General features: G+C 46.8%; 1 protein-coding gene and 1 long non-coding RNA gene across 6 annotated transcripts; one reads left to right on the plus strand and one right to left on the minus strand.

The window, feature by feature from the left end:
* The first annotated feature begins 23299 nt into the window (after positions 1-23299).
* Positions 23300-729052, plus strand: CLIP2 (CAP-Gly domain containing linker protein 2). Of its 4 annotated transcripts, XM_069614741.1 has the most exons (17): positions 23300-23940; positions 141620-141840; positions 281147-281685; positions 398103-398227; positions 482279-482492; positions 525372-525569; positions 536917-537020; positions 561949-562009; positions 604974-605078; positions 607604-608548; positions 674424-674481; positions 692962-693045; positions 710872-711028; positions 712725-712884; positions 715633-715818; positions 717273-717335; positions 727999-729052. In XM_069614741.1, the coding sequence occupies exons 2-17, from the start codon at positions 141732-141734 to the stop codon at positions 728008-728010; spliced, it is 3120 nt and encodes a 1039-aa protein (XP_069470842.1). In that variant the 5' UTR covers positions 23300-23940; positions 141620-141731; the 3' UTR covers positions 728011-729052. The 4 variants fall into 4 exon arrangements, with proteins under 4 accessions (XP_069470842.1, XP_069470844.1, XP_069470841.1 ...); XM_069614743.1 differs by lacking the exon at positions 604974-605078; XM_069614740.1 differs by lacking the exons at positions 23300-23940; positions 141620-141840 and adding an exon at positions 280612-280859.
* On the minus strand, positions 667591-748453 carry LOC138488027 (uncharacterized). 2 transcript variants are annotated; one of them, XR_011274578.1, is made up of 7 exons: positions 748389-748453; positions 719174-719263; positions 717674-717754; positions 668313-668399; positions 668118-668217; positions 667956-668033; positions 667591-667863 (listed from the first exon to the last, which is right to left on the minus strand). It is a non-coding gene; the product is annotated as an uncharacterized lncRNA (long non-coding RNA). The 2 variants fall into 2 exon arrangements; XR_011274577.1 differs by lacking the exon at positions 717674-717754.
* Positions 748454-1053477: the final 305024 nt, after the last annotated feature.

Genomic DNA, 1053477 nt, shown 5'->3' on the forward strand with positions numbered 1-1053477 from the left:
CAATAGAGCCACATACCACGACCATCCTCCCCTCATTGTCTAATTTGGAGCTAGTAAGCTTAAAGGAGACCGAAGGGGCTATCCATATTAAGACCCCTTTGGCATAGGAGGAGTGAGCGGAGCCTATCAGGGTGCCTCGCCAGGACCTGGACAGGGCTTCGAGCTTCTTAGCTGTCAAGTGGGTCTCCTGTAGTAGGGCGATTCCGACCTTGCATCTCTTGAGGTAGGATTGAACACGTCTTTGTTTAACAAAACTATTCAGGCCTCTAACATTCCAAGTGACAATCTTGACTGTGTCATCCATTGGTGCTGTGTGGGCAGACGGTTGAGGCGATCCGAACTTGAGGTCCGGCTGTTCCAGCATTGCGTATAAAGAGTTCCCGTCGTCTTGGTAATTTTAGTTTGTGGTACCCAACTATAACAGTAAATCCCTGTGTCCCTTCCCCCCTCCATGACACCAACATCCCGTTTCCCACCCCCCAGTAACTGTAAACTCCCCAAACTTTGAACAGGTCCAGCGGGGTTTCTCCCGTTATGACAGTCCCGTTTCCGCTCCGTTGGACCATTCATTGGTCTTCGGGTGCCCTACGGGCAGGTAGAACTACCCAGAATAAAGAAAAAAGAGAAACTTCAGGGGTGAGAAGAGTGAACGAACTATCCTCGGTGTAGCTCGCTTAAAGAATCAATCTTGCTGCATTCAGAGTTTAGCCGCGTTGTTCCCATGTGTGTGTGGAGCATGACTCCATCCGTGGTCAGTTTGGTGTGGCCTGGCGCGGTCTGCGTCCTTTTACTTCGATGTCTGGAAGCTGTATCCCGTCCATCCATTCGCGGGCCTCCTCGGGGTTGTCAAAAAGGAGCGTTTTGTTGTTGTGAATCACTTTTAATTTTGCCGGGTACAAGAGCATGTAGCGTAATCCAGCATTTTTGAGTCTGGCTTTGGAGTAGATAAATTGTGCTCTTTTCATTTGGACCTGAAAGGTGTAGTCAGGGTAAATGGCTATTTTTGCAGAACCCCTTTGAATTTGGCCACCGGATCTGGAAAAAGCTAGGATGGTCTCCCTGTCCTTGTAGTTGAGCACTTTGGCAAATAGTGGCTGGGGTGGAGCACCAGGGGGGGCGCCTTGCAAGGGATCGGTGGGCTCTCTCGATTGTGAAGCCTTGTGTGAGTTTTCCGGCCCCTATTTCCTGTAGAAGGAGATTCTCTACATAGTCTGTCGGGTCCGATCCCTCGGTGCCCTCCGGCAGGCCTAAAAGTCTAATATTGTATCGGCAAGCCCGCCCTTCTGCCTCCTCGGCTCTGTCTTTGAGGTTCTTCATCCTTTGCTGCAGTTCATCAACGTCCTTAAGGAGCTGTGTTTTGGCAGCCGTGTTTTCCCGGACCTGTGTTTCAAGTGCGTCAGTCCTGCCTGCAATGGTCCTTACATCCTGACGCATTAGGCCCAGATCGATGGCCACAGCGTCTATTTTATTTTCTATTGTTGTCTGTAATGCCTTGATGGCTTCGAGGAGTTGGGAATAACTTTACCCAAACCTGTTGCTCTGAAGGCTCATTTCTGTGCAGGGCAAATGGCCTAGCCAGTGCGTGACTGGTATGTGGGAGGAGCTACAATCAAGGGAAGCTGAACTCTGAAAAAAATACAAGAAAATAGAAGGTTAGCAGATCAAAATCGTGGTCAACTTCAGATAACAGGACAGGATGCAAGATGTCAGCAGGGCCTTGTGACATTATCTGCAGTGGGAGATCTCTGTGTAGCCAATACCTTCCATGTATTTACGACCTGCAGCCTACCAACTTCAAACAACAGAGGGGCAAATGGCCAGAGTAAAGGAGAGAAGGTTTGCATAACATGAATATTTCCCATTAGTTTAAAAGGGTTATCATAATGTATGCATATTTCTCAGCAACCACAGGTCATACTGCATTCATGTATGTTCATTTTTAAGATACATTCCAGGTGATTTTGTTGAAATAAAATTAATCCACCTGCGACTTAGGGAATTGTAATGGCAAGCAAAATGTGTTCCTGGCTGCTGTGGACATGATCCAAATTTAAGATTTGGCAAACTGGTGGAGGGTACAATTTGGTATTTGGCGAGTAAATTGCATGTTATGCTTTTTCTGTAAAGGGCGGAAAATCTCCATACACCCGTGCAAGATTGTGCGGACCAGGCTGTCGATTTATTGAGTTCCTCATGATTAGCTGAAGCGGAATATATATATTATGGCAGTTTATAGTAAATTACCACGTTTTACCACATAAATATTTTTTGCCGAAAATGTTGCATGAAAAAAGGGGATTTCAAATGGGAGATGCCATATTTCTGTTCTAGACTCCTAAACCAATCATTAGAGAGAGGCTGGACTTGGGGGGAGAGAGAAGGGTAACTGTCCGATCCTGCTTGCGAGAATTCTTGCAGGGCACTGTCCAATATTGAAATCTTGATGGTGTCATCACTGGTAATAAAGTGGATGCACTATGAGACAGTGGAAGAGCTGCTAGAAATTACCAACTGACAGCTGCAAGGAAACACCAAAGGAGACTTGCTGAAATTGCATCTGGGTGGAGCTGTCTATTGCTGGGGAGGCCTTAAAGCTCACAGTGCCCTATGGTGAAGAGCTGGGGACCATCCTTGAAAGTGGTGTGACCAGACACTGCCCTGTCCTCAAAGAGGGTCTTGAAATGCAGCCAGCATTCCTGAACTTTAAACAGAGGTGTTCAATGAAAGTAGAATTGAGCCATTTGAAACCAAAAGGTGGGGGAATCTACTTGCTTTAAATCCTTTCCCTTTATAGTGGGTGAAGGGGCAAAACTGTGTAGGTCCTTAGTCTATTTGACTAATATTAATTTAATGAATTCCCCTTTAGCAAACAGCAAGAGGTAATTTTTGTTAACATTCAAAAATTAACAAAGCTCATTCCCAGTGTACGCTTAAAACTATAGCCTGTAACATAATTGGGTAATCCTATTATTCCTATTAACCCTACTTCTTTTAGGAAGAGGAGTGTCCTTGACCCTAAACTAAAATCCCTAAACTTTCAACTTACCCCTAACATTGGCCTTTAAATGAAGGGGGTCTGAAATCAAACATTTCTAAACATCCCAATTTGCCTGCCCAGCTTACCAAACACAGGCCTTTAAGTGGAGGGTGTCTGAACTCCGAAATTCCTAAATCTTTCAAATGTTTCTGTCCGACTTCCCCAACACAGACCAAAGTAAAGGGGGGGGGGCTGAAAACAACATGCTAAATCACCTTGTGTTAATTTTAAAGCAAAAGTGTGGGTGAAATAATAATTGCCATATGCATTTGTACAAATCTGTAAACCAAACTGCTGGCCTTTTAAGCGTGCAGTAAAATCGAAATTGCCCAGCACTATATATGTAAATTGATTTTGTTACCCATGTTGATTATTTCTTGAATTGAAATCGGTATAGAGTATTGTGATTTGTGTTTGTCCAAACCAACTTGTGTGATTTATTTATGTAAAAAGAAGTTAAATTGTTTGCTACAAAGAAAGTGGGGTGTGTAGTTTAGTGAGATCTCTATTACCTACAATTCAAATAAATACAAATATATTTCCTGTACACCAGCCTGGTTCTTGGCTCATTGGTGGCACAGGGGGTGTGCGGTCAATACGTGTAGATATTAGTAAATCAGACATCCCAAGGAACCAAGGGGCATGAGATGAATCTGAAATAGGGCTGAACAACAAATTTACATTAAACAGTTTGTTGTGTGACACCTTGATTGGCGGGGGAAGGAACCTGTGTTGAGGGTGGCCTCTCAATAAACCGTTACAGGTCTTCCTCTTGCAGGATTGCTAGAGTAAGTTTGTACCTATTAATAACCTACTATGAGTCACCTTTCGTTGCCTTTCAAATCTTCTATAACTGTTCATTTGTATGCAACTTGTTTGAGGAGAAAATGTTAGGACTGTTCTATGTCAAAATGCTAGCTTGGTCTTTTTGAAGAATGGCAGGAAAGGAAACTTTCAGTTTTTTGACACATTTTCTTTTTTAAATATTGCTCTAAAATGGGCGAAATTCCCTAAACCCACCACTCTTCCCCTCTGCTCACCCTCACTTTTCCTATTTCTATGAAGCTTCTCTGCACATTCCCTCCTTTTTCAAAACATTCAACCCTTGTTTTACTGACCTTTCCTAAACCCTCCTTGTTCATGTTAATCACACAAATTTGTCAAAAAAGAGTAGTCAAGAAAGGGTGGTCATTTTTCCTTCAGTGTGACTGATTGAAGACTAATATGACTAAGCACCTGCAATTCTAAATTCATACCTTTTCACAACGCAGAGTACTAACCACTATACGATCACGGCCAAAATTCATGAAATTCACAACTTTTGTCCACTATTGTTTCTTGACAGATTAGATCAGGTCTTGCCGACACTGCCATGTAATGACAAATTAACCACCTCTCCTCCCATGCGGCCAATGTAAGGGTGACCATAGACCTCCATATTTCTCAGAGCCGTATAAGAATGATATGGCCTTCTTACGATCCAACACTCTTCGGTTTATTAGACATAAAGTAAATCATCTTGGATGCCATTTTCAATGACACATGGAGGATCTGCCTCTGCACTAAAGGATCATTTATGCCCACACAAAACTATTATTCCATTGATCCTTTCACAGTAAATTGCAGAACACACCCATTGTAGGTGTGTTAAAAAAAACTTTTTTTTTGGGCTAGGTCTATTTGGGTCTGGTAGAAGAAAGCTTTACATTTTCCCCAGACCATTGGAGATGTACCATAGACGTACCCTTGTATCAATTGACTGCTGCTGATGAATAAACAACATCCCATTGGCCCATCACATCTTTCATTCAGATTCCGACTTTGCCATCCTCCACCAAAAAAGACAAAAATGGCCACAGCATTGTGTGAGCCTGGCCTCCACAGCTGCATCATAATTATTATTTAAACACCGTAATTAAGATGTTTATGAATTTGCTCATACCCCTAAAAATAGAACATCTTTTTTTCTATGGGCTCATGCACATTTTTTATGAACACTTTTAAACTAACATTTAGGATCCTGTATGGGATGGAAGCACCCACAGGATTGTGAACATTGCCCATTTTTTAACGACGCACTCCATCTCGGTTAGAATGAGAAAGAAAAAGGCTATTCTAAGGAGAACCAGGTGGATTGTTAAAAAAAGACAAAAATGGAGACGACATATGGGAGCCTGCACTCTGCTCCAGGATTCTAAACAATACTTAAAAAGTTCAAACCAAGCCAGACATATTGGCTTTGCCAATGCTTGTATATGCATGTTATCGCAGAAGAAATAGAGAGCTTTCTGTACATTAGTGGGATTTTTAAAGTGCACCTATGCCATTTACTTGGCACTGTAGTGCTGAGGAGGGTCCCAAGTGAGTTCTCACAAACTAGACTGTAGTGGGGATGTTATGGTATGGCTCTAAGGGATTGGTGAATTGACAGCAGAGGACCATAGATCGTTTTGCCCCCACCGTCATACTGGAACCTTGGATCTACTGACCTTTTGACTTATCTGTAATGCTATGTTCGTTGTTTGTTGTCAACGCTCTGAGGCGTGCGGGCGAGTTAGCTCTTTACAAGAGTCAAATAGAATAGAATAGAAGACCTGGCAGTGTGGTCAGGTTGCAATGTAGACCTTCTCCGAGGTTTCTGATTTTCCTTATTTGGGCTGTCTGGATCGATTGCTGGGGCGCAGGGCTGTGGAAGTTCGATATAGCCTAGGTTTGTGCTGAAGTGGGAGAATGGAAGAACAGGCTCCCGTCCTTCACCTCTCGCGCTTGGCCTAGAGGGTCACGGCCCAGACACCCGCCGCGAGAAGAGTTTGTCCATTTACCAGACGACCAGGTACCCTGGTACAGGAACATACGGATGTGTCCACCTGCCTGCCCAACAGCCCGCACTGGCCATGCCGACACCTGCGGCTCGGATCAGCTAGACTAAAAACCACACGTCGTTAGAGATGCCATGACGACCTAGACAACGGGAAGCACATCTGTACAAGTATACACACTTAACATTTCCACACCAATCTACACGAAGAACATACTCAGTGCTCTGACGTAGGCGACAGGCATATTCACGGACGTGCATCTTTATTATTTTTACATAGGCTTTCAGAATGCAGAAACGCAAGATGCATCATGAACTCATCTATAACGCTTGCCCACGCTTCCCTTGAAACCCGTTACCACCATGAGAGGTATAATGGAAACACGATACTGGTCATGGAAATGTATGCTACTATAATCTAAAGCACCTATGCACCAAACAGACTACTTAAGCACCAGGCCCGAGTAGGCCTCAAACAAGAGCTCCCGTGGACATTAACAAAGCAAGAGTCAGGTTGCTGATCCTGCAGAAAGAACCCGATGGAGCAACCAGCCAAGGTCGCAATGTTGCAAGCCCACATCCAAGAACAAATCATCAAAGGCACGATGTTGCAATCTCGCACTCCGCGTACCAACGTTAAAGTCATATCTACAAATTAAACCAGACACACAGTGGAAAAGCAATATTAATTGTGCAGAATTCTGCCTCAAACACGGTCCCGCCTCACGTGACCAAGCCGAATCTGACGAGATGCCAAAACCCAGGAGAGAAAAGGCGTCTGGGTCCCTCACTACGAGACACAGGCCGAGACACTTGAAAGGCTCAATGGACACCTGCTACAGTGGGAGCGGTCAGCCTTCCACCTATGAATAAATCCTCACATTGTCTGCACGTACCCATATTGAAACATTGTTGCAAACACAGGTACACCGAGAGCTGGGAACAACGGTGGTCCCAGGCTGGGGAGCTCACGGATGCACCAATCAGAACATGGGGCTCTTATCTCAGACGTCAGTAACATTAGCCAATCCTCAGGAGCCTTCATGTAACAATTCTTATGTATCCAATTATAGGGACAACCCAGATATACCACCTGACTACACCTTGTCCACTAATATCATTCTCTATATGTGTACTATACTAACCCTACCACTCGAGCAACCAATTAAGAGTGGCGATAGGTTTTTTGTTAACTTTCTGAAGTGACGCAAGTAGCGCGTCATAATGCAGTAAAAAGGGCCTGCGAGCCCCACGATTATGTGTGTGTCAGGACGGACGCGTACGCTCCTTGACCCATCCCTGCCGTTTTGTATAAATAAACAGCAGAGTCGCCTTGCTCCTTGTGTGTGTCTCATACTCTATCTCATCTGGGATATACGGGAGGAGTTGGGGCCTCCCTGCCCGGAGGTCTGCGGACGGCCCGGCCGACCCCGGCAGAATTTCCCCCCGACAAGTTGGAGGCACTGCTGAGATCTGTTCAAGATCAACTTTTATTTTTAGTTTTTCCAGGCACTCCCGTTGCGAGGAGGCCCGGCGGCGCGGCCCCCTCTGCCGTTGCCCCCTTCTGAGGACTACAGGACCATCGCGGAGCCGTGAGAAGACCGGACAGCGCAATCCGGATATTGGCCCTCGGGAGCCGGTTGAGAAGTATCCCGCCCGCGGTCGACGAGTGTCCAGACGTGGTCCAGACGAGGGGAGGTGGCGAGCCGCTTGGAGGGGGCACGCAGTCGAGCGGCCCTGCATCGAGAGAACTTGGTGAGCATGACACGCACAACAAGCAATGCGAAATTGTGAGGGAGGGGGAGGAAGTAAATAAGGGAGGGGGGAGGTATTGTAGAGATGTGCGGCGAAGGTTTAACTGAGTGTTGCTAATGGAATGAATGGTAGCAAAACGAGTGCGAGAACAGTCGGCTAACGTTACGCGAAAGAGGGGGGCGGGGAACGAAAACATCACGTGCAGCTGCTCGTTACAGTCAGCTAACGTTACGCGAAAGAGGGGGGCGGGGCACGAAAACATCACGTGCAGCCGCTCGTAAGACACTGATGGTTTAAATTGCGACTAAGTGTGAGGGTGGGTGTGTGTGGTTTCCTACGACTTGACATTTATTGATCAATGAGTAGATGAGGTTCCCTATTGTTCGAGCAAGAAACTCGATAGGTAGATGACGTTTCCCTGTGGGCGGTAGCTAGTTACATAGTTGCCCAAAACGGAAGATAATTGGCTGGTTAAGCCCTCCTGTTAAGGGGCGTATCACACGCGAGGCGATGCAGCGTGCGCAGTCCGGTTATATTATTGATGAGATTACCTTGTTCCAGGAGAGACAGGAAGACAGCTGTAGGGTTAGCGGGGTAGATTGCAAGTGTATTTTGAACTTAAAAAACATAACAAGAATATACCAGTAGCTCGAAGAAATCGGTGACGTCACCAGTAGGGATTTAATAGGATATCGCGAGCACAAGGAATTTTGGGTTTGAGAGTGGTGGGGAAGAGAAGCATGATAAAGGAGCTGGTACGGAGATAAACTATAAACCAGTGGATCGAAAAAAGGGGAAAGGGGCGTGGCTGCGCACGGAGAACGCCGGCCACGGCAAGTGTAAACGGGGGAGGAGAACGGAGAAACAGGACGACTGTATAAGATCATCGTAAGGGGTACGCAGCCGCAGGGGGCTGCGTGCGCTTCGGCCGCAGGGGGCCGTAGGGGAAGGAATATAATATAACATCATATTTATTATCATTGCATAATTTGTCAAAAGGATTGTCGAAAGTCCCCACACTTGCGGGGCGAGGTAAGCAATACAAGGTTGTATATCGTAAACTGCTAGTAAGGGGAAGGGTAACAAGGGGAGTGAATTTATGTCATACGGGAGAGGGTCGGGAGGGTGGGGGAACACCCTCACTACCCCACTACAGCACATATGCACCACACTGCCACCACATAGGGAGAAGTTAATTAAGTACAGCATAGAGTGGACCCAGGGGACAGATAACAAAATGTTAACACCATGGCCGCCTAATGGTAGTTTCTATCCATATGCCCAACATTCACTACTGAACCATCTGCACAATACATACAAGGGGAAGAAGTTGGCAAACCATGTGGAGGTGTTTAACTTATGGAGGATGTTCCAGGGGTCTCGACCAGGACCAAATGGAATGTTCACTATGGGGGAAACACCGGAAGAAAAGGAGATTAAGAAAGAAGGAACGGGTGGGGAAAAGGAGTGCGAAAGCACAAAGAATACGGGGAACGAAAGACAGGGAGGAGAAAAGATTGATAAATCAGACGACATAAAAAAGGAACCGAGCAATGGGATACCCATAACACCGGGAGTGAAAACAGAGGGAGGAGGGTTGTACCCTTTAAGAGAATTAGGAGAAATAGCAGGACAGTTAAGGGCGGCTGAAGGATACTCAAACCCGGCATACAGCCCTCCACCATATGTGGCTCATGGGAAGATACCAATGGGGGACAGGAGGATTAGAGAAGAGCAGACTGTAGAGATAGGAATCGATGAGTGGATAGCTGCACAGATATTGTTGAAATTACGAGGCTCACTAACTGGAGAAGAAAGGGAGGCGGTAAGGAGAACAAACGAGGATAGTGCCAGAGAGAGTGAAATGAGGGGAGAGGAGCTACTACGGCAGAAGGAAGAGATTTTGGAGGAAAGATTAGCAGAACTAAGGGATGAGCAGAATGAACTGATCAAACAACTTGAGCGGGAGGAAAGAGAGAGAGTGAGGAAAAGGAAAGAAGGTAAGGACGAATTGGAAAAATTAAGGGAACGAAGTGAGGAACAAAAGAGAGAAGCTGAAAGGGTAAAAGGAGCAGCAGATAGGGTATCAAGAGTAGTGCTGAGAGAGAAGAAGAAGGAAGAAGAAGAAAAGGAAAAAGAAATGGAAATATGGAGGAGGAGGATAATATCAGAGGCAACTAAGAAATATGAAGAGGGGAAGGTAATAGAGAGTATAGTAGAAAGAGAAAGGGTGAAATGGGAAAGGAAGAAAGAGGATGAAAGGATATTGGAACAGATGAGCAACGAAGTAATGGAGGAGTTGAAAAGGAAAAGGGAGGAAAATAGTAGGGAAATGGAGGAGAGGAGTGAAGGAGGAAGAGAAGAGAGGGGTTGGGAGAGTGAAAGATGGGGAGATGTATATAAAAGTAGAGAGGTAGCAACAACATCAGCACAAAGGGGGACAGTTGGTAACAACGGAAAGGGAGAAAGAGACCTAATAGACTTAAAAACAGTAACAATAAAAGGAAAAAAGGCAGAGTGGGGGGTGCCATTTATGAATGATTTTTGCAGTGAGGAGGAAGGAGGAGTGGAGAAGGATGGAAGGAAGAGTGAAAGGGAAAGCTTAGATAAACTATACCTTACTAGAACAAACATAGATTCGCCCTGGATGAGTAGAAGATGGGAGGAGCTGGAGAGAAGTAAGGAGGAAGTGAAAAGAATAGGGGAAACACAAACCAATGAAACCACGCCACCCACATCACCATCGCACCCTCCCACGTCACGCCCTACATGTTCAACTACCGCGCGCTCTCTGCACAGAATAAAGCTCGCGCCCTTCATGAATGAACTTACACCTTATGCATGTCGGCTTAGGGACCTCCCTAGTCGCAGGCAAGACAGACAAATAAACATACCCATATTGAACACAGGAAATGATGAAAAAAGGGGAAAGGAAGAAGAGGGAGGTAGGAGCAGAGGTAGTAAGGAAGAATTTGAAGTAGTAAAAGAAATGGGGGAAGAGGAGGGGTGTGAAGACTCAACATTATGGAGCGTAAAGGGTGACACAAGACAGAATTTAATGCCACTGCTGGAGAGAGGAGGGGTTAGACCACAGTATGTACCTTGGAAACATACGGATAAGGAAAATATAAAATGTAGGCTCCCATCACTAAGTGGAGGTGCAGGTAAGTGGATATATGAAATGGAAAAACACACCGCAGGACAGAAACTAGCAGTAGGAGATGTGAAGGGCCTGTTAATATCAATATTAGGGGATAGAGCGGATGACATTTGGAAAAGAGCGGGATTCCATGGGGTAACAATAACGAACACATCGCATGATGGGGCACCATTTGCAAACTGCAGACATGCGCTATGGCAGGCACTGAGAGTGCAGTACCCAGACACATCAGACATAGGAGCCATTACTTCCCGTAAGATGGGTGAAAATGAGGATCCTGTTGATTATATCCAGGATGTTCAAGAGAAGTGGCGCATGGAAACTAGAGAACAATGGGACAAAACACCAGCCATATTTTATCATATACTAGTACAAGGGCTCCCAGAAGGAGTTCAAAAACAACTAAAGAAAGTAGTGGGGATGGAAGCAAAACCATGGCCAGAAATACAACTGACTATAGTACATCACTGCAGAACATGGCAAGGAAAAATGAAACAAAAGGAAGAGGATAGGAAAACAGAAGAGGCCAAATTAGTACAGAAAAAACTTACTAAATACACAATGGAAGGGGCACTAATAACTACGCCCACACCAATGGCCCAAAGCCCAACGCAAGTAGTGGCTGCACAAGATCCCGCACAAATAACGCCTCCACAAGGTGTAATACAGCAAGTGCCGCCTCTGCAATTACACGCACCAAACATGGGAGGAGGGTACCCAATGCAAGGAACTGGGTATTATAGTTATAACAGAGGGAGAGGAGGGTTTATGAGGGGGAGAGGATATGGATATAATACCCAACAACAGGCTGGGGGACTAAGAAATAACTACCCCACAGGGCAACCCGTATACCAGGACAACACAGGGAGCTTCCCATGGCAAAACAGGGAACCACCCGTGTGTTGGAGCTGCGGACTATTGGGACACATGTCACGTACATGTAGGGTCAGGCCAGGAACACCAGCATGGAATGAACAAGCACAACCCAGGACATTACAAGAACAGCAGGGCATACAACAACAGCAGACGTCACAAAAGGGGAGCGACCCACAACAACAAACAACACAACAGCCACAAACCTATTCACTGCCACAACAACAAATAACACAGTACCTGCCACCGCCACAACAACAAGTAGCGTTAATACAACCACCACCCCAAAATGAACGAACACAATTGGGTGGGGTGACGGTGTTGGGACACAACCCTTACACAGGGAATGGCCAATCATTGTACCCCCAATAGGCCAGCCCACAGACGGCCTTGGTGTGTCCCATCCTGTCAGTAACACCTAATAGTGCGGAGGAACCACGCATAGAGGTAACGATAGGTGACAAAAAATTATCATTTCTTGTTGACACCGGGGAAACCCGGTCTTGCATAAGGGAAGGTAAATTTAAGATGTCAGGCGAAGCCATGAACACCCAAGGATTTTCTGGGGCTAAAGGGTTGGTTCCATTTACTGATAATGTTCCCTTATCTATTGGAGATTATGATCTGTCAGTTCCACTCTTGTATTATAGTGCCTCACCAGTAAATATACTGGGGAGGGACATAATGAACAGGTTGAACATGACGATCTCCTTTACAGAGGATGGCATAATTTGCTCTACTCCAGGGATTAACATGCTCGCAGCACGACAGATTTTGCAAGCACACTGTGGACAGACAGCGATTAGGGCGGAGCCAGTAGATGGCGAGATATTCCAATATGGCACTGACATGGCATTTGCATGGATGCCAGGGATAGAAGGGAAAATATGGAGGAGACCAGCAGCCTATCTATTCCGACCAGAAACACCAGTTAATGAACTAGAAGGGAAGGTGTTTGTAGTGGACATTGAGAGCATTATTGCAACAGCTGATTATGTTGCTGTGCACGCCCAAGATAAAGAAGGGAGAGCATGGAGGGCGGTGATAGCACTAGCAGAAGGATGTAGGCTGACCCAGGTGTCAGATGAAGAGCTGTTCTCAGAAGAAAAAGAAGAAAATGAAATGGTGTTCATGATGAGTGTAGAAATATGGCTAAGAGTGGCTCACAAACAAGTAGCACAGAAAATTGCAATGGCACTTGAGGCACCCGCAGGCACCCCAGTCCCATTTTTTAAGGAGGATATGTCAAAGGTGCCCAAATCATTATGGACTATTAGCCCTTATGACGTGGGATGCATAAAAAGCATAGGGGGTGTAAGGATAAAATTGAAAAAAGGTGCCATACTACCAAGAGTTAAACAGTACCCATTGTCAAAAGAGGCAGATGAGGGCATATATGAAACCATAACGGCCCTTATAAACAATGGCATATTGGTCCCCTCAGAATCACCATGTAACACAGCTGTGTACCCGGTGCGCAAGGCTAAAGGGGGGTCTTGGCGCTTCATACAGGACCTCAGACCCTTGAACAACATAGTAGAAGCAGAGTATCCAGTAACAGCAAACCCGGCCACAATATTGTGTGGCATTCCAGCAGAAGCATCACGATTTACAGTGATTGACCTTAAAAATGCTTTTTTCTCAATACCATTACACCCAGACTCACAAGATTTGACAAGCTTCACTTACCGAAATACAAAGTGGAAACATACCAGATTACCACAGGGGTATTGTGAATCACCCTCAATTTTCAATAGAGTAATACAGATGGATTTGGGTAACGTTGAGGTGGAAAGCACAGTGTTACAGTATGTGGATGACATAATAATTTGCAGTACAAACGAAAGTAAATGTAGAGAGGACTCTTTAAAAATGTTGACGATACTGGCAGAAAAGGGGTACAAGGTAGACATGGAAAAGATACAATACTGTCAGGAACAGGTACTTTACATTGGTCAACTGATATCCCAACATGGAAGAAGGATTGCACCACAAAGAGCACAGGCCATCTCAAGCACTCCCGTGCCACAGACTGTGAGAGAACTGCAGCAATTTCTGGGGCTGTGCAACTACTGTAGAGCATGGGTATTTGATTACAGCTCATACATAGGACCCCTGCTTGAGGGTTTGAAGGAAGCAAATAAAGGGGAGAAAAAGTTGGGATGGACTATGGAAATGAGGGAGGCATTTGACGAATTAAAAAACGCGATATCAACTGCTCCAGTACTTGCATCCCCAGACTATGAGCGGCGCTTCTTTATATTTTCACATTGCGACTCAGCAGTGATGAAAGCAGTATTGGCCCAAAAAACTAGCATGGGCTATAAACCAGTAGCATTTTACAGCGGTCACTTAGACCCTATAATGTTAGGCCACTTCTCTTGTGAACAAGGTCTTGCTGCAGCTGCTTTTGCAGTAGAAAAAGCATCAGCAATAACTATGGGGTGTCCAACTACACTATTTGTGGAACATGCACTATTTGCGATATTGAATAAACCTAAGTCCACGTTAACGACACAGAGGGCATCAGGTTATGAGATTATTTTGTCTAAAGCTGAACTGGCAATTGTTAGATGTAGCACGGTTAACCCTGCAAGGTTCCTAGCAGAAGTAATTGAAGAGGGAGATTACGCCCACGACTGCACCCAAGTAACTGAAATATACTCATGTACTAGGAAAGTTGAAGAAAACGCACTAGAGGGAGGTGAGCTTTTGTTTATTGATGGGTCATCAACTATTGATCAAGGAGATGGGATACGAAGGACTGGGGCAGCAGTAGTAAAAATGATGGAGGCGCCGGTGTGCGTGGCTATGAAGTGTGTACAATTACCACAGCACTACTCTGCTCAAGCGGCGGAACTCGTTGCACTAATATTGGCATTAAAGGAAAGTTTTAATAAAAGAGTAACTATATATTCCGACAGTGCATATGTTACATCCACTGTCCACTCAGGGCTATCAAAATGGAGAAGGAGAGGGTTCAGGAGAGCTGATGGCACTCCAGTACAACATGCCCTCTTGTTGGCTGAACTAATTGAAGTAATAAACGACCCCCAAGAACTAGCCCTAGTAAAATGCACCGCACACACCAATGGAGAAGACTACGTTTCAAAAGGAAATGCAGCAGCAGACGCACATGCGAAATATGCTGCATATTTTGGTGAGATATGGAACCCCACAGACTCACAGAGAGGGAGAGGGAGGGGAATAGCGAGGGAGATGTTAATAAGAGAAGGGTACACCCATCTCCCAGCCACACAGATTATGGAGCTACAAGCGGCTGCACCAATGGCCGAAAAAGAAGTATGGGTGAAAAGAGGATGCACAATGTCACCAACCGACGCACTATGGCGCCAGGGTGGCACTGGGAAAGTTGTAATACCGTTGGCACTGTTAAATACCGCCTTGAGCCAATTACATCACCCTGCCCATACAGGCAAGGAAATAATTGCAGCACGAATTAGAGAAGATTGGTTTTGTCCCGAGTTAACCTCCCATGTGTCAAATTTTATCAGCAATTGCCTCACATGTCAACAGTTTACGGCCGGTCATACTCTAAAAGTGATAAGAGGTACAATACCCCGGCCAGAAGGACCTTTTCGGCACCTTCACATTGACTATGTTGATATGATCAACATCTGTCAAGGCAATAGGTATATGATTGTAGTAGTATGTCCATTTTCTAGGTGGATTGAAGCAGGGCCCTGTTCACACCCTGATGCGTTTAGAGCAGCCAAATTCATAGTAAGGGAGGTCTTCCCCAGGTGGGGAGTGTGCGAGGTGTTAAGATCAGACAACGGCCCCCATTTCGCAAATGAAATGTTCCAGCATATTACATCCCTGCTGAACATTAAACACAAATTTGCATGTGCATACCACCCACAGGCTAATGGTGTATGTGAACGCCTGAATGGCCTATTGAAGGAGGCAATTGCTAAAATACAACAAACAACAAAGAAAAGTTGGTTGTATTGCCTTCCGTTAGCATTGTTTGAATTTAGAAACAGGCCAGGGTCCGACCACCACCTCACCCCTCACGAAGTGGTTACTGGACGTCAAATGCGCCTTCCCCTAACACCAACGTCAAGGGCATTCACCGATAACGAAAGTTCAGCGAATGTGTTAGGAGATGAAATGTATCAATATGTGTCTTCTTTGATTACTAGTGTCGTGTTTGTGTCTCAACAGCTCGAGCGCACACGGGGCGGGTCTACCAGCAATCAAGAAAAAGACGAAAGTACGGAATTGGGAAAGGAGAACTCGTGCAAACTTGCCAAAGGTGACCACGTACTACTTCGCAATTTCAATAGAAGGTGGCACGAGAAGAGGTTCACTGGCCCCCATCTGGTAGAGGACGTATCAACAAGAGCAGTAAAACTAAAGGATAAGCGTGCCTGGAACCACCTACATGATGTAAAGATCTACAAACTGCAGACCCGCCCCAGCGCCAACGACAGGTCCATTGGAAGAACAGCAACAACATCGCCGACAGCGGAAGAAAGTTCCACCACAGACAACGACCCAATTGTTCCCTCGGAGACAATAACTGACGAAGAAGGGGGTGACCCCCATACTGCCCACCCCATGATCACTCGCTCAAAGAGTAAAAATACTTCCGCCATCTGAGCGCAAACCCCCCCCATTGACTGCTAAGTACAGTTGTAACTAAAATTGAAGGACATTGCTTGCACCAATACACATGTAAATACGTGAATGTTCTCTTTTTCTCTCGCACATACAGGAACTGCGTAATATTGTATTGTTAAGAAAAGCTAATTAACAAGTTCAGTGTGCAGGTGTAGATGGTGCTGCCAGACGATAACTACCCAGAAGAATTGTCACACCAATTTGTATACGAAATAAAGAGGCCAACATACTTAAAAAGGAGAAGGGTATGTGTATACTACACAGCCTTCCTCCTGGCCATAGAATATTACATGCCCCACCTCCGCCCATACTTGCCGGTCCTAAGAGACCCATCACTTAGAGTAGCGTGGGAGCAGCTCTTCGCCTGGGCACTGAATGACTACTTGATAGGGAGAGCTTAAAGGAAACAAAACTAACATTTAATAACGAGCACTTTTGAGAATTTTTAGGCGGGCAACTGTAACGTCGCAAGAATAAGCTGCCAGGACCGCAGCAAGGTAAGAGCAAAATGCCGGTGAAATTAGCATATGTAATAAAAATAATAGGGATTTTTATGATCACCGGGTTCTTGGCTGCCTCTGTCTGGCAGTACAGCTATGCTATTGATTTTATTGCTGCACCCAAACTTAATATACCCCCGTCCCCTGCTGCAACAGGTGTTACGTCAGGTGGTAATCGTAATTTTGCACCCAAGCAAAATAGAGTTAAACGCAGCACGTACTCAGACAATAAAGGTATTGATAATTATGTACAAGATTCAGCACACGTCACAAACAACATATGGTACCAACACATGACCCGCATTGGTAAGCAGACAACTGAGGATAGCTGTTACGTTTGCTCATTAATACCATACGCCATGAGCGCTTCACGAACATTTGTTGCCACAGAAATAGATGAAAAAACAGCACAGTGCATAATATATTTGGCCCTGTTCCAAACGAAAGGAAGATTTCAAGGAACAGTAGTGCACATGACATGGAAAACACGAGACTCATACCCATATGAAAACAACTTCCTCAAGACCTATCTGAGTTATCACAAGACCAGTTTACATGCTGAAGCATTCAGGTACATAACAAGTGGCCCTGCAAAAGGAGAAACAAAGAAGGTAACACTGCAGTATCTACCATGTGATTGGTACGCAACTGAAGTTCCGGGTAAACAAGGATGCTGGGAGAGGCCGCTACTGACGATAACAGGAAAGGTGTTCCTGGGCAACAGCTGGGAGATAGGAGTGATTGGCAGCAACATGGTAACAAAAGAAACTATCTCAACTATCGAGACACACAATCATCGATGTTGGACGACGTGGATCAAGTATGTACCAATGCTCACGTGGGTAGAAGAAGATGAAGACCCGATAACTATACTACCATTGACTGCGCCTAAAGTATGCTACCAGCATAAAGGAGAGGTGGACGTAGGATATAACACCAATTGTGCAAGCGTGATGGAGTTGCCTGAGGGGGGAGCGGGAACAGCAGTAATAATGGACCATTATTGGGCCTGTGGGGAAAAGGCATATCATACACTGCCTCCCCTGTGGAATGGTGTGTGCACAATGGTACACGTCAATGTACCATCACTAGTGGTACCTAAGAAGCATGTCGATGTGGCGAAATTTCCTAAAATGGATGAAGGGGATAAGAGAAGAAAGAGATCTGCACCACTTCAGAAGGAGCAAGGAAACAGGACCAACAGCAATGATACTGTCCTAAACAGGAGAAAAAGACAAGGAGAGCCATTGACAGGAAATTACCTGTGGGGAAGGTCGGAAACGGAACTAACATCAATACCGCCAGAACACAGACTATTCAGCAGAGCAGCAATGTTCTTCTCCTCAATAATACATCCGGGACTGCAGGCATACGCAAACGCAAAATGGCTCCAAATAACAAGGTGGGAACTAATGATGACCATCAATTCAACAGTAAATGGGTTCAACGCAATTAAAGAGGAGCTGCGAGCTGTAAGGATGGTAGCACTCCAGAACAGATATGTATTGGACCTTCTCACAGCAATGGAAGGAGGAGTTTGTGCAAAAATAGGACAATCTTGCTGCACGTTCATACCTGCCAACGATGCTGACAATGGTACACTGACAGAAGCAGTTTCACAATTGGCCCAGATGCACTCCAAAATGATGGACGAAAGTAACGGTGTAAACAAGGATAAGAGCTGGTTTTCACTATTATGGTCATGGATGCCATCTTGGCTGTCAGATGGACTGAAAATAATAGTGGGATGTGCTATTTTGGCTGGAGCTACCCTGATCATAATTAGATTTTGGAAGGCCCGGAAAGCACGCACGACTGACGAGTTGCTGGAAATGGTGGGAATGCACCCCTTAATGCCAGCAGATGACGGCCAGCATACAGGTGTGATAATACAAGAAAGGGAGAAGTTGCGCACCCAAATCATCACCAATCATCTAGACCCACCATCAGTGAAGATTGAGAACCCAAGGAACCCCAGGAGCTACATAGGAAGATGGGTATACTGTACTCCTGGAGGAACATGTGAATACATGTATTGGTCATTTGAAGATCATGTAAACCATTATGGACATCTCGGAGGGATAACTAAGATATGGAGGGTAAGAGGAGATAACGAGAAGGATATGTTTGTGGTCGACAGGTCGACCAGAGGGGGGACTGAAGTGGGAGAATGGAAGAACAGGCTCCCGTCCTTCACCTCTCGCGCTTGGCCTAGAGGGTCACGGCCCAGACACCCGCCGCGAGAAGAGTTTGTCCATTTACCAGACGACCAGGTACCCTGGTACAGGAACATACGGATGTGTCCACCTGCCTGCCCAACAGCCCGCACTGGCCATGCCGACACCTGCGGCTCGGATCAGCTAGACTAAAAACCACACGTCGTTAGAGATGCCATGACGACCTAGACAACGGGAAGCACATCTGTACAAGTATACACACTTAACATTTCCACACCAATCTACACGAAGAACATACTCAGTGCTCTGACGTAGGCGACAGGCATATTCACGGACGTGCATCTTTATTATTTTTACATAGGCTTTCAGAATGCAGAAACGCAAGATGCATCATGAACTCATCTATAACGCTTGCCCACGCTTCCCTTGAAACCCGTTACCACCATGAGAGGTATAATGGAAACACGATACTGGTCATGGAAATGTATGCTACTATAATCTAAAGCACCTATGCACCAAACAGACTACTTAAGCACCAGGCCCGAGTAGGCCTCAAACAAGAGCTCCCGTGGACATTAACAAAGCAAGAGTCAGGTTGCTGATCCTGCAGAAAGAACCCGATGGAGCAACCAGCCAAGGTCGCAATGTTGCAAGCCCACATCCAAGAACAAATCATCAAAGGCACGATGTTGCAATCTCGCACTCCGCGTACCAACGTTAAAGTCATATCTACAAATTAAACCAGACACACAGTGGAAAAGCAATATTAATTGTGCAGAATTCTGCCTCAAACACGGTCCCGCCTCACGTGACCAAGCCGAATCGGACGAGATGCCAAAACCCAGGAGAGAAAAGGCGTCTGGGTCCCTCACTACGAGACACAGGCCGAGACACTTGAAAGGCTCAATGGACACCTGCTACAGTGGGAGCGGTCAGCCTTCCACCTATGAATAAATCCTCACATTGTCTGCACGTACCCATATTGAAACATTGTTGCAAACACAGGTACACCGAGAGCTGGGAACAACGGTGGTCCCAAGCTGGGGAGCTCACGGATGCACCAATCAGAACATGGGGCTCTTATCTCAGACGTCAGTAACATTAGCCAATCCTCAGGAGCCTTCATGTAACAATTCTTATGTATCCAATTATAGGGACAACCCAGATATACCACCTGACTACACCTTGTCCACTAATATCATTCTCTATATGTGTACTATACTAACCCTACCACTCGAGCAACCAATTAAGAGTGGCGATAGGTTTTTTGTTAACTTTCTGAAGTGACGCAAGTAGCGCGTCATAATGCAGTAAAAAGGGCCTGCGAGCCCCACGATTATGTGTGTGTCAGGACGGACGCGTACGCTCCTTGACCCATCCCTGCCGTTTTGTCTAAATAAACAGCAGAGTCGCCTTGCTCCTTGTGTGTGTCTCATACTCTATCTCATCTGGGATATACGGGAGGAGTTGGGGCCTCCCTGCCCGGAGGTCTGTGGACGGCCCGGCCGACCCCGGCAGAATTTCCCCCCGACAGTGCGCTAGGTGATCTGAGCTGTCATGGCAAGGGAGGAGCCTGTTGCTTAGGTGTGAAATGTGCTAGAATAGAAACATCTCTGGAGGTCGTCTTTCCCCATTCATACTTTCCATGGCTCCCCTGTCTTTGTGACGCACCATTGGTCTTTCCCTGCTCTCTCCATTCACAATGCAAACTCAATGGATCCGCCGGCCAGACTCCACCCTCCTTTTCTGGTTCTCACCATGCCTACACCTCTGGCTGCCCACCTCTTCCAAGCAGTAGGCCCCCTTGTAGGACAAAACCACTTTCCCTGTAATGCAGGGGAGGAAGGATATCTCGGGGACAAGTGTTTGTATTGGAAACAAGACAACGCAGCAGAATAAGTTTGAATCCCGATCCCGCGCTTAGATACCACTCGCTGGTATTAAGCGTGTTATAAATTAACAATACAATAGAAATTGGGGCGGGGGTCCGCTTTCTCGTCAGTTTATACTGACTCCTGCTCTGTCCTCTCACACGGGGCGCCCCCATGAACCCTGCCTCTTTCCTTTGAGTTTACCCATTTGATACACCCCCGTGGCCCCATCTCTATTTTCCATGTTCCCTCATCCCCCACCTGCAGGCACAAGTCCCACTACGCTCCCGCCCAACATCAAACTCGTTCTGCCTCGGATAAATGCGCATGTGTGGAAAGATCGCCCACTCCCAATCTCTAACTGGGCCGTACCAAGTCGCGGTATAACCATAGCGGTATCCATAGCACACCAAACAACATTTTAGCGCATTTTAAAGTTCCCTGCCTCTTTGCTTTCGCTCATCCCCAACACCTCACATCTCTCACTTCCCATTCCTGCCTCGCTTTCCCTCTGTCCTCATCAGACAGCTCCCATATGATCCCTCTCTCTCTCTCTCGCTCGCTCTCTCCCTCTCTCTCTCTCTCTCTCACTTCCTCTCTCTCTCTCTCTCTCTCTCTCTCTCTCTCACTCTCTCTCACCCCCCCTCTCTCTCTCTCTTTCCCTCTCTCTCTCTCTCTCTCTCTCTCTCACTCCCTCTCTCTCTCTTTCTCTCTCTCTCTCTCTCTCTCACTTCCTCTCTCTCTCTCTCACTTCCTCTCTCTCTCTCTTAACCTCCCTCTCTCTCTTTCCCTCTCCCTCTCTCTCTCTCCCTCCCTCCCCCTCCCTCTCTCTCCCCCTCTCTCTCTCCTCTGCCTTCCCTGAAGTCAGCCTAATCGATACATTGTGCAGCAAACGTCAGGAAATGCCAGGCAAGGAGAGGGCAGCCTTTGTGCATCATTTTTTGTGAGTGGCTGTTAAATTATATAAGAATGCATGCTTAAGGTGGGCCTGCCTTTAGAGCGGAGGATGTCTGGTGAAAGCATAGCACTCACCTGCCGTCCATTACCGGGAACCTGCCTCCCCCGATCACATTTGTATTTAGAAAGCTGACACTTACTATGAACTTAGTTTTCTGCACCCGTAACAACTCACATTTGTATCGGTTGAAAGATGACCATGAGCATTACGAAAATTACGAGGCTGGTAGTCGGATTCTAAAAGTTTGAATCTCCCTTCATTAAAATTCAACCTTTTTATAAAAGCAATGAATGGGTGGGTTGTCTGTACCGTGCCGTTTGCTGCCAGGGCAGACTGTGATGCAGCATACTTGCCACTTCATAAGACTCGAAGCATAGATGTGGACAAAATATAAGGTACCTTCGTCTCATTCACTGGGTGGGATTTTCAGGCCTTGGAGCAGGGATGGCATCACAGCCTTTAAACATTTCCGGTTGCTAGGGACCTCGAGCCCCAGCAAATGTCCCGATATTCCCAGTAAGCAGTCTAATAATGCTGCAATTTATTCCTCTAGACATTAATGACGTTTGGGGGCTTACAGCGAGCGCTTTGCAGCGCTGACCTTTCAAGCTGAGTTTGCGGAAGCCCTCCAACCGTCACTTCCGTTTGGGAAAACAGAAGGGTTATCACCTCGTTGCCTTTCAACACTGAGTCCTCCACGTCAGCCGTTTGCTCACAAAGCCAAAGGATTCATAGCTATTCTGCAGGCATTCAATGTTTCAGTTCCCTGCTGGCTCGCGTCTAGTGATAATTAGCAGCTATTGTGCTCATCTTTCTCTCCATTATAATGTATTCTCTCCACCCGTGCCTCAGACTCCTTTCAGCTCTAAGGAAGTGGGGGCATTTATTTTGAAATGGGCCCCCATACATCCTCAGTCGGGCCTTCCTGGGAGTATAGTCTCGACTTAGGGAAGGCTGGGCTCAGTGGACTCATGAAGTCTTAAGCCTGCTGACCATCATATTAATTCTGTAAGGGTATCTGTTATATACATTAATCATTGGCTTTTAGTCCCAAATCCTTAACTCTAAAGCCTGGGGTGGTCTGCTTGCTCGCATCCCAGTGGGGTGCAATTAGTATCGTCTATGCATTGTATTGCCCTGGTATCGTTTTCACTTATGAACATGTTTCTGATTGAAACACATGTATCCTCACAAATTCATAAATACAAATTAGAGAAATTGCATGTTATCTATTAGGACGCCCACGAGGAGAAAACTATAATGCGTTTAAAGAAGATTTGCTAAAAATTCACACGGATTCCAGAAAAGATAAGACGAGGTGAAAATGTTGTCTTTCCAGTTGCACGGCTGTACCATTGCAATCAGACAATTTACCAGTCACTTGTCCTTATCTGCCCTCCCTCTTGCGTTTCTTGGGCGGGCAGGGAGGAGAACCAGAAGAACGATTACCCGCGACTGTAAAACAGCTGGAAAATGCTCCTCCTTCTCCTGCCTTCCCCAAGCTTCCTCTTTTGTCTCATCACTCAGAGGCGGCAGCGCAGGGACCAGCGGGGAGAGCCAGAGCCTAGACTGTCCCAGGCGGAGCCGGGGAGATAGGCGGAGCCCGGCACCACACACACTGCCAGGGAGAGGCAGCAGAGCCCAGCCCCGGGCACCGACTGCAGGGCTGCATCAACTGCAGGCAGAGGCCACGGCAGCATCACAAGGGGGACACAGCAGGGCTGCATCCATCCCCTGGCACTGGAAACCGCGTCTGCATCCGCCGGCCGCAGAACTGGCTTCATCTGCAAGGGCTGGAAAACAACTTGGCATCACCCATGCGACATCATCGTGGCTGGTGAAAGGGCGTTTGGCATCGCCTGGAGCTGAACATCCGTGGGGCATCAGCGTAGTGAAAGGGCGTCCGGCACCACCCGGGCTTGCACCTCGGAGCCGCATCTTTGTACGCGTTGCATCTCTGGGACCGGGCGGCCAAGATACTGCTTTAGGGCGTGGAGGCCGGTTCTGCACCAGCGGGAAGAGGGGCGCAGCAGGCTGCCTCCTAGGGGGGGGTGTCCGATCTGCCTCGAGAGGAGGGTGTGGCTCTGCCTCCGGTAGCCAAGCCACCCACCGAAGCCATCTGGATGCCGAGCGGTGGAAAGCAGGTGAGAAAGCACAGGGGTCGGGCAGTGCTCCAAGAGCAAGGGGAGGGCGGGGAGGGCTCCAGGTGCATGTCATCACCGGGGGCGCGGATGAAGCAATGAACAAAGAAGGGGGATAGTGGGGGCGGGGGGGGGGGGCTAGGGAAGAGGAATGGATGCAGGGAAGGAGAATGACTCGCTAGAAGGATGGAAAGCCCTGCAGCATGTGGCCAATGGGTGGAGGATAGTGTCTGGAGAACAAGGATGAGGGACCTGCGAGCTTGGATGGAGGGTCCAAGGATGCCCTGAAGGATGCATGAATGACCGGCTGGGGAGTGCCAGGGCTGGAGGAAAGCAGGACCGGCCAATGGACTAATGGTGGATAATCCAAGGGGAGGGAGAGGAGGATGTGGAAGGGAGGATGCTGAGACCATTAGCGCGAGGATGGATGGAGAGGCGGGGCGCAGTGACCAAGCGGAGAGTGTGCAGGGACCAATAGTTGATTGGCGGAGAGATCAATAAAAGATCTCTATTTGGTAGAGAGACCAATGGAGAGATGATCTAGAAACCTATCCAGGATTATCAAGGGTTACGTTGATGCCACTAAACTAGGGAATAGCAACACCTGCCCCTGCAGCACCCGGAAGCAGGAGGAATCCACCAAGAAGCCCTATATAAGAAGACATGCTATCATAACTATTATTATTATGGCAAGACAAAGGGGTTAGGTTGCGGGGCCTATAGATGGAGGATGGGGAGACAAAGGAAAAGGGAGTGGAGCAATCATGAGAAAGAAGACACAGAAAGATGAACCATTGAATGAATGGTGAAGGGATTAAGGGAAGTTGGATGCGCGACAAACAATAATATCATGGAGTACCTGCGAAGAGGACGGGTAGGGGCGTGAAGGATGAATGGAGCATAAGGCCAGCGAGAGAGGATGGAGCGATCCAGGAAGTAGGGAAGCTGGATGGAGGAAGTGGGTTGTGGTTGGATGGAGAATCCAGAGGAAGGAGGATGGAGAAACAAAGCGAAGGAGGGTGAAAACACTAGGCGAGGAAATCTGGATCTAGCGATGGTGAGGGTGTAGGGCACATGGCTGGTGGATGAACTGATTACAGTAACATGCATCGGGCCAAGAAGGGTAGGGAGCCATATGTGGAAGGATAGAGGAATTCCTGCGGAAGCGTTCATGGGCGGGGAATATGAAGGGACCAGAGCACAGGATGGATGGAGATTCACATACCTTCCATGAGTAAGTGGCCATCAGTTGTCATGAAGGGTCCAAGTGACAGGAGAAAGAAGGACCATGCAATGGGCCGAATAATTAAATAATAAACGGGAGGAGGATTAACACATGAATAGAGGCGCCAATGCATGCTCTTCGTAGTCTTTCACAAAGCTCCACCATAGGAGGCTCATCAGGCTGCGCTTGACATTGGAGAAGTGACAGTGTACGTGTAATGCATACACCTTCTCCAATGAAAGCCCATGTCCTCCAAGTTCCTGCGACATACAGTCATGATGGTTGGAAAGCTTTAGTAATTGCACTAGGCAGCTCTTCATTCCTTAGCTTTTTAGCTGGCTTTGCCATGCAGTAGGGAAAACCATATGCAAATCAGTCCAGCCCTTTAAATCACATCGCTTCATACAAATCCCAGATGTTTCCACCGAACTGGGCACCACAAGAAAGGTGCAACTTGGCATTCTACCACTGCAAGAGACCCACATCTGGGCATTCCCATGAAACTTAGAGCGGCGTTGTAGCACTAAAAAGAGAGGGATGGGGCGACTTTTCTCAGCCCGCTGTGCCATTTCAAAAGGGAAAAATCAAATGCAAATCAGTGTTGGTCACACCACAAAAGAAGCAGTGGAGGCCCAGCTGTTAGGTTATATCCCTTCTTCACCGGGGATGTGACGATATCCTTCAGGATGGATTGCTCACATTGTTGGCCTGCAGAAGACTTCTAGCATAGGTTGAGCCCACTTCTGTAATAGTGCAGACGGACCAAACAATGATGGAAATGAAGCTGCCAAGAGCAATTGCCAGTGGTTATGATTCATTGAAAGCTTACATCTATCACCTTTTAATGTTCTTATTAGTGAAAGGATATTGTATTATGGTGCAAAGCAGAGGTACCAGACTGACAATAAGAGCATGGAGTGACCAAGCAAAGCTAATGGAATGAACATCGCAGAGAGAATGGAGGGACCTGAACAGGGAGGCCAGCATGGAGTAGGATGACTACAGCACGGGGAAGCGGCAACTGCATGCTTCTGAATGGAGAAAGCAATGGCGGCAGGGTGGACCAATGGATGGAGGATAGACTGAAGGAAGGAGAATAGAGGGGACAAGGGAATTACCATGAGGGATCCTGGGAAGGAAAGTGGATCAACCGTAGCAGAAAGGAGAGGCAATGAATTGACAAACATTGCAAAGTGTCTTGGGAATGAGCAGTGTGCAACCATAAGAGGAAGTAGGGACCAAAGGAATGGGAATGAGCATTCCAGAAGGTTGGATGGAAGAACCAAGGGATGGAAGACATAGAGTGCATTGGATAGATACTATGTGAGAGAGACAGCAGAGTTACAAGGCAAGAATGAAGGACCTAAATATGAGTGGATGGATTGACCACAGAATAATAGGGGGCACAAGCAGTGGCAACTGGATCAGCCATAGTATGGTGTAGGGCAGGGGTTGCAGACCACTGCCCTACATCATACTGAGGTCTGCAACCTTTGGCTCCCCAGATATTCTGGAATGCAGGAGCCATGATCCCCCACCATTGACACCGCTGCCTAAGTCTGATGGGAGTGGTAGTCTACAACACCTTGCAAGCCAAAGGTTGCAGACTCCTGATGTAGGGACTTCCGGATGGAGAATGAGCTGACCAAAGGCTGGGTTATGGATTGGCTATGGAAAAGAGGATGACATTGACATGAGAGGGGGCATGGGCAGGCCGTGGGTGAGAGAATGGGCTACAGCATGTTGGATGGTGGTTCAAAGGCATAGACGCGAAAGGGACAATGGGATAGAGAGTATGTTACGGTGGGTAGAGGAACTAAGGGAGAGCTATTGAAGGGACTATGAGTGCAAGGACGAAGGAGCCATGTATGGGATTATGAACAGCCCATATGTGGATGAGTTATCACGGGAAAGGGGATAGACAGCCATAGCAGAATGATGGAACCATATTTGGAATGTGATGATGAGTGAAGTGAGCAAGGGAATTAAGATATAGCAAGCAGTCATGGTGGGAGAATACAAGTGTGAAGGGGAGGAATGAAGAACTCAAGGCGGGGTTGGGCTGCCCATATGGAGCTGTCGAGAGCATGTCAGAGGGAATACACTGGCCATACATGGGTAGACGGTACCAAGGCACAGGAGCTAGATAGACTACGCCAAAAGGTTGGGACCAAAGGGTGGTGAATGCAGAAATAATGGGTGTGAGAGTAGCAGGCCAAAGAGAGTGAGAATACAAAGACTGAAGGGAAATGAAGGATGGATATTCATGGGAAGGGGATAAAGTGAGAGTGGAAGCTACAAGGGAGGGATCACAGCAGGGTGGATACAAAAGAGAGGATGAACCAATCAAAGGAGGTGGGGCTGACCATGGGAGAGAGGACGCATGGAGAATAAAACCCCCAACCTATTGTCAATATCAATAACTTCCTTGGCCTTTGTGTCAACAGCAGGCATGAACCGTAGATCGTTGCATGATCCCATCTTATAAGCCTCAGCCAAGAGCCCAATTGGAGGACTTAAACCCCCCACCCCCCCCCCCCAAGACGAAACCCCCTGTGATTGAAATCACCCACAACTTGCTGAATGCACTGTACTAGTATATCGTATCCAGGTAAGATAGTATGTGTTGTTAAGTCAGGCATCCTCTGCCGGGCGGGGGCATGGGGGCATATTTCCAGTTTTCCACTTGCGCCCCCTTACCCATTGTATTAAGAATGCTTGTTCAGTAGCCCTTGGACATGGCATCTTTTAACAAATGTTAAAATATGCCAGTGCAAACTCGGGCGACCCACACCCTGTACAGCGCTCTGCTGCTCTTGAGCTAGGTCAGTGCTTTAAAGAATAAAAGAAACAATATGATGGCACACTGTTCCAATTTTTGCGACCAGACTGCAAATATGCAGTGGCACAGGACTGCACACATTGTGTCAGTAACGTGATTTAAAATAATCAGTCAGAGTTGCACGGAGACAAGCTCCTTCATTGTTGGTTCCAGCTCTACATCTTGAGAGTGCTCGCAGGGCGCCGCTGCTCTGTGCATCAATCCTCCAAAATTGTCATTGGTGTGCAAACGTGCGCCAGACGCGTGGAATGTGTGCAAACATGCGCCAGACGCGTGGAATGTGTGCAAACGTGCGCCAGTCGCGTGTAATGTGTGCAAACGTGCGCGAGGCACCTGGAATGTGTGCAATTTTTCAATGTCGATACTTTTGCTCAACGCCGGAAAGAAATTGTATTGGGCATTAGACAGTGTCAAATATCAAATTTGTTGTTGCGGCGCAAAAATCGACGCACTCTTTAGCGTTCTCTTTGTTCCTTGCACACATTCCTGTTCACAATGGAGGCCTAGCGATAAAAAAAAAATCATACTATCTATTCTTTTGAATGGCTCTATTTTCTTGTTCCGCCTATTTTTTTCTATTCATAACGTAGATAGCAATTTACATGACGAGTAATTGTATTTGATATACACAAGGTTATTGGCTTTGGTTTCAGGGCTGCATTGTGTTTCACTTTCATTGTGTTTACATGTAGAGATCTTGATTGAAATATTGTGCAGGTTGTCTGCTCCGCTTTGACACTAAATATGGGCCAAATCGATGGCCCCTTGGAATGGATCTCCAAGTCCTCCAACCATAGTCTCATGGTTGGCCATTGGTTCTGGATCTCGGTGTTCCCTGCTTCCCTCTGGCTGCCTTGTAGACCCAGCCATGGCCTGCCATCTCCCAGCATGTCAGTTTCATCTACACCAATTAGTTTAGTGCTTAGCAACTGACTATATCAATCTGGAGGGCTGTACTAAAGATGTGATTGATGGTGCTTCCTCGATAAACCGCTGAGAGTTCTGATTAAGTGCCTCAGTGCTCCATCATTAAATGGTAGTTCATGGTTCATGAGCAGTGCTGAGCTGGAGCATGTTTCATTACACCCAGATAGTTAGAAAAAAATCCATTCCAGCAGTTCATAAACATGTGCTTGCAGCCCAGGAAGCATGTCCTAGCGGGCTACGCCTAGCCGGAGAAAGGCATGCCACCTATTGAAATTCAGAGGGAAAGGCCTTTCCTCAGAATACTGAGGGCCTCATTACACGGATGGCGGTAAGGGTTTACCGGTACCAGTATTTTACTGGTACCGATAAATCCTTACCGCCTTACTACGAGGTCCCTTTTCGGGTTGGGGAATTTAACGCCTGCTTTTTGCAGGCATTAAAAACCAACCCGCAAAGGGACCCAGGGAGCTAATTACGGTACCGCAATTTGCGGCACCGTAATTAGCGTCTTCCCCATTCCCATATAGCCCTATGGGGCAAAAATGGGAAAGCGCAATGGTGGAAGGGGGAATTACCGCCCCGCCAACCTTGGAATGGGGCGGTAATTCCCCTTTCCGCCAAGGCGGTGCCAGTATTTTACCGGCATGAACCATGGCGCTAATAGCGCCATGGTTCTCCGCCATCCGTGTAATGAGGCCCTGAGTATCGGGAATGCGGGTCATTTTTCTTCACCAGTTCTTTAGAAATAGTCTTCCCCACCCATGCTTTTCAAAGTGGACTATTCCATGCAGTCATTCTGAGCCATAGCATTTTCTTTTATTTCATTTTTCTTTGCTTCTCTTCTTAATTTGTATTGCTCTCTATTTTACTGTCTTGCCTTTTTTTCTATTTTTGGATTATTTTTCATTTTTTGTAATCTATTATTTGTTATGCATTTCATTGCTCTATATTTTTTGGGCCTGTTTCATGGAAGTGTTTTATAATGGTGCAATCCCATAGGAAAACGTCCCATCAATCAGGCCCAATGTATGAGCTGTGTGTGCTCCTGTTCTTTCACCTCCTTTTCTTCTCTATTGATTTCTATTTTTATTACTTTTGCCATTGCTTTCACTTTTACAATTGTATCCTTCTTCGATTTTCATTTGGCTTCTTTCTTTTGTGTCCCTTATATTGTTTTCATGCGATCCTCTTCCATTATCTTTTCCTGTCTTGTACATTACCATTGCCTTTTGTTGTCTCTCCAGTTTTATTTTACTATGCACTTTTCTTGGCATATTTCTTAATTATGCTTGTTTTTTTTCTTGTGTTCTACCTTTGCTTCCAGTTTTCATGTGTCTCATTCCATTTTATTTTCCTTCCTGTGTACTTTTTCTCCTTCTATGACTTACATTCTCATTCTCAATCAATGAACAATGGGGTCTTTATTAGAATATATTCATCTGAAACATCCAGGATTGTGCTGTAAGCAAGGGATTTCTCAACAGAAAAGGCCCCCCGGGGGTGCTTTTACAGAATGACATACAACCTTTAAATTTTTTTCCTCTGACGTTCACAGGCCAATCCAACAAGTTGCCCCCAGCCAAACATCTGTGTGTATGCTGCTGCGTTCTAAGACTATCTGAAATGACTCCAAAGCAAAATGCAATAATGTTTCATTTTTATAAGGCAGATTTGTGCGTAGCGATTTAAGTTCTTGCTCCTGAATAAAACTGCATTGTGAATGACACTTAGGAGTGTTTTATTTTTACTACCGGAAGTATATAAAAATGTATAATGAAAATGTTTACATTGCAGTGGTCTCACTTGTGTCAGGAGAGCTTTTCAATGGCATACGTTTGATTAGATTGAATTGTCTCAAAATCATTGCTCCCTGTGGCCACGCATTACAAGCAAGCTTGTTGTTTTGTAGGCATGTCCGTGACCTACCGGGAACCTGTTATCCTGTAGACCCAGGTTTTTTTTCCCCTTTGGCACATGGTAGTCACACGTGTCCTTCACGCCAGAAGTGAGGTCCCCAGTTCTACCTGTGGACCTGTTCCCCTGATATTTGGACCGGGCGGCCCAACCCAGGAGACCATTGTCCATAGCTGGATCAAACTGCACTTTGCATTGTGGGATATATACTTATAACAGGCAAAGCAAAACGAAATGTCCCAGAATGCAAAGTAATGCAGGCTAAAAAAACAGGACTGGTGCAATTCGGATCTACATGTTGAAAGCATGCAATTAATTCCATTGGCAGTCAAAGTGCGCACCTGCTGTTACAAAGACATCACACATATCACTGTTACAAAGGAATCACACATTTCATTGGATGGTGAGGGATAAGGATTTAGTGGAAGGTATTATTAATATAATTGTTAAAGGGGACTGACTGCTGCAGCTTCAGTTTAGCTTTCCAGATGGGTTTCGGGAGGAGCCTTACCTCTGCAGTTAGGAGTAGGGATATCCTAGACTCGCTACAGTGGATGCTCCTAAGTAGCCAGTAACAGCGCCTAATACTTTAATACTTTATTGAACAGACTTGCCTCTGGTTTCTGCATGCTGATAGTTTTTCAGAGTCTGAGGTAGAGCAACGCTTGGAAGTCTTCTAGGCATTGAGAACTTACCATTACAGAGAGTACTAAATAGTGCCTAAATCAGATGCGATTTCTCCAGCTTTTCTTAAGCTTAAAAGAATGTCTATTATTGATACTGTGAATTTCCAGGGGTGGGACCTATATGATCGTTGGAAAGCTTAGCACCTACATCCTAGTTCCGGATAGTTCATTCAGCAGTTTTATTTGTAGTGCATTGCTGTCTCCTAGTCAAAAGGTGCTTTTTAGATTTCACCCTGGCAGACAGGCCTCGAGGAAGTATCAATGTACACACTGTTCTGGTTCATCATTTATAACATTATTTTGGATAGAAAAATGTGGCTCCCTGGTAACTGTGCTGTCTGAAATCCTGGTGCACAATTGTAACCATGTCAATCTTAATAATAGTGATTGCAAAATCCATGCTTCATTGATATGCTTTAATAAGTAATGGGTATGAAAACATTGACAGGAATTATGGATTTCACCAGATGGGAAGCCTAAACATTAACCTGAACAATTAGATAAATTGGGCAAGTTGTATAAGAAAGTAGAGCAAATGAAACTAGTACAGAAAATGCACTCGTTTCACTTGCATTGCTTTTAGTAATGCAAAGGCCACCATATTCTCAGATGTGGCCTGCGTGGGGGCTATGCAGCAGAACTGAAGATGGGATGGCAAGTGCCCTTGCGTGCTCCCAGCACTAATGTATTGTGGGGTTTAATGTCAGCCCCAAGATCAAATGAACTGTAATGCCATGTTAGGCCCAAAATGTACAGAATTACCTTCTTGGCATTGGAAGGCACACTGGCAGACTGAAAAACCAGCATAAAAAATGGATGACAATGAGCACAGTGAATTCACATGTATGTACTTCTGCAGTTGAAGCAAGGAACATGGGCAAAATGAAACCAGGCCGCAGAGGGATTTGGAAAGGCACATTGTGAGCTGACAGACAAAAAGGCAGCAATTCATTTTCAACTGCCATATACAAAATTATGTTTTCAAAGAAAGAGAAATACACTTGTTACGTGTGCCTTGCATGCGGAAATCAAAGCCATGGAAGAACCTTTCATTACACATGACTGAGGCCTACCTTCCAGTAAAAATGACTGATGCCTAATGTGTCACTTTAAAAAAGCAGAAATTGTTATCATGGAAGTGACTGCATTTTGCAGTCTAAAATAATGAGACATGTAGTAAGAATTCCCAATGCCAGGGTAATGTGAATACAAATCATGATGGAAAAGTAAACATTGATGGCAAGATGTATTTATATTAAAAAGTAACAGAATGCCTCATTTATAATTTAATGGTAACATTCGAACATCAGTTCTGTGCATGGAGAAAGGCTGGGTTCACCCATAAGACATTTTCCCCTTCTCCCATCAGCAGCTAAAAGCTCTGCTCAGCTCTTTATCTGTAAGTCAAATCTCCTTGAAGTTTTTGCAGAGAAAACCTGTGATGCCCTAAGGTTTTATGATGTTAGCAGATGACCGTAAAGATAAAAAAAAGAAGACCCAACAATGGAAGTAAAACCTTAAAAAAAATATATGTATTTAAATTCGTATCATGGTGAGGCCTAGACTTGAATGACGCATTACATGTTGCAGAGCCTGCCCCATGATGTTGAGAGGGCAGAGGTTACATCATCTGGCCAGGAAGATAAGTGCAGACCCCTGACTTCGCAAGAGTGATTAATGGTTTTACACCTGGCCAGAGTCAACAATGGAAGCAGATGCCCAGAGTTAATGTTCAGTGGAGAAATTAAACCTAAGGTACTTGAAGTAAAATTTGAGTTTATGCAGAATCATACTTTATTGATTTTCTTAGGAACGTGATACTTACATAAATGGTGCAGGTATTGTGGTAAAGCTTAGCAGAAGGCCTTTCTGTTGCCACAACTCTCATCAAAATCCAATTTTTGTAAACCAAGTTACAACCTAAAATGTGTTACTGCCACCCCCCAGAAAATTTTATGAATCAGTAAATTGGGGAGGCAGTAGTTTGGGGAATCATGAAACTGCATATAAAATTTGGTGACATTGACTTTTATCATTTTTAAGTAAATAGCAAAAACCCTCACAAGAACCCACAGCATTGTCGAGACATGGGACATAGTTCAATAAGTGTGGCATGATGAGAAGAACCCAAATATATATCTATTATTATGATTAGCTATATATTACAAAGTTTCACCATGTAGTGACTTTGTAAGTGCAACAATTAAAAGGTGGAGAAAAAGTAATTTTAAGTGGGAGGTCCTGCCCTTTCCAATTTGGCCTTGGGAAACTAAAGGTACCAATCAGACAAGGGTGATGGCCCTTGAATAAGGGGATGGAAAATAGTTGACCAATGGAAATGAATAACCAATAAGCTGGCATATGATCATATAGACATTCTTTTGGGTGTGGTGGAAGATTCATACGGACACACACAATTGAACTCAGGGAGAGCTGCCTGGGAAATGAATGAGGAAAGTTGCCTGATATCATCTGGGTGGAACTGCTAACCATTAGATGGGACCATCTTTGACTAGAGGAGGCAGAATAGAAGGGAGAATGCTGGTGGCTATCCATGGCTGAGGTTGGAAACCTGACCAGACACCTGTGTTTCCCTTGAATATCCAGAAGTATTGATGCCTTTCCTATGCGCCAACCCAGAGATGATTATGTAAGTTATCTTGTCCAACCAATCTGTCCAACTAAACCTAGTCTTGTGGGGATCTGCTTGAGCTCATACCTTTCCCTTATTTAGTCGGTGGGCAGTAGACCCTTAGAAAATGTATTACATAATAATTTTATTAATTCCCATATAGCAAAATTACATGGGGTGATTTTGTTAATATTCTAAATGAACAGCATTGCTTCCTTTGTGGATAGAAACTATAGCCTATAAAGTAATTGGGTATTCCTATTCTTTTGCCAACCCCAAAACACCCTAAAAGAAGAGGTGCATAAAAAGGTAATTTCTTGCTGCGTCATAATCCCCATGAACACTGCATTAAGGCAAAAAGGGTCCAAAATGATTAACTGAATAACTGGGTTTGTGTGCTGGGACAGAATAAGTGTCTTCCCAAAGTTAAACAGAACAAAGTCTGTGATTTGAAAAGCACACCTTCTACAGAAAGTGGGAGAGTGTTTCCTGAGGGAAGGGAGATTTGGCAGAGTAGTGATGAAAAGGGTTTCCAAATTAAAGGAAAGGTGTGTGTCTGTTCTGAAAAGTTTTTTGTGCAATAAGACTGTAAGCTTTGCTAAGGGTGCAGCGCCAATCAAAATTTGGTTTACATGTGATGCAGTTAAACCATAAAGTAATGTCTTGCTAATCGTGCATGGAGCTAACCATATAAATCATTGCATGTGTGAAACTGTTTTTGCAAATTAAAGGGTTGCAATTTATTTAAATAAAATGTCATATAAAGAGAAGCATTAGTGCCAAGCTCATGATTCCGTCAGGTTTCAAGCTGCTGAATGTGATTAAAACTGAACCTCATGCAAACGTTTATGGTGTAGTTAAATTATCTTGTTATGTTTTAAGGTGCTGCATCATTTTGGCATTCTGGGTTTTGTAGGTGATAAAAGTATTGGAATGTTAATTGGACCTGTATTCTATATACTGGAGACTTAAAAGCAAAAACGCACATGTGGTGTAATCTCAGATCTTTTGTTACTGTTTATCCCCAAAAGGTTAATTCTGTGTATTGAATCTTTGTTTTGGTGGCACAGAGAATGTTGTGTGTCATGTGAAGTAGCTTAAATATTACATTTTCCATAATAATGAATACAAATATATTCTTTCTATACACCGGCCTGGTTCTTGGCTTAACATTGCGAAAGGGTGAGGGATTCACTAGTTATAGATGAGTCACAGATAGGGCTAGATGGAATATCAAGGTCTATTTGGGTGGCGCTGTGGATTGGAGGGGAACACACTCCCCATATTACCAGGGATCACATAAATATATCTCACAGTATGACTGCCTGCTATCATCCACATGGATGTTGAGGGCATATTTCAAATCACAACAAAAAAATTTGCATTTCCATCCCTGTTTGGGGGTGGCGATACAAGTGTGTCAGCCGCAGGGTCAGAAATTACCCTGTTTTGATTTACGCACCCCCCTGCGCCTGTTCCCAAAAGGCACAGGGGAATGTGCCTCATTTATGCGCATTTCAAAGCACCCCCTGTTTGTGAAATGGGAATGTGCTTTGATATGTACTGAAACACCCCCTAATTTGAGAATGGGATAGGAAAGGGCATCTGGATAAGTACATCTGTTTTGCATTATTCTAAGTGATTATCATGATCGGAGAACAATGGACCAGATTTTCCAACTTTGTTTTGTCACTAGTGATGAGCCCATCTCTTTTTTGGCGCAAGTGATGATTGCAACAAAAAGAAGTTTGAAAAATCTGGTCCATTATTCTCCAATCATGATAATCACTTTGAATAATGCAATCCGTTGTCCATAGAAGAAACAGTCTGCTGCTGTGCCTTTGTTCATTGTATATTGCAAGGAGCGGCTAAGAACCAGTCCCAGGAATACTTTGTTTTTAAGGTGCAGCCTACCTTCCCCTGAAATGTAAACGATGCCATAACTATAAACATTGATGTATAGCATTGTTATATATACTCTGCCAAAGCAGCTGTGAAAACCCCCTACTCCTGCAGATGACAATTATTTTAGAATCCCTCCAATGTCACAATGAAAAATGTCTTTGCATAAAACCCACATTCTGGCTTTCACAAATGCAGTATATTTTCCATGCTATTTACCACACACTGCCAAACTGAATAAAAAAATATTCAGCTCTGCTTTCAGTAAGAATATTTCTGTTTAAAAAATATATTTTTTATGCCACACTAAACTGGACCAAACCATGCATGCGCTGGCATACATTTTCATGCCGGCGCAAATGCTGGCGATCCCTATAATATAAACGCAGCCCGCCATGCGTACATCGCAGGTAGCTTTTACTCTATTTGCACATTAGAGTGCAAAGGGGGATGTCCAAAGGTGGCATACACAGCTGTACACCACCTTCAGCCCTCCTTGTTTGCACACCTCCATGCATATGAGGAACATTTTGTGGCAGGGACCTGACTACACCTGAGTGCAAACGTATCATGTCCCTGCGGTCAAATTGCGTAGACCATCAAAATGAGTTCCTCTTCGTCTTGTACAAAAGGAATTAGGGAAACGGCCAGAGGATGCGGTGTTGCAGGGGTGTCCCCTGCAGAACACAGGGTGGGATGTTGGGGGGAGAGAAAGTGGGTTGTGTGGGTGTCGGAGAAGGAGTACAGAGAAATGATGTCCCCCTGCACTTACAAGAGGAGGGGGAACGCACAGCAGGGATCTGCACTCTGCATTGTTCCCCATCTTCCCCTTGTGAGCACTTGAAATTGGGGAAGAGTGTGCAATAAATGGCTAAAACATTATGCTTTGCTTTTACGCCTTCATGCCCAGAACAACTCCTTTTAAAATGACCATCTTGCTCGAAAATGTAAATGTCAAAATTATAAGTTACAAGCTAATATACTCATATTAAATATTTTGAGATCACTTTTTTGTAGGATCATTGATGTTTCCCTGCATGCTGTTTCCCCTGAAGCACGAGTGCCGAGACCCGTTTCAGCTTTGCGGGGCGACATAGGGCCTCATCACGAGTTGGGCGGTATCCCAAGTGGGATACCGCCCAACTGTATTTGCGTTACCGCCCACCCATCCAGCAGTATTACCGCTGGATCATGAGTTGGGCGGTAAATGTAATTCCCCCAATGGGGAACTTTCTGCGCAGTTACTGCCAACAGTATTACCCTGCAGTAATTGCAGCAAAAATCAGCATTTTCTGGCGCATTTACCCCCAGCAACACCCTATCTCCTTGCCATTTCCTTTCCCTGCCAGCCCCCCTCCAACATCCCACAACCCACACAAGCACCTCACCCAGGACCCCTCTTTACCTCAAAGAACTCCAGCTGCCACTGCCTGGTCAACCTTCTCCCGTATTAGTGGTAAGCGCTTGCGCTGCTTCCTGACAGGTCACTGTTTAGCGAAGGTGGCCTGTTGTGGAAATATATTTGTCTAAAAGCGGTGCAAGGCTAATCTTCACAATTCTATCTAAAAGTGGTGCAAGGCTAATCTTCACAATTCTATCTAAAAGTGACTAAGGCTAATCTTCACAATTCTATCTAAAAGTGGTGCAAGGCTAATCTTCAAAATTCTATCTAAAAGCGGTGCAAGGCTAATCTTCACAATTCTATCTAAAAGTGGTGCAAGGCTAATCTTCACAATTCTATCTAAAAGTGACTAAGGCTAATCTTCACAATTCTATCTAAAAGTGGTGCAAGGCTAATCTTCAAAATTTTATCTAAAAGCGGTGCAAGGCTAATCTTCACAATTCTATCTAAAAGTGGTGCAAGGCTAATCTTCACAATTCTATCTAAAAGTGACTAAGGCTAATCTTCACAATTCTATCTAAAAGTGGTGCAAGGCTAATCTTCAAAATTCTATCTAAAAGTGACACAAGGCTAATCTTCACAATTCTATCTAAAAGTGACACAAGGCTAATCTTCACAATTCTATCTAAAACAGTAATGTGCAGCCTAGTTTAATGAGGTAATTGCAAAAGGATCTGGTGATTATTAGAAACAAACCACTTGGCCTTCGCCGTCTTGGTTTGTTATTATGTTATTGGAAATTCTAAATAACATCACAAGAACAAAAACAAACCTACTTACACGTTATGTTAGGCATCATGTCTAACCGCAATGTTTTTGGTGTCGACAACAGTGCGAGCGGGCTAGATAATGAACTGCCCACAGAGGATTTTCCTTAGGGTCCAGATTATTTTTTTATTTATATTTTTAAAGCGCTCACACAGCCCGTCGGCATCGAGGCGCTGTTACAGATTTTTTGTTGTTGTCTTAGTTGCATATTTATAATGTGCTTAAATACCCAGAGGTTTCTAAACACGGACCCAGGGATTGAACCTTGTTGCTTCCTTTCGTCTTGCTTCCAAGGCAAGCACGTTGCCGCTGAGCTATCCTCCTAGGACTATTCTAAGGGTTTGCATACTTGCTGCTTTCCCAACACTAGTGTGGTTAGCGAAAGAGTCATATCATCTCAGGGCCGTCATGCTTTGCAGCCTTTAGTGACAACGGTGTGTGAGTGTTAGTGTGCGTTTTTTTGCTTAGGGGGTAGGGTTTCACAGCCTTCCACAACAGAGAGTGATATCTTTATGGGAAAAGGCAAAGGGGGGATGTGTCTCCGCAGGGGTGTGGCGAGGGTGTTCTCCCAGAGTGATTATGCTTTTTGACCTTCCACAAGAACCTAATGTGAACATTAGAGTGAGTGTGTTCCCTCCGAAACCGGAGTGTGATGTTGTGTTTGTTGTGGTTCCTCCTCGTGGTTGGGTTTGGCACCTTTCTCAACACTAGAATCTATTTGTTGGACTTGGAGAACTTCTCAGAATTGTTGGATTTTGCACTCCTGGGGGGCGATGGGGTCAGTGGACGGGGCGGGGGGGGTCGGTCATACAGACCTTCTGAGGCAGCTTAGTGCATGTGTGTCTGTTTACTCAAGGTGGTCGAGTTCTGCAACCCTTCCAAAAACTCTGTGTAGATAAATGTGTGCATTTCCACATGTTCGGTTGTGCACATTCCAAGATGCATATCTATGATGGTGTATGTCTGTTTCCTCAGGTTGCTCTGGTTTGCGCTTTCCACATTACCAGAGCGTGAGTGAACAGTGTGTCAGAAGGCTCATGTTTGCTTTCCATCCTCAGTGTGGTCTGGAGCGTCTGGTTGCATCTTCCACGCTACAAGATTTGTGTATGCCCTAGAACCTCAGGGCAGTCTAGCTAAGCTCCTTCCAGCAACACCTGCCAGTGCCTAATGGACGCATGTCTGGTCATATTTGTAACCTTTGGTGACACCATAGTGTGATTGGCAGCACGTGTGGTGGGTGTGGGGCGTGAAGAGGGTTTGTGGTATATGAAGTTGGCAGAGGTTTAAGATGAGTAGGCACATGCTTTGGTTGGGGTAAGTATGCACCTATGATGAAGAATGTGCCAGGGCATGGGTCTGCAACCAATGGATCTCAATAGGTTTTGGACTACAAGTCCCATCAGTCCCCAGCACAGTCAATGGGGAAGGATCATGGTAGTCATAGTCCAGAACATCTCAAGAGCCACAGGTTGCAGACCACTGGGTTGCGGGATAAACATGGACAACAATTTATCAGGCATCAGCTGCTGTGAAAAGGGATTTTTGAACCATAGAATGTTTTCCTATGTTTTGCCTTTTGTTGCCATGTCCTCTGTACTTCCAAGTTTTTATCATCTTGGTGATGTCTCACCTTGTCTGGACTGATCGTACTAACCTGGGCGGGTCTCCCACGATGTCCAATAGAACACTAGCAATGTGTTCACCCGAACTCTGCTCCATTTTTCCTGCTGTGCCCGTATTACACTTGCCCTGTATTCTCTACACTGGCTTGTAGTCAGCGGCGGCAGCGCCCTGGGCAGTGAAAGAAAAATGTGGCACCCACTCCTCTCTCCCCTCCACACGCCCTTGGTTAATGCCGATTGGTGGGGAGGGCAGGCTTGGGCTATTGTTAATAAATGTGCCCCACTCCCAAGCTGGAAAGCCCGGTGCCAGCACAAGATCGGGGCATATTTAATTTCAATAGGGTACCTGCTGCGCCTTCTCCCACCAAGCCAGCTCGGGAGAGCCCTTGAAAGACTTCCCCCAACTGGCATGGCGGGGGGCTTATGGTGTCTCGGGTGGTCGCCTGGCGGCCCTGACCTTAGGACGGCCCAGCTTGCAGTCCGCGGCGGGCAAGGCATGGGCTCTTTGAAGCCACTGTTGCCTTCCCAGCACTTGCTATCAGGGCCTCGCAAATGCCTTAAAACGTCTCTGAGTACCGGGAGGATAGCTCAGGGGCAACGTGCTCATCTTGGAAGCAAGACGACATGGAGCAACACAGGTTCGATCGCCGGGTCCGCGCTTATAAACCTCTGGGGATTTAGCGCGTTGTAAATAACCTATCAGATCATATCATATCATTTGAAAAGGTAGCCTTTTCACAGTGATAAATGGCAGCTAGTTTCCCTAATTTCATGTTAATGTTTGGGCAAAAAAACCGAACAGAGGCCTTTGCGTCTGAACGACCCCACACAGCTCACATTGGCTATTAAAATCTGTCCCTTCTCTCGAAACAATGAACCTCTTAAATGCCAAAGAATTGCATTTTCATCCTGAATTACTTAGAAAATCCTTGTAAGCCCAGTCCCAAAATAACTAATGGCCCACACATTTTACAACTTTTGACAACTGTTGACAACTGTTTTATTTCCTTGATGTTTCGTTGGCATGTGAAAAAAGGTTTCTTTTGTTAGGAACTTTACATTGTCTTACATTGTGATGAATTATACATTCTAGGTCTGAATTACGCAATGGCTACAAGCAGGTGACCTTGACACAAATTTCTTTTCATGTGTGTCTAAGTCTTTAAAGTAAAGTTGCAAAACCCAGAAGAGAAAGTTTAGGCTTAGAGTACTTAGCATTCTGCTACTTCAATCCAGAAGCAGAAATATCAGCTACAAGCATGTTCTTTCTGTATTGCTGTATTTCTATAAGGATTTATAAATGTCTGGTGGGGCGTCGGCTCTGAATAAAAGTAAGCGAAAAGCATGAACAAAGAATAGCTGTTGGTCAGATATCTAGGATTCCACAGCAAGAAGCAATTTCAGAGTACAAAGGGAGTCAACAAGGATAAGCAATGTACTGTGAGAAACCTGAAGGTGTCTCACCTGCTAGTTCCCGGGGATTTGTCATCCAGGTGGCCAGGACATGGCCATCACTTTTGAATCCAGTTCCTGGTGATCGATCAGTGTGGGAGGATCACCTGGATAAGGGGTCTTTGGGGAGTGGAAGTGGTACACCGGTGGGCTAGACACAGTGTCCCCTTGCCTATAACACCTTTGCCCCATCCTACCAGGTAGGATACGTCGGGACTCAACACCCGCCCCCTTTTCCAACACAAGCACTTTTTGACAGACAACTCCCTATGAAGGAAAACAGAAGAGGGCCCACATCCAGGCCCGTGTCTCTGGAGCATCCAACAACACGGTGGAACCCTTTAAAATCTGCAAGGAACTAGCCAATCCTTCTGCAGTCTCCATCTTTCCTCTTCCCTCTCAGGCCCTTTGCACTGCACTGGCCACGCACTTCACTGCAAAAACCCAGGACATCCCGAGCCCTCTTTCTCGTCCCCTCCCCCCTTCCTCCCATCCCCCTGCAACCTCTGGCCGCCCAACCTCCCTCAAGCTTTGTCTCCTCCTTCTCGCCTATCGCATCGGATGGACAAGGTCACTAGGGTTGCCTGTTCTATGAAGGTCTCCTCCAAACAGTTCTCCCCCTGTTCTTCCAGAACTATTAAGGACATCATCTCCCTTGCCCCTGCACTTGCTGATTTCAGCAATCACTTTCTAGCACTATCTTCTACACCCCAGTACACTGAGCTCGTTGGTTGCCTAGACGACCATCAATCTGGATTCTGAGCATCCAGAGGTATGGAAATTGCTCTTCTGAACACCTGTGAAGAACAGCACTCATCTCCTGATACTAATTCTCCACTGTCCACATTCTAATTGATCTTTCTTCTGCATTTGATACGGTCAGCCATTCCATCCTCATAAAAGGGCTCCATGATACCCTTGGTACTGGACTGGCTGACCTCCTTCCTCACTGAGCATTCCTTCCAGGTCATCCTGGGCTCTTTCTCTTCTCCTACCTCTATCGCCACCTGTGGCATTCTCCAGGGCCTCTCACCTTGGCTCTTCAACGTCTATCTCGCACCGCTTGCTCACCTTATCTCCACATCTTCCCCATACTTCCAGTGTTATTCAGATGACAACTCTTTTTCAAACTTCCCTACGATGCTCCCCCTACTTCCTCTACCATTCCTGACTGCTTATCTGCTATCCAGTCCTGGTCTGCCTCCAATGATCTGTGCCTCAATGCCAGCAAGACTGAGATCATTCCTATTGGGATTCCCACTCCCTCCTTCCTCCCTTCACTCTGGCCATCCTCTATAGGCTCTCCCCCTTCTCCTCTATCTAAAGCCAGAAACCTTGGAGTCATCTTCGACTCCTCTCTCTCTTTGCTCCCTCACATCTTGGACCTTGCTCTCTGGTACTCTCTAAGCTTCATTATTGCAACAGCCTCTTCCTTAAACTACCCTCTTTCTCTCTCTGCCCCTTCTAGCTTGTCCAGAATAGGGCTGCAAGATGTATCCTTGGCTTCAAGCCCAGGGACCATATCTTTCCTGCACTAAAATCCCTTCATTGGCTCCAGGTTGCTGCAAGGATCAAATTCAAATTCCTCTGCATCAGCCATAAGGTTGTCTCGGGCCCAGGACCAACCTATCTACAACTTGCTCTCACCAAATACTTTCCTTCCAGATCCTTACGCTCCTCCGGCTCCAACTCTCTGTGTGTCAAGCGCTTTTCTAAGTAGTGAGCTGGTGGCTGTTCTCTCTCCTCGGCTGGCTCCCTCCTCTGGAAAAGCCTCCCCCCTCCTCTCTGTCTGGAAGCTCCTCTAAACGTTCCTTTTCACCTCTTTCTTCCACCCTCACTCCCGTACTAACAACCCACAGTCACTGAGATTGGTGGCATGGGACCTTATGTGTCCTTCTCGATCCCGGCCTTCCTTCCAATTGCCTACAGCCTACCATCCCATCCCATCCCAGCACTTGCCTCAGTCACCCACTGACTTTTGTTCTCACAGGCCTGCACTTATTAATGACAGGTGATCACTCTGTACCAAGTGATCTCTGCCAGGCACTTAATGTTGCACACAACTGAATCCTTAGCACTTGCCTCTGTGGAACTCCTAGCACTTACCCCTTCCCTCTGTCCCTCTGTCTCTCCCTGCACTTGCATGTTCTGAATGCTCACAAGGCCTAGTAGGACCGCCCCTTTCCTGTACATCTGTCTTTATACTTTTTGCCTTTTGTTCGCATGTTCCCTCCCCTTTGTCCTGTGTCACTTTGAAACACAATTTTATGTATAAGCGCCTTACAAATGCACAATAAATAAATAAATAAATACACACTTATAGAAACTATAAGTAGATATATTCCCCTAACCAATCCCTCTGTCTGAGAGGTTTTATTATTTGCCATGTAGGATGATGTCATAGCTGACGTACATTGAGGTATAACCCCTTTTGTGGAACTAAAATGTATTGGGAGTGAGTGAGCTACAATTTGTTGTTCATTAGATTTCCATACTTTATTGAGCTGATAATAAGGTAGTATTTTGCCATATTCTTTGAGTCTGTCCGGTTATTTGGGTCTGAGATAATTTATTATGGTAATCCCATTCTGCGCATAAGAACGCCCAAAATTGCTAGTGCACACCTTTGCGACGAATCCATGGATCTCATCCCCTTTTTACTGGGCGGAGCACTTTTGCATGAGAACTCAGTCTCTTTTAAAAGTACTGGCACAAGGAAGAATAGGAGTAACCTAAGTGAAGACCCCTTTACCAGTACTGTGACGAGGAAGAATCCCAATGACTCACAAAGGAGTCCTAAGATCTGTAATGTGATGAGGGAGAAGTGTGGAGGCGAGGATTACCTATAGGAACCATGTTGAGTGGTCAATTGTCTTCCCAAGTGTTATTGGCCAGAGCCAGTATAAAAGGTAAGACAGACTTAGGAAGTATGAGACTAACCCTCCCCAAAGGAGCAAGAAGCAGGGAAGTTTTGCTGCAGAAGAAGATGATGTTGTGGGCCAGAGGCTCTGTCCGAAGGAGGGGAAACCTTTGCACGCTGGTGAAGTGCTGAGGATGGGAAGGAACCCTGGAGAATCCATTTCCAAAGGACCTGACAGAGATCCTACCCCAGACAAAAAAGCTCCTGTGGGAGACATGTATAATTAATGTGACTTATCCTCAATCGTACTCAATACACCAGCCTTTCAAAACATATACCTCCTCCAAGAACATACCCAAGATCTTATAACCAACACAATATATCTGTATTCTAAATTTCAATGTACAAAAATAAATATTTTATTATATAAAGGAGATAAAAATACAAATAAACTAATAACAGTTTTGTGTCCACTGAAGGTGGACTAATCTTCACAAGCAATTTGTGATGGGATTAGTAGAAGTGACTCAATATACTGGAAAAAGGAGTGTTGTGAACAAAGCGGACACAAAATTCACTTCTCTCTTCCACAGACGTGAGTCTGGACTTAGAGCCTAAATTCCTTTCATCTGGCCATATGCAATATTCATAGTCATCTTAGATATTTCCCTTTGATCAAATGACACCGGCAAACACATGCAATATATACAGCTGGTAAGGTATAGTGTGCTCCATATCAGATCCGCATTAGTAAACTTGGTGTGCTGTGGAAAACAAAACAATGTTGACAAACGTGTGTTTTTCGGCCTTGGTAGTGGGTAGGTTTCGGCTTGACCAACACTAAGTTTATCTTGGCCTTCATCAGGACAAACAAAACGCTAAAGTCCCCTTGGTGAAACTGTGATGTCGTGCATAGGTCTGTCTATCTATCTATCTATCTATCTATCTATCTATCTATCTATCTATCTATCTATCTATCTATCTATCTATCTATCTATCTATTTAATTTTTATATTGCCCCTCTCGCTCAAAGACCTTAGGATGCTCACAAGAAAGACAAAACAAGAAACAAAGAGAGTCAGCCAGAACAGTGGTGCAGAAGAGAAAACCAACGTGAGATTTAACCTATATTTCTGTCGAACAAGAAAGTCTTGAGATGCATCTGAAATTGAGCAGTTGATGAGCAATCTCTGAGATCTGGGGGAAGAGCATTCCACAAAGCCAGTGCCCATGCATTAAAGCTTGCATCCACAATTGTTTTAAGGAGGGCTCTCGGTCGGAGAAGTCTGATATTGTTATTAGAACGTAAGGTTCATCTAAACAGAGTCTTATTGACTCTGGAGGTGAGCTAGGTGGGGGCTTCTCCAGAAAGACACTTAAAGACCATGACTAGACCCTTGAACTGAATTCTTTAGTCTACCGGGAGCCAGTGTAGTTTCCTCTGAGCCTCAGATACCTGGGATTGACACTTCAAACCACAGTCGACCCCTAATGCTCCGTTTTGTGTAAACTGCAATTTATTTATAGTAGTTTGGGTAGTGCCTACTAACAAGCTATTGCAGTAATCTAATTTCCTATTAACAATGGCAGCAGCCATCAGGGCTATATTTACTTCAGAAATGTAATGGCGAATCTGCCACAGTAGGTGAATATAATAGGAGCAGGAAGATTGAAGATAAGACACATGTTTTTTTAAAAGATAAATGAGAGTCAAAAATAACTCCCAAAGTTTTAACAGAATCAGGGACTTCAATTTCATTACCAGCAATTATGAAACTTTTGTATTGGGGGTCGAGTTTTTTCAGCTTTTGTTGTGTGCCAAGAATAAGCAACTCTATTTTGGAATTGTTTAATGCCAGCGAGTTCACAGCCATCCAGGACTGTATGGCCAGAAAAACTGAATTGACTCTTTCTGAGTCAATGGTGTAAGAGCCTAACAGTTCAATCACAATATGGGTATCGTCTGCATAATTTGCTAACTGTACCCCCAGAGAAGCAAGGGGATCACAACACGATCTCTGTGGAACCCCACAGGAGAGAGACGTTCTTCGCAATTGGGCATTCCCTTTAACCAAATTCACAGTTCTCGGTTCAAGAAATTATTTATACTAAGAAGCCGCTGACAGGGCACATTTACCCACTTTGATTAATCTGTGCATCAGAAGAGCGTGTTGGACTAAATCGAAAGCGGCAGAAAGATCTAATAGTAGGAGTAGTTCCATAGTGCCTTTCTCAACTATACCTGCGATGTTGGATTTTAGATCCAAAGGTGTGGTCTCCATACAATGGTTAGTATGACACCCAGACTGTTCTGATGCAAGAATAGCTTGTTGCTCAACAAAGGTTTGATTTTGACTTTTTGCCATGTTAGCAAGTATTTTTAACACAAACGGAGCATTTGTGATTGGCCTATAGTTTCCTGCTTCAATTGGATCGAGATTCTCCTTTTTTAACAAAGGAGTGATGCAAGCCTCTTTGATGCTATCTGGGACAAGGGCTTCCTGAAAGGAGTGGTGAATAAATCTGGTGACCCATGGTATGAGGGTCGTAGAGAAATCCTTGAACAGAGTAGCGGAAAAGTTGGCCCCTTTACATGATGTAGGTTTCATCTTCTGTACAACATCCATAACCTCTTTTTCAGATACTTCTTTAAACATAAATGTAGAGGACACCGGAGTGCTCCTATTACTAGAAGAAGACATCACATCATTAATGAGCTGGCCCATTTTTACTTGGGATGCAATGCGTTGTTGGTGTCGTAATGTTTTCTGGGTAAAGCCATCGTGAATGCACTGGCACCAGCCATCATCTCTAGCAATTGAGGATTCAACCTTAGTCCCCTTTAATTCCTGTAGGACTGAAAATAGTTATTTAGGTATATATTTTGGCATTTTCTACGCTGGCATTAAGGCTTGTTTCTTTGGCTTTAAGGACTATGGACTTAAAAAGGGTAGCTGTGTGTTTATACGCTGCGAGGTGAACATTAGAGGGGTGTTTCCACCAGATGCGTTCTGCTTTAAGTTTAACTGTTCTGGTGCTTAAAACATCTGCTGTATAGCATTGATTACATTTGGCAGATTTTGCACTTCTCAATGGGGCTAGAAGGTCAAAAGCTTGGTTTGTTGCTGTTCTAAAGGGATGAATAAACTCCTCAAGGAGAATATTGTCTTCCAAAGAGGGTAAAAGTGGCTGACTATGGTATTAAGTGGACTTTACTTCTTGAGCTGTCACTCTCGGGACTCTTGATAGATGCCCCTCTCACATGCAACAGATGCTGTTCTGGATATGCTACTTATAATCTAATTTAGATTATCAGTGCTGAATTCCTACTCGCACTGGGTCTTTTAAAGACGAAAATGTCTCTGCGAGTTCTAATAAGGGAACTGGATAAACTCTGCCATTGGCTTGTGCATGCTGCGTCTCGCCATTAGCATTAAATGAGCTCCTTCCTTTAGCGAAAGAAATGCATCTGTCAATTGTCTGTCTGGCATCAGAAACGTTAAAGCTCAGACGCTGGCGTTTCGTGTCGGCACATCTTGCCTTGACATTGTTCGCTTTGACATTTAGAATACAGGCATTCTGCGTTGGTTATAAGACCTTGGGTATGTCCCTGCAGGAGGAATATGTTTTAAAAGGTTGGTGTATTAAGTACGATTGAGGATGAGAGTTGAATGGTGAGAGTTCCTGAGGGATCTATGTGATCACTGAGACCACACATAATTGCGACAGCTGAAAATGCCGACTTTTTTTTTAAATTAAAGCCTCTTTGCACCACATAGATATGCAGGGGAGATCCCCCGCAGGCCCCCATACTACTATAATATCCCATACCCCCCACATATATATGTGGTGTAACGGGGGTTTAAATGTTTTTTTTGAAAGTTTGCATTTTCGGCCGTCGCAATTCTCAGGTCGACATTTTTGTACGATTCCTCCCTGAGGTTAGACATGTCTCCCACAGGAGCTTTTTTGTCTACGATTTCTATCCCAGTTGAGGGAGGCATTAGTCCAGACCCCACCTTTATCAGAGAGATCCTTCCCCTCCCTGTGGGAACCAGGAGAATCATATGCTGCAGAGCTGCCGCAGCACACTGAAGAATGGGGAAGACTGCAGAAGCCCAAAACAGAAGCAGAGAGACCCCAAGACCAAACAAGGACTACCGGTAGAGACCCTAAAGGTACAAGGGTGACCTGACTTTTTAGTAGGGACAGAAGCGAACTCTGGGATACCCAGACCCAGATATACATGGGAAGAAAGGAATCTCGGGGAAGTAAAGTAACCTTCCTGAGCCTCCAAGAAAGAAACAAAGAGACAGGTATGGGACCCGCAGCCAATGAAGATTACCATCATCAGTCATCTTCATGGCTGCAGTACTTGACAGGCCGGATCTGCCGCACTATCTCGACAGAACCTTGCAGGTATGGGGCCCATACCCCAGAGACTTGAATGCAAGGTCAAACAAGGCAAGAGAAGAAGTGAACAAAAAGAGGTGTCCTCCCTGGTTTTGTGTAGAAGAGGCAGGAGAAGGGAAGCATCCTCCCCAGTGTTGTGTAGAAGAGGCAGGGGCAGGGAGGCACCCTCCCTGTTGTTGTGAGCACTGCATGAGAGTAGTCAAGAGAAGGAAGGCACTCTCTTGACATTGGAAAGAGCTTAAAGAACGCCAGGAGAAGGGAGACATTTGCCCTGGTGTGTGTAACCGCAGTGAGAAGTCTGAGTGAGACCAAGATAAGGGAAGCATTCTCTTGGCCTCAACATTTTGGAGTTGGAATTTCACTTTCCTTTTGAGCCGGAGAACTTTGCTACTGTGAAACTTTATTGTGTTGCACTGTTTGGAACTTTGTTTTTCGATACATGTTGGAACTTTTTCCCCCAAATTGGAACCCTGATTGGAACTCTAATTCATTCTTCTGGAGCAAGAAGACCCACATCCTTTCTAGTTTGGTTGTTAAAGTAAGGGACAGAAATAGGTTTTATACACAGGACGGACGACTATATTCTTTTTACAGACATCCTGGCAGAGTCCTTAGTATTTGGTTTGAGGCAGGGAAACCCCTCTTAGGAAGTAGGGTTTTCCCTTATTTTGTTATCAATACAGGTTCCTGCCAATAAACTTGACACTCCTCTGTCTGTCTCCTACCTCCACACCCTCACACCTGTTATGCCCCCCGCTACAGCACCGGTTTCCATGTTTTGTCTACCATTGTAATAGAGGGTGGGGAGGCTCCCTAGCCCAGCACTTCGCTGCCTGTGTTTTTTGTTTTTCTCCTGCAACGCCTTTACAATTTCTGACATTTTTATTCTCAACTTTCTGCTGTACTTTTGAAATGTTTATTGTGCATATTTACTTGTCCAAGCTTTTGTTTCCCCACTTTATTTTTTCATCTTTCGATCATTTTCCATTGAGGTCTTGATCAGCTGGGTGGTACATGGGTTGGAGGCACAGGGGGTTGGTTGTATTTAAAAATGTGACCAGTGTTCTGGATTGGTCTGTGGAGTATGACGAAGTAGTGGCAGGGATCCTGGACAGTCTTTGGTGACAAGTTGGTGAATTCGGGTTTGCTCCAGCTTCTTTTTGGTTAAGCATTGATCATCCTGGTGAGAAAAAAGAAGACTCCTTGTTGCACTTCTTTTCTGAAACAGGAGTTGAATTTTTGTGCTGGGGTGTTTGGGAAATCATGGATGACGGTCATGAGGTGGTCAATGGGGTGGAAGGTTTGTGTATGACCAAACAAAACAGATTTTGCTGTGACCAACAAATGCTTGTACTTCTGGGCAGAGGCATTGCTGGGGGGCTGAGATGGCTATAGCTTCGGGTCTTTTGGCTGTATCCCCGAACAGAAGCTCAGGAGCTACAACCAAAAGACTAGCTAGCCCTGAGTCTCGATAGTCCTGACATTAGTGTAGCCCCAGATCTTTTCCAGACCTAGCAACACCCCTGCTTCTGGGGATCAGCTCTACGTGGTAGGGCCGGATAATGGCTTCAGGTTCTTTGCTCTTTGTATAAAGTTTGTTTGAAGTTCTTCAGGCTGGAGGGGTACCCGAGGTACCAATCCCTTGGACACACCTGTCTTTCCTCCAGAAGTGTAAGCCATGTTTATAGTATTCATTTGGGAGTCTGTGGCACCGAGGAGTCATCTTAGGGTAGATGGGTTTGATTCCACTTTTGAGTATGGCATTTGTGTTGATGATGGCATTGAAGTGTGTGGCGCAGGAACGATGGTATCAGAGGTCAGAAGGCGACCAGGAGATGTTCAGACCAATTAAGGTCTCGAAGGAGGGTTTTGTTGGTTTGGGCCATTGTGGGTAAGGATTCAGCCGATAGTGTGGTGTGGAATGGATGAGAGGGAAGTTGGGGTGTTCTAGAGGCCTAGAAGGGAGAGGCAAGTGGCAAGCTTGGTAGCTTTGGCATTGCAGGAGAAAAATGGGAATAATGCGTACAAGGATATAAGTCATGAGTAAAGCAGGTCACACATATCAAAATCAAACAACTTGCTAAAAGAGAATATGAAAAATAGTTTTAACAAGAGGTCAGAATTATACTTCAGGCGCCAGTGACTCACATTATGGTTAACGTCGCTCCCACCTTGTCAAACTCTTAAAAAAGCCACAGAAGTCCTCCAGTTTAGTTTGTACCCTGTGCAGCAGTAGCCAACCCGTGGCTCTCCAGGTGTTATGGCCTACATCTCCAATCAGCCCCAACCAGCATAGTCAATGTAGAGGGACCAAAACATCTGGAGAGCTGCAGTTTGCCTACCCCTGACCTACTGCGTTAATCGCAACAAGAATCTGGCGGTGATCCAAAGATATAAACAATCTGACATCTAGACTGCACGCAAAGTGCAGCGAGTGCCAATAGTGGCACCTCCGACAGTTCATCCTACCTTGACCTTACAAACATGGATGTCGCAGCAAAGACTTCCTCTTGAAGGAGCATATTGGGTAGTCTGTCTACTGCAGCGGCAGGCGTTCAGGTGACAGAGATTAAACACCTCCCCTTCCAGCCATATTAGATGGCAACATGTTCTTTACAATGTTCATTGTCCTCACTGTAATTGCTGGTGCACCAAATGTATAGGCATATATAGGGTAATGAATATCCTTGGTTCTGTGTGTAATTCTCTATATTTACAAGGAGCCAGGAAAGCTGCTATTGTACTATGAATTAGTGTCGCAGAGAAAATGTTAGCAGCGAACCCCTTTGATGAGATGAGCCGGAGCGTCGGCTGCTCCACAGCATGTTTGTCAGATCGGCACTGGGGACTTTGCGGTGCTGTGTAATTAAAAAACCAAACACCTTTGTTGTGGAGCCGCTCATCTCTCATGCTCCTTTAAAGAATCTAATTAAGGAAAGCGGACTGTTCCACAATCCACAAGTATGAACCAGCACGCACAACAATCAAAGACGGCAAGGTACACAACTGCAGAAGAACGATGGGATAATGAGCACCCAGCAGCAGAAAGTGTCTGTCTTAGGAAAAAAAAGAACTCTGGGGGCAACAAATCATTTCAATATCTTTCTATCACATCACAGAATAACCTGGCATGTCTGTAATCAGGCAGGGACTTTAGAATCAGGTGCCTTGAACTAAAGTGTGTATCCGGCTCACCAGCGAAGATTGCTGACACTCAACCGGAACGTGTTGTGGCGAAAATGTCAAGGAAATTGCTTAGAGCTGTGGGATTTCATAGGGTTTGGAGCAATGCTTTGAATATCTGACTAGGCATGTGTATGCGTTACTATGATAAATATCCAGGGGCTGCCCTACGCCAACGTGAGCTGAGAAAATGGCGCTACTGGTAGATGTTCAGATTGCAAAGCAAACCATGACGCACTGGCTGGCCAATGCTGAAAGAGAACAGCGCGCACATAGACAAAGCCGCTCAGGCCCACACGCTGCATTACTCTCTGTAAAACATACCACACGCCTGCGTGTATAGAGTTACACCACAAAGGCATATACATACAGACACGCTCTCCATGCATACTAAACAGGCTCACAGGTGTACAGACGTACACTTGCTATACAAAGCGAGAAATTGCACACAGTGACAGACACACATACAGAAAAAGATACATGCAATGCACATCACATCACTTGAATGCATGTCTGCCCATGCACTCGCATCACACCACACGTCCCATCACCACACACAGTTAAATTGAGATAAGCACCACACACCGTGCATACGACACAGACATATACCCACACATAGATTTCGTTGCATGCAACACAACACGCATGCACCATACAAGCCTTGGAAGGCTTAAGACTGTACACACCAATCAAAGGTAACGCGTGTAGGGTTACTAAAGTACTGAACAGCATCCTTGAAATGTCTCAGACAGCAATACACAGGCTTTACAATCTGGGGATCACATCGACAGGCCTTATTTTTGAGTGGCTCTTTACTTTTGGCCATTAGGTGTCGCTTGCCTAAACCATAACATTCGAGTATTGATTCAAGTACAGATAGGGAGGAATGACATATGACGAGGAACACAGAGGAATGACATTTGAGGAGGGACACACAGTGTTGTTTGGTTATGAGCCCACCCATTGCCTGCCCATAGCCATGCTGATCCCTATGGCCATTTCCACCCATTCCTGCCTGTCCCCGCCCCAAACTCCTCCTCATGGGAGCTCTTTGGGCTTGTGAGCTCGCTTTAATGAAGGCTTTTGCTGCGTGGTGAGATAAGATGTAGGCTCTCTGTTTTTTTGTGTTTGGTTGGGGTGAAGGTAGGGTGACCAGGCTTCCTGGTTTTCCCAGGACATTGTCTGGGGAAATCACCTTGGGAGTTTTTTCATTTTAGAAACCCTGTCTGGGGTTTGCATGGTTGGGTGACTAGGGTAATTAAAATCGTAATTATTTTTCACAACGCTTACAGAACCTCCAACCTTGTAGGTACAAGCCACAACACTTACTGACTGTGCCACAGAGACTGACATGGCAATAAGTGTACAGCAAGCCATGTAATATCAATCAGAGCTAACGCTTGTTTTGAATTAACATGCCAAGATTCACAGACAAAACTACACAAATGAGATCATATACAGTTTATAGAAAGGAGAAGTGCTGGAAATATGGTTGGGTGGTGGTTGTGGGGGCGTGTTTGGGGTGAGGGGCGGTAATTGGTGGGCTGCCATGGGGTAGTCCCTCTTTTATGTTGTTGGTCGTCCCGGTTTTTTGTTTTGGAAATCTGGTCACCCTAGGTGAGGGAGGCGGGTCTAACGGAAGAGTGCGATTGTAGCATTGCGTTGCTTGATCAGCGCGAGTTAAAGTTTCAGAGATTTTGAGTGCTTATGTTAATTTTTTTTCTTGGATGACGAGCAAAAAGAATCACACGTGGGGAAACAGCTGTAAAAATGAAGTGACTTTTGAAGATACTGCCTCGGGCGAGGTTGATTTCTTCAATTTGTTCCCGTACTAGATAATCTTAATGTATTCAAATGGCACAGGATCCTCGTGTCGTCAAAATAGTTGCAATCCCTTGAAAACATTCTCCTCTGCTGCTATCAGGAAGAGTATATTCAACATATGTTGTCCAAAAACCTGATGGAAACACACAGAAATGCTTTTTTTCAGTCTCCTTCGATTTATAAGCACTCTGTGTGACCTTCACTGAAGTCCTGTTAAAAACAAGCAATGGCAAAACCAACAGTTTATGCTTGTGTACAAGTACTAGCCATTTGCCAGGCAGTGCTATTAGATGCCCAGGTATTGCACCATTTTGTCCCGGGAGGATAGCTCAGCAGCAACGTGCTCGCCTTGGAAACAAGACGACACAAAGCAACACAGGTTCGATCCCCGGGTCCGCGTTTAGAACCCTGTGGGTATTAAGCGTGTTATAAATATGCAATCAAAACATATTCCTTTAACAGAAATACGCAACTAAGACATATTGCTGTAACAGCGCCTCAATGCCCCCGGGCTGTGTGAGCGCCTTAAAAATGCAAATAAATACATAAATAAATGTTGCACCTGCTACCATCAATGGCCAGTTAATACCACTATGGCAGTGCCTGGCAAGTGCCTTTGCCATGCATACACAAAAGCCAAAACTGTTGGCATTGCCAATGCGTGTTCTTGTTTGTATGAACAGAAACAGTGCTCAGGTGCCTGTAGCGAGGCCCCAGGTAGAGCTCGAGCATGGGTTGAAGGGCTGTCAGCACCCATGGGACTTACACTTGCTGCTGTGCCCTTCCTGCCACAAGCAAAGCTTCCTCCACCGATGGCCACTCCACTACAGGGCCTGCCATTGCTGGAGAGGATCCTGAGTGAGTCTTCTCACCCTTGGGGAGCGGGATTTGCAGTGGGTGGTTTGTACTGTGGTGAATTTCTCTGGCTGAGCCAGATTTTCTGCCTTTGCTGCTTAGTTGGGTTTTGTGGTGTGCACGTGTGTGCCGGTGCCTGGTGCACGCTTTTGATTCTAGGCGGATCCAGTGGGATACTTAAAATGCGGGTGTGATTTGGTGAGAGTTTTTTTGACTAGTCTGTCTGCTGCTTCAAGGGCATCTCACCGTTTGTTCGTGAGAGGCGGTCGAACGACATTGAGGTTGATTTTGTAGACCATTGACTCAACTGGTAGTAAGTGGTTCATGCATGGTCCGGTCCTATTTAACATGGCTCAATGGATGTTTGTGCACGGAGATTTGATGCCACTGTGCGGAGTTACAGCCTAATTCTCAGGTTCTGCTAGCTAGGGACACTTCAGAAGGACTTGCCGTGATAATTATTTCATTCATGTGTCTGTGTGCTTATGTCAGAAACCTGCTTCTCACCAAATCTCTGCCTACAACTCCATCAGCCTAGCTAGTGTAGTTGATGGGGAGGGGTCATCGGAGTCGTAGGTCAAAACATCCGGAGAGCTGCAGGTTGCCTACTTTGACCTCTGGCATGTTCTTTGTTCGATTTTAGGTCATATGGTCATTTTTGAAGGGTTGTCGAAGGGGCAGTGCCATTAAGTACATTTTTAAGATGTGTGTCTTGCCAGGGGTGATTTTACAGTATTTTGTACCCATCCAGTTTTACATTGTACAAAGTACACAAGTGTTCAAAAACCGACATAATTGCAGGAGGGACTCTAATGTTCCATAATGACTGCTAGAACATTCTGTGCATGGTTTGCAACGTATCTCTCTTGCACCAAGCAAGCAAACTCATATGTATTAGGTCGAGGTTTTGCAGTATTTTCTTGCAGTATTTTCTATGCATGGAAGTATAAAACAGTAGGCGGAATACCGTGTTAGCCAGAAGAACAGCCCCGCTTGGTGTTCAAAGAAAGCAGAAGCAACACAGCACTCTGCAGGGATTTCTTCATTAGGCCAACTCGTTTCTTTGTTTGCTTTTAAGACAACGGGATTTCTTCCTCAGGCAGTAATAGTGCAGCTGAAACTGAACCGTTGTTTATGGGAGTGAACAGCTTGATTACATATCAAGCACTGTTAATATAGTTCAGTGGCAACGCGCTCGTGAGCAACATGGGTTCGAATCCCGAGTCTGTGCTTAGAAGCCTCTTCCGTATTAAGCGCGTTATAAATAAACAACTATACAATTATAGCAGTGTGTTAGGTGATCACCGTCAAGGTTGCATTGTATGGGATGGAAAAGGGAAATGCGAGCTGGGTAAAAACAGGAAAGCCTTTCGCTATTTGCTTGATTTATTTTTGGCCCATTCATTTTAAAAGCATTTCACAGCCTTTGGGAGGAAGCTGTGGATTTGGTACAGACAGGAGAGTTCCACAGAGCTTCCAATCAGAGAATATACCCACACCAGAGTGCTAGTGGTGTGCACATTGCCTTATTGTTAAGCCCATTCCATGTACAGTCTGAGAGGATAAGCCATGTGTTGAGTATCTGTCTCTTACATGGGGCAAATTCTCACAGCGCATTTTCGAATTCTGGCAGGGCTGACTCAGCCCTTCATCCTTCCGAGTTTGATAAATAGCCTACCATTAAATTGGCTAATAATAAAAGCTATTATCACCGTGAGTAGAAGTAGGAGGAATCTATCATGAAGTGCTTGATGTAAAAACCGGATTGGAAACGGCATGATTTTTTGCATAAAAATTAAAAGAAAGGCTGTGATCAGCTGGGAAAGCAAATTAAGTAATTAACTTGGATCATATACTAACTTGGAATATGACTGCACATCTAGTTTAAAGCCTGTTTCCAGTTTGGAAATATATTTCTCTTGTGCAGTGTGAAAGACTCCTTTTGTCTACTGGCCCATAAATGTGATGTTCAAAAAGTGAAATACTTGTTCAGAGTGGGCTTCTAAGCGCTGCTATCTTTCATAAAGTGTCTGAGAGGCAGTGAAATTCTGCAGAAAGTGACTTAACATAGGGGCACACGAGTGGATTCCCTCCCATTAGAACGGGATCTCTTTGGTTCTGTGGGACCGGGGTTCCAAGTTAATGGTAGAACTCTCGATCATAGTGCTTAAAATCAGACCAGCACTGCCACAAAAGAAGAATAGTGAGTAACAGGTATTTACTCCAAAGCGCTATACATATAAAAAATAATACAGCACAATAAAATGAGGATTGATTCAGTTACAAACCATTTTCAAAGAAGCTTTAGGATTGAAGAAGATAGTTCCTTAGGGAAGTACGGAAAGAAGGATAGGAAGTACTAGAGCGGCGAGAGAAAATTAACAGAATCGGGATTGTGCAGAAGGACGAGGGACCGAGAGTCGAAACTGGGATTGCGAATGAAGGGACCAAGTGGGGATGTAGAAGGAGACCAAGGATGACAAATAATTGGGAGCAAGACCATTGAGGGACTTAAACAAAATAGAAAGAAAATTAAATTTGGGACAGCCAGACTAGCGAAGATAGAGATTGCAAGATGGAATAACGAGGACATAACTGTGAAAGAAGGTGAATAGAAGCATTAAAAATGGGCTTAAGGGGGGCCCAGGCGAGAAAGAGGATGACCAAAGAGAATAGTAGAACAGTAAAAAAGGCGAGAGAAAATAAGCAATGAAATCAGGAGTTTGGTAGCACCAAAATTTAGGAAAACGCAAGCTTTACGGATATTAAAGAGATGGAAGCGACAAGACTGGGAAATCGTAGAAATGTGAAGGGAAAAGTCATTATCCAGGTAAAGCCTGAGATTGTAAGCAGAGCTGGAAAGAGGTAGAGAGGATGGAGCTAAGGAGACAAAAGGAGGGAGGGAAGGAGGGGTGGTGGTGCCCGGGAAGTTTTCAAACAAATTTAGAACAAGAAAGGGATCTGACATCCAAGATTTTACAGTAAGTAAGCAGGCAGATATATTATCGTGAATAGCTGGAGTAAATGACGAGAAAGAGAGAAAGAGTTGCGTGTCATCAGTATAAAAGTGGTGGAAAATCCCAAAGGAGGAGATAATTGCGGCCTGAGGAGCAGTATAAAAGGAGAAGAGAAAAGGGCCAAGAGCAGAGCCTTGGGGGACACCATGAAGAAGGGGAAGGGTTTGAGAAGAGGAACCAGCCCAGGATACTGAATATGTGCGGTTAGAGAGATAAGAGGGAAACCAAGCAACAATAAAATCAGCAAACCCGAAAGAAGCCAAAGAGGCCAAAGATAGAGTGTGATCAACCACGTCGAAAACAGCGGACAGATCTAAAAGTATGGGAAGAGAGGAGTGCTCGTTGTAGCGAGCAGAAAGCAAAGAGTCACAGACAGAGAGAAGAGCAGTCTCGGTTGAGCGACAGGGAGGGAAGCCAAACTGGGGATAGGGAAGAATAGAGTTATTGTTAATGAAGGTAGAAACCTGAGTATAGGCTAGCCTCTCAAGTAATTTAGAGAAATAGAGAAGAAGAGAAATTAGACGGAAATTAAAAGGAAGAGAGGGGCCAAGAGATGGCTTCTTAAAAATACGAAGAATGGAAGCATGCTTAAAGCAGGAAGGAAATATGGATGTGTGAGGAGAGGTGTTGAGAAGAGTGGTGAGATAGGAGACAAGTGAAGCATAGACTTTAGTAATTAGAGTGGATGGAATGGGATCAGAAGGTGAACCAGTGGGATGGGAGCAAGTGATAGGAGAAGAGGTCTCTAGATTAGTAATGGGGGAAAAGAAAGAGATTAGGGAGATGTGAGAGGAAGGAGCAGGAGAAGAGGTATAGGGAACACAGTGATGCGACTTTAGTAGAAAAATACAGTACAAAGTCAGAAGCGGTGAGTAGAGTGGAGGGATTGATCAGGGGTAGGCAGTGTTAGAAGACGAGAGAGAGATTGAAACAAACTCCGGGGAGAGTGGATTGGGCATGCAGAAGGTCAGAGTAATAATTACGCTGGGCTGCAAGAAGAGCCTCGTCATAGAGAGAGTGATATGATGAAAAGGAGAGAGAGTCAGACCCAGAAAAGGACTTGCACCAGTGACGCTCGAGACGATGAAAAATTCGCCGCATTGAGCAGAGGTGGGCAGAGAGCCAGGGTTGAGGGGGTTTAGGAGAGGGAGAATAGGAAGAAGCAGGATAGAGGGTATCAAGAGAGGAGGAAAGAGAAGAGGAAAGAGAGGTAGCAGCATCATCTGCAGAGAGGGCAGAGAATGTGGGATGAGGCGGAAGAGGAGAAATGCAGGATGAAATAAAAAGAGGGGGATTAAAGGCACAAAGAGCACAACAGAGATAGGTGGTAGCCTCAATACTGGCTAAAGCAGGTAAGAGAGTTGGAGGAACAATAGAGAACGAGAGAAGAACATTATCAGAATAATAGATGGGCAGAGCAGAGATGGGTGAGCACAGTAATGAGGAAACAAATATGATGTCCAAACTGGAGCCAGAGACATGGGAAGAGGGTGTGGGAAGAGCAGAGAGGCAGCAAGAAGCAAGGATAGAAATAATTGGAAATGAGGAATGGATGGACGGAAGATGCGGATTGAAATCGCCCAAGAGTTTGAGCAGAGTAGAAGAAGGTAGAACAACTGAGAGTAAGGCGTCAATATCCTCACAAAAAGCAGCAATCGAACCTGCAGTGTGATACACCAGTAAGAAAGTGAGAGGATATGGTTTTATAAAAGTAGTTAGTGAATATTCAAAAGACGGAAAGGAGGGAAGAGAAGGAGAGGGAGAGACAACAAAGGATGAGGAGTAGAGAATGCCTGTACCACCTCCACGTGCCGCAGGATGAGGAGTGTGCAAGAACGCAGTAGCAGGCGTAGAGAGCGAAGGAGGAATTGAGGTGTTGCAGGATGAGAGCCAAGTTTCAGTGATACACATGAAATGAAGATTAAGACAGAGAAAAATGTCAAGAACAGAATGGGATTCATTACATATAAAATGATCATTGCAAAGGGTGAGATTAATATAGGTAGAATAAGGGAAACAGGGAAGATAGGTAAGATTATTTATACTATGGGTAGAAGAACAAGGAGCAGAGGGATGAAATGTGCAGCGAGTAGGAATGGGGAAAGCAGCATCAAACATGATATAGGAAGAAGGAAAAGCAGATTGCAGGAGTAACCAGTGCTAAGATGGAACAAGTTCTGAAACCAGCCACTGAATGGGCTGGGCGCGCTGCGATTGGGGAAGCCAGGAAGTCAGACTGCCCCCACAGATGAAAAGGATTTGTCTGCCCCATTCAGTCAAAGCCAGTTTACGCCACAGGGATTACCCGGGCGTGATGTTGAGCAGGCAGGGCTGATATGAAGGCCGAAGGGGAAACTAAAGTAGGTGTTATAGCAAATGTAGTAACAGGTGGTCGTGGCAGCTTACAACCCAGAGGGCAGGTGATCAGCCCTCACACCGAGGAGCAAAGTACTGTAGAGCGCAGAGTCAGTTGAATAGAACACGTCGCATATGTCCAACCAAAGGGGCATGGATGTTAAAGAAATCATATGCCAGCACCACCGCAGATCCAGCACACCCCCTATCTCAGTAGTCACAGTAGCGTGAGGACTGCCCTGGCGTGGTGTTGAGAAGGCAGGGCCTGGTGAAGCGGTAAAGTGAGGGGGGCGTGGGCAGGGCGGGTGGTGGCTGGTAGATGGTGACCGGTAAATGAAGCCAAATTCCAAGGAGCAGATGATCAGCCCCCACATCGGGCCCAGCAGATGTTGCAGGCCAGCTGAGCAGCACACACCTGTGGGGCAGAGACGTAGTGAGCCCAAACACCAATGAGGCACAGGCCCAGCGGGTGGCCAGTTTCAGTTGGAGGCAGTGGTGAAGCGACTTGCGCTGGATTCGCCGTAGGCTGAGCCCATGCGTGATGTTTAGGATGGTAGGGGGTGGGTCAGGCAGAGCAAAGGGTGTTATGAGGGCAGGGGCTGGGCTGTGGAGGGCTAGAAGACAGCTCTCACAGTCGGCAGTGGGGACTATTGCGGAGTGCAAAGCCAGTGGGTCATGGTTGCACACATGCAGCACACAAACATGGTATAACTAGAGGCAGAGATAATGGCAGCAATAGTTCCAGAGTCACCCTCTACACCCACGGTGCTTGCAGCACACCGCAACCTCAGCCCCAGCTCAGCCTTGACAGCATATGGCAAACAACTCAACTCACCTCACCAAGTGCCTCAGGAAGCAGTGATCAAAAAAGTCATAAGGGAGTTTGGAGCCGAAAGCAGAGTATTGCTGCATGTGTTGAAACCTTTATGCCACCTGCACTGCTCAGGTCATGTGTTCAGACCAGTGGCATGCGTAACACAGACAAGGATGTCTAGCGTGTCTCCTCAAACACTCTAAACCTTCAAAACAAGCTCTCACTCTATGAACATCAATCACAAGGTCCTCCCTCACCCAAAAAGTCTATGGGTGTTCCATCTTACAAAATAAAATCTCATATAAATTTCGTACCGCCTACCTGCAGTTAAAAATGGCCACTGTTGGTTGTCCTTAATCTATGCATGTCCACTTATGCATTGTCACTGGTGACTGTTGCATTTACCGCCCTCCACAACCTGGTCAGAATGTCCCTCAAACTCACCTCATTGTAAGAAGCTCACTGCTTCCTGTCAAATCTGATTTCTTATCTATTGTATGTTCTTTTGTGATCAAAAAAGCATTGTTCCTGCTGTAAATAAATAAATAAATACATCTTCTTCAACCATCAAATCAAAATACTACTTATGATCCATCTTCTATACTTTGAGGCATGCACGCCTGCCGGGTTGCAGAGCCCCCTCTCCTGCACGGTAATGGAGCAGATCGCAAACTCTCTATTCAAGGATCAAGCATTCAAGGTGACCAAGACCCAGGAAGCGGCCAAAACCTTAGCCCACCTGCTCTTCCCATCCCTTTCTTCTCTCAACTAACTCCTCACTATTAACCTGATCATCAACCTGATGCCTCACTCACTCCCCTTCAGATGACCGTCTTGGTCTTGAATACCAGAAATACCACTACCCAATTCATCTTCTATCAACAACCCGTGCAAATGGGGCTCAGAACAAAGGGGCCGTCCTTAAGGCTAACCTGACCCAGTGTATACCCCCCCTGAAACACAGTTACCACATTGGCACACAGGTAACCGGTACTTCTGACCTGCACTCATCAACACCACAGGTGTTGCACAATTGTCTTCCCTGTGCTCCACTAACACCCCTCCCCGTTTCTCTTAAAGAGCCAAGTGCAGCAAGCACAACATTATTGGCAGAAGGATGCTATATAAGACCACTTACCTTTACCTTTCATAAAGAGGACCTCACGATAGACCTGCATGATATGAAGACCGACTATATGGTAAAAATGCATATTTTCAGTTACGGAAAGTGCAGCTACAAAGAAAGTTTGGATTACAAGAAAAATGGCAATTTATAAATGAAAATATAAGTTAACCTGTCTGAAAATGCACCATTCGGGAATGATAAATCCCAAAAATCATTCTACTCCCAACTTTAAAAAATCGGGAAAAATACATGCCTGCATAACATTTCTATCAGGATCCCTCTGCGGGACCACTCTCAAGGCACGCATGCACTATACTTTATGCTGTGCGATCATGCAGATTGCCTTCGAGCGAGTTGTATGTTACAGATGAAAGGTGGGGCAGCCACTGTTGCTGCTTGTGTGGCATTAGTGACATGCATTTTTTTCTAAACTTTGCACCATCACATGAATTAAAAATCCAGATTATTTTTTCAAACCTTAGCTTAATTACCAGGTTCCTATGTGTGTCTTGAGGTTGGATCTCTATGATAACATGACAAACTAATATGCACAATGCAAGCGAATAATCCTTTATAGTGCTCAGGACAGAAAACGTCAAAACGTAAATGGTGCCTTTTGCATCTGTGGCGAATCTAGTGGTACTACCACTGACTCTGTAGAGGGAAGCTTCTCCTACATGGCCAGGGAAAGGCAGAAGCTACCTGACTCTGACACCGCGGGTGGCTATCTGTGGGAGGACCACATGGGGGAAGACCAACTTCAGGGAGGTATGGGATTGTTAAAACAGAGTGACCCCTCACAACATGCCTGCATGGCTTACTGTGACGTAGATGAAGAATTCCCAAGTCTGCATAATGAACCTCCCGGTTTGCCTCCTCCTCCTCTTTGTAGAAGTGGGACGAGGAAGAGGAATAGGGCAATGATGATCACTAGAGGCGGGAAGCAAACCTGTGGTCTAGCCTTTGGAAAGTAATCATGAGGACCGGGAAGTTTAAAACAAACACAGCTGACCCAGTGTTGGAAGAACGCTATTTTTTGTAGGAGAAGAAAAGAGATTGAAGATTGGAAAAGTCCTGGCAGACTAGTGAACCAGGCAAATAGTGAGTCTGGGACTGTCACGAGGGACAAGAGGGACAAGAGTGAAACTTCCTGGCAGTAGAGTAAACAAGGAGTACAGAAAGAAAGTGAAACTGTATGTGTAAATCAAGAGTGAACCATCCTGCAGGTGAGTAAACCACGAGTAAAGAATGAAAGTGAAACTCTTGAAACTGGAGTTGTAAACCAAGAGTTAAGCATCCTGGCAGGAGAATAAATCAGGAGAAAATAGGGAAAGCAAAACTATATTTGGGAAACAAGAGTGTGCCATCCTGGTAGAAGTGCAAACCAGGAAGAAGAATAACAATGTTGTGAAAACTGTGCTAAGTAATTGGAAACAGGAAGAACCATACCCTGTTTGGAAATTGGTGAGAAAGTGACAAGCACCCTGGCAGGAGAGTACACCAGGGTAAAAGGGAAATGCTGTTAAAATAGAGGGGAAGAGTAATTCCCCTTTTTAAGTTTGATGAATATACAAAGTGAAATAGGACAAAGACACTGAAAAAGCTGTATATACGAATGAGACTCAAGGGAAGAGTGCTCCTGCTTGAACTGTGATAAAGCAAAATTTAACACACCTAAGAAATCTAGGGCAAGGGAAGATCCCTTTACCAAGTGGAACTTCATTTCTTCTGTTTTGGACACTTTAGAACTTTTTTCTTTGAAACATTGAGAGAAAGCTATATCCATATAGCTTGCAAATACCCCTTCTGCACACTATTCTGAGTTTGGCGCGTAAGGGACCGTTTAGGGTTTGGACACAGGACAGAGGGCGCTCTTTGCTTTAACATCCTGACACGACGTTCCTTAGTTTTGTTGAGGCAGGGAAAGCCCTTTTAGGATCAGGGATAGATAGGGCTTTCCACCCTTATTATTTGTGCTTAATAAAATTCTATAGCCCATACTAAACATGCCACGGTGTCCGAGTCTTACTCTTAATCCCTTGCACACCCCTCTGCAAACTAGTGTGAGTGTTGGGGCTGAACCAAAGTCTTTTTTCATGTAAGCGTGTATCCTTTTCACTTGTGTGAAGAAAAGATGCATCCTATTCACAAAGGACTGCAGAATATGTGCATTATAGAGGCCCACTTTCAGATGGACTTTTTTCCACCATTACCAAATCCGTGCAAATCAGGGAGCTGGTGGTTGCATTTCCACACATATTAAAAGCGTGTTGAAATGCTTAAAAGTTCAAAGTGTCTCCCTTTGCCTGTTTGGAATGGGCATCAGGGAATGTGCAATGAATTTAGTGGTTATTTTGGACCCTTCTGTGCATTTATTTTTAAATCCAGAACAGTATCTGTCCCGCATGCATTTCTGCCCCTCGTCTAGCTTATATTATCGTAAGCCAACAAAATGACCAGACCAGCGTTCGCATCATGTATGTGGAAAAAATATCAACTATACCTTCGTAATGAAGTCGTTGCGTAGCTTGCTGATAAAAAATATCTACCCCACAATAGAACTTCATGCCTGGTAAAGGCTACCTCTCTAAGAGTTATCCCTTAGTGCCAACTAGTCAGGTGCCTAAATCACAGAATGTCATTCTGGGGTCATGTAAACAACCGATTTAGGTGTGGGGATGGCAGCCCCTGAAAAGAATATAGAAGATGAGGAAGGATATACATATTTAATGGGTTAATCCAATCAAACCAATCCTGATATGTAAGTCTTCAGCGTGCCTGACTCAGAAACCGACACAAGAACATCCTCCGTGAACTTGGTGAGACTATACCAGCTTTCACCACATGAAAGCTCCTTCATGTGTGCACTAGCTCTGATCTCACACTGGTGGGTTCCCCTCTCTAGTTCAGAATTTGAGAAAAGCATGCGGTCCACTCTGATCCGCGTGCTCGGTAGTGCGTTATTAGCCATTACCAAATTGATGAAGCCTACCCCATACACATAACCACCAATATCTGTCTGAGAAAGCCTCGGTCCACTCCATCAAATGCTTTTTTCTGTTTTGAGAGAGAGTACGTGAGAGGCCGCTCCCCCACTTGAGAAGCACTTGATTTTGTCGTAAAGGTGCTTTACGGATATTATGTAAGCTTTGACAACCAGAGATATACCCTGCTTGATCTGGATGGATTAGTTGTGGCCTAGGGTTTTCTAACGAATCACAAGAATCTTTAGTGATGAGTTTACCATGAACGTTTAATAGGGCTACTGGTCTGTAAAACACACACTTCTCCTGGTCTTTCCAAGGTTTTGCTGTAAAGCTTAGGGAGCGCTCTCCTATGGTCTGTAATACCCCCCAAGACTCCCGGAATGCATTAAATAAATCTGTGAGTGAGGCCAGTAGGTCCTTGGTTTCATTTTAAAATAAAAGTGTAGGAAGAAGTTGAAACTTGAACCTTTAGTGCACTGTACTGAATGCTCCCTTAAAAAGCAGACACAGGTGTTTGGGGGTTTGTGTTGTCCGTGGGAGAGGGCGTGGCCATGGGGTTTGTGGGGAGTGGGAGCAAAGCAGTATGGAACATGGTTCCACTAACTCTTTTCCTACACTTCGGCCACTGGGATCCTGCTGCTTCTGATCTACCTTGATGAGTTTTTCTTTTACAGTGTAGGAGTGGAGCTCTGTTACAATGTCCTAGGTCTGTCTTTGTCCTTCTCGCGCAGGGCCTTCATTCTGGCTCTAATTATCTCCAGATTCGCAACCAATGTATCCAGTTAGAGAATTGATCTTTCAGAAGGGTGTCCATGACCGCTCCCTGGCTCCTCTCCTATAAGTATTTTTGGACCTGCTCTCTTGGTCTTCATATTTGCTATCAAGAGGGTTGTGTGGTTTTTGACAGCTTCTCCAAGATCTGTACGGTAGAGTTTCCTCAGTAACTTAACATTTAACTTGAGCTCTCCTAGTCACTGGACCAACTCCTCTTTGAATATTCTAATTCCTTGATGCAAAGAATCCTTCAAATCTTCTCTGGTGAAGGAACCAGCAGTCCCCTTGTGATCACCGGGACTACGAACAGTATCCATTTCAACTTTATTTTCATGGCCTTCGGTGGCATTGGCTGTGGCACGGCACTTTAGAGTGCTTCTCTGTTCTTTAGGGTGGACAGACAGACTGATCCATACTGCCTCAAGTAATGTTTGTGGAGATTTCTGTCATGTATAACCGGCCCACACCACCTGTTGAAGGGGGCCAGGGCAAAGCAAGTGACATCATTTGAACCGTAAGTGGTTTAGGAGAGGCCACTGATTAGATTGGTCACGGGCTCTGGCCACCTGGTTCCTTCTAACGCTCTCAGACTCCAACTAATGCTGACAATGTTCTTTACATTAGGTGATCTGACACGTGCACTTCTGCTTTGGAGGTGGCCCCCCACCGGAACGAGGAGCCCAGAAACCCTGCCACAGTGTAGAAGCCCTCCCATAACACCTATCTCCAAGCTCACAACCCCGAGCCCCTGCAGTTTCGAACAGGGGACCAACCGCTCCTTCCCACATCGTGTTTGCCAGACCAATGAAATGGGGCTTCCTCCATCGGAGCTTTGCCACCGCTCTGCTCCCTCAAGCCACCACCGCCTGAGTGATTGACTGACGCCTGCATCACTGCAGGCAACAATTGTGGTTCTCTTGTCAACCCCTCCAGCAAAGAGTCAGGCTCCGGCTGTGCACGGGATTAAGCAGTGTTATTCGGAAGCCGCTACGGGGACTCTGTACAGTCCTGAAAAGCACTTTAGGAAATCAGGTTGGGAAAAACAGTTCGGGGAGCCCGGGCTCGAGTGCAAATTTTGCAGACAGCCAGGACTGAGCCCTGGCCCACCTGAAGCCCTTGGTGGCTGCTTCTGCCTGACTAACTGTAAAACATTGCTGGCGGCAGTGAAATGGAATCACTTGGTTTACCGCTGGCACTTAAGCATCATTTTTCACTACACATCACATTCGTGCATCAATGTGAAGTGTTCATCGATTCTGCCCAAATATTTAATCAATCCATTTACTTTCAGTCAGCAAAGCCATGAAGAGATTTGTGGGCTGAAAACTATTCAAAGCGTGCTGACAGAGATTTCTTTGCAGGTTTCACAACTTCAAGAAAACCAGGCTGCCCAGAGCAGAAGAGACATACACTATATTGGTACCTCTGGACCTATCTGCTGCTTCTGACCCTGTGAATCACACTGTGTTGCTTCCTGCACTCTCTGCACCTGGGCTTCTGATACAGGGCTAGAAAGCTTTTGCTCTGCCTTACCACCTTGTGTTCTCACTGTATCCCAGAAGGAGAATGTTCCCTATTTCAGCATCCATGCCTTGCATTGTTCCTCAAGGTTCTGTTCTTGGCATTCATCTCTTTTCTCTAAAAGGTATTTTGGTTTTCAGACACATTTTTAGGTGGATGATTGTGAGGAAATTACTAATGCTGTGCAGGAGTACAGGGATGGGTAGTGTTTACTAAGAACAACGCTAATACGAAAGCATCACTGATCCCAATCATAAAAACAGGAATAGCACCAAAAGTGTGCCTCCTTTGCTGTTGGGGTATTACCGGCTGAAGGCAAGCTATCCTCCTCAGAAAGGGTGTGAGCTGGCACAGAAGCAATCCAAACAGCAATACTATGGTGATACCAAAATAAAAGAATGCCCAACCAAGGTTCTATAAAAATAGGATATTTAATTAAAGTAACATAAAATGTACACTACGGGCCCACCCCTTTGAGGCAAAACACAGAGAAATTAGATATCAGAATAAGGGGGTACTCTGGTTTTATAGGCAGTGGTGCTCAGGTATAAATATTTCAGAAGCACGATGTCAAAGTTTATGAATATGGCACTCAAAAGGCAGACAATAGGGTCTTAAAGGTTACTGGGATCCTAAAAGGCAGACCACGAGACAGGGCATCTTCAAATACCTCACGTCTTTGTGTTTGGGGCTCAACAGTGTTGAGCCACGATTGTTGGCATCAAATCGGGATTCTGGGTCTTTCAGCGCTTTGGTGAGTTGGGATGGAGTCAGGGAGCGCCAGTGATGGGTTCCAATGATGCAGTGCGGTTTGGCAGCAGCGATAGCTTGCAGGTCAGAGACACTGGGGAAAGTAGGTAATGTTGGGTTGACACTGCTGAAAGACTCAGAAACCTTCAGGGTAAAGAAGAAGGGACTTGTCTTTGGCAGTGAGCAGGCTCGGCTGACTCACCACAGCATTGGGGCACTGCAGCGTTGTCAGTTTGGAGGTCGAAGAAGTTGGTGACCAAGTGGCGATACCAGGTTGGGGATGCCAAAAGTCTCCATGGGTCTCAAATGTGCAGACAGTGGAGCCTCATCGTTGAGGGAACTCGGAGATGCAGAGGTGGCTGAGTGTTGAGGATGAGTCCGGCAGTTCTCTTGCAGCAGCTTGGAAGGCATCAAAGGTGCCTAAACTGTCATCAATGGTGTTGGGAGATGCAGAGGGAGCCAGGGGTTACTTCCTCGGTTCTGTAATATATGGGAGTCCCAGGCCAGGGTCTCACGGGCAAGGTGAGTCATTTCTTCTACCCTTCCCAACCAGTAGAGTGCAATTGCTGTGGTTCTGACACCTCCAGTGGTAGAGTCCTGGTTGCCAGAGCCTCATTTGTAGTAGTCCAGGGGAATGTCTCCCTTCCCCTGGCCTTTCTTGGACTTGATTTTACAGTTCACAACACCAGGAGGAATGTCTCCCTTCCCCAGGCCTTCTGTAGGCTTAGTTTTGAAGTTCACAACACCAGGGGGAATGTTTCTCTTCCCTTGTCCTTTCTCAGGCTTTGTTCTACAGTTCACAACACAAGGGGGAATGTCTCCCTTTCCCTGGCCTTTCACAGACGTGGTTTCACAGTTCACAACACCAGGGGGAATGTCTCCCTTCCCCTGGCCTTCCGTAGGCTTAGTTTTACAGTTCACAACACCAGGGGGAATGTCTCTCTTCCCCTGTCCTTTCACAGACTTGGTTTCACAGTTCACAACACCAGGTGGAATGTCTCCCTTCCCCTGGCCTTCCGTAGGCTTAGTTTTACAGTTCACAACACCAGGGGGAATGTTTCTCTTCCCTTGTCCTTTCTCAGGCTTTGTTCTACCGTTCACAACACAAGGGGGAATTTCTCCCTTCCCCTGGCCTTCCGTAGGCTTTGTTTTACAGTTCACAACACCAGGGGGAATGTCTCTATTCCCCTGTCCTTTCAGAGACTTGGTTTCATAGTTCAGAACACCAGGTGGAATGTCTTCCTTCCCCTGGCCTTTCACATACTTGCTTTCACAGTTCACAACACCAGGGGGAATGTCTCTCTTCCCCTGTCCTTTCTCAGGTGTTGTTTTACAGTTCACAACACCAGGGGGAATGTCTCCCTGGCCTTTCTCAAACTTGGTTTCACAGTTCACAACACCTGGTGGAATGATTCATTTCCCTTGGTTTTTCTCAGGCTTTAGTTTTACAGTTCAAAACACTGGGTTTGGAGATGTGGGGGCAAATGTCTCGCTTGCCCTGGCCTTTTTCAGACTTGGTTTCACAGTTCACTAAACTAGGGGGAATGACTCCCTGGCCTTTCTCATTCTTGGGTTCACAATTCACAACCAGGGGGAATGTCCCCCTTCCCCTGGCCTTACTTGGGTTTAGTTTTGGCAGACCTAGTTCACTCTCCTGCCAGGTACTGCCAGGAAAAAGATGACTTTGGATGAGTCTTCTTTCATGATTTAGGGTCCCTGACCCTATTATCTCTATATTGTATATCTGGCATACCTGGTTAACTCTCCTTCCAGGTACTGCCATGAAGATTACTTGTTGAGATATTCTTCTGTGCACTGCAATCCCAAACCAGTGGTTCTTCTGTTCTTGCACTCTCTCCGTAGCCCCTAACAGCCGTCCCGACCAGCCATGTATCTCTCTGGTCTCTGCCGCTGTCGTTCGGTGTTTTGTGGGGTCTTCCGACCTCTACTTTGGGTTTTTCGTCACTTTTCTGGTTCCTGCATCTGCTGTGGCAACTTCGTGGCAGTTGCTTCCTCACGGGTTGCCTGCCATTTCCTGCCAGCATGATCCAGGCGCTCTGCTTGCCTTAACTCCTGTGGTTCCAGCTTTCCAGCCTATCCACCCACGTTGGGCTGGATAGAGACGCCTGAGCCTCCTTGCTCGCATCCCGGCCAGCGGTGTTCTCTCCTTTCCACGCCGGACGATCCTCTCGCTCGCGGGGCCTCATGGGAGGGTCTGACAAAAAGGCAAGTCTTTCCTCTCTCTTTATGTTGAATAAGCGATGCCAGCTAGAATGCTCATTCAAGTTCTATGGAGAACTCTTCATTGTTCCGTACCTCCTTCTCGTCACAGTACCTGTCAAGGGGATCTTCATTAAGTCAACCCTACTATTCCTCGTGTCAGTATCTGTCAAGGAGATCTTCATTAAGTCATCCCTACTCTTCCTCATCTCAGCAACTATAGGGTATTCAGTCTCATATATATATACATGGAAGTATTTGGTATGGTAGCGAGGGACAAAAAGGTGAGTCTCATAGACTGAAGAGATGTTTAAGAAGTGGGTGGAGGTGAGGGGTGTTGTACCTTGTTCTCCCTAGATGGTTCCACTTGTCCCTAGAGGAGGTGTCTCACCCCATGTGATCCTCCTGCTGAATGCCAGCCCCAGGGGATTATCGGGTAGCGGCCTCACCTCCCTGGCCTCATGGGAAGGGGCTCCCCCTCTGGGATAAGTGACAACATCTATGGATTTGTCACACAACATATATCTCTTCTGTGCCTTGTTCATGCAAAATAGATGTTCATTTCAACATTTCTCTTTTATTTCAGGAATAAATCTACCCAATTAGACATGTATGCCATGGCCAAACATACACTATTATATATATATGATACAGCTCACATTTTCACTCTTTACTCATCATTTGCTGTGTTAAACGTTTGAAGCTGATAAATGCCAAAAACCAGAAAGACATTAAGGTAACATGCAGTACTAGTGTGTGGTGGTTGTCTCTGCTCCACCCCCTTTCGTAGACTTACGAATAATGGTGAAAGAAGCAGACTTGTGTTGCTTCAGGGCACTTTTTACATGCCGGTGAAGGCTAAATGTTACCCAATAGTAGGACGTGGACAGTGTTTTGGCACATGTTATGGATAGGGTCAATGTCTTCAGAACATGCATAGTTTTCGCTTCTTCTCTTTCTGACCTAAAATACATATTGGAAAACTGTGTCATTGCTGTGCACTTAGAAAACAAAATGAGCTGGCTAAGACATGGCACATATTTTTAGGCGCATTTAAGACATTAATAATGTATGATTGGCCAAGATCGCTCAGCAGTTGGCATGCACTTATGTGGTGAGCAGTGAGTATTTTGAGAACAAAAAAAGTGAGTTATTCAGGCAACCTTCCCTTGTGTTGGGGGGAATAAGTGTCTCTCTCTACTAGACACCATGGCTTATTAAATTTCCCAAGATCACACACGGCATGCAGTGGCAAGAAAGAGGACATGAGAGCCTGGGCTGACTGAACAAGGTGATAAAGATACCTGTTATTTGAAATATTTCCATTTCATTGGGAAGAATGTATGCATGAAAGATTTCCATGCAATTTTGTGTTTCGTTTGCAGATGGTGGCAAGTGACTTGAGAGCCTGGCTAGTAGCATCGCATTTGAATTATCGCAGTCTGCATATAACGAACCACAAACCCTTGAGGCAACATACCAGATCGTGTATATACAGCTTGTCCACTGCCCCTAATTGGGCTTTTTTCTGGACCTGTACTATATGAAGCCTGACCAACTGACCAGCCATCGAACCACCCTGCTCCCTGTCTGTAGTATCCTGCGCTCTAAAGCCGCCGAACAGTGACATGTTCAGTGTATATCAAAAACCTTAATGAGCACAAGCATTATTCACTTTTTTCATCACTTAAGTTGCTTTTGCAATTTTGGAGCCTGTCGTTGGATAAAAGAACTACAAAAAGCATAACATCATTCTAATAAATTAAGTTAAAGAGCCCAACTGTGTGATTCGATGTGAATTCCAGCATCGCGCTGTTAAGTACCGGTGCTCGGGAGGCCCCGCACGTGGGGCTGGCACCGGTCCAGGAGGCCGCGTGGCCTGGGGCGCGGCATCGGCAGCAGCGCGGACAAAAGGAGACACCCACACGCTGTGCTGGGTTCGCCCGGAACTGCCTCCCACTGTCGGGGGCGGGGCTTTTATTAAGAGGCCCTACGTCACCGCGCTGCGGGACGTAGGGCGGATATAACATTCCTCCTTTATTTCAAATAAACTTAACAATAACACAATCAACATACTCAACTTCAGACGCCTGACACAGTTCTCTTTTCACACTGTGCCAGCTCCCCCTTGTGTGGGATGCTTGGCGACGGTGTCTGCTCAGCATACATAGTCATTCAGCCTCGCGGGCGGCCTCGTGTTGGCTCTCAGACTATACCGCTTCACCTGGGGGCTATCCCCGCTCGGCTCGTGAATCTGCTCACCTTCACTGCAGGCGTCCCCACTGCCGGCCAGGCTCTCTGGTTGCCAGCTGCGGTCCCATGCGGCTTCTTCCTCTGGGTCTTGCGCCAGCTCTTCGCTGTCTTGTTGTAAGTTGTCGTCGTCTTGAGGGCCCTCGCAGTCCGTCCAGAGAGTGCAGGGCACGGGCTTGAACCAGGAGGCATTCCTTGTCACTTTCCGACGCCCCCGGGTCACTGTTATCATGGTTCCGCGCCGGTTACTGACAGTCCATGGCAGTTCCTCGTACCTGGTGTCTAGCTTGGACTTCGTGGGGTTTCGTAACATGATGACTTGGTCACCCACCCGATGGTCGGACGGCCTTGCTCTTCGTTTGGCACTCATGTGAGCATTGGCACGTGTTCTCCTCATCTCCATGCGGGCATTGTCGACGTCATCGGGGGTCCTGCTTGGGTGATGGGGAATCGACGATTTGATGATGGTTCCAAACATGAGGTCAGCAGGTGGTATGCCCGTGGTGCTGTGTGGGGTGACCCGATAATTCCGCAGGAAGCGGTATAGGTCGACCTTCCACGGACTGGCGTTTGCCCTTGACACTCGGAGCACCTTATTGATGGTCCTCATAAACCGCTCGACGTCCCCATTGGCTTGTGGCCACCTCGGCATGATGTGGTGGTATTTGATGCCCAATTCCTGTAAGTATTGCTTGAACTCTTCCCCTGTGAACGGGGGTCCATTGTCACTCTTAATGGTTGTGGGCAGACCATGAGTGGCAAACATCTTTTCTATCGCCGGGATGACTACTTCTGCGGCGGTGGACTCCAGTATCTCGACCTCTGGGTAGCGTGAGTGATCGTCGATTGCCACCAGTAGATGTAGACCCTCTCTGATTTTGCAAAAGTCAATACTGATCGCTTCCCATCGTGCCCGGCCGCGCTCGGCCGACAGGATCGGTTCTGGATCTGGGGGCCCACCCGTTATTTGGCAGGGTAAACAGGTGTTCACTAAGCCTTCGACCCAATCATCGATGTGCGGGAACCACACCCTGTGTCTGACCCGGGCCTTTGTTCTTGCGAGACCCTGGTGTCCCTCATGCGCTAGGGCTACTATCCTGTCTTGCAAATTTGGGGGTATGATGATACGATCTCCCCTCAGCAGGAGCCCTCCTTCGGTGATTGAGAGGTCTTGTCGAACCGTGAACATGCCGGCCAGGAACTCCATAGCCCCCCGGTTCTGTTGCGGGTGTGCGTCATGAATTCCTTCCAGTTGCCTGACATGATGGCATCTTTTACCAGGTCGCAACAGGGGTCATTTAGGGTTTCAGTTGCAATGTCCTCAATGTTTACCGCTTTGGGCCTCATGGTGCGAACCACTTGACAAATGTGTTCCTCCGTTTCTTCGGCGATCAGAACTTCCTGCTGAGTGGCTGGACGTGGGTGTCTCGAAAGGAAGTCCGCCGGGTTGCTACTGCCCGGTTGATAGACGAGTTCGAAATCATATTGCTGGAGGTGTAGCAGCCACTTGGTGATTCTGGCTGGTGGGTGCGCCGATGACCCGGTGAAAATTGGTAGTAGTGGCTTGTGGTCAGTGACTGCTGTGAACTTGCGCCCATACAGGTACATGTGGAAGTGTCGACACCCCCATAGTACGGCAATGGCCTCCTTCTCTATGTGGGAGTACCTTTGTTCCGTAGCTGTGAGTGCCCTGGATGCATATGCGATCGGTCTTTTTTCGCGCTCTTTCGTGACTTGCATCAGGATTGCTCCAAGTCCTACTGGGCTGGCATCCACAAATAGTTCTGTCAGTAGGTCCGTGTCGTAGTAGGCCATCTTGGTATCAGTCGACAGGGAGTCTTTAATGCTCTCGAAAGCTTCCTGGCATTCCTGCCCCCAGACCCACTTGGTGCTGACCTTTGTAAGTTCCCGTAGCGGTTCAGATAGGGTCGCTAGGTTTCGAATGAATCTGCCACAGTAGGTGGCCATTCCCAGAAAACTGCGTACTTCGGTGGGGGTCGCTGGGGGACTAGCAGCCTGGATGTCCGCCACTTTTTGGGGATCAGGTGAGATGCCAGTGCGGTCAAACTTGTACCCGAAAAAGGTTATTTCTGATTTGGGGAACTCGCACTTCTCTCGATGGATTGTGAGTCCGGCTTCTTCCAACCTGCCCAGGAGTGTCTTCAGTCTCGTGATGTGTTCCTTGGTGTCAGGTGCATGTATTAGGATATCATCGCTCACGTTCAATACCCCTGGTATGCCTCTGATGACCTCCTGGATGGTCTGTTGAAAGACTTCCGCGGCCGAGGAGATGCCGAAACTCGGGCGCTTGTACCTCCTCAGACCCAGGTGGGTTGAGAACGTGGTAATGTAGCGCGACTCTCTGTGGAGCTTAAGTTGGTGGTACCCCGCTTTTAAGTCTACCTTCGAGAACACACATGACCCAGTGAGGTCTGTGATGATTTCATCGATTGTTGGTGTTATGTGTCGTTCCCTTTTTATGGCCGCATTGGGCAAACGCATGTCAATACAGATCCGGACTTTTCCGGGCTGTTTGGGCTTCCTGGTGACCACCATCGGGGAGACCCACGGTGTTGGTCCTGTGACTTCTTCAATGATTCCGGCAGCTTCCAGTGACTTTAACTCTTTCTCTACCTGTTCCCTCATGTGGAACGGTGTCCTCCGGTGTCTCACCGCACGTGGTTGTACTGATTGATCAATGTGTAGTTTGATAGTCTTTCCCTTGAGACAGCCTATCCCCTTCTGTAGCTTGGGGTGTTGCCTGAGAATGTTCTCGACTTCGGCTGCGTAGTCAATGTGGCAGATGAATTTGACCACGCCCAAATCTTCAGCCGCATCTCCGCTCAGTAGGCTTTCGATCCCCGCCTTCACGACATATATCTTTGACCACACCTTCTGTTCGCCATGTTCAAGCATGGTGCGGAACCTCCCGATGACTGGCAGGGGTCTCCGGCTGCCATAGGCAAATAGACGAGTGTCTGTAGATTTGAGCTCAGGTGGTGGTGTAAGAGTTTGGAAGACACTGGTTGGCATGACATTTACCGAGGCTCCCGTATCAATGGTCATCTGTACGTACTGGCCTTGGATGGAGACCGTGCATTTTCGTCGCCTGGCGGTTCTTTTCGGCGGTACTGGCCCCTGGTTCAGTGCGGATACCAGGTATACCTTTCGGCCCTTTCCTTCGCTCTCCATGCCTGCCGTTTGCCGTAGGGCTGAGAGATCATCGCCTTCCTCTTCCGTCGAGGAGTTGACTACCGCGACCCTCCTTGCACTGGCTTGCTTCTTTTTTTTCTGGGACCCCTTATCCTGAGCGCCTTGTGGGGGCTGCAGTGGCGTGTTCGCTGATCTGCACACTTTCGCGTAGTGATCCTTCCTGCCGCACGCTCCGCACGTGGTGCCTTGCGCCGGGCAGTTTCGCCTTCCGTGTCTTTGACCACCACACCACCTACATTCCGTGGGTCCTGGTACTCGAGGTTGCCACCTGTTCTGGGTGTGGTTGCCGCCGCTTTCACCTCTCGTAAATGGTCTGTCGGAGATCTGGGCGACCATCGCTGTTGAGAGTGGCGGCTGCAGTTTCTGTAGTGTCGCTTCCATGTTGGCGGCCCTGGAGTGGGCAAGCTCCCTCTGTCGACCCAGTTCCAGAATGAGTTGTAGAGGGATGCCTTTCTCACTGAGTACGAGACGCCTCAGCTTCTCCGAATGTATGCCATTTATGATTTGTCGTCTGATCTCCCTCTCAGTGTTCGTGAACTCACACGACATGGCCAGTTTCCTCAGCCTCGTGTGGTAGGCGTCTAGAGTCTCATCAGTGGCCTGGATAGTCGTGCAAAAAATGAAAGTCTCATAGTCTGGATTTAGTTGCGGGAGGAAATGTGCCGTTAAGGCGTCCTTCGCACTCAAGTACGCGTCTTGGCCATCCTCAACATTCAGGGAGTTGAAGATGCGTAGCACCTCGTCGCCCACACTGAGGAGCAGATGAGCTTTCATCTTTCTGGATGACGTGATGTCCTTGCATTCCATGGCCATCTCGAACTTTTGTAGCCATAACTGCCATCTGGGTCCACTGGACGACGGGTCAGTGAATGGGTCGAACGGTTGAACCAACGTTGACGAACTGCCCAGCGAGCGGGGTGGTGGCGACGCCATCGACAGGTTTGCCGCAATCCTGGACGGCGTGGAAGGTCCAGGAGTTGATGACCCAGCCGCCATGGTGTCACGTACCCTCGGTCTGTTGATTATGCTGTCGTGCTGGCCTGATGTCGTCCTGCCTCATCAGTTCGTCCGCACGTTGCATTGAGGAGTGTTCTTTCGCGGTGAATGTGCCCCCTGGCACTTGTGCGCCGACCGATGGGCGCCTTGTAGCATGTGCGCCATGCAGGAGGAAAAGCACACGAAGAGAGAAAAAAATTCTCGGCCCCTTTTGGATAGGGAATGAACGAGAGATTTTTTCTTTTTTTTTTTTTTTTTTGGGGTGGGGGTCACGTGGTCTCGGTGGCCGCCCACCGGGTGTCCAAAAATTTGTGCGGGACGTCTGTGTGGCGTCCGCGTGTGAGGTGATGCAGAGCGCGTGGTTGCTCGCTCACTTCCTCGTCGCCATTGTTAAGTACCGGTGCTCGGGAGGCCCCGCACGTGGGGCTGGCACCGGTCCAGGAGGCCGCGTGGCCTGGGGCGTGGCATCGGCAGCAGCGCGGACAAAAGGAGACACCCACACGCTGTGCTGGGTTCGCCCGGAACTGCCTCCCACTGTCGGGGGCGGGGCTTTTATTAAGAGGCCCAACGTCACCGCGCTGCGGGACGTAGGGCGGATATAACACGCGCCCTGATCAAACTCTGCAGTCTCAGTATTCTGCCACTGCTACTGCTGCCTCCGCTCCGCTATCCATGCTGACCGCCATGGAAATGGAAGAGGGACTCTGTATGGAGCCCAGACTTCCAGATCCATGGCGGCCATCTTCAGTGATCATGTTGTTTAAATCGCGGCGTCCCGTTCATTCAAACGAAATACTTTGCTCTTAGCACCCCGGGTTACCGGATTGGAAACCCGGGCTGCTAAAAGCAATAGTCATCCGTTCCACGTGCTGGAACGTGAGGTAACGGTCCAGGGCCCAAATGAAAGGCTCGAGCGAATGAAGGAGGACAGGGAAACAAGGTTAGAGCTGGGTAAAATGACAATTTATATGCCTGATTTTTTCATATAGCGCTCCATGCCAGGTTCCACACGCTGTTTTAATTTCTGCCATGCTTATCCAATATAACAATACTCAGTGTATCGACCTTGGAAGGATGAAGGGAGGAGCCGGCCCTGCTGGGATTCAAATCTGTGACTGTGGGCCACTTGCAGATATCCGAGGCAAGCGCTTATCTCCCTGCCTTTCACATGCATGAACAATTCCTGATTGGGGCTTGATCAGCGCTCAAGTAGTGAGCTTTGAGAGTTTCGTGAGTGAAAGTTAATATTTTAACATAAAATGATGGTTAGCAGGTGTAAGACTCCATTCAAATCAGTTCGACCTTTGAAGCTGACCAATAGTGAGATGACGCTCCACAGTGTAAGTCTCACAGCTAGTGGGCTCATTTGTGCATCTCATTAGTATCTGTGCTGTGGGGCAGCTTTGAATTTATAGTCTACAATTGTCAGCTGTCGAATCAAGACCCCTGGGTTCTAATTCTTGTTTCCCAAATAGACCCAATTATGTCTTCCTTGCCTAATGACTTTATCTGCCTTTCTCCTTGCTCACTTTTATTGCACCTGTGAGCAAATTGATTTATTCTGTCATAGGTCAATTACAGTCGTAAATGGCCCAATAAGTACAAAGGAGTGTTCCTATCCTGTATCATATTTTATTTAAAAAGGGAAGTAATCAGAGATGGCACCTTGAAGACACCATGTAAATACAAAAATTCAACCTAAAAAAATGTGCCCTAATATGTACTGTTGTGGGGGGGCCATTTTAGAATGATTTGTTGCCAATCTACATCAATGTTTGCAAAGCAGCAAAATATACTGATGTCTGGAAAGCTAACATGGTAGCTGATGCAGCATCCAGTTTGAAAGTAAACACAAGGCTACATTGTATCACTGCACTACACAGTAAACAAATTGAAATTGACATTTCTATCTAGGTTTATGTGTCACACACTTAGAGAGAGTGAGAAAGAGAGAGAGAGCGAGAGAGAGAGAGAGAAAGAGAGACAGAAGACCTAGATAGAAATGTCAGTTTCTGTTGCATTGTTAGTGTGTACTGCTTTGATACAGTATGGCTCTGTATTTAGCTGCAACCACAAAGTAGCCTTAGCAGGACAATAGGTCTCATTACAAGTTTGCCGGTATCCCACCGGTAGTTCCAGCGGGATACCAGCAAACTACCCCTACCGTTTCTTCTGCCTGATATATACTCCAGGTGGCAGAAACGCTGGTCAATCCCCATTCCATGGAGCCATGGAGAGAATTGCGGCAATTACCAGTGCCGGTAATTGTGGCATATATTTGCTGGTGGGGGCCTGATTTACCCCCTGATTTAGGATAGTGTGAGCCATCGCGCAGAACAGGGTCGAGGCAACATGGCCGCCCTGACACTGTACGCCCAGAGGGTCAGGGAGATGACAAAAGGTGTCTCCACACTGGCAGAGGCCATCCGGCAGAGCACAGAGGTCCAATGTCAACAGAACCTCGGGGCAGGCTCCATCCCTTCCACCACACTCACAGAGAGGTCACAGCAGGGCACGCCAAGGTATCAGTCACAGCGCCTTCTGTGCCCAAAATCATCGGGGGCTGGCAGGGGGGAGAGGCCACAGTTGTAAAGGACTCTGAGACACTGATTGCCATGAGTGGCCATGCTGGGGATTTGGTGGTGTTAGGGTGGAGGAGGGATAGTGTGATGGGGATTCGGTGGTGTTAGGGTGGAGGAGGGATAGTGTGATGGGGAGTTGGTGGTGGGAGGGGGCAGGGGGACAGTATGATGGGGAGTTGGTGGTGAGAGAGGGAGGGGGTATAGTGTGATGAGGAGTTAGTGGGGGGAGTTTGGAGGGGGGAAGTTGAGGCACTTCATTACATACAAACCATTGAACTTCATAAATGTAAGGACATTCCTGATTGTGTCATGATTGATTGAGGGTGTGTCACATAGTCGTGTGTGGCTTGTGCCATGTGAAAGTGTCAAAAGAAATTGTCTATCAGTCCCTGGTGTGCTAATCTCCCATCCCGCACATCATCTCTGGCAATGCATGCATGTGCCACAGCCACAGGCACTGCTTCCTCATCCTCTAGGGGTGGCATGCCCACGTCAGGGGGTAGTGGAACATTTCTCCTCAGGTAGATATTGTGCAGCATGGCACACACAAGCACAATTGTACCCACTTTCTCTGAAGCGTACATCAGGGCTACACTGGTACGGTCGAGGCAGCGGAAACGTGCCACCAGGAGGTCAAAGGAATGCTCGATGCACACACGGGTCCTGCTGTGAGCGTGGTTGTAGGCAATATCTTGCAGTGTTTGTGGATCACGCACAGGGGCCATAAGCCATGGCAGCTGTGGGTATCCAGAGTCCCATGAATGGGGGAGGCACGGGCATTAGACACAGTGTAAGGTGTGGGGGTGAACTTACACAATATCAGGTCAAGGGACTACTTGTGCATGCACATGGACCTTCATTTCATGGCATGTGACTATTCTATGTATGTGCATGCAGTGTCACTTGTGTCATGCATTGTTGGTGCTCACATGCACCCTGTTCCCTTGCAGCATATGTTGCGTAAGGTGTCTGTTGGTGACATGTGGAGTGGACATGGTGGCTGAAATTTGGCAGGGTATTTCCACTGTGTGTTTGGCATGCTGCGTTCCCCATGGGCAGAGGCGTAGCCAGGATTGTCTAGAAAATGGGGCCTGATGCTAATGTAGTTGGGCCCACTGCACTGACACAAATATCTGTAAATGCCCACACAGCGCTGCTGAGTGGGCATTTACAGATTTTGCGTGGGCCTTGCCCCTCAGGCCCTACCCTGCCTACGCCTCTGCCCATTGGCACTCCCTGGGCATCTGGAGCCAACAGGTGAGCGTCATGTGCTGGCTGCACATGGTTGCATGGCTGTGGTACTGGCAGAATTGTTGTGTGAGGCAATGTGGCCATTTGTCAACATTGATTTGGTAAGTTCATGTTGTATTGTGGTACCTGTAGTCATGTTGGTGTAAATGATTGCCACGGTATGTGTACTACTGCTTCTCCATGCAGGTAAGTCTGACATGTGCACACTCCTTGGCCTGTACTGTGCCGATGGTGTGGGAGGATGTGAAGTACAGATTTCGTTTTCATTTGTCATTCCATCCTTTGTGTAGTCATTCGCTCTCCCCCCCGCCCCCACCTCATTTGGGCATGTGCTTCGCAGCGCATATGTGCTGACTTTTCTACTCACACACTATCCAGGTCCATTGTCCTCTGTGCCTCTTTATGTATCCTGGCAGTGCGCTGTTCCGTAGGACCATGGCATCATGGGTGGAACCAGGGTAGTGGGCACAGCAGTGGGTAATGTACAGGTTGGGGTTGCAGGTCACCTGCACATTTAGGGAGTGGTAGTGCTTCCTGTTTTTCGGTACACTGCTTCATGGACCTGCGGGGCCACCAGCGCAATATGGGTACAGTCCAGGGCAATGGCATAGAACTGTGTCTTCATGGCATTGACCTGGGCTGGGGTGGTAGGCAGTGAGATTTGGCGTTGCACTTGCCGCAGGTGGGCTTCAAGCACCTGGTCCAACCCTGTGCAGAATGTGGGCTATGCCATGCCGTGCTGGAAGGTGCCAGTTCAGAGAAATTGTAGGACAGATACTAGCTTCCGCAGTGGGGGCTCAGCTGTCAGGATGTTGATCCTGCTCCCCATGTCGTCCTGTATTGTGGTGAGCAGCTCAGTTATGGTCTCCCCGTTGAGGCTGTACAGGGTGACCAACTGGCTGTCGGTGAGGGTCCAGGGTGAGTGCCTAACCCTGGGGATTGGTGCAGACCTTGCTTGGTCTCCCCCCCCCCCCCCCGTCCCCAGCCCTGGCCTGGTTGTCCTGCCTCTCTGCTTCCAGGCACAACATGAGCAGCTGCCTGTCCCAGCTCACAGTGGCTAGTGGCATCATGGTGTTGGGAAAAGTGTTTGGGGAAGGGGTGTGCCTTATGTAGCCTTCTGAGGTGGATTGGGATCACCTGTGGTTTCATTTCAGGCAGCTGTGCTGGAGGTAACTGCGCTGTGTTTTCGGCTCATGATCCGGCGGAGCGGTATTGGTGGTGCTAATTCTATTACCGCCCCTTTTATGAGTTACCGCCGGACTTATGATGAGGCCCTACATCTAAAGAGCTGCAATAAAGGTTTAAGCATGGCAAGTGACAACAATCAATAATGAACTTAAACAAAGTAGGAGTACATGTCAAAAGAAAAAAGGAGAGCAAAATAAATACTGTTCTGTGAATCTCTCAAGACTCAGACATCTGGGACGCTTCCCATAAAATTGACTGCAGAGGCTACCATTGCGCACACCTCATTACCCGGTAGGCGGTGAGCCATGGCGCTATTAGAGCCATGGCTCATGCCGGTAAAATACCGGCACCGCCTTGGCGGAAAGGGGATTTACCGCCCCATTCCAAGGTTGAAGGGGCGGTAAATCCCCTTTCCGCCATTGCCCTTCCCCATTCCCATTTCTGCCCCATTGGGCTCTATGGGAATGGGGAAGGCGCTAATTACGGCACCGCAATTTCACGGTGCCGTAATTAGCTCCGAGGTCCCTTAGCGGGTTGGATTTTAATGCCTGCAAAAAGCAGGCGTTAAATCCCCCAACCCGCAAAGGGACCTCGTAGTAAGGCGGTAGGGATTTACCGGTACCGGTATTTTACCGGTACCGGTAAATCCCTACCGCCATCCGTGTAATGAGGCCCAGAATGTTCACCTTTCAGCAAATTACAATGCCAGAAACACACACAGGGTGTGAAAACTGACACATTACTAAGGCGGATGCATAGTGATAAACATGTGCCTGCCATCTAGCACTATCCACACCAGTAGGTTCTGATCTACTAGGTGTGCTTAAACCCAGTGCTGGTCATTGGGCCGGCTCTCGGCGGATCTGAGATCCGGCACCAGATGCGTAGCCGGATCTCGGGTTCCGGCCAGAGTCAGCCGCCCAAGCCTATTAACCGCACTGGAAAACATTTGGTGTGTAATTAATGCACAATGCTCGCTACATGTACAACTGATTCCTTTCACTTGTACATGTAGCGAGCATTACACACCAGTGCCAAAGCCGGCGGTAAAAGGCGATGCTGCCGTCGGGAGGGGGCTTTTTTTTAATGTTTAAGTATTCCAGCATTGCTGGATGTCCACTACGAGCCCCGCCTCCTCCAGACCACGCCCCCTCGCACTCCTCCCCCACCCCGGCCCTTGTGTTGTGGGATCCCCAACCACATTTTTTCCATTTCCACCACTGCTTAAACCTAAGAATGACTTTTTACCTTTGATGCTGGCAAGATCTAGTCGGGTGGCAAGATGTTTGCAGTTGACAGTGGCCCTCATTAGGACCTTGGCGGAGGACCATGGCGATATTAGCTCCATGGTCCATGGCGCTAAGCTGCCAACTCCGCCATGGGGGTTGGCGGACTTACCGCCCCATTCCGAGGTTGGCAGGGCGGTAAGTCCCCAATCCCCATTTACCCTTCCCCATTCCCATTTCTGGCCCCATAGGGCATAATGGGAGTGGGGAAGGCGTTAATTACGCCACCGTAAATTACGGTGGCGTAATTAACAACAAGGTCCCTTAGCGCCATGGATTTTAACGCCTGCTAAAAGCAGGCGTTAAAATCACCATGGCGCTAAGGGAACTCGTACTCAGGCGGTAAGGGGCGCCATGGTTTACGCCAGCGTAAACCCCTTACCGCCTGGGTCCTAATGAGGCCCAGTGAGAAAGGATGTTGCATCCTCCTGCTTTGTTGTTTTTAGTTCTCTTGACGGCCCCTCAATCTAAACGGCTTCCCCTGCAAACAAACAACGAAAGGAAGCATTAAGCAGTGGGGCGCCCAGGGCTGCATTGTCAGAATTCTATCATTACCGTCGGCCTTGATTTTTGCAGCCAAGGATGGAAGGCCCCTTTTTTGGGGGACACATTTAGAGCGCTTTTTCTTTGCATGTGTGTTGAGGCCGAAAGTTCCTGGCAAGCAACTGCCTCCTATTTGGGGACTGTCGTGTGCAGCTACTGTACTAGGGTGGCCATTAGCAGAGGAGCCATTGTGCCTCGCGCTGATTGCGCTCCCAGAGTGAATCCCGAAGAGGCCTGCTGCGGCACCGGGCCTCGCGTAGACTCGGCCGCCCGTGAGACGGAGGAGAGCCCTTGCCCCCTTCCCCTGCACACGCCAGAGGGTGCCGCGCCATCTGTCAGTGCATATCGCTTTCTCGTCGACACCGCGCTGAAAGCGAAGCCTCGAGAGACTTGTCATAACACTTAGATGGGAAGAAAGGCCCCAGAATCTGTGATCCTGGCTAATTAGACCCCTTTGCAACCATAACAGGCTATGCGCCCTGCTGCAACACATGTGCAGCTCAGCTCGGGGGTCGCAGTACTATGCAAAATATTTGGGGTTTGAACGAGGCCTTGATATAGGGTGACCAGAGGTTTTGGGGGGACTGTCCCATTATTTGGTGCTCTGCCCCCCTTTCTCAAAATCATGTTCCCATTGGAAACCGCAGTGGTCCCGGTTTTTTGTAGTACGTCTTCATAGCTGGCAGGCAGGAATGCACAATCTCACACACAAGCAATGCTGCATTTTCCAGTTTAAGATAGTGTTAGTTTATGATCAATTAATTATAATATGTGCTTGTTTGAACAGTAACACTTAAACCCCCTTTTCCTACAAATGCTACTGAAGTGTAGTCCCTTGACAGCCACTTTCAAGAGCTAGTCCTTCTTTTGTGTTAGTTGCCCTGTCCCGGTTTTTTACTTTTTAAAACTGGTCACCATACCTTGCTAAGACATATCAATTTACATCAGACAACTTGCACATCCAAACTTTCTATTAGCACTTGAGCGCTAGCCTCAACCAATCAGAGGGCTCCGAAGCCAAGCATTACCCACTGGTCAGGTTGGAGCAACTCTGTGTGACACTTGGCTCCATGTCTCACTCTCTCTTGCCCACGGTGGACCTTTGTCAGCCCCACTCCCTGCATCTCCGCCCCCGCATTCCCCCAAGCTGTACTTACCTCTCCAGCCACCACACCCATCTCCCTCAAAGGGCTCATTACTGAGGTAGGCCTTTTCTGTTTGCTGTCCTCCATAATATCTCTGTTTATTTGCAATGGGTGTCTGCAGAGCTTGGATATAGGTGAGTGGCTGGACTGTGGAGATGGGCGGAGCCTGTACGTTGGCCCCCAGAGACCTTTATCCAGATAAAGTACCAATTCTGCCCTAGATCTTTGTATGTATGCATGAGTTTGCCATTGCACAACTGTTTTTATTATATTTAATGCTGATATATATGTTTGTATCCATATTGTTAATGGCAGGACGGTGTGATATGACATCTTTGTTCATAACATACCTGTTGAACAGATTTAGTTGAGATCTATATTTAAATTCCTGATTTTAGAGCATTTCTGGCTAGGAATATCTGGATCAAACGGTCATAGTAGAGGGCCTGATTCTTGAATTTTTTTTGCACGGTTCAAAGTGACTTTACACTGCTGAAAAGTGACTTTGCCCTGCCGGCACAAACCCTGATTCATGGAACTGTGCAAAGTGCATTTTTGCCGTGCAAAGCCAGTGCCAAGTCATTTTTGCAGTACAAAATGACTTTGCACGGCAAAAATACACTTTGCACAGTCCCATGAATCAGGGTTCGGGTCGGCAGTGCAAAGTCACTTTTCAGCAGTGCAAATTCACTTTGAACCGTGCAAAAAATTCCAGGAATTGGGCCCAGAGTCTTTTGCATCACTACTTTCTGGGAAACAGGCCCTTGCAAGATTGTGAGTTCCCAACTATGTGAAGGAAGACTTCAGGCTCCAAGTTTGGCACCTTTTACAAGCACGTGTTCCACACCCGAAAAAGACACTCAACCTCCAAGAGGCAAAGCAGTTCCCGATGGGTGCGAGGCATGAAATGCCACTCTCTCACCCCTCAATGGGTAACCCGTTCTTGCTATGTATTGGTCTACGTGCACCTAGCGCGCACAGAGCAAATTGTAACTCTAATTCTTAGAGAAGGGAAGGATTGGTGGACGGCGCCAGGGATCAGTCTTGCAAGTGCTTATGCAGATACTTAGAATGCTACCTGGAACTCTAGAACGGGTGCGGGGTGAGACAACCTGTCCTCTGAGCTGATGGCGCCTCGCACAGTCCTTCGGTTGATATGCTAGTGATGTCTCCCTGCAAATCCCAACAATCCCCTCAATCAGGGGTGTCACAAATGACTTCACCAAATGCATCAAATACCTAGTCATTGTATCAGCATGAAACATGATTTACTCGGAACTCTCGTTTGATTTCAATAGTTTTTTCAACCAATTACAATAATCTGCTTATGCACAGGGATGCCATTTCACCAAAATGCCAGGGGTGGCAGAAGTGACATCACACAACCCTTGACCTCTGATGACATAACAGGACGTTACGTGATTTGACCCTGCCCCCAGGTGACATCACAGGAAGTGATGGCGCACAACCTTTCACCCCTTGCCAAAACAGGCAGTGGTGTTACATAGCATTGTTCCTATGTACTAAATATGGTTTCGATATCACTGTAATTTGATATATATATTTCATCATCATGTGTAGCATTAATATCAGTGTGTACAGGCCCATATTATCAAGATCTTTTAGTTGTGTGACCACAAATGGGATGGTACTATGTTTCCCTACCCATTGGACCTTGACTAATATCCACTGGCTACTGGTTGCAGCCAGAAGATTTTTTTTTGGATCTGGGGTAGATAAAGGAGACAGCAGCGGTTGCAACTGTGACCACTAGTGACCCCCAAATGATGTGCCTTCTTATGCATTTATAAAATGCTTTTCGGTATATCATGTTTGGAGTATATATTAGCTCTACAGCTGGTGTTTTATGCAGCTCCGCTGCATCAATCTTACCCTCAGAAGTCTCTGTGACATACAGGATATTTGTAGAATACCCTATAGGATGCACAGCCTTATGGGAAGAAGATTAATAAGCTGGGATGGCAATAAACACCAGAGGAAGAGCTAGTGAGTCGAAACATTGTGTTACGAGCTTGCTGTATAAATAGAGACATATTTTTTAAATGACAAAAAAACAAAACGATTGTAAAGAATTTAATAAGGACAAATCATTTCAAATCAATTGATGGTATGGAGTAAATCCTATTGCAAAATGGCTAAAAGACTCGTTTGATTGAGCAATGGGACTTGGGCAACTGACCGTGGAGCACGAACTGGAAGTGAATATTTTCCCCAAAGTATGCTCTGAGGTGAATTTCGTATGACCAGTGGGATGTACTGTTTGTAAAGACACAGTGTACATAAGCAGAGAAGCTCTACTGTGTGCCTATAATGTCCTCGTTCCTCCTCCCCGAGCCAAGGCTCTTCTCTTCCTCCTCACCTGTGTCACTGGAGTTTGGGCTGTCTGGGGTTAGTCGACGCCTGGAACTGTAGTCTTTTTCTTTTTTTAGAAGAGGGGTCCTACTGCGAGAGGAAGCCAGAGAGAGCAAGGTATGGAAGGAACCGTACGAGACATGAACCAAGAAAAGAAACAGAGACAGGGAGAGAGAGAGACGGGACGACGAAAGCAGCAAAAGAGAGGAGAGATAGAGTTCTGTGATGGGGAACAAGAAAGGAAAACTAGCGTATGGCCGCACAGAAGCAAAAGATGCAAGCGTTGCAACGCGCTGACCGCTGGGAGTGAAACAACTAAGAACCTCTCGGTGGCGGCCATATTCGGAAAGACTAGACCGACACAATGGGAGAAGAAACGTGAAGGCACAGTCTAATGGCGACCCAGCTCCCACCTATGCCAAAGACACCAGGCGCCTGGGCGCATGTCAGTGCCTGCGATCCTTTCATCTGCCACTCCCAACGGATCTACAAGTGGATCGTGCTGCACTAGAGTAGTAGAATCAGACATTATGAGGTACCTTAAAGAAGACCTTTTCTCTTCCTAAAGTCTACTACTTTGGGGCAGAGTCGTTCGCTTGGCAGTCCATATCCGTTAGCACTTCTTGCGATTGCTCTGCAGGACAGTCCACTAAAACCATGGAACTCAGAAGATAACGTCATAGGCCCAGCAAACCTCCTGTGACGTTGATGGGTGCAAGGAAACATTAACAATTCAGAGTTGTTTGTGTCTCATGTAGGTCAGGTATATCTACCGGGCTGATATAGACCAGGCTGGGAGTGCACAGGTTCACCCCAGAGCAGTCTCTTGCTCCTCAAAACTGATGACCAATGCTTGTTGTTAGCTGCTTCAATGGTACTCATGTTATCATCCTAGGGAAGGAATGGCCCCACAAGAATTCAAGCCTGTGACCATGAGCTTAAATGCGAATCCTTGTTGTGCATATGTTAGTGCACTGATGAACAGACCTGGCTTAAACATGTGCCTGGCATGTGACCAATCATCAATCGGAACAAGCGAGCAAGCACCTAGGCAGCTTCCATTTCCATTCAAGTTGTGCGGCAGTGCGCAGACAGCATACATCTCAACCCACCAGCATTTGGCGGGTGTCAACTGCCCTGGACTCATTTCACACTTACATCAAGCCACGCACCACTTCATAGAATTCATTGGGCTCTCACCTGCCAAAAACAAGAACATCAGAATTCCCCTGCCATGGAGTCTCAACAGATAGAAAGCTATGTAGGTAGCAAAGCACAGTGTTTTCTGGGACTTGTCGTTTGTTGAAGAAGGTTGATTGCTGCTGTCACAGATGCAAGTCCCAGAGTAGATCCAAACGTTTTACATCAGGACAAGAGGTATTTTTTAAGTCCATAAACATCACCATGCCTGAATGCCAAGGATGACCGGCATCCAACCAACCTCTCCTGGTGTTGGAGCCCAGCATGACAACAGGGACTCCTCAAAGATGAGTTTCACCACTGAGACTTACGCCGGAAATGATTCTCAGGCCGTGCGCAAGAAATGTGTCTTCAGAACATCATGCAATACAAGGCGGCTCCCTTCCGGTCTCAGGTGGAGGTGGCTGGAATTCCATAGGAATGAGGCTTCCACTTTTGGAGATGTGCCTTAAGTCTCTTCAAATTGTTCTGATGGATGATGAGTAAATTGAGTAAACATAATCTGAGAGATCAGGTGGTATAAGGCTTGTAGTTTCTCTTGAGGTCGTGTGGGTTGCGGCCCTTCATGGCCCCCACAGATCCTGAACTATGATCTTTCTGTGGTCGGAAACGAGTGTGGTGTTTTGACCGTAGAAGCGATACTGCTATATCGTTGCAGGCTTAATAGGAGTCGGGCTGCGTTGTTCTCAAGCATGGATAGTGTCTGAGTTAGCAGCCCTGTTGAATAGTCCAGATGTCACAGCGGCACCACGAGGGTCAGGGTGGTTTTGTAGGGTAATTAAGTAAGAGTGGAACCACTCTTAAAAGGTGAATATGGTGGAATCTGTTTATCGATTGCATTTACATGACAGGAAGCTGAGAGGTCTTTGTCGCAAAGTCCAATAGATTATGAATCTTCTATATACATACATTCTGTATATACTTTCTATATACAGTAAACGGAAGATAGCACAGGGGCAACGTGCTGATCTTGGAAGCAAGACAATGCAGAGCAACAGGGGTTCAAATCCCTGATCCTTGCTTAGAAACCAAACTCAGGTACCGTATTCGGCGTGTTACAAAAAAACTATTAAATAGAAATAAATAAATATAGGTGTGAGGCATGCACCACCTGTCTCCGGCCAGTCAAGAAGGATGCTCCTTGGGTGAACTGTCCCCAAAAGCAGGATCTCTGTCTTCTTTCCAATGAGGGATATCCAGTTTTGGTACATCGAATAAAGGATATGAATCTGGGAAGCCACCACTTGGTATCGTACCCCCACAATATTCCTAAATTCTATTGTATTTGCATATGATTTACCACCTGGATTCCTCTAGATCAGGAGTCAGCAACCTGTGGCCCTCCAGATGTTTTGGACTACGGCTCCTATGATCCAACAGCACTGACTGTATTGGATGAGGCTGATGGAAATTACAGCTCATGGGGAGTAAACTATGATTTTCAGACAAATAAATGAAAACTTGAAGATCTCAAATGTAAACTGCAGTTTATCTCACGCTTACTCCTTTTGGTATAAGATGGCAATTAAAATATTTCTTACCGAAATCAAGTGAAGGGATTTCGAAGCCTTAATGTCAATTGATAAGATAAACCATAGTTCAGACTGTGATGCCGGAAAACGTAATTGTCAAATAAGCCCTGGCCTCTCAATCATGCATCAAAATATCTTCTTATGATTGTGGACACCTGCGATAAACAACATAAATGTGATCATCTGAGAGACAACCTGCCCCCGTGACTTCCCGTGATCCTATCCACCCCACCTGCATTTAATGGGCGAGCAAGGCTATCTCTCTCCGCTCTGAGAGCTTGAGGAGTTCAGGATCAAGCGGCACAGTTTTAAGCGTTTCCTGATCTATATCTGGGATACCGTGGAACCAAGCGATCTAGGCTGGCTTAATTTCCGCTTCATTGTACTGTGTTCATGCACGAGACAGAGCCTTCGCTGCCGGCCCTTTAACGCTGGGGGATTTCAGCAGGGTCGGTGAAAGGACCAGAGGCATCGCTAGGAGGAGGAGGGTAGGGGGGGCTATGCACCGGATAGAAGCTCAGGGGTCGACAACCGAAATGCGAGCTAGCCCTGTGTCCCGACAGTCCGGACATTAGCAGGGCCCCGGATCTTTTACAAACCTAGCAACACCCCTGGACCAATAGGTCAGCACACAGACAATTTTACTCGCCTGAGCCATGATGGCAGTGAACTAACCTGGAAGCTATCTGATTGAGTCTTTGTGCCTCCTGGTACCTCCCTAATCAGGAAGTAACGGCCAAACAAATGCAACGACATCTCCCACACCTTCAAGAGAACTTCCTCCTCACGTGCCACTTTGTTTCGTTTTAAAGGGCTGTCATTTGACATTGCACCAACTATGAAATCACTTGCACGTATAACTCCTCATTCTCTCGCGCAATACCCTTTGTAGGAAGGTGCCCGCTTAAACCCTGGGCAGGGTAGCTGCACAAGTACTAAGCCTTGGGAACTGTCATGAAATATTGTATTTTTAACCATTGAAGGAATTATCTGTGGAAACTTTGGAGACCACTAACAGACTAACTGGCCCCTGCCATTGGCCCATGGGGGCTGCCCTCGTTTCCATTTGTTTGCATAGAGAACATTTCTCTCATTATTATTCTTGCCATGTCTAGTGGGCCCTTCCCCTCCTCTTCACACTATAAACAAACTCTGGTATTCACAGTTCTCTTAGCAATGTTCTTGTGCAGCTGGTGTGAGGTGGGGAGACCCCCTCCTGTGTCTCAAGTCCGAAGTGAAGACTGTTGCCTGGCTCTGTAGTCAATGACACATTGGAGCTGGCCTTATAGCAATGCCTGTTGACTTAGGAAGACAAGAGGCCACGCTAGAGTACTCGCAGGGCTTGTGCGGGGTCTTCTCGATGCCTCCCCCCTTCAGGGTCCTCAATCTACAGCTACACAAACGAATCTCTCTCTCCTCAACTTTCCCTGAACTCGTCCATAGGGGACACTCCTTAACCTCTCCTTTTCTTCCTCCTCCATATCCTCATCCTTCACTTGCACCTCTTTACCACTTCAACATGTCATTGCAACCCCCACTGTCCTTGGCTGCCCCTTTGTAGAGTTAGAATTCTTGTATCTCCAAACACAATTTTTACTCTTTCAGGGCCTAACATATTCCACTCTGTCCATCTTTTTTCAACCTCCCCCTCTCAGTGTCCTCCTTTCTCCACCTAGTTGTATTTCTCCTCTCCACCTCCCCTTTCCTCAACCCCTCTTTAAATTCATGTTCACTGTTCAGCACTGTTTCCTGGCGTAGCCTCTTCTTATTTAGATCCTCCTCTTCAGGCCCCCATGCCTTAGGTGTTGGCTTCTTCAACACATCCTTCTTGTCTCCTCTCAACAGCTCCACCTTAGCTCCTCTCGCCACCTCCTTCATAGGTACCTCTGCATCCAGTTCCATCTACACAATCTCCTCCATCCCTGCCAAGCCTCGTGAATCCCTCCTCTGACCTCTTAGGTCCTTTTCTCCCCAGCCTCCCGAGTCCCTCTGCCCATTCTCTTGGGTCGTTCTCTCCTCAATCTCGTACCCCATCCCACCCCAATCTCCCAATTTAGTCTCGGGAGGATAGCTCAGGGGCAACGTGCTCGCCTTGGAAGCAAGACGACACGAAGCAACATAGGTTTGATCCCCGGTTGCACGCTTAGAAACCTATGGGTATTAAGCGTGTTATAAATAACCCTTCATAACCCTTGGGTTCCTTCTCTTCCCAGCTTCCTAGGTCTGTGCCATTGGCTCATGCCTTCTACTCGAGCTTCTCCAGCTCTCCTTTCCAGCCATCTTTCCATAAACGTGTTCTCCAAACCTACGCAGTCACCTGCCAAATCTCTTTCCTTTTATAGGGTCCTGATTCTGCCTTTCAGGTTTGTATTTCTATGCAACTGGTATAGTGATTGGTTGACTATGTCACCTTCTTGTGGCTCATTGGGCCTTGCCACTGGGGATGCCTTACACTTTTCATGAGGGACATGGGGTTAGTTTATCCTGTCCCATCTACAGCCCTCTCTCTCCTTGCCACACCCTGGCCTTGTCCGCAAAGAAGTCTCTCAGCCGACGAGACCTTAGGTGTGTTGTCCGCAGGCCGTGTAGGGCCATTGGCAACTACTCATGCCTTCTGTTTCAGTTTGGTCCTGTCCCTTCGTCCGGTAGTTCTTCAGTGAGAGGTGATAAAAGCTCATACTGCCATTTTGTTTTTGATTCTCGCTCCCACATCAGGAAAAACAATCGCACAGGATCTCCTGGGATCTCTGGGACTGCTCTCTTTCTTCTTAGCATGCGCACAAGCCGATATCCACGGCTTTCTCCAACGCTGTCCAGCACTTATCCTAAAGGATCTTCCCTGGTACGTATCTGCCATCATGCCGGCAATTTCAAGCTGACTTGCGCAAGATTGTGTTCCCGATGGACAATAACACTAAACTGAGATTCCTTCAGAACCGGGTCCCTTATAGGGACAGTGGCCCTCGGCACTTCCATCTGATGTGTCCCTGGCTCCCCGTTCGAGGCATGGTGGTCGAGGTAGTCAGGGGATACTTCACATGGCTTGTGGCAGCTCCTAGCTCCAATGGAGACCCAACCATCAACCAGGTATGCCAGGCAGGGGGCTTTGCCACAGGTGATACTATGATGACTAATGTTATCAGATACCTCTGGGTCAGGCGCGCTATATAAATAAAATAAACAAACAAACAAACCAGACTGCTTAATGACCAGGATGTGTGGCTTGGTGCTCAGGTGCTCATCTTGGGCATACCAAACCATACCGTACGTATCAAACGCTTTCATCAACGACGTTTGGTATGGGTCTCTCTATTTGTGCAAAGTACACTTGTGTGTTTCCTGACTCCGATAGAGGGACCGTGGATTTGTTCTATTTCTGGGCAGATGTACATTGCCCGAGACATCGGCGAGACCTACATGCAGCCTTCAGATAGTTGGGAGGAGTGTTGGGAGTTACTGATAGAGTACAAGGGGGATCGCTAGCACTAAATTAGGGAGGAGGAGAAGAAGCAGGAGGGACTACAACAGATCAAGCATTAACTGTCCTCAAAGCCTAATAAATATATCTAAATATTAGTGTGATACAAAGAAAGACACAATGGTCCCAAACCCTGTTAGTGTACTAAAGTAAATACAAAAAGTGGGCCTTTTCATCATTGTTAATGGCAAATGTGAAAATAAATGTTATATCGACTTCCATCCTGGAGGGGCTGTAGATTCTTCTCTGAATTCATCTTTCTTGTGATGTGTGAGAAAACATCTTTTCCCAGCGCGGCCACACTTTTACTTGGGTTATAATAATGGATGTAGGGGGAGGCGCATAAGGAGAATGTGATGTGACATCCTTGCCGGCAATGGACAAAGAACAGCATTGGGTTTGTATTTGGGGTGCGCAAGAACTTGGCTCCACAGATGTGGAAGCACAAGTCTCGTGTTGAAGACGGATCAGGTTTCTTGGCCACTGCTCAACTCCACAAGCAGCGTTGCTTCGAATAAGGGATTGTTCCGCTTCGGCCGCCATGCCGTCGATGCAGCTTCCTCGCCACGGCGCACCTGGAGCCGGGGTAGATGATCACCGAGCGTGGAAGGAGCGCGGGGAGTAGGCGAAGACCACGCAGAGGGGCTACCTTCTCGGTTCCTGTTTAGCTGTGGTGCACCATGTAGGGGAAGGGGAGTCAAGGCCTGCAGTAGCTACAGTACAGTGCAGGAACAAATGACTACTTTCTCACTTCCTGTTGGCGGCGGGTTTATTGCACCTGAGGATACTTACTGAGGCGCAGAATCTGGAAGACTCCAAAACCCTTGCAACGTATCGCTCTTATAATCAGTGTGACATTATGGGGTTTGTTTCCTCCTTAAAAGCAGCCAGCTGATTCCACAGTAAACGTGTGGGTGCTTGGTGGGGCATGGGCTCATTAAACCCATCAGAGGTTGATAAACTGCCTAACGAAGATGCGTTGGCCTTCCAGCAAATCGCTGAATGACACTGGTGAGCCTGGTCCTGGTTGATAGATACGACCCGCAGCCCGAGTTGCAGGTGGGACACAATTAAAACGTACAGGTATTAGCGCAAAAGGGAATTGTAGACTTCAGTGTGAGAAGCAAACCTTCAGGTAACCTTCTGCCACAAGGCTCCTCTGGTTTGGAAAGGCCGTCCCTTCTGCAAGTGTGCACGGTCATTGGCAGCACCCGGCTCCTGGGTGTTTTAGGTGCTACGGAAACATAGTCGATACGGGTTGAGGGAGACAGTCCTAGATACAGTACAGGCTGAAAAGGAAGGGGGCGGGGGGTAACGAGGCGCAGGTTGGTGGAAGCAATCCCAGTGGCCCATTTTGTAGATCCATGATTCTTGGGGGCGGAGGGTGTGAGGGGGCTGGTTTCAATACTTTATGAGATACGTTTTATGGCACGTTTAGGTTTGCCAGTAGGCCTAAAATGGATGAAGGCCGGCGTTGCCGCGCTTTGCATTGACGCTGCAAGTCCATTCCGCGCCGTCGCCCCGACGATGGCTGGTCTAGTGCTGAACGCAGCAAGTGTGCGAATGAACGGCCAACTGAACGCATCCCTCCTGCTCTCGCCCATGACTTGTAACACACGATGGGGGGAGAGGGAGTGATTAGCATGCTGCTAATGGTTCCACTTAAAATGGAAGCCACGTCTGAGGAGTTGCGCGTGCGTGTCACATACGTGGCCGCAGGCCAAGCTATCGGCTGGCAGATGTGGGATTTATTTTGACGGGTCTGAACATGCAATTAGCTGCTGATGCTAATGTCTGTGTATGTGCTCCTGACTCGAAATTAGCCCATTGGGTTGCATCATGTGCAAGAAAATACCCAAAGAAAGGCGCACAGTGGACTTCGTCTGTGACTCTGGAGGAGGGAAGTGCTAGGGTGTACGTTGCAAGCTGTAAGTGACTGGCGGAGATCATATGGTGTGTGGTCGACTGCCAATAAAGAAGTGCAGGCCTGCAATAGCACAGGCCAGTGGGCACCTGAGGCAAGTGCTGGGAGTGGGCAGAGGCCGAAGGCGATTGGGGGGAAGGCCGTGACCCAGGTAGACACATAAGGGCCCTGACCACCACTCTCAGTTACTGTGGGGTTTTAGAAAAAGAGGGAGGGTGGGTTGGAAGGAGGAGGTGAAAAGGAAAGTCTTGAGGAGCTTCTGTAATTTGAGGAGGTCCGGCTCAAGACGAAGCCGAAGAGGAAGGGGGAGGCTGTTGCATAGGAGGGAGCCAGCTGAAGAAAGAGATTGTCCACCATTTCGCTGTTTAGCGAATTGCTTGACATGCATAGAGTTGTTGCCGGAGGAACATAAAGATATGGAGGGAGAGTATTTGGTGGGAGCAAGTTGTAGATAGCGTGGTCCCCGGCCCCAGACCGCCTTATGGATGATGCAGAGGGATTTGAATTTGAACCTTGCAGCCACTGTGAGCCAGTGGAAAGTTTTTAGGGCTGTAGGGATGCAGTCCCTGGGCTTGAGGTCATGGATACGTCTCGCGATTTCTATTAACACAAATAGTGATATTTATTTATACACATATGTTGTCACATAAATGAAAGATCCTTGAGGGTAGGATCCACTCCTTGCAGAGGAAGCCGGCGGGGAACCCTAGCTGTTGCACGGCCTATTGGGAAGGGGTAAGAATCATGCAATGGAGGTCATTACAACCTTGGTGCTAAGTGCACCAACCTTACCACCATGGTGTAAACTATGTTTACACCATGTTTACACCATGGTGGATGGCGGATTTACCGCCCCATTCCAAGGTGAGTGGAGCGGTAAATCCCCATTTCCCATTTTCCCTTCCCCATTCCCATTTTTGCCCCATAGGGCATAATGGGAGTGGGGAAGGCGCTAATTACGCCGCCGTAAATTACGGCGGCGTAATTAGCACCATGGCGGGTTAGCGCCTTGGACTTTAACGCCTGCCAAAAGCAGGCGTTTAAGTGGGAATCCGGCGTTAAGGGTTAACGCCGGGGTTGTAATGACCTCCAATGTCTTCAGATGGGGTCCAAGGGTGAGAGGCAGCCATGGCTCCTGGAGGACTATTCCCGTCGCTGCAGAAAATCAAGCCTGAATCCAAAAAATCATGTTTGGCGGATGCTTGAATAATTGCAGATGTAGGCTCCTCTAATCAGCAATTTAATCTGGTAATTCACGGCCTCATTTCTCATTGAGAAACCTGTACCTGGCAGTGTAGGTATCTTAAGACGGCTTTGAATTATTTTGGTTGGTCAGTGTTGCGATAGTAACTAATAGCGAGAGCTTTATTGTTGCCCTACTAAAGTCCATATTTATCTTGTATTTTTAAAATGTGGCTGAAGTCCGTTATGGGTGAGAGCCACAGCAACCTTTATTGTGTATTGTGTATTGTGTTGGTAGGGCGACATGTGTTTTGACATCCTACTTTTTAATCTCTATCCAATTGACTCAAATTGACTTGTCTGCTGGCAGGCATGAATAGCCCGCAAGTAGAAGGAACATCTATGTCAGGTCTACTCTCTGTGGACAATGTGGTCCTTCTGATGCCATGCTCTGAGCAGTCTAAAGACATGGTTTGGGACAGCCTGCACTTGTCTGTGATGAGAAATTGGACGTTTTGGGGGTAGGTTGGTTATCCCGGTGTGAGATTTACTTGGGTTGCAAATTTCATCGGTTCTAGGTGATTTACTCGCAGGGATTTCACCTTTTTTATCGCATTTTACCACAAACAATGCAAGAAGAGAACCCTGCACCCTTCCGCCGCCCCCACACACACCCACCTTTCTAAATAAGTAACCCCAACAGCAGGGTCGCACTGGGGCATGAAATGGTCTCGGGCACCAATGAAAAAGTGGCTCACAGTTGCAAATGGCAATTCATTCCTTTTGTAACAGACTGTTCGAATAATACCCAAGGGGGAGTTTTTTTTAATAAAATGTGAATCAAAATGTGCAATTTAAAGAATTTATATTCCACAACCACTGGTCACAACTACTAGCCGCATAGTGGAGTAACTCATCCAACTGGCCCATGTTGGCCAAAAAAGTGGCCCTCTTTGACCCAAAAAACTGGCACACGCTATCATTTTGCACTTTTGGTTCGGGCATTGCCCTGTAGACCAGCCCGAGCCTGCCCAACGCTCTATCTACTTTTTTTTGCAGTAAAATATGGTACAAAACCTTCTGTGAAACGTGATTCAGTGAAACTGACTTGCGAGCAACGTGGGCATTTCAAAATCACCTGCACAAGTGGGGATTGTAGTCAACTCAATCAACTAGAGGTGTTGTCTTTTCATGGTAAACATGCAAGACCGAAAGGGACAGCACCTATTCAGGGGTTGAGAGCAAAGGCCTTTCGCGACACTGACTGCTGGGGGCTATAGCAGTGTTCATTGTGTAATGGAAAGTTTCTTGCACTGAGAAGCCCTGGGTGTTCCCATCAAGAGTAGAGTTCATTGGCTTCAAGTGTGTTCCTTCCCAGTCTAATCTCAGTTTAGATAATTCAATGGTAATCTTATGGAAGCAGATCAAATATTGCAATCTCACTGGATTAGGTAGGTTAGAGGTGCATTTACGAGGTTAGGAGATGTCTGCAAAGGATGGCAGCTCTTTCCTTCTCCACCATATCCTCCTCCCCTCATCCCTGTCACCTGAAATGCTTATCGTAATGTAAACGTGAACCTCCATACTTGCCATTGTGAACCTTTTCTCCCATCGTCACCACTCCCCCTCCTGAACAGTTTTCATGGGTTGGATTGTGATGTGCTTTGACCCAGAACTGCAAAAGGCTGAGCTGTGATCCTGTTTTAATCTGTCCTGTCGCTTTTCAAAGAGAACGGTTTTTATTTTTAATCATATCAGAGAGGGTTTGGATATATAGCTTTCTCACATAAGTGAGGAGGTGGTAATGCAGCTTTCTCACAGAAGTGAGGGGCTAGTAATGCAGCTTTCTCACAGAAGTGAGGGGGTGGTGATGCAGCTTTCTCACAGAAGTGAGGGGCTGGTAATGCAGCTTTCTCACAGAAGTGAGGGGGTGGTGATGCAGCTTTCTCACAGAAGTGAGAGGGTGATAATGCAGCTTTCGCCAGAGGGGAGGGGGTGCTAACATAGCTGTCTCTCAGACGTGAGGGGGTTGGTAATGTAGCTTTCACACAGAAGTGAGGAGGTGGTAATGCAGCTTTCTCATAGAAGTGAGGGGGTGGTGATGCAGCTTTCGCCAGAGGGGAGGGGGTGCTAACATAGCTGTCTCTCAGACGTGAGGGGGTTGGTAATGTAGCTTTCTCCCAGAAGTGAGGGGGGTGGTAATGTAGCTTTCTCCCAGAAGTGACGGTGGTGGTCATGTAGCTTTCACACAGAAGTGAGGGGGTGGTAATGCAGCTTTCTCACAAAAAATGAGGGGATGGTAATGTAGCTTTCTCCCAGAAGTGAGGGAGTGATAATGTAGATGTCTCCCAGAAGTGAGGTGGGTGGTAATTTAGCATTCTCTCAGGGGGTGGTAATGTAGCTTTCTCCCAGAAGTGAGGAGTGTGGTAATGCAGCTTTCTCTTAGATGTCAGGGGGTGGTAATGTAGCTTTCTCCCAGAAGTGAGGGGTGGTAAGGTAGCTTTCACACAGAAGTGAGGAGGTGGTAATGCAGCTTTCACACAGAAGTGAGGAGGTGGTAATGCAGCTTTCTCATAGAAGTGAGGGGGTGGTGATGCAGCTTTCGCCAGAGGGGAGGGGGTGCTAACATAGCTGTCTCTCAGACGTGAGGGGGTTGGTAATGTAGCTTTCTCCCAGAAGTGAGGGGGGTGGTAATGTAGCTTTCTCCCAGAAGTGACGGTGGTGGTCATGTAGCTTTCACACAGAAGTGAGGGGGTGGTAATGCAGCTTTCTCACAAAAAATGAGGGGATGGTAATGTAGGTTTCTCCCAGAAGTGAGGGAGTGATAATGTAGATGTCTCCCAGAAGTGAGGTGGGTGGTAATTTAGCATTCTCTCAGGGGGTGGTAATGTAGCTTTCTCCCAGAAGTGAGGAGTGTGGTAATGCAGCTTTCTCTTAGATGTCAGGGGGTGGTAATGTAGCTTTCTCCCAGAAATGAGGGGTTGTAATGTAGCTTTCTCCCAGAAGTGAGGGGGTGATAATGTGGATTTCTCCCAGTCGGGAGGTAGGTGGGTGGTAATGTTGCTTTCTCTCAGAAGTGAGGGTGTTGTTAATGTAGGTTTCTCCCAGAAGTGAGGGGGTGGTAATGCAGCTTTCTCACAAAAATGAGGGGGTGGTAATGTAGGTTTCTCCCAGAAGTGAGAGAGTGATAATGTAGATGTCTCCCAGAAGTGAGGTGGGTGGTAATGTAGCTTTCTCTCAGAAGTCAGGGGTTGGTAATGTAGCTTTCTCCCAGAAGTGAGAGGGGTGGTAATGTAGATTTTTCCCAGAAGTGAGGGGTGGTAATGTAGCTTTCTCCAAGAAGTGAGGAGGTAGTAAGGTAGCTTTCTCTCAGAAGTGAGGGTGTTGGTAATGTAGGTTTCTCCCAGAAGTGAGGGGGTGATAATGTAGATTTCTCCCAGAAGTGAGGGGGTGATAATGCAGCTTTCTCACAGAAGTGAGGGGGTGGTAATGCAGCTTTCTCCCAGAAGTGAGGGGGTGGTAATGCAGCTTTCGCCAGAGGGGAGGGGGTGCTAACATAGCTGTCTCTCAGACATGAGGGGGTTGGTAATGTAGCTTTCTCGCAGAAGTGAGGGGGGTTGTAATGTAGCTTTCTCACAGAAATGAGGGGGTGGTAATGTAGCTTTCTCCCAGAAGTGAGGGAGTGATAATGTAGATGTCTCCCAGAAGTGAGGTGGGTGGTAATTTAGCATTCTCTCAGGGGGTGGTAATGTAGGTTTCTCCCAGAAGTGAGGAGTGTGGTAATGCAGCTTTCTCTCAGAAGTCAGGGGGTGTAATGTAGCTTTCTTCCAGAAGTGAGGGGTGATAATGTAGCTTTCTCCCAGAAGCGAGGGGGGTGATAATGTGGATTTCTCCCAGTGGGGAGGTAGGTGGGTGGTAATGTTGCTTTCTCTCAGAAGTGAGGGTGTTGGTAATGTAGGTTTCTCCCAGAAGTGAGGGGGTGGTAATGCAGCTTTCTCATAAAAATGAGGGGGTGGTAATGTAGGTTTCTCCCAGAAGTGAGAGAGTGATAATGTAGATGTCTCCCAGAAGTGAGGTGGGTGGTAATGTAGCTTTCTCTCAGAAGTCAGGGGTTGGTAATGTAACTTTCTCCCAGAAGTGAGAGGGGTGGTGATGTAGATTTTTCCCAGAAGTGAGGGGTGGTATGTAGCTTTCTCCAAGAAGTGAGGGGGTGATAATGTAGATTTATCCCAGTAGGGAGGTAGGTGGGTGGTAATGTTGCTTTCTCTCAGAAGTCAGGGGGTGGTAAGGTAGCTTTCTCTCAGAAGTGAGGGTGTTGGTAATGTAGGTTTCTCCCAGAAGTGAGGGGTGGTAATGTAGCTTTCTCCCAGAAGTGAGGGGGTGATAATGTAGATTTCTCCCAGAAGTGAGGGGTGGTAATATAGCTTTCTCCCAGAAGTGAGGGGGTGATAATGTAGATTTATCCCAGTAGGGAGGTAGGTGGGTGGTAATGTTGCTTTCTCTCAGAAGTCAGGGGGTGGTAATGTAGCTTTCTCTCAGAAGTGAGGGTGTTGCTAATGTAGGTTTTTCCCAGAAGTGAGGGGTGGTAATGTAGCTTTCTCCCAGAAGTGAGGGGGTGATAATGTAGCTTTCTCCCAGAAGTGAGGGGTGGTAATGTAGCTTTCTCCCAGAATAGAGGGGGTGATAATGTAGATTTCTCCTAGAAGTGAGGGGTGATAATGTAGCTTTCTCTCAGAAGTGAGGGGTGGTAATGTAGCTTTCTCCCAGATGTGAGGGGTGGTAATGTAGCTTTCTCCCAGAATAGAGGGGGTGATAATGTAGATTTGTCCCAGAAGTGAGGGGTGATAATGTAGCTTTCTCTCAGAAGTGAGGGGTGGTAATGTAGTTTTCTCGCAGAAGTCGGTCCCGCCTCAAAACTAAGATTGCAGAAAGTTAAAATCAATTGTTCAGCCTTGTGCTTTGACATTGCCTTGTTGCTCGAATGCGATATTCAGCGATCTCGGAAATCTCCTATTAGGGCTAGAGAGGTGAGGGTGAGCGCTGACACCCCCCCGCATGTGGAGATTGCGGGACACTCATCTGTTGTCTAAATGAAACGCATTAACCTTGAAATATAATTCCCGTCGGGAATACACAAATGGACAGCCCTCTAAGAAAGGTTACATCACCGACTGCTTTTTGTCAAAAGGATAGTACAGAGAGGAGATTGTGACAACCATCTTTTTTTGGAGGAAAATGTGTGCCCAAGTGGATAGGTTGCATTAAAACATCCTTAATCCCAGAGCCGGCCTTAGGGGAAGGCGGGCCGAGCGACCATCCGGGGCGCCACACACCCCAGGACACCATTAGCACCCCCCATGCTAGCTTGGGGTAGTCTTTCAAGGGCTCCCCCGAGCTGGCATAGTGGGAGAAGGAGCGGCGGGCAGGATTTTGCTATTAAATGCGCCTGCGGTGGTGGGCGCATTTAATAACAATAGGGTGCTGATGTCAGCACACTATTGTTATTAAATGTGCCCCTCCGCTGCTGGCGCTTTTAATAACAAAAGAGCGCCATTAGCCCCCCACCACGCCAGCTTGGGGGAGTCTTTCAAAAGCTCCCCCTAGCTGTCGTAGTGGCAGAAGGCGTGGCAGGCACACCATTGTTCTTAAATGCGCCCGCGGCGGCGGAGCGCATTTAATAACAATGGGGTGCTGATGCACCCTATTCATATCATTACCTCATCGCTGGAGCAAGGAGGTTAAAAGAAAAAAAAATGGCACATGCTGGGGGAGGCGCCAATTCGCCCAGGGTGCTGCTGCCCCTAAAGCCGGCCCTGCTTTAATCCATATATATTTTAGGATGCGAGATACGATGTGGCTCTGCTCGTTTGAAGTCGCCCTCTAGTTCATATACAACCAGAAAGATTGATGTTTATATATTTTTTCAATCTAACGGAGTATATGTTTCTGATTTTTCTTTATATGTATAGAACATAGTCCCTGTATGTTGCGAGACTATGAAATGGATATTGACTGAAACCTGGATTTGGATGGAGCTGTATTTAATGGGAGTGGAACATCGCCTGAGCATGCTGTATGCATAGGCCCAAGACTTCCTTCATTCTAAGTTATAGTACCCCAGGAATAACAATCCAGAGTGAAAATGAAGCATTTAAGTGCGAAGGAGTAAACATCCCTATTATACAGTGCAAGAAATCTAAGCAGTAAAAACAAAGACATTTTAAATGAAGAACATGTAAATAAATTCATCTCATTATTAGAAATGCTTTTTTTTCCTGCGGAAAAAGGATATTCTATCCTTTGTCTAGTCTGTTTTTGGCTTCTTACTTATTTTGTAGCGGGTGGGGAAACGCACCGTTCCCATGTCTCGCGCAGTTCAACGCAGCACCCCTTCTTTGGCACCATAATTGAGGGGATACTTTCAGAACAGGGGAATCCCCCCGTCCCCTTATATCCAAAAGTGCATTTCCAGCCCTTCTCCTCCCTCCCACGTGCTCTATACAATACAGCTCCAGGCATAAGTATTTTTATTTGCATTTATTTTATGTTTTAATTAATGATTTCCTCTGTTATTTTTGTTTTCTTTATTTTTAGCTCAGTTATTTTCAGTTAAAGTTATTTTGAACTTTTGTTCATTTTCAGTGTTCTCACTTTTGGTTGTGTACCATTTCACCGTGTGCATTAAAACTGTGTCAACTAAAAGAGGGCCCGGCCCGGCTGTACAACAACTGGGAAACCGAATAGGATTAGGATGAGTCCATTGCAGATGCGAGTGGTTGGACTCGTCCATCCCTGCTATTTCGGGGGTGTGGGAATCTTGAGTTACACAGTAATCGGAAGCCCTTTCATTCTTCCCGCAGCATGAGACTGTAGATGGGCTCTCCCTCTCTCTGCGAGAGGAGCGATCTGCCAGCTTGCCTCTCCCCGACGCTTGCCATTGTGTGCCACTTTGGCATGCATACAATCACCGCCTTGTTCACCCCTCCCCCCCTCGCACTCGGAAACCTCCTCAATGACTGGGCTCGTAAGATCCAGGTTTTGTATAAATGAGGGCAGTTACGGGTTCGCATGTTGCTATAGTGTGTGTTCACACATACATGGATCATCTACTACAAATATACAAACATGTACAACTGCTCCACGGTGGTGCATGGACTCATTAACATACCAATTGAATGTGGCGTAACCAGGAATTAGCATATCAAGATGCCCATTGAAAAGGTGGTGGGACTCTGAAAAAAGTGGGGGGGCTCCATCCACCCGCGTGTACCCTCGACTCGAGCCCTTGGATAGGGCAGGAGGTCGGATATTGAGATAGGCCGTGTGGTAATGTGCAGCTCACTTTAAGAATTATGCTTCTAGGGACCTTCCCAAGATGGAGGGCCCAGTGATTGCGCCGAAGCAGAATTTGGCACGGGGAACAATTCAGAGTAAATAGTAACGATGAGAACGATTCCCTCCACCACCTGCGGAGAGGACATTGCGTCACTCGCTGCTGCCTTCGTCACCCCACCCTCCTTGCACCCCTTGCTTTGTCGTATCTGTTCAGGCACATCCTTGTGCTAGGTCAGCAAACATGTGCTGTTAAGGGTGGTGGCTGTTTCTGTCCAGTTACTAAGCTGGCTTTGACACATTATGAATGAGCTGATTGACAGAAAGAGATTTCTTGATTTAGGGCAAGTGTTGGCCTAATTTACCGCAATTAATTACCTAGTGTAAGCCAAAGAATGAAGAGGTTTGAAGCAATGATCACGCTAACATATAGGACATGCATGCACCGATATGGGTGGGCTTTTTGTGCTGATATGGTAAAGTGGGGCTAATAAAATGATGATGATGTGGGGCTATTGGCGTTGACATTTGTTAAAATCTCTTTTCAACGTGTTTGTCTGTGAACTCAGCATCTCATCATTTTTAATTGTGGCTCCTGAGTAGCACTGTAGTACTACAAAATGGAGCTAAGGATTCTGGTATTGATATATGCGATCTAACATGTAACAGATGCCGTGAATGTTGCTATTTATGTTTATATCCCCTGGATGTCAAATGACATGTGCAGAATGCATTATTCCCCTATTAGTGTCACAAAGTTACATAGGCAGCTGAAGACACAAAAGCCTACAACATTGGGTGTCAGGGAGTCCACACACACATACCCCATACCTGCCTAGCCTATCACCCCATCCCGCTGGCAGATCAGAAGAAAAAGGTAGGTCAGGGAGGCAGCTTGGATGAAGTGTGCATGTGAGTGTGTTTTTTGTGTGTGTTTTCTTGACGGGGGAGGAGATGCATTGGCAGCATGCCATCAAGGGCAATGTCTGGAATATTTTGCGCTTATCAACCAGTCAATCCATTATGACAGGAATTACTGGCATAAATGTAGTCAAAGGCCCATGGAAACGGTTTTTATGGGACCATGATCGAATTTGGTGTGGGCACCATTGTGAATTGCTTTTTCTGGACAAATACTGGCATATATTTGTGCACAATAGAATGAAAATGGATTTTCAGGTCTACACTGGCAAACATTGTGAACACAAGCGATGATGAACGTGGGCTTTAAAGTGGCTGTGCTTTCATATATTGTGGGCACCATAATAATGAAAGTGATTTATCATGCTAATGCTGGCAGATATTGTGTACATGACATCATGAAAGTGTTATACACCATGTAAGAGTTTCACAGTGGGACTGCTGGCATATACTGTGTGTACAGAGTCATAAACACATTTTACAGTGTTAACACTGGTTTATATTGTTGGGCACAGGAATCACAAAGATTTGGCAAATGCTCCTGTGTACTGTTGGTGACCTACCATCTATTGGCATCTGTCTGCCATATCCTATGTGTGCCATCCATCATAAAGGTATTTTGAGTGGTGATTCTGGCATATATTTGGCAACAGGTAGCATGAAAAATGTTTTTGCTGGGCCAGGCTGGCATAACATTTGTGTTTTATAGACCCATACTGGCATTTATTATGGGCACAAGTCATCATGAACATGTGCTTACATTCTTCATGGCCGCCTGTATTGTGGGCACCATCATGAAAGTGTTTACAGTGGAAATGCTGGCAGGTATTGTGGGTGTGACATCATGAAAACATTTTAAAGTAGCAACGTTGACATATATTGTTGTGCATAGGCATGATGGAACAGTTGAAAAATGGTCTTATGTTCTGTTGGTGACATAGCATGTATTGGCATTTGTATGCCATATGTTGTTTATCAACCATCATAAAAGTATTTCTAGTGGTGATAGTTGCATATATCTACGGGCAGGCAGCATTAAAATGATTTTACACAGCCCGAAAGCTATATACTGTGGAACTGGTACAGGGAACTTTTTGGTAAACTCACTCTTGACCTCCGCGACTGAAAATCCATAAGCCAAACTTGGCAGTGTCGCAATGGTGCGTGCAGGGAAACGGAGACGCTGAGTACCCCCACTCCGTTAGTAAAAAGTGAGAAAAGAACTGCACACACCCATGTTACTGTGCAGTTCTTTTCTCACTATATACTGTGGACACAAGCCATCATGAACATGTGCTTTACAGTGGCTGTGCTCATATTTCTTGTCAGCACGGTCACGAAAGCGTTTTGCAGTGGGAATAATGGCATATATTGTAAATGCATACAGAAGGATAGACATCTGGCCCTTTTCTCCCTATCTACCCCTCTTTGGTTGCACATACACCTCTGCCTCTCACATTGCCAAATGAACACATCCTGCATAGGGAGGCCAGGCTGTATTTTCTCACTATAGATGTCTGCACATACTTTGATAGCCTACTTCCAAGTGAGCCACCACCCTGTCTCACTGTGAACTAAAGTGAAGACATGTGGCACGTGCCCCTCCACCCCACACACACCAAATTTGTGTAGCTTGTCCCCTTGCCTCCCACCACACCATAATAGTTTGTCTTGCCCCATCCCCACACACCAGCTCTGTGGCTTGTCCTAGGCCCACACCACAAACCCCAACCCCTGTGAAGTATAACCAGCCCCCCCAGAAAAGCCTGATGGCATTGTCATGTGCAGCACAATACGCCCACACTCCTACCCAATCACTTCAATTTTTTTATTTTATATGTATATTTCTTTTTTATTTTAAGCAATTTAGTGGTTGATCAGACATTACAAGCAGAAGCACTAGAAGCCCAAACCCATACATTACATGATAATGTTATACATCAGTGGTAAAAACATAGGGCCTGATTCACAGACGTGTTTTATAATGGTGCAATCCCATAGGAAACCACTCTGTGAATCAGGCCCATAACCATTGCTAATCTCCATCAGATTTAGCACTTAGATCTTGTTCTTTATCTGCATGTTTCTGTACATAGTGTACAAGAGCATCCCACATATCCTTAGGGCGGCATCTCGTCGGGAGGAGAGTAGCGTACGGCTCGTCCATGTCATTGGACCACATGTTGGTCGTGGGAGGTGTGCTGTTCTTCCACTTCATCACTATACATCGCTTTGCTAGTAAGAGGCCTAGATTCTTTCATTTATGACAGACATTTTGCCCGTGACCCCGTGTTGGCATGTGCGAGAGAGTGCCCCCGCCCCGAAGCCTGTGATGTCTGATAGGGTCTTACACTCCTCGGACTGAAAGGACGCCAGTCTGGGCAGGTCCATAGCATAGGTAACACATCTGCACTTTCATTCTAACATTGTCATCCAGCATCCATTTAAACAATCATCCTTATCAATCCATACACCCATCCCCCATTCACACAATCAAACATATTCATCCAACCCCCTACCATGAACGAACACCTGTAAACCAGCCAGACCTATTGGCTTTGCCCAGGCTTGTTTTCAACATGTTCTTGCCTTTACTTATCAGACTTTTTTCAAAGTGTAATTTTCGATTTTAACACCAGATATGGTGTGCCCACTTACCTCCCTGCACTTCCTTTCTTCTCCACAGCCTGTTGAAACAAGTTCATTTTCCCACCATTCCACCTTTCCTTTCATGTCACATTTTTCTCCCTCCAATTTACCATTACGCTCTACGTCTTTTTAAATCGTTGTCTCTCTGCTTGCCTATTTTGTTGTACCCCTCCTGTGACAATGTTTTCTCTTAATGGGTTTTTCTTTGCTTACATTTTTAAATGGAACCATGCAGTGAAAGAGACCAACTATTGATCTATTGCACTTTGTTACAGACATTTTGTTGCCAACGTTTTGTTAAATTTACCAAAGCCATTTTGGAGGATGGCCTAGGACGGCAACAACTCTCTCTCCACCCAATGCCTCATAAGATAGTAGCATGCACTTATTTTTGCCTTCTTGTACCTTGCAAAGCCTCTTGAATCTTTGCAAACCATTGCTGCTTTGTAGTCTGGAAAACTGTGCCTATGTTATCACGATTTCAGCATGGCCATTGTCAGCAAATCCTGGCTACAGAAAGTGCGTGGTGTCTCCGACAGCAACCACTCTGTGGCGTTTGTTGACTTTAGTGCCTCCTTCGGCACCGTACTGCCTCCTTCGACACCGTCAATCAGCCACTCTCTGTAGGAAACTAGAAGCATGGTCTGTAAACTCTATGCAGGCACCTCGGTACGAGTAAGGCTGACCATGAAGGGAGTGACTTGACAGGGCACATCGGAACAACTTCAGGGCTGAAACAGGGGTGAGTATTGGCTCCTCTCCTGTTCAACCTATATTTGGCAGACTTATTCAACTATCTAATTGGGGTACAACCATTGCCGCCAAAAATAGGAGCCATTAGTTTCACCTGGCTTGGGTACGCAGATGATCTGCTGCTTATGAACTATACCCACAAGGGACTTCAAGTCCTAATAACTTAGCTGTCTGACTTTGCCAAACATGCATGACCTGAAAAGGACCATCGCTAAAACTAAAATAATGGATATGAACCTTAGTTAGAACAAACGCATGGATACTTATAGGTGGTCCTTGCGGGGAAGCCCTATTGAACAGGTTCCAATGCTATAATTACCTGGGGGTAATGATTGACAGTCAACTCAACTGGGGACCACGCATGGAAAAGTTGAAGCTTGAAGTCATCCAACAACTGGGTGCAATGAAAAGGTTTGCAACAAGTCGTGCAGGCTTTGCCTTCGCTTCCATAGCCAAGGCATATGAAATGAACATCATCTCCAAAGTTACAAATGGGGGCCTGGTGTGGGGGAAGAACCGGGAAAAAGCCCTTAAACGTTTGGAGAGTTGCTGCATTAAATCCCTCCTAAATTTCCCTCCTAGCCGATATTGTGTGAGCTAGATATTGGCATGATTAAGTTAGCTCTAGCGGTGCGGTCTGCCATGTACTATTGGAGTCTAGTTAATTCTAGTGATATATTATGGCAGGTTGAGCTAAAAAATGGATCGCATACGGAAAGCATGTGACCTGTACAGAGATATGGGAAAAAGAAAAAGCCTGGGAACAAGATATAGGTCTTAACATTTCTTCCTCTTCCAGTGCGAAATACAAATACATGATCAAGGGGCACCTAAAACAACTTGAAAAAGCTCAAGTCTTGCTTGATCTTTCCTCTAAAACCAACGGTGGAGAGACTACATTATAGGTCGGCTCAGGCCGGCTCAACCGGGCCAATATATTGCCACCTTTCACAACTCGTTTCTTCGGATGGAATACATATGATTTAAATTCAACCTAGTTGGCACCTTGGAGATTCTGGGACCCAGATTGAATTTAGATTCATCGCTTTGTATTTGTAGGTTGTGTGGCCCCCATATTATGGAGTCAGCAAAACACCTCTTGTGTTCTTGTGCAGCATTGAATATAGATTGACTTCGAGCTTTACGAGCTGCGGGAACGGGCCGGGACATTGACTCGGACCCCACTAAATTGAGGAGCACGCTGCTAGACGGGAATAACATTGCCCTTATTTACCAATTGACCACATTCTGGGAGAAAATGAAATGCCGTCTTGAGGAGTCTTAAGGATTGCCTGGGGAAGTTGGGGAATTCTGGAGGGAAGGATGTTCAATCGACAACCTGAGAATGACTTATGAAGGTTTTAAAAATAATAGGAGGGGTATGACCCCTTGGTATGTATGTAATGTAGCCGACATTATGTTTTTAGTATTGTATAGCTGTTATAAAAAGCCTATTGGCAGAATTATAATATTTTTAAAAGTGGGCTATTAGCACACCTGGGGCTAGATCCCAGAAACATTGACATTTGACAGGGAGGATAGCTCAGGGGCAACTTGCTCGCCTTGGAAGCAAAACGACATGAAGCACCACAGGTTCGATCCCTGGGTCCTGCTTAGAAACCTCTGGGTATTAAGCACATTATAAATAACCTAAAATATCATATAATTGCACCTGTGCAAGTAAAAAGTTGCACGGTATTAGCACTAGGGCAATGTTTGCCCTATTTCTAAAATCACTGGGACATATAAGATAAATGTTCAGTCTATTCTTGCACAAGGGCACAGTTTGCCCTACTGGTAACACAAAATGGTATTATGGCATAGTATGGGGTCCATCGGCTTTATGTGCCAGCAAAAAGCAGGCAGACCTCATAGGTATCCATTGTAAATGCTGCCTGCCATGGGTACATGGCAGGTAGCGTTTACTTTATTTGCTCGTCGGGATGCAAAAGTGCAGGGCAAAAGGTGCCGTACATGCTTGTACGCCGCCTTTTGCCCTGCACTTATGCACTCTGCCATGTGAGTGACCGGCCTAGGTGTATGTCTGCACGTAACTGTTCCCCATCAGCAAATTATGCAGTTAAATAAAATGAGCCCTTAAGTGTTTAACAGTCAATAACATAACCGTTCAATTTGGTTTCACCATTCAGTATTTCGTATGTATTTTACTTATACTGTAACTGATATCAGCACCGCGATGCCCAAATGCTGTATGAGCGCTATACAAATGTAAAAATAAATAAAATAAATAAATATCAATTCTAGCATTTAAGATTTGATTAATGAAATATTTACACATTCTATTATTTTACACTCCAGGTTTTCACATAGAACGAATGTACGCCAGTATACACAGTATAAAGTAATATGAAATGTAATTGCAGAGCTTTATATTGTGCTTCTCTGCTAATTTGCACGTCCTCTAGGCGCTCTGCCGAGTATGAAAGAGAGAGGCTGTGGATAAGGGTAGCTGGGAGTGAAGGAAAATGCGTGTGAATGTGGGCTGTTCAGAAGCACATGGATACTGTGTGTGGCTCACATTCTAGGTGGTCTGTGTCAAGGGCATAGAGGCATTTGTGTCCAGGTGGCAGCTTAATGTGCCAATGGGGCTAGGGTAAATTAGCTGGGAAATGTATTTTTATTTTTTTACAACGCGCCTTATACCGTACCGGAGTTTGGTTTCTAAGCACGAATCTGGGATTAGAACCTCCAGGATTAGAACCTCTGTTACTCTATGTGGTCTTGTTTCCAAGAACAGCCGTTGCCCCTGTGCTATCCTCCGTTCCTCCTTTACGAACGGGAGTCTAGCACCAGCCAGCCTGAAATCACGCAGCGCTACATCTCCAAGTCATTCCACCGGCAGGGGCCTGACAGTGCCTGATATATGTGGAAGATGACACTCTGCCCAAGTTCGCCTCAGTAATGCTTTATCCATAAAGCATTCTTTAGCTCAATGATTACGTGAAATGGCAGTGTTAGTTTGCCTGCGCTTCATTTTTTTTAGGTGTTCCTATTGAGCGCTTCAGCTCTCTGACAGGAAATACCGTCTCACATACCGTCTCACAGTTCAGAAAGAGGACTGTGACATTTTGAACATTTATTTTACAGTTTTTTAACACTTATTGTACTGTATTGACTCTGAATCACCCAAATTGACCGAAAATAAATCACTGAATGCGTGATTTGGCCAAATTTCGGCCGTTCGAAAATACTGAACGGCCGAAAAGTTCGACCAGATCACGCATTCGGTGCTGGGGTAAGCGGGGGTGGCCCCCGCACCCTGCTCATTATATTGTGAACAGGGGTTGCAGGGGTGTCCCCGCAGCCATCCCAAAAAGAAGGGCTTGGGGGTGTCTCCCCCCCCCCCACCCCTGCTCACTATATTGTGAGCTGGGGTTGCTGGGGTGTCCCCCGCAGCTGTCCCGGAAAAAAAAAGAAAAAAGGAAAGGACACTGCGGCGCCGGTTCCCGATCATGGAAGTGAAAGGGAACAGGCGTTGCAGGGACACGGCGAGTCGGAAGCAAGGTAAGTAGGGGGTTAGGGTGTGGGTGGGTTGGGAGTATGGGTAGGGTTGTGTTGGAGGTGTGGGTAGGGGTGTGTTGGGGGTGTGGGTGTCGGTGTGGGCCAAGTCAGAAATGTTCAGGGGAGAAAAGACCAAAGGTTATTTCGAAACAATTATCTTCAGTCTTTTCTCCCTCAAACATTTCTAACTCGGTCTTTCAACCACGATCCTATTGACTCATCCACTGGAAGGAGCCTACACTTGGGTTGAAAATGCTGAATCAAATCAAATCCAGTGTGCCGGCGTCAGCTTCCTGTGTCTGCCCTTGTAATGTAATGAGTGCCTTCGCCAGAAAAGCATCGGTTAGCATTCAGGCTGCAATTAGGAGGTAATGCACTGAAAGAGTGCAGACAGCAGCATGATGTGAAACTGCACAAATATAAAAGTGAAGACAGCAATACTATGTGCTCATATTTTTATAGCATTTAAGCCATTTACTAAGAGCACATTTTCTAGAAACTTATAATAAATCAGTTTCATTTATTGTGATACAAAGATATATATATATATATATATATATATATATATATATATATATATAGGTAGAGCCGAGTGGGATATATATATATGGACCTTACATGGTGTTAAGCACCACCATATGCTTCCAGTGTGCTGCCAAATCCTAGAAATGACTCTGCTTGTTCTCCAGCTCTGTCTTAGCTCCCATTCTTGGGAGGATAGCTCAGGGGCAACGTGCTCGCCTTGGACGCAAGATGACAGGGAACAACACAGGTTCGATCCCCGGGTCTGCACCTATGGGTATTAAGCACATTTTAAATAACCTATCATATCAGATCACGCTATGAATGCTGTGATTATCTTAGGTTGTGCGATGTCTGATGACACAGCTGTCATCCGGCATATATTCCTTCTGTGTTTTGGACAGCCTAGGTTGCAGAAAATGATATCATTATCATAATCTATCCAACCCTTTAAACTTCCAGCGGGTGAAATAGATTAGTAAACTGCGGATTAACCATAGATGTACATCTGATGGTGTGGTCTCGGGTTCAAATCCTGGCAGGGCCAAGTTAGCCACACAACCTTTTTTTCGAAAATGATGAATTGAATACAATGTATGGGGTAACAATCATGCCAGCTGTTATTAAAGGGGCTAGAAGTGGAAGGAGTCTGGCATGAGTTTCTAAATAAAAACGTGCTATTATTAACTTATATGGTATGCAGTGATAAAATTGCGGCAAAAATGTCACCTGTACAAAAAATCGCGGCAAAAATGCTGTGGTTTGACCCGTTAAAGATGTACCCCATTACACCATTTAAGGGGAGCCGGGGTGTCTCCCACTCCCCTTAAATGGTATAATGGGTCCGGGGGTTGCGGGGGTGTCCCCTGCATCCTTTACATGGATTGCGGCGGCAAACCCACAGCCTTTTTGCCACGATATTTTGTGTCCACAGCCATTTTTGACGCAACTTTAACACATGGAACCACTTATAAAACAGGGGTTTTGGTTTGTGAATGTTTGTTTGTTTGTTTGTTTGTTTGTTTATTTGATAATGCGCTCAAAACCAACAGGGGTTTTGGTTTGTGAATGTTTGTTTGTTTGTTTGTTTGTTTGTTTATTTGATAATGCGCTCAAAACCCATGGGTAGCCGGGCGCAACCGTTTACATGATAACTTAAGCTTGTTACAGTATTTGGCAAGAGTATATACAAAACAATGACAAGAAGAGCACAAGTATGTGCGACTATATGCAAGAATATGTCTATAAAACACAAATGGCAAAGAGCAAATATATACAAGAATATATACAAACATATGCCCAGGAACAGGGCATGTCTTGGGGGGTCCCGGCAAGGGTAGGTCGTGGCTATGGTAGGATTAAACTAGATGTAAGTCAGGTTTATTTATTTATTTATTTTTTTTTTTTTTTTATTTGTTACACGCCCAAACCCTCAGGTGTCACGGCGTGGTTAAAAGACAGCTTAGCAATTAGTAAAATTCAAAACATTACATTCGTTCCATTACATGATATAAATTACAGAATATTCACAACATTATACAATAGCCTAAGTATTCACAGCAGTATAAGATGGACGGGGTCCTATCTTTGGGTGCTAATATTGGTTGAATAACCAGGTTTTTAACTGTTTCTTAAAGATCGTGAAGGAAGATGCTTTTTTAATGTGGATGGGTAGGGTGTTCCAGTGTTTAGGGGCTAAAGTGGTAAAGCTGCTGCCCCCTGCTCTTGTGTTTTTGAATCGGGGGGGTCCAGGAGGAGTTTGTCATTGGATCTAAGTAGTCTCATGTCGGATTTGGGATGCAGAGTGTTGTTGAGGTAGATAGGTCCTTTTTTGGTAAGGCATTTGTGGGTGATGCATAATGTTTTGAAGATAATTCGGGCTTTGATGGGGAGCCAGTGGGCATTTTTCCTAATCTTGGATATGTGGTCTGATTTTTTTATGCCTAGAGCGGCCCTCAGGACTTTATTTTGCAAAAGTTGCATTTTGGCTAGGTTGGTGTTAGATGTGCCCAGTAGTAATACATTACAGTAATCCAATTTCGATAGGACCAGTGCTCTGGCTAGGGTGAGGCAATTTGCTGGGGTCAGAAATGTGTCATTGGTGCGCAGCCAGTTGATTATCTTGTGCCTGAATTTCTGGTACGGTAACGGGTGTTACCAGTGGGTGAAGCTTCACTATCCAGACTAGGGTAGCACTAGGCTGGACACGACCCCCTTGGGAAGAGAGTTGTGTATTTGCTCCAGCAGAAGCTACAAGGATGAAGATCTCATGCTCGCGGCTGGGGCTGCGGGGCACTTGTCAAGAGTATTGTTGGTGGAAACAAATGCATTAAAGGAAAGAGACACACATGTTGCTTGTGTTGGGATGGAAATGCCGAACGAGGCAGGGAATGTCTAGAGTTTGTGGTGGGAAGCCCTGCAGCCACAGATGGGTATCATGTTGAGGGGTGTAAGGAGGCAACACAGTTGCCAACATGACCCGTTGCATTGTGTAGCTTCTTATACAGTCCTGTTTTTTTGTTTGCATTCAGGCACATGCAGTTCCACTTTCCCATTATGAAACTTGGACTAAAAGTCCTAGAATGCAAAGAAAATACCAGGATTGGATAAGCACCCACAGATTGGAATGGACCGTGTTCGCAAGATGCTGGGTGTGGGTCTTGTGTTGTGGGGAGAGGAGGCAAACCATCAGGTATGACTTTTGTTTTGTGGGTGATGGAGACGCACAGAGCCACAAATGAGTCTTGTGTTGTAGGGGATGTGGAGAGGCAGGAGGCCAGGTATGGGATTTGTGTTTTTAGGGTGAAGAGGAAGGATGATAGGTGTGCGTCATGTGTTGTGGGGGTTGGGGAGGAAGCTTCCCATGTATGGCTCTTTTGCCAGCTTGGCTTGTGTTTGGCGCTTGAATTCAAGCCTGATCCCTGGCTCAGCTCCCACTCGGCTCTACCTATTAATTTTCTGGCTACCCCGTCAGTAGTTTTGGTGGTGAGACATGGGAGTATTCCTGAAATGTTACGGTATGTCCTATGCCTCAAGGGCCACACAGAGGGGTTTCTGGAGGCAGTGCCAGCCACAGAGGATGCCAGTGGTCATGGGGCTTGGAGTGGTCAAAAGAGATATCTATGTGGGCCAGGGCCTTTTTTAACATGTGTACTCTGCAGATATTTTGGACTGCAACTCCCACCAGCCGTAGGCTGCAAAGACAATGATGGGAGTCGAAGTCCAAAATGTCTGGAGAGCCACAGGGCACAGACCCCCATGTATGATATCATATGATTGGTTATTTATAACATGCTTAATACCCAGAGGTTTCTAAGCGCTGACCTGGGGATCGAACCCCTGTGGCTCTGTGTGCTTCCAAGGCTAGCACATTGCCCCCGAGCTATCCTCCGGATAAAGTATTATTTGCAATCTGCAACATTGACCATTTCCAGGGCTTCTTGGCGCTGCGCCGTTGATGCTGCACCCCGTCTATGAAATGCTTTTCTATACTATAACCACTTGTTGATGCTTTGTGACTAACCTGCCACCCCAACCCCTTATGCCCCCCTATACATGAGACTTTAAGAGCCTGTATTTTTCTAAGGTTAGGCTGCTCTTGCAATCTTCTCTTAATGGTTCTGATGTCGGATTCCTTCATCGATTGCCCACATGCTGTATTGGTCGCAGCCCAACGTGAGTGCAGCTTTTTGCATTCCTACTAGGGCCCATGTTGAGGGTGATCCTTACTTTTTTTTTTAAAAAGTGTCTGATGCAGGCATTGCTGTCCTGAACATAAGGAATGCTTTACCAGCGGTGTAAATGTCACACGAACACATAACAAACCCTTAAGCCCAAGGGAAACAGGTAATATATTATCTACTGAGAAAGGAAAAACCATCTTCTTGTTATATTCTCAGGTATAATGATGATATTAATACTAATATGAACAGTAATGGCCATTTAGACAGCACATATTGCAATCTGATTAATTCTTGGTTATTAATTGGGTCAAAATCTCAAAAAACCTTTTGGCACAAGTAAAAGTAGCAGCCCAATTCTAAAGGGCACCTGAATGAGTGCATCTTACATGCAATGAGTGCGTCTTAGATACACTCATTCAGATGTCCTTTGTTGCCCTTTTGCACATTTTCGAAAATAAAGGGGCATTTAAAGCGTAGCCCGAATTCACAAATGGAATGGGCTTTAAAATTCCCAGAAACAAGAGTCACCCCCCTGTGCCTTTTGAAATAGGCGATGGGAGAGGCGCAAATCATGCCCGGGTCCTTTCTGACCCAGTCCTGTTGTTGTAGTGAGGCAGCCGCAGATTAAACCGGGGGTTGGAAATGCGTTCTTGTTTGGGTCATTTCAGCACGACGGGGCCTTTAACAGCCCGTCTCTGTGAAATGCACTCCCAGCAAACACGTGGTTGCTGGGAGCCCGTCATACATTCGTTTCTGCAGTGCGCTGCGCTCCCGACACTACTGCATGCAAGGGGTCTGGACGGTGCTTCTTTGTGCCATAGCCTCATCCCTCTATAAATGTTCTTATCACCTTTGTGAATAAGGAGACCTGAGCATTTCTGAAAGCAGCGCAAATGAGACAAGCACATTGTCTGCACTCTTTTCATTTGAGCTGCGTTTTGAGCATCTGGTCTAAAGTGTTTAGTAGGCGCTTATTTTATAACTCAGAAGGACGATCAAGCTCCGGTTTTGCCAACCCGCAACATTTAAAGGTTAACCTAGGTTGCTTGGAGAGATCTCTGGAGCAGATGCATTCTCCCACTGAAATACCACATTGGGTTTCGCTGCATGTAGCGGAGTGGCGCATCACTCCACGTAGCAGCACTGTGGCGCGGCACATGGCATGTAGCGGAGTGGCGCATCACTCCACGTAGCAGCACTGTGGCGCGGCACATGGCATGTAGCGGAGTGGCGCATCACTCCGCGTAGCAGCACTGTGGCGCGGCACATGGCATGTAGCGGAGTGGCGCATCACTCCGCGTAGCAGCACTGTGGCGCGGCACATGGCATGTAGCGGAGTGGCGCATCACTCCGCGTAGCAGCACTGTGGCGCAGCACATGGCATGTAGCGGAGTGGCGCATCACTCCACGTAGCAGCACTGTGGCGCAGCACATGGCATGTAGCGGAGTGGCGCATCACTCCACGTAGCAGCACTGTGGCGCAGCACATGGCATGTAGCGGAGTGGCACATCACACCACGTAGCAGCACTGTGGCGCAGCACATGGCATGTAGCGGAGTGGCACATTATTCCACGTAGCAGCACTGTGGCGCAGCACATGGCATGTAGTGGAGTGGCGCGCCACTGCACGTAGCAGCACTGTGGCGCAGCACATGGCATTTAGCGGAGTGGCGCATCACTGCACGTAGCAGGTCCGGACCGGCCTACGGGGAACGCTGGAGATTTCACGGTGGCCCTCTGCATCATTGGCTTCTTTTATGTGGTCACTTATTTCATCATCATCAAATGCCCTTATTCGACTTTTAGTCATTTCAGCGCAAATACAAATAGAACAATAATAACATTTGTAAAAGACAAATAGCTAAAAACCACAGGTAAGGAACATTTCCCCTTAAGTAGAACAAAGGCCAAAAATGTTACAAAATTCCTGTGAACAGCATATCAACAATAATAACTTCTAAAATAAGGTGCGAGGTACACATTAAAGTTTCGATTCATGTAAGGATCTTAACCAAAACACCAGAATAGTGAGCTCTATACGTGTATTGCCCTGGCTCTGAAGCGCCAGGCCCGATAAACATGTTTGCGACAAAATACTCAAATCTGCTGTTTCTGTAATGAGCAGCATTGCCTGGTTGCTGCTGCAGATTTTGCTTCATTGCATTGTGGCGTCAGGCTTTTTATGCTTAGAGCCTTGTAGCCGGTACAGAATAACATAACATTCATTTCCAAATGTTCTTATGGGGGAAGGGTTGGGCGTCCTCAATATGGAGCCACTTTCAGCATTATTTCCAGGGCCTCCTTTGCTCCCCAGTCCACCCCTGGCACAAAGGCGCATGTCCTAATGCAATGGGTTTAGCTGCAGCGTCTGGATCCTCTCAGCCAGACAGGAACAGAATTAGGTGGCAATGATGTGACGCGTGGCATTTCTGCTTAAAATAGCCCGTCTGTGATTGGACTCGAGCGGAAGCAGGGATTCTGCTGTACTCGATGTGCAGCAGAGTCGACCCCCCGCCTTCTGTTCAGACCTCTTTATACTCTTTAGTTTCAACGGGATCTCTTCTGCTCCGGATGCTTATGACCCGCTCTGGGGGGCGGGTGCTCTACTCTGGGGCGGTTGTTCCCCTCTAAACGCAGGTGCTCCGGCCTGGGTGCAGGCTTTGCTCTCTGCTGCCAGGTGATCTACTCTGGGTGGGAGTGTTCCACTGGCGCCCCTCGCTCTATTATGGGGGCAGGTGCTCTCGTCTGGATGCATGGCTTTTCTTCTAAATGCAAGTCACCTGCACTGAGTGCAGGTTTTAATCTCTGGACCATGTGCTCTGCTCTATGAGAAGGTGCTGTACTCTGGGTGCAGGTGCTATGACCCGAGTGCAGGATGTCCACTATGGAGGAATTTGCAATCCTCTGTGGGCCATGTGCTGTGGTCTATGTAAAGATGCTCTGCTCTCTGTAGTGCTGTTCCGACAATTAGCAGGTGCTGTGCTCTGGGTGCAGGTGCGCTGGCTCGAGTGCAGGATTTCCCCTAGGGAGTAATATGCAATTCACTGAGTGCAGGGTTTCCTCTCTGGACCATGTGATCTGCTCTATAGGTAGGTGTTCTGTTCTCTGTAGTGCTGTTCCTCCATTAGCAGGTGCTGTACTCTGGGTGCAGGTGCTCTGGCCCTAGTGCAGGATTTCCACTATGCAGGAATATGCAATGCACTCAGTGCAGGTTTTCCTCTCTGGGCCATGTGATGTGCTCTATGGTCAGGGGCGTTGCTAGGGGGGGGGGGGCTAAGGGGGCTATAGCCCCTGATCTTTTGGTTGTAGCCCCGGATAGAATCTCAGGAGCTACAGCCAAAAGACTAGCTAGCCCCCAGTCCCAACAGTACCACCATCAGCTTAGCCCCAGGTCTTTTCCAGACCTAGCAACTCCCCTGTCTATGGTCTTCTCTCTGTAGTGCTGTTTCTCCATTAGCAGGTGCTGTACTCTGGGTGCAGGTGTTCTGGCCCTAGTGCAGGATTTCCACTATGCAGGAATATGCAATGCACTGAGTGCAGGTTTTCCCCTCTGGGCCATGTGTTGTGCTCTATGGTCTTCTCTCTGTAGTGCTGTTTCTCCATTAGCAGGTGCTGTACTCTGGGTGTAGGCGCTATGACCTGAGTGCAGGATTTCCACTATGCAGGAATATGCAATGCACTGATTGTGGGTTTTCCTCTCTGGACCATGTGCTCTGCTAAATGGGTAGATGCTATACTCTGTGTAGTGCTGTTCCTCCATTCTGAGGGCCTGTTTTGGATGCATGTGTTCCCATCCTGGATGCATATGTACCTCCTTGAGTGCAGCTGGTGCTCTCTTGGTACAGATGTTCTGATCCTTGTGAAGATGTTCCCTGTTGCTTGCAGATGTTCAGTTCTTGGTTCATGTTCCCTCCGGCATGAATTTGTTCCAGACTAGGCACAGATGCTCTGCAATAGGTGCAGGTGCTCTGGATGCAGGTGTCACTCTCGGATTTCATTTTGTTACACTCTGGGTGAAGGTGTTCGGTGCCAAAGGCCCATGTTCTACTCTGCATGTAAGAGTTGTTGCCTGGATTCAACTTGCTGTTCTGGGATTATGCGTTCCGCTGTAGGTGCTCTTCTCAGGGTGCTGGTGTTCCACATGAAGAGTTGCTATTCCCCTTTTATGTGTTGTTTGCAGACTTGGTGAATCTATTCTGCTACTTATTTATTTATTGGACTTTTGTATGGCGCCTACACACAAGTGTTTCTAGGTGCCACAAGACAAGTTGGGGTTGGTGGGGAGGGAGCATAGGAAGAAAGTAGAACAACAAAAACGGTTATATTGGCCTTGTGACAATCCTACCGTGCAAGTGCGCGATGAGGTGGTAAAAGCAGGGGGCGGAGTAGATGGAGAAGAGCAGGAGTGGGATGCCCAATGGGAGGGGCTGGGCAAGTGCTGGGGGGCCAAGATGGCAAGTGCCAGGGGAAAGAGAGGGAGAAGGGAGGATGAGTGCGGTGGACAGGGTGGACCAGGTTAGGGCTAGTCCGGGAAAGGGAGCCTGAGGACAAGTGCTGGCAAGGGATGCTGAGGGGACTGGTGTGGGGGTGGTCTGGCCCCTATATGACTCTGAAGGGACCAGGCTCCAGTTGATGCGGTAGAGTAAGAATTAGCAAGGGAGGGGGAGAGGGATGGAAGGGGAGAAGAGGAATGTCTTGATAAGTTTCCAGAACTTAAGAAGATCTGGCTCAAGTCTGAGGGGGACAGGGAGGCTGTTCCAGAGGTAGAAACCAGCCGAGGAAAGGTATCTAACTCCCACTCTCTGCTTGGAGAAACGTTTGACCTGCAAAGAATTGGAGCCAGAGGACCGAAGGGCTCTGGCAGGGAGGTATTTAGGGAGGGAAAGCTGGACGCAGAGAGGTTGCAGGCCCCAGACAGCCTTGTGGATGATGCAAAGGGTCTTGAATTGATCCTTGCGGTCAACAGGAGCCAGTGTCGAGATTTATGGGCTGGAGAGATGTGGTCCCTGGGATTGAGGCCAAGGATAAATCTTGCAGGCCTGTCCTGGATTAGTTGAAGGGGGCAAAAGAAGGAAAGAGGCAAATTGAGGAAGGGGCTATTGCAGTTGTCAAGCCCAGAGAGAACCAGGGCCCTGGAGATGTTGAGTTTCTGGGGAAAGGTGAGAAAAGGTAGAATGCTGCTGAGGAGGTGAAGCTGAAAGGTGGACTTATTTGCAAGGTGTGTGATGTGTGCAGAGAAAGCGAGAGAGGAGTCAAAGATGATCTCAAGATTTTTTGCCTCACAAGTAGTGGGTGAGGGGACCCAAGGAGGCTAGTCAGAGAGTAGGGGGAAACACAAAGCATGCATCCCAATGACAAGGTTCTCCATTTTACTGGCATTAAGGCAGAGATCATTGGCAGAGCACCAGCCTGAATAGCAGTCAGGCAGTCTGGTATGAGAGAGGAGAGGGAGGATGTAGAGGATAGCAGCTTGAAGGAGAGCTGTGTGTCATCTGCATAACACTGGAAATTAGGGGAGAAGGTGGAGATCAAGTAGGCCAAAGGGGTAAGGTAGATGTTGAAGAGCCATGGCAATAGGATAGAGCCCTGAGGGATGCCACAGGTTGAGAGTAAGTTGGAGGAGAGAAAAGGACCAATTTGCACTTGGAAGGGTCTGTTTGAAAGGAAGGAGGAAGCCAACCACGCCAGTGCCCAGTCTGTGATGCCTAGGGTATCATGGAGACGGTTTATGAGGATGGAGTGGTTGACTGTGTCAAAGGCAGAAGAAAAGTCTAGGAGGATCTGAGCAGAGGGAGTGTTTGAGTCCAGGAGGCTAGAGAGCAGGTCTTCACAGGTGTTCAGGAGAGCAGTTTCAGTGCCTCTGGATGTCCTGAAATTGGACCGATGATCATGGAGGCAGCCATCCATTTCAGTGTGGATTGTCAGTTGGGGGAAGACTAGCTTCTCCATCAGTTTGCCCAAAAACGGGGTGATAGAGATAGGGCGATATTTAGCCGGGCAAGAAGGGTCAGCAGATGGCTGGGGTGAGAGAGGCAATGTTGTCCTTGATGGTTCTGGCGGAGCAGGGGAGCACCTGTTTAGAGGATACTTTCATAGAGCAGGCAACTCTAGAGATCTCGTCTGGTGCAATGGGAGAGAAGGGGGAGAGTATGGAGGGTAAGTGGGGCTAAGGTAGGCAAGAGTAAGGGGTGGGGGTAGCAGGTGACAGAGAGGACAGGATGACCAGACATTTGGAGAAGTGGGCAGCCAGTGCGGTGTAGAGGGTCTGGAGGGGAGGAGACTGCAGTAGGATTGGCAAGTTCCTAGCAGATTTTAAAACGTTCAGATGTGTTATTGGTGGCTCCATAGATGCAGACTTGGACATGAGCCCTCTTCTTGGAGCAGATGGCTAGACGATATTGCCTTTGGGGTAGGCGGCAGGCCAGTTTGTCAGAGGATGATCTAGATGCCTGCCACTTCCTTTCTGCAGCTTTGCACTTGCGTTTAAAAGCTGCCAGGTCAGAGTCATACCAATAGTTGCATTTGGAGGCAGCCTTCATGTGGATCCTCCTAACGGGGGCAAGGATGTCCAGGGTGTTAGAGATAGAGAGATGGAGGTTAGCTAGAACAGAGTCAGAAGAAGAGTTAAGTGAAAGAGGCAGAGGAAGAATGAAGGAAGAGGCAAATGCAGTGACTGACACACAAGTCATTGGTCGAATGACAGAGAAGGAGACTGGCAGTGCGGGCAGAGGCATCATCAGGGGACAGGGGAGTGCGAGAAACCTGAGGGTATTCTCCCACGTAGACCTCGAGAATCCCTTATTCAGGTGCCAGGGAAGGGCTGGCAACCCAGATCCCAACCCTGGGTGTGGACGAGCGGTGGAGGACACCTGGGTAGGGGAGCCCGGTGTTATGCTTGGAGGAATCCCTCAGTGAGGCGCAGTATTATCCCGGGGAAGAAGGTGGGAGGACGAACTCCATGAAGCTTTTGTATGCTGTTCCAAATCCAACAACCCCTCTGCATCTGGTAAACCATTTAGGAACCCAAACCCTGTAAACTACATCTTCCAGAATCCCTCTCTTCCTGTTGCCTACTCGATTACTCCTAGTCATTCTTCTCCACGCCCCTCTGATTATTGTTTCCCGAATTTACCGTCTACTTTGACAAAACACGACCGTTCCCACAATCCCCCTATTCATTTCACAAACAAATCTCACCTTTCTGAATTCACCAACCCCCCAGGATGAAGAATATAATTCCTGATGACACCTTTTCCCCACTCTACCCCACAGGATACTTAGAAACTCTACCCTCCCCCTTTCCGACATGAACACTTTCTCACCCCGTGACAGACAATGAACTAACACCAGAGCCGTTTACCTGACATGTCCCAACAAAAGATCAGGCAGAGTCAGGCAATTGCTGATAACTATACACCCCTGACTCCCCTTTACCTTCCCCACAGTGATTAAAGACGAAGTACGCAAGCACACTTGGAGCAAGGCCAAATGTACAAGGAAGCAGCTATTCCAGGATGGCAGTTCAAATGGAGGAGAAAGGCAGTGAGACCTGAAAGGATGACAAGAAGGGAATTGCCATTGCCCTTTTCAACCCAGAACTGCAAAGCCTCTATTAAAGGAATCATAAGAACGGGAACTACAGCTGGCGTGTGGTGTGACAGATGTCAACGGTGCATGGGGCCTTCCCGCACTGATAACCAAAGCGGAGAGAAGCGCTTGCTGCTGCGGTACTGTTCTTGACTCCAGATGCAAGAAACGCCAGCGAGTTCCGCACAGCCGGTGAGTCGGAGAGAGCTGATAGTAATCCGGGATGTGTTGAGCCCAAAGTTGCAAATGTCAACAGTATATGAGCAAAGAACTTATGTGTCATTGAACTCCTAAGAAAACCCAGTGAAGGTCCAGCTACAGTGTGGTCTGGCACCATGTCGGCCCTCATTCGAAGGGCTCTGGCTGGTCCCCTTTGTTGAAACTACAAAGACCGAGAGGACCTAGGAGAGGCTGGCATGATGTGCCAAAGTGGTCATACGAGGGTCAAGCAAAACCCCTTTTACAACCAAACGTCTTTGACAGGCTGAGGAAACAAGGTGAATGTTGGTTACTGGGGGCAAATGTGCACCCGACTGAGGGATGCCTATGAATTAGGGTGACCATTAACAACCCCAAGAACATTATATGAATAGAAGTATGTGAAACCTGACTGCTGGCCGAGTCCAGGACTTAGGTAAGAAAAGAACCTAAGGGGTCTAGCTAACTGTGGCAAGTGTGAACGCAACAGAGGGATGCCAAGAGAAAGCTAGGGGAAGGGAACTCTGCTTTCTGATGAACTGTGAAATTGCGAGCTAAGGCAAGTGTGAACCCGACAGAGGGATGCCGAAAGAAAGCTAGGGGAAGGGAACCCCACTTTTCTGATGAGATGATAGTATTGTCAACTGTGTTAGAATGGCTATGTGAACCCGATGGAGGGATGCCAAGAGTAAAGTTAAGGGAAGTGAATCCTGTATTGTGATAAAGCAAAGTCAACGGTATATTAGGCCGTAGTGAACCCGACTGAGGGAGGCCCACTTTGCAAGAAGGATCGGAGCCCGGTTGAGGGATCCAAGGGTGAGGAGAAATCACCCAACGTGAATATTACTGAAAGGAACATTTGTTTTTGTTGTTTATGGCACATCAGGTCCTCTGAGGTAAAATACTTCGTGTGAAAGAGACTTGGCCATAGAAGGCCCTGATATTTTGGAAACAAACTGTAAACTCGTGCTGTAGAAGCCAGGAGTGTTCTGTGCTTAAATCCCGCCTTGTCCTGTGATAGAAAACATGGGGACGAGAGACCCCGGCTATAACATTCTGACTTATCATTTTGAGAACACTCCTTTCTTTTCTTGGGAACATTATCCCACACTATTTTGTTGCATAGCAGTAAGGATTGGCAATAGGTTTTTTAGTATTGGCCCTTTTTCATTTGACTAAGACACTACTAGGACTGTATTATTATTATTTGATGGTTGTATCTTGATGCCATCTTATATTTAGGTTTAGATTAGGCATTTACCTCACCCATTATACAATTTAATAAACACCCTTGAACTGTGATCACTTGTGACTGTCATTACTGTTGCCACCATGAGTTCCTTACAGGAGGTCAAGGTGGGAAGAGAGGAGAGAGTGGTCAGACCAGGAGAGAGGGGTAGTAAGAGGGTTAGAGAGTGGGATGTCGGCTGAGATGAGAGCATCCAAGGTGTTTCTGGCAGAGTGTGTTGGGCCAGACTGAAGGATAGTGAAGGAAAGAGAGGCGCAGAGGTACAGTAGCCACATCAGGAGAGTCAAGATGGATGTTAAAGTCCCCAAGGAAGATAGGTTTGGGGGAGGAGGCAAGAAGAGAGGAGGTCAGGTCTGCCCATACTGAGAGGAGGAGGGAGGTCAGTCCAGGTCAACTGTAGATGGTAGAGAGAGTAAGAGAGAGGTAGGCGAGCCAAATAGCCTACAGACTAGGCTAAAAGAATGAGTAGGTTTGAGTGGGGATGATGGAGCCAGGAGCCCACTCTGGGAAGATCCGAGCAACTCTGCCGCCAGGCCGGGAGGGCCTGGGTTTGGACAGGATCTTGTAGCCCTCAGGGAGAAGAGTGTCAAAAGCAGTGACAGAGCTGGCCTTGAACCACGTCTCAGTGAGAGCAAGGACGTCAAGTTCAAAGTCTTCAAGGAGGCGACAGATGTCAGAGGAGTGTTTGACAACCGAACGTGAATGGAGGGTAGCTAAGTGAAGCTGGTTGACACCTTTAAACGATTTGCAGGATGGGGCACAGGGTGGGGTGCCACCACTAGGGTGTGGGGGGGAAGAGGGATGAGGGTTAGGGGGTAGGTGGGTTAGGGGAAGTTAAAGAGAGATGGAAGACGCCTGTCAAGAAGGAGGAGGTTAGGCTGAGAGCTCTGGGCCATGATATTGCCATTGTGATAGACATTAAAGATACACTTGGAAGATGCAAAGTGAACAAAGAGTACTTCCCATCTGGTGCCACCATTAATGGGTGAGGAATAAAAAGGAAAGGGCCGAGGACAGAAACCATGTGGGGAGTCCATAAATCAGAAGAAGGAACAGCAAAGAGAATGCCAGTGATAGTCTGTCTGGAGGAAGCATTGATGTAGGTCTCTAAGCAAACCGGGGTTGGATCACAGGAATGTCTTTTTGAATTTCTTCCTTTCAGACTACGTGAGGGAAGAAGGATAGGTGATGGAGAAACAATTAGGATAAATAGGGGAGATGGAGAGCACCATGGGGGCAGAGTCAAAAATGGGGGGAATCAGACAGGGAAAGCAGGGGGAGGGTTAGAAGGACTATGCAACAGTAGAATTTCACCAGGTGGCCAAGCAGACAACATCAGTGAAGCACACTAGAAATGCCCAGATTCAAGGATCCTTAACAAATTAGGAAGTACACCTAAATTCGAATTTGCCAGAGAGCACTTAAAAGCAGTACAAAATAGAGAATGCACAGTTGGAAGCACTCCTAAATTCGAATTAGCTAGAGAGCAAATGTGTGGAGGCAAATAAAATGAGATGCAGGTGAAGATAAAAGGGTATATGTCAGTGAGATCGTGTGGCCCAGGAGGTCGCTCAAATTGGCAGAGAGAAGGAAGCCAGTCTGGCCCAGGGTGCATGCCACGTGGTGTAGTACTGCAAAAGGCGCACATTTCGGAGGAGAAGCAATACGCAAATAGAAGCTGGAGACTGGGCATGGAGCGTCAGGACGGGTCTGTGAGGTGTCGTTGAAGGTGGGTGGCTAGAGCAACTGTGGCTGGATGCAGGGGTAAAGCGTTTACCCTTGGATGTAGTCGTTGATGTATGGCAGTGCTGGTCGCAGGATGCTCACACTGGCCCTCCAGGGCATGGACAGGGGCCAGACAGGGCGAGAAGTCACCCTTAGGTGTTGGCCCTTCGGTGGGGGCCGGCGATCGCCTGCGGCTCCCAGCCCAATAGGGCTATTCACTGCACAGGCAGCCAATCAGGTAGTGCAACAGAGGCTGGTTCACCGCCTCAGCTGCACAGTGAAGCCCCAGCGGCCATGATGGGAGGCCCGGGTCAGTGAAGGAAAGAATGGACGCTGCAACGGCGGCGGTCCTCCCACGAGGCACTGTCCTCAAGTCTGGAGGAGGGAATGCTGAAGTCTGGAGGAGGGAATTGGTGCAGATGTTCTGCTGTAGATGCACGTGTTCTGCTCTGAGTGCAGGTGTTCTGTTTTGCTCCAAGCGCACACGTTCTACTCTGAATGAAATTAGTCTGATCTGTGTTCATGTTTCTGCTCTGGGTGAAGACTATCCGTTTTGGGTGCTTGTGTTGGACGCAGGGAGGTGCTCTACTCTGGTTGAAGAAGTTCACCTTTTGGAGTTCTCTTCTGGATGCAAGTGTGCCTTTGTGCGCCTGTCTCATCCCCAGTGGGTACCCGTTTTCTATCCTGGGTACACGTTTTTCTTGGTTGCACCTGTTCCATTCTGAGGGCAGGTGCTGTGCCATGGGTACATCTATCTATTTCAGGCTGGTACAGATCATCTGTTCTTTGCTGAGGCCAATCACACTGAGGGCAGGCGTTTCACACTGGAGCAGGTGTTGGGCCCTGTGTGTAGGTCGTTAGCGCCACAGGGCCGTGCTCTGTGTACAGGTGTTTCAAGCTGAGTGCAGGTGTTCACCAGTTAGTGCAAGGGTTGCACTGTGCGCAGGTATTTCAGGCGCTGAACTCTATGGGCATTGTTTTTTCTTTCTGTGCAGCGGTCGCTCTGATTGCAGGCCCTGCACTTTGTAAGTCACTGTTTCGCTTTAGGTGAGTGATGCGCGTGCCTGTTTCATGCCTGTGGGCACATGTGTTATGCTCTGTGTGCCGATGTTTCAAACTGGGAGCAGGACAGGCTTTGTATTAATCGTGTGCAGTTATTTCACTTTGTGTGCAGGTTGCACGATCGACAGGTGTTTGGCCTTGGGTGCCGTTGTTTCACTGTGGGATTAGGTTTATGCCATATTTGCAGGTTTATTTTTAGTTCGTTTGAAGGCATGCTATGGGCAGGGCATTTTTACAAGCAAGCAAGCTCTGTGTGTTGTTTCGCATTGGGAGAAGGCGCTGCCCTCTGTGTGCAGGAGTTTCACACTGCGTGTAGTGCAGTGCTGGAAATGGACATTATTAACTGTGGGTTCCCACCAGCCACAGGCAGCAGTGGGGCGAGGTGGCACGGGGCAGTTAGGAGCACGCGAGGGGGTTATAAGTTAAGGTGAGGGGGAATTCATGAGACCTTTCTGAGCACCACCCCACCCCCATAATTAAACATTTGCATTTCAGGAGATTAATAAATTATTAACGAAATGAGGAGTTTCCTGTAATTTTCCAAGCAAATTAGAAAAGGTGCACATCTTTACAAAGCTGTCTCTGAATATTTTCTGCAGAGTCCAATCCTGACAGGAATATTGACAAGGGTTCTGTCCAGCAGTTGCTCTAGTGCAGTGGGTAAATCACTCGACTTTGGGCCTGGTTATTCGAGTTCGACTCCTGGTTTTGGGAGCAAAAGCAACTCGGTTACCTTAATGAGCACAAGTCATTTTCTGAGAGTCAGGGAGACATTTTCTCTCGGATCCTAGCAATAAGTAGAAGGTCGAAATTGACACATTTGTGGTGGTCTCACATGTGATTCGGAAGTCAAAAACAGCTATTCATTAAGCTCCAGACAAAGATAATGTTGTGCCTACACTCCCTTAAAAGTCCCAGAATAGAGAACAGGGTGCAAGGTAAACTACAAAGGAGAAGCCTTGGCTTAATGCCGGACCGATGAGAGATGAAGGACTTAATTGGGAAAGTGGGGAGTAGTCTGACGTTACTCTCGGCACCTGGGCATTATTTTGCTTACGTTCTCTTAACAAGCCGAATATCCAAAGTTAGGAAAGCATGCCAACCAATCAGAGGGTCCATGTAGCAACATGCTATACAATGTTGCAAAGACCAATCTGCTGCCATTATTCTGCTATAATCAGTATAATACGTATTTAGAGGTGGCTCAAGGCGAGCCCACCAGATAAGGGGCATCCAGTAGTATTGTTAATACTTACATGATATATAGGTATATACGTTCCCTTAACCCAGGCTTGTCCAACCTTTTTGAATGTGGGGCCGAAGCATTCACTTTTTGTCACCCGGAGGGCCGGCGAGCCAAAAGTGAACACCCTCACCCAAAGTAGTATATTCAAAAGCGATGGTGTGTGACCTTTCACACAATAGCATCAAAGGCATAGCCATGCAGTCCCAAAGATAGCTTTTGGTGTCGGGGGCAGTGATGAAAGGTTAGTTTCTTGTGATTTCTTCCAGTGTGTATGTGTTGATATTTCTCGGAAATAGCGGGGGCGACCGAGCGTAGCGAGGGAGCTATAACAATATTGGGAGGGTTTGGGGGGGGTCTCCCCCCCAAGATTTTTTTTCCAAATATGGGGCTGAAATTGTGCATTTTACAGCAGGAAAAGTGACCAAAAAGCCATACGTTTACAATCAGTTCTAAAGGGGAACATGTACATTCCATGTCACTAACAGCAGACAAGAACATTGTAGAACATAACACATTTTAATGATCAATGTGTCCACAGTGTAAGACAGCACTGTCACTGATGTAACACATTGGCATGCTGGTTGTGCCCAAAATATGCCTCTGTAGCAACATGTCTGTGCTGGCTGTTACCAATTTAGGCCAGCATTGTCCTCTACAAGGCATGATTGATGCTGCCTGAGCATGTGCAGTGTGCCCAATACATATGCCAGCTTATCTCTGTAATACACATTCATTACTTCTGTGGTAATGAAAGAAGCATAATCCAATTCCAGGGGGCACGTGAGGCAGTAAAAGTCCTCCGCCACGGCCCGGTTTATTGGTCGGACCCAACATTGCAGAAATCAATTAATTAATCGTGTCCACGGGCCCGACAAACATTGAATAAATAAATCGGGCAGGGGAGCCGACTTATGAATTTCCCGGGTGGTGTCCAAATATAGGAAGTGACATAACCAGCACTTATATGACCGCATTTGCACGTAGTCGCCAACTTGGTGCTAGGGGGGCAGGGAGGTGCAGAACAGTGGAAACATTGGCTAGCATGTATTGCATGTACTAAAGGCAAGTAAGAAGGAGGTTTAAGCCTTCCAGTTGCATCCCAGTAGGCCAATACTGCCCCTACTCCACTCCTCTATAATCATCCAGGTTGTAGTAGCCCTCAAAAGGCAGAGCAACACAACTAGGATAGGAGAACGAAATGCCATCCCATCCTGTGAGTGTGTCAAACCTCAGAGCAAAGACTGTGCGTGTGCCTTGGAGCACAATCTCACTAATTTGGTGCAATTCGCGCAAGTGGGTGCATGGGAATGCCATGCGTGTGTGTGGGCTGCATACCCCGGATCACTTGCTCACTTCTTCACTTTGAAACTCTGTCCAAGGCAGTACTGTCCCAATGGTGAGAAGTGTCATATTTTCACATTAACTATGCTTAAGCACTTTGGGTTATTGAATAGTGCTGCTACATTCGGAGTAATTCCATCCCTTTAAATATATTAGCTCTTGTATAACCACAACAGTGTTGATTTATTCTGATGATGGTGAAGATGATGTTAGACTTGCTCAATAGTTCTGGTTCTGTATCATTAAATGTACTTCAGATCTTCGGAGTCTCGGGAGGATAGCTCAGGAGCAACACAGGTTCGATCCCGCTGGGTACATTATACCTCTACATCTGTGCACCCATCTTACCAAGAGGGGTGCACAGAGGGGTGCACAGATGTACAAATACACCCAACCCAAAACGATTTTTTAGAAATTGGGGGACAGACTTGCTTTGCATCTGTGCCTCCATTTCTAAAAATCGTTTTGGGTTGGGTGTACTTCTACATCTGTGCACCCCTCTTGCCAAGCGGGGTGCACAGATGTACAAATACACCCAACCCAAAACCATGTTTTAGAAATTGGGGGACAGACTTGCTTTGCATCTGTGCCTCCATTTCTAAAAATCGTTTTGGGTTGGGTTACTTCTACATCTGTGCACCCCTCTTGCCAATCGGGGTGCACAGATGTACAAATACATCCAACCCAAAACGATTTTTAGAAATTTAGGGACAGACTTTCTTTGCATCTGTGCCTCCATTTCTAAAAATCGTTTTGGGTTGGGTGTACCTCTACATCCGTGCACCCCTCTTGCCAAGAGCGGTGCACAGATGTACAAATACACCCAACCCAAAATGATTTTTTAGAAATTGGGGGACAGACTTGCTTTGCATCTGTGCCTCCATTTCTAAAAATCGTTTTGGGTTGGGTGTACTTCTACATCTGTGCACCCCTCTTGCCAAGCGCGGTGCACAGATGTACAAATACATCCAACCCAAAACGATTTTTAGAAATTGAGGGACAGACTTGCTTTGCATCTGTGACTCCATTTCTAAAAATCGTTTTGGGTTGGGTGTACTTCTACATCTGTGCACCCCTCTTGCCAAGCGGGGTGCACAGATGTACAAATACACCCAACCCAAAACCATGTTTTAGAAATTGGGGGACAGACTTGCTTTGCATCTGTGCCTCCATTTCTAAAAATCGTTTTGGGTTGGGTTACTTCTACATCTGTGCACCCCTCTTGCCAATCGGGGTGCACAGATGTACAAATACATCCAACCCAAAACGATTTTTAGAAATTGAGGGACAGACTTTCTTTGCATCTGTGCCTCCATTTCTAAAAATCGTTTTGGGTTGGGTGTACCTCTACATCCGTGCACCCCTCTTGCCAAGAGCGGTGCACAGATGTACAAATACACCCAACCCAAAATGATTTTTTAGAAATTGGGGGACAGACTTGCTTTGCATCTGTGCCTCCATTTCTAAAAAATCGTTTTGGGTTGGGTGTACTTCTACATCTGTGCACCCCTCTTGCCAAGCGGGGTGCACAGATGTACAAATACATCCAACCCAAAACGATTTTTAGAAATTGAGGGACAGACTTGCTTTGCATCTGTGACTCCATTTCTAAAAATCGTTTTGGGTTGGGTGTACTTCTACATCCGTGCACACAACTGTAGAAGTATACCCGAACCAAAACGATTTTTAGAAATTGAGGGACAGATGCAAAACAAGAGCATCTTGCTTTGCATCCGTCCCACCATTTTTAAACATTGTTTTTTACCTGGCTTTTACCCGGCCGCCAGAGAGAGACACAGTATGGATGGAACAAAGGACCATCCATACTGCGTCTCTTCTCTCCGGCTTGGGGGGCCGGAGCACCCGCATACTCTGCGCCCCTGAAACTGGGCCGTGGCCTGTAACTGCCTCTGGTGCTGGGGGCACCAGAGGCAGTTACAGACCACGGGCCGGTTTATTTATTTATTTGTTCAATGTTTGTCGGGTCCGTGGACCCGATTAATTTATTTATGCAGAAATAAATAAATTAATCGGGTCCACGGACCCAACAAACATTGAACAAATAAATAAATAAGCCGGGCCGTGGCAGAGGCAGTAACAGTCCTCCGCCACGGCCTGGTTTATTTATTTATTTGTTCAATGTTTGCCGGGTCCGTGGACCCGATTCATTAATTTATTTCTGCATTGCAGAAATAAATAAATTAATCGGGTCCACGGACCCGACAAACATTGAACAAATAAATAAATAAACCGGGCCGTGGCAGAGGCAGTAACAGTCCTCCGCCACGGCCGGGTTTATTTATTTATTTGTTCAATGTTTGCCGGGTCCGAGGACCCGATTAATTTATTTATTTCTGCAATGTTGGGTCCGCCCAACATTGCAGAAATAAATAAATTAATCGGGTCCACGGACCTGACAAACATTGAACAAATAAATAAATAAACCGGCCGTGGCCTGTTACTGCCTCTGATGCCCCCCCTACCCCTTTTAGGGGGCACCAGAGGCAGTAACAGTCCTCCACCACGGCCCAGTGTATTTCTTTATTTGTTCAATGTTGTCTGTACAGCCTCGCGGGCCACATGAAATGGCTTGGAGGGCCGCATTGTGGCCCGCGGGCCGTATGTTGGACAACCTTGCCTTAACCAATCCCTCCCTTTAGTAGGTTTACCACGTAGGATGATGTCATAAATGACGCATATCGAGGTATAACACCTTTGTGTAATCATATTTGGGGTGAGTGTGTGGACAACAGCTTGCTGTTCGCCAGATTGCCCTACTTTATTTTATTCTGATAATAAAGTAGTACTTTGCCATATTCTTTGAGTCTTTCTGGTTATTTGGGTCTGAGATTGTCATTGGTAATTCCATCTAGCACATGAGATGCTTCAAGGTGCTAGATCATACTTTATTGGGCGTGCTGTCAGATTCCAAGTCAATACATGTTTTACATCACGGCTTCACCAGGACTAATTTTCTCGATTATGGTACGTCAAGTTACGTTTTACGTGAATAATTCCTTGGTGAGGAATGTTCTTCAACATCGTATGTCAATTTACAATTCAGCTAAATCATTTACTTGGTGTGGATCGTACAAGGTACCTGGTCTGTTCTGTTGTAGCAAGTGCAGTCCATCCTTTTCATCAAAGATATTCAGGATGTGCCAGGGGTGTTACGTCCAAACAACACAGACACCGCCTGAATAACCTATTACTTCCTGTGGAAGAGCACCCATTTAATTGAGAAAATGTTATGTTCCTCCCTCTTCCAATGAAAAATGGTTCCCAACAGTCCACCTATTGGAATTAGTCCATGTGCTTGCTTGTAGCGCATGACTACAGATTTCCAGGGGGTGCATCGTTCTGGCAAAGTAAGGAGTGAGCGGGAGTCAGGTGATGGTTTGGGGGTGGGTGAAAGGTTTGCAGGGAATGCTGCTAGTGGATTGGGGGTAGGAAGAGGACTGGGGGTAGATGGCTTAATAGCAGAATGTTTAGGACTGGGGTTTGTGTGGTTGTCCCCTGCACAGGGGTAGCGTGATGGGTGGGAAGAAGGGGAGAGGGGCCTATGTAGGTTGGAGGTGTTCCCTGCTCAAGATGAGATTTGGGGGAGGAGGCCATCACCATGATAGATGGTCACAGTGGGACAAGGACCCATGGGAAAGGTGGATTAGGCAAAACCGGCCTGCAATCTTTTGTCATGTATCCAAACTTTTAGACCAAACACTAATTACAGATTTATAGTTGTGGAATCAGATTGGTGAAATGGCAGCAGCACCTATGGAATGATACCTAGTCCATTGATCCAACACCAAAGGGGGGTCAGCACAGCAGGCCAGACATAATTCACACATATTTTGATTTGAAGCATCTCTTTCCTGGTTTATTGATATTGCAGGCTAGCTATCCTGAATCAATAGAACCTGGCAGGTAGACCTAATTTTGAAGTGTGCAGAACAAAGCTACCTTCCACAACGCTAATTAACTTTGCCTGTTTTATAGCATTGGCTTCAACCAGCAAAAGGGATGGAACTTCTATCTCTTCCACGTGTTTCATCCACACTGCATCTGTGCGTGCATAGCCTGGCCAAAGGGTAACTCGGAGGATTGCCCGATTCCCTGTAGGGTGGCTGTCCCATTCAATCACAATGTGCCTTCTCTACTTGAGGTACATGGAATCCACTTGGTCTAGGCTGGTACACACATTTGGACCGCCCACGGCTACCAAGTCTATACACTACATTGCTTTTTCTTCGTCTCAGCCCATTGACCAGGAGGCGATGAGGAGACCTGACATAAGAAGCCTGGACTGGACAGAGGTTCTGCTTCTGGCTGGTCTCTAAAACAAGGCCTTCATGGAGAAAAGTGAGACTGGGCAGCACGCATGGAAGTATGTGAGATGATGTCCTTACTCTCACGCTCAGAACCAGTCATACACAATCTTTCATGGAGGCCAATGGGTGGGAAGAGGCTATCAGCCAGAAACAACTCAAAGCAGCAGACCTGCCAACATCCGAAATGTGTTCCAAAAGGAGACGGAACGGCATTGATCAATATCCCAAGAAAACTCATTGGGAAGACAAAGAAACGTTTGAAGGGAACTGATAATCAATGTGTCCCCGACTATTGTCAAATTATGGTAAGCCTGGAAAATTCGCCCCTCTGAAAATTGGATTAGGTTTCCAAGAGACCCATCGACGGAGTCTCGGTTTCTTTGTCTCATTTGCTTTTGGTGAATATTACACTCTGTGCGATTAATCATGCTATGAAATCGATTTGGACGCTCTGTAATGGACTATGTGACACTTGTGTACAGGCGCGTTATAAATGCCATATCATATCACATTATTTCCACGCCATGCACAGCTGGAGCATTTCTATAGTTGCAAATTGCCCAACTGTTGGATACGCTTGTGCTACAATAGACGAAGCTCAGTTCTCACCAGTGGAAAAGGTGTGTAGATAAATGAGACTATATTGTATGTTAAACACAACATCCTATATTTGCATTAGTTTGTTGGCAGTGATACCTTTAGGCAAGCCCACAGTAATGCCATAGTTCAGTTTCAAAGACCATCCTCATTCTTTCTTTCAAAGTAAAGGTTTAGCTTGGAAGAAAAGGCTGGCGTGTCTTTTGAGGCTAAGGGTCATATTTGCAATCTGATGTTAAAAATCCGGGGCATAGTTCATAGTGGGAAGAAGGCCTTTAGCTAGGGCCAACATTGGATCAACAATGGATTACTGTTGTAGCCTTTTAGTTGGCATCGCACAAGTAGACCTTAACCACCTCCAGGTCATTCAGAATGGTGCAGTGAGGGTGGTGAAGGGTCTGAGACGGAAGGACCACGTGTCTGGGGCAAGACAACGCCTACATTGGCTTCTTGTCGAAGCCAGAGTACATTTCAGGATGTTAATCATCACTCATAAATGTCTCATGGGCCGCATGCCAGACTATTTATCAGAAGCTATTGTGAAAAAGTAGAGCCCCAGATCCCTAAGATCCAATAATTGCAATCTTTTAGAAACAGTACGCTGTAAAACAAACAAAGCCCAGAAGGGAGCTTTTATCATAGCCGCTCCACTAGCCTGGAATGATCTGCCCCCTGACCTCGGGCATACTGAGTCCACAGACATGTTTAAAAGGAAATTGAAAACATGCTTATTCTATTAGTCTGATGGAACTTCCGACCGGCCCTGCCCTTGAGTATGAATCCTACCCACTAATTGGCACACGTTTCGTATTGTCTGTCTTTGCGTTTTATGTTGGCGGCCTTAAGCTTTCGGGTACCTGGAGCGCGGTAGAAATGTAAAGTAAATTAGAGCCCTTCGCCTATTAATTACTTTCAGGCCATTCTAATCACATTTCTTGGACAGAGCTGGGGCAAAAGATCTGCTCCACCTTTTAGCCCATCCACCACCACCAGGGACTTCACCTGCATCTGGGATTCGCTCTGGACAGAGCGTTTTGAATCCCTATGGACTCGCCTGTTTTTTACACTTCGAAAACCAAAAGGTCTCCATAGTGATTAATTGTAATGGCGCCCACTATGCACGTACAAGATATCTGGTGTTTCCATCGAATTACTATCCATTGAATGTTTATCCATCGAAATGTATTCATTGAATTGCTTTTCCATCGAAAAGCATATTCATTGAATGAATTTCGATGGATAATTTCGATGGATAATTAGGGTTAGGGTTAGATTTAGGATTAGGGTTAGGGCTAGGGTTAGATTTAGGGTTAGGGCTAGGGTTAGATTTAGGGTTAGATTTAGGGTTAAAGTTAGGGTTAGATTAAGGGTTGGTTTAGGGTTAGGGTTAGTGCTGGGGGTGGGGTAGGAGTTAGGGTTAAGGTTAGAGTTAGGGGTGTGGTAAGGGTTAGGGTTAGAGTTAGGGTTAGGGTAGGGTTAGAGTTAGGTTTAGGGGAGTGTCCTTGGGTGTTTGCGGGTGATGGGATGCACCACCCAATAAACAATAACCACTGAAACGTTACATGAAGCTGGCCAGTGCCGAAATACTTTAAAGATTTGAGGAATGGACAGCTCCATGTAACGTTAGAACGTGAAAGATAAATGCATCTAAATGCTTTCTTTTACATTTAAAAGTACATATTCGTTGAAACTTGTCCATGCCTATATTCAATGGACAAGTTTCGATGGATATGCACTTTAATTCAAAAGATAGCATTTCAATGAATTTATTTTCGATGGATTTATTTCGATGGATTTTAATTTCGATGCATCATTTTCGATGCAAAGCCCATAAACCCACGTACAAGGCAGTGCAGTAGTAATGCATGATTCCTTTTGCGGGTGTAAAACGTTACAGGAATAGGGAAATGGCTGGATTCTCATGCCTTCTGTACACCCTCAACAACAGACTATCAAAATTCCACAGAGACCGACGGCAGACATGTTAGTGGTAGCGGCCGCTTCCCTCTCCATGGAATTAGCATTCAAATTAAAATTAGCACATAAAATTCTTATCTTGTTAGTCCATTAATAGGTGTCACTACTTACCAATTACAGAGAACTTTTTTGGATGGAAACAGCAACAAATACTTTTGAAACTATATTAACATTCGTATTAGTGTACATTACATTTGATTTGCACTTAATATTTGATTTTCAAAGAGCTGAAACACAGTATGGAGGCCTCCCTTTATTGTTGTATATGGTACTTCTGCATTTCTGTAGGAGGCAGAATATAAAACCAAAGACTGCCTAGCCTTGCTGTGACATCTGTGACGAATCCTCGGATGTCGTCCCTTCTCCCCTAGGAGGAAGCCCTTCCCATGAGACCAGGGAGGTGAGCTTGCTACCCGATAGTCCCCCTCGGGTGGTACTCAGAGGGAGGATCTCATGGGGAGGGATCCCCCCTATGGGACTAGGGACGACTTCTCAGAGAGAACGCAGTATGTTCATAATACATCCCAACTTCCCTCACCCTCATTCCCTGGACAAAATTCACTTGTCCCCCACACTTCCATATACTTGTGTCAAGAACCCTTGTGAGAACCACTGAGGCGAGGAAGAGTAGGGACTACTTGCCTGAAGTAAGCTCGAAAACTGGGATGAGGAGGAGTCCAGTAAAGCCAGTAGAGAGTGATCATAATCACACTGGGACGAAGAAGATGTACAGAGTTATGAAGAGCACTCGTGCCCCGGAGAGTCAAAGTGAGCATCCCAGTCCATATGAAAATTCTAAGAGTATAAAAACTAATGACGGACAACAAAAAAGGGGAGAGACAAGAACTAGCGGCCAATCAGTATGAGATTCAGAGAAACCCAGAAAGTGCAAAGGAGAAGCTGGCGAGGCAGAGGGATAGCTGAGATCAGTAGACTCCTGGTATTGCAGGAATAACAGGACTCCTTTACACAAAGACACTGCCAAAGACTGGCAGAGAAATGAAAGTTGCAGGATTTCAGTGTGGCGAGCAAGAGTAACGCTAACACTATCCAGAATGAAACACAGAGTCTGAGAACCGGCAAGGACAGGTAATGGGAGAGACGCTGCATGATGAAGGAAGAGCAATAGAGAACCCTGGTAAACAACCGGCCGAGCACCCGACATACACTCAAGATAACGGGCGATGCTCAGGGACCAGTAGGGGTAAGCTAACATGGGAGGCAATGACGTAGTACAGGTATAATGAGTTGAAATATCCACTCCTTGGTCACAGTAATTGGCAAAAGAATATCTCAAGTCCACTGAGAAGAGAAACCCGGGTCAGAAATAGTACAGATCAAGAAGCTAAACACAGTACTTGGCAGGAGAGTAAACCAAGTCTGTACATAAGAGAAACCACGGTCTGGGACCTGAGTGAAAATCAAGAAGCTGCTGAGAGGATCTGGGACCCAAAGAGAAGAAAGAGGAAGAAGTGGGAAAAAGCCTATACCTGGCAAGATAGTGAACCAGGTATAGGGGAAGTCCAGAAATGGGAAAGGGACTTCCTCCAGGGTGCATCTTCCATGGGGCAGTACCTGGCCGGATGTATACCAGGTCTGCCCAACACAGGTCTGTGGGTCAGGCTTGACACACAAATAAAGCTTGAGAAAGGCCAGGGGAAGGGAGTCATACCCCCTGGTCTTTGATGAACACTGGGACAGACGCCAAGAGAAGGAAGTCATTCTCTTGGCATTATGAATAGCCCCCAAAGGCCAGGAGAAGGGACCCATACCTCCCAGTGTTTGATGAACATTGTGAAAGTAGCCACGAGAAGGGAGTCATTTCCATGGCATTTTGAGAAGCCCAAAGAAGACCAGGAGATGGGAGTAATTTCCCCTCGCATCGTGAATTGCACAGTAAAGACAAGGAATAGGAAGTCATCCATCCTAGCCTTGTGAAAAGTATTGAGAAACCTGAGGAACGTTAAGGGGAGAGGGAGTTATCTCCCGCTAACACTGTGAAGATAAACAACATTCTTTTCTGCCTGTGCATTGGTGGAGTGCCAAGTCAAGAAAGCCTTTGAGACTTTTGCTTTTGACCTTTATGAAGAATTTTTCCTTTTTCATTACCCGAAAGTGAACTTTGGTTTATTATCCAGAAGAAGGGAGACATTCTTCTGGACCAAGAAGATCACCCCTTTACCCAGTTTGATTTAGAATGTGGTTTAGAATGTGAGGGAAGGAAATAGGTTTTAGACACATCCTGACATCCTGACATAGCCCTTAGTATTTGGTTGAGGCTGGGAAACCCCTCTTTGTGATAGGGCTAGACAGGCTTTGCGCTTTAATTTTACATGATAAAAGTCTACAGCGAAAAAGATCCCACCTGTATGTCAGTCGCCTATGTCTATAACCTTATACATCACAGCACTGCACATGTAGTTGAATTATTATGACTTTCACACCCCTGCTGTGGGGGTGAAAACCATTCGCACCGCATGGTTCATCTGGGTGCAAATGTTTTTTTTCCACCCTTGGGAGATTCGTTGCTTGCACAGGCAATCTCCAGATGGAAGAAAGAAAAAATGAAAGAAGATGGCCGCTGCCATATGTAAGAGGGATTAAGTCCCTTTTCCATTTGTATGGCGGCTGCGATCAGAGACCAGAGCTCAAAGCTCTGGCCCTGCAGGTTAGTTGGGAGTGGGGTGGGGAAGGGGGTTTGTTGGTTTTGAGGGGTGGGGGAGCTGAGGAGGCAACAGGGAGAGGCTCCCTGCTACCTCCTCATATATTTTTTTTCAAAAAATGGTACCACCTGGGGAAGGGCATCGGGTGGCTGGAAAAGCGTGCAGAGAATGCATATTCCCGCCCATTGATGCAGCCATCTGATTGGCCAATGGCCCTTCCTAGCTGCGAATACAGGTGATTTCACAGCAATGCCGCTTCTAAGCACACAGCCACAGATTGCAGTTTTTACCTTGTCTCATTATTTTCTTTCGTATAAAAAAAATGTAAAGACCAGTAGTAACATGTTAATGAAATAATATGGAGTAGTTGCAAGATATTTAATGAAGCCTCCAGATCCGCAGCATTGTGTCAACGTTATGCACTTTAGATTCAATTTATGGCATACTAAGGAAATTGTAGGAAGTTATCAATGCAAACGAATCTACTGTGTAAGTTTGTGAAACGTTAAAGCATCTAATGGTAGAGTGCACTGAATTAATAACAGTGCGAATTTTCTTTTTTAAACATTGCTTTAATGCACATAAAAATCTGAATCCGCAATCCGTGTGGGAAGCTCTTTTTGCATGCCGAGTCTAAAGCAATTAGGTATGCAATTGTACATTTCCTACAAGCACTGAATTTGGATCAGCATAGCGTAACAAAATAAAAACATATGCAACAACCTTCTGCACTGATGCGGTAAACACAACTTTTACAATGCTTGAGTAATGAAATTAGTGCATGAAGATATGAGCCTTTTAATCATGTTGGAATTTTTATCAAATATTGTTTTTTTTATTTTAATTGTTTATTCTGAAATGAATTCTGTATTTTGTTTTAAACATGAATGATCCTAAGCATGTAATTGGATGGATTTATGTTGAAAGGTTGAGACTGTGACTCAGCTAAATCAATAAAAAATAAAATAAAAAACAGTACATTTTTATGAGATATTTGTACAGAATTGCCACATATAAAAGTAGTAATGTTAAGAATATCTGAATGGGGGAACATGTCTGTCCGTAGAAAAGCCAACATTGTTGACTTTGCCCATGCATGTTAAACATAGTGCCCCACCACACTCAGGACTGCAGGACCTGTAGATGAACAACTAGTACTTTCATGCAATCTTGATTCATAGCCTTCCCTATCCTCATCCTTTATGAGAGAGTAGTGGCACTCATTCCTCTCAACCCCTCAATCCTCCGCACCCCTTGCATGATCTCTCCAAGAGTTGTTAGAAAGAGAGGGAGACCGGGGAAGGGCAGGTGGCACACATTAGGTGGGGAAGGACAGGTGGCACACATTAGGTGGGGAAGGACAGGTGGCACACATTAGGTGTAGAAGGACAGGTGGCACACATTATGTGGTTCAAGCAGACTGGGCCACTGCTAGTGCAGTGGCTGATCCCATGTCTCTTACAAAGAAAAAGAGATGCACCTTGCTCAGTAGATATGTGGGAGAGGGGCCTGAGGCAAGAGGTGGAGGAGAGGTAGGAGGTCAGGGTTCCTGGTGTTGGGGGAGAAGGCTGCGCAGCAGGATGGATGTTGCAGAAGATACCTAGTATTTTCTGTACATTGGGGTATTGGGTAGGTATCAAAGACTATGGGGGTAGCAGATGATCAGTCCTTTTTCTATTGAGGGGGCATGTCTTAGGGGCAATGAGAAGATGCAGTGGGCGAAAGTGATACTACCTATACTCTGATTCTGGGGAGGAAGGGATGAATGTAGGAGTTTGGGGTTGATAGTAGGGAGCACAAGGTATATTATATTGAGAGTCGTGGGGGTTGACCGATAAAAGCCCTAAATTCAGTATGTGTTTTATAGATATCTGCATCCCCCATGGCTATCCTGATGCTCCTTTGGATGGCCAACTCGCTCAGACAGTTTAGAGGAAAACTTGGATACAGTGTGAACGGGGGTCGTCACCAAAAGCAGCATCTAATGATCCAATCAAATTCATTGATAGACAACCTCCCTGTTGTGAGTGGAAAACACCTGTCTTCTGTACTGATCAGCTGATGACACTCATCTCCATCCTTCTGACTGTTCTTCCATTTTATGTTTCCGCAGGGCGGCCATCATGAAAGAATGCATGCCGCGTACAGAGTTCTGATGCGTGACACTTTCACGGACTCTGCAGGAGAGGTTCACCTGCACCTTTGAGTAGCACAGAGGCCTAAATATGCTGAAGCCAAGTGGACTTAAAATCCCTGGAAGGGGGAGTGCCAAACACTCGAGTCCCGTGGGGAGGTCGTCTGCTGCCACTGCGGCCAGCTCTGGCGCCAAGGAAGGTGAGTGATGGATAGCCATGAAAATCACACCACATTCTCCAGTGCTTCAAATTGTTGATCTAGCCAAATATGCCCGACAAGTCTGCAGCCGTGTTGATAAATATGGACCGGGTCATAGCGGAGGTCACATTGCTAAGCAGGATACTAATATCATTCAAGATCGCATGCTGCAGGTTAGAAAGTATAGCTGTACATACGGGATTATCAAAAGCAGAGTGGTAGTCAGTGGGGTGGTCATCAGTTGTAGAGCCAATGAGTGACTTGCTTGGCGGTCTGTCTCCGGCATGTGTTGAAATATGCATGTGCAATCACCATAGATTGTTGAGTGCGTCTGCCTGGGGCGCACCGATTGGCTAGGTAAATCCTCAGTAAGGGCCACTTGCTGGATTTGTCTGGATATCTGTAAGGGAGCATTGTAAGGTGTTGCTCCACAAACTATTGGGAGCCTCCTGCCAGTAGCACCACCGCCCCCCAATGCACATGGTGCCCACTGGCTCTTGGTTTAATTGCAGCTTCCCTTTACTCCTATGGTCTTCAAGCATGTGGATATGGACTGGATTCTCGACTCTTGTCTGCCAGTCTCTTTGGTCATACATAACATTTGATTTTTGTTTGTTTTGTCCCTGGTGTATGTCCTAATTCTAAAACTGGCTGCCTCCTTGTTCTCATCTTTAAGCTGTTGTACAGGCGCCCTTCATGGGAATGTTTTCACTATCCATAAATCTGGTATTGTAAGTCATTTATGTTCGAAATTGATATCAAATACATATACTAGGGTCTGGGTTGGCTCTAGAATTGGAACCTGCCTATGCTGAGCTCCACTTTTGTGAGGTTTAGAAGGATGTTCCGGTTTCGCAAGATCACAGGAGTGGGTTGGCGTTTAGCCTGGACCCCAATTTGGTAAGTAGGTAGAGTGGGTTTACTCCTGGTTATCTTGCTTGAAATTTCTGAAATGAATCTTTCTAACACGGTAGTTGATGCGATAGAGGTTCGCTTTTATTGGTGGTATTCTGTATTCTAGGCTTGTAAATGTTACACTGATCGGAAGTGGACGCGGCTCAATGTTTATATATGACAGACGTTATGCCTTCCAAAGTTTTACCTGTCAAAGCCAAGGTACCCCAGCATATCCTGGACAAAAAGGAGTCATCTGAGATCATGAGGCCTACTAATAGGAGGCATATGAATATTGCGGTCCAGGTCTCCAGAGGTATCTGCGATGCACAGATGTCGTTTGGGGGTTGCAAAGGGTTGCAGCTGCTGCCCCTGCGGTCTCCCTTGCGACCCCTGTATTAAAAAAAAAAACTTTTTTTATTTTTCATTATTTTAAACAGAAGCGCCTGTTAGCTATAGGTAAATCTGTAGGTTGTGCTGCATGGCGGTGCCACTGAAAGGCCTTTATGGTTGACGCTAAGTGTGTTGCACATCAGGAACGCTAGAGATGGTAAACCGGCATGTTAAAAGGGCCATAATGAGAATATGAGGGCTGAAATCATCCAGAGAAATGCACACCTCACCCACTTTCCCCCTGCTGTGAGTGCACAGCAACCAAAAGAGATTCCTTAGGCCACACAAATGCCAAGATCATCAGCTGAAAATAATGACATCTCATGCTGTCCTTTGCTCTCCCCCTACCTGATACAACATCTTTGGAGGACATGTTGTAATAATAATGTTGCCGTTTGTGTAGAGCACACCACTCAGACAATCATTTCTTGGTGCTTTATACTCAACCCAAAGTTATTAATTTCAAAAACTTCTGATAATAAAAGCTTCTGTCAACTACTGGGATTTGAAGCATGTAACCAGTGGATAACACAAAGAAATATGAGCTAGTTAAGCATTCTAACGTTCAGATATATCCGAGCGGCAGATTGCATACAGAGTGTGCAGCAGTGGTTTAACTCAATGAGCTACCATACGATGGACAAACTCAGCTTTATCCTCAGCGAATGCAAAGAGCTGCAGCAATGTATGCACTTGGATAGCTATGTCCCAAGGAAGAGAGTGCTAGCAGCAAGGGTAAGAGCTGGCTGGAAGAAGCAGTGCTTTGCGTAATTACGTATTTAGTCCAGAAAACGTTTGAAAAAATCCAGAAAATGGGAGTCGGGAAGTCAAAGACGTCTGTAGTTTGCACAATCTTTCAAACAAACATTCTAGCTGTGGTGCCTCAGAGGTATACCTCCTGCTGATAATATTACTGTTCTCACTGAAGGCATCCCCGATCCCATCTTGTAATGTCCTGTCGTCACATTGGGACTTTTCCAAATCTAACTGCTACTTTTCCTCAATGTTTTCCCCAGTCTTGAAAATAAAGGCAGAGCATTCTCGCTGTATCTTCTACTTAAAAATGGGAGTCACTTTATTGGTCATAGACGTTGTTTACTCTCAAACTTTTAAGCAGGGGAGTATTTTGACTTCCATAAACAAAGAGTAACTTCCACGTTTTAGTTTTGGATCTTATTTTCTTTTCTTCCACTGAAAGTGAACTGACTCATTGGGAATAAGCACATCACTTGGTGAGACCTTAAACATCAGAGCTACAGCATAGGCAACATATCTGTAGCCAGAGATGTGGCTATAATGCCCACACCCTTCTTCATTTAAACAGCTCCACATAAAAGGAGGGACATAGGAACGCACATAAAATCACGTCACTTTCAGCCTCAACAGTCAAAATCATGTTTTTGAAGCTTGATTTCATTTGAAGCAGCACATGGGAAAATGAAATCGGAATGGCACAGGACATGTGATGCAGTCTGTTGCAATACTGCAGACCCCCTCATTTAAGATGGGGGGCAGGGCTGGAGTGTTTTGCAGCAATACCTTCTAGCATTTAGGTAGGTTTGCCACCTTGTGTACCAGAAATCATGTCACGTTTGTATTCCTGTTTTGTCGTGTGAACATAAAATAGGGTGCTATTGTGGCGCTAACACAAAATTAATGATCTATTGCATGTGTGAAGGCATCATGAATGCGGCACAGAGAACAGATTAAAGTTTGTACCACTAATTTTTATTAACTATAAGCTAGGGTGGAATAAGGCCTAACGTGCCCTATGCTAAGGTGGGATTTCCCTAACTAAAGAAAACTAAGGATAGTCCTTCTCAGGAAGTCCAAAGCAAATGTCTGTCTGTGTCCTTTCCAAAACCTATACTTGTCCTCACATCTAAAAGTATACAATGTGTAGGGATGTCAACATCAAAATAAATAGTGTTCCAAATAAGAATTGAGAGCTTCTTCCAGTTCCTGGCTTGTAACCCGCGTTCCCTTGCCCAAGTTCAAGATAGTTCACAAAACACAGGGCTTCCCTTCCCCAAGAGTTCACGTCTTTCAGTTTTCCAAAAGACCACCATTCCTAGGGACACTTTCCAGTTCTTCTGATATGGTTACCTTTCACCAATTCACATATGCAGTTCAATTCCTTGACATCAAATCACATAAAGGTTCCCTTGCAATTCAAACACAAGCTTCTTTTGTGGGTGTTTTCAGTGACGTTTCCAGATAGGGGTGCACTCAGTCTAGGCACAGTTGTGGGATCACACGGTCCACCCATTACAGGTCACGCAACCGACACACCTTACCTGCTTCTTTTCCATCGACATGTGGCCAATGCTTCAGCTTGACAGTAGTGCTTGATTCATTCACATATATTACCTCCTCTTGGCATTGTATAGTGGCTTGAGTTGCCACCTTGCTTGTTTTCACATATTGTACAGTTCCTTTAATTCTCTTGTCTCTTGCCAATATGTGTTCACCAATATTTCTTGTGGCTCTGGCCATCACCTGTTTTTTCATATCATACAATTCCTTGTTTAGGAAGTTTCACAAACGTTCTTTCATCCAGCTCCGTATTCAAATGTACTTAAATTTGCTTTCACTCAAATCAATGTTCATTTCATCCAGTTTGGTATTCAAAAGTACTTAAACTTGCTTTCACTGAATGTTCATTGCTCGCTTTGTGTGTTCGCCTGCCAGCCCGGTGTCCCCTCTGCTTGTTAGACTCACCGGTCATAGCTTCCAGCTTGCCCGCGAGGTCTCTCTTTCCCGTGCAGCACCTTGCGTAGTCTCACACCGGCTCTCTGTGGCTTCTTTCACCCAGTGGTGCTTCTCCTGCAGCTCGGCATTCCCACTACCACTTTGCTGGGTCACGCTGGTTCCCTTCTTGCAGCCTGCTACCGGCCTCCAGCATCCGTCAGCTTTGCTTCCAGCTGCACATGCTCTGCATCTTCCAAAGGGTCTCAAGCACTCCGCTTGCCACAACGCTTCTCCTGAGAAGTTTGCTTTCGCCCAGAAGTCCATACTGCTTTCACAACTGATTTTATGTCCACAATACTTCTGGCTTTTAAAGTTCCTGCCACCATGATTGGTCCAAAAAGGACTAGACTGCTCACTGTTGAAACGGTAGTCCTGCATTATTCTTGCTGGCCTCCTCCTCATCCCAGTACACAACTGATGTCTGTATGTGGGTGTGTTAGTAAAGTGAGGATGTGTTTCTCTAGTTGGTCTCTTCCTTGTCCAGTACCATACTGGTGTTTCTTGGGGAAGGTGTTAAGGGAAAAACAGGGAAAGGACTGACAATAACCTATAAAGGCTTGAGGGACAGAGGATTCATTATGAAAGGGAAATGGAGGAGGCCATGTCTCACCTAAGGACGTCTCCTCCCCACTCCCTGAGTCTCCTCCACCCCGGAGATCCTACCTCGCATCTCCAACCCCAGGGTCAGGATCCAAGAGCGATGGCCTTTCCCTGGCCACAGAGAGCAGGATACATGGAGAAAAGAAGTGAGGACGCCCTCTTGTTCTTAACACATGCTACCCACTTATTCCATTGCAAAAGGACACGTTCAAAAGCAGCACATGTTTTGAAACAGGCACTGCTTCACTGAGCAAGCTAAACAATTTCCCAAGTTCACCCTTTCACTGGGTTTAGCCGTCTGAGCAAAGGACCCCAGAATGAAGCACAGTATAGCCCTCAGGATAAGTCTTGGGTAAGTCACCTTATCTCTCTGTGACTTTATTTACTTATCTCCACGAATCAGAAGTGGTTGTCCTAAGTCCTTCATAAGAATTGGGCAGTTACATTTTGAAATATAGTGAAAATCTTTCTCTGGAAACAGGAAAACACATTTACAACAGAGAAAGGACAGACTGAGAGCAGGGGCATGCAGACTCCATTGGCCTGATATACAAAAGCGTAACACCCGGACACAATCATAAATCAGGCCCTTAGAGTGAGTTAGAATGCCATTAATATTTGCATATATCGCACTCAGTGGCATTGAATGAACAAGGATTGAGATGGTCACAGAGTTGAGCAGTGCTTAGTGCAAGGCACTTCTTCTTTTCTGATGCCCACAACCCACACAGAATTTCTCTGGGGCTGCCATGATGGTAGCCTATGGGGAGTAAAGCAATCAAGCTCTCTGAAGTGTAGGGATCACTGGCTTAGCAGGGGCCCCTGCAGCCCCGGCGGTGCGGGCCCCCCACCAGACCAGGTCCGGGGGGGTCCGGCCCCGTCCTCACACATCAGGGTGAAGGCTGGGCTGGGGCTTGCAGCGTGAGAAGGAAGCGCTCAGTAGGGGTTGGAGCTGGCTGCCCATGTGGCATGTCTCACATGGCACGTTCAGCTCCAAACCCTTCTCCTCCGTCTTCCTCACGGCTCATATAGAGGAACCAGGAAGCTCTCCCAGCTTCCTGGTTGCTGTTTGTGAGCAGCATGGAGAAGTCGAGGGTGGCTTGGAATGCCGGGCCAAAGTTGGAAAAACAGGTAAGAAGGCATTTATTTTATGTGATGTGTTTTGTGCACCTGTGAAGTGCATGTCAGATGTATGTATGTACTATGGGTCAGTGAGTGGTGGGGGAATGAGAGGAAATGTGATAGTGTGTGTTTGAATGTTCTGGGTGTGTTCCTGTGCAGATAATGCAGTGAGAGTGGATGTAAGAGAAGGTGCATGAGTGAGTGACTGGTGGGTGAATGAGTAGTAATGCGATAGTGTGCGTTTGTTCTGGGTAGGTGGGTGCTTTACTATGTGGATGTAAGACAAGGTTTATATGTGAATGGATGGTGGGTGAATGAGAAGAAATGTGATAGGGTGTGTTTGAATTTTCCGGGTGTGTGGGTGCGTACCTCTGTGGAGGATGCAGTGTGAGTGGAAGTGAGAGAAGGTGTATGCATTTGACTGGAAATACGGGTGTAAGACGCATCTGAAGGTCATGTTTCATCACTTCGTGTGATATCACTTGGGGGTGGGGTCAAATGACATCACTTCCTGTGATGTCATCATGGGGTCAAGGGTGAGATGTCACTTCTGATACCCCTGGCATTCTGGTGATGACATCCCTGCTGGGATGGGCTCAGAATCCTTCACAGCGCATTGTTATTACTAGGGTGCGTTTTAATTGTATTCACCTGAGTGCAGTGGTATCTTTTGTGATGTGCCTAAAGAAGACTTGGCACACTTTTTATTGTTTTGTCCAGCGTTTTCGCCCATTAGAGAGCGCACGTTGGCACCAGTCTTGCTGGGCCACGGGTTCCGTCATTATGAGCCTGCTCTGTGTTACCTGCTCAGTTTGCGCGGGCTGGGCTCTATTGTCATTTTTTAAATATGCATTATCTCTGAGAAAATGTGAACTGAAATCTGCTTGAAATGTTTGTTTGTATTTTTGTAATATTTGTATTGTTTTGATGTTGGAAACTTTTTCATATGTGCTGATTTCTAATTGTGCTTTCTATTGCTGCTGCTTTTAAGGGTATATTTTGTACTTTCTTACTAATACTACTGCAATGTAAGAAGGCCTTTTGGCAATATATTAGGTGGGCCTGGCCATAGGGCTATTTCTTAAAAATCAGGAGGCCATTATATTTATATGTTCTATTGGATCTTTTTAACATATTTTAAAGTGTCTGTAAGTGCAGTTCACAAGGGCCTATGGGGACATGGTGACTAAGGCTAAAAAAAAAGCTCTGCCAGAGCAGGCTGGGTAAACGGGTTCCATGCTCAAACATCATGCCTGGCTGCTCTATTTCACGGGTCTTGCCGCGGCTGTTTCCAGGGTAATTATCCAAAGGACATCTCCTTGTCCTCAGCACCTCCACTGCTGCAGCCCCTGCTAAGGCCCAAGTGCTCGTTTTTTTTTATCCATCCAGTTTGTGATTGTCGGGTGGTGCCCAGTTACATGATAAAGAAAGAGCTCAACTGGTTTTCGTCCAGTTATATCTACAATTATAGCTGGAGTTTATTTATTTTAAGCGTCCCCCTCCCTTGGAATTCGGTAGCTTTTGGAAGACTCGAGGGTGATAAGGCAGAAAAAACAACTTTGGAACTTTGACCTTCTCGCTTTCAAGTAACTGTACAGCGTTTCTAAACCCAGGGCCTGGGAATGTAATGATCAGATGTCAACTCTGTGTGGTTTGCCTGGCCTTGGGGATGCTCTGCCAATCCCCGCTTCAGATCAGCAAAGGCCTCCTAGAATGAGGCCCATCGCAGTTCCCCGCTTCAGATCAGCAAAGGCCTCCTAGAATGAGACCCAGCACAGTTCCCCGCTTCAGATCAGCAAAGGCCTCCTCGAATGAGACCCATCGCAGTTCCCCGCTTCAGATCAGCAAAGGCCTCCCAGAATGAGGCCCATCGCAGTTCCCCGCTTCAGATCAGCAAAGGCCTCCTCGAATGAGACCCATTGCAGTTCCCCGCTTCAGATCAGCAAAGGCCTCCTAGAATGAGACCCATCGCAGTTCCCCGCTTCAGATCAGCAAAGGCCTCCTAGAATGAGACCCAGCGCAGTTCCCCGCTTCAGATCAGCAAAGGCCTCCTCGAATGAGACCCATCGCAGTTCCCCGCTTCAGATCAGCAAAGGCCTCCTAGAATGAGGCCCATCGCAGTTCCCCGCTTCAGATCAGCAAAGGCCTCCTAGAACGAGGCCCATCGCAGTTCCCCGCTTCAGATCAGCAAAGGCCTCCTAGAATGAGACCCATCGCAGTTCCCCGCTTCAGATCAGCAAAGGCCTCCTAGAATGAGACCCAGCACAGTTCCCCGCTTCAGATCAGCAAAGACCTCCTAGAATGAGGCCCATCGCAGTTTATGAATGAAAGGCAGTGTGCTTCCTTGTGACTCAAACACGCATCCAAGGAGAATCTAGTGTGGCTCGAAGTGGGAGTGAACGGAGATTAATGGTGGGCGGAACCGGTGGATTGCATTTATCTGAATGCAGTACAGTATTGCCAGCTAATGCTGTACATAATTAGCGCAAGGAGCAGAAGAGTATGTTTCTCGTCAAACACCGTTTTTGAGCTGAATCCCTTTTAGGCACTGTGAGGGTGGCTCAGGAGTGTGCGCTTCCCTCTGACATGGGAATAACCTGCACCTCGCACGTTTGAAACCCTAAAGAGATGTCTGACTGAGCCGTCCATCCTTCTTAGATAGAGCATGGTTAAATTGGGTAATAATTACAGCTATTATTACAGCGCTTAGACAAGGACGTCATTTGGGGGTCGCCAAGGGTCGCAGCCGCGACCCCTGCATTCTCTCATGCTTACAATCTCCCTTGCTAAACCTGTAAAAAAAGTGTTTTTTAAAAGTTTTTTTAACTGAAGCTCTTGGAGTAGCTGGGGGCGCTACCACACAAGGTCTGGGGGGCTGGGGGTGCCAGTGCAGTTTTCACGCATCTGGATGAAACGCTTGGCCGGGGCTTACAGTGCGAGAAGGAAGTGCTCAGTAGGGGTTGGAGCTCACCATCACATGTGGCACATGGAACATGCCATGTTCAGCTCAACCCCTTCTCCTCTGGCTTCCTTGCGGCTCATATACAGGAAGCAGGAAGCTCTCCCAACTTCCTTGTTCCTGTTTGTGAGCAGCACAGAGGAGTTGAGGGTGGCCTGGAGTTTTGGGCCAAAGTTGGAAGAACAGGTAAGAAGGCTTTTAAAAAATGTGATGTGTTGCACGTGTAAAGTGCGTGTCAGATGTATGTATGTGCTTTGGGTCAGTGACTGGTGGGTGGCGTGAATGTGTGCTTGAATGTTCTCGGTGGGTGGGTGTGTGCCTGTGTAGAGAATGCAGTGTGAGTGGACACGAGAGAAGGTGTATGGGTCAGTGAGTGGTGGGTGAATGAGCAGGAATGCGATAGGGTGTGTTTGAATGTTCTGGGTGGGTGCCAATGTAAGTGTATGTGAGGGAAGGTGTATGGGTGAGTGACTGGTGGGCGAATGGGTATTAATGTGATTGTGTGTGTTAATGTTCATGTTCTCATTGGGTGTGTGCATGCCTGTGTGGTGAATGCATGGTGAATGAATGTGAGAGGCGATGTGTGGGTGAGTGAAAGGGGATGTCTGTGTGTAAGGCCCTAGGAGACTGGGGCTCATTGGAGCATTTTTGACACATCCTTTATTGACTTTGCATGTTTTACTGGTATTTTCAGGCAAAGCCAAGTTCATGTGTGTCATTATCTGGCTAGACTGGCATATTGGTACAGCCAGTCTAGCCATTGCTTACTGTGGCATGCCATTTATTATTCAGCATCTTTGATAAAGCTAGCATGATAAGTAGTATTAGCTCGCTAGACTGGCGTTTTGGTGTAGCGGCCTGTATATTGGTTACTGTAGCATGTTTTTTTATTAACTGACCATCTATGATGAAGTAAGGATAAGTGTTTTTATGGGTCTAGACTGGCTTACACTGGAACCAGTTTGGAAATGTTTTCTTATTGTGACATGTCCCTTTTAATGGCCAAACCAACTGTAGAATTTTCTGACATAGGAGTACTGGCAGCCAGCATGGAAATGTATGGGCACAGCCAGCATGAAAACGTTTTTTATGCTGGCATATATTGAAGGGACGAGCATGACAATGCATTGGGAAATGCGCTTGTGCACTTTTGGTGACTTGCATCTATTGTACTTTTTTCCCATGAGTTACGCTACACCCCACAAAACCGATTGCAAACTGTCTGACCTTCTACACACATTTTCACAGAAAGTGTGCTGTCTAATGCACCATTTTAACCCCTTATTCAAAACATTTTCTCCTGATCCCCCCCAAACCACTTTTTTGGTTAGCTCAGGCCCCCTCGCTATGCTCAGTCGCAATCCCACATTTGTGGTAAATATTTACACCCTCCAATAAAACAACTCACCAGCCACCAGTGGTGGCTGGTAAATTGTAGGACCAGGCACCGCTCTCTTCTTTCAACGATAGGTGAAACATTTAAGCGTTGATTAAAAACATTTACTTCTTTCACTTGGAGTATTGCCTGCCCCTGCAGCAGCATAATCATCATGGGGTGCTGGTAGCACTGACCTGAACATATCCGCGGGGCTGTGTGGAAGGCAGGCTCCTATGACTCCGATGTTTTCTATTTTTTGTTCGAAGTATTTTTGCTCCCTGTTGTCCCTGTCTTATACAGCACTGCCTACACACACACCCTTGCCATTCCTCCTAGAGAACCACGTTGCCTTTGAGCCTGAAGGCAAACGGCCAAGCAGCCATTCAGGGAGAGTGATGGAATGGCACCTCAGGAAGGGGGACATTGAAGCAGCCTTGCTCCTGGTCTCAGCAGAGGCCATCAGAACAGAGAAGACGCGTCATCCCCTTTTAACAGCTCTGAGTCATTCCCGACTGCTGCCCGGTAGAAAGCTGCACAGCTGCTGTACGTCCTTCCTTGTCAGTTGCAGCTGAGGCTGTCTGGGGCAATGCACATGAAATCCATTTGCAAAAGAAAAGTGGGCGTGCCTCTGTGAAATAGAAATGTGTCCCTGGATCAAATGTTTCCTGTTTACATTCCTTTGAGTAAAGGCCGTGGGAAAAAGCGGCAAGCGCCTGCAGGACTGGTCCTGGGAAGTGTTATGCTGCTAGAGCTTTTTCTTAAGGCAGGGTCTGCAACTTGCGTCTCCTTGGATGTTTTGGACTACAGCTTCCAGGATCGCTCACCAGTGACCAGAGGCAGATGGGAGTTGTGGTGCAAAAGAGCTGGAGAGTCAAAGGTTACAGGTCCCTGTCTTAGAGACTGGTGAACATGCTCATTGCTTAAGTAAAAGGAGAGCGATAATGATGTCCCTGTATCATGTCATAACTGGCCCCAAGGGCCTGGTTCAGGGAGTGAAAGAACGAGCCAGTGGGCCTTGCCCTGATGACCCAATGGCAGCACAACTGTGCTCTGGTGCACAAGGGAAGTGAGCAAATGAGCCAAGGCACTTACAAGTATCTTGACTCACTGTGTCGCTCACTTTTACTCACTCCCTTTCTGCTATCAAATAAACTATAAAAGTGAGCGCTGCAGTCACTCCTGTCTGAGGGACCTAAGACGTCTGCCAAGGCCATTGTTACAGACGCCATGTATGGGTGTACTGCAACGCTGCTTAACAGAAGGGATGCAGTATTGCGTTCCAGTTCTTAGTTCCTAATTGGGTGTTTAAAATAAGCGATGCAGTATTGTGTTCCAGGTCCTAACTCCTGATTGGGTGCTTAACAAAAGTCATGCAGTATTGCGTTCCAGGTCCTAACTCCTGATTGGGTGCTTAACGTAAGTCATGCGGTATTGCGTTCCAGGTCCTAACTCTTGATTGGGTGCTTAACATAAGTCATGCAGTATTGCGTTCCAGATTCTAGCTCCTGATTGGGTGCTTAACATAAGTCATGCAGTATTGCGTTCCAGATCCTAGCTCCTGATTGGGTGCTTAACGTAAGTCATGCAGTATTGCGTTCCAGGTCCTAACTCCTGATTGGGTGATTAACATAAGTCATGCAGTATTGCATTCCAGGTCCTAGCTTTTGTTTGGGTGCTTAATATGGGTCATGCAGTAATGTATTTCAGGTCCTAGCTCCTAAATGGGTGTTTAACATAAGTCATGCAGTATTACGTTCCAGGTCCTAGCTCCTGATTGGGTGCTTAGCATAAGCCATGCAGTATTGCGTTTCAGGTCCTCGTTCCTGATTGGGTGCTTAGCATAAGTCATGCAGTATTGTGTTTCCTAGCTCCTGATTGGGTGCTTAACAAAGGTCATGCAGTAGTGCGTACCAGTTCCTAGCTCCTGATTGTGTGTTTAATATAAGTCATGCAATATTGCATTACAGGTCCTAGCTCCTCATTGGATGATTAAGATAAGTCATGCAGTATTTAGATCAGTCCCCAGCTCCTGATTGGGTTCTTAACAAAGGTCATGCATTATTGCATACCATTTCGTCGCTCCTGTTTGGCTGCTTAACATAAGTACTGCAGTATTGCATTCAAGGTCAAAGCTCCTCATTGGATAATTAACATAATTCATCCAGTATTGAGATTGGTCCCCAGCTCCTGACTGGGTGCTTAACATAAGTCATGCAGTGTCGCTTTTAAGCTCGTAGTTCCCGTGACCGCGTAGCCTGTACTCTGTGCCTCCCTTTGTGGAAATCTCCAGTCTTTGTAACTCCACCAACATGGCTGTCTATGACCTTAGTTTGCTGCACTAGCTTCATGGCCTTGTGTTGACCATTAAGAAGCAGAGGGCAACAGAGTGCAGACATTCATAGACGAGACGGGTCAATACTTATTGCATGTGCGCTCTAACCAGCAGTAAGCCAGAGGATTGCATTTCTGCAGTGAATTGATCCCCCTCCTCTTAAACTCATGATTGTGCTAACGAGGCAGTTCAACGTTTTCTGGAGTTGGTCAAACAGGTGTCTGGAAGATCCTGTCCAAGGTGCTGCAGGCACCCAGCTGTAAATGTATTTCCGCTCCCAGAGTATGTGCTCTAACTGATTAACAGGGTAGAGGGGGGGGAGGGGGCTGCCTAATCTTAGAGATCTGAAAGAAGACCTCTGAGTTCACTGTCCAGTTTTATGGTCATGGACATCTGCCAGGCACACATAACAGGATGCAAAGTTGCCCCGGACAGACAGAAGTGTGAGAGAGATCTTTGAATATTTGTATGCCTGTCCTGCCAAATCCCTTGATCTTCTTGTTAAGGGGTTTGGCTGAAGCCCGCTGTAGGACGTCCACGTCTGAGTTGCAGCAAGAGCTAGCTGCAAAGGATCTCATGTGGATCTAGTGTGGAACACGCAGATAAAGCGATCTTCTGCGTACCAATGTCCAATGAACAACACATTTTTAAACTGGGAAGATGAGTGCTATATTTGGTATATGAAATATTACCCAGGATTTTGGATATCCTTGAGGAAGACTACAGGACAGTGTCATCTGATTGGTCAACAAATGGCCAAGCATGATGATTTACTTCGGTTCATCAAAAAGGATTTGAACCATTATAAAGCCCTGGGCGCAACTCTTACAGTGGAGGCCAGCCTATCCAGTAGACCCCCAGTTTTGCAGTATCAACAACTGTAGATCAGTGCTGTACCCTTCTGGTCTCTGCTCCTATGTCACATAATTACACATACAGCACAAACCCGGGCAGCACCCCCTTTGCCACGGCCATCATTTTCTCTCCTCCGTGCTCCACAATGTTGTATATGGTGTTGCCTCTTTTATCTTTAAAGCTTGGCAGATTAGGGAGAAGCGCTAAAATAATACTACTGACAAATTATATCTTTTCTTCTATGGAATGTATATAATTAAGATGTTAAATTTATGAATTTTTGACAGTTCATGTTCTAATTATTTAAACTATTTTTAGATTTTTATGACAATTCAATCTGCAATTTGACTGTCTTGTGTTTTGTGCTCTAATGATTATTCTTCAAATAAAGCTTTGTTTGTGGTTGTAATGACCACCCCCCAAGTCCTTTTGGCTTTGTGTGTCCAGGCTGGAAATTGAGATTTTGGAGCAAGACCTTACTTTTTTACCAAATTGTTCAAGAGTGGTTTTCAGAAGATTGATCTTCTCGCCCTAAGTATTTTCATACAGTCTATATCTGAAGATTACTAAAAAATTAAGGCATTTCTCTGCCCTTCATCAAGACTATTCCTCCAGCGTACTGGTAAACAAGGCAAAAACGTTATTTCTAAGATTTTCCTATGGTCCTCATTTGGAGGGTTACCCTACGTTAACAATGACAAGTTTTCTTCTGTAATACGCTCGATCATGCATGTTCTAATTTGAATTGCTTGTAGGTTGCTTTCCCATATTACACAGCTGCTTGTGAGCGACCCACTTATCCCTGCATTTTTCTAATGCGGCCTAGGATTGATAGGACAGACACCTTATTTTCTGGAGCAGAGCCTGTTTAGGCTGATTCTGGCATTTTGGGTAACATATGTAATGCCACGTCTATAGAAGAGCTTGAAGCGGGATTAGTTTAGGACTTGTTCCTTGTGCAAATAAGCACGAGCATCTGGACGACATTTTGGATAAACGTCCCAGGGTTGCGATGAATTCAGTCCTTTCCACCTCTTTCTGGGACTCCAGTTTTCAGGTTGCCCATGGCCACTGCGCCTCTTTGCAAGTCCCATCATTGTGCAATGTGTTCAGGTTGTAGCTCCCGAAACGCGTCAAGCGCGATTGGAATGATTTGGCCTCGACGTGAGGCATCTACTTGAAGTTTTTTGTTTCTTACAACCTATTTAAATCATTGGGTCAGCTACATTTTGCGCACTTGAATATTTTTGATCAGTCTGTATTGAATTTTTAGCTGAAGTTTTAAGCAATAAAGTGTGCGGGAAATTGGACTCCTTTTCTTCACTTTCTACAGGGCAACCAAAAACACAAAATGCTGGTGTGGGCCAGTTTTTAGAAGGGCTACGAGTGGCCTTCTAAATCGAAGTGCAGCTGATAGTAGTGGGTCCAGGGCATCAAACACCCCCAACTTCACAAAAATCCTACTAGCGCGGCAGAGGGTGGGGTGGTGGACCGAGGTCCAGCTTGCCTGGAAGTCTGGGGGTGGTGAAATCTCCCCACCCCCAAATATGAATGTAGCATTTGTCAATTTTGGAGGGCCGCCCAAAGTCGGCCAAAATAAATCTTTTTGGTTTGTGTGTCACAGGTTTCCCCCCTTCTCACCTGTCTATGTTGCTTAATGTCCTCTTTAGGTGGAGTCTTCTTTCGTATGGTTCGGGATTTAAATAAGCCTGCTCAGCCGTCCTCGGCTTCCAGATTACGTTCAGCTTCGGTGTCCAGGATCACGGGAAACTCTGGGAATATTCAAGAAGGAGTAGGGGGGCAAGCGGAATCGAAACACAGGGATTCCGGGAAGTTAGGAAAGAGGGAAGAAGTCGGGAGAAGGGAATCCAGGGGCCAGGGGATAGCAAGTAGCAGTAGAGAAGGTTCGGAGCACACGTCCGATCACAGCTAGTAGCAGCGTTGAGACGCGCAGGGCCCCGGGGGTGATGCTTCTTTATTGAGGACACTGCGTAGAAGGTGAAGACTGGCGAGCAGCGTTCTGATCTTGCCGCCATGTTGGCAGTATTATGGAGTGTAAGGCCCGACGTGTCAAGGACCAGGAGTCCCAGAAGGGGCGAATTCGATGGTTCATGACAGCATGCCTCCTCCGGAAACTCGTTCCACTGGGTTTGCCCGGGTGTATGAGATGGAACCTTCTGAGTAACCTGGTGGTATTTAGATTTGAGATAGGTTCCCAAGAGCGTTCACTGGGGGGATATCCTTTCCATTCCACCAGGTACTGGAGTTTGCCACGTCTATATCTAGAATCGCAAATCCTGGAGACCTCATACTCCAGTTGGCCATTGATGAGTACTGGTTTGGGCCGAAGGTTAGTTCGAGAAGTCTGAACATATGGCTTCATTAAGGACGTGTGAAAGACTGGGTGGATTTTCTTCCAGGAGTCTGGAAGCTTGAGTGGGCAGGCCACTGGGTTGATGATTTCCTTTATAAGGAATGGCCCATAATATAGAGGAGCCAATTTATTTGGTCGTAAATGCCGTGGTAGCAGTTTCGAGGACAGCCAAACCTTATTCCCTATTGTGTAGGAGGGGCTTGGTCTTCGTTTGGAGTCCGCATACAGTTTGGTCTGGGTCCTGGCCTTTTCTAATTGTTCTTTGGCTTCTCTTTGAACATTAATGAGCATTTCAATCCAGGAATCGACTGTTGGAACTGGTGTAGGATGAGGAAGGATAGAAGGTAGAACCGAAGGGTGGAATCCTTGGCTACAGAAAAAAGGACTGGCCTTAATAGCAGAGTGGTCCGAATTATTATAGGCAAATTCAGCCACTGGTATTAAAAGGGACCAATCGTCCCGGACCTTGGTAGCGAAGCATCGGAGGTATTGTTCCAAGGTTTGGTTTACGGGCTCTGTGGCTCCGTCGGTTTGAGGATGATATCCTGAGGAAAGAGCGCGTTGGATTCCTAGTATTTGGCAAAGATGTTTCCAGAACTGAGAAATGTATTGGGGCCCTCTGTCTGATATGATCTTGGAAGGAAGTCCATGCAGTCGGAATATATGTTCCAGGAAAATTCCAGCAAGTTCTGACGAGGATGGCAGTTTAAAAAGAGGTGTAAAATGGGCCGCATGGGTGAACAAATCAATGGTGACCATGATGGTTGTGTATCCCCTGGAAGGTGGTAATTCCACAATGAAGTCTGTTGCTATGAATTCCCAAGGCCTTGTTGGAAGTGGAGGTTGCTGCAATAGACCCGCTGGTCTCTTGTTGTCATGTTTGTTTGGATTACAGACAGAGCATGCCTGGATATACCTTTGTACATCAGCTTTCACTCCAGGCCACCAAAATTGCCTTTGTATTAATCGGAGGGTATTGGTAATACCACGATGCCCGGAGTAAAGAGTATCGTGACAGAGATTTATTATCCTTTGCTGTGGTTTTTGTGTTGGGATGACCAAGGCATTGTCTTTGAACAAGTATCCATTTTTGGTTTTTAGTTTCCACTGGTTCTTGTCCGAGATATCTTTCCAGAGTTCCGAGGATTGAGTCTGAATGCGGACTTCATCAAGGAGGCTGGTCGCCTGGGCTACAATTATTGTGTGGGGAAACATCTTGGGAAATTTACGGTCATCAGGAGGGTTCATAGTCAGGGCGCCGAGACAAGGCATCAGCAATTACGTTTTGTGTTCCCGGAACATGGTGAATCTGGAACTGGTATTGGGCAAAGAAGAATGCCCAATGGGCCTGACGGCTGTTCCTGCATTCGAGGGCCTGTAACACTTGGAGATTTCGATGGTCTGTCCGGACCTGGACAGGATGTTTAGCTCCTAGAAGTAAATGACGCCACTCAGTGAAGGCTTGACGGATGGCTAGAAGTTCCTTTTCTAAGACTGAGTAAAGAGGTCAATGTCCATGAAAGATAGGCAATAGGATGTTCTAGCCCGTCATCGAGTTCCTGTTTCAGAACTGCTCCGATGGCATAGTTAGGGGCATCTGTTTCCACCAGGAGTGGTCGATTTACATCAGGTTGAACCAGGATGGGGGCTTGTGTAAATTTCTGTTTTCAGGCGTTGGAAGGCCTTCTCCTGGGCTGGGGTCCAATGATAGGGAGTATCTTTCTTCAACAAGGAGATGATCGGTTGAACAATCTCGGAGAAGGATGGTATAAACTTCCGATAGAAATTGGCCAAGGCCAGGAAAGATTGGATCTGTTTTACGGAGGTCGGAGTTGGCCAGGATAGTATGGCCTTAACCTTGGATTGATCCATGCCTATGCCATCTGGGCTAAGGACAAATCCTAGATAGTGAACAGTGGAAAAATGAAAAAGGCATTTCTCGGGTTTTGCTAGAAGCTTGTGTTCACGTAGTCGTTGTAACACTGATTTAACATGTTCTTCATGCTTGAGAGGATCCTTAGAGAATATCAAAATATCGTCCAAGTAGACGATGACGAAAAGAAACAGCATATCTGAAAACACTCGGTCCATAAAGCGTTGGAAGATTGCCGGAGCATTAGAGAGTCCAAAGGGCATGACCAAGTATTCGTAATGACCAAAGGGTGTTCTGAAGGCTGTATTCCATTCGTCACCTTCTCTAATACGAATCAAGTGATAAGCACCCCTGAGATCCAATTTGGTGAATATTACGGCTCCTCTTACGGCTTCCAGGATATCTGAAATCAAGGGTAATGGATAACGATCCTTAAGGGTGCACTGATTAAGACCTCGATAATCAAGACAAGGTCTTAGTTCCTTGGTGTCTTTTTTAGGAACAAAAAATAATGAGGCTCCAACCAGAGACTTGGATAGGTGTATGGTGCTGTTTTTTAGGTTAGTATCTAGATATTCACTAAGGGCCTTTTTCTCTGATTCAGACAGGATAAACATCCTTCTAAAGGGAATCACGGCTGAAGGTTCGGTTTCAATAGCACAGTCCTCAGGTCTATGGGGTGGTAGGGCTTGGACAATAGCAGAAGAGAACACATCAGCATATTCCTGGTAGGTTTTAGGAACCTGGATGATGTTGGAGACCATAAGAGGATCTTGCTGAGTTGTTGAACGTTCTTCAGATGTTGTCGGTGAAGGATCCTGGAGCAGACAATGGGACATGCAAAATTCGGAACCTAGGAACAGGGAACCAGCTGTCTAATTGATGTATGGGTTGTGTTTTTGTAGACAGGGCATTCCCAATACCATTGGGTAATAGGCAGAATTTATGATGTCAAACTTTATCCTTTCTCGGTGATGGTTTATAGCAAGCTCAATTTCCTTAGTCTAAAGGGATATGGGTCCAGAAGAAAGAGGTCTTCCATTAATTGCTTCTACAGGTTGCAGGACGTACCGGGATTCGTAAGGAATATGATGTTTAAGGACCCATTCCTGATCTATGAATATTCCCATGGCCCCACAGTCCACTAGTGCCAGAATGGGGTAGGATTCCTTCTTGGATGACGATAGAAAAGCCTGTAAGACTACCAGGGAGTTTTGTACAGGAGAGTTCAAGGATGGTATAGATCTGGAGCCTGCCTCTCTCTCCCGAAACTGAGCTCCATCTAGGATCTGGAGCTGGCGTTTCCCGAACGCCGTGGAGGGGCTAAGGGACATCCTCTGACTAAATGCTTGTCCGAGGCACAGTACATGCATAGGCCAGTATGGATCCTTCTCAGCCTTTCTTGGGGGGATATGGGTCCACGGAAGGCCCCTAGCTGCATGGGTTCAGGATCATTTGTAGGAACAGGAGAATCTTCGGATTTTGAAGGGCCCACAAGAGGATTCTTTTGGATGGTTGACTTGGTCTTCCTTTTCTCTGCCTTTCTTTCCTGGATGCGGAAGTCAATCTGTAGAGCAAGATCCATAAGTGCCTGGTAAGAACTAGGACGTGCTACTCTCGCTAATTCATCCTTAACATTTTCATTTAGCCCTCTTCGAAAGAGGGTGAAGCAAGTTTCAGAAGGCCAACCCGCTTCTTTAGCCAATTGCTTGAATCGAGTTACATAGATGAGCATGTCCTGAGAGCCTTGCTGGAAATCGAGTAAACGCTCTTGAGCACTAAAGACCTGTTCTGGGCGGTCAAACATAGTCTTTAGTGCTTGAATGAATCCATCATAATCATCCAAAAGGGAATCACCTGTGTTAACTAATGGTGACCCAGGCTAAGGCATTCCCGGAGAGATGAGAAATAATAAAGCCCACTTTAGCCTTCGGGGTGGAAAAATAATAAGGTTTAAAGGTAAAGTGGACCAAACAAGAATCCAGGAATCCTCGGAGGGTTTTTGCACAGCCGTCATATTTGTCAACAATGCCGCCCAATAGCACGCTGTCCTTTGAGGCAGAGTCACGTGAAAGTACCAATTGTTTCAGCGCGGCGTTCTCCACTTTCAAGTTCTGTACTTCGGTCGATAGTTCTTGCATGCCACGCATAAGATCCTGGATGGCCGCCTCCATGTCTGTATCGACTTTGGTCAGGTGGCGTCTTAATCTGTCACAGGTTTCCCCCTTCTCATCTGTCTATGTTGCCTGATGTCCTCTTTAGGTGGAGTCTTCATTCGTATGGTTTGGGACTTAAATAAGCCCGCTCGGCCGTCCTCGGCTTCCAGATTACGTTCAGCTTCGGTGTCCAGGATCACGGGAAACTCCGGGAATATTCAAGAAGGAGTAGGGGGGCAAGCGGAAGCGACGCAGGGATTCCGGGAAGTTAGGAAAGAGGGAAGAAGTCGGGAGAAAGGAATCCAGGGGCCAGAGGATAGCAAGTAACACTAGAGAAGGTTCGGAGCACATGTCTGATCACAGCTAGTAGCAGCGTTGAGACGCACAGGGCCGCGGGGTGTGGCTTCTTTATAGAGGATGCTGCGTAGAACGTGAAGACTGGCAAGCAGCGTTCTGATCTTGCCGCCATGTTGGTAGTATTATGGAGTGTAAGGCCCGACGTGTCAGGGACCAGGAGGCCCAGAAGGGGCGAGTTCGATGGTTCATCACAATGTGACCTTCAAAAAGCAAAAATGGACTGGCTGCCAGGGGGCGCACAGATGTGGATCCTCTCCGTGTGAGCTCTGATCCATGGACCTCAAAAGTGCCCTGAGCCCCCACTTTTGACCCCCCCACCCGTGCAACAACGACGGCCTGACCTGTGCGAACCTGGCCCCCACCTATCGGGTGAAAACCCGGCGAAGATCGGACCAGTCTACCCCCAGAAAAGTATCCCGACCCGTGCCTCCCCCCCAGGCCCTCAGAACAGTACCTCGACCGAGGCCGCGGCCGGCAGAACTCTGTAACTGCTGGGCCCGCCTAGTATCCCCCCGGGGAGCCATTATACGGCGCTGCGGTTCCCCCTGCTGACAGCTGCCCCCCCTGTATCCCGTGGCCCCCGCAGATCAAGAGGACCCAGAGCGCGAGGCGGGGTCTGCTCTCACCGTGCCGGGACATACGCGGCGGCAACCCCATACGCAGCGAAGAGCGGAAAACACCAACTAAGCGGGTGAGTGCCCTCTTCCCTCCCATAACACACAGGGCTCTCCTGCATACCCTGTGCTCTGTGGTTTGGAGGCGCTCCCGACCCTGAATTCGGCCTGAGCAGCACTAATCCGCCCGCGAAGGTAGGACTCTCTTCCCCTGCCCTCCCCTGCTCTAGCTGGTAGACGACGCGGATTGCGTGGGCCTGGCGCCCAGCGGCCTGCCGCGCACCCCCATGCTGCCTGGCCCTTGCCTTCCTCCTCCATGAAGAGGCCCCCGTGGACCCCTGCTGCCATAGCCCTGCGGTCCACAAGGCGGGCACAGCATCAAACGGCCGCATACATGGATCTCCACTGCACATGTACATTGCGGCACTCCAGGCCCACCCCCTTGGCACTTGGCACCTCCGCGCCTGAAGACTCTCATGCTCCCATTAATTCCTGGCCTCCGGCAGCCCACCTTGAGCAACACCACCCATCCGCCCACGGGGGGTGACCCCACAAACTCCCGAGGAGGATCCGCTGACCCATCCCCCCAGGTACTACACTGTCTCATAAGGCCCTGCTGCATCTGATAAGTACGGTACGTACTTCACCCCCTGACTAAGTGCATCATATCTGGCACCCCTGGGCACATCATCCGCACTGGCGGCACCACATATATCACCCTGGTCGAACCCTCTAGCAACCGAGGCAGAAAACTCACTCCCACATCGGAACCAGCACAGAGGGTTGGGCCCCCACTGATGGGGCATGTGCCCTCCTCTGTAGGCTCTGCCAGGACCCAAACCCTTCACCCCTGAGCCTGCTCTCACACACCTCTATCAAGGTCTACACATCAACCTGCAATAGCATTGGCACACCCCGGACACCGCAGCAGAACCAAGGACTGAAGTCGACGCAAATAGAGGGTGCCGTAAATGGAGGATAGGGCCCCTGATCCCAGGGCATGTGCCTCCTCCTAACATAACGTCCCTGATCCTCAGGGCACTGTGCACACTGCTCCTCAACCCACTTCGAGACTAGTTTCAAGCACCGGTACAGAGGGTAGTGCCCCCATTCCAGGGGCGTGTGCCTCCTCGCACCCACGCAACGCATGCGCACTCGAAGCAAGCTTGCTAAATACGCCTACACCCCACTGCATTACGATCCAGTCATTAAGTCCAAAATGTCGATGGAGTCCTCGGAGACGGGAGCGGCAGCCACCAAGGGAGACATAGCCACCCTCCTGAGTGAAATCAGGCATATGGGGTCTAATTTAGGTGGCAAAATGGACAAAATGACCCAGAGGGTGGATAATATCGAGGAGAGATTAGAGGGCATCGAGAATAATCAAGCCTCGATAGACACACTAGAAGCCCAACTGGACTTTGATTGATTGATGATTTAGAAAACAGAGAAAGGCGTAACAACCTGCGATTTTTCGGAATCCCAGAACGAGAGGGCGAAACTGAAGAGAGCCTCAAGCAAACTATATATGACATCATCAGGATCCTAGTCGCAGATGAAAACATTGATGAACCCACAATAGAAAGGATACACAGAGCTGGGGGTCCGCCAGGAGGTCCGAGATCGGTCCTGGCCAGATTTCACCGATACCAAGATAGAGCAAGGGTTCTTGCGAAGGCCAGGTCAGCTGACACCCTCACTCTTGGGGGAGCCCAAATAACCATCTTCCAGGACTTATCCTCACTCACCCTGGCCCTGTGACGTCTCTGCAGCCCCCTAACAAAATGGCTCAAATGGCTCAAAGATCAAGGCACAAGATACAGATGGGGATACCCCTTCTCCCTCACGTTTGAGCACGGACGCACGAAGATAATTCTCCGCTCTGAAGACGAAATACGAGATTGTATTGTGGATCTCCTCGGCACTGCCCCAGGAGAAGGATCACAAAGTGAACCAACACAGGACAGAGCAAGATGGGGACCCTAGGGCCCGAAAAGGAAAAAAGTCAGAGGAGCCAGGAAATACAGATGACCCAATGATACCCTGGACAGTAATAAATGAGGTGGTGCACACAGATTCACCATGCTGGAGATCTCCACCCAGGATTTACGGTGTCGAGACTCCGTAGTTAGCGGGAGTACAGCACTACACATCCACCAGGCCTGGCCCACGACGAGCTGACCACAGAGGAATAACACATGGCCGGCAGGCGAACAGTGAAGCTGGAAACCGCATGTATCGTTACAATTTCCATTTCATAAAAACAGTTGTTGTTGCTTGTTGAGTTGTAATTTAAGTTGCTTCTGAAGAATTGAGGGGGAGGGGGCGCAAAATGTTAACTTGATGATACATGTGAATGGGGTCGCGTGGCTACGACCCTCACGGGCGATCCGACTGTAGACCAGCAGCGCGCACCTGGTCCAACTCGGACGCCATCAAACCAAGACTCAGTTCCTCATGAGGAAAATGGTGGGCAAAAACCCAGAACTGAGAACAATCGGTATTCTTACTACCCAAAAAGGGGGGGAGGGAAATGGGATATACAAAATCCTGAGGCCTTGCATGCCTCGAAACACTCATTTGAATCCTTCCATGGCGGTGACTCTCGACGAAAGACGATGTGACATGTTCAGCGAATCCCCAGAACTTACTTCTGATCAACGGTCATGGCAAACCAGGTGACAGGCATGGCACTCTTCAAATTGGCACCCTCAACGTCAAGGGGCTCAATTCCCCCAACAAAAGGTCGCTAGTATCCCGAGAATTTAAGAGAGCGAATCTGGATGTACTCTTCTTACAAGAAACTCGATACAGCAAAGGCGAGGAACGGAAGGTGCTGTACGCCAGACTCGGCACGCAATACTGGGGCTCTGGCCCCCTAAAGAAAGCTGGAGTTGGCATTCTGGTCAACAAATCAATCCAATTTGAGCTCCTGAGGTCCTGGTCAGACGTGAGCGGCAGGGCACTTGTATTGATTGGCAAGATACAGGACACCATCATTACACTTGCATCCGTTTATGCACCCAACACCGGACAGTCCCGGTTTGTCCAGCAAACAATCCCCAAGGTAATGAATGAGGCGGAAGGGGAAGTGATCCTAGGAGGAGATCTCAATACATGGATGGACCCAGACGTAGACAGGCAAGCAGGCAACCCGTCCACGCCCCTCCCATCGGGCGCTGGACAGGCACGGATTGCAGACATGATGGACACCTACAATCTTACGGACGCATGGAGACACATAAATCCGAACCGAACAGGCTTGACCTTCTACTCTACTCCACATGCCACATATTCCAGAATTGACTATGTATACTTAACCCCGGCACTCACAGCGGCAACAACAGAATCTAGCATATCACCTGTTATGTGGTCGGATCATGATGGTCAAGGTCACCCTCGACCAGATGGCTCTACCCCGTAAGAGCTCCAAATGGCGATGCAATGGACGCTCTTCAAGGATCTAATCTTCCGGGAACAATTAGAACAAGACATCACCCACTATTTTGAGCAAAACTACACCGGTGACGTCTCTACGAACATTGTATGGGAAGCAGGCAAGGCCACTTGGAGGGGGGTTCTCATCAGGGAGGGAGCGGCGAAGAAAGAAGAGCGTCAACTCATAGAAAGTAGACTTCGAAATGAAATCACCCAACTTGACCTCATGGCCCAAACTCCGGGTCCCGACAGATTACACAGGATCAAACAAGCCAACGTCAAAAGGGAAGAATTACGGCAACTTGAAACAGGGGACATTGTGCACAAACTCTGATACTTGAAACAAAAACACTATGAACATGGGAACAAGGCCGGGGCCTTACTTGCTGCGAGACTCCGCGGCCAACGACGTGAGCGATGGGTGGCTACAGTCCACGATGTAGAAACGCCCCTTGATCATAGCCCCCCCAATATCCCCAAAGCCTTTGCCAACTTTTACGAGAAATTGTACACCACGCAGGCCGCACTGCACGCAAAGGTGATTACAAACTATTTGTCTAAAGTATCCATGCCAACCCTCCTGTTGGAAGTTGCACAAGCCATGGACGCCCCCATCACAGCAGAGGAAATCGAAGATGCTATCAAAAGACTTCCAGCTGGGAAGGCTCCCGGGAACAACAGATACAGGGCAAGCTTCTACAAGACCTTCCAGAACGCCCTACTCCCTTTCATGGTTGACCTCTTCAACAACATCCTCCAATCTGGGGTGGCACCCGAATCCTTCTCAGAGGCGCTAATAACAGTCATCCCCAAAGAGGGAAAGGACCCTCAGCAGTGTGCCTCCTACTGCCAAATATCCCTCCTGAACATTGACGCCAAAATTTACAGAAGAGTTCTCACTGCACGCCTAGAGTCACACATGCCTGCAATAATCCATAACGACCAAGTAGTCTTCATCCTAGGCAGGCAGGGCGCAGACTCCACTCGCAAGACCCTCCACCTAATACATGAGTCTAGAATATCACCAAGCATGCCAGCACTGTTTTCGATTGATGCCGAGAAGGCGTTTGATAGAGTCGAATGGCGCTTCCTGGAGGCTACATTGAAGCAAATAGGCCTGGGTCCTACTCTTGAACGAGCAATCAAAGCTATTTATACGACCCCAAAAGCCTCTGTAATGGTGAACTCGCAGTTCTCACGCTGGTTCCTGCTCAGTAGAGGAACAAGACAAGGCTGCCCCCTTTCGGCAATACTCTTTGCACTGTCCCTAGAACCACTCGCCCGAGCCCTCCGAGCAGACAGCGCCATAGAAGGAATGCGAGTAAATGATAGAGAATATAAACTGGCCCTGTATGCAGAGGACATCCTGCTCCATGTATTGAACCCACTGTCATTAATCCCACGGGCGATACACCTCATAGAGGAATACGGGACACTGTCTGGTTTCAAAATCAACAAGACCAAATCTATCCTCTTCCCACTCCACGAACCTTCCCCAGAATAGCAGGCAGAGCTTGAGCGCCTTGGCCTCACTATTGGGGGCCCCACATTGAGATACCTAGGAATCAACATAACAAGAGACCTAACACAGCTCTAGAAGGCAAATTTCCCACAACTCCTATACGCCCTCAAAGCTGATCTTTCAAAATGGAAATCTCTCACAATCTCCTGGATGGGGCGCCTAAACGCGATGAAGATGGTGAGCCTTCCACGCTTCCTATATCCCTTCCAAGTCTTGCCTATAACAATCCCGGAACAATTTTTTAAACAGGTCAAGAAGGTCATGTTGGAATTCCTATGGGAGGGAAAGAAACCCCGAATACCGTATGATACCCTGATACTCCCGAAAGAACTGGGAGGAGTAGGCCTCCCAGACATAAAACAATATTACCAGGCAACCCAACTGAGAATCCTGATCCCACACCTGCGCGATAGAAAAGACCTTCAATGGGTGCAGCTAGATAACGATAATTTGCTCCACGTAACCCTCGCAGGGTGTCTATGGGTCCCCAGATCGAAGCTTACGAGACGCTTACGCGACCACCCAATACTGGGTACCATGTGGATTATCTGGAGGAAAGGGAAAGAGATGACTGGAGTCACGACGTGGCCCTCCCCCCTAAGCCATCTCTGGGCCCCCGGGATTCGAGAAGAAATCCCCGAACACGTCAGATATCAAACCTGGTTCGATGCTGGACTGGAGAGAGTTGGCCAACTGTGGAGGAAAGGGAAATTCATCTCAATATCGGAACTAGAAGAATCCCTCCAAATTCACCCGATTCCGATCTTCCTGTACCTACGATTGAAGGGGGTGCTATCGAGAGGAGAATGGAAGGCCACCACACGCAGAGAGCTTACACCCTTCGAGACAATTTTGGACACAACCAACACGACCAAAGGCCTAATAAACCGCATGTACAAGGCCTTAATCACTAAAGACCAAACTCCAAGCCTTCGCCTCAAAGGAAAATGGGAAAGAGACTTTAACAGAGACTTTGATCAAAAAGCCTGGGACAAGATCTGCGAAACGCCAGCCAAAATATCAATCGCCACCCAGTACAAATTGCATGCTGTGAAATTACTCCATCGTTGGCAGTACGATCCCCACAGGTTGTCTAGGATGTTCCAAACCTCTAACCCGAGATGCTGGCGGCAACGTGGTATGGTTGACGATTATTGCCACATGTGGTGGAAGTACCCTAAAGTGCGCATTTACTGGCAAGAGGTCCTGGGATGGAGTAAGCAAATAGACGGCATAGAAAGAGAGCCATCCCCTCTTTTGATGCTATTTGGCCTTGAAGAAATGGACGACGAATTGGTGCGTGTGAAAGGGCTGGTGTCCCCCCTGCTACTGGCAGCAAGAGCAGGCTTAGTTATCAAATGGAAATCCCCAAAACTACCCGACGAAAAGGACTGGCTGAAAATTGCCATGAACATATACACAATGGAGAAAATAACTGCAGCCCTCCATGACAAAGCCGCACAACACGAAGAAGCCTGGAGCGACTTTGCGGGCCATTACATCACAGGTCCGGTCGCAAACAACTCGCCACGACACTGAAAGTGCCAACCACCCTGCCCAATCAGGAATTCAATACTGAACATCAGACTGCCAATTAACCATGCCTGTCACAAACTACGTCTGTAACTCAAGGCACCAACAATGATCATCGAGCTACGTCACACCGTCCACTTTAGTTTGCTATAACGAACGCCACAACCTGGAAGTTATACGAGCAAGGACAAGAGGGGGGAGGGGGGAAAAGGGAATTATACTGTTCGTCCATCAGAAAGTGACGTGTATTTTATTGTTAAAATGTTGTCAAGGTGAGATGCAGGGGTCCTGAGTAGTAACCATGTATGATTGATTATGAACCCACCCAGCTGTTCACTTCTGATGTTAAAAATTAATAAAATTGAATTTGAAAGAAAAAAAGAGCAAAAATATCACATAGAACCAATTTAACGGGCTGACCCGCAGTCTCATACCTAACTGTCTGGTAATGGGCGAACTACAGGCTACAGCCTCCAAGGAAAGCTGGTAATATTTTCTGTTTGGCACCAGGGTACCCTGGGCACCAAACTATTAGGAAGTTATCGGTTTAAAAACTCACGTTTACAGAGATTTTCATAAAAGACATTGCAACGGCCTTACGGGGCCTCGCAAATTCCCCTCTGCCAAACACCTAGCACACATTTGGGATATAGGTAGCAATGCTGCTCGCCTCAACTCTTCCCTGCAGGCCTTTACAGGCCCCTGCAGATACAGAGTCGTGGCAGGCCAAACCATTGTAGAAAGGTCGTTGGGCTAAACTGTAGCAGGAGAGCCCTGGGCTAAACTGAGTGCTGCCGCAGTACAGCACCCAGCAAACCTCTAGGCCTGGCTCCGCACTAGTTCCACCGGCAATAGGCCAGCTCTGTCGCCAACACCAGCAATCCCGCTTTCTCACCTCGCAACCAGGGGTGTTTCAAGGTCTGGAAAAGATCCGGGGCTATGCTAATTTTGGGACTGTCGGCACTGGGGGCTAGGTAGCCTTTTTGGTTGTTACCTCTTAGCTTCTATCCAGGGCTACAACCAAAAGACCCGGGGCTATAGCCCCCTCGGCACCCCCCCAGCAACGCCTTTGCTCACGACCCTCCCACATGACAGCAAGCCGCACAATGAAGGCGCACGCATGCGAGGTGCAGCATGCATGGCTCCTTCCGCTGTCAGCCTTAAAACAATTTTAATTGAGCACGTTAAGTGCAACTTTCTAGCACTTGGGTGTGTGCTCTACACTCTGCAAAACAGGGACTTGCAGGGATTTCTGCTTAAAGAGGTGCACTCTGAGAACCATGCTGTTATAGCGGAGGAGCACATATTGTAGCTTTTTGGGCCCCCAAGGAGGGCTGTTGTGGGCATTATGGACCAGAAGACGGAGTCAAAGTCTTGAGTCCCGCTATTGGAGGGGTTGAAATAGATGAGCATGAGGTTCCGAGGAAAACAAATGTTGAGTCTTAACGGAAAAGTCATTTTGCATCATTCTGATGAGCTACAGGAAATCTAATGAGCAACTCCTCAGTACATGGTCCGAATCACGTGGCACAGAAATGGCTGTGGGGATATGGGGGCACCTCTGTAGGGATGTGGATTTGACATCTCTAAATCTTGGGGAGGGAGTGTATCCGATAAAAAGACTCAACAACGTTTACTGGACCCAGACTTAAATGTGTGCAAGAGGTTTGAGTGGCTCGGTTGCCTGCTGGGGTTCTGATCACGGAGTGGGTTCCTTTGGACACATGATATGGGTCTCAGTGCCAAAAAGTGACGCCATTCTGGCTAGGAGTCACTGAAACCAGCAACAAAGTTTTACTATCTGACCTGGATTTTGATTTTCAGACCATTGTTTTGGGGGAGGACGATCTTTTCGAAAATCTGACAAATCCACGTAAGTGCTGTTTTTTCAGAGCAGTCCTCTCTGGTAAGAAAATCATACCGAGGGATTGGAAGAGTGTTATTTTCCCTTCATGGTGAGTTTGGGTTGAGGACCTACGCAAGATGTCAATACTTGAAAGAGTCATATTATGTAAGCAGAAACAATTGAATCTGTATGAAGGAATCTGGGGGAGGTTTCTAGAACAAACATGAACTACTTGATCTGTGCTCTGTTCACCTGGCCCGTTTGTCTTCTTTTATTGTAAATACTTTAATAAAAATGTGAATACAAAATAAAAGGCCTGAGTCCAACAAGGGCGTCTAACAAGGCGATAGGTGCCACAAAAACCTGGGACAGCCCTTCCTTCAGTCTATAAAGCTATTAGATGCCATGGGTCAGGCTGCGGAGGTGCTCATCATGGGCTGGAAAGAGGGTGCTGACAGGAGGAGAGGTAGTACTCTCTACATTGTTTCTCTTGCGTGATGCGGGGAGCCATCGATGTCAGTGGGAGGTGGTGCGGGCAAGACCGAAGCGGCAATGATGTGAGGGAAACCGGCAAAGGAGGATCTCTGGGGGCCGAGCGGGCCCAGAAAAAGACCCACATTGCCAAAATAAAAGGGACAGCAGGCAGAGCGGCACAGCGCAGAGTTGGAAATGACGTCAGGAAATTAATGTAGCTAGCTGGAGTGACGATGACGCAGAGAGCCATCTGCAGACTCTCCCAGCCTGTATGTCCTGCAGAATAGCTAATGGGGGCTCAAAGTGTCAGACAAGAGGCTACTAATTATTTTGTTCTTAAAAACCTTGCCAGAACCTTGATGGCCAAAACAAATAGAATATTTCCTGGACCTCCGTGTCCTTTTTGCTATTAATGTTTGCCCCCTTTAGATTTTTGCTGGCTCCAGAGTGGCCACATTTATCATTCACGTACTCAACTACTCCGTTGGCACCGAGCGGTTATCAGCATCGGCTCCGATAGCACCTTCCAGATTTGGTACAGGGCAAGAGGGGCACATCTGGCAAAATGATTGAGGCACACTAAAAGGTCTGGACTTTTCCTCCGCCCTTAGAATGTAGTGTTTCTGGAACATATAGATGGCACAGTACCATTAGTTTTCTTTGCACTTGACTTATTACAAATTGAAAGAGTGCAGAGCAGTTGCAGGACATATCAAACATATCAGAGTTGACATCAAAGCCAATTCGAAATGGAGGCCTGATCACACTTTTAGTTGGATTTGCAGCAGGAAATCCTCCTCATCTGTTTTTGATGTAAGGTACAAAACGAAGACCAGTCCCGTGTAACCCTCTTCATCTACCCACCCAGCCCACTTGGCCATTTACCCACCCTACCATAATCTATTTCCCCCACACTACCCCACTGAGGTCACAGTTCCACTACTTGTTATGATAATAATGTGTTATTCATATAGCGCTTTCGACAAAATGCTTTACAAAGAACATATTTGCATACAATATTACTTCACCGAAATTGGTACTCATTTATCAACTTCGGAATTATGAAAGGCTGAGTTGGAATTGCCAGGATTAGAAACTGTGACCTACAGATTACACACAGATCGCAGAAGTGAACACTCAACCCGTGGAGCTATTTTACCGGCGATACACTTCCATATCTGGCCTTGACTAATGTCGGACTTTTCAATGTAAAATGTTGCACCCTTAGACTTCGTTATAAGTAAAGTTAACATTAATTAGAAACTCATTGGGGCTCATTATGAGTCCGGCGGCAGCCATGCCGGTAAAACCAGCACACTGCCGCCGGACCTGTAGTGAATTAACGGCACCGGACTTGCCGGAATTACCGGGGCATTACAGTCCTGGCGGTCCGGTAAATCCAGCGCCGGCAATTCTGTAAATCCCCATTCCTGTGGCGTCCCATAGGACTCCATGGGAATGGGGACCCACAGAAACACTGGCACCATGTCATAATGGTGCCAGTGTTTCCGTGCATCTCTGTGGGCGGGTCCGCAGAACTCGTAGTTTGCCGGTTTGGAAAATGGTGCTGGTACGGTTCTACCAGCACCGTTAATTCCAGACCGGCAAACTTGTAATGAGGACCATTGTGTGTGTAGAGACCCCATGGTTTCTTAGGCACAGGTGCACCCCGCCATGTACAGTTTTGTCAGGGAGGTAGCAGAATTCCGTAGTATGTCGCTGCGGGAGAAATGCTAAATGCGAGCATTATCCCGTCATGAACGGTCAATTCTTCAAACGTTCTGCTCAGATGGCGATGAAAGACGGCAGCCATTTGCTAAAGAGCGTTTCACTGAGCCAGCATGATGTGCAGCCATCCATCTGCTGCTGCAAATTGATTAGCTGATTCCGGCGCATTACAGTCTGGGATAATGGTAAACGGATCTGCACTTTTCCTTGCATCCGGAAAATCTGCAAGGAAGAAGAATAAGGGGTACTTCTTCTTAACCTTACAGTTCTCTACTGCCTTTTGTTTAGAAGTATCACTACACAAGATTACTCTGATATATATATATATATATATATATATATATATATATATATACACACACACACAACATAGTAAAAATGATTTTTGACTTTTAACCCACTGCTTTGAGGTAGATGGTAAAGATATTCACACTTTCCAGAGAAAGGAAATCAGTCATGGCACTCCACTGATTAAAAATAGAGGGATTTTAATGGATTCAAGATGAAAGAATCACAAAGCCTTGGTACATGAGAAGACTCTCATTGAGCACAAAGCTCCCACGCGTCTTACCCCCCCCAACCAGGCTTCATCAGGCTGATCCAATAGTAGTCATTCGCAAGTGTTCCATATAAAACATTGTGTCCACACGTGTATGTTAACAGCAACTCTCGACATAAATGAAGGACTAATACATTGCATTGGTTCTATCTCAAAACATGGGGGCCATTTTGACCCAGTGTTATCCATGTATATTTTATCACCTTATAGCGTACATCAGTTCCATATTGCCATGCTGTACATTGTCCACTTGTTGCACTGTGTTCCACTTCTTATTACAAATATTATTACGCTTTAATGTTCAATTCTTTGCAAACACATTTTAAAATTAGGACTCCCTCTCATACAATATGAGACGAGCCCATGAGTACTTAAAACGTGAAAATAGACTCATGGTGGCAGCACCGTTTTAGTGTCACCATTCAAATTGATTAATATTTGTCATTCATGTGTTATTGCGATTCCGTCTTGTTTTCTGGACATCTCATGTTTCACAAGGTTCAATAAAGTGCTAGGACATCAGATCAACATTGTAAATACGTTAAAAACCCTGCAATAGTCAATAATGCTTTGAGAATTTTCTCCCGATAAGGTGCTAGTGCAGCATTCCGGTTAAACAAGTTGTTTTGTAACAGGTCACAATCCTCAAATTGCACAAATCGCACGGTAATGAACCGTGCCGGTGCTACAGGCATCCCCATTCCCATTGAACCCTGTGGGGCTCAAATGGGAATGGGGAACACCCGATTCCGGCACCCGCGAACGGGCAATTAACGGGTCCGGCGGGGCAGGAATACCCTGGTAATTGCCCATTTACGGGTGCCGGACTTTCTTGCAAGTTTGGAGGTAGCCTTGCCATTTTTACCGGCAAGGCTACCACAAACCATGTAATGAAGCCCAATGAAAGGACAGTTCTATATTTGTAAATCATTACCGCCTTGTATGCAGATGACTTTCCATATTGCAATAACTCGGTCTCTATAAGGTTCAAGTACATTCAAATCGCGATTCAAAAGATTAAAAAGACAATATATATATATATTATTATTATTTTTTTCTTTTCTTCATAAAACTCCCAAAAAGTTATGATGGGTTTAAAAAGAATTGGAAAAAACCCTTTCATCTGAAATGTGAAAGTAGGAAAGTCCATTTGAGCCATGTCACACATTCGACAGAGCCACCTGGTAGCCATCGCTAGAAGTTCACCTCCAATATTTAGCCAAATCAGCAAGGCATTGTGGCTATGCAAGTTAGCCCAAACGCAAGCCTTGCTTACCCACAATGCAAGCCTACGCACAATGAACTGGGGTGAACTTCTAGTGATGGCTACTAGGTGGCGCTGTGGAATGTGGGACTTGGCCCAAATGGACTATCCTACTTGCACATTATATGTATATACACTCACACACACATTTTAATTGGTGAGTTCTTAACCCGTCTGGAGAAAGGGATGATAGGAAATTGAGTACAGGAAAGAGACAGACATTTCTGATCTTTCACTGGGATTGCTAAATTTTGTACATACAATTTCCCATTTGTTTCCAAAAGGTGTTTTATAGCTTCCTCCATCTCTCAGAGTGCTTTCTACAACGATTCTCTGTTGCCTTCTTAGAGAGGCAAAAGCTATCAAATAGGGGATCTTGCCTAAATGGGGGTGTCCTGCCATTTGTGTGGGAAAGTGAGATGCTGTGTCAGATGCAATGATCTCAGAGCTCTTTACATTGTGAGCAGGGGTATTACACTGGCATTTGCTACCAAACCAGTTCGTTTGTATTTGTTTTAAGGTAAATGTGTGCAGAAAAACTAAGAATGACTGCTTTCAGTAGACCATCTTGCTCCCGAAGGGTCCCTTATGATTAGGTAATCCAAAGTGAAAAACGTAATATAAGGGCAGATTTAAGGAATATGGTTAAACAATCTAAGGATCGGGGTGATTCAACTGTTAACATGATGGTCGCGATCGAGATTAAAAATAGGAAGAGTGAGCTCCGTACCTGCCTGGTCAAGTACTAGAAAAAGAAGGAAATAGATACACGGCTGGCATTAGCCAGACATACCCAAAGAAAACTAATCTGATTATTCTGGTATATTGTGAAACCAGTAGAGGTGGGACTTTTGTCATTTCTGGTGTATCGAGGGCTGTCTGGGAGGAATACATTACTAATACTGTAGGGAGTTGTCAGAATGTCATCATGCCTACTGGTATCCTGGATGAAAAATGAGAATATATTACTTCTATTATAGAATTAGAGATCATTGTGAGGATATTAAATGCTTCACGTGCTGTAGGGCCGGATGGCACATGTAATGCCTTGTTGAAAATGAATCCTTCACTCTGGACAGCTGCTCTCCATGATTTATTCCTGTGTATTAGCATTATAAATCAAATTCTGTCATCTTGGAGGGACAGCAATATTATACCAGTACATAAAAAAAGGTTGCAAAGGTGTTCCCTGCAATTACAACTTGCCCACCTACCTATGCAGCTCTAATGTCTCGTGTTACGTGTTTTATTGTCTTACTTTTTGTCTTTGTGTTCTTGTCTCTGCGCCCCGAAGCTCGAGAGCTACCGGCACAATTCAAATAAATAAATAAATAAATGATCAACTCTTGGCTATGCTGGGCATTCCGGCGAAGATATTTGCTACGGTTTTGCTTCTTGAACTCACCGCTTGGAGTGACGCAGAAGGAATGATCCCTCAAAATCAAACGGGCTTCAGGAAAGGCTTCATACATTTACAACTTATTTTTTAAAACTTTTTTTTTGTTGGCAGGGGCATATAGCCTACACATAAATCAGAGCAACCAGTGAGTTCAATGCATGCATAAATGAATACAGTGGTAGTAAAAGACAATGATATAACAGCAGGTGGGGGGTAAGGCATCATGGTTGGTCATAATGCATCAGCACATTAATGAGAGGTCTGAGAGGAACCATCCACGGAGGAAGACTCGTCCAGGCTATGCAGGTAACTGTTGAAAGCAGTCCAAATGTTTTTAGGGCGGGAGCGAGGTGGGATCATACTAAGGAACTCCTCTTCACAATTTCGGGACCATGTGAGTAGGTTTAACTACTTCTGGAATGAAGGGGGAGAAGAGCTCTTCCAGTTCTGCAAAACACACTTCTTGGCCACTATGCAGCTCACATTCAGTAATTTGGCCATACATTTAGCTCCCTCAGCCTGCAACACCCCGAACAAGACTCTCATCGGGTCTGGGTCAATAACAGTGTCACTGATTTCAGATAGTGTCTCCAGGACCTTGCCCCAGAAATCTGCCAACCTCGGGCATTCCCAGAACATGTGTAAATGATCAGCACCCTCTGTACCACAGGGAGGGCAGGATTGTAGGGTGGTTCGAGCAAACCCTGAAATCCTGTGCGGGGTATAATACAGCCTGTTTAACTGTTTGTATTGTATGGTACGGTAGCGAAAGTTGAGGGAGACTCTGTTAGTGTGTGAGCACATTTTCCCCCATAGGTGGTCAGTGAGCTCCAAATCTAGTTTGGTCGCCCAGTCATCCCGGGCCTTGGAGGGTTGGGACGGGGCACCCATCAGCAAAAGCTTGTACAGTGAAGAGACCGCCCCACGGGCGCCACCCGAATTTGCAATGTAGGCAATCCCTGGGGAGTCCGGAGGTTCATTAGGAAAATCAGGCCAAGAGGTTCGGAAGGCGGTGCAGAGTCTGTAGAATTGCAGAGGTTCCAATGCTGAACCTGAATGGCCTGGCTTCCATGTCTGTGGAGTTATAAACTGCCCATCCGGGTAGAAGTCAGTCAGAGCGAGGTACCCCAGGACCTCCCAATGTCGCGCCAGGGCTGTGTCATGTGTGGGTTCCAGCCCGGGAAATCTCCAGGCGGGGAGCCACTTGTAGTAAGGCTGCTGTTCGGCACAAGCCTTGAATATTCGACCCCAAGCATGCACAGTGGTTTGGACCGGGTCAATGGCCGGTACATACTGCTGGTGTAGTTTTAGTGACATTACGTTAGTGCTAGCTGCTGCCAGAATTTCCAGCTTGACATGGGGGTGAGGAGGGGGCCCAGGATACCGATAATAAGCGAATTGCACTTGTGCAGCGAGCCAGTACCGCAGCAGGTCTGGGGCGGTGAACCCCCCCCCTCTGTCGTAGGGGAGTGCCATGTCAGACCATTTCTTGCGCACAGCACCAGAGTGCCATAAGAACTGCGCGCACAATTTTTGCAGGCTTGTAAAGTATTTCTTCCCTGGCCAGACGGGGACATTGTTGAATATGTACAATAGCTTGGGGAGCAGTACCATCTTAATGAGTGAGAGTATCCCGGCAAGTGACAGTGGAAGGGAGCACCATCGTGCCATTTTGGCTTCAGCCTGCTGTGCCGCGGCCAGGTAGTTGTCTGCTAGCAATGTGTCCTTGGTCAGGGACACTTGGACCCCCAGGTACTTAATCCCATCGGGTGACAGCGGAGTAGATACTCAATGGCAGGTTGTTGGGTGGAAATGGTGAGAGGAAAGATCTCAGATTTGGTGTAATTTATTGTAAATCCAGAGTGTGTACCTATGCTGGTGATATTGCATAAAATTGGATTGCGGTGAATAGCGGGGTCTCTGATGAACAACATGTCATCTGCATAGATCAAAATTATTTCAGGAGTGTCTTTCCGCTGTATCCCCCTGCGTGAGTGGCGTGCCCTGATGTGGTCCGCCATTGGCTCTATCGCCAGGTCAAAAAGGATCAGGGGGAACGGGCAGCCCTGTCGGGTGCCTCTGAAGAGTGGGATCAGGCCCGACATTCAGGGATTTGACGCGAAGTCTGGCCACTGGAGAAGTATATAATAACTTAATATATCCGATCATGTTGGGCCTGATGCCCATAGTTTCCAGTACTGGCCACATGTACTTCCAGGACACCATATCGAATGTTTTCTGGGCATCAAGTGTGACCGCAACTTCATTCGCGCCCTGATCAATCCGTGCCATGACAATGTGCAGCCTTCTGATGTTATGGGATGTGGATCTCCCGGGTACGAAGCCTGATTGGTCGTCATGAACCATGTATGACATGACTGGAAGAAAGCAGTTAGCTATTACTTTGGTGAAGATTTTAGTGTCCAGATTCATTAGCGAGAGGGGCCTGTAGGATCCACACACATCACTGGGTTTACCGTGTTTGAGTAACACCGTTATGACGTCCTTGCGTAGTGTTGGGGCAAGGGTCATTAGCCGGAGCGACTCATCCCATACTTCAAGTAGTTTAGGGGTCAGTATGGCTACATGTTCCTGGTAAAATTCCGCCGTAAACCCGTCGGGGCCCGGGGCCTTACCCTTAGGGAGACCGGATATGGCCTCGACTATTTCATCTAGTAGGATTGGCGAATCTAGTTGGTCTCTGGTTGCGGGGGAAATACAAGTCATGGGTATCTGCTCGAGGAGGTCTCTCATATGGTGTTCACTATGTTCGGGGGGTTGGGAGTATAGTTCCGTTTAGAAGTCCGTAAAGACTTCTAAGATCTGCTGGTCGGACCATTGTACTGCGCCCAGCAGTCCTTGACACAAGTGATCTGAGTTTGGCCCCACTCTCACCTTATCAGAGCAGCCAGTGTTTTGCCGGGTCTATCACCCTCTCCATACTTCCTCGCAGCTTGTGGACGGCTAAAGTATTGGACTTCCCTAGTGGCATGTTCATTGAATGATTGGAGTTCTTCGCTGATTTGGGAGAGGGTGGCAGGGTCAACTGATGTCGGGTGTGCCCGCTCTAGTTCTTGTAGTCTGGCTTCGGAGCGGCAGAGGGCTTCTCTTATAGTTTTGAGGACACCCGCCTCCTTAGATATGGACATTCCCCTGATTAAGGCTTTGAATGCATCCCATCGGACTCCCATGGTAGTGGCTTGGGGTGTATTATGCTCAAAATAGGATTGGATGTCAGCAAGGATGTCTGCCTTAAACACAATATCCTGTAGGGCAGCAGACTTGAATCGCCATGTGTTAATGGTAGGGGCAGGTACTCCAAGTTCCAAGGATAGAATGATTGGGGCATGGTCCGATAGAGTGCGAGCAAGTATTTATGTTTCCACCAACCTACCCAGCATTCCGCTTGACAGCAGCAACATGTCAATTCTAGAGGAGCTATCGTGCACTGAGGAGTAGTGGGTGTATTCCCGTGTTTGCGGATGTAATGTCTCCCATACATCTTGGATATCAAGTGTTGCGCTGTGTGCTAGCAGTCTACGTGCTGCACCAGACAGTAGTCTGGGAGCTGTCCCTGTCTGTACAACGCAGTCTCCAATATGAAATTCATATCCCCTCCCCAAATAATCTGCACCCCCACATAACCCAGCAATATAGATGCCACCAGGTCTACAAAATCGGGGGAGTCTACATTAGGACCGTAAGTGTTCACCAAGAGATATTCTCTATTAGTAGTTGCGCAGCGTAATATAATATATCTACCCTCCGGGTCAACGTAGTTCTTGTGGAGTACAAATTTGAGTGATTTGTGAATCATTGTCAACACCCCTCTGGCCCAGGTGGAGTATGAGGTAGAATACCTGTTGGGTCCCCAAGATGGCGCCATAGAGTGTGTTTCCTGCAAGAGTAATATTTTGCATCAATATCTATTAGCGTAGGCTGTGATTTTACAGGCCTTAGTATAATTACTAAAGCCCTGAATGTTCCAGGACATCACCTTAGTAGGCATTCTAGGTGTCTAGGGTACATCCCACCACTGTTGTCGTAGAATATGTTTACCGTGTGGACCGCCGCTCTGCGTGCACCCCGATGATATGCGATCTGCCAGTCTGCCCCTACCTTTTCCAATAATGTTTCTCAACCCAATCCTGCCCCCCTCCCAAACCCTCCCTTCCTGGTAGGTAGTGTACCTAGCCTCCCCTCTCCCTACAGAACCAAAACTCCCCACAAACCAGGGGTCAGCGGGCGAGCCCCAACATGGGTCCGACTCGCTAATGGCCCAACCGCTAATACCCAACATCAATCTAACAAGAGTGAACATTGCAATCGCAGTGGGGTGCGCTGTTGCCGTGTGGTGGACCCCTAAACAAATGCAAATTACATGAAGTATCAAGCGGTACATTAGGCAATGGACGCGTAGTAATCACATTTTTCCCACACCACCAGGGGAATGGTAAGAGAGGCTTGATCAGGAGCAGGACGCCCCAATCATGAGTGGGCAGTACCCAGTGACTTGGGAGCAGTTGGGTAAGCCTCAAGAGCAAGTATGAGCAAGTGTCAACAGGTAGACAGGACTTGGTGAGGAACAGTTAATGGCCTCTGGTGGGGCGCTTGCCAGGTGTGATTGTCTCAAGTGACAAATGTGTATGCGTAGTTGAACCAGTAAGGTGTTGTTACCATCAGCACATTGGAGAACAGGCAATAATGACCAGATTACATAAATTCTAGGTAACAGAGGCTCAATCATCGACCATGGGGTCTCCGTTTGGATTGTGAAGTGACATCTGGGACTCTATAAACTTCACTGCTTCCTCCGGGACAGAGAAAAAATACAGTTTTTCCTTGAAGGTAATCTTGAGCTGGGCCGGAAAAAGAATTGCGTAAGGGATGTTGCGCTCTCGTAACAGTTTCTTGACTTCTAGGAATTGGCGCCTCTCCTGTTGTACCCCAACGGAGAAGTCGGAGAATATATGAATGGTATGTGAGTCAAGGCGCAGATCACCTTTCTCGTGCGACAGGCGAAGGATAAGGTCTCTGTAGTTGAGAATCCTGGCAAAGATGGGCCTGGGGAAGTCTCCTGGTTCGGGGCATGTTGATAGGGCCCGGTGAGCTTGTTCGTCCGTGAAGTATGGGGACGGGGCGGGATCACCCAATAGATCTTTAAGTAGGTTCTCGACTGCCATTTCCATGCACCCCTTAAGGGCATTTTCAGGGATCCCCAACAATGCGAAGGTTGTTCCTACGTGAGCGGGACTCAAGGTCATCACACTTCGCCTTCACAATTTTCATATCTCAGGTCAGAGTGGCCACCGTGTCTTGCAGAGTGTGCAGCCCATCCTCATTTGCCCCAATTCGGTTCTCCGCCTCGGTGATCCTTGTCCCCGCCTGATCAACCCGTGATTTGAGGGATGCAACATTGGCGTTGATATTGTCCAGTTTCTCATGGAAAGAAGCAAATTCTTGGCCATTGATTCCATAATGGCAGTGAGGTCGGGGGTCAGTGCACTGGAGGAAGGCTCATGTTCAAGGTCCTCCTGGGCGGATGGGTAGCTTTTGCAAATGTGTCCATTGCGCCGACCTTACTGGCCCCTCTGGATCTGTTAGACATTACAAGTGTGGTAGGGTGGATGCCCAGGTGGACCAAGCCCAGCACCGCATACAAAGCAGGGGTTTAGCACCAAGTTTTAGTGCCCAGTGGCTGCGGGACTCTGTAGTGGAGAAGACGTAGGGGTAGCCAGTGGCACAGCGATTGTATTCGGGATTTAGGTGATGGTGAGGCTGCAATATGGACACAATGGGGTCAGTAGTTCGTGCAGCCCTCCAGCGTTAGAGATGTCAAGGCAATGAAAAGATGCGTTATTGCGCTGCCAGGGCCATGTTTAAGCGTAATGGGAGAAATGTGGTGCCTGTCGGATCAGCAACACAGTGTTCAAGAGGCGATGTCATTGTAGGCACCTTAGCTGACACCTGGAAACATAGATGGGGTCCACAGCCCCGCAGCCGCCATCAGGTTTTGGTTGTCACTGGACCCTAGGGCCGGATATAGCAGGGCCGATGGCAGGGGGAGCGGTGTGGTGCCCACCAGGCAGATGCGTAGTAGCCAAGATCATGAGTGGCTGCAGGCAGTCCTGGAGAAGAGTGGGTGAACCAGGCGGGGCCGGGGCCCTGTAGGCACAATCAGGCCAGGTTATTGTTGGGGCCCAGGGTCAGGCGTGCCAGGACCCGAAGCCCAGTCCAGACAGTGAGGAGGCCGCAGCGCCCCTGCCACGCCAGGAAGGCACCCTCACGTAAGCAGCAGCGTGTGAATGTAAAATGTAGGAGAGACCAATGGAGGTCAGCCACCCCGCCCCCAGCTCCTCACCTTGCCCCGCGAGTACGGACCTCAGCCCGCGGGGTATGCTGCCGGATCTCGTGGCCGTAGGCATCCAATGTGTGGGGGCTCAGAGCGTGTCTGGGCCGCTAGGCGCGGCGGTTGCAGAGGCGGTCCTCTGCCAGTAATCACTTGCCGTCACTCGGGCGGCAGGGCCGGGCCACAGCGACGTAGAGCAGAGAAGAGGGCAGGTCACGGGCACCAGAGCAGGCGCAGCCTCAGCCCCCCGGCGCAGCGCGCCAGTTGTCAGGGACGCCGCGGCTCTCGGGGGGGACACGATTACAGCTGCTCATGGGGATCAATCGGCAGGGGCAGGCAGACAACTCCAAGCACGCCACAGATGAACGGCGCAGCCTCCCAAGGAGGCGGTCCCCAGCCAGGTCTCTGGCAGCGCTGGGGCCCGCCCTCACGACCTAGCCTCAAACTTCAGCGGGTCCCCCAGTGCTCGATATTAGCTGAAATCAGATCAGGGCAGGCAGCATGATGTCAGCAGTAATCTGAATTAATTTAGGGTGATGGGAACAGTGCAGTCCGCTGATGTGGCCGGATTTGAGTCCACTCTCCACAGAGCTCCACAGCTAGGTAGCCATTTTCGGGCTGCTCAACAGCGCCCCCATACATTTACAACTTTGATTGAATACTCCTGGAAGGTGAGAGATCTGCCAGTTTATGCTGCTTATATTGATTATAGTGCAGCCTTTGACACCATTCTCCATTATCGGTTATGGGAGAAACTGGTTGCTTGGGCCATTCCACGAGGACTTCAGTCAATGATGATTAGGTTGTACTCCAATACTCGAGTCGGAATCAAGCTTGATACTGCTGGTAGCTCAACTAATTGCATAACCACAAGTGGGGGTGTAAAACAGGGCTGCATCCTTGCATCTATGTTGTTAAATCTTTATGTAGCTGACCTGAAAGATGCTCTAGCAGTACCTACCACTGATTCCATAAAATTTTGTAGAATTGCAGTATCCTGGCTCGGATACGCAGACGACCTGATGATCTTGGACTACAACCGAAAGGAATTTCAACTCAAACTTGAAGTGCTGGGGGTGTACTCTGAAATAAATGGTCTAACAATAAATGTTGAAAAATCGAAGATCATGGTTTTTAGACCTAGGAAAGTTGTAATGAAGAGATACTATTGGAAGAGTGACAATAATAAGATTGAGCAGGTTACCAAATATAAATACCAGGGAGTCGTTTGTGATGAAAGACTGAAATGGTATGACCACTGGGAATATGTGAGTAATAAGCTTATAGAGCATATTGGGGCTTTAAAAACATTTTCTGGAAAAACCACTGGTCATTCACTTCAGAGTTTACAATCTAAGGTTACGTCTCTGATGCTGTATGGTGTGGAAATGTGGGTATGCGACATAGAAGTATGTTAAAAGGTATTTGAAGGTAAATGCCTGGAAAAAGTACTCATGCTCCCTATCACTCTCCAAATAGAATATATATATTTGCAGTTTAATATGATCAGTGTAGAAACTGTACAGGATAAAAGAATATTATTTGGCCGCCATCTATTTTTGGAAGGTGACAGAACAATGCATCGTAGGATAGCTCTTGAATATTCTTCTCTATCCTTGTGCATTAGGGGTTGTTGTACAGAAGATATACAATCAGTCATGACTAGCTGGGCCCCTGTGGTGGGTCTACATTCCTTTAACCTTCCTTTCATATTCTATAAGGGGCTGGTGAAAAGAATATTGAATAATTATGATATTGAGCAGATCACTGCCTGCTTATCTACTAAGGTTAATAGTGGGATATTCTTAGATCATTATATTGGAAGACAAAGCCGTCCGAAATATATTGAGCCTTAGCCTCATGTTATATTTTTGGACGCTATATCTGCATGAAATTTAATCTAGTGGATATGCCTGAAATCATAGGTGTACAAAGGGGTCTCAGTAGATCTTGCAGAGGTTGCAGATTAGGTGGTGATTGTGAGAATGAGACTATTAAGCATTTGCTGATGTATTGTAATAGCTTGGAAGCTATACGCCACAAATTCATGAAGAAATATTCCTCGGCATGGGGGATACAAGATTTGATGACCTGTTGGCTTCATGTCTGGGAGCTACTGGAATTTAATATTCTGTATGGTTAGGTTTTATGACTTTGTAATAGGTTATAAAAAATTGCATTGTTTTTATTGTTTTGTACTTTCTTATATCCTGTGATTTTAAGATTGGTTTATATCTGGCATATCATGATGATGTTGTGTGATTGATATGGCTATATGTATGCATTAAATAAAAAATAAAAACATAAACAATATTTAATTTAACCAAGTTAGCAAAAAAATTAAAACAATTTAATAACAACAAAAGATATTCCCATTGTGAGCATGTTTTGGCACTAAATATAAGAACAGAACAGTAAAGTCACTATACCATTTGTACCATGAATCAAATTTTACAGGATAACTGCTATTTTTCCCCTATTCACTCTGCCCATAAAGGAGCTCATCTTCCTCCAATGCGTAATTTCCAAACAGGTCCCCTCTGGGCAATTTTGGTCATTTGAACTGCAAAGTACAAAATGGAGTTGTAAAGTACTGGTGAAAAGGCCTGTATGCCTCCGTTTCGCACTGCATTTTGCAAATTGAGTAATCCACGTATGCCATTAATGCAGCGCTTCCATGGATTCCACCTGGTTTTTGCTGATGTAAAAAGCAGGTGGATTCCATAGGAATCGATTGGTTTTACACCAGCATGAAAATGTTGTGTTGGCATAAAACCCAAATATTTTTGGGAGGTGAAGAAGAAATGGAAGGCGGAAATGTAACTCCCATTCTGTTCCCTCACTCCCCTTTCAGAAAACACATAAATGCCTTACAGAATATGTAAAGGTGCTAAGGCAGGCTTAACATGTTAATGTCTGTCTTTAGAAGTTTTATTTCCGCTCCTTGGACTTGGAAAATGAGCTCCCAAGTGAGGTGGTGTGAGGTTGGCATCATGGAAGGAGACACAGGTTACACATTCAATGTAACGAAGGTACTTGTATTAACTAAAATGTCAGGATGGTATAAGCTCTAACTTGCCCTATGCTAAACTGGCATTTCCCTACCTAACGAAAATAAGGATAGTCGGTGTCAGTAAGTTCAACTTAAAAGTCTGTCTGTGTCCAAAAACTATGCTTGACCTCAAAACTAAAATCAAAACAATGTCAGCCATAAATTAAACAGTGTTACAAAAGTAAAGTTCTGAGCTATTTCTAGGTCCAGCCTAACCTTCAGCTTCTTCACCTTAAATATCAAAACATTCACCACATTGTTCAATTCACCTTCTCTTGGTTTTAAGGTTATATAGTTCCACATCTTTTTGAATGTCAGGATACCCTTCCCCAAGTTCAGTACAGTTTCTTGGCAGTAGGTCTCAGGATTCCCTTCCCCAAGTGCAATGTCAAAAGATGTCACAAAAATAAGTATTATGTAGCTTATGTAGCTTTCTAACAATTCTTCATGGCTCCCTTCCCCAAGCCTTGTATGTATCAATAGTAGTCTTCCTCTTGACACAATAGCAGGTTTCCTTATTATTATATAGGATTTCTCTGGTCTTGGCGCAGTTCTCGGACCACACAAACATGATCATTACAAGTCACATAAACAGGAATCATAAATTCCCTCTGAGCAATCCAAATATGCAATAAACTAGTGGTTTCTCAAAGGCATCTTCAAAGACAAACGGTTTCTCAGATTTGATTTCAAGTCTGCAGTTAGAGTTCTTCATTAAATTTTAGTTTCTTATTTCCTTTCAGTACATGATTAAACATCAGCTTAATATTAGCAGTTTGTGCTTTTCATTCAATTCAGTATTCAATATTAGCTGTGTTGCTGTTTTCATTCAATTCGGTATTCAATATTAGCAGTTTGTACCTTTCATTCAAGTCGATATTCAATATTAGCAGTTTGTGCTATTTAGCGACAGCGGTCTTTCGCTCCTTGATTTAACTTCACTGTTCCACTTATAATGCCTGTATTTATTCCCTCGGCACTGTTTGCAACCTGTGTAGCCTGCCCGGTGTGCCCCAGTTTCTGGGTAGCGTTCCCAACCCAGTGATAAGTGTCTTTCCCGACGGTTCTCTCTGGCTACTGCTTCAGCTTCTGCAAGCCCCGCTCGCATAGGAACAGGAGTTTGGCGGGTGTTGGCGAGCTCAATGCCTCTGCGAGGCTGGGTGCAGCGTTCTTGGCATTTGTGCCTTGCTGCATCTCTTTTTGCTCCAACTTCAGTTTGGAGGCTTCCTTCTTGACAAGGGAGGCTCCCCTTAGTTCAGGGATATCTTCCAGCGTCTCATCTTGGATTCCACCATGGCTGCCTCCGGATTCCCTGGGTTTCAAAATAGTCTCAATCCAAGTTCCACAGGCCTCTCTCTCTTACTCCTGCATGTCTTGTCCTTTGATATACCTGTGGTCCTTCAATGGGCTGCAGGTGTATTCCATCAGTCACTCTTGCCTGACTCTGATTTAGAGGCCATGCATGACCTTCATACCTTCCATGCATCTTCTTCGTCCCAGTTCCTAAGTGGTGAAAGTGAATGCTGTTCATTACTCTTAGTTGCTTCCTCATCTCAGTACCAGAGTGTGTCCCAAGAGAGGAAAGAAGAGGAGTTGACCTATAATAAACCATAAAAGTTGGGGGAGGGCTAGATCAGTTGACGTTAGGATAAGGGGGATACTATGTCTCACCTAAAGGCATCCCACTCTCAATCCCCATGGACCTTCCACCCAAGTGATCCTTCCTAGCTTGTCCACCCCCAGGGACTGGGTCCAAAAGCGATGGCCTTTCCCTGGACACCCGCGTAGAGGTTCCCAGGGAGTAGGAATGAGAATATGCTCAGGTTTCTCACAGAGGTCGCCTATTCTTATTTAGATGTGGATGCAGGCACCTTAGAATTAAGGCTTCCGCTTTATAAGCCTTTGAAATGCAAATGGCGCTTACACTGAGATAGCTAGATAGATAGATAGATAGATAGATAGATAGATAGATAGATAGATAGATAGATAGATAGATAGATAGATAGATAGATAGATAATTTAGGGCAACTCTTAAGTAGTGTCACTGCTTGATTGCATATGACATTTTGTTTTTATAATATTGACGTTTAAGACGTCATTTGTTTTTAGTGAGACTAAGCTAGGTTATGACTGCTGGGAGCGCCAATATTCCGATGTTGTGCAATGGCACTCATAAGCCACTAGGGGGCATAGTGTATCCCCGTAGATGCGGAGGGTATCTTGAACCTCCTTCAACTTCATGTGAATGACTTATTTATTAGATCTGGGGCCCAGAATTCTCAATGTTGAAATCTGCTATGACTGGCCCATTAACTCAGTTTCACACACAAAATGTGAACCTGTACAGTATGAGATTATATTTGTATGTATGTTATTTTGTTTATTGGCTATTTGTAAGGCGCAAGGGAGAAAGGTAACAATAACAGTCCTACTAGGCCCTGTGATGTTTTTATCGTGCAAGTGTAGTAACAAGAAGTGCAAGGGAGAGGGGGGCAGAAGTACCGGTCTATGCCAAATGTGCAAAGTGCTAGGGTGGGAAGGGAAGTGCAGGGTAAAGAGGAGCGAATGCAAGTGAAAAGGTGGGGTGTAGGAGGGGGGTGCAAAAAGGACCACAGGGGCTTGGTGAGTGCTAAGGGGAGGACAAGAGGGCAAGTGCAGGGATTGCATGGGGTGAGGGTCCACATGCTAAGAGCGAGGAGAGGGTGTGGACTGGGTAGGGGGGGCCTGTTGCCCAGTAGAACTCAGAGGGAACCACACACCCAGTCACTGCAGCAGGCACAAATGTTAGCAGGGGAGGGGGGTGGGTATAAGGAAGCAAGAAGAGAAAAGGCGGGTCTTGAGGAGCTTCCGGAGCTTAGGGAGATCCGGCTCAAGTCTGAGAGGGGCAGGGAGACCATTCAGGAGGGAGGCTCCTGTGGAGGAGAAAGATTTACCCCCCCACTCTCTGCTTAGCAATGGGTCTGATCTGCAGAGAGTTGGAGCTAGAAGACCAATGAGTTCTAGCAGGGAGGTATTTAGGGAGGAGAACTGGATGCAGCGTGGTCCCAGGCCCCATAAAAGCCTTGTAGATGATGCAGAGGGGCTGGAACTTGATCCTAGCAGCAACTGTGAGCCATTAAAAAGATTTTAGGGCTGGAGAGATGTGGTCCCTGGGCTTGAGGCATATGCATCTGTTAGCATATCCTCTTAATGTTATGTTTCACATTCTTTTTAAATGTAATTATTTATATACAGGGAGGAACCATGCTCTTTTGATCACAAAAGAGCGTACAATAGACAAGAAATCAGATTTGACAGAAGCAGTGAGTGTCTTACAATGGGGCATCATTCTGACCAGATTGTGAAGGGGAGTAAACGGAACAGTCACTGGGGACAATACATAAGTGGATATACATAGATAAAGGTAACCAACATTGGACATTTTTAAGTGCAAATAGGCGGTACAGCCAGCTGTACTCAGGATGTGGCCATGATGGGTGAAGTGCTAGAGTGGATGCAGAGAAAGTAAGGGACAAAGGCAGTTTAGAGGCCAGGGAATAATGTTAGCTCGAAAGCAGATGAGAGGTAAGTTAAGAGGGTAACTCAGAGGCAATGAGGTAGGCTTTTAGTTCGGTTTTGAACAAATCCGTGTGGACTGTTTCTCAGATGTCCAGGGGAAGAGAATTCCATGCAAGTGGAGCAAGGAGAGAGAAGGAGCGGAAGCGAGAGGAAGCACAGGAAGGGTCAAGGAGCAACAAGGGTAGTCGAAGAGGCAGAGCAGAGAGATGCACAACTGTTTTCATTGAAAAATTGTCACTTCAATTTCAAGAGCAACTGTCGGTGAACATTAGCTGAGCGTCCCTGTGTTCAGAAGGGACAGGAAAAAACCGAGCTCCTCATTGCATGAATCAGTTAAAATGAGGTGGACCTGCAGCAACTCACCCGGCCATTCCCCCATATTATTTTCACAGCAATTTTGCTTTATTTTTCCACAGCATTATTATGGGGGTGTTGGGTTACATGATTTTAAAAATAATATTTAAGGGTAGTTGGGGCCCGGAGAAGGGGTCAGGTGGGTCTGAGGGGTGTAGAAGAGAGGTTTGGGAGGCTTGGGCCCCAAGAAAATGCGAGGAAACAGCTCGGCGAGTTGGCTGACTACGAGCTATACCCAATCCCTCTCCCTCGTCACTTGCTCCCAGGGAGTAGAAGCAACATCCGCCACAAGAAAGGGACTTCCGGTCTCCAGCCACTAATTTGATTTAAGTTCTGTGATATATCTATCAATTGGAGGAATCTGAAAATTCACATGATGCTGTCTGTTTCAGACCAATATTCGAATGTTAAAGTGAATTACGGCTTGGGTCTTCAATCTCCGTTCCACAACCATGATGTCCTTTTGCTAATGGCAGGCCACTGATTAGATGACCTAAACCCGTTCATATAGTAATATTACGTGTGTGTGTATAGCATTTCATGGAGGCTTTCACCCACTTCTAAGCACTATAATAATAACTTCGGAAGGGTGAAGGGCTTAGTTTAACCTGGGTTCTGTGAGTTGTGCAAAGACGCATAAGGCGAGTACTTAACTTCCTAAACTATCTTTCCAGCATAGTTTGCAGTAAAGAGCATGTTGGCCCTGTACTCTCGTTTCCATTAACCACAGTTGACAGAAATTGCAGCTGTGGAAAATACAGCAGATCTGAAGTCAGCTTATTCCACATAATGACAGGCTGACTCAATAAGGGAGTGTCTTCAACATGCCTAAATGTTTTCAGTCTGGACTGGATGGATTTCTGTAGATGCCGCAGGCAGCCAATCCAAAGGGCGAGGTTAATGGTAAAAAAGGGTCTTGAATCCCACCAACATCACTGCCCGTCTAAGCTCGGAAAAGCGGAGGGCCACAACACGCAAGACATGCAAAGAAACAGCTAAATCTGTACCCTGCCCATAGAAAAGGGCCGTAATGGCAGTGAGTGGACCTGCAATTTGAGAGTATAATAATGGTAAATAATATATAAATGACAATTACAACAAGAATCCAAAGGTTGACTCAACCGTGCTTCCTTCCTCCAGCAGTTTAGCAATGGATACAGCAAGTTGCACATATACTGCAGGGTTGTCCAACTCCAGGCCTCGAGGGCCATAAACCTGCCAGGTCTTCAGGATATCCCTCATTCATATTCATGAGAAAAAATGTGCATACCTTTAGAATCATTCTATGCAAATGTATCTCATGAATATTAATGAGGGTTATCCTGAAACTCTGACATGTTTCTGGCCCTAGAACCGTGGAATTGGACAACCATGGAAGGCTTCCCTAATGCTACCTGTGTCTTCCTCTCATCAGCCTCACAAACAACTCAACCCTACACCTTTTTGTGTAAAGACTAGGGCTCCCAACAACTCTCCCTTGGGGTATATTCAGGGTTCACAGTGTCGCTACCTCTCAGGCAGTGCAAGGCGGTCACTGTGGCACAGAGCTAGAGCTTGGAAATGTGTGCAAGATCCCCAGAAGAGCCTAGCAGCGACAGGGTAAGGGTAGCGGTAAAACGAAGCCATAAGGATCAGTCTTGGTGAATTAAACTTAAAGGCCAAGTCGCTTAAATGTGCATTTGCTGGACAAAGACAGCCCTCCCCAAAAGATTTTCAATTATCATGGACAAAGACAGCCCTCTCCAAAAGATGCTCAATTATCACAGACATGTTTTACCCCTCTTTCGGCTCTTTTGTGGGGGCAGTGACTATGCATGGAGATTAATGAAGTTCACTGGTACCCAAGTGAAGTAGATCAACGGCTGAAGAAACGCGCAGCGTGGCTTCACGCCCTCAGCACTGTTGCACAAGATTCCTCCCAGGCCACCTGCTGGCCAATAGCAGACTGTCTTGTGTTCACAGGGGCGTGCCAGGGTCACGTTAGCAGCAACAGGAGCACCCCATTCAAGATTGTAGTGGTGTACACTTGCGCGTTCCACAGACAAATCTCTGCAGCTCTACATAGTAAGTGTTTATTTCTGCTATTTTGCCTTTGATCCTCCCCAGCCCTTATTTGCGTCCTTCTTCCTTACATGACTTTCCCCTCACTATCTTTTTCTTCCTCTTTCTTTTTTTCCATATTTCTTTTGTTCCGTTTCTTCTGCTTTTTTAAAAATCTTTTCTACTTTTCTTACCCGTCTGACTTCTGTTCCCAGGCTTTCTTTGGTCTTCCCCTCTGTTCCTGTACATTTTAAATGTAAAAATGTAATGAATTTGAGGACTGTAGGTATTATTATTATTAATATTATTATTATTATTATTATTATTATTATTATTATTATTATATGCTTTCAAAGTGAAAGTTCGACGTGGGGAGCAATGACGTGCTTTGTGGGTCATAGAGCAAAACATTGGTAGCGAGAAACGGTATTAATAATTATTTATTTATTTGGTTTTGTACAGCGCCGAGCGGCCCTAGGGCATCGTAGCGCTTGTTACAGAATGCTTGTAGATTACAGAGATTAGTTACATACAGGATATGCAGTGTGCTTGGTCAGCTTACATAGTGGTGCAGACGTGAAAGGCATGTTACAGGTTAATTACAAAGGTTGCAGTTGATCATGGTCTGAGTTCAGCTTAAGTACAGATGCAAATGCCGTGTAGTTAGTCAAACAGTTTTGTTTTGAGCATTTTTCTGAACACAGTATAAGATTTTTCATTTCTTAACGCTGTGGGGAGTGCGTTCCAATTTTTTGGGGCTAGATATTGGAAACTGGCGCCACCCGCTTTGGATCTTTTGAATGATGTGACGAGGATCTGGTTGAAGAGGTGAGATCTGATAGGTCTAGAAGATGTGCAGAGGGTGATGCATTCGGATAGGTGGGGGGAGCGTTAAGTGAGAGCCATTTATGTGTTATCACAATACAATATATGTAGGGGGGTATACAGGATTTAGTTACACCAAAGTGTTATTGGAAAAGCCAGGTGCCAGTTCTTCCCTAATCTGAAGGAGACTTGGATTAGTCCAGATTGCCACCAGGATGGCGTTCCAGAGGACCAAAGCATAGCATGAGAAGGACTGTTTCCTAGGTTCCTCCTTGTGAGGCAGTCTAGTTGCCAGTCCGCCCTTGGTCTTACTGAAGATGACAGTGTGCCACCTGATGTTTTTAGTTTGGATGTCAGGTAGACTGCTTTACTATCGGTGGTTGCCTATTAGCGGGGGCATGCGGTTCTGAACCAGATCCTAACCGGGGTGGGGGCAGTGTAATTCACTCAAGGGGCAGGTGATGTGTTCACATGTCATGAGGCTTGTGATGAGGCAAGCCGCTGCGTGGTGGGCTTCTTTGATGGACGCCAGGTGAGCAGCAGGGAAGCCTGCAGGGAGGGCCTTACCTGCATCATTATGAGAGATTATTAGGGCCTTCACCCCTGTTCGGAAGTCCTGGGGTGTGAGGAAGGGCTTGATCTTGAGGAGTAGAGATACTTTGAACCATTTTTGCAATGTGTTCTTAGAAGGAGCCATTGCTATCCACAATGAAGCCTAGGCATTTTGTGAAGCGAGTGAGGTGAGGGTTGAACCCGTCCAAGCGCATTTCTTCCAGCCACCTTCGAGTGGGTTCCTGCTTGGCTAGTTTAGCAGTACGATTTTGCTCTCGATCGGGTTAAGCTTTAGGTAGGTGCTTGTCATCCATGTTTTAATGGTTGCAAGGCATGAGCAAAGGCAAGAAATACCTTTGGGCCCTAAACCGTCGGAATCATATCGTCTAGTAGTGATCCCAGTGGTTCCATATAAAGGGGAAAGACGACTGAGGAGGGAATGTATCCCTGAGGGATTCTACAGGTGACTGGGTGGCGTTTGGACCTGAGGTGCCCATCTGCAAGATTTGCTGGATGTGAACCATTTCAGGACAGTCCCAGAGAAGCAAAGTCTCTGGGCAAGGGGGGAGAGAAGCATGTGAAGGCGATTGGATCGAACGATGCCGAGAGGTCCAGGAGGACTTGCAGACACAAGTCCCCTTTATAACCTGAGAGGCATCATTCATCAGCTTCATGGTGGTGGTTTCGCTGCTGTATTTTGGGCAGAATTGGAATTGGGTATCTTGTAGTCGAGGGGGGAAAGAAGTAGGCCCAGGGTATTGGTACACAGAATTCATTCAACATTTCACAGCGGACTTTAGTGAACATGTAATGCGTGTTTTTTGTGTAACTGTTCATATAAGCATAGGTTTTATGTATTATTTGATATATAAATATGAGCATTGCTATTACAGACACTTAAAGAATAATCGCTATGGCTGTCCTCTTGCCGCTTCGTGCACTCAGAGCTGTGCTGCAAGCACAAACAAAGGCAGTGTTCAGAAAACCAAGTGAGAATGCGTGCACCTAAGAGTCTGGCCTGGGGCAGTTAGCACCCGCTATGGACATGGCAGGGTGACCCCATAGACACTGTAAGGCAAGAACGAGTGTCAGCTTAACAGCGCTGCTTGCATTTAGCTGATGTTGGGAGATATTCACTAGGAGCCCACTTGCTCATTTTAGACTCTAATTAACGTCGTAATGTCACATCCAATCTAATCATATCAGGCTCTGTGTAGCGCGTCAGGCTAGCTTCCACCCACTTCTAAGCACTGTAATAATAGGTGTTACTATTGCCCAATTTAATGTATCAACCTCAGAAGAATGAAAGTCTGGCTCGGTCCTTCCGGGATGTGAACTGGCAGTCTGGCTCCATATCTAAAGCTTAACTCTCTGATCTATCCTCCCAGCTAATCAAGCAGTAGATTAGCGTTTGACAAGCCTGGCCAAGTGGCCAAATCTTGCCATAAAACCAGCAAGTGCTGCATCAGAGGGACACAAAAGTGACTGAACCTCTTGGCCACAGAGACTCCCCAGGTGCTCTTAGACCTCATGATGGCATAAGAACGTACAACGGAAGATGTATTTGTCTACATATTTGTTGTTTCATGGCATTGCCAGGCACTTTTTATAGTCACAGCCTCCCCATTTAAGTTGTAAGAAACTCTGAAACATTTCCCACTGACTGCCTTCTATCAGGGACGTAATTTCACCAAAATGCCAGGGATAGCGAAAGTGACATCGCACGACCTTTGACCTCCAATAACATCACAGGAAGTGATGTCATTTGACCACCACCCCGAAGTGACATCACGGGAAGCGATGGAACACAACCTTTCACCCCTTGACAAAACAAGAAGTAGCATCACGTAACATTGTTCCTAAGTACACTATGAAAAATATGGTTACAATATCACTATAAAGTGATATAAATTTCATACAAGAATGGATCACCATATGTATAATTAATATCAGCGCATATAGGCCCATATTACCAAATTACTGTCAATGCAAGCAGACGTCCATGACCAAATGATAATGGTGTGTTATTATATAGCACTTACGCTTAAGCACTAGAAAAAATATACACCCAATTTCAACCTGTGTTGGTACTCATTTATCGACCTCAGCAGGATGAAAGGATGAGTTGAGGTGTTTAAGAACAGACTAAATCAGTGACTCACCCCCTGTAGATTGCCTGAAATAAACCTTTAAAGAGTCCAGCAATTATTGTATAGAATTTCAGAAAGACAAATAATTTGTTATTCCTATTTTTTCTTATTTAGGATCACTGCTCAAAGTGTTACATTTGTGGAACCCCCTGTTTTTTGTAAGAGGCCCGAACAAGAAAGCCAACCACTCCAAGAATTAAGAGCAACGGGGCGCTTGCCACAGCCCAGGAGCTTACATTTAAAATAAAAAAACTTTTAGCAAGGCAGACCTCAGGTGTAGCAAGGGAGACCTCATGGGTCGCAACTGCGACCCCTGGTGACCCCGAAATGACATCCCTGTCTTCTATCTAGGCACTGGTATCTAGTTTTCTTTTTGGAAGAAGCCCTTTCAGTCTCACAGGTCTCCAAACGGCTGATCCCGGCCTGCAGCAGACCAAGCACTGCAGTGAAAGAGGAGCCTGTTTGCCAGAACAGTGTTAACAATCCAGAGACGAGCATACAATGTGGCCTACAATGGAAGCCAGCCAGCTCTGCACATTCCAGGCACGAACGCAGCACCACTGCCTGCAGAACAAGAGATCGTTTCAGGCAATGTGTTTGCTTTGCTAAAAATGTGGCAGGGCCAAGAGCAGCAAGCCGCTGGGGCGGGGCGCATTGTTGACAAGGTTATGTCATAGTAAGAGAATTCAGATATTGCGTTTTCATAGTAGAGCGCACAGAAGGCATTTGACACTGGCAATTCGATTTTGCGATGAGCCACCCGCTTCCTCAGGCCGAGGAAGATACTCTTGGCAGTATGTTTTCTATGTCAGAAATCATGTGGCCATCACGTGACTCTACATCCACCTGAAAAGCCCCACCTGAAGTAAGTGGCCAGGCATGGCCGGCTTTAATGCAGGGCCGACTGGGTGACCGCCCGGGGTGACATTAGCTGCCTGCCACACCAGCTTGCGGGAGTCTTTCAAGGACTCCCCTGTGCTGGCGTGGTGGGAGAAGGCTCGGAAGGCGCCCTTTTCAAATGAAATGCACACCGCTCTCGGAAGCAGGGCGCATTTAACAACAATAGGGCGCTGATGCTTTTGCATCGGTCCCTATTCAAAAATGTGGCGCTCCCCCACTTCCCCCCGCATTATCAGGGGCGTGCGTGGGGAGGGAGGGATGCCACATTTTTGTTTTGCGGCTTGGGGAGGGGCTGCTGCCACTAGGGCCGGCACTGTGGTGAGGTTGTTGTTACCCTGCGGGAGAGTGTGTTGCGTTGGAGATCCGCCATGAGGAGTGCTGGTGAAAAAAGGGGAGACATCGGATGCAGCTGTCCTCCTTCCTAGATAGCATGGGCAAACCAAGGGGGGCGGGCCAGGGTGGCAACCAAACTCAATGTCTGATACTGACCTAGCAAAGATAAAAGAAGATCAGAAAGTAGCCCCAGCCTAGGATAAAACGCTGGCAAAAATGTTGAATGAACCGTCAATGGGGACAGCGTCCAGGCCTTGCAACTTTTTCAGCTGAAATGGGCCCTTAGCACTCCCCCCACACCCCACACCCCCGAACTCCCGAACTGCTGCTCCCATGTTGGCAGTCTCAGGACACAGCAGCGTCTTTCTTTAATTCATGACGTTAAATGTGCACTTTGCCGCACCCACGTTAGAAGCTGCCTTTGCTGGCTCCCTGAGGCTGTCTTCTTAATTCAAGACTTTAATTAGCAATTACAAGCTTTTCAGTGGACATTTAGTGTTTCAGCTCCTCGCTGGCTGCCTGCCATGTGAACATTTGCAGCGATTAACGTACTAGCTGGATTGCTTTGTGTCCACTGTTTTCTGAACTATAGGCAAGGGGGCCCCAAACATCATATTGAAATGGGAAGCCCCCCCCCCAATCCCCCAAGCCCTGATAAATCTTCTGCTAGCTCTGAGTGGCAAGTAGCGATGGGAATCACTGACACCAGAAATAGCATTTACTAGCTATGTGCTCTAACTGGTATGTAGCGGGCCCTAATCCATGGAAGCAAGACCATAGTCCCAAATCGGCCAGGAGAGAGGCAGACTCATCCAAGAACTTAAGAGAAGGGCCCTAAGCACTTCATCTAAGTTCCCAGAGTGAATTTGAGGAAACGGATGAAAAAAACTACGGCCCACCGTGACACTGAGTATTGACCCACAAAATGGACCTAAGGCAGCATATGATTACAAATGGCTGCATATTGGGGCAGTAGGACAATGTTAGCACTAAGGCTTAGCTCCCAGGGCGAACTGAAAGAAGCAGATAGTGAGAAACTGCTGTGTGCCGGGGCACTGAGCCCAAGTAGCCAAACCAAACCGAAGAAGGTACACACTGTGACACTGCTGTGTGCCGGAACACTGATTCCAAGTACCCAAACCAAACCAAAGAAGGTAAACACTGTGACACTGCTACATGCCGGGACACTAAGTCTAAGCTCCCAGGGCGGACTGAAAGAAGCAGATAGTGAGAAACTGCTGTGTGCCGGGACACTGAGCCCAAGTAGCCAAACCAAACCGAAGAAGGTGTGACACTGCTGTGTGCCGGAACACTGATTCCAAGTACCCAAACCAAACCAAAGAAGGTAAACACTGTGACACTGCTACATGTCGGGACACTAAGTCTAAGCTCCCAGGGCGAACTGAAAGAAGCAGATAGTGAGAAACTGCTGTGTGCCGGGACACTGAGCCCAAGTAGCCAAACCAAACCAAAGAAGGTACACACTGTGACACTGCTGTGTGCCGGAACACTGATTCCAAGTACCCAAACCAAACCAAAGAAGGTACACACTGTGACACTGCTACATGCCGGGACACTAAGTCTAAGCTCCCATGGCGAACTGAAAGAAGCAGATAGTGAGAAACTGCTGTGTGCCGGGACACTGAGCCCAAGTAGCCAAACCAAACCGAAGAAGGTACACACTGTGACACTGCCGTGTGCCGGAACACTGATTCCAAGTACCCAAACCAAACCAAAGAAGGTACACACTGTGACACTGCTACATGCCGGGACACTAAGTCTAAGCTCCCATGGCGAACTGAAAGAAGCAGATAGTGAGAAACTGATGTGTGCCGGGACACTGAGCCCAAGTAGCCAAACCAAACCGAAGAAGGTACACACTGTGACACTGCTGCGTGCCGGAACACTGATTCCAAGTACCCAAACCAAACCAAAGAAGGTAAACACTGTGACACTGCTACATGCCGGGACGCTAAATTCTAAGCTCCCAGGGCGAACTGAAAGAAGCAGATAGTGAGAAACTGCTGTGTGCCGGGACACTGAGCCCAAGTAGCCAAACCAAACCGAAGAAGGTACACACTGTGACACTGCTGCATGCCGGGACACTAAGTCTAAGTTCCCAGGGCGAACTGAAAGAAGCAGATAGTGAGAAACTGCTGTGTGCCGGGACACTGAGCCCAAGTAGCCAAGCCAAACCGAAGAAGGTACACACTGTGACACTGCTGTGTGCCGGAACACTGATTCCAAGTACCCAAACCAAACCAAAGAAGGTACACACTGTGACACTGCTACATGCCGGGACACTAAGTCTAAGCTCCCATGGCGAACTGAAAGAAGCAGATAGTGAGAAACTGATGTGTGCCGGGACACTGAGCCCAAGTAGCCAAACCAAACCGAAGAAGGTACACACTGTGACACTGCTGCGTGCCGGAACACTGATTCCAAGTACCCAAACCAAACCAAAGAAGGTAAACACTGTGACACTGCTACATGCCGGGACGCTAAATTCTAAGCTCCCAGGGCGAACTGAAAGAAGCAGATAGTGAGAAACTGCTGTGTGCCGGGACACTGAGCCCAAGTAGCCAAACCAAACCGAAGAAGGTACACACTGTGACACTGCTGCATGCCGGGACACTAAGTCTAAGTTCCCAGGGCGAACTGAAAGAAGCAGATAGTGAGAAACTGCTGTGTGCCGGGACACTGAGCCCAAGTAGCCAAGCCAAACCGAAGAAGGTACACACTGTGACACTGCTGTGTGCCGGAACACTGATTCCAAGTACCCAAACCAAACCAAAGAAGGTACACACTGTGACACTGCTACATGCCAGGACACTAAGTCTAAGCTCCCAGGGCGAACTGAAAGAAGCAGATAGTGAGAAACTGCTGTGTGCCGGGACACTGAGCCCAAGTAACCAAACCAAACCAAAGAAGGTACACTCTGTGACACTGCGGCATGCCAGGACACTAAGTCTAAGCTCCCAGGGCGAACTGAAAGAAGCAGATAGTGAGAAACTGCTGTGTGCCAGGACACTGAGCCCAAGTAGCCAAACCAAACCAAAGAAGGTACACACTGTGACACTGCTACATGCCGGGACACTAAGTCTAAGCTCCCAGGGCGAACTGAAAGAAGCAGATAGTGAGAAACTGCTGTGTGCCGGGGCACTGAGCCCAAGTAGCCAAACCAAACCGAAGAAGGTACACACTGTGACACTGCTTTGTGCCGGAACACTGATTCCAAGTACCCAAACCAAACCAAAGAAGGTACACACTGTGACACTGCTACATGCCGGGACACTAAGTCTAAGCTCCCATGGCGAACTGAAAGAAGCAGATAGTGAGAAACTGCTGTGTGCCGGGACACTGAGCCTAAGTAGCCAAACCAAACCGAAGAAACGTACACACTGTGACACTGCTGTGTGCCGGAACACTGATTCCAAGTACCCAAACCAAACCAAAGAAGGTACACACTGTGACACTGCTATGCCGGGAAACTAAGTCTAAGCTCCCAGGGCGAACTGAAAGAAGCAGATAGTGAGAAACTGCTGTGTGCCGGGGCACTGAGCCCAAGTAGCCAAACCAAACCGAAGAAGGTACACACTGTGACACTGCTTTGTGCCGGAACACTGATTCCAAGTACCCAAACCAAACCAAAGAAGGTACACACTGTGACACTGCTACATGCCGGGACACTAAGTCTAAGCTCCCATGGCGAACTGAAAGAAGCAGATAGTGAGAAACTGCTGTGTGCCGGGACACTGAGCCCAAGTAGCCAAACCAAACCGAAGAAGGTACACACTGTGACACTGCTGTGTGCCGGAACACTGATTCCAAGTACCCAAACCAAACCAAAGAAGGTACACACTGTGACACTGCTATGCCGGGACACTAAGTCTAAGCTCCAAGGGCGAACTGAAAGAAGCAGATAGTGAGAAACTGCTGTGTGCCGGGACACTGAGCCCAAGTAGCCAAACCAAACCGAAGAAGGTACACACTGTGACACTGCTTTGTGCCGGAACACTGATTCCAAGTACCCAAACCAAACCAAAGAAGGTACACACTGTGACACCGCTACATGCCGGGACACTAAGTCTAAGCTCCCAGGGCGAACTGAAAGAAGCAGATAGTGAGAAACTGCTGTGTGCCGGGACACTGAGCCCAAGTAGCCAAACCAAACCGAAGAAGGTACACACTGTGACACTGCTGTGTGCCGGAACACTGATTCCAAGTACCCAAACCAAACCAAAGAAGGTACACACTGTGACACTGCTACATGCCGGGACACTAATTCTAAGCTCCCAGGGCAAACTGAAAGAAGCAGATAGTGAGAAACTGCTGTGTGCCGGGACACTGAGCCCACGTAGCCAAACCAAACCGAAGAAGGTACACACTGTGACACTGCTGTGTGCCGGAACACTGATTCCAAGTACCCAAACCAAACCAAACCAAACCAAAGAAGGTACACACTGTGACACTGCTACATGCCGGGACACTAAGTCTAAGCTCCCAGGGCGAACTGAAAGAAGCAGATAGTGAGAAACTGCTGTGTGCCGGGACACTGAGCCCAAGTAACCAAACCAAACCAAAGAAGGTACACTCTGTGACACTGCGGCATGCCAGGACACTAAGTCTAAGCTCCCAGGGCGAACTAAAAGAAGCAGATAGTGAGAAACTGCTGTGTGCCAGGACACTGAGCCCAAGTAGCCAAACCAAACCAAAGAAGGTACACACTGTGACACTGCTACATGCCGGGACACTAAGTCTAAGCTCCCAGGGCGAACTGAAAGAAGCAGATAGTGAGAAACTGCTGTGTGCCGGGGCACTGAGCCCAAGTAGCCAAACCAAACCGAAGAAGGTACACACTGTGACACTGCTTTGTGCCGGAACACTGATTCCAAGTACCCAAACCAAACCAAAGAAGGTACACACTGTGACACTGCTACATGCCGGGACACTAAGTCTAAGCTCCCATGGCGAACTGAAAGAAGCAGATAGTGAGAAACTGCTGTGTGCCGGGACACTGAGCCTAAGTAGCCAAACCAAACCGAAGAAACGTACACACTGTGACACTGCTGTGTGCCGGAACACTGATTCCAAGTACCCAAACCAAACCAAAGAAGGTACACACTGTGACACTGCTATGCCGGGAAACTAAGTCTAAGCTCCCAGGGCGAACTGAAAGAAGCAGATAGTGAGAAACTGCTGTGTGCCGGGGCACTGAGCCCAAGTAGCCAAACCAAACCGAAGAAGGTACACACTGTGACACTGCTTTGTGCCGGAACACTGATTCCAAGTACCCAAACCAAACCAAAGAAGGTACACACTGTGACACTGCTACATGCCGGGACACTAAGTCTAAGCTCCCATGGCGAACTGAAAGAAGCAGATAGTGAGAAACTGCTGTGTGCCGGGACACTGAGCCCAAGTAGCCAAACCAAACCGAAGAAGGTACACACTGTGACACTGCTGTGTGCCGGAACACTGATTCCAAGTACCCAAACCAAACCAAAGAAGGTACACACTGTGACACTGCTATGCCGGGACACTAAGTCTAAGCTCCAAGGGCGAACTGAAAGAAGCAGATAGTGAGAAACTGCTGTGTGCCGGGACACTGAGCCCAAGTAGCCAAACCAAACCGAAGAAGGTACACACTGTGACACTGCTTTGTGCCGGAACACTGATTCCAAGTACCCAAACCAAACCAAAGAAGGTACACACTGTGACACCGCTACATGCCGGGACACTAAGTCTAAGCTCCCAGGGCGAACTGAAAGAAGCAGATAGTGAGAAACTGCTGTGTGCCGGGACACTGAGCCCAAGTAGCCAAACCAAACCGAAGAAGGTACACACTGTGACACTGCTGTGTGCCGGAACACTGATTCCAAGTACCCAAACCAAACCAAAGAAGGTACACACTGTGACACTGCTACATGCCGGGACACTAATTCTAAGCTCCCAGGGCAAACTGAAAGAAGCAGATAGTGAGAAACTGCTGTGTGCCGGGACACTGAGCCCACGTAGCCAAACCAAACCGAAGAAGGTACACACTGTGACACTGCTGTGTGCCGGAACACTGATTCCAAGTACCCAAACCAAACCAAACCAAAGAAGGTACACACTGTGACACTGCTACATGCCGGGACACTTAGTCTAAGCTCCCAGGGCGAACTGAAAGAAGCAGATAGTGAGAAACTGCTGTGTGCCAGGACACTGAGCCCAAGTAGCCAAACCAAACCAAAGAAGGTACACACTGTGACACTGCTGTGAGCCGGAACACTGATTCCAAGTACCCAAACGAAACCAAAGAAGGTACACACTGTGACACTGCTACATGCCGGGACACTAAGTCTAAGCTCCCATGGCGAACTGAAAGAAGCAGATAGTGAGAAACTGCTGTGTGCCGGGACACTGAGCCCAAGTAGCCAAACCAAACCGAAGAAGGTACACACTGTGACACTGCTGTGTGCCAGAACACTGATTCCAAGTACCCAAACCAAACCAAAGAAGGTACACACTGTGACACTGCTACATGCCGGGACACTTAGTCTAAGCTCCCAGGGCGAACTGAAAGAAGCAGATAGTGAGAAACTGCTGTGTGCCAGGACACTGAGCCCAAGTAGCCAAACCAAACCAAAGAAGGTACACACTGTGACACTGCTGTGTGCCGGAACACTGATTCCAAGTACCCAAACGAAACCAAAGAAGGTACACACTGTGACACTGCTACATTCCGGGACACTAAGTCTAAGCTCCCATGGCGAACTGAAAGAAGCAGATAGTGAGAAACTGCTGTGTGCCGGGACACTGAGCCCAAGTAGCCAAACCAAACCGAAGAAGGTACACACTGTGACACTGCTGTGTGCCGGAACACTGATTCCAAGTACCCAAACCAAACCAAAGAAGGTACACACTGTGACACTGCTACATGCCGGGACACTAAGTCTAAGCTCCCAGGGTGAACTGAAAGAAGCAGATAGTGAGAAACTGCTGTGTGCCGGGACACTGAGCCCAAGTAGCCAAACCAAACCGAAGAAGGTACACACTGTGACACTGCTGTGTGCCGGAACACTGATTCCAAGTACCCAAACCAAACCAAAGAAGGTACACACTGTGACACTGCTGTGTGCCGGAACACTGATTCCACGTACCCAAACCAAACCAAAGAAGGTACACACTGTGACACTGCGACATGCCGGGACACTAAGTCTAAGCTCCCAGGGCGAACTGAAAGAAGCAGATAGTGAGAAACTGCTGTGTGCCGGAACACTGAGCCCAAGTAGCCAAACCAAACCGAAGAAGGTACACACTATGACACTGCTGTGTGCCGGAACACTGATTCCAAGTACTCAAATCAAACCAAAGAAGGTACACACTGTGACACTGCTACATGCCGGGACACTAAGTCTAAGCTCCCAGGGTGAACTGAAAGAAGCAGATAGTGATAAACTGCTGTGTGCCGGGACACTGAGCTCAAGTAGCCAAACCAAACCGAAGAAGGTACACACTGTGACACTGCTGTGTGCCGGAACACTGATTCCAAGTACCCAAACCAAACTGAAGAAGGTACACACTGTGACACTGCTGTGTGCCGGAACACGGATTCCAAGTACCCAAACCAAACCAAAGAAGGTACACACTGTAACACTGCTACATGCCGGGACACTAAGTCTAAGCTCCCAGGGCAAACTGAAAGAAACAGATAGTGAGAAACTGATGTGTGCCGGGACACTGAGCCCAAGTAGCCAAACCAAACCGAAGAAGGTACACACTGTGACACTGCTGTGTGCCGGAACACTGATTCCAAGTACCCAAACCAAACCAAAGAAGGTACACACTGTGACACTGCTACATGCGGGACACTAAGTCTAAGCTCCCAGGGTGAACTGAAAGAAGAGGATAGTGAGAAACTGCTGTGTGCTGGGACACTGAGCCCAAGTAGCCAAACCAAACCGAAGAAGGTACACACTGTGACACTGCTGCATGCCAGGACACTAAGTCTAAGCTCCCAAGGCGAACTGAAAGAAACAGATAGTGAGAAACTGCTGTGTGCCGGGACACTGAGCCCAAGTAGCCAAACCAAACCGAAGAAGGTACACACTGTGACACTGCTGTGTGCCGGAACACTGATTCCAAGTACCCAAACCAAACCAAAGAAGGTGCACACTGTGACACTGCTACATGCCGGGACACTAAGTCTAAGCTCGCATGGCAAACTGAAAGAAGCAGATAGTGAGAAACTGCTGTGTGCCGGGACACTGAGCCCAAGTAGCTAAACAAAACCAAAGAAGGTACACACTGTGAAACTGCTGCGTGCCGGAACACTGATTCCAAGTACCCAAACCAAACCAAAGAAGGTACACACTGCAACACTGCTGCATGCCGGGACACTGAGCCCAAGTAGCCAAAGCAAACCAAAGAAGGTACACACTGTGACACTGCTGCATGCCGGGACACTGATTCCAAGTAACCAAACCAAAACAAAGTAGGCACACACTGCACTCTTGCATGCCAGGACACTGATTCCAAGTACCCAAACCAAACCAAAGAAGGTGCACACTGTGACACTGCTGCATGCCGGGACACTGATTCCAAGTACCGAAACCAAAACAAAGTAGGCACACACTGCACTGCTGGATGCCAGGACACTGATTCCAAGTACCCAAACCAAACCAAACCAAAGAAGGTACACACTGTGACACTGCGGCATGCCAGGACACTAAATCTAAGCTCCCAGGGCAAACTGAAAGAAGCAGATAGTGAGAAACTGCTGTGTGCTGGGACACTGAGCCCAAGTAGCCAAACCAAACCGAAGAAAGTACACACTGTAACACTGCTGTGTGCCGGGACACTGAGCCCAAGTAGCCAAATCAAACCAAAGAAGGTACACACTGCGACATTGATGCATGCCGGGACACTGATTCCAAGTACCCAAATCAAACCAAAGAAGGTACACACTGCGACACTGCTGCATGATGGGCCACTGATTCCAAGTACCCAAACCAAACCAAAGAAGGTACACACTGCGACACTGCTGCATGATGGGCCACTGAGACAATGTTATTACACTGAGGGTGGTAGTGACTCAGAAACTGGTGCCTGCTGAGACACCGAGCCCAAGTAGCCAAACCATGAAGGTACACACTGCGACACTGCTGAGTGCCGGAACACTGATTCCAAGTACCCAAACCAAACCAAAGAAGGTACACATTGCGACACTGCTGCATGCCGGGACACTGAGCCCAAGGAGCCAAACCAAACCAAGAAGGTACACACTGCGACACTGCTGCGTGCTGGAACACTAATTCCAAGTACCCAAACCAAACCAAAGAAGGTACACATTGCGACACTGCTGCATGCCGGGACACTGAGCCCAAGGAGCCAAACCAAACCAAGAAGGTACACACTGCGACACTGCTGCATGCCGGAACACTGATTCCAAGTACCCAAAGCAAACCAAAGAAGGTACACACTGTGACACTGCTGAATGCGGGAACATTGAAGCTAAGCTTACAGAGTGAACTGAAGGGAAGCACATGATGAAAAACCTATTGAATGCTGGGACACTTGCTCCATGTCTCCAAAGCTAACTGAAGGAAGTAATACATGAGAAACTACTGCATGCTGGGAAACTGAGTCTAAGTTCCCAAAGTGAATGGAAGGCAGTGCACATCGAGACAATGGTACGACGTTTAATCATCCGCCTTTATTTTTCCGCTGAGATTTTTGCCGAAACATTTTGGCAGAAAAAAACTCATTGACAAATATGGGAGGGTTTGTAAGGGCATATAAAGGATAGGCGGGAGTGGGCGGATAGGGAATAAAGAAAAGGGGAGGGAGTTTAGGGGGACCTCCCCAAATAAATACATCAAAATGTGATGAGTTTTTCGGCCAAAAGATTTTGGCAAGAAACGACACGAAAATAAAAAATGGGGATGAATGAACATGGAACCGAGACAATACTGCCTGCTGGGACACAGAAGCTTAATTCCCAGAATGACTTCTAGAAAGCCTACGCTGGGCCACGGCCTCATACTTGGACTTTCTCATAGTGATCTGTGCATGCCGGGAAGGCAAGCCAGACAGAGCCTGCGTTGCCAGGACCAAAAGAAAGAAGCGCTTGTATGGAATGCCGGGCAGTCGTCGTTACAGGGTCTAAATGGCCAGAAGGGAAGCATTAAGGGCTGAGAATACACCGCCGCCTGGGCTACCAAGCCTTACTCCCCAGTGTGCATTGCACGACTCATCAGGGGAGAAACCACTGCAGGCTGAGATAGTCAAGGCAAACGCGTTCTCTCTTCCCTGCCTCTGTTGCCTTTTATTTCTTTTCCTGCCATTTCTTTCCGTCTGCCCACGTTCTCTCTTTTGTACTGTTGTTCCATCTTTCCATTTTTCTTTCTCTCTGTCTTTCCTTCATTCCATTTTTCTGTTTGTTTTTCTGCATCCCTTCATCTCTCAAACTCAAAGAGCTGGAATGGGCCAATATAGGTGACAAAGCACAAAAGCTGATTGGTGGAGATAATAATAACAAGAATGCTTGCTCTCATATAACGCCTCATTTCAGATTCCTCCCACTTCTAAGTGCTGTAATAACACGTGTTATTAGAAATCGATTTGATGGTACTCTATGTATCGACCTTAGAAGGGTGAAAGGCTACGCTGACCCTGCTGCAGGATTTAAACTTGGGAAGTGCATGCGGGCCTCATGGCAGGGACTAGAGATTCACTTCAGAGCTATCCATTTGCAACTGCAAGCCTAAGAGATTTGGAAAAGACCACAACTTAAAGTCTGTAGAGTGGGTGATTTTGCTTCTGTTGACGTCCAGCTCCGACCCAAAAGAGGGACGATGTAACAGAGTAAAAAAACTATAGAACATGCCCCAAAGGGAATCAGAAATCACATACATAGAAACTAGACAAAAGAATAAATGATTACCCAATCGAGAATGCCCATACAGAAATCCCCAAACAGGAGAGCCAGGCGAACGCCAGTGAAGGAAACACAAAAGATCCCAAGAAGCAGCCTTAACCTAGGGGAGATGTGAGAAAGAAGAATGCATGTGTGTAATTAAAGAGATGGAAGCAGGGAACGGAAAAGTTATATGTTGCATTTCCAAAAACCCCTAGGCCCTACCAGGCCTGATCCACTGAGGCCAAGCTCAATCCACTGAGCCCCAGCTCCATCCACTGAGGCCAAGCTCAATCCACTGAGCCCAAGCTCCATCCACTGAGGCCAAGCTCCACCCACTGAGGCCAAGCTCCATCCACTGAGGCCAAGCTCCATCCACTGAGGCCAAGCTCCATCCACTGAGGCCAAGCTCCATCCACTGAGGCCAAGCTCAATCCACTGAGCCCAAGCTCCATCCACTGAGGCCAAGCTCCATCCACTGAGGCCAAGCTCAATCCACTGAGCCCAAGCTCCATCCACTGAGGCCAAGCTCCACCCACTGAGGCCAAGCTCCATCCACTGAGGCCAAGCTCCATCCAGCCACCCACTGAGGCCAAGCTCCATCCACTGAGGCCAAGCTCCATTCACTGAGGCCAAGCTCGATCCACTGATGCCAAGTTCCATCCACTGAGCCCAAGCTCCATCCACTGAGGCCAAGCTCAATCCACTGAGCCCAAGCTCCATCCACTGAGGCCAAGCTCAACCAACTGAGGCCAAGCTCAATCCACTGAGGCCAAGCTCCATCCACTGAGGCCAAGCTCCATCCACTGAGCCCAAGCTCCATCCACTGAGGCCAAGCTCAAATCACTGAGCCCAAGCTCGATCCACTGAGGCCAAGCTCGATCCACTCAGGCCAAGCTCGATCCACTGAGGCCAAGCTCGATCCACTGAGACCAAGCTCGATCCACTGAGGCCAAGCCTGATCCACTGAGGCCAAGCTCCATCCACTGAGGCCAAGCTCAATCCACTGAGATCAAGCTCGATCCACTGAGGTCAAGCTCGATCCCCTGAGGCCGAGCTCAATGGGAGCAAGACGTGACCATCATCACATCAGTGGCACGGCCAAAGGACGTCCTGCTAAACACAACGTTCTTGACACAGCAAAGGCCCAAAGAATGCCTCACAAACAAGAAAGAGAACACAGAGAAAGTGTCAGCCACACAGATGGTCCAATGGAGAAGCAGCCAAAGCAACCAAAAGGAGACTCACATTCATTCACAAAATCGTGGGCAGTCTGGTTATCCCTCACTTGCTGGTCATGCACACCTCACCATAGGTGCATAGACAAGGTTCTGTTCCATGGCAGGGAATGTTAGTTTAGTGTAGGTTGCCTACAGAGCATTCCCACTGCCAACAGCCCACTTTAAAGCGCTGAGAAGACCGAAAGCTTAGAGCTGCAGGCTGAAAGAACACAAAGGCAGTGGAACGGGTGGGTCTTTAACCCTTGCATGAACTAGAGGATATCTGGATCCTGGCCGAGGTGACGAAGAAGATGAAGGTGAGTGCAGTATGCTGCACTGTCCACTATTGCAAACCATGCCGCACGGGCCACTCGAATGTAAAAGTGGCACAATGTATTCTGCCTTGCAGCAGTGCTCCGCGTCATGCTGGGCTGCAGTTAAGGATTGTGGATATAAAGCGAGCACTGTACATGCTGTGGTCTATCATTACTAGTTAAGTAGCCACTACTTAGCCTACATTAAAGCGTGCGTGATGCAATCCCCTGAACAGAGGCAACATTGGTGCAGAGTTTCTGATCCAGCACAACACCATTCAGTCTTGAATACCTCTTCTAGCCCATGCAGTCCATTTGCAATGTCTTGTTTTAGTTCTTAAGCAAGCTCCTGTATCTCTAGTGCCTGTTCTCCAGTGCCTGTATCCCCAGTGCCTGTATCCCCAGTGCCTGTATCCCCAGTGCCTGTATCTCCAGTGCCTGCATCCCCAGTGCCTCCATCTCCAGTGCCTGTATCCCCAGTGCCTGTATCCCCAGTGCCTGGATCCCCAGTGCCTGTATCTCCAGTGCCTGTATCCCCAGTGCCTGCATCTCCAGTGCCTGCATCTCCAGTGCCTGTATCCCCAGTGCCTGTATCTCCAGTGCCTTTATCTCCAGTGCCTGCATCCCCAGTGCCTGCATCCCCAGTGTCTGCATCTCCAGTGCCTGTATCTCCAGTGCCTGTATCCCCAGTGCCTGCATCTCCAGTGCCCGTATCTCCAGTGCCTGTATCTCCAGTGCTTGTCGGTTGATAGCCCGGGGGCTCTTTCTCGTTGCTGGTGATATGTGACGGCTCAGTGATGCACATAGCTGAATGTTGCACCTGCAGGGCTTTGCATAGCAGCGCTGTCTAGACTTGCACAGAGGCACATTGGCCGTGCAGCGTGCTGTGTATGCAGGAAAAGTCACTTAGCCTTGACGTATCCAATGCAGTAGTGATACGATGAGCCATGTTCTTCAGTGGAAGCTTCAAAGGAGGAGGATGTGAACGGAGAGCTTCTGGGTGCAAAACATGATGGTGACATCTGCAAGTGAGTTCCACGTAATTGCACACAGTTTAATACGGTGTCAGTCTTTCGGCCTGTAGGATCGCTCAAGGGCAATGCATACCCATAGCAGCAGAGGTTCGAGTCCCGGTCTCGCTTAGAATACTGTTACCAGCGTTATAAAAGAACGATTATAATTATATTTCTAATTGTGTGCTCCATACCTTTAGGTTATATAAGGCGCATTAACAAAACTCTGCCTATTTCTTCAATAATTATATGCAACAGGTTTAGCTGGGGCTGAGTGGGCCTGTCACTATCCAAAATTTGAAAGACTGCAACTCACAACAAGATATTCAAGAAATCAATCTATTCGCTGATAACAACAGGGGCTCCCGGGTTCTGTAAGATGGCCTCAAGCAACTGCATGATGGAACAGGAGTGCGGACGGTGAATCATGCAATGAAGGAGAGTTACGGCCTAGAGAGACGGAATGATGGAATGAAGGTGATGAGGACCTGGAAAGACGGAATGATGGAATGAAGGCGAGAAGGACCTGGAGAGACGGAATGATGGAATTAAGGCGAGGAGGGCCAAGAGAGACGGAATGATGGAATGTCGGTGATGAGGCCCTGGAGAGACGGAATGATGGAATGTAGGTGATGAGGACCTGGAGAGACGGAATGATAGAATGTAGGGGACGATAGCCTGTAGAGATGGAATAATGGAATGAAGATGACGAGGACCTTGAGACATGGAAAGCTGGAATGAAGATGAGACGGACCGAGAGAGATGGAAAGAAGGGGACGATGACTTGGAGAGAGGGAATGATGCAATGAAGGTGATGAGGACTTGGAGAGACGGAATGATGAAAGAAGGTGAGGAGGACCTGGAGAGATAGAATGATGGAATGAAGGTGACGATAGCCTGGAGAGACGGAATAATGGAATGAAGGTGACGAGGACCTATAGAGACGGAATGGTGGAATGAAGGTGACGATATCCTGTAGAGACAGAATGGTGGAATGAAGGTGAAGAGGACCTGTAGAGACGGAATGGTGGAATGAAGGTGACGATATCCTGTAGAGACAGAATGGTGGAATGAAGGTGAAGGGGACCTGTAGAGACGGAATGGTGGAATGAAGGTGAGGAGGACCTGGAGAGACGGAATGGTGGAATGAAGGTGAGGAGGACCTGGAGAGACGGAATGATGGAATGAATGTGACGATAGCCTGGAGAGACAGAATGGTGGAATGAAGGCGAGGAGGGCCTGGAGATACCGAATGAGAATGAGAAGGGCCTAGAGAGACGAAATGAAGGGGATGATGACCTGGAGAGACGGAATGGTGGAATGAAAGTGAGGAGTACCTGGAGAGATGGAATGATCGAATGAAGGTGAGGAGGACCTGAAGAGACAGAATGATGGAATTAAGGTGACAATAGCCTGGAGGGACAGAATGACGGAATGAAGGTGACAAGGAATGATGGAATGAAGGTGACAATGGCTTGGAGTGATGGAATGATGAAATGAAGGTGTGGATAGCCAAGAGCAAAGGGATTGTGCAACGAGTGTGGGCATGGCCTGGAGAGACAAAATGTTGCAGAATGACTGAGGATGGCCTGCTCTGAAGATTGATGGAAGGTGCAGCCTGAAAAGGGCGATGCTTGATATAGCCATGAGTTGACGGGACATAGTTAGGCTTTTATTTTATGTTGGAAGGATCTGACTTTGTATTGCACATTATGAGAAGCATTTATCATCCCGGGAATTTAATGATTGGACCCGAACACTGGAGGTCTGTAATTCTCCAGGACGCCAATTTACCAGCCCCAGGGTTTACCACATATTATTCTTACCATGTGCTTATCTCCAGTTTGTTCAGTTGGAGCTAACCAAGACTACAACTCCCAGAATGTGTTTGTTAAATCTAAACCTAAGACTGCAACCATGGGGGGGCGTGGCTTGATGGCTACGTGAGAGGACGTTCCTTGGAGGAGCTCCCGTTGATCCGATCTTGATCCTGGGAAGAAGTGATGGTTTTCGGCGGACTTTCGAGCCCACAGTGCATAAAAGGGTTTATGAAAGTGGGGGGCACATGGTGAGTGCCCTCCCCACCAGCGAGACTGCATATCCACAGAACTAGACTTCAAAGAAGGTGGCGGTCGCGCAGTGGAAGGGCAGCACCCAAGATGGCCGCCTGTGGACAAAGGGCCATAAATGGTCCGTGGAGCTGAGGAAGACAAAGTTGGCTGGGGCGTGGGCGAGCCCAACCAGATAGACGCGTCGCATGCGCCTCTGGCTGGAGGCAAGAACATAAGTGCGAGCCCCCACTGAGGAGGTCCTGGATCGTGGCGGGCCAGCAGAGTGAACCTGAGTTCAGCGGAACCTTGCTGTGAAGAGGCCGGCGAGCGAACCCCGCAAGGCGCTCCACAGCGCCGAAGATACAGCTGGGCGCGTGGGCCCAACCGACGCAGCAGGATGTCCTCCAAGGTGGTGCGACCCCCGGATCAAACAGCCCACGATGGAGGCCTACGCTAGGTCGCCCTCGGGCGCGGAAGGGGGCAAGAGCAAAGAAGCCCCCGAGGCGGCGACGGACCCACCGGGTACTATCCAGGAGGTGCTGGCAGCAATTGCCGACTTGAAGGTGGCTTGGGAGACGAAGTTGGGCCTGGCCATGAAAGAGCTGCAGGAGGGCCTAGACCTTAAGCTCGGAGAGGTCCGAGAAGAGGTGAACCTGTTGCGCCAGGACGTGCGAACGATCGCGGAGCGCACTGGGGAACTGGAGAAGGAGTTGGCCCTGACCACGAAGGCGTGCAATGCACACGCTAAGGAGCTTCATGCCCTCATGCAACGAGTGGGCAATTTGGAGGACAGAGCAGAGCAGGCAGAGGGGAGCGCCAGGCGCAACAACATTCGCATAGTGGGTGTTCCAGAGGGAATGGAAGGATCGAACCCCACGGATTACGTTGAAACCATGCTCTTGCAGGAGATTACAGGCGGGGAGCTGACCCAGGGGTTCGCGGTCGAAAGGGCACATAGGGCCCTGACCAGGAGACCGGCCCCAGGAGCCCCCCCGCGGCCGTTGATCGCGAAGATCTTGAACTATCGTGACCGCAAAAAGATTCTTGAATTTTTCCGGAAAGGACGTACGATAGAAAGGGGGCCAGCGAAAATAACGGCGTATCCGGATTATATACTGCTCGTACAGCGGAGTCGAATGAACTTCGGAAAGGTAAAAAGGAGGCTTAGAGAAGCAGGCCACCGCTACATGTTGCTCTACCCCACCAGGTTAAAGGTGTTTTATAAGAACAGATCCCTCTTCTTTGAGACGCCGACCGAAGTGATGGAGTGGTTGGATATGCAAGGTCGACCTCAGGAATCGGATGCTCAGACAGAAGCGGCTGGAGATAAGTAGCACGTTGCAGAGGCACCCGTGAGGCCATAGTTATGACATTGGGACTGGAATATAGTACGATATTGTGCTTGTCGGGAGAAAGTCATGGTATCTGCCGGCGTTTCCCGTTGAATGCACTTCTCCTAAATAGACAACTGGGAGCTCCTGGGGAGCACCCTCTGCACCCAATAGTAGTACACTTAGTTAGGTCACTGTTAGATTGGTGACACCCCGTGGGGTCCTCGTCCTCGGACACGAGACGGGTCCAGACGTGGGTAGGCCTGAGATCCAGGGATGGAGCTGGGCTATTGTTGGGGGTTGGCGGGGAGGGGGGGGGGTTGTGTGCAGTGGTGTGAAGTTGGGGAAGGGGGGAGGGGGTATTGTTTGTGAATAGAAGGGAGAGAGCCAGGGAACAACCCAACATGGGGAGCATTATGGGAAGGGATGGGATGGAGATAGTCCAACTGGATGGCATCGGGTAATCTCAGAATTGTGACCTGGAATGTACGGGGCCTTAACAGCTACCTGAAACGTAACAAAGTGATGTTGTACTTAAAGAGGATGCAAGTAGACATAGCCCTGCTGCAAGAGACCCACCTCACTAGGGAAAGGCTGGAGGTGGTCAGGAGGAAATGGAAGGGCAATGTTGTGGGAGCGGCGTACTCGGCGTATGCTAGAGGGGTCATTACTTGGGTGGCGCCTCATGTGCCGTTTCGGATGCTTGATTCTACGGTGGACCCGGAGGGTAGAATGGTGGTGGTAACGGGTCTCCTGGAAAACAGAGAAGTGCACATCATAAATTTGTACGCCCCCAATAGCGACACAGCGGCTTACTTTAGGACCCTCTACGGTAAACTTGGCCCCCTGGCAGGGGGTTCGGTAGTGTGGGAGGGGACTTTAACTGTACCGTGGATCCCAGAATGGACAGGTCCAAGGACAGGGCAGGGAAAACGGCACCGGCGGCTAAAGCGCTGGGTACCTTACTGAAAGACCTAGGCCTAGAGGATGCGTGGAGAAGGCTGCATCCCACGGATAGGCAGTATTCACACTACGCAGAGCCACATGATTTGCACACAAGGTTAGATTACATGTTTGTAACAGCCGAGATAGTGAGAGACATAGAAGGAGCGGAATACAAGGCCCGAGTACTATCTGACCACTCGCCCTTGGTGGTAGACTGGAGACACCATCCCCCAAGACCGCGGATCCCTACATGGAGACTCAGGACCGAGGCTCTGCAGGACGAGGGGTTTCGTGAGGGCCTGAGGGATGCCATCGAAGAATACTTTGATACAAATACGGGAAGCGTAAGCTCTGTGGGCACACTGTGGGAAGCGTTTAAGGTGGTGGTGCGCGGGGTAGCCATTTCCCAAGCTAAGGGGCTACTGGGGGGTGTCGAAAGGGAACTCCAGAAGGTGAAAAGGGAGCTAGAGGATCTCACGCGTTGCGAGAGCACCGCTCATGATAACAGAACCAAAGTAAAGGAGCTACAGCGCACTCTGGGATAGACTATGCAGACTCAATTACAGGAAATATACGGAGAGGATACACGCAGGGGGCGACAAGCCGGGCAGACTGCTGGCCTGGCTGTATAAGGGTGAGACCCGCCGCTCGGTGATTAGTGAGATTAAGGATGAGAGAGGTTGCATATGCAACACCCAGAAAGAGGTAAATGAGGAATTTCCTAAGTTTTACAGACACTTGTATGAGGACACGGGGGAGGATATGTGTCAAGACATACTGGACACATTGGAGGACATAGAGCTGCCCACCTTGGATGATCTAGAACGCACCGAGTTAGACGCACCCGTCACCTCGGATGAGCTGGAGGTAGTGATTCTGAACTTGCCCACTTGCAAGGCGCCTGGTTCGGATGGGCTGTCCAGCGAGTTCTACAAAACATACAAGCAAGAGTTGCTTCAGGCACTGCTTGCCACTTTCAACGAGGCCTATGAGCAGGGGGAACTCCCATTGTCCCTCCGCGAGGCTGTAATCATCCCACTCTTGAAACCAGGCAAGCCGGCCGTGGAGTGCGGGTCTTACAGACCGTTGTCCATGCTTAACCAGGACAGCAAAATACTCACGGCGGTGCTGGCTAATAGACTGAAGAAGGTGATTAAGAAACTGATACACCCAGATCAGAAGGGATATGTTCCAGGCAGGAACATCACCGATAACCAGAGGAGGCTACACCATGTCATAGACCAAACTGAGGAAGACACGGGCGAGTTGGCTAAAGTGTCGTTAGACGCGGTCAAGGGGGAGGTGGGCATAAGCACTGTCAGTGGAGAGCATCTGATATCATTATATGCGGATGACATGCTCCTTTATTTGCGTTATCCAGAAGAAAACCTGCAGTACGTGCTAGAGGTAATAGAACGGTACGCCATCCTCTCGGGCAGATCGGTGAACCCTGGAAAGTCTAGTCTGTTCCCTTTGGGCAGATATAGGAATGTCCCGGTACAGAGGCTGCCTGTCCTGCCAATACCATGGCAGCCCGTGACATTTAGGTATTTGGGAATAAATATTTACCACAAGATCGAGGCTGAACACAAGCATAACACGGAAAAGGCGATAGAGGGGATGAAGAACAGCATGGTATTCTGGTCTAGATTGCCCCTGACCATGATGGGGAGGGCGGCCTTGCTCAAGATGGTGGTCCTGCCTAGACTCTTGCACTTTTTTGTAAATGTCCCGTTTTTGATACCTAGGAGCCTATTCGCGAAACTTCATAGCGTGTGTAGGGGTTTCGTGTGGGGCAGCTCTAGGAATAGGGTTGCTCTGTGGAAGCTCCAAAACCCATGTGACAGGGGGGGATAGGCCTGCCTAATTTTGAACTCTATTACCTGGCGGGGCAGCTGCAGTACGTGGCCAGGTGGCTTTCAGCTGAAGACTCGGCGGAAGCTAGGCTTCTGCGTGGAGATACAGCCCCATACTTTCTGATGGAAGTGGTGTGGTTGCTTCAGAGACAAACTGGTGAGCAAGGGGCGGCTACTGAGGCCGGGCTGGGAGATCTGGCACAGGACATGGAAGATTGGGGGGGACTCGGAGCCGTACTCTCAGCAGGCCCCGTTTGCGGCGCTGTGCAGGAGCGACTCTCAACTACTTGAATCGGTCCGTAGATACTGGGAACAGGTAGGCCTGGCCACCCTCGGGGACATATGGCAGGAAGGGAAGGCAGTGGACTTTCAGAGGTTGCAGGAAGAGACGGGGGTACATGGTGGCCAATATATAACCTACACTAGGCTTGTGAAAAAGACTAGAGAAAGATGACCTGAGACAGTGCTAGCGGAAGACCCTGACGCCTCCCTGGAAACCATGTATGATGGGGCGGGCACGAAATATCGAGGATATACGAGCTCCTGCGAGTAAGGGCAGGGAAGGAGTTGCTTCAATTGAGACAAGATTGGGAGGAGGAGGTGGGAGGACCCATGATGGACGGGCAATGGGAACGGGCCCAGAGGTACCACAAAAAGGTAAAAAACACGAGATTCCAACAGCTTCAATTGTACGTTACCCCCAGGGCTTATTTAACCCCCGGGAAGATTGTAAAGTTTGGGGGACCAGCTACGCAGCAATGCCCCAGGTGTGGGGAGGTGAATGCGGGACTGCTACACATGTTTTGGGCTTGCCCGGAGGCGCACAGATTTTGGGACGAGGTCAAGACGTAACTGGCTGGTGGGGGGTGGTGCTGGATGTGGAATCGGCCTGGTCATGCATGCTTGGGCTTTTCCCTAGACCCCGGCATTCAAAACACATAAGCAAGATGAAGGACCTGGCTTATGTTTTGGCCAAACGTAGGATTGCCATGGGCTGGAAGGGTGCCCAGAGACCTAGGGTGGAGCTTTGGTGGACAGACCTCTTGAGGTGGGCGGAAGCTGAATCTGTAGTCTGGTTTGAAGCGGTCACCAGGGGGGGCGAGAAGGAAGTAGGGCCCTTGCTGGCCTGGCGGAAATTGGTGGCCTCTATGGCAAACTCTCACCAGGGTAACAACGGAACAGAGGACCCAGATGATGACTGCCTAAGTACTGTGCTACCCAATGATGCTCCCGTAAATGTCATGTGAGAACCGGCTCTAGTTTAAGGGATGAGGGGAGTTGGGGAGTTCTAATGAAAATGTGCTGGACTATGATGCTTTATATGTTTTGAAACAGTTGTAGTGTGTTTGTTTGATTTCAAAATAAAATAAAAATATTCAACAAAAAAAAAAGACTGCAACCATGTGTCATGCCTGCGCCATGGGCGCATACATTGGCGATCAATATGGACAAATTGTTATTCATTTATCTACAGAAAACTCTTGGATCAACCGCTATTCACTATTTGGACTTTATTTCCCATTTGCAAGACTTTGGTGCTTTTTTATTTTTTCCAGAAAACTACACTTACCATAATGCACTTGGTTATAACCATCTATTCCTGGCTATTCCTATTTTTCTTCATCAGAACTACAATCCCCAGAAGCCCTAGGGATTTGCTCTGCTTCCACCAGCTCAGGAACAGCGAGGGAGGTGGCCGATTGTCTGCAGGTGTGCTGAGCCAGATGCAACCAATTAGCCTGCCTCTGTGCTGGGCTGGGCAGTATAAAGGCTGCTGCCTGCGAGAGCTCAGTCTCTTGCATTGAGAGTCCTTCCGGCACCTTTTTGCTTCGAGCTACAAACTTTGTATGCTGTTTCCTGCTTTCACCTGCTTTTTGTTCCAGTGCCCTGGTGGGTTCCTGCCTTGCAGTCTGCTACACCCTGCTGCCTACAGCCCTAGCCTTTTGGGCTCCCTGCCTCAGCCCTGCTCCTCTGTGCGTCCTACCTTGCAGTCTGCTACACCCTGATTCCTACAGCCCTAGCCTTTTGGGTTCCCTTCCTCAGCCCTGCTCTTCCAGGCTCCTGCCTTGCAGCTGATCACGCTCTGCTGCCTTCCAGCCTCCGCCCTTGCCCTGCCGGGCTCTCCACATTGCAGCCGATCACGCTCTGCTGCCTTCCAGCCTCCGCCCTGGCCCTGCCGGGCTCCCTACATTGCAGCCGATCACGCTCTGCTGCCTTCCAGCCTCCGCCCTTGCCCTGCCGGGCTCTCTACATTGCAGCTGATCACGCTCTGCTGCTTTCCAGCCTCAGCCCTTGTCCTCTGGGCTCCCTGCTCTGCAGCCTGCCTCACTCCGGCTGCCTACAGCCCTCGTCCTCTGGGCTCCCTGCTCTGCAGCCTGCCTCACTCCGGCTGCCTACAGCCCTTGTCCTCTGGGCTTCCTACTTTGCAGCTTATCACGCTCCGCTGCCTACTGCCTACCTTTTTCCGCTGGGTTCTCGGCCTAGCAGCCCTCTACAGTCCTCTGCAACCTTCTACGGTCAGCGGCCCTGCCACTCAGGGCTCACTCCTTGCTGCCCGGCCCTTCTGGGTTCCTTGCCGTGCAGCTTGCTTTACTCTGCTGCCCTAAACCCTTTCCCTCTGGGCTCTCTACCTTACAGCCCTGCTCCTGTGGGCTTGCTCATTGCTTTCCTGCTCCTCTGAGCTCTCAACCTTGTTCCTTACTGTCCTCTGCTATCCAATCCTGTTACACGACTTTCCCTTCATTTCCTTCTGCTAGTTTGCTATCAACCTCCTTTTCCTGGATTTGTCTGTAAGTATCTTCTCTTGTACTGTTTGTAGACCCTTTTGTACAGAGCTTGTCTGTTGGTTCCCATCAGTCAACCTCTGCCCTTTCCCTTGTCTCGTTTCTACATTACAGACACCCATAGCTGCTGTTCCAAGCCATGAGCAAACAGTGTGGGCCTCTGTTACAGCAAACTGTGCAGAAGGCTAGAGTATTTCCTAAGGTTTGTGGAATACTCTTTTCCTATATCTGCATACACCCCAAGAGGGAATTCATTCTATACCTTTTTCCTTGCTACTCTTGCCTACTCTTCGTTCTCTTTCCTTTCTGCTGTGTGTGTACTTATCTGTCCACTTTATTTTGGCACAACCACCCAAACCCTTTCTGGGTGTCCTGTGCCACTCTTAATAGAGTGCCATCCTTGACACCATGGTACTGCAGTGACATGGACACATGTGGTCACTCTATGATCTCAAAGTTCTGGCGTCTGGTACTCTGCTCGATTGGAGGCAGGAAGCATAAGAGTGCCATTTACTGAATGGAGAGTTACACCCCAGACTTAATAGACAGTTGGAAGGGGATGCCTTCTATTTTGGGAAAGGGTGCAATGGGGTGATAGTAAGTTCATTGTGCCCACTGTGGGTATAAATGTCACTTTAATGTGTCTCTGCATGTGTGCAAGATCATGTGGGGAATATACACAGTTAATGAATACATGTGGTTGGAACTTCTGTACTTGACGTACTTCCATCTATTGAGTATTTCTTTCTGCATTAGTATTTCATTGTCTGTCGCCCCTAACTACTAACCCTGCTTTCAACTCACAACTCTCAATCTCTCTTTGCTTCATATTTTACCCACAAAATCAATAGACTGCACTCCTCCTTTTCTCCCCATCTCTTTGTCCCTCTTTCACCTGTACTGGTCCATCTCTCTTTTGTACTTTACCCCTCTTGCCGAATGTTTCTTCTATCCTCTTATAGAGCCACCAAACCTCCTGCTGCCACCCATTGCACCCCTTTTTATCTTTGCTTATGAGGTGCCAGATTATTAAAGCTTTGCACGTGTGCAACAAAAGCGGAGCAAACTTATTTAGCACCCATTTTGCTGTTTAGATAATATGGAATGGAGCAAACAGGGTTACTACAATCGGTATTATCCAAAAACGTTTTCACCAGGGCAAAATTGAAGTAGGTTCTTTTATTAACTACGTTTGCTGCATAATGAAATGAAAAGATATGCAGTAAACACCTTTTCTTTTCTATTATGCAACACACATAGTCCAAAAAACTGTCTGATTCATTGTTGGCCTCATGCAAACCTTTTTGTAGATAATGCGGATGGTTAATGTTAATGTTAAAGGACATTTGTACCGCGCACTATCACCACCAAAGTGGTCCCCTGGCGCTTTGGCGGCTCTGAAAAAGGGGAGGAGAGGGGGTGGGCTAGTGGGAATAAGCTGGAAAAGTGCAAGAGAGCAGTGATGTGCTGTTGGCAGCCTCAGCCCGGTGGGTCCGTTGGTTGGGCTTGAGGTGTTTTACGGTCGATAGTCATCGTGTGCTGTTGTGCGAGTCTATGTGTGGCTTGTTTTGTTGTTGCATTGTTGTGAAGTTTTGCGGATCGCTGCTTTTAAGGCTTGTGGTTGTGTTTGGTTAGAGTTTGAGAGGTGTATGCAGAGGGATGGAATTGTTAGTTGGTTGGTTAGTTGGCATTGCTGTCCTTGTAATTATGGGATTCCATCTAGGTGCGGTACATGCTCAAATTCACATTACTATCTAGATGCGACGCAAGCTAGGGTTCAGAATTCCATACGAGTTTGGCACATGCTAACGATCACATTTCTATCTAGATGCGACGCAAGTTAGGGTTAGAATTCCATGTTAGTGTGGCACATGCTAACAATCACATTTCTATCTAGATGCGGCGAAAGCTAAAGTTAAGAGTCCTGAGTGTGGCACATGCTAACAGTCACATTTCTATCTAGATGCGACGCAAGCTAGGGTTCAGAATACTAAGTGTGGTGCATGTTAAGAATAACATTTCTATGTAGATGCAACGCAGGCTAGAGTTAAGAATCCTGGGTGAGGCACATGCTAACTATCACATTTCTATCTAGATGCGGAGCGGGCTAAAGTTAAGAATCCTGAGTGAGGCACATGCTAACAATCACATTTCTATCTAGATGCGTAGCGAGCTAAAGTTAAGAATCCTGAGTGTGGCACATGCTAACAATCACATTTCTATCTAGATGCGACGCAAGCTAAAGTTAAGAAACCTGAATGAGGCACATGCTAACAATCACATTTCTATCTAGATGCGGAGCAGGGAGCTGCCCTGGGAGGGTCAGTCAAAAGGGGCCAGCCAGCCAATCAGACCACGGGGGACGGCTGGGAGGAGGGAGGAGAGGGGAAGCAGGGACACGGGGTGGACAACGCTGCGGGCAGGGCCCGGGGGGCTCAAACACCAAAAACAAAGCCCAGATCACAAGGCCCAGGAGGGTCGGGCTCTCACCCACGCTCACCTGACCACGCCGGGATGGAAAGGCGGTCGGGAGCTGGGACGGCGACTAGGTTCGCCAGCTGCATTAGAGCAGCCAATCACACCACGGGGGACGGCTGGGAGGGTAGAATGGTGGTGGTAACGGGTCTCCTGGAAAACAGAGAAGTCCACATCATAAATTTGTACGCCCCCAATAGCGACACAGCGGCTTACTTTAGGACCCTCTACAGTAAACCTGGCCCCCTGGCAGGGGGTACGGTAGTGTGGGGGGGTGGACTGTAACTGTACCGTGGATCCCAGAATGGACAGGTCCAAGGACAGGGCAGGGAAAACGGCACCGGCGGCTAAAGCGCTGGGTACCTTACTGAAAGACCTAGGCCTAGAGGATGCGTGGAGAAGGCTGCATCCCACAGATAGACAGTATTCACACTACGCAGAGCCACATGATTTGCACACAAGGTTAGATTACATGTTTGTCACAGCCGAGATAGTGCGAGACATAGAAGGAGCGGAATACAAGGCCCGAGTACTATCTGACCACTCGCCCTTGGTGGTAGACTGGAGACACCAGCCCCCAAATCCGCGGATCCCTACATGGAGACTCAGGACCGAGGCTCTGCAGGATGAGGGGTTTCGGGAGGGCCTGAGGGATGCTATCGAAGAATACTTTGATATAAATACGGGAAGCGCGGGGTAGCCATTTCCCAAGCTAAGGGGCTACTGGGGGGTGTCTAAAGGGAACTCCAGAAGGTGGAAAGGGAGCTAGAGGATCTCACGCGTTGCGAGAGCACCGCTCATGATAACAGAACCAAAGTAAAGGAGCTACAGTTGTCCTGCAGCGCACTCTGGGATAGACTATGCAGACTCAATTACAGGAAATATACGGAGAGGATACACTCAGGGGGCGACAAGCCGGGCAGACTGCTGGCCTGGCTGTATAAGGGTGAGACCCCCCGCTCGGTGATTAGTGAGATTAAGGATGAGAGAGGTTGCATATGCAACACCCAGAAAGAGGTAAATGAGGAATTTCTTAAGTTTTACAGACACTTGTATGAGGACACGGGGGAGGATATGTGTCAAGACATACTGGACACATTGGAGGACATAGAGCTGCCCACCTTGGATGATCTAGAACGCACCGAGTTAGACGCACCCGTCACCTCGGATGAGCTGGAGGTAGTGATTCAGAACTTGCCCACTTGCAAGGCGCCTGGTTCGGATGGGGTGCCCAGCGAGTTCTACAAAACATACAAGCAAGAGTTGCTTCAGCCACTGCTTGCCACTTTCAACGAGGCCTATGAGCAGGGGGAACTCCCATTGTCCCTCCACGAGGCTGTAATCATCCCACTCTTGAAACCAGGCAAGCCGGCCGTGGAGTGCGGGTCTTACAGACCGTAGTCCATGCTTAACCAGGACAGCAAAATACTCACGGCGGTGCTGGCTAATAGACTGAAGAAGGTGATTAAGAAACTGATACACCCAGATCAGATGGGATAAGTTCCAGGCAGGAACATCACCGATAACCACAGGAGGCTACACCATGTCATAGACCAAACTGAGGAAGACACGGGCGAGTTGGCTAAAGTGTCGTTAGACGCGGTCAAGGCCTTCGACTCGGTACGATGGCCCTGGCTGACAGCGGTCCTGAAGGGGTACGGAATGGGACCTGGATAACTCAGATGGGTCCAGTTTTATAGCACCCCGATGGCGAGAGTCAAAACAGGGTCCACAGTATCAGATTCTTGGCAGCTTTGCAGGGGGACCAGACAGGGATGCCCCTGGTCACCCATGCTATATATACTGGCATTAGAGCCGCTGGCAATATGCCTGTGACAACAATATGGGGAGGTGGGCATAAGCACTGTCAGTGGAGAGCATCTGATATCATTACATGCGGATGACATGCTCCTTTATTTGCGTTATCCAGAAGAAAACCTGCAGTACGTGCTAGAGGTAATAGAACGGTACGCCATCCTCTCGGGCAGATCGGTGAACCCTGGGAAGACTAGTCTGTTCCCTTTGGGCAGATATAGGAATGTCCCGGTACAAAGGCTGCCTGTCCTGCCAATACCATTGCAGCCCGTGACATTTAGGTATTTGGGAATAAATATTTACCACAAGATCGAGGCCGAACACAAGCATAACACGGAAAAGGCGATAGAGGGGATGAAGAACAGCATGGTATTCTGGTCTAGATTGCCCCTGACCATGATGGGGAGGGCGGCCTTGCTCAAGATGGTGGTCCTGCCTAGACTCTTGCACTTTTTTGTAAATGTCCCGTTTTTGATACCTAGGAGCCTATTCGCGAAACTTCATAGCGTGTGTAGGGGTTTCGTGTGGGGCAGCTCTAGGAATAGGGTTGCTCTGTGGAAGCTCCAGAACCCATGTGACAGGGGGGGATAGGCCTGCATAATTTTGAACTCTATTACCTGGCGGGGCAGCTGCAGTACGTGGCCAGGTGGCTTTCAGCTGAAGACTCGGTGGAAGCTAGGCTTCTGCGTGGAGATACAGCCCCATACTTTCTGATGGAAGTGGTGTGGTTGCTTCAGAGACAAACTGGTGAGCAAGGGGCGGCTACTGAGGCCGGGCTGGGAGATCTGGCACAGGACATGGAAGATTGGGGGGGACTCGGAGCCGTACTCTCAGCAGGCCCCGTTTGCGGCGCTGTGCAGGAGCGACTCTCAACTACTTGAATCGGTCCGTAGATACTGGGAACAGGTAGGCCTGGCCACCCTCGGGGACATATGGCAGGAAGGGAAGGCAGTGGACTTTCAGAGGTTGCAGGAAGAGACGGGGGTACATGGTGGCCAATATATAACCTACACTAGGCTTGTGAAAAAGACTAGAGAAAGATGACCTGAGACAGTGCTAGCGGAAGACCCTGACGCCTCCCTGGAAACCATGTATGATATATCGGAGGGCGGGCACGAAATATCGAGGATATACGAGCTCCTGCGAGTAAGGGCAGGGAAGGAGTTGCTTCAATTGAGACAAGATTGGGAGGAGGAGGTGGGAGGACCCATGACGGACGGGCAAAGGGAACGGGCCCAGAGGTACCACAAAAAGGTGTCCCGAAACGCGAGATTCCAACAGCTTCAATTGTACGTTACCCACAGGGCTTATTTAACCCCCGGGAAGATTGCAAAGTTTGGGGGACCAGCTACGCAGCAATGCCCCAGGTGTGGGGAGGTGAATGCGGGACTGCTACACATGTTTTGGGCTTGCCCGGAGGCGCACAGATTTTGGGACGAGGTCAAGACGAAACTGGCTGGTGGGGGGGTGGTGCTGGATGTGGAATCAGCCTGGTCATGCATGCTTGGGCTTTTCCCTAGACCCCGGCATTCAAAACACATAAGCAAGATGAAGGACCTGGCTTATGTTTTGGCCAAATGTAGGATTGGCATGGGCTGGAAGGCGGCCCACAGACCTAGGGTGGAGCTATGGTGGACGGACCTCTTGAGGTGGGCGGAAGCTGAATCTGTAGTCTGGTTTGAAGCGGTCACCAGAGGGGGCGAGGAGGAAGTAGGGCCATTGCTGGCCTGGCGGCAATTGGTGGCCTCTATGGCAAACCCTCACCAGGGTAACAACGGAACAGAGGACCCAGATGATGACTGCCTAAGTACTGTGCTACCCAATGATGCTCCCGTAAATGACATGTGAGAACCGGCTTTAGTTTAAGGGGTGGGGTGAGTTGGGGAGTTCTAATGAAAATGTGCTGGACTATGATGCTTTCTATGTTTTGAAACAGTTGTAGTGTGTTTGTTTGATTTCAAAATAAAATAAAAATATTCAACAAAAAAAAAAAGACTGCAACCATGGTACTGCAGTGACATGGACACATGTGGTCACTCTATGATCTCGAAGTTCTGGCGTCTGTTACTCTGCTCGATTGGAGGCAGGAAGCAGGAGAGTGCCATTTACTGATGGAGAGTTACACCCCAGACTTAATAGACAGCTGGAAGGGGATGCCTTCTATTTTGGGAAAGGGTGCAATGGGGTGATAGTAAGTTCATTGTGCCCACTGTGGGTATAAATGTCACTTTAATGTGTCTCTGCATGTGTGCAAGATCATGTGGGGAATATACACAGTTAATGAATACATGTGGTTGGAACTTCTGTACTTGACGTACTTCCATCTATTGAGTATTTCTTTCTGCATCAGTATTTCATTGTCTGTCGCCCCTAACTACTAACCCTGCTCTCAACTCACAACTCTCAATCTCTAACTTTGCTTCATATTTTACCCACAAAATCAATAGACTGCACGCCTCCTTTCCTCCCCATCTCTTTGTCCCTCTTTCACCTGTACTGGTCCACCTCTCTTTTGTACTTTACCCCTCTTGCCGAATGTTTCTTCTATCCTCTTATACAGCCACTAAACCTCGTGCTGCCACCCATTGCACCCTTTTTTATCTTCGCTTATGAGGTGCCAGATTATTAAAGCTTTGCACGTGTGCAACAAAAGCGGAGCAAACTTATTTAGCACCCATTTTGCTGTTTAGATAATATGGAATGGAGCAAACAGGGTTACTACAATCGGTATTATCCAAAAACGTTTTCACCAGGGCAAAATTGAAGTAGGTTCTTTTATTAACTACGTTTGCTGCATAATGAAATGAAAAGATATGCAGTAAACACCTTTTCATTTCTGTTGTGCAACACACCTAGTACAAAAAACTGTCTGATTTATTGTTGGCCTCATGCAAACCTTTTTGTAGATAATGTGGATGGTTAATGTTAAAGGACATTTGTACCGCGCACTATCACCACCAAAGTGGTCCCCTGGCGCTTTGGCAGCTCTGAAAAAGGGGAGGAGAGGGGGTAGGCTAGTGGGAATAAGCTGGAAAAGTGCAAGAGAGCAGTGATGTGCTGTTGGCAGCCTCAGCCAGGTGGGACCGTCGGTTGGGCTTGGGGTGTTTTACGGTCGATAGTCGTCGTGTGCTGTTGTGCGAGTCTATGTGTGGCTTGTTTTGTTGTTGCATTGTTGTGAAGTTTTGCGGATCGCTGCGTTTAAGGCTTGTGGTTGTGTTTGATTAGAGTTTGAGAGGTGTATGCAGAGGGATGGAATTGTTAGTTGGTTGGTTAGTTGGCATTGCTGTCCTTACAATTATGGGATTCCATCTAGGTGCGGTACATGCTGAAATTCACATTACTATCTAGATGCGACGCAAGCTAGGGTTCAGAATTCATACGAGTGTGGCACATGCTAACGATCACATTTCTATCTAGATGCGATGCAAGTTAGGGTTAGAATTCCATGTGAGTGTGGCACATGCTAACAATCACATTTCTATCTAGATGCGGCGAAAGCTAGAGTTCAGAATTCTAAGTGTGGTGCATGTTAAGAATAACATTTCTATGAAGATGCGACGCAGGCTAGAGTTAAGAATCCTGGGTGAGGCACATGCTAACTATCACATTTCTATCTAGATGCGGAGCGAGCTAAAGTTAAGAATCCTGAGTGAGGCACATGCTAACAATCACATTTCTATCTAGATGCGTAGCAAGCTAAAGTTAAGAATCCTGAGTGTGGCACATGCTAACAATCACATTTCTATCTAGATGCGACGCAAGCTAAAGTTAAGAATCCTGAATGAGGCACATGCTAACAATCACATTTCTATCTAGATGCGGAGCGAGCTAAAGTTAAGAATCCTGAGTGTGGCACATGCTATCAATCACATTTCTATCTAGATGCGACGCAAGCTAATGTTCAGTTCCCTCCATGTGTGGCACTGGCTAAATTGGCAGGTAAGTTCATGTGCATAGTAAGGCAACATTTACAGTCCATTTGCAGTGGTCACAAGTCTTCCTAAGTATGTCTTGTTTTAAGTCTATGGCAGTCTATGCTATGGAAGGTAAGGTAGAGTGACAGGGGCTTTCTGGAGTAGAGTGATTGCTCTACACCCCACCCATGCCACACTCACAGTTTTGTTGGTGTCTGGCTTCCTTTGCTTCCCCTGTGGACACCTGCAGAAACGTCCTGGAGCTGCCAATGTCGGAGCCGCCCTTTGCCCCGCAAGGGCTGCCGAGCAGGGAGCTGCCCTGGGAGGGTCAGTCAAAAGGGGCCAGCCAGCCAATCAGACCACGGGGGACAGCTGGGAGGCGGGAGGAGGGAGGAGAGGGGAAGCAGGGACACGGGGTGGACAACGCTGCGGGCAGGGCCCGGGGGGTTCAAACACCAAAAACAAAGCCCAGATCACAAGGCCCAGGAGGGTCGGACTCTCACCCACGCTCACCTGACCACGCCGGGATGGAAAGGCGGTCGGGAGCTGGGACGGCGACTAGGTTCGCCAGCTGCATTAGAGCAGCCAATCACACCACGGGGGACGGCTGGGAGGCGGGAGGAGGGAGGAGAGGGGAAGCAGAGACACGGGGCGGACAACGCTGCAGGCAGGGCCTGGGGGGCTCAAACACCAAAAACAAAGCCCAGATCACAAGGCCCAGGAGGGTCGGGCTCTCACCCACGCTCACCTGACCACGTCGGGATGGAAAGGCGGTCGGCAGCTGGGATGGCGACTAGGTTCGCCAGCTGCATTAGAGCAGCCAATCACACCACGGGGGACGACTGGGAGGCGGGAGGAGGGAGGAGAGGGGAAGCAAGGACACAGGGCCGACAACGCTGCTGACAGGGCCCAGAGGGCTCAAACACCAAAAACAAAGCCCAGATCACAAGGCCCAGGAGGGTCGGGCTCTCACCCACGCTCACCTGACCATGCCGGGATGGTGACAAAACTGGGTTGCTCCATTTTGTATTGACAAAGAATTTGCTAATTTCTTTGCACTGCTGAAAATTTAAGGTAATCTGGCCCCCTCACCCCTGGCTGGTACTTTCTTGCCCCTATCTCTCCTGCCTCATCTCTCTTTAATTCCTCTTTCTATAGTTCTATTTTTTTCCGTACCCCATTAAGCATGATTATGTTCTTCCTGTCATAAAAAATCTTCCTCAATCGAATTATTTATTTATACAGCGTTTATATAGCATCTTTATCCAAAGTACTGTGCAAGTATTCAACAATACAAAAAGTCAGTGAAGTGACTTTGCTGGTGGTTGTTCAGAATAAGTTAAAGTTTGTGGTGTTTTTTCTTTCGGGTCTTCTAAATCTGACCATGTTACCCCTCTCTCTGTGTTTGAATCTATTGAAAAACCAAATGCGCCTTCTCTTCGTGCTTTCTCATTCTCCTCCCTTTCTTCATCTGACATCATTATACACCAACGGTATTCCTATTATCCATTTCCTCATCATCAAGATCTAGTCTACTTAGGGACAGCGTTCTATGCTCGTCCATCAACATGTTATCTGCTCTATCTCCTATTTGCTTCGGTGGAGATCCTGAGTTGCTCCCCATAGCCTCATAACCACCCTTCTCTCTCATTTGTCTATATAGATCCCCAATCTTTTTCCCTATGCCTTCTGCCTCATTCTCATCGGCCCATGTCTGTATTCTCGGTATCTCTTGCAGCTCTCTGCGGGGCTGTTGTGATCCTCTTTCTTCTTCTTCCCATCGCTCTCGTGCTTCAATGCGTATCATACTTCTATTAACAATAAGATCTAATTCATTGTCTTTGTGTCCCCTACTTCTTCTCATCTCTTCTTCCCTTCATATCATCTCTCTTTTCTCTTTTTCCTCTTTCCTTCTTTGCAACCTACGTGCTTTCAATCGTTGGGCTTCTATTTCTTCGTGTTTCTTCTCTTCTATTCTCTCTTTCTCTTTTTCCTGTTCTTCATACCTTCTCTGTTCCTTTCACTTCCTATCTCTTTCTTTCTCTTCCTTATATACACTTTCTCGTTCCTTTTCCTTCTTTTCTCTTTCTTCTCACTCTTTAGCATCGTCATTGCCTTTCTGTCTAATTTAAGTAGTATCCAATGTTCCTGAATCTCTTGAATAAAAGCAACAGGATCTTCGTCCTCTCCCATTTTCCTTGTCATAATCGCACCCATGTTCTGATGTGTTCGGATACTATACTCTAGTCACCCTCCATTTTTCTGTCCTGCAATTATTAAATGGTGCTCCATCACGTGTCGTGTTCTGTGCTGTTACACTCGTATATCCAGCTCGTTTCCAAATGTCATCAGCTGTCTCTCCTAGAATAGCTGCCAGTAGGCCTTTAACATCATCCACTGCTAGTGTAATTCCTGCTGTCATTCTTTCTAACTCATAAATCCATTTTCCTGCACCCGCAGTCAAACAAGGTAATTTACATTTCAAATTCACTTTGTCCATTTGTTGCCACAGAATATATTGTGGTCTTCCTCCCCCTTTCTCTAATAATGGGAATTATGTAAATCCTGGTCCAAAATCGTATCCCCCTACACTTTGTGTCTTCCACGTGGGGCTAGTTTCACCTGTTCATCTATTTCCTGGCAGTGACCTTAACCTGCTTGCATAAGGCAGGGACATAACCCCTGCACTATGTGACTGTGCTGGTGGTTGTTCAGAATAAATTATAGCTTCTGGTGTTTTCTTCTTTTGGGTCTTCTAAATCTGACCATGTTACCCCTCTCTCTGTGTTTGAATCTATTGAAAAACTAAATGCGCTTTCTCTTCGCACTTTCTCATTCTCCTCCCTTTCTTCATCTAACATCATTATACCCCAACTGTATTCCTATTATCCATTTCCTCATCATCAAGATCTAGTCTACTTAGGGACAGCGTTCTATGCTCGTCCATCAACATGTTATCCACTCTATCTCCTATTTGCTTCGGCAGAGATCCTCAGATGCTCCCCATAGCCTCATAACCACCCTTCTCTCTCATTTGTCTATATAGATCCTCAATCTTTTTCCCTATGCCTTCTGCCTCATGTTCATCGGCCCATGTCTGTATTCTCAGTATTTCTTGCTGCTCACTGCGGGGCTGTTGTGATCCTCTTTCTTCTTCTTCCCATCGCTCTCGTGCTTCAAGGGGTATCATACTTCTATTAACAATATGATCTATTTCATCGTCTTTGTGTCCCCTACTTCTTCTCATCTCTTCTTCCCTTCATCTCATCTCTCTTTTCTCTTTTTCCTCTCACCTTCTTTGCAACCTACGTGCTTTCAATCTTTGGGCTTCTATTTCTTCATGTTTCTTCTCTTCTATTCTCTTTCTCTTTTTCATGTTCTTCATACCTTCTCCATTCCTTTCGCTTCCTCTTTCTTTCTCTTCCTTGTATACACTTTCTCATTCCTTTTTCTTCTTTTCTCTTTCTTCTCACTCTTTAACATCGTCATTGCCTTTCTGTCTAATTTAGGTAGTATCTGTCCTCCCATCCACTTATTGTGTACTATTATCATTCCACTTACTTTGTCTTTCTTTCTTGTCTCCTGACTTCCTCTTCTATTTCTGTCTGCTTGTCCCTTCTCTCATCACGCTCTTTATGTTCCTCGCAGTGGACATATATTTACGTTCTTTATTCTTACTTTCTTCCATGCTGTCTTCACTATTATTAGCAGGAGGTGCATAGGTTGGATTAACATACCCCACTGCTGCTTTTAATCCCCTTACACAGCGAGAAGAGCGATCGCTTTTATATCTGTGCCGAGCCTGCTGATGCAGATTCGAATCCCGACAGGGCCAAACTCACCATTTCATGCTTCCGAACTCGATAAATGAGTACCAAATGCTGTGGGTAATAAATAATAAGCAGCGCTCGGATGCCTGATGGTTCGTGGCACTATATAAATGCTAAATTATGATTTATTTATTAATTTAGAGGATAGATTCCCTATTTGTCTTCCATTGTGCTATAATGTTTAGGAGGAGAATAGGAGCTGAGGGCTTTCATCCTCCTCTTTATGCTGATTGAGCATCCACTCCTGCTCAGACGGGTCTTCTCTCTCACTCTGATAAATCTTCCATAGTTCTAAAACAGCTAACCTTTTTTGTAGCTTCTTTCTTGTATATGTAGCATGCAAGTATGATGTCATGTGTCGCAGTACTTTATTTTTGATGAGCTTTCTTGAGGCCATGGCATGAGTGTTTTATTAGTCGTGCCTTTTACCCAATAAACCTGATACTTTCTAATCTTAGGTGTGTATCTTGCCAATGTCCTGCATAAATGTAAAAAGAGAGTGTCCCCCATAATGACAAGCCGTTTTCAACTGTCAATACCTACCAGGTTTTTTAGTTTATTATTTATTTAATCACACTTCAATACTCACTTTAGGCCTGCACCATCAATCACCGCCCATTTCCCAAAAACAATTTCTCCAAACAATTTCCAAGCTTATACGACAAAATCCATTTTATCTCTTCCTTTATAATTAGTATCAATTTGTACAATCCTGTTATTATTTTTAATAATTAAAAAATCTTATTTTATTCTATTTTTCCTCAAATACTACTCTCCTAGGTTTGATTGGCACCAATTGCTTGCTTTTCTAGGATCTAATAACTTTGTCAAATTTTATTGATATCGTTTTCATAATTTTTGAGCTTTCAATCTATTTTATTACCACTAACAAAAAACATGTCAATATATGTTTTACACTGATATATATTTTTCAAACCCCCAAATACGTGTGTACCCTTTTTCTATGATCGTCTTGTCTTATTCTCCAGATAGACGTACCTCATCTTATTTTACTCCATTTTGGAGTGTGTCGCGCACCCTTCTTTGGCTGTAGCCACAGGAATACCTTAAATAATACTCTGTTCTGGAGTTTGGTGCGGTTCCTTCTCCCTCCTTGAGGACAGGTATCGAGGTATTCTTCTTTTCCCTAATAAATCCTGTTGCGTTCCCCCTCTATGCAATACGACCCATCCCCTTTTATTTGCCACATTTCAATGCGTCTGCTTACATTTGTTATTCAGTTCAAGCTTTTCGGTATCGACTCTTCCCCAATCGACCACTTTTGTCTTCAGTCCACGGGCACCTGCAGGGCCTGGACAGGAATTTCTTCAAAGGGGCACCTGCCAACCGTCTCAGGTCATACGTGTTGTACTACCGCTCTCCAAAAGAAACTCTGCAATCTTCTATCTAATGGTGAACATCAAGCATTCGAGGGTCTGTATCTGAACTATCCTCTGCTACCAAAATGTGCAGTAGCACCTTTGAGCGTTCTTACGCCCAGAATGGATACCATAATAAATGATCTCGGACCCAACTAACCGGACAGACTGAAAGAATATGGCAAAATAATACTTTATTATCAGTTCAATAAAGAAGGGAAACCTGGTGAACAACAAATCGTAGTCCACACATTCTCAATCATATTTCAGTTACACAAAGGGCCTCATCACGACCCAGGCGGTAAGTTACCGCCTGGGCTGTGACTTTACCACCATGGCGTAAACTACGTTTACGCCATGGTGGTTGGCGGACTTACCGCCCCATTCCGACCTTGGCGGGGCGGTAAGTCCCCAATCCCCATTTACCCTTCCCCATTCCCATTTTTGCCCCATAGGGCATAATGGGAGTGGGGAAGGCGTTAATTACGCCAACGTAAATTACGGTGGCGTAATTAACTCCATGGTCCCTTAGCGCCATGGATTTTAACACCTGCTAAAAGCAGGTGTTAAATCCGCCATGGCGCTAAGGGACCTCGTACTCAGGCGGTAAGGGTCGGCGCTGTTTACGGCGCCGTAAACCCCTTACCGCCTGAGTTGTAATGAGGCCCATAGGCTTTATACCTTGTTGTGCATCAGCTATGATGTCATCCTATGTGGCAAATAATAAAACGGGGGGCGGGATTGGTTAAGGGAACATATATACCTATATATTGTTTAGGTGTTAGTAACATAATTGGCTGCCCCTTATCTGGCAGGCCTACCTTGACCTTCCCTCTATATACGTATAATACAGATTATAGCACCATAACAACAACGAATTGGCCCCTGCAACAAAGTATGCTCACCATTGCATAGGCCTTCTGATTGGTTGGCATTCTTTCCCAACCTTGGACACTCGGCTCGTTAGCAGCATGTAAGCAAAATGAAACCCAGGTGCAGGGAACAATGACGACTACTGCCCACTTGTCCAATTAGTATACCATTGCTCATTAGCCAAGCCTTCAACCAAGGCCTCTTCTTTGTACATGACCTTAATGAATGTTCTCTTCCCTGGAAATTTAAGGGGAGTTAAGGTACATCGTTATCTTCATCTGAGGCCTTGTTTTCTGGTTTTGCACAATATGTGAAGACACCATGATTTTGTTCATCTTGCCTTTCCATTTGGTGCTATTTGATTCAATTATCCTGGGTGTCATGACTCTCTTCGGCCTCTGGAGACTTGGTTGCTCCGTCTCACATATGCTTTCTGGATCTTTAATTGTTCAATACTTGGCATTCGCAAATGTTCACTCATTTACTTAAAGGGCTGGTCTAGTAAAAAATTGTATTTAAAAAATAGATAGGCAACATAAAAAAAAAATACTAGCATTCTCCGTTTTAAAACTTCCTATGTAAAATTTTGAGCTATTCAAGCTCAAAATTCGCAAAAGCAAGCACATGGGCGCATCCATTTTGTGAAATGGAGGCCCTCCTGTGCTGGCTTTTGCTTTTGCGGCACTAATGAAGGAAAAGCCAGCCAGCTGTAGTAAACAAAGGCTACCGCTGGGTGGCTTTCCCTTCATTAGTGCTGTAGGCGGAGGACGGGGACCGGAGACCAGAGCAGGAAAGCTGCAGCTGAATCTCGGTAAGTGCTATTTATTTTTTTTAAAAAAATAAGCACTAGCTGCGTTTTTTTTTCAAAATTTTCCGGGCTGGAGGAGCTCGGAAAACTTAGAAATAAAACTGCAGCTTTAAAAAGGCTGTATTTATGTTTGCGGTTGCTTTTGAAGCGACCGCAAACATAAATACAACGTTATTGTGTTGGAAAACGCTGCAGTTTTTTTTCCAGGTTTCTCAGGCTCCTCCGGCTCGGAGGAGCCTGAGAAACTCGGAAAGAAAAACCGCAGCGTTTTCCAACACAACCGCGTTGTTTCTGCCTGAATCTGCTTTCCCATTTGGGGCTCTCGGGCTCCCCAGCCCGAGACCCCCAAATGGCAAAGCTGATTCACGCAGAAACAACGCGGCATTGCGGAAAACAACCGCGTTGTTTCTGCCTGAATCTGCTTTCCCATTTGGGGCTCTCGGGCTCCCGGGGAGCCCGAGAGCCCCAAATGGGAAAGCAGATTTAGGCAGACAACGCAGCATTTAGCATTTCCCATTTGGGTCTCTCGGGCTCCCCATGGGGAGCCCGAGAGCCCCAAATGGGAAATCAGCTGTAGGTAGAAACACTACGCGGCATGTAAACATAACCGCGCGTGTTTCTGCCTGCTGTGGCTTTCACTTTGGGTCTCCGGTGCTCCCCTGGGAGCACCGGAGACCCAAAGTGATAGCCACAGCAGGCAGAAACACACGCGGTTGTGTTGGAAAACGCTGCGGTTTTTCTTTCCAAGTTTCTCAGGCTCCTCCGAGCCGGAGGAGCCTGAGAAACTTGGAAAGAAAAACCGCAGCGTTTTCCAACACAATAACGTTGTATTTATGTTTGCGGTCGCTTCAAAAGCGACCGCAAACATAAATACGTTTTTAAAGCTGCGGTTTTATTTCTAAGTTTTCCGGGCTCCTCCAGCCCGGAAAACTTAGAAAAAAAAACGCAGCTAGTGCTTATTTTAAAAAAAAAAAAAATAGCACTTACCGAGATTCAGCGGCAGCTTTCCTGCTCTGGTCTCCGGTCCCCGTCCTCCGCCTACAGCACTAATGAAGGGAAAGCCACCCAGCGGTAGCCTTTGTTTACTACAGCTGGATGGCTTTTCCTTCATTAGTGCCGCAAAAGCAAACGCCAGCACAGGAGGGCCTCCATTTCACAAAATGGATGCGCCCATGTGCTTGCTTTTGCGAATTTTGAGCTTGAATAGCTCAAAATTTTACATAGGAAGTTTTAAAACGGAGAATGCTAGTATTTTTTTTTTTATGTTGCCTATCTATTTTTTAAATAAAATGTTTTACTAGACCATCCCTTTAATCTAAGATAAATATCTCCTGTGTATATTGTTTGTTGGAGTATACTTGATAACAGGTTGTCAATTGCATAACCAAATATCAAATAAATAAATAAATTTTAAAAAAATATTGTTTATGCTATTTGACTCCCTTTGTACTCTGAAATTGCTTCGTGCTGTGGCATCCTTGATCTTTGGCCAACAGCTATTCTTTGTTCATGAACAAATTCACTTCCAGCGACTGTCAATTCTGCAGCCCTGGTCTCTCTTCGAGCTTTTCGATGTCCATCTTTTCAACATGGACGCTTTAACCGTGGTATATTTTCTACTCCAGCAAGCTTCTATGTAACTCATCTAGCTTGCATTTCTGTGTATATACATTTACTACACAGCTGGTTCAAGTATTATTCTTATTTTTTTTATTTTTATATGGTTAAATGCATTCAACCTTTACACAAATACATCTCTCACTACAATTCTATATAATACAATCAAAACTTCAAATGAATATATTTATAGAGGAAAAAGAAAAAAGAAAAAGAAATAAAACAAGATAAAATATAACTCAATTTCGAGTTTTAGGCGATTATCTAGGTTACTGTTACTTTCAACTTTATCAACACATTGTTGAAACAAGGGGCTGTTGGTTGGTTTGAGTAGTCCAGCGCATTTGATGTACGGGCGTCAACTGGGGACCCCTTAACTCTTGAGGGAATATAGCATCCAGGTATGCTGTCAAGGCTATTATTGTCTTGACATTTCGTCCTTGGTATATATATTCCCACCATTCATCCATACTGCGCGTGCTAGAAGTCGATATTAGATCTCCTAGATGATTCGTCAAGTATTCTTATATTGTTTCAGTGCATCGTCGTGTCTTCCCTTATAACATCACTTTGCACCTGTTAGATTTCCTTTACAGCTCTTCAATGTTTAGTGGTGTCTGCAAATCTCCTGCTACCCCTTCAGTTTGAGGGTACACTTGGGTACGGTTGTCTGAGTGCATAACGTCTCTCATACACCCGATGCAGTATTGGAATGATACCTGGTGTCATGCACAGTGTCTTCTTGTCCTTCATCCAATATGTTGGAGTGTGGGGGCGGGTTCTATCATTGATGTACACGTCTGCTCCTCTACACTGTTCCCCCATTTTTTTGCTGGCTTCTACCAACTCTCTCTTGATCTTGACTTTAACTCGTTCCTACCTCCATTTCATTCTAGTTTCCGCACTGCCCAATCCATCACATTTTTATTTTATGTCACTAAATTCCTCACTTCCATTTAAGCAACTCTCCCTTCATTTTCTTATGGATTTATCTGTGGCTTTTGCCATGATTTACCATCCTACCTTTACCCATGTTTCTATCCAATGGTTTGAGCTACCACTTTAATGCTGATTTTTCTCATACTGACCTCTCTTTTCCCACTTTTAATGACCCCTTTCATGCTTCAAACTCTATCTGCCTGATATCAATCTCTGGGTCCTCGCTAGCGATTTACATCTTAGCTCATTAAAACAGAAGCCATCTTTTTTTTCAGGCCCTTTGCCTTGTAATTGCACTCTCTCACCCAACGTCCTAACCCCATCTCCTTCCTGAAATATGGGTGTTATCCTTGACCCCCTTCTTTAGTTCTATTTTCACGTTTCTATTCTTCCCCATAGCAGCTTTCTTTTCTCATTTTTCATACTATCAAGACTCTTATTTTCACACGTCTCCGGTGGATAGCTCAGGGACAACGTGCTCGCCTTGGAAGCAAGACGACACGGAGCAACACAGGTTCGATCCCCGGGTCTGTGCTTACAAAACTCTGGGTAGTAAGCGTTTTACAAATAACTTTTCATATCATATTGTCTCACGTCTTCCTTGCTGCTCCATCCTGTGGTAGGTCTTCCTGCTTCTGGTCTTCAGAATGGTTTAGGTTTCCATAATTCTGTATTCCAGCATGCAGCTGCCTGGACAAATATCAGTTCCAAATGATGTTTCTTTTGGAATTCTCCTAGCATGCAACATTTACACAAAAGGCAGTTCAGTGTTTGATACTTTACATGACTTAGAGTTTTGTAGGGCAGCTTTCTGCAATAAGAGCTTGCTAATGTTAACAGCCCTGTAAGTTCAGAATGCTTCGGATTCCCCAGTCCAGGAGATCTGCTTTACTTCTTTGACAGCCAAGAGAGTTTGGTCTTTTTCTCTCTCGCTCTCTATTGTTTTTTCCCCAATTTATTTTGAAAACTCACTTTATTAACATATAATCTGCTGGTATTACTGCCCAATGATTAATGAAAAGTGCCATAATCACACTCAGTTTCCTGATAGTGCATTCCATGGACTTGCGCCAGTGATTTAGCTGCCACTGCATCAACCGACATAGGTCGCCCCAAACTGCCTTTATTTTCACTGTAACTTAAGAAGCTATTGTATCACACAATATGGATATTCCCAAGCCACCTCAGTGTCGATTGGCATGCACCCTGGAGTTCAGACCAGAAGCTGCAGCCTGTACTACCGATGACACTGTCAGCAGCTGACTTATCCCACCACAAGGACCTCCTCAAGCCACTTTGGTATCCATCATCATGCTGCCACACGATTCATCATCCTAGCCTGAACCGAGACTCCAAACCCGCACATATGAGGACAAGATCAGTAGGTATTCTCTCGCACCACAAGGACCTCCTCAAGCCACTTTGGTATCCATCATCATGCTGCCACACGATTCATCATCCTAGCCTAAACCGAGACTCCCAACCCGCACATATGAGGACAAGATCAGTAGGTATTCTCTCGCACCACAAGGACCTCCTCAAGCCACTTTGGTATCCATCATCATGCTGCCACACGATTCATAATCCTAGCCTGAACCGAGACTCCCAACCCGCACATATGAGGACAAGATCAGTAGGTATTTTCTCGCACCACAAGGACCTCCTCAAGCCACTTTGGTATCCATCATCATGCTGCCAGACGATTCATCATCCTAGCCTGAACCGAGACTCCCAACCCGCACATATGAGGACAAGATCAGTAGGTATTCTCTCGCACCACAAGGACCTCCTCAAGCCACTTTGGTATCCATCATCATGCTGCCACACGATTCATCGTCCTAGCCTGAACCGAGCCTCCCAACCCACAGATATGAGGACATCATCAGCAGGTACTCTCTCGCATCGCATAGACCTCACCACGCCACCTTGTATCCATCATCAGAACCTCCCCAGTTAGAAATCGGAGTCAAGGGAGGGACGCCTAGCCTGCACTGAAGAGGACATTGTCATCATTTATCCAATGACACCACGTGGACCTCCTAAAGTCACCCTGGTATCGTTATCATGCCGTCCTGTAGTTCAACATCTGAATCCAGATTGGAACTCCCAACTTGATGACAGTTTGAGAAGCTGTCGTATCACACAAAATTGACATCCCCAAGCCCCCAGGGTATTCATTGCCATGCCCTTAGGGTTGAGCATCCAAGCAGAGACCAGGATAACCGGTCTGCACGATCGATGTCATTGTCAGCAGCTATCCCATCACTGCACATGGACATCCAGAAGGCACCTTGGTAACCATCATAAATCTGTCGCGGTTCATCGTCCAAGCCAGATAGTCTCCCAACCCGAATTGCATCACATCCATGTAAAAACTTCTAAAAAAACAAAACGCACAAAGCAACAAATTAAGAATGTTACTAAAGCCTGTCTTGCCCCCAAAAAACGAACAGAACGAATTTTTAAGGCCGAACTTTTTGCACGAATTTTGCACCTTTAAAAAAAATAGATGTGGGGGTCGGGTAAGGGTATACAAAAATGTGGGGGAGGTCTCCGCCGCATTTAAAAAAAGAAAAAAACAGAAAAAAATACATTCCGAAAATCGACCCAAAAAAGTCATCGTTTTCGGCCTCAGTGTTTTATTTTCGCTATTTTAACGTATAACCAATACTATTTATAAGCCCCACCCCTCCACTCACGCACAATCGGGTCCCTGGGCAATTGAATGTTATGGCCATGTCTCCCCCTTAGTCCAGCTCTGGCAGACAGTTGACTGCCAAGTGCAACGTCCCTTCAGTGCTGCACCTACGGGATTATTAAAGGTATTGATTAACGGTCCCGGTGTTCTAGGAAAAGGCGGCGCGTGGCAGCTTTGCAGAACAACAGCCTCAACCAAATGACACGGGGTGTTGCTTCTTTCAGCTGGAAAACAAAAGAACCTTCGTGATTTCAACATGAAAATAGCTGCCTTGGTAAATCCGAAACGCAGGTGGCGTGTGTTTATGTGAAGGACACTGCTTGAAAGCCTGATTAAGAAATAGCTCCCCTTTTGTTTCCATGGTTACGCAGAGCCCCTGAAAGTGTCTTTTTTTGGCAACTCCCCACCTCTGCCAAGACCCCTTAGGAGGCAAGAGGAACCGTGGGATGCAATTCTGTAAAGCGTGGGAGGAAACGGAGGCCTGTGGTTTGCTTCTTTCTATTTTTGTGGAAAGTTCTGACTGGAGGGGCACATGTTGCTCCACTGCAGAACCAGCGAGTTGAGCAGTAGAGCGCCCCGAAACTTGCGCAGCCTTTCTATGTATGAAGTGAGGACAATGACGTTTCAAGTGCACAGTGCTTGTCTCCACCAGTCTGGCGCCCTGAAAACACACACTATATATGCCTCTATCACCATGCAGGCGTCGCACATAAAGCACAGCCACACAGGTTTCAGATCTGGCTTTTGTTGCTGTTTATTATTCAACGCCCCTCCCTCACCCTTGATGGTCACATGACCAGGATGGTTCCCTGTGCCCTCTCACCAGGTGTCCACATGCCAATCCCTGACACAACGTCACATCTCCCCCCAAAATAGCAATGTCCTACCACATTTCCTCGATCCATCATTGGGGTCTTTTTATGGTCCAGCAGGGCCGCCCCTCTGCCTCTGGGCATTCTTTGCTGTGCTCGACGCCTCCTACTGTTGCCGACTCTTCTTCATCTCCAGTGTGCCCAGATTCCTCTTTCTCTTCACTCTTGTCGTCACTCCTCTCCTCCAGCTCTTCACAAGGGTCCTCCTTCACCCTCTGGAAGAAAGAGGCATTCTGTGTTATTCGTTTGTCGGCGCGTGCTGCAGTGATCATGGATCAGTTTGTGTCTGTTATCACCAGTGTTCGTGGGTCAAACTGTGACATGTCCTTGTGCATAACTGTTTGTTTTATAATGACACTCTCTCCCAGTTGAAAGTCAGGCATAGGCCCTGCCGCGGAGGTCAGCGTACTCTATAATTTTTGACTTTGCCGCTTCATCTGATTTCTTGGTCGTGTGCACTCATGGCCTGATGGCCTGTACTATGGGAAAGCCTTCTGCGGACTGAGCAGCCGAACATTCGTTCGGCGGGCCACGCTCCTGTGGAGCGTTGAGGCGTGTTGCGATAGTCCCTCAAGAACTGGTAGAGTGTTAGTTCCAGTGGTTTGTGTGATGTTGGACACCCTGACCACCCTCTTGACATTGGCCATGAAATGTTCGACTCTGCAATTTGCCTGCGGCCAAAATGCGGTGATCTTCCTGTGGTGCAAACCCATGTACTGGGCAAAGTCTTTGAAGTGGCCGCTAGTGAAAGAGGTAGTTCTGTCAGAGAGATTGTTCATGGTATTGCGTGGTGTACTACATAATTTATGTACCCATCCACCCGATCAATGGTCAGTCGGGTGCATGCTAGAGAATGCTGGGACAGAAACTACTGAGTTAGCTTCTTGGCTTGGTTTTGGATGATATTGTATTGGTACTCTTGTAAGCGAAGGCCCATCAGGCGATGTGGGGTGACATTTGAGCAGTAGACTTGCTGTATATGGTAACAAGGGCCTGGTGATCTGTGACAATGGTGAAAGGTTTGCCATACAGGAATACGTGGAAGTGCTTGCATGCTCACACAACAGTGAGGCTCTCTGTCTCTGCTTGTGAATATCTTTGTTCCATTTCTGTCAGGCTCTTGCTGGCATATGACACGATTTTCCTTGGGGCATGGTCACTGCCTGAGTGTTGAGCCAAGATGGTGCCGAAGACGACCAGGCGTGCGTCCACCGTTGCCTCTGTGAGCAGGTTGGGGTCAAAGTATGACATGCACACTGATGCCGCTATGTCCTTCCTGATGATGCCAAAGGCTTCTTGATGGGTGTGTCCATATGAAATTGTGGTCTTTCTTTGTTAGGGCTCGTAGGGAGGCGCTGGTGGATGCAAAGTCCGGGAGGTAGCGTGTGCAATAGCTTGCCAGTCCTAGGAATAAGCAACCATGGGCCATGTTCCACTGGTGTGGGGCTTCGGTCAAGGCCTTGATTTTGTCTGGGTCTGGCTCTATGCCCTTGTCCAAAAGGATGTGTCCGAAGAATTTGAGAGTTGGTTTATTGAATGCACATTTCTCTTTGTTGAGGGTGAAGTTTGCCTTGTTGAGCACCTTGCAGACTTTTAGTAGGGTGGTGTCATGGGATTCCTTTGACCGTCCAAATATGAGAATGTCATCACTGTAGTTGATGCAGTGTGGTATGTGACATATGACCCTTTGAATCTCCTCCTGGAAGATTTTGGCTGCTGACGATATGCCAAAGTTTAATCTTTTGTAACGAAATAACCAGAGGTGGGTAGTGAATGTAGTGATGTATCAAGATTCCTCACTTAACTCCACCTGGTGGTAACCTTTGTTAAGGTTGAGTCTGGAGAAGAATCTGGCACCATTAAGTAGGTGCATCATGTCTGTGATGGGTGGGGTCAGGTGGCGTTCCCTCCGTATTGCCTGGTTGGGGACACTCATGTCAACGCAGAGCTGTATCTGTCCCTCTGAGCCTTTTTTTGGAACGGGCGCAACCGGCGAAACCCATGAGGTAGGGCCAATGGCTGGTTCAATGAAATCTCCGTTAAGGAGTGACTGTAGTTCCCTTTCTACTTGGTGTTGGATGTTAAAGGGTATGCCTTGGTATTGCGGCGCTGTCGACGTCACAGATGTATCAATGTGAAGCCCTATGTTTTGCCCCTTCAGTTTCCCAAATCCTTTAAACAAAGCTGGGAATGCTGCTTTGACTTTGGCTGCTGGCGAGATGCATTTGCTGGCAATTAAGTTGTAGACACTGTGATTGAGCCCCATTAGAATTGCTGACCAGAAGCTGAGGATGCAGTCGCAGGCTGCTTCGGCATCGATAACGTGGGGAGGATGGGGGGAAGCCTGAAATGCTGGCTTATGTTAAGAAAATGCTCTTTGAACTAAATGCAGACGAATTCTGGGCAGATCCACAGTCTATTTCTCTGTCAGACCTCAGTGCCTTAAAATCACTATTAAGGTCATGGACATCGGAACGGCTTCTGTTAGATGTCTTCAGGTTAAAGCTGAGTTCTGAGTATTTCAATTACAAGCCAAGGGTGGGGTTTAAAATATATTTAGATACAACTTCCACTGCCGTTGAAGCTGTCACATCCTCATGGAAGGGATACGATTCTGAGCTGTGTCCATTGTGTGGTTTTGTGAAAGAAACAGTCTCTCATTTTTGTTAATTTGCCCTTCGACTATTCGGCTAAGGCGTATCTATCTGATGCCATATTACTGGCGTTGGCATATTAAAATCTTCTATGTACTTTATGAGACAGCCTTCATATCTATCGGTAGTTTTTGGCACAGCCCAATACATTCATAGAGCCTGGCTACCGGGGATAAGAGCATTGAAATAATTATATATGTTCATGTATAATTGCTTTCAGACAATGGGCCTCATTACACGTTGTGCACTAAAAACCGCAAATTAGCGGCATGGCGCTATTAACGTGTCCGCCCTCGCAAGAGGGCGCTAATGGCGTACCATTACGAGTACGCGGACACGAGCATAGCGCCATGCTGTTAATGACCCTACCGCCATGCCGCTAAAGTCCCCAAAAAGTCATTTACCGCCTTCCGCGAAAGTGCAGATAGCACCTCCGCCCTCGCGCCATTAGCGGTCACCGCTATTAGCGGTGACTGTTAAATTGCAGAACCGGAAATAGCGTCATCGCACAGGAACGGGAAAGAGCACGGCGGCCATCTTTAAAAACACAATCCATTGCCATCCTCTGCACCCTGGACCTGTTTTGAGTTGGGAGCTGTGCAAATTCATCTGGGACACCTGCATCATGCCCAAGGCTTTGAAGAAAACCAGTGACAGGCAGCGCAAGGAAAAATATACCAATGAGGAATTGGTCATGTTAACACAGACACTTGCAGAGCATGCGGAGGTAGTCTTTGCAAATGACATGCGCCGGCCAACCTTGCTGAAGAAAAAAGCCATCTGGGAGGAGGTAGCTCTCAAAGTCAGTGCTGTGGGCACCAGCACGCGCACTGTGCGCGAATGCAAGAAGAGGTGGGATGACCTCAGGCTGCGGGTGAGGGGCATCCTGGCTGAGAACCACCGCATTGCCAGTGCCGGTGGAGATGGCTCACCAATCCGGATGAAGGAATGGGAGGAGACATGCGCAAACATGATTGCCGTTGAATCCATTGAGGGAGTGGGCAGCATGGAGATCGGCGTGGGTACCACTTCAGATGGAGGTGAGTGTACACATGACAGGATGCAGTGTGAATGTACTGTTACCCCCATATGTGAGCACAGACTCCTCTCATGCATGGACACACATCCACACATGCATCCATCCCTCACCATGTCAGTGTCAGACCCAAACACACACACATGCACACATCACCAGAGACAAGTACCAAACACAACCATGCATGGATGAGGCACTGAACTGGCACATCATCTGCATCCACAACCACTGAGTCCCAATGGCCACAACTGCATCATTCATGTTATCTTCATTAAGTAAATTGAATCGCAACCAATGACATCCCCCTTCTCGTCCCTGACAGGCTCACATACAGATGGGGAGGATGCCGCTGATGCATCAAAGGCACCAGCTACATGCAAGAGGCCAAAGGCACAGGAGCCGGAGGATACCCCAACAACATCCAGGGGCAAGGGGGGAAGGGCACACCTGACGAGTAGGAAACATCGTCATAGTGCCACTGCCAGGGCAGTAGTAGCTGCACCACCAACTGCGGCCCCACCACCGGAGGTGAACCCACTGGCACCAATGCCAGCCACCGAGGGCCCACCATCGGCTGCGGCTAGCTCCGCTGGTGAGGCAGCCGCCACTGCCCCCCTATCTGATCCGGAAGACACCCTAGGCCAGCACATGGAGATGCACACCCCAAGCCCCCCTGGGACGCCAACGCCTGTGCCATTCCAGACCCCTGGGTCTGAAGGGACTGTTGAGGACACCAACTCTGCAATCATGTCCCCCATGTTACCATCACCTGCTGCAGTGGATGCATCGGAGGGCACAGCATCCAGTGCACGGTCACCCAGCACTGCCCCCCAACTCACCACCATCCTGCAGCGTCAAAACGTGCTGACTGTGCTGGTCGGCCAGCATGTTGAGGAGGCTGCCAATCTCAGAGAGAACATTGTCGAGACGGCGAGGCACTGCACTGAGCGGATGGACGCCAACACCAACAGGCTATGCAATGAGATAGCGAGGCTCAGAGAGGTCCTTGTCCGCATGGCTGACACTATGGACCGCCACTTTTCCCAATAAGGCCAGTCTGCCCCGCCCTCATCTTCCGGGTCGAGACAAACAAGCCCCCTCAGCGCTCATCGCGCACCACCAGGCGCACGTCTGGCAACCCTCAAGATCCTTTCAAGGACAATGGAAAATAGGGGGTTGATGGAGATTCCTCTGTATGCATTGTCCAGGGAAAACATGGCAGACACATGAGGGACTGTTGTGGGGGGTGGTGGGAAGGGTGTAATGGGTCTGTTGTGGGGGGGGGGTGGGAAGGGTGTTATGGGTCTGTTGTGGGGGGTGGTGGGAAGGGTGTTATGGGTCTGTTGTGGGGTGGTGGGAAGGGTGGTGGGATGTTTTGGGGCTTGCACTTCTACACCTTTATGTCACTCAATACACTGGTTTCTGATCAAAACACAGGCTTGGACATCTTCATTGTGTGTGTGTACTTTATTGGCGACAGGGTCCATTGTGTGCTTCAAAACATACACCAGTGCATTATCCCCCATATCCATGTGACAGTACGAAAACATGTTCCTCAGAATATTTGGTTTATCAGATGCTGTCTCACAGCACATCCCTCCTGGCCATCCCCTCTTGCAACACCTGCATCCCCTTCACCTCCGTCCTCATCACCATCATCATCCTCATCAGGTGCTTCTATTTCAACGTCAGGGGGCAGTGGCACATTCCGTCTGATACACATATTGTGCAGCATGGCACATGCCATGGTGATCTTGCCCATCTTCTCATGTCCATACAGGAGAGCACCACCAGACCTGCTAATGCACCTAAAACGTGATTTCAAAAGTCCAAAAGTCTGCTCGATCACGATGCGGGTACGGGTATGTGCACGATTGTATTCCTCCTCGTGCCTGTTCTGTGGGTTCCGTACAGGTGTGAGGAGCCAGGTCTTCAGGGGATAGCCCGCATCACCTGTATGGGGGAATGAACGGGGTCCTGTTACTGTTCACCTCAAGATCGGCCTGCTCACATCACACAAATTGACATTGCATTGTGATTCAAGTACTAAATTGACAGCATACATGCAGATGGTCTGTGTGACAGCAACGTGCAAGGGGGAGGACGACCCTGCAAGTAGAAATGCCACATTAATGCCTCCAACAGTAATTGACATGTCCTGGGTGTGGCCAGGTCTTTGGTGTCCCTGGCCCAGCCAAATTTGGTACCACACTGCAAGTGTACTGACATCCTGACACCAATGTTGCCATGCTGTGAAGCATCACTTCAGTGGTGCCATAGGTGTGTGGTTCAGTGCTATGTCTAGGGGTGATCCCTTTGCATACATTCAAGGGCGCATTGCTGGATTGATGTTGTGCTGCACTGATTCTGTATTACTGTCTTGACGCCATGTTGCTGATTTGTGTAATATGTGGCGTGGCATGATGTGCAATGTGGATGGATGTGTAATATTTTGCAACCTGCATTGTTCTCAATGTTGTGCACCTTCGAATTGCATGTGGGTTCTTCTCAAGTACATCGTGGCCTTCCCTGAAGGACATTGGCGTACATCTGTATGTCCATTTTCTCTACGGACGCCAGTCAACACCCAGTTGGAGTATGTATCTCTCCCCCCCCCATTCACACCCAGTTGGAGTATGTATCTCCCCCCCCCCCATTCACACCCAGTTGGAGTATGTATCTCTCCCCCCCCCATTCACACCCAGTTGGAGTATGTATCTCTCCCCCCCCCATTCACACTCAGTTGGAGTATGTATCTCTCCCCCCCCAAATCACGTTGCCATGTGCTTGCCCTGCTACTCACCAAGTAGCCACAAACGTTGTCCGGTGTGTCGCTCCATGTAGCGTGGGATAGTTGAGTTCCACAGAACCATGGAATCATGTGTTGATCCTGGAAATCTGGCACAGCAATGTGTGATTATCTTGTTGGCGTCACATACCATTTGGACATTGATAGAGTGGAATTGCTTCCTGTTTCGGTACACTACTTCATTGTGATGTGGGACCACCAATTCCACATGGGTACAGTCGATGGCCCCGATGCAACTTGGAATGCCTGCCAGTGAATAGAAGCCAACTTTTGTGTTTGCAATCTCCTGGGCAGTCTGTGGCATGGATATGTGTTCAGGTGCATGCTTCAGGAGTGCATCGAGTACCTGGTTCAGCGTGCGTGAGAATACTGGTTGTGAGATGCCATGCATCTGTCCCACTGTATGCTGATAGGTGCCTGTGGCCAGGAAGTGGAGCACACTCACCACCTTCAGTAGCGGGGGGATGGCAGTTCTGATGTCTATGAGGCTCACAATGTCGTCGTGGATCATGTCCACGATGCTGGTGATGGTAACCCTGTCCAGACGGTACAGGGTGTGTATCTGCTCAGGGATCAGGTTGAATGGACTGGCTCTGATCCTGGGTATTGGTGGGTGCCTCTGTGGTATGATTAGGTGCCGTTGCGGTGCTTGCTGTGCCTGTCTTGCCCTCCTCCTCCTCCTGCGTCTCCTTTGTGCTGCCTGTTGTTGTAGCAGCTGCGCTGCAATGAGGTCCTCCAGGCCATGTAATGCTGCCAGTATTGGAACCATCTTGGTGTGGGAAGGGGTGTGGGAAGGGGTGTGGTGTGCTCCTTTTGAGCTGCCACAGTCTCCATTGCCTCCACCTGTGCTGATTTGGTCCACCTGTGGCAGGTGGGAACACTGCTCATTTCCCTTAACGGGTAGTCCGCGATGCCGGTATTAGCACCATGGCGGTAAGGGGTTTGGGGGGATTTACCATGCCGCTATTAGCATGTGCACTGGCCTTGTGATGCTGTGCTAATAGCGGCATAGCGTAATTAACGGGATGGAGGGTCGCGCGCACGTGGCCTGCCCGCTATTAGTGGCACCATAATTAGCGGTGCCGCTAATAGCAGTGTGCCGGGTCGTGATCTACATGGGGATTTAACGTTACCGGTAATACATTACCGGTAACGTTAAATCCCTACCGCCATCCGTGTAATGAGGCCCAATGTATTGGAAGTTTTATGAATGTTGGGGGTATGGACGCCGCTGAGTTTTTATTACCGTTTAATGACATTTTTAACACCTTTTAGAATTTTTTACATCTTATTCTGAATGCACATCTTTTTATGATTGTTCTTATCTTTGTTATGTACCTGAAGACATAGGGCCTCATTCCGAGTTTGGTGGCAGCCATGGTGCTATTAGCACCATGGCTACCCCCTTACCGCATACCGGGTTCCCAGAATGGGGACTTACCGGGTCATTCCAACCTTGGAGGACCCGGTATTTCCCCATTCAGGGAAGCCATCCCCATTCCCATTCAAGCCCCCATAGGGCTCAATGGGAATGGGGAGGGAGCTAATAACGGGCCTGTTAATAACAGGCCCGTTATTAGTTCCCTGGTCTTTTAGCGGCTCCCGCTAAAGGACCTCAGAATGCGGCAGTAAGGGGTTAACGGCACCGGCATCCTTACCGGTGCCGTTAACCCCTTACCGCCGCACTCGGAATGAGGCCCATAATGTTTAATAAAGGAACTATGACTGATAACGTGGATGGTAATGTGGCCCTTTTTCCCTTTATGTATGCAGGTTGCCGTGAATGCTCCTATGCAGTGCAGCAGCTGTGTGGCTCAATAGGTGTAGATGTCGACTTGTGCGTTCTTGAGATGGGGGGCTGTGCTAGCCGTCAAAATTCTTCTTCCGGCATCACATTGATGGTTGCGCCCTAGTATATGAGGAAGCCGAATACCTTTCCTCGTACTGTGAGAGGCAGTGTTGGGCTGTGTTCTGCCGCATTGGGTTTACCTAGGGCATAGAAGTACCCCCTCCATCTCCGTTCTGAGCTCAATGTCAATTCCGATTCGGTTGTGCAGGGGGAGGAGGTGCCCAGGTGGTGTATGTGCCTTCTCCCTTTTTGAAGCGCCTCAGGTGGCGGTGAGCGCTGTGATCTGGTGCTGCGTTTTTCTCTGGTATGGTATTTTCTGTCAGTTTGCTTGTGACTGTCATCCCTGGCTAGAAGGGGTTTGTGGGGCTTGCATCTGGGTGTCCTGTGTTCTATGTGTCCTGATCGGGGTGTCCTTGGTGTGCAACACATGGGCCTGAAGTGATATTCTCCTCTGTACGCGGAGCATTCCAGCCCTATGTCCAGGCACGTGCCCTCATGAGGGAACGCCTATCCACACTGGAAGCAGTGGCGTCTGTCGTCTTTTGTCATGACTGGCTGGGTTGCTACCTTGTGTAGGGCTTCCCCCTTGATAGCGACCAGCGGCCCAATGTGTAGGTTAGTCATGGTCGATGCTTGGAGCTCTAGGGCTGCGGTCGTCCTAGCCAGGAATAGAATTTCAGCCAGGGTGTGTGGTATTTGCAGAAACTTCTTGAAGGTTACGGATTTGCATCCTGCGATGGCCTGCGACTTAATGGCTTCCTCGTTGAAGTACAAATGAAATTTGCAGTGTTTGACTTTTGCTCTCAGCCGTGTTACAAATGTGTCTATGGTCACGCCTGGGAGCTGCCTGGTGGTGTGTAACAAGTGACTCTCAGAATCAATGCTTTTGTGAATGGAAAAATGTTCGTTCAGGGTGCGTTTCAGGTCCAAATAGGTGTATTAGACATCTTCCAGTAATTTGAATATGATATCTCTGACTTCAGGGCCCGCCATCAGGGTAAGGAATCCTGTGATGCATATGTATTCCTAGGGGCCAAGGGCGGCTGGCTACACGGCAAACTCCATGATCCATCTGGAGCACCTGGGGCTGAGGTTCGTGGTGTCCATTGTGTCGAACAGGAAGAGTGTGGGTACCGGGAAGGAGTCCCTCACATGCTGTGCCAATGCTACAGGAGCTGGAGCCGGATCCTGATTCCCCCTTCTTATTGGCTCACTTCCTTGATACTGGGCTGGTCAAATGTGTAGCTGTGGGCCTGGCTGTGAGCATTACTCCTCTTATTGGTCCTTCCGGGGTAGAGTGTGGTGGGTCTCTGCGCCCCTTCTGTGTCCCCTTATGTGGTAGCAGCGAAGCCTCAGAGAAAGGTTCCCAACTAGGAAACCTGTGTCCCCTGCACACTGCCAATGGCCTAAGCCGTCTGATGTTTAAAGCCAATGCTCAGTCTTCTTGAATCAAGAAAGACAGAAATGGCCGGTATCTAAAAGTAGTGTATAGTTGACTTTTATGTTGTTTAACAAGACATGCAATTCATATATCCACAAAAAATGTTCAAAATATACAGGAAGGGGGAAAATGTAACAATGATTTATTCGACAAGTAGCCCAACGCGTTTCGAGTTAATGCCACTCTTCATCAGGGCCACAATACAGCTTTCAATAATTTCTACAAGATAAGAAAAACGTTAAAGAGGTGTTTTTAGTTAGTGCATCAAGTGGTGTGTATAATTCATATGTCATTTTAGACCATAGGCATCAATTCAGACATTAAGTGAGTCCTCGTTCGGTCATTTCACAATATGTACCTTAGCATAAAGGCTAAACAACTTCAGAGCAACAAAAGATCAACAGAAGTATAGATATCAACCGGGATCTTTAGTCGAGTTCTTACAGTAGTTGTGGCTTTAGAGGCCAACTCCATGCCGTGTATCACAACAAGTGTTTTAAATGAGTCATACATAATTACTGCAACTCATTTGGAGGAGAACAGAATGCATCAAGTTTGTACAACACTGTCACTAACTAATTAGTCATATACTTAATCTTTTTAGGTCAACTGTAACAACACTTGATTGTGTTCATATTGTGTGGATATCAAAGCAGTGGCTGCAGAAACTAAAAAAACTAACTAACTTACTGTTCCATCCGGGAACTGTTAAGGGAGCACGGGATCTCTTGTTCTGGCTTACAGGTCCTGCCAGTGCAATAGTGTAGTTCAAAAGTTCAATAGAATAATGGTTCCTATCTTGCCTAGTAAACACCAGGAGCTGTCTTTACAGAACTAGAACTAGTTGAGTCTCCTACGGTGCGAGCCTTCATTCCAATCTCTCACGTAGCTCTTGAGACTTAATAGTCAATTTTCACCAACTGACTCGCAAGACTGACATATGGCCTCACTAACCCCCCTCTTTTACATCAGAGTGGCTAATGCCTTGATGGCACATTTTACTGGCTACCTAAGCTGCATCATCAACGGCAGCTATATTCAAATTGCCTACAGCGGGGGCTATGCACAGGACTCCATGTCCCCCGTGGGCTCCTATCCTTAATCTAAAAGATGTCATATGCTTGTCCGTATTTCGGTTGTATTTACATTATGTATGTCTAGGAAGAATGCTCACCTACCTTGCAGAGCCCCTTAGAGTTTTGGCTACTTCCACTCTCAAGAAGCTTTTGGCAATCACTAGCACCGCCACAGTTATGCGCTGGGCGGCATACGTCACTCTTTTTTTATTTTCAATTTTTTAGAATATGCCTAACATCTCCCGCACAGGACATTAAATGTCCTAGGCTTGCTTAGAAGATTGGGACCAAGACATACTACGCGTATAGAGAATCGAGTCCATCCATGTAAATAATGACGTCACTCGCGCATGTGCATAGTGACGTCACACACTCCCGACAGTATATAAACTAACTTGCTCCACTAAATGGCAGCCGCAGCATCTTCGTGACTACGACCTACCGGAGCTCCATTGATGACAGAACTACGGTTTAACTTCGAGTTCAAACAAGTAAGTTTTCCTGTTACCATAGTGTTCCCCAATAGTACCGGACCACACAGTATTGCTCATCATAGATTATACCCTATCCCTTTCCTTCCAGATCGTTCTGCAATCTGGGAGGCCATGCTTTCCCGACCCCTCACTGGGACCCACTCCGGAGGACGATACCATCCCCAGCTGAAGCCACTGCCCGATGCCCTCTATCGAGCACACATTTTCAACTGCTAGCATTGGCAACACCGATCCTAGTGAGATCCCCTGTCCTTCACTCTACGTGCCCACTATTAGGGTCTACCACATAAAAACGCAATATCTCACTCAACCGTTTCTTGCAGGGAAACTGGCCAAACTTCGATGCTGATGAGATTCACACATTCCATATTAACCACATCCAGCGGCAAACGTAACCCCATGCCATGGGTACAACTTTTATCTATGGACAGTTCTTTCTCAATAATATTGGACACGCAGCAACACATTCCCTACCCTGATACATAGTCTTGTCCACTCTTGTTTAAATAACTGATCCTGAATACAGACGCCTAACTGTATGGCAGTATTGACCCACTAGATCGGAATGAAGGTTCGCACCGTAGGAGACTCAACTTGTTCTAGTTCTGTAAACACAGCTCCTGGTGTTTACTAGGTAAGATAGGAACCATTATTCTATTGAACTTCTGAACTACTCTATTGCACTGGTAGGACCTGTAAGCCAGAACAAGAGATCCCATGCTCCCTTAACAGTTGCCGGACGGAACAGTGAGTTAGTTAGTTTTTTTAGTTTCTGCAGCCACTGCTTTGATATCCACACAATATGAACACAATCAAGTGTTGTTACAGTTGGCCTAAAAAGATGAAGTATATGACTAATTAGTTAGTGACAGTGCTGTACAAACTTGATGCATTCTGTTCTCCTCCAAATGAGTTGCAGTAATTATGTATGACTCATTTAAAACACTTGTTGTGATACACGGCATGGAGTTGGCCTCTAAAGCCACAACTACTGTAAGAACTCGACTAAATATCCTGGTTGATATTTATACTTCTGTTGATCTTTTGTTGCTCTGAAGTTGTTTAGTCTTTATGCTAAGGTACATATTGTGAAATGACCGAACGAGGACCAATTTAATGTCTAAATTGATGCCTATGGTCTAAAATGACATATGAATTATACACACCACTTGAATCACTAACTAGAAACACCTCTTTAATGTTTTTCTTATCTTGTAGAAATTATTGAAAGCTGTATTTTGCCTCCGATGAAGAGTGGAATTAACTCGAAACGCGTTGGGCTACTTGTCGAATAAATCATTGTTACATTTTACCCCTTCCTGTCTATTTTGATTTTTTATTGTGGATATATGAATTGCATGTCTTGTTAAACAACATAAAAGTCAACTTATACACTACTTTTAGATACCGGCCATTTCTGTCTTTTTTGATTCAAGAAGACTGAGCATTGGCTTTAAACATCAGAAGGCTTAGGCCATTGACAGTGTGCAGGGAACGTGGGTTTCCTAATTGGGAACCTTTCTCTTAGTTGTTCATTCCAGCCTAGATGCCAAGGCTGAGACTTTCTCCCCTGCACCTTGAATTCTTTACATGACTATATCCTAATTGCTCCTTACTACCAATATGGAATTATTTTTAAAAAACGTATTCGGAATTGGGTGTGCTAAAGTGTCTCGCTTTCCCTTTTCTAGCAGCGTAGCCTCAGCCGCTTTCAGCACTGTGGTGCAACCGTTGGTAAAGTCAAACCTAAATGTAGCTGCCACCAAACTACAAAACATAACAATTTCAGGGTGACAGAAGAACCCTCGGACAGAAATGGGTGACTGAAAAGCACCCCCGCCCCAATAACCATATAAGCTACTAGGGCAGCACACCAGATAAAAGGATGTAGGGACAGGGGAACTTCAATAAAAGTCCCTCTCTACACAATAAAGTCAAGGGGACAGGGAAGCCAGCAAAAAGAAATCAAAATGTTGAGAGCACCCAAAAAGTGGGCCAGGCAATCTCAATAGATTCCCCTAACAGCCAGTATTAGTCTTTCTACTGTGACAACAGTGGCATACATTAGCAGAGTCCACATGAGAAAGTCTTCTTACAGTGCCAATACTGGTATAACATGGTACAGCCAATATGATTGTGTTCTTACAGTGACAATACTGGAATATATGGGCACAGTCAACATTACAATGTCTTCTTACAGTGGTAATACTAGCAGTATTAGGCATAGCAAAAATGAGAATGTTCTTACTATGGAAATACTGACATTATTGGCTACAGCTAACATGAGTGTGTTCTTACAGGGGCAACATTATTTACAAGAGTCCACATGAGTGTGTTCTTGCAGCGGCAATACTTGCCTACATTATACAAAATTAGGAGGGCAACCCTAACAACAAATCACCAAAAAGTCTGGTGAGTCAAATTACATAACCAATCAAGAAAATGGACCTCAAAACAGCTCCTTATACTAGTAAAAAACATAATGAATAATATGGCATCCAAGAATGAAGTGTATATATATATTATTTATTTAGCATAGAAAAGTAAAACACAGAAACTTAGAAAGTTAGAAGATCAAAACTCCCTCTCCACCTCGTCCCCTTCTACTCCCCCTCTTCAAGTAGCAGTGGCTGGCACAATTTGGACTTTGCTTTTCTTTTCTTTTCTTATTTTGCAAGGACTAAAAGACTAACACTTAGGAGCAATCTTGTAAAAATTGTTTCTTTTTTAAACATTTAAATCAAGTAAAAAAATAAATAAAAACAAAATAAATAAAACACATTTCTAAAATCTAAACAATAATGAAAATCGCCTTTCCATAAATTAATAAAACCTCAATACAGATCTCACATGCGTTCACTACACAGCTTGTGTGAACCCATCACCAATTGAATGTATTAATAACGCAACAACAGAGTTTTAAAAGAAAAAAACCTTGAGAAAATCAGGATTTGCATATCCTAAACAAAATCCACTTTTTTAAAAGAACAAATACTCTCATTTATGTGTTATTAAGTGTTGCTCCAGTTTCAACATCTTTTTATTTTTCATTTATGGCACTGTAAGTACAAACAACAAAAACAATAAGAACAGAGAGAGCTAGTACATGGCAGAATATGGCATGGTTCAGTTGCAACAGTAAATAAAGGGTGGGTGGGAACACCTGGGTATTTTGATCATGGGTCAGTCCTCTGGTGGCCTCGCTGCCCCTCTCCCTCCTGCCTGCCAGTTAAGTCAGTGTTTCGAGCACCATTTGAGGGCTGGCGGTTTACGTACTGTCCCCGGGAACTGTTCTGCGTAGGCGAAAAAGGGGGACCAGCCGTAATGAATAGTCTGCTATTGTTTTGAAAAAGAACAGCCATAGATATATACAGTTGTCATTTGTTTCTTGCCAACTTAAGTTCTGGCCATTTCATGTTATCACACTTGCATGTGTAGTCACAAACAACATGACAGAAGGGGTCATTACGAGGTTGGAGGTAAGGGGTTAATGGCGCCGGTAATGGTGCCGGTGCCGTTAACCCTCACCTCCGCATTACGAGGTCCTTTAGCGGGTCTCGCTAAGGGCGGCTGGTTTTACCAGGCGCCCTTAGTGGGAGCCGCTAAAGGACCAGCATGCTATCCCATTGAGTGGAAATGGGGAAGTTCCGGGTCCGGGTTCCTTGAATGAGGAATTACCGGGTCCTCCCAGGTTGGAATGGCCCGGTAATTCCTCATTCGAGGAACCCGGACCCGGTATGCGGTAAGGGGGTAGCCATGGTGCTGTTAGCACCATGGCTACCTCCAATCTCGGAATGAGGCCCAATGTAATCGTATAGTCATAATACTGGCGTTAGTGGCTCAACGTGTTCTTAAAGTGTCAATATAGCCATGTAGTGACATTGCAAGCAGGACAATGTTTGTACTATGCAAATAATGGCATTATTGGTCACAACCAATATTAATGTGTTCTTACAGTGACACATGTGGACTATATTGCTCCAGCCAGCATTAAATGGTCTCTGTATTTGACAGAATCCTTACCTATATCGTGGGTACAAGCATGTGTTTTTTTTTCCCCAGTGACAGTGCAAGCAGGCATGAATTGTGGGTAAATGGGCCTCATTACGACACTGGCGGTAGCCGTGCAGGTAAAAATGAATCCCCATTAGTCCCATAGGATTCAATGGGAATGGGGAAGACGGTAGCACCGTTCTACCATCAATGTGTGCGAGCGGGTGCCTTTCAAGCCGCGAGGTCAGACCTGGCGGACGGAAAGGCACCCGCACGCAGAACTTGGAGTATGCTGGTCCGGTAACAACGGTGCCGGTAGCTTACCGGCAGTTGTTACCGGACCGGCATACTTGTAATGAGCCCCATGTATTGTGAAAAGCTGTTGAAAAGGACTTCTGGTTACCGTTGAAGGCCTGTCATCTATGGGATTCTTTCTCATGTGCTAACCTACAGAACAATCTCTAAACTGTATGGCTTTTTTCTCATTCTTTGCAGAAATGTGCTGTAAAATGCACCATTTTAACTAATTATTTGGAAACGTATATCAGGGGAGAAACCTCCCAGCGCCCCTGAATTTCCATATGTTGGTCGGTGTTCCTTTGCTAGGTTTGATTGCTCACCCTCATGACTGTAACATATTTACAACCCTCAGTGAAAAATATCCCCAGCCTCCACGGTGGACTCTATAAGATGAAGCTGCTTGGCAACTGAATACTGTGAGGGTGCAAAACGTGGTTCTCCTGTTCATTTGGGCACAAATTCACTCAACACTTCAGATGGAAAATGATTGGGTGTTTTCAAGAACATATTTATGCTCTGCCCTACAGCTCTCATACCAGACAATTATGGTTCACCATTGTCCGGTTACTGCATTCATTGTTAATCAAATAGTGAATGCATTTATTTTTTTGAAAAAATTTAGTGACCCTGGACCATGTCTGGATGTTTTCATAGCAGTCAACAACAAAATGTAAGACCAATCACATCCAGCTACAGGAAGCACAAAGTGTCGAAAAGCCGGAAACCCATAATACAGTCAGTGCAGCAAAGGGTTGGAATGTGTGTAGCATCCATATTACATACCCCTTGACCGCATGACTGCTTCCAACCTAGGGCTTCAGCAAGTGGCAGTCTATGAGAAGGCCAGGTGTTAATCTGATATCCCATTGCAAGGCAGCCATCTTAGACATTTCATGAAAATATCTGGAAAGACATTTAAGGTGTCCCGAGCCTGGATATGTTCAGCTTGGGGGGTGGGCGGTCTCTTCTTGTTTTAACTGATCCTCTAGATCTTGCTTAAAAGTGGAGCTTTGCCTGCTTGTTGTATATGTTTAATATGCCGTTGACATGCAGACTGCAGGGTGGATTGAGAAGTACGGCCACAGTTAATATTGCAGGTTTCGGTGCACAACATGCTATGTGTTGAGACAGCGAGCGCTAGGACCATGAGAAGAACCGAAATACCCAAACGACTCTGAATGTCCTGTTCCAAAGGAAATACATTGGGTTGTCCTGAGGACACGCTCAACTGGGGGTGGGCTTGTGCCAAGGAAGAGTATGCTCTTCATTTTTGCATAGACTTGCATAATAGCCTGCCACTTAAGGGATTCATTTGTACATTCTCACCAGAGTTCTCTGTCCTGTGTCCGCTGTCTTGGCCGTCTCCTTTAATCCGAGCAGTTTCCTTTTGGGTTTCCACTTGTGTTCTGAACACAGGGCCCTTCTTTAGGCAGTGCTAGACTCTATTGGGACTCGCCGCCCCACTCTATACTCCCTCTCTGTGGCCATGTGAAAAGGTGGAAGCAGGGAGAACTCTGAATATGTACCGAAGGAACTAAATAAGAATAGCTGTGGCCCCTACATTTAAAAAAAAGAATTATATGTAGTTATTTATTTATAGAAATCACAGGAAAGCAATGCATTTTTGGCACGAAAATGCAGACAAAATCTAACATTAGTAACAGAGCGGAGGACATGGGTCCTTGACAATGGGGTGAGAGAATGTGACTTAAAGACCAGATGTTGCAGGGGAAGGTGGAGACATAAACCAGGGACGAGAATGACATTGGAACGGGTGGATGGAGGAAGTGCTAAATTAAGGATGGAGGATCTCGGAATGAGGCCCAATGTAATCGTATAGTCATAATACTGGCGTTAGTGGCTCAACGTGTTCTTAAAGTGTCAATATAGCCATGTAGTGACATTGCAAGCAGGACAATGTTTGTACTATGCAAATAATGGCATTATTGGTCACAACCAATATTAATGTGTTCTTACAGTGACACATGTGGACTATATTGCTCCAGCCAGCATTAAATGGTCTCTGTAGAGGAGAGTGTGGGCTGGGATCCAAGGAGAATCATAATAAAAGTGCTGAATGAACTTACTTTTAAGTTAATAAAATAATTTGCAGACAGCTGTTCAGGCACGGGGTATTGCTGACAACAGACATATACCATAGGTAGAATCAAACATTGAAGACCTGAAGAAGCAAGTCTCTAAATGCGAAACACATGTTGATTTTGATAATAGGGGTCTGAAAAGAAGATAATGTCATGTTATGTGGTCTTGTGGTGTGACTGCTGCCACTTGTGAGGTCTCTTGGCGCTCTGGCTGATCCGCAATGGAAGGAGGGTTGCAGGGGTTTGTTAGTGGGAATGAGCGGGAGAAAAGCAAGAGAGCTTTGATGTGCTGTTCGCAGCTTCAGTTTGGAAAAGCCGGTCACTGAGCGTTGGTGCCTTATTGTTTGGAGACCGCCATGTAAAATGCGCATTCACCATGGTTTTTGGTGTTTGTTATAAATATGTACATTGTGATCAAATAAATGGTTAAAGGGATTTCAAACTCTCTTGGAGAGAGGAATGTCCGTCTGTTGTTGCTATCCTTTTAAAACACCTCTATTGTATTGACCGGATGTACATATAAAATGCCTCTTGGTGTACTGAGTAGTTTTCAGTGTATGGTGATCTTTACAATAATGGGCACTAAATTAGGCAAGTCTGGTTGTTTGAATGTGCTCTCTGTGATGTACAACTGCTGTCCAAATGTTAGAAACCTGAAGTTGTCTCCCTGACTAGTCCACGGGGATCTGTCATCCAGGTGGCCAGGACACGGCCATCGCTATTGGATCCTGTTTCTGGGGGTCGACCAGTGAGGGAGGATCACCTGGATGAGGGGTCCTCAGGGAGTGGAAGTGGAACACTGATAGGCGAGATGCGGCATCCCCCTTCTTATAACTTTTTTTCCCCATCCTACCCCGTAGGAGATTCAGAACTCTATCCCCCCCCTTTTCGACACAAACACTTTTGCACACCACGAAAGAAGATGGACAAACACCAGAGCCATTTACCTGACATGTCCCACCACAAGGGTCAGGCAAAGTCGGACAATTGAACTGTATCACACACACCTAACTGCACTTTCCCTTCCCCACAGGGATAAAAGGTGGAGCACGAGAGCACAATATGAGCAAGGTAGACCACACGTTGAGAGAGCTAACTCAGCGCAGCAGTTCAAGAGGAGGAGAAAGACAGTGCAAACCGAGAGGGTGACAAGGAGAGAAACAACCTTGCCCTTTCCGGCCAAGTCCTGTGAAACCTCCGCGGAAGGAATCGTAAGACCACAAACAATAGACAGCGTGTGTTGCAGCAGATGTCAACGTTACCCTGGACCCTCCTCTGCTGATAACCAATCCAGGGAATGCTTGTCTCCGTGGTACCAATCTTGACACCAAAGAAAATAAAAGCCATGCTGTCCATCACAGCCGGTGAGTCGAAGGGAGAGTCGATAAGAAACCGAACTGTGTCGAACGAAAAGTAGTAAACGTCTAATTGAACTGTGAAAGCATAAAGAACTATTGAAATTAAAAGGGGGAAAACCAGCAACAGAGGAGTCCGGTACCACGTGGCTGCTCACTCTGGAAACTCTGGGTGATTACCTGATTGTTGAAACTACCATTACCAGAAGACGTTGGGAAAAGACACGAGAGAGAGTCGAAGTGGTCATATAGGGGTCTAGTAAAATCCTCTGTACAGTCGAAAGCCTTTCACCGACAGATGATTCTGAAGCTGAGGGGAAAGAATCGTGCATCGTAAGAACTGTTCAAATCATTGTGTGATTGATAAAGGTTGGCAAGAGTGAACCTGACCGAGGGATGCCAATAAAGAAGGGGCGAAGCAAAAGTCCCAATTAACAGTGTGTTGACAAGAGTGAACCCGCCAGAGGGATGTCCACAGTGAACTGTTTAAAAAGACTTTAAGAGTCGTAGATTTTGAAGATGAGATTGAATTGGAAACTGTAGTAAACCCGATGGAGGAAAGCTAATCTTCGGGAAGGATCTGACCCCGGAAGATGGGGATCCAGGGGTGAAAAGGCATCACCCACCGGGCATACGGAAAGGAACTTCTTTTGTTTATTGTTTCGAATACATCAGGTCCTCGGAGGTAAGAGACTTTTTGTGGAAAAGAGACTTAACCACCGAAGGCCCTGATTACTGAAAGCGGAACTCGTGCTGGAAAAGCGCAAACGTGTGCTGTGCTCCGGACTCCTGCGTGGTCTCATGCTCAAAATGTGGGGAAGGGAGAGCCCGATTACCACATCCTGACTTATTATTTATGAACACTTCTTTCTTTCTTATTAACCTCATCCCACACTCTTTTGTTTGTAGTTAGCGTAAGGATTGGCAATAGGTTTTTCTTAATATAGCCCCTTTTATTCTGACAAGACGCCACTAGAACTGCCTTATTATTATTTGATGGTCGTGGCTTGCTCCCATCTTAGACATAGGTTTAGATTAAGCGTTTTTCCAACCCGCATATACAGTTTAATAAACACCCTTGAACTGTGATCACTTGTGTCTGTCTTTACTGTTGCCACCATTTATTTTATTTTATTTGGATTTGTAAAGCGCACTGCAGCCCACAGGCATCGAGGCGCTAAAATGAGCTTAAGGAGGCTTGATTCTGGGTTACATGAATGCCGCCCATGGAGGATTCTTATACATGGTAAAGGTTTCTACAAACATAAGAGAGACTGCATGGTTACAAGGCTGCATGGTTACAGACGCAGCAGTAGACGAAGCAAGTTAGCGAAACATATTCAAACAAAGAGCATAGTTTTGATCGCCTTACGGAAGGCTGCATGAGAGTCAGTGCTCCTGATGTGTGGCGGTAATGCGTTCCAATTGTGCACAGCCCGGGTGGGGAAGCTACTTCCACCGGCACGCGTTTTGTGAGTTTTGGGGACTGTGATCAGGTTTGTGTAGGGTGTTCTAGCTGGCCTGGAGGAGAGGGGTTTGGTGATCCTCTGGGCCAAGTATGGGGGGGGAAAGATGATGGAGGCACTTATGGGTAAGGGCTAAGGTCTTGAACATGATTCTCTGCTTAATTGGAAGCCAATAGACCTGCCTCCAGGGTCGGATTGGCCCCTCGGCCTTTCGGCCCGTGGCCTTGCTGAAATCGTCCTTGGGGTGTGGTTTCTGGCCGTGCCTGGGCTGGTTTGGAAGAAAAAAAAAAAGAAAAAATATATATATTTTTTCAATATTTTTTTTTCAAAAAAGCCTTTCATCCTTCTTAGGTCAATAAATGAGTACCAACACAGGTTGGGTGATATTGTATGCATATTTGTTCTATAAAAAAGAGCTTAAGCTTAAGTGCTATACAATAACATTTATCATTTGGCCTTGGACTTCTGCTTGGATTCACAGTAATTTAGTGTACTTAGGAACAATGCTATTTGATGCCACTTGCTGTTTTGTCAAGGGGTGAAAGGTTGTGTTTCATCGCTTCCGGGGATGTCACTTTGGGGTGGGGTCAAACGACATCACTTCCGGTGATGTCATCAGAGCTCAAGGGTCGTGAGGCGAGTGGTGGGCCTCTTTTTTGAGGCGAGGGGTGGGCCACTTTTTTTTGGGTGACCGGGCCTATTTTTTGTCCCAGTCCGACCCTGCCTGCCTCCTGAGTCCTGAGATGTGGTCTCTGCGTGAGAGACCGGTAGCAGCCCTAATGGCATTATTTTGAGCAATCTGTAGTTTAGCTATGTTTTTTCCAGATGTTCCCACAAGAAGGGCATTGCAATAGTCCTGTCTTGAACCAATTATTGCCCTGGCAATGGTGAGACGGTTTTGCTGTGATAGGTAAGGTCTGACTGAGTTGATGAGTTTGGAATGGTAGGCCGAGGAGGATGCAATGGCGTTAACCTGCCTATCCATAGTTAGGTTTGGTTCAAGGTAGACACCCAGGGTCTTAATCACCTGCGACACATTGATGGGAATATTGTCGACAGAGAAGCAGTTGCACTGCTTGTCCAGCTTGCCCAAGGTGGATGGGGATCCAATGAGCAGACGTTCTGTTTTCTCAGTATTGAGGCATAACCAGTTATCTGCCATCCAGGATTGGATTGTCGAATAGATTGAATTGAGGGTGCTTGAGTCTGACGCGTAGTCTCCCGATAGGGGGATGAGTACCTGTGTGTCATCAGCATAGTTCGTATATAAGATGCCCAGGGCCAGTTCATTACACAAGCAACTTAGTAGTAATATGCTGCCTCCTCAGCGAGGTAATCTGTGGGTGACCTGTGTACACAGGTTGACAGCGCAAAAGGGATGACCTAGCCCTTCATCCTTCTGAGCAAGGAAAACTGAGTGCCATTAAATAATAATAGCACCTGTTATTACAGTGCTTAGAAGCCTATGAAGTATGTTATGAATTCTGTATAAAAATGATATTATTATTGTCACTCCTATTGTCACTCCCTCCTTCCACCTAATACACTCCCCTCTCTAATACGCCACCGGAAGCACTTTATGATGCCTGAGATAGCAAAACTATAGTATAAATATAGTTTAGCACTAGACACAACCATCTTATGATACATATAAAGATGATATTGAGAAAAGCCTGTTTCTAAAAGTAATCAATTTTGATTTATAATGTACAGTAGAGAGAGGAGTGATTTTCCCGGGATCACACAATTTGAGGGAGCTAAGATTGGAACTGCAATTGACAATGGGCCTCATTACGAGTTTGGAGGTAGCCATGTCGCTTTTAGCAGCATGGCTACCCCCAAACCGGGTACTGGGTACCGGGTCCGGGTTCCAGGAATAGGGAATTACCGGGCCATTCTGACCTTGGAGGGCCCAGTAATTCCCTTTCCCGGGACCTGGTACATCCCCATTCCCATTTGAGCCCCCATAGGGCTCGATGGGAATGGGGAGGATGCTAAAAATGGGCCCGTTAATGACGGGCCCGTTGTTAGCATCCTGGTCTGCTAGCAGGACCCGTTAAGGACCCCGGTCTGACCAGATGTCATCTGCAGGACCCGCTGCAGACCTAGTAATGAGCCGGCCCGGAATGAACGGTGCCAGTCCCTTACCGGCACCGTTCATTCCGTGGCAGCCTTCCGCGTAATGAGCCCCAATGTATATATTAAACCTTTTGTACTCACTTAAGGCTTAGAAAGGCAGAAAGAGTGATACAATTTGGAGTACACAATTCATTTGAACAGGCTTGTTGCATTTACCTGAGAGGGTGGTAAGATTGTAGCCCGGGTGATGAAAAGAAATATGCAGAAGGTCGAAGTGTAAAGAAAGTAGTGGAAATATGTGACCACTGCCTCCACCCACTTCTTCACACCCAAACCTCCTTACTCCCCACAGACCCCATACTCGCCCTCACCCCTACTAATTTGGGCTAGGAAGATAGCTCAGGGGCAACGTGTTTGTCTTGGAAACAAAACAACACAGGGCAACACAGATTTGAATTCCAGTCCCGCGCTTAGAGACTGCTCTCTGGTATTAAGCATGTTATAAAAGATTCATACGTTTTTAATCCAAACCCCATACCTGGGTCCTGCCTTTCTTCCACTCCATCCCACAACCCTGTATTTTACGGCAGTACTATCAAGACTAAAGAAAACACTGTGAAAGAAAAATCATTTAAAAGACCACCTTTAATGTCAGTCATTGTCCCCTACAGTTTGCAGCTTTATACACTCTCCACTTTCAATCACCATCATTCACCCCTCTTAAGGGACATGCCCAGGATTTTTGCTACTCCACCCCGACTCTCATGTCCTGTACAGACAGCTGTGCCTGCAGCAATGCATGCTTAATTGCACAAGACAAACGCAGATCACTGCTGAGTAGGGCTTTGTTGCAGCTAGGGAACTGGCGTTTTGTCCCAAGCAGTCTATTCAAATAAACAAAAGCAGTCCAGTACGCAAGATAGCTCAGTAAGATGTGACGCTGGCATGCTGCCAGCAGGGCCCACGTTTGAATCCCAGTAAGGGAAAAGTTAAAACAAAAAATAACAAGGGCCCCCTTCCCTGCTGTCCTGGAACGGTGCTCCAGGGTGACATAAAAAAGTAAGGGAACTATGGTGGATTTCCCCAAAAAGTGCCATTTAGTTCCCACCCACTTCGACCTCTTGAAATATGACATAATGTGCAAGGTTAATGTGAAAAAAATTACCATTTACAGGCCAGTGTTTCCTGCACTGTTCGGAGGCCCCTCTCCAGTGGAAATTAACGTACACAAATGCAGAACCTGATGAGAAATAACTATGCTTGAGAAAAGATTTCATTAGTCTAGTTTGCAACGATGAGAAAGAGAACGTTCGGGAACAAAAAAATTAGCTCCCCAGAGAAAGCTTTGGCAGGGTTTCTATGCGGCCAGTGACAACGTTTAGCTATTTTAGGCTTGGAGAATATTTCTAGGGCATCGTGGTGACCTCTGATGGCCTTGCCTAGTCCGACATTTCTCTGTCAAGGGCAGTGCCAATATGCAGCAAGAAGGGCGACTGCCAAACATATCCAGTGCCATTTTATTGCATCTCGCGAGTTTTAAAAGGGTTAAAGGGCACAGTATCATTCCTCGTGATCCGTACCCACAAAGGTGCCTGCCAACGTCCTCTGCTTGACCTACTAGTTGTGGAATGGACACCTGTGTCCCAGCGACACCCGCTTTTAACTAAGGCAAAGTGGCTAAAAGGAAAGTCTTACCAAACAGACATTTCTCCCTCCAACATGGCTTGACATCATTGTAATCATCACTTTTAAAATGATATTCCCTTTTATAACAAACACAGAACATTATTGCAAACGTTCATTATGTTGTTTCTGGTACCAAATGTAAAAACGAGCAGGCGTTTCGTGCTTAAAGGTGGGCTTCTTCAGGGATTTAAATATTGGACTCTGTCTGTTCATTCACAGCATTTGTGCCTGTGCTTCAGCAGACATGAATTTAAAAGAATAGTGTTACATTAGAGACAGACCAGGCCAAAAGCCAACAAGACGTCACACAGTCTGCACAAATTAACCTTAGAGGGAAATTCAAGTACTTTAAATGGTGTACTCTATACAAAATATAACACTGCATACCACGGAATGTAAAGTAATGCCCACCTGGCCATTCTCCTCTGCTTTACACCACATTACCTTTCATCAAAAAGACACTTAATAAAAGAAACAGTGTGATATGGTCATCCGTGTATAGCAATTGTTTGTCACAAACTGCCAGCTTGTTGTTATGCATGATGTTAAGAACATTTCATGTACCCAATCCGACTGTTTAATTAAAACAAATCATCGCGAAGGCCCGCGGTGGGTGTTGACGCGATTTTTATTTTTATTTTTTTTTTAATTTATGATCGGGGAAGAACAATGCTCTTTTGATCGCAAAAGAACGTACAGTAGATGTCAGATCTGATGGGAAGCCGCGAGCTGCTTACAAAGGAGGGTTTGCGTGACATTTTGACCAGGTTGTGTTGGGGAGTAAGTGGAACAATCACCAGGGACAATACATGGGTGGACTTACATAGATTAAGGACAATCGACATTAGACATTTTCAGTGCAGGTAGGTGGTACGGCCGTGTGTGTTAGGGATGCGACCATGATGGATGACATGTTAGAGTGCACGCAGAGAAAGTGGGGGACATAGAGGTGAAGGAAACATGTTTGAAGGCAGATGACATGTAAGTTAAGAGGATAGCTCAGAGGCTAAGAGGTGAATATAGACATAAAAGCACATCCTTTTTTACATGTTCAACTAGTAGAAATTCTAAGGATAAACTAAGCTGTAAAAGGAAGCTATATTTTGTGAGTCACTTTAATAGTCTTGGAACCAGGTACATATTTCATAGGTAACTGGAGCTATGTGTGGGCTTTCATTTGTAAATGTCTCATCCCTCTTCTAGCTGTCTAAAAATTCCCAAAAATTTGAAACTGATACCAGAGAGATTTGTTAAAAAAAATGCCCAGGCCCTTGTTTAGTTGTTGGCCGCACCGTGGTGTCCACTGTTTATTATCTGCATCCTGTCTCCTATCAACAAAACTCTGTAGGCGAGCAAGTGGCGTGGGCCAAAGTCCAAGAGTGTATCGCGCATGAGCAGAATGAACTCTAGTGAACGCGCAACAATAAAGGGGGCAAACTGATGTTCCTGCCCCTGTGGCTCAAGAACAATGGCGGGGGCAGTTGCCCCCTTTCTTCCATGTACCCCGCGCCATAAACATGAGAACGGTCTTCCCCACAGAAAGGGAAGGACATGTGTGGGACTGCTTTCCTGAAGGGATGGTGGGGTGTCGCTGATACATTTGATGAATCCCAGTGTACAACCAAAGACAGATCTGGAGACTAAAGGGGTTCCAGCAAGCACTGGACTGAACAGACTAAATGGGCCCTCAGGTTCTGGTCTGCCATCAGAATCTGTACACCATGATTAAACCAGTGCAGTTGTATCTGGGAGCTGGACTTGAGATCTCATTTTGCAATAGGAACTCTTACATTTAAATCCCTAAAGTGTTGGAAATCAAATTACTTCCATTCTACATATTTTCAGTGTAAATGGCTTCTATGACAAGGCAATATGTAAGTAAAGGGTTGGGTGAGAAGACAAGTAGAATTGTTCGGAATTCTGTTTTCCAAGGTCTGACAACAAAATGGAAGACAGAGCAGCAAATGGAGCTGTAAACGCCTGACCTCAGGAAGTGGAGCGAGGGACCGCTAGAGACATTCGGGGAACATAAAACTACCACCATCATTTTTTAGAATACTTCTGAGATTTTACAACTATAGGTTGTATTCTGAACACAGTGCAATCTATGGACGGATTTGTCTTACGGGCACTTGTTTTTTTTGTACGTTTTTGGCATTTATGGGCTTAAAAACAACCGATTTAGGGCTCATCTCAAGCACTGTGTGGAGGAAAGACAATATTGTGAGTGCAGTAGAAACAAGTAAATTGAGACACTATTTTTGTATAGCGCACACTGCAAACATATCCAACACTGGAGAGTGTGTTCATTGTGTGGACCTTGAGAACCAGTACAGGATTGAGAGGATCTGACCTAATTGAATTGTGTGCAGAGTTTGCCAGTGCACCACAATGCAAACATATCCAACACCCGAAAGTGTGTTAATTGTGTGGATCTTGAGAACCAGTACAGGATTGAGAGGATCTGACTTAATTGAATTCTGTGCAGTTTGCCAGTGCACATAGCAGTGAAGAACAGGGAATGGGACCCCACATCCATCAATGATTATAATTTCCCCACTGAAAAGAAATAGCAGCTGCCAGAATCATCATAAGGCATGACTCCAAGCATCCAACATCCCAAAGATGTGTCAGTTTGGCACCTGTCTTTGAAAAGACTGACAGAAAGGGTGACCTGCTTTCTAACATTGATACCTGCAGAATAACATCACACCTGTGTACCACCTGCCTGGACTGCGAGGGAGGATGCTTCACAAGAGGGGGTACTGCAGAGTTCAATGGCTGTCTAAAAAGGGAGGACCCATTGCTAGGTGACTGAGGAGTGACAACAGATAGGCCCATTGGCGGGCTGGAAGTAGTCAGTGGTGGGAGGAGTTGACTGGCGAGTGCAAGAGAAGGGTGGTTTCAGGCAAGAGAATATTTAAAATATGATCAAAGACTAGGGCTCCTTCCATAATAGAACACTCTGGCCTCTCTCTGTTAGGTTTGGAGAGGGATGCTCAGTGCACCATAACATACTAAGTACATACTGCGCTCAAGCGGGAGACACTGCTTATCGCAGGCCAAGGTAGAACCCCCTGCAGGTCCTTGTACCAGAGAGCTATCAGATTTTAACTGACCGACTGTTGTTTGACAGAGTGAGAAAAGTATGTATTGACCAAAGAGGACGAGGCTTCATAGGTCCACTGTGCCCCCAATCTAAGGAAATCACACACAAGAGGGTGCGATTCCTAACCCCAAAGCTAAAACCAAAAAAGTGATGGGTGGAAGGTTTCAAATTAATCTAAACCACTGGCATTTCTCTAGGCAACCTTCCACGCCACTTTTTTAGCCCGTCTGCGCCATTGCAAAATGGGTCCAGCCACATGCAAATCAGTCAGGTACTGCCACAAATGGGAGCAGCCCTGCCCGAACTACTAGGCCACGTCCCCTCTGCACGGAAACACAAGCAACCCCAGACATGTTTCGGCCTTGTTGGGCCTCCTCAATGAGGTGCAGCTTGGTTGCCAATACGGCAGCGAGCAAAGGGCCCACGTCTGGGCATACCCTCTCTCACAAAGGGAGACAAACTACCCCACATAACACCTGCAATATTTATAAAGTTCTGAGGCCTATCTTGTTTCTATAGCACCGCGTTTGTTGAGGAGCAGTCAAAGCCTCTCGAAATGAGCTATAGGAAATGAAAGTGTTAAGAAAAGAGACATTTGCCCAGGACCCCTGGAGATTTTTATTTTCATCCATGTATTTCACCATGTCCAGTCAAAGTTTCGAGATATTAGTTTCGAATGTCAAAAGTTCAGACACAAAAGTGTCGAAAAAAGTTTCACATTTATTTATTTAACATTAAAGGGTTTATTTTAATTTACTATAGGTAAATAAGTATTTAAAAAAGAAAAAAACGGGGGTTTGGTGGGGGGACCCCGCAAAAAAACAAAACCAAAAAAAAACAAATTTGAAACTTTTTTTTCGACACTTTTGTGTCGGAACTTTTGGCATTCGAAACTTTGACTGTCGAAACAGTCACTAGGAACCCATTTCACAACCCTTTTGCTGGGTTCGGCAATACTACAGCATCAATGATTGCCCAACAGAATTTCACAGATAAGTAACACAGAAGATTATAAGGGGCCCCACAGATGCCTCGCATGAGAGTAGCACAGGCTTCTTAGCTATCCCTTGTGAGCGTTGTCACAGTGCTTAGAAGCCTGATACATGAGTGGGTAGGGGGTTCCCTTAAGGATTTGAGTTTATTTCTAAAATGGACCCACCCATGTCACGTGGCCGCCCAACATGTGCTAAAGACTTTCGTGACCTCAAATGCATTCATAGGGCCACATTGATTTTGGACACAAAGTACATAGTTTAAGGTATGAATATAATGCATACATCCTGCCTAATAAATGTTCATTTGTGACTTGCAGAAAGGAGAGTGTGTTGTTGGTCGGAGTGCTTGTTCATTGCTGATGCTTATATAAATGTCACTATAAGAGCTGTGAGGTGAGTGAGTGGCCTTGTGAGGCACTATGTTGAGGGTTCCTACCTAGCTTGCCCTCTGGGTAGGTGGAGACACTTTTATGATCTGTCAGGCACGTCGGTGCTGTGGTGAGTCATTATAAACATTAGGATGCTGAAATCTTGCCCTTTTCCTGTTTATCACAGATATCGAAGAGCATAACAGTATTTAATATGTCAAAAAGGGTTTACAGGTGTCCTGCAGAGGGCCAGGGGTTTCTGATAGTACTTGCACCATCTCCAATACCTCGTAGAAGGCTGTTTTCTGTCATTCCTGCCACTGACCGCTCCATTCGAATCCAAAAGGTGTTCAATGTTTTCAGGGACTTGGAGGAGTCTGGTTGTAGGTGAGTGAAATGGGGAAGGGTACAAATAGAAATCGAAGGTAAATCGACACATTAACATATGAAGGGTTGCTGCATAGAATACTGGATAATGAGACCGGGTTTTCAAGGCACGTATTTAAAGCTGGAAAAAGAAAGGGAACGTTGGGGCTGGTTTTAGTTACCAGTGCTTGGGGGACTTTAGATCTAAATACAGCTAAGAATTAAGATTTCAATAAATCTGGATTTTATGTTACATGTTAAAGGTATTTGTACCGCACACCGTCACCAACGGAGTTGGTCCCCAGGCGCTCTGGCGGATCTGTAAACGATAAGGCAGGATGGGTTAGTAAGGTGACGAGGGAGTGGGATAGTGAGAGGAGTGTTGTTCTGTTGGCAGCTGCAGCTCGGTATACACCGGGTGCTGAGCTTTGGTGCGAGCATTGGTTCGATGTCAGTCCTCGTGTGCTGTTGGTGCGACTTATGTGTTGTTGCGGTGTGGTGAAGTGCATGCGGTTTGCGGTGCGTCAGGTGGTTGCGTGAGTTCTTGAGTGAGTTAAGTATGCAGAAAGATTTTTGGTTAGTGGGCGAGTTAAGCTAGGAGGCATGGAGAAGTCAGAGATAAATGGACAGGTTGGCGGTTGAAGGTTTGCCTCCGCAAGTCTGGAGATGGGGACCCTATGCCTAAGCTCCTCTCTAAGGTTTCATGACACATGGAGAAGAAAGGGAATAGGATAGAGGTGGCGCTTGTAGTTAGCAGGACTTACAGACCCTTCTATCTATATTCGAATCGAGGTCTACACATTGGGGATCATTACGACCCAGGCGGTAAGTACACCGACTTTACCACCATGGTGTAAACTACGTTTACACCATGGTGGATGGCGGATTTACCGCCCCATTCCAAGGTGAGTGGGGCGGTAAATCCCCATTTCCCCTTCCCCATTCCCATTTTTGCCCCATAGGGCATAATGGGAGTGGGGAAGGCGCTAATTACGGCACCGTAAATTACGGTGCCGTAATTAGCACCAAGGCGGTTTACCGCCATGGATTTTAACGGCTGCTAAAAGCAGCCGTTCAAATTGGAATCAGGCGTTAAGGGTTAACGACGGCGTTAACCCTTAACGACTGGGTTGTAATGAGGCCCATTGTAGCTCTCTGCACGCGTTACACTGCTCATATGCTTATCTCAGTCATGGAGGGTTCCAGTCACTCAAGGAGCCAACAGGTCCAGGGCCTTACACCTTGCTTATAGCTGATTGTTACGAAGACTTGTTGTTGGAGTGAGAAACTTCACAATGGTAGCTGGAGTGTGACCAAACTCTCTGTGTTGTCAACTACCTATTGCTCCTTTAAACTGCTTCACATAGACAATCTGTGTGATGCCAAACATGTTTAGAACATGCCTTGCCTTCTGCAATTCCAGTCTGTGAGCTACCCTAATGGGTCCACATGCACCCAAGCTACACAAAACATGAGTTTTCCCTTTCCATTTCTCCCAACCCCTACGGCTGTGGCCTTTCACCCGCTCTCCTGCCCTCTTATATTTCCCATAACCCTTTTCTTCTGCAGAATATGGTTTGGCTTCTCCAGGCGGAGGCACAATCTGACAACCTCCAAACAAGCCAGACTCTCTCAGATCTGGCACAGTATAAACGCATTATCTTGGGAGGATAGCTCATCGCCAACGCGCTCGCCTTGGAAGCAAGATGACGCGGACAATGTGGGCCAGTTTGATAAGCAAATGCACTGTGAAGCTGGTAATTTTGCACAATGTTATTGACCCAGTGTGCCTTAAAATTCTCTATTTGACACACATTCTACCAGAAAATGCCCCAAGGCACTACTCAGTTTCAGCATAATGGATGAAATGTCCTTTGTGATTGTGGAAAGACTTGGCTAATGGGAGAACATATGAATGATGACAATATCTGGACTGTAATCCCAGATTGCATTTATAGTGCAGCCACTTCCACTGTATAGGAGCACCCACAAGTTAGGCGGTATCGGTTAGCGCCCATGCTAACAGCGTTTCAGCCAACCGGTCCAACATAATTAGCGCCAGATCAAGGGTTGGACGGTAACCGTAATTCCCCATTCCCCATTAGATCCATTGGACCCAATGGTGAATTTTCGGTGCAATTAGCATGCGCTAATAGCGCGGCACTAATTGCGCCCATAAATGGCAATTTTTGCAGTGCGTTTTCCCCCAGCTCTGAGCTCGGGGTAAATATATCAGTCCTATGTTTGGGCAGATTCTTGAATGCGGCGGTAATAGCGTTACCACCGCATTTAAGGGCTAACGCCCAACTCGTGATGAGGCCCTCTGTCTGCCCACACACTGTCCTCCCGCATCATCTGTAAAGAGCTCTGTCATCCAATCTTAAATGAAACCGTAAACGAGGGAAGAAGGTGACATATGTGATGCCGAAATATGCCATATTCAACAGTCAGGAGAGTGGCAAGAGGGTGGCATGTTAGCAACTTGCAAGAGATGTTCCCCTCCAGCAGATAACATACTTATTTCCCCTCTTAGGACCCCTACAAAATGTTAAATGAACATTGTCAGGGCATCATGGAAAGGGACAGCTATTTTCCATGTGTATTCCCTTCTAGAAAAGTTTCAACTTCTTTATTCCGATAGGCTTGATGGTTTGAATCTCTTGAGAGTCCAGATCTCAAACATTTTAGAGCAGTGCAAAAAGTTGGGTTGGCAATAATTTGCCCCATACAGCTATGTTTGACCACTCCGGTTATGCCCAAGCCCCGTTTTGCGCATGCACCATTTGTGTGACCATTTGATTTGGAAAAGGAAGCCACGGGTCAGGATCCGATTTCACAATACAATTTCACTACCAGATCTCAAATACAGTACTGTCAGAGGGCCTGCCCGCTACTTCAAAGGGGCCGCCGTCCGATTTACTTCAATCGCACCCGGCGCCTATAATAAGTCAGAGACGGAGCAATGTCTCACACGTCTTTATCCATCCACCGTTTCACACTAACTCTTCCCTCCCACGTCACTTCCCACCCGCTCCCGTGCCCTTTCCCTGGAACTGTATCTGTCAACATGACATCCCCCCAAATGAAAGAGTTACATGAGTCTTATACAATGCTCTCACCCTGTTTCTTCGATGAGTCGTCGTGGTTTATTTCTGGCCCTCTGCGGCCGTTCTCTTGCCCTTTCTTCCAGCTCCGGTTGTTCAGTATTCATCAGATATCACCTGCTTCAGCCACGTCAGACTCTTCTCCATCCCCTTGATAGGACTCATCCGAGGAGTAGTAGTCTTCATGCTCGCAACTAGGATGTGACCAGGGTTGTTCGTTCGGGGATAGTCTTTTGTCATGTGACGAGTTTCATGTTGTGTGTCGATTTTCCCCTTCTTCGTTGATCATCTACCCATTTCAGGCTATTATGATGAGCAGGTCTTCACAGAAGGCAGCCATGTGTTTTCTGGTCTGGGGCTGATTGACTACCACCACTTCTCCCACCACCAGTGACGATTCCTTGGCTCTTCTCCTTGCGTCCACGTAGTCCTTCATCCTCTGTTTTGCACGCATGTCATTACTTCTTATTTCTTCATCCCCAGGGTGTCCCTGGTTTAAGGGCTCATGTTGTGGCAGCCTCATGCGGACGTTCTTTCTGAACATTACTTCTGCAGGGCATTTCGTTGTGGGGCTATGCTGGATACTCCTATAGTCTCGCAGCAGCTGATGGAGCACTTGCTTGTAAGGTTGTCCGGTGAGATGCGCTACCAGAAGCGCTCGTTTTAGGTTGGTCATGAAACAAACGTTTGATCATCCCATTGGCCTGAGGCCAGAGGGGAGTTATCTTCCGATGTTGGAATCCCATGTATTCACTGAACATCCTGAAGTCTTGACCCGTGAATGGTGGTCCGTTGTCTGTCTTCACTTGTCTTGGTATTCCGTACACCGTGAATATGCATCCAACACCGGGTTGACGTGGTGGGCAGCCGTGGAGGACACCATTTGTGCCTCGGGAAGCGCGAGTATTCATCCATAATTGCAAGCATGTAGAACTCAATGGTTCCGAAGAAATTTTCCGCCACTACTTCCCAGACTCCTCCCAGCAGTTCTGACAAGTTGAGTAGTTCGGGTTGTCTATTGGGTGTGATGTGGCAACACGTGGGACATTCCCGTAACATTTCTTCTACTAGTGAGACCAACTTCGGGAACCAAACCTTTTGCCTCAACATCCGTTTGGTGGAGACAATACCCGTATGTCCTTCATGTGCTATCTCCACACAACCTTCCTGTACAATGTGGTCGGTATCACAAACTTTTGTCACTTAAGTAGTAAATATTCCTCTGGGAGGGCCAGTTGTTCTTTTACCTGTAGTAGTCTTTTAACCTCCTTTCTGACATCCTCACTTTCCACTCTGCTCCTTTCTTTCACTCTACGCCACTGTCCTGTTTGTAGCCCTTTACCGATAATTTGGCAGGCAACGCCATTCTCGACCTCCTGTGTCAACTTGGTAGGGTCTATTCCTCGGGGAATGGCCTGCTGGACTAGATATCTAATGTATCGGTCCGCCACCGATGGCTTGGGCGAGTTCTCTGTTCTCGGGTGTCTGGACAGAAAGTCTGCTGGATTTTCTTCTTTCCCTGGTCTGTGAATGATGTTGAATGCATAGTCTTGCAATCTGAGTCCCCACTGGACAATGCGGGTGGCATTTTGGCCTGGGGATTGCCATATAGGAAAAGTAGGACCTGGTGATTGGTGATTATTTTGAAAGGTTTACCATATAGAAACAGGTGGAAATGTTTGCAAGCCCATACAACCGCTAGGCTCTCCTTTTCAGCCTGCAAGTAGACCTGCTCCGTTGTCGACAGGCTCCTGTTTGCATATGCCACGATGTGCCTTAGAAACAGCTGCAGCAGCTGCTGAAATAGTTTTAGGCTGAACATTGTGCAGTGGCAACCAATGTGCAGGTCGGTTGTCCTCGCCTATGGCGATTAACTTGCATGGAGACACTGGGTTGAGTGCAGAGAGTAAATTGCCTGGCCACAGACGGCCGTTTTAGCTCTCTGTTTGGCCTGGAGTTTCACTGTTACACAGACATAGTGAATTTGTAGCAACTGATGAGCAAGCCATGGAGAATCAGGATGGCACAAACTGGAGTGGTGTTATGCCTCCCGTTACCATAGTGGCAGCAATTGCTTGATTCCATGGATGCACCATGTGAGAAACCCAAAGGTGTCTCACTTGCTAGTCCCCTGCGATATATCCTCCTGGTGGTAAGGATACGGCCATCGCTATTGGATCCAGTTCCTGGGGGTGGACAAGTGTGGGAGGATCACCTGGATGGGGGCGTCCTCAGGGAGTGGAAGTGGTACACTGATGGGTGAGAAGCGGTATCCCCCTTCTTACAAAACCTTTTCCCCATCCTACTATGTAGGATGCACAAACACTCTGTCCCCCCCACCCCCTCTTCTGATACGAACACTTTAAAACACCAAGAAAGATGACGGACAAACACCAAAGCCGTTTACCTGACATGTTTCAACACAAGGGTCAGGCAGAGTCAGGCAATTGACCAGGATCATGCGCACCTGACAGCCCTTTCCCTTCCCCACAGGGATAAAATCTGGAGCAAGAGAGCACAATACGAGCAAGGCAGACCGCACAACGAGAGAGCTACCCAAGCACAGCAGTTCAAGGGGAGGAGAAAAACGTCGAGAACAGAAAGGGTGATAAGGAGAGAAGCGACCTTGCCCTTTCTGACCAAGACCTGTGAAACCTCTGCAGAAGGAAACATAAGACTGCAAACAATAGCCAGCGTGTGTTGCAACAGGTTTCAACGGTACACAGGCCCTCCTCCAATGATAACCAAGCCAGGGAGAAACGCCTGCTCTGGTGGTACGGTCCTTGACTCAAGAGACAAGAAAAGCCAAGCGGTTCATCACCGCCAGAGAGTCGAGGGGAGAGTCGATAAGAAACCAAACTGTGTTGAATGAAAGTAGCAAACGGCTAATTGAAGAAAATACAATAAACAGTTAATACGAGAAGGGTCCGACACAACATGAGTGCTCACTCGAGAATCGCTGGGGGAATTCCCTATTGTTGAAACTACTGTTACCAGAAGGCCTTGGGAAAGAAGCGAGACAGGGGTCAAAGTGGTCATACGGGGGTCTATTAAAATCCTCCAAACAGTTGAAAGTCTTTGACGAATGTAAAGCTAAGGGAAGTGAATCCTGCATTGTATGATTTGCAAAAGTTGGCAAGAGTGAACCCGATGGAGTGATGCCGATGGAAAGGGGCAAAGCCTAAAGTCCCAATGAACAGTGTGTTGACAAAGGTGAACCCGACAGAGGGATGTCCACAGTGAACTGTTTAACAAGACATTAAGATTTGCGAATGCCATAAGTAAATGGTGAATTGACAAAGGCCGTAGTGAACCCGATGCCGGGAGGCAAACCTTTCAGAAGGATCTGAGCCCCGGAAGAGGGGAATCCAGGGATGAAAAGCCATCACCCCACGAATATCTGAATGCGACAGAGAAATCTTTTGAATGCATGCCAAACCGAACCCGAAGGATGGAGGCTGATATTCGAGGTGGGTCTGAACCCGGAAGAGGGGAACCCAAGGTTGAAGAATCAACACCCAAGTGCAATCAGAAAATAACTTTTGTTTATGATTTGTAGAAAGGAACTGCTAGTGGATCTGAGCCCGGAAGAGGGGGATCCAGGGGTGACAAGGCATCACCCAACGTACAATTGGAACAGAACTTTAGTTTATTATTTTGACATACATCAGGTCCTCGGAGGCAAGAGACTTTTTGTAGAAAAGAGATTTAACCACCGAAAGTCCCAATAGCTAAAAAGCCAAACTGTTATCTCGCGCTGGGGAAGCTCGAGCGTCTGCTGTGCTCAGGTGTCCCGTGCTCAAAACATGAGGAAGGGAGAACACTGGCTACCACATCCTGACTTATCATTTGAGAACACATTTCTTTCTTGTGAACATTATCCCACACTCTTTTGTATTTAGTGGTAAGGATTGGCGATATTTGTTTTTAGTATATGCCCTTTTTAATTGACAAGATGCCACTAGGACTACCTTATTATTATTTGATGGTTGGGGCTTGCTCCCATTTTAGATTTAGGTTTAGATTAGGTGTATTTCCAACCTACATATACAGTTTAATAAACACACTTGAACTGAGATCACTTGTTTCTGTGTGTACTGTTGCCACCATGAGTTCCTTACACCCCACAGATAATTAATAAAATTATAAAAAATTGAAAAATCTTTGGGGAGATAAAATCCCAAATTGCGTTTCCTGGCAAGGACCGCTAGCAACAGATATCAGAGACCAGCCATATTGAGTTTCCTTAATTGGTAGGATACCCAGATGTGGATGACTTTCTGTGCCGTAAGAATCAGGATGTATTTTCAAAAGGGTAGCAGGTGCCCCTCTCCAGAAAGAACATGGCATAATAACCTGTTCTGTGTTTTTTTCCCACTTTGAGAGTTTGCGGCCATCGCTTTTTGCTCACTGTACCTTTCACAGATGGGAAATAACCATTTGTATATCAGTTTTTGTCCTGCCCACGTGGGCAGTCCAGCACAGAAATGCTATGGCAATTCCCTTCTGAACAAGAGTACCAACAGCAACCCCATACACATGTTTCAGCCTTGTTAGGCCTCTTCAGTGAGGTGGAGCTGTGCCTCTCTGAGCACAGTGAGCAGGGAGTCCACGCCTGGTTTCCCCCAGGTAACTCAGGGTGACCAACCCCAAGCTCCTTGCAAAACATTTTCAAAAGGGTAGCAGGTGCCCCTGTCCACAAGGAACATGGCATGATAACCTGTTCTGGGTTTTTTCCCACTTTGAGAGTTCGCAGCCATCGCTTTTTGCTCACTGTACCTTTCACAGATGGGAAATATCCATTTGCATATCAGTCTTTGTCCCGCCCACATGGGCAGTTCAGCACCGAAATGCTATGGCAATTCCCTTCTGAACAAGAGTACCAACAGCAACCCCATACACATGTTTCAGCATTGATGGGCCTCATCGGTGAACTGGAGCTGTGCCTCTCTGAGCAGAGTGAGCAGGGAGTACACATCTGGGTTCCCACAGGTAACTCAGGATGACCAAACCCAGATTCGTTGCAAAACATTTTCAAACGGGTAGCAGGTGCCCCTCTCCAGAAAGAACATGGCATGATAACCTGCTCTGTGGTTTTTTTCCCACTTTGAGAGTTCGCAGCCATCACTTTTTGCTCACTGTACCTTTCACAGATGGGAAATATTCATTTGCATATCAGTCTTTGTCCCGCCCGCATGGGCAGTCTAGCACTGAATGCTATGGCAATTCCCTTCTGAACAAGAGTACCAACAGCAATCAAGATGTACCTCACTGAAAAGGCTGAAACATGTCTTCGTGTTTTTGTTTTCCTGTGTGGGGGCATGGTGGAGTGTAGAGGGGCGTGGCTGAGCATTTCCATTTGCCGATTGCGTCAAGGCTGGTTTGCGTCCAGTTGGCTCTATTCTGTAACGGCGCAGATGATCTGACAGTTGCTGGGGTGGGAGGCTGCTGAGAGGAATTCTCAGTGGTTAAGAGGCATTGTTTTCAGCATTCCCATCCATTGCTTTTTCATGTTCCTACCAATTCATTATTAGCCCTGTCTTATATTTTTGTGACTTGATGTGGTCTTTTTTGATCTGAGCTTTGCACATAAATCAGTACAGTTTTCTTCTCATTTGTTTTCCTGATTAACAGCTACTGTGTGGATGGGCCACATTCTGGAGCTTTGCAGTTTTTTCAGGATCCTAACATTTCTTCTCATTTTCATCGTGCCCAGGAAGTGTACATACCTGTTTGGTTGAATATGAGCCAATGGATACAATTACATATGTTTTAACTGAATGGTAATGATAATGTTAATGTTAAAGGATATCTATACCATGCACTAGCACCACCGTAGTGGTCCCCTGGCGCTCTGGCGGATCTGAAAGAAAGGGGTGGGGGGTGGTTAGGGTATTTTAGTAGGGCAAAGATTGGATAAAGAGCAAGGGAGCTGGGATGTGCTGTTGACAGCTCAGTTCAGTTACCACCTTTCGCTGAGCTTTTTGGTGTGGTGTCCGGTCGGTGTCCGTCGTGTGCTGTTGTGCAAGGCTCTGTGTGGTGTGTTTGTTGTTGAGGTGACCTCTGTGTCATTATACAATTTGCCTTCTCCTAACAGGGGGTTTGGTTTGGGACTTAGCAGCCTGAAATACTGAATGTTGTGTTATGTTTGCGGTATATTTTTGGGCCATATATCGTATGATTCCTGCTGTTTGCAAGTCCTCCTGCTGCTAATGGACCTGCAAGAGATGCCTTGGGTCTGGGGTGGGAAGTTAGCAGTAGTGATTGGAGAGCAAGACAGCTGTGGTTGCAGTGTTGATTAGATGGGGTTTGGAAGGACCCTGCCTCTGTGTACAGGAAAGCTTCATCAGTGTTTGGAGGGGCAGCGTCCATTGGCCACCTTCGGATACCCTGGAGTGTGCATGGTTGGTATTAGGCGGGAGTTTGCGTGGTTACCTAGTTAGGTTCAAGCTTGCATATCACATGCTTTGAGGCTGTGGTTTGACGTGCAGTGTGTCAGTGTTATTGTTTTGTCGAGGGATGAGGTGGTGGTTATGAAGGGAGGATTAAAGTTTAATTGGTAGTTAGTTTCGGTTATGGCCGAGGCAATGATATGGGGGTGCTACCAACGGGTGCCTTCCATCTCTCGCGTGCACACATTTAGACAGCTGCATAATGGTAGGCGTGGTATCTTTAATACTTTGCAGATGGGCATTGTCTGCGTGTAATGTCTTGTGTTCTTGCAGTTTTCCCTTGATGCAGCTACATGATGCAAGGCCTGTGGCTATAACACTGATGAGGAGCACAGGATAAGACAACGCAATGATTGAATAATTAACAGGTGACACAGCTTCATCCAGGATCTGGGTGCCTCTGTCCTGCTAGTGTGACACACCAGCAGGACTGAGGCACTGGCTTTCTTTGCCCAGTAAGAGACCTCCAATGTATTCAAATTCTGAGCTCCTGTCTTCCTCAAAATGTTCTCGGGAGGATAGCTCAAGGGCAACATGCTCGCCTTGGAAGCCGACACAGAGCACCACAGCATGGGCATCATTTTAGGGGGGCACAGGGGTGTTTGACCCCCCCAACTTTCATGGCACACCATTTTGTCCCCATTCATTTGGCTGCTGCACCTTTTCCTCAGATATCATGTCCCCCCCCAACTTTTTCAGCAAAGTTTCTCCACTGCACCCCAGGTTCGATCCCCGGGTCCACGTTTAGAAACCTCTGGGTATTAAGCACGTTATAAATAACCTATCTAAGAAACGCTTTGGTGGTTGGAGATTTACAGCTTTGCACCCCACCCTCTGGAAATTCTTGCCCATACATCTGCGACAGAAATAGCACTGTAATGCATGTTTCCACAGTGCTCCCAAGAGACACCTTCTTACACCTTACCTTCACCCCCAAACACTTCCTCGTGTGTATCCACCCACCTCGCCATCCTATCACCAAATTTGGGCTCACCCTTCCGTAACTTGAGTCAACCTTTTTTTTTTTGTTGTTGCTTGCATGGCAGCGCTACAAGCATTACAGAAATTCAGAATGCATGTGTGAGAATTTAATAGCTGCTATACCTTGAGGCTGACTTGAGCTACCTTGGGCCCTTGGGCCTTGTTTTTTCGCATTGCTCGCCAGGACACGCAGTTTCGTGTTTCCCATTTTAAGTATGCAGCGTCAAGTCCCAGCATGCAAAGTTGAAAGCTAGGGCTGGCTGAAGGTGTCCCACGTGACATGGCGCCACTTGGCCTCTATGCATTTTATGAGTGTGGCAGTTATTTTCACTGGATCCTAGGCTTCCGCTCGACCCCGTGTGTGATAAGCCGCACAGGAATTTTTCAACACTTGAGTCCTCTTTGCACTGTCAGGGAAAGAGGTGCTGGACGTGTTATGTGGAACGCGCCTTCGCATAGCCAGAAGTGCCCGTTGAACCCCAGACCCCTTTCCTGAAATGTTCCTTGACTGGAAACGACATTAGGTAACCTGCCTTCCCCGTGCAGTGAAAGGCCCAGTGTCTGCACCAGACGTGGGGAAGGCAAGGTCGGCAATAAAAGCATCTCACCGCCCTCTTGAAATGCAGCCGTTTGTCACAGTGATCCGGTGGCCTGGCTCCCCGGCGAGAGCAGCAATTTTAAGTGGCCTGCTAGTGTTTATCTGGACTCCGAGCACGTCAGACGCTAATCGACGTGGGAGCTTTGCACAGATGTGCAGCACACATGCTTACAGCCTTGCCAGTTTACAGCAGCGGTTGCTGTTACTATGGAGACGACAGAGTACTAGGAAAGGGGAAGTGAGGGGGCACAGGGCGGGGGGAGGATCATAAGAAGTTAATTTAGAGTAGCCTGCGCCGCCGTGAGTGATGTGGCAGTGGCTGAGCAAACGGCACCTCCTTTCATCCGGGACGTGAACCCCAGGGCGCAGCCGGGCCCACGTTGCTCCAGGATGTCCTCGAGTCGGTATTATGCTTTCTGGTTCTACCGTCCCGGGCTCCCCTTTAGACGCTGAATCTTTTAGCCCCAGAGGCAATGAAAACACAATGCAAAACCTCTCGAAATTACTCAGCGTTGCTAAAACCAGGAGCGCCGTTGGTAGGTGTTTGGGATATGGAAATGCTGTTTTTGGCGATGTGTGTTTTGTGTCTTTGAAAATGTACCACCAGAATTGACGTTATGCCAGTATCACATTTCCCCAAATGTTATTGACCTGACTTTCATTAGCATTGGTTTGTGTTAAACATTATTTGTGGTCTTGTTTGGAATCAGGGATCTCCGCTTTTAATTTAAGCAAATGACGTAGTTACCCTGCAGCTTCTGTTTTTGTTCTCAGAGACCACTTCCTCTTCTCACTCTAACTTCTTTCCTCTCTCCCACGGCAGGATCACCTTTGCACAAGCAGAGTTCAACCACCGCCCTCAACACCGAGAAATCAAGCTCCAAATACACCGAAGTCGGCGACGAGTTCCTGGGGGACTTCCTGGTGGGCGAGCGTGTCTGGGTGAATGGGGCCAAGCCGGGCGTGATCCACTACTTAGGAGAGACTCAGTTTGCCCCTGGACAGTGGGCGGGCGTTGTCCTAGATGATCTGGTGGGCAAGAACGATGGATCCGTGGGCGGCGTGCGCTACTTCGAGTGCCAGCCTATGCAGGGAATTTTCACCCGACCATCCAAGCTGACCCGGCAGCTCACTACCGAAGGTTCTGGGAGTGATGCCCTGTCCGTTGAGTCCCTTACCACCCAGAACTTATCACTGCATTCTGGGACGGCTACACCTCCACTGACCACCCGGATTGTTCCGCTGAGGGATTGTGTACTGAACAGTTCCATGAAGACTGGAAACGAATCTGGGTCAAACCTTTCCGACAGCGGGTCTGTGAAGAAAGGGGATAAAGACTTGCGCATGGGTGATCGCGTCTTGGTGAGTTGCTTATTTCCATTACCCTAAAACTACGGGAATGTGTTCGCCTATTTCTACACACTTGCAATGTTAAGCAGGGCAGGTCTAAATATGTCACCGTTTCATTTGAAGCGTTATTTTGGAATTTATTTATTTATTTATTTATTCACATTTGTTTAGCGTACAGGCAGCCCGAAGGGCATCGTGGCGCTTGTTACAGAGGTTGAAAATGACTTATTAGACATACAGTGAAGTCATTACTTAGTTACAAGAGGCGAACTGCAGTTGCAGGAGAGGAGGAGGAAAAAGAGCAAACAACGAGAGGGAAGAAAGTGTTAGTTAAACAATGTGGTTTTTAGTTTTTTGCAGAAGGCAGAGAGAGAGGTTTCTGCTCTGAGTGTGCTGGGTAGTGCATTCCATAGCTTAGGGGCAATGTAGGGGAAACTTATTCCACCTGCTCTAGCTCGTTTGATGCGCGGGACCCTAAGTTGGTTGGTGTGACATTGTCTAGTAGGTCTGGTAGAGTGTGATCTGGCTATTGTATCAGACAAGTAGGAGGGGGCTGACAGATTGATACATTTTCGTGTGGTGGTAAAAATTTTGAAGGTAGTACGCTCTTTGACAGGTAACCAATGTGCTGCCTTTCTAGCTTGCGAGATGTGGTCCCGTTTTGGTATATTTAGAGCTGCTCTGAGTGCATTGTTCTGTGTCGTTTGGAGTTTATTAAGATTAGAATTGGAGGTGCCGGCCAGCAGTGCATTACAATAATCTCATTTGGCTCCAATGGTGGCTCTGGCAATAGAAAGGCAGTTATCTTTGGTTAGGAAAGGTTTGATGGAATTAATACGCTTGGTGCTCAGGGGGGAGGCAGAAACAATGGAATTGACTTGCTTGTCCATGGAGAGTGAAGCGTCAATGTGGACTCATAGAGTTTTGACAGAAGTTAGAACTGGGATGACACAATTGTCTATGCAGAAATTGGACTAGAGTGAGTCGAGGTTGGTGAGAGTGGATTTCTGACCAAGGATGAGAATTTCGGTCTTGTCTCCGTTAAGACATAGACCGTTCGTGGCCATCCATGCTTGGATGGTGGCGTATATATTCTGAGAGTGACAGCGTCCTGATGGTAGAGTCCAGTAAGCGGGAGGAGCACTTGGGTATCATCAGCGTAGTTGGTGTAGGTGATCCCAAGTGCGTCCAGCTTATCAAAGAGAGGTTTGGTAAAAAGATTATAGAGGGTAGGAGCCGTATATGAGCCCTGAGGGACCCCATACCTGATGGTGTAGGCTCTGCGTTTGCTATATTGGGAAACACTTTCATCACTCTTCCTTCGAGGAAGGAGGTGATCCAGTTTGTGGCCTGTTTGGAGAAGTGTGCAGCCTGTGTGAGATGGTTTGTGAGGATGGCATGATCGACCAAGTCAAATGCTGCAGAGAGGTCTAGTAGGAGCAGTAGGGCCGGCTTGCCTTTATCTAGGATTTGGGTGATTTGGTTCTTCAAATCTAGTAATGCGGTTTCAGTACCGTGATCTTTGCGGAATCCAGACTGCCTTTTACCTAGGACAGAGTTGTTCTCCAAGTAAGACTGTGGGCCTCATTACACAGATGGCGGTAGGGATTTACCGGTACCGGTAAATCCCTACCGCTTTACTACGAGGTCCCTTTGCGGGTTGGGGGATTTAACGCCTGCTTTTTTCAGGTGTTAAAATCCAACCCGCTAAGGGACCTCGGAGCTAATTACGGCACCGCAAAATTGCGGTGCCGTAATTAGCGCCTTCCCCATTCCCATAGAGCCCTATGGGGCAGAAATGGGAATGGGGAAGGGCAATGGCGGAAAGGGGATTTACCGCCCCTCCAACCTTGGAATGGGGCGGTAAATCCCCTTTCCGCCAAGGCGGTGCCGGTATTTTACCGGCATGAGCCATAGCGCTAATAGCGCCATGGCTCACCGCCTACCGGGTAATGAGGCCCTGTATCTGCATGTGTGCAGCATTATCTAAGATTTTAAGGAGAAATGGAAAAGTTGTAATGGGACGGTAGTTGTTAGGTTGGGCAGAGTCCAGAGTGGGTTTCTTTAAGAGCAGGCACACCCACGCCTCTTTAAGGCTGTCTGGGACTTTGCCCATCTTGAAGGAAGCGTTAATGAATGCTGTGATGATTGGCGTAAGAGGTACAACACACTCCTTAATCATGTTGGGGGGCATATATCGCCTTTGCATTGAGAGGGTTTGAGCTGTTTGAGGATGTGAAGAACGTCCGATTCGGTTATTTGAATGAAATTACATTTTGGGGAGTGCTTGTCTTTAGGGGTATTGAAGGAATGGGTCTGCTGGGGGTGAAGAGCCTTGAAGTGTTCTGCTATTTTATTTTGAAGAAGGTCTATTTTTTTTAGCATAGCTATTTGGATGCTATTGCACCAGGCTTCATCCTTAACAATCTCATCTGTGCAGATTGGAGGAACTGTGAGCTCTTTAAAGATGGTGAATAGCTCTTTTGAGTGGGAGTTGGCTTCTGTGATACACTTATTGTAGGTTTCTGATTTGGCCTTAAATATGGCATTTTTGTATTTTTTTGTAATGCTAACAAAGTTTACTTTGGTGACGTCACAAGGATTGGCCTGCCATGTTTTGAGAGCTTGGTGCTTGCATTGGCGTAGATTTAATAGGTCCTCCGAGAACCATGAGTTGGAGTGATACGATTTTTTTTCTTTTTTGTTTTCAAGGGGAGCTGCAGCGTTGATGGCGTGGGTGAGGGTGTCTTTGAAGATCTCTGCTAGAATGTTGGGGTCAGATGAGAAAGGAGGTGCTAGGGAAGGATTGTTAAGAAAGGGACGTACATTGTCTGCTGTGAGTTTTTTGGCACTTCTGACTTGCTTGGCCGGTGCAGATATTGGCGGTTTGGTATATGTGGAAATGGGAATGCAGAATTGAAGGCAGTTATGATCAGTCCATCGGAGTGCTGTGTTAGAGTTGAAGGTGGAGCCACAGTTGTGATCTGCCACCCAATCTAGGAAATGGCCTTTATCATGGGTTGGAGCTGTTACTTTCTGTGTGAATCCTAAGTCTGTAAGGTCTCTGGCGAGAATGGTTGCTGCTTTGTCTAGTTTGTCATTGTATCCAAGGTTTAGGTCTCCTAGAACCAGTGTTTTGGAAGTTTTTTAAATATTGTTTCCAAAGAGGTGGTTGATTATGCCTGAGAAGTTACTACCGGAGCCTGGAGGTCTGTATATGACATGAATGTTTACTGTATCTTTAGTGGAGAGGGCTAGTTTGGCTGAAAGGATGTCAATCATGTCTTCCCTGGTGGTGGGAGTCTGTCTGATGGCGAGGGTGTCTTTAAAAATTAGTGCGACCCCAGCTCCCGTTTTAGCTAGTCTGTCCTGTCTCAAGAACGAGTATCCTGACGGTATGGCTAGGTTGATGGTAGGGCCAGAGGCTATATGCAGCCATGTTTCTGTTATGGCTAATATATCTAAGTCTTGACTGGTAATAAGATCATTGACTTCTATAGCGCTAGCGAACATTTAGTAGAGCACATTTAAGATGTTGAACCTTCTTAGATTGAGGTGGCCTGAGGTTGGTAGTGGGAGCATGCTTTTTAGTAATGTGATGTCTGAGGGGAGAGAGAGTCTTAACCATATTTAGGCGTTTGGGTGCACTTGCGTGGGGAAAGTGGCAGGTCTTGGCGTGAGTGCGTGATCCTAGATGTGAGTTCCTATGTGTTATCTGCATGGGTGTGGAGATGATGGCTAAGGGGTGTGTGCGTGTTCTGAGTTTTTGCTGCCTAAGTTGGTTCTCGGGCATTGTGGGTGGAGTGGCGTGTGTGATGGTGTGCCCTAATTCCATAATGTGGCTTTGGGCAAGAGGTATGCAATAATACTAGCGGGTATGATGTAGGCTACTAGGCCTATGAAGATGCGCTGTGTGTGGGAGAAGTACATATTGAGATAAGAGTGCGGGTACGAGGCTACTCAATGGATTGAGAGAGGCAGATGCCTGGCAGTGCAGCTTGCAGTGTAGTCTGCTACGAGTGGAGCTTAAGTAGTGTGGGTGGCTATCTTGGAGTCAGTTAGCGTCAGTTAGAGGGCAAGGATCTCACAAAAAATGGCTAGGTAGCCTTAGGACAGTTTTAGCCTTGGTGAGGAGTCCAAGATATCGACATTGGTACAGAATATTTTCACAGAGATATATATTTTCATCTGGTAGCGCCAGATGTATGCTATGTTAACTGTATTTGCGTTACTGCCCAACCCTACGGCGGTATTACCACCGGATCACGGGTTGGGCGGTAACTGTCATTCCCCATTGGGTCCGTGCGGTAATTGCACTGACAATCAGCATTTAAGAGCTACCACCCAACTCGTGATGAGGTCCAAATATAGCTCAACTTCTGACATTTACATAGCCTCTTGGCACCTAGGGACTAGCAAGAGATAGGTTGGATGGGGAATAAAGATAGCAGGAGTAGAGCGAGGAGAGAAAGTCAGCTGTTGCTGTAGCATGGATGTATGCAGATGGAAGGTACCGCAACCCTGTATGCGGGTAAGCCTCTAGGTGTTGGAGTCACGACATCCATTGTGACACAGCCTGTGCATTCTATGGAGTGGGTATGTTCGGTATCAACTGCGAGTTTGTGTGGCCCATACATGCACTTTTAGGTCGTATAAAAGCTGTTTGCCATGCAGTGTTGAAGTGTTCTGAGTTTGTGGAGGGATGTGCTTCCAGTTGTCGGCTGTAGGATAAAAGGTTAGTTCACGGTTGTCCAACTACAGGTCTCGAGGGCCGGATCCATGCCAGGTTTTTAGGATACCCCGCACTAATATTCAGGAGATACATTTTTCAAACAATGATTCTAAATGCATGCACATTTTGCCTCATTAATATCAATGTGGGATATCCTGGAAACCCATCCAGATTTGGGCCCTCGAGGCCTGCGGTTGGACAACCCTGGGTTAGTTGGTAGGTTGTATTGGGAGTGGGCAAGGTGATGGAACAGGGCACTTCCAATGGGAGCCTTCAAACTATCTGGTCCACCAGCGCCCAATTTTAAATGGCATATTGTAAGACAATTGGTTAACGCTGAGTGTTCGCCCAGTTTATACTTTGCCAATGGGCATGAACACACATTGAATGCAGAATAGCGTATAAAAACCAGAATATTATAGTAGAATTTCCACTTAGCGGAACCAGTCAGCAGGGTATTGTTGCACTTGTGATTCTCATGTCATTTGCTACATGTTTGGCCGCATTGTATCATCACCTTATGTTCGGAGCAATGCTGCGATTGGAGTATCAGGCAGGTTTTAGAATTGAAGAGAGGCCCTGGGAAAAGACTACCAATTGCCAACCCACTGACATATCGTAGCTTAACATTGCATAATATAGCCTAGCAGGAATAACACCTGCTCATCCAAGAGTGTCTCCTTCTGATCCTCTTCCCTCTTATCTCATTCCACATGTCTATCCCCATCGTCTTCCTTATCTTACTTCACTCATTAATTCTTCTCTTTCTAACTCAGTTTTCCCTGCTAGCGTTAAGCATGCTCTTATTCTCCCGATTCTAAAAAAAAAGACTCTTGACCCTTCCACGCCTGCTAATTTTCACCCAATTTCACTTCCTCCTTTTCTCTCTAAATTTCTTGAGCGGGCTGCATATGCCCAGGTTGCCAGTTTCCTAAATCTTAGTTCTCTTCTACCACCTCTCATATCTGGATTCAGTCCTTCTCATTCTGCTGAGACAGCTCCTTTGCATGTCTCTAACTCTCTTCCCTATGCTCGTCATTCTAAGCTCTCCTCTATACGTATTCTTCTCGATCTATCTGTGGTATTCGATACTGTTAATCACACTCTTCTTATTTCCTACCTTTCTTCTTTGGGTATTACTGGGTTTGTCCTTCAATGGCTCTGCCCCTATCTTTCTCAGCGGTCCTATTCTGTAACTTGGGCTGGACACACCTCTTCCTCACTTCCTCTTCTCTAGAGTGCCCCTCATGGTTCTGTACTTGGTCCTCTCCTTTTGTCTCTCTTCACTGCCCCTCTCTCTGCTCTTATTTCTTCATTTAATCTTTCCTTTCATCTGTATGCAGATGATACACACATCTTTCTCTCTTTTTCTTTCTTTGACTCTATTCTACACTCCACTGTATCAACTTGCCTTTCTGCTGTCCAAAACTGGATGTCTTCTCCTTTTCCACACCTCAATCCTTCTAAGACTGAGGTTCTGTTTTTTCCGGCTTCAACTATTCCGTCTACTCTTCCTCCCTTGTCTCTCTTTTCTACTCCTTCCTCTCGGCCCTTTTCCTCTTCTGCACACAATTTGGGGGTTGTCTTTGATCCCTCTCTTTCCTTTAAACTGCATTTCTCTTCTATTGCTCGGCCCTGTCGCTATGCCCATTTTAAAATCTGTCGTGATCGCCCCTATCTCCCATTTCATGCTGCTAAACTTCTGTTGTGCCTGGTCTTTTCTCGTATCGACTACTGCTCTTCTCTTCTTCTTAGCCTTGCTGTCTCGCATCTTCTTCCCAGCCAATCTGTTTATAATTCTTCGGGTCGTCTTCTCTTCACTTTTCCTTTTCATTCCTCTATCACATCTTCTTTATTGTCTATTCCACTGCTTCTCTTTGAATCACGTCTACTCTGCCATTTTCTTTCTATTGTTTTAAATGCCGTCACGGTTTGGCTCCTCCTTATCTCACCTGGAGCACATTTACAGCAGCATTTAAGCAATGAACTATCAGCAGACTGCTTAGAAATAACACTGGCAGTCAAAGTTTAATGTTACTGCTTGATAGAGCTAGCTGAAAAGGATCCCAGGAGGATGTTTTGGGGGTAGGAAGAGACAGGCAGTGGTTGAGAATACCTATTTGGTTTAGCATTGCTGTGGGCAGTCAGTGGGTGTGTAAATAACCAAAAAACACACACAAACTGTGTGTTTCTCCTCCCATGGCATCTCCCTCCTATCTGTACTCCAATGTAATAGTTTTGGCTTATAAGTAGCGCTTCAGCAGTTATAGCTAAAACCAAAAAATAGTCCAATGTCCAGATGTAACAAAATTGGAAATTACTGATGTGACACAGGTACTACGAGGGCTTGAAGAGTAAACACGGGTTATGAGTGAAGGACAAAGGGACTCCAGTAACATCAGGTTGGTAGGGACTTGGACGATGCGTAGAAGATGGTGTTGTGCACGGGGTGAAGATGATTGGCAGTCAGGAGTTGTCAGCGAGGAAGCAGCCAGAGAAAAGGGTTGGGCGAACGAGGAAAAGAAGACACAGAGCTAAGAAGCATCAGAAGGACATGAAAAGCAGGAGGAGGAAATTAGAGCTGAAAGGACTGAAGTATTGATGTGGAGGAATGGAGTATCCGGCATAGATCTCTGAGCGACACCGCACAAACGTGAAAAGGAAGCAGGGACATCTCCAGCCCAGGAGACTGAATAAGCACGATTAGAGAAGAAAGCCAAGAAAGAACTGCCCCAGAGAGCCCACAAGTGTGTCCAGCAAGAAAGGGTGATCCGCGTAAGAAGTGGTGAGAGCTTAGAGCGCTCAGTTACAGGCAAGCGAGCAGTCAGTTGAGGGGGGAAGGAATTACATGTGTGGAAATAAATACCCATCAACTCATTCGGCGACAAAAAAAGGGGCCAGAGAAAGAAATGTGGAGCTGCTGCTCTTTGCCTCCCTCACCACCAAGGCCCAGATGCCTTGCATAGTGTGTGTACTTACCTTACCGAAGGCACAGCTAGGATAGAACCACCTTCAGGGGCCTCTGCAGAGTCTGGGGTTGGGCTGCAGGTATGGCAAGTGCAGGAAAGGCTAGGTTGTGGCTTGATCAGGGGCAGTGCCTGCATGTGTACAGGCTGCTCATTGTATGCCAGGGCCCATTTTAAGCTGTGGTAATGCTAGGCCGCTGCTTAAGGCATAACCAGCAGGTAGCAATATATTTTGTCAGTTTCCAGTGCTAGGAAGGGGTCAGCAAAGTGTTACTTCACTTAGGTTGTTCCCAACCACTGCATGCCCTTGATACTGAGAGCTTTAAGTGGGATACTAAATCGAGTGGGAGGGGTCTCTGAAAGGGGGTGTGTGTTAGGACACCTACCTGTGCTGGGCGGCGGGGCCCTGGGGGGCGTACTGGTTCCTGGCGTTTGTACCCACGTCTTAGATTGTGGGGAAGACGCGTCGCTCCGGGCACAGTTTCCCGGCGGATTTGCTCTGTCCTGGCCCGTGTGGGGCACGGTTGTCGTTCGCGCATCGGTTCGAACGGGTTTGCGTTCCAAACCTCGTTCGCGCGGCGACGCCTACTCGCGCATGCGCATTGCCGCGCGATTCAAGCCTCGTTCTCACACAGGACCGCTATTTAAGCAATCCGAATTGGTATTCCCATCGCGTCTCAACGCGGTTGGTTCCCTTCCGCCACGCTCCCTGGTTCCGTGATCCGTTGGTCCTGATCCAGTGCCTGGGCCTTGTCCTTTCTTGCCCCAACTCCCCTCTCTGGCCTTTCCTTCCCCTTCCTGTCCTCTTGTGTACTCCTGTCTCCTTCCTGGGGGTCCTCCCTGCTTCCATCCTTGCCTGTATTGCCCGCCTCCTGCTGAGTCTCCTGTGGCCCTGGACTGCCTCTCCAGCTCCCCGTCTTGTTACCTTGGACCCCGGCTTACCTGCACCTGTATCTTAGACTCTTTGCTTACCGGCATTGATTCCTTGGACTCTCAGCTTGCCGGTATAAGCTACCTTATACCATCCTGGATAACTGCTTGGGATACTTTGCCGATACCTGCCAACAACATCTACGACCTTCCCAGTCAGTGCTTGCACTGTTCTGACGCCACGTTAATCTTGGGAAGCGTCATCCGTGGCGTCAGGAGCGGGCCCCAGTTCAATCCTGTATTACAGGACGGATCCGGGGTTGGTTCTTTACGTTACTACTCTTCAGTTGCGAAGACTTCATCAGCTACGAGTCTACCTCTACCACGACCTGGCTACCTCAGCACGCAAGACTTCTGGTGATACAGGTACGCCCCGTCCTCGGGATACGCAACTTAACAGATTGAGACGCCTTATCCCCAGTTCTGTGACGGAGATGGAGGAATCCCAGGTGATCCATGACGAAGTTAGAGCTTTAAGGGCAGAAATGGCGGTATTACGTCAGGAGAATCTCAATCTCCGCCAGATGGTTATGCAAGGAAACCCTGTGGAGACACCCATGGCTACCACCGCATCCATGAAGTTTGATGGTGATCCTAGGCGTGTGGCGGAATTCTGCAACCATTGCAGGATACATTTTCTGTTCCGGGCATCACATTTCACACAAGAAAAGGCTAAGATTGGCTACATATTGGGAAACCTAACTGGAAGTGCCTTGGCTTGGGCTTCTCCCTTGGTATCAGCTAACAGCCCCATTCTCAACGATTTCGTGGCATTTGAGAAAGCATTTTTGGAGGTATTCCAATCTCCCAATTTGGCAGTTACGGCACAGAATCAGTTGATGGATTTAAAACAAGGATCCAGTGATATCATCACATATATAAGTCGGTTTCGTCAATTGGCTACGGACTCTCAATGGCCCGAAGTAACGCAGAAGACCCTGTTCAGACGTGGCCTAAGAGAAGAATACAAAGACGAGTTACTTCACATACCCGAACCTGAGACTCTGCCGTTGCTCCAGGAACAGGTCCTGCGTATTGATCATCGCCTGGCCGAACGAAGAGGCGAAAGACGTCGGTTAGAGAGGTTCCTTCCCCGACCTCTTCCTCAGGCTGGAAGTGCACCCGTCAGTTCAGAGATGGGTCTAGAACCCATGCAGCTAGGAGCACTCAGAGGACCATTATCGGAGGCTGAGAAAAGACGTAGGAGAAGTCTCCGTCTTTGTTTGTATTGTGGTACAGCTGGACATTTTCTCAGCGCTTGTCCGTTGCGACCAAACAAGAAGGTGGGAAACTAGGAGGCCTGTCGCGACAGAGGAAGGCAGTGACAGGCCCTTCGATCTCTTCAGTCCTTCCCATTCCTGTGACGACCCATCCACCCATGACTCCGGTGGCTCTTATGGCTCTTCAGATCCGGGTTACCTGGCAGAGTAAATCAGTGATCGTAATGGGTCTTCTGGATTGTGGAGCCTCAGGTAATTATGTGGACTTTGAATTTTCCAAGAAGAACGGGATACCGCTGCTTGACAAGGATTGTGTTACCTTGGTGGAGGTAATTGATGGAACCCCGTTGGCCTCCGGTCCAGTTCGTCAACATACCGGAATTCTACAACTCCAGATAGCCGAACACCACGAACTGATTTCTCTTGACGTGATTAAATCACCCTCATACCCGATAATACTGGGGTTACCGTGGCTATTACATCATAATCCCATTATTGATTGGGTTTCCCGTACCCTGACCTTTGCTTCCAATCGATGTAGTCGGGAGTGTAACACCTTCGGACCTAGCACCGGATCTTCCACGATTGCTACTCAGACAGAAGGATCAGGACCACTTCAAGTATGTACCTTGTCTTCGGTACCTTCCGACTACAACGATTACCATGAGGTATTTTCTGAACCTGGTACCATACCTCTGCCACCACACAGAGACTTTGATTGTGCCATAGATCTACTACCCGATGCAGTAATTCCTCATGGCAAATTGTATTCTCTATCACCCCACGAGAGGGAGGTCCTGCAGGAATACTTGGATGACTGTCTTCGGAAAGGTTATATAACACCTTCTAAGTCACCTGCGGGATTCCCTTTGTTCTTTGTGAAAAAGAAGGAGGGCACTTTACGGCCTTGTGTGGACTATAGGCAATTAAATGACATCACACGAAAGGATCGATATCCATTGCCCCTGATACGCAACATTATGGAGTCTTTACGGGATGCCCGTATATTTTCTAAATTGGATCTCCGAGGGGCATACCATCTAGTACGTATCAAGCCGGGCGATGAGTGGAAAACGGCTTTCAAGACCACAGCAGGGCATTTCGAGTATCGTGTAATGCCGTTTGGTCTGTGCAACGCTCCAGCCGTTTTTCAACGGCTGATGGATGACATTTTCTCGGATTTGATTGGTGTGTCCGTATGGGTCTATCTCGATGATATCTTGATATTCTCCAAAGAGAAAGAGGAACATCTACGTCATGTGAAGGAGGTCCTTGGTCGGTTACATCACAATCATTTATACGCCAAAGCGGAGAAATGTCTCTTTCATCAGAGGACTATCGAATTTCTTGGATATGTTATTAGTGAATCCGGAATACACATGGATCCTGCCAAGGTAAGGGCGATTCAGGAATGGAGACAACCTTACGATCTGAAATCTCTTCAGCGTTTCTTAGGATTCGCCAATTTTTACCGGCGTTTCATACCTGCCTATTCGGAAGTAGCCGCGCCTTTGTCTGATTTGACCAGCAACAAGACTCCGTTCAGATGGACTACAGCAGCAACCAATGCTTTCAAGAGACTGAAGGAGGCATACAGTTCTTCCCCAATTTTACATCATCCGGATGAGAACAGGCCATTCATCGTGGAGGCGGATGCTTCCGATTTTGCGGTTGGGGCTGTTCTTCTTCAAGACGATCCTCAGATAGGATTGGAGGTTCCTGTTGCCTATTATTCCCGGAAGCTAACATCCAGCGAACGGAATTATGCAATCATTGAAAAGGAGTTATTGGCCATAAAGATTGCATTCGAGGAATGGCGTCACCATCTTCTGGGAGGAAGATTCTCTGTGGAAGTACGTACTGATCACCGGAACCTACAGTATCTACGTTCCTTACAGTGTCGTACTTCTCGTTTGGCTCGTTGGGCCTTGTTCTTCTCCCAGTTTGATTTCACGATTTCCTACATCCCTCAGTCACGTAATTTGAAGGCTGACGCTCTCTCCCGCTCCTTGGAAAACAACGTTGAGCCAGATCATCGAACTCAACAATTACTTCCTTCCAAACACTTTTTGTTGGTCATAACTCAATGCTTGGATACCATTCTACGGGACACTCAAAAGGACCCCAAGTATTCCTTATTTCTTCAACACCCTTCTATTAGGGAGAACGGTGGTCTACTTTTCTTTCACACTCGGTTATACCTCCCCACTGAAGTACTTCGGACCGCCGTCCTGCAAGCATTACACGACTCTAAGATCGGGGGACATCGCGGCATTCGATCCACTCAGGAACTGGTTTCTCGTCAATTTTGGTGGCCAGGATGGGCCAGGCAGACAAGAGAATATGTGGAATGTTGCCCAGTGTGTGCCCAGGTCAAGATTCCACGAAAGAAACCCATAGGACTTCTCCAACCCACCGAGAGAGCACCTTATCCTTGGCATACTATTGCCACCGATTTCATCGTGGACCTCCCTCCCTCGGAAGAAAATACATGCATCATGGTAGTCATCGATAGTTTTTCTAAACTAGCCCATTTCATTCCATTCCGGAAGGTACCTTCAGCCGGTAGTATGGCTCAGGCCTTTTTACATTCTGTTTATCGCTTACATGGACTTCCTGAGAAGATTATTTCAGACCGTGGATCACAGTTCATTTCTGCCTTTTGGAAACAACTCTGCCGTCACTTGGGTGTCCAGCGTGCTCTCAGTTCCGGCTATCATCCACAAACCAATGGCCTGACCGAGCGGACAAATCAGACTTTGGAGCAATACTTACGCTGTTTTTCCAATGCTTCTCAATCCAACTGGGCAAAACATCTGGATCTAGCTGAGGTGGCTTATAACAATTCCAAACACTCGGCCACTGGAATGAGTCCTTTCTATTGTTCCTCAGGTCTACATCCCAAATTGATTCCGTTTCATCCTGTTCCTTCCAGTACGGTTCCCTCCGCTGATCAAATGGTTGCTGTCATCCAGAAGAATCAGACACAGGCCACAGGAGCTCTCGCCAAGGCGTGTGCGAGTATGAAGGCACAGGCTGATAGAGGTAGGAGTAGTGAACCAGCTTTTCTGGTTGGGGACATGGTATGGCTCTCTTCTAGAAACTTACCAGTACGCAATCTCCCAACTAAATTAGCACCCCGTTTTCTGGGACCTTTTCGGGTAGTTAGACGGATCTCTTCTGTAGCTTTCAAATTGGATTTGCCGCAGTCTTGGCGGATTCACCCCGTCTTCCATGTGTCTCTCCTCAAGCCGTTTCGGTCTGATCCGTACGGTCGTTCACATTCTCGGCCTGCGGCCATTGATGTGGGGGGCACTCCGGAATTCGAGGTACAAGAGATTTGTGACTCCCGTTTCTTCCGGGGTAGGCTTCAGTTCTTGGTGGACTGGAAGGGTTACCCTGCTTGTGATCGGACTTGGGAACCCTGTGTGAACATTCATGCCCCCCGTCTACTACGGGAATTTTTTCGTAGGAATCCTTGGAAGCCGGGTGCTCCGGGTCTTTCTGGTGGGGAGCATAGTGTTAGGACACCTACCTGTGCTGGGCGGCGGGGCCCTGGGGGGCGTACTGGTTCCTGGCGTTTGTACCCACGTCTTAGATTGTGGGGAAGACGCGTCGCTCCGGGCACAGTTTCCCGGCGGATTTGCTCTGTCCTGGCCCGTGTGGGGCACGGTTGTCGTTCGCGCATCGGTTCGAACGGGTTTGCGTTCCAAACCTCGTTCGCGCGGCGACGCCTACTCGCGCATGCGCATTGCCGCGCGATTCAAGCCTCGTTCTCACACAGGACCGCTATTTAAGCAATCCGAATTGGTATTCCCATCGCGTCTCAACGCGGTTGGTTCCCTTCCGCCACGCTCCCTGGTTCCGTGATCCGTTGGTCCTGATCCAGTGCCTGGGCCTTGTCCTTTCTTGCCCCAACTCCCCTCTCTGGCCTTTCCTTCCCCTTCCTGTCCTCTTGTGTACTCCTGTCTCCTTCCTGGGGGTCCTCCCTGCTTCCATCCTTGCCTGTATTGCCCGCCTCCTGCTGAGTCTCCTGTGGCCCTGGACTGCCTCTCCAGCTCCCCGTCTTGTTACCTTGGACCCCGGCTTACCTGCACCTGTATCTTAGACTCTTTGCTTACCGGCATTGATTCCTTGGACTCTCAGCTTGCCGGTATAAGCTACCTTATACCATCCTGGATAACTGCTTGGGATACTTTGCCGATACCTGCCAACAACATCTACGACCTTCCCAGTCAGTGCTTGCACTGTTCTGACGCCACGTTAATCTTGGGAAGCGTCATCCGTGGCGTCAGGAGCGGGCCCCAGTTCAATCCTGTATTACAGGACGGATCCGGGGTTGGTTCTTTACGTTACTACTCTTCAGTTGCGAAGACTTCATCAGCTACGAGTCTACCTCTACCACGACCTGGCTACCTCAGCACGCAAGACTTCTGGTGATACAGGTACGCCCCGTCCTCGGGATACGCAACTTAACAGTGTGGACAAATAGGACTGGCCATGGACTAAAAGGAGAACCAGGTGGCTTTGGCAAAGACCACCTGCCCCAAACAAGCAGTACATCACATCATGAGGCCCAGGCTTGTACTTTGGAACACTCAGCATTGCCATAGGTGGTCCTGTCTGAATTCTGCAAATAAAGCTCCCTTTCTTTCAGTTTCTTTATCAAAAATCTGTTTCTCCGTGGAGATATCGGCAATATATCAGTGACTAAACCACCTTCATTTATTTATTTATTGGTTCTTGTTTGTGTAGTGCACCACATGCCCACAGGTCATAGAGCCAGGGGGGAGTCAGCTGGAGTAGCAACACAGACTAATCCGAGGATTGATTAAAAAACATGGTTTTTAATCCCTTTTTGAAATCCAAGGTAGAAGCAATAGACCGAAGGGTCAACGGGAGGGAATTCCAAGCAATCGGACCATGCACATCAAAGCTCAGTCCACCCGCCGTAACCAATCTAAACCTTGACTGAACAAGCATGAGCTGATTCTCCGATCTGAGAGAGCGGGTAGGGAGATACCGCTTGAGATGGGCTGAAAGATATTTGGGTGCAGTATCTGACGGACACTTATGAGTCAATGTAAGGATCTTACGAGTCACTCAGTGTTTTACTGGCAGCCAGTGCAGTTTTCACCTTGCTTGTGTGATATGTGCGCGTTTAGCCAGACGTGTAATGGCGCGCACAGCACCATTCTGGGTAACGTGAAGATAAGACTGGGCAGACTGAATACAGCCACTCAGCAGGCTATTACAGTAATCAAGTCTTGAATTTATGGGGACCGTGGCCAGAATGGCTACATTTTCTGTTGACGCATACGGTCGGATGTTACTGAACAACTTATTGACGAGGCCACAGGAACTACATATCTGATTCACATGATTCCTCATGGCTAGTTCAGAATCAAATGTGATGCCCAGAGTTTTCACTTTCTTAGACACCGGAATAACGGCATTCAAAATGGTGAAGCTAAGATACTATAAGGGGAGAATTTTAAGTTTGGGAGAAGATGCCACAATAAGCAGCTCCGTTTTAGTGGCATTAAGGGCCAACAAGTTAACAGCCATCCACTTGTGGAGGGCAGCCTCAATCTGATTCAATCTGGTGGAATCAGTGACATAGTGTCCTGAAAATTTAATGACAACCTGAGTGTTATCTGCATAATTTGCGTAGTGGACACCCAGGTTGTCCAACAGTACCAAAAAAGGAAGAATGGAGACATTAAAAAGAGATGGGGAGATACAAGAGCCCTGAGGCACCCATAAGTGATGAAAGAGGGCCTGGAGTGGGGATCCCTGCTGACCACTCTGGCCTGTCGTGGTCTCAGAAAAGAGGAGATCCATGAAGGTGCAAAGCTGGAACAGCCAACCACTGATTGGAGCCGTTCCACTAGAAGGGAATAGTCCACAAGATCGAAAGCTGACGAAAAATCGAGAAGCATCAGCATGGCAGAGTGACCTTGATCCACTATATTCAGGAGATTAGCTTTAAGATTGAGAAGGGCAGTCTCTGTCCCCTGGCGGGATCTAAAACCGGACTGATGAGTGCCCAGGATATTATTCTGCTCGAGAAAGTCCTGGAATTGTATATATGCCGCTTTGTCCAATATCTTTAGGATAAACGGGACGTTGGTGATAGGGAAATAACTCTGTTGCAAAGGTGTCTAAATTCTCCTTTTTAAGAACAGGGGAGATCCATGCATCCTTGAGAAGACCAGGAGCAGAATCTTCTAAAAAAAAGACAGATTGACACGTTTTGTGACCCAGGGGCATAATAGGTTGAAGCATTTGATAAAGAGGCTGGATGGACAGACAGCCCCATAACGCGAGGTTGGTTTCATTTGCGAGACCAACTGAGCAATAAAAAGTTCAGTACAGGGGGAGAATGAAAAGATGTGGTGTGTAGCCGTGGACGAGAGGGGCGATTCACCAGAACCTTAGAATGCATTGCTGGAGTTAAGAGAATTCCTTAGCACAAGGGTGGCATTTTGATGCACAGCAACTTTCTTAATAAAGGCGCTGTGAATCGATTGACACCAGTCGTTGTTTTTGACAGGGCCAGGCACCTGACAAGGATTTGTTTTAAATTCGTTATGTATCTCAAAGAGCTCCTTTGAGCTGGACTTGGATTTACTAATCCTGTCATTATAGGTTGCAAATTTGACCTTTATAATAGCTGTCTTGTATTGAAGAATAAGGCTTTTGTAGCTGGCCAAGGTAGTGGGGGAGGGTTTAGAGCACCAGAGTCGTTCAGCTGACTGTTTTTCCCATCGGAGTAGAAGGATGCTATCATTAAACCAGTTTTTCTTGCCAGTTTCACTTTTAAATAAGCAGGATCTAATAGGTGCAAGAGTCTTCAAGCATGGAAAGGAGATGGCAAGCCAGGTCGTCTGCGTTCTCAAAAATGATCCAGTGATCCCAAGCGTGCAGTAAGAAGAGAGGATCGTTTTTTAGGGGATACATTCTTCCAGTTCCTAGGCTGGATAGTTAGTCTAGGCTTAGTGTCAAGCCTAGCAGGTGATTTGGGCATGTTCACGTTAAAAGAAATAAGGTGATGATCTGACCAAAAGCACATGGATATTGTCAAATCAACAACGGTCAAGGCGTGAGATAAAACCCAGTCAAGAGTATAGCCAGCGGAATGTGTGGGGCCAGAAGAATGCTGAGTGTAACCAATATCTGCAAGGGCTCCCAGTAGTGAGGCAGCAGAAGAGTCCGTCGGAATGTCGGCCCAATAATTGAAGTCACCTAGAACCTACACTGGGGTGTTGCTCCTGGTCACCCCAGGGCCAGTATGCTTAATACCCTTTGAAAGTGCTAATTTAGTGTTTCAGGTCTTCATCTGGCTGCCTGACCCATAAAATCTGCACTGCTTAACCCCCTTTCTCAATGCCACTGTAGGAAGCCACAGCTGAGCTATTACCTACAGAAACCACACTGCACCCACTCGCACCCTCTGCAATCCTGTGGGGACTCCATCCAATGGTGTGAAGTGGAGGAGCTACTGCCCCACAAATAGCATTCGTCAAGCCAACATGACCTCAACTGTAGAACACTGTGCCTTGGTCATTAAAGAATGATCGCCTGTTTAATCACTTTTGACTGCCATAGCATATGTTCTCTCCCCTGCATAGCAGAAATGCCCAGGCGCCAACCCTGTTGCACCCCCACCCCCCCTCCCCACGCCTTCAAATGGAGCCAACCTCTGCTGTTTCCCATACTGGTGGGACATCATGGAGCCCCTGAAGAGCCCCAGCTGGATACCACTTTTTGGAAATTGATGGGACTCTGGCATGGCTAGCCCTGGCCCACTTAAAGCACTGGTGCTGCTACATGGGAGAATTAAACCATAGAACGCTCTCCTCTTTTTCTTTGCTTAATCCGGTCAACTCAAGGTCTCATGTGGTGTCAGCAGGAGGAAATGTATACGTTCTCCATTTAACTGATTTACTTGAATTAATGTTTAAAGCAGGTGGGTCAAAAATGCAAACCAAATTGCAGAGAGATAGTTGGGGAGTATTGTTTTAGGCAATGTGATTCAATCTTATCTTTCACTGCTGTGGTGCAAATAGAAGAGCGGCTCCATGTGACATGTGTCAGACATTGCCAAGCAGGGCTGCTCGTCATTGGCGTTTTATTGTAACATGCACAGTAACTTTATGATCAGAGCTCCCAATCCGATTGTTTTCCTTCTGTGGCAATCATAAGCATACCGTGCCAAGAAAACTTTTTTCGGATAATGAGCACTATACTGAGTTTAAGTTAAAAAAAAAAAAAAAGCTTATTCGGAATTTGCCCATTAACAAAAACTACTGACAGCGCATAAAATAAAACAAAGCTAGCATTCATACAATTCATACTTAAATAAATCTTCCAAATGCTGCCTTTACATAATACGACCTAAAGTGTGAACAAATTCACCCGTACATGTGATCAGTCACCAATTTCAATAATTAAAACCAAATTTGTTATCAGCTGGTATCAGAAATACACATATCCCGAATATAAACATAACATGACAGTCAGTACAATAACACAACCACTCATCTTGCGAGACCTAAAATACTAATATGTACAGCATAGTAAAAATACCCTTTATAAGTGTAGTGAGTGACAGTGTGAAAAAATACACTATACTTGTCTACACATTAGTGTTTGCAGCTCGAAGGTGAACTTTCTCTTGTTTCAGTTTGCATTCTAATCCTCGCCTCCAAGCTTTCTTCAGGGCACACAGCCCAACGCGATGTAACACACTCTTGATCTCCATTAATGGAGAGAGCTTAAGAACAAACACTACACAAAAGGGAGAATTGTGTAAGACGTACAATTGATATATAAAAAAGTAAAAAACGGATCAAACAGGGTACCATTCCAGGTACGCCCTGTGTGTTGTAGCTGACCCACCCACCTTGGATTTCTTCTTTTGGTCTTGGGCCACTTATTATCGCGCACCCATTATTCAGTGCGTGCTTTACTTATTCCCTTGTTGAAACTACACAGAGAAAGGAAAGACAGATCACAATCCCTGTTATTTCCCCGAAAAACCTTCTTCGCTCCCTTATTACTTAAGAGCCATCTGCCCGGGCAAAGTACCTGTTTGTGATGCTTCACTAATTCGTCACTAGTGAATGAGCCAGCCTGTTCCTGTGCTGGAGATACTCCTGCATTTGAGATCGTTAGGTCACTTCAAAGTGCCAAAAGTATTTCCATGATTCATCTGAAAAAGGTGGGGCGTGGGGGGAAGTATCCCTTTAATGAAAACCACTAATGTGCTTTTTTTTTTTACAAACACGCTGACAAAACAGCATGTAATCCAAACAATTTCCCAAGGTACTACGAGCGGTATAGCCATGAGAATAAAACATTCCCAATTTTAAGTCTGGGGTTTACATGCCTCGCTACAAATTGCTGGCACCTTGCCCTATTTATCAAAATACACGTTCAATTATCTCTCGGAGCGTAGCCCAATTTGCTGCTCCGTGAATCGGCACGATGACACTGCCGCTAACCGCGGTCCTGGACCGAAAACAAGGGTGTCTTCAGCTCCAAGTTGAGTTGACAACTTCCTAATCGCTCTCTTCTAGATTGTGAACTACCGTAAGAATGTGCGCACGTGTAATGATCGTTTAAGATCCTGCGCCTCCCCATCTTGGAATTGGCATATTGACGTGGATATTGATGGCAATACAAAACTTTATTGACAATCGACATGTCCAGTCACAGTCGCGACGCACAGATCATTATATTGATCCACGACATGCCATATTGGCTATAATGTCAGGAAATAAGGTTTCTACTCATCTATTTTTTGACTTTACATAATACAAAACATCATACAAACAATCTCTATCATTACAAGTCATAAATACAGACATGGCATTCGTGCATGTCCTTATGTTATTTTTGAATAAAATGCAACCTAAGCCATTTTTTCTTAAAGATCAGTAAACAAACTTCAAATTGTTAAAAACTGTATTAAATCTTCATTTTCACCCAAACCACACGCACATATCCTATGTGGGCTATCTATACAGATGTAGTCAATCAATACATTAACACCCACACCCCAAATCCCAAGAGCCTCTTCCGATACTTGACGGCCTTGCCCCAGTGGACTAAGATGCCGAAAGTTATAGATGTATGAAGCACTGTACAGGAAAAGCAAATCCTCCCTGATCCAGGAACGCAAGCAGATCATATTGGAGAACGCCAAAGTCTTTCTTAGCTATAAGCTGGCATTGGTCCCCGACTCATTAGCTGCTAACATTGTGTTATGTTCCCAAGATGATGTCATTTTGACCACAGCAAATGTCTCTATGACTTCTAACGAAAGAAAACGTCATTTGCCACATCTGAGTTCATGTTCATGATGGTTACTTGCCACAGTAGACAACAGTCTTGGGTACTACTCAACAGGGGATGCCATCACACCATGCAGAATTTGTTTCTAGCAAGCTGCCCTTGAGGGAGCAGCGTGCATGGTGAGGGGTAGGTCGGCAACATGTTTGTTTAGTCTAGGACAGAACAAATCTTCGTTTATTTATTTATTTACTGTATTTATATAGGGCTTTTATCCAAAGTGCTGCAAAAGTCAGCAAAACGGTACAACAAAATGGAGGCAATCACAAAAATGAATCACCGGGAGAGATCAAACATTATTCAGGGAAAAAAAGATAAAGATGAATTTGTAGACATTTCTTAAACTGTAAAAGATTGGAGCAAGAACGGATGTCCAAAGGTAAAGAATTCCACAGTTTGGGAGCAAGTAATTGGAAAGAACGAAAATGAGAGGCAGCACAAGGTGTAGGGGGAACAGAAAGAAGGAACAGAGAAGCAGAACAGAGATTATGTGATGGGTGATAAATTGAGACCAAAACACAGAATAAGGAGAATGCAGCACATGAACAGATTTAAAAACTAAACAAATAAACTGAAATACACAGCACTGCTGGACTGGTAACCACTCTAGACGAGCCAGAAATGGGGAAATATGAGAGTATGAAGGAAAAGAATCCGAACTGTGGAATGAAGAAGCAAGCGTAACACATGAAGAAGACATTTAGGGAGACCAACAGAAAGTGAGCAACATAATATAAACGAGATGGAAGCAAAGTTTGAAGCAACGTTTTTGTGGAAGCAGAAGTAAGCAAGGAGCACATTTTCTTAATATTAAATTAATGAAAATGACAAGAACAGACAACCGGGGAAATCTGAATCTGAAAATGGAAAGCCCGAATGGATCTAGGTAGGGTTTCTTCACCCAGGAAATATCGCGGGCGGATTTGAATTCTTATGAATATATTGCCGAGTTCAGAGACTCATTTATTCATTGTTTTCAAGTAAGCAAGATGACCAATGGCGTCCTTGAACGCCCACGTGCGGATGTGACATGCATTCCTCCGCTGCTCCGTGTGGCCCCTGACCCTATATGCGGTTCAACCAGGGTCGCTGCAGGGGTTTGGCGAATCAAGACGCAGTTCCTATGCCAGCTGCAGGCTTTTACCAGCAGTGTGGGAAGTTGCCAATCTTCTGAAACCCGTGTTTGTCTGCGTGCGAGTGTGTGTGCGCGGGCACGCGCACGCGCGTGTGCTTGCTGGTACGATTCATTTTCACTCGTGGAATGAAAGTAATAGGGTTATGGGCTTCTAAAAGAGAAGTCCTTATTTCATAATCTCTTCCTGGACTAGCATGTGTGTCTCTGCCAAGGATTGTCGCAGTGAGATTCATTAGGGGTAATTTGTCACCTCGGGTTCCCGAATGCTTGCATCAGTACCTAATCTACATCGCATTTAATCTACAAAATGAGCTCTTTGCATCTAATTAACAGCACAGCAGTCTGCAACCAGCTCCCAGAGCACTCGTGTCTGCATAGTGTGGCAAACTCAAAAAACTAAATCCCTTAAATCCAGCTAGCTGAAGGAATAACAGTATCACATTGATCTATGCCATTAAACAAAAAGTCTCAAATCAAGAGTTAAGGTGAATCTCACAAAAATGTAATGTCTACAAAGAGTGGGAACAACATAGTTAAGGTACAGACACTAACTGTATATTTATGTAAACATGGCCCAATGTTCCAACCACAAAGCTTTTGGGACTATATGCACTAGTGAGGCATAATAAGGGTCAAACCAGGCATGTTGTCCTGACAGCCTTACAAAATGTCTGCCTTGGTCTGATTAAGATGGGTATAAAGTAGCTCTGCCCTCTAAGACAAAGACAATTTCCTGCAGAAAAGGTTTTCATTTGAGCTAATTTGCATACCCACAATGCTTTGCTAATGTGGCTCGGAACTGGAGGTGAACTTCCCGCGATGGCGACTAGATGTCGTTGTGTAATGTGTGACTTGGCTCAAATAAACTATTCTATTATATATATATATATATATATATAAAATATTCAGGCACTCTGCCCACCAGATAATCTGTTGACCTCTGGCCAAATGTGATACTGTAAACTAACTTTGGGTCAGGCAATGAAGAAGAAAAAAGGGATTTTACGGAGTTTGCCACAAACTTGGATAGAGCACAGGCGGTGATCAGCAGGGTGAATGAGATCCAGCCTTATCTGGAGTTCCAAAAGGGGAGATCATTGGCTGATCAGGCGTGCCAGATTTGACTGCCTACAGCTGAGGAGAAGAACAGCAAAATGGTTTGGGTACCCCGACACACCAGGAGGCCCGGCGTGCGGGGTAGACAGAGAGAACCTGAACCACCTCTTACTGTTTTGTCCAGCATACAACATTGTTAGATGGTCTACACTATTGCCGGTCCTTAGGTCACATAATATTCGTTCGCTTCCAAAAGCAGGCAGTGTTTTTTCCCTTGGCTGCAGACAATGGGCCTCATTACACGTTAGGCGGTAGGGGATTACCGGCACCGGTAAGGGCACCGCTAATCCCCTACTGCCCTACGAGGTCCCTCAGCGGGTCCCGTCCTTAACATGTGGTCTGCCCAGGCGTTATGGACGGTTACCGCTGAGGGACCTCAGAGCTAATAACGGTACCGCAAATTGCGCTACGGTTATTGGCTGCTTCCCCATTCCCATTGAGCCCTATGGGGGCTCAAATGGGAATGGGGAATGGTTCCCGGAATGGGGACTTACCGGTCCCGCAAAGGTCGGAATAGACCGGTAAGTCCCTATTCCGGGAACCCGGACTCCGACGGCAGTAGGGGTTAGCCATGGCGCTAATAGCGCCATGGCTACCGCCTACCGTGTAATGAGGACCAATGTGTTTAAAGCTTGGGCACTATTATCCTTCCTGAAAAGAGCCATCTACCAAAGAAAGGGGATTTTGGCCCAATTGAATTAAATGTTAATGTTAATGTTAAAGGACATTTGTACCGCGCACTATCACCACCGGAGTGGTCCCCTGGCGGCTCTGAAAGAGGAGGGGAGGTTGAGTTAGTGGTTAGAGGAAGCAGGAAAAGTGCAAGAGAGCAGTGATGTGCTGTTGGCGGCCTCAGCCCGGTGGGTCCGTTGGCTGGGCCTGGGGTGTTTGCGGCCGGTAGTCGTTGTGTACTGTTGTGTAAGACTATGGGCCTCATTAATAATCGCCCCGGTATGGAAAAAAAGGTGGTGGTAAACCGGCCGCCACCGTTGCAACCATGACGGGTGATCACAACTCCTGCAGGAGGAGGCGTCAAACCCGCCAGGTCTGACCTGGCGGTTTTAACACCGCCCGCCTGCAGGCGAACGTGGAAACACCAGCACCATCACGAGATGGTGCCTGTGTTTCCATGATCCCCGTTCCCATTGAGTCCTCTGGGACTCAATGGGGATTAACACCATTCCGCCTCCGGAATTCCCGGGACACCAGGGTTGTAATGCCCTGGTATTTCCGGGAGTCACGGAGGCAGAATGGTAATACGAGTCCGGCGGTAACCAGGTGGTTTTACCGCCTCGGTTACCGCCAGACTCGTAATGAGGCCCTATGTGTGCTTTTGTTTTGTTGTTGCAATGTAGTGAAGTTTGTGCAGTTTGTTGTGCTGTAAGTTTTAGTTGTGTTTGGTTTGGAGTTTGAGAGGTGTATGCAGAAAAGGAAATTGTTAGTAGGGTTGGTTAGTTTGCGTCTCTATCCTGAATCGAGGCGCTCGGCTTGCGTAGTCTCCCCTGATGCGGCTCTGTCCTGATCTGGGTCAGACTGGCATACAAGGTTCCTTACTCCTCTGGCCCTCACCTCTGATTAAACTGAATCTTATACTCCATGGAATATGCACTGGACACTCTAAATTGGCCATTTTATGTTTTTCCGGGTGTTGTAGTGTGTTTTAAAATTGTTTTTAGATTTTAAGGAATCCGGTGAGGATTCAGAACATGGACACTGCATTATATAAGTGAGATGAAATGTCCAACTTTTTATGTGTATTGCATTTGTATGTATTTTCTGTGTTAGATGGATAAATTTACCCGAATAATATGTTGACTGACTGACTTATATATATAAATATTCACTGAAAAAACTTTGTTAAAGGGACGTTTTGCTTAAGTTGCACTAATAAAAACCTATGAACATCATTGAAAAAAGCATTGTTAAAGGGACCTTATTTGTGATGTCATTGTTGATGTGCTGGGTGTTAGTCTAAGCACTGCATGCCGGTGGCGCAAGTTATGGTTGCATAGCTTACCATAACCAGCACATTTCTTTAGTTTTTCAATTTTACCATGTAACCATAGTGTCCCTTTAACACTGTTTTTTTCCAATGAATTTCATAGGTTTTTATTAGTGCAACTTAACCATAACGTCCTTTTCACTAAATTTCAATGGTTTTTAAAAGTGGAAATGTTTCATGATGTTAAAGCCCTGTATATAAGTTATTAATAATCATTCTTTCAGCATACATGAAAGAATTTTAAACCTCCTTTAACAAACATTTTTGCAGCTCATACTGATGTGTGCCATGTTCAGCAGCACATGCCAGAGATGCAAGTCATGGTTGAATTGCCTAGGATCAACCATGATCCCAGCCCCACCATTTTATATAAAACAATAAAAATACGAATACAAATACAAACCACCTCTGTTATCCACTGCAACTAGCCTGCATCCTGGTCCAGTTTCCACTATACCCCCATTATGTGACAAATGGCCAGTGCTCATGGCTCGCAGCCATGGCCAGTCTCCACAATCCATGGGGCATGGCTTCTGCCATGCCGGATGCCCCATTAAGAAAATCAGAGTAGGCATTTGGTCATGCAGAGGGCCAAGCCCACTGGCCAGGCACCAAAGTTATATCTCTATTTTTTTACATACATTTTGACAATTTAGGAAAAAGAGTTTTGCAAAAGCATGCTTTAGGTCCTTGCTGATGCTTCTCCGTAGGTTTGCTGCATATCCATCCATCACTTCGGGTTGTAGCTGCAAGCAGAATTATTTTTCCCATTCAAGCCTATCCTGATTTAGAAACTGTTACCACAAAGCCGGTCCCTGGTGGCCATTGCTGGTCCTTGCTGGGTATGGCCAGTGGCCAGATTGTCACGGGCGTGTCGCCAGAGGCTATGCCTAAGCCGCCAAACATATCACTATTTTTTGTACCTACATTATGACACTTTTCAAAAAATAAAACACAGACACATTTGCAGAAGTGTGCTTTAGGTTCTTGCCAATGCTCCTACCACAAGTCTGCTGCAAATACATCCGTGTTTTATTTTTTGAAAAGTGTCAAAAAGTAGGTTCACATTAGGTACAAAAAATTGTGATATAAGTATTAAAATTTTGAACAAACATTCAAATTGGGTCTATAATGTTTTTGCAAACGGGTATGCAGATTCGTCAAACGGCACCAAATGTATAAACCGTACAACCATTTTGGGACCCCCTCCAATTTTGCCCCCTCTTAGCAAAACGGCCAACTTTGCAAAAGCATTCATTGTTGGGTCTACAATTATATTGGAAATGTCCTGCTGTTTCTTGAATGGCACCCAAAGTTATAAACCATAAAAAAACTGCTCTTCACGACCCTGTAATGCAGAAATATGCATGGATGTCCTTGAACATTTGTCAAGTTCACGAACATCACAGCAAAGTCCCCAAACATTTGAGATGTTTGCTGGACATCGGAGAAGAAAAAACACCAGATTTCTGGCTTTATCTGGACATATCCCATCCCATCCTCATCACTCCTCACCTGAGATTGTTTCATTTGTTTGACAAGTGTAATGTTGTGTTTTTGAGTATGTGTTTACCGCGTTGTCTGCGGACAACGGGCGCAGTTTGCAAATCCAACATGGTGTCCGTTTCAACAGATGCACCTCACGTTTTTAATTCACCAATCAGCGGGAGCATATGGTGTCTGTGAATGTTAGGCGGCTCCCTGATTAGCTCAGAGGCGTCCGTGGACACCGAACCAGGAAGTAAGTCAGCGGACTGGACAGAGACATAAAAAAAAATGTAACCTACATTTTGGGGATTTTTTTCAAATATAATGGGCGGATTAACACCAAATATGCAAAAACACACATTCAGGACCAGGCTGCTGCTACTACTGCATGTTTGGTGCAAATCCATCCAGCAGTTTGGGCTGTAGCCATGAGCAAAAAACATTCGATTCATATCTATCTGGATTTCAAATGTTTTGGGACCTCCCTGTAATCCCCCCTTAACAAAATTGCCTGAAATTTTGCAAAATAATTCAGAGGTGGATTTATACGTTTTTTGCAAATTTTTGTGACGATTTGTTGAATGACACCAAAGAAATAAGCTCCCCAAAAACTGCTCTTCCTATGGGTTGAGCAACTTAACCATAACACTAGGGTCGCTTCTGCAGATCCTGTAATATATATATATATATGTCAAGTGCAGATACCTTCTGAGAATGGATGTTCTCAGAAATGGTTGCATATATAATATATGTTCTCCTTTTTCCGGAATCTGCCTGTTTGTCTCACCCCCTTTAAACCTCCAGCCTGTGAATGATAGTCCTGTATTTGCTCACTAATTGCCTGTTTTTAGGATTTAGGAACTATTATCAAGGATTGCACAATGTAAACTTTCTTTGCTGGAACCTGTAGAATTGCATTTTGCTTTGTGTCTTTAGATTGGGTCTGCCAATGAGTTTTCTATCTTTGCTCATTTTCTGTTGGAAACAGTTGTAGGTAGTGTGTACATGTGTTCTTTGTCTAGGGAGTGTGGATCTTATCCTGAGATATGTCATGTAATGTTTAAGACTTTTTCCTACCGGACCAGCCATCACCTCAGTGTCCTAACATTGCAATGTGACCCCACAGGAGGTATCCAGCCCTTGGTCTGCGAGAGAATATCCAGGGGCAGCAGAGGTGGGAGAAGGGTAAAGGGGATAAAGGGCTGTTGCATGTGCAAGGTTTGCACAGGCAAGAAATGCTATGTGGGTTGAATGGAGTTTATGATAAGTTTATGATAGTTTTCATGACTCGAGATTGAATGTAGATGCCTCGAGATTCAATGTACAACAGCATAGCCTGATCAGAAAAGGGCAAATGCTTAATGCTCCTATGTAAGAGCTAATACCTTTGTGGACAGTTTCTGGCACTATATAGGAAAGTACCGAAATTAGCGTGTATATGGTTACATGATGGGGTTCAGATGTGCTGAACGAACCCTTGAAGCATGGAGCATTGTTTGTCTGTTAGATGTTTCTGTGACCTGACTCTAGAGTGGCATATCTAGAATTGGCCAACTGACTGTCACAAGTGACAGAGCGCAGAGTGCACTGTGTGCAAGGTGAATGGGGTGGTCACACCGGGGAAGAGAAGTCAGGTGTGTGGGTCATCCCTCAGAGTGCAATACTTCATGGCCATGTACTAAGGGACGGGTGCCGTAGAAGGGAATATTGGAATATATTGTCTGCAAGCACAGACACTGCCTAGCTCAGGGTGCCTTTACATGTGGCTGCACGTGTCACATGACTGTCACCAGATATGGCTGCGCCATGCATGTTGCTTATCCTAACAGATAGAACAGAAACCGTCTGGATCAAACCTTTCAAATCCACCCCATGGGAATCCACCTGTGGAGTACCAGAAGGAACCTCCCTATGTCTGCTGCTCTTCAACATATACCTAACCCCGCTCATTAAAAGATATGGCCTCACATGCTACAACTACGCTGAAGACACACAGATCATCTACAAAGTGCAAAACACAAAAGGAGAAAACACAAACCTGGAAGAATGCCCACAAGAACTCTACACAAACAACCTCAAACGCAACCCTGGCAAAACAGAAATAATGGTTGTATCCAAAATGGGGAGAACAGCCACCTCATCCCATGGCCGACAGAACTAGGAGATCGACCAGCATCATCGACGACAGTAACAAACCTTGGAGTCCTGATGGACAACGAACGAACACTTGAGCCACAACTAAATGCTATAATAAAAAATGCTTCTTCCTCCTACACACAGTAAAAAGCATCCTAGCATTCTTCGCTGTCACCCACAAAACACTCAACGTCATTGCAGTTATGTCCAGAGGAGACTATGCCAACAGCTTATACCTAGAAATACCAGAACACCTATTAAAGAAACTTCAGCGTATGCAAAACTCAGCGGCCAGACTAGAGCTCCAACTTCCACGAAGAGAACACACTAGCACAGCACTCAAAATACTACACTGGCTACCGATAAAACAACGCATGAGGTTCAAAACAATTTGCATAATGCACATCAGCAATCCACGGCTGAGGAGCGGAGTTCCTTAAAAAGAAAATAACCATCTACTATCCAGCAAGACCGCTCAGATCAAGGTTCGACATTCGCCTAGAACCAAAACCATACAATAAAAGAGAATTTGGAGGGTTATCTTTCTCACACATGGCACCAAAAACACGGAATGGGCTACCAAAAAGCATATGCAATACAAGGGATCATCTGGAATTCAGAAAATGACGAAAAACGTGGCTCTTCACCCCAGAATCAGATGGGAACGAGTAGGAATCATACATTCTGGTAGAAACAGGAAGCCCAGGAGGGACCCACAATCCATTGCTCAATCATCTCCAACTGGCGGACGGATGGAGGGCACACCAACCTCTCATGTACACACACCACAAAGCTCACAGAGGAATGTCGCAGTAGGAAGGGACACTCCCAAATAGAAGTCCAGGGAGGGACCCATAACCTTCCTAACCTAATCATCTCTAACCGTGGGGCTGGTGGAGGGGACACACCACCACCACCACCACCCATGTTCACATACCGCTAGAATTCTACAGAGGAAAATCACCACACCGTAACGTGCCTGCCGACTAGGATGCCAAACAATATCAAAGCCCACAGGATGGTCATAGATGTAGACCACGGAAACTGAAGCAAAGAGGTAAGAAAAAAAAACCTGCTTACCTAATACTAAAACCTCAATTTTCTACAAACGCTTCACTTACAGAAACTCAGATGATGACATCTCTACACAGCAGTCCGCATGTACTTCATCAGACTGCAACAACATATAACCCTGCACAACAGCACTTGGGAATCACTCAGACACGAAAATTGCTGCTAAGATCAACAAACAGTACAAACCGAACTGAAGCTGCCAACAGAACATCATATCTCACTTTCCTATTCCCACTGCACCCTACTAACCACTCCCCCACCCTCCCTGTACTCCAATGTTGATAGACCACAGTACAAATAACCTTTCACATTCTACAGTGCTTTATGCTGTAGTAGGGCTGCCTCCAAACACTGAAAGGCAGAGACAGAACCTTTCAGGCTGCAGACCAACAATGGTGTTGGTCTGCACCAGTACAGGAAATGGGCTGGAACAAGAAAGACTAGTACTCTTGCCAATAATGTCTTGCAGAGCCCCACTGCATCAACTCTCACAGATCCTGTGCCTCATCAAGCAGACCACTTTCAGGTCACTTGGCATTCAGTCTGTTCTTTCTTCATAACCCATTCTCCAAAGAGCATTCACAGCATAGCCTGCCTACAGGAACTGCTAAAACACAATTCTGCTGTTCTTCTTCTTCTTAATTATCGGATGCATGGGCGGACCCACGCAGGCCCTTCCCCATCCTAAAGGATGATGTGCACCAGACCCACCAATCCATACTTAGCTTACATAAACTCACAACTCCTCCCACCGCCCCGTTTGCCTCACAAAATCCAACATCACACTATTCCTCCTCCTGCCTCTCTCCCCGTCACCTCCCAGCAAAATCTTCCCACTCAGCTCAGCCACACCCAGCGCAGACAATCGAACCCTCATCCATTCTCTCTCCTCAACATGTCTCTCACACCTAAGCAGAAAATGTCCCACAGTCTCGGGCACATCACACACGGCACAATCCCTCGACTCACGTTTCCCCACTTGAAACAGACAATCATTCAGTCCCACATGCCCTATCCTCAACCGATTCAGCATCACCTCCCCCCCTCCTCCATTCCAGACTCCCCGAATCCACCTTCACCGACACTTTCCCACGAACACTAAACATCCACCTGCCCTTCATCCCACTCACCCACCTCTCCTGCCACTCATCCATGACCCGTCTCACCACCACCGCCTTCACCTCATCCACACTCAAAGGTAATCTCACATCAACCGCTCCCCTTTTCATACCCTCACCCGCCACCAGATCCACTAACTCATTACCCAAAATGCCACTGTGACTGGGGACCCACGCCAACTCCAAATCCATTCCCCCGTGCACGCACCGATCAATCTTCCTCCTGATGTCCATAATCACGTCCTTCCTATCACCATCCCCCGCCGCAACCGTCTGCAAACCACTCAATGAATCTGAAAATATCACCACCATCTCTAACCCCAACTCGCACACCCTATCAATCGCCAATGCAATCGCCACCAACTCAGCCGTACAAATTGACACATCATTCGTCAATCATCCCACTTTATACTCTACAGTGCTTTCCAGATAATACGCCATACCCACTCTCGCAGACACAGGATCCTTCGAACCATCCGTAAACACCTTGCATCCTTCCATTCCTGCCACATACACCTGACCCAAAGCTTTGATCTCGCCCCGCAATCCTCTCTTCTTCGACACCACATTCGCTAACTCCAAACACACCTTTGGAGACCCCATCATCCACCTCGGCCATCTCTTCAAATCTGTATCCGTCACAGTCATCAAATCGCCCACACCCCACTGCGCTCCCTTTTCCCACATGTGAAACCCAAAAGTGCCCCCCTTCCTCCTCCACCGATCCCTATAATAATCAAACCTCCAATTATACTTCAAACATTCACGCACCGGATGAGCCACACTCTTCGCACTGCACTTCACCCACCATCTCATATTCAATGCATCCCTCCTCAACCCCAACGGCATCTCCCCACAAGCACCTGAACCGCATTCGCTGGAGAGGACCTCATCACACCCGAACACACCCTCAATGCCCTTGCCTGAACCCAGTCCAACCGCAACTTCTGACTCGCCGTGAAACCCACTGACACCTGACATCCAAAATCCATCACACTCAAAATCAACCCCTTATACAACATTCGTAGACACTTCTGCTGAGCATCCCACTCTTTCCCAGTCACCTCCCGCAACAAATTCAACCTTTGTTTGCTCTTATCCACCATTCCATTTACCTGCAAATTCCAGTTTAACTTCCTATCCAAAATCACCCCCAAGTACTGAAACTCTTCCACGCTTTTCACCCTCTCACCTTTCAAAACAAAGTCCAACCCTTGCTGCACTCTTCTCCTTGAGAAAACCATACTCACGCTTTCATCCACAGACATTGAAAAGCCCCATTTCCCACACCACTCCTCCATACGCACTATCGCAGCTTGCAACCGATTCTGCAGCAACAAAAAACTCCTCCCTCTTACCCATACCACACCATCATCTGCAAAGAAATCCACCTGACACCCGAAACCCTCCAAGGCTCGAATCAACCCGTCCACCATCACATTAAACAGCATTGCACTAATCACACTCCCCTGCGGTGTCCCATTCTCCATCTTCCAAACCTCAGACAACACCCCCCTCACTCTCACCTGAAAGGTCCTGTCAGCCAAAAACGCCTTAATCCACCGAAACATCCTCCCCTTCACACCCATCTCCAACAGTCTCACCAGCAACCCATTCTTCCACACCATATCATACGCCTTCTCCAAATCCAAAAAGAACGCCCCCACCATCTCCCCATTACACAACGCCTCCTCCACTCCAGTCACCAACCTCACTAACGGATCTGCCACTGACCGATTCTTCCTGAACCCACTCTGAAAATCGCTCAGACACCCATTCGACTCCAAATAGAACCCCAAGCGCTCAACTACCATCCGTTCCATAACCTTACACAACACGACAGTCAGCGCAATCGGCCTATATGACTTACACTCCGTCGGGACCTTGCCACTCTTCAAAATTGCTACCACAATCGCTCTCTTCCACAACCTGGGTAAAACTCCACTCTTCCAGATCTCATTGAACAATGCTAACACCTCCAACTTACATTCCACCGACAACTTCTCCAAAAATACATACATGACCCCATCCACCCCCTGACTTGACCACTTCCCCTTCCGAATCGCCCCATCCAACTCTGCCATAGAAAACAGAGCCTCATACTGCTCTTCCCAAGGCCCAACATTCGCCAGCAACTCCCGCATCTCCTCCTCAACCACTCCCATACGTAGTCTCACTGCCTCCGGGAAGTTCTCTGAACTGTGCACTCCCGCAAAATGCTCCCCCAGCAAATTCGCCTTCTCCCCATCTTCACTGACCACCTCCACCCCTTTCACCAACACAGACATGCCACCCTGCGGCTTCATCAACCCTGACCTCCGCTTGAATTGCTTCCAAACCTCACCCACGTCAGAATTACTCCCCAGAGACCCATAATAGCCCCTCCAATATCTGCGCTTTCTTTCCCTAATCACCCTCTGCACCACCGCCTTCGCCTTCTTATATGCCAACAAATCCTCCAACATTCCCGTTCTCACCGCCCTGGCCCTTGCCTTCTTACGCGCTGCCACAGTCCGTGAACATTCCACCGACCACCAAGGAACCTCAACCTTCCCCGCTTTCCCCTTCTCTACCTCCAGAACTGCCGCTACCGACGCCGCTCTCATTCCCTGCACCAAATGCTCATTCCATTCATCCACCCCCCATCCCTATCCCGAGAAACAATCAATTCCTGACACAATCTTTTATAGAACTCCCAATCAGCCTTCCTAAAATTAAACTGACTCCCAAGCATCCGGGATCTGACCCCTACCTCACCTCTCGCAGTCACTAAAATGCCAGAGTGATCACTCCCCATATCCCCATCCTCACGCACCATCCAGTCACATTCACCCGCAATCGCAGCAGACACCCAGGTCAGATCCAAACACGACAACTTCCCAGTCCTCACATCCAATCGTGTGCACGAACCGTCATTCAGCAAAAACAGACTGAATTCATCCGCCATACCCCCCAACAGTTCCCCATTTGCATCCGTCCGATCACTGCCCCACAACGTATTGACACTGTTGAAATCACCACATAAAACACAAGATCCCACATGTCCCCTTATCACTTCAGACAGCACATCCACCTCCACCACCTCACACGGATTATAATAATTCAACACTAAGACTTCTGATCCCCCTACCCGAATCCCCGCCCGATAACCTCCACTGCTCCATCTACCACAATCTCCCTTGCAACCAACCCCTTCCAAACTGCCAGAGCTACACCCCCCTCTCCTCCGTCCTATCCTTACAAAACAACTCAAAACCCGGAATCACAAACCTCAGATCACCCTTTAACCACATTTCCTGAATACAAACCACATCAACATTCAATTCTCCACACAACACTGCTTTCAACTCCTGCCCATCCCTCAACAAGCTCCTCGCATTCCACTGCAAAATTCTCAGGCCGAAACCCCACTCTGTTTTCGCACTTTAGTAACCTTCTCGAACACATCTTCTTCCAACACATCTACAACATTCAAAAACCTCCTTCCTGCTTCCACCACTCCTTTCGTAAGATTCGACACACTGACTGACAAATTCCCCTGAACCAGCTCCAGCACATTTATTATAAAACACATAAACTCAGTTTTCGGGACAACCACCATTTCTACGCCTTTCACCTCTCTCACCACTCCCTTCCTTCCCGCAGCCTCATCCACCACCGGCTCCCTCCTACATATCTCACTCACTACTCAAACCGGACTGCTCTACCTCACAGGCAGGCGTGTGATATATATGTCCTGCATTTTACAGTCATCTCTTTATTAGGGTGAATATTTTGACCAATCAAAACAGAAATTCCATTATTTGCTCCTTAAAAGGTTTCTTAAGGAATCACTATCAGACATGTAAAACATTTAAAATTGTGGACATTATGTTGTTCCCATAATGCTCTTTGCTTTTATGCAAATTGCCAGGTTTGAGTTCTATATAGAGAAACTGTTGCACAACCTGGCCGGGGTCTACGCCACTTGGACTCGCCCCCCCCTCCTAAAGCCCTGCTCCCCCTAAGAAGGTACGGTTCCCCCAATAAATGTTTTCCAATTCCAGCACTGTGGGCACCTCAGCCCCAAATGGCCATAAGGAGTCATTTTCTGGTGGTATCCAGAAACATTTTGTTTCATTCTGTTGTGTTTCTAGGGAATTATGATTTTCTTTGTGCAGAAATGAACCATCTAGACCAAACTGATCGGACATGCACCCTCTGCATGATATCACAAGATACACACATATATGCTGGCCTTATTAGCCTAATTGGTGAGGCACAGTTGGAGTTCCTTACCCCACCTGCCCTTGACCCACATTTTGTTATTCCTGACCCGCTTAGGGTGGCTCGCCAGGAAAAGTAAGGTGTTGTGACTGCTTCTGCAAACACTTTTACGCACTGGGAGTTCCTGTGAGTAGCATTTAAGTCTGTCTTTTTAAAATTTGCGTGTGCCATTACCACAGTGGCCCAACCGTAGGCAAATCCATCTTGGCCCTGCACTCAAAGGGAGACTGTGCTGCATGGCTGGGGCGCATTTGCATGTTTCGGCTTGTGTTCCCTTGCAGAGAGGACGTAGCTTTGGCAAATAGGCTGGACTGCTTCCTTTGGGGCATGTGCAGAGCCTTGGTCCCCTCATCTAATGGCGCAGAAGAATTGCAGTGTGTGGAATGCCACCCAGAACCACTCCAAGTGCTTTATAGGAATTGCCTCAAACATTTCCATACTTCCTCTTTCAGCTTTGCCAGCTAGATGAGCTATAGCAGTGGTCTGCAACCTGTGGCTTTCCAGATGTTTTGGACCATGACTCCCCTGATCCCTCACTGTTTGCAGTGCTGGCTAGGGCCGAGTGGAGGTGTAGTCCAAACCATCTGGTGATCCGAAGGTTGCAGATCCCTGAGCTAAAGGGAAAGAGCAGAATAATAATTCTAGGTAGCTCAATACCAAATTATCCATATAGCCTCTGTCATCAGGGCCGGCGCTAGTCGTGTGCAGCATGTTCGGCTGCACTTGGCCCGCGCCTGCTAGGGCCCCGCGCTGAGGGTGCCGTTGGCTCCCTCTTGCAGGCTGCAGCATGGGCCGTGTGCTCAGAGTAGCTAAGCTTGCTGCAGTGCGCTCGGGGCGCACGGGCGGCACACGCTGCGGCCTGCATGATGGCGGGGAAGCTTAAAGCGGCTGTTCTCCCTCGAGGTTTGGCTCTCTTTTGTTTGACTGGTGTCAACCTCCTGCTGCGACGCTGGAGAGACAAACGCCCCCCCCCCACCCACAGCCCCTCCCAGCGGCCCAATAGGTGCTGCAGGCCTCATAAGTACTGCTGATCACTGTTTCCTAAAGCAGAACGTTTAAAGTGGGTGCAATTAACTATTGATGGCCTATTTAAGAGACCATTTTTGTGTTAAGAACTGCAAAGGGTCATTTTTATTTTGAAAGCACATGCAAAGCAGCAGTTAGCTGCCTAAAATCTGAGCCTTCCTCCAGCACAATTAGGCATATAACACAAAACTATTTGAGCTATTTGTCTTATTTTCACATGGTTATATTTACCAAGCCAGAAAGTGTTTCACTTTCCTCAAATTATAAATGAAGCATGCAAGTGAGCCATGAATATTTACCAAGGATGTGAGAAGAGAGGTTGTCATCTTGGAGAATGGAGGGGATATTTTCTCTGGTTCTGGCCCTGTACTGATTTTCAGGGCATAAGTCGTTACATGTGAGTGGTGCTTGCTCACGTGTTCAGCTATTATGATTTCACACCAGGTTGTCATGTTTACAATGCAGACTCTTACCCACAAGAACACATAAAAGTGCCAATAAAGCGCACGTCTCATGTTTGGATTTCGTTTTCTCTGGAATAGTTCATTATAAATTGTTGGGTTTAAAAGGTGGGCACCTTTTATACTTTGCTAGAGTAGTTATTGGAAATTCCCCTCTCAGATAATTTATGTATATATTTATTGTTTTACCATGTTTTCTCTGCTGCCTGCATACTCAGTGGTCATTATCTTGTGATGTCACTTCCTGTGATGTCATCTCCCGTGATGTTATCAAATGCAAATTAAGGGGCCCTCACTTAATTTGCCGCACTTAGCCCTGCAAATCCTAGGGCCGGCCCGGTCTAATTTTTCAGCTAGAACAAGTCAGTAGGCCTCAGAGACTGCAACACTGAAATCTCCTTTTCACAGACAGACTTCGTCACCTAATTAAAGTAGTTGTTAGGCACCAGATATACAGAAAATGAGAACGAGGCGGCTCTGTAGACATTGTCGCGGTCTCTTGAATAGGCGGAGCGCAGTGAACCGAAGCAGACAGAATGGTAGCTCTGTATTATCCACTGTGTTTGACAGGAGGCAGCCCCTCTGCTGTGAAATACCGATTGCTTTACAGAGGAGCCATTCACTCTATGAATGCCCTATAGAGGGGTGAAGGGTTGCACTGCCAGGGCCAAGAGGAATGTCCCTCATTATTCTCCCTGGCACTGCTGAATGGTGATATGGTGAACAGTACTGCTGCGTGAAATCAGTTTCAGAGTAAATCAGTCAGAACGAATGGAAAGCCTGCCGGATATACTGACAGACTAATAGTAGATTTGAAAAGTCATTCAAATTCATGTTTTTTAGTTGCTGCAGGCTCGCTATCATTGAACTCCAAAACTTAGTTTTATTGCTGTCGCCAGGTTCAGGCATTTATTTTTCTTCTTCATTCTCACAGTGAGTGAACCAAACTCAAAAGCGCAACAGAGATACACAAAACAAGTAAAAAAAATACAATATACTAGGAATAAAAAGAGCAAAGTAAATCAAAAACGAGATCAAAACAGGAGAATGATGTTTCAACGAAAATGCGCCTAAGAAAAAGAGCAAAACTCCCTTCCTTGAAAAATGGATTAGGACATCCAGTTTCAAAAGTGCCACAAATAAATACATGGGGAATAGGGGAATACATTTTTTAATTTTTTTTTTATTTGACTTTATAAAGCGCACAGTGGCACTGAGGCATCGTGCCGCTGTTACAGAAGATTCAAGCAGGATTCACTTAAGTACATACAAAGATCACATTGTGGTACAGAGTAAAGACAGGGCTGAGACATAGTACAGACAATTTAACAAGATAGGGAATGGCGTGTTCCAGAGGTTACATTGGAACTGCCTGAAGGAGGTGCCTAGTTGAACAGCTTGGTTTTCAGTGCCTTGCAGAAGGAAGTGGGGGAGGTTTCCTCACATCACCCCCCCCCCTAACCCCCCTTACATCTGTAGCTTTTCAGCAAAGATGCACCAGCTGGCTCTGATGTGCAGTCTTGTAAATCAGGCAAACACGTTTCAACTTGAGGGACTACTCAAGGGAACGCCAGTGTTTTACCAAAAAAGTCGGTGGTAGAAGTGTACCAACGAAAGTAGAGTGACTGTGAGACCGGGTAGCCGGGCGAATAGTGCAACAGGTGACAAAGTGTTGTGGGAAGAACTGCCAACATAAGGCAGTGTCAGTGTATTGTGGGATCATTTGTTTATTGCCTAGACTTGCTGATTGTACCTCCACTAGAATTCGTACCTAACATCTACCTGAACAGACGCCGTTTCCACAGGGCCCTGGAACTCGGACAAGCTTGCATGTTCACTAGCAGAATCGAGTAATTCACTCCGAATTCTGGGTCCCAAGAATGAAAGTCTTATGGCCTCTGGCTTTACAGAGAGTTATACGTATTAATAATCTGGGATCCTCCACAGACCAAAGGTTCCACCCTGGCATGGACCATGTGATGCTATCCTGAAGGTTGGCTGGAGCAGCCTCATGGATACATTGTAAAAGGAGGCAAAGGTTTTTAAGCTGACTTCTCTACTGGAACCCACACCGGTTTCTGTGAACAGCTTGGACATGATTACTTTACCTACGTCCAGAAACCAATCAGTTTTGAGCCATTTGGAGACTGCAGAAAAAGTTTAATTCAAGGCCCCCACCCCGAGGGGTGCACTGCAATAGTCCAAGCGACTGGTCACTTACGCCCCCCTACATCTTTACACTTGCCCAGGGGCATCAATTTGACCGATCCTCACAGCCACCTGTTATTAAAAAAGCACCCCTTGTAAATGGCATGGACCTATATTGTCTTAGCATTTCACCTGTGATAACAACTTGACACGTCTTCCAAAAATCGGGGGGCAGGGGGGTATGGAGTGTGTGGAGAGATTCTTTCTTGGTGTTTGCAGGACCTCTTATCTTCCCTTGGCTACGATGAAGCCAGCTAGAATCCAACCAGGTAAAGTCATTTAGGGTTCATAAATGCACAGTCAGATTTCAACTTAGGGTGAAGTGAAGAGGTATGCTTTCACTCCAAAAAGTACAGTCCCGGAATGCGGAATATGGTTGTAAAAAGTAGTGGAACTGTTAACAATAAAAAATAAATGTAGTGGAACACTTCTCCCGACCGGTCCCGCTTATTACGATCTCTGAAAAAAGGGAGGGTTGTCCCAGTGGACTATTTATCTATTTCATTATAGACAACTTATAATTCCTCTTAGACACAATACATGTCCGTTAATGATCACAATCAAAGTGAAAAGTAAACTGACTGACTGGTAAAATGAAAGATCAATCAGAAGATTCAGGACTGAAAATGGTAATCAAAGTAAATCACAAGACTCAATTAGATCGCCATAATAAAACAAAACATCAACATTCAGTATCCATATGTGATTTAAAGTACAGATACAAAAGAGATGAGATGTATGTAGTGTAGGAATACAACAAGTAGTTGTGTACATGCGTACATTGACTTCGATTGAAAACAGCAACAATGAATCAAACTATAAGGAACACATTAGTCCTTTTGAGACATATCTTCAAATGAATGTCTCCAGGCCAAGTTTCAGCATTGAACAATTGAACTGGCCTTCCTCAGGAATCAAACGTTTTCGAAATGTGGTCGATGACTCGGTGTACAATAGCCTGGGTTTCTATCTTGAATTAATCATATGACGTTGGACGTTCCTCATGAAATGTGAGAGGTTGTTAACCAATCTTCTCTATGCCAACAAGCTATTCAGAGCTAGTGCAATTCACCACCGTTTCAGCGATTGTGGTGCTGTCATGTGTCCCTTACTCGATAGATGCCATGCCATATCAGTATAGCTGGTATGGTATACAAGATTGCATGTGATATGCATTATTCAAAGTGGAGCCGTTGCCATTTTCAGTCCTGAATATTCCGATTTTTCCATTAAAATACAACATAATAGGTCACTTTTAGCAATCAGTTTACTTTTTTGCTTTGATTGCCATCATTAATGGACATTTATTTTCACGTATTTATGTATGTAACATTTATAGAGCGTGCCAAACCCGTGGGTATCTGGACGCTGGAAAACAGATAATGCGGTCAACAATAGAAAACATAAGTTTGTCATATATTATATTGAACATATTTACAGACATAGTATAATTTTTTTTTAAATATTTTATTTTATTGTTGTAGCTGAAAAATATCAACTTTACAATATAAAACATCAAACATTTTCAAAATTAAGAACATTTAAACAATAAAAAAACACAATCCCAAAAGATGCCAAGACAATCTTGAAAATCTCTAAATTCCTCAAAATCTCAAGAGTCTCAAAAATCTCAAAAGTCACAAAAGAGAAGAATACAACGACAGGTTGCACATCTAATACATATGTAGAAAACACAAGACACACTATCTTACAGCCAGTTTTAAGGTCCAGCACCTACAGCTCCAGTGTTTTCTTGCAGTTTGAGTTTGTGCAGGAATGCTATGGCACAAATTCTCACTTTAACAGAATAGCCACTCTAAATCATGTGGCGCAGCATAGTCGAAGCTTTAACTTCGTATAGGTCAACAATTGTTTTAAAGTATTGCTGACGCTTCAGTAAGAGTGCTTTGCACTCAGTCATTAGGTGCTGTAGATCTTCCCTTTTGGAGATGTCTTGACAAAAGCGACAAAAGTTCATAGTTTCATTAATAGCTTTTCTGCGCATTAAGATTTGTCTAGTCGGCCATAGATTTAATCTTTTTTTTTTGTTTTTTTTTGTTTTATTTAAATATTTACAAATTTATACAGCAATGCACAACGTATCAAACATACAATAATTCCTTCAATGGAAAGTCAACAACAACAAAGCATTTGTGGAAAAAAAAAACAAAAAAAAAACAAAAAAAAACAGTATTCAGAAAAGGTCATTGAACCTACCCCAAATTCGTTCATAGAGAGACAATTTCTGTTTCATTTTGAAGATCAGTTTCTCAACTCTCGAGAGTTTATGCATTTCATTCATCCAGTTCTCCAACAATGGAGAAACCCTGCTCTTCCAACCCCTCAGAACCAGACGTTTCGCAACAATCGCACCTCTAAAAATACATTTTTTATGGGGTGAACAAAGATCATCAAGTGAGGAGTCATCCCCCAATATCATAGTTCTAAAATCCAAGCTTGGATCCCCACCAGAAACTTGAATACAGGCAGTACATACCTCAGACCAGAAGCCTGCAACTCTTACACATTCCCACATCATGTGTTCCATGGATCCAATTGCGTTCATACATCCCCAACACTCATTACTGTCAATCATCCCCCTCCGTCGCAGCCTTTCCGGGGTCCAGTAAACACGGTTCACAATTTTAAGCTGCCTCGCCCGTTCACCCAGGTTCAAAGAACATAATGAGACATTCCGACAGATCGTACGCCAACAATCCAATGAGATATCCGAGCCAATCCTTTCGCTCCAGGTATTCCGCAGCGTTTCATTCCCTTGATAACTGGACACAATCAACTTGTAAACCCTACTCGCCAGACCACCATAATTGTTCATAATTGCAGCCAGAAGACTATTCAAACCGCCAACATCCACCCAATCAATGGACCCCACACACCTTCTCAAACGCCTATACGCCGAGTACGTGAAATTCCAAAAATTCGACCTCCTCCTCAATTCATTTGCAGACATCCAGTGGCCACTCTGCAATAAATCACCCAATTCATTAATACCAACAAGAAACCAGTCCGGCCAGAAAATTGTTTTCGTATTATCCCTAATCTTAGGATTCAACCAGATCGACGACTTCGAGCATCTGAAAGCATCCACACCCACAAGAGACAGCAAATCCCTCCAAGCAGTGCGTAGAGATGTCGTAACCAGCGAGCTGCAACCACGATCTTTGGTATTAGTAGACAATAAAGCCTCCCGACCCAGAGGACCGAAAGCATTAGATTCCGCCAGCGCCCATTGATCAGGTTCAGAACATAAAAAGGGGACGAAAGCATGAGCAAAAAAGGACAAGTGATATGCCCTGAAGTTTGGAATTCCCAATCCACCTTCACAAACCGGTAGTTGCAGTTTCCAGATGGCAAGCCGGGGGCTTTTGTTATCCCATAAAAAAATCTGAACAAGGCGGTCCAGCTCCCTCCAGTATCCATTATTTAGCTTCAACGGAAGCATACTCGTCACAAAATGTATCTTAGGTGACAAGTTCATCTTAAGGGCATTAACTTTACCCCACAAAGAAAGGTGGAGAAGCGACCACCTATCAAGGCTCATCCTACAATCCTGAGTGATCGCACGCATATTCACATCAACTATATCCACAATTGAGGGGGTTAACCAGACACCTAGATACCGCAATCGCTCATCACACCACTTGAAACCCAAACCAGTCACAATAGTTTTATCACAACGAAACGTTAAAGGCATAGATTTAATCTTAAACATAAGAAATCTTGTCTATGGACAGAGGACAGCGATTGCACCAGATATGCTTCTGGTGTGCTATGTTTTTTGTACTGATAGGCATCTGGATCACAATCACGATATCTTGAGCAAGTCTCACAATTAGTGGCCCAGGCCATTGCCTATAATCTGGTCTTAACTTGCATGGGACTTTGGAGAAGAGTGGTAAAACATACATCTATATCAGCCATGATCTGAATCACATAGGATCTCCATTTACATATAAACGAATCAGATGTTGTAAACACATACTCGGATAAAACCCCCAGTACTGAGTTAGTCTCAATGGCCATGATGCACTTCCGAAACAATGCAATCACATGCCAAGTGTATCTGCCAAACAAAAAGATTAGGCCCAACGTGCATAGGAGTCTTTAGGGGAAGAAGAGTGGAGGAAGGCAAACCAGTCAAGACAGCATTACATGCGTCTGTGTGTGTGATCACAAGGCATTTCGTCGTTAATGACTAAAACATTTATTTTGTTTATTATATGTGAATTTTGGTAAAATGTCTGCTTTTCAGAAAGAAGAATTGTGTCTTTTACGGGATTCCCCAAATCTTGATTGTGTCATGTAAACCTTCCTCGGAGGCTTTCACCTACCTCTTGGTTTTATCGGAACACTGGCTCTTGATCTTTCTTAGAAGCCTCCACCAGCCTCTTGGCTTTATTGAGTAAGTGTTCTTGAGAGATTTTCACTAGCCTCTTGGCTTAATCTACCATACAATATTCACATACCTTCGCTAATCTAGTGGCTTTTTTCAGGCAAGTGCCCTGCAGAAACCTTCACCAGCCTCCTGCTTCTTAACTTTGTCAGGTAAGCCTTCTTCTATTTATTTATTTATTTATTTATTTGTGTGCTTGTAGCGCGCCGGCAGCCCGCAGGCATCATGGCGCATGAAACATGAGACAGACGTACAGGAAAATGATATCTTCAGAGACGTAGACAAGCCTCTTGGCTTTGTGAGGGATGTGTTCTTCAGATACTTTCATCACCCTCGTGGCTTTGTGAGGCATGCGTCCTGAACAGTCTTTCATCATCCTCTTGACTTAGTCATGCAAGCCTTTTTCAGAGACGTTCACAAGCCTCTTCTTTTTTCAGAAATGTGTTCTTCAGAGACTTCCACCAGCCTATTGGCGTTTTCAGGCAAGTACCCTTAAGAGACTTTCACCAGCCTCGTCTCTTGACTTTGTCAGGCAACCCTTGCTCAAATACTTTCACCAGCCTCCTGAAAATGTCGGGGACAGGGATGTGTTCTTCAAAGACGTTCACCAGCCTATTGGCTTTAGCAGGCAAGCACGCCAAGCGACATTATTAAAGCCACTTGGCTTTGTTAGGTAAACCTTCTTCAGAGACGTTCACCAGCTTATTGGGCTTGTCAAGAAAGTCTAGCCCCTTGGTATTTTTCAGGCAAGCCATAACCTATTTGTAACACGTCACTTAATTTAGCATATGGATAGCTGTGGGCTGGGCGACAATGTGTTAGATATTCTAACTTCCTGGACCACAGGTCAACATCCCCGGGGGTTTCATTGGACATCCTATCAGTACTGCAATGGCAGAGCCCTCACATTACGAGGCAGGGCTGTGGCTAGGGATTACACAACAGGGGAAGAACCATTGCTACGAGGCAATGAATGACAGGGGAATGGACCAATGAGGGTGACACGTGATGACGGGATTGCTCACTTGGGTCTGACTTAGAGATTCCAGGGGAGAGAAAATGAATTGATTATATCCCAAGAATAGTAGCTTATACTTTGTCGAAGCTGCTGCCCCCCCCCTCAAGTGTGAAGGAAGCTGAACATAAAATACAGACTATGTACTGGATTGTCTGGCTTCCAACCCCCGAAGAGAGAGAGAGAGTGCTTTGGAATTAGCAGCAATGGAGCCCCTGGTGAGGGAGCACTGGACAGACTGACTGGAAAAGCATTACACAGCAGGAATGGATTAGGATCTATCAGTGGGTAAGGGTTCATAAGCCCTGCTGTGCCCAGGAGTAGTGCATGGTACATTATTTGCACTCACAGAAGGTGAGGGTTCCAAAGACCATTTATGTTCACCTGGTGTGAAGGTCTACAAGTACCCAAGCATGCCTTAATTTGTCTGTTATTCCGGGGGAAGGTTGGGGGAGATTTTCCATCCCCACAAACCCATGGACTTGCTCAAATATTTGCAACTTGAGCATTTATGATTACACCTGATTCACAAAGGCTAAAGATGAAGCAAATCTGGAGATGCCTGGAGCACCTGAAAAGGGAAAACAAACTGAATTGATATGCTGCTGACTTCCATGACGCGTCAAAACAAACAGAATATCTTAACATCGCATCCCTGCCTTTATAGTCACCCGGAAACAGGTACTGAATAGCCCGATAACCTCGGACAAGCTTCTAGCAGACATAACAGCTTTTAATCCCCACACAAGTCCAGCCAGACCCAGTAATTGCCCTTTTGCGGGTGCCGGGCCCGGTACATCCCCATTCCCATTTGAGCCCCATAGGGCTCAATGGGAATGGGGAGGGTGGTAGCACCGGTACTGTTAATAACGTTACCAGTGCTACCATCATGTTCCGCCAGCAGGTGCCAATACGGCCACCAGGTCAGCCCTGGTGACTGCAAGGTCACCCGCGAGCAGAACTCCTAGTATGGCGGTACGGTAGCAACGGTGCCAGTAGCGATACCGGCGCCATTGTTGCCTTACCGCCATACTTGTAATGAGGCTCATTGTCTTCTACACTAGTTCCCCACCTGACTTATGTTTTTTAAATCGCGAGGCTGGATATACATCGAATTCCAATGCGTAATAACATATTGCACTGATTCCTTAACTGATCAAATGTCAAGCTCATTGTGCCTTGAATAGGCATATATTGTGTATTAATGTACAAGACATTTTTTACAGGGGTCCCAGCTGATAGAATTGGCAAATACTTACCTAGCTTGGTTAACCCTGAGCAATCTGAGTTTATCCCTCGTAGAAGTGTGTTGGATAACATACTCCACACTATACATAATTCACATAGAACAAAGATCGATGCTACATTCTTGGCCATGGATGAGGAGAAGGCCATTGATCGGGCTGATTGGAACTTTATCGAAAATACATTGATACAATGTGCATGGGCCAAAAAGTATGTACCATGATAATGTTTAATTAGCCTAATATGGAAGCCAACATCTGTATCAATGGAGCATAAACACATCTTTTTTTAAACGTTTTATTTAAATAGGGGCACAAAACAGGGAGGCCTGCTTTTGCCCTTATTTCTTGCTGTAAATACGGAACCCTTTGCAGAGCACATCAGACAACAGGATTCATTGTGGGGACTAAGAGGGCAAATGATCAGTTTCAGGTAATATTATCCCCACAAATAATATCGCCATATATATAGTCGTGAGGTAAGGCCATAGGCAATATTATTAGTGGGGGTTATAGGTCTGGGGGATGCAGGGGTGGACCCCCGCAGGTTCCATGGCTTAATATCGCCGCAAAGAAATTGCGATATTTTTGTATGCCGATATTTTTGCGGGGATATTAACACATGGAACCAAATGATCAACATAAAATCAGAATCTTTGCTGTTGATGCAATGCTAATGGACAGTCACCCTGAAAAATAGCTCCCAGATATGCTAGCCGCAATTTCATCTTTCTCAGGGGTGTCGGGTAGCAAGGTAAATACCATGGAAGTTGAATTGCTTACAAGAAATATGCCTAAACAGAAAATGTACTTATCATTCTTTTTCTGATTAATTTATATCCTTTTTACTTTGTTTCGTTTCGTTTTTTTATCCTTTATTTTCTTTTTATTTCTTTTTCTCTTTCTTGCCATCTTGTGCTACTTATTCTAAATTTATTTCAAATATGTACCATATGTATATAGCTAAAAAGTCTCAATTGAGACTAAAAGTTAATTTAAAACAATGTATTCATTAAAGGAATCCTACCCATTTGCATGGGTGTACCTCCTCCTTGGATAGCTGTGTATTCAGTTTGCAAGCAAATGGGAAGATATGGATATAGCCAAATTACCCGAATGAATGTGAACTAAACAGGACCTGGGGAGTTGGAACAGATTAGCAGCATCATACAGGGGCAGCGGTGACCATATTAAAGAAGAATATTCTGCCTCGACTTATATACAGGACCCCACCCGTTGACCCGAGACAAGGGCGTGGAAACACTACAGCCCACTCTGTGATTGCCATAACTTGCTGTAGGCCAATGGCCTGCACGCGTATTGTCTTGTTCCGTTCAGGGATCAGCGAACCACTCGGATCAGTGGGAAGGTGCGTATACACAGAGTTTTTAACATTGAGAAGAGCCTACTACTGAGGGGATGTGGTGTTTGATGGGGGAGGGGCTCCGCATGCGTTTTTTCAACAAAGCAAATAATAGGGAGCACTGGCGTTGTCATGTACCCTCAAAGCAATCCATCCACTCGGCTTCGGAGTCAGTGAGCAATTGGCCGTGCCTTGGCATTGAGCCAGTGCTAAGTTTTTCCCTTTTGGGGGTCACCCTGTGCAGCTAGGTGTCTACCACGTGCGTTCCCTACTGCTTGGGTTCATGGTCCCCCCCTACTGGTATTAAAGAGGTGGGCAACTGGAATAGGTCGAGTTTAATGGCTTTACAGGCATAGTGGCCTGGGTGACACGATGTTGTACGGCCTCCCTAGCAAAGGCGTCTGTGAACTCCATTTTGGCTTCCAGATGGAGAACCAATATCAATGAGGTAGCCATCTTGGAAAGAGTATGCATTTGCTGGGATCTACGGATGCTGTTTTACGAGGTCATAGTCTAGCAAAGCCTCAACATTGCCAAGAAACCAGGAACAATGGGGCTCACTTTCTCGGTCAGCATCAGCGCCAATGAGGCTTGTTGCTTCGACACAGCCATAAACAACTTAGTATGGCGGCGATACCTGTGTTGCGATTTCTTTTGTGCAGAAATTCAGGCCAGGATCCTCTGTTTGTGTAGCGTCTGATTGTATGGCCCTGAATTTATAATAACGCTTCAAGGCATGTAAAATGGGGAGAACATTAGTGAAGAGCATTATATATCAGTGTAGCTTTTGGTGGATCATTTGGAATAACAGTGCCTTGAAGATACATAGTAGAGATCTTGTAGTTCCATAAATGACCTCTAGAGGTTGGTTAATAAGATTAACTATGGTGCACACCACACTAAAGCAAGGCACAGATGCTCTAATTCAGAAATTGACAGGAAATTTCTGGATGTCAAATTATAAAGCGAAAAAAACATGCAGAATTTCAAATTGCGTACAGTGTTTTCTTAATGATATTGATGATGCATCTGCACGACAAACTCACACTGCGAAGGATGATAGTAATATGGAAACAAATCACAGGGGTTCCAGTGGTACACAGCTGCTGCCAAGGTTGGCCTCATGCAGCAGCCACGTCCTGGGGTGCCCCAATAAACTATGGAGGTTGTAGGGGATCCCCACATGCAAGTAGACTGGTTGGAGTGCATAGAATGGCTGGAGTGCATAGAATGGTTGGAGCGCACAGAATGGCTGGAAGACTTAAATTGACTGGAGTGCATAGAATGGCTGCAATACTTAAACTGACTGCAGTGCATAAAACTGAGTGAATGGAACAGTTTGGAGTGAATGGGACGGTTTAGAGTGCATGAAACGGTCAGAGTGCATGGAAAGGTTGAATGAACTCGATCTCAGGCACCTAAGGTAAACCACCATATCATATCTCCACGCTAACTCTATTCTTTACACCACCACTCATCTAGAACATAGCGATACTATGACACCATCCGGTATAGCTGTTCTCACACCATCACTTGCCTCATACTACCCATCATCGTAACTAAACACAGCTGGTTACGCACCCTCCAGCCTAGGCGTTCCCCTCAGGCCTAACGCAGCCGGAATCGGTCTGGATAACAACCTGCCAGAACAAACACATACTCCTGATCTCCCAACCACCACACCTACCGCTAAGAAGCAGCTATCACGCAAATATCACACCTGCTGCACACATACCCGGTGCGCACACGCACCTTTTGACTCTCCCGCTCTCTCTCTACTGACCTGAACTTCGGTTCCTGAGGGCGTTCAACCTACGAGCACCTTGAGATCATACCAATGGTACATAAGGCGCTATATAAATGCAAAATAACAATAATAACAATAACTAGGCTGTTTATGGGGGTGCCTTGATGTGCTAGGGAGTTCGCAGGAGTATCCTCAAGCTCTAGTGATGCTTATGCTCATGCACAGGGGGTCTATAACCTTTGGCTCTCCAGATGTTTTGGACTACAACTCCCATTGGACCTCACCATCACAGTCGATAGTGGAGGAACATGGGAGCTGAAGTGCAAAACATATGGGTAGTTGGAGTTTATCTAGTTATCCTTAAAAGACTAAAGTAGAGTCCCTGAGGTCTATGAAGATGAAGCCCTTTATTCCTTCACCGGATTTGAATACCTTTCTTCACGGCCTGTCAACCTCATCCTTGGTTTCTTTAAGATCTGTGCTGCACTCAGCTGCACACCTGATAACTGGCTCACGGAAATTAGATCATATTACTCATATCTTTCTCTGCTTCCATTGGCTCCCTTTGCACTTTGTGGCACTTTGCAAACTCTCCTGCAACTTTTGCAAGGCCTTGGTCTAAGTCTAGCTGTCTACTTGGCTGCCAAGATCTCAGACTCTGCAGGTTCCAAGACTACCCACAGCACAGCTGTGGTCAGGCGGAACATTTGCTGCCTAAGGCACGCGCAGTGTTCAGACCGGGGATTGTCACCCTCTGCCCCACGTGCATGGAATGGCCTCCCTAGCTTTTACAAGGCCCTTAGTGTAAGTCTAGCTGCCTACTTGGCTGCCAAGCACTCCGTCTCTGCAGGATCCAGGTCTACCCACAGCGCAGCTGTGGTCAGACGGAACACTTGATGCATGACACACGTGCAATGTTCTGACCAGGCATTGTCACCTGCTGCCCCACGTGCATGGAATGGCCTCCCTTGATCATACCTTTCTTGCTATCTTTTAGAAGGGTCTTACTATAAGTCTAGCTGCCTTCTTGGCTGCCAAGCACTCCGTCTCTGCAGGGTCCAGGTCTACCCACAGCACAGCTGTGGTCAGGCGTAACATTTGCTGCCTAAGGCAAGCGCAGTTTTCAGACCGGGGATTGTCACCCTCTGCCCCACGTGCATGGAATGGCCTCCCTAGCTTTTACAAGGCCCTTAGTGTAAGTCTAGCTGTTTACTTGACTGCCAAGCACTCCGTCTCTGCAGGGTCCAGGTCTACCCACAGCACAGCTGTGGTCAGGCGGAACACTTGCTGCCTGAGGCACGTGCAGTGTTATGACCGGGGATTGCCACCCACTGCCCCACGTGCATGGAATGGCCTCCCTTGATCTAACCTTTCTTGCTAGCTTTTAGAAGGGTCTTAGTGTAAGTCTAGCTGCCTTCTTGGCTGCCAAGAACTCCGTCTCTGCAGGGTCCAAGTCTACCCACAGCGCAGCTGCAGTCAAGCGGAGCACTTGCTGCCTGAGGCACGCACAGTGTTCTGACCGGAGATTGTGACCTGCTGCCCCACGTGCATGGAATGGCCTCTCATCTGACCTTTCTTGCTAGCTTTTAGAAGGGCCTTAGTATAAGTCCAGCTGTCTACTTGGCTGCCAAGCACTCCGTCTCTGCAGGGTCCAGGTCTACCCACAGCACAGCTCCACAGCGCAGCTGTGGTCAGGCAGAACACTTGCTGCCTGAGGCTCGCGCAATGTTCTGACCGGGGATTGCCACCCGCTGCCCCAAGTGCATGGAATGGTCTCCCTTCATCTAACCTTTCTTGCTAGCTTTTAGAAGGGCCTTAGTGTAAGTCTAGCTGCCTACTTGGCTGCCAAGAACTCCGTCTCTGCAGGGTCCAAGTCTACCCACAGTGCAACTGTGGTCAGGCGAAACACTTGCTGCCTGAGGCACGCGCAGTGTTCTGATCGGGGATTGTCACCCGCTGCCCCACGTGCATGGAATGGCCTCCCTTGATCTAACCTTTCTTGCCAGCTTTTAGAAGGGCCTTGAACACACATCTATGCCTACCTTTGCAATGCCTCGTTATTTGTTTTGGTTGTTACTTTGGTTTTAAAATATGTTTTGGTGGCTCTATGGTTTGGTTTAATTTTGTTGTTTAGTTCTTAGAATGTTCTGTGTTTAAAAGTTTTTATTGTTCAGTGCGTTGAAAATAAAATAAAATAAACGTAAGGGCCGTTTAGGATCTGGGAGGCTGAGGTGAAGCCCTATGTGTTCAGTAGACCACACTGACGCATGGCACCGGGACACATTCAGGTGGTCGACACCTCTGCTGTGAGACGAAAACTCCCTACTTCAGTGGGGCCGATACCCACCCACCAAAACTAGAAGTATAGCGCCGAGATACAGCAAAAGAGGGCGGAGGGGCAACGTGCAGATAGCATACTTGCCATGTTGCCCCCCATGTCCTGGGTGGCACCTTCAGGGAGTTACTTCTTATATTTTAGCCACAAGCACTTTCCATGATGGATGAAGGGCAGTTTTTTACTTACTTATTTATTTATTTATTTATTTCATTTGTTTGCTGCGCCCTGACCTGTAGGTATCACGGCTAGTGCAGGGTAGGTAACAACACCTCCAGTTTGTAGTAAGAAAAGTGAAACTGCAAATCTCAAAATGAAAAATGTGGTTGGACATAAAGCGAGGGCTCGATGAAGACGTCACACACGGGCGGGCGGCCTGGAGCCACTAACAGCATCGACACGTGATATAGGGCCTACAAAGTTTTTATTTTTCAGATGATCTGTTTAATAATTGTGAATGAAGGCTCTTGATGCACAAGCGTTAAAGGAAACGAGGGGGTGATATCCAGTGCAAACACAGACAGCAGGTCCATGGCTCACTTCAGATAGTTACCACATGGCCTGGGACTTTAAAAAAATAAAACTACATTTGTTTGCAACTGCTTTCAGCCAGTGAGGTCTTGAGTACACACGAAAAGGCGGCACGGGTAAGGTTTAACTTTGCTGAGCGATTGAGGTTTTATGCGTGGTTTTGCCACCCATTCCTGTTGGCAAAATGCGGTTATTTGGATGTGCCCACTCAGGACATAATATCACATTTTAAGGACGAGGCATGGAACGGCGGGCAAAATAATGTATTTGGAGTTTTAAACTATGACCTGGCAAAACTTAAAAGGCATCGCAAGATGAAGGCGGAGAAATGTACAGTACATCTGTGCATCAACGAATGTGAAGCGTCAGGGAGAATTAGGCATTTCATACGAAGTAGCATTTGGTGTAGGGTTGCCAGGATGTGTTTAAAGCAAACATCGGACTTGACACTCCGCCCACCTTGTGGAAGCCCCGCCCGTTGACACACCCCTTTTACAGATTTCCGAACGGTGGTACAATAGCAAGAGAAGAGAAAAAACATCATGCTTGCAGCAGTTTTGTTGTATGTACCTATACTCGTTTTTTGTGTAAACGCTATGCATTATTCAAATAAATAATTATGTAAGGCGAAATTGACATTTCACTAAATTATATACCATAGATGTTCTGACCTAGAAAAGATGAAAAGCTGTGCTGGTTCGTACAACATTGGATCCAGTGACTGGCAAGCTGTTAAGATTTTAACAAGCTGTGCATTAACCCACTTATCCATTTTTCCAGATCATTTAATTTGTGAAAATGTTATTAGATTTAAAAGCAAAAACATTCTTATAAGAATTGTTTCAAGCTTTAAAAGTCAGTGTAGCCTTGGAATAGCTCAGTGGGTTAAGAACGTGCTACAGAGCTCTAACTGTAAGTTTCACACACATCACTGCAGCAAGCCAACAGTCCTCAAGAATCTACGGTGGAGGAGAGTGCTTTAACCATTTTATAAAGTGCCCACCAATTACAGAATGGTATGTTGCAATTTTTAAGAAACTTTGCCTTTATAACCCAAACAAATAAATGTTATACAAGCACGAAAGTTCAAAATCTAGTTACGGTTCATCCAACATTAGGATGGTTCTTCCCAATCACTACCAACCGTTTGGAGGCAGAGGTCAGTCACAAAATCCAGCCAGAAAATATTTTCCAACAGGATCGCACTCGCTTTGTCAGATAAGAGGCTGAGCCGGCTTTGCTAACTTCCCTCCTTTCCTCCTAGCCTTTCACAGATACTGGCCTGTTATTAAATCTTCCCATTGAATCGTTGTTGGTGCACTTGTTAAGCACACCATACAACAATATTATAGATATCTTGCTCCCTTACACCATAATCAGACCCCCCACCTTTTAGCGATGTTGCAATCATTTAAGATAACGCAAAATCAGCCGTTTTGCTAAAACACCCGCAAAGTCAGACTTAAAAAAACAACACATGAACACAACAGTTTTCGTAAAAATGGCAATTTCTAACACAAAGAACTAATCTGCATTTTTTTAAATATAAAAAACTAGTCACCATATGATGGGATCAGTGGGCCAGGTGGGGAGCAGTGAGCCAGAGGGGGAGCTGTGAGCCAGAAAGCACAGAGAGAGTGGTGGCCAGAGAGGGAACGGTGGACGAGAGAGAGGGGGGGGGGGTTATGGTCCGTAAGGGGAGGGAATGGTGGGCCGGAGGAAGGGAGCAAGCGTAGATTGGAGAAGAGCATGATGGACTGGGAGAACATTTGCAGGATTATGTAGACTGCTGGAGGAACTGGCGTGCATAAGGTGTGAGTTGAGATCACGTTTGAGAGTGCAGCATGGACTAGGGAGTGTGATTTGTGGCTTGGCATTGTGACAGTGCAAGTAAGTATGTACATGATTGGCAGAGTAAGTGGTTTGGGAGTGTAAATTATGATGGAGAATTGGAGAGTACAAAGAGTGTTGGTGAGTGGGGAGGTCGTGTTCATGCTTGGGGGACTGGAGAACATAGAAGCAAACTATTTGCGGCATTACAAATGATACCGTCAGTAAAGTTATTAATATAAAATAGGCTTGGTCAACAAACCAGAGAAATACAGCAAAACATACACTTTTCAGTCAAGCTGGGGACATCTGGAACTCTATGAGCCGGGAGGATAGCTCAGCGACAACGTGCTCGCCTTGGAAACAAGACGGCACGAAGAAACACAGGTTCGATCCCCTGGTCTGCGCTTAGAAACCTATGGGTATTAAGCGCATTATAAATACGCAAAGACATATTCCTGTAACTAAGACATATTCATGTAACAGCGCCTCGATGCCCACGGCTGTGTGAGTGCTTTAAAAATGCAAATAAATAAAATAAATATGAACTTGATAGCAGAGCTACATGCAAAAGGTGCAAATATTAAGAATCTGGATCTTTTGGAGCCTCACACACACTACCTCTTTTCAATCGAATTCTCTAGCACCCTTGCATCAATACAAAATGTGAAGCAAAAAAACTGCAACAAAGACACATTTTATGTCGTAAAATGTTCAATTTCATGCTGAAAAATCCTAGTAGGAAAAATGAAGTTTAGTTTTTCCCACTGAAAATGCAGATCTACAAATAGCGGGCTTAATAATTCATGAGGGTCTAGCTAGATAGAGCTAAAAGTGGGGCCTCCATTCCAAAAAAGCTTTTAAGAATAGAGAAGTGGACCCATACCATGTCTGATACTTGCCACCCAGCCCTGTCTGTTCATTGAGTTTTCATTGTGGGACTCGTAGTTCAGCTTTTCCCAAATGCGTGTGACGCAAAGCAAATGCAGATTGGCATAGGCTAAACAGCAAAGACGGGCCACTAGTCAGTTTCTTTCACACCACTCCCTCCTTCCTCTGTGCTGGCTGAGAAGGCGAGATGTATAATCCCTGTGCCCGTGTTCCTCAGGTATGAGTGGTTTATCATGTGCTAAGCATTTCTCTGCATTCTCCCATTGATGGTCTTGCTTTTCATTCCCCATTGCAGAGCTGGAAGTGACGGAATGCAAAAAAAGAAGCAGGCCTCAATGCCCTGTTTACACAGGACACTGCAGCAATGTAATGTGTCTGAAGTCTGCTGTGGGTTGATTGCATTATTAATAAACATTGCTTGCATTTGCATTTTTTATTGTTGAAAACAGGCATCTACCATATTGTTGTGCACAGGTGTACATAAAATGTGTAGTCTTGCAAAAAAGAAAGTACTTGGCCGGTGCGTAGGGGGATTGTGCAACAAAGTGATTTTAATATGTCCTTGTTTTACAGCCCCCCCATATGCCAAACACAAACACATAGACACACATTCACACAGCAAGCACTCTATGATTTACACGAGCACCTATCAGCATACTCACTCATAACACAAGCATACATCGAGACGCAAATTTAAATAAAAAATAAATAAACATAAACGTACCTTCTGGCCCAGTGCTGAAGTTTCCTCCCCAGCACTCCAGCTCCTGCATAATAAACAGGAATCCAGAAGCAAGAGTTTCCTGCACATGCGTGCAGGGGCCTGCACGCGGGTGCTGAAAGGCAGTGCTCCAGCCTGCTCTGTCTGTATGTCCGAGGTGGCGCAAGAGCTCCCCCTCGCACATACAGACATGCAGTTCCACAGCCAACATTTTCAATGAGTTATGCAAGGCTGGAGAAGCAAAACACCCCCAGCTTTGCATGGCTCATTGGGCATGTGCAACTGGGGAACTGAACTGTCAAAGGGAAATCGTGTTTCCCATTGAGAGTTCAGCCAGCCCAGGAGTGCTCCCTCATCTGGAAAAAGCTTGGCTCCTTCATAATGGGAGGCGGTCCGCTGGGTCGACACCTCTCGATCCCCTGCTCCAAGATCAACCCCAGCACTCCCCCACCCACTCCAAAAACAAACCATAAGACCCCTCCACTCTTTCCACAAACAACCCCAGGGTCCCCCCATCCGCTCCAAAAACAACCCCAGGGCCCCTCTCTTTACCTCATATAATCCCGGTCCCGTTTTGTTCCTGCGACTGGATTCAAACCCTGGAAGCGCTCTCTCGAATGGGATACAGAGCGCGCTTCTAGGGTGTCTATTTCCTGGGTCAGCCACTCCCACTGACCCTAAGCCTAGCCCGTCACACTGAGCATGTGCGGCGGGGGCCATGGTAGGATGGGATATGCACAAACGTGCATGTCCCATCCAAGCTTTTTCTTTCCTCCCTTTTTTGGAAGGTCATTTCAGGCTGGGGTACCACCCCCTCCAACCCTCCCAGAACCAGGCAGCACCCCCTCCTCCACCCGGGGTCGCGCCTCACAGTTTTAAGACCACTACCCTATAGGAAATGCTGTTTATCACAATTCCAGTCACTCTTCGCATTGCCTCCCCAACTTGCTGTACTAACCCTCTCACTGAGGCCTTTATCCATTGGGATGACATTTGTTTGGAAAGTGATGCAACCATCCTTAGTTTTGAGGTTGTCTGCTATTGTCATTGCTCTGGATAATGTTATGTGTGAGTCACAGCAGAAAACGATTACATCCATCTTTCATTCCCTAACTTTAGAAGCGCTAATAATAAATAGAGTAAATGTTTTTCTTTCATTACTTTATTTGTACTTATAGTTTGGAATGCTTGACACTCGTTCAAAATTATTTTAAAAATATGCCTGGGCAAGCTGGTTAGAAAGCATGTCTGTACATGTAGCTCTTTCCATAGTTCTTGTATTTTATATATATTACCATGAAACATTTCCACACACCAGGGCATCCACACCACTATTTAAGATAAGGCTGCTGCTTGTTTCCCATCATCACGGCTCCAATCTTGGCATGTTCTTTTGGGGGAATCGGGGCGGGCAGAGACGCTATGACCCGCCACGACAAGTCTACTTCCCTATTCTTCTTGATTCCCAGTCCCCCAGCTTCTAAGACAATGCTCTGTGACTTGAGTTATGCTAGCAAGGGCTGATGGCATTTGTAGTCCAAAACATCTAGAGAGCAAAAGGTTGCAGATCCTGCCTTAAACTGTCCTACAGATCTTCATAAGTACAAGATGTATACACCCCCAGAAGAACCTTTGTGATAAACCCATTTGCCTGTAGTCATCATTTGACAAAGGTATGCATCCTGTACACAGCCTTTGCACATCAAACAAGCATCTGTAACATTTCAGGAGAGCTGTGATATTTGAGAGGAAAGAGCTACCACTGTGTTGTTTTGCATGTCTGCTGCCAGGGGCACGACTATACCAACTGGCACTCAGAAGGGAGGTCCTGGGAACGGAATGGAAACTGTGGGCCTTGAATTTGTGCCATGGTATAGTGTCACCTATGTAGCATTACATAGCCTAGAATCATACAATATGGCAAAATAAAGCATACAAACGTACGAAAGAATGTTTTGCAAGGCTATAAACAAAAAGAAATGGGACACACTGTGATGTTTCCAAAGTGAAAAAGGTTGACCCAGAAATAGGGTGGTTTGTTAATAACCACCGGAAATTCAATCTTCCTCCCACCCAAACAGATAGCACATCTCAGCACATCTCCAGTATCAAAATAGCACAGATTGCACAATGGCATGTACGCCACCCGAAGACACGCGTCTACACTAAATTCCCCTATACACCACACTAACTCACCACAGATATAAACATGCATCTCTCCAAACTCCCTCAACACCACTCTGAGAGACACCACAGATAACCACAGCAACAAGTTACATTAACAACCTGGAGCGTACATTAACAACTGCCCCAATCAGCTCACAAAATAGTTGAAACATACCGTTTTGGCTTTTAAGGGCTAATAGTGTCTCGTAGTGATTCACATAAAACACTTCCTGATTGGAAACTACAAGTCCCAGAATACAACATAATGCAATTTAAAACATTTCCTGTTTCACAGCACTGTAATGTTAGTACTTTAAAGCACACACTCAAGTAATGTTTGTAGTAAGGTCACCTGGGTATAGAGACTGTCACACACTTCCAGCTCGCTGTTACATGATGTTAAGAATATTTGACTAGCCACATAAAATCAACACATTTTAACATGTTAAGGGATTAGACATAATGGATAAAAATGAACCTTTAACGGGAGCTTTATTGTGTTACTCATTTGAATTGGATATGTAGCAGACAGATTTGATAGGTCACTGAAAGGTGTGTGGGGAACCTTTACTTGGGAATTCCCATCAATGTGCCAGTTGACTTAAAGCCTAAGACGCACTGCTAAGAAAATAAATGCTTTACAGCAGTAATTGCGATGCCATTGTTAAGATGCCTTTTCCCACCTGCGTTTTGTCCTGCTGGCAGCTGTGAAGGTGACCCCCTTCCCTTCAACAGTTGCCTAATGCAGAGGGGTTGTCTGCAGCCATTTATCTGCCGCCCAGTAGCAGGGAATTAGTTGAAACAAAGACAAGTGTGAAAAGGCCGCCCAGGAGTGGGGAGACATTTTTTCACAGCCACAGGGCCCTCCAGACAGCCAGCAGTTGGGGAAAATGTCCAGATCCGCTCAGAAATGTCCCTGTTTTCAGCACTGGGAACCCTGTTGGGGGAAACTGTCCCTTCTGCCCCCCACAGTCAGTACTCTACTGCTTAGGCTCTTAATGTCAGAATGTGTGTGTTTTGCCCTTTTGTCTCTGGTTCCCATTTTGTTTTTACTTCTTCATCACCTGGGATACCTTATCAAGTCTGGCAATTATTTTTTTTTGCAAAGGCGCTCTGTCATTGCGCCTTCTGTAAGTGAGTTCTGTCCGTAATGACACCGCTGTTCTTCATTAAATAAAAAAATACTTCCTAATGGGGACTGTGAAAAGGAGCTGGCAAGCTAGCCCCTCTACTAGCTATTGTCTGGAGGAAACACCCTCCTCGTCCCCACTTGTGTTACACAGAGGCACACATTCATTCTGCTAATGTTAGTTCCTCGATGGGGAAAACTACAAGAATCTGTAACATTTTGACCCAAGGTTGTGCTGGAATATCAAGCATTCCTAATCTACACCCAAATTCCAAAATGGCGTTCCAAAATAATTTTGCACGTGCACAAAGTTTCCCTTCTATTGGACCTGACACGTCCTTCTTTTAAACAGTGACATTCCGCAGAGCCACATCTGTTTATTTTCCTTTCTTACACGTTTCCAATGTTAAGGACACCCCCATCGATTAAGGGATAGCCGAACAAACAAATGCTAAAGCCAGAGGTTATTTCATCATCAGAAGAAAAGAAAGTGAAATAAAAGAAAAATGCAGCTTTTGGGCCCGATTCATGGAAAACTGCGCATTCATCCTGCAAAGGGCGGCTGCCGAGAATGACAATGTGCGAGCCTGCACGCAGAATTTATTCTGCGCGCTCCGCGTATTCATGGAATTGTCTGCATAGTAACCGTGTACGCAACTCAATGCCGGAATGCCCCCAACATGCCCCCATGCAAAGCAAAAACAGCTAGAATAGCTACCTTTGTGTGCTCCCCCAGGCGCGAATACACGCACCCTTCTAACAGTGCATTGGGTCCCCCGCAAGTAGGCCTGCATCTCTGGGACCCTGCACAGGGTAGACCCTGTAACTGTTACCAGCACCACTACAACATGCGTATGATTAATTGGAACTCGGATAAAACTAGGAAAATCTGCGTGTAAACCATTCCTGCACCCAGCTACACTGCGTACACGCACCCCTAAGTCAGATCGGAACCACGGCTGTGTACACGCACCCATAAATCTGACATTTCAAAAAAGGTAGCAGGCGCTCCTCCCCAGAGAGAACATGGCATGATAACTGACACCCGATCTTACCTCTGCGTTGTGAATCCTATGCGCAAGTGTATGTACTCTTGCCTTCGGGTGGCAGATAGTATGAGGGCTTTGCGTGGCCATTTCCTCGCTGAGAGGTTGCATGCTCAGATTCATGAATACGTATCGTTCCCCGCAATACTGGGCATGCGATGGACTACTTGCGGGCCGTCGCTGGTAATGCCAACCTTTTGCCTTGTTCTTCCTCATTTTCTGTGTTCTACCCCCTTCCCTGCCCTTTGCACAAGCCACGCCCACGCTCTGCAAGGTGTTTCGTAGGGCGATTGTCTGCACGCAGAGACATGCTGAGCCTGGGCGAAGTCCCCGCAAAATACAAAACAGTCCCACACAATTGATTCCATGAATCGACAAACAGGATTTTGCATGCAGTTTGGCACGCAAAGTCCCGATTTTCTGCGCAGTTAATTCCATGAATCTGGCTCTTTGTCTTTTCAGATTTCCCTCTGAAGCAAACAAGGGAGGTGCCAGTTTCATCATAGCAACGAGTTTGGCTTGTTTACAGGCTTTAGCCAGGCTGTCACCATGTCATGGATTTTAGCATTGTAGGTATGTGTGTCCACACTATTGTCCAGCTGTTGTGAATCTGGGATGGAAAGTGAACAAAGTGTCTTCACACTGGCAGTACAGCTCCACGCTCTATGCCAGGGTAAGTCATGCTGTCACCCTCCAGATGTTTTGGCCTACAACTCCCATGAGCCTTCACTAGTGGTTCACCTGACCGGGGCTGATGGTAGTTGTACGAGTAAACATCCGAAGGATGTTAAGTTGGCTACCCCTGCGCTATGCTATATGGGCACACCCTGTTCTCCCCCTCCTGCACTATGGAGTAATTACGCCAGAACGGTCTGTGGTGTGTGTATCATTTTGGTTAGTTCTTATTTTAATATGTACAGTAAACCTCAGCACCTCTAACCCATTCATGCAACATACCTTACCTGCATATGTCCTGGGGACTGGTGTCCAGCACCACAGATAGTACCCATATATTTCCTTTCAGAGATATTAATGAGTTTCTTTTTTAAATGTATTTATTTGTTTTAGTTCATAAATGAACTTTTACAAGTACATAATACAAATGCGAATACATTAACGATTATACGATTATACACAATCATACAACAGTAATAATAATAGTCACTTATAGGCACTCAACCTTAATTCCATTTTTGGTTTAAACTCAGTTCTAAAAATCAGTCTAAAATGAATAGATCAGGAGTTAAGATACGTTACACATACGTGCATAATACATTTCACCTTTAACTATGCCACAACAATAATACAGTACGATAAGATACAGTGTCTCGTAACACGCACGCAGAGACTTGGGAGGATAGCTCAGGGGCAATGACGACACAGAGCAAGGCAGGTTCGATCCCCGGGTCTGCGCTTAGAAACCTCTGGGTATTAAGCGCCTTATAAATAACCTATCATATCATAATAGTTCACATTGCCAAAGCGTGTGATCCACTATAGGCTACAATTAGTCAATAATGAAGGGTTTAATCTGTGTCCATAGACTAAACAGTGCTATATGAACTGTATCAGAGTCCGTATTGAGGCAATCATGCCAAAAAGAGTCAGACTTGATGGAATCGCACTGGTTTACGAAATGACCCAAAGTACACATGTATTTAGAGCCCAATTTCGCACACTGCGTGAGGACGTGAAAGGAGCTTTCCAAATGATCAGGCTCTTTGCAAATGCGACAAATTCCCAACTCCCTAGGGATTTTTGTGTGGGCACCCCGCGTCACAAGCAGGGGACGTAGATGTATTCTCAGGCGCAGTATAAAACTGCGCACCAGCGGGTTTGGGCACTTAATGAGGTAACGCTGGGTTTGCAGATATGTATGGGAAACTCCCAACACGCATGTATGATTATGAAGGGTTTCCAGGTGGGTATAGTTCTTAAGCCAATCTCGTTGAACCATCTTCCTTTTATCTATGCTTTTTAGCTTGGATAAACTGCAACCGTGCTCAAAGTCAGGCATCCACTCGATTGAGAGGAAGCACTCATCATTAAGGTACTGATAGTCCTGATAGTCATGAGTTCTTGTTTTAGCCGGGGGCTTCCCCTCACAGCTATGTATGCCCCAGTATACCCAATAGGGGACATTTGGGATTGCTACCTTTTTTGAAATATTTGCAAGGAACTTGGGGTTGGTCACCCTAAGTTACCTGGGGGCAAGCAGACATGGACTCCCTGCTCATTGTGCTCAGAGAGGCACAGCTTCACCTCACTGATGAGGCCCAACAAGGCTGAAACACGTGTATGGGGTTGCTGTTGGTACTCTTGTTCAGAGAGGAATTGCCATAGCATTTCGGTGCTGGACTGCCCATGTAGGCGGGACAAAGACTGATATGCAAATAGATATTTCCCATCTGTGTACGGTACAGTGAGCAAAAAGCGTGTGCTGCAAACTCTCATCTCAGAGCAGGTTATCATGCCATGTTCTTTCTGGAGAGGAGGGCCTGCTACATTTTTTGAGACATTTGGGATTGGATTTAGACTTTATATACAGTAGACCACGACAGGTCATTGATTGTGCCCTCAGCGTTGTCAGCCCCAGCTCGAGCCTCAAGTAAGCCATGGCGGTGGCCGGTGGCAAAGCTAGTATTTTCCTCCAGAAGATCCCTTCGAGGACATCCAGCCATGAAAGGTCCCCCATGGTCAGGGCCTCGAGGTCGTATAGTATCGCCGGGGCACAACTCTGCATATAGAGTTTAAGGATGCCTTCCATTGAGTACCCTGCAGTATGTTTGGAGAATTGGCTTATAACATAGGTCAGCTGACGAACCTTATTCTTTTTAGATTCAATGATGTTAGGATAATTGCCCCCAGCTGACAGCTCCACATCCAGGTAAACATAGCTCCCGTCATAGTCGATGGGCCCTAGGTAGGATTCCAGTCTCTCTGGTGCATCATCATGTGGGTCTTCTTCATATTGATGGCAAGATTGTTTTTCCGAACGTAGTTAATCAGGGCTTAATGAGGCTCTACCATATAAATGCATTGCTCGAGTCCTAAAAAAAAAAGTGGGCGGACTGTGACGTATGCAGTGGAAAGTGATGTCACAGGCAGTGAACATAAATTGATAGAAATGTGCATATTTACATTTTGGATGTTTTTCCCAATTCCATAAAGTGCACAGGACAAATAACCATTTGACAAGCAAACCGATTTTCTCATAACATTGCATGCTAGCAAGTCAAGTTCTCGAGAGCTGGAATCCTGATGGGTTTTCAGGATACCCCTCATTAATATTCATGAGAATAAATTTGCATACATTTAGAACCACTGTACTTAAATTTATCTCATGGATATTAATGAGGTATTCTGAAAATCCGACATGTTTTCGGGTCTCGAGCTTGGAGTTGGACAACCCTTAGAATGTTCGAGGAAATGTGCTGTACAGCAGAAAGTCAATATCTGTGCTTTTACACTAACTTGCGGGCTTGTGGCTAAAGTTCTTGACTCCCAACCACGTGACCCGTGTTATTATTCGGTCCCCAGGGAGATTCTTATGGGAGCAGAACATTGTCTTCTTATTTTTTTTAATTTCTTGAAAGCGCTCTGGGAGGACTGTGTCCGCCTACTGAAAAAAGTGGGCGGATGCCATCCGCCTGCGTGTCCCCTTGACTTGAGCCTTGCATAAATATAAAATACAAACTCCAATCGCATGCCGCCTTAATCTATCTCAAAAGTCCTTCAATCACCACTTTCTCAAGTGAGAGGCAAGAACTACCTCTGAAACTACTGCTAAAACAACACGCATTGGAAAAGCTAACAGTTTTGGCTTTTGTGTAGGCACTGGTTCAGCATTGTCTAGGCACTGGTATAATGGCACTACCAGTCCATAAAATTGCAACAGCTGCAAAATGGTGTTAATATCTGGGCATATTATAGGTGTGTCTGGCAAGCGTCTATTTTATGCCTATACAATAGCCCAAACTGTTGACTTTGCCAGTGCTTGTTTTCAACAGAACTGCAAGAAACCGATGAAAGGAACACATACTGCTGGTAAATTCTGGGCATGAAGGCACCCTTGGTTAAGACATTTTTATTACACCAGAAGCTAATGTATAGCTGCAATAACTTTATTGCATGTCAGAAGGCTGCCCAGACAGAGCTCGGCCAAAGAGATCTGCGGGAGGGGGGAGGCGGGGCATGTGTTTGGGCAGGGAGCAGGTAGTCGGTGGGAATAGCCAATGGGAGTGGATAACAAGCCGAACAGCGCCCACAGACTGTGTAGCTCTCCTCCCATGTCATCTATTTCCTATCTTCACTTTCCATGACAATAGTTTTGGCTTAATGGCAGCGCTTACGGTGCCACGGCAAAATCAAAACTAAAAATCTCATAAAGGCTATTAAAAGGCTTTTTGTCATCTTTGATGAAGAGATAGTTCAACATATTCAGTTCTCTCCCCTCGCTCCACCTCTTCTGGTGGTGTTCTCTGCAGCCTTCTAGAATGTTCTTGCTTTGCCATAGAACCGGCCCAAAATCACATAACCCAATATAAACATTTTAAAAAACAAAACGTTATAGAAACATATTATGCAAAATGGGAACGATTCTAGCTTCATTGTCTCCATCATCAAGGAAAGCATATAAATACCAGCATACTAATAGTGTGATCTTAAAAGATTTCAGATAGGTTTCTCTTTTGTATTTTAAAGCCTTAAATACACCCCAAACACAGGTTTGGGCAATGGTATTTAAAAACGTGCAGAAATACCTTTGAATTGTACAAAAAAGCAAACCGTTTTGTTGTGACATAAGCAGACCTAAAAATAGGCTTGTAAGAAGCCTGCAATATCTGCTCTGCTCTCTACTGTCTAGAACCCCTTCCACTCAAATGGCCTAAATGATGGGAAGGATCAGGTAAATGGCCAAACAATACCACCAGTATGTGAGAAAAAAACCTTTTCATAGAAGGCAGTACAGCTCTGTCAGTGATATGAGATTTTTCCAGGATCACTTTATCATCTGCTGGCAAAGCCAGGATGCAAGCACGAACGCTTTGGTTCGACCGTCTGAAATTTGGATACATAAACTCCTCTAACACTTTATTGTCATCATTGGGGGTTTCTGCCTAGGTTTTACTACTCCCCATCTAAATAAACCAATTTCTAGACTTTCAGCATACTGACGCTGTGCTAGTTTCTATAGCAACCACAATCTGGTGCAGGTACATTAGTGATGATAACACCTCGCGTGCCATAAAACAAAGTACATATACATGCAGGCTTAACAACTTCATACATTCAAAACGCTGAGTCGGCCTTGCTGGAATTTGGTATTGTAATCTTGCATATGAATGCATATCTCTGCAATGAGTGCTTAACACACTGAGCTATCCTGTAAACCATCAGGGCACTCAAATGTATCAATATGTATTACAACTATGGCTATTGCACATGATCAATGTAACCCCCACAGAAAGGTGAGAATGCAACAGGTGTTGTGCCATGCAAACTATGTATACCACATTGAACATAGCATTACAGGATGAAAAAATCAGAATAAAATGCACTTGTCAACAACAGACAGAAAATAGGTTTATCCTTAGCAGCACACCAAAGAAAATCCTGATGTGTGATACTTCATTTTGTTGACTTAGGGAAATTGACTTTTTTTTTGTATAAGGCTCCTTCTTGGGGCCCCCTCCAGGGTGGGGGCCCGGGCAAGTGCCCCTTCTGCCCTCCCATAAAGACATCTTTGTATATTAGCACGTGCGTTATCTCTATTGTGGGCATTGCGAAAGAATTCCAGCTGGTGGGTGTATGTGTTTGTGTCTTTGGACATCCATTACCTGTATCCGAACGTATGTTTGAAGACATCTGTTGCCTGGTTATACAAGTGTGCGCATTTGAGAGTATTTGTGTGCTTTTCCAGCAGATACAGGCCCATGGTCTTGGGTCCTGCTCTCTCTCCATGCTCGATGCACTGATACGGCGTGAGTAGCTCATCCACCCACCAACCACCATTTATTTATTTATTTGTCCTCCTTCCCCGCTTTCCTCATTCCCCATGCCTCTTCCCCGCTCAATTCCTCCCCCTGCCCTCTTCCGGCCCCAGTCCCACCCAACCAGCCTGTGATTGGTTGCTTTCTTGAGGAAGCAGAACATACTCGATCATTGCGCTTAGAAGAAATTATGAGGGTAGCATTATGAGGGTAGCCAATGTATTGCACTTAGAAGAATTTATTAGAATAGCCAATGTCCGCAATAATAATAATTCCGAGGGTAGCCAATGTGTTTCACTTAAAAGAATTTATGAGAATAGCCATTGTTCACAAAAATAATAATTCTGAGGGTAGCCAATGTGTTTCACTTAAAATAATTTATGAGAATAGCCAATGTTCACAAAAATAATAATTCTGAGGGTAGCCAATGTGTTGCACTTAAAATAATTTTGAGAGTAGCTAATGTATAATATAAGATGAATGAATATATTAGGTTAGACAATGCATTGCACTTAGATGAATTGTGAAGACAGCCAATGTGTTGCAATTAGAAGAACATTGAGCTGGCAGAGAACAGGTTAAACTAAGTGGAATATTGTAGTTTGCTGCCATCTCCCTTTCAGGGTAACTGGTATAAAACTGCGCATGCGTTTAGCACCAGTTGCACAGATAAATGCAACCAGCAGGTCACAGAACTAGATTTGCCATTAAAAGCAGTTAGCCGTGTGATCATGTACATTTTCAAAAGTGTTCACTCATCAATGTGATGCATCTTCCCCAACAAACCTAAATTTTACTGTAAACCACAGGGACAATGCAGTGTTTTACAGAAGCAATACTGTAGTTCTGCATTATGCAAAAACGTAAATAGTCAGGAATGGAATTGCATGACTGTTTTAAAACAGTTCCACATATTGGTCTTTGGCAAAGAGAATATATATTTGCCAAAGATGATATAGTTAGCTTAATAAAAGTATCATCCAGATTACTTTTGGTTTTCAATTGTTTGAAAAAGAAAGAAAATCTTGCCTAGCACTCCCACACAGGTGTTTGGCACTTAAGGGTGAAGGAGATGATTACTATTGCGCTCTCTCTTCATTAGCCCCTTTCAACTTCCACTGAACAGAAAAAGAGGGTGGCGAGAACCTTGAGAGCCAGAGAGGAATTCAGGGTGAGTGGCGCTTTTATTGAACATGGTAACTTAAATAGCTAACCTTGCGACACAAGTATCAATTTAATTACCAAACATATGGGATTGCATAGCAAATTGCTATGCAACACTGCTTATTTTACACCTTGACCAAGTACCACTCGTGCCCTATGGTCCATCCAAACTACACACGAAAACGCCCAAACACACATCTAACATAACAAACATCTGCATACAACCAACAATCCCAGACACTGGGCCTTACCCCTCGGGATACCAGCCATTGCACACAATCAAAACCCACTTAGAAAGCTGACACGCACAGATACCAGTTTCGTCTGGTTCTGCATCAACAGAAGAGCACAACCTCTATTGTATCCCTCTTCCTGCCCTAAGCCACTCTGCCCTCTTTCTTACAGAGCCATGTGAGTGCCTAGAGACCATGCTAATGGTAACTGTGCATGGTGTGTAAGTCAACTTAATATAACATAACATTTGCACATGTGTCATCTACATCCGTTGGTATGTCTGATTAAATGTAGTTCCTGGTGGTTCACGAGCTTGTATTTGTGCATGCATTATTCATATATTAAAAAAGTGAATGTTTAGAGTTTGTGTGATTTGAATTTTTCTTTTTATTTGACATGCACCAATTTCACTTAAAAATGTTTATGCAAACAATCCCAAACATTTAAAAAAAAAAAAAAGAAATCTGAGCTAGCGAAAGGTTGTTCTTTTATGTCTATGGAAATCCCAATGCAAATAACACCCTTCTAAAGACCATTTTTTTTCAGCGTGAAAACGGACAGTTTTGGAATGTGTGTTCAGATGTGACCAACTTTTTATTTGCTCAATGTCGTAAACCTTTATGGACAGGGCTAAAAAGCTAAAGAGGAAAACGTTATCACATCATGCCACATTATTATGTCACAATACAGAGGTCACAGTAAGGTTACTTGGAAAATCTGACCACATATTCCCCTGTAAACTATTTAGCGGCCTTAACGCTGGACTCTCGAGTGTGACAAATAAACATAAACTCCACAAACCTTGGGTGTGCCAACGTTAAGGTTACTACAAATGCTCATCGAACATGACGTATATTCTCAATGTAAGCTAAGTCCATCACACCACAACTGAAACCTTGCGTCACACTTCATAACTACTTCACCAGGGTTACTTTACCCGTAGAAGTGATGTTAGATCCCCAACATATAAGGGGTGTTGAGAATAAGTAGTGTTGTTTGAATAAAGGTTTGATTTATAGTGTGAGGGACTTAGTTTGCACTGCGAAAAATGTCATGCAGACTCAGAGTTTGTAGTAACTTTAATGTTTGTCGTTACCATTTCATAGGTAATTACTTTAACACCTTTCCATTTTTTTGTTCTTTCATCACCTTATTGCCTCTTTTTCTTTTTTAAAGTTTACATGTTACACATCTGCTGTGTGTGTACGGTCTATACATTTACATGTGTGTCTCCACATATGTTTAGCTTCACACTGAAAATCCTCCCTCAGAACCTGCACCCGCCATTCTGACTCCCTCCCCCTTCTGTGTGCTGTGTATTTCCGTGTGCATGCGAATCCATTATTCCTCTGAAGGAGAAGTATGTGTATTGTTTGCATGTATTTCTGATTTCACTCCTTCCATTTGATCTGCTCTGCTAACAGGGGGTTGAGGTTGTATTATCCAGTTTTAGCTTTCCTTTGTATCCTCAAATATATTTGTTTTTTATTCATGAATGACTGTGCCAATCAGATATCTAAGTACATTTGTAAAAATGTATAAATACCTGAATTTTGACTGGTTTGCTTTTTTAAATGATTTCTAGATGTAGCTATTTCTGACTTGTGGTGTGCAAAAATCTCAAAATGCGAAGTGGTCAGTTCTTTATATGCGTCCCCAAAGAGTGTTCTTATTTAGGTCTGTGAAAATCCAAACTATAAAAAGACTTTTTTCACGTTATTTTTGTCATGTCATTTTCTAAAATCCTCTTCTCAATTCTCATACCTCAGACCTCCGTCCTCCAAAGGGGAGTTCACCTACAGTGCTTTGAGGCCATACACACAGCAATAGGCACTATACAAATTCCATATAACATAACATGGCAACATCTATGCAAGTTCACCAAATTTGGTATGTGTGCTTGGAAGTGGCCAAAGTCGGTAAACTTGAGGTCAAACGTTTAAACAGAAAATGTTTTCTTATGTATTCGGTCAAATAACGTTAACAGTATTTTGGCTACTTCAACGCTACGCAAGAAAGAGACCGAGAGATAGAGAGAGAGAGAGAGAGAGAGAGAAAGAATGAAAAAGAAAGAGAGGCATACACGCATATAAGGTACCTATCGCAATGTACTGATTAGCAATGCCTCTCCAGCAAAGTGCTTTAAGTCTGCTGAGTACAAAGAGTGAATTGTATCCACTCATGTGATCAGTCTGTCAGGAAGGAGATGAGGAACGCTTCAAAACCATGGAATGTATGGAACTAGCCAAGGCGGCGGTCGATGCCAATCTCAAAAGTCCTCCGATAGTGGGAATATCATTCGGTCCAATCATAATATTGATACTGTCAGTTGTTCCCCGTAGTGGACAGCTTTGTTTCTTGCTTTTTTCAACAGCCACAGAACAGCTTGCACTGTTTCCAGCTCCAGTTGGAGGTATGTGTTCCCTTTTCTGGAGCGCGTCATTGTGCTGTCTGAATGGCTTATATGCTTGTATTTTTAAGTCTAGCATTTCCTCCCTGATGGTCTGTAAAACCTTCTTTGCTGTTGCTTGTCCAGCAATGTATACAACAACTTTTTTTAATGCAGTTGATCTCAATGGTTTTGCCTTCGCATTGGGTTCCCCGTTGATTTGTTACTTCACCCTGGGATGTGCATCGGTTCCCCTTGTAGAAAAAACACGTTATTCATGTCTGCTGATTGTCCCTCATCTTCAGCATTCTAGATGCTTACATGATATGTATTTGTTACATGGCTCCACTGAACTCTATTGCTGCAGCCAGTCTCGTTATGTTTTCTGTCTCTGGTATGGCACTTTATAAATCAGAGGCACACTGTGCTGGTAAGGGGTCTCTGATCTGAGTCATCCCCATCCCCAAATCAAGGTCCCGCTAATCAGGACAGTGAGTGGGCCTTCGATTTGGATCAGCATGATTGTTAAAGCACACATGATAAAAGTTGTTAAATTGGCTAGACTATCCTACATTGCTTTTGCAGGTTTGGTAAAGTTTTCTGGATTTTGCATGGCATTTTCTTTGGGCATCAAATTTAAAGAAAACAATGTTTGCTTATCATGTTTGCTTTAACCTTGATACCCAGTTAAAAATTACATGCCAGTTAGAAAACACAACCAAACTGGCTGAGGCAATATTAGCCCATCTAGCCATATAATAACAATTATCATGTTTGCTTTAACCATGATGCCCAGTAAAAAGAAATGCCATCGCAGACTCAGAGAACGTAACCAGACTGGGTGCAGCAATGCAGTCCACTCTAGGCATGTAACAACCTTATTATACATGACAAGCATTATTACGTGGCTAACTGGCATTTCGGTGTAGCCAGTCTTGCCATTTCTTAGTCTGGCATGATATTTCTTACTTACCATCTATGATAAAACATTCATGATAAATGTTAATACATGGCTAGACTGGAATTTTGGTACAGCCATTTCTTACTGTGGAATGACATTTTTTACTGCCCATTTTTGAAAAGCAAGCATGTTAAGTGCTTTTATGTAGCTACACTGGCATTTTGGTTCAGCCACTGTAGCCATTTCCTACTGTGGCATGACATTTCGTACAGGGCATCTTTGAAAAAGCTAGCATGACAAGTATTATTATGTGATTAGACTGGCATTTTGGAGCAGCCAGTCTAGCCGTTTCGTACTGTGGCATGACATTTTTCTACGAGGCATTTAGGATAAAGAAAGCATAATAAATGTTACTACGTGGCTAGACTGGCATTTTGGTGCCACCAGTCCAGTCTTTTCATACTGTGGCATGACATCTATGATAAAGCAAACATGATACGTGTCATTACGTGTTGGACAGGTTTTCTTATTGTAGCATAGCATTATTAATGGCAAAGCCAAATTAGTATGTTCTTATGTGCAGGCTTAGACATGTTTTCGCATAGGTTCATTGCTGGCATTATGCACAAAGCAAACATGAGTATGTTCTTATATGGGAATACTGACATGTATAGGTGCAGCAAGGATGGAAAGATATGGGCACAGCCAGCGTGAACATTGTAGGGAAAGGCATCATGAGAATGTGAGCTCATGACTTGCATCCATTGGATTTGTTCATGTGTTACCCTACAAAACCGATTTCAAACACATTTTTTAACCAATTTTTTCACAGAAAGTGTGCTGTATAATGTATCATTTTAACCCATTATTCAAAATATTTTCTAGTGGGTGAACCACCCAGAACTTCCCTTTGTTGGTTTGTGGCAAATATTTAGGCCCCTCCAATAAAATAATTCACCAGTTGCCACTCATAGCAAAACCAGACTCTTGAAATTCAGTGACAAAAACTTGAGTTAAGAGAGCGTTAAATTGAAACACTTCAATGTGAGAAAGCACCCCAAATTCGGCAAGTGTGTAAAGCAACGCCGCAGGAGCTTTGAGTCGTCCCATTGCACAGCCCATAAGGGCACCAATGACATCACTAATGCCATCACAGATGACATTATGTATGACATCAATGGGGGAACTCAGAGTTACAGTGGCTATGTATGACATCAATGGGGGAACTCAGAGTTACAGTGGCGTTGTTTCCAAAACGTGCTACATTTCATGAGTTTTGTTGCATTAACTCTCTTCAATAAAGTTTTTTCACTGACTGAAGAATATGTCATTTCAGCTAAGCCGCACAGGCCACAGCACCACCCTTTAGCTATCTCTGGAAGTTCACCTTCAGCTCAAAGCCACTGAGCAGTGCTTTGTGGGTATGCAAATTAGCCCAAATGCATGAGGCCAATACCACCCTTGCTTTGCATAATACATTTTCCTTTGTATCGTTTCTGTTGTGTCCTCATTTGATTGGCCCTCCTTATATCATGTATGCGTGCATCATGCAGGGGTGTTGCTAGGTCTGGAAAAGATCTGGGGCTAAGCTCGTGTCGGCACTGTCGGGATTCGGGCTAGCTAGCCTTTTTGTTGTAACCCCAGAGCTTCTATTAGGGGCTACAACCAAAAGAGCCGGGGCTATAGCCTCCTCAGCCCCCCTAGCAACGCCTCTCCGTGCATGCATCAAATGTTGCTTTCTTCGGTTTATTGTGCGGCATAAATCAGGAGGCACACATGAAGAAGCTGCCATTAGGTGGCAGAACTGATGAATAAAACATTCAGTACACAATATGGGACCGTGCATTTCCCTCCTCCCTACCACATGTGGCAGTGCGGCATAACTCACACTTGCACTCATCCGGATCTAAAAGCAACCTAATGGGTCTCAAAGGGCAGTGCTCTGCAGGAAAGCTTGGCACGTTTAACCGCTGCCACACACCCCACACCGCATTAAACCGAAAGCATACATCTCTAGGTGGTAACCAGGGGCCCAGGGCCAGTACTGGAAGGGAATGGTCCGAAGTGGCAGAGTTGGCATAAAATGGAAAACAGTGAAAGCCATGATGAGCCTCATTTATAACTCCACCAATCCCCAGGGGCTCGCACTGGCCACGCCTACAGGTCTCCAGTTTCTTCAAGTCACTGAAGTATGGGTGCCCAAGTCACGCTGCTAGTTTACTGAAGAACTCCCCATTTCAGGGGGCCAGCACAGCATCCAAAGCCTGGATATTGCCAGTCTGGAAAACAAGAAGTGCAAGGAACTACAACACAAGAACAAGCCTTCTCATGCTACTTCCCCTCCCCCTTACACTTCAGAGTGAAATAAGGGCGCTAAACTTCAGAGAACATCTTGCCGGTCACTGACCACTAGAACGCAGAACTCTCCAAACACAACCCCACCCTCAACAACTTATAAGCGCTTTCCCCCGCCGATTGTACAGCACACCATTGCTTTCCAGACAGGTCAAGGATATAGAAAACTCCATAGAAACATGCAATTGCCAGTGAATATAGAAACGTAGAAAGTATATTGATAATTTATATAGCGCACAATAAACAAGGAATTGTCCCTTAGAACATCCATAATAGGCAAATTCAATAGTGTTTATATTGATCCTAGAAGGCTGAAACATTCAGTCATCCCTGGCTGGATTTGGAGCTGTAATTTGGACAGGTCTAGCAGATTACTGCAGCAGGCACCAAGATCAATCACCCATCTTGCTAAGAGTGCTCTCTTAGTCCAACGCGGTTAACCTCTGCCCAAGGGAAAGGTAATAGCTGTAAATTACCAATGTAAGAATCGCAAACTGGAATCTGTTCAGTGAAACCCCTATATATGAAACCGGATTTCTAATAGTTAGTTGCATTTAGCCCATGGTTAATACGTTAGCTGCACACTCCTGCTGTGAAGGCATCATCAAGCAAGACACAGACAACAGATTTCAGATTCAAACAAAAACGATTTATTTACTAGGATAGTGGAAGGCCTAACTTGCCCTACACTAAGGTGGGATTTCCCTACCTAAATAAACTTAGGATAGCCTTAGTCAGAAAGTTCAACTGAAAAGTCTGTCTGTGTCCATAACCTGCACTTGCTCTCACAACTAACGCTCAACAATGTGCAGCGATGTCAATCATGAAAGAAATGGTGTTCAAAACAATGTGCTGAGCGCCTTCCAGCTCCTGGCTTAATCTTCAGCTCCCCTTCCCTAAGTTCAAGAAAGTTCTATCAAAGTCTCGGGATTTCAAACAGTTCCACAAAAAACCTTGGGGTTTCCTTCCCCAAGTTCTAACAGGCACCTTGTACTTGTTCTTAATCCCTCAAAGTTCAAGATTAGTTCCAGATCAACTTTATACTGCTTTGGTTTTCTTACCAATAGATTGATTGATTAATTGATTACATGCTTGTAAATCGCAGAAAGCCCGCAAGCATCGGGGGTAATAACATAAAACACGCAACAAACAGATCGTACAAAGTGAAATTTACTCTGGCCTACACTAATTAGCAGGACATTAATCTGAAGATTTGAAGAGTCTGAAGTTCAACAGGTTGCTTTTTGTTGGTTTGCTTCAGCAACCTGCTTGGCTTTTCACAGTTGGGGCTCCCTGGTCTAGGCACAGTTGTCGGACCGCACGGGCCACCCACTACATGTCATACAAGCAGGAGCCCTAGGATCTCTTGCCCACACAGGTTCTTCTGTGTTTGTATCTGTATCAGGATTCACACTTAACCTTCTTATCTTCTCACAGTTGAGATTCCCTGGTCTATGCGCTGTTGTCAGATTGCACAGTCCACCCGCTACAGGTCACACAACCTGGAGCCCAAGGTTCTCCTTGGTAGCCTCTTGGTTTTGCCACAATGTGTCACAACTCCTTTGCCAGTCTTTGGCCTTGCCACGCTGTATTCCTATGTATATTTCACTTTATGGCGATTTTGTTTCTTCACCACTTTGCTCTTGGGCTCACTTTCAGTTTCCCATTTCTGCTTTCTTTCATGTTCATACAGTTTTATATTTGGCTTTCAAATGGGCAGTATCTGTAGTTTATTGACATTTGTCGTAGGCTCATAGCTTTGCCCAAAAACGTTTAATTTAGTTTGGTATTCAATCTGCAGAATCTTTCACCCCGCCGCTCGCAGGTTAAATGACTTTTAATATGTTCTCCAGTTCGGTTTCTCATGTGCATGCATTTCGTTCATTCAGCTTCCATTTCGGATTTCCCTTGCAGCCCCAGGAGTGCCCCGGCTCAAGTGGCTTTCCTCTGCACTTACCGGTTCTCAGCGATTCCAGCGGGCAGCTGTGCACTTTGCTTCCACATGCATGTCTTGTTTCATTCGCAAGCACTGCTCGCACTTCAGTTTCACTCTGCACACAACTAGAATCTCTGCTTCGCTCCTGTGGATGCTGTCGGTCTCTTCCTTCATTTGCGAGCCCCAGTCGCATTTTGGATTTGCTCTACACACAGCCGGAAGCGCTGCTTCCCTTCTGCGGATGCTGTTGGTTGCTCGCCCTCCTTTCACTATGCTCACCACTATGGCGGCGACCCCTGACCATTGACGCCTCGCCAATTGTGGTACTCTCGCAGCCCGTCCATTGGGGGTCTCCTTCTGCCAGTGTCCTGTCTCTCCTGCAGGCAGTGGTGCCCCCAGACATCTTTCATAGGGATGGCCTTATGAGGTCACTGCGGTGGCACAACAAAACAAACACATAACCAGCAGGCGGGCCGGTGGGGGGGCAAGCATTTTTATAAGGGTGGCCGTGGCCCCTTTTGGCCACCCCTTGGTGGCACTTCTGCCTGCAGGTTCCATCTAAGTGGCCTCCTAGCAAACAGGTTTCCCTGCTGGTTCAGTCTCTCATACTTCTGGTCTCCTCCCTTCTTATACACCTGCAACCACTTGACAGGTTGCAGGTGTACATTCCAAATTGTAATTGCTTGGTTGCAATTAGAAGAGATCTTGCGACATGCCTGACCCTTAGAACACTCTACAGGCTTCTTCCTCATTTCAGTACTGTGTTACTAGTGTTCACTACTCCTAGTCGCCTCTTCCTCGTCCCAGTACTAGAGTGGTTTGAATGAGGGGAAATGTGGGGAGATGTGTCACACTTGCCCATAAAGGCCGGTGAAGGGTTAGATTGATCTTCATAAGGAAAAGGGGTACCCTTCCCCCAATCCCCAATGAACCTCCAACCAGGTGATCCTCCCTTGCTACTCTGCCCCCGAGATCCGGATCCAAAAGCAGTGGACTTTCCCTGGCCACCTGAGAAGAGGATTCCTGGGGAGTAGGTGTGAGGATACCTGAGGTTTCTTACACTGCTTAGAGAGGACTATTATCAGCTTAGGACCTACCCTTAGGTCTGACATTTCTGGACGGCAAGTGTTCTCTGGGAACCCAGTGGGCAACGCCAATGAAGTCACCGCTTTTCCCCTTTGAGGATGAGACCAGGATAATGATATCTGCACACCACCCTTATACCGTCCCCCAGGGCAGAGACAGTGTAACAATTAAGCTCTGGTGAGGGACTTGATAACCGACTGAGAGCTTCAAGGGGTGAGAGAAGGACGTGTTGTGATTATAGGGTTCAGTATATTAAGGTAGATGTTTCCCTAACCCCAAGTAAGTACCTTTTTTTATAGAGTCCTCACATGAACCATCAAATCCCTCAGGGACCAGCACAACGATGTCCTTGACATGAAATCAGAACATGAACATGAAAAGCGTGAGCAGCGCTCCGCAATTACGCACATCTAAATACCTAGTTAGGAAGTCTGCAGGTATCAGCAGATGTTGAAGTTTGCAGGAAACTGATCCGACTTCTTGGGTATTTTATACTGGTTTTTGCCGGGAAAAGGTCTGGCGGCCATTTTGGTTGAGGATCAATTTCCTGACGTGGTGGCCATTTTGGAAGGTCCTGATAGTTTTCTCATGAAGCTGCAGTGCTGCGGACCACCTTCATGTCACTTGGACTGTGGAAGACTAGTGGATCCCCAGCAGAATACCTGACCTGAACCATCGCTGCCATGTATCGGCGGACCTATCGTGGTTGCCAGAGGCCCCCTGGGAGGAGCGGCGCCCCAGCTGAGTGAATCCTAACAACTATGACTCTATAAATGTGTCGAAAGCCAGAGGATGATGAGGGTCTTGAGGGTTTGGCAAGAGATAGATATTGTAAAACTAACTATGGAACACTCACACAGGCAGAGGTTAGCCGTGCCCAAATGACAGGAGCAGAAATGGGTAGATTATTTAGAATAGCTGGCCTTAGATGCTTTGTAAGAACCCAAGCTGGTTCTCCAATGTCTTAATAGGGTCTGGAAAGACAGTTTAGAAACTCAGTTTCATGTGTTCAAGACTTTTCCCCATATCAACTTTCTCTTGAAGTGGCAGCATCAACAGATTAGTTGAGAAGAACAAGCCCAGCAAATGTTCTTGAATTTGCTCCTTTATGTTCTTAATGGAGAAGTTGGGGCCAAGGGAGCCAAAGAGAAGAGCAATTTCCAAATACGTGATGTGCCCATCTGTTATCGGATCCTAGCATGATCACACCAGTTTGCAAGTCTTTCATGTAATTTTAGAGGGGAGAGATAAGTGATTTTGAAGACTGAGTAGAGTAATGACTGTCACGATTAGTCAATATTTGTGGACCTGAATCTTCAGGCATTAATCCACCCTTCTCCTCTGTCGCTCTTGGCAAGGAAGCAATAATAGTCCTTTGCTTTAACCATGTGGTGGGAAAGGCGAAAGGCATATGTCACAGATGGCTTTAGAATAATCCCATGCGATGAGATGGTTCAAGGGTTTGTATGAAATTCTTGAAGGAGTCTGTGGCCCTCATTACAACCTTGGCAGAGGACCATGGTGCTATTAGCACCATGGTCCATGCCGCTAAGGTTACGGTTCCGCCATGGTGGATGGCGGAATTACCGCCCCATTACAAGGTGAGTGGGGCGGTAATTCCCCATTCACCAATGGCCCCTTCCCCATTCCCATTTTTGCCCCATAGGGCATAATGGGAATGGGGAAGGCGATAATTACGGCACCGTAAATTACGGTTGCCGTAATTATCGCCAAGGTCCCTTAGCAGGTTGGTTTTTAACACCTGCAAAAAGCAGGCGTGAAAGTCACCATCCCACTAAGGGACCTTGTAATTAGGCGGTAAGTGTTTAACGGCGCCAACGCTCTTTACGGCGCCGTTAAACACTTACCGCCTGGCATGTAATGAGGGCCAGTATATATATATATATATATATATATATATATATATATATCTCTCTCTCTCTCTCTCTCTCTCTCTCTCATCATGGAGACCTAAAGACTGTTTGCATTCTCTAGACAAAGTCTCTCAGGTAGTTTCTAACTCTACCTACACTACCCAAGTGTTAGTCTTCTAAAGGGCTACTGGGATGTGCCATACATATGCTGTACCCAATTCAGTCTTGTTCCTTGCAAGCCCCCCTTGTCCGATCCCCTTTAGTTCCTGCTGGTCCTTCCTCACTGCTCTCGTCCTCCCAACTCCAAACACCTTACTGCACCTACTTCCTCTTTCGTCCTCATTTGTCCCTCCAGTAACTCTCACTCCTTGTAAGTTTCGCCTCACCCTTTGATGTTACTATGCCCTCCTCCACACTACTACTGCCTCTTCCTCACTAGTACGCCCTCCTCCACACAACCACTCCACCACAACTTCTGTTCACATCCTCAAACACACTTCACAATCGCCCTCTGCAGTTCATCACCTGCCCTATTTGTATTTATTGTTTTTATATAGCGCTTTGCATTAAAGCACTATGTAAAAACAATAAATACAAATACAAATAAACACTCGTTACTCTATCACATTAACTCACACGTCATTACCACTTGCACTCACTAATCAGTACCTCACCAGACTAATACATCGCCTCACCTGTCCTCTCCACCATCCTTCCTCCTGATGGTCTCTTGGTCTAACCTCACGGGAACAACCCACAACTTCTTTCTTCCTGTTACCCTTTTTATACTCCTCTTCCTGTTCCCATTCAGTGTCTGGCCCTATGCAGTCTAGTCCTGCTTTCCACTCCCGAGTGGTGTTACACAGAGAAACATTGATAAATAGCGGGGTAAGCCCTGCCCCATTGTTCTGCATGGGTCTGCCGTGACTTGGCGATTGTGCCAAGTCTAAGTTTATGTTAGCGGTTCTCTAGCAGGTGTTGCCCCTGTTGGTAAATCTGTTTGTGGTTTCTGACCCTTTTCCCAATCCCTGGTTTTGGTTCTCTGTGACGGCGGTGCTTTGGGAAGACGGCTGCTTTCTTCCCGGTCGTGTGAGCACTGTTTCCCCAGCACAGCTCTCTCTCTTGCTGGGTGCTACTCTGGAGGGGAAGCTCCGCTCATGTGTGGCGCTGGAGGCCAGTTGCCACTTCTCGGGTATTAATTGGTTCTCCGGTCTTTCATGATTTCTCTTTTGAAGGAATCAAGCAAACTCTGGTGAGCATCTTGCTTATGAGGTATTGGGTGAGACAAAAGTGTACTGCACAGAAATGTACTGGCACAAGGAGGGCCAGGAACTGGGACCCTCTCAACTGCCACCGTCCCACTCAGGGGTAGGATGGACTCTGGATTTCTCCCTGGAAGGCCTCTGACCCCTGGCTGTGAGAGCGTACGTTCCCTCTTGACAAGGCCAGAGTACTGACTTTGTTACAGACACTGGAAAGCCAAGGCCCTGTTTCTTGCTGGAACACATGCAAGACACAATACCTACAATTTCTACCAGAATTAATCTGACCTTTAAGTATACCAAGTTTGAAGTTAGAGCTGGTTTCTCTCCAGCCGGTCCCGCAATACCTCCGATCCCAGTGAATATCTGCAAGGAAAGCTGAAGAAACCCTTCAGTCACAGGGGAAAGAGACGAACACCCTTTCTAGCCAGGAGAATGGTTGAGGAGATAGCTACATGGGGCATACGAGAGAAGGACCCTCGCCGAGATCCCTGAGAAAGGGCCACTACTGTACTGCCCTAATAAACCCTAGAGGGACAGGGGTCTGGCAAGGCTGCACAATGGGGAATCAACACTGATAGATGTGAGAAGCTGAGAGAGTTGCTCTTGCTGCAGGAGGCAAATGAACACCCAGTGTGTACACAGGGATGTCATTTGGTGGTTGCCAGGGGTAGCAAGGATGTCATTTGGGGGCATCCAGGGGTATCAGCCGTTAACCCTGGCTCTGCCTCTGCTACCCCTAGGCCTGTCCTTGCTACCCCACGGCCACTGGACAAAGAGGCAGTGCCAAGAGCAGTTATCTGTGTTGCACCCTAAAAAGGTTGTTGTAAATGCAGCTTAATGTGTTCAGCTTTTTTCACCTGGAATCTAGATCTCGTTAGCTGGAAAAATAACAGGGATGCAGGAAAAACCATGGAGCCGCCATCACTAACAGGTTGGCAGTCCATTAGTGAGGAATGCCTGAATGGTTGGGTTCAGAGGCGGGGCTATCTGGGCAGTTTATACCTAGTACTGTAGCAACAGTAAGGGCGTGGGGGCTAGGTCTAGCTAACTGGGAATGGGTAAGAACCGCCTGCATTACTCAGTGACAGCACAGCATGAACGCAAATCTCATCAGTGTTTTTTTCGTTGTCTGCTTTGTACATGCAGTGAGCCACTGGGCCTGTGAAGCGAGGGGTGTGCCCCAGTGTCTTCTGCCACCAATCCTGCCTGGGCACTGTGTGACCTGACCCAGATCTGCATCACAGGCAGACTGTAGATAAACACAAGGTGAGATCATTAATTTACATGAAGTTGCCCTTTGCCTTTGAAGTAAACCATCTGTTGCTTCCTCAAGCAAAAAATATATATATATGGAAGGATAGTTCAGGGTCAATGCACCTGCTTTGTGAACCAGCGGATGCATTGCAACATGTGTTCAGTTCCTGATCCAGTGCATAGAAGCTGGAGGAGGCTGGTATTAAGCAACATATTAAGAACCAAAGAAAATAATGAAATTGGCCTTTTCTAGGGGTGATGCTGCTGTTCACATTTAAAAATGTTTTTAAAAAACTGCAATTACTGCACTGCATCCTTCCCCTCTATCTCTCATCTAACAAAAAAAAACGATGGGTTACTTACCAAATAAGCAAAACAGAAAGTTGATGGCTGGAAGGTTTCAAATAATTCATAATCACTGGCACATCACTGGGTTTGAGGTGTGTGCTTGAGGCTCAATGTTATGGAGGCTTATACCTGAGACTTAAGATGTTGTAGTAGTGACTTACAGATGTTGGGAGAGAGTGTTTGAGACGTAATGTGATGTAAGAGAGTTGAAATGCATTGAATGCAGATGTAAGATGTTTGAGAAGGGCAATTGAGACTCGCACTGTTGGGGTGTTGAAGGAGGGCACTGGAGACTTAGGTTGCTAGTTTGCTAGAGGTTGGTGGTGTTGGAGAATGCTGGAGACTTAAGTTGCTGAAGGATGGCACTGTGTAAACATGAAGGTGTTGGAGCAAGGCATTGGGTGTGTAAGGTGCTGGAGGGCGGGAGTGGGTTGTAGACATTTAAAGCTGTTGATGGAGGGCCCTTAGCGACTCGCAGTGAATGGTGGGGTGCCTGTGGTGAAAATGGTTGGGGATATTCAGGCTCTGGGTGACTGGTGGGAGTGGGTTACTGGGCAATGGTTCAAAGTGCACTATTGATAAGAAAATCCCTGCGTGTATTGTCCAAATGTAAAATCATGAAGTGGTACAGCCTCTGATTGTCGTCTGGTTGGCTTGTGTTGGTCAGTTGCTGTTTCCAGTCTGTGGCCAGACACTTGGCAGGCCCTGAATGTCTGTGCTTTGGGGTTTAGGCCTCTTTGAGATGCTCTGTCTGTTTACAGTTTAGCCCGAGAGGTTGTTGTGTTGGACGTCTGCTTACAATCACAGTAATTTGGTAATATGGGCCTATACACACTATATACGCTACATATGGTGTTCCATTCTTATATGAAATATATATCATATTGCAGTAATATCATAACCATATTTTTCTTAGTGTACTGGGGAACAATGCTATGTGATTACACTTCCTGTTTTGTCAAGGGGCGAAAGGTTGTGTGCATCACTTGGGGGTGTGGGGTCAAATGGCATCACTTCATGTGATGTCATCAGAGGTTAAGGGTCGTGGGATGTCACTTGTGCTACCCTTGGCATTTTGGTGAAATGGCATCACGGTGTGTACCTGCGGCAAGGTCAGGGCAAAGCCCGGCACTGATGGGGAAGGCAAAACAGGACTTGGAGGAGAAGGGGGAGGAGCAGGAGAATGGACAGAAAAGCAAGGAAGAGGAGAGCTAATCACAAAGTGTCGGAGGCATGGAGATACTACAGAAGTGAGGAAGTCACAGTGAGGCTCAGACAGGATTCCGAGCACAATCCAGAGTATGAGCGACGCTGGCAAGCAAACCCTCACATATTGACTAGTCTTAAATATCCAACATGGCCACTTAACCCAAAAGTACTATAAAAGTGTTTCCTTCTGAAAAAAAACACCTTGGAAGGGTAAACTAGCCTAGTCTACTGCTTGTGTTCCTTATGTGGCGATTCCTTATAATTAATAGATTTTCCAGCCCTTCTCTCCATATCTAGTACTCAAGAATCCTTGTCTCTTGTTCATGACCCTACCAAAGATGTGTAAAATGTGCCTTACAGGTGTCAGGGAATGGTTTCTCAGTATGGTCATAAATACCTATTTTGTTCTGGAAAATTCTGTATAAAACTCAAATTACTGCCATCTGAGCTGTTTGCTTTCATGGGGATAAACCCTGTGTGAGCTTTTTGAAAAAGGGAAATCGAAAACCAGAAAAACAGTAAGTGTGAAATAGTGAGAGGAGACTATTCAGAACACGCATTGACAAAGACAAACGTTTTGGCAGTTGAATAGTGGAAACAGTTATGTCATGCCCTCAAAATATAGCAGCATTCCCACTGAAAATCACTTACATGAGGAAGCACCCACAATACATGTTATTCCCCACTTTTGCCAAATATTCATCAAATTAATTTGCACCAATTTTGTTCCACTTTTTTTACCACAAATGTGCAGATGGTAAGTTTGGGTAAGGTATATAGTATGGACGGGGTGAGGTGCGGGGGAATAGGGGTGCAGGGGGTCTCCCGCTGTTTGTGGTAAAAAACTGAAATTCAGCTAAAGCTAATTAGATGAAAATGCCCTTCGGCCAAAAAAAGGCAAATGTTCATAGAACACAATATATGTCAGCATTCGCACTGAAAATCACTTTCATGATGCTACCCCCACAATACAAATAGGCTGTGGCATTGAAGATCACTTCCATGATGTTTCACAAGCAATTATCTCACTCACATGCACGTAGACAATCTCACCCACACACTCAAAAACACAGTGCATACTATTCAACACTTGCATGCATGTAGGCCTTGACCAACCTTTACATTTGCCATCCCTCCGGTCCCATGGGCATCAGGATATCAGGATCTAGCACCGTGGTGGTGCAGGGGGCAGTGCAGCAACAGGAAAGACAGGAGGAAGACATATCACACATGTCGGCGGGGACCTGACGGGGAAGCAAGAGCCGCCCACCAATGCAACTGACTGGCTGCAGCAACTGGCACCGATAGGCTACAGTGCCACTCAGCAGCCATCCCTACCAGCTGCACAAACACAGGAGAAACAACAGAGAAGGGAGGGGTAGTTGTCACCCAGCTGAGGGCACTTTTTCTAGGTAGTGATAGATTTGAATTAAAGAAGCATTCTTCCACACAGGGTGCTCCTGACATTGTTTCATAAGGGTCAGGGAGAAACCTGATTGAAAGAAACAGCCAACCGAACTACTGGATATCCTTACACTATCAGAAAAGCACTTATACACAGCAATACCATGTCTGGACGGCTTTATCAAATTGTATCAGACAAACCCATAAAAAGAAAGTTAGAGTTTTGTATCAGACAAAATTGATTAGAAGAGAGGTAGAGGCACTGGCAGTAATGGCCCTGGGCACACAAGATGGAAGTGTCTGAAGCCGGCAGCAGAAAACAGAGGGCCTGACCTGGGGCCGTGTGTAAGCAAATGAGGGCAGGGCCGAGAGGGAGAAAACAGAGCGGGGAGCGGGGAGGGAGTGCTGCTCAGCGAGGAACACAAAGTAAGTAGTAAGTATTGGGGACACACAGAAAAGTGCGGACATGGTGGAGAAGGGCAGTGGAGTAACTTTGTTGAAAATGTTAGGGGGGGGACATGACATCTGAAGAAAAGGTACCCCGGCCAAATGAATGGGGACACAATGGTGTGCCATGAAAGTTGGGGGGGGACAAACATCCCTGTCACCCCCTAAAATTACGCCCATGGAGAAGGGGGAGGCAGTGAAGAGGAATACAAGGGAAAGAGGGGCTCCCACTGGATACGTTTATGTCACACACTTGAGGAACAGGAGTACACACAACACGCATCCACCGCAATGGAGGATGACAGCCCATTTTCACAGTAGGTTATTCACCAACGTGTTTCGGGGATGAACAGATGATGAAAGGAGCGCATGGGGCCCTGGGAAGCTGTGCTTCAAACCACAACTTCATGTCTGTCCTGCTCCTTTATCCTTCCATTCATCCATGAAGACCTGTTACAATAGGTCTATTGATTTACTAGGAGGACAGCAAAGAGTTCATTTCTGTGGTGGGATAAAAGGTTTCCAAGCTCTCAAAGGCTGAGCAGCATTTTACCAGCTCACCCTATACCTTTAACCCCTGGCGATGCAATGAGGAAGTCACGTTCATGCAAATGATGTTCTTGCTCCTCCCCCATTTCCCGCTCTGCTGGCTTCTGGTCGGATCCACCCAATCCATTGTGCCACAACTCGTTATCTAAAGATGTACAGGTTTCATGCTACTCCTGGAAATGAAACATTCTCCCATGCATGCATCGCATCGCCTCAGGCTGTGGTTGCACCTGAGCATCGGTGTGTTTTTACAATGTGCCGCGTCCCTTTCCAGGGGCGTGGTTGTGCTGCAGCGTGTGTTCTTTCCTTAGGTAAGTGTTGGTGCTTCCACTTGTATTAGCACATACCAAGGAGAGACCCGTTGCGTTAGCAACTAAATTTAGATCCGAGGGACTGTGTGTACTAGCTCTCTAGTTACTGCTGGCAACTTAGTATCTCAAATTGATTGCATCGAGTGAGGGACTGACTGAAGTCGTGCAGACATGTATTTGAAATGATATTACCTGCTTGGCCTTGAGGACGACCCTGTAGGTCGAAACACGTGTCGGCTGTCCAATGAATAAACTCAAGTTTCTCAAGAAAATACATGCTTCTGTGGAAATGTGCAATTTTTAGACAATTTGAAACATTAACTCATGTTAACATGAGCGCGTAGTCCCTATCCACCTTCTGTAATTCTGCTAGCTTTCTAGTTACCCTCCAGAAAGGTTCTATATTACAGAGGAGAACAAATTCCCCAGGTGGCGGTGATGGGCCGCTTATCTATAAAGGCATGAAAACTAGAAGCCGCTATAACGCAATATCCCTCTGCAGACTACAGACTCACAACTTAAGTTAAATATAAATATGTATTGCGGTGTGATTAATCTACACTGTGGTCTAATACCGGCCACATATAAGGTCTGAATGACTTCAGCACAACAGAAATAATCTGGTAGAACCCACAGTACCACCAGGGTAAAGAACTGCTAAAAAGGTAGTAGTAATGAGGGAACTCAACTTTTTACACACTCCCCCTATTTTTTATAATTTTAAAGTTTATTCATGTGTCTGTCGGAACCAGGGACGTCATTTGGGGGTTGCCAGGGTCTCAGCTGCGACCCCTGCTGTCTCCCTTGCTACCCCTGCCACCCATTGTTTAAGAAAACTGGCTCCGGGCAGCCCTGGGGCCCTTAAGCCCTTTTATCCACCCCTCGCTCCTTATGCACCCTCTGCAAAGCACTTTTCTTGGGCCGGGAAAAGCAGGCAGCTACCCAAAGCGGATTTGCCTTGGGGGCGCAATTGCCCTGGGAGGTGAAAATTCCCTTGGGGGTGTGATTGCCCTGGGGGGTGGAGGGGTCAATGATTGCCTTGGGGCGAGTAGCGGCACCAGGTGCTGCCTCTGCCTCTTCTGACCAGTGTAGTTACCTGGTGCTACGTAACATTACGTGAGTCAGAGAGGCTCTCTGAGCCTGGGCCACCATTTTTTGAAGTTTTGCACTGAACTGTTGATGACGTGGGGTTGACACTGTCGTGGAGTCCGAATTTACCTACGGAAACTCAATCTTTCCTCTTCCGAGACCAGAGCACAAACCCAGCTGCGTGCTATTGAGCAGATCCAGGACCCAGTGTCCTTCTGTAGCCTGCCCCTCACCCAACTGGACTCCTTTATCAGGCAAGTTCCGTGTGTGCCCTATATGGCGAGGCTTAGGCCAGGATTGCACAGTGTACCCACAGTGGCCTTGTTCCTTCTCCTGCATGGCCCTTCACGCTCAGCCCCCTTCTTTCTTCCTTCCTTGCACCTTCAGTGCATGTCATGATCAGGAGGCAGAAATATTATAAAAACGCCCATCTAGTGGACCTTACCATGGGCACAGTACATGTAGAGCACCACATACACTACAAATGGACAGATGTACCCTCTCTGTAAGACAGGCATACTATATGCAGTGATGTTTGCAGACAAAAGACCCATTGTATGCAACAAACCATATTTATTGCTGCGCTATAGTATAGGTGAGTCGGACTCCCATAGGAACCCCTTAAAATGATATTGTTAACTTTTGATTCGAGTAATGGATTTGACAGAAATTCCGAAAGTGATTAAGCCCCCTCCCCGCCTCCCAGACCTCCCCCACTGCCCCCACTCCCACACTGCAACGTTTTGTAAAGATACATTAAAAAATAAGAAAGTTATTAAACATTTTTTCCCCAAAGTTGTAGCCTACTTTCCATTCATTTTCCCATAGAAAAAGAAGGTACATTTTTTGCCAAAGCACACAGCCCAAACCGGTGGATGGATTTGGACCAGGTCCGAAACAACTTGGGCATGAAGCGTTAACTCGCGATCCATGCTTGGTTTGGGGTTATTCCGTGCAGTAGTTATTTAAATATTTGACGGAGAAGGGGGTACTATATCTTGCGGATTTACCCAAAACTGGGTGTTTTTAGAAATGAAACAGCTGCCATCTTGTTTTTCTCTCAATGTGAGGGATATTCAGGGTTATAGCCGAGGATATGGGAACATGAAACACAGGAAAAAAGCCATTTCAGGGAAAAAAACATGCAAATGCCATTAGGCTAGAGGTGGGGGAGGGTTGGGTGGCTGGTGGGTGCACGTGAAATTTGGGAGTTGGAGGGGGTTTAGGGTTTGAGTTTGCAACACAAAGCTTTCTGGAGCCTCGGCTATAGCCGACATCTCAAAGCAAACTGTGTCACAGAAACAGTATGTGTTGTGGGGGGGGGGAAAGGGAGCAGGCAGGAGAGTTTAGGAGGCCATCTGTGGAGTGTCGGGAGTTGGCACAGATGACGGGGCACTTGGTGAGGGCCTGGGGGGGCAGGAAAGCATGTTTGTTTTTTCCAATAGTCGCGGCTATATTCGAGGCTATAAAAGACTATGGATAGCTAAGGGTATGTGTAGTTCAGTACCTGCGGTTACAGATGTTTAGAGAAACATGGCCTAAGGGGGCTGGATCCTTCCTTGCTTTGAAGCTAAGCAGGGTCAGTCCCGGTTACTGCATGGATGGGAGACAGTCCACCGTTCCGAATGCTGTGTATTTTCTTAGTTTGAAATATCTCATAACACACGGCATCCACATTATTTTTTTAAACCATGCTACTGTCAGTCCTTGAAAGGTTTGCACTCAGAGACCATTTGTTTGCCTTTTTCGGAATTGCATTCTGGTATTTGTAGTTTCCCAGTCATGATGGGGGGAATAATGCCACAATTGTATGCTCTTTGTCTAACCTAGTTCTATTAGGATTCATATATTTGAGTGACACTATGGTATGTGTAATTTTCAAGTTATCTTTAGAAAGCACAGTATTGTTGAAAGCCAGACATGGGAGTTAGTAGGGGAAATGATGAGACTACGATAGTTTGCAATCCTGGACACTGATGCAGTTACGTTGCCCTAATTGCAGCTGCTTTTCAGGGCACAGGTAAAGGACACATGTGGGTGGAGAGCATAACTTTTATTCAGAGGGCAGACGCAAAACATGTTTTTTTTAGGTTGGCAAGCTTGCTCAAGTATTTGGCTACCAAGATTTTACTCAGATTGTCATGTTACTCACAGAACCACAAGCACTTGTTTCGTATTGGGATTTTGTTTACTAGGGAATATTTCACAACAGATTGCTGGGTTTACAAGGTGAGCATCTTTTATACTTTGCCAGCATATTCATTGGAACATTTCCTCTCTCAAGTTATTTTTCTGGGGTTCATTACTTTTTTTAAAAGTCCAATGCTATTTTGGCTTGCACACTTTTTTCGGAGGGGAAGGTCAAATGAACTACATTTGTATATTTCACTTTAGGATATATGTTTACTTACAGTGGGTATATTCATGGGTGCAAGCTTTTGATTTTTGCTATGGGGGCAAAAGTGCCTGGGCATATGTTATTCTTGCAGCTGATCATTTTTTACCCTTTTCCGGGCTGCTTAAATGCAGTTAGTTGGAGTTGTGCGATGTATCACAACAGTCACTGAGAGACCGACCATAAAACAAGGGGTCTGGAGCACGCTGCTTAACCAAAGTGTGTGGTCCAAGGCTAATAGTTTAATCTCACCGGGCAATCTTTTATACATAACAATACCAATGTCAAAACAGGACAAAATCAGTTTGTGATTGATGAATATCTTTGAGCAATGAGTTGCAAGTGTTTTAAAAAATAGAGTGGCTGTGCCCACCGGCCATGGCCAAAGGCCATGGCTAGTGGTTTGGTAGTGCTCGGACGTGTCCGCTAGTGGTCTGGTAGCGTTCATGGCCAAACACGATGCTAATGGTCTGGAAGCATTCTAAAAATCTATGGAATAACAAAACCCTTGAAATTCAAGGAAAGAACTTTAGTTGCAGGGACGTTAAGGTGTGAACTTAACACGATGAAACCCCTGAAATTCCGCTAAAGCCACCTTAGCTTTGCGCCCCCTGTTGCGCAGCCTATAACCACAATGATGACATCACAGATCACATCACTGATGACATCACGAATTACATTATAACAGTAACTGACATTAAGCATGGCCTTCAGCCATAGTCAGTGTGCATGGATAAATATATGTAAACACATGAATGGGTACTAGTCATGGCCTTCAGTTATAGTAGTCACAGCCTTCATCCATGTGCACTGAATCTTTTAAAAAAATAACAGGCTACCAACCATAGATTTTGGGCTTTACCAGCGGATAAAGCTTTCAACCGTGTCCACTGTATATTATATACACTGGTCAGGCACTAGCCATGGACTTTTATGCATGGGGGCAAAGTGTGGGCCCAGCACACTGAGCTCTATGCTAGGTACTAGAACCAATGAGTTCTATTTCTGGCGTTCCGGGCATGTTAACAGCAATGCTCAATATTTCGGTACCTAGATGGCATTGCATGCACCCTCACGTTGTATTGTAAGTGTATACTCAGCAGCAATCCCTACACAAGACTTGCAGAGCTACTGCTTAGCACTGGGATCCTAATTCACATAAGTCTAGCTTAGTGGCCCTCGTAACAGCCAGGTCAGTGTGTGTGTGCACAACAAGCACAGTGATTTGTATTCCGGGAAGGCCAATTGTGTGCCCCAAAAATGCGACCAGCGCTGTGATTCCTGAGGCAAGCTGGTACAGGAGCTGTGCAATTCTGGGACTCCAAATGCAGGTGGGCACAGGCTGGGCAGCACTGTGGGTCTTACACTCAAGAAAAAAATCTCCAGTAGGACACTCGGATCCAATAATCAGTTTTTGTTGGAAATCCCGCTTTACAAATGTAACAAAGCAGGAGGTAGCAGCTTCAGAGTCCTTGCCCCTACTCACTGGAATGCCCTACCACTCAGCATCAAAAACGAGGAAACTACTTTAGGGTTCAAAAAAGCATTGAAAACTTGGCTGTTCAACCAACCTTGACCCTGCAAGCTACTCTACTGGGCTCTAACTGTGATACTAGGGTGCCCTTGACCTGTCACCTGTAACAATGATTGTTCCATTTGTCTTTCGTTATATATGCTGAAATGAAGATTCGCTATGAGCACCACCAGGTTTTCTTCCGTTTGCATGTAACTCTGTACAACAAACATTATAAACTGTCTGTAACCTCGCAGTGATACCTATGGGTCTGGGCATGCCACAAATGTAATAAATAAATAAATAAAATAAATAAATGGTTTCTTTAAGTGCCCAGCACGGTGATTCCCAGACCAGGGCAATACCGTAGATTGCTAGTGCACCCCCTTCTTTGGGGCTGGGGAGCCACAGTGTTTGGGCACCATCAGGAGTCCTCTGCTAGGATGCGCCCGTTCGCAACTTCTCTTATGGGCAGACTTAGTGATGCCCACTTAATGTGCTAGTTAATGAATTGAGCTCCAGCTTACCCCTTCCGAGAGCAGAGCACAAACCCAGCTGCGTGCTATCGGGTGGATCCAGCACCCAGCGTCCTTCTGTAGCCTGCGCCGTCCCAACACTGGGGTACAGCATAATCAGGACTGGTGAGAATTTCCCGAGTGCCTTCTTCTTTTGGCATGCAGAGGCTTTGCGTGGTAAGGCTTAGCGTGCTCTGTCTCTGTTTCTTCCCTGTAAAATAGTGGAATACAACCGAATAGCATCTGGCCTTCAAAGGGGAGGTGAAGGTCAAAGTTTTTCTGGGAGTGAAGATGGTGCAGAGGGAGTTGCCGCTATGTCCCGCAGATGTCATGGACTCCAGTGCCGCTTCTGAAATCAGCTGTAACTATTGTTCCAGATGAAACAGAATGTGCACGCAGTCATCGGTCTCTCCCATGATGGCATACAGGTTTTGGAATTCCTTTAACATGGACTCGACCAGCTAAACTAAGTGTATTACTGAGCTCAGGCGCACTTCAGCTCCTCAGAACTCCCATTTTCCACGGATGAATCTTCTCTTCTGTCATTCAAGTCTTTCGATGCCATGCATTCAGCGACCCTTGAAGGATTCCCCACTGGACTAGGCATTAGGGAATCGACGACAAGGAGTGTTTCTTGAAGGCGTGTCTGTGCCCCCTGTACTGGGATTTTCATCATACCTTTAGGAAGGGACACTTTTTATGGGTCCATGTTCTGTCTGGTGCCTTGGAGATTGCTTTCAAGGCTGGATATTTTCTGCTTCAGGGGTGTCATACCTATTTAGGCAGTCCTGGGCCTCATCTTCAGATACACCTGGGAATTATAGCTTCTCCCAACCATGCTTCAGTATTTCCGGGCGCCTTTCCCTTGTGACATACTGCCCCATGGAGGGATCCTCCTCTTCGCCCTCTTCCCACTCAGCACGCCATGTGGCTTTCCTGTCCTCAGTGAGTACTTGTGAGGTGGCAGCCTGCATCAAGTCATCCAGGTCCTTGCTGCATTTAGGCAAGCAGGGTGATACCAGCATGTCCCTTCTCCTAGTAGAGAACCACTGGTTGCTATGACCTTTAGATGAGGGTGAGGAACTGAGGGACTATGTCCGGTCCCTCCCCATTCTGCCACTGTCCGTGTTGTGTGTGTCTTAGCATAGAATAAAAATGGACACAAAGCATTAAATACCAAGGCCCTCATTACGACCCTGGCGGAGGACCATGGTGCAATTTGCACCATGGTCCATGGCGCAGAGCTGCCAACTCCGCCATGGGGGTTGGCGGACTCACCGCCCCATTCCGACCTTGGCGGGGCGGTTAGTCCCCAATCCCCATTTACCCTTCCCCATTTTTGCCCCATAGGGTATAATGGGAGTGGGGAAGGCGTTAATTACGCCACCGTAGATTACGGTGGCGTAATTAACAAGAGGTCCCGTAGCGCCATGGATTTTTCCGCCCGGAAAATCCGGGCGTAAAAATCACCATGGCGCTACGGAAAGTCGTAATCTGGCGGAGAGGTACGCCATGCATTACGCTGGCGTAAACCCCTCTCCGCCAGGGTCGTAATGAGGGCCCAAGACTATTATTTACTGTTTGTGTACTCGGCTTTGTGTGAGGAATTACTGCAAAAATATTGAATCACAATATAATAAAAGCTGTTTCATTTGTGTAGCAGTGATATATTGACTTTTGGTAGAGTTACTTAGCCGTGGAGTGCAGTTTGGGAGTAGCATGCATGCCGAGCGTGGACGTGGGTGGGGGGGCGCATTTCAGTGTTTCACCCTGGGCACCAAATGGACTAGAAACTGCCCTGTATGGCATAATGGCAGCATTTGGTGTGCAGTGTTAGGTCAGGTGCTGTGCTGCCGGCCTGGCCGCCTGGGTGCTGAAAATCACCCTAACACTCGTGCCAATGCCTGTAGTTTGGATTTATTTCCCTGGGGCCGGGCCTGCCCAGACTTTCTGGAGCCATAGCCAACATGGGCACACTCAGCAGGCAGGAGCAGGGCACATTTTCTATAATGTAGCAATTTAGCCGCACAGCCCGTCTCACAGCCCAGAAGATAAAAGTGCAGCCTGCCTGGGAGGGACCACCATAGTTCCATTTCTTCTTGTCCAGAGTACCTGAGTGGCAATCTGACTCCTACAGTCAGACCTCCTCACCTACCAACCTGCCTGCTGCCCCCTGCCCTTATTGTGTGGGTGTAGCGTGTCACGGCGCCCTGGCCTGGCTGGCTCGCCGGCCCCAAGAAGTTAACTTGTGAGAATGGCACAGCCAGAGAGAGCAGGTGAGGAAGTGGTGGGTAATGGTGGTGAGCCTGCGTGAGACGAGGGAGGCTAGTGTGCATGTGTGGTGAGTTGAGTCAGACTGAGTGACTTCACTGTGTGGCCGTCACAGTCCGTGAGGTGACTCACTGAGCGTGACTGAGTAGAGTAGTAGTGCACTGCATTCACTGGTTATGGTAGTAGGAAGGTAGGTAGGCACATACCCCAGTACCCACCACACACAGTAGACCCAGAGGAAATTCTGCAGACCCTACTGAGGAAACATGAAGGACTGCTATGGTGAGCCACGTGTATAGTCATGCATGGCGCAGGGCACTGCCGCAGTGCCACTACTTGATTGACTATACTGTTGGCGCTAAACAGCCCAAGTGAGTGCAGATACAATATCATCCTCCTAAGAGAAAAGGCATAGTTTCATGTTTTGCTGAGCTAGACGCAGAGCATTGTGACTTAGTTCTGCCAGGGAACAAGAGTGGGGAGATGGCCGATATCAGTCAACCGCAATCCCGAGACAAGATGACCTAGAAAAAATTAAGTGCCAACATTCGCATTTTGCAACTTCCCACATGCCAAGTACACTTGTAAGGGTGCCCCGAAAAATCTAATCCAGAGGCTACACTCCAGATGCTTTAGAACAAAATTGCCAAGATTGTTACCAATGCACTTTACAGGACCCATTCTACCCAAATCTTGTACCACATTCACTGGCTCCCACTACCAGCTAGAATTAGATTTAAGACTGCCACCATTGTCTTCAAATGTGTACTAGGTATCACTCCACCCCATCCCCCACAATTGCCTGGCCTGCATAATGCAGCATACACCACCTACATACTACATCTGTGTCTGTCAATGATGATGCTTACTATTTAATCTGCAGTCAGCACAGTGATGCCAAGGTCAAGAAATGATATTGCTGGATCATTGCTGATCTCTTTGAGAGTCCACAAGTGGAGTGGGACACACTGATGAGCCAATGCCAGAAGTGCAGGCCGGGATCCAGCGGAGAAAGTACCCCTGAGAGTACACACACCACACAGATATGCTACCCACAAACACACTTAAAGACAGCTCATGCTGCCAGAATGACGGACGGCCCAGCTGCCATGATGAATCTTGATCCCAAGAGAGCAGAACGATTATGTGAGCCCTCAAGCAGCAGGGGCTGTGGTCAAATTAGACTATTGGAGAAACAACATCACATAAGTACTACTGGGACTCAGGGACATACACAAGGGGATGAGGGGGAAGCCTATTAGGCTCAACCAATGAGAAGACCCCTGGCTCAGGGTGAATCCACCCACCAATCCCAATGCTAATTGGAACAATTAGTGCCCAAGCCAAAGCATACAACCATGTTAGGGTGACGGTCCAGAGAGTTGGTGAAATAGCATTAATGTGAGTAGCAGGAGAGCCAGAGTGGTAGAACTAGGGGTTGCCAAGCCAAGGCCATGTTATAGGAGAGGTGAAGAAGAGGAGGTGGCTAAGCCAAATCAGCAACACTGTAACAGGATTATGACCAGTAGTAGAGGCAAGAGCAAGAGGTCAGCTCAGGGCCGAAAATGCCAACGGTGCCAGATCCTGAGAAGACGGACCAAGAGAATACCCTGCTTGGGATCTAGCCCAGTGTAATGTTTTGACACTAACCTGTCTCGTGCAGCAATTTACGAGGCAATTAGGGAGTCCCCTAAGAACCCTAACACCTCCCTCCTCCCTAAAAGGGAAACGAAGGGGTGTGCAAGGGATCCCAGGGAAACCCTCCTGGGGGAAAAAACCCTGCTGGAACGGATGAGAAGCTGGATCGGTCGCGTCTCCGCTGGCTGCAGCTCCTCAAGATTTACGGGATTAACTGGATCTGGTCACTGTACCTCGGTGAAGTCCTGATTAAAAATATGTAAACGAAAGATGAGAGAAGGAACTAGGTACGAGAGGAATCAATATCTTGATTGGGTAAGTACCTAATTTGTCTGGAAGAGGGGACTATCTGTGGACTGTGGAACGGGAAGGCTAGGCAGGATGGTAAGGCTGTAGGAAAGAGTAGAAAAGAAAGGTAAGCATAGGTATGAGGTATAGAATAGTAAACCCCCTAGTTGCGAACTCACGTAGCGTCTGTCGAGAGTAGCGACGCTCTGGGCTTCGGCTCTGCTGGACCGTATCCGGAATCCATGAGAGAACGAGATGACGTCAGAGGACATCTGACTTGTGAACGTGAAAACACTGCACCGTAACCCAGAGGATGAGAGGCCATCTTGGAAGAGGGGAAAACGGCGAGTGCACGCAATCTCCAGCGTTGCCACAGGGAACGCCGGTGCCAGCTAGTCGTGACAGTATGCCTGCTTCCGAGGGTAACACCTCCTGGTTTGCCCGGATGACACCTGTGAAAACGGCGAACCAGTAAGGGGGCGTGAACTGCTGAAGCCAGTTCCCACGTACGGTCGGCCACCGAGTAACCCTTTCAGTGGATCAAATACGGCAGTCGACCGCGATGATAACGGGAATCACAAATTCCCGAGACTTCGAACTCCGGACTTTCCGTAGTAGCTACTGGAGGCGGGTAGGCCCTTATAGATCGACCAAAACGATCCGATCTGTGAAGTTTGAGTTGCGAAACATGAAAAACTGGGTAAATCCTGGACCAAGAAGGTGGGAGCTGTAACTCAAAAGCCAAAGGACCTTTTGCTCTTAATACTGTAAAAGGTCCAAAATATTTCGGAGACAATTTAGAGGGAACCAGATGTCTGGGCAGAAACTTTGCTGAGAGCCAGACCAAATCCCCCGGGACAATCACTGGAGCCGATGAACGATGCAAGTCAGCATAACATTTAGAATGCTCTTGAGCTTCCAGTAATGCGGTTCCGGCCAAAAGATGTCCCTGTTGAATGTCGCCCATTAGGGCGTCCACATCTGGAAAGGCCGAAGCTCTGAGAAGAGACGATGAATAGCAGGAAGGATGGTACCCATAGGTACAATGAAAGGGACTGGTTTTGATAGACGCATGAGGAGCATTATTGTAGGCAAACTCTGCCAAGGGTAACAAATCCTTCCAATTGTCCTGTGCCGCTGATACAAAACAGCGCAGATACGTCTCCAGAGTCTGATTTAAACGTTCAGTCTGCCCATTAGTTTGAGGATGGTATCCCGAACTCAAGGCTCTCTTTATGCCTAAAGCAGAGCAGACTTGTTGCCAATATCGAGAAATATATTGGGAACCTCAATCTGACACTATGCTGTCAGGAAGACCATGCCGGGAAAAGATGGAGTCTATGAACTGTCTTGCCATCTGTGGAGCTGTCGGTACTGAGGGTAGAGCTTGGAAATGAGCCAATTTGGTGAAATAATCCACTGTTACCATAATGGTTGTATGATCTTTAGACACAGGTAAGTCAACGATAAAATCTGTGGAAATCAATTGCCAAGGACGAGTAGGTATTTGGACTAGAGCCAGCTTTCCCAATGGTTTACTGCGAGGAACCTTGACTTGCAAACAGACTACACAGGAAGAGACGTAATCAGTCACGTCCCTTCTTAAGGTTTCCCACCAAAAATGTCTCAGTATGAGTTCTTGGGTACTGGCTATTCCACGATGTCCAGCAACCATAGAATCGTGGCACATGTGCATGACTTCCGTTCGGAGCTGGAGTGAGGGAATGTACACCTGATGACCCCGGTAGAAACATCCGTCTTCGAGACTTAGTCCCCATTTGTCTGCCTGACCTCTAATGGAGTCCATTAAGACTAGAGTTTGGGCTGCTACAGAGTGGAGAAAGTCCTGAACCATAGATATGAACGTAGCATGAGGAAACAATCTCTCGGTCTGTAAACCAGATTTGCAATCAGGATCTCTACGAGATAGAGCGTCAGCTTGAAGATTGATTTTACCTGGAATGATAGTGAAAGTGATATTGTAGGGAGAGAAAAAGTGGGCCCATCTTGCTTGCCGGCTGTTACGAGTCTCCGCGTACTGTAAACTCTTGAGATTCTGATGGTTGGTGCGGACCTCAATGGGATGTTGGGAACCCAACAGGAGATGTCTCCATTCCTGAAAGGCCCGTTTTATAGCCAGCAACTCTTTCTCTAAGACCGTGTAATTGATCTCAGAGGGAGAAAAAGTCTTGGACAGAAAAGCCACAGGGTGTTCTGGTCCTTGAGTAAAAGCTTGTTTAGCACCGCACCCAACGCAAAATGGGAGGCATCAGTTTCTACTATAAACGGTAAGTTTTGATCTGGGATTCGTAAGAGAGGAGCAGAAGTAAAGAGAGTCTTTAAAGTATCAAAGGCTGACTGGGCGTCTTCTGTCCAATAAAAAGGCTTTCCCTTCTTGAGTAGTCTTGTAAGGGGCAGAACGATTGATGAGAATCCAGCTATAAATTTCCTATAGAAATTCGAAAAACCCCAGAAATCTCTGTAGTTCCTTGACAGAACTAGGAGAGGACCATTCCAGAATAGCGGTCACCTTACGAGGATCCATGGATATTCCAGTAGGGGATAAAACGAACCCCAGGTAAGTGACTGTAGTCTGATGGAATATACACTTTTCAGGCTTGCAATAGAGGTGGTTACTTCGTAATCGGTGTAATACCTGACATACGTGTCGGTGATGTTCTTTAGGATTCCTGGAAAATACCAATATGTCGTCAAGATACACCACTACCGTATGAAGAAGGAGGTCTGAGAATATATGATCAATGAACCTTTGAAAAACTGCCGGGGCATTCGCGAGTCCGAAGGGCATTACTCGGTATTCGAAATGTCCAAAAGGGGTACGAAACGCGGTCTTCCACTCATCCCCTTCCTTGATTCTAATGAGGTGATATGCCCCTCTGAGGTCCAACTTTGTGTAAATAGTTGCCCCTTTTACTGCTTCTAGGATGTCCGGTATTAAGGGCATTGGGTATCGATCGGGAATCGTGATCTTATTAAGTCCCCTATAATCAATGCAGGGACGTAATTCTTCCGTGTCTGATGCGCCTGCAGGGGAAGTCGATTCCGTAATCAAACCGTTTCTGAGGTGGTTATCCAAATACTGCCGTAGGACTAATTTTTCCTTCTCGGAAAGGATGTACATCTTTCCAAAGGTGAGTGGTTGAGAGGAGTCTAACCGGATGCCACAATCATCTCTCCGATGAGGCGGAAGTTCAGAAAATCGGGAAGAGGAGAAAATGTCCTGAAACTCTTCGCACTCAGGAGGAACAAGAGTAATCAAGTCTACTATCCTTTGAGAGGCCACAGGGTTCGATGAAGGAGCACAAAATCCCACTGACCCTTCAGTAAAACAGTGTTGGGTACAATATTCTGATCCCAAAAAAATGGAACCGGCTGCCCAATTTATGTATGGGTTATGTAGTTTTAACCAGGGCAAGCCCAGAATGACAGGGTAGTGAGCTGCTTTTATTATATCAAATACGGCTTCCTCCCTATGTGAACCAATGAGCATCGTCAAAGTGTGAGTCTGTTCTCGGATAGGTCCCGATATCAGTGGGGTTCCGTCTACGCCCTCAACTGGTATCACGATAGCTTTGGGAGATAGGGGAATATTCAGTTTTCTCGCCCAAAAATCGTCCATGAACAAACCAGCTGCTCCACAGTCGACCAAGGCTGGGACAGAAACAATGTTTTCATCTGGCAAAGAAAAAGTGACGCGCAAGACTACCATGTCCAGCGAAGGAGACAACCTTGTAGGAGATTGGGAACCTGTATCAGTTACCCCGACCGTAGGTCCCCTTACGGCTGAGGTCTGGCGTTTCCCGAACTAAATGGTTTTCTGAGAGGAGTGACCGGGCACTCGTGCACAGTATGATCAGAAGAACCACAATACATGCATAGTCCCCGGGATCTTCTACGGGCGCGTTCCTCTTGAGTCAGAGGACCCCGTGTAGTGCCTAACTGCATAGGTTCGTCTGCAGTAGCTGTTTTGGAGAAGGATACTAATTCTGGCGCAGAGCGATGACTTCTCCCTTTCCTCTTCTCTGCTTGCCTTTCTTGCAGTCGATAGTCCAGCTGCATGGTTAATGAGATAAGTTCAGCTAAGGAGTTTGGTCTCGGAACTCGAGCCAATTCATCCTTCAACTCCTCATTAACCCCTCTCCTAAACAACGTAATAAGTGCGTCATCGGCCCAGGATGTGCCTAAGGCCATTTGTTTAAAGCGGGTAACAAATTCTAAGACTCCTAAAGAACCTTGCTTGAAATCTAGGAGTTTCTCTTGAGAGGAGACATTGTATTCTCTCCGTGAAAACATAGCTTTTAGACTTGCCGTAAAAGCAGACACAGAATCCAATATGGCATTATTGGAAGTGACAATAGGCGTGGCCCAGGTTAGCGCGGGGCCCGTGAGATGAGTAATCATATATCCCACTCTATCTCTGTCTGAGGGAAAGAATGATGTCTTAAAAGCAAATTGCACCATACAAGCATCCAAAAATTCCCTTAAAGAATGCGGGTTTCCGTCATATTTCCCGCCTGGCAGAGGGCCAGGAGGAATTTCTGAACTAGTGGGGGCCTTATTTAACATTTGCTGTTTAAGGATTGCATTTTCATGCTTTAAGGCTTGTACCTCGTGGGACAATCCTTGTACTGCGGTCGTCAACTGCTGCACTTGATCCAAGGCTGCCTGCAAAGTAGTCATAATGTGCATCTAAGTCTCCCTCCTCTATATTTTCTTTTAGGCGTCGCTAGCTGTAATGTTTTGACACTAACCTGTCTCGTGCAGCAATTTACGAGGCAATTGGGGAGTCCCCTAAAGACGCTAACACCTCCCTCCTCCCTAAAAGGGAAACAAAGGGGTGTGCAAGGGATCCCAGGGAAATCCTCCTGGGGGAAAAAACCCTGCTGGAACGGATGAGAAGCTGGATCGGTCGCGTCTCCGCTGGCTGCAGCTCCTCAAGATTTACGGGATTAACTGGATCTGGTCACTGTACCTCGGTGAAGTCCTGATTAAAAATAAGTAAACGAAAGATGAGAGAAGGAACTAGGTACGAGAGGAATCAATATCTTGATTGGGTAAGTACCTAATTTGTCTGGAAGAGGGGACTATCTGTGGACTGTGGAACGGGAAGGCTAGGCAGGATGGTAAGGCTGTAGGAAAGAGTAGAAAAGAAAGGTAAGCATAGGTATGAGGTATAGAATAGTAAACCCCCTAGTTGCGAACTCACGTAGCGTCTGTAGAGAGTAGCGACGCTCTGGGCTTCGGCTCTGCTGGACCATATCCGGAATCCATGAGAGAACGAGATGACGTCAGAGGACATCTGACTTGTGAACGTGAAAACACTGCACCGTAACCCAGAGGATGAGAGGCCATCTTGGAAGAGTGGAAAACGGCGAGTGCACGCAATCTCCAGCGTTGCCACAGGGAACGCCGGTGCCAGCTAGTCGTGACACCCAGATACTGGTGGTAGCGGCAAAGCCACCAAAACCAACTGAACAGGTTTGAGAATGTGTGCTAAGCCTGTGGTGGGCTCACACCCAATAGCACGCTCCATTGCTGGCAAATATCATTGAAGCACCATCACAAATATGAGGTAGAGGCAAAGAAATCCATACCCTGGAGACTCCTAGGGCAAGAGGAGGACATTGCAAGGTCTTACCCCAATAACGGCATGAACACAGGCCTGGGGGTAAGGGGAAAGCAGGAAAGGTCTTGCCTGGGTATGAAGACCAGAAGATCCCTAGGGCAAGAAGGGGCGTTAAGGAGTCTTGCCCTGGCAGGATTACAGCACAGTGACATCATGCTAATGGACTGCTAAACGCTGGCAGCACCTGCTAAGTAAGACAAAGTAAAGAAGTGTGCCTGGGCACTGACAATCCCAGAGACTATGAGTGACACTTTCCTTGGTGCAGACTCCCTGAACTGTGAGGATTAAAATAGGGACTGGACATTAGACCCATGGCATTAGGCCCTCTTAGAATAATCCCTGTTCACCTTTTTGTTCATACAGCCGTCCTAGCACTGTTGTCTTATGATCCACTCTCTTAAATTGGTCCCCATCCAATAGGCATTCCTCCAACCCCTCCCTGTTCAGAACAAATAAAAGGTGTTGTGCATCCTGTTGCATCGACCCTGTGATAGCTATTAAAACTTCACAGAGAAATATAGAGGATTGGTCACAAAGCCCTGAAGCAGTCGTGACTTCTGTATAGGATGCCTGGCATAGCAGCTGACACGCTGGCATTGTTGCCAGCTTGTCAGCTGACAACAAGATGCCTCTTTGGGTCAGATGTTCAAGAAATAATATTTACAATACGTGCTCTGCATGGAGGGATGATGACTAATTGAACTTATCCAAGAAATCAGTATTGACTTGTGTGTTTCAAGTGTATACAATGAACCTACCATTTAAAACCTTTTAGCTGAATTCGGACACTTGAAATGACATTGCAATGTCATTGTGCTGGTAATTCAACCTTTGTACTAGTCTGAGTAGATTTTGTTAGAAACATGTAGTTATGTGCACTTTGCTCTGAGTCTTGATCATGGTTACTCATTATATGGCAAACCGGATGTGTTGGCCTTCAACTCTTGTGATCTCTAGCCGTTTTTGTCAGTGGTGAAGGGCCATGGGAGTTGTATTCTAAAACATCCAGAGGGACACATAAGGGGACCACGGTCTAAAAGAATACTTAGTTACTCAAAGTCATATGTGTACATGATGGTCCTACATCCAATTGTGTTACTTTTCCCGCTGGTCTATATAGGCCTGACCGGTTGCTCCTTAGGTCACATCCACTGATGGTATGGATAGCCCACTTTGGCAGTGAGAGGCATGACTCTGAGAAACATTCGCCCTCAGCAGAGCCCAGGGGGCTATGCTTTGCAACATACAGCATGCCTCTGCACCAAAACATGGTTCCCTCGCTCGGTGAGAGTTGTGGGGCTTCCAGACATGTGTGCAACATGGTCATGGAGCCTGCCCACCTATCAGCAAGCATGAGACACAAGTGCCATTGCTTGTGACTACACAACTGGACTACGTTTTACTCTTTAGTGGGCCAGCAAGCCTAGCCCTACTATCCACCACAGTAAGTTGAGGAGGCGGTACTGTGTGTTATAGCTCCAGAGCGGATCCGAAATTGAATCTCTCTTCCCAGGCTGCTAACTCTATGTTGTTCAAGTGTTGTGCTTCCGATACTGGGGGAACATGAGACGTTTATGTTTATTAGTCCCTCTTTTCCCTGCTCTCATTTTGTGAACATGCTTAAATCTCCCGTTTCGTCGGAACCAACTTGTTGCTTAAAATAGTCGAAATACATCATGGACACCAGTGCATACTATTCAGAAAGTGTGCATGAAGTGTTTATTCTTCAACAATCCACTGTTGCTACTACTAACAGGCATTTAACGTACCTGTAAAGGTTAGAACCCCGGAGGTAATTCCAGCCATTCTCTTACTAACTTTGCCCCCTTGCTCCCAGGACAGGCCCCACATCCAATCATATTGCTTGGAGCACAGGTTTTATCTACCAGTATACAAAAAAGTGCCCATCTGTGGTCTTACACCTGGACAATCAGGCTATGGGCCTCATTACACGGACGGTGGTAACCATGGCGCTATTAGCGCCATGGTTGCCACCGGTATTTTACCGAGTCCGCCATGGCGAATGGCGGAATTACCGCCCTCTTCCAAGGTGTGTGGGGGCGGTAATTCCCCATTCACCATGGCACTTCTCCATTCCCATTTTTGCCCCAATAGGGCTCAATGGGAATGGGGAAGGCGGTAATTACGGTACCGCAAATTGTGGTACCGTAATTACCTCCAAGGTCCCTTTGCGGGTCCCGTCCTTAACGGCTGGTAAAACTAGCCGTTAAGGTAGGGTCCCACAAAGGGACCTCGTAGTAAGGTGGTAAGGGTTTACCGGCACTGGTACCCTTACCGGCACCGGTAAACCCTTACCGCCATCCATGTAATGAGGCCCTATGTCTATTAGCAAATGCCTGTGTCCATGAGTGTGCACAGTGATTTGAAGTGGCGTTGTCCTGGATACGTGTAGGCTGACCGATGGCAAGCATTCACGCAACAACCATCTAGACATGCATGCAGCTTGTATTAGAAGTAAGATATTATTTAATTTGACAATAATTAGTAGTGTCCGTGCTGTTCTTAGTACTTGAGTCAGGGTGCGTGTGGGAGCATGCGATTTGCGCCATTATTGCCGCGCCATTAATCCTTTGAGCCACTCTGCGATCCAGAGTGTGGAGTAGAGGAGCTAGATCACTGGGATCCTTTTTTTGTCCCTGATGCCTGCAATGGGCCGACGGAGCAAGCTGTGGCAGCCAGGCTGCTGCCGCGCTGAGATCCAGGCAGTGAGTGGCGAGGAGAGTGGGCAGGACCAGAGAGGCCTCAGGAGACGGGCCGCAACCTGCAGCTCACATTGGGCTGGGAGTGCTGTGGCCCTGCTCCCCTGCTGGCTTGAGATTTGTGGCAGCGGCTTGGATCCCGCAGTCTTATAGGAGGGTTGGCCTTTCTTCCCTCTGCCGGAGGCAGCATCGCTCACCCTCATCAACGCTCTAGGCTCAACAGCTGCATGAGCGTGCAGAGGGCAGTGGGAGTGTACCGAGGACGCGGCTGGGTAAAACATCACAAGCCTGGCTGCAGCTGTGACTTTCTTCTCTTTATTTCTTCCCGCAGTGTGCTCGCAAACGAGGTGGGTGCTGGCCCGGACCTCGTGTGGGGCACTCTTGGACCTGGATATATGAACTGCGCAGTAACTATAACGGAGGAGTGCAGAGGGGAGACCAGCAGCAGCGACCTATTCAGTATTATTGTGTACTGCTAGAACACCCAGGACATGCCAGGGGGTGCATTTGGGTCACCATATTCTAAGGGACCCAGTGCTTGGACAAGGAGTGGTGCAACCATTGTGCTTTTTTACCATTAGGGTCCTGCAACACCATTTTTGGTCTGAGGCGGACATCTGCAGGGACAATGACCACTCCGTTGACGGCCTGATCACGCCACTCTGGTGCTGGAAGCATCATTAATTATACGGCTGCCATTTCCTATATTGAGGGGTACTGTTCAGATTGAAGGCCTGGCTGGAGCGCAGCTTTCTATGATTCATCCCATACTCAAAGTGGGAAGGTGCTGGGCATGGCGAAAGGCACTGGAAGTAAGAAAGGTGGCAGCATGGACTGCTTTGCAAAGGCTGCCCCGAGGGCTGCAGAGGTGGCAGCCCCTGCTGCAGGTACGTTGTTGAGTCCCACTCCCCCGGTAGTGACTGAGCCGCTGAGTATGCTGCAAATCTTGGACACCATGCAAAAAGGTTTCAGCTCTGTCAACGATAAACTAGATGATATTACGGTTAATGTTACGTCCATACGCGCCCAGCTGGAGAAGGAGGAGCAGAATCACTGAAGCTGAAAGCAGGATAAGTACGGCAGAAGATGACACCATGTCTTTGCAGGCGACTGTGATGTCCTTGACAAAGGGCATGACAATGGTGAAAGCTAAATTTGATGACCTAGAGTCGAGATCTCACAGGAACAAGTTGTGCATTATAAGAATTCCAGAGGACACACTTCGAGGCAGTATGGAAGTAGTGGTGAAGGATTTGCTTAAGAGGCTCCTGGGAGATGTAGAGAAGCAGATCTACATGTCACTCATGGAGCCCACCTCCTCACCTCCATCATATTTGAAGAACAGCAAGAAAGCACTGTGCATGACGGTTTATAGTGACTATTTCGAATTTAATTTTATTGAATGGCATTTTCTCGAATCAATTTTGCCGAAATGTTTTTATTCAAATGTTTTTTTAATTTTATGTTTAAAATGGGGGGGTTCCCCCCAAACTCCTGTTTTCTTTTAAACACTTTTTTTCCTTACGAAACCCCCAAAAAATATAAAACTAAAAATAATACATTAAAAAAAACAAATTTCAACGAAATGTATTTGAGAACATTGCATTTAGAAAAAATGCATTTGAAAATATGACCGGATACCATGCATGACATCTGGTATCATGTCAAGATCACCTTCTACCTCCTGTTCTTCACTCAATTCGGACAAGTCCCCCTCCTCCTCCTCACCTGATACTTCTGAGGTGGAAGGGATGGTCTTGACCTTCTTTTTCTGGATAGTCTGCTTTTTTTTTTAAAGAGATACGGCCTTCCTCGAGAAGATGCCACTATGTCGCCTGAGTAAAGAGGCCGGCAAGGGACCTCCTTCCCAAGATGCCAAGAAGAGGAAAAAGCCAGCGGCAGAAAAAACCTCTTTGTGTGGACTCAGATCTTGAGTGAAGGCTCTATGTGGTGGCAATCCTGGTGCTCGGAGTAAAGGACGGAATCTCTTGGTAAACACGAGAAGGGTGGCGAGCAGGAGTAATACTGTCCTTGATGAGGAAGCCATCAGTGAAGGGGCCAGAAAGTGAACAGGTAAGGACAATGGCAGTCTTGCGGTCTGGAATAGGGAGGAGGCATTAGAACAAGGATAGTGCCGGTGGGAGCAGCCAGAGGCGATCCTGCTACCCGGAACAAGTAAGTAAGGAGGGAATGAAGAGCTCCAAAGAGGGAAGAGGAGAGCAACTGCGGAAGGGGAGACGGGGAACACCAAAGAGAGAGAGGAAGCAGAAAGGAGGGAAAAAGACAGGACAGGAGCTAGTAAGAAATAAGAATCAGTACCGAAAGCATCGAGCGAGGCACAGACCTCAGAGGCAGGACAGAGCAGAATGCTGCCAAGCAGGGAAAAACGCCGGCCTGGATGAGCTGGACGAGACCCAAAGGGGAAAAGGCGAGGCCAGAGAACAGGACAGAGAGGAACAGACAAAGGTAAGCACAGGGGAAGAAAGAGACGAGCAGGTTGTGGAACAAACAACCGAGAGGAAAACTTCTGAGCGTCGGAACCCGAAAGCAGAAAAGTAACAAGGGTTGCAACGCACAGAGAAACCAAAGGGGAGGGGTTAAGAAAGGAGAGAGGCGGACCGACCGCAAAAGACTAGAACATCACAAGCAGCAACGTGGATGGCGTGACGTGCTCTCCTAATGGTGATAAAAATTTCCAGGCATGCCATACGCTCCAGGAGGGCATGCGCGTGACATATCATCCCAATACTGCATTGAAGATATGAAAGATGTTATGCGCTTAGACAACCGTACCGAATGTACCCTCGAATGGATGTGGTAGAAGGAAGTCTGCAGACACCAATGGACATAGAAGAACTATAAGTAAAGTCTGACAAGTGCAAAGTGACTTCATGAGGAGAAGAGACGAGAATGCACTGAAACGATGTACAAATACTTAAAGAATGAAAATGTAACTGAAGTAACAAAGTAAACAAACATGTGGATAAGAAGAAATCCTTTCTACTGAGAAGATAAGTGAGAAGAAATGCAATAGATGTATATACGCAGAAACACAAGGTAGATGAGAAATATAGAAGCTTGCTGCAGTAGAAAATATAACACAGGTAAAGCAGCCATGTTGAGAAGATGGACGTTGGTTTCGTATAATAGTAGGCTAAAAGCCAGAAGGAAACCAAGGCTGCAGAGCTGACAGGCACTGAAATACAAATTTGTGCAGGAACAAAGAATGTTTGTTTGGCTCAGGATCAAAAATGCTGCAGCAAGCAACAACTACAAGGCACGAAAAGAGTCGAAGAGGATAAGCCATGTACGTAGGACATATTTCTCTTAGATTAAGCAAAGGAGTAAACATTTGCGAGTGCCAAGTTTTGGACAGCCAAAAGATGCAGAAAGCACATGCAAGACGGAGCAACCAAGTCTCCAGAGGCGAAGGAGTGTAATAGCATCCAGTATGATTGAATCAAATAGCACTAAATAGGAGGATAAAATGGACATGATCATGGTCTCCTCACACGTGGTGCAAGACCAGAAACAATGCCTGTTTATAATGCTCCAGACGAAGATATCAATGTACCTTCACTCCCTTATAAAGTCCTGAGGAAGAGAACAGTCAGCAAGGTCAACTACAAAGCAGAAGCCTTGGCATAGGGCCTAACTGATGAGAGATGGTAGGCTTATTGGCCAAGTGGGCAGTTGTCTGACGTCGTTCCCAACATCTGGGTTTCATTTTGCTTACGTGATGCTAACAAGCCGAATGTCCATGGTTGAAAGAGGGTGCCAACCAATCAGGATGGCATATGTGATAATGGACTATACATTGTTGCAGAAGCCAATCCGTTGCTGTTATTCTACTATTATCTGTATTATACGTAGTTAAAGGTTGTTCCAGGCGTGCCTACTTGAGAAGGAGCAGCCAATGATGTTACTAACTCCTAAATGAGCTATAGGTATATATGTTCCCTTAACCTATACATCCACCAGGTAGGTTTTTACTATTTGCCACGTAGGATGAAGTCATAGCTGATTATAATTAGGTATAAAGCCTTTGTGTAACTGAAATGTATTGGAGAGTGTGTGAACTGCGATTTGTTATACTTGTCAGATTTACCTACTTTATTGAATTGATATTTAAGTAGTATTTTGCCATAGTCTCTGAGTCTGTCCAGTTATTTGGGTCTGAAATCAGTTATAGTGGCAATCCCGTCCAGGACTTGGTACGCTCTAGGTGCTACTGCACAGAGACGTGGGGTTTTTGCCATACTTTACGGTGGAATGCGCACATCGAGCACTCACACCTAAACCTAAGCCCTGTGATTACCCGCGGCCCATTATTGCAGGCATCATGAACTACAGAGACAGAGACCGGATATTGCAGCGGGCCAGGGAACTGAAAGAACTTAACTTTGAGTCACACAATATTCATATTTTTCACAGTATATGTTTCTTATATCCTTTATCTACTGCCTAAATACTCTTCAAATGTGCAACATTGTATTTGAAATGTTGGGTCTTGCTCACTCTGTATTTTGCCATCAACATACATTAGCTAATCTGCCTGTAACTGTACAGTATGCAGTTGAATGCAATCGCAGAGGAGTTCTGTGATGACCTAGGATGAAGACCGTGGCTGTCCTGAGATGACCCAGAAGTAGGCAGTTTAATACAGCTGGATACTGTCCGAGGCAGTTTTGTACACTATGCATATGCAACTCTAGTTGTCCGTGTTAGATTGTTTGTTAAATGCAACTTCCCCCCTGGTTAATAGAAGTGCTTTGTTGCAGAAGAAATTAATTTTCTTTAAAAAACAAGGTGTTTGAGCTCATCTCTACCCACTGGACAATACTATTTGTGGCATGGTAGAGTACATTTCCAATGGATCGTGTCCTCATGGTCTTCGATGAATCCGATAAGCCTGCTTGCAGCTTTGGAAACCTTTTGACAGCATAGGACGCTGTGCTTTGTTGACTCCAGGTCCCTCAGTGGCTTCCACCCCACACTTTGCTGTGATGTTGACATTGGAAGAAATAGCGTGCACTGTGCCTCGGTTTTTTTTTGTTTTGTTTTTGTGAATAACCAAAAGGAGTGTGCAGGAGTTCTTTGCATTTTTAGTTTGGATTATTAGGTACAGCTAGAGAGATATGGTTTATGAGGAGGGACAGAAAGCCTGTAGGTGTGGTTAGTTATCTCCCCCACCCCCAATTAGCCACAGCCATGCTAATCTGCATGACCATGACTGAGATTCTACTCATCAGCACACCCGCTCCCTCCTTCCCTGCAGCTCTCTGGCCGGCCTCTCTTGGCCCTCTTCCTGCTCCCGCCTGCAAGGCTAAAAACCTCGATGTCATCTTCGACTCCACACTCTCCTTCTCTCCTCACATCTCTCATGTCTCTAAGAAGTCACACTACCAGCTGCACCTCCTCAGAGGTATTCTTCCTTTCCTCTCCCTCCCACAGAAGCTCACTGTCTCCAGAGCCCTGGTTCTCTCTAGGCTGGACTATGGTAACAGCCTCTTTCTAAATCTGCCTACCTCTACTCTCCGCCCTCTGCAACTTATCGAGAACAGGACTGCGAGACTTGTCCTTGGCCTCAAGCCCAGGGATTGTATCTCTCCAGGACTGAAATCACTGCACTGGCTCCCAGTAGCTGGGAGGATTAAGTTCAAACCCCTCTGCATTGTCTACAAGGCCTTCTGGGGCCTGGGGCCGCATTACCTTCAACTCTCTCTTCCTAAATATCTTCCTTCTCGAGCTCTTCGCTCATCCGCCTCCAACTCCCTCAGGGTCAGTCGCTTCTCCAAGCAACAAGTTGGTGGTAGATCTCTCTCTTCGGCAGGGGCCTCCCTCTGGAACAGCCTTCCTGCCTCCCTGAAACTTGAGGAGAACCATCTCCGGTTTCGGAAGCACCTCAAAACCTTCCTCTTTGCTTCTGCTTTCTTTCCCCCTCTCCCCTGCTGGATTCCTGGCTGAAACTGCACCGGTTACCTGGCCACCCTTTCTGATCTTGGGCCCAGGCCTCGCCAGTTGTACACCTGCACTGCCTCCTTGGATACCCCATCACCTGGGGACTGTTTTCTGTATCCCTACAGTCCCCCTACCAGCACCTATGTCTGCACTTAACTTGCACTTTACACCAGCTGGCCACTTTTATTTATCTTATTTATTATCCTATGTACTGCACTTCCCCTCTCCCTTCCCCCACGCACTTTTCCCTTTCCCCCTTCCCATGCACTTGCGCGATCTGAATGACACCTGGCCTAGTAAGATCGTTGTCCGCCTTCACTTTGTACCCCCTCCCTTGCCTCGTCGCGCCTTGAAACACTTGTGTATAGGCGCATTATAAATGCCATATCATATCATACCATAACAGGAATGGCGTACATCTACTGGTGTCAAGAAGCTGCTAAGAAAAATAAATATTTCCGACGCTATGCTGTTCCCGTATCTTTTAGAGAGGTGCATATTCCATTGTGCGCGCCTCGTCCGGAGGGCTCTGCCTCCACTTGATGTCTGACCCAATTTTATGTTCCACTGCGGTTAAGTATTCTGTGTCCATTGCAACATCCTTATAGATTGGCCAGGTTTTCACACTGTAATTTGACATATAATGTAAGTGAGTCGCCTGCCCCGTGCGGGAACAGGTGTCCCCCTTGTGATGGCAAATGTTCTGTTTTGGGTTGGTATTGGGTGGGGCCGGGGTAGGCACTGCCACAGTTTGGGGAGCAGTGGGGGTGGGTGGGTGTTGGTGGGATGTTGTTACATTGGGTCATTTAAAACTACACTTGGTGGAACGCACAGCAGAACATGGTTCATACGTGCACCTCGGCGCACTATGGGATGTTATGCTTGTGCACTTATGGTTTAGGGCAGTGGAATGACACAGGAGGTCACGTTCCCTTGCTCGAACGTTAGGGGGCTCGGCAATCCGATTAAGGCTCAGAAGATTGTAGCAAATGCTAATAGGAAACGTGCCCATATTTTGTTCATACAGGAAACACATGTGCTGGGTCGGCAGGTGATTGGTTTAGCACTGATCTGGGGACCGCACAGATACTACACATCATACTCCACGAATGCCAGAGTCGAGCTGATTTTCATACCCCGCTCGCTGCGATTCATGCATCTAGACACTAGGATGGATGTGGAGGGCAGGTACGTGTTGGTACACAGGATCCTACACAAGAAAAGCATTCTCCTGCTTAATGTCTATGACCCCCAATGTAGATGACCCAGGCTTCTATGGTAGGGTGTTTGCAATGTGTGCTTCTTACCCCCAGGTGGTGATTGTGTACAGTGTTGATTTCAACAGTCTTGGATGCAGCACTAGATTGCACTGGCACCTCGACCCGATCTCTGACTAAGCAGCACAGGAAATACTGGACAATATGCAGTCGCTGAAGCTTGCTAGTGTCTGCTTCGCAGTTTAATACGGTGACAGAATGCTCAATACTGCCCTGCACCCTGTCCGACCACTCCCCGGTGCTGTTGACAATGCGTTTTCCGTTCCGCCAGCCCTGTCGGTTTAAACGGCCGCTCTCTTAGATGCAGCATTCCCCCTCAATTTGCTCAATCGGGTAGCCTTCTTTTTTATGATAATGGGAGGTCTGTTGCTTTGGTGGCAACTCTCTGCCAAGCATTTACAATGTATATTAGAGGGGTGGCCATGTCAGTGGAATTTGGGGTCCTTAAGTGCCTGAGGAGGGATTTGGCCAGGAGGGAAGCTGAGTTGAAGGCCTCGCAACAACGGTTGTGAACAGGGTCCATCTCCGGGCTTACACCTGGAAATTAAGTCCACTTTGGATACTTTTAGAGACTTGGCACAGAGGGAGCTGAAGTTCCTGGACAGCCCGGTGCTAGCCAGGAGGTATGGAGAGGCTGACAGGCCTGGTCGAACGTTGGCTCGCCTGATTAAATCAGTGTCTGAGAATAGGCATATAACTTTTATCAGGAGAGCGGATGGCTCGAAGGTACCCACTGATGTTGACATTAATAAGGTGTTTTATTACTTTTATCAGGCGTTATACCATCCCAAGGGGTGTGCTCCTCTGAGCAAGACTGTACAGTACTTAGTCAGGATACCGACCACCCTGCTTTCTGGGGAGGCGCAGGATGCATTGGAGGCCCCTATAACGGGGAAGGAGATTCGTGCAGCTATAGTTGACTTAACCAGTAGGAAGGCCCCGGGCTCAGATGTGTTGGGCAGAGTTTTATAAAGAATATTTAAATGTACTGGCCCCGCATTTGTTACACCTATGGGAGGAGGTCCTCGTGAAAGGGATGTTATCTGAGACCTTGCTTGAGGCGATAAAGCTTTTGCTCAAACCAAATAAGGATGCAGAGAACTGTGGCTCCTACAGGCTGCTGTCTCTCATAAACACAGATGCGAAAATCTTTGCCAATGTCTTGGTGATGAGACTACCCCATTTAAAAAAGGAGGGAAGAGGGGCACAACCCGTATTAAATGAAGTTTCACTCGGGTACAAGAACAGACCCTTTCTCAGTGAATATCCCTATGTTTGAGAAATTATATTTAAAAAAGTGCAATAGGGGGCAGCCTCTAGACCACTAGAGACCATAGAACTATCAAGAAAATAAACAAACAAAGCCTGTTGTTGCCAACTGGGACCCATATTTGCACTCTTGTAGGACCAAAGTCCTGGGAATTTATAGATGTAGTAAAATGCTACACCTTGAAAATAATTAAATAAAGAATAACAAATTTGTAGAAATTGTAAAAGTAGACATTCGAGACAATAAAGTGTAATATTATTGGGCTAGATAATGCACCCTCAATTCACATAAAGTTTAGGAGCAAATGGTCAAACAATTGCAAAAGAACAGTATTAAAGGCAAACAAATAATTTATACAAATCAAACGGTGACGTATAACAATTTGACACACTTAGGCATCCCAGTTAGAGTCACTGAGAAGATGTCTTTCAATCACCATTAACCAGAAAATCTATTCTGTTACTGCATGTAAATTAAACATCTAATAGAAATTAGATAAAGTTTACAATGTCCAAAAAGCTCAAGATATTTGTATTTTGTATTTGTATTTTGTTTATTTGTATTGCGCGCCTGGCCTTGGGCAAGATGTTGTGGATGCTACAACTATAGCCAACGTGTTTCGGATTAAGTATCCATCTTCAGGGCATACAAGGCTTAATGTTCCACATGTTTCAAATTACAACTTACACCTGTGAATACAACAGGTGAATATGCTTAGACAAATGTATTATTTTACTAACAGACTCTGTCATCTAGTAAAACCTGTGTGATTTTCCTCTATGATTCTGAGGTGTATAAACCCTGCCATTAGAAGGGATTGAATGAAGTAAAAGTATGAAGGATATCTCATTATCAGAATTCAAGTGAAACCCAATCAGTGAAGTGAAACTGATTGTAATTACAGTATACTCCCAAGTGCTACTCACCCGCCGCGTGGAGTCAACCGGCAGGCCGGGGGTGTCGCTGGATGGCTAGCAGGGGCTTCTTCAGGGTTATCTCATCTGTCCACTGTAAGATAATAATACTGGGTCACATGCTGATGTGCACCATGGCAACATAGGCATCGATCTATATGTAGTACTTGTGTCCTAAAACAGGCATTCTTGAGGCTCATAGGCATTGATGCGTTTATTGTTACTATGAAGACTGAGTTATCGTCATCAAGCGTGTGCGCTCCCCAACCGTTACATGAAAGAGGCCCCAACACTGCATTCTAGGGATTGTGCCAAGTCGGTCTTTATTCAGAGTGAGTAATAGAAAGCCAAAAATGCTGCCTGGGTGATCTAACGGTGTACTCTTTAGCTGCATGGCGGGCGAGTGTGACATCTCACCGCATCCCGCAGCGTCAATCGTACATGGAAAGCTAAAACTACTTGTATAAGGTACCAATGGGGCGCAGTGAACGTGTTTACTACGCCCCATTTCTACCTTATACAAGTAGGACCGATCTTACAGCAACCGTAGCTCTAGCAGAATTTGCCTTCATGTCGAACTCTGGCACCGGGTGGCTGTGGAATGTCATAGCTGCGGGCAGCGCAGTGCCCCTTAGGCTTGGTGTCAGGAAGTTGGGGCGTCCTGGTGTGAGCACCGCCCCATGTCCATCTGCACCCCTGCCGCCAAACATGGAGCCCTGTATCATAACAGGCCCCTGCTGATCTTACTACTGTGCAGGCGGGCTCCTACAGGAGCCCTCATAACCTCTGCTGCACGAGCACCCTCGTGTGGGCCGCAGCAGAAAGGTCACTGTGTGTGGGTGCTGCCCCACACCGATGGACAATGGTACTGGGCGTCCTTTGATGGTACTGGGCCCCTCTCACCTTGCTGGCGAAGGCTGGATGGCTGGTGGGGACTGGTGTTGGGCCCCTTTGATGGTGTTGGGCCCCTCATTCCTTGCTGCAGATGGCTGGATAGCTGGTGGGCACTGGTGTGCCGTAATGTCACTGTAGTCAAGACTTAAGGTCACTGAAATGCAGGCTTTAGGCCCAAAGCACGCCCGGTACACCCCTGATCTGTAGTGGTCCTGTGTTTGGCCTACCCAATGGCAGTGCTGGCAGCTAGTCTTCTCCTCTTGCTGCCTGGGTCTGCTGTAGGCTTTCTGGTCCTTTCCCCTGGCTGCCCCTTGCATCTTTCCTCCCCCACTGCATGAGCACTCTCGAAACCAGAGCCACAGTGGGGTTGGGGGCTGCAGCAGGACCACCCGGCAGTCTGCTTCACCTTGGCCTGGTCCCGGAGGATTCACTTTTTAATTACTGAGGCTTCGTTTTTCTCCTCGCCCTATGCTCCACCACCGAGATGTTTTCAGAGGACTGTTCTCCAGATTCACTGGCCAACCGCCGCCGTCCCTCCGTCACTGCTCGCGCCGCGCACCATCACCGAGGGGTCCTCCAGGAGGGAGCGTGGGCAGGCAAGAAACGTGCTGCAGACGTCGTTCGGCCAGATAGGCGCCTCCTCCTCACACAACAGGCTTTGTCTTTTTTTGTTTTCAACACGGATAGGCGCTGGACGCGTCTGTCCCGGGCCCATGCTGGAAACCGACTAGCGTGTACGCGCCGGTATGAGATGCTAACACGGTCCCAAGGGGCACCTCCTCCAGAAGACACCACATCACAGAGTACACCTGCGCTGGGAGCTCCACACCATGGGAGCCAGGCAGAGTGTGCGTCGGGGAGGCTGCCAAACACGTGGGATCTTCAAGACCCTCGTCGCCAGTTGTTAAGGGCTCCGGGGAGGCCAGCACTGCTTCTGAAACTCTCACAATTAGACACAGGAGCCAGTTTAAGAGTGGCAGCAACTGGCGAGCAAGAGACTGCATGCCTCTTTTATTGACATATAACACGTGATCACAGCCGTCCTTTCTAGTGACGTGCTGTGATCACTTGTACACCAACACGTGACAGCACAAACCTTGCCTTAGTCACAACACCCCTCTCCAGTGTGCTAATAAGATGCTGTACAGTAATGTATAGCCAGAAAAGTTACATTTTGATGTTTATGGTGGAGACCATGTTCATTAATGGGCGTTATTGAAGATATTTTAGTCTACTTTCTAAATATTAAAAATCCCTGCTGATTCTTTTTGCTAACTAATAATTTATAGAAAAACACTTGAAAAGTCATAGGGTATAGGGGGTTTGGTAAATATGTTGATCTCTGATGTGAAACTTAATGCAATTTTAACAAAGAGAAAATCTGAAAGTAAGTGTATGTGTAAACTTTAAGGCACTGGAGAAACCACAGAGGCCCTATGGCTTTCCTACGGTTAAGAGAAGTGACTGAGCTACAACCATATCCACTGATTTCACACTAAGGTTATAATAGCACTACAATGTAGTAATGACCTCCCAATCGTGACTGCGTGATGTTTCCATCACTTCTCATGGTAGAGAGTATCCATATCTTTTGTGAGGTTCAACAGCACGAAAGTAGAACCCCATGCTCATCTACCCCATTCAAATTAATGAATCTGGATAACCCCAACTTTCTTAGTAACTCTGCCCATAACCTTAGGCTTGTGAAGAGAAGAACCTTTAGACAATGAGAGTAGTTTTAAGCACTTTTGGAGGGATCTGTGCACATGTTGTCTTTGACTACGTCCACGATCCTGGGTGTTGATTTTAGTTTTTAGTTAGAAGGGTTATTTGAGTATACATGTAAGGATCCATAACTCCAGAAAGACATTTACAATATCTGACAGAATTTCAAAAAAAATATTGAAGATTACCAAAAGACATGGAGTGTCCTGATACCAAGTTGGATTTCTACTATTAGCAGTAATTGAGTTTGCACTTTTAAAAAGGCAATGAATACTCTGGATGGGAGCAGCAACCAATCAGGTTGGTCAAAGCACGGACAGATCTCATGATCCAAGCCTGCGATGGGAACAAGCTCTGCGTTGCAGCTGCTTGCACCGGACAAACAGCCTTCTCTTGCTCCCTACTGTGAGAAACCTGAAGGTGTCTCACTGGCTAAACCCTGGGGATCTGTCATCCAGGTGACCAGGACTCAGCCATCGCTATTGGATCCAGTTCCTGGAGGTGGACTAGTGAGGGAGGATCACCTGGATGGGGGGTCCTCGGGGAGTGGGAGTGGGACACCGACAGGTGAGACGCGGTATACCCCTTCCTTCAACACCTTTTCCCCATCCTCTTCTGTAGGACATTCAAAAACACTGCCCCCCTTTTCCGACACAAACACTTTCAGAACAACATGAGAGATTGTTTACCTGACATGTCCCGACACAAGAGTCAGGCAATTAACCAGAATCATACACACCTGATGGAGCTTTCCTTTCCCAACAGATATAAAACGTGGAGCAAGAGAGCACAGTACGAGCAAGGCAGACCTTACGACGAGACAACTATCCAGGCCCGGCAGTTCAAGAGGAGGAGAAAGGCGAAAAATATCGAGAGGCTGACAAGGAGAGACACGACTTTGCCCTTTTCAACGCAGACCTGCGAAACCTCTGCAGAAGGAATAGTAAGACTGAGGACAACAGCCTAAATGTGATGCAACAGATGTCAACGGTACACATAGCGTGTCGACGCTGATAAGCGGAAGCAAGGGAAAATCCTGCTACCGTGGTACCGACCTTGACTGCAGTTACGAAGAAAGACAAGCAGTTCATCACAGCCGGTGAGTCGAGGGTAGAGCCGATAAGAGCCGGGCTGCAGTGAATGAAAGTCGCAAGTTGAAGCAAGTTCAAAGAACTGTAAAAGTTTTAAGTTGAGACCAGCTGCAGAGGGAACTGGCACCACGTGGGTGCTAACTTGAGAGACTCTGGTCGATCCCCGTCTGAGTGAAACTACAGATACCAGAAGGCCGTAGGAGAGCTGCCAAGTTAGGTCAAAGTAGTCATACAGGCGTTCAAGCGAAATTCCCTTACAGTCGAAAGCCGTTGACCTAAGAACTATAGAGAAAGTAAGCGGAGGGAATCCCGACTCGTGAGAAAGCAAGGGAAGGGAATCCTGCAATCATTGAAAGCGGAGTGAATGGGAAGTTGGCAAGCGTGAACCCGGAAGAGGGATGCTGACGGAGAGGGGCCAAAGTCTAAAGTCCCAAGAAACAGTGTGTTGACAAAGGTGAACCCGGTAGAGGGATGTCCTCTGAAACTGTTTGAAAAGACATTGAGAAACAAAGGGGAGTGAATCCTGTGAAAGTGAAAGGAAAGCCCTAGTGAACCCGGCGGAGGGAGGCTGAGATTCGAGAAAGGTTTGCTCCTGGAAGAGGGGATCCCAAAGGTGAAGAACAATCACCTCAAGAGCAATCCAAAGGGGATTTTCATATCAGGCCCGGAACTCGGAGAAGCAACCCCTGAAGGCCTTTATATTGATAAGAACTGTTTTATGGGTCAGCACCCAGAAGAGGGGGACCCATAGGAAGAACCACCATTACCCAAATCGAGAGCCATAGTTAACCCGGAGGAGGGAGGCTGAAATCAGAGAAGGGTCTGCGGCCAGAAGACAGGGACCCAGAGGTGACACCATCACCCAAACAAACTTTAATTTGCTGAAGGAACTTTTGTTTTGTTATTTGAATATGCCAGTCCCTCCAAGGCAAGAGACTTTCAAGAGAAACGAGACTTGGCCATCGAAGGCCATGATAGCTGCAGGTGAAACTGTCATCTCGTGCTGGGGAAGCTCAAGAGTTTACTGTGCTTCAAGATCCCATCTTACCTCGTGCTGGAAAACGTGAGGAAGTAAGACCCAGGCTAACATATCCTGACATATTATTTGTGAACACTTCTTTCTTTCCTTCAAAGCTATCCCACACCCTTTTTGTATTAGTTGTAAGGTTTGGCAATAGGTTTCTTAGTACAGGCCCTTTTTATTTGACACAACGCCACTAGGACTGTCTTATTTTCATTTGATGGTCGACGCTTGATCTCATATTAGATTTAGGTTTAGATTAGGCGTTTTTCCAACCTGCATACAGTTTAATAAACACCCTTGAACTGTGATCACTTGTGTCTGTCTTTACTGTTGTCACCATGAGTTCCTTACACTACCTTCTGTCCTGAGCTGCCCTTGCACCACAGCTCCTCCAGCACAGCCATTCCTCTGTCCCCCTAAAACTCCCAATATCACTTACCGCCCCACCTGGACACATCCTCGCCTCTTCTGCTGCATCATGCTCCTTCATGCCGAGGAATGCTGTGAATGTGGAAGAGGGAGCCTATCATCTATTTCCCTAGCGGTTAAACACTGGAGTCATGATAAAAGAAAATGCTTTTAATCTCTCTATACACTACATTGTAGCTGGAATTTTATTTTGTGGACTTCACGTCCTGTTTTGTGTTCTCTAGCTAACAAGCAAGGGAATAGCAAATCTGTCCTGGATCCTTCACACAAGAAGTTATCTTAAAATGCACCCAAGTCTAATACTGGTCAGATTTCAGACCAATACAATGCATTTGAAGATGTCCTGCTTCCTCTCCTAACCTGTAATGTTTCACCCACAGGTGGGCGGAACGAAGACAGGAGTGGTACGTTATGTTGGGGAGACGGATTTCGCAAAGGGGGAATGGTGTGGAGTGGAGCTTGATGAACCCCTTGGGAAGAATGATGGAGCCGTGGCTGGAACAAGGTACTAGTACTCCATTTTGAATCACAGCGAAAGATGTTGCCCTACTGGCCCGATTCATATGTGGTTTACCTACACTGAGCTCTACTGTTTCCGGTCTTACATTTTTGCATTTTGCATGTTTAAAAAAAAAAGTGCAATGTGATTTAAACAGTCTCATGTTTGGGTTCACCCAGTGGTCTATTTGGATTCCCTCTTGCTGTAGTTCTCAAAGCTGCTGTTGTTGCTCTTTGGAATACTGCCATTATATATTAAGGGTATTGAGTGGTTTAAGTATTTTCTTTAAAATGTTTACACTCAGAAAAGAATCTTCTTGATTTTGGGTAGTTGTCATTTGGTTGATACATTACCTGCTACATGGAAGTAGTTATTTCTGATACCCAGTTGCACACCTGGTTCATTGCTTCCTATTTGGCTGTGTCTCTTTCTTGCACCCTACAGTGCATAGTATGCCTTTAAACCTTGGTGTTATTAAGTTGGTTTATATTCTCCTTTCTCTTCTTTCTTTTATAAGGTCTCCTCTTTTCCTTTTTTCTGTGTCTCAGTACATATGCATTATCTCACTTCTGTTGTACCAATGAGTTATGAAGTATGCCATTATAGAGCTAACCCCCACAAAATCCGAGGTTATTGTTATTAGCACCCTGTAGCTCCATCTGAAGTGTTAATCACAGTTTAGTTTTTTTTTAAAGAGAAATGGGGGCTCGACATATATTGCATGTGCGCAATTTCCCTTGAAAAGAACTACCAACAAAGATGGCTGTCATGGAAAATGGTAAACAGACCAAGTCTCTTTTCCATTTCTATGACAGACATCAGGAAAGAGGTAGGCTAGACCAGCGAGAGCAGTTATTAGGGGGATTGCAGGGGGGGTGAAGGTGTGCAGCAGGATTCCATAGAGAACTGGGGCAGAGGCAGATGGGGGTAAAGGGCAAGGGGCCTTGGGTGCCGGGGCTGAAATAAAAATGGCAGACCCCTGGGGGAAACGTGCATGTGGGCGAGAGAATGCAGGCATTACTGATCAATTTCGCCAATGTTCCCATCCTGTTGGTCAGACGATCTCTCCCCCAAGTGGTAATATATTTTTTCACCTTTTTGCATTAAAAAGGTTAAAAAAAAAGGAAAAATGTTGTTCTACTAAAATACTGAAAGTTAGATATATTCTTGACACAAGGCAATATGGAACTGAACATTACCTAATTTGTTCTTGTATCTGAAATAGTCACTTAAGTTTGTAGATACACTTTATTGGTTAATATATCTTAGACGGAGTGGCCCCTACCTTATAGTCCGTGAAAAGAAAACATACAAAATGTAGATACAAAGGGCCTGGTTTACAAAAATCAGCAGGGGTAAAGGGCCTGAGTGTTTGTGATCCCATAGGTGATTTGGAGCTGGGAAAAGAGGACAGAGCTGGCGCTCGCTCTAGCCACGCCCCCATCAACTCGCTGCACATAAAACTTGCTAGACTCCCGCAGCCGTGAAGCCCGCACGGGTCAATGGCACGGGGTATTTGTCCGCCCGTAGGATGTTCTGGAGCCCGCAGACGATCCCTCCACCCAAGCCCCAACCATTTGTGGCAGCACCTTTGGGGAAAGTCCATGCACCTGTAGCAGTGGACACTGCATCCAAGAGGTCTCCAGGGCACGAGAGGGACATTGGCCCAAGTAAGTGAAGTAGTTCAAGACTCGTGGATTGGTCGATTTTGGACCGCTTCTGTTGTCTTCTTACACCATGGGAGCTTCTTGGGGGCAGAGACTCGAGTCCCGGAGACCATTTTGGTTGGTTTTTGAGTCTGTTACTGAGCCTGTTGGACTGGTGGAGATGGGGTTGGGGTTTTCCCCCCTCTCGCCCTGTTTTGTTGGAGGACGGGAGCTGAGGCTATTTTATGGTCCAGTGGTGCTGGTTCCATTGGTGGCTGGCCCTGGGGGTAGGCGGCGGGGGCGATACAGGCTGATTTTTTACAACGCGGATTGCTGCAGGCTGCTCCGAGGAGCGGGGGGGGGAGCAGACTTTGGCAGCCCATCAAACAGGTTGTGTGTGCCTTGCTCCCGCAGCCTATTTGCCCAGTTGTTAATACATCAAGATTAACTCATGTTTTTTTTGGGACTATATATTTGTATTGACTTTGATCCCTAAGTCTGGGTGTTGTGCCCTAGATACAGTTTGCTGTTATATACTGTTGCACGTAGCCGATGTTTGTTTGGATTACCTATTGTTTTGCATATTTGCTGATAACCTGTTATATGTTTGTGTGTGGGATGGTAGGGATGGAGGAGGTTGGTTGCCACAATTTTGGGCAAAAGGTGAATAGTGGTTAAACAAAGGTGTACCCCTCCCATATTGTCTACATATTGTCTATTATGTTGAAGAGGGCAGACAATGGCCCTTTCTCTCCTAAAGAAAGGCGTAAGAAAATATACAAAATGTTTCAACCCATTTGAGAGGTTAATGTGTCAATTTCAGAAATCCAGGACTGGTTGGAGGACATAGAAGCCTGGGAGTGGCCGCTCAGTCTGGTACCAATGTAATAGAGGGTGCCTGTTCCAATTGCATGGCTAAGTGTGGGACCATGGAGCCAACTGATAATTTTACAACCTACACCCGCTACGCATTATAACAAAACTGCCACCATTCCGCACACTTGTAGAAGCAAGGGTCCCATAAGGACCCCTTGGGGGTCTTTGAGGTAGAGAAAAGACGGGTCAAGCAAGTGGAAGAAACTTTACCTTCTCAGCCAATATGGCTGGTACAGAGGTTCCTATAATGGGTAACATTATAGAATTGTACCCCACATGTGGGAATGAGAATCCCCCTAAAGACTTGCAACACCCAGGCATCCCTACATAAGACTATAGAGAGTACATGTGTTTCTGGTGCAGGGATGGGAACAGTAACCCAGGAGGAATTGATTATATTTAGTCCTACAATCCCCCTGTCTAATACATTCTCCCCCCTTGTTAATGCTGCTGATATGCAAGTAGTAAAAGCCAAGGAAAGGGTGGGGCTCACCCAAGTAAAACAATTAAGAGGGGGAAGCGCATACCGCATACAGCCTACACCCAGACCTACATCCCAGTCAGTACCCGGGGAAGAGGGTAAGGCAGTCTCCAATTCACCTCAACTGTGTTCCTGCCAGATAGCTAACGATTTTCAAGACCTACAGGGTGGGGAAAAGAAGGCACTCAAAGATACTATTTTAATGTTGGCGGACAAGATAGACAAGCTAGGAGAGAGAAGACTTCCCTCTATTGCCAAGAACCCATATCCCATAGATGGGGCTAGGGACAATCCCTGCGTTGGGCGCCCAAACATTGGAAGTGATATAGCAAGCACAGACTTAGCAGGCGCAATTGGATCAGGCCGGGCCTAAATCCACTTCTGTATATGAATGTCCTAAGAGCAAGATGTTTCCCTTCTGCCTTTCGTCACTCCGATAATCGCAATTATAAATCGTCATGCAACCAACTACCCTCGATATGTCTTGCTCCCCAACTGCCAAATATGGGATGAAGAATACTCCCAATCATACTAGGACATGCCACATGAGAGGGGCATCAGTAATCATGTACAATCTATCTGGACTATTGCCAGGTGCCTTTGAAAACCATAAGTCCCTGGTTAACAAATGTACTCATTGGATATCATCTGTTAAAGGTTGTACCTTAATCAACTGGGAAGATATTGCTAGGTGTACAAGAAGGGAAATGCCCAACAGGAAGGATGAATGTATCCAAATCGAATTTTGGTCTAGAAGCATAGTTGAGGGATTGCTGGCCATTGATTATCAGACCTATCCTCCCAATCACTCGTATTACCTTGAGATCCACATCCCTTAAGCCGATCCCTAAAGGCCACCATCATGGCCAAAAACAAGTTGAGAAAAGAGTGGCACGACCAAACTACATGTCCTCTCTGGGTAACCCAGCTCATGCGGATAGTCCCAAAGAACAACGAGCCCTAGTTGTAGAAGATAGATTAGATGGGGTTGATTGACTACCTCTGAAAGATAGTGAGGTACTGCCAAGCTACTGTTGTAAGTTAGTTTCTTGGAACATTGCTGGCCTCGCCAAACACATGGATTATCCCAGTTAGTGTGAATCCTTGTAAGGCTTTGAATTAATTATATTCCAGAAAACCTGGGCCACGGACCAGATTGTCCTACAGGGCTACCAGACCTATTCCTCTCCTGCTAAAAAAGGCCCTTTGGGTAGGCCCAGGGGAGGTTTGTCGATCTGGGTGGGCATAGCCCTGAACTAGCACATCAGAGTGCCTGACTGGCCTAGCTGATCTCCAACACATAATAGCACTAGCAGATCCGTTTGGAACAGGATCAGTCTGAGGCCTCAGTTTGCCTCCACGATTGCCTAAAGGCAGTCGGGATCTGGATGGATCAGAACTGGCTAAAGTTAAATGGTGATAAGACGGAGGTACTGTTGGTAGGTTGCCCCCTTAACCCCTTCTTGTGGACCTCTGCTTTTTGGCCCTCTGCCCTTGGCCCGTTACCTAATCCAGTTAGTAAAGTAAAGAATTTAGGAGTTATCCTTTCCGCTTCTTTGTCTATGACTAACCAGGTCACGGCCGTGTGCCAGTCCACCCACCACCAGATCCGAATCCTCAAGGGGGTCATGCCCATGATCCCGGAAGCCCTCTGCCCCCCTGTGGTGGCCGCGCTAGTCCTTACACGACTGGACTATTGCAACTCACTCTATCTGTCTCAACCCATCGGCCTTATACACCGCTTTCAGCGTATGCAGAACCTTGCTGCTAGGCTGGCCACTGGCTCCCCTTATGGTGCCCACATCACGCCAGTGCTTCGCCAACTGCATTGGCTCCCGGTGAATCAGCAAATTCATTTTAAATCACTATGCATTGTTCATCGGGCAATCCATGGTCAGGGAGCCGAATTTTTGCAGTTTAAATTCACCCGCTACCTTCCGGACTGGGACCTCTGTTCTGCCACCTCTAACCTTCTTACTGTCCCTAGGTTTAACCGGGAAAGGCTCGGAGGTAGAGCCTTCTCTGTTGCCGCGGCCAAACTTTGGAACAGCCTCCCTTCATCTCTTAGGGCCACTGTTAACCATCTTGGATTTAGAAGAGCGTTGAAAACTAATCTGTTTTAAGTCTGGCCTTTCCATTGGTCTTCTTCGATTGGGTAGTCTCCTTTCCAGCGCCATGATTCCTTTGGGTGAACGTGCGCTTTACTAGTGTTAATAACATAACATAACTAGCAAATGATGATCATTACTACCGCCTATTCAATGTTTATAATACACCAAACTCTGTGACACCCCTAAACATCTTTAACAAAATCAGAGAGCTAATTGACTCATGTGAGAAGTCAGTCCGTGAGAAAATCTATATAATAATCACTGGGGATTTCAACCTCCAGTTTGAGCCCTTAAAGGAACTGGAAGGCTTATGGGAAGATCAGGATTGGGGTTGGGAAATATCACAACTTGTATCTGATTATCCTAAAAGGACCCACAGTCAGGCCATCGACACAGCACATATCATTTATGATATTGAGTTAAGAGCCTGTAATAGTCATGTTAACGAGCAACCAGACAAGGACACCTTCTTTGGCAAATCCATCTCCTTGCATATATATTATATCTTAATCCTAGCTATAGACTGGGATTTGTTAGCCAATTTTGAAGCATTAGATAAAAAACTAGTGTGATCACAAACCCCTGGTTGCGATGTTTGAGTTTTCTCGAATATCGACCAGGGACAAAACAACAGCTAAAGAAGTTTAGGGTATTTCAGTATCAGGTCATGCCCGTAAAACAGTTAGAGGGGCCAAAATAATGGAATGTAACATCAAACTGGAAATCTACAGTGCCTCTCTGGACCAAATTGGCAACATCTGTAGTGAAGGAAACACAGACCTGGAGGTTATAAATGACTATGGGGTCCTAGTTGAACGTATTCTGCCATACGTTAAATATCCCAAAACAGTGGTTAAAAAACATGCGCTAGCCTGGGATGGCTGGTCCGACGACGAATGTAGGGCAGCTAAGCAAGCGATTTTGATCAGTTTAGCTGAAGAACCCCTAGCAGACAAGCCCCAACTATGGATTTGTAGAGCTACCTACAAAAAAATCATCAAAGAGAAAAAGGATAAATATTTAAAAGCCAAATGGGCCAAGTTTTTGGAAGCAATTGAGAGGGGAGATAGCCCCACATTTTGTAGTTTTATCTCTGAAAAAGAGGCTAACTGGGATATTCATCTGAAATGTTGCATTGAAGCTGATGGCTGGTCTAACCATTTAGCGAAATTGTACGTAATTGGCCCACACGATTGTACCGGTAGAGAGTATAAGGGGGTCCCTACACAACTCGAGTGGCCCTCTAGTGGCGCCACCCTGCGGCCTGTGTTACAAGAGGTATATGACGTGAAGGGGCTCCAAAAAAGCAGGTACGCACCAGACCCTGACAAAGCTCCAGTTAATCTTTATAAAGACGAACCAACGGTATGGGCTCCTGTACTTTGACTTCTCTTCACTGCTGTGTTAAACTGTGGGGTAGTTCCAGCATCATGGCGCAAAGCAGCCATCATCCCAATTTACAAAAAGGGAGGGAGGTACCAACCATCCAACTATCGAACTATTTCGCTGCTAGAATACGGGAACACATCTTTGCCAAACTAAATTGCAACACCTACACGACTGTGTGGATGATCATGAGATAATCAATAACTTGCAAGCCAGTTTTAAGTCTGAGAGCACCATAAATCAAGGCTTTTGCTTGTCTCTGCTAACCCAAAAGTACACCATTTTGAAGAAAGCAAAACTATATGCAGTTTTTGTAGATCTCCAAACAGCCTTTGACAGAGTACCTTGCGACCAATTGTGGCGGTTACTTCATAAAAGACAAATCTGATTGTGGTAATCCAGACACTTTGGTGGTTGTCCGGTATGGGCTGGCAGGCAAGGTCACTAGACCATTTAAGGTATCCAAAGGTGTGAGGCAGGGTGGTGTCCTTGCCCTGATACTCTTTTGTATATGCATTGATGAAGATATCCTGGAACGGTTGGACAACTGCTTAAACCCACTCAAAATAGGTAAAGAAAGCCTCCCGGCTCTGTTTTTTGCAGACAGTGCCGTTTTCTTATCTACCTCTCCAATGGGCTTGAAACATACCATGTCAATGTTTATGTGCAAATGTGAGCAACATGGACTTAATTTAAACATTGGAAAAACAAAGATGATTGTCTTTAGGCCCAGGTTTTCAAAAAGGGTGGACCTAGACATCAGGGTTGCTGAGCACTAGCTTGAGTGAGTTAGAATTTGTGACTATCTGGGAATCAGATTTCATGAGAAATTCTACTGGACGGCCCATGTGAACAAAGCTGGCATTAACCTCGAAAAATACAGCAGTGGGGCGAGAGGATTCCACCACTGACATGGAGACACTAAAGCTGCATAAAAAGCAGGCAATTTCTTCAGCTCTATGTGGTGCAGATCTTTGGTGCCATGTCAAGGTGTTAAACCTGATATTGGTAGAAAACAAATGTCTTTAAACGTTATTGCTACTCCCCCCAGAGCTCCCCGAATGTTATTCTACACTTGGAAACTGATACGTGTCCCATCAGGGATCTGGTTTCCTATAGACTGGTTTATTACTGGATCAGGCTTTGGTCTACTCCTAGCCTTGACGGGTAACGTGATGCTCTATATCACATAATGGAATTGGAAGGAGGGAAGAAATTACCCTGGGTAATACATGTGAAGAGAACCCCCCTTGAACTTGATATGTCTATTGTGTGGACTAGCCCAACCATGGAAGATAAAACAACATTAACTAGATTTAAGCAGGCAATGCTCGTGCACAAAAGGAGGAAAATGAAGAATGACTGTAACAACCCGGGCATTGACCCTAGCTACCTCACGAGTAAACAGGACTTTGGATACGAATAGTATTTTAACGTTATTAGTCCCCCCTACGCACACGTGCTTTACAGAGAATTCAGCATGGGGACACCTAGGATAGCCAGGTTCACAAGAACATGGGGGGGGCTCCAAGCACAGGTTTGTGACTCGTGTGTGGGCCAGGAAATGAAAGAGTTGCACACTTTGTTACTTTGCCCTGAATTGAAAATCCTAAAGTCCCATTATTTAAGAACTTTACTTAGGGCGTCAGGTATTAGATCCTTTTTGGACACCTTAAATCTTTGTAAAGAGTCATCTGACCATTCTGTAGTGTATCTTGTATCCAAATATATACATCAGGCCTGGCTAAGGAGGATTACTATAGCAGACAGACTAATTTCAACTGCTCTGGACACCAATTCTATCTGACCCTTTGACTTTATCCTACTAAGCGTTTTGATAATGTATTTTAAATTCTTTTAACACTTATAGTTATTTTACTGTGTTTATGTTGGAAAGACCCAAATAGATTGAATAAAAATGCTGTTATGGAGCATTTGACCGAATTCGGCCACAATTAATCCAAAGCCCTAAATTCAGAGCATGAGGAGTGGGGATTGCGGCAGTGTCCCCCGGTCCCCATGTTCAGTATTATGGTTTTGTGGGTTGTGGAGGTGTCCTTCACTTAATTGACATTGGAAGGGGGGATCCCAAAAAAAAAGAGGAAAAAAGAGAAAGGGACCTTGCAGCGTCAGATCCGACCCCCGTTAGAGGGATGGAACTGATGCCGCAGGGTATAGGAGAAGCGGTGGTGGGGGCGGCAAGCAAAAAGGTAAGTAGTGAGGGGTTTGGGGGTTGAATTTGAGTTGTGAATCTTTTTTGAGTTGTTTTAACAAAGTCGAATTGCAGCGAAATCGACTATGGTACATTCCGCTGCCATTCTTTCGACTTAGGTAAAACAAAACAAATCATTTTCTTTAGATCCCAGACCTGATTACAACAGGATATTTGTTCTTTTTTTAATCATACCATCAGAAAGCTTATGTGTTTTATCGTTGCGTTGTTAAGTCTGAACACAGTGAATCCATGAAAGGTTTGCTATTATGCACTTTATTGGAGAAGATCTAAAATCCTAGACGGAATGTGGGTACATAAAGTCTGCATATGTAATGGCCCTTGGTGGGTGTTCTAGTTTCCTTGCATCTTAAAATATCGTTTTTAACAAGTTGTTATGAAGTGACCAATTGTGTATTATATCAATTGATTGTTTGAAGGATTGATTAATTGCTGCATTAACAAACTCCAGGTAATCCAGAACAAAGCACTAAACATCCCATCGAGGGAGCATATTTCAGCCACAAGAAGGAAAAGCTCATTGGCTAGCGATTCATGAGCGCATTGTCTTTAAAACGCTGGCAATCAGTCATAAATGCCTTGCGAACACCGCCCCCAAATACCTCTCTCAAAAATTCACCAAATCGCAGTACTCCAGACTGACCCACTCCTCCAATACTCACCAACTGATCACCCCGAGATTCAGACTAAAAAGAGCAGTGGGGGTGAGCTTCTCGGTCATCACCTTCAAAAATTGGAACTCTCTACCCATGACCCTAAGATCAGAGCAATCGTATGGGCCTTCTAGAAGCACCTCAAGACTTTTCTATTCTCCTAATGCTGGCCTCCTTCTGACCTACTTGGTCAGCACTGATTGTGTACCTAAATGCAATATGTCTCAATAGTTGTGTAACCATGTAACCAGCGCCTTGATGTCTCCAGGTTTAGAGTACTTTACAAATGCTAAAATAGAATTATCTGTATATGTACTTATTTATTTTTAATGTGTACGTGTTTTTATGACTTGATGCCAAAAGGAAAACAAACATACGAAAAATGTTTTCAATGGGACTTTCCCATGTTAAAACATTTTTGTAAATCAGGCCCAATATGTTTTCCTAAGGGTAATAAATATCATCAAACCAACTGAGCATCAGTTTCGGCCTGATGCCATGTTGGCATCGCAATTGGCAGTCATCTAGATATTCAACAAAAGAACACAAGGGGAGTTGTCCTGACTTGAACAGTCAAAGCTAATTGCAATTTATTGGGATGCAAATAAAATTTGATATGTATCTGATCCCCTGTTATATCTCTTATTTGAACATATCCAGGGGCAAGATGGGAGAGCACCAAGGAGAAAGAGTATACCACAAGTACTTAGTTAATATAAAACTAGGAGTATTTTTTTATTTTCTTTCCTCAGTCAAATGTTCACTTTTAAACAAACAGAAATTGCATAGACCCATAAGTAGTACTAGATATTCAACAGCATCACATTTCGTGCAGGGATATTCATTTTGACTACCAATTGTTTCTCTATTTTTAGAGTTGTTCTGAGAGCAGTTATCCATTTTGCTAGTTCTTTGCATCAGAAACCGGTTTGCCACTACAACGTTATAGTGGGACCGCAGCGACTCACTATGAGAGAGGAGACAAGAAAATAGTTTCCATTAGAAGAAGCAAATGGATAGGCAAAAACTCGGAAGTAAATTCAGCATTTATTTAACTGACCAGAGATGGCAATGGAAGTTCAAACAAGTAGATGGCTTCGCCCAACTAGTGATAGCATCAATGATGTATCCGTGGCGCTTAGTTGATTGAGTTCCCGTTAGAATGAAGCTCTAGAGGTTACTTGAGAAGTAGTGTCCCCTGAAAATGTTGACAAGCTGTGGCTCATGGGGAAGTCGTCACCCCTGCATTCTCTCTTGTCCTGAAACAATTCTTGAAATGGCTGCTCTTCGAATAGCCGTAGACTTAGAGCAAGCAGTGAACGTCTGAATCAATATCCCTCTACTGAATGATTTCTTGCTAGCTATTGGGCCAATAATTCAGGTAGGGGAATGATGGTGTTGTAGTATATGTTTCCTATCCCAGTGTCTGACCTCATCCCTGATGGAATGTTAGGATGCCTAGGAGAGCGTGAGCGTTCCATGGTGTCAGTTGGGAGTGAGCTTGGCCTGTGGTGGTCGTAGCTGTGTCCCCTCCCCAGCGCTGTCTCCTATAACATATAACTAGAGTAACTGGAGTGACTGTATATACTTATAAATAATGTACAATAAAGCCTACCCTGGAACAGCCTGAGACACCATAGGTGCACTGCGTAAGAGTCACTTTACTGGGGTTGCCACTACGACAGTTGGCTCACTCTTTAGCATTGCAATTAATGCTAATCGACTTAAGGCGGGAGGGTAGCTGAGCTGCCCCTGCCCTTACCAGAGCAGTGGCAAGCCAGTTCAGACCTAACGTTACTATGAAATTCGCTCAGTAGTCAGGGCCCGCTGTGCTTTTTTAAAGTTATTTTTCGCAGTGGGCTGATGGCTTGCTTTACAATGTGGAGAGAGAGACGTTTCCGGTATGTGTGAGAAGTGGAGAGGAAGTACAAAGTCTTAGGTTGATGACGTTTACCTTTCAAAGATTCGTGGCAGGAGTGAGTAAATTTGGTCTTTACATGGCAGGGTTTGATTTGAAGCAAGCAAGTTGCTTTCTAGTCAGGTCCCCAAGTACTTCGAGTTCCTGATCTATTTAATGAGCGAAATTCCTCAGGTTTAGAAATGTGTCCGCTTTTCAGATACTCTTTCGATGGCTGGGGTGTGATGGGGTCCTATTGCATCCCATTACGGCCCCTGTTGCTGTATCAGCAGCCTGACCTTTGTGACGTCATGTACACGTGTCAGAGGAGCCCCTGGCACTGCAGCAGCATGCAGAGGTAAACAGCTGTGGGAGCGCACGAGGAGCCCATGCACGGGGCGTAGGAGCCACGTCCTTGTGAGGCCATGGTACTGGGAGAACTCTCGGGAGAGCTGGCCCGCAAGAGATGCATTCTGGAGATTAGAAGCGAGTGAGCAGCGACACTTCCAGAGGGCCTGCCTGGCCATTCAGGAGACCACGCCTGCCAAGGAAGCCACTGCACAGCCAAGGCTCTGAAATCCAGGAGGAGGAACTGGAAGACCCACACAACCCTAAGGGCTGTGTCGAGAATAAGGTAGAAGGGACCACTGCGCAGAATATCCTACAAACTATGGTAGAGCTCACAAGGCCTTTATATAAGTTAGAGACCCTGACGGTCTATCAGCCACCTGCCAGCCTATCATAAACTGTATACACCATTTCTCGGGCACCGCTCTTATCTCTGAGACCCTTCAGTGCTGGTCGATTTTTAGCGGCAGACATCACTATGAGCCAGACCCTTCAGTGCTGGTCGATTGCTAGTGGCAGACATCACAATGAGCCGGGGGTACCGGGATAGGGCTCCATGCCTCTGAGACCCTTCACTGCTGGTCGATTGCTAGCAGCAGACATCACTATGAGCCGGGGGTACCGAGATAGGGCTCCATGCCTCTGAGACCCTTCACTGCTGGTCGATTGCTAGCGGCAGACATAATAAGCCAGGGTTCTGGGATAGGGCACTGTGCCTCTGAGACCCTTCAGTGCTGGTCGATTGCTAGTTGCAGACATCACAATGAGCTGGGGGTACCGGGATAGGGCTCCATGCCTCTGAGACCCTTCACTGCTGTTCGATTGCTAGCAGCAGACATCACTATGAGCCGGGGGTACCAGGATAGTGCTCCATGCCTCTGAGACCCTTCACTGCTGGTCGATTGCTTGCGGAAGACATCACTATGAGCCGGGGTACCGGGATAGGGCTCCATGCCTCTGAGACCCTTCAGTGATAGTCGATTGCTAGCGGCAGACATCACAATGAGCCGGGGGTACCGGGATAGGGCTCCATGCCTCTGAGACCCTTCAGTGCTGGTTGATTGCTAGTGGCAGACATCTCGAATGATAGCAGCAGACATCACAATGAGCCGGGGGTACCGGGATAGGGCTCCATGCCTCTGAGACCCTCCAGTGCTGGTTGATTGCTAGGTGCAGACATCACTATGAGCCGGGGGTACCGGGATAGGGCTCCATGCCTCTGAGACCCTTCAGTGATGGTCGATTGCTAGTGGCAGACATCACAATGAGCCGGGGGTACCGGGATAGGGCTCCATGCCTCTGAGACACTTCCGTGCTGGTCGATTCCTAGCGGCAGACATCACTATGAGCCGGGGGTATCGGGATAGGGCTCCATGCCTCTGAGACCCTTCAGTGCTGGTTGATTGCTAGTGGCAGACATCACTATGAGCCGGGGGTACTGGGATAGGGCTCCATGCCTCTGAGACCCTCCAGTGCTGGTCGATTGCTAGGTGCAGACATCACAATGAGCCGGGGGTACCGGGATAGGGCTCCATGCCTCTGAGACACTTCTGTGCTGGTCGATTGCTAGCGGCAGACATCACTATGAGGCGGGGGTACCGTGACAGGGCTCCATGCCTCTGAGACCCTTCAGTGATGGTCGATTGCTAGTGGCAGACATCACAATGAGCCGGGGTACCGGGATAGGGCTCCATGCCTCTGAGACCCTTCAGTGCTGGTTGATTGCTAGCGGCAGACATCACTATGAGCCGGGGGTACCGGGATAGGGCTCCATGCCTCTGAGACCCTTCAGTGCTGGTTGATTGCTAGCGGCAGACATCACAATGAGCCGGGGGTACCGGGATAGGGCTCCATGCCTCTGAGACACTTCCGTGCTGGTCGATTGCTAGCGGCAGACATCACTATGAGCCGGGGGTACCGGGACAGGGCTCCATGCCTCTGAGACCCTTCAGTGATGGTCGATTGCTAGTGGCAGACATCACTATGAGCCGGGGGTACCGGGATAGGGCTCCATGCCTCTGAGACCCTTCAGTGATAGTCGATTGCTAGCGGCAGACATCACAATGAGCCGGGGGTACCGGGATAGGGCTCCATGCCTCTGAGACCCTTCAGTGCTGGTTGATTGCTAGTGGCAGACATCACTATGAGCCGGGGGTAGCGGGATAGGGCTCCATGCCTCTGAGACCCTCCAGTGCTGGTCGATTGCTAGGTGCAGACATCACAATGAGCCAGGGGTACCGGGATAGGGCTCCATGCCTCTGAGACACTTCTGTGCTGGTCGATTGCTAGCGGCAGACATCACTATGAGGCGGGGGTACCGTGACAGGGCTCCATGCCTCTGAGACCCTTCAGTGCTGGTTGATTGCTAGGTGCTGACATCACAATGAGCCGGGGGTACCGGGATAGGGCTCCATGCCTCTGAGACACTTCCGTGCTGGTCAATTGCTAGCGGCAGACATCACTATGAGGCGGGGTACCGTGACAGGGCTCCATGCCTCTGAGACCCTTCAGTGATGGTCGATTGCTAGTGGCAGACATCACAATGAGCCGGGGTACCGGGATAGGGCTCCATGCCTCTGAGACACTTCCGTGCTGGTCGATTCCTAGCGGCAGACATCACTATAAGCCGGGGGTACCGGGATAGGGCTCCATGCCTCTGAGACCCTTCAGTGCTGGTTGATTGCTAGCGGCAGACATCACTATGAGCCGGGGTACCGGGATAGGGCTCCATGCCTCTGAGACCCTTCAGTGCTGGTTGATTGCTAGCGGCAGACATCACAATGAGCCGGGGGTACCGGGATAGGGCTCCATGCCTCTGAGACACTTCCGTGCTGGTCGATTGCTAGCGGCAGACATCACTATGAGCCGGGGGTACCGGGACAGGGCTCCATGCCTCTGAGACCCTTCACTGCTGGTCGATTGCTAGCCAAAGACATCACTATGAGCCGGGGGTACCGGGATAGGGCTCCATGCCTCTGAGACCCTTCAGTGATAGTCGATTGCTAGCGGCAGACATCACAATGAGCCGGGGGTACCGGGATAGGGCTCCATGCCTCTGAGACCCTTCAGTGCTGGTTGATTGCTAGTGGCAGACATCTCGATTGATAGCAGCAGACATCACAATGAGCTGGGGTACCGGGATAGGGCTCCATGCCTCTGAGACACTTCCGTGCTGGTCGATTGCTAGCGGCAGACATCACTATGAGCCGGGGGTACCGGGACAGGGCTCCATGCCTCTGAGACTCTTCAGTGCTGCCGATTGCTGTCGATTGCCAGCGACAGACATCACAATGAGCCAGGGGTACTGGGATAGGGCTCCATGCCTCTGAGACTCTTCAGTGCTGTCGATTGCTGTCGATTGCCAGCGACAGACATCACAATGAGCCGGGGGTACTGGGATAGGGCTCCATGCCTCTGAGAGCCTTCAGTGCTGGTCGATTGCTAGCGGCAGACATCACAATGAGCCGGGGGTGCCGGGATTGGGCTCTATGCCTCTGAGACCCTTCAGTGCTGGTCGATTGCTAGCGGCAGACATCACTTTGAGCCGGGGGTACCGGGATAGGGCTCCATGCCTCTGAGACTCTTCAGTGCTGTCGATTGCTGTCGATTGCCAGCGACAGACGTCACAATGAGCCAGGGGTACTGGGATAGGGCTCCATGCCTCTGAGACTCTTCAGTGCTGTCGATTGCTGTCGATTGCCAGCGACAGACATCACAATGAGCCGGGGGTACCGGGATAGGGCTCCATGCCTCTGAGACCCTTCAGTGCTGGTCGATTGCTAGCGGCAGACATCACTATGAGCCGGGGGTACCGGGATAGGGCTCCATGCCTCGGAGACTCTTCAGTGCTGTCGATTGCTGTTGATTGCCAGCGACAGACATTACAATGAGCCAGGGGTACCGGGATAGGGCTACATGCCTCTGAGACCCTTCAGTGCTGGTCGATTGCTAGCGGCAGACATCACTATGAGCCGGGGGTACCGGGATAGGGCTCCATGCCTCTGAGACTCTTCAGTGCTGTCGATTGCCAGCAACAGACATCACAATGAGCCGGGGGTACCCGGATAGGGCTCCATGCCTCTGAGACTCTTCAGTGCTGTCGATTGCTGTTGATTGCCAGCGACAGACATCACAATGAGCCGGGGGTACTGGGATAGGGCTCCATGCCTCTGAGACTCTTCAGTGCTGTCGATTGCTGTCGATTGCCAGCAACAGACATCACAATGAGCCAGGGGTACCGGGATAGGGTTCCATGCCTCTGAGACTCTTCAGTGCTGTTGATTGCTGTCAATTGCCAGCGACAGACATCATAATGAGCCGGGGGTCCCGGGATAGGGCTCCATGCCTCTGAGACTCTTCAGTGCTGTCGATTGCTGTCGATTGCCAGCGACAGACATCACAATGAGCCGGGGGTCCCGGGATAGGGCTCCATGCCTCTGAGACTCTTCAGTGCTGTCGATTGCTGTCGATTGCCAGCAACAGACATCACAATGAGCCGGGGGTACCGGGATAGGGTTCCATGCCTCTGAGACTCTTTAGTGCTGTTGATTGCTGTCGATTGCCAGCGACAGACATCACAATGAGCCGGGGGTCCCGGGATAGGGCTCCATGCCTCTGAGACCCTTCAGTGCTGGTCGATTGCCAGTGACAGACATCACAATGAGCCGGGGGTACCGGGATAGGGCTCCATGCCTCTGAGACTCTTCAGTGCTGTCGATTGCCAGCGACAGACATCACAATGAGCCGGGGGTCCCGGGATAGGGCTCCATGCCTCTGAGACCCTTAAGTGCTGGTCGATTGCCAGCGACAGACATCACAATGAGCCGGGGGTACCGGGATAGGGCTCCATGCCTCTGAGACCCTTCAGTGCTGGTCGATTGCTAGCGGCAGACATCACAATGAGCTGGGGGTACCGGGATAGGGCTCCATGCCTCTGAGACTCTTCAGTGCTGGTCAATTGCTGTCGATTGCCAGCGACAGACATCACAATGAGCCGGGGGTACCGGGATAGGGCTCCATGCCTCAGACTCTTCAGTGCTGTCGATTGCTGACGATTGCCAGCGACAGACATCACAATGAGCCGGGGGTACCGGGATAGGGCTCCATGCTCTTGCTCCCTAGAAGAACCAGATGGTGTGGAGCCTTTGACCACCAAAGTGGAAGTGGGGGTGGGAAACAACCATAGAACCCAGAGAGTTCATAAACTGGCTTTCCTGGACTTCTTTGAGATGGTATCCAGCACAGAATAAAGGAGTTGAAACGCCTTCTTCCCGACCCACGTTGCTGACGCTTCTCTTTTTCACCAAAATTCCCCTTCAGCGATAAAGAAACACGGAAGATGGGGCCCAGTAATAAGTATGATTCCAAAGAACTGCTTCATTCATTCAGCGAATGGCGGATCGGATAACACACGCTCCCAATTGTCACAGACACAGAGCTCTCACGTTTCTCGCAGCCATGCACGAGAAGGCCTTCTAGTCCTGTTTGTTCCCCCCTTAGGATTCTGGGTCTTTTTCTAAAAGAGACAAGATGTATGTTTTTTGCACGTTTTTTGCATTGATTTTGCTACGCTTTTCTTGCCGTGGAAAAGCTTTGGCGTTTGCTTGCATGCCTTTAACATGTACATCGCTCAATGTGTACTCTGCTGCGGCATCGTGCCAGTGTGTAGGTTGCCTAGCAACATGTGCACTGTTATTGATTCAGGCTGTTTGGCCTCCTTAATATAAATATTATGCATGAGGCATATAGTAAATCTGACAATTAGTAAATATGTGAAGTTTGAAAGTGTACGCTTTTTAGCTCATGGGTTAAGTGCTCTTCTCTGAGTTGGGGCCAGTGCTTTAAGTGGGGTAAGCAATTGAGGGGGGGTCCACATTTGGGGGCGTGGCTTGCTGGATGGGCGTGGCCTATAACTTGAAGACGTGGCCTAAAGAAGAGCATGCAAAATGAACAGAGGTGGTCTCGTCTACATAACTAAGGGCATACTGCAACACTGCTGGTGCAACCAAAACGTGTGGTCCTGGGCACATCATTTAATTGCTCTGTTGAGGGTGAGGCTTTTTAAAAAGAGAAAGTTGACTGCTTTTAATATAACATACAAGCAGTCCTTGCATTTGGAGAGGGGGCCTACCAACAACGTTTTTACTCAGTGGGCTAAGTTTGTATACCCCTGCCCTTGCCCACTGCGGCCAGGGCATGGTTGCAGAGCCCAGCGCCTGCACGTAGGTGTGCTGCCGACAGGATAAGGTGACAGGTGGAAGATGCTGGCTACGAAAGTGCACTGCCGGGGGGCGCTCATATCCCCCCACCCCAACAAGCAAACAGAAAAGTTTACAAATGGTTCTGTTTTTAAATGCAGCCACATGTGCAACTACACCCAGGTTTTCCTCTCTTTGTCCTTTTTTTCCTCCTGCCATCTTGTTGCATCGCTCGCCCCATTCACACCGTCACTTGTCGCTTTGCAGTCCTATGCTCTGATGGCTTTTGGACTCATTTTGGGCTAGCTCTTTAATGACTTACACCTATCACTCACCATTGCTACCCAGCCACCCAACACCGCCTTCCATCTGCATCTTGCGCCACTCTACTGTGGTGCATTTATGTGCTCAAATAGACGCCCCCGTGCCAACAGCTGCTGCTAACGCCCTTCTCAGAGCGCTGGCGAGTCCTGGACTGTAATCGCTTAGCACCCCTTGGCTATACCTTTTCTTGGCTTGAACCATAACTTGCTGTTACTAGGGGTTGCAGTCATAAGAGAAACACATTACCACCACCTTTTGAGTCCCGTCATGTGGTTAATGGGTCAAACATGAACACCCTTTTGTCTCCACTCTTGTTGTGCCTGTTACTCTAAGCCCTATGCTGTAAAAGCCAGAACAGGGACTGGAGACAAAAGGGCGTTAATGGTGGGGACGCTGTGCGTTTCCTGAACTGTCACTGACAGAAGTGCGCAGCTTCGCGCAAACTAGTTTGAGTGAAGCTGTGACTGTCCTGCACTTCTGTCAGTCACAGCTGCCTGACTTCATGACGGCGGCTCATCTCCCATCACGGCTGCGGCCGTGGCGGGACCATGACCCCCGGTCAAGTGGTGGGACCAGAGGGCCCCAGCAGGGCCCCGGCTCAGCCTCACTTTTTGCAGACTGCTGGGGCAGGCCCCGGCCCACTTAAAGCACTGTTTGGGGCTATTATAATTGTTCTTTTATAACGTGCTTAATACCGGAGACCAGTTTCTATCTTGAGAAGGGTGTGTGTGTAATATGTTGAATGATAGAATGTTATATTGTTTGAGTAAACCCTGTTTATTTTGCCAAAATTTATTGCGTATTTTGCACATGCACTATGACACTTTGGGCCTCATTACAACTCAGGCGTTAAGGGTTAACGCCGTCGTTAACCCTTAACGACTGATTCCGATTTTAACGGCTGCTTTTAGCAGCCGTTAAAATCCATGGCGCTAAACCGCCTTGGTGCTAATTACACCACCGTAATTTACTGTGCCGTAATTAGAGCCTTCCCCACTCCCATTATGCCCTATGGGGCAAAAATGGGAATGGGGAAGGGTAAAATGGGAAATGGGATTTACCGCCCCACTCACCTTGGAATGGGGCGGTAAATCCGCCATCCACCATGGTGTAAACATAGTTTACACCATGGTGGTAAAGTTGGCGTACTTACCGCCTGGGTCGTAATGACCCCCTTTGAGTACAAAATACCTCAAACTTTGGAGGACAGTTACCTTGCTCTGCCACCCACACCCTAGACTAACTGTTTGTCGTTTTTTCTATGTTGTTGCACTGATGGTCTTTTTCTAATTTTATCATTGTTGATTGTCTTTGCATATATTTTTATGATTGACTTCTCTCTTATCAATAAAAAATTGTTTATTTTTTCTAGAAACTGCCTGATAATTTAATGAAATAGGGTAGTTTTGTCTACAATCACGTTGTTGATCCAATGGTCACCTTTGTGGAATACAAACAAGATGCCTGTTTGACCCCATTGTAAAGTACTAAAGGTTGTTGACCTTCCTCAGAGTGGTCGATTATGGGTTTTCTTTCCCTTCTACCACCTTTTGTGTTTTTGGTCCACTCCTATTGTGCCTGTTACTCTCAGCCCTATGCTGTAAAAGCCACAACAGGGAGTGGAGACAAAAGGGTGTTAATGGTGGGGACGCTGTGCGTTTCCTGAACTGTCACTGAGAGAAGTGCAGGGCAGCCGCAGCTTCGCGCAAACTAGTTTGAGTGAAGCTGTGTCTGTCCTGCACTTCTGTCAGTCACAGCTGCCTGACTTGATGACGGCGGCTCATCTACAATCACGGGCCGTGGCGGGACCATGACCCGCCGTCAAGTGGTGGGACCAGAGGGCCCCAGCAGGGCCCCCGGCTCAGCCTCACTTTTTGGAGACTGCTGGGGCAGGCCTCGGCCCACTTAAAGCTCTGTTTGGGGCTATTATAATTGTTCTTTTATAACACGCTTAATACCGGAGACCAGTTTCTAAGCGCGAGACTGACGCTGACGACGAAAGACCCAAATCCAAAATGGAGGAGGCAGCCTGGTAACCGCTGCGGGGTCATGAAGCCTACAACAACCTGGGACCCTCCCCCTGGTGAAAGGGAGGGCAGGGGGCGGAACGGCGCCAGGGCGCCAAAACAGTCCAAAAAGCCCGCGAAGGGCTAACAAAAGAAGTAGGCGGGGCGAGCGCCTTATAAGCAGCAGGGCCAGTCTGCAGAGACATCTCGCTCTTGCAGTGGGACCCCGCCGCCGACTCGCCGTCACAGAAGGATTTCGTTTTGGATCCAGCTTTTCGTTGCCGTGCAGTTCCTGATCCAGAGGAAGGAAGTTTCCAGTTTGGGCTGATCAAGATGCCATGCAGAGTTCCCGACCCAGAGGAAGAGGGTTCCGGTGATGGTGTGCCTTGCAGCAATGAGGAACTTTGCGGCGGCCAGGATTGGGCGGCGGGTAAGGAGCAGGGTTAGGCGAGGGAGGTTTGCGGGGCTCGGTGCTGGGGGCCGGACGCAAGGTATTTCAATGGGACAAGCGCTAGGAAAGGTTACGCTTTCGCCTGCTGTTAAAGTTGAGGGCGTTTTGCGGCGGTCGCAGTTTTTTGCTAGGGCCGCAGGTTTTCGGTATTAGTATAACCGGGCGGAGTAGAGGTAACCCAGGGGACTGGTTGACGGCAGCAGGGTATAGCCATTTCGGGCATACAGGGATAGCGGAAGGGGATCAAAGCGAAGGGGGCCCAGCAGTGGCCTCAGGCTGTCCATTAGTAGCGAGCCGTGCATCAGCAAAGTTGGGGAGGTAAACGAAGGGGGCGGGTGGCGGCAGCCTGGTGCTGCCGTTTTCGCTTCCCGCATTAGTTGCTGACCGACTTTCAACCTTGCATACAGTCCTGCTGCCATACGTTCCTATTAACAGTACTGGCTGCGCAGGGAGCATTCCAAAATGACAAGGGGTACACCCCCTAGTGGGCATGGTTTTCAATGGCGTACGCAGGATTTCAGTAAATACGGCCCCGGGTTGGTACGAGATGAAGGGAACCGGAGTTGGGCTTGGTCGCAGCTTGGCGAGGTGCGTGATGGAAACAAGGGAATGTTCACTACTGTTGGGGATCAAGGAGGCCTTTCGAGCAGAATACGATTGTTGATAAACGCGGTTATATAGTAATAGTGATAACTCGGATGTAAGGAGCACTGTGACAATTTCTAGATTTAAGGAAGGGGTAAGTTACCGTGAGCGTTGGTATTAAAACCTGTAGGCGGCGGCACCGCACCATGTTTTCTGGGGGCCATTTTAGGTAACGCACGGGTTACGGGGCTATTTTGCATTCCGGACACGGCCATTACAAGGGTTTGCAATCAAGCACATTGGACAGAGCAGTAGCTCAATGGAAGGGCTTCGGACCACAAGGCTTGTGCTGTCTATAAGCTGGCGAGATAGCTCAGTGGGTTGAGCGTCTGCGGAGGCGTCTTGTATGTGATCTGCAGGTCGCGGGTCTGAATCCCGGCAAATCCAATGCCGCCTTTCATACTCCCGAGGTTGAGGAATAAGTACCAACTTCGGTTGGGGGATGTGTTATTGTTGGGAGTTCCGGGGAGCGCCATGACATTGGTTGTCGCACCTGGTGGGGGTGCATTTACTTAAATGGCAGCAAGGGGTTGGGAGCTATGTTAAAAGCACAGCAGTTGGTTTTTTCGCTGCAATTGGTTGAAGGGGCAGCCATTGGTGTAACCTGCTAAAATGTTGGGGGGGGGACAGGATATCTGAAGAAAAGGTGCCCCGGCCAAAGGAATAGGGACAAAACGGTTTGCTATGAAAGTGGGGGGGAGGGCAACACCCCTGTCACCCCCTAAAAGTACACCGACGGGGGCAGCAATTTCCTGGGGGATCAAATGTAGACGTAAATGCCGGATGGGGGTACAAAACCTTTTCGTTCGATTTGGTTATGGTCGTAATTTAATACTGGTGGGACCAAAGGCAAAGGTGGAGTGGGGTACAGAACCCTGTTGTTTTGAGGTGGATATGGTCGTATTTTTTAATGCTGGGGGAACAGCGGAATGCGAGCACAAGGTGTAGTGGGCCACGGCGGCCGCATCACGACCGGGCCTTGTATAGCTAAGGGGATGGTCTAGCAGGCATCGGATACGGCCGTTGCCGGCCCTATTATCACACATGCCTCAAGTCGCGCCGTTGGAAGGGCGCGGAAGGCCGGGGTGAATCGGTCAAGTATGCACGTGTGGCCCATAAGGGGACATAAGGCACAGAGTAAATTGCGTGACTTGAACCCGGTGCAAGTTGCAAAATGTCTAGAATAGTGAGGGTGGCACGAAGGGCAGAAAGCTTGGCACGTCTCAGGCAATAGGTCTATACGGCAAGGCGGATGCCTACAAAAAATATGTCAAACGAGTGCAACAGTAGAAGGGAAGGGTGCGCTCGCGCCACCCTTCTTAAGCCAGAGGTACGGAAATCGGGGACAACGCGGCTAGCGTAAAAAGGGGGTAACAAAAGAACTTTACCTTACCTTTCTGGGGAATGAGGATCTTGGAAACTGCAAGGTCATTGGGTGAAGCATGGTGAATTGACTCTTTCCTTGGAGGGGTGGGGGGTGCGCAATATGGCACGGCCTGGTACAGTCGCTTTGGGGGAGCGCCACGTGGCAGGTATTTCAAAATGGCGCTAGGAGCATTAGTGCATGCCTCTTTTTCATTATGGGCGCGCCACGAGGTGGGCAGGGAAAACTGGCGCTAGGAGCTTTATTGCAGGACTCGGCGACAAGGGTGGTGAAGCGTCACGAAGCAATGTTTATATGGGCGCTATAAGCAGTACTGGATTACTCGTTTCATGGGAGGTGGAGTATGACGGAATGGGCTATGAGCAGCATTGCATTAATCTACCATGGCAGGTGGGGGCACCACAGGGATGGTATTGCAAGCGGCATTATGGCATGACTCTTTACAGTGGGTTTGAGAGTGCTACGAGGGAATTATTACAGAAGGGCGCTATGGGTAACAACGCAGGACCCTTTCCATTATATGTGGGAATGCCATGAGGCCAGTAATACAAAGTGCGCGATAAGCGGTGTTGCAAGCCTCTTTACACGGTGGGAGGGGTATAGATGAATGGCGCTAGAAGCATGGCATCACGTTACCATGATAAGGGGGAGGGTATGACAGAGTGGCACTATGAGCATGTGGCCTGACTCTTTACAGTACCCAGGGGTACAGCACTCTCTGTGCCGCCGTACGCGGAGCCATGTTTGAAGTGGGCAGCGCCGGACCAAGGGGGATGCTCAACGGGGCAGCTGTCACAGGGCCAACGGGGTAGGATTGGAGTACATATGCAGGGGTATCGAAGTTTGCAGGGTTCATTCCAGGGGACAGTTACGAACCGGAAGGAGATAAGGGGTCAATAAGGGAAGGGGCAAAAGCAGACGATTTTCAGGCAGCATGCCCAGGCTAGTCTGCCCCCCCCCTCATTCAGTGGTATTGAGTAGGCGCCTGATACTCAGAGGCGTCTAGGAGAAGACGCGGTGCTCGCGCCCGAGTTGCCTGACCATTCCCCGTACATGCCACTAGAAACCGGCCCGTCTACGGGTCAGGGACACAGGAAACCAGTCCACTCCCCTTAGTCAGCATAACTATAGTATGCTTATAACTAGGGCAGGCCCAAGGTAGAGTGCTGGGCCAAGCGAGCAGGACCCGCCCTCCTCCTCCGTTGTCTCTGCTCGCAAAATGGGTAAAGGAATACCTTTGGGGGAAGGTGAGGTGGACGGTCGAGGTGCACAATTCTGGGGTGAACCAGCACCATTGGAGTAAGGTAAAGGGGAGTGGAATGTTGCGGGTCAGAGCGGGGCACACAACGGTTCAATTTGTTGCCGGGGTCAAGTCTCAATAGTTGGAGTGGGGAGACTCATCAACAAATACAATGGGATGGGACAGCGCCAGACATCAGCATCTCCAGGTCTGATAGGTTTGGAATCATTAAAAAGGGCATTTTTTTTAACCCCAAGAACCAAGACAAACGTTTTCCCCGAAACACACAGGATCGCGAAGGTGGGACGAGTTGCATACGGCTAGGAATTTTGCCAAGGGGGCTGAATGTTCAGGCATGGAAATGCAGAGGGGCACAGGACACGGTGGTGGTACCATGCCATGGCAGGTCGGATGGTTGAGTGTCTGGAGTCAGATCTGGGGGACGTATGACAGGCGCTCACAAGCTATGAGTGATGTAAGCAGGTTTCATTTAGAAAGTAAGGGTCAGGGGAACTGGGCCCACATGACAAGGAGCTTGTAAAGGGGGAGCCTTCCTTTAAAGGAAAGAAAGGCACAGGAGTGAGACAAGGAGCAATGATGGCAAAGTTGGGGTTTGGTAAATCTAGCAAATCGAATGATGCTCAACCTCACCCGGCAGGACCGGCGCACTCCCAGCTTTGTAACTCCTGCAAGGGCAGGCAGAGCAAAGATAAGTAGGTTGGGGAGCGGTTGCCTAATAAAAGTGGGGTGGAACCTTTGGTGGGTGCGGTATGAGGGACAAGTTGGAAACGGTGGCAGGAGCAGAAGTTTCCCGGATCAGGCACGCCCTGGTTAAGGTGGAACAAGATGGTAAGGTGGCAGGGGCAGAAGTGTCCCAGAGCAGGCACACCCGGGTTACGGTGGAACACGAGAAAAGGGTGGCTAGGGCGGAAGGGGCCCGGAGCCACTATGGTTGAGGCGGAGCACGATGGAAAGGTGGCTAAGGCAGAAGTGTCCCCGAGCAGGCCCACGTTGGTTCAGGTCCGCCCTGGTTAAGGCGGAACAGGATGAAAAGGGGACAGATGAGAAAGTGTCCCAGAGCAAGCATGCCCTGCTAAAGAGGAGCAAGAGGGAAAGGTAGCAGGGGCCTTAGCATCTTAAAATCCTCTGAATACTCGCTAAAAAGATGATGTTCAGCTGTTGGCAAGGGGGCACGCGTTCATCTCAAGGGCCGAGGCGAGCTGGCTCACCAGCAGGAGGCATTGACAGCTGGCGAGTTCAGGATTGAGTGGCACGGGGTGCCAGGGATGAAACGGGCTCAGCTGAGGGGGCAATTACGGAAGTTGCTGAGTAGGCAGCTGAAGCCAGAGGTGGTGGTGGTACACTTGGGAGGGAACGACCTGACCAACCTGGGGAGGGGTGTCCTGTCAAAGGGCATTACAAACTCATTGCAAGAAATCTCGGCTCAGTTGGGCGAGACGGAAATTATTTGGTCGGAAGTTATTCCCCGGGCACAGTGGAGAGGGGCAGAGAGCCATTCGGCAGGGGAAAAATCAATGAGGACGCTGAATGGGGCCAGTGCAAAATTCTGCAGGGGCAGAGGTTTCCATCAAGTCAGGCATAGCTTGATGGACGGGAAGATGCCCGAGTACCTCCTAAAAAATGGGGTACACCTGTCAGCGAAGGGAATGGAGCTCTTTTCTGGAACATTTGTACCAAATTACTGGAGCTATGAGAAGGAGGCAGGAAGGAGGGAGCCACAGTGGGCGAGAACCCACTTAGTGGCGTGGCGGTGTTTGGGCAACCAAGCACAAATGATAGACTCCGGACGAGCCAGAAGGAAACGGAATGGGTCTTCGCTCTTCCGGACCAGCGCCTCTTGGGGGCCTAAACGGCGGGGGCGTCTGGTGGTAACGAATAAGGCTCAGCTTCCCCCAAAACAAACGGCGCTCTCCCCACCCACGGACACCTGCACGGGCAGGATAGGCTCAGGTACAATGGGTTGGGGGAGTTGGGGGCCTACTATAGGGGGAAGCAAGGGAAATCCGGCAAGCAAGCGCCACACTTGCAGACTGAAGTTCACAAATGTGTACAAATAATTCTGTTGTCATGGAAATAAAAAACTGCGGCCAAGTTTGCCATTTGAAATACTGTGTCATGCCAATTGATTGTGTGGAAAGGAGCAAGCGCAGCGGGGTGCATGCGCAAAGGAATAATTGGCAGAAAAGGCAAATGGACAAATGCAGTGGTTATGACGCTGACGACGAAAGACCCAAATCCAAAATGGAGGAGGCAGCCTGGTAACCGCTGCGGGGTCATGAAGCCTACAACAACCTGGGACCCTCCCCCTGGTGAAAGGGAGGGCAGGGGGCGGAACGGCGCCAGGGCGCCAAAACAGTCCAAAAAGCCCGCGAAGGGCTAACAAAAGAAGTAGGCGGGGCGAGCGCCTTATAAGCAGCAGGGCCAGTCTGCAGAGACATCTCGCTCTTGCAGTGGGACCCCGCCGCCGACTCGCCGTCACAGAAGGATTTCGTTTTCCACCCACCCACCCACGAAAAGGCAGGGAAGGAGGGTGACCCCTGGACGTCGCTGTCGCAGGACGGTCAGGACTGTATGGGACAGTGTTGGCGGTGTTTGGGCAACCAAGCACAAATGATAGACTCCGGACGAGCCAGAAGGAAACGGAATGGGTCTTCGCTCTTCCGGACCAGCGCCTCTTGGGGGCCTAAACGGCGGGGGCGTCTGGTGGTAACGAATAAGGCTCAGCTTCCCCCAAAACAAACGGCGCTCTCCCCACCCACGGACACCTGCACGGGCACGATAGGCTCAGGTACAATGGGTTGGGGGAGTTGGGGGCCTACTGTAGGGGGAAGCAAGGGAAATCCGGCAAGCAAGCGCCACACTTGCAGACTGAAGTTCACAAATGTGTACAAATAATTCTGTTGTCATGGAAATAAAAAACTGCGGCCAAGTTTGCCATTTGAAATACTGTGTCATGCCAATTGATTGTGTGGAAAGGAGCAAGCGCAGCGGGGTGCATGCGCAAAGGAATAATTGGCAGAAAAGGCAAATGGACAAATGCAGTGGTTATGGGATTCGAACCTGTGTTGTTATGCGTTGTCTTGCTTCCTGTTATTTTTATGGCTACTGCTGAATTTCTTTTATGAGTTAACTGGCGCAATGCGGTGTGCCTCAAAGCATAGGTTACATTCCTGCAAACTCTCCAAATCTTCAGAGAGATGCCAGCACAAATGCTTCAGTTTCCCATGATCCAGCGCCGATAGCGAGCCGCTTAAAGGCAACATTACCTTTCCAAAAGAACTATTTTTCAACAGATGTGCCTTAAAAATGAATCATTCCCTCCCATGGAATGTGTAACATGCTGTTCCCGTGGCCTCACACGCAGTACACACACCACTCCGATATATTATTTCTGTTCTCATTTAATCGGCGGCAGCCAACGACTACAAAACTAGAACGTATTCAGAACATCTGTTCACAGCTGCACGCGCGCCAGACTCTCTGTTACAGACATATGCGGATATTATCGCGCTGTTTCGCTGAGTGCAAGCCTGGGATGAACAGCCTGTAAATGCTGTGGCGATTTTACAGTTCAGATCCCGCTTTATTTAAGTGGCGGGAAGGGTCCATACACTAGCATCGTGGTACTTTCCAGAAGGCTCTGGGTTGTCTCTGCTCCTTCCGGCCCCCACCTCCGATGGCCTGGATTGTGCTAATCCCCGGGATTTCGGAATGTGATTTCGCAGCCATTTCTCGCTGCCAGCCCAGTGTTGTTGCCAGCTGGTGCACTCCAAAATGGCTGGTCTGAATAACAGACGCTACAGTTATGCTATTTGGTTCCAGATCATGCTCAAGTATGATTTCTGGAAGACTGGAAGCACAGAATGGCTGATACATTTGTGAATGCAGGCATTTTACTATTTCTTAGCAGTAGGCTTTTTCTCCAAAATGATTTCCTTAACCTATAAACTCACATATGCTAAAGGCTACTCTTCAGCATGTTCTGTGATTAGGCCTGGAGAAGTTCAGTTGCCCAAACCCTGATTCACTGAATCCTTGGAGTATTCGAAGTTCGACGAAATTGTCAAACCTTTGAAAAGTTTGGGTGTTAGATACATATTAAGTTAATGTCAGTTTCAGGGTGATTAAAGTTTATGCACAGTGCAAAAATGTTAAATGAGCGTTCACCAAGCAAGTTGTATACCACCATTAGTCCCATTGAAATTGTCAAACAAGTTGAGTGCTCAGAGGTGAGCGCTTCCACTAAACCAATGCTCCTCAATTTGTTAAATTGAGTACTTGTTTCAGTGCAGTTGAGCTTTGAGTGAGCACGTAGAAAGATTGCATGGAATTGAGGAAACTAATTTGCATGCGAAAATCCCAACAAGTGTTCAATTTCACTTCAGCAGTTGAGCAATAGTTGAAAGCTCCTGGTTGTGCGCTATATTGATTTTTTGGTGGGGGTAAAAGGTCAGACACTTTCCAGCTTGCGTGCATTCAAAAGACCCAAATTGCATATTTGCAAGTCTAATTGTTTACAGGTCGCAGATCGAGTCAAATAGATAGCAAAATTCAAACTGTGCTTTAAAAATCCTTAAAAAAACAACCTTATGCAATGAATGAATAACATTGAATTACTCCCCATCTACTAAGCAAAGTGAGAGCATGGCTCAAACATGCATGCTTGGGATGTGATTGTGTCTGTCCCAGCCCATCTGGACTTTTGTGAGGCTATCTGCCAACCAGGAACTATCTTTATTGTAAAAGTTCCAACCTCTGTGGTACTTGTGGAGGTATTACCCAAATTGTTTGTTTACAATTGTTGGAATGAACAATTGACCGATTTTAAAGGGTCACAATTGACCTTTTCACAATTGACCGAATATATATATATATGGTTTTGGGGGGGGTGCGGGGTGTTTCCCCCCACATAAATTTTGCAATTGACCTTCACAATTCGGTCAATTGTGAAAAGATCAATTGTAATTCGAGCAATTGTAACTCAAACAATTTGTATACAACCCTCGTGGAAGCAGCCTCAGAAGGATAAAAAGGCTGATCACTTGACATGTGACTGCCTGCCCCAATCCTATGGGCAGGCAGTCACATGACCAGAGAGGTAGATGTTGGCCATGCACCACTGGTATTATAATGTTATATAGCCTGAATATAGCTCATTTTTATCAAAGTCCAGAGGTTGGAAAGCAGACAGAGGAATGTCTGACATGTGACTAATTCTAAATTCCTTATATGGACCCTCGTAATTAGCCACTTCTGCTGTCGATACTTTTTCCACTTCTGATGGATCCCCATCAATGCAAAACTGTGAAGTGCCTGGATATTGTGAAATCCCAACGGCAAAGGTGGCTACAGCTGGTGGTGGTATTTCACAAACAAATCCACCCAATTCATAATGCCCCCTTAGTTTTCACCCTTTTCCCAGAGTTATTGGTTTCTACACCGCAGACCTTAACTTTCTCTGGAGTGATTGCCAAGCCCACAGTCTACAAAAGGCTCTGATGAGCTCTCATTTGTCCCAAATAAAACATCTACCAAATCTCAGTCATTTTTCTGGTTATGCATTCTCTCGGTTTTCTATTGTCTTATTCCTTTATCCAGAGTTGTCAACACAGGGGTTCCTGTTTTCCCTTCTTACACTTTCTGAAAATGTTATTCTTCACAGACTTTGGAATCTGTACGTCACACTACTCACTTGGTCTATTCTTTCAGGATCTCATCTCCTTTCCAGAACAAATATACATATATATACATATACAAAACATGTGCAAAAGTTTGGTATTGCAAACATTCATATACATTAGGCAACTTAGTACAGCATATTAATATGTTGAGATATCTATTTTTGTAAGGACCTTGGGGTTGGTCACCCTAAGTTACCTGGGGGAACCCAGACGTGGACCCTTTCTTTTGCTCAATGTGCTCAGAGAGGCACAGCTCCATCTCACTGATGAGGCCCAACAAGGCTGAAACACGTGTCTGGGGTTGCTGTTGGTACTCTTGTTCAAAGGAGGTTTGCCTGGCATTTCGGTGCTGCACTGCCCTTGTGGGCAGGACAAAGACTGATATGCAAATGGTTATTCCTCCTTTGTGAAAAGTACAGTGAGCTAAAAGCGATGGCTGTGGACTCTCAAAGTGGGAACAAATCACAGAACAGGTTATCATGCCATGTTCTTTCTAGAGAGGGGCACCTGCTACCTTTTTTGTATTTTTGTAAGGAACTTGGGGTTGGTCACCCTAAGTCACCTGGGGGAACCCAGATGTGGACCCTGTGCTCACTGTGCTCAGAAAGGCGCAGCTCCACCTCACTAATGAGGCCCAAGAAGGCTGAAACACATGTATGGGGTTGCTGTTGGTACTCTTGTTCAAAGGAGGTTGGCCTGGCATTTCAGTGTTGGACTGCCCTTGTGGGCGGGTCAAAGACTGATATGCAAATGGTTATTCCTCCTTTGGGAAAAGGACAGTGAGCAAAAAGCGATGGCTGTGGACTCTCAAAGTGAGAAGAAACCACAGAAAAGGTTATCATGCCATGTTCAGCACCCCCAGCTTATCCCATGTTAGGCCCCACTCAAAGCTCTAACAATACACATCAAACATGACCTGCATCAGCCCCTGCTATTCCAGTGTCAGCAACAACACACATCTCTTAAAGTGCAATTAAATCCTGACCTGCTGCATTCCCTGCTATTTCAGTACCAGAATCCACACGCAGCTTGGGCAGTGCTATTCTATACTGACCCCTATCACTATTCCATGGGGAACAGTGAGAAACTGGGCCAATGCACCTTTAACCAAGCCTGCAGCACCAAGTTCACCTTCCCACTGCACCTCAGAACTGACTTGCATCTCCCTTTGAATGGTGTTTACACAGAGAGTACAAACACAAAATGGGCCCTGCAATTGAAAGACATAGCCCCAAAACCAGAGGCATACCTTTCACTACATTATCAAAAAATGAAAGGCACTTTTCACAAAAAGAAAGCTGCCATGAAAATAAAATAGAAATGGACACATTCTGCAACCTGGAAGGAAAGGAGCACATGGGAAATTAAACTCAAGTTGTCTCAGGTTCCCAACGCTGTCTTCCTGCAGGAGCAGATGCTAAGTCCTCCAGACCCCCAAGCTGGTTTCCTCAGCAGTTTGTCCTTTACTACAACTACTGAACTGACCAGGCCGGGGGTAAAGGGGAAGTGGATAAAACAACAAACTGTCAGGTCTCCTTCAACAGCATTCAACACCTGGTCCTCTCTGTCTCTCAGTTGAATAACCTGCATATTAAACATCCAGGTTAAACATCTATATACTTCTAAACTCTTTCCTTAATAGTTAACTCTTAGTTACCAACCTTACCTTACTACCTCTGCCCCAGGCTTGGAGGCATTCTTAGGTTATGAATTGACTGCACTTCTGCTCTCTCTCTGCTGATGTAAGAATTTCAAAAGTTCTCTTACTTGTTCACTCTTCTCACTGTTGACTGGCAGATCAATTCTTAGTAGTCCTTTGCTTACTGGATATTCACTTTCTAATCAAGAGTCTTTTATTGTTCTGTTGCTTCAAGGCTTCTTTCTCTTCCTTTTCTTGTCTTTTTCTTATTTTTAAATTATTTTAAACTACACTCATTCTAACATGAAAGTACTGAAGAACTGGGATCCACAGCGTACTATATCTGACAGAATCTCCTTTCTGTCTAGGCTTCAAGACAATGTGATTTTCCCTCACATGGAGATATTGACAAGATTCTATTTAGTGAAATAACTTCCAAATGTTGCACCGCGCTTTCACTCGCAGCTGTGGCGCGCCATGAAATTGACTGAAAATGTATTCAGTACTCTGAAGAAAATCTGCGCTAAATCAGCCGCATGTCACTGAAGAGACCGGGGCTCGCACACAATAGGAAATTAGTCTCTATGGACTCACAACGTTGGGTGCTTTAACACGAGTGAAGCTTAGATTATGCACGCAAGAAAATACCTTTTTACTTGACGGTCTTTCGTATGAAAGAAACAACTAAACTATATACACACAGAAGCATGCGTGCTAGGCCTCTGTCAGCAGCTCAGAACACGCGCTACATGGCTTGCAAATTCTCTGCAAGCTTTCTTTATCTCAAACTCAGTCACTGTACTGACTTTGCCTCGTGTTCCTTAAACACTGACCGTAAAACAGAAATCCACATAACTTGAGTTTAGTTTTCTTGCGCTGAACTCCTCTTATCAGAAAATATCACATTAGTACTGTTGCAAATATATATATATTTCTTTTTTCTGGCACTTATCTTTAAAATTACTTTTCCTCAGACTTCCACTCTTGAATTACTGGATGGCTGTAGATTTCATGAATACTTCGGTTCTTGGCAGATTCCTATAGTTGATTCATCTCTGGTGTCTGGCTTGAATGAAAGGCAGTTGAGAACCCTTTCCAATTCCAAACGACCTCACCAGGCTCTCAGCCAATCACTGATGTCCAGATGCCTCACCATCTTGGATAGGGAGAGAATCAGATGTCTGCTACTATTGGTAAGGTAACATTCCATTAAGCAGTCTAAACACCCTATACATCTAGAACACTGCCCCCACCTAGAACCATGTCCCCTGTGCCAATCCTCTAGTCTCCTGGAAACTAAAGGTTGTAAGGGGAACCTCACAGGTTGCCAAATGTACATTTAAAGACACAGATTAAGGAAACGAGTGGCTTGTCAAAGCTGTTTTAAATAGAAACTGTGAGATTGAAGATGGAAAAAGATATATTTTGTATTTCAAGACATTAGTGCAAGTCCCATGTAGAAAAGCCATAATGTAAAGTCATCATTTATTTGCTGTTCATAGGAACTGAACAAAGAGCTGTGTTGAGCTCAGTGATTTTTCCACAGCAAGCCACAAAGGTCAAGCACTGCCTTATCCCTTTATCTGAAAATCTCTTTGAAGCTCACAGAGACAAGAAAGGGGTGGTGCTTGTGCCGGACTAAGAATTTATTAGGGTAAAACAGATGAACACTGTGCAAACAAAGACCTGGCTAATAGTTGTGAACTTTGAATAATCCTCAAGAATTAAATTCAATTTGTTGTCCCTCTGGGATCTGACTGACAATTGACATGTACCAGAGAATGACCTATAATAGAGGGTGGAATTGTCTTCCTCTGTTTAGATAAGATAAACAGATCCATGGCCCAGCTATTAACCTTAAAAGGAACCAATGACTTAATAGGAAGCAGTATCAACAAAGGAGCAGATGGCCTAAACTGCATGTTAAGTTTCTTGAGGAGAAGAAATGTAAAGATCATTAAAGTTAAAATCATGCATGTTATTAGGGATGGCCATAGGTTTATAGAGGTTCATATTTTGTTGATTATCTTGGGAATCATAATGCACACAAAAATGACTGAACTATGCTCAAAAAGCATACTAGAAGACCTATCTGATGAGATCACTTTGATAATAATTTGACCTTGAGAACTAACGTTTTAAGCTGAAATGTGATGATAGCTTCCCATAAAATGTCACAAAGCAGAGATTTGGGGAGATGATAGTTTGTTGAATCAGATATCTGTATAGAAAATCTTGTGTAGATAGCTGTTATATTGTCTGAATAAATTACACAAATCTGCCACAAACCTGCAATATCGTGCCAACACCAGACAAAGTCTGGCATGGTTAGATCAATTCAGATATCTATATTTTATGATGCTTATTTGTAAATTGGAAATGAAATGCTATGTTGTAGATGTTAGCTACAATTTAGAAATTGTCCAGAAAGATAATTCAATGGGGGGGGGAATCATAAACTCCCAAGAATGGAGACTAGTAACTAAAAGGGACCAATCAGAGAAAGGGGGGGGGGCAGTAGAGGTCCAATCCAAATCAAGAGCCAATAAACTGACACCTGATAATTTAGATATGTTGTGGGTGTGGTTTCGATTGTATAAGGGGATACACAATGGGAAAAGGAGAGATATGTCTGAAATCCTCTGAGTGTAAAATCTGGAGGGAACCTGGAGAAGCAAATAAAGGGATGGATTCTGGAGGTCTCCATGACTGAACCTGGAGAGGCCATCTAATCAGGTCCCTATGTTTCCTCTGAGTTGCCATAATCCTTGATGACTTTTCCTGAGCACAAAACCGAAAGCTGTTCAATGTAAGTAAACTTGTCCAACAGAACCAAGTCTAGTGGGGATCTGTTTGATTTAATACCTTCCCCTTATTGATTGGGCAAACCAAGTAGATCCTTACCATTTTTACTAAATAATCATTTAATTAACTCCCATATAGTCAAAAGAACACAGGGTGAGCTTGGGGGAGTTTGAAACCTCTGATCTCTCACCTAGCGCTGATTAATGGTATAGTCATTTAAAATAAGTAGGTATCTATTACGTTATAGTGGGCAACTCCCGAATTCCCTAATGTGGAGGGGTGTATAAAAAAAAAAAGAAATGTCCTACTGCTCCCAATTCCCCAGACCATGTCTTATTCAATAGTAAACTGAGTATCTGGGTTTGTGCTGGGGCCGAAAAGTGTCTTGCCAAATTAAATAGAGTGAAGTCCCCAATTTTAAAGCATACCCTCTACAGAGAGTGGGAAAGTGACTCCTGGTAGAAGAGAGATTTTTCATTGCATAGCGGTGAAGGAAAAGGGTTGCATCTATATAAAATGTGTTTGGTTCTTAAAAGTTTGTTGGGGTCCAACACTGGTAGCATTGCCAAGTACGCAGAGAGATCAAAATAAAGAGCTGCATGTGTGAAATTTCTTTTGCCAATAGAAAAGTGTGCATGTTATTTAAATCAAACCTCAAGTAAAGTATTGCCAAGCATATGATTGTGTCGTGTTTCAAGGTGCTGCTTAATTTTACATTAAGTGTATTGCGAGTGACCCCATCATTTGAAATGCTTATCCGACCTGCATGCTTTTTTTGCATCAGAGCAGGATTGAAAATACACATGTGGAGTCTTGAATAATGGTGAATTCTATTATCAAAAAGTGAATAGTGCTCTACTTATTTGTATTGAAGCTTTGTTTTGTGCCACGGAGTAAGGTGGGGGTGTTGTGTGAATATTAATTTTCCTATTTCTCAATAATAAATATATATTTTTGCTACACACCGGCCTGATTCTTGTCTTATCTATTGCTAAAGGGTGAGGGACAGAAGTGATGTTATATCGTTCACAGACAGGCTAGATTTAATTATATCCACAGGTATATGGGTGTGGTGCTTTGATTGGGAACAACTGCTCTCCTTGTCTGTTCTCTCATTGGAGGTCCAGGGGTAGCAGATGTAGGGTGGACTTCAGATGAAAATTATGACAGCTAGGCCTCGCGGGTCAGCAGTTCCAATCTCTGTCAGTGACCTAATGAAAGGGATCACCACCATACCAGACAGGGCTGCAGTTAAAGGAAGACTCAAGTAACAACGACTTGGAGATACCCAGGACACCTCTGGCACAACCAGCAGTTCAAATGACACCCCACAAGGTTGGCAGGCAAAATTACAAAGGACCAGAGGATTTGCAACTATGTAAGTGGTTCTCATCGAGACACATGAACTCCAATAAATACAAACATAAAATTAAAATTCTCTCTAAACACACACACAACACCACATGCTGATCGAATGCCGTGACCTCCATATTCTTCCAGTGAACCTCAGTGCTAACCTGCAGTACTTCGTTTTGTAGTACGGGATGCACAGACAGATCAGCAGATGCACAACAACCCTGGCATGCAGCACCTTCTCCTTTTCCAGTACAATATCCCCCAAATCATCTCTGTTAATGCATCTCAGTTTTGCACTGCAAAGCGGAAGCCCTGCTATTCAAGCGCTGAGATCCTCATATAACCCTGCCAATGCACCCCGATCTTGATCTGCGGTGCTTCTCATCCAACTAGGACTGAAAGAAAGCTGTGTCTTAGAACCTCAATATTTTGAACCGCTTACCATTCCAAAAGAGCCTGCACAAATCTCTGCAAATTCAACTCCATCTTGACTTGCAGCAAGTCCTGCTGTTCCACTGTTTGGGCCAAAATTCAGCTGCACTTTGGCACTTAATTCCTAACCAGCAATAACCCTGCTATTATAGTACTGTGACCCACATCCAGTTCAGCAGATTTACATCATTGCTGATCTTCAGTACAGTCCAATACCGCAAAGTACAAGGAACTTGCCAGAGCAGCCATGTTCAGAAGTCGTGTTACTTTAGTAGTTTTGATGCTGTGTTATTTTAAAAGCCCATTCACATCTATTCCTTTTAAAAGACCTTGCTGTGACGCCCTTTTCTCTTAAAATCACTTTGCAGACTTTTTATGAAATGCTGCTACTGTCATATTGAATGCCTTTGCAGCTGATTTCAGAAGTGCAGTTCATGTCGCTTTAAAAGTCACAGTGACCCTGACCGTAAAGCAACTCGGCCAATGCAGCTGAATCCTGAGGTGCAGGGAAGCTGGCTTTGCAGTACTTTACAGGGACCCGCCTGCACCTTTGGCCTCAGGCCCAAAATCAAGTGACTCCAAGGCGTGTCGATTAAGAAAAACCTGATGGTTGCAGCATTGAGGGATGTAGAGGACAGAGGAGGAGATGGACGAAGGCCAGGGAATGTCAGATACAAGCCGTCCCACTGTCCCTTGGTGCCAAATTGCCTACCCTTCCCCTACCCGTTGTTAGATCCTCCGCTCCCTTGTTTCTCTGCGTCCTTCCCACTATGATTTGTAAAGCACTCCTTTGCTTCCCGAAGCCAGGTCCACGCTCAATAAATACCATAGTAACAATAATATCAATATTTATAGTAATAATAATGGTCATAAAATACGTGGTGCTTCTTCACATGAAGAAATGGGTGACCATTCCCTGATGTCACTGCTCCACTTCTGTGATTAGTGTGCCCCAGGAGAAAAGAGCTACAGGTGCAACCTCCCCCTCCTCCCTGCAGCCCCTCCAGCTTGTAATCCGCACACAGGATGAGACTTCTGTGACCAAAAAGGGTGGGGCCAAGCAACAAGGATACCAGGAGCAGCAATGGAAGGGAGGAGCAAGTGAGAGGATCAGCAGAGGTGCAATGCATTTACCTCGTGCATTTGACAGGACGAGAGCATGCCATGGCCATACTAGCTTGGGAACTGTCAGCCTGGCCTTATACAGGAAGAAAAAGTCAGACATCTTGGAACAGACAAACGTAAATAGTACTGGACCACTGATACATGCGCAGCTGCAGATATGGAAGCTATCAACCGTGAACATAGGCTCACCGTACAGCGCCACTAAACTGGACTTGAAGACCCATTCATTCTGATGCGCTAGGCCTGTGGGTGTTGCTAGGTCAGGAATAGGTGAGACTGTCGGGACTTGGGGCTAGCTTTACTTTACTTGAATACATTTGTATTGTGCAGCAATGAACAAATAGGAGTCAACAACTCAAATTAACTTCAGTCAAAAAGCCATGTTTTAAGCTTTCTTTTAAAGGCCTCGAGGGCCGTTTCCACCCTCAGGTCCAGAGGTAGGCAATTCCAGGCAGTCGGGCTGATAGCAAAGGCTCCTTTTTCCGCTTTCCTGGACTTGCTTTTCGGGATTATAAGCATTTTTGTCTCCAGTGACCTGAGGACCCGTAAGGAACTCTTGGTCAGAATCAATTCATTAAGGTAACGGGGCAGGGTGCCCAGGAGGCTCTTAAAAGTGATAACAATGAGGCGATACTGAATTCTGACCTCTACATGTAGCCCATGTAGGGCTCTTCTAGTTAGTGTGACATGGTCCCGTCTGGAGAGACCCGTGGCCACCCTCACTGCACCGTTATGAATGACTTGCAGTCTGCTGATTTCCTTTTTGCTGATACCGGTCAGGAGACTACAGCAGTAATCCATTTTGGCGCCTACTATGGCTCTCGCCAAGGTTTCTGCATTAGCCTAGGAAATCATGGGTCTAAGGTGTGTAAAAAGTTGAAAGTAATAAGCCGCACCAGATGCTACACTTCCCACATGTGCATTCATGGAGAGGTGTTGATTGAGAATCACCCCTAGCGACTTGACTTTCTTGAGTGTGTCTGTTTTAACTTCACCAAGCTGGATTTTGCTATACCTGGGGTCAAGCTTGGAGATCTGATTGGGGGATCCCACAATAATGGGCTCCGTTTTTGCTCTATTTAGGGCTAGATCGTTTTGCACCATCCAGTTCTCAATAGAGGTGTAAGATGCTCTTCGTCTCGGGTATTATCTCCCGTCAGAGCGATGATACATTGTGTATCATCTGCAAAATTGGTGAACCAGATGTTTTCGTGCACCAACATAGAGAAGAAGGGGACAGTGAAGATGTTGTAAAAACAGGGCAAGAGGCTTGGTTTCTGGTGGTTTCTTGGTGGTTTCTCCCTTATCTATGTTAGAAAGGAGCCTAGATTTTAATTCCAGAAGTGCAGTCTCTGTGCTATGCCCTGCTCTGAAGCCTGATTGCCGGCAGTTTAGAATAGGGTGGCTTTCTATGTGTTTGGCTATTTGTTTATAGGCAACTCGGTCCAAGATCTTCATCAGAAAAGCCGAGTTTGTGATAGGCCTATAATTCAAGGGATCCTCTTTAGAGAGGCCCGTTTTTTTAAATAAGGGTGTAACCCAAAGCGTTTGAGTCCATCTGGTAAAACGCTCTCTTTGAGAGAGGCATTTACAAATTGAAGAAAGGCCTCTAAAAGTAAAGGGGGGGGGCATGTTTTAATTATAATAGCAGAGAATGGATTGCCCCTACAGCTGGTTGTTTTCAGATGTTTAACCACCTCTGTCAGTTCCTCCAGCGTAATTGCAGAAAATGAGAATTCCTGGAATTGTGGGGCATCTGGTGTGCTCCTGGCAATCGGGAATATTACCTTCACCGAGAGCACTAGCCTTTTTTAGACTAATATTGGCTTTAATTCCCTGTAATTTGGCGGCCATAGCATCTTGGATAGCCTGGTACCTTTTTTTGTCTTTTACGGAGGATTTTGAACAGTTTGATGGCCTCCGAGCTTGCTTCAATGATCCTATCGTTCTTGGCCTCTAAGATAGCAGCTTTATACAGTCTGGCTGCCTCTTTGTAGTCAGGGAGCAGATCAGCTGAATAGTTGCCTTTTGGTTGTAGCTCCTGGGCTTCTATCCGGGCTACAACCAAAAAACCCGGGGCTATAGCCCCATAAGCCCCCACACCCCCGCAGCATTGCCTCTGCAGTGTTTATTGTGTCCAAAATTCTGCCAGACTGCCAGTGACACCTGAGGGCTGCCATTATTATCGTGATGCGTAACAGAGAAGGAGATAAGGGAGCGAGACTTGACATCAAGACTAGCTGCACATGAAGAAAGAATGCTTGCACTTTCTAACAGAGCAGAATGATACACTTCAAACTATCACAGTACTTTTAAGAAATCCAGTTTATGTTCTGTGGAATGCATTACGTACTGCCACTGCTACAACGTGATTCCCCCACCTGATTGGAGCATATGCGCCATTGCTGCCCTGACTAAAGAATTACAGATACAATGTTCTCTATTACATTTCTGGTAGTGAGGATTCAATCTGAACCCAGTGTTTCTCACCCTAACATCTGCCATTGTGAGATGGGTAGGCTGGCTTGAGGCTTGCATTCTGGGGTTGCTCTTTAGCCTGACTTTCCGGTTGCAGTTGATGATGTCAGGAAGTTCCCCTTGATCTTGCTGGCCATGCCACAGCTAAGGGGTCTTAACAGATTTGTATTTCCCGTTACAGTTCTCTTTGGTGGATTGATTTGATGTCCTGCTCTAGGAGCCGGATGTGCAAAAACAGGGGTTGTCCGATGTTGTTCAATCTTCTGCTTTTGTCCAAGTGTGCTCACGCCCAGGGATTCCGATATCGTGATGCTCGGTTGGCACTGTGTGCTTCTTCTGTCTAATGCGCATCGCATAAGCCTATGAATGTCTCAGTAAGTCAGGCCTAGGGATTCCAGTATCGTGATGCTCGGATGGCACTGTGTGCTTTTTCTGTCTAATGCGGATCCCATAAGACTAGGAATTTATCTGGAAGTCAGGCCTAGCGATTCCGGTATTGTAATGCTCGGATGGCACTGTGTGCTTCTTCTGTCTAATGCGCATCCCATAAGCCTAGGAATGTCTCAATAAGTCAGTACTGGACTAGGAGGAGAAACGTGGGGTAGTACCTTGAATACCCTGTGCAATCTCTATTAGCTGTAGTCGTACTCCTCTTCCTCGTTGCAGTCCCGACAGACAGCTTCCGAATGGCCGGACGATGGGAGCTAGTTTTGATCAACAGGAGACATGCTGGGAGTAAGGCTCCTTTATCCAATAAGGAAGGGGGAGAGTGTAGCCAGCTGCCTGCAGATAGGCGTGAGAGGTCGTTTTTCTTTTAAGAAATGCCAAAAGAATCCTGCCGGGCAAGGTTGTATTGACCTCAATAATTAAGGATTGGGCAAAGAGGAGTGGCACTGGGGGTAATGGAGACTACCTGAGTTATATCAGCATTCTCGTTCCTACTTCAGGTTCCAAAATGGCGTGCCGCTTTAGATTCCTCCTGGTACACATGCCTGTTCATTCTGCCCCACATGTTCCTGAAAAACGATCTTTTCCTCTTTTTCCTCTAAGCTTCGACGGAAATGAGACAGGGCCTGGTAATTAACATCCAAAAGATGACATTCAGAAGCCCAGCTGTGGAACTCTACCGTGACATCAGAAATTAAAATTCAGGCCAGGAAATTTCTTAGCCCAGTTTTGACAAAAGCGTTTGATTTGGTTTCTTTTTATTTGGTAGTTTATTTCTTATTTTGTGTAATTTTTCACTCTGCCGTCAGAAAGCATAAAAATCAGAAAGCCTGCTTGAATCTACCCTAGAATCAATGTAGCCAATAGTCATTATAGTCAATATAGCCACTTAAAACACAAGATAGGAAGATACAAAGGATTCAACACTGCACTGACGTGTTTAGAGGAACCGTGCCAGAAAACCTGTGTTCAATATAACCCTATTGGGCCCACTTGAACACCTCGCACGTTCATAACGCAACCACACACCAGCTACACCTCAGACCCACCACTGTCAGGTCTAGATATTGCCAGCTCAGTAAAGCCCTTAAGGACATTTCCTCTCATGCCGACTGATAACTAATGACATTTAAAAACACGCATCTGCTTCCCCTTGCCCGCACTCCAAGTGCTTTTCCCATACCTAATCGTCACATCCATTCTCTGTGCTGCTCTGCTGTTCCGTTCACCACCTCTAACACCGCAGCCCTCTTGTTTCCTATCCACAGACCAATGTCTGGCATAGTCACAATAGGTCACCTCTTGGACAACATGCCCTTAGCTACACCTGTGCTTTCTGTTTCATTGTATAAAGATGCTCGTGTACATATCCTGTAAACACTCTGCCTGCATCTTTACTTGCACAAACCTGGTGCTTGGTGATTGGCCCTGCCTATCACCGCTGCTATGACTGTAAATTATGCTGTATTTTTTTCCTTACTGTATATTACCCTGTATATTATGCTTTGTCAATAAAGATTACCCCTGCTAACTGCGCAGGGAGTATTAATTCTATTAAAGACTAGGAGGCGAGCATTATGCTTCAACTTCTTTATTTACTACTTCTTTATTTACTACCCTTCAGCAGTTTCAACAAAACTATTTCAATTAATATCAAGAATGTTCATATAACTATATAACTTCTACATTCCCAAAACTACAAATCCCAAAGTCTCTGTAGTCCATCTCCTTCCAGCTCAGCTATGACCACATCCTGTCCCTGAGCTCCTCCTCTCTTTTACGTGCTCTGAATGTCCTGGAACCAAACTTTCTCGTCCCGCCAACCGGGCAAGGACTTCTTGAACTCCAACAACTAGCATCACAACGGCTGAACACACGCCTTTCTTTCTAGATCACCCTTCAATTGTTCTTCTGCTCTTCCCCTAGAGAAAACATAAACATAACATCAGGGTGGAGTCTAGTTTGTCATCATATCCACAAATCATTACAATACAATATGATTATCAAACAACTACGGGTGGGAACTAATGCTCGCCTCCTAGTCTTTAATAGAATTAATACTCCCTGCGCAGTTAGCAGGGGTAATCTTTATTCTATGACAAGACTGGAGGCGAGCATTATGCTTGTTCAAAGCTGTCCCAATACTGTACTCACTAAACTCTCAGGTGGTTTGAAATAAAATTCCCTGAAAGTCCGATCATTTGCCCAGTCAGCGGCTGCCATAATATCCTGCAATGGAACTCCTGTCCTGTATGCTTTAGACGCCATGGCCCCTCTCACTGAATGCGCCCCATACTGCCGCAAATCAATACCTGCTGCTAACATCACCTCTTTAACCCATCTCGCTATGGTAGCGGTCTTCACCGCCTGAAAGGGCTTCCTGCGCGCTATTAGTAGCTGATTCGTACTCGTCGCCCTCACTTCTGCCGTCCTGGCTTCGTATTCTTTTATGCAACTAGCTACACACCATTTGTCATTATTTGGAAAATAGGGATAGTGCACTGCGGCTGTGCTGGACTTAGTTCTTTGTACTACTACAAAGGTCACCCCTTCTGGTCCAAATGTTCTTCTATTGACCTCTAACGCCTTAACATCCGATACTCTCTTACAGGATATGAGACATAACAGCATCGCTAGTTTGCCTGATAACTGCTTGAGAGACAAATATCTATCCCTCGGCCAGCTCTCCAATAGCTTCAATACACTCGCCACGTCCCATAAGACTGTATATTTGGGAGCCGGTGGCGCTATAAACTTAGCCCCTCTAATAAGCCTGCATATCGCTGGGTGTTCGCCTGCTGGCACTCCTTCAATCGGACTGTGACCTGCGGAGATCGCTGATCTGTACACTCCAATAGTGCGAAAAGCTTTTCCATCCTGCAACAGGTGTGCTAGGAAATTTAGAATGACTACTACAGGTGCAGAAATGGGATGAAAATCTCTCCTTCTACACCAATCCGTCCACCTGGCCCAAGCCGCGTCGTAGCTCCTCCTAGTCGATGGAGCTCAGGATTCGGCAATAAGTTCTGCCGCCTGCATCGAAATACCCGGCAGTTCCCATCGTCTCCGGATATCCTGCACGCGATGAGCGGGAGTGTCCCTCTGACTCTCAGAGGATGACACTGCCCAGCTGGGTCCGTGAGCAAGCGCTCTCCCTCCGGGAGGACCCTCGGCACATCTATCAGGAGTTCTATCAGCGTCGGGAACCATACCTGCGCTTTCCACAACAGTACTACTAGTACTAGCTCCGCTCTCTCCCTCCGACACTTCGCTAGCACTGTGCTCAGCATCATAAACGGAGGGAATGCATGATGCGTGCCGCCTGCCCATTCTTGTAGGAACGCGTCCGTACCTTTTGCGTCTGGATCTAATCTCCAGCTGAAATAATTGGGTATCTGGGCGTTGAGGCGCGACGCAAACAGATCTGTGTGCAAAGGGCCCCATCTCTGATCCAGCTTCTGAAACACTGCTGGATCCAGCCTCCAATCGCTGGAGTCCGTGAGATATCGCGAGTTCCAATCTGCTACTACATTCAGCTCTCCGGGCAGATATTCCGCTGTCACTGATGTCCCTGTCCTTAGGCAGTAATGCCAGAAGTCCTTCGCTAACTCTGCTAGCATCCTGGACTTTGTCCCTCCTAAGTGGTTTATGTAGCGAACTGCTGAAATGTTGTCCATCTTCAGCAGGATGCAAGACTTCACTCTGTCTCTTGTGAACGTCTTTATCGCGAAAGAGCCCGCTAGGAGCTCTAGACAGTTTATGTGCAGGCTGAGCTCCTCAGCACTCCACTTGCCTCCGGTCTGCAATTCTCCGCACCGGGCACCCCATCCTAGACGACTGGCGTCCGATTCTATCACGAGACCCGGCCGGTCTCCGAATATGGCACGCCCATTCCAGGCGTCCATATTCTGCAACCACCATTCCAGCTCCGTTATAGATTCTTGATCTAGCGGAATCGATTGATGATACCTCAACCCTTGTTGTAGATGTCTTATCTTCAACCTCTGTAATGCTCTGTAGTGTAAGGGACCCGGAAAAATGGCCTGGATGGAGGCTGCTAGGAGGCCCACTACTCTCGCCAGGACTCTTAGGGAGATCACCTTCTTCGCTAGACATGTTCTGATCTCTCTCTTGATGTCTCGTATCTTCCTCGCCGGCAGTTCCAGGGTGGCTTTCCTCGAATCCAGAATGAAGCCGAGGAAATCCAACCTCTGCGCCGGCTTTGTATCTGACTTTTCCGTGTTCACTATGAACCCCAGAGATTGCAACAGGTCTAGCACCCACTTTGTCTGATACACCAGCACTTGACGATCTTCTGCGAGCAGCAACAGGTCGTCCAAGTATATGATCAGCCGAATACCTTTCTCTCGTATGGCTGCGGCTACTGGTTTCATCAGCTTCGTGAAAGCCCACGGTGCCGACGCCAGCCCGAATGGCATTGTCCTGAATTGCCAGAACTGTTCCTTCCAGCGGAAAGCCAGGAAACCTCTGAACTGTTCCTGCACTGGAATCGTAAGGTAGGCGTCCTTCAGGTCTAACCTGGTCAGCCAGTCCCCCTCCCTCATTGAGTCTCTCAGCTGATGGATCCCTTCCATCTTGAAATGGTGGTAGACTATCCATCCATTCAATTCCTTCAAATTGATCACTGGACGTACTTTCTCTTTCCTGTGAACGAGAAACATATTGCTGATAAAGCTCGGGGTCTCAGGGCACCTTTCTATGGCCCTTTTCTTCTCTAACTGCTCTAGTTCGGTATTGAGAGCTTCTTGCTCCACATTCGCTAAGCGCGGGCGCTGGGGTATAGTGGTCTGTACTGGCTCTTGAATAAACTCTAGCTGCAGACCTCTGACGGTTTGCAAAATCCAGGCATCGCTGGAAAGCGCGCGCCTATTTCCCCAGAACATACACGTCCTCCCTCCCACCGGAGGATAGGCTCTCGCTCTCACCTGGTGTAAACCCTTGGCCTCGTCCGACACCTCTTCCACGTCGCCCTCTGGAGTTGCGACCTCTCGTTGGGAAGAACGTGTCCTGCTGCCTGTTCTCCCAGTACTGGGCTCTGTGATTTGCGGGTCTTCTACCTCCTTGTTGACGACCGGTTGAGCGACCCCTGTGGCGACCGGTCCCGGCAAAAACTCTCTGAGGGAAGATCTTACGTATGGATGCTTGCGCTTTCTCCAGTGATGCGTAAGTGCCCACGAAACGGCCCATTTCCTTTCCGAATGTTTCCCCAAACAGGAAACCTTGGGCAGCCTCTCCGGCCTCGTAGAATGCTAGATCACTAAGCTTTGAGTCTATCTTTAGAAGCAGTCCTCTTCTTCTCTCGGAGGCTATGGTGCAGTTCGCGTTACCTAGGAGGCAAACCGCTCTTTGCGCCCAACCTGCTAGGACCTCCGGGTCCACCTCTTCGCCCGTGTCCCTCGCTCTCTCTGCTAGGTCCATGATCTTGGCGAGGGGACCGGCTAAGTCCAGAACTTTCTCCTGGCAGCTCTTCCAGGATCTGTCTATCCCCTTACGGGGGTCCTTATTGGTCTTTGAGACGAAGGTGAGCATCTTGGGATCTAATTCGGGGGCTTCCGCCACTTTCCCCGGCAAATCAGGTCGAGGGCATTCTGCTCGTAAGCGCTGTCTCACTTCCTTATCTAAGGCCTTTCTCAGCCTCGCTGTCATATACTGAGCCACTCTCGGAGAAGGCTGCCAGTCGGAAGATTTCGGATTTCTAATGGCATCCAGGTCGAACATATCGTCTTGCTCCTCCTCGAGGTGCTTCTCTTTGCGGGTCCTTTTCCCCCCGCTGGGCTTAGCCCAATCTTCCTCGACTGGGTCCTCCGGCTCTTGAGGGGTCAGGTCTCCCTCCTCTGGCTCTTCTTCCGAGCCCAGGTCATCATCTCCTTCATTTTCTTCCCCGGGAGAGGGGGTCATGAGGTCCCGCACGGCCTGACGCTGCAAATATGCTCTCTTAAGCTTCGCGAAGGCGTCGGCGACCTCCGGGGCCTTATCATCCACCCCATCCTTAGGGCCCTGGGGGTCTGCAGAGGCTTTTCTCTTGCGGGCCTGAATACTCCCCGTAGACCCTGCTCCTGAGGGTTCAGTGGGCAAGCTGCGAGTCCTCATGGTGCTTTCCTTAGGCTGATGAAGCATTGCTTCCAATGTCTCTAGCCTCTCTTGTAGGGGCCTAACCCCTTGTGCCACTGCATCTACTAGGGAATTCCCTAGCACCTCCTTGAAGCTGGCAGCCAAGTCTAGAGACTGCTCCTCCTCACTCCATTCGAATTCCGACATGACAAGGGGTGCTCTGTGCCTTAATACCTGTGAGAAGGTGTTCTCGCTGCCCACTTCCTAGTAGATGCTTATCAGAGCTCACACTCACTCTCTTACTGAGTATGTCTTTTTTTTTTTTTTTTTTTTTGTGGCTGCACCGGACTACTAGGATATTACTTAAGCCTGAGGTGGCTCCGGATCAGTGCCTGTCTTCCCTGAGGCTTCTATCTTGCGATTAAGCGTTTGTATTTCGCACACTAACACGGGAGCTCTGCTGCTCGCTTTCTGCTTCCGCTCTCTCCTGGAGCTGCTTATCAACTGCCGTCAACGCTTCGGCGCGCGGCTTAATACTAGCTTTCCCCGCCGTACCGAAGCGCAATTACACACTGGAGACGGTGTCTCGGTCCGCGTCGCATGATAAATGCGACGCGGCCCGGCACTCGGCAGGCTCCGCCTTCACGAAGGTGGGGGGAAGCTCTCCATAACAGCCTTATGAGGCTACTTGCGCTCGGCGCCTGGCACCGCCTCTGCGAGGGAGGGGGCCAACGCCCGAGCGAAATTGCGCTACTTCCCTGCGAAGTCTAGCGCGGGATCAGGGAGCTCCGCGGCCCGCCGGCGCACCCCTGAGGCCCAACTACGCTACCGGAACTGTACGCCGTCTCTCGATGAGACTCGAGCCGCCGCACTCGTCTGCTGACGTGCCATACATTACTCGCAAAAAGAGTCTACGTGCGCGTTCCTAAACACACTGACACTATGTCAAACCCAGTTCTCATGCTATATAAAGTCAAACCTAATCTCGTCATATGACACTGCAACCCTTATACACATTAACTGCGAGGTAAAGATAATCCAACCCAATCTAGGCCTCTGATTCTGCAATGCATATACACATTAACTGAGAGGTAAAGAGAATGTGACTTATCTGCATGAAGAGCAGTAAAAGAAGAGGAGGAGCTCAGGGACAGGATGTGGTCATAGCTGAGCTGGAAGGAGATGGACTACAGAGACTTTGGGATTTGTAGTTTTGGGAATGTGGAAGTTATATAGTTATATGAACATTCTTGATATTGATTGAAATAGTTTTGTTGAAACTGCTGAAGGGTAGTAAATAAAGAAGTAGTAAATAAAGAAGTTGAAGCATACTGCTCGCCTCCAGTCTTGTCATAGAATCTGCCATTTAACCTGTATATTATGTCTATGTCAAGCTGCCATGTCACCAAAGTAATGCGCCCGGATGCCCTTGGGCCTGGTGCGCTATATAAATAAATAAAATACAAAATACAAGGTCAGGCGCTGGAAGACTACTACGGTGGTGATGGGCGCAGCATAAATGCTGTATAACAAAACATGGAGTAAGCAAACCTTGAAACCATGGCGATACAGAAGCGGGGACCCTTTGACATGTACTAGCTCTCCCGTGGAGTGGGTGCGATTCCCAAGGATGTGAAACGAAAAACCACTATCCAGCCTTTTGTGCTTTCCAGGCACCCGGGTGCCATGGCAACGCAAATCCCGGACAGGCGAACCTCTGAATGGCAAATGCCTTTTATTCCTCAATCGCGCTGCTCTGTTTTGATGGGCCGACTTTAATGCAATCGGGCATCCAAGTTTGGAATTAAAGGGAATGACAAAATGTATATATCATAGGGCCGCAATATTATAATAAGCGGGGCATAGGGGTGTGCGATTGCGTGCATCTGAAGCAAATGTGAGCTTTCTAATGATTTCGTGTTCACGTGTTCCTCAGTCATTAGTGTGTTTTCTTGATCTCTCAGCCACCACACCTATCTCTAAGAAGCAGCTATTACACGAATGCCACACCAGCTGCACACATATCCGGTGCTCTCACGCACCTTTGACTCTCTCTATTCTCTCTACTGACTTGAACTTTGGTTCCCGAGGGCGTTCAACCTACCAGCACTTTGAGACCATACCAATGGGACATAAGGCGCTATATAAATGCAAATTAACATAACATAACAAATACAAAGAGGCACAAAGAGTGGCAGGAAAGGAGCCTTGCTGCTGGCCTTAATAGCCTCCTGAGTCGTATCTGGACCAGAATAATGGCTTTACGTGGACTTTGTTAATCTGCCACCTGCAATTACTGGTGAAAGGTTAGTTTTCATTTGTTACACAGTGATCATGTCAGTTATTCACATTTTAAGCATGAGTTATGAAGTGTTTTTATTTTTCACTAAGGGTGTTGGCGGGTCCGGTAACAACTGCCAAGACAGTGTGAGGTGTGCAGTATGCAAACACATTGATTTGGCCTGCCTCCTGTTCGAATCTTTGTGATTATTGCGACCCTCACAATTGCGACCGCACAAAATGCTGACCTTTTTTTTCTTTTTTTAAAGCCCTTTACACCCCCCGCAGCTCCCCATATTAATATTATAGTCTATAACCCCCCACATATATATGTGGTGTAAGGGGGTCTAAAAAAAAAAGAAGTCTGCATTTTGGTACGATTCCTCCTGTTCTACTCATGTACAGGATCAGGCACTAGGAACCAGTGTAGATGGAATCCGACTGCTTGCCGCCGAGACACGTCAACAAAACCCAGAGCGGGTCTCCTCAATTGAGGGAGACCTTTCTCCCTAGAGACCGGACTACACGTAGAATAAATGTGCAGTTCAGTTGCTAGAATGAAAGAGCAAGTACAACCGCACACACCACACTATGGAAAAAGAAAACGGAGCGTTAGATCAAGGAAACGAAAGGCGAGTGAAATGTATGCACAGTGATGTCACTAACTTGTATAAATGCAAGTGGATCTTGGGTGTGTGACTTTCCTATCAGGATTCCTGGGCTGAATATTGGACCGTAACTGGACAGGACTGGTAGGTTAGTATGTTAAAAGAGGCTAACCCGAAGGAACAAGAACATACTAAATAGTTCATCCAAGGTTAAATCAGCATAGCGTTCAAACAAGGTGTCTCTTATAATCCAATCATTAGCATGGAATCATTATGATAGGGAAAAACGTTGCACTGTTTTGGTGGTGAAAAATAAGTATGAAGAGGATTCAGGATAGAAGTAAAAGGAAAAGAGGAGCAAGGCACAGTGGAATGGTACCTATGCGCTGCAGAGGTAATGTGGATGTCAGACAGGGATTGAGCGTAGAATATCCAGGGACATTCTGTGTTCAGATACCAATCAGCAGCGTCAGAGCAGACAAGGAGAAGGCAATCAGAAAACCAGGGACGTACCATGGTCGTGTAGATAGCGATGTCCACAGCAAGACGTAAAACAGGAGCACAGGAATTCCGGGATGTTCGAAGGACATAAGGAAATAGCAGGTAACCAAGCCGTAACACAACTTCAATCAGAAGCGTCGGAACAATGTTCTGAGCTGTGGATATAGATCAAGAAGTGGTCAGGCGACCGCGTAGCCCACGTCGTATCCTAGGCGATGTGCTCCTCTGGCAAAATACATGCATGTGCAGCTGTCCCGAAATCAAATTTGTTGCCTGAACAATGAACGTGAAGCGTTCTATGCTGGTGCGCACAAAACTGTGACAGACGGCATGGTAGTTGCCATTAATGCGTCCGTGGATAACGATTCCTGTGGAATCCGCGTTGTGATGAGCACAGCCCCAGGCCAACCATGACACCTCCACTGAACACACGCTTCTCCCCAACAACATAGCACATTGGGGAAGACACACCCTTCCTTTTAGTTACCCCGAACCCCACTACAGGTGCATCAGCCTTAGCAGCCCCTGACTTCACTTTGGTTTGTTAAGTTAAACTTCTGGGGTACCTAATACCTGGTATCAATGTGAGGAATTCAACCATCCGCATGGTGGGTGTGCGCTCGCCTGGACTTTTTTTTAAATGGTTAATTAAATGGTATGATTGGAGACCAACCTCACGAAAATGTGTGGGGCTAATCCACACACGTGTCCCAATGCTCATACCATGACAAATGCATAGAGCCGTATAGAGACAGCCTACAGGTACAGTCCGCCCTGTCATATTTAGTTGGGCTATGACAGCCAGGAGTACACTATGTCATCTCAAGAAAGGAGGAGGACCAAACCTTCCCCCTGCTAAGGCCAGCCTGATTAACCAGCAAAGGCTCCACAGATCCACCCTGCCCTTTTGTTGGGCCCTGCAGCTGGTGGCAGCTAAAAAAAGATTAAACATACCACATACACTTCACAAACTAATATCCCTCAGACTATTTTACCCAAACCAGCACAACGTTTCAAATGTAATAAAGTCTCTATTCTGGAGGTTGAAAAATAATACTCTCTCTTAAACCGTCCAATTGCAGAGGAGATAAATGCCCAGCCCAACTCATAAAAGACACGGCAAGGGACTTGTCCTCATTCATTTCAAAGCTTATTAACACGTCATTCACCTCAGGCACTATCCCTAGTAACCTCAAGGAATCATGAGCCCTCCCACTTCTCAAGAAACAAACACTAGACCGTACCATACCGATGAACTATAGACCGATCACAACAGTGCCATTCCTCCTAAAGATAGTGGACAGGGTGGCTTACCTACAGAATCAGCAATTCTTGGAACAGAACCTACTCCTTGGCACCTGGCAATCAGGCTTCAGACCACAACATGGGACTGAAACAGCACTCATTGACCTTAAGACCCAGGTTGACGAGCTGAGAGGCCAAGGAAGATGTACCTTATTACTTCTCCTTGATCTATCAGCAGCGTTTGACTTGGTGGACCACAAGGTACTCTGCAACCACCTAGAGTGAGCAGCCCACTTTTCACAACAAGCCATAGCGTGGATTGAATCCCTTTTAAGTGAAAGAACCATGAGAGTTTTTTCTACTTCAGCAGCAGCTGATCCCATTCCCATACCTGTGGTGTTCCCCAAGGGTCCTACGTCCCCCCCACCATGTATAATATATTCACCAAGCCCCTCTTTGATGATCTAGATTGTCTCAGTGTAACCTACATTAACTATGCGGATGACACCCAGATTCTCATCCCACTTATGGGAGATTACAATCAGGATTTGGGCTTGGTAAATACAATATACCTCATCATCCAGGCATGGATGGCACTCCACGGTTTATGCCTGAATGATGACACAACGGAACTCATTCTAGGCACCCCATCTAACATTAACACACTTGGCCCTAACTACACCTCCTTCGATATTGTTGGGAACATGATTAAGGTGGCCAAAGTGGTAAAAACCCTAGGTTTTTATCTCGACTCTAACCTCACTTTGGTAAAACAGGTGAATAGTATGGCATCATCTACAGCCTACACATGTAAGCTTATCAGATCAGCTGAAGCCTTCCTCTCAACTAGCAGTTGCATCACACTGGCAAGAGCACTTGTGCTCTCCAAACTGGATTACTGCATCGCCTTATACCTGGGGTCCAACAAATATATCACCAAGAAAATTCAATTAATCCAAAATAACTGTCAAGAACCGAGGCTTCCTCCCCCAACTCCTCACCTGATTCTTCTGGGAAGGATTCTTTAGGGTTGGCCTCTGGCTTCTTCTGATCCCTTCTCCTTGAGGGAGTCTTGTCCTTTGGAGTTCGGACCTTCTTATCGTGTAGGTAGGGTCTGGCCCCTCCGGAGGCCACCTTGGCAGAGATGTAACTCTAACCTCGGGGATCCCCAGAGGGCCAGTCCTAATTTCCAGGGAAAAAGCACGAATGCAGAAAAAACCCTGTTTCCGGATGGGCTCAAATGGGGGACAGTCGGTTCCTCTCAATCGACAAGGAAGGCGTTGTTTGCTCCACACCAAAAAGGAATGCTGGTTGAATAGATGTCTGATTCCACAATTGTCCAGACTGTAGGGAGTATAAATGGAATAGAACACCAGAAGTTCTCCAAATTGAATGCTGATAAGAGTAAAGGGATATAAGGTGAAAAGGCAACACCACGTGATAAGAGACCGAAGATGGATATAAATAGGATAAGGACAAAAATAATATCCTGAACTGGTTATGAAAGGCTGACCGAAAGGAAATAGAAATGTATACGGATCTAGTCTAAATAAGCAAGAGCAAAAGGTTCCCAGGGTGTAGTCAGAGCAACAGGGACCCAACAAGTGAAAGGCAATGCAGCGCCGATAGAAGTAAGAAATACCGGCGCCAACAATTCAAAATAAAATAATAAAGGAGAGGCTGAGTAGCGAAAGGAACAGGAGCAAAGAAGGACAAACTAAAGGCAAAGGCACAGAACAGGCGGCGCCGAGACACCGGGAGTAGAGAGATGAAGAAGATAAGGCGGGAAGCAAAACAGAGCAAACAAACAAAAGAGGCACGGGCAGGAAGGAGGAGGGTGACTAGAGCAGGATTCAAGGCGGTAAGTAAGTTCGCTGTAGCACGGAAGGATCCACAGAAGAAACTCCAACACACGGACCGAGCATTGACAAACAGATACAACGCACCAGCTTGTGGGAGGAGCCAGCCTCTTAAAGGTACGGCGGCCATCTTGGGTGAGGACTGGAGCGTGCGCTGATCATAGCCTCCAGCGCTTCCACAATCTCCAGTTCCTGACAATAACGTCTTGAGAGCAGCGTTAGGAATGACTAAAAGTGAACATATCTCAACAGCAAGGAGACAGGCGAACTGGCTCACCACTACAGATAAAATTAAACTAAAGACAGTCTCACTAACTTACACATGTCTGAACAATGCAGCACTCAATACCTGACAGAGAGGTTTAAATGAAGACTCACGCTCCGACCTACCAGAGCAGCCTACACTAACTGTCTGACAGTCCCATCGTTCAAACGAATGACAATTGGTGGTAATAGCTTCCCTGTTAAAGTTGCCCAACTTTGGAATACCCTCAGACCTACACTCAGGGCGGAGCAAACTTATCATCAATTTAAACTAAACATCATCAACTGGCTCAAAGGCAATGATCCTTAAACTTAGTCTTGACTCTTACCCATCTTTTTCTCTTCTGAAACCAACTAATTCTAAAGAACAGTCTCATACTCTTCCTAAACATCTTGCCTCTTACCTGCATTAGATATATCTAATTCTGACTCACCTCTATGAAAACCCTTGTAACCTACACTATTCCATGTATTGTATATGATTTGTAGTATATGTAACTCATATGATTTACGCTCAGCTTCTGTACCTAATTTAAATCCATGCATACTGTGTACCTTACCTTTAACTCTCTCAGACTCCTCTTTATCTCATCTGAGCTATACCTTCACATATACTGCACTTATCTGTAACCATGTAAACTGAAAATGTCCTTGTACTGGCGCCCTAATATCTTTCTGGTCTGGTTCGCGTTACAAATAAAAAACAAACAAACAAACATAAGGTACGATAATGTGGTTTGCAGGAGCCAGGGAGTATGGTCTCACTGCGGCTTCAAGGGGGACCTGGTGCTTTAATTGAGAACCACAGTGAGTTTGATTAACCAGAGAGAGTCTTTGATACACAAAAGACAGGAGGATGGGTGGGACTTAGTGTCACAAGTTTTCACCCCTTTACCCTTCCTGTTGCAAAGCACTATGGTTATGACCTCACGCATACAGGATATTGTTGATAGCGACCCCAGCATTGATTCATTAAGGTAGGCTTAGCTTACACCAATCACTGTGGCTCACTTGGCTTTAAAAGAGGGCCATGCCCCTCTTTTGGCAGATCATCTGAAGACTTTGCAAGGGGTAGCAAGAAGAAGGTAATGGGCCAACATTTCGCCCTCATAATTTCGACAGCCGAAATGTCTGACTTTAAAAAAATGTTTTGCACCCCCTTTACACCACATATATATGTGGGGGTATGGTATATTATAGTAATATGGGGGGCTGCAGGGTCTCCCCCGCAAATCTATGTGGTGTAAAGGGGGTTTAATAATAAAAAATAATAATAGTCTGCATTTTTTCAGCCGTCAGAATTATGGGGAGTCGCAGTGATCACATAGATCCCAAGAAGAACTCATCATTGGACGTAAGCTGAATGTACATTCTGCATTACATCTTCCGCCAGAGAAGGAGGGCCAAGACTTTCAAAGAGGGAAGCACAATCCCTCCCCTAAACATCTCCCAGGGAACAGAGGGAGATACTGAATCCAGAGGAACCTCTAGCCGCTCCAGAACTGGTACCCAGCCAGCACACACACCGTACCCTGCTAGGCTCTGCGGCAAACTTCCTACGTAGGAAGTCCCAGAAGGTCTCTGAACCCGAAATCAAGGACAAGGCAGCAGCTTGCAACACACTCCTCAGCTTTGGGCCATCTGTCTCAAACGACGACACAAGCCCATTGAAGAAGCTGGGAGAAGTGTCTCGACGAGCATCTTCCAACATCCACCTTAAAGGATATTTTCAAGCTAGTCGAGTTCCTCAATATGCAACCAACGGCAACGCTGACCGTTGTCAAGCCGATGTCACTTAAAGACATCCGAGACGTCTTCACCAGTACTTCAAAACCACCAATCAGCACTGAGACAACGATTCCTGACCCGAGCCGCTGTGTAGGCCAGCCTACAGCCGTTTGTCAAGCTTCGCTCACCGAATCGTCTTGTCATCTGATACCCGCAGCTGACTCCGGTCTTGATCTCTGTCACAGACACTGCAAAGCGCCCTGGAGCCGACTCGACCCTACAGCACAAGGTACATTGTGGTTCGGTCCCTCTGTCCTTCCCAGAAGGCCCCTAGAGACATTGCAAGACCAATTGCTCCCTTTGTGCTAAAGCCAAGAAACATTAAACTGTTGTGGTTATTAACCAAACCGACTGCCATCCTGTCACTATCCCGATTGCATCCCTTTTCCTTCTCAGAAACTGTCTGTTCTCGGCATTCCTTTACAGGGTGGAATGTATTTCGTAGTGTTACTAGAACTGTCTGTTATGATATAAATAAAGTAGATATTTCTGATACAACCTTGACGGGACAGTCCCTTTTATCTTTGGGTAATAATTGTATTTTCGATGTGTTGCAACTAACCAATGATCCACAACCTTTCGGAGATAAGCCTGCCGTTCCGTCCATGTTACCAAAATTTGACAAGGAGGTTTATAATTTGCTTGTGTTTCCAATCTGTTCGGGGTCCCTTCTGATTTGCTAGAGGTGTGGGGCTGATTGATGGTTTAGAAACTGATATTCACTGCTGGACCGCGGGTGCCCCGGAAGTTGATTTGTCACAATCACCTTCCTGACCGGGGAGAAAATGCTCAATTAGTCTGCTTGGTAACATGTTTCAAAACAAAGGATAATGCTAGTGAGTTAGTAAATCAATATATACATTATTCCAGAACAGTCTTTATCTACTCCTCTGAATCGTGTCAAACACGGTGGAGTGAAATGCAGTGCAAATTCAGAGATGTCCACACAAATGTGTTTTGGCCTCCTGGAGCTTGCAGCTTTCCGGATTCCATTTACATGCAGGCGTTAGTTCCTTGTGTTCCTGCAATTGATAGTCCCTTTCCTGCTCTTCGTGTCTACTTAATGCCTTTCAGCAAGCCTCCATTTTTTTTAGATGTTATATGATTGCTATGGAGTCTCACTGTCACAAACAAAGTGGTGTTCTGGTGTGGAAAAAACTTCAGGGGGGAATCAAATGAATCAAGGTCACTTTGAGCTGCTGGCCCAACGTGGCATTAAGTATTGGAAAATATGTGCTTTTAGAAGCCTTCTGATCTTTTCCATAGTCTGGAACCATTCTGGGAGTAAACAGTTAATTCCAGATCCTCTGCACCGGAACTGAAAAGGCACAGCCTTCTGTTCTACGCTTTCTAGTTTTGGGGATATTGGGATGTTGGGTCCTACAGATAGAAGGTTACAGCTTGGAGTGTAGTAACAGAACTTGTCCTTAAGGTACTGATGTCCTTGGACGTATAATGCCTGGTAAACCATGCAGAGGCACATCGCACCTGAACTCAATGCAAACACTTCCGGAGATCTAGTTGGGAGAGCCTAAAGCATTGAAGATTTGGTTACCTATTCTCACGTAGAGCAGAGAGTGAACTGTGTAGCAGACCCATCTGATATTTTGATAGGCACTGGAAGATGCTATTTGCAGTCCATGTGTCAACTAGTGAAATCACCCCCTGGACTCTGTTGAGAAAGGATAGATATGGATTATTCGTTTTTATAATTTTTAAGTTAAGCCCCTTCTTTACCACTGCTGTGACGGGTAGAGGCTTGGTGAGGTCAGTGTTCATTAGAATGTTTGGGGCTCTTTATCACTGCTGGGGGTTGAGGAGATGTCGACAGTTGAGACGGCCAAAGCTCCTTAGGCGATCCTACCACTTGGATCTCTGTCTTTGTGAGCATGATTTTGTAACAGTTCTTATTCATCACTCATTTCACTCGAGGTTTGACAAAAGTCCTTTGAGCCTGACATCAGGTTAACCAATATTGGGGTGTCATCAGCGTAGTTGTACTCTGTGGTACGACACGACCGTATGTCTCTGATGGGCAGTAATGGGTGTATTGAATAAGAGCGGTGGAACGGTTTGTGATGGGTACGGGGTAGGTAGAGTCAGTGCACTTGTGTGTCGCTTTGGTTCAAGTGAGTGCTTCAGGTTTGTCACTTTTTGTGATTACAGATATGTTGATTACTTGTGTAAACTGGGGATTACAATGGGTATTTATTCCTTTGAATTCAAGGAGCATCTACATCATGGGAATCATATTAAGGACCTAGGATATTATTTGTAATCCAGCGGTTTTCCGGCAGTTACGTTTGTGGTGGCAGTGTTCATAACTTTTATATTACCTAAATGTGTTTTCTTGTTTTCTTGTTGATGTAAGATGCATCTACGTCCACAGAATATGAATTCAAAACGAGGAAAAGTATTTATTTCTTCCTTTGAAAATTTAGAAATGTTTGAGTTTAAGTTATCAGCTATCACCAGAAACAGATGCTAAACCAAGGGAGAATACCAAATTTCCTGGGAAACATTGCATTGCAAGATCTTTGCAGAACAGCCACTTGGAGTTTTATACAATTCATATATATTTGAACCTTGGAAATCCCATACATACATACTGTGAACAACCATAGGGTGCTTCACGGCCTATTCCCTGGGGATCCTGTACGCAGGTGACCAGGGAAAGGCCATTGCTTTTGGATCCCGACCCTGGGGTTGGACAAAAGAGGGAGGATCACCTGGGTAGGGGGGTCCTCGGGAGGTGGGGGTGAAGCACCTGATGGTGAGACATGGTATCCCCTTTTTCCCTAACCCATCTAATCCCTATCCCTGCTTATTTTGTGGGAAACTACAACTCCCATAATTCCTCCCCACTTCACATTGACAACACTACTGAGCCATGGAAGATGAGGAGGGAGGCCAGGAGGATTACCTCTACTGACTTGCAATGGCTCTGTCCCTCTAATGGGATCAGGCAGAGTCAGGCACGTAATACAAATTATATACACCTGCCACTTGTTAACACTCCCTGTCTGGATAAAAGGTGGCACGCACAGGCACACACTGAGCGAGGATGGGTACGAGAAGGAACAGCTCTTTCAGGTCTGATGCGAACCAGGCTATAGAAGTTGCAAGGCCAAAGGGCTGATCAGCTGCTGCAGAGAATGAGAAAGAGCCAGGCGAGAATTCCATCCTTTTGGGAAGCCGTAAGCATTCTACCACCGACAACAAGTGAGCGGAAAAGAGAAACCTTCAAAGTGCTTCCAGCCAGCCTCTACCCTCCTGGGTGAACGATGGAGTTGGGGGCGAGCAGAGGAGGAGGCATTGGCAAAATGCTTGACTGCTACGAGAAAAGCATTGAAGAAAGAAGCCCCATTAACATGACCGGTGAGTTATCGAAGGCAAATAAAAGCCTGGTTTGTGTTAGGAGCAAAAGAGAAAGATGTAACAAGAGTTGAAGGTTGCGCGTGTGCCGATAAAACATGTAATGAAGAGAACAATGATTGAATGCTGAGAAAAGTATACAAAGTAACAAAGTGGTCCTGTGAAGTGAAATCGCACATTCAAAAGTCTCTGTGAAATGTTCTGAGTAATGGAAAGCTGGAAATGAAGGCGAGAAAGTAACCGCAATCCCGAACGAGAGTTGATTGAATGAAAAACAATCTATATGAACTTTGAAAACCGCCACGAGGGCAACGGTAAAGAGGACATGAGCTTTGAAAGATGAGAAGAGGGCAAAAGTAAAACTTCAGATACCAAGAGGCATTGGTGTTGTGTCTGAACTTTGAAAGAGGCAAAGAGGGCAAAAGTAAAACTACAAATACCAAGAGGCATTGGTGTTGCGTGTGAACTAAAGTTGCCAAGAGGGCAAAAGTAAAACTACAAGTACCAAGCAGTATGGGTGTTGCATGTGGACTTTGAAAGATGTCACAAGGGCACAAGGAAGGAGAATCTGTACCAAGGAGCATTGGTGTTGTGAAGATTGTTGATTGTCAAATTGTTTAAAAGGAGGTCGAAGTGGTCATGCAGAGGTCTAGGTAAAATCCTTGCAGTGTCGAAAGTCTTCAACAGTAAGAAGAGATAAGGATGGAACGTTAGGAAGGGGATCCCCAGAGAAAGTAAGACAGGCTTGAGCCCGGCGGAGGAAAGTCTGTGCTGAATTGTGATGAAGTGAAGAGTTGAATGTGAAAAAAGAGGCAGGCTCGAGCCCGACGGAGGGAATCCTGTGGTGAACAGTGGCAAAGTGAAAGCCAAGAGAAGAACAATGTATTTTGTTGAGGCGGAGGACACCTTAAGAATTGATTAGACTGTCAAAAGCTTGAAGCCCAAACCTGAACTGTTGAAGTGTACCAGCAAGCCAGAGTGTGCAAGACTGATAGAATTGTGCCATCCACCTATCCTTTTTTAAGAAACTCTCGAGACCCTGTGCTTCTGAACGTGGGGAAGGGAGTGGTTACCTAAGCCATTCTGAAATTTCTTTTAAGACACAATTATTCCTTTTTGTATTCCCTTTACACATTTGTCATTTGAGAAGGAGGGCAAGGTTAGGTGTTCTTACTATAGACCTGTGTTATTTTGACTAGACTGACTTGTACTCGTTTATTGTTTGTTATGGTCGAGACTACTCCCATTTTAGAGTTTGGGCCAGTTAGGAGTTTCACCAATCCCAATAAACTACAAAATAAAGGTTTTCGAAAATTGCATCTATTATGTCTGTGTATACTACTGATACCATGCCTTCCTTACAATACATACATACATACACACACACATACATACATACATACATACTCAGTGTCGATCATGACCAGATCGCATCTCTACCCTGCACTCCTCACTATCTCACCTACCTTCACAACCTATACCTCCACTTGAACTGGCTCATCTAACTCTCCCTGCTCCTCCTTTATCGTTCTCCCACCTCACTGACTCAGATAAAGCTTCATTACTCTCCGTGCTCACCCCACTGCCTCTCCCCTTGACCCTCTGCTATCCTCTCTCATTCCTGCTGTCTATCCTCTGATTATAGCCTACCTGGCGCCTCTTTTCAACCTGTCGTTCTCTTCTGCCACCTTTCCTTCCCCCTTCAAGCAAGCCCTAATCATTCCTAGCTTTAAAAGCCTTCTTTGAATCGCTCATCTCCATCTAACTATCACCCTATCTCACTTCTCCCTTTCCTCTCAAAACTTCTCAAATGGGCTGTCTACTCACAAATCTCACATCTTTATCTTCATTCTCTCATTCCCCTAACCCAATCTGGTTTCCACTCCGCCCACTCCACTGAAACTGCTCTCCTCCTTGTCACTAATTCTCTTCTCTCTGCACGTCATATTAAATCCTTGTCTATTTTCATCTTCCTCAACCTATCATCAGCTTTTGATACAGTCGACGACCCCACTTTACTTTCCTCACTAGGTCTGTCTACTTATATCATTCAGTTGTTCCGATCTTATCTTTCCAACCATTCCTTAACCGTATCCTAGGCCGGGCAAACCTCCCCTCCCCAACATCTCCAATATGGTGTTTCTCAAGGTTTAGTGGTGGGCCCTTTACTTTTCTCTATCTACACTATTCCATTATTCTCTTTCATTGCATCATTCAATCATTCCTCTCATTTCTACGCAGACAATTCTCAAATCTTTTTCTCCTTGACATTTTCTGCCTCTCTTCAGGCCTGTTTCATTCTGCCTTTCTGCTCTCCAAATCTGGATGCACTCCGACTTTCCTCATTACAATCCCTCAAAAGTGGAGATCCTGTACTTCCACCCCCTGTTTCTCCAATGCCCCCCTCCTCTGGGCATCTGCTTCCCCCACACCCTCTCTTCTACCCTTTTTTTCCTCTGCATGCAATCTTGGGGTCATTTTGGACCCATCAGTAACCTAATATCTCACATATATATCTGACAGCCTGCACCTTTTGGTTTTCTCTCTTTCATGTACGTTAAATTCACCTGATCTTTTCTTCCATGCTGCTAAAGGTCTTATTAATAGCTCTATTTTTTCCTGACTAGACTACTGCTCTGCCTTACTCTTTGGTCTACCCTCCTCACATGTCACTGCACTCCTTTTGGTATTTAACTCTACTATTCACCTTCTTTGTCTACCTTCTTGTTTATCTTCTATTAGGTCTTCTCTTCTCTTAGCTCTGCCGCTCTCCTTTCCTATGACTCTCTTCTCCTCTTTCATTTTCTTTTGTATAGTCTTCAAGTGCTATCATGGCCTTGCTCCTCTTTATCTTTCTTCCCTTATCTCAACTTATTCTCCCTCATGCTCTCTCTGCTCTCAAAACCTTCTTTTTCTTACCACCATTAATCCCCCCTGTGCACCTTCGGGTTTTTGCTCTTTCTCTAGCCCCCAAGTATTGGAATGCTCTCCCACCCGATATCTGTGCATCCCCATCGCTTCACATATTTCGATGCTGCCTAAAAGTGCATCTTCTTTCTTTTCTATGACCTCCTTAAATCTTCCGTTATGAAATTGTTTTTTATCATTACTTAATTTGTTTTACCGCTCTTGTTCCTTTTGTACAGCGCTTTGGCGAGGGCACACTATAAATGAAAATAAAATACAAATGAATTTCTGTCGTTTTTGCACCTCGATGGACACTCGTGAATCCCTGATGCACCTCATCACGGAATGTAACGCTCTTCGATCTTTACGAGCAACTCACTTTACGAGACATTGGCCCTCATTACGACCCTGGCGGAATTCGGAAAACGATGGCGAAAATGCAATACCGCCATCGAATAGCGCTCGGTGCGACTATGACCCGTCACCGCAAAGTACGATGCCATTAGCGACACCGTAGTGAACGCCAACGCTAACTGCACCAAGCACGCGCGCGCGCGCCATGCCAAACCGTAAACACCACCATGGCGCAAGTGTACGCCAATTCCGACCCTAGCGGACATGTACCTAACGCCATCAAGCATGGCGGAATGCACCATTCCGCCATGGTGAGAAGTACGGCATCGCGAATCAACCGTAAACGGCCCCACTGAGTGCCTGTACACCGCTCCCTGCCCACAAAGTACAACTCCCCGTAGGTGCAATGAAGTCACAATGCAACCAGTGAAATGTACAAGTCACCCATGCATGCCAACGAACAAAAGAAACACAACAGGGGCCAATGGGAGCTGCAGGGCACAGATGGCACGAATACAGAAGCCATCCCAATGGACATGACCACAGTCCCCCACCAAGAAACGCACGCAAACACAGGCACCTGTGACCAGCAATATTCCGAAAATCACATCATTCCACCAGTCCACCTGGCTGACCGGCATCTGTTACACAAAACCCAATCCCCGCCCCTGAGCATGACAACATTCAAACTGTCATATTGGCAGCCCCCATCCCTGACCTCACGAGCTTCGTAGGCAAACGCGCCCAGTACAGTACCACGCAACTCAACTCCGAAGCTGGAACCCAGTGCAGATCTCCTCACAATACATCGCCCCCCAAATAGGCATATGCCACATCACTTGCAAAGAAGAACGCTACACGGGCCAAATCAGAATAGAAATTTAATGCACATCAAAATCACCAAGCCCATACAGCCATCAGGCCATGAACTCCAAAACACATTTCACCATTGTGGGCTGCATCCGCAAGAAATGACCAGCCACTACTTGTGTGACGCCCTGTTCCCTCATGGTACACAGAGCCACATTCACGTACGAAAAGGCAACATGGAAGCGCACAGAACCGCAGGGCCGTCCCAATGGGGAGGCACTAGTCCAGCTGAAAGGCCGAAATGTTGCTCCGAGCCACCAGTACTGCGTAAGGGCATGTGGCCCATTGGCGATCGTCCCATAAGATCGTAATGCTGCTCCACTGATTAACACGAAGCAGCAGGTGTCGGGAGTAAAACCCATCTGCAGGAGTGGCATACAGATGGCAGTGGCAAAAGGGGAGGAGATACCTGTCAACCAAAAGAAAAGAAAAAGAACAGAATGGCCATCAGTACTACATTCCAACAACTCACTGCAATGATCACACTAAATCCACAGCCATATGCATGCTAGCCCACTCCAAAGGTCCATCACCACCCAAAAACCACTTGCGACTCATAACTATCTATATCGAGGTGTAAACACCATCACAAACGAGTGTACCTGTGCATGCGCCTGTGAAAACAGAATCCATCTGATGGGATTGGTAACGTGCATGGACACAAGTGTCTGAGGGCACGTCGAGACAGGGAGGGCTCAACAAGGCCAGATAGACGATGGTCCCACTATGGCAGCCCTGCATCACATAGCGTAGGGGAGGCGGATAGATCCCAAGAAGCCCTGTACATGGCAAACTCTGTATCAAATCACCTGCCCATGCATCCATTCATCATTCCCTCATCCCGGGATTAAAACGCCTGAATATTTACTCACATAACATTAGAAATATCCATTGAGTCTGTGCGTTATGCAGCCTGCAAAATCCACAGTGCCCCAGCCCGTAATTCCAGTGTAGTGAAGTAACATGTATTTGGGAACGTCCGGCCTCATCGCCCACGTCGCTATTGCGCATCCCAAACCATTCATATCAATCATTGCATTCTCGCCATGGCCCCTGTCTCAAGGACATTGAACAATAGTACGTTATATTTGCAGTCAGACCTGTGGGCATTTCCTCGCCGCTAGCTGAAAACCGAAAGCGCCGCCCTTCGAATTCCTCATTTGCAACATCACGTCGAAGAGGCATCTGTGGCCGTTTGAAAACACTAATTAATCCATCGAGTGGGGCTGTGTGTGAAAATGGCAACTGCCTTCACCCACGAATGGGACGCCCCGCCCGTCGTTGCAACTCGGTACAGTGATGCATGAGGGCCCACCGTTACTCGAGTACTACGTTCCACTGACCCTTCACAACTCTGTTCGCGACTGCACAGATAGTATGTGAAACAATGGGACCACAGCAGAATGAACATATCAACCAATGTTACACGGCCATCGGGTACAAATACATGATTGCAATAGCAAGATGCCATTCCACGAATTGCAGCGTTGTGCGCGGGACGTGCTCGGCCAAAGGGGAGAGCAGTTTGCACAGGTGGAATGAATCACCACAGGTGGAGGCCATTCAGCCTGAAAACACATAAATTGCACAGCCAGTCTCCTCCCACAACCACACCGAAATGCTACCGGCAGGACTCGCGATGTTGGCCCTGGGGGACATGATAGCACTGCAAGTACTCCAACTCCAAGAAGAAGACGAACACCAACTACAACCGGCCGCACGGAGGAGACGCAGGAGGAGGAGGAGGCCAAGGCAGGGCCAGCAAGGGCCGCCAGCACAGCCACTACCACTACGCAGGCAGCCCGCAATCCCACGCCTCCGAGCACATCCGTTCAACCTCACTGATGAGCAGATCCACACCCTCTACCGTCTGGACCGGGACACCATAGCCGCCATTGTGGACATGACACAGGCTGACCTTGTCAGCATGATAGACAGCCCAACCGCCATCCCACCCCTACTGAAGGTGGTGTCTGTACTCCACTTCCTGGCCACAGGCACCTACCAGCACACAGTCGGACAGTTGCATGGCATTTCTCAGCCACTGTTCTCACGGACACTATTGCAAGTGCTCGATGCCCTCCTGCAGCACGCAGACGACTACATCTCCCTACCACGCTCGGAGCAGGAAATTACCAACACAAAAGTGGGATTCCATGCACTTGCCGGCATACCGGGTTGCATTGGTGCCATCGACTGCACCCATGTGGAATTGGTCGTCCCACATGCCATGGAGGCCCAGTACCGCAACCGAAAACAATTTCATTCTCTGAATGTACAAATGGTGTGTGACTCCAACAGGATCATTACACATTGTTGTGCCCGATTCCCTGGATCAACCCATGATTCTATGGTCTTGAGGAACTCTACAATACCACGCTACATGGAGCGACACGCAGGGAACAGATCCTGGCTACTCGGTGAGTCTCATTACATGCATGATAATGTGGGGTATGTGATTCGGCAATGACCTGGCAGGAAGGGGGGGGGGCGTACGTAGCAATGGCATTCCACATCATACGTTTCTCGTCCACATACAGGTGATGCTGGATATCCACTGAAGAGATGGCTCCTCACACCAGTCCGGAACCCACGGGACCAGCATGAGGAGGACTACAACCATGCCCACTCACGTACCCGTGTAGTCATTGAACAGGCATTCGGCCTACTGAAGGGTCGTTTCCGCTGCCTCAGCAGGTCTGGCGGGGCACTCCTGTACCGCCATGTGAAGGTTGCAAAGATGGTGATGGCATGTGTCATGCTCCACAACATGTGCGTACGTAGAAATGTGCCCATGCCCCCTGACGCAGAACTGCAAGCACCTGATGATGGTCATGATGAGGGTGGGGATGTGGCAGCACCTCAAGGAGTCTGCGAGGCACCGGAGGGCCGTGACATTCGTCAGCATCTCATTGATGTATGCTTCTAGCACTCACGCCTGGTGGCTGATACATGGACACGGGACTCGTGGCACTGTGTGTGTCTGGGACATGCACAATATGGACTGTACGCCTATGATGGCCTAGTACACAAAGATCAATGTCCACACATCTCATTGGTTGATCGTGCACTTTTTATGGCATATGTGATATCATGTTGTACACCCTATCGACCCGCCACCCAAGTGAGCCCAACACACCCCCTCCACCCTCCTACCTCCCCCCCGAACACCAGTGTCCAAAGATGCTCATTGTCAGTGGGCAGTCGCTATTGCAAGCCCCCTCTGCGGGTATCAGGGGCACCCCTGCCTGTGGAGCGCAGGTTCCTCCCAGATCTACGTTGGGGGCTGCCCTGGACGGAACTTGCAACGGATGATGTCTCTGCCTGCTCACGTCCATGCATGTCCCTAAGGGTTTGCGAGAGCTCAGTGAGCACACGGCGCACTGCGGCAAGTTCAGCACATACGTCCTTGGACGTCGCATGCAGTTCCCCCCTCAGGCTCTCGGTGCTTCTCTCCATTTGGACTCCCAGGCTCTCGGTGCTACTCTCCATTTGTGCCCTTAGTGTCTCTGTACCTCTCTCCATTTCTGCCCTAAGTGTCTCAGTTGATGTTTCTATGTCTGCCTTAGTGCCCCCACATTCATCGGCATGGTCCTTGAGGAGCGTGGCCAGTTGCTGCTGTTGCACGATTAACTGGTCGAGGGACTGTTGCCTCTGCTGGGCCATGGCCATTTGCGGGGGTGTCACAGAGGGGCTGTTGTCCTCATGTTGCCTTGCCACAGGGCTTGTGGGGGATGGCCAGTCGTCGTCTTGTGGGTGCCCCTGCGTGGTATCCTCATGTTGTACGGGATGGGACAGACAGGGGGATTGGGACAGGTCATGGATGGATCTGACTTTGACATCCCCGTCTTCTGTGTCGGAGCATGCTGCCATCAATGGGGTGTCACCTATGGTGCTGCTGCCACCAGAGGCAGTGCCTTCTGTGGCATCCGTTGGGGGGACCTGTGGTGGTGGTGTTGTGGGCATGCTGGCTGCTGGGGTGCCTGTTGATGTTCCCTCCTCTGTGCTGCCACCTGATTTGTGCTGCTTCCGTGTCTTGATGCGTGCAGCTGAGGTGGAGGGTCTTTGGCCGTTGGTCTTGGCCCTCTTTGCAGGTGTGCTGGTAGGGGTGTCCTGAAGCTCGTCGTTTGGATCGGACCCTGTGGTGGAGTAAAGGAGGGCGAGGGTTATTGATGGGTCTGTGGGAATTGGAATGGCATTGTATCACATGCATTGGGGTGGTACCTGAGGGTGATTTGGGTCGGGGCCTTGGAGGTGCTTTCATTTGTGTGTGGAGTGAGGGTGCAGTTGTTTGGCAGCCTGCAGTTAGGGTGTGCCTGCTGCACGTGTAGTGCGTGTTTTAGGGGTTTTTAATTATTTATGTATTTATTGTGGGTTTTAACGTGCGCTATCAGGCCGATGTGTGTGGACGTTCTCCTGGACATGTGTTTCTGTTGCACTATGTGGACGCATGGTACTTCACATGGATGGACTTTGTGGATTTGGCATTGTTTTATTTGGCCCACCTACCTGAATCTTCGGATGTCTGCACTCCTTTCTCCATCCCTCCGACTCCCTCTATGCTCTCCATTCCGATGGTGGAGGCACAGATTTCTTCCCAGGGGGTCAACTTGATGGGTGATTCAGGACCTCCCCCGGTGGCTGTGGCAATGTTGCGGTTGGCAGAGAGTATGCTGCGGACGCGTATCCGCAGGTCGTCCCATCGCTTACGGCATTGCTGTGGGGTGCGGGGTGCGGTCCCCACCGCACTTACCCGCTGTGCCACCAGAGCCCATATGGCCTTCTTGTTTGCAAGTGCCGTCCTGGTCATTTGCGTGCAGAAGACGACGGCAGCATTCTCCTGGAGGGTCTCTGTTAGCACGGTGAGTTCCTCACGGGAGAAGTGGACCTGCCGCTTGCGGTCGCACGCTTTCTTCGCTACTTTTCCCATTTTTCTTGGTTTCGCTAGGGTGGATGACGGGTTGGGGTGTGTCTCAGGGTAGTGATTTTAGTGGTTGTGTGGTTTTAGTGGTTTTATAGGTGTACGGCGGGATGTTTCCCGTTCCGGGCCCATGTTTTAACTTCCGTTTCCGTATATTTCCGGTCACCGTACTTTCCGGTAGGCGCACACTGCGGTGTCCGCTGTGATGGGTGGCGGTATTGCACCTAGGGCGCCGTACGGCGGCGGTGTGGGCCGTTTTGGGGTCATTTCCGCCATCGCGGACTTTGCACTTCCGCCATGCCGTGGTGCTCGTGCCCGATGGGTCGGAATGGGCTGCACTTTGCTCCTTCGTGCAATGGCGGAAACGCTATTTATGCTGTGGCGGTCCGGTCAGTCACTTTCCGCCAGGGTCGTAATGAGGGCCATTGTAATTATCTACGTCTCGCGCCCCAAGAATTGTCCTGGTCTCTAATATTGGGCTCAGGATATTTACCGTTAAAAGGAGACTGCTGAGTAGATCGATGAATTTCTGTCGTTTTTGCACCTCGATGGACACTCGTGAATCCCTGATGCACCTCATCACGGAGTGTAACGCTCTTCGATCTTTACGAGCAACTCACTTTACGAGACATTGTAATTATCTACGTCTCGCGCCCCAAGACTTGTCCTGGTCTCTAATATTGGGCTCAGGATATTTACCGTTACAGATTGCCACTGTAAACTTTTTATCAAGTTTAAATTTGGAGATCAAGTGACATCTGTCATCATTTTTTACCCCCTGCTAAAGCCAAAGAATCCGATTTATGTTTGCTTTATCATTGTTTTATTCATATTGGGGTGCATATCTACATGAGAGAACATGAGAGAAAATTGTCATTACCAGATTGTATACAGCTTATACTGAGTTCTGCTTGTTTTAAATTTCACACAGTTTGATTTTTATATGTATATTTTGTATTTGTATTTGAAAGGTTGATTTATTTCAACTAAAACAAATGTAAATTTTTTTTAAAAAAAAATACAAATGCAAGTGAGAATTTACAAAAGAATCACACTTTAAAATAAACAAGTTATCTTTGCAATTAGTGTATTTGTTAAGGTCCACATATGACCCACAACCTTCCCATGTGGCTAACATTTTGCTGTAGGTGTTATTCAGGATATTAACACCCGGAGCAGGAGGATAAAACAATCAGGTTGCTCATGATCACAAGCTGAATCTACCAATCCATGCCTGCGTTCCGAGCAGCCTGATGGCTGCTTCCCCACCCCACCATCTTCCTCCCACCCTTCCTTCCCTTTTTATTTTTAATCCCCCATCCCCACTTAACTGATTGCTGCGGTGGGATGCTGCCACCACTACTTCCACCCTATTGACCCTGCTGGACACCATGGAAATGGAAGAGGGGATCTGGACAGAGCCCTGCCTTCCTGATCCATGGTGGCCATATTTAGCGAGTATTTTGTTTGAATGAACGGTACAACACCAGGTATCCCGCATCTTTCAAACAAAATACTGTGCTCTTAGCACCCGGGTTACCGGTTTGGCAATCCGGAGTGCTAATAGCAATAAACACTCATTCCGCAGGCTGGGATGAGTGATTAACAGCCCGGGGGCCCTGGGCTGTTACCACCCATTTCAGCCCGTGGAATGGGTGATGGCTGTGCTGCATGCTCCACCGGCAAACACAATCTGGAGCTGCTACTGTAGGAGCTGCCCTTTGCCTCGGGACTCTTAGCCATAGGGGCTGCACAGGCAGTGGTGCTACCCTGGTTGGCTGTACTAAGAGGAGGTTTGCAGCCAATGGGTGGCTGGGGGAGGGCTAGGGGCGGGCTACAACAACAGGGAAACAGGAACCGGAGGGGGCAAAGTAGCGTGAGCAAGAGATGGACTAAAAAGCAGGAAAGACACACATTGAGAGGGGGGGCAGGGGACAAAAGGAGGGGAGACCCACTCACCTGAACTCCAGATGGTAATTGAGTGTAGGGGAGGCCACGGAAGGGAAAACTCACAGAAGCGAGCATTACGGCCAATGTGGGCGACGAGGGCTATGGGTGGGCTACAACAACAGGGAAGCAGGAACTGTAGGGGGCAAAGAAGTGCGAGCAAGAGATGGACGAAAAAGCATGAAAGACACACAAAGAGGGGGGGCAGGGGACAAACAGGTGGGGAGACCCACTCACCTGAACTCCAGATGGCAATGTTGTACAGGGGAGGCCATGCAAGGGAAAACTTGCTGAAGGCAGCATTGCGGCCAATAGGGGAGGGGGAAGGGCTAGGGGCAGACTACAACAGGGAAGTGGGAACTGGAGGGGGGAAATGAGCGCACCAAGATATGGATGAAAAATCAGGAAAGACACACAAAGAGGGGGGAATAGAGGACAAAAAGGAGGACAAGGCAGCAGAATATGCTAAATAAACATCAGAGGATTTGTAATGCTCTTGAATGTACCGAAAGTCCCAAAAACACCTCTGCTAGCAATAAAGGATAAAAAAAGGCCAGAAGTGGGCTAATTGTAAAATGAAAAGATTATCTATAAATGTGGGTACACTGTCTATTTGGTTGGTTAAAGACAGCGTTACCATGCTATTTGATGGGATTTAAGAAAATGGTGAAATTGAGGAAACAGATGTGGAATTGGTGGCAGTAATGCCATTCTAGAGGATAGATGTTCCACCCCTGATCAACACAAAAGTGTACTGAATGTGTTAAAGTTATTGACAGTGAAAATAAGGTTTTTGAGCCAGAACAAAGGGGATCTATGGACACGGCTAATAGTAACATCTTCATGATTAAACAGCTACAAACCAGAAATTGTAACAAGAGGATGAATAGGTCTGATCTACTACATGTGTTACAATTAATTCCACCACTTCCTGTCCTTGATAACAGGGACTTTGACTTGTCGAGCCCTTAGACTGTGGAAACGCTAACATTTTGTGTATCCGTTATACTCTGTAGATACAGCCAGTATGATTCAATCTCATTTGTTAAAGTTTCTGGAGCTAGAATATGAGCTGGATGATAAAATTGATCCTCCTACTGTCGTAGGTTGCTCTAGGGTAAACAAGTTACCAGAGCGCCTGAAATGAACTAAGAATGTTGGAGGGAAAATGGTAACCAGAGATGATTCTCAAGATGATGCCCCTGATGTCTTGAAATGGTCGTTAGTTCTTAATCCCACTAACAATAGCTCCTGTTCATGAGTATGTAACATCTGGACCTGGAACACACGTGGTTATAGCCAACTATTAAGTTTAAACAGCTCCCTAGACATATTACTGCCAAATGTTATTTTTTTAACATGCGTACTGGTTAACTTCTCAAGTATATTTAGCTGGCTACCAGACTTATCAGGTTTTTGCAAAGAAGGGAGAGCTGAGTAGACCTCTCCTCATTGGGGTTAAGATCACCTTGAAAGCTGTGAGTGTTAAAGTGCCGAATAATGTGGAAAACATTCTGGCTGTTGAAATCATGGTCCGAAATGAGGGTACGCCATGTAGATTATTGGTGCTACATGTATATGATCCACCCGGCGTTGTATTTATGGAAGACATATTTGAATGTATATCTGAATTGTTGGGTATGCGGACAAAGGGTGAAAATGGAGATATGATTCTTCTGCGTGGGGATTTAAATGCACGTTAAAGGGGTATGTTTGGAAACTAAGTGTGTCCAAGCTGAAGGTAGCATACTTCAGAACAAGGGGAACAAGCAGGGAAGTCTATGGATGGAATTCCAAAATGATTGGCAGCTTGTTATGCTTAATGGTCGAACAGCAGGTGATTGCCCTGGTAAATATGCATAGGCTAGTGGCAAAAAAAGGGCTACTTTAGATTATTTCGATGCTAGTTTGGGGCTTTTCTCAATTGTTGGACATATACCAGGCGGGCTTTAGGGTTGGCTCAGCAACCATTCACAATCGACGGCTGTTAGATCACCTGGTATAGAGAATTAAGAATAAGAATTATCCAGCACTATATGCTGTATTCATTGACTTTCAAGCAGCATTTGACGCAGTCCATAGGGAGAAACTGTGGCAGAAATTGGAGATCTATGGGTGCCCGGATGGATTATTACATATTTTGAAACCTTTGAATGAAAATGCACAAGTGCAAGTGGGGTTGGATGCCAGGGGGGCCACCACGCTTCTAATCCTTATGAGTAAAGGGGTTAAACAAGGGTGTGTGCTGGCCCCCTTTATTCAATTTATACCTGGCTTATCTCCCTATACGACTGAGAGGAGTCGCGAATTGTCCTCCCAGGGTAGGTATGACACATTCTGTATGTATGTCATATGCGTATGACTTAGTTATATTCAACCACAAATGTTCACGTATGCCCCGCTCGATAAAGGAGCTGTGGTCCTGAGCTAAAGAGAATTCATTGGTCTTCAATAGGAATAACACTAAAATGATGCAGTTTGTTAACAGACCTTCTCCGCATACTAAGCTGATCCCTCCTGAAGGTCTTATTGGATATTTGGAACATTATATATACCTTAGGATTGAGATCAGCTCTGGTAAGGGCTATCAAGAGTTGATTTGTGCTAGAAGCAGGAAAGTTGTCCAGCTTACAGTGTTGATCAATATGTTTTTGAAACAAATGGCAGGCTATACCCTGGGTGGTTTTATCCGGGCATATACGCAATGTTTCTGTATAGCAATTCTATATTGGCTTGAGGCACTGATTTTGAAGGATCTCTACTGGCTACAGGTGCCGGAAGGTAAATTTGGAGGAAACATTTAGGCCTTCCGCAAGCAGTCCCGATGGAAATATTGCGGGTGGAGCTTGCTTTAATATCATTGTGGCCATTAGCTCTCAATAAACAATGGTCTTTATATATCATGGGAATGACCAATCACAAATATTCTTTGTTTACCCAGTTAGGGAAAACACTTGTGTATAGGCGTGTTATAAATGCCATATCATATCATATTTATCGTATTATGAAACAAAAAGTGGAGTGAGCTGCTGAGTGACTGCAGACTTTGGCAGACCGTGGCAGGCTGTGGAGGGTTGTGCACGAGCTATTGTCTGACCACATCGTCTACACGTGATGGAGGACTCTTCACAGACTAACATGCACTCAGAGGCGAAGATCCAGTTAATCAGCGGCCCCGGAGCCAGAGCCTGTGCAGGTACGGCGCCCTTCCCTCCCCTTTTCCTTGCTGATGCAGATGCAGAAACGCTTCCCCCCTTATCTCTCCCTGCCCTCCCTTGCTTTCCTCCCCCCCCTCACCCCTGTCCTTCTCCCTGCTCTTCCCTCCCTCCCTCGCTCCCCTACCCTACCTGCCCTCCCGCTCGGCCTGAGGCGGAATCCTCTCGCCGCGTCCTACGGCCGCTGAAGGAATCACATGTCTGCAAATCCAATCTGAAGAGGCGGGGTGAGAAACCCTCTGCCCCCACGCGGGTCCCGAAGCAAACTATTTCCTCGGGAACGCCCGATAATTCTCTGGATTTCCCAAAGAAGACGGCAAGGCTGACGCCTAATCCACTGGCAGGCGGAGAGGTCCTTCTCGTCACCATCTCTCCCTCTACATCCGGACCGGTGCTAGTGGACCAAAGGAATCAGATTCAAGCTGAGGTTTCGCCGTCGGACCCCTCCACCCTGGCTGGGTCTCAGCCCATGTCCTCGTCACTCCTGGAGGCGGGGCACTCAGTTCATTTGACTACATCGGAGGGGCCAACATTGGACGATGCATATAGCATCGAAGGAAAGACGCACTTTAACCAATCCAATCCATCTCACACCGTCCCTGGTGCCCTAGCGGCTGCTAACTGCCAGGGACTCATGCACCAAGCCACAAACCTTGTTGAAAGTGAGAATCACACATTTGACCAAATGGCAAACTCACATCACGTTTCAACTGAAATGACGTGCACCATTGAAGTGCACAAGACACCCGCGTAGGACGACCTTACGAGCCCAACAGAGGCCCGGGACACTTCAGTTTGTTTTAAAAAAAAACACACCAACACTGAAAACACTGCAGACTCACCTAAGCCGAAGTCCCCCCGATTTCGTGCAGCAGCACACGGCTACGATTCGTGTGAGCCTCATGGGGGGGTAGAGTCCTCCCCAGAGCCTGGTATTTCGAAGATGTCCGACCTTTGCAAACTGGCTGAGCACACGGCACTAGGAAAGTCCGAAGCTGCCGAGCGCCAAGATACAACTATGACTAAAAAAAAAGAAAAACAAGGACCTCAAATCGAGGGCCAGCACAAACTGCCATCCACTATGCCCACTAAAACTCACCGATACAACATGAGCAAGATGAGAAGAAGACTGACCTTAAGACCAAAGGTACCCTCAAGTAAAAAAATGGGCCCGAAGAAAGACCCAATTAAGCCCCTCACAGTGGCAGCCATGAACGATTTCTTTAAGAAGAAAATCGAGACTTGGCTGAACTCCCAGCACGAGCTCTCGGATAGTGAAATCCTGGCAAGCTTCTTGCAACTTGAGACAGCTGACACATCCCCAAAAGGTATTACAGGGGAAGCCAGCACTGTCCCTCGGGCCTCAGAATTTTACATTCCCAAGATGTTGGCAGTCAGCATGCCGGTACTCAGATGGCATTGTACCGACAAATCTGCAATAACAGTAGGAACTGTCCAACGAAGGACTGGAAGGCCCTCTGATCTCGCCGTACCCTGCACAAATTCAGAAGTTGAAATCACCAACGAAGATGTACTGCGGCAAAACCAACAACAAATTCAAAGCCCTGTTGTGAAATCTCCTAATCAACATCTCCCAGCTTCTGGACTACAAAACGAGAGAACCAGGAGCCAAAAGGGGTCGGGTCACTTAGTGACACCAGTCTCCCCGCTGAAGTCAAGAAAACTTGCAATGTCATCTGGGTCTAAGCGGAAAAGTCCCGCCCAGGGCAAAGACAAAGGACCCAAAAAAATCCCTGTGCTGACACACACCCCATCCCTATGCGCAGATTGAGTGAAATCCAACATCCATCATTGCAAGACTCTCCTAAAAAAAGTAGGCTTACTGAACATTATGTCCACAGTAACGATAGCACTGGCACCTTTCAGTAAGCTTTATGAGAGTATCAACGACACTCTGCGCGACCAGACGTCGATCATAGCCTTGATGCAGTCCAAGCTAAACTATCTGGAAGGCTACATTGTTGGGACCAAGGGCACCTTGGCAGCCAGGATAGACCAATCACTTAGGCTGGCTGCCTCCAGACCCTCACAGCACGTCTCAGTGTCACATGAAGCTGGTGGAGAAGATGGCAATAGATGGACACAACAAACTAAAACAAACTCGGAAGCATTGTCTTCTGTCAATCCCGAGTCAACTAGAATGGCAGTCCAACAAGACAGGAGTGGTGCTGCCCCAGTGTCTGAGCAACCGTCTGACCCTCTAGATGCTATAATTGCAATAATAGAAGAAGAAGAGGAGACCACACAGTCCGACAGCTTCAGTGAGGTCACTGCAGGAGCACAAAAGCAAGTGCCCAAACCCTTCTCCTACACAAAGTCAACAGGATGCTCGAGGACGATCAACAAAGGTCCTGACCAAAACCCTAAGGTTTATTCTTACGGCATATTCAACCAGCAAAAGTCGATTGTCCACTTCAACTCCAAGAAAGACCATAAAATGACAGCTCTGACACGAAGTTTACAAGTCCCGAGGAGACAGACTAAAGTTATAGCCAGAAAGGGCATCCCACCGTCCAAGCACCAGGAGGCGGTTTCTTTGCAGCAGAAACATCCTACTCCAACATTCAATAGTCCGGGAAAGGTAACCAACCCAGTGCTCATTGTGGACGACCAGTCAGATTGGAGTACCCTTTCAATTGACAAGACTGGGTTTGAAAGTAACGTGAGGAGAACTCCAAAGAGAAAAGTAGCCAAGGTGGCTGCAGTAACTCCCACCATCGAACCACCAAACAAAGTCCAAATCCACGATCTGTCTGTATTATCACTGGCGTCCCCAGACAAAACTCAAAAAACCCGGTCTGCCGGTATATTAAAATCAAGGTCTCCCATAGCAAACCAAAAGAAAACTGAGCCAACGCTCAGAGCAAGTGCTAATATCTGGAGCAGATGTAGGTCTTTGCCTGAGCCCGCCCATCTCCGGAAACATGAGTCGAAAGTTGACTCGAAAACCTCAAAGCCAACTGAGGAACCCGGCGCTAAGAACTCAGCCCTATATCTTCAACAGAAGCCACGGGATAGTAATAACACCAAAAGCATTAGAAGACAAGAAACTGAAAGGGATGCAAAAACGGAGCCAAAGCAAATCGTAAGCGATTGTATTTTAAGATTGAAATGCACCAATCCAAAGATGGGTGGAGTGACCTTGAACAGAACCAACATCCTCAAAATCCTAACCCAAATACCAAGCTTGAGATACATTCGGAACAAGGACCTCTGGATGGTGGAACCGAGTACGTCAGGAAGATAAGACTACTCTTACATCCATCTCAACTCTAAAATCATTAAATTTCAACTATTGAAGGAAACAGAAATTCTCCTGCTTTTGGGATACGAATTATCGGAAATTACTTGCCCGAATAAACAAGTGGACTCTCTGAGAAGAGCAGCAGTGGAAATAAGAAATTCTAAAAACTCAGTGTCCACGACAGGTGGCGCCCGTAGCCATTACATTAGTAAGATGGATCACGCTCGTCCATCCTACAATGACCGGACCATGGATAAATGCAGACCTCACACTTTTGAACAGGCAGAAAAAAAAATACAGGAAAAACGATTTCACAAAGAAGGAAGCACGGAACGGCTATCAGTCTGTACTGAAAGACCTTCACGCCCACTCCGAAATGATCCAGCATCAAGTAACCAACGAGGAACAGGGGTTAAAAACACAGAGCCTTGGTCTTGGTCTAAGACCGACAGGAAACCTCATCGAAAAAACTAGCCACGATTGACAAACGAGGCGATCCAACAACCTCCAGATTGGAAAAAGCTCAGTGGAGGGAAAACAACCCCCACCAAGCTGTTAAAACTAGGATGTTGGAACACGCGGGGTTTTGATATGATATGATATGATATGATATGATATGATATGGTATTTGTAACGCGCCTATACACAGGTGTTTCAAGGCGCGACGAGGCAGGGAGGGGAGGAACAAGGGCAGACAGACAACGATCCTACTAGGCCAGGTGTCATTCAGATCGCGCAAGTGCAGGGGTGGGGGAGGGGGAAAAGTGCAAGGGGAAGGGGAGGGGGGGAAGTGCAGTACAAGGTAAGTGGCGTAAAGTAATAAATAAATAGGGCCAGCTGGTGGCAAGTGCAAGGTAAGTGCAGAACAAGTGCTGGGGAAGGGGGGGGCTGTAGGGATAAAGAGACAGTCCCGCAGTGCAGAGGGGTTCCAGGGCATCAGTGCAAGTGGAGAGTGGCTGGGCCCAGGGCCAAGGCCGTTTAGAGAGGTCCAGTTGCAGGATCAGTGCAGTTTCAGTGAAGAATATTAGCTTTTTAGCAGGGGAGAGGGAGAGAGAAAGCAGAAGCAAAGAGGAAGGTTTTGAGGTGCTTCCGGAACCGGAGATGGTTCTCCTCGAGTTTCAGGGAGGCAGGAAGGCTGTTCCAGAGGGAGGCCCCTGCCGCGGAGAGAGATCTACCCCCAGCTCGTTGCTTCGAGAAGCGGCTGACCCTGAGGGAGTTGGAGGCGGATGAGCGAAGGGCTCGGGAAGGAAGATATTTGGGAAGAGAGAGCTGAAGGTATTTAGGACCCAGGCCCCAGAAGACCTTGTGGACAATGCAGAGGGTTTTGAACTTTATCCTCGCAGCCACTGGGAGCCAGTGTAGAGATTTCAGTCCTGGAGAGATACGATCCCTGGGCTTGAGGCCAAGGACAAGTCTCGCAGTTCTGTTCTGGATGAGTTGCAGAGGGCGGAGAGTGGAGGCAGGCAGATTAAGATAGAGGCTGTTACAGTAATCCAGCTTCGAGAGAACCAGGGCTCGGGAGACAGTGAGCTTCTGGGGGAAGGAGAGGAAGGGAAGAATACCTCTGAGGAGGTGCAGCTGGTAGTGTGACCTCTTGGCGACATCAGAAATATAAGGAGAGAAGGAGAGTGTGGAGTCGAAGATGACCCCAAGGTTTTTTGCCTTGCAGGTAGGAGCAGGGAGGGGGCCAAGGGAGGCAGGCCAGAGAGCTGCAGGGAAGGAGGGAGTGGGAGTACCGATGAGTAGAATCTCAGTCTTACTGGCATTAAGGCAGAGGTCATTGGCGGCACACCATTCTTGGATAGCAGACAGACAGTCAGAGATGAGGGAAGGAGAGGGGGAGGCTGAGGGTAGCCTGAAAATGAGCTGGGTATCGTCCGCATAGCACTGGAAATTTGGGCAGAGAGCGGCGATGCGGTGGGCAAGGAGTGCCAGATACTGGTTGAACAGCCAGGGAGAGAGATTAGATCCCTGGGGGACACCACAGGTGGAGAAAAAGATGTCGGAGAGGAAGGACCCCAGTTGGACCTGGGAGGGTCGATTTGAAAGGAAAGAGGTCAGCCATGCCAGAGCCTGACCAGTGATACCCAGGTTTTCCCGGAGACGGTTGAGCAGGATGGCATGGTTGACAGTGTCAAAGGCAGAGGAGAGATCGAGCAGAATGAGAACACACGGAGTGTTGGAGTCGAGGTTCAAGAGCAGGTCTTCACGGATGTTCAGGAGAGCAGTTTCCGTGCTTCTGGCAGCTCCGAAGCCAGATTGATGGTCATGAAGACTACCAACAGATTCAGCATGGAGGTTAAGCTGGGAGATGGCCAGTTTCTCCAGGAGCTTGCCCAGCTCATCCGCCTCCAACTCCCTCAGGGTCAGCCGCTTCTCGAAGCAACGAGCTGGGGGTAGATCTCTCTGCACATTTAACTAAACTAACTGATGTCAATCTGGGCCATTTTGATATTCTCTGCTTACAGGAGACATGGCTGACCACCAAACCTCAATTGGATGGATATGAAATAATCTTTACAGCCACCAAGAAAGGAGTGGTAGGATGACCATCAGCCGATCTCATAACCACAGTTCGAGCTGGATCAGGCATAGACGTGCTCGAAGTTCTTCCCTCGCCTCACTGGATCCAGGCGTCAATCTTAAAATGGAAGCACACACCCGGTGATTCCTGAACACCTAAAGAGGGAACAATCCTCTTAATAAATGTTTACTGGAATCCCGAGACGACAACGAATGACGAGTTCACCACCATGCTCCAGAACCTGTTGGATGAGGCTGACGAAAAAAACCTGGACCACAGTACAATACTTACTATTAAAAACTATAAGGAAACATCAAATGTTGTACACATTTATATGATCGACTAGCCTGACCAGCCTTATTTATTGTTATGCCCATCTCCTGCTGTTACTTAGATTCCTGTCGTTGCTACACATTAACCAACTCCTGGTATTGGAAGTACGCAGCTCTCAACGTAATCTCGCTGTGGCAAATAGATTGTGGCGAAATTGTAAAGTAGAAATTATATCAGAAATTGTAAAGCATGTTATGATGGAGTGCAAGGCACTGAGGACTACTTATCTGTCCACACTGGAAAATTTGTAATTTAATATGATACGATAAGAAGCAGTGAGTTCTGGCAGCATTGCCTTAACTCTAGAAACAATTCATTGCACTTGGCACTTTACTGGGTCTGGATGATAGCGTCAAAATAAATTCTCTGAGTGAATCTAATGAACTTGGTGATTGATTATTTTAATAGTTTAGTGTCTTGGATTTAAAAGAAAATATATTTGTATGGAATATTTTATATATAGTTTTTAGAGAAAATGTTGGATACTTATGTATATGGCTGTATGTAATTTGTACAAAAACTGATCAGATCGTTTTTATGTGAAAAGTTTATTTTAAAACTCATCAAATTATAATTAAAAAAAATGGTTGTGAACTCTGACGAAATACTCAAAATTCCATTAGGTTTCATGGTGAAGTCCAGGGCTGATGATAATTGACATGTTACATGAGAATGTCACATACGTCAGGGGGCAGAGTTATCTCCTCTGTTCGCAAAGATAAGAACAGAGATGGTCAATCAACCCTGGGAGAAAGAATGTTAAGTGATTCATTACAGGCCAAGTGAACAGAAAACCAGATGGCCCATTCTACATCTAAGGTTTGAGAACATAAATGTGCTGTTTTGTTGGACTAATAATATGCATATAATTAGATATCACCATAGGATTATATGGGAAATAATTTTTGTCCATTAACCGTGACACCTACAGACATGGTGCAAATGTTCCCGAAAAGCTCATGGAGAACCCGACCTGTTGATATGACTTCTGTCAAACCAACCTTGGGAACCAGAGGTATTAGATAAAATGTGATTATGCTTCCCAGAATAATTTACAGATAGGAGATTTCAGAATATGGGATTTTATTTAATCAGATACCTGTTTATGAATTTTCATGATGCTAATTTTCATCCTGTTCGAATAAATCACAGAAATCTGCCATTCGCACCTACACTGTGTGCCGACATCAGACAAAGTGCATTGCGACCAGCATGGTCAGACCAAATCAGAAATATATAGATTGGTACACTTAGCTGTACTTTGAAGAAAAGTTTCATGTTGAAGATTTTAACTTCATATTTGAAGTTGTTCAGAAATGCCATTTCAAATGGGTGTAACCATAACTCCTAGAAATAGAGCCTAGTAACTAAAGAGACCAATCAGAGGGAGGGGGCTAGACCTTGTGCAGGAGGTAAAACAATAGATGTCCAATCAGAAAAGTTTGCGAATCAGCCGCCACATCCTAATTTAGACATTTTGGCAGTGGTTGGGAGTTTTTAAAAGTAGACGCACAATGGAAAAGGAGGAACCGAAATTGCAAGGATGACAGAAGGAGCTGGGTGAGACAAGGAGAAAGTTGAACTAAAATCTGGAGGGGACCAGGAGAGACAAACGGAGAGATTGATGCTGGAGGCCATCCATAATTGAGTTTGGAGTGGCAGTTTTGCCAGATCCCTATGCTTCCCGTGAAATGACCGAGGAGGCCTGATGACTTAGCCTGAGCACAAAACCCCAGACAAATTCTTCTAAGTGAGTAAATTTGTGCAACAGAACAAAGTATTGGTGGGGTTCTATTTGAATGAATGTATTCTTCTTCATGGATATTCAGGGGGTGAGCATCCAGGGGTAGATCCCTAGTGTTTTCTTATTAATTAATAAGTTAATTAACTCCCACTCTGAGGAATCTGAGGGCATCATCACTTATTATCCCAACATACCCTCCTCCCAGGTTTCCAGGGAAAGGCTGATGCTACCGGATCCTCACCCTGGGGGTGGATATGAGAGGGAGCAATACCTGGGTGGAGGAGGCTTGGGGAGTGGAGGTGAGACACCTTTGGGTGAGATACTGTATCCCCCATTTCCCTTTCACAATGAGTCCACCAGCCCAGGGCCAGTGTAGGCTATTGCCAGTCCTTTGCCAATGTACCCAGTAAAACAAACCCCCATAGACATCCATTAAGTACAGGGATGAGGAAGAGACCAACCATAACCACATATCCTCATTTTATTGACAAATACACTTGCTCGCATCAGTTTGGTACTGGGATGAGGAGGAAGCTAGCAAGAGCAATGTGGAACGCTCTTGGGTTACCCTCCTAAACCCCCCGTTCACTTTATTTATTTTTTTATTCCCTTCCACCATTTTTTAATTTTTTTTAACCCCCCCCCCCCCAAAAAAAAACCGCGGTAAAAAACCCTGCGATGAAAAGTCCCGTGATCAAAGGACGGTATACCCCCCTGTGCATTATGAACTATCATGAAGCATGGGGAAGGGAGCCCCTGGGTATTGTGAACTATCACGAAGCATGGGGAAGGGAACCTCTGTGCATTGTGAACTATCATGAAGCATGGGGAAGGAAACCCCTGGGCATTGTGAACTATCATGAAGCATGGGGAAGGGAACCCTGGTGCATTGTGAACTATCATGAAGCATGGGGAAGGGAACCCTGGTGCATTGTGAACTATCATGAAGCATGGGGAAGGGAACCTCTGTGCATTGTGAACTACATGAAGCATGGGGACGGGAGCCCCTGGGCATTGTGAACTATCATGAAGCATGGGGAAGGGAGCCCCTGGGCATTGTGAACTATCAGGAAGCATGGGGAAGGGAACCCCGGTGCATTGTGAACTATCATGAAGCATGGGGAAGGGAACCCTGGTGCATTGTGAACTATCATGAAGCATGGGGAAGGGAACCTCTGTGCATTGTGAACTATCATGAAGCATGGGGAAGGGAACCTCTGTGCATTGTGAACTACATGAAGCATGGGGAAGGGAGCCCCTGGGCATTGTGAACTATCATGAAGTATGGGGAAGGGAACCCTGGTGCATTGTGAACTATCATGAAGCATGGGGAAGGGAACCTCTGTGCATTGTGAACTATCATGAAGCATGGGAAAGGGAACCCTGGTGCATTGTGAACTATCATGAAGCATGGGGAAGGGAGCCCCTGGGCATTGTGAACTATCATGAAGCATGGGGAAGGGAACCCCGGTGCATTGTGAACTATCATGAAGCATGGGGAAGGGAACCCCGGTGCATTGTGAACTATCATGAAGCATGGGGAAGGGAACCCTGGTGCATTGTGAACTATCATGAAGCATGGGGAAGGGAACCTCTGTGCATTGTGAACTACATGAAGCATGGGGAAGGGAGCCCCTGGGCATTGTGAACTATCATGAAGCATGGGGAAGGGAACCCTGGTGCATTGTGAACTATCATGAAGCATGGGGAAGGGAACCTCTGTGCATTGTGAACTATCATGAAGCATGGGGAAGGGAACCCTGGTGCATTGTGAACTATCATGAAGCATGGGGAAGGGAACCCCTGTGCATTGTGAACTATCATGAAGCATGGGGAAGGGAACCCCGGTGCATTGTGAACTATCATGAAGCATGGGGATGGGACCCCTGTGCATTGTGAACTATCATGAAGCATGGGGAAGGGAACCCCGGTGCATTGTGAACTATCATGAAGCATGGGGAAGGGAGCCCCTGGTGCATTGTGAACTAGTTTGATCATTGGAGAAGAGAGTCCTTGATAAGTCAAGAGCTGGAAGAAGCTCTGAACTTTTATCTGAACACTTATCATTTTGACGCTGACATCCCTGCACATTGTATACAAATAGATGTGAGGGCAAGCATAGGTTTTGGACACAGACATTTATTTTGGACTTCCTGACAAAGACTACCCTTAGTTTTATTTAGGTAGGGAAATCCCACCTTAGCACAGGGCAAATTAGGCCTTCTACCAACCCTTATTGTGTTGAATATTTTTTTTTAGCCCAAACCTTGAATTCAGTTGTCTTTGTCTACTTCATGATGCCTTCACACCACGTAGTCAAAGAACACGTGTGAGAACTCAGGGAAATTCAAAATCTCTGATCCCTCTCCCAGTGCTGATAATGCTATAGTCGGTAAAGTATTTGGGGATCACCTATTACCCTTTTGACAATCCCAAACATCCCCTAAAGGGAAGGGGTGCACTCAAAAACGAAATTCTGTATTGTGCAACACTGTAGTACAGGCACAGCTGCCGCCGGTATCCATTTTTATCCGGCTCCCACGAATGGGCAATTACTGGGTCATGCCAAGTTTGGTGGACCCGGTAATTGCCCATTCACGGGTGCCGGTAACGAGGGACTCCCCATCCCATTCGGCCACATAGGGCTGAATGGGAATGGGACATCGGATGTACCGGCACCATTCAGAGTGGTGGCAGTGCATCCGACGTGCTGTGCTCGCGGGTGCCGCTCTGCCCGCCGGGTCAGACCCGTCGGGCTGACAGGTGCCCACGAGCACAGCTCGTAGTGTGGTGGTCTGGGAACTACAGTACCCGCTTACCGGTACCACAGTTCCCGGACCACCATGCTTGTAATGAGGCCCACTCTCTTACTGAGAGTGAGAGGAACTCCCAATTGAAGGAGGTTTTTTCCGTGTCTAGTTGAAAAGAAAAAGGGTTTCATTATTGTCTGAGAAGAGTGTGTTATTAAATGTTTGTGGTTGTTAGAACTTTGCTAGAACTAGAAAACGTGCAGGAATGTCAGAGATGAATGGTGCTGCGCATGTCAATTCTTTTGCCCAATAGCAAAGTGCTACATTTTGTTCAAGTGAGATCACATACAAGTTATATGGTAAAGCAAAATTGTGCTGTCATGTCCATGGTGCTGCATAATTAGGAGTCTTGTGAGCGACCCACTGATTTGAAGTGTTTATCCGACCTGTGCTTCTCTTTACATGTTAACAGGGGAGAACAGAAAGGAAAAATGAAATATGTATGTGTTGTTGTGTCTTAGATATTTGGTGAATGTTTATTACCAAAAGTGAATGGTGTTCAACTTGTTTGTATTGAAGTTTTGTTGGAAGGGAAGATTTTGTGCCACAGAGTAAGGTGGCGTGCCCCGTGATAATTCTTGTGCGATATTGATTTTTCCTATTGATTATTAAATATATATTCTTTCTACACACCGGCCTGATACTTGGCTTGGCTATTGCAAAAGAGTGAGGGACAATAGTGGTGTGATATTTGTCAAGGGCAGAACTGGGGCCGAGCTGGTCCAAATCTGGTAAACTGGTGCGGTGCTTTTGATTGAGGGGAGGGAATTAAGCCCCTGCATTAATGGTCCCCATAAATATGTTCTACAACCCTCTAGCCGCTATGTCCCATATCCACTCTATTTCGTCTACTTATCACATTCTCTTGCCCTATCCATCACCCTCTCTCGCGCACCTAACCATTATCCAGTATGCCCCAGTCATCATTCTCTGCTTTCGAGCTATCATGCTCTCTTCCCTTTGCCACCACCTTGTCTGTCCCACTCATCAATCCCTTACTTAAAGCTGTCACTGGTTCTGCCACCTAGACAACACCACCTTTGAAACCAAGCCATCGCCCTTTTGTCCAAAAACATATCCTTTGCCTCCTAATCACTATTATCTCTGCCTCTTAGCCATCACCCTCCACGACCCAATCAAAACTCTCTTCATTCCAGCTATTACATTTCATTGGCCTATGCTTTGCCCAGCCTGCTTCCTATCCACCCATCTCTCGCTCTAGCGCCTAACATGAAAACTTCTCCTGACCCCCATTTTCTTATTACTGACTCTAGTGTGTTTATTATAGATTTGTCTTTCTTTCTCTTTTTCAGATACTTTCAGTGCCCGCCTAAGTTTGGCCTTTTCGCCCCCATCCACAAGGTTATCCGGATCGGGTTCCCATCCACCAGCCCAGCCAAAGCCAAGAAGAGCAAGAGGATGGCCATGGGGGTGTCGTCTCTTGCACACAGCCCCAGCAGCTCCTCCATCAGCTCTGTCAGCTCAGTGGCATCATCTGTGGGGGGACGGCCCAGCCGCAGTGGACTGGTGAGTAAGCCTTCACTCCTGTACCAACTCCTGCCACAGCCCAACACCTTCTCCTCTCCTGTGAGGAGTAAGTAGGCACACATGAATCTGAGAGGTTTAGCCAACATGGCGGGCATTTGTGGTACATGATGGTGAGGGCTTGTGCAGTACTCCTCAACTCCTTAATTAATTAGTACTGTGGAGCTCTATACTGCACAAGTGGGGCATACGCCAGGTACATCCCCCAAACTCTCCCAACCCAGCATCCATCCTGTTGATCTCCCTTTAAAACCCAACCCCCCCGTATGACCATTGGAGCCCCTCTCAGCACTTTACATGCTCCCCACTAACTGTATATTTGAACTATTCCCCGGTAACCTGAATGGTATATCACTAATAACTGGTATGCAACGGGAGGATAGCTCAGCGGCAACGTGCTCGCCTTGGAAGCAAGACGACACGGAGCAACACAGGTACAATCCCCGGGTCCGCGCTTAGAAACCTCTGGGTATTAAGCTCATTATAAATAACCTATCAATCAATCAATATGTCTGTAATTCATACCACTGTATAGTGTCTGTTGATATAAGCTATACTTACAATGGGACCTGTGAGAAGGAAAGCTCCCACAAAAATCTAACCAATATTACAAAGAAAGGGAAAATGATTTGGGAGGACATGAAACTGGGAAAGAAAAGGCAAAGTACAGGTATGAAGAGCAAGAGGGTGGCCATGTGGGTGTCGTATCTTGCACGCAGCCCCAGCAGCTCCTGCAATTACATTGTGTCCTATATAAACTAAGCTTGCAGTTGAAGTGGCTTTCTGGCTGGGCTCCTTATACAGGGTCAACAGTAGAACGATAGACAAGAAGAGTGTTGGGCCTACCTGTGGAGATAGGAGCTGCATTTCTGCATAAGAAGGCGGCATAGGGGCCACGGTTCACAGGGGGAGAGAGTAATTATTGCCCACATAAGCAGCCTCGCTTTCCTCCCTTCCATGTGCTGGCATCTATTTATAATAAAGTTCCTAGAAGGTGAAACAATCTAGCATGAACCGCTTTATAAAAATGTGACCTTACTGCCATACTGCTGCAGAACAGTTAATGCTATATAGCACTTTTCATAGGAAAATACAAACATGTTTTCCTCTATAACGTTTGCTTATCGTGAAAGGTTTTCAGATTTCGTATACAACTGTTCCTGCCAAATCCAACTGTACAAGTAGGGGCAGAGGGATACAAAGACATGAAAAATGTAGCACGAAATGAAAAATATTCTGAAAAACGTACAAGCTGGTCTGCCACAGCCAACAAGCAGCATGAGCATTCTACATGGCAGCAGGGTCTGAGGGACAGAACAAAGGAAAAACACTCTGTTACACGAAAAGGAGTTCATGAAATGCCCATGACCCACTGCACGCAATGGAGGGTCGAGGGAGAAAACAAAAAGAAGGTCGGTCAGAGAAATTAAATATATAGTCTGCAAAGCACAGAAACATCTGCAGTCCCCAACGCACACCTATTCAGTCATGTGCAGTAGGGCTGGAGGGACAACACACAGTGACAAACATACCGTGAAAGGAACATTATTCCACGAAACACGCACGATGCTCAGCCGCAACGAACACGCAGACGGGTCGTCGTAAATGTGCAGTCGGGTCAGAGGGCCAAAACGAAATGAAAACAAAATTCTGTCAAATTAAAAAATATTCAGTCACTTGCTCCAAATGATGGGGCGCACCCAACCCACAACAGGGCCGTCATAAATGCACAGTAGGGTCTAAGGCACATGAAAAGTATTCTGCAAAAAACAAATATTCTGCAAAACACAAAATCATATGCAGCATCCAACACCCACAGACACACACACTCAGGGTTATGGTCAGGACGGGTATTGTGTGATGCATCAGGGGAGGTGCTGTGTGAGGCCAAAAAGAGGCAAACAAGAAACAGGGGGAAACAAAACGGACCCCAAGGATATCCCAAAAGCCAACTGATGCCTTAGCCCCCCCCCCCCTCCCCAAGCCAAAGGGCACTGGAAGTTACTGGAAATCAGAATAGAGGAGCAAGGGACCACAACTCTCAGAATCCCAGTGGTCGCCCATATTGGCGTTGCAACTTGATAAACCACGCCCCCTGCCTCTAATTGGAGTTCCTGGTATGTGTGGGCAGCAGAGCGGCAGGAATTTTACCAGTTTTTCTCCGATGTCATTTCACTGTGTTCCCGTAGAAGCAGATGTTCCTCGCTGACAGGACAATCCACACTCTCACCAAGATACCCAACTTCCTGTATCTGGGAGGGATTGGGACTTTGCTTTGGACAAGAGTCCAGGAGCGTTATTTATTTAAGTCTTATATTTCTTTTCTAGGGTCAGGTCAGCACACCAAAAGGCTATTCGTGAAAGGACTTTAAAAACGAACAGTTACTAGAACACCACTGTGTATTAACAATGCCCGATCTGAGACTAACCACTGCTTGATATCATTTTAAATCAGCCTACCGACTGCACTAGTGTGGTGCGGATAAAAATGTGTTGTAAAAGTGAGAGAACTTGAATGCCGAATGGCCATACGTTAATCTGCGAGTGAGAGTCAAAAACAAGCAAAACTAACACGAAAGAACTGGATAATATGTCTTTACTGAGGAAAAAAACCTTCACCTCCAGCTAACCATCATTGGCTGTCCTCTAGTGCGCTGTGTTATTTATTTATTTAATTTGCATTTTTATAGCACTCACACAGCCCATGGGCATCGAGGCGCTGTTACGGGAATATGTCTTAGTTGTGTATTTATAACACGCTTAATACCCAGAGGTTTCTAAGCGCAGACCCGGGGATCGAACCTGTGCTGTTTCGTGTCGTCTTGTTTCCAAGGCGTGCACGTTGCCGCTGAGCTATCCTCCCATGACAAGCATCCTGTACCAACAAAGGTGGGAGAGTCATGTTCATAGTGGTTCCCATGATTTATTTGAGGGTGTGGCAGATATTAACAAAATCTGGCTGAATTGCAGACCCACGTAACTTAACCACCGGAGCATTATGGACTCAACCGCCTCAGCCTTGGCGGACATCTTAAAATCGTTTCCAGGCATGCAAGGAGAATTACAAACTGCCAGCAAGGAAACTGCAGGCTTACACACGCAGTATAAGTCGCAGCTCTACAGCCCCAAACCCAACCACCATCACTCACGGCAAGCCTCAGATACCCAGACAGCAGTGACAGCTCAGCCAGTTAATATGCAGCTAGCCGCCCCCGAAAGATTTGCGGGAGATCCTCGCAAATACCAAATGTTTTTGACCCAGTGTCAACAGTATTTTCTTTGCAAGTCACTTTCATTCCATTTGCCCCAGGCTAAAACAACATTCATAATCTCTTGTTTGATAGGCGATGCCGCAGCGTGGGCGATTAATACCCTTCGTACAAAAAGACGATCCATTCCTATACAAATAGCCTCAATTACATAGCCGAATTTGTTCACCTGTTTGACAGTCAACCAGTCTCCCTGGCTTCTGATAAAGAACTCTTGATCTCAAAACAGGGAACAAAAGATTTGGTGACCTATGTCACACAGTTCAATCAACTATCGATAGAAGCAGAATGTCCAGAAGCTAAGCACCAGGTATTGTTTTACTAGCGTTTAAAAGAGGAGCTAAAAGATGTTTTAGCTCCAGTTGATCCTCAGCTTAAAACATGCCCTGAGTTAATAGACCTAGCACGCTGATTGGATTATAGATCCCCCAAACGGATAAGTGATAAGCGTTGGAGCAGTCTCCCAGTTGTGCGTTTCGATAAACACCAGCTACGTCTGATGATGTTGAGGGGACCAATAAGTCCAGAAGAAAAGGAAAATAGTCGCAGACACAAACAGTGTCTCTACTTTGGTAACTATGGCCTCTTTGGACGAGAATGCTTGCACAAACCTAGAAGCATGGGTACAGTGTATAAGAAGAGCCCTGCTATTGGTGGGAAACAAATGGACCCAACAGTAGAAGGGGTCATGCCATCGAGCCTGGTATCGACCGAAAAGGTTGTATCCAAAAGGTTGTACTTACTGTTTTGCGCATTCGGCATAGGTATAAAATACCGAATCCGAAAATACTGAGCTTGGTACTCCAACTTCAGTATTATCGGGTTCGGTGGCTGCGGGGGTGTCCCCCTGCATACAAGAAATGATGTGGGGGCCAAAAAATAAGAAAAGCTCGTATTGCAAAGTGAGACAGAGTGGGCCTCAGTATTTTGCAATTCGAGCTTTTCATATACGATATTTTAACATACATCCATCGAGCCTAGTACCTGATGCTCTGCACTACATAGCTAATATAGCACGATATGCAGTCCATCAGCTGTTTATCCTGGTAACACTGAGCATTTGGCAATACGAAAACTATGGTTTCGGCCGTGATAGATTCCGGAGCCCCAGGGAATTGTATTGATATCACATGCTAGGACATTACAGTTACTGGTAGAGCATAAATAAACAAGTGGACAGTCTGATCAGTAGACAGATTGCTTGTAACATAAGTACCAATCCCAGACAGCACACATCCATATGATGAGCTTATCAAACCATGAAGAGCAAATCATCTTTGCATAGCAACTCTGCAGTTTGTAGGGTACACATTTGTTACATCAACAGTCTTTTTTTTCCGATGGGTTTTTAATCGATTTTATTTTCTCAAAAACTCATAGTAAAATATATGGTGTAGTGGGTAAGGTTATATAAGAGGAGTTAGGGGGAATTGAATAATGTTAAATATGTTAAATTAATAGCATAGGGTGTGGTTGGGTGGGGGACGCCCACCCAGCTCCAAAAACATTTGATGAGTTTTGTTGAAAAAAAGGTTTCGGTAAAAAAACCCATCGAAAAAAAGAGTGTTGTTGTAATAACATAGAACCGTTTGTAGTAATGCTAGATATGTGGCGTACAGCACACAATCCCATTAATAATTGGGAACAGCTGGTCGTTATTTTTATGCTCAAGATTGTGCAAATGGTAATGCCTTTGACTGGGGGAATTAGGACACATCAGATAAGCTGTAGCAATTGATTTGCCTGCCTATCATGAGGAGCACAGAGATATCTTTCATAATAAAAGAGGTGAACCACGTCCACTTCATTGAACGCAAGATTGCCCTGTTGATTTAGACCCAGGAACACAGCTGCCGTGCCGTCATATATGTTCTCTAACTCAGGCAGAGTATCCTGACTCGCGAGAGCATATTGAGCACCTGTTGGAGGGTGGATTTATTAGCCGGTCCAAATCACTGGGATCTTGGCTGCCCCTTCATTGACCTGAGAAAGAAGGAACTTTGCAAGTGTGCATTGACTACCGCAAAGTCAAGAAAGTCCTGATTAAGGACAAATTCCCATGCACATTGATCCCTGTCCTCCTTGTTCAGGTTCGCTCAGCCACATTGTACACCAAACTAGATCAATGCTGTGCCTACCATCTGGCTAGGGTCAAGAAGAATAGTTAGTGGAAATTGCCTTCAGAACTAAGCTCAGGCATTACAAGGTAATTTGGCCTCTGCAAGGCCCCTGCTGCATTCCAACATTTAATGCAGGGGGGTTTGTGTGCAGGTACATCAATATCTTTGTCATTGTGTACCATTATGTTTTTACACTTGAAGATGGAAGGACAACCTATACAATATGTAAAGGCAGTTCCTTGGCATTTAAGGGAAAACCACTAATATGCCACATTAGAAAATGAAATAAACATAGAAGAAAGGAAGATCTGACTTGTATTAGATGGCGGTTTGGTTTTTCTGGATTTTTTATACATTGTTCATTTGTTTTATTTTTATTTACATTTGTCACTTATATTTGCTGTTGATCTCTATGGAGAAAATGGCTGCCGCCTACATTGCGTTGATGTTAACGAACTTGGAATGTTTCCAACATTGAAAATTCACGGAAATTGCTTTAAACTTACTATAATGCTGAACTTGAAGGAAAGCACCTTACAATTGGGTCACTTTGCGTGGAGTACGTAATAAGTACACGCTGTAGAGCCTTCTTGACACTCCCTTCCTCGTAAAACACGGAAATGTTTGCCGGGCTCAAAGACTGTCACTTCCCTGCACCGCGCCGCGTTCACAGTACTGCGGCCCCTTTTGTATTCCCAAACGCCTCCGAGTTTGGGACAGGAGGATGTCCTTCAGAGGCATGTACAGGGCGGCGGAGGGGCTATGCAGTGGCAGCCGCTGGAGGAACGAGAGGCTCTGTGAGGGAGAGGACTTCGGCGAATAGATGAGAGTCCCATTAAGAGCGAATACATGCCGTTACGGCTCTTACCGCCGTCATGTAATTGATAAACTTCTGTACATGTGTGCTGAGCAACCGCAAAAATACTGTATAAAAGAGAGAAGAGTATTGGAACATACTATAGGTACTAAATTGACTGTTATATATTGGGGAAGGATGGGATTCTATGAGAAAGAAACACGCCCTTACGTTGCATTCAGGGAAACGGAGTACAATTTCGAAAACTGATTCTGCATTGTGGAAACTGCAATAAAAATACCAAGCATCGTCCATATGCTGGGATAAGCTGAGAATTTACTGAACATGAGAAACCTTTGACACTGTATTCTGGTAAACGGATTGACCATAGCAAAGTGTCCAGCAGACTGTGTAAGGGAGAGGCATTATGAGATGCAGAGAACACTGACACGTCAGTCTGGGAGTGCAGTAAAGAGTATGAAATATTTTGGTATTTAGCAATCTCGCTCATATTCCGCGTGCCGGATGCGGCAACGGGGGCCCGCGTCATGCAGCATGGGCCAGTGTGCATCTCCACGCCTGCCCTGTGCATATCACACAGTATGGAACCGTGTGGACCAATGTGCACCTTCATGCCTGCCCTGTGCATATCATACAACATGGGTTTATGTTGGCCAGCATGAGCCAGTGTACACCTCCACGCCTGTTATAGGCCTGTAATTACTCCCTGGAACATAAAAATGGGCAGTAATCTGACATTTCATGGATGAAGAGTAATACTGCCTATTATGCTCTGGGGGATTGGATTGAACCGGTGTTGGCACTGTCTGGGTGTGTTGTTGCTTGAAGAATGTGTGATCCTGACAGTGTCCAAGTTGAATCGCCTTAGTGCTGCTCTGAGATCTTTAATGTATTAATATAAACATTGAATCTAATGGCAGCTCAACTTCCAATTCAAGTTTCCATGAAGGGAGTCAGCGTTACAGAACTGGGTGGAGATGCTTGGAGCGGCTTGGTGACTCATGTTTAGCCTAACTTACAGTGAAAAAAAGGGTTTATCTGAGTTTAGGATTGAGTCCTATGGGCCATATACTCGGTTCTCAACTGGGCTTATTGAATATTGTGATGTAAATGATGCATTCAATTGTAAAGATATACATCTGATCTAACTGATATTGATAGTCTATGTAAACTGGATGACATTAGTCAGTATATTTGCAGGAGTTTGAAAACTTGTTGGGGCAATGTTTTGAATTGGAGATGGAAAACTGATGACATATTGAAACAGAGAAGAAAACTGATTGATGCAAGGGTAGATTAATACTATCAGAATGTATAGGTGGGCAAAGTTGTACATGGTGCATGGGGGGAGTTGTCGGGAAGGCTAGTGTTGAGGAAGTTTGTGTTTTTTTTTCTTTTATTGGGTCTACTTGGGATTTAGATATTTCAGGTACTGTATTATGTTTTTGTATTAATTGCCTTACTGGTTGGCCTTCACAATAGTATATGTAAGATGTTGATTTTTAAGTGCTTGTCTGGGGCTGTCTATGGAGTTGATTCTAAGATACTTCCAGGAGTAATTATTGCTGGATGTATGAGAAGACTTATTGTATGGTATTTCGGTGAACCAGTTTAAGTTATATGTGGAAGAGGATATAAACTGTTGGCAATTGTGGCAAATGTTACATTTGGACACGGATACTTAGGTGGAACATTTGAATGTGCTGTTGATGGGATAGTATATGTCTTCTGGGTGGATGGAAGAGATGTATGGAACTTCTTTTATAGCTATTGGTCATTATATGGGCAGTTAATGTTGAGAATGTAGTGAATGGGTTTGATGGATACATTAGTCATGAAGATAATGTAATACATATATATGATATTACTATGAGTGATGTGGAAGATTACATTTGACAAATTGTGGGGTTAGTAATGATGGGGGGGTTCACATAGTTATTGGATGTATAGGGTAAATATTGGTTATGGTATTTATGTTGGTTAGAGAATAGGGCGTAGAGTTTCTGGTGGATGTAGTTTAGAATACTGCATTTAATGTATATATTATTCCTTATTATATGTTTGATGTTTATCAGACTGGAAATGTTATGCCAGGTTCAAGTTTTATGTTTGTCTGTCTTTATATGTGCCTTTTGTTGTTGCGTGAACCCCTCCCTTACTTGTCGGATTTTGTTTTTTTGGACCCTCCCTCCAGAGTATGTGGATTGTCATTTGAATATATTTAAACAGATTATAGCGGTATGGTTCCATTGACTTTCATCTCATGGAATGTTAAAGGGATTGGTAATGCTGTGAAAAGGCGTAAGGTTTTGGCAAGGTTGTGGAGGAGTAAGGCTGATGTGATTTTCCTTCAGGAAACTCATTTAAATGAACAGAGTGAAAGATATTTGTCCAGCTCGAAGTATTCTCAGGTAATTTCAAATAGTTATGATTCAAGGTCTAGAGGAGTGAGTATTTTGTTTAAGAGGGGTTTACCGATTAAGATTGAGAAGTCAGTTGTAGATGAAGAGGGTAGAATTTTATTGCTTGACATACTATATGATGGTAGGAAAATGATAGTTGGAACTGTTTATGCGCCATGCTCTCCAAATACGTCGTTTTTCAGTCATTTGGGCTCCTTGCTAGATGGTATGGAAGGTGAGTCAATAATTCTGGGAGGTGACTTTAATATAGTGATGGATAGTAAGATTGATCGGAAATCAGAATGCAGATACTACAGTGAAAAGATTAGTGAAGATTTAAGGACATTTGTATTTAAATATGGACTAATAGATATATGGAGAGAGCTTCATTGTAATGAAAATAATTATTCGTTTTAATCACCTGTACATGATTCGCACTCAAGAATTGATTATTTTTTTATTAGTAGTGCACTTAGTGATCAAGTAGTGTCCTCAAATATTCTGGAAAGGGGTATCTCTGATCATGCTCTATTGGATATGCAAGTGATATTGAAAACTGTGTGTGACAAAACTAGAAGATGGAGAATGCAAGCCAATACACTAAAGGATAATTTGGTTACAGTGGGATTGGATGAGCTTATTACTCATTATTTTGAGGAAAATAAAGATTCAGCGGGTATCAGATCAGTCTGGGATTGTTTTAAGGCAGTACTAAGGGGGAGAACTGATAAGTAGAACGACTCATGTGAAAACGAAAAATCAGGAAGAGATTAGAAATTTGAAGTAGAAGTTAAAGAAATGCAAAAGGTTTGTGCTAATGATGATCCGAGTCGAAATAAGGTAACATTGAAAAAGTTAGAGGCGGAGCTAAAGAATCAAGCACAGATCTTGGAAGGTAAAGGCATGTTTTATTCAAAACAGCGGTTTTGGGATTTTGGGGACAGAAATGGCAAGTTATTAGCTAATAAGCTTAGAGGGATGATAACTGATACATGCGTTTCTTCTATTCAAACAGAAGAGGGTAATACTTTGCACAGAAATGGAGAAATCTGTGATTATTTTAGGAAATTTTATGAGACACTGTATAGGGAAGATCTTAATCCTGACACAAATAGTTTAGAGGCGTTCTTTGAAAAGATTTCAATTTCAAAATTAGCTCTAGAAAAACAAGCCTTACTTGACTCTGCTATCGAGGTTACTGAGGTATGTGCTGCCATATCTCAAATGAAAGATGGGAAATCACCTGGGCCAGATGGGATAGTTTCAGAATTTTATATAAAAAATATGATACTCAATTGGCACCAATTTTATGTGAACTTTACAATTAATTTATTGTGTCTGGACTAATGTGTGATTCAATGAAAGAAGCATTAATTATAGTGTATCCGAAACCTATAAAAGACCATAAGAAATGTGGAAATTACAGACCTATTTCATTACTAAATGTAGATTTAAAAATGTTTACAAAAATATGGGCAAATAGACTAAATTCAAGTGTGAGAGATCTGATTGATAAGTCTCAGGTAGGTTTCATTCCAGGATGGTTTGGATATGATAATATCAGGACTGTGGTGAATGTGATTGGTGAACATTATGGTAAGAACTTGAATAAGGTTATTGTTTTTTTCAATGCTGAAAAAGTCTTTGATAGGGTTAATTGGAAATTTATGGAATATACTTGAAAGATGGGATTTGGGCCAGTTTTCATGAAGATGGTAGAGTGTAAACATCATGATGTTAAGGCTCAGGTATTGGTAAATGGAGTTATTTCAAGCTCATTTTCAAAAGGCACACGACAAGGTTGCCCATTATCACCATTTTGTTTGACTTGGCGCTAGAACCTCTTGCTGCATACATTAGACAATGTGAATTAATCAAGGGAATTATGGTTGGAAAGGTAGAAGTTAAAATTTTATCATATGGGGATGATATGCTGCTTTTTTTTTTTCAAAATATTTATTTTAAACAGGCAGGATAAAACAGTACAAAATATGATCATTCACGACAAATGGCATAAAGGAGATACAGTTGGTTGCTCTTCCCTTCCCTCCCCCGGGTCTTAACTTTCTTCTTCCTGTCCCCTCTGAGAGTCATCGTTCCGTAACGTTCTCCTGGCTAATTGGGGCTTGTATGTCAGGGCTGGATAATTCTGATCAAAGTCTAAGATTGGGCCCCAAATGTTCTCGAAGCGATGTAGGTGGCCTGCCCCGGCAGCCGTAACCTTCTCTGCGATTAAGATGTCCCAGATTTTTGCCCACCAAAAAGGCATTAGCGGTCCTTCTGCGGTTTTCCAAGTGCGAGCTATTACGTTTCTGCCCGCCAGTAGGCATTGGGATAGTAGTTTGGCCGTAGGGCCAGATCTAGGGTAGATCCCGGGGACTGGGGCTCCCAGCAGGATGGGTTCGGGCTCCAGGGGAAGTCGCACCTGGGTGATGTCTGTGATTGTTGCTAGGCATTGTTTCCAGAAGGTCTGGGCCCTCGGGCAGGACCACCACATATGAAAGAAAGTCCCTACTTGGCCGCATTGCCTCCAGCAGTTCGGGTTGAGTGTGGGGTTCATATGGTGTAGTCTCAGGGGAGGATAATACCATCGAAGGAGGATTTTGTAGGCGCCTTCTCTGTTCGTAATGCAGGATGAAGAAGTGTGAGCCCGCGACCAAATGTCGACCCATAGCTGGTCTTCGATCGGGCGGCACAGGTCCGCCTCCCATTGGGCCATGTACCGGGTTTTAGAGATTAGGAAGTCATTTTGGAGGCGTTTGTATAGGGTGGAGATGCTCCCCCTGGCTGGGAGATCATTTAGGGTCAGTTCAATGGCCGTGGGGGGACGGGTGGCGGCTTGACGGGTCTGTGGATGGGAGCACCAGTGGCGCAGCTGAATGTACGTGAATCTGTCCTGTTCCTGAAGTTGGAAGAGTTCTTTACATCGCCTAAAGGTGCAGGGCTGTCCCCCTTCGAAAAGTTGCCCCAGGGTCTCCAGGCCTCCCGCTATCCAGGATCTGAAGTTCCGGGTGGACCAGCCAGGTGAGAAGGCCGGGTTCAGGAACACCGGTGAGGAGGGGCTGAGTCCCACTGGGGTTTTCTTTTGTTTCAGTGCTTTATCCCAGGTAGCAATAGAGTGTTTGGTGGACCTTAGGAGGTTCCGCCACTGGCGGCGCTCAGAGGGATTGATATGCGGGAGAAAACGTAGTGGGAGCGGCAGTTGTGCCTGTTCGAGGTCCACCCATCTCGGGCGGTTGGTGAGTATCTGCCATGTTCGGATGCAGGCAAGTTGGGCCGCCATCTGATATTTTTGTAGGTCTGGAACTCCGAGGCCACCCAGTCTAGCATTGCCCAGCATCGTGGTCCTAGGGATTCTGGGCTTCCTCCCTTTCCAAATGAACCGTGACATTTTCTTTTGTAGATTTTGAAGGGCCGGTGCCGGGATTGGTACTGGAAGCGAGGAGCAAGCATATAGGAACCTTGGTAGCAAGTTCATTTTACAGGCCGTGATACGACCCATCAGTGAGATTTCTTGCGCCGCCCACCGTTTTAAGTCCGCCTCGAGGTCCGTGAACAGTGGGAGAAAGTTTGCCCGATAGACTTCCCCTGGGTCAGCTGGGATCTGGACACCCAGATAACTGATGCTCTTGGTTGTCCATTGTATCGGACATAGTGGGGCCAGCACCTCCCGGACTTCTCGGGGAAGGGCCACCCCCATGGCAGCTGACTTCCGGAAGTTGATGGCAAAGCCGGTAACCTTTCCATAGCTCTCTATCTCAGCTAGGGCCTGAGGGAAGGAGGTGCGGGGTTCTGTGATGGTTAGTAAGACGTCGTCTGCATATAGGGCCAGTTTATGGTGTGTTGTGTTCGTTTGGAAGCCCTTGATCTCCGGGTTTCGCCTGATCCGTTGGGCGAATGGTTCCATGATTAATGCAAAGAGCAGTGGGGATAGCGGGCAGCCCTGTCTGGTTCCACAGGTCAGGTCAACAGGGGGAGAGAGGATGCCATTGACTCTGAGAAAGGTCTTGGGCGCAGTATAGTTAGCCAGAGTCATGGCGCAGAACTCTGGACCAAAGCCAAAGGCCTCGAGTGTAAGCCTCATGAAGTTCCAGTCCACTTTGTCAAAGGCCTTAACTGCATCCAGGGCCAGAAGCACCAGCTCTCGGGAGGCAAGTTCCACCAGATTCAAAGCTCTACGAATGTTATCAGCGGTAGAGCGGTGTGTGATGAAGCCACTCTGGTCGGCGTCGATTATCTCTGGCAGGATCCGGGACAGGCGGGTTGCTAAAATTTTGGAGTATATGTTGGCATCTATATTGAGCAGAGCAATCGGTCTGTAAGACGCAGGATTCTTCGGGTCGCCGCCAGGTTTGGGCAGCAAGACTGTGATTGATTCTTGCATTGACGGGGTTATAGTGCCTGTGGTTCTGAATGAGTTGAACAGCTGTACCAGGGGTGGGAGGAGTTGGGGTTTGAAAACTTTATAAAATTTCGCCGTGTAGCCATCCGGGCCAGGGGCTCGAGACTTAAGGGATTTTATTGCCTCATCGACTTCCTCGCCGGTGATTGGGGCTTCCAGTGAGTCCCGGGCTGCGTTCTCCAGTCGGGGGAGCGCCGCCCTTTGCAGGTATTCCCTCTGTTCTTTGACATTCCGATGCGGGGCGGCCATTACCTGGGTCAGGTGGGACGATGCAATTTGAAGCTTGTCGTGATCCGAGTATTGCGTCTTGCCCTGCTGATCCCGTAGGCCCACGATTGTGTTATTTCTTCTTATCTTGGCAAGTTTAGCCACCAGTAGTTTGTTTGCTTTATTATTTTTGGCATAATAGAACTGTTTGGCTTTCGTCATTTGATGGGCGGTATATTCAGCATAGTGGGCTTCAATTTTCTTTTTTGCTATTCGAAGAGCTCGCTGCGTTTTAGGGGTCCAGCCCTTCTCCTTATGGATCCTCTCTGCCTTCTCCAGTTCTTCTTCGAGGCCCTGACGAATTTGTTGTTTATGACTGTGATAGGCTGCCCCTTTGGCAATCAGTTCTCCCCGCACCACTGCCTTCATTGCATCCCAGGTGTTGGCTAGGGAAGTATCTCCGCTAGGGTTTTCCTTAAAGAAGTTGTCGATCGTGGTTGCGATTGCATCTCTGAGTGGCATCTCATTAAGGATGGGGTCGTATAGAATCCATCTGTGTCGCTGGGGATCAGGAGGTCCCTGGACTCGGATTTCCAAGGTTACCGGGGCGTGATCGGACAGGATTCTGGAGCCTATAGTCACCTCCTCAGTGAAGGCGAAGATTTGCGGGGATATTAGAAGAAGATCTATCCTGGAGAATGTCCGGTGAACATAAGAATAGAAGGAGAAGTCTTTTTCAGATGGGTGGAGCACCCTCCATGAGTCCACCACCCCTAGAGTCCTGAATAATCGGAGGAGGGCTAAGGCCGTGGTGAAGTCTCCGGCGGAGGGTGGATGCGATTTGTCTTTTACGGGGTCCGGGACCCCATTAAAGTCCCCACCGATCACTATCTGGCCCTCTAGGAAGGGAGAAAGAGTTGTAGTTAGCGAATCATAGAAGGGCGCTTGGCCCAGGTTCGGCGCGTATACGGAGACCAGGGAGAACAGCTGTCCCGCTAGCAGGCATTTCACTGCTATGTAGCGTCCTTCCGGGCAGCTTATGGTGTCCAGAATCTGGGGATTCAGCCCCTTCCGGAACAGGATTGCTGTGCCACCTCGCTTGGAGTTGCCGGATGCGAAGAGTTGCTTTGGAAAGTCACGAGAGTGTAGACGGCTGAAGTCTGCCGGTAGCAGGTGAGTTTCCTGTAGCATGGCCACAGCGGCGGTATCATTTTGGAGTTTTTGTAGAATTGATTTGCGTTTAGCCGGCGAGTTCAGTCCCCTGACGTTTAGAGAGACAAACTTCCAGGTTTGCTGTTCCGGAGCGGGACCTGGGGTCGCTGAGGAGGCTTGTGGGAGGGGGGGAGCTACTGAGGAATCAGCCATTATGTCGTGGGAGATGTGACCATCTGTTATCCTGCTTCTGAGGTTTTTGCTCGGACCGCCAACGGGAAGCCCAAGATTTAACTGGGGAAGGGGGACCCGTTATGGGGTTGGACCCTCCCCTGGCCAACGGGGCCGTGGAACAGAGAATAGCCAACATTGCTGAAAATGTGAGTGGTATGCTCCAAGGACTCATAGGTGGAATGTACCTTGAAGCTGGGCATGGGCCGTGGGGGGGGGCCCGCTGCATCGGGGATGGAATTCACCGTGTTTTCAAGAGTAGCGGTCGGCTCCGCAGCGCCAGGATTGCTAAACTGGTTCATAGGAGTCGGAAGAGTCCTTTGTGGGGTCGTTCCAGGTTATCTTCTCCTCCTAAATCTCGGAACCTTCGACCATGTGTTTTGTTTGGACCTAGGGGAGGCCATGAGGTCCGAGTCAGTCGCCGCTTCGGTGGCCTGTGGGGGCGAGGAGTTAGCGGGGACCGGATGCAATATACTTCCAGCGTCGTCTAGATGATTGATCCTGCGTATGGTACCCTTATAGGAGAATTGCAAGGCTGTAGGAAAGAGCCATTTGTAGCGAATTTTTTGGGCTTGAAGAAAGGTGGTTAGTGGGCGAAGGACTCGCCTTTTCTGGAGGGTCAGCGGAGATAGGTCTTGATAAATCTGAAGAGGAACCCCTTGGAAGGTGATTTCGTTCTCGGAGCGACTTATTGCTGATATGGCTTCCTTTGTTGTAAAGAAATGCACCCTGGTGATCACATCAGGAGGGCCGTCTGACTCCACTCCACGGCGGGGGTTTAATCTGTGAGTGCGATCCAGTAGCAGTAGTGAGTCCTCCATATCTGGGAGGAGAGATTGAAAGAAGAGGCCCACGTATCCGGCAAGCTCCTGGTCTGGGACTGACATAGGAACCCCCCGGATGCGGAGGTTGTTGCGCCGGGCTCTGTTCTCCAGGTTTTCCTGCTTATACTCCAGGATGTCGCATTTGTCCTGCAAAAGCCCCACGGAGCGCTGGATCTCAGTTAGGGAGGAGGCGTGGTCCCGGGCTTGATCCTCAATCTCTCCCACTCTCTGTTCCATCTCCGAGACCCTTTTATCAGTATTCTCCAGCTTGGCGGTGAGCTCAGACATACATGATCGAAATTCGGTTTTAATGTCAGCCATGAAATCACGGATGTCCTCCTTAGTTGCTAGCGTTCCCTTATTGTCTAGGGATTCTCGTGAGGCGGGGGGAAGAGTGTCCAGTTTCTTTGCTTTGTCGGACGACATTAGCATTGTTGCTATGTCTGAGGACTTGGTGGATTTCGGTTGCCTAGACATAATGTGGCCCAGCAGGAGTGGGTCAAGGGCCAATAGTGGCGATAACTTGAGGGTAGCCTGAGTCACTCAGGGGGCTGGGATGAGTGTTCCGAAATCCTAATTGCACGCGGGAGATTTCAGTGCGAGGGGGAGGAGAATTGCAGTGCTGTCTCTCTGGTACCAAGTTGGGCAGGGGGGATGGAGAACGTGGGCCGGGGCGCCCCAGGAAGCAAACAGAGGGACGAGCGGGGGCAGCTTAGGTGCCGGAGCACGCCAGTCCAGGGTGGGCTCACGGAGTAGAGGGCGCGGATCCAGATCGCCACGGGTGCCAGCAAGATTCCTGGTGGCAGTAGAGGGTTTATTCCTCAGTTAGGAGGGCAGTAGAACGTGGCGCCGCTGACCGGGACCACGAGCTAGGAGATCGACAGGGGGTGCCGAGTCTGGAGGCGAGGAGGTGTCGCAGTCGCCCCACAGATGGAGGGAGAGTCGGTCCGTGTTGCGCCCTCAAGGACTCTCCGGCCCCCAGCCCCCTCCTCTAGATTGGAGGCGGAGGGGCGTAACGGAGGGCGGGAGCAGGGGGACCACAGCTACGTGGTGTGGCGCGCCCCTGGTGCGTTTGGGGCGGCTGCAAGGTCTTCTCCTCCTGGGGGCATCCGGGACAGGGGCGAAAGCAGAGGGGGCCCGGGGCCCGAAGCACCTACCTCGCTCCCCGCCGCCCGGAATATCAGCCGGGTCGCCGGAGTGCGGTCTGGGTCCCTCCGGTCATGTGGGGCGGGAGGCTTCTGGGTCCAGAGCAGCTCAGGCGTCCATAGGAGGAGCTCCGATGGCAGGGCCGCGTCTCGGCTGTCGTCGCTGGGTCCCGTCCGCCATCTTGGATTACGTGGCGGAGGGGCCGTGAGATTCAGGCGGCCCGATTATCTTCGTTTCGGCGAATCTGGGTCCCAGCAGCGCAGCGGCGGGGCTCTGGACCTTCTTACATCCCCTCACCGAGTTGGGTTCGAAAACGCTGCCTGGGAGCCTTGGAAAGCTGAGATGCAGCGGGCTTCCCACGGAGGCCATCAAGGAGGCGACTGCATAGTCCGCGCTCCAGGCCACGCCCCCGATATGCTGCTTTTGTTGTCGAATCCAGAGGCATGTGGGGACATAATTAAAGATATGTTTATGGAAGTAGGTGAACTATCGAGACATAAAGTAAATTGGGATAAAACTGAGATTTTTCCGTTGTCTGGAACGTGTGATAGTAACATTTTGCACTCATTGAATTGTAAGTGGTCACCAGGAGGGGTCACGTATTTAGGAATACATATTATTGGGGATTTGAGTAAATTGTTACAATATAATTTGGACTAAGTAACCACTAACATATCGTTACTAATAAAGAGATGGGAGAGGTTGACATTAACCTTATGGGCAAAAATTAATGCAATCAAAATGGTTCTCTTGCGTAAACTCTTATGTTATTCAATCCATCCCTTTAATGATATTTAAAAAACAATTGATAAAGGTTGTTAAAAATCTTTCAATCCTTTTTATGGGGTCCTGGGAAAAAACCTTGTGTTCCAAAATATATACTGATGCAAAGTGTGGAAAAGGGAGGATTTGGATATCCAGATTTAATGAGGTATTATAAAGCATTTCTACTTAAAAAGAGTACATATTATTTATGGAAATAAATGAAAAGGACCCGATTTGGCTGAGTATGGAAAGGGGTATATGTGCACCATATGATCTAGGGAATATTTATAGTATGGGTAAACTGCCGAATAAACGATTGAAACTGATCCCAGTGGTGGCAACTAGACAGGTGATAGGGTCGTGGTTTAGAGAAAATAGACATGGCTATGGCTTCAGCCCAGATGCTTCTCTATGGTATAATGAAGCTTTACAAGTAAATAATAAATGTCTGAGTTGGATTAGTTGGATTAATAAGGGAATTCTGAAGCTGAGAGATGTTATGGATGGAAACCAATTGTTGGGATTTGAGGAACTGCAGTGTAGATATGGTTTAAATCAGAGAGAATTTAATAGATACTTGGCTTTAGCTTCCATGATTAATTTGAGGATAGGTATGGCTGGTGATTCTGTTGGGGGAAAACCAGAAATGAGCAAATTATTGGAAGGTCAGGAATATTGTGTACAAATTTATATACAATTTATGCCTATTGACGAGTATTTTCAATCAGCATGGACTGGATTGAAGGAATATTGGTCACATGATATTGGTAGGGTTATTACTGATATAGATTGGAGTGACATTCTGAAGGTGAATTTGAACTTGGGAGCAGACAAGTGTTTACGTTTGCTTCGACAGAAAGTCATTGGAAGGCTATATTGGACACCAGTTAAAATGTTTAAATTAGGGCTTCAATCTAATGATTTATGCTGGTGTTGTGATATTGGCAGAGCAAGATGTATGTACAATGAATGTTCCTACCCTCTCTAATTCAATGCTGCAATCATTTAGAGCAGTGTGTTTTTTAAACCTTCCAAGAAACACCATGCATAAATATTGAATAATGATTACGTGGTGATGAAACAACCATTAACAATGTTTGGTTTTTTATGGTAGCCTCTTTATTATTTTTGTGGCTAGTCTTTTTAATTATATTCTTAAAACAAAAAAAGAAACAGATGTTCAGATAAAACAAGGTGGCACAAGGGATCACCTTGATTTTAGCTTGACACAACTTAGTTAATGACAAATCAACTGCTGTACATATAATGAACAACACAAAGGAAAAACTTAGAAACCTGTGCAGGTCTTTTCTGGTCTGTACAAACAATATGCTATAATTATTTAGTAGGCTGAAGGTGAACACAATATTGCTTCATAGAGTCCACCATTCCATAGGTTCAAAGCCATAACATATTAGATTCAATTGCTATTCATCTCAACACATTTGAACAGAACAATGAATTTCAGAAAAGCACAGAATTCAAACAATTCGCTCATATAACCGTGGTTAGAAAATCAGGATGTCTAGAGAGACTGGTCCGATGTCTATTAAAGAATGAAGGGGATTTAGTGTGGTCCTAACATGGTGGTTTGCAGTCAATTTTCCACAAGGATCACTGACGTTTCGATTGTTTACATTCACAATCTTCTTCTGGGGCCTTATATATGTAGGTCTCCCTTTCCTAGGAGCTTCCTGGAACCTTCTGTGGTTCCCCGGTTCTGTGGAACTGGTAATTTGTAGGCTGTGCATAAGTGTCACAGTCTAAGCGGGCTGGCAAAGAAGTTCATACCATCGCCTGGGGTTGAGGGTCCGTTGTGGCGGCCCTGTATTGAATTGGGTTTGAATACGGCTCGAGCTGCTCCTCCGTGTCCAAGTCGTCCGGTGAGGAGTGGTTATTTCTTTTACATTTGCTGTGGGAGTGCCCGAGAGTACAATTGTTTTGGAAGGATGTCATTGATAGGACTGATTTGATTTATGGAATAAACTTACAAAGATATGCAGCAAACATCATTTTATTATCACATGAAGATATATGTGTGTGTGCTAGAAAACATACTTATTGGATAGATAGAGCCATGATGGTAGCACCTAAGATAATTCTCAGAATCTGGAGAAAGAGGATAAAGCCTAATGTTGAAGAGTGGTTAACAGTATGTTTGATCACAGTATGATAAGATTTCATTGGAAAATAAAGATAAAAAAGAGGAATACATGAGGTTATGGAGACCTTTTTTGGCTCTTTATGATTGATGTGACAGTAGAGCTGTTCTGGTGGATATGTCATCTGGGGGAAGGGGGATAAGGTGAAGGGGGGTGTTTTTTTTTTCTTTTTCGTTCTTCCCACTTATGTTGTCTCTTGTGTTGTTTTGTGTATACCTGTCATTTTGACTATTATGTTTCACAGGATAAAGCTATTTTGATGGATTAGACGATATGTGATGCTGAAATTGTTCTGCAAATTAAGGTGTGACGTTTTACTGTGAGACATTGTATACTTTATGTGCAGTTGTTATTGTTTTTTGCAAACTTAATAAAGTGTTTTTAAAAAGAAACAGGCACATTGCATACCTGTTAAAATGGATTACTCAAATCAACCCTGGGGGAAATATTTTTGGGGCCACCTTAGTTATGGTGAACAGGGAGGCCCTAGAAAATGTAGCCAAAACCCAGTCGAGCGAAGAGTGGCCAAAGCTTAGTATCACGAGTGTGTGAGTATGGTCAGGGGCCCTCAATGAGTGCACACAGATGAATTCACTGTAGACAGTCAGTAATACAAATACAATCCTTTATTCAGACCTTTAGAACATACTAAGAAATGAAACTAGCAGATAGCTTTATCACACAAAACCATATAAAACAAATACATGCATTCACCAGTAGGTTCACTTATAATGCATCACTAAATAACTAACCAAGTAAAACAGGTAAGTATTGCAGATGTAGGTAAAATGATGATAACCAATTACACGTACAACTCCCCTTACTTAAGAAGACCAGCCGTAAGATATATGGGGCCTACTGCCCAAAGGTTTGAATACAAGATTTCTCTCAGGAATGTATTCTCAACAGGGATTCAGTGGGTTGTGTTGGTGATCCAAAATAGTTTGAAACTATTTAAAAATTCAGCAACAATTTTTCAGAAGACAGATAAGTTCTCCTCTCTCTTCCAGATCCCAGGCTAACCCAGAGGCAGGATACTTGGCCCAGGATCAACAACCAAAGGTAAGTAAGAGGGAGATAGGCGACAGAGGGCATTGCACCCAATGTTATCCTATGGAGGACGTAGGGGACAGGCACAGGTATGCTTACTTAGCCCCTGAATTCCCAAGGGTCATGATGGATCAACTGGGGGTCACTGGGAGCACAGTCTTATGTCCATTGTTCGGAGGAGAGGTGCAGGTTTGAGTATTCTTCTGGTCTGTTGCAACTGGAAGATGCAAACCCAGTCAATGAAGAAATGCAGGCGTCTATGATGCAGACCTCTTCAGGACACTTCACAGGATGGAGGAAGACAAGTTCCAGTGATGGCCACCATTTGGAGGTGATGACAGGCATCGTCAAAGAAGCAGCTACAGGACAGGTTCCCTTGATGATAGTAAGCTGAACATTTAGAAGAAGGCGACATGTGGCACAAGCTGGTGACCTCTAAAGCTCTGGGCTTGAACGCGGAACAGTGACGATTCTGGCCAGGTAGCCCAAGAAGGAGCTGGGCAGTCCAGGGACACTTCCGAAGGCTCTTAGGGGCAGCAATCGCGAGACGACTTTAAGACTAGTTGGTCCCACTAGTCCATGGATCAAAGCACCGACGAGGGTCTTCTGAGATCAAGCAGAGGAGCAGGGCTTCACCAGACCAATCACTGGAGAGGATGTTGGTCCACTGCAGAAGTTGTCCTTGGGTCATCAGTGGGCTACTCTTTTTCAAAGGATTCTTGGCTCCAACATAGATCTGAAGAATGGGTGCAGGAGTCCTCCTCCTATCAAAAACTGGAGCTGAAAGCAAGTCCAAGCCCATCAATTTAAAGGATCTGCACCATTTAAACAGCCAGCAGTTGTCCTATCCGGGACAACTACTGGTTTCACATCTACCCCGGCAGCAGACTTTCTGGCATCAGGGATGTGTACTGGGACTTGACAGCCCAGTCCCCTTTTTGGGCCATACAAAAACAAACACACACAAAAAGGCTCCCCAGCCCACAAAAGCAGTAGCGTTCCTAGGCAAGTGCATGTTTTTATAAGCGATTTCCTCACCTGGGAAGGAAGGAAGAAGGCCAAACTACAATATGGCCAAAGAACAAGAGAAAAGCTTGTGGCACGGCCATTTCAAGGCACTAGCCACATTTAGTAGCCAGATGCAGTAAACGCGAATATGCCCATAAAACCCATAAAAAATAAAGCAGAAATGTAACTGCTGCCACCAGTTTATTTTTCGGTACATATAAAAGTAACAAAAAATCCCAAGTGCAAAAACTTAGGGCGATTCAAATGTATCCCCATTGCACTGCACTGTGCACTGTCCCCAGCTCCCCTTAAATGGTGTAATGGGTCTGGGGTTTGCGGGGGTGTCCCCTGCATCCTTTACATGGATTGCGGCGGCAAAACCACAGCCTTTTTGCCGCGATATTTTGTGTCCACAGCCATTTTTGCAGTGATTTTAACACATGGAACCTTAGCAAGTTGTTTATGTTTCCTTTCTAGGATCTACAAAGCACATCAACAGGCTATTGCTAAAAGGACTTTAAAAACTAACAGCCACTATAACACCACTGTGTATTAACATTGGAATACTTGAGAATGAATAATTTCTTTATATCGTAGATCCGCCTACGCATTAATCTAGTGTGGTGTGGCCGTGAATGTGTTGTGAAATTGAAGAAACTTGAATATCAAATACCATTATGAAGTAAGGAGTGGCGGTCCGCGCTCTCTGACTTTCTCGCTGGGATTTGACCCTGATATACGGAACGCCGATTTATGGGTTTTGCAATGTATTGAGCAACTGAATTCAGATTTTTGCAATTAATGGAAATATTACAACTGTTGGCAGTTTTATATTTGAAATCCATCCCACTTAGAGGGAACCACAACTAAGATCGACAGATAGTATTTGAACAGGAATTGGACGTTTTGCCTTGAGAACGACCTGCAGGTCGGAACACGTGTCGGCTGTCCAACCTCTGAATAAATTCATGTTCTTCATATAATCATTTTTGTATTTGTGGAAATGTCCATTCTGAAAGTATTATCACAATTTGGTTGCGGATGTTGTTGATGTGAGCGCGTGATCCCTACCCACCACCCATAATTTGGCCCCTTATGAAAGTCTATTTGAGATTGCCAACCACAAGCACAACCTGAGCAAAACAGAAAGGGGGTGGGTGGAAGCTTTTAAATAAATCATTAGCTCCGGCATTGCTGCTTTGGGCAACTGTCTAGACCATGGTTATTCAGTCAGCCATGCTGTAACAGAAGAGAAAGGCCATGTGCAAATCAGACTTGGTCCCACCCCAAAAAGGGCAGTGCAGCCTGAACAACTATGTCACCTTCCTTATGCCGGAGATGCCAAGCAGCTCAGACATGTCTCATGATCATTGGCATCCTCAGGGAAAAACTAGCATCCAAGTACTAGATAATCTATCTTTAGTTTTGGAAACTCCTCAAGACCTTTCTCTTCTCTCCCTCTTTCTCTCTCCCTCTCCCATGCTAACCCCCTTTCCTTTCTCTCCTGCTTCCCTCCTCCTACTCTCTCTAACTCTGTTTAGTTTGCTGACTGGTCACCTGGTGCACCTCCAGAGCCCCCCAGGTCCCAGGCACCACCCGCCAGTTTTTGCACTTGTCTCCGGGCCTCTGCACTATGCTCAGCATGACTGCACTTTCAGTATACGTTCCAATAGTGGGGTATCTCTCTGCAATTATCTCTGAGGGGTAACCAGATGGATAATCTCTCTGCACTTAACCCAGGGCCCTGCTGACTAGGCGCGCCTGTTCCCCCTCCCCCTCCTTCGCACTCCCTGTTGCCCACTTGCATGACCTGTATGTACTATTGATATTTATTTTTATCTATTTCTATTTCTATTACTTGTTTGTGCCTGAAACCTCATGCATTTGCACTAGGAGAAATGCTGTCAGGCCTAGTATGCTAGTTATTTTTCTGTTAGATTTTTTGGAAAATTCAATGCGTAAGAATGACTACTGTATTCCCTTGCTCCTTTCCCACCTTGAAGCGCTTTGAAGCACTTCACTTGTGTATAAGCGCTGTACAAATAAACAATTGCAATTACAATAACTAAGATAAATCACTTCCTACCCCTAAATGCTTCCTCTTTCTGTGTACTAATTCCTCCTAGCTGTCCAAAACGTTTACCTAACCCTCTGCCACCATTGGGCGCCTCATGATGCCTTGTGTTATGTTAAAGCATCGCATCATATGATGGAAGGTCATGTTCATAGCAGCTGCTGTGGTTATGTTGAGAGTGTGGTAGATGCTAACCAAATCTGACACACGCAAAAACACACATCTCTTCGGTTATGCACAGTAGGGTCTGAGGAATATTACTAAATAAGTCAATTACAGCAAAATGAAAAGAATGGTGCAAAATGAAAAATATAACATGACATTGAGCATATCCCATCAAATCAAAAGAACAAAGCAAAATTTGCACCTCCATAAGCACAAGATGTTTTGCTCTTTTAATTAATTCCTTGTATTGCCACTCGTTGGCTGGAAGTTGCCTGGCTTCTGTGTTCAGACACGCTCTCACGGTGTGTTTTCCCATTCAATTCATCAGAGGGGGAGGGCTTTGGCTACTGCGATAGAATGTGTTTGTGTAAAAGGGACAACTACCAGAGGCGCAGCGGATGGGGGCACCGGGCGAGGGCCTTGCGCGCCAAAGTCGTGCCAAAGGCTAGCCTGTCTGTATGGGTCAGTACGCAGGCCCCCGGCATCATTAGACCATCAACTTCAACAGGCTATATCTCCCGGGCTGATTTAGTATGCCTGGCTTCATGCTACTATCTTTCCACCAGATTTTAATACCTCTGTTTTACATAATGCTCCCCTGGCCAGCAGTGCCTGCAGATCGGTCAACTGCTTTGTAGTGAACGCTCGTTCTTTGGTCGTGCATGCCCAAGACTGTAAAAACCTTCTTGAGGACTATCATCCTGACCTGATGTTTGTCTCCGAGACCTGGTTTTGGGAACATTCTGATCTGTCAGTAATTCAAATCCTACTACCCAACTATGAAATCCTGCGCTGTGAACGCATTTCGCCACACCCTCGTGGTGGAATTGCAGTGATTTTTAATAGTAATTTTAAAGTCACCTCCATTCAAATTAATCATTCTCTGAAAATGGAAGGCATTCTTACTTGCATTCCAGTGGAAGGCATTCTTACTCGCATTCCAGTTTCAACTACAATCACTCTATATGCCCTCCTGGTCTACTGACCTCCTGGCTATGATCGCGGTTTCTGTTTTGAGTTTCCGGCGTTTGTGGCTGTCTTGTGGCAGAAATACACTAACCTGATTATTTTTGTGGATTTTAATCTCCCATCGAATAAGCCTAATTATCATTTGGCAACTCACCTTTTGGCAATGATGCTGGACCTTGGTGTTCCTCAACAGGTTACCTATTCTACGCATCAACTGGCCAATACTCTTGATTTTATCTTTGCCCCCTCATCACTTGCATCTGTCTCCCCTGCACTCTCTGTTATTTTGTCGGATCACATGGTGGTGCCTTTTTCAGGCGGCTAGAGGTTTCCTCCCTCCACCCCCCAGCATTTTATTCAGAAACGCTGTTGGCACTCTATATCACCAGGATCTTAGCTCCTTCATTACTAATTGTTGCACATTGACGACTCTGTGCCGGGTATTCAACTCAGTGGCAGAGTGCTGTCTACTGAAAAATCATCGCTCGGAACCTTGATTTACGGTTGAACTCAAAGATCTTAAGCTTCAGCGTATACAGGCTGAGAGGAAGTCGAGAACTGGCTATTCATTAGCTGATAAAGCCATCTGTCATCTTGCCACTGTAAACTATCAAAGAGTTATTACAGTGGAGCATATTTTTTTGTGATAAAATTGAGCAGACTATTTACCAGCCTAAAGCCTTATTTGAGGCAGTTCCATCTTTGACCGCACAATCTAAGTCTCAGTCTAGTTTCCCTCCCTCACTGGAGCTCTGTGATTCTCTGTCTAAATTATTTGACGAAAAGATAGCTGCCATCCGTAGTGTCATTGTCACAACCTGCCCTCATTCCACCCTCTCCTATCCATCCATTTGGGAGAATAGAGCCAAAGTTGACTGGTCCACTTTTCCTAACTTTATGGCCCAGGACATCCTAGATGCTATAAAAAGGTTAAAATCACTGTCACCCTGTGACCCTATCTCGCTCTCCATCTTTAAAGAGGTGTCAGTTACGATCACCCCGTGGTTGGTTACAGCAGTGAGCAATTCGCTCACTTCAGGGGTTATCCCCAATGGTCTTAAACACACCTTTTGTAAATCCCCTTCTTAAAAAGACCTTTGGATCCGCTGGTCCTTTTTAATTTCTGTCCTATTTCTCTACTTCCATTTCTTATGAAATTATTGGAATCTTTGGTCTCTCCTCTTCTTAGCTCCTTTCTTGAATCTTCCCCCTTTTTTTACTCCTTTTAATTGGGCCTGCGCCTGGGCCGAGGCACTGAATCTGTCCTGGTATCAGTAATTGATGATTTGATGTGGTTGGTGAACCGGGGACGGGGGAGGGCAGTTGGTGGAGCCCTTATTCTTTTAGATCTTTTGGTGGCATTTGACACCGTGGACCACCCTACCCTGGCCTCTCGTCTCTCTTCCGCTGGCCTATCTGGTCAGGTTCTGGCCTGGTTCTCTTTTTTTCCTGGCGGTACGTTCACAATCTGTATCCCTGCTGCCCTTTCAGTCCCAACCAGTGCCTCTATTATGTGGAGTCCCTTAGGATTCCTCGTTGTCCCCCACCATGTTCAACATTTATATCCAGCCGCTTCTTGGCATCATCCATGCACATGGATTCCTGTGCTACTCCTATGCCGACGACACACAGATTATTCTGTGACTCAATCTGTCACACCCCGATACGGCTGGTTCGGTTTAGGAGTTGCATGGGAGCAGTGGGTGGATGGATGGCCAGGAAGTGGCTTAAGTTGAACAGTGAGAAGACAGAGGTGGTGATGGTCGGCACTACCTTCTTTGTTCTGTACTCCAGAGTTCTGGCCTGCTACTCTGGGCCCTTTCCCCACACCTGCCTTGTCAGTTAAAGAACATTATCACCTCAAGTTGTCAATCGCCTGTCAAAAGTGTCACTTCAAGTTGCGGACCCTGCACAAGGCCCTTTCATATATTCCCTCTAAATGTCATGCCCCTGTGGTCTCCTCCTTAGTAATAAGTGGAATTGACTACTGTAATGAGCTCTTTGTGGCCCTACTGCACTACTTGCTTCGCCTTCTCCAGCTGTTGCAGAATATGGCAGCTAGGACTGTGCTTCACCCCCCGCACTGTGCCCTTATGACTCCTATTATTAGGGAGCTCCACAGGCTTCCAGTTGAGAAACGTGTGAGGTGCAAGTCTCTGTGTCTGGTGCACAGAGCCTTTTACAAAAAAGGGCCAGAATATCTCCAGGTGAAGTTTTGCCCATGCATTCCCCTGAGAGCATTGCGCTCTCAATCCTCTCTGACTATTGAAGTTCCTAGGATTAGGCTCTCTCGCGTTGGAGGCCGTGCTTTCTCTGTGGCTGCCGCACGGGCATGGAATTTTCTCTCTCTCTCTGCCTGCGTGCCATTGAGGCCTATTTTTCCTTCTGTCATTCTGTCAGGCCTTGAAAACCTTTCTGTTTTAGTTCCCCGCTTATATTCAGCTTGTGTGTACATTGTTTGGGTTATAGCGCCACGATGCCCTCGGGCGACCGATGCACGTTATAAATGTTGATAACATAATATAATGATGGGCCAGAACTAAAACAAATCTGTCAACATAACTTGCATACAAAAACTCAAAGAAATTAGGGAGGAAATGGATTTAAAGAAATTAAGGTTACATCCAAGTTAAAGTTATACTCTACAAATGTTTGGGAATGCGAAATGTATGGTTCAACATATCATTAAACACTATGACATAAACTATGGCAAACTCTTTGTTCCAATGTGGATTTAAAAATCAAAGAGCTGAACATTTTCTGCATTTAGGTGCCTGCCTGGAGACTTTGGACAACATCAGTGGAGAGGGGCAGGGGGGGACATAAAAAAATATATATATTTTTTTTATTATTATTAAACGTTGATATGGATGAAATAAAAAATCAACCTTTCAACGTATAAATACATGGTATCAACACAATTACAAAATTTTAAAATATATAACATAATATTAAAATAATATACAAAACATTTAAAGAAATGAGGATTATTTCAAAGAATATCCTCCAAATGAAACATTCTTATTGACAACTCCAATTACTCATCTCTGTTTCAATATTCTGTGACGCAATTTACACTTCAATTATAGAATTGTCTTTTAACTCCAGTCTACAAAGAAAGTTAACAATTGCATATGGAATTGATTTTCTTTCTGTGTTAAATAGGGCTGTCCATAATTGCATTTCAGTTAAGTTCACATGATCTTCAAAATAAGATTTAAAATAATTACATCTTATCGATACTAATGCCTCACAGTTTGTCAACAAATGCTGCAGGGTTTCAAATTCACCTTTACAAAATCGACAGTTTGTATCAGATGATGATATTCGTTTCCATCTACACAGTATTTCTTTAGTCGGCCACAGGTTTACTCTAAAGTGCAAAAGTCTGCACGATGGTTTTGACTCGGCGAATGTAATAGATAGGAGGCTGCTATACCATATCTTTTCAGCAAAAACGGATTCGAATTGAATTTTTTATAACGCTGACAATGGGTTCTGGTTTGAATCCAATCGAACTCATGCAGTTTTTGTTTTGCTTTATTCGGATTTTCAATAAGTAAATCAATTGAAATGTCAGCATTGTGCAGAATTTTTAGAGCTCTCGATCGCCATTGTTTTGCAAAGACATTATTTGATGTATTTATGTAATTGGATATTATCAATAACAGACCATTATCACCATTACTCATGAGGCATTTTCTAAACAGAGTAGAGATTTTACATTTATATACAGTGTGGAGTGAAATGAATCCTAGCTCATGTCGAATTATTGGGAGAGGTTCTGACATAGGTAGCATTAACACGTTCTTCCAATAATGGCCCTCTATTTTTGCCCAATATGAATAGGGTTTCCAGCTTTTAATTTCTGCACCATACAAAACGACTGGAGCCATTTTTGTTTTGTAGTACAGAATTAGAGGCTAATGGAGAATTTGCAGAACTTAGCCCTAATCACTTTAGTTTGGGATAGGGCTGTAGTCACTTTGTTTTTTAAGGATGCTTCATAAGGAAGATCTTGTGGATGATTATTTATGGACACTCCTAAATAAATGTAACTTGTAACGGTCCGTATAGTAGATTTTTGCAAGGCCCATACATGATGTTTTGTTCTGTTTCCTATTCCCAAATTGCACCACTTCAGTTTTAGATGTGTTTATAGTGAAATGATTTTTTTTCACGTAACTCTCTAGGGCAGGGGTCTCCAACCTTTACGTTAGCTAGAGCTACTTGTAGTGGAGGTCAACAGTGGAGAGCTACTAGCGGGCGATATCGGGGTGGGGATATTTATAAACCTCTGAATTTTTACCAATATTTTTTTGGCCCATTATTTCCTCTCTATAAACAGATGGAATAACATATGCCTTCACCATTATATTAAGAACTTCAAAAACCTCTTTGTTGCATTATTATTTATTAGTAGCTGTCTCAAAAAGACAGATATTTGTTGGACTACCACACAAATATCCTGTAATTTTTGTGCCCTTCCTTTGCGCTTTATGCAGGCTTTCTACATGCTAGCCACACTATTGTTTTCCAAATGTGCATTTCACACTTCCATAAATAAAAAAGTTCTTTCCAAATTGAAAAATGCTGCTTGCATTCACTAGTTTTCGTTTAAATGTTTTTCTGTCAGACACCACACATACTCTGTTATTTGTGTGTCCCTCTGTGTTTTAGCACAGGTTATATTCATAAAGATGTTATATGCTTGTCAAACTGGTTAATCACAAATAAATGCTTCTGTTGTGCTGACAGCATTTTTTAGGAAATTAAACTGTGGGTTCATGGGTGCCAACTTTTGATTTTCACTACAGGGGCAAAAATATCCCCACCTCCGTCCTGAATATAAGTAAGCAACCAGCCCAGCCCAACCCATACCTTGGCCAAACACATTTTATAGCACTTTTCTATGCTTTCAGTGCTATGCGGATGACACTCGGCTCATGTTCAGGCTACCCTCAGCCACCTCTTCTCCCTCCCTCATCTCTGACTGCCTGTCCGCCACCCAGGAGTGGTGTGCCGCCAATGATCTCTGCCTTAATGCCAGGTTTTCCAATGAGGAGATTCTCCTCATTGGAAAACCTGCTCCCTGCTTTCCTGTCGCTCTCTGGCCGGCCTCCCTTGGCCCTCCTTCTGCTCCCATCTGTGAGGCTAAAAACCTTGTGGTCATCTTTGACTCCACACTCTCCTTCTCCCCTCACATCTCTGACATCTCTAAGAAGGCACACTACCAGCTGCACCTCCTCAGGTATTCTTCCTTTCCTCTCCTTCCCCCAGAAGCTCACAGTCGCCAGAGCTCTGGTTCTCTCTAGGCTGGACTATTGCAACAGCCTCTTTATAAATCTGCCTGATATTGAAACTGCACTGGTCACCTGCACTGGTCACCTGCTAACGCCCCCTGCTCTCAAGTCCATGCCCCCCACCCCAGTCGCACACCTGCACTGCCTTCCTGGCAACCCCCCGCAGTTAGGGACTGTTCTTTACCCCTACAGTTCCACCACTAGCACTTGACACCTGATGTCTGCACTACCGTTGAACTTGCCACCAGCTGGCCGGACGCTACTTATTATTTATTTATTATCCCATGTACTGCACTGTCCCCTTCCCCTCGCACCCGCACTTTCCTCCTTCCCTCTTCCCATGCACTTGCGCGATCTGAATGACACCTGGCCTAGTAGGATCATTGTCTGGCTTCTCTCGGTTCCGCTTCCCTTGCCTCGTCACCCCTTAACACTTATGCTATGATACGGCATTTTGTTTTGAATATATAACCTCTCATCACTGGTCTGGCAACCTGCTGAGCTACCCTGGTAGGCTTCTACTGAACAGCCTGTCTATGGATCGCTTAATGTACTAAAAGTGTTTTTTTGAAACAAGCCACATGAAAGAAATTGCACCATTTTAAAAATATTATTTTGAACATTTCCAGGGGAGCAGCAGTGCTACTGTGATATTTTCATTGCGTGGTCACAATGATCCTGCCCCAGCCCCTCTGACATCTCTGGCAAACAAGAGCATCTTGCTTAAGCAAGATAGTGTTGGGGGCGCACAAGGCCAACTCTGGTACTACAAGCAGCTTGCAGGAGCAGAACGTGATATTGACATCTGTCAGAGAATTTACCAGCAGTTCCATGTGGCACAGCAGCCAAGCTCCCTGCCTGCAATTGGGACGACCGGGGTTCGGATCCTTATCAAGGAAAATAGACGCAAAACACAGCATTGAATAAATTAACTTAAAGTGTTTATTTTTCAGTATTTCCAGTGCGGGCGACTGAAGAGGCTCAGGCGAGCTACTAGTCGCCCGCGATCAACTGTTTGGCGACCTCTGCTCTAGGGCATTTAACATCATCCGTAAGCCTCGCAGAGTTTTAGATATTATAATCATATCGTCTGCATATAGTAATATATTAATGGGTATACATTTAAGTTTAGGAGCATCAGTCTCAACACCTTCGAAAGTAGTACTTACATCAGCAATATAATAATTAAATAGAGCTGAGGCTAATAAGCATCCTTGCTTTAGCCCACGGTCAGTCTTGATGGCATCAGATAATAGACCGTCACGGCTTAGTCAAATTTGAATGGATGTATCAGAGTGAAATTCATATAACCATTTCAATATAAACCACAGGCATTTATGCTGTATCAATTTTTTGAATAATAATTCAGGAGGGACTGAATCGAACGCTGTTCGAAAATCAATGAAAGCTGCATAAATCGGTTGATTTTGATGACGACCCTCGTAAATGATGGCATTCAAGGTAAGTAAATTAATGGCTGTCCCTAATCCAGGTATAAAACCTGTCTGAAATGGATGTCTTAAATTAAAAGCAGAGAGCCATTTGTTAAACTCGCCCAACACCAATCCCGCAAAGATCTTTCCTGGGCAATCAAGCAACACGATCAGTCTATAAGATTTGGGGTTGCTCCTATCCCCCTTCTTAAATATTGGGAGAATATACGATTGATTCCATTAAGGAGGAATTGTACCAGTACTCATATTTCTTTTGAAGATTTGAAATAAAATAGACGACCAGGCTTCTGGATTTTGCTTCATCGTGCAGTTATGAAGACCATCCGGTCCTGCAGCCCGGGATCTACTAAGCTTAGCTATACAGCATTTTATGTCATCTTTATCAAAAAAGAAGTTATGATCAAGCAATAAATCATTAAATTTAATGGAACATCCTGGAAGTGGGGTTTGATATATTGCACCAAAATAGTCAATCCAAGTCTGCTTCGATATAGGTTTTAACTGAGCTGAAGTTTGTGTATTTTGTACAGCCTCATTCAATAGGGCCAGATCCTGCGTGTTGATTTATGTTTAATCTGGGCCATCATTAATTCCCCGTCCTTTTGATATCTAGAGGCTTTCCGACTCTTTATCCATCTTTTATATTCTGCTTTTAGGGCCTTCATCTGGGGCTGTCTGCTGATAGCAGGCATATATTTTAAATTCCTCAGGTCTTGTCTTAGAACAGCCTTTCTTTGCTTCAACTCAATATCAAAAGCATGCAGATGTCTGTGGTTATTCAGACCACCGCATGATTTTTTTCTGTACAAATCTTTGCCTTGAGGTAGTATAACAGCCTTCTTCTAACCAATTATTACTCGCGTTATTATCAATGAGTAGTTGTTCAAACTTATTTAATTTAGATTCTGTCCACCTTATACAAGACCTTAAGTTGTTAGTCGTTATATTCATAAGATCTATATTCTTATACACCAATGAACAATCTTTAGGCCATTACCAAGATAGACACAGTTGCTTATGATCGCTATGCTCAGATGTTTTAATTACTAATGATGTCGCTAAATTCATGAATATAACATCACTGTAAATATAATCAAGATTGTCCTCTTGCGAGCCTCTGTGCCACGTTGAAACTGGGGGGATATCGCCCATTATGGTACCATTTAGCATCACATAGTTCCTGCTTTGCATCAGTGACTTCCATTGAAGCTCGTCCACAGTATAAGATTTTGCCGCTGGCATTAAATGTAGATTTAGGTCTCCCATTACTAGAATATGATGAACAGTCGAATCAGCAGATGTTTCATCTAGCGTTAAGTTAAGTTGCTCAAAGAAGTCTTCCGATGATAAATTGGCCTGACCCCAATATATGTTTATAATAATTATGGTCAGTTTGCTTCTTTGGAGTTTGACCTTCTGTATATAAGGGGTGTTGGAGATGTATGAACTACTCTTGAAATTCATGGTTTTTTTAGGTGCTATTAAGAGACCTGCCACAGGGCGGCCTCTTCTGTTGCTTATTGAAGGAACCGTGAAGAAGTCAAATGTGTCCCATATCAGGGGGTGTCAATTAACCAGGTTTCTTGCAAAACAATAATATCATATGCACTTAAATCATTTTCCTTAGAATTGACAAAATGCCTGTGACCCCTCGTGTTCCAAGAAATTAAAGACACCCGCTCATTTGGCAAGAATTGTTACAGTCTCCTGTCATAAGTATGTTCGAACCGGAGATTATTACTGTTACCTTCAGATATATTCTGATGTCTTATATATTCTCATATTTATTGGCTCATGTTGGGGGCCTTCTAGAGTGTTTATCTCCACATCATGTGATATAACAAATCAAAGGTCAAACAACCGTACTCTGGCTTCCCATCTTATACCTGCAATGAGTCCAGATTTGACAAATAATCTTGCCCCTGTCAAGTTATGATCATCAATAAATTCCACCAAATCGATATCTGTTGAAAGTAGATTTGTTAAACTTGGTATGTCTCTACAGATGTTTAGTATGCTGGCTCGATTGAAATCATATTGACCAAAGGGGTACTCTCTACATTTTATCAACAGTCAATGGCAGTTCTTGTATTGCTGTCGATTTAAATTAGAAGAAATTGGTAATTTACCCCTGGATTGAACCAATTTCGTTGGACCAGAAGTCATGGTCACATTCTTTCCAGAGTTATTCACGTTCCAGGGATTAGTACTTTGAGTACACCCTATTTGCAGGGAGGGAAGGCCTTTCAAGAGAGGTGTTAAGAGGGAATTGGGAACCTTCTGATTTTGTTTTTCAGGAATCATGGGGGAAGGAGCTTGTTTTCCATTCATATATTGTGCAATCGATTTTTTGATTTCATCTCTGATTTGCTGAATGTCTAAGGTGGACAAAACCTCTTCTGGCAGTTCATTAACTGGATTGCTGATGTTATCAACCTTATTTATGTGTGTATTTCCCAAGTCAGGTATCACAACCTCTCGGTGAAGAGGCTTAACATGGGTAACACACGTCATCTGCAATTGTTTTTCAAGGTCAGGAGGAGTCAGAACCTGAACGTCACCCATATATTGAGCAATTGAGAGCTTTATCTCTTCTCTCAGATGCTGCAAATTGGGAAGTGACACGCTCGCTACAGGAACAGGCACCTTATTCAATGGCAGACGGTCAGACACCTGTATGGTGGCATGTAAAGGCATCTTGGCTTGATCCACCATACTCACTATGTCATTCAGCCGTTTATATTCCAGTACTAAGTCGGCAGCAATCTTCTTTTTTTTACTATCAGATTGAGGCAACTTACTCGCTAGGGATGTTCCCACTGGCACTTTAGTTCTGGCCGGGTTAGTCAATAACTTGATAAATCTGCGAGTTTTAGATTTTTGAGAAGCCATTTGAGAGGCCTTTGCAGACTGAATTTTTCTCTTCCCTCTTTTAAGTGATTTAACTGCCAAGTTAGGCTGAAACGGTTGTGTTTTGGTAAAAAAAGTGAATGGATTATGAATCTGCACAGGTTCTATCTCATTACCTATTGACTGTGCCTGATCCAATGGCTCCAATGTTGGTGTTATTATTTTCTCCTTAGCCAGTTTCACATCTTCCCCTTTATCCCCCGCCACTTGTATGGACTCTGGGGTGGACAATAAATCCAAAGTAGTTGCACGCTCAGATTGTTGGTTACAATCAAGACTTCCCTTGCATCGTAGGTTCTTATTACTTGCTATGGAATACGAATCATCCAATTGTTGTTTCTGCATAATCAAAGTTGTTAAAGATGTAAGTGATTGATTTTGAATTTCACACATAGACTTTGTTAGCAAACTTTCTTTCAGTACCTGGGTCATTAACTCAGATTGTAATACCATTTTTTTGCTCCAATACTTCATATAGACATGCTACTGTGAGAAGAGCAGTATTCATTGCACTGAGTGTATTATTAAGTGCAGGGGCTTCTGGGAAGGAGAATCGTTGGGAGTTAGTGTCTTGAATAAAGAATTGGCGATCTATCGCCAGTTCAGTAAATTTAGAACGACGGGGAGTTGGGGCTATAAATGAAATGGAGTTGTTCAATGAGTGAATATCAGATTTATCAAACATGACCGGAGATTTAGAAAGGTCATGTTGGACTCTTGAGGTTTCATTGATGTGAATTGTTTGTCCTATAGTCTCCGGCACTACGGTTGCATGCACAGTAGACTCTTCCTGTAATTGAATTAAGTCACCTGAATTTGAACATATATATAAAATCTCCTCAGAATCGGGAGTGTTGTTGTGAGACAGGTTCATAAATTCAATAGCTTCTTCATCAATTTCGCCTACAGCTGTTAGCAAATTGTAGGCTTTACACAATTTGTGTTGTGCTTGTATTGAACAAGGGGGTTCAGCCAGCATGATTCTATCCCCCTGTAGATCTTGCATAAAGATTGCTTCGCCTGATAGAACCACTGATTCCAAAATGGAATCAGATACTTCTTGACCTTTAAGGGGTATGGCAACATCAGCTGTACGGGGAGCAATTATATTAACCACCCCAGGTACAACATATTCAGCATTTGTAGTAGAGCCCGTCGGGGCTGAATCAGTGGTTTGACCCCTCAAACTTACATTGGTCTCAGTTGGTTGTTTGTTTTCAGAGGTACAAAACTTTCTAATGTCAGTTGACAATAAGAGTGAGCGTTGTTGTTTTGCAAGAACGCGTAATTTATGGACTGCTGCCGGTAAATTGTTTTTAGCCAATGGACATACCATGTTTAGGCCGTCATTATTGACATTATTAACAAAATCAGCCGGCATGCCTGTCTTTAAGGTATATACTTTAGAAGACATATTCCGCAATGGTAGGGCCACACAAAACGAAAAAAACGTAATTAATACAATATTATAGTACTACCTCTGCCCCCGCGCTCTCACGCGTGACAGCGAGACAGCAGCGACCACACTTCCTCGACCGCACTTCACGAATGCGCGGATTCGGCTGTGATAAGGAAGTCGGGAAGAAAAGGCGGGGCAAATTTCCCTAAAAACAACTGAAATAACAAAGTGAAAGGGTGCGCTGTGCACAATTGCTCATTACTAACGTGCACAACGTAAGCACGTTTAACTTAATACAACAAAAGATGCCTAATCAAATAATGTCCATGTTACGCATACCCAGCTGATTGACCAATTGGATGGCTCCTTTCTCGTGTAGGTGGGTTTTCACAAAACACCAAATCCAAATCCTCTGACAAGGAGCTGGGAGCAGCGAGACAGCAGCGACCACACTTCCTCGACCGCACTTCACAAACGCGCGCGCGGGGGGGGGGGGAGACATATTCAGATCCTGGACTAATGCAGAAACTTTGCACCCTGAAGTATCTGGCATAGAAAGTTGTGCCCTGACTGGTAAGGTGTGTCTCTTTTCCCCTGTGGCTAACCTGCAGCTATACATGCAGGAAAGGGCATGGATGTGGACTAGGGAACTGCTGCTGTATATGGGATACACTGCTCACATTGGGCAGATAAAACGACACATGGAAAAGGGAAAGAAACAATCCTGAAGGGAACAGGAGGCAATATATGAGGGCATTAAACCTCCAAAGCCCCTTTGGCCTGGTTAGATAGTGGAAGATCTGCGTGCCCACTAAAATCAGAACATTTTATATAGTTTGAACCTTCACTCCTGCCCTAGTTACTCCCCTGTCACAGCCAAGGGTCTCACCTCGACCTCCTGAAGAGGTACAACAATGAGTGAAAATGTACCTTTGGATAAACAATTGCATGTGTCGAGTCTTCCTAGTAATTGTTAATGACTCATTTGTAGTACAATGGTTCCATCTCCCCTCATAGGTGCCACACCGTCCCCGTTAGTAATTTAATTTTCCAAGAAAATGATCCGAATCACAAAGTAAACCCCCTTTGTTTTTAAACTGCGTAGTATTCCGGTATCTATCTGTAATGTTGTACACCTCTGTAAAGCGCTCCCTTATGTATCTGTATTTGTGTTTACCTCTGTAAAGCACTGCGTTGCTTCTCGAAGCTAGGTCCATGCTCAATAATTCCATAATATTACTCATTTTCCCATAATGTCTGCTTGTTAAACATTAAAAACAGGTTTTTCTTTTATAGCACTTCAATATTTGTCATATCATACAACAATCTGCATGGGTATGACAAACTATTACAAGCAAGGTACCTTATCACACTTTCTTTTTGTGGGTATCTTGAAAACTCAGAGGAGATTCTTTTGGGTCCCACACCGTTTTGCATTATGGTACAATCAAAGGGTTAATGTTGTGAAATGTTGTCTTTTACATTTTTAGTTATAAGTATGTAGTGGACTACACACGTTTAAACTTCAGCCTGGTCTGCAGTAGTGTGATCAAGAAAATTCTCTGATAAAATAAATGTATCTTTTGTAGTTTTCAGGGTCTCCTACCCTTGGTCCACATCGATATGGTGCAGGTCCACCCTGTCAAGAAATCCTAGCTACACCACTGCCTGAAATAGAGCCCAGAGGCACTGTTGACAGACATACATGGCACATGTTATGTTATGTTATCTTCATAACATAACATAACAGAGATGATCGCATTTTGTTATTCCCTGACCTGTGTATGGAAACCTTGCTAAGAAGACCCTCGTCAAAGTGAGGAATGGCTTTGAGGCGTTGGTGTTGCAGGTGTCGCTTAGGTACCCATGCAAACTAAAAGTTGATCATAAAGGCAAGATATGCACCTTTGCCCAAGAATCAATGGTGCACCCAGACCTTGATAATATTTATGGTGATATGTGACATTTGACATCAGCTATATTTGATTTTGGGAAGCTATTGCGTGGTTGTAATTTATGATGATGGGTGATGAGGGTGCAGAAAAGCCATTTCAAACATATCTCCGAGAGGGGGATATTTGTGTTTGAGGGGTGTAGTTTTTGAATATTCTGTGTTTACTTTTTTGGAATATGTTTAGCCTGCTGCTACGTTATGCCCTTCATTGATTTCAATTTTAGGCTGATTATTGTGCATTTTACATTTAATCTGCGATGTCTAGAGCCTTTCCAACATGGCTGACCCCTTTCTCGTGGTTTGTAGTGCCTCCCTGCAGCTCTGCCTGCCTGCCTATGATTGGTGCAACTGCCTTACATCAGCACTAATCAGGATAGCTGGCAGGCGAATGCTGGCCCACCTCCAAGGCTCGATCTAAGGCGCCTGTTCATTTCCTGTTCAGCGACGGTTTGTGGGGTTAACCCCCTCCTATGCCTGTGCCGTCTGTGTCCCCCCTATGTTGCCTTGTGCAGCGGTGTGTCCCCCCACTCACCCTCCTTTGTCCCGTGCCGTCTGTCTCCCCACTCCCCTTCTTTGCCCCGTGCCGCTCGTGTCCCCCCTCCTTTGCCCTGTGCCGCTCTCCTTGTCACCTCACACCCCTCCTTGCCCCTTGCCGTTCTGTGTCCCCCCTCCGTTACCTTGTGCAGCTCCTTCCCTCCATTCCCCCCTCCTATCTCCTGTGCCGTCTGTGTCTCCCCACCCCTCCTTAGCCCTGTGCAGCTCTGCCCCTCTCCCCCCTCCTTTGCCTGGTGCAGCTCTGTGTTCCCCCTCCCCCCTTTCCTTTGCCCCGTTCAGCTCCCTGTGGCCCCCCACACCCCCTCCATTGCCCCTTGCTTCACACTTTCCCCTCCACCTCCCTGCTACCCACTGTTTCGCACTGTGTTCCCACCCACCCCCCTGGTTGGCCCTGACCTTCTCTTCACCTTCTGGCATTGTCATCCCCCTGCTCAGCTACCTCTCTATGCTGTCTTCTTCTCCCCTGCCAAACCCCTTTCTTTCCGTCTTTCCCCCTCCCCTTGTTTCCCCCCCTCTAGCACTTATGCTTCGCAAATATGTCACCTGACGTGTTTGTTAACCACTTGTCTGTTGCCCCCCATCTTTTGGTTTCCACACCCACCCTCCCCTCCTGCACTATCTGAATTGTCATCAGACCTAGTAAAATAGCTTGCTTGTTTGTTTCCTCCCCCTCTCCCTCATTCAAACCCCCCTACTTCCCCTCCTCCTGTTAACCTTCCGGCACTACCTCAATTGCTGCCAAGCATAGTAATGTAGCCGATTGTCTGTCTCATCCTCTTGCCCTCCCCTCCTCCCTTCCTTACCATTGTCATTTTGCACTTACTCTTTCATTTAAGTCCTTGACCTATTTGATTGGAGCTTGTTTGTCTCCCCCCTTCCTCTTATGTCCCTCCCCTCCCCTTCCCCCTCCGGCACTATCTGAATTTTCGTCAGACCTAGTAAAATAGCTGCCTGTTCTGTTCTTCTCCTTCTCCCTCCTTCCAATCCCCTCTTACCCCCCTCCTCCTGTATACCTTCTGGCACTACCTCAATTGCCGTCAGGCACAGTAATGTATCTGCTTGTCTGTCTCATTCTCCCTCCCTCCCTCCCCTTTGTCCTAGCACTTTCACTATCTATTATGTCTGTATAGGCTGTTTATGATAGTTAATTTTGTTTTTCACATTCTGAATGTATCAAGGACTGTAAGAAGGTACATTGTTTCCTTCTCCCTTGTTCCCTCCCTTCCTTGAAGCGCTTTGAAACACATAGTTTATTTGTATAGCGCCTATACACAATCATATCACCTTCAAGGTGCACCTTGGTAAACAAAAACCCTTGACACAAGGATATCTAATGTACACATAAGGTTCAAAGTTGCCCTTCGACCGACTAGGTGCTCTCTATGCACCCTAATATCAGGTTGTGTAAAACCACCCCAAAAATCTTACATGCTCAAAATGCTCTTCATTCCAATATCAAGAACCATACCCGCCTGGAATGCCTTATTTCCCTTATTGGCCCTGGCACTATAGTGGGCAATACTGGTCATATGCTTCCCTCTGGGCACCCCATGATGAACCTCCCTCGTAGGGCCCACTAGCTAATCTCTGGGAGGCAATACTATATACTGAAAATAAACTTAGTCAGAATCAGCACAGAGGCTCAGTATAGTGTCCTCTATTTCTCCAGGGTCACCTTCAAAGTGGCCTTGCACACCATTGTCTCGGGGAGAAGGTCAAAATGTTCAAAAGTCCTCCATTTCTTGACAAGCCCGGGTCCTGTTCTCTCTTAATGGTTTGACAAAATGTGGTGGTGAGTGCAGGTTGGCTGACAACAAATGCAAAGAACTGAAAGTCAAATGTGTCTCAATTCTCCTTGGGGTTGTGCAGGGTCTCCCCCGTCACTCAAAATCTTTAGGAACATTATCTATCTTGTCCTGCCTTTTTCATTGCATGCACCTTTAGGTGGCTTGCATACAGTGGGAATACCTTGTTCCGGGTCTCTGGGTCAGAGTGGTGATCACCAACTGGATGTTGGTTGAATGTTGAGTTGGAGCAGGTCACTTACAAAGGCTCAGAGCAGTTAGCAGGCCGGAGAGCACCCCCAACACTTTCACTGGCATCTTGCCAGGTCTCTCACCACCTCCCTTTCCCAGGGTCCTAGCTTACTCTCTCTCTTCTCAATGTCTCACCACACGCTTGTACTTTTGATGCCCTCCCTTATTCAATTATTCTATCTTTGTGCATTACCTGCACCTCCTCGATGCTTCACAACCTACTCATTCCTCCACCAGTCCCAGGCTCCCCTTCCCAATCTCAGGCTTGACCATTCTCCACATTACAAACTTTTTTTCTGGGTCTAACATGCCCATCTTCTCTTCTCCGCTATCACCTTTCCATACTCTTCTCTTCCTACTTGCCTGCTCCTCCACATCTTCTCATCTCCTGATGTTCTTCCTCTCCCAGCTTATCACTCTCCTCCTCTTTCATACTCTGGAAGTTTCTCCTCTATCTTCTCATTCCCCTACTCTATACATCTCGTTGTTCCTCCTCTGCTCCTCGCTACTCTTCACCAACTGCTCCTCCTCTTTCCAACTCCTGATGTGTCTTCTCTCTTCTCACCCTCCTCTATTCTCCAGTACTTGGCTTCCTGTCTTCACTCGACCTGCTTGCTCTCTCCTCCAGCCTTCTCCAAATTAACTCCTTTTCTAAACACAGACTCTGACCAGAGTCAACGTTCCCCTTTCAAAGAACTGAAAGGGTGATCATTGTCATATTAATGTGGGTGGTGCTTGCTCGTCACCACCCATCATCCTGGTGTGGGACCTTTGGATTGTTTGAGCTGGACTCTAACACCATTCCCTATAGGATTCCCCAGATCCGTGGATCTCAGCTTTACCGCTCCATAGACTGAGGAATTAAGTGTGGGGGCCTGCATGTGGAAATTAGTCTCTTCTATTTTCACTGCACCGAGCAGTTCGCTCACAGTGGGTCACCACTGCTCTGCCTCATCCCTCTGCTCTGTACTTGCTTGCTGCACAGGATAGCCTTTTCACACACTATGGCCTATAAGGTGTAGTGCGAGCAGAAGCTTTTCCTTGCTCATGATTTTCTTCTACCTTCTCCATGTTAATGATTGCGCTGACCTTATCAGGTGGTGGTGGTAGTGGGTCTATTGCTCAACCAAAAACTGCTCTTAACTTATTTTGCACGTTTTTCTCTCTCTAACTTTACCACCAAAATGTAGATGGTTGGGTCAGGCAATATTGGAGGGGTGGAGAGGTTACAGGGTTCGTGGGAGGGATTGCCGTGGGTCTCCTCCCGCATTCTGTAGTGAAACATTTGAGAAGAAAAAGAAATCGAGCATTTTTTCAGCAACAGACATAGCTCCATGGTGGGTATGTCTGGGTAGTGGACATTCTGCCTGCTTTTGGAGGGGATGGACACATTTCTCTGTGGAGCTTATATTTTTGATTTTCTACAGGAACCCAAGGTGCCTTTTTATTGGTGATCCCCTGCCTCGTGTTTGTGGCATGATTGGGCAGCTGGGGGATCCTAGCCATGCTGCCCCCAGTCCCACCATCTTGCAGATGGGGATGGCATCTCATCTCCATGGTGACTCCCTCCATCCATATCCAGGGTCAGGAACAGGACTTGGTTGCACATGGTACTGACTATTTAACGGTCCCGTCAAAAACTTGAGACTTTTCTAAACTCAAATGACTTACCTGCAAACCACACCTTACCTACCTTTTCATGAGATATGAAGCATATTTGTTTTACATACCTCTGTGTTGACATGCCTTTATTCAATAATACCTTAGTGCCCTGTATTGTTGTCCTCTTAGTCCTTCCTGAAAGCTAGTCAGCATTGCTTGAAAGCTAGTCAGCATTGCTCGACCACAGCTCCCACTAGATGGGCCTTGGAAGCTGAGGGATAACCTTATTGTCTGGGAACTAAAATTGAATGTAAAGCCACAGGATGACGGCTCCAAAGGAGTGCGACTTCAAGTGGCTGTAGAACCAAAGGTAAGCAGATCAAAAAGAGTGCTGTTCCAGAGGACCGTGGCTCCAAAGGACTGTAGAGCCAGAGGATTGCAGATCAGAAGGATTACAGGTCCAGGAGACTGCAGCTCCAAGGAACTCTAGTCTCACTGGACTGCAGTTCCAAAGGACTGTGGATCTAGAGGGTTGAAGATCAAGAGGGCTTCATTACGAAATACACATTCGGGATTTGGCCTTACGGATCTGCAGGTCCCCAAAGTCTCAAACTGATGAGCCTCATTTAACAGCCCTGTTTTCATGAGTATGTTAAGGAGTGAGAGAGGAGTAATATAACTAAACCAGACCAACCAGTAAGTAAGAACTGGCTGTAGCAAGTGGTCATAGGTACACCTCATATCTTTCAATTTTTTCTGATTCTGTGAGATGATTGGAAGCATAGACCACATACAAACTGTAAAATTGAACTGTAATTGTGTGTGTGTGTGTGTGTTCCACACTGAGGGTTGCTCATCAATCTGTGCAATTGTTGCCTCCTCTAGCTCACAGAAACCTCATCCCGTTACGCACGGAAGATCTCTGGCACCACAGCCCTGCAGGAAGCTCTGAAGGAGAAGCAGCAGCACATCGAACAGCTTTTAGCAGAGCGAGACCTGGAGCGAGCAGAGGTTGCCAAGGCCACTAGCCACATTTGCGAGGTGGAGAAGGAACTGGCCATCATGAGAGCACAGCATGAAAAGGTGAGCTCATAATCTTGTCCCCTTTAGGGAAGGGAGTTGGGAATGAGACAAAGAGAAACTTATGAGTGTGTAAATAGCATTTTGTGTCTTTCAGAGAAATTACTCCCAATGCCTTTTAAATATTCTAGAGCTCCGCCGATTACCTTCCCCTCCGATGGCTCTGAAGTGGGAATTAGACAGGATCTCTGAGAATGCTTAAATTAGTTGTCTGAAATTAGTTTGATTTTTCTACAAGTTACTTATCTTTCAAAAAGCTGTAGCTATTTATATAACTTGCTAAAGCTAAACAGCAAATTAGTAACAAGACTCTAATGTTAAATATATACGTTCAAAACGTCAGTAACTTTTTGTTCCAAGCCTATAAAACTCATGCTGAGCTAACCCCGTTAAATGATTGATAAACCATGTGACTCCTTTAAGAAATCCGAACTTCTAGCACCCAAACAAATGTGGTTATGTCTGACGTAACGCTCTCCTGGAAACCACCCACTTCTTGCACGCTCTTAGGTACTCCAGCCGCCTCTTTCAGCCTGACGATCATGCGCTCTTGATGGCCACGTCCACAACAACATACATCAGAGTACACGCAGTAGAAACACACAAAACGATTTACACGTGAGGGTGTTGCTGTGTAATTGTGCATGGCTCCGAAAGGCAAAGTAACTGAAGACAGTAGAATAGCAGTGTTGAAAATACTAGACACTCTGTTAAACACAGTTCAAAAAAGTATGAATTCAGCTCTGTCCAGCACAGAAAAATCTATGCTGCGCAGACCAGAAGTGGCGTACTGACGTTGCAACGTCAGGACGCAAGTGAGAAAATAAAAGATCGAACTGCCTGCCAAAATAGGACAGTCCAGTCCGAGCAACATAACAGTGTGGGCATGTGTTAAAATGCTCAACCCTCCCTGGGCCTGGCTGGCAGCATACCAGAGGCACAGTGGAAGGTGTCACACTGGCGACGAGGCATGGGCCCGAACCGACGTGCCCGGAGGTCACGCACAGATCAGTGCGTTTGCAGTAGCGAACAAAGAGGAGTGTGCTGCTCGCCCCGCTCTGACATATGGAATACCGGCAAAGGACTCATGCCGGTGACGTGGAGGATCAGGCCTCCCCAGAGCAAGACGTGCGCTGGTCTCTCCCTTGCAGCGGGCGGCATCCAGGGTGAGCCCTCACTCCAGGGATCCAGCACCAGCATCAAACTCAGGCACCATAAGTTGCCACAATGATCCCTGGCTCTGGAAGCACACCCAGCTCAGGGCACCTGGCCAAGTCTACCCTGGTGCCAAGGGGACACATTAGAGACACAAGGTGAGCCAGACACACCAGGCTCACGTTTGCCGAGTGGGGGAGAAGCGCCAGCACCCACAGCGCACCATAACCCTGGGAACATCAACTGACTGACACAAGGGAAGGGCCCCATGGCTGCAGCAACGGTAATGGTTGGCCAGTGCAAATAGAGCTAAGCAGTATACCACAAATCCAGCACCATGTCAGATGAGCAGCAAAACCCCGTCCACCAGCCTCAGTGGTCCTGGGTCCCCGTGGGAACCTTGCAGCCCACAAGAGGTGTGGTCAGACAGGAGCACAAGGCATGACTCAGCACAGGGGGAGTTCATAAAACCATTTGATCCATACGCAGAAGGAGCCGCCCTCTGGTGGGAGCTGTGGCTACAGCAGTTTGTGTTCCACCTGAAATCGAAGAAAGTCAATGTAGACGAGGAGAAGCACCCGCTGCTCATGCTGAACCAGGGCACACTGGCTTTGCAGCTTTTCAACACACTACCAAACAGATGCCAGGAAGATGACTACCAGGCAGCGAGAACTGCCCTCAACGGGCAGTTCAGAGTCAGACCCCAACTGAACCCCGATTATGAACAGTTCCAGCTAAGCCTGGTAAGACAATCAACGTCTGAATCCATCAACGTCTTCCACACGAGGATCTGTGAACTAGCCATTGGCTACGAGTTTCCTAACAAGGAATTCTTGGTAGGACAGCAAGTCATTCATGGAATCTCGTCCGAGAAGCTGAGGGACATTCTGTCAGAAACATACCCTTGGAAGACATTCTAGAGATGGGGCACCAGACGGAAAGGACAGACACCTAAGTGGCAACCAGGCAAGCAGCACTCAGCCGTTTGCCGATACAGATGCTGATCAGCCCACGGCTAACATGGCGCACTTCCATCCAAAAGAGAACCATGAGGAATTTTACCAACACGGCTGCCATGTACACAACACTCTTGCAAGTGGTGCGGGGGAGCATGGCACTGCAACAAACCCTGCCCAGCTATCAGGGCCACATGCTGGAAATGTGGAAAGCTCAACCACTTTGCCTCAGCTGCGGCCAGTGGCGAGACAGCCAAGGGTCCCACTCAGGTGAACAACAAAGACCGAGAAGTGGTCGTCAGGCTAATCACAAAGGGACGGCCAGAACAATAGAATGTGAAGTAAGCACGAGAAACAGCGACAGTGAAACAAGCTAACAATTCGAAGATCAGTCACCCTCAGAAAAACGCACCAAGCGTCGGAAGAGACGGAGCAAGAGAGTACATCTCATCTCTGCGGTAGTGCCACACAAGAAGACTGAGATAACAACATGCAGATCCCAGCTAATCTGCACAGTGCTCATGAAAGGTGCATCGACAAAAGTGGTCCTTGACACCGGAGCCACGGTCAATGTCGTTGCACTGGACAAGACAAAAGCAATGCCCACCAAAAATGCTTAAAGAATCGAACGGTCACACTCCACATCAACCCCACCATTGAACCAAGAGCTGTCTGACACATGAGGGTCCCCTTTCACATGCAAGCAGCAGTGGAGGAAGAGCTGAAAAAGCTGGAGGACCTCTGCATCATTGAGAAAACGACAGGACCCACTCCCTGAGTATCCCCAATGGTGGTTACAAAAAAACAAAACAACCGAACGCAGTGCGAATATGCCTCGACATAAGGCTTCTTAACCAGGCGATTGGATGTGAACGACATATCACACCAACTAGTGATGAGCTAATCATAACAGGAGCAACAATTCTGTAAAAACATTCTGTAAAACACTGTAACTGCTGTCCCTATAAATATATCATGTAATTTATGTAACCTGTATATTTCAGTACCTCTTGTAACTATGTTGTAAGAAATGCCCACAGATGCCTCCGGGCTGGCAGTGCAATACAAATAAACAAATCAAATCAAACAATGTTCAGCAAGCTGGACCTTTGCTCCAGCTATCACTAATCCGGCTGACAAAAGAATCCAGATACATAACCACTTTTTCATCGCATCTGGGACTCCGGCAATATCACTGGCTCAACTTTGGCATTTTGTTGGTAGCCGAGGTCTTTCAGATTGAGATCTGCAAAGTGTTGCAAGACCTGCCCGGCACCACAAATGTCAGCAACAACATTCTTGTGTACGCCACCTCTGAAGAAAATAACATGGGCCTAGCCGGAGTACTGGCACGACTAGAGGAATCCGATCTGACCCTACATGCCAAAAAATTTGAATTTGGCAAAACAGAACTTTCTTTTTTTGGCTACGTCTTCAACGCAAAAGGACTGTCCCCTGACCCAGCTAAGGTTGCAGACGTTAAAAATGTCCGTCCACCAACCACAGCAATGGAGGTATGAAGTTTCATGGGGATGGTCTCATAATGCAGCTGTTTCATACCTGACCTGGCCACAGTTGCAGCCCCGCTCCGCCAACTGACAAGGGAATACGCTCCATGGATATGGGGCCCAGAACAAGATGAAACATTCAGGAGAGTCAAGGACTCCCTCTTGACCAACACTACCATGGCATTCTTTAACACCACTCGAAAACTGAGATGCTGGTGCATGGCAGTCCTGTAGGCTAAGGGCTGTCCTCACTCAGATTGAACAAGAGGGCAAGACACACCCCATGGCATTCGCCAGCCGGGCAGTGACTAAGACTGAACAGAACTATGCCCACATTGAATGAGAAGCCCTTGCCATCCTCTGGGGCTGCCGACACTTTCAAGTATATCTGCTAGGAGACCATGCAACCGTCTACACAGACCACAAGCCAAAGGTGGCCATATTTAAGGGCTCTGCATCACACCCACCAGCAAGGCTCGAACACTGGATTCTCCAGCTCCAGCCATTCGACATCGAAGTGATGTATCTTGCCAGAGGAGACAATCGGGCAGATTACCTGTCCCGGCACCCTTAATCAGCAACGCCAGCAGAACGCGATGACACACAAGAAACAGATTAACACATCTGACACGTTGAGTGTGCCGGACTGAAACGGATGAAGCTGGAGGAGATCATCAAATGGAACAAGACCTTTTCCTCCAACGAGTAAAGGAGGCCATCTTATCGGGAGACTGGAGGAATCTGCTAGGGGCGACAACTAACCACACAGCCGCAGCCCAGGAATTACTGCAAAACATACTGAGGGTGCGACATGAACTCTGTCTCCCCAGAGGGCATCATATTGAAAGGATACAGCATTGTCCTTCCCTTGGCACTTGAAGAGCGTGCATTGTGTTTGGCTCATGAAGGCCACCAAGGTATCATCAAGGCAGAGGCCTTCCTCAAGTCACGGGTGTGGATACCCAACATGCAGCCATAAGTGATGGCATTGGTGGGGGTGTGTGCGGCTTGTCAAGCAACCCAACGACAAAGAGCCCCGGAACCAATTGCAAACTGCCCACGCAGCCAGCAAAGATGGGACGTGATCAGTCTGGAATGTTGCTCAGTTGCCAACAAAGTGTACCTAGTAGTAGCCATTCATGAGTTCAGCAGGTATCCCGAAGTGGAACCACTGAGGTCCACTGATGCAGCATCCATCATCACTGCCTTGGTAAAGATGTTTGCTGTCCATGGCATACCAAACAAAGCGATAATGGCCCACCATTCAAGGGCAGAGAACTACAAAGCTTCCTAGAATGCCTGAACATCCAACATCATTGAATCACCCCATACTGGCCGCAGGCAAATGGGATGCAGAACGCTTCATGGCATCATCGAACAAGGTGGTTCGCGTTGAAAGAGACTAGCAGGCCCTGTGGCTTCCGAAGATCTACAGATTTCTACAAGTATATCGACAGACACCCCAATCATTCACTCATGTCAGTCCAGCAGCCCTCATATTCGGGACCCTCATACAGGTGGGGCTTCCCATACATCACAGCTGGACTGTTCCAGAAATTGACCAGGAGCTAATCGAGATGGACCAGCAAGCCCGGAGCAACAGGGAGAGCTGAGCTCGGCGAGCTGCCTGAAGCAACCTAGCTCCCAGAGACGTGGTGCTGCTGAAGAACCGGTTCCCCCAGACCAAACTAGCCCTTCCATTTGAGCTGACCTCATGGGTAATCACCAGCAACGAACACGGAATGGTAACAACCCAACGTGAACACGAGTCAGTGACTAGGAACGCATCCCATTTTGAGAGAGTGCCACCCACGATGTGGAAGGAAGCTCCACTTCCTGACGGTGAGCCAGGCTCCAGCACAACTGATTCCCTGGAGATGCTGAGGGGAACGAGAGAAGGCGAGGCGGAGGAGCCCCAACTAGCCCATGTGGCCAGATCCCAGACCCGGCAGGTCCGGACCGCGAGCCACTTGAGAGCACCGTAACTCCAGTGCTGCCCCCCTGAGAAAACAAGTCCAGATATGCGGTGAGAGAGAAACCACAGCCATGCACGACCGGCCAACTGTAAGCTAAAGTGATTTAGTGCTTGGTGCAGTATTTTCATGTTCCCTGTAGTACACGTCCAATGTTTGTCTTTATATAAGTTGGGAGGGATGTAGTGTAGAGAAAAGGCTGAAGTGCAGTCCTGACGTTGCAATGTCAGGGCGCAAGTGAGAAAATACGAGATCGTACTGCCCGCCAAAACGGGACAGTCCAGTGCAAGCAACATAACAGTGTGGACGTGGGTATTTGCTCAACCCCCTGCTGGGCCCAGCTGGCAGCATACTGGAGGCCCAATGGAAGGTGTCACGCCATGAAGGTTAACTTGTCCCTCACTGTCGTGAACACTATTCTTCTGTCTGGAATATTTCTTCTAGTGTTTCACTGTCTCAATGAAGATGCCTTTATACAGAGGTCTGTTTTCAGTCACAATGAGAAAGGTTTCCTAGAATTATATTCTATATCAGGCTGAAAAAGGAGTAAGTCTATTTATAAGTTACAGAGTTACAGGGCTAGTTATATAGAAAGGCAGGGAGCTAAATAGATGACATCCTTTCAGTAAGGTTCTCCCATCCTGTGTCCCCAACTGCAGTTCTTGGAACCCTCAGGTCCCATCACATTCTATATGACATAGCTGTATTCTACTAGCAGCACTGTGTGCACCCAGTGCAAATAGATAAGTACAATACTACAGGTCTGTTTTCAGTCACAATGAGAAAGGTTTCCTAGAATTATATTCTATATCAGGCTGCCTCTTAAAGGAGCTATTCTAAAACTGGACATGTAGGATCTAAAGCTGAGGATGAAAGGCACTTTAGAACATTCAAAGCTATCCTTGCCCAATCATTGTCTGCATTCTTTATCTCCATCTTTGATTGGGGAAAGAAAACCTTCCTATAGAAAGAAACAGTCAAGGAAGAGTACACTGAACATCTAATCACCCCATGCCCAGAACTGTCATAGGCACACACAATTAAAAGGACTCAAGACAGAGCATATGCCTGTGAACTTCCAGTCATGAGGAGTTGAACAGGTGAACTTAATGTCATGAAGCGGCCAGTGTACTATCCACATAATACATCTAAAACATGTGAGCTTGCTATCCCATGAACTTAACATGAACAGTGATGCTCTCTATCCTGAGAACACAGCATGAACAGGTCAGCTTTCCATCCTGTGAACACAGCATGAATATATGATCTTTTCATCCTGAGAACACAGCATCAACATTTGAGCTTTGTATTCTAAGAACATGGCATGAACAGGTCAGCTTTCTATCCTGAAAACACATTAAAAGATGAGCTTTCCATCCTTTGAACACAGCATGAGCATATGAGCTTTCCACCCTGAGATCACAGCATGAGCAGATGAGCTTTCCATCCTGAAAGCACCACATGCACGGACGGGTGACCTTTCCATCCTGAAAACGCAGCATATACAGGTGAGCTTTCCATCTCGAGAAAGCATCAAGAGAAGGTGGAATTACCATAGTGTGAGAAGATAGCTGGTTTGAGAAAGATACTAGAACACAAAGGAAGACTAGTTCTTTATTCCGTGAGTCTTTATCCTGTATCCTAGCAAACAGCTACCACAGTCTAGAACGCTGACTAGGACAGCATAGCTGTAGGGTAAAGCCACAGTACCAGTAGGTGATAGGACAATAGTTGGGAAGCAGTGATGAACAATATCACTGAGGGAAAAGGTCAACACGCGATATACCCTGATCCCTTTGTGGTGTCAAAGCTGAAATGTGTGCCACAAGAAGACAGCAGTGTGAAATGGTTGCCACTTCCTGTTCCTCATGTGGGGATTCCCAGTCCTGACAAATAGAGAGGACAAAGCATAAACAGATGCTTGAGGGCACATAATGACCAGGTGAGTTAACAATAGAAAGGACAAAACATAAACAGATATGTCATTAATAACGTGCCTGTACAAAAGTGTTTCTAGGCGTGTGTTACGCTTACCTGGTATCCACAGGGACACCACCCAGCCCTGGTTGGATGATTTGCACTTTCGAACCCTCTCCCGGTCCCTTGGTAAGTCCTCTGGTTAAAGATGGGTCTGCAATATAGGAGAGCTGGATTCAATACCAGATTGTCTTTATGTTTTCCCACCTCCCTTGGCCTCAACTCCTTCCTCCACATTGAGCCCTCTCCTCACCTTAATATTGGAAAAGGTGGCTTCTCCGTCCTGCTCCCTGTGGCAGGGGTGCGTAGATGTGGGGGGCGAACAGCGACCAAGTTACTTCACTGGTGCAAGCCCCCCCTGTGGGAATCCAGGCCTGCTGCGACTCCGTAGGTTTGCTGCTTTACAGTCTTTATATGCAGTTCTTATGGCCAAAGGCGCCAGGACTGACTCCAAGAGTGTCTTGGATGAGGTTTTAAGGCCTTTGACCTGGCCCTAACTCGAAGGCTGGCTTGCCAGTGAGGGCCAGGGGCAAGGGTCATGACAGCGTGACAAGACAGGAGGGGGAAACAAGGGAGGACAAAATAAAGATCTTACTAGGCCTTGTGTCAATCCGATCGCCCAGGTGCGTGGAAGAGGGAAGGGGAGAGGTGCCAGGGGGGAGGGTAAGGGGGAAGTGCAGGTAACTCACAAGTGCAGCCAGCGGGTGGCTCATAAGTGCAGAGAGAAGGGACTGTAGGGTTGCAGATACAGACCCTTAAGTTCTGGGGAGCCCGGAGGCACTGCAAGGGCAACTGGACATGCAGGAGCCTTGGCCCGAGTTCGGAGGGTGACCAGTGCGCGGAACAGTCAGGTGCATAAGCAGGGGAGAGGAAGAGAGAAAGCAGTAGCGAAAAGGAAGGTCTTGAGTTGCTTCCGGAGCCAGAGATGGTTCTGCTCAAGTTTGAGAGAGGCAAGGAGGCTGTTCTAGAGGGAGGCCCCAGGCGAGGAGATAGATCTGCCCCCAACTCTTTGCTTGGAGATGCGTCCGACCCTCAGAGAGTTGGAGGTGGATGAGCAGAGAGCTCAAGAAGGAAGATGTGTTGGAAGAGAAAGAGGTGTAGCTGATAGTTTGACTTCTTAGAGGTGTCAGAGATGTGAGGAGAGAAGTAGAGGGTGGCGTTAAAGATGACACCAAGGTTCTTAGCCGCACAGGAAGGAGGACTACCAGGGTCCAGAGTGGGCAGCCAGAGAGAGAGAGGGGAAAGGAGGTAGCAGGTGTCCCAATGAGGAGGGTCTCAGTCTTACTGGCATTAAGGCACAGATCCATGATGGCACACCATTACTGAATTGCGGCCAGACAGTCTGGCATGAGAGAAGAAGCAGTGTGGCTGAGGGGAGCCTGAAAGAGAGCTGAGTGTCCCAAGGACGTGTGATGGCCAGGTGAGTTGACTATACAAAGGACAAAGGTTCGAGGCAATTCTCACTGCATTCTAACTCACGAAAGGCTGTTATGTTCGAATCACGGCTAGTTGGAAATTAACTAATGCGCTTTTCGTGAACAGCCACAGGCAATGGTGACAGGCAGGGGAGGTGGCAGCAGGTCAACAAGGTAATGAGTGGGCGTGAGTGCAAAATGTCCCTGAGAGTAGAGCAATGCCATGGGAGAGAGTACGGAGGGAGTGGAATGAGCAAGACGGTGGGCTTTGGGGGTGTCCCCCACATGAGGGAACAGGAAGGTGGGAGCAGGCACAGCACAGTGTTTTGCTCGTAGAGCCAAAGCCTGGCCTAGTAAAAAGGTTTTCTGCAAAAACGGCCTGCTGGGAAATCACATAGATCCGGACAAAGCACAAGGAGACGTGTATGCCATCCAAAAGAGTGTCAAAGATCAGGCTTAGTCTACCAAGAATACATTACTGGTGGGGTTGCATAATATGCGAGTGCACTGTCCTGAGGACATGGCCGCTACAAGTGAGGAGACCAGTCCTATAAAAAAAAAGCAATAACAGCTCACTCTGCTGTTAAAATAGCATGTATAGTTGAGCTTCTATACTGCATGAAAAGCTGAGTTAGCATTCAGAGCCCAGCATGGACAAGTAAGATAACCAAGCTTGCAACAAAGCATGAGAAAGTGACGTGGCCAAACTTATAACACAGCAGGGGCAGGTGTCCATGTTAGTAAAACAACAAATCCAGATGAGCCTACTATACCAAGCATATAGAATGATCATTTCAGTGTACCAGTCCACGGACACAGCATGAAAAGGTAAGCTCGCCAGCCTTCTAACACAGCATGGACAAAGAGGTGACTAACCTTAGAACATTGCAGGTGCCCATATTAGTAAAACAGCATCTGCATGTGAACCTACTATACCAAGTATATAGGGTGAACATGTGTTTGTACTATCGCAAGGACACATGAGCAGGTAAGCCAGCCAGCCTTAAACAGCATGAACAAGCGAGTTGCTCAACATGCTAGCATTGCAGGAAATAGTGACCATACTATTACAAGTACAGTCGAGTTTACTATACTGAGGACTCAGCATGAGCCGGTTGTCATAGTATTCTGAAGCCCTGGATAAACAGATGACTGCTCTCACCCAAGGACACAGCATGAACATGTGAGGTAACCAACACTATGGACCTCATTACGGCCCTGGCGGTAGCTATGCCGCTATTTGCGGCATGGCTACCCCCATACCAGGTACCGAGTCCGGGTTCCCTGAATGGGAAAATACCGGGCCATTCCGACCTTGGAGGGCCCGGTATTTCCCCATTCAGGGAACCCGGACCATCCCCATTCCCATTGAGCCCCCATAGGGCTCAATGGGAATGATGCAAACAACGGGCCTGTTAATGACCGGCCCGTTGTTTGCATCCTGGGCTGCTCGCGGGACCCGCTAAGGACGCCTGGTTTTACCAGGCGTCCTTAGCGGGTCCCGCGAGGAGACCTCGTAATGAGGCGGTAAGGGGTTAACGGGGCTGGCAGCTCTACCGGCCCTGTTAACCCCCTAAAGTCAGGATCGTAATGAGGCCCTATAACTCAGTAGGAACAGGCGACTGTACTGTTAAAACACCTAGTACTGAGTAAACTAATAACACGATGTGCTATGTGACCAAAAGGTCATTAGGCTTGTGGTGGTGGATTTTTCTCAAGAAGTGATTTAACCATAATGAGCAATGCCACTTCTGGGGAGAACTCCTTGTACAGTAGCCTCATTTCATTTGAAAAAATGCCCATCAATTATCCCATGAAGTAGAACATTCTGGTCAAGCACAGCCTGTCAGCTTTTCAAGAATAATGTCACATATACTGTACAATCTATGTTTTTTTTTCCTGTTTTCCATCAAGCTTGCAGGGACGCTCATGTCTTCCCGTGGCTCGAAGAGTGCACAGTGGACAGAACAGGCCATAGAACAAGACCCCCTCAATCAAAGGGCGTGCAATAGCCAAACATCGGTGTTCCAATGTGAACTAGGACAGATGACTTTCTGCTTGTGTTTGAGTGCGGGGTAAATGCTGGAAAGGAATAGACTAGGTCAATAGATGCTGTATGTAAAAATGATCTTATCTAATATTTTCGTTAAAATGATTTTAGCCTCTGGAACATTTCATTTATATGTAAATATGAATCCTTCGTTGCGGTTTCCCTATTATTCCTTCTTAGCCTTACATGATCAGTTCCAGTTCGTCGTCCGTCCCCTAAATTTTCCTTTGCTCCCAATCCCCACTATTGAATAGCAGGTATGAGCTTCTCTGCATTTACTTGTTGGGGCTGATCATGTTTTTTGCTTTATTTGCAGTACGTTAGCGAAACAGAGGGCAATCTTCAGCGTGCTCGGGCAATGGTGGATGGGACACACAAGGAAAAGCTGGAGCTGGCCAACCAGCTGGAGGAAGAGAAAAGGTAACTTCTGCCATCTTGGTGCATAAAATACATGTGCCCTATCAAAAGACTAATGGTGCCATCCTATTAGAAAAGGCTTCAAGAGAATGGTGTGAGCGAGACTGTCTCCAAAATGATGGTAACGTGGGTTCTGAGATGGAAGATATTACCGCTTAATACAAATTGCAGCAATCAAGTAGGCCTAACATTTTTGTTCAAGTTATTAGCTATTTCTTAAGTCGGATTCAACATCCACCCAACCCCCCCCCCCTCCCCCCCCCCGAACGTGGTGATTCCTGGAGCATTTCTAAGATCCTTGTGTGCAAATGTGATTCTCAAAGATTTGCTCAGAGATTCTCCAATCAGCTCTGGATTTGCTCTAGTTTGAGGGGTTTGTGATGCAGGTACAAGCTACCGGGAGCAAATATGAGTTGCACATGTGCATCTCCTTAATTGCTGCATTGCAAATGTTTCTACATTGGGCACCGTGTCGTAATGCCAGTGATGATTGGAGAATGCGAAATGTGAAAGTGTGTCTTCAAATGGTCCTTTAGTTTGACACCAATGTTTAAAATGCATTACCCTGTGCAAATTGATGTCTAGTGTCCTAAAGATTGTAGAATGTACTGAATGAAAAAAGGAGCAGAAAGGATCATGATTTTCTTGATAAACGACTGAAAATGTTACTTTTTTCTAAAAGATTTATTATCTCCTACTTCCAACCCCCACATGCTCACCTACTCTGACTCACTGCTTTAGCAATATCTGCATTGACTGTTAGGTAGAATTTCCTTCTTGTGTGTAATGCTCCCCACTTAATGAGTCCCTCAGCACGTGTTGCTGGACTATTGTTTTTTTTCCTGACTGTCCTGAGTAAGTGGTAAGCTTTTTTCCTCACTCGCTCATTCTTTTTATGTGACTCTGGAACGCTTTTCGGTTAACTCTGATGGGGTCTGCTTTCCTCCATCTGTTTCAATGGCATCTCTACTGTACTATTGCAGCACACAGTATCTTCTGTGCAGTGTTGCCGGGAGCTCCTGGAGCATCCGTCTTTGGTTTTGTTTTTTCGCTTGTGCTAACTTGATGTTACCAGGATAGGGGGATACTTTTTTCTTTTGTGACATCAGCCCACCCCACCTTATATGGAGGGCTGTGTGGTTACATAATATTCCTTTTCTCACTTCTCCTGTAACTTTCCCGCTACAGTGGCAAGTCTATCTGAGTGGCTGGTCGCAGTGGATATTTTCTAGTGACTTTTCGTGATTCTTGCACTCAGGCTGCTCTAGCAGCTGAGGTAAAGGACACATGGGTCACCATTGACCTAAAATGGTGTCTGTATTTTTTTCTGTTGCCAACTGACAATGGCTTGCCCTTTCTTGAGCCTTCCTGGCAGGAGAACACTGTCAGCTCAGATTATACCTGAGCTCTGCAGCCCTCTTCAGGCAGTCAGATGGCTTGTGAATGCTAACATTAGCTTTCCGTCTGGTGGCTGCCTGTATTTCCTGATCAGCGCAATTGAATAAGCCATGTTTTCTTGATACCTTTTTCTTGTAAAAATGAGGATAAAATCATTCTCCAGCATGGGGTCTGGCATGGATTCACATGCTCATGAATATTCCCCGTCGTCAGGCTGGGAATCCTCGGTACAGAGAAAAATCAGTATCAGTTTTGTTTCTGATCTGTCTTTCCTAGTAGTAACCAATCACTGATCTCTGGGTCATACTGCCCACAGCCAATGACTGCCCTCTCCCTAAGCCCCACCTCCGGCAGGCATCCTCAGATTTTTACCGCACGTTCAAGTGTTGGGAGTCCTCGTGCTATAGCTCTCGAGCTTTTGCTGCCTTTTGCGCTTTTTTCATAGAGAATTTCTCATTTTTCGGTTAAATAGAGCCTCAAGCTCCACCGTATCTACATCCGATCAACGGGGACCCGTTTCGGATTTTTCTACGCCCCTCAAGGGTGAAGTTTCCGTCGAGTTACACTTTGGAAGTGTCCAGAAGTTCTGAGGCCTACCCCGGAATGGCCCAGGAGAAAGGAAGCTCGACGCCCGGGAAGCTGTTCAGGGCCTGCCCTGGATGCCAGCTACAGAATGTGTTCAAGGAGGACGAGCATTCTTTTTGCCTCTACTGTCTCCATGAGGACAAAACGCACGTGGAGAAGGACTGTGCGTTTTGGGGGAACATGTCGGAGCAGACCATGAAGGATCGCCATCTTCGTCTCGCCAACTGGCTGGAGGGAAAGAGCCCGTCAGGTGAGAAGAAAAAGAAGAAGTCCGAGCGGTCTTCTAAGTCCTGTGAGGGCGCCCCGGCGACGGGGGCCCAACATAAGGCTAAGCACCGCGAGTCCGCGGGCACCGGGAGCACCGAACGGTCGGGCTCCTCGGCTGCCAGGCAGGGCGCAGCCTCCCCGACGCCATCAACCACGAGCCAACGCTCTGGCTCGGGTAAGAGGAAATCCGAGCACCCGGCTAAGCTTCTGGAGAGGCCCCGGCCGAGCTCGAAGGACCCGGCGGAGGGGGAGCGAGGCGGTGACCCTCCCCCCAAGGTGAAGGCCGCAAGCACGCACAAGGTGGTGCAGGCCTCGATTCACCCAGCCAAGGCCTCTATCGAGAAATCGCGGCGGCCCTGGCGCAGCCTAAGGAGGCTACACCACTGGAGATGACCTCGGGGCCCAGAGTCTCCCTACCACCGCGGAGGGAGTTCTCTTTCAAGCCCATCGAGAAGACCCCCGTGAAATCCCCGGTGGAAAAAGAGGGGGGGCAGGTGGCCATTGTGGATACGGACACAACCTCTGAGGAGGAGTTGATCGAAGCCTTGGAGAGCCACGACAAGGGCATGGAGGAAATCCGGCCCATCGGAAGGGATCCCGAAGAGGGGGACGACGAAGGCGACGGTGGCGCTGACGAGGTTCCAGAACCATCGCGCCCGTCGCTTCCGGTGCCGCAGGACAACTCGGCGGCCATTTTGATGGAAATACAATCCCTATGTACAGAGATAAGGACGAGATTGCCCCTACCCCCGACGGAGGAACCGGAGCCAGGCCCGACGGAGGAGCCAGAGCCAACCCCGTCGGGAAGTCCACCGCCTAAGAGGAGAAGGACACATCCTCTACCGCCTTCTCGGTCCTCACGGCCTACTCAACCTTCGCCCCGTCCACGGTCACCGGGGATGACACGGGTACGGACGCGGCCGCGACGGGCACGGACGACGACGGCGGTGACGACGGGACGGGCCTCCCGTCCCCCCTCCTCGGGCTTCCCCGCCCGATGCGATTGGATCCTTCCACGCAATGATTGCCAGGGCATCTGAGCTGTTCCAGCTCTGCCCCGAAGAAAAGAAGAAGGAAGGGTTCCTTTACCAACAACGCGAGGCCAAGAGGAGGACGGTCCTCTCTGTGCCTCTACTGGATGACATCTGGGACGAGGGACTTTCCCTTCTCAAGAACCCGTCCACTACGCCTGCAAAGAGGGACCGGTACGAGAAGAAGTACCGGGTCCCCGATGGGGCCCCCCTTTGCCTTAGGGCGGAGCCGACCCCGGATTCGGTCGTCTCTGCGGCAGCCAAGAAGAAAGCAGGGGGGGGGGGGGGCATCAGCCTCAACATCGACTTCCCCGCTGGATGGCGAGGGAAAGAAGCTGGACATGATGGGGCGACGGGTCATCTCGTCTGCAGCGACGACGATCAAGGCGGCCAATGCCCTGGCTATTGTAGCCCGCTACGACAGGGAGTTGTGGTACAAGATCGCCCCCCTGTTGGACTTCCTTCCGGACGACAAGAGGGCGGAGGCCCTGGAAATCTTACAGGAAGGTGAAATGGTGTCGGACCACGCCATAACAGTGGCGACGGACATTGCCGACACCGGTTTCCGCCAGTTGGGCAACGGCGTTTGCCTTAGACGGCGAGGATGGCTCAGGGTGACGGATTTCCGCCAGGACGTACAAGCCAAGGTGTTGGACATGCCCTTCGACGGGGACAACCTGTTCGGGAAAACTGTTGATGAGTCCCTCCAAGCCATCAAAACGGACACGGAGACTGCCCGAGCCCTGGCTGTGCTCTGGCAACGACGGCCGTCCTTTCGGAACTTCCGAGGCATGCAAGGGACCTCCAAGGGGTCCGCAGGCGGCTCCTCGACCTACCGTCAAGCGCCCCACTCCTCGTCGCAAGAAGCCTATAGGGGACGAGGCAAGTCGGGCGGATCTCCCCGTCGTCGCCAGGTAGGTCAAGGCGGCAAAGCGAACTCCAAGCAGGACTGAACCGTCCGTGGCGTCGGGCCCCCACCGCAGCACCCCGGTGGGAGGCCGGCTGGCGAAATTCATCAGCGTGTGGGAGTCCATCTCCACCGATCGTTGGCTGCTGGACGCCCTGGCACAGGGACACTGTCTCGAGTTTCTGAAGAAGTGCCCTCGCTTTCCACCCGTGGCCAGGAAGGAAAATCACGTCCCTCAACTACTATTGGAATAAGGCCGATGCTCAAGAAAGGCACCATCGAGCTCGTCCCAAAGAGGCTTCGGGGCTCCGGAGTGTACTCAAGATACTTCCTCGTGAAGAAGAAGAAGACAGGAGGATGGCGTCCCATCCTGGACCTGCGACGACTGAACAAGTACTTCAAGGAGCAAAGGTTCCGGATGGTCACCCTCCAGCACGTGCTGGGACAGCTGGAAGAGGGCGACTTCCTGTCGTCGTTGGATTTGGAGGATGCTTACTTCCACATTCCAATTCTGAAAGGACAAGGGAGCTCACCGTAGAGCACACAGCGAAGACCGTCCAGCTGCTCACGGACCTGGGGTTCTCCATCAATTACCCAAAATCCCACCTGGTCCCCTCGCAAGTCGCACTGTTTCTAGGAGCCAAGCTCGACACAGTGGCGCGGCTGGCCTCACCGTCGGAGGAAAGGACGGCGGCCATCATGGGCAGGGTGCAGCGTCTACTGGTCGCGGACGTGGCCAGAGTGAGATCCATCAAATCCCTCCTCGGAATGATGTCCTCCTGCATTTATCTCGTGCGATTGTGCAGACTTCGGATGCGTCCTCTGCAGGAATTCCTCGACGCCCGCTGGATCCAGTCTTCGGGCAGCTTCGAGGACAGGATTCCCCTCAACGAGTCCTTCCGTCGAGCGATCCGGTGGTGGGGCGCCCGCGCGCACCTGACGGCGGGCACGGACCTTCAGACCCCAATCCACCAGGAGACGGTGACTACGGATGCCTCCCTGGAAGGGTGGGGAGCGCACACCGGAGATCTACACGCGAGAGGCCTATGGCTCCCGGAGGAGAAGTCGCTCCATATCAACATCCTGGAGCTCCGTGCAGTGTTCTGGGCCCTCAGGTCCTTCCTCCCGTCCCTCAAGGGCAAGGTGGTGAGGATCTTCACCGACAACACCACCACCATTTTCTACATACAGAAACAGCAGGGCGGAACCAGATCCCCAGCCCTATCCAAGGAAGCCCAGGATCTGTGGCATTGGGCCATCGCCCAAGGGATGTTTCTGGTGCCTTTTCATCTGGAAGGGATAAAAAACACCATCGCCGACTCACTCAGTAGAGAGTTGCGCTCGTGCCACGAGTGGGAACTACGACAGGATCTAGTGGATCGACTCTTCCGGTGATGGGGCACTCCCCAGATCGATCTGTTCGCGACGGCGACGAACTCCAAGTGTCAGAGGTTCGCCAGCAGGACCCCCCAGCCGAGGAGCATGGGCGATGCCTTCTCGTTTCCCTGGGACGGCCTATTCCTGTATGCGTTGCCGTTGCTGCTCCGACTCATCAACCAGCTCAAGAGGTCCCGGTGCAGGATGATCCTCATCGCACCGGCGGAAAACAGATTTAGGCAGAAACAACGCAGCATTTAGCATTTCCCATTTGGGGCTCTCCGAGAGCCCCAAATGGGAAATCAGCTGTAGGCAGAAACACTACGCGGCATGTAAACGCTGCGGTTTTTCTTTCCGAGTTTCTCAGGCTCCTCTGAGCCGGAGGAGCCTGAGAAACTTGGAAAGAAAAACCGAAGCGTTTTCCAACACAATAACATTGTATTTATGTTTGCGGTCGCTTCAAAAGCGACCGCAAACATAAATACAACGTTTTTAAAGCTGCGGTTCTATTTTGAAGTTTTCGGGGCTCCTCCAGCCCGGAAAACTTAGAAAAAAAACCCCAGCTAGTGCTTATTTTTTTAAAAAAATAAATAGCACTTACCGAGATTCATCTGCAGCTTTCCTGCTCTGGTCTCCGGTCCCCGTCCTCTGCGTACAGCACTAATGAAGGGAAAGCCACCCAGCGGTAGCTTTTGTTTACTACAGCTGGCTGGCTTTTCCTTCATTAGTGCCGCAAAAGCCAGCACAGGAGGGCATCCATTTCACAAAATGGATGCGCCCATGTGCTTGCTTTTGCGAATTTTGAGCTTGAATAGCTCGAAATTTTACATAGGAAGTTTTAAAAAAAAAAGAATGCTAGTACTGGACCATGCCTTTAATGTTGTGCAATGCTTAATGTTGAGCCTTTTGCCACCTCCCGTGGTTGTGCATGTGTGTACTGCTATGTATTCTTATATTCATGAGCATGTGAATCCATGCCAGACCCCATGCTGGAGAAGGAACAAGTTACTTACCTGTAACTGTTGTTCTCCAGCATGGGTCTGGCATGGATTCACATGCGAACCCTCCCGCCTACCCTCTGTGGCTCTTCACTTGGTCATACTGCCACTTTACGTGCTACCAAATCTGAGGATGCCTGCCGGAGGCGGGGCTTAGGGAGAGGGCAGTCATTGGCTGTGGGCAGTATGACCCAGAGATCAGTGATTGGTTACTACTAGGAAAGACAGATCAGAAACGAAACTGATACTGATTTTTCTCTGTACCGAGGATTCCCAGCCTGACGACGGGGAATATTCATGAGCATGTGAATCCATGCCAGACCCATGCTGGAGAACAACAGTTACAGGTAAGTAACTTGTTCCTTCTGCTTCGTTAGTCCAGTTTAGCAAGTACCCTGCACTGGAGACATACGGCAGCCTGATGCATGACATCAATATTATGTATGTGCACCCTACCTATGTAAATACCCTTTGAAATCTTTTAGCAACTTGCTGCTGCGCTTTAGGTTGAACATCTTAACAACGCTGCATAAAAATAGGGTGTAATTATAATGTATTTTAGTTGTTATGTATTGAAGGTTTGGCCATTTTTAAAGATCAGGAAATGTAATAATGAATAATGAATTTAGATACATTTGTTTGATTATAATACATGATTTTAGGTGATTTTATGTGTATTAATATGTTTGTAATTAACTGATATTTGTTTAAGGTTTCAACACACGTGCACTCAGAGCGATAAGGCTCAACTCTAATCTTAGAATGATCATGGGAGTCGATGTAAGCAGGGAGAGCACTTTTTTCCATATTAAGCCCTCTAATATAGTAAAATTGAATTCAGCCAGTAAATGGTAGATTTCTACTCCGTAAATCAGAGCAGGGACCACCTTCGTTTCATCAAATGTACACGGTCGAAGCAACGAAAATCTCCCGAATTTATATTGGAAAAGTTTAATCTGTATAGGGAGTCTAATGGCCTTTTCTTTCAGATGACGTACCAGTCCAGTATAACTTGATTGAGCGGTAATAAAGGAGCCCAAACACCTGAACTCAGTTACCACCTCCAATTTGCAGCTCTCAATTCACCAGGCATGTTTTTCTCTACTCCCCTTAGAGAATCTAATCATTTTTTTTTTTACATTAATAATTACATCTTTTTCGCCGCCGAAATACTAGAAGGCGTTTAGCAATCTATACAGCCCTACTTCAGTTCGATCCAAAAGGACTACATCAACCTTGTAGGAAATACACTTAATTCTTCATTTGTTAATTAAGAGTCAAATGAAAGCTGCCTCATCTGATTTAATCCCAAAAACAAATAAATATAGATTAAAAAGCACTGGTGCTAATATGCGCCCTTGCCGCAGGCCACAACCAGTTGGTATGTTTTGGGTATATGCCCCTTCCTGATTCATTCAGATCTTTATTGTAGTGTCAGAGTGTAGGTATATCAGCATTTTTAATATCTTCATCGGAAGTCCCCAGTCCCTTAATGTAATCCCAAAACGCCCTCTATTTACAGAGTCAAACGCCAATGATAGATCAATCATTGCGGAAAACACACTATGGTCATTTTGTGCCCATCCCTTACTTTGAATCAGGTGAACTACTTATCCCACTATGATTGATCCCAATCCTGCCCGAAAGCCGGCCTGGTTATGGTGTAAGATATTAAACGAGTCTATCCAAGAATTAATATCAATCAATTTTATTAAGGCAAATATTTTTTTATCTACATCCAGGATGGTTATCAGGTGGTAATGTAGTGGATCGACTCTATTACCTTTTTATAGATTGTTCCAACATTTGACTCTTTCCAACTTCCAGTTTATTTTTCCTGCTTGATAATTTCTTGAAATTGTTCATATAAAATTTCCCCCCAAGTTTCTGGTACTTCCTTGAAGATCATATTACACAGCCCATTTGGTCCCAGGGACCTTGACTTACTACTCTTTTTGATGATTAATTCAATGGATTCCATTTTTATCTCCAAGTTCCATCTTGAGTAATCCATCCTCAACCCACCATCTATACCTCCATCTCCTGCTTCATAGAGTGATTTGAAATGATTTATCCAAGTGGTTTCAGCAATTGGATTAGTCTGGACTCACGATTGGATGTTAGTTAGCCACATCATTGACCAGCTTTCAATAGTTAGCATCCTTTTTCTCAGTTATGCAGGACAGCATACTTTCTCCATCTATCTGATAGTTTAAGTTCCTTATTTTATTTTTATATGTCTGCTTTGCCCTTTTAATTGCCATTTTAAGAGCTTCTGCTCCAATGCAATTCTTCTTTAAGAACCTGATATTCTGCCTATGCAATCTATTAATATCCTGAATAGTTTTATTGTATGATTGCATCTTATTATTTGGACTTCTTCTGTTTTCCTTCCTTTAATAAGTTCACGTGATATTTAATAAATATTTTGAAAGTTTCCTGGAGTTCAATAGGGCAAGACATTTGAAATGTGCCTACTTTCTACTGAACGCTTTATGGATTCATTAGATGTCCTAATCTTGGTAGGATGGCATCTCACTTTGTTTTTTCCTCTAGTAACCATTATGTTATTTCCAATCACCCATTTCACTCTCTCAGAATCATGTCCAAAATGTGCACACAGGTGCTGATGGTCACTGGGGAGCCTTCTCTCAATTCGAAGTGTTTCAATTCAAGGGACTGTGCTTCAGTAACCACTATGAAATTGATACACGAGTATTGTATGCCATTGTGCCACGTTGCCCTCTCCATTTTGAATTCATACAATTGCAAAGGAAATAAGTTCCATTCATCAAAGAATTTCATGCACTTCAAACCTTTAGTAGTTGTTTCTTCATGGTCTGTTTTAAGGTATCAGAAGTAATTTCCCCCCTCCTCCTGAGTGCTACAATCTGAATTGAAGTCCCCTAATATAATAATTTCACCTGCATTTCCGTCATACCAATCCTGTATAATTTGCTCCATGTGATTAGTCAGACTTTCAATGCTATTGTCCAATATGGTGACAAAACACATCAATCAGCAATACATTTTTTCCAACCTACTTAAAATCAGTAGTCAATTCAACCGCCAGAATTCCTACCATGGAGTCATCTCTCAGCTTAACCCACGGAAATGTACAAGTACGTATTAGGCAAAATAATTCCTATGGGCACCTTGCTAGCTTTTTGTGAATATGCCTCATAGCCGTCTAAGACCACCTCCTCCCACAGAAAGGTTTCCTGAGGGCAAGTAACATCATACTCATTCAAGATCGCCCAGCTAGCCTTATCTTCCAACACCCTGTTGAGCCCCTATGTGTTCCAACTGCATACGCTAAAAACTAGGGCGCCTGCGTCCGTCGCATGTCTCATGTGCGCCCAGGATTCCTGGCAACTATGATCAATCATCTTCTTGTGGTCGCTTGGTATTTACTGTCTCCTGCTTGGCCACAATTCTGTGATTGTCTGATCTGGTGGTATCCGTGGTATCACATCATCTACTTCATTCAGATCTTGTTTTATATAGAAGTCAAACCTCTTCGTCTCAATACATATACTGAAGACAGTAACTCCCTAATCACTCTAGATGGTACAGTGATTACTAAAATGTCAAGTCTTTTCTCATGTATGAAATCTACATGTTCAATATCACATGAATTCAAAAACATCAACCTTGGGAAGTCATGAAAGATTGTCAATATGGACCGCTGATTCAGACATATATTGTCTTCTGTTGGGAACATTTATTCTAAGACATAACAAATTAAATCCGGATCACACTGTGAACCCCTTTTCTCAACTTCTTTAGAAGATTTTTGTGTTTGAACAAATTCATGTGTGATATCTTTAGACCGATTTACTAAAAACTGGCTTTCATCAGATGTTTCCTTAGTTAAAGGACCAAAAGGGTGTCGCTCTCGCCATCTACTCATCAAGTCATTATGTAGCTGTTCAACATAACTGTCGGTACTGGACCATGGATTATCTCTTTGTACCAGTGTTCCATCTGTTAATGGAATCTGGTCTTGTCTCTCAGTTCTTGCATGAAACCTCAACATCTGATTAATTAAAGTCACATTTACGGGACTACCCATAAATCGATGTTTGCCGCCTCCTTCTATAACCTTCACATTTCTTAAGATTGTTACAAATGGATCTATTGATCGTGTAGTGCCATCTGGCTTTGTCCAAGAAAACGTATTGATGTATTTGGGGTCCCTTATTTTTCCTTGTTCCTCTTCTTGCAGCCTTTGGCTAATACTTAACTGCTGGCTCTATTATGTCGATCTGCTTAGTCCACTCGACAATCCAGACTCCTCTTCTTCAGTGTCTTTTCTCCTCCTTTTAGACGCTCAGAAATTTGAGCCCTAGATTTAGGAGCTCCCTTTTGAGTACTGTCTTCCATTGATAGTTCGCTCACCTGATTTTATCACAACATTTTTAAAGTGATCCTTGTCTTCTTACATTTATTTTCTGATTTTTTGTTTTCTTTAGACTCTTCATGCAACTTTTATTGCTATTCATTTTTTTAGGAACATCATTTGTCTGTTTTTGCCGGCACGGATTAACTTCCAGATTAGTGGCCTTCCTCCCATTTGTAGTTTCCTTCTCAGTTCTAATTTTTGTTACTTTTAGGACTATCTTCAATATCTATTACTGACTGCTGTGATTTTTGTATATCTCTGTGGTCCCTACTTTCTTCTTGATCAACATAAATAAATGACCTCAATTGAGCACATTCATCTATAAAAGTTGTCGATGGTGGGGTATCATTGAATTGATCTTCACAATTGATGGTTAATCCCCACCAAATCCCCACCAAATTAGCACGTTTGTTGGGAGGCTTTAGCTGTGACATTGTCATCTGGCAACTTTTTCTTCTCCACATAATGTGCATTAATAAATTAGGTTATTTTATCTTGCACCTCTATTAATGGCGTAAATAATTTATTTAGCGTATTGTGATGGGAAAGGTCTCACATTCTTCAAGCTGCTCACCACTCACTTTAGATAAAGGGGCTGATTCATGGAATTATTTGCACCGAAAAATTGGGATTTGTGCGCCATTCTGCCCGCAAATCCCTGTTTAACAAATGGGGTTTTGTGGCCAGAATGGCACACGAATCCCCGTTTCTTTCGGCGCAAATAATTCCATAAATCAGCCCCTAAGTGTTTCTCATCATCGTCAACATATCACTCTGTTTCAGGTTCTACTCAAGAATTAAATCCATCTTTCCATGTGTTTCTTTTTCATTACATATTAATTCGGTATCCAATAATTTTAACGAATAAATAACAGAGAACGACTTTAATAACAAAACAATAATAGTGAAAAAATATCTAGTTTGAAAAGAATATGTATATGGAGTTGGGTAAGGAGTTAAAATGGGTGGGGAGGGAGTTGGTGTGGGTTTAAAATCATAGATAAATGAGGGGCTTTGGCGAGGGGACTCCCCCAAATAAAAAAAAATAAACAAATTCAATATGTTTTAGTTATGAATATTTAGTTGTAAAATGATTCTCTGTTATTTAATTCAGTAAAATCACATAGAACCATTAATTCAATGAGGCTTGCCGAATGTTTTTGATTTGCAAGAAAAATATTACGTTGTCCCTTCACCTCCACTCTGAGCAACTCAAAGACTTTTACCAACGAGTTTAGAAAAAAAATGGAGTGCTTGTAAAATAGAAGGCTGCATACACTCATTCAATTTCATGGTGCCTTCCTCTTTGGAAAGGTCCATAGATTCCATGTTTTCTACTTGTTTCTTACCCAACCCCTGTTCACCCAGAGATTTGCTTATTGATATTCCAAATAAATCTGGGGTTGTTGATAGGGAATCCCCTAGCTGCAATTTATCAACTTGTTTGTTCAAATCGTGTTCTCTATCTGCATTTATCACAGTCATTTTGTAGCAAACACCTTCTCTTATATAAGTATCCCCTGGGTTAATCCCCCTCCTATGGCCACATCTCTTCTGAGGCTCTGATTGCCCTCACTCAAACTCCTTGCCCGTTTAAAGCAGTCACCAATCTTTTTTTATGTTAGTTGAGGTAAGTGTAAAATCAAGGCCTAGCCTCAAATGTACAGTTGAGGCAATGGGGATAGCGAATTCACCCCGTTTATCAGATCAGTAAGCATAATCTCCTGCCCTTTCCTGGAAATTGAAGGCACTTCAGGATCTTGGGTAAACTCTGAAACAGGATCAATTTGGTCAAAAGGCTCACTCAAAAATTCTACTTCCTCAACTAGCTGAGTAGCTTTCAAGGTCACCGAGCCGGGCCGTTACCACGTAGGTTGTACATTGATAGTTTTAACTCCTAATACAGTATTATTTGCATAGCGTCTCAACTGACAATAGTTGCCTCTTAGGGGGTCCAACGCTCCAACTGCCCAGACTGCTTTGAATGCGACACACTCTGCAGCACACTCTTGCAGGTGCGACTACGTCTTGACAAGAATGTTGAGCCACTATGGATACAGCCACTAGTTAGTGTGCAGTTAGTGTACAATGGCAAAAGAAAACCAACAAATACGTGTGTTCTGAGTGTCCAACCAAAAAATAAAGTTGTTGCTTTTAAAATAAGCAGTAAGTGATGACAATTGATGAAAGAATAGTAGGTAGTTAGTGGTCCTTTACTTATCAGGTACTTATAGCAGATAATAACTAAAAATAAAAGATGAAATCAATAAAAGTGTATTGGAAAGGGCAGAGTCCAATCATGAAATTGTGTAATGTGGCTTGAAGGAAACAGATGGTATCCCTTATGTAAAACGTTTATTGCAGCAAAAACAACCATTGGCCTCTTCAAGGCCGGGAAGTTGGAACAAGCAACAGTAGATCACAATGCAGTTGCAACCCACTGTTAGTTCATCTCCACTCCGCCACGTTGTATTGCTGCATCAACCGTCACCCTATCCGAGGCCCGAAATGTAGAGCAGAAGGCAATGCAGCAATACACAAGCCGGTAACTTGCACTCTCGTGCTTACCAGTCCTCGGTTTCCTCTCAGTTCTGGAGCAAATAAAGCTGCAGCAACCTTCGGCCTCTCCTGGGCCCGGAATTCAGGAGGGACAAACAATGGCTTACTACTTACAACGTAACAGCGTAATCCACGCAATCGCTGTTCATCAAATCCTTCAGGCCCCTGAAGCCACATAAAAGCTTCTCTGGAAACCTGCGTCTCTTACTCTTCCTCTTCAGGCAACAAGGTTCTTTCCTCTAGTACCGCACACTGAGATTCCGTGCTTCAATAGATGAGCATGAGTGTCGCCTCAGGCTAAGTAAATATCCATCGCCTCCACGTCCCTCTTCCTCGCCCCCTTACTAATCAATGAGGCGACCCACCTCTCAAAGGTACATCTTTTCTATCTTCCCCATCCTTTAGCCCCTCCTCATCCCCACCTCTGGGGCATAACAGCCTGCCTTCCCCGAGCCACACAGTTTTTTTGTGTTCCTGCCTCCGGAAGGGAATCCTGGGTGGTTCACCCTCCCTCCTTGAGCATAGCCTGGAGGGGGCTGGATTCTTCACGATTGTGTGACGGCCTACCCCTGCAGAGCGGGGGTAGTCTGCTCACGGTACCAGCGGCTCCGGGGATCACCTGCTGACCAGGGGTTCCCTGTTAAGTAGTGGCTGGCGCCCTGGCTCTCCTAACCTCTCCAGCATAGCCGGGGGCATCAGTTGAGGGTTCCCGTCCCAGTCCCGGGCGGGCACTGCTCTTGCATCCCTTGCAGAGCACCCCGTTGCTGTGGGTGCTGTTGGTGGTCTGGGGCAAACGCACCAAGGGCAGAGGCAAGGGTCTTGTGCGTAGGGGTTGCTTTGCAACAGGGGGTTTCCCACACTTGCTGTGGTGGCTGCCCTTCTATTTGAACAGTGCAGGTCTGCAGGGTGGGTTGCTCCTCTCTTCTGCTCTTGCTGTGTTAGGTGCTGCCTGTCATAGGGAAACGTGCTCCTAAGCTGAGGCATGTTGAGGCTCGGTCTCCCTCGACCTCCTCCTCCTCTTCCTCTCCCCGACCCAAATGGAGGACGGGGAGTAGGGTGTCTGATGACAAGCTCTTTACGATCTTCAGGGGGGCTCTGCAGAAAGAGGGTGTCCAGGGCCACCACAGCAGAGGCGTGTCTCCTCCTCCTTCTTCATCGGACGCCTCTTCCTCTGGCTTTGATGGCTCGCCTTTCCCTTGATCGGTGGAGTTTAAAGGGAAATACCTTGATAAAGAGACTACAGCCAATGTCCTTCTTCCGGTGTCCCACTATGTCCGGATTCTTGAGCCCCCACCAGCGCTGCTGGGTGTTGTCAGGCCTCCTCCTCCCCAGTTCAAATGCACTCTCAAAAAGGGCTTTCCCATACTCACTGAGATGAAGGCTGAAATCCTGACGGAATGCACTGACCTTGACAAAATACCAGTCCCCCGGTTTTTGGCTAAATAGTATCCCTTGCAGAGGGAGGAGACTGCCATGCTGCAAGTGGTCCAGGTCGATGACATCCTCCTGAGCCTGGTGGGGAGGTCCTCTAGGGCTGCAGAGGACGCCATTAATGATCCAACGGAAAGGAAAGGGGACTCTGCTTTGATTAAGGCTTAGGGTGTGCGCATCTGGCCCTGCGTTCTGCCACATACTCCTCTAACACTGCTGAAACTGCCTTTGGGGTCTTGAAGTCAGCCATCAAGGTGACTGAGGAAGGGTCTGATTCGATTCTGGTGCTGCAGGGAATCGGTGCGCAGGTGAAGTTTTTGTTGGCTCTCACCTATGATGGAGTAAAGGCTGCCGCAATGTCCATGGGTTCCCTCAACACTGGGCGTGTAAGCACCTCTACTTAAGGGATTTGAGGACAGACTCTCGGCAGAAGTCAATTGCCTTGATGATCCCATTTGAAGGTTACATGTTCTTTGGGGATTCCCTTGAGGATAAGGTCCACTGGGTTCTTAAGGCGGACAAGCATGACAGGCAGTTGCAGAGGAAGTCTGCTGCTACTACTTCGAGGGAGCCTTTCCCTGCTTGGTAGCCCTTGTGGTCTCAGGCTCGCCCAGTGCTCGGCGGTGACCTGTGCCGGAACGGAAATGGTGTTCTGGTTGTACCTCCAACCCTGCCAGCAGGAGTACTGACGTCAGGCCGGTTGGGGGTCACTTTAAGTACTTTTGGACCCTGTGGACCAAACTTTCTGGAGATGCCTGGGTCAATCTGCTGGTGCACTGAGGTTACAGGATCAAATTTGTGTCCCCGCCTCTTCCTTTGGGCATGATAAAAACGTCACTTCCCGGGTGCCCTGTCAAGAGGTTGGTCATGCAGCAGGCTTTCTGGGATCTGCTCTCCAAAAGGGTTAACCGGAGGGTCTCCTGGGTGGAACAGGGCCTACGGGTATATTCCATTGTGTTTCTGGTGTCCAAGCCTTCAGGGTCCCACCACCATATCATAGACATGAAGACTTTGAGTCTTCACATTCAGGCTCAGGATTTTAAGACGGACTCTCAGCAGAAGTTGACAGCCTTGATGATCCCATTTGAAGGTTGCATGTTATTTGGGGATTCCCTTGAGGATAAGGTGCACTGGGTTCTTAAGGTGGACAAGCATGACAGGCAGTGGCAGAGCAAGTCTGCTGCTACTTCGAGGGGCCCTTTCCCTGCTTGGCAGCCCTTGTGGTCTCGGGTTGGCCCCAGTGCTTGGCGATGACCTGTGACGGGACAGACATGGCGGCCCTGTCAAGAGGTTGGTTATGCAGCATGCTTTCTAAGATCTGCTCTCCAAAAGGGTTAACCAGAGGGCCTGGGGGTATATTCCATTGTGTTTCTGGTGTCCAAGCCCTCAGGGTCCCACCACCTTATCATAGACCTGAAGACTTTGAATTTTCACATTCAGGCTCAGAATTTCAAGATGGGTTGTCTTCGGCGGGTTATTCTGCTGGTGCAGGACTTGGATTTCCTGGCCTCCCTGGATCTACAGGATGAGAATTTCCACATCCCCAGCTAGACTTCCCATCAGAAGTTCCTACGGTTTGTGGTGGGCAGGGACCACTTACAGTTCTGGGCCCTGCCATTCAGCCTCAAATCTGCTCTCCGCGTCTTCACGAAGGTCTTGGGGACAGTTGTGGCCGCTCTTCACCTCCAAGGGATTCAACTATTTCCGTACTTGGATGACTGGCTCCTCAAGGCCCAGTCTGAGGATCTTCTGCTTCAGCATGTGGTGTCCACTTGCTCCCTGCTGCCTTCCTTGGGGTTCCTGATCTACTGGATAAAGTATCATCTGCTGCCCACCCCTGGGCCAGGCTTCTTCTGCGTTCCCTGCTGCTTCACATCCACAGGTTATGGAAGGAATCCTGTCTGGACTTTGCCCCGATCCCAGTGGATCCCTACCTCTGGGAGCAGCTGCAGTGGTGGCTCCACCTGCCCAACCTATTGCAGGGATTTCCTCTCCGTCTGTCCTCTCTGATCATTGTTATCACAGATGCCAGCATGTTGGGGTGGGGGGTGGTTGTCCTGGGTCAGACCACTAGGAGCAATGGTCCAGCCGGGAGGCAGCCATGTCTTCCAACTGGAAGGAGATGGCGATGGCCTTCAGGGCTATGCATGTCTTTGGCCCTGTGCTCAGAGGGAAATCAGTCTTGTTGCAATTTGACAATACTGCCACAGTGGCCTATATCAACTGTCAGGGGATTTCCCGCTCCAGGTCACTGGGGTCTCTGGCTCTGCAGCTGGGCATCTGGGCAGAGGCTCACCTCTTGGCCTCGGCGGCATATCTCATCAGGGGTCGAGACAACTTGGTGGCAGACCACCTCAACAGCGTGTTCTCTTAAGAGGATTGGGTTGTGTGGGATCTGCTGGGTGCTGGGGTCTTCAGTTCTGGACCTGTTTGCCACTCCTGTGACGGCAAACATTCTTCATCACTTCTCCAGGTTTCCCTCCCTGAGGGCCTGGGGGCTAGATGCCATGAACTCCCCGTGGCCAGGGGAGCTTCTGTACGCCCCCCACCTTCCTCTCACCCAGAAAGTCCTGCTCAGGATTCGTGATTTTGCATCAGAGGTCATTCTGGTTGCTCCTCTTTGGCTCCACAAGATTTGATTTGATTTGAATTTAGTATTTATAATGCGGAACCTGGCAGAGGACTGCATCTGGGCGCAGATAAAAAAATATTTGAAGTCAACACAGGTTGCCTGCTTTAGGTATAGCTCAAGATGTTATCTAAACAGGTATGTTGCTAAAGTGGCTAAAGAATTAGTTTGCCGCAGCCGAGGAGGTAGAGAATTCCAGGCATGAGAGCCCACTGAAGAGAAGCGTCTATCTCCCCAGGTAGTGGTTCTAGAGGGAGGAACCACCAACAGACCTTTTCCCTTAGATTGCAATGTAAGGCTAGGACAGTGGGTAACTATCTTAGAAGTCAGATCATTTGGGGAGAGGCCACGGATGCACATAAAAACAAGGCATAAGATCTTGAGTTGGATTTGCTGCTGTACTGGAATGCAGTGAAGGCCTCTTCTAAAATCTGAGATCAGTGTTTTCCGTGTTATTAAAAAATCAGTTGCACGGCTGAATTCTGGGTGACCTAAAGCCGCTGAAGTTGATATTTAGGTATACCAAATAAAAGAGCATTGCAATAATCCAATTTAGAATTTGTGAGGGTTCTCACTACAGTTGGACATTCATTCTCTGAGATAAGCATCAGTAAGGGTTTGGGAATCTTCAATTGGTAATAAAGAGACTTAATGATTTGATTAACTTGTGAGTTACAGCTCATGCTGGACTGCCAAATGCAGCCCAGATTTTGTACTGTCTGCGTATATTTTGTATAATTTTCAAACAGAGTTGGACAGGGAACCAGAGGAAGCAAATTCATTCATTAATTTCTTTTTTGGACCGAAGACAATAATCTCTGTTTTAGAGGGATTCAACTGGAGCTTGTTATCCAGCATCCAAGATTAATTATTTTCAGCACATTTTAAAACTTGCTCTACTGCCTTCAGTGGTTGTTTTAGCTGCGCATATATATCTGCTTATCATCCGCATATTGAGCAGTGGGCGGATATATACATTAAATAGCAACTGCGACAAAGATGACCCCATGCAGCACACCACATGTTACTGGCAATGCATCAGACAAGTAGGGACCTGCCTTGACCTGTTGTGAACGGTCGGTCAAGAACGAGGTTAACCATTGAATAGCTTCATAAGGTACACGTGCCAGTGATGATAGTCTGGATTTGAGAATTTCGAAGTCAACTGTATCAAAGGCTGCCAACAGGTCAAGCATGACAAGCATGCAGATGTCACCATTGTCGGCAGTCTCAAGAAGAACATCCCAGATGGCGAGTAAGGCTGTCTCGGTACCATGACCCGGTCTGAATCTCAAATGTTATTGTCCTCCTAAAAACCCTACAACTGAGTGTTCACAACTTTCTCCAAGATTTTAGCTGGCCACAGGAGGCCTGCAATAGGACGATAATTATACAGAATTTTGCAATCTAGTGTAGATTTTTTTAGTAATGGAGTAAGGTAGGATTTTTTTTTAATTCAATCGGAAAGCAGCCTTGAGTTAAAGAATGTGTTCATCAAGCTTTGGACGGATGTTGGTTCCCTCTGCTGCTAGACCTGGCAGTTTCTCCCGTGCTTCCCCTCTTGGGGGGACTGAATCCGGTGCTCTGCTGCAAGGGGGTGGTGAGCCCAAAGAACCTGGTCTGGGGGGCTTAGAAACTGAAAGGGCTCATCTGAGGTCCATGGGTCTCTCTGAGGGGTTGACTTGCTCCATTCAGCGGTAGAGGCGTCCTTCCACCTTAAAGGCCTGTGAGCGTCACTGGAAGCACTTCATGTCCTTGTGTCTGGTGCAGGGCTGTTCCTCTTCCTTTGGTTCTGGGGATCCTGTTCTACAGTTTATCCAGGAAGGGTTCAGCATGGGACTCTCTGTCTCCACCTTTCATGCTCAGTGGGCTGCCATCCGCTCTTTTGGGGGTCCTGAGGTTGGGGTGCACTCCTTGCTGGGGAGGCTTATGAAGAGTTTCTCGCGGGCCAGGCCTGTCTCTGCTTCTGGGTTGCCCCCTTTGCATTTCACTTTGGTCCCGCTGGCTCTGCTGTCCTCTCCATTTGAGCCTTTGGCGTAGGTCCATAGAAATCTTTGACCCTAAAAACTTTCTTCTTGGTGGCTATCATGTCAGCCTGTCGGCTGGATGAGATTGTTGCCCTCTCATGCAAGGCCCCCTACCTTTTTGTCACCCCTGATGCCTTGTTTCTTAAGTGTAACCCCTTCTTCCTCCCTAAAGTGGCATGCAAGTTTCACATCTCTCAGGAGATGGCCCTTCCTTCTTTCTTCCCGTCTCCCTCCCTGGAGGAGGCACGCTGGGCTACTTTGGATGTCAGGAGGGCTGTCCTTGTCTATTTGGACAGCGGTAAGGTCTTTCGTTCCTCCTCCAGCCTGTTTGTCTCTTTTGGGGGCCCCTCCCCTGGTAGGAAGGTGTCTGTGCCCACGATCAGTAGGTGGCTGTGGGACACCATCTCCTTGGCTTATTCCTCTGTGGGTTACCCCTCCTGGCTGGGGTGCAGGGCTTCTTCTTGGGAGGAGGCACATGGTGTTGCTCTGCAGGACATATGCCGGGCTGCCACTCGGGCTGACCCAAACACGTTTGTTCGCCACTACCACCTGAACCTCCGCCGTACAGAGGCTGGGCCTTTCGAGACTTGGGTCTTGAGTGTGGCTCTTCTATGCTTATTGCTGATGATTTATTGGACTGTGTCCTACAATAAATTGGTGTTGACTGGGTTGCCTTTCCCCCTCTGGTCTGTGGTGTTTTGTTCTCAGGCCATTCTCTCTGGAGTTGGCATGCCTTATTGATTAGTACTGAGACAAGGAAGAGGTACGTGGAGGTAATGCCTGGGTTACTTACCATTAGTCTTCATTACTACTAGCGCTACTCTTCCTCGTCCCAGTATGGCTTTCCCGCCTCACCCTCCCCCACTCTCGAATGGGCCTTTCGGCAGTTGCTATTTACTGTGGTGGCTCAGAGAAGGTGGGCTGTTGTTCACGGAGGCAGACACGATGGTAAAGATAGAAAAGTGGATCCTGTTTGATGTGGGTCACCTCATTGATTAGTACTGGGACGAGGGACATTGGGAGTAATGAAGATTACTGGTAAGTAATCCATGCAAAAGAATGGAACGTGCACACTCCTTAGTACCGCACTCCCTCAATGCAATTGACAGAAATTTCATGAACGCAGCATTGCACTTACCCGCAGAATACAAATGCATTCTTTAGCAAGGGGTCATTTATATACACATTCTATCTTTTAAAAATGTAAATAAATGTTTCTCCCTCAGCAGTTTTCATAAAGGCGTAATAAGGAATTATCCCTCATCGGTGTACACCTTCCCCATCTTGAAAAGGGATCCCCTGATTGCTCTCCTAGGTAAAAATAGTTGAGTAAAGGGAAAGAAGGAAGCATTGCCCTTTAACATTACCCATCCTCTTCATTCTCTTCTCATTCCACTCACCGAAACACCTACTCGGTAGCATCTGCTAGTAAAACCGCCTCCCACTCAGTGCACCATAGACCTAACGACCCTGAGAGCAAGCCTTTCAACCTGTTAGATTTCCAAGAAGGTAGAGGTACAAAGGTTGTAGGCAGTGGTTCCATTGAAGTAAATGGAAATGAACAATATTTCTAGGATGCTGTAGGTTTGCTGGCTGAAGGACCTATTTGATGTCTGGAGGCTTTGGCTTTTTGGGGGTGAAGATGTTTCCATGGAGTCGAGACCTTTCATAGGAGGGTGAGCTGACTGGTAACAAGAGGTACCCGTTACAGGACTCAGGACTTTGCAGTGAGTTAGTAATCTGGGTAGAGTGAGGGAGATGATGGACCTTATCCAGAAAGCCCATTGTAACTGGTCTTTGCTCACCTCCACACAACTCAATAGATAAACGGTGATGAATTGAAAGCGTTGAAGTAATCAAAAATACTGGCATCTCCTTACACAAGCAAACAGATAGTTCTTGCTAGTTTTGTAGATGGCCTTCGCATCTGCAGACAGGCATCCCCTGCGTTGTTTTGTGAGCTGAGTGTTTCGGGGGACACGTCCACAGTCCCCGTTTTATTTTATTTTTTTCAATGTCGGATGTGCAGCAGGGGTGTCCCCTCCAACCCCGCTCACTATACTGTACAGTATGGTGAGCGGGGGGAGCCCCCGTAGTCTTTTTATTTTATTATTATAATTTTTTTCACTTACCTACAATGCATGCCACCAAAGGTTCGAACTTTTGGTTTTCAAACCTTTGGTGATATACATTTTTCGGACTTTTTGTGCAGTTGACCTTGTTTTTCGGGCCGTTCGTACAATCCCAGAGGATAGAGGGCTAGGCAGATGCTCAAGACCTGTGCTGTTGCTGATTGCAAGTCAGCAGTACCCGTTACCTAGGTACCAAAGTGGTGAATCTTTGTTTTTTGTGGAGGGAGTGTATACCAAGACCGGTTAACATAAGGGCCTCTCCTTGTTTTGCATAAAAGTAATTGCTTGTTTTGGGTTGTTGTTGGAAAAAGAATGGGGAAGGTGTATGTTTAGTGTACTTTGACCTGGTGGGTCATCTGAGAGGGAGTGAGTGAGGTGCAAGGTTGCAAGGTTTTAGTGGTAATAAATTAGTTGGCGGATGGGGAATGCCAGGAGGGGGTGGAGTTGGGGCTGGTATCTTCTTGGATCTCAGTTGTAGAGGCTTTCTCTGCATTGGAAGATCAAGGTATGCTTCAGAATTATGCGGCAAAGGGGGCTTGAGAGACGGGCTGGACATCGTGCCCGCTTACAGCACGTGGAGATAGATCGAGGAAGTTGCTCATTGTGTAGTGCTTGTTTTGTTGCTATTTTTACAGCTGTTAGTTGAACAGCCATGTGTTGAGCTGTTTCCTCAAGCTAAATGTGTCCTCTTCCATGCCGAGGTGTTTATGTCGGGTGTTCCAGAGTGTTGTGGCTAGAAGGACGAATGAGTATACTCCTCGCTGTTTCTTATTGGAGTTCAGGATTCAGACCAGTGCAGCGCCTCTGGATCTTAGCATTCTGCAAGGTGTGTGATGCTGGAACTTCTTTCTAAATGATAGCGGGCCTATTCGATGGTAGCAGTGGTTGGCGATGCAAAGCGTTGTTGTTGGCAATATGCGATATAATTGAGGTTCTTTGCAGGCTCCAGAGTTTCTCATTGCAGAATCTAGTTATTTCACAAATAAGATATTGCAACAATTCCTGGGCCCACCTAAGTCCATAACATAGTGCAGAGCCAAACTTATTAACATACCATGCGCCCGAAGTGTCTAGCAATGAAAAAAACATGCAGACATTGTACTTTTTGAGTGGCCTGTGCAGAGAAATGTGCAGATCCGATTATTTGCAAAGATGATCTGTGCCAACACAAGGATGCCCTGGCTTGTCCCCTTGAATATGTTACCGTCGGTATTGAGTCTAGGAGCAGAGAGCACATGTCACTGTGGCGGGATCTTATAGGACCTGTTATAGAGAAGCGATTACAATTCTAAAATTGCCTGTTGTTCCCTTTTCCGGGGATTTGTATCAGTATTTATACATTTTTATATAGCGCTTTACACCAAAGCACTTTACATTACAACAACACAATTACAATAGAAGCATGAATATCAAACTAGAATCAAACAATAACATTATGCCAACAATTAGCTGAGGACAAAGGAATGAGAGAAATGGAGGAAAGTAAGAATGGAGTGAAATAAGGGTCAGGAAGGAGGATGAAGAAGATGGAATTTTAAGGAGGAGCGGAAGGAGTGGTAGGAGGAGATAGAACGGATATGGAGATGCCACTCCTGTCCCAGATTGAAAAAATATTGTCCGAAATAATCCAATGCACAGTGCATCCCCCTTACGCCTGTTGCAACCTAGTGCTAGGGCATGCATTGCTTTTCCATACATTTAAAAGCACATCTTTGTGAATCGGGATGTAGATTAGAATACGCCCCTCCAAACTCTTGGTTTGCACATCTGTGCAAGCGAGGGGCAGGGCACCTGAAGCCCTTTTGGACAGGGCACATCTTTTCTTCAGGCAAGAGAAGCGATGCATTAGCGCAGGGTTGTCCAACTCCAGGCCTCGAGGGCCGGATCCATGCCGGGTTTTCAGGAGACCTCTCATTAATATTCATGAGATACATTTATATACAATGACTCTGAGTGAATGCACATTTTTCCTCATGAATATTAATTAGGGATATCTTGAAAGCGCATCAGGATTCTGGCCCTCGAGGCCCAGAGTTGGACAGCCCTGCATTAGCGCAACCTTAACTTACAAGGAATAAAAGGTTTTGAATATAATCATCCAGATTGTTTTCATATAGTATCAACATATTACTATTGACACTTTCAGGATGTTAGAAACCATAAGGCAATTGTATAGAAACTGTACGGTACATCCATTCTTCTTTGTTCTTTCTTCCGAAAGCATAGAAGTCCGGTTGCGGACTTCATTTCACAGAGTAGCTTGTTCCACACTTGTTTCCCTCTAACCGCCCCTGTTCTGGGAGTGATGATGTGTGAATGCCACTTTGAGATGGTCCTGTTGTCCTGTGCCGGGTAGGTTTGTGGAAATAGCTAACATGGGCTCCAGTGAGCAGCTACGAGCGATGCCTGTGCCTCATTGGCCTATAAGATCTCGCCCAGCATCTTTGAGCCAGAAACAATTCTCCATCATCCATATCTTGTTGTGATCACTCATGCAAGATCCTACCCATGACTCCTAGAACTGTTCGTGATAGACTCACTTGTGACAAAAGGGCTTAAACTATAACATTAATTCAACCCAAAAGCAGAAGTGCCCCTTCATGTCCATGGGAGAAAATGGTGGGCCCAGTGGTATCTTGTACTTCAGTGATAGAGGGAGAACCTCAAAGAAGTAATATATCTGTTAGACTCATCTTCTTGACAACTCTAGGATTAATGCAGCCATTTCAAGACCTGTCCCCCCTGGGTTGCTGCTGGGCCAATATGAGGGTGATTGGCACCACAGTAGCCCAGTGGCAAGAGATCTAATGTTCTTCCCCCTGACTGATTTGTACTAGTTTGAGTCTTGTTTGAAACATGACGACTTCTTTGTCGGTTCCTGACTGTGAGGAGGGAGGAGTCTACAGTACAGATGAGTGTGTAATTGGCGCACAGCAGTCTGACCACAGCTGGAATGTTGGCGATTGGTCGGTACAACTGGGCTCAGATTGACTTTTATTTAGGGTTGCAGTTAGAAGATTGGTGGTGAATCGTCCTCCTGTGATGAATTATGATAATTTGCCATGTTTGGGGAAGAACTGGGAAACTGTGTGTTACTACTCACCCTGCCGTATAGCAGCACCTCACGAAGCAGGAGTGGTATAACATGGTTGCTTTGAGACTGATATTTTCTCTTCTGATTGCAGGAAGGTGGAAGATCTCCAGTTCAGAGTGGAAGAGGAATCCATTACAAAGGGTGATCTGGAGGTAAGGAACCTCGTGCCCTGCTCAATGTTTGGGGGCCGTGAGGCATTGTTGGATGTACACCATTGAGTGTCCTCTGGCTCTGGTAGAGCAGCTTCTGGAATTCAATCCCTCCAATAGTTGCTTTGTGTTGCAGTACAGGTGGGCTTCAGGAGAATTCACCTCATCTCTTAACCAAAGGAATTGGTCAACAGTGATGGAATGTCATGTTTGCTTTTTTCCCAGTTATTTATTTATTCAGTGAAGAGTGGCAATGCAATTAACCATATTTCAAAAGTAGTCCATGTAAACTACAGCTAAATATGTCACATTTACAATGTTAGACTGTCTTAAGCAGAGTATTGCGATATGTAATCACTTGTGTGAGCATTTGACCGTCCTCCCTTTTAAGCAGAAGGGACATAATTACTGAAACTCTTCAGTTGATCCGCGTGCGAGAGAAACACTTGCGCATGTGCCACAGGGTGAGCTCAGGGCAGACGGACCTCTACAATCTCATTGTATTGTCCATTCATAAGAGGTACTACACTGGGAACACAAGCTGCTGAGACACATCTATCCTGCATAAAATTCTTTCCTGATGTCTGCATTGAGGAATGGGCATATTCCCAGCATCTTTAGTCCGCGATCTCTGCTAAAACTCTTCAAGGCCCTCAACCCCAGTCAGAAAAAAGAAAGGAGACAGCTGGCACAGTTGTTCTCGCCTCACATACAAACTCAGAAGAGTTCCTAATGAGTATGTATGGTTCATGGCTACAAACACTTCAATGGTATGGTAAGTGTTGTGAACAATGTTATGGGCACCAAGACCAGTGTCCATTATGGACTTAGTGATACAAACATACATGCACATTTCTCAATAGGTATATCTGGAGTCATTCTTGTATCCCAAAATGCTATTTGATCTATGCAAAAAAGCCAGGAATCCTCATTGGTGCTGTTGGTATTCTTTCTCATCAGGGTATTTTTCAAGAGTACAATAGGAGTGTACCAGACTGTCCATCTTGGAATAACCACTTTCTATCAGAACATTTCATATTCTATCTTTTGATGATGTGATTGGCTCAGTTAAACAAGCGTAATGTTTGTATTATGACTACAATATACTGGATAAGGACAATTATAGAATGTCCAGTTTTAAATAGCCTCTTTTACTATAAATACATACCTCTGTCAAAATAGCCTTCCTTTTCAGAAAGGGGCACTCTCAGATTAAAATTATGCAATTGTAAGTGTTGTCCCTGCAGCCTGGTCCACTGATAGCTTTTAAGTTTTGTCAGAACCCAGCATCACCAACATAGCCTATCCATTTCCCCTTTACTTACCACCATAAAGACAACAGACCCACAGTGTTATGTTACTTGATATTTGTATAGCATTTTACTGCCTTTGGTATGGCTTTGAAGCACTTTGGGTGAACAGCCCTTCAGCAGACGTAATCTGAACAAACAGGAAATAAAAATAGCCCTACATTGCATGTAAATAGTATTTATAATTTCAAGCAACCAGTCAATTTTTAGGAGAGATGGCTAGTGTAGTGACATTAATAGCTGTAGTATGAAGAGTGTTCAGGCGCAGCATGGAATGTTTTGTCAGTCAGTATGTGCCTCCTCAAGCAAGGTTTTCATGGGACTCTGCCGTGTTTTATGGTGCAGAGCACAAAAGGTGGAAAAACGGGGCAGTATACATCAACCACAAGGGCAACTTTCTACAATTGCGGGCTCCTTTAAACTTTACATGTAGAACGCATGCAAAATGAACAACATTAAGGAAGGGTCTGGGAGCCCCTCTACTGTGCATGAACATGGTTCAAATAACCTGTGATACAGAATTTCTTCCACTCAGCAGGGTCTACGACCCCGTTTTAGCTCACAGCACCCTTCACAGAGGAGAAATATCCATTTGTATTTCAGTCTTTGCCCCACCCACAAGGGCAGTCCAGCACCGAAATGCTTGGCAATTCTCCTCTGAACAAGAGTACCATCAGCAACCCCCGACAAATGTTTCGGGCTTGTTGGGCCTCCTCAGTGTTCTTGTTTATAATGAATAACCTGCAAATTACATGCACATTTGTCAGATATGTCAAAGATACATTCAATGTATATCCCCTTATCAGGTCATATTTCAGAAGGACCACATTATTTAATTGTCTGTCTTTTGTCACATATTTTCTCTTCCAAACTCACCATTACGGTTGACATAAATATTGGCGTTCGTGCAAGAGCGGCCAAGTGAGATGACAATGTATGTCTGCGGTTAGCAGGCCAGTACCATCGGGGATGCCACTTGTCGATGCTGCTCTCATTCTACTTCTAACCATAATGAAACACAGCACCCAACCCCACCATCCTTCAAGGTACCGTGATTTTTCTCTAGTCACTATACTGTCAGCAAGGAATAGGATGGCGTTAGCAAATGATGTAAGGAAGGCATGGTATCAAACGGAAGACAGGCACAAGTGATCAAAGTTCAAGGGTGTTTATGAACTTCAATGGGTTGGTTGAAGGTCTATCTAAACCCAAATCTAAGGATGGGAGCAAGCTACGACCATGAAACTAGTCGAGTCTGTCAAAATAAAAGGGCCTATACTAATAAACCTATTGCCAATCCTTACTTCTAAATCCAAAATGGTGTGGGACAATAGTGTATGCAAAAAGAAAAGTGTTCAAGAAATAATATGTCAGGATAGTGGAGCAGTTGGCTTCCCTTCCCCACGTTTTCACACGGGGCCAGAAGGCACGTTCGAGCTTGACACACACTCTGGCTTCTCTGCCACGAGGATACAGCTCAAAACATAAGTATAAGGGCCTTTTTCCAAAGCCTTCTTTCCAATAACAGTCTCTTACTGCAGAGGGCCTGTGATAACAAATAATCACCACATTTTCTTTCTTATCAGGATATTCACATGTACAAGTTCTCGCTTCCAGTATTCATCATGTCTCTCTCCTTGAGGCTTGGACCCCTTTTTAGCACAATGTTCACAAATGGTCTCCCTCGTTCAGGCTCGGACCATGGATCTCCCTCGTTCGGGCTCAGATCCTTTTGTTCACATTTGGTCTCCCTCGTTCGGGCTCGGACCATACAATCTCACTTTCTACGTTTTCCTTTTGATATCAAAAATCGAGGACTTTCGACTGTGCGATGGGTTTTGCTTAAACCGTCGCAGGACCACTTCGATTCACTTTACACAATGTTCTCACTTTTGTTTCTGCCACTTGTTGGCTGGATACATTTACAGAGACCTTCGATTGAGCACCCACTCGTCACCAGACCACTCTGTCACTTGTATTGTATCTTCTACTCCTATAAATGTTCAAATATCCATCAGCAATTAAGCTTTCTTTGCGTCTTTCATCACACACGTTTCAATCACTGTTCTTGTGCTCTTTATACGATGTTGACGTTTGCAACCTTGACTACAGCACAGACTGGTCTTGTATCGGTCTCCCCAACTCACCGGCTGTGTTGATCTCTCAGAAGCTACTTTGAACTTGCAGCCAAGGAAGGTACCACGGCAGCTGCTGATCCTCCCCTACTCAGTCAGCCGTGCAGGAGGGCCACGGGTATCTCTGACACACAATACAGGATTCTGCAGTTTTGTTTCCGGGCCTTAGGCTTTCTAATATGAAGGGTTCTGGAAAGTAACAGTTTCTCGCTGAAAAGGTCAAGGGTATCTCCCTCCTGCATACCCTTCTTGGTTTGCCGTCTTTCTCCCCTCATTCTGCTGCTGTCGGAAAAGTACTGTTCCTTCGTGTGCTTTGCCTTGCTCAGAGTGTGCTCTCATGCTCTGCCTTTTATCTATGTGGGGAAGGCTAATGGAAGTCAAGTGTGAGTGATTGTCTGTAATTGCCTGACCTTGTCTGACCATAGTATTGGGACATGTCAGGTACACTGCTCGGGTGTGAGCCTGTTTTCTCCCAGAGCGGGCTGTCCATGTGAAAGTGTTTGTGAAGGGAAAGGGGGCAGTAACATTCCCATGTATCCTTCCAGGTAGGATGGGGTAAAGGTGTTAAATGGGGGAGAGGGAATACCACATCTCACCATCCGGTGTCCCACTCCCCGAAAACCCCTCACCCAGGTGATCCTCCTGCACTGGTCCAGCCCCAGGGTCAGGATCCAAAGACTATGGCTGTGCACTGGCCTCCTGAGAGAAAGATCTGTGGGGACTAGCGGGTGAGACACCTTCTGGTTTCTCACAATGAGCATATGAAAATGCAACACTCACTCACAGAGGGAGAGACAGAGACCTAGAGTGAGACAGAGAGGGAAAGAGAGTGCAGAGAAAACACCTGATCAACTTATGATACACTGCATACAGCTTGTTCGGATATGTTTAGTCACTTATGCTTCTAGGTCATGCAGTGCTGATTTATTATGCCGTGGATGTTCTGCTGCCAAACCATTTGATTGCTGATTTCGTATGCCATTGATTCACTGCTCCCAAGTCCCTTTATCGCTAATATATCATGTCATGGATACCCTGCTGCCTACTCCCTTCATTGCTGATATATTATACCAAGGATTCTCCTCTGCCAAGTCACTTCATTGCTGATATATTATGTCACGGATTCTCTGCTGGCAAGTCACTTCATTGCTGATATATTATACCATGGATTCACTGCTGCCAAGTTGTGTCATTGCTGATATATTATGTCATGGATTCTCTGCTGCCAAGTCACTTCATTGCTGATATACTATACCATGGAGTCACTGCTGCCAAGTCCCTTCCTTTGGCATTCATCCCTGCTGTGGAGGGGGAAACCATAGCAGGTAATGGCCCGCCAGCCCGAGCCAAGGTGGCAGCCGGAGTGGGAGTTGAGCATAACGCTCCTGGTCATGCATGCGAGTGGTAAGGAAAGGGGTGGGAAGAGTTTCGGTTTAGTTTGGTTTGGGGAGGTGCAGAGGTGGGGAGGCAACACGGAGAGGCTCCCTGTTTACACCCCACATTCAAAAATAACGAAAATGGCACCACCCGGGCAAGTGCCTCGAGTGGTTGGAAACAGAGATCGCAGAATGTATATTCTCGCCCGCTGTTCCGGCCACCTGATTAGCTCAGCGCCATTCCCCGGGTGCGGATTGCAGATATATCTTGTCATGGATTCACTGCTGCCAAGTCACTGCTTTGTTCATATATTATTCCATAGATTACCTGATGCGAAGTCACTTCAATGCTAATATGTTATACCATGGACTGTCTCATGCTAGGTCACTTCAGTACTGATATCTGCTGCCAAACATCCTGGAACAGAAAGTCGAAATATTGATATGGCTCATGGAGTCATATTCTCATTTTGCCGGTGCGAATGCCCTGAGCATATATTTCGATACTGTAACAGTGGTTTCAGTGCCTGACTTAAAGTGAAGGCCCAAGAGTCTTGCTCTGGTTTCCTAAATAGCTCACAGATAAACCTGCGGAACATTAAAAAGTCTTGCCATGCCTTTGTTACCTGAACTTCAGGTTGAAATGATTAGAGGTGATCCAAAACGAAGTAACTTAAAATGGATTCATTCGACCTTAGAAGATCCAAGCTCACTAGTTGGAATAAATAGGTTCATCTTAATAAGGGATGCCCTGGACCTGTAACAAGAATCTGGGCAAATCAACTTACACAAATATATTCTACACCCCCTCTCGCTCCCTTCGTTCAGCAGATCTCTTTTTACTATCTGTCCCCCCACCCCTTGTGCCTCTTCTCGTTTCCGCTCCTTTCAGCTCCTACACTGGAACTCCCTACCTCTTTCTATCCGCTCCATCCCTACCTATTCCTCCTTCCTCTCCTCCTTGAAATCACCCCTTCACTCCCCACCCTGACACCTTTTCCCTCTTTAACCTTTCTCTCTCCCCCTCTAATACCCCTGTCATAGTTCTCTTTATCCTCCCCGTCTCTCCTAAGTTCTCCTCTCTTCCTACTACTCACTTTACTCCCTACTCTTTCTCCCTCTTCCTTCCTTCCCCACCCCCTCATCTCTTCTTCATCCTCACATGCAAATTGTTCTACATACTGTTTTTTTCTGGTTTGATTCATGTATATTATTATTGCTTCTACTGTTCATGTTCGATGTATTCTTGTTAAACTATAAAGCGCCTTGGATTAAGGCGCTATATAAAAATAATAAATACAAATATATAGCAATTTCTGTAGGGATTAGGATGACCTTAGTGACAGTAACAACATTTGTGTCAATTAAAAATATTGGGTAAATAATTCATTCATTTCACAATGGACATTGGAGAGAAAATAAGAAAAAAGATGTTTTTATTTTTTAGGATGGCAGTACCATGAGCCTGCTTAAAATTAAAGTCCAAGGTCATGAATAAGGTGCATAATAAGATTTTTGTGTCCCAAATAAACAGTACAATTAATTGGTTTAATTAAACATGTTGACATTGAAACTCTTGTAAAAGCTAAAATCTGAATCAAAACAGCTTTGTTATGCTCACACCTAAGCACCAGGAGGATGGGTGATCCCTTCGAAATTAGCTATGACTTCCTTGAGGCAGAATCGACCTAACCAAGTTTCTATGTCCCGGGTGAGTATATGCCGAGATCAGAAATAATCCTAATAATTAAATAAACAGATGCAACATACTAACGTGAAACCTCAACAAGAAACACCAATAAGGATCTGCACATCCTCTTGGGCGACAGTTGTGTACTCATTTTTCCGATGCTTTACTGTAAGTGAGGGATGAAGGCTGCAAGATCATTTGGTCTTCATGAAAACTTTGGTCCTGTTGAAGGCTTAATTTAATAAGCCTCTGCAGAAACGTGTACATCGAGCAGTGTTAAATGACTGACCAGCCTGAAAAGCATAATTACTTGAAAAATAAAACATCTGCCTACCGCCTTCAAAACTGATATGGTCTATGCTGAGTTAGTAATATGTTTGAATAAAAGTTAAGCAATCACACCATTTCCCTGTATCAATACGTTTGATTAAACCAATACATTCATTGCTCATTAGGCCCCACAAACGGTCCGTTATTAATCATCATGTGCCATATTTATGGTATCACTACATATTATCCCCACCAAAAATATCGCCGTATATATGGTCGTCTGGAACGGCCATAGGTCATATTTTTGGGGGGGATCATTTTTGGGGTTTTTTGGAGCAGGGGTTGCCGGGGTGTCCCCGGCTCCTTTAAAAATAATGCGGGGGTTACAGGGGTGTCCCCCGCAGGTTCCATGCCGTATTATCGCCGTAAAAATATGGCAATATTTTTGTATGGCGATATTCTTGCGGGGATATTAACACATGGAACCATATTTATGACCTTACACTTAAACCAACTTTGAGCAGACACATGCTACCGCTGTCCTTATTACTACAATTCTTTTTTTCTGATGTGCTCCCCTATGTCCATTATGAAAGGAATGATTAATTCAATGTTTTAAATGATATCATTATTGTTACTCTGACCTAGATAGCAATACTCCCTACAGGTATCACTATGTTGTATTAGTGTTGCTGGAAAAAGACAACAAATCAAAACCATGAAAGCCTTTTAAGGTCTTATGTACACACTCCTTACGAGTATGTGGGTAATGTTAAAAAGTGTGTTCTATATAAATACCTCTTAATCTAAAACAAGATCTAATCTTGAGTTGGGATGATGTATATGTACCTCATTCAGTAAATATTCCATCAAATCACATTTAGGCCAAATTTTAAAAACCAGTGGTATTTAAAATACCACGTTTTACGAATACCACGTTTTACGATGACCGCCATACTCATAATGGTTCTATGGACTTAGATTGGCAGGTTTTCTTTCACAAAGTATTTTGAAGAATATTTTTGGCTGAAAAAACTAATCGAAATGCTTTTTTTAATTATTTGGGGGTTCCCCCTAAGCCCACCTTCCCTATTATTATAGTCCCTATTCCCTACATCCCGCCACCCTCTTATATCCCCTTAACCACCACCCCATTCCCATATTATTCGATGAGCTTTTTCAGCCGAAAGGTTTCTTCAAAAAACTCAGCGAAAAAAACCCTGGCGGTGTTACAATGTCGTGCCCTCATAACGAGTCGCTGACATAACAATCCAGGTGCCACTGTGTGGCAGGTCACTGGCTTTGCTCTGCTTCTCCTTCCTCATTGCCTTCATTGTTTATAATGGTCTCCAGCAGGAGGTGATGTGAGAAGCGAACAGCCTCTTTTTACATGAGACGTGATTTGCATGCAGGGGAGAGACCACCAACCAGAGGACTTATGTGCTGTGGAATGCACTTCTAAATGTTCACGAGGCGGCAGGAAGAAGGAAACAGTAAACGCGAGGAGAACTCACTTTTACTTTTCCATCTCGCGAACAGATAAACAGTGCCTGAAAATAACACTTTGCAAACAGTGTTGACTAATGGATTCCTGTGGAATCCGCCTGGCTTTGAGCTGGAGCATTCGCCTCCACATAAAACAAAGCGCTCACACAAGACAGAGATCAGCACTGGGCAGACGCCTCCATTTAATGCACCACCCATTTCATACTGAGGCCCAAAGTGTGTACAGGATGCTTTGGTCCCATGAAATACACAAGGGTTGATACACAGAAGTGCACCTATTTAAGTCTAATGGGATTAGCTGCTTTAATTAGTCACCAAGATCTGATTGGCGCATGGAGACACAGTCTAAATTCTGTTAATACGCTTTGAATAAAGACCTGCTGCATTGGCATGTAACGTTGAAGGTCAATCCCTCGGAAACTACTACAGTCGTTATTTGGCACAGTATAAGAGCCTATTAACATAACATAGCATATCATCAAAGATGGACTGCATCTGAGGACTGTATACGGTGTTCCTTTTTCATTAAGCCTATCCCTCATTGACTGCTTTGTAAGGCATTTGTCTTTTTAGTATATATTTTTTTTAATGTATAGGCATTTGATTAGATTATTAGGCGCCAAAGAGCCTTTTTTATTTTTATTTTTTATTTTTTTAATATTTTTATTCACATATTTCTAACATTTACAACAGAACCAGCAGCAAACACCACCCCCTCCCGAATCAAAGGTCACAGAGTTAGTATAGATCTAAAAACCTGCCCTAAATATTCTCAAACAATTTATTTTTCTTCTGACTATTATAGATCACTCGCTCCATATCCACCAGTTTAAACATCTCATCAAACCAAGTACTCTATTTTGGGAAAATCCTTGACTTCCAAAGTCTTAGAATTAATTTCTTAGCCATCAAAAAACCTCTAAATAGCAATTTCTTCTGTGCAATAGTGAAGGCCTCTACAAGTTCATCATCACCCAAGATCAATGTCACAAAATCATAATCAAGGGATAACCCAAGCACTCTATTAAAAACTGCACACAAATGTTCTCAAAACGTCCTCACCTTAACGCATTCCTGCAGCATGTGTTCCAGGGTCCCGGCTCTATGCGTGCATCCCCAACATTTATCCGTATCGGTCATGCCTCGTTTATGCAGGTGCTCCGGCATCCAATAGACCCTATTCAGTATTTTAAATTGCCTGAATCTCTCCCGCAAACTGATAGATGATAGAGCCACATTCTTAAAACATTCGCCCAACGTTCTTCCATCATTTCACTAGTCGACCTTTCCGACCCTTCATGCAGTAAAGCTGTATTTCTGTTAGTCGATGATGCAATTAGTTTGTAATATTCGCCAGATGGCCTTCTGTCTCAGCTTAAGCCTTCAAATGTGCAAAATCAATCCCTCCCACCTCTGAGATATCACCAATAGCCTTTTTTAATGTACGAAACTCCTGAATTGTGCATTTGCCATGTGTTTCTCAATAGATCAAACGAAAGCCATTTTCCTCCTGCTCTAAGGTTGCCTATCCACTGAACAATCCCAAGAACCATTCTGGCTGAAACAGCATTCTCTCCCAGAAATGCCAGTAGCTTCTTCCACGAAGGCTGGTGCTGTAATCTTAGTCTGCACCGAATTCGTTGACAAAATAGCCTTTGGTGTCAATGGCCCATTCAAGCTCGCCTCAGCCTTCCACCATTCATCTGGCTCTGATTTCAGTAGTGGTACCAAGTGTCTGGCCGTAAAAGGCAGGTGGTAGGCCTGAAAATTCTAGGCCACTCATGTCCACTGGTAATTGAAGCTTCCAGAGCTCCATGCGTGGAGTCTTACCATCCCATAAGAAGTTCTTCATCAAAATATCAAAATCCAACCACACTCTTCGTCCAACCGGTAAAGGCAGCATGCCAAGCACATAAGTAATTTTGGATGTGGAATGTTTCTTTAATGCATTTACCTTCCCCCACAAGGAGAGATTCAAATGTGTCCACCTCTCTAGATCCATTTGTAGGCCCAATGGCAGTCCCTTCGTGTTCTCTGATACAACCTTTTCTAGCCTATATGTCAGCCAGATACCCAAACATGTACTCCTCTCTGGACACCATTTAAAGCCTCAATTCACAATCCTGTCTTTTTCACAGCAAATGGAAAGAGGCATCGCCTCTGATTTAGACCAATTCATTTGATTACCGACCATGCATTAAATTCGACAATTAATTCCATCAGATTTGGCAGTGAGCTTTCTAGTTTCCTAAGCAGCACAAACAAATCCTGTGCGTATAGCCATAGTTTTTGGGTGACCCTGCCATAACTAACTCCTTTAATTCTCTCCTCCTGCCTGATCGCTGCGGGCAGTGGCCCTATCACAATCACAAACAATAAAGGTGATAAGGGGCAACCCTGCCGAGTCCCCATTCCAAAACAAATTATTCTAATCAAACTCCATTAGTAGACAAGTCAGCGGTCGAGTTCACATATAAGGTCTTAACCCGCCTCAAAAAAGATTCACTGAAGCCCATCTTTTCCATTACCTCAAACCAAAAAACCCTAGTATACCCGATCAAATGCCTTCTCCGCGTCTAATGAGACGATTGCCACATGATCCTCCATGTCATTCGCCTGTGTGATTGTCTGAAGTAGTCTCCTCATATTGGTTGCGGCATGCCTTCCTTTGACAAATCCAGTCTGGTTTGAGTATATCAGCCTAGGTAGTATTACCTCTAGTCTTTTTGCCAATTACTTTGCCAAGATCTTATTATCTGTGTTTATCAGACTAATTGGTCGATAATTTGAAGGAGAAGTCTGATCCTTTTCTTTCTTCAAAATCAACAAAATTAAAGCATGTTGAGTTGACTCGGGTAACATTCCAATAGTCTTAGAGGCATTATACATGTCTCCTAGCAATTCAAAAATGAGTTAGGAGTTATCCTACAGCCTTCCATGGACAGGCCATCTGGCCCAGGGCATCTACACGAGTTGAGACTTTTTACCGATTTCCTTAGATCCTTCACTGAAAAATCCTCGTCCAAAACTGCTCTATGAGCAGCAGAGAGCCCTGAAAGTATCGCGTTTTGTTGAAACCCCTGCAGATCTCCTACAACACCAACATCCTTTGGGTAGAGCTCCTTATAGAAATTATGGAATACTCCATTTCTTTCAATCGAATCAAATGTTATGGTGTCATCTGGCTTTGCAATAGAAGGAATGGCCCTATCCCTTTCTTGTTTCCTCAATCTGTGTGCCAGTCATCAGTCACATTTTTCTCCATTCTCAAAGTATAAGCACTTAATTCCGAAAAGCATATATTCATCTCTTTCTGACATTCTATCATTAAACTCACATTTAATCCATCATAACTCATTGTTCTTTCCATCATACAGATTTAATATCATCTCTTTTTCCAAATTCTTAATCTTCACTTCCAGACTCTTAAGGCCTGTTTGATAATGGTGCAATCCCATAGGAAAACGTTCCATGAATCAGGCTCTTAATCTCGTTGTCTCCATTCTTCTTCTTCTTGCTGGACAAATCAATCAGAATGCTTCTCATAGAGCATTTGAAAGCCTCCCAGACTGTTCCTGGGTCCATGTCTCTGGTGTAATTCTGTTCTATGAAATAATTTGCCTACTTGACAATTTTCTCTACAATTTCCTCCTCCTGTAGAATTGAAGAATTCAACTTCCATAGTGAGCGCCTGTGAGTTGTAAACTGCAGGGAATTAGTAATCTCCACTGGCGCATGATCTGATAAATGGATGTTATTTTATTTTAGGTTGATCCGTGAGTAGGTATTATGGGCACTTGAAAAGAATCTATAATCCCTATCAGACGAGTATTCATGTCTCCAGGTATCTATTAGATCATGCTCTGAAATCAAATCCTTTAAGGCAGCTGCTTCACTACTTTTTGCCCTCAATACACTATTGTTACTTCGGTACATTAAAGGGTCCATAATTTCATTGAAATCTCCCCCAGTACTATATTACCACAATCCTGGGCCAGCAATGCTCAAGCAACCGTTCTAAAAAAAGATCCATCATCTACAGTTGGTGCGCAAATGTTGCAAAATGTAAATTCCTCTCCTTGAACGCACATTGAAAGTCATATCAATCTACCTTCCTTGTCCTTCCACTCTGAGAGGACTTGAACCGCCAGATTTCTATGAATCAATATCGCCACCCCCTTGAGCGTCTGTTAAACGAGGAGCTGAATACCTGACCTCCCCATCCTCTCTGTAATTTCATCAACTGAGAGATGAGTCTCCTGCAAAAAGGTCACATCAGCTTTTAGGTCCTTCAAGTGATTAAGAACTTGTTTCCTCTTTAGTGGGCTATTGATCCCTCTCATGCTCCAGGTGACAAAGCGCATCTCACTATCAGGTTGACATATCCTTATATACTCTGGGTCAGGTGTTACATACATACATTGGTCAGGTGTTGCATACATTGACATTACATACATTGACATATTTTCACAGACATTGGGTCAGGTGTGACACATATATAGTATGGAAGGGTTTGGGTGAGTTATGATGGGTTTTTATTTTGAAACAGGCAATTTGGTCTTAACCTTAATTGCAGACTATGGAAAATGCCCCAAGCCAAGATGGAAGTTCTCAGCCTAAGTTCTGATTGGCTGGTGATTGTTTATAGAGAGGACAGTTAACATTCTAAACTGCCTTTCATCGTCCTAGCCCAGCTGAGAGGACGTGTGCTAAGCAGCTCCTGCTTAACTTGATCAGGGGCTTCAAGTTTCAAGCGGTCGAGCGGCTTCCTTGAGAAAATAACAGGAATTGAGTTTGGAGTTGTTTGGGACACAGGACAGGAGTGCAAAAATTCCATTTTCCTGAGAGAAGATCTTATTCAAGACTCTTTCAAGAGATAAGTGCCTTTAAATTATTACAAAGTGGAAGATTACTTTAGTTCTGAACTCGCTTTCTACAAATTTTTTGTAAAAAGGTTAAATTGTGTTTTAAGGTTCAAGAGCGCAAACACGATCTTGTTACGAATGCATAAACTGAAGCGCGAGCGCATGTTTTCATAAACTACGTGTCTTTTCAAAGCTAGCGCGTGTTCAAGACGTTAATAAGCTTCAGCGCGTGTGTGTGTGTTAGCACGAGCGTGAACTTTGAGCCATGTGGAACTAACCACGTGTGCGCGAGACTATTGTTACGTGGATTCTACTGCGCGTGTGCGAGAACATTGCTACGTGAATTAACCGCGCGTGGGCGAGTATATTGCTACGTGGATTCTACTGCGCGTGTGCGAGAACATTGCTACATGAACTAACCGCAGGTGCGCGAGTATATTGCTACGTGGATTCTACTGCGCATGTGCGAGAACATTGCTACGTGAACTAACCGCATGTGCGCGAGTATTTTGCTACGTGGATTCTACTGCGCGTGTGCGAGAACATTGCTACGTGAAACTAAAGCGCGTGTGCGTGTTTTTTCTACGTGGGACTTTAGCGCATGTGCGTGTTTTCCACGTCTTGGTTGATAGTGCATGTGCGTGTTTTTTCGTGACTTGGATTTTAGCGCTTATGCGTGAATTTCGCCACGTGAATTTTTCATCGCAAGTTTCAAGCTCTTCATTTTTTAAAGACTATCTTTACATTAAAAAAAGAAGAAACTACAAAATTGGTTTTCATTGGAACTTTCTTTACTTCATAAAAAACTTTAAGACTTTGTTTAAGTAAATAGAAGAATAAGAAGTTACAGGAAAAGTCTTCTAATGCATTCCAGGACCTAACAAAGAAGGCAGAATGATCATTGAGTTTCATGGAAACTAGTAAGGAAGTCTATTCTACTAAATCACTTCTCTGGGCATTTTGAAGAGAAGTACCAGGTATGGTCTTTACAACTTTTTAGTAAAGGATATAGTATTTTAAGGTCAGTGACTCAATGAGAAATTGAGGTGTTTTTATATGCTTATGTTTCAACTACAGGCGATGAACCAGCTAGTCGATAGCTTCCAGCCTGGAGTTTGTTAATTTGTCCCATTCCCCCTTTCCCCTTGAAGTGTGGCAAACTGAGCAGTAATTTGTCCAGAGCTCTGAGTGCTAAATTTTAGGTGGATTGTCGGGGGTTCAGCAGCTTCCGCAGACGCAAGACCAGAATCTCAGCCTGACAGTATGAAAGGCCTATAAAATTAGTCTGCCTGAGCTGTTATGAACCCCGATGAGACAACCATGGAGGCGTTGGGAGAAATGGTTCGAGAAATACGTGAAGAGTTACGGGTAGCTCATCAGGGATATTCAAATCTTAGTCTAAGAATGGATGAGTTAAACTTAAAGGTAACTCAAAGGCTAGATTTAGAAGTTTGAAGAGAAGTTGAAGTTTCGGGGGTGCTGGGTCTCCTCCTGAGTTGGTGAGAGTGGGGGAAGAACAAAAACCTACACTTCCAAGAAGAGTGGAGGGGGTGGGGGGTTTAGGAACGTTAGTTATGCCTGTTCCTTTGGCCGCCCCTGAGCGCTTTTTGGGAGATTCTAAAAAGTTTCAAATATTCCAGACACAGTGTGAATTGCATTTCTTAAGTCGTCCTGAGTTATTCTCCACGGATGCTTCAAAGGTAACATTTACTTTATCCTATTTATCTGGAGAAGCTTCTGCGTGGGGAAGTCTTTTGGTGACTCAAAAGAGTTTGGCATTGAATAATTATTCTCTTTTCCTGGCCGAATTTAAGAAAATGTTTGATAAGAGACAGGTATCTTTAGAGGTTGATGGAGAACTACTGGAGCTTCGTCAGGAAGGGAAGGAGTTGATTTCTTATATCACCCAATTTAGATCTCTAATTCTTGAGAGTAGGTGGCCAGACGAAAAAAGGGCTTCTTTATTTCATACAGGCTTAAAGGATGAATTAAAAGATGCTCTGGCTGGAGTTTTGGATCGTCCAACTACTTTAGATGCTCTCATTGTTTTAGTTGTTCAGTTAGATTTTCGTCTAACTGAAAGACGTCTAGAGTGGAGACGCTCTCAGGGAGATGTAAGGTTTCAGGGAAGGATGGATAGGTCTAAGGTTGAGATAGTGAACAGAGAAGTGAAGTCAAAAGGGAATGATCAGCTGAGTCGGGTGAGGGGTCCATTGTCCAAAGAAGAGAAGGCTAGAAGAAGGGAGAATAATTTATGTCTATACTGCGGTAGGAGTGGCCATTTTCTTGGAAACTGTCCTTTTACTCCCAAGAAGCTCTTCAGTTCTTCAGGCAGAATGCAACAAGTGGCTAACACTATACAGACAGCTGTTCCTCACATAACTATGTACGTATCCTTGATGTTTGTAAAAGTAATTTTAGGTTCTGGTCCAATTATAATTGATTCGGGGGCTACAGGAAATTTTATGGACAGGGGATTGGCAAAGACTCTAGGTGTACCCTTAGTGGCAAAGAAGGAAGTGGAGCAGGTCAGAGCAGTTGACGGGACATATCTTTCTTCAGGTCCGATCACTCATACTACAGTGTTACTTGTGATGGAGTTGACTGGAGGTCATAAAGAAAATATCTCTTTTGAGTTAATTGATGCTCTAATCTTGAAAATTATTTTGGGTATGCCCTGGCTTACTCTTCATAATCCTAGAATAGATTGGGGTGCAAGAATTGTAGCCTTAGAATCAACCTTTTGTCAGGAACATTGTTTCTCAGGAAAAGGTCCTGAAGAGGAAAAAAGAGTTGTGAATTCAGTTTCATCTTTGCTTGCAGAAAGAGGGGCAATAGGTTTTGACATTGGAGCAGTGTTGGGTGAACTTCCTACTTGTTATCAGGATTTTTGGGATGTATTCGATGAAAAGGAAGCTGGAGAGTTGCCTCCTCATAGGTCCTTTGATTGCAAGATTGACTTGGAGCCTGGAGCTATTTTACCTAGCAGTAGGGTTTATGCTTTAACTGAAAAAGGGAATGATTATTTGAAAGAATATTTAAAGGAAAATTTGGTTAAGGGATTTATCCGGCACTCTCAATCGCTGCAGCTTCGCCATTGTTCTTTGTGCCTAAATCAGATGGTTCCCTTAGAACTTGTATAGACTATAGGGCAGTAAATAGAGTGACTGTGAAAAATTGGTATCCTCTCCAGATCCAAGGTGCCACCATTTTTTTCGAAGTTGGATTTACGTGGAGCTTACCATCTTGTACGAGTCCAAGGGGAAGATGAGTGGAAAACGGCATTTAAGACCAGATTTGGACTATATGAGTACCAAGTGATGCCTTTTGGTCTCTGCAATGCCCCAGCGGCTTTTCAATTTTTTATCGATGAGGTTCTTAGGGAATATCTTGATATCTTTGTTATCGTTTATATTGAAGATATTTTGATTTTTTTCTCAGAATTTAGAGAAACATAAAATTCATGTTCGACAGGTCTTAAGGAAATTAAGAGAGAATAATCTTTATGCTAAATTGGAGAAGAGTCAGTTCCACACTGATTAAGTTGAATTTTTAGGTTTTGTGATCACCCCAAGTGGTTTGGAAATGAATCCCAAAAAGGTGCAGGCGGTTCGAGATTGGCCAACTCCATCTAAGGTGAAGGAGATACAGAGTTTTTTGGGATTTGCAAATTTTTACCGAAGATTCATTGAGGGCTTCTCCAGTTTAGTAGCTCCAATTACTCGGCTTTTGAAGAAAGGAGTTCCATTTATTTGGGAGGCTAAAGCTGATGAGGCTTTCCAGAGTTTGAAGGAGAGATTTGTTACCAGTCCGATCTTGATTCATCCAGATACATCCAAACCATTATTTGTTGAGGCGGATGCTTCCAATGTGGCAATGGGAGCAGTGTTGTCACAGAGACATAATGTGACAGGGCAATTACATCCGGTGGCCTATTTTTCTAAGAGGTTTTCATCAGCGGAGGAAAATGACACCATTTCAGACCAAGAGCTTCTTGCTATTAAAGCTGCGTTTGAGGAATGGCGACATTTCCTTATAGGAGCACGTCACACTGTGACGGTATTAACTGACTGTCGAAATTTAGTTTTTCTGAAGACAGCAAGAACTTTGACGCCTCGTCAACTCAGGTATCATTATTTTTTGCAGATTATGATTTTGTAGTGACTTTTAAGCCAGGAAATCAAAATAAAAAGGCAGATACTTTGTCACGGCAGTTTCCAGAAAGTGAAGTGAAGTCGGTCAGTGAGCCAATTCCGTTAATTGCTCCAGAACATTTTGTTCTTACTGATATTGAAAAAGAGTGAAATTTCCAAGAAGGTACGGGAATGCTTCACTGAGACGCAACTAGAAAATTGGGCTCGTTTGGATCCAGCTCGCAAGATTAAAGATAGTTTGCCTTATCTTGATAACAGACTCTATTTACCATCTGTAGAACTCAGAGAAAAGATTTTGAAGGAGTGTCACAAATCTGTTTTGGCAGGACATCCTGGGTATCGAAAGATGCTTCAGAAGAATTTTTGGTTAAGAGAATTTTGGATTCTAGAAGAGTGAGAGGAAAGTTGTAGTATCTTATTGATTTGAAGGGTTTTGGACCGGAGCAGCGCACTTGGGAAGAAGCAAGTGATGTGCATGCTCCTCGTTTGGTAGAAAGATTCCATAAGAAATTTCCTTTTAAAAGTGGCCCTGGGACTGGGCTTTAGGAGGGGTACTGTCAGGTTGACATATCCTTATATACTCTGGGTCAGGTGTTACATACATACATTGGTCAGGTGTTGCATACATTGACATTACATACATTGACATATTTTCACAGACATTGGGTCAGGTGTGACACATATATAGTATGGAAGGGTTTGGGTGAGTTATGATGGGTTTTTATTTTGAAACAGACAATTTGGCCTTAACCTTAATTGCAGACTATGGAAAATGCCCCAAGCCAAGATGGAAGTTCTCAGCCTAAGTTTTGATTGGCTGGTGATTGTTTATGGAGAGGACAGTGAACATTCTAAACTGCCTTTCATTGTCGTAGCCCAGCTGAGAGGACGTGTGCTAAGCTGCTCCTGCTTAACTTGATCAAGGGCTTCAAGTTTCAAGCGGTCGAGCGGCTTCTTTGAGAAAATAATAGGAATTGAGTTTGGAGTTGTTTGGGACACAGGACAGGAGTGCGAAAATTCAATTTTCCTGAGAGAAGAACTTATTCAAGACTCTTTCAAGAGATAAGTGCCTTTAAATTATTACAAAGTGGAAGATTACTTTAGTTCTGAACTCGCTTTCTACTAATTCTTTGTAAAAAGGTTAAATTGTGTTTTAAGGTTCAAGAGCGCGAACACGATCTTCTTACGAACGCATAAAATGAAGCGCGAGCGCATGTTTTCATAAGCTACGTGTCTTTTCAAAGCTAGCGCGTGTTCGAGTCGTTAATAAGCTTCAGCACGTGTGTGTGTTAGCTCGAGCGTGAACTTTGAGCTACGTGGAACTAACCGCGTGTGCGCGAGAATATTGTTACGTGGATTCTACTGCGCGTGTGCGAGAACATTGCTACGTGAATCAACCGCACATGCGCGAGTATATTGCTATGTGGATTCTACTGCGCGTGTGCGAGAACATTGCTACGTGAATTAACCGTGGGTGCGCGAGTATATTGCTACGTGGATTCTACTGCGCGTGTGCGAGAACATTGCTACGTGAACTAACCGCAGGTGCGCGAGTATATTGCTACGTGGATTCTACTGCGCGTGTGCGAGAACATTGCTACGTGAACTAACCACGTGTGCGCGAGTATTTTGCTACGTGGATTCTACTGCGTGTGTGCGAGAACATTGCTACGTGAAACTAAAGCGCGTGTGCATGTTTTTTCTACGTGGGACTTTAGCGCGTGTGCGTGTTTTCCACGTCTTGGATTAATAGCGCGGGTGCGTGTTTTTTCACGACTTGGATTTTAGCGCTTATGCGTGAATTACGCCACGTGAATTTTTCATCGCAAGTTTCAAGCTCTTCATTTTTTTAAAGACTATCTTTACATTAAAAAAAAAGAAGAAACTACAAAATTGGTTTTCATTGGAACTTCCTTTACTTCATAGAAAACTTTAAGACTTTAAGTAAATAGAAGAATAAGAAGTTACAGGAAAAGTCTTCTAATGCATTCAAGGACCTAACAAAGAAGGCAGAATGATCATTGAGTTTCATGCAAACTAGTAAGGAAGTCTATTCTACTAAATCACTTCTCTGGGCATTTTGAAGAGAAGTAACAGGTATGGTCTTTACAACTTTTTAGTAAAGGATATAGTATTTTAAGGTCAGTGACTCAATGAGAAATTGAGGTGTTTTTATATGCTTATGTTTCAACTACAGTTGATGAACCACCTAGTCGATAGCTTCCATCCTGGAATTTGTTAATTTGTCCCATTCCCCCTTTCCCCTTGAAGTGTGGCAAACTGAGCAATAATTTGTCCAGAGCTCTGAGTGCTACATTTTAGGTGGATTGTCAGGGGTTCAGCAGCATCCGCAGACGCAAGACCAGAATCTCAGCCTGACACTCACTACGGGAAGCACACATTCTTCATGTTCCCAAGCAAATGAAACTCTCAGTAAGTACCAACTCTGTGAGTAACACACAAAAAAAGAAAAACCCTACTCCCTCTTAGGATAACGTCAGACTGTCAAAATACCAACCTGTGGAAAACTAAAATTACAAATAAACCACTATCCCCCAAACCCCTATCCTATTTAATAAATACTAAGATAAGTGCCTTTTTAAATTCTGTGTTTGCTCAGTTGTTCATTTTATGTTCCTGTTTGATTTTATGTGTCTCCTTTCTGTTGCATTTTTTGTTTTGTACATTTAGATGACAAACTTGCCCTACTAGGAATGATTTAAATCTTTTAAAATACTTTAAAAAAATCCATTCAAGAGTGCCTGTTTTTTACATGGTTTAGGTATAATAGACTGAATGTAATTTCTACTGCTGCAATTTGACTGAAAAAAATGTGCACGCATAAACTACTAGATTGTATATTAAAGGTTGCACGATATGTGCGGTGTATCGTTGACAAAACAGGAAATTATTAGAAAATACACTTACTTAAAACAGCATATGTATTCATACATTCGATGGCCAAACAAATCATATATATTCATACATTCGATGGCCAAACAAATCACGGAGACAAAGTAAAGCTAAAATGAAATGTTCCAAAAGCAAGAACCAAGGGAAACATTAGAGGAACGGACCAATGAAAGACTTCTCACGAGATTTCGTGTGAAATCAAAATGCTCTAACGTCGATAAGTACATTCTGGGGATAATGAAGCTTTTAAAAAAGAAAAATGCTAGGTAGGTGTCTATTTTAAACAATTAGTGACGTTTGGACACATAATTCCTCAAATCATTTCACACAATGATACAGAAACATGTGGTAAAACAAATGCGGCAGAAATGTATGGTTTCACTAATGATTAGAGGTCAGTTCAGTGAGCCCAAACAAACTATGGAAAGAAGGTAGTGTCTGCATTATTTGAGAAAAACATAAAACACAGTATTTAAAGGTATCCCACTGTTCTGTGTGTTTAAAATAAAACAAAGAAACAACAGATTTTCAAACTATTTTATGTGTGATGTGCATGTATGACAGTGAATCGGAAAAAGGTAAATTTGTACCAAAGGAAAAAAAATGTCAATTTGCACCACTCCAAAAAGGTCAATTTGGTAATTAGGTCAAATGTTTTAGGTCAAGTTAGCTAATACCTTTTACGGATTAACACTAATACTTGCAAAGCCATACGTGAGCATTTAGGCTGGTCATTTCTTCATAGCCTCTTCTAGTTCATGGTATCAATTGTGAAAAAAAGTTGCTTCCTTTAGAACATTGAAACATACATCAGTGGATCCTTTCCTGATGACTTGAAGGTCAATGAGGAGTTTATTCATGTTCTTATATTATGGGCATTGTGGGGCAGTCTCCTGACCTCGTTCAACCCCTCCCGAGGAAGCAGGACTATCAGCTGTTGGAGCTTGCTGGACACTCCATCCATTATTTCTGATGTCTCATTTTCTGCTGCAAAATATTAAAGATACAGGGCTTGTTTGTGGCACCCATCTGACATTTGAATTGGATCCGTAGCAGTTCCATCTGACCAACTATCCATCAAGCCTTGTAAGACTATTGTTTAATTTGGAGATAGATGGTCCAGAACCATACTCCCACCTGAAGTGAAGCTACAAACACTTAGGCAGGTACCTGCCATCCTTGGTTCTCCAGATGGTTTGGAATACAACTCTTATCAGCCCTAGTAGGCATAGTCAATGGTAAGGGATCATGGGTGTCGTAGTCCAAAACCTCTGGAGAGTCTTAGTTTGCAGACTCCCAGACTAAGGCATTCCATGGTTCAAACCTATGTTTCTATGTGAATGGTTCCTGAAGTGTTGTAAGAAGTTTGTTGTTCCTTAAACAATATTTAACTTCGTTGTATCATTTCTAAAACACTACACCAACCTCCAGCAGCATGGAGGGCACTTGCCACGCTGGGAAGAACAGCATGAATGATGCTGCAGGAGTTTGACAATAAATGGAATTTAAAACCCTGAGAAAGCAGTATTTGGGACAAGCACCTGCCCGGTTTCATGCGCAAGAAGTTCCTTGGTCCTTTTTCTGGTGCTACAGATTTTATAGCTCCGGAGCAACGCGTTTGTCTTGGATGCAAAACAACTCTGGTCTTGCACTTAGAAACTGGTCTCCAGTATTAAGTGTGTTATAAAAGAACAATCATAATTATAATAATGATCCATCCATCCATTGAAAGATCATAAGTAGCCATCGCCAGAATGCCAGCAAACTGAGGGTGGTGCTCCTTGGAAAAAATGTAGGTAGCTGAGGTAAGTGGGGACAGTGACTAACTGAGGCATTGCACAGCTTTTCTATTGCTAATTTTTCCAGATTTAGAAAACATGCCCTTAACTTTTGTGTTACGGCACTTCACTGAGTGTTTTTCTTTTGAATACACATGGAACATAAAAGGAACTGGGAGATGTACTGAAGCACAATGGGGCTCATTTTATATGGCCCAGAGTAGAAAATCAAATGTAAAACGAAGGTTTACATGTTGCTTTATCCCTGTGGGTCATTTAAAAATATGTTGCACACGATCTGAGAGACAAGACGGGTCATTTGTTTCCTCCTGCTCCTTCCCGCTCCGCCTGCAAAACCTCTTCATTGTACGCTTGCATGAGATTTTCATACAGGGGTGCAAGGAATGGATTCCTATGGAGTCCACCTGCATTAAGCATCTACTAAAAGCATTTGTATTCCATAGGAATCCATTATAAATGCCCTTTGCAAAAAGTAATTTCCAGGCGGCATTTACGTCCTTTAAAAAAATCAGATAGGAAAATTAAGAGTAAAGGCAATTACACCTATTTTCACTCTTGACTTTTGCTCTCCATTTTGCCGAAGTAGAAAATTGCACCATGGGAACCCTACAGCACATATGTGCTAGCCTTGGTGGTCCCTTACATGCAATCAGCAACTTTTAGAAAATGAGGCCCGATGTTAGACTACTAACCAAGGTGTACATGCTTCAAAATAGGCAAACGTAAAAAAATCTCGAAGTAAAATATAGCAATGCTTATTAGAGCAAAGTGGATCACCAACCTAACAAGCTACTTTCACTGAACTGATCAATTCAATTTGTTTGAATGATTTATACACATTGGTTTCTGTCTCAATCCTTCCATTGTCAGTCAAGTGTACTGCCCCATGTCTTAATATGCAAAAGCAAAGCATTACATGCAGAAAGAACAGGTAACCCATCCCTATGATGGGTGCTATGAGATTCATTAGCATGAACAATATCTTACTGCCATATTTTTTTACTTAGATTTTTATTGAATTGTATATATACACACACACAGGAAATACATTCCTTGCAAGTGTCCTTAAACAAATCATGAAAACGGGACAAGCGGTACAGCGTAGGAGTCAATAACCACTCCTCTCTACTAAGCTCTACCACTCTACCACTGAGCTCTACCAAGTACAAGTACAGGGCATTAAACATTTCCCTAATTAGTGCAGTCATCAGAGGATTCCCTCCTAGCAAAGGCAACTTTCTCCTTTGGACACGGTTATGAATGTGGGTGGGCGTCATGTGTGGAAGGCACTGCGAGTGTCGGCTGGTGCCGGAACTGTATGGAGGCGCGGAGATGCTCGCGCGCCCCACCTGGAGCGAATATGGAAGTTTAGCGCTTCGCTTGCCGGCAACAATGCCAATTAACCAATCCATTAACAATTTCACCCCTCTGCATACACCTCGCAAAGTCTAACCAAACACAACCACAACCCAACGATCCGCACACACTTCAATACACTGCAACAACAAAGCAAACCACACATAGCCTCGCACAACAGCTACCGACGGGAAAACACCCCAACCCCAGCGAACGGTGCTAACTGGGTTGAGGCTGCCAACGACACATCACTGCTCTCTTGCACTTTTCCCGCTTATTTCCACTAACTCACCCCCCCCCTTCCATTTTCAGAGCCGCCAAAGCACCAGGTGACCACTCCGGTGGTGATAGTGTGCGGTACAAATATCCTTTAACATTAACATTCGGCAAAAGAAATATCATCCCCAGAATCTAGTCTTTGAATTGAGGTGTTCTGTTACTTTTCCGTGTCCTCAGAGTCTGCTTTTCTTGCCGCTAAATTGAGTTTAGCTCTTGCAATTTGTCGCCATCCCTTTCAGTTTAAGGCACCCATTTGTTTCTAAAAGGTGAAACCCTGCAGGTGATATTGCAGTGAATGTTATTTAAAATAATGTTGTCTTCATCCTCTGGGGTAGGAAACATGTCATTCATCGTAGAACATTTCCCTCTATTCACATATCTGCAAGTCTCTGTAAGAGGAATGTAATTTGTAATTGCCTATTTATAATGCACTTAATACCCAGAGGTTTCTAAGCGTGGACCCGGGGATCGAACCTGTATTGCTCCACGTCGTCTTGCTTCCAAAGCGAGCGCCTTGCCCCTGAGTTATCCTTCCAGCGCATATCTGCCAAATAGTGTCAAATACATCCGAAATATTGAGGAGGGTAATGACACTTCATGTAGAGTTGGCAGTATTTGTGGGTTGTGGAACAATGTGAGACTGATAGAATATGCATGAAACAAAAAAAACAAAGGGATATTAGTCAGGATTATCAGGCCGGAATCGACTGAATACCTGTGGTTCTGAAGGCATACTTTCTCCAAATAAAACAGTATGGCCTACCTGGTTTGCTTATGCAACTATGTAAAGGATGGGAGTAAACGAAGAAGTGAGAGAGTTCAGAACTCTCTCTAGATTACCCAGGACCCCTTGGAGCCAAGTTCCAGCATTCTAAATGCCCCACAGGTTCTCATTTCTTACTCCCCCGTGCCATATTAGATTACCTACACCAGCAAGAATAATGTCCCCCTTACCTTGGTATTACTGTTAGTTTACAAGCACGTATTTTGTTTTTCAAATAGCTATTATTGTTTTAGAGATAACACAAGGAAGCAATTAAAGAACAGCTACAACAAAAGGTATAATTGCCAAATATACATGCATTCACAAAAGCAAGTATATTTATAAGAGAAAGGAAAAAGAATGAAAACAAACAAACAAAAAAAGTGTCTAGTAAAACAGGGGGCTGGGGAACAACTAAGCATGAAAATCGTTAAAAAAGCACCCCCAAATCGCCTCATACTTGTGGTGCTGTTACTTAGCATGAAAAGACACTCTCTCTCTTCTAGAAAGAAGCAACAAACTCAACAGCCAATCACTCACACAGGGGGGCAGTGGCACTCTTCCAGAATATCAGGATCTTAGCAACCAAGAAAGCCCTGGAAGCCCAAAGGAATTTGTCATTAGACAGCCTAATACTAGAGGGAAATAAGCCCAGCACACCGATAAGTGGGTCCTTAGGCAAAGATATGCCCAAAACCAAATACACCTTTTGGAAATCCCCATCCCAAACAATTAAATTTTCCTGCATACCTACAACATATGCAAGGTGGTGCCTACATCATTTCTGCAATAGCAACGAACATCCTCGCAACACAGAATAGATCAGGCAGGATCCTCCACTAAAGAATTGTTCAAAATTCTAAAAGAACTCGAAAACCCCAATCCACCCACAGACACATGTCTGAAAGACAAACCTTGGTGCACTAGCATCCAAAACCTCCTCAACAATAAAATCATAGGACTCCAAACCAAAATCAAGGACAAACGCCAACAACTATCCACCAACAAGCCTACTAACCCTAACCTACCAATGCTCTTTGACGCCATATCTAGCTTCACTTTCAAGAAAGTAACCACGGTTGAAGTTCAAAAAATCATCACATCCTTAAAACCCTCTAATTGCAAAGGGGACAGCTGCCCCGCCCAGATCATAAAAGACGCAGCCAGAGATCTATCCCCCTTCATCACCAAACTTATCAACCTATCATTCACTAACAACTCTGTCCCCAGCAACCTTAAACAATCCCGGGTTCTCCCACTCTTGAAAAAACAATCATTAGACCCAACCATACCAACCAACTACAGTCCCATCACCATAGTCCCATTCCTCTTAGAAATACTGGACAGAGTCGCCTACCTCCAAATTCAAGAATACCTGGAATCCAGTCAACTGCTAGGATTACGTCAGTCTGGCTTTAGACCTCAACATGGTACAGACACTGCCCTTGTTGATCTTAAAAGCCAGATTGATGAAATCAAAGACAAAGGCAAGACTGCACTCCTTCTCCTCTTAGACCTCTCAGCGGCCTTTGACCTGGTCGACCACAATATCCTCTGCAATCACCAGGCCACCGCAGCTCAGTTCTCCTCCCCCGCCATCACTTGGATACAATAATTTCTGGCGAACAGAACCATGCGAGTCTTCTCCACAACAGCTGCAGCAGACCCTATACCTATCTCATGCGGGGTCCCACAAGGCTCCTGTATCTCCCCCACTTTGTACAACATATTTACAAAGCCACTCTTTGATCAACTGGACCTCCTGGGTGTCACCTACACGAATTACGCAGATGACACCCAGATACTCCTCACTATCACAGGCAACTACCACACAGACGTCACCCGGATTAACGAAATATTCTCCATCATTCAGGCATGGATGGCCTCTCACGGCCTCTGCCTGAATGATGAGAAGACGGAGGTCCTCCTTGTCGGCTCTCCCAGCAACCTGTCCAAACTTAACCCCAACTATAACAATATCACGATCGATGGTCACACCATCCCTATCGCCAAAAATGTGAAAACCCTTGGCTTTTATCTTGATGCCAACTCTAACCTTCACAAACAAACCAACATGATCACCTCTGCCGCCGCCTACACCGGCAAGCTTATTAGGACCATCAGACCCTTCCTTTCCACAAACAGCTGCCTCACGCTTACCAGAGCCCTCATACAGTCTAAACTAGACTACTACAATAGTCTGTACCTAGGTGCTAACCAAACCATAATTAACAAACTACAGGTACTACAAAACAATACCCTTCGCGCAGCACTCAACATTCCCAGACAAGAGCACATTTCCAATACTAGGAAATAATGCAAATGGCTCTCCATTTGACAAAAAATAGACCTGAAAAAACCATCTGCTTTACATATAAGGCTCTAAACCACCTAGCCCCCCTCTATCTGTCCAACAAATTTACCTTAAAACCTGCCACAAGAACCACCAGATCATCCAACACCCTATGCTTAACAGTACCCAGATTCTCATTAAAAAGAGCGGGAGGAACCAGTTTCACAGTACCTGCCTCCCAACTCTGGAACACCCTACCCCTTAACATAACAACCATTCAGTCCTTCCAGGTTTTTAGGAAAAATGTTATCGGTTGGCTCCTCAACAAAGAGTAATACCCAGTTAGGAAGGCACACATCCCTTTACCTAACCATGTCCGCAAAATTTGCTCTGCAAATTGTTTACTTCACAACTGTATATATCACAATATGTAATTGCTGTATCCTGATTTTCTTAAATTGTTTTATTTTGCAATTGTATACTTCAAAATGTAACCTTCTTCTTTAAGCGCCCTTCTACCCCCGTGTCTGCAGCGCTATACAAATAAATAAACAAAACAAACAAACAACTTGCATGCCCACATCTTCCAATGAGACCAATATGTATAGTGAATAATCCGCTGTTGCATATAGAGCAGCTCCAAATCAACCTTAAAACTAACCAAACTCTCACATATACAGTTCCACTCAATATCCGATAACATACGGCTTAAGTCTGAATCCCATTTACCCCAACCGCATTATGAAGCCAGAGCAAACTCAGAAGGAGTAATATGTTTGTATAAGGTGGAAGCAGAGATAGGCATGCTCTTAGATAAGAGGAAAACCATGGACGGGGCATGCATGGCGGCTTTCAGTGGAGAAATAATTCCAGAAAAAAGGTCCCTTAACATATAATGACAACGAAAGTCTCCTGCCCAAAGCTCATACTTGAAATGCAAGCATTCAAAGTCAAGCATATTATGACCATCATGGACCTGTCCCATTTTCCAAATGCCAGCTTTTTGCCACGAAACCCATGATAAAGCCCAGTTGCTCAGTTTCACAGCTGGGTTCTTCTACAAACTAAATTCCGCACAGAGCAAAGTTTGCTCACCCCAAATCTCATTAGATCTCTTCCATCCTTTCACAACATGCTTTATAAATGGTGGAGTTGAGCTGACTGGCAAGCTTTAATCAGCATACAAAAGAATATAAAGAGGCGTTGGCGAGATGGCCTCTCAATGTAAATCCAGCTGGACAGTCAACTTGGTCAAACGTTAGCCAGTGATGCCAAATATGCAGCGTAAATGTAGTATGGTAATGTCTTATATCGGGATAACCAAAACCGCTCAGATCTCAGAAGAACATCCTTAGGGATACCAGCCCGGCCTCCCTGACCCTATAAGAACTTATCCAAAGATTTATTTATGCTTAAAAGCAGCGTAGAAAGCATAATGTCCCCCTTGCCTTGGTATTACTGTTAGTTTATAAGCAAGTATGTCTTCCCCCTTTCCCTGGCTCTTGTCAGGCTGAAGTTATTATCACCCACCATCTAGCTCTCCTGGGTGTGAACCCTGACCAGACTCTGGTTATCTCCTGCTGGGTTCTGCTTCCTGCTAGGGGCAGAGCTATATCCCTCAATGGGCTTTCAGCAAATTGTCCTTCTTGCTCTTTGACCTTTGACATGTTTTGAGGCAGTGATCTAAGCATGTTGATGCTTATTCTTCTTCTTCCTTGGGGTTTGATCTTCACAAACAGCTGAGCCTTCAGCAGGCTCTATGTTACCCTGTTCTTTGGTTCATTCTCTGTGTGCACCTTTAATTCCTGGGCCATTGTCCTGACTGTGCCATCTCTCCTACTCCTTTTTACACAGCTGTGCAGTGCTTTGTTTGACCAGAAACCTCTGGAATTGTTTCACGACTATCATTGCTATCCACAGCTTGCAGGATTGGTCCAGGCTGGGTTACCATCCTTCCTTTCAGTGATCTTGTTCCTATACTTAGTGTTGCCAGGTGTTGTCAATTCACTCTCTCTCTCTTTCTTTCTCGTGCCCTATTTGGCTGGCTTATTCATGTTCCCACCATGGACCAAGACATTAAAGCCTTGGTGTGCCATTTTGGGGACAGGCAAAAGCGGGGCAGTGCTACGTGGCTCCGAGCTTCGCTGCCAGCCGCAAGGATTGGGTTTGCTTGTAAACATGAGCATTTTCAGATTGTATGAATATGCAATGCATCTCTGGGACCCGGCATCGCTTGGTTGTGGGACAGTATATGGGAATTTCCACCTTTGTAGCAGTTGTCTGCCTTATTCCTACAATATTGCCTGATTACTCCCATTTCACACCCATGCCTCAGTGAATAGCAGGGAAGACTCAGGCTCTGTGCTCGCTCAGGAGATGGATCTATTCTCTACTAGGACAAGTGTTTATGAGAGTGGATATTTGCCTTATAGAGGGTGATTGATTGATTGATTGATATTTTATTTCTATCGCGCTCATACACAAGTGTTTCAGAGCGCAACAAGGCAAGGGAGGGGAACAGGGGAGAACAAAACAGCGATCTTACTAGGCCCAGTGACATTGAGAACGCGCAAGTGCATGGGAGAGGGGGGAGGGGAAAAGTGCATGGAAGGGGGGAGAGGTGGAAAGTGCGAAGCAGAGGAGAAACAGATAAATAACAATAAATAAATAATAAAGGCAACAAACAGTGGTAATGCAGCCAGCAATGTGCAAGTGCTAGGTTTAAGGCAGCAGACAGGGTATGTCCGATAAGTGCAGGAAGAAAAAGGGGGGCTGTATGGGTACAGATACAGACTCCAGTGCAAGGTGTGGCCCGGAGGCAGTGCGGGAGGGTGACAGGATGAGCAGGTACCTGGGCCCAAAAGGCAGAGGGTGGCCAGGTGCACAGTGCCAAGAGAGAACAGATCAGCAGGGGAGAGGGGGAGCAAAGGCAGAAGAAAAGAGGAAGGTCTTGAGGTGCTTTCGGACCGGAGATGGTTCTCCTCAAGTTTTAGAGTGGCAGGGAGGCTGTTCCTGAGGAGGCCCCAGCCGAAGACAGAGATCTACTCCCAGCTCGTTCCTTAGAAAAACGACTGACCCTGAGTGAGTTGGAGGTAGAGGAGCGAAGAGCTCAAGAGGGGAGGTACTTGCGGAGGGATAGCTGAAGGTATTTTGGACCCAGGCCCCAGAAAGCCTTGTGGACAATGCAGAGGGTTTTGAATGTAATCCTTGCATCCACTGGGAGCAAGTGAAGAGATTTCAGAGCTGGAGAGATACGATCCCAGGGCTCAAGTCTCGCAGTCCTGTTCTGGATTAGTTGCAGAGGGCAGAGAGTAGAGGCAGGTAGATTTAGAAAGAGGCTGTTACAATAGTCCAAGATAGAGAGAACCAGAGCTTGAGATACCATGAGCTTCTGGGGGAAGGAGAGGAAAGGCAGAGTACCCCTGAGGAGGTGCAGTCAGAAATTTTACTTTTTAGAGACCTCAGAGATGTGGGCGGAGAAGGAAAGGGTGGAGTCAAAGATGACCCCGAGGTTCTTAGCCTCGCAGGTGGGGGTAGGAGGAGGGCCAAGGGAGGCCGGCCAGAGAGTGAGGGGAAAGGATGGTGAAGGTGTGCCGATGAGGAGGATCTCCGTCCTGCTGGCATTCAGACAAAGATCATTGGCGGCACACCAATCTTGAATGGCAGTTAGGCAATCAGAGATGAGAGGGAGAGGAGGTGGCAGAGAGCAGCCTGAAAATGAGTTGAGTGTCGTCAGCCTAGCACTGGAAATTTGAGCAGGCCCAGCAGGGGTATCCAAGGGGACAATTCAGCAGAAGAATATCCAAAGTGCTACAAGGAGTGGAGACACAGCAGGAGTATCCACAAGGTTTCCAGGATGAGGAGATCCAAGTACTAAGAGGAGCAGAGCAGGTAGGGAAGCAGAGCCAGAGGGGTTTAGAGCAAAGCAGAGGAGGAGAGGACAGGCCAGGAGAAGGGGGCATGATTAACAAGGACCAGACGGAAGGTAACAGACAGGAAGACGAGAAACAGCGTAACTGAAACAAGAAGGTTGCGTTGTGCCGGAGCAGAATCCGTCTGGAGCTGGAATAGTCACAATGTTGAATTGACATAGCGATGTGGAACATCTAGACCACTGCTATGGATATCAAAAAGTTTTGCGGGCTCCACGAACCCTGGATAACAGAGAACTATGAAACTATGCCTCTGAATGGGCCTCAATGGAGCTTGAATCCACAGATAAGATACAGCATCCTATTATTCCACACTCTTCCATATTTCCATACAACTGCTTATGATATTGTGTTACAACATTTGGCCGGAGTATGATATTTGAGATACTCGTTCAGCAACTTAGGTATCTAGCTGATGCAGAAATTAACCACAATGCACTACTAAGAAAAATAGGTATGCATCACAACTGGTGCACTTTAAACATACAGAATGTAGAGAATAGAAACAATTTAGTGGAGGGAACACAAAGCTAATTGGAAAATACCTTAGCACTAATTATTTCATAAAAGTATACGTACTATAAAGACAAAATGGGACAAATATTATGAAACAGAAAATATCTATGTAATGTGCTGTAACTGGGTCTTGTAAAGTGCAACTTCTGTCGTTTGCCCACGCTCTTGGGAGGCACTCTGATTTACTATATTATATGTGGCAGGTTTCATTTAAGATACTCTATAACAAAAAAAGAGATTGGGATAAACAAGACAATGGTAGGTTTTTAAGCTCCTATATAGTGCTCCCAACCCAGGGGCATTAGAGCACTTCCCCAGTATCAGGAGGGCACCTAGAAGTTAAAAGGAGTTATAGATTCAGAATATAAATATTGTCATCAAAGATAAGATTATAATAGATTTTTAAAACGTGTGAGATCCATTTCAACCCTGGGTGGGACTTGGAGTCCGTTCCAAATAATGGCATTATGATCATCAAAACCTTTCCCCACAGCCAAGGCCAATTTATATCTGAGGTTTGTGATATAGGAAAGGCTGGAAGAATGACAAATATCCCAAGGTTTTCGAGAGTTTTAATCTAGTTGTCAGATGTTTGGGTACTTTCCCATGAATCCACTTATGCACAATGGAAGCAATTTTTTTTTAAAAAGTATCTTTATTGGCATTTTTAAAGAAAACTTCAACCAAATCAACTCCCCTTCTCCCTGCCCCCACCCTGTTCCCCGAGGGGCGCAGATATATCTATATTTGGCAGAGTTCTTCTGAGGGCACCACTGCTGCACATAGTCACTTTTCAGAAAGGGGAGAACTTCCCCACAGTCTTTAGTAAATTTTGCCAAGTCCCCCTGGATCCTATATGTGATCCACTCCAGAGAGAGTCAGTTGATTTGTGATGGAGGGTCCTTTTGCTTCCAATGTTTTGCAATGACCTGCCAGGCTGCTATAAGCAGTGTTACCAGTGCTCTCATCTGCAGTTTTTGTGGTGTCTTGTGGGTCCAGTCCAACCAGGCCACATAGTTTCTCACCTAATGTAAGGGGGCAGATTCCAGGGGCTATTTCCTGCAAGGATCCAGTGACTTCTTTCCAGAATTCTTTAATCTCAGGGCATCCCCACCAGATATGTTCCCAGTCCCCTACTCCCCCACAGCCTCTCCAGCATTGCCCTGAGGTGGATTTGAACATTTTCTGAAGTTTGCTGGGGTATAATTCCAATAATGCATCATTTTGTACCGTGCTTCCCGGGTTTGTAGGGACCTAGTCATTTTAGGGATGTTCCTCCAAAGCCTCTCCCAGGACTTCTCCGAGATCTCTCCTCCCAATGTACCCTCCCAAGCTAGCTGATATGGCCATTTCTTTTTATCTGCACACTCTAGGAGTATAGGGTATAGATCGGCGACCAGGTGTTTCTACCCCGGGTGCGTTGTGATAAAGGTTTCAAATTTAGTTAGAGGACTGGTTAGTGCCTGCCTATTCTCCTCATGACACAGCCAGTGCCTCAGCTGGATATATTCATATCTGTCTTTCTCCGAAAGCCTGATCTGTGTTTTACAATCTTCAAAAGTTGCGATTCCCCCCACCCCCAATACCATGTCCCGAAACGTCCCGCATCCGCTCTCCTTCCATCGCCTAAACAACCTTCCGTCCATACCTGGGGAGAAGGCGGGTCCCAAACCTCATATGTAGCCAGAGAACCCTGCTCTGCCTTGCACTGGAGGGGCCCTGTCTGTCCCCTGCAGCCACAATAAACCATCCAAAGGGCACTCTGCAACCGCTATGTCTATCCGGGCCCAAATTCTATGTGTGTTACCAGAGAACCATTCCTGTATTACCCTTAACTGAGCAGCCTCGTAGTAGCTGACTAGGTTGGGCAGCCCCTAGCCCCCCATCTGTTGGAGGACATCAGGAGTTCCAGTGCTACCCTTGGGCATTTGCCTTGCCATATGAATTTAGAGATTATTGAATTCATCGTCCTGAAGAATACCCTTGGGACCGCAATCGGGAGAGATTGGAACTTAAATAAAAGCCTAGGGAGGGTCACCATCTTTATCATATTTATGCGTCCCAACCACGATAATCCCCGCAGAGACCACCTGGCCAGGTCTGCTCTCGCTTTTTGAATTAGTTCCCGGAAATTAGCCCTATACAATTCTGCATATCTGCTGGTTGGTTTTGTCCCTAGGTAAGTTATGCTACTTTCTGTGGGGCGGAAGGCTGAGCACCTATGAAGGGTAGAGGCCATCTCCCCGGAGAGGCCTATCTCAAGTTGTTCAGATTTACTCATGTTTATTTTCAACCCAGATATCCCTTCCTGCTGCCTCAATATCTCGACTAGGATCAGAATGGAGGAAATCGGTTCTGTCAGGGTCATGAGCATGTCGTCCGCATAGGCAGCCGTTTTGTGCATCTCTCCTCCAAATGGGATCCCTTTAATTTCTTGGGTTTGTCTGATTGCGGCCAGTACGGGTTCAAGATAGATAGCGTATAAATAAGGGGAAAGCGGGCATCCCTGTCTAGTACCGAAAGCAATTTTTGAAGTAATTCTAGCATTAGTGGGTAACCAAGGCAATGAATGTAGAATACTGGCGACAGCAGACTTGGCAAGTGTATTAGTCAGAATTGTTTTGTGAAACCTGAAGCCTTTGTACCTACCCTTTAGCGTCACCTGTATGCATTGTATTTCAATAATCAGTTGAGCACGCTTTGGACCTCCAAATAATATCATCAGAAATTTGCTAAAATAAGATAAAACATGCTTAAAAAGCCAAAGGAAGTAGCTGAAACTACTGACTACTGAAATCTCCTGAGCTGTTAAGTCAAGAAAGGAGTCAACGATGATGCTCAGAATGCGTGCGTTGGCAAGAATTGCTATAGGCTGAGAGTCCAAACATAGATGCAATGGAAGATTGGAAGCCACTCTTGACCTGCTGAGAGAGCTTATCCTGACCTGTTCTTTCTTACTGCAATTGAGCCTTTGCCAATTGCTATGCATCCGTTCTTTGATCACAAGATACACATCTGTTAGAAGCTATTACAATGTACATTGTCCCCAGTAAGCTTGAAAAACAACTGTGAGTCATATGTGTAACAATGGAATCCAATGTCCAAACGTGATAGTAGATCATGGAATGGTTTAGTGTAGATGCTAAACAGGAGAGGAGACAGAGCATATCCTTGAGGGACCCCACCATTGGTAGTTGTGAGTTCTATCATGATTTACTGCATGCTTACGCAGATAATCCCATTGCTTAAAAAGCATCAAACCACGTCAGCACAATTTCAGACCTCTCCCCCACCTCACGCCGATAGACTGTAATCTATGAGGAGTGGTCTTGTGGTGAAGGATGTCAAAACCTGCTGATAGGTCTAAGAGAACAAGAAGGGAGTCTGAGTGACTATCCATATTCTAAACTAGCTGTTCTCTAACATCTGCTAAATTGGTTCAATTGCCACGTCCTGGCTTGAAGCCAGAATGACGCTCTCTCAAAAGCCTGTAAGTCTAAACAAAGGACGGCATTGGAATGGTAGCATCGTTTTCCTAAAGTCTTCGTGAGCAGGGGTGTGTTTGCTTCAGTCCTATAGCTGTTGGGTTGATCAGGGTCCAGGGAGGGCTTGTTGAGTAGAAGGGTAATCCAAGATTGCATTAGTAATATATGTATTCACAAATTCTGTTTAAAAAGGAAGCTTATGTTCAGTGCACTCTACAATGATTTGAGTGGGGCTGGGATTACCAGTATAAAAAGTGAAACTCATTGCTCCTACAAATGTAAAAATAAATAAATTAATCTTGAACAAAATTGCTTTCAATGTTATTTCAGAAAGTTGAAAATGGGAAACAATTCCTCAATCATTTTCTCAGACAAAGTGACTGTGGGTGGAAAAAGATGATTTTAACTGATGCTAAGTCTGATCTTATTTTTTATTTAAAAAAAGGATGGAGAGGAGCCACTTGGCTTGGGATCAAGGATGTCGACCAAGAAATAAGTGCGGAGTAGTGGATAATTAAAAATTATGCAGAAAGCATATGTGAGATGGAGTGATCAAGACTCCAGAGGCCAAAAGGAGTAATAGCACCATGTGCAATTAAATCAAATAGCAGTAAATAATATGTTTTAATGGGCACATTTGTGGTCTCACATCAGTCAGAGGGTGATAACAAGGGCCATTCATTAAGTAACGGATGAAGATAAGGGTGTACCCACACTCCCATAGAGATCCCAGAGCAAAGAACAGGTTGCAAGGTCAACTACAAAAGGAGAAACTTTGGCTAAGGGCCAGACCAATTTGTTTGTTTGTTTGTTTGTTTATTTATTTGTATGGCGCACCATACCCAGGTGCAGCAGGGCACAGGCAGAAAGAATATTCGAGGCTTACAATGTTACAGAAATATACAGTTGAGGTAAAATTATAGACATATAAGGATTACAGGAATGAGAAGTATACAAATCTTCACACATAAAAAATATCAATATCTATACAATGGAGTGAAATATACAGATATGTACAGGGGCTGTTTGTGGCGAGAGCAAAGGCCGCAAACAAAAAGTATCAGCATCTATACAGAGGTATAAAATGTGCAATTAAATACAGGGGTTGTTGGAGTTCAGATGACTGATGAGATTCCTTCTAAAGTGCAAATATGGTTGATCGGCTCTCAAGTTGTGTGGCAAGGAATTCCAAAATGTGGCAGCTTTCACAGCGAAGCTGTTACCTCCAATGGTGGAGAGTTTGAATCTGGGAATTATCAGACAGTTGGAATTGATAGTTCTTGTTTGTCTGATGGATGACTTTCTCTTTACTTTATCCATCAGATAACTAGGGGCAGCATTGTTGAGGGCTTTATGGGTTAGGAAGGCCAGCTTTAGTTTGATTTTATTGTCGGTGGAGAGCCATTTGTGTTGGTGTCTGGTAGAGGAGATGTGTTCTCTTTTATTATTGCCGAGGGCAGCTCTCAAGGCATTATTTTGTAGGATTTGTAGCCTATGGGTAATGGCTTTGTTAGCACCGCTATATAGGGCATTACAATAATCGAGCCTGGAGAGTAGGAGTGCTCTTGCCAAGATCATACAGCTGTCATTGGATAGGAAAGGTCTGCCGGCTCTTATTAATTTGCAGGTATACGCAGTGGTGGATGCTAGTGAGTTGACCTGTTAAGTGAATGACATAGTGGCATCCAGATAAAAGCCAAGGGTTTTTACATCCCTGGATACTTTGATAATGTTGCCGTCTATGTTAAATTTGGCATATTCAAGGCCTAGTTTGTTGATATTAGCGGGGGTACCCAGGATGATGAGCTCTGTCTTGTCATCATTCAGGCATAGGCCATGAGATGCCATCCATGCCTGAATGATGAGATACACCCTATTCACCAACTCTCTGTCCTTACTGTGATCCCCTGAAAGTGGGAGGAGAATCTGAGTGTCATCTGCGTAGTTAGTGTAGGTTACACCCAGATGATCCAGATCGTCGAACAGAGGTTTGGTGAAGATGTTGTATAATGTGGGAAGGACGCATGAGCCCTGCGGGACTCCGCAAGTAATAGGAGCGGGGTCTGCTGTTGATGGGGAGAAGACTCTCATTGTTCTCTCACTCAGAAAGGATTCAATCCATCTGATGGCTTCTGGGGAGAAATAAGCAGCTGAATCCAGGTGTCTGCAGAGGACCTTGTGGTCGACAAGGTCAAATGCCGCGGAGAGGTCAAGTAGGAGGAGGAGTGCTGTCTTACCCTTGTCCCTCAAATCATCGATTTGGGTCTTCAAATCAATGAGGGCTGTTTCCGTGCCGTGTAATGGGCGGAAACCTGATTGTCTGGAGCCTAGTAATTTGTGTAATTCTAGGTATTTTTGAATCTGGACGTAGGCCACTTTGTCCAAGATTTTCAGTAGAAAGGGTACCATGGTGATGGGGCGGTAGTTGGTGGGGATGAGAGGATCAAGCGTCTGCTTTTTGAGGAGGGGGAGCACCCAGGATTGTTTTAAGTTGGAAGGGATACTACCTGAGGAAAAAGAGGCGTTTATAAGTTTGGAGATGAAGGGCGACAGGTCTCTGGCTGCGTCCTTGATTATGTGTGCAGGGCAGATGTCGCCTTTGCAGTTTGAGGGTTTGATAGAAAGTATGATTTTCCCGACCTCCAGGGTGGTAGTTTTAGAGAAGGAGAATGAGTTAGTGTGTGTGCTTGGTAAAGCATTAGGCAGAGGTGTGGGAGGGTTAGTGAGGTTTAAGGAGTCTTTTTTTAGTTGAATTTTGTTTTGTAGGGTGTTTATTTTATTTGCTAGTGCCTGTTGGATGTCTGAGCACCAAGTCTGGTCCTTGGTGCAGGTGTCGGGTCTGGCAATGGGTGACTCAAGTTCCTTCAGTATGGAGAAGAGCTCCTTCATACTTGAGTTGGAGTTGGCAATGCGATTGTTGTAGGAGTTCCGTTTAGCTAAACAGATTTCAGCTTTGTATTGACGAGAAATCGTATCGAGAATGGCTTTCTTTTCACTGGAAGGCCAATGAGAGCTGATGGACTAATTGGAGCAAGTTGGTAGTAGTCTGACGTTGTTCTCTGCACATGGGTTTCGTTTTGCTTACCTGCTGCTAATGAGCTGAAACTCCAAGGTTGGGAGAGAAGACCAACCAATCATATGAGTCCATGTAGCAACCTGCTACACAAAGTTGCACAGGCCAATCCGCTACTGTATTCTGTTATGATCAGTATTAAAAGTTAGTTCATGGCGTGCCTACTTGATAAGGGGCAGTCAATTTCTTTATTTAATTTCTTTATTTATTGTTCATTTATAACGCGCTTAATACCAGCGAGTGGTTTCTAAGCGTGGGTATCGGGATTTGAACCTATGTTGCGCCGCGTTGTTTAGCTTCCAAGATAAACGTGCTGCCCCTTAGCTATCCTTCGTCCCTCAATGAAGTTATTAACACTTACACATACTATAGGTACATACGTTCCCTTAACCAACCCTTCCCTTCAATATGTTTTAAGTTTGCCACTTAGGATGGCATCATAGCTGATGCATATTACGGTATGAAGCATTTGTAATAAAAATGATGCGTGAGTGTGCAGACTACTGCTTGTGGTTCGCCAGATGGCCCTACTTTATTTTGAAGTGACAATAAAGTAGTACTTTGCCATATTCATTGGGTATGTCTGGTTATTTGAGTCAGTGGTCATTTAGTATGGTAATTCCATTCTACACATAATACATGCTTCAAGGTGCTATTGCACAGCTTTATCATTTTGACCAGAAATATATTGTGCCCGATTCACAAAGCTATTTTGTGAGTACTGTGATGATTCCCCAGATGGTGTCAATTCTCCCCAAAGCGGAGCCTCTTTCTGAGGTTACGGTGTTGAGGCTGCTAACCAATAGTCTCCCTAGGGATAGAAACATGCGGGAGGATCTCATAGAGAGGAGCTTCCTTCCTGGGGACAAGGACATGAGTCTGAGACACAGCCCCTTTAACTCCCAACCCCACAAAGTAATAACACCACCCAACCCTTCTTTGCCAGTGACAGAGTCGGAGATGATGTGTTACTGTAGTGTGTCAGACAGTCTCTCTTTAACAAGTACTGGGACGAAGAAGATTCCAAAAACGATGTGGTTGAGCTCGAGGGAGGTTCGACCAGCTGTGGTCAATCAAACTGACGTTGCTCTGGGGCAGGCTCCGCTATTTAAACTAAACAACAATGAAGGACAGGGAACTCGATATCTGGAGAAGGGAGAGAGATCTCGATATCTGAAGACAGTGGAAGGTGTGGCAAAGGTGACTAGTAGAAAGTCTTGGCAGCCGACAGGTCGTCAGCTCTGAGACTTGGAGAAGTAGCGGAGAGAAAACAGAAGAGAACCGAACTAGTCGCAGAAGACGAAACGGAAAAACAAAGGTCGGTGGACCGATTGAGAGAAGGAACAATCAGTCAAATGCCAGGCCAGTCTCGGAATCCAAAACTGTACAGTGCGAGGCTACAACGAGGCGGTAGTTGCGTGACCTGCAATGGGTGTACCATGCAGTCTGACAACTATGCAGTAACCGCCAAGCAGAGCCTGCCTCTGAGTTGTCTAGACAAACTAGCAGAAGGTGAATCAGACAGTGGTGGGGGTGTGACTTGTGACAGGTGGATTGTGTGGTCTGAAACTTGCGCCCGAACCTCCATCAACAAACGGCTACGGGAACAAGCAGGCCCAACTGGAGAATGATATTGGAAGTGACAAAAAAGTGAACCAGTGGTCCCGAAAGGAACTTAAGATGCCATCCCAGAACCAGAGGCATAGCCAGGATTGCCTTACATGTGGGGCCTGAAGCTAATGTAGTTGAGCCCACCGCAGTGACATCAACATCTGTAAATGCCCACACAGCGCTGTTGAGTGGTCATTTACAGATTTTGGGTGAGCCTTGCCCGCTCAGGCACTACCCTGTCTATGCCTCCGCCCAGAACCCAGGTAACCTGCACTGTGTCAAACCTGAGAGGGGCCGAGAAACTTCAAAAAGACATTTATAAAAGTAAAAGACTTAACAGGAGAAATCTCCCCTGCAGAAGTGCTCAACCCAAAGCATTGAGAATCATGGTGGTGTAGACAAGTTGTTTCTCGAGGGACACTTCAGCCCACACCAATAAAGCGGGATAACCTGACTACAAATAATCCTTACAAAGTGGGTAAAGGGCCCTGTATAAGCCGAGACCAGCTTCTTTTGCAGTTCCCTGATACGAAAAGGGGTATACGAAGGTCCTGTGTAACTGTGGGGAACTCCAGAAGAGTAACCAGCACCCCCTGGAGATTAGTCCTAGTAACCTTGCTGTCTTTGGGCCTCATTACACGTTAGGCGGTAAGGGTTTACCGGTACCGGTAAGGGCACCAGTACCGGTAAACCCTTACCGCCTTACTACGAGTTCCCTTTGCGGGACCCGACCTTAACGGCTGGTTTTACCAGCCATTAAAGTAGGGTGCCGCGAAGGGACCTTGGAGCTAATTACGGTACCGCAATTTGCGGTACCGTAATTAGCGCCTTCCCCATTCCCATTATGCCCTATGGGGGCAAAAATGGGAATGGGGAAGTGCCTTGGTGAATGGGGAATTACCGCCCCCGCTCACCTTGGAGTAGGGCGGTAATTCCGCCATCCACCAAGGCGGACACAGTAAAATACCGGCGGCAACCATGGCGCTAATAGCACCATGGTTACCGCCTACCGTGTAATGAGGCCCTTTGTCTTTTGTCAACACTGGATCAACCAAGAGTCAAATCCCCATCTCCCCCCACACCTCTTGGCTTTCCCTTGTAAAGCAAAGAGATTTCTTTCTAGACAGGAGAGGGGAAAGAACTACACGTTTTGTTGAAAACTATGAGCAACATTGGGGAACCAGCTAAAATAAGTGGGTCATTCTCCTAACCCCACGAGAATCCTGTAGAAATGTTTGTTTATTAAGAAAAGTTTGGAACTTTTACTTTGAGAAGACTTGGTGTCCTTTGCATACACGAGAAGGGATCAGAACCTGAACTTTATTATTGTTTATTGTAGTGACAAGGATAGTGCAGGAGTTTTTGGAATTGCACAGTGCCTTTTGATTTGGACTTTCACAGACTTCATGGGCAGCACCCGAGTTGCTTTAGTTTAGCTAGAGAAACCTCATTAGAGTTAAAGACAGATAGGTGTATCCTTCTTTTGAATAGAATTTCATAGCCAAAAGCATAACCCACCAGGTCAGACTCCTCATTCCTTGTCCCCACAGTACATATATGCATTTCCACTTCAAAAATGTGCAATGAAACTGCGATCAAATCACAAAATGGCTGCACAGTTAATCTTGTGCACATTTGTTGATGTTGCATATTCACCATAATACATGCAAATACGCGATCCAGTAAGCGAGAAGGTGAGGGACTTAAAACTACCGAATTTGCATATGAAAAATAGAAGTGGCCAATGGAATGACTTTTGGAGAGCAATGCACATGAGGGTCATGCCCCAGCCCAGTGTGAGTATGTTGATTGACAAAGAGTGAAGGCAATCACTTGCTCCTTTTTTCCCACAATGAAATGTGCCCCTGTTTCAACTTTACGGAGTTCAATTTTGGAAATGTGTAAACTCTGCAGGGACTATTTCTGAAACAATATTTTGTGAAAAAGTCTCCCTTTCGTCACCTTTTTGATGCCACTTTTACCATTATGCATAGCTACTTGTAGCTTTTCTTCACAGTTCACTTACCCATGAGCAAGTTGCGAATGTGCTCTTTTTCTGTGAAATGCAATGCTATTCCAGCCACAATTTGTGACATGCATAAACTGTCCTCTGTTTACATGGGATTTTTGCTAGCATGGGCCAGCCAAGACTGAGATAGCCGCCCTTTTCTACAATTTTTCATGATTCCTGGTGAATCGATCCCACAGTGTTCACAAATATCATGCTGCACAGTTTTGGCATCTCCACAGTAGAGAACCAAAGATGTTCACCACCACTATAACATCTCAGCAGTGTGTAACTAATGGCAGAATAACTACCGGCGTGACATCATAGGAGGGAAGAGAGTCTCTCCCCACTGCAGCATATGTGAATGTGCCTGATTGGTGGCCGTGCAGCTGGAATGGTACTCAGTCTTTCAGATGTTGCATGAAAAAGCAATCATTCAAAGAAATACGCATATCCTCTTTAAATACTCTCTAGATTTTTAAATTAAAGAGATGTGTTATTTTCTGCATAAACTAGATTCATATAGGAATTCTGCAGGGCATTGATCCCTTAGGTCTGTGTGTATGGTTAATTCTCACACGGTCAGCGCATCTGGCCAATCAGGTGTCCAGGAATTCATCTGGAATCTGTCAGTGATGGGTCTGCATGCGCTCAGATCTCCCCCCACCCGAGCACCTCCACTGGGTTGTCACCCTATTTTCTGCTCCCCTCGTGCGCCTCTATCCCACCAGGACCTCAGCTGCTAAAGAATACTGGCACCCACCTTCCCACCAAGCTTACCTGGTCAGCTACAGGCCCTCTTTTTCTGGCCGCCTGTACTCACTTGCTGTCATTGCCACCATGGAAATAGAAAAGAGATGTACTCCCTTTTATATTTCTCATAGCACCAGCCATCTTTGTTGTTTGTGTTTTTTAATGGGCAATGCTCAATAGACACAAAGCCCATCTCCCAGAGAGAGCCCCAGGGTCGGAATAGCGGTCACCCTCATGTTCAGAGGCGCATACTTTCCATGGTAATGGCACAGTGCACTCCTCACTAAAGCCATAGCTTCAAACCGGCATATTTTAGGCTTTGGCTGGCGAGACATCACTAGTGGTTTAAAACCCAGAACGCAAGTGTGTTCGCTATAGTATGCCTTCTGTCCATGCAACACCATCCTTGGAGAGCATTAATGTTGAGAGAGGAAGTTCTCAACCTGGAAAACCAGAAACCATATTGCTGATGACAGGGTCAGTAGCGATAAGGGTGTTAGCAATGGGGGCTCCATGGATAATTGTAAAGTATGTACTTTTATACACCAGTCTTTGGGTGGATTCAGACAACTTCCAGTGTTGGTCAGATCATGTATAATGGATAACAGGTAGTTCTGGGATATTAACACAACCGTAAAAAAAAATGCATATTCATTGTAAACAGTGCCAATTTTATTGCCGTTAATGAAATTGTTTCTCTTATTTGTTTGGGAACCTGGTGACTGTTCCGCCTCTGTATTGAATCATCTCTTTCTTGAATCATCATCCTCACAGTCTGTGTCCCTCCATTTTGACTGCCTATCCTGTGTTGTGGACCTGAGATGTTGTTGTAGCCGCTCCACTTCTCTGTTTTCTGATCTCTTTCCCCGTGTGTGCACAGACTCAGACGCAGTTGGAGCATGCCCGCATTCGGGAGCTCGAGCAAAGCCTGCTGTTTGAAAAAGCAAACTCCGAAAAACTTCTCAGAGAATTAGAGGACAACATGGTAAACGGAGAGTCACGGTCTCTGCCTGCGGAACACCCTGCCTGCCGGCTGCATTTACGCCCCAAGCCTTGTCCTTTTTGGGGTTTTTAGTTGCCATTTCTGTTGTCCATTCTTAGCGTTATTTGGCTGACATAATGTCTCGTTTGCGTTCACCTGCTGAAATGGGAGCGCCATGTGATTTGCCTTGCTTCATGTGGTGACTTTTATTCCCCAGACTTCAATTTGCTCACGGCTTTTGATTTCATTCATTTCAGCTCTTCACAGCATGAATCTGCAGGATGTTTTGATAAACAGGAGCACTACATATCCAATTTGGACTCAATTCAATCTTTTTTTGGGAGGCTGAACTGAAATACACAATTCTATTGACGTACTATAACTTTTGCTCAATGCGATTGGGCGGAAAAATATGTTATAAAGATCGATATAGCACAAATACTTTCTCTTTGTATCTGTTTGGAGTACTTTAGAGTACCACGAACAGGCACAAGCGCACATGTGCGTATGATCATGCACACCCACAATCACACATGCATATGTAAATGCATCAGTTACCGGTGTCAAATCTGAACGCATATCATCTTTTTACTATGGAAGATACTCAATGAAATGTCTTTCTCACCCGAGGGCCAGTAGAAGGGCAAAAGTCTAAGGCATGGGACAAGGACGTTCAGTTTGAGAGCATGTTTCTATTTAATGGTGATTTCTGCTGAGATAATCACTAAATGTGTTCAAAGGTAAAAATATTTTGCCTTTCACCAATCAAAAGCCCTTAATTTAGCATGATGTAGGTGCTTCCTGTGTTGCGATTCTCTGAGACAGAGCAGACTAATTCATTTTAACCTCTGATACGTGCATGCCATCTAGAATCATTTTTTCCATTATGGCTACAGTCATATTCCACTTAGCATGATCCACAATCATAATACATTTCCAAAGTGTTGTGAATTGTAGCTGGGAATATTTTGTGGTGCGAATGTGCACCATGAACACATTCATCAATTTCAAAATGCAATAATCCAAAAATGTTACGAGACATGCAACATCATTTCTAATTACAAGACAACTATGACATAATCCTGGCATGCTGCGTCTGGCATAGCAAGACTATTATTCATCTGGGTCCTAGTGCGGTGGAAAGGTATTTATAAATATCTTTCTGACCGATTAAACTGATAATTTGTTGTAAAGCAAAAAGAAAATAAAGTTATATATTCCTAGTCTATCTTAAATCATATCTTTCTATTGGACATGCACAAATTGTTTTTTTCAATTGAGCACTTATTTCATTTTCTGAATAGTCAAATTGGTTATCCTCTAGTAAAGTATTATGGCCCTGGAACAATGCTTTATTCTCCAACAACGGCCTCTGTTCAGACTTTACAAGACTTTACAAGTTTGCTTCATATAAGCAGCAAATTGTCACCCATATGGCAATGTTTAAAATTGGAAAACTGTCTCTGTCTCTGATAAATAATTTGCAGATCCAAGGGAACAAATTGAACAAGGCCATGCTGGCAATTTAGCAGCGGATAACATAACAGAGCATTCAGTACTTGACAGAGCATTCAGTACTTGAAAGCGTGTATCAACTAGTTGGTGCACAGCTGTTGGATCCTGGAAGATGTATACTCACAACATTTTGCTTATAGAAGTATTATACTTGCAAGCAAACAGAAAATTGTCAGCATGCCATTTAAGCACTTTGTTTCCCAAAATATCTCAAACCCCTAGATTTATGAAGAATATTCTGCCATGGAAATTAAATAGTGGGGACCGGCACTGAAGCCGGCAATGAAGCCTCTGGGAAGCTAAACACCTAGATATGCTCAAAGGAGACCAATAAATGAGAGTGATTATTTTCTAGAGTGGAAGTTGAGGCTGATTTTAAATTTGATATTGTCCTTAAAGACAGGCCTTTATCAGGGAATGTGGACTTCCACCATTTTAGTGCACTTTCAAGCGCACAGTGATACAATGACCTATCTTCTGTTCCTGCGGTCATGGGTGCTGAACGACCATGGTTACTAGGAATTATGTTACATCTTCAAATATACCAGCTGCCCTCACAAAGCTAGCACTCCACTATGAATTCAGTATAGACTTAAGTCATCATGACTGACAATCTGCTAAACCTCATCTCATATGTGTTGTTTTTTGCTAACAAATATAAACAAATCAGTGTCTGTTAACACTATTGTAATGTAAACTTTGTATGTGAAAATAACCATTGTGTTGGATTTTATTTAAAAAAAAGTTAACCAGGTCTCCACATTTACCACTCTGCCATTTTCTTTAAATGGGTGACAAATGGACCTGACAACAAATCAAAAATCAAAGCATGAAATCTACTTGATGCCGGATACATGCTTGTTCACAATTAAAAATGAACCATATTTCCTTTAGCAATTAACTTGTTTTCTTAGATTTCCATTCCACTGAATCAAATCATGCTCTCATTAGACATTAGCAGACATTGGGACAGAAAATAAACTAATTTTGCTTTCTGTTTGCATTTTTCTTAGTTGACAACAGTAGCTGAAAAGTCAAGAATTGTTCAGCTGGAAGAGGAGCTCAACCTGCGACGGGGTGAGATTGAAGGCTTGCAGCAGTGTCTCCGGAACACTAATCTGTCTGAAATCCCAGAACAAAACCTCGGCCTGCAGACAGAAGCCCTCCGCTTGAGAGACCAGCTGTTGTCAGCCAGCAAAGACCACCAGTCTGAGGTTGTCCAACAGAAAGAGAAATATGAGAAGACCCTAAAGGGCCAGCAACAAGAACTGGAGAAGCTGAGAACAGCCAACGAAAAGTATGCCCAGGAAATAGTTGAACTGAAAAAGAAAATTGAGCAGGCCACGAATGAGAACATGGGAATGATGGACAGCTGGAAGTTTAAGCTAGATAGCCTGGTGTCTGATCACCAGAAATCCTTGGAGGACATTAAGGGCACCTTGAACACAAGCCCAGACTCTCAAGAGAAGGAGATGGTTGAGTTGCGGGCCATGTTGGAAAGTATCAAACTTGAACATCAACTAGAGCTTGAAAGCTTAAAAGCCAAAAACGATATTGAGATGGCTGTTCATATCAAGGAGAAGGAGAGCCTAAAAGCCAAACTGCAGGAGGCCATGGATGCAGTGGAGGAAATGAACAACAATTGGAAGACACAAGTGGAAGCCAAGAATAATCAACACCTGGTTGAACTCCAGGACACCAAGGACAAGTACCGAGATGCGTCGCTACGGATCCATGAACTGGAAAAGCTCACAAGTGATTACAAAGACCAGGCGCAAGCCATCACTTTTCTGAAAGAGAAAATCTCTCTCGCAGAGAAGAAAGCATTGGACTATGATGCACTCCAGAAAGCAGAAGCCCAGAGCAAGCATGAAGTTCAGAAGCTGCAGGAGAAACTGCTGGTCTTGGAAAACAAACTACAGTCCCTGGAATCTCTGCACTCTTCCCAAAATGCGAACGTAAGTGTTTCACACTTTTCCAGATATTGTTATGCCCTGGGACCTATTTAAAGAATGTTTGTTTTCTGGGATGTAGACTTACTTGTTTGCAAGAGGAATATTTTTCACACACATTTATTCCTTTGAGTTTGTTCTGATGTGACCAGGACCTGAACTGATGCCAGCCTGCACAGCTGCACCCAGAATCCGAATTCAATCAGACAGAAAACCTTTCAAGCTTGTCCTCAATGGTCATCCATAAGCCTGTACAGTTTGTTACATTTTGTTTTAATCCGGATAAAGGTAACACATAAATATTGATCCGACCCAATAATGCAAGCATTAAGCATGAATAGAACTCAAATGAACACATCAACCACATTTTTTCCTGTACCCTCTTATTTCTTGCTTACAGAGGAAAATATTTTCAGAGGAAAATACTTACTTGTAAGTTTGCGGCAGTTGTGATGTGGGCACATTTGAGAGGCTGGGGATGAGGATTGGGAGACCACGGGGGCCTGGGCCTTTGCCCCCTCTGCGATGCTATAGCCTGGAGGCAATCCATGAGGTATTCCCCAGAGTGTCAATCCCATCCCTAGAGTCATGTACCATGTATTGCGTAAAACCCAAGACCCCCTAAAATACCACATAGAAGCAGAGAGGAGAAACTGGTGGAGCATCGAAAATGCATCCTCCAAGCCTGTGATCAAGGGGCTTAGAAAGCCACATGTTAACATCAGCGAATGCCAGAGGACAGCGGAAAACAGGTGCCTGAACTTAGCCATCTGTATGCACTGCGAGGCAGCGACAAGCAGAGAGTTGGGAGTTCACGGTTATTTCAGTAAGGCAGAGAACCATGGAAACTCTACCGTTGCATACTTTGACGACACAGTCTTTGCGTTGAGTGGTCGGAGAGAATGGGTCACCCGACTCCAAGGTGGAAGACCGCTCTGCTCGTATATTCCTTTGGTACAAAGGGCCTCAACACAAGCACTCACACCTGGGTAAATAGTCATTTTTTGGTATTCTCGTCAATCAGAGAGTCCGCTCCCGATTAGTGCTCACCTGCCCAGGCCTCTCGCTCACAAACCCATTTACAATCATGGGTTGAGTGTAAAAGGAAAGCCATTAAGTATGTTTATCAATATAGGAGATTGTATTAAAGAGAGATTTAATGTCCTCAAGGTGGTTAGTTAACCAACTACTATTTCAAAACTTAATATTATTTATTCATTGGGGCTCAAATTAATATCTTGGAACATTGCTGGGGTTGGCGATAAATTTGCAGACCTAGACACTGTATCGTAGGTGACTCATTTTAGGGTGCTTCTACTTGAAGAAACCTAGAATTTGGCTACCCCCCCCCCCCCAACCACCATTTGGAAGGTGGTAGACCTTGTAGAAACAAGAAGGGTTGTAACTCTGGATGATTGGCTATTTTAATCTCACTAACTGTCGACATTCTGGTGGATATGATTGTGTGTACTTAACTTATCCAGATAATTATACTAAAAAACACCCATGGCAAATGAGTCTATGCAATAAATAGTTACAATGCAACAAACTGTGAAAAGAAAGGTAAGTAAATCGAGTTTTTGCACTCTCTAATTTCATTGAAAACTCATGGTTTTATTTTGGGAGGGTGATCTAATGCTAAAATTTTCAACAAATCAAGTGAGGTGTCTCATGATGTTTGATTCTTTGAGAAGAGGAAGTGCAGGGTATAGCTAGTCAGATTGTCTAAGATACCGAGACCTGTTGGGAAACAGCTAAAGAGCCGTGAAGAGATGAAGTCCATATGATGTTGCTGGTAAGTTAACATTTTATAGAAGCCATGGGAAATCAAACATTGACTATATATCACATTAAGAAGTCTGAAGCAGTGCATGGGGTCAACAGTGGCAGTGCTGCTTTAATTCTTCATTTTGCTGTGTAATTTAGTCAACAGAGAGAAAGTCTTATTATTACTCGTTGTATAATAACAGGTAATAAGTGATATATATTTTTCTTATGTAAGTGATATATTAAATGTGCCCTTTTGCACTCAGATAAAACATTACATGACATCTTCAGATCCCAACGTGATAATATTTTTGATTGTCCTGATACAGAAGGCAATCCTAGGCTCCTAATTACAAGCCTTAATAAACCTACAGATGAAATAAAATGGATAACAACATGCAAAGTGAACTCTAAGAGCAAGAATCATAAGGTTAGCTGGCCTGATAATACCTGAAAAGTAGCCAGCCAAGAGGGTGCTTTTAGCAGCTATCAAATCAAATTCTAGCAATACTTAAGAGTCTGAAATGCCAGGAAGGCGTATAGTAACTATTTAATTAACAAGTAAGTCAATAGTGGCAGGTATTACTTGGGAAAATCTAACAACGCCATGTAGCAACACTAACTCCAGTCGCTGAGGGAGTCGCAGTCTCTGCAGTTTACTCTCTCCCTACGAGCTCCACTAACCAACAGTCTTTCTACAGCCTCCATTCAATCCTGTGTGGGAGGACCTACATAAGACACCAGACAGCCGCGGAGCGGCCGCGGATTCAGTCGCTGAGGGAGTCGCAGTCTCTGCAGTTTACTCTCTCCTAACCAGCTCCACTAACCAACAGTCTTTCCTCAGCCTCCATTCAATCCTGTGTGGGAGGACGTACATAAGACGCCAGCCACGTGGCAGCTGCGGAGCCAGTCACTGAGGGAGTCCCACTCTCTGCAGTTTACGCTCTCCCAACGAGCTCGACTAACCAACAGTCTTTCTACAGCCTCCATTCAATCCTGTGTGGGAGGACCTAAATAAGACACCAGCCAGCTGCGGGGCGGCCGCGGAGGGAGTCACAGTCTCTGCAGTCCCTGACAGGCCCGATAGCCAGATGGCAGATACAGAGAAGCATGCACTAATGCCCAGTGCGAGCATTAACATCATGCCAGAAGGCCTGGCGGAAAAAAGAACGCTGAGAAGTGCTCGAGGCATGCCTATAAGGCAACGGTCCACTTTGGAGCGCCTTCGCCTGCTTTCCTCTCCAACGACATCTACGGAGAAATCAAGGAGTCAAGCAGCTGGACTCCTCCCTTTGCCACTATCCGCGGGGCAGAAATCTCCGACCTTAAGATTTCGAGACCTTAAACCCGCTGACACAACCAAAAAACAGCGCACGGAGAGACTGAGGCCTGATGCCCCTGCCAGCCCCCTGGATGCCCACAGTACAGCCTCAGTGCCGCCAATTACCTCACATAAGCGCCTTGACCCTCTCCCTTCATCCATCCCGTCGTGTGTGCACCCCTCCCCCACCAGCCGAAGGGCTGACGTGGCTGGGTTCTGTCCGGGGGAGGCAAGAGGGGGGCTCAAAGAGCGTGAGTGGGTCGCGGGAGAAAGCTCCACCTCCATTACTCCCAGGCCTGCTTACCTCAGAGAAGGACGACGCCACAGGGATTGAGCCACCAAGTGGAAGCGGTGCCACGCTGCTGGAGACCTTGCCTGCCACTCGGAAAGGGCGCGCAGCCTCCCTGAGCCATCGGGAGAAACCGGGCTTCCCCCCGCATCAACTCCCCGCTGAAGGAACACAGACGACGCCCTCCAAGCAGGTAGTCAACGCTGCACTGACCCACGCCGGCCCAGACGACTGCCCCCCACTGGCCGAAGCGGTCACTGCAACCAGCGCCACTGAAAAGAAATCTACAATGGGGGAAAATTAGGCAACTCTCAGAAAGCCGCTCAGGAGGACGAATGGATTGATCTTGAATGCAATAAAGAAAATACCCAGCCTCCTCTTACAACCAATAACTCAAACTCTTTGGCCAAGAACAAAGACATGCCAAACCTCAAATGAAAGTTTAACAAGAAAAACACTAAAAACACAAAGAAAAAAAGCCCAGAGAGACCACACACGCCACAAGATGAGCAAGTACAGTCTCAACCATCGACCATGGACAACATAAAACCTGACAACCTTCGGGAGCAGGTAGAAAAAGGAAATCAAAGAAAAGAAGTAGAAACACAACTTCACAAGAAACCGAGGACAATTGTAAAAAAAAACACTACTCACAAAACCTTCACAAATCAACTCATTGAAAGACTTCTTTAAAAAACAGAGCAAGAGGAAATAAACTCTGTTAGAACTGTCGGACGCTGAGATACTTGAAGCTATTCAAGACCCTCTTCCTTCCCCCAAGACCTGCAAAACGGGTGACTACCGGGAATCTGTGCCGGTGACCGACCCAGATACAAGGTGCCTTGTGGTTACTGAATCATTCAACCTCGACCAACTCACAGAGGAAAGCCCAGTACTCAGCGAGGCAGATTTTACAGAAGATGATTCCACTCCTACTTCTAAGACCTCCGCAATCAGCTTGCCAGCCTGTTGCCCCTCAATGTTCCCAACTCCGCAAGCACCCCCAATCGACGACACACAATCTGCTTCCTGGCAGCGCAAAAGCACAGACGCTTCGCTGTACCCTCAGAAAGGGGCTACTCCATCTCCAATAAAGAGGCAAATGCAGAACGACGTATCCAGAGGGCTATTTGACGATAGCCAACACCGGGCCAGCAGCAATCCCCCCACGAAATGGGCCCTGCATTCCAACACATGGGCCAAACCCCAAACCTAATGACCTCAACATAAATTAGACCTCACCCTGTCGAAAGACTCACGACCTGTTCCCAAACACCCCGATAAGGAGCAGAAGCAGAACTGAAGCACCAGACACCACACAAAAGGAAACTCCATCTAAAAGACCAGATATGCTCACCATCATGTCCGCAATCACAATCGCCCTTGCACCTTTTGGAAAACTATACTAGTCGATAATCGAAACCTTGAAAGATCATACTACCTTAACTGCCATGATGCACACAAAATTGATCTACCTTGAGGGATATGTGACTGCCATGGACAAAACAAGGCAGACACACAGAAATGCTGACGAATTACAAAAGACTCAAGCTCCTCCGCAAGAGCTGCCAAGGGTATCAACATATCCAACCAAATTACAAAGTGGCTTACCATGTAGGTACCCAGACATCACCAACAGCTGTGAGCAGGGCCTTCACTAATTTTGCAAAGCAACTAGTACCTCAAACGAAAGAAACTTATTAACAACAAACTAGCCAGCTGCCCTCGTACTACAGAGACCCTGCCGGACCTGTTCATATTCAAATCAACCCAAGTACAGTCGGACGCAATCCTCTGCATCCCAGAAGACACACCTCAAAAAACCCTGCAAGCTGCCCTCAACACACAAGCAGTACTAAAAATCAAAGAGCCGCCAAACGATAAAAGAATAACTACACAAGAACCAATAAAAAATAACTCAACTGCCAAGTCCAAAGCAAACCCAAAAAGCAGAATTTTGGGGGAAACACTCTTGGACCCAAATCAGCTGCTACACGCAGTAAGGCAAACAACAGACAGCGTGAGAGGTCTCCAACCACGATTGAGGATTTTCTGGATGATGACCAAATGATGAATATATCACAACACCTCGGGGACACCGCTAGAGAAAAGGAAAAGACTTGAATCTCAGCCAGCTCCCCCTCCAAGGGCCCCACCGCCCGCCCCACCGTTTCACCAGATCGATCCAAACGTTCGAAATCCCAATCACAGCGCAGAAAAAACCATTCAAAGCGACACAACGATGGGAGGCAAAATCCTCACAAATACTCGCCGTCACTGCGCTGTCAAAGAAGACAGGAGGGAAAGCCAGAGTATCATCCCGAAAGAGCTTCATCAAGCTCACGACGCCCATCACCTCAGAGACATCACGAGACGCACAGCCAACATCACGGCAAGAGCAGGCATCAAGATGACTTGGGAAAAGATTGATCAGATCAATACAAATCAAGAGGCCACGCCAAACCCACAACGAGCAGAAACAGGAGAAAAAACTCACCAACTACAATCCTAAAATTAGATCAAACTGGCAGAAATAAGGTGGCCACAGTACTCAACAGAGGTGCAGTACTAAAAATATTCAACCACAGCAAGGCTTTCCAACATCTTTCCTCCGACGATCTACTCTTAGTTCAACCATATCATAAAGAAGCTAAAGCAAAATGCTACCTAGGTATAAAAACAAGAAAACTAGGCTTCCCATTAAGCGAAGGCCCAGCGGACCTGCTCCGCAACAAAATAAAACTAACAATAGTGTCCGACGATAGCGAACACAACCCAACCGCACTTAGCTAACAGTTAACGGGAGGAAACAAACAGCACTACTTATCAAGAACAGAAAGCCTATACAGAGACAAGAGACTCAAAGTAAACCTCGACAAACAATCAGAGAAAGAATGCAAGATCATTCCTCAAACCAGACCAAACAAGCACTCAGATTCAGCACCCAAGACCAACGGGAGAAGCGGAAAACAACTGGGAGGAACAGAAGAAGTCGCAAAAAGGGCTGCCCTCAATATTCAAGACTCATCAACACAGGGAAACCGATCGGAAAGACCCGCTCCAGACATGCCAGAAGTGACCCCCCTCACTACATCGCAAAAGGCTTTCACACCAATACCGCTGAAACAACGGTGGGCCTCGCTCTCGAAAGCCTTATCCATCACTACAAAAAAATAGCAACTAGAGGCCTAGAAAATGGGCCGCCGTGAACAACTACAGCACCCTTCTTCAACCTAACCTCAAAGACCCTCAAAATTGCTTTGTGGAATACCTGCTGCTACAGACATCTGATGACCACGGGAGGCATGGACCTTGGCCAGTTCGATCTAATCCCCTTACAAGAATTGTGGCAGTGTGTAAAACCACACCTAGACGGTTTTGACATCGCCTTCGAACCAGCCAAGAACAGGTTGGGCAGCCCTTCCTCTGGCCTCCTATTAGCAGTACGCGTGGGCAGTGGCATTGAAATTCAGGAAACAATATCAGCTTCATCCCACCACCTGGCGGTAAGAACCAGCTGGGTGCACTACGACCGGTCCTCAGCAACAAAATGGACCATCCATCTGGCAATAATCAACACCTACTGGAACCCAGAGGCGATTAAGGAGCAAACTTTCCTGAAACTGATCGAAAAAGCCATAGACGTCATCTACGTAGAAAACGACATCGCACATATCATCATCTGCGGCGACCTAAACGCAAAATGCAAGCCAAACACATCAGCAGACCAGCAGCCGAGACAAAAAAAACGCATCGGAGAACAGAGGCACTCTATGGAACAACCTGATGACTTCACGCGGTTTCCACAACATCGACCTGGCCCTCCCGGACCAAGGCAGGCCCCCCACATGGGAGAGAGCCAATCTAACAGGAACAATAGACTACATCTTCGTCACAGACGCTATACTGAAATTAATAACAACGTTTGAAGTAATCTGAACCGATAAAAGCAATCACAACCTTCTGCGAGCTACATTGAATTCTATCTTAACAACCAAAGTATCAGTGAAGGAAGACATAGAACGCACTGCTCAGGGCAACCGTCTAAGAATAACTGCTGCGAGAGTTGAACAATTTACCAGGAATTACCAGCTCAAACTCGACGCCTCAGACGGCGCAACAGCGGAAAGCCGATTACCAGCCTCTTTTAAGCCCCTTTAAAGATAAACCACGGCCAGACAATGGACATTGAAATAGCGCCGTCCATCAGTACAACAAACAGATCGTCTCCAAAAGTGCTGCCTTAAGGAAATTCAAAAGAAGAGCGAAAAACCTCAAATCTCCAAATGCAAAGCATGATTAAAACATCACCGTGCACTTCTTTACCAAAATGACTCAGAAGATATGTTAAGAAAAGGAGCTGGCAGAAACACCAGGGAATTCTGGGCCCTTATGAAATCGCCAGCTGACCAGAGCGAAACCGTCCCGTCAAACGGGTAAGTCAGGAGCGATGGAAAGAACATTTTGAGTCACTATTTCAAGCTCCCGTAACTTCTGCAACTACCTCTCTGGATGCCTTTGACACTGCATGGGCAGACGTCTCCAACACAGAGGACACAACTACAATCATCAGCAAATTGAAAGCCTCAAGAGCCCCAGGTCCCGGTGGAGTTTCCAACGTTGACCTTAAAAACTTTCTGACAAAATGGGCCCCATTCATCAGCCTAGTTTTCAACAGATGCGCTAGCTCTATATCGATTCCCAGATAATGGACTACTGCAACAGTAGTCCCCATTTACAAAAAAGGAGACAGATCCGATCCATGTAACTATCGCCCAATAGCCCTCCTGGACACTATTGGCAAGATTTTCGGAATGTTCCTCCTAAACAGATTCCAACTCTGGACATCATCAGCACCCTGCGCAGACCCTCTACAAGCAGGCTTTAAAAAAACCTCAGCAACGACAGTCAACATAATGCTGCTAAGCATTATCAAAAACAAAACTCTAGCAAGCTCCTCCAGAATGTTCCTGCCGTTTATAGATCTAACCCAAGCTTTCGACAGAGCAGTTATGGTCTAAACTAAACTCCTGTAACTGCCCAACTAACATCCTCACTCCGATCAGAGCCCTCCACACGTCTACTACTATGAGAGTAAAATTAAACAGAAACAGTCTACTGTCATCAGAAATGCAAACCTGCAGAGGTGTTAAGCAGGGCTGCCCTCTTTCTCCAGCCCTGTTTGTCACCTCTTTGGGGGATTACAAAGACAAGTGCCCTAACACCAGAGTCTTTCCCCCAAAAATAGGGGGAACACTTGTACCGCACCTCATGTATGCTGAGGACATAACATTGATAGAACAGACACATATTGGCCTCCAAAGACACATGCAGACTGTGCAAAGAAAGCAAGAAAATCGAAACCGTACGCCACCTTCTAATGAACTGTTCAAAAATCAAAGAAATCAGGAAAGCATACCTCTGCCCAGTCACAGACGATTACAGAATACAAGAAGAGGAGGCTTGGTGGCCCAGATTAATGAGCGGCTCTAAAACCTCCTGGACAATAGCGGTGGCAAAGATTCTCCAAACAGCTTTAGAAGAATGCAAGACCCACTCACAACTAGAGAAAGAGACCAGCTTCCCATTAATGAATAAAGAGCGAAGAAGATCGTTCGGCCCAACTTTCTTGTAAAATCTATTAGAATAGATATACACAAGTTAAAAAAAAAAAATTAAAAAACCTCCAGTTGATTTTGGGAGATGATAGTAAAAGGCCCTGAGCGTTAGAGGGTAGACAGCATAGAGACGAATGTGTCATCTTCTGGGTTAATCATATTGGACATTTATATACGGATGATTAGACTCCACAATGTTCACCTGTTTTGTCTGTTTTGTCTAAATAAGATCTTAACTTAGTGGACCAAAGACTTAATTTTGCCTGTATGAAGGTTGAAGTGGAAGTGCCATTAAGGGGAGTGAAAGCTAATAAATAAAAGTCCTGGCTCTGATTGCATTCCTGTTGATTTGTTCCAAGCAAATCCAGAGATATGGATACCTTTATTGTGTAATGTATGTAATACTATGGTGGATCTAAACACCTTTCCTTCTTTTGGATACTGCTTTAACTATCCCTATTTGTAAAAATGGAGACAAAAAGATGCCCACATTCTGTAGACCTATGCCTCTTCTAGATAGCACTCCAAAGCACTTCGGAAAAATGGTATTGCCGAAACTAGAGGATTGCATGGAAACTACAAAGACAAGGGCACCAACTCGGCTGGGTTTTAAAGAAAGCCTCGTGCCACATATGGCACATATGGCACAAAATCACTAGAGTTTTAGAGACCGCTCAGAGGTTTTTATTTAATCTTTATGGGGCCTCTCTCTCTCAGGTTGTTATGAACCCGATGGGGAACATGGAATGTGAAGGGTGTCTACCGTAGACTGGGTCTTGGCTTGCTGTCCTTCTGGTGGTTAGGACGACATAACTTCAGTCATTGACAATATGGGGATTTACGCTTAAGAAGTACAATGGTTATTCTTGTCAATATCTATGCAGCAATGCATATGAGTCTGGTATGTTCAGAATGCCTATATTGGCTTTGATGATAGCAAAATTGTTAACTACTGGCTACTGTATGTTTTTTTATTTTTCATGATGTGAACCTGAATAAACAAAGTGATAGAAAAAATGAACCTCCTTCCTAACCCAGGCATCCGTAACACCCGGTTAGTGCTACTGAAGTTGACCCCCTACTGTCTAACGCTGTCTTGCGCTACAGATGGTTCCCTAAGTGCTGGCTACCTAAGCTCCCTCCAGGACTTCCTAACTCTCTGTACTCTATCCAAAGGTTAGTGTTCTAATGAGAACTGGGACAGTGCCTTACACTTACACTGGTTTGAGTCAGGCTATTCTTGCACAACCATTCTTGCCTGGCACTCTCAATTCTGACCACTCCCCAGTCACTCCTCCCGTCTTTCTAATATCCTCTCGCTATTTCACTCCTAATCTTGCCTCTACTCTTTGATGTTGCTTTTACTCCCACTCCACTTCACTACTCCTCTACTACTACCCTCCTATACACCAGAACTCCCCTCTTCCAAACTACTACTCTGCTCTCACTACTACACTTCTCCCACTACTACACTCCTCCCACTACTACTCTCCTCTCTTGCCCTCTTACTAATACTCTCCTCCCACTACAACTCTCCTATTCCTACTACTACTATTCTCCTTTACACTTCTACTCTCATCCTTTTACCACTACTCTCCTTCCACCAACTACTCAAACACGCTGATTTCACTCTGTACCATTCAATTAACATTCACTTCTTACACTAACCTCTCTACTCACTTGCCACACAAACATGCACACTCACACTGCAGAACCACTTCCACTCCTAAACCAATACCTCATCTGCTCCACAAGACTCCTTTACAAGCTGCTCCCTCCTTCCTCCTGCTTGTCTCTTGGTCATCCTCCACTTCCATCTCTGACCTGAACCAAAAAACCAACGCGATTTAGGGCCCTGATTATATCCTCCTGCCTCTCCCATGTTTGGGTAACTTTCCCTAGCCAATCTTTCTGTCTTCTGCTCTGGAGGCATGTATGTGCAAGGCAGAGGTATTAAAATTGGGCTAAGCTCTGCATACTTTCTCCAGGAGGGTTTGTGATGTGTTGTTGATGCAGGCCAGGGCGGGCCAATGTTCATGTTCATGATTCCGGATATTCCAAATCCATATCTGCGTGTTCCACAGGCAAGGGAATCTGGTGAGGGTGGGTATAACTCCCCGTTAGGGCCCTAGTGGTTGAGAGGGGCTATGAGTTTCTGCGAGCGTGCTCCGGTGTTCCCTGGAGGCGCTATTCGGCTCTGCTTCTGGCTGCATATTGTTGTGTTGTCGTCTGGTTACTCTTTCTCTTTGATGGCGTTCCTCCCGGCAGGACTAGCTCTGGATTACTCCTTAATCCTCCCACCCCTATATGACAGAGACGCTCACTCCCTCTTGACAAGGCCAGCGTACTGTCCTTGTCACACTAGGTGCAGATTTTCAATGTTAAATACTATTATATCCCATCCACTTTTTTCATACTCTTGGGATGGCCTAAGGACTGGGGACGGGTCTGATAATGTGGCTAGGCAGCATTACATAATCTTTATTTGAATATTCACGGTACTGCGTATCACTATGGTACCTCCCTCACGTGCCCACCTAACCGTCAATCCCTTTTTTGCGTCGGATGTGAACTAAGCATCGAGCGGCAGCTGCACCTATTTGTGCACTTACATTGAAATTGACCTCCACAGCTTATGCCGAATGGGTTTCGAAGGTGCGCGGGTTGCCCAGGGAACTGTTCCTACTTTGTCTTGGAGAAATCACATGTGTGGCATACTTGCCGCTCCAATGCTTACATTTCCCTCCGCTCACTACTACGCGGGTGCAAGCATTGGGAGGCTCCCTTAGGCGACGACCTCGCGAAAGTTTTCATTGCGTCAGTAAAAAGATAAGTTAACTGTCACTTCATACAAGGGCACCCTGTGCCAGTGATGCTCGAAAGGGTCTCACTCGGCACAGGAGGGGTCCTAGTGACCCGGCATACCGACTTGGACCCGAGGTCCCAAGAAGGACTCTTGCGACACACCGCACCGCGCCCAGGGCGTTACAGTCCAGGAATGGGGAACCCCATTAAAAAATGCAAGTGAGTGCACCACCCCATACATAGCCAAGTGAGGATGCTTTCGGGAGGGCTGTCAAGCCTAACAGGGAAACCACCACTGGATTACTGGTAGGGAGATTTTCATTGTTATGCCAAATTCCCTTCACCTGTGAGACCCCCAGCACTTTTTACTGGACTCCTGTGATTTTTGTCTGCTCCCCTCAGTGACTGGTACCCTTTTTTCCCCACTCACTCATTCCTCTGCTCTGACTGTTGTAACACGTGTTCCTTATTTGTGCGCTTTATTTTATGGAGCCATGCTTTCCTCCATGCTTTCTAAGGCACCTATAATTGACTTTTGTAGAACACAGCACGTTTTGTGCAATGTTGCTGGAAGCCCTTTGGGCTTCCCTTTTTATTTTATTTTAATTTCCTTGTGCAAACTAATGTTCCCAAGGATAGGGGGATACGTTTTATCCTTATTACATTTTTTATGAGATCTGCAGACACCACCTTATGGGGAATGCTGAGGGGTTACACTGTATCCCCTTTCTCACTGCTCCTGTATCTTTTTGGTTACAGTGACAAGCTCATCTGAATGGCTGGTGGCTGTGGATATATTCTACCGACGTTTGTGTATTTTTCCTAACCTGGCTGTGTTCACGGTCGGGTTAATGCACAGAAAGGTCACCATTGACCCAAAAGGGTGCCTGTCTTCTTTTTTCGCCTATTCCTTTCATGGTCCTTTTTCTTCCATGCAGGATGGGTGAGGTCCTTCTCTGAGTTTTGTCTTCAGCGGGAATCCTTCGTGAAACCCACCAAGGCGCCAGTGTGTCTGTGAGGACAGGAAGCAGAGGAGGAGTGCGAAACTTCTCTGGTCTTTGTCTTCAAGCATGCCTACCTGAAACCAGTTCCCACTGGTGGGTTGGCTGTTCTAAAAGGACAGTCACCCCCCAAAGTTTGAATGTTGCATGCAGGTTGATTGGCTGGGATCCTGGGTAAAAGGCGAGGATCCTGAGGCTAATACAGAGTCGACCACTAGAACTGAAGATCTGAAGAGGATGACCAGAGACGCTGCAGCACCTTGCAGCAACCAGAGAAGCCTGCTGAAGTGACCACTACTGTCCTGACCCCATTTTCAAATTGACAGGGAAGGTCCGAATAGGACGACTTCCTTCCTTGGACTGGTGGTCATAATCAGTCCTAATACGACCTTCAATTTGGGCCATTCCCCGACGTCCTGCGACTTTCCTGAGCTCTAAAACACCAATACCAGGAGACCTGCGACTACTTTTCAGTGCATTATCTTGCCACAAAGAAATCCTCTCGAAACTTTGGTGGACTCCTTATGGACCTCCAGAAGCTGGATCCGAATCCTCAAAGTCCCCTCACCAGAGTGTTGAACCGAGCAAGCTGGCTGGATTGAGTGGGCGGTAACCGTTCATCTTTGGTTTCACTGAAAAGGCGCCAAAACCCCAGAGCTGTGTTGGAGCACAAAGTATCTTTTGCTGGAAACCTCGTCTCTCGAGTGCTCCTGCAAAACCCCTTCTAGAGTCCCTCCTTTCGTCTCCACGACTGAGTGATAGGTGACTGGGTCTGCAGCTGCTGCATCCTGAAGGCGTCCAGCTTCATCTTCTTCATCAATCCTACGGTACTGTGGGACTCTTGGTAGTACTTGCCAAGAGTTGTTCTGTCGCTCCTTTGCTGCTGGAGTGCTGATTCAGGTGTTTGGGTGTTCGCCCAGACCTAACGCTTGTGCGCCTTCAGGGAGCTTTCTACGAAGACCTGAACCCCTTTTGCCCAACTAAAGTTTGCTACTTACTTGTAAACCAAAGAATCCTCTGGAACTTTGGCTTTTTTGCAGTGTGCCTTACTTGTTTTCCCCTACAATCTGACTTTGACTAACTCAGACCTAGATATCCTAAGGCCTCTGAAAGTATTGCAAGTCGTGAAAATTGCTCACCTGCTAATGCTGGTGTGTTTCCTTTCTTTGATTCCTTCAACAGTATATTCTGAATTGCTACAACAGTAATTTTACTTTTAAGTATTGCATTGATTTTGTATTGTGTTATTAGCTTTGAAATAGTACTTACCTATCTAAAGATTTATCTCTGCCTTGTGTATATAAAATAAATAACTGTTTTAGTCTAAATCTAAGGCCCTCATTATGGGTTTGCTGGTACCCCACCGGTTATTGCGGTGGGGTACCAGCAAACTGGCCCTACTGTCTCCACCGCCTGATATCACAGTATTACTGGGATATTACGGTGCAGTGAAGACGACGGTAAGTTCCCATTCATTGAAGTCCCATAGGATTCCTTGCAATGCGATTGCCTGAATCACAGTGATTCAGGGATTTCTTTGCCAGTAGCAGCCTGATCTACTGGGAGGTTAGGCCTGCCAGGAGAACCGTGGCCCCCACCGCCAAACTTGTTTATTGCCGGTCCGGAAATAATGCTGGTGCCAGAATTACCAGCATTTTTTCTGTACCAGCAAAGTCATAATGAGGGCCTAAGCATGTAAGTGTTTTTTTGGACCTATGTATATTCTACATTCTTTGTTCTAACCTACAGCTTACATCTCCCCCTAAGATAAGCCTGGCTGCTCTTCCATTGCTACCGCTACCTTAGGTAGTACAGGCCTAGACTAAATGTTGGAGCTCTGTATACCAGTTTTATTAAAGCCCTCCACAGGTGGACTTTAGAAAAACTCCCTAACAATTACCCTTTGCAAAAACGCACGGGAGGGTGGAAACACGTATCCTCCATACTTGAAATGAGGACACATTCCGTGTGGGCACAAGGGCAGAGCCCCAAGAAGGAGAGGGGAAGCTACCCAGGTGCAAGCACACACAAAGTGGCACATTTAGAGGAGATAACCCAGATAACACTTGTCTCCACGTGAGAATGTCCAAAATAGGAGAACCCTGCAAGAGACACGTCTCTGCTGCCCTGGGGAAACCCTCAAAAGAGCCAAACACGGTAGCATCCATGCAGGATACTCAAGACAAAGATAGCTCTTAGCGTGACAGAGGTACAGTCAAAGAGTTAATCTGTGCAAGCATAGGAGTCGCAACAAAAGAGATATACACAAGAGGCACAGCACAGGGCTTTTGAGGCACATGTCTTCTGGACGGTCCCCTCACAAGATACATATTTGTATCAACAACCATGGCAGGTGGGCTCTCACTTGCACCTCGGGGACTATACCACACAAGCCCTCCCGCAGCAACCTTACATGTCCAACGGGGTGGGTCAAAGGACACTCCCCTGTGAGGCAGAGGAATAATTAATGATATGCTTAAAAAACATTCTGCAAGGCCCAGACATGAGTTTTATTTTCAAGGATCTAGTAAAAGAAACAAAACCCGCTCCAGTGGTAATATCAGCAACCAATCCAGATGTGAGTGCGCCCTTACAGACCGCACCATTACAAAACACGCCTTGGCACGCCACCCTTTCAGATTCCATGTAGCCACAAAGATCAACTTGACAGTCACTCAGATGGTGCAGGTTGCGCCAGCAAAGGCTGAGTAGGACGAAGACGAACAAGAGATAACGTCCTCGTCCATTAGAATGTTTCATGACAGGTTCTCGGACATAGTACAATTTGATAGGCTGAGAGAGTGAGTATCCCAATGCAACAGGATAAAATGGAAGAAGCCAGGAATGTCTGGAAAAACCACATAATGTGCAACACATTAGCAAGAAGGTGGACACTTGCTATAACCAGAAACTGACAGAGCAACTTTGCTTAACTAGCAACACCACTGCACACTCTGAGGTGGTACATGCGGTGCTAGCACAGGGTAAAGCACCTACCGCTGCTTCTTCATCATCCATAACCCCTTCGGCAAAAGAAGAAAAGCCACAGGACACGCTGGGATAGTAAGTATATGTAAACAGCACACTACACCTTAGACAGCCAAACTGGGACGCCATCTAAGCAGTGTGCAATAACAAGTTATGACGCTAGATGGAAGAGTTTGCAGATGACCTACAGTCTGAGAGAAAGGAACAATTTTTGCCTGGTCTTCGAGATGCCAAAGTAGTGGCCAGAAATATGCTGGAAGATATATAGGTTGACACTGCTTCAAGAGGAATTTGCCTGGGGATCGATCTGCATAGGGGGGCCTGGCTGAAAAGCACAAAGTTGTTCAATGACGTACAGGAAAAAGTGCAGGCCTTGCCCTTCGATGTGGTAAACCTTTTCCATCCAATCAATCGATGAAGAGTTGGCAAAGGAAAGGACTCATAGCCTCACAGCCAAAAGACTGTTGGCAATCACCAAGCCTCCACAGAGGACTGGTACATTTGGGCATCAACGGAAACGGTTGTATATGGTTTGGCAGTGGCACAATTGTTCGTGGCCGAATTTACTGTGGACAATTCGGCTGCAATGCCAATTTTGCCTTGGCCAAATCTGCCAAAACTCAAACCCCCCAACGACTCCCAAACACCACCCCACCCTACTTATCTTTTCGTCGTCCGCTTTGTTTCTGATCCTGTGACATCGGACATCGGATCGGTCCCTCCTGTTTTTTTCGTCCCCCGCCTCCAGAGGCAGGAGGCCAAATTACCAAACATGGGTAGCGGGGGACACCCCTGCAGCGCCCACTCCCCATGTTTGGTAGTGATTACCCAAATTGGTTGTTTCCAAATGATAAAATAGTAGCGGCCAATTTCAGACAGATTTACCATACTGTCAGTTGGAAACAACCAATTTGGGTAATACCACAGAAACAGCAGCACGCTAATAGCAGTTTCAGAGGATTTCTCTCCTGGAACCAAGGCAGGGACAAAAGGGGCCAGGCCTCAGGGCAACACCCCAGGAAAAAAATGAGGGCAGGAAAAACCTTCTTACAAAAACCACCGTCACAGAAGGACAATCATTATGTTTGACACTCCAGTGACCCAACAGCATACAACTCCGGTAGGCGGAAAGATTTCCCTCCATTTACCAGTCTGGAGGGCCATAACATCAGACCGATGGACCTTTTCAGTGGTGTGTTCGGGCCATCACCTTCCAATGCCTTAATCTTCCAGTTTCCCTGAATGCAGGTCTACTGTGGTGGATGACAGAGGAGAACCTCATTGCTGGTGTACCATTCATACCACTACCGCCTATGGGAGAACTTGCAACGGATGCTTCCTGTACGGGAGACAGAGCAGTTCTCAGCAACTGGGAAATCCATGACCTTTGAGCAATTGAAGATCAGAATCAATACATAAATTACCTTGAATTGACGGCTATTTTCCTGCATTTGAAGGCTTTCCTACCAAAATTGGTGTGGAGACGAGTACTTATCTACACAGACAATACTACAGCAATGTTTTATTTAAACAAGCAAGGGGGTACACACTCACAGAAAGTATGACTTTTGGCAATAGAGATCTGGAATTAGTGTTGGGAGAAGAAAATACTGCCAGTGGTTTCACACTTTCCACGAGAGGAGAACATCAGGACGGATGCCGTCAGCCGCCTAACTCATACTTCGCACGAGTACGAGATCAACGACAAGGTACTGCAGGCAATTTTCCATGCCTGCAGAGCGCCTTTATTGGACCTTTTTCCAACACGTAACCAAGAAGTGGACTCTTTATACCTCTTGAAAGGGAAAGGGCCCAAATTAGCTGGGGGATGCCTCTTCTCTGCCCTGGGATGGACAGAGTCTCTATGCCTTACCTCCTATACCACTGATCGCCAAGGTTCTGCACAAGCTGAAGCGTTCAACAACTTGCAACATGAGATTGGTAGGCCCTCATTGGTTGAAAAGATTTTGGTTCTCGGACCTACAAAGCCTAAAACATTGGAGTCCATGGCTGTTGCCTATCTGGCTGGACATACTCCAACAACAAAAATAAAAGGTTCTTCACCCCAACCTCCGGTCACTGTCTCTGGTGGGTTGGTACCTGAAAAACGAGTGTATGGTCACCTTGGTTTATCGGACTTGGTGATCCTCAAAGCAGCCAGAAAGGGAAGCATAAGGAAACAATACACCAGTAAATGGACACGCTTCTACCACTGGTGTGCTACGGTTCAATCCTCTCAAAGCAACGCGGAATTATGTGATGAGCTTCGACACAGATCTGACGGAAACGGGTATATCAGTGGACTCATATAGGACCTATCTTGCTGCAATAGGAGCTTACTTAAATAAGGATACAAAGACCTTGGCCCTCATTACGACCCTGGCGGAAATCGGAAAACGATGGCGGAAATGCAATACCGCCATCGAATAGCGCTCGGTGCGACTATGACCCGTCACCGCAAAGTACGAAGCCATTAGCGACACCGTAGTGAACGCCAACGCTAACTGCACCAAGTACGCGCGCGCGCGCGCCATGCCAAACCGTAAATACCACCATGACGCAAAGGTATGCGAATTCCGACCCTAGCGGACAAGTACCTAACGCCATCAAGCATGGCGGAATGTACCATTCCACCATGGTGAGAAGTACGGCATCGCGAATCAACCGTAAACGGCCCCACTGAGTGCCTGTACACCGCTCCCTGCCCACAAAGTACAACTCCCCGTAGGTGCAATGAAGTCACAATGCAACCAGTGAAATGTACAAGTCACCCATGCATGCCAACGAACAAAAGAATCACAAGAGGGGCCAATGGGAGCTGCAGGGCACAGATGGCACGAATACAGAAGCCATTCCAATGGACATGACCACAGTCCCCCCCCCCCGAAACGCACGCAAACACAGGCACCTGTGACCAGCAATATACCGAAAATCACATCATTCCACCAGTCCACCTGGCTGACCGGCATCTGTTACACAAAACCCAATCCCCCGCCCCTGAGCATGACAACACTCAAACAGTCATATTGGCAGCCCCCATCCCTGACCTCACTGGGCTTCGTAGGCAAACGCGCCCAGTACAGTACCACGCAACTAAACTCCGAAGCTGGAACCCAATGCAGATCTCCTCCCAATACATCGCTCCCCAAATAGGAATATGCCACATCACTTGCAAAGAAGAACGCTACACGGGCCAAATCAGAATAGAAATGTAATGCACAACAAAATCACCAAGCCCATACAGCCATTAGGCCATGAACTCCAAAACACATTTCACCATTGTGGGCTGCATCCGCAAGAAATGACCAGCCACTACTTGTGTGATGCCCTGTTCCATCATGGTACACAGAGCCACATTCACGTACGAAAAGGCAACATGGAAGCGCACAGAACCGCAGGGCCGTCCCAATGGGGAGGCACTAGTCCAGCTGAAAGGCCGAAATGTTGCTCCGAGCCACTAGTACTGCGTAAGGGCATGTGGCCCATTGGCGATCGTCCCATAAGATCGTAATGCTGCTCCACTGATTAACACGAAGCAGCAGGTGTCGGGAGTAAAAGCCATCTGCAGGAGTGGCATACAGATGGCAGTGGCAAAAGGGGAGGAGATACCTGTCAACCAAAAGAAAAGAAAAAGAACAGAATGGCCATCAGAACTACATTCCAACAACTCACATCAATGATCACACTAAATCCACAGCCATATGCATGCTAGCCCACTCCAAAGGATCATCACCACCCCAAAACCACTTGCGACTCATAACCATCTATATCGAGGTGTAAACACCATCACAAACGAGTGTACCTGTGCATGCGTCTGTCAAAACAGAATCCATCAGATGGGATTGGTAACGTGCATGGACACAAGTGTCTGAGGGCGCGTCGAGACAGGGAGGGCTCAACAAGGCCAGATAGACGATGGTCCCACTATGGCAGCCCTGCATCACATAGCGCAGGGGAGGGGGATAGATTCCAAGAAGCCCTGTACATGGCAAACTCTGTATCAAATCATCTGCCCATGCATCCATTCATCATTCCCTCATCCCGGTATAAAAACGCCTGAATATTTACTCACATAACATTAGAAATATCCATTGAGTCTGTGCGTTATGCAGCCTGCAAAATCCACAGTGCCCCAGCCCGTAATTCCAGTGTTGTGAAGTAACATGTATTTGGGAACGTCCGGCCTCATCGCCCACGTCGCTATTGCGCATCCCAAACTATTCATATCAATCATTGCATCCTCGCCATGGCCCCTGTCTCAAGGACATTGAACAATAGAACGTTATATTTGCAGTCAGACCTGTGGGCATCTCCTCGCCGCTAGCTGAAAACCGAAAGCGCCGCCCTTCGAATTCCTCATTTGCAACATCACGTCGAAAAGGCATCTGTGGCCGTTTGAAATCGCTAATTAATCCATCTAGTGCGGCTGTGTGTGGAAATGGCAACTGCCTTCACTCACAAATGGGACGCCCCGCCCGTCGTTGCAACTCGGTACAGTGATGCATGAGGGCCCACCGTCACTCGAGTACTACGTTCCACTGACCCTTCACAAGTCTGTTCGCGACTGCACAGATAGTATGTGAAACAATGGGACCATAGCCGAATGTACATATCAACCAATGTTACACGGCCATCGGGTACAAATACATGATTGCAATAGCAAGATGCAATTCCTCGAATTGCAGCGTTGTGTGCGGGACGTGCTCGGCCAAAGGGGAGAGCAGCTTGCACAGGTGGAATGAATCACCACAGGTGGAGGCCATACAGCCTGAAAACACATAAATTGCACACCCAGTCTCCTCCCACAACCACACCCACTCCGAAATGCTACCGGCAGGACTCGCGATGTTGGCCCTGGGGGACCTGATAGCACTGCAAGTACTCCAACTCCAAGAAGAAGACGGACACCAACTACAACCGGCCGCACGGAGGAGACGCAGGAGGAGGAGGAGGCCAAGGCAGGGCCAGCAAGGGCCGCCAGCACAGCCACTACCACCACCCAGGCAGCCCGCAATCCCACGCCTCCGAGCACATCCGTTCAACCTCACTGATGAGCAGATCCACACCCTCTACCGTTTGGACCGGGACACCATAGCCGCCATTGTGGACCTTGTCAGCATGATAGATAGCCCAACCGCCATCCAACCCCTACTGAAGGTGGTGTCTGTACTCCACTTCCTGGCCACAGGCACCTACCAGCACACAGTCGGACAGTTGCATGGCATTTCTCAGCCACTGTTCTCACGGACACTATTGCAAGTGCTCGATGCCCTCCTGCAGCACGCAGACGACTACATCTCTCTACCACGCTCGGAGCAGGAAATTACCAACACAAAAGTGGGATTCCATGCACTTGCCGGCATACCGGGTTGCATTGGTGCCATCGACTGCACCCATGTGGAATTGGTCGTCCCACATGCCATGGAGGCCCAGTACCGCAACCGAAAACAATTTCATTCCCTGAATGTACAAATGGTGTGTGACTCCAACAGGATCATTACACATTGTTGTGCCAGATTCCCTGGATCAACCCATGATTCTATGGTCTTGAGGAACTCTACTATTCCACGCTACATGGAGCGACACGCAGGGAACAGATCCTGGCTACTCGGTGAGTCTCATTTCATGCATGATGATGTGGGGTATGTGATGCGGCAATGACCTGGCAGGAAGGGGGGGGGTGTGTGTGTGCGTACGTAGCAATGGCATTCCACATCATACGTTTCTCGTCCACATACAGGTGATGCTGGGTATCCACTGAAGAGATGGCTCCTCACACCAGTCCGGAACCCACGGGACCAGCATGAGGAGGACTACAACCATGCCCACTCACGTACCCGTGTAGTCATTGAACAGGCATTCGGCCTACTGAAGACTCGTTTCCGCTGCCTCAGCAGGTCTGGCGGGGCACTCCTGTACCGCCATGAGAAGGTTGCAAAGATGGTCATGGCATGTGTCATGCTCCACAACATGTGCGTACGTAGAAATGTGCCCATGCCCCCTGACGCAGAACTGCAAGCACCTGATGATGGTCATGATGAGGGTGGGGATGTGGCAGCACCTCAAGGAGTCTGCGAGGCACCGGAGGGCCGTGACATTCGTCAGCATCTCATTGATGCATGCTTCTAGCACTCACGCCTGGTGGCTGATACATGGACACGGGACTCGTGGCACTGTGTGTGTCTGGTACATGCACAATATGGACTGTACGCCTATGATGGCCTAGTACACAAAGATCATTGTCCACACATCTCATTGGTTGATCGTGCACTGTTTATGGCATATGTGATATCATGTTGAACACCCTATCGACCCGCCACCCAAGTGAGCCCAACACACCCCCTCCACCCTCCTACCTCCCCCCCGAACACCAGTGTCCAAAGATGCACATTGTCAGTGGGCTGTCGCTATTGCAAGCCCCCTCTGCGGGTATCAGGGGCACCCCTGCCTGTGGAGCGCAGGTTCCTCCCGGATCTACGTTGGGGGCTGCCCTGGACGGAACTTGCAACGGATGATGTCTCTGCCTGCTCACGTCCATGCATGTCCCTAAGGGTTTGCGAGAGCTCAGTGAGCACACGGCGCACTGCGGCAAGTTCGGCACATACGTCTTTGGACGTCGCATGCAGTTCCCCCCTCAGGCTCTCGGTGCTTCTCTCCATTTGGACTCTCAGGCTCTCGGTGCTACTCTCCATTTGGACTCTCAGGCTCTCGGTGCTACTCTCCATTTGTACTCTCAGGCTCTCGGTGCTACTCTCCATTTGTGCCCTTAGTGTCTCTGTGCTTCTCTCCATTTCTGCCCTAAGTGTCTCAGTTGATGTTTCTATGTCTGCCTTAGTGCCCCCACATTCATCGGCATGGTCCTTGAGGAGCGTGGCCAGTTGCTGCTGTTGCACGATTAACTGGTCGAGGGACTGTTGCCTCTGCTGGGCCATGGCCATTTGCGGGGGTGTCACAGAGGGGCTGTTGACCTCATGTTGCCTTGCCACAGGGCTTGTGGGGGATGGCCAGTCGTCGTCTTGTGGGTGCCCCTGCGTGGTATCCTCATGTTGTACGGGATGGGACAGACAGGGGGATTGGGACAGGTCATGGATGGATCTGACTTCAACATCCCCGTCTTCTGTGTCGGAGCATGCTGCCATCAATGGGGTGTCACCTATGGTGCTGCTGCCACCAGAGGCAGTGCCTTCTGTGGCATCCGTTGGGGGGACCTGTGGTGGTGGTGTTGTGGGCATGCTGGCTGCTGGGGTGCCTGTTGATGTTCCCTCCTCTGTGCTGCCACCTGATTTGTGCTGCTGCCGTGTCTTGATGCGTGCAGCTGAGGTGGAGGGTCTTTGGCCGTTGGTCTTGGCCCTCTTTGCAGGTGTGCTGGTAGGTGTGTCCTGATGCTCGTCGTTTGGATCGGACCCTGTGGTGGAGTAAAGGAGGGCGAGGGTTATTAATGGGTCTGTGGGAATTGGAATGGCATTGTATCACATGCATTGGGGTGGTACCTGAGGGTGATTTGGGTCGGGGCCTTGGAGGTGCTTTCATTGGTGTGTGGAGTGAGGGTGCAGTTGTTTGGCAGCCTGCAGTTAGGGTGTGCCTGCTGCACGTGTAGTGCGTGTTTTAGGGGTTTTTAATTATTTATGTATTTATTGTGAGTTTTAAAGTGCGCTATCAGGCCGATGTGTGTGGACGTTCTCCTGGACATGTGTTTCTGTTGCACTATGTGGACACATGGTACTTCACATGATTGGACATTGTGGATTTAGCATTGTTTTATCTGGCCCACCTACCTGAATCTTCGGATGTCTGCACTCCTTTCTCCATCCCTCCGACTCCCTCTATGCTCTCCATTCCGATGGTGGAGGCACAGATTTCTTCCCAGGGGGTCAACTTGATGGGTGATTCAGGACCTCCCCCGGTGGCTGTGGCAATGTTGCGGTTGGCAGAGAGTATGCTGCGGACGCGTATCCGCAGGTCGTCCCATCGCTTTCTGCATTGCTGTGGGTTGCGGGGTGCGGTCCCCACCGCACTTACCCGCTGTGCCACCAGAGCCCATATGGCCTTCTTGTTCGCAAGTGCCGTCCTGGTCATTTGCGTGGAGAAGACGACGGCAGCATTCTCCTGGAGGGTCTCTGTTAGCACGGTGAGTTCCTCACGGGAGAAGTGGACCTGCCGCTTGCGGTCGCACGCTTTCTTCGCTACTTTTCCCATTTTTCTTGGTTTCGCTAGGGTGGATGACGGGTTGGGGTGTGTCTCAGGGTAGTGTTTTTAGTGGTTGTGTGGATTTTGTGGTTTTATAGGTGTACGGCGGGATGTTTCCCGTTCCGGGCCCATGTTTTTACTTCCGTTTCCGTATATGTACGGTCACCGTACTTTCCGGTTGGCGCTCACTGCGGTGTCCGCTGTGATGGGTGGCGGTATTGCACCTAGGGCGCCGTACGGCGGCGGTGTGGGCCGTTTTGGGGTCATTTCCGCCATCGCGGACTTTGCACTTCCGCCATGCCGTGGTGCTCGTGCCCGATGGGTCGGAATGGGCCGCACTTTGCTCCTTCGTGCAATGGCGGAAACGCTATTTACGCTGTGGCGGTCCGGTCAGTCACTTTCCGCCAGGGTCGTAATGAGGGCCCTTCTCTTTAGTGGACCCTCTCATCAAGTGCCACTTCAGGGGCTGATGAAGCCATACCCACCATGAGGAAACCCCATAACCCATGGGATCTTATGCAGAAGCCTTTTTAACACATGGCCTCGACATAGCTGAAGTGGGTGAAGTGAGAAAAAACTTCCTTCCTGGTAGCTATCACATCAGCATGGAGGATATTGGAATTACAGGCACTCTGAATAGTAGATCCTTACATCAGCTTCTATAAAGACAATGCGGTACTAAAACCTAAACCAGCTTTCCTTCCAAAGGTGGTCAGCATCTTTCACATTAATGAGGTGCTCTCGCTACCAGTGCTTTTTTTTTTAGACCAAGCATAGAAGCTAAAAAGACTGTGCTTACCCTCGATGTAGCATGAGTGCTCAAGTTTTACTTGGACAGAACAGGTGCCATGCACAAGGCAGGCCAACATTTTGTGACCTTTGGAGGTGTACCAGGATCGGGAACAGCCAAGGCTACTATAGCGCGCTGGATGGTCAATACCATAGTGGACACTTATAAACTTCAGGGTAAAACCCCTCCTAAGGATCTTCACGCACATCTGATGCAGGGCTAAGCCGCGTTGGTGGCATTTCAAAGATAGGTGCCTATACAAGATATTTGTAAGTGGCGACCTGGTCAAGCTTGCATTCCTTCTGTAAGCATTATTCACTGGATATCAGTTTGAGAAATGGTGCTGTTTTTGGAAAAACAGATTTGCAGAAAATAGTACCAACCTCCCATTTCTTTTGACTAATGGTGCTTTATAATCTCCTAAGAGTATGGAGGAAAGGGGACTGGACGTAAGAGGATGAAAAAGTTACTCACTGTAGTGACACTGGTACTCTTAATCCATAGTCCCCTTTCCTCCATACATCCATCCACCAATTCCCTCTATTAATAACAGAGGGATTGGCGGCTGGGCAGGGTGCAGTAGTGCACGTGCAAATAAAGATTATATAATGCTGCCGTGCACCATGCTCCAGCCCGCCCCATTTTCCGTAGGACATCCCAAGAGCGTTGACACTAAGAGTACCAGGGTCACTACGGTGAGTAACTTTTCCGATTTATACCTGATATTAGCCAGATCTGTCTGTTGTGAAGACTTCAGGAAATAGACACAGACACCAGGTTCAAGATTGGTTCTCAATAGCTTTTATTAGTTTAAAAGACAGGATGGAGTAAGGCCTAACTTGCCCAATTCTAAGCAAGGATTTCCCTACCTAAAGACAACTAAGGCTAGTCTGTGCCAGGAAGTCCAAATCAAATGACTGTCTCCAAACCTATACTTGCCCTCACAACTAACTGTATACAGTGGCCCTCATTCCGAGGTTGGTGCTAGTCATGGTGCTATTAGCGCCATGACTAGCACCAATACCGGTACCGACAACGACTTGGTGGTATGGGGACTTACCGGTCCCACCAAGGTCGGACTGGACCGGTAAGTCCCCATTTGAAAAGCCATTCCCCATTCCCATTTGAGCCCCCATAGGGCTCAATGGGAAGGCTCCAATAACGGTACCGTAAATTGCGGTACCGTTAGGGAGGGACCCGCAAAGGGACCTCGGAATAGGGCACAAAGGGATTACCGGCACAGTGTCATTACCGGTGCCCGTTATCCCTTTGCGCCCAGGTCGTAATGACCCCCAGTGTGTAGGGATGTCAGCATCAAAATGAATAGTGTTCAAAATAAAGTTCAGAGCTTCTTCCAGCTTCTGGCTTATAATCAGCTCCCCTTCCCCAAGTTCAAAACAGTGCACAAGATATTAGGGTTCCCTTCCCCAAGAGTTAAAATCTTCCAGCTTTTAAAAATGACACAATTCCTTGGGACACTTCCCAGCCCTTTTAACATCAGTGCGTTTCACTGGTTCACATAAGTAGTTGTGTCTCTTTAACTGCAAAATCACATAGGAAGTTGTTGAAAAACATAACCTTTGTTATGGATACTTTCATTGGCTTTTCTGTAAAGGGGGGCACTCAGTCTAAGCGCAGTTGTCGGACCACACGGTCCACCCATTACAGGTCACACAACTGATACCCCTCCTTGACTGCTTTTCATCAACAATTGTCCACTGATTTTCTTTGACAGTGAAGCTTGTTTCTTTCATCAGTGTCACACTCTTCTAACACTTCACTGTGGCTTGATTGGCCATCATGCACTTTGTATGCACTTTCTGTATTCTTCTGGCTCTTGCCATATACAGATTTCCTCTTAGCCTGCAATTCCTTTACCTCTTTTAGGTTCATCAATACTTGGTTTCTCAACTCATACCCTTCTTGGTATTTTCTTGGCTTTGCCAACACTTGTGCCTCAGACAATTCATTCTGTGGTATCTGCTGCATGCACCACGTTTCTTTCACTCGACTCACGACTGCTCAAAACTTGCTTTTTCTCTGTGCGACATTCAAAAGTGCTTATAATGTCCTTCAATTTGTTCGGCATTCAAAAGTGCTTATAGCAACTTTCAGTTAGTTCCGTATTTAAAAGTGCATGTTTTAGGGTCTCAGAGCGCCCTGATATGAATGTCTCCCTGTTTTCACTCACCGGTTACACACAGCAGCTCCCTTTGGTTTCTTTCCACTCCTCGCTCTGCATTCTGTCTTCCACTGGCTCAGCTGTTCCCTCGCGGCAGTAACAGAAAAAAACCACTGCTCATTTTCCTTTGGTCTGGCAGCGGCTGAAATGCTTCAGCCCCCCACAGCTCCCACTGAGTGCACCCAACAAGAAGGGCCTCAGGACTTCAGACTGCTTTCGCGGCTCGCTTTGGTCTCGGTGTCCTAGCTCTTTTCTCCCTAGCCCGTTCCTTCTCTCCAGTCTGTTCCTTCTCTCCAGCCCATTCAATCTCTCCAGGCCATCTCTCCTTGTGCTGTGCAACAAGGCTTTTTATACCCATTGGGATTATTAAATGACCGCAGGTGTGTCAGGGTCCTATAGGGTAAATGCTCCAGGAAAGGGAAGGTAGTACATAAGGTTGTGGGATGTCTTTTCCTTTGACAATGTTTGACAATGTTTTTTGAAGTGTGTGTATTTTTAAGTATTTTTAAATTGTCCCTTTCCAAGATGGAGAAGCTGTTCCAAGAAGTTGATTGTCTGAGGGCAAGAAAAGCAGCTTGGAACTTTGAAAGGGATTCTAAACTGCCTTTCATTCTTGACACCAACTGAGCAGGTCACAGCATTCAAGAGCTCAAAACATTTAGTCAGATTTCGTTATCTACAGAGAAGAAGTCACAGAGTCGTCACGTTACCTCAGCATGAGCAAACTGCACCAGGTTAGAGTAAAGAACCCTGTTAAGTCATGTGCGTGTATCGGAGAGAGGCCTTGTTGGTTCCCTAGCAATGAGGAGGCGCAGTTACAAACTCTTAAAAGAGTCTCGTAGTATTTCAGAAAGAAAAGGGTGCACATGTCATCAAGACAGAAGTGCATGAAAGTTAAGAGGAAGGTGCTGTGCATTCCTTAGCAATTACCAGCGATTTAAGGATTCAGCGTGCGATCCCCGAGCATAGACTGGCAAGTGGGAAGCTTCAAGCACGCTCATGAAAGAATGTAACCGTCATTCTAAAAAAGCTGGCACGTGTTCCAGCACGCAAGGAACTGATGTCAAATATACTTGGAGATAAATACTTGGCACAGCAGTATACAGGTCTAAATGGCTCAGTAGCGCTAGTTCACAGAATTAAATAGAAGCAAGACAAATAATTCTTAAATACAGGAAAAAGTTACAAATGTTAACAGGCAACCCAGTAGCAGCCTAAAGCAGTTGTACCAAGGACAAACAATGACTGAAGTCAAGAGTTTCCGGACTGGCACACCCCGAGTTCTGCAAGCAGGTGCCATTCAGCCCGCCAGGCGGAATGGCACCTGCTCGGAGACCTTGACGGATGCACCAGCACTGTTGCAAACAGTGCCAGTGCATCCATCCTCCCTATTCCCATTGAGTCCAGTGGGGACTCAATGGGAATGGGGATTTTCTTTTTTCCGGCGCCTGGCCGGAGGGACCGCCGGGGCTGTAATACCCCGGTAGTTCCCCATTCTCATGCACTGGAAAATAAATGACTCCGGTGGCAGCAGTGCCTGTATTTACCGGCCTGGCTACTGCCAGAGTCAAAATGAGGCCCAATGAATTGAAAAACAAACTCAAATGAGACTTAAAACTAATCAGCAGCAGAACAGTAGTTTGGAGTCTAGAGCCATCTAGAGAGAGATCGTCAGTAAACCCAACTGAAGGGGGTCTAAGAGACAGTAGTATACTTACAAAATTCCAAAGACCAATAAGAAAAGTCATCAAGGAATACTATTGCAAGTCTTTAGAAGGAGCAGAGATAGAGAACTCAACACAATACAGCTGAGACAGAGGATTCAGAGGTCTCTTCTAGCGCCTAAGAGGAGGCAGACGGGTAACGTGAGGTAGTATGCTCTTCAGGAAGTGGAGGGTAAGCAGGAGGTAAGGAGTAATAAGTCTTAACCTAATGCTTTTGGGTTTAGGTCTTCAGTGTTCACTCTGAGTTCCAGGAAGAGAGCCACAAAGAAGGCTTGTCACTTTATGTTTTATCCACTACCCCTTTCCCCCCGCGGTAGTGGGAACAGCAGTGGTCACTAAAACTTTTGGAATCCATGACATCGAAGGGGTTACATCATTTAATCCAATTGTCTGACTATAGTGAAACCTATTAGCTGGACGTGCCTGGCTGTTCCATCGGCACACCTCCATAGCCCTCTTCTTCGTCTCAGTACCAGAGTAGTGTTTTGGGCTGTTTGAACTAATAAAACAAGTGTGTATAACTCTGTATTGTCTCCTCCTCATCTTGGTATCTGATGGATGTATTTCTCCATTAACAATATAAGGCTGATTTGTGTTTATCTCACCCAAATGAGGATGTGTCCTCCTAGTTGGTCTCTTTCTCGTCCCAGTGTTAAGGTGGTGTTTCTGGGTGACATTTTGGATGGAAGAAAATGGAAAGGCCTGACAGTAGCCTACAAAGGCTTGACGGATCAATGGTTAATTCTGAAAAGGAAATGGAGGTACCATGTCTCACCTAAGGATGTCCTCTCCCCACTCCCCAAGTTCCCTCACCCAGGTGATCCTCCCTTGCATATGCACGCCCAGGGTCAGGATTCAAAAGTGATGGCCTTTCCCTGGCCACCTGAGAGGAGGATCCAGGGGGAAAAGAAGTGAGGATGCCCTCAGGTTTTTCACACTGTCTATATACATATAGAAACTAACCTGCATTTATGGATCTTGCCACAGATTCTAGCATTGTTGAAAGACCAAGGCTGTGGCAAGCTCTTCTTGGCTTTGAGCATTTCCAAGAATGCTAACAGAATTGTGATAGTTTGATAGAAGGTGCAACAGCTCTGTTATTTAATCTGTTTATAAATTCTCTATAGCGGGTCTTGTTGGAAATTGATACAGATGTCCGTTGGTTTGAATAAACTAAGATACCAGTCAGTTCTGTCTTGTACCAATCATTCGGTATTACTGTCCAGAACCAGAGTTGGTTTACAAAAATGTATAAGTAAATGCACTGAATGAGTGCATACCTTAGAACAGAACAATCAGCTGCTCTATTTGAAAGCCCAACTATTCTGGGAGTATGATTAAACAGGGGGAGAGTGTATTAAACGTGGGAAGGTTTGTCATGTCATGTCGTGCACGTATTTTGATTTTTCCATTAAAATAAAACTTTGCAGTCAGCTGCAGTGCCCTGTTTGAAAACACTGTATACTTAAACCGGGCTGTCTGCAGGCATATGGTGATGAGAAAAAAAGTCCAAAAGCAAATCCCAACAAGTTTCATTTCAACAGTTGGACACCACCTTAGCTCGAACAGGGTTGCCATGATATAGGCCTGACCTATAGATTAGCACTTTCTGGCATGAATATATCATCTGCCACAATAAAACTTGTTGTAAGTGGGATCACTTCATCTATGCTACATGTATAATACATTCCAATGTAGAGGTCATGCATAGCTGTTTAGGTTCTTCTCTCTGCAATTCGTGTTCATCAAGCCTAGGTTTTTATATTTTTGCATATTATGTATGATTAGCTATGTGGCATAATTAGCATTATTTGAGCATTGGCGTTTGTGATTTTACTTCAGAGGATACCCATGGAATTTGTGTCTTTTGATGAAAGGGCTATCATTGTTTCTCCAGCATGGGGTCTGGCATGGATTCACATGCTCATGAATATTCCCCGTCGTCAGGCTGGGAATCCTCGGTAAAGAAAAAACCAGTATCAGTTTCGTTTCTGATCTGTCTTTCGTAGTAATAACCAATCACTGGTCTCTGCGTCATACTGACCACAGCCAATGACTGCCCTCTACCCAAGCACCGCCTCTGGCAGCCATCTTCAGATTTTTACCGCACGTTCATGTGTTGGGATCCTCGTGCTATTGCTCTCGAGCGTTAGTGCTATTTTTTCACGTTTTTTCTAAAAAACTTCGTTTTTTCGGTCAAAAGAGCCTCAAGCTCCACCGACTCTCCATCCGATCAACGGGGACCCGTGTCGGATTCGTCTGCGCCCCTCAAGGGTGAAGATTTCGTCGAGCTACGCTTTTGGAGGACTCCAGAAGCTTCTCAGGCCCGGACATGGCCCAGGAGAAGGGAAGCTCGACGCCCGGGAAGCTGTTCAGGATCTGCCCTGGATGCCAGCTGCAGAACGTCTTTAAGGAGGACGAACACTCCTTTTGTCTCTACTGCTTACATGAGGACAAGACGCACGTGGAGAAGGACTGTGCGTTTTGCGGCAATATGTCGGAGCGGACCATGAAGGACCGCCATCAACGTCTCGCCAACTGGCTGGAAGGGAAGAGCCCGTCAGGCGAGAAGAAGAGGAAGAAATCCGAGCGGTCTTCTAAGACCTTTGAGGACGCCCCGGCGACGGGGGTCCAACACAAGGCCAAGCACCGCGAGTCCGCTGGCACCGGGAGCGCCGAACGGTCGGGCTCTACGGGCGCCAGGCAGGGCGCACCCTCCCCGGCACCTTCAGCCACGAGCCAACGCTCTGGGTCGGGTAAGAGGAAGGGCGAGCACCCGGCGAAGCTCCTGGAGAGGCCCCGGTCGAAGGCCCCATCGGAGGGGGAGCGAGGCAGTGTCCCCCCCCTCAAGGATAAGGCGGTGAGCGCACCTAAGGTGGTGAAGGCCTTAATCCATCCGGCCAAGCCCTCTATCGATACTGTCGCGGCGGCCCTGGCTCAGCCTGTGGAGGCTACACCAGTGGTGGCGACCTCGGGGCTCAGAGTCTCCCTGCCACCTCGGAGGGAGTCCTCTTTTGTGCCCATCGATAGGACCCCCGTGAAATCCCCGGCGGGGAAGAAAAAGGGGGGGCAGGGCGGCCTCAACCTCGGAGGAAGAGCTGATCGAGGTCTTAAGCCACGGCCTTGGCGTGGAAGAAGACCGGCCCGTCGGGATGGATCCCGACGCAGGTGACAACGACATCGTCGAGGGTGCCGACGGGGCCCCTGATCGCCCGTCGGATTCCCCTCTGCCAGCGCCGCAAGACAACTCGGCGGCCATTTTGTTGGCTATACAGTCCTTATGCTCAGAGATAAGGACGAGACTACCGTAGCCGACGGAGGAACCTCTCCCGTCGGGGGATCCTGAACCGGGACCTTCTGGTGTTCCCCCGCCCAAGAAAAGAAGGATTCACCCTCCACCTCCTTTTCAGCCGTCGCGCCCCGTCCAGCCCTCCTCCCCGTCCACCCGAGGGGATGATACGGGGACTAACACGGCAGCGACGGGTACTGGCGACGAGGTATACGACGAGGATCTACCGTCGTCACCTCCCACCAGGGCTTCTCCGCCCGACGAGATTGGATCGTTCCACTCCATGATCGCCAGGGCATCCGAGCTTTTCCAACTCTGCCCTGAGGAGAAGAAAGAAAAGGAAGGATTCCGTTATCAACGGCGCGAGGCCAAGAGGAAGACGGTCCTCGCGGTGCCTCTACTGGACGACATTTGGGATGAGGGCCTCGCCCTCCTCAAGAACCCTTCCACGACGCCAGCTAGAAGAGACCGGTACGAGAAGAAGTCCCGGGTCCCGGACGCGGCCCCCCTGTGCCTCCGGGCGCAGCCTACCCCGGACTCCGTCGTCTCCGCGGCGGCCAGGAAGAAAGCGGGGGGGGGGGTGCGGCCTCCACATCGACTTCCCCACCGGACGGCGAAGGAAAGAAATTGGACGCTATGGGACGCAGGGTCATCTCGTCTGCAGCGACGACGATTAAAGCGGCCAACGCCTTGGCTATCGTGGCCCGCTACGACAGGGAGCTATGGTACAAACTGGCTCCCCTGCTGGACTTCCTACCGGACGACAAGAGGGCGGATGCCCTGGAGATCCTACAGGAAGGTGAGGTGGCGTCGGACCACGCCATCACTATTGCGACGGACATCGCCGACACTGGGTTTCGCCAATTGGGCAACGGCGTGTTCCTTAGGCGGCGTGGATGGCTCAAGGCTACGGACTTCCGTCAAGAGGTACAGACCAGAGTCTTGGACATGCTGTTCGATGGGAACAACCTGTTTGGGAAAACAGTGGACGATTCCCTTCAGGCCATTAAAGCGGACACAGACGGCCCGGGCCCTTGGGGTTCTGCAGCAACGACGGACGCCCTTTCGGAGCAGCGGAGGCAAGGGCGCCTCCAAAGGTTCCGGCGGCAGTTTCTCCACCTACCGTCAAGCGGCCCGCTCGTCGTCTCAGGAGGCCTTCAGAGGACGAGGCAAGTCTGGCGGACCCCACCGTCGTCGCCAAGGAGGTCAAGGCGGCAAAGCCTCGTCGAAACAGGATTGAACCGGCCGTGGGGTCGGGCCCCCACCGAAGCACCCCGGTGGGAGGCCGGCTGGCGAGCTTCGTCAGCGTGTGGGAGTCCATCTCCACCGACCGTTGGGTGCTGGACGCCTTAGCCCGGGTCCACGTGCTCGAGTTTCAAAGAAGGTGCCCGCGCGTCCCTCCCGTGGCCAGGAAAGAGCTTCACGTCCCTCAGCTTCTCCTGGAGGTAAAGGCGATGCTCAGGAAGGGCGCCATCGAACTCGTCCCAAAGAGGCTTCGGGGCTCCGGAGTTTACTCGAGATACTTCCTCGTGAAGAAGAAGACGGGAGGATGGCGCCCCATCCTAGACCTGCGACGTCTGAACAAGTTCATCAAGGCGCAGAAGTTCCGGATGGTCACCCTCCAGCACGTCCTGGGTCAGCTGGAGGAAGGAGACTTCCTGTCGTCGTTGGATTTGGAGGATGCCTACTTCCATATTCCCATCCTAAAGGGGCACCGAAAATTCCTCAGGTTTGTGGTCCAAGGGCGTCACTACCAGTTCAAAGCCCTCCCCTTTGGACTACGGTCGGCACCCAGGGTATTCACCAAGTGCCTTGCACCGGTGGCGGCGCAGCTGCGCCGCGAGGGGATCCACGTCTACCCCTACCTGGACGACTGGCTCATCCGAGCCAAGATGAGGGAGCTCGCCGTGGAGCACACGGCAAGGACCGTCCAACTTCTCACGGACCTGGGATTCTCCGTGAACTACGCCAAGTCCCACCTGGTACCCGCGCAAAACGCACTGTTTCTGGCAGCGAAGCTCGACACAGTGTCCCTTCTGGCCTCCCCGTCGGAGGAAAGGACCAGGTCCATCCTGGGCAAGGTACAGCGGATGTTGGTTTCCGACGCGGCGAAGTTGAGGTCCATCAAGTCCCTCCTCGGAATGATGTCTTCTTGCATCTACCTCATTCCCATGTGCAGGCTCCGGATGCGCCCGTTGCAGGAGTTCCTGGACGCGCGCTGGATCCAAACGACGGGCGGCTTCGAGGAGAGGATCACACTCGATGAGAGTTTCCGCCGAGCGGTCCGGTGGTGGGGCAACCGCGCGCATCTGACGGCGGGCATGGACTTCCAGACCCCAGACCACCAGGAGACAGTGACCACGGATGCCTCCCTGGAAGGGTGGGGAGCGCACACCGAAAATCTGCACGCGAGAGGCCTTTGGCTCCCGACGGAGAAGTCCCTCCATATCAACGTCCTGGAGCTCCGTGCAGTGTTCTGGGCCCTCAGGTCCTTCCTTCCGTCCCTCAAGGGCAAGGTGGTGAGGATCTTCACCGACAACACCACCACCATGTTTTACATCAGGAAACAGGGCGGAACCAGGTCCCCAGCACTGTCCAAGGACCTGTGGCATTGGGCCGTCGCCCAAAGGATGTTTCTGGTGCCGTTTCATCTGGCAGGGATAAAAAACACCATCGCCGACTCACTCAGCAGGGAGCTGCGCTCGTGCCACGAGTGGGAACTACGGCAAGATCTAGTGGATCGCCTCTTCCGACGGTGGGGCACACCCCAGATCGACCTGTTCGCGACGGCGACGAACTCCAAGTGCCGGAAGTTCGCCAGCAGGTTTCCCCAGGCGAGGAGCATGGGCGATGCTTTCTCGTTCCCCTGGGAGGGCCTGTTCCTCTACGCGTTCCCTCCTTTGCCACTGCTAATCCGGCTCGTCAACCAGCTCAAGAGGTCACGGTGCAGGATGATCCTCGTCGCACCTGCGTGGCCGAGGCAGATATGGTTCCCGGACCTTCTGGACTTGTCAGCGTCCCTGCCAATCAAGCTGCCGGTGGACGCAGATCTACTCTCCAGGGAAGGAGGCGCCATCCTCCACCACGACCCGAAATCGCTGAACTTGCAGGCCTGGCTCCTGCAGCGCTAGAGTTTGGAGGATACGACATACCGGCCGACTGCAGAGAGGTTCTTGCAAAGGCCAGGGCGTCCTCGACTCTTAAATGCTACGGACACAAATGGAAGAGGTTCTCTGTCTGGTGACACGCACAGAAGATTAACCCTCTACGGATTACGGCTCCCCAGGTACTGCCGTACCTGCTGACGCTGGCCAAAGCTGGACTGGCACACGCGTCCATCAAGATTCATCTTGCTGCGATCTCCCGATACACCAGAACCACGGGCCGGACGTCCTTGTGGTCTCATCGTCTGGTGAAAGAGTTCATGAAGGGACTGTTCAGATCGTTCCCGCCGGTGAAGGCTCCGGCCCCGGCGTTGGAGCTCAACGTGGTGCTGACCAAGCTCATGGGACCTCCGTTCGAGCCTCTGCACTCGGCCCCGTTGAAGTTTCTGTCGTGGAAAACAGCGTTTCTTGTGGCCATCACCTCCGCACGACGGGTGGGAGAGATCCAGGCCCTTTCCTGCAAGGCCCCGTACTTGACTTTTCACGACACGAGGGTAGTGCTCAGGACGCACCCCTCCTTCATGCCCAAGGTACCGTCGGACTTCCATCTCAACGAACCCTTGGTGTTGCCTGTGTTCTTCCCGTCGCCTTCGTCGCCGGCTGAGAGGACTTTGCACTCGCTGGATGTGGCTAGAGCGCTGAAGTTCTACGTGGACCGCACGAAGTGTTTTCGGAAGACGTCACAACTCTTTGTGAACTTTGGACCTGTCAATCAGGGGAAGGCTCTCTCGAAGGCTTCCATTTCCAGATGGCTCTCCGGCTGTATCATGTACTGTCATCGGTTGGCAAACCGACCGCTGCCTGGCCGTCCGAGAGCCCATTCCACCAGAGCGATCGCAGCTACCACGGTGTTCCTTTCTGGTGTGCCCCTGCTGGACATATGCAGGGCTGCTACGTGGAGGTCGACGCACACCTTCACGAAATTCTACTGCATCGATCGGGATTCCAGGGAGGAGTCCAGGGTCGGCCAAGCAGTGCTGCGCAACCTGTTCGCCTGAGGTGAGCCTGGTGAGGAGGTAAGATGCTTAATGTTGAGTTTGATGTACTGCTTAATGTTGAGCCTTTGCCACCTCCCGTGGTTGTGCATGTGTGTACTGCTATGTATTCTTTATTCATGAGCATGTGAATCCATGCCAGACCCCATGCTGGAGAAGGAACAAGTTACTTACCTGTAACTGTTGTTCTCCAGCATGGGTCTGGCATGGATTCACATGCGAACCCTCCCGCCTACCCCTCTGCGGCTCTTCACTTGGTCATACTGCCACTTCACGTGCTTCCAAATCTGAAGATGGCTGCCAGAGGCGGTGCTTAGGTAGAGGGCAGTCATTGGCTGTGGTCAGTATGACGCAGAGACCAGTGATTGGTTATTACTACGAAAGACAGATCAGAAACGAAACTGATACTGGTTTTTTATTTACCGAGGATTCCAAGCCTGACGACGGGGAATATTCATGAGCATGTGAATCCATGCCAGACCCATGCTGGAGAACAACAGTTACAGGTAAGTAACTTGTTCCTTATCTGAACGTTTAGGTAGAGGTTGTTTCATACTTTGAGATTGTGTTCTTGTAGAGCCCTATTTTGAGGGCTTTTCTGAATAGAAAGTGTGAAGTGATGATCATAAAATGTCATAGTAGGACATTTCATAGTATGGGACCTCTTGTGGAGAAGGCGTGCCGACTAGCTGATGTTTTTTTAAATACTTTCCATGAAAGCCTGCAGATTTTTCTATTTTGTGCAATAATTCAGCATTTTTAAAACATATTTTGGGTATCCACTCATGAGCCACTTGTGTAATAGCATATGGAGTGTTAACTAGGTGCCTTCTTTAAATTCTATCCAGTGTGGGTTTTCAGTGCTAGAGTTATACGTTTTCACTTTTCCAGTCCTTGATGACATTGATAGTGTCCAAGCTTTCTTTTGTGGAGTTGTAATGATGCTCTTTGTGGTGATTTCCCCTTCCTGGCCCTGGGAATGTGTGCGGTGCAACAAAAGGTACCACACAGCACCACACTACGTCATTGGGGGCCTGGCAGTGCTATATGGAGGATCTCATTCCCCACCTATAACACTATGGGGAAGAGGCAAAGGCTTGTCACATGCATCCTCTAGATCACGCTGGCCCTTTAACAAAGAAGCCACAACAAGACTGTCATGACACCGGCCTAGAAGACTTGATTGCCCAGACCCTGCATCATTATTATAATGTTTCATCAAGGTTTGCTCAAACAAAGCTTACCCACATGTTTGTGGAGCAGGAAAACTCTCAGGCAAGCAAGTAAAGGACCATGAGCAGTGAGCAAGACTTAGCGGCACAAGCAGTGTTGCCCCACTCACAAGCATCTGGGTTCTGGGTCACAAGTAAGTCCTGCAATGGGGGAATCAAGATGGCGGGCCTGCCTTTTGTAGGCTCGGTTCACTCCTTGCGGAGCCCAACAGTGAATACAGCTGTCCGGTCCAGTAGGCCTGATCCACGGGAGCTGCTGAACCCCATAGACCCACAAGAGCGTCCCAGTTCCAGCTGACTGACAACATCTAAATGTGACACAACCCTGGGGGAAAGGGAAAGTGGATAAAATAAAAAATGACAGTTTTCCGGACTTCACTGCTGTGGCTGCGAGGAAATCTGCAAGTGGGAGAAAGCTTACATGTTGCAATTTCACATTAAATAATTTCTCGCTCCTACCCCAATTGTCTCTCAATTACCTGTTCTCCACTAAGAAGCCCAGAGGAGTTTCCTGAAAACCTGAGTCAGGTGAACCCTTTAGTCCAAACCTTGGTTCAAGTTAATGCTTAAATTGGTCTTCACACTTAGAAATAATTTTAATTTCTCCAGCATGGGGTCTGGTATGGATTCACATGCTCATGAATATTCCCCGTCGTCAGGCTGGGAATCCTCGGTACAGAAAAAATCAGTATCAGTTTCGTTTCTGATCTGTCTTTATTAGTATTAACCAATCACTGGTCTCTGGGTCATACTGTCCCCAGCCAATGACTGCCCTCTCCCTAAGCCCCACCCCTGGCAGCCATCCTCAGATTTTTACCGCACGTTCAAGCGTTGGGAGTCCTCGTGCTATAGCTCTCGAGCTTTTACTGCGTTTTGCGCTTTTACAAAGAGATTTATCTCATTTTTGGTTCAATCGTGCCTCAAGCTCCACCGTTTCTACTTCCGATCAATGGGGACCCGTTTCGGATTTATCTACGCCCCTCAAGGGTGAAGTTTTCATCGAGTTACGCTTCTTGGAGGATTCCAGAAGTTTCTGAGGCCTACCTCGTGGACGAGAAGAACATGGCCCAGGAGAAGAGAAGCTCGACTCCCGGCAAGATGTTCAGGATCTGCCCTGGATGCAACTTACAAAATGTGTTCAAGGAGGACGAGCATTCGAAATGCCTTTACTGCCTCCACAAGGACAAAACGCACGTGGAGAAGGACTGTGCGTTTTGCATGAACATGTCGGATCGGACTATGAGGGATCGCCGGACCCGCCTCTCCAACTGGCTGGAAGGCAAGAGCCCAGCAGGTGAGAAGAAGAAGAAGTCCGAGCAGGCTTCTAAGTCCTGTGAGGGCGCCCCGGCAACGGGGGCCCAACAGAAGGCAAAGCACCGGGAGTCCGCGGGCACCGGGAGCGCTGAATGGTCGGGCTCCTCAGCTGCCAGGCAGGGCGCACCTTCACCGACGCCATCAACCGCGAGCCAACGCTCTGGCTCGGGGAAGAGAAAATCTGAGAACCCGGCTAAGCTTCTGGAAATGCCCCAGTCGATCTCGAAGGAACCGGCCGAGGGGGAGCGAGGCGTTGACCGTCCCCCTAAGGTGAAGTTCTCAAGCGCGCCCAAGGCGGCGAAGGCCTTGATCCACCCAGCTAAGGCCTCTATCGAGGGAGTCGCTGTGGCCCTGGCGAAGCCTGTGGAGGCTATCCCAGTGTAGGCTCCGGTGGAAAAAGAGGGGGGGGACGGTGACCATTACGGACACGGACACAACCTCCGAGGAGGAACTGGCCGAGAATTTGGAAGAAGCGCAGCTCCACAGAAGGGAGGCCAAGGAGGGGGACGACGAGAGCGAGGGTGGCAACGACGACGAGGTTCCCGTGGCGGAACAACCGTCGACCCCGCACGCCCGTCGCAACCCGAGCCCAGGACAATTCGCGGCCATTTTGACGGCAATCCCAGCCTTATGCACGGAGATAAGGACGAGACTGCCCCTACCCCCGACAGATGACCCAGCTGTACCGGGTCCGTCGGGAAGCCCTCCGAACAAGAGGAGGAGAATTCATCCAGTGCCCCTTCAGCCCTCTCGGCCTTCTCAGCCTTTGTCGCCTTGCCCAATCCCGAGGGACGACACGGGAACGGACACGGCCACGACGGGGACGGATGACGACGGTGGTGACAACGGGACTGGCCTCCCATCTCCGATTCCTCGGGCGTCCCCGCCCAACGAGATTGGCTCCTTCCACGCCATGATTGCCAGGGCATCTGAGCTTTTTCAGCTCTGCCCTGAGGAGAAGAAAAAGGAAGGTTTCCTCTTCCAACGGCGCAAGGCCAAGAGGAAGACGGTCCTCGCGGTGCCGTTGCTGGATGACATCTGGGACGAGGGACTTGCCCTCCTCAAGAACCCGATCACGACACCTGCCAAGAGGGACCGGTACGAGAAGAAGTACCGGGTCCCCGACGCTGCCCCGTTGTGCCTTAGGGCGCAGCCGACCCCGGATTCGGTCGTCTCAGCAGCGGCCAAGAAGAAAGCGGGGGGAGGGGATCAGCTTCATCCTCAACTTCCCCACCAGACGGCGAGGGAAAGAAGCTGGACGCCATGGGAATGATGAGTCATCTCGTCGGCGGCGACGACGATTAAAGCGGCCAACGCCCTAGCGATTGTGGCCCGCTACGATAGGGAATTGTGGTACAAGATCGCCCCCCTGTTGGACTTCCTCCCGGACAACAAGAGGGCAGAGGCCCTGGCGATCCTACAGGAGGGTGAGGTGGCGTCGGACAACGCCATAACTGTGGCCACGGACATTGCCGACACCGGTTTCAACCACTTGGGCAACAGCGTTTGCCTTCGACGGCGGGGGTGGCTCAAGGCGACGGATTTCCGCCAGGATGTGCAAGCCAAGCTTTTGGACATGCCCTTCGACAGGAACAATCTGTTTGGAAAGACTGTGGATGAGTCGCTGCAGGCCATCAAGACCGACACGGAGACGGCTCTGGCCTTGGGAGTTCTGCAGCAACGGCGGCCGCCCTTTCGGAACTCCGTAGGCAAGCAAGGTGCCTCCAAAGGATTCGGCAGCGGCTCCTCGACCTACCGCCAGGTGGCCCGCTCCTCGTCGCAAGAAGCCTACAGGAGACGAGGCAAGTCAGGTGGATCTCGCCGTCGTCGCCAGGGAGGCCAAGGCGGCAAGGCTGCTTCCAAGCAAGACTGAACCGGCCGTCCCGTCGGGCCCCTACCGAAGCACCCCGGTTGGAGGCCGGCTGACTGAGTTCGTCAGCGTGTGGGAGTCCATCTCCACCGATCGTTGGGTGCTGGATGCCCTGGCCCACGGGCCCACTCTGGAATTTCTAAAGAAGTGCCCCCGAATTCCTCCCGTGGCCAGGAAGACAAACCACATCCCTCAACTGCTGTTAGAGGTAAGGGTGATGCTCAAGAAGGGAGCCATCGAGCTCGTCTCAAGGAGGCTCCGGGTCTCCGGAGTATACTCAAGATACTTCCTCGTCAGAAAGAAGACAGGAGGTTGGCGTCCCATCCTGGACTTGAGTTGGCTAAACAAATACATCAAGGCACAGAAGTTCTGGATGGTCACCCTCCAGCACGTGCTGGGCCAGCTGGAGGGTGACCATCCTAAAAGGACACCGAAAGTTTCTCAGGTTCGTAGTCCAAGGGCGGCACTACCAGTTCAAGGCCCTCCCATTCGGGTTGAAGTCGCCACCCAGGGTGTTCACCAAGTGTCTAGCACCAGTGGCGGCGCGGCTGCGCCTGCAGGGGATCCACATCTACCCCTACCTGGGTGACTGGCTCATCCGAGCAGGGACAAGGGAACTCGCCGTCAAACACACAGCAAAGACCGTCCGGCTGCTCACGGACCTGGGATTCTCCATCAACTTCCCCAAATCCCACCTGGTTCCATCGCAGGTTGCGCTGTTTCTGGGAGCCAAGCTCCATACTGTAGCGCGGTTGGCCTCGCCGTCGGAGGAAAGAACGCATGCCATCCTGGGAAAGGTACAGCGTCTGCTGGCCATAGACGTGGCCAGAATGAGGTCCATCAAGTCCCTCCTCGGGATGATGTCCTCTTGCATCTATCTGGTGCGCTTGTGCAGGTTTCGGATGTGTCCTCTGCAGGAGTTCCTCGATGCCCGTTGAATACAAGCGACGGACAGCTTTGAGGACAAGATCTCGCTCAACGAAGTATTCCGCCAAGCAATTCGATGGTGGGGCACCTGCGTGCATCTCACCGCGGGCACGGACTTTCAGACCCCAGCATACCAGGTGACGGTGATGGCGGATGCCTCCCTGGAGGGGTGGGGTGCACACACCGGAGATTTTCACGCGAGAGGCCTGTGGCTCCCGGAGGAGAGGCCGCTCCACATCAACATACTGGAGCTCCGAGCAGTGTTCTGGGCCCTCAAGTCATTCCTCCCGTCCCTCAAGGGCAAGGTGGTGAGGATCTTCACCGACAACAAGGAGTTTATGAAAGGACTGTTTCGATCGTTCCTGCCGGTGAAGGCTCCAGCCCCGGCGTGGGAGCTCAACGTGGTGCTGACCAGGCTCATGGGCCCGCCATTCGTGCCCTTGCATTCGGCTCCGTTGAAGTTCCTGTCGTGGACAGCACTCCTTGTGGCCATCACCTCTGCACGACACGTGGGAGAGATTCAGGCCCTATCCTGCAAGCCTCCATACTTGACTTTCCACAAGACGAGGGTAGTGCTTTGGACGCACCCCTCCTTCATGCCCAAGGTGCCGTCGGACTTCCAACTCAACGAGCCCTTGGTGTTACCAGTCTTTTTCCCGTCGCCTTCGTCGCCGGCCGAGAGGACTTTGCACTCACTGGATGTAGCTAGAGCGCTGAAGTTCTAAGTGGACCGAACAAAGAGTTTTCAGAAGACATCACAGCTGTTTGTGAACTTTGGACCTGTGAACCAAGGGAGGGCTCTCTCGAAGGCTTCCATTTCCAGATGGCTCTCCGGCTGCATCATGCACTGTCATCGGTTGGCAAACCGACCGTTGCCCGGCCGTCCGAGAGCCCATTCGACCTGAGTGATCGCTGCTACCACGGCGTTCTTGTCTGGTGTGCCCCTGCTAGATATCTGCAGGGCTGCTACGTGGAGGTCGACGCACACCTTCACGAGATTCTACTGCGTCGACCGGGATTCCAGGGAGGAGTGCAGAGTCGCCAGGCAGTGCTGCACAACCTGTTTGCTTAAGGTGAGCCTGGTGAGGAGGTAAGAGATGCTTAATGTTGAGCCTTGCCACCTCCTGTGGTTGTGCATGTGTGTACTGCTATGTATTCTTATATTCATGAGCATGTGAATCCATGCCAGGCCCCATGCTGGAGAAGGAACAAGTTACTTACCTGTAAGTGTTGTTCTCCAGCATGGGTCTTGCATGGATTCACATGCGAACCCTCCCTCCTTCCCCTCTGCGGCTCTTCACTTGGTCATACTGCCACTTTACGTGCTACCAAATCTGAGGATGGCTGCCAGGGGCGGGGCTTAGGGAGAGGGCAGTCATTGGCTGGGGACAGTATGACCCAGAGACCAGTGATTGGTTACTACTAAGAAAGACAGATCAGAAACGAAACTGATACTGATTTTTTCTTTACCGAGGATTCCCAGCCTGACGACAGGGAATATTCATGAGCATGTGAATCCATGCCAGACCCACGCTGGAGAACAGTTACAGGTAAGTAACTTGTTCCTTCTCACATATGAAGCCTCAAAGTCTTCTAAGCTTCCTTGTGAAAGAACCTAACTTGCCCTAAACTAACTAACTCAAAAATGTTCTCTTAACAAGTAAACCTCTGAAGCCTGAAATGTTCTTGTCATTTTTCAGTTCAAATCCTTTCAATATTGCACCTGTACAAAATGAGTTTTCTCTACTTTCTGTGAAGCAGACTTCTCTCTAACAGGTCTTTCCTCATCTTCGTTTTCAATGACTGCACTCTATTCATGGGATAAATTCAGTGGTCGAAGTGGGCGGGAGCGGTCGGGAGCAGTGCTCCTCTACTTCTTTTAAGTAGGTTTTACCGTTCCTATACTTTAATTTTAAAAAGAAACCGTTCCAGAATGGTTTCGTTTTAAAATAAAGGTGTAGGAAGAAATTGAAACTTGCACTTTCAGTGCACTGCACTGGATGTTCCCTTAAACATCAGGCGCATGTGTTTTGGGGTTAGTATTGTGCATGGGAGGGGGTGCGTCAATGGGGTTTGTGGGGAGCAGTGCAGGCCATTAGGGAACAAAGTTCCACTACTTCTTTTCGTACACTTCGACCACTGGATAAATTATGTGCTCTGACTGTGCTGCCAATCCCTTGAGACACTGGTCTCTCAGACTTCCCTAACTCCTCGGGGTATGATTGTTGAAAAGACACCTCTTTCCTAGACATCCGCAGAGTTGCTTCAACCAAATCATGCGCGCACACAATAAACCTCTTCACTTGTTCAAGACTCATGCTCGCTGCTCTCGTCAAAGTTCATGCGCTTTGGAGTAAGGTTACCTTTTACAGGAGTTCATGCGCCCTAGGTATAGCATAACGCCAATGCTGTTCTTCTGAACATGTGCGCCAGCTTTTTACAGGTCCAAGCTAGCGCTGCTCTTCTCAGAAGAATCCTACTCGCTAGAGCATGATAATAAACTAAACGATGACAACACGACCAACGAAGCTCTGTCTTGAGTTTCTCTTGTCGTTCTGCTGTAAACTATTAAAACATTAAACAGTTCCAAAAAGCATCAAAGGATATCAGAAGAGAATAGCTCTTATAAAATGAGTCCGTTTACTTGAGCACTCTCATTGTTTAACACGCTGCGCTCCTACCGGCAAACAACACCTCTGTCCCACGTAGACTCCAAACTCTGAAACCTGTACCAGACTTCTTTATGTTTAACTCTTGATTTCTTCACTGTTCTGGCCTGTAATTACTGGAGACAAAGCAAACTGGACCTTCCTGCTTGACATATCTAAATGAAAGGCAGTTTAGAACTGTGGCTGAGTGTCCAAGTTCCAAACTCAGCCAATCAACTCTCAGCAGCCCCTCTACCTTCTTGGCTTGGGGAACTGCCCTGACTCTGAATGTAACAGTCAAGGCTTTTGAATTGAATTGATATTTTATTTCTATCGAACTCGTACACAAGTGTTTCAGAGCGCGACAAGGCAAAGGAGGGGAACAGGTAAGAACAAAACAACAATCTTACTAGGCCCAGTGACATTGAGAACGTGCAAGTGCATGGGAGTGGGGGAGGGGAAACGTGCATGGAAGGGGGGAGAAGTGGAAAGTGCAGAGCAAAGGAGAAACAGATAAATAATTATAAATAAATAATAAAGGTAACAAACAGTGGTATTGCAGCCAGCAAGTGGCAAGTGCTGGGTTTAAGGCAGCAGACAGGGTAGATCTGATAAGTGCAGGAAAAAAAAGGGCAGGACTATATGGGTACAGATACAGACCCCAGTGGAAGGGGTGGCCCGGAGGCAGTGCGGGAGGGTGAGCAGGAACTTGGGCCCGGAGGACAGAGGGTGGCCAGGTGCACGGTGCCAAGAGAGAACAGATCAGTAGTGGAGAGGGGGAGCAAAGACAGAAGCAAAGAGGAAGGTCTTGAGGTGCTTCCAGAACCGGACATGGTTCTCAAGTTTTAGAGTGGCAGGGAGGCTGTTCCAGAGGGAGGCCCCAGCTGAAGACAGAGATCTACCCCGAGCTCGTTTCTTTGAAAAACAACTAACCCCGAGGGAGTTAGAGGTAGAGGAGCGAAGAGTTCGAGGGGGGAGGTATTTGCAGAGGGGTAGCTGAAGGTATTTTGGACACAGGCCCCAGAAAGCCTTGTGGACAATGCAGAGGGTTTTGAAGGCTTAACTGACAATGATCAATTTACTCTTAAGTTACCAAATTAACCAGAAAAACACCTTCCCGCCCTGTGCACAACACAAGAGAGTGAAGGTGTAAGAGGGATACTCTGGACCTGACAGTAGCTGATTACACTAAGTAATATTACACATTGAATGTAGAGAGGAAGTTTTTCTCCTGGTTATCTTGCTTCAGTGGTTTAAAAATAATAGTTCTAACACAGTAGTTAATGCGATACAGGTTTCGTTTTTATTTGTGCTAGTGCTGGATTGTTTTTTTCCCATTTAATCAGTATGCATTGAATACACTTAAAGGCAATTGTGTGCCTTATTTGTCAGCCGACACGTGTTTCGACCTGTGGGTCTTTATCAAGGCTATTGTCAGAAGTCTCTAGCCCCCTGTGGGGTCCTGGTCTGCGATGTGCGTACTGTCCTGTAAACAATAGTGGCTCCTGTTGGGCCCTGGGGTGCGGCATATATCTATGGTCCATTGCGGCGCCTCACAATAATATTACACATCTACCAACACATGATTCTATCCCGGGATGGAGAAAGAGCCCTTTATAAAGCGGGAGGGGCCAGTGGCTGGTGTGGGATTTTGGAGAAGATCAGGGAGCAGAAGTGCAAGTAGAGAGGGAAGGTGTAAGAATTTGGAGTTGTAGGATAGGTTGGAGTTAGAAAAGAGGTTGGAGGTAGGAAAGATCTGGAAAGTGGAGAGATTTGAAGTACAGGATGACATGGGAATGCAGTAGAGTTTGGGGGAGTTGAAGGTGCTAGAGGAAAGAAGCGAAGAACAGGAGGGAGCGAAGAGAGCTAGTGGAAAGGTAGGAGGTGGGGAAGAGTGAAAAACGAGAGGAGAGAGAAGTGACATATGGTGAGGAGGAGTGAAACCAAGCTGGAAGGAGTAGGGGGCGGAAGAAAGAAAGACTGCGGGTGAGTGACATCTTAGGAGGAGAGGGTGGCAAGTGACATTTTGGGAGGAGGAGTGAAACCAAGTATGCAGAAGGTGGTGGACAAGAGGGAAAATGGCAGAGGAAGAAGTGACATTTTAGGAGGAGTTAAATACTGTGACAAACATGAAGATGATAGAGAGTAACAAGAAGCAGCCATCCGAAGTCTAGGAAGAAAGAGAAGGAGTTACATTTGTGTAGGATGTTGAGAAGGGGTAGAGAAGAGAAAGTGAAGCAGAAACTAGGATAGAAGATGGGTGGAGGCATTCATGGAGAAAACTGTACCAATGAGGATAATATACACCTTAAGTCCACTGGTTGTGTGCGTCAGGTGGGGGGAGGAACCATTCTGTGGAAGAACATCAAGAAGGCTGATTCAAAGACAACATTCAGGCTATACCCAAGGCCAGATCGCAGGTCCATTGGCATGAATGAGCATTGGTCCAGTGAGAAGGAAAGCCTGAGAGGGTTGAGTATTTGTTGGATCACGTCCTTGGGTCTGAGGATAGATCAGGAACTCACTAGACTATTCCTAGATCCTCCCAGCTAGCCTCACCTGAAGCTGTGGAACTAGCTGATGAGAATCATGGCATTACAAGGCAACCTCTGAAATACATCTGCAATACTATCCTTCAATCGGCCAATGGAGAACTCATGCACCTGCCAGGACATTGTCCTTTCCAAGGAACCTTTAGCATGAGTCTGAGTGATGCCATGGAGAGACCCATAAAGTCTACTTGACGGAGAAAATGATTTTGTTGGGAAAACCAAAATTTTAAATTGTGCTATTTAACCAATACGTTATTGAAGGATTGTGAGGCATTTCTGTTTTGAATCCTGGCACCAACAGAGAGGGGGCAGACTTGCATACTACTAGCGCTTAAAGGGGCAGGATGTCTGTGGAAGGACTAATCCCGCCTTTGCAACCTGAAATCATAAGCTGCAAGACAGTGGTGTGCTAAATTGCAGCAAGGCCTAATGACTAAGAATCACATTTCAGGAGGGAAATTTGGGAGAGGGAAGGTTCCATAGGAGAGAAGTATTCCCATTGCTTGGTGAAGTTGGGTTTACTCTTCCTCTACCCTTTTCTCCGATACTTCTCACCCCTCCCATGTCATTCTTGTACATATAAAGAAGGTTGTTAAATACAATCTCCTTTTAGCATCATGCTTTCACACAGACTTTCTGATATCTCCTTTAGTGAGATGTAGTGGTCCTGCTTGGCTTGGATAAAGACTGGAACGAAAGGGTCAATTTAAGGGAACTCAAAGATGAGATGAATGGCTTACAAATAAAAAAGAGGGGCTCAGCAAGTGTCATAGTAAAGGGATGTTCTAATTAATCAACTCGTCTAACTGTTGTTTGAACCTGTCTGGATATATTGTTGTCCTTATTGAATATAATTAATTTGTGATGTATACTTTAAATTTGTTATCATCTAAAATACACAGTATGTGTTTTTCTATCTGTCAAGTCCCGCATTTAAATCATACCCAGGAGAGTTGATTATTTAACTAGAAATTCCCTTCTCAATCACACTTGAGGGACCCTGCTTTATGTTGTCAAATTATCAGATCCTCACAAGGCAAAGTCCACAGGAGTAGCGTAGCCCACAGACCTCCTCTGACATCCTGTCTACAGGGGTTTTGCTATACGCGTGACATCCTGAAGAGAAACGGGAATGGGATAGAATAAGAGTGGAGCTGGAGAGTGGGCTGCTGTACCTGCTGTGAACGCTGTTTGCCAGAAGTATTTCTTTGGTGGCTAATCTAGTGGGGCGGAGCAACTGTGCAGGAGACTTGCAGCTACACTTTAAAATCATCAAACCCGCGCAGAGCACCGCGCAGAGTGGAGCTGGAGAGTGGTCTGCTGTACCTGCTGTGAACGCTGTTTTCCAGAAGTCTTTCTTTGGTGGCTACTCTAGTGGGGCAGAGCATCTGTGCAGGAGACTTGCAGCTACACTTTAAAATCATCCAACCTGCGTGGAGCGCCACTGGAGAGTGGTCTGCTGGGAGACACCGTTAAGCAGAGTTTCTCCCTATTGATACATGCTTAAGAGGCAGAATTAAAAAGCTATCAAACTGCACCAGACCCTTTGGAGAGGTGAGATAAATAACCAACGGCATTCCAGATGAGTTTGCTATCTAGGACCGGCAGAGTGCCAAGGTTATCCTCGTATTGTATCCCCACCCTTAATCACCAAGGAAACTGGAGCAGGATATAACTTCAGACGCGACCATGTAATCTATAAAATCGCATAGGTATGGTCTGCGTAGCGGTACTATCCCTGCGGGCAAATGCCCAAGGAGCTCCATTAAATTATGACACTGCGTTTCCTAAATCTGTGCCGATAGGAAAGGAATTAAGTCCTCCTCTACCAGTGGAATCGTCAATCAACTGTGAAAATAATGCCCGGCAACACTCCTTCACAATTGATAATGGTGGTTTATTATTGAATATATGTCTAGATTTTAGGCGGAAATCACTGGGCAATGGCCTGTCCCTGCTTCAATCTAAAAAAGCTTGGAGGTATCAGCTTTGATGTCTGGGCAGTCTGGGCACCTGTGATGTGGAACACACTGCCTACCTTGCTATGGGAAACACCTTCACTCCCCCTCTTTAAAAAAGAGCCTGAAGGCTTTTCTCTTCGAGAATGGTAAGGGCTAAGTAATTAATGGGTTAAATTTCACTTTGAAATTTGTTTGTTGTCTCCTGTTCTGTCAGCGCTCGGAGGCCTCCGGGTGTGTGGCGCTATATAAAAAATAAATAGATAGTAGATAAAGATGACCAAGAGGATTTTAACACTATAATAGGCTCAAATTTGTCTGTAAACCCTAATCTTGAGGCACTTACTCCAGTTTGGAGATTTCTATTAAAGAAGCCACCTTCGACGATGATTTGTCAGCAAAAACCAGCGATGACCTATCATCAACAATAGAACCACTAAGCACTTCTATTGAGGTAATTCTAGTTAAAATGCAGGCGCTCGTTTCGCTGTGATCCAACCTAGCCGCGGAACACCAAGAAGTGAAAAGCATAATTGCAAAAGTCATTGATTTGATTCTAGAAAACAGCACGAAACTAAGTATTGATTCAGAAACATCGATGGGGGAAAAGCTTTTAACTGAAATCCCAAATGCGGGAGAGGAGGAAACTTGCCAGTCTTGCGAAACGACAGCTCGCAATAATGATTTGAAAAACGTCAATGTCCCCCAACAAAATGCTTCCTTGATGTGCCCAACATTGCCACAGAGTGACTCACTAACAATTGTAGCGGCAAATGATGAGGATGCCATGGAAGTACTCTGTAATGAGACCCCAATAATGAGAAGCATGTGAAAGAATTCAGAACGTGTGAAACGCTGAGCCATTAAGAACCACTCATGAAGACTTAAGCAAACAGAGTTCTCAAAAGTGACCTTTGGAGATAACGACATTAGGACCAGGGAACAGATGGTTCTTGCCGCTTCGGGCCAAAATTTAGTAATAACCAAAAACTTGGTAAATGGAACCATCAAACAAGTGGAACCAAGAGGGCCTTTGGACAAATAGCTAGGAAAAAATACTATGGATCATGACATTGATCATGAGAAACATTTTGCTACTAACTGAGGCATAACAATGTATTCGGTGCGTACAATAATATCTGTGTAAACCGACAAACCTCTAATATTGCACTGCGGCCATCACCAACTTGCTATAACAACAGCAAGACAAAGGAAAGGAATTGCAATAATTGGCCTTGTCCCTCTTTTGATCCTAGTTATTTTGTTGTTTTGACCAACTTGATTAAAGTAGAGGAACTATAGCCTAAGATGGAAAGTCCATTCCTTAATCAATCTTGTTTGCTTGCCTGTGGAAGAAAATTTCTTGGCTATCCTCAATTGGCAATAGTGATCTCTTGTGTGTGGAACTGCCGAAATTGAAGTTTATAAAACTGGGCTCTGATTGAGCTTTCCTCACCAGCGATAACTTCGCTATTATGTATTCATGCAGAAGCACTCTTGGAACTAGGGTTTAAACTAACTGTGTTCCATAATAACCCCTTGATCCTGAGCCATGATCAAATGCAAGGATACATGGGCTACCCACATAGGACTCCACGGGAAGAATAGACACAGAATCGAGGGGGGGGGGGTCACAACAGAGCTTTAGTACAATATACACAATTGGACACAATACCATTTTTGAGTTGGAATACTCAAGGCTTCAACAGTTTTATGGTTTCTGAGGACAAGAATAATTAAAAATAATATATAACATTCTGTTTCTCCAGGAGACTTGGCTGTGTGACCCATTAATTGTGGATGGTTTCAGAGTATTCCAACAAATGGCTGTTAAAGTGCTCATGGGTATACCCTCAGGTGGGCTTGTAATCATGATAAGGTCTTCTGAGTTGTTGAAATTTGAAATCCTCAGTGACAAATGGTAGGGGTTATTAGCAGTAAAGGTGAAAGTAAAAGGGATATGTCAACAGCAGCCCCTCTTATTGCTAAATATCTACTATAGTCCATCACAAGTAGCGGTGGATACTGTCTGCGAAAAATTTGGGGAAATATGGGAAACCTTCTCTTGTCTACATGAAGGATTTCATATTATAGTAGCTGGAGATTAAAACTCAGATTGCATGATTGCGAGATAAAATGAGGAGGGACATAATTGCCACAGAAATTTGAAATCTAGCATGGACGGTAAAGCATGGGTGGAGTTTTTTTTCCATTTGGAACCCAAGAATTCTAAATGGGGCTATATTGGGAGACATTCCACCCAAGCCAACGTGGAGATCCGATAAGGTCTTAGCTCATTTGGACTATATAGTAACATCACATATTTGAGATATGTGAAGAGATGACTGTTGATGAGAATGATGTGAGCGACCATATGCAATTGTCAGTCAAAATTAAGGTCCATATACAAAGGGTCAATGGCCCTGGAATGAGTGGGCTTATAGCTAACCCAGCTGGTAATAGATTCTCAAAGTATGTAGAGAATCTGAACGGTTTTAATAGCCGAGTACAACAATTCCTTCAAACCTCATCGGAAGGACAAAGGGTTGCTTATTTGACCCCTTGTACCTTTGATGCCTTCTTAGATAAATTCAAGAAGACACCAACAGGGAATAAAAATGGGGAATGTTGGGGGTTCCATCCCTTTGATATTGTGATACAAACAAAAAAGAAACGAGCTTAGAAGAGAAATGTGTTGCTTAAAAGGGAGAAGTGAAAATGAGCAAGTATATCGAGCCTGTATTAAGCAAACAGCGATTTAAAAACTGGTTGAGGAGCTATAAAGTGTACTTAGCACAAATTGAGGGATGAGAAATGTTAGAAATAATCACCAAAAAATATTGTAGGAGCTTCTCGGATTTGATAAACTCAATGCAAAAAATGCAGCGCTCCTTTCGGAGCAATCCTATAGCCGAGAGGGTGTGGGTCAGACATTTTGCAAAGGTTGATGGCAACCAGATGGCCTACTAAAGAGCATAATGTCTGATCATGAGTGGAGATTGAATATGGTTGTGGAAGATATTGAAAATCTGATTAAGAGGGCCTCCAACTCCAGAGCAGCAGGACAAAATGGACTATCGGACACACTCTTCAAACTGGCCCCTGAGATGTGGGCTAGGATATCATCTAAGCTTTTCAGAGCTGTGTTGTAAGATAGCAAGACAGCAACCATATGGCATACGCCCACCATTGTCCCAATATATAAAAAGGGGGATAGATTAAGCTCAGCGAACTATCAACCTATAGCCCTTATAGATAAAGGATCTGAAGAAGTGGGTGGCAGAAACTGGGCGGTTGTAGACATTTCAGACAGGCTTTCATAGTGGGATGGGTGCTGATCTTAATGGACTGGTGGTGGGATGGTTGAGAGAAGAGGCCCTTAGTCCAGGAAACATGCCTTTATAGCTGGCTGCAATCAACTTTACGCAAGCTTTTGACTGTATTACTCAGAATCTACTGTGGCTCAAGTTAAGGGACTGGCAGACCCCAGATCACTTATTGGGGATTTTGATCCATCTCCATGATCAGACTACATTGCGAGTTAGGCTGAATGGGCTGAGTGATGTTTCAAAAGCCTTTTTAACATACAGGGGCCTCTGTCGGGGGGGTGTACTGGCCGCATCCCCATTCAACCTGTATTTGTCTGACTTGGGGGAATTCCTGGCGGGAACTCTATTCTCACCACCCAGAATTCTAAGTTTGATAATACTTATCTGACCTATGCCGATGATCTAGTGTTGATGAACAGGACTCAGGTGGGCCTGCAGAGACAACTAGATTATATATTGGAATAGTCCCAGGTGAACAAACTATGTATCGACACAAATAAAACTAAGATTATAAGATTCATACATAATAGGAAAACAAAAATGAGTTTTAAATCACATATGGGAGAGCAAGAGTTGATGCCCCTCTGTATCTATGATTTACTTAGGATTCCTCTTAAGTACACAGGATAATAGTGAAGCTACGCTGAAAGGTCTATTGAGGAAAGCTGTCCAAGCAGGCGCATAGATGAAGAAAATCAGATACACATATTGTGAATTTTCCATGCAACCCCTACTATACTTTTATAAAATGAAGATCATATCATGACTCTTATATGGTGTAGAACTTAATGATAAATTGCGCTTGCTTCCATTTGACAAGACTGAGTCCAGAATATGGAAGCGGGCGCTAGGGCTTCCAGAATGTGTGCCCATGGCCTCACTAAGGTTTGAGTTAGGACTAACTTCTCTCAAATGCCTGGTGGACCAAAGAATTGTATCACTATATCGAAAGTGTTTGGTGCCCTTAAAACACTCTCTCTATGCAGACCTGGCGAGTGTCCTACAATCAGGGAGACATAAGGCTGCCGCCAGGTTAAAGAGGAGAGTGGAAGACATCCTGGCTGTTCTGGAGTTGACAATTGATGACTTGGTGAGGTCGCCAATGAAGTTAGGAAGGCTCTGTTAAGAACAGATTGGATAGACACAATGGCAACCATGAGACAATGTAAATTGTTCTATAGTCTATCACCCTTGGATAAGCCACTGGGGAGAATCCCAAAATACCAAGGAAAATTCCCAAATGCATTTTGGGCTATGCAGTTTCTGCGATATCATCTGAACCTTCACCGTACTAGCGAGATCTGTCATGTTAGATCGCAATTCAAGGAAAGGGAATTAGGCTGTGCCCTATGTAATGACCCAAAAGTGGTACAAAATAGAGAACACATTGTGCTATTCTGCTTTGCACTTACAAAAATGAGAACCCTATACCTCAGCCGTTAAATTTACAATTTTGAAGTGTTCAATGTTGACCAATTTTTTACACAAATCTTCAGTGGAGAGGAAACATTAGCTACATCAAGTCTGATAAAGCTAAAGTAGCGTTGAATTTTAAAGTGACATTCCTTTTCAATCATTAATCAAATAGTATGTATTTATCATTTTAAAAAGTCACAGACGCCAGACATATATGGAGTCATGTATCTGAATTTGATGACTTGATGAATTTGACATAGTGCCTCTTTGTTTGAAGTTGATGAATTAGTTCATTTGATGAAGTCGATACATTTGATATCATTTTAGCTTGTATACATTTGGATTCATTTGATGAATTTTGAAATGGTTTTATTATGTATCTGTATATTATTGTGTAAGGTTGTCTTAGAGCAACCAGTATCACAAAACAAATTTTTTTTTAAAGGAAAAAAAAAGAATAAGAAAACAGGATCTCTTCGTCACCCTCTGAGATCTGCGAGACACAAGTGATAATATGGCAAGACTCTCTTCCCCACTAGTTCCTTTCAGCTTATTTAACTCAGTAGAAATACAATCTACCTACATTTCTCCACTGTGTGCCTGGAGAGTAAGAACAGAGTGCTCTGATAACAGTATAGGCTCCTTGTATTCCCTGTTTTCTGCATAAAGGATTGCTAGCAACACCTGAAGGGACTCTAGGCTTACTATCCCCACCTGCTTGAATATTGCTCTACTCTTCCAAATGCAGTTCACTTAAATTATGGTTTGGTTTGTTCTGCGTTTTTTTCTGAAAGCATAACTATGTTTCCCTAACTTTCCCTGAATTCTAAACATTTTCATTTACAGATTATTTTAGTTTGGTTGTTGTCGTGGCTGATTTGCTCCTTGTCAGCATTACCTTCTGAGTACTGAACTTGTCTTATATCCTCCTGCTCCTGAAGTCCTTGCCTGGCTCATTGTGATATATCTAGTGCAGCGGGGAGTGTTTCTCCTTTCTCCATGAGCTTGAAAGGCAAGTACACAACAATCTGGGATTGGTCCTTAAGGACACCCCCTACCCTCTCTATGGTCCTTAAACAGTGATAGTTACTACCTGAGGAATTGTGGTTGGAGAAGGAAGATTTGCTACCTTGATGGAATTCAATAGACCTTAATCCATACCCTTGGCAGGACAAGGCCAGAAAACATAAAAGAACAACCTTAATAAAACATACAGGGACCTGCCCAGGTGGCCCAAGGACACTGCCAAATAGTGTGGAGATTCCGGGCTATGGAGCATCATGTCCACTTCAGTTCCAAAAGGGGCGAATGGGGTCAGGAAGGAGTTCCAAATTGATAGTGTCAAGAAACAGGATGAGAGAACCAGGAGCCAGAGGGAAAGGAAGAATTCCAACTTGCAACTCCAAGGATGGGTCAAAGGAAGAACTCAATGGGTACCATGTCAAACAGAGAGATACAAAGGCAGTCCAGAATACAGTCACAGGTCAATGCACAGGAGAATCACACGCCTGCAAGAAGATCTGTAAGGCAATCCAAATAACACAGGCCAAGTCGGAAACCCAGGAGAGGGCAGAGAATCATGTATTCAAAAAGTCTAGATAATCATTACAGGACTTATTGTAAACTATTGCTAGGTAAGATAATACTTGTCAACAGTTCATACATTTCATTTGATCCCAACCTACGGAATCTAGCATGGTCACGCTTTATGCTTGAGCTAGAATCCAGTGAGAATCCAGCGACAATGGGGTCTTGGACAATGTAGTCCTTGTCGCAAACGGCAGGGCAGTTTCCAACGTTGCAGCTATCTGTTGCAGGTGCAACGGCTCCTATTCCCAACACCTGGGTTGTGTCTTTCTTCTCAGATCAGAGTCAGTGAAACACTGTTTCCGGCCAGTCCAGGAGATCAGCTTCTCACTGTGTATGGAATTTATTTGACCCATGTGCACAGAAGAATTATCTCGGACGGACCCTAAACGGCCTTTGGCATTACTCTTTACCTATTGCTGAGAATTAACTATGGGATCCGGGCGATGCCTAGCCTTGCTGGTGTTATAAAGGTAAGGTGAGTGTCCGCTGAGTAAATAAGTGCTAACTTCAGCAGATTCAGTTAGTCTTTCACAATTGCCATAACCCTATCCTTCATAGACCATTCAAATATTTCCCCAGAGCAGACATGGCCCTATGAGACCCTGAAATCACTGAACAGACTGGAAGGGACCTGGGCTCATAGAACTCAGGAATTAAAGGCACCAACTGTTAATCTGTATTATTCTGAATAATGCAGTACCATCGCTCTATTCTCTCAGGATTCCAGGCTCTTCCCTCTATCTTGGTTTGGGGAAGGCTGACACTCGTGCAAGGAAACCTTTTAAGGACATTCTTAGAAAGAGTGAAGGCATAATGAGTAAAACAACCCCTCCTTTTGTGCACCACCACTCTGCTTAGCCTCCTATGCACTCTGACACAGATGAGGATGTATCTATTTGTCAATGCTTCTTGATATTTATTTATTTTTCTTTTTAAAGCAACTCTAGATCATGAATGAGGATGAGCTCACTCTGACATGTAGGTCTAGTGAATGTTAGTTGTCAACAATAACATCTAAGCTCCTTGATGCAGTCCCCTGCCTGGCGGTTGGTGTGAAAGGTTGGGAAGCCATGGGGTGGGTGGCGTCACCTGCTACACAATGCTGCGCCTGATGGTGGTGCATGGTGGATCCCGGGCTTTGCTCACATTGCCAATGTGATATGTCAGGAGCTTTTCATAATACGCCCTTTCATGATACTGCCCCTTTAAAGGGCCCTTGTAATTTGGAACATCTAACAGAACATGATCCGCCTGTGTCGTCTTGCCCCCCAAATGCATCTGTTGGAGAAAGGGGAGTGTGTGGTTAAGAAGTCCTGTGTGTATGTCCTGGGGACAAAAAGCTTAACATTTTCAAAGTCCTGTACATGAACGGGAAATCAAAGATAATGTTCGGTCAATGTAAAGACTCTGCCCATTGCCCCGCAAAGGGGGAAAGAATAAGCCTGTGGAGCGGCATTAAAGAAGTGCTCAAAGTCGAATTACCAATCATGTCCTCACATGCAAAGCCCCACAAACCTGAACATAGTCAAGCAAATCAGGTCTTCGTAGGTGGGGCCAGGCCCATTTCTATGGACTGAGTATTGCCAGAAGGTGGTGGACAGTTGAAGCAGCCGAGGTACTGGGACCTATTGGAAGTAGAAGGAGGAGAGGTATCTGGCAAGGAGAGAGGGAAGCTGGAGTGATTAGGCAGAGAAGGGTTCACAAAGAAGGAGGAGGAGCTGGAGGAGGAGCTAGTGATGAGAGAAGGAGGCTAGGAGAGGAGGTCACAATGAGGAGGAGTGGAGAAGAGAAAATAGATCTAGGGTGGGGGTGAGAAATCAGGATGTGAGAAACATCTGAGGGAAGGAGGGATAGTACTAAGGAGGGTGTGATAAAGTGGAGGGCAAGAGTAAAGAGGAGAGATACCTAAAGGAGTACATCTCAAGGAGGCAAACTTTCACAATGTGGCTATAGGGCACACAGAACAATGTAATAATGCAAGGCTAAGGTACTAGGTACTGTTTTTCCTGGGTCCAGTTAACCTACAAACCCCCACTGGAATGTAACTAAAAGTCCACTTTTCATGGGGTCTCCTTAATTTTTTCTGGTCAAGCTGGCGTAGACTACAGGAGCGCTGCCTGAGTCACTGTTGTTGTTTATTATATCTTCACTCATGTGTGATCCAGGTTAGGGAGTGTTTTTAAAGTGATTCATAGTATGTGGTAGGCTAGTTTAACAAGTGCAGTTTTTGGATCACACTACGCCCACCCACTTTCTGGTTGGGCTTAGGTTGTTACATTGTCCTAAGAATTGATTTGTGTTTGGGTTATACTTTTCCAACTTTGGTTTAGCTGCTGCAATGCTGCTGTTTCGTTGGGGGTGAATGGACTCCATGTTAAGTGTTGTGACTTCAGGGAACAGGTCCCTACCTCTGCAATGTCCTACCACATGCCCCTACGGTTTTGCGATAAACATGCGTTCATTCATGGGCACATGCCATAGGAACTGGCCACAGACAACAATAGAAATTAAAATGAGCGTACATTTTTTTATCTAGGCTTTAAACACAGCAGTTAGGTTACTAAAGGATTCTTGTTAGTTTTCATGCTGTTTGTTTGGTACATTTCTAGGTTAGATACCGCTCCAGGAGGACATGCCCACTGGCAAATCACTGATGTACTGGTGTACAAGTGTCTGGTGCACGGATGCATGCTGTGTGTGTGCGTGGAGAATATATGAGAGTCTGGTGATGTGCATGGGTGTGACCGGTGGCATGAGGTGCCCTGTGACATAGGTGTACGTGCATGTGAATGACACACAAGTGTACATATGTTGTGTTGAGTATTTTCTCTTTTTGTGGGTCGGTATGTGCTTAGCATAGTTGGCACTCAGTTGTAGTGTCGTGCGCCGTTGGGTAGACTTGTCTTGCATAACACTGGAGGCTGTGTGACACTACTTGGGGTCTTGTTAGGGCAGTTTGGACCTAGGGCTGTCTAGGATGGAAGGCCTGTCCTCTGTACATCTCTGGCGGGTGCATCCTAGTCCAGTTGTTGGTTGACCTGTGGTCCACTGCCTGTTGTAACTCCACAACCTGGAGTGTATTGGTGCAGTGCTCAATTTCTGTTGTGAGATGTGATCAGTTTGTCCATTGGCACACTGGCCTGTATGTAGATAGGGTGACTAAGTTGAATGTTTATGTGCCTCTGGAGTGGATATGGTTGTGTGTAATTTGGAAGGGAGGCAGATGTAGTGACTGGCTGAATGTTGTCTTTTGCTGCTTGCCATCTATGAATGCCGATCGAATGTTGATGCAGGTGTGTGACTGATAGCTCAGGAGAATGCTGATGAGTGTGTGGTGCATGGGTGTTCTGAATGTGTCAATTAGGAGCTTTAGCTGGAGTGTATGAGGATGGCCGGTGGGTGGCCTCAGTATGTATATAGTCAAGAGTTACTGGAACCTTAAAGAAACTGTATATATGTATAAAAAACCTACAAAGACATTTCAACTAGGTGGCTTACAGCTGATCTGTGTCTGGACTACATGAGTCTTCTTTTAAGTTGCAACACACTGTTTCAACCATTATTTCCTGAAAATACAAGAAGACCCAGACAAGAAAAAATATTTCCATTGAACGTGGTGCTTGTGACTTGTCGCATGTTCAGCGGATCTCTGCATATAACTCCATCAATGTGCTGGGTAAATCTTCAAGAGTAGCAATGTATGCTCTAACTGTGCTGCTCGCTGAGGAACGGTCTCCTTTAAAAGGAAAGCTCCTCTTTTTTGTTTAGGAGTTTTGAGTCTGGTTTGATAATTCCTAAGGCTCCCTCAAATGGGCAGGCAGAGATCTTTCCCCAGTCTGCCTAATACTACAATGTTGTATGGAAGGGTCCAAGCTTCTAAGGCTGATGGGCCCTGAGGGGCCATTGGGGTGGAAACTGGACCCCAGATCTGACCTGTCAGCAGGCAATGTGACTATCCTGTGCTATGTGGTGAGTATTAGAGAAGAGGGGCACAATACCCCCTGAGTTACTGCCCTGGCGGTTTCCAGAAGCAGGCAGGGGGCTTTGACACCACATATGTCTATGTTGTATGTAATTCAAGGTGAAAACAAGTCAAACAAGTGCATGATTTATTTCCACAATTCAATCTCATCAAATACAAAACAAATACATTTCCTTCAGAGCTCTACGCGTTTCGAGAGTAAACCTCTCTTCTTCAGGAGCAGGAATGTATGCATATATTCAAAACATCTTACAAAACTTTTTCATAATAACCAACAATTTCCTTCAACATTCATCAATTTAGTTGTTCATTAATGGAAGCTTCATCTATTGTCATCACTATTTGAATCAGTGTTCAGTTTCTCAAGTTGTACTGTACACCACCTGTGGAGTGTATATTGAGTATGAATTAGTGATTGAAATTAACTTTCGAATTCATAAGTAGTGAAAGTCCGGCAACTTAAATTTCACGTTACCTGGCAACAATTCGATCATCCTCTCTCATTTGTTAGGGAAGTAGTATCATATCTTGATTGAATGCTTATACATAGCTCCTAAAATATATTCATAAACAACCATTACTATGTGTCTTATTCTGGTGTTCAGTTAGATAGAGTGAGTTATCATAAATTACTCACCACGCGGGTGGCCAATGTGTGGATGAAACTTCCGATGTAATATCTGACGTATGTGAAGACATTCATTTCTAAGGCCCTTCTTCCTAGTGATGAGCGTTACCTGTAGTGTCAATAACATATTTGCAATGAGTGGTTCTATTCATCATAACTGATGGTACACGTTTCTGTGTAAATACAACAGTCGAGAGTACTCACCATATTTTCAAAAAATGAAGGGACGGTGATTGCACTTCGAAATCCTAATCTCTTCTACCGTGATCGTTCTTTAAACAGTATTGGTATCTGTAGGTATATCTTAATGTTAGTATTTATTTATTTATTTTCACTTACCCGATTGAACAGGAGAACACAATTCTTGAGCGCGATACCTCTGCGAGCATTCAAACGCCTCGGTACACTTCTGTGTAAGCCTGTTGCTTCGCAACCGGTGTCTTTAATATTAGCGTGCTGAGCGTGCGCTTGTCACATGATATTCGAACTAGCTATTATGGGAAATAGAGTTTCAGATTACTCGGTTGGATATAGCTACTCAGAAAGATATCTTCCTATGGTCAAACGTCACTAAATGTCGCAATGCAGAGAAATGGCCAAACATCCCTCACAGCACAACATCCCTGCCAGTGCCACGGCCATGCACCCATGTGCGGCCAGCCCACAATGCCCCCCCACCACATTGCCACCTGACGCCCAGGGAGGATCCACGGGGAACCCAGCAACATGCCCCATGCACAGTGTGAATACACATACACCATGTCTGCTGGACATGTCACCGACAGACACCCTACGTAACATGCTGCAAGGGAACAGGGTGCATGTGAAGCACAAACAATTCATGGCACGAGTGACACTGCATGAATGAACACATGCCGTGAAATGAAGGCCCATTAGCATGCACAAGTACTCCATTGACCTGATCTTGTGTAAGTCCACTTCCACACCTTACACCGTGACTAATGCCTGTGCCTCCACCCATGCAGGTGATTCCGGATACCCACATCTACCCTTGCTAATGACCCCTGTGCGTGATCCCCAAACACTGCAAGAGATTGCCTACAACCACGCTCACAAACTAAGAGAGTATGGTCTTCCCATTCACAATATTTGTATCACACTTATAATTTCAGTATGAAATATTTTCAACGAAAGATAGCTATGACCAAGTTAGCCTGAACAGTGAATGAACTCTGCCACACCCCTGAAAATTCAAGTCAATTGGCAGGCTAGTGCCACATAAATTAGGTTGCACTCCACTAGCACACATATATGAACCATTCCACATGTGCTAGTTTGAATCAGCGGTTAGCTTAATAGTTGCTATTTATTTTTTGTATTTTTAAATATCTTCTGACGAATTAATCTTCAACAGATGTTGATAAAGAATATTAGTAACAAAGTACACATATTTACATTGTTAAGTGTATTCTAGGACAATGAATATACATGCATACATACATACATTGCAGAATGACATGCCGGGGACTGATAGACTATTTCCTTTTACACTTTGACACAGCACAAGAAATGCACCACTGTGTGACACCACCCCAATCAATAAACATGACAATGACACAATCAGGAATGTCCTTGCATTGACTATCCCCACTCCCCCCACCAACTCCCCAGCACACTATCCTCCCTCCTCCATACCCCCACCAACTCTCCAGCACACAATCCCCCCAACCTCCTAACATCACCAACTCCTCAGCACACTATCGCCCCTCCAACTTCCCAGCACACCACCCCTGACCACCAACTCCCCAGAACCCTATCCCCCCTCCCACCATCAACTCTCCAGCACACCGTCCCCCCACCACCAACTCCCCAGCACACTATCCCCCTCTCTCCTCCCACCACCAACTCCCCAGCATGCCCACTCATGGCGGCCAGTGTCCCAGAGTCATTCACAGTCAGAGCTCCCCCCATGCTGCCCCTGGTGACTTTGTACAAAGAAGGCGCTGGGACTGTCGTTGCCTGTGACCCCTCTGTGGGTGTGGTGGACGGGACGGAGCCTGTCACCAGGTTCTGCTGCCATTGCAGCTCATTGCCCTGCTGGATGACTTCGCTAGGGCAGAGACACCCTCCGTCATTTCTCTAACACATTACGCATATAGTGTCAGGGCGGACGTGTTGGCACTCATCTCGGCTCTGTTCCACACCATTTGCAGCACAACCCTGATGGGCTGCAGGTGTGCGGAGTGAGTGTGCCCAATCTCCTCCATCTCCCGCTGTTTGCGCTCCATTTCCACCAGCCTTTGTAGCAACACGCTGTGTGATGGTCTGCGCGGTCTGGTTGAGGGGCTCTCCACTGGGCCAGGGCTGTATGCAGGTGAGCCATCAGATAGAGTGCCAAGATCCGGGTCTGGTGTGGCTTGGCGCTGATAGCATGGAGGGCTTCCTGGTGGTTTAGGCCTTCGGCAGGTGTTGACTCCGGCTGGTATCCCCGTGTGGCTCCTCAGTGGCACTGGCAGCAGGTGTTGGCTCTGTGTGCATGTATACGGTTGCAGGTGTGTGTGAAGGTTGGCTTGCACTGCTCCTGGTGTCTGCTGGTGTTGGTGCAGGGCCTGCGGTGCCACCTGCAGTCTTGGTTTTGCTGGCTGCAGGCGTTGCACAGCGGTCCGTGTGCCTAGGCGAGGATTATGTGCGCCTATGTGGGGTGGTGGTGGCAGGCCTTGAGGGCCTTGAAGCACTACTCTCTGATGGGCCTGCATCTTCCTCCTCCACCTCCGAGGCCTCTGTCATCAGGTATGGTTCCCCCTCGTGTGTAGGCATGCAAGATATAATTGCTATAGTACAGAGTGTGACCCCACACATATGGGGAAATGGGCATGGTGGGACCACCGTCATGCGATTGCTTGTGCCGATGGGTGTGAGACCCATGGCCTGTTGGTCATTGGCTTGTGTTTGGATAGGGCATGGTGTCTGCTGGGCCTGATTATGTCTGACATGCATGCTTGTGGACCTTCATGGACCACATGCCCTCCCGGGGTGGCACTCGCAAGGTGGGGTTGGGGAGGCGGCTTGTTCCACAGCACTGTCAGGGCTATATGGGGCAATGCTGCGCAGCCAGCAGGGCTGTACTGTTGTGCATGGTGATTGACAGGCTGGGCACATGTCTGTGTGTGGGACGTGTACTTCCCTGTAGCTTGTCTATCATGCCTTCATGGGGCAGGCCTACTGGGACAGCTTCATGCTGGGGTGGCCGCGGTGCGGTGTCATGGTTGCTCACGCACCTCAATCCCACTGGCACAGGATGCACCAGTAGGGGTATGGTGCACATGGCATTTCTTTGGTTCGCTTGCCTGCCCTTTCTGCTGCTGTGACGCTCAGAGGTGCCCATGGTGTCATGCCCCATGGCTGCTGTGGAGGGTGGCTGATGTGCCACCACGTAACTCTGCCCTGACGGTATCCCCAGCTTTGAGGTCTGCTGACTTTTGTCCCTGTCCACTGGGGCTTCTTATGCTGGGTTTTCATTTGTCCATGCATTTGTTGGGGAAAGGGGTCACTCACCTCTTGCCTCCTAGTTGCTGGCACCCGCCTCTGCACTGTCGACTCCCCCTATCCCCTCGAGGTCCAGTCTTGTACTACATTTCTCCTCCCAGGCGGTGAGGACTAGTGGCTTGACAGTGCCCCCTCCTGTTGTCAGGGACTCACGGCAGTCTTGGGACAGCAGTCCCTGCACTCTTACCCTCAGGTTGTTCCTCCTCTTGTGGCAGTCCTCTTCATCATGGGGTACACTGAAAACTGTTGTGAACTTCTGGGCGATGGTGTTCCAGATTGCTGTCTGCCGCTGTCCACTGTTCTTCTTTTGCATGCTTCCGTACAGCTCCTCACAGTGCCCCACTACCTCATCTGTGATGACCACAAACTCCCCCTCACTACATTTTGGCTTTCTCAGGTGATGTTCAGCCCCCTTGTCTCATAGCCTCTCATAGGACAAATTTGCAGCTTAACAGGACCCGATGGCTGCAGGTAGTGGAGTTATTCAATGGATTGTGTTTTTCAAAATGGCCACCATGATGCTTCCCGTTCCGGCGATGATGCAGTTTTCCACCAGCGCTAATAGTATGGGGTTTGCCGGCGGTAGCGATATTAACGCTGCTTCCTTGGCAGTAGCCCTTATTCCGGTGATATTAATGCTGGGCGCTATTCGCGTTACTGTCTGTGTTGGGGGCGCGTTTACGCTAGGTTGTGATAGGGCGCTGATTGCGTCGCACGGCCCAGCTGTACTGCTACTTGTGCCCCAGCAGTAATTGCGTCTGTTTACAGCCGGACTTGGGATGAGGCCCTAAGCCTGACAGCTCATCCATTGCTACCAAACCTTTTGGGTAGTTCAGGCCAAACCTAAGAGTTGGAGTCCTGTACATCTAAGAGTGAGTCTTCTCTAGTCCTACCATAGGTAGACTTTAGTAAAACTCCCTAACACTATACACAATGACAAGTTGAAAGTTAGCCAGTTACAAGTGGAGGGATGCCAACATGTAGCCTTGTCTTTGTATTTTTCAAGGTATTGATAGCTTTAGTGAAGGCCCCAGTACTCAATAAATGTATTTTAAACCATATACCATGGTGCATCCTCCTCCGGATAACAAGAGACCAATGTCTGGAACATACGAGCTACGGTTTTCTAAAACTTCATAGAATACTTGCAGTAAAGCCCAGGAATGGTGGGGCTTAAATCTTTACCCAACATCGACTTGCTCCTCCTATTGAAAAATGCCCCTACTACGAGGGAAAGCAAACTGTTTATAGTTATCAATGCACATATCAAAATTATTCATTGATGATAACTAAGATAAATGTAACCATAATTAACACCATTTCTTTGGTGGGTTCTAATTCAAAGGAGCACTTCCATTGTAACAATAACACAGGAAAGGAAATACCTATTAACTTGAAACAACTATATATATGTAGCAACACAATATTTATGTAAGAGGACCACAGGTATGGATTATAAGAATCCTCCTTTGACGACACATCAATTAATATGTGAAGAATGTATGATTATTTTGTCATATATCACCGATTATCAGAAATTACCCAAATTAATATCTGTGTTAAAACATTAATGATTGACATTTGCACTAATTATTCCTTTTTTAAATTTTTCTCTTGTTTGTGTTTATTTCCTTTTTCTTATTTGTGTGTTCTCTTTATTGATGACATTGTCAAATGTTAGGATATTCTGGTACATGTTAATGCATCATGCTAAATCACATGAAGTCAATTGGAAGAATTTAAACCCTGAAGAAACTCACTTTTGAGTTGGTCAGCAATCTTCATATTGTTTATTAAAAGGATATTTTTCAATTGTTATACATTAGTATATGGTATATCTTTTATACATGGTGAATTTATTCATTTTTGAAGATCCAATAACGTAGGTATTAGGGCTTACTTTGACAATTTAAATATGAGTTAGTGTGGCAGGTCACATGATCATTTGGGTGTGAGATTGTCATTAGTGACACATAAGGTATCGGCGTCTTGTCCTGTGAAAGCCATCACCTAATCCACAATGCATCAGTATACCAGCACCAACTAATACCCTGATCTTTACCCACTGGTTCTTGTGTGCACATTGCATAGAGGCAGGATAAGATCTTTGATTTTTTTCGTGCATTTCAAAGCACATCCCATTTGAGGATTTGGGATGCACATTGAAATGCTCAAAACACCTTATTTACACGAATTTTGCAAAGGGAAGGAAAAAGGGCATCTGAATGTAAAGAGCATGAGCATATTTAGGATTCAGCAATCCCGGGGTTGGATTTACTCATATTTAGACCAATGCTGACATACCCCCCATTGACTCCCCACCTGAGTCCATGCATGGAGGTCACCATCAGTAGACCTCCCTGCTCTAGGTAGCCCTGAGCCTGAATACATTTCTACAGGATTGAGTTTGGCTTTCTGTTTCTTGAAAGAAGATATATCTGAGTAATGTTGCATTGCAATAGCACGACACTTCAAAGTATGAGTATTGTTTTTAGAACAAGCCCACGGTCTTTTGTTTATTTAAATTAAAAACATGAACATGCTAGAATGCTAGAAGGTGGGAAGGAATGCTGCCAATTGTATCGATTGATCTGAATTGGGTCAACAGAGCAACCATATCCAGACTTGGAGTTCCCTAATTTAATGTCAATGTTAATAACATTATTTCTATACAGGGTGTTTATTTTTTTCAGAAGGAATGCTCAAAAGCCTATCTTTATACTATCTTACATTGATTTAACTTCTGCTTGTGATCCCGTATTTCTCTGATTGATCAATCATATTGAAACCTTTGTTCTTTTATTTCAGATGATCGAAAATAATGACATTTCAGAAGAAAAGATGAAAATGAAACAGACGATGGAAGGTAGCGAGATGAGTCCCTTTGAAGTGCTGCCTGTATTTACTGTAAATCCTCTTTCCTGTTGCCACCCTTCTCTTTTCCCTCAAATAGCCAGATTAACCTTACTTAGCCACCATATCTCCATATCCCTTTTCCCACGCTCATCAAATCACACCACCCTAATTCAGAATTCCATCCAATTTCTCTCCCGTCTCCAACTGGCACCCTTTACTTTCTAACTGAGTACCTATACATTGGAAAATAATAATACCTGTTATTACATTGCTTGTAAGTGGGATGAATTGGGCATTAAATGCTGTATAAAAAAAGTTATTATCATATCTCCAGCAGCTAGTCTTTGTTGCCTCTCATGCCATCTTCGCACCATCCCCTAGTCACTCCTTTATGACAGATTCCCTACCTCACTCATATCACTTTATTCTTTGGCAGTCATTCATCCTTGTAACCTTCCAACCCTCCCCAATTCCTCCCCTAGCCAACCTTCCCATGTATACATTGATCCCACCTACATTTCCCTTCTGTCCCTCATTAATTAATTGTTCAGTGCCTAAATCTAACATTAACACCGTCACTGCTCCTTGCCATGTTCCCTTCCTGCCCAAACACACACTCCATGAATCTTACCTGACCTCCCTTGGTAACATCTCCAAGTCAACCTTTCTTCTCTAAATCTTACATTTTACATTCTCTTTATTTACACTTGCCCAGTCGACCCTTCTATATCGCAGTCTATCACCCAATGGCCCTCTTGCCTTTTCCTACTCTCATGCCCATTCCTTGCCATGTTAAACTCCCACATCGCCAATTCCTTCTTAGTATTGTTTCATCTTCAATAGTTTGCCTGCTATATACCATGTTCTTTTCCATCATGCCAGTACTTTCCACTTGTTTTAGTCTTGCTTACAAAAATGGTTTTCCTTGTTTCTTGGTGGGTGAAGGTTGCACTCTGGTTCCCAGCTCTGGTAACCTCACAGTCCAGTGATGTTCTCATTGAGTTCTTTTATTGCCTCATGCAATCATCAGGGAGCAGTCCTGGTGTACATGGTTAATAACATCTGTTCCTTTTAGATTCATTGTGAGTTAGTACTAATTTATTACCTATTCTCACCAGAGTATTTACATTTAACCTGACATGGACAACCAGGTGATCTGGGCTTTCTTTCCTCAGCTCAACTTCCCTGCACCCACCTCCTTCCCACAGTCTGCAGTTGCCTCTAGACACATGTAACCGTATTGACATTTCTTTTTACCAGTGCGAGCCCAATTAGGTTGCAACTCAGAAGCTTTATTACATAGGTCATGCTTGCGTTCTACCCAAACTGGAGGCGAATCTTATGGGGTAAGCAGTCTATACATTCCAAAAAGAGAAGCAGAAAACTACTTGGTGTTTTCCATGGACTCTTATACATATGCCTTCTTGCAGGTGCATAGTTTCTCCCTTCACACATGATTTTAGGATCAGGAATATTTTTAAGTCCCATTTACCATAATCATCATTTTATGGTCAATAAAGGGTAAACTCCTCCAGAGGAAACTTTATTTTTTGAGCCCAAACAGTACAAATTCATCTCATTTCTTCAAAGAGACTATGGGCCTCATTACAAGTGTGGCGGTCTGGAAATAAAAGTGCCGGTCGCACCGTACCGACACTGTTCCCGGACCGCCACACTACAACTCTGCGGGTTGGGGCCATTGCGCCCAACAGGTCGGACCTGCCAGGACTCAACAGCACCCGCCCGCAGAGTTTTCATGGAAGCACTGTTAGCAACAGTGATGGCGCTTCCGTCTCCCCACTCCCATGGAGTCCTATGCGACGGGAATTGGAAACAACATTTGCCGGTGCCTGACATCCAGGGCCGCAAGGACTTGTAATGTCTGACGGCAACCCGCCAGTAGCACCAGCAGGTTACCACCAGACTCGTAATGAGGCCCTATGTGAACCAGGTGCGAGTCCTCACCAACTTTGCCTGTTTTCTCTAGCTTTCTTTGTCCGTAGACGGTTCTATATCTGTATTGGTTTCTCATGCAGTGTCTTTTTCCCTTACTTTTTGGCATTTTTTTTATTTGTCTATACTTCTATTACCACATGATTATTCTGCATCTCTGGTTTCTCAGTATGGACCCAGTATCTATATTAATCACTATACTGGTTCACTTATTTATACTGGTTTACATGTGTATATCGATGTATTCATTTTTTTCACCTCTATCAGCTCTCGCTGCTCATCTGCATCTTTGTTTGTTAATTTCCCTCTGTCCCATTTTTCCCAATTCATTTAGTGCCCTTTTTCATTTTTTCCAATGTGCTTTTTTATTCTTTTTTATTTTATACTTGTTTTATCAATGCATTATTTTGTACCTTTATTTCTGTTTTCATGTTCAACTCAACCACCCCCACAGCCCACTTTAGCTTCATGTTCCCATACTTTGAGTCCTCTGGGCCATGAATGCCACGTTCCCTACAAATAGTCGTTCCTGTGCATGGCGCAATGACGTTACATGCACTGCGGTGCGATGACGTCATTGCGTCACTGCCACCTGGTCACGTACTGTTCTTTTTTCTGCATTGAACAGGCGAGTCCTGCAGTTCCCACCACCACAGTCTGGCGCTGCACTCAGCACCTTCATTAGGATACCTGGGCAGGTAATGAATACTAGCCTCGGTTCTTGATTTACTATTGTTTCCCCTTTCCTTCCCTATAGGCCTCCAGAATTCCCTTTTCCGATCTCATTCTTTTCATCCAATGCCACAATATGATCCAAACCCAGCTAGTACATACGGTTCTATAGTTGGCAAAGATTTTTCATTCTCCAAATTGTCTGTCCTTGCAACACTAGAACTGAAAGGAAAATCTATAGCTTTGCAGAATGTCTTGCCTTGCCTACACAAATAATTTTGCATTCAGTCTTCGTTAGAACATTCTCAGTAGAAATTACTCAGAACCAATCGCAATGGAAGATAGACTTATATAGCTCTCTACTGCTGTCAACCTCTTGATGGATAACTCACTCCTAATCAATCTGAGAGATTATCCACTAGCCCCCAACACTTGCTTTCCGTTTCCACTGCACCAAAGTGGCTCTCCTTTAATCCATTTTGTAGTCTGCTTTAAATTAGCTGCAGAAGTAAAATCATTAATTTCCTGGCCTCACATCTGTGGCTTCACGCCCATCCCATGCACTACGTGTTGATACACATAACTATATCTAACGACAACCCACATGTGTGCACTCAGGCTACACTTTGCTAGACGGTTTTTGAACCTACCAGAGGAGATTGAGAGAAACGTGATGTCAGAGCGCTGCATTAGTCTCTCTACACACTACTTACCTCACAGCCTACTTCCATACAACTACGGAACTGCAACTTGCTTGCAGTGACAGTTCAGCACACTCCTCCAATCTCATGATGCACTTGCATGTCACCACATAGAGGCCACATGCATCCAAAGTACTTTGCATCCAGACACATGCAAGTGTTCGATCAGATTACTGAGCTGTCATTTACGAACTGTGTACTTAAGGTAACATTTTTATATCAATAAACCTAAAATTGAGTTTGTCTTTCTTTGGCGGAAACAACCCTTCCCAGCTCTGCTAGCCGCCTATAAATGTGCTGCTAAAAATTTCAAATCTGCGATCATTCAGGCTAAATCGGCTTACTACAATAATCGCATTGTTCAAGCAAAATCTAGCCCCAAGCAACTTTTCTCGATTCTTCAGGAATTTAATGACAATATGCAGGCTACTACTCCCCAGAAAACACAAGATGCCACTTGGTGTCAGACCGTTCACAATGCCTTTTCTGCAAAGATCGCCTCACATTTGGAGGCCAGTACCTCATCACCCAACATCATTATACATGTTCCCTCTCCATTAGTGTCTATTTCACCACCCACTGACACGCTGGAAGAGCCTTGTCCCTTGTTGTTATCTAGTGAGACCACCAAGCAATAATTTTCTTGTTCAGCTGCCACACTACCCCCTGCCCCCTCTTGTAAAGGTTCAGCTGACAATACCTTCTGTCAAAAGCCCTCTTTTTCTTTCACTCCTTATACTGTCGCTGAGGTGACAAAAATCCTTCTTAATATGAAGCCCACCTCCTGCAAGGGCGACGCGTGTCCCTCTAGGTTATTGGTTCAATGCCTAGAGAGCACCAGTCCTTGGATTACCAAGCTAATTAATCAATCCTTCTTTGAGGGTCAAGTACCCACAAACTTGAAGGAAGCATGGATATCGACCAATAACTAACGTCCCTTTTTTGCTGAAGGTTATGGACCGCGTTGCCTACCATTAGCTGCAAAAATTAATTGACGACAATGCAATCTTGGGACTTCATCAATCCGGTTACCGTGCTCATCATGGCACCGAGACAGCTATGCTTGATTTAAAATCTAACTTGACGTCTATTATCGACGGCGGCCATCCAGCGGTCTTATGCTGCTGGATCTTTCCACCGCGTTTGATTTAGTAGACCACAAGCTTTTCTCTCGTCGGCTGTACTAAGCTAACCACCCAATGGCAAGCCACTTTCTTGGGCCCCCAGAGCGTGCGTGTTGTCTCTCAAAACTTCTCATCGATTCCCTCTTTGCTCACACGTGGTGTTCCCCAGGGATCTTCTCTGTCTTCCACTCTTTTCAACATCTACATTCTTCCTCTACTTTTGCTGCTTGATGACCTGGGTGTCCTGTATACCAATTATGCAGATGACACTGTCAGGTTGGCACATTCTTAATTACATTGGGTCAGATGTTACATTGGGTCAGGTGTTACATACATTGACATGTTCTAGGGTCAGGGGTTACATACATTGACATATTCTTACATACATTGGGTCAGGTGTGGCACATATGTAGTATGGAAGGGTTTTGGTGTGTTATGATTGGTTTTATTTTGATACAGACAATTTAGCCTTAACCTTAATTGCAGCCTTCGGAAAAGGCTGCAAGCCAAGATGGAAGTGCTCAGCCTAAGTTTTGATTGGCTGGTGATTGTTTATAGGAAGGACAGTGAACATTCTAAACTGCCTTTCATCGTCGTAGCCCAGCTGAGAGGACGTGTGTAAAGCTGCTCCTGCTTAACTTGATCAGGGGCTTCAAGTTTCAAGCAGTCGAGCGGCTTCTTCGAGTATTAAACTGGGAAAGAGTTCGGAGTTCGTTTGGACACAGGACAGGAGTGAGAAAATTCCATTTTCAGGTAGAAGAACTTTTCTGAGACTCATTCAAGAGATAAGTGCTTTCTGTTACTTACAACTGGAAAAAAACTTATTTACAGAACTATTTTAGTCTTACTTAATTTTTTGTAAAAAGGTTAATTTAATTGAAAAGGTTCACGAGCGCGAGCATGTTCTTCTAATCCACGCATAAACTGTAACGCACGTGCATGTTTTCATAAGCTACGTGTCTCTTCAGAGCTAGCGCGTGTGTGAGCCGTTAAATAAAGCAGTAGCGCGAGTGCGTGTTTTCTGCTACGTGGAACTAAAGCACGTGTACGTGTTTCCTGCTACGTTGAACAATTGCGCGTGTGCATGTTTTCTGCTATGTGGAACAAAAGCGCGTGTACGTGTTTTAGGCTACGTGGAACTTTAGCGTGCGAGTGTGTGATTACTATGAGAATTCCCATCGCAAGTTTCAAGCTCTTCTTCATTAAGAGACTAATTTTAGCATACAAAGACTTTACCAGATTGGATTTTGTTGGAACTTCCATTACTTCACCTTAAACTTAATAAGTTGTTAAAGTTAATTGAAGAATAAGAAGTTACAGGAAAAGATTGCTAAAGCATTCAAGGACCTATCTAAGAAGGCTTAATGAACATTAAGTCTCCTGGCAACTAGTAAGGAAGTCTTATCTACTAAATCACTTCTCAGGGCATTTTAAGGAGAAGTACCAGGTATGGTTTTTTAAACTATTTAGTAAAGGATATAGTTTATGAGGTCAGTGATTCAATGAGTAAATGTGGTGTTGTATATGCTTATGTTGTTACTACAGGTGGAGAACCAGCTAGTCAATAGCTTCCAGCCTGGTGTTTGTTATTTTATCCACTTTTCCCCCTTCCCCTAGAAGTGTGGTAAAGTGAGCTGAATAAACAATTCAGAGCTCTGAGTACTACATTTTGGGTGGATTGTCGGGGGTTCAGCAGCTTCCGCAGACGCAAGATCAGAATCTCAGCCTGACAGAATGAAAGGCCAATAAAAGTAGTCTGCCCAAGCTGTTATGAACCCCGATGAGACAACCATGGAGGCGTTGGGAGTAATGGTTAGAGAAATGCGTGAAGAGTTACGGGTTGCTCATCAGGAATATTCAAATCTTAGTCAAAGGTTGAATGAGTTAAACTTGAAGGTAACTCAAATGCAAGAAGTAGAAGTTTCGGGGGGTGCTGGGTCTCCTCCTGAGTTGGTGAGAGAAGGGGAAGAACACAAACCTAGGCTTCCAAGTAGAGTGGAGGCGGTGGGAGGTTTAGGAACTTTAGTTATGTCTGTTCCTCTGGCTGCCCCGTAGCGTTTTTTGGGAGATTCTAAAAAAATTCAAATATTTCAGACTCAGTGTGAATTGCATTTCTTAAGTCATCCTGAGTTATTCTCCACGGATGCCTCAAAGGTGACATTTACTTTATCCTATTTATCTGGAGAAGCTTCTGCATGGGCAAGTCTTTTGGTGAGTCAAAAGAGTTTGGCTTTGAATAATTATTCCCTTTTCCTGGCTGAATTTAAAAAAATGTTTGACAAGAGACAGGTCTCTTTAGAGGTTGATGGTGAACTATTGGAGCTTCGTCAGGGAGGTAAGGAGTTGATTTCTTATATCACTCAATTTAGATCTCTAATTCTAGAGAGTAGGTGGCCAGAGGAGAAGAGGGCTTATTTATTTTATAGAGGTTTAAAGGATGAGTTAAAAGATGCCTTGGCGGGAGTTTTGGAGCGTCCTACTACTTTGGATGCTCTAATTGATTTGGTTGCTCAGTTAGATTTTCGTCTAGCAGAAAGACGTCTTGAGCGTAGACGTTCTCAGGGAGATGTAAGGTTTCAGGGAAGGATGGAGAGGTCTAAGGTTGAGATGGTGAACAAAGAAGTGAAGTCAAAAGGGATTGATTTGGAGCCTGGGGCTATTTTACCTAGAAGTAGGGTTTATGCTTTAACAGAAAAAGAGAATGATTATTTGAAAGAATATTTAAAGGAAAATTTGGCTAAGGGATTTATTTGGCACTCTCAATTGCCGGCAGCTTCACCATTGTTCTTTGTGCCTAAATCTGATGGATCCCTTAGGACTTGTATTGTTTATAGGGCAGTAAATAGAGTGACTGTGAAAAATCGGTATCCTCTCCCTCTCATCTCAGAAATGTTAAATCAGATCCAAGGTGCCACCATTTTTTCTAAGTTGGATTTACGTGGAGCTTACCATCTTGTACGAGTCCAAGAGGGAGACGAGTGGAAAACGGCATTTAAAATCAGATTTGGACTGTATGAGTACCAGGTGATGCCTTTTGGTCTCTGCAATGCCTCAGCAGCTTTCCAATTCTTTATCGATGAGGTTCTTAGAGAATATCTTGATATCTTTGTTATCGTTTATATTGACGATATTTTGATTTTTTCTCAGGACTTAGAGGAACATAAGATCCATGTTCGACATGTCTTAAGGAAATTAAGAGAGAATAATCTTTATGCTAAATTGGAGAAGAGTCAGTTTCATACTGATTCAGTAGAACTTTTAGGTTTTGTGATCACTCCAAGTGGTTTAGAAATGAATCCCAAGAAGGTGCAAGCGGTACGAGATTGGCCAACTCCAACTAAGGTAAAGGAGATCCAGAGTTTTTTGGGCTTTGCAAATTTCTACCGAAGGTTTATTAAGGGATTCTCCAGTTTAGTAGCTCCAATTACTCGGCTATTGAAGAAAGGAGTTCCATTTATTTGGGAGGCTAAGGCCGATGAGGCTTTCCAGATTTTGAAGGAGAGATTTGTTTCCAGTCCGATCTTGATTCATCCAGATACATCTAAACCATTTTTTGTAGAGGCGGATGCTTCCAATGTGGCAATGGTGGCAGTGTTGTCACAGAGACATAATGTGACTGGGCAACTACATCCAGTGGCCTATTTTTCTAAGAGGTTTTCACCAGCTGAGGAAAATTACACCATTTCAGACTGTGAGCTTCTTGCTATTAAAGTTGCATTTGAAGAATGGCGACATTTCCTTAAAGGAGCACGTCACACGGTGACGGTATTAACTGACCATCGAAATTTATTTTTTTTGAAAACAGCAAGAACTCTGACGCCTCGCCAACTTAGGTGGTCATTATTCTTCGCTGAATATGATTTTGTAGTAACTTTCAAGCCGGGAAATCAAAATAAAAAGGCGGACGCTTTGTCTCGGCAGTTTCCAGAAAGTGAAGTTAAGTCGGGGAGTGAGCCAATTCCATTAATCGCCCCTGAACATTTTGTTCTTGCTGGAATTGAAAAGGAGAGTGAAATTTTCAAGAAGGTACGGGAATGCATTTCTGAGACACAACTTGAAGATTGCGTTTGTCTGGACCCAGCTCGCAAGATTAAAGATGGTTTGCCTTATCTCGATAACAGACTCTATTTACCTTCTGTAGAACTAAGAGAAAAGATTTTGAAAGAGGGTCACAAATCTGTTTTGGCAGGACATCCTGGGTATCGGAAGACTTTAGAGTTGGTCAGAAGAAATTTTAGGTGGAATAAGATTTGACAAGATACACTTAATTTTGTTAAGACCTGTGAGGTTTGTGCAAGATCAAAGAGCCTCGTCGGAAAGCCGTCTGTGTTATTGGAGCCTTTACCTGTTCCACCGCGGCCTTGGTATTCAGTGTCCTTGGATTTCATCACGGATCTTCCGCAAGATAAAGGGTATACATCGGTTTTGGTTGCAGTTGATTTACTCACTAAAGAGGCACATTTTATACCGATGGAGGGAGATGTTTCCCCCGATAGTTTAGCTCACAGTTTTCTGCAAGAAGTTGTTAGACTACATGGAATCCCCAGTCAGGTCATCTCAGATAGAGGATCTCAATTTATTTCAAAATTTTGGAAGGCTTTCTGTAAAAGTTTGGGAGTTGAGGTATGTCTTTCATGAGGTTACCATCCCGAAACTAATGGTCAGGTGGAAAGGATAAATCAAGAGTTGGAAAGTATTTGCGGTGCTATCTACAGGCAGGTGAAGAGTGGGTGGATTTGATGTGGGTTTCTGAATTTGCATATAACAACTGCAGTAAATATGCCACGTCTATGTCTCCTTTTTATTTAGGACGGGGTTTTCATCCTCGTTTTTTTAAATATTGAGGTAAGTAGTGATTCAGGAAACCCTGAGGTGGAAGAAAGACTAGAAGTTATGAAAATAAATTTGGAGAAGGCTAAAGGTGTGTTGGTGGAAAGTAAGCAAAAATACAAAAGGTTTGCTGATCTTAAACGAAAGGCGAGTCCTCAGTATTGTAAGGGAGATTTGGTGTGGTTATCAACCAAGTTTTTGAGAATTAAAGGAAAGAATAAGTTTAGCCCTCGTTTTGTTGGACCGTTTGTTGTAGAGAGGGTGGTAAATCCTGTGGCAGTTCGTCTTAAGTTACCTAGACATATGTAAACTCACCCAACTTTTCATGTCAGTTTGTTAAAACCTGTGGTTAAAGGAACTAGATTAACACCTTCTCCTTCGGCAGTTGTGGTTGAGGAAGATGCTTCAGAAGAATTTTTAGTTAAGAGAATTTTAGATTCGAGAAGAGTGAGAGGGAAGTTGCAGTATCTTATCGATTGGGAAGGCTTTGGACCGGAGGAGCGCACTTGGGCAGAAGCAAGAGATGTGCATGCTCCCCGTTTGGTAGAAAGATTTCATAAGAAATTTCCTTTTAAAAGTGGCCCAGGGACTGGGCTTTAGGAGGGGGTACTGTCAGGTTGGCACATTCTTACTTACATTGGGTCAGGTGTTACATTAGGTCAGGTGTTACATACATTTACATGTTCTAGGGTCAGAGGTTACATACATTGACATATTCTTACATACATTGGGTCAGGTGTGGCACATATGTAGTATGGAAGGGTTTTGGTGTGTTATGATTGGTTTTATTTTGATACAGACAATTTAGCCTTAACCTTAAATGCAGCTTTTGGAAAAGGCCCCAAGCCAAGATGGAAGTGCTCAGCCTAAGTTTTGATTGGCTGGTGATTGTTTATAGGAAGGACAGTGAACATTCAAAACTGCCTTTCATCGTCGTAGCCCAGCTGAGAGGACGTGTGTAAAGCTGCTCCTGCTTAACTTGATCAGGGGTTTCAAGTTTCAAGCAGTCGAGCGGCTTCTTCGAGTATTAAACTGGGAAAGAGTTCGGAGTTCATTTGGACACAGGACAGGAGTGGGAAAATTCCATTTTCAGGAAGAAGAACTTTTCTGAGACTCATTCAAGAGATAAGTGCTTTCTGTTACTTCCAACTGGAAGAAAACCTATTTACAGAACTATTCTAGTCTTACTTAATTTTTTGTAAAAAGGTTAATTTAATTGAAAAGGTTCACGAGCACGAGCATGTTCTTCTAATCCACACAGAAACTGTAACGCGTGTGCATGTTTTCATAAGCTACGTGTCTCTTCAGAGCTAGCGCGTGTTTCAGCCGTTAAATAAAGCAATAGCGCAAGTGCGTGTTTTCTGCTACGTGTAACTAAAGCGCGTGTACGTGTTTCCTGCTACGTTGAACAATTGCGCGTGTGCGTGTTTTCTGCTACGTGGAACTAAAGCGCGTGTACGTGTTTCCTGCTATGTTAAACAATTGCGCGTGTGTGTGTTTTCTGCTACGTGGAACAAAAGCGCGTGTACGTGTTTCCTGCTACGTGGAACAATTGTGCGTGTGACTGTTTTCTGCTACGTGGAACAGAAGCGCATGTACGTGTTTCCTGCTACGTTGAAAAATTGCGCGTGTGCGGGTTTTCTGCTATGTGGAACAAAAGCGCATGTACGTGTTTTCGGCTACGTGCAACTTTAGCGCGCTAGCGTGTGATTACTACGAGAATTCCCATCGCAAGTTTCAAGCTCTTCTTCATTAAGAGACTAATCTTAGCATACAAAGACTTTACCAGATTGGATTTTGTTGGAACTTCTATTACTTCATCTTAAACTTAATAAGTTGTTAAAGTTAATTGAAGAATAAGAAGTTACAGGAAAAGATTGCTAAAGCATTCAAGGACCTATCTAAGAAGGCTGAATTAACATTAAGTCTCCTGGCAACTAGTAAGGAAGTCTTATCTACTAAATCACTTCTCAGGGCATTTTAAGGAGAAGTACCAGGTATGGTTTTTTAAACTATTTAGTAAAGGATATAGTTTATGAGGTCAGTGACTCAATGAGTAAATGTGGTGTTGTATATGCTTATGTCATTACTACAGGTGGAGAACCAGCTAGTCAATAGCTTCCAGCCTGGTGTTTGTTATTTTATCCACTTTTCCCCCTTTCCCCTAGAAGTGTGGTAAACTGAGCTGAATAAACAATTCAGAGCTCTGAGTACTACATTTTGGGTGGATTGTCGGGGGTTCAGCAGCTTCCGCAGACGCAAGATCAGAATCTCAGCCTGACAGACACCCAGGTCATCCTCGAACTCTCCTGCTCTTATTCCACCGATTCCAACGCCATTTCAGGCATCTATTCCATTATCCATTCCTGGATGATTCAGAACTCCATGGCCTTTAACGCCGACAAAACCGAGATTCTTATAGCCGGCTTCAGTCACATGTTAAAGAATCTCCCAGGGGACTATGCATCATTTATGATCTCTAATGTGTCTATCCCTAGTTGTTCAAAGTGTTAATAAGCTCTGTGTCACCACTGACGCCAAACTATCTATGCGCTCACAGGTGGCTAAAACCCGTGCCTCATGTAACGTGGATCATCAAGCAACTTTCCTCTATGCGACCATTTCTATCTGTTAACAATATGTCTCTCCTCGCCTCTGCCTTAGTCAACTCCAGGTTTGACTATTGTAACAGTCTTTTGGCTGGCACTTCTGCCGCCAACATTTCTGCTCTTCAGACCACCCAGAATGGCATCATCAGAGCCGTCCTTGGTCTGCCCAGGAGGCACTTGTTACGCTCACCTGGCTCCCACAGGGGCGTTGATCGGAACTGGACAGCTGCGGTCTCCACCAACGTGACGCGTAGTGCAGAGATGACAGACTGGACTGGCCCGCCTAATTTCGTCTGCTTGATCCGTAGAAGTATTCTCTTGAAAGTGGAGAAAGGGAATTAGCCACCCGTGGATTTGATAGATAACACCCCACTAATCACCTCCGATATCTCCTTTCATAGTCTCACCTTATGTTTATAAAAGATGAGCTCTCCATCATGCGTGGAATGCAGGGGCGCGTAGATAACCAGTTACTTCACTGGTCCGAAGGAATTGGGAGAGTTCCAGACCAATATTGACTCTGAGGTCCCTGGCGAGGAACCGTAAGTATATAGTTCGTAAGAGTTCAAAATGTCTGATATTCACTCTTGTCCAATTCCTTTTGTCTTGCACCTTGACCCAAGAGAAGATTGCCTCGTGGCAGCTGGTAGCGTTCAGGTAAGAGTCTGTATTACCCAACACTGTCCGGTAAATGATACCTGTGTTTAATCTGTTGCTTTCCCTCTTATTACAGGTGTGGCGTGAGAAATTATGACGTCTTGATGAATAATGCCTCCAGCGATAAAATCAGGTAAGTCTATGGTGGTAAAAGTGATTGCCTTTGTTTATTCTCTCGGTTCACCTTGCTGTTCTTTTGTTCCCCTTAGGTGCCAGAGTTCGGCGAAGATGAGATGGAGGCTGCGTCGGACCGTGGAGATGAAAAATGCCTCCGGCGGTAAAATCAGGTAAGTCTATGGTGGTAACAGAGATTGCCTTTGTTTATTCTTTCGGCTCACCTTGCTGTTCTTCTGTCCCCCTTAGGTGCCGGAGTTCGGCGAAGATGTGATGGAGACTGCGGCAGATCGAGGAGGTGCTGCGAAGGCTGGTGAGTATAGCACGGCGCTACAGCAGGCGATGCGACGCGTATCAAATTAACGTCTCTTTCCTTGTTTGAAGGCACGATGGATCCGGAATCAGGTGTGGAATAGAAGTAATGTTCTTGTTCTAACCTTTCCTCCTTCTTCCCCTTTTCTCTAGGAGCTCCAGACTCGAGGCGGGCGTGGCAGAAGGCTGGATGCTGACTTGCAGGCACGGTGAGCGTTACGCTGCAGGATGCAAAATAACGCGAAGCGTGTGCTGCTCTTCAGGCGTGGTTTAAATAGCCTTCAAAGTAGTCCCAGGTAAGAAGTTCCCCCAAGACCACACCCGAGTAAGAAAATAGTCCCTGAAGTAAAGTAGTCCCCTTCAGGCTTCACGTTGGCTTGGATTCTTAGCAGCATGGTCTGCATGAGGTAAGTGTAAGCATATGAGCCTGGCGCCTGTGGTGCCAGGACTGACCCCTTCTATGAGCCTGGTGCTTACGGCGCCAGGACTGTAACCAGATAGCCCCTAGCCGGGGCTGCTGGGCTTTTTCTAAGCATCTGGATGCCTGCTCCCGGGACTGATGGGCCTGGTCCGGATGCCCGGGGGTAGGCATCATGACAGCACTCTATTACCGAAGCCCGGCAAAAACTGCATTGGCTTACTATCAGGCACAGGATATCTTTCAAGATACTAACACTCACCTTTAAATTCCTGAATGCCTCTGCACCCAGCTATCTAGCTAAACGTATCCAACGATACGTCCCAGGACGAGCACTCAGGTCAACAGAACAGGTCATGCTTTGTCAGCCTCGCTTTTGCCTGGCCAAATTTGGTAAGACAAACTTCAATGTCATTGCTCCAGTCCTGTGGAACCCCTTCACCTCTAGACCTCCACCTCCTTGCCTGACTTTAAGAAGAGTCTGATGAACCATCTCTTTATTACTCCCTACTCCTCTTTCAGTTCTCTTTGATTTAGGTTTCTTGATTGTATCTGATTGTATGTTTTGTTTTCTGTCTTTATGTGTGCCATGAGGCCTTCGGGCGATTTGGCGCTCTATCAAGAATTAAAATAAATATCCATGCACCCTTATTAAGGTGAGATCTCAATTTGAAATATATGAAAAAAGGAACATAAACTTGAAGTAGTGCTTGTATGATCTTTTTAGGAAAGATGTCACCCACCCGTACCAACATGTTGGCCTAACAGACTCAGCCCATCCCATTTCCATGATTGACTTACATGCTTTCAACTGAAAAGCTGGAGGGAATATTGCATTCGTACATTCTGGAGATAAATTGTATATTGAATCCATCTTGTAAAATGTATTATTCCTCACTTTTCTTAACATTTCTATTGTTTTGCTCAACGGTAATGAAGTGTCCATCTTTATTAAAAATTAAATTACAGGAAAATGTGTTCCCCAATAATAAAGCCTAATGTCTGTTTGACACATTATTTCACTGGATAACTGCAGAAACATATTTTTCTAAATAAATTAGGTTTTAAGACTGTCTGCACAGTCCTGGGGCAAAATGCCAGGCATTATGTGCCCAGAGTCTAGACTTAAGAGCCCCAAACAAAGCAAAGGCTGATAAGGGTGGGGTCACAGGGCACTATAAGCTTAGGATCTCAATCTGCAGTGTAGGTGTTTGGAGTAGGATCATGCATTGAATTTGAGACTGAGGCAGGAGTTTGGAGAAAGAGTGGAGTTATGAGATGATTGAAAGTGGGAGGGGCCAGAGGTCAGGATGCTGGGTGGAGATATCAGGAGAAGGTTATTTTGTAGTTTTTGGGAAGAAGTTTGTTTCAAAGATCAGTAAGAGGTTGTTGCGCACTTCTGTAGGAGGTTGCTGTAAGAGATCAGGAGGAGGTTGTTGGACACTTCTGTAGGAGGTTGCTGTAAGAGATCAGGAGGAGGTTGTTGGACACTTCTGTAGGAGGTTGCTGTAAGAGATCAGGAGGAGGTTGGTGCCAGCTATAGGGTGTTGGTTAGAGACATGAGGAGGAGGTTGGAGGAGAAGACCATGATGCTAGCAAGAAAATAACTGGAAAAATCAGGACTGTCCAAAAGGGCACACTTGAGCCATGGCAGGGGTAGGGGCAAGATCCCAATCAGAAGGGATCAAGCCCATGAGATGCAAGGATGGTTATAGGTACATAATGCCCACACTGCCCAATATTGCCCTCACCCGGGAGTGATAGGCGTTTAGCACCCACCAACGGTGGGGGGGTGAAGCCGGAATAAAATCATTAGCAATCACAGAAAAGAAAAACACAGTTTCAGTGTACCATGTTACTACTGAAATGGGAGTGGAAAAGTCACTTGTGAGGCATACATACAGCCAGGAGGCAGGAAGGCCAAGGGTCATAGTGTGGAAGGTGACACCAGAATTACACCAGGGGGTGCACAGCACCCATGGCACAGATACAGGGAACATTGGGGGCAGACGGCCCCTGCGAAGGCAACATTTCAGGTACTAACCTCTGATAGTTTCTGTCGTCCTGTTTAGCTGGGATGCCTGCGCTCAACTAGTTCGCATAAGGGTGCTAGTTAATAAAATAAGCGCTGTCTCTGTCATAGCATATGTCCTTATTTCAAATCCCTTGCTGCATCTATTTCAACCACATTGATTTGTACAAGGCCAAACATCTATTAAACCCTGTTGACACTTTGTAGAGAAAGTATGTGCTTGCAACCAATTCAGACAGACAGGCTCATCCTGTTATATACATGGATGGGTGGATGTTAAAGCATGAAAAGAAATGGAAGGGAACATCATTTGTACATAATTTATAGATCCTAATATTGATGTTGAGCACTGTTGATTCTATTCCAGAAGCCTGCAAATTAGTTTCAGCACAGGGAAGTCAATCTTTTGACATACTCTACCCCGATAGGTGCACACCTAATAGCACTCAAGCTATTCTTTGAAGTATTCAATAATTCAACAAATGTTTGGGTGCAGGGGAGGAATACCGGGCCTGGCACGAAGCCGTAATACACTAGGAACAAATAGTGTCCAATCGATAGAAACTCCCGTCCCCTGCACCCCTCGGTGTTGACAAATCAGCCAATCAGCTACCTAAGGGTTTTGGTGCGCATTACCAAATAAATAAACAAACAAAACAAACAGTATTTTAATTAGGACTAACCACGTCAAGGTTATTAACAAAAACATGTATAATTGAAAACTCTGTACAAATCAATCAAAGTTCTTTATTCTTTCATATTCAGATGGAGGCCAAAGATGCTCTACGTGTTTCGGGGATGTCTTCCACTTCTTCAGGAGCAAAAAATTAAACTGTGGGTACAAAAGTAAATAAACATGTATTTTTCTTTATATAGATAATATCACAGTTCTCCATATTGTTAATTGTGTGTACCTCATCCCACTTCCCAGGTGGTCAACATGCCAGGGGGTGTACAGACTATGGCCTATGGGACACTGTGTGCATGCCTCTGTTGGTAAATAACCGTGGGGGACCCCCCCACCATAATAAACACTCATATATATCAGGTCACCACCACATGTTCGACTTTCTATTTAAGGACCACCCAAACAGGTGAGCAGAGAGGGTATTACAAAAAGTGCCTACCTGGCCTCTTCAATAGCTTTAATTCAGTAAGTAAATTGACTTAGGTACAGCTGTAGGAGTCACAAGTAACATCATTATTAGGTCAGCGTGTATCCTATAATTTCCAGTTCCAATCACAAATATGTGGGCAGGTCTCACCTGTATCTTCAAACCCCTGAGGGGGGATTCTCTTTTCCCAATCACTAACACGATTAATCATGTTAGTGATTGGGAAAAGAGCATCCAGAACATATGGTGGTGACCTGATATATATGAGTGTGCATGCCACGGTTATTTACAACCAACCGAGGCATGCACACAGTGTACCATAGTCTGTACACCCTCTGGCATGTTGACTACCTGGGAAGTGGGATGAGGTACACAAAAATTAACAATATGGTGAAATGTGATGATATTTATATAAAGAAAATTACGTGCAAGACATTGGGTTTATTTACCCACAGATATTTTGCTCCTGAATAAGGGGAAGACATCCCAAAACGCGTAGAGCATCTTTGGCCTCCATCTGAATATGAAAAAAGAAAGAACTTTGATTGATTTGTACAGAGTTTTCAATTTTGCGTGTTTTTGTTAATAACCTTCAGCTATCCCTCCGCCAATACCTCCCCTCTCGAGCTTTTCGCTCCTCTACATCCAACTCCCTCAGGGTCAGTCGTTTTTCAAAGAAACAAGCTGGGGTTAGATCTCTGTCTTCGGCTGGGGCCTCCCTCTGGGACAGCCTCCCTGCCAATCTAAAACTTGAGGAGAACCATCTCCGGTTCCAGAAGCATCTCAAGACCTTCCTCTTTTCTTCTGCCTTCGCTCCCCCTCTCCCCTGCTGATCTGTTCTCTCTTGGCACCGTGCACCTGGCCACCCTCTGTCATCCGGGCCCAGGTACCTGCTCACCCTACCACCCTCCCACAGTGCTTCCGGGCCACCCCTTGCACTGGGGTCTGTATCTGTACCCATACAGCCCCCCCCTTTTCTTCCTGCACTTATCAGACCTACCCTGGCTGCTGTCTTAAACCTAGCACTTGCAAATTGCTGGCTGCACTACCACTGTTTGTTGCCTTTATTATTTATTTATTGTTATTTATCTGTTTCTCCTCTGCTTCGCACTTTCCACTTCTCCCCCCTTCCATGCACTTTTCCCCTCCCCCTCTACCATGCACTTGCGCGTTCTCAATGTCACTGGGCCTAGTAAGATCGCTGTTTTCTTCTCCCCTGTTCCCCTCCCTTGCCTTGTCGCGCTCTGAAACACTTGTGTACGAGCGCGATAGAAATAAAATATCAGTATCAATATGAACCTTGACATTGTTAGTCCTAATTTAAAATATTGGGTGATTCGTCAGGACTGAGGTGTGCAGGGGGCGGGAGTGTCCATAGAGTGGACACTATTTGTTCCAAGTCATTCTTTTGAAACATTATTTTCAAACTCCTGTGAAATTATTTATGCCAAACATCTCCTCTCCTTCTTAACTTATTGTAGTGTAAATGTGCTGCAAGTATGCATCTCACCTTTATGTTGGTTAATGTTATACCCTGAGATAGTTCAGACACATTCACATATATTGATTAACTCTGGAAACATAATGTCTGTGTGTAATGGTAATACTGACAGCTCATCTGTATACAGTCTGATTTTATAATTAAGGATAAACAATTGCATCCTATCCCCCCGGTCTGTGCTTGATTGACAATTACTCAATGTAAAGGGGATATAATACGGGCCACGTGGGACAGCCCTGTCATGCCTCCAGCTAAATGGCGATTTGAGGGATTCTCAGTTTATCATAACATTTGCATATTTTGTTTCCAAGGCTGCATCTTTTTTTCCAGGATCCAACAAGTCATTACCTTATAATTCTAAGTAACCTATTTCCATTAGTAATTTTGGCTTGTTATGTATAACAAATTGCATTTTACACAATCATTTAATTAATTCGTTTTTTTGTCAACAGATCTGCAGACCAAGATGAGCAAAAGAGAGAAAGAGATGTCATCCTTGTCATCGTTGGTGGACACTCTGAGGGCCCAAATCGCAGGTGAGTTTACCAAGTACTGAACTGTGTATTTTTATTGTAAGCAGACTGTCTTGTAAGGATGTTAATGACATTTTGTCCGTTTACGAGAGAACTTACCGGTTGGTTCATTTAGAGGTACTAACAAATGCTGAATACTGTGAGAAAGCAGAAGGTGTCTCACTCACTAGTCCCCGGGGATCTGTCATCCAATCCAGGACACAGCCATCGCTTTTGGATCCAGTTCTCGGGGGTGGACCAGTGTGGGAGGATCACCTGACTGAGAGGTCTTCGGGGCATGGAAGTGGGACACCGGATGGTGAGACACGGTATCCCCTTCCCTGTAACACCTTTACCCCATCCCACCAAATAGGAAACTTAGGAACTCAACCCCCCCTCTTTCCCAACACAAACATTTTCTCACGGACAGCTCACTGTGAGAGAAAACGGACTAACGCCCATGCCGTATACCTGACATGTCCCAATACAATGGTCAGGCAGGGTCAGGCAATTACTGCTGACCATTACACACGCCTGACTTCCATTACACTTGCTACTCAGGAGCTGACGGGGAGCTAGTGTGGTTGGAATACAAATTGAGGGTCCTATCAGACCACTCGCCACTGATCTTAACATGGCAATACTTGCCTCCTAGAGCTAGGATCCCAACATGGTGGCTCAGAGCCGAAGCATTGAAAGACACATTGTTCAGAGGGGACTTGAGAGAAGAAATTGTAGAATATTTCGAAAATAACACTAGAAGCGTGGAATCGGCTGGTACCCTATGGGAGGCATTTAAGGTGGTGGTGAGGGGAGCAGCTATAGCTAAATCCAAAGACCTTCAAGGGGGTATAACACAGGAGTTGCAAAAGGCAGAGGCGAAACTAGAGGCAATTATGCATAGAGGAGAGAACTCCCTTGAGGAAGCCGAAACCAAGTCAATTGCAGCAGGAGTGTGGAGGGCACTGGGAGAGATTATGCAACTTGAACTACAAGAAATACATAGAGAGGCAGCACGCTGGTGGGGACAAGCCGGGGAGGTTGCTAGCATGGTTGCATAAAAAAGGGACACCAAGACCAACGATCAGAGCAATAAAGGGGGAGAATGGACAAATACTTGACACCCAAGAGGGCGTGAATGGTGGGTTCCTTGAGTTCTACCAGCAACTGTATGGAGACGTTAAAGGGAGTGAATGGAGTGAGATGGTCGAAACACTGGAGGATATTGGCCTGCCTAAATTGGGAATTGAAGAGAGGGAGAACCTAGAGGCCCCAATCATGGCGGAGGAACTAGAAGCAGTGATTAAGCTCCCCAGTGAGTTCTACAAAACATATAAGACGCAAGTGCTCCCCCCGTTACTGGCAATGTTGAACGAAGCGTTAGAAACAGGGATACTTCCGTAATCCCTAAGAGAAGCAATTATTATTCCGCTTCTCAAACCTGACAAGCCAAACACGGACTGCGGGTTGCATAGACCGCTTTCCATGCTGAACAGGACAGCAAGATACTCACGGCTGTGCTGGCAAATAGAATGAGATAAGTGATTCACAAACTCATGCATCCTGACCAGACCAGATATGTTCCACACAGAAGCATATCCAACAATCTCAGGAGGCTCCACCATGTCATAGAGCAAACACAAAGGGACTTGCACGAAGTTGCAATTATTTCATTAGACGCGGTGAAGGCCTTCGATTCTGTCAAGTCGCCTTGGCTGAAGGCAGCCCTAAAAGAATATGGAATTGGGCCCGGTATCTGAAGTGGGGGAAACTACTGTACAGTAAGCCACTAGCTAGAGTCAAGATGGGAGCGATCATCTCAGAGAGGTGGCAACTTAGTAGGGGCACCAGACAGGGATGACCTTGGTCCCCGATGTGGTTTATCCTAGCACTGGAACCCTTAGCGATATGTTTGAGGCAAAAATATGAGGAGGTGGGGATCTATACGATAGGAGGGCCACATTTAATATCAATGTATGCTGATAATATGCTGTTATACTCGAAGTATCCTGAGGAAAACTTGCATTATATCCTAGAAGTTATGGAGCCATTTGCGCTGCTCTCTGGCATTACAGTCAATCCTAAGAAATCATGCATATTCGCCCTAGGGAGATATAAGGGCATTCCGCAAGAAAATCTACAAGTATTACAAATCCATTGGGAGACTAGAACCTTTAAATACCTGGGGATTGATATTTACCACACAGTAGAGGATTAATACAAACATAACACAGAGAAGGCTGTGGAAAACATAGAGAATAGTATGAGATTCTGGGCTAAGCTCCCTTTGGCCATGGTAGGGAGGGTGGCATTGTTGAAGATTGTGGTATTGCTGAGGTTGTTGCACTTCTTCAGGAATATACCATATATGATACCCAAGAGATTCTTTGTTAAACTTCAAAGCATATGTAGAGGGTTCATATGGCACAATACCAGGAACAGAATAGCCCTGTGGAAACTGCAGAACATGTATGATAAAGGGGGCATAAAATTGGCCAACTTTGAGGTCTATTATATGGCCAGTCAACTACAATATGTGGTTAAGTGGTTAACGGAAGACTCAACATCGGAGTCCAGATTGCTGAGTTCCGAATGTGTTCCGTTCTTTTTGAAAGAATGGATATGGCTGCCAAATCCAGAGCTAAAAAGGGGTACGAGGATGTTAGAACTGGGATGGAAGATGTGGTGTAAGGCTTGCCAGGTCATGGAGAACCCGACCCTGTGTTCTCCGCTAGTGGCATTGACCGGAGTGGACGAGCAACTGAGGAAGGCAATTCGTAAGCACTGGGAACCGGTGAGCATTGCAATGCTAGGAGATGTATGGCAAGATGGGAAGGTAATGGAATTTAACATACTGGTAGAAGAAACAGGTCTACACCCAGGGCAGTATATTACTTCGAGTGCTGTTTGCTGGAGGAAGACTTCGTTTGGATCGCCTGTGCTGTCGGAGGGAGACTGTGTGTGGATTGCCTGCGCTTGCCTGCGCTGCGGTGAACGCGGAACTTTTCTCTGCCTGGAGGACGTCTTTTACAGTTGCACCTTGTGTGCCTGACCAAGGTCCCTTCCTGTTTGTGAGGCCGCCCCTCACTAACCCCGCCCTTCTCATCATCCATAACTACCACGCCTTCCGCGCACAGGCGCCGCGCACACGTCGAGTACAGCGAGTGCTGTTTGCTGGAGGAAGACTTCGTTTGGATCGCCTGTGCTGTCGGAGGGAGACTGTGTGTGGATTGCCTGCGCTTGCCTGCGCTGCGGTGAACGCGGAACTTTTCTCTGCCTGGAGGACGTCTTTTACAGTTGCACCTAGTGTGCCTGACCAAGGTGACTGTGTTCTTGGGGGCTCACTATACATATCCAGGGGAGGGACAGTGCTTGCGTGTGCACTCCCAGGAGCTTCCAGTGTCCCAAAGGAAAAAAGGGTGGTTCTATTGTGACACGTGTGCACTCTCAGGAGCTCCCCAGTGTGTCAAAGGGAAAAAGGGTGGTTCTATTGTGACACGTCATAAAGTACGTTCCCTCCCTTTTATTGTTCACAACGTTGGATGCAAGTGCTTATTGTGCTCTTTGTTTGTTTTATTTTTAAAGGTCCCTTCCTGTTTGTGAGGCCGCCCCTCACTAACCCCGCCCTTCTCATCATCCATAACTACCACGCCTTCCGCGCACAGGCGCCGCGCACACGTCGAGTACAGCGAGTGCTGTTTGCTGTTCGCGGTGCGCGGAGGGAGGGGGCGGAATTTTTTCCCCGTGGGGGGCCACCACGGTAGTTTCTCCTTCTCCCAGGTTAAACAAGAAGTGGTGGGTTATCTAACTATCATTTTCATATTACGCAGAGCGCGAAGTTGTTAAGAAAGAGGGGAAAAAAAAAAAAATGTCCTACCGCCTTACATCTAATATGCCCCCCCACAGTACCGATATTTACCTTTTACCCAAAATCTGCTCTACTTCCTGCATGGTCGTGGAAACAGATCTTGGTCCTCAACCTTTTTACTCGGCACACTCCGCCCTTGATTCGGGGAAACCGCTTCAAGCAAAGTCCATTTTTTCTTTTGAACATGATGTGCATGACCCTATAGTTTCGATCTCTGCCATGTCAACATCGCACTTGGGAACTTCCGGTATTGGATCACAGATCCACCACAAGGAACCTTTATGCTCTTTTAAAACTCCTAGTGTAACTAATAATCCTTGCCCACTATCAGATATCACCATGTTGGCCTCGACGCAAAATGTTTCACGCCTTTCCTCATCTCATATTGGCATTTCACCAATTCCCTTTCCACCCTTATTACAAGATCACTCCAATCCATTGACGGAATCAACACAAAATGAGTCTATTATGGAGGGGAGCATGTCGATCTATCCACCTGCTAATCTATTAGGAACCATGTCTCTTAAAAATGATCGGTTTCGCTCCCATTCCCCTCAATCTCTGTTACCTTCTTTTGTTTTACCGACCCCAAGAGTACTAAAAGAAGTGACGACAGATACACGAATACATGATATGATTATGACACAACCAGCTATGTCTACTATTAATACCACCCTTATGAGCCTGTGCAAGCTATTTGAATCCCTAGATACAAAGGTCTCTTATCAATCTAAACAGTTTGACGATTTAATGAGATGGTTATCGGTTCATTATGTTTCTGTTGCTGCCAAAAATATCCCCCCGCCAAGCAAGCAAAGTATGACCGATCCCTCGCAACAGCGCGAGGATCTATTAACATCCTTGTCACCAGTAGTCAAATCTGTCCACGTTGCTAATGTACCTATTGCTGGATTTTGTGCCCTTCCCTTAATTCCTGGTATCATCTGCCCATGTGAGGCTTCTCATGATATAACATCAGTGCCTCAAAAGTGTTCTGTACAGATACAAAGTCAGATTCCATCAGATAACAAAATACCCAGTCCAGCTTTGACAAGATCTGATATTAGAAAAAATGGTCAGGGCCTTAGTCATCTGGACGCCTTGAACGTTCGGAACCCAAAGGTCAAACCAAAAAAAACCTTGGCACTAAAAAAGACCAAAAACATGGTTGGTCTGAAGCAAACCAAAAAAACACTGAATTCCTTTTTTAAAGCCCTGGGCAAGACGACAGCTCATCAACAAAGGGAAATTGCACCCCCAGGTCCTCCCAATGTTCTGCCATCCACCTCTATGAACGCACCAGTTCTGGGGAGAGCTGGGGAGAGCTGGTCAATGAAACCCCAACTGAGCGAGCAACCCCACGTTTTGCCATTGACCTATACAAACGTGCCGGCCTCGGGAAGTGCTCCCTTAGACTTTCATCCATCAAAGAAGGCTGCTCAGGAGTACCCTTTGAGCTTTGGTCAGAGTAGGCCGATGACACACCAACAGACGGAGATACCGTTCATAGCAAACAAGATCCTCAAGTCATCACTTTCGATACCGGCCAAGCTGTCAGAAGAACATTCGTTGATCTCCACGGAACATTTTACACAGCCATCTTCAATCTCGACGAAAGGTATTCTATCTCCTTTGTCTCAATTAATATCTTCCATAGACCGGAATATAGAGGCTGATAGACAGCTGGCGACACTAAAAGCACAAAATGAAGCACACCATAGACTTTTCATGTTCAAAGGTGTCCCAAATACAAGAGAGCCAGGTCAGACCACCAACCCTCTTCATAGAGATTCACTAAGCCCTTCTACTACTAATGGGCCGCTGATGAACATTGACTCTAACACTACTGATCTCGGCCACCAGAAGAAAGCCAAAATACCAGTTCCCCCAGCTGATCTGGTTCCTTCCTTACAGTTGCATACTCTCAAACAACAAATAGATGCCTATCTGGCCAATAGTTTAGCTCAAGCACAAAATGCTTTGAGGTCATCAACAGTAGCTGCCGAATCTTATCATCCATTGCAGCCTTCTATAAGTCAACACCAAGCCAGTGTATGTGTTCATGAAAATCATGAGCCTAATTATTCTGATACGCCCCACTTACAGTGGGCTCCTCAGAAAAATTTGGGTCAGACAATATCACGTCACTTACATCCTCGGCGTGCTTCCTTTTTTACACTCATTCTCAAATGTAGAGAGGGAAATTTTCCCAGCTATGATCTAAATCGCAATAGCGTTCTCAACATTTTTAGAGATATCGAGGATTTGAAAAAAGTGGCATCACATGATATTGACCAAATTGAATTTGTTTCTGATTTAACAAATTCAATTGTGAGGCTATGGATACCATCTGGTCTAGTTCATGATGCCATCTGGCAATGTAAAATGTCATTATTCAGTATGGGTTTTCTCCTTGCAGAAGATCCAGCTAAGGATCTCTTGCATATTCAACAGCTTAGGCATAAACCCAATATATATAGCGGCGCTCAGCGTCCTTTGGGCAATGTACAGAATGATGACATTTACCACCTGTAACCATCAACGTCAGAAGTGACAGAGGTTGCTTACCTTCTGAGTTGGAACACAAGAGGACACTCTCATTTACCTTCCACCTTTGCACAATTTTCCACCAAGTATCATCTAATTGCCTTACAAGAAACCTGGCTAACCGCCTGTCCTGTTTGGGATGGCTATGAAATCTCCCTTCTTCCTGCCAAGTCTAGCAAAGGCCGTCCTTCATCAGGCTTATTAGTGGGGGTACATCATGCCAGTGGTTTTTGCATTGCCCCGTGGGCCTCAGTTGACACCCAGATTCAGTTGGTCCTCATCTGGGATCATTCTCAAGAATTAGCATTCATAAATGTTTATCGTAACCCGTCTATGATGGATGATGAGGTTTTTTTTGAAGGTATGAATAAAATGCTTAACCTCACATTAACTAGAAAATCTGTATCCCACATTATTGTTGTGGGGGACCTTAATTTGGATTGTCGAGATTCATTAACACCTTCTCTAGTGGCCCTAAAATGGACAAATCTGATGTCTGAAAGGAACCTACATAGATTAAATGGGTCCATAAAGGGCGACACTCAATCTCACTACACCTGGCATCGAGGTTCAAGCACGAGCACTCTAGATTATATATATACGAACTCTTTTCTGTTTCAAAGAGCGCAAGAGCTCACCATTTGTCCACATCCTAAAAGTGATCATTGTCTTTTAATTGTGAAATTTGCATGGATATTTGAACATGAATCCCATCGCCAGGTCCATCGTGACGTAGCATCCATTAACACGGCACAAAATCGTCTCAGATGGACCTCGCAGAAACTCCATTCTTTCATGTTCACTCTAGAAGCAAATGACTGGCATACCAATGGGGTATCTTATAATGATCTGTTAAAGCCCCACAGACAAAACATCACAATCTTACGTCATAATCATATTTATCATTCACATACTTTTGATCCTGTAATCAAGAAATTAAAAGCTGAATATAGGAACATTAGGAAACAGATTATTGCTCATAATGGTCCATTTTGTTATCAGCTATTAAAGACTGCTAAGTGCCGCTATAAAAACTGGCTTAAACAGAGGAAATCCTTACAGTTTCACCATGACAGTGTCTCATGGCTCGGTGCAGCGAGGAACAAAAATTCGGCACAGATGTGGCAAATGCTGAATAATCCCAAAATCAACCTACAGGGTGACGCTCAGATCAACGGCGTCACCGAAAAAGAATGGATCTCACATTTTTCGACACTGTACGCTGATCCGATCTATGATAAATTGCTCTGCACATCAGCTTCTCGAACACCCTGGCAACTCCGTTTGTCAGAAGAGTTAATTCTAGCTTCTCTCAAACAAATCAGTTCATCGAAAGCTCAAGGACCAGATAGGTTGTCTAACCATATGTTTAAGACTTCTCCACATGAGTGGGCCCGTATTCTGTTTCTAATTTTTAAAAAAATCTTGGTCATCCGCAAAATTCCTACTTCTTGGAAGACCTCGATTATCATCCCCATTTTCAAGAAGGGCGATCGTACCATCCCTGCCAACTATCGGCCGATCGCTCTTCTTGATGCTCCAGGGAAGGTATTCGCGAAGATTGTTCTGGCTGAATTTATTGCGTGGACTTGCCGTGCTCAGCTGCGTGATCCAAACCAAACGGGATTCGTAGCGGGCATGGGCACTTCCATAATATTATTTACTCTTGATGCCATCAAATTACATTGCATTCACCAAAAACAAACCGTCTATTTTGCTTTTATTGATCTTAATTCAGCTTTCGATTCTGTTAGTCGGGTGCTTCTGTTGGCTAAATTGTACAGAGATCATTGTCCCGAGACATTGTTAGACATCATACATCAGTTCCATTCCAACACTTCAATTACAATTCGTCTAACTCTAGACGGTATGTTATCTGAAAAAATTCCTACATCACGAGGCCTAAAGCAAGGTTGTTTATTGGCATCTGCCATTTTTAATTATTTCATTCAGGATTTAAGATTTGATTTATTGAAAACCGTTTCAGATTCACCTAAGTTGAATGGGTACACAATTCAGTCCCTCCTTTATGCTGATGATTTGGTTTTGATTTCAAAGACTCAAGTAGGGCTCCAACGACTTTTGGATGCATTTTACTCTTATACTGTGCATAATGAACTCAAAGTCAATTTTACTAAAACTCAAATTGTGGCTGTTTGTCCAAAAAGGCGTTGTTTCTCTTCATATATTTGGCATATGAACCATGTTCGGATTAACAGAGTGCCCTCATATACTTATTTGGGAATTGTATTTGAGAATGTACAATCCCCCGCAAGTCATCTGGCACGTTTGGCATGCAAACTAACTGGCTTCATATCTCAGGCAACTATCTTAATGTACAAATATGGTAAATTTTCAGTCCTTCCTGCATGGCAGTTTTGGACTGCAAAAACAGTCCCGGCCCTATTGTACGGCTTGGAAACTTTTCAAGAAATTTCACCCATGCATTTGGCCAAATGGGAAGCGCGCTATTGGCGTCACATCCTGCATCTGCCTAACTGTATTCCGGTGAGTTGGCTGAGATATGAGCTTGGCTTGATTTCATTACATGCTATTCTCAATTGGCACAAATGTGCCTTCTTTAGAAAATGTATTATGTCAACCACATCACGAATTTTGATGAAATATTTATCATCTTATATTTTTTCAACAAATCATGGTTTTGTCAAGACATGGCTAATGTCTGTTTATGCGGTACTAATCAAAGCCGAAGTATCCATCGAGCTACTAATTTACAATCCAGACACAGCCAAAAGAAAAATATATGCCATAGACTGGATTACAACTCGACAGAGTTGTCTTATGTATCAGGATGCTGACGCTAATAGATTTCCGCATAAGAAAATGCGGACCCTGCCTTCATATTTAGTACGTTGCCCTTCTCCGAATTATCGTCATCATATTTTAAAATTACGTTTCAATCTATGGGGCACTAGAGAATTACTTTATAAAAGAAATCAACTGCAGGGAGTTGGAAATTTTTGTCGTTTTTGTACAACTCAAAATACTCCTGAAACTATGAGGCATCTCATAACAGAATGCACAGTTCTGCGTCCCCTGCGCGAAATTCATTTTGCGCGACATTGCAACTACCTCCAACTTGCTACACAAGAGTTGTCGTGGTTTCTTGTCTTGGGCTCAGGATATCAGCCATTATAAATTGCAACTGTTAATTTTCTTTTGAGTTTAAAGATGGAACCGACAGTGACTTTGAGTCAGTATAAGTCAGTGAAATAATAATGAATTTATCACACAACAATGAAATGTATTTGCAAATTATCTTTTAGGCTTTTCTTGTGTAATGTAATTATGGCATGTTTGCTGGTTGTGTATTATTTATTGGATTATGTATATTTGAAAGGTTGATTAATTTCAACTATAACAAATAAAAAAAATAAAAAAAAAATATTACTTACACCAGACTGGTACGGCGGGTGAAAGAGACATGGTCCAAAATAGCACTGGAAGACCAACCCGACACGGCCATAGAAACAATTTATGATATCTCAGAGGGGGGGCACAAGGTCTCTTGAATCTATGAACTGCTGATGTCCAGGGTGGGAAAGGAGATGACCAAGCTGAGACGGGACTGGGAAGAGGAAGCCAGGGAACCCATGAATGACGGGTTGTGGGTGGGGGTTCAGAGATACCACAAAAAAGTGTCCAGGAATGTGAGGCTACAACAGATTCAGCTATATGTTACTCACAGAGCGTACATGACCCCCCAGAGGATCGCTCGATTCAAGAACGCAGAAATACAAACATGTCCCAAATGTGGGGAAGTGAATGCGGGGATGATACATATGTTCTGGGCATGCCCGAAAATTGGAAAATTCTGTGGAGAAGTAGCCCACCGCTCAACCAAAAAAGGGATCACGCTAGATGTAGAATCTGTGTGGGCATGCAGGGTAGGGAGGTTTTCTAGACTGCGCAAACTGAAACACGTGAGTAAACTGAAGGACTTGTCCTATATACTTGCCAAGCGCAAAATAGCCATGGGTTGGAAAGCAAACAATAGACCAAAGGTAGAGGTTTGGTGGCATGATCTCGAGAAATGGGCAGAAGTGGAAACGGTGGTATGGAATGAGGCGGCCAATAGGGGGGCGGGGGTTAGGAAGCGGAATCTCTGATGGCCTGGAGACACTTAGTGGCCACACTGTCTGGGTCCACCAGGGCCTGCCTAAGCAAACATGATTCCCCCGAGAATACAGAGGGGGAGGTATCCCTAGAGGAAACAACGGCGGACGGCGAAGTAGAGTAGGCTCGAGTTTGGGGGGAGGGTAATGGAGAGGCAGTGGAAATTTCATGATAATGTATATGACGCTTGAAGTTATTTGTTATGCACTGTTGGGTTTGTTTTTTGGTGATTGGTCGTTGTAAAGGTTAATAAAAATTGTTTTAAAAAATAAATACAGTGAAGTGCAGTTGGTCTTCTAGGCAGATGTATTGGCCAGGTACATCAGAGAGCAGGCGAGATCGCGGGCATAGAAGCAGTCACTTGGTGTGATAGTCGAGGTCTTTGGGCAGATGGATTGGGCATGGCACCTCTGTGTACCATGGTGAATCCCATGGAATTAGGATTTTGCTGTGACCAGTGCTCCTCTGATGTACACTGCACTGGACATGTTGTTAAAGTGTAGTTAACATAGCTCCCACTGCAGAACGAGGCGCTCTAATGTAGTTAATATCGTTCCCACTGCTGAGCGGTCACTGATGGGAGTGGAGGGTGGTGGAGGGTAGTGAGAGAGTACGTGAAGGGCCATTGTGGAGTTGGAGCCCCATTGCGCTCTGCCCTGCCACTTATTGCCATAAGGCCCGGGTCAGACCCAGGGCCCTGTCTACACCGAGTGCCAGTTTGATCACAGTACCTGCAGGTCTTCGCTCATTGGAGCGCCGCCATCTTAGGCTGAATTCAGCTCAGGTCGGCTTTTGCTGAGAGGCCTGTGGCCTGCTGTAATTTTCCTAAACCATTATAATGCAGGTTCTACTGTGTTCCTGCTATACTACAACATTCTCCATAGGTTATTCACACTTGGTTCTTTCAGGTCCCGTACATGCTCCTGCAGTTCCATAGGGTTATTTGCATGTAAGCATCTGCAAGCTTTGCTCAGGATCTCTTGCTTCTTGCGGTTTATGCATTGCTATGTTTGGCTAATGGCAAAAATAATAAAAGCAATGATTGTATGTACATGCATCTGTCCTCTAACTATAGGACTGTTTGCTTGTGTTCTTTGTGTATTAGAGTGCGTGTTTATGTCCAGCAATGCGGATGGCATGTGTGCTTCATGTCTAATGCTGCTAAGTCGTGGTGTCAGCAACATGGCTTCTTGGCGCTTTAATCAAGACTGTCGATTGAGGCGTCTTTAGTTGCAGCCTGAGGCTCCTCGTCCACTCTGGGGTAAATTTGTACTACACCTGGTCTCTAGGGCTGGCTGAGGGGGTACCTCTCGACATACTTGTCAACTATAGGTCCGTGGGGATTCGTCTGAATTAGAATGGGTGATTGCAGTGTTTCCCGTCCTTCTTCCATGTCATGTATTTCATAGGAGGGGGTAGGCTTCCCCAGCCCTCTTCATATCAGACCGTCCCCACCCATGAACTGTGTAACTATCTAACTGTGTAACTGTTTGCTGATAACTGTGTCCCTAGGATCTCTCCCACTTCCTTAGGAACCCACCTCCTGTTGAGGGTATCCATTACTAGTTAGTTACCTGTCTCCCCCTCCCCCTGCACGTTTCTTTGTGTGACTCGACCTGTGTGCCCTCGCTCTCATCGAGACATGGTTCACGGCCAGTTCTGTTACAAGTTTTGACACTCTCCTCCCTGTGGGCTACAAGATCCTCTCCGAACCCAGAACCAACCGTCTGGGAGGTGGAATAGCCCTGATCTTTCCAGAGTGGGTCCCTGCTTCTTTCATCCCTACGCAAGCCTACTTCTCCTTTGAATGCCTGGTCTGCAGGCTCCCAATCTCTCCTGGCCTCTCTCCCACTGTGGCCACCAAATGGCTGGTCCCCCTCTTCCTCTCAGAATGGGCTGACCTCTCCTCTTCTCTCCTTGCCTCTACTTCTCTACTTCTCCTACTTGGAGACCTCAACATCATCTGGATGCTTCCATTCCTTCCTCTGGGCTCTTCCACAATCTCTGCGACACTCTCTCTTTCTATTCTACACTCTGGCCCAACACACTCTGCAGAGCACACCTTGGATGTTCTCATCTCTTCTGACATCCCCCTCTCCAACCCTCCCACCACTCCTCTCTTGGACTGACCATGTTCTGCTCTCCTCCCAACTGAAGCTCTCTATCCCCCAGGTGAAGCCCACCCCAGCACTGCCACCAACCTTCTCGGTCCACCGGCCCATAAAGTGTGTGTCAGTGAAGGGCTTTGCTGCTACTTTCTCTCCTCCTACTCCTGCGACTGACTCACACTCTGACACAGCTCTCTCTAACCTGCATCTTTCTATCACTAACACTCTTGATGTCCTTGCCCCTCTCATGAGAATCTGCCTGAAGCCTACCTCCAAGTGCAACTCTTAGTATGACTCTGACCTCGCCACTCTAAAACGCGTGCCCGGTGGCTCAGAGGAAGTGGAGGACATCAGGCACATTCTCTGACAAACTGGCCTGCCCCCTGCTCCAAAGGCAATACAGACTGTCCTGTCCAAGAAGAGATTCCACATGAAAGCCGCATCTCTGCGGCCTCTAAAAACATGGCCAAACTCTTCAAAATCTGCAAGGAGCTGGCCAATCCTGTTGCAGTCTCCACCTCTCCTGTTCCCTCCCAGGCCCTTTGTATGGCTCTGGCTTCTCACTTCACCTCTAAATCTCAGGCCATCCTGTCCTCTCTTTCCTCATCCACTACGTCTACCTCTCCCGGCCCTCTTCTGGCTGCCTCTCCCTCTCCTCCTCCTTTCTCTTCTTTTTCTGTAATCACTCCTGATGACGTTTCTAGACAAGTCCGATCTATGAAAGTGTCATCCAAATATGTGCTCCCCTGGTCCTCCAGAGCCATCAAGGACCACATTGACACCCTCGCTGCTGCAATGACTCTTTTGCCATTGGGACTTCCCTTCTCCCCTTAAGCACTTCCTTGTGCACCCCCTCCTGAAGAAACCTTCCGCCGATCCTTCTTGTCTGGCAAACTACTGCCCGATCTCTATGACTCCTTTGCTGGGCAAACTCTTGGAAAAGCTGTCCTTCTCCCAGCCTACTCTTCACACTGAATCTGTTAGATGTCTGCATGACTATCAGCCTGGCTTCCGAGCAGCCGGAGGCACGGAAACTGCTCTCCTGAACACCCGTGAAGGTCTGCTCACTAATCTTGACTCTAACCTTCCTTCTGTCCTCTTCCTCCTTGATCTCTCCTCTGCTTTCGACATGGTCAATCATGGCATCCTGATCAATCGTCTGTGAGAACCTGGGCCCTAGCATGGTTGACCGTCCTGGACCGTCCCTCTCAGGTCCAACTGGGGTCCTTTCTCTCCACCACCTCTCTCTCCCTCCACATGTGGTGTTCATGAGGGCTGCAACCTCTCCCCATGGCTTTTCAACACCTACGTGGCCGCTTTGGCCCACCTCATCTCTACCTTCTCCTCTAACTTTCAGTGTTATACGGATGACACTCAGCTCTCCTTCAGGCTCCCCTCTGCCTCTTCTCCTCTCTCGCTCATTCCTGACTGTCTACCCATGATTCAGGATTTGTGCATCTCCAACGATCCATGCCTCATTGCCAGCAAGACCAAGATCCTCCTCAATGGGACCCCTGCTCCCGCTTTCCCTCTTTCATTCTGGCCACCCTCCTTGGGCCATTTTCCTGCGGCTTACTGTGAGGCAAAAAACCTTGGGGTCATCTTCGACTCCACTCTCTCCTTCTCTCCTCATATCACAGACCGCTCTAAGAAGTCCCACTACCAGCTGCACCTCCTCAGAGGTATTCTTCGCTTTCTTACTTTCCTCCAGAAGCTCACCATCTCCAGATCCCTGGTTCTCTCCAGGCTGGACTATTGCAACAGCCTCTTTCTCAACCTACGTTCCTCTACTCTCAGCTCTCTGCAACTAATCCAGGACAAGACTGCGAGACTTGTCCTTGGCCTCAAGCCCAGGGATCGTATGTCTACAACCCTGGAATCTCTCCACTGGCTCCCGGTGGCTGCAAGGATCAAGTTCACGACCCTCTGCATTGTCCACAAGGCTTTCCAGGGTCGAGGGCCCGCACTACATCCAACTCTCTCTTCCCAAACATCTTCCTTCTCAAGAGCTTCGCTCAGCTACCTCCAACTCTTTGATGGTCAGACGCTTCTCCAGGCAGAGAGTGGAAGGTAGATCCCTTTCCTCTGCAGGGGCCTCCTTCTGGAATGGCCTCCCTGTCCCTCTCAAACTCAAGCAGGACCAGCTCAGGTTCCGGAAGCAGCTCAAGACCCTCTGTTTCACTTCTGCTTTCTCTCTTTCTCTCCCTTGCTGACCCCCCTGTCTGCTTCGCTGGCTGGACGCTTGGCTACCCTAGGAAACCCTATGGGCCCTAGGCTCCTCCACAGCCTGTAAGCACCTGCACTGCCTCCGTGCAGTTTGGGGCTGTATCTGTAATCCTACAGTCCCCTGCCTCCTTGCAATACCCAGAGCTGGCCTCCCCACCTGCATTTACTCAGAGCAATTGCTGCCCTGATCGCACTTCGTTCTTTCCCTCCCGTGGCACTTCTCCTCTCCCTCTTCCCCCTGCACTTGCAAGATCTGAATGACACAAGGCCCAGTAAGATAGTTTGTTCGTCCTCCCTTTGTCTCCCTTCCTTGTCTTGTTGCGCCTACAATCACTTGTGTACAGGCGCGTTATAAATGACTCATCATATCATATATCATGTATGGCAGTGTTCCTCAGACGTTTCACATAACGGACACCCCAGGAGCTCCATTCCATTGGTGTTTGGGGGCCCTACACCTAGTCGTTCCCCAATCCCAACAGTTTGCACAAGAAGTGTCTGGTGGTGGGCAGGCTATTCAGAGTGTCGTTGGAGTAACTAATCTCCTTGTGTATTGTTGTACTGTGTGATTTTACTTTGAATGGACAGTGAACTTGTTCATTGGTTGTGTTGCCAACTGTCACCTTTGCCCTTTTTCCCTGACTCTTGGGGTGCTCCATGGGCATACTTTGGACACCCCTAGGTGGGCCAGACTCCCCGTTTGCAGCCCATGCATGTTGTGAGATGTGTGATTTTTCATTCTGGTACCTGCAGTCCAGTGTGTGTGGCTGGACTGTTGGGGAAGCATGTCTTGGCCATCTACTGCTGTATCATGAGTCATGTCCAACTCCTTTTGGTTGCAGCCTGTCGTGTAGGGTGTGTGCGGGTGGGTCTTGCATGTGCAGGGCCTTGTCAGGGCATGCAATCTCTATGTGTGGGGTCCCCCAACCCCATTGCATGTCACTTGTACAGCAAGGTTTGTGTGATGGAACATATACTCACCCAATATCCAGGTCTGTTGGCCTCTGTGCCCTTCTATGTTTGCCAGCAGTGTGCTGTTCCGCAGGACCATGGCATTGTGGGTTGATCCTGGGAAGCAGGCACAGCAGTGGGTGATGGTGAGGTCTGCATCACAGGTGACCTGGACATTGAGCGAATGGAACTGCCTCCGCTTCCTGTTGACCTTCTCCGATGCCTGGGGTGCCACCTACTCTATATGGGTACAGTCCAAGGCTGCTACCACACTGGGCATGTGTGCCATGTAAAATCTTGCATTCTTGGCTTTCTCCTCTGCCAGGGTGGTGGGTAGTGAATTGTGCCACCCCACATGGCGCAGGAGTGCATCCAGCACCTGACACAGCACTTTAGTGAAAGCAAGCTGTGAGATGGCATGCAGTTGGCTCACAATGTGCTGGAATGTGCCCGTGGCAAGGAAGTGCAGGACCAACACCAGCTTTACCAGCGGTGGTATGGCTATCCTGATGGCGATACTGCACCCTGTGTCATCCTGGATCTGGTTTAGCAGATCCCGCAGTAGTTTCCGTGTTGAGGCGGTATAGGGTGAGGATCTGACTGTTAGTGAGGGTCCATGGTGTGGCCCTTACCCGGGGTATGGGCGCACACCTTGCATGGTGTCTCTTCCTCGCCATCAACCCCCTCCTCTCCTCTGCCTCATGTTCCCTGTGGTGGTCCTGCGGCCCCTGCAGCTCTATGTTGGCATGGAGCATCTGCATGTGAATGCTGACAGAGACCGTGGCAGCATGGTGGTGTAGGGAAGTGTTTGGGGAAGGTGTGGTGGCCCTTTTGTTCTCTTCCTGTGTGCATTAGGTGCATCATTTCCATTACCTGTATGCATTTACCGCCTGCTTTCAGGTGTATGTATATCCGCCTTGCTTTTGCCGGTATTACTGGCAAAACACAGCAGTGTTACTGCCATTTCCCAACTCGTAATCGGCCAGTAATACCATTGTGCCGGTGATACCGGTGCTGGCTGTTATGCCGCCGGATATTCCATTGCCAGTTTTACCGGCACCAGAATTTCCTGGAGTTGGAAATACCAGGAACTGTATTGCCGCCAACTCGTGATTCACCAGAACGGAGAAAAAAAAGTGCCAATAACCGGATTTACCTCCACTTTTACCGATAACTGCAAACTCGTAATGAGTCCCAATGTACCTAAGTAACTGTCTAATGCTAAGATTTGGGAGCTTTTATATTTCTAAACCCTTCAAATAGTGTTTGAAATGCATAATAAAGACTGTTAAATCTGATGATTCTTGTGTTATAAACATGCCTGACAGTTTGTTCGAGCAGCAAACATGGCTCCTTTGTAGTCATGTATGTGCCTCAATGGGGTGACATGGAGGGGACAGGGCAACGGTGGGCCTCTCTCGCAAGTTACTGCTTTGCAGACACTGGGCCTCATTATGAGTATGGCGGTAGCCGTCCCTGTAGTACAGGCACTGCTGCAGCCGGTATTGATTTTTATCCGGTGACCAGAAAATGGCAATTACCGGGTCATTACGACCTTGGCGGAGCCGGTAATTGCCCTTTTCTGGGTGCCGGAAAAAATGATTCCCCATTCCCATTTCAGCCCCATAGGGCTCAATGGGAATGGGGAGAGTGGTAGCAACGGTACTGTTATTAACGAACCGTTGCTACCATCAAGTTCTGCTTGCGGGTGCCGGTACGGCCACCCGGTAAAACCTGGTGGCTGCAAGGGCACCCGCGAGCAGAACTCATAGTATGCCGCTAGCGATACCGGCGCCGTTATTGCCTTACCGCCATACTCGTAATGAGTCCCACTGAGTCGACCGAGTCTTGGACCTCAACCATTCATTCCACCTGAACTGCCTGCCCTATTTGTAGATGTCTCTTAGGTAATGATTTTAAAAATCATAATGAAAATGCATCTAAGTCAAAAAGTCATCTAAACAGGAAAGTGTTTCTGTGTTTGTTGAATAATTCTAATTTTTCCACACGCAGGAATGGAAAATAAATGCAGGGCTGGTGATAAAAAGATGGAAAGTTTAGCAAAGGAAAAGAAGAGGCTGGAAACAGAACTTGAGACTCTGTCTAGGAAAACCCACGACGCTTCAGGTCAACTGGTCCTGATTAGCCAGGAGCTAATTAGAAAGGAACGGTAAGACATGGGGGAATATGTACATGTTATACACTAATAATCAGAAATGCAGTAGGGAATTATCTACCAGAAAGGTCATGTTGGCATACCTCCCTACTTAAACATAACTGTGCCAACCTGGACAAGGCATTTTATCTATTTGTGTTGAGTTTACCTATGTCTCAGAATTCAGAACACTTAAGAATAGGCTTTATTTGGAAACTGATTTTAAAAAAAAACGTGGTCAATTGTGGTAGGTGTACAGATACTGGATCAGCCAATGGTGTTGCACTCTGCAAGTCGGCCAGTGGTTGGCTAAAGAAAGATTACATTACTGGGTCAAAGTTCATCTTGTTAATCAAGTGAGGTGTCAAGCCACCAGCTGTGACTTGAAACCACTAAATTATTTTGCACCTTTTGAACATTCTATAGAAATGCACAAGGTTTTATTTGTGAGCATTTCGCATTGTTAAAAAAATCCCTGAAACCAGAAAATACTGTGTTACGTTATCAGGTATGTTTATTGGAACCACAAAATGGGGATTATCAGACTCCATGTTATAATTAGGGCTCCTAGTTTTGTGTTTTTACCGATTTTTACACATAAATACAAATGGAAATCGTTTCATTTACGTATTTATTTGTGAGAGGGAAAAAAAGCAGAAATGCAGGTGTCATAATTAGCTTTTCGGACTGTCAGTTTGCATTGTGGACCCGTGGCTGTACATAGTAACACAAACGAGAAGGTAAAAATATTTGAATTGTTTTAAGGGCTGCCGAGATGTTTGTCACTTCAGCAGAAGGAGCACCACTTTATTGTTAATGTAAAAATGGATCTTGGATTGATATGCAAGAACCAAGCTGTATGAGATTCCCATTAAAGGCACCAAAGCACTACATTTTTATTTTGAATACATGTAAAAAAGCACTATTTGCAACTTATTTGCTTTCTCAGCAATTATAAATGTGGCAAAATACAGATAAAAGTACGAAACAAATATGAATAATTACAGATGGAAATGTTGAAAAAATAACTACCATAAAACTGGGAGCCTTTTACGATTAAAGTAAGGTAAATAGCAAAAGTGCAGTGAGGCAGGCACATGACAGAAGATGTTTTGGGGAGTTGCCAAAAGGGACCGTCGTGCTGGGCAAAGAGCTGATTGGTAGGCAAGGCAGGGGGGGTCTCAGAATACAGTCTGCCAAAATGGAGGATTGTGAATGGGGCCAGGGAGATAGGCAGGGCTCTAGGAGAGAGTTTGGTCGTAGATTTGGAGCTGGAGAAGAGAACAGTCAATCAATGAGTACGGTCACATGGAGTCCCCTTGCATCAATCTCTGCCCGGCAGTGTTTGTCTTTACTGTAGGAAAAATGATTGAATGCATTGTCATGTGTTTTGCCATTGGGGAAAAGACTTGGGTGAAATGACATCAAACTATTCCTACTATTATAGCTATTTCAAGCTTCCTGTACAATCAGTGATCTTTTTCAATTATGTCTTCTTTGTTAGGCAGATTGGATAGCTTTGTGCCTAAAACTGCCAATGAGCAGCCATCACACATACTTTTAATTGTTTTGGGGTAGTATGGATGTTGGTGCAAGTGTAATGCAAACTTTGTTGGGATTTTTGTCGTGGAAATGTATTAGTAGTATATTTAGGGGCGCACTAGCATTGTAGGGTGATTTCTCGCCTGCCTCCTTCATCTTTCTGCAACAGGAGCTTGAACGAGCTGCGCTTGTTGCTACTGGAGGCCAATCGCCATTCGCCGGGGCCAGAGCGGGACCTGAGTCGAGAGGTCCACAAAGCAGAGTGGCGGACGATGGAGCAGAAGTTGAAAGAGGACATCAAGGTCCTGCGGGATAAGCTGATGGTGCTGGTGAGTAACAGCAGAACCTCTCGTTTCCAGTGGAATTGGGTGCGGCCTGTCCTAATGTGTGCATTGATTTCTGTAGCTGGTGTATTGATTACAAAATACTCCAATGCTTTGGCACAGTTTTCAAGGTGAAAATAGTAAATCGTGCAATCTTAGAATTTACGGCATCCAAATGAGATTATATTTCAAATGGCTTTAAAGGAGCTGTGTATTTCCTGTTCGACCCATTAATCAGATTTTTTACTTGATTCCACCCCTCCAGCCCCCCCAAACACCCATCCTCCCATTACTTCATTTAGCTGCAATCTTCGCCATCAGCTCTAATGGCTTTGAGGTCACCATTCCTGTACAGAATTCTCTTGTGATTAACCATATAATAGAAACTTATTTGCCTTGGTTAAAAGCCAGAACAGTTTCAGACCTTGGTAAGGGTGCGCGGGAAAGGAATTTCAGTTCTCAGACACTGAGAGGGTGACCCGCTGAAACCGAGGACCTTTGAGTTTAGGCATCCCATAAGCGCAATGCTTTGTGTTGATTACAGCACCAGAGGAAGCTGCGTTGCATTGGCTGGGCTGAGAGAGATTGAAGGCCTGATTTGGGAAAGTGTTTTTCAATGGGAAAATTCCATTGAAAAATGCTTTGTAAATCAGGCTCTATGTAAGTCTTTAGTTTGAAAACCTAAAACGTGCTGGAGACTTTTTCAAGCGTTTTTCCATCTTTCTATGGGCCCTCGTACTGCCTGTCCTATGCCTCTCCTATACTTGAGAGGTCCATAAACTCTTCAAGATAATCTGCATTTCTCTATCATTGTGGTCCATTTAACTGACATCAACCAGAAGAAATTGGGGTGCCAGCACTATAGGCAAGGCTGTCTGTGTGAAAATGCCAGAGCCTCCAGCTTAAGCTCCCCACTTCTCTACACCTTTCCAGATCCTTCTTCAGGCGTCACTGGTTCCTTGTTCACATCCAGAGTCCCCTCAGTGTCCCCCCTCTGCTCCATCATCCTGAACAAGTTTTCTCTGTACATTTGCACTCTCTGCGGGAGGGTCAGCCAATCAGGTTGCTCCAAATCCGAGCAGAGTCTCATGATCGAAGCCTGGGTTCGAAGCAACCCGCAAGAGGACACACCCGGCAGCCAGCTTTCTCCCACTTCCCGCCCCATCCCTCATCTCACTGTCTCACCCTCCCCCCAAACCTGATTCACTAATTTGGGTGGGGCGGTGCGACTGCGCCTCGCCTCACCTCACTGGTTGTTCATGGCCACCCTAGAAATGGAAGAGGGGCTCCACACTGAGACCCTCCTTCTATTTTCATGGTGTCCATGTGAGGTGAGGATGAAATGGTCAGGAACAATGGCCTGCCGCAACCCATTGTTCCTGACAAATGTGTTTCTCTTAGCACCATTGCGGCTTGGCATGCGGGGCTGGTGGGGCTAATAGCAATATGCATCCGTTCTGAGGACTGAACAGGGTGGTAATGGCATTAGGCCTTGCGTCAAGGCCCTTGCTTTGCTCGGGCCTGTAACTCGGGCCCTGGGCGCGTTACCAACCAAGTTCATCCCTCACAGCGGGTGCTTATTTCTTAAACAAAATCAGGCTTGGGCCACTTTGTTGACCAGTGTGGGCCAGTTTGATGATTTAATTCACTCTGCGGCTAGTAGTTCTGACCTAAATAAATATTCTCTAAATGCACAATTTTCATCACACTTTATCAAAAAAGTCCCCCTTGGTTACTATTCAAACAGTGCCACAAAAGGAATGAATTGCCATTTGCAACTGTGGGCCACTTTTTCATCGGTGATAGAGATAATGTTATGGCCCAGTCCGACCCTGAACAAACATGCTATTTTTTGCTTTATGAGTCAACACATGCCATATGAAAACATATGTGTCCGAGCCAATAGACTCTCAACAATGTTCGGAAAATGCAGACAGTTATTTGACTAAATCAGTTTAACAAGAAGGGCCAGTGGGGGCTTCTTTAAGCAAATAGTGGATCATTAGGTGTTGGGGCAAGGAGACTGGGAATCCGCACATTGGGGCTCATTACACGGACGGCGGTGGACCAAGGTGCTATTAGCACCTTGGTCCATGCCGGTAAAATACCGGCACCGCCTTGGAGGAAAGGGGAATTACCGCCCTATTCCAAGGTTGGCGGGGCGGTAATTCCCCCTTCCCCCATTGCCCTTCCCCATTCCCATTTTTGCCCCATAGGGCATAATGGGAATGGGGAAGGTGCTAATTACGGTACCGCAAATTGCGGTACCGTAATTAGCACCCTGATCCCTTTGCGGGTTGGTTTTTAACGCCCGTTAAAATGCAGGCGTTAAAGTACCAACCCGCAAAGGGACCTCGTAGTAAGGCAGTAAGGGTTAACGGTCACCCCGTTAACCCTTACCGTCTTCCGTGTAATGAGGCCCATTGTCACTGCAGCAACATATTTTTGGTTGAGTGGATTTGACCCCTCACCTTGCCTTCAGTGTTCTACCAATCTTTTGTAGAGTGTTTAAACTGTTAGTCATTCTGAAGTGGTCACTCATACTCGAACAAGATTTTGGCTCCAGTGTCAATTACTGCATTACCGCCTGTTCGTTGAAGCTCTTCAGTGTAGCCCATCTTGTCAGAAGAGCATCGTATAGATTAAGAGTCTTCGGCCATTAGATGCAGGCATCTACCAATCACCACCAGTTACTTTAGATGATCCCTTCCCTGAGTACAATCTCTCAAGCATATTTGGCATTTCTCTGTCTAGGATAAAGAACGGTCCGTGTTAGATCAAAGGCGTTACTCGTTGATCGACCCCGCCTCGGAGTCCGAAGTCCTCAGGCTGCAGCATCGACTGATGAGCACTGAGGATGCCCTGCGCAACGCGATGGAGCAGAGCCAGCAGATGGACAAACTCATGGAAGCTATGAGGTGCCCGCCTGAGAAAGCACAGGTAGGTTCCGCACAGGTAACCCAGCCTAGATGTGACTATTTGAGACAGAGCACCACCTCACTTCCAGCATCACTTTGTTTTCTTCTTATTTAATCTCAAAAACCCAATTTGATGGAAAGTGCAGACACCGCTAGGGTGCAGTGCTAGCATTTTCCGTGCACTTGCAGAGCGATAGATGGAGAGCAGGCGAGGGAGAGACTGAAAAGAGAGGGAAAGAGAAAGACTGAGAAAGGAAATGAGAGAAAGAGAGATGTCACTCTTTTGTCTGGAACTGAATGTAGGACATGTTTCCTTAAAGCAAAACAATAGTAAAAATACATAATCAGAAATGTGTATTGTACCCTATTCTAATTCAAGCATATCTTTTTAATTGTCATGCTGGTAAAATATGTCTGAGCTGAAATATGTCCCAGGTGAATGAACATTGCAAAACTATGGTCCACAAATGATGACTTTAGAGCCAGGCTAGTCACTGGCATCTTGAAATGGTGTCCTACACACTGCAGACTGTGTATGGATAGAAAAGGGGTTGCAATTAAACATCATGTCAACACCATTAACAAAAACAATAGTCTTTCATTTATGAAACATCAGAATACAACAATATTAAAAACAACAAACACCTATAAAACTGAATTACAAACCATTAGTAATTGGATGTTCATATTGTCAACGAGTGACATCTTTTGTATGTAGTGACACCCAATAAAGTCTGCAACTTTCAACCCTACCTTACCTTCAAGAATATTTTTTTTAAATGGTGTTATAGTTTATAAAAACATTTCATAAATACAACATAAGACATGTAATAAATATATTTACAAAATTAAATGCTGGGTACATAGCCTTAAAATATATAGTTTTACAAAGTTATACAAAAATCATTACCTCCTACATATTCTTTAGTAATTCATTAAAGGTTCATAATCCATCCCAGTTTCACAGCGAGCCTTGTGGTCAACCTCAATCCGGGGGCTACTTTTTCCATTGACAGGGGAGTGCATAATTTGTGTCCATCGTAGCAGTTTTCCCCTAGAAGTTTGTGTATAATCTTTAGGAATCCTACAAATGCTACTATTAACAAAGTAGAATGCCCATCCAACAGACAGGCCCATCCAACAGACAGGCCCAAAAGGCGTCTCAATCTACCATAATGGGATTCTACACAAATCTGCCAAAGATTTGAATTCTCCAACCTAGCATTGTATTGCAATCTAAATGGAGATGTTTCAAGGTTTCTAGCTTCCTGGGCTCCTCACATAAAGAATTGGTTCTTGGATTGTAAAACACATTTGATTTTTGAGGGTGGCAGGGAGCATATCCTATCCACTCATTTCCCCATAGTGTGCCTGGTGCTGAAATAATGTCATGTACATTTATTTTAACTTTGTATTTAATGTTATTAATGAACATATTCAATGATTTTTCCCATTGGCGAACATCTTCTGTTTCAGATCTCGGAGAACTCAGGATCAGCAAATGGAATCCACCAACAAGATAACCCATTAAAACAGGAGGTAAGAATGAGCATTTTGTGGGGATCCCACTTGGTTAAGATTTCTCCAACATGTCTCGGAAAAATACATTATTTCTTATAGAGTTAGTTAGTGGCCCTGTTTACTGTACATTGGATCCTAGAACTCAATGTTGTGTTCAGTTCTGGCCTCTACATCCCTGGAAGTCTGATTGACACAAATCTGCCTATTGCCTATGTATGACTTATCAGGATTTATATGACTGAAGTTTGTGTAAGGTAAAAAATTACTCTTATTTACCATCCCATATCCTACAACCTGGTCAAAGTCATTAAATCCAACAGAAATGTATAGGAAAGCCGGTCCTTCTTTGTTCTCACCTCATCATTTTGGAACTCAGTTCCACAGGAAATCCAGAGATAAAACAGCCTCCTTATCAATAGAAAATATGTAAAGTGTTCCTTATACAAAAAAAAAAGAGGGGGAGAGAATGTTGGGTAAATTGATAGAGAAAAACACCCATAATTTTTTGATTCTGATAAACAATTAATCAACATCTCAGACTCATGTGCAAAATGATGTTGTTACTGAAATCAGATGGATAGAACACTTTGAAAAAACATATACAAATACAGATAAGGAGGGCAGAAGAGTTGTGGAATACCATATTTGGGACCTTAATTTTGAAAAATAGGACATAGAGCGAATAATTATTAAGGCTTCTCACTCCAGAGCCACTGGTCCTAATGGCCTGACCAATCAAATACTAAAGGCAGATAAACAGCTGGTCCCATATACTCTTTGTGCTTTTTAAGGACATTCTGCTCTGTAGATACATTCCAGATTCTTGGAAGTTGTCAATCATTGTGCCTATTTACAAGAAGGGCGATCTGTCGGATTCTATGAATAACAGGCCGATCGGCCTTCTTGATACCGATAGTAAGATCTTTTTGGCACTTGTGTTGGAAAGCCCGGAAGTATGGATGACTCAAAAAGGTAAACTACCAAAGCTCTGAATATGCTTCATGAAGGCTATGTCTACAAATCTAAATGGCTTGCTATTGAATATCATGCAAGCGAACGTATGGTCTAAAAAGGATGGCACCTTGTATGCAGCATTGGTCGACTTTTTTAAAGCTTTTGATAAGGTCCATCATGGCTGTCTGTGGCAGAAGCTACACATATGGGGAACACCTCCTCTCTTGTTAGCCATAGTTGAGATAACACACATGTTTTGATCAAACTAGATGAAGCAGTACATCTGTCTAGTCCAGTAGATATTGCATTGCAGCTGGGGTGTATTTTGGGCCCCTGCATCTTAAATTTATATTTGGCTCATTTGTTGAGATATTCCAAGTAGTGGCATTCATACGTCCTAAAGTCAGAGGGCATGGGATCTGCTGGTTGGAATATGCAGACAGCATAGTCTCATTAGACACTACACCAATAGGCCTCCAGTGGCTCCTCATTGCCTCCATTAATGACCTTGACATTAATACAAATAAATCATCAATCATTTGTTTGGCAAAAAATGCAAAGAAACGCATGGGTTTTATTGCATATAAGAATGAAATGGCATTGGTTGGAGAGGTAACCTATTTGGGCTTTAATATAACGGCACAACCTAACATATTGATCATCCAAATAAGAATAGAAAAGAAAATATATCAATTGGTTTTTCAGATGAGAAGGATTTATCAAAAGTACTATACATTTTCAATTAAGCCATTGATCAATTTTTATAAAGGAAAGGTAATTCCGTCCATCTTATATGCCATGGGAATTGAGCCGCAGGCTTACCGGTTGGCATGGGAGCGATTAAAGGCAGAGTATGGAAAATGTGTAACATCTTAAATCCCCCCTACCTAGGCCATCCCTACCTTTTGAGCTTGGTTTCTTGTCACTCAAGGCTTGGTTTCAGTGGCGGGTAGTATCATCATATGGTAGGCTGTTGTCTCCACCAGTGCAATCTATGTATGAAGAATTAAAAATAGCAATGATTTCAGAGTCAGAACGTTTGTTAGCGCAGTTAAAAATAGCGGAAAAACTAATTCTGAAACAATGTAGATTAGAGTCTGATTTAACTGAGAACCGATATTGGGTAAAAAATGTGTAATGGGAACAGATTGGATTGAAACAATTAATAAGGCATGAAATTAACGCCTCTATTCTCCCTTCTCTAAGTTAGAATAACAATTGGGAATACTTCCAAAGTATCTTGAGAAATTACCTAATGGATTTTTTTCGAGAACAATTTGTGAGATTTCGTTTAATTTTACTGCATACAGAAGAGATCCTCAAAGTTTGTCATAACAAACAGGAACGTAATGGTTTATGCCAAATATGCTTAGAACAAGATACAAAGCAAACGCTAAAGCATATAAGGTTGATTGCTAGGGATGGCAAAATCTTCGACAAAGGCTTCTGGGGCGATTCGTCCATAAGATGGAAGGTCTGAATTCAGATGACTTTTGGGATAGGCCAAGTGCTGGAAATAAAACTTTTTTAAATGAAGTAGGATTAGTGATGTTTAAGTAGCTCTGTGGAAAATAGTGTATGTAGTTTTTTGAAAATGTTTAAGAAATGGCTTCTTAAGTGGTTTTTATGATGAATAATGATTTTGTATACTTTTTGTACAATTTGTGTAATCATTTTTGTATCAATTCTATTTGACTTGTATGTAAAAATGTTGTATGAATTAAGTGAAAGGCAAATTACATTTTCTTTGGCTAAAACACTTTAATTAAGATAATAATAACATGACAGCATAAATGTTTCAGAAAGTGTACAGCGGGTGAGTGATTAGTCTCTAAACTCACCAAAATCCATGTGACCAGTGCATATCTCAAACGGGCTAGAAGTGATCAAAGGCACTCATTAGCTGAGTGATGCTTATTTTCTTTTTTGAATTTATATGATGGCCAGTATCCAGTGGTCACTCCCCCATACTTGCGCATTTCAGTAGAGAAGCCCAAGGGGGAGCAAGCATGTCATCTGAGCACGACTTCCAGATCAGCCATATGGCAACATGTGTAAAGCATGTGTAAGGCATGAACGGCTGCAATTAATATGTGCAAATAAATCAGGAGTGAGAGTTGTATGGCTGTCAGGATTGCCCCTCATAGAGAAGATCTGCTTTAAATGTTGACAGGTGTGGGAAGGTTGGCATTTGAGCATGAGGAAACCCAAAGGCTTGTGGTGTCCAAACCTGTAAGATACCAAGAAAAGGCTCTAGCCTCATGTCCACGGTGAATTAATCAAGCCTGTATTGAATGTGACATAAAGAAGCCTTACCTCCAGTAAAAACTGAATACTGGGGATCAAACACTATGGTGATAGGTTCCTTCCCTCCTTAACCGTCCCAACAGATCGGTTGGTGCCCAGGTTCAATTAACAGATTCATGGCACCAAAAGATTCTCTGATGAGGCACAGATGGTTTCCAATAAGCCTGCTAGGTATTCATGCAAAGACAGGCTTGTTGAGGTCACTACGACAGTATTGCTGACTTTGTAGGCTTTTCATATGGATAGGAAGTGTAGGCATTATGATAAAGTGACCACCCAGTCATCTTTGCCAGGACCCTGGCATGGCATTACCAGAACATAAATCCTCCACCATAGGATCATTCTAGTCACTGCAGGTGACTTGTACCATGGGCATTATTTTGTCTTTTTCTTGTTTCTCTTTTTCTTACAAGCAAAAATCAAAAATCTCCTGTGCAAATAAATACACATTTATTATCCCAATATAAATCCATTACATAAAATAAATCATTTTAAAAATACATGTGTTTAGATCACTTTGGTTCTACAAATCTTTTTCAACTGCAATGCATCACCTGGAAATACCTCCTTCCATCTAGTAATTCCTTCTTAAATGTTACCGAGCAACTGTACAAGAACAATCTCTCAGTCAGCAGTACTGTTACATATGGTTCGTTCAATCCAAAAGTGATCTGTACTCTAAATGTAACTTCAGCCTAACATATATTAATATATGTCATAGTATACTTAACATGTTTGAATTCGTTAGTGTCTCCAATACCAAACATTCATCAGGAGTAATTCACTAGCTTCACCAAATGTGTTAACCAAAACAACAAAGGGGTCTCCAGCATGCAGAAGAAAGTGCAGCACCCCCCAGAAAAAACAATTGCTATTAAAAACATTTAATTCTTGTTTTCTTTTATGAGTAGTATGACGCACAAGTCTTCAAAAAGGAACCTGCAGATGACATATTTTACAAACATTATTTCATGAGCTAAATCAGTTAGTCATATATTAAGGGGGGGCAGGGTTATAAGGTTATAAATGCCTTTTTCTTAATGATAGGACTCTTTTGGGCTGTCCTCTAATTTTTGAGAAGAGGAGAAAGCGCCACTCTGTAAAAATACAGATGGATTCCTGTTAGTATCGAAGTAGCGTCCGAACAACAGTGCCACCACAACTACCCAAAGCCAACTCTCACGCAAGGAATCCATTACCTATATCTTTCGTTTTTCAGAACTTCATTATAATTGTAAGGAAAAGAACCTTAATCTGACGTAAATGTGATTCTTAGATCAGAGATTCAACCTATCAAAGTAGAGAGTTCATAGAAAAGCGGTGTTCTAATATCGTTCGCTTTGAAATATGATTATAAGACATCTTCTATCCCTCGCATCCTTACTATACAGAGGGAACAGTTCTGAAAAGTTTTTTTAAGACTGGGCTCACCGATTAATATAATGGATAGGGATCCTTAAATCTAAAATCTTATAGAGCTTGCAGAGCTTTTGTGCAAATCCAAATAATACAACATCCTCAAGTAATCTATAACAACAAAAAATGTCCCTGGATCACTAATCTCTGCCCTGTATCCCTACTTAACTGATTTCAGTATCTAGCACACCTTGCAAGTCTCACCGCAGTGTTACAGAATAGCTTGGCTTTTCCCGACCAGTCTTCGTCCCGTGATGGATTAGGACGTCCTTGCACTTCACTTCCTTCAATCCTCTCCGAGCTATCACTATGCATAGAACGTTAGATCCTTGATCTGTCTGGAACCGCTTCCCAGTACTGGCAGCCAAGCTATGGAACTCATTACCCCTCTCACTAAGATCCGAACCAGCCTTCCACCCATTTAGAAGAAACGCCAAAACCTGGCTCTTTGCGCAGGAACCCTAGCTCACTCTGTCTCTGGCCCATAATCTTAGTAATTACTGCATATATGCTTCATTTTTGTAAATGTGTGTACATTCATGATCTCATGTTTAAGTGTTGCATAGCCTAGCTCACGTATATTATATACTTATGTAAAAATCGCAACCATAGATTATAGTTTATAGTAACTTGTGTTCCTGCACCATGTAATTATGTAACCTGCACCCTGTAATTATGTAATCAGCTGTATGTATCATACCTTGCAGCCTACTGTCCGTGTATAAACGCATGTAAGCACAATATGTATAAAGTTTTACGGTGTGTGCATAAAAGATATAATATTCCTGGTTACTGGGACCATCACAGTCATTACGCTTGTTGCGCTGGACATACGTAATACACGTGGCCATGCTAAATATTATATTGGGGAACGGCTAACATATCCTCCTCCCAGGGGGCCAGGGAAAGGCCATCGCAATCAGACCCTGACTCTGTGGGCGGATATGTGAGGGAGGATCACCTGGGTGGTGGATACTTGGTGAGTGGGGATGAGGCACCCTTGGGTGAGTATCCCCACAGTAGCCACAGTATCCCCCATTTCCCTTTTCTAATGAATCCAACGTCCCCCAGGCCTTTATAAGTTATGACTAGTCCCTTCCCTATCTTTTGCATAACGCATCTCCCAGTAAACACCACTTTGGTACTGGGACAAAGGAGGGACACATCAGAAGCATACATTAAACACCCAAATCCCACTTTGGTACTGAGACGAAGGAGAGACACACTAGAAACATACATTACTATCCCAAACCCCACTTTGGTACTGAGACGAGAAAGAGACACACTAGAGCCATATATTAAATACACAAACACCACTTTGGTACTGGGACGAAGAAGATGCAGCAAACACTGACAACAAACTGCAGAACTCACTCTGCGCAGTCTAGCTCCAGCTGGTGTGATATTTAAAAGCCAGTGCTGGAGCTGTGAGAGGACGTGAAGGAGAGGGACGTGTACATGGGAGAAGTCATGCGGAAGTGCTGTGAGAGGTCCAGAGAAGATGGAGAGGGATGCAGAGCAAGCGCAGTGGGAAGCTAGCTGGAAGCAGGCCGACGAGGGAGAGCTCTGCAGAGGAAAGCTGAAGCATCCCTCTGAACTGGAGAAGCAGCTGGACAGACAGGGGAAAAGCCGGAGGAGCACCGCCAAGTGAACTGCACTGTTAGAGGTTGGCCGTGTCACCGAAGCAGTAAGGTGCATTGGCGAGACCGGCAGGCGAGAAGGAAGCTGTCTGTAAAGCCGTGGGAGGACCGGCAGGACGGAGAACACTTCCAAGAGATGACAAATGCTGCAGCCCCACACCACTCGTCGGACACGCCAAATAACACTAGTGAGTCTGCCCAGCAGCGCTGGCAGTACCGGGGCATACCGACACAGGTTTCATGGGGGATATTTACAATATATGTTAAGCGGCTAAAGGAAAGAGACTGTAATTACTTGAAATCCCTCTTTTAAGTACATTTGAAACATATACTGAATAAGTGTGTCAAGCAAGTAATAAACTGTGATAAAGCCAGAGAAAAGATGAATACCATTAAAGTGACTCGGAGGACGCTTAAATCACATGCTATGCACAAGCCATCATCTAGTGGTAGCCGCAGAGTATTACATTTTATGTTTTCGAAACACGAAAAGGGACATTGACAGGGCGTGCCAGTAATACTATTCCTAGTGTGGCGTGCACTGTACCCAAGGTCCTTAAGTGTTGAGGTCCCTCATATAGTTTTTATCCGCCATCGTAGTCAGACGCATATCATGGAGTTCCTTCTTGGCTGATGCCATAACTTAGAAAAAGTTTTAAGTTAGTCTTTCTTTCTGTCCTTTCGACAACCGTACACCGCAAGATCTCCGGCAACGGCTTTCAAGGACAAGACCATCCATCGACGACAACAACTCCCTTCTCAACAAACTTTGTCTGCGACCTATCTAGGTCCCAACTGGCCTCGGCCCTGTACAGTGGGGAGAGCGTGGGGAGGTTCATATTCCAGTCGTAAGGTTTGCAGGCCAGACACTTCACCGTTGCACTATATAACCTGATGAAAAATAGCAAACAACTAAAGGTGAAATGTCTCATTTCAGTACAGCAAGTTCCAGGGAAAACATTTGTATTGGTCCTTGAAGTTTAAAACATGCACACGCACCTTTTAACGTTTTCAAGCACTGATCAAGCAAATATCCTCTCTTGATTTCGTGTGTGTGATAATTTTATGAAAGGCAACTGCCTTTCATTCTGTGCAATTTGGGTGATTATGCAAAGCCAATATAATGAAATGTGCATATTTCACCTTGATATGCTAATTTCAAGCGACGTCACATCCAATTGCGTTTGTTGATGAGTCCTCCCACTTCAATTTTTAGGACTTGACCCCTGCTTATGCTTGCTTTAACCTGGATGCACGGTCCTCTGCATCAAGGCTAAAGCAAAACAGGCATTGGCAATGCTAACAGTTTGGGCATTCATGTAGGCATGGGAAAGGCACTGCTGTATTGGTATTAACTGGCCGGATAGTAGCACAGGCAAAATGGTTCGAGTACCTGAGCATCTAATAGCAGTGCCTGGAAAATGCCTAATAAGTAAGCACAAGCCAAAACTGTTGGCTTTGACAATGCTTGTTTCTAACAGGAATTCAGTGAAAGACATGCATGGTGCTTCTAAATCGAGTGGCTGAGGGAAGACCTGGTCAAGACATGTTTATTACACGAGTGGCATGTTTACAACTCCAAGGAAGTCATTAACTCTCAGAAAACTCCTTTGAGAAAACACTGACAGGCACTTTGAGGGCAAAGTTTGATGGTAACACTTGATTAAAGCTAGCTTAAGGAGTTCTGAGGAGGTACTTTGGGTGGGGGAGCAGGAACGAGGTGGGAATTGACATAGAGATTAGCATGGCAATGGGCAGTCAATGGGTGGGCAAATAACCAAAACAACAGCTACAAGCTTTGTGTCCGTCCTCCTATGCCATTTCTCCCTATCTGTACAGTGCTGTCATTGGGGTGGATTGTTCCAGATTGGGAATCTGGCAAAAAAAAGTCTCCCTGTATCTCAGATTAAATCCTGGGAAATCTATGTGCACAATACAGTTATTTTAGAATGATGTGGGCGTTTGTGTTTTAAACTATGTCAGGCAGGTATCTGAACCGTGGTCACTAGGTTCTGAAGTGAGACACTTCCACCACAGGACCACTTGAGTGTCTGAGCAGGTGCCATGTGAAATCTCTTGTCAATGTTGCACTGTACTGGAAATATTGATGTGCTTTTTTAGATTTAGAAGGGGTGTAGACGGTGTACTTTGCTGAAATGATGAATCCTCTGAGAAGAGGCAAATGTTTATGGGGGTGACTAACATACCTATCCTACACCGTCTGAATCCTGCTCTCGCTGGACCCAGCCCCTTTCCCTGTGCTAGGTGGGGTGCCTCAATAAAAAACGTAAATTTGCACCTCTATCTGTTCTCTAAAGCAATAGTTTTGGCTTATCAGTGGCACTTTAGCCACCTAATAACCCAAACTAAAAAGAATGCCATGCAGTGGTGCAACACCATTGAGCAGATCGGGCTCTCACCCCCTCCCGAATTGTTGGGCTTTGTTGTCTTGACCTGGCTGTATGGGCAGCACCAGCTCCTTTCTATAATTAAGGTGGTATGCCTGATGGCCAAAGGGAACGTGAAATAGCTATTCAGCTGTCTAGCTGGGCTCACGTAATTGGGAGGGAAGTGGGAGCAGGGCTGGCTGAAGATGCGTCAGGGCTGGTGAGGGTCTATTTCTTTTTGATGTTTGGGGGGCACCCCTTGCCTTACAGTTCAGAAAACTAGACCAAGGCACCAAGGAGTGCTTACATCAAAAATTAAGTCAAAAGAATGCAGCAAGGTGGTTAAAAGCTGCAGACTATTGGTATGTTTCTGTGTCATATGACTGCCAACATGGAGGCAGCTGCTTGGGGCCCATTTTAACTGTAAAAGCTGAAAGGCCCAGACGCCACCCCTCAGTGTGAGACCAACAGCGCAATGGGTTTATTGGCCCCACTCCACTTTCAAAACTGTCATCCAACCCCCTAGAATGTTGAGGCTTGCTCTGCCCTTGCCTGGCTGACCTATAGCGGGACAGAACAGGACACAGACGTTAAACGGTGCCTTGGCTTTCCAACAAAGCATTTCACTGTTAGCGCATACATTTTTAGGCAATTAAAATTGTGGTGTGGGATTAGCACTTGCACGTCAGGGGAGTAATTAGAAGGGAAGTGGGGGCATTCTGAAAGCAGTCCTTAAGTGTGAAGTTTCTGAAGTGAAGGAGTTAACTGCTTGTAACATTAAAGCTTCAACAAAATAGTCTCGTTCGAATGTGCAAAGAAGTTAGCTGCCCCCACAGAAGTAAGTTAGCCCCTCCACCACAGCCTCTGAAGTTAGCACCTTTCACAACATTTGAAGTGTTAGCTCACCTACCTCACCCCCTGAAATGTTTCCCTAGGTGCACCCCTAATGCCATGCTCCTGCACCTAAAGTGAGCAGCGGACACTCACACTCAATTTAGAGGTAGTCGTAGGTGGAAAGCAAATGCTGTTAGTAAAGCTGTTCCCCTGCCACGTTGGCAGACTGGGAGGCCACCAGCAATCCAGACAGCATGGGACACCAGCCCAGTTCAAATTCTTTTAAAATGATCCCCTCCATACACCACAGTGAACGCCTCTATTCCCAGAAGCACTGCCACACAAAGAAAGACTTGTAACCCCATTGCTAGCACGGTTGTGTCAGCAGGTAATGAAGCGATGGTCTCTCTGAAGCACTTTGCTCAGAATTACCATACTGTGAATAGTTGGTTTCATAGAGTGCTGCATACCCTGCTTCACAGCATTATTGTTAAACCAGAAAGAAAAACGGATTTGACCTCCCTAGGCTAGAACATGGTATCTACATTGTGGGCACATCAGCAGCAAGCATCTAACACAGCAAGCTATCGGTCGTGCATGTTAACTGGAGCTGGATGTGCCTAGTTAGTGACCAGCCCTCTCTTTACACTCTAGGAGGGAAGTGTTGCAGCCTCAAAGAAGGCCCTTTAGGCAAGCTGGTGCATGGTTTTAATAATGTTGTCTCTGAGGCACCGCTGGGCGCGAGAGCCATGGGGGAGAAGGTGATCACTGCAGGGGATAGTGGAGCAGCTCAAAACCATCAGGCGGCAGCCTTGGCGGCTTTGATGCTGTCGGTCCACTGGGTGAACGCCCACCTGATCTATTTAATGCCAAGTCCACCCCTGCCCTGTCACACCAGCGAGAGACAAAGTGCAGGCTTAGCAGAAGTCATGCGTTGAGCTATGGTAAGGGGGACCGAAGTTCTATCTCTAATCACCTGCTCTCCAAGTTGTGTGATCCCGTGAAATCACGTATTAACCTCTTTTTTTCACTTACCTCATCTGCCATTGTTTGAAGTGTTTAGAAACAGGCCTAATATCTGTATTACAAGTGATACAAAAATCCGGACTTCACTTTCTAACACAGTGTTTCTTCTATTTCCAGGAAAAGCACTGACACCGAGGGAGAAGAGAAGAGGGCCGCCCTATGGACTTCTGTGCACAGGCAGGGGAAGGACACCTGCTTGGAGAGGAACCCGAAGCCCCGCTTCTCTTGCAGACTGCCACAGTATTTCCGCTTCCGGACAGTGACGGCGTTTCTGATGTACGGACCGCTAGAACCTGGACAGTGCCCGTCTATGGCACCCCTGGCATGCTCTCCCGCGGAACAGCACGCCTGGGGTCTGCTGGCGCATCGCCTATTCTCTTTGGACTCCAGCTTGTGCTCTTCCTACCCTCTAAGCTAGGCAGGCTAAAAAAGGGAGGATTCTCAGTGTCAGCCCCCCGCGAAGCATGGCCCTGTTCCACGGATCGAACCCCTGGCATGGTCAACGGACGTCCAACGGCGGCGGCTCAGAAGAGTTTCCCAGGCGTACGCCACAACACCGAAAACTGGGGTGTGTTAGTCCGGATGAAGAGTGGGCAGGTTAATCCATGTTTTAGATAGCCTCACTGACCATAGAACGTCTAGTGTCACTAATACCACTCTAGGCCCTCTTTTGCGCAGTAATACCAATTTATATCTGCAGTGCTACGGCCTTTGGTTTCACTATGGGCACTATGTAGGCGTGCTCTTATATTAGAGGTGAATAAGAAGTCAACTTCTCCTTACCGTATATTCACGTGGCCTTGAGGAGATATGGGAGGCGGTGGGAGACTCGACAGGCAGAGCAGACTGCCACCCGCCAACCTTTGCCTGGGAATGCTACTGGACGGAAGCAGCAGCCATTTTCCCTATTCCCTCATTGGCATCAGCCATTGTCTTGAAAAAAACAAACTGCGCTTGTGTTCAAAGTATAAAGTGCTCAATGGCTCCCTGGCCCTGCGGCAGAGCTCTTACGTCACCTGGGGAGGGGGCACAGGCGTGACTCCCAGCGTACTGACACCCTTTTATCCTGATGCTGTCGCTACAAATAGAGAATTGTAACCCTTATTTAAAAAAAAACAGTGCTTTGAGCATCAGACAATAAAGCTCTGCATTACACTACTGGTACTTTCAACTATTGTGCGCCTTCTGTATTTCTTCCTCCCGCGTCTCCTCTGTTTTTCGTCACTATGCATTTTAGCCCCAGTGCAAGGTTTTGAAAACAATGCCATCCTCATGCCAAAGGCCCGTCTTGGCATGATTATTCTAGGTTCACATTTTGACTCCGCAATGTGTATTGATGAAAACCAAGGTAGTGGCACTATAAACAAGCACTGGCAAAGCCAACAGTTGTGGCCTTTGTAGAAGCATAGGGTAGGCATTTGTCGTAATAGTACTACCTGGACATTCGAAAATGATGTGAGTAACTGGGCATACAATAGCAGAACCTAGAAAATGCCTATCTAATACCTACACGTGCCAACACTGTTGGCTAGGAGACCCACATTCTCTATATATCAAGTGTCTGAAGGCACACTTGGGTGAGACATTGTTATTCTACCAGGTGCTCGTGTACAGCAGCAATCAGGCCATTTACTCTCGGAAAACTGCTTAGGAATAACACTGTCAGGCCCTATATAGCAGAAGGTTTGTTGTTACAACTTCATAGAATTCGGTCCAGGAGATGACAGGGGTGTGTGCTTGAGGCAGGTAGTAAGTAGGTGGCAATGGCCTTAGCACGTTCACAAAAGGATGTTGGTTATATGAATCTATGAAATACTATTTGATTTGGTTTAACTAAAGCACAAGACGAATGAATAAATCAAAATACACATCCCTTTACACATTGGAGTATAAAGGTAGATATATATCACTTAGATAGCACAGCGAGTAGCGTGCTTGCTTTGACATCTGTGCAGAGCCTGTGGATTCAGGTTCGAATCCCAGCAGGGCCAAACTCAGCCTTTCATCCTTCTGAGATCGATAAATGAGCACCACACACTGTGGGTAATAATAAGCAGCGCTCAGATGACTGAGGGTTCGCAGCGCTATATAAATGCTAATTATTATTATTATTACTTTAATGTAGATTAGCCAGATATCAACACAAACCCAAGCCAATAAGGGTCGTAGCAACAGATCATTGCAGCAAGTATTTCAACGGGATTCAGATGAGGGCAAACAGACATGAGTCCAAGCTTTGTTCATCGGATCTTGAAGTGCCCTTTGCCCTCTTCCTCGTGGCAGATTCTGTGCCCCTACACCTGGCTCTGGTCTAGGAAGTAAAAAGAATAATGCATCATTGTCTGCATTAATATTCATGTCTACGTGTAATGCCAGTTCCCCCCTTTATGCAATGAGACATTCACATAGTATTTACGTTAGTGTTAGATGCGATTTTCCCATCACCAACCTTCCAAATACGAGGACTATCAATAACCGAGGGGTAACACACAGGCAGTCGCATGGGGTCCCAGAGGGTATGACACTATCAGGAAAGCTGCAATGCTTTTGGAACCCAGTTGTACAAAACAAAGTGTATAAAAAGTACCTGTATGTGAAAGAAGTCATGCAAGCATGTGTTACAAATGTTTGTGTTTCTTTAGTAGGGATTGGCATGGCAAGGGTGGGTACAAAACCAAACACCCACCCGCTGTGTTTCCTCTTCACATCCCAGCTCCCTCCGATCTGTACTCAACTACAGTAGTTTAAAATTATTGGTGGTGCTAAAGTGCCACCTAATAGCCAAAACTAATAATATTGGTACATATTGCATTGAATGGCAACTCAGAAAAGACTGTTTACACACTTCACATTCATCTTGCAGAGAGAATAAAACACAACTTTTGCTTGCTTACACTTAAGTATGATGGCCATCTTGGAACTGTAAAGGTTACAGGATGACTTCATGTCGTCAGTAACACACCGCTCCAGTCCGGCCTTTTCATTTAACAGCCACATGCATTGTGGGAGTTGTAAACTTGGTTCATGTCACTCCAACCAATTGAACATCAGTAACACATTGCAATAGTTTGTAAAAGGAAAACCCAGGACTGGAATACTGTGTGTCTGGTGGCATGTATTCGTCTAGTATTTAGCAATATTATACACATTGTAAAAATAAATCTGTACACATTTTGCTAATCTTATTACATTTGCAAATTGTTTTAAGACAAATTATCAACACTGGTTGATTTTTGTTAAATTAAGTGTACACTTGTCTTACAAAAAACTCTATAATGTAGTTAATGTTGTAGTAACTATTCTATTCCAAATCTTCATTTTGTAAGTATTTATGCAGAATATTGAGGATAAACTTGGCGTTCAGGGTTTATCTGAATGTGAAGAAAAGGAAATGTTCTCTTTCAAGATGGCTGCCTTAATTACGAATGGATCAGGTGCACTTAAAGTGTTGTTTGCTTTCTTTTCTCCTTTTATGTCAGTAAGTTGCACAGTTACAATTGCATATCCATACTTTCTGTATTTGTCTTGACGCTGGGATGAAATCGCATGAAAAATGGCTGCAGGTCAGCTGTGTGGACCGTAGGTTATCTTGATAAATGTGTCTTTCTAACTACACACTACATTGACTTGTATTAACCAATTTCCCACTGCCTGTATTATTTATAGCTGTTGATTGTTACATTAGCAATTAGTACTCGGCGCAACGCAAAAAAAAGCCACTTACCTATCGGTCCATTTGCGAGCCTTACCTTCTGATAATTCCGCACACGTCGCACCGCATCCCTCGTGCCGGTCCTCGCTTTTCTTCTGTGTTTCTTCAGGATGCCGTGGAAAGGTAGAAGGGACAACACGTAGTCCCTTCTCCACAGTCATTTTTTTATGTTCACCTTTTTTTTACATTTGAGTCAATGGCCGCCATGGAACGGGAGAAGGCACTACGTGTAATCCTTTCTCCCCTTCCATGACAGGCTTTTTCTTTGTGTACAATGACCACCATGGAAAAAGAAAATTGACTGTTTTTCCTTTCTTTGGCGTTTAAAAAAAACGCGGTAACTTTTTTTTCCGGCTGCGAATCGCAGTCCCTTCTCCACAGCCATTTTTTTTGTTCACCTTTTTTTACATGTGAGTCAATGGCCGCCATGGAAAGGGAGAAGGGACAAGGGAGAAGGGACTACATGTAGTCCCTTCTCCCCTTCCATTAGAGCCATTTTCTTTGTTTACTATGGCCACCACGGAAAAAGAAAATGAACTATGTTTTTCCTGTCTATGTTTTTTTTTACAACTTTGTAACTTTTTTTTTCCAGCTGCGAATCGCAGCTCGTCTCGCAGCCGGAAAAAACAACATCATTAGTACCCCAGTCTAATGGGCCAGGCTACTAATGGCAATAAGCCCTGAGACTGTGGCCCATTACCGCATATGGTAATGCCCCCGGGGCCTTCGTTAAGGCCCGAGCATATGGGCCCCGGGGGCATTACCTTATGCAGTAATGGCCCGCAGTCTCGGGGGTTTATAGCCTAAATAATGCAGAACACAGGCATACATCCAAACTAGAAATGACTCTGAAATATGAGCAGGGTGTAACAAGTAAGAACATATTTCAAACTATACAGCAGTATTGAATGCACGTAGTGTCAAATGTATAAGAGGCTTTAATTTAAAGGAGCTTTAATTTGAAGAAGTGTGGCATTGTTCTCCGCATGGCAGGGAGCGGTCAATACTGTGAAGCAGCTTTTTAACAGTCAATAACTATAATTGTTTATGGATGGGCTACAAGTCACAATTGAAAGGCTTGTGATTCCTACTTTCAAATTAGGGTGTAAGTTGGTGTTGGACCCCAAAAATACTTAGAGTGCATGTGATGCAGTGGTCGACTGCATTTCTAATCTTTGCATAAGGTATTTTATCCGAGTGCAGCATTCTGTGCTTGGAATAAAAGCAGAGAGGAGTAAAGTTTTTATAAGGAGCGAGAGGAGATCCTCTTTAAACCAGAACATTTAACACCCAATTCAGTTACACTGGTTAAATGGCGCATAGTCGGCAAAGGACTCTGAGACAAGCTCTCCATGTGTTTTAGGACCTCCTGGAATTTTGATGAGGATTTTCTAGACGGAATGGGGCATGGAACAGGAAACCCGTTCTGTGTGTTTCCCCACTTCAAGCAGAGAATCTGCCAGTGTCTCAGTAACCACCAGTGCTTAATTAGTAAAAGAAAATGTGTGCCAGGGCTCAAATATATTCTAGCACATCTGAGCGGGCAACTCCCGTCCCCCGGTGCCACTATCCATGGCAGTGCCCCAAAGTGTGCGCATATTTAGAGTATGGCCTGCAACTCCTACTGGATATTGCCGGTGGTGGTTGCACAACCCATGCCACAGGTGTCATTTATAGATACCAACCGACATAAAATAACATAACATACTAGTTTGAGGCAAATGTTTGAGTGATTCTTTAACACATCACCATTCTTAACATTTTGCTCAGATTCAATAGGTGGCAAGTAGAACACGTTGACCATCTATCCACAGAAAACCAAGAAAACACTCTTTCCTCCGATGGTAAATGAACTGGCAAATGCAGGAAAAATCCTTCCTGAACTGAGGAACTCGCCTATCAAACACTGCAGCAAAATCGCTGTGTATAGTCTGGCGCTCACGGCAGACACGACTCTTCGGCAGTGGCCTTTTCCCTGGCTTTGCATCCGTGTTGGTGCTGCTGGCTGGTCACTGTCCTCTTATAGCAATCCCACACTGCAGTAGCAGAGCTGGACCATTGTCATGCAAGATGACTGGAGCACCTACTATTGTCACCTTCCAACTCATTGTTATTCATGAAAACTAGCGCTTTCCTGGCCATCTGGGTCATAAGGTTCAGGAATAACAATGAACCGGCCCAGAATGAAGAGGCAGCACCCAGTGAACTGTTGTTCCTTGTTGTGCGGGAACTACTGAATGAGAGTTAAAATAATAAAGTTTCTGAAAAATCGCATCATAATCATACTGAATCTGACAAAATACGTGCTGGGCTCAGAAAAAAATGCCGGGCTGAGCATTGGCAAGCACCCCCACAAATTAAACACTGGTAATCACTTTTTAACGCGGACAGAGAGGCTGGGATCCCTATGGATTCTTCCCCCTCTCTTGTGTTAGCAGCAGTCGGAGTCCATAGGAATGATAATCCTGCCTCGCTCCTCTGACAGGTTTTCCATAACGTAGAAAACAAGTCTTCTCATAAGAAGGCAACTTCTACTGGGCAAGTTGCTGACTTTGGAACCAGAAGAACAGAGTCTTCTGCCTGTCTTGCTCCACTTCATAAAAGTTCAAAGTTCTTTTGATCCTCTCACATCAAACACATCAAGCACGACTTCTGCCTAGGTGTCGTCCTGACTAATGACTGGACCCGGTTTTTCACAAAAATAGAGGTGCCACATTTTCCTAAGGTACACATTCAGGAAGACACGCACACTCAACTAAATCTGTAACACTATCAGTGCAGGCCTGTGCATGAACAACATTCACATTGATTTTAAAATATATCTTATTAATTACAATTTTCACATTCCTAAATATATATTCTACATTAATGAAGCCTCTTCTTAGAGGCACGCTGAAAATTCAATCTAATTGGAGAACTTTGTGCTTTTGATATTAGTTATACCGAAACTGTGTTGGCATATGTTAGGTGTACAAATAGCAGGGCCAAGAATATGGCTACGTCTTTTTGGGTATTCAACAAATTCGAAGGTATTGACCAACGTTTGCATTTACCACCACTAAGCCCTCCCCGACACTCCTTCTGGAAAGCTTACGTATGCATACCTGGTAGGTTCAACAAAATCACTCAATCAGAAAAGCGGCAAGTCCACTTCAGCGCTTCATTATTTCCTCATGGTACCAATGCCTACCTGCAGGAGCCGCCCATGCAAAGTCTGCGTATCCGCCCGGCGTATCCGCCCCACATTCACTCGCGTTGCACAGTAATGATTTTCTAAAGATACTGTTTATGGAAATAATTAAGTGCTGAAGCAGAGTTGCCGCTCTTCTGATTGAGTGATTATGTTCCTTTTGTAGGTTGGCTGGCAGCCGCCATTAGGTGAATATTCAGACCGATTGATTGACCCCTAAGAAGTTTTGTGAAGTTCCTTTTTTGGTTCTGAAGAAGGTGACAGACATATGCTGTGTCACCGAAACCTGTCGACCAGATTGGGATATCCTTTGACGGTGCATTGGGAATACCAATACTAAACAACTTGTGCTTTTAAGAAAATAGTGACAGGCCACACACTCTGTTGCCAGTCAAGTTTTCCTGCATTGACTTCTCCTCCAAACGCACGTTTTCATGACTCCATCAATCTTCAGGGAGGCTGTGTTTCTTTTCCTTTTCAGGCGTGTGTTCATTTCCTTTTCAGGTGTAACAAGTTAATTGACTTTAGTGTCTCTAAGGATTCTGGTACTTTTATTTTTCGCATTTGATTTCCCTTGCAGGTGACTGGAAACAACTCCCTGCATAGCACAAATTTTACTCCTGATAGGGGCAGGGGGAAAGCCATGATTGTGGCTCTCCATTGTAAGGCATGGTCGCCCTGTTGCTGCAGCCTTTTGAGCCTGGGACTCCTGGAACATAATTGATAGGAAATAGTGACAGGCCACGCACTCTGTTGCCAGTCAAGTTTTCCTGCATTGACTTCTCCTCCAAACGCACGTTTTCATGACTCCATCAATCTTCAGGGAGGCTGTGTTTCTTTTCCTTTTCAGGCGTGTCTTCATTTCCTTTTCAGGTAGCAAGTTAATTGACTTTAGTGTCGCTAAGGATTCTGGTACTTGCATTTTTCGCATTTAATTTCCCTTGCAGGTGACTGGAAACAACTCCCTCCATAGCACAAATTTTACTCCCGATAGGGGGAGGGGGAAAGCCATGATTGTGGCTCTCCATTGTAAGGCATGGTCGCCCTGGTGCTGCAGCCTTTTGAGCCCGGGACTCCCTGAACAAAATTTTTAATAAATAGTGACAGGCCACGCACTCTGTTGCCAGTCAAGTTTTCTTGCATTGACTTCTCCTCCAAACACACGTTTTCATGACTCCATCAATCTTCAGGGAGGCTGTGTTTCTTTTCCTTTTCAGCCGTGTCTTCATTTCCTTTTCAGGTGTAGCAAGTTAATTGACTTTAGTGTCTCTAAGGATTCTGGCAACAGAGCGCCTGCCTTGTCACCAATTTTTAAACATTGTTGGAGGAGTCCTGGGCTCAAGAGGCAGCAGCAGCGGGGCCATCATGCCTTAAAATGGAGAGCCACAACCATGCCTTTCCCCCTCCCCCCATCAAGAGGAAGATTTGTGCTATGGAGGGAGTTGTTTCCAGCCACCTGCAAGAAAAATTAAGTGTGAAAAATACAAGTACCAGAATCCTTAGAGTCAATTAACTTGCCACACCTGAAAAGGAAATGAAGACACGCCTGAAAAAGCAAAGAAACACAGCCTCCCTGAAGATCGATGGAGTCATGAAAACGTGCGTTTGGAGGAGAGCTAATGCAGGAAAACTTGACTGGCAACAGAGCGCTTGCCTTGTCACCAATTTTTCAACTTGTGCTTTTACTTTATTTTTATTTTTATAATGGGCTGTGTAGATTTGGAAGTCATGCTTAACTGCAGGGATCTCCACAGTTCACACTTTAGTGACGGTACATTAAAGGTATAAAATCCCCACTTGAATGTACAGTGAATCTATCCTTTAACCATAGCCCTGGTATTCTACATAGGGAGTGTTTTAATAATATTGCTTCATATACTGGAGTCAGGGCTGCTGCCTAGATGTAATATTGTTGTGCTACAGATGTATGGCTCACTTCTCAGTGGAGTCCTTCCTCGTTCAGACGTAGAGCCTGGTGACGTTGGATCAGTCTGATCTTGTAATCAGGGCTTTAAGTGGGGTAAGAAATCGAGGGGGGGCCCTCATTTGGGGGCGTGGCTTGTGGGAGGGGCGTGGCCTAAAAAGTACGCAAATCGTAGGGTATACACACAAATATATATAAATGTTATATATTTGTGTGCGTACCTTACTATGGTGTGTGTACTGTGCAAGCCATCTTTTCTAAACATAGAAATATGTAACATATTTCTACGTTTATGAAAGATTGCTTGCAAAGTACACAAACCATAGTAAGGTACGCACACAAATATATAACATTTATATATATTTGTGTCCATACCCTACGGTTTGCCTAGTTTTCAGGCCATCTTTTTTTTTTAAAAGATTTATAAAAGATGGCTTTGAAAGTACACAATTCAAGCCGTCTTTTATAAAGCTTTGACTATGGACAAAATTGTCCGTCGGCAAAGCTTTATAAAAGATGGCTTGAAATGTGTACTTTCAAAGCCATCTCTTATAAACCTCGAAATATGTCGAGGAATCCCCAGGTTCGCCGAGGGTTAAAGACGCCTCGGCGACCTGGGGAAACAAAGGCACAGTAACTGCCTCTGGTGACCTCTCGCGCGAGGGGTCACCAGATGCAGTTACTATGACTGACAGAAGTGGCAGCCAGTCACAGCGTCGCTGTGGTTGGCTGCCACTTTTGTCAGATCGCCTGACTTCATGGCAGGCGCATCTCCCGTCGCGGCTGCGGCCGCGACGGGATAATGCATTCCGCCAATGTTGCGGTTGGACGGGGGCCCCGGCAGGGCCCCGGCTCAGTCCCACTTTTTGGAGACTGCCGGGGCCCGGCCCCGGCAGGCCCCGGCCCACTTTAAGCACTGCTTGTAATACTGCATTCAGTCACTAGTCGAAATTATTAGTGGTTGAGTTTAGTGGAAGGATTATTCTTCTGACCCATCCCTTTTAGATCAGCAGCACCACACCGCCCCCAAGGGATAGGTTTCGCAAGGGACAGTTCAGTCATTCCTTGAGGGACAGGAACAGTTTAGTTCAGGTGATTTTGTCTTTTGATTGAATCCTTTTACAAAACATTGATCTCAGGCAGGGGGTATTATGGTCAATTGAGGACTACAACTCTCAGAATACACATATGTATTTCATGAAAGCCCAGAAGCAGAACAATTGTGTCTGTGTGACATGGAATCGACGTCTTTTTGCCTTTGATCTCTAATAATGTAGCTTCAACAAAACCACAAATTAGAAACACCAACAATGATAATGGCACTAAACCAGGAACTTGCAAGAGGAGTGCAGCACCTAGAGGACCAGCTTCCCATTGCCTTCCGAAGACTTTGCTCATGGCAGTGATTCACATCACTATTGGTCAAAGACGCATGTGAAACTGAAACCTAGTGGTCCAAGGTTTCCACCCCAGGTGTTGGGCCACAAGCCATAATTAATGCCCATATTTAACAACAGGACAACCATTGTTCCACCAAACCCGGTTAGCCCCACAAAATATGACAACCATTTGCACAGTGCTGGCGTCATGGTTTACAGCTCCCACCGTCATCGCTGGCCACCATGTCAATAATGGTGCACTCGCCTTTTGCATTCGGTGGACATGGTGTCTGGGGAGCGCCGTTTTATTTTCATTGTACTTAATATTTTGCTACAGAGCAGATTCATGAAATTATTTGCTATATTTACATGTCTCTTTATACTGGAGGTGTGCCTGATTTTTGGTGCCACCAGTTTTACAGCTAAACTGAGGCTAGAGGAATAAGTCCATAAAGGAGCCCATTCGAAAAGCTTTTTCCAGCACACGTTTGACTTAAGCTAGGAAAAGCATTAATGAATGCATGTTTAGATGACAAATCGCAAAGCTGTATATGCATAGCAGGTGTATGCAATATAGTTAACATAACAGACAAAGGTGAATATGTGGCCTACTAATCCAAAGCAGGAAAAGTGGTGTCTGGTGATCTGGAGTCATTGCGCCACCCTATTCACAATCAAATGAATGGTTGCACTGCTGCCACGCGCCCTGTACATGTTCCCTTCACACACGGAAAATTAGTGTCTGGTCTCTATCCAAGTGCACAGCATAACACTCACCATGAAAGCAATAGTAAACAAACATGTGAATTAAAAAAGTAAAACTGCATTTAGACCTCTTAAGTTGTTGCAGGTCAAGCTAGTACTTGTAGCACTGCTGCTGTTTCTTTGCAGGTTATCCAGCACTGCAGCTGTTTCTTTGCTGCTCATCCAGCACTACTGCTGTTTCTTTGCAGCTCATCCAGCACTGCTGCTGTTTCTTTGCAGCTCATCCGCACTGCGGCTGTTTCTTTGCAGCTCATCTGGCACTGCTGCAGTTTCTTTGCAGCTCATCCAGCAATGCTGCTGTTCCTCATCCAACACTGCTGTTTCTTGCAGCTCATCCAGCACTCTTTCCAGCTCATCCGGCACTGCTGCTGTTTCTTTGCTGCTCATCCAGCACTACTGCTGTTTCTTTGCAGCTCATCCAGCACTGCTGCAGTTTCTTTGCCGCTCATCCGCACTGCGGCTGTTTCTTTGCAGCTCATCCGGCACGGCTGCTGTTTCTTTGCAGCTCATCCAGCACTGCTGCTGTTTCTTTGCAGCTCATCAGCACTCTTGCAGCTCATCCGGCACTGCTGTTATTTCTTTGCAGCTCATCCAGCAATGCTGCTGTTTCCTTGCAGCTCATCCAGCACTCTGCTCTTTCTTTGCAGCTCATCCAACACTGCTGCTGCTTCTTTGCAGCTCACCCGGCACTGCTGCTGTTTCTTTGCAGCTCATCCGGCACTGCTGCTGTTTCTTTGCCGCTCCTGTGGCACTGCTGCTCTTTCTTTGCAGCTCATCCAGCACTGCTGCTGTTTCCTTGCAGCTCATCCAGCACTGCTGCTGTTTCCTTGCAGCTCATCCAGCACTGCTGCACTTTCTTTGCAGCTCATCCAACGCTGGTCCTGTTTCTTTGCAGCTCATCCAACACTGGTGCTCTTTCTTTGCAGCTCATCCAGCACTGCTGCTGTTTCCTTCCAGCTCATCCAGCACTGCTGCTCTTTCTTTGCAGCTCATCCAACACTGGTTCTGTTTCTTTGCAGCTCATCCAACACTGGTGCTGTTTCTTTGCAGCTCATACTGCACAGTTGCTGTTTCTTTGCAGCTCATCCAGCACTGGTGCTGTTTCTTTGCAGCTCATCCAGCACTGTTGATGTTTCTTTGCACCCTGGAGCCATTCGTTCTGTCTTGTCAAAGTCATAACTACAAGTCATAGTATGAAAAGATAAAAGATGTTGGTGTGCGCGACTCACATGACCCACACCAGGGATTCTCCAAAAATAACTGCACGCATTCTTTATTAAGAAATGACATTGGAACAGGATTAATTATTTATAATAGTCAGAAATGGTGCTTCTCCGCCTAGGTAACAATTCTGCAAGAGCATTGATTTATTTTCTCTCAATCTTACTTCAGCCTTGGTTAAAGGTTTTAATCTCTGAAGTGAACAAGACCATTGCCATTAAACCTACAGGCCTCCACAGTGTTCGGACCTTTAGCAGTTAGGAGTCTGAAGATGGTTAAGACTACAACTCCCATGATCCCTCACCACTGACTGTGCTGTGAAGGGCTGATGGAAGATCAATTCCAAAAAATTAGGAGATCCAAAGTAACAACACCCATTAATTCCAAATCTGGTTTGTTCTGAGTGCCTGCGTTTCCGTTTTGCCGATGTTGCACTGTTGCTTTTTCTGCTGGATTTCTTTACTCTTATTTATCCCTAGAATATTTAAGAATAATATATTTATTTATTTGGAATTAAGGGTTTACACCTTTTATGAAACCAAGCTTCTTGTGTTTTATCTTTCCAAACCTTTGTGTTTAGTTTCTTTTTTTTGTGGTTATATTGAGGCAGTGATCGTCACTAGGCGTTTCTAACATGCAAAACATCAAAGGATCCCACCCTCTTAATAACATTGCCTCTGACACGACCGCCCACCCCCAAGAAGATTTATTGAGAAACACAAAGCAAGTATAAACGTTCAATGATAATTGTATGTGTTTATATGGCGTTAATCCCCTGTTCCAAGGGCTGGAATGGGGGAGGAGGGGTGGAGGGTAACGGCCTGGCAGCCCAAGTTATCAGCCCGAGCAAAGCAAGCGTGTAAAGCGAGGGCTCTGGGCCAGAACCCCCCATTAAAGAACTTTGGAATGGGGGATTAAGGCTATTAGCACCCCAGGTTGCCAAAGCGGTAACCCGGATACTTCAAAAAGTATTTTCGTTCGTTCAACGGGACGCCGCACAAAGGAAAATACTTTAACAAGATGGCTGCCATGGAAAGGGTAGGCGGGGCTCCATACGGAACCTCTCTTCCCTTTGCATGGTGGCTGGCGGGAGCCAAGTGGAAGAAGAGGCTGCAGCACTTGCCGCCGCTGAAATAAGATAAGTGGGTGGGGTGGGAAATGAAAATAAAAAGGGGGCAGAGGATGGAGGAAGATGGCGGCAGGGGGAGCAGGCCATCGGGCAGCATGGAACGCAGGCTTTCATCCCTGATTGAAGCTTGTGTTCCTAGCCACCTGATTGGCTGGCTCCTCCTACCAGGGTGCTAATAAGTGTTCAAACAAAAGATGAGACACTAACTGCACTCAAAAAATATTCATTAATGCCTCAACATAAACAAAATGTATACGCCTATCTACTCATACAAAACATGAGGAAGTTGCCCCAGGCACAGAGAAATTGGACATATTGAGGAAACTGTTCATAAAACACAAAAAGGTTGTTTGGAAAAGAATGAAAAATATGGAGTCAAATGTCAAAATAATGTGTATTGTGAGATGACTATTTTAACTACTAACTACCCTTCTATTGTATTAATTGATGTGATTGAGGCTGCAGGCTTTCGTTTGGTACCAAAAAGCATTCATTTCTATACAATTCCTATATGTTTCTGATTTATCTACTGGGCCCACATTAAAAGAGGCATTGATTCAGGTCCTTCTTGTGGCTCACAGCGCCACTCATATCCGCTTTCCAATGATACCAGATACGCTGCTCGTCCTACCGTTTCCAATTGGACCGTTTAAGCAGTCCGTCAACCTAGCTGGCATAACAGCTTAGTGGGTTCGACCCCTGCTGCAGTGAACTGTGTGTAAAGTGCAGGTTATGCGTGCATTTTTGTAAGGCTAGCCCAGTCTTTCATCCTTCAGAGATAAATGAAATGAGAAATATTAACTTAGGTAATAATATCACCAATTATTGAGCAGCAAAAGAGAGTCAGTCCCGTTTGCTGTGTGCCAAACAAAATGGCCACTATCATAAGAATGGAGTTCTCTACGGAGAGAATGAAACCATTCTGTGCAGGATTTGGAGCACTCAAGGGGACGATCTACAATGAAATGATTTAGTGCAAGTGAAAAATGCACATTTCAGAAAATGATTAAGTGCAAAATGTTCAGGATTCACTCAAATTTGCGAGATAGATGGTCAAGGGCACATAACAAGGGCATACTATGGCAGAAAAAGACAGGAAAAGCAGCAGAATTAGGGATTGGCCTTGTAATTACTGCAGAGATACTAATGGCATAACTTAAGTGATCTCATGGCTCTATGTTATTACTGCAAAAATAAAATACCGAAGACCAAAATCTCGAAGTTCTTTTCTTTCGTCCGCACAATGCAGCGAATTATATGCAAGGGACCCCTCCCAGCCTCCCTCCTCTTCCTCCCCTCACATCATCTATTACCTTAACCCACCCTCTACATATAATTGCATTCAAAGGCGGAGTAAAACAATTCAGCATTTTCGGCCTCAGTATTTTCTGCTGTGCAGTAATTCGGGTGATACTGATCTCACAGGCTCCACACACTCTGGCCTCACTTTATTTATTTATTTATTTGCATTTATAAAGCATGAATCAGCCCTGAGGTTACACCAGATCCTAAATGCCATTCACTCACCAGTGGCTCGTAATAGCTCCCTTTCACATAATGCCTATTAAGGGCGGCAATTGTAAGGGATTCATGTTATGTTATAAAATGCATAAAGCGTACATGCGCCAGAGGCAGCTTGGCGCTAATAGTTCAATCAAAATTGGTAGTGCACACGTATATCTAAAATAAATGAGTTTTCAGGGCACGCCTAAACATAAGATTAATCCCCTTTATTTCGGACTTCTCGGGGCAGTACATTCCATAACTTGGCGGCCGCTACCGAAAATGCACGTTTGCCCGTTCTAATCAGTTTGTAGCGTGGAATTACCAGAAGATGACCGTCCTGAGAACAGAGCTGACATGTAACCCAAAGGTATTCAGCTGCCAGTCCATGTATGGCACGATGAACGACACAAAGTGATTTAAATTCGATGCATTTTACAACCGGCAGCCAATTAAGATTATGCAGAATGGGTGTGACATGCGTGCTGTAAGGTGAACCGGTGGCTACTTGAGCCGCTTGATTCTGGAGTCGCTGAAGGTGCTTGATAAGATACAGAGGCTGCGCCAAATACAGCAAATTACAGTAATCCAGGAGGCCCATCTCCAGAGAGGCTACTACCGGTGCATGAAAGTGTCTTGGGAGGAAAGAAAGGACTTTCCGAAGTATTTTCAGCTGTAAATGTCCTCTCTGGCAGATGGTGCCAATTTGGGCTTCCAACGAGAGAGAAGAAGACTGCTTCACTCCCAGAACCCTCAAAGCCGTCACTGGAGAAGGAAAGGGTCCCAGAGAGAGAAGCTCAAAAGGCTAGCTGCAGACGGAGGTCCAGCCACAAGGACCTCCGTCTTGTCCCCATTCAATCTAAGCCAGTTGGAACTCTTCCACCGCCCCCAGGCAACTTCGGAACTGAGGTGACGAGTCAGTATGCAGAAGTTTCAGCTGAACTAAAATCTGTGTATCTTCTGCATATGAGTAACACCTCAAGCCGTGGGAGGAAATGAGACCAACCAGAGGTTGCATGAAACGGAAAAAGAGATAGGGTTTACACCCTTTCTGAGAAAAAGGAAGAACACCATGTCAGTACCAGGCCAGAGATACCAGCTAGGGTGGGGCGATCCAGCAGGATGGAGTGGTCAACTGTATCAAATGTAGCAGAGAGATCTAATAATATCAACGCGCCCACTCCACGCTGGTCAGACAGCCGCACCCGATCATCAACAGCCGAGACCAGAACACTCTCAGTCCCACTGCCCGGACGAAAGCCAGACTGAAAGGAGCTAAAGAAACCATGCTCCTCCAGGAACTGGCTGAGCAAAGGAGGAATAAGAAACTCAAGAGGTTTCGGAGAAAAGGAGAGCAGAGAGATAGGGTGAAAGTTAGCAGGGATAGAGGGGTCCAGGGAGGGTTTTTTCCAAAAACGGACATCAATGCCTGTTTCAGCTCTGTGGGCATCAGCCCGGTGGTACACAAAGCATTCACTGCCTGAGTGACCCAAGGAGCGATCTTAGGCTTTCCAAATGTCCAAGCCCACTGGGTTCACAGGTCATGCCGATTTAAGTTTAGCGGTCGCCTGTAGGATGTCTTCTTCAGAGAACACAGGGAAGAAAGACCAGGAATGGGCAGAAGTTTCCCGATTAAGCGTATGTTCAAAATGCACAGTGGCAGATATGCTTGCCCGTATGTCAATTATTTTTGGGACAAAATAAGACGAGACGGCATCACAGAGGGCCTGTGATATAACCACCATAGATGAGGAGTTAGAAGTATATGTAGATGAAAGTGAGCGTATCAAGGAAACAAGTTCCTCAGGTTGGTTCAAAGCTACCTCAACTTTATCCTGGAAAAAGAAGAATTGGCACTGGCGTTTGTGGTGCCATCGACTGCACACACGTCCGCTCCAACAGACTACACTGACACTCCAACACGCCTAATACCATACCTGAGTTCGGTTTCTAAGCGCGGATCCGGGATTCGGGGTCTTGCTTCCAAGACCAGCGCATTGCGTCTGTACTATCCTCCGTTCACCAAGATGTAGATGGTGTGTGACGCCAAAAGCGCTGATTTTAAATGCAAATGTAACCTATATAGGTGTCACGCAGCTTTGTTGCATGTACCGCCACTCTGCAATTGCACACAAGGATGCCTGGGCTGATGATACCTGGCTATTTTCTACGTCTTGCAACAAACATCAGCCACCTCCTAAGTACTTAGGGGCGAGAATTTTCGTCCTGAATTCCAGTGATCGAAGTGAGCGGGAACGGTCGGGAGCGGTGTTCCGCTACTTTTATTTTGATCTGTTTAGCATTCCTCTACTTTTTACGACCATATCCACCATTCTATACAGAAGATGTGTCTATTCATGTCCTTGTGCAAGTTTAAAGTTGTAATAGGAGCCTTGGTTACTTGCCCCTTAGACTATGGCATTACCCCAGCCGCAACACCTTGTCACATGTTGCACTGCGCTGCCACCTACCCTCTCCCCTGCCCAGACCACAGTTCCACTACTTCTTTTGGTCCACTTCTAATCACTGCTGAATTCCCACAAAGAATCATTGTTGGCTGGGCCCACTTCCACACTTTTAGAACCCAGTAAGGCAGCCCACATTCACACCTGGCATCCCATGAAGCTGATGGTTGGAATCCTCACCCCATTGCGTAACTCATTCTACGTTATCCTGTAACATGCCCACCACAATGTGGGAAGTCTGAGTGCTGTGAAGTGTTGCACAACTTCGCGCTTAGCCACAGTCTCCCAATGCATATTAAGGAGTGACTTGCTTCCTGAGCCGTAGGTCCCGCGTGCTGCTGCAGTTGTCCTGCAGTTGTCCTGCAATTGTCCTGTGAGATGTAGTAGTAACGTACACGTTTTGGTACACCATGCAGTGCTGGAAATGGAAATAATGAACTGTGGGATCGCACCAGTGGAGGTGGGGAACGTCGAGGAAGGTTGGTGAACGCAGGAGAATTTTCTAGGCCCTCGCCCCCTCATAAACAAACATTTCCATTTCAAGAGATCAATTAGTTATTAACACCTGGAAACAACCCAAGAGAGGAGTGTTTCGTAAGATGCTGCAATCAAAGTATAAAAGCTGCACAACTTTTAAACCTACAAAGATTACTTACATATTGTCGGCAGCCCACACTCCTAACAGAGGTATGCACATGTGTTCTTACAAGACGTTCAAGTCGTCTAGAGGGCAAGTCTCTCATCCTGAGGACTTTTGTCCGAATCGCGGCTTCAACAACAACAAAAGCAAGTTAAAAAACATCGAAACCCTTTAAGGGCACAAATGGCTTTCCGAGATCCGGGGAGACATATTTTACCGGATCCGGGAAAATCCGGCCCAATGGCCAGGGCTGGATACATGAGCAGTGGTGTACAGGAGCAGCGTCGCCTGAATGCTTTGGCTCTCTCAAGGTCTCTGATCTTGGCCACGACCACCGACTGCCTCTTCTGTGAGTGTCCGTCTAAATTGTGTGCTTGGGGCTTCGCCGGTGCCACTGGCATATGCCCTTACTTGGGCCACCTTTTCTTTCGTCGTCCTCTTCACACCTGGCTAGTGTTTCTTGACATCACTGGCTGTGCTTGCAAAGATGTCCAAGTGTTGCTATTAGTGGTCACGTGCTCCCAGAGGATATTCCACTAAGGGGGAGTCTGCAACCTGCAGATCTCCAGATGCTTTCGACTACAACTCCCCCGATTCCTCGCCATTAACTAGGGTGGCTAGTGTTGATGGTAGTTGTAGTCCAACCATCTGTGAAGTCAAAGGTTGAAGACTCCTGCATTAAGGCATGTTGGTGCTTGCACCGAAAGTGCTGATTTCCTGCCCCTCCATGAAGGAGAAGGGGACCTTCACCGTCGCCTCTGTAATGTTTCTCTTGAGGTGAATGCAGGCCAAAACTATCGCAATGTCCCATTTTCCTTGGTCACTCATCACCTGACTCAATGCCAATTCCAGACATTTGTGAGTTGCAAGGTACCTTGTGTATGATCCTGACCGCCAGGAGCTTAGGTATGAGGAGTTGGAGTCAGCGCCACGCTAGCCACTTTTTATTGATAGAGTTCCACATTTAATGAGGTGCAAGATCAGTACCAAGCTTAGGTATCTTTTCTGAATGAGTAAAAAGTAGTCGGATTGAGCTTTAAATGCAACCGTTCAGGCTATTTGTTATGTGGAACATTGGCACCCTCTTGTGGTTTTGTTTGAGGTTTCAGTCTACTTTGTTCCATTCGGTGCTGTTGTTAGACTCGTTTTGAAAAAGAAAATCACAAAAGTTTGAGTTTTGACACCTTTTATTGGACTAACGGAATATATTATGCTGAGATAGAATAATGCATTCGTTTCCAAAGCCAGATAGATCTTTATCAGGTGCTTAAACGCAAAAGTGAGGGAAAGAAACAGTAATGAGTTGGTAAAATGGTTGTGAATTTTGATGGTGCTTGCTTATTCTTGAAATCTTCAATCCATTGCTGTCCCACCAGGGTCAGACTGGGGCATACAGTTGCCTCGGACACCAATGAAGAAATGGCCCACGGTTGCAAATGGCAATTCATTCCTCTAGTGTCAGAATGTTTGAATGGAATCCATAGGGGATATTCATCAACGTTGGTCAAAACTACTAGCCGCATGGTGAAGTAACTCATCAAACTGGCCCACATGGGCCAACAAAAGTGGCTCCCTTTGACCAAAGAAAAAACTGGCTCATACTAGCATTTTGTGTTTTTGTTTTTGGGCATTGCGCCATAGCCCCATAGGCCAGTCGGAGCCTGTATGCCACCCTGCATCGGAGGTCTCTTGTTCGGCTTGGCCAAAAATACCTGAAAGTTGATCAATTCTTTGTTATCGACAATAGTGTGCATAGACACTCCCTAGCCAACAAACGAGCTTCATCGCATGTCAAGTAGGAGGAGCCCATTCCCCCACCACCACCCCTATCCTCCCCCAACCCAGGCACTTTACTGCTGCATTCTAATACCAGTGGTTGTGCTTTTGCAATTATAAAAGCAGTACTACAAACACCTGTGTGTAATGAGAGCATGGGACTGAGTGCTCCACATATACCCGTCAGATGTGCACTCCTAGAGCATCCGGTATGCGAGATTAGAATGGCAAGGCCCAGCAGCCCACGGCCCACCAGATGTTTTGCACTAAGACATCCATGATCCCTCATCATTGGGAGTTGTAGTCCAAAACATCTGGAGACCCAAAGGATGCAGAGCCTAGTTTCAAGGCATCAAAGCTCAACTGGTCCATTCCCTAACCACGGGTGCTGTTTCCACAGATGCCATTGAGCGTGCAATGTAAATATAAATCTATAAGAAAATGATTCTGTCCTTTTCTTGTCTTTCTTGGTGGTCTTAGCTTACACAATCTCCCTTCAGCCAGAGCTCTTTCCTAGTGCTCAGAATTCTGCATTTGAAAAAGAGTCGCAAGTTCAAATCTCAGTTCACCGACTTCGCCCACCATGTGATTGTGGCTGCTAATGCCTCACTATATGTCAATAGGCACCCAGGACAGGGGGGGCAACCAATCAGGTTGCTCGCATTGCGGGCTAAATTCCATGATCCAAGACCGCGTTCCGAGGAACCTGACAGCCGCTTCCCCTGCCACACCATCTTCCGACCCCCCCACCCTCCATTCCCTTTCCCTTCATTATCGTCCCTCCAACCCCTACCCCCACTTACCTGATTCCTTCAGCGGCAGCAGCACCCCCACCGCTACTGCCACTCCTTCTTCCTTCTGGCCACCATGGAAATGGAAGAGGGGCTCCACTTGTAACCCAATCTTCGAGCTCCGTGGCGGCCATCTTGAATCAATTTTTTGTATGAATAAACGGGACGCCTTGATACGTCCCGTTAATTCATACAAAAAACCTTGCTGTCAGCACCACAATCTACCGGATTGGCATCCCGGGGTGTTAATAGCAATAATATCCAATCTGTCCCACTGGATCGGGTGGTAATGTCACCAGTGCCCATCAGTAAGGCCACCACTGTGCTCGGACCTGCACCTTGGGCCCCTGGGCTATTACCACCTAAACCGGCCCACCAGATCAGGTATCATTGCTAAAGTGTAATTTAGTAGCCACCTGAATTGGAAAACACTGTAGTATCCTTTAAATGCGTGCCAGGCCATAGGCCTGCTTAAGATGTGCAATAGTGATTGTTTCGTATTTTAAAAATGAACTAAAGTGAGGTTATTGAAGTGCATAAAATGGCCGTTGTTATGGTGACACTGAGCGGACGGACTGAAAGGTGTCACGCCGTCTAGCGGAACTGGCCAAATCAGCATGGTTGAATGCCAATGAAGGATGAACTCCGCGCAACCTTGGAGAAATAGCCTGGGTCTCTGAAAAAAATCTCCAGTCAGCGTAATGCTGTAACAGCAGCATCAGACTTCACTAATGCAAAAACCAGCAGCTGCCATATAATTCCGAGGCCTTGGGTCAGCACGTGACAATGTGAACCTTCTGGTGGAAGTCCGGCTTGTGCTGTGGTCATGGCTCTCCAGCACACCCGTGACCTCAGTGATACGGTACTGCAATGTGTCTATGCTGCTCGGCACAACACACTGCTTACAGCCACTTTATGACACCCCTACGGATACCTTCCAATAACCATTCCACGTGCGCATTACTGACCGAGATGGATCCCATTAGAGTTGAAACTAAAAGTGCTAATTTACAAATCCATGACTTCAAGCTACAGATGGTAAAACACATGTAAACTATAAAGCTTTAGCCAACCATCCGACCATTTACAATATAAGGATTTTGCAGTTTTAGGATCTAAACCATACTATTTTGTAAACATGTATGAATGTACCAACTCTAGAAACGTATTAAAGTTGTATGTTAGCAGTATGAAAGGTACTGAGTGTATACATGAACACCTAGGCGGTCTCTGTTACAGTTTTAAAATGGATTGCTTTTTTATTTGCACTGAGATTGTGTTAGACCAATAAATCGATTTCATAGTTATTTATTTTTGTTATTATCATCTTTTGCCTTTGTCTGTAAAATTCTGTATAAAATATTGAGGCTATAATCTGTAACTTCCTAAAATGTTATGTTTCATCCTGATTCTAAAACCAGAAGCCTCTGTATACTGACTTGTTTTAACATTTTGGATTCAGGACAGAGAATAAAGCTCATCAGCACAGTCAGGATTATTGACCTTGTGTCTCATGCTTTATCTTCCATATGGCGCCGGTTGTTTTTTGCTGTTGAAACTCTTTATTTCAGACACAAATGTTAACCTAAAAGTTCACAAATCCGCATAGATAAATAATATAACATACAACAGCATGATTAGCATTAATAAAATCTTTAGTACAAAAAATGGCAATAAAAGGTCTCTGTACTTTAATGCTCTAGGGAGGAAGATTAACAAGGTCCAAGCCACTACCTAGGAATTCACTAAAAGGATAAAGTGCATGACTTCTAGTATGAGTAAAGTGAATATTGCGTAACAGAACATTTGGGTAGTTTAGAGGATATTACAGTTGTACAAAAAACACTTAAGTGAATACATTAAAACAATGTCATTAAAAGGTCTATATGCTTTAGTGCTCTGCGAAGGAAAAATAGTAGAGTCCAAGCCACCACCTTAGAATTTGCTCACAGAATAAAGTGCATGGCGGGTCTGCACTAAATAAAGTGCATTTTACATAACAGAACATATAGGGAAGTTTTCCTAATATTACGGTAGGCTGGGCAAAAAAATAAAAAATGCATCAGATCTTCATTGGGTACATTACATAAAAGACATGTGAGGTCTCTCTCTGTGGTGGAGTTAGCTGAATACTATTTGCCTGTTACCCTTCTCAGTGTATTGCTTGTGAGGTTCTTTAAGATGTGCAGTAGAAGTTGTCTAAATTGACAAATCCCAATCACGCTCTTTAAAAAAGGGTTTAGAATCTTACGTCCGCCCTAGATTTGTGGAGGGTGTCTGCAGACTTTGTATGCAACTGAGATGGTGTCATTTATCGAAATCCAAGATAGTTTAGACACACTGACAGAGATATGTGGATTGGTGGCTAAATTGGTGGTCTTAAAGAAAGTTGATTGGAGGTTCTAAACTCACCTTCCACACTAGACCAAATTGTATGACACTCGGAAACAAATCACAGGTCGCGCCAAACTCTGGGCTGGCCTACACTACAACCCTTCCGCAATACACACTATGATCATGCTGCTGCAGGGGCATGCCGCACACTGCACTATCAGAAAGATATAAATATGTGTTTTAATGCATTACACAGCACACTTTATGAGAAAAATTGGCTAAAAAGACAGAGTTTCTGTAAGTGTTTTTTAGGGGTAACACCAATACAAAAATCCATAACACTAATCCAAAAATCTAATGCACGCAAGTCACCAACATTGCACAGGAACATCAATGCTTTAATTAATGTAATGCTTTGCTATTGAAAATACCTAGCCACAATTAAATCATGTCCAACTGGCTGCACAATGTAGACCAGTCTAGACACGTAAAAAACATATTACAGTTAAACATACCATGCCACATTACGACATACTAAGACTGGTTGCACCAAAATACCAGTCGAACCAATAACAATTATCATGGTTTTTTTTAATCACAGATGGCCAGAAAAAGATACAATGCCACAGTAAGAAACAGCAGTGGTGGCTGGTGATTTTTTTTTTTAAGTGGAGGGGTGTAAATATTCCCCCCAAATATGTCTTTGTGACTGAGTGTAGCGAGGGAGCCCAAACCAATTCCAATGGGTGCGTGGGATTTAAATCCAATAGATGCTCATTACCAAAGTGCACAGGAGAATTTCTCCAACATATTTTCCTGATGCCTTTGCCCACAATATGTGCAAGTATAAAACCATTTCACGCTGGATGTGCCCATACATTTCCATACTGGCTGCACCAATATGTGCCAGTGTTCACATACAAGAACATACTCATGTTTGCTTTGTGCATAATGCCAGTAATACTATAAGAAAATATATCCATGCTGGTTCTGTGATTAGTTACCCACAACATATCCCTGTTGGCTTTACCAAAATGTATTCCACAGTGTGGAAATATATCCAAACTGGCTGCACCAAAATGCCAGGCTAGCTACATAGTAACACTTAACATACTTGCTTTATCACAGATGCACAGTAGTAATGCTATGCCTGTCCCCTAGTTCCCACAGCCCCTCACACATGCACCCAATCAATGTAATTATGTGTGTATACAAGGCGCTGGTGGGTCAAGGGATGATATTTTTTAGTGGACAGGGCGCATGCATGGTCTTTTTTATTAGACATCTATCATAGAGGTCTAGTAAAAAATACCATCCCTGTCCCCTGGGCCCACAGTGCCCAACACGCACACACATACACACAATCAATGGGATTATGTGTGTATGCAAGGTGCTGGGTGGCCGAGGGGTCAGGGATGATATTTTTTAGTAGACAGTTCAGCCAGCCCAGGGTTTAACTAGGCTGGCTCCTCCATAATGCGCGAGGGAGTTGGTGGGTCGACGCCCTCTCGCCCATTATGGATGGTCCACCACAGAGAAATGGCTAGACTGGCTGCACCAAAAGGCCAGTCTATCGAGGGAAATACATTTAGCAGGACTGCTTTATCAGAGATGCCTGGTAAAAAAAAGACACGCTACGGTAAGAAATTACTAGACTAGCGGCACCAAAATGACAGTCTAGCCACTAATAATATATATCATGCCTGCTTAGCCTGGACATGTGTGATCATTACGATTTAGCGCACAACCCACTCATACACAAGTACTGGGTCGAGGAACAGTAGGGCTAGGAGTAATGAAGATTATCAATAAATAATCCAGGCATTAAACACAAGCACACACACATTCACACACCATTCACACCATACACTCTCTCACACACACAGCCACCCAGACATTTACATGTGCATCCTTTCACCATACACTAGCACACGCTCAACCAGGCAGCCACCCATACATGATGCCCTCACCCATTCACACACACAACATTATATACATATTGTGAAGGCATAACTAAGCAAGTCACAGACAACTGATTCAAAGTTCAAACAAACTTGTTTTTATTTAACGTAACCTTTGAAGTGCAAAGGACGAGTATGCTTGTCCTTTTTGCATAGACTTGCATAATAGCCTGGCACTTATGTCAGGATGGATAAAGGTCTAACTTGCCCTAAGATAAGGTGGCATTTCCCTACCTAAAGAAACAAAGGCAAGTCTGAGTGAAAGAGTTCAACTTAAAAGACTGTGTCAAAAACCTATACTTGCCCTCACAACTAAAGCTAAACAATGTGTAGGGATGTCAGCAATAAAACACACAGTGTTCCAAACAAAGTTCTGAGGTTCTTCCATCTCATTGCTTACTTTTGAGCTCACCTTCCCAAGTTTAAGCAGTTCCATAAAACTCGTGGGGTTCCCTTCCCCAAGTTCAAAACAGTTCCACAAAGTCTTGGGGTTCCCTTCCTCAAGTTCAAGACAGTTCCACAAAATCTCAGGGTTCCCTTCCCCAAGTTCAAGATAGAAGGTTCAATGTTCAAAACAAAACAGATCATTACAATTACCTTGATGTAGTGATGCACTGTAAAAATAATTATGGCCATGTTAGAGATGGCAAGATCCGGCATGCTAAGCAAATTACCATGATGATACTGGGTTTTTTTGTAGGCCATGCTGGATATTCATTGGCTGGTATAGTGATATTGTACAAACAATGGTTTATACCCATCATTGCCTATGGGCTGGAAGCACTTGTTATTACTGACCTGAGGTAGATCAACAAAATAGAGGGTTTTTTCTGGCACACTCTTTCTTAACCTGCCTCATAACTCTCCCATCAAATACGTGAGGTTGGAACTTGGACTACCCTTCCTTAAAGCCATGATTTATTTTTATATTGTTATATGGTTATAAAATAACCTTTAACAACATTTAAAACATCATCATAATTACATGAATTCAATTCACCAAAAACAAACAAAAGTTAGTTATAGTTCAAATAAAATCTGTGGATGAATTAAGAACATCTTACTAAAATATCAATTAAGAACAAACGCAATCAATTACATTTGCTTAAGGTTGTAGATGATCACAGTGAAACAATGTGTGAATTAACAGTTTACACACTAGCAATCAAATGATGGATCACAGCCAATTACGATCAATTCAGAATGTCTTTAAAAAAATGAATTGCTGCCGTCAGCCAGTGATTACAATCGTAAGAACTCATAACATGTTGCTATTCCCGCTCCTCCAACAGTGCACATTTCCACCAGATTGAAAATAATGATGGCGCCTATCATTTAGTGCCCCAAAATGCAGCAGCAAATGCTTCAGTGACTCAACGTGGCCCTGCTCCAAACAATAGCGACAGGTTGTTGACTCCCACGGGATCCCAACTTTAGCGCCCTCAATTTCTTTAGTTGGTAATAAATTGAGCCTCTGCCTCATTGCCAGTCTACGCCATGTCGAGCTGGGTGATTTCCTTCAGTAGGTCAGTGACATCCCAACAGACCTTACATCAATAAGCAAATCTTTAAATCTCTTGTGTGATCTTACTTTTGTCGATCTTAAGATCCAATCTCTTGCTTTTAATTTTCTCTTTGTTTTTAAGGGGGAGTTCTTGTGGGATATATTTACCCACTCAGCAGTACTTCCCCCGCATCTCAGCAGAAACAGCAAAATGGCTGTGCTGGCTCCTTTGAGCACCACTGCCTCACACCAAAACTGTGTTATTCAGCAACAAAAAGATGGTTGCACCACCTTGCCAAGCACATATTGGGCAGGAGGGAACAAGGAGTGTCACTGAAAAAGCCTGCCAGTGTTTTGCTTACATGTACAAAATAAGGGGAGTGAAAACGCAACGCTGCTTTGCTGCAAGGCCAATGTTCCCATTGAAAAAGGGAATAGTTCACATTGAAAATGAGGCTGCTCTGATGCTATTTTTATCTGTGTTTCATCAAACTAATTTTATCAACAAGACCCTGTCATGCGCAGCCATATTCACATTGTGCTGCATCAGTAAAAAAGCATTATGCCTGAAGGGCAGGCTGTGCCAGCCAAATCTGAGAAAATCAACAAAAGCTTTACTTCAGCTGCACGGAAAAATGCTTTAACTTTTGCTACAAAATGTCAAAAATCACTGATTGTGCTGTGAAATATATGTATGAGATGGTTTTATTCAGCAGGTTTTCTTCTAATTCAGAGCAAAAATAAATAAAATAAATTAATAATAATAAATTAAACTGCATTGGCAACCTGAGAGAAATCAGCCCAAGACAGGTTTCTGCTTTAAGGGAATGCTAGTAACAGAAGGCCATTCACAGTAGATCCTAATACACAAGTGATAATTGCTACCTTTCCAGACTTTGATCTGTGCTCCAGCCTCTTACAATGGAACCTCTGGGACACCAACCTGTTAAGTCATAAACCTTCAATCAAACTGGGAAACCCCCCTACACAATGGGCTGGACTGACAGTTGGGGGGGTAGCCGAAGAGAAAAAAATTGTTCAAATGGAGGACAAAGGATGCCCATTTGTCTCCAAAGACTATTTGTAAATAAACTTTTAAGACTTTTACCTTTGCAACAGGACCTCGCAAAAATGTAAAAGTTATACAGTTTAAATGTGACTTTCGTGGCTTTCAAAAAAGATAACTTGGCTGTCAATAGCATTTATGGGACACGAACGCCAGATGAATGTGAATTATGGGGTAAGGACATATGTTGGAATGTTAAAAATTAACAGAAATAGGCCCCATAATATTATGTACCCACACCTATATTTATAGAATGTTGGGCCAAATGTTTAACATTAAAAATGACCAAAGATTATTAGAAGGGCGAAACAATGTGTTACAGACTGCAGAGTTGGACTGGCATATTCTACATAAAATATGTAACCTGCTTATGTAATTTGTTAAAATGCCCCAACTATGAAAATGTGCCATCGAGAAAAACCGGATGGTGGCAAAAAGGGCAGTGGGATGGCTTTTTACCTCATAAAATGCAACCTCACAAACTGGGACTCCTCCTCGAGGAGGCGATTAACTTAGGCTGACCTATCCGAGTCTTGGAGGCAGGCCTAGCTCAGTTCTGCCCACCAATAATTCTGTGATGTCACCAGGCTCTATATAAGGGGTGGTTGACAGAACTCTAGACACACTCTTCCTGAATTTCCTGCGCTGGCGTACCTGATCGTCCACATTCATCTTGCCAGACTCCAAATCCCACTGAAAAGCCATCCAGTGAATCGAATTGCCCAGCTGTACTTGCCATCTGGTGACCAGAATTGCCCAGCTGTTTGCTGTAAGGCGCGCCTGCCGTGTGGTGAAAAGACCCAGTTGACTGTCCAAAATCCCAGATTCAAGAGTGGACTGTGAGTATCTCACATCCCATAACTCATAGTCTACCCCATCTTGATTTTTCTTTATTCCACTCTCTAAGTTAACTTGTTAAAACTGTTAGAATTATCCGTGCACCCTGCCCTTGACTTTATAAGTTCGAGCGCCATCTCTCTTTTCATTTCTGTCTGGTGTAAATCATACGCCTTTAGTCATATTTTTGGTAATCAAACTAATTTCCAGTTAAAGTTGAGCGCTGGGTGACAAGGTTGACTTCGCGAATCAACCTTCAAGCTTAATGTGTCCCTCTTTAACAATATAGTCTAGATAATGTAGTTTAAGGCAAATTTGCCTTTCTTTCAAACCCGATTGTCTTATTTTTAACTCCTCTATTTTCCTAAAACTGAACCCCATTCCACCCTGAAAATCTCATCCAAATCTTCAGCTACTAACATCATTTCACTTTGATCTTGTCCCTGTGATGTACATCGGTTCCCCCAGCCCAAAACCCACATTCGAATTCAGTGTTTTTCAACCGTTTAAAAAAAAAAACGTTTTTGCATTTAAAACTGCTTTTGTGTAGAAATGCAACTTTGCAACGTGTGATTTGCCGGACCCTAATGGCGGTATCTGAGTGAAGGGCCACGCTCGTGTTTAAGAGTGCTTCCAGGCAACCCCATGTCCTCAATTTAGTCCATAGGAGGTGCCTGTCGACAAAATCAAAGGCCGTGGAGAAGTCAATAAAAGCCGCATATACCGGTTTAGCTCTCTCCATGTCCTCCCTTTTCAACAGGCTCAGCAGAAAGAGGTTTGCGTTTGTCCCCACCCCCGCTTGCAGAAGATCCAGTCTACAAGCACCTTTTGCCCAGCCAGATAAGTCCTTCAGCAGCAGAGTTGCAAAGATCTTCAAGAGAACATCCGCAGTACAATTAACCTGTAGTTATTAGGGAGTGCTCTTGGGCCCTTTTTGTGAATCGGCACAATATTTGACTCCCTCCAGCTCTCCGGTAGGAGAGCTTTAGCCAAAATACCTATGAAAAGAGTACTCAATAAACGAGCCCATAATTTCGGATGAAATGTATGGACCACATTAGATAGGCCATCTGGGCTGGGAGTTTTTCCTCTGCAGAATGATAAGCTCAATTTCTTCCTCAGTGAAGTCCAGGTGCCAAGGTCCTACTGAACAAACCTTCCCTCGAGTAACAACTGAGAGGCCTCCCTGTAAACCTCCGAATAATGAGTCACCCCATCCTTTTTAATTATGAAATTAATTAGGGCATGCAAGGTAGAGCATACCACACCAGTGATTGCTCACCATAAGGCGCCTATGTCCCTGGACCTAATTAAAGATAGTATCTTTGCTGCATCGTTCAACACCATCTGTGGTTTGTGAAGGCGTAGCCAGTGCCTATAAGTGATTTTCAAGGATCTGCGGTCCTCGGATGAGAGGTGTTTCCAGTTTTTTGCGACCTCCATAATTCCCTCTTTTTCTGCTTAAGAAGGGGGTCATAGGAATGATTCCTGACCTGACATATCTTACACTTTGGAGGTGGCATTTCTGCGTAAATTCTGGTCAGTTTATCCTGGTAGGGGGTCGAAAGAAACCAAAACTCAAGCTCCCCCCACTGAAAAGTCTTTCCAGGGTGGAACAGAACCTCTGCACCTTCTTAGGGTTCCAGATAATTCTATTTTTCACACCATTTATATTCAAAGCAGGCCTATAGGATCCATCAGAAGATTTCTGCCTCTCCACAATCCAGCTAAGAATCAAGGGGTTGTGGTCACTAAGATCAGAATGAACAACTGACAGGGAGCCAGCATTTTGAAAGATGTCATCTGATGCAAAAAATAATCAATTATGCTACTAGCTTTTACCCTTTGCCAAGTAGAATTTGGTGGAGAATCTCCTTTAACATTGCCATTCAATATACAGAGACCCCAGGCACCCATAAGCACCGCCCATACTGTGCCTCTCGCTTTGCGGGTTCACTACCCACAATCCAGCACAAGTAATACAGTATGCATTTAAGTCCCCACAAAACAAAATAGAGTTTGAGTTCCTCTTTACCTGTCACGAATATCTGATCTCTACTATAAAGTCAAGAAAGATTTCCTGCTGGATTGCTCCTGAATTCCAATAGAGATTAAGGACTACAGTAAAGCCCTTATCTGGATGGATCAGATTGTCCCATTCCAACTCTACAGTCTGAACAAAGGCATTAGGCATTGCATAGATGGAAACTGAGATTTTCAGATCATTTTGGATGCCAAAGAGCAGACCAGAAGCCGGTCTCCCTATCTCACCTTTGTAGGCAGGATTTAATAAGTATTCATATCCATCAACTAAGGTGGGAGTTCTCAGCCCCGTTTCTAATAAACAGAACATGTCTATCTCAAATATTAATGATCCTGGCGGTGCAAACAAATGAGCAAAGCCCCTAGAGCTCCAAGAAACGCATGTTATATTTTGAAATGAGACCCTGCCTAAAACAGGGATCAGCTACTTTTACGTTCATTTAAACAAGCAACCACCCAGTTCCAGTCAGACCCTTCACATGAATCAATTTCTTCACTTAAGTGATTTGTTACAGACCGACCCCCATTCCCGCTAGCGGAACATTTTACAATCAAAATTTGAAAGGTGTCAGAATTGGTCGCCATGCTGGGAGGGGGTCTATTTTGGATGTCCCATTTCAACACATTTGTTGGTGATGTAGGTACTGCAACCAAAAAGCCCCAGCATTTCTGCTGCTCAGAGGCCACTAGAATATGGTTTAATACCAGACGAGATCCAACATGCAGGATGACTTTGTCCAGTGTAATATTGTTCCAGAACTCCACCTGGATTAAATGCGCTGAAGTTAGATGCTCTAAAGATTGAATTCTAGTCATCAATTTCATTACAGAAGATCTATTTAGTGTTAACTGGACACAGTCACCCAAAGACCCCTCAACAACCAATGTCAGGGGTAGGGGCACTTCTTTTTGCAGCGATGTAACAGAGTGCACATTCAGGAGGATTTGGCGCTGTCTGTCATCAATAGCAGGGAACCCTTGTGCTTCCTCGGTTCCTGCCATGATTTTACTGAGGCGAGGCCTTTTATACCTAAAAGCGTTAACACATCGGGTATGCCCAGTGCTGCGGATTCTGGGTTCTGCACCAACATCAGTAACAGCAATAAAAACCCTGATTTGTATGGACGATCTTCTCTCTGAAGTCAACTGGGTACAAGGACACTCTCTCTGTGGATTATGACAAATTTTAAAAAAACATTCACTTATAAGGTTAAGAAGTGGGATTGGGCCAACAATTATACCCACTGATGTGAAGTACACAATTATATCTATATACAGGCATAGTACATTCTTAACTCTGCCCCCAAATGTACTTGGTTAAATGTCCTGACCCTGCTGTATGACAATTTAGGCTGTTGATGCGTAGCAACCAACTTCCATTTCGTGCCCTATGTGGTGGTAAGTGGAAGTTGGCCCCCGATCGAAGAACATGTTGCATGTGCAAAAATATTAACAACATTGAAACCGTCAGACATGTGCTCACAGAATGTCCTCGCTTAGGGTGTGTTTACATGACTTTATTTGCAAAATACGTACACCAATATGATGCGATTAAATCAATGGAATTCTGGCAGTACTGACTGAATACTGAGTCAGGAGCTATGCATATCGCACTTTTCAGAGTATGGGAAAATGCTTTACCGCTTCTGGGTTATGATGAATTGCAATGAAATAGCAGACAATTTTATTTGATATGTGTCTCATAGATTTTAGAGTTTTATATGAAATTATTGTAAGGTAGAGTGATTTAGTCCGACAGTTATTTATTGAGATGCATGTTCATTGTTTTATGTAAATGGGCCTCATTCCGGGTTAACGGTGCCGGTAAAGGTGCTGGAGCCGTCAAGCCCTTACCGCCCTATTACGTGTCTGCTCACGGGACCCGCAACGGGTGCCTGGTAAAACCAGGCACTCTCAGCGGGTCCCGCTAGTAGACCAGGGTGCTAACAACCGGCACGTTATTAACGGGCCCGTTGTTAGCACCCTCCCCATTCCCATTGAGCCCTATGGGGGCTCAATGGGGATGGACCGGTTCCGGGTTCCCTGAATGGAGAAATACCGGGCCCTCCAAGGTTGGAATGTCCTGGTACTTCCCCATTCAGGGAACATGGACCTGGTACCCGGAATGGAGGTAGCAATGCCGCAAATTGCGGCATGATTACCTCCAAGGTCGTAATGACCCCCAATGTGACTTAATTGAAACATACATGTTATGAAAGTTGTAAAAGTCTGATTCTTGATCTAAACACAACTATACATAAATAAAATAAATAAATACAGTTCTCACAGGATTGGGATCCTCTCCAATTTCCTCAGGTTCACCAACGCACATCTGTTACAAGAAAAGTCTTTCCATGCATATTTTCATTGACTTGCTCCTTTTGATATTAACACTCTTGATTCCTTGATCTCCTCAATCTCTTTCAATCTCAATCTATTTCTTGAGCCCCTTGCACACATATTATTTTCACCCGGAAGCCCCTTTCAACTTGTCGGGTGATGCTAAGTCAGCCCTAACTGCGGTCTGTTTGCTACCAGAATCCACTAGGGGCTGTACTGGGATTCCATTGACCACTGCCGATTCGTAGTGGGATTTAGTAGAGGTGCCACAAAAACAATTACTTTGGACTATTACCTCTTCCTTATAGTCTGGACAGTCCCACTCTTCTCCCACCATACACCCAATCTTTTCTATTCTGTGGCCAATTTCTAGCTAAATGTCCCTGTTCTTTACAAGAAAAGCATGCTGGAATTTGGGGTTTTGTTGTTCTAATATTTCCCCTCTTCAGTTCCTCCCTGGGTTTGGGCTCTGGTATCTTCTCTACCTTTGCCCTCTTACCACTATGAGGATCTCGGAACCGGTATAGGAATTCAACCCTCTCTTTAGGGACAATAGAGGGTTTAGAAGGTCTCTTGAATTCTCTTCTTTCCTCAGGTTGGTGTAAAGAGTGGAAATATTTGTTGGCTTCTGAAAAGTATGGGCGGTCTCAATTGCTAGAGAGCGAGAGTAGGTGTGTTTACTTGTAAAACCGCCCGCTGGAGTGAGGGAGGTAAATAATTCATAAACTGTTCCAACCTTAAAGCCTCTTATACTTCGGGTAATGGTTTCCTCCCTAACCATAGAGATAAGGTAGTTTTTCACCTTTGTTCAGCCTTGATCTGATGTTTGGCTAGTTGTGCTAACACTTCCTCTAAGGAGGCCATTGTATCGGTAGAAAGTGTGGTGTCGCTTGAACCCCCGCCAGAGTCGGATCCAGAAAATGAATTCTGGTTCATCGCTGGTAACTGAGTGTACCTGAATTTCAATTGCTCTGATGGGACTTGCTCCCTTTCCCTACCGGTCTCAAGAGAAGAAGAAGAGACCAGGCCGGGGGAGATCCAACTTCAGTGGTATACATCTTAAGGCCCCTGGTTTCGATGTAGGCTTGTGGCTCTCTAACTGTCAGGAGGATTTTTTATTCGTGTTTTAAAATATAGGCGGTCAGTGGAAGGGTTTCTAGGAGCTCTGACCGAAAAAACAGATTGTGACGGTAATAGGGTATTTTGAACTGTCGGGCAAGAAATTACCTTATATCTATGGTACGCTTGTGGCCTTGTACATTTACAATTGTACCAGACCTGAGCTTTGCTGAACTATTAACCACATAAGGGTCCCTCAACTTGTATTAGTTGAGCCGCATCCCCCCTTTGACACCAATTGTGACGGCATTATGAAGCAAGACACAGCCAACAGACTTTTAAAGTTCAAACAAAAAAATATGTATTAGCTTAAATGTCAGGATGGTAGAAGGCCTATCTTGCCCTATGGCAAGGTGGGATTTCCCTACCTGAACGAAACTAAGGAAAGTCTGAGTCAAAGAGTTCAACTTAAAAGTCTTTCTGTGTCCAAAACCTACTCTTGCCCTCTCAACTAAAGCAAACCAACATGTAGGGATATTATTAACAAAGGAAACAGTGTTTAACCCAAAGTGCTGAGCTTCTTCCAGCTTCCCTTCCCCAAGTGCAAGAAAGTTCCACAAAAGTCTCAAGATTACCTTACTCAAGTTTAAGGCAATACAGTTCCAAGTAATCCTCGGGGTTCCCTTCCCAAGTTCCAAGCAACACAGTTCAAAACAAAAGGGGGTCTTGAGAATCAAGATGGTACATGCCGTTCTTCAAATCTCAGGGTTCCCTTCCTCAAGACTTTTAACTCCACCAAGTTTATTTCAGTCTTTTCAAAAGTGTAGCATAACTTGAGGCCAGCCTGGGCCTCCCTCTAGTTTGCTTCACCAGTTTATTCACAATGTTTCTCCTTAGTTGGTTTCACAATGTCTTTGGTTTTCCCTAATTCAGGGCTCACCGGTCTAGGCACAGTTGTCGGAGCAAACTGTCCGTCACACAACCGGGATCCCTACGTTCTGCAGCCCACACAGGTTCTTCAGCTCCTACCCCTGTGTACCAAGTCACTTTCACTTAATTCCTCTTTGCCGGCCTCTTTGCTTTGTGTGCAATTCTGTGCTTCTCTGGCTTCTCATTATCAACCTCTTGGTTCTGCCATCACATGCCCCACATCTCCCACCAGTCTTTGGCTTTGCCGCCCTGCCTATACTCATAAAAATTCACTTTATAAGGGTTTTGTTCATACCCCATCTTTCAATGGCACTCTTTCACACTTGTGTCCCTCTTTCAGTAATTTATTTTCCCATAGACACTTTAGCTGTCCTTCAGTATTCGCTTTGTCCATGAAGTTTGATTGTATTCAATATTTAATATGTCTAAGTTCAAGGTTTCATTCAGTTCAGGATTCAATATGCATCGATTAGGTTGAATTTTATACTTTTCCTCAGTTCTGCATATAAGGTACATTTGTTATGCCTAATTTCACCTTTTTGTTCAATTCAGTGTTTAAGATGCATTTGTTACACTTAATTTCGTAGTTCTTTTCAGTTCGGTGTTCGATATACATTTAAAAAGAGGTCAGTGGACCCCTCTGCAAGAGAGAACACGGCATGATAACCTGTTCTGTGGGAATGTACCCACTCAGAGTCCGCAGCCACATGTTTTAGCTCACTGTACCATTCACAAAGGAGGAATATCCATTTGCACATCAGTCTTTGTCCTGCCCACTTGAACAGTCCAGCACCAAAATGCTATGCAGTCCTCCTTTGAACAAGAGTACCAACAGCAATCCCAGACACGTGTTTCGGCCTAGTCGGGCCTCATCAGTGAGGTGGAGCTCTGCCTCTCTGAGAACAGTGAGCAAGGGGTCCATGTCTGGATAACCCTAGGTAACTTAGCGGGACCAACCCCAAGTTCATTTTACATACAAAAAGAGGTCAGGGCACCCCTCTGCAAGAGAGAACACGGCATGATAACTTGTTCTGTGGGAATGTTCAACAGAGGCACAGATCCACCTCACTTATGAGGCCCGACTAGGCCGAAACATGTGCCTGAGGTTGCTGTGTTCCTTTGTGAAAGGTACAGTGAGCTTAAACATATGGCTGCGGACACTGAGTTGGTACATTCCCACAGAACAGGTTGTCATGCTGTGTTCTTTCTGCAGGTCCTCTGCTGGTCTCTCCCACGCAGGCCTCCCTGTTCCTCTTCTTCCTCTGTTCTCTTACCCTCATTTTATACACCTGCAACCACTTAACAGGTTGTAGGTGTGGATACTTACCTAGGTTTGCCTGACCATGATGAAAGGGACAGGCCTGACTCTCCTTACACTCTGCAGGCATCTTCCTCGTCCAAGTACCAAAGTGGTAAAATGGAGGTGTAGTGTTTACTACCCAGTCTCCTCTTCTTCGTCCCAGTACATTTCAATTTTACATGTGGGGTCTTGCAGTAACCCATAAAGGTCGGGGAAGGGTTTGATTGGTCATCAATAGGGAAAGGGGATACCATGTCTCGCCTGTGTGCCCCTTCCTCTTTCTCACTCTCCTTCTCCGTCTTTGAGACTTATCATTATTCCTGACGCTACTCTGACCAAAGGAAATGGTGTAAGAACATCTGTAAGGAAGCCATGGTATCAACAGTAAGACAGACACAAGTGACCACAGTTCAAGGGCATTTATTGAACTTTCACAAGGGTCTGATAAATGCCTATCTAAACCTAAATCTACAGATGGGAGCAAGCTACGACCATCAAATAATAATAATGCAGTCCTAGTGGAGATAACAAGAGAGTGCCAACTTCAATGCACTGATACAAACAAGGTCAACTTGGTACATATTGTAAAAAGTAGAGTGTGGCAATGTTGTATTAAAAAGGTAGTTGTTTATTTTTTGGTCAACACGTGTTTCGACCTCAGCGGTCTTGATCAAGGCAAGTTCACAAAATCAGCTTCTTCATTTAGTAGTGTTCCCTATATAATGTAATCCCAATGTTAAGGCATGTGAGTTCCATCTATACAGATTTCAGATAGTCTCTTTACTTTAAAAGTCTTGTGATTCAGAAGCCCTGATGTACATAAAGTTATTTTCTTCTTACAATTTTCAATACGGGTAGCTCACCCTGGATCCCCCTCAGCCAGGCTCAGATCACTCTTCTATCACAATCGTTACTGTGGGTACCCCTCTTTCGGGCTAAGATCACCTTTGTACAATGTTAGGAGAGTATATTCTTTCTCGGGTGACTTACAGTTCACCCCAGATCACCCTCTGCCGGGCTCGGATCCTTCCTTGTATCGAATTAGTCCCCCTCAGCCAGGTTCGGACCAATTGCAGTTCACATTAAACCATCAAAGACTTTCGAATGTGCACAAGGTTTAGCTTGACCCGTTCCAGGATCACTTTGATTTCAGGATGTACAGCTTCAACAGGCTGATCGTACTCAATGTAAGCAAAAGTGGATGTGTTGTTTTTTTAAAGTCTAATGTTTTGGTTTTGCATATAAGAAATTTGGATTGTTGCTGAATAATAAATACATATATTTTTGTTGTATAAATACGTTAAGGAATCAGTCATTTGTGCTTGGAATTAGCACTGGAGGAAAGACAGACTTATAGAATAAAAGATATATCTATGAGTCAGCTGGTGGAAACACAAAAAGACAAGGGACCAACCAAACAAAGTGTATGTACCATATCGTTTAAGCTGAGGAAGGCTGTTTGTAGAGGTCCATAAAAATATACCCTCTAGTCTCTATAGTGTGTGTGTGAGGATTTCCTTTTCAACATAAAGCATCAGTTGGATACCTAACAGAGACTTTCGAATGGACACCCACGTGGTGTCGGACCACTCTGTCTACGGTATCTTTCTTGGTCTCCCAAAGTTCAGCCACTCCTTTGGTTTCCCAATTATATTCGCGTTGCTCATTACATGCATCTCAAACACTGTCCTCTTTGGATTTCTTCATACAATGTTGGCACTTGCAACCTTGGTTCTAACACAAGTTGGTTTGGTATCAGTCTCTGCCACTCACCAGCTGTGCTGTCTTTACAGACCCCGCTTTGTTGTAGGAGCCAAGGACAGTACCACAGTGGCAATCACTCCTCCCTGCCTTGGTTATCGATGTGGGAGAACCCCAGGTATTTCTGACAAGCAATGCAGTTTTGATCAGCTTTAGTTCCTGGTCTTAGGTTTCTTTCCAAGGTTTGTGAAAGTAGTGGTCTTTGAAGATCAAGGGCACTTTCCTCCTTGCAACCCTCTCTGGTCTCTCTGTCTTTCTCCTTGTACTAGACTGCCAGCTTGGAACTGCTGCCTTCTCACGTGCTTTGCCTCGCTCAGAGTGTGCTTCCGCGAGCCGCCTTTCATCCCTATGGGGAAGAGAAATGGAGGTCAGGTGTTTGTTGTCAAGGTGTGGTGCCTGACTACCTGATCTCATTAGCAGGACAGGCTTGCAGGGAAAAGCCAGAGGTATTTCTTTTAACTTTGTCTCAGGTTTTGTATCTGGATCATGGAATGAATAGGGGGGATAATGGGAACTGTAGTGTTTTATAAAAACAGACTGGGAGTTCGGAAAATAACAGTCAGAAGGACGAGGAGAAGAATGATTGGGATGGTAGGTGTTATATTTCAAACAATGACGTGGTTGGGATAAGGTTGAGGTAGAATGACAGCATCCTACAAAAGTTGAGGGGACATTGGGCAAAGAAATTAGAACAGAGGAGGGGGAACACCCTCTCTCGCCTAATGGTGTTCTCCTCTTTTGGCATTCCTGCCGAGCTTTCCACTCAGCTCGGCAGAAAGGGGGAAAAGACCTTTGGGTTTCTGAGACTATGTGTTCATTATAGAATAGGAAGGGGAAGTACTGCGTCTCCCCCAGGGCCGCCCAATCCCCAATCCTCAAGGACCCTCCACCCAGGTGATCCCCCTCGCTTCTCCACCCCAGGGTCAGGATCTAAAAGCGACAGCCTTTCCCTGGCCACCTGAGAAAAGGATTCAAGGCGAGTAGATGTGAGGACGCCCTCAGGTTTCTCACAGCACTCGGTCTAGGCACTGTTGTCGGACCACACTGTCCACCCATCACAGGTCATGCAACCGATACTCCTTTCTTGGCTCTTGTCCCTTTCGATATTGTTTCCATGCAGGGGTCCCTCCGTCTAGGCGCAGTTGACAGACCACATGGTCCACCCATTACAGGCCATGCAACTGATACCCCTTTTCCATCCGCTTTAGCAGCAACTATCCACTTCTTTCCCTTGACAGTGAAAAGTATTTCTTGTATCAGGGTCATTTTCTTCCAACACTTCATCGAGGCTAGCTTGGTCACCATTCACTTGATTACACTTTTGATATTTCTCTGGCTCCTGCCAATACTGATTTCTTCTTAACCTGTAGTTCCTTGACCACTTGGCTTGTGTCAATACTTGTTTCTCTTCTCACACCCTTCTTGGGATTTTGCTTGCTTTGCCAATACTTGTATTTCATTCAATTCACTCTGTGATATTTGCCACCTGCACCACGTTGATTTTATTCCACTCAAAACATGCCCATTATTTGCTTTGTCTCTGTGCGACATTCAGAAATTCTTATTCAATCATACTTCCATGTTGATTTAAATCTGCATAGTATTCAATAATGCTTTCAGTTCCCTTGATATTCATATTTTATCTGTTTCACCCTTAAAACCCTTTCCAATTCAGTTCAAGAATATAAGGACTCGCTTCAATATTCAAAAGTGCTTATGACGGTTTCCAAAATGTTCGACATTCAAGAAAGGCTTATTATAGGTTTTTGGAGCGCCCCACCCACTAGTCCACGGGGATCTGTCATCCAGGTGGCAGGACACGGCCATCACTTTTGGATCCAGTTCCTGGGGGTGGACCAGTATGGGAGGATCACCTGCGTGAGGGGTCTTTGGGAGTGGAAGTGGGGCACCGAATGGTGAGACATAGTATCCCCTTCTCTGTAACACCTTTACCCCATTCTACCAGGTAGTAAACTTAAGAACTCAACCCCCCCCCTTTCGCAACACAAACACTTTCTCACAGACAGCCCGCTATGAAGAGAAAATGGCCTAACAACTGAGCCATATACCTGACGTGTCCCAATACAATGGTCAGGCAGGGTCAGGCAATTACTGACCATCACGCACACCTGACTTCAATTACACTTCCCCACATGGATAAATGGTGAAGCACGAGAGCACACTCTGAGCGAGGCAAAGCACATGAGGAAACAGCAGTTCCAAGATGACAGTTTAACATGAGCAGGAAGCCAGCGAAACTGAAAGGGATCAGAATGAGAGAAGTTTCCTTGACCTTTTCGACAAGGAACCATTACTTTAAATAAACCTTGAGAATAGAAAGTGTAAGAACAGGAAACTAGGCTGAGGAATCCTGCATTGTGTGTCAGAGGTACCCAGGGCCCTCCTGCGTCGATAAGCAAGGCGGGGAGAATTGACAGCTGCCATGGTACTGTTCTTGGTTCCAACAAGAAAGCAGCATCAGTGAAATCAACACAGCTGGTGAGTTGGGGAGACTGATACAAGACCGGTCTGTGTTGAAGCCAAGGTTGCAAGCGGCAACATTGTATGGCGAGCGCTGGAACGAACATTGAAACACGTCTGATAACCAATGTGAGTAAAGTTGAACTGTAGATGAGTGATTGAACTTTGAAACCAAGATGTATGATACCTTTGACAGAGTGGTCCGGCACCATGTGCGTGCTCAATCGAAGGCCTCTGTAATGTGTCCAGCTAAGAGTTGACAAAAGTGAAAGAGTGGCAAAGGATTGTAATTTGAAGTGTCCCTTAAACGGGTCAAGCAAAATCCTGTGCACAATCGAAAGTCTTCGATGTTGATACACTAAAGAAAGTTGATGGCAAAGTAGATAACGTTGGTCCGAGCCCGGCAGAGGGAGATCAATTGAAAACTTTGTGTTAAACCAACTTTGTGTTACAATAGATAAATTGGTCCTGCCCGGCAGTGGGAGACTGATTGAAGATTTTGTGTTAGAGCGGATCTGAGCCCGGCAGAGGGGGATCTGGGGTGAATCATGAGTCACCTGAGAATATGGATATGTGGGAATTCTAGAAAAATTGTGTACATGTGAAATACAAATTTTGTGTTAAAGTGGATCTGAGCCCGGCGGAGGGGGATCCAGGGTGAACAGTAAATCACCTGAGAAAAGTGGGTGTAGGATAATCCTGAAAGGAAAGTAACTTTATTTGTTTGTTGCATCAGGCCCTCTGGAACGAGACACTTTGAATGGCAAAGAGACGTTGGTACAGAAGGCCATGATGTTGGCTTTTTGAACTGCACCCTCGTCCTAGAGAATCCAGAGACTGGCTCGAGTGTGCTGCCTTGTCCTGTGCTGAAAACGCAGGGAAGCCAACGGCTTGAATATCCTGAAATATCATTTTTGAACACTTTTCTTTTGCATAACATTGTTTCACACACTATTTGTATTTAGAGGTAAGGATTGGCAATAGGTTTATTAGTATAGGCCCTTTTGTTTTGACAAGACACCACTAGGACTGTGTTATTATTTGATGGTTGCAGCTTGCTCCCATCTTTAGATTTAGGATTAGATAGGCATTTTTCAAACCCAATTGAGGTTCAATAAACACTGTTGAACTGTGGTCCCTTGTTTATGTCTTACTGTTGATATCATGCCTTCCTTACATGTGGTGTCAGAGTGGGATGTGATTCAATTGATAAAAATTGAGAATCCATGCTGATTATCGTTGTACCACCAGAAGGGGAAAATAGAATCGTTGAACTCCTTCACTCTGACCGTGTATCCACTCTTAAAGAGGTTTTGCTTTCCCAGCTGCACGTCCCAACTGGTCAACAAGATTTTCTTTTTAAAAACCAGTTATTAGATACCCACCTACTATCCCACTATAACATTCAACAGTGGGTTTGAATAATATTAAAAACACGTCCAGCCCACACCTTCATTAGACCTAGTGCTCTAAATCTCCCTTGTCCTGAACCTTTTTTTTCCGGTACCAAGTTAATGTCAGTCCCTTGTCCATCAGGTTTAGAAACCAATCTATTTAAGTATTTCCCTTCGGTGGAATCAGACTCAGATGAGTCAGACGACTTCAAAACTCTATCAGAGGGAGTTGAGACCTGTTTCTTTTCAGATTCAGAAAAAACTACAGAAGGAACCCTTACCCCGTCGGAAAAAAATGCCGACCTGGCAGCTCTCATAGCCCAGTAGGCTTCATGAGAATTTGACAAAATTGGTAGAGTTACAAGCAAGACCCCTGCTACCTCAAGGGATACTTCAGCCATAGCTAGAGTGCGAAGATCTAGGGAATTACTTTCTGAATTACGAAGGATTAGCTGACTAATTGGGATGGATAGAAAATCTAAGTTTTTTAATATGGGAACTACGCTAAAATGTGAGCTACTGACTGCCTACCAGCTACTCAATCTTGGCCATGGAACTACCTTTACATCCATAAAAGAGGGGCTTTTGAAAAGAGTATGTCACACCTGTAATTTCTATCGGCAAAAATTATGGGCCATTAGATTAAACCCTGGAGAAACCCCCCTTGAAATGGGAGAACAAACTGAAAACACAATCGCTCTTTGGATTAACAACAAAACAATGGAACAATTGGTAGAAATTATACTTTAGGACAATTCATCAATTCATTACCCCCTTTTTTGCAAAAGGCAGTATTACAACTACGTCAACCTACCCTAGCCGTGGCTATTGAGACTGCCCAAAACCACTCGGATGCCGCCAAACACTTACACTCGGTATACCGAGGGAGGAGCAGAAAGATCCCAAATCTACTCACCAGCCCCAATCCCAGGTATTAAATAGGGGAGGAGGATCATATAAAACCAAGGAATGAATACCGAAAGAAAGAATGGAAGTTAAAAGACCTGTGTCGTGATATACAAAGTGCCAATTTGCCAATCAGGGCTTTAGATGACAGCATTAGCCGCTGAAAGCCAATAGTTTATTCAAAGTATGTGCTAAATGCTGAAAGTAATGCTGAAAGTAATGCTGAAAGTAATTCTGAAAGTAATATGTGATAGCGCCTCCATTACGCTTTAGGGAGCTACAAGGAATATGCAGGCCTAGTAGGGTTGGTAGGTCACCTTATGCATTGTAGATAGACAGGCAGGGCGAAGGCCCCCGTTCTCTAGCTAATTGAGACATTATTGGAGGGTTTGGAGCATTATAGCACCTATATAGCGCTTAGATCTTTGAAGCGCTATGGGCACTAAGCTATGAGTGCATGCCTTTTAGAGCTTGCTCACATGGGGTTAATTCATCTCGGCTTCTGTTAGAATATTCTGCCTTTCTAACTGTAGCCCTGCATGGCTTCGTAAACAAATCCTGTTTCCCTGGGAAGGCGTGGTACGGCCTTGCCCACACGCTGATAAGGACATTCCAGTTCTTTCGCGGAGAGGGCTCCAAGGGAGGGGTAGGAGCGAGCAGGGAGCATCTCAGAGAGAGTTGGGTTTTTCCATGAGCAAGCCTATATTTTGCACAGGGAAAGTTCTGGAACTGTGCATCATGCTGATTGACGGCACGAGAGCACAAAAGGTGCACTCACCCAGAACTGGGCGGGAGATCGATCCGTGGACTTGGTTCGAGCAAGATCGAGTGTCCGGAACCTGATGCTCTGTCGGCACCCTGCAGCGCTGTCATCTGAGCGGGGCTGGCAACAGCTAGCTTATGAGGGCCAGGGTCTCCCAGCGCTGATTGAAGGGGCGTAAGACTGTGTTTCTCTATGTTTCTCTAAGTTCTATGTTTCTCTATATTTTGTGTTTGCTCTAATGATCTTTGTAATCTTCGCTAATACTTGAATTCCAAAGTGTTGCTTAAGTCACTGTTTATGCTTTTTGTCTAATAAATGCTAAACATTTTGAAGGTGTCATTTGTCAATAGCATGAGTTCACTGCTCAGCACGATAGCACCTGTATTTTGGGCTGAGTTGGGTAATTTATGCTAGTAAGGGCTGGTCCTGAGGAAGATTTTCCCCTTTTCAAGACAACCTGACCCTACAAGTAGAGAGGAAAGTAAAACGGAGGAACCTAAAGGAAGCAAACCACCTCCTCCTATCTGTTTTGCATGTTCCATTTGGCCATACACTGTCTGAAAAATTTAAAGGAAGAACCCATGGGAATAGGCTGTTTAAAAGGCGAAGAGTGGGAAGACCATGAAGAAGATCAAGACACCATTAGCATATGTTTGTGCCAGTGCTCTGCTGACTTCACATATGAAAAGGCCTAGGTAGATGGGAAACAACGAAAAGCATTAACTGACTCAAGCAGAAAAGAAACTGCCATAAGGGCCAATTTGGTCACAACAACAGACCTCGAGAATGCCACCCTAGTTAGAGTTACCTGTGTACACAGGGATAACAAAATGTACCCTAAAATACATGTGTACATTAACATCACAGGCGAGTCATGTCTGATATCATCAGCCATCATTCCTGGGCTCCCCAAAGAAGTCATTGTGGGAAGGGACTTCCCTGCATTTGCCACTCTTTTGCAGGAATCCCCAACTCACCATAGGGAATTTATACCTCAAGTCTACTGGCACTCTAACTGTTATTCCCAAAACTCTCCAATATGGGATTGAAAAGAGACAGAACACCATGAACCTGCCACTTACCAAGAACCTTCCACGAGATATAAAGAACCCATAAATCCAAGGTCACCCCCTCAAGACCAGTTTTTGAGATACCTTTGATAGACAAATAGAAACACCTCACCTATGCTAGCACAGAAGAAAGGAAACCTGTGGAATATACGAGGGTCTTTGGATATATCTCGTTCGTGTTCTTTCCCAGGTCTTCAAATTGAAGAACCTGGACAAAGACCAACTATATCCACCTTCTATAGGGGAAGGGCATGTGAGAAACCAGAAGGTGTCTCACCCACTAGTCCCCTGGGATCTGTCATCCAGGTGGCCAGGACATGGTCATCGTTTTTGTATCTAGTTCCTGGGGGTAGACCAGTGTGGGAGGATCACCAAGGTGAGGGGTCTTCAGGGAGTGGGAGTGGCACACTGGATGGTGAGACACAGTATCCCCTTTCCTGTAACACATCAACCCCATCCTACCAGGTAGGATACTTAGGAACTCAACCCCATCCCCCCTTTCACAACTCACACACTTTCTCACAGACAGCCTGCTATGAGCGAAAATGGACTAACACCCAAGCCGTATACTTGACGTGTTCCGATAGAATGGTCAGGCAGGGTCAGGCAATTACTGATCACGCATACCTGACTTCCATTACACTCCTCCACATGGATAAAAGACGGAGCACGAGAGCACACTCTGAGCACATAAGGAAACAGCAGTTCCAATATGGCAGTGTAAGATGAGGAGGAAGAGGGGGAAACTGAAAGGGATCACAAGGAGGGAAGTTCCCCTGACCTTTTCGACAAGGAACCGTTACTGTCACGAATCTTCAAGAATAGAAAGCGTAAGGACAGGAAACCAGGCTGAGGAATCCTGCATTGTGTGTCTGAGGTACCGGGGACCCTGCTGCGTCGATAATCGAGGCAGGGAGAATCGCCAGCTGCCGTGGTACTGCACTTGGCTCCAACAAGAAAGCAGCATCAGTGAAATCAACACAGCCAGTGAGTTGGGGAGACCGATACAAGACCGGTCTGTATTGAAGCCAAGATTACAAGCGGAAAAATTGTATGGTGAGCGCTGGAACGAACATTGTATTAAATGCGTGTGATAACCAATGCGAGTAAAGTTGAACTGCAGATGAGTGATTGAACTGATATACGATACCTTTGACAGAGTGGTCCGGCACCATGTGCATGCTCAATTGAAGTTCTATGTAAGGTGTCCAGCGAAGAGTTGACAAAAATGAGAGTGGCAAAGGATTGTGAATCAAAATGGTCCTGCAACGGGTCAAGCAAAACCCTGTGCACAATTGAAAGTCTTCAATGTTAATACAGTAAAGAAAGTTGATGGCAAAGTAGATAGAGTTGGCCCGAGCCCGGCAGCGAACCCGGCAGAGGGAGATCAATTGAAAGCTTTGTGATAAAGCAAGTTTGTGTTACAATAGATAAATTGGTCCGAGCCCCGCAGAGGGAGACTTATTGAAGATTTTGTGTTAGAACGGATCTGAACCGTGAGTCTCCTGAGAAATTGGATACGTGGAAATCCTAAGAAAATTGTGTATATGTGAAATACGAACTTTGTGTCAAAGTGGATCTGACCCCGTCGGAGGGGGATCCAAGGTGAACAGTAAATCACCGGAGAAAAGTACATAGGAGAATCCTGAAAGGAAAGGAACTTTATTATTTGTTTGTTTGTTGCATCATGACCTCTGACAGAAGAGACTTTGAATGGCAAAGAGACTTTGATACAGAAGGCCATGATTTTGTAGTTTTGAACTGCCCCCTCGTGCTAGAGAAGCCACAGACTCTGCTAAACCGGAGTGTGCCGCCTTATCCTGTGCTGAAAACGTGGGGAAGGGAAGCCAACCGCTTCGATATCCTGACATATCATTTCTTGAACACTTTTCTTTTGCATAACATTGTTTACCACACTATTTGTATTTAGATATAAGGATTGGCAGTAGGTGTATTAGTATAGACCATTTTATTTTGACAAGATACCACTAGGACTGCGTTATTATTATTTGATGGTCGTAGCTTGCTCCCATCTTTAGATTTAGGTTTAGATAGGTGTTTTCAAACCCAATTGAGGTTCAATAAACACCCTTGAACTGTGGTAATCTGTGTCTGTCTTACTGTTGATACCATGCCTTCCTTACAGTGCATAGGACTTCTCAACCTTCTCTTGGCCTGCCTCAGCGTCTCTTGTCCTTGCTTGACATGGCTTCTCGCACTCGCGTCTCCCAGTCATGTCTTTCATATTCGGCAGCTTCCAGCTCCAGCCGGCTCCACACTCCAGCCTGCTGTGCAGCCCCTCCTCAGTGAACAGCCCGCATTTTTATATATGTTGGCCTTACTAAATGACCACAAGTGGTGATCATTTAGTCAAATTGCCTGGCCATAGTTAAAGGGACATGTCTGACATTCACAATACTCGGCCCAGTACTAGAGTGGCGAAATAACTTACTAATGTTCGCCACTTTGAGTTGCCTCTTCCTCATCCCAGTACCATAGTTGGTTGAATATTGGAAAATGTGGGGAGATGCGTTACAATAGCCCATAAAGGCCAGCGGAAGGTTGGGCTGGTCTTAATAAGTGAAAGGTGGATACCATGTCTCGCCTGTGTATATCCTCTTCCCAATCCCGAAGGAATCTCCACCCATGTGATCTTCCCTCACTTCTCCACCCCGGGGGTCAGGATCCAAAAGCAATGGTCTTTCCCTGGCCGCCTGAGAAAAGGATCCAAAGAGAGTATGTGCAAGGATACCCTCAGATTTCTCACAATATACATACACACACTTACATGAACACACACACATTAAAACAAAATAGTTTTTCTTACCTTTTGAACCCCTTGATGCAGAAAACGCTGCCTCCAGCCCCCTGCAGCAGACACGTATGTCATTCCAGAGGAGCTGGAGGCTTCTATGACATGGGGTGAGGGGGAAGCCCTATAACGTCCATGAAGGGACTGAACCATAATGGAAATAATTTCTTTATGAAAGCAGAGTGACTTCAAAAAGAAACAATTTATTTTTGAATTCATAGGGCTTTCGCTCTCCCCCACCCCATGACATGGAGGCCTCCTTGATGGGATGGGAGTGAGCCAGCTTGTACACATTCCGACACCTTGAGAGGTGTTAGGGTTCGGTCCCCTCACTCTCTGACAAGACCTGGAGACAGGCCCTGTCGCAGTCAGTATCATGGTACCACGGTACAGAAGAATTTCCTCAAATAGGTCGATTGCATTAGTCGGATGGCAACCACGGATGAAAATCAGGAAACCTACTCATGAAAGAGACTGAATGGGCACAAGAGCCACATCCAGCTCAGCGCTCATGTTGTGTTGGAAACCGTATCTACTACTAACCTAGTGGCTTGGCATACCGATGTGACTCAAGTTTCCGACTTGAGTTTCTCACGTATGGCATTAGAGGACGGTGTGGTAAGGTATCTAACACTTGTCCACTTTTCCAGATTGTCATGCGTCCTGTTTCCCCTTCCCCTTCTTCTGATGCCCCTTCTGCACACGTACCCACTCCTACTCGATTAGGGCGGCAGCGGTTCGGTGCCCGTTGGCATCACTCATGGAGAGGCACCAGTTACCGTCACCCAGAATGCCTGCGTCCGTTTCTCCACTGGCAACTCCCTTGGTGACTCGTCACAGGCCGTATCAGGCGCCCTGTCGACATGAGACCTCGATCGCTTCCGCATCACATGACTCGGAAGACCCGATCACGTGATAACACCAAGAATCACGTGACACAGAGGATCCAATTACGTGATGGAACCACGAATCACATGACACGGAAGGCCCAATCACATGACAACACAGCAACAGGATAAATGCTTTGCGTACGCGCCTCTTCAGTGCTTCACAGCTGATCTATCCAGCACTGTTTGGCGCTCTCTTGAACCTCGACCTTGGCTTTTGGATTACAGATTTTTCTTAACGGGTTCCCTTCGCTTCCTCCTTGGATTGTTTGCCTGCAGCTTTGCTCTTCCGGTATATCGACCTATGGACTTCCATACCTGGACTCCTTTAGATATCCTTTCAGATTTGTTGCTAACTTTTGTCCCTCTGGAAACCCTTGACCACGGATCTCACACGGATTGTTTTTGGCTTATCTGGTACTGTTACCACGCTAACTCCTGCTGCATTTACAGTGCTCTCACAGGTATTGCCAATGTGTGACATAACTTCCAGCAAAGGCAGTGACCAACCTACTCCACCCTACTGCTGCCGCCACTTCCCACACACTGAGGGTGCTCCGAGAACGCTCGCCACTTTGCTCACCCTGAGCCCACGATTTGGTTAATGCCACATCCATCTCACATCTAGGTAAGCCATCTAGTGGTGTATAAGATTCCTTCCCTGTTTAGTTACAGTTCATTTGGGTTTTGTGTTAATTACCTGCTTGCCTTTCAGAGGCTTGGGGTTTCCGGCGCTCCTGGTTCCTGGCGTTCCAGCACCTAATACCTGTGGCCTCAAGGATTGCACAGGGAGTTATTTAGTATCTCTCTGTGTGGTACTTGGGGACAGAGGCTTTCATAATCTTCACGACTATCAAGTTTTGACAGACTGTGAAGCCTGTTTGTCATCCGGGTTATGGAAGCCTCGGCTGGAGACCCCGTGGCCGCCTTGGTCCAAGCTGTTACTGTCCTAAGAGCAGATATGGCAGCAGCCACCACAGCCATTCACCACCGGCTTGACTCTCTACAGAGTGCACACCACCCCTTACCCGCTGATCCCGAGTTCGGGGATTCAACCCCACAGGCCACAGCTCCTCTCAGTACACCGCCTGCCCCCGTCCCGTTGGTGGTTCCTACGCCTTTCCCCTTGGCAGCCCCTGAGAGATACCATGGTGACCCCAGAAAGTTCTACATGTTCCTGAACCAGCGCAAACTCCATTTTCTCTGCAGACCACTGGCGTTCCCCGATTCCACCACCAAGGCCACCTTCACGTTGTCTCATCTGGCCGGCATTGCAGCTACTTGGGCGAATCCTTCGATAGAATATGATCACCCGTCCCTATATGATTTCGATCTATTAGTGACAGAGATGTCCAGGGTGTTCGATACCCGACACAAGGCCCAGTCACGGGACTTAGAGTTGCTTGACCTAACCCAGGGAAAAAACACCCTCATAGAGTAAATAACTTGTTTCAACCAGCTATCGGTAGAAACCTCGTGGCCTGAGAATAAAAAGGCTGTGGTGTTCTACAGGGGACTGAATAATCTCATGAAGGATGCTCTTTCTGTTGTACCCTCATTGCCTACGATGTACCCTGACCTGGTGGATCTGGCTTTACAGGTCGACGCCCGGAGAGCCGAACGGAAGGCTGAAGCCGGATTTTCCAGCATACAAGCCCATACTCCGCCTCCCGAGTCTTCCAGTGAACCCATGCAGATCGGGGGTGTATGTAGCCCCATAACCACCACGGAAAGAGAATGTCGGAGAGCGGGCAACGCCTGCTTTTACATTGGTCCCTTAACGGACACTGGCCCTCATTACGACCCTGGCGGATTTTTTCCGCCATCGGCGGACTTTTCCGCCATGGCGCAAAGTCCCTTTACGCCATGGCGGATGGCGGACTTACCGCCCCATTCCGAGGTCGGCGGGGCGGTAAGTCCCCATTGACCCATTTACCCTTCCCCATTCCCATTTCGGCCCCATAGGGCTCAATGGGAGTGGGGAAGGTGTTAATTACGCCACCGTACACTACGGTGGCGTAATTAACACCGAGGTCCCATAGCGCCATGGATTTTTACGCCCGCAAAAAGCGGGCGGAAAAATGACCATGGCGCTATGGGAACTCGTAGTTGGCGGTAAGGGGTCGGCGCAGCTAACGCTGGCGCAAACCCCTTAGCGCCAGGGTCCTAATGAGGGCCACTATGTCAAGGACTCCCCGCGCCGCCCATAGCACAAGAATCAGGTTTTTCAGAAAGCTCGTCCCTAAACATGGGGGCTAGGGTGAGCACTCACCAGTCCCCTTCTGATTCAGTCCCGCGTTCGGAAGCATAAGACCGGTAATAGTCCAAGCTATTCTGAATCCCAACTCGGATACCTCACACCCAGTCCAGATAGTCATTGATTCTGGGGCTACAGGCAACTATATTGACATAACCTTGGCTGATAGCCTCAACTTACCTCGGGTAAACAAGAAATACCCAGAACTGGTGCAAGCCGTGGACGGTACATCCCTGGCTTCCGGCCCCATTAGGCAACAAACTGCGCCCCTCATAGTGGTCATCCAGGGCACACACAGGGAGACACTTACGTTTGATCTAATATCCACACCTCAGTTTGGTATTATCCTGGGTATACCCTGGTTACGAAGGCACAACCCGCTTATCAACTGGGGAACAGGTGAAGTCCATTTCATCTCGGCTTCTGTTAGAATATTCTGCCTTTCTAACTGTAGCCCTGCATGGCTTCGTAAACAAATCCTGTTTCCCTGGGAAGGCGTGGTACGGCCTTGCCCACACGCTGATAAGGACATTCCAGTTCTTTCGCGGAGAGGGCTCCAAGGGAGGGGTAGGAGCGAGCAGGGAGCATCTCAGAGAGAGTTGGGTTTTTCCATGAGCAAGCCTATATTTTGCACAGGGAAAGTTCTGGAACTGTGCATCATGCTAATTGACGGCACGAGAGCACAAAAGGTGCACTCACCCAGAACTGGGCGGGAGATCGATCCGTGGACTTGGTTCGAGCAAGATCGAGTGTCCGGAACCTGATGCTCTGTCGGCACCCTGCAGCGCTGTCATCTGAGCGGGGCTGGCAACAGCTAGCTTATGAGGGCCAGGGTCTCCCAGCGCTGATTGAAGGGGCGTAAGACTGTGTTTCTCTATGTTTCTCTAAGTTCTATGTTTCTCTATATTTTGTGTTTGCTCTAATGATCTTTGTAATCTTCGCTAATACTTGGATTCCAAAGTGTTGCTTAAGTCACTGTTTATGCTTTTTGTCTAATAAATGCTAAACATTTTGAAGGTGTCATTTGTCAATAGCATGAGTTCACTGCTCAGCACGATAGCACCTGTATTTTGGGCTGAGTTGGGTAATTTATGCTAGTAAGGGCTGGTCCTGAGGAAGATTTTCCCCTTTTCAAGACAACCTGACCCTACAAGTAGAGAGGAAAGTAAAACGGAGGAACCTAAAGGAAGCAAACCACCTCCTCCTATCTGTTTTGCATGTTCCATTTGGCCATACACTGTCTGAAAAATTTAAAGGAAGAACCCATGGGAATAGGCTGTTTAAAAGGCGAAGAGTGGGAAGACCATGAAGAAGATCAAGACACCATTAGCATATGTTTGTGCCAGTGCTCTGCTGACTTCACATATGAAAAGGCCTAGGTAGATGGGAAACAACGAAAAGCATTAACTGACTCAAGCAGAAAAGAAACTGCCATAAGGGCCAATTTGGTCACAACAACAGACCTCGAGAATGCCACCCTAGTTAGAGTTACCTGTGTACACAGGGATAACAAAATGTACCCTAAAATACATGTGTACATTAACATCACAGGCGAGTCATGTCTGATATCATCAGCCATCATTCCTGGGCTCCCCAAAGAAGTCATTGTGGGAAGGGACTTCCCTGCATTTGCCACTCTTTTGCAGGAATCCCCAACTCACCATAGGGAATTTATACCTCAAGTCTACTGGCACTCTAACTGTTATTCCCAAAACTCTCCAATATGGGATTGAAAAGAGACAGAACACCATGAACCTGCCACTTACCAAGAACCTTCCACGAGATATAAAGAACCCATAAATCCAAGGTCACCCCCTCAAGACCAGTTTTTGAGATACCTTTGATAGACAGATAGAAACACCTCACCTATGCTAGCACAGAAGAAAGGAAACCTGTGGAATATACGAGGGTCTTTGGATATATCTCGTTCGTGTTCTTTCCCAGGTCTTCAAATTGAAGAACCTGGACAAAGACCAACTATATCCACCTTCTATAGGGGAAGGGCATGTGAGAAACCAGAAGGTGTCTCACCCACTAGTCCCCTGGGATCTGTCATCCAGGTGGCCAGGACATGGTCATCGTTTTTGTATCTAGTTCCTGGGGGTAGACCAGTGTGGGAGGATCACCAAGGTGAGGGGTCTTCAGGGAGTGGGAGTGGCACACTGGATGGTGAGACACAGTATCCCCTTTCCTGTAACACATCAACCCCATCCTACCAGGTAGGATACTTAGGAACTCAACCCCATCCCCCCTTTCACAACTCACACACTTTCTCACAGACAGCCTGCTATGAGCGAAAATGGACTAACACCCAAGCCGTATACTTGACGTGTTCCGATAGAATGGTCAGGCAGGGTCAGGCAATTACTGATCATCACGCATACCTGACTTCCATTACACTCCTCCACATGGATAAAAGACGGAGCACGAGAGCACACTCTGAGCACATAAGGAAACAGCAGTTCCAATATGGCAGTGTAAGATGAGGAGGAAGAGGGGGAAACTGAAAGGGATCACAAGGAGGGAAGTTCCCCTGACCTTTTCGACAAGGAACCGTTACTGTCACGAATCTTCAAGAATAGAAAGCGTAAGGACAGGAAACCAGGCTGAGGAATCCTGCATTGTGTGTCTGAGGTACCGGGGACCCTGCTGCGTCGATAATCGAGGCAGGGAGAATCGCCAGCTGCCGTGGTACTGCACTTGGCTCCAACAAGAAAGCAGCATCAGTGAAATCAACACAGCCAGGGAGTTGGGGAGACCGATACAAGACCGGTCTGTATTGAAGCCAAGATTACAAGCGGAAAAATTGTATGGTGAGCGCTGGAACGAACATTGTATTAAATGCGTGTGATAACCAATGCGAGTAAAGTTGAACTGCAGATGAGTGATTGAACTGATATACGATACCTTTGACAGAGTGGTCCGGCACCATGTGCATGCTCAATTGAAGTTCTATGTAAGGTGTCCAGCGAAGAGTTGACAAAAATGAGAGTGGCAAAGGATTGTGAATCAAAATGGTCCTGCAACGGGTCAAGCAAAACCCTGTGCACAATTGAAAGTCTTCAATGTTAATACAGTAAAGAAAGTTGATGGCAAAGTAGATAGAGTTGGCCCGAGCCCGGCAGCGAACCCGGCAGAGGGAGATCAATTGAAAGCTTTGTGATAAAGCAAGTTTGTGTTACAATAGATAAATTGGTCCGAGCCCCGCAGAGGGAGACTTATTGAAGATTTTGTGTTAGAACGGATCTGAACCGTGAGTCTCCTGAGAAATTGGATACGTGGAAATCCTAAGAAAATTGTGTATATGTGAAATACGAACTTTGTGTCAAAGTGGATCTGACCCCGTCGGAGGGGGATCCAAGGTGAACAGTAAATCACCGGAGAAAAGTACATAGGAGAATCCTGAAAGGAAAGGAACTTTATTATTTGTTTGTTTGTTGCATCATGACCTCTGACAGAAGAGACTTTGAATGGCAAAGAGACTTTGATACAGAAGGCCATGATTTTGTAGTTTTGAACTGCCCCCTCGTGCTAGAGAAGCCACAGACTCTGCTAAACCGGAGTGTGCCGCCTTATCCTGTGCTGAAAACGTGGGGAAGGGAAGCCAACCGCTTCGATATCCTGACATATCATTTCTTGAACACTTTTCTTTTGCATAACATTGTTTACCCCACTATTTGTATTTAGATATAAGGATTGGCAGTAGGTGTATTAGTATAGACCATTTTATTTTGACAAGATACCACTAGGACTGCTTTATTATTATTTGATGGTCGTAGCTTGCTCCCATCTTTAGATTTAGGTTTAGATAGGTGTTTTCAAACCCAATTGAGGTTCAATAAACACCCTTGAACTGTGGTAATCTGTGTCTGTCTTACTGTTGATACCATGCCTTCCTTACAGTGCATAGGACTTCTCAACCTTCTCTTGGCCTGCCTCAGCGTCTCTTGTCCTTGCTTGACATGGCTTCTCGCACTCGCGTCTCCCAGTCATGTCTTTCATATTCGCCAGCTTCCAGCTCCAGCCGGCTCCACACTCCAGCCTGCTGTGCAGCCCCTCCTCAGTGAACAGCCCGCATTTTTATATATGTTGGCCTTACTAAATGACCACAAGTGGTGATCATTTAGTCAAATTGCCTGGCCATAGTTAAAGGGACATGTCTGACATTCACAATACTCGGCCCAGTACTAGAGTGGCGAAATAACTTACTAATGTTCGCCACTTTGAGTTGCCTCTTCCTCATCCCAGTACCATAGTTGGTTGAATATTGGAAAATGTGGGGAGATGCGTTACAATAGCCCATAAAGGCCAGCGGAAGGTTGGGCTGGTCTTAATAAGTGAAAGGTGGATACCATGTCTCGCCTGTGTATATCCTCTTCCCAATCCCGAAGGAATCTCCACCCATGTGATCTTCCCTCACTTCTCCACCCCGGGGGTCAGGATCCAAAAGCAATGGTCTTTCCCTGGCCGCCTGAGAAAAGGATCCAAAGAGAGTATGTGCAAGGATACCCTCAGATTTCTCACAATATACATACACACACTTACATGAACACACACACATTAAAACAAAATAGTTTTTCTTACCTTTTGAACCCCTTGATGCAGAAAACGCTGCCTCCAGCCCCCTGCAGCAGACACGTATGTCATTCCAGAGGAGCTGGAGGCTTCTATGACATGGGGTGAGGGGGAAGCCCTATAACGTCCATGAAGGGACTGAACCATAATGGAAATAATTTCTTTATGAAAGCAGAGTGACTTCAAAAAGAAACAATTTATTTTTGAATTCATAGGGCTTTCGCTCTCCCCCACCCCATGACATGGAGGCCTCCTTGATGGGATGGGAGTGAGCCAGCTTGTACACATTCCGACACCTTGAGAGGTGTTAGGGTTCGGTCCCCTCACTCTCTGACAAGACCTGGAGACAGGCCCTGTCGCAGTCAGTATCATGGTACCACGGTACAGAAGAATTTCCTCAAATAGGTCGATTGCATTAGTCGGATGGCAACCACGGATGAAAATCAGGAAACCTACTCATGAAAGAGACTGAATGGGCACAAGAGCCACATCCAGCTCAGCGCTCATGTTGTGTTGGAAACCGTATCTACTACTAACCTAGTGGCTTGGCATACCGATGTGACTCAAGTTTCCGACTTGAGTTTCTCACGTATGGCATTAGAGGACGGTGTGGTAAGGTATCTAACACTTGTCCACTTTTCCAGATTGTCATGCGTCCTGTTTCCCCTTCCCCTTCTTCTGATGCCCCTTCTGCACACGTACCCACTCCTACTCGATTAGGGCGGCAGCGGTTCGGTGCCCGTTGGCATCACTCATGGAGAGGCACCAGTTACCGTCACCCAGAATGCCTGCGTCCGTTTCTCCACTGGCAACTCCCTTGGTGACTCGTCACAGGCCGTATCAGGCGCCCTGTCGACATGAGACCTCGATCGCTTCCGCATCACATGACTCGGAAGACCCGATCACGTGATAACACCAAGAATCACGTGACACAGAGGATCCAATTACGTGATGGAACCACGAATCACATGACACGGAAGGCCCAATCACATGACAACACAGCAACAGGATAAATGCTTTGCGTACGCGCCTCTTCAGTGCTTCACAGCTGATCTATCCAGCACTGTTTGGCGCTCTCTTGAACCTCGACCTTGGCTTTTGGATTACAGATTTTTCTTAACGGGTTCCCTTCGCTTCCTCCTTGGATTGTTTGCCTGCAGCTTTGCTCTTCCGGTATATCGACCTATGGACTTCCATACCTGGACTCCTTTAGATATCCTTTCAGATTTGTTGCTAACTTTTGTCCCTCTGGAAACCCTTGACCACGGATCTCACACGGATTGTTTTTGGCTTATCTGGTACTGTTACCACGCTAACCCCTGCTGCATTTACAGTGCTCTCACAGGTATTGCCAATGTGTGACATAACTTCCAGCAAAGGCAGTGACCAACCTACTCCACCCTACTGCTGCCGCCACTTCCCACACACTGAGGGTGCTCCGAGAACGCTCGCCACTTTGCTCACCCTGAGCCCACGATTTGGTTATTGCCACATCCATCTCACATCTAGGTAAGCCATCTAGTGGTGTATAAGATTCCTTCCCTGTTTAGTTACAGTTCATTTGGGTTTTGTGTTAATTACCTGCTTGCCTTTCAGCGGCTTGGGGTTTCCGGCGCTCCTGGTTCCTGGCGTTCCAGCACCTAATACCTGTGGCCTCAAGGATTGCACAGGGAGTTATTTAGTATCTCTCTGTGTGGTACTTGGGGACAGAGGCTTTCATAATCTTCACGACTATCAAGTTTTGACAGACTGTGAAGCCTGTTTGTCATCCGGGTTATGGAAGCCTCGGCTGGAGACCCCGTGGCCGCCTTGGTCCAAGCTGTTACTGTCCTAAGAGCAGATATGGCAGCAGCCACCACAGCCATTCACCACCGGCTTGACTCTCTACAGAGTGCACACCACCCCTTACCCGCTGATCCCGAGTTCGGGGATTCAACCCCACAGGCCACAGCTCCTCTCAGTACACCGCCTGCCCCCGTCCCGTTGGTGGTTCCTACGCCTTTCCCCTTGGCAGCCCCTGAGAGATACCATGGTGACCCCAGAAAGTTCTGCATGTTCCTGAACCAGCGCAAACTCCATTTTCTCTGCAGACCACTGGCGTTCCCCGATTCCACCACCAAGGCCACCTTCACGTTGTCTCATCTGGCCGGCATTGCAGCTACTTGGGCGAATCCTTCGATAGAATATGATCACCCGTCCCTATATGATTTCGATCTATTAGTGACAGAGATGTCCAGGGTGTTCGATACCCGACACAAGGCCCAGTCACGGGACTTAGAGTTGCTTGACCTAACCCAGGGAAAAAACACCCTCATAGAGTAAATAACTTGTTTCAACCAGCTATCGGTAGAAACCTCGTGGCCTGAGAATAAAAAGGCTGTGGTGTTCTACAGGGGACTGAATAATCTCATGAAGGATGCTCTTTCTGTTGTACCCTCATTGCCTACGATGTACCCTGACCTGGTGGATCTGGCTTTACAGGTCGACGCCCGGAGAGCCGAACGGAAGGCTGAAGCCGGATTTTCCAGCATACAAGCCCATACTCCGCCTCCCGAGTCTTCCAGTGAACCCATGCAGATCGGGGGTGTATGTAGCCCCATAACCACCACGGAAAGAGAATGTCGGAGAGCGGGCAACGCCTGCTTTTACATTGGTCCCTTAACGGACACTATGTCAAGGACTCCCCGCGCCGCCCATAGCACAAGAATCAGGTTTTTCAGAAAGCTCGTCCCTAAACATGGGGGCTAGGGTGAGCACTCACCAGTCCCCTTCTGATTCAGTCCCGCGTTCGGAAGCATAAGACCGGTAATAGTCCAAGCTATTCTGAATCCCAACTCGGATACCTCACACCCAGTCCAGATAGTCATTGATTCTGGGGCTACAGGCAACTATATTGACATAACCTTGGCTGATAGCCTCAACTTACCTCGGGTAAACAAGAAATACCCAGAACTGGTGCAAGCCGTGGACGGTACATCCCTGGCTTCCGGCCCCATTAGGCAACAAACTGCGCCCCTCATAGTGGTCATCCAGGGCACACACAGGGAGACACTTACGTTTGATCTAATATCCACACCTCAGTTTGGTATTATCCTGGGTATACCCTGGTTACGAAGGCACAACCCGCTTATCAACTGGGGAACAGGTGAAGTCCATTTCGAATCTGACATCTGTCCAAACTTCTGTCTCATAGAAACCGAGGGGTTGCTTATGCCATCACGAGCATTAGGGGCTGTCGCGCTCCTCACTGTAAGTGAAGTCGATGAGCCGCACATATCAGTCCCACACACGGTAGGCGCCATCATGGCTGGCATCCTGTCATGATCACTGCTTCCAAGGAGCCAGGACCAGCCCAACGTCCTTGGAAGCAGGCCCCTAACCCTAATCCTAGGCACCAGCCGGTCCCCACTGGGACCTTTTGGACCTTGTCCTGGCGCCGGTGGCACCAGGCTCATCAAAACCATTGGTCCCGGCACTGGAAGCGCCGGGCTCATAATAGGTGTGAGGATGCTTGGGTGGACTTACCTGCAGCAGACCATGCTGCTTACTTACCAGCCACTTAGAAGCTATCTAAGAACAGGAACTACTTTCTTACCTGGGTGGGGCAGCTCCACTCGCTGGATACAGCACTGGAACTCTTCTGGAAACTGGAACTCTTTTCTTACCTAGGCGGGGCCGTGGAAGAAGACGCCTCATCACTCCAAGGCTATTTAAACCACACCCGATAGATGAAGCGTGCTTTGCGTTATTCTGCATCTGCAGCAGAACGCTCACCGAGTCTGCTCCGGCTTTTCTTCTTCTGATCCTGGACCTGCAAGAATCCTACTTACCATTTCAGTATCCAGACATCATCAGCACCTGCAAAGAACAGAAACAACAGGTTAGCAAGGCGAACTTTACACGCAGTACTTACTCACCTGATCCACCGGCTGCGGCCGCTTCTTCACGCCGCATCTCCACCTGCAAAGGCAAAAGCATTGCCATACTTACCGGCACGCAGTGAATTCCGGATTTCTTCATTCTGCATCGCCGCCTGTAAAGACAAAGTATCGTTAACAACTTACTGGCATTCCGCGGACTCCGGCGCTGCAAAACAACATCTGAAAGGCAAAAGAAAAGACATTAAACAGGTATTTACTTATGTCCATCACGCTCGTCGCAATAAAACGCCTGCAAATACTCTGGCGTCTCTTTAACGAACTAAGCTGCAAGGAAAGAGACAGTTAGAGCGCTTGCCATACTTACGAACTTCCAGGCGCTTCACTTCATCTTCCATCTCAAGAGCCCTGCAATACATAAGGGAAAAGCATTATACAGAGTCTGCATATAAACTTGCCACGCATAAGACTATAAAGACAAAAGGTGTCCAGAAACTCACCGCTCGTGCAGATAACGACGGTAACCATCCTCTGAATTCAAGAGGCCTATGTTTCACCAGTGAAGGAACTGGCAACGGCTCCCTGCACCAGACGCAGATGGAGAGGCTCTACGAAAAAGCTGGGAAGGGAGAGAGAGAGAGAGGGACATTCAACACCCCAGACCATTAACCCCCATATTCTTTCGCCTGCAGAAACCTCACTCTTCGAGTCCGACACACAGTGCGAAGAGGTTCGACCCCAGAAGCCAATCGAGTCCTGCACATCACTTTTCGAGTCACAGACAGCTTCCTGCCAAGACCCGCGCCTCCGTGGGAATCAGGTGAGCGTTACACATCCCTGCAGCTTATCATGAGTACCAGGCAGTATTTAATGAGGGGACCGCAGAGGGCCTGCCCCCACATCAGCCATACGATTGCCCCATAGACCTAGTTCCCTACTCCACAATACCCAATGGGCGGGTCTACTCCCTCTCCCCCTCTGAAGGCCAAGCTCTAAAAGACTACATCCAAAAGGCCCTGCATCTGGGCCACATTCGACCCTCCACTTCACCCGCAGCCAGTCCAATCTTCTTTGTCCCGAATGCGGAGGGGGATCTCCGCCCCTGTGTTGATTACAGGCGATTAAACGCAATCACGATAAAAAATCGTTACCCTATCCCACTCATTACCCCGTTGCTGGACCGATTGACTCACGCTTCCATCTACACTAAACTCGACCTCTGAGGGGCATATAATTTGGTCCGTATTTGTGAAGGAGACGAGTGAAAGACGGCGTTCTGTACCCGACATGGTCTGTATGAATATACTGTCATGTCCTCCGGGCTGTGCAACGCACCAGCCACGTTCCAGAGGTTGATGAACGAGGTGTTCAGTGATATCTTGAAAACATATGTCATGGTTTATCTGGATGACATTCTCATGTTTTCTTCCTCCTTAAAGGAACATGTGTCACACGTGAGGGAAGTCTTGTCCCGGTTGCGCAAAAACGCTCTTTTCGCCGAACCAGAAAAATGCCAGTTTCACACCAAGGAAGTCGAGTTTTTAGGCTTTCACATTTCACCGGGAGGACTGGCCATGAATTAGTCCAAAATCCGTGCTTTCCTGGATTGGTCTGTTCCGGTGAACATCAAGACCCTACAGTCATTCCTTGGGTTCGCTAACTTCTATAGACGGTTCATCTCAGGGTTTTCATCTATCGTGGCACCTCTTACAGCCTTGACTAGTCCACACGTCCTGTTTACATGGTCACCGGAGCACCAAGAAGCCTTTGAGTCCCTGAAATCCGCCTTTACCACTGCCCCGGTTCTCCAACATCCTGATCCTGAACTACCCGTTGTGGTGGAGGCGGATGCATTGTCATTTGCATTGGGGGCTGTGCTTTCTCAGACATGCCCGTTTTCTGGACGCCTACACCCTGTGGCGTTTCATTCACGCAAATTCACTACCACTGAATCCCATTACACCGTCACGGAGAAAGAACTCCTAGCGATAAAAGATGCCTTCCAAGTATGGAGGCACCACCTCTAAGGGGCCAAACACCAGACTACCGTGTTTACGGACCACCGTAACCTACAGGACCTGGCTTTATTAAAGTGCAACAATAGTCGTCAGGTTCGTTGGCACCTGTTCTTTGCTGAATACGACTTCCAGATAAAACACAGGCCGGGTGTGACGCATGGTAAAGCAGATGCACTGTCCCGCTCCCTGGGGGGTTTCTCTTCTAATATTTCCCAAAACCGTACTTGATCATGGTCACGTTGTTTGCCTTTGCACACCCCCTCTGCCTTTGTTGTCCTCCACACGGCTATGGGTTTCCCAGCATCAACACCAACTATCGGAATGGGATCCTGTGTATCACAATGGGCTGCCCTTCATACAGGATAGATTAGTGCTGCCCACAAGTGATATCCGTAATATAGCGTTGGAATGGTCCCACGACACCACCATCAATGGTCACCCTGGTCAAAGGTGTAACCTATCCTTACTTAAACATTGGTGTTGGAGGCCTTCGATGAGACAAGATGTAGACAATTACGTGAACACATGCTCAATATGCGGCCAAAGCAAGAACCGCAAGGGTCGTCCTTTGGGTCTGCTTCAACCACTATCCATACCCCTGAAACCCTGCAACACCCTCACAATGGACTTTGTCACGGATCTACCCCGAGTGCAGGGTTGCGACACGGTTTGGGTGGTGGTTGATTCATTCATAAAAATGGCTCGCTTTATTCCTTGCTCAGGAATAGCTTCCACTCCCGTTCTGGCCGATTTGTTTTTTTAAGTCCATATTCTGCTTGTTTGGGTTGCCCTCGGTCCTGATTTTGTACAGGGGTTCGCAGTTTACGTCCCGATTCTGGCGGGCTCCCACCAAATTACTTGGTATAGATGCCCGTTTTTCCTCTGCATATCATCCGGAAACGGACGGGCAAACGGAGAGAGTGAACCAGGTCATGGAGCAGTATTTGCGTTGTTTGTCATTGCAACATCAAAAATCATGGCTTTGTTTGTTACATCTCGCCGAGTTTGCTTACAACAACGCCTCGCATGCCTCCACTGGCTTCTCTCCGTTTTATTCCCTCTATGGCCAAAATCCCGGACTCTTCCTTTCCCTGATCTTTCGTTATCTAGCACTCCCGCTGCCACGGCTTGCACCAGGCACCTTACCACTGTACATGCCCGCACCGTCACTCACCTCTGGGATGCACAGTCGACCATGAAAGCGGCCGTGGACAAGAAACGGGCTGTGACACCTGTGTATTCTGTTGGGGACCGAGTTTGGTTGTCTACACGCCATCTGAACCTACCTGGTTGTCGCAAGCTCCTTCCTCGATTTGTTGGTCCCTACAGAGTTTCCAAGGTCCTGAACCAAGTGGCCTACCACCTCTCGGTCCCTGCTGGATGGCGAGTGCACCCGGTTTTTCATATGTCTCTGCTCAAGCCCTGCCCTGGGCCGACCCGTATAGTGTCTCCCCCTGTTCCTGTATCTGTGGTTGCCCCCAATGAGTACATAGTTAGCGCCATCCTGGGTTCCCGCACCTGTAGGGGCAATTGCAGTATCTGGTGGACTGGTTGGGGTACGGTCCTGAGGACCGGTCAGGGGTCCCCGCTGCTGACGTCCATGCCCCTCGTCTTGTTGCCCGTTTCCACCACGATTGCCCGTCCAGCCACGGGGTTGTGGGCCTTTGGGGGAGGGCTCTGTCATGCGTCCTGTTTCCCCTTCCCCTTCTTCTGAGGCCCCTTCTGCACACTTACCCACTCCTACTCGATTAGGGTGGCAGCGGTTCCGTGACCGTTGGCATCACTCATGGAGAGGTACCAGTTACCGTCACCCAGAACGCCTGCATCCGTTTCTCCACTGGCAACTCCCTTGGCGACACATGACAGGCCGTATCAGGCGCCCTGTCGACAGGCAACCTCGATCGCTTCTGCATCACATGACTCGGAAGACCCGATCACGTGATAACACCAATAATCACGTGACACAGAGGATCCGATTATGTGATGGAACCACAAATCACATGACACGGAAGGCCCGGTCACAGGACAACACAGCAACAGGATAAATGCTTTGCGTACGCGCCTCTTCAGTGCTTCACAGCTAATCCATCCAGCACTGTTTGGCGCACTCTTGTAACTTGACCTTGGCTTTTGGATTATGGATTTTGCTTAACGGTTTCCCTTCGCTTCCTCCTTGGATTGTTAGCCTGCAGCTTTGCTCTTCCGGTATATCGACCTACGGACTTCCATACCTGGACTCCTTTGGATATTCCTTTCGGATTTGTTGCTAACTTTTGTCCCTCTGGAAACCCTTGACCACGGATCTCACACGGACTGTTTTTGGCTTATCCGGTACTGTTACCACGCTAACTCCTGCTGCATCTAGTGCTCTCATAGGTATTGCCAGTGTGTGACATTACTTCCAGCTACCATTTCCCACACACTGACGGCGCTACCAGAGCGCTCGCCACTTTGCCCACCCCGAGCCCACAATTTGGTTAATGCCACATCCATCTCACATCTAGGTAAGCCATCTAGTGGTGTATAAGATTCCTTCCCTGTGTAGTTACTGTTCATTTGGGTTTTGGGTTAATTACCTGCTTGCCTTTCAGCAGCTTGGGGTTTCCGGCGCTCCTGGTTCCTGCCGTTCCAGCACCTAATACCTGTGTCCTCAAGGATTGCATAGGGAGTTATTTAGTATCTCTCTGTGTGGTACTTGGGGACGGAGGCTTTCATAATCTTCACGACTATCAAGTTTTGACACACATACCAGTGAGTACATCACTGTTTTTTTTAAGACCTTCCTGAAGAAAGTGGTTCTAACAAACAAACACCACTGAAACCGGTAGACAGCAGAGGCTGCAATATGGGTGTCAGCATTCTCATCCAGTTAAGCAGTTCTCGCTCTGTTCTCCTCACGGACTGTAATATGTTACCAGGAGCCAGAGAGAGCCCAGAGCCAGTGTCTTCATTACAGCAAATTAAGGCTATTGTCACAGTGAACATTATTTTAATTTTAGAGATTCTAGGGAAAATGTACAGTATGTCTACAGGTTAATAGATTGGTGTGTACCTACAATAGACAACTGAACCACACCATAGTTGTTCTCTTTTTAAGCAAGAATGAAAGAGAGTGGTTCAAGAGGGGAATTTTGGAAATATTAACAAGACAGTGACATTTGAAGTGTATACAAGTTAGCGCACTGTTCTTCTCTTCTTATTCTATCTACTTTTAGATAAGCGGCACACCAGCGCAATCTAGAATTAGCTCCATAATAGGCAGCATTAGTTAGAAAATCAGCTATCCTTGTGTCTCTGCTAGTGGACGTACTTCTAGTCCTCCTTCCACCACAACCACTGTATGAATGTGAAGCTTGTTGCATAGTACTTTTGTGCAGATGTGCTTTGCCTCCTTTTTGTGTTAAAAGGGTAACAGTATGCCAGCTATGCCGCATTAGATTGAGTAAAGAAATATCTTTGGTAAAAATGATCAGTTCTGCATATTGTGATGGGGTCCCTTGTCTAACTGTGGGGTCCAGCAGTAGGGCTGTCCAAGGGGTTGGTACCACCATAAGCTAGTGGATGCTCTGCCCGAGGGCGATACATGGGAGACCAACAGAACACCCTCACTGGCCTCCCGCACTAAGGAAGGGTGCAGTCATAGGAGTGCACACACACCCCCCCCCCCCCCCCAATACCAGTGACCACCATACGGGGAAGAAGAAGCTAAAACCTCTTAAAGATACTGCTTTTTATGTCTGACACCATCACCAAGCAATTCCACCTTCCTAGCAAGATCCAAACATCTAGCATAGAAAATAAAGCTCCTTCCTTTAAGGGGACTATGTTGCAACATATCAAAGTTACTGACAATGGAAAAACTACATGTTTTTCTTCTGTACCAATTCCAAAGGAGACATTTCTTATTGTGACTCATACTCACGCAGCCTGTGGAGTACCTATGGATACAAAGTTGCCTTTGAACAATGAGGAATTGGCTCACACAGACCACGTAAAGATGAAGAAAATAATCAAACACTATTCTCCTGGCCACGTTTGCTTCACAGGGATTTGGGAGAAATCAGAGGATGTCTCACCCACTAGTCCCTGGGGATCTCTCTTTCAGGTGGCCAGGGCACAGCCGTTGCCTTTGGAACCAGACCCTGGGGGTGGACCAGTGCAAGAGGAAAACCTGGGTGAGGGGTCTTCAGGGAATGGGGGTGAGGCATCCGATGGTGAGACACGCTATTCCCTCCTTTTTTGTACATCTAACCCCTCCTATTTTGTAGGATCGGAAAAAACAGCTTCCCACAACCCCTTTTCTGAACAAGCACTAGGTTGCGGAAGAGGGCGACTGAGAGTAACCAGACTAACTCTTATACATCATACTGGACATGTCCCGCAAATTGGGTCAGGCAAAGTCAGGCACTTGACTTCAAGTGCATACACCTCATTCCAATTAGCTCTCCTCACACGGATAAAAGGCGGAACCTAGAGACACACTCTGAGCAAGGTGGAACACGAATGCGAGCAGAAATTCTGGGGCGGAGGCGAACCTACTGGAGCAAAGGCGACGAACCAAGGGAAGAGAGCAGCAGTCCGAAAATCCCAAGAGTTCCCTACAAGAGGTTGTTGCCTCCACAAGGCCCGCAAAAGATACGTAGAGAAGGCCAGATCCCAATATCAATGACTACATTGTGTTTCAAGGATGCCAGCAACCCTCCCGGGTGAACGACAGAGTTAGGAAGGCAAGGCCAAGCCTATGGTACTAACCTTGACTCGTGAATTGAAAATTAAAAAGCAAGAGAGAACCGCACACAGCCGGTGAGTTGGCAAGCGATCTGAGAGACCGGATTGTGCTAAGAAAGATTGAAGTTTGCAACAATATATTGCAAGTGAAGGCTGTACGCGTGTGGATGAGACATGAGGAAAGGCAGACCTGCAAATGAACTTTAAAACCAGAACAGCTGTGGAATCAGCGATACTGAGTAACCGAGTGGTCTGGCAAAAGGGAGTAGCCCACTCGAAAGTCTCTGTGAAAGGTGCATTGTTTGAGGTGATAAAAGTAAATGAACTGTAAAAGTGAAAGTGAACGAAGTCAACCCAGAGAGAAGGGGAGAGGAAAAGCTGATCATTGAATTCTGAGTCAAAGTGGTCTTGCGGTGATCTGTAAAGGAACACCCCGCACATTCGAAAGTCTTCGATCTGAGCCCGACTCAGGGAGACCCGAAGTGTAACAATCTTGGGGAAGGGAGCCCCGGCAAGTGTTGTTAACTGTGAAAGGTTTGAGCCCGGCAGAGGGGGACCAACATTGAACTGTGCAATGTCTGAGCCTAGCAGAGGGGGAACAACGTTGAACTGTGCAAGGTCTGAGCCCAGAAGAGAGGCACCGGTGTGAACTTTTTGTTTCGTTATTTGGGGAAGACTGGAACAAGAGCCTTTAACGTGGAAGGCCAGGTGGGCCTCGATCCACGTTCTGAACTGTTTTAATGTTAAAGCCCTAGCCAGGGTATGTCAATCTGTCTAAGGAGAGTGCCTTATTCCATGCTGCCTAAACGTGGGGAGGAGGGCTGATTCAACCACATTTATTCTTTGTCGAACACTGATTTTCCTTTTATATACATACCTCCTTTACACATTTTTTTAGCATAGGCCATTTTGATTTGACAGACACGAATAAGACCGTTCTCTTTATTATTTGACTCCCATCCTAGTTATAAGGCAGAGTAGGAGTTTTTCCGAATCCCACAAAGTTAATAAAGATTTTACAAATTGTATCTTTTGTTTTGTTGTCATACTTGTGATACCATGCCTCACCTATAAATTACAAAGTTGCAAATTCCCAGTGACTAAGACATTGTTTATGTAACAAGTGGCTTCCCATGCTTATCAGAGGAATTTCGGATTCCAGATTCACAGGCTGAAGGAAAAGAGGGACCCGGATTAAAGCTGGCAATGGCAGCAGGACTTTAAAGCAAAGGGAAATAAATCCTACACCCCAAAGTACCTTTTCAAATCAAAGATGGCAGCAGGTCTTCATGTAACCTCAGGTCAATACCTTTTCAAACCACAGCATCACTAACGCATGGCCCAATCATGGAGAAGTCCAGCCCCACATTCAGCCTCCATGCATTTAGCAGAGACTGTTCAGGTACACAGAACAACAACAACATGTTATCTGGAGGGACAAGGGAAAGAAATAAGATAATGAGGTCTGTGGCACCAGCTTCAACTCTTGCAAAATCTCATAGGGCTATCCTGACAGAATGAAAGGCACACAATAATGTATTCCGCCTGAGCTGACATGGGCCCAGAACCTAGTGTTTCAAGTCCCTTAGAGGGTTTATTTAAGGAACGTAGGTAAGAATTGGAAAGGTGTCATATCAAAAGCCACGAGTTGAGTCACCACCTAGCCACCCTCTTATCTCGGGCCCAGGTCCACTTCCCCGCCAGTAGCACTCCCGCACTGCCCCCCTGGCAACCCCTGCACTTGGTGACTGTTTTCTGTATCCCTACGGTCCCACTTCCAGTACTTGACACCGGACATCTGCACTTGCCCTCTCACTTGCCACCTGCTGCCCGTACTTTTAGTTACTGTTTATTTATTGTCTTATCCCATGTACTGCACTGTCCTCTCCCCCTTCCCCGCCGCACTTCTCCCCTTCCCCTTCCCATGCACTTGCGCGATCTGAATGACACCTGGCCTAGTAGGATCGCTGTCTGTCTTCCCTATGTTCCCCCTCCCTTGCCTTGTCACGCCTTGAAACACTTGTGTAAAGGCGCATTATAAATGCCATATCATATCATATCATATCATAACACTCAGTCTTAGAGTAAGGGGAATAAAAGCCCTTAGGACACCTCAACCTGAAGCAGATTTCCAATCTGAACCGCCAGAGTTATTCGATTTAGAGGAGCCCCCCCATGGGTGGGGGATAGGTGCCACTAAATACAGCTTTTGAAGAATGTTCCAGTATGGACCATGTAGCGATTCCTTTAGCTTCCCAGAAAGATGTGTGGTGATCAAAAGAAATGTCAAGTATTTCTTACCCAGTCTGAGCTTCATTTCTTGTGCAAGCCAGAGGCTTACCCCGCATAGACTGCCCAAGAGGCTTTTATATGATCTTATTTAACTGGGGAGGCAGCTTCATGGTCAACTCTTCTGGTGGCCCAGGAAATCCTTTACTCAAGAATGTCAGTAGGTCAGGATTTGTTAGAGCTAAGGCAAGGGAGCAGAGATTTTATCAGCTACATTGCTCAGTTCAAGACCTTAGTTTTGGAAGGTGGGTGGCTAGAAGAGAAGAGAGCATCATTATTTGATTGTGGTCTGATGGATGAGTTAAAAGACGCCCTGGCTGTTGTATCTAATAGGCTGACAACTTTGTGGTGGCTTCCCCTTTAAGGGCGTACACACACAGCGGAGTGAAGCAACTCTGCCCTTTGTGCTTTAAATAAAGGGGGCGTTCCACCACGGCCGCAGCAGAGTGATCGTGGAGCCCGGACTGTGCGCATGACTCGGTATGGGTGCTTATGACAGGGGGACTCACGAGGGCCTGAGAGAGGCTGGGACACTCAACAGTGGCGATGAGGCATGGAAATCAACGCGGACCAGGGACGAAGGCAGTGAAGAAGCGGATCATTTTCTTTTTCTGTTTCTCTTGCCACAGAGCTGGCAGAGACCACATGGTTTCGTCTGCCATCTTGCGCACGTGATGGAGAGGGTCCCGGCTCCTTCCAGGAGTGCTTGTGTGCCCACCCACGCATTTTTTTGATTCCCTGCATAGGGGACAGACTCCAAGATGGAGACTGGGGATTGATAGGCTCAACATGTACTTTCTGGCCACTGGGGAGACGGATGAAGACAGCAAGGTTGCTACGCTCCTCTACTCAGCAGGACCGGCGGTACACAAGGTTTTTCAGTCCCTGACACCTGAAAATGTGACGTATGCTGCAGCTAAAGACGCACTGCAAGAGCATTTCATGCCCCTTGCCAACGCAGATTATGAGAGTTTTGTCATGTGAAGTGCCAGGCAAAAGAACAATGAGTCCCTGGATAATTTCTACGGGCGGCTGCACCGGATGTCCCTGTTAGGTACCAGCTCATACAGGGATGCTCGTCTTGCAAACTGTGCAGGCAGATGCTGCGATAGCTGGTACTCACGCTGCCTCGCATTTTGGAACTCGGGCGCTGCCAAGAGGTGTCAGAGGTGCGTGCATCAAGGACGGATGGGGATGTGCGCCCAGGGAAAGTGAACGATGTGTGTGCTGTGGGCCATGGTCAAGGTGGCAGAGGAGCCAGACGTCCAAGCGGAAGTCAGAGGGACAGAGGGAAAGGGGTGTGAGGGCCCTTGATTCATGTACAAAGTGTGGGTATGATCTCCCACACCCCGCTGAGTGCCTGGCGCAGGGGGAAGGCCTGTGGACGTTTTGGGGCGCTGGATCACTACGCCTGCATGTGCAGAGCTCCAGTGCCGGTGGTGATACCAAGGAGGCCAGTGCGGGCAGGGTTCTTTAGGCTGAAGCGCCTGCCCAATGACTCCCAGATAGATCAAGGGGAGGACGGTGCCCCTCACGAGGAGGATGATGAAGAGGAGGAAGAACATCTTTTTAATCTCGAGCGTCGGTGCACTGCGGACCACCAACAGGAGACAGCCACTGTGTCTTGTGAGAGTGAATGAGTCAACGGTGCCGGTGCTGGTGGATACAGGGGAGCCCCAATGGGTGTCTCGGATTGTCATTGCCAGGAAGCCCAAACAACCTGACTCTGTACAGATCTGTGGGGACATGAGGCTCCCAAACAAGGCAATTAAGCGCGAAAGACATATCACCCCCACGATTGATGACATCATTGCAGATTCTCGGTACATAACAACTTTCACCACACACCGCGGCCTCTACCGGTACAACCGCTTGACTTTTGGTATGTCATCTGCAACAGAGGTGTTTCAGAATATCATCCGTGGGGCACTCGCTGACTTGGATGGCGGCCTGAATATTAGTGACAACATCCTGGTATTTGCAAGAACGGAGGTGGAGCACCTAGACAGAATTGTGAAGGACCTTGGAACAGCTGCAGGAGCTTGGGTTAACTCTGCATAAGGACAAGTGCAAGTTCCTCAAGAAGAATATTGAATTCTTTGGGTTTGTGTTCAAAGAAGGGGGTGTGTCACCAGATCCTCGAAAGGTCAAGGACATCATGGAGACACGGCCCCCAGAGAATGCGTCCGATGTCCGAAGCTTCTTGGGGATGATCACGTACTGTGGCCGGTACATCCGAAATCTTGCATCCCGGTTAGAATCACTGCAGGCCTTCACCAAGAAAGACGCTACGTGGCAGTGGGGACCCCCTGAGCAGGCTGCGTTTGAGGACATGAAGGTGGCATTAACGGCAGAGGACACAATGGACTTGTTCGATCCGACCTTGTTTTCAGAAATTGTGGTGGATCATAGCCTGTTTGATCTGGTGGCAGTCCTTACCCAGACGGATGCGAACGATGAGGTCGATACAATATGCGAGCAAGGCCCTATCAGAAATGGAACAACGATATTCCCAAATTGAGAGTGAGGCCCTAGCGGTCCTGTGGGGATGTCACCATTTTCGTCTATATGTGGTTGGACGGCCGGTGACTGTGATAATGGACCACAAGTCCCTGCTGCTGATCATGGCTGGTTTGTTGTCCAAGCCTCCGTATCGAGAGGTGGATGCTGGCGCTGCTTGAATATAGGGTCTCTTTGGTGTACTGGCCTGGCAACAACAACGCGGCCAACTACCTGTCCAGACACCCCAGGTGCGAGCCAGATGGAAACGCAGAGGAGGCTGATGAGCAAGTGAGGCTGGTGGTGGAGGCGGCCACTCCCACCTCGGTGCCCATCCACGAACTGGAACAGGTGGCAGCCGATGCTGAGTGTTTCAACATCTTGAAGGTGGCCCTTCAGCAGGGTTCATGGAGGTCGGTCGTGGACACGCTAATGCAGAGGACTCAAGAGGCAAACTCGGTGTTGGAACAGCTGTGAAGGGTCAAGGACGAACTGGCGTTTGTGGAGTTGGGACTGCTACTCCGAGTGGACCGCATAGTAACACCATGGTGCAAGGTCCCCCAAGTTATCGAGTTGGCACACCAGGGACACCAGGGCATTGCCAAAATGAAGGCCCACCTGCGACAGAAGGTATGGTTCCCAGACAATGAGAGGCGGGTTGAGGAGGTTGTTGCTGCCTGTGTGTGGTGCCAGGTGGAGTCCCCGGCACAGAGGGAGGCTCTGATTGAGACCATGCCCAGAGGAACAAGGCCCAGGGAAAACGACGTCCATGCCGACTTTGGGTCCACAGGACGTGACACTCATTTCCTGGTGGTCGTTGACGAATGGTCCTCATATCCGGAGATCAAGTTTATTGACTCAGCATCATTTGACAAGGTAGCTGTGGCCCTGGAGAAGATCTTGGCTACCCACGGCCTGCCTCAGATCCTGTGTTCTGATAACAGACCACCGTTCCAGGGGGACAGTTTCGCCCAGCTGATGGAGGAATACGTGATTAAACATTGCATGATCACCCCTGTCTGGCCTCGGGATAATGGCGAAGCAGAAAGATTAATGAGGACATTAAATAAGGTGTTTCACATCGCCCACGGCCAAGGACATTGCCTGCAAAGAGCTCTGTACCAGTTTTTAAGGGAGTACAGGTAAACCTTGCATGCGTCCAGAGGAGTGGGCCCAGCAGAAGTCATGTTCCGGCGATGTCCCAGGGGTCTGATTCCAGAAGTGAGAGAAAGGGAACCAGCAGTCATTGACAATGCTGAGGTGGAACGGGAGAGGAGTCTCAGGACGCAGGGGGAGAACATCAGGAGAAGCCCCAGCAGCTAGCTCCGGGAGATGAGGTGCTGGTAAAGAACCGGCACCCTCAAGGCAAGCTGTCGCTAACATATGGCGGTGCACGGCTAAATGGTGACTGCTTCCAATGGGACTGCCACTCGCAATGCCAGCTTCTTCAAGAAAATTGGAGCGACCAGGCCGGAGGCAATTCAGAGAAGGGGCTATGGTGATTTATCGGATGAGGGCAGTGGTCTGGCCCATCCGCCGAGTTCCCCAGGTCGGGGGGGCACAGGTGAGGAGGGGCCGATCCGGGAGGTGGGCAGGAGGTATCCCCAAAGGTTTGGGAGGCGGAAGCCTTCCCATCTCAATGACTATGTTTTGGACCCCTGAACTTGTGGGCCGAGCGCATGAAGTGGGAAGTGACTCATGGGTCTGGGGTGGTATGTGATTAAAGGGGTGTTTATTTTGGGTGCAGTGTATTTTTGTGAGTCATGTGTAAATTACCTCTTTTGCTCTTTTGTTATGAAAAAGGAAGAGTGTGGTGGCTACCCCTTTAAGGGCGTACACATGCGGTGGAGTGACGCAACTCCGTCGTGTGTGCTTTAAATAAAGGGGGCATTCCACGGCCGCGGCACAGCGACCATGGAGCCTAGACTGTGCGTACGGCTCCATGTGAGTGCTTATGAGAGGGGGGGTGGCTCACAGGGGCCTGAGAGAGGAAGAATCGATACATCTGATAATGCAGTTAGATTTCAGACTCGGAGAAAAAAAGGGCAGGACATTGAAGAACAGTACCAGGGCAAAGGGTTTGGCAGAGAAATGATTGTCCTCTGTGGGCTTGGGGGGATAGAGCCCTTAAAGAATTTAGATTGCAGAATAGCTTTACCTGACAACCAGTTACACAGGCACATGCTCCCTGTCAGGAAAAGGAGAAAAAACAATCTTTGTATGTTTTGTGGAATGGATGGACATTATCTAACATACTTATAGACTTTTTAGTTGCCAAACCTCTGGCTGTTTATCTGGACCTTTGCTTAGTCTCCTGCTTTGGGCCAGGTATATACCCACCTGTTTCCGGACTTTTGCTTTCCTGTTTGACCTGCTCATGGTATTGTGACTTTGTAACTGTTTTTGCCCATCTGGTATTGCATTTCTCTTTCCTTCGTTGACCCATCCTCGCTGCAAATGGGGTGCTGCTACCCCTGCAATTCAGTGGATTTATGCCTTCTGCTACTGAATCTTTTGTATTGAACTGTCAGACTGGCATTGCTTGATTGTGAACTTTCTCTCCATGGCTACGACTCCTGCATTCAGCAGCTGTCTTGAAGATTGTATTTCAAATGTGCACACAAAAATCGGATTTCACGGGTTCACTGGGGAGATACATTTTTAGCAGAAAAAGAAATTCTATGTGGCGTCCCACAAGGGGCTAGCATGTCACCATTACTGTTCAACCTATACCTGAGATACCTGTGTCTAGTATTAGATCACATCGATACATTCTTCACCAACTATGCTAACGATACTCAGCTGGTGATTGAACTTAGTGGAGATCACGGGAAAGACAATGCATTGCTGCTTGAGGTATACACCATCATAGAACTATGGATGGACACCAATTAGACGTGCCTGAATGGTAAAAAAATGGAGTTTATGGTATTTGGATGCCAGCAAGCCAGAGCTAAACTCTCTCCCGACTACAGCTCATTCCTGATCGAAAATACGCAAATACAGGTAGTTAGCAAAGTCAAAAGACTAGGTATGATGCTTGAAGCATCTCTAGGGTCTGAAGCCCAAGCCCAGTACATAAAGAAAACATGTTCATACTACCTCAAACTACTCAAAACCATCAGGCCATATCTGATGGAGGGAAATAGCGCCACCATAGCTAGGGCGACAATTCTTTCGTGCATGGACTATGGCAACGCATTGTTGCTAGGGTCCAACAAACATTGCCTCCAAAGCTACCAGGTTGTACAGAACAACGCAGTGAGGATCGTAAAGAAAAAAACAAATTCGACCACATCAGTGACGCAAGAAAAAAGTTAAACTGGCTTAAAATCAAAGATAGAGTTCAATTTAAAGCCCTGACTCTGGTGCATCCACGGGAAAGCACCGAGGTAACTAAAAACAAAAATTCACCTGTATGCACCCAGCCATAGCCTCAGATCTTCAGACCAAAGAAAGATCATAGTAGCCACTTACAAGCGTAAACTCGGTTCAAGGAAATCTTTCCCCATCTTAGCTGCAGGACTATGGAACAACCTACCTGCAAATATAAGACTGGAAGCCAACTATCTACACTTCCATAAGCTAGTGAAGACCCATATCTTCAAATGAATCCCCTCCTCCCAACTGACTAGGTATCTGTAAAAGTTTGTCAAGTCCCGTCAATTCTACATAACTGTCATCTGTGTTCATGTATCTGCGCCCCAAGACTTGAGAGTTAATTAAATAAATAAATAAATATATAGACCCATCCTGGCACCATCCGGTAGGTCCCTGCACTCTGCTGGATTCTTTTCAACCAGGCTCCAGCAGAATAGGCAACATCTTGGACCATACCGGTTGGGGATAAGGCGGGAAGGAGGAGGTGGGGCATGAAAGGTTTAGAGCAATGTTATAATGAAAGTTGGACTGAATCATATAAATGCACAATCGCCGACCCTAGGAGAAATGTTGCTAGTACGGCTATTAAGAACTGAGAGCGAAATACTAATTGAAGCAATTGTTCCGTCAATACCATGTAAACTGTGATTGTGGTTGAATAAATAAAGTTTTGAAAAAAAAAGAATAGGCAACATCTGATCTATGGGCTCAGGTATGCCGTGATGCTTGGCAGGAAGACAATCACTTAGGCTCCAAGTTTCTGTGCTCATCAGTCAAGGGTATATTTAGGTTAAAGGGGGAAGAGAGTTGGGGTCCATGGATGTAGTGCAAAACTAATGTTTGTGTTTTTCCTTTTCAGTCGAAGTGTTTTGGTATTCCTCTCTATCTTTCACCTGGCTGTCAAACTAAACTTAATATCTGCTGCCTTCTAGATAGGCATTTGGAAGAGAGATTTGAAGGAAGTCCATGCAGGCATTCAATTACTAACCATTTGTTGACATATTGACAAACCTATCAATCGCCTGCCAGGTCAGCAGGCATGGAACAATCCACATACCCAGTCTTTGGCTGTTATACAGGCTATAGCAGCGTGTGTGAGGACATGACCAAAGTGAATACCACAAAACATGAGTAGATGAATTTAATAGAAAGTACTAGTAAAATGTTGTCATAGGTGAAAAGAAGATGCTGCAGACAAAGCAGCTCCTCCAAATGTAGTGCAGCCACAACTGCCGGTGGTCTCTCCACAAATGGTAAAAAACCATCCATTTCCATTTGCACCACCAGAACACTTCCTTGGGGAACCAAAACAATACCTGGCATTTATTAACCAGTACACACAGCACTTGTTATGTAGATCTGTTGCATTCCCTAGCTCCACATCTAAGGCTATGTTCGGGTTATGCTATTTGGGTGGACGGCCTGCTACATGTACCAATCTGCTACTTGAAACCAATGACCCGGTGCTGTATGATTCTGAGGCTCTTATGGGTTTTTGACAGCAAGTACAAGGCATCGACCACTGATCTCAAATTACTTGCATTGACACAAGGTAGGAAAGAGTTGGTGGCATATATTGATAGGTTTAATCAGTTGGAAGCAGAAACGTCTTGGCTTGAAGTAGTATTTTATAGAGGGTTAAGAGATTAATAGAAACACACCCTTTCAATGCAACCATCCACCCCCCAACTGTCCCCCTGACCTGGTGGACATTTCCCTATACTTAGATGCTAGGATCTCTGAACATAAGGGTGAATGGAGATGGCCCTGTCTCTGTTCATCCAGGAAGTCAGAGGGCATAAACGGTTTATAGTCAATGCTTTTTTTTCGATTGAATCTTTTTCTATGGTAAGGCATTCGATGCTTTGGCATTCGATGCAAAGACTAGATACCGCATAAACCTATTTGGCAATTCCACAGAAAGTGAACACCCGAATCCATGCACATCGGGGATATAATTGGCTCTTTACAAGCGAAGAAAAGGAAAGGAGGCAGTACTCAGACCTAGTTATGTACTGTTGTAAAGCAAGGCTGGGCATGTTGTACAGGAATGGGAAACACCAGAGCTTGTCCTCAGAGGGGATAGTATGTGCTTAGCTGTAGGATGATCCCCCCCGGAATTGACAACACCCCAGTACCTACCTGTATGTTGAAGTAGGTCTAGATATACAAAGCCATATCCCCTTCTTCACCCCGGTTCTGATAGATTAGGGAGCTACTGGGAAATATATGGGCCAATCCTCTGTTAAGCAGATAGGAATATCTACTGTGTAGAATCCTTGCTGTGAGACAGTCGTGTGGGCAATGGTACTGCTCTGAAATCTGATCCCATCTAAGAACTACCCTACAAATGTGAAGCCTGAAGCAACACCAAGAACCTATTGCATTCGACTTCATTGCTGCCCCAAACTATGGGGCTGTTATGGGGGTCCTCTGTGTTCTGCTTCACAACCCTACCATTGATTGGGCAAAGAAAGGAGTTACCTTCAGATCATTGCATTGTGAAAAGTACTGCCCTCTCCTGTTTGCCCTGTTGTCTGCAGTACACAATATAAGGATTCTGGTACCAGAGATGCTGGTGTTCTGTCAAGAATATGACAATGTTTTGAGTAAAAGTCACACAGAATGTCTACCTCCTCAGAGTGCGCAAACTGCTCTACTGAGTTTGTAGAGAGTGCACGCATCCCTCATGGATGCATCTATTCTCTAAGCCAATAAGAAGACGCTTGTCAATGGGAATATTTGGATGACTCATTGAAGAATGGGTTTATCAGTCATTCCCAGTCACTGGCTGCATCGCCTATCTTTTTGATCTCCAAGAAAAGGGGCAACGTTAACCATGCATCGATTATAGGGCAAGTAACACCCTCAAAATCAAAAAAAGTTACCCATTGCCCCTCGTTTCAGTAATTCTTGATCAAATACACTCTGCAGTAATTTATATCAAACTGTATCACAGGAGGGCATACAATCTAGTACACATGTGAAAGGGTGATGAATGGAAGACAGCCTTTTGTACAAAGATTGGCCTATTTGAGAATCTGGTGGTGCCCTTTGGGCTCTGTAATGCCAGCAACCTTTCAGCACTTAGCAACTTATTAAAGGGCATTAGGGATCACTTTGTTGTCATCTTTTCATAACGCATACAGATATTCTCATCTTATGTGCAACAACATGAAGACTATACCACAACAGTCCTGCAAAGGCTATGTGAAAATGCATTGCCTGCAAAATCTGACAAGTTTGTGTTCCTCTTTCAAGCAGTGGAATTCCTGCCTTTCATCTTACACCCACACAGAGCGAATATGGACATGACTAAATTACTATCAGTATTTAACTGGCCCTGTTCCACCACGAGTAAGGCACCACAAATATCATTGGGTTTTGACAATTTTTATCAGCATTTAATGCAAGGGTGTTCTACCACAGCTGTTTCACCTGTGCAGTTAATGCTGTCATGCAGTGACAACTTGATCGGAATAAACCAATTGTTTATTAGTGAACCAAATAAAGGTGTTTAATGTGAGGAAAATAACTATAATTAAGATCAGGTGGGGGGTATCATGCATCTAAAAGTGGCCTAAATTCAGTGTATTCAATGTTCTCTTAGAGGTTCACAATCTCACACCAGAACAGGGAAGACAGTCACACTGGGAGGTGCTGAAGCTCAAAGAGAGTGTTAAAGGAAGAATGGTCCCAAAGAGAAAAGCAGAAGGTGACATCCTTAATAATTAATCACAAGCAAAGAAAACATCTCTTCCAAAGCTCCTGGCTTGGACTAGTCCTGGTCCACCTCATTGTCTAGTGGAACACCCTAGTCTTTCATCAGATTTCTGGTTTTCATAGTTCCCGAACTCACTTCCTGACAGACTGCAGTAAGCGCCTTCCAAGGCCCACATATCGCGGCCTTGGCAGAGTCTTAAGTCCTCTTCCAGACATCTGATTAACGGTGCCTTTTTCTCCACCATCAGCCTGCTGTCCCATGGTTCTGGTGCTAGGCTTCGTGGGCTAGCTTGTCACTTGACAACTGCACTGTGTAAGGGTCCTAGTGCTCTGGACACTCCACTCCTGGCTACCCCTCAACTAATCTACTTGCCCCTTTGTGAAGTTACACCATCTCTTACCTCATCCCACCTCTGATGTCTGCCCTGGACCAACGTGACCCGCCAAAACCTCCTTCATTTCTCTGGTTAACAGGAGTATGTTCTTTATTTCTCCCTCTAGCTTTCCTCCGTCATCCTCCCTAGATGCCAATGGCTCTCTCTTTCTTTCTCCTCCTCCAGTCCTCCTTGGCAAATGATAACTCTCTCCCTCCGTCCTCCTGCCTATAACTCGCTCCAGATGGTACCAATTCTCCTTCCAACCTCCTCAATAATGATTCCTCCAAACTCCTCAATATTTCGCTTTCCAAATGGTGCCAACTCTCCTTCCAGCCCCCTCAATAATTCACAATGCAGATGTTACCAATTATCTATCCAAGATCCTGAACAATTCTGTCTCCGATTCCAACCTCCTCAATAATTCCTTTTCTAGAAGGTACCAATTTTCCTCACAGCCTCCAATGTTCTCCTTCCAACTCCTCTCAACAGACCTCTAGTTTGGCAAGCATCTCTAAATGCCTTCCTCAAGCTCCTTCTTGGACACCCCACACTCTTTGACTGAGGAAGCTGGCTTTTATTGTTTAGTATCTCCGCACTTGGGAGGTGCTCAGGGACATGGATTATACCTGTGTAGTATAGATGGGCTGATTTTCTGCGTGATGTGCCTATGGTTATGTGGTATGAAAGAGGTTGGTCTGACCTTCTATTAGGCCTGCCACCACCTTGGATTTTAAACCCACCGTAGACATATGTAAAGGCTCCTTCCATCTTCTTTGGGGCCCTTCTGACATGGCCTGCTTTGAACTGGGCATCTGCTTTTCCCCTGGTTATGCATCAAATGTAAAGTTAACCCTTTGTAATCGCTGTGATGTAAGTAAGAGCAGGAGAAAAGTGTTTGTTGGTTTTGGCTCTTGTGAGGAGGATGTGCGTAAGCTTCAACTCATGTTCGTTTGACGAGCATACATTTGTATCCATGGTCCTCCCTAGTCTAATCTTTTCTCTTGAATGCTTTCTTCAGCGTAAGTGCAGAAGAAAGAATTGTAATTCCACACTTGCCGATGAATTCAAAACCCAGCAATTCTATTTCCTTAAAGGGAAAGGTATTAAATCTCATGGTGGGAGTTTGGGTCTGGCTAGAGGGTTGGAATAGCTCTCTACAAACACCAATACTATATATTATCATGCATTGTGCTTCAGACTATTGAAATTGAAGTTGTGTATAGGTATACGTATATGTTTCAGTTGCACTGATGATGACAATTTGTGTTCATCACTTGATCAGGTAACTCGGGTGCTTGTGAAACCTCTGGGCAGGATGACTGTGCAGTGCACATGCGCTGGCTTGTTGAAGGCTGAGTAGGTTGTGGACCTTCTTCGGCCTCTTTATTGAGAATATGAACCTCATCCTCAACTGGAAAGAGATGCTTTCTAAGAAGATTCCTGATATTACAAGGCCTTCCCTCTTCGTGCAGTTGGTAAACACGGAGACATCCCACCTTTTGCTCTAGTGTGAACAGCTGCGATTCCCACCTGTTGCCACATTTGTTATGGCGGCTGCGGCCTGGGCAATGGACAAGTACATTACCTCCAGGCTGTAGCGAGGAGGACTTCACTTTGGCTTCGAAGCCGCATTTGTTTCTCTGTGCCACCTGTCTGTGTGAGCTGGTGTGCCTACACTAGCCGGTGTTGAATGCCTCACTGGCCTGGCCTTGTTTTCAACTGTTGGCAGGTGTGAGTCTCCCTACATGCTGACTCAGTCTGCTCTTTGCCTCTTGCCAGAAGGGTGTGATTAAACCTGTTTACCTCAGCATTCCGTTGTGGGTGGCATTTTTTCGTCTGAGTCTTCTTTCTTCTTGATGACCTCCCGCTTGTATGTTTGTGCAGTACTTCTCTTTAGTTTGCAACACTTGCCCCTCCAACTTAATGTTACATTTGCAAGCCACCTGCATTTTTTGTGGGGGGTTGTGGTATGTCTCTGGTCTGTATGCAACTTTGCTCACACCCTCATACATTGGCTCACCATTTGTTCTTATCTTTGTGATATTGTATAGGCAACCATGCAGGAAATGTCATTGCCATCTGTAAATGTGCTGTAAGTCATTTCTGATCGAAATTGGCATATCCCTGTTTTTCAAATAGATACAAACGAAAGTACAAAAAAACACATCTATCTTTGCTGGGTTCACTGCAATCCCAAACACAGAGACCAGGTAACCAACGTACTCAACCCTTGTTCTGCAGAATTGTTCATATCCCAAGCACAGCTTCGGGTTGTAATCACACAGACAATCAAGAACCTTTTATGAGCTACTTTTTGTGTTCCTTCACTGCCCCCCGAAACACAATGATGTCATCTAGGAAGAGAAGTGCCTCCAGGAGGTTCATGTCTCCAACTGGCTTCTCCCTGACTCGGTGGAAGGTCACTGGTGCACCAGATATACAATTGGGCATCCTGATGAATTCATGAAAGCCCAAAGGGCAGATGAAAGTCATCTTCTCTAATCTTCTGGGAGCACTGGGGTCTGATAATACCACTTCGGAGGTCCAGGAATGAAGACCACTCCCTCCCGTCACACAATCTAGGGCCTTGTGCACATGGGTTGTGGTGTATTGGTAAGGAATGTGTTGATGTTAGGCAATTGTAGTCATTGCACATTCTTCCATCTCTGTTCTTCCCCCAGGTGACAACTATGGGAGAAGCGTAAAGGTTCCGTAACTCATGGATAATTCCAGCCTGCGTCAGTTTGTCGAGAGGACATCAGATATCCTTCACGTCTCCAGCTGTCAATCATCAATACCTCTCCCAGAACCGGACGCTGATATGTTGTTCCATACACTGAACCTCTCCAATGCCCCAGACAAAGGTGGAAAACTACTTAGCACATTGGGATAGTTAATAATGAGCTGGTCCGGGTCTTTCTCAGGGAATTGTGTTTCTCAAAAGTTGAGATTCTTCGGATGAAAGCCCATCACAGGCTGAGGTATGACAATGGCTGGACTCACAGAAGCAGTCAGGTGAAACTGTGTTGACCTGTTGGTGACCATGGTGATGGGAACCTTGACGTTCCAGAAGTCCAAGCCATCATCTGTCACAAGGGTGCACCTTACCAACAATACACTTTGGAATGACTCTTGTTCTGGTGCACTCATCACTAGGTATCTAGGCCGATGACCTCCATTGATAAGAACAAGACAATCATAGTGGTGTGCAAAGTTATTGTTATCTGCCCAAGCACAGTAGTGTGGCCATTGCCAAATGGCTCAATGGGTGGTGCTCTTGGCTGTAATTCTCTCTGTCAGTGTACCTGCTAGATTATATGCTGGTATATCAAGGTCCTGCCGAATCCGAACAAAGAGCAGCCAGTGCATCGAACATTGAGTTGTTGGTGCCTATGAAAACAGGCGTCGACAAACTTCTTCTGGTGGCTGTTGCAGATCAGAGGCAGATGTATGATGGATGCATTGAAAGCTGTAGCCTGACTCGGATATGCCCCAGAAATGTGCAGGCGTTTTCTCCCATGACAATGAGGTTTAGCCCTATGAAGCTTTGCAGCAGCATCTGTGCCAGCTGTTTACTGTATGACTAGGGTTTCCTGTTTTAGGGGTTTCTTTTTACTTCCAGGGGTGTTTTTCCAGTGTTTTCAAAGATTTCTGCAATCTGTGTTTATCAGTGTTTGTTCCCGGTTGCCCCTTTAAAAAAATTGTAGATAACAGTTTTTTCCAGCGTAAACACCGCCTATTTTTATTGTTGAATTGCGTGCATATGTTGGGTAATATTTTCTCAGCACACAATGTTATAAACACTTCACGTTAATCCAGTAATCTCTAGCATTTCTGCAAGTCAAATGTATTGTAATAAACCATGCAATACTTTTTCAGGGACTTTTATTCCTCACACAGTTCAATGTCTTGATTAAAAGCAGAAGTATTTCACTTTCATCTTCACCTATTGCCCTGGCCTCTCCGTGCCACTCGAGTTAAACAGGGCATATTGATAACTTTCACCCTCTGCGCACCCGGGGGGTGTCCTCAGCAGGGGAGTATCCAGCATTGCAAGAATGAGAGCTAGGGGGGAGACCCAACAAAAAAAAGACCTGTTACTTTTCCCCCTAAATGCAGTGCGTGCCATTCCATAGGTCGCACCCACGCCCCCAAACCGGCCACCCCCGCCCCAATCTACTTTTTTGGTAACATTAGTGGCAGGTGGCATTATAACACATAACAAAAAAAATAAAACTGCAGGATCATTACAGATGCAGGTATCTCATCGATAGAGGGCTCTGTTATTCCGACAGGTGACCTACCACACTTTTTGATTTCAAACTTGCACTTGTAGTCCTGCGGTTTTAACTGTGAAATCCAGGACTGCAAGTCCCAGAATGCAACATTAACACCAGGACTGGACGAGTGTCTTCCTAACAGAATGGATCACACAATTTAGGACTGGTAGTCAGACTCAATGGCATTGTCTGACCAAAATGAAATGAGTCACAGTAGTGATATGGCCGTAGTGATATAGTGCAGCACTGCACGGTGCCCTGGCCTCGTAGTGCAGATGACGCCCCGCATTAAGGGAATGCAGAGCACTCCACACTGTGCGACTCTGTGTACGTTTATTTGGTGCAGTTTCATCTTAGTGGTGGTGATATCGTGCAGGACTGCACGGTGTCCTGGCCTCGTAGTGCAGATGACGGCCCGCATCAAGGGAATGCAGAGCACTGCACACTGTGCTACTCTCTGTTGATTTAGTGCAGTTTCATCTTAGTCGTGGTGATATAGTGTAGCACTGCACGGTGCCCTGGCCTCGTAGTGCAGATGACGGCCCGCATTAAGGGAATGCAGAGCACTCCACACTGTGCTACTCTGTATGTTGATTTAGTGCAGTTTCATCTTAGTCGTGGTCGTGGTGATATAGTGCAGCACTGCACGTGCCCTGGCCTCTTAGTGCAGATGACGGCCCGCATTAAGGGAATGCAGAGCACTCCACACTGTGCTACTCTCTGTATGTTGATTTAGTGCAGTTTCATCTTAGACGTGGTCGTGGTGATATAGTGCAGCACTGCACGGTGCCCTGGCCTCGTAGTGCAGATGACAGCCCGCATTAAGGGAATGCAGAGCACTCCACACTGTGCTACTCTCTGTATGTTGATTTAGTGCAGTTTCATCTTAGTCGTGGTCGTGGTGATATAGTGCAGCACTGCACGGTGCCCTGGCCTCGTAGTGCCGATGACGGCCCACATTAAGGGACAGCAGGACGCTCCATACTGTGCGATATTATGGAGAACAAATGTAGCGCAAAATGCACCGTAGCTTAAACAAAATCTGCAATGCACACCCATGCCTCACTCACAAAGTGTTCTTTAATGGGATATCCCATTGAAAAACAGTGTTTGAATGGGGTTTTCCCAGTGAAAATCGCGTTGTGAATCAGGCCCACTGTACCGTCACACACACACAGAACGTCAATCCAGGCCAGGCCAGATCGTGCGTTAGGAGTGTACACAATGTACACAACGTCGCCCAAACCAAACTGGCTGTGTCTGCAGAGCCACTGAGGTCATTGCAGCACCTCAAGATTGGTATTTAAAACATTTGAAAACACATTGGACTGGCTATTGCTGCGGAGACACAGGGTACAGGGTAGCGCCTAAAGAATGGAACAAGGGGGGTGGGTGGAACAAGCAGTAAAAGAAAGGGAGAGGAATACATGACACTACAATATTACTGGTCATATTAAGAAAGTTTTTTAAAAAAAGAAAGGAAAGAAGTTTCGTTACGTTTGTGAGAAGAGGTCCGTGTTGTGACTAGGCAGTCAATTCGACCTTCTGCCACAAGGGGGCAATACTGGATAATCCTTTCAGACTTCCTGGCAATGTCAGTTCCACTACACAATGTTGAAGCAGAGCTTCCAGGACACTCATCGACAATGCTTCTGTCTTCGAAACAAGACAATGCAGAACAATAGGGTTTCGAATGCCGCTCTCTGCACTTTCCAAATATGAAATACCAGGCTAATTTCATATTTTTACGGTATTCCCTATTCGCCAAGATCTGTGACTACTTTGCATGGTTGTATTGACTATACAGGAGGTCTTCATCTTGTGATGACAAAATGATTCTTGTGAAAGATGTTTCACAGGAGACACATCATCTGTTCACGTGGATGTAGCCGTGGGCTCTTCAGTTCCTGCAGACCTGGGGGCATCAGTCTTCCTTTGGTCTGAGCTCAATACTGATGAGGTTCCAGGTGTGATGTTATGATCACGAACGACGCATGTGCCAGCCTCGTTTTGGTTCGCACATGCGCGTTCGGAATAAACTACGTCCATGCGGCAGTTGCCGCCGGGACTCCGGAAGGCACACACGCCTGTCCCGCGTCTCATTGCATGAATGCAAGTGCGTGTGTGTGAGAACGGGTTACCCCGAGGCACGGGCTCGCTAACAACATCTGGCGACGAGGCGGGACGCGAACGGGGCGTTTTGCTGACACAATATGGAGTGTCAGCTGTTACGACGTTCCGCCGTTTCCCGGATCCAGCGCGAGCAAAGCGGATGTGCTTTCAAGCAAAGTGTGTGGCAGTAGCAGCCTGCAAAGGTGCTCGTGCGCTGCCCACATTTTAAAGAAACAGCATCACACCAATTTTTGGAAACCTGACAATCCTTGAATCCAAGAGGACTGTACTGTGATCAGTGGCCAAGGAACGAGTGGTGACTGGATGACCACAAAAGTATAGAGGAAGGCCCAACAACTGAAAGCTCTACAGCTACGCCGCTCATCAACGCACAGCCGCCCTAGGTATGTCTGCTGTCTGTCCTAGTCAGGTTTGCGGCCTCTGAACCCAGAGGAAGTGCCTGTGCGACCTGTGAACATGGCGGAGAGTGATAGAGAAGCAGGGGAAGCGCAGGTGGTGGTGCGGAGACAACAGGGGTCTTTGTTACCCATGCAAGAATTCGACTCGTCGGGCCCCCCCTCGAAATTAGGCCCAAGATGGTTGTTGTGGATAAAAAAATTGGACATGTAATTTACAGCAACAGGAGAAATCAATGACGACGCAAAAAGGGCGACTCTGCTGTACTCCGTGTGCATGGACGTCCTGCGCATTTATGAGTACCTCAACCTGCAAGTGGTCACCTATGACGCGGTCAAAACCGCCTTAAATAATTATTTCATTCCGTTGTCCAATGCAGACTATGAGAGATTCCTTTTCTGTAGTGAAAAACAGCGGGAAGAGGAGTCACTTGACCAATTCTGCGCTCGCCTATGTCAAATGGCCACGACATGTAGATGGGACAACGAAGAGACCATGATCAGAAATCAAGTAATCCAAGGGTGCAGCTCAGGCAAGCTCCGCAGACAGGTGTTGAGGGAGCCAGGTTGGACTCTTGTGCAGATCCTGGACAGCCGAAGGACCTATGAGCTGGCTGAATCAAGGGTTGCCAAAATGGGCGCGGCAGTGCGCCCCGGCAGGTCAGAAGAGGCGTTTGCGGTGGGGAAGCAGATGTCGTCGAAGACGAGGTGGAGCCAGAAACGCCAGGAAGGTGGTCCAACGCCAGGGGTTGCGTCCATATGTCAATATTGCGGGTATGATTTACCACACTCCGACGAATGTCCTGCTAAGTCAAGATCCTGTGGCAGGTGCAACGGGCCCGGACATTATGCCCGAATGTGTCGTGCTCCAGCGGCAGTTGCCACTTAAAGGGGTCCAGCCAGATTAATCGGCGGCAGTTCGAGGAGGCAAAGAAGCATTGCGACAGTAGAGCAGGAGATGCAGATGCTAAACATCGCTGAGGAAGAAGAGGAGGAGGATGAGGTGTTCTTCATATCAAGTTTGGCAACAGGGGCAAAGAAAAAGAGGCAGCCCAAGTGTGTTGTGGACATTCATGGGGTGCCGACACAAGTGCTAATAGACACGGGAGCCTCGGTGTGCGTGCTTGCCTCCGATCACTACCAGTCAATACCGGGACCACCACCGTTGGACACTTTCACGGCAAAGATCTTCACGTGAGTCCCCACTCCCTGCTCAGCTGTGCGCCGTCAGAGGCGTTGGACCTCGTGCATTTTGCGTTTGAAGTCTATCAAGTAGACATTGAGCAGCTATTGTCCAGATTCTCAGGAATTTTTACAGGGGTGGGAAAATTGAAAGCTCCTCCGGTACGCCTGCATATCGATGACACCATCAGGCCTACGGCCCTCAAACATAGGCGGATCCCGTTTCATCTCCGCGAGCAGGTGGAGGAAGAGCTCCGCTCACTAGTCTGGATGGACATCATTGAAAGGGTGGAAGGCCCGACGCCCTGGGTCTCGCCCATGGTGGTGGCCCCCAAGCCAAAACAGCCAGGAGCGGTGCACATTTGTGTAGATATGCACCTCCCGAATGCGGCTATCAAGAGAGAGGGAGACATATTACACCCACTCTTGATGACATTATTGGAGAACTACAAGGGGCGAGAGTGTTCTCGAAGCTAGATCTGAGGGTGGGCTATCACCAGCTTGAGCTCCACCCAGATTCTCGCTATATCACGACGTTTACGACTCATGATGGCCTCTATCAGTTCAAGCGCCTGAGCTTCGGCATTTCATCAGCTGCAGTGGTCTTCCAAAATTCCATCAGGGGGGCGCTAGCAGGACTGAAAGGCGTATTAAATATGAGTGATGACATCTTGGTATTCACCGAATCCGAGACAGAACACCTGAGAAGACTGGAACTCACACTGAAGAGGTTGGAGGCATTGGGTCTCACCCTGCACCGTGAAAAGTGTGAATTTTTCAAAGACAAGATCGGGTTTTTTGGATTCATTTTTCGAGCCAGCGGCGTGTCGCCCGATCCTGCAAAGGTCAAGGACATTCGTGAGTCCACAGCACCACAGTCCCCCACGGAGGTAAGGAGTTTCTTGGGGATGGTCAATTACTGTGGGCGTTTCATCAAGGGTCTGGCCTCCCTGTCGGAACCCCTCAGGGCATTGACCAAGAATGATGCCGTCTGGGTGTGGGAAAGGAAGGAGCAGGAGGCCTTTCAGGCCACAAAAAATGCCCTGTCCGATGGGAACACCATAGCGTACTTTGACCCTACCGCTGAGTCGGAGATTCTTGTTGACGCTAGCCCGGTGGGTGTAGGGGCTGTATTGATGCAAGAGGACAGAAGAGGGGACATGCGACCCATCGCTTACGCGAGCAAGGCGCTCACGGACATGGAAAGGCGATATTCGCAGATAGAGAGGCCTTGGCCATTCTGTGGGGCTGTCGCCATTTTCGTCTTTACATCCTGGGCAAGCTGGTCGTGGTCAGGTATTGTGCTTCCAGGGCCTTATTGGTGTTTCCCGCCATTATGTGTGTTTAGTGTCTGAGTCTACTGAAGCAATCCACCTCCTTGTAGTAGACTGGCGTGTGTACACAGGCAAAAGGTATGCCCTTCCTGGCACACCAATGACAGAATTGCCAGGTCTACAGTGTTCCTGTCCGCCAGGTGCAATCTGGGCCCTTGGGCTAAGAGCTGGTGCTCACGCTTTTGGAACAGAGCCTCTTCCGCCCTCTGGCGAACTGGCATTGGAGATGGAGCCTTTTGGAGCTGTATGGCCTGGGTGATGGTCCAGCCCTGGAACGTGATACCCAAGTCACACTCTGGGGCTGTAGATGGGGATGACCAGTTGCCTGGGACAACTGTGTACTGTGTCTACCATCTCTCCGTCTAGGGAAAATAACATAGAACTTGACCATTAGCTCCAGGCTGGATTTGGTTGAACCATACCTGCTGCATTCGATCTGGTTAACCACCAAATCCTCTGTCAACATTTAAAATCTGCAGCCTACTTTTCTGACAATGCCACCAACTGGATTAGGTCATTCCTAGACAACAGACACATGAGAGTATTCTCCCCAACCTCTTCAGCTGACCCAGCACAAGTCCCCTGCGGAGTCCCTCAAGGGTCATGTGTATCCCCCACCCTCTATAATGTGTTTACCAAACCCCTGTTCGATGTGCTTGATTATCTGGGTGTCACCTACACTAATTACGCTGATGATACCCAGATACTCATCCCCATCACCGGGGATTACTCAGTAGACTCTAAATCACTCAACGACATTTTCCAGGTCATCCAAGCCTGGATGCCACAACATGAGCTCTGTCTTAATGATGACAAGACAGAGCTCCTCATTCTAGGTACTCAACAAAGACTTAACAAGTTGAACCCCTTGTTCAGCTCCTTCAATATTGATGGTAACACCATCAAAGTATCCAAAGACACAAAAACCTTGGGGATCTACCTAGACTCCACACTCTCCCTTCACAGACAAACCAATGCAGTCGGAGCCGCATCAGCCTATACATGCAAGCTGATTACAGCATGTCGCCCTTTCCTCTCTACGCAGAACTGTATTACCCTCGCTAGGACACTGGCTATGTCCAAATTGGACTATTGCAACGCACTTTACCAAGGCACTAACCAGTGCAACATCAATAAACTCCAGATCATTCAGAATAACGCCATTAGAGCAGCCCTCAACATCCCCAGATCAGCTCACATCTCTGAAATCAGGAAGAACCTTCACTGGCTTTCAGTCGCCGAAAGGATCTCACTAAAGTCACTCACGCTTACTTACAAATGCATTCACAACCAGGCCCCTACATACCTAGCGTCGCGGTTCACCCAATATATCCCTCCCAGGGCACTTAGGTCTGCACACAGCCAGAGCCTCTCAATCCCCAGATGCAAGCTCCAAACAGCCAGAGGGACTAGCTTCCCAGTCCTGGAAGCCAAACTTTGGAACACTGTGCCTCTCACTATTAGAAACCTATCTCCAATTAACTTATTTAAATCAAAAGCTAAACTTCTCCAGCATTGGATCTTTCATAGATTCAGATGCTTGAATAGAATACCAAGCAGTTAAAACATGCCACCATTATATACATATATGCATAAATACAGAAAAACATATTTCTGATCAAACCTTTACCATGCAGCAACACAACGGTTATCTACTTCGGGAAAGGTGGTAAAGGAGGCTGGTCCTACCTTATACAAAAAGATGGCGGAGCACTGCCTGTCCAACTGCAGCTTCTTTGTTGGTGTCTTCAGTCAGGCAGTAGTGTTTCGCGAAGGTATGCAGAGTGCTCCACGTGGCGGCTCTGCATATGTCCTTCAAGGCCACCCCTGCGTGGAATGCTGTTGACGCCGCCCTTCCTCTGGTGGAGTGCGCAGACGGCGGTCTAGTTAAAGGGTCGCCTTTCAATTGATGGCAGTGGGTGATGCAGGACGATACCCAGCGTGCCAGACTTTGTTTAGATATATGCTGACCCTTGGTACAGCCAGAGAAAGAAATGAATAGCCGGTTTGAGGAGCGGAACTCCTTGGTTCTTTGCAAGTAAAACTTCAACACTCTAGCAACGTCTAGAGAATGTAAAGTTCTTTCCGCTTCAGAAGCGTGATTCTGGAAGAAGGTTGGTAACACAATGCGCTCAGTGAACGACATCTCCGAAAGTACCTTGGGGAGGAACTTCGGGTGAGGCCTTAAGATGACGCGGTCCTTCTGGAACAAAGTAAACGGGGGTTCAGAAGACAAAGCTTGTAACTCACTGATCCTTCTGGCTGAAGTGATGGCTATCAGGAAAGATGTCTTCCAGGACAAGAATTTCATATCGCATCTGTGTATGGGTTCGAAGGGAGGTTGCATGAGGGCTGTTAAGACGGTGTTGAGACTCCAGTCTGGAACTGGTGTAGGCGTAGGCGGATAAGTACGCATCAGTCCTTTCAGGAAGATCTTAACCGCTGGTAAGGAAAGTAATGCTTGCGTCTCCGCGGTTACTGTGTAGGCCGCTATGGCCGACAGATGGACCTTGATAGAGGACAGTGAGAGCCCTGACTTAGCCAGGTGCAACAAGTAGGGCAGAATCTGATCAACCGAGGCCGAGAGGGGATCGATCGCAGAGGTCTCGCACCATTTGGAAAACCTGGTCCATTTCCTGGTGTAGGTAAATTGCGTGGACGGGGCTCTAGCGGCCCTGATGATATCCCAGCATTCTGATGGTAACTTTAGGTGCATCAGTTTGCGCTGCTCAGGAACCATGCTTTGAGAGACAGGCTCCTCGGGTCGTGGTGGAGGACCTTGTGGTTCTGTTGTGTCAGTAGATATTGATGTGACTTGAGACGAATCGGGGGTCGGCAGGATAGGTGCCTCAGCGTCGGGTACCAGACTTGCCGTGCCCAATCCGGTGCAATAAGAATCAAAGAACAATCCTGTTCTTTTACCCTGCGAAGTACCCTCGACATGAGGGGAATGGGTGGGAAGGCGTAGAGGAACTTCCCCGACCAATCCACTGAGAACGCGTCTCCCAGTGATTGGTGCTCCGGGTATCTTGAAGCAAATCTCTTGCATTTTTTGTTGTTCCTGGTGGCAAAAAGGTCGATCTGCGGATGGCTCCATAAGGCAAAGATCCGTTGGGTTTCTTTTTCGTCCAGCTCCCACTCGTGTGACGCTGTGTACTCTCTGCTTAGTCTGTCCGCTAGGACATTGTCCACTCCTGGAAGATGCTCTGCCCTGATCTGCACCCCGTAGCGCAAGGCCCATGCCCATAGCTGTTGGGCTTCTTGCGACAGGATCTGAGACCTCGTGCCTCCTTGCTTGTTTGTATAGTGCATGGAGGTCGTGTTGTCTGTCTGGAATGTAAGAACTTGACCAGCTATAACCGGTAGGAAAGCTTTCAGCGCTAAACTTACGGCCCTGAGCTCTAACACGTTGATGTGGAGCTGGGACTCTTGTGCCGACCAAGATCCCTTGGTTTGGAGGTCCGCCAGATGAGCGCCCCAGCCTGATAAGGAAGCGTCCGTCTGCAGCAGGAGGGTCGATGTCGGTGCTTGAAACGGCATTCCCTGCAGAAGATTCCTCGGAACATTCCACCATCGAAGGGCCTTGTGCAACGTCGATGGAATCTGGACAATGTCTTCCCAGCATCCGAAAGCTTGTTTCCATTGGTGGTCCAGAGCTTCCTGAACCGGTCTCATGCGAAGCCTGCAGTTCGGTATGAGGAATATGCATGATGACATCATGCCCAATAGGGATTTGTAAGAGCGTACGGATGTTGTCTCTTTCTGTAGGAAGTTCGAAGTTGAGCGTAGAATCGCTGCTATTCTTTCTGTGGATGGCCTCACTCTGGGAATGCTGGTGTCGAGTTCGGCTCCCAGGAAGAGAGCTACCTTGCTGGGAACGAGGCAGGACTTCATCTGGTTTATGGAGAAACCTAACTCTTTTAGGAGGTTGACAGTCCTCGACACTGCCGAGCGAGCCTTTGCAGCGGAATTGCCTTTATCAGCCAATCGTCCAGGTATGGAAAAACGTCCGTTCCTGCCCTCCTGAGACTTGCCGCTACCGGTGCCAAGCATTTTGTGAAAACTCTCGGAGCCGATTTTAGCCCGAACGGGAGCACTTGAAACTGAAAGTGGAGCTCTCCCACTGTGAACCTGAGGAACTGTCTGTGCGCTGGATGGATCGGAATATGGAAGTATGCATCCTCCAAGTCTAAAGTGGCCAAGAAGTCGTGCTTGTTTAACCAAGGTAGCACCCCTTGTAAAGCTACCATCTTGAATGTTATGCGCTTGATGAATTTGTTGAGTGCCCTCAGGTCCAAGATGGGTCTCCATTGACCGTTTTTCTTTTTGACGAGGAAGAATCGGGAGTAGAAACCTTTTCCCCTCTGAGAATAAGGAACTGGTTCTACTGCTGCCTTCTGGAGCAGTTTTTGCACTTCGGACATGACCTGTCTTAGCATATGCACTCTGCGAGATGTTGGAGGCAGAGAAGGAGGTTGGTCCAGAAATTCTAAGGTGTGACCCTTTTGGATCACCTGCAACACCCATCTGTCCGATGTAATTGACTGCCAGCGCTGGAATAACTGGCTCACCCTTCCCCCCACCGGGGTGTGGTGAAGGGGGGGAGAAAATTGGTCGTCAGTTTTGCTTGCCTTGTGACTTCCCTTGGGCGGAGCCACGTCTGCCTCTATGGGCGTATCTGTTGGATGACTGATATTTATTGTCTTGGTACGTGCCGCCTTGTGCTTTTTGACCATAGGAGGAACGACCGTATCCTCTAAACTTTGAAGATGAACCTCCAAAGGGACGAAAAGACCGATGGGCCTTACTTTTGTCCTTTAAAGAACTGATGGCTCTGGCTGTGTCCGTGTCTGTCTTGATTGCCTTCAAATGGTCGTCTATCTTTTTTCCAAAGAGATCTTGGCCATCAAACGGCATGTCTAATATCTGCGCCTGGACTTCAGGTCTAAAGTTAGTAGCCTTCATCCAGGCCTGCCTTCTGAGCACTGTGCCGTGCGCCATCTGCCTGAAGCCTGATTCGGCCACATCAACCGCTGCATCGATCATGTGATCCGATGTTGCTTCACCATCCGCGATTATCGATTTTGCCTCCTCCTGGAGCTCCGGTGGTAATTGCTTCGCCAAGTTAGACATGCGGAGCCAAAGCTCGCGATCGAACCTTGCGGTCATGGCCAGCGCTTTGCCCGCTCTGATTGTAAGGGATGCAGAAGATGATACTTTCCTGCCCATGGCTTCCAGTTTACGTCCGTCCTTATCCGGTGGTGCCGACAACGGTGAGGAGGGGTTGGCGAGTTTCTTTCTGGCCGCCACTGTAACAACCGAGTCTGGTTTCGTATGACCCCTCAAACAAAGCGGTGCCGAATCCGGAGCTTTATATTTCTTTTCTGGCCTGGACACCAACGCCGGATTCGATAAGGGCGTGGATAGGATCTTGGATCCGGAATCCCAGATGGTATCGAGGAGAGGAATTGTGGTCACTGTCCTCCTTCGTTTGTCCCTGTGCTCATAGAGCACTGATTGCCTTTCCTCCGAAGAAACCTGAATTTTAAACAATTCTGCGGCTTTACCTATAATGGTGTGGAAAGAGACGAGATCATCCGGCGGTGAGGCCTTGCCCGGCGAGTCTCTCCTCCTGGGCTTCTCGACTACGTAGTCATCCCACTCACTGGGTGCGTCTGGCTCCTGTGTTATTTCTCCTTCTTCTGGTTCCGAGAATTCTCCAAAAGGATCCTCCTGCCAGTCTGATACCGAGATGGTGGACGGTACCATCGTAGGATCCACGTCCGGAGATCGCGGTCTGTGCGATGACTGTGGTGACGGGTACTCTTGTAGGTGAAGCACTGTGGGTGCAGCTCCTCGGTCTTCGAGCAGGTGATCTCATCCGTTTTTGCGGTCTACTCCTGTGAGGAGAGCAACCAGATGTGCCTGGAATCGGAGATGACTCTCTAGGAATAATTCCTGCTTCTAAGGGATTAATCGGGATTTGCTTCTCCCTTCGCCGTTTGTAAAATTCTTCTACAATCCTCTGCACGGATAACATGAGTATCGGGTCATGAGGATATTCGGATTCTCCCGTGGACGGGTGCCAAGGAAGGCTGTATTGTTTCGGTTAGGGACCGATGGACTCTTCCACCACTTCCGCATCAGAGAATTCTTCCTGAAGAATTACATCCGGAAGTTCTGCCATGTGCCCCAAAGGTGAAAATTGCTGTACCAGTGGTTCAGTCTCAGTATTCTTCTCAATGATATTGCTTTCAATGACAGGAGTTTCAAATGTGGACGGCAGTAATTCCTCCGCAACTGCCGAAATTTGTGGTGCCTCTGAAGGTGTTATGGGCGATGCTATCTTCGTCGACGACTGAGATTTTCCCGTCGACGAGGGCTTCGCTGCCGACTGAGATTTTCCCGTCGACGACTGAGATTTTCCCGTCGACGAGGGCTTCGCCGTCGACGAATAAGATTTTCCCGTCGACGAGGGCTTCGTCGACGACTGACATTTTCCCGTCGACGAGGGCTTCATTGACGAATGTGGAGTATGTTCCGTGGACGACTGCGTCATGGATGAATGCTTCGTGGACAAGTGGTGTTTCTTGCTCGTCGACGATTGCTTCGTGGTCGACATGTCCGATGACGATGATCTAATTGTCGACGATGTCTTAAGCGTCGTCGTCGTCGATGATGGTTTCGTCGACGGTATGGCCGATGACGGGCCTTTACCTTTCCCTTCCTTCGTGGACGGTTTACCCGCCGACGACTGCCCCCCCCCCCCGTTTTTTGCAAACTCCTCCTTACCTCTGGAGGCAGATTTTGCTGACTTTTTCTGGCTTGGTAAGTCAACTGGAGGCAGAAAGGGTATCAATTCCAGCTTCCTCTTTTTGGACTTGGGAGAGGAACTCCTTTCCACTGAAGAGGCCCTTCTCTTTGAAGTTTGTCTCTCAGATGGAGTGCTGGATTGGACAGGAGCTGTTCTGACAGACTCTTCGTCCGAAGATTGATCCCTGGATTCCAGGTATGAAAGGAGTCTTCTATGCCTGTCATGAAGGGTCTTGGTGGAAAAAGTTCTACAAATCTCGCATTTTTTAATGTCATGCGGGTACAGACAATAAATGCAATGCTCGTGGGGGTCTTTGTAGTAAACCAATTTCTTCTTACACCTCGTGCAGTCCCTGAACAGGGAAGGCTTCCTGACAGCCTGAGGTGCCTCCATTTCTGAAGAGAAGTTCAGTCGACGATTTTGAGAGGAAAACAACAAGTTTTGTCTCCAAGGGTAATTGAAAACAAAGCCCCTAAGAAGGGGAACAAGATGGAATATATTTTTCCAAATATATTCCACACAAAAGTAGAAAGAATTTGAAAAAGCTCAGAGAGCTTGAGGATTCCCTGTGTCTGTTAGACTGCGGTGAAAAATCTGAAGATGGCTGCCGGGGGCGGAGCTTAAGCCCTGCCACCTCATTGGCTGGGGCCATAAAGGACCAAAGTGAGGTGGAGAGACTACACAATGAAATGGCTCATAGGCCATAATGGGCTATGTACATGCACTGCTAGGTAGCAATGTATATATATTTAAAAAAAAAAAAAAAATTATTATTAAATTTAGCACCGAGGATTCCCAGTCTGACGACGGGGAATATTCAAGCATGTGAATCTATGAAAGATACCAATGCTGGAGAAATACAGTTACAGGTAAGTAACTAAGACTTTGGATAGCCGCCTCAGATGACCAAGTATCACACTGATAAGCTGATTTTCCTCCTATCTGTCATATATGCGTGACTAACTTGCACTGTTCCTGTATTCCTCTGCTTTGTACTATGCTCCTGTAATGTTGTAACAACTGTTTTGAAGACATGCTCCCGTTAGCCTTTCGGCCTGGTTGCGCTATATAAATAAAGTAAATACAAATATAGGATAAGTTCAGGGTGTGTGAGTCGGAGTGACATGATATCCTTCAACACAGGACCTCTCAGACTCTCAATCCCTCCAAGCCGTTTCTCGACAACTGGATCATGAGAGTCCCGAAGCATCTGGTTGCTATGGTCGGCCATAGAAGATATAATGGGTAATATCCCCAGGTATGGGGGATGGTAGCACTGGGTGCTGCAGTTGTAGTGGTGGCAGAACTTGGAGCTGCAATTATGGTATTGGCATGGGGTACTGCAACGTTTTGACTAGGACTAGATGGTGGTGGGGTAGACAACAACAGTGGCGATGTGTTCAGTGCCCAAATTGTATAGGTTATGCCATGCAAGGTAAATTATTTATTCTGGGTAAGTGTACAAACAGGTATCTGGCCAAAATGAAAAACCCAACGGGACTCTCTCTAAACAAAGTAGTGAAGATGGATGTTCTTTTCCAAGGATCGAGGTATATTCTTGGGATTTCAAGAAAAGGGGAAGTGTGTCTTGGAAAAAAGGAAGTGCACAACAAAGAATACGTCTTAAGTAACACAATCTGAGCCCAATGTCTCCTGTATCCCTCTGTTGTGGGTTTTCCGGGGGTTTCTATACCCTGACATTGTGGGCTTACATAGGACTTTGAAACACTTTCCTTACTACCATACAATGTTTTCCAACAGTAGGAAGATACATGCTACAAGTATTTTGTCAATGAAGCTGACACTGGTTAAAGGGGAATATTTGTTTTTCCTAGCTAGGACTTTGGGTCTGCCTAGAGAGAGCTTCAGGAACTCTCCATTGGGGAGGAGGTAGGTAGCATTTTTCCCTGTGGCTGTCCCCTACTTTGGGGTGGTGGCCAAAGGAGGGTAACGAGGGATTCCTCACCATCGCCCCAGGCCCATCGTCCATCAGCTTGGGTACATACTCAGCAACTTGGTGAACCCCCTCTGAACCCCCAGGAACAGGCACGAGACTTTGTCACAATCACTACAGGGTTTTCTCTTGAGATGGTAAGGGGCAAGTAAGGTACAATAGCTAAGGATTAAATTGCCAGACGACATGATCTAGCAGAATGCAATTAGTTGCATAGCCCGGGGCCTTGCCAAGACTTTTCACTCAGCCTGTGGCTTGTTCCAGGAGTAGAGTAATAGGTAAAAACTGGTTAGTTTGCTGTGTTCCAAGGTTACCCCACTCCTCCCCGAGTTGGAAATATTGTGTGGGTTTGCAATAGGAAGTTAGGAAGGATAGGGTGATGGTAAACAAAAACCTGATTTCCTTGAAAGGAAAGAATAGCATGAATATCAATTCTCAACCTAGCATGGTGACATTAACCACTGGTGGCACCAACCATAAACCACACTACACAAGCAGGATTTGGCGGATTTTGCTTTAGTGGTTTTTATCATCCTAAGCAGCTGCCAGTGAAGGTGCAAACAAGGCAACGTGACTAGACCTTTTATCTATGCATCAAGTACACTGCAGGAGGACAGAGATTTTGTCAGACTATAAGCAGAAAAGGCTTTATTTCCTCAAGCAGAACTATGTCACAGAATGCACTGAAATCGAGGGCATTCTAGCAATCCCAGAGTCTGTCCCATTCCAACATGAAATACAATCTTCCTACATTGTATCTGCAATCTGCCTGTAGATGAAAGAAAGCAAAGAGTGGATAAAAACAATTCCAATAAACCAAATGCTTGGTTACATGCTGAACCACGTGTACATTGGTGCAATAGAATTCAATGTGTTGGTGCAACAGAATTCAATGTGTGGGACCAGAATGGTTCTCAAAAGTGGCTCTGACCTTGCTTGGCAGAACAGCGCTGCACAAAGAGGACAATCAGCTTGGGACATTACACTTTGCTCTGCCTCAGCCAGTGAAAACTCTGCAACAACCACTGCTGTTTGCAGGGACCAGTGTGATTTTTCCCAATGTGCTCTGACACTGGGCAAATGAGGCCTCACTGGTGAAAGGGGATGTTGGCTCCAACTGAAAGGCCACTGGCAGGTATTGCCCTCCCACTATTGTATTTTCTCCAGCAGATTGGTCATAGCACAGGTCATATAATAGCCAGAGGGGTGGTTGGATCATTTTGTAGTACACGTATATATGGGGGTGTACTGGGCAGATGCACACAACCTGTGCTGGTTCTTTATATTATATGCATGTGTTCACGATTCGATTGTGAGTATTCCCTTCTCTCCCCATCCTCCCTTAACCTATTTTGAAAAGCAGACTTTCCAGGTTGAGGGTTAATGGTCACCTTATCCTACCAAAACCCTCCAGCAACCTTCAACCACTCATTGAGTGGGGAAGAAATAGGGACTGGTAACTTTGCAGAGCAGTGAGAGATCAGCACTCTAATGGGCAAGAAGGCAGGTCATTAAAGCAGGGCCTATATAGAAGAAACCAAGGGTAATTAGAAAATACTTCCCTCGCAGGTCGTTCCTGGATAGAACAGCAGAGAGGGAAATGGATGAGAAGCAGAACATTACTTGGACCTGAAAGATCCTACCCTTTGAGCAATCAGCTGCCACTGAGAAGGGGTCTGGAAATGCTTGTGCGTATTTACCAGTTATGATTGGTTCAGTGTAGGAAGTACGAGCAGGGTTGGAAAATGTGAACAGAACAGGAAATAGTGTGGTGAACAGCTTGGAAAAATACTGGCACGGGGGAGTTGTAGCAGATCTTTGCAAAGTAAAGGTGGGGTGAAGGGAACGGGGCCAAAGGATAGCCAGTATGAAGGTACACCAAAACTCTCAAGGCCTGGAGCAAACTGAAGGAGGCATCATCCAAGAGATACATCATCAGGTAACCTCTCCTTCCCATCTTCGGCTCTAGATGGATGCTCTATCCATTACCCAGAAGTACTTAGTCCTTCTTCTATCGTGTTTCTCTTGGTCTCCTCCGGGGCCATCTTAGAATGGTGAATGGCCTTATCAACATACCTTAATATTACTGAAACCCCATCTACTCCACCCCCTCCTTTGCCCACCTTTATTTCAATCAGATTTTCCAGCATCTGCGTGACTTTTTCCTATATCTATTCCTTCAAATCCTAATAGTATCCACTCCTCTAAATTCCCCCATCTTCTGATTGGGTTTTCCCAAGAAATTCTCAAGAAAGGTTCTGATTAATTCTGATACATGAATAAACCCTGCTGGTTCCCATGACCAATCCTCAGGACCTTATCCCTACCAATCCACAAAATACTACAGACGTCTGCAACACCTGTGAGTCTGTAACATTTTGTACCTCTTATTCTGGAGAATTCTCAATGATGATGGGTGTAGGCCAGTGATACCCAACGTGTAGCTCAGGAGCAACATGCTGCTTGCAGCATCCTAAATTGGTGCTCGCCAGTTGGTCTGGGCCATGGTGTGGAGGCCTAGAAGGAGATGCTGAAGGGATGAGACCTCAGTCGCAGTATGACCAGGATATAGTCCTTGACTGTGCGAAAATGTTGGCCAATGACTCTGCTGTGGTTCCTGATGACTTAGTTTTATAAATGCAAGATTTGAGTTTGTTGCCACACTGCAAATGATTTTTTCAGTAAATGTTATTATAGCAGAGTCACTGTTAAAACCCTGTCATCTTCAGATACTTTGCCCAGCTGACAAATGTATTAATGAGCAAAATAATTGAACCATGTTTGTTCCTGGAAGAAATTGTGATATTATGTTCCTTTGTACAGCTAGTAGGAGCATGATGGACAAGTAAGTGGCATGCATGCCCAACTTTTTAAAAAAAATATTTTTATTTTATTTTGAAATCAAACAAACACACTACAACTGTTTCAAAACATAGAAAGCATCATAGTCCAGCACATTTTCATTAGAACTTCCCAACCCCCCCCCCTTTAAACTAGAGCCGGTTCTCACATGTCATTTGCGGGAGCCTCATTGGGTAGCACAGTACTTAGGCAGTCATCATCCGGGTCCTCTGTTCCGTTGTTACCCTGGTGAGGGTTTGCTATAGAGGCCACCAACTGCCGCCAGGCCAGCAAGGGCCCTTACTTCCTCCTCGTCCCCCCTGGTGACTGCTTCGAACCAGACTACAGATTCAGCTTCCGCCCACCTCAAGAGGTCCGTCCGCCATAGCTCCACCCTAGGTCTGTGGGCCGCCTTCCAGCCCATGGCAATCCTGCGCTTGGCCAAAACACAAGCCAGGTCCTTCATCTTGCTTATGTGTTTTGAATGCCGGGGTCTAGGGAAAAGCCCAAGCATGCATGACCAGGCCGATTCCACATCTAGCACCACCCCCCGGCAAGCCAATTTCGTCTTGACCTCGTCCCAAAATCTGTGCACTTCCGGGCATGCCCAAAACATGTGTAGCAGTCACACATTCACCTCCCCACACCTGGGGCATTGCTGCGTAGCTGGTCCCCTAAACTTTGCAATCTTCCCGGGGGTTAAATAAGCCCTGTGGGTAACATACAATTGAAGCTGTTGGAATCTTGCATTTCGGGACACCTTTTTGTGGTACATCTGGGCCCGTTCCCATTGCCCGTCCGTCATGGGTCCTCCCACCTCCTCCTCCCAATCTTGTCTCAATTGAAGCAACTCCTTCCCTGCCCTTACTCGCAGGAGTTCGTATATCCTCGAGATTTCGTGCACGCCCGCCGATCCATCATACATGGTTTCCAGGGAGGCGTCAAGGTCTTCTGCTAGCGCAGTCTCAGGCCATCTTTCTCTAGTCTTTTTCACAAGCCTAGTGTAGGTTATATATTGGCCCCTGTGTACCCCCGTCTCTTCCTGCAACCTCTGAAAGTCCACTGCCTGCCCTTCCTGCCATATGTCCCAGAGGGTGGCCAGGCCTACCTATTCCCAGTATCTACGGACCGATTCAAGTAGTTGAGAGTCACTCCCGCACAGCGCTGCCAAAGGGGCCTGCTGAGAGTACGGCTCAGAGTCCCCCCCAATCTTCCATGTCCTGTGCCAGATCTCCCAGCCCAGCCTCAGTAGCCGCCCCTTGCCCACCAGTTTGTCTCTGCACAACCACACCACTTCCACCAGAAAGTATGGGGCTGTGTCTCCACGCAGAAGCCTAGCTTCCGCCGAGTCTTCAGCTGAAAGCCACCTGGCCACGTACTGCAGCTGCCCCGCCAGGTAATAGAGTTCAAAATTAGGCAGACCTCTTCCCCCTCTGTCACATGGGTTCTGGAGCTTCCACAGAGCAACCCTGTTCCTAGAGCTGCCCCACACAAAACCCCTACACACGCTATGAAGTTTCACGAACAGGCTCCTAGGTATCAAAAACGGGACGTTCACAAAAAAGTGCAAGAGTCTAGGCAGGACCACCATCTTGAGCAAGGCCGCCCTCCCCATCATGGTCAGGGGCAATCTAGACCAGAATACCATGCTGTTCTTGATCCCCTCTATCGCCTTTTCCATATTATGCTTGTGTTCTGCCTCGACCTGGTGGTAAATATTTATTCCCAAGTACCTAAATGTCACGGGCTGCCATGGTATCGGCAGGACCGGCAGCCTCTGTACCGGTACATTCCTATATCTGCCCAAAAGGAACAAACTAGACTTTCCAGGGTTCACCGATATGCCTGAGAGGATGGCGTACCGTTCTATTACCTCCAGCACATACTGCAGGTTTTCTTCTGGATAACGCAAATAAAGGAGCATATCATCTGCATATAATGATATCAAGTGCTCTCCACTGACAGTGCTTATGCCCACCTCCCCATATTGTTGTCGCAGGCACATTGCCAGCAGCTCTAATGCCAGTATATATAGCATGGGTGACCAGGGGCATCCCTGTCTGGTCCCCCTGCAAAGCTGGCAGGAATCTGAGACTCTGGACCCTGTTTTGACTCTCGCCATCGGGGTGCTATAAAACAACTGAACCCATCTGAGGTATCCAGGTCCCATTCCATACCGCTTCAGGACCGCTTTCAGCCAGGGCCATCGTACCGAGTCGAAGGCCTTGACTGCGTCTAACGACACTATAGCCAACTCGCCCGTGTCCCCCTCAGTTCGGTCTATGACATGGTGTAGCCTCCTGTGGTTATCGGTGATGTTCCTGCCTGGAACATATCCCGTCTGATCTGGGTGTATCAGTTTCTTAATCACCTTCTTCAGTCTATTAGCCAGCACAGCCGCGAGTATTTTGCTGTCCTGGTTAAGCATGGACAACGGTCTGTAAGACCCGCACTCCACGGCCGGCTTGCCTGGTTTCAAGAGTGGGATGAATACAGCCTCACGGAGGGACAATGGGAGTTCCCCCTGCTCATAGGCCTCGTTGAAAGTGGCAAGCAGTGGCTGAAGCAACTCTTGCTTGTGTGTTTTGTAGAACTCGCTGGGAAGCCCATCAGAACCAGGCGCCTTGCAAGTGGGCAAGTTCCGAATCACTACCTCCAGCTCATCCGAGGTGACGGGTGCGTCTAACTCGGCGCGTTCTAGATCATCCAAGGTGGGCAGCTCTATGTCCTCCAATGCGTCCAGTATGTCTTGACACATATCCTCCCCCGTGTCCTCATACAGATGTCTGTAAAACTTAAGGAATACCTCATTTACCTCTATCTGGGTGTTGCATATGCAACATCTCTCATCCTCAATCTCACTGATCACCGAGCGGGGGGTCTCAATCTTATACAGCCAGGCCAGCAGTCTGCCCGGCTTGTCACCCCCTGCATGTAACCTCTCCGTATATTTCCTGTAATTGAGTCTGCATAGTCTATCCCAGAGTGCGCTGCAGGACAACTGTAGCTCCTTTAATTTGGTTCTGTTATCATGAGCGGTGCTCTCGCAACGCGTGAGATCCTCTAGCTCCCTTTCCACCTCCTGGAGTTCCTTTTCGATGCCCCCTTGTAGCCCCTTAGCTTGGGAGATGGCTACCCCGCGCACCATCACCTTAAACGCTTCCCACAGTGTGCCCACAGAGCCTACGCTTCCCGTATTTATATCAAAGTATTCTTCGATGGCATCCCTCAGGCCCTCCCGAAACCCCTCGTCCTGCAGAGCCTCGGTCCTGAGTCTCCATGTAGGGATCCGCGGTCTTGGGGGCTGGTGTCTCCAGTCTACCACCAAGGGCAAGTGGTCAGATAGTACTCGGGCCTTGTATTCCGCTCCTTCTATGTCTCTCACTATCTCGGATGTCACAAACAATCTAACCTTGTGTGCAAATCATGTGGCGCTGCGTAGTGTGAATACTGCGTATCCGTGGGATGCAGCCTTCTCCACGCATCCTCTAGGCCTAGGTCTTTCAGTAAGGTACCCAGCGCTTTAGCCGCCGGTGCCATTTTCCCTGCCCTGTCCTTGGACCTGTCCATTCTGGGATCCACGGTACAGTTAAAGTCCCCCCCCACACTACCGTACCCCCTGCCAGGGGGCCAATTTTACCATAGAGGGTCCTAAAGTAAGCCGCTGTGTCGTTATTGGGGGCGTACAAATTTATGATGTGCACTTCTCTGTTTTCCAGGAGTCCCGTTACCACCACCATTCTACCCTCCGGGTCCACCGTAGAATCAAGCATCCAAAACGGCACATGAGGCGCCACCCAAGTAATGCCCCTCTAGCATACGCCGAGTACGCCGCCCCCACAACATTGCCCTTCCATTTCCTCCTGACCACCTCCAGCCTTTCCCTAGTGAGGTGGGTCTCTTGCAGCAGGGCTATGTCTACGCGCATCCTCTTTAAGTACAACATCACTTTGTTACATTTCAGGTAGCTGTTAAGGCCCCGTACATTCCAGGTCACAATTCTGAGGTTACCCGATGCCATCCGGTCGAACTATCTCCATCCCATCCCTTCCCATAATGCTCCCCATGTTAGTTCGTTCCCTGGCTCTCTCCCTTTTATTCACGAACAATACCCCCCTCCCCCCTTCCCCAACTTCGCACCACTGCACACAACACCCCTCCTCCTCCCTCCCCGCCAACCCCCAACAATAGCCCAGCTCCATCCCTGGATCTCAGGCCTACCCACGTCTGGACCTGTCTCGTATCCGAGGACGAGGACCCCGCGGGGTGTCACCAATGTAACAGTGACCTAACTAAGTGTACTACTATTGGGTGCATAGGGTGCTCCCCAGGAGCTCCCAATCGTCTATTTAGGAGAAGTGCATTCAACGGGACCCGCCGGCAGATACCATGACTACCTCCCCACAAGCACAATATTGTACTATATTCCAGTCCCAATGTCGTTACTACGGCCTCACGGGTCCCTCTGCAACATGCTACTTATCTCCAGCCGCTTCTGTCTGGGCATCCGATTCCTGAGGTCGACCTTGCATATCCAACCACTCCATCGCTTCGGTCGGCGTCTCAAAGAAGAGGGTTCTGTTCTTATAAAACACCTTTAGCCTGGCGGGGTAGAGCAACATGTAGCGGTGGCCTGCTTCTCTAAGCCTCCTTTTCACCGTTCCAAAGTTCATTCGGCTCTGCTGTACGAGCAGCGTATAATCCGGATACGCCGTTATTTTTGCTGACCCCCTTTCTATCGTACCTCCTTTCCGGAAAAATTCGAGAATCTTTTCGCGGTCACGATAGTTCAAGATCTTCGCGAACAGCGGCCGCAGGGGGGCTCCTGGGGCCGGTCTCCTGGTCAGGGACCTACGTGCCCTTTCGACCGCGAACGTCTGGGTCAGCTCCCCGCCTGTGATCTCCTGCAAGAGCCTGGTTTCAACGTAATCCGTGGGGTTCGATCCTTCCATTCCCTCCTGGACACCCACTATGCGAATGTTGTTGCGCCTGGCGCGCCCCTCTGCCTGCTCTGCTCTGTCCTCCAAATTGCCCACTCGTTGCACAAGGGCATGAAGCTCCTTAGCGTGTGCATTGCACGCCTCCGTGGTCGGGGCCAACTCCTTCTCCAGTTCCCCAGTGCACTCCACGATCGTTCGCACGTCCTGGCGCAACAGGTTCACCTCTTCTCGGACCGCTCCGATCTTAAGGTCTAGGCCCTCCTGCAGCTCTTTCATGGCCAGGCCCAACTTCGTCTCCCAAGCCACCTTCAAGCCGGCAATTGCTGCCAGCACCTCCTGGATAGTACCCGGTGGGTCCGTCGCCGCCGCGGGGGCTTCTTTGCTCTTGCCCCCTTCCGCGCCCGAGGGTGACCTAGCGTAGGCCTCCATCGTGGGCTGTTTGATCCGGGGTCGCACCACCTTGGAGGACATCCTGCTGCGTCGGTTGGGCCCACACGCCCAGCTGTGTCTTCGGCGCTGCGGAGCGCCTTGCGGGGTTTGCTCGCTGGCCCCTTCACAGCAAGGTTCCCCTGGACTCGGGTTCACTCTGCTGGCCCGCCACGATTCAGGGCCTCCTCGGTGGGGGCTCACACTTATGTTCTTGCCTCCAGTCAGAGGCGCATGCGACGCGTCTATCTGGTTGGGCTCGCCCACGCTCCGGCCAGCTTCGTCTTCCTCAGCTCCACGGACCATTTATGGCCCTTTGTCCACGGGCGGCCATCTTGGGTGCTGCCCTTCCACTGCGCGACCGCCACCTTCTTCGAAGTCTAGTTCTGTGGATATGCAGTCTCGCTGGTGGGGAGGGCACTCACCATGTGCCCCCCACTTTCATGCACCCTTGGGTGCACCGTGGACTAGAAAGTCCGCCGAAAACCATCACTTCTTCCCAGGATCAAGATAGGATCATCGGGAGCTCCTCCAAGGAACGTCCTCTAACATAGCCATCAATGCATGCCCCCTATGCATGCCCAACTTACCTTTAATAAATAATATGCATGCGCTGCGTTTTGTACAAGTCAGGTTTTTGTTTGATGCCACCATGCATTGTATTTATCAAAAATATACATTTTAGTGTGACCAATATTTATTTTTACATAGGGCCTGTAAGGATATTTGGCGTGTTACAGCACAGAGTACACCACTACTGCACCGGTGGGAAACAGCACAGAGTACAGCACTTCTGCACAGGTAGCAATTTTTTTTTTTTGCAGCACCACCACAAGGGTGCGGTGCATTGCTATATGTGTTACCAGATTAACAAGGAAAGACAGGCCATTCAGTCAAAAACGATTTTAACATATAAGATGCAAATCTATTTTTACAGTTAAAAGCACACGTGCACATTCAAAAATGCACACTATTTTTCACCTGAAATGCCTATGGTGCGAGAGACACATTTGAAAATAATAACTAACATTACTTATAACTAACCTGACTAATGAAACATAATCCGCTAATAAAAATGTGTCTCCACTGCAGAATTAGGCCTATTCTGAAAGTGAACTTTTAAACGCACATCCATTTTTCTTTTTCTTTTCTCTGCTGCCCTGTCCACATAAATTCAGGAAGCAAAAGGGCTCGAAAGAACAGGAAATCAGTTGGTTACAAAGTATTACTATAAAAATGAGCCATTGTGTAGAGAAGGAGGAGATGGCATGATTGATTCTGATTGGAGCAGCGTCATAGCAAGTATCATGCTAGAGGGAGTGATCAGAGTTTTGCTGGGGGGAGTTTGAGGAGAGAGAAGGACAGTCAAGATTTGGCAGAGCTGGGAGAAGGACCTATTTTTTCCTGGTTGGAGCATTCCTATCTGCAAAAGCTGAGAATTCCAGGCAATGACCCCGGTTTGAGAAGGAAAGGCGATCCTTTTTACTGGGGTTAATCTTCAAGGGAGCCACATTCAGAAAGAGAACAGCTGAAGAAAACTCTGAACAGATAAGGTAATTACATAAGTGTGGGAGCTGGGTGTGTACGAGACGAGAATGTTCAGTCAGAGTAGGAAAGGAGATTCCGGTGCCTTAATCACACGTTAATGTTGCAAATGGTGTTCTGTTCTCCGCCAGTTTTTTTTCAGTGTATTACAGACAATGCTGTTAATGTGCTGTTTTATTTATTTCTGTAAAGAGTGAGATCGTGCTTAAATGCAACTTTTATAATACAGAAAAATATTTGAAAGCAGACGGGTGGTGTGTCTTCTATTTACCAATACAGTGCTGATGATGAGGGGAGATTTTTAAACAATGCAATTGTCATTTTAAGACAGATGTGTGCATGATCATATTCAGTATGGAGAGTTGAGAGTGATTGTTTGTAGCATAGCTCGTTGGAGGTACATGAGCCAACGGGAAGAGGGACTCTCTGAACATAGTTCCCTACCGTATATAAGGTAGTGGAAATTACCACAACATTACCACATATAGCTCTCTGTCATAAATAAGTCAGTGAGATCGCCCATGGTGGCACACTAACACTAACACTGAAAATGTGGTATTCCTAAAATGTAGGTCTGAGGTCTCTCTAGTGATTACACGAAAAATCTAAGCAAAGATAAGGGATTCTGGACATTGGGGCCACAAATAAAACAAGGGAATTATGCTCACCAAAATACCACCAACCACGCATACCAACCACGTATACCAAATATGCATGTCTGGGTGCTGAAATAATGCATGTCCACTGTATTATTGTTGCACATGGCCAAATCTGAATACAAAGAGTGATTATTGCTAAGTTATTTTTCGGCGGTAATAAAATACCGTCAGGCCCCAAATCGCCACAAAATACCCTACATATTTATGGTGCGTTGGCCGGGAAAGTGATCATAGAGTACCTACTGGGCGTGGCAAGCGTGTCTCACACTGCCATTTGCACATTAAAGGGAACCCATTTTATAATAACAGTGTGCCACTAAAAACGAATTTCAGAATGTCACAAAGGGAAACCACATTCTCAGATCTAGTGCAATATTTAGAGGCAAAGTTGTTTGCACATGGGAATTGGTCGTCAAATAGCACGTTAGAATGGAGTAACCGCATTCAGGGTGAGGTGCAGAAAGAAAAACTAGACAATATTTTTGCAGAAGGCAGCATAATTCAGGTCTGCCTTACAAGATTATTGAATGCAGCCGATAAAAGTGCAGAGAAAGACTGTTTAATACGGCTATGCAGCAAAATATGGTTTATTTTAAACAAGTCCCTGCGAATGCAAGAGAATGATACTCAACTAATTAACAGGTTAAAGACTGAATTAGATGGGGCAAGTAAAAATCAGGAAATGTTGAGAGCAGAATTGGATGTATGCCAAAACGACATGCAATTAAAATGCAGAGACTTTGATACTCAGTTATCCAAAAGCAAGAAACAATTTGAAGATAGTGAGCAAGAACTGGCACACATAAAAGCCTTAGTGGATCACATTAGGCAGGATAAAGATGAGGTTGTTTCAGAAATGCAGATTTTACAAAAAGAACATTGTGAAAAAGAAGGTGATCTCCAGAGTGCAGAACAAGAAATGATTAAAATGATTCAAGAAAGAGACAAGAGAAATAAAGAGTTCAATGAATGCCAAATGCAAATGTGCGACATGCAGGAGGTGATTAATAAGGTGAATAGTGAAAACAACTATTTACAAGATGAAGCCAACAGACTCCTTAAAAAGTGTAAGGACTTAGAACAGCAAATGTGCATTCCCAGGTCCCAGGAGAGGCGGCAGGGTACCACATTCAATGGAGTGGAGGTGAATTCTAGCTCTGCCCAAAGAGCTAGTGCTCCAGTGACTGGGCCGGTGACTGAACTTGGTTGCAGCGCCCTTGGGGGATTTGATACTCCCATTGGGGGCGGCCACCAATCTCATACACCTGAAAACAGGAGTGAATCACAAAATAGTGCAATTCCATGCATTGCAACAAGTAGCCCCATAAAAATAATGAAATCCATTAAAGCCCTGATCAAACCATTTAAAAAGGGAGGTGAATGCTGCATTGAGGATCACTTAGAAGCGGTGCATGACATTTTTAAAGCACTCCAGATACCTAAGGAACAGTACAGACAATATTTTCATTTAACTTTAGATGCCCCGACGGCCAGCATCATAAGGGGATTAAATGAACAGCAGAATATGACATGGCTGGAGTTTGAAAAAGAAATTAGGCGTCATTTTTCTCCTTTTCAGTCATTGCAGGAGGCAAAGAAAGTCGCGTACACAATTACTGCTGGACCTAATATATCCCCTCGCCAATTTTTACAAGACTTAAAAAGAGCATTTTCTCGCTTTGATGTATCTTTTGACTCAAATTCCAATGAGTTTAAAACTGCATACTTCTATGGGCTACAGAAAGACATCATATCCGATTTGGTCCGTGAATTTGACCGTGACAAGTCCCTTGAATGGATTGTACATCAAAGCACAAAACTATATGAGGTACTCTATTGTCAGGGTAGAGAAAGTGATAAAATGAAAGATACTAGACCTAAATCTAAAGAACCCTCAGCCACAGTAATGGAAATCAGGTCAGCCAAAATGTCCCTTGAGTCTGCTCAAAGCCAAGGTAAAAATAATGTGACACCTGAACAAAGGGGTAATCAACAAAGATCGCCATTTCCTGTACCAATGTTCCAATCACATGATCCTAGTAATAGAGAGAGCTACATCAGCCCTAGGTATTTAGGGGACAGACCCCGGGTAGGATACCGGCCTGATATGGCAGGTATGAACAATAACCAGAGACAAAATCAAGATCAAAGAAATGATGGTCCCTACCAGTCATTGGGGACACAGAGCAGATTTGATCCCAGCACCATGATATATGGTAATCAGGATAGGCCCCGATATGTGGATCGATTTACTGATAATGGAAATCAACCTAGGGGCCAGTACCCACAATCTGAGAGACAGGACATGAGGCAAAACGTGAACTACAGTCCACGCCAGTACAATGATTCCCCACCAGGGGACTATAATCAAAGGATGGGTGCAACCCGCTCCCCTCCACAAATGAATCAAGAGTTCAGAAACCATCCCAACCGACATCAATCACCTGAGAGGTATCAGAATAGATCCAATCAGGGGGAAAACAACCAATATCGACCTAGGCCACAGAAAGAGGATCCTAGAGGGATGGAAAGGTTCCAGTGCCTTGAGGCCCAAGTGAAAATGTTAGCTGAGCAAATAGGAAAGCTCTATACAGCGCAAAAACAACCTTCCAAAGAGGGGGCTGATGGCCATAGCAATGACCGGGGGGCTTCCGAAAAGTGACTAAGTACTCATGATAACTGCAGTTCCAAAATGACAGATTGCTCTGATATAATTTTGCATAACGACTCTGAGATGCCTAATGGATTAAAAATGAAAGTACCAGTAAATGAAATTGTGACAGAAAGTGCAAATACTTCTAAAAAAGAGGTACGGTTTAACTTAGAGCTAAATAAAACAGTAAAGATTTTCACAAATGAAAAAGAAACATCAGGAATTCCAAAAGAACAAAGGGACAGATTTAAGAAAAATGATTCATGCATGGGGAATACCAGTGAACAGGGAGTAAGTGGGGATGCTATAGCTCCTTCCCTGGGCAAGCAAAACAATGACCAAACACAGACAGAAAAAGGAAATACTCAAAAGGAGGGTACAAGTCAATCACCTGAAGAATTCTTTGAGCCACATATTTTTGAAGAGGCTGAAAGGGCTGGTATCACACTAAATGATCACAAATGCACAGAATTAAAAAATGACAAATTGCTGAATGATGTTGTTACACATGTTCAGTTGGAGGATTGTAATGTGGTCTCTGATGTTACCCAGATGGATGGGCGAACAGTGGCCACACTCCAAAAAACCTCTGAACATGGAGAAATGAATAAAATCTCTCGCGCAGAAATGGGTAAAAAGGAGGGAAAAATGTCTTTCCATTTACCAATGTGCTTAGCCAAAAGTGAAAAAGACCTGAGAAAGGTGAGCCCTGAAATCAGTAAGAATTCACATTTCTTATGTGTATTAGAGGAAGTTGAGGACAGATATTATGCACCCATCACTGTGGAAGAAAAATGCCACACCTTTGCTATGATTGACACTGGCGCACAGGCCACAATTATGTCCAAGGAGCTGGTAAAGAGTATCAATGAAGGGAGACCTCCACAGAGTCAGATCACAGTGAAGGAAAATCAAGGCCCAGTGCATAACTTTAATGGGGAGGAGGTGCCCATCATAGGTGTAACTGAGGTTGACATAAAAATAGGAAAGCACAGAATGAAACAAGAGGTATTGATCACATCTATTTGTGAAATTCCATTTCTGATGGGGTCAGATTGCCTGAAAAGATTGTCTCCTCTCATAGATGGGGTGAATGGAGTGCTGTGGTCCTTAACCAAAAAACCATTGAGGCCTAAGAAACTAAAATCACAAAACAGCAATATAAATTAATGTCACACCGTTGCCAAAACAAATGATGCTGTGGAGGTATATCTCCAGAATAGCTGCATACCTAGTGTCACTGTCATATTAATGTGTCAAGACAAAATGCAGAGCGACAATGAAAAACTACCTGTACAAATATACTTGGACCCAAGGAAAGATTGGCAGACTGCCATAGATGAGCACACATTATGTTTTTATCTAAAAGAGAAAACGTGCAAACAGAATATTGCTCCTAAAACAGATTCAGAAAAACACATTACCACTCTGGCAGAAATACACATGGAAGATGAGCAACCATGGGTTCATGTTGGTATAAATGATTATTTTAAAACAATAAAAGCCACTTTAGCGCTTCAACATGAAAGGAGTTTCATTAATGAGAAATTGTTGCAAAAAATAATGGAAAGGGAAGAAATCCCGAGATTTAGGATTAAAAACCAATATGTTTCTGGCTTGGACAGTCCAGACTTTGAAAACCGAATTGCAGGCAGATGCATGCTTAAAATTAGCATTGGGCAGAAAACAATTTACCATAATGTATGGATAGTGAGTGGAGCACAAAATGAATTTTACATGGGAAATGACATCATGCACAGAATGTGTATGGTGTTAGATTTCCTTAATCAAAAAATATGATCACGCCTAGGTGGTCCGGCACCTGAATTTGAAGACAAAAGAAGGGCTTATCATTGTGCACAACTGGTTCCTTATGCAATCGAATTACAAATGAGGAAAAATACTATTATTCCTGCATTTACAAAACAGTTTGCAATAACACTGAAATGCAAAAATGGACAGCAGATAAAAGGATCTGATGCATTTGTATGCCTGAATGAATCCATAAAACAGCAAGGCCTGGATTATGAATACATTCCATTGGTAGACACTGGTGAAGGATCTGTAAAAATTATGGTAAATAATAAAGGTTGTCAGGATATTCATTTAGAGGAAAACTCCCCATTAGGAATGGCCATACAAAAATCACATTATACGGCAGATTTAAATAACATGGTGATTGGGAATATTCCTGAAAAATATGTAGATGCCAAGGGCGAGTTGCCAGAACACCTGGACTCTCAGCCCAAAGGAATATTTAAAATTCATTCTGTGTATCCTTATGATTCAAATGAGGCAGTGTGCTGCCATCAAGAGGATTGCATAATATTTAATTTAAATGAAAATGAAACAGAAAATCAGCCCATTGAAGTGGAAGCTGATATGCCAAAATATTTAAAAGTGGCAGCTTTACAAAAAGACACAGCCACACAGTTAGAAGAAAGCGCCGAGATTCCCTTACCAGAAGATTTTCCAGAATTTTCCAAAATGGTAGAAGAGCAGATCTCCTTAGCAGATGCATGTGAAAGCAATGAAGAGAGGGACAATCTGAGGGAGATATTTATGGAGTTTAAGGATGTATTTGCAAAAGATGCTTATGATTGTGGTTTAACTGATTTACATGTGGCCACACTACCAGAAGGGTGTAGCAGAAATCCAGTGTTTGTACACCAGTATAGACTACCACTGGCATGTTTAGAATCATTGGCAGAGATTATTAAAAATTTGGAATCACGGGGAATCATCAGGCCCATTCATAGCACATCCAATACACCTATTTTAGGTGTATTGAAGCCAAATGGTCAATGGCGGCTGTGTGCAGACTTGAGAGAGTTAAATAAAAGAGTACCAATATCTAGATGGCCACTGCCATTCATTGATCAGGGCCTAGCTCGGGTACATGGTTCAAATGTATTTACCACATTAGATCTCACCTCTGGATATTGGTGCGTGCCATTGGCAGAGGAGATACAACATTTATTTTCCTTTACATTTGACAGGACTCAATATGCCTGGCTTAGAACTCCGTTCGGGTACATCAATAGTGGGAGTGAATTTGGCATATTTCTGAGAAAGGCCATGCCGGATGCAGCGGAAAGAGGAACAATAGTTTATGTGGACGATGTCCTGATAAAAAATGAAAGCCTGAAAAGCCATTTTGATGAAATAAGACATGTACTTGGCCAATTGCAGAAAGCAGGCGCCAAAGTATCTTTGCAGAAAGCACAATGGTGCAAGAAAAAAGTGAACTTTCTAGGGCATGAAGTGACTGAACATGGGCTAAATCCACAAAAGAAGAAAATAGAGGCCATACAAAGATTAAAAGATCCTGAAAATGTGAAAGGAGTAAAAAGTTTATTAGGGATGACAGGCTATAACAGAAAGTTCATTGAAAATTATGCAGAAATCACTCAACCATTGACTAAACTGCTTGAACTGAATACTCCCTGGAAATGGGAAAAAGGGCAGTCTGAGGCAGTGGCTAAATTAAAGGAATGTCTTGTAAAGGCACCATGTTTAGCATACCCCATAAAGGACAGGGATTTCTTTATAGAAATAGGTTTTTCTGAACATTGTATGTCAGCAGTGTTATCACAAAAACACGATTTGAATCACAAAACCATTGCATATGCAAGTAAGGCATTTTCCCAAGTTGAAATGAAATTTAATGAATGTGAAAAGGCCCTATTAACCACTGTGTGGGCACTACAACATTTCCGCCCCATTGTTCAGGGAGAAAAGGTAATTATTGAAACAAATCATCAACCTTTGCAATTTCTAGAGAGTAAAAGAATTAGATCAGGTAATCTAGCGCAATCCAGAATCACTTCATGGACGCTGGCATTACAAGGTTTTCCCGTAGAAGTGAGATATGGACAAAATAAAAAGAACCCAATTGCTCAAGGGTTAGCTGACTTACATGACTGTGCAGCTGAACAAATACCAAATGAAATGGAAGTAGAAACTAGTTTGCAGGAATTTGAACAATCACCACACAAAGCTTTTGATGAAAAAACATGCAAGGATTTGCCAACTGTATATGTGGATGGTTGTGCTTTTCACATTGAAAATGACAGTAATAAACAGTTAGTGGCAGGAATAGGAAATGTCTGGTTGAAATGTGAAGGTGTCCCCAGTATAGGGATGAGGATTGGAGATAGGAGCAGTCAGGTGGCGGAATTGGCAGCCATTTATAAAGCAATTGCTACTGCAGTTGATAAAAAGTTCAGTGAAATTGTCCTGGTGACTGATTCTGACTATGCACGGAATAGCTTTGTGGAGTATTTGCCTGGTTGGAAAGCAAGAGGCATGGTTACATATAACAAAAAGCCACTTAAGCATGACAAAATGATACAAGCCATAGACAAATTGGTGTCAGAGAATGAGTTAACAATATACTGGAGAAAAATTTGTGGGCATTTAAAAACACCAGGAGAGGATAAGGAGGGAAATGATAAGGCAGACCACCTGGCTAAGATTGGGGCTGTGATGGGAGAATTGCTACCTATTGATTATTTAATGGGTGAAATACAAATTGATGCAGTCACACGTTCTAAAGCACCAAAGGAGGTAGATCAACCGGTGGTGCAGTGGAGTCATGACACGCCAGACCAAGATTTTATTGAGGCACAAAAGAATGATCAAATTTTGGGAATCTATTATAATCATTTGATAGATCCCGAACAAAATCCTTTAACAGAAAATGATTGTATGGGAAAAGAAGAGTTGAGGGTGCTATTAAAGAACAAAACACGAATTAGATTACAGGGTGGACTCATGATTAGAGAGTCCATAACAGGACAAATACAGTGGGTAGTACCCCTTTCATTCAGAGGACTAATGCTACACCATGCACATGATGCATAACTGCAGGCCATAGAGGTTCACAAAAAACATTAGAAATACTAAAAGATTATGCTTACTGGCCACATATGTCCCAAGATGTGGAATTATATACTAGAGGATGTCTAGTATGCGCCCAATTTAAACCTGCTTCACCAATGCATAGAGCACCATTGATGAAAAGAGGCCTAACTCTCCCATGGTCAGATTTGCAAATAGACTATGTAGGTCCTTTAAAAAGGTCGAGCAGGGGACACCGTTATATTTTGAGTGTGGTATGTTTGATGTCGAAGTGGATTGAATGCATTCCTGCACCGGATTGTAGTGCGCAAACAGCAGCCACATTGCTGGTGAACCATGTGTTCTCAAGGTTTGGGTTGCCACAAAGAATTGAGTCAGACAGAGGAAGTCATTTCACAAGTACTCTAATGAGTAACGTATGGCAAATACTAGGTGTGAAAAGGAAACTACATATCGCATATCGGGCGGCGTCTTCAGGTACAGTTGAAAGAAGCAATAGGTCTGTTGTGGATATTTTTCTAAACTTAGAGTAATGCCACTTCCACTGAGAAGGCAAATGTAGAACATTTTGTAAACTAATGAACTCAGATGAATACTGTATTGATTGCAACTTTTTCATTGATGCACATGAATATTCATTTTATTGGATTGCTATATTGTGAAAAGAAGAAAAAGAACAAATTGTTTTTAGGAATTGGCTTGGATCGTAGCCAGATTCTAAAAACAAAAGCAGGGTATGTAAGGATATTTGGCGTGTTACAGCACAGAGTACAGCACTACTGCACTGGTAGCAAACAGCACAGAGTACAGTACTACTGCACAGGTAGCACATTTTTTTTTTGCAGCACCACCACAAGGGTGCGGTGCATTGCTATATGTGTTACCAGATTAACAAGGAAAGACAGGCCATTCAGTCAAAAACGATTTTAACATATAAGATGCAAATCTATTTTTACAGTTAAAAGCACACGTGCACATTCAAAAATGCACACTATTTTTCACCTGAAATGCCTATGGTGCGAGAGACACATTTGAAAATAATAACTAACATTACTTATAACTAACCTGACTAATGAAACATAATCCACTAATAAAAATGTGTCTCCACTGCAGAATTAGGCCTATTCTGAAAGTTAACTTTTAAACGCACATCCATTTTTTTTTTCTTTTCTCTGCTGCCCTGTCCACATAAATTCAGGAAGCAAAAGGGCTCGAAAGAACAGGAAATCAGTTGGTTACAAAGTATTACTATAAAAATGAGCCATTGTGTAGAGAAGGAGGAGATGGCATGATTGATTCTGATTGGAGCAGCGTCATATCAAGTATCATGCTAGAGGGAGTGATCAGAGTTTTGCTGGGGGGAGTTTGAGGAGAGAGAAGGACAGTCAAGATTTGGCAGAGCTGGGAGAAGGACCTATTTTTTCCTGGTTGGAGCATTCCTATCTGCAAAAGCTGAGAATTCCAGGCAATGACCCCGGTTTGAGAAGGAAAGGCGATCCTTTTTACTGGGGTTAATCTTCAAGGGAGCCACATTCAGAAAGAGAACAGCTGAAGAAAACTCTGAACAGATAAGGTAATTACATAAGTGTGGGAGCTGGGTGTGTACGAGACGAGAATGTTCAGTCAGAGTAGGAAAGGAGATTCCGGTGCCTTAATCACACGTTAATGTTGCAAATGGTGTTCTGTTCTCCGCCAGTTTTTTTTCAGTGTATTACAGACAATGCTGTTAATGTGCTGTTTTATTTATTTCTGTAAAGAGTGAGATCGTGCTTAAATGCAACTTTTATAATAGAGAAAAATATTTGAAAGCAGACGGGTGGTGTGTCTTCTATTTACCAATACAGTGCTGATGATGAGGGGAGATTTTTAAACAATGCAATTGTCATTTTAAGACAGATGTGTGCATGATCATATTCAGTATGGAGAGTTAAGAGTGATTGTTTGTAGCATAGCTCGTTGGAGGTACATGAGCCAACGGGAAGAGGGACTCTCTGAACATAGTTCCCTACCGTATATAAGGTAGTGGAAATTACCACAAAATTACCACATATAGCTCTCTGTCGTAAATAAGTCAGTGAGATCGCCCATGGTGGCACACTAACACTAATACTGAAAATGTGGTATTCCTAAAATGTAGGTCTGAGGTCTCTCTAGTGATTACACGAGAAATCTAAGCAAAGATAAGGGATTCTGGACATTGGGGCCACAAATAAAACAAGGGAATTATGCTCACCAAAATACCACCAACCACGCATACCAACCACATATACCAAATATGCATGTCTGGGTGCTGAAATAATGCATGTCCACTGTATGATTGTTGCACATGGCCAAATCTGAATACAAAGAGTGATTATTGCTAAGTTATTTTTCGGCGGTAATAAAATACCGTCAGGCCCCAAATCTCCACAAAATACCCTACAGGCCTCATTACACGGAAGGCAGTAGGGGATTACCGGTACCGGTAAGGGCACCGGTGCCGGTAATCCCCACCGCCCTACTACGATGTCCCTCAGCGGGTCCCGTCCTTAACGTGTGGTCAGACCACACGTTAAGGACAGGACCCGCTGAGGGACTTCAGTGCAAATAACGGTACCGCAAATTGCGGTACCGTTATTTGCTCCTTCCCCATTCCCATTGAGCCCTATGGGGGCTCAAATGGGAATGGGGAATGGTTCCCGGAATGGGGATTTACCGGTCCCGCAAAGGTCGGAGTAGGCCGGTAAATCCCTATTCTGGGAACTCGGCCTCCGACTGCGGTAAGGGGGTAGCCATGGCGCTAATAGCGACATGGCTACCGCCTTCCGTGTAATGAGACCCATAGTGTCCTAGTGGAAAAATGGTCATCGTTTGATACTCTGCCCATCTGGCATGTGGATAATGGGAAGATAAGGTAAATGGCATGCCACATATTTCATAATTAGTTTGCCCTATATTCAAATCCAATTAAATTACAGCTAATACATTTAAATTAACCAGCCAATTAATTAATCCAAATACTTATTTACCACCGCCACACTCCTCTATGAAGTGGGCATCAAATGCTCAAAGCTTTGACCAAAAAACCTGCATCACAATTAATGATATAACACATAGCTCCCATATATGTCCATACTTACGCAAAACAGAAACAAAAATGAACTAAATCTTCATCAACTCCGATTTTGCAGGCACACTTTGTGCTTCCTCCTTCACACCTTCATTTATTGAGTGGTGGGTACATTTAAACGTACCGTTAGCATCAGCCTCAACAATTCTGGGGATCTTCTTTCACAGATTTCTCCTTGCCATTTTATATGCGTATTAAATCTTCATATAAAGCTAAAGAGGGAAGCCTGTGGATATTTTGGACGTCTGCCTCTCTCCCCGTTGGACAAGCTCTTGCTTTAAGAGCTATTTTGAGTTGATTTAATGTGCAAAATTTAGTTATATCCCACCCCCCCTATCCAAAAGGACAGTGCCTTACAACACTGCCCGCCCCGTACCACAAGTCTTTTTCACTTACACTGAAATTCCCTCTATGATTAGCAGAAAATCCCAGATATGCATTAAAAGAATTAGTTAAAAAAATCATAAGTGGCCTGACACCTTCAAACTGAACACCCCCAATTCATCTCATAAGGCGCTACCAGTTGTGTTTGCATGGAGACTTGCTATTTGGCACAAGAATTTATTTTGCAACCCCTCCAGGACATGACAGTTTGAACCACCCTAGATTTTGCTGCCATAAAAATCATGGAACAGACCTTTGCCACATATTCCTCCAGGCGCTTGTCCAATCAGAAGGCCACAGACTTGAAATACAAATGTACAAAAGCTCATTAATCCTTAATGATGCCCTTTCAGCTGCCTTCTTAAAATGATTGACCGAAGCACTGGTCTTTGGCCTGAATAAAAATGAGACTGCCACCTCATCTCTACATTCATTTAAAAACTAGCTACAAGTTTTCATCCTTTTCCTGAACACCATACTTTGTGTTTTCATCATATTTAATTTCAAACTGTGTTTCCAGTCGTTTGTGTTTAGCAGGCCCTGTTTGAGACCTGATAGTGTTAAATGTAAAATAGCTGTGTCTTCGGCAAAAAGAAGCGAGCTATAAAATGTACCCATGAGAGAGGGTGGATTAAGAGAAGTACTCGAATCAACGTCTGAAAGGAATACATTGGGATCAACTAATATCCCTGCTTTTCACCTTTATTGGTGGGGAAAAACAATGTATAATTCTCCGACATTGCATATCGGACAGATGCTGAGATGTCTGCGTATGATAGTTGGATAAGATTTAATAAACCATAAGGGACCACCATAAAAACAATTAGGGACCACAATAAAATGTAAATTGTGCCACACTATGTTTTTATCAATCAAATAAAAAATGCTTTCTCCAAATCTAAAAAAAGGCGAAAATAATCTCTCTCCCTTAACCTTACCATATTTCTCCATGATGGTCTTCAGAGTGAAGCACTGGTCCACTGTACTAAGCCATCCCCTGAAAACAGTCTGGGGGGGCTTCGGATATTGTTACTTTGACTCGACTCCTCCATTCTGAGCAACAAACATTTGGAGAATATCTTACTGGCAATGCCCAGTAAGTAAATTGGCCTATACCCGTGGGGGGCTGGTGGTCCAAGGACTACTTGTCCAAGGAGATGACATAATGCTTGTCTCGGCAACTGCATTAAACACAAAACTATTTGGTGACCTTCAAAAAAGCTCCCATTGTTTCTCAATACATTCTTTTTTTGTTTGTATTTTGCCCATTTTTATATGCCATCTTGAAACTATGGGCCTCATTACACGGTAGGCGGTAACCATGGCGCTATTAGCGCCATGGTTGCCACCGGTATTTTACCGTGTCCGCCTTGGTGGATGGCGGAATTACCGCCCTACTCCAAGGTGAGCGGGAGCGGTAATTCCCCATTCACCAAGGCTCTTCCCCATTCCCATTTTTGCCCCCATAGGGCATAATGGGAATGGGGAAGGTGCTAATTACGGTACCGCAAATTGCGGTACCGTAATTAGCTCCGAGGTCCCTTTGCGGCACCCAACTTTAACGGCTGGTAAAACCAGCCGTTAAAGTTGGGTCCCGCAAAGGGAACTCGTAGTAAGGCGGTAGGGGTTTACCGGTACTGGTGCCCTTACCGGTACCGGTAAAGCCCTACCGCCTACCGTGTAATGATGCCCTATAACTCTTACCAGCTGTGTACACATCACTCATTAAATCATGTTCAAATTTCTTTTCGAGATTCTACATTATGCTTTGAACCATGGGGCATGCCTTTCTATAACCTGTACCTCTTGAACCTGGGGACACTGTTTGCCAACAGCTCTGTCCCAGATAGTTTCAACCAAAGACTAAAACAAACTGACACTTTCCTTTGTGGCCTCTGAACTGTTTGACAGGTTTAAAACAATATCTTAATTTCTTCTTTCCATTCTTTCCAATGCCTCCTTGTTGAGCTTGAGGCATCACCAACCAGCTGATCTTGTATGCTTTGGAATGTGCATTTTGCCACTGAAGATCCCAGAAACTTCCCAGGCAGAATCCTAAAGTACACCTGAAAATCAGTGCCCCATTTGTGATCAATTTTACTGTACAAACATTAACACTACCTTTTCAAAAAATATTTCACTCAAGAACATGAAACCCCCGGTAATGTTTATTTAGTCCTACTATATTTATGAACATCTTGACTGGTGTCATGTGTATAAAAATGTCCTACTGACCACTCAATTTCCTCAACATTTCCTGTAAGCAACCACTTAATGTCAAATGAAGTTAAAGGCCTTATTATATTTCTAATTTGTGTTGCAATCATTTTTCCGCCAACTGAGCGCCGATATGTTCTGTTGTAAAATTGATGTTTCTCAGCATTTTATTAGATATGCAAATTTTGCTCAATGCACTCAAAAGGTTGGGGACCTCTGTGTAGGCCATTTTTCTGGGCATGATGGTACTACTGGTTTCAATAGTAATACATGAAAAAACTGATGCATGTGGCACATTACCAGTAGTTCCATTCTCCCTGCTACCATGTTGATTCTTTGGGACACATTAAATGGCCCTATGTAATGTGGAGCAAATTTAAGGCAAACCCCTGGAATTTGCAAGTGTTTCATAAACAGCTAAACTTCCTGACCAATCTCATAAAATGGGTCTGTCTGCTGTTTTCTGTCTATGTATCTTTTGTAACTCACGTTTGCCTTCATAACATGGGTAATTATCTTTAGCTGCATATCCTGCAGATTCCTCATTAATGCTTGTGCTTGTTGGACAGCTACAGATGGAACAATAGTAGGAAACATATTTGTGGGTACCCAGATGTGTCAACACATGGTGACAAGTTAGTGGTGAGCATGTAAGGTTACTGTAAGGATATTATGTGTAAATTCAGTGACTGGTAACCATGAAGCCCATTTGTTGTGAAATTGTGTTACAAAGTAGCAAAGAAATTATTCAATTGATTGATTAACACATTCGCTCTGGCCATCAGTTTGTGGGTAGTAACCAGACAATTTGTTGCATGCATTTTCCAAGGCTTTACAAATGCCTGACCAGCACTGTCAAATAAATTAGAAATCCCTGTCAGAAATGATGACAACAGGTAAGCCATGTAATCATATAATCTCTTTTGCAAAGATGTTGGTTAAGGCTAATGCCATCAGTAACTTAGTTAATGTATAAAACAATACCAACACTGTACCAAACCCATCTCTTTAGGCAGCTCAACTACAAAGTGTAATGAAATCTTTTACTATGGTTTAGTCGGTTGAAGTCTATGTACTACCAGGGGGAAGTGCAGCACACAAAAGGGTGCTGGAAAAAGGATGACGCGCAATAATGTGACGTGCTTCCCCCTGGCAGAATGTGGCGAGGTAGCTCGTCAGGGCAGGCGGGGAAGGTGAGTGTGGTGAGAGGGGGAATTGGTTGGGAGAGGGCAGATTTGGACAGGATGGTCCACAGAGTGGGTCAGGGTGTGCCTGGGGGATCCCAGGAATACAGAAAGCAGTCTTGCAGGGCTGACCTTTGGCAACATTGCTGTTTTGCAAAGCAAATGATCTAGTTTGGTTGGAGTGGGTATCATGATTAAAAATCCTCTCTGAGAAGATCTGGATGACTTAGTTCTAAGCACATATGATTCTGTACTGCACATAATTTGTTTCCAGGTTCTTCATTTGAGGCCACCAGAATGATTGTGCCAATAACTCCTTGATCCGTGTGATCCCTGGATGGCCAACTAAGGGGGCCCCATAATACCATCTTAATGGTATTCTTCTAGATATTGTCCCTGGTAAGAACATGGCTTGGTTCCTAAAAGGTCATCTTCCTACCACCCTTCTTTTCCCGGGTTCCTAGGCCACCCAGTGCTCTACATTCACGCTCCCTAGTTTTTCCCTCGAGATGTCATCAAAATCTCCTCCTTGAACATTTCCAAAACAGCAATATTGGAATCTGACAATATCCTTGGCTTGGACTTAAACTATATTGTCATGCTCTTTCCAATGTACAGGGCATCTATTTTTCTGTGTGTATTGTGCAGACAATATAAAACAATGAACTGAACTCTGGAAAAAAAAGCAACATCCAACGAGAATGGCAATGGCTAGAACACGTCATCGTTCTGAGAAACCTTAGGTTCTTCTGTTTTGTCCAGACTAGTACTGGACCTAGTGTGCGCTGCAAATAGTGTCTTTTGTGAAAAAATGCTTCTTTGATTTGCCAACACCTCCTGGTCACAAATAATGTAATGCGGTTCTGACCCAGAGAATGCATCTTATTATAGACCTTGTCCTTTTGGAATACTATTGCTCTAAAGGCCATGGCCGTAGAATATGTTTCTCTAGTTCGTTTTGCCTTCTAGGTTCCTATTCCACTGTTGGTACCCGTTGGTAACTGTGTTTGCTGTGTCCACTGAGCTCTCTCCCACTCTCTAGGTTCACACTCCATGGTGGATACTGCTTGTTACTGTGTCTCTGGTGTTTCACTGGGCTCTCTCCCACTCTCTAGGTTCCCACTCCACTGTGGTTACTGTTGGTACTGTGTTGTTCACCTGCATTGCTTCTTGATCTGTTCCCTACTGTGTGATCTGCCCTCCTTTTTCTACGCATCTTGTGTTGCGGTGTGCTGGGCTCCCCTCCCCCTCTGTCTGTCTCTCTCTCTCTCTCTCACTCTCACTTCCTACATCGTTCCTCCTCGCACCCTCTATGGTGCTCTCGATTTCCCCCATCTTCCCTAACTGCTACTCTATCACCTATCCTATCCCTCTCACTTAGTCTGGAAGAAAAAAGTTCAAGAGGGATATCCTGGTCTACAACCCAGGCCTCCCTATCGCTGATACCTACATCAGCGCTTCCTCCAGACAGACTCTCACCAACATCCTCTTTGTTGTTCCCTCACCAGACCTATGGAGCCCTCATATGGTCTCTGTTCACTCTCCATTCTCCTCCTCTTCCATTAATGGTGGCACCCGGTGGGAGGTCCCCTTGGCCTCCTTCCATTCCTCCAAAGCCTTCATCAATGCCTAACTAAATGGTGCCATCATGGTGCAGGGCTCTCAGCCCAATCTCCTTCTTTAGATAGGTGTCTCCCACATCTTATCAACTTCCTCCCTTCTTCTGCTACTCCTTCTACCACCTCTCTGGTTCCTCTGCCACCTCCTTCCTCCTCCACCACCTCTCTGGCACCCCCCTGCTCCTCCTTCTGGCCCCTATGCCACCTCTGTCTATTGCCTCCTCCCCCTCCTCCTCCTCTCTGGCCCCTATGCCACCTCCGTCCGCTGCCTCTGCCCACTCTTAGGCCCATCTACCGCTTACGCTGGGTGCACCTCACTCCTGTACCCCACCCCAGAAGTCTTTCAAATGCTCATGTCGCTACTCTCAACTCTCGCTCTGCTGTCAAACACTCCTCTGACATCTGCCACCTCCTCGAAGACCTTGACCTGGATGTCCTCACTCTCACCGAGACATGGTTCATGGGCAGTTCTGTTGCGAGTTTTGATACTCTCCTCCCTGAGGACTACAACATCCTCTCCGAGCCCAGAACCAACCGGCCCGCAGGTGGAGTGGCTGTGATCTTTCCATAGTGGGTCACTGCTTCTGTCATTCCTACCCAGATCTACTCCTCCTTTGAATGCAAGGTGTGCAGGCTCTCTATCTCTCCTGGCCTCTTTCTGACTGTGGCCACCATCTACAGGCCATCTGGCCAGGTCGCTCTCTTCCTCTCAGAATGGGCTGACCTCTCCTCTTCTCTCCTTGCCTCTACCTCTCAACTTCTCCACCTCGGAGACCTCAACATCCACCTGAATGCTTCTAATCCCACCTCTGGGCTCTTCCGCAACCTTTGCAACACCCTCTCCCTTTTCATTCTACCCTCTGGTCCGACACACTCTGCTGGATACACCTTGGATGTTCTCATCTCCTCTGACATCCCCCTCTCTAACCCTCTCACCATTCCTCTCTCTTCGATTGACCACTTTCTGCTCTCCTCCCACCTGAAACCTCTTGTCCCCCAGGCAAAGCCTACCCCAGCAATGCCATCTTTCTTCTCAGTCATTCGGCTCATGAAGCGAGTGTCAGTGGATGCCGTTGCCTCTACTTTCTCTGCTCCTGTGGCTGACTCACACTCTGACACAGCCCTCTCTAACCTGCATCGTTATATCTCCAACACTTTGGACATCCTTTCCCCTGTCATGAGAATCCATCTGAAGCCTACCTCCAAGTGCAACTCTTGGTATGACTCCAACCTCGCCATCCTGAAGTGCAAGTGCAGGGTGGGTTAGAGGAAGTGGAGGGCTTCTCACGCATCCTCTGGAAAACTGCCCGGCCACCTGCTCCAAAGGCAATACAGACTCTCTGTCCTCTCCAAGAAGAGGGTCCATATTCAAGCCAACGTCTCTGTGGCCTCTAACAACATGGGCAAACTCTTTAAAATCTGCAAGGAGCTGGCCATTCCTACTGCAGTCTCCACCTCTCATGTTCCCTCCCTGGCCTTTTGTACGGTTCTGGCCTCTCATTTCACCACTAAAACTCAGGACATCTTGTCCTCTCGTTCCTCTTCCTCTCCCTCTACCTCTCTCAGACCCCCTTTGGATGTCTCCCCCTCTCCTCTTCCTTTTCCCTCCTTCTCTCTGGTAACACCTGACAATGTTTCAAGACAATTCCGATCTATGAAAGTGTCATCCAAACAGGGGCTACCCTGCTCTTTCAGAACCATCAAGGACAACATTGCCACCCTCACTCCAGCCTTGGACGATTTCTGCAATCACTATTTTGCCGCTGGATCTTTCCCCTCTATCCTCAAGCACTTCTTTTTACACCCCCTCCTAAAAAAAACTTCTGCCGATCCTACCTATCCCGCTAACAATCTAACAATTTCTATCACTCCTTTCCTGGGCAAACTCCTGGAAAAACTGACCATCTCCCAGCTTACTCTTCACACTGAATCTGTTGGTTGTCTCCATGATCATCAGTCTGGTTCAGAGAAACCAGATGCATGGAAACTGCCATCCTGAACACCCGTGAAGATCTGCTCTCTAATCTTGACTCCAGCTGTCCCTCTGCCCTCATCCTACTTGTCCTTTCCTCTACTTTTGACACAGTCAATCACGCCAACCTGATCAATCATCTCTACGAGAACCTCGACATCACAGATCTGGCCCTGCCGTGGCTGACCTCCTTCCTCCTGGACCGGCCCTCCCAGGTGCAACTTGGGTCCCTTTGCTCCACCACCTCTCTCTCCAAATGTGGTGTCCCCCAGGGCTCTATCCTGTAAAGATTGTCTCAACACCATCTCTCTGGGCCCTGTAACTCCTGCATGAGGAAAGGGACATCAGGAAACTGAAGCAGGATTTTCAAAAACATCAAGTTTTTATTTTCTTCCAGCAGGCAGGACACATAGGGTTTCCTGTTTTAGGGGGTTCTTTTTTTTTTTACTTCCGGGGTGTTTTTCCAGTGTTTTCCAAAAATGTCAAAATCTGTGTTTTACTGTTTGCCACTTTCAAAAAATCGTGGACAACTGTTTTTCCAGGTGTAAACACAGAAATGTTATTTTATTGCTTCATTGCGTGGATATGTAGGGTAATCTCTCAATGCGAGATGTTCTAAACAATTTCATGTTAATGCAGTAATATGTTGCATTCCTACAAATAAAAAAGTAAGGGTGCCACTCTCCAGGCGGCAACTGTTGTTGAGAGTTGTGCAGTTACCGGTGCCTCACGTTGTGAAGGTGTCAGTCAGGATGCGATACTGGACACCTCTTTCCACACGGCATTTTTATAAGCCAGAAGTTCAACTAATCTAGCTTTGTTGGACAGTCAAAGGGCGTCTGACTCAACTCCTCAATTACTAGCTGTAGTCCAAACTCCTGCTCCAGAGGTGGGAGCTGGGGTCATTGCAAAGTCTGCAATTTTGTTTCCAATCTTTGGAGGGCCGGATGTCGACCAACAAAAAAGTGTGTAAATCAAAAAGGGTAATGTTCTGCAAAGTAAAAAGCAAAAAAACATGCTAGGACGCAAGAAGAGTCACCAAAGAGGTGCCCGGAAATTTCTTCGCAATATCAACATGCTACAATTTGTCAATAAAGCTATCACTACAAGTCTGAAATTTACTGAAACAACTAAGGAGACCATAAAGGCTCCAGCTGAAGCGACGGTACCTAATTTGAACACAGCTAGTGGTCGTCTAAGTGAAGTGACAAAGGCCAACCAAGATGAGCTGTTGGAACTATCAATTTACGAGGATTTTGATGAGGAGGAAGTGGTTCCTGGGAACCAACCTCTTGATGCTTCAGTCATCATAAAAGTAGTTACTTTACCTTCTAGACAGAGGGAATCCAGCTCCCCTAAGAATACCGAAGCAGGCCAACTGAATCCTAAAACGACTGGGCCACAGGAGCCCTTAGACAAATTAAAAATCACAGCATCAGAGAAAGGGAGCAGGACATGTTCCATAATTCCGATTGAAGTAGCAGCCGACAATGGAGAATTGACACCATCGAGTCCTGCATTCTTTACCTTACAAGATAAAAGGGAATGTTTAAGACTTGCTCTAGAATTAAAACACCCGGTGCAGGGGTGCAGGAGCCAGCTCCCGACGTATAGTTCAATCCTTGAAGGAGAACGCTTTGAACCTAAGGTTGATTTGAAGAATGATGTTGATTCTGTCTCACAGAAAGCTGAGTATCACCACCCGGGAGGCCGAGAGAACAGACAGAGAGCAGCAATGGGCAGACAACAGCTAGCCCCTCGGACTTTACCTTGATGATCAAATTGATGTTGGAGAGGTTGGAATCAGGCGACAAATTGATCTTGAATCGTCTACTATCATTGGGTTCCAAAGACTTAAAAATCGTGGAATTCCCTGATGAAACATGCAACGACAAGATCATATTACATGTCGATTCCAGCATAATTGCAAACGCTATTCTGGAAGCAGGGGAAGATCTTTTGTCCTTTGGGTTTGATACCTATAAAATAACCGATCGCCCACAATGCAAAAAAGTGGAATCGGTAGCGGTAACAGGCTCTGCCTTGGTAATTCAAAATGCCAAACCAAGTGCCAGCGAGCAGTCGCATAAAATTGCACAGACGAATCAGATCTTAAAAGGACAGTTGTGCTGGAGGGAGTCAGATCCCAAAACAGGTTCAGCTGAATTAGTGGTACACAGAGTGATGTCCATTGGGAAAGAAGTGATGCCTAGCAATAATCCAATGGAGAATATCCAAATCACTATAAATAGTGTTAGATCAGGTAATAACAGTGCCACTAACCTAGCAAACAACCCGGTGGGCAAAGAAAACCTCCAAGATTGGAATTGGGTGGCTGCTGCTTTCAATGACAACACCACAAGTTAATCCCCAAAGACCAGGGCAGTACAGCTCTGTCATTTGCGTCATGGAACACGCGTGGCTTCATGCACTTGTTAAATAATGACTGGCTTCTCAATCTGCAACTGGTATGTCTTCAAGAAACATGGATGTTAGAAATACCAGTTATCTCAGAGTTCAAATGTGCACTAAATCCTGCAATCAGGGCGGAAAAGGGGAGGCCTACAGCTGGCCTTCTAACCATGATCAAGCGGTCTTAAGGATATCGGTTATTAAACTCCAAGAACCACACACCATACATTCAAGTCTCTGAGATAGGCAAAACTAATCTCCTGGGAAAGGAACTGGATATAATTCAGATAATAAACCTGTATTGGAACCATCAATGGACAGGCTCCTACCCGTTCCTTGATCAAGTGTCAACAATCATTGATAACCTTCTCAAAGCAAATAGAGGGGTTGGAATGATAGTGTGTGGCGATTTAAATATCGATTTCTTCAAGCCACAGAACCCGGCAAAATCACAATTGGCGAGAGACTGGTCGAGAGAACTGAATGCAAGAGGTTTAACAATGTTAAACGGTTGCACACAAGGGGATATTCCGGCAAAGGCCACTTGGCATCGAGATGGCCAATCGTCAACTATCGACTATATCTTCATTTCAGACGCAATGCATGTCAGGATAAATTCTTTGAAAGTTTGTGCAATGGAACATAGCGACCATGAATTGTTAGAGTTGAAATTTCAAAGCTCAGCAATAGACCAACCTCGGCAATGGGGTGCAAAAGTCCGGGTTGAATCTAACCGATTAAGAGTGAGGCTGGATGAACACGAGGTGTCGAACCTATGTAATCAATTTAAGAGTAGTCCGGAGGAGGTTGAATACGCCTCGTTGCTGTTCCAATTCAAAGTAAAAAATATTGGCCTAAAACATCGGTCATTTCACAACAAACATCGCTTCGACTTAATGGTGATGCAGCGTAAAAGATTGATGCGAGCCGAAATTCGAAGAAACAAGCAAGGGCCAAAGTGTGAAATAGCATTAAAAAATAGAGCCATAAAGCAAGCCTATAAAAACTGGCTAAAAAGCCACAAATCTCTATTACATCAGCAAGACGCAGAGGCCATGCTGAAAACCCTAATAACTAAGAACAGTGGAGAGTTCTGGCGAGTCATCAATCGCATGGAATCACCTCAGGAAGCTTTGCAAGTGTGTTTGGTAACAGAATTCGAGTGGGTGAAGCACTTTACAACACTATACAACAAACACTTGAAGTTACAGCCATCAAGAGTGCTTGATCCCACACCATGGGATTTACAATTCCCGAGAGAAGATATTTGTGAGGCTATCATAAAAGCCAAAACCTCTAGGGCACCTGAACTCTGGGCTGATTTATGCTTTGACCTATTCGCTAGAATAAATATGACTCGTCAGTCGCCTAGCACATGGAAAACGGGGATAATTTTCCCAATCTTCAAGAAAGGTGACAGAACGTCACCTAAAAACTATCGGCCCTTGGCACTGCTGGATGTCCTAGGCAAGATTTACGCTTCCTTGCTCCAAAAAAAACGGATCAATTGGGCCCAGTCTGCCAACAGAGTTGATGAAAGACAAGCAGGTTTTGTCAAAAATGTTGGGTGCTCTCTGAACTTGCTTGTCGTAAACTTATTGAAAATGGAAGCACTGCGTACAAACACCAAAATCTATCTTGCCTTTGTGGACTTTTCCTGCGCCTTTGATATGATCGACCGAGAGCTACTCTGGCAAAAGTTAGGACTATGGGGCTGCCATGCTGGTTTATTAGAGGCTATCAAAGAACTTCACACAGATACATCAATTACTATCCGTTTAGACCAGTCAGGTTCCTTATCAGCACATATTAAGAAGCATAAGGGGGTCAAGCAAGGTTGCCCATTGGCAGCCACAATTTTTAGCCTTTTCATCTCAGACATCGGGGATGCAATATCTGAGATGAGGACCTTTCCACCTAAGCTTCACTCATCTCCAATAAATTGGATGCTGTATGCTGATGACCTTGTTATTTTGGATTTAACCCTGATCGGTCTACAACGCAAACTCGAGGCCGTGCAAAGGTATGTGATCTTAAACAACCTGAAAATGAATGCAGCAAAGAGCGAAATATTAGTTTTTCATAACCTATGTGTAACACAGAGCTCAATGGAGTCAAAATTTGTATGGAAACTTGGGCATGATAAATTACGCTTATCAAAAAGCGTGAAGTACTTGGGCATGATTTTAAATTCAAGCATCTGCGACGAACCATGGACATGTGAATCAAAGAGGAAATGTGGCCAGTTAGCATGTCAGGGCCCCTTGCTACACAGAAAATTCAGCTTATTCTCTATGCGACCCTTGAGAAATTTTTATGAACAGAAAGTGTCGTCAATCCTAACATACGGAGCAGAAAATGCTTTCGGATGCTCATCAAACCATTGGGCATCACTTGAGCACATGTTCTGAACAAAAGCCCTAAGCTTGCCAATTGGAATTTCGACCGCCTGTATACGGTACGAACTGGCGCTAATTTCGTTGCATGCTCGGATTACCTGGAACCAATTGGCCTTATATCAGAAAACAAGAGCTCAGGAAAGAATCCTGCAATTTCGAATATTTCACAACGTGTCTTCGAGTGGAACTAATATTGTTTCCTTATGGATAAAACATTTTGAAGAGCTCCTACTTGTATACAACATTAGCTTGGACACCCTGCATTCAAATCCCACGGCATCAAAAGTAAAGATCTGGCGTGTAGATTGGGAAGCAACGTGTAGTGAGTGCCTTGCTGCTAGAGCAATGTCAAACGCACCTGCAGAAGCAAGAAGCTTTAACGTGCTACAAAAATACCTGCACTTATTTCAAAGTCCGAAAGCCCGTAGACTTTTTATGCTGTTTCCGCTTAAACGCCTTTAAAACCAAAGAGCGGCACAGCCTCTGGGCCTGCAACGCAGTACTGAATCTTTCTTGCCGGTTTTGCAATAAAGAAGTTGAATCACTTAAACATCTTGTGCTGTTCTGCCCGGAGCTAAAAGAGGTTCGCTCAATCCACCTGGGCCGTTGGAACGATGAGCATCAGCTTGTGAGTGCAGAAGAATGGTCGAGGGGAATGTGGAATGGCATGGACTCGAAACTAACCATGCCACTAACATCTTTTTTGGCTTCAATTGAAGAGAGGTTAAATTTGAGTGCCCTGCAGCAGACCGATTAGCCCCAAATAATGCTATGTGGAACTATGGACACTGAATAGGCTGGAGCTTAATGACAATGGAGGACGGGAGGGAGGAGGTGTTTGGGGTTTGTAATCGGGTTGATGATTTTGATTTGTTCTGTGTAATATTTTAAAGGTTTGAATTTAAACCAATAAAATTAAGAAAAAAAAAAACATTATTGTAATAAATCATGCAATACTTCTTCAAGGACTCTTTGCCCATTCGTGCCCTTTATTTTCTTCCCATAAAGACTTTTATTTGGGAAAAAGACCTTTCCACATTGGCACTGGACACCCGCTTCAGCGCAGGATTGCCCATTTTGGCATACCCATTTCGGCGCTGCGACGATTGGACGCAGGGATCTTTTGGCACGGGATAGTCTCATTACTGTTTTTTGCAGAGGTTTCTCCAGAGGTGTCATTACTGTTTTTTGCCCGAGTAGAGAGGTGGCATTATTTATCTTTTAATCTTTTTTTCAAAGTCTCATTTGGGACGGTTCAGTCTTTTTTATTGTGAAATGCTCTAATGCTCTTTTTTTTTATTAGACTGTTGTATCATGTCGGTTAAATATGTAATTTTGCTGCTTCAGGCACAAGGGCACTTTGGTCTTGTGGTTAAGTTCCAAGCCTCACAATCTTGCAGGCCATGGTTCATGGCTGAGCTAACCCTTTTTATTTTATTGTATTCGCAAACTATCCCATGGCCTGCAAGACTGTGGGGTAGAGAATTTAACACAAGGCCAATCTCTCCATCGAATTTACAAATATGACACTCATATAAGAATGCGAGTGTAAGCCCGGGGATGGGGAGAGAGGTGGTAGTGGGCAGGGGGTTAGAGGTGGTAGTACGCAAGTGGTGGGAGGAGAGAGGTGGTAGTGGGCAGAGGGTGGAGGAGAGAGGTGGCATCTTGCAGGGGGTGGAGGAGAGAGGTGGCAGCTGGCAGGGGTTAGAGGTGGTAGTGGGCAGATGGTAGGAGGAGAGAGGTGGTAGCTGGCAGGGGTGGAGGAGAGAAATGGTAGCTGGGAGGGAGGAGAGGTGGTAACTGGCAGGGGTGGAGCAGAGAAGTGGTAGCTGGGAGGTGAGGGAGGAGAGGTGGTAGCTGGCAGGGGGTGGAGCAGAGAAGTGGTAGCTGGGAGGGGTTTAGAGGTGGTAATGGGCAGGTGGTGGGAGAAGAGAGGTGGTAGTGGACAGGGGGTGGAGGAGAGAGGTGGCATCTTGCAGGGGGTGGAGGAGAGAGGTGGTAGTGGACAGGGGGTGGAGGAGAGAGGTGGCATCTTGCAGGGGGTGGAGAAGAGAGGTGGTAGCTGGCAGGGGGTGAGAGGTGGTAGTGGGCAGGGGATGGAGGAGAGAAGTGGTAGCAGGCAGGGGGTGGAGGAGAGAGGTGTCATCTTGCAGGGAGTGGGAGGAGAGAGGTGGCAGCTGGGAGGGGTGGGAGGAGAGGTGGAGCGGAGAAGTGGTAGCTGGCGGGAGCTTCCACCGCTTTAGCGCGGCAGCCAGTTCGGTGCGCCCATTTTCTCCTATTTATTTTTTTCGTTGCACCCATTTTCTCTTCTTTTTTTTATCAGACTGTTGCATCGTGACGGTTAAATATGTAATTTTGCTGCCCCAGTCACAAGGGCACTTTGGTCTTGTGGTTAAGTTCCAAGCCTCACAATCTTGCAGGCCATGGTTCATGGCTGAGCTAACCCTTTCTTTATTTTCTATGTAAAATAAGAATAATGGGATATTTTGAAACTACAATAAAATAAAAAGCTTTGGCTCAGCCACGAACCATGGCCTGCAAGATTGTGAGGCTTGGAACTTAACCACAAGACCAAAGTGCCCTTGTGCCTGGACCTGATTAATTTATTTATTTGTACAATGTTGGTCCCGACCAACATTGCGGAAATACATAAATTAATCGGGTCCACGGACCCAAAAAACATTGTCCAAATAAATTTTAAAAAACAAGGCCATGGCTGAGGCCTGTAACTGCCGCTGGTGCCCCCTTGCCCGCCCTCCCCACTTCCCGCTCCTCTGCTGGTGGGGGAGCTACTCAGAGGCCAAGGGCAGGACTTGCCTCAGATCCTGAAGGCAGGTTGTGGTCAGGCTGTAACTGCCTCTGGCCACAGCATGGTTTATTTATTTATTTGGAAAACGTTTGTCGGGTCCATGGACCTGATTAATTAATTAATTTGTACAATGTTGTTCCCGATCAACATTGTGGAAATAAACTAATCGGGTCCACGGACCCGACAAACATTGTCCAAATAAATAAATAAACCAGGCCGTGGCGAAGGCCTGTAACTCCTTCTGGTGCCCCCTACAATGGGGCACCAGAGGCAGTAACAGTCCTGCTCCTCTGCCACGACCTTGTTTGTTTATTTATTTATTTGGATAATGTTTTTCGGGACCAACATTGCAGAAATAAATAAATTAATCGGATCCACAGACCTGACAAACATTGTCTAAATAAATAAATAAACAACGCCGTGGCTGAGGCCTGTCACTGCCTCTGGTGCCCCCTTGCTGGGGGCACCAGAGGCTGTAACAGTCCTGCCCACGTCCTGCTCCTCTCACACGGCCTTGTTTATTTATTTATTTAGACAATGTTTTTCGGGTCCGTGGACCCGATTAGTTTATTTATTTCCACGATGTTGGTCGGGACCAACATTGCAGAAATAAATTAATAAATCGGATCCACGGACCCGACAAACTTTGTCCAAATAAATAAATAAACAAGGTCGTGGTTGAGGCATGTAACTGCCTCTGGCCATGGCATGCCACTTACACACCTGTAGAGAGGCAAAGCTGCCTACAATGAACGCCCACTCCCCACACCCCACTGCACCTCCCCCCTCCCATTACAAAGCTGGCACAAAACCATTCAGTCACTAATGGCCCATCATTAGCAGTTTCCTACCAGCATTGTGATGGGAGGGGCTGGTATTAGCTGCAGGGGGAACTGAAGTGCCCTTATTTTTGTGCTTATGAAGAAACAAGCGCAACATTAAAGGACAAAGGAAAAAAAAAAGCAGTTCGCAAAAATGCACTCAATTCACTATTCGGCCACAAGATGGCAATGGTGCATAATCACTTAAGGCATTAAATACAACTCGTTCATAGAGCTGCTAGGTTAGCTCACTGGCAACGCTTGTGTCTTGAATACAAGACATCACAGCTTCCGAGTCCCCCGAGTAATTAATAAATATTTCGTGGTCTAGATATGGGGAAAATCGGTAATCACCGAAAACCGGACTCCCTAATCATATAGCAAAGACATCTCTGGAACTCTTCTCAAAGTTATAAAATGTCCCTCCTTATATACCCTTCTTACTTGGCGCAGCTCCCTATCTATGATGCAGAGCACTCTCATAGGTTTAGGCACTCCAAGACAAGCCCCTTCCTCCTCTAAGGTTGGCTGGCTGGGCTGCCAATCCACAAACGCTTGCATGTCACACTTGCGCATGCAACTAATTAAGATTGTGTGATATGTAACTGACCTTTAAAATGGGAACACTAATGATGTAAATCCTGAGATAATTTTAGCAACAGCATCATGGTTTCCTGTGCCAGAAGCCCAAATATGGGCATCCCTTGTGCCCTCTCTGCTAATTGAAACAGCTGCATGCAACACTCACTATCTTCCCTTGAATGATACCTCGCTCCCACGGATTGTCACTGTCAAGATTAGAGTTAGGAAGCCCAGACACCACGTCCTTGACTACTGAGCTCTCACTGAACTACCATGAGGTAATTCATTCTGCATTTCAGCATGGTTTTACAGAAATCCACTATTTGTATGCCCAACATTATCTCAGAGTTTGCCTAACTTTGTCCCACCCCCAAAATGGCTGATCATTTATGAAGTGCCTGACCAACCTATTTTTAGCCATAGCTTAGTCCCTACTCAATTTCGAATCTAGATTGTTAGATAATTTATTATAAACATGTACTACCTAATATATTCTCCACTTTGCAAGGCAATCTGACCTCATAAAATAGATCGCCCTTCAAAGTGCATTTCCAAACAGCACTACATTTCTTATTTCTTACAATATTAAAGTCATTGATCAACCCAACTAGTTATCAGCATTCGGTTTGAGGTGGAGGGGGTCTATCTCCACTACATTCAGTTTGAGGCGGGTCTAACTAACTCCTGTACAATCCTCTCACCCTCAATATCTATCTGGTCCAACTGATCTCTACTTTCTCTTCTAACTTTCAGTGCTATGCGGATGACAGTTATCTCTCTTTCAGGCTTCCCTCAGCCTCCTCTCCTCCCTCATGAATTCCTGACTGTCTATCCGCGATTCAGGATTGGTGCGCCACGAACGATCTCTACCTAAATGTCAGTAAGACGGAGATCCTTCTCATTGGGGCCCCTGCTCCCGTTTTCCCTCTCTCACTCTGGCCATCCTCCTTGGGCCCTCTACCCTCGCCTTCCTGTGAGGCAAAAAAAACCTTGGTGTAATGTTCGACCCGAGGCTCTCCTTCTATCCTCACATCACAGACCTTGCCAAGAAGGCCCACTTCCAGCTTCATCTCCTCAGAGGTATTTTATCTTTTCTCACTTCCCCCAGAAGATCACTGTCTCAAGAGCCCTGGTTCTCTCCAGGCTGGACTACTGCAAAAGCCATTTTCTCAATCTGCCTAACTCGATTCTTCACCCGCTGCAACTACACCAGAACAGAACTGCAGGACTTATCCTTGGCCTCAAGCCCAGGGACTGTATCTCTCCAGCCTTGAAATCTCTCCACTGGCTCCCGATGGCTGCAAGTATCAAGTTCAAGACCCTCTGCATCGTCCACAAGGCTTTCTGGGGTCAGGGTCTGCACTACATTCAACTCTCTCTGCCGAAATACCTTCCTTCTAGAGCCCTTCGCTCAGCTACCTCAAAGTCTCTGAGGGTCAGACGCTTCTCCAAGCAGTGAGTGGGGCTGGGGGTAGATCTCCCTCCTCTGCAGGCGCCTCCCTTTAGAATAACCTCCCTGCACCTCTCAGACTTGAGCCGGACCACCTAAAGTTCCATAAGTGGCTCAAGACCTTCCTTTTCTCCTCTGCATTCGCTCTCTCGCTTCCTTGCTAACTTTCCTGTCTGCTGTGCCGACTGGTTGCTTGGTATCATCAGAGTCTCACTGAGCATCAGGCTACTTTATGACCAGTCCTCCTTGCACTATCTCCTGGCTTACACTTGGGTGCTGTAACTGTAACCCCTACAGCCCCCCCACCTCCTTGCACTTACCCAGAGCCGCACTGCACTGGCTGCACTTACTCCTTGCCTGCTGCCATGATCGCACTTTTCCCCTACCCTCGCCCTTCCCCCTTCTCCCTTCCCCCTGCACTTCTTGTGTCGCACTTGCACGACCTGAATGACACAAGGCCTAGTAAGATTGCTTGTTGTGTCCTCCCTTTGTCTTCCCTCCCTTGTCTTGTGGTGCCTCGAAACACTTGTGCACAGGCACGTTACAAATGCTATATCATATCACATCATATCGTACTATGAATGGTATCAGAAGATCTGGCTGCCGAAGGATGGGAGCAAACATAAAGGTTTTCTTCATCTAAGTAAATGCATGTTTCTTTTCAGCTCGCCACACAAACTGTGAAGTTTTCCTCTCCAAGAGGACGATAGGTTCTACAACGACTGAGAATTTTTTATTTACTTTATATAAAAAGTAGAAAATCGAAAAATATTTCTCCACTTTCTAAACCTATGCGGGAACTGGCCATTTCATCATTGCTTCCAACTTTTGCAATTCCATTTCAATTCCATTACTGGAAATATTAAACCATAAAAAGGCGACTGGATCTACCTCAAACTGGGATTTCACTAATTCCACAAAGAGTAGATGCTTTCATATTCTTTGGGTTCCATGTCATTTCCACAATTGTTTCCCCCAACACCATCCTTCCCCCTTCATTACAACCCCTACCCCAAGCCCCTACCGACCCCCTTTTGCCCCTTAAGCCACAAACCCATAAAACTGGCAACGTATTTTCGAAAGTCATTTCTACAAAGTAAATTATCACAAACTAATTTACTTTGTGGTAACAACCAGAGACTATTCTTTGCAAGACTTTTCTTAATTGTCATCTTTGCTTATCCCAATCTGTGGAAAAATCCACTATATCATCTAAATAGAAAATTACACAATTGTCAAATATGTCTCAAAATACATGAATGATCAGATGTGGGAATTTTGAGGGGGCATTATAGAGTCCGAAGGGTATCACCAAATACTCAAATTGTCTAAATATCATTTTGAATGCGATTTTACATTCATCACCAGGCCAATGCCACAGTAAATTGTATGGCTCACACAAGTCAAATTTGGTGATTCTTAGTTGGTCCATTAATACCTAAACTAGCTGTACTGGGCAACTATGAGATATTGTAATTCGGTTTAGCTCACAACCATCCATGCCTGGTCTTAATGCCCTGTATGCTTTGGGAGCAAAACAAAGGGGCCTCCACTTGTGATGTTCAGTGTCTAATGAAGCCCTTCTTAAGATTCTCTACCAAGTATTTGCTTAATTGCGCATCTTATCTGACTGTCAGGGTATAAATGCTGGCTTGATGAATTTTAGCTTTGGGTGTTAGCTCAATATAACATTCTTACAGCCTCTGCAAAAGTAACTGTTCACTATGGGGGTCATTACGAGGTTGGAGGTAGCCATGGCGCTACTAGCGCCATGGCTACCCCCTTACCGCATTCTGGGTCCGTGTTCCCGGAATAGAGATTTACCGGGTCATTCCGACCTTGGAGGACCCAGTAAGTCCCATTCCGGGAACCATTCCCCATTCCCATTTGAGCCCCCATAGGGCTCAATGGGAATGGGGATGGAGCTAATAACGGGCCCGCTACTAGCGGGCCCGTTATTAGCTCTGAAGTCCCTTAATGGGTCCCTTCCGTAACGCCTGGTAAAACCAGGTGTTAAGGAAGGGACCCGCTAAGGGACCTCGTAGTAGGGCGTTAAGGGATTACCGGCACCGGTGCCCTTACCGGTGCCGGTAATCCCTTACTGCCCACCTCGTAATGACCCCCTTATGTTTTTCTGAAAATACATCCCTGAAACCTTGACATTTCTTCTCCTATCCTGGAATGACATCCCCAATAATGTCTTGTTGTCACATCTGGCCCAGTTGAGCACTACAGTGACTCCTAGACTAAGTAGAGGAAAAGGTTACTTTTTTTAACTATCTATGGTTGGGATGTGACTATCTAGCCAAGATGTTCCTGTAATGGTGAATGGATGATATCAAACTGGATTTCTACCAGGTGCCTGGCTTGGCACCGGAGAGCCTACTAAATGCAATCCCCAAGAAGTGTCCCCTGAAAAACAGGCTGGGGCAAGAGCCATATTTGTAAGCAAAATAAAGGAGAATCTCTGGGGGACTTCCTGGACCATCTTAAGATAGTTTTGACTTAGCATTCAGGCATATTAAAACCTAAAGAAAACACCACAAAAGAAGCGGTGGCCAATGCCTTAAGGCAGACAAAGCTGGAACAATATCAGAAAAGGATATGTGTTGCATGGCAAACTAAGCTCATACCAGAACTGGTTATGGTGCCACTGTCTCACTTCCCAGAAACAAAAGAAATAAATTGTTACAAACAAGCTCAAGGCCTTGTAGTTGCAAAACCTCCAAGGGCAGATATCTCAGACCTGAGGGACAGGGTTTCACAGAAGAAGCGGGAGGGCACTGGGAAGGGGAAGAAGTAGGTGGATGGTACCGAATCCACAGGGAACTGGGTTTGTGAGCCTTACAGCTTATAACTATTATGAGCACGAGAGTCACCAGAAACACCAATGCCATTTTTGTTAATCCCTTCTTCCCCAGTCAATTTATTAGGGCAGGATCGTCTACGAAATCTGAATTGCACAATATACTGTACACCAGATACAGTATTTCTAGATATCCTTAATAATAACACTGATGCAGTATTAGCAATTCTGCAGAAAGCGCTGCCTTCACCCCCAGATCCCAAAGATGCACGCTTGTCTCCAGTGCTCACTGAACTACTGTCATAGGTCCCTGAATGCTTATGGACTCCACATGACAATAAAGTAGGGTGCATTCCTAACAGAGAGCCCATCTGAATACAAGTTGATCCCTCTAAGCGATTGCCCGGGAAACCCTAGCATCAGTTACACCCTGAAGCAGAAAAGGGTATTGCACCATTATACAGTCACTCTTGAAGCAAGGATTGTTAGTTCTGACAAGTAGCCCTTGTAACACTCCCATTCTCCCTGTAAAAAGAAACATGAAAGTATACTTATCGATTTGTGTAAGACCTCAATGCTGTCAATACCATTGTATTGCCACGCTTTCCAGCGGTAGTGAGCCCTGCAACAATATGGTCATGCATTCCACAATCAGCTACCTACTTTACCATCATTGATGTTTGCTCTGCTTTCATTTCTTTTTTTTTTTTTTTTTAAACTTTTATTTTTATTGGCAGAGGTTCACAGGGTACAAACATCGGGGCAACAAGCATATGAATCAAGTGGATCGTGGAGCTGCTTGCGGGCCACTTTATCATCATTACAACAGTGATTACAATATTTTACAAATAAAGGAGGAGACAAAAGAAGATCACAATGCATGGGTGGAGGCCGGGGATGGACAAGACCCCGATGCGGCTTCGGACTGATTGTTGAGATATGTGGTGAATTCACTCCAAATGTTCTTGGGACGAGAACGGGCCGGCAGCGTAGCCAAATAGTCCTCCTCGCAGTTCCGTGACCAGGTGAGCAGGCCCAACCATCTCTGAGGGGTCGGAGGAGAGGTACACCTCCAGTTCTGGAGTATACACTTCTTGGCAATCATGCAACTTATATCTAAAAACTTTTTCAGGCGTTTAGTTTCCTCAGTGCTCCAAACCCCAAACAAAACTGCCAGAGGATCGGGATCAATAGTGGTCTCAGTTACTGCACTAAGTGTGTTCATGACCCCTTCCCAGAAATCGGACAGCTTATGACAGGACCAGAACATATGTAGGTGATCAGCATCTGTGGCCCTGCAGCGCGGGCAGAAGCGCACCTCGGAGCGAGCAAACCCAGAAGTCCTGTGAGGTGTATAGTATAGCCTATTGAGGAGTTTATACTGCATGGCCCGAAAGCGGAAGTTGAAGGAGACTCTTTTGGTGTGGAGACACATGCTTTCCCACAACCCATCAGGCATCTCTAGGCCCAACTCGTCTGCCCATTTGTTGCGCGCTCCAAGAACCGGAGCAGGGGAGGCATCCTGCAGGATGTGATACAGGGATGAGACAACGCCCCGTGCCCCGCCCGAGTTGGCGTGGTACGCTATAGCCGGGTCGTCTGGGGGTTCATCTGGGAAGGAGGGCCACATAGTGCGGAACGCAGCGCGAAGCCTGTAGTATTGAAGAGTCTTTAAGGGAGATCTAGTGTGACCCGGCCTCCAAGTCTGGGGATCTATAAATTTGCCCTCTGGATAGAAGTCAGACAATGCCCTATAACCCAGAGACTCCCAGTGGCGGGTCAAGGCCGCATCGAGCGTGGGCTCCAACCCCGGGAAGGCCCACACGGGCAGCCACTTGTAATACGGGGAGGTCCCAGCTGATGGGCTTAGTATGTGTGACCAAGCGAACAAGGTCGCGGCTATGGGGTCAATGGGGGAGTCCGGTGCATAATGTCGGTGCAGCACTAGGGTCATCAGATTAATACCCGAGGATGCCAGCCGTTCCAGCTTGACGTGAGGGCGCACTGGGGCGCCAGGGTACCAGTGGGTGGCGTGCTGGGCTTGGGCCGCGATCCAATATATAGCGAGGTCAGGAGCAGCCATACCCCCCCGTCTGTACGAGAGTGCCATGTCAGTCCACTTCTTGCGCACCGCACCAGAGTGCCAGAGGAACTGTGCGCAGAGCGTGTGAAGCTTAGTGAAGTATGCCCTCCCAGGCCATAGGGGTACGTTACTAAAGGTGTACAGGAGCTTGGGAGGAGAATCATTTTAATCAGGGACAGTCGTCCCGCAATGGACAACGGGAGAGTGCGCCATCGTGAGAGCTACCGCGGAGTAATTATCGGTCAGTAGGGTGGGTTTAGTGAGGGATACATGTACTCCCAGGTATTTAATGCCGTTAGGGGCCCAGCGCAGAGGATATTCGGAAGTGGGCTGTGTGGTAGCTTTAGTGAGCGGGAGGATCTCCGACTTGGAGTAATTGATCGTAAAGCTGGAATGTGTACCAATGCGAGTGATGTCTCTCAATATGGGATTGAGGTGAGTTGTGGGATCTCTGATGTAAAGTAGGACGTCGTCTGCATATAGGGATATGATTTCAGGCTCCTCTGACAATCTTATTCCCTTGCGAGAATGTCTTGAACGTACATAGTCCGCCATCGGTTCAATCGCCAATGCGAAGAGAATCGGAGAGAAGGGGCAGCCCTGCCGGGTGCCTCTGAATAGCGTGAAGATCTCAGATGTAAGAGAGTTAACTCGAACACGCGCCACAGGGGATGTGTACAATAGTCTAATGAACCCTATCATGTTTGGGCCAACACCCATTGTCTCAAGGACCAGCCACATGTATTTCCAAGAAACCATGTCAAAGGCTTTCTGGGCGTCCAACGTAACCGCTACAGCCTGGGCGTCCTGATCTATGCGGGACATGACATTAAACAGTCTCCTGATATTGTGGGAGGTGGACCTGCCCGGGACGAAGCCCGCTTGGTCCTCATGCACAAGGTGCGTCATGATTGGCAAGAAGCGGTTGGCAATGATTTTAGCAAAGATCTTTGTGTCAAGATTCATGAGAGAAAGGGGTCTGTATGACCCACACTCATCTTCAGGCTTACCCGGTTTGAGCAACACCGTGATTACCGCTTCACGCATGGAGGGGGGAAGGATGGAGGCTTGTAGTGCCTCGTTCCATACCTCGAACAGCCGAGGGGCCAGGACAGCTATGTGCTCCTGATAAAAGTCGGCGGTAAGGCCGTCAGGGCCAGGCGCCTTGCCTTTGGGCAAGTCAGAGATGGACGACACTATCTCGTCTAGCGTGATCGGGGAGTCTAACTGGTCCCTAGTCTGTTGGGAAATTTCTGTAGTGGGGATTTGCCCGAGGAGCTTGCGCATATGCTGCTTGGTGTGTTCTGCGGGCTGGGAATAAAGGGAGCTATAAAACTCAGTGAATGTCTCTAGTATTTTCGGGTCCGCCCACTGAGCGTCACCATTTCGGTCTTTGATGGAGGAGATCTGTGTACGGCCCATTTCCCCCCTAACCAGGGTCGCGAGCGTTTTCCCAGGTCTGTCGCCCTCCCCATATCTCCTGGCGGCCTGGGGGCGGCTGAAATAACGGACTTCGGAGGTGGCCAGTGTATTATATACTTGGAGTTCATCAGAGATCTGGGCAAGAATGGAGGGGTCAGAGCTGGTAGTGGTACGTTGCTCAAGTTGTTTCAATTTGGTCTCAGATTGCCCCAGGGCAGTCCTAATGGCCTTCAGCACCCCGGCCTCCTGGGAGAGGGACATGCCCCTTATATATACCTTGAAGGCCTCCCACCTAACCGGGGCGGTCGTGTCATGGAGTGAGTTAAGTTCAAAGAACGACTCGATATCAGCTAGTATTTCGGCCTTGAACACGATGTCTTTTAGGGCCTCAGACTTAAAGCGCCAAGTGCTGACCGTTGGAACAGGAGTGCCCAGTCTCAGGGACAGTGTGATTGGAGCGTGGTCCGAGAGCGTACGGGCCAGAAGGCCCGCGCCCTCCACCCCGCCCACCACCCCACCGGAGACCAAGAACAGATCTATCCTGGACGAGCTGTCATGCACAGATGAGTAGTAGGTGTATTCGCGTTTCTGGGGATGGAGAGTCCTCCAGGCGTCGCAAATGTTGAGGGATTGCATATGGCGCGCGAGACACTGCCCTAGGACCCGTGGACGTTCTGTCTAAGACAGTGTCCAATATAAGGTTCAGGTCTCCTCCCCATATAATGTGCACTCCCACAAAACCCAGGAGTATGGTGGCTATTGCGTCAAAGAATTCCGGTGAGTCCACATTGGGACAGTAGGTGTTGACAAGCAGATATTCCCTATTGACTAGTGTGCAGTGTAGTATAACGTAGCGACCCTCGGGGTCGATGTAGCTTTTGTGAAGTCCAAACTTAATTGATTTGTGGATAAGCGTGAGAACCCCCCTAGATGGCGTGGAGTAGGAAGTGAAAAATCTGGCGGGACCCCATGATGGGGCAAGTGCCCTTGGTATCAGACCATTGGAGTGTGTCTCCTGCAGCAGCAGGATCCTAGAGTTATGCCTGTTGACATACGCCATGATCTTGCGGGCTTTGGTATGGTTGCTCAATCCCCGAACATTCCAGGACATTATGACAGTAGGAATTTCAGTTGTAGCCATATTCAACCGCAATATTATCCTCAATGAACATCCCAACCCAAGTGGCCGTGTGGGCTCCCGTAGTTAAGACAGCATGCGCGCTTGTGCCACCTCAGGATGCGCCTCGCGAAACCTCGTATGCCTTTTTGAAAAACAACCCCCTCCCCAGCCCCCACCCGCACCACTAACCGTAAATCAGCAGTGTACCCATCACCCTCCCTTAGCCACCCAAAGATAGGCCAACCCCAACCTGGCCAGAACTTCCCAAGGGCCCAACGGGGGCCAACCCATTCCAGCAGAACAGAGAAGAACAGTGCAATCGCAGTGGGGTGCGCCGTTGCCACGCACTAGCACGCTTAGAGCCAACGGCTCTGTTACCAAACAAACAGTAGCGGTGGACTTCTAGCGCAAGCCCCCGCCCGCAAAGCGGGAACGCGGGGACAGCGCACAAGCCCCTGCGGTTCCGCAACTACCAGACCAGTGTCAACAGTCGTATAGCATCCACCCCATGTGTCCCCTGAGTGGGGAACTGGAACGGTCTTAACGAGGTGGAGGTCTCGTAGTTGTGCCGTTGAAGGAGGAAAACATAACAGTTGGGCAGCAAAATATTACAATATTGGCCTTATGTAAAGCGTCATTTCAGCCCCAAGGAAGATTAGAGCCTGAACATTACAGCCCAGGCAGTCAGCGGGTGCGTAGACCATCACAGTGAGAAATTGTAATTACAAAGTCAGCAAATGCAGCGAGTAAACCCACTCCCCAACACCCCGTCAATTTTCATCAGCAATGACATCACCAGGGCCCTGAAGCGGTATCTGCATCTCAATAAATTTTGCCGCCTCTTCAGGGATGGTAAAGAAATAGAGTTTGCCCCTGTGGGTGATTTTGAGTCTGGCAGGAAATAAAATGGCATATGGGACTTTGCGCTCCCGGAGCATCTTCTTGACGCCAAGGAACTGACGCCTTTCCTGCTGCACAGCCATTGAGAAATCCGGGAAGATTCGGATAGTATTAGCCTCCAAGCGCAGCTCACCCTTCTCACGTGCCAGGCGGAGGATGAGGTCCCTGTCCCGGTAATTGAGGATCTTGGCTATAATGGGCCTGGGGATATCGCCAGGCTTGGGGCGCGGGGACAAGGCCCGGTGAGCTCGCTCAACAGTAAAGTAAGGGGAAAGATCCGGGTCACCAAGCAAGTCCTTAAGTAGACGCTCGACTGCCTCCTCCATTCGACCCTTCAGGGCGGTTTCAGGGACCCCAATGATGCGTAGGTTGTTTCTACGGGAGCGGGATTCCAAGTCGTCGCATTTGGCCTTTACATTCTTCATGTCGCGCGACAAGGCAGCCACAGTGTCCTGTAGTGTGTGTATCACATCTTCATTGGTCGAGATCCGATTCTCGGCCTCCGTAATTCTGGAGCCAGCCTGATCGACGCGTGTTTTGAGCGAGGCCACGTTAGCATTGATGTCGTCAAGCTTTTCATGAAAGGAGGCAAAGTTTTTGGCCATCGATTCCATCATGGCAGTGAGATCAGGGGACGGAGCCCCGGAACTCAGCTCGGTATCAGGTTCCTCCGGCGTAGTTGATGCGTGGCCCACCTCGGATCGAGGGACCGCCTTCGTAAATTTGTCCATGGCCCCCCCCCTGGCGCCGCTCTTAGAGCGATTCGACATGGTCGGTAGAAGAGAATGAGAGGGGAGATGCCAAGATGAGAGTAGCCAGTTACAGCGGCACAGGGCTGCTACGGGCACGAAGGAGGTGGCCAAGTAGGCCTCGGTCGGTTAAGCCCCCGAGCCGGGAGGTGAGGAGACCATATGCGTGGAAGTTAAAAGTGTTTACAAGATGTAGGGCTCACCAGCGGGACCAGCAGCCTCCCCAGCGCAGTCCCCATGGTGGTCTCCAACAGAGCGAGCAGCTTGCAGTCCAGAAGAGATTGGGGCGCTGAGGGGGTGGGGTATGCAAGACAGGGTCACCCGACTGCGCAGTTGAGGTGTTGCGGAGCCGGAGAGAACGGCCCGGTGCGGTATAGTCCGCAGCTTGTGGCGGGACTGCCCGTTGTGATGAGGGGTGAGCAGGACCAGGTACAGGCAAGCGAGAGTCTACTGGGTGTGGTGCAGGTCACCCACCCGAAAGGAGGTACAGTGCAACTCAGTCTCGAGAGCGGGGTGAGGCCCCAATGCAGACCCCCGCAGGGAGGGCCACGCACAGTGCGTCCGGGCCTCAGCAGGCCATCGCGCTGGGAAGACGGAAAGACACAGCCGCCCCCAATCCTCACCTCAAAGATCGCCGCGTCGCAGGCCCGATCCAGGCAGGGCCGCCACAGCGAAATGGTCCGCCAGCAGCCCCTCGATCGCGGAGGGAGGGGCCGCAGATCAGTGGGTCGCCTCCAGGGTCCGCAGTCGGGCGGGCGACGGGCTCCGCCGTGGCAGCACTCCCCGCAGGCCCGCTCAGCTCCCGCCCCCGGCCGCAGCTAAGCAGCCGGCACGGTAATGATCTCCCACGGGAGGGGCGGGCAGGCGGAGACAACAGGGGCACCGGTCCAGCGGCGATGAGGAGCCGCACCCGAGGCACAGGCACGAACCAGCAGCGATGGGGGCGGCGGCGAGCGCCCACTCGAGGCACGGGGCACACGGGAGACGTCCGATGGCCCAGGGCCGCGCCGCCGCCCGCGTAGCACGTAGGCAGATCAAGGGCACCTGGTGTCCGATTTCCTCCGGGATTCGGCGTGCGGAGAGCCCACAGCAGCAGCTGTCGTTTGTCCGAGGCAGGGTTACAGGATCAGGCAGGGAACCGCAGATGTAGCCGGATAGAAGGCGGCTAGGCGTGGAGCTCAAACACTAGGCGGCCATCTTGCAGGCTGCTCAACAGCGCCCCCCCTGCTCTGCTTTCATTTCTATCCCTGTTCAAACTGATTGCTTTTTCATGCCACGGTTTGTAGTAAGCATGGACCCTACTTCCTTAGGGATACCCGCAGTTCCCTACCCTGATGTCGAGCTGTTGAAAAAAGATCTAGATAATATAAAGTTCACTAGGAAGTCTTTATTGGTTCAGTACATAGAGGACCTCCTTTTACCTTTGCTGCAGTATGATTGATTGATATGATTATGTTATTTATAATGTGCCTATGTTTCATTCAAGGCACAGTATAACACTTGTAAACAGGATACATTAGAATTATTAAAAGTACCAGCTCAGAAGGGTCATAAAGCATCCAAACACAAGCTGAAATTATACATCAAAAGAGTACATTCTCTGGAACACAGATTACAGCAGAATATCCGTTGATAACCAACACTTGCACAAAAGCTATACTAAAGGTACTCAGGAGTGCAATGAAAATGCAAATACGCATGTTCCTGGGAATAGCAGGATATGGTTGCCAATGGACAGTGAGCTATACATTATTAATTAAACCATTATAATAAATAATTAAATTAAACACACCAGAATCCTTACACTGGTCAGAAAGGCTGAACAGGTTTCCACAGCAGTGAACAGTGCACTTTCCAATGCGCTAGCCTTAGGACTGCCCAATTAAAATAGAACATTCACTTTATATTGTCATGAGAAGAATTAATGTTCACTGGCAGTCCCTACACAGAAACATGGGAATAATAACTGTTCACCTGCTGTACTATAGTACTTGGGGCCTCATCACAAGTTGGGCAGTAAACCAGTGCAATTTCCGCCGAGCGGAAATAGCATTACCGCCGGGTCATGCAGCGTTATCAGCACTGTATCACAACCTGGCATGAACGTGCCCCTGACTCTGGCATTAACGCTACTAACGCTCAGCAGAAACTGCACCAAAATAAGGGTTCCTACTGAGAAACCAGTGCTAATAGCGCTACCGCCAGCAAACCAGACGCTAATATCGCTGGCAGAAATTGTGCCACCGCTGGAACGGCAAGCATTGCAGTGGCTGTTTTGAAAAATAGAATCCATTAAATATCTCCACTTCCTGTAGCCATCCTGACCTGGAAACAAGACAGGATGGGCCTCATTACACGTAGTGCGGTAAGGGTTTACCGGTACCGGTAAGGGCACCGGTACCGGTAAACCCTTACCGCCTTACTACGAGGTCCCTTTGCGGCTTGGTACTTTAACGCCTGCTTTTTAGCAGGCGTTGAAAACCAACCCGGAAAGGGACCAGGGTGTTAATTACGGTACCACAATTTGCTGTACCGTAATTAGCGCCTTCCCCATTCCCATAGAGCCCTATGGGGCAAACATTGGAATGGGGAAGGGCCATGGAGGAAGGCGGAATTACCGCCCTCCCAACCTTGGAATAGGGCGGTAATTCCCCTTTCCTCCAAGGCGGTACCGGTAAATTACCGACATGAACCATGGTGCTAATAGCACCATGGTTTACCGCACTACGTGTAATGAGGCCCGATGTCCCTGGAGAGGATCAGAGGTAAGGGTGCCCAAGATCACCTGAGAAAACCAGAATTCAGCGAGGGGGAGCTGGTGGTGCTTGCGGATGAGGTGGTTGCACACCATGATGAACTGTTTGGGCCCAGGCAATGCAAAACATCTGCCCAGGGGAGCACAGCCATCTGGCATTCCATGAGCCAGAAGGTGACAGCAATAGCCAGTGTACCCCGTGGTGGGGAGGACTATCGTAAGCGCCGGAATGACCTGAGGGTCAGGGTGCATGGACTGCTGTCCCAACACTGGCGGTAGAGCATGGCAACCAGAGGAGGAACTGTGGAGCCACTGGTCCTCACTGCTTGGGAGGAGAAGTGCAGCACAGTGCTGGACATTGAGGGCATCGAGGGAGTTCGAGGTGCGGAGGCAGGTGCCAGCAGCCTGGAGGCAGGAGGTGAGTCAAACCCACCCCCCCAGCACATGTTCATGCATCAATGACAGGCTAGTACAAGATGCCCCAGTGGCCAGATCCAGGAACCAGCCATGGTAACAGGGTGCAGTGAGTGGGTGTCACATCAGCCACTTACCACAGCAGCCATGTGCCAGTGCACCAAGGCCACCTCTGTGAGTCACAGTGGTGGGGAGAGGAGCCAAGGGACCCATCCAAGTGCCATGCAATACACACTCATGCTGGCAGCACAAGGGTTCCTCCATAGGGGCCTGCCAGTGCCATGTAGCAACCCACCACCCACCCCAATTTGAGTGACACACGTGGAGGGGATGTGGGTGCATGGGGACCAGAAGCATGCATGCCAGACAACAGCTGTCCCAGCATGTACGCCTTGCCATCCCCACACACAGGCCAAACACCAACTGGCCATGAGACACACACCCATATCCGCATCTGTCCCCATCACTGTAGACCCACATGCAAACACCCCTGACCATCAGCCTATCTCCTATGTCCCCCATAGGCACTCAAGCAACGCCAGAAGCATCCGAGGATGATGAGGTGGCAGGCCCAACTGGGAGTGGGACGTCTCAGCCATCAGGAACCACAAGTACCACCACCACCCCACAAAAGGGTAGAAAGGCCACACCAAGTTGGATGTCCCGCCATGACACACAGCAGGGCCAGGCTCACACACCCCTCACAGGCCAGCAGGAGCACAGTAATGCCAGCTGCACCCACACCCGAAGCTGTGGGCACCGCTACGGAGGCCACGGCAGCTAGTGGAGTGACCATGGAAACACAGGGAGATAGCAGCCCGGTCACAACACATGCAGAAGTGCCACCAACCCCTGGTCGCAGTCTCCGCCAGCAGCACGCCACTACACCTGAGAGCCCACCCTGCTAGCAACGGTGTGGACATACCCCTGATAGCCCACTCCACCAGCAACAGCATGGACAGACCCCAGAGAGGCCACCTCGCCACCAGCTCATGCATATAACTGACCCATACACTGACAAACCAACATATGGCTCTCCTGTGAACAGCCCACGCAGACAGTGCAGATTCTCTCCAACTCAGGCTTCACCCACACTTGGCATGCTACTGCAGAGGCTGGGAGACATGGACCCAAGACAGAGGGAGATGGAGGCCATTGGGCACACCCATGCAGGACACATGCAGGCCATACGCAACAGTATTAAAGGGCCACAAACACGATTGTGTGGGACAACGCAAGGACACGGAGAGTGAAAACTGCCAGTACGGCCGCACTGATGGCATTTGGCCAGAGTGTCAGGGAGATGCGGGAAGGCATCTCAGCACTTGCAGAGGCCATCCGGCAAAACAATGAGTTGGTACGCCTACAGCTCCTGGGGGCTGGCTCCATTCCTTCGAGTTCCACCACACCAACAGGGGACTCCCAGCAGAGCACGCCGAGGCATCAGTCTCTGCGCCATCTGCACTCCAGATCACCGGGTGCTGGGAGGGTGGGGGGTAGAGGCCACAAATATAGTCAATGACATGATGCCAATTGCCATGAGTGGCCATGCCATTGAGTTGGTAGTGGGAGGGGGAGGAGGATAGTGTGCTGGGGACTTGGTGGTGGGAGGGGGATAGTGTGCTGTGCAGTTGGTGGTGGGAGGGGGGCAAGGGGTATAGTGTGCTGGGGAGTTGGTGGTGGGAGGGGGAGGGGGGATAGTGTGCTGGAGAGGTGGTAGTGGGAAGGGGAGGGGATTGTTTGGGCACTAAATTCCATTAAAAACATAAAATGTCATCAATGCGAGGATATTCATGATTGTGTCTTAGTCGTGTTTATTGATTGGGTGGTGTTACACAGTGGTGCATGGCTTGTGCCATGTGAAAGTGCACAAAGAAATTGTCTATCTGTCCCTGGCGTGCTCTTCTCCCACATCTCTGACGTTGCCTAGTCTGGCATCTGCCTCAGGCACTGCGTCATCATCCTCTGGGGGTGGCATGTCCACATCAGGGGGTAGTGGTACATTTCTGCCTTATACAAATGTTGTACAACATAGCACACACAAGCACTGTCCTCCCTACTTTTTCAGGTGTGTACATAAGAGCTCTGCCTGTGCGATCTAGGCAGTGAAAACGTGCCTTCAGGAGTCCAATTTCTGCTCAATGCACACACAGGCCTGCTGTGTGCATGGTTGTGTGCATGGTTGTCTGCCATGTTGTGTAGTGTTCGTGGATCACGCACAGGGGTCATTAGCCAGGCCAGTTGCAGGTATTTGGAGTATCCTGCATGGGGAGAGGCACACACATCCATCACTGGGAAATGTGTGTTGGTGGACTCACATTTTGCATCAGGGAAATGGACATCATGTGCATGCCTATGGGGATTCGTCACATGGTATGTGCCTCTACAATTTCTGTGCATGCTGTGTCACTGGTATCATGCATTCTTTTACCTTCACATGCACCCTGTTGCATTGCATAAGATGTTTGGTTATGTGTCTGTTGGTGACATGTGTTCCTGTAGGCGGCCTTGGGTCTGTGTATTGCTCTCTAGCTTTTGGCATACAGGGTTTTACATCAGACTTCCACACTCTTCTGGGGGCAGTTGGGCAACATTGCAGGGTGGGTGCACAGGGGTACATGATTGTGGCACTGGCAGGCCTGCAGTTGTGTGATGCAGTGTTGGCATTGGTTTGGTATTGTTTTGGATCATGCATGATGCATTGTGGTACCTGTAGTCACGTGTGTGGTTTGCATTGATGCTGTATGTGTTCGTCAGCATGTCTGTCCAGGTGTGCCCAACATGTGCATGCACCCTGGTCTGTACTCTGAGATGGTGCAGGGGCCACCAAGGTACAACGTTTGCATTTACTTGTCAGGACATGCTTTTTGTGTCATTAATCGCTCCCCCCACCCAAATCTGGTCAGGTTCTTCACAGAACATGCACGCAGGCAGATTCACTTACCCACTATCCACGCCGTTGTCCACTGTGCCTCTCCATTTATCCTGGCAGTGTACTGCTCCGTAGGACCATGGAGTCGTGGGTGGAACCTGAGTAGCCGGCACAGCAGTGTGTGACAATGAGGTTGGGACGCAGGTCATCTGCACATTGAGGGAGTGGTAGTGCTTCCGATTCCTGTAGACTGCTTCGTGGGTCTGGGAGGCCACCAACGCAACATGGGTGCAGTGCAGGGCTGCTATTTCATTTGGCAGTTGGACTATGGCATAGAACTTTGTCTTCATGGCATTTACCTGGGCTTGGGTGATAGGCAACGCAATGTGCTGATGCACATGCCACAAGAAGGCACCCAGCACCTCCGTCAACAATGCACAGAATGTGGGCTGTGCCATGCCGTGCATCATGGCCACAGAGTGCTGTAAGGTGCCAGAACCTAAAAATTGTACTATGGACACTAGCTTCAGCAGCGGGGACACAGCTGTCTGGATGTTTAACCTGCACACTAGGTCGTCCTGTATTGTACTAAGGAGCTCATTTACGGTCTGCCTGTTGAGGTAGTACAGAGTCACCAACTGGGTGTCAGTGAGGGTCCAGGATGAGGGCCTGACCGGGAATGGGTGCACGCCTGGGTTGGGCTCTTCTCACCCTCCTCCTTCCCACCACCTGTACTCCCTGTGGCCTGGCTTGCTTGTCTTGCATCTCAACTTCCAGGCGCATCACGAGCAGCTGCCTGTCCCAGCTCACAGCAAATAACGGCGGTATGGTGTTGGAAACCGTGTTTGGGGTTGGGGTGTGCCTTATGCAGCACTATGGAGTGCATTTGGTGCACCTTTGGCTTCATTTCTGGCACCTATGTTCATTTACCTCCAGCTGGAGGTTGGAGTTAAATCTCGGCTGTATTAGCGCTGGTTTTTAGTGCTAATACTGCTGTACATGGACTTGTGATACGGCTGCAATTGAGTTTTGTCTTGGCAGCGCTATTAACCCTGGCTGTAATGGCGCCGGTTGTAATAGCGCCGGTTCATTTTGTGGCTGGTGTTATTTGCGCCGACTCGTGATCCGGCGGAGCGGTATTGGCAGTGCTAATACTGACACATTTAATGGCTAGCGCCCAATTGGTAATGAAGCCCTTGATCTTTTGACTGCAGGGTTTCCTCCTTCGCTAAAATATGTTGCTGCAGCTGCATTAGAAGTACAACACGGCAGATGTATTGTCTTGAATCCCCACTTCAGGTTGCAGAATCAGAATTTCTTTATTCGATTACTGAAAAACAATCATAAAACATATGCAAATCAAGTAAAAGTGCCTAAAAACGAACATTAAACATCACACGTCTAAAAAGACATTCAATATATATCTTGAAGTTCCATTGATTTTAAGTAGTAGATACACTTCCTTAACCTTAAAAGTTAGTAAGGGAGCAAGTTCAAGTTTAAAGGACATAGAATACAATATTAACAACACATTTATGAGGTGGAGATGTTCTCAAGGTTACAAAAATTCAGCTTCCGGTTTAGTAAAAGAATGGTGTGCCTATGTTATACATTCATCTTCCAACAATAGGCAATGAATTTAATAGTGCCAGCCTAAATTGATAAAACACCCTCGATTTTAAAACTGGAATCAAAGTTATTTTACGCATTGTAATGTAGGAACAACAAAAGTATAAAAAGTGACCCAATGTTTCGATATCCGATTGGAAGAAGGGGCAGGTTTGCGTATCAATTCCCAGCACCCGCCATTTCCCAGTTATAGAATTCAGTGGGAAAAAAATGAACTGTAGCCGGACCAAGTATGGATAAACCGGTGCACCACTGAATGGAAGGCTGCAGTTTGGTAGGTGATGTTATTAGCAGGTGAGCTCTGCTTGAGGATTTCCCCATTTCTGCCATTTGCCTTTGGCACTGGTAAACGCTCAGGAGTAGGGCCTTAGCCTTCTCTTTGTGGAGGCCATCTATCAGGTGTGGATGTTCAAACCAATGGCTGCCATTTATGGCTTTGAGGGTAGCTTTTACGTGCATAAGCCATCTGTTTGTAAGTACCCCAACATGGGAAACAACATCAGCAAGTATAGGCTTAGGCAGGCTGTTACTGAAAACGAAGGCGCAGCACCTCATACTCTCCAACTCAACACTGGCTTTTGAACTCTTCCCACATCATATTGAGACACTGGGCCTCATTACAAGGTTGCCGGTCCGGTAACAATGGTGCCGCTAAGCTACCGGCACCGCTGTTACCGGACCAGCAAACTATGAGGTCTGCGAGCGGATGCCTTTCCGCCCACCAGATCTGACCTGGCGGGCGGAACGGCAACCACTCGCAGACCTTGACAGATGCAACAGCAACATTCATGAATGGTGCCGGTGCATCCATCCTCCCCATTCCTATTGAGTAAATTGGGACTCGAATGGGAATGAGGATAAATATTTTTCGGCGCCAGGCAATGGCCAATTTCCGGGACCGCCAGGGTCATAATGCCCCGGTAAATCCCCATTGCTGGGTGCCGGGAAAAAATTACTCTGGCGGCAGCCGTGCCGTGCCGGACTCATAATGAGGCCCACTGTCCTGAATCCTGCTTCTTTATGACCTAGTCCAATTGATGGTGGGTGGTAGAACTGTGTAGCCATTACCGATGAACTCTCCCAACCACAAAAAGACCTTCTCAATGTCCCATTAAATAACCCTAACATCATATATTGTGTTGCTGGGTCTTATTTTTGTGATGGCATAGGGAAAATGCACAGTTGCCAAATGTGTTCATAGCCTAGGTTGCAGAATTGATAGCTCTGACTTGAGCATGTGATTTAGCCGATCAACAAAGAATGACTATGCATACCTTTGGCGCAGCTCATAACTTTTAGCCAGTTGCAGGAGAAAGAGGCGTCCTTGCGTGTTCAGGTCCCCTCTAAAAATAATGCTTATGGCTCTGCAGTGCTAAACTCTGGTAAGCTGCTCGAACCAACAGCAATGGTAAAGTGTGCTGTCCCTCTACCCCTTCCTGTGAGAAGTCAGGGGAACACTTTATCTGACACTTCTGCTGCCTAGGCAGCTGTTTCTGCCTCACAGACTGAGTTTGCATTAAGAGGAAGGAGTCAAGTACAGACCCCACCATTCTCTACATTACCGCAACCAGCTGCCACACAAGGTGCAGCCGCAGAATCAGAAACCAGGGTCATGGTCTAGAACGATGCAATGGGATGAAAATCCAGGACGTGAGCGTGTTTTGTTATGTTACTTGGCATTTGTATAGTGCCTTATGCATCATTGGTATGACCTCAAAGTGCTGGTAGGTTGAACGCCCTCGGGAGCGTAGTAGAGAGAGAGTGTTGTATGGTGCGTTGGTGCACCTGGTGTAGTTGTTGGATGATAGCTGCTTCTTAGCGGTAGGTGTGGTGCTGAAAAAATCAGTTGGATGTGTTCAGTCTGGTGGGTGGACACCCAGACTGGGTTCTGGCTGCGTTAGGCCTGAGGAACGCCTAAGCTAGCCGGATTGTGCTCAGCTAGCTGTGGTTTATTAGGGTGATGAGGTGTTTGTGGGGTCGTGTTCGTATGTGAACAGCTAGGCCGAATTACTAGGGGTATAGCTCGTTTAAAGCAAGCTTCCTGTTGGAGGAAGGCATACACTGGACCTCATACAGTTGGTCTTTTTGTTGGGATGTGCAATGGGTCTAGTCAGGGTTACGTTCTATACTCCCATACGTAAATCAGCTTTTCTTAAAAGGTATAGGGTCTATATGTAACAGGTATGATTTTTGGGGAAGGAATAACTCACAGATCTGGATTGAATCAATATAGCTGTTAACAGTTCCTACAGGGTATGCCGTACCCTGGTCTCGCTCCGATGCAGCGTTGCAGCAGACCCAAGCAGCCGATGCAGCGTTGCAGCAGACCCAAACAGCCGATGCAGCGTTGCAGCAGCCCCAAGCAGCCGATGCAGCGTTGCAGCAGCCCCAAGCAGCCGATGCAGCGTTGCAGCAGCCCCAAGCCGCCGATGCAGCGTTGCAGCAGACCCAAGCAGCTGATGCAGCGTTGCAGCAGACCCAAGCAGCCGATGCAGCGTTGCAGCAGACCCAAGCAGCCGGTGCAGCGTTGCAGCAGACCCAAGCAGCAGCAGGGGGTGATGGGGCCACCCTTTGCCTTCAAGGCCTCTGAGTCAGCAGGAACCTGTTCAAATTGTGTCCCAGGTGTGCTTTCCACAAATCCTCACCTGTGGGAACAGCACATGTGCAGGGTAGCAAGTGCGGGTCATCTTTAGCATCTGTAGGGTTCCTGTATTTTTGTCGGGCAGACTTGTTCTTCTGTTTCCGATGAAAGCCCCCACTGCACTAAAAGCATGGTTAGAACTGACACTAGCTGCAGGGAACACTGCAGACCCGCCAGGAGTTTGTTGCATACAATCTACCAGTTTGTGGTATTCTAAAGGACATTTTGCAGCACAACTTTGTATATTTTCGTGGCACTTTTTATTCACAGGACGATGTGAGAGAGCCAGGGTGTGAGAAAGAGGCAGTGTTTGTGTGAAGCTGCAAGAGCGCCAAGTCGTCAATATTTGCACCTTTTGTATGTTGGCTCTGCTATCAACTTAATAGAAAGAGTTTCAAACATTTTCAAACCTCCCACTCGCCAGCCCCACACATTCGCACTAGCACTGTCACGCTGCCAAGTCACAAACTTTGTTCCAGTGTATCATGCTCTCCCTCCCATTCTCTCTCCCAATCTGGTAATCGCTCCCTATCTGGCCCAATGCTCTGGCCCTTCGCCTCCTTTCTGCACTCTGGCCTGTTGCTTCCTTTCTGTACCCTGGCATTCTCTCTCTCTCTGCTCTCTAGCCCCTGGCTCCCTTTCTGCTCTCTGGCCTGTTGCTTCCTTTCTGTACCCTGGCATTCTCTCTCTCTCTGCTCTCTAGCCCCTGGCTCCCTTTCTGCTCTCTGGCCTGTTGCTTCCTTTCTGTACCCTGGCATTCTCTCTCTCTCTGCTCTCTAGCCCCTGGCTCCCTTTCTGCTCTCTGGCCTGTTGCTTCCTTTCTGTACCCTGGCATTCTCTCTCTCTCTGCTCTCTAGCCCCTGGCTCCCTTTCTGCTCTCTGGCCTGTTGCTTCCTTTCTGTACCCTGGCATTCTCTCTCTCTCTGCTCTCTCTGCTCTCTAGCCCCTGGCTCCCTTTCTGCTCTCTGGCCTGTTGCTTCCTTTCTGTACCCTGGCATTCTCTCTCTCTCTGCTCTCTAGGCCCTGGCTCCCTTTCTGCTCTCTGGCCTGTTGCTTCCTTTCTGTACCCTGGCATTCTCTCTCTCTCTGCTCTCTAGCCCCTGGCTCCCTTTCTGCTCTCTGGCCTGTTGCTTCCTTTCTGTACCCTGGCATTCTCTCTCTCTCTGCTCTCTAGCCCCTGGCTCCCTTTCTGCTTTCTGGCCTGTTGCTTAATTTCTGCTCCCTGGCTCCCTCTCTGCTCTCCGGCCCTCTGCTTTCTCTCTGCTCGCTGGCCCCTGGCCCCCTTTATCCTTCTTGGTGTAATCTTATTTTTTAAAAATGCAGATTGTTTTTTTTTTCTCCAAAAGCCAACTTTTTTGTGGGTGTTTGCTCAAAACCTCCCGATTATACCATTTTTTTTAAAAACCCTGCAGGTGGCGCTTCTTTTGTAACAATCGCAAAATCACTATAAGCTGTACGGTCTGACTAGATATTTGAGTGTCATCCTGCTTAGTGTGCTCCACTGCTCCAGTTTGCCATGCCAGTAAATCAGAGGCTCGTCATGTTTGCGAAAATACTGCTTAAGCGTTTCCACTGCTGCCCTTCTTAATATGGACAATCGTTCTGTTCCTGTGTTGTGAATCAGTGTTTGACTAAGCCTTTCCAGGTAGGGTTCTCTGCTTTTGAAAAACCTTGAAAGCTACTCTAAAGCCAGACTTGTGCTGGGGTGGTCACTGGTAACATATGACCCAGAAATGTCTTTCAAACATTGCCCGATGAATCTAGCCAGACAATTCTCCAAGGCCCGCTCCAATAGACCTCCCTGATCGGCCTACACATGCCTCCTAATCCTCCCCAGATGCAGGCGCCAAAAAGCTGGTGGCAGCAGCTCCACGTGATTGCGGCCAAACAATGGAAGCCCTGACTTTAGCGCTTAGATCAGATCCCTCCCTTTGGTCCTTCCTCAAAGGCCTGAAGACTTGGCTCTTTTCGCAAGACACCCAGAGGAACGACCTGCACCAGCCACTCACCTGTACAGTTACCTGTTTTCCAACCCCATATATAACCTCAGAGCTCCCATACTGCATAATAGTAACCACTCCTGCACAGCCTGTTACCTCTGTAATTAGTAACGCTCATTTTTGCTTTCTCCGTAAACCTTCGCCTTATGTAACCAACTGGATTATATAATGTACAATATGTAAATACCGTAACCATCACTCTTATGTAACAAGCACCCAGTTGCCTCCGGGTTACGTGCGCTCTTACAAATGTCAAAATAAATAAATAAATAAAAATGATGGAGACCTGTGGGAGGCTAGCGATGTCCACTATCCCGACAGTGTGGTGGCAGAGGTGTGGGGTGGTGGTGTCCTGGGAGTGCTCTTCTTAGATGTGGAGGAAGAGGGCATTTCTCCAGTTGATGTCCTGGAAAGTTGCAAGTGAGACCTCTCCCGCTCATGTATAGCTATGTGGTCAACAGTCCATCTCTTATATCTTGCCAAATCACCCTCTGAAAAAAGCAGACATTGAAATCCGCAGCATGGCTTTAGAATTGTAACACAGGTGAACTCCTTGGAGACAACTATGTCTGTGCTGATCCTGGCATTTCTTTCTAAGTGCTGGTATATGCAGTTGGCTCGATCTAGAGCTTCAAAATCCCCTTTTCCCTAATCTCCTGCCCTCGATCTGGTTTTTGAGCATGTGAATCAAGATCACATCACATCATCCCTATGGTTGCGTCTTCATTGCTGACACAGCCTGTGGAGCCGCCATTGCCTAGGAGTCAAGGGCAGGGATGATCCCGATCCCCCTCTATTTTACAATGCATACTAGACATCTTTGGGCTGTTCAAAGAGGCATTAATAATAATAATAATAAGGCACTTACATAGTGCTACGAACCCTCAGGTATCTGAGGGCTGCTTATTATTACCTACGGTGTGTGGTGCTCATTTATCGACCTCGGAAGGATGAAAGGCTGAGTTTGGCCCTGCTGGGATTCGAACCTGCGTCAGCAGGCTCTGCACGGATGTCAAAGCGAGCGCTCTACTCGCTTTGCCACTTGACCGGCTAGATTAGACGAAGGGTCTATATGGTTAAGTTCCATCGTGTGGAAACATCCTCTATGAGTCCAAGCTCAGGAAGGCCATTCCCAGTTGGCAAACTTCTCAGCGTCTAAAAGGGTTTGACTGAGGGACTGAAATGGCCACACGTTTTGTGACAGGAAGCACAGTAACAGTTCCCATCGCCACTGCAAGCATAATGTTAATGCCACTGTTGCTAACAACAAAACCAATAGTCAATCCCTTTGCTTTAAGTCATCTCAAAGCCTTAGGCCCTGATTTATGGAAATTAGTTGCGTGTGAAACAGGAATTTGCGTGACTTTCTGCTGACAAATGCCCTTTCGTCAAACAGAGATTTGCAGGCAGAATGGCACACAAATCCCCATTTTACACGCAAATAATTCTATGAATCAGGTCCTTGGATTTGAAGACTGCCTGGATGTTCGCTGCTGTGTGTCTTCTCCTTGGCAAACAGTAGAAGAGTTGCTTCCGGGTTAGGGTTTTGCGTAGTGGCAATTAAGGTAAAACAACGTGCCATGATGCACCTATAGGCTGTTACCGCTTCTTTGGTCCGCGAGTCAGTTGTCACATGGATTGTGTGCTTGGTGGATTCCTTCAGTCCTTTTCCATTTGTGACTAAACTTGTTCTGTGAAGATCAGGCACTGCAACTGTTATATGATATGATGGGCTATTTATAACACGTTAATAGCCAGAGGTTTCTAAGCGTGGACCCAGGAACCAAACCTGTGTTGCTCTGTGTCGTCTTGTTCCTAAGGCGAGCATGTTGCCGCTGAGCTATCCTCTCGAGACCAATATGTGCAGCTCAGTACATAATATTATGGACATACTACGTGCAAATGGCTTCATAACATTTCCTGAATCATAGTGTATCCACCAATGAATTGGGCTGAACTGGCAGAATTTTGGAAAGCATACCACTTTAAAATGCACCAAGGGATGGTTTCTCTGGTAATTCGTACCCTTGACGAAAGCAGTTTTGATGCTGTATGGTTTGAGTATTAAACTGTTGGTGTGTTGCCAGATTTGCCACCAAGGATGCCTGGTTCACTAATTTATGACTACAAAGGAGCAAGAGAAACATCAGTGTGCATTCCGGAGGTGGGGTGCAGGGGATATGGGGCTTAATGCTTCGCCCACATCTTGGGGTGTTGTGATAGCTTCTTCACCATTTTCCTCGGCCATAAGCAATGTCCCCTCAGAATATGTTCCATCAGCCAACCCACTTTTGCTCTTTCCTGATCAGCACACAGTTTCCCTTGACGATTGTTTTCCTAGTGTCTCCATAGTCTCCCAGCACGATAGTGTGTTCCCGGCTTCCCACAATGCAGTTGTCTTTTTGCAGGTTGTGTAGACTGCAGTGCGGTCATTGGGGGTCATTATGAGTTTGCTGGTATCCGGCAAAAGTGCTGGTAATACCGTTTACCAGCACTTTTACCTGTCTAGCCATGTCTGAGTTTGCCAGAACACAGTTGTAGTATTTACTGGCACTGGTATCACCTCATCTGGAATTGCCGGCACTGGTAAAACCGGCAACGAAAATACTGGACGAGCTGGAACCCTGCACCGGTAATACTGGCACAATGGGAACACCAGCACCTTACGAGATTGGATTTGCCGGTAATACCGGCAAAACCAAGGCAGAGATAACAACACCTCAGAGCAGCCAGTAAATGAACACGGGTGAAGGAAATAAAGCCACAGGTGCACACAATCCACCCAGGTGCACGCAATGCACACAGGAAGAGTACAAAGGGCCACACCTTCCACAAAAACTCTTCTCACAACAACCATGCTGTCAGTCATTGGCACACACATGGAGCTGGAGGCGCTGCATGCCAATCCAAAGCTGCAGGTGCCGGAGTACTGGCAGAGGCAACAGGAGGCCAGGGAGAGGAGGAGGAAGATGAGGATGATCAGGATGCAGGTGGGGAGTCGGAGGTGTGCGGTGATCCCTCGCACAAGGGCCATACCCTGTGCCCTCACCGACAGGCAGATACTAACAGCATGTTGCTGGCTTACATCGATCGTCCCAGAGGACAAAGGACTTGGATGTTGGGTGTGTGTATGCACAATCCCATTTACCTTGCAGCATGAGTGACATGCAAAGGGGTTGAGTGAGGGGGGCAACAATGTCATAAATGTATGTCTGGAAAGGTGCCTGTACATGCACAACCCACCAGTGCACCCCTCAAATGACAGGTCACAACACACAGGAGTAGCACATGACTGAGGATACATCAGTCACTGACCGGGCCTATCCAATAGGCAACCACGCACAATGCAATACAGGTAGCAGAATGCAACACCCCTTCTACCCCCCTGCAATGGCAGTGAATGGCTTATAATGGCCACCTACGGGAATTATATGTATGTCCAGGGGCACCTCCAAGAACCAAGTGTCAAGCCTGGAGATGACTGAAAGCAACAACAACTAAGACCAAGCTCTATGTACAGTCACAGAGAACAACAAATTATAGTGAGGCACATTTACCTGTGCCTATCCAATGACTCACACATGACCGGAACAGGATGTCCAGGCCCACACACACCTGACGTAAGCTCTGGGGTACAGGTCAAGACTAGATGCAGGGTACACAAACAAAAATGTTGCCCATGGTGATGCACGTAAATTGCGCCACCCAATGACACACCCATACATCGGATGAGACATTGCCGGACAACTAATAGGTGCACTACCCTGCCATCAGACCTGGCATGCACTGCATTCACAAGTAATGACACACAGCATCATGGATGCCACAAAGTCCATCTTCAAATGTGACCCAGACTTCCATCAGGTACCACGCATGGTGGCAATGCACAAGCCCAGCCCACACCCCCTATTGCATGGCGCCCTCGCCATCAGATACCGTGGGATTTGTTCAAGTATTACCATGTCAGACTGGACAACACCCTTGGCACTGCTATACGCATTAAAGGACTGAAATGTGAAACAGTGTGGCACAATGTGAAATGTGACATGCATGCACAGATTGACCATTGAGATGACGTGTGACAGGCAATACCACTACCCGGCATCATGAGTCACAACTGTGTCTTTTCCCCCTTGTAGGTGACTCTGGATACCAACTGCTTCCGTGGCTGATGACCCCTCTGAGGAATCTTCAGATGCCGCAGGAAATGGCATATAACAGGGCCACGTGGGGACCAGGCTGGCCATTGAGCAGACCTTTGGCCTCTTGAAGGCCCGATTCAGATGCCTACACCAGTCTGAAGGTGCATTAATGTACAAGCCAGACAAGGTTGGACAGATAGTCCTGGCCTCTGCAATGTTGCATGACATCTGCGTCAGGTGCAACATGCCCTGGCCCCAGATCCAGACATACCTCACCCAGAAGATGATGATGCAGCACCAGCCGGTCCCATGCCTGTGCACACAGAGTGCATGGAATCCAGGGATGGGCGCATGGCCCGGCAAGAACTGCTTGAGAACTTCTTTGAATTTTACTCTCCACTCTGCACATCCCTTGCACCTTTGTGAATATCATGCACCATCAAAATAGGCAATTGTCTGAAAAAAGGAATGTCCACTCATTGCTTCAAGTGAAGTTTTTTGTATTCAATCGTGAACAGTGGCAACCCCAAACATCCACCCTCAATACTTGTAATCAAAATAGTCCCATAATTTACAACCATTTGTTGTTGACTTGTCATCCTCCCTTTTGTCCCAAACTTGAATGATCTTATCTGGGCATCCCGTAGATCTCTAAGCTCATTCCTCCATGTACATACATTGGTCCATATTCTCCAACCATTTGGTGATCTTCAGTGGTTCCTTGACACCCCAAGTCATAGCAATATTTTGTTTAGTGATAATTAGGGCTTTTGATATGAGACCGTTTTTCAACCCTGGTGAAGGGAATTTCCCCCATATCACAAAAAGGGCTAGTTTTGGATAGTCGGGACAGGTCGTGGGAGTGCTGTGAATATCTTCCTCTGTACGGCAAACCAGAATTTCCTGATTCTTGGACACTGCCAAAATATATGGAAGAAAGTGCCCTTCATACAATGACAATGTAAACAGTTTGAGTCCATAGAGCGACCACACTTGAACAACAGTGCATGCATATGGTAAACTCTGTGGAGGACTTTCAGCTGCACTAGCCAGAAACAAGCCAAGATAGCCACTTCTCTAGGAGATATTAGGGCCTCCTGCAACTCCTGGGCATCAATACAGCCTACATCGCCTTCCAAAGGCATAAATTCATTTTTTTTTATTGATTAGCAGAATTTGCTAAATACAATTTTCTTGATTAGCAAACAAACTGATTTGATTAGCGATTCAGTACTAATATTTTAAATGTCATCAGAAGTTATTTGTACCAAAGTCATAAAATTCACAACAATAGAGCATTTTTGTGTACCGCTGAAGTAAGACATTAGTGAGAGTGTCTGTAAAATGTAAAAGGTTAGGTGCACGAATGGACACAAATAAATAGATATGATAAAAAGGCCCTGAAAACATTGTTCAGTGCAAGGTTCTGTACAGCTGGATGCTGTCAGAGTTGCACATGTCAGTGTCCCGTATTTTGTATGCTTCACGCATAATTTGTTGTGTAAGGAGAAGTTCAGAGATTTCGTGAAACCAAAAAGTTCACAATGTTAAGGGAAAGTCGTAGCCTGTAATCATTGTCAACTTCAGGCCGATAAGATGGCCCTTGCCTGGCATTGATATCAACTGTTTATAATATACCATTAATTACCACTTTCGTTGGGGAAGGACAGGGCTGCCAACGGGCCTCAAGGCCGAATCAGGTAAGTACAACTGCAGCATTCAAACCTGCGCACCCTTGAAAGTGATATTTATCACTATTAGCACTCAGAGCTGCCATCTGGAGTTCTGATACTTTGTGGTTTGTTTTGTTTTTAAGGGCACAAGGCTTTGCACAATTCACGCTTCCCTTAAAAAGAAATTACCCATATGTCCGCGATTGGAAATATGTATTTCCAGGACCTGAATGATGTGTGCAGGGGGGTGGGCAGGGGGTCGACGAGACTTGGCCTGTGGCACCGCCTCTAAGCACAGGATGAAGGCTGGACACAGGCACAGCGGCCTGGCATGAGATGCAGGCAGCTACTTGAGATTCGGCTTGCATTCTCAGGCTCTGGATTGGCCAGCTCTCTCCCGCAGGTGCCATTATATAATGCAATCATAATCGTAGAGTAAAGCGATCTCTGGAGCTAACTACAGTGTTATGGTATTGCAGTAAATCTGCAGATGTACAAACTCGATGGAACTATTGATCACTACTTTGCGTAAACTTCTAGTTAGCTGTGTCTATTCATTATGTGAGAGGAAAGAAAGGAAGCGACTAAGCAGAGTGGATTGTAGCAGGCAGAGAACTTGGCCATCTCATTTTCAGGGTAGCTGGTTTAAAGCAATAGGGTAATAAGATAGAATGTCAAGGACTTTGGGATCAGCTCACGGGTTGAGCACCAATTGCACAGATGCATGCACCAGCAGGTCACAGAGCTAGGTTTGCCATTAAAAGTATTTGGCCATGTTGTCATGCACATTTTGAAAAGTGTTCACTCGTCAATATGATGCACCTGCCCCAACAAAATTAAATATAGTTTAGACTATGAGATGTAGATACACTAATTTACACTTCACTGAAAAACATGGCAACAATGATGTGTTTTACAGTAGCAATACTGTAATTATGTATTATGTAACAACTTAAATCTTTAGGAAGGGAATTTCAGGACTGTCTTTTAAAAAAATTAAGTTAACACATACTTGTCTTTGCCAGAGAGGATATAGTTAGCTTAATACATGTATCATCTCAATGCCTTCTACTTTGCAATTATTTTAAAAAGAGAGAGTTTATTTCCCAGCACTCCCACATAGGTCTTTGGCAATTTTAAAAGTGTAGGGGATGATTACTGTGGCACTTTCTCCCATTAGCTGCTTTGAACTTGCAGTGAACAGATAAAAGATGGTGGAGGTAGCCTCAAGGATAAGAGAGGATTGCCGGGTGAGCTGTGCTTTCATTAGACAAGGTAATTTAAATAGCAAGTTGTGCTACACAAGTGTCAATTTAATAAGCAAACCTATAAAATTGCATTAAAAATTGCTATGCGACACTGCTTATTTTATGCCTTGCCTTCCCATGTAGTCTTAAGTCCCACAAGCGGTTTAAAGGTGAAATTAATGACCACTTGATACAAAGTCTAGATAGTCCACCTGGGAATGACTTCATCATTAATGTTAGTTTCCAATCCCAATCTGGACAGGGTAGTCATAACCTCCCCGGAATTGAACGGACATTCTGTCTCTGAACCGAGTATATCTGTGTCTGTCTGGTGTTGTTTTAGAATTCCTAAAATGTCTTAACTCACCCTTTGGGAAGCGTATCACCCACCAGTCGAATATCGTTAGCATGCCAGCTCTCCCTAAAATTTCATTTATGGGTTTCTGGGCTCTGGCATGTTCGTGGGAAATATACCCACCTAATTAAAAAAAGTCACCATCCACAACTGTTTACATGTTCACATTTTATTACTTAATTTTGTTTTATAAATCTTTTAAACATCTATATTTAACCACCTTTATGATTAATTTTTATATTTTCTCTTTTTGCAAATTTGATAGTTAAATCAAAGTTAATTTTCAAATTCACTTTGTTTCTTAAAAAACGACATAAACAATCATAGAGTGCACTTTAGGCAGTACTCCGAAACAGATGGAAGGGCGAGCATTGGGAGTGTGTGTGGATGTATTGGAAGTTGTTGTGTGGGCAATGTTGAGGAGACATGAGGAGGGTAGTGTTTGGCTCAAAGACAGGAGTGCAGGAGGTGTGTTGGTGGCAAAGAGGTCTAAGAAGGGGTATATGTTAATGTTTTGTGCAAGGAGCTGTGTGCCAGTAGTGGGTAAGAATCGTGACATGGGATTTCTTCCCTTTCTACATCATTAAGACAGCCTTGTTTTGTCAAGGAAATACATTTTAAAAAAATAATGTATTTGTGTATCCTTAAATGTATGACTTTTCACTACAAACAAGATAACACATTCATACATTCTTAATAAAAAAACAATAAAAACACACTTATTTAAACAATTAAAACAGACATAACACAACATACTAAATTTCTTAAAACAAAAAGCTAATGTTTCCACGAAAGTAAAAAGCAGGGAGAAAGAAGAAACAAAAAGAAAATGGAGAAAATCCCTTAATCATTAATTACATCATCCCTCCAGACTTCACATCGATACATATGAGAAAATCTCACTCAATTTGATATCATACAGATTCATTATTCTTAATGAAAGCCATACCCACTTACAGTGAGATAAGAGGTTTATATCTTTTTCTCAATCTCAGCACCTCTAATGTGAGGAAAGTCTCTTTCCCCTCCCAGAGACGATCTCCAAATTCATTAGATGATAACCCATCCATGTTATGCACAAAAAGAGCAAAGCGATCCGTTCTGTATTTGTATGTGCCCGGGCAAACCATTAACAAATGCTTAACATGTTGTTCCTCATGAAGATCACACAAGTTGCAGTTCGCTTCCATTTTTGGTCCCTTATTTCTTATTTTCAGAAGCTCTCTGGTCAGTACTAAATTCATACGAAATCTCAGAAAGTTTAAACGCCAAAGTTGATTAGGGAATCTTCTGAGATAACAAGGCACATAACCTAGGGATTTGTCAGACGGCTTGAGAATCTGAAAGCTTGTCATATTTAAGCAATATAACCCTCGCGGCGGGGGCATTACCGACTCAGGTAATGCCCCGGGGCCCATAGTTAACGAAGGCCCCGGGGCATTACCTGAGTCGGTAATGCCCCCGCCACGAGGGTTATATTGCTATTAGTACCCCGGCCCGCATTATGTGTGTGACCGGGGGCACTAAAAGCATTTTATGCTGTGGCTTTTCGGGACAGAAAAAAAAAAGAAAAACGACCAAGAAAATGGCCGCCGGGAAAGGGAAAACGGGAGTCCGTTTTCTCTTTCCATGGCGGCCTTCGGGAGCGGACGCGCTGGGAACACAAGTGTTCCCAGCGTGTCCGTTCCCGAATAAAAAAAGAAGCAGAAGGTAAGTGGGGTCGGGAGGGGAAGGTGGGAGAAAAAAAAAAAACGTACCTTCCTCCCTGCCAGGGAACGATGGAAGCCTCCAGCTGTGTGGAGGTGCGGAGTCTCCACACTGCTGGAGGCTGCCATCGTCCCCCACCAGGGACGCAGGAGCAAGAAGGTAAGTGGGGTGGGGTAGGGAGGAGGGAGGGAGGGAAGGGGAAAAAAAAAAGCTTTCCCGAGTCCCCAGCGGGGGGCGGAGGCAGCCTCTCAGCCGTGGGGAGGCTGGGAGCGGGGATGGCCCCGCTTCGAGCCTCCTCATTGGCTGAGGGGCTGCCACGCCCCCCCGCCGAGGACAAGGCAGCTGGAGTCCCGGCCAAGAATCAAAGGATTCTCGGCCAGGTAAGGACCCGGCGAGAGCCAATCAGATGCGTGTTGCATTCTGCTTGACTCTCGCCGGGTACTAATAATGAACGAAGCACTGTATTTGTATTTGTATTCATTTATTTGTATAGTGTGTCAAGCCCTGGGCAACTGAGCGCTGTTCTTACAATTTATACAGTTTTTACAGTTAACAGTCAATTATATATAAAGCAATGACACTACCATGAGTAATTATAGACAGGCAGGCATGATGAAGTCGTAACTCCGTACAGACAGTCGCATAAAATAAACAATTTACAGACATATATACATTAATGGCAGTAATGTTGTGTATCTAATTTAATGAGTAGGTAGGTTATGATCCTGGTGCAATAACCAGGCTTTGACCTTGTTGCGGAAGACCATGAAAGATAGTTCTATTCTTATGGAAATGGTAATCGCGTTCCATTTTTTTGCGGCCAGGACTAGGAAGCTGACGCCTCCCGCCCGTTGTTGGTTAAACCGAGGTATGACGACACTATGTGACTGAGCAGATCTGCTGGGTCGCAATGACGTGTGACGTGAAAAGGTGTCACAGAGGTATAGGGGTGCCTGATTATGGAGGCACTTGTGAGTTAGTGAGGGTGATTTGAAATCTATTGTTTGCTTAATGTTCAGCCATTTTAGGTTTTGTCTGGCTGTTGTAATATGATGTTTCCTAGGGATATTACATGCTGATCTGACGGCATTATTTTGCATGACTTCCATTTTATTGATATTGTGTTGGGACGTTCCTAAGTAGAGCGCATTACAGTAGTCAAGCTTCGATAATACTAGAGCTCTTGCTACTGAGATGCAATTGGTTGAGGAAAGATACCGACGGCAGGCTGTAATAAGCTTACATGTATCGGATGTAGCAGACGCTAAGGCATTAGTTTGTCTCGTGAGAGATAATGTGGAATCAATATAGATACCAAGTGTTTTCACATTATTAGTTACTTTAATGATGTTGCCGTCAATGTTGACGGCTTTGAATGAAGTTCCTAATTTGTTCAATTTGGTTGGGGAGCCAAATAAAAGTAGTTCGTTTTTGTTGTCGTTTAGACATAAGCCATGCTTGGCCATCCATATTTGTATGGTACTGTATATGTCATTCAACTTTTTGCTATCTACAACGTAATCACCAGTGATAGGGATGAGTATCTGAGTGTCGTCCGCATAGTTGGTATACGTGACACCCAGATAATCGAGTATATCAAATAGAGGCTGGGTGAAAATGTTATAGAGCGTGGGGGACACACAAGAGCCTTGTGGGACTCCACAGGCGACTCGTGTAGGAGCAGCTGCTGCAGATGGTGCAAATACCCTCATGGATCTGTTGCTAAAGAAGGGTTTAATCCAGGAGTTAGTTTGGTTGGAAAAGTGTGTGGCAGATGACAAGTGTTTAAAAAGAATTTCATGGTTCACTAAGTCAAATGCCGCAGACAGATCAAGTAGTAGGAGAAGGGCAGATTTTCCATTATCTTTTAATGTCTGGATTTGTGTCTTTAGATCAATGAGTGCAGTTTCAGTCCCATGCCTTGGTCTAAAACCTGACTGTCGTAATCCCAGCAAATTATTAGTTTCCAAGTACTGCTGGAAAAATGTGTTTGTGTTATTTTCCATGGAGTTTTTTGTCAACATAAAGGGAATTATTTTGCGGTACCACATTCGATCTAAACAAAGCAATCCTTTGCCATGCAGCGTGAGAGTGCAGTGACTGGAGGCCCAGTTCGTATCTCAGCTTTGACATTGGTAGAGAGGAGGGTAAGTTTAGAATGTTTTTTCCAGGTGCCTCCCTCAATACGTGTCCAGTTGATCTTCAAGGCCATATTTTCAATTTCAATCCTGTGCATTAGAATAGATATAACTTTCCCTCTGTTAAATTTAATTTGAGGCAAAAGACTGAATGTACAATATTTATGGAAGATTTGTTTCATTTGACTTATAAGTTGGGTTGTTTTCCCACTTATAAACAACTCTAACGCTTGCATGAATGGGTTGGACCGAATCATGAACCCCGGATATTTCATTTCTCTTACAACCGGAGGTTTACACTCTTCTAGCTTCCACTTGTATTTTCTACCACCTCCCTTCGGGGTCCGGTTAAATGCCATGACAGCTGTTTTGTCTGGGTTAATCACAAGATCATTCTGCCTTGCATAATTTGAAAAGGTTGTGATCAGTCGCTGCAAACCTTTCGGGGTTCGGTCTATCAGGACTACATCGTCCATATAAGCGAGACCTGAGATTTTTACCTTACCAATCAAGAGGGAGACAACTGCGTGAGCATTCAGATTAAACCAGAGGTCTGCTAGAAAAAGATTAAATAGAAATGGTGCTACTACAGAGCCCTGTCTTAAAACCTTGGATGTCCTAATTTTTTATGTTAAATTACCCTCCAAGTCCAGCCGGACTTGTATAGATGTAATGTAGACTTGTGCAGATGGATTAGAATTGCCAATAGTCCATGTGGTATCCCCCAATCTCTCAATTCGCACCACACCCTTCCCCTGTTAATCGTGTCAATTGCTCGAGATAGATCTATCCAGACCCTGTAGTAACCTGTCTGGTTAATTTTAAACACACTCTTACTCTGCCTAGGCGCCTGCTTGGACTAATTAATTTGACCTACTGCCTTCAATAACATGCATTTCCAACACAACAATTTCGGTCAGATCCCTAACGTTTGTCTGTTAGGGTTTGTGGCATGTTACAGCACTTAAATGCCACAAGTATAGTCACAAAGTGCTAAGGAGGTCGGAGATCCCAGATGAATGTGGTCCTGCACTGTATTACATAATCAAGAAGTGCATTGGATAACAGAATATTGCAATAGCAAAGAATACTAGACTGGTTAAACATTAGAAATATAAATAATGCTAACCTGCTCTGTGTCTGAGCTGCCCTTCTGACTGATTTCTGTTAAAATCCAATACAAAATATGGATAATTTTTGTGTGCTTGGTTGGCATGGACTGTTTGTTCACCACTATTGAGGCTCTGATTACTAACTGTGCGAGGAATAACTCAGCCAGGCACTAAGTGATGATGTACATAAAAGTGGTGCGTGCAAGCTCAGATGATATTGGATCTATTCTACTACAGCTGGCTGTGACTACGAATCTATACATATAGGCCTGTGTTAGGTATGATTTTCATCTTTATGATACATCTTCCTGGCCTGTGTCAAACCCAGAACTTTTTGTTTGGACTGGGTCATTATCATTATTTTACCTTGTCCCTAGGTCCCTTGTCCCTTCTCACCTAGTCTTTTACTCTTTTTATGCGTGACCTTTTTGTGTCTCTACGTAGTGTGCGATTGGAGTTACAGTTTCCGATAACTTTGCACTGACTGTAATGTACTATGACAACACACTGCATTTTATATGCAGTAGCTTCCTTTTAATTCTCTTATTATTTCTTGGGTGAACTACTGTTCCCAAGAATTAAAGTGGGATTCACATCCCCTTTACATTTATTTTTGTGAGCCAGCACACGCCACCTTATGTCGAGGGCTGAGGAGATACAAAATATCTGCTTTCTTACTTACCTGGTAACATTTATGTTACAATTGCAAGTTAACGTGAATGGCTGGTGGCAGTGTAACTACTTTTATGACAAAGTGGGCCCTGGACTAAGACCCGACTCTAAGGCCCGCCTCTCTCCAGTTTCATTCGAGCAAGCACTGCGATCAGGGTGTGCCTCTTTCCCCACAGGCACTCTATGATGCCATATTAGCAACCAACATCATCTGTGGACACACATCCACTTCTAAGATGGCCGCCACTAATGCCTACCGACCAGGCCTCATCTCACATCAGGCAGAAGCACCGAGCTACACTGTAGTAGCAGATTGGATGCTGCAGGGAACAAAGCACCAATCCCAGCCAAGCCGAGAGGCGAAGATGGGCCCTGGACTAAGGCCCGACTCTAAGGCCCCTGTCTCTCCCCAACTTCATTCGAGCAAGCACTGTGAGCAGGGTGTGCCTCTTTTCCCAGAGGCACTCTATGATACCATATTAGCAACCAACATCATCTGTGAATACACATCCACTTCTAAGATGGCTGCTGCTACTGGCTATCGACCAGCCCTCACCTCGTATCAGGAAGAAGCAACGAGCTACACCATGGTAGCTGATTGGATGCTGTAGGGAACAAAGCACAAATCCCAGCCAAGCCAGTAAGCAGAGTCGAGCACAGGACTAATCCCCGACTCTAAGGCCCCTGTCTCTCCCCAGCTTCCCCTGATTGCCCACCTCTCCGCCTCGAAAGCAGTCGCCTGCACTCAGTCTCCTGCTGGACTCTTTGCAAATCGATTACCAGCTCTGCAACTCCTGGAGCCCAACACAACCCACAGGTAAGAGGCATGCTAACTGCGCCTCTGTGTTTGCTGATCTATCCCACTGGCAAGATGCCTCCAACTTCACAACCTACCTGACCGGCCGATCACACACTGACACCCACACAGCCCATACTGATATCTCCAACCCCAGTACCCCCGTCCCCAGTTATGCAGTCAAACTAATTCCAGCACTCGCCCACCTCTGACCCACTCTGCCACTAAGCACTATTATTTGCGCCTCCACTCCCTGTAATTCTGTCTTGCCACTGCCACGACCCGGAATGACTTACCGCTGTGCGCCTAACCAAGTAATAACCAAGCCCATAGATTCCATGCTCGCCGTAGCCAGCCTCATACTTCTGTGACATCACACGAGAAAATGCAGTACCTTAGCAAATATGTACCCTACCGTCACCAACCAACACAGACTGGAACTGCACCCTCACGACCCTCGATGCCCAACTACTAATGCCCACTGCAACCTGGAGGCCTGTGACACCCATACCATTACTGCAATGTCCCTCTTGCTGCCTGCAACATCACTGCATTAATGTAATGTCAACTGTGTCAATCCTACTGAACGTATTGCTCGCAACAGCTAAATGTGTTCTCTCTGCTGCCTGCCATTTCACCGCATAAGGGTATTGACAACTGTGTCCATCTTACTGAACTTATTGTCTGCAATATTCTAAATGTGTGCCTTTTTCTGACTGCTATTTCACTGCATAAGTGTGATGTCAACTGTGCCAAACCCACAGAGCCTACTGCCTGTTACAGTCTAAAGGTATTCTCTTGGCTGCCCGCTATCTCACCACATTCCAGCAATGCTAACTTTGCCTCCCCCACAGACGGTCCCACCAACACCAAATTACCAGTTATGCCTGACCCTCAGTCCATCTGTACCATTAAGGCCAAGCACACTGCCTATCCATCCCATTACCCACCCAACCCTACTCTGCCACCACCCTCACCATCCCCACCCTCCCTGGAATGGATTGGTTACACCACCTCGTCAGACAGATCGAATGACCAACCGAGCTGCATCATTCCACACCTCCCCTCCACCCTCCACCCCAGATACCACCGCAGCTATCCTAAACAGCGGAACCAAACCCATACCCCCACCTCCATCAACAATGCCATGGCTCACCCCCAACACACCCTGAGATGCGCACATCACCTTGCTTAGGAAACCCTTGACTACTTAGACTCTGCACCAGACTACCTAGCCTCAAAACCACCTCTCCTCTCAGTAAAGGTACCACCACCTTTGCCTGCACAGGCACGGTGAGACTAGAGCGTCTTCATTTCCGCACATCAAATCCGAGAGTTCGGCACCCCCATGTACTCTTGCTCTTAAGCACTCCCCCACCACAAGACTCCATGCTTCCCTATCACACCCAAACATTTGGCCTGTGCCCTCATAAACACTGCACAACTTTGCAGAAGCCATCTGCACTCCCACGCGTGCCAAAGTCAGGATCCTTGATTGGTTCCTTCCCCTCAACTGTCATATTGCAAAACTGTAAGGTTTGGAAGCATTGGCGGATCAGCTAATGTGCCGCTACGTCATCCACAGAAGCTTCTGCCAAGGTCTAGTCTCTTTCCAACAAGGCCGCTCCCATTATTTCTATCCACACTCCCGACTGAGCTTTGCGTTGCAACCCTTGCTAGCCTACCTTTTGGTTAAGACTTCAGTACTCTGCCTCCTCATTTCTTCCCTCTATCAGCCCCTTCTGCCTTCCTATTCTTGTTTGTTTTGGGCCTCGCCCCCTCCACTCCTCGCTGCGCTCCTGCTCGCATCGAGCGTTATTTTGTTTCCCTCATTTCTTGACATACGCTGCATTCCGGACAATGGTGTCAAATCCCATCGGACTACTCCACGTTCCACTAGCATTCTGGACAACTGACACAATGTTTTTTTGGCATCAAGGCTTTTTCCCCTAAATTTGGGCTGTCCCCCTGGGGTTCCTCGCACCCGGTTCGCACCACGACTTGGGCGCGGTGGCCTCCAACGGGGACAAACCCTATCTCCACTCTAATCGCACCTCCTCCAATGGGAAAGAAAAGAAAAAGAAGAAAATGAAGATAGCTGAAGACTCATCAGAATCAGAAGGTTGGAGGGGTGAATCACAGAGGTCTGTGAGATCTGAGAGATTGCAATGCCCAAGAATGGCCAGCAATATGAGGAATTGGTAGCTGCTGTGCAGGGATTATCCGATGAGATGCAGGCCCTCAGGACTGAAAATGCAGCTTTAAGGCAGATTGTCAATTCCAGAGAAGACTTAAGGGGCGATCTCCATACTCTGACATTTTAATTTGGGAAATTCAATAGTTCTCCCCGAAAACTCACCGAATTCATAGATGCATGTTCCGTTTACTTTACCTTCAGACCAAGGGCCTATGAATCATATAGAGCCAAGATCAGCTTCCTTGTTTCCAACCTTATGGGGAACGCTCTGGCTTGTGCGACCCCTCTGGTCACTTCGTCCGATCCAGTTTTGTAGGATTATGCAGCTTTTGTAAGAAAGATTAGAAAGACCGGAGGTCTTGTTCCCAGCTTACAAAACACTCCTAGATATCCATCAAGGACCTTCCGATGTTCTGACTTACGTTTCAAATGTCCAAAGAGTGCCGTGGAAGCAGGTTGGCCAGAGTCAGCCCTACAAACACTTTTTCGAGGGGTCTTAACGAGGACATCAAGGATGAACTCTTTAGAGTGCTAGACGGACTTCTTTTCAGGATCTAATCTCACTTTCCTTGCAAATGGAATGCCGCATGAATGAGAGTAAAGCTGAACGTCGTAGGTATAAAACAGGCCCTGGTTTTTCAACCCCACCTTCTACACCAGTTGAACTGAAAGCCACACCAGTTGATGCTAGACCACTCGAAGAACCCATGCAGGTTGGGATAGCTTAACAGTCCTTTAACTCCTACTGAACGTAAGAGGCAAAGAGACTTGGGTCTCTGTATGTACTGCGGCTCAGATGCCCATCTTCTACGAGAATGCCCAGAAGTACCCCCTCAACATCAGGGAAACAAATCACCTCGGCCCTAACTGGGATCAAGGGTCGGGGTTGACACACGGATACCTGTTATATGACAGCAAGAAAGGATGATTAATTTGATAACCGCTTGATGATCTTTGACCTTCGCCTTTACCACCATCAAACAGGTTCCATCGAAGTCATAGCCCTACTAGATTGTGGGCCTGCGGGAAACTTCATGGACATCAAGTGGGCAGCCACAAAGAACATACTAAAGGAAGATAAGACCGAACCTGTCTGTGGAAGGCGTTGACGGTTCACCTTTGGTATCCGGACCCATAGTACAACACACACAAACTTTGCAGATGGAGATGTTTGCCCATAATGAAACACTCAAGTTCGATCTGATAAGGACAGCACATTTTCCCCTCATACTGGGCATTCCATGGCTGCGAAGACATAAACCCTTGATTGACTGGAAGGCAAACACTGTGTCATTTAATACAGAGTATTGTACTCTAAATTGTAAATTCAAGAACAATCAACAAGATATGATTGTTTCCAAGAAACCTCTCTCGTCTAACAGACTTATCTCAGTCAACCTATGTATTCCCACCAAGTATCAGACATTGAAAGATGTATTCAAAGACAGATACCCTAAAGAGCTGCCTCCACATCACGCTGAAGACTGTGCCATCCATCTACTCCCCAATTTTTCAATCCCAGTAGGAAGAATGTTCTCTCTGTCGCTTCAAGAGAAGGAAGCACTCAAGAACTACTTAACCAATAACCTTCAATACAGCTTGATCAGGGAATCATGGTCGGCTGCCGGAGCTCCACCCTTTTACATTCCGAAGAAAGGTACCACAAAATTGAGGCTGTGTATTGACTACAGGGCCCTCAATGCCGTTACCATCAGAGATCAGTATCCGGTGGCCTTGATTAAGGACATTCTAGAGGACGTCCAAAGGGCTACTGTCTTTACAAAACTGGACTTAAGAGGGGCTTACCATCTGTTATGAATCTGTGAGGGCAACGAATGGAAGAACGCCTTTAGAACCCCACTGGGTCACTTTGAATACCGAGTAATGCCCTATGGTCTTGTAAATGCTCCTGCCATTTTCCAACGTTTTATGGACAAGATTTTTGCAGACATCCTTTTCCATTCCGTTATCGTCTATTTAGATGACATTTTGGTTTTCTCTTCCTCTACATCAGCCATGTCCAACACATTACTGAAGCACTCCATTGGTTGCAATCACACAGTCTAAGTGCCAAACCTGTAAAATGCATCTTTGAGGCCTCCTCAGTGTCCTATTTGGGTTTCATTCTATCAAAGGAAGGAATGAAGGAATTCGGATTGATCCACAAAAGATGCAAGCCATTAAGCAACGGCCCACACCCCAGACAGTGAAAGAAATCCAGCGCTTTCTGGGATTGGCGAACTTCAATAGGAAGTTCATAAAAAATGTCTCCAACCTCGTTTTACTCATCACAGCGTAACTCAAGAAGGGGATTCACTGTCTTTGGTGTGAAAAGGCAGATCTCGCCTTCCAGCAGTTGAAATCCAAATTCTGCTCAGCACCTGTTCTAATACAACCCATTCAGACGATTCCATTTATAGTTGAGGCGGATGCTTCAGCCGGTGCTATTGGAGCTGTACTTGATATGATATGATATGGCATTTGTAATGCGCCTATAAACAGGGGTTTCAAGGCGCGACGAGGCAGGGAGGGGGGAACAAGGGGAAGACAGACACCCATCCTACTAGGCCAGGTATTATTCAGACCGCGCAAGTGCAGGGGTAGGTGAAGGGAAAAGTGAAAGGGGAAGGGGAGGGGGGAAGTGCAGTACAAGTAAGTAGAATAAAAAAAATAAAAAATATAAAATAAATAAATAAATAGGGCCAGCTGGTGGCAAGTGAAGGTAAGTGCAGACAAGTGCTGGGAAGGGGGGGCTGTAGGGATACAGAGACAGTCCCGCAGTGCAGGGGTTGCCAGGGAGGCAGTGCAAGTGGAGAGTGGCTGGGCTCAGGACCGAGGTCGGTGAGAGTGGGCCAGTTGCAGATTCGGTGCAATTTCAATGAAGAATTTAGCAGGGGAGAGGGACAGAGAAAGCAGAGCAAAGAGGAAGGTTTTGAGGTGCTTCCGGAACCGGAGATGGTTCTCCTCAAATTTCAGGGAGGCAGGAAGGCTGTTCCAGAGGGAGGCCCCTGCCGCGGAGAGAGATCTACCCCCAGCTCGTTGCTTTGAGAAGCGGCTGACCCTGAGGGAGTTGGAGACGGATGAGCGAAGGGCTCGGGAAGGAAGATATTTAGGAAGAGAGAGTTGAAGGTATTTAGGCCCCAGGCCCCAGAAGGCCTTGTGGACAATGCAGAGGGTTTTGAACTTAATCCTCGCAGCCACTGGGAGCCAATGTAGAGATTTCAGTCCTGGAGAGATACGGTCCCTGGGCTTGAGGCCAAGGACAATCTCGCAGTTCTGTTCTGGATGAGTTGCAGAGGGCGGAGAGTGGAGGCAGGCAGATTAAGATAGAGGCTGTTACAGTAGTCCAGCTTCGAGAGAACCAGGGCTCGGGAGACAGTGAGCTTCTGGGGGAAAGAGAGGAAGGGAAGAATACCTCTGAGGAGGTGCAGCTGGTAGTGTGACTTCTTAGAGACGTCAGATATGTGAGGAGAGAAGGAGAGTGTGGAGTCGAAGATGACCCCGAGGTTTTTTGCCTTGCAGGTAGGAGCAGGAAGAGGGCCAAGAGAGGCCGGCCAGAGAGCTGCAGGGAAGGAGGGAGTGGGTGTGTCGATGAGTAGAATCTCAGTCTTACTGGCATTAAGGCAGAGGTCATTGGCGGCACACCATTCCTAGATAGCAGACAGACAGTCAGAGATGAGGGAAGGAGAGGAGGAGGCCGAGGGTAGCCTGAAAATGAGCTGGGTATCGTCCGCATAGCACTGAAAGTTGGGGCAGAGGGCGGCAATGCAGTTGGAAAGGAGTGCCAGATACTGGTTGAAAAGCCAGGGAGAGAGATTAGATCCCTGGGGAACACCGCAGGTGGAGAAGAAGACGTCAGAGAGGAAGGAGCCAAGTTGGACCTGGGAGGGTCGATTGGAAAGGAAAGAAGTCAGCCACGCCAGAGCCTGACCAGTGATACCCAGGTTCTCACGGAGACGGTTGAGCAGGATGGCATGGTTGACAGTGTCAAAGGCAGACGAGAGATCGAGCAGAATGAGAACACAAGGGGTGTTGGAGTCGAGGTTCAAGAGCAGGTCCTCACGGATGTTCAGGAGAGCAGTTTCCGTGCTTCTGGCCACTCTGAAGCCAGATTGATGGTCATGAAGACTACCAACAGATTCAGCATGGAGGTTAAGCTGGGAGATGGCCAGTTTCTCCAGGAGCTTGCCCAGGAAGTGAGTGATGGAGATTGGGCGATAGTTAGCCAGGCAGGAGGGGTCGGAAGAGGGTTTCTTAAGAAGAGGGTGCACAAGGGAGTGCTTGAGGGGTGATGGGAAGACTCCAGAGGCGAAGGAGTGGTTGCAAAAGTCAGCCAGGGCAGGAGCCAGGGAGTCGATGTGGTCCTTGATAGTTTTGGAGGAACATGGGTGAACCTGTTTAGACAAGACTTTCATAGATCGGATTTGTCTGGAAACCTTGTCAGCAGAAAAAAGGGGAAAGGCAGAGAAGGAGGGAGGAGGGGTGGCTGCAGAAGGGCCAGAGGAAGAGCCGGGAAGAGAGGGAGGGAGGTGAAAGGAGGAGAGTGAGGACAGGATGTCCTGAGTTTTAGAGATGAAGTGAGAGGCCAATGCCGTGCAGAGGGCCTGGGAGGGGACAGGAGAGGTAGAGACTGCAGCAGGGTTGGCAAGCTCCTTGCATATTTTAAAGAGTTCAGCCGAGTTGTTAGATGCCGCAGAGATGCGGGCTTGAATAAGGGCTCTCTTCTGGGTGAGAACGGAGAGACGGTATTGCCTTTGGAGCAGGCAGCAGGCCAGTTTGTCAGAGGATGAACCTGAAGCACGCCATTTCCTCTCAGCCACCCTACACTTGCGTTTAAGGGTGACGAGATCCGAGTCATACCAGGAGTTACATTTGGCTTTGGGCTTCAGGCGGATTCTCATGACAGGGGCAAGGATATCAAGAGTATCAGATATAGCAGAGTGGAGCATGGAGAGGGCTGTGTCAGGGTGGGAGTCAGCCGAAGGGGGGGGGGGCGAGAAGGTGGCAGCGAAAGCCTCAACTGACACGCGCTTCATGGGTCGGATGGCCGAGAAGGTGGGTGGCGATGATGAGGGTGGCTTTGCCTGAGGGGTAGGGAGGGTGAGGTGGGAGAATAGAAGAAAGTGATCACTCCAGGAGAGAGGAGTGGAGAGAGGGACGGAGAGGGGAAGGTCGGAAGAGATCAGAGCATCAAGAGTGTGCCCTGCAGAATGAGTAGGTCCAGACGGGAGAATAGAGAGTGAGAGAGAGTCGCAGAGGTCACGAAAGAGTCCAGTGGGGGGACAGGAGGCATCCAGGTGGATGTTGAAGTCACCAAGAAAGAGGAGTTGAGTGGTAGCGGACAGGAGTGAGGAGGAGAGGTCAGCCCACTCAGAGAGGAAGGAGGAAATTTGACCAGGTGGCCGATAGATAGTAGCCACGGTAAGGGAATGGCTAGGAGAGAGAGAGAGTCGGCAGACAAGACATTCAAAAGAGGAGTAGGTCTGCGTAGGAGTGACAGTGGCAGGAATGCACTCAGGGAAGATAAGGGCAACACCTCCCCCTGCACAGTTAGGCCTGGGCACGGAGAGGATCATGTAACCGTCAGGTCGGAGTGTGTCAAAGCTAGTGACAGAGCTGGCTGTGAACCATGTCTCAGTGAGACCGAGGACGTCAAAGTCCAGTTCCTCAAGAAGACGACAGATATCAGAGGTTTGCTTGATGGCAGAGCGAGAGTTAAGAGTGGCAATGTGGAGACGGTTGGCATCCTTGAAGGACTTCCGGGGAGGGGTACAGATCAGAGGTACGCCCTGCGGAGTTGTAGAAGAAGGAGGTGAAGAAGGAGCACGAGAGGGGGCGGGGAGGGAGGGTAGAGGCAAGGTAGACGAGGACAGAGGAGGGGGGACAGCAGGAGAGGAAAGAAAGTTGATGAGGCGTGGCAAGCGTCGGTCAAAGAGGTGAAGGTTGGCCTGAGGGCCTTGGACCAAGACGGTCCCATTAGCGTAGACATTAATGATGGCCTTAGAGGGGTGGAAGGAGGCCAAGAGGACATCCCAAAGGGTGCCACCATTAATGGGAGAAGAGGAAAAAGGAGAGAGCACAGAGACCATATGAAGGGTCCATAGGTCAGGCGAAGGCACGAAAAAGAGGATGTCAGTGAGAGTTTCCTTAGAGCAGGCACTAGTGTAGGTGTCAGCGGTGGGGAGGCCTGGGTTGGAGACCAGGATGTCCTTTTTAAACTTTTTCCTACCGGATTTAGTAAGGAGAGCAGGATAGTCAATAGAGAAGCAGTTAGAGAAGATAGGCGAGATAGAGAGCACCATGGAGTAGGAGGGGGTGGGGGGGAGACAGACGATGCGAGAGCACGCAGACAGGAAGAGAGCGGCAAGCACAGGTTACCACATTTCAGAACAGACAACAGTATGCGAATTAGGTACACAGTGGTGAGGCCACCTAAGTTTGAGAGTCCTGCGAGGGGAGAAAAACCCTAGTTTACCACATTTCAGAACAGACAACCCTAGTTTACCACAACTGTGACACAATGAGGTGAGGACAACATGCGAATGCAGTGGCCAGGTGTAGGTGGGGTGGCCGGGCGAGGATGGAGAAAGCAAGTACTGGCGCCAAGCGTCCCCTGCGGACACCTGCAGACACACAGGGAGCCGCAACTGTAGGAGTCGCCCTTGGCCTTGGGGCCCTTAGCCGCAGGGGGCTGCCGGGCAGAGGGCTGCCCAGGAGGGGGGTGGTTATAGGAAGAGGGAGGAGAGGAAGGGGAGGGCGGGGGTGGGTGGGCAGGCAGGGAGGCGGGAGCGAGAGGAGGACCAGGAAGTGGGAGGGGAGAGCAGGCACAAACAACGCGCTCAGAGTACGGATGCAATATTCAGTAAAAAAGCACAATCAACTCACTGAGGCCCGATGGGCCAGGCAGGGCATCCAAGGCCTGCAGTTCCCTCAAGGGTTACCGGCGACCGCTCTCCCACGCTCAGCTGAACAAAGAAGCGAGCAGGGGGAGCGGGCGTCGAGTAGTCCAGGAGGGAGGAAGCCACACAGCCAATCAGAGGGGGGGTGGGCGGGCAGGGATGCGGGAGCGAGAGGAGGACCAGGAAGTGGGAGGGGAGAGCAGGCACAAACAACGCGCTCAGAGCGCGGATGCAATATTCAGTAAAAAAGCACAATCAACTCACTGAGGCCCGATGGGCCAGGCAGGGCATCCAAGGCCTGCAGTTCCCTCAAGGGCTACCGGCGACCGCTCTCCCACGCTCAGCTGAACAAAGAAGCGAGCAGGGGGAGCGGGCGTCGAGTAGCCCAGGAGGGAGGAAGCCACACAGCCAATCAGAGGGGGGGGTGGGCGGGCAGGGAGGCGGGAGCGAGAGGAGGACCAGGAAGTGGGAGGGGAGAGCAGGCACAAACAACACGCTCAGAGCGCGGATGCAATATTCAGTAAAAAAGCACAATCAACTCTCTGAGGCCCGATGGGCCAGGCAGGGCATCCAAGGCCTGCAGTTCCCTCAAGGACTACCGGCGACCGCTCTCCCACACTCAGCTGAACAAAGAAGCGAGCAGGGGGAGCGGGCGTCGAGTAGCCCAGGAGGGAGGAAGCCACACAGCCAATCAGAGGGGGGGGTGGGCGGGCAGGGAGGCGGGAGCGACAGGAGGACCAGGAAGTGGGAAGGGAGAGCAGGCACAAACAACGCGCTCAGAGCGCGGATGCAATATTCAGTAAAAAAGCACAATCAACTCACTGAGGCCCGATGGGCCAGACAGGGCATCCAAGGCCTGCAGTTCCCTCAAGGGCTCCCGACGACCGCTCTCCCAAGCTCAGCTGAACAAAGAAGCGAGCAGGGGGAGCGGGCGTCGAGTAGCCCAGGAGGGAGGAAGCCACACAGCCAATCAGAGGGGGGGTGGGCGGGCAGGGATGCGGGAGCGAGAGGAGGACCAGGAAGTGGGAGGGGAGAGCAGGCACAAACAACGCGCTCAGAGCGCGGATGCAATATTCAGTAAAAAAGCACAATCAACTCACTGAGGCCCGATGGGCCAGGCAGGGCATCCAAGGCCTGCAGTTCCCTCAAGGGCTACCGGCGACCGCTCTCCCACGCTCAGCTGAACAAAAAAGCGAGCAGGGGGAGCGGGCGTCGAGTAGCCCAGGAGGGAGGAAGCCACACAGCCACTCAGAGGGGGGGGTGGGCGGGCAGGGAGGCGGGAGCGAGAGGAGGACCAGGAAGTGGGAGGGGAGAGCAGGCACAAACAACGCGCTCAGAATGCGGATGCAATATTCAGTAAAAAAGCACAATCAACTCACTGAGGCCCGATGCGCCAGGCAGGGCATCCAAGGCTTGCAGTTCCCTCAAGGGCTACCGGCGACCGCTCTCCCACGCTCAGCTGAACAAAGAAGCGAGCAGGGGGAGCGGGCGTCGAGTAGCCCAGGAGGGAGGAAGCCACACAGCCAATCAGAGGGGGGGTGGGCGGGCAGGGAGGCGGGAGCGGGAGGAGGACCAGGAAGTGGTAGGGGAGAGCAGGCACAAACAACGCGCTCAGAGCGCGGATGCAATATTCAGTAAAAAAGCACAATCAACTCACTGAGGCCCGATGGGCCAGGCAGGGCATCCAAGGCCTGCAGTTCCCTCAAGGGCTACCGGCGACCGCTCTCCCACGCTCAGCTGAACAAAGAAGCGAGCAGGGGGAGCGGGCGTCGAGTAGCCCAGGAGGGAGGAAGCCACACAGCCAATCAGAGGGGGGGTGGGCGGGCAGGGAGGCGGGAGCGGGAGGAGGACCAGGAAGTGGTAGGGGAGAGCAGGCACAAACAACGCGCTCAGAGCGCGGATGCAATATTCAGTAAAAAAGCACAATCAACTCACTGAGGCCCGATGGGCCAGGCAGGGCATCCAAGGCCTGCAGTTCCCTCAAGGGCTACCGGCGACCGCTCTCCCACGCTCAGCTGAACAAACAGATTGGTTCTGATCAAGAAGAACACCCTGTGGCATACTATTCCTGCACCCTGACTCCCAGTGAGATCAATTACTCCATGTTGGAAAAATAACTTTTAGGCATCAAGCAGGCATGTGTAGAGTGGCGTCACCTCCTGCAGGGAGAACTCCATCCATTTCAGGTACAGACGGACCACTGCAATCTAAGCATACTCAAACAGATGACCTTTCAGAACACAAGACATGCCAGATGGGCATAGTTTTTCTCCCAATGCGATTTCACAGTCACCTATATACCGGGGAAGAACAACATCCTAGCGGATGCCCTTTCCAGGAGTATAGAAAACACACCAGAAAAATCAGACCATCAAGAGACCTTACTAAAAGGTAAGAGATTAATCTTTAAGGTGAACACTTTTCTGGAAAACGTGAAAAGGGCATCAAGACAAGGAGTACACCTACAGAGGGTGGACTCGTCTTATCCTCAAAGAATGAAAAGGGACTGTATTTTCTAGAGAATAGACTCTATATACCCACTACTGAATTGCAGAGAAAGGTGTTATCTTGGTGTCACGATCTCAAGACTTCCCGCAACAAGGGTATCGCTGCCACACTTGAATTGATTTGTCGTTTCTTCGGGTGGCCGTCTCTGAAGAACAATGTACAGAGCTACGTCCTCACCTGCCCCATTTGTGCTCAAAGCAAATATCCCACGGCACGACCTATGGGTCTTCTTCGACAAAAAACTCCACTTACAGGACCTTGCTTCAAGTCTCTACCAACCTTATAGTCGATCTACCCCCCTCTAGAGGTTATACAGCCATCCTGGTCACAATCAATTCCTTCACAAAGACGGCACACTTTTCTCCCTTGCCCGGAGTTCCGCCCGCACCCCAGATGACAAAGGTATTCCTGCATGATGTCTTTAGACTACATGGTTTACCCCAGGTAAGGATGTCAGATTGCGGATCCCAATTAACATCAGTATTCTGGTCCCCTTTATGCAGTCTCTTCGGCATCCGACGTGCACTACCCTCAGGATACAAACCCCAGAGTAATGATCAGACTGAACGATTGAACCACACTCTTGAGCAATATCTGAGATGCTTCACTAATAAAGAACATGACGATTGGTTTGATCTATTACCAGTGATAGAATTCACTTATAACAATACCATCTGCACAGCCACACAAATGAGTCCCTTCTTTTGTTCATACGGGTATCACCCTAAACACTTGCCCACCTCAGTGTTACCTTCCTCTAAGCTTCCTTCTGTGGATGCTCTGCTAGAGAAGATCTCAACAGCCCACAAGAAAGCCTTGATTAATCTTGATCTAAGTAAGAAGACTAATACATTCTATGCAGACAAAAGCAGAATAAAGATCCCGGACTGGGAAGAAGGATCCATGCTGGGGCTTTCCACCAAGTTCCTACCCAGGCCATCGAAGTTATCTCCTAGGTACATTGGTACCTTCAAAGTACTTGCCAGTGTCAATCCTGTGGCCTTTCAGTGGAAACTCCCCAAAAGTCTCAGTAGACTCATCAGGTGTTTCATGCATCTTTGCTCAAAACCTTTCATCCGGATCCTTACCATCCCCACGACAGAAAGAAACTACTGATCTCAGATCCCATTCCTGAGGAATACGAGGTGTCTCGCATCCCAGACTCCAGATATCACTGAGGAACCCTCCAGTACCTATTACACTGGAAAGGATTTTCGGAAGCAGAAAGAACATGGGAAACAGAGCACAACATGTGTGTTCCTATCTTAATCCAACAGTACCATCGCAAACACCCCTGAAAACCGGGCAACCCAAATTAAAGAGGGGTCATACTGTCATATCGCAATGCTGGAAGGTTTGGAAGCATTGGAGGATCAGCTAATGTGCCACCACATCATCCAGAGAAGCTTCAGCCGTCGTCTAGTCTCTTTCCAAGATGGCCGCTCCCATTATTTCGATCCGCACTCCCGACAGAGCTTTGTGTTGCAACCCTTGCTAGCCTCCTTTCGGGTAAGACGCTCAGTACCCCGCCTCCTCATTTCTTCCCCCTCTCAATCCCCTTCTGCCTTCCTATTCTTGTTCGTTCTGGACCTCGTCCACTCCACTCCTCGCTGCGCTACTGCTCGCCTCAAGCGTTACTTTGTTTCCCTCATTTCTCGGCCTTACGCAGCATTCCGGACAATTGTGTCAAATCCAGTTGGACTACTCCACGTTCCACCAGCATTCCGGACAACTGAAACAAGGAGTTTGTTTAGTATCAAGGCTTTTCCCCTTCATTTGGGCTGTTCCCTTCGGGTTCCTTGCACCCGATTCGCACCACAACACGGGGGTGCGGTGGCTTCCAACGGGGACAGACCCTATCTCCACTCTGTTCGCACCTCCTCCAAAGGGAAAGAAAAGAAAAAGAAGAAAAAGAAGACTGCTGAAGACTCATCAGATTCCAGAAGGTGAGAGGGGTTAATCACAGAGGTGTGTGAGATCTGAGATAAACGTCCTCATCCAAGTTAAACCCATCGACCTAGTACCCTGGACCGACCACTCTGTGATCCTCTTCACCATGTCCCCTGCACCCACCATAACCAAATCAACTTCTAACCCTTCTTCCATCACTACGAGACACACCAAAAAGCTAACCAAGGAACTAGTGGAGCCTATCATCTGGGCTTCCCTCGACTCCTGGCCCGATAACAACAACTCTGAAGACATACTCTTGGCCTACAAATCCTCCCTCCTCCGCACCTTGGACTTTCAGGCGCCCCTCAAAACGACAACTCAGGAAAAAAAACATGCGCACAACTGGTTCACTGAGGAATTAGCTACCCTTTGCAAACTAAAATGCTCCAAAGGACACATCTGGAGAACCCCCCCCCAACAAAGAAAGCTTCAGAACCAGCGCCTACAAATCTGCGATTATCAACACGAAACCCAATATTTATAACACCTACATAGCCGATGCCAGCTCTAACACAAGAGAGCTTATAAAAATCCTACAAGAGATCGAATCGCCAGCCCCACCTACCTCTACCTTCCCCAAAGGCAAGGCCTGGTGCGCCCTAGTACAATCCACCCTAGCAAACAAAATCCTGATCCTCAGAGACAAAACTATCCACAAGAAAGCTCATCTCACCTGCACCAATTCCAATGACCCCACACCTACTACACCCCCCCACCCAGCACCCACCCATTCCAATTCTCCCCTTCTCCCCTGTCTCCCCAGCAGACATGCTCACCACCATCCAACGTCTCAAAGCATCTAATTGCACAAGCAACATCTGTCCATTGCCAAATGTATCAAAGCCTCCTTCATTTCCATTGCAGTTCCCAATTCCATAAAAGAAGCCTGGGTCACACCACTGTTAAAAAAACCTTTGTTCGATCTCACCCAGCCCACCATCTACCACCCCATCACGACAGTACCCTTCCTCTTGACAATTCTTGGCCATACTGCCTACTTACAACTCCAAAGCTATCTTGAAACTAACAACCTACTCGGCACACGCCAGTCCGGATTCAGATCTAGACACAGCACTGAAACTTCCCTCCTTGACCTAAAAATCCAGCTCAACCACATCCGTGATAACGGCGAACTTGCCTTCGTCCTGTTACTTTATCTCTTGGCAGCATTTGACCTCGTCGACCACAACATCCTCTGCCACCGCCTCGTCAGCACCTTCAACCTCTCCCACGAAGCGACCAACTGGTTAAAATCCTTCCTGAGCGAGCAAGCCTCCAGGGTATTCGCTGGAGCCAAAGCAGCCAACCCCATCCCTGTCTGTTAAGGGGTCCCACAAAGTTCCTGCCCCTCCCCCACATTATACAATAAGCACATCAAGCACCTTTTTGATCACCCGGACAGCCTGAGCATACCCTACACAAACTTTGTGGATGTCAAGCAGATTCTCCCCAAACTCACGGGCCCCCATAGGCTTGACTCTGCTAACATCAATCACATTTACAGCATCATCCAGGTATAGATGGCTAACCACCATTTATGCCTGAATGATGATAAAACGGAGTTGCTTATTGTCGGCTCCCCACACTGCCTCAAACATCTTGACCCAGCCTTCGCTATCCTTCATCATTGACGGTAACAGCATCCCAGTTTCTCCTCATGTCAAAACTCTTGGGGTCTACCTCGCCTCCAGCCTCAACAGGCACAAACATGTGAATGAAGTAGCTTCATCTGCAGCATACTTTAACAACTCATCATCCTCTCCAGAATGTTCCTCTCCCCTAGCAACTGCCTTACCCTAGCCAGAGCCATCATCAGAAGTAGGCTTGACTACTGCAATGCCATCCTCGCAGGAACCTCTGCTAAAAACCTAAATGAACTTCAACTGACCCAGAACAAAGCTCTTAGAGCAGTGTGGGAACTCAAATGATCTGATCACATCTCCCCAATCAGACACGAAGCCCATTGGCTTCCAATCAAGGCTTGCATCGAGTTCAAAATCCTATCCATCACTCATTGTTGTCTCCATAACACTGAATCCATCACTGCCTTGCCATGTAACCACGTCGTGTAGTACATCTGTATAATGTATAATGTATATGTATGTATAATTTCTAGTGCATTGATACCTCAGGGTCTTGAGCGCTAACAACAAATAAAATAAACAATTAACATACATTTAATGGTGGGCTCCTTCTTTTTTTGCCATTTTTCATTTGCTTGTTGTTTCCTACGTCTTCTTCTGCCATTCTAGGTGGGAATGACCTCGGTTGAAGTTTTGTCTTGGGCGGGAATGCTTTGTATTCCCCGCAGAAGCTCCAGAGTGTCTGAGAATACAGGAAGCGAGGGAGGAGTCCAAAACTCTTCAGTCCTTTGTATTTCTTCGTGCCTGAAAGGAAACAATTCTCACTGGGGACTCGCTGTCCTGCCCCTTTCTGGAAACTGCAGAGAGAGTTTGCAGAAGTTGTGCTATAGTTCCTGAATTCTGGAAACTGCTGACAAGTCAACCACTGGAGCTGAATCCGAAGAGAAAGATGAAGAGAAGACGTCTGTAGCGATTTCCAGCAACCGGAGAGCCTGCTGTGTAACCAGAGCCTGATACAACCCTTCCTTCCAATCAACCTGGGGGTCCCAAATGCAACAAAGCCTACCCAGAGGCTGGTGTGATCCACTAGTCTCAGGAAATCTGGCAAAACAAGTCATCCTGTGATGTGCTATTACCATTCCTGGGCAGCAAGTCGCCAATACCCAGGGTCCTCGAGCCTGAGTGCTGTTCATAGTCTTCTGAAGTCTAAATCCATCCAAAACATTGGTTGACTCCAGCTGGACCTCCAGAAACACAATTTGAATCCCTAAAGTCCCCTCATTAGAGCATAGGACAGAGAAAGTCAAGAGAATCCGACCAGCGATATTCGATCTTCATCTGGCTCCTTTAAAAAGGCACCAAATCCACAGAGCTGCAAGAATCCAAGAAGAGTCCTTTGCTGTAAGCCTCCTCTAGCGACTGCTGCTGCAAGTTCCCCATATAGTATCCATTTGTTCAGTCTACTGACCAAGAATTTAGGGACTGGGTTCACCCAAAAGCTCTTCTTTTCTTCTAAGGTACTGTGTCGGCTTTGGTAATACTTACCTTAAACCTTGTGTAAATCCGGTGAGGCTGAGTGGGTGATTCGTGTGGTTGGGAGTTTGCCCATACCACTTGCCCAGGCCTAATGCAGTAAAACATGTAGGGAGCCTTCTATGAAGTCCCTGAACACTTTCAACTAATTCTAAAGTGAATACTTACTTGTTGAAGAAGAAATATCCTATGGAACTCTGACTTTCCTGCAACTGGACCCTATCCCGACCTGCCTACAGATGGCTCCTAGACTACTAGGGTCCCTTTTCTGCCTCTGAGATCACTCGTGCTTAGAATAGGGAAGGACAACAACAGATAAGGCTTCTGTCTTGAAAAGCATAATAAATGTAAAAGTACATACTTGTAAACGAGTTTGTGTTGTAACTGTATCTCTGGAAGAGAATAGGTTACAAAGTGTTACAAAAGTTATTACTTACCTTTAAGTTACTGGTTGCTAATTTTAAAAGTATATAAGTTGATTTACTTACTTTCAATAGTGTTTCACTCGTATTAAAAGTAATTGTGTTGATATTGTTTTATGAACAGAATGAGAGTAAAAGCTTACCAATAGGGTTTACCTGCCTTGAATAACTGAGTTCTTTTTCTTAAATTGTACTGTTGGGATTTGCTTTCCCTGATCTGCCTTGTGCATTTCTAAAACAATCTTGGAGTTGATAGTTATGTTTGAATTGCTGAATGCTCCTCTTAAAAGTATAATAGGTTCCTTACCTACCTTGAATAACTGAATGACATTCTTAAAGTGCACCATTGGGTTTGCTTTCCCTGATCTGCTTAGTGCATTTCTAAAACAGTCTTGGAGTTAATAGGTGTCTTTCTTCGAGTTGCCTGTAGCCCCTCTGAAAAGTACATAGGCCCTTGCTTACCTTGAACTGCTGATTGCCGTTCTTAAAGGTCTGCTAGAGTTCTTATTTAACTTAGAATTGTATAATACACTTCTGAAAGGTATCATTGGTCCAGCTATCTATTCCTGGATTAGTAATAGTGTAAAGGTTATATACCAATAGGTTATACTGACCTTCAATAGCTGCTGCTCTTCTAAAATGGTAATACTGGATTGTGCTTTCCCTAAACTGCTCTAGGGCTCTTCTAAAATAGAGTGACTTTATAACTAACTGTTACTAGGCTAATTGTTGGTGCAAGCCACTACTAATTAAACAGTGGAACTGTCATTACTGTCATTGCTCCGTAACAATTGTGGGTGTAAGTCACTACTAGTTAAACAGTGGAACTGTCATTTCTCTGCAACAATTGTGGGTGCGAGCCACTACTATTTAAGCAGTGACCTGAAAAAGTGTTGCATATGTTTTTATAATTGTGTTTATATGATATGGTATAGTACTTACTTACCCAAGATGTATCTTGGCCTACTTGTATTTAAATAAGCCCTTTATTTTTACAATACATTCCGAGTCCAGCGGTAACCCTGCCAGTGCTACCGACCAGTTGCCGCCAGACTTGGGAATCATTTATTGGCGCCTAACTTCCCAGTGCCACTGGGAGATTACAACCCCAGCAGCCCGGAAAGTCAGGCGCCGTGAAATTGTAAGTCCCCATTCCCGTGGAGCCCACTGGAATAGGGACACCGGAGCACCGGCACGGTTGTTATTTTCGATTCCTTCGCTGATCTTGGCCTCACCCAGCATGTGCATGGATCTACCCATTCAAAGGAAGGAATTTTAGACCTTATTTTCTCCTTGGAATCCTTGGTCACTGTCTCCCTTGTTCAACAAATTCTCTTGTCTGATGATCATATTGTCCCATTCTCTATCTCTCTTCCAGTAGCTTTCTGCTCCTCTCAAACACTCCTGGTTTGGAAACAAAACTGGCGGTAGGTGGATCATACATATATATCATCCCTGATAAATGAGAAATGTCAGTCTGCTTCATTGCTGGACTTAAGTTTTCTTTCTGAGACACTTCTGTTGGTGGCTGACCAGGTTGCGCCCCTGAAACCTTTTTGGGGCAAGAATCGCCCTTCATCACAACAGTACACTGCTGAACTGAAATCTTTGCATCTGAAGGTCAGACAAGCTGAATGAAGATGGCGTTGATCCTATGAACCCATATGTAAATCTATTTTGCATCAGCTCACACTTGAATATCATGTAGCAATCAAAGCAGCAAAACAATGTTTTTCTTTACAGAAAATTACATCCGCAGTCAATACGCCTAAATAATTATTCTCAGTGGTCACTTCTCTCTCTTCCTCATCGCACTTTATCCCTAGTGCAGTACCCTCTCAAAAATTATGTGACTCCCTCTCATGCTTTTTTATCACAAGATCCGCTCTGATATTAGTAACTGTAAGGCTCACACCTCTTCTTTTGTCAATAGTGAGGAGACTCCCGCTTCTTATTACTCGTGGCCTTCTTTTTTGGAGTGCTCTTCTGAGGACGTCCTGTCAGCAGTGAATCGCCTTAAATCTTCCTCTCCTTTGGACCCGGTGCCTTTGGGGGTAATCTAGGAAATGATGCCTTCTATTCTATTTTGGCTCACCAAGGCTGTCAATTGGTCTTGTCAGTCTGGTACTATCCTGTGTTTAAACAAGCTACTGTTATCCCTCTCAAAGAAAACCTTCACTGGATACCTCTGTTCTATCTAAGTACTGTCCTACTACTGGCCTTTTTCTATGAAACTTCTTGAATCTCTTATCTCACCTCTTCTTTCTTCTTTCTTGGAATCTTCTTTTTTTGATCCCTTCCAATCTGGTTTTCGACCAGGGCATGGGACCTGGAGTGTCATGGTGTTGGTTTTGGATGATATTACCCTGCTGGTAGGTAAGGGTAGTGTGGGTGCAGTGATTTTACTTGATCTCTCTGCAGCATTTGATACTGTTGACGACACCACCCTTCTATTTCGGATGGCGGCAGCTGGCCTCTCCAGTCCTGTTCTGTCCAGTCTCTCTTCTTTCTTGGAGGATAGATATCAATCTTTCTTGCCTCCTATTTTTCTGTCTCCTGCTCATTCACTGTCCTGTCGTGTTCCTCAAGGCTGTGCCTTATCCCCAATTCTTTTTAACATCTACAAGCAGCCACTGTTGGATCTCATCTGCTCTTGCGGCTCCCGGTGCTATGCATATGCTGACGACACCCAGATCCTGGTGCGTCTAGATCTTGACCAGGCTGGGATGTCCTGTGCGACTTCCTGGGAGCCATCAAAGGTTGGATGGACCTCAACTGGCTTAAACCTAATGGGAATAACACTGAGATCATGGTAGTGGGTTCAACCTCTGACTCTATTTCATTTTCTCCATCTTGCTGGCTTCTTTCACTTGGTGATTTCCCTCATCCAGTGAATGAAGTGAAACATCTGGGAGTGATCTTTTTGGCTTCTCTTTCCATGGCCTCACAGATTTGCGTGGTATATAAAACCAGTCACTTTGGCCTGAGAACCCATTGCAAGATATTGCCTTTTCTTCCAGTCTATCTCAGCCCTTTGGTTTTTGCCTCTCTTATCACTAGTCGGATTGACTATTGCAACGCTCTCTATCAGGCCAAAAAGCAGAGATTGGTTCACTGGCTTCAGCTCCTGCAGAACATGAACACATGTTCGGACAGCCATGGCTACTCCATATGGTGCCCACATCAGCCCTGTTAATAGGGCTCTGCACTGGCTTGCTGTAGCGCAAGGCATTAAGTTTAAATCTCTCTGCATAGTTCATTGCGCCTATTACCATTAAGGCGTGGATTATCTTCAGCAGAGGTTGGTACACTATGCTCCTGAGAGAATGCTACGCTGAAGTCTTGCTCATCTATTGGTGATCCCTAAACATCATTGTGTAAGACTGGGTGGCCGTGCATTCTCAGTAGCGGCCAGTATTCTATGCAACAAACTGCCCCCGCACTTCAATCCAGACGTTCTCTCAAAACGCTGTTTTAACTTTTTGGTCATATTACCTTGTCATTCCCTCACTAAAATGTCTTTTGGTGAACGTGCATGCTACAAGTGTTAATAACATAACATAACATAGATGGGCAGTAAAAAAATGGCATGCCAAAGTAACACATAGCTAGACTGGCTGCACCAAAATGCCAGTCTAGCCATGGAATAATACTTATTGGGGGTCATTACGAGGTAGGCGGTAAGGGGTTAACAGTGCTGGTAAAGGTGCCAGAGCCATCAACCCCCTACCGCCCCATTACGAGGTTTGCTTGCGGGAACCCGCTAAGGACGCCTGGTTTTACCAGGCGTCCTTACCGGGTCCTGCGAGCAGACCAGCATGCTAACAACGGGCCCGTTATTAACAGGCCCGTTGTTAGCATCATCCCCATTTCCATTGAGCCCTATGGGGGCTCAAATGGGAATGGGGATGTACTGGGTCCGGGTTCCTTGAATGAGGAATTACTGGGCCCTCCAAGGTCGGAATGGCCTGGTAATTCCTCATTTAAGGAACCCGGACCCGGTAAGGGGGTAGCCATGGCGCTAATTACCCTCATTGTGTCTGCTTTTTCATAGCTACACAATAAAAAATTATATGCCACAATAAGAAATGGCTAGACTGGCTTCCCCAAAATGTCAGTCTAGCCATGTAATGATACTTATGCTTGCTTTATCATAGATGACTAGTAAGAAATGTCATGCCACAGTAACAAAATGTTGCTAGACTGGCTGCTCCAAAAAACCAGGCTAGCCACGTAATTACAGATCAATCAGCCTTTCTTTTATCAACTGTATTTTTACCGGGCATCTATGATAGATGCCCAGTAACAAAATGCAGTTGTTGCCATGGCCCCAACCCGCAACCAAAATCAGCTTGCAGGCCAGCACAAACACACACACATTCACACAACATTTAATCACTCATTGATAGATAGCATTCACTCCCTCATTCACACCAGCACCCATACACCATACATTCATTCATTCACACACACATTTTATAATTCTCTAGAAAGTCCTCTGGCTCTCACGCAGCATGAACAGAAGCCAGGAAGCAAAGAACGCTTCCTGGTTCCTGCACATACACGAAGGAGCCAGAACACTCTATTGACAGTGCCCTGATCCATTTTAATGTGCAGGAATTCCCTTCTCGCATCTCTGTGCAGTAATCCAGCCTGCATCCCCAATGGCACATGCAAGGCTGGTTCAGCAAAACACACCAGCCTTGCCATTGGATATGCGAAGTGTCAGAGGGAAACTGCGTCAGAGGGAAACTGTGTTTCAACAGTTCAAGCCAGCCCAGGAGCAGCCGAGGGAATGATTGGTGTTTCCACTGGGATGGCTCAGGTCCTCCTTTATTGGGCGAGCCACCCCCTCAATTAATTGCTGTTAAGTGTATTCTTTCTTATGACCTAGTTTTGCTTTCACGTTATTTTAAACAATTATCTATGATGTATAACTAAAATCACTGTCTCTCAGCTTCTTCCATAGTTCATCTGATTCATGGCAGCCCGGACCTTGGAGATGGTTAACAAAAGCCTAGGCAGGAATAGTTTGCAGAACTGAGCGCCCAGTGTGGTAGTGTATATAGGCATGCATATGGGGGAAATTGGTCCTGAGGTTGTGGTTCACACAACAGAGGGTTCATTTCAGTAGCTGTTTGCCCCTCAGTGAGAGGTTCAGTGGGGTGGTCAAAGGGACTTGGTGCCACACAATGCTAGTGGATTCTGTACCCAAAGGAGGCAGACTTGGGCGCACTATGGGAGTCCTGCAGATACAAAGTTGCACTGGATTTATTAAATTAAATGTAAGTGTGAAATCTACACGAGAAATAAAACAAGCACACACACAGCTCTGCCATTCGCATCGTGGAAATTACTTACAAAGGTGCAATTTCCCCACAATGAAAACTTCACATGTAAAAGGAATAGCTGTGCCTGCTTACCAGACGTTTGCCTTGCTTTTGATGTGCATGCTGGGACAACAGAAGGACACAGATAAACACACCCCATGTCAGCAGGGCTTTGAAGGGGGAAAGAGACCTCACAATTGTTGAAGGCCATTATGGAATCCAGGATGGTGGCATACCTTCATTTAAGCACAGGCCAGCCCCCTTTCAGCCCATACGACTACAGCCACATGGCCCAGTCGGAGAACGGACATACCCACACAAGTGTAACCCATCCCCCTGAACACCACCAATGGTGAGAAGACAAAGAACTATAAAAGCCACCTTTGTCAGTGAAAAGGTGTGCGGTGTCAGAGAAGGCGCTGGAAGAAGGTGTTTGTAGTAGATTGGCGACAAGGGGTCTTTTGAAAGGAGAACTGGTAGGAGATTGTTGAATGTTGGAGAGCAAAGCGCCATCTGGCGAGAGTTATATTGTGGAAGCTGAATGGAGAAGGCTACTATCAGAGGAGAGTTACACTGAGGTGGCTAGAGTGAGAAAGTCACCATGTGGCGAGGAGGATTGGAAAGGGGTGGGAGAAGTAGAGAACAGTTATGACCTGGGACGAAGAATGGTGAGAGGCTAGAGGGGCAGATGGAGCTGCTGGAGCCGAAGAGGTGGGAGGGGAACAGGCCCCCGACCTAGTAAGAAAAGGTAAAAGGGTTGTGCCAGTAGACAAGGTTGGTTGAGGGCAAACGTTAGAGGTAGGAAGAGTATCAGATCAGTGCAACCACACCAATGGCCAGGAAGACTACATCAGGGGTAGCCGGTAGGGGACTCCCTGGGGGCCAGGACCCTAGAACCTTCAGGTTTTCACGTGCAAACCTTTGTTGGGAAAGATCCACGGGTGTCTGCGACTGCTCTATAAGAATGTACGCCTTTGCCAGGCTGGTAGCATGTTGGCCTCAAAGGGCTTCTACTGCTGACCGGGAGGAAGAGAGTTTGGTAACCCTGAAAATCTGCAACTCAAAGACCTGTGTAGTATATTGATCGTTGGAGTAGGTCAAGGTCAGACTTAAAGGCCTTTGTACGAGATGTTTTCTTTGCTCACAATTTGCCAACTTCAATTTTTGTATGGCAATAAATGGTGCTCTCTTAAAAACGACATCCTTGTGTTATTCTCTTTGTGATTCCAACTTTCCCAGCACTTGCACTTTAAAGGCATTCTTTATTGATAAGACTGAAGTTGTAAAACTAGGAACGTCTGTCAGCCTGCCATCTGTAAACTCGTGGTTAGATACTATTTCCCTATAAGCTAAATATGAGACAGTGCAGCTCAGGTCCAGAGATGACTTGCTGGGATACAATGTCATCAGGGAGATTCCTATTATGTGCTGTATGCATAATTATATTCAATCATTTCATGTAAGGGTCACTACAGGAGTCTTGTGTTCTCCACCTGCCTCTTTCTCTATGCTTTCCTTATGTGTTTTTCTATTGTAGACTAAGTTATGCAGAAGGAGGTTGTCTTGATTGATTGACTGGGTTTATGTAAAACAAGCACGTTTGAGAGTTAGTTCATTATGGCCGTACTGAGGTCCTGGAAATCGAAATCTTCCTTTAATATTGATGATTGGGTGGAAGAGCTTCTTACAGTTTCAAGGTATGAAAAAGCCATTTACAAACAAAAAAATGAACTAGACAAATGTTGGGACATTTGGAGCTATTTTCTTGATGTGTATGGTTAACTTCAAACTTTGCCTCAAAAACTGTGCAGGTTACTTGATGTTATGTTTACTCGCCTGTATCTTCCTGCCATGGACCTGATGAATTCCTATGTCTGCTGTATGGTTTGTTATGAATGTTGATTTCAGTGCTGGCTTTTGGTATTTCTTCTTTTCCACTCTTTTTTCTCCTTCTCTCTTTTTCCTCGGCTTTCTCTTTTCTGTATGATATATCCTGCTAATTACTGATGAGTTGTTTACTATGTTTTGCCTTTAATTGACTTTTTATATGTTTTATTGTTCACCATTAGCCTTGTTTCCGCTTCTATACTTGTTGTTGTGATAATACAAATTTAAACTCGAAAATGACATCACAACTGCTCTATTGTCTGTTATTACGCTTCTGTTGTGATGTCACAATGGCTCCTGCTTGAGCCAGCAGAGAGAATGTCAGCTGTCACTGCAGCACTTAATTAAAGCTGTGACAAGCTTTTCAAATTCCTTGCCTAAAGGATGGTTTTCTGTGACAAAATGCAGACGGTAATTGACAAGGGTTTATGGTAGAATGCTTAATTTGTGCATTTCAGGGGTTTAAATCATGTGAGCAAGAATCTGCATGTTACTACTTATTTTGAAGCACAACATGAAAGTGTCTCCATCCATTGTATTAATCTGCTTGAACTATTTTTTTGCAACACGTTAGGAGCTAAATCTTTGATTTTTTAATTCCAAACAAATTCTATATTGATTATATGGATCAGCAAATGGAAGATATCTTACATTAAAAGAAATAGCCGAGATTTCAAAGAGAATGACAGTGTGTGGTCATGCATTATAAGAAATAAAATACCCCTTACCATACATAAAAAGCACATTGCAAGTCACCTTGGAGTTCCATGACCTTAAAAATGGACTCGGCCCTCGGCCTCGTTCCTCTATTTGGTCACAAAACTCCTCGGTGACTTGCAATATCCTTATACATTATCTGATAGATAATGTTATTAATTTTCCTTGAATAAATAATGCTCCCTAAAAAAGAAATCAGATTTAGTTTTAAAGGAATGTTCAGATTCGATCCACTGCCCTGTTTAGATCTCATTTTGCTCACACAAAGAATTCCCTTTGAAGGCTTTTCGGGCAGTTTCAGACTGTTAGAACACGGTACCACTCACCTCATTCGTATGCGGATATGTGGTTCAGGGTGTTATGTTTTCTTATGTTACACGTACTTATAAAGCACACGTTCATCCAGGGGCACTTTGGTGCTAAGAACCAGAACAGACATCTAAGGGTAGAACAGGAGAGTTTTCATTGCCCCTAAGAGATAGTGGCAAGTTGATCCACAGTTTGGCTGTGGCGATAGAGAAGGCTTGTCCACCAACCCTGGACAACCAAAAACGGGGAACAACAATCAACTAAGCATCATGAGAGCGGAGAGAGCGCCTCGGAATGAAAGGAACAAACTTCTCACGTAGATATTCAGGGCCCTTCCCATAAAAGACCTGGTGAACAATACACAGGGACTTAAACTCAACCCTCTTAGCGACTGGAAGCCAGTGTAGAGACCGAAGCACAGGTGAAATATGGGAGCCTTATGGGGACCCCATGGCAGCACATGCAGCAGAAATTTTAAGGGGCTGTAGCCGGTGTATAAGAGAAAGAGTTTGAGCCAAAAAGAGAGAGTTACAGTAGTCAATACGGCTCAAGACAAGAGAAGCAACCACCAAGGCCTGTAGATGTACGGGCAGATAGGGGAGCCATCTTTTCGAAGAACCCTAAAATGGTAATGACCAGCCTGACAAATCTTACTGACCTGGGCTTTCATAGAGAGTGACGTAGAAATCTTAAAGCCCAGGTTCTTGTCAACTGAAGCTGCAATAGGAGGGGCCCCTAGAGCAGATGACCAGAAAGCAGGGTCGGATTGGCCCCTCGGCCTTTCGGCCCATGGCCGGGCTGAAATGGTCCCCAGGGTGTGGGGGCCAGTTTCTGGCCATGCCGGGGCCGGTTTGGAAGAAAAGAAAATAGAAAAAAATATGATTTTTTTCACATTTTTTTTTTTCTACATTTTTTTTCAAAAAGCCTTTCATCCTTCTTAGGTCGACCAATGAGTACCAACACAGGTTGGGTGATATTCTATGCATATTTGTTCTATAAAAACAGAGCGTAAGTGCTATACAATAACATATTATCAATTGGCCTTGGATCTCTGCTTGGATTCACATTTAGTGTGCTATTTGATGCCACTTCGTGTTTTGTCAAGGGGTGAAAGGTCGTGTTTCATCGCTTCCCAGGATGTCAATTTGGGGTGGGGTCAAATTACATCACTTCTGGTGATGTCATCAGAGGTGAAGGGTCGTGAGGCGAGGGGTGGGTCACTTTTTTGAGGCGAGGGGTGGGCCACTTTATATTATTTTGGGTGACCGGGCCTATTTCGTGTACCAGTCCGACCCTGAAAGAGGGCGTCTACAGATAGGAAACAGACTGGGCGCCAACAACCAGGACCTCCATCTTGACTGCATTAAGTTTAAGCCAGTTGTCACTCATCCAACAGCCCACAGCTCCCAGACACCCCTGAAAGCGTGACAACACCTCACATTGAGAAATATCGAGCCAAACGATAAGCTGAGTGTCATCAGAGTAGGAGTAACAACGAAAGCCGTGGGAGTGGATGAGGTGAGTAACAAGCGGCCACATGTAAACATTAAATAACATAGGAGACAAGGTGGAGCCCTGGTGGACCCCACAAGGGAGAGAGAACAAGATGAGGAATGAAATGTAGGAAGAGAGGAAGCAAACCAGGATAGTACTGGGCCAGATAGACCTGCCAGGGCCAGGCGACGCAGCAGGAGGGAGTGGTCGACCGTGCAGAAATCGGCAGACAGATCTAATAAACGCTCCTATCCATCCCCCTCAACTCCCCCTGGCACCCCTGATCAACCAGCCAGGACAGATCGTCTGTCACCGACACCAACACATTCTGCGTGGATCGGCCTGACAGGAAACTCCACTGAAAGGGATCAAGATAAGTGGAGGTCTCCAAAAAAGAACTAAGAAGAGCGAGATGAAAGACTCAAGAAGTTTCACAAGCAAGGGAAGAAGTGAGACTGGACGAAAATGTGCTTGAATATTAAGGTCAAGTGCAGGTTTTTTAAGAGGGATAACAAGCGCCTGTTTCAGGTCACCTGGAATAACACCAGATGAGCAAAACAGGTTTACTGCCTGAGTCACCCAAGTGGTAATCTGTGGCAAGATATCCTTGAGGACGCCCAATGGAACAGGGACAAGAGGGGGTGCCGACTTAAGGTCACTTTTCTTTTACAGTCTGGTTACCTCCCAGCCACCAGTTCTCCTCCCCGTTAGTCCTCCCTCATCTTATCCATCAAGTAGTGGGGTGAGTGGCAAGGGTATAGGATTGAGACAGCCATTGTTTTCACCACTGGCAACAAAATAAACTTAGAAATGTCCGAGCGGGGCAAGGGGCCCGATGACTGGGCGCGCACGCGGCGGCGTGACGTTGCACGCCGCTGCGTGCAGCATAAATAAACGGGGCGTTTCCCGGCCGCGGCAGAGCGACCAGGAAGCCCGAACCGAAAGGAAATGTGAATGTGAGTCCTTGGGGTCTGGGGCTTACGGGCAGCGCTGGGGGGTGCCAGTAACCCCCAACAGTGGCGACGAGTGGGGGAGACGATGCCTGGGCCCGGCGGTGAACATTTCTGCAATTTACAGAATTTGAATGTACAATTAAAATATGGAAATCTTAAAGTAGTCCAAAAGGTCACATATTATTGTTCAAAATGATGTCCTTCGAATATCAGTGGGACTATAGGTAACGTCAGGGGTACGTTTCTAATGATCAGCCTATTGGGAGAGGTTACATTATGGCTTCTAAAGGGAACCATTGGGTTAAGGCAAAAGGATAGCTACATAATTTAATGGGCCATATGTTTTACTGAAGCTGAGAATTGTTCCGCACTTGCATTTTTAATTATAGCCTGCAGGTGTCGCAAGACTGCTATCAAATATTTTGCAGTTCGAGCAATGGAGCTCTGGCATCCGGCATGGAAGAAAGCACACAGACCTGGCAGAAAGATGCACAAGTCGTGTACATATTCAAAAATTGCATTTCTGGAAACAGGAAGTTTACCCAACGCGCACCATCTTCATGTGTCCGTTTTCTCTAGTTCTCTCTTTTTTTATCCGTTTCAAATAGTGTTTTGTATTTAGCTATCATTTTGGTATAGCATAACAGAGCAGTTAGTCCCAGTGAGTTTCACTCTTCTGCATGTGCATTCTACTTCATGTACTTATTTATTGTGATTTGGTTTTCACATAAAAACCTTACACAAATATATAAAAATATATACAAGAATGATCTCACGTTCATTCAAAAGAAATCACTTAAAAATAGAAAATAACTATTTAAAACTACTGAAGGACAATACCCACTCATAACTGCTAGCAAACATGATCCAATTACAATTATCTTCATTGTTTACTGTCGAGGACGGGAGGATAGCTCAGGGGCAGCACACACTCACCTTGGAAGCAAGGCGACGCTGAGCAACACAGGTTCGATCCCCAGGTCTGCTCTTAGGCACCTCTGGGTATTAAGCTATTATAAGCAACCAATTACAATTACCAAAGGAAAATCAATGATATTGTCTACTTAGCAAATTTGAATTTGCATTACATCAAAGAGATTGGTTAAAAACCTATAAGGCAGTTGGGGCTGCCCACTGGCACCAGGGCGGGTCCACAGGATACTGGGATCACCCTGTGACAATAGTGGAGCTGCACCCTGCAGAGTCAGACCACCAGACTCGGACATATGAGCTGGGGGGGGCACCCAGGCCAGAGCTACAACACAGGTTGTTGCCCCAGATCGGGCCTTTCAGAAATCACACACACGGAGGGGTGTTTGGAAACGTCCTTTATTCAACCACTGCTTATCATAACGGGTGCCACAACGCGCCTTTTCCAACGACTCGTTCCGCCCCTTTGTGAGCAGAGCTTCTATTAACCCTGTGATGGTGGGCAACACCACCCCTGGACAAATGTCCAAACGCCCTTTTAACATTCTTCGACCAATCTTGTCGGTCTCTTGATAACTCGTTGAGGACTCTCCTCTGCCCCACTGTCACTCTGGGATCCCTCACTTTGATCTGTCCCGTTGTGTCTTCTTTTGGCGGATTCCACGGGTCGTGCTGGGTCTCAGAGGAGACTCGTATTCTCCTCTTTTGATATAATGTTTGAACTGCTGGCAGTTCTTCGTGATGACCTTATCTTGGTCTTGTGCTGTCACCATTGTTCCTTTACTGCCATGATTCTCATGGGGCTCGGAGCATACCGAGGGTCTGTCTTGCGTACCATGGGTTGCTGTACTTTGTCTCCGATCTGAAAATCTTTGGGCATTGCTTTGCACCTGGCGTCAGTGTCTTGTTTCGCTGTTCGTTTTCCTTTGGCGTCTCGCTGCAGTATTTCTGCATCCGGGCTTTCTGTTCTTGACAGATTCCGTGGGATGCGGGTGTGTACCTCGTATCGGACCATTAGTTCAGCGGGCGTCTTGTTGGTAGCGTCATGTGGCATATTTCTGTAGTCTCTGAGGAGCCGGCATAGTGCTTGATGTGGGTTGCTTGCTTCAATTCGTGCTCTCTGGATTGTCTTCTTTATGGAAGCCATAAACCGTTCTGCCATCCCATTTGCTTGGGGGTTTTCGGGGTGTGATCATTTGTTTGAAACCCAAGTGGTTCGCCAGCGCTGCAAATTCATGTCCACAGAACGGGGTCCCATTATCTGACTTAATTACTCTGGGAATTCCCCATTCGCTGAGAACTTCCTCCAGTACAGCTGCCATTTGTGAAAACGCTGTGGTGGCTACTTTCTTCACTGTGGGAAACCGCGAATGCTCGTCTATCAGGAGTAGGAGGTATTCACCTGACTCTGTGGGTCCATAAAAATCTATGGCCACTCTTTCCCACGGGCGTTCTGGTATCTGTGTGTGTTGCAGGGGAGCCGGGGTTTCGGCTGAGAACGTGCACTGACATGCGTGGCAGTTTCTTACCCATTCGTCTACTGCAGCGTATAGGAATGGGAACCAGAAGTGACACCTCAGTTGTTTCTTTGTGTTTTCGGCTCCTCTATGTCCTTCATGTGCAGTGCAGACAACTTCTTTTCTCAGGGCCGCTGGGATCACAATGCGGCAGCCCCTAAGTAGGATGTTGTGGTCTTTCACTGCTAGTTCACTGTGTACCCTCCCTAGTCTCTCAATTTCTTCTCTGCACACCCCCGGGTGGGCCAGCATTGTTCGTCGATGGTCTCTCCACTTATTGGTTGACGTCAAACTGATGGCAAGCACAGTCATGGGGTCTGCTGCGGACGCCGAAGCAACTGTGTCCAAGGAGAGTGCTGGTGGTAGGGAGTTTTCAGCTATGTAGTTGACATATGCGACATCTCCTCTCCGTGTTAGTGGGGGCCCCACCGGATGTCGTGACAGGTAGTCGGCAGGGTTTAGGTCACCCCCAGGCTGATGAATGATATCATAAACGTATTCCTGAAGTCGGATTCCCCACCGTTCTATCCTCGGGGGCATCTTGGTGTGAGGGTTGCCGAACAGGGATAGCAGAGCCTGAAGATCTGTTATCAGGGTAAATCTTTTTCCTATTAGAAAATTGTGGAAGTGCTCTGCTGGCATATGCTACTACATGTCTGGGGTTGACGTCTGCTCCACTAGTCTGTGCTAGGATTGCACCTAAGCCAACCGGGCTTGCATCCACAATCACTTCCGTGTGCCAGTCCGGGTTGAAATAGGCAAGGCGGTGAGCTTCGGTGAGGGCTTTCTTGATGTGGTTGAACGCGCGTTGACATCCTGTGCTCCATGCAAACGTTGCATCCTTCTGTAAGAGTTTCCTGAGCCGTTCAGTGAGTGACGCATAGTGTGGTATATATCTGGCGCAGTAACCAGCCATCCCCAGGAAAGGGCGCACATTGGCGGCTTGTTTTGGTTCCTTGAGGTTTGAGATGGTGTCCACTTTCTCAGGGTCCGGCATCATCCCGTCACTGGAGAAAATGTGTCCGAAAATGTTTTGTTTGGCCTTGCTGAATCTGCATTTTTCAATGTTGAATGTGAGCCCAGCAGTTTGTATTACTTCACAAGTGGCAAACAGCGCTGCATCATGTGCTTCTTTTGACGACCCAAATATGAGAATATCATCGCTGTAATTTAACCCTCCACGTATTGGTCTGATGATCTGCCGCACCGTCTCCAGAAAAATGTCAGCAGCTGCGGAAATGCCAAAGTAAAGTCTGCGATATCTGAATAGGCCATCATGTATCGCAAAAGTTGTGATGGCTCTGGAGTCCGGGTGTAATTCCAGCTGAGGTGATAACCTTGTTTTAGATCGAGTTCGGAGAACATGCGTGCATTGGTCAATTGTACAATCATGTCTTCAATGCACGGGCCCGGGTGTCTCTCGCGTTGGATGGCGGTATTAGCCACCCTCATGTTGACACATATTCGTAACTTGCCCCCTTCTTTGGGCACTATGACGAGGGGGGAAACCCACAGTGTCGGTACTGTTGCTGGTTCAATAATGCCGTCGGCCAGTAAGTGTTCAAGTTCACGTGACACTGCCTCTTGAAGGTGAAACCTGACTCTTCTCAGGTGTTGTGGAACGGTCTCACATTGTGGTCTATGTGCAGTTTGATTGGGGGACCTTTGAGTTTTCCGAAACCCGCACATATGCTTTGGAATTTGTGTTTGATGTCCGCCTTCAAGATCAGATTTCGAGGTTGTTCTTGGAGTATTGACCTGACCTGCTCCTTCGGCTCCTGGCGGATTGTGGTGGAAGTGATGGTATCTCCTGCACTTACGTGGATCTCAATTAGGCCTAGGCGAGAGGCGGTGTGATAGCTGAGCAAGCATCTTCCTTTGGTTAGAGATCTGATTACGTGAATGGTGGTGTCCACTTGACATCCATTTAGGAGGAACCTGCGTGTGAAATGTCCGATTGTTTTTAGTGGCATAGCCGCACCCCATTGGAAAATCCTGGAGTGTGAGGGCTCAAGCGCTGGTGGCTGTGGAATTCTCATGCTTTCTTGTTCACCCATAATGTTCACGATGGCGCCCGAGTCCACCATGAAGTGGAAAAGGCAGTTCTCCATTTTAATCGGTATTTTCGTGGCTTCTCTGGCCTCTTCATTGTAAAGTATGAGGTTGACATATTCATCGGGATTGTGTGAGCCGTATTGCATATAGTATGCTGTTGCCGGCGGATCATAGTATTGTGCGTCCTCGCTGTACTCTTCCGGAGGATTGTCATATTCGTCTGTTAACAGTTGCGGTCGATCTGTGTACTCAGGCGCCTGAGCATAGTCATGGTCTTGATATATTCGTTGACTGCTCTTACATGTCTCCGCTGGTTCTGTTGGTAGTGTCTTTGCGCCCCGTATTGTGGAGGCGTCGGGCGGAAAGGCGTCCTGACCGGAGTTTGGAGTGGCATCGTGGGGAAAGGCTTCCTTTCCCTACATACTGATTGAAAGTGTCCTTCTCTGCCACAATTTGTGCACCTTTGTGACAGTGCTGGGCAGGAACCTGAGTGTGGATATGCCATGCCGCACTAGTAGCATTGTCTCTGTTGGCGTGGAATTTGTGGTGCTTGTGGCCTGTAGGAGTTTGGGCCTCTGTCATTGTGGCGAGGTGACTGGACAGCGGCTATGAGCTCTGGGTGATGTTCTGTTGAGTCCTGTTTTGGGTTGGTGGTGCCGGTCATGGACGCGGCCTGTGCATCAACTCTTTCAAAAATGCGGGCAAGTTCACTGACTTCAGGGATAGTGAGCGGTTTCTTTAGCAGCTGCTTTTTAAGTGCAGACGATAAACAGCCTTCAATGACTCCAAGGCGTATTGCTTCTTCTAGAGAGAATTCGTCAAATTGGCAGTGTGCGCCGTTCACTCTTAGGCAGGTTATGATTTTGGCTACTGTTTCCTGCGGCTTCTGAGAGCACTGGTTAAAGAGGTATCTCTCATAGTCATGGTTTGTCTCGATGATGAGTAGTTTGTCTAGGGCACTGATCAGTTTTGCAAAGTCATTTTGCTCAGCAGTTGGGACTGTCTTGACAATGGTTTTTATTTTCCCCCCTCCAGGTTGAGAAAAATGTCTATTGTGTAAAGAGAGTCTCCATCCCCTGACAAAATGGTGGAAATCTTCCATCCACTCAGTCCACCTCGGCCCTTTGGTGGCTTGTGGTGTTGTGGAGAATGGTGGCGGCATCCTTAGCTGAATGGATTTGGCCGCGCATGCAGGCTGGGGTGAAGTAGGGTTGCTCATCTTGGGGGTTACCCTGCTTTTATGGGAGCGCTGTTGTGCAAGACTTTCTGTCTGTGAGAGTCACTTGTGGGGATGGCAATTCAAAATGGCGGCGTTGGTATTTGGCGGTAATGAGGACCACGTGAGCCTGTTAACAATGAGGCTTGTTGGGCCTAGTTTCTTTTGCAGGCCCCAAACTCTGTATGTCTGTGGGGGGTGTGTGGGCTTCCACTCACCCGTTGTTTCACTTGAGGGCTCCAGAGGCCACGTGTCGCACGTGGATGGCACTCGTGTTGTCCTGCAGGGCCTCGTCACTCTGGAGGCGGGTAGGATGTTGGGCAGGCTGCCCAGCATGCGTTACGCCCAGCGGGATCACCGGCGTGTGCAGGAGGAAAGTGGAGGTGGGCGGACTGCCCGATTCCTCAGTTGGGCACCCAGCGGGATCGCTGATGCCTGGAAGAGGAGGCGGAGGCGGGGCGGATTGCCCAGAGCTGTCTAAACGCCCAGCGGGATCGCTGGTGCGCGTTGAAGGAGGCAGAGTGGGGGCGGATTACCCCAAGCTGATGATGCACCCAGTGAGACCGCTGGCGCAGTGAAGGAGGACGCGGGTTACTGGGCGGACTGCCCGCTTGGAGGAGGGCACCAGTGCAGCGGGATCGCCGTGGCCAGTGGGAGGAGGAGGAGGATCAGTGGTGCGCTGGTGTGGAGGCCTCCGTCGTGTGCTGGGACAGTCCTCGTCTCTAGTGTTGCCCTGGATCGGGCCTTTCAGAAATCATAAGCACACACACGGAGGGGTGTTTGGAAACGTCCTTTATTCAACCGCTGCTTATTGAAACTGGCACCACAATGCGCCTTTTCCAATGACCCCGCTCCTCCAACTCCACGTCACGTAGTTCCGCCTCTTTGTGGGTGGAGCTTCTATTAACCCTCTGATGGCGGGCAACACAGGCCATGGTCACAAGGCGAAAACAAACACAAAGACCACACAGAGTCAGAGTTGCCACTTCCAGGGGCTCTGCTGCAGTGACCTTCATGTGCCAGCAGAGCACCTTTTATTGAGACAAGTCTTGACTTGTTTTCTTAAAGGGGCCATGCGCCCACAGTTAAATGGGCAATACACAACAATGGCCTAGCAGTAGCGCAATGCTACTACCTTCCGTCAATAGACTCCAGGGCGATTCTAGATTGTTCAAAATGGCGCTATACATACGAGTTTAGTGCATATTTCTTATTTCACCAGTTTTTTCATAATCTACAATTCCCAGTAGACCTCTCAAGACCTGTTCTGGGCCCACTACATTCAAGAGTAGGCAATTGGGTCACTTTGAACCTCATATAGACAGCACAAGCTCTAGTACAAGCAAATTAATAAATATATTCAGCTAAATTAGATATTTTCCCTAATAAATCCAGGCTATTCCATGTTCATAGAGTAACTGTTTAATCACCCCCCCCCAGCCCCTCCAATCTGTCTCATAGAGCGTTTTCTTTGTTGTGTTTGTTTTATCTGGGTTGCTGGAGCGCTCCACCTTATCGGACTCGATTCTTCCTAAAAGCATACACATCGTATCATTACATTTTTTAAGAGAAATAATAGTTCCTGCCTTCAAAGCCATATTAAAATCCACATAAACAGATTTAACAGGAGGAGGCATTATGTTTGCATGTATACACAGTAGTTCCCAGGCTACAATAGCCTTCAAAAGGTAGAGCTAGATAGCCAATATACAGGGTAACAGGATTATGGCTTTCAGTGAAACAGGAGGCCACGAAGAGAGATCCTTTAAATGCTTCATAACTTGTGGCAGTGGAGGAAAAGCAGAGCACTTGACACACCTATCATTTGAGATGTAATATCTTTATTCTTTGTTGAAGGTCGGGTATGGAAATGATAAGTGGGTGTACAGCAATCAAGGATGGGCAGCTTAGAATTATGGAGCGAATTGTGATCCCAAGGAAGGTAACACAAATATGGGCCACCACACCCAACCCCCATCACCCCTTGGCTTCTCAGTAGGCCTGCATCAATTCTCCTCTGGCAGGTTTCCTAGACTCTATCCTTGGAGATAACTATAGCTGGGCGACTGAGGGCCTGAATGAGTGAACACTCCTACAAGGCCTAGAAGTCCTCAGCTAAAACTGAAGAGGGGGGCACATACGGTTAACAGTGTCAGTATGGTAGAGTATGTACACTTACTTCAAGGGCCTATTCTAAGGGGAACCAATGTCCTAGTCCAATACATAGTTCCCTTTTATGACAACAATAGCTCATGGCTGTCCTGCCCTGGATGTGACCTTCAGTTCACTGGGTCGCCCAAGGCATTTTAAGTGCAGCTGTGCACTTCTTTCTTGGTCTTGGCATTTGCTCCAGAAGACAAGTCAGCCTCCTGCAAACTGTATCTGTAGTCAAAAGTCACTCCTACCAGGGCAGGACCTAGTGCGCTCCTGGGCCTTGGGGACCCCTACACCAGAGTGAGGTTATTACCCAGCAGTCAAGGTTCACCCTCCTGGGCAGGAGCCCACTGATTCTTTGCATTTGTGAGCCCACAAGAAGATCTTGGTTTGCCTTTCTCTCTATGGTTCAGGGTTCACCTCTGGGTATGTGGCCCCCACCAGTCTGGTAAACTCTTTGGATCTGGTGGGCTTTGGCTACCATCAATTTCTTTGCTGTAGCTGTAAGCAGGCACTGTGCAAGGTACCTCCGTTGTAGGGTCATACGCTGAGGTACACTACTCTGCAAACTCCTCTTCCCACCTCCTCACCCTTCCTCCAGCCTCCTGTTCTGCAAACCCAATAACACTCTGGAACGGTGTCCTAACTCCCTTACTGATGGCTTCCTTCTGCCTCATTTCACACTGTCTTCATTGTCTTAAATGCCTCAATAAAGTGCACAATTAGCTACCCCTTTCCTCATCTCTGAGTTACCTGATCCAGCAGCACCATGTGGTCCCACCTTTTACCCATATGTTTACGCTCCCCTGTTCATCATCCACATGTGTTCTGCATCTCTGGGTCCTTTGTGTGTTCACTAACAGATTGATTGATTGCAGGCCCGGCTGAAGAAGTGGGGGTGGGAGGGCATTTCAACATGATGGTTGGGAACCCCTTGCTTAGAGCAAAAAACTGTATGGGCCATCCACTGGGTGCATATATTATCATGGAGACAAATACAGCCGGGGGTTATGAGCTGGCAATTATCGTGCGACGGCCAGCCAGCGGGCTGCTGAAACGCTAAATGCCCACTGATTATCACCTTGTTTTCTTTTAAAACTACAAAAACAAACTTTTTGGTTACTATTTCTCTCATGCGCCCTTATGCTTTGAGAAGAAAAGAAAAAATCCACCAGACTCTCCTTCTCTTGTTTTTGTATAAGGATGGATATCTTTTATTGAAACTCCTTAATTGTACTCTTTATGTTGCCCTTTGTGATTACACGTGTTTCGACAAACACATCGTCTTTTTCAAATCAGGGCTAGTGCTTCCTGTTCAATACTCATATTGCTTGAGTCTGTCTCTATTGTTGATAACGGGTTGATAACGGGTTTGTCATGGGTTAAATCCCTGTGGTCGCGTGTCCTGTTCCAAGTCCTAGGACTAAAGCAATATGAGTATTGAACAGGAAGCACTAGCCCTGATTTGAAAAAGACGATGTGTTCGTCGAAACACGTGTAATCACAAAGGGCAACATAAAGAGTACAATTAAGGAGTTTCAATAAAAGATATCCATCCTTATACAAAAACAAGGGAAGGAGAGTCTGGTGGATTTTTTCTTTTCTTCTCAAAGCATAAGGGCGCATGAGAGAAATAGTAACCAAAAAGTTTGTTTTTGTGCCTTAATCAAAACGGAGTTGAGGAACCGGAACTCCGTAGTTATAATCAAATGCGACCACGAAAAAGTGAAAAGTCTTAACAAAACAGTGTAGTATATGGAAATGGTCAGGGCGCTGAGGTTTTTCAAAGGGAAGCCCAAACAAATAAGGTTCCTCGAAAAGTATTGTCTTTTAAAACTAGTCCCTCCACATCAGCCCCTTGCTGACAAATAATAATGTATAGCTTTTCGGTAGTCATTTAATGTTTCAGCTCTGTGCTGACTGGCTTTTAAGGGATACTCAGCGGCTGGTGTATTTCTCTGCTTTAAATGTGTGCTTTGCAGCGCTCATGTTACAAACTTCATTTGCTGGAGCACTTTAGGTCATCACTTTCAAGTGACGGCCTGTAGGGCTACAGCAAGGAAGGTTGTAATGCGACCGCTGCAAAGCGCACATGACAACCTGAAGGGCTCCAGCAAATGAAGATGGTAACGCGAGTGCTACAACGTGCACATTTAAAGCCCCAGACCAAAAATAATATGGAAAGGATTCTATTGCCGTATTACAAGACTGCTGACTGGCAACATGGGAGCAGTTGCTGGGGGCCTCATTGAGGCTCGAGGCCGCTTTTATCTGAAAAAGTTGAAAGGCCCTGACGCTGCCCCCGATTGATTGGTTTGTACTTCATGAGCCAACATGGTGGCCGGGTGGCACCATGGGTTCATTCCCTGCCTGCTGTTGTATTTGTTCCCTCCCTCTACTTTTTTGTCTTCTATGCACGTGTAGGTCACTTGCTGCTGTGACAAGGTCAGTAACCTTGACTTATCAAGAGGGGTAGGAGCCCCTCTCAGCCTGTGGTGGGACACCTACCAGGGAAGATTCCAGACCAGTCCTATCACAGAGGGGAACTGTGGCAGTTGAGAGGGCCTCAACTACTGTCCCCTCCCCCAGTGACTGCTTATACTTGGGCAGTACTCATCCGCATCACCCCATGCCGTTGTCATAAATGCTCGCCAGGTTCTTTGTTTTTGTTCAAGCCCTGAAAACAACATGGCAGCCAAAGTGAGAGTCCAAGGGAAAAAGCACAGCCCAGCAGTGTCCAACGCTATATGCTGTACAGAGGTGAACCGGCAAAGTGAGAGAGGAAGACTAGAAGCGCAGAGGAGAGCCTATGTGGCCACCCAAAATGCTGTGCACTGCTCCTCAGCAATGGAGTGAACAGCAGCGGGCAACCTGAAAACACTTATAAAGGCTGTACTTACCTTAGGTGAGGCCAGGTCAGGACCTCAACAGGAGCTTGGACACTGTACAACACCAACCGCCATTGTTGTTCCACTGCAGCCCCGCATGGAGAAAGGGGGTGGGACTCAATGCACTATATGAAGCCTTTGGTGTATACAACACATCCTGGGCGAGAAAGACAGGGCAAGGTTGGCCAGGTTCAGATGAGCAACCAGAGGCCAGCAAGTGGGTTAAAAGAGTCCCCAGGAAACAGAAAAGTGAGAGCTATTCAGATGAGGTCAGAGGAGGAGGTGACAGACCAAGAGACCAGCAGGGGAAAAGACAGTGGATAAGAGCACGTAGGCGAATTGCAGAGAAGGTAAGGTATTGGTTGGTGAGTGCAAGTGGTACAGCGTTGCGATTGTGCATGTGAGACTAGTGAGTGAGATTATTATAGGGAGTGTAGGGAGTGAATGTGAAGTGGTTGTGAGAGTGAAAGAAGTGTATCTGGGGAAGAAGGAGGGGAGGAATAGTAGTGTGCAGGAGGGAGTATTAGTGTGGAGGAGGGAGTATTAATGTGGAGGAGGGAGTAGTAGTGTGGAAGAGAGAGTAGATGTCTGCAGGGAGGCTTAGAAATATCAAAGGGTGGAGGCAAGGCATAGGTTGAGTCAGAGACATTGGAGGGACTGAGGAGGAAGACACAGGAAGTATAAGTAGGAAAGTGGGTGGTGCTCGAATTTGGGGGACGTGAAAGGAAGGAGATCAAATTGGGCTGTGTGTCTGAAGGGCACACTATATAATCTCTTTTAGTCAACTAACCACATTAATTGTGTATGGTCAGTCTACGAGGTCCCTGTGGGAGGTAAGGTAGATAAGGCATCAGCCTTTAGCTTACCCTATATAACAGAGACAGTACCTAGTCAGTAGGGAGAAACCTGTAGAATGTACTAACCTGGGGAGTAGGGACGCCTGCACTAGAGAGATTGATGCTTTCTTTGACGATAGAGAGTGACTGCCCTAGACCCCTGAGAAACCTTTCAATAAAAACCTTTGAACTGTCTCTGAGACTGAGTATTCCTTTGACCATCTGCTACCGCTTTTCTCTACTGTCCTGTTTATGATTGTTTTCCAGCATGCGAACTGCCGTGTGAGAACCTCTCTCAGTCTGCAAGTAGGCCCATTGAATGTATTCAGCAATACTGCTGTACTCGCTACCACTGTTTTGTCTTTTGTCCAACCAACCTCATGCTGTTCTTCCGAGTACTCCTGACCTCTGGCATCAGATACCCCCTAAATCTTCTATGTTGGGGATCCCACTGTGGCACACATATAACCCATGTAGCAGCACTCTAAAAAGGGAAGGCTTCTGTTGAGGGACTGTTTGAGGGCTCCATTCTGTAGATGCTTGGGGAGTCAGATTGACTCTCTGGGATCCCTGATTAACACCTCTGGAGGTTCAATCACTGAGAAAGTGACTTCCCGTGGCACTCTTAGTCCTCCTGACTACCAGACAGACCCCCTAATTTGACTCTGTTACAATTCGATGCCTTTGATGTGATGAATCCTACGGATCTCTCACTAAACTCCTGCCTAAAGTCTCCTACCAGGTGAGTAGGGAAAGTCAGATGCTTCCTGATCCTGACCTTTGGGGTGGTGTTCTGTGCGAGGATCGCATTGGAGGAGATAAAGCCCAGGTAAGTGAGAGGAATCTGTGGGGTGAGACGCAGCATTTGTCTTCCTCTACGGAAGACATATCACAAATGCCAAAGTATATAATGGCTTGTTGTCATAATAATTTGTATATTCCACAAGTTGAACACCTTACTGTGGGTATATATAATCCACACCCCTTTGGCATAAAGAAAAATAAAACCCCTTCTCAAGCCAGAGGAACTTATACAACTAAAGTCTCCAGTAACTCCCAAAAGTATAGTGAAAAGTATGTGAATAATAACAGTCTGAATTTTAAAGAACTTTATTCCTCCTTTGTTACTACGGACTTCAAGTCTCACAAGTCACATAATTCCCTAAGTACTGGGACGAGGAAGAGGGCTGAAGAGGAACAATGCAGGAGTGGTCAACTAGTTAATGGCAATGACCCACACCTGAGGGAGACTGAGAGTTTTAAAAGGCCCCCTCGGGTTCGGGTAATGGAGAGAAGAGAAACAGAGGCAGAGGCTGAAGAGAAGGAGAAGGAGGAGAGCAGTATGAGCAGAAGGATCAGTGCAGGCTGGGGGTAGAAGATGCCAGGACCGTCGGAAAGCCAAACACTGTGGCTGGTCCAGAGAGGGTCTGTGTCTCCAGACATCCCGGGTGGAGAGGTTGTGCAGCTGGAAGCGTACCGGTGGCACACAGACCTTTTGCAGGATCATTCTGCAGAGGTTCTGTAGCGGAAAGCGAAAGCAGCGAGGGAGGATTTCCCTCTCAAGAGATCTCCGGTGGCTGGCGTGCACCAGGAACTCTCAGAAGCCAGGAAGGCTACAGCAATGAGTGGCCCGGGCGAAGGTGCAGCAGGAGAGGCTGTTTGCCGGGTTGCAAAGAGCCAAAGCAGCGGAAAACCTGCAACCACGGAGAGGATCGGAAGCAAGCAATCTACAGTGTTAATAGTACTTTTGAATATTGAACAATCAAAAAGCAGCAAAAGTGGTAATTTAAGAGATCAAGTAACTGTAAAACTAAGCATGTGAGTTTATGGGAAACCCAACAACCCAGTGAGGCAACATTGCTAGAAGCTAATGCCTACAACCATTATCCAAGCCAACAAAATCTAAAAACTAAGTAATATAAGACAACCAATATTGCCAAAGGCAAAAGGGGAGTAATGGAAGACCCAAAGGTGCCATGTCATGCTCATTTATGTGAGCGCACGTACACCCGAGGGCATCTTGGCGCTGAGGAGAAAGCAAGGTGATCAGAGTTGTCACGAAAGGGAATGGGAAGGTCATTCCACACCCTTGCAGCTGCAACTGAAAAGGCCGACCACCCTTACGGGCCAGCTTAAAACGAGGCACAGCCACCCGCCGGGTGGTTTAAGAGCGAAGAGTACGAGTGGGTTGGTAGGGAGCAAACTTTATTTGCAGATATTCTGCTCCCATTCCATAGAAGGCCCGGTGTACTATACACATGGACTTGAACAGAATCCACTGGGCAACAGGGAGCCAGTGTAGTTGTCCCAACAGGGGAGTCATATTGGCTCCAAAAGGCGGACAGATGATAGAGCGAGCAACAGCATTCTGGAGTAGCTGTAGACGCCCAATAAGGTAGCCGGTTTGGGCCAGATATAATGAATTACAATAGTCCAGAACACTGAGGACCAGGGCTCCCACCACTGGTGCCTGACTAGCAGTGGGAATAAGAGGGAGGACTTTCCGGAGAAGTTTAAAATAGCCTGATTTGCAGACCGCTCCGACCTGCTCATCCATAGTCAGAGTGGCAGAGAAACTTACTCCCAAGTTCCTGACTGATAGCACAGGTGTAGGGAGAGGGCCCAGTGAAGTCGGCCAGAAGTCGGCCGTCCAGAACACTTAAAGAGTAGAAGTACCCACAACCAGAACCTCAGTTTTAGTACCGTTTAGCTTAAGCCAATTGAGTGTCATCCATGTTTCCAGTCCCTCCAAACATTTTTTTAACCTGTTAGCGGACCAGTATCTGGGTATCATCAGCATATGAGTAAAAGCGAAATCCATGAGATTCAATAAGAAACAGAAGAGATCTTATGTTAATATTGAACAAAATAGGGGAGCGCGCCGAGCCCTGGGGGACTCCAAAAGAGAAAAAAGGAGGAAGAGAAACTGACTGGGACCGACCAGTGAGGAAAGATGTGAACCATTTAAGAACTTGACCAGAGATTCCGGCTTCGGAGAGCCGGGAGATAAGAAGAGAGTGATCAACGGTGTCAGACGCAGCCGACAAATCTAAAAGTAGGATTGCTCCGATACTGCCCTGATCGACAAGATGCATTAAGTCATCCATCACCGAGTTAAGGACAGATTCAGTACTTCTACTAGGCCGAAAGCCAGATTGAAATTAATCAAGGAACTGTGGGGATTCCAGAAACGTGGATAGCAGTGGGGATACCAGTGCCTCCAAAACCTTCATCAGAAATGACAGAAGTGAAATGGGGCGATAGTTGGCCATCACTTCAGGATCCAAGGAAGGTTTTTTGAGCAAAGGGATCACTAAAGCATGTTTAAGTGAGCCTGGCATCACTCCCGTAGCAAAAGAGTTATTAACTGCCGACGTAATATGATCCAGTGGCGGCTGGTGAGTTTGAAAGCTGGTGGGGCGTAAATTTCCCAGGGCAAATTTAGTAGCGAGCGCGCGCAAGCCCACCCCCCCAACGGGGGTTCCGGGGGGTTCTCCCCTGCAAAATATTTGGAAAAATGGCCTACAAAATGTGCAATTTACTGTCCAAAAAACCCACCGAAATATGAAAAAAGCATTCGGTTTTACATATTAATGGTGGTACACTATTCTTACGTGTGCAAGTGTGATGGTGTATTTTACAGCAGCTGGTATTGAGAATAGCTGGTACTATGGTGTATGCATAAAGACATTCATTATATAGTCAGTAATGATTGAAACATACGTTTGTCATGCTGTTTCTGGCATTCACATGCGTTCATCCTCTTACTAAGGTGGGATTTTAGGCATTTTCTGAAAGGGGGAAACTAAGCTAAAATGTTACTTTCGTTTTTAACCACTTAATTAATGTGACATATTTGTCCTACCTCTAATGGCTGTCTGCCTCGCTGAGTTGCCATTGCTTCAGTTGCTCAAAGTTGCAAAACGTGGAATGCACAGGTCTCAGAAATAGCACATACATATTGCATGGAGAAAAATGCAACAGAAATAGTCTACTAAGTTTATTATTGTGAGTGCTTTATTATCAACCAACAACCATAACATCAAAACATACTTCACATTTCTCACTGTTCTGTCAAATAGATCACTACAACCTTACACAAAATCCTAACACATCTAAGGCCATTGAAACAAAGAATTCAAGGTAACCCACAAAATAACTGCAAATAGCTTGTTTGTAACAGAACATTCACTGGTCAATCATTTTGAAAGTTTGTACACAAATTGTGCACATCTATTTTTCAGGGAGGCAAATTTATCAATAGTCCGTGTATTGAAGTCAGGGATCTCTTGAATTAGTTGTTTTTCCATGGACAGCATGGCCCAAAGCATTCAGACGATCCTCAGTCATTGTGTTTCTCAAGAATGTTTTAATTCGCTTCAGGGTGGAGAAACAGCGTTCAGACTCAGCTGTTGTCATGGGTGTAGTAATCAGAATTTTTAATAACTGCATTGTCTTACTAAATGCTTCTTCGAGATTGTTTTCAACAAACAATTTCAATAAAGAAATTGCCCCACTTGAACTACAGAATTCTGGTCTCTCATAAACAATTGAAAGCTCAGTGTGCAGTCTTTCCTTGTTTAACATGGGGTACACTTGGACAGTTGCATTCAGTACATCATTGGGAAAAGACTGTCCATGTGTTTGAAATAGGTCACTCTGCAACAACTTGGCCCCCTCCAACTGGTTAGTAAATGCAAAGCGTTCTTGGGCTTGTGTAACTATAATATCACATACTTCTTTAGCCAAACAATTCAAAGTGTTCATATTTGCATTGCGACCTGAAAAAGTTGCCTCTGATGGAAGTTTAACTTCCAGATTGTCAGTGCTTTCACATACTCTGCCAATGCACTTGATAAAAGTTGCAGTAGCTTTCTGCACATACACAGAGTCAATGTCTCGCTTCTGAAGCTTGTTATATAGAATGTCGACATGGGGCATTATGTCATTGAAAAAAAAAAGGAAGAGAAGGAACTCCTTCTCTTTCAGAGTTCAAATGAAACCCTGGCCCTCATGCACAGTAACCCCCTCAAAATTAGTCCATCTTTCAATAATTTTCTCAAAGCATGTACGGAGTGCTTCCCTGTGCTGATATATGGCTTCCACTACCCGATTATGGTAGCTCCACCGAGTGCGAGATGGTTTTGGAAGTTTGTGATCTGATACCTCATCTAGAACTGCGGTTCTTTTTGGAGAATGAGAAAAAAATGTACAGAAGCCAGAGATATCAAAAAAGAAAACTCGAGCTTCTGAGATTTTTGAAACAGCCTGTTCAATCATGAGCTTAAGCTGGTGTGCATAGCAATGTACATAATGTGCATTTGGATACACTTCAGCTACTTTCTTTTGGACTCCACCAGACACCCCCCCTCATTACACTCGCACCATCATATGTTTGTGCAATTACTTTTTTTTTGTGGCAATCTTCAGGGAATACATTGTCCAATTTTCCATTATGGCAGTAGCAATGGTCTGCACACTAGAGTCTTACAGATGAGAGAATCCATAAAACCTTTCAACAATTCTGTATCGTTCATCAATGTAATGATAGACTAGCACAGACTGAGTCTTAGTGGAAATATCAGTTGTATCGTCTGCCTGAATAGCCACATAATCAGTGCATTTTAACTGCCCTACAATGATCTCTCTGGTGACCGTGAGCATGCAGTCCAGCAGTTTATTCTGAATTGTTTTTGAAGTGCCCTTGAATAATGTTGCATTTTTTAAGTGTAGTTCCATTGCACTGTCTATGCTGGATACAAAATCCACCATGCCTCTAAATACACCAGGATTTAAAGAGTCTTCAGTTTCATCATGGCCACGTAAAGCCAATTCAAACGCACCACACAAACGCACACAGTCTATTAACTTTGACAAGATGTATCGGTTTTTATCCACATCCTCATTATGCCTGATCACGCTCTGGCATCATCCAACTGTGTTGCAATGTTTACACTTCCCAACATGCGCAGCTCTAATATATTCTCAATATGAGATTTGCACGATTCATGTCTCTTGCTTTTTTCTGACAAATGCTTTAAGTCAGTGACTCCGGTGTTTGTCCAGGCCGATTCACCTCCAAACAGCAGGCAAGGGAAGCAGAACAAAGACTGCTTAGCAATGCTACCAGTGAGCCATGTCTTCTTTTCATACCACACCATGGAAAATGTGCGTGTGTAAGCCTTTCCCCTATCTTTTGCGGACTGTTCAATTTTTACATCTGGCCGATCAGGCCCTAGTCTTTTCACCTCCAGTTTTTCACTGTGTGCGAGACCGGAAAATGGTTTTGAGAGTAATTGGTCCACTGAATTCATTTTCGGCAACAGTGACACCTGTTAATAAGCAAAATGATTATGTACATGTATATGTAGATGGGATCATGTAGTCATTGTTAGGTATGCTCTTCAATAACACATAAGTATAATTAGTCGATACTAGACACAGATAGCGTCTGCAATTATACACAACTCTGCTGTACTTATCATCGACCAGTACAGTTGAGTATAATTGCCGATGTTATCTATGCATGCATTAACACACATGCCCATTAGCAAATGTGACACCAGCCACACAGTACGTATTGCAGCTCGTTTGGCAAATGAGTACTTATAGAAGAAATGAGGCAAGTTTGTTCTGTTAATACTGTTCTAAAAAACACATTGTTTAGAATGTAGGGAGATTTTTCTGACTGCATGACACAACCTGAACCCTCCCAAGCACTGTGGGAGCAATGGTGAAGATTAGAAAGAAGGTATTCTGATGTTTGAAAGACTGTGGGATTTTACAGCAGTAAAACAAATTACTGTATACCATTCAACTGGAAGATACCAGGACATCATGAGGTAAGTGAGAACCACCACCCAATCCTATCCTTCGAAAAACAGTTTCCAAATGGACAGGTTTGCTTCTGTTGGACCATAAGCAGGCCTTTTTGCATTATATGTTTGACTTTCCATTTTCACATGCCACCCTCTCAGCTAGTCATAGATGCCATTCTGTATCTGAGGTCTGTACTGTTCATCAGATTTTCCCCCACCTCATTGATCCCCACAAACATGGGCTTCTTTTAAAAAAAAATGTAAACAAGATAGCTGTGTGCCTTCTTTACTACAGATGAACACAAACAGAGTTGGAGTGCCCTGAGAACCAAACCCTACAAAAGACTCATGCTAGCTCACCTCGTTCTGGAGAATGGTCACTGCAATGAACTCCTTTGCAGGCTATGGGAAATCCAAATCCCGGAAGGTGCACTGTGGGGGTTGAAGTCCGATGTTTTTAGTTGCACAATTGCCCTGGACTGGTTGGATTTGTTCATGTAAGGTGTTGCTGATTGTCTGAAAAGAGAAAGCGAGAGACTGATCTGAGAAAGGGCAACATAGGCTCAGAGCAGTATTAAAATGGTTTTCACACATGAAGGAGAGAGAGTTAACTGCTTGTAACATTGAAGCTGCACCAGAATAATCATTAGTAAATTGTGTAAAGAAAGTACCAGCAACTACCACCATGTGCCAGTCATCAGTTGTATAATGCTGCAATATATACATTTTTGTAATGTTTTCGTTCTGGGGCTTTAAAAGTGCGCTTTGCGGAGCTCACATTACAAAATGAATTTGCTGCAGCCCTTCAAGCACCCGATTTATAAGCACTCTACGTGTCCTTCGCTGAAATCCTGTTAAAAACAGCATTGGCAAAGCCACTGAGATCCTGTTCAAAAACAAGCATTGACAAAGCCAACATTTTGGCCATTGCATACGGTGTAAGCTTTTGCCAGGCACTGCTATTAGATTGTGATGCCCAGGAACTTGCACCATGTTTCTGCTTCTACAACAATGGGTAGTTAATTCTGCTACAGCTGTGCCTGGCAAGTGGCACTGTGCCTGGCAAGTGTAGCTGTGCTACAGCTGTGCCTGGCCACAACACAGGATGAAGGGGTGAAGGCAGACAAATCAAGCAAGCACAACACAAGGCAGTGAGCCGAGGTCAAAGGGGAAGGTGGGTGAACAGTAAGAAGAAGAAGCACAGGCTGACAGTTAAATACACATGCACATTTAAACCCAGGAATGAAAAGAATATGTTGCTATTTGTGAAGACTGCAGACTGCCAACATGGGGGCAATTGCTGGGAGCTCAAGGCCCCTTTCATTTGAAAGGTTTGAAATGCCCTGACGCCCTCCCTGCGTTTAATGCTACCGCAGCTCCTCACTGCGGCTCCCACCCGGGCTTCCGCCTGAGGACTTGGGATTTTAAAAGGCTTGAGAACTTTAATGATTAATAGTGGGCCATCATGAGATATAAACCCTCAAGATGGTTTCCGAATGGGCTAAATCTATTAAACATACACCTGCGGGCTGTTTTTAATGAAATGACTGTGCAAGTTCACTGCCATGCGCTGCGCAGCTAATGGCTGCACGAGGAAGCCTTGCAGCAGCCAGGGTGCCGCGCGCCAAGCTAACGAGCACAAGACACCAGCAAGCTTCTAGTAAGACATTTTTTCGGGGGTTTTTCGTTTTTAAACATAACATCTTTAGTGATTATGGAATGAACACAGATGACATCACACTGATAATGACTGGTGCTGCGACCAGAATACCCCATGTAAGGTCATGTAAACTATTTGCTAGCACTTTAAATGGTAATGGCCAATTCCAGGGAAGGACAGAGGCATGATATGATATTTTATTTATAGCGTGCCTGTTTTCCTTTAGGGAAGAGTGTTGATTGTGCTTATTAATTTACCCCGTTCTAATAGTGCTTACCAGGTTTCCCTGTTCTGTGTTGTTCATGAATAAAGCAAACAGTAGGCAGTATTGTTTTGAATGGTACTACTACTTGCCATATACTTTTTTTGGGTGTTAGTTATACGCACTTAGAAGAGTAAAAAAAAGTGTTGCATTGCAAGTGGGTAATAATTAAGCAATAGAACCTGAGCGGCGGGGGCATTACCGAAGGCCCCGGGGCATTACCAGAGTCAGTAATGCCCCTGCCGTGAGGGTTCTATTGCTAATAGTATCCCGGCCCGCAAAATTTGCTTGACCGGGGTACTAAAAGCAATTTTTTTCTGTCCCGAAACGCTGCGGCGTTTCAACACTGCAGCGTTTTGGGACAGAAAAAAAATGACCAAGAAAATGGCCGCCGCCATGGAAAGGGAAAACCGAGTCCATTTTCCCTTTCCATGGCGGCCATCGGGAGCAGACGCAGTGTTCCCAGCGCATCCGCTGCCGAAAAAGGATTAAAAAAAAGGTAAGTGGGGTTGGGAGGGCAGGAGTGGGATGGGGAAAATAAATAAATAAAGTACCTTCATCCCCGGCGGGGGATGAGGGAAGCCCCCAGCCGTGTGGAGGCGCAGAGGGGGGATGGCCCCGCTCCGAGTCTCCACACGGCTGGAGGCTTCCCTCGTCCCCTGCCGGGGACGCAGGATCAAGAAGGTAAGTAGGGGGGGGCGGGTGGGAGGGAGGGAAGGGAAGAAAAAAAAAAGACTTACCCGAGTTCCCGGCGGGGGGCGGAGATGGTCCCGCTTCGAGCCTCCTCATTGGCTGAGGGGCAGCCACGCCCCCCGCCGGGGACAAAGGCAGTGGAATCCCGACAGAGGAATTCCCGGCTGGGTAGGGACCTGGCGAGAGCCAATCAGAATGCTTGTTGCATTCTGATTGTCTCTCACTGGGGTACTAATGGAATATATACATGACTGACAAAGAAACAAGTGACATGTTTTAAATAATTGATATAAATGAAATCATATCCCAAACAGGTCAATTTCTCAAGCACTTAAAGATACATGCCTGACTCGGCGTGCCTGAGCCTGTAAGGATACGGTCACTGTGTCTACCAGTTTATGAGTGTGCCAGGCCATCCATGCATTAAATTGTATTGCGCACATCTCCCTCTACAAGTTGAGGCTCCAGCCAAGTGGAGTCTCACTATCGTTTGTAAAAGAGGACTCCCCCCGACCCCCACTTATGCCAGCGCAGGATTAATGCTACTGTCCCATTCAAGGTAAGTCCGTGGAGACAAACACCTCAGCAGGGTCGCGTGCTGGCCTACAATTACTTTGCATCCAGTCACTATTAGATTTGACTGCATTCCCACCACTGCATGTTGCAGTTGGTTGTTCAATGGTTACATGACTGCAGTGAAACACACACACATGTGAAGTGTCCAGCGCTGTCTATGTCATTCCCATGATGCCAGCTTATTTGTCATTGACTTGTTTGGGATTGCAGATGCCATCTCCTCATGCATAACGAGCTGCGTGCCTGCAGCAGCAAGGCACTCCCTTATAAAGCCCCCCTAATCTGGGCACAGAAGTCCTCTGGCATTTGCAACTTCAGTATCATTTCAAATTGGGCATTATTTATTTCTGCTCACGTAGATCACGTTTACTTTTCACATTGTGCGAAATTGCTTTTCCATTTATGAAATGTAACTTTGAGATTAAGCCCAGTCTATTTTAAAGGCCTTTGGTGCATTCTGCCAGCATCGAACAATAGTGACAAGTGCGAACAAATAGCGCAGCCTTCATTATTAATTTAAAGGTGCAATGCAAATTGGTGGGAGGTTCTGTGAGTTCATCTCGGTCACAGTGTTTGGCAAGCACACTTGGATGTATTGTGTCTACGAGTCTAGTAGAACACAAAACCCCTTCAGCTACAACAGCGACTTTCTTCATTTTAATTAGTTATCATACACATAACCGGAGTAAACGGTAAACGACGCATTTTCTAAGGAACGCCGCAGCAGGGGGACGCATCAGGCCGAGACAGAGAACGGAGGACAACGTGAGCCACACAGGCCACTAGATCAGGTGGCCTCGAGTGAGCATTAGGCTAGCCTGGTCCTGGCTGCCCGCCGCCCCTCTGCCCCCCCCCCCTGAGCCGGGATAACTGTGATGGGGGCTGCCCATAAGAACGAGACACTGCAGACTGTTGCCCCCCACCCTTCTGGGGTGAGAGCAGGCGGGACTGTGAGGCCATTGCAGACAGCGACCGGAAGCGACCGGTCCAGAGGCGCTGCATGCACATTGAAACTCACTGGCAAGGGCCGGCTGAGTGAACCCTTTGCGACGCCCCAGATAGAGACAGCAGTCATGCCCTCTAACCCAGAGGTGGCGGCACCTGCATCTCGTGAATAGCTAGGAGCGTGAGGGAAAATCTTGCCAGAGCCCCCCTGAAAAACAGACCATCAGAGGACTGGGCTCTCCAGGTGGCGTGTGACTCAGCCAGGGAAAGAGGCAAAGAACGCTGTGGCACAATGCCCCACCCCCCATGCAAGTTAATAGCTGGGATGCATATGTAATGGGGAAGAGCAATAAGCATCAGCAAAGGCTACCCTTTGGGCCCAGCATGACGTCCAAGAAAACCAAAGCTCCGGTAGAAGCTGCCATGGGGCCTGAAAGAGATGGGGACTGCGACAGCCTGCAAAGGGGCGCATGCAGCTCTTGAAAGGGAAATGTTGACGGAATTATTGCCGAGAGGAAAGAACGAAACGGTGCAGAGAGAGATTAGGCATCAGGCGAGGGGGTAAGAAAACGAGGTAGTTAAACAGTAATTTCAAATATTCAAGCAGGGAAATCGAAAGAGCCCAGAACGAAGGGCACGGGAGATCATTAGGAGGTCAAAAATGTAGGCAGTCATAGAGGGAATGAGATGATTGAGTGAAAGGTAGAGAGGTGCGCTGGAAGAAAAGGAGCACAGAAATAAATAAGAAAGTGACCAATGGAAAGGGTGATAGGACAGCGGGGGGAAAGGCACAGAAAGTGCAGGAAAGGGCAGAGTGGGACGAGAGCGGTGTAGGCTAAGAACTCCGCCGAATGGCAAAAATAGGGTGTGAAATAAACAGAGTGTGGAAAATGTGTTGGGCAGACTTGGCTACGCGGAAGAGAACGAGGTGAAAGAGAGTCGTAGAAGGGAAAGGGATAGGCTACCACGGGTCACGTGTAAACGGATGGACAATCGGTCACGCAATTTATTCTACCTTACCTCACAGTCCAGAGGCTATAACAGATGCAGAACACGCCTTCGTTTAGTGTAATTATCGTGCCCCTGACAATGGAGCGCAGTCACAAGCAGCTGCTGAGAGAGGTCTTGGAACACGCAGCCGTGACGCCCTTTCTCTGCTGGAGGCCCGGAAAACTAGCACGCAGAGGAAAGGCGTTATGGCCAGTGCTGCGGAGGGGGGCACTTCCACAGCTAGAAAGCGTGGGAGAATAATCAGAGGGGCAGAAGATATGCTGACACAAGTAGCATGTGGCAGTGCAAGCAGCGGCAAGATGAAGGTGTACACCAGGGTGCCAGGGAGGCAACAAAAGCCCACACTAACACACGTAGGGGGATCAAGGAAGGCAGAAGGGAGGGAGAATCCGGGTGGAGCACCAGAGTTGTTGTGTTTCCGGATTCCACTCACCCGGAAAGCTGGGTAACAACCGTGGTGCCCCATGTTGTGGGTAGCAGAGTTGGTGGCAGGGGTAGGGACACAGCCCGGGATCTCGAGCCCAAAAGTGTCCATTTCTTTATTATGTGTGATGTTGTTGTCTCTTGGGTGCACTGATTAAACATTGCAGTCTCGTGGCGGGTGGCGGGTGGCACAGCACCGATCTGTAAGTGTGCTTTTAAGGGAAGCAGCGCTTGTGAAACATAAAGAAATAGGAATACACGGCAACGCGGAAAGAGAAAGTGCGGGCACTTATGAGCTGTGACGAGCAGCCAAGGGGAGGAGGAGGTGGGGTCCTCCTGAGCAGGACCTTCATGTGCTGGGCCTGCAGTGGTGGTCGCTCTGGGGGGCATGACCCCGGCTCAGTAGGAGCTCTGTTACACGTTGCTTTTGAAACTTTATATGTTATATAAGAAAATGTCTTCAAAGTGCATTTTTCCTTTGCTGCATTTCTTTTGCGACAAGTTGAGCAGCACCGATGGGGGAGTTTTTGATGTAATGTGATACAAAGTGTGCATTTGAAAGCAGCCGCGGCCCGCGACCACTCCCGGCGCATCTGCTAATTGTGGCGTTTTATATTTTTGGCATTTTTTGACAAAACATGCCGAAAATATTAAATGGCACAAGTCACCTGGCAGCCAGGGCTCTCCCTGGTGACTTGTGCAGTTTTATATTTTCGGCATTTTTTGTCGAAAAATGCCAAAAATATAAAACGGCACAATGCGTGAGTGGTCGCGGGCCGCTGTATGGGCAGTAGCAGCAGCAGCGCACGCCTGCCTGCCCTGGGCCTTGCGTACCGGTCCGGCGTGGGCCAAGGCAAAGCCCTTGGGCCACGCATGGACTGGGGGTAAACAAAAGTAGGCAAGGCCCAGGCCGCAGGCGGCCCCCGCCGAGCTGACTGCCGTCAACTTGGGCCGAGCCTTGGTGGTAGCGGGCGGCCCGCTACCAGGTAGCCGGCTGCCCGCTACTACCAAGGCTCACCCCAAGCTGATGGCAGTCAGCTCGGCAGCAACACTGAACGACGTGTAGGCCTTCGCCTATACGTCGTTCAGTGTTGACTGGGCCCTGGCCCTGGCTGGGCCGTGTGGTGGACCACAGAGTGTGGGCTCGGGGAGGGGAGTGTAAGTAACACTCCCAGTCCCCGGGCCCAGAGAAGAAAGGGGGTACTTACCGCGGCGCCTGGTCACTGGGCAGCAGCACACTCCTGTTGTTGACTCGTCGTCGGCTGGAAAGAAAGAGAAACAGTCAACAGGGTGTGAAGGCGGCACAGGCGCACGCACACACCCTGCGCCTCCAGTAGTCCTAGATACAGTAATGTCATTGGCTGTTTGCCAGCCAATGACATTACTGTATCTATGGCAGGGGAGGGAATAAGTGCGCTGTTTGCGCACATTTCATACTGGCGGGGCCACCCCTGAAGCGCCCCACCAGGCTCCTAATTAAAGGGGCTACGTAGGAGCTACGAGCTCCACGCACTCTACTATAGAAAAAAAATATACTAAATTGGGACGTGCCCCGCGGCCCCACTGTGAAAGCTGGGCCGGCCTATTTCCTTGCCACAGCACCCCCGCGCTGTTGGCAAAGGAAATGCAGCAGCACTAAAGCTAAAAGAGATTCAATCAGAGAGGTTCTCTGACTGAATCTCTTTTAGCTTCTCTCTTTTTTTTTTGGGGGGCGGCGCCCGGCCACCCTATCATAGCAGCCGCCACTGATATGATCAATGAGGTCGACGGACGTCTCCTGCAGGAGAGCGAGTGGTATGGCATATGTAGGGGATGCAGATTTAAGCTTTTGAATCGTAGATAGGACTTCTGCATTAGAAAAGAGGGAAAAGGATGACCATCACCCTCCAGTAGAGGGGGGTTTCACAAAAACTGGGGCGGCAACAATTGCTGCAACCTTAGTGTTGATATTCTCTCGAATGGTGGTTATTTTAGACAGAAAGAAGGTAGAGATGGAGTCACAGAGCTCTTGGGAGGGTGGGACTACATCTTGTGCTAATTTCGGCATAGAGAGAGACTGCACCAAGTCAAATAAACCCTTAGGTTTGTTAACAGTCTCCTTGACAGTTTGAGCAAAGTAGACTCTTTTAGCATTTACCACTTCTCTGTGGTAAGCCGCAAGTGCGTTACGATAAAGAGTTTTTAGTTTGGGGGAGTAGCTACAACGCCACTTTCTTTCAATCTGCCTACACTGGTGTTTACTATCCTTGAGTTTTGGCAAAAACCAGGTCTCCGGTGGGCGACTGCGTTGTTTGCATAATGTATATGGTACCAGCACATCCGGAGTAGCAATGAAAGCTTCCTGCAATTTAGTAAGGGAGCAACTATCTGCAGAGTAGCAGTGGGATTTTAGCAAGTTGATGAGTTTTGATTTGGGAACAGCTTTCCAACTGCGTCTGCGAATCACAGGTTTCGCCGGAGCAGCGGAGGGGGCTTTGAGAGGGATGGAGAAGGGCACCAGAAGGTGATCTGACCATACAAGAGGGATGGGAGTAACAATGTCAACATAGGAAGAGGGAGTGAAAATTAAATCTAAAATAGTACCACCACTATGGGTAGGGGTGTGTACTCCTTGTAGGAGGCGTAAATCAGCCATCGGCATGGTAAAATTGGCCACCAATTTGGCAGTAGTGGGATTGATGGGCAGATTAAAATCTCCCATGGTAATCAAATAAGGGTATTTAATTTGTAATTCCATCACAAATACCGGAAATTCAGTATAGAATATAGTATCAGCCCCAGGGGGGTCGATAGACCAGCAAAACTGTGAGTGTACAAGTAGATGAAATTGAGATTCGGGTCAGAATGCATTCCATTTTAAGGGAGTGCTTAGGGACCGTACTGATTACATTATACTTGGTCTTATAAATCAGTGCAACTCTGCCCCCAGGATGGAGGGAGGCGCGAACCGCATGGGCTAGAGAGTAGTTTTCAGGGAGAGATTGGACAATCACCGGGCCAGATGTCTCTCTAAGCCAGGTTTCAAGGAATAAAAAATCATGGCCCTTGCCAGACAAGAGATCATAGCAGTGCGTGTGGTGGGCAACTAACGAGCGTGCATTGAGTAAGGCACACTGCAATGCAGCTAAAGTTGCTTCTTTCCTGATGATAGGAGCTCTCACAAAGCCTATGGGCCATTTTGTGTTGTCTGGAGCATGGGATAGAGCATTGCATTGAGTCCAGCCCGCTATATCAAGTGTTCCCAAGGGGTGCAATACCTTCTGCTCCCTCTGTGCACGGACGGGCGCAGACAGGCTTGCCTTAAGCTGGTGGCGTGCCCGCTGAGCTAACAGTATGTGTGGCACATAAATGCCGAAACGTGGAGGGAAGGTAGGCTAAGCCTGCCCCCTCAATGGTAAAAGAAAGAGGACTGCGCAAAGGAGGCGTGTCCTAGAAAGGAGCTCCAACGGAGTCAAAGTTGCAGTTAAACACACCATGACAGAAATGCGCAATCAAAGTATTTCAATCGCGGCAATAGGTACACAATTAAAATATATTAGCAGCAGTAGTTTAAAATGGTGCTAGGAGTGACTTTATATAATCATGCTCAACTGAGCAGCCTCACCTCTCCCACGAAGCAACACAGCCCGGCACTAAATGTCGGAACCTGAGGGAAGGGAGGCTAAGCCCGCCCCCTCAATGGTAAAAGAAAGAGGACTGCGCAAAGGAGCCGCATCATAGAAAGGAGCTCCAACGGAGTCAAAGTTACAGTTAAACACACTGTGACAGAAATGCACAATCAAAGTATTTCTATCGAGGCAATAGGTACGCAATTAAAACATATTAGCAGCAGTAGTTTAAAATGGTTCTAGGAGTGGCTTTATATAAGCATGCTCAACGAAGCAGCCTTATCATTCATGTTTGATGAACTATATAACAACAGCTTATATAAACAAACCTTGCCAAAGCCAAGAAAGAAGCAGAATAAGCCTGTATCCTTGTCAATATTTGGTTACTTGTACAGTGGGGAAACAAGAGTGGCAAAGAGGCTGCCCTTCTGCAAATGGATACTCAGAGGGAGAGGAGCATAATTTGCAGAGGAGCCTAAAAGAGCACAGAAGTGAATCTTGTTTCCCTGAAAGGTTGATAAAAGGTGTAACACTGCTAAAACAAAGAACATTGTGAAGTTGTTGTCACACCTACAGGCACGTTCTGTTTATGAAGAGATGTTCGGGCGTGGGAGTATATCCGGATGGCAAACCTTTGAAGTAGTCGGACTGGTATGGCAGTAGACCAGATAACAGTTAATGAAGTGCTGAACTGTGGTTCTGACAATCATTGTTACATCATTTATGGTGCTGAAGAAAGAACTGTATAATCCTGCTGTTGAGGAGCTACATTTCTCGAAGAGCATTCAGTTGTGGCAAAAACCTCCTGACAAAGACAATTTGTGTTACCTTGAGGAGAAGATTATTTTGAGGTTCATTCTTACTCGAAGAAGAGAAAGAACATTCGATTTTGAAGTGTGGCAACTTTCTATTGTCCAGTGGAAGTTACAAATAACTGTGTTAGAACTTTGCTACCAACCAGGACTTTCTTATTTTCTTTTGAACTGGGAAGCAAGAACCCTGGTGGAATCTGGGACAGGGAATTCACCCTGATTGTAAGCCAAGACTGTAATTATATGACAGGTTGAATTGTGATATTATTTTGTAGTGTTAAACTGCCATGCATTACCTTATTGATTTGTTGAATGTATAAGTGTGAGGGACAGATATCCTTTGCTAGAGTGTTTCCGTTAGTTACTTTAGGCAGGGAAATCATTGTTAGGGTAGGGACAGTGAGGCGTTTATCCAACCCTTTTGATTTAATAAAATGGCGAATTTTGAAAACTCTTTACAATGAAATCCACCTCACATTTCTGACCCCTCACATTGCCGAGTATGAGAGACTGTAAACTCGAGAATGCAAGGTTATTTGACTGCTTAACCTTTTCCCTCCCACCCAAACCCTCTTTACCTGACTGCAAGCATGTTTCACTTCACCCTCCTGCATCCTCTGCAACCCCTTTAAGCCAAGGTGGTGTAGTTTGAGGAATCAACACTGAAGGGGTGCAGTATCACTCTAAAATCTCATTGTTTGTGCAGCCTGAAGACCTGCTGAGATGTGGCCATTTAATCTTGGCCTGTGGCTGTATGCCCTGTGTGTGAATAGTTTAGAGACTGTGGGTGAGAGCAGGTTATACCTCTAGGAAAAGCCAGCATGAATGCTGGCCCCTGCCTGACATCCTTACGAATGCCTTTCGCATCCTCTGTGGGGCAAATGTCCATGCAGGCCACTGAGCACAGCACCTTAGCATGCTATAGTGAGGTTTGAGGCATCTCTCAGTCTGCCAACAATCACACTAAGGAACTTGAAATGGTGGCTGCTGTCCTCAAATCTCAAACTGCCCTTTCTCCGAACCAGAAGTTCTCTCCTCAGCAAGAAGCTTATGGTAATGCATGGAGTTACTGCACTGCCCTTCCCTCATGGGGCAACTCAAAGATGCTTGTTTTTGTTGCGCATTGAGCACATGGTGAGGAAAGGTTATTGAATGATTGATTGATTGAGTTGGGCAATGGGAACTAGTGAAATGGGGCTTGTCTGCAAGAGGCCAGTGGTAGGAGTGCCTGCACCTCTCTTCCTCCAACTAAATGAATGCCCTCTAAAATCTCCTCCCACTTACACTACACACTCTAATCCCCCACAATCCGCCGCTGTTGGTATGTCAACACTCATCAAACTATGATAAACGTCTACACTTTAGCTCTTCCACGCTCTGCCGCATCAGCGGATAGCCAGGCCGATAGTGCTGTAGTTTATTCAAGTTTGGTTTATTTCCTGTGGAAAACAGACTCCCACGTTTCTCTGCCAAACACATATAAAGCATATTGGCACACAGGTATCAGGTATTTCCAACATCCACCAATCAATACCACACACTGTCCCACTAGAGACCCCCCCTTCTTTTCTTATAGAGCCAAGCGCAACATGCTCACCAAAGGTGACAGAATACCAGGTATCCAGTGAAAATGTAGCCAACCAAAATGTTTTCAGTGAAATATTTGTGGTGAAAATACCTCTTCAGGGAAAAAAGTTGGCAAGCAAAAAATAGTCAAAACATGCAGCAAAAGAGTAGCCAAAAAATCTAGTTCTGCTAGGGTAATAGGGTTAAGAAGGGTTTAGTGGGCTTGTGATTGCCTGGTTTAGGGTTAGGAGAGGGGCTAGGGTAAGGATAGGGTTTAGATTAAAGAAGTTGTGGATGGTTAGTTGTTAGGGTAGGTTAAGTGTCAGGGTTAGTGTTAGGATTATTGTAACGCTAGGGCTAATAGAGTAATTGTTTGGATACGAGTTAAAAACGGGATAGGGCGGTTGGAGAGGGCTAGTGATGCTGCAGGGCTCACAGAACCCCCTCGTCCCCTCACATAGGTAAGTACTTTTTACTCAGGTCGAGAATTATTTCGTTGGTACTAGACCGTCAGGGCGAGTGTCACTTATTTGTTCACATTATTGCTTCTGCAATATTTGTATTGCACTTTCCAAAGCTGTCCTTTAGGTGGCAGCAGTGCACCTAACAAAATGTAAATCTGTTTAAAGCAAAAGTCATCTTGGACCAATGTCGTTTTATTTGCATAGTGCCTGGGATGAGGCGGGAAAACTGTCATGAACATTTCAACCCTGATAGTAGACAGTCTTCAGACCAAACTTATCAAATACCCAGCTCATTCCACCTTCTGGGCATGTATGAGAATAAAGCTCCAAGAGTGTGTGACATGGTGTTGGAATAAAATAATAGAACAACTTAATACTTTTGCTACAAATATATTGTTCCGGTTCACTGGAAACAATAGGGCCCACTATGCAATAGTTGTTGGAGGTCAGGAAAGTGCCCTGCTAGAGGTTCAGGTGCCGATAAAAATGGCCGATAAGTAGGTTTGGATCTTATGAGAAGGCCAGCATTCGATTTTCCAGTGTTCCCTGTGAAGATATGTCGCCATTTATGCTGGCATTAAGGGCAATTATCTAAAAAAGGAAATTTATTCATTAATGTAGATACGTCTCCATTGTCGAACAGCCTTATCCTTTGATATTTTACCCGTTTTCTGCTGCATGATTAAGACCTTTTATAGTTTTGGGACTGGTGTTTTACTTACTGAAGGAGAAATTAGATATCTTTCAATTAACTATTTAGTATGGCACTTGCCAGAACATGTGCTTCTAATCATTAGGTTCTACAGGGGTACATGACTTTATGCAGCCGATAAGGAAGAAAAATTCTGCTTCTCGCCATTTGCAAAACAGGATAATAAGACACTTGAATACAGGTTCGGGATGAGCGCAAAAAACCCGTCTTAAATGGTCTTTGATTTCATTATTTTGAGTTGCTCTGTTCGTTCTTTGGAGCATATGGATGCGTATTAAAACACAAAAAGCCTTTCTTGAAACTCTGACTGGGGGCCTGGCTGATGTCAATGTGAGTGACACACCGGTACCTTGCTTGCCCTCACCCACCAACCCCCCAACTCTCTCATAGCGCAGACTGCAGTGACATCACAGTACAGGAGTTTAGTTTACCTTTGCACTGTGTACTTGAGGGTACAGTAGTTCTTTATGGCAAAGAGCATTTCTGACGGCCATGTGAAATGTTGGGGGTCTGTCAGGGCCCCCATGCGGTCCCGTAAGCCCCCGCACTGCACAGACACACACACACACACGTCTTTGCAGTTCGGGCTTCCCGGTCACTCTGCTGCGGCTGGGAACGCCCCGTTTATTTATGCAGTATGCGGCGGCGTGCAACGTCACGCCACCGCGTGCGTGTTACATCACGGGGCAGCGCCACACTCCTCCTTTTTCGGGAGAACACATAAACACTTTTAACACACACTGCAAACTACACAAACACATAAACTGTTCCACTTCACAACACAACTTGCCCAAACCCCTTTATTGTCAACCACCCGGATCCCCTTACCCAGGTTGATCAACCAGTTGTCCCAAAACATAATCACTGAGGTAAGCGGGTTTCCCTCGCCCAGCCCTCTGGGGGTACCTCCCCCCTACCTCTGGCACGTGAAGTCCTTCAGCAGACGTCTCCCGGGCAGGGGACGCAGGTGTGCTGGAGGGACCTCCTCCGTCCTCCTGTATCTCTATCAAGTCCGGTTCCAGCGGCGGTTCAGTTCTTGAATCACCCAGTTTCTTGAAGAAGCTGACATTCCGGGTGACAGCGGACCTTCCGTCGGATGCCGTTACCATGGATCCCTTTACGGCCACTACATCCAATGGCTCCGGCTCGTAGGGGAGCGAGAGCTTTCTGTGAGGGTGTCGATTACGGATGAGGACTTCATCCCCCGGTTCCAACCGCTGGGGCCGGAGCCCTCTTCGCAGGTTTTCCTGCTCAATCCTTACCCGCCAGTCTACCTCGACCTGTTCACTGTCTATCACCCCGTGCTCCTTCTCCCCAACCTCAGGTAGTAGACCCCAGGGGTATCGCTTGAACAGGGCCTCTGCCGGAGCTACGCCCGTGGATGCATGTGGGGTGTTGCGGTATACCCTCAGAAACTGATACAGGGCTCGCTGGAGTGGCTGTCCTTGTCCCTGTGCGATCCTGAAGGTATTGTTAAGTGTCCGCATCAGTCTCTCAGCATCTCCGTTTGCCCTGGGCCACAATGGGGATATCTTTCGGTGGTGGACCCTACAGCTCTCCATGCGTTCCGCAAACCGCTCACTCTGGAACGGCGATCCGTTGTCTGAGCACAAGGTGTGGGGAAAACCATGGGCTGCGAACACCTTCTCCACAGCCACGACCACATGCTCGAAGGCCACCGATTCGACAAACTCCACCTCCGGATATCGTGAATATTCGTCGACGATTACCAGAAAGTGGGTGCCCACAGATGTCGACCCAAAGTCAGCATGGACAACCTCCCACGACCGCGTGCCCCGCGGCATCGCTTCAATGGCGGGCTCTCGTTGTAATGGAGACGCTGCCTGGCACCATATGCAGTCCGCCACAAGCTCATCGACCCTCCTCTCCATTTCATGAAACCCAACCGTTCAGACGCAGCCTGGCCTTAGTTTTCGCAGCGCCCTGGTGTCCATGGTGAGCCAAGGCGATCACGTCCTTTACCTTGGACTGGGGGACCACGATCCGGTCACCTCGCAGCAGCAGGCCAGACGCTGAGAAGGAGAGTTCTTCCTTGACCTTCCACAGCTGCTCGAGTCCGGTCTTGGCCTCCTGGGTCCGCCCCGCCAGGAATTGTAGGACAGACTTCCAGGAGCCCTGCCGCATGGAGTGCTGGAGGATCTTGAAGCACTCGTCCTTGGCAGCTGCCGCCTCCAGCTCTGAGAGAGGCATGGCGTTCGGCGTGGCCGCCTCCACCACCATTCGGACGTGATCGTCGGCCTCCTCCTCACAGGTGTCATACTCCTCTCCCCCACGCACTCCCGGATGTCGGGAGAGATAGTCTGCTGCATTGTTGGCCCCTGGCCGATACACCAGTGTCACTCCGTATTCGAGAAGAGCGAGCATCCACCTCTCGATTCTGGCCGGTGGCTTGGAGGATGACCCTGCCAGAATGGGCAGCAGGGGCTTGTGGTCCGTCACCACCGTCACTGGATGCCCCAAGACGTAGAGCCGAAAATGTCTGCAGCCCCAGAGGACCGCCAGTGCCTCACGCTCAATCTGCGAGTATCTTTGTTCAGTTTCAGAGAGCGCTTTGCTGGCATAGGCCACTGGCCGGATGCTCCCGTCCCGGTCCACCTGTGTTAACACAGCCCCTAGACCAAACGGACTGGCGTCCACAACAATCTCTGATGTTAGCGCAGGATTGAAGAATGCCATGGTATCCTCAGCTATCAGGGCGTTTTTGATGTCTTCAAAGGCCGCCTGCTCGAGCGGGCCCCAGTGCCAGACTGACTTCTTCTTCGTCAAAGCCCTGAGCGGTTCCGACCTTGAGGCAAGGTTCTGGATGAAACGCCCACAGTATGTCACCATGCCAAGGAAACACCTTATGTCAGATGCCGACTCTGGAGGTTGTGGCTTCTTAATGTCCTGGACTTTCCTCGGGTCTGGTGACACACCCCCTTCTTTAAAAACAAATCCAAAGAATTCGATGGAAGGGCGCAGGAACTCACACTTGTCCCTGTGGAGGGTGAGACCTAGCGATTGCAGTCTCTCAAACGTCTTTCCCAACTTTCTCAGATGGTCCACCTCGGTCTTCGCGAACACCAGAATATCAACGCTGATGTTTAAGACACGCTCCAGATCAGCGAGGGCATCCTGAATAATGTTCTGAAAAACCTCTGCAGCCGATGACACTCCGAAGCTGAGTCTCTTGTACCGGTAGAGCCCCCGGTGAGTGGTGAAAGTGGTGATATACCGAGACTCCAGATGGAGAACGACCTGATGGTATCCTGCTCGGAGATCTAATTTGGAAAAGAACCGAGCCCCTTGCACTTCCGCAATAATATCATCGATGGTGGGGGTGAGATGTCGCTCCCTCTTAATGGCCTTGTTGGGGAGCCTCATATCTACACAGATGCGGACGGAGTCAGGTTACCTGGGCTTCCTAGCTACAACAATCAGGGACACCCATGGAGTGGGGCCCTCCACCTTTTCAATAATGTCCAAATTCACCAGGTTGTCCAGCTTTCACCTTATCCACCTGCTCCCTGAGATGGAACGGTACCCTCCGGTGTTTCAGGGCAACAGGCTGCACAGAATCATCGATGTGCAACCTCACCGGGTCACCAGTCATCCTTCCAATGCCATTGAAGAGGGCGGCATACTTGTCGAGCAAGTCATTGATGTCTTCGAGATAATCAGAGTACATGAAGCTGACAATTCCGAGGGCCTCAGCAGCAGCACAGCTTAGCAGAGTGTTGTTGCTCACGGGTGTCACGTAGAATCGGGCTTTGATCTGCGAGCCCTCATGCTCCACCTTCGCTACGAAGGCACCGTCCAGTGGTATTGGTTCCAGTCCTCCAAACGCAAATATGCGGGCCATCAGTGTGAGCAGCTTCGGGGGGAATCAAGGGCATCATAGTGCCCCCTGGCCATCACATTTACCGAGGCTCCCGTGTCCACCAGCACCGGGACCGGCGAATGATTGATCTCAACTACACACCTCGGCTGCCTACTGTTTTTTCCTTTTAGGACCCCCACACTGGAGACAAAGAAAATGTTCTTTTCATCCTCCTCAGCCTCGTCCTCCTGGGCATCTTCCCCGCCTTGGTCCACCTGGGCCACTTTAGGTGGGCGGTTCTGGCGTGGGACCCAAATTCGAGCCTGTCCTCTCGGCACCAACACGGGCAGGGCAGCCCTGCATACTCTTGAAAAATGGTCAGGCAGGCTACACCTACCACATGTCTTTCCAGCTGCTGGACACTCCGTCGGGTGAGGGAGGTCGTATCCACACTTCTGGCACGATTCCCGCACTCTCCCTGCTCTGTCCCGGGGTCCCACCCCAGGTCTTCTCACTCCTCTACCACCACGCCATATAGCACACACCTCCTCAGACTTTACTGAGCGGGACCCCGCTTCCATCTTGGTTGCTCGAGCTTCCGCCACCTCATGGCAGCGGCCCAGTTCCAGGATGCGGGGCAGAGTGATACCCGGCTCTCTCAGAACCTGCCTCCTGAGTTTGCCTTAGGAGCACACCTGAATTAGCATTGTGCGCATCATGTCCTCCGTGTCTCCCCACGCACAGCCCTGGGAGAGGCGACGTAGGTGTCCATAAAAAGTGTCCAATGTTTTATCGTCCTTTTGCTTGGCCGACAGCATGACAAACCTTTCATAGTCCACGTTGGCAAGGGGCAGGAAGTGGGCCAGGAGTGCCGCCTTGGCTGCATCATAACTGCCATCCCCCGCAGGAAGCGACTCAAAAATGTCCTGGACCGACGGCCCAGCGGAGTACAGCATCGTAGCCACCCTGCTGTCGTCATCCGTCACCTGGGCGGCCTGGAAGTACATGTCGAGGCGACCAACCCACCTCCTCCACCTAGGCCCCATGCTGGACGGCGGGCCCAATGCGTCAAATTCTGGGATGGGCTGCAGGGCTGCATGGGCTCGCGCTTGGGCCATGATAGGAGGTCCTAGCTGGGCAACTGGCTGCACCACCGGTGGCCCCTGAGGCACAGGAGCTTGACTGCCTACTTGGGGTTGAGGGGGTAGCTGTGGAGCGGCCACTGGCTGTAGAACTGGAAGCACCGGAGCCTGAGGAGCCTGCTGTTGACCTGCCGCTTGGCTGCCGTCCTGGGGAAGTGATGCGGCCACAGGGCGCCCACCGTCCTGCCCACCACCAGCGCCACTCATGGGCCTGAGCACACAGGCACCCCCACACTGGGACTTGGGGGCCGCAACTCAGTCAACCACCACCACCACACACCTGGATAACCCCTCCACAGGCACAGCAACAGTCCAACCTGGGGAGGGGATGGTGGAATCTTGACTTCACTTTGAAGAAGTAGAAAGAAGATGACCGCCAACTTGAGGATTCACCACTGCAGTACTCCGCCCTGATGATGAAGAGGACGAAGAAGAAGCCACAGCAGCCTGATGATGAAGAGGATGAAGAAGCACAATGCCACTCCACTGCAGCAACACCAGGAGGTGTAAAAGTTCCAAAAATTGACTGTAGAAGAAAAGATCTGGGGTAGGCAGGCCCTGCCATTTTAGCCCTTCACCTTGCTCTCACTCGATGTAGGAGGCCCAAATGTGGAGTAAAAATCAAAAATTGGGCATGTGTATGCAGGTTAGACTGCCTGCAAGCAGTGTGTCCAAAAATTAGACCTGGATCACCTTCCCCATCCAAACCAGAGCTTGGAGAAGTACCACGGCCCTACTGACAAAATGGCCACCAGCCGCGTGTGCGATCCGCAGCCACGGCGTGAAACGAAATGTCGTCCGTTCCATTTCAATGTAAAAATTATGACATTCTTCACCGCCGGGCCCGGGCATCCGCATCCACCCGTCACCACTGTTGGGGGTCTGTCGGGGCCCCCATGCGGTCCCGTAAACCCCCGCACTGCACAGACACACACACACGTCTTTGCAGTTCGGGCTTCCCGGTTGCTCTGCTGCGGCCGGGAACGCCCTGTTTATTTATGCAGCACGCGGCGGCGTGCAACGTCATGCCGCCGCATGCGTGTTACATCACGGGGCAGCGCCACATGAAAGGCAGCCTCCTACCAGATGGTGTGTGTTACATACAACACCAAGCAGTTGGCAGGGAGAGGTGTGCCCCCCTTCTGCCACCTTGGTAAGGTCACATCAAGGGATTCAACTCTGTAAAGTGCCCGCAACGTGCGGGAATTTCCAACAAAAAGCTGTCTTCTGAAATTCTATATCTTCTGCATGGAAGGATCTTCCTCTTGTCAGGAAGAAGACAGTTTTAAGCTTCTCCAAAAGAAGATACATGTGCCAGAAATAATCTATTTCATTCTCTGCTGTACAGCAATCACTGAAGGCTTCAGCTACTTTCAACTCTCGGGGTAAAGAGTTCATTTAGACGATAAACAAAGGTGTGGGATAGGGCAAGCCGGGTAAATATAATCACTTCTGTCGAAGCCTTTTGATTGCATACTGGCATCCGTTACCTAGGGACATGTATGATGCGTTACCTAGGCATATGTATGAAGTGGTATGAACGAGATGTCAAAACGCTGCTGTGCTGGTCACTGCACAGCAAGTGTTGCCCAGTGTCTGTGAGCTAGTTGCAGCAAGAAACAACTCTTTTGAAAAAACCTCTTTTTTAAAACAACTTAGGCTGCATTCAATGTCAGATGTTCAGAACGAGGGTGCGCGTGCATTGTCGGAAGGATAGGAGTCAAACTGAAGTTCCATTTATATAAAAACAATAATTACAGTGCACTTTGAGGAGCACTTGTGTGAAGTGAATGCCTTGCGGTAATTGATGAAAGTTTTTGAGTAAAGATGGTATAAATAGGATGCGATTTATTTTTTGTGGTAGAAGAGGTTCTACCCTTGGAGATGAGATGTGCTAGGTAAGGTTAAAAGAGGGTAGAAAGGAGGAGGATGTCCACTTTCTTTCCCCGCAAAAATGCAGATGGTAAGTTGTGGTAAGGTATATTGAAGGGGTGTGTGAGTTAGACGGCGGGGTTATAGGGATCTCCCCCCGCATTTAAGCAAAAAACCCCTCAGGGGGGCCATTACTGCATCAGGTAATGCCCTGTGGCCATAGTTATAGGCCGCGGTGAAGCGAGGGCTTTAACAAAGCCACAAGGCATTACTGGATGCGGTAATCGTCCCCCAGTAAGGGGTTTATTGATATTAGTATTCCGGCACATTGTACCGGGATACTAATAGTGTTTAAGTTGTGAGACGACAGATTCATCATTTCAGAACTTTAAAAAACGAGATATGCCTGCCATGGATCGGACAAAAGGTACTTAACATAGTCCCTTTTCCCTTTCCATGGTGGCCATTCGGATGTCAAAGCTGTGCCAGGAACACTACTGTTCCCAGTGCCGGCAACCAACAAATAAGATGGCAAGCCGGAGAGCGAAGAGGGCGGCCACCCGCTTTACTGTGTGGTAAAGCCCCCGCTCCAAGCCTCCTCATTAGTTGGGTGGCTGCCAACCCATGCCCCAGGGTACTAATTTGCAGTAAAAAAAAAAATGGGGAAAATCTGCTAAACAAATTCAGCAAATGTGTATTTCATCAAAGAAACTTCAGTAGGAGACTGCGCATGCATGAGGCGCGTGTAAGGACGTAAGCGACCTCGCTCTCAGCGGACGCTAAAATCCTTTCGAAATATCCTGAGCCCCCCTGAGATATTTGTGCCAAGTTCTCTAAAGCACGGTGGCAGAACTGCTCCGCAGTAACTAGCAATAACCCTGAAGAAAATTGGAGCCGGGAATCGGGCTGAACGAAGCAACGGCCCAGCTGAGAAGTAGACGCGCCATCCCATCTTGGCGACGCAAGCCGCGGGTGCTCCGACTTGCCATCCAGGGACTAGACTGAGCTGTTGTCATGACCACTGTGAGGGGGCACAAGTTCTGCCACAAGCAGGCTCCCACCAGAACCCTGAGGGCCTTAAAAACACTGCAAAAGGGCTCCTGGAGCCAGTCCTGGCACCTTTGGCACCAGGCCCATTAGTAGGAAGGAAGGGCTGTTGAAACTAGGTCCCATTTATGTACATGGGCCTTTAAATCCAACATGGAAGCACCCACACAGTCTAGTTGTAAGAACCAAGCAATACGGTCTAGTGTTTTGGGTGTGGCAGGCCTGGAACTACTTTCCCTGGAACTACTTTACCTGGGCTATATAAACCACACCCTTACTGCAGAACACGCTTCGTGTTCTTCTGCAACCAGCAGCTTGACGCTCACCATGTCCAGCTCCTGGTCTTCAGCATCTTCCTGTAATCCTGCAAGAACAAGAACAAGATTCTTCTGTCTTACCTGAGAAAACACCATCCAGCACTAAGCATCTCAACTGGGCTGCAATCTGTGGAAACCGAGAGAAGAAGAAACATCATTCACCTGTGAGTACTAGCTTAAGGACTTCCGCCGAACCGCTACCACAGCTGCTGTTCGAACATTGCGACCTTCAATAACGAGAAAGGGAAAAACAATATTAGAACGCGCGCTTCCAAAACATCGAATTCCATCAGTTTTACTTGAATTCCATCGCGCTACGCCACGCTTCTATCCGGAGCACCAGAGCAACATCTGCAAAGGAAAAGAGACATATTCAGGTTCGCTTTCAATATTAAACAACCGCACAGCGCTGTACACACCTTAACGGATTCCGGGGGCTTGTTTTTCATCGCACTCTCATCCACCCGCAGCACCACAGCGGCCTGTGAGGAGAAGAAGAAAACACAGGTTAGCTTTAAAAGACAATAAAGGCGTGTGCTTTGCGCTTTCTCTTACCTAGAAAACATGCCTCTCCATCCGGCATGCTAGCATCAAGACCTTCTCACCTGAAAAGAAGGAGCTAAAGACATTAACAAATTCCCACCATAAACAGAACAAAGTCTTACAATTAACAAACCTAACTGCCTACCAGCAGATTCGCGGTCACAGCAGGCCTGGGCCCAAGGAAGGCGTACTGCACCAGTGAAGCAACTCGGGCAGCTCGCCAACAAACGTCAAGCGCCCCTGCACAAGAAACGCAGGACGGATAGCTCACCCTACAAATAACTAAGGTGAGAAAAGAACCCAGTGGGAAGGGAGTCGGTCAGAGGGAGGTGGGAGATTCACCCATTAGAGACAGTTATCACAAATTCTCCCTTCTGTAATTGCAGATTCATTATTCAGCACTGGGCAACTACGCATCCAGGGTTCCAGATCTCAGAGTCTTCCAGACGCCCCCGGGGATATCAGGTGAGGGTAACAGAACACAAAGCCTTTAAACCTTATCCACCTGGGTGTCATGGAGACATCTGAAACTGATCAGTTATCCCAGCTTTTGGGACAATTACGCGCCAAGATACACACAGCCCGACAGGAAACCAATGCCTTAAGAAGAGAGTTAATAGCCACAAAAGACCGTACTGATGAACTAAGCAAACAGCTACTACAAACACAGGCGGGGCAGGCTCCATTGCCCGGATTCGCCCCATCCGTCGCTATACCATCATCAGTCAATCCAGTACAGATAACGTTGCCGGGAGCAGTACCCCTGGCACCACCAAAACGGTTTAATGGAGACCCCAGAAGGTACGCAACATTCATGAACCAGTGCCGCCTCCATTTTCTTTGTACGCATGGGGCTTTCCCAAATGACCAGGCGAGAGCGGCCTTCATGTTATCATATTTGAGTGGAAGTGCCGCAGACTGGTCAGTACCTTTAGTGAGCAGGGATGACCATTACTGCAGAAATTCAGGGGTTTTCAACAGGAGATGGAAAAGTAATTTGCTCGACACTTGGACAAGCTCTTGATAATGAACTCCTGTCCCTCTGCCAAGGGAATCAAGATTTGCTGACTTATATTGCCACCTTCAATAGACTGGTTGTAGTAGCTGGGTGGCCAGAAGATAAAAGAACCACGTTGTTTCATCGGGGCCTACGAGGAGACCTGAAGGATGTCCTTGCTCAAGTGGTAGACCCACCTAAAGACTGTGCAGAGTTTATCAACCTGGTAGTTCAGTTGGACCACAGATTACAGGATCGAAGAACAGACCTAAGTAGACTCGAAAATCGTGCCATGTACGTACGTTCAAAAGATAATGTTCAGCGTCCATCAGAAAACACCACAGAACCCATGCAGATTGGAGGAGTATGACCCCCTTTAACAAAGGGTGAAAGAGACAAGAGGAGACAGCTACAGTTATGCCTATACTGCGGTAAATCGGGTCACTACCTCAAAGAATGCCCAGTGAAACCTCCGAGGAAGGTGGTAGGCGCTACATGGAAAAAAGATGATGGAAAGGAATTGGAAAACTACCAGGCCCAGCAAGCATAGAGGTCCGCTTGTCGAGCGAGAAGAATGAGTCACAGACCTCACATTTCCCCCTACCAGTAACCTTTATCAATCACCAACGACCGTCACGGATGCATGCCATAGAGGCATATATAGACAGTGGAGCAGTTGGTAATTACATAGATCGAGATCTGGCAACAGAAATGGGACTTCCCTTATGCACAAAACTAACAGCTGAAAAGGTAACTACTGTTGACGGTACAGAAATTGCTTTGGGACCAGTAACCCAATGCACAACAGAAGTAACCCTTCTGTGTCAGGATGGACATCCAGAAGCAATCACGTTTGACCTCATCAAAGCTCCTCATTTCCAGTTGATCCTAGGGATGCCATGGTTACTAACTCACAATCCCCACATAGACTGGCGTGCAAAGAAACTGACTTTTCCGACAAATGCGCCCACGCTTGCTACCGAAATCTATACCACAGCCAAACCTGAAATCTGTTCAAGGAATAGCATCGGGGATCGCGGAACCAATGGACACTTTACCAAAAGAATATCAGGATTATCAAGATGTTTTTCAGAAGGAACAAGCGAACACATTACCGCCAGATAGGCCCTATGACTGTCAGATCGACCTGATACCTGGCGCACAGGTTCCTTGTGGCTAAATCTATGCACTTAGGGAAACCGAAAATCTCCACTTGAAATCCTATCTGGATCAATACCTGGCTAATGGGTTTATCCGCCCATCAAAGTCACTGGTAGCCTCTCCCTTATTCTTCGTACCCAAGAAGGAAGGAGATTTGAGGACTTGCATCGATTACCACGCACTTAATCAAATCACAGTAAAAAACCGCTACACTTTGCCCTTATCCCGGAACTCTTGGACCAAGTCAAGGATGTCCGAATCTACACCAAACTGGACCTCAGAGGAGCATACCACCTTGCACGTGTTAAGAAAGGGAATAAATGGCCTGTACGAATATCAGGTAATGACTTTTAGGCTGTGCAACACTCCCGCAGCATTCCAATACTTCATGAATGATGTATTAGGGGAATTAATCGATGTCTGTGCCCTGGTCTATATTGAAGGCATCCTGGTGTATTGCCCCTCTGAAAGAGATCATGTGGAACATGTACGCTCAGCCCTTGCAAAACTTTGCCAGCACAAACTGTACGCTAAACTCGAGAAATGCTCCTTCCATGTCACCGAAGGTGAGTTCCTTGGTTTTGTTCGCTCGCCAAAGGGGGTCAAGAAGAATTTACACAAAGTAGATGCCCTCCTTAAATGGCCATCACCTTCTTCACTTAAAGGAACCCAAAGAATGCTCGGCTTTGCGAATTTGTATCGCCGATTTATTCCAGATTTCTCACATATAGTCCACCCACTCACATCGTTACTAAGAAAAAAACAACAAAAAATTCCAATCAACTGAAGAGGCAGAACAGGTCTTTCAAGAACTCAAGAAAAGATTCACCTCCGCGCCAATTTTACGACATCCTCGCCATGATCTCCTCTATGTAGTGGAAACAAATGCTTCCAGCGTAGCTATGGGAGCAGTTCTCTCTCAAAGAGATCCAGAGACAGGCCAATTACACCCCGTGGCCTTTTGGTCACGTAAATTCTCACCACCAGAACTTAACTAGGCAATTACAAAGAATTGTTAGCAATAAAATCAGCCTTCAAAGCCTGGGGGCAGTATCTATTATGTGCCAGACATACCATCACAGATCGCCGAAACCTTCAATACCTAAAGTCAGCAAAAGCCCACGACAGTTGCGGTGAGCTCTATTCATTCGCAGAATATGATTACGTAATAACATACCGACCGGGAGTTCAGAATGGGAAGGCCGATGCCTTGTCTTGTATGGGTGTTGAAGACAAATCGAACAGTACCCTGGACCCTGTTGCCATCATCCCAAGTGATAAACTACTGGGACTCACCACCACATTCACTCTGAGTGAACTTCAAGATAAGATTCGAACCTTAATGATCCCCGAGATCTTGCAGAAATGGAATTCCCAAAATGAACATCACACGGTTCTGGATGGATTACCCTACTTCAGGGAACGACTATATCTACCAAGTGAAGATCTGCAAGAATTGGTCATGTCTGCTTATCACGACATGACCAATTCTTTTGACCAAATCTTTCACGATTCCATGATCGAAGGCCATCCCGGAATTGCTAAGACTCTAGCCAAGGTTAAACAGAATTATTGGTGGCCAAGTTGGCGTAAAGACATTGCTCGATTCGTTCTATCCTGTGGGGTATGTGCACAGAATAAATCACAAAAACAGAAACCAGCTGGCCTCCTACAACCACTGGATATTCCCCCGGCTCCCTGGAATACTCTTCCTCTTGATTTTATTACGGATTTACCTCCCTGTCAAGGTTTTAATACCATTCTGATGGTTGTAGACCTGTTCTCTAAAATGGCACATTTCATTCCATTCAAAGGACTTCGTAATGCTACCGGTCTGGAAAAAGCATTTCTTGAACAGATTATAAAACTGCATGGTTTCCCCTCAGTCCTAATCTCAGATTGTGGAAGCCAATTTGTATCCAACTTCTGGAGGAAATGTTGTACCATGGCACAAATCGATGTTTGATTATCCACTAGCCATCACCCCCAAACGGATGGACAAACAGAGAGAACAAACCAGACATTAGAAAAGTATCTACGTTGCATGCTGCATCAACTGGAAGAGAATTGGAAAGACTTGTTATGGATAGTGGAATACGCATACAATAACTCCATACACACCAGAACGGGACAAAGCCCGTTCTACACAATATACGGAAGACATCCACGTACCTCTGAAGACTCCCCCACGACCTTGGAAATGCCAGCGGTAAAGACTCTACACACAAGCATAACCCAAGCCTTCAAAATGGCAAAAAATTCTTGGACCGGCATCGGAAGAAAGCTCCCGATTACCAAGTTGGAGATGAAGTCTGGTTGGCATCAAAATATGTCCCCATAAAAGGTACCCGGACCTTTTGTCCAAGATATCTAGGACCTTAAACCATCAAATCGGTGATAAATCCGGTGGCGGTCAAGTTAGCCTTACCACCAAGCATGCAAATTCATCCGGTATTCCATGTGTCACTCGTAAAACCTGTACAACCAGGAACCCGAGTCTTAACACCACCAAAACCTGTGCTAGTTGTTGGAGAGCCTGAATTTGAAGTTAAAAATATCCTGGATTCGAAACGTACAAGATCTAAGCTATACTATTTAGTGGACTTGAAAGGGTACGGGCCTCAAGACAGATCTTGGGAACCAAGTGAACATATTCACGCACCACATCTGATTAAGAGGTTTCACCTGAATAACCCCATCAAACCCGGACCGGACAGGAAGGATACAATGAGAGGGGCCTTGGGGGGGGAGTGCTGTCATGACCACTGTGAGGGGGCACAAGTTGTGCCACAAGCAGGCTCCCACCAGAACCCTGAGGGCCTTCAAACCACTGCAAAAGGTCTCCTGGTCCAGTCCTGGCGCCTTTGGCACCAGGCTCATATGTAGGAAGGAAGGGCTGGTCAAACTAGGTTCCATTTGTATACATGGGCCTTTAAATTCAATATGGAAGCACCCACACAGTCTAGTTCTAAGAACCAAGCCATTCGGTGTAGTGTTTTGGGTGTGGTAGGCCTGGAACTACTTTCCCTGGTACTACTTTACCTGGGCTATATAAACCACACCCTGACTGCAGAACACGCTTCGTGTTATTCTGCAACCAGCAGCGTGACGCTCACCATGTCCAGCTCCTGGTCTTCAGCATCTTCCTGTAATCCTGCAAGAACAAGAACAAGATTATTCTGTTTTACCTGAGAAAACACCATCCAGAACTCAGCATCTTAACTGGGCTGCAATCTGTGGAAACCAAGAGAAGAAGAAACATCACTCACCTGTGAGTACTAGCTTAAGGACTTCTGGCGAACCGCTACCACAGCTGCTGTTCGAACATTGCGACCTGCAATAACGAGAAAGGGAAAAACAATATTAGAACGCGCGCTTCCAAAACATCGAATTCCATCAGTCTTACATGAAGTCCCTCGCGCTACGCCACGCTTCCATCCGGAGCATCACAGCAACAACTGCAAGGGAAAAGAGACATATTCAGATTCACTTTCGATATTAAACAACTGCACAGCGCTGTGCTTACCTTAAGGATTCCGGGGGCCTGTTTTTCATTGCACTCTCATCTACTCGCAGCACCACAGCGGCCTGTGAGGAGAAGAAGAAGAAACCACAGGTTAGCTTTAAAAGACAATAAAGGCGCTGCGCTTCGCGCTTTCTCTTATCTAGAAAACGTGCCTCTGCATCCGGCACGCCAGCATCAAGACCTTCGCACCTGAAAAGAAGGAGATAAAGACATTAACGAATTCCCACCATAAACAGAACAAAGACATACAGTTAACAAACCTTCCTGCCAACCAGCAGATTCGGGGTCACAGCAGGCTTGGGCCCAAGGAAGGCGTACTGCACCAGTGAAGCAACTCGAGCAGCTCGCCAACAAACGTCAAGCGCCCCAGCACAAGAAACACAGGACGGATAGCTCACCCTACAAATAACTAAGGTGAGAAAAGAACCCATTTAGAAGGGAATCAGTCAGAGGGAGGAGGGAGATTCACCCATTAGAGACAGTTATCACAAATCCTCCCGGGTGGGGCTGCGCCACGCATACTCGGTGGCCTGGAATAAGCTTGCGCCAACATCACAAGCCCTCCTTCCCCCACACGGGAACCAGCGGTCCTCCATGGCACTCGGAACTACAGGGGACCACTTGGGAAGGTCTGCAACTACATGGGAAGCAGGCCTGCTGAAAGAGACACAACGGAACCCGACCTACCCATATGTTCTTACGGGGCACCCCTCAGGGGAGAGGCCACAGACCGAACAACACAGACCCTCACTGGAACACCCAGTGAATCGAAGTGGCCCGGGGCAGGCTCGGCCCAAGGATGCCTGACTCCTCGCTACAGACACTGAGGTAACCGCCAACAACACTAGAGGTACGGCCAGACAGGGGTAACCACCCAGCAACTGGGCTAGACAATAAAAGGAGCGCAGCCAGACAAAGGCCTAGGGCCGGCATCACAACCACCCCCCCCAAATGTAGGCAGTGTATCCCACAACGAGGACCCTGGCACTAAACGGAGCGGGGGGAAAAAGGCCCAAGAGTACCGCTGATCACGGTTCCCAGGGGGGGGAGTAATAAAACCAGCATGTGCCCTGCTCTGATACAGTGAGGCCCAGTGGGGGAAGAGGGAGCACAAAAGGGCGAACCCGGAAAACCCGGTCCTAACTGACACACAAAATACTAACTGGATTCGGGTAGTGGCTGGAGCACCGTCACCAATCTAAGGAACAATTGACACGGGGCCCGCACTGCACGCAGCATAGAGAGAAGGCAGCAATACCCAGGCAACGACAACCAGCAGTACCGCAGTGCGTGTGACCACACCCGATAAACAAGGAAAGAAAACCGAACGGGGGCAGCTGTAGACCCTGAAGGCCCGAGTCCAGTATAGTGCTGCTGCAGATGCAGGGAGACACATCCTGCAACAGCATTGCGGAACCAAAGGAACAATATCTCGCTGTCAGACCAGAGCCGGCAGTACAATGGTCAAGGACAAGGCCAAGAGACAGGCCCTCCAAAGCAAGATGGGCCTATATACGGTTGGGCCCCTCCAGAGGCCCACAGCCCAAACCCCTGATAATGGGGAAACAGCAGAGGAACACCAAGACCCCCATCTCTCTCTCACTGATGTTATGAAGGCCATCAGAGAGTCGCGCTAAACACCATGGTGGAGCGTTTGGATCTAGTAGATACCTGGTGAGAATTACATCCTGGAGAAAGGGTCTATTCCTATTTCGCATCCCGACATGGTCTCTACACTAGGTTAGATTATGTTTTTACAGGTAGGGAACATCTATCCCAAATAGAGAGGGCGCAATGTTTAGGGAGATCCATCTCACACTATTCACCCCTATTGGTGGAATGGAGCATCACCGGCCCTAGACCCCCCATCCCGATGTGGAGAATGCCGGTTGAAGCTCAGAAAGACCGGGCATTCAGAGACAATCTCCAGGACTCCCTAGAGAATTACATTGAGGTAAACATGGGAAGTGTAGACCACCTGGGTACGGTATGGGATGCCCTGAAAATGGTAATGCGAGGAGAAATCATGGAAAAAGCTGGGGGCAACAGGATGCTTCTGTGGACGGAACTGGAGCAACGGGAAAAAGAAATTGAGAGACTAAAGTCCACTTCCCTGGACACTCAACAGGGGGAAGACAAACTTTGATTGCTTAGGGATGAATGCAAAGAAGCGTGGGGCAGGCTCGCTAAACTTGATTACACCACCAGAACCACCAGGGCACACACTGAAGCAGATAGACCCAGCCACCTATTAGATTGGCTCTGCAAGAAAGAACATCCTAGACATCTAACTACCGCATTGAAAGATGACATGGCACCCTACACCAGACTCAACAAAGCATTAATGATACCTTTAAACTCTTCTATGCCCAGTTGTACTCTCATGAAGCCCTGGTTCCCTCGGACACGATCACAGACACACTAGATGAGATAGGGCTACCCAGATTATTTACCACACAAAGTGAAGCCCTAGATGCAGACATTACCACGGAAGACATAGCTGAGGCAATTAAATCCCTGGCCACCTCTAAGGCCCCCGGCAGTGACGGGTTACCCCTAGAATTCTACAAAACCTATGATTCATTTCTGACACCGCTACTGCATAAGTTCTTCTAGGAGGCATACGATCAAGGGGTCCTACCTGAGAGCATGAGAGAGACTCTCGTGGTTCCAATGCTCAAACCCAATAAACCTGCGGACGGGTGTGACTCCTACCGCCCTCTCGCAATGCTCAATTATGATGTAAAAATACTAACTACAGTCCTAGCCAAAAGGCTTTCCATACTAATAGGCGAAGTAGTGCACACTGATCAAAGTGGCTTCGTACTGGGTCACAACACCACTGTGAACCTTCGCAGACTCCAACACGTTATAGCCTAGACTAATTTAAACAGAGGTTCGTACACACTGCTATCCTTAGATGCCATAAAGGCATTTGATTCTATCTATTGGGAATGGTTGATAGCGGTCCTTAAGTGTTTTGGCTTCGGCAGAGGTTTGTCAGATGGGTCGAAGTGCTTTACACCAAGCCAAGAGCACGGGTGAAGTCCGGAAGGTGTGTCTCTGCAGCATGGGACATATGCAGGGGCACCAGGCAAGGTTGCCATTATCCCCCATGCTTTGCATACTGGGACTAGAACCCATTGCTATTTACTTTAGGAAACAATTTTTTGATGCGGGCATACGGTTGGGAGGGGTAAACCACATATTCTCCCTATATGCAGATGATGTCCTCCTGTATGTCAGGGACCCACACCTTAATGTACCGACAATACTAGAAGTCCTAGATAATTATGCCATCTCGGGAATACAGTTCAGCAGGCAAAAGTCCTGCCTGTTCCCTTTGGCAGACTTGAGGGGCAAGAACATGGAGGACCTCCCTTTGGTGGGAATACAGTGGCAACTGACCTGATTCCGATACCTCGGGGTCAATATAATGCATACACCCGAACTGAGCACAAATAGAACACTAAGGCAGCGCTTCCAACCCTGCGTAAATCGATGGGCTTTTGGTCTAAGCTCCCCTTATCCATGATGGGCAGAGCATCAATTATTAAAATGATTGTCCTCCCCAGATTTCTCTATGGGTTTCAAAATGTGCATTACTATATCAATATTCCCTTCTTCCGTTTGCTTGAGACATTATTCCGGGAATTCTTATGGGGAAGGGTAGACACAAGATGGCACTGCCCACGCTGGCCCTTCCATACAGACAAGGTGGAATTCAACTCCCAAACCTTGAGAATTATTACTTGGCGGCCCAACTTAGCTTCGTGGCTAAGTGGTTAGCGGACCAAATCACGTCTGAAACTACTCTACTACAACACATGATTTCCCTGATACGACTAAAAAAGAACTTGTCTGGGCGCCCCAACATCTCCTGAGCGGAGTACCTTTATTAGCTACTTTGGGAAGAAAAATATGGCACGGGTCCAAGACACTCTTGCACTTAGAACATTCATACTCCCCGGAACTTCCAATGATCTCAGACCTATGCAAAAACTGACCTGACAAACATTAGACTCTGGGAAAGAAAGGGAGTTTACACCTGGGAAGACTTGTAGACAGAGGGCACTTTTCGTGAATTTGCCTCACTGCAGGCTGAAGATGGCATACCCAGCGGCCAATTTTTATGGTAACAAAAATCTGTAAGGTGGCACGGGCTAAATGGGAAGCCTGGCCTGAGGAACCTGAAGTGGACCCCTTTATGACATTACTATATAAGTTTGGGGAGGGCTGGAAACCAGTGTCCCAAATATACTGCCACCTAAGTGACATTCCTAAACCCCGCAGCGCTGAATTAAAATCCAGGTGGGAAGAAGATCTCGGGCTAGTAATGACTGATAAGGAGTGGGATAGGGCTCTCGCTTTTCCCAAAGAAGTGTCCAGGAATTCCAGGTTTCGACTAATTCTGCTGAATGTACTATACCGCTCATATCTAACTCCATACAGGATGGCGAAGTTCAACAAACAAACTCATCCTAATTGCATTTGGTGCAATGCCGACAAGGCCGATCTTTTACATATGCTTTGGGAATACGCAAAGGTGCAGCGTCTTTGGGCTGAGGTAGAACGGGCCTGCAAGAGGGCAGGCATGTCCCGGTATAAATGGTTCCCCCAGTGATTGCCTTGTAGGAATTTATCCTAGACTAGCCAAATCCAAACACACAATGAAGCTTATGGACATCGCGTGTGTGCTAGCCAAAATGACCATTACAATGGCCTGGAAACAACCTAATGGCCCACAATACAACACATGGTACAGAGAGCTGGAGCGCGGGGTGGGTGCCGAAACCAAAGCTTGGGAGGACAGTGTTGCCAGATCTACTGATGATTCAAGTGTGGCGCTAGACGACTGGAAAGAGAAACTTGGAGTATGTTTCATCCCTCTGATGATAAGCCCCCGTGAGCACATCCGCTGGAATGTTACTGGAACTCATCACCCGCAGTGGAACCTGTGGTGGCACACTCCTGGGGTCTCGGTTGGGGCCCTCCCCACCTCTCCCCCCCTTTGCCCCTCACGTCCTCCCTATGCTGGAACTGTTCACACCAGACTATGTTATCAAACACACAGAAACAGTTAATGTTGTTCCTTTTCTTTGTAAGGTATTGTTTTTGTTATACATTATCTGCAAGCTTAAATGTAGTAGCATGCTAATTAAGACATGTTGATGTTGTAACAATAAAGAAATGCCAATGAAGAAATTTAAAAATAAAATGAAGGCCATCAGGGAATCGTGATCGTACCTGGAAGGGAAAATAGGAGGCCTGTCCACAGAGGTATCGTTCCTCCGACAAGACCTCCGCAATCTGGCCTCCAGGGTGGGAGAAACAGAGCAACGGATCTCGAATTCAGAGGACACCATTAGGCAAATGGAGGAACAACTGGCGGCAATTACCCAAAAGGTGTCCCAACTCAAGAACAGAGCAGAAGACAATGAAGGGCGGCCAAGACAGAACAACATCCGAATCGACAGGATACCCGAGAATGAAGAGAGACCCAGAGTTGAGCTCTTTCTCAAAGACTGGCTCACTCAGGCGTTTGCCCCCAAGAAACGTTCTACGTTTTTTTCCACTGAACAGACCTGCAGGGTCCCAACGGGACGGCCAGTCCCTGGCACACCGCCATGAACAATCATAGCAAAACTCATGAAGTTCCGAGGCAGGGATGCCATTCTCCAGATGGCACGCGCCTCAGGCCCCATCACATACAATGGCTACTCCATAAACATCTACCCGGACTACACTAATCCCTGGCAATAAAATATGCTCTGTTCTTCCCGGCACTTCTGAAAGTGCACCACAAAGGGGTCACCCATCTGTTTTACTCGCCTAAAGAGGCCTGGCAGTGGCTGGAGACCCATGTCCTGAATGGAGCTGACTCTCAATGATCCCCAAGGGAATCACCGATATGAAAGCCAAGGACGGATTGTTCCCGCACGCAAACAGATCTTCCAGGCACGGAACAGCCAGTGCCTCTAGGGGATGGAGAGAATAGAGAAGGGAATGGTTGAGCTCTGCACTGCGAACTTGGACACTGCAAGTGAATTAACTGACCAAGGGGACAATGCAATGGCGGCCGCTGCACGACGATGTGAGACGTGTAGCCACAGGTGGGGTAAGCAGCCCGTCATACTCATCACTGGCTGGTGTTGAAGTTTAGTGCCCAGTTGGCGCACAGTTTGGGCTACAGGTGTTTCTGGTTGGGGGAAGTACAGGGAAGGGAATGTTTGCAAGGTAAGAAGCCTCGCCCGAGTCCTTACCAATAGACTACTGGGGGCTGTCCCCTCCCTGGTTCACCCACACCAATGTGGATTCACGACATCCAGATCAACGAACATACCAAGGGTCCAGTTTGCTATTGACCGGGCTGCTGCAACAAAGCATCCGCTTGCTCTATTGGCGGTGGATTTTGAAAAAGCTTTCGAGTCGGTGGGCTGGGCGGCCCTCTGGGACAGCATGGACCACATTGGGTTTGGGACCAACAATATGTCATGGGTTAAGATACTATACGATTCCCCTGAGGCCGTAGTGAGGGTAAAGAGGATCTCCTCTAAGGCTTTCAAGCTGGGGCAGGGGACTAGGCAGGGCTGCCCCTTCTCCCCTACTCTTTATACTGGCTATAGAACCGCTCGCAATCAGGCTCCAGTCTGCAGTGGAGTGGTCTGGTTTTAGGTGGCCGTGAGGTGAGGAAGATCGGGACTCGCTCTACGCCGATGATCTGCTCATCTTTAGGAGCAATGCAAGGACCTCATGCCCGGCTGTGACGAATATCCTTTCCAAATACTAGGATTTCTGCGGCCTAAAAGTGAATAAATTGAAAACGTTGCTCTTCCCACTCCAGGGGAGTGCAAGGCAATACGCGGCACTGCCCGTACTCGGTCACCATATAGTGCTTTGAATACCTTGGTATTACAGTGAGCCATAACCCTGAAGACTTCAATCGCCTTAACTTACAACCAGTGGTGGTTACATTTGAAACAGACATTACCCATTGGCAATCCCTCCCACTACTGCTAATGGGCAAGGCATCTCTTTTTAAAAGGCTCTCTCTTCCCAGATTTCTGTATGTCTCCAGACCGCCCTCCCTCCACATTACCCACACGACCTTTGCGACCATAGAGGCCACCCTTCGGTGGCTTCTCTGGGGGGGACAACCTTGCATAGCACTAACAAACTTTACAATGCTCTGTTTGGGAGGGGGGCATAGGCTTACCGTGCCTACGGTCCTACTACTGGGCTGCACAGTTGGAAGTGGTTAATGATTGGCTACACAGGTAACCTGGGCTCCCACACATAGGAGGAGAGATCAGGAGCATGGGGGTAACCACACCCCTCCAAGTGCTATATGGTCTGGAAGGTGACGTGGCCAAGGTGTCTGGGTTAATACAACACACATGCAAGGTCTGGACAGAAGATACTCAGATCCCAAATTGCTCCCCCTTAGAAGCAAACATGCTACAGGCCGAGATACCAGCGAAGGTCACGTCTACACTGTACCAGGTGATAACCGCCTTTGAGACCCAGGAACTCTCTAAGCTCCGGGAGAAATGGGAAAGGGTGGTGGGCCAATTGGAATGGGTCGAGGCGTTGATGTTCCCATAGTAGATCGGCATAGACACTAAAATCTGCTTGATACAGTATAAAATATTGCATCAGGCCTACTACTCCCGGACTTCAATGGTGAACTGGGGGGTAGTGGATGATGGGAACTGTTTACGCTGCAGAGGGGCAGAGGGAACCTTTTACCATATGATCTGGGACTGCAATGTTATCCAAAGGTTCTGAAGCCAATGCATCCGGATGATCAACAGGGTTCTGGGGTCCTCAGAATCTGGGGAGAAGTGGAATACACTAAATATGAAAAATCGCTCATCGCGGTGGAACTGGGCCTGGGGAAAAGATTTATAGCATCCACGTGGGGATCCTCAGAAGGGCTGTGCCTTACCCGATGGGTAAGTGCAATGGATTGCTGCGCATCCCTGTAGAAATGCATCTATAGCGCCAGGGGCTGCCCTGGGAAGCACCTGAAGGTCTGGGGGAGATGGATCAACATTACATAGCCAAATGACACCGAGAAGGCTGCTTATGGGCATAGGAACAGAGACTTGGCACTCCCCTGCCCACCATGGAACCCTGATGTGGCAGGTTCCGTACCCCCCTCTGCAACCCGAACACTACAATGTATTGTACCTATGCACTGTGATTTTGTTCTGTCAATGACCTTGCTTGAAATGTTGACCGTGGCTGGTTCTTTTTTGAAAAATCAATAAAAGGATGTTTAAAAAAAATAAAAGTCAGTAAAGCCTCATAGATCCAGGACGTTCAGGTTCGCAGTAAAAACAGACTTTTTCTAAAGCTATAGATAATGCATTTTGGGGTCTTGCTAATGCAGATTATTGGGGTATTTCCTATAGTGGAGAATGCACCTCAGTGCTGTGCTGCCAAACAGACAGTCATATACAGGCATAATGTTGTTTTTCTCTGCAAAGGAAGAAAATGATTAGCTTTACCAATTCTTGTTCTTTCTTGTTTCAATATAAATACCTTGCAAAATATGTATGTGTTTCAGAAATCGCAAAATTGTTGACTCGCTGGAAATAAGTGGAGCAGGGAAAGAAATGTGTAGATCAGCAAGATCTTGTAGAATTTGTTGGTGTAGCACTTTAGAGACTACCGAGCACCTGCTTCTGGAATGTGGCAGCCTTGATGTAAGGCATAGAAAATACTTGCTAGCGGATAGTGGCAGGGAAGTCACGGGGTACTAAAGAGAATATTCGGGATCCTTTGATGATGGGTAATGATTTTGACTTGATTTATCATTTAACCAAATTCTGGTGCTCCATAAAGGACATATTGGATGAAATCTGCATTGATTAAGCAGTCTCTTATGTTTCTTTGTCTCTGTATGAGATATGCACTGATCAACCATTTATCTCATGATTGAATTATGTTAATACTTGCTATATATTTTGTGTGCACCTATTTATTGTGTAAAACCACTTTTTGACTATATTATACTGAATTTAAAAAAAAGAAATCGTAAATCAGAACCTGGATCAGAATAACCAAATGTTCAACTTTCTAAGGTTGGAAGCCCTCGTCACAGGTGATCCTTTAGGAAGCTGGCAAGGCTCCGACTGCACCACCTTGCCTTTTTGATAGCGGGGGTTGCTCAGTGCTAACCTTTAAAGGCAACGCAGCGGAGGGCATGCTGCCAGCCCAAACGGTTCCAATATCCAGGAGCAACTTCAGTCCATTTACAGTGGGACAGTATGGCAGAGGGACTGGTAAATGTAGCCTCTAATATTGAGGAAAGGGAGTTCAATCTTTTCCTTTTCAGAGTCAGTGCACTACAGGATATTTTGCTTCTAATATTAGAGGAGCCTGTGATGTATTGCCTATGTAAAGGAATCCACCAAATACTGCATGCTGTGCCAAACGGCACCCCTAACCTACTAGTCCCTACAGGTTCACCTGATGAATCCCCTGATATTTAATGCTGACAAACCCATTTAAACCCCATCTAATGTATGGCCACAGAATTTAACCAATGGCATGCACCCTCTTCTCAGAGGCTTGCGATTACTGGGAGCGCTGATGTACTCTTGTCTAATATTAATCTCTAGCAGGCAATACATCAGGGGCTGCTATACGGAATAGTCTCTGATTTTGAGGGAGCCTTGGATTCTACTCTAGTCGCAAGTACATCAAGAAGACTCTCAGCACGGTCTCTTTTAGGGATACTGCTAATTCAGGGGGTGCTATAAGGAATAGCCTCTGATTTTGGGGGAGCCTTGGAGGCAGTTACGTTAGGTAGTTACCCTGGGCGCTATGTAATATTCTGCTTCTAATATTAGGATGAGACATTTGTATATCTCCTGTGGGCTGTACTTTAGGGGTATGGTATGGCTCAATATTTAATATTCGAGTGTATCTAGTGTGCATCTCTAGGGCGTAACAAATACAATGGCACACTCGTGTAGATGTCAGGTGTTTATCTGTTGTGCTGTCAGCCTTAACCTGTAATATTAGGAATGCTATGTGTACAGCTCCAGGTGGCAGTATGTCAGGGAATACTTTTTAGGTGCAGCCTTGAATTTTAGAAGACGTCTTTAGGCTATTCTTACACGCGGAGTACACAAGCAGTGCGGTATGCCATGGCCTGAAGTATTAGGGAAAGACTTGTGTAACACGCTGTCACAAAATGTATCGATGAAAAACAAGACTAAACTTGCTAACAATTAATTTAAAGAGTGGTTGGCATGGACGTCATTTAGGGTTTCAAAGGGTATCAGCTTTTACCCCTGGCTTCCCTTTTGGTATCCCTGGCACTGCTCTAGCAACCCCTTGGTTAGAGGTCACAGGGGCAATGCCAGAAATAGAAACCAAACAAGTGTTTCAAAGCTATAAAAGGCTTTAGGTTTGCTAAAATCTTTCAACTCATTACCGAGAGTTAAGAAATGATTATGCTCGTCTTTCATCAGACATAAAAGTGTTCACTGATTCGTCAGTTGGGAAAAATATTCATGGAATGTTTGGTCCAGTTTGATTTCTTTTTGATGTGGCGTGGTTCTTTTCCATTTTGTGATAATCTAATCCATTGATCATCGCTCTAAATTCAAGTGCCCTTGTGGCAGTAAATCAGATCACCAACCCCTCAAGTTGACATCATTAGATGCTTACGGCCCTTGTGACAAAACCAGCACATATCTCATTTGAAGGTCCTCTGTGCGTAATCTATTGACGTGTCTCCATGGAAATTTCAAGACACCTCCTTCCTTGATAAGTATCAACAAACCCTTTCTGATCAGACAACATTGTAGTTTCTGCTGCCTTAGTGTCCATCTATTTCATTACGAGCCTCCAGAAATTATTTTTGCTCTGTCCAGCTACCTAACAACTACAAAGAATACAACTGAAAAAGATACTTACACAAATGAATTTACTTTGTAATTGCATTGTGTTTCAATAATTATTTCATAATTGACCAATTTCTTTACTAAACCATATTTAAATTGTATATTTACATAAGTTCTTTCTTCAATGAGCCAATGAGAACTTTCCAACTTTGGGCCTATTCTTGTTGTCTTTGCACTATGGGCTTTATAATATGGCTGTGCCTTCTGCTCATTTTCTTTTACATGGCATGTTGAAATAAAACCTCAATTCATTATTTTTACCAAAGTACTCATTTTTTATTTTTCTCCCATTTTTCTTTCATGTTGGTCGTGTGGTGGCAAGCCACACAGTGTCCGCAGCTTAGTGTCCCATGACTGGTGGCAGGTTCCAAAATGTCGCTGGTGTTTTAGAGAGTTCCAAAAAAGTATGGACCAAAGTGTCCCTTAGATTTTTGTTCTTTCTGTCTTCCAGTCGTGGGACACTACAGCTGCGGACACTGTGTGGCTTGCCGCCACACGACCAACAGCAAGACTTTCACCTACAAAGATTTCACATGGAACATGACAAACCACATAAACTGCGAAAGTAGATATGTCATCTGCGTCATCAAATGCCCATGCAACATGATATACATCGGAAAGACCATCAGACCAGTTAAACAGAGGATCAATGAGCATAGATCCTGCATTAAGAATAAAGTACAGGATAAACCCCTGGTCGAGCACTTCAAGAAAAAAGGCCATACGCATGAACAATTCACCTGGACTGTGCTGCAACAACTACAGCCACAGAAACATGGAGGCAACATAGACCTTGCCCTCACAAAACTGGAACAAAAGTGGGTTCATAGACTAGACACAGTCCGCCACGGCCTCAACATAACCGTAGAGTGGAAACATTTTTGGGTCTAATCCCCACCCACGAGCACGAGGCGGACCCAGAGACGTAGTACCTACTGCACACAATAATGCCATATATTGTTCGTTTGACCCTCTAAATTTTGCCCAGAGGCTAGGTGTTTGGATTGAGAACATGCATGTCACTAAACTGTATTAACCCACTTGGACTGTTTTTAATCACTGAATAGAACTGTGGCCACATGCTGTGTCTAGTACTTTGTATATGTTCTACATCATTGACTCTCGCATTGCCGTACCACATGATTAGGCACCACATGTCCCAGCATCCATAGCGCCTCTCACTAGTTCCTGTCCGTCACCAAGATCGCCCTCAGTGTTCATCAGCGCCCCCACTAGACCAGGCACTACATGTTCCAGCATCTTGCATTTCTAGTAGTTTCAGTCCTCCATGGAGACCGCTGCCAGTTTCCATTCGCGGAACGGCTCAGACTACTCCCATTGGTCCAAGCACCTCTCGCACCCGTGCCATTGGCCCAGGCGCCACACTGGGACTAGCTTATTAACCAAGCTAGTTTCACTTGGATGTTACAGCTACCATTACAGCAGCAGATCCCCACGACACACATTGCTCTCACGGCTCGCGGTAAGTGCACAAATCCAGCTGTCATGTCTCCAGAGGCTTTGCTCTCTGTACTAATCCGTTTACTCACTCACAGGAAGTCTTTGATAGCGGAACCACCTCCTTCACCGTTTGGATCCACATTATCATTTTGTGTATAAAATGCACAGCAACCACATGTTGCTATTCGGCCCCTCCAGCGCACTGCGATCCATCAGAAGAACACAGATGCACCACCAGTTCGGACGCACTTTCCAACAAAGGCACTATTTTTGCGCTATTTTAAAACCAACTTGTCCTCACACAATGGGGCGGTAATACCCTTCACGCCCTAGATCACTTAAGGCAACAGTTGACACCATGTTGCCCACACGCCCTGGAGCGTTTATGCACGTGTGGTATTCACCATTACACAAACGTCCAACAGTGTTAACTAGACCAGGGACACCCTCACCCTAGTTCTAGACATTTGAATCGACGCCTCAAACTCACTTCCATCATTGTTTGTTTTTTACAGACGAGGGACCTTTCTAGGTCCTCCTCTAGCCAATAGGATCCTGACCAAATTGATACCGCAGGAACCCACGGCTCCCCCAAGTGCAGTCTTGCACCAACCATCCAGCACTAATCCTTGGATGGTTCTGTACAGCATCACCACTGCTACCACAGCAGCAGGTAAGCTGTCCTTTGACATGGCAATACTAGGCCTCAATTATGAAACAATAAATAACACAATTAGACCCTGAGATCCTCACAAATCCTTCTCTATTCGCAGACAAAACGGACTACACCACATTTAGTGCTCATCCTGAAGAAGGCCCACACCATCCAGGCAACAATTCTGCCTTCCTGGCCGGAACACACCTGTGTCGATCCCCAGTGACACAACTGCAAATACCCTTTTCCGTGTATGTCTTGTAGATTATGTTGTGTACACCCCGTGTTTACGATGCCCTGGACCACCCTATGTCCCGGGTGCACTACTGTATAGATATATGTTCTTCTAACTGTTGGATACCACTGTGCCCTTAGATGGAACGGTGTGCAGTCATAATGTCGACAGTCAAAATGTCGACAGTCAAAATTTCGAAAAATAAATGTCGAAAAAAATAATGTCGACAAACAATAATGTCGACATTTTTCGATATTTTTTCGAAATTTTGAATTTATTGTATAAATAAATATATATATATAAGATGTGTTGAGTATGAGGGGTGGTTGGGGGGTGTGGGGGGGTGGCAGGGGGGTGTTGGGTAAGGGGGGGTTGGGGGGGGACCCCCCCATAGTAAATGATACTATTTTTATTTATTTAATTATTGACTAAATAAATAAATATATAATTGGTATGTGTTGAGTATGAGGGGTGAAAGGGTGGTTGTGGGGGGGTGGCAGGGGGGTGTTGGGTGAGGGGGGTTGGGGGGGACCCCCCCATAGTAAATAATCCTTTTTTTGGTTATTTATTTATTGAATAAATAAATAAATAAATAAATATATAATTGGTATGTGTTGAGTATGAGGGGTGAAAGGGTGGTTGGGGGGGTGTGGGGGGGTGGCAGGGGGGTGTTGGGTGAGGGGGGGTTGGGGGGGACCCCCTCCATAGTAAATGATCCTTTTTTTGGTTATTTATTTATTGAATAAATAAATAAATAAATATATAAATAGAATGTGTTGCATATGAGGGGTGGGAGGGTGGTGGTGGGGGGTGTGGGGGGGTTGCAGGAGGGTGTTGGGTGAGGTGTTGATAGTTTTAAGGGTTTATAGTCATAATGTCTAAAAAAAAATGTCGACATTTTTTTTTCGAAAAAATGACTTTTTACATTATAAGTATAGGATGTCGACATTATTATTTTCGACATTTTTTTTCGACATTTTTGTCTGTCGACATTTTTTTTTCGACATTATGACTATAAACCGATGGAACTCTGTACCTCAACACAAAAGAGGTTAATACTCATTCTGTATTTCCACCAAACTCAATCACTCTTGTCTGTTCTTTTTGAGCCTTTCGTGCTTATCGAAAGCTATGTAAACTAATTGAACAATAACACTTGTGGTTTTCTGAAATAAACTTTTTTGTTCAGAACCGTAGCTTGCTTTTTGTAGGATCTCACATCCTGATTATTTTTTATTATTATACCCTTGCACTATAGCCTTTGATGTTGTCCTCCTAGTACATTGGTATATCATGGGTTAACTCACTGTATTTATTTAGATGTATTGGAAAATGTATTGTTCTTTGTTCATGTCAAACTAGTCCATCTTCAACAGTAACATTTTAGGGAAGATAGCCACCATAGTGTACAGCTCCGGCACCTGCTCTAAATATTCTATCCATATCTCCTTCTGGAGCACTGCCGTGTTGCCGTAAAACCTGGCCCTGCGAGTCGGATTGCTGCAGTTGCCGGATTGAATGCATTGCAGTGCGTATATACTAGCCTGGCGTTGGGCTGCTGAACACTGAAATTTCTCCTCAGCGTTCGGGACCTGGTGTCTGCAAAGAAGGATTTGCGCAGCTGGACGCCGTGGCACCATTATTCTAAGGAGCTGAGTTGCACTGCATCACTGCGACCCTGTTCGCTGTATGGCCTCGGGCAAGGCAATCCAAACATGGCTTGGCAGTGTTGTGGAGGAGGCCGGTGGTGTGCAGGTTCCAGAGCTGCTCTGCGCAGAGGAATGCCTACTTGAGCCTCATTGGAGATGCCTGCAGAGGCCCGTCTTTCTGTGCATTGGTCCGCTGCCTTGCCTGGAGGGCACAGCCAGAGCAGAGATGACTTACTGCAGGACTGGAGGCAAGATCAATTTCCACGGTGAGCCACCTTGTGCACCTACCTGGATGGCCAACTGAGCCTTGCATCATGCTCTGCACCGTGTCACCTCGCATATCAATACGTCATTACAGCATTATTGTCCCACCCTACATGAGAGGATAATATTGTGAATATTAATGGCTTTTCTTTGACTGCTCACATCTGATGCTCATTTTGTGTGGCTGAATTGATTAGAGTAGGTGTTAATTGCTCTTGGGCTCCAGCTGTGGTGTCTACTGTGCATGTGAAACTTTACGATATTGACACAGGTGACACTCTCGCCACAATGGCAATGTTCTCCTAATAGGGTGCAGGCCAGCTGTTTCAAATTCATCGAAGTAACATTTTGCTGAATGGTCTGCACTCTGCTGTATTTTCTACCTGTCAGCTTGATCATCAGTCTTTGCCTGTTGCTGGATACCGGTGTAGGCACACATTGGATTTCTGATGCCTGCCCCACTTCCTATGTTGTTCCTCTGAAGTGATCAGGCTGGATAGTTATGCAATTAGTTTTGTTAATTATGGCACGCAATCCAGCCTCCTCTAAAAAGCAGGCTAAAATAGATGGTTACGCTAAGAAGTCAATACTGGACACCTCTCAGACATCCCAAAAGGAGCGGTCTTTCGGCAGTGACGCAGCTAACGGAAAGCCGGTGGACTGCATCTCAATGTCCCTTTGCAATCTCTACGAAAATATTTGGTGCATCAGTGATAAAATTGATTCACTGTCTACTAAAGTGGATTGTTCCGATGCTAAGATAGAAAAGTTGTGCGTCAGGATGTCTGAAGCTGAACAAAGAACATCCAAATTGGAGGACTGGATACTGGAATTAAAATCCACGGTGAGGACACTTCAGAAAGAGCTTAAGGTGACACAGGCCAAAAATGACATCCTTGAAAATCGCTCCCGACATAATAATATTCAGATATTGGGCCTTCCTGAATCAACCACCATTGGACCTTTGGAACTCTTTCTGGAAAAGAACGTACCCCGTTAATCTGGTTTTCCCCTTCCACTTTCAGATCGAGAGATCCCACAGATACTTTGGGCCCAGGCCAGCTCCCGGTCTCCCTCCGCGTCCTATAATTGCTAAATCTTGCAGCAAGAGAAAATTTGTAATTTGTAATTTTGTAATTTGCTTTATTTATAATGCGCACGATCGGGCCCGTAGGCATCCGGGCGCAACTTGTGAGTTACATACAGAGCATATAAAACATACATAATAATAGGCAATGGCATATGTACAAGCATAATAATCAGCTATTAAATCAGAATACATAATTTACAGAGCAAGAGATTTCCATGAGACATAGAGACAAGTGTACAGCTGGTTAGATAAGTGGGCCGAGGCTAATAAGGCTGAGGTGTGCAGAGCTGGTTTCAATGCTTATTGAAGAGCCATGATTTCGTTCTGGACTTGAATGCATTAAAGGAGTCTTCAGATCTGATAGTGATGGGGAGGGCATTCCATAGCTTGGAGGCAAGGACAGGGAAGCTTGTGCCCCCGCTTATTGAAGTTTGAACCTAGGGATCGATAAGCAGTGGGTCTAGGTGGTTCTTTGAGGTTGGGTAGGCGCATGGCGGGATAGCCGGTTGCAGAGAACGGGGGGGCCTTGTTGGCCAAGCATTTGTGCGTCAGGGCAATTGCTTTCAGTGAGATTCTCTGTTTGACGGGTAGCCACTGTAGATTGGTTCTGGATTCCGATATGTGGTGGTTAAGAGGGATGTTTAAGGCAGCTCTGATAGCGTTGTTCTGGGTGATTTGTAGTTTATTCAGGTTCTCTTGGCTAGTTCCTAGGTAGAGGGTGCTACCATAGTCAATTTCAGACATAATGAGGGTTCTGGCTAGTGTGACACTATTCGGGGTTGTCAGGAATGGCCTGCAGGCAGCGATGAGTTTGCCGGTGTAGGCGGAGGCAGATCTGACTGCATTTGTTTGTCGAGATATGGATAGGGTGGCATCAAGGTAAAAGCCTAAGGTTTTTGTGTCTTTTGAAACTTGGATAGTATTGCCGTCGATGATAAACGACTGGTAGGACAGCTCAAGTTTGCTAAGGCGTTGCGTTGTGCCCAGGATGAGAAGCTGTGTCTTGTCGTCGTTGAGGCATAACTGGTGTTGGGCCATCCAGGCTTGGACGACCAGGTAGACGTCATTCAAGGCCTTGGTGTCAACTAGGTAGTCTCCAGTGAAGGGAATGATTATCTGGGTGTCGTCGGCGTAGTTTGTGTAGGAGACACCCAGATAGTCAAGTACATCAAAGAGGGGTTTATTAAAGATGTTATAGAGTGTCGGTGACACGCAAGAACCCTGAGGAACGCCACAGTGAATAGGGGAGGGATCTGCATCCACGGACTGAGAAAAGATCCGCATAGATCTATTACTTAGAAAGGATTTGATCCAGGCCGTGGCTGAAGGACAGAAGTGGGCAGCAGAGTGGAGGTGCCTGCATAAGATTTGGTGATTGACCAGATCGAATGACACAGAGAGGCCGAGGAGAAGTAACATGGCTAGTTTGCCCTGGTCCTTCAAGACTTCTATTTGTGTTTTGAGATCTATTAGAGCCGTCTCAGTCCCGTGTCTGGGACGGAATCCGGATTGTCTAAAACCTAGAAGGTTATTGGATTCCAGGTAATCTTGGATCTGCAGGTATGCTGCACGGTCCAGGATTTTGAGCAGGAACGGGACAGTGGTTATGGGTCTGAAGTTAGTGGGTATGCTTGGGTCTAAGGAAGGTTTTTTAAGCAATGGGATCACCCATGCGTCCTTAAGGTTGTCAGGGACAATACCTGTTTTAAAGGATGAGTTAATAAAGGCTGTGATGGGGCGTGGCTTGGAGCGCCATCGATGTGGCTGCTCCCCTGAGGCCCGCCGTGCGAAGCCCGCCGCTTCTGGGCCCCTAATGCGGCTCCACACCTCGATACCGGAGCCCAGCTGATTCCAAGGACGTCGGAGGACCTGGGGCCCATGCAGGCTGAAGCGGGGACCGTGACGCCCGACGGGGACGAAGTTGTCCGCTCCGGCTCCCCGAGCCTTCCTCAGCGACGACTCCCCAAGATGGCGGCCGTGCTCGTCTCTCGGCCCAGGAGGGCGGGGAGAGCTTCCTGAAGCCGCATCCAGACGCGGCTCAGCTCCACGAGCGCCCGGGGCGCGGCGGAGCGACACCAGACCCCCGGACTTCTCCTCCGGTGGTCTCCCCGAAGCGACCCTGGCGCTGCTGCGCCGCCCGCGGGGGGCCCCCGCTTCCCGCACTACCAGTCCAAACCTGCACGCGACTGCCTGACGAAGGACGGCACGGACGGTGCCCATCAGGTAGGGGCTGCTGGGGGTGAGGACCCGGGTGGGGGCCACACGGGAGAAGCCCTCCGGACCTGCCATCACCGCCCCCCCCTCCTCCGCCCTCCGGCGGGCTCCTGCCTCCGCCCCTCGCCGCCCAGGACCCGGAGATCCGGACCCCATACGCCGCACTCCTGGGGCGCCCCGGCCCATACCATCATCTGGGGCCACCGCTCAGGCCCGGGACCTGGAGGTCCCCTCCCACTACCATCCCCACCAGGGGATCCAAGCCTGGGTCCACGGAGGAGGAGCGGTCTAAGCCGGGCCACGTTGAGTGACCCACAGCTGCAAGCCCGGAGAAGAGCCTGATCAACGCTGCCCGCCTGGAGCCCCGGCCCGGGGCCCTCTCTGACACCCCCCGAGGCGCCTAGGCTAACCTGGCCGCATTTCCATCCCGGGCTACCCCTGACTCCAGAGGGGTGGCCCCTTTGGCCTCAGAAGCGACCCGACTGCGTATCTCCTGGGGCGCCCCGGCCCACTGCATCACCCGCTCTGCTCTCTCTGGCCTAGTCCCAAGTGGGCGCACATCAATCTATCTGCCCACCGGAACCTACGCCCCACACATTTGCCCACCACCAAGATTTGGAGAGCTCACCCCCTTATCTGAGGCCACTGTGCACCGGCCAAGCTTGGAACCAGCATTCCCTTTCCTCAATCAAGAGCCTTGACGCTCATCCACAGGGTGGGCCTTCCAAACCACCTCCCCACCCACGATTCGCCAACATGTCGAGACAGTCGAAAGCTATTAAAAACGTGGACATTGCTACCATGCTCACCGCTCCTGACAGGGGAAAGAAACTGGACTCAGTTACTCCCACCCCAATGATCTCCCGGGAGGAGGGTGACACCCCAGCTACCAGAGGTGATCTACTGGCGTTTATGGCAGACATCAAAGCCGAGTTTCGGTCCTGCATGTCGGAACTCACCTCCAAATTGGAACAAACGGACCACAGGGTGACCGAAGTGGAGCAAAGACTGAGTGAGATCGAGGACCGCTCCCAAGACCAAACAGCTGCCATGGGAGATATTCAGCAAACAGTAAGAGCCCTCCAAGACAGGTGCGAAATCCTCGAATACAAACAAGAGGACCTGGAAAACAGAGCTCGTCGGAATAACCTCCGAATCCGGGGAGTTCCCTCCTCAGTCCCCGACCAAAATCTTGCAGGCTACATAGGAGACCTCTTCCAAATCCTCCTCCCACAACTAGATAAATCCCAACTGCTGCTGGATCGGACTCACAGACTGCGTCCGCGTCGGGGAGTAGACTCCGACCAGTCCCCGGATGTCATAACGAGAGTTCACTATTTCTCCACAAAAGAAGCTATCTCCGCTATCAGTCGGTCCGGAGATGATCTCTCCTTTCAAGGTCACCCTCTTCAAATTTATCAGGATCTCTCCCTCTCAACCCTTCAGAAAAGAAGGGCTCTCCGACCTTTAACCCTCTTCCTCCAAGAGCGTAAAGTCAAATACAGATGGCTCTTCCCCACAGCACTGCAATTTTCTTATAATGGCTCCCTCCGGAGAATATCCCATTTAGAAGATGCCGCTAAAATCATGCAGACATCCTCCTCCCCGGAGGGAACTACCGCCCCAGACTTGGAAGCCTCGGGGAGCCCTACGTCAGCCCTCCCTCCCCAACCCGGGCGTCCTCCATGGTCCAAGGCCTCCCGAAACAGGAGAAGATAACCCGAGTTCGAGCGGCCCTAGATGTCCTCCGCTCCTCCGGCGTCCCGGACGCCCAACGCCCTTTCAGCTAAATTCAGAAACAGTAACTCCGGCCCAACACAGTCCTACGTTCGCCAGGCGCGGCGGGCTTCCTTCACGGCCTATGCCCCCCTCCAAGGTCCGCTTCATCTTAGAGTCCTTGGATGCAAACGTTACTTTGCCAGACACAATTGGCCCTGTTGGCCTGGGGTGGGGTTACACCCACAATGTTTCCCACCCCGCTAGTTAAAAAGTTGGCCTCCCGTTGGGGGCCTCTGTTGAAACTGCAAGTGCGGTACAGATCACCTCTACACCCTCTTCACGATGGCAGCTAATGGACAACCTGGAGTCCCCCCTCCATCCCCCAAGCAAGGAACCTCTGGCTCCCCGATCCCGGAACACCAGACGCTGAGATGCCTTTCCTGGAATGTTAACGGACTCAACTCTCCCCCCAAGCGCAAATCGATTCTCCAGAAGCTACAAGATGAGGAGGCCGGTGTGGTGTTCCTTCAAGAGACTCATCTCCTCCCGGCAGACTTTGGCCGGCTCCGATCTAGCATGTATCCACGCCAGTTCTTCGCCTCAGGGAACTCCAAAAAGGGGGGCACAGCAATTATGTTTCGGAAAGACCTGCGCCCCCAGATCTTGGACTCCATGATGTGCCCGGAGGGCCTCTTCGTGGCCATCAAGTGCCTCCTGCTGGGGGACCTCTACACCTTGGTATCGGCATATGCACCCAACTCGGGACAGGCAACTTTCTATGATTCCCTGGGCTCCTCCCTCTCAAGCTTTGCGGAAGGCCAGACAATAATCGGAGGGGACTTCAATGGGGTTCTGGACCCCACTAAAGACAAATCCAACCCCCCTGCTCTTGGCGAGTTCGGTCAGGCCCTCAGTCTGCTGCGGCTCTTCAGAACCCTGGAGGTGGTGGATACATGGCGGGTGCTTCACCCCACCGAGAAAGACTACTCTTTCTTCTCGGGCGTTCACCGAACTTATTCCAGAATCGACCTCCTTCTATCTTCCCCCCAAACTCTCGCCCTCGCTAATGAGGTGTCGATAGGCCAGCGAATTCTATCGGACCATGCTCCGATAATAATGGAACTAAGCATTCAGAACACCCACGCCAAGGCGACACGCAGATGGGCGCTCTATGACCCAATCCTCAATGATATGTCAATCAGAGACAATATAACCACCACCATCAAGAACTTCTTTGAGGAGAACCCAGCCGCAGACACCTCCCTAGCCAATAACTGGGATACAATGAAAGCTGTAGTTAGGGGATCCTTGATAGCCCAAGGCGTAGCTTACCATCGAAACCGGAAACAAGTCCGTCTATCCCTGGAGGAGGACTTGCGAGCAGCTGAGGAAGCCCAGAAAAAGAGTGGCTGGTCTCCCAAGACACAGAGAGCGCTTCGCTCGGCCAGGAAGAAACTGGAGGCCCACTATGCAGAACACACTGCGCAACTTTTGGCGAAGACCAAACAATTTTACTATGCCAAAAGCAACAAGGCCAACAAGTTGCTGGTGGCCAAGCTAGCTAAAACGAGACGGACCAACACAATTATAGGGCTCCGGGACCCACAGGGGGTGATACATCACTCCGAACAGACGAAACTACAACTAGCTTCGGACCACTTAACCCAGGTCATGACAGCACCCCCCCGAGATCGGTCAAAGCAGGAGGCATACCTGCGGAACGCAGCCCTGACGCGTCTCCCGGACTCCACACGAGAGCAGTTGGAAGCCCCAATAACAGATGAAGAAGTTGACGGAGCCATCAAGGCCCTCAAATCGCGGGCCCCGGGCCCAGACGGATTCTCCCCGAGGTTCTATAAGATATTTAAGCTCCAGCTTATCCCCCACATGGTGGCCCTTTTCAACTCTTTCCAGGTCTCGGGATCTGTAACCCCCACAATGCAAGAGTCGGTGACGGTCCTCCTTCCTAAGCCGGGGAAAGACCCGAGAGATCCGGCGTCATACAGACCCATCGCCTTACTGAATATCGACGCCAACTTGTACTCGAAGATTTTGGCCAACCGCCTGGCACTTATCCTCCCGGAAATAATCCACCCCGACCAAACAGGCTTCATTCTTCACCGAGCAGCAGGGGACAACATCCGGCGGACTCTGAACCTAGTGAACATCGCCCACCGCGACTCCCAAGGCCTTGCCTTAATGGCCCTGGACGCAACCAAAGCCTTTGACAGAGTCGATTGGTCCTATCTGGAATGCACCCTGGAAGCATTTGGGTTCGGCCCCACAGCCCGAGCCATGATCCTGGCGAACTACAAGCAGCCTAAAACCATCCTCAGGATCAATGGCGCCCACTCAGCCCCGATACCTCTGTCTTGTGGGACAAGGCAGGGCTGCCCGCTGTCACCCCTACTCTTCGCCCTCACAATGGAGCCCTTCGCCCAGAAGATCAGGCGGAATGAATCCATTAAGGGACTTCAGGTGGGCCCGTCCCACTCGATCCCCTACCTAGGAGTTCTCATTCCAGCAAACCCAAAGGAGACCTATCAGGCGAACTTTCCCAAACTGATCAAGGAGCTGGAGGGAGACCTGAAGCGCTGGACCACGCAAGAGATCTCACTAATGGGCCGGATCACAGCTGTCAAAATGAACCTGCTCCCTAGGTTCCTCTATGCCTGCTCATCTCTATCGGTGCCCTTCCCGACCCAGACCCTCCACGACCTACAGAGGAAGATATCGAAATTCATATGGAAAGGCAAAAAGGCCAGGATCCCCCACAAGACTCTGATTGGTAACGCCAGGCTGGGAGGCCTAGGGGTCCCGGACCTGCAGGCTTATAGGGCAGCGGCGCAACTGTCACACCTACACGCCTGGCAGTCGAGCACAGCCCGCCCCAGATGGGTGGAACTGGAGCAAGCCCAGCTCCCGCTCCCCCTCCGGTTCCTCCCTCACATCCAACCCTCTCTCAGGGCGCGCTGGAAGGACATCCTACTGACAACGAAGCAGACCCTAAGCTCCTGGGACTGGGCTCTAAAGCAGAAAGGAATCCCGAGGGGCCGAGGCCCCCTTTCGCCGATCTTTCACAATCCCGACTTCTCCCCGGGATCTCTCCCCCGCAACTTCCAGAATTGGATAGACGGGGGCCTTGAAACCCTGGGGCAGATGTACTCCGAAAACAGACCCCGGACCTTCGAACAGTGCAAGGAGACTTTTCGGCTTCGAGAGAGGGACAGGTTCACATACTGCCAGCTCCGCCACTGGTGTTCACACCCCCAGACCCTCCAGGCGGCAACTCGCCCCCCGACTCCACTGGAGCTAACCCTCGCGGATCTGCCGGCTAGAGGAAGAACTTCAGCCATATATAGATGCTTCTCGGGGGACTTTCTGGCGGCAAAAACTCGATCCATGGCTCAGTGGGAGGCGGACCTAGGCCATCCGTTCGATGACCAAACTTGGGTAGACATATGGTCCCGCACCCACTCCTCCTCCACCTGCGTCACCAACAAAGAATGTGCATACAAACTCACCCTGCGCTGGTATTACCCCCCTCTCAGACTCCACCACATGAATCCACAAGTGGACCCCGCCTGCTGGAGAGGTTGCAGTCAACCAGGCTCTTACTTTCACATGTGGTGGACATGCCCCAAGATCCAGCAATTCTGGACCAGGTGTCTCTCAACCATTGAACAAGTCACCGGCTCCGCCCTCCCACTGGACCCTGAGACAATTCTACTGGGGATCCCGGTCCCCGGAATCTACCCCCGCTCCGGCAACAGGGCTAAGCTCCTCACACAATGCCTCTTGGCGGGCAAGACAGTTCTGGCCCGTTTCTGGAAGTCGCAAGACGGCCCCTGCCTAGCCCACTGGTGGGGAAAATTGTGGGACATTTTAATAGCGGAAAAGGTCACCGCTGCGAGAGCGGGGACTCTGCACCGCTTCCAGAATGTATGGGCTCCAGTGCTGGACTATGATCAGCGATTTCCTGCAATGACGTTCAAGCCAATCAACGCCCGTTGGGCCCTGGGGGACCTGGAGAGTACGCACCAGGCGGGGGTGATAGACTGAATCTTTGGCCCGGGAAAACCGGAATGATGGGGGGAAAGGGACACAAAGCCAGAATCTTTTCTTTGCAATGTTATACTGCCACTCGATATTGTTTGTAACCTATACTGCCTTGCTATAAATAAACATATTTTAAAAAAAAATAAAGGCTGTGATGAATGGGGCCAAATCGTGGGCAGATTCCTTAACGATGGGATCGGGGCATGGATCACCTTGGCAATTGGAAGGTTTGATCCTTGAGATGAGGATTTCCACCTCGGCGATGATAAGTGGAGAGAAGGCAAAAGGTTTAGAATTAGGTGCGTCAAGAGAGGGGGCCCGAGTATGGGTGGGCGTGCGATTGTCCAGTTCCAGACTATCTTGTTTGTTTTTAATTTTGGATTGAAGCAGAGAGATTTTATTCAGTAAGGCTGGCTGAATGTTAGCACACCATTTACTATCTTTAATGCAAGTGTCAGGAGGGTGGGTGGAGTTTCAAGCTCTTTTAGGATCTTAAAGAGTTCCTTAGTGTTTGAGTCAGCTTGCAGGATACGATTATTAAGGGAGTCTTTTTTTGCAGCTATAATGGCTTCTTTGTAGGTGAGTGATGCAAGGAAGAAGCCGTCTTTATGCACATCAGAAGGGTGACTTTTCCAATGATTTTCGGCACAGCGTTTAGCTTTGCGGAACACTCTTAACTGTGGTGTGAACCAGGAGTTAAGGTGTGCACGTGGTTTAGCCTTCCTGAGTTTGATGGGGGCGATACAGTCTATAGCCGTGAGCATGCTACGGTTGGATTAATAATCGGCCAAGGGGGATGAGTGTTACGCTCACCTGGTTCCCACGGGGGCGTCGACTGGAACTGGGCCGCTGTTATTTCCACCAGCGTGACGTGTAGCGCCGAGATGACTGACTGGACTGGCCCGCTCAGCCTAGTTTGTCTGGCTCGCAAGAATATTCTTCTGCAAAGGAGAAGAGGAATTAACCACCCGTGGAATTGAGTGTCAACCCACCTTCCCCACTCCCGTTGTCTTCCCACTGATCACTCTTGATGTCCCCTCCTTAGTCTCACCTGATGGTTTGGAGGGATGAGCTCTCCATCCTGCGTCGACCGCAGGGGCGCGTTGATGACCAGTTATTTCACTGGCGTAGAGGAATTGGTGAGTTCCAGTATTGACTCTAAAGTGCAATTGTTCATAAGAGTTCAAATGTCTGCTCTTCACTCTGTCCGATTCCTTGCAAGTTGCCGATTAATCCACTCAAAGATTTCCAAATGGCACTCGTTAAGATTCAGGTAAGTCTATTGTGTTTTTCCCCTTAGGGGCCGGGGTACAGCGATGAAGCAGAGTTGACTGTGCCGACCCGAGATGGGGTGAGACCCCCGTGGTAAATCAGGTAAGTTTTGTGGGGGGTAACTGGTATTGTCCTTGCTTTCTCCCCTTAGGGGCCGGGGTACGGCGATGAAGCAGAGTTGACTGTGCCGACCCGAAATGAGGTGAGTACCTCCCGTGGTAAATCAGGTAAGTCCTTGGGGGTAGCTTGTATGGCCTTAGAGAGTTCCCTTGCTCCCCTTGCTGTCTTTATCTCCTTAGGTGTCGAAGGGCGGCCGCGAGATGGAGAGAGCGTGATGGAATGCTGAATTACCGCCAAGCAGGTGAGTTCAGCGCGGCGCCGTAGGAATGCGAAGCGATACTTCAATGAGTTCTGTCTTTCAGTTCTGTGGCGAAATGGATCAGGATTCAGGTAAGGATTGTAGTTAAAACTCCTGTTCTAACCTTTATCCTTTTTGTCTTCTTGTTTCAGGAGTCCCAGGACTGGAGCGGGCGTGGCTGAAGACTGGAGCTGCTGAAAACACGGTGAGCGTAACGCTGCAGCAAGCAGAATAACGCGAAGCACGTGTGGCTGTACGGGCGTGGTTTAAATAGCCTTCGAAGAAGATCCAGTTAAGTATTCTTCCACAGCCCCACCCAAGTAACAAAATAGTCCCTTCAGTAAAATAGTCCCTCCTAAGGCTCATTTGGCTTGAGTCTTCATGCAGCATGGTCTGCCTCAGGTGAGTATGCAGCATGGTCTGCTTCAGGTAAGTTATCAATAATGAGCCTGGCGCCCATGGCGCCAAGACTGACTTTATCTTTATGAGTCTGGCGCCATAGGCGCCAGGACTGTACCCAAACAGCCCCTAACTGGGGCTTTTGGGCATGCTCCAAGTGGCATGATGCCTGCTTCTGGGGCTGCTGGGCCTGGTCTGGTATTCCGGGGGCAGGCATCATGACAGCACTCACCCTCAAGGCCCCTCCTAAAGTCGTGCTCCCCCTTGACCGTGGTTTGTCTGGAAATTCCCGATGGAACCTCTTCAATAAACGAGGTGCATGCACGTGGTCACTAGGTTCCCAAGACCTTTCCTGTGGACCATAACCTTTCCAGTCAATTAGGTAAAAGAGTTTTGATCTCACTCTTTTTGAGTCCAAAATATTCTTGACTTCGAACTCGGGCTCCCCGTCTCTGAGGATAGGTTCAGGTGGAGTGGTTAGCCTTGTTCCTGGTTGCACTGGCTTCAAAAGAGACACGTGGAAAACGGGATGGATTTGCATATGAGCAGGTAGGTCCAACTTGACGGCCACTGGGTTAATAATTGCCTTGACAGAAAAAGGTCCCAAATACCTGGGGTTAAAGGTCCGAGTCCCCTTGAGTGGTAAGTGCTTAGTGGCTAACCATACTTGGTCCCCTATTTGGTATTGAGGAGCTTCACTTCTGTGCTGATCCGCATCCTTTTTGTATTTTTCCTTAGCCTTTTGCAAATGGATGGTTGCTTCTTTAAAGGCTTGTGTAATAACAGCGTGGAGATGGTCCACTGCGGGCATCTCTAAATGCTGGGGTGAGTCCAAATCCGAGGTTCGAGGATGGTGCCCATAATTGGTAAAAAAAAGGACTTTGTCCAGTTCCTGAGTGTACGGAATTATTGTACGCATACTCTGCGATCCACAGAATGTCTTTCCAATTCCCCTCAGACTGATGTAGCATACAACGGAGGTACTGTTCAAGAGTCTTGTTGGTCCTCTCCATTTGACCGTCGGTCTGAGGGTGGTGACTGGTCGAAAGCCTAACATCAATTTGTGCCAGTTGGCAGCATTTCCTCCAAAAATGTGAAATGAATTGACTGCCCCGATCTGAAATTAACACTGAAGGAAAGCCATGCAGGCGGACAACATTTTCAAGGAATTCCTTGGCCAGGATTGAAGCTGAAGGTATCCCTTTTAAAGGAATGAAGTGGGCCATTTTAGAAAAAAGATCTACAATAACTAGAATGGTATTGTAACCTTGGTACGGGGGTAAATATGTGATGAAGTCTAATGACAAGGTATGCCAAGGGGTAGGTGGTATGTCTAATGGTTGCAATAATCCAGCAGGTTTTTTCTTTTGCCCTTTATTTTGTGCGCAAATGCCACAAGACATGACAAATGACCGACATCCTTTCGCCAGGTAGGCCACCAAAATTGCTTCCTAATTTTAGCTTCGGTTTTTGCAATACCCGGATGCCCTTCTATTAAGGTGTCATGGTAATGGGAAATGACAAGTTCCTGTAGTTCCTTTTGCGGTAAAAATAGCCGGCCTTGGTAATAAGGTAAATCATCGATGACAGAGTACTCTGGACCTTTCTTTGCCCAGTCCTGTAGGGCAACGGAATCAAAGAGTTGGTGGATCTTGTTTTGAATGTTCTCTAGTGTCTGAATGGAAGTCAGGCCAAGGATTCTCTGTTCCGGAATTAAGGGTATGGGTTTTAAAGTTATTTCTGCTTCTCCCATTCCAATCCGGGACAAGGCGTCTGCTTTACCATTCTTACAACCTGGTCGATAGGTTATTACAAAATCAAACTCGGCGAAGAACAATGCCCAACGGAGTTGGCGCGAATATTGGGCTTTGGCTGTCTTTAGGTATTGTAAGTTGCGGTGATCTGTGATGACCGTGATGGTATGTCTGGCACCCAGTAGATAGTGCTGCCAAGCCTTGAAGGCGGACTTGATGGCCAGCAGCTCCTTGTCGGTTATGGCATAGTTTAATTCGGGGGCTGAAAGTTTTCTTGACCAAAACGCCACTGGGTGAAGATGGTTAGTTTCGGGATCCTTTTGGGAAAGGACTCCTCCCATGGCTGAACTGGATGCATCTGTTTCCACTATGTAGGGAAGCTCGGGGCGCGGGTGTCGTAATATGGGAGCAGATGTGAATTTAGCTTTTAACTCTTGGAAGGCGTTCTCGGCTTCCTCTGTCCACACAAAGCGTTTGTTTTTTCGCAATAGTGTTGTGATGGGATGTACAATGTGCGAGAAGTCCGGGATAAACCTGCGGTAGAAATTGGCAAAGCCAAGCATGCTTTGAACTCCTTTGATTGAACTTGGCGAAGGCCAATTAAGAATGGCATCCACTTTTCGTGTATCCATCCGGATTCCTCTCGGGGTCAGAATAAATCCAAGGAATTCCACTTCCGTAGTGTGGAAGATGCATTTTTCCAGTTTAGCATATAATTTATGCTGGCGTAACTTCTCTAGGACTGCTCGGATGTGTTTTACATGCTCAGATTCTGATAAAGAGTATACTAAGATGTTGTCGATGTAAACGACCACACAAACGTCGATAAGCTCTCGGAGGACATCGTTCATGAAGAACTGGAAGGCTGCTGGTGCATTGCATAGTCCGAAGGGCATCACCTGGTACTCAAATAGTCTGTACTTGGTGCGAAAAGCAGTCTTCCATTCGTCACCCTCTTTGACACGTACCAGATGATATACCCCCGGAAGGTCTAGTTTCGTGTATATACAAGCGTCCTTCACCTGGTCTAGTAGTTCTGGGATCAAAGGCAGTGGGTATCGATTCTTGATGGTTATCTGATTCAGTGCGCGGTAGTCTATACATGTTCTAAGGTCGCCTTCCTTTTTCGGTACGAAGAACAAAGCTGAAGATGCAGGGGATTTGGACGGGCGAATGAAGCCATTAGCAAGGTACTGGTCTAGGTACTGGCGCAAATGAAGATTTTCGGGTTCCGTAAGGGCATAAATTCTGCTGCAAGGTGGTTGTGCTCCAGGTACAAGATCTATTTGACAAGCATACGATCTGTGAGGTGGTAAGGTGTTTGCCTGTTCCTTTTGGAAGACATCCTGATATTCAACAGGTAATTGCATGGCTACTGGAATTACTGGGGCCAGGACTGAGTTTTGAGTTTTCCTTGGGTAGCAGGTGTGAGCACATTCTGGGAAGGTTAGTCTCTTCTCTCGCCAATCAATACAGGGATTATGTTTTTCCAACCAAGGTATCCCCAGTATCAGCTGAAACTGTGGGGCCTTGATTAAGTCAAACATCATAGCCTCTCGATGCCCATCTTGACTCAGCAATGTCATCTCTGCAGTGGAATGAGTAACGGGTCCAGAGGCGATTTCCGTTCCACCTACAGTGGTGACAACATCGGCCGTGGTCTTGCGGGTGAGAGATAGATTCATCCTGGTAGCCAATTCCCAATCCAAGTAATTTCCTATGGCTCCACTGTCTACGTACGCCTTTACCGCGTGCATGCGTGATGGCTGCTCTGGATCTACAAGGACCATGGGTATGGTGAAATGCGAGGTCAGAGTGTCCTTCTTTAAGCTCGGCAAGCGGACCTCTACGCTTGCCGGGCGTGGTCGTTTCCCGAGTTATATTTCACATGGTTTTCGTCTGCTGCTCCTATAACTTTCTTGGGTGGTTTTACAGGGCAGTTCCGAAGAAAATGACCAGCAGTTCCGCAATATAAACATAATTGCAGTTGCCGTCTTCTATCTCTCTCCTTTTGGGTTAGGGGTCCTTTAACCCCCCCCCGATTTGCATTGGTTCTGAGACATCTACTCCCTTGGAGCTTACGTGGGTTTTAACCAACACCCTGTTCTCAAACTTGGTTCGGTCAGCCTTCCTGGTTTGAAGTCTGTGATCGAGCTGGACCACTAGATCTATATATTCAGCACAGTCTTGAGGCGGGTTCACGATTTGGGCCAAAACATCTTTGAGTTCTCCTCGAAGTCCTCGATGGAATAATGTGATTCGCTTGGCTTCAGGCCATTCAGTTTCCACTACTACTCTATTGAAAGTTGCAATGTAAGATAAAAGATCCTGGTTACCTTGATGTAGGGATAAAAGTTTGTTGTCCAAAGCCTGTCCTCGGGAGTGTCGGGCGAATAGTCTTTCCATGCTTGTTCGAAAACCCTGGAAATCTCGAAGAATCGGGTCATCCTGGTTAACTAGTGGAATGGACCAATCCGCCGCACTGCCGCTGAGATATGACAGTACAAAGGCTACCTTGGCCTGATCGTTTGGGAAAGCTCCAGGTCTACATAAAAAGTGCAAGCGGCATTGATTCATGAATGTTGCAAACCCTTTTGGGTATCCGGCAAAGCGTTCAGGCGGAGCCAAAGGAACGGCTCCAGGTAAATTTATCTGCACCGGGTTACTCGATGGTACAGGAGCTGGACTTGCCCCAAGTCCTGGTAGAGGTGTTTGTCCAGCCTGGCTCTGTAATAGTTGTCTGGCCAACTCATCAGTTAGTTCTTTTGACACTATCAGTTCCCTCCTGAGGGCATTGGTTTCTTGGCGGGCGGAATGCACTTTGGCCCTTAATTCCCCTAATAATTGGGCCAACTGATCAGTTTCCGAGGTCTCCATGACGCCCAGGTGGGTATTTGTGGGTAGGCTTCGCGTTCTGCTACGCTCACCTGGTTCCCACGGGGGCGTCGACCGGAACTGGGCCGCTGTTATTTCCACCAGCGTGACGTGTAGCGCCGAGATGACTGACTGGACTGGCCCGCTCAGCCTAGTTTGTCTGGCTCGCAAGAATATTTTTCTGCAAAGGAGAAGAGGAATTAACCACCCGTGGAATTGAGTGTCAACCCACCTTCCCCACTCCCGTTGTGTTCCCACTGATCACTCTTGATGTCCCCTCCTTAGTCTCACCTGATGGTTTGGAAGGATGAGCTCTCCATCCTGCGTCGACCGCAGGGGCGCGTTGATGACCAATTACTTCACTGGCGTAGAGGAATTGGTGAGTTGCAGTATTGACTCTAAAGTCCAATTGTTCATAAGAGTTCAAATGTCTGCTCTTCACTCTGTCCGATTCCTTGCAAGTTGCCGATTAATCCACTCGAAGATTTCCAAATGGCACTCGGTAAGATTCAGGTAAGTCTATTGTGTTTTTCCCCTTAGGGGCTGGGGTACAGCGATGAAGCAGAGTTGACTGTGCCGACCCGAGATGAGGTGAGACCCCCGTGGTAAATCAGGTAAGTTTTGTGGGGGGTAACTGGTATTGTCCTTGTTTTCTCCCCTTAGGGGCCGGGGTAAGGCGATGAAGCCGAGTTGACTGCGCCGACCCGAAATGAGGTGAGTACCTCCCGTGGTAAATCAGGTAACTCCTTGGGGCTAGCTTGTTTGGATTTTCAGAGTTCCCTTGCTCACCTCTCTGTCTTTGTCTCCTTAGGTCTCGGAGGGCGGCCGCGCGATGGAGAGAGCGTGTTGGAATGCTGAAGTACCGCCAAGCAGGTGAGTTCAGCGCGGCGCCGTAGGAATGCGAAGCGATGCTTCAAAGAGTTCTGTCTTTCAGTTCCGTGGCGAAATGGATCAGGATTCAGGTAAGGATTAAAGTTAAAACTCCTGTTCTAACCTTTATGCTTTTTGTCTTCTTGTTTCAGGAGTCCCAGGACTGAAGCGGGCGTGGCTGAAGACTGGAGCTGCTGAAAACACGGTGAGCGTTACGCTGCAGCAAGCAGAATAACGCGAAGCACGTGTGGCTGTCCGGGCGTGGTTTAAATAGCCTTGGAAGAAGATCCAGGTAAGTATTCTTCCACAGCCCCACCCAAGTAACAAAATAGTCCCTTCAGTAAAATAGTCCCTCCTAAGCCTCATTTGGCTTGAGTCTTCATGCAGCATGATCTGCCTCAGGTGAGTATGCAGCATGGTCTGCTTCAGGTAAGTTATCAATAATGAGCCTGGCGCCCATGGCGCCAGGACTGACTTTATCTTTATGAGCCTGGCGCCATAGGCGCCAGGACTGTACCAAACAGCCCCTAACTGGGGCTTTTGGGCATGCTCCAAGTGGCATGATGCCTGCTTCCGGGGCTGCTGGGCCTGGTCTGGTCTTCCGGGGGCAGGCATCATGACAATGAGTGAGTATCTGAGTGGCACTGGCTGCCTGAAAGGGCAGGACGTAGTACAGTAAAAGGAGCGCCCTAAGGAGCATGGTGGTAGTGCACGACACCTAGGTGCAAGATGAGTCACACCGGGCGGCGGATGAGGTAGTGGGAGCACACTGGCGATTAATCACTATGGATGCGACCATGAGCACAGGCTAATAGGCCACCTGAATTCGAGATAATCAGTATACGCTGAGATCACAGTAAATGCAGGGAAGAGCACAGGCAGAGGATGCTATAAATGCAATCATGAACACAGCTAATAGACCACCTAAATTTGAGATAATCAGTATAAGCTGAAATCACAGTAAATGCAGGCAAGAGCACAGGCAAAGGATGCTATAAATGCAATCATGAACACAACTAATAGGCCACCTAAATTCGAGATAATCAGTATAAGCTGAAATCATAGTAAATGCAGGCAAGAACACAGGCAAAGGATGCTATAAATGCAATCATGAACACAGCTAATAGGCTACCTAAATTCGAGATAATCAGTATAAACTGAAATCACAGTAAAAAAAACGTCCAGCTAGACATACTTTTACTCCAACTCGCATTTATAGCATCCTTTGCCTGTGTTCTATAAATGCGAGTTGGAGTAAAAATATGTCTAGCTGGATGGTACATGTGCATAATCGCGATCAAAGGTTATCAAGGGCAAAGTTCAGTGTAGCTGAGTATGGGTGCGGCAAAATTAGAACTTAATGCCGGGCTCAGTATTGAGAACAATAAGGCAGTGAGGTGTACCGAGCACGAAGGATAGAGACAGTTGTTAATGTACCGGACTTCCCGAATGATTGAACAACAAAGTGTATTCAAATGCAGTACGGTCATGAGCATGTGCAGACAAGTGGGTAGGTGATGAACATGTGGCAGGGGCTGGTATGTAACAGTGGAAAAGCTACTAAGACTAGTAGTTGCATGTGACAATGGACAATGTTAGTTGCCTAAGTAAGTTCAGGGGGGTGACGGTGGTCGGTGAGGATGAGGGTAACTGTTGAAAGCGACGTTCAGGGCAGCATAGAGATCAGCATCATTAGAGCTGATTTACCAGGTTTGCGCTGTGGATATGGCCTTCGCAGATTATGATGTAGGCGGCTCCTGCGGTTCCATGCGTAGAGGAGTGAACAGCTGAGCAGTGTCCCGCGCTGTAGCGCAGGTGCAGACAGGGGCAGACAGGAGGGGCCTTTGGCTCACGGGCCTTAGGCGACTAGGGCCGGCTTCCGCCTCCGGTTCTCGTCGCAGGCGGATATGTTAATGTGGTTGATAGGCAACCAATGTAAACGCTAAGAGAACGATTGCTCTGGCGGCCATCTTACGGCGACGAGTCTCGTCGGATTCTCGTTGCCTCAATTCTGCTCACTGGCGATGGGGCCCAGATTTATGGGCAAGGTGCCACGATGCCCTTCTAGGCAGATGCAGGCACTGGTATGCTAGGTTCTTCCAGCACGAAGTCGGGCGGGATCGGAAAAGGGTCCACTACAGTTTCAGCCCGCCACCCTTCAGATCTACCCAGATTTCAGTCCCACTGTGCAAGCGACTAGGAAAACTTTCAACGTCAGGAAATATCCACGAGACAGACAAGTGTTGTACGCTATGCTGTTTCATGCAAAGCTCAAGATTATCCATGCTAATAAGTATACATTTTTTTACCTCCCCGGCTGATGAGATGGACTTTTGTACTGCCACATTTAGCTCACCATGCCCACATCACTGAAATCCTGTACAAAAGTACCCTTGCGCATCAAGTGGGCGAACAATTGATCTAATATGGCAGTGCTCATACTATCGTTAATGTCCTTGCTGGCGCAGTTGGCTACCCAACAGTAGCCTAATGGCGTCTTTTTGTTGTTTCTTCCTTTGTTTTGTTATTAGGTTTGGCTTTGTTATAGGGGTTCCACTGGCAGGTTTGGGCCGGCAGTGTGGGTGGTGTGGTAGGGGGGGGTTAAACCACAATTACCATTGTCTATTGTTGTGCGTGTCCCGTGGTTCTCTGCAACACATTCTTATGAAAAACATGTGACCTGGCCTTGAGCTGCCTGCATTACACTTCTCTACATCATAATGGTTAAGCTGATCATATAGGATTAGTACATTGAAGAGGTTGACTATAGTTAGGTTAATCACATGGAATATATGTAGGCTAAATAATACCATTAAATCTGTCTTCATGCTACCCTTTAAAGTCTTCATGCTCCCCTTTAAAGACCATGTCCATGCAATCAAGATATCGTGGTGTCCTTTAACAAGGTGCTGGGCCTATTGTGCTTGCTTCACCATTATCCATCCCCCTTCTGTATCAATGGCAGTTCTCATTTGGGACCATGTGCTCTCAATGGGGATGGGTGAATGGGAACGCACAAGGTGCTGAATACCGTGTTGAACTTAAAGGGGTCTTTCACATGGGGACCATTGGCCACATGGTCACCCCTGACCCAGGGTCTCCATGCTCCCCGTTGTAGACCTTATCCCTGCAATCCACATATATCTGTGTCCTTTTCCCTACTGACACATGCTTCATGGGCCGAATGACAGCGAAGGTAGGTGGCAGTGCTGGGGTGGGCTTTGCCTGAGGAATAGAGAGTTTCAGGTGAGAGGAGAGTAGAATGTGCTCAGTCCAAGAGAGAGGAGTAGTGAGAGGATTAGAGAGGGGGATCTCTGAGGAGATGAGAACATCAAACGTATGTCCGGCATAGTGTGTCGGACCAAAGGGCAGAATGGAGAGAGAGAGTGTTTCGCAGAAGTTGCGGAGAAGCCCAGAGGCAGGATTAGAAGCATCCGGATGGACGTTGAGGTCTCTGAGGAGGAGAAGTTGAGAGGTAGAGGCAAGGAGAGATGAGGAGAGGTCAGCCCATTCTAAGAAGAATAGGGCACCTGGCCATGTGCCCTAAAGAAAGTGACCACAGTCAGAGAGAGGCCAGGAGAGATGGAAAGCCTGCAGAGTAGAGAAAAAAAAAGGGAGCCACTCCAGAAAGATCAGAGCTACTCCTCCTCCTCGTCGGTTGGTTCTGGACTCAGAGAGGATCTTGTAGCTGTCAGGGAAGAGAGTGTCAAAACTTGTTACAGAGCTGGCCCTGAACCATGTCTTGGTGAGAGTAGGACATCCAGGTCAATTTCTTCAAGGAAGTGACAGATGTCAGAGGAGTGTTTGACAGCAGAGCCAGAGTTGAGAGTAGCGACGTGGAGCAGGTTGCCACATTTGATGGACTTTTAAGGTGGGGCACAGGCTTGAGGTGTAGCCAGCAGAAGTGGAGGAGGGGCCAGAGAGTGGGCAGTGGTGGAAGCAAGGGGTGGCAGAGGAGCCAGAGAGGTGCTAGTAGGAGTAGCGGGAGAAGGAAGGAAGTTGACACCTATCAAACAGGAGGAGATTGGGCTGAGGGCCCTGGACCAAGACAGTGCCATTCAGATAGACATTGATGATGACCTTGGAGGAGTGGAAGGAGGCCAAGAAGGCCTCCCACCATGTGCTACCATTAATGGGAGAGGAAGATATAGGAGAGAAAGCTGAGACTATATGAAGGGTCCATAGGTCTATTGAAGGGGCGACAAAGAGGATGTCGGTGAGAGTCTGTCTGGAGGAAGCACTGATGAAGGTATCAGTGATAAGGAGGCCTAGGTTGGAGACCAGGATGTGCCTCTTGAACTTCTTCCTTCCAGACTTAGTGAGAGGGATAGGATAGGAGATAGAGTAGCAGTTAGAGAAGATGTGAGAAACTGAAAGCACCATAGAGGGTGCAAGGAGATGATGATGAGGAGGAGGAGGGAGTGAGAAGAGAAAGGAGAGATGCTCAGTCCCACGCCGCAACACAGGAAGCACAACAAAGGGGGGTGGAGAAGGTGGAGTGGTCACACTAGGGGTCACAAAAAGGCAGGTGGCACACAAAAGTACAACAGTAGCCACAGTTGACAGGGACCTAGGAGATGGAGAAAGCCAATGGGACACAGATTCACAGATCAACAGTACAGAGTAGAAGGGGACCTAGAAGTGGGGCGAGCCTAATGGGGCACAGATTCACAGAGCACCAGAACACAGTAGACGGCGACCTAGACGTGGGCGAGAATCCATCCTTAGCAACAAAACATCTCTGCAGTCTACTATGGATATCATTATCGCACTGCTTGTTATCATCATTGTTGAATCGCGCCTTCAATTTTGCCTATTACAGGTAAATAAACTCTTGGTTATGTGAGAAACCTGAGGATATCCTCACTCCTACTCTCCCTGGATCCTCTTCTATGGTGGCCTGGGAAAGGCCACCATTGCTTTTCGATCATGACCCTTGGGGTGGAAATGCGAGGGAGGATCACCTGGATGGAGTGTCCGTGGGGAATGGGGGTGGGTGCCCACAGGAGAGACATGGTATCCCCCAGAGTTTATGGGCTACTGTAAGCTAGCTTCCCTCATTTTTCCACATTTTATCTCTGACAGTACTGGTCCGATGAAGAGGTGGCTGAGAGTAATGAATCTAAAAACCCATTTCACCACTCTAGTACTGGCGCGAGGAAGATGCCTGCATAGTACTTTGAGGGTCAGCCATGTCCCTTTAATTATAGTCAGGCAAGTCCAATTAAGAAACCACACCTGCAACCTGTCCAGTGGTTCCATGTGTATAAGGGGAGAGCAAGAAAACAGCAGTGAGAGCAACATGGAGGCCTATGTTGGAGAGACCAGCAGGGGACCTGTTTCGTGAGGAGGCAGCCGTGGTGGCACCTGAGAAGGAGCCAAACACAGGCCGACATCCCAAAGCACCTGTGGAGCCCAAGGCGAGTTGGACTGCTAGACTTCCAAAGATGTGGGAGCCTCTGTGTTGAAGAACGAGCTGCGAGCGAGCAGGAAAGAAGAGAGGATGCCGTCTGAGTCTGTGCAGATGCAGCGGAATTGCCAGCGTATGCACGACAGCACCTGGCGTGCCGGCGGGGCTTGCAGAAGCTGGTCTGCCGACCTGAGAAGCAGAAAGGAAGCAGCAGGAGCCACCGGGGAGGAACGTAGAGGACCAGTGAGTGCCGGGGAAAGCCATTCACAGCCGGGGCACTCCTAGCGTGTTGCGCACAAGTAACGAGATACCAAATTGAATTAAAACGTGAAACAAAGTGGAATTATGCATATTGTATACCGAACTGAAAGAAAACTCAAAATTACAGATAGTGAATACTGAATTGAATAAACCTTTATGGGAAAAGCAAATAGCAGCCAAAGGGAAAGTGCTCATGTGAAAGCAACCTACGGAGGCCGATAAAGAGAAACTAAGTGAATATGACTCTGTACACAAGGGCAAGTACAGAAAAACCTGAACTTGTATGGGCTGAAGAGCCTAGGGATCCTGGTTCCACGACCAGTGATGGGTGGACCGTGTGGTCTGACAACTGCACCTGGAGCAGTGAGCCCTAAATTGTGTAAACCAAAGACATTGTGAAACAAACTAAGGAGAAGCACTGTAAGTGAACTGGTGATGCAATCCAGAAGGAGGGTCAGGCTGACCTAGAGTTGTGTTGAACTTTTGAAAACACTGAAACAAGTTCACGTGGCTGAGTTAAAGTCTTGGGGAAGGGAACCCTGAGACTGAAGGAACTGCAAACATTGTCTTGAGAACAAAGCCTCAAGAACCTTTTCTTTTAAACTGTGTTGCTTGGAACTTGGGAAGGGAACCCCCGAGGATTGTGTGGAACTCTATTGCCTTGAACTTGAAAAAGGTAATCTTGAGACTTTTGTGGAACTCTTGAACTTGGGGAAGGGGAGCGGAAAAGGAAGCTAGAAGTTGAAGAAGCTCAGAACTTTGTGTTAATCACCATTTCTTTTATTATTAACATCCCTATACATTGGTTAGCTTTAGTTGTGAGGGTAAGAATAGGTTTTGGACACAGACGGACTATTAAGTTGAACTCTTTGACTCAGACTTTCCTTAGTTTCATTCAGGTGGGGAAATCCCACTTTAGCATAGGGCAAGTTAGGCTTTCTACCATCCTGGCATATGATTTAATAAATCATTTTATTTTGATCTTTGAATCTTTTGTCTGTGTCAGGATTACGAGTCGGTTTCCACGTTTTGCAATTCAGGGGAAGAGTCTATGTTTATTGCCTCAGAAACGGCACAAGAAACGTATGGATCATGCACATATCAAGACTCACTGTTCTTCATGTGCCACTAACTTCTCAGAAGTACCAAAGCCTTGTACCCGGAAACATTTCCTGTGCCGTCGGCATTGTGCGTGGAGGTTGCCTTGGAAACAATGGTGTCCTCTACATGCCAAGTACGGAACCCTACGTTCAAGGGGTTGTCTAGTCTGAGACTATCACATGACGGAATGTATTTAACCTTTCACTCCGCTTCATGGAGGTGCTTCTGATTTGAAATCGCGGCTTATAGTTACTGTTCACGTTATTGACTGCTTGGATTTCCTGACCCTGCCTGTTGCCACGACCCGCCTCTTGTCTCGCCCCTGCATTGAATAACAGATTCCATGGTTGCGATCTACTGCTTTTGACTCTTGAACATTCCTTGCCTGCTGTTTTGTTCTGACGTTTGCCTGCATGGGACCGACCCGGATTGCTATTTGACCATTCCTTGCCTGCTGTTTTGTTCTGACGTTTGCCCGCATGGTCCCAACCCGGATTGCTATTTGACCATTATTTGCTGATTGTTATGGTCCTGTCTTTTCTCGCACTGTCTTTGACCGGGATTGCTTCACTCAGACGGAGCAGCACCACAAGAAAACGTCACATCAAGAAAATGCTGGTTGTGCATTGCAAGTGTATTTCTGACAACACAACTTGTTTGCACACGGACTAGAGACTTCCACATTGTGTGCACTGCCGTTAGGCGTCCTCGCTCCGGCGGGATAACTGGCTATCAGGAACTAGAGGCTTTAGCCACAACCCGGATGTAGACGTCTGGGTGCCATCAGGATAGCATTTTACTGTCTCTCACTTGCTGCACACCAGTACTGGGACTCAGTACATCATCAAGACGTTTTCCCTTGCTATACGGTAAGATTAAATGATCAGTGTTGTGTCTTCCCTCTTGTTTGTAGTTTCTACCACATAACATTCTATTCTGTATACTTGGTATTGTAGATGTGTGATTCCCGATTGACAGGCCGATTCATGGAATAATGTGCACCGAAAATTCTGGCGCAGAGGTGCCAAAACATGCGAATCGCAGTGCAAGTGCTAAAATCGCAGGGAAACCAGCGCACATCGATTCATGGAAGTCCGTGCGCGAGAAAAATATTGGATGTGCGCTGAAAAAGTGCGCGGCGCACGCCGGTGCACAGGTCATCCAACGGCGTGCGCCACGGCCACAGCGAAATCGCACATAACAAAAGTAGGCGGAACACGGGGCGTAACACGGAATGGGGAACAACGCGTGAAAATATGGGCGTCACGGGGGAAGTACAGGAGGCAAGTGCGCGGAACGCCCACACGCTAGCCTACAACTTGTATTCATGGAATCGAATAGAGCAAACCAGCGCACGGGCAAAGACGCGCACAGGGCCAAACAAGTCCGCCACAAGAAAGCAGGCGGTAGCGTCCCTGCGCCTGAAATAAATGTGCGCCAAAATGTGCGCTAAGAAAAAGCACCTATATACAGCTATGATGAATGATCCATACTGTGGCCCTCTAGGACAAATGAGGTGCAAAGGGGTACGTGACAAACACGGACACCCGCTGTGTGAAAAATAGCCTGTGCGTGTATTTCGGGGTGCGCAGAAAGTTCCACACGCGATTGTCCTTGGTACGTGTATTTCGGGGTGCGCGTGAAGTTTCACACGCGATTTCAGCAGGGTATGTGTATTCCAAGGTGCGCAGGAAGTTTCACACGCGAATTTGCAGGGTACGTGTATTTCGGGGTGCGCGTGAAGTTCCACACGCGATTTCAGCAGGGTACGTGTACTTCGGGTGCGCGGGAAGTTCCACACGCAAATCCAGCAGCCTACGTGTATTTCGGGGGTGCCGGGGAGTACTACACGTGAATTGGCCATGTGGGTCCTCCCAGGTGTTCCCTCTACACCCTCCACGGCCCCTGCAGGCAGCCCACACCACAGGGGACTACCCTGCACCCCTGCACATGTCCCGCAGCAGCCCATCCACCATGGCCATGCCCCCCAGCCAACCCACATGTCACCTTGCACTACTGCCCACCAACGCATGTCTCCCAGCACCCCCACCCCCCAGCATCCAGGGGCACCCTCCACCAGGCCCCCACTCATGTCCAACTCATGTCTCCCTGCACCCCCACCCCCCAGCAGTCAGGGGCACCCTCCACCAGGCCCCCACTCATGTCTCCCTGCAACCCCACCCCCAGCATCCAGGGGCACCCTCCACCAGGCCCCCACTCATGTCCCCCTGCACCCCCACTCCCCAGAATCCAGGGGCACGTGCCAGCAGGCCCCCACTCATGTCCAACTCATGTCCCCCTGCACCCCCACCACCCAGCACTGTGGGGCACCTGCCAGCAGGCCCTCACTCATGTCCAACTCATGTCTCCCTGCACCCCCACCCCCCAGCATCCAGGGGCACCCTCCACCAGGCCCCCACTCATGTCCCCCTGCACCCCCACCCCCCGGCATCCAGGGGCACCTGCCAGCAGGCCCCCACTCATGTCCAACTCATGTCCCCCTGCCCCCCAAACCCCCAGCACTGTGGGGCACCTGCCAGCAGGCCCCCACTCATGTCCAACTCATGTCTCCCAGCACCCGCACCCACCAGCAGTCAGGGGCACCCTCCACCAGGCCCCCACTCATGTCTCCCAGCACCCCCACCCGCCAGCAGTGCAGGGCACCTGCCAGCAGGCCCCCACTTATGTCCAACTCATGTCCCCCTGCACCCCCACCCCCCAGCAGTCAGGGGCACCCTCCACCAGGCCCCCACTCATGTCTCCCAGCACCCCCACCCCCCAGCATCCAGGGGCACCCTCCACCAGGCCCCCACTCATGTCCAACTCATGTCTCCCTGTACCCCCACCCCCCAGCAATCTGGGGCACCCTCCACCAGGCCCCCACTCATTTCTCCCTGCACCCCCACCCCCCAGCATCCAGTGGCACCCTCCACCAGGCCCCCACTCATGTCTCCCAGCACCCCCACCCCCCAGCATCCAGGGGCACCCTCCACCAGGCCCCCACTCAGGTCCAACTCATGTCTCCCTGCACCCCCACCCCCCAGCAGTCAGGGGCACTCTCCACCAGGCCCCCACTCATGTCTCCCAGCACCCCCACCCCCCAGCAGTGCAGGGCACCTGCAGCAGGCCCCCACTCATGTCCAACTCATGTCCCCCTGAACCCCCACCCCCCAGCACTGTGGGGCACCTGCCAGCAGGCCCCCACTCATGTCCAACTCATGTCTCCCTGCACCCCCACCCCCCAGCAGTCAGGGGCACCCTCCACCAGGCCCCCACTCCTGTCTCCCAGCACCCCACCTCCCAGCAGTGCAGGGCACCTGCCAGCAGGCCCCCACTCATGTCCAACTCATGTCCCCCTGCACCCCCACCCCGCAGCAGTCAGGGGCACCCTCCACCAGGCCCCCACTCATGTCTCACAGCACCCCCACCCCCAGCAGTGCAGGGCACCTGCCAGCAGGCCCCCACTCATGTCCAACTCATGTCCCCCTGCACCCCCACCCCGCAGCAGTCAGGGGCACCCTCCACCAGGCCCCCACTCATGTCTCCCAGCACCCCCAGCCCCCAGCATCCAGGGGCACCCTCCACCAGGCCCCCACTCATGTCCAACTCATGTCTCCCAGCACCCCCACCCCCCAGCATCCAGGGGCACCCTCCACCAGGCCCCCACTCATGTCCAAATCATGTCTCCCGGCACCCCCACCCCCCAGCAGTCAGGGGCACCCTCCACCAGGCCCCCACTCATGTCTCCCAGCACCCCCACCCCCCAGCAGTGCAGGGCACCTGCCAGCAGGCCCCCACTCATGTCCAACTCATGTCCCCCTGCACCCCCACCCCACAGCACTGTGGGGCACCTGCCAGCAGGCCCCCACTCATGTCCAACTCATGTCCCCCTGCACCCCCACCACCCAGCACTGTGGGGCACCTGCCAGCAGGCCCCCACTCATGTCCAACTCATGTCCCTCTGCACCCCCACCCCCCAGCACTGTGGGGCACCTGCCAGCAGGCCCCCACTCATGTCCAACTCATGTCCCCCTGCACCCCCACCAACCAGCACTGTGGGGCACCTGCCAGCAGGCCCCCACTCATGTCCAACTCATGTCTCCCTGCACCCCCACCCCCCAGCAGTCAGGGGCACCCTCCACCAGGCCCCCACTCATGTCCAAATCATGTCTCCCGGCACCCCCACCCCCCAGCAGTCAGGGGCACCCTCCACCAGGCCCCCACTCATGTCTCCCAGCACCCCCACCCCCCAGCAGTGCAGGGCACCTGCCAGCAGGCCCCCACTCATGTCCAACTCATGTCCCCCTGCACCCCCACCCCACAGCACTGTGGGGCACCTGCCAGCAGGCCCCCACTCATGTCCAACTCATGTCCCCCTGCACCCCCACCACCCAGCACTGTGGGGCACCTGCCAGCAGGCCCCCACTCATGTCCAACTCATGTCCCTCTGCACCCCCACCCCCCAGCACTGTGGGGCACCTGCCAGCAGGCCCCCACTCATGTCCAACTCATGTCCCCCTGCACCCCCACCAACCAGCACTGTGGGGCACCTGCCAGCAGGCCCCCACTCATGTCCAACTCATGTCTCCCTGCACCCCCACCCCCCAGCAGTCAGGGGCACCCTCCACCAGGCCCCACTCATGTCTCCCAGCACCCCCACCCCCCAGCAGTGCAGGGCACCTGCCAGCAGGCCCCCACTCATGTCCAACTCATGTCCCCCTACACCCCCACGCCCCCAGCAGTCAGGGGCACCCTCCACCAGACCCCCACTCATGTCTCCCAGCACCCCCACCCCCCAGCATCCAGGGGCACCCTCCACCAGGCCCCCACTCATGTCCAACTCATGTCTCCCTGCACCCCCACGCCCCAGCAGTCAGGGGCACCCTGCCACCAGGCCCCCACTCATGTCCCCCTGCACCACTACCCCCCAGCATCCAGGGGCACCCTCCACCATGCCCCCACTCATGTCTCCCAGCACCCCCACCCCCCCAGCAGTGCGATTGGCCTGGGTACGTGTATTTCAGGGGTGCGCGGGTAGTTTTACACGGGATTTCAGCAGGGTACATGTATTACGGGTTTGCGTGAACTTCCACACGCGATATCAGCAGGGTACGTGTATTACGGGGTTCGCATGAACTTCCACACGCGACTGGGCCTGGGAAAGTGGGGTACGTGTATTCCTGGGGTGGCCGCGAAGATTTACACGCGACTGGGCCTGGGAGAGCGTGTTACGTGTATTCCTGGGTTGGGCGGGAAGATTTACACTGTCGCCTACAACGCGCCAAAAAAGACGGCCAATCCGGAAACACGTACGCCAGCATGAAGCAGGCGCACGTCGACTCACAGGAAGCAGGCGTACGTCGACCTACACAGCATAAAAGTGTGCGCAAACAACAAACAAGCCCAGACGCCAGGATGAATATACAGTTCCTAGCAGCAGTGGCCGTGGGATACCGCAGGAGGAGGATAGTCAGGGCCAGAATCTTTACACCCAGAACCAGCCTTTTTGGTATGCCTGATGACCAGGTGTATGGGAGGTACAGGTTTCCACCTCACATAATACTCGACCTGGTCAGTGAGTGGGAGGATGACCTCACATCACCCACCCTGTGCTCCCAAGCACTCAGCCCCCAGGAGAAGGTCCTCAATGTACTGCACTTCTTGGCTACCGGATCATTTCAGCAGACAAGTGCCATAGTGGGGGGGGGGGGTGTCACAGGCCGCGCAGTCACGGTGCCTACACCAGGTGTTGGCCATCATCACTGCACGCCCATCAGTCCGCAGGCACATATACCTGCCCAGAACACCTGCAGAAAGGCAGGCTGTCATCCAGGATTTCTATGGGGTGGCACAATTCCCCAAAGTGCTAAGTGCCATTGATTGCACCCATGTGGCTCTACGTCCCCCCAGGGCATCTGAGCACATCTATAGAAACTGCAAGCACTGGCATTCCATCAACGTCCAGGTAGTATGTGATGCCAAGGGTATCATCACCTCCGTATATGCCAACTATCCAGGGTCCACCCAAGACAGCTTCATTTACATACACGATGTCAACCCTAAACCGGGACATGGAAGCTGGGCGGCATGGTGATGCATGGCTGCTTGGTGAGTATAAATGCCACTGCACACGCATGCATGTCAGATACAGGGTAATGTCACTACCCCACTAATGATACCCATCACCACCTCCCCAGGGGACAGTGCCTACCCTCTGAGCACCCACATGATGACGCCAATTCAGAACCCCATCACGCCTCCCGAGGTAAAATACAACACAGCCCATATTGAAACCCGGGGCATAGTGGAGCGCACATTCGGAGTGCTCAAGTCACGCTTTTGCTCCCTTGACCGTTCTGGCAGGCAGCTGTTATACGCTCCCCCAGTAGTGTGCAGGATCATAGTGGCAGCATGTGTCCTGCACAATGTTGCAACACGCCAGGGCCTGGCTGTGGACATGGTGGGGCCCCCACATCCCCAACCACATGCACGACTGCTGCGCATGGTAGGGGAAAGGGCACGGGGTGAGGCAGCCCGTACGCAGCTGGTGGCTAACTACTTCACATAGAAATCACACGCCTGTGGAGTGCACACAGCCCTGGCACATACCATCTGACAATCAATGATGAACGAAGGGACAGTCAACTGTCAGAACCATAGCAGCCTGAGATTGTTCACCTGGAAGTGTCACAATGTGTGCATCCCTACCTACACAAACACCACCAATGCCGTGTCATCAAAAGACACACTTCTATGCAGCAAAAATGAATACCCACTTGCAAAATACAACATGAGAACAGTGCCATGGCACCCAAACCCTCCCCGGCACCGCCACACAACACACCATGACATGTCATGCTATGTGAGAGCAAACAAAGTAATCTCCACAACATGACACAAGTGTCACAAAGTACAGTCTCCCTAATGGAAACTGGCCACACATGAAATGCTCACAGTAATGCAGGACCAACAACACACATTACCAAATATTTAGCAACAATACAAATCACCTACACAACCTCAAACCTACCATAAACATGACAGTACTGATTTAAAAAATTGGTAGTCTCACTACCTGATAATGCCAGCACTTCGACCACTTCCAACTGTACAGTGTTAGCGCCACGCAAAAGTGTAGGTGCACTGCTTACAACATGGACTCCATTTCCAAAGTAGACCACCTTGTGAAGACATGAGGAATGGACCTGCAAATTAGGAGGATGAGATGGATGCAGAGGCACATATCCATACACCATGCAGTGTACAATACAACAACAATATGCACTAGGAATGTATACACAGTATTGACTACAGACTGCCCACACAGCAAATGGGAGTCCAACGTCACTGTGTAAGTCAATGTCACTTGGGCACACCCTTTGCAAGCCCATGGAAACGGGAAGCAGGAGGGGTGTGTGTCACACAAACCCAAGAATCTAACCCAAATTCAGGACAAGCCTGTATGTGCCCAGCCACAATACAGCGTATGCCCACGGGAGCCACACAAGGCAACACACTGTAAAAAAAATCAAAAATCAAAAATTGCCATGTATGGGCCAGGGGGGGTGGGGGAGGCCACCCAGGAGGTCCGAGGACAGGGTGCACAGCAAAACCCACCTGTGGGGATTTTGGGAAAAAAAAACACCTCCATGGGCTCATGGCCTGCACGGCTACCCTATTGTGAGAGAATCACTGCTGTTGCTCTCCTCACCCTCTACAGCTGCATCAGGAGGTGGTGGTACTATGGGAGGCAGCCCACACAAAGCCCTAGTCTGGTCCTCCATGGCAGCAAGCATGCAGGTGTGGAAGGTCTGGTTCTGGAGGATAATCGTGCGGAGGTCCACATGCAACAACTCACGGGATGCCCGGACCTCCTCCCGAGTTGCCTGCATCTCAGCTGAGAGCGTACGTGTGAGCCGCTCCAGCTGCTGTTCTGTCCTCGTGTCAGTTGAAGCCTCAAGCTCAACAAGAGTCACTCTGTGGCCCTGGGACTCAATAGAAATGGCTTCCCGCAGAGTCTCCAGTGCCACCCATCTGTCCCTGTTGGACGCCAACATGTCCTCCCTGTGTGACTGGCAAATGGAGTCTGTTGCCTGCTGTAGTTGTTCCATCAGACTTTCTTGGGGGACAATGGAAGTGGCCACCCTATCCATGGCCTGAGCCATCATCTCAGATGATGCCGCCTGTTGGTTTGCCATACCGTATATGGATTGCTCCCATGCGGTATTGCCAGGTGGCGTACGGCCACCGCGTCGGCAGGCACCACACCTCTCTGGGGCAAGGCGAACTGCGCCTTGCTGTGCCGGCACTGCCTGAGGCTGCAGGACTGCAGTCCCCCTCTGATCTGCTGGCCCAGGAACAGGATCAGATGTTACAAAGTGTGACCCTGCATCCGTAACCACCAAAGGCGGACCTACCAACACTGACATCCCCAGTGAGGGTTCTACCCCTGGTGCAGGTGGGTTGGACAGTACAGAATCCCTCCCAGAAACACTTACCTGCGACGGCACATAGGTCTCATCATCCAAATCGACACCTGAATAGAGCTCGGGGGAGGTGCACCCAGAGACACCCCTTGAGAGAATGGTCTGCAGCAAGTGTGGGTTCTCACCCACCACCACACCACGTCCCTCACTGGTGCCCGGTCGGGCCTGAGACCCCTCCTGGGTCTGCACCATCTCCACAACCCCAGCAGTATCAAGTGTGTCATCCCCTGCAAAGACATGAAAGAAAATAAATGGGAACAGGCATTAGCACCATGGCACACAATTAGGGCTGAGAAGCAACAGAACCAGTACTTCATTGACACATGTCCCACATGACTATAACCCTCCCATGCATGCACCGTCACTGCGTATGAAGGGGAGGCAAATGGCACACATTGATGACACCAAGATGGAAGACCAACACATTTGCTGCATGCTGGCTAGCAGTGCCATCACACATTGGCCTGTGATTGGCATGTCCAATACACATACATGACACATGCCATCACACAGATGGCATGTACCATAGCCATGTCACACATGTGACAATAGGACTGAGAAATGCCTAGTGAAAGTGGTGGAAAGCAAACAATCAGCCTGAATGAACACAGAATAATACACAACAATGTTGTGGCAAGATGACACTTCAAGGGCAACTGGCGTGATGTTGGGCTAAATGTCTACTGTTGCCAGAAGGGATACTGCAATACCCAAATCCTGGTAACCAGAATGTATTGGATGAAGCACATGGGTGACCCAAACCACTCAGGCACACACACCCTCACCTGGCACTCAATCAGAAGCCCTCACACACACACCATGCACATGGATGACAAACACATGCATGTGCACTCACCGGACAATGCCTCGTAATCTGGCAGGTCTCCCACGCCTTAGATCTGTCCCTCCATGACGTAGGTCCCAGCAACATACTCATGTGGGCTGAGTTCAATGTCCTCTGCTGGAGACCCACCTCCAGTCACTAGAGTAGCGGCATGACTTGAGGCCAGCTTTTTCTTTGCCCTGCGCTTCAGGTTATTCCAGCGCTTGTAGCAATCATTAGCTGTGCGCCTACGAATCCAAGGGCACTTATGATGTCCGCGATGGTCTGCCAGTGTGCCAGACGTTGTGCAGGTATGGTCTTGCATCCTGCAGTAATCACCATTTCGTGGTCATGTGCGGACACATACTCCACAAGTGCATCAAGTTCAGCCTGATTGAAGCTGGACTTCCTGGGCGGGCCGGACTGTGTAGCCGTATCTGGGGCATCAGCCTGTACTGGACGAGCACTCTTCCTCATCCGCTTGGAAGGTGGTAGGGATCCTGAGTGTCCTATGCCGGTCTGGACACTAGGGGCAGGAGCCCCGGTGGACTGTGGACTAGGAGTGTGGGAATGAACACTCACCATGGGACTTGGTGCAGGCATTAGCTGAAGTGTGATGTAGTCAGGGGGAACGTCAGCAGGATGGACTGGGACCGACACTGTCCTGGCTGGGAGACTCAGAGCTGGGGTGGATGGAGCCGCAGCTGCCCCTGCAGTCTCCCCACCCTGCCTACTCGGGGCAGCAGATGACATAGCTGCCCCTGATCCACGTGGCCTGGTGACACCAACGTGCACCGCCACATGTGGCCTAGACCTGCTGACCTGGAAGTCAGCCATGGAGTCACCCTGTGCCAGGTCTGGTGCCACAATGGGCTGGTCCAACAAGGGCTGAGCAGGGATGGTGTCAGCCACGTTACCCTCAACCGGGGAGGGCATGGGTGTCCCTGACTGGTCATCCACACATGGGGGGCTAGGGGCACCCTGCAAGTCCCGGCCACGTCCCCTACCGTATCCACCACGCCCACCTCTTGAGGCTCGGCCACCTTTGCCACCCTTACCGCGTGCTCGCCTCCAACCATGGCACTGATGTTGTTGTGCATATGGGAGTTGCAGTAAACTATTGTCCTGGGCAATTGGGGGTCAAAGGGGTAGGGTACTAGATGGAATTCGTACCCTAGAACTCTAGCAAGGCTGTATGTGACCCCTGGGGGAAGATGACGGGTCACGCAACGCACAGGCACCCCAAAAAAGGGAGATAATGTGCACGCAATCCCTCCTAGACCACGTGCATGGAAAAATAAACCTGCACTACGCTGTGGCACCCAGAAACACAAAAATGAACGTATGCGTGTCACACGCAGCCTAGAATGACCTCTGAAGGGGTACGCGAAACGGGGGGCAAGCACAGATGTTAAATACGTGCGCGATTCACCGTCTGCCTGGAAAAATAGCACAAAAAAGACATGTGTGTGCGCTTTGGCAACACCCCCGCCAAAAGAAGAATTGTACGCTGTCTGAGGAGACAGGACAACAGAAGAAGTGAACGCTGTTTGAGGAAACAGGCCCAGGAAAAAGACAAAAAGAGAAAAAGCTGTCAGAGGTAACAGGGAGTACGAACTTGGAACGCTGTGAAGTAAATCGCGTGTGAACCAACAAGAAGTACAGAATTCACCCACTCGCTCTCCACGAAAAGCATGTACAAGGAAATGGCCTTCTACACGTACCTTTTAAACATGCCCACACGTCCAGCGTGACTTCCGCGTGTACGCGCTAAGGCCCTATCCTCCAATTACACGAGCTGACACTCTGACGTGCAGTCATTGGACATTTAACATGCACCCGTGTACAGGGAAATGCCCGCGCACGCACGTCACAGACGCGCATACGCGCTGAGGCCCTTTCCACCAATTACACGCTTTGACACTCTGACGTGCTTATTTTTTCTACGCGCCATGGAAAACGCACGTGCACGTAACGTCATAGACGCGCCTACACGCTGGGGGCCTTTGGGCCAATGAATTCACGTACGTGTGCTGACGCGCTTACGCGCTAAGGGCCTTTCCTCGAATTACACGCAGACGTGCTGGATTTTCACGTGCCAAATCACTCCGTATCAAACTGGCCACGCGTAAGCACACAGAAGACCACGCTCCTGCCCAGAAGGCCGAATTACTGCCCCCCACAGAGCCCCGAGCACGCTCCCACCTGCCATCTGCTGCTGCCTGACTGCCTGCTGCTCACGTGCCCTGCCATTAGCTGCCTGCACATCAGCCAGGGGTGCTGTTGCTGTGACCACCCCTGCTGGAACCGAAGACTCCAGACTGGGATTCCATCGCTCCACAGACCAGCCCCAGGACCCAGTTGCCCACCCACTCCTGCCTCTGGGGTTGTCATGTCGGGCACTGCAACATCTGGCACCACTGGCAACCCCCGGCCAGAAAGGCAGAGGGGCACGAGCTTCACTGCCACCGAAGTTGGTGTCCTGGTGGAGCAAGTCCTGGGGCAGTATGATGCCCTCTTCGGAAGTTTGCGCGCCGACAAGGAAGGATGGACTCAGATCTGGACGGACATTGTGACTGCCATCAACGCGGAGGGGGTGGCAGTCCGACTATTCCATCATGTCAAGAAGCGCTGGGAGGCCTTCAGGTCCAGGACCCTCAACAAGGCCCGGCGCCTCTTGAAGGCAGCGGATGCTAAGGGGCCAATTGTCGGAAGATCAGATGAGGGTCCTGGAACGCATATCCCCAGCGCTCCACATCCAGGTCCTTGAGAGCCAGACCCGTCTGGAGTCGAGCGGTAAGTGTACATGCATCCTGATTGTAAGCTGTGCGTGTGGTGGTGTGCCAGTAGTGTGCAGGTTGCACATGTGTTTTTATGGGGCCAAGTATGGGGGGGTGTACAGGGCCGTGAGGCTAACACATGCGAGGGCTCTCATGTGTGAGACATGGATGGTGCTTGTGTGTGTAGGCTTGCATGCCAAATGCAGATGTGTGGGCACACATGTTTGAATGAATGTGTATGTAAGTAGGCATGTTCGTGATGTCACACGTGGATGTTGGTTTCAGCTGCATGTATCTGCACTGTGTACATGTGCATGTGTGTGTATTTGACAAGGGTGCAACAGTGATTGAAACATGGATGCATGTGACACCGGGATGTGGAAGACTGATTGGCAGATGTGACATGGATGCCGATCTCAACACTGCGACAGTTGGTAGAGGTGTACACATGCATGCAAGTGTGGTGGTGTGTGTGCATGTGTAGTGCACTCCCTGTGTTGCATGTGATGTCTGGCTCACCTTTGCTTGCTCATGCTGTTGTATGTGTATGGATGGTGCTGGCTGTTGCAATATGGCTGTGGTATGGCTCATGTGTGCGAGTTGAAATGACATGTGTGTTGGCGATTGTGATGCCATGTCTGAGGTTTGCCAATGCCACTCATGTACAACTGTCATGTGTGTATGTGTCCATTGTACAGTGCCCTGATGCCTGTGTTTTATTTCTCTCTGTCTGCAGCGTCAACTGATGAAGAGGGCGGAGAAGGTGCTGTGGAGCACAGCGGCAGGGATCGCACCGCCAGCCAGGAGACGCAAGGCCTGGCTCCCCTCCCAGGTTGTCATCTCATCGGGGAGTGAGGAGTCCGGTGCCGCGTCCCAGGCCACAGCTGCCGGGGGGAGGTCCAAGAGGCGGAGGTCGGAGTTGGACTCCTCGGCAGCAGAAGGGGCAGCTGCGACCCCACAGGGCCCAACGGGGGAAGATGGCACGGAGTCATCCAGGTTGGTGGGGGGTTTGGTGGAGGAGGAGGCCGTGCAAGCGACCGAGACGGGGTCTGGAGGTGGGGATTCCACTGGTGCTAGTGGTGCAGTGCAGGACCAGGGACAGGAGGCAGCACAGGCCGCCGCGGAGGTGCCTGTGTGCAATCCTGTCCCTGATCCTGTCACTGCATCATCTTGCACCAGCAGGGATGCCTACTTCCAGACCCATTTTCAGGCAGGGGATGAGCTTACAACAACTGGCCTTCCTCTGCCTGCAGACGTGGCTATCCAGGTACGGGTTGAGCCTGTCCTGACTGGTGTGGCGTTGCGTCAACGGGCCATGCGAGGTGACCTGCAGTCTTTTCATGAGGAGACTGCACGTCATCTCGAATGGCTCGTTGACTGCGTCGGCCTACTGGGACAGGTCACCCAGGCCGGATTCCTCCGTTTGCTGGAGCTTGTTCCGACCCCCTCCTCAACTGAACACCCTATGCGCCAGTCGTCCCCCGTGCCATCTTTCCACCCATTTGTCACCTTGGTGCCCTGTGGAGCTGCCTCCGACGGTGCGGCCAGGCTGGTGGAGGACACATCCCTGCCACAGTCGGGAGTCGGACGTCCAGCAGGGGTGGCCACATCAACGACTGCACCCCGGCCGGTGGAGGATGTGCAGGCAGCAGGAGCCAGGGCACGGGCACAGGCACAGCAGCAGCAGCAACGAGGTGGGAGCCATGATGGCTCGGGGCCTTCGACATCTGAGGGGCAGGCATCGGCCGGAGGGCAGGAGGACCCAGGACGGGAAGTGTCTTCCGTGTGCAGCAGTTGGGCCACGCCATAGGTGCGGAGCGGCAGCAGGTGGAAGAGGCACGGCTCACGATGGTCAGGGCGGAGAACTCCATATGGAGGGCCCTGAGGCAGGCCGAGTGCCACAAGGCAATCTGCAGGGAGTTGGAGCAGAACATGTCGTCATCCTTGCGGACCCTCGGGGCCATGGAAGAGGACCACCTCCGGGACATTGAGCAGGAGTTCGATGATGCCCTGGCCCGGAACATCCAGAAGTGAGCCGTCGGACTAGCCCGCTGCCCTTTTAAATAGTTCTTTAGTGTTAAGTTTCCTTTCGGTTTTGTTTTGTTTTGGGGCGCTTGGACAATGCCCCAACTTCTTGTATATAGTTCTTCATTAGGTAGGATTTTATTTTATAGGTTTCATTTAAAGGATTGGGCACATGGACCCTGGATGTTCACTTTGTACATAGTTTGACAATGGATTTGGATTGTTGATTTTTTTTTCCCATGGATCAATGGTTTTTTATTATTTTTGCACCTTGGATTTATTTTCTCAGACTGACACTTTGGAGACTTGCTTTTGGATTGCTTTTCATTTGGATTTCATGCATCTTTTTCATTTATTGGACATGCTGGATTTCATTTATTATTTCCATTTTCTTCTGTTCCATTTCATTGCCTTGCTTTTCTGTTTAATACATTATCATTTGGTACTTCAATGTGTGGTATTCTCTCTTTGGTTTCATGCATGTCACAATGTGTGTTTTATCATTCACATGCTGTCATTGTGTGGGTTTGACGGATATATGTTGATGTGCAGACTAGCCATTTGGGATGCATCATGTGCTGGTGATTTCTTTGTGGGGTGAATGTCATACCTGGTGGTGTGTTCGGACTGGGATGGCGTAGGCAGTGTATTGAGGGGGCATGGGGGCCATGATTATGGATCGTCATGAGGTGTTGGGGGACATGTATGGGAGCCTGCTGGCAAGTGCCCCACAGTGCTGGGGGGTGGGGGTGCAGGGGGACATGAGTTGGGCATGAGTGGGGGCCTGCTGGCAGGTGCCCTGCACTGCTGGGGGGTGGGGGTGCTGGGAGACATGAATGGGGCCTGGTGGAGGGTTCCCCTGACTGCTGGGGGGTGGGGTTGCTGGGAGACATGAGTTGGACATGAGTGGGGGCCTGCTGGCAGGTGCCCCACATTGCTGGGGGGTGGGGGTGCAGGGGGACATGAGTTGGACATGGATGGGGGTCTGCTGGCAGGTGCCCCACAGTGCTGGGGGGTGGGGGTGCTGGGAGACATGAGTGGGGGCCTGGTGGATGGAGTCCCTGGATGCTGGGGGGTGGTGGTGCAGGGGAACATGAGTGGGGGCCTGGTGGAGGGTACCCCTGGATGCTGGGGGGTGGTGGTGCAGGGGGACATGAGTTGGACATGAGTGGGGGCCTGCTGGCAGGCGCCCTGCACTGCTGGGGGGTGGGGGTGCTGGGAGACATGAGTGGGGGCCTGCTGGCAGGTGCCCTGCACTGCTGGGGGGTGGGGGTGCTGGGAGACATGAGTGGGGGCCTGGTGGAGGGTGCCCCTGGATGCTGGGGGGTGGTGGTGCAGGGGGACATGAGTGGGGGCCTGCTGGCAGGTGCCCTGCACTGCTGGGGTGTGGGGGTGCAGGGGGACATGAGTGGGGGCCTGTTGGAGGGTGCCCCTGACTGCTGGGGGGTGGGGGTGCTGGGAGACATGAGTTGGACATGAGTTGGGGCCTGCTGGCAGGTGCCCTGCACTGCTGGGGGGTGGGGGTGCTGGGAGACATGAGTGGGGGCCTGCTGACAGGTGCCCTGCACTGCTGGGGGGTGGGGGTGCTGGGAGACATGGGTGGGGGCCTGGTGGAGGGTGCCCCTGACTGCTGGGGGTGGGGGTGCTGGGAGACATGAGTTGGACATGAGTGGGGGCCTGCTGGCAAGTGCCCTGCACTGCTGGGGGGTGGGGGTGCTGGGAGACATGAGTGGGGGCCTGGTGGAGGGTGCCCCTGACTGCTGGGGGGTGGGGGTGCTGGGAGACATGAGTGGGGGCCTGGTGGAGGGTGCCCCTGACTGCTGGGAGTGGAGGTGCTGGGAGACATGAGTTGGACATGAGTGGGGGCCTGGTGGAGGGTGCCCCTGGATGCTGGGGGGTGGGGGTGCAGGGGGACATGAGATAGACATGAGTGGGGGCCTGCTGGCAGGTGCCCCACAGTGCTGGGGGGTGGGGGTGCTGGGAGACATGCGTTGTTGATCAGTAGTGCAAGGTGACATGTGGCTTCGCTGGGGGGCATGCCCATGGTGGATGGGCTGCCTGCGGGACATGAGCAGGGGTGCAGGGTAGTCCCCTGTGGTGTGGGCTGCCTGCAGGGGCCGTGGAGGGTGTAGAGGGAACACCTGGGAGGACCCACACGGCCAATTCACGTGTAGTACTCCCCGGAACCCCTGAAATACACGTACCCTGCTGAATTCGCATGTGACACTTCCCGCGCACCCCGAAATACACGTACCCTGCAGGATTCGCGTGTGAAACTTCACGCGCACCCCAAAATACACGTACCCAGGGCAATCGCGTGTGGAACTTCCCGCGCACCCCTGAAATACACGTACCCTGCTGAATTCACGTGTGAAACTTCCCGCGCACCCCGAAATACACGTACCCTGCAGGATTCGCGTGTGAAACTTCACACGCACCCCGAAATACACGTACCCAGGCCAATCGCATGTGGAACTTCCCGCGCACCCCTGAAATACACATACCCTGCTGAATTCACGTAAGGAAATTCCCGCGCACCTTGAGATACACGTACCCTGCTGGAATCGCGTGTGAAAATTCACGCGCACCCCGAAATACACATACCCAGGCCAATCACGTGTGAATCTTCCCGCGCACGCCGAAATACATGTGCCCTGATGGAATTGCGTGTGACACTTCACGCGCACCCCTGAAATACACGTACCCTGTTGGGATTGCGTGTGAAACTTCCCGCGAACCCCTGAAATACACGTTCCCCGCTTGGCGTTTGCTGTTTGGCAGCCATGTAAACTGGTCCAGGGTTAGCGCAGACATTTGCGATGAATTGGGGATTTTGATGGATTTTCCTTGCGCGAGGGCGTTCTTGGGGGCGTAACTGGCACTGCTGCAGGGTCGCTGCGCCACTCTGCACCACGGCTGCTTTTGGAGGCTAAAATCCATGAATACGCTGTGCGATGAAATGGATTTTATCGCACGCGGCTGGCGCAGTGTATCGCACGGGGACACTGTGCGCCAGACGCGTGCGCCACTTTTGTGCGAAATTCTATTAATTACCCAGTGAGAGTTAAGGCGGAAGGAAGTTCCTTTCCATTTGTACCAAACACCATCTCATGACCGGTAAGCAGAACTCCCATGTTCTCTATTTCTTTTTTTCTAAATCTATCTGCAATCCGGTGACAGTGTCCTTGTTTCCTTGCAGTTCTCCTGTGTTTCAGCTGTGTTCCATCATCCAATTAATAGATTCCTCTGCATGTTAAACCCATTCAGAATAATACATTGGTAGGAAGAATTCTTCGGCCACGCTACAAGTTCAACTATTCAGGATTCTGACAGTCTGTGTCTTGCTTCATGATGCCTTCACAGTGTTCTTGTTTTCCACTTGGCACATTTATAGTGCGTTTTACTACATTTTCATCCAAATTCCATTTTCATATATCTCAATGACTTCACCAATATCGACCTTTCTATCTGTTATTATAGCGTGAATTCCTACATCACATGATAGGGTATTTTTTGAATATCTAATGTTTTGTCATCACTTTTTTCTTTTGGTCGCACAATGGATGATCAATGTACCAGTAATACGTTTCTTCATGTGACAGACCATTGACATAAAAGTTGGCTGTTAGCCTGGTGGGTCAGACTAGCTTACATGGTAGTTACCAAACTCTAATGCACTTTATCTTTGCAAGTTTTGTATTGGTGAATTAATCACGGTCACACTTTAATCATTTTTATATTTGTTTACATTTTTTACTAGATCTTACTGAGCATAAAACCATGCCTTCATGCATTGTTTTTGGGTGCCCTAATATCAGCAATGATACAGCTCATGGTACAAATATGCATATTTTCCCCAGGATATGTCATTGATATGAACATGGCTGGTCAATTGTGGAATTCCAGTATCTGGAATTGACAACAGAGCCAAGGATGTCTTGGAGCACGTGTTTTTACATCTGCAGCATGAACTTCTCTGAAGATATGTACTTCCCAATGCTGTTCTAACTGTATTTCAACACACACAGAGTCAGGTGTGTAGTTAACATGAATGATTTATGTATATCTATATATATTTAGAAAAAAAGATCACACAAAATGTATTGAACTTGGGTGCCAATAGGAAATTGGATGAACATAATTTTTTGTGTGTAATATTGGTATAGATATTTTATTGTCAACTTTTCTATGATGTTACTATTTACGCATCTATTGAAATGTTAGACTTTGTCCTTAAATAAATACCTACTTTTGTGATACCCATAAAATTCACTGCAATGAAAGCCTTTCTAAAAACTTTAATAGCAGTATCTGTAAATTGGTTATTTTTCAGATTTAATGATAACAATGTCTGTCACAATGTAGACGACACTGATGGAAGTCCAAACTGTTACCTCTGAGAAAACGACAGACGCCTAAATTGATAATAATTCGAATTTTGAATCTTACCACAGTATCTATTGTCTTTTTAATTTAATTTATATTGTTATACTTCTCTTCTAACATAATTGTTTAAAAAAGTTATATTGTACACAGGTGAATGCCGATACTTATGCAACATACTCTTCTTCTATTGCAGCCGGTCAGGTATGACACGTGATACTTGGTTGAATTATATTAATGATTGGTGATTAATGATATTTTATTTTATTTATTTTTCATTTTATTTTATTTGGTTGGATGATAGAATCATCCTTTCAAATATAGCGAAAACCTATATTCACATATCTTCAAAACACAATGGATAAAATATCATAACAAGTAAAACATCCCTCATGCAGAATGTTGCTACTGCTGCCTTTATGACTAAAGTTGATTGTGCAGTGCCTGCTATGCCTAGTGCTGCCCCCATGCAGAATGTTGCTACTGCTGCCTTTATGACTAAAGTTGATTGTGCACTGCCTGCTATGCCTAGTGCTGCCCCCATGCAGAATGTTGCTACTGCTGCCTTTATGACTAAAGTTGATTGTGCACTGCCTGCTATGCCCAGTGCTGCCCTCATGCCGAATGTTGCTACTGCTGTCTCCATGACTAAAGTTGATTGTGCACTGCCTGCTATGCCCAGTGCTGCCCCCATGCCGAATGTTGTTACTGCTGCTACCGCTGCCCTTATTACTAAAGTGGATTTTGAACTGCCTGCTATGCCCAATGTTGATTCGATGTCAAATGTTGCTACTGCCGCCCCTATGACCAATGCTAAAGCCATATTACCCCCATGCCTGAACCACCTCCCCGTCCCACCAGGCTACCCACCTCTACACCTCCAATGGCTCACACACTCAGCTGCGCCCTGCTCAACGTTCGTTCCGCACCTGCCCACGCCCTTGACATCAACGACTTGATCATTAAGGATAATCTTGACCTCCTAATCCTTACAGAAACTTGGCTCCACGAAAGCTCAGGCCCGGCACTATCTCTGGCTTTTCCACCTGGATACTCCATCTTTAGGAAAGACCGCACCTCTCAGAGAGGTGGAGGCGTAGCCTCATCGCCAAGGAAACCCTTGCCATCAGAGATGTAGCAGAGCAACTTGACCAAAATAGTGACTACCTCCCACTAAAAATTAATGTCTCCCCTAATTGCACCTATACCATGCACATTGTCTACAGACCTCCGGGTCCCTGCACTGACTTCCATGACTCCCTCATCTTCGCACTGTTCGATAACATCAAAAAGACCTCCCAGGTCATACTCTTGGGCGATCACATCCTACGCTCAATGACCCTAAGGATTCCCATGCCAAATCCCTCAAGAATGCCCTATCCACCTTGGGCTTCGCGCAATCTATTTCTGATCCTACCCACATCAAAGGGCGCACCATCGACTGGATCAGTCACCATAACTGCTCCCTACTTATCACTGCCAACACTCCCATCCCATGGTCTGACAACCATTACATTCAATTCAACCTTAACACCAGAACAGAGCCCCCCTAACCTCCTTCCCCGTGCCCAGCGACTTTCGCAAGCAGCTCTCGCCAACTCACAGCTGAGAATATAGCACCATACCTTCACAACCCGGCTCTGCAGGCCCCATTCTCCAGCAACCCAGAAACCCTAGCCAACACGTTCAAAAATGTCATCGCCCAAGCAGTTGACGCCATTGCGCCACTGACCCTCAAAAAAGCTAAGAAAGCTAAACACTCCAACGCTTGGATCTCCAAAGAACTCCTTGACCAATGCGCCCAGATGAGAATTGCCCTTTCCGCATGGAAAGCCAACCCATCTGAAGCCACCAAAAATGCGTTCAAAGCCATCTCAAAATCCTACAAAACCAACATGACCCTAGCCAAAGCTGCCTCCTTGAACGCCAGGATTTATGACGCCAAATCTGGGTCTAAGGAAATCTTCACCATATTCAGGGAATTGGAAAAAAAATCCCCCCCCCTCCCGCTCTCATCAAAAATGATAATTGGTTCAATAGTATTCAATCCGCCATGTTAGACAAGCTTAACACTCTTCAAACTAAAATTTGTGGCCATCAAAAAGCCCTCTCCCACCTCATAGCTAACCTGCACTGTAAACCCACTACGCCCACCATTTGACTTTAAAGACATTACTGAACTGGAGGTTATTGTCCTGCTCAAGTCCATCAAACCCTCTAACTGTAAGGGAGATGCATGTCCAGCCAGTCTGATTAAAGACTCAGCACAGATCTGAGCCCCCTTCCTAACTGCTTTTATCAACTCATCCTTCCAGTCTGGCCACGTCCCAACTGGACGTGAGGAGGCTTGGGTACACCCACTCCTCAGAAAACCCTTGCTAGACCCAACGGTCCCGAGGAACTATAGGCCCATCACCACTGTACCCTTCCTGCTCAACATTCTGGACAAAGCAGCCTACATGCAAGTCCAAAAGTTCCTTGAAGAAAACCGTCTCCTCGGCCTGCGGCAATCTGGTTTACACCCATGACCCGGCACCGAACGGCTCTCCTGGACTTAAAGAACCAAATGGACGACCTAAGAGACACAGGGAAACCCGCTCTCCTATTGATCCTGGATCTATCCGCTGCTTTTGACTTGGTGGACCACAACACCCTATGCCACCCTCTAGCCACCCAAGCCAACTTCTCCCCCAAAGCCTGTGAATGGATTACCTCCTTTCTCCAAGAAAGGGCCATGAAAGTCTTTTCCGACTCAGCCTGTGCCACCCCTAGCCACATCACATGTGGTGTTCCACAGGGCTCGTGTATCGCGCCCACGCTATACAGGCCTCTGTTCAGCATCCTTGATTCCTTGGGCATCTCGTATACTAACTACGCGGATGACACACAGGTACTGATCCCACTTACGTGTGACTACCTAGCGGACACCAAAACGCTCACCAGCATCTACTCCACTATCCAATCATGGATGGCGGACAACTGGCTCTGCCTCAACAGTGAAAAAACCGAACTCCTCCTCATAGGGGCACCCTCCACCCTGGGGAACCTTGGTGAACAGTACGCTTCTTTCACTATTGACAATATTCCCATCAAGGTCTCCAATCACGTGAAGACACTCGGAGTCTAACTAGACTCCGATCTGTCCATGGATAGAGGCCATCGCCTCCTCCTCAGCCTACTACTCTAAAGTCCTCAACGCTGCCAGTTCCTGTCACACCAGAATTGCCTCACCATTGCCAGGGCAATAATTGGATCAAGGTTAGACTACTGCAGTGCCCTGCTCGTTGAGACCTCCAATAACAACCTAGCCAAACTTCAGCTAGTCCAAAATAACTCAAAGGGGGCGGCCACAGGTACTGCGAGAAAAGACCACATCTCCGAAGTCAGAAGACAGGCCCACTGGCTCCCGGTCAAAGAGAGGATTGTCTTCAAAACACTCACCCTCACCCACAAATGTCTCCATGAACTTGCTCCACCCTACCTGACGCAAAGAATCACCAAGCATACTGCCACCAGACCATTAAGAATGTGCTACTCCAACACGATTGTCACGCCCAAAACGTGCAAGGTGCGCACCGGTGGGTCCAGTTTTCCCACTCAGGCCGCCACTCACAGGAACGCACTGCCACCTCACCTAAGAATGATTGAGTCCCACCAAGCCTTCCGCAAAGCCATTAAAACCAAACTCTTTGTATTTTTTTTTTTTATTTATTTGTTTTTGGTTTTAAAAGAAAAACCTTTACAAAAGAATAGTGCATTTCCTTAGATAAAATTACAATAGGATCTCGGAAACCAGGGAATAACTGGGGGGGCCAAAGAATGTCAACCAGGAAGCTCAGTAGGCCATGTCATCTTTTGATACTTTGTTAGTATAGTAAGTTTCTCTGAGACTTTTACTATCGCTGCAGTGTGCATGATTTCCTGGCCGGAGATCAGTCTGTTCCAGAATGCATCTTGATTTAGACTCTCTTCTCTGCTTACAAATCTCCTCAGTAAAGACACTCTTGTGGCCCATGTGCCTTCGCACTCCAGCAGTAGATGTTTCAAAGTTTGGAGGTTCGAAGTTTTACAGATTTCGCAGAATTTTGTTGCCTTCTCTCCCTGGTTTCTTTGAGCCAATATTTCTCCTGTGTAGGCTAGGTTCAGTCGCAGTCTGAGAAAGCTATTTCTTATCTCACGATCTGGGAATTTTTCCAGGTAACGTGGCATGGTTCCAAGTTTCCTGTCTACTATCAAGAAGGAGTTTAGTGTTTTTAGGTTTCTGACTCCTGTGATTGTTTCGATCCAGTCAGCCATTTTTAGTTTTTTTTTTACTTTCAAGGGGTTTTGTAGAAGGATTTCTGTTGGTAAATCAAGCTTATGCAGGATCTGTCCAATCTTTTCTTCTAGGCTCGATAGTTGGTTTGATTTTGCTTTCTTTAGGTGTTGGTTTATATCGAAAAAAAGAGTGGCCTTGCTGGCTGTGATTATATTACGATAGAGTGACAGGAGTTTCCATTCTGCACGGCAGCTCAATGAGGTCAAGCCTAGTTCGAACCTCAGACTGACGGACGATGTGCACATTGGTAGCGAAATGGACGATTTCCAAATAAGGCCCTCAATTTTGTTCCAATCGTAGTTCCACAGCAGAGGTTTTGCCTCCAATCCATAGAGGAGGACAGGAACTGCTTTGCCTACGTAGAATTTCTTGAGTGGTGACAATGAAAATTTACAAAATTTTCCGTTTAAGTTTTTCATTTGCGCAATAATTTTCGAGGTCTTGTTGAGAATTGATGAGTTCACCTTGTTTGCAGTTGGATGGGCTAAGACTTCATATCCCAGGTATGTGAGCTCATCTACTCGGGGAATTTCCTCGTTGTCCAACACCCAGAACCTTGATGTTACCTTTTTTCTTGGATGTTTGAAAATCAGGACCAAAACTCTTTGTATGAAATGTACCCGACTTCTTTCTGTAACTGTATAATGCATACCATGTAGCACATGTAACTATGCTTGTATCTGTGTAACCAAGAGACCTCTGGTTACCTCTATAACATCTGAATCAAAACCCCAACAACTACTTGTAACAGCACCTCAATGCCCTTGGGCTGCAAGTGCGCTATACAAATGCAAATAAATAAAATAAATAAAATAAGATGGACAGTTAATATGAGTAACTAAAACATCATTACATCAGAAGCAGATCATAATAATAAGTCATTGCACCATATTATTATATAATTGAAAGACAGTATTGATCCTTCACATTTTTTTGGGAAATATGGATTCGAGGAAATGAACAATTGCCACTCGTATCGCTAGATTTGAGCTGTTAAATATTTGCTGCCAGATTTCACTCATTTCCATATTGCAATAGAAGTGTTTCCAAGTAATAACATACATTATATTTTGTTTACAATTAATAACATACATTATAATTTGATTACAAGTAATAACATTGTTGAAAAATCTGAATGCATGCATGCAATAATCAATGTAGTAGTGTCATTTACCTTCCTACAAGCAACATTGACAGTAATCCATCACACAAACTATTTAGATGAATTACGTGGAATTTTGTATTCTCCAAATGGTCTATGTAAGTATGTATTAATATACTGTTGATGGACATCTAAAGTCTAATACATCATATTTTTTGTGTCAATAATATATTCTCTTTATTTTTGAAAGACAGTATAGTGCTAAATCTAACACCAATTTCCAGTGACACAAGTGAAGTTCCTCAGGTACATTTCAAAATCAAGTATTGTTAACATTTTTAGTTACTTACAATGGTCGGCTTTCTCTTTATAAAAAATACATGTTTTCTCAATTATAAATAATGGTTTCTTTTTCAATATATTTATCTTTTCTTTGGCGTTTGGATAACTTGATGAAATTCAACAATGATAGAAGGTAACTTACCAAGATGTAATCTTTGCGATCAAAGAAGTGAACATTACATTGTCTAATTAGTATCCCATGTTTATTGAATGTACCAGCTGGGAATTTACTTTGTTCTTCTTTTCATGAACAGGTTTACAAATTGATGAATATACACATTGATAACAAAGAATTAATAACAAAGAAGATTTAATCGAATGTAATATAATAGAGAATAAATATTAATTGCATGTATAATTTGGAACAATTCATTATGTTAACAATATAAAATGATTTAAATTGATAAAACAAAATATTGGAATTAAGACTCAAACGGGGAGAAAGACTAGTCAAACTAAGAGATACTATAGGGAAGAAGGGGAATATAGTAGAATCTCAAGTCTAGCATAACTCTATGTTAGATATGCAGTAGAAACATTCCATGTATGTTGCTACGGGATAATGCACATTTTCTCAATTCTGTGAAATGAGTAGATGGAGCTCAACCACAGATTATAAAATGGTGTTTGTGCAGTTTTCCAGTTTGCAGAAGTAAGGTGAAAATCAACATAGATTAAAAAAAAAGGTGGAACAAATCCAGAGATTGTATGGACATCATAAAAGGATTAACCAAAACACCAACCATTAAGTTGCCCAAAGTTAATGTATCCTGAAATTATAACATGTGCTGCAGACATTTCCATATTTTTTATCAGCAAGAATAAACATACTTACCTTTAAATATGGAGTGAATTAAATCTGAAAATGGGGATTGGCAAAAACAGCATAAATTAAAAATAGTGTTAGAAAATGTTGATATTCTAACTTGTGTTAGGTAAGTTCTATGTAAGATTAAATAATGTGACTGCATGAGTTTAGCTGCAACTGATGTAGTAAAAGATTGCTTCCAAATGTGTATCCAAATATCTGGTGAGGGTTCTAGATTCCAATCCAATTCCCATTGTCTAAGAATTATTCAATTAAGAGGGTAATTTCCTTTGGTTTGATTGAGAATGGAATATAGTTTAGATGCTTTGGTGCATGGAGAGTGCATTAGTAGGTCTATGTATTTAGAAGGTCCTTTTTGAGGGTACGTAGGCAGAGTTTTAGTAATTAGGTTAACATGGGTGACATACCCTTTATGATCAGTATGATTATGATTAAAACGTTGGGGAAATGGGATAGCTTTGTTATTATGAAATATGTGCTTAACCTGAAACATTCCAGCAGCTTACCATATGTGCAGCAAGATGTGATTAGGTCTAAAAGGGAAAGACTTATTGACCCATAAAAAGGCATTAGTGGAATCGTGTACAACAAAGGAGCATTTAAAAAAATAATCCCAAGTATTTTTCATAGAATGTAAAAGATGGAGTTTCTTAATTCCTGGCCAAGAGGAGATTTGAAGAAAGTGAAGAATAACAATGGTACAATGAATTTAAATTCTAATTTAATCCAAGTAGGAGCATTGGTCAGTTGTGAGTCAATATGACGAGGCATAATAATTTGTCGTAATAAAAAGTATTTCTGATACTTGGGAAAATCTGGCAATTGAACAGTCCCCCATTACCTTTATTTAATTTAAGTTTAATAAAAGCTATTTTGGGAGTTTTATTATTCCAAATGATGGATAATAAAGTATCTATTTTTGTAAAGAACGTGTTACATAAAACATTTGGAATCATTGAAAGATGATATAATAGGACCAAATGTCATTTTGATAGAATCCAGACGACCCCACCAAGAAGGAAATAATGGAGACTATTGATTAATTAATGAATTAATTGTATCTATAATTGTATTTTCATTAAGGGCTAAGGTAGAAGAGATATATTTTGATATAAGAATGCCTAAATATTTAATTGAGGGTGTGCACCATTTCATAGCATATACAGGGAAGTCAGAGGCCATGCATGAGTTGGTTAATGGTAACATTTCCGATTAAATTTAATTTATATCCAGATGGTTTAGAAAATGTATTGATAATGTTCATCAATGAAGGAATGGATGATGAAGGGTCAGATATACAGAGAAGAATATCAGCATACTCAAAGAATTTGATCGAAATATCTTTAATGGGAATTCCTTGAATGTTATTCAAATTAATTATTTGTGACAGGGGTTCTAGAGCTAGAATAAAAGGTATAAAAATTGAAGGGGAAAATGGACATCCTTGTCTGGTACTGTGTCTAATCAGAAATGATTGAGAAAAAGTATTAATAAAAAGTCGAGTAGAGGGTGAAGAATAGAGGAGTTGTTCTTCAGCTCTTTGATTCAGTGGGTCAACATTTCGTAAAATATCCATTTTCTGTAAATTTCTAGGACTTTAGTTCCTTGCTAAAATGCATACTACAAATATCAGAGACAGTTCTTGTTCCCCGCTATTAGTCAGGATTGAATTCTCAAACATATATTTATTTATTTATCTACAGGAGGAACACTGCTCTTTTCATCACAAAAGAGCATACAATAGATAAGAAATGAGATTTGATGGGAAGTGGTGAGCTTCTTACGATGGAGTGAGTTTCAGGGGAGATTCTGACCAGGTTGTGGAGGGGAGTAAATGGAACAGTCACTGGGGACAATAAATAAGTAGACATACATAGATTAATGACAATGAACATTCTTCATTTTTAAGTGCAGGTAGCTGGTATGCCCATCTGTGCCCGGGATGTGACCATGATGGGTGAAGTGCTAGAGTGGAGGCAGAGGAAGTGAGGGACAGAAGCATGTTAGAGGCGAGGGGAAAATGTTAGCTACCAGGCAGATGAGAGGTAGGTTAAGAGGTTAACTCGGAGGCGAGGAGGTAGGCTTTTAGGTTGCTTTTGAACTAATCTGTGCAAACTGTTTCTCAGATGTCTGGGGAAGAGAATTCCATGCAAGTGGAGCAAGAAGAGAGGAACAGAAGTGAGGGGAAGCACAGGGAGGGTGAGAAGCCACAAGGGTAGTCGAGGAGGCAGAGTGAAGATTACGAGAAGGCTTGTAGAGTTGGATAGTCCAGCATAGATGCAGTGGTGCCTTACCATCAATAGATTTGTGAACCAGGAGAAGTCATTTAAATCTGGCTATGTTTTGCATCGACAGCCATCCAGCCTGGTGACAGTACGAGGAAGTAGGTGTCAAATGAGGGAGTTCAAAGAGAGTACTGGTAGCAAGGTTAATGATCTTGTAGAGAGGATAGAAAACATAATTGGGGAGACCAAAGAGGATACTGGCATAGTAGTCCAGTTTAGAGAAGACAAGAGTGGTTAAGAGATGCTTGCAGTGTTGCAAGGAATGAATACGAATATTTAGGATGTTGAGGCGAGCTGCTCTTACATTTTTGGAGATGAAAGTAGAGAAGGTGTGAGAAGGGTCATAGGTGAAGCCGAGGTTTCTAGCTGAAGAAGAGTAGAGGAGAGTGTCAGGTGGGAACTGATAGGCAGAGGAAGAGATGAGAGTGAGCTATTGACAATGATCTTGCAGACAAAAGGGTAATGGACAGTGAGACAGTCCCGGATTTTTGGCCAAGAACTGCACTTACCACTTCCAGGACATGGACACACACTTAAATAGTCACTTCTGTCATGGTGCAAATGTCAGAATGTACATCCTCTGTTGCCATGGATAAATATGGTTTCATTACATCCATTGAACTTCTGCAATCAAGGGGGTGATTGCAAATAGAATTGATAGCCAAGTTGACGGGCAAGTTGGAATAGCAAAGGTCATGCGATAGCAGTTCCTGCACATATAGCATCAATTTGATGTATGCTACTGTCAAAATCACTATCCCAAAGAATCACAGCTGCTGGTGAAAAAGGGGATCAGAAGAAATGTTAAAATGTTCACCAGTGGGCACATTAGCGAATAGCGGATAGCTGCATCAGCACCTAAGCCCGGGAATGCGAAGGGACTTGGAGCCCCCCTTGGATCCCCCAGAGCAATAAAGAAGATTGCCACCAGGATAAGCATGCCTGGGGCACCCCCACCCCAAGTTTGGTGTGAATCCGAGATCGGGCAGCTGAGTTAGCCATGCTGACAGCTCCGGCAGAGGAGGATGTGGCCTAAAGGTTGCAGTGGACCACGGGAGGCAAACCATGGGAGACCCGTGCAAGCCCTGCAGGAGGGAGCCCCGGACACAGGGACACGGCAGCCAAGAGACCACCTGTGGCAGTGCAAGAGTTGAGTACCAGAGGGCCCCCCATGGAGGGGAGCAGGGAGTCAGCTGGGAGGCTTCTATTGTATGGAGTGAGAGAGAGCAGGGATCCAGTCAACCCGGCGGTGCTTGTGGTGGGCTCTGCCGGGGGAAATGGAGACTGCCTGGGAGGATGCCGCAATCCGGAGGCGACTGTGGATAGTCACTGAAGTCACGCAGAAGTGGGGAGAGGAGGCCACAACACCCTAAAGGAGGAATCACTGTTGAGCCCAGGTGAAGGACAAAGCTGGAAGCACCCCTGCAGTGCTACACTCCCTGTGCATCAAGTGAGCCATATGGGGAAGAGACAGATTTGCAGGAGGAGGAGCAGGAAGCTGGAGAAACCCACCAACCCCCTGGACTGAGCCCGGCAAAGGTCGGCAATAGCAGCCCCCCAACACTATCGATCCCACAGAGGACAGAAACCAAAGGGGCCCCGAAGCCCTTCTATCGCCTTGGGGATTACATACTACCCAGCCACATATGGACTGGAGATCCACTTTGCAACAATTCAACTACTCATGCTCCTTGCCCCCTTCACAACCTGAGAACGAAAACTGCCTGGCTACAGAAGTCAGCGACCAAATGTCCACCAAAAACGACATAGCCTCACTAATGGAGGAAATAAGGGATATGAGAGCCAATATAGGTGGAAAGCTGGACAGATTGACCCCTAGAGTGTAAAATATGGATGATAGGCTACAACAAGTGGAAAACAATCAATCCTCCTTGGACACATTAGAGTCACATATAAACATGAGACTATTAGAATTGGAGAAGAGGGAGTCAGAAATTACGTTAAAGGTAGATGACTTTGAAAACAGAGAGAGGAGAAAAAACCTTTGATTCTTCAGTATTCCAAAAAGAGGGAGAGAGAGACAGAGAGGGACCTCAGGAGAGCGATTCATGAAGTGGCAAAGGCCCTGTTCGGCGACGATTTGACAGTTGAGTTGAAAGTTGACGGAGTCCACAGAGTGAGCTGGGTAGCCAAAGGTCCGAGATCGGTGCTCGCTCCCTTTCACCATTATCCTGAGAAGTTGAGGATTCTAGACAAGGCTCGTCAGAAGGGCCCAGTAATCCAAGGAGAGGCTAAGATCACTGTCTTTCAAGACTTTCCATCCTACACCCTAACAAGGCGGTAGCTCTGCGCCCCTCTGACCAAGTGGCTGACGTAGAAGGGCATCCACTACAGATGGGGCTTCCCCTTTTCGATTATATTCGAAAACGACAAATACAAATACCAGCTCATCACTGAGGATGACATACAGAGACTCACTGAAGAATTGGTGAGGGCCGTGGGAAGAGAGAAGGCCAACCAAAGGAGGCACGTGGCGCATTAAACAGTCAAATAAGCATCAAATCCCAGGCTCCCGCAAGTTCAGAAAAAGTAATACCCCCTAAATATACCTTCTGGACCATGAAGCTGACCAGGTGGACACCGATTCCTTGTACAGTATAAGGTCTCCTTAGACTTTTGTGTGGGGGGCTGGGCGTCCCCAGGTGTGGTGTCATCTCACTAAACCTCGGGTCCTGGTCTAACCAGACCTTGGGGCCTAGCTACCGTAACATCAAAGATGGCACCTGCCAGTGATTGGCTACCCATATCAGTACAAGTAGGGGGAAAGGGTTTTGTGACACTGAAAGGGATGGGGGGGACCTTTAACAAGTAAGGAGACCTTTGGGTGGTGGGAGGAATTTCTCCTGTATGGGATGAGGAAACAGAAACTGTTTGAAGCCGGGGGTTTACTTCAATTGTACAGTCATCGGGTGGGGCCACATCCCATTTATTGTTTGAATTTAAGGTTGTGTTCTGCCTCTGACCACAGACTGGTGGTCCCTCTTTATGACCAACCTAGTCTGGAGGCTTAAGGGGGGGTGGCAAGGAGAAGGGAGGGCGGAAGTTGGGGAGTTGAAAGTTCAGAGATGTTGTTTTATTAGCTATCAAGTTCTGACGGCATGTCCAGGCTGTTAGGTGAGAAAGCAACTGAGTTGTTTTACACAGATACGAAGATATGATGTAGGGGCCTATCATTCAGTGGTCGTGCACAAGGGTCAGAGATCTTATGGGGATTTAATTAACTATTGGCTCCGGAGGTCTCACTTGGATGTGATGATGGTCCAGGAAACTCATTGGAAATGGGGTGAGGAGCCATCCCTAAGGGCAACCATTGTGGGAACGATATATAGGGCCTCGACCATAACTCAAAAAAGTGGGGTAGCAATCGTTCTTTCCAGCCGTCTCACCTTCGACGTGAGGGCACAGATGATCGATGTCGAAGGGAGATACGTATTTGTGAAGGGCTCACTAGCCGGCTCCTTGCTTATGTTGGTTTCAGTATATTGCCCGAATGTGGGTCAGGTACAGTTTTGGGAGGAAATGGGGGACAAGCTGAAGCTCTTTGTGGATGGTTCCCTGGTGGTGGGGGGCAATTTTAATATGGTCCTTGACCTTGTCAAGGATCGCTCTAATTCAGGATCAGGGGAGGGAACTAGACCGAGTGAGAACCTTTCGGAGAGACTTTGGAGAGTGAATGAGGAGCTCAGGCTGTCCAACGCCCAGAGGGAAACAGATAGGGGAACCAGACTCTTTACGTTTTGCTCCCTGGTTCACAATTCATACTCAGGAATTGACATGATATTGAGTGATGTCGCACTTAAGGGCCAGTCCTCAAGCTCTCAAGTCGCACAGTTCCGTGGTCAGACCACGATCTAGTGAAATTCGTGGTGTGTGATTGGGCGGCAGGGAGGCCCAAGGGGAGGTGAATGTGCAATGACTTCCTTCTCAAAGATAACGAAGTAGCACAAGCTTTGCTCGTGGAGGCCAAAGAGTACTTTAACTTTAATGATAATGGGAAGGTGGGCCCCCAATCCCTGGGTGCCGGAAAAAAAATGATACCGGCATGGCTACTGCCAGTATCATAATGAGGCCCTATGTCTGTATGTCTGTCTGTCTCTCTGTATGTCTGAAGTATTGAGTCTTTCACCATATGTAATGCCAAGTCTAGCCTCAAATACAACAATAATGCCATTATATGGTTGGTAGAGTCACAATATGTAGGATAAAGCTCTAGAAGTACAAACTCAAATGACCCAACACTGCCAAGAGCCAGAGCACAATACCCCTAGCTCACATCCTGCCTCCCCACCACCCAGAGCAGAAGCCCTACAGCTGGCATCCTTCAAAACTATCACCAAGAATGCCAACCCCAAAAGCCAATGTTTGTGCTTGACGCACCTACATTGCTGGACTGGCCTCCACAGCTAGATTGCTCCTCTGAATCTGCCCAATGGGTTTGTGTCTCACATTTGAATTTTTGTTGTTGTTCTGCATGGCCATAATTGCATTTCCCTCACTTAGAGTCCAGGCTGTGCATCTCACAATTGAATTTTGTTGTTGTTTGAACTGCCATACTTGTGTCTTCTTTCCTTAGGTTCCATGGTGTGGGTCTCACAATTGAATTTGAATGCTCTCCAGACCTGGCTCTTCCCTTCAGCATCCTCACATACTAAGAACATCTCCTTGGCAAACTATTACCCACCCCTGACAGGAATGCAGGGACACCTGAGGAGAAGACAAGGCGGGACATGGCGCCCCATGGAAGGCATCTCAGTCAGGCCTTATGATAAGCTCTGCAAGCCTGTATCTAACTTGGTGTCAGTCTTGCTTCGCTGGAACATCAAGCACTCAATTACAACGGAACATAGCTGTATTCTGCCCGGGGCACGGCCCACCTACCTCAATACTGCAATATAAACTGCTCGACTTGACCCACTGAGACACACATCTCCACCACCAATAAAGTACAGTTGAGTCCCATGAACCAATTCCGTACAGCTGTTCACATAATCAGTGTCCTGACTCTCCTACTCCCCTGACAATCTGTCATGGACACCATCCTCTCATCTGATATCTATGGGCTGCTAGTAGGGACCAAGGCACTCCCTATCTATTTATTTTTATTTTATTTATTTATTTTTCATTTGTATGAGCGTACAAAGTCTGGAGGCAACTCAGCACTGGTTACAGACATATTATCTACTTTTTTATGATCTACCTTCGGTATGATCTACCCTGGTGCATGCAAAACATCGACACACATATTTTAAAAATCCTTCCTTCACATCTCACTTCTCGGACAACGGTCCTCTGTTCCACACATCGCTTCGATGCCATACCAATGGAAGTTGGCGCTATACAAATGCAACATTGGACCCTGCTCTCTATCCCCAACAGCCACAGCAGAAAGACAGTACTGTGCACATTTTGGTGCCAAGGTATCGGCACGTAAGTGCATTCCCCTCCCGTTAGATGCTGGCTTTTTCCATAAAGATGATGCCAGCACAGCTACCTGGGCCTATAGCCGGACGCCAGGGTGGGGGTGGTGGAGGTATATTGTGAACCGTTACTATTTTATTCAAAGCACAGTAAACATCTTATTGAATTCTAGTTGTTAGTATAGGACACTCTTTCAATTGGGTTTAAAAATGTTAGTCTTTATTCATTTTACCCAAATCAAATTGACAGTGAAAACAAGTCAGAATATATTTGGAGCTTAAAAGTGGCTGACCAGATGAAAAACCAGAACACTCCCATGTGTGCATGTAGACTTGATAAAATAATAATAATTCAACTTGGTTTAAGAATGTGTATATTGATAGTAACGTTGAAACAAAATATGATGTGATTTTGAAGAGTAAATATATTTTCATATTTTTCCTGTAGAGAGCACTATTGTAATAGGAACATAATATGTTTCTATTCTGCGATAAAGCCGAAAACGAAACCTACCATGACCTTGGAAATGTTAGTATACAATACGGAGTCGCTTTGTAATTTGTCCCTGAATTCCTCTTAGTACAAATTGCAAGGATAGAATCTATCAAATAACATCAAAGAAAAGATAAGATGCAATTAAAAGAAACTGAACGGATGAAAATAACGTTTCTATTCGTATGAGCTGTTGAACAAGGACAAACTTCATTTGACGTTGCTAAAAATTGAAAGTTTACAAATCGTGTTAGCTAAATTGATGGTATTACAATAATATTTATGCAAATGGTTGCTTGACGAGAAACGAAGTGCCACATTGATATTCAAGTTGAGGCAAAGACAGCCCATTATTTTAATAGAAGTATAACGTATAAAGAAAAGGTACTAAAATATATTTTCCATTTCTCAAATGTACATAATTATGTCATCAAGATGTAGATATGTCACAGCAATCATCTGCCCATCGATGGGTTGTTACACCAGAATTGGAATTTCACCATCACGAATGGAACAATGATTAGTATCTTCTGTGACGATCAACCTACCCAAGTATGCCCATTTGCAGCCGCCATCTGAACCAACGTGTCAGTGTTTACTCAATGAAGACATGCGAATATCAACGTTTTCTTGTCGATGTGTAATAAAACCTTTATTTTTCCACACCGGAACGCCATCTGCTTCGACAGAAAATCAATGATGGAATACAATTGAATTATATTGTACTCCACAAAACTTTGACTTTCACAATTGAAGTACTTTGTATCGATGAACGGACAATTGACCCAAAAATTCGAACTATGGCCAGTACTAAACATTGTGTTTTGCCACTGATTGTGTGCACCAAAAGACTGAATGTTTCATTGGATGTATTACACTTTTATTCCATTGAATTAAGAAATGTAACAACTTGAAAAATTTCCAACCATGAGTATTTATTGAAAAGGGTTATGTTGTTTTCTTCTTTTTGCAAAAAGAGAGTAAACTTTAACTGGGTGTATGTGCGTGTGTACATGTGTGTTGATCTTCTGGGTTTTGCGTTAGATAACGTGATGACGTTGTTGATGACAGGGTACGTTTGGCTACGCTGTGTACCAATGCCATGAGAAGAGGCATAGCATATCGGTTTGACATGTTGATGTCAACTTGAGGGGCGGGTGATCTGATTTACTGCCTCAAGGGCACTTGAACTTAGGGCAATGGATCAACGGATAAGATTATCACAAGATGGCAGTTTCTGACACCTGAGTTTCGCATGTGTAAATGTCAGAAAATCGAAGGCAAGATGCATTGGAAAAGGAATTCTGATTGATCGATATATCCTCGAAAATACATGCCCTGCCTATTGGCCCAATACAATGAGAGAACTTCCCTTTTGACTCCCTGTCACTTAAATTCATGTCCCCTTTTCTTGAATTTTCCTGTCCATCACAATGCATCATTTCACTTTGTTTTAGTCTCTTTCTTTGGATATACAGTCTTGCAAAGTACCCAGACTCTCAGACAAAGTGTTTAACTTGCTTGCTTGCTTTTAGTTTCATTACACAATGGGATTTACTCTGTTTCCCAGGATGCAGCGTGTCTCTTGTTAACATTTCCTCCAATGACCGCTAAAAGACATTGGGCCTCATTACAACTCTGGCGGTAGCCGTGCTGGTAAAACCGGTCGGCTGCCGCCGGAGTTGTCATTTTTTCAGGCACCTGTCTTCACTGAATCATGGGACATTACAGCCCCAGTGGTCCGTCAAGTCAGGTGCTAGAAAATGGTACTCCCCGTTCCCATTTGATTCCATAGGACTCAATAGGAATGAGGAGGACGGAAGCACCTGGGCCAGGCGGACGGGCGGCAGCCGCTCACAGAACTCAGAGTGTGCCGGTCTGGTAGCAACAGTGCAGGTACGCTTCTACGGAAACCCACGTTCAGTGAGGGAGAACTGGTAGTCCTCACTGATGAGGTTGTGGCCCACTGCGAAGAACTGTACGGCAACTGACAGAGAAAAACATCAGGCTAGTGCAGGACAGCCATCTGGCATGCCATCAGCCAGAAGGTGACTGCGGTGTCCAGTGTACCCCATGATGGCGAGGACTGTAGAAAGTGCTGGAATGACCTCAGGGTCAGGATGTGTGGACTCTTGTCCCAACACCGCCAGGAGTCCCTGGCAACTGGAGGTGGTACTGTCGAACCACTGGTCCTGACTGCCTGGGAAGAGAAGTGCAGCTCAGTCCTTGACATGGAGGGCATTGAGGGAGTTGGAGGTGGGTGCCAGCAGCCAGGAGGTGAGTCATTCCCCCTAAACCTCCCCGAGCACAAGTCCATGCACAAATGTCAGTCTAGAACAAGACGCTCAAGTGGACATAGACACTTGTCAGCATACGCAGCAGCTGCGCAGGCCAATCAGGGTGAAGTGACGAAGTGCCACATCAGCCACCCTTCACAGCAGCCAGGGCAGGGCACCAAGGGCACCCCTGAGCATAACAGCATGTAAAGGAGTGGCAAGTGACCTATTCAAGTGCCATGCACACCATACCCCTGCTAGTGCACCTTGTACCAGCTGGATTGTGGTGCGTGAGTACCCACGACACCGTGCAGCAGTCACACCACCATGTTGCGGGCCCAGTTGGCTCGCCCATGTTGGTATGGCAGATGAAGTATACTGAAAAATTGTCCAGAGGTTGTTTTTTAATTTATAAAGGTATCAAAATGTATTTGCTAAGATACATTATTTTCCACAATGAATTAATCATCAATTAATGCACACATTAAATTACATAAATATTGCAGGAGAGCATAATACACCAGATTATAAAACAACCTAACACAACCATCATTCCTCAACAATCAAACCATAATTTGCAACTCATGTCAATCAGCCTCATTCAATCACATATATATAGCAGCACTTCATTAGTTAGCCCCACATAGTCTTTATCATTTCATTTCATCCATATTGAATGTGTATCAACACAATAATTGTCCAAGATGTGTTCTATTCCACGGAGTGGGTGCATTCAACAGAAAATGACAATTCCCATCCCCGGATGTTCTTCTCTACCGGTTTCGACGTTTGAAAACAACTAGGACAATGTCTGACTTCCATTATTATATGCTCTTGATGGTCAGACCCGCAAGTATAACTGGAAAAGAATTCAAGAGAATTCTAAATCTCGAGCAAGGACCCGGAATTATTCAAGTGCTCGAACAACTACTGCCTTATGTACCACCGATGTTGATGTAATTTTAGCTCGAAATAAGCTGTAAAACGCTGAAAACAGCCAAGCGTGCTGTGAAAGGCATCATCCGATTTGAATTTCGGATGCGCGTTGTGTCAGCAGTTCGTGGCAGATGAGCCACATGGAAGTACATGTCCCCCTACACCCACATGGGCGCAGCTTGCCAATCACTGTACACCACATAGTTAGTCTGCTGGCTGCACAGCAACACCCCATAGAGCCATGGCAGTGCCATAGATGAAGCCATCACACCCACTCCCACAGGGTTTGTGCCACCTGAAGAGTGGATGTGGGGGCATGAAGGACCACAAGCATACATGCTATACATCACCTGCCCCAGCAAGGACACCTTGCCCTCCCCACACACAGGCCAAAAGCAACCTGGCCATGTGCCACACACACATCGCAGCAACCATCATCACAATGCTGTGCCCATATGCAATGTCCCCTGACCAACCATGCCCATCTGCCCAAATGTGTGATGTCCCACTCTGTACCATAGCAAATGTGTCTTGCATGCCAACACACGTGGAATAACCATACCTGACGAAATGCCCTATGTCCCCTACAGGCACTCACGCATCACTAGAGGCATCGGAGGAGGATGAAGGGGACGGCCCACCTGGAAGTGGCGCCACCAGTCCCGCAAGGTCAGCAACCACCACCCCCACCCCATAAAGGTGCACACAAGCTACACCGAGGCGCATCGACCACTGTAATACAACTCGACCCATAAAGGTCAAGCCTGCAGGTGGCACTGCGGGCCCTACGGCAGCACCGCAGGCCACCGAGAGCACCTCCAAGCCCACTGCACCCTCTCCCGCCGCTGCAGTGCCCGACACAGAGGCCACACCTCCTGGCTGGGCCACTGTCGAGCCACATGGGGACACCAGCCTAGAGTCAAAGCATGAAGAATGGACACAAACCCTTGAGAGCCCTCACCACCACTCGCATGCGCACACACCTGAGCCGGATGTGGACACGCCAACCTATGACTCACCAGCCTACAGCCCAGAGCCACTGCACAGCCCCACGCCCATTCAGCACACACCACCAAGCAACACCATCCTACAGAGGCTGGATGAAATCGAGAAGCAGCTATTGAAGATGGAGGCCATTGGAAACACCCATTCGGAACACCTCCAGGTAATCCGCGATTACCTGCAAGGGGCCACCCGCAGGATGGTGAGAGAAATGCACAGAAACCGGGCAGAGGCAGCTGCCAGTACTGTCGCACTGACTGTGTATGAGTCAGGATGATGACTGAAGGGGTCTTGGCCCTTGCAGAGGTCATTCGTCAGAGCATCGAGGTCACACTACATCACATCCGGGGGATAGGGTCAATACCCTCAAATTCCACAACATCCACTGAGGGGTCACAGCCGAGCAAACCCAGGCGCTGGTCCCAGCGCCATTTGGGTCCCAGATCACCAGGGTCTGGCATGGGTGGAAATAACGCTGAGACACATTTTGCCCAGAGTGACCGTGCTGGGGAGTTGGTGGTGGGAAGGGGAGGTGGGATAGTGTTCTGGGGAGTTGTGGTGGGAGGGGTGATAGTGTGCTGGGGAGTTGGTGGTGGGAGGGGGCATAGTGTACTGGGGAGTTGGTGGTGGGAGGGGGAGGAGGTATAGTGTGCTAGGGAGTTGGTGGTGGGAGATGAGAGGGGGGATAGTGTGCTGGGGAGTTGGTGGTGGGAGGGGAGAGGGGGGATAATGTTCTGCGGAGTTGGCGGTGGGAGGGGATAGTTAGTGCACATCATTTAACTAAAACTGTTGGACTTCATCAATGTGAGGACATTCCTGATTGTGTCATTGTCGTGTTTATTAATAGAGGTGAGTGTCACACAGTTGTGCATAGCTTGTGCCATGTGAATGTTTCAGAAGAGCTAGTCTTCCATCCCTCACGTCATCTCTGACAATGCGTGCAGTTACCTATGCCACAGGCACTGCATCCTCATCCTCTGGGGGCAGCATGTCCACAATAGGAGGTAGCAGACAATTTCTCCGTAGGCAGATATTGTTCAGCATGGCACATACAAGCACTATTCTAACCACTTTCTTCGTAGCGTACATCAGGGCTCCACCAGTAGGGTCAAGGCAGCGGAAACATGCCTTCAGGAGGCCAAAGGTACATTCAATGGACACAGGGGCCCTGCTGTGATCGGTGAGCCAGTCTCCCAACCCCCACATCATCTCTGGAAATGCATGCAGTTGCCTCTGCCACAGGCACTGCATCCTCATCCTTTGGGGGCGGCATTTCCAGGTCGGAGGGTGGGGGGGGGGTAGCAGTACATTTCTCCTTAGACAGATATTGTTCAGCATGGCACACACAAGCACTATTCTACCCACTTTCTTCAGAGCGTACATCAGGGCTCCACCAGTTTGGTCGAGGCAGCAGAAACGTGACTTCATGAGGCCGAAGGTACACTCAATGCACACATGGGTGCTGCTGTGAGCATGGTTGTAGGCAATATCCTGTGGTGTCTGTGGATCACGCACAGGGGTCATTGGACAGGGCGGCTGCGAGTAACCAGAGTCAACGGCATGGGGGAGGTACAGCCATTAGTCACAGTATAATGTGTGGGGGTGGCCTTACACAGTATCAGGGCAATGGGCATCATGTGCATGCATATGGGGTTTCATTTCGTGGCATGCGTCTATATAATGTCTGTGCATGCGGTGTCACTCGTATCATGCATTATCTTTACTTCACATGCACCCTGTTCCCTTGCAGCAGATGTTAAGTAAGGTGTCTGTCAGTGACATGTGCAGCTGACATGATGGCCGTTTAGTGGCAGTATATTTCTCTCATGTATGTGACAAGTTGGGTTTCCTATTGGCCCTAACAAGGCTTCTGGGGCCAGCCAGGCAGCATTGCGGGCTGGGCGCAAATGGGTACATGGCTGTGGTACTGGCAGGGTTGATGCTATGTGATGCGATGTGGCAATTTGCTTTCATTACTTTGGATTGTGCATGTTGCATTGTGGTGCCTGTAGTAATGTTTGTGTATGGAGTTGCTACTGTAGGTGTTCATCAGCTTATCCATCTAGGTATGTCTGACATGTGCATGCTCCCTGGGCTGCACTGTGACATTGGTGTGGGAGGTGGTCAGGTATGACTTCTGCATTCGCTTATCAGGCCATGCTTTGTGTAGTTATTTGCATCAACTCCATTTGGTCAGGTGCTTCGCAGCACATGCGTGCAGGCAATTTTCCTCACCCACTTTCCACGTCCATTGTCCTCTGTGCCTCTCCATGTATCCTAGCAGTGTGCTGTTTCGTAGGACCATGGAATCGTGGGTGGAACCAGGATAACAGGCACAGCAGTGGGTGACGAACAGATTGGGGTCACAGGTCACCTGCACATTCAGGGAGTGGTGGTGCTTCCGGTTGGGGTACAATTTTTCGTGGGCCTGGGGTCCACCAACGTAACATGGATACAGTCCATGACTGCGATCACATTTGGCATTTGGGCTACAGCATAGACCTGTGCCTCCATGGCGTTGACCTGGGCTGGGGTGGTAGGCAGTAAGATGTGGTGTTGTACATGCCGCAGGAGTGCTTCCAGCACCTGGGCCAACACTGCACAGAATGTGGTCTGTACCATGCCATGCATCATGGCCACGGAGTGCTGAAAGGTGCCAGTTCTGTGGAACTGTAGGACGAACACTAGCTTCACCAGTGGGGGCACAGCTGTCCGGATGTTAACTCTGCTCCCTATGTCGTCCTATATTGTGGTGAGCAGCTCAGTTATGGTCTCCCTGTTGAGGCGGTACAGGGTGACCAACTGGCTGTCAGTGAGGGTCCAGGGTGAGGCCGTGTCCCTGGGGATTGGTGCACGCCTTGCTTGGGCTCTCCTACACCTCCTTCTACCCACCCTGTACTCCCTGTGACCTGGCCTGGTTGGCCTGCCTCACTACTTCCAGGCACAGCATGAGCAGCAGCATGATGTTGAAAACAGTGTTTGGGGAAGGGGTGTGCCTTATGTAGCCCTCTGGAGTGGATTGGGGTCGCTTGTGGCTTCATTTCTGCACCTGTGTCCATTTACCTCCACCTGGAGCTAATTGCGCCATGCTTTCGGCAGTATTAGCACCAGTTTTCGGCGCTAATACCGCCGTACATAGACTTGTGATGCGGCGGTGATTGAGCTTTGTGTTGTCGGTGCAGAATGCGCCGGCTGTAATAGTGCCATCTGTAATAGCACTGGCTGATTTTACAGTTGGCGGAAATTTGCGCTGGCTCGTGGGCCAGTGGAGCGGTACTGGCAGCGCAAATTCCATTACTGCCACTTTTAGAACTTACCGCCCAACTCGTGATGAGGCCCTGAGTCTTTTTTTCCCTGTTAAACCATTCCAGCCAGTTGTAGTCACAACACCAGACTTGAGTTTATTTCTGGTGATGTTTTGTATGAATGCCGATATGCTCATTACCTATTTTTCTCAGTGGCTTGGGTTCATCTCCGGTAGCCAGTACAAAAGGGACATAGTCGCCCTTAATATTTTATATTATTATTTGGTACCTTCAGTTTGGCCTTTAATATTATGGGAGGAAACCCTCTGCTTTCTTTCTAAGGGCATTACATCAGGGTATACTGACAGACTCGGGGTCTGTTAGTGTTTTTTTGTTTTTTTTGGGGGGAAACGGTGGCTCAGGGATCCAGTTCGCCTCATACTCTGACCTACTCTGGTTACTTGGTACATTTCTAGAGGGGGTATATCTAGAAAAACTGTCCGTTGAAGCCTGGAATGGGGGAGCGGTTCATCTCTAAGCGCAGAACAATACTGGTTGCTGCCCAACTTGGACCCTATAATTCGGTGAGCCTTGGACTGATGTGGAAGTGGAGGGTTCTTTCAGACGCTAATGTAGGTGCTTTGGCTATAGTTCTGTCACTGTTTATCAGGGGTGCACTACGCAATAGCCACAAATATCTGGGTGCTGTGCATTCATCTCTAGAGGCACACCGTGGGCACGGTCAGGCTCAGTTACTAATATTAGATGGTCAAGTGGTAAATGGTAATTGTTTATTTATACAGCGCTTATACACAGGTGGAGTGCTTCAAAGCGCTTCAAGGCGGGAAGGGAACAATGGAATACAGTAATCATTCTTAGGCCTTGAAGTTTCTAAATGATCGAATGTAAAAACTAGCATTCTAGGCGTGAGGGCATTTCTCCTAGAAATGTGTAATATGTGGGCGAGTATAGTGAGGGGTCTGAGAGACGCAAGCTCTAATAACGGGAGAGAGGTAGTCCTTGATGCATTTTAAAGGGTGGTAGATCCCAGTGTTTTTAAAGTCCGACTCTAATATAGCAGGGAGCAAAAATTCAAGTTGCCAGCTACTAGCCAGCCGCAAAAGAAGTCACTGGCCACGTCAATTCTATACATACAGACCAGTGGTCGAAGAGAGCGGAGCGGTCGGGAGCGGTGCTCCTCTACTTTTTTGAATTAAGTTTTACTGTTCGTATACTTTTATTTTTAAAAGAAACCGTTCCGGAATGTTTTTGTTTTAAAATAAAAGTTTAGGAAGAAGTTGAAACTTGCACTTTCAGTGCACTGTACCTATTCTCTTAAACAGCAGGCGCATGTGTTTAGGGGTTTGTATTGTGTGTGGGAGGAGGCGTGGTGATGGGGTTTGTGGAGAGAGGGTGCAGGCCAGCAGGAAACATAGTTCCACTACTTCTTTTCGTACACTTCGACCACTGATACAGACAGCACACCATGTTTTGCTCAGCAAGAGTCAAGTATCACTGGCGAGTGCAAATGTTGTGCCCTGCTAATAGTATGATGTGTGTTTGGGTCAATTGTGGTGATCTGTTTATCATGGGTATTTTAAAGCTCAGACTCTAATACGATGGAGTACGTGGCTTCCCGTCCAGAGAACAGTACCTCATGGGTGCTGTCCGCTACTGCCACTTATGTAAGAAACTGGCTTTTATTCTTCTGGGTCAGGCTTGCTTCTGGCATCATAACATGGTGCAGTAGCTTCTTCTCTATGCGACCGTAACTTGACTGAGGGGTGGGGGGCATACCATCAGACTTGGCATTGGACCTTCGGATGTGTCACATTGTTTTTAGAGTTTAGAGGCCAATATGCCAGGGGATAGTTTTAGTCTCATTCTCCAATATCAGAGGCACCTTGGGTTAATCCCTCTCTGTTGGGAAGTGCCCAGAGGATGCGGCGAGGCTCTGCTTTGAGTATTAGGGGTTCATGTCTTGACTGGAGTATCCTGGGTGCTGTCAGGCGCAGCCTCATATATTGAGGTGGCAACAGGGGGGTTGGGTGCATCTCTAGAGGGTTCCAACATTTCAGAGCAAGGCACAGCCTTTTACACTAGAGGCGTTTTGGTTTCTTCTATGGAGGCAATACAATCCTGGTGTTCTATGCTCGGCCATTAATATTAGAGGTGCATTGGTTTCATTTCTGGGGCGCAGTGCATTGAAGGAGACATACAGTTCGCCTAGTATTATGGACACTTTGGGTTTAGCTCTGGGGACAGTACAGGCTCAGGGTACATTACAGCGGGATTCAGTCCCTCTATAAATCAAGACATTAACTTGAAGGTAATGTGCAGTATGGAATGTTTGGGTGCCTATGGTCCATCTCTAAGGGTTCAGTACATTAGGGAGCCGCCAGGCCGAGCAATTTATGTGTTGGGACAATTTGGGTGTATCGCTATGGGGAGTCCACTTGAGCACTGCCTGCCTCACCCATACCAAAGCAGCAATATTCAACTGGGTGTCCTGAGGCCGGGGGCCACCTCCCAACATTTGGGGTACATTTTAGAGGGCAACATATCAGCTCCCATTATCAGAGGTCCCTGGTACTTTACATGGTAGTATACCAGAGATTGCTGCCTTTCTAAATTGGGGGTGTTTTCGATTCATCTCTAGGGAGCGCAATACGCGAGAATTGCGCTTTCTATGAATATATGGTAAGCCCTTTCAAAAGCATTGTGTTGGGGGGTGATGCAAGTCTTGTAGCCTCTATTGAATGCTGCTTTGGGTTCATGCGTGGTGGGGGCCATAGGCCGGGATTAATTTAAACGCACCCTGTAATATCGAGAAGCACTTTCGTTTGGTCTCTGGAGAGCAGTGTGCAGGGGTGCTGTTCAGGCTCAATGGGTGCTGTAGAGCTCCGCCGCACAATCCACCCACAGAGCCCGAGCCTCCCTCTGCTTGGAAAGCCTAGCCTGCCCGCCGCCGCGGCCGTCCCCATCCGGCCCCCTTTCTGGAGCCACCTATGGCTGCGAAGCTCGGCGCTCCC

Source organism: Ambystoma mexicanum, chromosome 9 (genome assembly GCF_040938575.1).
Source record: "Ambystoma mexicanum isolate Mex_15411 chromosome 9, UKY_AmexF1_1, whole genome shotgun sequence".
In the NCBI taxonomy this organism is placed as follows: Eukaryota; Metazoa; Chordata; class Amphibia; order Caudata; family Ambystomatidae; genus Ambystoma; species Ambystoma mexicanum.

What these genes read in the sequence shown, in the direction of transcription:
- CLIP2 (XM_069614740.1), top strand. Translation starts at nt 280,733, where the DNA reads ATGCTTTCTGGTTCTACCGTCCCGGGCTCCCCTTTAGACGCTGAATCT. An exon ending in TTACAAAGGGTGATCTGGAG is followed by an intron (nt 562,010 to 604,973) that starts GTAAGGAACCTC and finishes GTGTGTGCACAG; the next exon opens with ACTCAGACGCAGTTGGAGCA. An exon ending in ACTCTTCCCAAAATGCGAAC is followed by an intron (nt 608,549 to 674,423) that starts GTAAGTGTTTCA and finishes CTTTTATTTCAG; the next exon opens with ATGATCGAAAATAATGACAT.